Here is a 1,117,208-nt window from a genome sequence, read left to right on the forward strand (position 1 = left end):
TGATTGGGATGGCATTGAATGTATAGATTGCTCTGCATGGTACAAACATTTTAACAATGTTTATTCTTTGATCCATGAGCATGGAATGCTTTTCCATCTTTTTGTGTCTTCTTCAGTTTCTTTCATCAGGAGTATTCTGTAGTTCCTTGAGTAGATTCTTTACCTCTTTGGTTAGGTTGATTCCCAGGTATCTCATGGTTCTTGGTGCTATAGTAAATGGAATCAATTCTCTAATTTCCCTTTCTGTATTTTCATTGTTAGTGTATAAGAAAGCCACTGATTTCTGTACATTGATTTTGTATCCTGCCACATTACTGAATTGCTGTATGAGTTCTAGAAATTTGGGGGTGGAGTCTTTGGGTTTTCCAAATAAAGTATCATGACATCTGCAAAGAGAGAGAGTTTGATTTCTTCTTTGCCAATTTGAATTGTCGGAGGTAGGCCCCTGGCCAGGGCGGCCTCTGCCATTAAAAGATGGCACCTGGCTAGTTGCCAGGTTAGGAACACCCAAAGAGGAAGTAAACAGCATTGGTTGCTAGCGAAGTTGTTCGTTTAAGTGCACAGCCTGATTCACTCCCTCCTATACCCTGCTCGCTGATTGGTCATGTAAACGTATATAAGTGTGTAGACTTGTGGAAATAAAGAGAGAGAAGATACATCTGAACTGGGGCTTCTTGTCATCCTTGCGGGTCGAGGGCGATATTGAATACCTTTTATTTCTTTTTGTTGTCTGATTGCTGTTGCTAGGACTTCTAGTACTATGTTGAACAACAGTGGTGAGAGAGGGCATCCTTGTCGTGTGCCTGATCTCAACGGGAAGGCTGTCAGTTTTTCCTCATTGAGCATGATATTCTATGGTTTTTTTTCGTAGATAGATTTTATGAAGTTGAGGAATGTTCCCTCTGTCCCTATACTTTGAAGAGTTTTAATCAGGAATGGATGCTGTATCTTGTCAAATGCTTTTTTGCATCAATTGATAGGACCATGTGGTTCTTCTCTCCTCTCTTATTGATTTGTTCTATCACATTAATTGATTTGAGAATGTTGAACCACCCTTGCAACCCTCTGACAAATCCCACGTGGTCATGGTGGATAATCATTTAGGATCCATAGTGTTGGATCCTATTAGCTACGATCTTGTTGAGAATCTTAGCATCCATATTCATCAGGGATATTGGTCTGAAATTCTCCTTTTTGGTGGGGTCTTTGGCTAGTTTGGGGATCAGGGTAATGCTGGCTTCATAGAAAGAGTCTGGAAGTTTTCCTTCTGTTTTCTATCGTTTGAAACAGCTTCAGGAGAATATGTATTATTCCTTCTTTGAATGTTTGGTAGAATTCTCCAAGGAATATGGCAGGTCCTGGGTTCTTGTTTTTTTTAATCACTGCTTCAATCTCGTTGGTGGACATTGGTCTATTCAGATTTTCAATTGCTTCCTGATTCAGTTTTTGAAGTTTATAGATTTCCAGGAATGCATCCATTTTGTCTAGGTTGCTTAACTTATTGGCATAAAACTGTTGATAATAATTTCTGATGGTTCTTTCTATTTCTTTGGTGTTGTGATTGCTCCCCTTTCATTCATAATTTTATTAATTTGGGTTCTCTCTCTTTTCTTTTGGAATAGTATGGCCAAAGTTTTATCAATCTTATTGATTCTTTCAAAAAACTAGCTTCTAGTTTCATTGATGTGTTCTACTGTATCTCTAGTTTCTATCTCATTGATCTCTGCTCTAATCTTGATTATTTCCCTTCTTGTGTGTGGGGTTGGCTTAATTTGTTGTTGATTCTCCAGTTCGTTAAGGAGTAAAGAGAGCTGGTATATTCTTGATTTTTCAATTTTTTTGAGGAAGGCTTGGATGGCTAAAGATTCCCCCCTTAGGACTGCCTTTGCCATCCCACAGGTTTTGGATAGAAGTGCCTTCATTCTCATTGGTTTCCATGAATTTTTTAAGTTGTTCTTTGATTTCCTGGTTGATCCAAACATTCTAAAGCAGGGTGGTCTATAGCTTCCGAGTGTTTGAATTCCATCTAAACTTTTCCTTGTGGTTGAGTTCCAGGTTCAAAGCATTGTGGTCTGAGAATATGCAGGGAATAGTCTCAATCTTTTGGTATTGGTTGAGCCCTGATTTGTGACCCAGTATGTGGTCTGTTATGGAGAAAGTTCCATGTGCGCTTGAGAAGAATGAGTATTCTATTGTTTTAGGGTGGAATGTTTTGTATCTATCTATGAGGTCTATCTGGTCCAATATGTCATTTAGCACTCTTGTTTCTTTATTGATTTTTTTTTTTTTTGCTTGGATGATCTATTACTGAGAGTGAAGTGTTAAGATCCCCTACTATTAATTTATTCATATCAATATGACTCTTTGTCTTGACTAACAGTTGTCTTATGAAGTTGGCTGCTCCTGTATTGGGGGCATAAATATTTACAATTGTTAGATCTTTTTGGTGGATAGGCCCTTTAAGAATGATGTAGTGTTCTTCCGTATCTCTGACTACAGTCTTCAGCTTAAAATATAACTTATCTGATATGAGAATTGCTACGCCAGCTTTCTTTTGAGGCCCATTGGCATGAAAGAATGTTCTCCATTAGGACACCTGGGTGACTGAGTTGGTTAAGCATCTGCCTTTAGCTCAGGATCCAGTCCTGCATCAGGCTCCCCGTCTGCTGCTCCACCTGCTTGTGCTCTCTCTCTCTCTCTCTGACAAATAAATAAATAAATAAATAAATAAATAAATAATTTATAAAAGACTGTTCTCCATCCCTTCACTTTCAGTCTGGATGTATCTTTAGGTTTGAAAGGGTCTCTTGTACACAACGTATGGATGGGTTCTGTCATTTAATTTAATCTGCAACTTTGTGCCATTTTATGGGAACATTTAGGCTGTTTACATTGAGAGTGATTATTGAAAGATACGTTTTTATTGACATCATGTTGCCTGCTAGGTCCTTGTTTCCATAAATTGTCTCTGTAAATTTCTGTTCTATGACACTCTTGGGTTCTTCTCTTATAGAACACCCCTTAATATTTCTTATAGTGCCGGCTTGGTGGTCACATACTCTTTTAAACCTTGTGAGTCTTGGTAGCTCTTTATCTCTCCATGCATTTTGAATGTCAGCTTTGCTGGATAAAGTATGCTTGGCTGCATGCTCATTTCATTGAATGCCCTGAATATGTCTTGCCAGCCATTTCTGGCTTGCCAGGTTTCTGTGGACAGGTCTGAAGTTATTTTGATGGACCTTCCTGTGTATGTAAGGAATCTCTTCCCTCCAGCTGCTCTCAAAAGTTCTCATCTAATATTATGATTCATCAGTCTTAAAAAGTGCCTCAAGGTCTTTCTAGATTCCTTGATCTTGGGGGGTGTTCCTTCTACCTCTAGGACATGAACGCTGGTTCCATTCCGAAGATTGGGAAATTTTTCATGGTGAATTTGTTCAACTATATCTTCTAGTCTTTCTTTCTCCTCCCCATCAAGGATCCCAATAATTCTGATGTTGGAGCATTTCATGCATCATTTATTTCCCTAATTCTGTTTTCATGGTTTCTAAGCTGTTTCTTCCAGGTCTCCTCCTGATCCTTTTTCTCTATCAGTTTTTCCTCTAGATCACTAGTTCTGTCTTCTGCTATGGTTGCCTTAGCTGTTAGAGTATTTAGATTACACTGGATCTCATTGATAGCACTTTAAACTTCTTCCTGGGCAGCTTTCATTTCTGCCCTAATGGATTACTTGTTGTCACTAATGGTTTTCTCCAACCTAGCCATTGTCTGGATAATTGTTATCCAGAATTCCCTTTCTGACATACTGTTTATGTCCATATCCAATAATTCTGATGAAGAGGGCACAGTCTCTGAATTTTTCCTCTGTTGGTTGTTTCTCCTCCTAGTCATTTTGTGAGAGGTGGTTGAGGGGATGTGTAGCTGAATATATCAACCACGATCCAGGCAAGGTGGATCCAGGTTCCACCCTGGAACACTTCTGAGCAACCTGAAGTCACCACCAAAAATAAAGAAAAAAGGAGAGAAGGAAAGAGAGAGACAGAAAAAAAAGAGGACCCAGCCATAATGAGCCCCAAAGGTCAGATTTATAATGTATACAACCAAAAAAGGACAAACAAAAAGGCCGACAAAAGTAAATGACAAGAAAAAAAAAAAAAAGAACCAACCAAAATGAACCTGAAGGATAAGATTTATCCTAGAACAAAAACAAATACACAGAAACATTGAGAGACGAAAAAGATGGGAGGGTGGTTATAAATCCTCGATGTGGATGAGGAAGGTTATTTTGATTCTTCCTGGGTTTAACTTGATATCTTTGTTAAAGGACTCAAATTTCAAGAGATAAAGAGAGAGTGAAACTAGTTTATATATAGGGGTAGTATTGATTAGGAAAAGAGGATTACCTTGAAGCTTATATCTATATGTATACCAAAAAATAGAAAAAAGGAAGAAAAACACAGGTGTATGTATGAAAAAAGTTCAAGTTAAAAGGTTATTATGGAATATGTTTATAAAACCTCTAGTTGTAATGGTTAAGTAGGTTTAAAAAATTAAAAAGAACAAGAATAGTGAGAATGAATTAAAAATAAAAGTTGGGGGCACCTGGGTGGCTCAGTGGGTTAAAGCCTCTGCCTTCAGCTCAGGTCATGATCCCAGGGTCCTGGGATCAAGCGCCGCATTGGGCTCTCTGCTCAGCGGGAAGCCTGCTTCCCTTCCTTTCTCTCTGCCTGCCTCTCTCTACTTGTGATCTCTGTCTTTCAATAAATACATAAAATCTTTAAAAAATAAATAAGTAAATAAATAATAAAAATAAAAATAAAAGTTGTATCTATGAAATATACAGGTTTTAGGGCAATACCGGGAGCTTCATATATTGTTTTCCCCTGATATTGGGGTTTTACAGTTTTATGGGGACACTGTGGTGGTTGTCCTCTTGTTCTTTTGGCTGGCTTTCTGTGGTAGAGACCAGCCTTGTTGTTTTTCAGTCAGTCTTGCTTTGGCTGAGTCCTCCTGCTCCCTATTAAGGGGCTGGACTCTGTGGAAACCGGTTTTTCAGGCTTTTGTTCCCAGGAGGTTTTTCTTTCTTTGGCAGCTTTTTGTGGCTTTTTGGAGGTTTAGTGGAAAGCAAACTGCCCCCAGACCTCTGCCTCAGACAGTAGCCTCAGTCTGCCCCACTTTGGGTGGTTCAGAACCCACACACTCCCCTTCTGCAAACTGCTGAGCCTTGTGACCTCCCACAGGCAGAGCACGTCCCAATCCACTGTCTCAGGGGTTGCCCGAAGCGCCTGCTTGTCTTTGCACCCCTATGCTACTAAAACTGTGAGTGATACTGGTCCAGGGAGCTTGCTTCCAGTGGCTGTCTTTGCGGAGAATGCTGTCTGGGGTCCAGAACTCTGGTTGCCACCGCAAGAGATCAACTGAGTTCCTTTAGGCAGCAACTGGGAGAGTCCAGACCCTCGACTGATCTTAGAGACCACCAAATAGCACCCACATGGAGTTTGTGGGGACTGGGTCAGACTCCAATCACCCAGTGCGCAAAAGTTCTAGGGACCGCAGACTGGTGCTGTCACCAGACTTGCTCATGTGGGGGCAGAATATGCCCAGCCAAGCCGTGATGCAAGCCGCTCAACCCCAGGGCATTCTTCCATAGTCTCTCTGGCATAGGTAGTCGCTGGCCATGGCCATCCTGGGTCCATGGCTTGGGTCCATGGCTTAGGCCCATCACTGTGACCACCCGATTCCACCATTTGATTCTTAAGATCCTTGGCTCTTTTTGAGTGCTTTTAACCAGACTCCAAGTTAATGCTGGTCCCCAATCACAGGGCACTTTCATATTGGGGTATTATTTTCTAATGGGTCATTTCTGGTGGCTCCCTGCCCCTTCTGTTTATCCTCTGATATCAGTCTAATTGTTCCCAGTATGCTTCACCTCTCCACTGATGTCTTCTGCCTCCATAGATATCCAGAAGTGTATAATCTTACATCTCAGGCTGATTTCATGGGTGTTCAGAGTGTTCTGGTAGATAATTAGTTCACTTTAAGGGTTGAAACAGGGTCTCCTACTTCTCTGTCATCTTGCCCCTTCTCCATTCTATTCTTTTCAAATGCTCTCTTCCACAAAATTTTATTTCCTCTCTATTCTCAAACATTCTGTTAAGCTGTTTGTCTTGTAGGAAGAACACTGGGGAGCAAGTGTGGAAAAGTAATGTGTTTGGCTATATATTCTTTGGTATTGTTTGAAATTTTAAGCCAGACATTAGCTTGTTCTTTTAAAAAAATAATGTTATTAAAGATTTTATTTATTTATCAGAGAGAGAGAAAGAAAAGAGAGACACCATCCAAGCAGGTGGAGAGACAGGCAGAGGGAGAAGAAGCCTCTCTTTGAGCAAGGAGTCCAATGCAGGGCTCAATCCCAGGGCCCTGGGATCATGACCTGACCAAAGGCAGACACTTAACCAACTGAGCAACCAGGTATCCCCTAAAATAATTTTAATTGGCAAATAAAACTGCTTCAAAAATCTTTTTTTTTAAATCACCCATGGTCTCTTCCAAACTTCTTTCCACTATTTATCATGTGTATACATGATGCTTGTTTGTTATTCAGTTATGTACAAAAAATCCTTTTTGAATCCTCCCTTTTGGCCCCCAATTTTTTTAATTTCAAAAGTAGCCATGTAAAAGGGAAACGTTTTGATGTTAACTTAAAAGGCAAATTACATAACATAATAAAATTTTTTTAAAAATGCAAATTACAGAATTTCAGTACATAGTATGAACATAAATGTTTTAGAACATTCAAACATACCTTAAGGAAATGCAGAAATACATTTAAAAGTGGTTTTGTTTTTGTTTTGTGTTTTGTGTTTTCTGTTTGTTTGTTTGTTTGTTTGTTTTTGAGTAGGGTCCACTCCCAATGTAGGGCTTGAATCACGACCCTGAGATCAGGAGTGGCATGCTCTACTGACTGAGCCAGCCAGGAACCCTCAGATGTTTTTTTCAAGGAGGTTATTTTTTATTAGTATAACTTGAGTAATTTTTTATCCCTTTTTCCTTTACCATATCATACAAATTTCATATAGTATAGATATATATTAATTTCCTAGAGCTGCCATAACAAATCACCACAAACTTGGTGGCTTAACAACAGAAATTTATTCCCCCACCCCCATTCCTGTTCTGGATTCTAGAAGTCCAAAATCAAGGTGCCTGCAAGGTGGATTCCTTTTTAAGGTTCTGAGAGAGGATCTGTTCTATGCTTCTCTCTTAACCTTGTGGTCACTAGAAGTTCTTGGCATACAGACACATCACTCCAATTTCTGCCTCTGTCATCTAATGGTATTCTCTCTTTGTATCTCTGTGTCCAACTTTCTTCTTACTGATGAGGGAGCAGGAGGCTGGCTGAAGACAAAGCAAAAGCTGGCACCTTGCACCCCCTCTCCATCCACTCCCCTTCGGTAATATGTGTAGCATTCCTCAGGCACCCCTGACTGCCATAAATGATAAACAAACAGTTAACTTGCAGAGATCACAATCCTGCAAGACAGGAGTCTCCCTTGGTTTACAAATGTCCTAGAGATCTACTAACAAAGAAGTTACCTTATCATCAATAGCACAATTTCCAGAGACTAATAACTCAGTTCCTCAAGTCCTAATGTCTCTCCTCCCCACCATAAACAAAACTGAAGGAGGCTGAGGTAGAAGGAAATGTAAATATGGCCACAAGGGCACGGCCTCCATAGACCTCCGGTATTCCCCCCCCACCACCTTGTAGGCCCTCTTTAGCATATGAAAACTCCTTTGAAACCATCCTTCCCCTCACCTTCCCCCAACAGCAAGGTATATAACCTGCCATCCCTCACAACCCCGTGCAGCAGCTCTTCCTGACCATGGGTCCTGTCCCTGAGCTTTAATAAACCACCATTTTGCACCAAAGATGTCTCAAGAATTTTTTCTTGGTCATCGGCTCTGGACCTCAGTCCACCGAACCTCACCTAGGCTCTAGAACTTCATCATAATAAGAGCATTAATGCTTGATTAAGGACCCATTCTAGCCCAATATAACTGCATATTAGATTACCTCTCCAAAAACTATCCCAAATAAGGTCACATGCACCAATACCAGAGGTTAGAACTTGGACATACCCTTTTAAGGGACACAAACCAACCCACAGTGGCATGTATTCATTATTTTATAACATTTGTGTATTTTTCTTTTTTTTTTTAAAGATTTTATTTATTTATTTGACAGAGATCACAAGTAGAGAGAGAGGAGAAGGCAGGCTCCCCGCTGAGCAGAGAGCCCGATGCGGGGCTTGATCCCAGAACCCCAGAATCATGACCTGAGCCGAAGGCAGAGGCTTTAACCTACTGAGCCACCCAGGTGCCCCTGTGTATCTTTCTTTTAAAAAAAGGTTTATTTTACTTATTTTGGAGAGAGAGAGAGCGCATGAGCAGGGGAAGGGGCAAAGGGAGAGAGAGAATCTCAAGCAGACTCCCCACTGAGCGTGGAGCCCAACACAGGGCTTGATCCATCATCCAGGCCCTGAGATCATGACCTGAGCTGAGTTGAACGCTTAACTGAATGAGCCACCTAACCATCCTTCCAGACCTTTCTTTTAAGAAGTTAATTTTACAAAGAATAAAAATAAATAAAGTTGTATAAAAAATATATCTGGAAGGATGCATAAAAATATGGTAACATTGCTCAGCAACTAGGGAGGGAGCTGGAAGGAAAAGAGTAGGAGAAACAGTTTCCATTGGCATTATTTTATATCCTTAGTGTGTTGCACTATGTACACACATTTCCCTCTTCAAAAATAATGTTTAAATATTTTTAAAAGGTGATCTGAATAAAGAGGAAAAGTAAAATTACCTATAATTCTGCTAGCCAAAGACCACCATGCTATCATTTTTAGATTTATCCTTCCTGTATTTTTTTCTGTATGTGCAGTTTCTACAAATAGGAAATCATACTGTACATTTTAGTTTTTAATTTATTTTTTAAAGATTTTATTTATTTATTTGACAGAAAGAAATCACAAGTAGGCAGAGAGGCAGGCAGAGAGAGAGAGAGGGGAAGGGAAGCAGGCCCCCTGCTGAGCAGAGAGCCTGATGTGGGACTCGATCCCAGGACCCTGAGATCATGACCTGAGCCGAAGGCAGCGGCTTAACCCACTGAGCCACCCAGGTGCCCCAGTTTTTAATTTTAAGATGTATAATTTTTATTATGTGAAAATAAGTATATTTGGGAGATCCTGTTCTTGAAGTGATGGTAGTGAAGAGTGATTACTTATTGTGCTCTTACTCTGTACCAGTACTTTTATACCTCATCTCAGATAAATTTTCTGATCTGCCCATGGGCTAGGTGGGTACTGGCAGTGGATATTTTTTCTCCTTCAAGCATCCATCTCCCTTCTGGTCACAGCACCCTGCTTTTCCTTTGGAGAAAACCCTCTGCCCCACTCAGTCTGATTTATAGGCAAGAACAGTGCCCACTCCATCAAGATGTAGGTGGACAAGGGACTGAAACTGGGGCAGCTACATATTCCATCCACCAGCAGTGCATGGGTGCAGAAGGTTCTTCTGCAGAAGGAAGTCTGTCTTTTAGGTTGGTGAGCTCTGCAGTAGCCACCCAGCCCCACCCCCAGAGAACCTACCTGAGCAGAAGGAACCACAGAAAGGAGGGCTGAGCAATGGAGACAGAAGTCAGACACATCAGTAGGCCTCTACACCTGGCCAAGACTGAAATCCATATGCCCATAAACATTCTAGTTAAGCAAATTATATATTTTCTTTTTCTCTTAAGCCAATTTGTGCTAGGTTTTTTTCCTCTTCCAACTAACTAATATAGTAGCATCTCTCTATTCAACATATGAAGCAACTGGGACATGGAGGGGTAAAGTAATGTGCCCAAAGTCACACAGCTTTAAGGTAATAGCCAGACTTGAACCTGGGCCTGTCTGCCTGAAGGCCAATGTTTAAAGCAATAGACTATATTACAAAAAAGCATACCTACTAGTGTCTCTGTTAATAAGATACAAATAAGTCTTATTGCTCTCTAAAAAAGCAATTTAAATGGGTATAAATGAGCAGATATTCTGACTTGTTCTGTACAGGTGACCTCATTTAGACACATTGTCCCAGAGCAAATCAATCAATAAGAATACTTCTTCCTCCTGAAAATGCAGTAGTACAAGTACACTTTCTAGATAAATGATCAAAACTAGAACACTACATACTTCATAAAATTAAACAGAAGTTTTACAATATAGAGAGTGTTTCCTAGGTTTTATCAGCACCAAAGAAGGGAAGAATGGAACTTTACTTAATAATGAAATTGAAGGGGCACCTGGGTGGCTCAGTGGGTTAAAGCCTCTGCCTTCGGCTCAGGTCATGATCCCAGGGTCCTGGGATCAAGCCCCACATTGGGCTCTCTGCTCAGCGGGGAGCCTGCTTCCTCCTCTGTCTCTGCCTGCTTCTCTGCCCACTTGTGATCTCTGTCTATCAAATAAATAAAAAAATCTTTAAAAAAAAATAATGAAATTGAAGTGGTGTTTTGAAGCCCAGTGAAGAAAGAGCAATAATGAGTGGATGAACCCTTTCCTTGAGGTAACTGGAAGTTACTATCAATCATTACTCAGTTTATCATGGAGCTATTCACCATACTCCTCTGACAAAATACAGGGGCTTCCAAGAAAACTTACAACTAGATGACTGAAAGGAGCAGCAGAAGTCAACACTTCTTATAAAAATAATTTCATGTGCATATGAAAACTGGATGTGATGGGGGAAGGGATGAAGGGCATCAGACTATGTCATCCCAAAGCATGATATTTGGGCAGAAGAATTATTTTGAGTTGAAGGCATTTGGGAATGAACATACACAGAAAGAGTTCTCTGCCCTCTCCTGACCTGCCTGAAAGCAGGATAGAGATTTCACTTTTTGCAGGTGTTTCCCTCCTCTGAACTTGAAAAGGAACTCTTGTCACTGGAAAGAGTCAACCCTGACATAAGTCTGTATAAACAAACATTATTAAAATCACCCCCATTTTCCATTAGTTTCCCCCACATATTTCCTGGCCACCCCACCCCACAATTCACCATCTTTTGTAAGCCAAAACCCTCTTTCCTTAATTAAAAATGGTATATCCTGTGTCTAACCACTTATTTGTTGTTGTTGTTGTTGTTCTTTTTTTTCCCTATGCCTTCTATGGGCATAAATGTTAAACACATGTGCCATTGCTCTTGTTTATCTGTCTTTTGTTAGATGAATTCATAGTCCCCTGCTCAAAAACTTAAGAGGGAGAGGAAAAGTTTTTCTTCCCTGACAGGGTTTTATTAGAGAATCCTTTCTGATCCTTGTTCACACTGGGAGAGTTCTTTGCTGTTATTTGTCTTCTTTGGACCAATTACCTATTGTCTCACTAATCCTTCTGTAATCAAGTGCAGACAAGGACACAATGGAAGTCAATGCAATAAATTTTTAAATTACCAGGTAAAGAGCTACCCTACAACTCAGCAATTGCACTACTGGGTATTAACCCCAAAGATACAAATGTAGTGATGCAAAGGGGCATGAGCACCCCAATGTTTATAGCAGCAATGTCCACAATAATCAAACAATGGAAAAAGCCTAGATGTCCATCAACAGATGAATGGATAAAGATGTGATACATATATATATAGAGAGAGAGAGAGATAATGGAATATTACACAACCATCAAAATTGAAATCTTGCCATTTGCAATGATGCTGATGGAACTACAAGCTACTATGCTAAGTGAAGTAAGTCAATCAGAGAAAGAATTATCATATGATCTCAGAGAAAGAATTATCATATGATCTCACTGATATAAGGAATTTGAGAAACAAGAGAAAAGATCACAGGGGAAGGGGGGGGGAATAAAACAAGATGAAACCAGAGAGAGAGACAAACCATAAGAGAATCTCAATCTCAGGAAACAAACTGAGGGTTGTTGGATGGAAGGGATGGGGTGGCTGGGTGATGGATATTGGGGAGTATATGTGTTGTGGTGAGTACTGTGAGTTGTGTAAGACTGATGAATCATATACCTGTACCCCTGAAACAAATAATATAATATATTATATGTTAATAAAAATAATAATAATAAAGGAAAAAATAACCAGGTAAGTCTCAAAAAAGCAAGAAAAAGAGGAGGGACATATTATTTGTCCATAAAAAGGGATAAAGTACTGATACATACAAGTGGAAAAACCTTGAAAACGTTATGCTAAATGAAAGAAGACTGACACAAAAGGTCATATATTAGATGACTCCATTTATATAAAATATACATAGAGACAGGAATTTATAGGGACAGAAAGCAGATTAGTGGTTTCCAGGTGTTAGAGGTGGGGGGATAGGATGTGGCTGCTTAATGGGCATGAGACTTCTTTTGGGGGCAATAAAAATGTTTTGAAACTGGACTGAGGTAGTGATTGCACAACATTGTGAATGTACTAAATGCTACTAAATTGCTCACTTTAAAGTAGTTAATTCTATCTTATGGGAATTTCACCTCAATGAATTAAAGAAAGGGGGAGCAGTGATTGAAACTAAAAATTACTCACTGGTTCCCTCCAAGAACAGGTCTTTCTGACATTATTTCTGCTTCTCTTTACATAAACCCCTACACTTCCCACTGCTCTGGAAACTGCATCTCTTCCTCTGGGGCTCCAGTCTTTGAGCCCTTGCTTGGTCCTGCCACTCAGGCTTCTGTCAGGTACCAGTGGAGCCACTCTGAACTAGTCTACCCAAGAATGAGGAGGATCAGCGGTGCTTAATTCCAACTCTGTCTTTCCTTTGGAGATAACTGAGTTTGAGATCCTTCAGAGAAAGATGTGTTTAGGCACTCAGAAAGAAAACACCCCTTATCAAAGCAAACTATGGGTTTTTCTGGCACAACATAATCTAATCTCTTATTAAAAAAGGACATTCATTCTGTTGACATGTCATTGACCAGGCAATTTTCCAAACAGAAATTCTCAAGACACTTTGTGAAAGAGCATTTACTTCTTTTCCTGGGTCTGATTTAAATCATAAAAGCTACCCTAGCTATAAATGTTTCATTTTAACAGTTAAGTTGATTCTGTTCATGCCAAATGTCTCTGCTAATTGCATGTGGGAAGAGTGAAAAAATGGGACTTTTTTTTTTTTCTAATTTTACTCTACCATACCCATAATACACGAAGTTACGAAATCCTTTCAATATATATGTGTACCTTCTAACCACCTTGTTATGTGGTTGGAACAAGTATCCTTATTCCAATTTGACAAATGAGGAGACCACTGAAGTTTGGAGAAATTAAGTGTCCCAGCTGGAACAGGAATCCAAGCCCTCTGACCTCTAATCCATTGGTTTTATGAGGCTTAAAGGCTGAGAAGGAAACGGTATACATTTTTAAGTATAAATGATAATTGCTACCCCCAAATCAAGCACTTCCTCTGTGTCAGGCACATTTACTTAAATATGTACATGTGTTTTTTTCATTTAGTTTTTACAACTATATACAGTGACATAATTATTACCACTTTTCTAAATTTAAAACTCAGAGAAATTAAATAATTTGCCCAAGGTCGCATAGTAGTGGCAAACCAGAGAATAAACATAGGTTATCTGATTCTAAGGCTTAAGTTTTAAACCTCTGCATATGAAGTCTATAAATAGTGGTTTGGTTTAGGTGGAGGAAGAATTTAAAAACTACATAGAACTATTATTTCCTTTACTTTCTCTGCATATAATTTGTAAGAAGGCTGGAGAGATTGTAACCAACTGCTTCTTTAACATCTGCTTTTTGGTTGACTGAAGAAACAATTAAGTCCTAAACTTCCATTTTCCTGTTTTAATTTTTCTAGTTAAAATTGCCTCATTAAGGGACACCTAAGTGGTTTAGTTAGTTAGGTATCTGACTCCTGGTTTCAGCTCAGGTCATGATCTCATGGTCATGAGATCAAGCCCCATGCTAGGCTGTGCACTCAGCAGAGAGTCTGCTTGAAGATTTTCTCCCTCTGCCCTCTTCCCCCACACATGCACATGCATGCTGCATCTCTCTTTCTCAAATAAATAAATAAATATTTTTAAAAAGATTGCCTCATTAAAAGGAAAGAATGAATAGAAGAGAAACAGGTGGCGTAAATCTGTGGTGTTACTTTGGCATTGCTTGTATTAGTACAAAATTATAGGAAAGGAAAAACTTTCCTCTCTCTTCTTGGGCTAATTTGTGGCCCTGTAATTGATTAAATGGACAAAATACAGAGGGGAATAAATACAGAGGGAGAAAAAAAAAAAGATCTAATTAAACAAGTCAATGACTAATGGTTTGGTCAATCATGACTGTGCAATGAAACCTCCATAACAATTCAACCCTCCATAAAAATTCACAACAATGTGAATGTATGCATGTGGAGATTGGGAACAGTGGTACCTGGAGAAGGCATGCAAGCTCTGTGCCCTTTCCCCATACCTCACCTTATGTATCTTTTCATCTGGTTGCTGATTTATATCCTTTATTATATCCTTTAATAAGCTGGTGAGATGCCTAAATTATAACCATAACCGCTATTTCTGCTTCTGTACCTTCACTTGCTAACCCAGGAGGAGATGGAAAATTACCAGCAAACTTTCTATAGGCACTCTGTAACCACACAATCCCCGCCCAGAATCGAACCTAGCAGACTGGCCGCTCCCGGACCCACTCCCGGCTCTGGGCCAAGAGATAACAGCGATCTGGCGCCAGAGAAACCCCCACCCAGAATTGGATGTGACAAAGTGACTGCCCCCGGACCCCCCACCCAGCTTTGGGTACGGGAGATAATAACCATCTGGCACCCCGTGGCTTGACAGGGAGACCCCGGCCAATCCTTAAGGGGCAGGTACCCTAGCAGCGCCAACTAAGCAGTTTGAAGAATGACAGCTCTTTGATCTAACCAATAATCTATTCTCAGCCTTTTCCCTCTCAGTAGCGCGCCAGTCATATTATAGAGTTGCTGTTTGATTTTCCCGTGGTATGTAGTGATTTGTTACGAGGTGCTATGATGTATGCTAAGTCCCTGCCTCCCCAAAATAGAGTATAAAAAGTGTGTGATCCTGAGCTCAGGACCTCGTAGCGTCACCGGCAATGAGTGTACGGAGGTCTGGGTTCGAACTCGTAATAAACAACCTTTGCTGTTTGGCTTTGACTCTGGAGTCTGGTGGTGGTCTTTGGGGGGTCTCAGAATTTGGGCACAATACTGGTAAACATAATTACTTCCCTAAGTTCTGTGAGTTATTCTAGCAAATTAAAAAAACCTAAGGAGGGGACGCCTGGGTGGCTCAGTTGGTTAAGCAGCTACCCTCGGCTCAGGTCATGATCCCAGCGTCCTGGGATCGAGTCCCACCTCCGGCTCCTTGCTGGGCGACGGGGAGCCTGCTTCTCCCTCTGCCTCTGCCTGCCTCTCTGTCTGCCTGTGCTCGCTCTCTCTCCCTCTCTCTGACAAATAAAAAAAGAAAAAAAAAAAAAAAAAAAAAAACCTAAGGAGGAGGTCATTAGAATTTTCAATCTGTAGCTAGTTGGTCAAAAGCACAGGTAACACCTAGGGTTTCAAACTGACCTCTGAAGTTGGGAATGGGGGCAGAATTAAGGACTGAGCCCTTAGTCTGTGGAATCTAATACTATCTCTGGGTCAATAGTGTCAGAACTGAGTTGAATTCTTGAACATCCTACTGGTGTCTAAGACTTGCTTCATGTTTTATGTGTGGGGAAACCATCACCTACATGTTGGAATTGGATCTAGGAACCTTAAAAGAAGGGCATTATTTTAAATGAATTAAGACCATCTTAAATGGATGAATACTTATAACTCCACTTATATGAGATACCTAGAATATCAAATTCATAGAGACAGAAAGTAAAATGGTGACTATAGGAAATGACATATAAGAGGGGAGTTATTGATTAAAGGGTACAGAGTTTCAGTTATGTAAGATGAAAAGACTTTCAGAGATGAATGGTGGTGATGGTTGTACAACAATGTGAATGTACTCAATGCCATGAAATGCATACTTAAAAATGGCTAAAATGTGTATTTTATCCGAACTTTTTTTCTGTTGTGTGAAAATTGTCATTGATTTTTTTTCTTTTATTTATTTTCAGCATAACAGTATTCATTGTTTTTGCACCACACCCAGTGCTCCAAGCAATCCGTGCCCTCTCTAATACCCACCACCTGGTTCCCCCAACCTCCCAGCCCCCGCCACTTCAAACCCCTCAGTTGTTTTTCAGAGTCCATAGTCTTTCATGATTCACCTCCCCTTCCAATTTCCCTCAACTCCCTTCTCCTCTCTAACTCCCCATGTCCTCCGTGCTATTTGTTATACACCAAAATAATATCCCAACTTTTTTGAAATGATGTTATTTATTTATTTGACACACAGAGAGATAGAGAGAGGGAGCACAAGCAGGGGAAGCAGTAGGCAGGCAGGCAGAGGGAGAGGGAGAAGCAGGCTCCCAACCGAACAAGGAGACCAAGGCGGGGCTTGATATCAGAACCCCAGGGTCATAACCTGAGCTGAAGGCAACCACTTAATGACTGAGCTGCCCAGGTGCCCCTTACCCCAAATTTTTAAAAAACAAAGCACAGAAGAGTATATAATATGCTATTGTGACAGTTAATTTTATATGCCAACTTGGAAGGTAGGATAAAGCAGATCTGGATAAAGCAGATTGTTTCTATATTGTGGATGGGGCTCATCCAATTAGCTGAAGGTCCAAATAGAAATATAACTGGCCTCACTAACCAGAAGGAAATTCTCCAGAAGGTAGGCTTTAGACTTCATCTGCAGCATAGATTTCCTGTGTTTCCAAGCTGCCAGGCCACAATGATTTTTAATTTCCCAACCTCTATCATCATATGGCAAATTCCTTATTATATATACATATATGGTGATAAAGAGAGAGAACCCTAACAGAGCTACTATTTATGTCTTAAGAAAAGAAAAATTCAATTGCACCAAAAATAATAAAATATCTAGAAATAAACGTAACCAAGGTTGTGAAAGATCTGTACTGTGAAAACTATAGAACACTTATTAAAGAAATTGAAGAAGACACAAAGAAATGGAAAAATATTCAATGATCATAAATTGGAAGAACAAATATGTTAAAATATCTATGCTACCCAGAGCAATCTACACATTCAATACCATCGACATTCTTCACAGAGCTTAAACATATAATCTTTAAATTTGTATAGAACCAGAAAAGACCCTGAATTGCCAGAGGAATGTTCAAAAAGAAAACCAAACTGGATGACACTAGATTTCTGGACTTCAAACTATATTACAAAGCTGCAATAATTAAGATAGTATGGTACTGGCACAAAAATAGACACATAGATCAATGGAACAGAATAGAGACCCCAGAAATGGACCCATAACTCTATGGTCAACTAATCTTCAACAAAGCAGGAAAGAACATCTAATGGAAAAAAAAAAAAAACAATACCTTCAACAAATGCTGTTGGGAAAACTAGACAGCCACATGCAGAAGACCACTTTCTTGCTCCATACCACAAAAATAGATTCAAAATGGATGAAAGACCTAAATATGAGATAGGAATCCATCAAAATCCTAGAGGAGAACACCAGGCAGCAACCCCTGTGACGTTGGCCACAGAAACTGATTATTGCTAGACATATCTACAAAGGCAAGGGAAACAAAGGCAAATATGAACTATTTGGATTTCATCAAGATAAAAAGCATAGTAAAGGAAACAGTCAACAAAACCAAAAGACAACTGACAAAATGGGAGAAGATATTTGTAAATGTCTTAGCAGATAAATGGCTAACATCTAAAATCTATAAAGAACTTATCAAACTCAACACCACAAAAAAACAAAAACTCCAGTGAAGAAACAGGCAGAGAACAGGAACAGACATTTCTCCAAGGCAGACATCCAAATGGCCAACAGACACATGAAAAAATGCTCAGCATCAGGGAAATACAAATCAAAACCACAACGAGATATCACCTCACACCAGTCAGAATGGCTAAAATTAATAAATCAGCAAACAACAAATGTTGGTGAGGATGTGGAGAAAAGGAAACTCTCTTATACTGTTGGTAGGAATGTAAGGTGCAGCCACTGGAAAACAGTATAGAGGTTCCTGAAAAAGTTGAAAATAGAGCTACCTACAACCCAGTAGTTTCACTACTAGGTATTTACCCAAAGGACACAAACATAGTGATTTGAAGGGGCACATGCACCCCAATGTTTCTAGCAGCAATATCCACAATAGCCAAACTATGGGAAGAGCGCAGATGGACCAGAAGGTATTATGCTAAGTGAAATAAGTCAATCAGAAAAAATTAGCATATGATCTCACTCATGTAGAATTTAAGAAACAAAATGGGGCTGTAAGGATAGGGAGGGAAAAATAAAATAAGATGAAATCAGAGAAGGAGACAAACCATAGGAGATTCTTAACAATGGGAAACAAGCTGAGGGTTGCTGGAGGGGATGAGGTGGGGAGATGTGGTAACTGGTTGATGGGTATTAAGGAAGGCATGAGATATAATGAGCACTGGGTGTTATATGCAACTGATAAATAACCGAACTCTACATCTGAAATTAATAATACATTATATGTTAATTAATTGAATTCAAATAAAATAAGATAAAAAATAAAATAAAATAAAATAAAATAAATTCAGAATGGAAAAAAGGCCCAAGTGTGACACTGGAAACCATCAAAATCCTAGAAGAGTACACAGGTAGTCACTTCTTTGACATCAGCCATAGCAACATTTCTCTAAATATGTCTCCTAAGAATAAAAAAAAAAAAGCAAAAATAAAGTATTAGAACTACAACAAAATTAAAAGCTCTGCCCAGCAAAGGAAACAATCAACAAAACAAAAAGATAATCTATAAATGCGAGAAGATATTTGCAAATGATATATCCAATGACACATTAGTATCCAAAATATATAAAGAACTGATACAACTCAACAGCCAAAAAACAAATAATCCAATTTAAAAATGGGCAGAAGACATGAACAGACATTTCTCCAAAGAAGACAAACAGATGATCAACAGTCACATGTAAAGATGTCCAACATCACTAATTATCAAGGAAACACTAATTAAAACTACAATGAGATATCTTCACCTGTCAGAATGGCTAAAATAAAAAACAATAAGCAAGTATTGACAAGGATATGGAGAAAAATGAATACTCATGCACTGTTGGTAGGAATGCAAACTGATGAAGTCATTATGGAAAATAGTATGGAGGTTCCTCAAAAAATTAAAGATAGAATTATCATATGAACCAATAATTTCATTACTGGATGTTTACCCAAAGAATATGAAAAGCTACATGCACCCCAAAGTTTATTGTAGCACTATTTACAATAGCCAGATTATGGAAGCAGCCCAGGTGTCCACTGATAGATGGATGGGTAAAGATGTGTGTGTGTGTGTGTGTGTGTATCTCATTATATGATTCTATATGAATGTTACTCAGCCATAAAGAAGAATGAAATCTTGTCATTTCCAACAGCATGGATGGATTCAGACAGTATAATGTTAAATGAAATAAGTCGGTCAGGGAAAGACAAATACCATATGATTTTACTCACTGTGAAATTTAAGGCACAAAACAAATGAAGGATAACTTTACTGAATATAAAAATCTTGATGGATAGGGCTTTTTTTTTTTTTCTCTGAGCCCTTCAACTATATTGTCTCACATCTTCTAAGGTTTCTGAGGAGAAATTAGCTGATATTCTAATTGAGCATCCTTTTTTTAAATGATTTTTTAAAGATTTTACTTACTTGACAGAGATCACAAGTAGGCAGAGAGGCAGGCAGAGAGAGAGGGAGAAGCAGGCTCCCTGCCGAGCAGAGAGCCCAATGTAGGGCTTGATCCCAGGACCCCAAGATCATGACCTGAGCTGAAGGCAGAGGCTTAATCCACTGAGCCACCCAGGTGCCCCTAACTGAGCATCCTTTTATGTGACAGTTGCTTTCAAGATTTTTTCTCTATGTCTTTTGACAGTTTTTCAAAAACTGTTTATGTATTGGTGTTGTTTTCTTGAAGTTCATCCTATTTGGAGTTCATTAAACTTTTTGGATTTGTATATTCACATTTTTCATCAAATTTGGAAAGTTTTTTGCCCGTTATATTTTCACAGGACGGTAAACTGAAGTGACACGTCATTGGTTTTGTAAACACACAACTTCTGGGAAACTGGAGCTGACTTTTCACAGGACAGCAAACCAAATGCCCATTATATTTTAAAATATTTTTTGCTCCCCCTTTTCACTCTCTTCTCCTTCTAGGAGTCTCATAATGTATATGTTTGATAGTGTTTGTATTAGTCAACTTTAGCTGTTATAGAAAAATACCATAGACTGGGTAGCTTAAACAACAGAAATATATCTTCTTAAAGTTTTGGAGACTAGAAGTCCCAGATCAAGGTTCAGCAGAGTCAGTTTCTGGTGAGAGTTCTCTTCCTGGCTTACACCTTCTTGCTAAGCCCTTGTATTGCCTTTCCTTGGTACATGAACATGGACACAGAAACAGAGCAAGCTCTCTGTTGTCTCTCCTCATAAGATCACTAATCCTATCAGATCATCACCTCACCCTTATGATTTCATTTAACCTTAATTACTTCTGATACCAAATACAGCTACCTTCTGGGTTAGGGCTTCAACATATGAACAGTAGTGACTGTGTATATTGGGGGGGGGGACTATCCTTGAAAAATGAGAGAGAAGTTGAGACATTTTATTTTTCTTTAAGATTTTATTTACTTGCCAGAGAGAGAAAGAACATGAGAGAGAGCACAAACAGAGAGAGCAGCAGGCAGGGGGAGAAGCAGGCTCCCTGCTGAGCAAGGAGCCCCATGTGGGACTCAATCCTAGGGTCCTGGGATCATGACCTGAGCTGACAGCAGACACTTAACTGACTGAGCCACCAAGGCATCCCAAGACGCTTTCAAATACACAAGAGCTGAGAGACTATTACTACTAGACCTGCCATATAAGAAATGTTAAAGGCAGACACTGTCTGGGTGGTGTAGTCAGTTAAGTATCTGACTTTGGATTTCAGCCCAGGTCATGATCTCAGGGTCATGAGATCTAGTCCATCATCAAGTTCCATGCTGATGTGGAAACTGCTAAAGATTCTCTCCTCCTGGGGCACCTGGGTGGCTCAGTGGGTTAAAGCCTCTGACTTCGGCTCAGGTCATGGTCTCAGGGTCCTGGGATCAAGCCCCACATCGGGCTCCCTGCTCAACAGGGAGCCTGCTTCCTCCTCTCTCCCTCTGCCTGTCTCTCTGCCTACTTGTGATCTCTGTCTTTCAAATAAATAAATAAAAGCTCTAAAAATAAATAAATAAATAAATAAATAAATAAATAAATAAATAAATAAAAGATTGCTTGATTGTTTGACTGATTGATTGATTTAAGAGAGAGAAAGAGAGAAATTGGAAGGGAGGGGCAGTGGGAAAGGGAGAGAAAGAAGTTCCACCAGACTCCCTACTGAGTGAGGAACCCAATGCAGGGCTTGATCTCATGACCCTGAGATCGACCTGAGCCAAAATCTAATTGAAGTCTTAACCAAATGAGCCACCCAGGCAGCCCAGTCATTTCTACTTTTTTTTTTTTTAAGATTTTATTTATTTATTTGACAGAGATCACAAGTAGGTAGAGGCAGGAAGAGAGAGAGGAGGAAGCAGGCTCCCTGCTGAGCAGAGAGCCCAATGTGGGGCTCGATCCCAGGACCCTGGGATCATGACCTGAGCCGAAGGTAGAGGGTTTAACCCACTGAGCCACCCAGGCACCCCAGTCATTTCTACTTTTAATTTAAAGTGAGAGATGTATGATTCTTTCTTTCACTGGAACACTTAGAAGTCACTATAGGGTTATTAATTAGCCTAATTTGAATATTTTTGTGCCTCAGGGACTAGGGATGCCTGAGAAGAGGGAGAGAGTAGAGGAACAGCTCTACTTGGTAGAGCAGTCAGAATATACTCTTTTACTGATTAAGTTCACCATCTTATATGGGAGCAGTTCATGGTGCCCCAAAACAATTATAATAATTACATCAAGAGATCATAGATTATGGGGTACTTGGCTGGCTCAGTCAGAAGAGCATGTGATTCTTGATCTGGGGGTCATGATTTTGAGCTCTATGTTGAGCATATAGATTACTATAAAAATCAAATTTAAAAAAAATGATCACTGGGGTGCCTGGGTTTCTCAGTCAGTTGAGCATCTGCCTTTGGCTCAGATCATGATCCCAGAGTCCTGGGATTGAGCCCCAGCATTGTCCTCTCTGCTCAGTGGGGAGTCTGTTTCTCCCTCTTTCTGTGCCTCTCTCCCCAGCTCGTACTCTCTCTCTCAAATAAATAAATAAAATCTTTAAAAAATCACTGATCACAAATTATTCTGAAAGTACAGTAATAATAAAAAAGTTTGAAATATTGCAATAATTACTAGAATGTGACATAGAGTCACATTGAAGTGAGCAAATGCCATTGTAAAAATGATGCTGATAGACTTGTTCAACACAGGCTGATACAAAACTTCAATTTGTAAAAAACACAATATCTGCAAGGCAAAGCACATTAAAGCAAGGTATGCCTATAGATGGTTCTACAGTAATAGTAGAAGCCTTCAATCTTCCACTTTTGATAGTGATCAATAAGGCAGATCAGTAATAAAATAGATTGAACAATACTGTATATGAATCAGACTTAACATAGAACACTCCACTCAGCAACAATATGATGCATATTTTTTGTAAGTTCAAATGGGACAATTTCCAGAATAGACCATTTTTTAGACCCCAAAATAATTAAGGTAATTTAAAAAGACTAGAATCATAAAAAGCATTTTTTTCTGATCACAATAAAATGAAATGTGAAATTATTAACAGAAGGAAAAACTGGAAAATTCATAAATGTGTAGAAATTAAACAACACACTTCTAAATAACCGACTTGTCAAAAGAGAAATCATAAGAAAAATTAGAAAACTTCCACTGTAGGGGCGCTTGGGTGCCTCAGTGGGTTAAAACCTCTGCCTTTGGCTCAGGTCTGATCCTGGGTTCCTGGGATCGAGCCCTGCATTGGGCTCTCTGCTCAGCAGGAGGCCTGCTTCCTCCTCTCTCTCTGCCTGCCTCTCTGCCTACCTGTGATCTCTGTCAGTCAAATAAATACATAAAATCTTTAAAAAAAAAAAAAAAGGAAAAAAGAAAACTTCCACTGTAAGAAAAATGAAAAAACAAAACAAAACAAAACCAAAAACCATATAGGGTCACCTGGGTGGCTCAGTGGGTTAAGCCTCTGCCTTTGGCTCGGGTCATGATCTCAGGATCCTAGGATTGAGCCCTGCATCAGGCTCTCTGCTCGACAGGGAGCCTGCTTCCTTCTCTCTCTCTGCCTGCCTCTCTGCCTACTTGTGATTTCTCTCTGTCAAATAAATGAATAAAATCTTAAAAAAATATATAAAAACCTATGGGATGCAGTGAAAGTAGTGTAAAGAGGGAAATTTATAGCTGTATACACATACATTAAAAGGAGAAGGAACTCAAATTAATAACCTAACTTTACAGCTTAATGAATGAGGAAAAAAAGCAAACTAAACTCAAAGTGTTTAGAAGCAAATAAATAAATAAATAAAGATTAGAATGGAAAAAGAATAAAACTGAGAATAGAAAAACAGTAAAGAAAATCAATGAAATCAAAAGTTGGTTCTTGAAGAAGAAACAAAATTGCCAAACATTTAGCTAGATTGACTATGAAAAAAGAAGACTCAAAATACTAAGATCAGAAGTGAAAATGGGGATATTACTAATGATCTCACAGAAATAAAAAGGATATGAGAATGCTATGAACAATGGTGCACTAACAAACTGATGAAATGGACAAATTCCTAAAAACACACAATCTACTGAAACTGAACCATGAAAAAATAAAAATGTGAATACTTATATCACTAACAATTATTCAGTAACAAAAAATCTCCTGAGAAATACCATGGGCCAGATTGCTTCATTGTTAAATTCCATCAAACATTTATTTATTTTTATTTTTTACTTTTTAAAGATTTTATTTATTTGTCAGAGAGAGAGAGAGAGAACACAAGCAGGGGGAGCGGCAGACAGAGAGAGAAGCAAACTCCCAGCTGAGTAAGAAACCCAATGTGGGACTCAATCCCAGGACCCTGGGATCATGACCTGGGCTGAAGGCAGATGCTTAACCAGCTGAGCTACCCAAGTGTCCCTACCAAACATTTAAAGAAGAGTTAGTACGAATCATTTTCAAAATCTTCCCAAAAATCGAAGGCAAAGGAATACCTACTAATTCTTTCTATGAGGTCAACATTACCCTGATATCAAATCCACACAAAGATACTACATGAAGGGAAAACTATAGACCAATATTCCTTATGAATATTGATGTAAAAATTCTGAACAAAATAGCAAACTAAAACCAGCAGCATATTAGAAGCATTATACACTATGATTAAGTGAAATTTACTCCAGAAATTCAAAGTTTGTTCAACATAGAAAAATCAGTCAATATAATATACCACATTAATAGAATGAGGGGGAAAAACTCAAATGGTTATCTCAATTCATGCAGAAAAAGCATTTAACAAAACAATGTCCTTTCATGATAAAAACACTCAACAAACTGGGAATTGAATGAAACTTCCTAATGATGATCAAATCTGTACATGAAAAATGCCCAACTGACATCATTCTCAGTGGTGAAAGCCTGGAAGCTTTTGCTGTAAGATCTGCAACAAGATAAGGATGTTCATTTTGCCATTTCTATTCAATACAGTACTGGACATTTTAGACAGAACAATTAGGCAAGAAAAAAGGAATAAAGATCATCCAAGTTGGAAAGGAGGAAGAAAAATTATCTATGTTCACAGATGGCATGATGTAGAAAATCCTAAAGATTCCAAAAAATAAACTTTTGGAATTAGGAAACTAATTCAGCAAGGTAGCAGGATACAAAGTCAATACATGAAAGTCAGTTACATTTCTATACACTAACAGTGAATAATCTGTAAAGGAAATTAAGAAAACTATTTTATTTACCAACCATATAAAATCACTTAGGAAAAAGTCTTGTATACTGAAAAGCGTAAAACATTGCTGAAAGAAATTAAAGATGTCAAAAAGGTAGAAAGACACCCCATGTTCATGGATTGAAAGACTTAACATTTTTAAGATTAGCATACTACTGAAATTGCTGCAGGTCAGCAGACAGGAGAGTTGCTTGTGATGCAAGGGGAGGACAGACAGGGGTCTGTGTTGTCTTCTTGAGGACTGAAGAGAAGCTGATGCTCTTTATCATAGGGCTGTGCTCACACCTGCTCCTGAAGGAGGGGTTTTTCTCTTGCTGACCTGGGAAGGAACACAAAATGCAGACAGAATGGTTGGTTTTTTTCCTGCACATTTCTCATCTCTTACAAATCTCTCCTGTTGTCATCCCAACCATGACTATGCAGGAAAAGGAATTCCACAAAACATAGTTCCAGCTTAACCAAGTTTAACAAAACCACCACAGATACAGAATATTTATAACTCAAGAATGAATAAAGAATCTATTTTGTTGACAAATCTTCAAGTAAGATTATGTTCTAACTCTTATCAGAAATTTCATATTCTAGGGGCGCCTGGGTGGCTCAGTGGGTTGAGCCGCTGCCTTCGGCTCAGGTCATGGTCTCGGGGTGCTGGGATCGAGTCCCGCATCGGGCTCTCTGCTCAGAAGGGAGCCTGCTTCCTCCTCTCTCTCTGTCTGCCTCTCTGCCTACTTGTGATCTCTGTCAAATAAATAAATAAAATCTTTAAAAAAAAAAAGAAAGAAAGAAAGAAAGAAATTTCATATTCTATCTGTTGTGTACTTAAGAAATTCAATGTAGGGCGCCTGGGTGGCTCAGTGGGTTAAGCCGCTGCCTTTGGCTCAGGTCATGATCTCAGGGTCCTGGGATCAAAAGAGTCCCGCATCGGGCTCTCTGCTCAGCAGGGAGCCTGCTTCCCTTCCTCTCTCCCTGCCTGCCTCTCTGCCTACTTGTGATCTCTCTCTGTCAAACAAACAAACAAACAAATAAATAAATAAATAAATAAGAAATTCAATGTATACAGATATGGAAACTCATTAAATGGTTTACACTGAACTCCTTTGTTCCCATTCAAATATAATCTTATGCTTGAAGCAATGTTATCAGGATTTATGAAGTATGCTCTAATTTTTTTTATTTTTTCAGTATTCCAAAATTCATTGTTTTTGCACCACACCCATGCAATACGTGCCTTTCTTAATACCCATCAATAGGCTCACCTCTCTCCCCACTCACCTCCCCTCCAAAATCCTCAGTCTGTTTCTCATATATTCTAAATTATTTCCAAACTCATAAGTGATTTTGATAGTACTAGTTTATATGCATATAAATCTATTTATTTTATTTTTTATTTTTTATTTTTTTTAAAGATTTTATTAATTTATTTGACAGAGAGAAAGATCACAAGTAGGCGGAGAGTCAGGCAGAGAGAGAGGAGGAAGCAGGCTCCCGCTGAGCAAAGAGCCCGATGCGGGGCTCGATCCCAGGACACTGAGATCATGACCTGAGCCGAAGGCAGCGGCTTAATCCACTGAGCCACCCAGGCGCCCCTATTTTATTTTTTAAAAAGATTTTATTTGACAGAGAGAGAGACAGCAAGAACAGAAACACAAGCAGGGGGAGTGGGAGAGGGAGAAGCAGGCTTCGTGCCAAGCAGGGAGCCCAGTGTGGTGCTCCATCCAGGACCTTGGGGTCATGACCTGAGCTGAAGTCAGCCGCTCAATTACCAAGCCACCCAGGCACTCCAATCTAATTATTTTAGATATATCTGTACATACAATAAATTCGGTTTCTGTTTTCTTTTTCACCTTGATCTAAAGTAGAATATTTGTTTATTTTTACACATTTATTTATTTGAGAGAGAGAGAGTGAGCAAGGGGAGGAGTAGAGGAAGAGGAGTAGAGGAAGAGAATCTCAAGCAGACTTCCCACTAACTCTGGAGCCTAGCATAGGGTTCCATCTCACAATCCCGAGATCATGACCTGAGCCTAAATCAAGAGTCAGATGTTTAACTGACTGAGCCCCCAGATGCCCCAGAATATTTGTTTTACACAATATTTATGGAAGTAAATTTGTCCTTTGATGGTTGAAATAGGTGTTCCAATTGGTTTTCCCTGCTGTTACCATTTATAATAAACTCAAAAAATTTTAATGCTGTTGGTTTCAGGCTTGAAATAGAACAGGAAAAAATGTAAAGGACTTTGAAATGGACTAAGAATCATACTGGACATGTATAATGGAAAATTAGATGTTGTCTGAGTTACCTGATCTTGTAGGTTCTCTCCTTCTTTTGTTGTATTTGAGTTATTTTAGAACTCTATAAGTTGTAGAAAGCTGATAGGAGTACCAATGATTCTTGTCCATAGAAATATAAATTGTGTTCAGTGCACTGGAATTGATTATTCCCTGTGTGTAGTCTCATTTAAATTCATTTTGTAAATTAATGCCAGTACGTCTATAATTTTTATTTGAACCAGTTCTAATTTCTTACTGATTTGCTAATTAATTTATGAATTAAAACCTTTAACATATATCCTTTTTATATCTGTCTCAATTTCTCAATCATATTCTTTTTTTTTAAAATCACCTTTTACAAATGACAGAATGGGAGAAGATATTTGCAAACAACATATCAGATAAAGGGCTAGTACCCCAAATCTATAAAGAAGTTATCAAACTCAACACCCAAAATACAAATAATCCAATCAAGAAATGGGCAGAACTTGCACTCCCGCCAACAGTGTAAGAGGGTTCCCCTTTCTCCACATCCCCTCCAACACATGTTGTTTCCTGTCTTGTTAATTTTGGCCATTCTAACTGGTGTAAGGTGATATCGCAATGTGATTTTAATTTGAATCTCCCTGAGGGCTAGTGATGATGAACATTTTTTCATGTGTCTGGTGTTGGTGGGAATGCAAGTTGGTGCAGCCTCTTTGGAGAAGAGTATGGAGATTCCTCAAGAAATTAAAAATAGAACTTCCCTATGACCCTGCAATTTCACTCCTGGGTATTTACCCCAAAGATAGAGATGTCGTGAAAAGAAGGGCCATCTGTACTGCAATGTTTATAGCAGCAATGGCCACGGTCGCCAAACTATGGAAAGAACCAAGATGCCCTTCAATGAACAAATGGATATGGAAAATATGGTCCATATACACTATGGAGTATTATGCCTCCATCAGAAAGGATGAATACCCAACTTTTGTAGCAACATGGGCGAGACTGGAAGAGATTATGCTGAGTGAAATAAGTCAAGCAGAGAGAGGCAATTATCATATGGTTTCACTTAACAAATAGCATAACAAATAGCATGGAGGACATGGGGAGTTAGAGAGGAAAAGGGAGTTGGGGGAAATTGGAAGGGGAGGTGAATCATGAGAGACTGTGAACTCTTAAAAACAATCTGAGGGGTTTGAAGTGGCGGGGGTGGGAGGTTGGGGTACCAGGTGGTGGGTATTATAGAGGGCATGGATTGCATGGCGCACTGGGTGTGGTGAAAAAATAATGAATACTGCTATGCTGAAAATAAATAAATTAAAAAAAAAAAAAAAAGAAATGGGCAGAAGACATGAACAGACATTTCTACAAAGAAGACATCCAGATGGCCAACAGACACATGAAAAAGTGCTGCACATCACTTGGCATCTGGGAAATACAAATCAAAAGCACATGAGATACCACCTCACACCAGTCAGAATGACTAAAATTAACAAGTTAGGAAATGATAGATGCTGGCGAGGATGTGGAGAAAGGGGAACCCTCCTACAATGTTGGTGGAAATGCAAGCTGGTGAAACCACTCTGGAAAACAGCATGGAGGTTCCTCAAAAAGTTGAAAATAGAGCCACCCTATGACCTAGCAATTGCACTACTGGGTATTTACCCTAAAGATACAAAAGTAGGTATCCGAAGGGATACATGTACCCGAATGTTTATAGCAGCAATATCCACAAGAGCCAAACTATGGAATGATCCTAGATGTCCATCAACAGATGAATGGATAAAGAAGAGGTGGTGTATATATATATACAATGGAATACTATTCAGCCATCAAAAGAAATGAAATCTTGCCATTTGCCATGATGTGGATGGAACTAGAGGATATGATATCATGCTTAGTCAAATAAGTCAATCAGAGAAAGACAATTATCATATTATCTCCCTGATATGAGGAAGTTGAAAGGCAACATGGGGGGTAGGAAAAGAATAAATGAAACAAGATGGGATCGGGAGGGAGACAAATCATGAGACTCTTAATCTCACAAAACAAACTGAGGGTTGCCGGGGGGAGGAGGGTCAGGAGAGGGTGGTGGGATTATGGACATTGGGGAAGGTATGTGCTATAAAATGTGTAAACCTGGCGATTCACAGACCTTTACCCCTGGGGCTAATAATACATTATATGGTAATAAAAAAAAATAAATCACCTTATAACAATAGATTTCTTTATATTCCTTATGCTGAATTTCAGTAAGAGCTCATGGAACCATATGTGACTTCTGGTTGTATTTATGTATTTATTCTAATTTTGTTGAGGACTCAGGCCCTGCGTTGGGCCCTGGGAAGAAAATATGAAAACCACAGCAGCAGGTAAGCATAGCACTGCAACATAAAGCAAAGGTCATGAGTATCAGGGTGACTCAATCAGTTAAGCATCTAGGTTTGGCTCAGGTTGTGATTCCAGGTTCTTGAGATTGAGTCCCACATCAGGCTCCTTGCTTAGCTGGGAGTCTGCTCTCTCTCCTCCTACCTATGCCTCTCCCTTCCCACCCATGCTCTCTCTAAAAAATTAATAAGTAAATAAGATCCTTTAAAAAAATTTTGAGTTCGCTTTGGCAACACATATACTAAAAAAAAATTAAGCAAAGGTCATGATAGAAGGAGGTGCAGGGTGAGTGAGCTCCTAGAGAGGATCCCAAAGGCATCTTGGCCTTGTAGAAGTCTTATAGAAGGGCTAGAGTTGGCTAGAGAAGAGGAGGAAAGGCATTTTGTGCAGAAGCACAGAGTAATGTGGAGCATGGAATGTCCGGGGAACTGCCACATATCCAGAGGTGAGCACAAGGCACTACAGGAAGGCATGTTAGTTCATTTGGTGGCTGTAAGGAAATAAAACAACAGTGATTGTGTGGCATACACCCAACAGAAATTTATGTGTCACAGTTCTGAAGGCTGAGAAGTCCAGAATCATGGCTCTGGCAGATTTGGTGTCTGGTGAAGGCCCTCCTCAGGGTTGCAGATGGCCAACTGTGTCCTCATGTGGCAGGTCTCTTTTATATGGGCACTTAATCCATTCACGAGGGCTCCATTATCACCTCCCAAATGCCCACCTACCTTGGGTGCTACAGTTTTAACACGTGAATTTGAGGAGGTTATAAACACACCAACCACAACAGCTGAAGAACTGGATGAGGACCTCGGGCATCCCAGGCAATTCAGATTTTATTAACAAGTTTGTGGGAATTGTTGAAGGACTGTAAGTGAACAAGTCACATAAACAGAAAGAGGTTTCTGCAGGCCAGGGATGACACCCTTTCCTCAGAGGTGGGGGAAGGAATGTGCAGCTGATCAGAAAGCCCTGAAGTGCTGCCTTGATGCCTCCTCTCTCTCAGACTGCTAAAGCTGCCACTTCTGCCTTCCAGAGCAGTCTCGCAATTCAGAGACACACAGCTCTGCTTCTAAATGGCAGTACAGTTGGACAAAGTGGGAAAAAATTCTCTTTTGCTCCTTCTTGACATATATTTCATTTTAAGTTTATCTGAGGGCCTTCATATCTAGTTATAACATTATTATGTAGAGGATATAAGATGTAAAAATGAAATATTATTTTCTTATGTATTTTTCTGAAGTAGGTTCCATACACAAAGTAGGGCTTGAACTCACAACCCTGAGGTCAAGAGTTGCACCTTCTAGTAAACTGAACCAGCCAGAAACATCTGAAATATTATTATTTTAATCAAACATACTCATCAACACCATGGATTAGTCTTTCCCAGGTGGTTCAAGTTCTATTTTTTTTTTTTCGTAAGAGCTACTAATTAAGCAACAGAATAGTTTACCTTGACATTAATCTTTTTCTAAGGGAATCATTAATATGTAGAATCAGTTTGAAAGTTACCTGGAACTCTATGTTCATATCCTATTTCACAAAACTGTCTCTTTGTCCATGAGAACTAGAGTATATACATGAGTATATACATGAAATAGTTATTTGGGGCACCTGGGTGGCTCAGTACATGAAAACTCTACAAACTTGAAATCAGATATTGAGAATAAATAACCGAATTGTTTAACATATTTGAAAATTTGCTCTCTTGGCATTTTTTCTATTGACACCTCACTAACTTACAAACTCAAAGTAAAATTCACTTTGATAGTGGTTTGATGTGTAACCCTTTAGAAATTTTTGGCATTTTGACAGCAAACTTCAATGTTAAACTCCAGGCATAAATGATTTTACAGTTTTAGGTTGTGACAAAGCCAATGAGAGAATTAATTTAAGGCACAATTGTTATAAATGTTTGTAGATGTTCACTAAATAAGTAAACATGTATGCAGTATATCTGGTTCTAAAGCTTTTTTCCCTATGATTTTCTTAATTTTTATTTCTTTGTCTGCCTTTATTGTATCCTTCTTTTAATGTCCAAGAGTCTCACAAGAATAGTCATTAAATGTTATTCTTCAGTCAAATATTGCTTTGCTATAATAGTGCCAAAAATTGTGAGGAAGGGGAGCATTTTGTCAATTAAATAGTTATTTGGGGTGCCTGGGTGGCTCAGTACGTTAAAGCCTCTGCCTTCAGCTGAGATTATGATCCCAGGGTCCTGGGATCGAGCCTCGCAGCGGGCTCTCTGCTCAGCAGGGAGCCTGCTTCCCCCCCTCTCTCTGCCTACCTCTCTGCCTTCTTGTGATCTCTGTCTGTCAAATAAATAAGTAAAATCTTTTTAAAAAATAGTTATTTAATTCTCTAGAGATTTCAGCCCTTTTCAAAGTTCCATGATTCAGGGGAAAGACACTTTAAAATACAGACTTTCTGAGCTTAAGTTTGATCATCTTGTCTCTCAAATGTTCAGAATGTCTCTGATTACACAGAAGTATGATGTTCAGAAAATCTTCTATTGTAACCCTGTTTTAGACAATGACAGATGCTATATGCAATTTTCAAACTGATTTAAAATTTTTCAAATCAACTGTTATTTTACAATTTCCCAACTAAGGAAAGACTGTTTTCCTTTTTTCATTTTTTAAGACTTTGTATTCCAAGTTCACAGTACTGAAAGAAATCAGATGGCACACTTTCCTTTTGAAATACCATCAAAAAGCAGGGAGACCCAGGCTATGAGAAATAATAGGGTATCTGAGTAGGGAGGATGAAACTGAGACTTGAATTTTATGAGCAACAAATTTCTTCTAGTTAGACATTTCAATTTAAAGGCTGATGCTATTTTATTGGGGCAAAGCAGAGGGCCCATCTAGTTTAATTTGCTCTCAGGTGGTAATACAACAAGTGCTACCTAAGTGCTACTATTTCTTAGCCCTTTTTAGAAATCAGCCTACTTTTGTAATCATTGTGAGGAGATGGCAAAGAAGAAAAAGTGGGGTACAATCAGCCCTTCCACTGCAGTGAGAGGAGAGACAACACTTGAGGCTTGCAGAGATAGGAGGGAAAGGAGGGGGGTAAAATGCAGGAAGAAACTGGGGAGGAAGGGCTCTGAGGATCCAAGAGAAGTGTCGTGGAGTGGGTGGGGGAGGGGTGGGCAGCACTGATCTGTACCCAGGGGTTTGCTGAGAATGACCTGCCACAGTGTGCAAGCTCACACTTCAGGATCACGCAGAGGAAAGGGCTCAGAGGGAGGAGCCTGACGTTTTGAAGAGTCTGGTTTCCTTGCTCTCAAGTTATAAATAGTTCTGTTTTATAAAATATCTTTGAATTACACTTATGGATGCAAAATAATTGTATTCATATATATGAATGGGTATACTAGGTAAAAGTATGTACATGTGAGTGTAAATATAGGAATGTGGTTTTTAAAAATTTCATTTATTTATTTATTTATTTATTAAGATTTTATTTATTTATTTGACAGAGAGAGAAATCACAAGTAGGCAGAGAGGCAGGCAGAGAGAGAAGGGGAAGCAGGCTCACTGCTGAGCAGAGAGCCTGATGCGGGTCTCAATCCCAGGAGCCTGGGATTATGACCCGAGCTGGAGGCAGAGGCTTTAACCCACTGAGCCACCCAGGCGCCCCTATAGGAATGTTTTTAAATTAAAATCCAAATACACAATATTTTCATGTAACTCTTAGACCCCAGAGTATGTGTAGGACTCCCCTTTACCTTTGCAGTTTTTAGTTTTAGGGTGGGGGTTGTTTTGGGGTTTTTTGCCCTTATATTTTTGTAATAATTTTGTAAAAATAAAAATGGATCTGTTAAAGTTCCACAGGTATTAAGAGAGAAATACTATAGTTTAACTTTTTTTCAAAGGGCAAATTTTGTGAGCCTTTAATTAATATGTGGAAATAAATGAAGGCTCCCCATATGAGAAAAGCAAGGACTACTTATTCAGAGTGGGAGTCAGCCACTGTCACTTTCAACACTTTTTTTTTGTCAGAGACTCAAAGGCAGGCAAAAGAATGGGCAAGTTTTATACTAGAAAAGAGTTTTATACAGGTCCACCTGTACCATGATAGTTGGTGAGGGAAAACTGTAGTGGGGCTGTGATTGGTTAGGAGAGCATATTTGACTTTCTCTTAATTGATCCTCAGTTGGAAGGAGAGACTAATATTAGAGAAGTCAGAAATTCTTAAGTCCTGGCTGTTTTGGACTGTTATAGGAGTTATTGTTTAGCTTCCTGGATTGTCAATAGACATAGCAGTCTGACATTCTGAAAGTCTTAGAACACTCTGGCTTCCTGAGCTGTTTATTATAGATCAAGGGTTGCTTTCCTGCAAGGGCTGCCGCAGGTCGTGGGTCAAAGTTCTATTTTTATTTAGAGTTTACTGTTGCCCCTTTGTATATTCAGTATCCCAAATAATATTAAAATATTGGTATATTCTGTTGCATAAATGTACACATTTAAAAATTTTTATTCTGGGGGAGTCTGCGTGTTTCAGTTGGTTGAGTGTTTGCCTTCAGCTTGGGTCATGATCTCAGGGCTCTGGGATCAAGTCCCACATTGGGCTTCCTGCCCAATGGGGAGCCTGCTTCTCTGTCTCCCTCTCCTTCTCTTCCCTGCTCTCATTCTCCCTCTCTCTTTTTCTCTTTCTCTTGCTCTGTCTCTCAAATAAATAAAATCTTTTTTAAAATTAAAAAAAAGTTTACTCTGAAAATGCAGGTATCACCATTAGAATAGGCCAATATACAAAGCTCAAAGGATTTTTTTTTTTTTGATTCTGCATATGTGATATTATATAGTATTTTTCTCTGTTTCACTCAACATGATGTCTTTAAGGTCCATCCATGTAGTTGCAAATGGCAGGATATCTTTATTTTTATGGCTAAATAACATTACATTGTATGAATATCAGATATCTTCTTTATCTATACATGTGTTGATAGACACACAGTTTGTTTCCATGTCTTGGCTATCATAAATTATGCTGCTGTGAACATGGGACCCATGAGATCTCATAAACTGCTGAATTAGCCATGGGGTCCCCAAAGCAGAGAGAAGTTAGATCCAATAGTGTATTAATTAAGAGCGATTAGGAGGGAGGAGTCCAAGATGGTGAAGGAGTAGAAACCCTTAGTTCTGTTTGGTCCCAGGAATTTAACTAGATAGCTATTAAATTATTCTGAATACCTGCAAACTCGACTGGACTATAATAACAGGTGGAGAAGGACACTATATCATAATTAAAGGGTCTCATCAACAAGAAGTTCTAAAAATTGTAAATATTTATGTCCCTAAATATGAGCAGCTGATTATACAAACCAATTAATAATAAAAGTACAGAAACAGGTCGACAATAATACAATAATACTAGGGGACTTTAACATGCCACTCACTGCAGTGGACAGATCACCTAAGCAGAAGATCAATACAGAAACAAGGGCTTTGAATGACACCCTGGACCAGATGGACTTCACATTCCATCCCAAAGCAACAGAATACACATTCTTCTCCAGTGCACATGGAACATTCTCCAGAATAGATCACATCCTGGGTCACAAATCAGGTCCTAACCAGTACCAAAAGATTGAGATCATTGCCTGCATACTTTCAGAGCACAAAGCTTTGAAACTGGAACTCGGGGCACCTGGATGGCTCAGTGAGTTAAGCCTCTGCCTTCAGCTCAGGTCATGATGTCAGGGTCCTGGAATCAAGGCCTGCATCAGGCTCTCTGCTCAGCAGAGAACCTGCTTCCCCCCAACCCCTACCTGCCTCTCTGCCTACTTATGATATCTCTCTGTCAAATAAATAAATAAAATCTTAAAAAAGAAAGAAAGAAACTGGAACTCAATCACATCAGGAAATATGGAAAGAACTCAAATCCATGGATGCTAAAGAGCATCCTACTAAGGAATCAATGGAACCAGGAAATTATTATTATTATTTTTTTAAGATTTGGTGCCCTGGAACCAGGAAATTAAAGAAGAATTTTGAAAAAATTTAAGAGAACAAATGAAAATGAAAATACAACTGTACAAAATTTTTTGGATGCAACAAAGGCACTCCAAAGAAGGAAGTATATAGCAATAAAAGCCTTTCTCAAGAAACAAGAAAGGTCTCAAATATACAAGCTAACCCTACACCTAAAGGAGCTGGAGATAGAACAGCAAATAAAGCCTATCCCAGCAGGTGAAGAGAAATTATAAAGATTAGAACAGAAATCAATGAAATGGAAACCAAAAGAACTGTAGAGCAGATCAACAAAACTAGGAGCTGGTTTTTGAAAGAATTAATAAGATTGATAAGCCCCTGGCCAGACTTACAAAAGATAAAAGAGAAAGAACCCAAATGAATAAAATCATGAAAAAGGAAAGAACAGAATCAACACTGAAGACCTACAAAGAATTGTAAAAACATATTATGAGCAACTATATGCCAAAAAATTGGGCAATCTGGAAGAAATGGATGCATCCTAGAAACGTACAAACTACCAAAACTGAAACAGGAAGAAATAGAAAACCTGAAAAAACCATTGCCAGCAAGGAAATTGAAGCAGTAATCAAAAAATCTGCCAACAGACATGAGTCCAGGGCCAGATGGCTTCCCAGGGGAATTCCACCAAACATTTAAAGAAGAACTAATACCTATTCTAAAGCTCTTTCAAAAAAAGAAATGGAAGAGAAACTTCCAAACTTGTTCTATGAGGCTAGCATTACTTTGATCCCAAAACCAGACAAGGACCCCACAAAAAAGGAGAATGACAGACCAATATCCCTGTTGAACATGGATGCCAAAATTCTCACCAAGATCCTAGCCAATAGGATCCAACAGTACATTAAAGGGATTATTCATCAGGACCAAGGATTTATTCTTGGAAGGCAAGGTTGGTTCAGCATTTGCAAATCAATTAACATGATAGAGCACATTAATAAAAGAAAAGACAAAGACCATATGATCCTCTCAATTGATGCATAAAAAGCATTTGACAAAGTACAGCATCCTTTCTTGATTAAAACTCTCCACACTCTGTAGGGATAGAGGGACTATACCTCAGTTATCATAAGAGCCATATACAAAAAGCCCACTGTGAGTATCATTCTCAACAGGGAAAACCGAGTGCTTTTCCCCTAAGGTCAAGAAAAGGACAAGGATGTCCACTCTTTCCACTGGTGATCAGCATATTACTAGAAATCCTATAGTACTAGCAAAATTCCATATTACTAGCAATCAGACAACAACAAAAAAAATAAAAGTCTCCAAATTGGCAAAGAAGAAATCAAGCTCTCACTTTTTGCTGATGATATGATACTCTATGTGGGAAACCCAAGGACTCCCCCCAAAATTGCTAGAACTCATACAGGAATTCAGTAAAGTGGCAGGATATAAAATCAATGCACAAAAATCAGTTACATTTCTATACACTAACAATGCGACAGAAGAAAGAGAAACACAGGAATCAATCCTATTCACAATTGCATAAAAACCACAAGACATCCAGGAATAAACCTAACCAAAGAGGCAAAGGACCTATAGTCTGAAAACTATAGAACACTCATGAAAGAGATTGAGGAAGACACAAAAATGAAAAAAGTTCCATCCTCCTGGATTGTAAGAGGAAATATTATTAAAATGTCTATGCTACCTAGAGCAATCTATACATTCAACCCAAGCCCTATCAAAATGACATCAACTTTTTCCCTAAAGTTGAAGTAAATAATCCCCAAATTTGTATGGAACCACAAAAGACCCCAAATAGCCAACAGAATGTTGAAAAAAGAAAAACAAAGCTGGTGGCACCATGGACTTCAAGCTCTATTGCAAAGCTGTAATCATCAAGACAGTATGGTACTGGCACAAAAACAGACACATAGATCAATGGAACAGAACAGAGAGACTCCAAATTGACCATAAGCTCTGTCATCAACTAATTTTTGACAAAGCAGGAAAGAACATCTAATGGAAAAAAGTCTCTCCAACACATGGTGTTGGGAAATTTGGAGAGCCACATGCAAAAGAATTAAACTGGACCATTTATTTGCACCATACATAAAAATAGACTCAAAATGGATGAAAGACCTCAATGTGAGACAAGAATCCATCAAAATCCTTGAGGAAAAGACAGGCAGCAACTCTTGTGACCTCAGCCAAAACACCTTCTTGCTAGACATGTCTCCAAAGGCAAGTGAAATAACTATTGGCACTTCATCAAGATAAAAATCTTTTGCAAAGCTAAGGAAGTAATCAACAAAACTAAAAGACAGGAGGAGTCAAGATGGCGGAGAAGTAGCAGGCCGAGACTACTTCAGCTAGCCAGAGATCAGCTAGATAGCTTATCTAAAGATTGCAAACACCTGAAAATCCATTGGCAGATCGAAGAGAAGAAGAACAGCAATTCTGGAAACAGAAAAACAACCACTTTCTGAAAGGTAGGACCGGAGGAGAAGTGAATCCAAAGCGACGGGAAGATAGACCCTGGGGGGAGGGGCCGGCTCCCGGCAAGCGGCGGAGCAACCGCGCACAAAATCAGGACTTTTAAAAGTCTGTTCCGCTGAGGGACATCGCTCCAGAGGCTACCCGGGGCAAAGCCCACACGGGGTCAGCGTGGCCTCAGGTCCCATAGGGTCACAGAAGGATCGGGGGTGTCTGAGTGTCGCAGAGCTTGCGGGTATTGGAACGGGAAAGCCGGCTACAGAGACAGAGCCGACAGTAAGCTCGTAGCTCGGGGTTACCTTGAACCGGTCACAGGCTCGGTGAGCTCGGAGCGCGGCCCGAGGTCAGGCAGACGGGAGTAACTGAGCGCGGTTCTCTGAGCGCGCACTGAGGAGTGCGGCCCTGGGCTCTCGGCTCCTCCGGGCCGGAGACCAGGAGGCCGCCATTTGTATTCCCGTCCTCCGGAACTCTACGGAAAGCGCTCCTGAAAGCAAACCCAAGCGGATTACTCACCCGGGCCCCGGGTCAAAGCGGTGCAATTCCGCCTGGGGCAAAGACACTTGAGAATGACTACAACAGGCCCCTCCCCCAGAAGATCAACAAGAAATCCAGCCAAGACCAAGTTCACCTACCAAAGAGTACGGTTTCAATACCAAGGAGAGCAGCAGAATTCTAGAGGAGGAGAAAGCAAAGCACGGAACTCATGGCTTTTTCCCTGTGATTTTTTTTAGTCTTGCGGTTAATTTAATTTTTTTTCTTTTTTTTTTTTTTTTTTTTTTTTTTTGCCTTCGGGTAAAATTTTTTATTTTTTTAACTGTTACCTTTTTCTTTTTTAACGATTTTTTACTAGTTTATCTAATACATATATTTTTTCTTTTTTATATTTTTCTTAGGTGTTTTCTTTTTTTTTTTAATTCTTTTGTTTTTTTTTTTTTTCTTCTCTTTTTTCTTTTTTTTTTATTTCTTCCTTTTTGAACCTCTTTTTATCCCTTTTCTCCCCCCTCACGATTCTGGATCTCTTCTAATTTGATTAAAGCATATTTTCCTGGGGTTGTTGCCACCCTTTTAGTATTTTACTTGCCCCTTCATATACTCTTATCTGGACAAAATGACAAGACGGAAAAATTCAACACAAAAAAAAGAACAAGAGGCAGTACCAAAGGCTAGGGACCTAATCAATACAGACATCGGTAATATGTCAGATCTAGAGTTCAGAATGACAATTCTCAAGGTTCTAGCCGGGCTCGAAAAAGGCATGGAAGATATTAGAGAAACCCTCTCGAGAGATATAAAAGCCCTTTCTGGAGAAATAAAAGAACTAAAATCTAACCAAGTTGAAATCAAAAAAGCTATTAATGAGGTGCAATCAAAAATGGAGGCTCTCACTGCTAGGGAAAATGAGGCAGAAGAAAGAATTAGTGATATAGAAGACCAAATGACAGAGAATAAAGAAGCTGAGCAAAAGAGGGACAAACAGCTACTGGACCACGAGGGGAGAATTCGAGAGATAAGTGACACCATAAGACGAAACAACATTAGAATAATTGGGATTCCAGAAGAAGAAGAAAGAGAGAGGGGAGCAGAAGGTATACTAGAGAGAATTATTGGGAAGAATTTCCCCAATATGGCAAAGGGAACGAGCATCAAAATTCAGGAGGTTCAGAGAACGCCCCTCAAAATCAATAAGAATAGGCCCACACCCCGTCACCTAATAGTAAAATTTACAAGTCTCAGTGACAAAGAGAAAATCCTGAAAGCAGCCCGGGAAAAGAAGTCTGTAACATACAATGGTAAAAATATTAGATTGGCAGCTGACTTATCCACAGAGACCTGGCAGGCCAGAAAGAGCTGGCATGATATTTTCAGAGCACTAAATGAGAAAAACATGCAGCCCAGAATACTATATCCAGCTAGGCTATCATTGAAAATAGAAGGAGAGATTAAAAGCTTCCAGGACAAACAAAAACTGAAAGAATTTGCAAACACCAAACCATCTCTACAGGAAATATTGAAAGGGGTCCTCTAAGCAAAGAGAGAGCCTACAAGTGGTAGATCAGAAACGAACAGAGACCATATACAGTAACAGCCACCTTACAGGCAATACAATGGCCCTAAATTCATATCTCTCAATAGTTACCCTGAATGTTAATGGGCTAAATGCCCCTGTCAAAAGACACAGGGTATCAGAATGGATAAAAAAACAAAACCCATCTATATGTTGCCTCCAAGAAACACATTTTAAGCTCGAAGACACCTCCAGATTTAAAGTGAGGGGGTGGAAAAGAATTTACCATGCTAATGGACATCAGAAGAAAGCAGGAGTGGCAATCCTTATATCAGATCAATTAGATTTTAAGCCAAAAACTATAATAAAAGATGAGGAAGGACACTATATCATACTCAAAGGGTCTGTCCAACAAGAAGATTTAACAATTTTAAATATCTATGCCCCCAACGTGGGAGCAGCCAACTATATAAACCAATTAATAACAAAATCAAAGAAACACATCAACAATAATACAATAATAGTAGGGGACTTTAACACTCCCCTCACTGAAATGGACAGATCATCCAAGCAAAAGATCAGCAAGGAAATAAAGGCCTTAAATGACACACTGGACCAGATGGACATCACAGATATATTCAGAACATTTCATCCCAAAGCAACAGAATACACATTCTTCTCTAGTGCACATGGAACATTCTCCAGAATAGATCACATCCTCGGTCCTAAATCAGGACTCAACCGGTATCAAAAGATTGGGATCATGCCCTGCATATTTTCAGACCACAATGCTCTAAAGCTAGAACTCAACCACAAAAGGAAGTTTGAAAAGAACCAAAATACATGGAGACTAAACAGCATCCTTCTAAAGAATGAATGGGTCAACCGGGAAATTAAAGAAGAATTGAAAAAAATCATGGAAACAAATGATAATGAAAATACAACGGTTCAAAATCTGTGGGACACAACAAAGGCAGTCCTGAGAGGAAAATATATAGCGGTTCAAGCCTTTCTCAAGAAACAAGAAAGGTCTCAGCTACACAACCTAACCCTACACCTAAAGGAGCTGGAGAAAGAACAAGAAAGAAACCCTAAGCCCAGCAGGAGAAGAGAAATCATAAAGATCAGAGCAGAAATCAATGAAATAGAAACCAAAAAAACAATAGAACAAATCAACGAAACTAGGAGCTGGTTCTTTGAAAGAATTAATAAAATTGATAAACCCCTGGCCTGACTTATCAAAAAGAAAAAGGAAAGGACCCAAATAAATAAAATCATGAATGAAAGAGGAGAGATCACAACTAACACCAAAGAAATACAAACTATTATAAGAACATACTATGAGCAACTCTACGGCAATAAATTTGACAATCTGGAAGAAATGGATGCATTCCTAGAAACATATAAACTACCACAACTGAACCAGGAAGAAATAGAAAGCCTGAACAGACCCATAACCAGTAAGGAGATTGAAACAGTCATTAAAAATCTCCAAACAAACAAAAGCCCAGGGCCAGACGTCTTCCCAGGGGAATTCTACCAAACATTTAAAGAAGATCTAATTCCTATTCTCCTGAAACTGTTCCAAAAAATAGAAATGGAAGGAAAACTTCCAAACTCATTTTATGAGGCCAGCATCACCTTGATCCCAAAACCAGGCAAGGATCCCACCAAAAAAGAGAGCTATAGACCAATATCTTTGATGAACACAGATGCGAAAATACTCAACAAAATACTAGCCAATAGGATTCAACAGTACATTAAAAAGATTATTCACCACGACCAAGTGGGATTTATTCCAGGGCTGCAAGGTTGGTTCAACATCCGCAAATCAGTCAATGTGATACAACACATCAATAAAAGTAAGAACAAGAACCATATGATACTCTCAATAGATGCTGAAAAAGCATTTGACAAAGTACAGCATCCCTTCCTGATCAAAACTCTTCAAAGTGTAGGGATAGAGGGCACATACCTCAATATCATCAAAGCCATCTATGAAAAACCCACTGCAAATATCATTCTCAATGGAGAAAAACTGAAAGCTTTTCCGCTAAGGTCAGGAACACGGCAGGGATGTCCATTATCACCACTGCTATTCAACATAGTACTAGAGGTCCTAGCCTCAGCAATCAGACAACAAAAGGAAATTAAAGGCATCCAAATCGGCAAAGAAGAAGTCAAATTATCACTCTTCGCAGATGATATGATACTATATGTGGAAAACCCAAAAGACTCCACTCCAAAACTGCTAGAACTTATACAGGAATTCAGTAAAGTGTCAGGATATAAAATCAATGCACAGAAATCAGTTGCATTTCTCTACACCAACAGCAAGACAGAAGAAATGGAAATTAAGGAGTCAATCCCATTTACAATTGCACCCAAAACCATAAGATACCTAGGAATAAACCTATCCAAAGAGGCTAAGAATCTATACTCAGAAAACTATAAAGTACTCATGAAAGAAATTGAGGAAGACACAAAGAAATGGAAAAATGTTCCATGCTCCTGGATTGGAAGAATAAATATTGTGAAAATGTCTATGCTACCTAAAGCAATCTACACATTTAATGCAATTCCTATCAAAGTACCATCCATCTTTTTCAAAGAAATGGAACAAATAATTCTAAAATTTATATGGAACCAGAAAAGACCTCGAATAGCCAAAGGGATATTGAAAAAGAAAGCGAACGTTGGTGGCATCACAATCCCGGACTTCAAGCTCTATTACAAAGCTGTCATCATCAAGACAGCATGGTACTGACACAAAAACAGACCCATAGATCAATGGAACAGAGAGCCCAGAAATAGACTCTCAACTCTATGGTCAACTAATCTTCGACAAAGCAGGAAAGAATGTCCAATGGCAAAAAGACAGCCTCTTCAATAAATGGTGCTGGGAAAATTGGACAGCCACATGCAGAAAAATGAAATTGGACCATTTCCTTACACCACACACAAAAATAGACTCAAAATGGATGAAGGACCTCAATGTGCAAAAGGAATCCATCAAAATCCTTGAGGAGAACACAGGCAGCAACCTCTTGGACCTCAGCCACAGCAACATCTTCCTAGGAACAACGCCAAAGGCAAGGGAAGCAAGGGCAAAAATGAACTATTGGGATTTCATCAAGATCAAAAGCTTTTGCACAGCAAAGGAAACAGTTAACAAAATCAAAAGACAACTGACAGAATGGGAGAAGATATTTGCAAACGACATATCAGATAAAGGACTAGTGTCCAGAATCTATAAAGAACTTAGCAAACTCAACACCCAAAGAACAAATAATCCAATCAAGAAATGGGCAGAGGACATGAACAGACATTTCTGCAAAGAAGACATCCAGATGGCCAACAGACACATGAAAAAGTGCTCCATATCACTCGGCATCAGGGAAATACAAATCAAAACCACAATGCGATATCACCTCACACCAGTCAGAATGGCTAAAATCAACAAGTCAGGAAATGACAGATGCTGGCGAGGATGCGGAGAAAGGGGTACCCTCCTACACTGTTGGTGGGAATGCAAGCTGGTGCAACCTCTCTGGAAAACAGCATGGAGGTTCCTCAAAATGTTGAAAATAGAACTGCCCTATGACCCAGCAATTGCACTATTGGGTATTTACCCTAAAGATACAAACGTAGTGATCCAAAGGGGCACGTGTACTCGAATGTTTATAGCAGCAATGTCCACAATAGCCAAACTATGGAAAGAACCTAGATGTCCATCAACAGATGAATGGATCAAGAAGATGTGGTATATATACACAATGGAATACTATGCAGCCATCAAAAGAAATGAAATCTTGCCATTTGCGACAACATGGATGGAACTAGAGCGTATCATGCTTAGCGAAATAAGTCAAGCAGAGAAAGACAACTATCATATGATCTCCCTGATATGAGGAAGTGGTGATGCAACATGGGGGCTTAAGTGGGTACGAGAAGAATAAATGAAAGATGGGATTGGGAGGGAGACAAACCATAAGTGACTCTTAATCTCACAAAACAAACTGAGGGTTGCTGGGGGGAGGGGGTTTGGGAGAAGGGGGTGGTATTATGGACATTGGGGAGGGTATGTGTTTTGGTGAGTGCTGTGAAGTGTGTAAACCTGGTGATTCACAGACCTGTACCCCTGGGGATAAAAATATATGTTTATAAAAAATAAAAAATTATATTAAAAAAAAAAAAACAACTAAAAGACAACTGACAGAATGGAAGAAGATATTTGTCTCATCAGATTAAGGGCTAGTATCCAAGATCTATAAAGAACTTATCAAAGTCAACATCCAAAGAACAAAAATCAAATTAAGAAATGGGAAGAAAACATGAACAGACATTTCTCCAAAGAAGACATACAAATGACCAATAGACATATGAAAACATACTTCACATCACTCAGCATCAGGGAAATACAAATCAAAACCACAATGAGATACCACCTCTCTCCAGGCAGAATGGCTAAAATTAACAAGTCAGGAAATGACAGATGTTGGCGAGGATATGGAAAATGGGGAACCATCTCACATTGTTGGTGGGAATGCAAGATGTTGTGACCACTCTGGAGGAAAGTATAGAGGTTCCTGAAAAAGTTGAAAATAGATCTATCCTACAACCCAACAATTGCACCACTGGTTATTTACCTCAAAGATACAAACGTAGTGATCCAAAGGGGCACCTGGACCCCAGTGTTTATAGCAACAACAGCCATTCTATGGAAAAAGCCCAGATGTCCATCAGCAGATGAATAAATAAAGATGTGGCATATATATGTAATGGAATACCACTCAGCTATCAAAAAAAATGGTATCTTGCCATTTGCAATAACATGGATGGAACTAGAGGGTATTATGCTAAGTGAAATAAGTCACTCAGAGAAAGATCATCATACGATCTCACTCATATAAGGAATTTAAGAAATAAAACAGGATCATAGAGGAAGGGAGGGGAAAAGAAAGTAAGATGAAATCAAGAGAGGGAGACAAACCATAAGAGACTGTTAATCATAGGAAACAAACTGAGGGTTGCTGGAGCGTAATGGGGTAACTGGGTGATGGACATCAAGTTGGGCAGGTGATGTGATGAGCCTTGGGTATTACATATGACTTATGATGAATCACTGAACTCTACCTCTGAAACTAATAATACATTATATGTTAACTAATTTAAATTAAAAAACAAATTTAAAAAATTATGAATGATTAGGAGTTTTAATTTTAATTAGAATAAGTAATCTTTGAATGATTTTAGGAAATGAGATAATGCCAATTTGTATGGCATTGCCAGTTCATGGCACTGTGATTTGTTTTAGAAAGATCAATTCCAGGGAAACCTGGGTGGTTCAGTTGGCTGTGTTTGCCTAAGGCTCATTCATGATCCCAGGGTCCTGGGATGGAGCCTGGTGTTGGGCTTTCTGCTCAATGGGGGATCTGCTTCTCTCTCTCTCTGTGCTCCCTCAAATAAAATCTCTAAAAAAGTTTAAAAAAATAAAAAGATCAATTCCAGTATTAAAGGGTAAAGGGTAATTGGGATCATATGTGCAGCTTATTCACAAAATTTGATGAGAAATAATATTTACATAGTCCAGATTATCTCCCCATAAGATACTTAAATTTAGTAGGGCAAAAAAAAAAAAAAAAAAAAAAAAGTATATTACAATGAAGAAACCTGGCAAACACCACCTTACTCAAGGGATTGAGGTTAGTTAACCTGTCAGTAAAGTGTCAGGCTTATTGACTGTCTTGATACGATATACTGGTCACAGCATGACTTCAGTTGTTCCTACTGAAATGGATACCCAGAATCTAATCATAAAGACATCAGACAAACCCAAATTGAAGGATATTTTAACAAGAACTGGACTGTACTCTTCCAAAATGTCAAAGTCATGAAGAGAAATAACTCAGGAATGTTCCAGATTGAAGGAGACTAGACATGAAAATGAAATTCAACTTGTGATGCTGCCATAGAAACAGAGATTTTTTTACTTTTACTATGAAAAAAATGAGGCAATTGATGAAATTTCAACATCTGTTTATTAGGTAACACTTTGTTTTTAAAATTATGTTATGAAATTGTTCTATTGTTAGACAAGGCAATGTCTTTGTCTTTAGGATATACATGGTTTTTAGCAAGTTTTTAGAAGTAAAGGGCATTCCATTTCTCTCAAATGATTAAAAAAACATTTATAGAGAATGACAAAAGCAGATTTAAGAAAGTGTTAACACGAAAGTAATTTGAGTAAAGGATATATGGGAATTATTTTCACTATTCTTATAACTTCTGTGTAACTTTTTTTTTTTAAAGATTTTATTTATTTATTTGACAGAGAGAAGGAACACAGGGGGAGCAGGAGTGGGAGAAGCAGGCTCCCTGCTGAGCAGGGAGGCTGATGTGGGACACAATCCCAGGATCCCGGGATCATGACCTGAGCTGAAGGCACATGTTTAATGACTGAATCACCCAGTGCCCCTCCAACTTTTGATTTTCGGTCAGGTCATGATCTCAGGTTTGTGGGATTGAGACAAACCTGATATAGTTTTTATATCCTTACTCTCCATTCATATGAGGCAATTCTCTTTACAAAACGTTAACACACATCTATTGCCACATTGGGCTCCCTGCTCAGCATGGGCTCCCTGCTCAGCGTGGAGTCTGCTTAGGATGTCCTCTTTCCCTTTCCCTCTGCCCCTCCCTATAGTCACACTCGCTCTCTAAAAAAAAAAATCTTAAAAACAAAGTTTAAAAAACTGTAGAGGTATTTCAAGTTACCTTAGATTTAATAACTAACAGTGCTCTCTTAAATATGCCCTGACCTGTTTGCTAAGTTATTAAATTCTTGTTTCTTTATCTTTGCTAAATTTTGACTTCCTTGAATGGAATTGATTATATTTATGATGGATATTGGAAGGAGAATAGCACGTGTATATTTGTGTAAATCAAATAAAGCCATTCTAACTAGCAAGTTTCTTTATCTCTCAGGGTCAAAATCAGAGAAAAAAATTCAAGAATGTATTATACTGTATTTTTTGGAAAAATATATTCATAGGAATTAAGCTCAAACTGTATTGTCCTAGTAAGAAAAAAAACCACATTCTCCTTACTCTGTTCATACTAACAGTATTGAGCATTTACTGTACCTGTGTCCTAAGCACTGTATGAAGCCATAAGCCAGGATGTGAGCCTGGCAGTCTGCCCCTGTACCCTCTTAAACCACCTGATACAAATAGGGGGATGATCTTCAGACCAAGGTAGTAGCTCTCGACCTTTCTTATCCCATCCTCCTGAGCAGTATGAGATGCTGCAGCTGAATCAAGAGACACACCTCTCCCAGAGCATCTGTCAGAATTCAGAAGGCAGAGCTCTAATTTAACACGTCCTCTCTTATTCTTCCATTCCACATCCTGAAATTTCACTGGTTACAAGAATATTCTCTGATAATTTTTATATCCTTACTCTCCATTCATATGAGGCAATTCTCTTTACAAAACGTTAACACACATTGCCAGGCACTGCACTGAGGTTATCATCATCCCTGTTTTCAGAGACCTACTGACCACTGGGTAAGTTATAGATGTGAACAAAAATTCACTAAAATGAAGTTAAATTCACTTTGATGGAACCACCCAGCAACAGGATAGTCTCATTATTTTTGTTCAACTAAAATCCCCTATACATACACTTCATTTGCATTGTATAAAAATCCCATGTTCATATTGAATTAAAAGGTTTAGAAAAAAATTATTAATGTATGAACTTTAGGGAGAAAAATCTTAGGTCAACAACTATTTGAGTCTACATTATTTCCCAAGCAATTTCAGGTACTATCAGTACATATTCAAGTTCAAACACGGCTTCCAATAGCCTGGCCATTACTACAGATTGGGTAAGAGAAAGAACCTGTCTTTATTTTCTATATAAATTTTAACAACTCTACATAAGTGTATAATCAGCACTCGAATTTTATGAACCTTGATTTCCAGCTACCTAGTACCTAATGGCAGCAATGGTGTTTATTAATTAGTTTATATTTGTACAAGGAACCAATTTTTCTGTGACCTTATTCAGTATGTGATTTAGGGAAAAAGTCAAGAGAGCTCATTCTCAGTGTAGGAAGGTTTCTAATTACTTTCAGGTAACTTTGCCTCACAAAACCCTACACATTTAATTTTTATAATGAAATGTGTGCTACTTACAGCTTGTCAGTGGCAAGTTCAAGTATAGCCTAAGATCCAGTTATTTCTGAGTAACTCAAGAGATGTAAGTAAAACTTACTTCTAGTCTGAATAACATGTGGTCATAAGAACACAGCTCAACAGATTCAAACTTCTCTCCTCAGTAGAACATTTATGAAGAATGTATCATGTAATAGGCACCAAGGAAACATCTCTATGTGGTTTTGGAAATGTAAGCAATGTGTCCAAAAGCAATGAACAGTTAAAAACCCACGTTATAGCCAGAACATGGCATAAAGTTAAATTTTTAGTCAGAAGACTTCTTTTATTTTTAAAGTTTTTTTTGTTTGTTTTTGGTTTTTTTTTAGATTTTATTTATTTGACAGAGATCACAAGTAGGCAGAGGCAGGCAGAGAGGGGGAAGCAGGCTCCCTCCTGAGCAGAGAGCCAGATGCCGGGCTCTATCCCAGGACCCTGGGATCATGACCTGAGCCAAAGGCAGAGGCTTTTAACCCACTGAGCCACCCACGCGCCCCTGGAAGGCTTCTTTTAATTCCACTTTCTTCTCTTACTTTGGGTCTTCAGGCAAAAGATGAGACTTCTTGCTTCCTTCATCTATAAAAGGGAAAGACTGAACCTACAGAGTGGCTGACAATTACATATAAAATGGTGTCCAACACAGTGAGTTCACTGAGTAAAGTTCACTAGTAAAGTCACTTGATAAGCAGTTGGCCTGGATCCTTTGGTGAAATCCCAACCAATTACTGCCTCCTTCAAAATACAAGGCATTTTGCAAACCTGCCAAGAACAGCATAGTTAAGAATGATGACTGACAAAAAAAAATAGGGTCTGATGATAATTTGGCTCTAAGGGCACCTGGATGGCTCAGTGAGTTAAGTGTCCAACTCTTGGTTTCAGCTCAGATCATGATCTTGGGGTCATGGGATTGAGCCCTGTAATAGGTTCTGTGTTGAGTGTGGAGTCTGCTTGAGATTCTCTGCCTCTCCCTCTACCCTTCCCCCTTGATCACATATGCTCTAAAATAAGATCTTAAAAAAAAAAAAAGCCTCTAAATATAATTCCAATGTTAACATTTTAATGCTATTTAACCTTAGTTCTATCATTTCCTATGGATAATGGATTATTGAATGTTGATCCTAAATTATTAAAAAAAAGGGCTAGCATACAATTACCCTCAATGTTTCAGGGATTATTTATTATAATCCTAGTTCTGTATAAAATTCTAGCCTATGGTGGTTTTATAAGAATAAAGCCTGCTATGGGGCACCTGGGTGGCTCAGTTGGTTAAATGTCCACCTTTGGTTCAGGTCATAATCACATGGTCCTGGGACTGGATCAGTCCTGCACTGGGCTCCTTGCTCAGCAGGAAGCTTACTTCTCCCTCTGCCTGCCACTCCCCCTGCTTTACTTTCTCTGATAAATAAATAACATCTTAAACAGAACAAAACAGAACAAAAAAGGATAATGCCTGCTAGGATAAAAGTAAATTGGAACCTATATTATAGTGAATTTCTTTTGTGCATTCTAAAGTACTTATTACCCATGAATTTCTAGGAGTATAACATTTATTAAAATTATTTTTCTTAATGAAAAATAAAACCAGATAACCAAGTATTACTTAATCAATCATTTATTTAGGAAAAAGTTTACATATTAGGATAAAGTAGAAGTTAACCTAAACCTTAATCATTTACAACCACCCATTTTTTTAATCTTATGGGAGCCATGAGAATAAGCCTCTAGAAGGAATTACACTTGAGAGTTTTAAGAGGGAGAAAGCTCTGGTCCTTCATTACCTCATACTGAATGATATGCCCTGGCTAAGTTTTATCTCATATTACAAAAACTTCAAGCATATGGATGATTGCCTTTAGAAAGTTCAGCACAAAACCATGACCCGTGACTCAGACTGCCATCTCCAAAAAAGACTGACATCCTAACATATACATACATACATATATATGGAAATACACATTAAAAACCCTGGTGCTAAAATAATGGCACTTAAAAAAAATAACCTCAACTGTAAATTGGCACAGTATTTTCACTAAGGATGTTAAATAAGCGAAAACACCCACTTCACTGAACCCAGGTTAGAAGATTTTTATGGAGCCAAATAATGACTTTAAGAATCTATTTCCACGGACAGCAACAGTGGCAGCTCATTGGCCTCTATGCTGCACACATAGGCACACAAGTACAACACCTTAGAGCTTCAGAGCAAGCGGACAGTTTTGCCAGTTACTGTTAAGAAGTCATCATCAGCCAAGGCACGCAGGGCTTCTTCAAACATATCTTTGGTAATAGCCTTTGGGGAAGAGATGAAAACAATTATTTTACACATTAAGTACTCCCTTACCTGTTAGATACGCTGATTTCAATGTAAAGAGCTACCAGTCTCTTTCCTTTTTGGTAGCTGTATACACGCCTTAGGTTCTAACCAGGAGGGTAACCATTTCATGCAGAGGGCCTGAAGACAAATAGACAGGCTTGCTATCTACCCTTATGGTCTGTAGAAATATTCAACTCTGCCCCTGTAGTGCTAATCCAGCTGTAGAAAATATGCAAATGAAAGCAGGCAAATGGCTGACTTGGACCCTGGAGTTCTTTTCACTGGGTAACCCAACTTTATTTACAAAAGGGAACCTGATCATTTCATCATTACCTTATGATGCATGGCTAATATGCAGGGTTAACACTATTTATCATGGGAAAAAACTGCAAACATCCTAAATGTTCAGCAATCGGTTTAGTAAATGATGGGATAGGCACTCAAAGGGATCTTACCCAATCATTATAAATAATGTTATCCAGCCTATTCACAACACAGATGATGTTGACAGCATATTTTAAATTAAAAAACAAAGAAAAAGCAAGTTATAAAACAGTGTAACTCTAACTATGTTCATATTTCAGAAAGACCACATGTGTACATACACACAAAAACTATTAATAGAACAAAATTTTGTGGTTATTTCTTGATGATGAATTTGTGCGGGACTTTACCTTTTTTTTTTTTTTTTAAGATTTTATTTATTTGACAGGCAGAGATCACAAATAGGCAGAGAGACAGAGAGAGAGATGAGGAGAAGCACGCTCCCTGCTGAGCAGAGAGCCCAATGCAGGACTCGATCCCAGGCCCCTGGGATCATGACCTGAGCCGAAGGCAGAGGCTTAACCCACTGAGCCACCCAGGCGCCCCGACTTTACCTTTTTTTAATCCAGACCTATATTTAATACTTAAATGAAAGAAAAAGATTTTAAAAAACCTTAAAAATGGCGATTCACAGACATGTTCCCCTGGGGATAAAAATACATTGTATGTTTATAAAAAAATTAAAAAAAAAAAAACACAAAAACCTTAATAGAAGTACTAAGGTAAAAAAGAAAATCTCTATTAAGCAAAAAAACTCTTATAAACACTTACTATGTCAGACTGTCCCCGGATATCTTCAAAGAGTTGCTGATATTTTAGAGCTGGTGTTTTGCCCTTAGATAAAATAAGTTTTTTCAATGCTTCAGCTAATTCTTCTTTCCGTTTACGAGAGGTGGCACTCATTCCTGGTTTAAATGAAAAAAAGAAAGAAAGAAATTAATGAAAATATTTCTGCTACAGGGAAGTGAAGTATTTCAAATTTCCATTAATATTTCTTTAGTAGTGTTGCCACGAAAACGATTAGGGGACAGTGGCTGAATGCTAAAATATATTCAAAATTTGAGTTCTGAATTCTCTGTTTCCAATTTTCTATAAGCCAGTAACTGCTAGTTTCCACTGAAACACAGTCCATGTAATCTATATAGCAAGCAGTCAGTGCTCATTAAGAAATGAATTATTTAAAGTGGACTAACAAAGGTACCTAGACAGCAGAAAAGCTCTGTGAAATTAGATACAATACTGTGTATGTGCATGCATGTGTCTAAGCATATTTTTCTCAGCTTTTAACAGGATTCTCAGAGGCCCTGATCTGAAAAAGGTTAAAAAGTCCGTCATTTCAAATAACTTAATTGTTAGCTCAACTATGAAATACAAATTACTTACATGTTGTGTGTGTGTGCATATGTGCGTGCATGCATGTGTGTGTGTGTGTGTATAAATTTCATGTGCTCTTATGTTCAATGCAAACAGACCTGTAGTTAGAATAGATATGTCCACAATGCCAGTCCGGGGGTCAGTGGCAGACTGCTTTAGAGCTTCCCGATGGAGGCGTTTTGCTTCTTCAACATCAACTCCTTCAACTTTACTTGAGAATCGTACTTTAGCGTGGGCTTCTGCTAATCGAATTAATGATTCCAGCTGTCGAGGGTACGCAGAAACCATTCCTCGGCTGCTACCAATCTTCCTCATGTCTACATAAGCCTAGTGTAGGCAGGAAAAAAAAAAAAACAAAACTAAAACCAAAACTCCTTGTAACAATACTTTAGTTTTGTGGCTGAACTTTGAACAGTTAGGATTCTGTTAAATAAACTAACGGCGGCCAGGTGCAGTACTGAGGGGAATCAGAAGTCAGATCTAGCCCTGGGCCTTAAAGCTCATCAAGAAGGTGGTATCTGATGTGGCTATGAAGAGTGAAGAATCGGGGTGGGCTATGAGGTGTGTGAGGCTGGCATTCAGGGGACATGGTGTGTTGGGGTAAAGGGCAGGTCACAATTACAGCAGAGGACCAATCTGGGTGCCTGTCTGAAAAAGGTGCTCAGGCACCAACTCTGGTTTACACCTATGCTGAGGGTTTATTTAATGACTGAGGCATGCAAAGATTACTGAAATAATGTTACAAATCTGAGTTGTAGTAAACTCACATATATAACATCACTTTTAATTTAGTTTTATTTTGTTCCAAGATTCATTGTTTATGCACCACACCCAATGCGCTCTATGCAATACATGCCTTCTTTAATACCCACACCAGGCTCACCCAACCCCCTCCCACTACCCCTCCAAAACCTTCAGTTTGTTACTCAGAGTCCACAGTCTCTCATGGTTTGTCTCCTCCTCTGACATCCCCCAACTCACTTCTCCTCTCCAACTCCCAATGTCCTCTGTGAACATCATTTTTTGTTGAGCAACCCTCAAGTATATGATACAAATGGAAAATTATACATCACCTATAACTTTCTTTGAGTATTTTCAGGGGCTTAGTTAGGATGTAAAGCCCACTAAGCACCAGAAACCTTTTTAATATAGTGTTTGAATAACTGAATGTGTCATTATGCACTGCTGTCCAAGGGAAAGGCTACAGAAAAGTGAACATCAGGTACTCAAAATTCCTTTTACTTTTTAGAAACAAGTAAATGGAAGCTCAGAGAAATTACATGACTTCTTCAGAGTTACAAAGTTACTAAGTAACATAACTTCTACTTCGACTCATGTATTCTGAGCTTAAACTTATTGTGTTTACAAACATTTAATTATAAAAAGCTTGTACGACATATATAAAAGAATCTTTTCCCTTTTCTACCTTTAGAAAAGTCAATTTTGCAACATAGGAGAAAAAAGTAGTTATACAAAATAATACGTTATTAACAAAACTACTTTTTAATGGAGATAGTCAGCTAGTGACATTAACGTTATTGGCTACAGGCTCAATAAAAACATTTCTCAGGATTTAAACATGGATGTGTGTTACCTCAATGAGAGCCTGGCTGGCTTCTTGGCTCAGACGAGGCATGACCATGCTGTGGGCGTAAGCAATGTAGTCCTTTAGCACTGCCATGTCCATGAACTCCTCTTCCACTTGCTCCTCACTCTGGTAGTATAAAGCGACAAGGTGGTGGGCCAGACGCCTATCATAGGCTTCGTCCTGAGGATCCAGCATGAGGAATATCAAATCAAACCTGAAAAAATATTGTAAAAACATTGTTTTCCTGCTTGGGACACCAATATACCCACATATGTAACTTAAAAATTGCTCCTGTGGCTCCTGGGTGGCTCAGGTGGTTAAGCCTCTGACTCTTGGTTTCGGCGCAGGTCATGATCTCATGGGTCCTGAGATTGAGCACTGCATCAGGTCCGTGCTCAGTGGGAAGCCAGCTGGAGATTCTCCCTCTCTCTCTCTGCTACCCCCCTGCCCCCCTCCCCCGTACACTCTCTCACAAAATAAATAAATCTTAAAAAAAAAATTTGCTTCTGAGCCACCTAGGCATGATCAGTGAATGTATGTGTAGTCAGAGCTGCCAAGGGAGAATTAAGAGTCTGCTCTCCAGGGGTGCCTGGCTGGCTCAGTCATCAGGCATCTGCCTTTGATTTAGGTCATGATCCTCGGGTCCTGGGATCGAGCCCCCCATCAGTCTCCCTGTTCTGCGGGAAGCCTGCTTTTCCTTCTCCCGCTCCCCTTGCTTGTGTTCCCTCCTTGCGGTCTCTCTTAAAAAAAAAAAATGATAATTTTGAAGATTGTAAGATTTAAAGGAAAAAGCATTCAACTGTTTTGGGAAAAAAAAAAACAAAAAACAGAACAGAACTCTGGAACAAAGTTGAATAATTAAAATCTAAAATCTGGGGCGCCTGGGTGGCTCAGTGGGTTAAAGCCTCTGCCTTCAGCTCAGGTCAGATCCCAGGGTCCTGGGATGGAGCCCCGCATTGGGCTCTCTGCTCAGCAGGGAGCCTGCTTCTCTTCCTCTCTCTCTGCCCGCCTCTCTGCCTACTTATGATCTCTGCCTGTTAAATAAATAAATAAAATCTTAAAAAAAATACATAAAATCTAAAATCCATTTATGAAATACTATAAATAACTACTATAATAAGGTAAAATACTATTTATAAAATACTATTACAACCCATTAATGAAATCAGTATTTGTAGCAGTGGCATTGAGAAAAACTGGATTATAATTCTACTTTAACAAATTTAATTTTTCAGAACCTTATCTGTCATGTGAAGCTTTTCTCTGTACTTGATGATACTCTTTAGCGACTTTAAGGCAGAGATGAGCAGCAAGTGATGGGCTTCTGAAAAGGATGTCAAGGTGAAATGTCCTAACAGCTTCAAAGAATGAATAAATGTTAAGGTGCTACCTGATGGCTGAGTAGAGAAACACAGTCCTTGCCATGAAAACCCGACCACCCCTATTAGAAAATTTTGCTTTAGAGTGAAGAGCTTATGATGCTAGTAGTGGTTGAATTTTATTATTTCCCTTTATCTCACCCTGAAAATTCTACAAATGAGCAAAGTAAGCATCTTCTTTATGTTCTCATACCTTGATAATAAAGTGTGAGGTAGCTGGATATTTTCAATGGTCGTTTTTTTAGGATTCCATTGAGACTCAATAGGATTTGCTGCTGCCAGGATAGAGGTGCGAGCATTGAGCTGACAAATAATCCCAGCCTACCAGAGAAAACAGTGCAGTTAGAAACTTCACCCTGATGCTGGCCGGAACCACGTGAGCTATCTTCACCTGGAGTGCACTTTGCCATATATCCACCGTCACCAAGAGTCACACACATCACCTTGTGTGTGTGATGATACCAACAGATTTATCTGGGACAATGCCATCCTCAGATTCATGCCAACAATCATATTCTAGACAAATGTATGCTGTAACTACATTCTTCTCAGAGACTAAACCCCTGCATAACATTTAGGACAAACTCAAGTTCTAGAAATACCACATATTAGTGGGTTACTATAGCAAAAAAGATGAAAGAGGAAATACTCAAAGATATTTAGCTGAAACCTAATAGGAAAAGTAGTCATGAGTTTCCCAAAGTTAGAACCAAGGTGAATATGGGTGCTAGATTTCTAAGTATACCCATGTTGACACATGGAGAACGGGCCTCTCACCTTTGCAATTGAAAGAGTCTGCTGTTCCATGACTTCATGAAGTACTGATCTTGTACTTTCATTCATCTTGTCAAATTCATCAATACAGCAGATACCATTGTCACTCAGAACAAGGGCACCAGTCTGCAAGACAAGCTGCCTCGTCTCAGGGTCTTTCATCACGTATGCAGTGAGGCCTACTGCACTGGAGCCTTTCCCAGATGTGTACTGGCCCCTGGGGACTAGATTGTACACATACTGCAGCAGCTGGGACTTGCTGGTCCCAGGATCACCACACAACAGGATGTTGATCTCAGCACGAAATTTGCCTCTTCCTGTGTGACTAAAATCCTTTCTTGTTCCACCAAAGAGCTGAAGCAAGATTCCCTAAACAAAAATGTTTAAACATTCACTTACTACAGAGTAATTGAGATCTAGTTTAAATGTTAGAGGTATTTTCTTATCCTGTGAATAAAAAATTGTAATTAAATTAAGGCAATGTATAAAGAGGAAAGTGCTTTAAATGAACTAACCAATTTATATAGACTCACATACCAGTGTGCCAGAATGGTGGCTATGTAAATCTCTATTCTGATCCCATCTAGCTTTTGTTATTCTTTAGAAACATTTAATTTCAATGTAGATATGAGGAAATGGACAATGACCAATTCTTTTCAACCAATAACCAAGTCAGATGGTAAGCACCTTGCTCTGTGGAACACCCAACAGTTCTTATCCTTTAGGGATGGGGTGGGGGTGGTAGTGATAGTATTTCCTTTTGATCTCAAAGAACTATATTCGTGCCTTTTGATCTCAAAGAACTATAAATCCTGATCAAAGTTAAAAGTCCACTGTTACCTTCTTTATATCTTCATGTTCATAAATACTTGGAGCCAAGGCTGAAGCAAGTCTCTCATAAATGTCTGGCTTTCTAGAAAGTTCCTTGAGCAATTCCACCCGTTTCTCTGAAAAAAGTTTCTGCTCTGCTTCTTCATCAAAGCCATGCAGGCGTTTTGCATCAGTTTTCCGATAGTGAATGACATCAATGTGGGTTTTGTAGACAGACTTCACATTACTTACTCTTGAATTGACTCGGATAGGAACAGCTCGATAGATACCTGAGGGCACAATCAAGAGATATGCTTTTACCTTCCCCTAAATGGTACATAAACTAGCAGACAGCAGGCAGCACCTAAGAGACCTGAGGGCTGGCAGTGGAGTTGAGTTTTGAGCATACTGCCTTCATGACCTTCCTAGAGTCAAAACTCGCCTATACTGGAAAGCTCCCTGGTGAAAATGGCAAGGCAGGTTGGAAAAAACACAGGTTTTTTAATTTTTATTTATTTATTTATTTGTTTTTAAAGATTTTTTTTTTTTTAAATTTATTTATCAGAGAGAGAGGGAGAGAGAGCGAGCACAGGCAGACAGAATGGCAGGCAGAGGCAGAGGGAGAAGCAGGCTCCCCGCCGAGCAAGGAGCCCGATGTGGGACTCGATCCCAGGACGCTGGGATCATGACCTGAGCCGAAGGCAGCCGTTTAACCAACTGAGCCACCCAGGTGTCCCAAAACACAGGTTTTTTAAAAAAGCAGACCTAAAAACATGTTCATCTATAACCATCCATTAGCTCTATGATCTTGGGCACCTGAGTACAACCATACTGCATATAATCATTCTGAGATTTAAATGAAATTACTTTGCTTTCAGCATAATGCTGGTTTACAGCTGTGTTCAATAAACAGTATTTTGAAACAGCTTTTTCATTTCTTTTAAGCTGAATGTACAGAATCTGCTTAGTAATTATTTGACTAGAACAAAGTACTAAAATCCTGTACCAAAAATTTGGAAAGAAAATACTAAAAAGCTCTTTTAAAAATTACTCAAATAAGTAAATAAAATCTTTAAAAAGATTACTCAAAAATTATTTCACAGACTAGACTATCTATAGAGTCAGAGGTAAAGATACAGTAAAAGAAATATTACTACATGTTATTAATAACAAGAAGTGTTTCTAGGTGAATGGGCATGCCCTAGCACACTTCCTAAAGAATATAATTTAAGAACATTAGAAGAAATAAATGAATAATCAGCCCTCAACCATACCAACTCATTTGTTTTTCAAAAAGAAGTTTCCCAAACTGACATCTGTAATGTTTATCTTTTTTTGACTTTCAATCCAGAAGGCTTGGACTCTGGGACAATCCAATTTCTTGCAGCTTTCTGAGGAGCAACCATCTGCTCTATCACAGGCTTCTTAGCAACACATCATAGATCACCAATCCTTTTATTTAATAGGTCAATGTAATTCTTTTTTAAAACATTAAAAACCAGTTCATATGTAGCATTCTGAGAGTACACAACCTCCTTTATGGTAAGCTGAATTAGGGACAGATAACTGTTTAAAGTGTCTACTTATTTTTACTGGTGCTTGCAATGATTCTTCATCACAGAACAACTTCAATATTTATTTTACATCTATATGGTGCTTTCCACAGCTCCCCCTCCCCAAACACATTCATCTGTATAATCACATTAATTCTACTCGGCAGTTGAGGATATTAAAATAGATTAAATACTTTATCAAAGGTTTCAGACCAGTATAGGGTGGCAGAACAAGGATGGCACAACTTTCACTAATGACACATTCTTTCATATTGTTAATGAACTACAAGTGCTTTTATAACTTAAGGTTGTTATAGGCAACCGTTGGGCTACACCTACTGTGGAGACACAGGATGAGAAGTCTTAACTCACAGAACACAACTAATGGGTTACATTAAGAGCTGCAGCCACTCCCTGGATTCAGTCCCCACCTTGACCTCAGTGAACTCTGCCTGCTATTCACAGCACCTTTGAGAAACCAGGTGCTTATCCTACTCTGAAGCATCAAGAGAAAGACTGGCATATTCACATGGTAGAGTAGAATAAGCACTTTCTTGGCCAGGAGAGAAGGAGAAACCTTGTGTCACAGATTACCACATAACCTCAGCTACAGTGATCTGAAAGTCTCTGAATCTCTACTTCCCATAAAAATACCACAATGTGGGACGCCTGGGTGGCTCAGTTGGTTGGACGACTGCCTTCGGCTCAGGTCACGATCCTGGAGTCCCGGGATCGAGTCCCGCATCAGGCTCCCAGCTCCATGGGAAGTCTGCTTCGCTCTCTGACCTTCTCCTAGCTCATGCTCTCTCTCACTGTTTCTCTCCCAAATAAATAAATAAAATCTTTAAAAAAAAAAAATACCACAATGTGAGGCACCTGGATGGCTCAGTCAGTTAAGTGTCTGCCTTCGGAACAGGTCATGATCCCAGCATCCTGAGATCAAGCTCAACATCTGGCTCCTTGCTCAGTGGGAAGCCTGTTTCTCCCTCTCCCACTCCCTCTGCCTATGTTCCCTCTCTGGCTGTATCTCTGTCAAACAAATAAATAAAATCTTAAAAAAAAAAACCCACAAACCACAATGTAACTCTGCAAGGTACTCTGACCCATTTCCTCTCTATAATAAGTAAATGTTAATCCTTAGCTGTACATTTGGGAAGTGGCAAATTATTTAAAATTCCAGGTTGGTGAGTGCTGCTTCCTGAAGCTGCTGGTAGAACTCCAATCTTACCAATACTAGCCTTGTCTGAGCTGTTTTCTCCAGATACCAGTGCTATCAGGTCAAAATACACTTATAGCTCTGGAACACTGAAACAGTAAAGAGCAAGCAACAGCAGACAACACATTGAAAGGTTCCACCCTGCTAAGTAAAAAGTGAATAAAGCATTATAGGCAGGACCGGGCTTCATGCCAATGAATTCATGACCAAGAGAAAGGACTGACTAAAAAGCATAAAAAAACCCCAAACAAATAAAAAAAAAACCCAAGGCATACTTATCTCATTAATATAATCTACATTCTAACCTGTAACATTCACTCTGTCTCCAGGCTGAACCTTGTCAACAAGATCATTGTGAGCAAAAAGGATGACAGTGTGAGGCGTCTGCCCTGCAGGCATATCTTCAGGAGACTCTTGGAGTTTGATCTGAAAGAACAGAGGAAACAGATAACTCAGGAAATGACAAGCACAATTTAGACAAAACTGCCCATCTTTGTACCACTTACAGATAACTATTTTTGAATGTTACCACATTTCTATTTTATAAAAAGATTTCACTTATTTTAGAGAGAGCGCACATGTGCATGTGTGTACATCCAAATGGGGGAGGTCTGAAGGAGAGGGAGAGAAAGCAGACTCCCAGCTGAGCACATAGGAGCACCTGACACCCTGAGCCAAGATCAAGAGTCTCACACTCAAGCGACTGAGCCCTACCACATTTATTTTTAAAACACCATTCTCGGGGCATCTGGATGGTTCAACTGGTTTTAGTATCTGCCTTTGGCTCAGGTCATGATCCAGGGCCCTGGGAAGAGCCCCGCATCAGGATCCCTGCTCGGTGGGGAGCCTGCTTCTCCCTCTGTCTCCCCTCAGTTGTGTTCATGTTCTCTCTGAAATAAATCGTAAAAAAATATCATTCTTTGTTTTTATCTCCAGATAGCCAACATTTTTTTTTTAAACCTTTAATGTGACATAAACATACATTTGTAAGGATTATTGTTTACATACAAATTCCCCTATTTGGGAGACAGCCGTAATTTGTGAGACTGTTTTTCACCATTTCAAGGATGTAGTGAACATTTCTTTGCATACACGTTTGTCTAAATTTCTAATTATGTTTTTAGCAATTACTTCTCATAGATTTCCAAGGTGGAGAAGTACACACTTTTCAGATTCCTGGTTAAGTACTTTGGTGCATCTCTCCTATTCACTGTGTGCATCTCATAAACACTTGGCCTGGTTACTCACACAGCAGTATTGGCTGAGCACTTGGCCTGGTTCTAGGTGCTGGGGACTCCACAGTGAATGAAGTCTTCCCTCGGAGTGGAGTGAGGACAAACAATGCACAAACATACAAGTGAGCATATAACATTTGGCAGTGACACACGTAATAAAAGGAAAAAAGAGTAAGGAGCATGGGCAGTGGGGGTGGAGGAGATGCTTTCCACAAGGCAAGGTTAGGGAAGACTTTTCTCAGATCAAGCAACCTCTAGGCAAAGGTTTAAGTATATTAGGGAGGAAGCCGTGTGTTCTGTAGGGTAAGAACAACAAGTGTCAATGGTCCTGAGGCAAACCTGTGCTTGGTTGAGGAGCTTGGTTGTTTCATAAGGAAATGGTTGAGACACTGACAGTGAGGTCTGTGGGTATGAAGGTGTGTTGTGGTGTTATCGGGTCATGGAGTTTGGAAACTACTCTACGATAGTTTTATTTCAAGTCAGTGTGGGAGTCTCTGAAGCATCCTAAGAAAGAATATTACACTAAAAACGACCTGGGAGCACGCTTCCATATTTGTATCATAGGTCTCAGCACCATGCTGGCATGAGTTGAGGTACATTTGCTCCAATTATTGGTAGCAATATTAGATGAAAATTTGTATCTATAATTAATTTTCAATTCTTTGGTTAGTAAAAACATTCAACACTTCTTCACATTTGCTAGTATTTTTCTTATTGACTCCCCATAAAGGAAATTAGCTTTGTAGTATTTTGACCATATTCTATTTAAATTTTAGAAAGTTGTTTTAACATTACAGCAAAATTCAAAAAACTTAATAGTCCTTGTCCCTGTGCCTACTTTAACACCATTACAATCACAGCAAATAAACAATTTTTACTTTTCCCACTTATTCCTATGTTGTTTTGATAACTTCATCTTAAATATTTTCATTATTAAAGGGGTGACTGGGTGGCTCAGTCAGTTAAGCATCTGACTCTTGGTTTTGGCTTTTGTCATGATCCCACAGTTGTAAGACTGAGCCCTGTGTGGGGCTCTGCACTCAGTGTGGAGTTGCTTCATTCTTTTTCCCTCTCCCTCCCCCTGTTCTCCATCCTATGGGCACTCTCTCTCTCTCTCGAATAAAATCTTAAAAAAAAAAAATCATTAAAGACACAAAAACCAAACTTGCTTTACAATAAAATTTGAGAAAGACTTCAGAAAAATTGTCAACTCATTCTGTACCAATGGGAACAGCTGCAAAATGACAAAATTTAACTAATGTTTACCGATATAATTTTCAAAATATTTTATTTTTAAGTATTCTCCACACCTAACGTGGGGTTCAAACTTACAACTCTGAGATCAAGAGTCGCCTGCTGTACCAACTGAGCCAGCCAGGCACCCCAATTTTTACTGATCTTAGATGTTTCATATACTTTTATCTGACATACTAAATTTTTAAAAATAAGCTTAAGTATTTCCTATAGAAACATCTCAAATTAAATTTTTTAAAAAGATTTTAGGGCACCTGGGTGTCTCAGTTGTTTAAGCATCTGCCTTCGGCTCAGGTCATGAGCCCAGGGTCCTGGGATGGAATCACATGAGGCTTCTCTTTCTCTTTCTCCCTCTGCCCTCCCCTCTGCTCATGTGTACTCTCTCTCTCTCAAATGAATAAAACCTTAAAAAAAAAAAAAAGGGAACATTTATTTTGGGGTGGGGGGAAAGCAGGAGGGAAGTGAGGGATAGAGGTAGTGGGAGAAAAAAAGCCTAAAGACTCCACACTGAACACAGAGCTGGATGGGGGGCTTGATCCCTCAACCTTGCTGAAAGCAGATGCTTAACAAACTGTGCCACCCAGATACCCCTCACATTAAGTTTAAGTCAAAAAGTGGAATAGTGAGGGAAAAAATAGTAAAAGAATGTGTTTTCTTATTTAAACTTAAAAAAAAAAAAAGGTATTTATTTATTTGACAGACATAGATCACAAGTAAGCAGAGAGACAGGCAGAGAGACATGCAGAGACGGGGGGAAAGCAGGCTCCCTATTGAGCAGAGAACCTGATATGGGGCTCGATTCCAGGACCCTGAGATCATGACCTGAGCCAAAGGCAGAGACTTTAACCCACTGAGCCGCCAAGGCACCCCAGAATGTGTTTTTCTTATTAGAAAGTATTTTAGGCCATGAGAACGTGGTATATAATCATGACCTGGTGCTCACTGGCAATAAAAAAGGAAAAGTCCCATCCCAAACCTGAAGCCCTAAGCACCAATATGCCAATGGGGATGCCTCCCAAGGCACCCAAGAAGGCACATACCATCTGTTTGTCAGAGAACACAGAGCGGTTGTGGATCAGTGCCATGCTGTGAGTGGTGTGGCAGCGCTCACAAACAGAGGGCTCAGCAATGCGGCCACGGTCAATCTCTACCCGGGCTGTGTGGGCACACACTTGGCACTGGAAGAAGGCCTCTTGCATCTCTGGAATCAGCTGGGATGTCCTGATTACCATGCCACTGATGGCAATGAGCTGGTCGATGTCTGTAAGGAGTTGGGGAGAGAGGTCAGCTTATCCATCAGCCACCGCCTGCAGCCCAGAAAGAAGTGGTCTCTTCCTTGAGCTATATTCCTGCCAGGGCAGGTCTAGGTGTGCCATTGAGCCCAGGAGAATCTTACTGGGGATGGCTGTGGTCACAGGGAGGTGCTATGTCAGGGAATGAATGTTTCATTGGGTATCCTCAGGTCTGGCCTGGGATGCCCTTCCTGTGTTGTCTTCCTTCTTCTCAACTCTGCTGGCCCTCTGGCCTTCTGCCCGAAGGCCCACTGTCCAATAGGCATCCACCATCTTTCTGCTTATCTACCTCCTGTTCCCCTCCACCTTCTGGGTTTGCATTAGAAGCTTTACACTTTCTGCCTCCTTTGCCGCATGGCCTTCTTCCTCACACACTGTATTATACTGAAGTCCTGATGCTCAGTGTATGTGAAATGCATTGGCTCCAGAGCCAGATGATCTGGACAGAGTACCTGTGTGACCCTGGGGACACCTTAGCCTCTCTGTGCCCTTCTACACATGACAGTAATGGCATCTGCCTTACACTTGTTAAAGATTAAGAGCCTGCATACATCAAGCCTTATAAGAACAGTACCTAGCAGAAATAAGCACTATACAACTTAGACAATCATTACTATTTATGTAAGAAAGACTTGGTACAGAATATTTTTCACTTTTGCACCTGGTTCCTCTACAGTTTGGACCATCCCTGACAAGAAAACTTTTACCCAATTCATTCCCACTGTTAGTTCCAAACGAGTTACACTGTTATTCATAGTCAACAAAACATGGTCTGTAGTTAGCCACAACTGGCCTTGCAGATTGCCACAGCCTTTCAGTACTTATTGCTGCCTCACAAGCTCTTTTCCACTTGGTCTTGTCCTCCCTTCTACTTGCTTAAAAATCTTCCTTCCCTCTCTCCCCACCAATCCTTATTCTACTTTAAAAAGTAACCTTTGTGGGTGCCCGGGTGGCTCATAGGGTTAAAGCCTCTGCCTTCTGCTCAGGTCATGATCCCAGGGGCGAGCTCTCTGCTCAGAGTGGGGAGCCTGCTCCCTCCCTTCTCTCTCTGCCTGCCGTGGTCTGCCTACTTGTGATCTTTGTCAAATAAAAAAATAAAATCTTAAAAAAATAAAAAATAAAAAGTAACATCTGTAGTAAGTTACAGAAATCAATACAAAAACTTTTGTTGGGGCACCTGGGTGGCTCAGTGGGTTAAAGCCTCTGCCTTCAGCTCAGGTCATGATCCCAGGGTCCTGGGATCCAGCCCCGCATCAGGCTCTCTGCTCAACAGGGAGCCTGCTTCCTCCTCTCTCTCTGCCTACTTGTGATCGCTGTCAAATAAATAAATAAAATCTTAAAAAAAAAAAAAGTTTAAAACTTTTGAAATTAGTTGGGTATTTGGCAATCCCTCTTCATCTGAAATTATGATAATCTCCAGTCTTACCCTTCATGTACCAATGCTCTGCCCCTGAAAAATGAACTGCAGCACTCTCAGTTTCCTACATCCTTCAGTGTCTCCACTGAATACCCTATCACAAAGTAGGGTAAGGAACCAATTTCATAAGAACATATGTATCCTTTAATCAACAGTGAACTCCAACATTTGTTCCTTTGTTAGCTGTTGTATTTTCTTATACTGACATTTGTGTCCTTTGTGCATTCACCTATAGGACTGTTTATAAATTCTCAGCAGTTTTTATATCTTAATCTTCATACATGGCAAATACCATGTTTGTCTTATATTTTCACTCCTATGGCCACTGTCCAGCTTAGGACCCTGCTGCTCCATACTAGAGCTACTATTAAAAAGTCTCTGAACTGAACTTTAACACACCTTATACCTGGCACACTAGACTCACCATGAGATCTTCAAGAGTGGTAAAATCTTTCTCACTTTCTTCTGAAAAAGTATCAATTGCTCCCTACTGACTTTGGAATAAAAATCTGTATTAAATTGGAATTCAAAGCTCTTCAGGACCCAGACTTTCTAGTCCTAACACAAACACTACCTCTCTTACTTCTGGCCTCAGCCAGCACTTACTATCTGCATATAGCTCTGCTTTGCTTCTGCCTACATCACCTTTGTGCAGCCCAGAGTGAATTCCCTCATGTCTGCTTTCCAAATCCTTACTGTAACTAAAATTTCTCTTTCACCATGAACTCGTCCCCACTCCTTGGGCTAAGACATCCCTTGAACTGCTCTATTGGCCTATGTTTTTTTTTTTAACAAGACTTATTTAATCATTTGAAGAGGGGAGAGAATCCTCAAGTAGACTCCCTGCTGAGTGCGGACTTGAGATCATGACTTAAGCCACAATCAAGAGTTGGATGCTCAACCCATGGAGCCATCCAGGTACCCCACAAACCAGATTCCTATAAGCTCCAAAGCAGGGATCATATTTTGTATTTGTTTTCTGCAGTGATTTTGAAAATATGCCTACTTAGTAACTGAAAAACTATTACATTTGGGCAAGTTCACCTTAAGATAAAGAACTGTCAAGAGTTATAACATATATATTTTTTAAAAGATTTTATTTATTTATTTGACGGAGATCACAAGTAGGCTGAGAGGCAGGCAGAGAGAGAGGAAGGGAAGCAGGCTACCTGCTGAGCAGAGAGCCTGATGCATCCCAGGATCCTGAGATCACAACCTAAGCTGAAGGCAGAGGATTTAATCCCCTGAGCCACCCAGGTGCCCTGAGAGTTACAACATCTTTTATGTAATTTCAGTTAAGTTAAAAGAAGGCAGAGTTGGTTCAAAGACATATAGGGTAAATCAATCTGCCATATATTTAGTCAATTTATAATCTATTACCAACACTATCACATATACAATTCTTTTAAAATTCCTTGATGAAATAAGATTTTATTTTTATGTATTTTCCTGCTATTAAAAAATATTACCTTCTGGATTCAGGTTTCTCATATTCTTCGTCTTTAATGCATTGAATGGTCTTACTTGAATCTGATGTTCCAAAATTGAATCAGGGTAACGGTCAAAGAAGATTTCATTGACAGCCATGTCAAAGGTTGGGATAACTTCCTATAAAAATGAATTTAAAGAAGCCAAGCTGTGTTTATATTGCCACCTTAGAATTAAATACCAGAAATAAGGGATTTCATATTAGTGAAGTATAAAAAGAAATACATCTGGCATAAATCTTAAGTATCACTTGTATATAATCACAAACATATTGTTTAAAGACTTTAGGTACATTGAGACTGAGCTCTCTCACCCCTGTATATTTTCATAATGGTTAGGTGTGATCATATATATGAATACTTCACAATGTACTGACATATTTTGGGCTTTTAATTAGTAATGAAAAGCTTTTGATCTCATACTTTTATGTTAGTGAACTTGACCAAGGTGATACAGCTAAAGATCAAGATACAAAACCAAGTCTGCTTGCCTCCAAAGCCTACAACTAGAATAAATATAGCTGATTCTTCAATAATAAAATTTGACCTAAAGCTTAAAAGAAAAAGGTTATAGGGCGCCTGGGTGGCTTAGTTGGTTAAGTACCCTGACTCTTGATTTTGGCTCAGGGCATAATCTTAGGGTTGTGAGATCGAGCTCTGTGTCAGGTTCTGCACTGGGTCTGGAGCTTGCTAAAGATTCTCTTTCTCCCTCTTCCTCTACCCCTCCCAGCCCCCCCAAAACAAACAAACAAACAAAAAACAATTAAAGAAAAGGATTACAACAAGGTTAACATAATCAGCTATGGATGGCACAAAGTGTAATGTGTTTATTTATAAAATATTTTTGCTTAAGGGATGCCTGAGTGGCACCGTTGAGTGTCTGACTCTGCATTTCAGCTCAGGTCATGATCTCGGATCATGAGAACCAGCCCCAACTGGGGCCCTGCACTGAGCCTGGAGTCTGCTTAAGACTCACAAAACAAACTGAGGGTTGCTGGGGGGAGGGGGTTTGGGAGAAGGGGGTGGGATTATGGACATTGGGGAGGGTATGTGCTTTGGTGAGTGCTGTGAAGTGTGTAAACCTGGTGATTCACAGACCTGTACCCCTGGGGATAAAAATATATGTTTATAAAAAATAAAAAATTATAAAAAAAAAAAAAAAAGACTATCTATCCCTCTCCCTCTGCTAACCACCCCCTGCCACCTCCTATGTATGTGTACTTTCTCTAAAATAAATAACTCTTAAAAAAATTTTTTTTCACTTAAGATAGTTTACTTCATCCAACCAAAGTAGCTATCAATTTTAAGATTCATCATTACTTTTAATACTATTAAGAAAGAAGCTGCCAATTAGACTATGACCTGTGACTGACTATTTTGGAAATATGAAAGTGTGAGAAAATGTTCATCTTAAAGGAGAAGAGTATGATTTTCTTAAGTTTTTGTGCTCTGGAGGCATTTTCTTTCTGCTACCCAGGAAATTCTGCTATTCAAAAACCCTCTAGGTGTTCTGGATGTTTACTATAATTCGGTAAGGTCAAAATCAAAATCTTACCTGTGGGTAGCAGATGAGCTGTCTGTATAGATTTTTGTCAAATGATTTTATGTGTTCACAGTTTACATTTAAAAATGGCTCCCCGATGACATTAATCTAGAAGAGAAAACAAACAAGTTATGTTCTGCTAATTGTCTTAAAATGCATTAATTTGATTTTATAAGACCATTTGATTACCTCCTCAAGTCGTTGCATGTACAGAGGTTCAGTAATATCTATGCCAATATTTTCTTCTTCTTTAGCCAGAGGGTCAATAAAACGTTGAAGGAATCTCTTGATGTTGAGAGAAAAAGAGTAAGTCTGATGCATTTAGGAATAACTACTCAAATGCAAAAAATCATGAGAATGTTCCTATTTGGAGACAGATATAAATGGTATTTTTTTCTTTTTAAAAAAATCAACAATTCTAAGCCACCGAAAAACCTACCCAAGTGCTATAGCTACTTAGATACTGTTTATAAATCTTTTCTCCCAGCATTTTCAGAACCCTAAAGTATTAACATACAGCTTACCTGAAAATTTTCTTTGCATGTTGACACATTTACGTCTGTTCCCCAAATCACAAGTTTTTGTCCCAGAGACTGCTCACTTGCCACTATATCTTCTGTTGCTGGCTATACAGAAAAATATGATAGAACGAGTTAATGGGGAATTACCCATTTTATGTTCCCCAAATGCTGCTAACAGAAGACCTACTGTATACTCACCACATCAGACTGCAAATCCACCTGCAGGCCCTTCCGTGCAGACCCCAGGTCAGGCCTCTGCCTCACAGGTGTGCCTCTAGCACCACTCCTTGGGGTTCCCTCCACCCGAGAGCTGGGAGTGCCATATGTCAGTGGTGAACTAACATCAAAGTCCACGGGAATTGCTATAAAAACAAAATATGAAAATCTACAATAAAATTCTGATAGCCTATCAAATCCTAAACTACAGCATGTTGGACTTAAGTCATCTAAGAACAAGAGCAAATATTCCTTGAAACCTGTGGCAGTTAAGTTAACCTGCGGCAATTAACTTAAGAGGGCTATTAAAGCTTCTAGTAAAAACCCACCAAATTTTTTCTTCTCTGTTCACTAAGTCTTAACATGTATCTATCTCCGTATTGGTGGTGAGCATACTAGCTCGTGTAGGGTTACATCAACTACCCATTAACAAACCAGCAAATATGAGCAGCTAAAGCATCCCTATATCAACCACAGTAGAACTTAGATCCTGCCAAAATCATACCTGAGGAATGTATCTGAGCAGGGCTGGAAAATAACGTATCCTGCGCGGCAGGGCTCTGCAGGTCAGCTCCAGGTGAGGTCGGCATGGGCTGTAACTCTCCTGTAGAGGTAGAATCTTCGCCCCTACGTCTCTGATACGGTGACGACCTGGCATCGTCACTTCGAGCTTGTGACATACAAAACAGAAAAGACGGCCATCAACTCTCCTGTTTGGTCTTCTGGGAATTCCATCAAGTCTCTTGGGAACAAATACAAACCAAACAAAACGGAGACAGATAGGCGCGGACACTCTTAAAGATTAGAAAACATGTTGGAAAAGGAGGAAACGAGGGCCTAGCACTTACTGCCTCTCCCTCTTTCTCACACACACACACAAGAATAGGCAAAGCCGTCCGCATATCTTATTCCATCTGGGCCTTAAAGACTGCTCTCAGAGCTAGAAACCAGGCTCGGCCAGTTTCTAGCTCTGTGGTGGCGGGAAAAAGCCAGAAGAGGGGATGGAGAATAAGGAGGCGGGCTTGACTCACGGGAAGGGACTTACGCGTCTGCGCAGGTGTGACCCGTCCGCGCCGATTGCCGCGGCGGCTCGGGGTAGACGACGGGGACGACATGGTGCTGGTGGAACCTGCGCGAGAAAAGGGCAGGTTCCACCCGCCTCCGCCCCCAGCTTCCCCCATCCCACTGCACAGATACCCTCGCTGGGGTCCTCATCCCGCCACCCCGGCCCGCACGCTCCTACCCGGGAAATCCGCTCCCTGCCGACGCCCGCAAGGAACCCGGACGCACCCGGTGGATAGCTCTCCTACACAGCAAGAGTGGAGCAAGGTTTCGCGCCAGCTGCCCGTCGTCAACGCCCTCAGCGGTGCCCCACCAATCACAGCAGCGCTCTGGCATGGCTCCGCCTCCGGGAGGCGCCACTGCGAGCCAACAGGGGGTACTGAAAGGCCTCCTCCAGCGCCCCACGGAAAGCAGACTCTAGCCTTGCTCGGTGCCCCCCTCCGTTTAGGTGGTCTGGCCCCCCGCTAGACCTCGTTTTCGCGGGAAACCTGGGGAGGACGGTCGGATTAAGTTCAGACAGGGTGACTACGCAGTGTTGTTGGCTAAGGAGAAAATTCTTTATCCCTTAAGCATCTTCATTGCTAAAGACATTACACATGCACTTCTCACTCTTTATTAAGGAACAACTATGTAGATTTTGACGCAAGCCTCTAGATTGTCTTTTTTGTTTTCTGTCTCCGGTATTTAGTCAACTCTAATTCATCAACCGCCCTCCCCATCTATTTCCGGAGGTTAAACTGCTAGATTCCTGTTTCTAAGCTTCCATGTATGCATGCCCAGTGTATTGTATGTATGTAACACACTCATAGTCCTGCCACTATCTTAACTGACAACTAAAGGGCTTTTCCTACATTGAAGACCCCTCCTTTCAGGGTCTCCCCGAAGTTTCCCGCCACTGCGAGCACCGCCCCTGCCCTGAGAACCCCGCCCCCAACCCGCGAGCCCCGCCTCCGAGCCCCACGGCATTTCGGGACCCGGACGGGGTGTGTTCACGCGCAGTGCTGGGTTTGGCCGTCATGGCTGACTCCGCGTCAGACGTGCGGGGCTCCCTACTGCAGCTGCAGGGGTCTTTGTCTGTCGGGGACCGCTGCAGTGCGGCGACGGCCAGTTATCAGCTGATCCGGGGCCTGGGACAGGAGTGCGTGCTGAGCTCCGGCCCCGCGGTGCTGGGTGGGTACTGTCCCCGACGCGCCGAGGAGGGTACCAATGCGCGTGCGCGTTTGGGGTTTCCGTGTTATGCTGGGGCCTAAGAGCCTAGAGTTTTCTCTCCTAGCGGGTTTATCTAACAGTGTTTTGAAAAAGTCCAGTCGTTTGATTCTGGATTGTCGGAATTTCCGTGGTTGTGTATAAAAAGTGGTTTGTCATGCTACATGTTTTCTTAGCAGAGTAAAGATGCTTTAAAAGTAATGTTGGCGAAAAATTTGGCAATTTGGCAATCATTGCTATGCAAAGGAGGCAGAGGGAAAAGGAAAGTATTTTCTTTCACCTTTTTAGAAAGCGCCTAAATCCTCCAGTACCTTTTCCCGACTCTTAGGTTTGCTGTTCCTACTTCTGAGAAGCATTGCAGAAATGTAACTTACAGCCCTGCAGTTCTTTTAACTTTTTTAAAGCAGTCCCTGAATGAGAATCTTTCGCTACTTTGTAGTAAAAGTGCCTCTTTTCAGCACTTTAAAAATATATCATTGCATGAAAACTTCTAGTGCTGTCTAGTATCTATATATATTGTCAAGGATATATTACTAATGGGAAAATAAATTAAAAAAAAAAACTAACATGTAAATGCCTTCTGGTCTCAAGGTTGTTTTGTTTTGTTTTTAGAGAGGGGGAGGGGCAGAGAAAGAGAATATCTCCAGTAGATTCCCTGCTGAGCTTGGAGCCCCAGTTCTGGTTCCATCTCACAGACCATAAAATCATGACCTCAGACAAAATTGAGTCCCATGCTTAACTGAGTGAGCGACCGAAGCGCCATTAGTCTCAGAGTTTCTAAGTTAGAATTCCCTTTTTGTTCCTTTAGTTAACTCGTTTATAAAGTAGCTCCAAGTTTATTCTGAATGTTTAGTATATGTTTTCTCAGGTGGAAGATTATAGAGGAATGTATTAGTTTTCTATTGCTGCAGTAACAAATACCACAAGCGTAGTAGTTTAAAACAACATAGATTTAATAATCTTGCAATTCTGTAGTGAGAAGCCCAACAGGGGTCTCACCAAACTACAACCAAAGCTTCTGGCAGGTCACTTCACTTTCTAAAGGATCTCATGTAGAATCCATTTCCTTTTTCATTCAGGTTGGCAGAATTCTGTTCTTTGCAAATTATAGGACTAAAGTCCCTTTTCCTTCCTGATGTTCCCTGCCTGTAGGAGCCACCCACATTTCTTGAGTCATGACCCCGGTCTTCAAAGCCAGCAGCTATGAGTCTAGTAACTCCTATGCTTGAAATCTCTCTTTTCTCCTGTTCTCTTTCCATTTTTCTTACTCTCTCCTCCACTGGTAAGGGCCCATGTGATTATATTGGACCCATGTATAATCCAGGATAATCCCCCCTTTTTTCTTTCTTTCTTTCTTTCTTTCTTTCTCTGATAATCCCTCTTTCTTTCTTTCTTTCTTTCTTTCTTTCTTTCTTTCTTTCTTTGTTTGTTTTTTAAGATTTTATTTATTTATTTGCCAGACAGAGATCACAAGGAGGCAGAGAGGCAGGCGGAGAGAGAGGAGGAAGCAGGCTCCCGCTGAGGAGAGAGCCCAATGCGGATGCGGGGCTCCATCCTAGGATCCTGGGATCATGACCTGAGCTGAAAGCAGAAGCTTTAAACCACTGAGCCACCCAGGCACCCCTGTCCCCCTCCCCTTTTTCTTAATCAACTGATTAGTAACCTTAATTCCATTTGCAGCCTTAATGTCCTTTTCCCATGTAAAGTTAGTGTATTTACAGGTGTGATATTGGGATTTGGGCTCAGGTATCTTTGGGGCCATTATTCTGCCTGCGTCATCCCAGTGGAATATCATCTATAGTTTCCTGTTTTCCTTGTTTAAATGCAGAAGCCTTAAGTTAGTGTTTTATTGCTTAAAAGGCTGAATTGAGAAACATGCAGCCCATTTAGGGTGGGTTTATGGAGTGCTTCTTAGTAGCTCTCTAACTTTTTTTTTTTTGTCCAGCATTACAGACTTCCTTAATTTTTTCCAAAGATTTTGGTTTGCTTGTGTTTGTTCGGAAGTCACTTAGCATTGATGAAGTAAGTTGAAGATTTCGTTTTCCTTTTCTTGTACACTCCTTTATGTTGGAGTGACTCTTCTTACCCATATTTACTGTGTTTATTTCTTTTGTTACAGTTTCGTGATTGTAGAGAAGAAGTCTTAAAATTTTTATGTATTTTCTTAGAAAAAATTGGCCAGAAGATCACACCTTATTCTCTAGAAATTAAGGTAAGGAGAAAAAAACGTATCTCATTATATACCGACATTGATTTTAACTTATGCTGTAACTTAAACTTGGGTTTATATTTTATTTCTCCTTTCTCATCAAGGAGTTTTATTTATTTGTGCTTGATTGTGGGCTAATAATGAAGTAGGTTGTTCTTTTCAGATTTAATAAAGTAAGGCCCTTGTCAAAAGCTACTTTGAGAACTTTTTGCACATAGGATAAATAATGTCTTTTGTAAAAAGTCATAATAACTTGGGTTTTTTGAATTGTGGGGAAGTTTCGAAATACTAATAAACAATGTTAAAGAATTCTGCAGAATAAGATTCTTATTTCATGTCCTTCCTATGTGCCCTTTGGCAGCAGTTGGAAGTTTGCCTTTCTTGTGCCTCCTGTTCTCTTTCCATTTGTCTTCCCCAGGTGTCCTCATAATTTACTGTGGAACTAGTAATAATAATTTAAGTAGTTCTTTCTCAGACTTGTGACTTGTTTTGCTTTCAACAAGTGGCATAAGTTAAGTTGTTTTTATTGGCCCCAAATTACTTGTAGTTCTTGGATGCTAAGATTTGATAAGAAGTATATATTCACTCTGGGGTAATTTATAAGAAGTTATTTTATTGATTACAATTAGCCTTAATGTATGATGTAATAATCATCAATCTTTTTTTAATAGATTTTAATTTTATCTTCTATTGATTTCTAGCCTTTCTGGTTTGGAATCCTAACACAGTTGAACGTTGAGCAACAGGGGGTTAGAGGCATTGACCCGCTGCATGTAGTTGAAAATCCATGTATTTGACTTGTGACTGCCCAGAAAGTTAACTGTCCGTAGCCTACTACTGACTGGAAGCTTTACTGATAAACATAAATAGTTGATTAGCATATGTCTTGTCTGTTCTGTGCATTATGGATTTTATTTTTATAGTTGGGTCAGCTAGAGAAGAAAATGTTATTCAGGAAATCATAGGAGAAAATATATTTACAGTACCTTACTGTATCGAAAAAAATCTGGGTATACGTGGATATAAGTAGACTTGTACAGTTCCAGCCTGTGCTGTTTAAGAGTCAACTGTATTTTTAAAAATTGCTTCAACAGTAGGAGTAACTAGCATTTGTAGAGCGCTTCATATTTTACAAAGTTTTTTCATGATACAGTTTCTTTCTTAATTTTACTAAACCTCTTTGAGGTAGGTATTTTTAATCTTGCTAAGCTTAAAAATAAGACTTAGAGTGTATATGGACCACATCTTCCTTATCCATTCGTCCGTTGAAGGGCATCTTGGTTCTTTCCACAGTTTGGCGACCATGGCCATTGCTGCTATAAACATAGGGGTACAGAGGGCCCTTCTTTTCACTACATCTGTATCTTTGGGGTAAATACCCAGTAGTGCAATTGCAGGGTTATAGGGAAGCTCTATTTTTAATTTCTTGAGGAATCACCACACTATTCTCCAAAGTGGCTGCACCAACTTGCATGCCCACTAACAGTGTAAGAGGGTTCCCCTTTCTCCACATCCCCTCCAACACATGTTGTTTCCTGTCTTGTTAATTTTGGCCATTCTAACTGGTGTAAGGTGATATCTCAATGTGGTTTTAATTTGAATCTCCCTGATGACTAGTGATGATGAACATTTTTTCATGTGTGTGATAGCCATTTGTATGTCTTCACGGGAGAAGTGTCTGTTCATATCTTCTGCCCATTTTTTTTTTTAAAGATTTTTTATTTATTTATTTGATAGGCAGAGATTACAAGTAGGCAGACAGGCAGGCAGAGAGAGAGGAGGAAGCAGGCTCTCCGCTGAGCAGAGAGCCCGATGTGGGGCTCGATCCCAGGAGCCTGGGATCATGACCCGAGCCGAAGGCAGCTGCCTTAACCCACTGAGCCACCCAGGCGCCCTAATTCTGCCCATTTTTTGATATGATCTCTTTTTGTGTGTTGAGTTTGAGAAGTTCTTTATAGATCCTGGGTATCAACCTTTTGTCTGTACTGTCATTTGCAAATATCTTCTCCCATTCCGTGGGTCGCCTCTTTGTTTTCTTGACTATTTCCTTTGCTGTGCAGAAGCTTTTGATTTTGATGAAGTCCCAAAAGTTTATTTTCGCTTTTGTTTCCTTTGCCTTTGGAGACCTATCTTGAAAGAAGTTGCTGTGGCTGATATCAAAGAGATTACTGCCTATGTTCTCCTCTAGGATTCTGATGGATTCCTGTCTTTTATCCATTTTGAGTTTATCTTTGTGTACGGTGTAAGAGAATGGTCGAGTTTCATTCTTCTACATATAGCTGTCCAGTTTTCCCATTTATTGAAGACTGTCTTTTTTCCACTGTATATTTTTTCCTGTTTTGTCGAAGATTATTTGACCATAGAGTTGAGGATCCATATCTGGGCTCTCTACTCTGTTCCACTGGTCTGTGTGTCTGTTTTTATGCCAGTACCGTGCTATGTTCTCCTCTAGGATTCTGATGGATTCCTGTCTCACGTTGAGGTCTTTTATCCATTTTGAGTTTATCTTTGTGTATGGTGTAAGAGAATGGTCGAGTTTTATTCCTCTACCTATAGCTGTCCAGTTTTCCCAGCACCATTTATTGAAGAGACTGTCTTTTTTCCACTGTATATTTTTTCCTGTTTTGTCGAAGATTATTTGACCATAGAGTTGTGATCCATATCTGGGCTCTCTACTCTGTTCCACTGGTCTGTGTGTCTGTTTTTATGCCAGTACCATGCTGTCTTGGCGATCACAGCTTTGTAGTAAAGCTTGAAATCAGGTAACATGATGCCCCCAGTTTTATTTTTGTTTTTCAACATTTCCTTAGCGATTCGGGGTCTCTTCTGGTTCCATACAAATTTCTGGATTATTTGCTCCATCTATTTGAAAAATACCGGTGGAATTTTGATCGGAATGGCATTAAAAGTATAGGTTGCTCTAGGCAGTATAGACATTTTAACAATGTTTATTCTTCCGATCCAAGAGCATGGAATGGTCTTCCATCTCTTTGTGTCTTCTTCAGTTTCTTTCATGAGTGTTCTGTAGTTCCTTAATACAGGTCCTTTACCTCTTTGGTTAGGTTTATTCCCAAGTATCTTACAGTTCTTGGTGCTATAGTAAATGGAATTGATTCTCTAATTTCCCTTTCTGTATTTTCATTGTTAGTGTATGAGAAGGCCACTGATTTCTGTACATTGACTTTGTATCCTGCCACGTTACTGAGTTGCTGTATGAGCTCTAGTAGTTTGGGGGTGGAGTCTTTTGGGTTTTCCATATAAAGAATCATGTCATCTGTGAAGAGAGAGAGTTTGACTTCTTCACTGCCAATTTGGATACCTTTTATTTCTCTTTGTTGTCTGATTGCTGTTGCTAGGACTTCTAATACTATTTTGAACAAGAGTGGTGAGAGTGGGCATCCTTGTCGTGTTCCTTATCTCAACGGGAAGGCTGCAAACCTTTTCCCATTGAGGATGATATTTGCTGTGGGTCTTTCATAGATAGATTTTTGTGAAGGTGAGGAATGTTCCCTCTATCCCTATACTTTGAAGTGTTTTAATCAGGAATGGATGCTGGATTTTGTCAAATGCTTTTTCTGCATCGATTGAGAGGAGGGGACTGGAAGAGATTATGCTGAGTGAAATAAGTCAAGCAGAGAGAGCCAATTATCATATGGTTTCACTTATTTGTGGAGCATAACCAATAGCATGGAGGACAAGGGGAGTTAGAGAGGAGAAGGGAGTTGGGGGAAATTGGAAGGGGAGGTGAACCATGAGAGACTATGGACTCTGAAAAAGTAATCTGAGGGTTTTGTAGGAGATTGGGGGAACCTGGTAGTGGGTATTAGAGAGGGCATGAATTGCATGGAACACTGCGTGTGGTGCAAAAATAATGAATACCGTTATGCTGCAAATAAAATAAATAAACAAACAAACAAACAAATAAATAAATAAATAAAGACTTAGAAGTTAAGAAACTTCACCCAAAACTTGGAGCCAAGTGGCCTCTTTCTAGACTGAGCTATTCTGTGGAGTCCCAACCATTCTTCTTTGAATTGCTTTAGTTACCTTTTTAAATTTTTTCACGCTTGCTTTCTTGATATATGGCAACAAGTGCTATGGAAAGTATGCAAGGAGGCATAACTGTTTTGTTTTTAATCCTGCTCGGTGTCTCTTTACTTTGTGTTTTGTGATTATTATTGATATTATTACCATGACATACTACATAAATATCTTCAGTAATTTTTAATCTGTGTTTATATACTCTAATATTATATTTTTCTTTTTAAATTTTTAAAAAATTTTAATTTATTTTTTAAATTTCTTTTCAGTGTTCCAGAATTCAGTGTTTATGCACCACACCCAGTGTTCCATGCAATATGTGCCTTTCATAATACCGACTATCAGGCTCACCCAGCCTCCTACCCCACCCCCCAAAACCCTCGATTGTTTTTCAGAGTCTACAGTCTTAATATTATACTTTTAATAGCTGAATACTAAATCGTAGTATGTTATATATAGGTATTGCTCCTCTCAGAGATGGATTTTTAGCTCTTGTGAAGAACTAAGATGTTACTGATGATTTTGGTATCTCTCCTTTTAAAACCTAGAATACTTGTACCAGTGTTTACACAAAGGATAAAGCTGCTAAATGTAAAATCCCAGCCCTAGATCTTCTTATTAAGGTAATTTTATTATTTCTAAGTACATGTATTTCATATTAAGCATATAACTTAAAAAGCAGAAAATTAAGAGTTTTAAGTTATGTTTTGAGTGAGAGATGTTGGGAAGCTAAGCTTTAGTCACTGTGATATACGGACAAGATTTTCTGATCATCACCTGTTAATACCGTGGTCTTGCTCTCAGTCTATTCTGGGTAGCAGAGGAAGGATTTTGAGTTGTGAGGGGAATTAAGAGGAATAATCATTACCCTGACTCTTAAAAACTAAGGCTTCTAAGAGTTGCCAGGATCCACATCATTGTAGCTTTGAGTTCTTTCGTAAACCATTCCATGAAAATGGGCCTGTCTGTATGTTGTGTTTAAGTGCTTCTTGGGTGTTCACACTCACCTGTTTTATCTTTCAGATGCATCTCTTTTATTGCATCTTTATTTTAGAATTCATTTAGGTTTGTTATTCCTTGTCTTAAGTGCCTCGGAGAGAATGGTTCTAGTCATATTATTGGTTTCTTGGGAAGGTAAACTTAAGTCTACAGCCACTTTCCCTTGGTATCACCTGTCTTCTACTACCTGCCTCAGCCTCCACCTCCCAAATAATCAGGCTAGATAGGAGTGACAAGAGGCCAAGGAAATCTCTTAGAGACACATGATTCTGGAGCTTTGTTGTATAGAAACAGTGCAGAAGAGGAAGCCTAGTCATTCTTTTCTTGTTTCAACAATGCTAGTTTGTATTATTTTAGTTACTTCGGATTTTAAGAAGTTCTAGACTCATGGATGAATTTAGAATTGGAGAGTTATTTAGCAAATTCTATGGAGAACTCGCATCGAAAACAAAAGTACAGGATACAGGTGAGATGCATTCAAATGTTATTTTTAAATATTTTAACAGATTGACTTTCAAAAATTAGTGTAAAACTTAATGTTTTTCTCTACTAAAGCATTTATATGTTTTACAGATGAATCCTTTTTGCTGAAAACAAACCCAAATGGAAATAGATAAAAACATGTGAATACTTCTGCAAGTTTAATCTTTATGAAATGATTTATTTTATTTTAAGTAGGCTTCACACGCAGTGTGAATCCATGACCCTGAGATTAAGAGTTGCTGGCTCTACTGACTGAGCCAGCCAGGTGCCCCATGAATTGATTTCTTTAAGTAGAAAGCTCACAAAAGAAAAGAAAAGAAAACTCACAAGACATATCAAATGTTACTTAGTTTATGATAGTAGATTGGCATAAAATTTATCAGGAAAGATTCTGGTATATAAAACTAGATATTTTCTATGTCTTACTATGAAATTCCTTTTGAACTAAATATTCTCTAATTTTGTTCATACATTTTTGTTTATTTAAATGTAATTTTTGGTCTTATCTAAAATTTATTTTTCAGTTTTGGAAAAAATATATGAGCTTCTGGGAGTATTAGGTGAAGTTCATCCTAGTGAAATGATAAATAATTCAGAAAAACTGTTCCGGGCTTTTCTGGGTGAACTTAAGACCCAGGTATGGCAAACTGTATGCTCCTGTACTCCCAAAGATTTGCTTGTGCTTTTTGCCTTTAACGAGAGCTTCTTTAAAACTCTCTCTCTCTCTCTCTTTTTTTTTTTTTTTTTTTTTTTTTTTAAGATGACATCAGCAATAAGAGAGCCCAAACTGCCTGTTCTGGCAGGGTGTCTGAAGGGCTTATCTTCACTCATGTGTAACTTCACCAAATCCATGGAAGAAGGTATTGTTTGACTTCAGTTGATTTTCTTCTTAGTTCAAAAACTGTAATTCTAGGGACGCCTGGGTGGCTCAGTGGGTTAAAGCCTCTGCTTTCGGCTCAAGTCGTGGTCCCAGAGTCCTAGCATGACCAGGGAATTGACATTGGTAAATCTACCAACCTTATCCACATTTCACTAGTTTTATGTGCACACCTTTGCCTGTATTTCATTCAGTGCAGTTTTATCATGTACAGATTTGTGTATGAATGACCATAGTCAAGATACTGAACAGACCATCACCATAAGCCCTCCAGCTATCCTTTAATAGCCGCAGCCACCTTTCTTCCCCACCCATCCACCCCAAATCACTTCTTTTTGACTTGTGAGTGTGCTGCTAGAAAGTGCAAATATCTGTTGGAGTTCTTGCTTTTTATTTTGAAGGATATACCCAGAAGTGGAGTCATTGAGTTATATGCTAATTCTGTGTTTAAATTTTTGCCATGTTGTTTTCCAGAGCAGCTAACAACAATTTTATATTCTCACCAACAATGTGTAAGGATTCCAGTTACTCCATATTCTTGCCAGTACTTGATATTTTCTTGTTTTTGATAATAGCCATCATAATGGGTGTGAAGTCATATATCATTATGGTTTTCATTTCATTTTCCTTATGACTAGTGATGTTGAGTGGCATTTCATGTGCTTATTGGCTATTTACATATTTTCTTTGGAGAAATGTAATTTAAGTTCTTTGCCCAATTTTTTAATGGGATCATTTGACTTTGTTTTGAATTGTAGGAGTTCTTTAGGTATTCAGATATCAATTCCTTACCAAATATGTGATCTGTGTTTTCTCTCATTTTATAGGTTGCCTTTATGTCCTTTGATGTGTAAAGGTTTTTTATTTTGATGAAGTCTATTTATCTATTTTTTCTTTTGTTGCCTGTGTTTTTGTCATGTCCATGAAATCATTGCCAAATCACTTTTGAATTGTTTATGTGCCTATGTAGAAACTTACTTGGGGTATATATTTGAGTTTGTTCTATTTCTCAAGTTCTCTATTCTGTTCCATTGGTCTATGTATATATCCCTCTGCCAACAGCACACTATCTTTTTGACTATAATTATACAGTAAGCATTAATGTCGAGTAAAGCCCTCCCATTTTATTCTTTTTCAAAAGAACTGCCTTTTTTTTTTTTTTTTTTAAGATTTTATTCATTTATTTGTCAGAAAGAGAGCATGCACAAGCAGGGGGAACGGCAGGCAGAAGGAGAAGCAGGCTCCCCACTAAGTAAGGAGCCTGATGTGGAACTCAGTCCCAGGACTCTGGGATCATGTCCTTAGCCAAAGGCAGACACTTCACTGACTGAACCACCCAGGTGTCCCCAAAAGAACTGCTGTTGAAATAATTTATTTGCTTATTTTTTAAAAATATTTATTTATTTGGTAGAGAGAGCAAGAGAGAGGGAGCACATCCGGTGGGGGCAGGGGGGAAAGGAGAGGCAGAGGGAGAAGTGGACCACCCCTTGAGCAGGGAGCCTGACTGGGGCTCAATCCCAGGACCCCAGGATCAAAGGCAGAGGCTTTACTGACTGAGCCACCTAGGTGCCCCATGAAATCATTCAAGTGCTATCGTTTTCCATGTATATTTTAGAATAAGTTTGTATCTACAAAACACTTTCCTTGAATTTTGATAGTCCGTGCATTACACCTGTATATTAATCAGGAGAGAACCGACATCTTTGCTATGCTAAATTTTCCAATCCATAAACACAGTTTATCTCCATTTATTTAGGTTTATTTAGGTTGATTTATTTGTTCTTTGATTTCTTCCATCAACATTTTGTAATTCTTAGGATACAGATTCTTGCCTATGAATTTTAAAGTTTGTTTAATATGCTTTTCTTTATAGTTATAATGTTTCCTTGTAATATCTCAAAATTAAAGTTTTAGAGGATAGTCGAGCTAGGATGGCATTGTATGCATTATGAAATTCATTTCTTTTTAAAAAGCAATGAAAGCTTTTAACCCTAAAATATTCTTTAAATGCGAAAAATTCTCTATTTGCTATTTCTTACCATTTCTATGCAAGTAATTGCCAAGTTTTTCTACTTCCTGTGTGTTTGCTTTAGTTAAGTTGAAACTTATGAAATACCAATATCCAGTATTTTTATATTCCAACATCCATTGATTTTTTTTTTTTTTTTAAGATTTTATATATTTATTTGACAGAGATCACAAGTAGGCAGGGAGGCAGGCAGAGAGAGAGAGAAGTAGGCTCCCGCCGAGCAGAGAGCCTGATGCAAGGCCGGTCCCAGGACTCTGGGATCATGACCTGAGCTGAAGGCAGAGTCTATAACCCACTGAGCCACCCAGGTGCCCATCCAATGATTTTTGACCTACAAAAACAGCAATTGCATGTTTCAACCTAATATTTTTACTCATTCCTCTATTGCTTACCAAGGATGTTATAGTAGCTCTATGTGATTTCTCATCTCTTGCTTTCTCTCTCATCTGTCCCGTATTCTGTTACCAGCTTCCCATTTCATCAGGTTCTTGCTCACAGAACACCCATTTGAAACTTTAATGATTTCTCTGAGATCACTTTCTCTGGCTTCTGTGTTCTGTTGCAGCACTTCCTACGATGTATTTTTAATTTAGCAGGTTTTATGTTTATTTCTGTCACTTGCACCTGCTGGCAGGTGATGTTGTTGATTTGTCTTTGTATTTGCGTTTGGTATTAATTGATACTCAGTGAACACGTATAGCCTAAGAAAAATACCTGCACTTTTTGCTCATTTACCCTTGCTAAAGACTATTCTAGAATAGTTGCAAGGCAAATTCCAGTAATAGCTCTCTAAGATGGGTAATAATATCTATGTTTCTAGATTAGGAAACTAGAACTAAGACATTACTTGCCCAAAGTCACAAAACTGATGTGGTAGCAGAGTAATGGCTCCTAGTGATGTCCTCATTCTAATCCCCTGAAGCCTGTGGAAAAGGAACACAGCCCTGCTGACACCCCTGCCTTTTTTTTTAACATATAGTGTATTATTTGTTTCAGGGGTACGGATCCATGATTCATCAGTCTTACACAATTCACAGCACTCACCATAGCACATATCCTCCCCAATGTCCCATCACCCAGCCTATCCCTCCCACTGTTCTCCACTCCAGCAACCCTTAGGTTGCTGAGATTAACAGTGTCTTATGGTTTGTCTCCCTCTCTGATTTCATCCCATTTCATTTTTTCCCCTTCTTCCCCTATGATCCTTTCTGAAATTCCACGTATCGGTGAGATCATATGATAATTGACACCCTGATTTTACCTCAGTGAGACCCATTTCAGATTTCTCATCTCCAGAACTTGATAGTAACAAATTTTTTCTTTTAAGCCACCCACTTTGTGATAGTTACAACAGCAGTAGTAAATTATATAACCAAAAATTGGTAAAACTTTTTGATAGTTTTTGTGTCATCCCATAATCCTGTGACATTGAGCACTAAAAACTAATACTAATGTTTTCATTTATACAGTATGTGTTTCTTAGGTGCCCTCTATCTAAAGAATGATGAATTAGGTGTTAGATTCATTGATCAGAATCGTCAGATTCCTACTGTCATGAACTCAGTTTAGTAGAGGAAACACAGTCATGAACTCAGTTTAGTAGAGGAAACACAATAAATAGATGAACAAGGTATTACAGATTTCAGGGTTCAGTGATGCAAACAGGTTGGGTACATTGAAAGGAATATCAGAGTGTGGAGAGGTAGAGGATGTATGTAGCCTCCTAGTTCTTTGTGAGGAGGCAACAAGAACCTAAGAAGGCCTGCAGGATGGCAAGGAGACAGCTGGGAAAGAGCTCAGAAGAGCATGCTAGTTAAAGGGACCATTAAGTACCCAGGCCTCAAACCTAGCCAGCACACAGTGGTCAGAAGGGTTCAAGAGAACTGGCGTGTCTAGAGCACAGTGGCACACAGAGTGCCTAGGGAGAGATTGCGCAGGATATGGGATCAGTGTGTGAGGGCATTCCAAGCTGGAATTTTATTCCTAATGGAATGAGAAACTGTATTTTTTCTCTAATGAATAGGTTTGGGCTAGTTGATGTTCTGCAGAGGTCTACCTGACTGCTATTGGATGTAAGATTTGTTTTGGTATAGGATTGAGAAACTTTGCTCTTGAGTGTGGTCCAGTGGTATTTAAGTTGGGTGGGGCAGGTTTCAGGCAAAACCTGGCTTTTGTTTTGGACATGTTTAGCCATAGATTCTGTAGAATATCTCAGCTTAGATGTTAGGGGTACAGTTGTATATGTGAGACTGGGTCTTGCAGGAGAAATTAGACTTTAAGATACAAGTTTGGAAGTTTTCAGCATAGAGGTAATATGTGAAACTGTGAGTGTGAGCAAGTTTAGCTGGGGAGCAGGTGCAGAGAGATGGGCAAGGATGTAATGTGCTTTGCTCTGGGTAGAGTCTCAGTGCAAAGCCACCAGAGTGGCCCCAACTGTAGTGTAGGTCCGCGAAGGTTCATTTGAGTGTTAAAGATAAGCTGGACAGAGCAGATTAAGGGTTGAGTAGGGCAAAGACAAGGTGGAATGGAAGGGAGGAAGTAGAGGCTATCTGTAGAAAACCCTTTAGAGAAATCTTAACAGAGGAGACCAAAGACATGTATAGCTGAAGGGAGACAAGGTGATAAGAGAGGCTTTTTAGAAGTAAATACCAGAATCTGTACACTTACATTCCTAGCAATATTATCTATAATAGTTAAAAGGGAGTAATAACCTAAGTGTCCATCAGCAGTTGAATGGATAAACAAGTTAGTATATCATTCAGCAGAATATTACTCAGCCTTAAAAAAGGAAGGAAACACTGTCCTATGCTACAACATGTGGATTAGAGGACATTATGCTACGTGTGGCAAGGTATAAATACTGAATGAGGTACCAGGAACAGGGAAGTTTATAGGTTCAGAAAGTAGAATTAAGGTTGCCAGGGGCTAGGGGTCAGGGGAATTAATGTTTAATGGGTACAGCCTTTCTGTAGGAAATGATAAAAATGTTTTGGGTAGAGAGAATGGTGGTGAGTACACAACAATGTATATGTATTTAACCCCACCGAACGGTACACTTATACATGGTTAACATGGTAAATACTATTATATATTTTACCACAATAAAAAAGTAAATACAAGAGCATGCTCCTCGAGATGGTCAACTAGAAAGCAGAGATGGACATAGCAGACAGTGGGAGGCAGGGCCTGGCAAAGGTCACGGAGGCAGTGTCCATTCCCACTACTGAGAGCTCAGGCCCTTGCATTCCTGCACCTCACTGTGTTCACCTGAGTCCACCCATTCTAAACCAGCTGTGTGCTGGCAAGTACCTCATGCCCTTGAGTCTATACACCTGTATCTACATGGTCGCTTTCTATTAGTATTAGAATGACCTTTTTAAAAAATTTGTTCCATCTTTTTAGGCCCAGCTCAATGCTGCCGTTGTCTTTAAAGCCTGTCTGAATACTAATAGCCAAAAGAAATCTCTTCTTATATTAGATACAAGGAGTTTTAAGTTATCTCTTTTATGGCATTATTCTACAGACATGCTGACCTCTGACCCCTTTTCCCTCTATCTTCTTTCCCAGTTGGGCTCAGTTTTTAAATATATCAGTCCTTTAGATTAAAGTAAACAATTCTTGAGCCTCTGCTGTTTGCAAGTCACTGTTAACAAGGGTAGAGAAGTTAGTGATGAGTAAAGCTTGATTTCTGGACAGCTGCAGTGAATACTGGTGGGAGACAGTTAAATAATTGTGATGTCTGTAGGTCAGGATAAGAGTCTTGGGATATACTTGGATAGTGGTTTTATCTTTAGGTGACAAGTTCACTAAGGTCAAAGATCATATTTTATTCATGTTTGTAATTTGGTATACTATGTGCTAAATAAAAGCCTGGCAGCGTAAGGATAATGATCATGTGCTTGGCCTTATATAATCCTCCATACAATTCTCAAAGAGGCTATATAGTGTCTCTTTTTGTAAATAAGAAAATTGAAGCCCTGAGAGATTACCTAATAGAACTTGTAAGTGATGTCCTTGTTACACATTCTCTTCTTACTTAACTATGGTAATAACTGCAGCAGTCATAGTTTGCAACTCATCAGCTGAAATGAATGATAGAAGATGTGATTCCTGCATTTGAGCTGTATGAAATAAAGCTGTTTGTTGTAAAGCATTTGTGAGGTTTGTCAGATGATACTGTTAGGATTTGTAATGAAGGCTTCTTTTTGTTTTTTTCCCAGATCCCCAGACTTCAAGGGAGATTTTTTATTTTGCACTAAAGGCAATTCGTCCCCAGGTGGGATTAATATTACTCTAATTCTTTCATTGCTGAGACTTGAAATTGTTGAACATTGATGGTAATTTTTTTTTTTTAAATAGATTGATCTGAAGAGATATGCGGTACCCTTAGGTAAGATTGTATATTTAACAAGATGGAATATTTCAGATTTTTAAATTAATGTCTTGAGTAAACTTTTGCTTAAACTGTGAGTGAGCCTATGCATGATATTGTCTCTGATGTTTCATGTACAGTTACTTACAGGGAGGCTCTTGGAGACTTTGTTTTTAGAGTGCAAACTGGTTAGATGGTCACACTTAGAATACATGATTTAAAAAAAATTACTTTAGAGCATCTTTTATGGGATCCAGAGTGTTTGATGCTGACTTTATCTAAATAAACCCTGATCCTACTCTTGAACTTTGTTTTGGAGGACATTGGCCTATCGATTTAATTATTAATAATTGTGCCTCAGATAAACCTCATTGGCTACGATACTGTGCAAAGCTTGGCCTATTGATTCAAATGAAGATTGGTGGTGTTAGAACTCTGATTAAGATCCCTAAGTTATTATAGTATAATGATAGTGGATCTTCCTGAACAGTTTTAGTTTTTATATATACTTAAAGCTTTCTTAGTTTTTTATTTTGCTTTCTGTTGTTCTATTTTAAATATCATGGTTTTTGCAATTTCAGCTGGCTTATGCTTATTTACCCTGCATGCATCTCAGTTTAGCACCTGCCTTCTGGACAACTACATTTCTTTATTTGAAGTATTGTCAAAATGGTGTAGCCATACAAATGTAGAATTGAAAAAAGCTGCACATTCAGCTCTGGAATCTTTTCTGAAACAGGTATTCAACTTCGATTTAAAAGGTTTTTTTCCATGCAAAAAATTAAATTTCAGTTTTGTGCCTGCACATTTGAAATGAATAGAGGTTGATCTATTAGCTTCTGTATTATTTAAATTATAAAAGGCTTGATTATTAATCAGCCACATGGGTGGCATCAGGACTGAAAGAAAGGTAGGAAGATACCAGATCTGATCATAGACACAGAGCCAAGCCTGAGGGAGTCTAACGGGCATGAAATATGGCAATGATGAGGTAGAAGGAAGGAAGGCTGGGGAGTCAGGGATTTTGGAGCCAGGTGCAGCCACGTGGGGGTGAGGAAACATCTCCTGAGAGGTGAGGGCCCGCTGTCATATTAAGATGTTTGTGTTCCGGGGAAGGAGGGGCGCGCAGCGCCAGGGTGTTGTGCTGCAGCCCATTCGGGACTGCAGGACCCACCATACTCGCTGCCCCTGCACTCCCATGCTCCAGCCTAGCCCCTGAGGCCGCGGTGTCCTGTTCCCGTTCCCGCCGCCTGCTGCCCCTCCCCGCCCCATGGCTTCTCTGGAGGACCCTCTGCTCACAGTTTCTCAATGGAGCTTTGATAGCTGTGTCTTTCAAGAAATATGCTACTTCTTTCCTGGTACACGGAGGTTCAAGAGAACAATCAGTAATATCTCAGATGCCTGCTGGTAACATCAGCAGAAAGAATTAGAGGTTCCCAGAAAATTATGATGACATATAGTTTTCCTGACATAAGAAAATCATTTTTTGTCCCCAGCTATTTTCAATGATCTATACCCCACCTGTGTACTTGCCCAAGCACACTTCTTCCAAAACTTCCTGGGAGGTTCTTAAAAAGAAATGCAAAAACCTCACTCCTTAAGGATTTTGAGGGAACAAGGCAATGGGAAAACTAACAGTCACCACCAGACCAGGAAATAGCCTAAGCTATTGAGACAATAAATCAGTGGTAAAACTCCTAGTGCTATTTCAAAAGCAATCAAGGCCTTGCATTCCTTGTCCCAGAAAATGAGCCCAAGACCCCATCTAGTTTCTATCTGCTCTTGAAGCCTGCAGAGTCCCTTTCCCTTGTCCAACAGTTACCTCTGCTTTATTCTAACGTTGAAGTTTCTGCCCTCGGTGGAATACAAGCTTCATTCAGGTGAACATGCAATACATATTGCACAAATACATATGTGGATGTGCATGCATCCACAACCTTATGACCAACCATACACGGAATAATAAAACTCTCCCTTCTGAGTATTCATCTTAAATACTAAATAAAAATCTCTCTCCTGTTCAAACAAACAAAAAAAAAAAAAGATGTTTGTGTTCCACTTTACTTCAAGAAAAAGAAGAATCCATTTGCCCTTGTGTATTTTCCATCTAGTTAGGATGTGATTGTAGAATTAAGAATGCTAGAAGGAATGTACTTGTGGGTCTGAGCATTCAAAGGTATCTAGAAATACCTGCTGTTTAGGCCAGGTGTTACGGAGTTAGGCTGGTTGAGTTGTTTCTGTTGGAAAACTCTTAAAGATTCACCAAAAGTTTGTGGTAGTTAAATGGAGTTAAATTTACAAACTATTCCATGAAGACTATCTGAACTGTAGCACAGACAGTATCCCGTTGCAGGGATATACACAGAATGTTTATAGACATTTGGGTTGTTTCCAACTTGGGGCTATTTTAATTAAAATAGTTAAGAACATTGTGATGGAGTGTGTGTGTGGACATATGCTTTCACTTCTCTTGGGTAAAAGCCTAGAAGTGTAATTTCTGGGTCATATGATAGATACATATTAAACTATAAGAAGAAACTGCTGAACTCTTTTCAAGCTTGTTGCACCAGTTTAATTCCCACTAGCATTGCATGGGGGTTTCTCTCAGCCCATATCTTCATCAACACAAGGTATTGTTGGTCTTTTTAATTTTATCTCTCTCATGGGTATATGATGTTACCTTACTGTGGTTATAATTTGAATTTCCATGGTGACTGTTGATAATGATCTCTTTTCCTGTATTTAGTAGCCTTATATTTTGTGAGGTATTCATTCAGATATTTTGCTTATTTTAAAATTAGGTTGTATGTCTTTTTATAAATGAGTTGTGAGGGTTCTTTACATCATTGGGATACAAGTCTTTTTCTAAAAATATTGCAAATAATTTCTCTTCTATGGCATCTTTGAAAAATCAGATATTTTCTTAGCAGGATCTTTGAAAGAGCAGATGTTTTAAAGTTTAAGTCCAGTTTACCAGTTTTCCAACCTGTTTTCTTTTCCATGTCTTAAGAAATTTTTGCCTATCTTATGGTTATAGAGATTTTCTTCTAGTTTTCTTCAAGAAGTCTTAGAGTTAACAGTTTTATAGTCTGTAGTCCATTTTGAATTGGTTTTTGTGTACAGTATAAAGTAAGGGTTGGAAGTTGATTTTTCCCTCCTAATTTTAGCTGTGAGCATCATTTGTTGAAAAGACTCTTCTTTCCCCAGTGACTTACCTCTGTATCTTTTTCAAAAAAGCAATTGATAGGTTTATTTGGTGGGACTCTCTATTTTGTTCCATTCATCTGTCCTTATATCAGTACCTCACTGTCTTGGGTATTCTAGCTTTATGTTAAGTGTTGAAATTAAGTGGTGGGTGTCTTCCAGCTTCTTTCTTTCCCAATATTATTTTGACTATTGTATGTAAATTAAAAAAAATTTTTTCTGAGGGAAAGAAATTTTTCATAGATTTCTACAAAGTTCTTATAAACATTATAGGATAGCAGCATAGAATTCAAAAAAATGCAGAAGGGTACAAAGAAGACTTAAAATCTTCTGAAATCCTACCATTAAGGAAAAAAAAAAGAATCACCATTTTTGTAGCATTGTTCCTAGACCTCCCCCTCTCTTTCTCTGTTCCTTACTCTCCTTTTTCTCTCCCACCTTACCTCCTTTCATTTCATTTCTTCTCAAGGAACATTCATAATTTCCGTGACTTTATGATTTTTCCATTGTGTTGGATATGTTTTCCTGATAGTGCATTGAGAGCTGCACGATTAATTTGTAATGGCAGTATAACTGATAAAATTATATTTAAGTCATATTTGTCCTCTGCTGTTGGATAATTCTTTCCAACTTTTTGCTACTATATGCAGAGAACAATTTGATAATGTATAAAAAGAATGTTTGCTGAAAACATAATAATCAAAATTAGAAACAATTTATAAATTATAAACATTATAGTATATTCATAAAGTGAAAAACTATTCTTTGATTAAGTAAGTTGGTGGTGTTTCCTAACATCTTGAGGAACATGTTCCTGATACACTTGTGAAGAAGGAGATTTTGAGGCAGTATGTATGATACCCCATTCTTCTAAAATAAATGGGGTTTCATGCAGGCTTAGGGTGTGTATATTGGGAGGTTGACTGTGAAAGGTAGATACCTTTTTTCTGCCTTTGATAATTATCTAGATTCTTTCCTTACTTGTCTTTGTGGACAGTCTTTATGCTGAAATTAGGAATGATTTTTTGAACGTTTATATTAGTTCTTAAATTTAGGTTATTGTCACAGTATGGTAGATGGAGATCAACTTGCTTCTCAGAGTACTTTTTTCCCTTGCCTCACTTCATTCAAGCTTTACAATTTGTAGCTTACTTTTTTGAAAGATGAGATGCTTGTGTTTCTTTCTGATTGTAAGTCCTGAGCTCTGTTTTGTATGTTGCTCTACTGAGACATTGAGTCTTTTAATTCTAAACTCGCTAGCCACTGGGACTACACAACTCTAAGTATGCTTTCTGTTGTTCATCGGGGAGCCTAAATTCAAAACCTGGTTTTTGTGCCTGTCTTCCTGCATTGGAATGGTCTCTTTCAGTGCCTTTCTCTAGGAAAAATACATCACATGTAATAAGGAGAGTGTCTTTTCTCAACTTGATGCAGACTAAGTAAATTGAAATGTAATTCTTTATCAATAAAAGTGATTGTATAGAATTATGACAACGCATTGATAATATCTAATTAAATAATTCTAGCCTTTTTACATTTTAATAGATTCCTTTGTTTTGCTATTAAATATTTCTAAAAAGTAAATATTATGCAATTGCAGATTTCTTTTATGGTGGCAAAAGATGCGGAAATGCATAAGAGTAAGCTACAGTACTTTATGGAGCAATTCTATGGAATCATCAGGAACATGGATTCAAACAGCAAAGATTTATCCATTGCAATTCGTGGATATGGACTTTTTGCAGGAGTATGGCTCATTGATTTATTCTTTTTAGTTTCATTTTGAGTGTTTAAAGGAATATAATTTATTGCATTTTTGAATAGCATCTCACACTTGTGACAATATTGTTGTTACTTGCTTTATTGTTAACTTCTTTATTCAATCCCAGCTTTGTACTAGGATTCTGTATACATATTATCTCAAATTTTCATAACTCACCTATAGGCTTTTAGGACTATTGTTACAGTTTACAAATGAGGAAACTGAGACAGAGAGAAATTAGGTAATTGTCAAAGGACACTCAGTTAATAATTGACAGAGCCAAGATATAAATTCAAGCCTGAAGACTTGAAACACCATGTTTTTTCTACTGTGCTATGCTATCCTTTATTTATGAAGTAAAATTATAGTTAGTTGGTATCACTCAGTGTTTTAGAAAGATGTTCTTATGACAGAAGTGTATTTAAGAATATTGATGGGGTGCCTGGGTGGCTCAGTCAGTTGAGTGTCTGACCCTTGATTTCCGCTTAGGTCATGATCTCAGCGTTGTGAGATGGAGCCCCATGTTAGGCTCTGTGTGTGGAACCTGCCCAAGCTTCTCTTTCTCCCTCTCCCCCCTTCTCTGTCACTCCTCATCCTCTCTAAAAAACCAAAATAAGCATAAAAAAGAATATTGATAGTAACTATAGTTCTTTCCCTCTTAGTGGATCACTGCGACTTCTACCTTACAGAATAAATTACATGCTACCTCTCTACAAGAGCTACCTGTCAGTGTCTACTCCCTTTTTCCAGGGAGGAGAGTCCCTGTTCCCAGCTTTCTACTCTCACTACTGATTCCATTTCTGATCATTTCTTCATTTGCTTCCAAATAATCCTTCCTCCTCTTGTTCTTTTTAATCTTCATCTTCATTTGTCTCTGTTGGCTCCTTTGATTATATATAGGGCAAAAGAACCAGTATGTGAGAAGGCTCAAAGGTAAAAGAGAACATGGAATTTTCAACTTTATACACTATAGTCTCAACAACTTCAGCTAGTTCACTGTAGTTAGAATATGTTCACAGTGTAGCTGGAGCATGATAGACAAAAAGGGAGAGGACTCTAAAAAGATTAACTAGTCAAATCCTCAGGGAAGCTAGATGAGATTAAAGGTCCAAAGAAGCCTTTGAAAAATCTGAAGCTGGTAATAGCATTATCAGATTTGTGAGTTACAAAGATTGCTTTGGGTGTAGTGTGTAGCATAGTGTAGTAGCATATTCTAGCTTTGAGTTCTCAGGTTCCTCCTCTAGGTGACCAGCCTCATGGAGCATAGACTGCATCTCATTTGTCTTTGATAGCTACCATTTAAGCAATATCTAGAATAGTCGTCCATCAATATATTTTTTTGTATATAAATGCATATTTAGAATATAATTACAGATTATTTTTAAAAGCATCTTTATGAAATGTATTTTATAACTTTCATCTCCATTAAAAAGCTTAATTATTCAGCTTATAATCACATGACTTAACATTGACACCTTGAATGCCATTATTTTGACGTTGATAACATTGATAAAGACCTTTGTTTACCTTTCTGAAAGCCTTGCAAGGTTGTAAATGCAAAAGATGTTGACTTCATGTACGTAGAGCTCATTCAGCGCTGCAAGCAGCTGTTCCTCACCCAGATAGACACTGTTGATGACCACGTTTACCACATGCCAAGTTTCCTCCAGTCTATTGCAAGTGTCTTGCTTTACCTTGATACAGTAAGTAAAATAACTCATTAAACCAAGCACGGTTTTAACTATTTAATCTCAGTTCTTTAGATTATTTCATGGAGTCATATGAATTGTATGTATTTGGTACAGGCACCACTGTGATCAATGTGACATTTTTAATTAGTACTTTGTGTTAATAGAACTATTGTCAGGAAACTTGACTTCTTGTTATTCAAAGCAGGAAAAGTTATTTGTTAATCTGTTTTATCTTTAAGAGATTAAGATTACTGCTTGTGATAGAATTTCACCTTAAGTATCATTCAGACAGCTTTACTCTTAATTTTTTTAGGCAGTCACAGTAAGTGTTCAGCTTATTTGTAGATCAGATATAAGCCAGGTTTTTTATTTATCTAATATTTGTCCACTTGAGTTGTAATTACTTTGGATATTTGTGTTATTCATATATTTTTTATTCCCTCCTCTAACTTGTAGTTTGCTCTCCATTTCTGATAGGTTCCTGAGGTGTATACTCCAGTTCTGGAACATCTCATGGTGGTACAGATAGACAGTTTCCCACAGTATAGTCCAAAAATGCAGTCAGTGTGTTGTAAAGCCATAGTGAAAGTCTTCCTAGCCTTAGGGGGAAAAGGACCAGTTCTTTGGAATTGCATCAGTACCGTGGGTAAGTTTGCAACTCACCCTTGTTTTTATGATGATGAAAGACAAATACTTAATATGTTGTTTGATATAGATACCTTTCATATCTTTTGATGGCTCTTGGAAAACTCATGTTTTGGTGGATCAAAACCTCCTTTTTCCATCTCTTTTTTTCTTCCTTTTGCTTCTGAATCTTAATAGTCCAAAATTTTAAACTAAAGATAATAACAAACTTAAAGGAAAAAAAAAAATTAAGAGGTATAGTTACATTCAGTGAAATAATGGTTTACTTTTTGTTGTTTCCTTTATTTTTGTTTTCATTTTCTTTTTTCAGTGCATCAGGGTTTAATCAGAATATGTTCTAAGCCAGTGATCCTTCAAAAGGTAAACTCTGAATCTAATGTTTTGGTATTTAGTCTTTTGTCACTGGAAGTTAGAAGTGATACTGGGGTTTTTAGTCCATGAATATACAAAAATGTTCTTTTAGTTATTAGCCATCCCTCACATTTTGAGAAATGTAGAACATAATGCCAGGTAAATAAACTTCTCTTAAGTTGTGGAACATCCTTAAATGCAACTTTATTATTATTTATACATTTTTATAAGAAGGGAATGTTTTCTGTCTTGAAACTCTGAGGCAAAATGCTTAGGTGTGTCATGGAAGGCATATCTTAGTTACTTGAAGTTATAGGAACTAGGATGAGGTGGAAGATTGACCTGAGCAGGAAAGTGAGATAAATGACTCATAACACATTCCTTGGGTATTGCTGTGAAATATTTGTTCTTGCATCACTATTTTAGTCCCTGTTAGAAAAAATATGATTTCTTTTTCAGCTTGCTAATTATCCTTTCATGCTATACTATCTTCCTCAAATTACAGTCTCCTACTAGTGGGGTTTTAGCTTAGAAGACTCTGAATATCTGAACTTTCTGGCAGCTGTGCTTGTTTTGTGAATCCACTAGTAAATATTGCCATGTTGTCTTCCTGCCTAGGGTGTTGAGTCTGAATCTGAAGACTGTCGTGCATCAGGGGAAGTTAGAACTGGCAAGTGGAAAATGCCCACATATAAAGACTATTTGGATCTTTTTAGAAGTCTCCTGAGTTGTGATCAGATGATGGTAAAAGTGACTATTTTAAAGTTCCTCTAATTAGTCTCTCTAGTTTTACTCTTAAACCTTTTTTTTTTTAAAAGATTTTACTTATTTATTTGACAGAGATCAAATGTAGGCAGAGAGGCAGGCAGAGAGAGAGAGAGAGAGAGGAGGAAGCAGGCTCCCTGCTGAGCAGAGAGCCGGATGTGAGAGAGAGAGAGAGGAGGAAGCAGGCTCCCTGCTGAGCAGAGAGCCAGATGTGGGACTCGATCCCAGGACCCTTGGGATCATGACCTGAGCTGAAGGCAGAGGCTTTAACCCACTGAGCCACCCAGGCATCCACTCTTAAACCTTTCTTATTTTAGAATTAAATTTTACTAACTTTTCCATTGTTTTTTAAAAAGTAATTTGAGTAATAAAAAACTAAAATGGTATAAGTTAAGAGCAAAACCATAGAACTCATGTAAACCTAGTAATTGCCTTAGCTGAGTCCTCATTTCATCCGTGAGTAACCAGTGTAGTATGTTTGATGCTAAGTTATTCTTCCTAAGGGATCCAGCCTCTTAGGTAACAAAAGTATAACAGTATTGTCACCATGGAAGAACTACTCTCTTTTTATATATTAAAGATGAAGATTAAAAAGAGCTAAATCTCACTGATTCAGTAGCTGTGAGGAAGATTGGTGCACAGTTATTTACATTATTTGTGATTAGAATAATGCCTCCTGCTTAATACTTCTGGTAGATGTTTCTCTGATGTCAACTTTAAGTCTGGTTCTGCCTAGGAAAAACAATTTTTGTCCACAAATGATTTCTATCCTGTGAAAAATCTTAGAAGTTTTTAGTTGTTTTCGTATTGAGGTAAAATAGTATAGTAGTGTTAATAATTTTACCTATTATATTTCTTATGTGTGACATCAGATATTCCTATATTTTGAGGCCAAGTTCCATAGAAATTTGACTGAGTAAAGGCAGAGTAATTGGCCTATATTTTTGAAATAGAATACTTTCACTTTTATAGAAGTGATAAATTATACATTTAAAATCCATTCTGGGTATAGGTGTATATTTATTCACGTGCATGTGTGTTTACATGTGTATATATATGTGCATGCATGCAAATTTATGTGTGTATATATATATAAATGTATATGCATATGTATTTCTACAAACATAAGTACATAATATATGTGTGTGTATAGTATATAACTGTGTTTGTACACATACACATACACATTAAGTGAGATAAACGTTTTGACAAGGTTTGACCTAAATCTCATTTGCTACTCTCTACTTAGTAAGTATCTGTTACATGCCTGGGTAGGTCATATCTGACTGAAATGATTTTGTCCTAATTTAGCAAAGTGTCTACATTTTGTAGCTTGAAAACTTCCAGGTGAATCTTCTGTAGTTACTAAATATGCATATACACATATGCATTGTAATGCTTATACTGATACTTTTTTGCATAAAATTTTGAAGTCTATTATTTTTCTTTAAAGGATTCTCTTTTAGCGGATGAAGCATTTTTCTTTGTGAATTCCTCCCTTCAAAATCTGAATCGTTTGCTATACGATGAATTTGTCAAATCAGTTTTGAAGATTATTGAGAAATTGGATCTTACACTAGAGAAACAGAATGCTGGGGGACACGAGGTTAGAAGTTTTTAATAATAATTTTGCATCATTTTTATACCAGCTTCTCTTTGTATGAAAGCATCCAGGGGAAAATGCTACATTTGTAGAGTAGTGGCATTCATGTGTGTCATTGATACTTTGCTATTTGAATAGCAAAGTGTGTAGAAAATTTTATCCCTAGATTTGGTCAAAAAGTAATTCATATGTTTAATATTTTAAAACCACTTATTTTTTAAAAAGTTATTTACTAGACTTGTTACTCATTTCTTAGCAATGGTAAAGAGTCAGATCTTTATGTAAAGGTGACTTTTTGCAGTAGGATAGGGAAACCTAGGATTCCTCTTGTTTATAGCTAAGGAACTCCAAAGCCTGGGTGCAGAGTAGTAAATGTATTCTTGAGATAGAATATAGGCAATAGGCAGGAAAGGAAGAGTACATCTTCTTTTTTTTTCTGTACCCAGATTTCTTGGCATGGATGGAAGGTAAGTCATGGTCTAAGGCTGCCAGCTAGAAGCTGCTCTGCTCTTATCTGAGGACAAGTTTTAGTAAAACACTATGGTAATGACAGTAGTGTTGAAGGGCTTGAGTTCTAGTGTAAAACGTCTAATTTGCTTTTTAGCTCCGTAATTTTTTTTCTTAGATTAGATTATGCTTGTTAGTACGTATGTACTTCCACTGCAATACTGTGAAGTTAGACAAGAGATCATGGGGTGGATATGCAGAGGATAAATAAAGGAAGCAGTAAAAGGCCGTTTTTCACATTGAATGTATTGCATTTGTTTTGTTCTATTTTTTAATGCTGGTTAATGGGAACACCAGTGTGTCTTTTATTGCTTTTTAAGCTTTGTGTATGTCTAAAATAATTTCATTGAAAAATTTGCTGAAAGGGGCTTCTTGGAACTGTGTCAGCCAACAAACCTGCTTCTTAGAACACACGTCTTTGTCACTTTCTTTGTCTTCAGTGGCTTTTCTTGCACTTCTTTCTCTTCTTGTTTTCTGCTCTCTTCTGTTTTCTGACCTTTTTACATCATCTCCAGCATGTCAGTGATCACTTCTGTGAGCATTTCCCAAGTAAGCCTATACTCCTCCTTACCTTCCTTTATAGCTTCCAGTTTGGATTTCTCTCTTTCTTTCTTTTTTAAGATTTGTTTGTTTATTTGAGAAAGAGAAAATGGACATGTACATGCAAGTTGGAAGGGGCTGAGGGAGAGAATCTCTAAGCAGACTCAGCTGAGCACAGAACCCAACCCAGACTTGGTCCCAGGACCCTGAGATCATGACCTGAGCTGAAATCAAGAGTCAGCTGTTTAACAGACTGAGCCACCCAGGTGCTCCCCAGTCTGTATTTCTCACTGCTTGTTTAACATATCCACCTGAGTTTCATAACACAAGTGCAGTATGTTCATAGTAACTTACTGATACTTAACACTGTCAGTTTTTTCTGTTTCTCAGCTTGAAACCTCCAAGTCATTCCTGATACTTTCTGTGTTCTAAAATTTTACCTCTGTCAAAGCATCAGTGCTTCAAGAAGTTATAGCCACCCCCTTTATATTTTTGTATTTGTACCATTCTTCTATCATTTCACTTTGTTACTTCCTATGTGTCCTTTTCTTTAATGTTTTCCGCAAGCTCTGTCAGCTTTCTTAAATTTTATTTGTTGTCATTTTAATTGAGGACCCATCTATACCTTTCTCACTTTGATACAATGTTTGTTTGGGTAAATCTCCTTTTAAGGATGAAAATGAAGCTACTGGTGTTTGGGTGATCCCGACCTCAGATCCAGCTGCTAACTTCCATCCTGCTAAACCCAAAGATTTTTCAGCTTTCATTAACCTGGTGGAATTTTGCAGGTATTTTTAAAAATTTTAATTATTTAAGGGTGGGAATCACCCTTCTGGCTACAGGATAGGAAAACCACTTATGTAGATGTATGAAATGAAATACTAAAAGAATTAAACTCTAACTTTGCTTATATGAACCATTAAAATATATTTAAACATTCCAGCTTAGAGTTACCATTGTTTTTCTCTTTGCAAGATGCTAAGGTAGGGGAAAAAAAGGAATATGAAAATGTTTATGTAATGGAATCATACATTTTTTTGATTATATCCCTTATAATTTTGAAGCTGAATAAAAATATATGACAAAAATTCTACATTAAGCTTTTAATTTGTTTTTACAGAGAGATTCTTCCTGAGAAACATGTAGAATTTTTTGAGCCATGGATACATTCATTTGCATATGAATTAATTTTGCAGTCTACACGGTTGCCTCTCATCAGTGGTTTTTACAAATTGCTCTCTGTTGCTATGAGAAATGCCAAGAAAATAAAATATTTTAAGGTAAGTGGTTTTTTTTTTTTGGGAACATTGAATATTCTTGTGTTTTTTTAGGTTGCATGAGTGTGTATAAAGGCATTATAAAAGATTATAGTGTATTGCAGTTTTAAAAATCTCTATTTTACATACTTTTAAAAACTGATAGCATGAGTGGCAATTGAATGTCACTGTTAAAAAAGTTAATTAATAGCATTTTCAGTTCTGATTTACAAGCACCTGGCTAATAAGGTTAGATTAATAGCGGTTCTCAAAGTGTGGTTGTAGGACCAGTATCAGCATTACTTGGGAAATCTGTGCCTTTTCCAGATTTACCTAATCAGAAACTCTGGGGGCAAGGCTAAGCAATCTGTGCTAACAAACCACCCAGGTCCTCTGGTGACTAGTGACATTTGAGGATAGCTAAATTCGTATACCTGAGACCATAGTCAATTATGAGGGGTCCAGCTGGTTAGTTATAAGATGAATAGTTCTCTTGGGTCATAGGTGTATGTGTTGGAAGACAGGGAAGGGGTAATAGATTAAGCTAGGCCTCTGGCTTTTGACCAGCCATTCATTTTCCATTTTATGCCTTGTTTCTCTCTGACCTCTGCCTGAAGTGTTATTGGGAACAATTTTTTTCCCTGTCAGCAGAAGACCTTTGCAAAGTGAAAATGAATTCACCCCTTAGAAGTAAGACTGGGAACTGCTAGATTAGGACATACAAATCCATAATTATTGTTCACTTTACTGATTTACTGCTTTATTCAATAGGGAGTTGGTCTGAAGAGTCAGACACAGTCTCCTGAGGATCCAGAAAAATATTCTTGCTTTGCTTTACTTGCAAAATTTGGTAAAGAGGTAACTTTTAAATGATATATGCAGTATTATCATGTGCTATTTAAAAAGGGAAGTATATTGATAAAAATCTTAGTATCATAAATTGTCTAATTACTTAAAAATTGGTTTGCTTAATCCAGATTGGGATTAAGGGATTAAGAAACACTAATAGAGGAAATCATTGTGTTTCAAAAGTCCCTGAGTTTTCATGATACAGCTTGAATGATGTCAACTTGAAACTAATGGATTCTTTAGCTCTCTTATAATAAGAACTAAGTACTTCAACAAATGAACTTTTCCTGGAGATCACCTTAATTTGTAAACTAGGCTGTGTCATATAAAAGCTGCATGATCACTTTTTGTATTTGAGAATAGGGTAAATATTTTTTAATGATTTTTCAAATTATAGGCTCCAGGTACATAGCACTTTATTACTCTTCTTTCTTATTAAGGTATCGATTAAAATGAAGCAATACAAAGATGAACTTTTGGCCTCCTGTTTGACCTTTATTCTGTCCCTGCCACATGACATCATTGAACTTGATATTAGAGCCTACGTTCCTGCATTGCAGGTAGATGCGTTGTCTTCAGCAAATCCATTTTCTTCACATAATGTTATGTTTTCCAGAAAACATAGTATTAAGGTCTTGTCACTGCAGTCATGGTTGGTGCTTACCCATAAAACACCTCTGGTTCTGCCACTTAGTAGCTTTGGGGTTTAGGATACTTGGCTTGGCCTCTAAAAGCTTCCCTTATAGGTGGACATGAGGATTAAACCTGTGTATTAAAAGTCTGCAGTATAACACCAACTACATGCTGGTGGTGCTTGTTTTCCCAAGCATGACCTGGAATGCACCTACTCACCTCCAGCAGTATCTGTCAGTAGAAGCGTTTATTCATTAGAAACCAAAACTAATTGGTGTTTTTTTCTATAAATGTTAAATTCTCTGCATTTCAGTTTTTTACCTTGTTTGTATTAATATATAGATGGCTTTTAAACTGGGCCTGAGCTATACCCCATTGGCAGAAGTAGCCCTGAATGCCCTAGAAGAATGGTCACTTTACATCTGCAAACATGTAATTCAGCCCCATTATACAGACATTTTACCCAGCCTTGATGGATATCTGAAAACGTCAGCCTTATCAGGTAAGGTTTAGAAGAATTGTGATGTGTATCTTAAATAAAATGGTAATGTAATAATTTTAATAGGACTATTTGTATTTTTGTAACTTCTGAAATTTGAACATATCTAAAATATGTTTGATTGATATTTTTGTTATCTTCCCAATAGCCAATATAATTGGGACATAAATAACACTGGAACATATAATTGAGGTATTAAACCTGTTTTTCATTTTACTCACTTACATCCTACCAAGATTTATAAAATCTTCAAGGGCAAGAACTCTATCTCTAGTATCTTGAACTCCTAATAAATCCTAATACACTGCCTTGCAATAAATAAATAAATTGTTAAATGGGAATTAAAACTATAAAAATTAAATACTAATTTTACATTTTGTTGAGTTTTACTGGTTTTCCAAATATAATTGATGAATCACTAATGTTAGCCAGTTTTGAAGAATTATCATAGTAGAAATAGGTTTGGGAAAAGATTAAAAAGAATCTTTTAATTTTACCCACTCTCTGTTTTTCCCTGTCTTCTAATTATCTAGAATACACATTTATGAATAGATAAATCCTTTCCTTAAAACAATCACAGTATCTTATTAATTTAAAGGAACAAAGAAAAATACTAATTAGAGTTTAGGAGGACAGATTTACTTGAACCAGAATGAAGATGGACATTGTTATTAGATGGAGCAAAAAGAAAGATTCAGATAGGAGAAAGACACTGAAATATTGCTAAGAATTTAAATATTACTGCCATGAAAAACTAAGTGAATTAAGTGAAAAATTAGGTTAATTTGTAAAACTATGTAAATCTTTGTTTTTTTTTCAAAGATTTTGTTTATTTATTTGACAGACAGATCACAAGTAGGCAGAGAGGCAGGCAGAGAGAGAGGGGGGAAGCAAGCTCCCCGCTGAGCAGAGAGCCCAAGGACCCTGGGACTATGACTTGAGCCAAAGGCAGAGGCTTTAACCCACTGAGCCACCCAGGCACCCCTATGTAAATCATTTTTTTGTTCAGCTTAAGTTTTGGTTTGGAAACATTGGGTGGAAGTTCTGTGACACATTTTATTCATTGAGTCTGGCTTTTATGACACCCTTAATGCATATTCAGAGTTTAAGAAGAGTCACAGTTTTGAGAGATTTTCTGTAAATGCTAGAAATAACAAGTATTATTTAGAGACATATATAAGCTAATTAATGTTTATAGCTTACTTAGGCTTTTAAAATTAACATTATGTAAGGATTGCTGCTATTTGAGTAAATCACTAAAAAAACATGAACTTAGTTTATTTTTTGGGAAGATTTTATTTATTTATTTGACAGAGAGAGAGAGAGACAGCAAGAGAGGGGATATAAGCATGGGTAGTGAGAGAGGGAGAAGCAGGCCTCCCACCAAGCAGGGATCCTGATGCACGGCTAGATCCTAGGACCCCAGGATCACAACCCGAGCTGAAGGCAGACACCTAACGACTAAACCACCCAGGTGCCCCTACCTACATGGACTTAATTTAAAAAAAATGATTTTGTCTAGTAACAAATGGTACTTTTTGCTTTCAGGAATTTAGTTCTGTCAGTTAGCTCATTGAAAAAATTTATGTTTCTTTTGGGGTCCTTGGGTGACTCAGTCAGTTAGATGTCTGACCTCAGCTCAGGTCATGATCTCAAGGTCCTAGAATCAAGCTCTGTGTCAGGCTTCCTGCTCAGCAGGGAGTCTGCTTCTGCTTCTTCCTCTCTTGTCTGCCTCTCCCCGGACTCATGCTCTGTCTCTCAAATAAATAAATAAATAAAATCTTTAAGAGAAAAGGTAAAGATTTATGTTTCCTTTAAATTAATAAGGGACGATACTGTGATTCCTTTAAGCAAATGATTTACTCATAATATGTGTATTCTAGATTATTAGAAGATGGGAAAAACAGAGAGTGGGTAAAATCAAATAAAAGAAAATCCATAATCTTAAAGACAACTACTCTTTTTATTTTTTTTTAAAGATTTTATTTATTTGAAAGAGAGAATAAGAGGGGAGAATGTCAGAGGGAGAAGCAGACTCCATGGAGCTGGGAACCCAATGTGGGACTCGATCCCAGGACTCCAGAATCATGACCTGAGCTGAAGGCAGTTGCTTAACTAACTGAGCCACCCAGGTGGCCCCACAACTACTCTTTTTAGTAATGTTTTATTTGAAATGATCAGAGTTTCAGGATAGTTGCATTAATAGTGAAAGGAACTCCTGTATACTCTTTACACAGATTCCACAAGTAAGATTTTGTTCCTTGTGCTTTATTGTTACATGTACTCTCCTTGTATTACAAGATAACACATGCGTGTGTATTTATACATGACTTTTATTTTTCCTGAACCCCTTATGATTGCGGGCACCATGGATATTTATGCCTAAATGTTGCAATGTGTATTTCTTTCTCTCTTTCTTTTTTTTTTTAGATTTCATTTATTTTAGAGAGACAGGGCTTGAACAGGGGGAGGAGCAGAAAGAGAGGGACAAGCAGACTGTGTGCTGTGTGTGGAGCCTGATGTAGGGCTCAACCCTGTGACCCTGAGATTACGACCCAAGCTGAAACCAGGAGTCAGTCACTTAACCGACTGAGCCACTCAGGTGCCCCACAATATGTATTTCTTAAGAATGAGGACATTATTTTACATAACCTTGGTATCATTATCAAAATCAAGAAAAATAACATGGGTACATTATTCTTTTCTAATCTATAGTCCATATGTAGATTTCTTAGTTGTCCCATTAATTTCTTTTATAGCTGTATTTTTCCTGGTCCAGATTTCAGTCTGGGATCATGTTTCATTTAATAGTCATAGTGCCTTAGCTTTGTTGAATGTGGGTATCTCTTCACCCTTTCTTAGCTCTCATAATGTTGACATTTTTTGAAGATTATAGGCCATGTATTTTCAGTGTAGGCTTGTCTGATGTCTCATAATAGGATTCAGTTGTGCTGTTTTGATGAAACACCCAGAACAGATGCTGTGGACTCCTCACAGCATCATGATAGTAATTGGTGCCATTACCAGTCATGTTCATTTTGACCTTTTGCTTAGTGAGTTTTTGCTTCATATTTTCCTGACTATAAATTGACTGCTTTCACTTGGTGGGAGTTAAACTCTTCCTCTTCTCTTCCTAAAGTGATTCAGTCCTAAGACCTTCAGGTGGTACAGAGGAAGTTAGGTGTTAGCATTGCAGTAGTGCTCCCCAGGAACATGAGGACAGCCCTGAGGGGCAGCCTGGCATGGGTGTTAGAACTGGAGCAGGGTGGGGGGCACCCACATGTTGGGACAGCCTTATAAGGCATGAGGGTTAAAGCAGGATGGGGAATGTGTCATATGGGGGATTGATCAAATAAATAGATTAAGGTTAAAGGAAACTGGGTTTCCCTTTGTTAGAGAGGGGAGTTACAAATAGAGAAAACTAAAGTGAACCCTGTGGTATTGGATAGGAAGTGGACGTATCTGTGAGATACATCCAGTGGATGTATCTGTGAGAATGAGTCGTTCTCCTTCCTTCCCTCTCCCTCTCTTTTTTTCTCTTTGTCTTTTTCTCACATGAACACACATACATACATATATGGTTAAGTAAAGGTAGAAATAGAGATATAAGTGTGTGTGTGTAAGTGTGTAAAATACATGCATATATTTCCTATCAGTCCACTTAAAGGACCTGCCTTGGAGTAGTGATACCTTAATAGTAATGAGCAAACCTATTGCCCAGACTGTAGCTTCTAAATGTCACCGTACAATAAAAGAAACTAGTACTCTTTGGAGAGATGATTGGCTCCAGCTTGGGACCAGGAATATACAAGATAGACCTAGAATATTGTATTTTCTGAGACATTGGGAAATTAAGAAAGTATTCAAAGAATGATGGAGAAAAGTTGCAGGCCAAACTAGGGATAATTTGAGTCAGCAAAAGAAGATAATCATAGGGAAGGATCAAGACAGTAGAAGAATTCTGAGTGTACTTCCTCCCACGGACATACCAAGCTACAATCACATATAGAGCACCTCTCTCTGAGAATGACCTAGGACTAACAAAACAGTTCTTTTATAGCTAAAGGTCAAGAAAAAGTCACATTGAGACAGGAAGGGCAGACATGAAGACTGGCCAAGACACTTACCCCCAGTGCAAAGACCCACAAACAGGAGGGCGGTTCTCCCCAAGGAGCAAAGGGTTCAAGGCCTATATTGGGCACCTCTTTCCTGGGAACATGTACCAGGAAGATGAACCCCATGATACATGGTTTTCAAAACCACTGAGACAAAAAAAACAAAAAAACAAAAAAAAAAAACAACAAAAAAAAAACAAAACCACTGAGACAATTCTGGAAGAGTTGAAAGGCTATGGAAAACCAAGACTGCCCTCTTAAAGGGCCTATATATAGACTCACTCACTCTGAGACTGAGCACAGAGGAAGCAGTTTGAAAAACACCTAGGCCATATGTGAAGGAGAGTAACTAGCTGATTTTAGAGTGTGTGCTGGAGGGGCAGGGCTATGTAGGAACTTTCTCTGGGAATGGAAGTGTTGATGGATGCCGGCTCTGACAACTCTGTCTTGGTGGCACCATTCACCCTGTCCTGATGTTCCTTTGTGAACCAGCCCTATGCAACCTGCCCACTTTGGAAGGCACCCCTCCAAAATGGCTCCCACCCCACTGTACTGGCAGATGACTTTGGCCCAGACCAGTGCTGCTCAACCCCAAGAGGCTCCAACCCCATCACATCCTGTAGGCAGCCTCAGCCAGGACTGCTTCCCCACCATCAACTCCTGCCTTGCAGGGGCAGCCCCACCACCAGTGTGCCCAGAACAGTCATAGCCAGCCCTCACAGACAGCAGATTGGATGATATAAAAGAATGGATCAGTGTAGACAGGGTGGTGGCAAGACAGGTAGGTGGAAATTACTACAGGGTGGTTAAGGACAGGGTGTTGGAAATTACTCAAATGAAACAGGAAAAGAAAAATGAATTTTTAAAAATAAGAATAAGGGTTCTTTGGGGCAACATCAAGCATACTAACAGGAGTCCAGAAGAAATAGACAATGGGACAGAAATTTTACTTGAGTAAGTAATGGCTGAAAACTTTCCTAACCTTCGGGAGGAAGCAGACATCCAGGTCTAAGAAACTCAGAGAGATCCAAACAAGCTGAACCCAAAGACGTCCATAGCAAGCCACATAATTAAAAAGGCAAAAAACAAATAACAATACAATCCTAAAAGCAGCAAGAGAAAAGCAACTAATTATATAGAAAGAAAACCCAGTTTATGAACTGATTATTCAGCCAAAACTTTGCAGGCCAGAAGAGAGGAGCATGATTTTTTTTAAATGATGAAAAGAAAAAAAGAAAGAAAAAACAAAAAACAACTACAATCAAGAATATTCTTCCCAGTGAGGTTATCATCCAGAATTAAAGGAGAAAGAGGTTTCTCAGACAAAAACCGAAGCAGAGTTTATCACTATAAAACAGGCCTTACAAGAAACATTAAAGGGACTTCTTTAAGTTGAAAAGCAAGGGCATTAATTAGTAACAAGAAAATATGTAAAAGTACAAATCTCACTAGTAAAGGTGAAAAGTAGTGGATTAATCACTTGTAAAGCTAATATGAAGGTTAGAAAACAAAAGTAGTAAAACAAAAAAACATTAGGGGTAGTAAAAATGTGCTACTTTTAGAATATGTTATATCTTAGTGAACATCTTTTTTTTTTTAAGATTTTATTTATTTGAGAGGTAGAGACAGAGCATGAGTAGGGGTGGGGGCAGAGGAAAAGGTAGAAGCAGAGTTCCCACTGACCTGGGAACCTGATGTGGGATTCCCTGAGATGATGGCATGAGCCAGAGGCAGACGCTTAATCGACTGAGCTACCTAGGCTCCCCTAATGATGTCAATTTAAAATGGACTGCTGTATACAAAGGATGTTAGGAACCTCATGGTAACCACAATTCAAAAACCTATAATAGGTACACAAATAATAAAGAGAAAGGAACCCAAATGCAACAGTTAAAGTCATCATATCACAAGGGAGGAGAATAAGAGGAAGGGATGAGAACTATAATAACACCAGAGAACAATGAACAAAATGGCAATAAGTACATACCTATCAATAATTACTTTAAGTGTAAATGTACTAATGCTCCAGTCAAAAGACAGAGAGTGAATGAAGTAAAAAAAACAAACTAAATAAGTCCCATCAATGTGCTGCTTGTAATGACTCACTTCAGACCAAAAGACAAAAAGACATACAGACTGAAAGTGAAGGGATGGAAAGATCCTCTATGCAACTGGAAATGAAGAGAAAAGAAAAGCCAGGGTAGTAGTACTTCTGTTGGACAAAATAGACCTTTCTTTTTCTTTTTTTTTTTTTTTAAGATTTTTATTTATTTGCGGGCGCCTGGGTGGCTCAGTGGGTTAAGCCGCTGCCTTCGGCTCAGGTCATGATCTCAGAGTCCTGGGATCGAGTCCCGCATCGGGCTCTCTGCTCAGCAGAGAGCCTGCTTCCCTCTCTCTCTCTCTGCCTGCCTCTCCATCTACTTGTGATTTCTCTCTGTCAAATAAATAAATAAAATCTTAAAAAAAAAAAAAAAATCTTTAAGATTTTTATTTATTTATTTGACAGCTCACAAGTAGGCAGAGAGGCAGGCAGAAAGAGGAGGAAGCAGGCTCCCTGCTGAGCAGAGAGCCCGATGCAGGGCTCAATCCTCAGACCATGACCTGAGCTGAAGGCAGAGGCCTTAACCCACTGAGCCACCAAGGCGCCCCTAAAAGCTTTTCCTTTAAGATCAGCAACGAGATAAGAATGTGAATGTGAGCTTGCATCACTTTAATTCAGTGTGTCCTCGCCATGGTAATCAGACCAAAAAAATAAAAGGCATCTAGACTGGTAAGAAAGAAGTAAAACATGTAAAACTAATGATTTGCAGGGGACATTATACTATATATAGAAAACCCTGAAGACACCACTAAAAAACTTACCTATTAATTCGGAAATTTGCGTGATACAGAATTAATATACAGAAATCTTTTGCACTTCTGTATACTAATAACTGTCAGAGGAATTAGGAAAATTCTATTAACAATTGCATCAAAAAGAATAAAATAACCTAGGAATAACCAAGGAGGTGAAAGATCTGTACTCTGAAACTATAATATTATAATGTTAAAGGAAGAAATTGAAGATGATACAAATAAATGGAAATATAAATTCTGCTCATGGTTTGGAAGAATTAATATTGTTAAAATGTCTGTACTATTCAAATCAATTTACAGATTCAGTGCAGTCTCTATCAAAATACCACTAGCATTTTTCACAGAATAGAACAAATAATCCCAAAATTTGTGTGAACCACAGAAGACCCTACATAGCCAAAGCCATCTTGAGAAAGAAGTATAAAGCTGGAGATATCACACACTCCCAGATTTCAAATGATACTACAAAGCTTAGTAATCAAAAAGTATTTTACTGGCACAAACACATACATAGATCAGTGGAATAGAATGGAGAGCCCAGAAATAAACCCACTCATGTGTGGTCGATTAATCTACACTAGGAAGGTAAGAATATGCAATGGGGAAAGGACAGTCTCTTCAACAAATGGTGCTGAGAAAACTAGAGAGTTGCATGTGAAAGAATGAGACCGGAACATAGACAAAAATAATCTCAAAATGGATTAGAGACCTAAATGTAAGAGCTGAATTCATAAAATGCCTAAAATGTAGGAAGTAAACTGTTGGACGTTAAGCTGTATCTTCTGTCTCCTCAAGCAAGGACAACAAAAGCAAACATAAGCCCAACCCTAAAACAGCAGTTCTGTCTTCTCAAACTAATACTAAGCACTGCTAACATCTTAGATGTTACGCCTGTTAGCATGAGGAAAAGTCAGTAGGTCCTTAAAATTGGCTTTCACTTTTAATGTAACTATTGCTGGTTCTAACTCACATAAGCAAAGATCTGTGGGAGTCCTACTAAGTTCCAACTCACATAAGCAAAGATCTTTGGGAGTCCTACTAAGTTCCAATTGTGAAAAGCAGTCCACACACCAAAAAGCTTCAGTTTGTGAGAAAATTACTCTCCTAACTTGAGAACCAAACCACACCCAAAATTCTATTTCTTCCCCCCCCCAATATTTTATTTATTTATTTAGACAGACAGACAACCAGCCAGAGAGGGAATATACAAGCAGGGGGAGTGAGAGAGGGAGAAACATGCTTCCTGCTGAGCAGGGAGCCCCACACGGGGCTCTACCCCAGGACGCTGGGATCATGACCTGAGCGGAAGGCAGATCTTTAACAACTGAACCATCCAGGTGCCCCCCAAAATTGTATTTCTGCAGTATTGCTGCTACTGTAGCTTTAACGGCTCATTGAATGTAAATTATTATAAATTTTTTACCAAGAAAACTTGTAGTGAATAATAGAGAATTGTTTATTGTTTTCCATACTCAGACTTTCTCGGGACTCTCAGAGCTTGCGAGCACATGAAACCATTTTCTGCAGCCACATCCATCCTTCTACAACTCCAGGTGGCAACATACACACATTCATTAACATGATCCCAAGGTCCTGCCGAGTTATATTCTTTTTCTTTTTCTTTCTTTCTTTCTTTTTTTTTTTTTTCTCTTTTTGGGGCTCTGCTATCACAGGGCTTATTTTAATTAACATATATTATTTGCTTCAGGAATACAGGTCATCAGCCTTACACAATTCACAGCACTCACCATAGCACATACCCTCCCCAATGTCCATACCAAAGTCACCCTATCCCTCCCTCACCCATCCAGCAACCCTCAGTTTATTGCCTGATATTGAGAGTCTCTTATGGTTTGTGTCCCTCCCTGGTCCCATCTTGTTTCATTTATTTTCCTTCCCTACCGCCCGAAATCCCCTGCTCTGCCTCTCAAATTCCCATAATCAGAGAGATCATATGATGGTTATCTTTTCTGATTGACTAATTTCACTTATCCTAATACCTTCCAGTTCCATCCATGTGGTCGTAAATGGTAGGTATTCAGTCTTTCTGATGACTGAGTAATATTCCATTTATGTATGAACCATATCTTTATCCATTCATCCATTGAAGGACATCTTGATTCCTTCCACACTTTGGCTATTATGGAAATCACTGCTGTGAGCATTGGGGTGCAGGTACCCTTTCTTTTCACTGCATAAGTATCTTTGGGGGTAATTACCCAGTAGTGCAATTGCTGGGTCATAGGAAAGCTCTATTTTTAACCTCAAGAACTTCCATACTGTTTTCCAGAGTGGTTGTACCAGCTTGCAGTCCCACCAACAGTGTAAGAGGGTTCTGCTTTCTCCACATCCTCACCTACATTTGTTGTTCCCTGTCTTAATTTGTCATTCTAACTGGTCTAAGGTGGTGTCTCATTATGGTTTTGATTTGTATTTCCCTGATGCTGAGTGATGGGGAGCATTTTTTCATGTGTCTGTTGGCCATTAGTATGTCTTCTTTAGAGAAGTGTCTGTTCATGTCTTCTGCCCATTTCTTGACTGGATGATGTGGGGGTTTTTTGGTGTTGGGTTTTACAAGTTCTTTATAGACCTTGATTACCATCCCTTTATCTATTATGTAATTTGCAAATATCTTCTCCCATTCCGTAGGTTGCCGTTTCATTTTGTTGACAGTTTCCTTTGCCATGGAGAAGTTCTTTATCCTAATCAAGTCCAGATAGTTTATTTTTGCTTTTGTTTCCCTTGGCTTTAGAGACATGTCTTGCAAGAAGTTTCTGTGGTGAGGTCAAAGAGGTTACTGCCTTTGTTCTCCTCTAGGATTTTGGTAGATTTCTGTCTCACATTTAGGTCTTTCAGCCATTTTGGGTTTATTTTTGTGTATGGTGTAAGAGAATGGTCCGGTTTCATTCTTCTGCGTGTGACTGTCCAATTTTCCCAGCAGCATTTACTGAAGAGACTTTCCTTTGTATATTCTTTCCTGCTTTGTTGAAGACTAGTTGACCATAGAGTTGAGGGACCATTTCTGGGTTCTCTGTTCTGTTCCATTGAACTGTGTGCCTGTTTTTGTGCCAGTACCATGCTGTCTTGATGATCTCAGCTTTGTAATGTAGCTGGAAGGCAGTCATTGTTATGGCCCCCAGCTTTGGTTTTCTTTTTCAAGAATCCCCTGGTGATTCGAGATATTTTCTAGTTGCATACAAATTTTAGGATTATATGTTCCAGCTCTGTGAAAATGTTCTTAGTATTTTGACAGGGGTTCATTGAGCGTGTAGATTGCCCTGGTGGCAGACATTGAACAGTGTTTATTCTTCCAGTCCATGATCATGGAATGTTTTTCCGTCTCTTTGTGTCTTCCTCAATTTCTTTCATAGGTGTTCTGTAGTTTCTAAAGTACAGATTCTTTACCTTTTTGGTTAGGTTTATTCCTAAGTATCTTACGGTTTTTGATGCTGTTGTAAATTGAATTGATTCCTTAATTTCTCTTTCTTCAGTCAGGTTGTTAGTATATAGAAATGGAACTGATTTTTGTGCATTGATTTTTGTATCCTGCCATGTTGCTGGATTGCTGTATGAGTTCAAGCAATTTTGGAGTGAAATCTTTTGGTTTTTCCACATAAAGTTTCATGTCACTAGTGAAGAGAGAGACACTGACTTCTTTGCCAATTTGGATGCCTTTTATTTCTTGTTGTTGGATTGCTGAGGTTAGGACTTCTAGTACTATGTTGAATAGCAGTGTTGAGAGTAGACATCCCTGCCATGTTCTGACCTTAAAGGAAAAGCTCTGAGTTTTTCCCCATTGAGAGTGATATTTACTCTGGACTTTGCATGGATGGCTTTTATGATATGGAGGTGTGTTCCTTTATCCGTATACTTCGAAGAGTTTTAATCAGGGAAGAATGCTCTATTTTGCTGAATGCTTTCTCTGCATCTTTTGAGGATTATATGGTCCTTGTCTTTTCTTTTATTAATGTGTTCTGTCATGTTGATTAATTTGTAAATGTTGAACCACTCTTGCATCCCAGGAATAAATCCCAGCTGGTCGTGATGAATAATCTTTTCAAGGTACCACTGGTACCTGTTGGCTAGGATCTTGGTGAGTATTTTGGCATCCATGTTCATCAGAGATATTGGTCTGTAATTCTCCTTTTTGATGAAGTCTTTGGTGCTCGCTTTGGCAGCACATATACTAAAATTTGATGGGGTTTTTGTCTGGTTTTGGGATCAGGGTAATGCTGGAATCACAGAATGAGTTTGGAAGTTTTCCTTCCATTACTTTTTTTGAAACAGCTTCAGAAGAGTACTTACTAGGTGGTATTTAAATGTTTGAGAAAATTCCCCTGGGAAGCCATCTGGCACTGGACTTTGGTTTGTTGGGAGGTTTTTGATTACTGTTTCAATTTCCTTACTGGCATTGGTCTGTTCAGATTGTCTATGTCTTCCTGTTCCAGTCTTAGCGGTTTGTAAGTTTCCAGGAATGGATTCATTTTTTCCAGATTGCTGAATTGGTTTGCATATAGTTGCTGGTAATTTCTAACAGTTGCCTATGTTTCCTTGGTATTAGTTGACCTCTCCCCTTTCATTCATGATTTTATTAATTTGGTTCCTTTCTTTTGGGTAGTCTGGCCAGAGGTTTATTAATCTTATTAATTCTTTCAAAGAACCAGCTTCTACATTCATTGATCAGTTTTACTATTCTTATGGTTTCTGTTTCATTGATTTCTGCTCTAATATTTATTATTTTTCTTTCCCTGCTTGGTGTAGGCTTTAATTGCTGTTCTTTCTCCAGGTCCTTTAAGTATAGGGTTAGCTTGTGTTTGGGGGATTTTTATAATTTTTGAAAGAAGCTTGGATGGCCATGTATTTCTGTCTTAGGACCATCTTTGCTGTATCCCATAGGTTTTAAACCAGTGTGTTTTCATTATTATTAGTTTCAGTGAATTATCTGAGTTCTTGTTTAATTTCCTGGTTTACCCATTCATTCTTTCAGCAAGGTGCTCTTTAACCTCCAAGTTTTTTGAGTTCCTTCTAAATTTCTTCTTGTGATTGATGTCCAGTTTCAAAGTATTGTGGTCTGAAAATATGCATAGAATAATCTCAGTCTTTTGGTATTGGTTTAGTCCTGATTTGTGACCCAGTATGTGATCTATTCTGGAGAAAGTTCCATGGGCACTGAAGAAGAAGAGCATTCTGTTGATTTAGGATGGAATGTTCTATATGAATCTGAGAAGTCCATCTGGTCCAAAGTGTCATTCAAAGCCCTTGTTTCTTCGTTGTTCTTCTGTATAGATGATCTGTCCATTGAGTGAGTGGGGTATTGAAGTCCCCTATTCTTACAGTATTATTATCAATGTGTATGTTTATTTTGGTTATTAATTGGTTTATATAATTGGCTGCTCCCACACTGGGGGCATAGATATTTATAATTGTTAGATCTTCTTGTTGGATAGGCCCTTTAAGTATGATTTAGTGTCCCTCTATATCTATATTTTTGGTTAAAAATCTAGTTTATTTAATACAAGGATTGCTATACCAGCTGTCTTTTGAAGTCCATTAGTATGGCAAATGTTTCTCCAACCCCTCACTTTCAGTCTGGAGGTGACTTTAGGTCCCTTGTAGACAGCATATGGATGGTTCTTACTTTTTTATACAATCTGATACTCTGTGTCTTTTGTTTGGAGCATTTAGCCCATTTACATTCAGAATAACTATTGAAAGATATGAATTTAGTGACCTTGTATTGCCTGCCTATTACAGAAAAAGTCCCTGTTTCTGTAGACTGTCTCTGTTACTTTCTGGTCTGTGTTACTCTTGGGCTCTCTCTTTGCTTACAGAATCCCCCTTAATAGTTCTTGTAGGCCTGCCTTGGTGGTCACATGTTCTCTCAGTTTCTGTCTGTCCTGGAAACTCTCTATCTCTCTTTCAGTTCTGAATGACAGCCTTGCTGGATAAAGTATTCTTGGCTGCATGTTCTTCTCATTTAGTACTCTGAATATATCTTTCCAGCCCCTTCTGACTTGCCAGGTTTCTGTGGATAAGTCTGATGTCACTCTAATGTTCCTCCCTCTAAACATAAGGAACCTCCTCTTCCTAGCTGTTCTCAGGGTAGCTTTTTTTTCCTCTGTGATTTGGAAGCTTAACTATTATATTTCAGGGTGTTGATCTGTTTTTATTGATTTGGGGAGTGGTCCTCTCTGCTTCTTGCACGTGAATGCTTGTTTCTTTTCCAGTTTTGGGACGTTCTCAGCCATGACTTGCTCAAATGTTCCTTCTAGCCCTCTCTTTCTCAGTGCCCTCTTGGTACCAATAATTCTGACATTGGTTTGTTTCAAGGCATCATTAAATTCTCAAAGGCCTTCTTTATGGGCTATTAATTGTCTTTCTCTCTTTTCCTCACCTTTCTTCCTTTGCATCAATCTGTGCTCTAGATCACTTATTCTCTCCTTTGATTCATTGCATCCAATTTAGACTACATCTCATTCATAGCATTTTTAAGTTCAGCCTAATTAGATCTCATTTCCACCCTTAGAGATTCTGTATTGTTATTTATGTTTTTTTTCAATCCTAGCTGTTAACTTTATTATTGAGCTACTGAATTCCATCTCTGACATCTTACTTCTATTCATATTGATTAGCTCTGTGGCAGAGAGCAGTCTCTGGTTCTTTCCTTGTTGTGAATTCCTCCTTCTAGTCATTCTGTCCAGGATGAGTGAGTAAATGAATAGAGTCCAAAATATCAACCATGACCCAAGCAAAATGCACCCTAGGAAAAAAATCCAAAATTGTATGCCACGGCAGAAAAGAGAACAAAACCAAAATGAATCTAAATGATAAAATAGGGTGGGGAAGGGCACCTGCATGGCTCAGATGGTTAAGCATCTGCCCTTGACTCAGGTCATGATCCCAGAGTCCTGGGATCCAGTCCCTCAGTGAGGAGCCTGAGTCTCCTTCTGCTTCGTTCTCTCTCTCTCTCTGTCTCTCATGAATAAATAAATAAAATCGCAAAATTAAAAAAAAAAAAATGGGGAAGAGAAACTCTAATCTCACAGGGTGGACAAAGCAGGTGCTTCACTTGTTCCTAATTGAAATTTGGTCTGTGGTTTCAAAGGCACTACATACATCCCAAAATTGCAAAGAAAGCAAAACTATATATATATACACATATAGATATATGTGTGTATACACACACACGTAAAATTGAATAGAGTAAAAGAAGGACTAGAATGAAGCATATATATAGGTAGATGTGGAAAAATAAAAGTTAAAAAGTAACTTAAAAGCCTAAGTTAGCAAAATAAGAATTTAGTTGAAATAGCAAAATGCTTAAAAAAAAAAAAAAAAGAAAGAAAATTTTGACTGAAGGACAAACAAGTCGTGAAGAAACACCTGGAGCTCAATATACTATTTTCCACTGGCACTAGAGTTTTACAGTCTTGTGGGATCCATAAGCTTGTCATTTACCTGTACTTCCAGTCTGTCTTCTTGGGGGAGGAGCCTGCTGCGCTCATTCTCAGGTTTCTTTGCCTGGCAGTGTTGGCCCATCCCTTATCAGGAGGATGGGCTCAATGTAAGCTGGTTGTCTTTGTGGCTTCTGTTCCCTGGCAGTTTTCCATGCCTCTTGAGAGGGCCAGAAAAAAATGGCCATACCTGGATCTCCAGCCCAGAGCCGCAAGATCGCAGTCCTCCCTCTTCAATAAACCCCCTAGGTCAAATCATTTCCACTTAAGTGGGCACCAAAGTCTGTAGACTCCCATAGTTCACCCCCACTGCAACTCTCCCAGGGAGCGTTCCAAGGACCTGAGAGCCTCTGGGCTTTGTTTCTTTGCAACTGTGAGTGGTTGTGGGCTCGTGCGTACGCCCTGCTCTGCTGCTCTCAAGTCACTGTTGGGTGCCGCCTTATTGTCCTATCCAGGGCCACTGTTACCCTCCGAGCTATTGCCTAGTCATGGGCGCAGTCGTTTCATCCCTCTCGGGAATCATAAATGGCCTGCATTTTTTTTAGTCCTTTTCAGGTTCTCAGTCAAAGAGTTATCTCCCTGCTGGCCCTGCTTGCATTTTATGGCAACCAGAGATGAGAGTCTCTCCTGGGCTTGCTGACCATAACCAATTTCCCAGCTCAACTTCTTGGACTATCGGTTAAGGCATGCTGGTTCTTTCGGTGTCTTCTGGGATCCTGAGACTACAGTGACCCACCCAGAATTCTGTCCTTTTCATTCCCTGAGCCCCTTTTAGAAAGGGATGTCTCTCACTGGAGCAGATTTCTAAGGGTTCCAGTTTTGCACCCCAGTGTTGTATCATTTTCTAGTAGCCAGCTTATAGAGTCTCCCTCCCCCCTTCTGTTTATCTTCCAATATTTCCCTGCGGAATCCCTGCGGATTCACAACTCCGCATAACCTTGCAAAAAGCAGTTGTTTTTCTGCTTGTAGAGTTCCAGATACATATATTTCCTTATATCTTAGGCTGAATTCGTGGATGTTCAGAATGGGTTGATATATATCCAGCTAAATTTGGGGGACCAGATGAAATAAGGTCCTCTACTCTCCTGCCATCTTAAGAATACCCATTTTAAATTTAAACCAAAATTATTAAACTTGTCTCATTTATCAAAGTTGTGCCTTAATCATGTAATGTCATTAACTAAATATTTCTGAATTAGTTTTCCTAGGTTTTTTTTCTTTTTTTAAGTATGGACATTTAAAACATTATGGTGAATGCTGAAAATATTTTCACAGAATTACAGGAACATTCATTTTACATTTTACCTGTATAAGGCACAACAGGGCTCTTTGAAGAGACTTTATAATCTAATCTATTAATACCTTCCAAATACAGGAGAATATTATGCATTAGGGAGAAGTAAAGGCCTTTGTCAGTTCAGGCATATATTTACACCAGCAGATACAGAGCATATTGCTTCAGTTCTGCAATTTGAATCATAGCTCAAGAGGCACAAGAGTGAGACAAAACACTGACCAGTTCAGATATCAAAGAGCTGTTTTTCCCAGGGTATGAAATTCTAAACTAATTTGAGCTCAAAGAAAAAAAAGGAAAAAAAATTGAAACAAAGAAAAATCCAGATCCTCTCTTCATCTCTATCCCATCAGTGAGTAGATCTCTAATATCTATACACAAAAGGTCAAGTGGTAAGTAGACAAATTCTTAGTTATGTTATTGGGCATAAGCAAACTGAAAGCACAGCATTAGAGAGAGGAGAATGAGACAAACAGAAAGCAGGAGTAAGCTTCTATTATCATTTGGGATTCATTCTTGGAGCCAAGAAGAGACATGCTGGGATTAAACCATCCACGAGGTGTCTTCCAGCAAAGCAGCTTTACCTGGCTGTTATCCAATCTGCTGGGCATCTCCAGAACTAGTGAAAAATATCTTTATAGCTTTAAAATTGTAACTCTGCACTGATATAATGTATACATGTGTCCAAGATTTTATTTAACTCAATAGTAATAAAGGAACTAGTAAAATGTTAAACTGGCTTCTATAACCTGAATCTAAATAATGAGAAAACATTAGATAAATCCAAATAGAGGTACAATATACAACATTCCTGGCATATAATTTTTTAAGTGTTCAAATCATGAAATTCAAGGGAAGACCGAAGAACTCTTTCAGTTTAAAGGATACTAATAAGACAGGGCAACTAAATATGACATGTGGCTCTGAACTAAAGACATTATTAGGATCAATGCCGGAACATGGGTGGAGCTGAGGATTGTGGGTTACGTCCCAAGACAAGTATTCAGATTTAGATAGTTGGGGCGTGGCTGTCACGCAGGAGAATGTCATTACAGGACTAAAATATTGAGGGGTGATGGGATATCAGGTTGGTTATTTACTCTTAAGTGGTTCAGGAAAGAAATTTTGTACCGTACTTTAAAATTTTTTTAAGTTTATTATTGCTCCTCATTGCCCCTTATTGAATTTCCACCATAATAGTTTTATTGTCCTCTGATTATCCTTCCTAATATTCGTTAATGCTATGATGGTGGCAAAAATAGTGATTTTTCAACTCTATCATTCCTGTATACTAATTGGCATGCTACTGTAAGAAGTAACTTTTCTCACCTATTTTTATTAGTAGGGACTTGTAGATTCTTATTTTTCCAGTGAATCTGGAAGCTCAGATTGTTCCAGATTTGGCTTCCATACAAAGAATGGGGGCTGGCTGCTTTTGTTTAAGCAGCTCCTTAACTTCTAGAACCACAAAATGATTCAGGCTCCCCATATAAATACAGGTCTGCCCAATCTCTGGAGTTAGTCACTTCTCCAAGGAACCATGTTTCTTTTAGTAGACAAAGATATTTAAACCAGGATAACCACTATAATTTCTTTCTGTTGTAGAAACAATATTTTAACCATAATTAAAATTAGGATTTTAATGCATCTATTTAGCAGTATTCTGTATTCTCCATAGTATTCATCAAAAAAATGAGTGAATGCTGTTTACAACTAATTTTGTTTACTATTGATAGATGAGACCAAGAACAACTGGGAAGTATCAGCACTTTCTCGGGCTGCCCAGAAAGGATTTAATAAAGTTATAATAAAGCATCTGAAAAAGACAAAGAACATTTCATCAGTAAGAAATCCCTTGTATTTTCATTACCTTAATGCAGAGAATAGATTCTAATTCTTATGAAAAGTAAAAATGTTCATTTAAAATGTTAATTCTTATATGTAAATTATAGTATAGAAATAATTTCAGTATATTTTTAGCCATAAGAATAAGAAATACTCATTCATTGGTTTATTGTCTTGATCTTGTTTTCATATTTTCTTCACCTTCAGATGTGGTAATAAAAAGTAATGTGGATAATAAAAAGTAATATGCTTGATATTATGGATATGTAAGAGTGATTTATTTACATATTAGATCTTAAATATATCATTTTATCCAGTTTAATTCTTGTCAGCTTTTGTGGTTTTTTGGTGATGATTTCTTGAGATCAGGTTTTTTTGAGATGTGGCATATAATAGGAAAAAAAGAATAAAGAGAGAAAACAGTATAGAGAAAATAAGTATTTTAGGTATGAAATGAAAATGAAAATTTGAAAAACTTTTAATGTCTTGACTGATAATGCAAGCTCTAGGGTAAATTCTTTCCACTGCATAATCTTTGATAGCTTTTGATTGAGAGACTGCATGGAACTGGAAATAGCTGTATAAAATATTTAAATTATTTTAACACATATAAATAAGGCAAGATAAAATTACGTGAGCATATCTCAAGTTTTGCAAATTAAATTTCTTTACAGATACACAATCCCTTATTCTGTAGGAGAGTGGTTCTTGAAGTGAGGACCTCAGTGGGTTCTAGGGTACAAGGCCAAAACTATTTTTACTCAGTGACATTTGCACTGTGGTGTAATGATAGGTAACACTGTTGGTTCCTTAGCACTTCATTAAATCTTGACCCTTGAACTCATGCCTTTTTAATGTTCTGTGATGAAACAGGAAGTATGCATAAAGCAGTCAATGGAATAGTGCAGTGTGACAGTTGTCTTTAGGGAAAAGTACTTTTTTTTTTTTTTAAAGATTTTATTTATTTATTTGTCAGAGTGAGCACAGGCAGACAGAGTGGCAGGCAGAGGCAGATGGAGAAGCAGGCTCCCGCTGGGCAAGGAGCCAGATGTGGGACTCGATCCCAAGACACTGGGATCATGACCTGAGCTGAAGGCAGTGGCTTAACCAACTGAGCCACCCAGGGGTCCCAGGGAAAAGCGACTTTTGTGGTGCTTTGAGCTGTGAGCTCAAGTAGCCACTTACTTCATGAACACAGTTTTTCCTTGAAAGAACAACTAACAAGACAAACTATGGCTATTCAGTATTTGGCAGAGATTTTTATCTAAAATAAATAGAGTGAGCCTGTCACTTCAGCGAAAACATTTGAGATTGTTTCCAATGATAAAATTCAAGCTTTTTAAACAAAAATTAAATTTTGGAAAACTTGAAACCATCACCATGAGCTTGACAGCTTCTCAGTACTTAAGATTTTTCTGAAGAGATTGGTGATATTAACAAATGTGATTTCTATTTTGCATATGTAGTGAAATGTGTCAGCATTTGGAAGATTTGCATCACTGGAATAAACCAGTATTTTCAGATGACTCATACATTATGTTACCAAATCATGCATGGGTAAAAAAAATCTACTCAAAGTGTAACAAAGACCAGTGGATCTTAATGTAATAGACTATAAAAAAATTCATTGCTAAGGTTTCAGACCTTACCACTCGTTAGTTTTAGAATAACCCCAGTTATTTAAGAAGACTATTAAAATATTCTCCCTCTCCCCTCTTCCATGTTTGGCCCTAACATCACCATATTTGTTTTCTAGTGAGCCAGACAGAAAAGAGATAGGCACAAATATGAAACAGTGTCATTTTCCTGGGTTTTTTTTTTTTTTAAAGATTTTATTTATTTATCAGAGAGAGAGAGGGGAAGAGAGTGAGCACAGGCAGACAGAATGGCAGGCAGAGGCAGAGGGAGAAGCAGGCTCCCCGCCGAGCAAGGAGCCTGATGTGGGACTTGATCCCAGGACGCCGGGATCATGACCTGAGCCGAAGGCAGCTGCTTAACCAACTGAGCCACCCAGGCGTCCCTTTCCTGGGGGCTTTTAAATTTTATTTGAAAAATATAGGTACTTGTCCTAAAAATATGTCCTTTGTTAACAATGTAATGGGTTTCATATTTTTAAATATAATAATAATAAACAATGTCAAGGTTTTAATCTCTAATATGACAAATACTAATAAATATGACCCACTATAAATGAAAGTTCTTTGGGGATCCTCAGTATTTCTTAAGGGTGTAAACGGTCCTGCTGAAACTTTGAAACTGCTGGCTTTGTACATGGATATCTGACTGCAAAATAGGAAAATATGTGCTTCTTTCCATGAATTTGCAATAATATTAACAGTAGTATGTAGGATATAATGGGCCATTGAGAGACATTAATAACAGTGTCGTAAAATAGTTTATTTTTTCCTCTCATAATTCCCTTAATTTTTATCTCTGTTATCATCACATATATATCATTGTTCAAATTTGCAGAATGAAACACGATCCTTAGAAGAAATAAGGATTAGAGTAGTACAAATGCTTGGCTTTCTAGGAGGACAAATAAACAAAAGTCTCCTAACAGGTAAACTTTGCTTTAAAATAAATTTGCCTCTGTTTGGGTATATTCTGGTATTTGCTCTTATATGTGATTTATATGTTTATATTTATATTTATATATTTTCATATAAGATTACAAAGAATAGTATTCTGCCTAATGGAATGCTTTGACTATACCCATGCAGTCTGGATAATTCCCTACTAGTTGGGAAAATGTTCTAGCCTGATTTGTTAATAAGCACATTTTCTATTTTGAAACAGTATCTAAGTTGACACTTTTTAAAAGATTTTATTTATTTATTTGACAGACAGAGATCACAAGTAGGTAGAGAGGCAGGCAGAGAGAGAGAGAAAGAAGCAGGCTCCCCGCTGAGCAGAGAGCCTGATGTGGGGCTTAATTCTAGGACCCTGAGATCATGACCTGAGCTGAAGGCAGAGGCTTAACCCACTGAGCCACCCAGGCACCCCTAAGTTGACACTTTTTAAAAAATATTAGATGTGTCGGGAATTCAAAGTTCATCTTATTTAAATATGATATTGTTATAGTATTTGTATATTTTTAGTGTTTTTGATTGGAATCAACGTTTTAGATTAGTAAAAAATCATCTGTATTTTTAGTTTTTAAATTTCATATTAGATACACTCGTGACTTTTGGCTATTTAGGAAGTTAGAACCTATATTGGGAAAATATGTTTTGCAAAGGGGAGATTTTTAGTAAAAATACTGTTCATTTATCATGTTTCCACATAACACCTAAAATAATTCTTACTGAAAATGGAAATCAAGCATTCTAGACTGTTAAACGTGTTTAAAAATAATTTTACTTTAAATTGAAGTTAGAAATAGTTTGTCAGTGATTTCTAATGTTGTACTTACATGCCTGAGGTAAAAGGAAAAATAAATGACATACTTAAAACACTCTGCTTTTACTAATGAATTGTAGAGCAATTGGTATTAGAAAGATTTTGAATGAAAACATGCTCTTCCTGATTTTCTTTTTTTAACAGTTGCATCCTCAGATGAAATGATGAAGAAATGTGTGACATGGGACAGAGAAAAAAGACTCAGTTTTGCAGTACCATTTATAGAAATGAAGCCTGTCATTTATCTGGATGTGTTCTTGCCTCGGGTCACAGAACTAGCTCTTTCAGCTAGTAACAGACAAACTAAAGTACTTTTATTTTTCATTACATGTGATTTAGAATCTATGCTTATTAAGACCTGAATCTGTTAGGAAATAGATAATTTATTTTAGCAATCCAATATCATTAATTTTATATTTTCAATAATATGGAAATTAAATAATAATTCAGTTATTAGAAGTAGCAGTCACTGATAAAAAAGAAATATCTAATAGATAATAATGTGGCAAAACATTAATATATCATAAGACTGTTCATAATAGAAAATACAGTACAAAGGGCATTTAAAAGTGATTTCCAATCTGTGTATCATTATTTCCTTAACCTGGGAGAAACAAATAGTCACAAGTTTTTATGAAATTCATTTGTAAATTTCCAAGGTGCTTTAAAAATATATTTACTCAAAGTGATGGTTGAAAATGTGTTAACAAATGAGGCAAAGTTCTGTAGTTATGGCTGCAATGAAATACATTTCATTAAATGTACTACTATCAATTTGTCTAAATCTTTTAAGTTTCAATTTTTACCTCTTGGATACAGACTAAAGTGCACAGAGTGTTAATTTTACACAAGAAGTGCTACTTCCAGTTGATTAATATTTATATAAATTTATATAATTTGTATCTGTGAAAACTGAAAGTTTTTCTTTTTTAAAAGGCTAAATTGAGTAACATTTCAAAATATTCTTCCCTTGTAAACTTGGAAACTTAAACTCTGTTAAACTCCTGGCTTATTTTAGGTTGCGGCTTGTGAGCTTCTACACAGCATGGTTATGTTTATGTTGGGAAAAGCCACTCAGATGCCTGAAGGTGGTCAGGGTTTCCCACCCATGTACCAGCTCTACAAGCGAACTTTTCCTGTGCTACTTCGACTTGCATGTGATGTAGATCAGGTAAGTGAAAGATTTTGCTTCTGACACAGTTGCAAAACTTAAAAAAAAAGTTGGGTCTAGTTCAGTGATCATCAGAGCTTGCTGCAGGTTGGAATACTGTGGGGATCTTAAATACTGCTGCTTGGCTGGTACCCCTTCTGACTGATTTAATTCCTCAGGGATTTGACCTAGGGTTTGGAACTTTTAAAAGTTCTCCTGGCAATTTTTAATGTGCCACAGTTTGGGAATGAATCACTGATCTAGTTCACAGTTACTGATAGGATAGGCATCTAAAGCTGAATTGGCAGTCTCCCCTGATAGAAGGACTTGCAGGCTCAGGAAGTAAAGAAGAGATAAGTAACCATGTACAAGATTGGAAATGTTGACAAATGGGCTATTCCTGATGAATTTGTGGCAAATTCTTCATTGCTTCAGTGAAGCAGAAAAAAGTAGAATTCTCAGTTTATTTGATGTAGCTAGGTTATCTCTGCTATTAGGGTGCACACACAAAAAAAGAAACACATAAAAGGAAATGAAAAATTCATTTGAAAATAGAGATGGAAAATAAAATCCAGCAAAATACTAAGATGTGCTGTGATTAAATAGGATTTTTATTTAAAACTGGAAATTTACCACAGAATAAGATTTCAGAAGCAGTGATTCTCTCCATAGAAGCCTAAGAGGTATTTGTCCTATTTAACTAGATATAGTTTAATGTTATCTTTAATATGTTAGAGAATGTCTCCCTGAATGCTAGAGCCAAATCATCATCAGGCATGAAACACTAATGCTGCCTTGTGCCTGGGCCAGGACAGAAGCCCAAGGTGAAAAGTGAGTTGGCCTGTTGAGGGGCTCCTCCAGTAACTAACCAGAGCAGTTACAGTATGGAGTGGTTGCTTAGTATTACTTTGTGTGTATTTAGTTAATTATTTTTTTAAAAGATTTTATTTGTTTGTTTGACAGAGAAAAAGAGACCACAAGTAGGCAGAGAGGCATGCAGAGGGTTGGGGAAGCAGGCTCCCTGCTGAGCAGAGAGCCCGATACAGGGCTCAATCCCAGGACCCTGGGACCATTACCTGAGCCAAAGGTAGAGGCTTAACCCACTGAGCCACCCAGGCGCCCCTATTTAATTAATTATTTGGAGTGGTTAGTATTTGGACCTCTCACAGGGCTGTGAGTTCCCTGAAGACAAGGACAATAGAAAGGAAGGAAAAAAGAGATTATTATTTTAAGTATAATTTTTTAATTAAACCTGGAAAGCCCAAAACTACCAACCACTAAACTTGGGAAATTAAGAAAGGAGAAATCTGATGAATTACAAAATTTTCATATATGAGTATTCTCATAAATACAAGAAATACGTACGTAAATATTTTTTTCTTTCTTTTAGAGAGTAGGGAGGGATAGAAGGAGAGGAAAAGAGAGAATCTTAAGCAGGGTCCATCCCCTGCAAGGAGCCTGATGCTGGGCTTCATGTAATAACACTGAGACCAGGACCAGAGCCTAATTCAAGAGTCAGACACACTCAACTAACCAAGCCACCCAGGCTATCCCAGCATTCTCCTATATCTTTAATATTAGTATTGACCAATTGGAAAATATGTCTATAGCATCTCATTCATAGCAGCATCAAATATATATACAAAATATCTATAGATAAATTTCAATATACCAGGCAGTGTATATTTTATGAATATAAAATGAGCATGCTTTGTACTTGAGATAGAAGAATCAATATTGAAAAAAATGTCAGCTTTTCCCTAATCATTCAGTAAGTTTGGTATCATTCCAGCAGAAAGCCCAGAACTAATTCATTTTAACCCAAAAAGTAATCTGAAAGAATAATTGCTTGAGCCTAACCAAGAAACTTTGAAAAGATAGAGTACTAAAGGAAGTCTTTCCTTAGCAGATGTTAAAATGAAGCCATGTTAATTATAACAGGTTGAACTAGGTACAGATAGATCAGTAGGATGATCTCAGAGCTGCCAAGTGGTACCATGTGTATACATAAAAATTGTATATATGGTAGAAGAGGCTTTCTTTTTTTTTTTTTTTTTTAAGATTTTTGTTTATTTATTTTGACAGAGAAAGATCACAAATAGGCAGGCGGGGGGTGGGGGAAGCAGGCCCTGCTGAGCAGAGAGCCAGAGTGGGCTCAATCCTGGAACCCTGAGATATGACCTGAGCCCAAGGCAGAGGCTTAACCCTCTGAACCAACCACACACCCCTGGAAGAGGCTTTCTAAGTTAGAAATGGATCATTTAGTAAATCATACTAGGCCAGTTGGCCAACATGAGAAATTAGAGAAGGAAAAACAAACTATAACTATATTACAGAAAAATGTAATGAGTTAGAGTATGTCTGTCTGTGTGTATCTTTGAATTGGAATGGTCTTTTTCATTGATACAATATTTTACTTAACATACAAACACATGAAGCCAAGTGAATCTCCATCTCCTCACCCCTTTCCCAGTCTTATTCCCCTGGAAAAGCCACTTTATCCTCTGCTGAAAGGTTGGTGAATGCCAGATCTTTGTAAATATGTGTTTTTAGAAATGTGCATATGTTTTATTTATTAAAAGGATCATAGCATTCAAAAACTTTTATGTACAAAATGTGATTTCTGCTACTTAGATGGATTTTGTTACCATTACATAATAGACATCTTTCCATGTCTTTCCTAAAGTCTGCATAGAAAGGGAGATTTTCCTCCAAAATATAGAAGGCAGACATTTAGAAGGAGACATACCAGTGTCTTGACAGTTTTGATTTTATAAGTATTTAAAATACTGAATGGCACAAAACCTACAATTTTTATATATACAATTTTTTATATATATATATATATATAATATAATTTTATATATTATATATATATATATACATATAATATATAAAATGTAGGGAAATTTTTTGTAACATTCCACTGAAGATAAAAAGAACTATTTATTTATTTATTTATTTAACAGAGATCACAAGTAGGCAGAGAGAGAGAAAGGGAAGCAGGCTTCCTGCTGAGCAGAGAGCCCGATGCTGGGCTTCATCCCAGGACCCTGGGATCACGACCTGAGCTGAAGGCAGAGACTTAATCCACTGAGCCACCCAGGCACCCCAATAAAAGAACGTTTAACAGGCAAGTGGATAAAGAAAACAAATAGTTGGGGTGCCTTGGGGGTTCAGTGGGTTAAACCCTCTGCCTTCGGCTCAGGTCATGGTCCCAGGCTCCTGGGATCGAGCCCCACATCGGGCTCTCTGCTCTGCAGGGAACCTGCCTCCTCCTCTCTCTCTCTCTCTCTCTCTCTCTGCCTACCTGTGATCTCTATCAAACAAATAAATAAAAAAATCTAAAAATAAAAAAAAACAAATAGTTTATAAATGAAGAGATATATATGGCCAATGAAAGATATTTTTAAATATTTAATCTTTTTAGTAAACAAGGAAATTCAGATGAAAATGATATTATTTACACCTTATTGTTAAATATTTTATCTTATTTTATTACAATATTTTTAAAGATTTTATATATTTACTTGACAGAGAGAGAGCACAAGCAGGGGGAGCAGCAGAGGGAGAGGGAGAAGCAGCCTCTCCGCTGACCAGGGAGCCTGATGTGGGGCTGGATCCCAGGACCCTGGGATCATGACCTAAGGCGAAGGCAGATGCTTAACTGGCTGAGCCACATGGGCACACCTGTTGTCAACAATTTTTAAAAAATTGATAGTGTTTAGTGTTGCCAAGCATGTAGGGAAAGGACCTTGGGAGTTGTGTTGGTGGGAATATGAATGGGCACAGGCTCTTTGTGAGCAGGACAAAAGGCTGGGTCACCTGCAGCTCTGGTCCAGTACTTTCATTTCCAGAGATGTGCTCAGAGCAGTGTATATGACTTTTCAGTAATTTATCCCTAATAGTCAAAAATTCCTTTTTTTTTTTACTTTTATTTTATTTTTTCAGTGATCTAAGATTCATTGTTTATGTACCACACCCAGTACTCCATGCAATACATGCCCTCCTTAATACCCACCACCAAGCTCACTCATCCCCCTACTCACCTCCCCTCCCCTCTAAAACCCTGAATTTGTTCCACAGTCTCTCATGTTTCCTCTCCCTCTCCGATTTCCCCTAATTCACTATCTTTCCTTCTCCTAATGACCTCCATGTTATTCCTTATGTTCAACAAGTAAGTGAAATTGTATGATAATTGACTTCCTCTCCTTGACTTCTTTCACCTAGCATTATACTCTGGTTTCTCTTCAGATTGCATTAATCTTTCACCTTTTACCTGCATTCATAATAATAGGATTGGGGCAACTGAATCATGGTATATCTATATATGAGATACCAGGCAGTTAATAAAATATTGATACAGCTTATGTATTTATATGAAAATATTCAAAAGTAGGAGGAAAAGTAGTTACGAAAATGTGTATTTATTTTTACACATGCGTATATGTATATTTAAATGTGTGTAAATAAAACATTTTGAAAGTTACAGTGATTTTGAATATTCACAATGGTTACCTTTGGGATGTAGGACTGCAGATGGATAGTTTTCTACATTTTCTATAATTTCTGTAAGGTGTGTATATATATATGTATACATTTGTGTGTATGCTTGTGTGTTATATGTATATAATTTACATACAGTGGATAAGAGAGTATAATTCTTTTGGGGAAAAAAAAGTGATGCTTTAAGATCAGGTTAGACTTCCACACTGAAAGGTAAGAACTTTTACTTTGATTAATCTTAAGGTTAGAAAGATACACTCTTTTCAGGGAAAATATCCAAGGGCAAGAGGACTGTGTTGTTTAGTCTGAGTCATTTTACATGGTTTTGACATGATGTACATACCAAAGTGCTTCATTCTTGAGCTCGGTATCAGTAGGGAGATAAAACTCCCCTGGATTTCTTGGTGTTACTATAGGAGCCTTACCCTTGTGAGACACAGAAATGTTTAAGATACAAAGTTTAAGATACAAATGTTTCTGTCATAAACATTTTACCTTTCATATAAAATGAGGAATAGATGTATAATCAATTTTTTTAGGTAATTGCTGTGATCCAAAAGGATAAGACTTCTTTTATCTCCCCATGAGATCGCATGGTCACACCAGACTAGGCCAGTAGGTTGAGTTCCCAAGGTTCCAGGAATATAAGTACTATCTCCCTGGGTATTTCCTTTCATAGGAGAGGAGTCCAGGCCTGGCAGACATCTAGAATTGTAAAAGCCAGAGACCCACAAGGCTTTCTGCTCCTGGTGAAACTTTATTTACATTCTAGAAGGTTGGAGTGAGAACCCAAGATCTTTTCCATCCTAGCTCCAAGTAGTAAAGATTTAACCCCCCCCCCTTTTTTTTTTTTGGCAGCATGAGAGAGTTGTCTTTGTTCTGTATCTCTTCTTCTGTGATATGGGTTTTAAAGTTTGTGTACATGGGGTGTTGATCTGGCTTTGGTTTTGTCATCAAATGGGTGTGAATCATGCTATAGGGAACCACATGGTCATTATATGCCTTTATCTTTTTTATTTTTTGAGAGAGGGAGAGAGAACAGGGTAGGGGGAATGGCGCAGAAGGAGAGTGAGAGAGAGAATCTCAAGCAGGCTTCATGCTAGACATGACTCAGGGCTCAGTCTCGCGAACCTGAGATCATGACCTCAGCTGATACCAAGAGTCAGATGTTTAATGGATTGAGCCACCAAGGCACCCTGGTCACTGTTTGCTTTTTAGCTGAATAATGATAATGTCTCTGATCCTGAATACCTCATATGCATGTTTAGTATCAAATTAATGAAACAAATAATTTAAAAAAAAACAATATCTGCTTCCATGTTAGAAGAACAATAAGTTTTCAATATGTGTATTTTTCTCTGCTGGACTCTTAGGAGGAAGAGCTAGAAAGAACATGTTCATCATTGAATTTTAACTAGGAAAGGAAACTAATGAAACCATTGTAGTATTATCACTTAATTTTTCCTGTTATTTAAACAGAACTCTTTCCAATATTAGGTTACTTTAACATAAAGAAAATAAACTCTAATGGTATTGTTCTTCAGGTGACAAGGCAACTATACGAGCCCCTAGTTATGCAGCTGATTCACTGGTTCACAAGCAATAAGAAATTTGAAAGTCAGGATACTGTTGCCTTACTAGAAACGATATTGGTGAGTAATGGTTGATTCTTTTCTTATTATTCGCATCAGCTAGTTATGTTTGATTTATATTTAGAACTTTAAAAAGCATTACCTGTCAAGATATCTTTTGTTTTAGAGAATTTGTGAAATGACATTTTAACTGACAGGATGCCATAGTTATTTATTGAAGTGCTGCTTTTAAATATCTGCAAGCAGTGTGCACATTTTTAAAAAAGATTTATTTATTTGAGAGAGGGAGAGCACAAATGGGGGAAGGGGCAGAGGAGAGAATCCTCAAGCAGACTCCCTGCTGAGTGCAAAGCCTGACCTGGGGCTCAATCCCAGGACCCATGAGATCATGACCTGAGCCAAAACCAAGAGTTAGATGCTCAGCCAACTAAGCCACCCAGGTGCCCCTGCACGTTTTGTTGTCGTTATTGTTATTTTGTCCTCTTTTTTGGGAAAGTGGTTATAAATTGACAAAATTTATCTACATGAAGGCTGTGTGTGTGTGTGTGTGTGTGTGTGTGTGTGTGTGTAGAGTAGGAGTGAATAAGAATGTGCTTGGACTTTGCTTCAGTTACAGTATCCTCTTTAAAAAAAAATAACCCAGGGGCGCCTGGGTGGCTCAGTGGGTTAAGCCGCTGCCTTCGGCTCAGGTCGTGATCTCAGGGTCCTGGGATCGAGTCCCGCATCGGGCTCTCTGCTCAGCGGGGAGCCTGCTTCCTCCTCTCTCTCTCTCTGCCTACTTGTGATCTCTCTCTGTCAAATAAATAAATAAATAAAAATCTTTAAAAAAAAAAATAACCCATAGTAGAGTAATTAAGAGTAAAAAGAATTTTTTGAGCTTATTCAGTTTTCTCTTGCATTCAGATTTGACAACTAAAGAGCCCTAGAAAGAGTATCTATGTCTGAACTAGAGGGTATTGTGCTGAGCAAAATATGTCAATCAGAGGAAGACAATTATCATATGATCTCTCTGATAATGAGGAATTTGAGAGGCCAGGTGGGGGCGTTCTGGGGGGAAGGGAGGGAGAAATGAAACAAGGTGGGTGGGACTATGGAGGGAGACAAGCCAGAAGAGACTCTTAATCTCAGGAAACATACTGAGGATTGCTGGATAGGGGGCTGGAATAGGGTGGCTGGATTACAGACATTGGGGAGGGTTTGTGCTACGGTGAGTGCTGTGAATTGTGTAAGACTGATGATTCACAGACCGGGGCAAATAATACATTATATGTTTATTTTTTTTTATTTTATTTTTTTTTAAAGATTTTATTTATTTATTTGACAGAGAGAGAGATCACAAATAGGCAGAGAGACAGACAGAGAGAGAGATGAGGAGAAGCAGGCTCCCTGCTGAGCAGAGAGCCCCATGCAGGACTCGATCCCAGGCCCCTGGGATCATGACCTGAGCCAAAGGTAGAGGCCCAACCCACTGAGCCACCCAGGCGCCCCCTACATTATATGTTTAAAAAAAAAAAAAGTATTAATTTCAGTAGAACTACCCTGGGACTATAGAGTTAGAATCCTGAGACTGTAGATATAGAATCATTAAGATTTGATCACTCATTCATTGAGGACAGAAGCAGGGAAGTCACCTAAAGCCTTAGTGTCTTTTGACACTGATTTTATTGTAATTGTCTGAGTTTTTGCAAATGAGTTTACGTTTGATTCCTTTAAATGTCATCTTTGATTTTACCTGTTTTTTTCCTGTAATTTGGTTTTGTCATATATTGACTTTGAAATCAGAAGCTCCAGTTAAATGCATAGCAACTTTGTCCAAAAAGACATCTTTTAATTCCATGTTATTGTAAACTGATTACAATTTGAATGTGTGTGTCACTTTCTGTGAACTCTGAGAGGAGCCAGAGGAAATATGAAATTTGACACTGGGCATCTGTACAGAGGAAATAAAGGCAGAAGGTGTTTGGTGTGTTTGTGAGGATTCACCTGTTGTGTTTTGCTTGCATGGGAGCTTATTGAGAGGCATGCTGGGGAGACATGCCAGGCAGAGCAGCAGAACATTGCATGTAGGACAACTACAATGCTGCAGGTTGTCCAAGACAGTCCTAATTATACTGGTTGTGTGTGTAATGATAATAGCACACTTTTCACTCTCAGAGTTACACTAGTTGGATGCTATGTTGTGGGCAGTGGGAGTTACTGAACATTTTAAATTACGATGGTGACATGGTATCTATGGTTTAATTCCCTGCAGTGTTTACCAATAAGTCCTGCCTGTAATACATTTAATTAAATTTAACTTATGGTTTATTTGCATTCAGATGGATTTATTCTAATGTTTCTATTTTAGCTGTTTTTGTTCCCTCTTGATCCTTGGAGGGAGCTTAAGGAAGGGTTTCAGAAAGAAATCAGATAAGATCATGATAATGTAAAGTGAGATAGCTGAGGAAAGGAACGGTAAAGGAGGAAATATGAAGTTGGTATAGTGCTGGAGTGAAAGCATGTCTGTTACGTTTCTCAGTAGGAATTGCTAATCCCCTAATGTCAGCACATGCATTATTTACCATTGTTCTGAGAAGCAATAAATATAACCTCTTTACATTTCTACAGTTAATTGCTTCTTGAATTCTAATTAGCACTATAATCAAAGATTTTGCATGTAGTGAATAACTGGGGATGTTAGGTAGAAGAACTCCCTTATTTCAGTGTTCAGTATAGTTTTTCAAGTTAAAACTTTCCTATACAGATCTAAGAGGGGATTATGCCTAGAAAGAAAAAAAAGACATTCAAATTTCCTTGTTTGAATGTTTTTTTCAGGTATTTAAAGATGGCGCCTTTAGGAGACAGCTTTTATAGAAACTGATATTTTCAGAACCACATTTCCATATGTTTTTACTTTATATAGCATTACAGTTCTCTTGGAACCTAGAAGGATCTTTTTTCTTTAACTTCAACTGAGCATCTCAAATTCTTTTATGAGGTAAAATCATCAACAGAAACTTTTAGGAGGGGCGCCTGTGTGGCTCAGTGGGTTAAGCCTCTGCTTTTGGCTCAGGTCATGATCTCAGGGTCCTGGGATCAAGCCCTGCATCAGACTCTCTGCTCAGCAGGGAGCCTGTTTCCCCCTCCCCCTCTGCCGGCCTCTTACCTGCTTGTGATCTCTAGCTCTCTCTGTCAAATAGATAAATAAAATCTTAAAAAAAAAAAAAAAAAAGAAAGAAAGAAACTTTTAGGATGTAGCCATTGCGTTTCTTCAGGGAAAGGAGAGACTATTTTGTTGCTACATAATTAAAATATTCTCTCTTTTTTGCATGGGTTTTTCAGTTTCTTATTTTTTTTTTTTGTTTTGTTTTAAAGATATTTATTTATTTATGTGTTTATTTATTTGACAGAGAGGGAGAGAGGGAGCAAGCATAAATAGGAGGAGTGGCAGGCAGGGGAGAAGCAAGCTCCCCACTGAGCAAGGAACCCAATGTGGGGCTCGATTCCAGGACCCTGGGATCATAACCCAAGCTGAAAGCAGCTGCTCAACCTACTGAGCCACCTAGGTGCCCTGTTTCCTAGTTTTCTTTTTTTCTTTTTTTTTTTTTTTTTAGTTTTTTCATTATGTCAAAAGGGCATAGTTATTAGAGTTTAGATTCTAAACAATCTGATTGGTTTTACTAGTACTTTTTTTTTATTGAATAATGCTCTAAATTAATTTTCACAATATGCTATAGTTATACTCAGAGAAGACCAGGGTATTCAGTTGTCATCTTATGTTTCATTTTAGGATGGAATTGTAGACCCTGTTGACAGTACTTTAAGAGATTTTTGTGGTCGGTGTATTCGCGAATTCCTCAAGTGGTCCATTAAGCAGACAACACCACAGCAGCAGGAAAAAAGTCCAGTAAATACCAAATCGCTTTTCAAACGACTGTACAGCTTTGCACTTCACCCCAATGCTTTCAAGAGGCTAGGAGCATCACTTGCCTTTAATAATATCTATAGAGATTTCAGGTAAGTAAGCCATATGACAGGAAAGAATATAAAATAAGTCATTGAAATTTTTAGTAGTAATTGTGAAAAGTGACTGCTCTTTATGTATCTGTATTCCTATATCAGGTATATAATTAACTATTATGTGTCAGATGCTGTTCTGGGGATTAAAAAATGAGTTAACATGCAGTTCACGTTCAGGAAGCTCAGAAACTACTGAGAAATGCATACAAACTAATACCATAGCAGTCTTAAAAATGCAACAGATGACATAATTTTGGATTACAGAAGAGGTGGATCTAATCCATCTTGAGTAGGTTAAAGAAATCTTCCTGTAGCATTTATTCTTAGATGAAGCTTAAAAGATTAATCAGCCAAAGCATTTGAGATCAAAGGGTTAAGGTACTAATAAAAAATAGGATATTATATAAGGAGATGAAGACATTTTTCTTGACTGTGGAGTTGGAAGTTTGGAAGGGAGCATAGTGAGACTGGACAGGAGCCTTTGTAGAGGTTACTTCTAGTGATAACAAGTCCCTGGAGTTTTGGGAGAAGAAAGCTGCATGCTTAAATTTCCTCCTAAAATCCATCTGCCTATAGCTGTATGGAGAATAGATCTGAGTGATAGAAGACAGGTTGAGGAAATCAGTGAAGGAGCTGTTTCAGAAGTAAAAAAAAAAAAAAAAATCATTAGTCCCTAACCTAAGGTTGTAGTAGTGTTCATTCATTTATTGTTACTTATTAAGAATACTATGTGATAGGCTCTGTGCCAAATCCTGGTGATAAAAAGATATAGCCATTTATGAAGGTTGCATATTTAAAAAGATAATAATTAATTACATAGGTAATTGTAAAACTTATTACTGAAATCAGTTTTTTTAAGTATTAATAGATGATTACAAGTAATTTTATAATGAAGAACCTGACTTTGTTTGGTCCAGATAGTTTTTCTCTGGAAATGGCTGTTACGATAAAGTTGAGGAAAGCAATTATAAAAATAAGATAGGTGATAGAGAAAAAGAGAGAGTTGATGGATGGATGGATAGGAAACTGTGTATTTGTGTGTGTATACATGTGCACATTTATGTGAAAGTTGACTAGAGTTTGAAACTAGTATGTTTTTTTAAGCTTTTTAAACTGTGAAACAATGTACAGAAGAGTGTTTAAAACATATGTATGAATCTGTCATTATTTCAGATGACACAGTATTATATGTACAAAACCCTAGAGACTTCACCAAAAAACTATTAGAACTAGTTCAATAAAGTTGTAGGACACAAAATCAATATAAACAAATCTATTGTATTTCTATACTTCTAACCAATTATCAGGACATTAAATTAAAAAAACAATCCCATTTATAATTGCATCAAAAAGAATAAAATACCTAGGAATAGATTTAACCAGGGAAGTGAAAAATCCATACATTAAAAACCACAAGACATTGTTGAAAGCAACTGAAGAAGACACAAATCAGTGGAAAGATATACCATGCTCATGGATTGGAAGGATTTATATTGTTAAAATGCCAATCCTCCCCAAAGCCATGAACACATTCAGTGCAATTCCTATCAAAATTTTAACGACATTTTTCACAGAAACCAAACAATCCTAAAATTTGTGAAACTAAAAATACATCAAAAAGCCAAAGCAATCTTGAGAATGAAGAACAAAGTTGGAGTCATCATGCTCCCCAGTTTTAAACTATACTACGAATGCTGTAGTAATCAAAACAGTATGGTATTGGCATAAAACAGGTCAGTGGAACAAAATAGAGAGCCTAGAAATAAACCTCTGCAAACATGGCCAATTAATTTTTGGCCCTGGGGCCAAGAATAAACAGTAGGAAAAGGACAATCTCTTTACTACCTGTTGATGTTAGAAAAACTGGACAGCCACATGCAAAAGAATGAAACTAGACTAGTATCTTGTACCATACACAAAAATTAACTCAAAATGAATTAAAGACTTCAATATAAGACCCGAAACCATAAAATTCCTGGAAGAAAACATAGGTGGTAAGGTGTTTGACATCAGTTTTGGCAATGATGTTTTGGTTCTAACTCCAAAAGCAAAGGCAGCAAAAGCAAAAATAAGTTATCTGGGACTGTGTCCACTAAAGGCTCCTGCATGGCATAGGAAACCATCAATAAAATGAAAAGGTGACAAAAGATGATCAGTATCACTAGTCATCAGGGAAATGCAAATCAAAACCACAGTGAGATATAACCTCATGCCTGTTAGAATGGCTACTATGAAAAAGATAAGAAATATTGAATGTTGGCAGGGATGTAGAAAAAGGGGAATCCTTGTGTACTGCTGATAGGAATGTACTGCTGATAAATTGCCACAGCTAGTATGGAAAATATGGAGGTTTCTCACTAATTTAAAATAAAAGTACCATATGATCAAGCAATTCCACTTTTAGGTATTTATCCAAAAGAAATGAAACATTCAGAAAGATACATGTACCCCTATGATTATTGCAGCATTATTTAAAATCGCCAAGATATGGAAAGTGTACATCAGTGGATGAATGGATAAAGGAAATGTGGTATATGTATACAATGCAGTATTACTCAGCCATAAAAAAAAGAATGAAATCATGCCATCTATGAAAAAAATAGATGGACCTTGACGGCATTGTGTTAAGTAAAATAAGTCAAAGAAAGACAAATACCTATGGTCTTATTTGTGAAATCTTAAAAAAATAAATAAATAAAAAGGTAAATTCATAGATAGAATAGATTGGTGGTTGCCAGAGGCTGGGAAGAGGGATAGGCAAAATGGGTCAAAAGGTACAAATTTCCAGTTATGAAATAAATAATTGTAGGGTTGTACAGACATGCCTCATTTTATTGTGCTTTTTTTTTTTTTTTTTTTTTTTTTTTTTTTAAGATTTTTTTTATTTATTTATTTGTGAGAGAGAGTGAGAGCGAGCACAGGCAGACAGAGTGGAAGGCAGAGTCAGAGGGAGAAGCAGGCTCCCTGTGGAGTAAGGAGCCCGATATGGGACTCGATCCCAGGACGCCGGGATCATGACCTGAGCCGAAGGCAGCTGCTTAACCAACTGAGCCACCCAGGCGTCCCTGTGCTTTTTTTTTTTTTTTTAAGATTGGGTTGGGGGCAGAGGGAGAAGCAGACTTCCCACTGAGCAAGGAGCCTGATGTGGGACTTGATCGAAGGCCTCGATCCCAGGATTCTGGGATCATGACTTGAGCTGAAGGCAGATGCTTAACTGACTGAGCCACCCAGGCGCTCCTTATTGTGCCTGTCTTTATTGCTCTTCACCGATACTGCATTTTTTACTTACTGACTTTGAGTAGGTCTGTTGGCACTACTTTTGAAACATTTACTCACTTTGTATCTCTAAGTCATGTTTTGATAATTCTTACATTATTTCAAACTTTTTCATTATTCCTGTATCTGGCATAGTGATCTCTGATGGTGATCTTTTTTTTTTTTTTAAGATTTTATTTATTTGACAGAGAGACACAGTGAGAGAGGGATCACAAGCAGCAGGAGTGGGAGAGGGAGAGGTAGGCTTCCTGCTGGGTAGGGAGCCCAATGCATGGCTCAGTTTCAGAACCCTGGAATCATGACCTGAGCCGAAGGTAGATGCTTAACAGCTGAGCCACCCAGGACCCCCTCTGATGCTGATCTTTGATGCTAACTATTGTAATTGTTTTGGGGTGCCATGATCAGCTCCCATATAAGACAGTGAACTTAATTGATAAATGTTGTTTGTGTTTGAGTGTCCACCGACTGGCTCTTCACCTGTCTCCCTCTCCTCCGGCTCCTGAGACACACCAATGTTGAAATTAGGCCAACTAATAACCCTACAATGGCCTCTAAGTGTTACAGTGAAAGGAAGAGTTACACATCTCTCAGTTTAAATCAAAGCTAGAAATGATTAAGTTAGTGCAGAAGGCATATCAAAGGCCAAGATAGGACAAAAGCTAGGCCTCTTATATCAGTAAGACAAGTAGTGAATGCCAAGGAGAAGTTCTTGAAGGAAATTAAATCTGACACTCCAGTGAACACATGGATGAAAAGGAAGTGAGACAAACTCATTGCTGATATGAAGAAAATTGTAGTGGTCTGGATAAAAGATCAGACCACCCATAAAACTCCCTTAAGCCAAAGCCTAATCCAGAGCAAGGCCCTAATTCTCTTCCCCTTTAGGCAGTGAGAGAGGTAAGGAAGGTGCAGAAGAAAGTCTCAGGCTAGCAGAGGATCCATGAGGTTTAAGGAAAGAAACCGTCTTCATAACATTAAAGTATAAGATAAAGCAGCAAGTGCTGATGTAGAAGCTGTAACAAGTTATCTAGAAGATCTAGCTAAGATAATTAATGAAGGTGCCTACACTAAGCAACAGATTTTCAGTGTAGGTGACACAGCCTTCTACTGGAAGAATAATCCATCTAGTGCTTTCATAGCTAGAGAGAAGTCAGTGCCTTGCTTCAGAGATTCAAAGGACAGTCTGACTCTCCTGTTAGAGGCTAATGTAGCTGGTGACTAAGTTAGAGCCAGTGCTGATTTACCATTCTTAAAATCCTACAGCCCTTCAGAATGGTGCTGAATTTACTCTGCCTGTACTCTAAATGGAACAGCAAAGCCTGGATGATAGCACATCTGTTTACAACCTGGTTTATTGAATATTTTAAGCCCACTGTTGAGAACTACTGCTTAGAAACAAAGATTCCTTTCAAAATATTACTGCTTGGTGACAATGCATCTGGTCACCCAAAAGCTCTGATGGAGAGATTCCATAAGATGATTTGTTTTCATACCTCCTAACACAATATCCATTCTGCAGTTAATGGGTCAAAGAGTAATTTTGACTTTCGGGTCTCCTTATTTAAGTCATACATTTCATAAGGCTATAAATGCCATAGAGAGTGATTCCTCTGATGAATCTAGGCAAAGTAAATTGAAAACCTGGAAAGGATTCACCATTCTAAACACCATTAAGAAAGTTCATGATTCATGGGAGGAGGTCAAAACATCAACATTTACAGCGGTTTGGAAGAAGTTGATTCTAACCTCATGGATGACTTTTGAGGGGTTTCAGACTTCGGTGGAGGGAGTAACTGTAGATGTGGTGAAAAGAGCAAGAGAGCCAGAATCAGAAGTGAAGCCTGAAGGCATGACTGAATTAATGTAGTCTCATGACAAAACTTCAGTGGATGAGTTGCTTCTTGTGGATGAGCAAAGAAAGTGGTTTCTTGAGATGGAGTCTACTTATGGTGAAGATTCTGTGATGTTGAAACGACAATAAAGGAGTTAGAATACTGTATAAACTTAGTTGGTAAAATAGTGGTGGGGTTTGAGAGAATTGATTTCAGTTTTGAAAGAGATTCTGGTGTGGGTGAAATGCTACCAAATAGCATCACATGCTATGGAGAAATAGGATCTGAAAGGAAGAGTTGATCTATGCAGCAAACTTCTCCGTTGTCTTATTTGAAGAAATTGTCACAGCCAGTCTTGAGAAGCCACAAACCTAATCATTCAATACCAGCCAGCAATATCAAAGCAAAACGCTCCACCAGCAAAATGATTATGACTTGCTGCAAGCTCAGAAGATGGTTAGTATTTTTTAGCAGTGAAGTATTTTTAATTAAGGTATATACATTTTGTAGACATAATACTGTTGTGCACTTAATATACAGTGTAATGTAAACATAACTTTTATATGCCCTGGGGAACCAAAAAATTCACTTCACTCCCCTTGTTGAGGTAATTGCTTTATTTTGGTCACCTGGAACCAAACTCGATATATCTCTGAGGTGTGCCTATAAGGTACACATGTACCTATAAGGTACGCCTATAAGTATGGTGACCATAGTTAATAATACTCTATTACGTATTTAAAAGTTGCTAGGACAGTTGATTTTAAATGTTCATATCACAAGGAAAAAAATTTTGTAACTGTATTGTACTCAACGTTAACTAGACTTACTGTGGTGATCAGATTATAATGTATACAAATACAGAGTTGTTATGTGTACTCTTGGAATTAATATAATATATGTCAAGTATGCCTCAGGTTAAAAAAAAAAAACACTGTGTAGTTTATTTAATAGTAAAAAAAGTTTTTGTATACTCACTACCTATGTTAAATAATGGAGTATTTTCAGTATTTCAGACCTTCCTCTTCTCTGAACTAATCATTTTTCCTTTATGTTACTTATTCCTTTGTTTGTCTTTTTTGTTTCCCTTTGTATGTTTATACCCTAAGTGACATACTTTGGATTTTGGAAAGCAGTAAATGTCAGTGTTTTCATGGTTAGGTGGAGTTTCCTGAGAGGATACTGAGACTGGTATCAACTTCCATGAAAGCTTACAGGAGCCCATTCCAAAGAATTAGAGTGACAAGGTTCATGTTAATTTGGGGAAACAGAGGACTCCAGAATGGTGTGAAATAGACCACACTGACATCTGGGAGAAATATTGTCTAAGAGTGTGGACTGCCCGTTAACTTCTGAATCTCAGTTCCCATTGGTCGACCTCCATGTGTCACGAGCATGTCAAAGGAAAATTCTCTTGTGGTATAAATGAGCACTGTCAGCTGATCCAGGTTGAACATGGACAGGAGAAGAACTTTAAGTACCTGATCATAGTAGGCCAGGTTAAGAGAGGAATTTGGGACATCTTCTGTATAAGTTGAAAAATCCATACTGTGGTGTTTTGGCAGAGACCGCTGTTAACAAGCCTCTTTCTTGGGTGCTTACTCAACCTGTCATGTCTGGGTCTCCTTGCCTCTCCTCTTGGTTGTACCCTGTACTTCTTCCCTGTGTTTGATAATTTGTTTCCTTTTCGTCTCGTGTCTTCCTTTTTGGATACTGTTGATTTATTGGATCAACAATAAATCTTTTGGGATTTTGGGAAAAGGGGCAGGAGAGATCAATTTTTTGAGATCTTGCATGTTAAATAATATAAAACAAGATTTGTTGTTTCCTTTCTGCATGCTAACGAACTGTTTTGTACACCTTTCTTTGGAAGAACAGTTCTAGGGCATCATTTTGTTATGTCATTTCTCTACTTAACCTTCTTTAGTTGGTGTTAATAACGTAAGCTAAAAACCGTTATACTCAGCCTGGCCTTTCAAGACCCCTTTCCCCAACTTTTGCAGTCTCATCACAAACTGCTCTTCTAAATGAACCTTTTCTTCTAGCTTTGCCAGTTTGCTCTCTGTCTCCTGTGTTTTTTTTTTTTAATCTTGCCTCCATGTCTTTGTCTCTACCACACATTTATCAGTAATGTCCTTTATTTTTAGTGTCAGATCATGGTGTGTGACACTAGGGGAGAGGTGGAGCTTGTGGAACTCTGACAGGCCCTGTCCCTCCTAGGATTCAAACTTAAAAAAAGAAACTAGGACCGTGTTTAATTAATGAATTAATTGATTGATTAGGACAAACTAATTCTTGTTCTATGTGCTCTCCGTCCTGAGCACGTCACTCCAGTTCTGTTTGTTCCAGGAATGCGCTCCTTCCCAGTGGGGCATGCAGTGACCCAGCACTTCATCACACAAGTAGAACTTCCAAATCGTACTTTTCTGTGATCTCCTCTGAGACTTAGTGCCTCGCCCTGTCATTTTATACTTAATCATTTAGTGTCCAGTGTTACTAAAGAGCAGATTTTTGAGGGAAAGGTCTGCCCTCTGCCCTTCACCCATCCATGGTCCACAGACACTGTTAATTGAATTATTTACTTTCATTTGCCTGAGGTGCTTGTAAAAGGCTTCATGTTTACTATTGATGACTTTTGGATAACGTGAGAGCACTTGAAATTCTTTTATTTTGAAAGAATGTGGATGTGGTATGAGACCTTCTTTTCTATTAATTTTAATGAGGTGTGTAGAAGTGTGATTAGAACAGTGGTTCTGAGGTTATGTGCTGTGAGTAGTTCTACAGATGGAAGGGTCCTTGTGTGCAGAGAAAAAGCCAGTGTTGCCTCTTTTATTTTATGTAGTTTTTGGTCTGCTCTTGAGGAAATTTTCTTCTTCACAGAAGTATTTTAGGTTGTGTTATGTTTCAAAACATTTGAGCCATTTTTTTAAAAACAAATTTATGTATTCTTTGATAACATTACTTTTTTCCCTTATCACTCCTGCTTTCTAGGTGAGGTTCAGTATTCTTTATTTTACAGGGAAGAAGAGTCTCTGGTAGAACAGTTTGTGTTTGAAGCTTTGGTTACATATCTGGAAAGTCTGGCCTTAGCACATGCAGATGAGAAATCTTTAGGTAGGTCTTATCTGAGCTATTTGTTTGCAAACCAATTCTGTTTGTCTAACAAATCTCTAAGAGCTTTTCTACTCAGAGGTTAAGCCTCAAATAGGTCTCTAATAAAGTAGCGTTTTTTCTCCCATCTCCCATTTAGCGTGATAAGTGTGAAGGGGAGATATTCCCCACTGGTGCCTCTTTAATGCCCACCTCCTCTGAAGGCCCACAGATTTTCCAGGGTGTGCCCTTGGTGGCCACTGAGCTTGACCCCTGGCTTGTCAGAGATCCTGTCCAGGACAGGTGGGACATTTTTATTGTGCAGCTCCAATGAAACCAGCCAGTTTCACCGATGATGTGAAATGTGAGAATGTACAATTGTACCATGTAAAGAAAGCTGGGTGCAGTAACCACTGAGATGTGCCAATGTCTCACTGATGCCAGCTTGAAACGTGGAAAATAGATCTCATTACAAGATTGTGATAAAGCTCTTTCGACCATAATTAAGAAATAATACAAAATAATAAGTCAGAAATAGACTTAAAGTAGCTAAGAGAGTAATAAATTGTTGTCTTTACCGTTACATTCTGTCCAGCAGGTATTATGAACATCCTGGAATTTCTGGGCTGAAAGTCTTCTTAGACATCTTACCCAGAGAATATAAGTGACTGATCTAGGTCACATAGCTATGTGTAGCAGAACTGTTTTCACTTATCTAGAATCTATTTTGTTTATTTTTTCAAAAGACAAGTTGAGCTTTATTATCCTTCATGGTAGCCTACAATGGGTAAAAATGCTTAAAATTTAGCTCTTGTTATCAAAGAGTTTAAAATTGCTTTATCTTGACAGCTTATATAGATGAATTTTTTCAACAAGTGAAACTTAACTCCTAAAAGTCACTGCCACATATTCAAAGCATAGAAAGAACTTATTCTTGGTTACAGAACTCAAGTTCTCTAAGGCTCCTTTCCTAAATAACCCGGGATGTCTGTGGATGGTTTTACTAATTTACTTTGGTTCTTCTACAATAGCTGTATTATTAAGCTATCATATGGCTTAACTTACATAAGAAGAAGGGGAGGTCAGGGAACTTATGCCCTTTTACTAATAGCCTTAAATTAAGATAAATAGGATGGGACTGGTCTGTGAGTTTCGTGATGCCTGTAGAATCTCTTCCACCTCAAATCCCTTATGTGAGGCTGTACTTTGGCTAGCTGGGGGCTGGTGGAGCAGTTTCTCATTAGGTGCAGTATTGCTGTGAGTGTGTTTGTGCATGTGCACTCTACTATCCTGCAATCTTAAATGTAGTTTTTGTTTTTGTTTTGGGACAATGTACATTATTTATAAAATTTGTATTCTGAGAGATGAAACAATATTAACTCTATTGTAAAATTACCTTTTTAGTTAAAAAACTAGATCAATAAACTTATAATGCCATTTTATTAATAGTAATCAGCTATATGTCTCCTTTTGGAAATATATTTTTATACTTGAGAACAGGTACACTTCAACAATGTTGTGATGCCATTGATCACCTAAGGCGTATCATTGAAAAGAAGCATGTATCTTTAAACAAAGTAAAAAAGCGACGTAGGCCACGGTAGGTGATATTGCTTGCTTTTTTTTCCTTCCCCAACAAAACTAATTCTCAGTAGTAAAAGAGAATTTGAAAGGAATGTGTGGCAGCATAAAAAATTAATTTTCTAAACAAGGAAAGCATGGAAATAGGGCTTTTCTAGGACACGAAAAAACTTTGTATTTGAAAATGCTTAGTTTAAGGTATAAATTTATAACAGACATTTATTTTATCTGCACTAATTTTGAATATAAATTTGATGTGGAATTATATGACTAGAGAATACATGAACTATTATGGAGTAAATTTGAAATATAAAAACTGAAATATTGAAATAGTAGCATTTTGACAGTCATGGGATTACAGAATTATGAAATGAAGCTACCCAAAGCCAAGGCTGGCTTACTAACCAGTGGTTTCCAGTCTTCACTGTTAATTCCATTCGAGCAAGGTCTCATTCTCTAAAAGGATGGGGTGTGCCATGCATCAACCACTCCAGATCTGTGCAGGGTGTCTGGGGAATCTGGTTGCTGCTACTACTCTGCAGAAGCATTGGCACATATAAATTGGATATTAATATTTTTTCTGGTTTTTTTTTTTTCCAAATTGCTTCCTTCAGATCCTGTTGTTAACCTTTGACCTCTCTAGATCACTAGTTCTCAAACTGAAACATGCATCTGAATTACCTGGAGGTCTTGTTAAAACACAGGTTCCTGGTTTCTGCCCTCAGAATCTTCTAGTAGGTCTGGGGTGGGGCCAAGAATTTGCACTTTTTGCCAAGTTAACAGATAATATTGATGGAGCTGGATCGGGGACCACAGTTTGAGAAACATTGCTTTAGATTTCAAATCCCCCTCTGTTTTATGGTACATTGAAAAGGAAACATGAAAATATTGGTACTGTTGATTTAAGAAATGTTTTTTAACTTTTCCCTCAAGATTAAAAAAAAAAAAAATGAAGGTAAGCAGCATTTAGGACCTACTAGTGATGATAATATACTAAAAGTAAACTGAATGCCTTTTGATGAAGTTTCTACATGTATTAGTTTGACAAATTTGAATTTATGGTTTCTAGATTCTTGGGTCAGCCAAATGCTAAATGTTGGGCATTTATTAAATACAGTGTGTTATCTCTATTTAGAGGATTTCCACCTGCAGCATCATTGTGTTTACTGGATGTGGTCCAATGGCTGTTAGCCCACTGTGGGAGGCCCCAAACAGAATGTCGACATAAATCTATAGAACTCTTTTATAAATTTGTTCCTTTATTGCCAGGTATTGTGATCTTTATGTCCTATAAATTATGGGTTTTGCTTTTACTAGTAGTAAAAGAGATGTGTATTTATTTAAAGTGTAACTTTATTGAGATGAATGTAACAAATAATATGTTCCTAATAAAAAAATAAGATGTTCAATAATCACTATAGATCAGTTGTATGACAAAGGATAAACTATGGGGTGTACATTTCTCGAAGATTTATAGAAGGCAAGAATAAAATTCTATTTTGATGTCAAACAATACAGAGGAAGCAAATTTAGGATTTTTCAGTATTTTTTTTTTTGTTTTACTACCTTTTTGCTTTTTTATCTCATTTAAAGGAAATGAAGAAGGGTTGGATAACCAGTGCAGTTGTTAACATGATATTCAGTAAATAGTTAGTAAAATAATGCAGTTGTTTTATTTCACCATGTGATTAATAAGAAATCGCTAAACTGCTAAATCTGAATAATTTCAGATTTTTGTGATATTAAAGGAAATCAATGAACCTATGCTCTTTAGTAACTATTGCACTAAGCAATTACACTATTCTTATTCTTATTCATTACACTATTCTTATAGACTTGAAATAATTACTGAAAATTTTAGTATAGGAATAAATGTTCTATATTCTCCACTAAGTCCAGACCAAGATTTGGTAGTGTAGGTGTGGGGAAACTTGCCTCAGGACAGATTGAGGCCCTGTCTTCCCCCTGTGGAATGCACGTTGCAAGAGTCCAGAACCAAGATGGTGCTATGGTGTCTGGATAAGAAAGGTCATGGTACACTACAGAACATAAGGAAGAGCCATTTCTTTTTAGAAAATAGGGTGGAGTACCACTTTGGGACTTTTTTCTCATAGAAGAAGAGGTAATAATTATTTGGTATAGTTCTAAAACTTAGAAGATTCTATATTGTGTTATGTTATGGAATGTGTTACGATGTTATATGCTATAGATTTATATAGCATATATTGCAATTGTATTAGAAATATTTATCTATATTTGTCTACTATGATTTTATATATATATTGGTATTGTGTATTTGGATTTTTAATGTAGAGTATTATGTAAAAAACACCACTAGTATTTTATATTTGCTTATTGCTTTTAGTTAATAAAGTTAGTCTTACACGTTGTCATTCTTACAACATGCTTATAAAGTCCATGAAGGTTGGATAGGGTGGAAGCATGCGGCATGTTTTCCTTATTGTTAAATGAAACTGGCCCAGATATTATATGGGTGGAACTACTAGTTGGCAGACGTTACCTCCCTCCCAGTTGGATCTCTGACTCTCCTGCAGCACATGCAATTTCTAGTGATGTCAGGTTGACTGACCCAGACATTTCTATTGTTCTTCTCAGTTGCCTACAATAGAGACCTCGAATATTTTCAATGAGATAAGTAGAGCTCTGCTTCTCAGAATTTCTGTTACACAAAGGATGCCAAGTAGTAGGTGCACCTAGCCCTGCTGCCAAAATATACTTTGTATAAAAGGAATGAACATTTCTTCACTATGCTCTTCTCTGCCCTCCAATGTTGCATCCACCTTTCTCTCTGCTATCTTTTCCCCCAGTGGTTTCTTTGTTTTTTCCTAGGATTTTTATTTTAATTCCAGTCAGTTAACATAGAGTGTCATATTAGTTTCAGGTATCCAATATAGTAATGCAATACTTCTGTATATTATCTTTTGGTCATCATGTCAAGTACACTCCTAATCCCCACCACCAGTTTAACTGATCCTTCCAACCCCACTCCTGACATCCAGATGTGATTTCCCAGGTCTGTTTCTTGGTCCCCATGTTCCCTTTTATCATCTTCTTTCTCTACACCTGTCTCCTTTTTTCTCTTCTAGGACTCAGCTAACATTCACGATAGAACTTAAATAATATTTTTATTCTTTATTTTCTTTTTCAATATTTAGTGAAAATAATGGATGTTTAATAGTGTTCTCTAAAGCAAACTGGAAAAGATGATATTAAATCTTTCACTTATATAGTGCTGATAGGTGTATTTTAACACAGTAGGAAAACTATTTCTTCTTTTTACTACATCAGAAATACATTAGTGTTTTGCATTCTTCTCTAACTGCTTTAGAATCAGGATGATTTGACTTTTTGAGAGTCCCTGAGTTCAGAGCATGCAAAATACAATTCAGTGTTTCTTCTTTAGAAAATGATTAATACCTAAGGGAAAAATATCTTTTAAAAAGCAGATTATCCCTTATTCAGAAATGGTGCTGCTCTGGTAGGTACTTTATATGGGACTCTTATGGAAACTATATGTGAAATACTGTGATATTACCAGTCTTGTTCTGGTCTGATTATGTTTGTTAACATATCAGACTTTTAATTCTTGTTTGTTTTTTTTTACTATTGGGGGATGCTATTTCTAAGACTAGATTAATTTTAATTATGTGAAAGTTATTTATATGTGTTTTAATCTTGTTTCTTTTTTAAGGCAACACATCCCCTTCTTTATGGCTGAAGGATATTCTCAAGAACAAAGATACTTCCTTTCTCATAAACATATTTGAGGGGGGAGGAGGAGATTGTGATCGGCTGTCAGGCATTCTTGCTCAGCCTACTCTATTCCATCTACAAGGGCCGTTCAGCCTGAGAGCTGTGTTGCAGTGGATGGACATGCTTCTGGCGGCTTTGGAATGCTACAACACATTCATTGAAGAGAAAACCCTTGAGGCATCTGAGGTCCTAGGTAGGTAAAACCTACACATTACTGTGGTCCAGTTCCACCTGGAGTCATTCTGGGCAGTCATTTGCCCAGTCATTCTGGGCAAAAGAGCAGTGTTTGACTAGACTGGCACCACTGTCTCAGAATCACAGAAACAAAGGTGATAGCAAGGAGAATTAATTTAGTCCTTGCATTCTTTTTTATTTTTTTTTTTAATTTTTTTTTTTTTAAGATTTTATTTATTTATTTGACAGACAGAGATCACAGGTAGGCAGAGAGAGAGGAGGAAGCAGGCTCCCTGTGGAGCAGAGAGCCCGATGTGGGGCTCGATCCCAGGACCCTGGGATCACAACCTGAGCTGAAGGCAGAGGCTTTAACCCACTGAGCCACCCAGGCGCCCCCTAGTCCTTGCATTCTTGAAGCTCATAGTGAGGGCAGGGTTCTGGTATACATGACAGCACTGAGCACTGAGGCCACAGAAACCAGCCGAAAGTCTATACTTTTGTACCCTGTTTACAGGTTCTTTTTTTTTTTTTTTAAATTTTTTGTTTTTTAAGATTTTATTTATTTATCGGGGGGGGGGAAGCGATCACAGGCAGACAGAATGGCAGGCAGAGGTAGAGGGAGAAGCAGTGTTTACAGGTTCTTGATGACCCTTTTATCAAATAACCTTTTGAGGTTTTCATTTGCATATAACACATTAAAAGAGTTCTTCCTGAGTGCCTGGCTGGCCCAGTTGATAGAGCATGCAACTCTTTTTTTTTTTTTTTAGAGAGAGAGTGTGCAAACAGTGTGGGGAAGGGTAGAAAAACAGAGAGGAAAGGAGAGAGAGAGAAAGGCAGAGAGGCAGAGGGAGAGAAAGAATCTTAAGTAGGCTCCACACTCAATGTGGAGCTGGATGCAGGGCTTGATCTCATGACCCTGAGATCATGACCTGAGCCAAATGAAATCAAGGGTCAGAGCTTAACCAACTGTCACCCAGGCATCTGGAGCATGTAATTCTTGATCTCAGGGTTGTAATTTCAAACCCCACATTGGGCACAGAGATTACTAAAAAAAAAACTTAAAAAGTTTTGGGGGCAGTTAGGTGGTGCAGTAAGTTAACAGCTGACTCTTGGTCTTATCTTGGGTCTGATCTTAGGGTTATGAGATTGAGCCCCATGTTGGGCTCCATGCTCCATGCTGCATCTGCTTCACATTCTCTGCCCCTCCTGCTCATGCTCTCTCTCTCTCTCCCTCTCTCAAATAAACAAATAGATCCTTTAAAAAAAGTTTATGAAATAAATGAATTCTTCCTGACATGAGGCTCTGTTCTGTGATTTTAGTCCATGGTTTTTGAGTAGTATGTCTCTATTTTTCTGTTCCTTAATGTTTTTACTGTAGTATGATGACAGTGTTGCTTATAGAGGATAGAATGCAGGGTGGGGTATTTTGTGTGCTCCTTAATCCATGCTTAGAAGAAGGAGATGGCAGACTTCATCCTTCTAGTGACTTAAATGGGACCTCGGAAGTTGGATATGACTCCTGGAAGGTGTGTCTCTCCTAGAAAAGAGTATCTGGAGCAGACCATAGCTGAGAGACAAGTTGCTCTAGGCTTCGAGGTTGTCTAAGCAGGCTGTTTTAGTCTTCAAGGGTTTCATCTAAATCCTGTCTCATGGGCTGGACATTCAACTTCCCTGTTAGATATGTTCTGTCATTTAGATGATTTTCAATGTAGTCAGAGAATCCATTCTGGTGGCTAACTAAAGAAACTACCAGTCTCTAATTCTATCAGAGTGAAGTCTGTATTTCAGGAATTTGGGAGAAAGAACCAGGCTATCTTGTTGTCCTTCTAGCTTGAAGAAGTTGGAGCCAGACATAGTGGGGAGTGTATAATGTATGTGCGTACACACATTCTGGGGTTCAGGAAAACAGATTTTATGCTTTCAAGATCTGACTCTCTGGCATGGGATTCTGCATGATTCTAGTATGGGATTTTAAAGGATAGGTCAGATAAGTTCTGAAACTTTAACAGCAGAGTGCTGTTAGTTCACTTGCAAACCGTACCTTAAATTTGTCGTTTTATGAGATCTCATATATCATTTTTGAAAATTTCAACAAGAAAAAAGCATAGGAAATATGTAAAACCGTCTCCCCTAATTGCATTACCTAGTGAAAAACACTAAGTGTAGCATATACTTTTCTTAACTTTTTCTGTGCATGTAATATTTTAATTTTTATTTTATAATAGTGCAGTTATTGCATGCTTTACTGTAATTTGCTTTTTAAAAAGAAACTTAACTTTTAAACAGAAACTTAACATATTGGATGTCTTTTTCTGTCAGTAAATGTACCTTAAGCTAATTTAAATGGTCACATATTACTAAATGAAGCAAAGATGTCACAATTAAGCAGTCTTCAACCTTTTCATTAACCTTGTGAGGAGTGGGGGACATTAAAACAATGTACTTTCTATTCCTCATTGCTCTCAGTTATAATTTCTGGTATATCATAAATGTGGGCATTTTAACATAAAACTGTTAGCATTACTTTAAAAATGTATTAAGGGGGGAGTCAAGGTGGTGGAGAATTAGCAGGCTGAAACGACATCAGGTAGCTTGAGATCAGCAGATAGCTTATCAAACCATTGTGAACACCTACAAATCCAACAGGAGATCAAAGAGAAGAAGAGTAGCAATTCTAGAAACAGAAAATCGACCACTTTCTGAAAGGTAGGGCCTGTGGAGAAGTGAATCCAAAGTGACAGGAAGATAGACTGCGGTGGGGAAGGGCCAGCTCCCGGCAAGCAGCGGAGCAACGGAGCACAAAATCAGAACTTTTAAAAGTCTGCACCACTGAGGGACATTGCTCCAGAGACTATTCCGGGGTGAAACCCACCCGGGGACAGCGTGGTCTCAGTCCTGCAGGGTCACAGAAGGATTGGAGGTATCTGAGTGTTGCAGAGCTCACAGGTATTAAAGGAGGGAAGCTGGCTACAAAGATAGAGCCGAGAAGTGAGCTCTCAACTCGGGGTTACCTTAAATTGTGATCTGTGGCAGAGGCCACTGCTCTGTGAGATCGGGAGACACCCCTGGAAGAGCGCAGGGATCTGTGGGGTTTGGAGACTCAGGTGGGGCTGTGTGCCAGAGACAGAGACACTTGGTCACAGGCTGGATGAGCTTGTAGCGCAGCCGGAGGCCAGGGAGACAGGAGTGATGGAGCGCTTTACTCTGAGGGCGCACTGAGGTAGGGCCCCAAGCTCTCAGCTCCTCTGGGCTGGAGACCAGGAGGCCGCCATTTTCATTCCCATCCTCCGGAACTCTACAGAAAGCGCTCAGGGAACAAAAGCTCCCGAAAGCCAACCAGAGTGGATTACGTAGCCTGGCCCCTGGTAAGGGCGGTACAATTCTGCCTCAGGCAAAGGCACTTGAGAATCACTACTAGTCCTTCCCCAAGAGTATCCACAAGAAATCCAGCCACAACCAAGTTCACTTACCAAGGAGAATAGCGGAATTCCAGAGGAGGAGAAAGCAAAGCATGGAATTCATGGCTTTCGCCCCATGATTCTTTAGTCTTGCGAAGTTAATTAATTTTTTGTAATTTTATTTTTTTCTTCTATTTTTTTTAACTTTTACCCTCTCAACATTTTTTAACTAGTTTATCTTAACAATACCTTCAGAAAAATCTTTTTTAAAGCTTTGTTATACTCATATTTTATCCTTCATTGTATCTAACTTTTTTTTTTTTTTGAGATTTTATTTATTTATTTGACAGAGACCACAGAGAGCCAGGCAGAGAGAGAGGAGGAAGCGGGCTCCCTGCTATGCAGAGAGCCTAAGGCAGGGCTTGATCCCAGAACCCTAGGATCACGACCTGAGCTGCAGGCAGAGGCTTTAACCCACTGAGCCACACATGTGCCGAGTATCTAACTTTATTTTTTGTATAAACATAGTGTTTTTTCTTCTAAAAAATTTTGGGATACAACTTCTTCTAATAGAACAAAATATACCCTAAGTCTAGCACAGGGCTTTGTACTAATCTCCAGCCTGAGCAAATTCTCTCCACTTTCTTTTTGTTTATTCTCCCAACCAACTTATCAACACCTTTTTTATTTTTATTTTTTTTTAAGATTTTATTTATTTATTTGACAGACAGAGATCACAAGTAGGTAGAGAGGCAGGCAGAGAGAGAGAGAGGAAGAAGTAGGCTCCCTGCTGAACAGAGAGCCCGATGTGGGACTTGATCCCAGGACCCTGAGATCATGACCTGAGCTGAAGGCAGAGGCTTAACCCACTGAGCCACCCAGGCGCCCTATCAACGCCTTTTTTAGAAATTTTTTTCTTTTTAATATAATTTTTTATTTTTTATAAACATATATTTTTATCCCCAGGGGTACAGGTCTGTGAATCACCAGGTTTACACACTTCACAGCACTCACCAAAGCACATGCCCTCCACAATGTCCATAATACCACCCCCTTCTCCCAAACCCCCTCCCCCAAGCAACCCTCAGTTTGTTTTGTGAGATTAAGAGTCACTTATGGTTTGTCTCCCTCCCAATCCCATCTTCTTTCATTTATTCTTCTCGTACCCACTTAAGCCCCCATGTTGCATCACCACTTCCTCATATCAGGGAGATCATATGATAGTTGTCTTTCTCTGCTTGACTTATTTTGCTAAGCATGATACGCTCTAGTTCCATCCATGTTGTCGCAAATGGCAAGATTTCATTTCTTTAGATGGCTGCATAGTATTCCATTGTGTATATATACCACATCTTCTTGATCCATTCATCTGTTGATGGACATCTAGGTTCTTTCCATAGTTTGGCTATTGTGGACATTGCTGCTATAAACATTCGAGTACACGTGCCCCTTTGGATCACTACGTTTGTATCTTTAGGGTAAATACCCAATAGTGCAATTGCTGGGTCATAGGGCAGTTCTATTTTCAACATTTTGAGGAACCTCCATGCTGTTTTCCAGAGAGGTTGCACCAGCTTGCATTCCCACCAACAGTGTAGGAGGGTACCCCTTTCTCCGCATCCTCGCCAGCATCTGTCATTTCCTGACTTGTTGATTTTAGCCATTCTGACTGGTGTGAGGTGATATCGCATTGTGGTTTTGATTTGTATTTCCCTGATGCCGAGTGATATGGAGCACTTTTTCATGTGTCTGTTGGCCATCTGGATGTCTTCTTTGCAGAAATGTCTGTTCATGTCCTCTGCCCATTTCTTGATTGGATTATTTGTTCTTTGGGTGTTGAGTTTGCTAAGTTCTTTATAGATTCTGGACACTAGTCCTTTATCTGATATGTCGTTTGCAAATATCTTCTCCCATTCTGTCAGTTGTCTTTTGATTTTGTTAACTGTTTCCTTTGCTGTGCAAAAGCTTTTGATCTTGATGAAATCCCAATAGTTCATTTTTGCCCTTGCTTCCCTTGCCTTTGGCGTTGTTCCTAGGAAGATGTTGCTGTGGCTGAGGTCCAAGAGGTTGCTGCCTGTGTTCTCCTCAAGGATTTTGATGGATTCCTTTTGCACATTGAGGTCCTTCATCCATTTTGAGTCTATTTTTGTGTGTGGTGTAAGGAAATGGTCCAATTTCATTTTTCTGCATGTGGCTGTCCAATTTTCCCAGCACCATTTATTGAAGAGGCTGTCTTTTTGCCATTGGACATTCTTTCCTGCTTTGTCGAAGATTAGTTGACCATAGAGTTGAGAGTCTATTTCTGGGCTCTCTATTCTGTTCCATTGATCTATGGGTCTGTTTTTGTGCCAGTACCATGCTGTCTTGTTGATGACAGCTTTGTAATAGAGCTTGAAGTCCGGGAATGTGATGCCACCAACGTTGGCTTTCTTTTTCAATATCCCTTTAGCCTTTCGAGGTCTTTTCTGGTTCCATATAAATTTTAGAATTATTTGTTCCATTTCTTTGAAAAAGATGGATGGTACTTTGATAGGAATTGCATTAAATGTGTAGATTGCTTTAGGTAACATAGACATTTTCACAATATTTATTCTTCCAATCCAGGAGCATGGAACATTTTTCCATTTCTTTGTGTCTTCCTCAATTTCTTTCATGAGTACTTTATAGTTTTCTGAGTATAGATTCTGTGTCTCTTTGGTTAGGTTTATTCCTAGGTATCTTATGGTTTTGGGTGCAATTGTAAATGGGATTGACTCCTTAATTTCTCTTTCTTCTGTCTTGCTTTTGGTGTAGAGAAATGTAACTGATTTCTGTGCATTGATTTTATATCCTGACACTTTACTGAATTCCTGTATAAGTTCTAGCAGTTTTGGAGTGGAGTCTTTTGGGTTTTCCACATATAGTATCATATCATCAGCGAAGAGTGACAGTTTGACTTCTTCTTTGCCGATTTGGATGCCTTTAATTTCCTTTTGTTGTCTGATTGCTGAGGCTAGGACCTCTAGTACTATGTTGAATAGCAGTGGTGATAATGGACATCCCTGCCGTGTTCCTGACCTTAGCGGAAAAGCTTTCAGTTTTTCTCCATTGAGAATGATATTTGCGGTGGGTTTTTCATAAATGGCTTTGATGATATTGAGGTATGTGCCCTCTATCCCTACACTTTGAAGAGTTTTGATCAGGAAGGGATGCTGTACTTTGTCAAATGCTTTTTCAGCATCTATTGAGAGTATCATATGGTTCTTGTTCTTTCTTTTATTGATGTGTTGTATCACATTGACTGATTTGCGGATGTTGAACCAACCTTGCAGCCCTGGAATAAATCCCACTTGGTTGTGGTGAATAATCTTTTTAATGTACTGTTGAATCCTATTGGCTAGTATTTTGTTGAGTATTTTCGCATCTGTGTTCATCAAAGATATTGGTCTATAGCTCTCTTTTTTGGTGGGATCCTTGCCTGGTTTTGGGATCAAGGTGATGCTGGCCTCATAAAATGAGTTTGGAAGTTTTCCTTCCATTTCTATTTTTTGGAAAAGTTTCAGGAGAATAGGAGTTAGTTCTCCTTTAAATGTTTGGTAGAATTCCCCCGGGAAGCTGTCTGGCCCTGGGCTTTTGTTTGTTTGGAGATTTTTAATGACTGTTTCAATCTCCTTACTGGTTATGGGTCTGTTCAGGCTTTCTATTTCTTCCTGGTTCAGTTGTGGTAGTTTATATGTTTCTAGGAATGCATCCATTTCTTCCAGATTGTCAAATTTATTGGCATAGAGTTGCTCATAGTATGTTCTTATAATAGTTTGTATTTCCTTGGTGTTAGTTGTGATCTCTCCTCTTTCGTTCATGATTTTATTTATTTGGGTCCTTTCTCTTTTCTTTTTGATAAGTCTGGCCAGGGGTTTATCAATTTTATTAATTCTTTCAAAGAACCAGCTCCTAGTTTCGTTGATTTGTTCTATTGTCTTTTTCGTTTCTATTTCATTGATTTCTGCTCTGATCTTTATTATTTCTCTTCTCCTGCAGGGTTTAGGCTTTCTTTGTTGTTCTTTCTCCTGCTCCATTAAGTGTAGTGTTGGGCTGTGTATTTGAGACCTTTCTTGTTTCTTGAGAAAGGCTTATACTGCTACATATTTTCCTCTTAGGACTGCCTTTGCTGTGTCCCACAGATTTTGATCTGTTATGTTTTCATTTTCAATTGTTTTCATGAATTTTTTCAATCTCTTTAATTTTCTGGTTAACCCATTCATTCTTTAGAAGGATGCTGTTTAGTCTCCATGTATTTTGATTTTTTCCAAATTTCCTCTTGTGATTGAGTTCTAGCTTCAGAGCACTGTGGTCTGAAAATATGCAGAGAATGATCCCAATCTTTTGATACTGGTTGAGACTTGATTTAGGACCCAGAATATGATCTATTCCGGAGAATGTTCCATGTGCACTAGAGAAGAATGTGTATTCTGTTGCTTTGGGATGAAATGTTCTGAATATATCTGTGATGTCCATCTCGTCCAGTCTGTCGTTTAAGGCCTTTATTTCCTTGCTGATCTTTTGCTTGGATGATCTGTCCATTTCAGTGAGGGGAGTGTTAAAGTCCCCTACTATTATTGTATTATTGTTGATGTGTTTCTTTGATTTTGTTATTAATTGGTTTATATAGTTGGCTGCTCCCACGTTGGGGGCATAGATATTTAAAATTGTTAAATCTTCTTGTTGGACAGACCCTTTGAGTATGATATAGTGCCCTTCCTCATCTCTTATTATAGTGTTTGGCTTAAAATCTAATTGATCTGATATAAGGATTGCCACTCCTGCTTTCTTCTGATGTCCATTAGCATGGTAAATTCTTTTCCACCCCCTCACTTTAAATCTGGAGGTGTCTTCGGGCTTAAAATGTGTTTCTTGGAGGCAACATATAGATGGGTTTTGTTTTTTTATCCATTCTGATACCCTGTGTGTTTTGACAGGGGCATTTAGCCCATTAACATTCAGGGTAACTATTGAGAGATATGAATTTAGGGCCATTGTATTGCCTGTAAGGTGGCTGTTACTGTATATGGTCTCTGTTCCTTTCTGATCTACCACTTGTAGGATCTCTCTTTGCTTAGTGGACCCCTTTCAAGATTTCCTGTATGGCTGGTTTGGTGTTTGCAAATTCTTTCAGTTGTTGTTTGTCTGGAAGCTTTTAATCTCTCCTTCTATTTTCAATGATAGCCTAGCTGGATATAGTATTCTGGGCTGCATGTTTTTCTCATTTAGTGCTCTATAAATATCATGCCAGCTCTTTCTGGCCTGCCAGGTCTCTGTGGATAAGTCAGCTGCCAATCTAATATTTTTACCATTGTATGTTACAGACTTCTTTTCCCGGGCTGCTTTCAGGATTTTCTCTTTGTCACTGAGACTTGTAAATTTTACTATTAGGTGACGGGGTGTGGGCCTATTCTTATTGATTTTGAGGGGCGTTCTCTGAACCTCCTGAATTTTGATGCTCGTTCCCTTTGCCATATTGGGGAAATTCTTCCCAATAATTCTCTCTAGTATACCTTCTGCTCCCCTCTCTCTTTCTTCTTCTTCTGGAATCCCAATTATTCTAATGTTGTTTCGTCTTATGGTGTCACTTATCTCTCGAATTCTCCCCGCGTGGTCCAGTAGCTGTTTGTCCCTCTTTTGCTCAGCTTCTTTATTCTCTGTCATTTGGTCTTCTATATCACTAATTCTTTCTTCTGCCTCATTTATCCTAGCAGTGAGAGCCTCCATTTTTGATTGCACCTCATTAATAGCTTTTTTGATTTCAACTTGGTTAGATTTTAGTTCTTTTATTTCTCCAGAAAGGGCTTTTATATCTCTCGAGAGGGTTTCTCTAATATCTTCCATGCCTTTTTCGAGCCCGGCTAGAACCTTGAGAATTGTCATTCTGAACTCTAGATCTGACATATTACCAATGTCTGTATTGATTAGGTCCCTAGCCTTTGGTACTGCCTCTAGTTCTTTTTTTTGTGTTGAATTTTTCCGTCTTGTCATTTTGTCCAGATAAGAGTATATGAAGGGGCAAGTAAAATACTAAAAGGGTGGCAACAACCCCAGGAAAATATGCTTTAACCAAATTAGAAGAGATCCAAAATCATGCGGGGGGAGAAAGGGGATAAAAAGAGGTTCAAAAAGGAAGAAATAAAAGAAAAAGAAAAAAGAGAAAAAAAAAAAGAAAAGAATTAAAAAAAAAAAAGAAAACACCTAAGAAAAATATAAAAAAGACAAAATATATGTATTAGATAAACTAGTAAAAAATCGTTAAAAAAGAAAAAGGTAACAGTTAAAAAAATAAAAAATTTTACCCGAAGGCAAAAAAAAAAAAAAATGAAAAAGAAAAAAATTAAATTAACCGCAAGACTAAAAAAAATCACAGGGAAAAAGCCATGAGTTCCGTGCTTTGCTTTCTCCTCCTCTAGAATTCTGCTGCTCTCCTTGGTATTGAAACCGCACTCTTTGGTAGGTGAACTTGGTCTCGGCTGGATTTCTTGTTGATCTTCTGGGGGAGGGGCCTGTTTTAGTGATTCTCAAGTGTCTTTGGCCCAGGCGGAATTGCACCGCTTTGACCCGGGGCCGGGGTGAGTAATCCGCTTGGGTTTGCTTTCAGGAGCTTTTGTTCCCTGAGCGCTTTCCGTAGAGTTCCGGAGGATGGGAATGAAAATGGCGGCCTCCTGGTCTCCGGCCCGGAGGAGCCGAGAGCCCAGGGCCGCACTCCTCAGTGCGCGCTCAGAGAACCGCGCTCATTTACTCCCATCTGCCTGACCTCCAGCTGCGCTCCGAGCTCACCAAGCCTGCGACCGGTTCAAGGTCACCCCGAGCTGCGAGCTTACTGTCGGCTCTGTCTCTGTAGCCGGCTTTCCCGTTCCAATACCCGCAAGCTCTGCGACACTCAGACACCCCCGATCCTTCTGTGACCCTGCGGGGCCTGAGGCCACGCTGACCCCGTGTGGGCTTTGCCCTGGGTAGCCTCTGGAGCGATGTCCCTTAGCGGAACAGACTTTTAAAAGTCCTGATTTTGTGCGCGGTTGCTCCGCCGCTTGCCGGGAGCCGGCCCCTCCCCCCAGGGTCTATCTTCCCGTCGCTTTGGATTCACTTCTCCGCCGGTCCTACCTTTCAGAAAGTGGTTGTTTTTCTGTTTCCAGAATTGCTGTTCTTCTTCTCTTCGATCTGCCGATGGATTTGCAGGTGTTTGCAATCTTTAGATAAGCTATCTAGCTGATCTCCGGCTAGCTGAAGTAGTCTCGGCCTTCTACTTCTCCGCCATCTTGACCGGGCAATCTAGAAATTTTTTTCTTAATTTTTATCTTTGTAGTCATATTCCATCCCTTCGTCGTGTTTACTCTTATATATGTTTTTCATTCTTTGAATTCTGGAGAGGTAGTTTCTTATAAGAGACCAAAATACTCCCAAAATTAAGTGGGTGGACCTGTTCTATTCACCAGTTGAATACATATATTTTTTTTCTTTTTTATATTTTTTCTTTATTTTTTTCATTTTTAAATTTTTTTTCTGAATTTCTTTTTACCCCTTTTCTTTCCCCGATGATTTGGGGTCTCTTCTGATTTGGTTAAAGTACATTTTACTGGGGTCTTTGGCACCCTTTTAGTATTTTATTTGCTCCTTCATATATTCTTATCAGGTAAAATGATAAATCAGAAAAACTCACCACACACAAAAAAGATCAAGAGGCACTACTGAAGACCAGGGACCTAATCAGTATGGATATTGGTAATATAGATATATAGATAAAGATCTGTAGTTCAGAATGATAATTCTCAAGGTGCTAGCGGGACTCGAAAAAGGCATGGAAGATAGTAGAGAAATGCTGGAGAAATAAAAGAACTAAAATATAACCAAGTTGAAATGAAAAAAGTTATTAATGAAGTACAATAAAAAATGGAGGCTCTTACTGCTAGGATAAATGAGGCAGAAGAAAGAATTAGTGATATAGAAGTCCAAGTGACAGAGAATAAAGAAGCTGAGCAAAAGAGAGACAAACAACTACTGGACCACAAGGGGAGAATTCGAGAGATAAGTGATCCCATAAGATGAAACAACATTAGAATAATTGGGATTCCAGAAGAAGAAGAAAGAGAGGGAGGAGCAGAAGGTATATTGGAAAGAATTTTCCCAATATGGCAAAGGGAACAAGCATCAAAATCCAGGAGGCACAGAGAACCCCCTCAAAATCAATAATAGGTCCACATCCCATCATCTAATAGTAAAACTTACAAGTCTTAGCGACAAAGAGAAAATCCTAAAAGCAGCCTGGGACAAGAAGTCTGTACCATACAATGGTAAAAATATTAGATTGGCAACAGACCTATCTACAGAGCCTGGCAGGCCAGAAAGAACTGGCATGATATATTAAGCATACTAAATGAGAAAAACATGCAGCCAAGAATACTATATCCAGCTAGGCTATTATTGAAAATAGAAGGAGAGATAAAAAGCTTCCAGGACAAAGAAGAACTAAGAGAATTTGTAAACACCAAACCAGCTCTACAGGAACCATTGAAAGGGGTCCTCTAAGCAAAGAGAGACCCTAAAAGTAGTAGATCAGAAAGGAACAGAGTCAATATATAGTAACAGTCACCTTACAGGCAATACAATGGCACTTAATTCATATCTCTCAATAGTTACCCTGAATGTAAATGGGCTAAGTGCCCCAATCAAAAGACACAGGGTATCAGAATGGATAAAAAACCAAAACCCATCAATATGCTGTCTACAAGAAACTCATTTTAGACCCAAAGACACCTCCAGATTCAAAGTGAGGGGGTGGAAAACAATTTACCATGCTAATAGACGTCAAAAGAAAGCCGGGGTTCTAGTCCTTATATCACGTCAATTAGATTTTAAGCCAAAGACTATAATAAGAGATGAGGAAGACACTGTATCATGCTCAAAGGGTCATTCCAACAAGAAGATCTTACAATTGTAGGTATCTATGCCCCTAACATGGAAGCAGCCAGCTACATAAACCACTTAATAACAAAATCAAAGAAACACATCAATAATAATACAATAATAGTAGGGGACTTTAATACTCCCCTCGCTGAAATGGACAGATCATTCAAGCAAAAGATCAACAAGGAAATAAAGGCCTTAAATGACACACTGGACCAGATGGACATCACAGATATATTCAGAACATTCCATCCCAAAGCAACAGAATACACATTCTTCTCTAGTGCACATGGAACATTCTCCGGAATAGATCATATTCTGGGTCCTAAATCAAGTCTCAACCAGTATCAAAAGATTGGGATCATTCTCTGCATATTTTCAGACCACAGTGCTCTGAAGCTAGAACTCAATCACAAGAGGAAATTTGGAAAAAATCAAAATACATGGAGATTAAACAGCATCCTTCTAAAGAATGAATGGGTTAACCAGAAAATTAAAAGAAATTGAAAAAATTCATGAAAACAATTGAAAATGAAAACATAACAGATCAAAATCTGTGGGACACAGCAAAGGCAGTCCTAAGAGGAAAATATGTAGCAGTATAAGCCTTTCTCAAGAAACAAGAAAGGTCTCAAATACACAGCCCAACACTACACTTAATGGAGCAGGAGAAAGAACAACAAAGAAAGCCTAAACCCTGCAGGAGAAGAGAAATAATAAAGATCAGAGCAGAAATCAATGAAATAGAAACAAACAAAAAAAACCCAATAGAACAAAGCAACGAAACTAGGAGCTGGTTCTTTGAAAGAATTAATAAGATTGATAAACCCCTGGCCACACTTATCAAAAAGAGAAAGGACCCAAATAAATAAAATTATGAAAGAACACGGAGAGATCGCAACCAACACCAAAGAAATACAAATAATTATAAGAACATGTTATGAGCAACTATATGCCAGCAAATTTGACAATCTGGAAGAAATGGATGCATTCCTAGAGACATATAAACTACCACAACTGAACCAGGAAGAAATAGAACACCGGAACAGACCCATAACCAGTAAGGAGATTGAAGCTGTCATCAAAAATCTCCCCCAAGACAAGAGCCCAGGGCCAGGCAGCTTCCCAGGGGAATTCTACCAAACATTTAAAGAAGAATTAATTCCTATTCTTCTGAAACTATTCCAAAAAATAGAAATGGAAGGAAAACTTCCAAACTCATTTCATGAGGCAAGCATTACCTTGATCCCAAACCCAGACAAGGATCCCAACAAAAAAGAGAATTGCAGACCAATATCCTCAATAAACATAATGCAAACATTCTCACCAAAATACTAGCCAATAGGATTCAACAGTACATTTAAAGGATTATTCACCATGGCCACATGGGATTTATTCCAGGTTCAACATCCGCAAATAATTGATGTAATACAATACATTAATAAAAGAAAGAACAAGAACCATATGATACAGTAGATGCTGAAAAAGCATTTGACAAAGTACAGCATTCTTTCCCAATCAAGACTCTTCAAAGTGTAGGGATAGAGGGCAAATACCTAAATATCATCAAAGTTGTCAATGAAAAACCCACAGCAAATATCATTCTCAATGGAGAAAAACTGAGAGCTTTTCTGCTAAGGTCAGGAACGCAGCAGGGATGTCCATTATCACCACTGCTATTCAACACAGTACTAGAAGTCCTAGCCTCAGCAATCAGACAATAAAAAGAAATTAAAGACATCCAAATTGTCAAAGAAGTCAAACTATCACTCTTTGCAGATGATATGATACTATATGTGGAAAACCCAAAAGACTCCAGTACAAATCTGCTAGAACTTGTACAGGAATTCAGAAAAGTCTCAGGACATAAAATCAGTGCACAGAAATCAGTGGCATTTCTTTACACCAACAACAAGACAGAAGAAAGAGAAATTAAGGAGTCAATCCCATTTACAGTTGCACCCCAAACTATAATATACCTAGGAATAAACCTAATGAAAGAGGCAAAGAATCTATACTCAGAAAATTTAAAGTACTCATGAAAATTTAAAATTGAGGAAGACACAAAGAAATGGAAAAATGTCCCATGCTCATGGATTGAAAGAACAAACATTGTGAAAATGTCTAGGCTACCTAAAGCAATCTACACATTTAATGCAATCCCTATCAAAATCCCATCTGTTTTTTTCAAAGATATGTAACAAATCGTCCTAAAATTTGTGTGGAACCGGGAAAGACCTCAAATAGCCAGAGGAATGTTGAAAAAGAAAGCCAAAGTTGATGGCGTCACAATTCCAGACTTCAAGCTCTATTACAAAGCTGTCATCATCAAGACAGTATGGCAATTGCACAAAAATGGACACATAGATCAATGGAAAAGAACAGAAAGCCCAGAAAAAGACCCTCAACTCTATGGTCAACTAATCTTCGACAAAGCAGGAAAGAATGTCCGATGGAAAAAAGACAGTCTCTTCAACAAATGGTGTTGGGAAAACAGCCACATGCAGAAGAATGAAACTGGACCATTTCCTGACACCACGCATGAAAACAGACTCAAAATGGATGAAGGATCTCAATGTGAGAAAGGAATCCATCCAAATCCTTGAGGAGAACACAGGCAGCAACTTCTTTGACCTCAACCACAGCCACTTCCTCTTAGGAACATTGCCAAAGGCAAGGGAAGCAAGGGCAAAAATGAACTATTGGGACTTCATGAAGATCAAAAGCTTTTGCACAGCAAAGGAAACAGTAAACGAAACCAAAAGACAACTGATAGAATGGGAGAAGATATTTGCAAACGACATATCAGATAAAGGGCTAGTATCCAAGATCTATAAAGGACTTACCAAACTCAACACCCAAAGAACAAATAATCCAATCAGAAATGGGCAGAAGACATGAAAAAACATTTCTGCAAAGAAGACATCCGAATGGCCAACAGACACATGAAAACGTGCTCCACATCGCTCGGCATCAGGGAAATCAAATCAAAAACACAATGAGAGACCACCTCACACCAGGCAGAATGGCTAAAATGAACAAGTTAGGAAACAACAGATGCTGGCAATGGTGTGGAGAAAGGGGAACCCCCCTACATGTTGGTCGGAATGCAAGCTGGTGCAGCCACTCAGGAAAACAGCATGGAGGTTCCTCAAATGAAAATAGAGCTACGCTACAACCCAGTAGTTGCACTACTGGGTATTTACCCTAAAGATATAAATGTAGTGATCCGAAGGGGCATGTGCACCCGAATGTTTATAGCAGCAATGTCTACAATAGCCAAACTATGGAAAGAACCTAGATGTCCATCAACAGATGAATGGATAAAGAAGAAGTGGTGTGTGTGTGTGTGTATATATATATACACACACTATGGAATACTATGCAGCCATCAAAAGAAATGAAATCTTGCCATTTGTGACGACGTGGGTCGAACTAGAGGGTATTATGCTTAGCGAAATTAGTCAATCAGAAAGACAACTATCAAATGATCTCCCTGATATAAGGAAGTAGAGATGCAATGTGGGGGGCTTGGGAGGTAGGAAAAGAATAAATGAAACAAGATGGGATTGGGAGGGAGACAAACCATAAGACTCTTAATCTCACAAAACAAAGGTAGGGTTCCCGGGGGTGGGGGGTGGAGGGAGAGAGTGGTGGGGTCTTGGACATCGGGTAGGGTATGTGATATGGTGAGAGCTGTAAAGTGTGTAACCCTGGCGATTCACAGACCTGTACTCCTGGGGCTAATATAATAATACATTATATGTTAATTTAAAATATATTTATATTTAATGGAGCCTAAATACTGTAGAGGTTTGTTTTTTGTATTTTTTTTTAAATTTTGTTTTGTTTTGTTTTTTACTGTAGAGGTTTTTTATTTAACAACATCAGGTTTAACAGTTTCTTTAACAGTTTCTGGAAATTTTGCAAGTTCCTGAATTATTCTCACCATTCCATACCCCTGACATTTTCTTATCTTAAGTATTCTGTTTTTATGCTTATCTTTTTACTCATAATTCTATGTCTTTGTAACAAAATGGTCTATATGTCACAGGTTTCTTCTGTGTTGTATTATTATTGTATTTGTTATTAGGGCACTTTATGTTTGTTACCACTATGAGATAAACATAATAAAAATTTTGTTGAATAATTATTACACATAAAATTTAAAATTATAGGGTTAGAATTCTATTTTTGTTTTGTATAGATGTTACTAAAAAATAACTTGTTCACATAAACAAGTGTCATATTTGAATAATGCTAAAATGCTCCTTGTTTTTCCACATTTAGCATATCTGTAATTGGAATGTGTCTTATAGCCTCTGCTCTGCTGAATTCAAGGGTATTTGGTGTTTAAAAATGAAGTTCTTAATATTTTTTTTATCATTTCTTTGACTACATAGTGATCTGTCATCAACATTATTTTTAATGATATGTCAAGTTGGCATTTTGATGAACTTAAATTTTATGGAAACAGAATTAGAAACCCTCAGATTTATAAAAGAATTTCTTTTGGGGGGCGCCTGGGTGGCTCAGTGCGTTGAGTCTCTTGCCTTCGGCTCGGGTCGTGGTCTCAGGGTCCTGGGATCGAGCCCCACATCGGGCTCTTTGCTCAGTGGGGAGCCTGCTTCCCCCTCTCTCACCTGCCTCTCTGCCTGCTTGTGATTTCTCTCTCTCAGTCAAATAAATTAATAAAATATATATTTTTAAAAAAAGAATTTCTTTTTGTTTTTGAAAAAAAGATTTTTATTTATTTGAGGGAGAGAGCATGAGCTGGAGGAGGAGCAGAGGGAGAGGGAGAAGCAGATTCCTTACTGCGCAGGGAGCCTGTTGTAGGGCTTGATCCCAGGACTCTGAGAACATGACTTAAACTGAAGGCAGATGTTTAACCGACTGATCTACCAAACACCTCTATAAAAGCATTTCTTAGTCATTACCTTTACTCTTTCAACATGTATACCACTTCCTAAGATTGTCCCTTTGTTTGGGAGGTCTTTACCCTCTGGTACACAACTGCGGTAAGACTGAGGAAAGAAGTTTGCTTTGTCTTTCTTCCATAAGCAAGACTGAGGTAATCATGAGAGAAGTAGGGATGGGGGCATGGGAGAACCAGCACCTTCATGTTTTTAGACATGTGAGTTTTATGAAAAAGTCCTTTGGGAGTTAATGCAGTTGTTTCCATAAAAAGACCACTGCCAAAATTTTTCTTCGCCCCCTTTGAAGGACATTTCTGTTGTTTCTGTTTCTTCATTATTAAAAAAAATGCTAAAGTGAACATCCATATAAACAACATCTTTGTAATTCTGCCATTATTTCATTCGGATAAAATTTCAGTGCTGGATCAAAGTATATGAGCTTTTTTAACATTTGATAGAAATTGGTGTGCATACTTTTTAAATCTTTTCTGTTTGAATTTTGACTAAAAGTATATTATGCCTATACTGAAGGAATTTTACATTTATCATAGTGGAGTTAGAAGGAAGCATATGTTAATAATTCAGTATAATTTTTTTTAGGTACTGAAACACAGTCTTCACTTTGGAAAGCAATGGCTTTCTTTTTAGAAAACATTGCAATGCATGATATTACGGCAGCAGAAAAGTGCTTTGGCACTGGGACAACAGGTCACAGACCTAGCCCACAAGAGGAGGAAAGATATAATTATAGCAAATGCACAATTGTGGTACGGATTATGGAATTTACCACAGTGCTGCTCAGCACCTCCCCAGAAGGCTGGAAGGTAGGTCACTCCTGGTGCTCTGTTAGTTTGGAATCAGTATTTGGCACTGGAAAAATATTTTCCAACACCTATTAAAAGTGGTTTTAGCTTTCTTAGAAATTTCCATTGCTGTAGGAGTTCTCTGTTCTTGAAAGTAATAAAATTTTTCATATATTTTCAAATTCTTACTGTGTGAATTAAATGCAAAATAGTTTTTCTAAATGTTTTATTGTATATCACATTTTATGCTACAATTGATCAAACATTTGCCTTAGGAAACATGCATTACTTGTAAATGTATCTGTCAGGCTTATTATATAAACAAAGTCTAGTCAGTCTTTCCATTTAATACATACTAAGTATCTACTGTGTGCCGGGCCCTATCTGCAGATACAACATCTCTCTAAACCAGGGGCCACAAAACCATGGTCCACAGGCCAAATCCCACCTGCTGCCTGCTTTTGTAAAGTTTTCATTGGAACTCATCCAACCCCATTTGTCCATGTATTGTCTGTGGCTGCTTTCACATTATAATGGCAATTAGTTTAGCAGTTGCAGCAGAGACCATAGGACCCAAAAAGCCTAAAATATTTATTTTCTAACCCTTTACAGAGGAAGTTTCCAACCCCAGCCCTAGCCAGGCAAAAATTCCCGGCTTCATGGACCTTACACTACTAAAAATCTAAGTCCTGACTAATAGACGTTCGTTTGTTCTTTCTTTCTTTCTTTCTTTTTTCTCCAAATCATCTTTTACAGCTCCTTGAGAAGGATTTATGTAATAACAAAAACTTTATGAAACTCTTGGTGAAAACCCTATGTGAGCCCTCGAGCATAGGTTTCAATATTGGTGATGTCCTAGTTATGAATCATCTTCCCGATGTTTGTGTGAAGCTAATAAAAGCACTAAAGAAGTCCCCATACAAAGACACCCTGGAGATGCACCTTAAGGAAAAAATAACAGCACGGAGGTGAGCATTCAGATCATGCTTGGGATCAGTGTTGTGTTGGGATTTAAGATTGTAACATACTCTGGCAGTTGTATGTGTTTCTGCTATAGCCTCATTTCCTAAAGGGTCTCATCATTTGTTTGAAAATCCTCTATTTAACACATGCTTTCCCTGTACCTGAAGGTAAGCAAGCCTCAGATGTGGCTTAGCCCCATGTTTATTTCCATGGCTGGATAAGTTCATGGGCCCCATGTTCATTGTTAACCCATGTTTGCTTTCCAAGGTCATTTAATGAATTTAAATGTCAATTAGTCAATGAACACATTTATAACAGAACATGCATAATTTTTCATTGTATCCTGCTAGTTTAGTGAGATCAACACTCATCTCGTTTGTTTTTGTTTTTTTTTTTTTCCCATGGCAGCATTGAGGAGCTCTGTGCTGTTGACCTATATGGCCCTGATGCTTATGTGGACAGGGCCAAGCTGGTGTCTGTTGTGTCAGCTTGTAAACAACTTCACAGAGCTGGTTTTTTGCATGTTGTATTACCATCTCAGGTAACCACAGCCAATTTGTTTTTCACTTTTCTCTTAGCTTTATTAAGCTAATTAGTCTATATATATACATATATATGTATATATATATGTATATATGTATATGTTTTAAACATCCTGTATGTGTGAAATGTGCTGAAATGGGTATTAAAGAATTACTTGTGCTAGACATGTGTTAACTTAGAATATAAATATAAAAATTTATAAATATAAAATGAAGGACATTTATATTTCCAACAGTCTTTTGAAGAACTTTAGGGATGAACTGGTATTGTGCCTCTGTGGCTAAGCAATATAAATGAAAAAATATAGCATAGAAAGCAAAGTTGAGTGAACATTTTCCTGACAATTAGAATGTAATCAGTGTTAATGAACATGGATTTTTTTTTTTAATTCATGAAAGGTAAAATTTTGTGTTTCTATAAAATATCTTACTGCTGGATGTTTCATTGTTCACTTTATTTTAGTCCGCAGATCAGCATCATTCTGTTGGCACAAAACTTCTTTCCCTGGTTTATAAAAGCATTGCACCTGGAGATGAGCGAGAGTATTTTCCTTCACTAGACCCCAGTTGTAAGCGATTAGCCAATGGACTTCTGGAGTTGGCCTTTGCTTTTGGAGGACTGGTAGGAGCAGCAGCTACATGCTATGCTATTCTAATGATGTAAATATATAGCTCACTTGCAGTGTGCTTCTAAAAATAAGAATTTAGCTGGAAGTCTAAATTTAGTAATTTGGGTAAGTCCTTGATCTGACTTCCTTTCTAAAAGATTTGCTTTAATAAAAGAAATAGGACAGTATTCTTAAGTTGGGGTTTTGTCTATCGTACTTTGTTTCCAAAAAGACTTTATAAGGCAGAGAACATTTTGCAAATATAAAGTTAAACTGTGTTGACACAGTGGCTTCCTCTTCCCATGTCTTTTATGATCCTCAGAAGGCTAATTTGGGAGCACTCCTGGAGGATAATTTCAGAGGCACCACAAAAAGATACCTTCATGGATTATTGACTGTCCAGAGCTGGCCTCAAATAGTCTCTGCTATAGCTGAGATCTGTTAGCCAGTCCTTTGTGTTCATTCCTTCCACCTGTCTTCTGCTGCAGCAGAAAGCTCTTCTTTGCACATTTGTTCACTTAATGTAAACAAATTACATATTTAAATGGCCTAAAAATGCCCTTACTACCTTCTCCCCTCAAAGCAACTATAATAAGATTTTCTGGAAATTTGGGAGAAACATGAGTCAAGAAAGATTTCTTTCCTAAAATGACACCTAGAAAATGCAAGTTCATTGAAATGTATACAATTCAAACCTGAACCCAGGCCTTCAAGTACCAGGTTCTCTTAGACATTACTGTGTGATTTTTCACTTCCAAAGTTAGCAGCTTCCCAGTAATCTTTCTATAACAGGTAAAATATGTACATATGTCATTGTACCTTTCCTTGCTTTTTTAGTGTGAACACCTTGTGAATCTTCTCCTGGACACAGCAATGTTATCTATGCCAGCCTCAGGAGTGTCCCAGAGAAACATGGTCAGCTTTTCTCATGGAGAGTATTTTTATAGCTTGTTCTCAGAGGCAATCAACACTGAATTATTGAAAAATCTAGATTTTGTTGTATTGGAGCTCATGAAATCATCTGTGGATAATCCCAAAATGGTAATGAAATTTTTATTTTTTATTTTTACTTTTTTTACTTAAAGTAAGAACTACGATCAAACTCCATTCATTGGGCCAGAGATCCTTGTATTAGCAAAAGACTTGCCCCCCATCTAGCACACTATCTACGCTTGTGAGTTCATTGTGAAATTTTTACTTAAGTGAAGTATATTTTCTTATATAATGACTATAAAAAGATTGCCATATTCTTCAGAAATGTCTGAACAAAACAATCTCTCTTCCCGGAAGGTTTAATGCTCTTGCCAATATTTCAAAACAAAATCAAAGGAAAGAAAACCCAACTTTTAATGAATGTTTAATAATGTTATTAACATTGAAACATTGAAACATGGATTATTTGTTTTTAATCTCTCACTCCCCCAGAATCTCTAGGCCAAATATTAGAAGGCACAGGTATGTGGTATAAATTTCTGTGAAGAAGTGGTGTTGGGGGTCAGAAACTTGTCGTGAGGCCTGAGCCCACCTTTGTTTTGCACCAGCCGCCAGCTGGTTTTGTGCACTCCGTGTGCTTTCTGTAGTCGTGGTCCTTTCACAGGTTAGTACGGAGAGTCATTATTTCCTGCGTGCTATAGCCCACTTTGCCCCCTCACATTGAACCTTGGAGTATTTAATTTATAGTTGAGTTTGGTTTGCTAAACTGATAAAATTTTGGAATTTAACCGAATCTGTAGACAGGAGCTGGGAACTACTAGGAATGACCATTTTAAGGGACAATGTATAATTTCTTTCTGCGTTAAGCTTTTATTCCAAACAGTGCTTGTTGTAGGGGAGTATCTTGTGGCAGGTTGTACTAGGAATTTGTATTTAAAGTTAGAAATGAACTTTTAGTAGATCCATGACACCAAGGGAATAGGACAGTATGATTTCTGAAGCTGTTCAGACTTCTGATTAAGGTAATGGATAAAAGTCATACATATTTACCTCTGCTTTCTCCTCAGTTCCCTCTAAAGTGACAGAAATGGGTCTTTTTGTTTTGTTTTTAAAATACAATGTCAAAAGGACGCATTAAAGGAGGAAAGACAAGAGTGAAAATAAGATGGACAGCATTTTGAAAGCTAGAAACCAAAAAGAGAAGTTGTAACAGACTTCAGAGTCCAAGAAAACTGCAGTGTAACATAGTGGTGGGGTGATGGGCAGCTGATTTGTGCTGCAGAACCCAGCCTTTCTGGGATTTGGTGATGGAGTCCTGGGCCTCTAGAATACTGGGAGCAGGATGCAAAGCAGAGGCTGAAAAGGGGAGGACTGTGTGAATGTTAGATGTCCCCTGCCAGGTCTCCTGGCCTTGCCTTGTCCTCGAGGGACTGTTCCTACTGCACTTTAGGACACTGTGGGCAGCCAAGTGTCTGGAAGGGATAAGTATCTCTGCACTGGGGCACTCTAGGCAGAGTTAAGTGTAGGATACTTTTTTTTTTTTAATTGAAAGACCTGTAGTCAATATTAAAGTCATGTTCTGTATATAACACCAGTATTTCTTTGAGCAATGACATAAAGTTTGAAATACTTTATATCAGATAAAAAAATCTTAGTATTCCACAAATGGAAAATGTTTTGTACTTTGATCTCTCGAGTTTAATATCAGTTCTCCCACTCTTCTGACCTTAGTCTCTCACTAGTGTTTTTGAGCAGCAAAGATGTTTCTTGTGTGAGCTGTATTATTTTATTTTGCACATTTTTCTGTTGGGGTGAAACTTCGTACTAATTTTTAAGAGTTTTTTTATATTAAGGATAGTAGACATTTGTCATGTATGCAGAAAGTACTTTATCCTATTGGCTATTTGTTTTTCAATCTCACTGGGAGTATTTATTCAATACATAAGTATTTATTATAATTAAATTTATTAATCTTCTTTTTTTTTTTTTAACTTTTTATTTTTTATAAACATATATTTTTATCCCCAGGGGTACAGGTCTGTGAATCACCAGGTTTACACACTTCACAGCACTCACCAAAGCACATACCCTCCCCAATGTCCATAATCCCACCCCCTTCTCCCAAACCCCCTCCCCCCAGCAACCCTCAGTTTGTTTTGTGAGATTAAGAGTCACTTATGTTTAGTCTCCCTCCCAATCCCATCTTGTTTCATTTTTTCTTCTTCTACCCACTTAAGCCTCCATGTTGCATAACCACTTCCTCATATCAGGGAGATCATATGATAGTTGTCTTTCTCTCCTTGACTTATTTCGCTAAGCATGATACGCTCTAGTTCCATCCATGTTGTTGCAAATGGCAAGATTTCATTTCTTTTGATGGCTGCATAGTATTCCATTGTGTATATATACCACATCTTCTTGATCCATTCATCTGTGGATGGACATCTAGGTTCTTTCCATAGTTTGGCTATTGTGGACATTGCTGCTATAAACATTCGGGTGCATGTGCCCCTTTGGATCACTACTTTTGTATCTTTAGGGTAAATACCCAATAGTGCAATTGCTGGGTCATAGGGCAGTTCTATTTTCAACATTCTGAGGAACCTCCACGCTGTTTTCCAGAGTGGCTGCACCAGCTTGCATTCCCACCAACAGTGTAAGAGGGTTCCCCTTTCTCCACATCCTCGCCAGCATCTGTCATTTCCTGACTTGTTGATTTTAGCCATTCTGACTGGCGTGAGGTGATATCTCATTGTGGTTTTGATTTGTATTTCCCTGATGCCGAGTGATGTGGAGCACTTTTTCATGTGTCTGTTGGCCATCTGGATGTCTTCTTTGCAGAAATGTCTGTTCATGTCCTCTGCCCATTTCTTGATTGGATTATTTGTTCTTTGGGTGTTGAGTTTGCTAAGTTCTTTATAGATTCTGGACACTAGTCCTTTATCTGATATGTCGTTTGCAAATATCTTCTCCCATTCTGTCAGTTGTCTTTTGATTTTGTTAACTGTTTCCTTTGCTGTGCAAAAGCTTTTGATCTTGATGAAATCCCAGTAGTTCATTTTTTCCCTTGCTTCCCTTGCCTTTTGCGTTGTTCCTAGGAAGATGTTGCTGCGGCAGAGGTCGAAGAGGTTGCTGCCTGTGTTCTCAAGGATTTTGATGGATTCCTTTCGCACATTGAGGTCCTTCATCCATTTTGAGTCTATTTTTGTGTGTGGTGTAAGGAAATGGTCCAATTTCATTTTTCTGCATGTGGCTGTCCAATTTTCCCAGCACCATTTATTGAAGAGGCTGTCTTTTTTCCATTGGACATTCTTTCCTGCTTTGTCGAAGATGAGTTGACCGTAGATTTGAGGGTCTATTTCTGGGCTCTCTATTCTGTTCCATTGATCTATGGGTCTGTTTTTGTGCCAGTACCATGCTGTCTTGATGATGACAGCTTTGTAATAGAGCTTGAAGTCCGGAATTGTGATGCCACCAACGTTGGCTTTCTTTTTCAATATCCCTTTGGCTATTCGAGGTCTTTTCTGGTTCCATATAAATTTTAGCATTATTTGTTCCATTTCTTTGAAAAAGATGGATGGTACTTTGATAGGAATTGCGTTAAATGTGTAGATTGCTTTAGGTAGCATAGACATTTTCACAATATTTATTCTTCCAATCCAGGAGCATGGAACATTTTTCCATTTCTTTGTGTCTTCCTCAATTTCTTTCATGAGTACTTTATAGTTTTCTGAGTATAGATTCTGTGTCTCTTTGGTTAGGTTTATTCCTAGGTATCTTATGGTTTTGGGTGCAATTGTAAATGGGATGGACTCCTTAATTTCTCTTTCTTCTGCCTTGCTGTGGTGTAGAGAAATGCAACTGATTTCTGTGCATTGATTTTATATCCTGACACTTTACTGAATTCCTGTATAAGTTCTAGCAGTTTTGGAGTGGAGTCTTTTGGGTTTTCCACATATAGTATCATATCATCTGCGAAGAGTGATACTTTGACTTCTTCTTTGCCGATTTGGATGCCTTTAATTTCCTTTTGTTTTCTGATTGCTGAGGCTAGGACCTCTAGTACTATGTTGAATAGCAGTGGTGATAATGGACATCCCTGCCGTGTTCCTGACCTTAGCGGAAAAGCTTTCAGTTTTTCTCCATTGAGAATGAAATTTGCAGTGGGTTTTTCATAGATGGCTTTGATGATATTGAGGTATGTGCCCTCTATCCCTACACTTTGAAGAGTTTTGATCAGGAAGGGATGCTGTACTTTGTCAAATGCTTTTTCAGCATCTATTGAGAGTATCATATGGTTCTTGTTCTTTCTTTTATTAATGTGTTGTATCACATTGACTGATTTGCGGATGTTGAACCAACCTTGCAGCCCTGGAATAAATCCCACTTGGTCGTGGTGAATAATCCTTTTAATGTACTGTTGAATCCTATTGGATAGTATTTTGTTGAGAATTTTCGCATCTGTGTTCATCAAGGATATTGGTCTATAGCTCTCTTTTGATGGGATCCATGTCTGGCTTTGGGATCAAGGTGATGCTGGCCTCATAAAATGAGTTTGGAAGTTTTCCTTCCATTTCTATTTTTTGGAACAGTTTCAGGAGAATAGGAATTAGTTCTTCTTTAAATGTTTGGTAGAATTCCCCCGGGAAGCTGTCTGGCTTTGGGCTTTTGTTTGTTTGGAGATTTTTAATGACTGTTTCAATCTCCTTACTGGTTATGGGTCTGTTCAGGCTTTCTATTTCTTCCTGGTTCAGTTGTGGTAGTTTATATGTTTCTAGGAATGCATCCATTTCTTCCAGATTGTCAAATTTATTGGCATAGAGTTGCTCATAGTATGTTCTTATAATAGTGTGTATTTCCTTGGTGTTAGTTGTGATCTCTCCTCTTTCGTTCATGATTTTATTTATTTGGGTCCTTTCTCTTTTCTTTTTGATAAGTCTGGCCAGGGGTTTATCAATTTTATTAATTCTTTCAAAGAACCAGCTCCTAGTTTCGTTGATTTGTTCTATTGTCTTTTTCGTTTCTATTTCATTGATTTCTGCTCTGATATTTATGATTTCTATTCTCTTGCTGGGCTTAGGGTTGCTTTCTTGTTCTTTCTCCAGCTCCTTTAGGTGTAGGGTTAGGTTGTGTAGCTGAGACCTTTCTTGTTTCTTGAGAAAGGCTTGAACCGCTATATATTTTCCTCTCAGGACTGCCTTTGTTGTGTCCCACAGATTTTGAACCGTTGTATTTTCATTATCTTTTGTTTCCATGATTTTTTTCAATTCTTCTTTAATTTCCCGGTTGACCCATTCATTCTATAGAAGGATGCTGTTTAGTCTCCATGTATTTTGGTTCTTTTCAAACTTCCTTTTGTGGTTGAGTTCTAGCTTTAGAGCATTGTGGTCTGAAAATATGCAGGGAATGATCCCAATCTTTTGATACCGGTTGAGTCCTGATTTAGGACCGAGGATGTGATCTATTCTGGAGAATGTTCCATGTGCACTAGAGAAGAATGTGTATTCTGTTGCTTTGGGATGAAATGTTCTGAATATATCTGTGATGTCCATCTCATCCAGTCTGTCATTTAAGGCCTTTATTTCCTTGCTGATCTTTTGCTTGGATGATCTGTCCATTTCAGTAAGGGGAGTGTTAAAGTCCCCTACTATTATTGTATTATTGTTGATGTGTTTCTTTGATTTTGTTATTAATTGGTTTATATAGTTGGCTGCTCCCACGTTGGGGGCATAGATATTTAAAATTGTTAGATCTTCTTGTTGGACAGACCCTTTGAGTATGATATAGTGTCCTTCCTCATCTCTTATCATAGTCTTTTGCTTAAAATCTAATTGATCTGATATAAGGATTGCCACTCCTGCTTTCTTGTGATGTCCATTAGCATGGTAAATTCTTTTCCACCCCCTCAGTTTAAATCTGGAGGTGTCTTCGGGCTTAAAATGTGTTTCTTGGAGGCAACATATAGATGGGTTTTGTTTTTTTATCCATTCTGATACCCTGTGTCTTTTGACAGGGGCATTTAGCCCATTCACATTCAGGGTAACTATTGAGAGATATGAATTAAGTGCCATTGTATTGCCTGTAAGGTGACTGTTACTGTATATTGTCTCTGTTCCTTTCTGATCTACCACTTGTAGGCTCTCTCTTTGCTTCGAGGACCCCTTTTAATATTTCCTGTAGAGCTGGTTTGGTGTTTGCAAATTCTTTCAGTTTTTGTTTGTCCTGGAAGCTTTTAATCTCTCCTTCGATTTTCAATGATAGCCTAGCTGGATATAGTATTCTTGGCTGCATGTTTTTCTCTTTTAGTGCTCTGAAAATATCATGCCAGCTCTTTCTAGCCTGCCAGGTGTCTGTGGATAAGTCAGCTGCCAATCTAATATTTTTACCATTGTATGTTACAGACTTCTTTTCCCGGGCTGCTTTCAGGATTTTCTCTTTGTCACTGAGACTTGTAAATTTTACTATTAGGTGACGGGGTGTGGGCCTATTCTTATTGATTTTGAGGGGCGTTCTCTGAACCTCCTGAATTTTGATGCTTGTTCCCTTTGCCATATTGGGGAAATTCTCCCCAATAATTCTCTCCAGTATACCTTCTGCTCCCCTCTCTCTTTCTTCTTCTTATGGAATCCCAATTATTCTAATGTTGTTTTGTCTTATGGTGTCACTTATCTCTCGAATTCTCCCCGCGTGGTCCAGTAGCTGTTTGTCCCTCTTTTGCTCAGCTTCTTTATTCTCTGTCATTTTGTCTTCTATATCACTAATTCTTTCTTCTGCCTCATTTATCCTAGCAGTTAGAGCCTCCATTTTTGATTGCACCTCATTAATAGCTTTTTTGATTTCAACTTGGTTAGATTTTAGTTCTTTTATTTCTCCAGAAAGGGCTTTTATATCTCTCGAGAGGGTTTCTCTAATATCTTCCATGCCTTTTTCGAGCCCGGCTAGAACCTTGAGAATGTCATTCTGAACTCTAGATCTGACATATTACCAATGTCTGTTTTAATTAGGTCCCTAGCCTTTGGTACTGCCTCTTGTTCTTTTTTTTGTGTTGAATTTTTCCGTCTTGTCATTTTGTCCAGATAAGAGTATATGAAGGAGCAAGTAAAATACTAAAAGGGTGGCAACAACCCCAGGAAAATATGCTTTAACCAAATTAGAAGAGATCCCAAATCGTGAGGGGGTAGAAAGGGGATAAAAAGAGGTTCAAAAAGAAGAAAGAAAAAAAAAAGAAAGGAATTAAAAAAAAAAAACAAGTAAGAAAAATATATATTTTCGATAAACTGGTTAAAAAAACATTAAAAAAAAGTTTTAAAAAAATGGTAAAAGTTAAAAAAAAATTTACCAGAAGGTGAGAAAAAAAACAAAAAATGAAAAAGAAAAAAATTAAATTAACTGCAAGACTAAAAAAAATCACAGGGAAAAAGCCATGAGTTCCGTGCTTTGCTTTCTCCTCCTTTGGAATTCTGCTGCTCTCCTTGGTATTGAAACCTCACTCCTTGGTAGGTGAACTTGGTCTCGGCTGGATTTCTTGTTGATCTTCTGGGGGAGGGGCCTGTTGTAGTGATTCTCAAGTGTCTTTGCACCAGGCGGAATTGCACCACCCTTAGCAGGGGCCGGGGTGAGTAATCCGCTCGGGTTTGCTTTCAGGAGCTTTTGTTCCCTGAGCGCTTTCGGTAGAGTTCCAGAGGACGGGAATACAAATGGCGGCCTCCTGGTCTCTGGCCCGGCCTAGAGGAGCCGAGAGCCCAGGGCCGCACTCCTCAGTGCACCCTCAGAGAACAGCGCCCAGTTACTCCCGTCTGCCTGACCTCCGGCCGCGCTCCGAGCTCACTGAGCCTGCGACTTGTTCAAGGTTACACCGAGCTGTGAGCTTACTGTCGGCTCTGTCTCTGTAGCCGGCTTTCTTGTTCCAATACCCGCAAGCTCTGCGACATTCAGACATCCCTGATCCTTCTGTGACCCTGTGGGACCTGAGGCCACGCTGACCCCGCGTGGGCTTCGCCCTGGTTTAGCCTCTGGAGCGATGTCCCTCAGCGGAACAGACTTTTAAAAGTCCTGATTTTGTGCTCCGTTGCTCCACTGCTTGCCGTGAGCCGGCCCCTCCCCCCAGGGTCTATCTTCCCGTCGCTTTGGATTCACTTCTCCGCCGGTCCTACCTTTCAGAAAGTGGTTGTTTTTCTGTTTCCAGAATTGCTGTTCTTCTTCTCTTCGATCTGCCGATGGATTTTCAGGTGTTTGCAATCTTTAGATAAGCTATCTAGCTGATCTCCGGCTAGCTGAAGTAGTCTCAGCCTGCTACTTCTCTGCCATTTTGACTCCTCCTAGTTATTGCACATTTCTTAAGAACATTTCTAGACACTGGATGCTATTGAGTTGTACATGTAAATGGAATACTTTCCCCTTTATATTTTCTTTTTCTTTCTTTCTTTTTCTTTTTTTAAAAGATTTTATCTATTTATTTATTTATTTGACAGAGATCACATGTAGGCAGAGAGGCAGGCAGAGAGAGGGGGGAAAGCAGGCTTCCCGCCAAGCAGAGAGCCGATGCGAGGCTCTATCTCAGGACCCCGGGATCATGACCTGAACAAAGGCACAGGCTTTAAACCACTGAGCCACCCAGGCGCCCCTATTTTCTTTCTTTTCTTTTTTTTTTTTTTTAAGTTTTATTTGAGAGAGAGAGAAAACAAGTGGGAAGAGCCAAAAGGGGTTGGAGAAAGAGAGAAAGACTGGCTCAGCATGGCTGAGCATGGAGCTTGACACAGGGCTCAGTCTCATGAACCTGAGATCATGACCTGAGATGAAATCGAGTCAGACACTTAAATGACCGAGCCACCCAGGCTCCCCCACTTTATATTTTCTTTACAAGGATGTGGTATATCAGAAAACTACTGATTTTGTTTATTTTATAACCATTCAGATGAATGAGTATTCTTCTTTTTCTTTTTTCCACGTTTATGGAGATATAATTGGCATACAACATTTTATAAGGTTTAGGTGTACAACATGTTGATTTGATTTAATCAAATTTGATAATCATGCAGAATGATTCCTGTGGTGAGTTTAGTGTTCATCACCTTGTACAGATAAAATTTTTTCCATGCAATGAGAACTTTTAAGCACGTCAACACTTTTCAGATATATGATACATAACTTTAGTCACCGTGCTATATATTATATCTCCAGAACTTAATTATCTTACAACAGGAGTTTGTACCTTTGACCACTTTTATTCATATTGCCCAACTTCCCAACCCCTACCTCTAGCAACCACCAGTCTGTTCTCTATGAGTTTGGTTTTTTAGAGTCTGTGTATAAATGATACCCAGTATTTATCTTTCTCTGTAGGACCCATTTCACTTAGTATAATGTTGTCAGGATCAAATCTGTGTTGTGACAATTGGCAGAATATTCTTTATAATGGCTAAATAATATTTCATTGTATTTGTATATAACCACATCTTCTTTATTCATTCATCTGTTGATGGACACTTAGATTGTTTCCATGTCTTTGACTATTATACGTAATGTTGCAATGAACATGGGGGTGCAGATATATTTTTTAGATAGTGTTCTCCTTCTCTTCATATTAAAACCCTGAAATGGAATTGCCAAAGCATATAGTACTTCTGATTTTAATTTTTGGGAGGACTGCCGCACTGTATTTCATAGTGGTTGCAACAGCTTGCATTCCCATCAACCGTGCATAAGAGTTCCCTTTTCTTCACATCCTTTGTCTTTTGGGTGCTGGTTGTTCTTATAGGTATGAGAGAATATCTCACTATGGTTTTGATCTGCATTTTCTTGGTGATTAGTGATGTCGAACACCTTTTCATTTACCTTGTGACTGTCTTCTTTGGAAAAATGTCTATTTAGTTCTACTGCCCATTTTTAAATTAGATAGTTTGATTTTTTTTTTTTCTTTTTGCTATTGAGTTGTATGAGTCCTTCATATATTTTGAATATTAACCCCTTATCACATACGTGATTTATAGATATTTTCTGCCATTTTATAGCTTGCCTTTTCATTTTTTGGTGATTTCTTTTTTTTTTTTAAATTTAATTTCTTTTCAGTGAAACAGAGTTCATTGTTTATGCACCACACGCAGTGCTCCATGCAATACATGCCCTCCATAATACCCACCACCTGGCTCAGCCAACCTCCCACCCCCCGCCCCTTCAAAACCCTCAGATTATTTTTCAGAGTCCATAGTCTCTCAGGGTTCATCTCCCCCTCCAATTTCCCCCAACTCCCTTCTCTTCTCCATTTCCCCAAGTCCTCCATGTTATTTCTTATGCTCCACAAATAAGTGAAACCATATGATAATTGACTCTCTCTGCTTGACTTATTTCACTCAGCATAATCTCTTCCAGTCTCGCCCATGTTGCTACAAAAGTTGGGTATTCATCCTTTCTGATGGAGGCATAATACTCCATAGTGTATATGGATCACAGCTTCCTGATCCATTCGTCTGTTGAAGGGCATCTTGGTTCTTTCCACAGTTTGGTGGCCGTGGCCATTGATTTCTTTTGCTGTACAGAAGCTTTTTAGTTTGATGCAGTTCTCCTTATCTATTACTACTGTTGCCTTTGCTTTTGGTGTAAAATAAAAAAAAAAAAATCATTGCTAAGGCCAATGTCAAGTAGCTTATCCTTAAGGAATTTTATGGCTTCAGGTTTTAAGTTCAAGCCTTTAATAGATTTTGAGTTGATTTCTGTGTATGGTTTGAAATAGGTGTTAAGTTTCATTCTTTAGCATGTAGCTATACAGTTTTCCCAATACCATTTATTGAAGAGACTATCTTTTCTCCATTGTATATTCTTGCCTTCTTTTTCTTCATCATTGTGTATTCTTGGCTCTTTGCATGTGTTTATTTCTGTATTCTCCATTCTGTTCCACTGATCTATGTGTCTGTTTTTATCCCAGTACTGCATTGTTTTAATTATCTTGACATAATATAGCATGAAATCAGGAAGCATAATGCCTCCAGCTTTGTTGTTCTCTCCAAGACTGCTTTGGTTATTCAGGGTCTTTTGTGGTTCCATACAAATTTTAGGATTGCTTATTCTGTTTCAGTGAAAAATGCCTTTGGAATTTTGATAAGGATTGTATTGAATCTGTAGACTGCTTTGGATAATACTAACATGTTAGCAATATTAATAATTCTATTCCTTGAGCTCAGAATACCCTTCCATTTATTTGTATCCTCAATTTTTTTCATCAGCATCTTCTAGTTTTCATCATAGAGGTTTTTAATCTCCTTTGTTAAATTTATTCCTAGGTGTTTTATTCTTTTTGGTGCAATTATAAATGGGATTATTTTCTTAATTTCACTTTCTGATAGTTGGTTATTAGTATATAGAAATGCAGTGGATTTTTATGAATTGATTTTGTGTCCTGCAGCTTTATTGAATTTATTGGTTAGTTTTAATAGTTTTTTTTTTGGTGGTCTTCAGGGTTTCCTATATTTAATATTGTGCCTTCTGCAGATGGACAGTGTTACTTCTTCCCTTCTGTTTTTTATGCTTTTTTTTTCTTCTCTGATTGCTATGACTAGGATTTCCAGTACAATGGTGAATAAAAGTGCTAAGACTAGACATCCTTTTCTTGTTCCTGATTGTAAGGAAAAAGCTCTCCGTTTCTCACTATCAAGTATGATGTCAGCTGTGCTTTTGTCATATGTGGCTTTTATTATGTTGAAGTATGTTGCCTATGCACCCGATTTGTTAAGTTTTTATCATGAGTGATTGTTGAATTTTATCAGATGTTTTTTCTGCATCTATTAAGATGACCCTATGATTTTTATTATTTATTTTGTTAATGTGGTATATCATGCTAATTGATTTGCAGATGTTGAACCATCCAGGCATCCCTACAAAAAACCCCACTTGATCATGGTATATGATCCTTTTAGCATATTGTTGAATTTGATTTGCTGATATTTGTTGAGGAGTTTTGCATCTATGTTCATCAGGGATATTTTCCTGTAATTTTCTTTTCTTGTAGTTTCTTCGTCTGGTTTTGGTATCAGGGTAATGCTGGCCTCATGGAATGAGTATGGAAGTATCCACTTGTCTTCTAGTTTTTTTAGAAGAATTTGAGTATTGGTTTTAGTTCTTCCTTAAATGTTTGGTAGGATTCACCAGTGAAGCCATCGGGTCCTGGACTTCTGTTTGTTGAGAGGTTTTTGATTACTGGTTCAACCTCCTTACTATTAATTAGTCTGTTCAGATTATTTCTTTGAGATTCAATCCTGGTAAGATGCATGTTTCTAGGAATTTATCCGTTTTGTCCTAGGTTGTCCAATTTGTTGATGAATAATTGTTCATAATGGTCTTTATGATCCTCTGTTTATCTTTGGTGTGGGAATACCTTTTTGAAACAAGGAAGTTAAGTGAAAACCTCCCTGAATTCTGAATTTTGAGGCTCTTAGCTCTCTTCCCACAGTTTGGCTCCCAGAATATGGTCGGTTAGGTATATACCCTCAGGCAGGATATAGGAATATTTTGACAAGACTAAAAGAAAATAAAGATTAAGTGTCATCATTGCCCCACCAACCTAAACTGATGCATATTGCCAGTGAGCCTTGGCCACTGCATGGTACTTATAGTCAGTTTCTTGGTATGTGCCAATAGCCAGGGAGCACCAGGCATCAAGAAATGGATTCTAAAAGGGTTAGGCAGGTAAAAAGCCATTTGACACAGAGACTATTCAATGAGATGGAAATGTAAAGAGAAAAGATCCTCAGAGAGCTGAGAGAAAACAGCTTGTTGGCAAAATAAGAATTGCTACTGAAAAGAACACTAAAAGAAAGGAACATTTGGGAATTAAGCATAAGCATCAGAAATTGAAAATGAAATGGTTTTGGAAGATAAAACTTAGGAGCTCTCACAGAGAATAAAGTAAAAAGGCAAAACAGAAAGTAGTAGAGAAAACTGATGAAACTTGGGATCCATTGATAGGTTCCATCACCAGGACCTCTTTCCCAGGGGAAAGACAGACCCTCAAAACAATGTCCCAGAAATGAAGGCCTGGAGCTTCCAGATGGAAAAGAGACACTGAATATCCAGCACAGTGTATGAAAGCAGCCTCACGTGGAACAAATTTCTTGAAAATTCATAACACAGGGGCTTCACCATGAGAAAAGATTCTAAAAAGTTTCTGCAAGAGATAACGTGATTACATTTAAGGATCAAGAAATCAGATGCCATTTGTCTTTGGAACTGTAGAGTGGACACTAGAAGACTATACACCAAATTCCTTCACATTTCAGCAAAGAAGATTCCAACCGGGAGTTCTGAATCTGGCCAGACTATCAGTCATGGGTGAGAGATGAATTCAGGTTTTTCAGTTGTGCCAGATCTAAAGGAATCTTATCTCCTGTGCACTCTCATCAGTCAGCCAAGAAAGAGGAAGATGTTGGATCTGGGAAGTTGGCTCAAACAGAGAGAAGGGGACCAGTCTCCTGGAGGGTGCTGAAGTGACACCCAGAGGGCAGAGATCAAAGACATTCTAGAGTGGGAGCTATGTTGCCACTGAAGTGGAGCTGATAGATTTCCTGATGGGTTTAGATGTCTTAAGGCGATTTCATTAATTAAATAAGGAGTGTGTGATGGCAAATAATGATAAGCACATTGAAAACAACAAAGAAAGCAGGCAAGTTAATATTTTAGGGAGATCAGAATGTTGTGTAAAATGATTGCATTGTCATAATGATAAGAATATTGAATATTAATCTAACCAAAATTAGGATGTCAACTATTGGAAAGGTGGTGGGACAGGAAATATGTGTGTTCAAGCATGTGTGTATGCTTCTGTGCATATGTTACAGAGGAGAGTTAATTCTTTCTCTCATCGAGAATGCTCCCAACTAAGAAAGAAGCAATAGGATGAACATGATTTCATAGAGGAGACCACACCTTGTGCTTTTGTGGGAAAATTTACGTAATAAGTTGTTTTTCTCAAATTTGAGGAGTTATGAAATAAATAGCTATTACAGAAATAGCATCTTTATTTTCCAAGAATAACTTTGATCTGAAAGTAGATTTTGTTACTGTATCTACCAGTCTTACTATTGAGAATTTTTCTTCAAGTACCACACACTTATTTATTTCAGGTGAGCACCGTTTTGAATGGTATGTTAGATCAGAGCTTTAGGGATCGAGCCAGCCAGAAATACCAAGGACAGAAACTTGCAAGTACAATTTTGCACAACTGGAAGAAGTGGGACTCCTGGTGGGCCAAAGATTCTACTCCTGAAAGTAAAACAGCAGTGCTGACCTTACTGGCCAAAATTTTGCAGGTATCTTGGGAAACCTTAAAAAAGAAGTTGTTTTGGACTCTGTAAGTTTTATCTTTAAAAATATGATGGAGATTTCTTAAGAAGTTCATTGGTTTGATAAGTAAAAAATATTTTCAGTGGACATTTCCTGTGATTATCTTACATTTTATACTTTTCCCATTATTATCAATTATACTCATTATCCCTTCCCGTACTTTACCTTGTTAGTGTCTTTACATGCATTGTCTTACCAGATAGACTTAAAATATTTCAGAACAAGAATTGTTAAAATACTGTTGAAGCCGAGGAACAAATTTGTAGATTATTTCTGAACTTAAAAAACTTGGAAAATTTGTTAATGGAAATTAAAGGGTTAATATAGAAATGTATCATGTTTTATTTCACCTCCTTTAGATTGATTCATCTGTATCCTTTAATACAAATCACAGTGCATTCCCTGAAGTCTTTACAACATATTCTAGTCTACTTGCTGACTCAAAGTTGGGTTTACATTTAAAGGTAAGTGATGCACAAGATTTTTTTTCATATTACATTCTCCATTATTTTCCCATTTTATAATTTTACATGTTTGTGATGTTTTGTTTTTTATTATGGAAAATTTCAAATATATTCAAAAGTAGAGAAAAACTCCTGTGTACCTGTCACTCAGCCTCAATAGCCATCTGTCTGTGGGCATGTCTTTTTCAACTATGCAGCCACTCCTACCCTTTAAGGAGACCTCTGGCATCATGTTATTTGATCTATGCATTCTTTTTTGTCTCTCCAAATGATAAATATAATCACAATGAGTTTCCCATACTTAGAAGAATTAATATTTGTTTTTTCACATGTGTAGTTCAAATTGGCTTTTTTGAGAATTGATGTATTAGTGAATGACAGAATTTAAACCAATACTCCAACATTTTTCTATTAATAAACATCTTGTTAATTTTTAATATCTTGGTAACTTCTAGAGTCAAGAACTTAATATTATAATTTTAAAGTCCTATAATAGTTAGATTTTATGCTCTAATAAAATGTGGCCTTAATGAAAGATGTCTTTTTAGTAGACCATAAGGATATTTCTTTGGAATTTTCTGTTTTGTGGTTAATCACATTTCTCATTCCTCTGTATGAGGGAGCCAGGGAACTTTTTGCCATGCAAGGGAGATAGGAAATATCTCCTAGTTCTTTTAGCTCGTTATAAAGTTATGAATTAGTTCTGTGAGAAATATTTATAAATTATCCCATAGTTTATTCAGTATGCTCTTTCCACACCAAACTTATCCAGTGTATCTCTATTAGAGTCTATATTTGTAAAAGAAATCACACAGCATCATCATACAGTGTCTTATTTAATTACACATGTATAGCCCTGAGTTGGCCCACTGGCCTCTAGAGTAGAAGCTAAGATAGAGTATTGTGTTCAGGTTGGTTTTCAGTGTAATCTAGAAGGTATTCTAAAGTCATTCATTGAGTTTACACATTGCTTTATTTGAAAAGCTTTAAGAAAGCAGTAATTTTATTTATTCTGTAGGATACGTAAGCCCTGACTAGTACAATTTCATATGTCTGCATTGCTCCCACAGGGTCAGGCTGTAATTCTTCTTCCATTCTTCACCAGTCTTACTGGAGACAGTCTTGAGGACCTTAAGCATGTTCTTGAAAACCTTATTGTTTCTAATTTCCCTATGAAGTCTGAAGAATTTCCCCCGGGAACTCTGCGGTACAATAATTATGTAGACTGCATGAAAAAGGTTAGTTTTTAGTGTACCAAGTGAAATTAAAAGATTGTTTTTCTGTTACATTTCTTGATGAAAAGAAGTAAGTGAAATATACAGATTCAGAGATATATTGTGACTTTAAGAATTCAGTTCAATTCATTTTGAAAGCTGGGTAGCTGTGGAGGCAGATGCGTATCTAAATCCTTTGGAATTCATTTGCTCCCATTTTAAATTAAAATCTTTTATACAGAAAAATCTTGTAAAATATTCTATGAATAATATATAAATTTTGAAAATTAATGCCAAAAAGAGCTAAGAAATAGAATAAAGTAGTGGTTATTTGAGAAATACCTAGTGATTATCACCTATATTATTTAATATACAGACGAAGGTATCTAAAATATCAGTGGCTTAAACAAGGTGATAGATTGTTTCTTCTCTACAATACTAGATTGTTGTTATTTAGAACAACTACATACAGGTTTTCCCTGCTATCCAAAAAGTGGAACATTTCTGTGAGAACATTTAAAGCCAAAATGGCATAAAGCAAAGAAGCAATTACCATTAATTTGTGCAGGAATTTTTTGAGCATTCCCAGACCCAAAAAATGTCTTCTCTTAGGCCCTTTTGATACCAAAGGACACATCTTGCTAATAGGTGCACAGGATGATTGAGATAAAACAAGATGCTCACAGACAACAGTTCAAAGCTATGACACCTTGATGCTGAGATCTGCGTGTAGTTTCAGGGGAAAGAGCTTGGTGGTTCCACTCTCAGTGCTCAGGGTAAATGCTCTCTCTAGCTTGCCAGTCACCTTTCTTGAATGGTGCATTCCTGCAATCAGCAGGTCATTGATGGGGTGACATCATCATGCAGGTGCCATCTAAGTATCCTGTTCCTAAGCAGTCTGTTACCTGATGGTTATAGCATCCACAAAGATTCTACGTAGATCTTCGGTACTTTCTCTTAATGTAAATGTGCTAAAGTAAACATAAGTACAATCACTGAACATTTGAAGGAAGCTTCCAATCTAAAAATAAGTAAATCAACATGAAAAAGGAACTCAGAGGTAACTGAGTCAATGAAGGGAGATGGGAGATGAGAATATTAAAGAAACTGTTAACAGTAGCTTCAGAGATGAGAGGACGTATTGTGTCCATGAAGTAGAACAAATAACTTCTTTTGGAAATTAAATATATAAAAGCAAAATTTTTAAAATATTCACAAAACAGAAGGTAAAATTGAGGATATTTCCTAGAAGGTAGAACAGACAGACAGTGAGATGGAAAATGGGAGAGTAGAGAACTTTAGATGAACAGCCTAGAACAGCGGCTGTGCAATGAAGATGGTGTGGAAAAGACGTGTCCAAAATAAAAAAGCCCCTAGAGTACCTGGAATGGTGAGGACAAAGACCTCAGTGAAAGCACATCGTCATGGAATTACAGAACCTGGAATCAGATCTTTCAGAAGATCCTGACTGCTGTAAGAAGGCAAAACATTTGCAAAACCTTAAAAGAATCGAAACTCAAATATTTAGCAAACATTATTATATGCCAGGCATTCATTGTAGCTGAAGAGATTGCAAAAGTGTTAGCATTTGTTACTTCTCTGTGAAAAATAGTTTTAATTTTCTATTTTGTTATTAGTACTTTTAAGAACAAAACAAAGATAAAGACCCATGAAAATTATTTTTTTTTTTTTGTAGTTTCTAGATGCATTGGAATTATCTCAAAGTCCTGTATTGTTGCAGTTGATGACAGAAATTCTTTGTCGGGAACAGCAACATGTTATGGAAGAATTATTTCAATCTACTTTCAAAGAGATTGCCAGAAAGTAAGTCATTCTATTCTAGTCTGGGACCCGAGACACCGTATACTTTTTATTTCTGTGGGAAATTATCTTCTCTTTTCCAAAAAGTTGAGTGCCAAATGTCGTCAATTCTCACGACTCAATTTTATTTTGTTTTTCTTAATGGAGAAAACTTGTGAAAGTTTCAAACATACTCAAAGCTAGGGTAAGACTGAAACTGAACATCCAGGTCAAACATGGATGAGGATTTTCCAGCCTCATCAACTCGGTTTTAGCTTCATTTCTTTTGAGCTGTAGTTACTGTAATAAAGCAGATCCCTGATGCCATGTCATTTTACCGCTAATTACTTCTTTTTATTTGTTAATTTTAGTTCATTAGCATGCAATGCAGTAATGGTTTCTGCAGTAGAATTCAGTGATTCATGACTTACATACAACACCCAGTGCTCATCACAAGTACCCTCTTTAATAACCATCACCCATCAAGCCCATCCCCCACATTCTCCATCAACCCTCAGTTTGCTCTCTATTGTTTTTTTATTTTTTAAGATTTTATTTATTTATTTACTTGTTAGAGAGAAGGAGCGAGCACAAGCAGGCAGAGGCAGAGAGATAAGCAGGCTGATCTGAGCAAGGAGCTCAGTGTGAGACTCGATTCCAGAACCCTTGATCATGACTTGGGCCAAAGGCAGCAGCTTAACTGACTGAGCCATCCAGTCATCCCTGTTTGCTCTCTGTTGTCTCTTATGATGTGTTTCCCTCTCTCTTTTTTTTCTTTTTTGTCTTCCCATATGTGATCTGTCTTGGGGGGTGTAGGGGGAAGAGGGGAGGTGTGGGAGAGGGGCACAGGCAGACATGAGGAGAATCTTAAATAGGTCCCATGTCCAGTACAGAGCCCCACACAGGCTCAGTCTCACAACCCAGAGATCATGATCTGAGCCGAAATCAGGAGTTGGATGCTTAACTGGCTGAGCCACCCAGGCACCCTGGTTCATCTGCTTTCTTTCTTAAATTCCATGTATTAGTGAGTTCATATGGTATTTGTCTTTCTTTGACTGACTTATTTCACTTAGCATAATACACTCTCACTCCATCCACATCATTGCAAATGACAAGATTTCTTTTTTCTTTAAATGGCCAATTAATATTCCATTGTATATATATATATACCCCATCTTCTTTATCTATTCGTCTGTTGATGGACATTTGGGCTCTCTCCATAGTTTGACTGTTGTTGTTAATGCTGCTATAAACATCAGCATGTATGTACTTCTTTGAATCTATATTTTTTATCCTTTGATTAAATACCTAGTAGTGCAGTTGCTGGATTGTAGGGTAGTTATATTTTTCACTTTTTGGAGGAACCTTGATACTGTATTCCAGAATGGCTGTACCAGGTTGCATTTTGACAAATAGTGCTGGAGGGTTCCCCTTTCTTCATATCCTCACCTGTGCCTGCTCTTTCTTGTGTTGTTAATTTTAACCGTTCTGACAGGTGTGAGGTGGTATCTCATCATGGTTTTGATTTGTGTTTCCCTGATGCTCACCTCTAATTACTGCTGTATGTATATCTAAAAATACAGTGTTTTTCTTTGGTTATTATAGTACCAGTATCAGTGGAGCAAAATTATCAGTAATTTCATTTTCAGATGTCTGAAGCATTTGTAATCGTAAGTGCTTCAGACTGTTGGAGTCTTTTAATTCTGGCCCAAATGAGGTTTCACTATTGTATTTCTTAAGTCTGTCTTCATCTAGAACAGTCCCCCACCCCCTAACTATTCTTTTGTTGTTAAAGAAACCTGAACACTTGGCCCGCATAATGTGTTACATCCTCAGTTTACCTGATTTTTTTTTCCTGTTCTTTTTGTTTAACTTGCTCCTCCAGCCCCAGTTTCCTGTAAGTGGAAAGTTAAGCCTAAAAGTTTAGTTAGATTCAGGTTTAAGTAATCTTTGGCAAAATTACTTAGTAGTGGTCTTTGTATTTCATGTTCATGGCATTTGGGAGTACATAATGTCTAGTAATCTAATTTTCATGATTAGCCATGTATGACACAGCCTTTTGCTAATGTTCTAGCATCCACTTATCATTGTTGCCGCAAGTCATTGATTTTATCAGGAGTTGCCAATGGTCATTTAAAAAATCCCTTTTTTAGGGGCGCCTGGGTGGCTCAGTCGGTTAAGTGTCTGCCTTTGGGTCATGATCTTGGGGTCCTGGGATCAAGCCCTGCATCAGTTCCCTGCTCAGCAGGGAGTCTGCCTCTCTCACTCCCTCTGCCCCTCCCCCAACTCATGTCCTCGCTCTCTGTCTCTGTCTCTCTCAAATAAATAAAATCTTTAAAAAAGTATTTTTGAAAATTAAAAATCCTTTTATATCTTTGACATTTAAGAGCTAGAATTCTATTGTAATGAACTTGCCTTTATCACTCGAGCTGTTCAGTTACCCAAATATAGTTTTAGTATTTTAGGACATTACAGTGGAAAAAAGGGAACAAATTTTATCATTAATTTATTATTATTTTTTTAATTTTAAAATATTTATTTTTTTATTTTTAAAGATTTTAAAAATTTATTTATTAGAGAGAAAGAAGGAGAACATGAGTGAGGGGAAGAGCAGAGGGAGAGGGAAAGAGAGAGAGAGAATCTTGAGCAAACTTGATGCTGAGCCTGGAGCCCAACATAGCACTTAGTCTCACAACCTTGAGATCATAACCTGAGCTGAAATCAAGAGTTGGACATTAGCTGACTGAGACACCAGGTATTATTAATTTATTAATTACTAACTTTTATTATTTTTTAATTTTTAAAGTAAGGGCTTAATGTCATGGATACTTAATGTGACCACTGAGTTTTATATTGATATGTAAATATCCATGTTAATTTATCTTACTTAACATATCATAAAAATCACCTATTTTAAGCATGATATTTAATAATTTTTCATAACTTTACCAAATAGTACATTCATCACCATAGAGTAATTTCATCCTCTCAGTAAGATCCTATGTTAACTCCCATTCCCATTCCCAGCCCCAGGCAATCACCAATCTACTTTCAGTCTTTATAAATTTGCTTTTTCTGAACATGTCATATAAATGGAATCATACAACATGGGATCTCTTATGTTTGCCTTCTTTTTTCAGCAAGGTTTGGAGGTTCATTCATGATAGCATGAATCAGCAGTACATTTTTATTGACATCTTTAAAAAATCATAATTAACCAACAACTATAGAACATCCTACACAACAGGGCAATACACATTCTCTTTGAGCACATATAGAAGCCATAAAACAAGTCTTAAATTTAAATTTAAAATGATTGAAATCTTACAAAGTATATTCTCCAACCACAATGAAGTTAAATTAGGAATCAATAACAGAAGAAAACTTGAGGAATTCAAAAACATTTCTAAATAACCAACTACTTAATATATTTCTAAGTAGCCCTTAGGTCAGAGAAGAAATTAAAAGGGAAATCATGTAGCATTTTGATCGGAATAAAGTATATCCAAATGTATGAGATGCAGCTAAAGCAGTGCTTACTTAGGAATATGTATCTTTTAATACCTATATGAGAAAAAAAGGGAATATCCTCAATCAATAAATATAAGCCTGTGCCTTAAAACCAAGAAGAAGAAAACTAAACTGAAAGTACACAGGAGGAAGGGAATAATAAAGATTGGAGTGAAAAGTAATGAAATCGAAATTAGAAAAATGGTGGAGAAAAATCAATGAAACCAAAACTGGTTCTTTGAAAAGGCAGACAAAATTGATAGACTGTTAGCTGGACAAACTAGGACGAAAAGAGAAGGTACAGTTCATGAAAATTAGGAATAAAAGAGGGAACATTATTTCTGACCTCTCAGAAATTAAAAAGATAATGGGAAAATATTAGAATGACATCATGTCAACAAATTCAGCAACTTAACTAAAGTGGACAGATTCCTAAAAAGTCACAAATTACCAAAACTGACTCAAGAAGAAATAGAAAATCTGAGTATACAGGGGTTTTTTGTTTTTTTTTTTTAATTTTTTTTAAAAAATTTATTTGACAGAGAAAGCGAGAGAGGGAACACAAGCAGAGGGAACAGGAGAGGGAGAAGCAGGCTTCCGCTGAGCAGGGAGCCAAATGCAGGGCTTGATCTCAGGGCACTGGGATCATGACCTGACCCAAAGGCAGACGCTTAACAACTGAGCCACCCAGGTGCCCTGAGTATACCTTTAATAAGTAAATAAATAGAAATGTTCATTTAAAAATCTTCTTACATGGGAAAGCCCATATCCAGATAGCTTCCCTGGCAAATTTTCATCAACTATTTAAAGAAGAAATAAGGGAGACACTTCATGAAGTGGAAAATAGGGGAGAAGGAAATGAATACTTCCCAACTTCTCCTTTGATGCTAGTCTCATACAGATAACAAAGCCAGACAGAAACATTGCAAGAAACCTATAGACCAATATCCTTCAAGAATATAGAAATTTTTTTTTTAATATTTTATTTATTTGTCAGAGAGAGCATGTGCACATAAGCAGGCAGAGTGGCAGACAAAAACAGAGAGAGAAGTAGGCTCCCCACTGAGCAAGGGTCCCAATGTGGGACTTGATCCCAGGACCCTGGGATCATGACCTGAGCCGAAGGCAGCCATTTAACTGACTGAGCCACCCAGGTGTTCCAAAATTTTTCAAAAATATGTTAAAACACCAAATGCAGCAACTTATATATATTCTACACTATAACCAATTGGGATTTGCCCTAGGAATGCAAAATTAGTTGAGCTTCTAAGAATCAAATAATATTATATACTATATTAAAAGACTAAAGGATGAAACCACATTATCATTTCAGTAGGTACAGATAAATTTTCGACAAGATCCAATATCCGTGATAAAAAGGACAAAAGGTCATCCATGAAAAACCAACAGCCAACAAAATATTTAATAGTAGAAGACTGAGTGCTTTCCTCCTAAGTTTGGGAACAAGGCAAGAGCATCTGCCCTTTTCAATTCAGTGTGATACCAGAGGTTCTAGCCAATGCAGTCAGGCAAGAGAAAGAAATAAAAGGCAACCAAATTGGAAAAAAAGGAGCAAACTCTTTTTCTTTTCCTTCTCTCTCTCTCTCTTTTTTTTTTTTTGATAGAATATGTACATGTGGTTGGAATGGTATGTGGTATGGTATAGAGGAAGAGGGAGAGAAGCCCAAGTAGACTCCAAGCTGTGTGCAGACCCTGAGTTGGGGCTCAATCCCATGATCCTGAGACCATTACCTAGCCGAATCAAGAATTAGAAGTTCAACTGACTGAGCCACCCAGGTGCCCCCAAACTGTCTTTATTCACACATAGCATGAGATAGAAAATCCTAAAGATCTGCAGAAAGCTATTAGAACTAATAAACAATTTTATAAAATGTGTAGGCCCTAGGATCAATGTTAAAAAATCAATTGTTTTTCTATATATGAGCAGAAAACATTCAAAACTATAATTAGGAATTACACTCATAATAGCACCAAAAAGAACAAAGTACTTAAAAATAAATTTAACAAAAGAAGTGTAAGACTTGTACACAAAAGATTACAGTAACCCATTGCTGAACAATATAAAAAAATTAAAGATTTAAATAAATGGAGAGACATTCTATGTTCATGACTTTGAAGATTCAATATTGTTAACATGGCATTAAGTTGATATGTAAATTTAATACAGTCCCTCTCAAAATTCCAGCAGGACTTTTTTGTATGTGTGCAGTTTAAAATTGTGGTCATTTTAATTGTAACTTACCTAGAATATACTCTAGGATAAACAGTGACAGTTTATGTTCTGAAATCACTTGGTAAAATATTTTTCAATATGTGGTTATTAAGACAATTAGTTAGGTATGCTTATTTTAGTTAATATTCAGATTTTAGAAATTTTTTTATGTTTTTAAAATATTTACATGATTTGGAAGCCATAATTGTGTAATGAGCTACATTTGAGAGTCTTGCTTTTGTCCATGTCCCCTCTCTTACTCCTCTTCACCCCCCTTTTTTTCCACATCATATCTTCTACAGATCACTCCCTGTCAATACGTAAAGATCTTCCTCAATCATTTTTTATTTAAAATAACTGGGTAATTTTTTGTTGTACAGAATTACCATAGTATTTTGAAGCAGCCCCATACTGATAGACTTTGGGGTTCAATCTTTTGTTAAAAATAATAACACAGTGAATAGCCAAATGTATATGTCTTTTTTTTTTTTTTTTTGGCCACTGTATCTTTAGAGTGGATTCCTGAACATAATTTAAAGGTAAATGCATGTGTTATTTTGCCAGCTTTCACAGCATCCCTTCTTTGGGGGCTATAATTATTTGCATTTTCCGGCATATGGGTGTGTATTTCATCACAGTTTTGCCAATAGAGTATATTGTCAAACATTTGGATTTTTTCCAATTTTATAGGTGAGAGAGAATTTCTCAGTGTTGCTGTAATTTATATTTCTCTCATTACGAATGAAATAGAGCATATATTCATCTATTTCAAGCTCACTTGCATTCATGTTCAATAAACTATCTGCTGGACTTTTTTTTTTTTTTTTAAGCTTTTATTTATTTATTTATTTATTTGTCAGAGATGGGTAGAGCAAAGCAGGGGAGAAGTAGGCCCCACACTGAGCAGGGAATCATGACCTGAGCTGAAGGCAGATACTTAACCAAGTGAGCCACCCAGGTGTCTCTGCTGACCCATTTTTGTAATCAGATTTGAATTTTTTTCTTTTCTTCCTCCTTTTAGCTTACTCTAGAAGAGTTTTAGGTCTATGCATCTCTGCTGTGCTCATTATCAGGAAGCTCCTCAAAAGGATTTAAATCTAAGATAGTGCCCAAATAAATATTACAGAAGCCCATGTAGCATCTAGTAGTGTCCTGAGCCTGATTGAATTACTTCTAAATCAAACATTTGCCCTGGTTCGTGTTTGAATACTCGGTATCAGGATTTTAATGATCATTTAGTCTTAACCTCGTATTTTTGTAGGTGAGGAAACTAATTCTGTATTCTTGTTTTATAGACAAAAGTCTTACAGAGATTGTTCAAATATCTTATATTTCAGATGAGAATATAAAGGGCCAGATGAATATATCTCTGTATAGGAAATGGGGATTGCAATTTATTACTAAGAAGAGACTAGCATTTTTCTTTTTTCTTTTTTTAAACTACAGTTTGTTAATCACCATAAAATACATCATTAGTTTTTGATGCATTGTTCCAAGATTCATTGTTTATGTGCAACACCCAGTGCTCTGTGCAATACATACCCTCCTTAATACCCACTAGAATTTTTAAATTATACCTCCTGAGTTTCAAATTCTGAAACTGTGATTGTCTTCAGGCCTGAGACTCTCCCAAAGCCTTACAGATGTTTTCTTAAAAAAAATCAGATTTGAAAGTAAATGAAAACAGTTCTTCTTAATGCCTAAGTTTGGCATGAAGATTTCTGGGGATGAGTACAATAATATGGTTCATGTACAAATGCTGCTTGTATTTCATGGTTTTTATATATAATACTTTTTTTTTCATTATTTATTTATTTTTTATAAACATATATTTTTATCCCAGGGTACAGGTCTGTGAATTGCCAGGTTTACATACCTCACAGCACTCACCATAGCACATACCTTCCCCAATGTCCATAACCCCATCCCCCTTCTCCCAACCCCCCTCCCCCAGAAACCTTCAGTTTGTTTTGTGAGATTAAGAGTCTTTGATGGTTTGTCTCCCTCCCAATCCCATCTTGTTTCATTGATTCTTCTCCTATCCCCTTAATCCCCCACGTTGCATTTATATTTTAGATTTAAAGTCATTGATGGTTGTTTTGTTATGTGGGTAGACACTTGTAAAATATTAGTTCAAAGCAGGGATGTTCATATAATTTTCTTTCTTTCTTAGGAGTTCATGTGTCACACAATTAGCCCTTTTGGAAAGGGTATACAGAATGTTCAAGAGGGATGACCTGCTTTCAAATGTTACTCGCCAAGCATTTGTAGATCGCTCTCTCCTCACCCTGTTGTGGCATTGTAGCCTGAATGCTTTGAGAGAATTCTTTAGCAAAATTGTGGTGGATGCCATTGATGTGTTGAGGTCGAGATTTACAAAGGTATAGTACATCTATTATTAAGTTTAATATTAGTAAGAATTGACAGATCTTCTTGAACAGTGTCCTTAAAAATTGCAGTGTGTTCACTCAGTATCTTTATTGCTCAACGAGCATTACCTCAACAGTTTGATAACAATCTGTAGTTACAAGGGATCTGCATTAGTTTCCTCTATAATAAACTACCACCAGTGTAGCTTAGAGCATCAGAAATTTATTCTCTCATAGTTCTGCAGGCCAGAAATTAGTATCCTTGGGTTTAAATCAAGGTGTTGCAAGGCTCCAAAGGCCCTAGGGGCAAATCCATTCTTTGCCTCTTCCAGCTTTTGGTGGCTACCAGCATTCCTTGGCTTGTGGCCTGATCACACTTCTTTTTGCTTCTGTGGTCACATTGCCTTGTGTCTAATCACTTTTATAAATATATAATTGCATTTAGGACCCACTTGGGTAATCCACCCATCTCAGGATCGTTTACTTGATTTTATCTGTAGAATCCTATTTATCATATGAGGTAACAGTCATGGTTCTTGTGATTAGAATGTGGGTATTTGTAAGGAGATATTATTCATTTGAATATAGTCTGCCTGCACCGAATGTTCCCACTTGCAAAATACATTTATCCCATCTCAACATCCCCCAAAGTCTAAATGTATTACCTTACCTCATCAACTTTTAAGTCCAAAGTTGTATCTGCATATCATCAACTCTGAATCCTAACTTTCATCATTTAAATTGTAATGAATCAGATGTGGGTGTGATCCATCTTGGGGCAAAGTTCTTTCCATCTGTGGAAACATGAAACTAGAAAACAAGTAATTTGTTTCCAGAAGACAGTGGTTTGACAGGTGGGGTGACTGTTATATTCATTCCTGTTCCAAAAAGGAGAAAGTGAAGTAAGAAAGAAGTTAGTGTTCCATAACACTTTCAAGGTCCAGGGAGGCAAATTCTGTTAGGTTTTGAGACCCAGGAATAATGCTTTGTGGCTTTATGTTCTCCCCTCTGGATTAAAGCCTTCATTCTTATAGTCATTCTGCTTTTTTCTTGAAGAGTAGTATATATTTGCAGCTGAGTAGTTTTATCAGTCTGTTTCTTACCTGTAAAATTCAAAGAGTACAAGAGCCCTTTTTTTTCCCCCCTCATTTCTTTTTGTCTTTATCCCATTCAGTCCAAGCTGGTGGTATTTCTTCTGATATGATGTTTTCAAAAAAAAGATAGCTCTCCTTTGTGTGTCTTGGAGGTTTTCTCTATTAGACAAGAGAGTCCTCCACTAATCTTTGGTGGATAATTGCATCACTGTTCCTGGTTCTGCTGAAATGGTTGAGGGCATCCATGAATCCCATGCTTAATTTCTTCAGCACTAGCTCAAGATTGTCCAGCCATACACCCTTGTTCTTCTCTCCAGACCCACTTTTCTAACAGTGAATCCGCTCTAATATTAGCATCTTTTACCATCTGGGTAAACTGAGAATTTCTCAAATCAACACGTTCTTTTTCCTTAGCAGTTCTTAATTCCATTTATCTCTTACACCTCACACTGTATTATAAGCAGCAAAGAAGAAAGCAGGCAAACACCTTCAACAAATTTACTTGGAAATTTTCTCAGCTAAATGTATAAAAGCATGGCTTACAATTTCTGCTGTGTTTGTAACTATAGAACATTATTCAGCTAAGTTTTCTGCCACAGTATAACAAGGATCCTCTTTACTCCAGTTTCCAAAAATGTGTTATTTATTTCCTTTTGAGACCTCACCAGAAACTACTTTAATATCCAGTTTCTACCAAAAATGTATCTATGATTGAGAAGTTCTGTAAGACAGTTTTAGCTTTTTCTGCTGTGCTTTTCATTTCCTTCTGAGCCCTCACCAGCAATGCCTTCAGTGTTGGTATTTCTCCAGCAATCTCTACTGGCAGTTGGCTTTTTCTGTCATGCATGGCAAATTTCTTTTAGCCTCTACCTATCATCCATTTGTTAGAGCAGATCAACTCTTGATACCAGAATGTGTATTAGTTTCCTTAATCTTAAGTAACAATTATCATAAGCTTGGTGACTTAGAACAACAGAAATTTATTCTTTCCCAGTTTTGGAGCCCAGAAGTCCAAAATTAGTTTCACTGAGCTGAATTTATGGTGTTGTTATGGCAGTGCTTACCCCAGTGGCCCTGAGTCCACTGCTTACCACCCTCCAGCTTCTGATGGCTACTGGCATTCTCAGTATGTGACTGCATCATTCTGGCCTCTAATTCTGTCATCACATTGCCTTTTCCCTCTCTATTTCCTTTTACAAGATTACATGTGGTTTTATTTACAGCCCACAGGAACAATCTAGAATTATCTCCCTACCTCAAGATCCTTAATCACATTTGCAAAGTCCTTTTTTTGAGAGAATTCTTTAGCAAAATTATGGTGGATGCCATTGATGTGTTGAAGTCTAGATTTACAAAGGTAAATGAGATTGCATTCACAGGTTCTAGGGATTAGGATGTGGATATCTTTAGAAAATACTGTAAATAGTTGCAAATTTTGTTGTTGTTGTTGTTGTTGTTGTTGTTTCAGTGTTCCAAGATTCCAAAATTTTGTTTTTTTAATGCATTGAAGTTTCACCTGCTATTTTCTTATCTTTGATAAGATTTTGTGCAAAAGCCCTATACTCATGTCCTGAGTTTACTATTTGGACATTGTGCAATACTTCCTGCCACACTTAATATAACACATAAATATTTGAACCTATGTTCCTGACTTTGGGTGGTCTCCTAATGAAGTGATTCAATATTTGTGTTAAAATTAGTATCTATGTAAAGAGCATTGAGTATTAAATATATTTAATTGAATATTTAATAAATTCAATAAACTATTTTTCATGTTTGATAGGACCAAAAATAATCATCTTTTACCTTTCCTTAGCTAAATGAATCTATCTTTGATACTCAAATCACTAAGAAGATGGGCTATTATAAAATGCTAGAAGTCATGTATTCTCGTCTTTCAAAAGATGATGTTCACTCAAAAGAATCTAAAATTAACCAAGTTTTCTACGGCTCATGTGTTACAGAAGGAAATGAACTTACAAAGACACTTATTAAGTAAGATTTTAGTTAACTTTGTTATTTGACTTATATTTGATTCATTGTATTTGATTCATTTTTTGATGCAGATATTTTTATGCTTGTATATAATGTGAATAAATGGCTAAGTTTGTTTAAAAATGGGTTTTTAGGGGCGCCTGGGTGGCTCAGTGGGTTGAAGCCTCTGCCTTTGGCTCAGGTCATGATCCCAGGGTCCTGGGATCGAGCCCCACATTGGGCTCTCTGCTAGGCCGGGAGCCTGCTTCCTCCTCTCTCTCTGCCTGCTTCCCTGCCTACTTGTGATCTCTGTCTCTCAAATAAAGAAATAAAATCTTTATTTAAAACAATAGGTTTTTATAGTTCTTGTTTTTTTATAGTTCTTGCTTTTTTTCTAATACAAACTACTAACATAGACTTTTGTAAGGAGTGAAACTTTTTTCTGTCTTACTGGTTTTTTTTCCCACCATTTTACCATTTTACCATTTTACCCTCCTTAATAGCTTGATACATTTTTAATGGTATAATTTACAATATGAAGGTATTTTATTTTTCCTGACTGCAATTTGAAATGAAAGGAACGGCAGTATGTTCAAACAGGTATTCTATAAAATACAAAGTAATCAAATACATTTTCTCTAAAACTGGCCTTCTAATGAAGTTCCCTCTCAGTAAATATTGAACACAGACATTGCCATGTCTCATTTTGCGTATCCCAAACAAGCTTATCCTTACTTTCCTCTTACCCTATTTCTTACTTTATCTCTTCTGGGAATGACATCACCATCCATTCATTTGCACTAATGAGAGTCCTGTTTTACTTTTCTTCTTCATCTCTCAAGTCTCCTTACACACCCTGTCAGTCACCGAATCTGGTGGGTTTTATCTCCTCAGCCTTCCCAACCCTGGGACCCTTCTTTCATCCTCCTTCCTTCATTCAGTGTAGTGGCTGGTATTCTTTGGTGAACCACTGAAGTGAATCTCCTTCATAGTTATTCTCCCGCTCCTGGGCTTGTCGCTCTCAGTTTTTCCATACTGCTGTTAGTATGATAGTACCTCTGCAGTATGAACCTGATAGTTTCATTCTCCTACCTAAAACACTTCAAAAGAACTTCATCTTCAGTATCAGGGACCAGCAAAATTTTTCTTTAAAGGGCCTGCCTGCTAGTAACTGTTTTCAGCTTTGCAGTCTGTATGGTCTCTTGCAACTACAACACTGTCCTGGGAAAGCAGACATAAACAATATGTAAATGAATGGGCATGGCTATGTTCTGACAGAACTGTTTTCAAAAGTAGTTGGTCACCTGGGCACTGTTTGGAGACCCCATCCTGCAGAATGAAGTCTGAGCTCCTTAGCATGGCAGGCAAGTTCTAGGAACGCACCCTCTCCACCTTTTGCTCATTGCCAGCCACCCACCTTATCTTCCAAACACACTTAATGTAAGTGACACTCTTCTCTCTGTTCATAATCCTCATATATGTTTTCCCTTTGACTAACTTAGAATTCAAAATACAGTTCCAGTATTTTCTCTGAAAACTTATGTTAGCTCCTTCACCTGGGTTACTGTCCATCCTCCTTGCTTCCACCTCTTATTGTGCTGGTTGCTGTTGCTATGCTTACTACAGTGTGGTGAAATCCCTGGACACTGCCTTTGCCTTGTGATGGGCATAGGTTCAATGACTTGCTTGTCTTTCTAGTACCTGGTACTATACTATACACAAACATGGTACTATACTATTCAGAAAAGGCTGAACTGAATTGAGATACTATTATCTGGCATTTGGGGGCTTGAGCAATGATTTCCCTGTTATATGAATTAATTTTTAACCTGGATCTACTCTGCAGATTGTGCTATGATGCATTTACAGAGAACATGGCGGGTGAGAATCAGTTGCTGGAGAGGAGAAGACTTTACCACTGTGCTGCGTACAACTGTGCCATTTCTGTTATCTGCTGTGTCTTCACTGAATTAAAATTTTACCAAGGTTTTCTATTTAGTGAAAAACCTGAAAAGGTAGACTTCTGAAATTTTCACTGTTGCTGTAGGATTTCATGTTACATTATATAAATTAAAATTATATAATAATTTGCACATTCTTATAATATTAAAGATGTAGTTCTTGTAGTTCTGAGTGTGTGGGTGTGTATATAAGTAGCATCAGCAGTAAGGCTCTCCACTATTCAGATATGTTTATATGACTCTTTGGATTTACAGAACTTGCTTATTTTGGAAAATCTGATTGACCTGAAGCGCTGCTATACATTTCCTATAGAAGTTGAGGTGAGTGAAAATTTTCAATGGTGTTCCTGAGTTTAAAAAGCTTACCAATACTTACAGAAAAAAAAATATATATATATGTTGAACATGTTAATCTCAATATCTAAGTCTGCTTTGAACTATAAAATCTGGCAGTTTAATGTAGTTTAACCTGAGGTCCAATCTCAGGCAATTGTAAAAAAAAAAGGTCATAACTTGATTTTTCCTTTTCTTAACTAGTAAAAGATAGAAAATGGCAATAAAAGGAGCTGTTATGACATATCCCAGAAGTTGTTTGCTGAGTAAATTCCTCTGGTCAGTGAAATCGAGACCCATCCAGATACAGAATTATGATGCTGTGGCCCTGCTTGGGTGATTTGGCAGGATAATGGGGTGCTGTGATTAGAAATCATGGGAATAATTGGAAAACTTGCTGTGGTAAATGTGACAAGCTTGATTTTAGTCAAGCTAAGTTTGACATGCCAGCCTCAGAAATTGGTGGGAGTTTGTAGGTACAAGTGCCAGAGCTTGTACACCATGGTCTAGGTCAGGAGCTGTCACTCATGTTAGTATGCATGGCTGCTGACCTCACTATGTCTGAGTGGTTCATGAGTTCATGTAAATGATTGCTTCCTGCCTTTTGCCCTTTGGGAACAAGACTAGGAACTTTTTTCAAGGTATATGTTCAAAGAACAACAACAAAAATATGCGCTCACTTGCTGTATGTTACTTCTGAACTTTACAATAGCACTGTAAGGTCTATGATATACCATAGCTGTATGGGTGAGGAAACTGAGGCTTATAGATCAAGTACAGACTATTGGTAATCTGGGCATGTGGCTGTCAGAGCTTAGCCTGCACTGGATCCCAGAGCACAGAGAGGAGGCAGATAGATGCCTCAGTGAGGTTCTCTGTGGGAAAAGCATTTCTTTTTTTTTTTTTTTTTTTAAGATTTTATTTATTTATTTGACAGACAGAGATCGTAAGTAGGCAGAGAGGCAGGCAGAGAGAGAGAGGAGGAAGCAGGCTCCCTGCTGAGCAGAGAGCCCGATGCGGGGCTCGATCCTAGGACCCTGGGATCATGACCTGAGCCGAAGGCAGTGGCTTAACCACTGAGCCATCCGGGCGCCCCGGGAAAAGCATTTCTTAAGGGTACTCACCTGTCTTTGTTTATGAATATTTTTTGGTGATTTGAAATTTGATAAAAGTCTTGTTTAAAGATTAATTTATTTTTTGCCAAATTGCTACTAAAATTGAAAGTGTGTGATCATGATTCTAAAAAGTTTTAAGTTGTGTGTTTGTTTTGCCTAATAGGTTCCTATGGAAAGAAAGAAAAAATACATTGATATTAGGAAAGAAGCCAGGGAAGCCACAAATGGGGATTCAGGTAGGATGTTTTCAAAATGATGAGAAAGTTTCTAATTTGTTATGTAACAAGTGGCATTTGTTATGTAAATAAAAATATTTTAAATATCCAAAAACATTGAAATTGAGTTTGAAAAGGTTTTAAGTCACAAATAGAATTGTTTTTTTTTTTAAAGATTTTATTTATTTATTTTGAGAGAGAGACAGTGAGAGAGAACATGAACGAGGAGAAGGTCAGAGAGAGAAGCAGACTTCCCATGGAGCCGGGAGCCGAATGCGGGACTCGATCCCGGGACTCCAGGATCATGACTTGAGCCGAAGGCAGTCGTCCAACCAACTGAGCCACCCAGGCGCCCCTAGAATTGTATTTTTTAAAAAATTCAAATAGCTAAAATTTAACTACATAGAAAGATCTCAGAATGACCAAAGAAGGCTGAGAAATTGTATGCTTTTTTAAAAAGTACAAGATCAGTTCATAGTCATTCATTGGCATATGGATTATGTTTGTATTTTATTTAAATATATTCAGAAACCTATGTTAAAATGTAAGTCCCTTCCTGCCACTCCTGTGCTCCAAACCTCGCATAAGCTCCCACCTCCCTGAGGATAGAGCTACCTAAGGCCCCTGATCTGCGGACTACCTCCCTGCCACTCTCCTTGCTTACTCTGCTCTAGCAGCACTGTTCCCCTGCCTATGCTTATAGGCATCAGGCTCACTTTGGCCACAGTGCATTTGCTGGTGATGTTTCCTGAGTCTAGAATAATCTTAGTCCCAGATACCAGTGTTTTGTTTAATACTAACCTTTGAAGGAAGTTCTCCCTGGCTTTGCTATTTAAAATAAACACGCTCTTGGTCTACATGCTCCTTGTTTTAGTATTTTGCTTAATTTTTCTTCATAGCTTTTTTTCCCTTAAGGATAAAATTTGAACAGTTTTATAAATTTCTTATATATGTGGATTATTTGTTTTTTAGTAATTTTTTAGTAGTATCTTATGTGCAAGGTGTATCCCATCAAAATTTTAAATGCAAGGAGATTCTATTACTGTCTGTGTAATATATTTTCTGTCTGTGACAGTAGAGGATAATTGCTCAATAATGACAAAATTAAAGGTCTTTCCCCATTTTATTTTTTGGTTTATTAATCTGGATAATCTGTGAGAATCATAGGATAGATAAAAGCCTTAGTAACAATTTTAGTATCATTTGAGCTTAGAGAAATACATTTTTTTACCAGTTTGAATAAATGTATTTTTTCCTTTATATTTCAGGAGGTCCTCATTATCTATCTTCCTTGTCATATTTGGCAGACAGCAGCCTGAGTGAGGAAATGAGTCAATTTGATTTCTCAACTGGAGTTCAAAGCTATTCATACAGTTCCCAAGACCCTAAATCTACCCCTGGTCATTTTCTGAGACGGGTGATCACATTTTGAATATTAAAAAATATGTTGGCGTTTGTAAAGAAAGGGGAGCTTCATTGTTAGGGGAAGCCAGTTCTCTGTGGGTAGTCCGACAATAGCCTTTGGAGAATTTTCCAGGATCTAAGGCCCAGCCTTCCATCCTATAAGCAGTTGGATTTCATCAGTAGGATGAAAGGAGGAAAGAAGGCTCTCTCCCAAGGGCTGATTCACATTAGCCAGTCTCTGTGAAATTAGTGTTTCAAATCAGAACTGCATTTAAGGGTCTCCAGTGAGAAAGGTAACTCTCTTAGTTACCTCAGTTATCTTAGAGACTCAGGGGCCATACTGATGTGACTGTTGCATTGTCCTCTGAAGAAAATGAGGAAGTTCCTCAAATATTTGATGTTACAAACTGAGATAATTGAATGAATCTGTGTTCACAAATGATAGCTTAACCCCACGAACTGAGATAGGAAACATCTACATAGACGCATATCTCTGCATTTTCAGAGGCACACACGTGTGTAAAACCATGAGCTCCACAGATATATCTGATTCCCTTCCAGGTTTCATTCAAGTTTTTCCCTTTCTGGTTCCTTTGACATGCACTGAGTCACCTCTTCTTTCCCTCAACCCCTCTGCTATCCTCTAAACACTGATTCTCTCCTGTGCTATCCTGGAGTGGGGCCTGATCTGTGCTGGGAAAGAATCCAGATAAATTGTTCCACTCTGTGTGTGTACAGTTTACTATACATGTATGTAAAACTTCAGTTCATTATTACACTTAAAAAAATGATTACCTTTGCTATAATTTCTAAGAATTTTAGGATCAACAATGGCTTAAAAGTTTTATTCTTTTACGGATTAAAATTTTAAGGCAAATTAAGGATTTTACAAAGTTTTTCAGAGAAAAACTCATTTTTAGTTTACTAAGAAAAAAAATAGGTAAAAATTTATCTTATAGTTGTGTTTCAGTAGCTCCACTTTCTGCATAATGTGGCAACTAAGAATCATGGAAACTGTTGTTCTCAAGGTGTTCAGAGTTCTGGGGCCTCCCAAGACACAAACATTTGGAAAAGATCTTAGTTTCTGTACAAAGCAGCATGTGTCCACATGGATGCTATGAACTATGTATGACCCCAGAGGGAGTGAGCATGTATATAGAGATCAGAGGGAAAATATGTATCTAGAATGTAAGGAAGACATAAGGTCCTAGGTTTGTTTTTTGTTTTTTGTTTTTTTAAGTTGTTTAATAAGAAAACCCAACAGATGTATTTGATATTATTATCAATTTGTCATTGTTACCTAAGTGTGTGTTTTATGATACTGCCTCAAAAGTCAGAATATCATATACACTAAAATTTTAGCAATGTACTCTGCATCATTAGATTCTTCCCTTTTCCTAGGAGCGTAAAGACCCCCTGGTCCAAGATGCTGTCCTAGAGTTAGAGATGGATGAACTCAATCAGCATGAATGTATGGCAACCATGACAACCCTGATTAAGCACATGCACAGAAATCAGATACTACTTAAAGAAGAGGTTTGTTTCTGCTAATCTTGAATTTAATACTGTTTATTGGTATCGTAGAACAAACACTTAATATCTAATGCCAAATTCTATATCTAATAAACATTTTTTTGTTTCTCATGTCATCTCATATTATCAAAATGTGAAGTTTCTTCTGCTTTTTAAGGTAATCTTGATGTATCATTTCAGGGCTCAGTGCCAAGAAATCTTCCTCCATGGATGAAATTTCTTCACGACAAACTAGGAAATCCATCGATATCATTAAATATCCGTCTCTTCTTAGCCAAGCTTGTTATTAATACGGAAGAAGTGAGTAATTTATTATTTACTTAAAAATTCTTTGCAATTAGTAGGATGCTGGAGGAATAAGGGGACACTATTTTCTTGTCCGTTGAATACAACTAGGTATCAAGTCATTCTGAACACCCAAGAAATCAGTAAAAGATCTGAGAAAACAAATGCTGCAGGTTTACCAGTATGAAAATGACACAGGCTCAATCAATTAAGTACCTGCTTTGGGCTCAGCTCATGATCCTGGGATGCTGGGATTGATTCCCTCATCAGGCTCCTTGCTCATTGCTCCAAGCTCCTTGCTTATGTTCACTCTCTTCCTCTCTCTCAAATAAATAAAATCCTTTAAAACAAAATGATCACACTTTGGAAGGTAAGAGGTGCAGAGACTTGAATCCAGTGTGATATAACTGAGGTAACAGCTGAGGGGTGAGAGCCTACTTAAAGAGGATACCATAAAATATAAGCAATGGAGTGCAAAATCAAACTTTTGGAAGTCTCCTACAGTGGGGGATGTTCCTGGCGTAAAGATGCTCAGGTGGCAAAGCAGGGCAGAATCCTGGGTGCGACAGTATGGCCCAGGATCCCTGGGGTCTCAAGAGCAGGTGGTGCTAGTGTGTGGCAGAGTTCCCAGGTGTAGGATCAGGGAAGCCAACTTAGTGAGTTTAGGTGCCAGCTTTCTGCTCTGTGTTGCCATAAATTGTGTAGCAGTAATGCAGCCACTTTTCTAGGAGGGGTCCAGCAAAAGGCAGAAATGTGGTGAGAGCCTCCCCCTTCCTTAGGAGGAACAACATGGGTCTGCCCCACAGGAGTCCCTAAAATTTAGAGTTTTAAAACTCAGTCATGTGCCTAAGATAAAAATGCATGGTCACAGGCCAGGTGACAGAGTTGTCTTGGAAACTGGGGAGATAAGACTGATTGATTGTTTTTCTGTGAGGGCTTACTGAAGAGTGGGGGACCTCACCTTATTCATCCTGCCCAGGAGAGCAGTCTGAAAGCCTTCAGGGAACAAAACAGTGTCAGCTAGTGGAGTCGGAGCTGCTTACAACAAGCCCCCACCTCTGCTTATTGGAGGCAGTTTTTCCACTAAGGCAAATCCACCTGAGAATCAGTGCAATAAGCACCACCGCCCCGCCCCAGAAGACCAACAGAAACAACTTGCTCTCACCAAGTTTATTGATCATAGGGGGCTGTAAAGGTCCATCTCTTGGGATAGACACTATATCATTCTTTATATATATATTTTTTAATTTTTAAATTTTTTATAAACATATATTTTTATCCCCAGGAGTACAGGTCTGTGTATTGCCAGGTTTACACATTTCACAGCACTCACCATAGCACATACCCTCCCCAATGTCCATAATCCCACCCCCTTCTCTCAACCTCCCTCCCCCCAGCAACCCTCAGTTTGTTCTGTGAGATTAAGAGTCACTTATGGTTTGTCTCCCTCCCAGTCCCATCTTGTTTCATTTATTCTTCTCCTACCCCCTTAACTCCCCATGTTGCATCTCCACTTCCTCATATCAGGGAGATCATATAATAGTTGTCTTTCTGTAATTGACTTATTTCGCTAAGCATGATACCCTCTAGTTCCATCCATGTCGTCACAGATGACAAGATTTCATTTCTTTAGATGGCAAGATTTCATTTCTTTAGATGGCTGCATGGTATTCCATTCTGTATATATACCACATCTTCTTGATCCCTTCATCTGTTGATGGACATCTAGGTTCTTTCCATAGTTTGGCTATTGGAGACATTGCTACTATAAACATTCAGGTGCATGTGCCCCTTTGGATCACTACGGTTGTATCTTTAGGGTAAATACCCAGTAGTGCAATTGCTGGGTCATAAGGTAGCTCTATTTTCAACTTTTTGAGGAATCTCCATTCTGTTTTCCAGAGTGGTTGCACCAGCTTACATTCCCACCAACAATGTAGGAGGGTTCCCCTCTCTCAGAATCCTCGCCAGCATCTGTCATTTCCTGACTTGTTCATTTTAGCCATTCTGACTGGTGTGAGGTGGTCTCTCATTGTGGTTTTGATTAGTATTTCCCTGATGCCGAGTGATATGGAACACTTTTTCATGCGTCTGTTGGCCATCTGGATGTCTTCTTTGCAGAAATGTCTGTTCATGTCTTCTGCCCATTTCTTGATTGGATTATTTGTTCTTTGGGTGTTGAGTTTGCTAAGTTCTTTATAGATTTTGGACGCTAGCCCGTTATCTGATATGTTGTTTGCAAATATCTTCTCCCATTCTGTCAGTTGTCTTTTGGTTTTGTTAACTGTTTCCTTTGCTGTGCAAAAGCTTTTGATCTTGATAAAATCCCAATAGTTCATTTTTGCCCTCGCTTCCCTTACCTTTGGCGATGTTCATAGGAAGACGTGGCTGCGGCTGAGGTCGAAGAGGTTGCTGCCTGTGTTCTCCTCAAGGATTTTGATGGATTCCTTTCGCACATTGAGGTCCTTCATCCACTTTGAGTCTATTTTCTTGTGTGGTGTAAGGAAATGGTCCAATTTCATTTTTCTACATGTAGCCGTCCAATTTTCCCAACACCGTTTATTGAAGAGGCTGTCTTTTTTCCATTGGACATTCTTTCCTGCTTTGTTGAAGATTAGTTGACCATAGAGTTGAGGGTCTATTTCTGGGCTCTCTATTCTGTTCCATTAATCTATGGGTCTGTTTTTGTGCCAGTACCATGCTGTCTTGATGATGACAGCTTTGTAATAGAGCTTGAAGTCTGGAATTTTGATGCCACCAACTTTGGCTTTCTTTTTCAATATTCCTTTGGCTATTCGAGGTCTTTAGTAGTTCCCTATAAATTATAGGATTATTTGTTCCATTTCTTTGAAAAAGATGGATGGTACTTTGATAGGAATTGCATTAAATAGGTAGATTGCTTTAGGTAGCATAGACATTTTCACAATATTTATTCTTCCAATCCAGGAGCATGGAACATTTTTCCATTTCTTTGTGTCTTCCTCAGTTTCTTTCATGAGTACTTTATAGTTTTCTGAGTATAGATTCTGTGCCTCTTTGGTTAGGTTTATTCCTAGGTCTCTTATAGTTTTGGGTGCAATTGTAAATGGAATTGACTCCTTGATTTGTTTCTTTTGTCTTGTTGTTGGTGTAGAGAAATGCAACTGATTTCTGTGCATTGATTTTATATCCTGACACTTTACTGAATTCCTGTACAAGTTCTAGCAGTTTTGGAGTGGAGTCTTTTGGGTTTTCCACATATAGTATCATATCATTTGCGAAGAGTGATAGTTTGACTTCTTCTTTGCCGATTTGGATGCCTTTAATTTCCTTTTGTTGTCTGATTGCTGAGGCTAGGGCTTCTAGTACTATGTTGAATAGCAGTGGTGATAATGGACATCCCTGCCGTATTCCTGACCTTAGCGGAAGAGCTTTCAGTTTTTCTCCATTGAGAATGATATTTGCAGTGGGTTTTTCATAGATGGCTTTGATGATATTGAGGTATGTGCCCTCTATCCCGCACTTTTAAGAGTTTTAATCAGGAAGGGATGCTGTACTTTGTCAAATGCATTTTCCGCATCTATTGAGATGATCATATGGTTCTTGTTCTTTCTTTTATTAATGTGCTGTATCACATTAATTGATTGGCTCCAACCAACCTTGGAGCCCTGGAATAAATCCCACAGGTTGTGGTGCATAATCCTTTTAATGTACTGTTGAATCCTATTGGCTAATATTTTGGTGAGAATTTTCGCATCTGTGTTCATCAAAGAAATTGGTCTGTAGTTCTCTTTTTTGGTGGGATCCTTGTCTGGTTTTGGACAAGGATCCCACCAAAAAAGAGAACTACAGACCAAAAACCTTGATGAACACCTTGATGCTGGCCTCATAAAAAAGTTTTCCTTCCATTTCTATTTTTTGGAACAGATTCAGGAGAATAGGAATTAGTTCCTCTTTAAATGTTTGGTAGAATTCCCCCGGGAAGCCATCTGGCCCAGGGCTTTTGTTTGTTTGGAAATTTTTGATGACTGTTTCAATATCCTTACTGGTTATGGGTCTGTTCAGGCTTTCTATTTCTTCCTGGTTCAGTTGTGGTAGTTTATATGTCTCTAGGAATGCATCCATTTCTTCCAGATTGTCAAATTTGTTGGTGTAGAGTTGCTCATAGTATGTTCTCATAATTATCTGTATGTCTTTGGTGTTAGTTGTGAATTCTACCCTTTCATTTATGATTTTATTTATTTGGGTCCTTTCTCTTTTATTTTTGATAATTCTGGCCCGGGGTTTATCAATATTATTAATTCTTTCAAAGAACCAGCTCCTAGTTTCATTGATTTCTATTGTTTTTTGGTTTCTATTTTATTGATTTCTGCTCTGATCTAAATGATTTCTCCTGCTGGGTTTAGGGTTTCTTTGGTGTTCTTTCTCTAGCTTCTTTAGGTGTAGGGTTAGGTTGTTTACTTGAGACCTTTCTTGTTTCTTGAGAAAGGATTGAACCGCTTTATATTTTCCTCTCAGGACTGCCTTTGTTGTGTCCCACAGATTTTGAAGTGTTTTGTTTTCATTATCATTTGTTTCCATGAATTTTTTCAATTCTTCTTGAATTTCCTGGTTGACCCATTCATTCTTCAGGAGGATGCTGTTTAGTCTCCATGTATTTAGGTTCTTTCCACATTTCCTCTTGTGATTGCCTTCTAGCTTCAGAGCATTGTGGTCTGAAAATATTCAGGGAATGATCCCAATCTTTTGATACCGGTTGAGGCCTGATTTAGGACCGAGCATGTGATCTATTCTGGAGAATGTTTCATGTGCACTAGAGAAGAATGTGTATTCTGTTGCTTTGGGATGAAATGTTCTGAATATATCTGTGATGTCCATCTGGTCCAGTGTGTCATTTAAGGCCTTTATTTCCTTGTTGATCTTTTGCTTGAATGATCTGTCCATTTTAGTAAGGGGAGTGTTAAAGTCCCCTGCTATTATTGTATTATTGTTGATGTGTTTCTTGATTTTGTTATTAATTGGTTTATATAGTTGGCTGCTCCCACGTTAGGGGTGTAGATATTTCAAATTGTTAGATCTTCTTGTTGGACAGACCCTTTGAGTATGATATAGTGTCCTTTCTCATCTCTTATTATAGTCTTTGGCTTAAAATCTAATTGATCTGATGTAAGGATTGCCACTCCTGCTTTCTTCTGATGTCCATTAGCATGGTAAATTCATTTCCACCCCCTCACTTTAAATCTGGAACTGTCTTCGGGTTTAAAATGAGTTTCTTGTAGGAAACATATAGATGGGTTTTGTTTTTTTATCCATTCTGATACCCTGTGTCTTTTGATTGGGGCATTTAGCCCATTAACATTCAAGGTAACTATTGAAAAATATGAATTTAGTGCTATTGTTTTGCCTGTAAAGTGACTGTTACTGTATTTTTTCTCTGTTCCTTTCTGATCTACTTTAGGCTCTCTCTTTGCTTAGAGGACCCCTTTCAAGATTTCCTGTAGAGCTGGTTTGGTGTTTGCAAATTCTTTCAGTTTTTGTTTGTCCTGGAAGCTTTTAATCTCTCCTTCTATTTTTAATGATAGCCTAGCTGGATATAGGATTCTTTGCTGCATGTTTTTCTTGTTTAGTGCTCTGAAAATATCATGCCAGCTCTTTCTGGCCTGCCAGGTCTCTGTGGATAAGTCAGCTGCCAATCTTTGCCATTGTATGTTATACACTTCTTTTTCCAAGCTGCTTTCAGGATTTTCTCTTTGTCACTAAGATTTGTAAGTTTTACTATTAGATGACAGGGTGTAGGCCAATTCTTACTGATTTTGAGGGGGGTTCTCTGCACCTCCTGGATTTTGATGCCTATTCCCTTTGCCATATTGGGGAAATTCTCTCCAATAATTCTCTCCAATATACCTTTTGCTCCCCTCTCTCTTCTGGAATTCCAATTATTCTAAAGTTTTTTCGTCTTATGGTGTCACTTATCTCTCGAATTCTCCCCTCGTGGTCCAGTAGCTGTTTGTCCCTCTTTTGCTCAGCTTCTTTATTCTCTGTCATTTGGTCTTCTATATCACTAATTCTTTCTTCTGCCTCATTTTCCCTAGCAGTGAGAGCCTCCATTTTTGATTGCACCTCATTAATAGCTTTTTTTATTTCAACTTGGTTAGATTTTAGTTCTTTTATTTCTCCAGAAAGGGTTTTTATATCTCCCAAGAGGGTTTCCCTAATATCTGCCATGCCTTTTTCGAGCCTGGCTAGAACCTTGAGAATTGTTGTTCCAAACTCTAGATCTAACATATTAACAATATCTGTATTGATTAGGTCCCTTGCCTTAGGTACTGCCTCTTGTTCTTTTTTTTGAGGTGAATTTTTCTGCCTTGTCTTTTTGTCTATATAAGAGTATACGAAGGAAAAAATAAAATACTAAAAGGGTGGCAACAACCCCAGGAAAATATGCTTTAACCAAATCAGAAGAGATCCCAAATGGTGAGGGGGGAGAAAGGGGGTAAAAAGAGGTTCAGAAAGAAGAAAAAAAAAAATGAAAAGAATTTTAAAAAGAAAACGAATAAAGAAAAAAATATTAAAAAGAAAAAAATAAATATATTAGATAAACTAGTCAAAAAAGTGAAAAAAGAAAAGGGTAATAACATTTAGCAGAAGAAGAGGAAAAAAAATTGAAAAAAAAGAAAAAATTAAACTGCCAGACTAAAGAATCATGGGGAGAATGCCAAGAGTTCCATTCTTAGCCTTCTCTTCCTCTCGAATTCCATGCTCTCCCTGGTATTGAAACTGCACTCTTTGGTAGTTGAACTTGGTCCTGGCTGGATTTCTTGTTTATCTCTGGGGGAGGGGCCTGTTTTAGTGATTCGCAAGTGTCTTTGCCCCAGGAGGAATTGCACCGCCCTTACCAGGGGCGGGGCTCAGTAATACTCTTGGTTTTGCTTTCGGGAGCTTTTGTCCTCTGAGCGCTTTCTGTAGAGTTCCGGAGGATGGGAATGAAAATGGCGGCCTCCCGATCTCCGGTCTGGAGGAGCCGAGAGCCCAGGGCCCGACTCAGTGCGCCCTCAGAGAATAGTGCCCAATTACTCCTGTCCGCCTGGCCTCCGGCGGCACTCCTAGCTCACCGAGGCTGTGACCGGTTCAGGTAACCCCAAGCTGAGAGTTCACTACTCGGCTCTGTCTCTGTAGCCGGCTTCCCCATTCTAATACCTGTAAGCTCTGCGACGCTCAGACTCCCCCAGTCCTTCTGTGACCCTGCAGGACCTGAGGCCACGCTGACCTTGCATGGGCCTCACTCCAGTTAGCCTCTGGAGCGATGTCCCTCAGAGTAACAGACTTTTAAAAGTCCTGATTTTGTGCTCCGTTGCTCCGCCACTTGCTGGGAGCTGGCCCCTCGCCCCGCGGTCTATCTTCCCGTTGCTTTGGATTCACTTCTCTGCCAGTCCTACCTTTCAGAAAGTGGTTGATTTTCTGTTTCTAGAATTGCTGTTCTTCTTCTCTTCGATCTGCCATTGGATTTGTATGTGTTGCAATCTTTAGATAAGCTATCTAGCTGATCTCCTTCTAGCTGAAGTAGTCTCAGCCTGCTACTTCTCCGCCATCTTGAGTCCTCAACCTCTTTGTATTTTTATTCATTAGTCTTTTGGTGTTCCTTTTTGTTGTTTTCTTATTTTTCCAAACATTTTCTTACTCTTTTAAATTTAAATTTAAATTTTTTTCTACATATATTCTTTATATATATATTATTTTCTTTAATTGTATTTTATTTTATAATTAAAATATTATCTTTCTTTCTTCCTTCCTTTCTTTCTATTTCTTTTTTTTTTTTTTTTAAGATTTTATTTATTTATTTGACAGACAGAGATCACAAGCAGGCAGAGAGGCAGGCAGAGAGAGAGGAGGAAGCAGGCTCCCTGCTGAGCAGAGAGCCCGATGCGGGGCTCGATCCCAGGACTCTGAGATCATGACCTGAGCCGAAGGCAGCGGCTTACCCACTGAGCCACCCAGGCGCCCCCAAACATATTCTTTTTTTTTTTTTTTTTTTTAAGATTTTATTTATTTGTCAGAGAGAGAGCGTGAGCGAAAGCAAGCACAGGCAGACAGAGTGGAAGGCAGAGTCAGAGGGAGAAGCAGGCTCCCTGCGGAGCAAGGAGCCCAATGTGGAACTCGATCCCAGGACGCTGGGATCATGACCTGAGCCGAAGGCAGCTGCTTAACCAACTGAGCCACCCAGGCGTCCTTTCTTTCTATTTCTTTTGGATCAAGTTTCTTTTAACAAGACGAAAACACAGCCAGGATCTACTTTTATGTTTTGTTTAGTTTGTTTTTTGTTTTTTGTTGTTTTTTTTTGTATTTTCTGTTGTCTTTATTACTGTTGTTTTTCCTCCTTCTTTTTTTTTTTTTTTTTCTGGACAAAATAAGACAGAGAAATTCACCACCAAAGAAAGAACAGAAGGTAGTACTCACTGCCAGGAATTTAATCAATATGGATATAACCAAGATGTCTGAACTATAATTTAAAACAGTAATTTAAAGATACTAGCTGGGCTTGAAGTAAGTATTAAAGACACTATATAATCTTTTATTATAGAGATAAAAGAACTTAAATCTAGTCAGGTCAAAATTAAAAATGCTGTAATTAAGATGCATTTCCAAATGGAGGCTAAAAAGCAAAGATGGTTAAAGCAGAAGAGTGAATCAGTGATACAGAAGATAAAACGACAGAAGGTAAGGAAACTGAAAAGAGGGAATGAAACCTATTGATAAAGAAGGTAGTCTGAGGAAGCTCAGTGATTCCATAAAGCAAAATAATATCCGTATTATAGGAGTCCCAAAAGATGAGTGGGAAAAGGGGGCAGAAGATATTTTTTTTAATTTTTTATTTTTTTATAAACATATATTTTTATCCCCAGGGGTACAGGTCTGTGAATCACCAGGTTTACACACTTCACAGCACTCACCAAAGCACATACCCTCCCCAATGTCCATAATCCCACCCCCTCCCCCCAACCCCCCTCCCCCCAGCAACCCTCAGTTTGTTTTGTGAGATTAAGAGTCACTTATGGTTTGTCTCCCTCCCAATTTCATCTTGTTTCATTGATTCTTAGGCAGAAGATATTTTTGAATGACTTACACCTGAGGACTTTCCTACTCTGGAGTAGGAAATAGGCCTTCTAGCACAGAGAACTCCCCCTTAAAATTAGCAAAAATAGGTCAACATCCTAACATATTATACTGACATTTACAAATTACAAAGAGAAAGAGAAAATTGGGCATCTGGGTGGCTCAGTCTGTTAAGTGTGTACCTTCGACTCAGATTATGATCCCAGGGTCCTGGGCTTGGGCCCTGAGCAGGGAGTCTGCTTCTCCATCTCCCTCTGCCTCTCCCTCCACTGGTTCTTGCTACTGCTCATTTGCTTGCTCTGTCTTTCTCAAATAAACAAATAAAACCTTAAGGTTTAAGGACCAGCTTGGGACAAGAGGTCCTTAACCTACAAGTGTGGAGATATAAGGCTGGTAACAGACCAGCCCACAGAAACCCGGTAGGCCAAGAAGCACTGCCATGATATATTCAGTGTGCTAAATGTGAAAAATATGCAGCATGCTAGATGAAAAATAAAAACGGGAAAAATAAAATACACTCATAGTTAGGAAAGACCTAACTGTGAGTCAGTTATCCATCAAAATGCTGGAGGAAAACACAGACAGCAGCTGCTTTGGCCTTGACCACAGCACCATGGACAGCCACATGCAGTCAAGAATACTTTATCCTGCAATCCTATCATTCAGAATAGAAGGAGAGATAAAGACCTTCCATGACAAACAGAAACTAAAGGAATTTGTGAACACTATACCAGCTCTGAAAGAAATATTAACGGAGATTCTTTGAGTGAAGAGAGAGCCCAGAAGTGACAAATATCAGAAAGGAACAGAGTCAGTGTATAGGAATGTGACTTTATGGTAATACAGTGGCTCTGAATTCATATCTTTCAGGAATTATTCTGAATGTAAATGGACTAAATGCTCTAATTAAAAGACATAGGTTATCAGAATGGATAAGAAAAACAAGACCCATTGATATGCTGTCTACTGGAGACTCATTTTTAGATCCAAAGACACCCATAGATTGAAAGTGAGAGGGTAAAGCACCATTTATCATGCCAGTAGACATCAAAAAGAAACTGAAGTAGCCATCCTTATATCAGGCAAACTAGATTTTAAACCAAAGATTAATAGGAAATAAAGGATACTATCTCATAATAAAAGGGTCTTTCCAACAGGAAGATCTAACAATTATAAATATTTATGCCCCTAACTTGGAAGTAGCCAATATATAAAACAATAACAAAATTAAGGAAACTCTGTAATAGTACAATAATAGTGGGAGACTTATAACAATGAACAGATTATCTAAGCAGAAGACCAACAAGGAAACAAAGGCTTTGAATGACATACTGGACCAGGTGGACATAACATATATCCAGAGCATTTCATTCTAAAGAAACAGAATACACATTCTTCTTGAGTGTACATGGAACATTCTCCATAATAGGTTACACACTATCACAAATCAGGTCTCAACTGCTACAAAAAGATTTGAGATAATAACATGCATATTTTTAGGCCACAATTCCATAAAACTTTCAGTGAACCACAAGAAAAACATCAGAAGGACCACAAATACAGAGAGGTTAAAGAACATCTTATTAAAGAATGAATGGGCCAACTAGGAAATCAAAGAAGACTGTAAAAACATACAAGGAAGCAAATGAAAATGGAACACAACAGTTAACTTCTGGGATGCTGCCAAGGCGGTCCTAAAAAAGAAATATGTAGCAATACAGGTGTTCCTCATGAAGCAAGAAAGGTCGCAAATGCACAACCTAAACTTACACCTAAAGAAACTGGGAAAATTACAGCAAATAAAGCCTAGATCCAGCAGAATAGGAGAAATAATAAAGATTAGAGCAGAAATCAGTGATCTAGAAAAACAAAAAATACCAGTAGAACAGATGAATGAAACTAGGAGCTGATTGAAAGAATTAATTAGAACGATAAAACCCTAGCCAGAGCTTACCAAAAAGAAGAGAGAAGACTCAAATCAGTAAAATCATGAATGAAAGGGGAGAGATCATGATCAACACCAGTGAGATGCCTAGGAGTAAGCCTAACCAAAGAGGTAAAGAATCTGTACTCTAAAAACTACAGAACACTCACAAAACAAATTGAGGCAGACACAAAGAAATGGGACAACATTCCATGTTCATGGATAGGAAGAACAAATGTTTTTAAAATGTCAGTGCTTTCCAGAGCAATCTATACATTCAGTACAATCTCTACTAAAATACATTCTTGCATTTTTCACAGAGCTGGAACAATCCTAAATTTTGTATGGAACCACAGAACACCCCACACAGCCAAAGGAATGTTGAAAAAGAAAAGTAAAGCTGGAGGCATCACAATTCCAAACTTCAAGCTGTATTACAGAGCTGTAACCATCAAGACATTATGGTACAGGCACAAAAAAACCCAGACCCATAGATCAGTTAAACAGAACAGAGAACCTAGAAATGGACACTCAACCCTATGGTCAGCTACTCTTTGACAAAGTAGGAAAGAGTACTTGAAGAAAAAAGGATTGTCTCAACAATGGTTTGGGAAAATTGAGCAGCCACATGCAGAAGAATTAAACTGGACCAATTTCTTATACCATTCACAAAAATAAAGTCAAATGGATGAAAGACCTAACTATGAGTCAGTTATCCATCAAAATGCTGGAGGAAAACACAGGCAGCAACCTCTTTGGCCTTGGCCACAGCACCTTTTTGCTAAACACATCTCCAAAGGCCAGGGAAACAAAAACAAAAATCAACTATTGGGACTTCAAGATAAAAAGCTTTTGTACAGCAAAGTAAACAGTCAGCAATGAAAGGCACTTACCAAATGCGAGAAGATATTCACAGAAAATAGATAAAGGGCTAATACCCAAAATCTGTAAAGAACTTTCTATCTAAACACCCCCAAAACAAAATGTCCAGTCAAGGAATGAGCAGAAGACATGAACAGACATTTCTCCAAAGAACATGTACAAATGGCCAACAGATATGTGAAAAAAAAAAAAAATGCAACAACAGATGTTACCTAGGATGCCTAGCAAGAACCCTCTTACACTGTTGATGAGAATGCAAACTGGTGTAGACAGTTTTCTCAAAAAGTTAAAAATAGAACTACCCTATGACTGAGGAATTGCACTAGTAGGTATTTATCTAAAGGACACAAACAGAGTGATTTGAAGGGACACAGGCGACCCAATGTTGATAGCAGTGATGTCCAGAATATGCAAAATATGGAGAGTGCCCACTTGACAATGAATAGATGAATGGATAAAGGTGTGTGTGTGTGTGTGTGTGTGTGTGTGCGCAATGGAATACTACTCAGCCATCAAAGAAAATGAAATCTTGCTATTTGCAACAACACTGGTAGAACTACAGTGTATTAAACTAAGTGAAATAAGTCAGCGAGAGACAAATACCATATGATTGCACTTGTATGTGGAATTTAAGAAACAAAACAGATTAACATAAAGCAAGAGCAAGAAAAATAAAATGAGAACAGAGAGGGAGGCAAACCATAGGAGATTCTTAACTGTAGGAAACACACAGAGGGTTGCTAGAGTATAGGACGGTAGGGGGGTAGGGTAATTGGGTGATGGACATTAAGGAGGGCACTTGATGTGATGAGCATTGGGTGTTGTATGCAACTGATGAATCACTAAATTCTACCCCTGAAACTAGTAACATAGTATATACTACCTAAATTGAGTTTAAATAAGATATTTTAAAACAGTTATTTGCAATTATGTGTATCTACTGAAAAGAAAATCCATAATAAAGAAACAGAGCATGACTTTTTTTCTCTAATAAATAAGCCAACCATATTTATTTGTTCAACATCATTCTTCTATTATTTTTAAACTGAAAATTAAAATTTATTGAAATAGAAATGATCTTTATATAAATTACATGTATTTGTAAGTTTCTTTTTTTAAACTTTTTTTAATTTAAATTCAATTAGCCAAGGTATACTACATCATTACTTTTTGATTTAATGTTCAGTGATTCATTAGTTGAATATAATAACACCCAGTGCTTATCATATCATGTGCCTTCTTTAATTCCCATCACCCAGTTACCGCATCCCCACACCTACCTCTCTTTCCACAAACCTCAGTTTGTTTCCCAGTCAGGAGTCTCTCATTGTTTGTCTCCCTCTCTGATATCTTCCCGTTAAGTTTTCCCTCTCTTCTACTATTGTCCTCTGCACTCTTCCTTTTGTTCCACATATGAGTGAAACAATATGATAATTGTGTTTCTCTGATTCACTTATTTCACTTAGCATAATCCCCTCTGGTTCCATCCATGTCAATGCAAATGGTGGGTATTCATCCTTTCTCATGGTTGAGTAATATTTCATTGTATATATGAACCACATCTTCTTTATCCATTCATCTGTTGAAGGACATCTCAGCTCTTTCCACAGTTTGTCTGTTGTGGACAATGATGCTATGAACATTGGGGTGCATATGCCCCTTCCTTTCATTACATTTGAATCTTTGGAGTAAATACCCAGTAATGCAATTGCTGGGGCATAAGGCAGCTCTATTTTTAAAATCTTGAGGAATCTTCATACTTTTTTTCCATAGTGGCTGTACCAGCTTGCATTCCCATGGACAATGTAACAGAGTTCCCCTTTATCCACATTGTCACCAACATTTGTTGTCCCCTGTCTTGTTAATCTTAGCTATTCTGACTGGTATAAGGTGGCATCTAATTGTGATTTTGATTTGTATTTTCCTGATGCTGAGTGATGTGGAACATTTTTTCATGTGTCTGTTTATATGTGGCCATATGGCCATTTGTATGTCTTCTTTGGAGAAGTGTCTGTTTATGTCTTCTGCCCCTTTTTTTGACTGGGTTGTTTTTGGGGCATTGAGTTTGATAAGTTCTTTAAAGATCTCGGATACCAGCCCTTTAAGTGTAATGTCATTTGCGAATACCTTCTCCCATTCCATAGATTGCCTTTAGTTTTGTTGATTGTTTCCTTTGCTGTGCAAAAGCTTTTTATCTTGTTGAAGTCCCCACAGTACATTTTTGCATTTGTTTCCCTTGATTTTAGAGATGTTTCTTGCTAAAAGTTGCTTTGTTCAAGATCGGAGAACTTGCTGCCTGTGTTCTCCTTTAGAATTTTGATGGATTCCTGTTCCACATTTAGATCTTTCAACCATTTTGAGTTTATCTTTGTGTATAGTATAAGAAAATGGTCCAGTTTCATTCTTCTGCATTTGGCTGTCCAATTTTGTCAGTACCATTTATTGAAGAGACTGACCTTTTCCACTGAGTATTCTTTTCCGCTTTGTTGAAGACTAGTTGACAACAGTATTGAGGATCCATTTCTGGGCTCTGTGTTCTGTTCCATTGATCTGTGTGTGTTTTTATGCCAGTACCATGCTGTCTTAATGATCACAGTTTTATAATATAGCTCAAAGTCCAGAATTTTGATGCATCTAACTTTGATTTTCAACATTTTCCTGGAGATTTGGGGTCCTTCTAGTTCCATATAAATTTTTGGATTGTTTGTCCCAGCTCTGTGAAAAATGCCAATGGTATTTTGATAGGGATTGCATTGAATGTGTAGATTGTTCTGGGCAGCAGATCTTTTAACAATGTTTATTCTTCCAATCCATGAGCATGGAATGTTTTTCCATCTCTTTGTGTCTTGCTCTGTTTCTTTCATAAGTGCTTTGTAGTCTCTAGAATATAGATCTTTCACCTCGTTTGTTAGTTTATTCCTTTGAGTATCTAATGGTTTTTGGTACAATTGTGATTAGGATCAATTCTTTAATTTCTCTTTCTTCATTCACATTTGTTAATGTGTAGAAATGCAACTGATTGCTGTGCATTGATTTTTGTATCCTGCCATGTTGCTGAATTGCTGTACAGGTTCTGGCAGTTTGGGGGTATTAGGTTTGGGGTAGAGTCTGTTGGATTTTCCACATAAATTGTCATGTCACGGGCGAAGAGAGAGAGTCTTTCTTTCTTTTTTTTTTTTTTTTAATATTTTTATTTATTTGTTTGACAGACAGAGACCACAAGTAGGCAGAGAGGCAGGCAGAGAGAGAGAGGAGGAAGCAGGCTCCCTGCTGAGCAGAGAGCCTGATGTGGGGCTCGATCTCAGGACTCTGGGATCATGACCTGAGCTGAAGGCAGAGGCTTTAACCTACTGAGCCACCCAGGCACCCCGAGAGAGTCTTTCTTCTTTGCCAGTTTGAATGCCTTTTATTTCTTTTTGTTGTCTGACTGCTGGGGCTAGGACTTCCAGTATTATGTTGAAAGATAGTAGTGAGAGTGGGCATCCCTGCCACGTTCCTAACCTTAAGGGAAAAGTTCTCAGTTTTTCCCCATTGAGAATGATTTTCGCTGTGGGCTTTTCACAGATGGCTTTTATGATATGGAGGTATGTTCCCTCTATCTGTATACTTTGGACAGTTTTAATCAGGAAAGGATGCTCTATTTTGTTGAATGCTTTCTCTGTATCAATTGAGAGGATTATATGGTCCTTTTTTTTATTAATGTGCTCTATCATGTTGATTGATTTGCAAATGTTGAACCACCCTTACATCCCCGGAATAAATCCCAGCTGGTTGTGATGAATAATCCTTTTAAGGTACTATTGGATCCTACTGGCTAGGATCTCGGTGAGTATTTTGGCATCCATGTTCATCAGGGATATTGGTCTGTAATTCTTCTTTTTGATGGGGTCTTTGTCTGGTTTTGGGATCAGGGTAATGCTGGCTTCAAAGAATGAGTTTGGAAGTTTTCCTTCCATTTCGTTTTTTGAAACGGCTTCGGAAGAATACATATTAGGTGGTCTTTAAATGTTTGAGAAAATTCCCCTGGGAAGCCATCTGGCACTGGACTTTTGTTTGTTGGGAGGTTTTTGATTACTGCTTCAATTTCCTTTCTGTTCAGTCTGGTCTGTTCATTGTCTGTTTCTTCCTGTTTCGGTCTTAGTAGTTTTTAAGTTTCTGGGAATGCATCCATTTCTTCCAGATTGCTGAATTGGTTTGCATATAGTTGCTGGTAGTAATTTCTAACAATTGTCTGTGTTTCCTTGGTATTAGTCAGTCTCTCCCCTTTGACTCATGATTTTACTAATTGGGGTCCCTATTCCGTCTTTTGGGTAAAGTCTGGCCAGAGGTGTACCGATCTTATTAATTCATTCAGAGAACCAGCTTCTTGTTTTGTTGATCTGTTCTTTTTTTTTGATTTCTGTTTCATTGATTTTTTGCTCTAATATTTAATATTTCTCTTGCCCTACTTGGTGTAGGCTTTATTTGCTGTTCTTTCTCCAGGTCTTTAAATGTAGGGTTAGCTTGTGTTTGGGGGATTCCTATAATTTTTGAGAGTGGCTTGGATGGCTTTGTACTTCTCTCTTAGGACCACCTTTGCTGTATCCCATAGGTTTTCAAACCAATGTGTTTTCATTATCATTAGTTTCAATTAATTATCTGAGTACCTCTTTAATTTCCTGGGTGACCCATTCATTCTTTTAGCAGGATGCTCTTTAACTTTCAAGTGTTTGTGTTCCTTCTAAATTTCTTCTTGTGATTGAGGTCCAGTTTCAAAATATTATGCATGGAATAATCTCAGTTTTTTGGTATCAGCTGGGATCTGATTTGTGACCCAGCATGTGATCTATTCTGGAGGAAGTTCTTTGTGTACTCGAGAAGAATTAGTATTCTGTCGTTTTAGGATGGAATGTTCTGTATCTATCTGTGAAGTCCATCTGGTCCAGGGTGTCATTCAAAGCTCTTGTTTCTTTTTTGATCATCTGCTTAGATAATCTCTCCACTGCTGTGAGTAGAGTATCAAAGTCCCCTACTAGTAATGTATTATTATCAATGTGTGTGTTTACTTTGGTTATTAATTGGTTTATATAATTGTCTGCTTACACATTGGGGATTTAGATATTTGCAATTGTTAGATCTTCTTGTTGGATAGGTCCTTTAAATATGAAACAATGTCCCTCCAAATCTCATACTGCATTCTTTGGTTTAAAATCTAATTTGCTTGATATGAGGAGTGCTACCCCAGCTCTCCTTTGAGGTACATTAGCATGGTAAATAGTTCTCCATCTCTTCACTTTTAATCTGAAGGTATCTTTAGGTTCAAAATGAGTCTCTTGTAGAAAGCATGTGGATGGCCCTGCTTTTTTATTCAATCTGATACTCTGTGTCTTTTTACTGGAGAATTTAGCCCATGTACATTTAGAGTAATTGTTGAAAAATATGAATTTAGTGACATTGTATTGCCTATAAATCCCCTGTTTCTGTAGATTGTCTCTATTACTTTCTGGTCTATGTTACTCTTGGGTGCTCTCTTTGCTTACAGAATCCCCCTTAATAGTTCTTGCAGGACTGACTTGGGGTCAGTTCTTAGTTTCTGTTTGTCCTGGAAACTCCCTATCTCTCTTTCAGTTGTGAATGGTAGCTTTGCTGGATAAAGTATTCTTGGCTGCATGTTCTTCTCATTAGTACCCTGAAAATATCTTGCCAGCCCTTTCTGACTTGCCAGGTTTCTGTGGATAGGTCTGATGTTATTCTCATGTTCCTCTCTCCATATATAAAAAATCTCTGCCTCCTGCAGCTTTCAAGAATGCTTCTTTTTTTCTGATTTGCAAGCTTTGCTATTGTATTTTGGGGGTATTGATCTATTTTTATTGCTTTTGGAAGGGGTCCTTTCTGCCTCTTGCAAGTGAATGTTTGTTTCCTTCCCCAGTTTAGGGAAGTTCTCAGGCATGATTTACTCAAATATACCTTCAAGCCTCTTCTCATTCTCCATTTCCCCTCCCACCTTGGATCCCAGTGATCTGATACTGGTTCTTTTCAGTGTATCAGTAAATTCTTTAAGTCTCTCTTCATGTGTAATGAGTTATTTTCCTCTCTTTTCTTTAATTTCCTTTCAGCCTGTCTTCTATATCACTTATTCTCACTTCTGCCTCATTGACCCAAGCTGTTAAGAGTATCCAGTTTCGACTACATCTTATTCATAGCATTTTTAAGTTCAGCCTCATTGATCTCATTTCCACCCTTGTCACTTATACTTCTTTCAAGCCTAGCTGTTAATTTTATAACTGCTATCCTGAATTCTGTCTCTGACATCTTACTTATATCCATATTGATTAGCTCTGTTGCAGTGAATACTGCCTCTTATTCTTTTTTTGGTGAGTTCTTCCTTCTGATCATTTGCCCATAGAATCATGGGTGGGCAAATCAAAAGAATCCAAAATATCAACCACAACCCAAGCCAGATGCACCCTGGAGCTTGATATACAATTATCCCCTGGCATTGGAATTTTACAGTCTGTCGGATATGTAGGATTGTTGTCTACCTGTTCTTCTAGTCCGTCTCCTGGGGGAGAGTCCTGATATCCTGTTTCTCAGTTATCCCTGCCTCGGCAGAGTTGTCCTTCTCCCTGTCAGGGGGATGGGGTCAGTGCAACTGGTCTTCTGTGTGGCTTTTTTCCCCTGGAGCTTTCCACATCTCTTCAGAGGATCAGAGCAAAAATGGCTATGCCCAAACCTCTGGCACAGAGCAGAAAGATTGCAATCTTGTCTTCCTTTATAAACCTTCTGGAACAAACAGTCTCCACTTCTGTATGCGCCCAAAACTGTAGCCTCGCATGGTGCACACCCACTGCAATTCTCTCAGAGGTAGTTCCAGGGGCCCAGGAGTGCCGCTTCTCTTTGTGACTCTAAAACCGCAAGCAGCCAGGGGTTTGCACATGCACTTGAAGTTTCTGGATCATGTCTTGGTGCTGCCCTAATATCCTGTCTGGGCCGCTACTGTCCTGTGAGCTTTTGTCCAGTTATAGGCACAGGCTCCAGTCCTTTTCAGGCTGCTCAGGACAAGAGCAATTACCAACTGGTCCAGCTCACAGTTGATGGCAACCTAAACTGAGAGTCCCCTACTGGGTTCACTGACCATAACCTGCTTCCTTGCTCCACTGCTTGGGCACTCTACCAGTTCAGATCCCTGCTTTCACTCTGTGGCTCCTCAGATCCTGAGGCAACAATGCCTCACCTAGAATTCTGCCTTTTCATTTCCGGAGCCCCTTTTAGAGAGGGATGTCATTGTCTAGAGCAGATTTCTGAGGGTTCCGATTTTGCACTCTGGTGTTCTATCACTTTCCAGGAACCAACTTATGGAGCCTCCCTCCCCTTTCTGTTTTTTTTCTAATCTCTTCCCACAGATTGATGACTCTGCACTTCCTACCTTGCAAAAAGCATTTACTTTTCTGCTTGTGAAGATCCAGATATATATTCTTATATCTCAGGCAGATTTTGTGGGTGTTCAAAATGGTTTGATAGATACCTAGCTAAATTCAGGGGACCAGCACTCCTTTGCCATCTTGCCTCCTTCGTATGTTAGCAAGTTTCTTAATGGCTTTCATTCAAATTGGTTTTAGTAGCCCCCCCCCAAAAAAAAGTTGAAAATATTCCTGATAATGGTATTTAAAAAATAGTTAACTCTTTTAGATAGGTGCTAAGTTTATTACTTAGTTTATGTATAGCACCACATCAGAAGAGAGTCTTTTCCACCAGTGGCCATTAAGGTAGATTTTTCAGAGAGCCCTTGAGTGATGTGTAAAATGCAGTTGGAATTTATATTCTGTGTAGAAGGAACACTGTGGGTAGAGACGGCCTCTGAGAGAGCCAGCCATGTCTGTACTGATTGCACAGACCATGGGTACATGGCCTAGAGAAGGGTCAGTGGCATGGCCGCATATCCTAGGGCAGGTGAGCTAGGCCACATCATCAGGATCCATATAGAACGTGTGGCTCATTTTTTGAGCAGTAGGGAGCCACTGATGGGTGCTAGGTGGAATGACATGATTCAGTTTATAGAAAGTCCTCAAGGCAGCATGGCAAATATGGGACTGCAGCAGGGCCTGTGTTCCTCAGGGTCACACTTGATTTCTAGCTCCTAGGGCTGCTGTACCAAGAGTACCACAAACTGGGCAGCTCAAATAACTGAAAGTTACTGTCTCGTGATTCTGCAAGCCAGAAGTTTGATTTCAGGATATTGGTGGGGATAATTCCTTTTGAGGACTCTGAGAGAGAATCTGTTCCAGGCCTCTCTCCCAGGTTACGGTTGCCACAGGCATTTTTCAGCACATGGGTAGTATTTTTCTTTTTTTTTTTTTTTAAGATTTTATTTATTTATTCAACATTGAGAGGGGGAACACAAACAGGGGCAGAGGGAGAGGAAGAAGCAGGCTCCCCGCTGAGCAGGGAGCCCGATGTGGGGCTCAATCTTATTTTATTTGTCTTTCTATCTTATTTTATTTGCCTTTCCTTTACTCTATGTTCTTCTGTTTTGTTTCTTAAATTTCACATGTAAGTGAGATCATATGGTATTTGTCTTTCTCTGAATGACATGTTTGCTTAGGATAATATCCTCTAGTTCCATAGTTCCATTTATGTCATTGCAAATGCAAGATTTCATTATTTTCAATGGTTGAATAATATTCCATTGTATGTATATATACACACACCCCACATTTTCTTCACCCATTTATCTAGAGAGTCCATTGTCTTATAGAAAGAAAGATTAGAATTTGTGTTAACATTTATTATTAAAACTAAAATTTTATTTTCCTTATTAATTTTTTTAAAGTTTTTATTTAACTTCCATTAGATTAAATACAGTGTATTGGGAGTTTCAGGTACAGAATTTAGTGGTTCAGTGCTTATATAGAACATCCAGTGCTCATCACAAGTATACTTAATTCCCATCAGCTATTTAACCCATCCCTCTGCCCACCACCCCTCTGGTAACCATCAGTTTGCTCTCTGTGGTTAAGGATGTGTTTCTTGGTTTTCCTCCCTTTTTTCCCCCTACTATATTCATTTGTTTTATGTCTTAAATCACGTATATGATTTCATTTCTATATGGATAAATCATATGATGTTTGTCTTTCTCTGTCTTAGCATAATACTCTCAAGCTTTATCCATGCCATTGCAAATGGCAAGTTTTCATTCTTTTCTGTATCTAAGTAATATTGCCTTGTGTGTATGTATTTATACATACACATATACTCGTACATATATGTATGTACACACACACACACACACACCACAACTTCTTTATCCATTCATCAGTTGATGGGCATGTGGGATGTTTCCATAATTTGACTGTTGTTGATAATGCTGCTATAAACATTGGGATGCAGGTATCCCTTCAAATCTGTATTTTTGTGTCCTTTGGGTAAATACCTAGTAGTGCAATTGCTGGATTGTAAGTTCATTTTATTTTCTACTTTTTGAGGAACCTCCATACTGTTCTCCAAGGTGGCTGCACCAGTTTGCATTCCCACCAACACTATCAGAGGGTTGTTTCCCCTTTCTCTGGATCCTTGCCAACATCTGTTGTTTCCTAAGTTGTTAATTTTAACATTTCTGACAGGTATGAGTTGGTATCTCATTGTGGTTTTGATTTGTATATCCCTGATGATGAGTGATGTTGAGCATCTTTTCTTGTGTCTGTTCACCATCTGGATGTCCTCTTTGGAAAAGTGTCTATTCGTGTCTTCTGCACATTGTTTTTAAAGATTTTATTTATTTATTTGACAGAGATCACAAGTAGGCAAAGAGGCAGGCAGGGGTGGGGGCGAAGCAGGCTCCCCGCTGAGCAGAGAGCCTGATGCAAGGCTGAATCCCAGGACCCTGGGATCATGACCTGAGCTGAAGGCAGAGGCTTTAACCCACTGAGCCACCCAGGTGCCCCACTTCAGCACATTTTTAATTGGATTATTTCAGGGGTGTTTTTATAAGTTCTTTTTATATTTTGGATACCAGCTCTTTATTAGATGTGCCATTTGCAAATATCTTCTCCCATCCCATAGGTTGCCTTTTAGTTTCTGGATTGTTTGCCACTAAGCAGAAATTCTTACCTTGACAGAGCCCCAGTTGTTCATTTTTGCTTTTACTTCCCTGCCTCAGGAGACATTCCTAGTAAGAACTTGCTTTGGCCAATGTAATGGATATTAATTGTCTGTGTTCTCCTCTAGGATTTTAGGTTTCCTGTCTCATTTAGGTCTTCCATCCATTTCAAATTTATTTATTTATTTGTTTACTTTAAAGATTTTATTTATTTATTTGTCAGAAAGAGAGAGAGAGAAAGCACATAAGTAGGCAGAGAGGCAGGCAGAGGCGGAGAGAGAGGCAGACTCCCCGCTGAGCAAGGAGCCTGATGCGGGACTCGATTCCAGGTCCCCGGGACCATGACCCAAGCCGAAGGCAGCAGCCCAACCCACTGAGCCACACAGGCGTCCCTCAAATTTATTTTTGTGTATGGTGTCTGATTTTCCCAACATCATCTGTTGAACAGACGTTCTTTCTCCCACTGAATATTATTGCTTGCTTTGTCAAAGATTAGTTGACTATGGGCTTGATAGTCCCTTTCTGGGTTTTCTATTCTGTTCCATTGATATATGTGTCTGTTTTTATGCCTGTACCTAACTGTCTTGATGACTGCAGCTTTGTCATGTAGATTGAACTCTGGAATTATATAGCCTCCAGCTTTGCTTTTCTTTTTCAACATTCCTTTGACTATTTGGGATCAATTCCATAGAAATTTTAGGATTGTTTATTGTAGTTCTGTGAATATTGCTGGTGGTATTTGGATAGGGATTGCATTGAATGTATAGATTTCTCTGGGTAGAATTGAAATTTTAAAAATATTTGTTCTTCGTATCTGTGAGCATGGAATGTTTTTCCATTTCTTTGTGTCATCTTCAATTTCTTTTGTAAGTGTTTTGTAGTTTTCAGAATAGAGATCCTTGGGATGCCTGGGTGGCTCAGTCAGTTAAGCGGCTGCCTTCAGCTGAGGTCATGATCCCAGTATCCTGGGATTGAGTCCCACATCGGGCTCCTTGCTTGGCAGGGGAGCCTGCTTCTCCCTCTGCCTCTGCCTGCCTCTCTGCCTGCCTGCGCACGCGCTCTCTCTCTCTCTGACAAATAAAAATAAAACCCTTTAAAAAATTGTATTTAAAAAAAACAGAACAGAAATCCTTTACCTTTTTGGTTAGGGTTATTTCTAGATATCTTAAGGTTTTTGACGCAATTGTAAATGGATCAATTCCTTGATTTCTCTCTGTATGTTGATTTTGTATTCTATGGCTTTGTTGAATTTGTGTATCAGTTATAGCAAATTTTTGGGGGAGTCTTTCAGGTTTTCTATAAAGTATTGTGTAGTCTGCAAATAATGAAGGTTTGACTTCTTCCTTGCTAGTGTGGATCACTTTTATTCATTTTTGTTGTCTGATTGCTGTGGCTAGGACTTCCAGTAGAGTATTAAATAATAGTGCTAAGAGTGGACATCCCTGTCTTGTTCCCAACCATAGATGAAAAGTTCTGTTTTCCCCACTGAGGATGATATTAGTTGTGGGTTTTTCATAGATTTCCTTTATGATGTTGAGGTATGTATCTTCTAAAACTACTTTGTTAAGGGTTTTTATCATGAAGGGATGTTGTACTTTACAAATGCTTTTTCTGCACCTATTGAAAGGATTTTCTTTTATTATTGTGGTATGTCACATTGATTGACTTGAGAATATTGAACCACCCTGCAGTCCAGAAATATATCCCACTTGATCATGGTGAATGATTCTTATAAAGTGCTATTGAAGTCATCTTTCTGGTATTTGACTGAGAATTTTAACATCCATGTTCATTAGGTATTTGGCCTGTAGTGCTCTTTTTAAAGGGTCTTTGGTTTTGGTTAAAATTTCAACTTTAATTTATTGGTTATACAGATCTTCCTTAACTTATGATGAGGTTATATCCCAATAAACCCATCATAAGTTGAAACTATTGTAAGTTGAAAATGCATGTAGAGTACTCTTAATTTGCCAAACATCATAGCTTAACTTCACCTACCTTAAAAGTGCTTAGAGCACTTATGTCAGCCTATAGTTGGGCAAAATCATACACAAAGCCTATTTTATAATGAAGTGCTGAATATCTCAGGTAATTTAATGAATGCCGTACTGAAAGTGAAAACCAGAACAGATGTATGAGTGTAGTTTAGTTTTAAGTATGTCATTTGTTCACCCTTGTGATAGCATAGCTGACTGGGAGCTGCGGGTGCTGCTTGCCCCTGTGCAGCTTCTTGGAAGTATCATCCCATACATTACAAGCTCAGGAAAAGATTCAAATTCAAAATACAGTTTCTACTGAAAGCTTGCTTTCACAGCATCATAAAGTCCAAAAATCCTAAGGTGAACTATCATAACGCAGGAACTGTCTGCAATTTAATAATAAAGTTTGTATTTGTAAATTATAAATAACGCATAGATGTACATGAAGAGCATTCGGACTTTTTTTGTTTATGGGGTTCTTAAACAAAAAAAGATTTGAGAGCACACAGATTTAAGTTGTGAGAGAATCCCTGAGGAAGCATATTAGTAAAAAAACAAAGCAGCAAAGATTAAGAAGATAGGTAGCTTGAATTATGGTTTAGTCTGTTCTTTTGCATCAAAGTAACTTTCTCTTGAAATTTCTAAAATAAACTAAATGGAATTTAGTGTATAGATACATTGTATTTAGATTTCAAAGATCTTGGGCAAATGAAGTCTGTAACACAGTGACTTCTATAAGAAGAAATGAAAAAAAAATTAGCTACATGCACCTAATTTTTGTGTTCTTATTTTCCATATATCCTATGCGTTTGCATAAAATAACAGTAGAATTCTCTGGAGCTGCATATTATTCAGATGGAACAAGATAGATATAGAATACTTTCATTTTGATTTATAAGAGGGTAGGGATATCACGTTTTCAACAAAGAAAAGATCAGTAATCCATGTCCCTCTAATTGTGGTTTTAGGGTCCCAGGAGAAGAGAATTCAACAGAGAATCTGATCTGATTGAGCAGATTCTGCTGGAATTTCATCTGTTACAGATTTAGGTCAAGTCATAATAAATTTAGCTGTTGGAGGATATATTCTTTTTTATTTTAAGATTTTTATTTATTTTAGGCAGAGATACAGAGATGGAGCATGAGCGGGGGTTGGGGGGAAGGGAGAGGGATAAAGAGAATCTTAAGCATACTCCATGCTGAGCACAGAGCCCGACATAGGGCTCTAACCCAGGACCCTGAGATCATGACCTGAACTGAAATTAAGAGTCCTATGCTTGGGGCATCTTGGTGGCTCAGTGGATTAAGCCTCTGCCTTCAGCTCAGGTTATAATCTCAGGATCCTGAGATCAAGCCCCACATCAGGCTCTTTGCTCAGCAGGGAGCCTGCTTCCCCCCCCCCCCCATCTCTCTGCCTGCCTCTCTGCCTGCTTGTGGTCTCTCTCTCTCTCTGTCAAATAAATAAATAAAATCTTAAAAAAAAAAAAAAAAGAATCCTAAGCTTAACTAAGCCATCTAGGTACCCCTGGAAGATAGATTCTTAAATTAATATTTTGGTTATTCAAACAATTTTTTGATATTTTTGATATCAAATTTTGATATTGATATCAGATACCAAATCTTGATATTTGACTTTTAAATTCTCTTATAGGTCTTTCGCCCTTATGCAAAGTACTGGCTAAGTCCCTTGCTGCAGCTGGTGGTTTCTGAAAATAATGGAGGCAGAGGAATTCACTATATGGTGGTTGAGATCGTGGTTACTGTTCTTTCGTGGACAGGATTAGCTACTCCTGTGGTAAGAATGGCTATATCTTTTATGTAGTACTATCAGTCTCTTGTCGATATCATAAATGGAATATGTGACAAATAATATAAACTTCTCTTAATGATAAAAGTTATTTTTAGCATTAATTGTCATATTGTTGTGGTGCTGCTCTACTAAATAGCTTCATTGTGCTTTAGTTCTGTTTTCTTTTGTGTCTACTTTTAATAATTCCTCTGACTTTGCTTTTATTTTTAAGCTATCAAATGTTTGTTTTGTTTGTTGCTTTTCTCAGAGCTTGGAAACTAGATAACTGATTTATTAAAAAATAGGTGTGAAATAAATATCAATAAGCCCTGAATACGGGGTCCTGAAAAATTCTGCTAAAACTAACATCCCTGGATTTTTTGGCATTTGTTTTGCCACCTTACTTTCTTCCCTAGTATTATCTCTGGCTCAGTAATGGTTGAGATTGCCCCAAAAAAATGGGTACCGGGTGAATGATGCTGTGTCATACTGAAGCACTCTTGTGACTTCCCCCAGTACAGATTCTTGTGTGCTAGAGCTTTGCCCATCAATTAAAAACTTTAGTACAAAAGGTTTCATGTAGTAGTATCCTGGGAACATTCCTTAGTAAACATAATATATGGATATAGAGTTTTTTACATGTGTCTATATCTGATTGTGCCTGTCTTAGTTCACAGTAAACCAAATTTAGATTTCTTAGCTTTATGTTTTGGGGGCTTGTTTTTTTTTTTTTTTAAGATTTTATTTATTTATTTGACAGAGAGAGAGATCACAAGTAGGCAGAGAGGCAGGCAGTGAGAGAGGGGGAAGCAGGCTCCCTGCTGAGCAGAGAGCCCGCCGATGTGGGGCTCGATCACAGGACCCTGGGATCATGACCTGAGCTGAAGGCAGAGAGGCTTTAACCCACTGAGCCACCCAGGCACCCGATTTCTTAGCTTTAATGTGATAAAATAATCTGTACTCTGCTAATAACATGAAAAAATTGTTAGATTGTATATAGTTTAACTTAGGAGCCACTGGGAAAGATTGAGTTAAATGTCAGGTGCTTGTCTGAGCTTGAAAGAGCTGAACCGCTAGGTGTCACAATAGCTGCATAAAGCAATAGTGAGTCAAAGTGAAAATCAAGTGAAACCTTTGATCATTTATTGTGGTACTACAAGCAAGTCAGGAAGTGTTGACTCCCCCTGTCTGTTTCCCCCATGGAACATTGCAACATGCATCTGATCAAGGGTCAGGTGGATTAGTACAGATCTGAGTGTCATCTTACTGTTGAGGGGGCCCTGAATTAAAGGCTCAGAAGGTTTATGGGATCCTGGAGTTGAGAGGAAGGTGAGAGGGAAGGGATGGGAGTAGAAAAGCACTGGAGACTGAATCAGAGAGGGGAAAAATGTTTTCAGAGTTGCCCTTCCTCCCTATAAGAAGGTCTCAGTAGAAACCCCTAAAGAAGATAAAAAGGCTAAGGAATGAAGGTGCCTAGGCTAGGAATGCATAGATATGACACAGCATCACCGCTCTGGAGGGTATGGGTCCTGGATGGCTAGGGGTCTAACTGTAGCTACCCTTGGAGACTGCAGAGCACTGGCTGTGTTCCAGCCTGGTACATGAGGGCAGGTTGCCCATGAGGCCTGCCAGGTAAAGCCTTTTATACTGCCTGTGGTTGGAACTGAAAAATCACTCACAGGTTTTTCATTAGAAGCCAGAAGCCTCAGTAGACTGGTGGATTTCTTTTATAAATGGACTTTTGGATTAAAAAAATGCTTTTCCCAGCGTTCCATGCTCATGGATTGGAAAAACAAACATTGTTAAAATGTCTATACTACCCAAAGCAGTCTCCACATTTAATGCAATCCCTATTGCATTAAGCAGTGCACAGTCCTAAAATTTGTATAGAACCACAAAAGACCCTGAATAGCCAAAGTAGTTCTGAAAAAGAAAAACAAAACTGAGGCATCACAGTCCTGGACTTTAAGCTCTTTTACAAATCTTTAATCATCAAAATCTAAATGCATGATATGCATTTAGATCAATGCAATAGAATAAAGAACTCCAAAATGAATCCACAGCTATACAGTCAACTAATCTTCGACAAAGCAGGAAAGAATATACAATAGAAAAAAGGACGGGGCGCCTGGGTGGCTCAGTGGGTTGGGCCGCTGCCTTCGGCTCAGGTCATGATCTCAGGGTCCTGGGATCGAGTCCCGCATCGGGCTCTCTGCTTAGCAGGGAGCCTGCTTCCTCCTCTCTCTCTCTGCCTGCGTCTCTGCCTGCTTATGATCTCTCTCTGTCAAATAAATAAATAAAATCTTTTAAAAAAAAAAAAAGAAAGAAAGAAAAAAGAAAAAAGGACGGGTGCCTGGGTGGCTCAGTGGGCTAAGCCTCTGCCTTTGGCTCAGGTCATGATCTCAGCGTCCTGGGATCGAGCCCTGCTTTGGGCTCTCTGCTCAGCAGGGAGCCTGCTTCCGCCTTTCTATCTCTGCCTGCCTCTTTGCCTACTTATAATCCCTCTCTCACTGTCAAATAAATAAATAAAATCTTTAAAAAAAAAAAAAAGGGCAGTACGCCTGGGTCATTCAGTTGGTTGGACAACTGCCTTTGGCTCAGGTCATGATCCTGGAGTCCCAGGATCGAGTCCCGCATCAGTCTCCCAGCTCCATGGGGAGTCTGCTTTTCCCTCTGACCTTCTCCTCGCTCATGCTCTCTCTCACTGTCTCTCTCTCAAATAAATAAATAAAATCTTTAAAAGAAAAAAAGGCAATCTCTTCAACAAATGGTGTTGGGAAAAGTGGTCAGCTACGTGCAGAAGAATGAAACTGGACCACATTCTAACACCATACACAAAAATAAATTCAAAAATGGATGAAGGACCTTAATGTGAGACAGGAAACCATCAAAATCCTAGAGGAAAACATAGACAGCAACCTCTTTCACCTCACCTATAGCAGCCTCTTACTAGATATATCACCACAGGCAAGGGAAGGAAAGCAAGAATGAATTATTGGGAACTCATTAAGATAAAAAGCTCTGTACAGTGGAAGGAAATGATCAACAAAATTAAAAGGCAGCGTGTGGAATCGGGAGAAGATCTTTCTAAACAACGTATCTATTAAAAGACTAATAGCCAAAATCTACAAAACTCAATGCCAAAAAATCAAATAACCCAGTTAAGAAATGGGCATATAAGACATGAATAAACACTTTTCCAAAGAAGACATCCAGATGGCCAACAGACACATGAAAAGATGCTCAACATCACTCATCATCAGGGATATACAAATCAAAACCACAATGAGATACCACTGCACACCAGTCAGAGTGGCTAAAATTAACAACTCAGGAAAAAACAGATGTTGCAAGGATGTGGAGAAAAGTGAACCAACCCTCTTACAGTGTTGATGGGAATGCAAACTGGTGCAGCCACCCTGAGAACAGTATGGAGTTTCCTCAAAAAGTTGAAAATAGAACTACCCTACAATCCAGCAATTGCAGTATTAGGTATTTACCCAAAGGATACAAAAATACAGATTTGAAGGGATACGTGCACTCTGATGTTCATAGCAGCATTATCAGTAGTATCCAAACTATGGAGAAAGCCCAAATGTTCATCAGCTGATGAATGGATTAAGATACATACATATCAAAAAAAATAAAAACTTGCCATTCACAACAATGTGGATGGAGCTAGAGTGTATTATGCTAAATGAAATAAGTTAGTCAGAGATAGATAAATACCAAGAATTCACATGTGGAATTTAAAAAACAAAACCGATTAACATATGCAAAGGGGGAAGAGAAAGAAGGAGAGAGGGAAGCAAGCCATAAGAGACTCTAATTAAGGAGGAGAAACTGAAGGTTGGCGGAGAGAGGTAGGTGGAGTATGGGCTAGATGGGTGACGGGTATTAAGGTGGGCACTTTTATAATGAGCACTGGATGTTTTCTTAAGTGATTAATCACTAAATTCTACTCAAGAAACCAATATTGCACTGTATGTTCACTACCTGAAATTTAAATGGAAAAAAAAAATGCTTTTGCTAAGTGAAGTAAGTCAGTCAGAGAAAGACAATTATCAGATGGTTTCATTCATACGTGGAACATAACGAATAGTGAGGAGGACCACAGGGGAAGGGAAGGAAAACTGAATGGGAAGAAATCAGAGAGGGAGACAAACCATGAAGAGGACTCTGGACTCCAGAAAACAAACTGAATGTTACAGAAGGGAGGAGGGTGAGGAAATGGGGTAGCAGGGTGTTGAGTATTAAGGAGGGCATGTGTGGTGATGAGCAGTGGATGTTATACACAGCTAATGAATTGTTGAACACTACATCAAAAACCAATGATGTATCATATGTTAGCTAATTGAACATAATAAAAAATAATTAAAAAGATTTTTTTAAAGTGCTTTTCTAGAATGGAATGCTATATATTAATATAGTTTCTCTATCTTTTTAGGGTGTCCCTAAAGATGAAGTGTTGGCAAATCGATTGCTTCATTTCCTAATGGAACATGTTTTTCATCAAAAAAGAGCTGTGTTTAGACATAACCTTGAAATTATAAAAACCCTTGTTGAATGCTGGAAGGATTGTTTATCTGTCCCTTACAGGTATATATTTACTAGATATTACAATATCATTTATACATCTTTAAAATATAGCTAGTGAAATTTAATTACTTGAAATGATAGAAAAAGAAAAATAATTTGAAATCACATCATTTGTAAGAATGTAATATTGCTACTAGTAAGATTACAACCTCTGAAGTTTACTAGAAGCATCTCTGTGCAGAAAGATTCCTCCAGGTGGGCCCTGCTCCATCTCCCAGCTCACCTCTGGCTTTTCTAGCACACTGGGCATGTGGGATACCCTCTGCCTTCACTCTCCCAGCCCAGGGATAGACTGTAAGACTTTTCTTTGATTCCTTTTAGCACAGCCTGAGGCAAGCTAAAACTTTTAAGGTTTCAGTATCAACTAAGGGAGAATTGGGGCAAATAATTAGATCATAAGAAATAGAGACCTATCTGTGATACACAGCTAGAATAACCTGAATGCATACAAAGAGGGTATTAGCAAGAAGGGTGTTAGATGTGGGGAAAGACAAAGTATTTCTTACCCTGAAAATTACTCATAGAAAATTTTAAATCTTTTTGCTGCTTATTTACTATATGATAACCTATACATATTCTTTATGCTTATGTTTCAGGTTAATATTTGAGAAGTTTTCCAATAAAGATCCCAATTCTAAAGACAATTCAGTAGGAATTCAATTATTAGGCATTGTAATAGCCAATAATTTGCCTCCATATGACCCAAAATGTGGCATAGAGAGCATAAAGTGAGTATCGAGGAGTTTTGGCTTTGCTTCTTTTTCATGTTAAAGTGTAGATGAATTGGACTGACAGACTGGAGTGTGGTCTAATTTTGATAAACGTAAGGACCTAGACCCATGTTAAAAATATTTCTACTGTGGGGCACCTGGGTGGCTCAGTGGGTTAAAGCCTCTGCCTTCCGCTCAGGTCATGATCCCGGTGTCCTGGGATCGAGTCCTTCGTCGGGCTCTCTGCTCAGCAGGGGGCCTGCTTCTCTCTCTCTCTCTCTCTGTCTCTCTCTGTCTGCCTCTCTGCCTACTTGTGATCTCTGTCAAATAAATAAATAAAATCTTTAAAAAATAATAATAAAAAAAAAAATAAAGCCTCTGCCTTCGGCTCAGGTCATGATCCCGGTGTCCTGGGATCGAGCCCCGCATCGGGCTCTCTGCTCAGCAGGGAGCCTGCTTGTCCCTCTCTCTCTGCCTGCCTTTCTGTGTACTTGTGATCTCTGTCAAATAAATAAATAAAATCTTTTTTTTTTTTTTTTTTTTTTTTATTTATTTGAAAGACGGAGATCACAAGTAGGCAGAGAGGCAGGCAGAGAGAGAGAGAGAGGGAAGCAGGCTTCCTGCGGAGCAGGGAGCCCGATGCGGGGCTCGATCCCAGGACCCTGAGATCATGACCCGAGCCAAAGGCAGCAGCCCAAACCACTGAGCCACCCAGGCGCCCCAATAAATAAAATCTTTAAAAAAAAATATTTCTACTGAAATTTAAGTAGTTGGGGTTAGAGGTCATTTGGGAGAAATTGTGAATGGGACTGTGAAAGGGAGAAGAGTGAATGGGGAAAGTTAAGTTTTTCAAAATTAGTGTAATTTTTTTCAAAGTGTGTTTTAGCAAATAGGAAGTGTTAGGTATTTTTTTTCTTATTTTCCATACTCCTATTTTTAGCATTTGCCCTGAAAGCAACACAAACTCTGTGGGACCATTTGACTGGATCATGACCTGAAAGGGATGCCTGGATGTTGTGCTGCCCTGTCTCTGTGCTGCCTGTTGCTGTACTTCTGCTGTAGCTGCAATCTCTTCTCCCTCTCTTAGAGCTTTGATCCCCCCAGATGACAACCGAACTGGAGGATAACATGATGTGGCCTCTGGAGTTCTGGGGGCACGGCACTGGTGCTCACTCTTCTCACTTTATTGTCCTCTTCTCATAGCAGATGGATTTCAAGAGTGTCAGTAAATCATGATATTGGATAGTAGCTTTCTTTTTACTACAGTTTTTATAGCATCCAGCATTGTGTTTTGCTTTGACTGCAGCAGGTCCTCTGTAATTGAACTGTGGACTTTAATGTGCCTTCCAGGTCATGATGTCAGAGCCTTAAGTACATCTTCATATATGTTTTCACACAAATAATTTCAATCATGTTTTAATGTGGTATGAGGACCAAAGTTACTATATTTTTATGTCAACAGAATGTATTATGATGCATATTTATTTTCTGTATTTGTAACAGATACTTTCAAGCTTTGGTTAATAATATGTCCTTTGTAAAATATAAAGAGGTGTATGCGGCAGCAGCAGAAGTTCTAGGACTTATTCTTCAATATATTACCAAGAAAGAAAATGTGAGTATGTTACACAATTTTAAATAAATACTTCTTTTCCAGTTTTCCAGTAACACTTGTTACTTACATCCTCTATAATAAACGAAAGTGGCCATCCATTTTATTTATTTCATCCATATTTTACTCTTTCCTACTGTATACAGTGCGCAGGGTTTTTTTTTTTTTTTTTCAGATTTTATTTATTTATTTGTCAGAGAGAGCATGCACAATCGGTGAACAGCAGACAGAGGGAGAAGCAGGTAAGCAAGGAGCTGGCTGCAGGACTCGGTTCCAGGATCCTGGGATGAGGATATGAGCCCAAGGCAGACATTTAAATGACTGAGCGAACCACACATCCCCAGCACTTAGTATTTTTTTAAAGAGGACATAGGATTTTTTAAACACTTGGAAACTTGGTAAACATTTAAAGATTGGTAGCTTTTTATTTTGAAAGTCAGAATATGAGTACTTAACCAGCTTTCATTCCTCTGAAGGTAGTGTCAGAATTTCCTTTTGGAGAAAATTACTCTGTTAGATACTTGCCATGGTTAGTTAGGGCTAAGTTAACTAGTAAAACCCCCTACTTCCATTTTGGGACATAATATGGCTGTCAGACAGGACAGGGTACCTCAGGGAGCTTTCTCAGTCTTGTGTGCCCTGCCCACTTACAGGATTGTGAGAATAACCTAATTGATTCTTTTAGCGCAATATACATTCAGAGTACTGTAGTTCTCAAAAGAATGTGATTATTATAAATGTATGTAAAGTTCATGGGTCAGTGCATGGAAATTGCATGTACTAACTTAACTTGAAAACAGCATAGTGGAATCATGCTTACTGCTACATCCCATGATGCTTACTGTCTTCCCATGGTTAGTAAGTGAGTTGCTGTGTGTTTTGAAGCCTCCAAAACCACTGTTACTCATTGTGATAAGCTGCTCTTGCCAGGTCTCATTGCAGTGTGTCCAGGATGACACAGTTGATCATTCCTCCTGATTCCCTTTGTCTCTGATCTGGGACACACTCTCAGCTCTCTTCCTACTTCCCTGGCAGTTTCCTCTCTCTTCCTTAGCTCCATATTTCCTGCCACCTCTCTAGCTCTGATATTGGTCCTCTTTTCCTCCCTGCTTCCCTGTCAACCATCCAGCCTGTGTTTTTGAAAACTGCCTATATGTTCATGATTCTTAACTTTGTACCTCCAGTTCCTATCCTCTCCTGAAGGAAAAGATGGAGAGTGGAAAGTGGGCTACTTTCACTCTCTGGCTGGATGAGGAGAGGTTTAGGGAAGTCGGAGGTCCTGAGGGCACCCAGGGTAACCCAACACAGTGTATTGCACCCCTGCCCATTTTGCTAGTCAGGCATTTATTTTGTTTAGAAGAAAATTAAGGGAAATAGACCCGTTTAGGGAGATCAGTCTTCACTTATAATTTATTTTAGGGATTACCAGCTATTTTTGTAAAATAAAATTTTAAAATTCAGAACAACCTTATTATTATTACATGATTCTAATATATAGAATCTATAGAATCTATAGATTCTAATATATACAGTATAAGTTTACATAATATGCTAAGTTTTCAGTTCAGATGGAGCAAATTATAGCAGATCCCAGGTTTAATCTCTCTTCAATTAAAATCCAAGTTAGAATGATAAACACTTTTGTTGTACATGGTTCTTTTCTGAATATAAAATGGTACTGATTGAGTGTAGAAATTAGAAAACCAGTGAAATATTAAGAAGTCAGTCATATTCTAACTACTGAATTGCTTTTGGCACTTGAGGTGTAGTCTCTAGTCATCAGTATGTGTGAGCATGCACTTGACTTCTCTTGTTCTCCCATATTGTATTCTTTTATAATTCTGGTTATGCACATTGGGTACTTACTAGCTGGCTCTGGGCTTATGGGGCGCAGCCAGGAACAGGGCAGGCCAAACCCCTCCCTGTCTCAGGAAGCTAGCATTTGGTGAGGGGAGACCGACAATACACAATCAAATCTATCATGGTAGATAGTAGTATGTGATGAAGAAAGAACAGGATATAGGAAGATTGATAGTGATGGAGTTGGTTGTTTAGATAAAGTTGCATGAAAATTATGGTTTATGTGAATATTTGACCAGAGATGTGAACACTGGTATCATAAAGTCTGCTTACATGGGATTTAGTCACTGATTTCAGTTCAGCTTCTCAAATGACTTGTTAGCAGTATTTCAGGTGTCAGAAGGAAGCACTAATCTTTATCAACCTACCGTCTGACAGGTGCTAGACACCTCCAGTGGTAGCAGCACAAAGCAGGCGTGTCTATGGCCTGGCTCACCCAAACTCGTAGCCCCAGAACCTCTTGTACCCAGTGGTTATGCAAACCTGTGCATGCTCTTGGCACTATACCCTGTGAACACCTTTACCTTGTAGGTGATAGCATTGAACACCTTCCTTGGGTTCACTTAACTATTCAAATCCATAACCAAAATAAGTTTCCACCTTTGTGAATTTGAAAAAAACTTAATTTTTCAGGTATTGAAGGAGTTGGTGTATGAACTGATCATAAAGCAGTTGAAGCAACATCAGAATACGATGGAGGACAAATTTATTGTGTGCTTGAACAAAGCCGTGAAGAACTTTCCTCCTCTTGCCGATAGGTAAGATGTCAGTTGTGGTGAATGTCCTATTGCAGGAGAGGATCTGCAACTGTCCTGTCACTCATTGCCCATGTCCACTGGTTAGGTTTATGAACACCGTGTTCTTCCTGCTGCCAAAGTTTCACGGCGTAATGAAGACCCTCTGTCTGGAGGTGGTGTTGTGTCGTGCGGAGGAAATAACAGATCTCTATTTACAGTTGAAGAGCAAGGATTTCATTCAAGTCATGAAACACAGGTAAGTGTGAGGCTAGCCCTATATTCTCAGAGGCAGATGGCTCATAAATTTTTGATTTGTTCAGCTATCTCCTTCAACTCAGAAAGAACTCGTAGGCTTTCATTAAATATGTATTTGTTAAATTTTAATCAGAATAAAAGGTTGTGGTGCCTGACCCTCCTGCCTCTGCTAGCCTGGCACTTTGGGGAAGCCACATCTCAAGCATTTTCTAAGGCTCTTCTCAGATTTAAAATGCATGGTTTTGAATTCTGTACCCATTTTGCCAAGTAGGAAGCTTTCATTATTTGTTAAAATTGTTCATTTATTTTCACATTATACTATTAAAATGAATATTAAAAGATGCTTTTGATCACTTATAATATTTCTGTTTCTCTGTACTCTCTTCTAGTCTTGTCTGTATACATATTTTTTTACATAGGGATAAATTATTGATAAATGCCAATAACAAAGAGTATATGTTGTTGTGTTGTAGTATCCTTCATTAGAAACTTACTCAGTGCCTACTGTGTATAAAGCATTAAACTGGGTGCTTTAAGGAAGAAAAGATACATAAAACAGGTGTGCACCTTATCTGGGGCCCAGACTAACCTTAACTTGCTTCTGACCTGCCAGGTGGCCTAGCACTTGAAATCATTTTTTCAAAATGTGAAATCCTTTTTATTCAGTTTATTTTATTTGACATTTTGGTTTTTTTTTTTAAATGAACTTTTATTTTGGAATAACTATATTTATAGAGTATTTGAAAAATAATACACAAAGTTCCCACATAACTCTTCATCCAGTTTTTCCATGTCACATAATCATCGTACATTTGTCAAAACTAAGGAATTAACTTCTGTACATTAATGTTAACTAAATTAGACTTTATTTGACTTTTACCAGTTTTCCCACTAATGTTCCTTTTTCTGTTCTAGGATCCAATCCAGGATATGGATTAATGAATTAATTTAGTTTTATTTTTAATACTCTAGCTCATGGTAATTTTTTTAGATGTAATTTTTATGTTCCCATTGTAATAAATTTTGAAATACAGAACAGCACAAAGAAAAATGTTACCTGTCATATCTGAAAGTATAATTTGTTAAATTAGTGTGTTTTAAAAAAAAACTCTCTTGTTACAGAGATGATGAAAGACAGAAAGTGTGTTTGGACATAATTTATACAATGATGGCAAAATTGAAACCTGTAGAACTCCGAGAACTTCTGAATCCTGTTGTAGAATTCATTTCTCATCCTTCTCCAGTATGCAGGGAACAAATGTATAACATTCTAATGTGGGTTCATGACAATTACCGGTAAGGTTTACATTAATTTTTTTTTTTGGACGGGATGTCTGTGGAGGGGCAGAGAGAAAGGGAGAGCAAGAGTCTTTTTTTTTTTTTTTTTTAAGATTTTATTTATTTATTTGACAGAGAGATCACAAGCAGGCAGAGAGGCAGGCAGAGAGAGAGGAGGAAGCAGGCTCCCTTCCGAGCAGAGAGCCCGACTCGGGGCTCGATCCCAGGACCCCGAGATCACGACCTGAGCCGAAGGCAGCGGCTTAACCCACTGAGCCACCCAGGCGTCCCGGGAGAGCAAGAGTCTTAAGCAGATGCCACATCTAGCATGGAGCCTGACATGGGGTTCACTGTCATGGTCCTGAGATCATGACCTGAGCCAAAATCAAGAGTTTGACACTTTACTGATTGAGCTACCCAGGCATCCCACTACATTAACATTTTATATTACTAATTCTTAAGGGGGCATTTGGGTGCTTATAGCAATCTGAAACAGATTATAATAATAAAATATTTTTAAACATATAATTAAAATAATTAAAACAAGTTTATTTTAGTATATTGACATGTATCCTTTTTTTTTTTAACTCCTTTTATGTACCTGTGGGAATTCAGAGTGTGCAATTACTGGTTGAGTCAATAGTGTAATTTGTTTTTATAGTTATCCCTCTAAAATTTGACAAAATTAAGGAAGTGAACTCTGGGATGCCTTTATCCTACAGGAGTTCCATCACCCCACTTCTTGTAGGGTGTGAGCCTGTCCTAGGACCTCTTAGCATTCACAGGGAGCCTCTGCAGCCCTAATCCCATTACCCACCCCCTCTGCCCTGTGTACCTGAGTCCTATCACATTGCAGGTAGGGTGGTGACAGGCACTTGGATAGGCTTGCAGAGGCCCTAAAGGAGGGTGTCAGGGTACATACACATGAAGGTAAGTTCTGCTGTGATTTGGGAAGTTAAAGTACCACAGGAAAGGCCAGTTTTGTTTTGTTTAAGATTTTATTTATTTATTTGAGAGAGAGAGAGCATGAGAAGGGGAAGGGTCAGAGGGAGAAGTAGACTCCCTGCTGAGCAGGGAGCCAGATGCAAGACTCAATCCCAGGACTCCAGGATCATGACCTGAGTCAAAGGCAGTTGCTTCACCAGCTGAGCCACCCAGGTGCCCAGAAAGGCCAGATTATTTAACTTTCATTCTGGATGGTGTTATTGGGATTGAACAAAAGTGATGGAAGACAATGTTAATGTTTTGTCATTTTTTTTTTTTCTCAGAGATCCAGAAAGTCAAGCAGATGATGAGTCTCGGGAAGTATTTAAGTTGGCAAAAGATGTATTGATTCAAGGGCTGATCGATGAGAATGCTGGGCTTCAGTATGTGCTCCTCCTGGAATACTTGGGCCAGGACAAATAAATTTAGGGATATTTCTTTCTAGATTGACACTGAGTATTTTTCAGCAGTTTTAGAATTATGTTTATAATATTAGCATTTTCTTTGCTTTCTCCATTCATAGTGTTCAGTAAAAAGGTATTTTAATATTAAGACTTAAAAATCCTGACAAGTTATTTTAAATATAAATAAAACTCTTTAAAAAGTGGTATGAATTAATCTTTCTCTGCTCATGCAGTGAATCAGTGTCTTAAAATGAAAAGATCTATAATGATGATTATGTTTCTCATTTAACTCAAATAGTTGAAATCACACTATACATATTAATATTAAGTGAAATGTTTGAAACTTTAGAAATAGGAGAAAACTATAATATTAATTATATAGGGAAATAAAACATGATTACTATTTTCTGTCGGGTTTGGCCAGCAAAGCCTGATAATGGTGAATGAAAGGATTATTCCCAACACCTTAGTAGGAGAAAGGAGGGCCAGATGCTCTAGTGGTGAAAGGCCTTGAGCCAAGCTTTGTCTCTTCTTTTATTGTGAGTTTAATTAATACACCATGTGCAAGGCAAGGAGCCTGTGAAGTACGTGACCACTACAGGTGCCTGTATTTTTAAACCCCACTCCCTGGATGAGACCCATGAGCGGAAGTAAGAATCTGCCTGCATTCAGCCAAGAAACTTCAGACGAGACCCAGCATCTAGGCACTCCTCTTTTGCTTTTCAATTAGGCTCATCCAGGGAGGTTTATACAAGTCAGGTTTTATCCATCCAAACACTATGAATCCCCACAGTTTTCCTCTAAAATGCCTACCCTATTAGTTTTATGAGTGTTTTATCAAGTACTAATTATATAAGAAGGGGTATAAGCTTTTTGTATGGTTCTATATTTCAATTTTCCATTCTAAATTTTATTTGGATTTCAAAAGCATTCATAAATTGTAAAACCCAACCCATGTTTTTGTTTTTTTTTTAAGTAAGGGGAAGGGCAGAGGAAGAGAGAGAGAATCACACTATGTGGAGCCCAGTGTGGGCTTTGATCTCATAACCCCGACATCATAACCTGCAATCAAGAGTCAGACTCTTCATCAACTGAGTCACCCAGGTGCCCTAAGCCTAACCTGGTTCTTAAGTAGTTCAAGTTGTGAATAGTTTATGGCAATAATTTTTGGAGTGAATTGTTTTAGCAAGGCAGTGAAGGAATACATATAATTTCTTAAGGTGTTTTCTCAATTTCCAGATACTTAATATTATATACTCATAATTGAAGATTCCCCAGGCAGTAGAGATGAGAAATCATCCAGTTTTGGGGCACCTGCGTGGCTCAGTGGGTTAATTCTCTGCCTTCGGTGCAGGTCATGGTCTCAGGGTCCTGGAATCGAGCCCCACATCGGGCTCTGCTCAACAGAGGCCTGCTTCTGCTTCTCCCTCCCGCCACCCCCCCACCAGCCTCTCTGCCTGCCTTTGATCTCTCTCTGTGTCAAATAAATAAATAAAATCTTAAAAGAAAAAAAGATCCTTAAAAAAAAAATCTTCCAGTTTTTCACCTCACCTCTTGTTAAATATGCTAAGGTTTTGGAATATTCCCTTCCTTCAATGCATATTATTGCTCATAACTCAGATTAAACTCCTTATACAATTTTGGATGTGGTTTTCCTCTATGTTAAGTTTTATAGTGATGACAGATTGCCTTCTCCACATGACACAATGTGTAGGACTTTCTTATTTGCCAATATCTGAGAAATATGCTTCTTTCCTCTCTGCTTTTCAGATTAATTATTCGAAATTTCTGGAGCCATGAGACTAGATTACCTTCAAATATCTTGGACCGACTGTTGGCACTAAATTCCTTATATTCTCCAAAGATAGAAATGCACTTTTTAAGTTTAGCAACAGATTTTCTGCTAGAAATGACCAGCATGAGCCCAGATTATCCAAACCCTGTGTTTGAGCATCCTCTATCAGAATGCGAATTTCAGGTGAAGTACTTATCTCTGTAATAATAAATTTTATAAGCTTTTCCTGTCTTTTTGTCAACATTTGCTAAGAGTTAAACTGGCTTTTATTGAGATATTAATGATGTATGACATTAGTTTCAGGTATACAACATAATGATTTGATATTTGTTTGTATTGTGAGATGATTACCACAGTAAGCCTAGTTAACATCCATCACCACATAGTTACAAATATTTTTTCCTTGTGATGAGAATTTTTAACATCTATTCTCTTAGCAACTTTCAAATATATAATACAGTATTATTAACTGTAGTTACCATGCTATGCATTTTACCTCCATGACTTACTTATTTTTTAACTGGAAGTTTATACCTTTTGACCCCCTTCACCCATGTTCCCTCCTCCTGCCACCCCCCCTCCCTGTCCTCTGTCTCTGGCAGTCACCAGTTTGTTCTCTGTATCTTTTTCAGTTCAATTTGTTTTGTTTTGGTGTTGTTAGATTCCACATGTAAGTGAGATCATGTGGTATTTGCCTTTCTCTGTCACTTAGCATAATGCCCTCAAGGTCCATCCATGTTATCAAATGGCAAATTTCCTTCTTTTTTATGATTCAATAATATTCCATTGCATATGTGTGTGCACACACACACATCACATCTTCTTTATCCATTCTTCCATTGATAGACACTGAAGTTGCTTCCATTTCTTGGTTATTATGAAAATTGCTGCAGTGAACATAGAGGTGCATATATCTTTTTGAGTTAGTGTTTTGTTTCTTTTGGATAAATACCCAGAATTAAAATAGCTAGATCATATTTTATTTCTAATTTTAATATTTTGAGGACCTCTGTACTGTTTTCCTTAGTGTTTGCATCAATTTATATTCTCACCAATAGTGCTTGAGGGTTTCCTCTTCTCCACATCCTTGCCAACAGTTGTCATCTCTTGTCTTTTTGATGAGAGCCACCTGACACATGTGAGGTGATGTCTCATTGTGATTTCGTTTTGTGTTTCTCTGATGATTAGTTGTACTGGGCTTCTTATTTTACTTGGATTACACATTCCTTTCTGAAACACATTTGATTTAGCCTCATATGCTCACACTCTCTTGACATGCTCACACTTGTTCCCCTTTCAGCCTCCACTTAGATTTTCCTTTCTCCGTAATGCCATCCTCCTCCCCATCCATTTGGTAGACACTGAGTTTGCCTCTTCTCCTGGCAGCCTTAACAACCTGTGATGATTTACATTTTTACACATGTGCTCACTTCATATCTGCTAGCCTGGCTAACTTAGCCTGACTGTTTTGCTTGCGCTTCTCCTGTGACTTTCTTAGTGTTGAGCACATAGTGGGACTTTGGAAGGAGCTGAGCCCTTCAGCTTGTTAGTGTTGTGGTGCCACCACTAGGTGTGGCATTAAGCCATTTAATGCAGAATGTGAAGGAGGAGAAATACAGTTTTTCCTCCCCCAATACTAATCACTATTTCTAGATGACAAATATTTAGTTAAAATGTTTAAATTCGGAAAGTTTCTTCAGCTGTTTTCCATAGAGATACATGAAATTATGTATTTACTGATAGTAGCAATGAATTTTAATAAAAATATTTCAGTGTTGCTAAAGAAGGACCATTATTTCACTTGGAACTCTCTTACATGTAGGAATATACCATTGATTCTGACTGGCGTTTCCGAAGTACTATTTTCACTCCAATGTTTATTGAGACTCAGGCCTCCCAAAGTGCTCTGCAGGCCCGGACCCAGGAGGGATCCCTCCCATTTCAAGGGGTGATGGCTAGGCAGATACGGGCCACCCAACAACAGTATGACTTCACACCTACACAAACTGCAGGTAACTATCACACCTGAACACCTGCCTGCTCTGCACAAGGCAATATGATCTGTGGAAGTGGCTTCCACTACAAGAACATTGACTGTAAGAGAAGTGAAACAATAATAGAAAAAAGTGGTAAGAACCACAGAAAAGATAGGTCAGTCAAAGGAGAAAAGCATTGGGATTCCAAGAGTCATCAAATTCTTTGAGTTGGAACAGAGAAGGCAGGGGAGGGATGTTGGGGACCTGGTGTTTAAAGGATATGGAGTTTCTGTTTAAGATGATTGAATATGCTCTGGAGATGAATTGTGGTGATGATTGCCCAACAGTGTGACACCATAGTTCTGTACACTTTACATGATTAAAATAGTTAATTTGGTGTTCTCTAAATTTTAACACAGTAAAAAAAATAAAAAAGGACTGTTCTTGACTAGAAAAAAACAAAAGTAACAGTACATGTATGTTTTGGTTTGGTTTCACATTTTAAACCCCTTATCTCAAAAGCCAAGTTCTGAAGAGCTAAATCAAAATCATTTACTGTGTTTATAGTTTATTAAACTTCTCTTTCCTGAATTGTTCAGAGAAGTACAAGTTATAGAGTAAAATACCTAAATTATTTCATATAAACATTTCAGATGTTTTTCCTTTATGTAAATTTTTTCATGTTTCATTGTTTCTAGAAGTAGAAATGATTTGAATAATTACCATGAATATTTTATGACATTATATTAGAAGTCATGAATCTGGAATGAATGAATGAATGAATCTGGAGATACCAGGTGTCATTACTATAATGATCACAGTGGCTTGAAGGAGCAGATATGGTGTTCCCTGCTTCACAAATGAGGACACAGGCTCAAATACCTGAGCTGCCTCTGATCACTCACTAGTAACCTAGCAGTAAACTGCCTGTTGTCTTTCTGCTGTGATGTGGCTGTCTCCCTGGAGGAGTTGTCCCCAGTGACAATGGCAGGGGATTACGTGGAGGCCCCAGGTGCCACAGAATAATGCATCCCTTGTCACACACAGTGTGTCTGGCAGTTGGCAGTGCTCCACCAGGTGCAGTGGTGGGGTGGGGTGGTCTGGGCAGGGTTGGGCAGTGTTAAGCATGCTGTGACATGCTCTGGTCATGCCTGTTTGTAGATGGCAGAAGCTCCTTTAATTGGCTGACTGGGAGCAGTATTGACCCACTGATGGATTATACAGTCTCCTCATCATCGGATTCCTCATCTTCCTCCTTGCTGTTTGCCCACAAGAGGAGTGAAAAGTTCCAGAGAGCACCCTTGAAGTCAGTGGGACCTGATTTTGGGAAAAAAAGGCTGGGCCTTCCAGGAGATGAGGTGGATAACAAAACAAAAGGTAAAGTAAGCTTGCTGAAATGTACTTAAAATACGTTAATGCAGAGACTTAGATAAAGAAAAGTGCATTTCTGACTGCATTCACATTTCCATGTAACCTTATAAGTCCATTAATTTTTTTTAATTTTTTATTTTTTTATTAACATATAATGTATTATTAGCCCCAGGGGTACAGGTCTGTGAATCGTCAGATGTACACACTTCACAGCACTCACCATAGCACACACCTTCCCCAATGTCCATAACCAACCACCCTCTGTCCCCACCCCCCAGCAACCCTCCCTTTGTTTTGTGAGATTAAGAATCTCTTATGGTTTGTCTCCCTTCTGATCCCATCTTGTTTCATTTTTTTCTTCCCTACCCCCCAAGCCCCTCACCTTGCTTCTCACATCAGGGAGATCCATATGATAATTGTCTTTCTCTGATTGACTTATTTCACTCAGCATAATATCCTCTAGTTCCATCCACGTCGTCGCAAATGGCAAGATTTCATTTCTTTTGATAAGCCCATTAAAATTTAATTTGGATGCTCCAGGATGGCTCAGCATATAACTCTTATTCTTGGGGTCATGTGTTTGAGCCCCATGTTGGGGGTAGCGCTTACTTAAAAATATAAAATTTAATTCAATAAATATTCAGTACTTACCATGTTGAAAGCCTAGTTTCAGGTGTTCCAGAAAAGCATTGAGTAAATTGGACTCATTCCATTCATTTAGTGACTTTCTGAGCATCAGGGCTTGGTAAAGGCAACAGGTCGGTGATCTTGAAGGTGAAGCAGAATTAGTAAGTCTCAGAGAGAGAAAATGAGAGAGTGCCAGGAAGGACCTGGGGAAAAGGCTGACTTTGGGACTAGCCTCTGGAGGCTAGGGGTGTGGGAAAGGGGAGGGTAAACAAAGAATGAGGCAGGGAGTATGGAGTGGATTTGGGAAGTGGAGGGGACCCAGATCAGCTTAAGATTGTTTAAGGACTTCACAGACCTATACCCCTGGGGCAAATAATATATTATATGTTAATAAAAATAATTAATTTTAAAAAGAGATTGTTTAAGGACTGGTAGGCCTTGTAACGGTCTAGCCTATGGGACACACCCACAGGGAGTAAAGGGCAGACAGCTGGGGATGTGAGCCTGGTGCTTTAGGAGGCAACCAGGACTTTCTGCAGTGTTCCCTGGATGACCTACTGGGGGATCTGCATGGAGCAGCATCTGAGCCTGAGGAGGCCCTGGTGGCAAAGGCAACAGGCACCTCTGATCCCACCACACATCCAGTGTCCTGGTGGGGAAGATGAAGGGAGATGTGTCACGGAGGCTGCAGGGAAGTGCAGGCAGAGCTCAAAGACCAGTGCTGGCTGAAAGGGTGTAACTCAGCTTTTTATGAGAATGGCAACTCTGGAAGTGAGTGAAAGCCCAGAGGAAGAAAATGGAGAAAGTAAAGGTCCTAACAGAACCTTAGAGAAATGTCAACCATTTGAATTTAGATATAAAGAAATAAAATTAAGAGCAAGAATAAATTTCTTTTACTCTTATTTGTTTTTTATTAAGTTTTTTAATTCCAGTATAGTTAATGTACAGTGTTATATGAGTTTCAGATGTACAATAATATAGTGATTCAGCAGTTTTATACATCATTACTCAGTGCTCATCATGATAAGTGTACCCTTAATGTGCTTCACCTACCTCACTCATCCCCCAACCCAACTCCCCTCAGATATAATTTATTTTATTTTATTTTTAAGTAATCTCTATACCCAATGTGGGGCTCAAACTCACAACCCTGAGATCAGGAGTTGCACACTGTGCTGACTGAACCAGCCAGGTGCCCCTGATATGCTTTATTTTAAATGAGTAAGGGTAAATTCCTTTAGGAACTAAACACATACATGAAATACTTTCCTCATTTCCAACCACTCTTTTTCACATTTATGTCACAAATCTGTGGTCGTACATAATTCTGTGAATTTTATGTAGATGATGTAAACTAGCTTTCTTTTGCTCACCATTCTAGGTTTCTGCTCTGTCTGTTCTGCCCCCTGCTTGGTTGCCTCCCACCAGTCTTTCTTTTATATCCTCTTCCTCTGCTGTTTCTCTGCCAGACTGTCATCTGGCCAAAGTGCATGGTTCTCTGTCCTTCTGTAACTGACAATGAAAACTCTGAAGTTAAAACGCAGTCCCAGAATGACTGTTACTTTCCCATGGCTCATTAAGTGTCTTGCTGACCTCAAACCCATGGCACATAATCCTCCCACAGGATTATTGTTGAGATGGGCATTTGGGGCAGCCTGCAGTCCAGTTAATGCATGATGATTGCCCATGACCCACTCTACTGAAAGGGGAGGAGGCTCAGAAAACAAAGGGGCATGGCTGAGGATCGCAGCATAGTACACAACTCAAACTGTTGGACAGTTTTTCCCAGTTGAGCAGTCTTCATTGACTTTGTATAGAAATTAAGGAGGATAAGAGGTAAAACCCAATTTTTAAACCCTTTTCCTTAAAAGTTTTATATATGAATTTGAAAAAACTCATAGAACTGAGGCAAAATGAATACTGTTAGCTATCCATTTTAATTTGGTTAATATATTTGAATCTCCCCTTGTAGATATAAAATATTTCCTACACTGTCCGTCTTCTTTGTGGGTTATGTATTTTCTTGCGTAAAGAGGAATATTGGGAAGTTCATAATTTATGGTGAATTAATCCTTACTGTGATATTATCATTGGCATTTAAAAATGAAATTGTAACCTAATTAAAATATCATTTTTCAACTATTTTAATTCTTCATTACAGTTTCCTTTAGTCATTTGTTATTAGGGTAATACATGCAAGTAGTTTGAAGAGTCAAATACTTTGCCAAAGCTTTCTAGAAGAAATAGCAACCCTCCATATCCATTCCCCAGATTCCAGACGCAACCACTTACACCCTTCTGTACCTCCTGTATTGCTACCCTACCTTTTTTTTTCTTTCAATATTTGTTATTCTCTTTTGCTTGCGTTATGGACATTGAGGATCTGGCTCCTTCTTGTCCCTCACACACACTTGCAATGAATTCTTCCTGTGTAGTTTCCTCTTATTTTGACTGCATAAATATTATATCTGTTCAAAGTATAGTGCTACTATGATTATTTTGTATTTCTTGTATAATAATTTTTTCTGGGCATTAATAATTATTTTGGTTTAGATTTCTGCATATTATTACTTGATTTCCTTTGAGTTGTACCATTGTCTTTTACTGTGTCCCAGTACATAAATGTTTTATCTTAAATGAAATCTCTCCTGGAGCTTTTGAGCCACGCTGTTCCAGGCTACTGCTCTTGGGGTGTCTGCTCAGCTGTGGTTCAGAGACCACCTCTTCGTCCTGAGGGTCTTTTCACCTCTCTTGGATCCGATTCTTCTTTGGCTTGTTCCATCTTTCTGATGAAGCACTTCTTCATGTAGCTTCCTGAGAAAGGGAGTCAGAAGCCCTAAGCTGTTTTTGATGCTTTGATGGCAGTCACACCTGCTGGGTATTTTAGCTATAGAATTTTGAGTGTGAACTCATCAGGGTTCCCTAGTACCCAAGGTTGGGTTGGGAAACCTACTGGCATTCATTTTATTGACTCTTTGTTAAGAATTGGTTCTTTGTTAAGAATTGGCAGAACATCTTAGGATCCTTTCTTTTAAATAAATTTTAGGAAATTTCACAAAAAGGTCCTTTGAAGCATGCAGGTCTGTTAGTCCATTTTTCTGGGCATAGGAGGGCCCTTTCAGACTGCTAATGCATTTTCCAGTTTTGCAGTATTTTTTCTTGGATGATTTTGTTGATGATTTCCTCGTATCAGTTTTCTTTTTGGAATACAGACTTTATCAGCTCTTATAATTTTCTTGTTTTTCATCCTTTTTCCTTTGTATTCTGGGAAATCACTTTAACCTATCTTCTAACCTTTACTTTTAAGTTATATTTTTGGTTTCTATGAACTTTTTATGTTCTCTGAATGCCCTTCCAGCGTTTGATCCACTGTTGGAATTTCTGCTTTTGTCTTTTTAATAAATGATAATATTTTGAAAAATTTTTCCCCTGGAAGGACTGCTTTCAACAGTTGCTCTTTCCTTATTTTTTTCATTTCTGTCTTTCATGTTTGAAGCTTTCCTCAAAATGTCTGGTGACTTGGCTTTTCACTTATATTCCCAGATGAGGCACCAAAAAGGCATTTGGAATAACTACAGGCTGGCAGGCCAGGGTACCAGTACTCTAGAGGCCAAGCACGACCAAGCAGCTCCAGGTTCCAAAAGCCCTTGTGGTCACTCATGGTGTAGTTGCTGTGCTTGCAGCGATGTCAGCCCTGTGCACCCATGGGCCCTATGTCCTCTCCCAGGCTCGGCACCTGCAGCACTAGGGACAGTGCTTCCTAACCACATCTCCTGCTGCAGCCTCACTTTCCTCCCTTCCCATGGACATGCCTGCTGCTGCCAGGTCCTGCCCCTTCAAGGTCTTGTCAGCTATCCTTGTTTGTTTCTGTTCTCTGTATGGTGGCCCTGGGGTTGGGCTGGGTTGGTTACAGCTTTCTGTTCTCTAGTTTCCAAAACTGGTTAGTGGTCTTCTGTCCTGTTCTCTTTTCTTCATAGACTCATGTCATTGCAACAAAACAGAACAGCTAGATGGAAGTAAGGAAATAATTATACTTTCTATTTCAGGCAATTCTAGAAAGGAGGTGAAGTCAACTGCAAATGTCAAATTGACCATCTGTAACAAACCTTTATATTCTTCAGGTATAGACAATCGGACAGAAATATTAAGATTACGCAGGCGATTTATAAAGGACCAAGAAAAGCTCAGTTTGATTTATGCCAGAAAAGGTATTGCTGAACAAAAACGAGAGAAGGTTTGTATCTATTTTGAGAATTTGAGTGGTCAGAAATATTTTTTTTTATATCAACGGATATATACTAAGGAAATAAGATTCTTGTCAGATATTTATTGCATGACAAAATTACAAAACCAGCAGTATATGAGTTAAAGTTACTTATGAACCAAAGATAATTCCTCTGACTAATGTAGATGTAAAGGACAGTGGTGACTCACTAATGAGGTCATGGGAATCTTGGAATGGGGCATGTGTGTGTAGTCCCTTGAATCTGAGGTTTGTTGTGGCTCATGGGCACTACCAGGACCTCATCCCTGCCCCTTATCTCAGACTCTCACTGCAGCTTGGCTTTGTTCTTCTCTGTGTACAGCTTGGCTTTCTCCATGTGGTAGAGACACAGCCTCCAATAATTCCTGAATTATCTTACAACTTTAGCTGCTGGGAAGGATTAGCCATAATCTTGCTCCACTTTGGGTCTGGGGCCACTGTGGAACCACATTACAACCAGCTGTTCTCTGGGGTACCTGGATGAAGAGGGAATGGTGAGCCCAGAGAAAAGGATGAGCAGGCCAGATGGATGGTCCTGGGTTATCTGCCAAAAGCAGTGACCTAGTACGGCATGAATTAAACATTTCTCAAAATGTGGAAATAATGGAAGAATTTGTTCAGCAACAGCTTCGGTATTACTTAAAAACCAGTAATTATGACAAAATTTTCAAGAAAGACAAGACTGTATGTTTAAAAAAAACCAACTGAGTTTATTTTAATTCAGTTTAAATCTTCAGTCACTTAATTAACTTGCAAATCTGAGTATGAAGAAATTGAATGGTTCCACTATATCTTCTGTGGAAAGAAAATGGACATTTCATCTCTCTTGTCTGTGTAAGAACAGCTATTCTCTTGAAGGCAAGGGTCCAAAATCAGTGCCTCAAAGTCCTCCCATGCTTCTTCTCACTGGCCCCACCACACATGGAGAGCGTTCTTCTTTGCCCACTCAGAAGTAGCCATGAGCTACTAATTAAGCCTGAAACCTAACTAGGTGTGCCTGAAGGAAATAAAAAGCAGAATATGAACAGAAGGAAAAGATAAAACCAGGATTGCTGGATAGAAATCAGAGTGGGATATTTTGGTTTGATACAAATAAAGTCCTTTAATAAATGTAGAATGGCCTGCTGTGTGAGGCCATACATTCCCTCTGACACAGGTGTTCTCATCTGAAGTGGCTGACCTCTCAGTAAGAATGGCATCAGAAGTCCATGTGCTTTATTTGTTGGGAGCATTGTGCTCAGTGGCAGGCACTGCGCTCAATGCTAATGGTATAGAGGTGAATATGATATAAACATTCATGGAGCTACAACCCAGTGTGTACAACAGAACCAAAAAAATGAATGAGTTAAGATTATAGTGTGCAGTTGGAGATTAACCAAGCTATGCCCATGTGGGGAAGACTGTTAAAGTGAGAAAGCAAGCCTCTTTGAAAATGATATCTGAGGTGGGAACCAAATGATGAGAGAAAAACTGTGAAAAGACACTCTAGGCAGAGATGAACAGGTCCCACAGCCCTGTGTGGTGGAGAGTCGGGGTGACTCAAAAGCATGTGCAAGGCCAGCGTGGCCTAAGCAGGTGAGCAGGGTCAGGAAGAGCTGGGCTGTGGTGATATCACTGGGCCTGTTAGCCAAGGGTTTTTTAAGAGGAATTAAGGGGAAGAAATGAAATATGGCTTTAAAAAATTCTAATTCAAGTTCTCTGAGTTTACAAATATTCACACTATTTTGTGATAAATGTTTAATCATACTGCTCATTTGATAGTAATTTTTATTTTGGATTTATTGTCTACCATAGACTGGTAAAGTGTAGGGACCAAACCATTTTGGGTAAAATTTATCATCAAATTCACCTTTATGTTAAAGATAAGTACTGACTGATCGTTTCATAGTTCATGTACTACAAATTTTTTCAATAAGAATTCTAATCTTCTTTCTTGGTTCTAATGATTATAGGAGATAAAGAGTGAGTTAAAAATGAAGCACGATGCCCAAGTCATTTTATACAGGAGTTACCGTCAAGGAGACCTTCCTGACATTCAGATTAAATACAGTAGCCTGATCACCCCCTTGCAAGCTGTGGCTCAGGTTGGTCCTTGAATGCTTTATTTTTCTATTGACTGATAAAAACTATTTATCAGTTCCGGGGGCTACCGTATGCTACACTGAGGTGTTGTGGCATACCACTGTGTGTGTGTGTGGCATAATGCTAGATGCTGAAATATGCTATATATTGTGTAAATTTTCCAAAACTTATATTGCTTAAAATAATGTTATATCTGCATAGTCTTTGTTACTCTTTTTTAAGCTTTTTATTTAATCTAAATAAATATAGATTAACAGGAATTTGCAAAAATAGTACATAGTCCCATATACTCTTTATCTGGCTTTCCCCACTGGTGGTATCTTATTTAACCATTTATGTTGATCTAGAAATTGACATTGGAACAACAGTGTTACCTGGACTGGACATAACCATTTTTTCCCTCATGTGTGTGTGTGTGTCTGTGTGTGAGAGAGAGAGAGAGAGATTGATTCTGTGCAATTGTAGCATATGTACTGATTTATGTAACTACTATCACAGAAGAGCCCTTGAGTGTTATAGAGTGCTTTCACATTTCTTTCATTAGATTCTCCCAGTAATTTCGTGACATAAAGGCAGTTTTTTAGACACATTTACAGATGAAGAACTGAAGGTTAGCAAAGAATGGATAATTTGGTTCAAACTTTGTATTCTTGCTGGGTGTGAAACTAAGACAACCCCCCCCCTTTGTTTTGATTCCTGGCCTAGTGTTTTTCTTCACCCCCATTATTTCCCAGTTTTTCTAGTGCTTTGCACATAATATTCACATCACTGCCTCAGAAATGATGCTGCCGCCTACTCTCCTAGGCATGGTTTGCATCTTCCCATGTTGCATAGGTATGTGGTGTGTACTAATGATAGCAGGTTACAAGCCTGATACTGCTGAGACCCATGTCCCAAGTCAGATCATCTCTTTGGTGCTTGGAAAATATTGAGATGGTGAATATTGTTTTGAAAAAACGTGACTACATTTTTTTCTGTTCTTTGAAAAGGAATATGTGTCCTTATATTTCTCAAATTCCAAATACTTTATTCAACAAGTGCTATATATGGAGCAGTTCCATCTGGATGCCAGGGACTGCTCTAAGCACTGAGGTGCAGCTGTGAACAAAACAGACAAGGCCTTCTCTGCTGTCCAGGGGCTCCTCTTCTTCAACATGAGTGTTGCACACTAGAGAACTGAAGAGGAGCCTGTAAACTAGTCATTACAGCACATGTCCAGTGACAACATTCTGTTGCTCTGAAAACATTCTTTAGCTTAAGCACCATTGTATCATAATAGAAGAAGCATTTGGAACTCCCTGGGAAGTGAGGGAATTTGTGCATAAGACTCAAGATTTGGGTTCTAGACATGGGAACCTGTCTGCTGCAAGTTAAGTGAAAAAAGTTATTGAACAGATACCGTATGAGAGAGTGTGTGTTGTAGTAAAAGAACAACCCATGGCAGTGACTATCTTTATGTAGTATAATTGGGTTATTTTCTTTTTTGCTAATTTATATTTTCTGAAATTTTTTATAGCAACCATATAACTTTTATAAAGCAAATAAATTACAAAATAAAGAACAAATCAAGAACTTTTTATTCAGACACAGTTTTTACCAAGCAAAATAGTGTTCAGATCTTATTAATTCATGCATTCATGCCTTCCTTTAAAAAATACAGACACTGCATGCTAGGGACTGTTCTTAGTACTGGTGTCGCAGGCACCAGTTCTTGTAGTCATGGAGTGTGAGGGTTAAAGCCATGAAGGTAGCATTCTGTTAGAGTTGAATACACCAAACATTAAAAGCACAAAAATGGTTACTGATGGTTTTAACAGTTTAAATGGTCGTATTGATGGGACTTTGAAATTTTAAATTGGCATTTTATTTAAGCTTATCAGCTATCTTTAGCTTTATGATGATACTAATGTAAAGATAGTACTTAAAAATCTCATTTAATCTTTCTTGAAGATCTTATCAATTACTGCAGTGGTCACTTGATGTGCTTTAACTTGGCTAATCCTTACCACAGCCCTGAGATGTGTTCTGTTATCCCTACTTTAAAGATGAAATATCTGAAGGTCCAGACTCACCCATGAGTTAAACTCTGTGGCTACATATGTGATTAAGCCAGCTTACATTATTTCTGGGTCCAAAATCCATGATACCACAAGTATATTTGGTTAAATTTCAAACACTAGCCATGTCAATGTCTGTTAAAACTTTCTAAACAGAATTGAGATGTAAATTAGATATGTTTGCAGAAATTTGTGTTTTCAAATAAAGCTCTGATAGTATTAGTGAATTGTAGCATTTTTACTTCAGATCCTAACTTGTCTTTGTTTTGGGTATTTTACAGAGAGACCCAATAATTGCAAAAGAGCTCTTTGGCAGCTTGTTTTCTGGAATTATAAAAGAGATGGATAAATACAAGACCAAGTCTGAGAAAAACAACATTACTCAAAAGTTGCTACAGGACTTTAATCATTTTCTTAACAGCACTTTCTCTTTCTTTCCACCTTTTGTCTCTTGTATCCAGGTAAGAGTCTATACATGCTTCATAAATATGCATTATCTACTTTCCCATCAAAAGACTGTGTCATAATAACTTAATTTGTTTCACAAACTGAAGCACAAGGTGTTTGAGTATATATACTCTGTATGGTTGGTTACCTCTTCCCAGAAGGGTTGTTGTGATTTGATTGTATTTTTTTTTTTAAACAAGCATATAGGGATGTCTGACCCTTGGTTTCAGCTCAGGTCATGATCTCAGGGTCCTAGGATCAAGCCCCACAACAGGCTCTAGGCTCAGTGGGGAGTCTGCTTGAGAATTCCGTCTCCCCCTCCCCTAACTTGTGCCTGCTCTCTTTTTCTCTCTCTCTCTCTAAAATAAATGGATGAGTCTTTATTAAAAAAACAATAACAACAAAAACAAGAAACCCAAAAACCCCAAATTTATATTTGACTGAATAATTAGAAATCAGCCTTGGTATAAAAATGTTCTGATTTTGGGTGCCTGGGTGGCTGAGTGGGTTAAAGCCTCTGCCTTTGACTCAGGTCATGATCCCAGGGTCCTGAGATCGAGCCCTGCATCTGGCTCTCTGCTCAGCAGGGAGCCTTCTTCCCCCTCTCTCTGCCTGCTTCTCTGTCTACTTGTGATCTCTTTTTCTCTGTCAAATAAATAAATAAAATCTTTTTAAAAAAATGTTCTGATCAATAAGTCAATCCCTTCAGTAATTTGGTTAAGTCCTACATGTTGTTAGTTGTTTTTGCTTATATACTGTTTCACCAGATTATTTCCTGCCTCCTGATTGCCTTCAACAGATTTTGATTGAGCATATTCCTGACTTTGTAAGTGGTGGGGATGGTGAGTGATGCAAAGAGGCACAAATCTCTACTTTCCTGGAATTACAATGGACAACAAACAATAAACAGAAGAATATAAAAGATAGCATGAAGTAGTCTTAAGTGTCACAGAACTTGAGTAGTACAGAAACACCAGTGTAATGTAGAGTAGTAATGAAGCAGGGGGAGAGACATCCTCTTGAACAGAGTGATACCACAGGGTGGTACCATGATAGATATTTAGATGGAGTGGTCAGAGAAGGCCTTCTAAGGCAGTACAGTTTGAGCATATATAGACATAGTTTCAGTTACTACTTAAAACGTGCTTTCTGGAAGGTTACATTTTCATGTAAGAAAGGTTTCCTTTGCCATTTAAAACATGGATCATTACAAAGTCCCTAGTAAACTGTTTCAGTTCATTTTAATATTTTTAAATTTTTTAATTTAAATTAGATTTAATTAACATATAGGGTATTGTTAATTTCAGAGGTAGGATTTAGTGATTCATCAGTTGCATATAACACCCATGCTCATCCCATCAAGTGCCCTCCTTAATGCCTATCAACCGTTTACCCCATCCATCCCACCCACCTCTCTTCCAGCAACCCTCAGTTTATTTCCTATAGTTACGTGTCTCTTATGGATGGTTTGTTTTCTTCTTTGTTTTCATCTTATTTCTATTTTTCCTTCCCTTCCCCATGTTCTTCTGTTTTTATATTTATTAAATTCCACATATGAGTGAAATCATATATGACCTTATTTTGTTAAAGTTCCATCCATGTCATTGCAAATGGCAAGATTTCATTCTTTTTGATGCCTGAGTACTATTCCATTGTATATATATATACCACACCTTCTTTATCCATTCATCTGTCTATAGACATCTGGCTCCTTCAATATTCTGGCTATTGTGGACATTGCTGCTATAAACATTGAGATGTAGGTGCCCCTTCAAATGACTGTTTGTATCCTTTGGATAGTGCTATTAATTGCTGGGTTGTAGTGTGGCTCTATTTCTAAATTCTCAAGAAACCTCCCTGCTGTTTTCCAGAGTGACTGTGCCAGTTTGCATTCTAACCAATAGTGTAAGAGGGTTCCTATTCCTCAGCATCCTCACCAACATCTGTGTTTCCTGAGTTGTTCATTTTGGCCACTCTGACAGGTGTGATGTTGAATCACATTGTAGTTTTGATTTTTATTTCCCTGATGCCAAGTGACATGCATTTTCTCATGGGTCTGTTGGCCATTTGTATGTCTTCTTTGGAAAAGTGTCTGTTCATGTCTTCTGCCCATTTCTTCACTGGAGTTTTTGGTTTTTTGGGTGTTGAGTTCGGTTAAGTTTTGTATTTGATATTTGCAAATATCTTCTCCCATTCTGTAGCTTACCTTAGTTTTGTTGACTGTATCCTTCACTGTGTTAAAGTTTTCTATCTTGATGAAGTCCCAGTATGTCATTTTTGCTTTTGTTTCGCTTGCCTTTGAAGACATGTCTAGTAAGAAGTTGCTGCAGCTGAGGTCAAAAAGTTACTGCTTGTGTTCTCCTCTAGGATTTTCATGGATTCCTGTCTCACATTTAGGTCTTTCATCCATTTGAGTCTACTCTTGTGTATAGTGTAAGAAAGTGGTCCAGTTTCATCCTTCTGCAGGTTGCTGTCCAATTCTCCCAACACCATTTGTTGAAGGTATTATCATTTTTCCATTGAATAGTCTTTCCTGCTTTGTTGAAGATTAGTTCACCATAGAGTTGAGATTCCATTTCTGGGTTCTCTATTTTATTCCATTGGTCTATGTGTCTTGTTTTTATACCAGTACCATACTGTCTTGATGATGACAATTTTGTACTGTAGCTTGAAATCTGGAATTGTGATGCCTCCAGCTTTGCTTTTCTTTTTCAACATTGCCTTGGCTATTCAGGATTAAATTTTAGGATTGTTTGTTCCAGTTCTGTGAAAAAAGTTGATGATATTTTGATAGGGATTGCATTAATGTGTAGATTGCTTTGGGTAGCGTAGATATTTTAACAATGTTTGTTCTTCTATTCATGAACATGGAGCATTTTTCCATATCTTTGTGTCTTCATCAATTTCGTTCATGAGTATTCTGTAGTTTTCAGAATACAGATCCTTTGCCTCTTTGGTTAGGTTTATTCCTAGGTATCTTATGGTTTTTGGTACAATTGTAAATGGGATTGATTCCCTGATTTCTATTTCTTTTTCATCCTTGTTAGTGTCTAGAAATGCAACTGGCTTCTGGGCATTGATTTAATATCCTGGGACTTTGCTGAATTTCTGTATCAGCTATAGCATTTTTTTTGGTAGAATCGTCTGGGTTTTCTACAGAGTATCATGTCATCTGCAAAGACTGAAAGTTTGACTTCTTTGCTGATTTGATGCTCTTTATTTCTTTTTGTTGTCTGATTGCTGTAGCCAGGACTTCAGTACTATGTTGAACAATTGTAGTGAGAGCAGACATCCCTGTCGTGTTCCTGACCTTAAGGAAAAGCTCTCAGTTTTTCCCCCACTGAGGATGATATTTACTGTGGATCTTTTGTATATTATGTATATGTATGTATATGTATATCTTTTATGATATTAAGATATGTTTCCTCTCTAGCTACATGGCAGAGAGTTTTTATGAAGAAAGGATGCTGTATTTTGTTAAATGCTTTCTCTGCATCAATTGAAGGATCATATGGTTTTTGTCCCTTTTTTTATTGATGAAGTATATCACCTTAATTGATTTGTGGATGTTGAACCACCCCTTCAGCTCAGGAATAAATCCCACTTGGTTGTGGTGAATAATCCTTTTGATGTATTGTAGGATCCTATTAGCTGGTATCAGTGAGAATTTTTGCATCCATGTTCATCAGGGATATTGTTCTGTAATTCTCCTTTTCAGTGGGGTCTTTGTCTGGTTTTGGGATCAAGGTAATGCTGGCCTCATATAATGAGTTTGGAAGTTTTCCTTCCATTTTGTTTTTTGGAACAACTTCAGAATAGGTGTTAATTTCTTAAATGTTTGGTAGAATTCCACTGGGAGGCCATCTGGCCCTGGACTCTTGTTGTTGGGAAGTTTTGGATTACTGATTCAATTTCTTTGCTGGTTATGGGTCTGTTCAGGTTTTCTATGTCTTCCTATTTCAGTTTTAGGAGTTTATATGTTTCTAGGAATGCATCCATTTCTTCCAGATTGTTTAATTTCTTGGTATATAATTCCTCGTGATATTCTCTTATAATTGCTTGTATTTATTCAGTGTTGTGATCTCTTATCTCTCATTCATGATTTTATTGATTTGGGTCCTTTCTCTATTCTTTTTGATAAGTTGGGCTAGGGGTTTTTCAATCTTACTAATTTGTTCAAAGAACTAGCTCCTAGTTTTGTTGATCTGTTCTGTTTTTTGTTTTCTTAACTTCTATATCATGGATTTCTGCTCTAATTTGTATTATTTCTCTTCTGCTGGATCTAGGTTTTATTTGTTGTTCTTTACCCAGCTCCTTTAGCTGTAAGGTTAGGATATATATTTGAGACCTTTCTTGCTTCTTGATACTTCCCTCCTAGGAAGGCCTTTGCTGCATCTAAAGATTCTGAACTGTTATATTTTTATTTTCATATGCTTCCATATATTTTTAAAAATTCTATTTGGGGCACCTGGGTGGCTCAGTGGGTTAAGCCTCTGCCTTTGGTTCAGGTCATGATCTCAGGGTCCTGGGATCGAGCTCCACATCAGGCTCTCTGCTTGGTGGGGAGCCTGAGATAGAGGCTCTCTATCTGTCTGCCTCTCTGCCTACTTCTGCCTACTTCTGATTTCTCTGTCTGTCAAATAGATAAATAAATAATCTTTTAAAAAATAATAATAAAATAAAATAAAAATTCTTCTTTAATTTCCTGGTTCACCCATTCATTCTTTAGATGGATGCTGGTTAACCTCCATGTATTTTTTGTTCCTTCCAAATTTTCTCTTGTGATTGCATTCAAGTTTTAAAGCATTGGTCTGAAAGTGTACATGGCACAATCTTGGGTTTTTTTATACTGGTTGGAACCTGATTTGTGACCAAGTATGTCATCTATTCTGGAGGGGACATTCCATGTGCACTCAAGAGGAATATGTATTCTGTTGCTTTAGAATGAGATGCTCTGAATGTGTCTGTGAAGTCCATCTGGTCCAGTGTGTCACTCAAAGCCTTTGTTTCCTGTTTATCTTCTGTTTGACGATCTGTCCATTGGTTTGAGTGAGGTGTTAAAGCTCCCTACTGTTATTGTATTATTATCAATGAGTTTCTTTAATTTTGTTATTAATTGGTTTATATATTTGGATGCTTCCAAGTCAGGGGTAGAAATATCTACAATTATTAGACCTTCTTGTTGAATAGATTCTTTTTATTATGAAGTTGTGTCCTTGTTTACCTCTTTGGTTTAGAAACTAGTTTGTCTCTTATAAGGATGGCTACTCCAGCTTTCTTTTCATGTCTGTTAAGATGATAAATGGTTCCCGTCCCCTCACCTGTCACTATCAATCTGGAGGTGTTTTGGGATCTAAAATGAGTCTCAGCATATTGATGGATCTTGTTTTGTTATCTAATCTGATACGCTGTGTCTTTTAATTGGAGTATTTAGTCCATTTACATTCAGAATAATTCTTGAAGGAGATGACTTTAGTGCCATATATTACTTGTAAAGTCAGCGTTTGTATAAATTGTCTCTGTTTCGAGGTGCCTGGGTGGCTCAGTGGGTTAAAGCCTCTGCCTTCAGCTCAGGTCATGATCCCAGGGTCCTGGGATTGAGCCCCACATCGGGCTCTCTTCTCAGCAGGGAGCCTGCTTCTCCCTCTCTCTCTGCCTGCCTCTCTGCCTGCTTGTGATCTCTGTCTAATAAATGAATAAAACCTTTAAAAAAAAATTGTCTCTGTTCCTTTCTGATCTTTTTTTATTTTTGAGCTCTCTCTTCCCTCAAAGGATCCCCTTTAATATTTCTTGCAGGGCTGTTTTAGTGTTCATAAATTCTTTCAGTTTTTGTTTGATCTGGAAACTCTATCTCTCCTTCTATTCTGAATGACAGCCTTGCAGGATAAAATACTCTTGGCTGCATTTTTTTTTCCCATTTAGCATGTTAATTATGTCATGGCAGTCCTTTCTGGCCTGTCAGCTCTCTGTGGACAGGTCTGTTGCCGGCCTTATGTGTCTACCCTTATCAGTTATGGACCTCTTGTCCTGAGATGCTTTCAGGATTTTCTCTTTATCAGTGAAGTTTGTAAGCTTTACTATCTTATGTTGGAGTGTTGACCTATTTTTATTGATTTTGTGGGGGATTTTCAGTGCCTCCTGGACTTGAATGCTTTTTCTTCCCCAGATTAGGGAAGGTCTGTTCTATAATTTGTTCAAAGAAACCTTCTTCTCCCCCTCTCTCTTTACCTTCTGGACCTCTATTACTCAAATATATTTTGCTTTATGGTATCACTGATTATTTGAAGTCTCCTTTGGTAATCCAGTAGTAGTTTTTGTCTCTTTTTCTCAGCTTCCCTATTTTCCATCATTTTGTCTTCTATATCACTGCGTCTCTCTTCTGCTTTGTTTATCCTAGCTATTAGAGCCTACATGTTTGACTGCATCTCAGTATAGCATTTTTAATTTTGGCCTGATTAGATCTTAGTTCTTTTATTTCTACAGTAAGGGAGTCTGTAGTGGCTTCTCTGCATTTTTCAAGCCCAGCGTGTATCTTTATAATTGTTTTGATTTCTAGTTCCAATATGTTACTTGTATCCATATCGATTAAATGCCTACCAGAGAATAGTACCGCCTGTTCTTTCTTTTGCACTCATTTTCTCCATCTAGTCATTGTTTTCAGAAAAGTAAGGAGGAAAGAATAAAACAAAACAGCAGAAACAGTAGTAATAACCACCACAACAAAATCCTCAGGAAGTTGCTTCTGATATATGCTGTGTACATTCTGCTATTGTGTTTTGGCTGCTCTTTCCCACTGGTACTTCCTCTGTAGCATTTCTTCTTGCTTGCAATGGAGTGTTTTGACCCTTAAGTACGTATGGTTTGATTTGTCTGTCAAGTTAAGTTTGTAAAGGAAAAAAGGAAAAAAAAGAGAAGAAAAAAAAGACAAAACAAAAACAAAGCCTGACCTAAAACAAGAGAAAGGAAAACAGAACAAAAATGGATACAAACAGACAAACAAACTGTAAGCGTGATTCTAGAAAATAAGAAACAAGGAAGGAAAGAAGAGTAGGGAAAGAAGAAAAGAGAGAAAAAAAGTAGCCAGGCTCAAAAATTAAGAGAAGGAAACAATCAAACCAACAACTGAACAAAAGATTATCAGCCTGATACAAAAAAAAGGAAGAAAAAGGAAAAAAAGAGAGAGAGAGAAAGGGGGAAAAATAGATGATTAAAGGATGAAGAATAAAAAATAAGAAACAGAAAAATGAAAAAAGCATTAGAAATTAAGAAAAGGGGAATCAAAAACAAAAAAGAAACAAGCTTTGTCCTGTTTCCACTGGAATGTGATGTTTTGGTACTTTCTTTAATCAGTGGACTTGGTAGATTGTGGACTTATGTTTCTCTTCTTTGGAGAGGTTTGCTGGACTGGTTCACAAGGTGACTTGCTTTTATAAAAATGCCCCTGCTAGGTGCTGGGGTGCAAGATGTAGTGTAGGAGACTCCAGAGTCCACTGGAGGTGTTGTGTTTCTCTTTGAAGTCCTTCTGTGCTGGTGGTGGGAGGGAAGTAGGAGGGATGGTGGAGGATGTGGAAAATGGTATCACCCAGCCCTCCTTTCTCCGGGGAGTGGAACTCCCAGCCACTGTTCAGGAGCCCTCTGAGAAGAGCAAACAGTCTCCTGTGTCCTGTGGTTTCATCAGTTCCCTGCCCTAACCTGTCTGTGCCTAGACTATTGGCACACCCAGAGCCACAGATCTGTATTTTATCTCTGGCTGGTGGTTGATATTCAAAACTCCCAAGTTTTAAAGGGCATAATAAGGTGTAGGCCCACTCCCAAACCAGGAGGAGAGGCTTGGGTTGTGTCAAGCCCCATACTATCCGGAAAAACCATAGCTCAGTACATGTGCAGAGCCTACAATTTATTGTAATGCTCAGTGAAAAGCTGGAACCAGGTTATTGGCAGTATACACTCAACTCTGTCCCCTACTCCCCTCTGTCCCAGAAAAGCCTTTGCAGAGGCTTGAATCTATTGTGGCAGATAGCAAAAACTATGACCAGGCTAATTGCACTGTGCTCCAGTCTCTGCTTTCTGCTTAGTTCAGCCACAGAAAAGCAGCCACTCAGCGCACACAGGTTTAAGTCTGTTGTGGCTCACAGCAAAATGTTACTAAGAGGCTTTCTGCCCTCTGTGCACACCTGTGACTCTGCTGATGAGCACCGATCAGTGTTTCCAGCTGGCCTTTGGTCCTTTGAGAGGCAAAATATGCTCTTCCAAATGATCTCTGGAATGGGTGTGATCTCACCCTATTCAACCTAAGGGATCTCACTGTGGCTTATTGTGTGGTTCTTACCCACTGGGCTCTTTCCCACAATCTCCTTCTTCCTGGCTTGGCTCTGAGAAACAGATTCTGTCCCCTTCAGGGCCTTGTGGCTTTCCTCTCCACCAGTTCAGGGCTCTGAACTTTATATCTGCCCCCCTACTCTTGCTCCAACTGTGCAGATTGTTTCCTTAATCCTCTGATTGTCCCAAAACACTTAAATATTGATCAAGCTGTATTTGAAGGACATGGCAAGTTCAGGATCCCCCTACTACTCTACCATCTTAACTCCATCCCCCAAAGCCCATTTTTGTAATTTTGTAACTAGTAACCTCCCTGGAGTAATTTAAAGTATATATTCTTTAATATTATTTATCAGTAGCTTTGGTTTGCAAACTAATTGGGTAATAATTCCCTACTATGAAATACTAGGTTTTCCTGTTTTATTCTTTCCTATGTAGCATGAAGCTATTAATACAGTTTCTTTTTATATATTCTATTTTTATTGGTTTAAATATAAGTAGAGTTCCTTCATTGTTTTTTTCTTGGCTACACTAAAGATAAAATTTGAGAAATTGTATTGAATTAGCCAGTATTTCAAAGTAAGTTTCTCTTTACATTGTATTCCTAAGTAATTTTTTAAATTCTGAATTCCTAGCTTTGTCCCCAAATTTATTTTAAAAAGCTAGTTTTTTTCATTGCTGTTTAAGAGTCATTAACTATCATTAAGTAAATACATGATTTTTACTCATTCTAGAGCTTGTATTCGGCATTGCCTACGGAAAAAGCAGTATGAATGCAAGTCAGTGCCTGCAGTTGGCAGCATTTGCTATTATGATTTTCTGTTTGTGGTTCATACCTGAAAGTATGATTGTTTTCCTCTTTTTAATGCCATCTTAGTACATTTGCATGGCATTCACATGAGTTCTTATTCTAGCAAGCACTCTGTTGAGATGCCATTGCCCAGCCATGACATCCCAGAATGAGTTTCTTGTCTGCTGTATATCCTGTATTTGTCAGAGTATCCTAACTATATACATTAAACTGGAAGAAAATTTGGCCGTTTTTCCATGACACAGTCAGTGACTGGCAAACGGATAATTGATTTGGTGTCCTACATATATGCTATTCACTGCTTGTTTGATCTTTATAAAAATTTTGATTTTCCATATGGTTTCACTTATTTGTGGAGCATAACAAATAACATGGAGGACATGGGGAAATGGAGAGGAGAAGGGAGTTGAGGGAAATTGGAAGGGGGGGGTGAACCATGAGAGACTATGGACTCTGAAAAATAATCTGAGGGGTTTGAAGGGCCAGAGGGTAGGAGGTTGGGGGAGCCAGGTGGTAGGTATTAAGGAGGGCACGTATTGCATGGAGCACTGGGTATGGTGCAAAAACAATGAATACTGTTACGCTGAAAAGAAATTAAAAAAAAAATTTTTTTTTAATTTTCTTTTACAGAGCACTTATTGATATTGTATGTGTGAATCTCTATTTAAGAACTATGGAATATATGAAATGAAGAAATGTTTCTTGCCTTCACCTAATACAGTGAGATAAGGGTCCAAACAAAGAATACTGTTATTCCAGTAGATTGTCATCATTTTGAAAATTAGGCTTCATTACTTTATTCTGTTTTGGAATTTATAAAAAGTGAAATCAGCTGAAGATTTTTTGCTTAGCAAATCATTTTTATAGAGTAAAATGATACTGTCAACAAGATTATACAGAATAGTCAATCCTGAAAATAGACTTACAGAACTCATTCAAATTATAAGAATACATTTACATATAAAGGAATGATACACCAGTAATAGTTGTTTACTTATTTAAAACTTTCACAAAAGACTTCTGTTGGCAAGTGGGAATAAATCTTACGCTACATGCCATCAGGGACAGCACTGTTGATTACAATGTCTGGAACACAGAGGGCATTTGGTAAATACAGAATGAGTTGATTCCTTGAAAATTAAAAGTATACTTATTTTAAAGATTTTATTTGTTTATTTGAGAGGAAGCAAGTGAGCATGTGTGCACATGTGTGACCTTGCATTAGCAGGGAGAGGGAAAGGGAGATGGAGAATCTCTTAAGCAGACTCTGCTGAGCATGGATTCTGACGTGGGACTTGATCTCATAACCCTGAGATCATGACCTGAGTTGAAACCAACAGTCAGATGCTCAACTGACTGAGCCACCCAAGAGCCCCCAAAATATATGTATTTTAAAATAGTCTTATATAATTCAATAGAGAGGTTATATAATCTCTCTAAATTAGAATGATGTTATCTCAAAATCTGACACTTTAGCTGAGACATTTTGCTGTGTTATTGACTGAAACAGAATTTTATTTGGATTTTCTTTCCTATACCACTAGTTCCTTCTAATAGTGACGTTTTTGTTTGCTAGCTTGAAGAATCTATATTCTTTCACGTCCTCTGATGTAGAACTTAAGTTGGCTTGATCAGACATAGCAAGTGGCCCGTGTATGGCACAGCTGCAAAGAAAGTGTGTTTGTGGCTTAGGGGGGACTATCTTTTCCAGATATCTGCATGTATGTGCATGCACAGACATATACACAAGAACTATGTGCACACATTCAGGTTTATTTTAATGAAACTACTATCATCCTTTTTATAATATTCTGATTTGTAGCATATTTTTTATTGGTGTATATAGGGTGCTCAAATTGAGAGTTACAAAATAAAGGTCATATAAAAATCCCTGAAATCCTCTAATTCAATATTATTGTGAATAAGTTAGCCCCTGGTTGAAAGGAAATGAGAAAAACGATGTTAAATAGTATAACAGAGATAATTATACCTATTCCTTGGTAATTGGGTATGAAAGCTGTGTGTTTTAGCTGTTTTTCTCACCAGTTCAGGCTAAATATTCCTGGGAACTACAATTGTTGTTTGGATATATAATTTATATATACAAAATTTTTTATGTTTTGCTAGTGGTTTTCTTGCTTTAAATTAACCTCTGAATTGGAAGTGTAAAAATAAAAGATCATTTCCTCCTTTAAGCAAGCTGAATGTTAAGGAAATTTTGTTAATAGAATTACACAGAGAAATTTTTATTTATGTCAAAATGTTCTTTTATATTTAGTAACATGACTTACTTGTGAAGATACAGTCAAAGTACCACAGGCAAAATAGCTGCATATGTTTGTGGTTTCACAGGAAATCAGTTGCCAACACACAGACTTGCTGAGCCTCGACCCAGCTTCTGTCAGTGCTGGCTGCCTGGCCAGTCTACAGCAGCCTGTGGGTGTCCGCCTTCTCGAGGAGGCCCTGCTCCACCTGGTGCCTCAAGAGCCACCTGCCAAGAGGTTTCGGGGGAGGACTCACCTCTCTCCTGATGTCGTCAGATGGATGGAACTTGCTAAGTAAGCTCTGTGATCCAGACTGTTGGGAGAAGAGTGAATTTGACTGAAGTAATAAGGAAAAACTTCTCATGCTCATGAAAAATGAGCAAATAAAGTTGATTGTAACACTTCTGTGAAGTTTTTTTGAAAAACTTCTCTGGCAAAGTACCATTCCTTAAGTCAAGAGTAGTTGTCCCAACAAGGAATGTCTTTCCTCAGGAAAGAGAACATCAATGAAACTTGTTCTTTCAGTATACAGTCTTTTTTGGACTGAGGGTGTTATTTATCAAGTTTAGTTTCCTGTAAAGTGTGGCCATAACTTAGAGTTTTATATGTTTTTACTGCTTCACTAAACTGAATAGAGGATAATCCATTATTTTTAGCAGGACTCAAACTTTTAGAAACAATTTAATCCAATTACTTTGTTTATTTGGAAAAAAAACAAATTCCGTTTTGTCATTATGCCCTTTTGCATTATGTCTGATCTTTTTCCTTACTTGTGGTTTTATCATAAGAAAGCCAGTGCCTAATTCTGAGAAGGATGTTAGATTGAAATTAAATTTGAACTTCTGTTTTATAGTGCTGATTTTTAGATCTTCGGGTTCTAGGAAAAAGAGTAAAGGTAAGGGTGGGGAATCCTTGTACTATTTACTGTTTTATAGTCATTTTTATCTTTCTCTCTTGAATACTGTGTGTTAGTAAGACAATGTGTCATGTGCTAAGAAGAATTAGACATGTCTCCCCAGCTCACAAAACTAGCATCCAGTAGTTATGCATGCATAACTAATCATACCTCAAATGGAAAGCGTTGAGGTCTCTTGAGAGGCAGGTAAATACCAGGGCAGTTCAGAGGGTACATCTTGGCTAATACTGATTCTACTTAGTAACCATTTTTATTCTGTTGTTTCACACGTGCAAGTGAACAGTCACTAGCACTTTGTATATTTAATATTTTCAGGGAATGAGAAACTCATCTAATGTGTATTTGCTGGGTAAATGTAATACACAACTTTTAAGATCCTAAACTTTAAACATTTGCTTCTTACTTTATTTAAATACTTCCTCATACTTTTGGGGCTCCTTGGCGGCTCAGTCAGTTGAACATCCAACTCTTGGTTTTTGCTCAGGCCATGATCTCAGTGTCATGAGACAGAGCTCTGCTTCGGGCTCCACACTCAGTGGGGACTCTGCTTGGGATTCTTTCTCTCCCTCTACCCCTCCCCGTGCTTGAGCTCTCTCTACTCTCTTTCCCTCTAAAATAAATAAATCTGCAAAAGAAATACTTCCTCATACTTTTGTATATATAATATTTTGCATTCCTTTCAAACAGAGTACTAAGAACATAATTTTGCCTGTTCATGACATGTCACGGTCATCATTTTGACTATGTTAAAGTGTGTATTATCCTGGGAACATGGGGACAGTGCAAGGTGGATATGAGACTGATCTCTTTTCTGAGTTACTGGAAAATGTTTGTAGTTTCACCTCCTTTTAGGCTCTTGGACTGTAAGCTGTTAAGATACCTCCCCATCTCCCCACTTCTGCCTCTGGTTTGTTACCCATAACCCTCTACAAACAGAGGTAAGAGAAGGCCATATCTACTAGATTTTTATCTAAATTTGGAATCCTGGGGCTCCTGAGTAGCTCAGTCAGCTAAGCATCTGCCTTCAGCTCAGGTCATGATCCCAGGGTCCTGGGATCTCAGGCTCCCTGCTCAGCTTTGGAATCTGTTTCTCCCTCTTTCTCTACACCTCCTGCCTCCTCTTGCTTTCCCTCTCTCTCACTTTCTCTCCAATAAATAAAATCTTTAAATAAATAAATAAATAAATTTGGAACACTTGGGCTCTGACAGAGTCCTTAAGGCTTTTTATTTATTTATTTATTTATTTATTTATTTATTTATTTATTTGTTTGATGTAAGAAGTACATGAGATTTCATACTGAGAAAGGACCAAACTGCAGGAAAGCCAAAGAGGAAGCTGTCCTCGCTTGGCTGGCCAGGTGATTGTAGCTTCGGGAAGAGATGACATTTGTGATGAGACCTAAAAGATGGGGGGAAAATTCCAGGGAAAGAGAACAAACTTATTAACACTTACTTGAGAATATCTTGGTGGGGAAGCTTCGTTGATGGGGTGAAGAAGATTTTTGTTAATGTGAAGCGAGGAATTAGTGCTCTAGCAAATAGGCTGTAAGAAAATTACTTGTCAGTAGAATCGAGATGACCCATACTATGTGGATTAAAACATGGTCTTATTAGGATCAGGATTAATTTTTACTCACTCTGGATTCTTGACTATGTTCCAAATTTTAGGTATAGACAGGATTTCAAATTAGTCACCCAGTGATATGTGTGATGTTACTGTAATGGATTAACACAGAATGGGCTTATTATGGTGAGGCAATTTATCCATTGTAAATTTTAGGATATTTTCATAATTCACTCTAAATGTACTTTAGAATAATCTTTGTGTCCTGTATGACTAAAGTAGTAAAACCTGATGGTAACTAAACAATGTCTAAGATTTTATATTTTTATAAAACAAAAATAACATATATCCTTTTTGGCTAACATAATGTGGTCGCTTAATTTAGTATCATTTCATTAGAACAAACACTTAAAAAATATTGGCATACTCATTGATTTGGATTTTTTGTTTGTTTCTTTAGACTATATAGGTCAATTGGAGAATATGATGTCCTCCGCAGTATTTTTAGCAGTGAGATAGGAACAAAGCAAGTCACTCAGAGTGCTATATTAGCAGAAGCAAGAAGTGATTATTCTGAAGCTGTTAAACAGTATAATGAGGTAAAATTTATCTCTAGCAAATATGTCAGTTGCTTAAACACTTTTGTTATCTGAATGGAAAAACTGCTAGCTTTAGAATTCAGAGTTTCATAATGTTTCAACTTTATTCCTTAGTTTTTACAGAAAGGTTAATGGCAGAAAATAGTTTCATAATAACCAAATGTGAAATAATTATTGCTTTATCTCTTGTTCTCTTTAACATCACTGAATAGAAGAGAGAGCATTTCCTATCAAATATTAGAAAACTATGAGATGCTATTTCAATTTGTGTTGTTATTACATAATTCTATCTGGGTAGATCATTTTCCTTCAGTAAATAAAAACCTTATGAAGAGGTAGGTAAGAATTGGTTTTGAGAAGATGACTGTAAGTTCAATCTTGTACATTTTGCGTTTGGAGTTGCCAGTGGCTATCCAGTTATAGATGCCTAGCAAGTAGTTGAAATTCAGAGTCTGTGATCTAGGAGATGGTTGAATGAGCAATACAGAATAAAGTCATCTACAATTTTCAGTAAATGTCTTATTTTCTAATTTTCAATCTAAGAATTCTTTAAGTGGTAAATCACAGTATTGATTTAAATAAAATTTTAGGTCATTCAGAGAGTCTTTAGTTAACTGGCTTCTTTCATAAGTTTCTCAGAGAGATAGTTTCCTCTTGGTTTTTATGTTCATTTGTTCCCATAAGGTTTGTTTTGGTTTATTCCATTCAGTATTACTGTTTTCCCTTTTCTCTCCCTTTGCCATAAATCTGAAAATGATTGTCCTTAACATGAATGTTAACACTACCTATAATACAGATGCTTTCATTTACATTCTTACCAACTTTGTAAAATAAATTTATGAACTTTTCTTCATGAGGCTCTCAATAAACAAGAGTGGGTAGATGGTGAGCCTACGGAACCTGAGAAGGATTTTTGGGAGCTTGCATCCCTCGACTGTTATAACCAGCTTGCTGAGTGGAAATCATTGGCATACTGTTCTATAGTCAGCGTTGATAATGAAAGCCCTCCAGATCTAAATAAAATGTGGAGTGAACCATTTTATCAGGTGGGTAGAATTTTTTTTTTTTTTATTTATACATTTAGAGATTCATTTATTCATTTTAGCACAAGCAGAAGAGACAGAGGGAGAAAGAGAGAGAATCTCAAGCAGACTCTACAGTGCCTGGAGCCCAACTCAGGACTTGATCACATGACCCTGAGACCATGACCTGAGCTAAAACCAAGAGTCAGATGCTTAACTGACTGCACCACTCAGGTACCCCCGATAGAATTTTTTTTCAGGTCACTGAGATAAATATTTTAGATGGTAAGCTGTTTTCTAATTAAGTTGCTTAAAACTTTTAAAAAACAAAGTAGTAGTTGTAAAGTATTAGGATATTTGTATAGCCTGACGCCCTGCATGAACTCCATAATATTGTTAAATCTCTTATGACTTTTGACTAACCCTTTCCAAATAAATGGGATCCATTTAAAAATAAATACTAACGTCCGTGCATGACTCCATGGAAGAATATTTCATGGTGTCTCTGCCCTGAGTCACAGGCTACGTATGGGGTAGCCCTCACCCCTGAAGTGGGACAGTTTCCCTCTCACGGGATCACCCAGACTCTTGGAGGGAAGCAGCTCACCTGGTCCCCATAATACAGCTGACTTGCCTGTGCTTGTAGATTACTCACTTGTATGTAACACCCAATGATCTTTCAGCTAAAAGTGGCTCCCATTTTCTATAAAACATGTTCCCGTGTATTTTGTGGTTACAAAATGAATAATTTTAAGTGAATGTGTTTTAAAAATTATAGTTTTAGGTTTGAAGCATCACATTAGCTCTAAGTTTTGACCTGAAAAGTTATACCAAAGTATGTTATAAAATAATTAAGCATACTCATATTGGCTTTCTAAAGTTACAAGTAGAGTCTTCTGCTCCTTAGGAGACCTATCTACCTTACATGATCCGCAGCAAGCTGAAGTTACTGCTTCATGGGGAGGCTGACCAGTCCCTGCTGACGTTTATTGATGAAGCTGTGAACAAAGAGCTTCAGAAGGCTCTTATAGAGCTGCACTATAGTCAAGAATTGAGCCTTCTTTACATCTTACAAGATGATGTTGACAGAGCCAAATATTATATTGAAAATTGCATTCAGAATTTTATGCAGGTAATGCAGTTGCACCAGTCTGAAATGTACCCTTTCTTTGATACTTTTAATCGTCAGTAAACTCATGAATTAAAAAAAAAAAAAATCAAGTGGAAATTTTCTTTTACTATTTGATTCCACCCATTTCCTTCTTTTCTGTTCTTCCAGTTTCTTCTACACTCTGTCCTTTGTCTTAATGCATTTTTAGTCTCTTTTTTTTTTCTGTTTTAAAAAGTTTGATTTTTTTCATTTTTCCTTACGTTTTTATCTTTCTGACACTGTTTTGTTTTGTTTTGTTTTGTTTTAAAGATTTTATTTATTTATCAGAGAGAGAGGGGGAGAGAGCGAGCACAGGCAGACAGAATGGCAGGCAGAGGCAGAGGGAGAAGCAGGCTCCCCGCCGAGCAAGGAGCCTGATGTGGGACTCGATCCCAGCACGCTGGGATCATGACCTGAGCCAAAGGCAGCTGCTTAACCAACTGAGCCACCCAGGCGTCCCTCTTTCTGACACTGTTAAAGAACACTTGAGGGGTAGACTTTTCATCTAGATTGGCTGAATGGAAGTTGGTTGCTTTGTGACGAACATGAATTTTCTCTGTTCATTTTTTACCATTTTGCCTTCTTTCCTGTTTGCTTTTATAAGAATGTTCTGATGTTTATTCTTAAAGTCAGTGTCTTTATAGAGCCTATTAACATTTATTATTGGCTTATATTGATCATAGAGGCATAACCATTCATTGTCTTTATTTTGTATTTTATTTATTTTTTAAGTAGGCTTCATGCCCAGTTTGGAGCCAATGTGGGGCTTGAACTCAGGGAGATCAAGATCTGAGTCAAGATCAAGAGTTGGTTACTCAACCAGCTGAGCCACCCAGGCACCCCAAATTTTGAATTTGTTTAGTACATTCATGGGGTAGTTTATCAAAGAAGGAATTGGCTTCTGCGATTGGCAGTTTTATACTATAGGACATTGTGATTTTTAAGAACTGGTGATGAATAGAGGCAACAATGCCTAATTGTGTTGATTTTATTGACTTCTTTGAAACAAAATGTAATTAAAACCTAAATTATTTTTAAAAACTTAAACCATTTGTGAATTGCTTCTGTGAGCTAACTATTAACTATTCTGAGACACATTCTGTAATTGATGCAGGGTAGTTGGTATATTTTATATTATAGAGAACTGTATTAAAGTTTAAAGTAGTAAATTTATTTATAAGCAATGTAAAATATCTTTTTTCTAGAATTACTCAAGTATTGATGTCCTCTTACACAGAAGTAGACTCACCAAATTGCAATCTGTACAAACTATAATAGAAATTCAGGAGTTCATCAGTTTTATAAGCAAACAAGGTAATTTTTTTAATCTACCATTTTTTTCTTTTATAATTATAGAAACATTTTGGTATGATTTTACTTAGTGGAAGTACATGTTTCTTAACATATGGGTAAGAAAATACCTTGAGTTCATTCTACAAATACATATTTTGACATCACTGAAGTAAATGTTTAAAATAGTCAAGCACTATTCTAGATACTGAAGATGCAAAGCCAAATAAAATGTATTGCCTAGCTTGACAAAGCTTTCAAAAGAGTGGGGTAATCCCTACACAATGTGATTCCTACTGAGGCAGAGGAAAGTCCCATGTCAAATATGGTAACAGAATCTGCCCTGGACTCTGAGGGTGCCCTCCCTGAGGGTGTGGGAGGCTCCTGGAGGAAGGGCCTGAGTTGAGTGTGTAAAAGGCAGGGGGGCTCACAGAAAGTCTGTCTTACAGAAAGCCTGCAGTGTCCCAGATAGACTGGAAGTTCAGTGACTGGGTGCCACATGCCCTGGCCTGAGGGGAGATAAAACTGCTGGCAGCAGTGTGCAGACCCTAAAGGTCTTTCTGCTGCCAGCAAGTAGATTTTAACCTGGCACCTATGGGAGGCCACCCAGAGTCAAAGGGAAAGAGTACATCTTTGCATCAGATATACATCTTAGTTATAAGTTGAAATTTCAGCTTGTATGTTGAATAACTAAAAAACAAAAATGAAAGGCACTATCAGTACTAATAAAAATTGGTATTCATATATATCTACAACTGATCATACTCTAAATTTGGAGAATTCTTTTCCAAGTACATATTGTTAATAACATAATTAATGATTATTCATTAAGTGTTTTCTACTTTCTGGGACTTAAGTTAATCTCTTTTTCTATATTACATAGTTTTTATGACAGCCTTAGAAGATTTATGTTTTTTTCTTCTCATTTTATAGAAACAGGTTAAATAACTTGCCTAATGTAATATGTAGAAAGATACTGATCTTGAACCCAGCACTGTCGATTTAAGCTTGTGTTCTTAACCACTGCTTTCCCACCAACAGAAAGAAAAACTAAAGCTTTAAAAACATTAGTAATGTGAAATTTAAATTTTCTGAGAGTTATCATGAATCTCTTGAGGCCAGATTGCTTTGTTTATTAATTATTATTAATCGTGTAACCTTGTGCACATACCAGGGTTTGGGGCAGTATTCTGTCATTCAACACAGTGATGTCTCCAGCTTAAGTGGTGAATTCTCACATAAATGGCATAAACCAAAACTATAAGTAGTCCTGTGCTGATTCAGATCAGATTTTGCTAACAAGCAAATTGGCTGCAACCCTATGAAAACTTTTAGGGTTTCAGTGCTTTTTAGATTTTGAAATTGTGGATGAAGGACTGTGAACCTATGCTAAATTTGAAAAACTGTATATGTTCATCTTTCCATTCTTACTCTATGTCCTTAAGAAATTGAGTTTTGATTGTGAATATGTATTAAGTTTACTGTGGTAACTTTTCATTCCTGTTGTGAAAGACAAAACAAAAATTTTTAATTTGGTCAAGAAATTTGAATTACCTTTCTATTCACTAGTGGAAGCCCTACTTTTTAAATTGGTCTTGTCATTGAGCTGTGGATATAGTCATCTTCTATTATTTTTAGGTAATTTATCATCTCAAGCTCCCCTTAAGAGACTTCTAAATACCTGGACAAACAGATACCCAGATACTAAAATGGACCCAATGAACATCTGGGATGACATTATCACAAATCGGTAAGGAGTGATCCTTTTCATCTGAATGTGGATTTTTTTCTGAAATTGCCAGAAAGGTTTTTCTCCAAAACTGGCTTAGGAAAATGGGGGCTTTGAGTCTAGTGTAGATAGCTGACATCTTGCTGATTTTTCATATAAGTTCTTCGTTCTTAGAATACTCTCCATGTCAGCAGTGTGTCCTTTGCCCACTTGTTCCCTGTGAGGGGACTGCAACCCACTAACACTGAATTTGTCATGTGCTGGGAAGTTTGTTATGAACATTCTTCTGGCAGTCAGAGAAGGCAGGGGAGCAGTGGGGGCAGTGGTCCATCTGCTTCTGTCTCAGGGCTGAATGTTAGCTACTGAAATGGCAGCAAAGAAAACACTGCTTAGAGATTTTTTTATTATTCTATTATTATAAGTTGGGTTTTTGACACTCCTGCCTCCCACCTCCTGACTCTGTTACATAACAGTATGTATCACTTTACCAGGCCTGAGATGATTTTCATATGCTCAGTTTTTCTTTGCCCTGTGACAACCCTGGATAATTATTGAGGCAGATACTAACCATATATTTCAGAGACAAGGCACCAAAATCATAGAGGTTGTGAACTATTTTATGCAAATATACACAGTAAGTCAGACTCGGGGATTGTGATCCTATGTGTAATGTTCTTGCCATTATATTCCTTTTTTTAAAGAGATTTGTTTATTTATGTATATATTAGAAAAAAAGCACAAGTTGGAGGAGCAAACGGAGAGGGAGAAAGAGAATCTGAAGCAGACTCAAACAGAGCTCGGAGCCCAATGTAGGGCTTAATCTGATGACCCTGAGATCACGACCTGAACTGAAACCAAGAGTCTGATACCTAACTGACTTACCACCCAGGCACCCCTTGCCATTATAGCCCATTTCCTCTGCTGCTACAGTGTTTTTTGTGGGGTTATTTGGTTCGTTTGGTTTTTTTTTTAACTTTTTATTTTTTGTAACTTTTTTTTTTACTATTTATTTTGAGAGAAGTTCTTCTCTATAGAAAAGTTGTAAGAAAAGTAGAACTCACCTCTCTTTTACTCACATTCACTGTTTTTAAACATTTTTAAATGATGCCACATTAGCTTTTTTTCTCCCCACACATACGTGATTATGTTTTGAACCATTTGAATTTAAGTTGCATATATATGTCTCTTTATCTCTTCATCAGTGTACATTTTCTAAGGAAAAGAGTATTCTCTTATATAACCTCAGTACAATAATAACTTCACTGTTTTCATTTTTAATCTACAGCCCCAATTTCAGTTTTGTCAATAGTACCATTAATGTTCTTCAAAGCATTTTACCCCTCCTGAGACAGAATCCAGTCCAGAATCTCATACTTTATTTAATCAAAATGTCTTTCTGACCTCTTAATCTGGAACATTTCCTCAGCCATCTTTGATGACATTAACACTTTAGAAGAATGTTCATCAATTTGGGTTTGTCTGTATCTTCTTACAGTTATATTCAGGTGATACATCCCTAGTTATAATATTACTTAACTAAAGTATTATTCTCAGGGTATCACATCTGGAAGCACAGAGTGTCCATATGCTTTTTACTGGAGATAATTTTTATTGCCTGGTTAAAATACTATCTGGTTTCTTACATGGAAAGATGGTCAACATCACTCATCATCAGGGAAGTACAAATCAAAACTATAATAAGATATCTCCTTATACCTGTCAGAATGGCTAAAGTCAAAGTACAAGAAGTAATAGGTGTTGGCAAGGATATGGAGAAAGGGGAACCCTCTTGCATTGTTGGTGGAAATGCAAACTGGTGCAGCCACTGTGGAAAACAGTAAGAAGGCTCCTCAAAAAATTAAAAATAGAAGTACTATGTAGTCCAGCAATTGCACTAATAGATATTTACTCAAAGGAAACAAAATACTAACTTACATGTACCCAATGTTTATAGCAGCATTATCTACAATATCCAAAGTATGGAAACAGCCCAAGTGTCCATCCACTGACAAATGGATGAAGAAGATATAGTGTGTGTGTGTGTGTGTGTGTGTGTGTGTGTGTGTGTGTGTATGTGTGTATATATATATATATATATATATATATATATGGATAGAGCTAGGGGGTACTATACTAAGCAAAATAAGTCATTCAGAGAAAGACAAATACCATATTTATTTCACTTGCATGTGAAATTTAAAAAACAAATAAGTGAAGGGAAATAGAGGCAAGCCAAGAAACAAACTCAGCTATAGAGAATAAGATGGTGGTTGCCAGAGGGGAGAAGGTAGGGGAAGTGTTAAATAGGTGATGGGCATGAAGGAGTATACTTGTGATGAGCACTGAGTATTATATGTTAAGTGTTGAATCACTGTATTATACACGTCTAATGTAACACTGTATGTTAACCAACCAAAATTAAAATTAAAACTTAAATACATACATACAAGGGAAAATAAAAAAGCAGGACTCAGAAACAATATTATCTAGTCTCTCCAGTGTATGATGCTTGGGATTTTTTGTTGTTTTAATGCCTAGATTTTTTTCCTGTGCAACTAATAAACAGTGTAAGAGATGCTTTGAAACATGCATATATCCTGCTTCTCCTAAAACTTAGCCCTTTTTATTTTGTATCTGTGAACGACTTTTAGCCAAAACCAGGCTCGACAATGATAGTTGCAAGGTGATGATTTTCTAATTCTACCAGTGATGGATTCCAGTTTTATTTAATGGAATATAATCCATAACTGTTCTTATTTATATCATGTTCAAATTGTCTCATATTTGGCCAGCAGGAGCCCCTTCAAACTGATATCACAGGCACATCTTGCAAAATTATTCCACATTTTTTCTAGAGCTGTTATAGTTTTAGTTCTTACATTTAGGTCTGTGATCCAAAGATAATATTTGTTCTTGGTATGAAGTGGGTAGATGGTATGATGCTCATATGGCTATCTAGTTCTCTCGTCCCATTGTTCAAAAGTCTTTTCATAATTGAATTGCCTCAGCACCTTTTTTGAAAATCAGTGACCATATGTGTCTGGGTCTGTTTTTGAATGTTCTATTCTATTACTTGTTTATATATACATTTTTTTCATATGTCATGTTGTCTTCATTACTGTTGTTTTATGTCTTGAATCATATAGGGTGAGTACTCCAGCTTTGTTTTTCTTTATGAAAATTCCTTTGTCTGTTTTAGTTTATTTATATTTATATATACATTTTAGAAACTGCTTGTCAATTTCTACCAAAACAAAAGCACTGACAGTTTGGGATTTTGTTGACTCGAGTTTGGGAATTGCCATCTTAACTATATAATATAGAGTTCTCTAATTCATGAATATATGTCTTTCTAATTAGCTTTATTTAGGTTTCTTTAAAAAAATATTTTTTATTTTATGTGTATTCTTAATCCCCTTAATCTATTCACCCATGCTCCACCCACCTCCACTCTGGCAACCACCAGTATGTTCTCTGTATTTACGAGTCTCTTTTTTCTCATTGTTTGTTCATTTGTTTTGTTTCTTAAATTCTACATTTGAAGGAAATCATATGGTATTTGTCTTTCTCTGACTTAACTCACTTAGCATTATACTCTCTAGGTGCATCCATTTTGTTGGAAATGGCAAGATTCCATTCTTTTTTATGACTGAGTAATATTCCATTATATACATACCACATCTTCTGTATCCATTCATCTATCAGTGGACACATAGATTGCTTCCATACCTTAGCTATTATTGTAAATAATGCTGCAATAAACATAGGGTTGCAGATATCTTTTCAAATTAGCATTTTCATTTTCTTCAGATACCCAGCAGTAATTTTTTGAGGAGCGCCCCCCCATACTGTTTTCCATAGTGGCTGCATCAATTTACATTCCTACCAACAGTGCACATGGGTTTCTTTTTCTCCATATCCTCCAACACTTGTTATTTCTTGCATTTTTTATTTTGGTCAGTGTGACAGGTATAAGGTAGTACCCCATTTCGGTTTTGACTTGCATTTCCCTAAAGATGAGCAACGTTGATCTTCTTTTCATGTGTCTGTTGGCCATCTATATATCTTCTTTGGAAAAATGTCTATTCAGGTCCTCTGACCAGATTATTTGCTTTTTTTAGTGTTGAGTTGTATAAGTTCTTTAATATTTTAGATATTAGCTCCTTATCAGATATATTATTTGCAAACATATTCTTCTATTCGGTAGGTTGCCTTTCTGTTTTGTCAGTGGTTCCCTTCATTATACAGAAGTTTTTTATTTTGGCATAGTCCCAATAATTTATTTTTGGTTTTGTTGCCCTTGCCAGAGGACACATCTGGAAAATTGTTTCTGTGGCTAATGTTGAAGATATTACTACCTATGTTTTCTTCTAGGAGTTTTATGGTTTTAGGTCTCATAGTTAGGTCCTTAACCCATTTTCAGTTTGTTTTTGTGTGTGTTATAAGAAAGTGGTGTGGTTTCACTCTTCTGCATATAGCTGACCAGTTTTCCCAGTATCTTTTGTTGAAGAGACTATTTTTTCCCCATTGTATATTCTTGCCTCCTTTCTCATAGGTTAATTGACCATATAATATGGGTGGGTTTATTTCTGGACTTTATGTTCTGTTCCATTAATCTGTGTGCTTTTGTGCCAGTACCATACTGCTTTGATTACTATAGCTTTGTAGTATATCTTGAAATCTTGGATTCTTATACCTCCAGCTTTATTCTTCTTTCTCAAGATTTTTCGGCTATTTGGGAATCTTTCAAGGTTCCATACACATTTTAGTTTTATTTGTTCTAGTTCTGTGAAAAATGTTTTTGGTATTTAGATAGGGATTGCATTAAATCTATAGATTGCCTTGGGTAGTATGGACATTTTAGCAATACTGGTTCTTCTAATCCATGAGCATGGAATATCTTTCCATTAGTTTATGTCCTATTCATTTTTTTTAATCAAGGTTTTATAGTTTTAGAGTATAGATCTTTCACCTCCTTGGTTAAGTTTATTCCTAGATATTTTATTCCTTACAGTGTATTTATTTGTAAATAGGATTATTTTAATTTCTCCTTCTACTATTTCATTTTTAGTGTATAGAAATGCAATAGGTTTCTGTATATTAATTTTGTATCCTGTAGTTTTACTGAATTCATTTAATAATGCTAATAGTTTTTTTTTGCTGGCATCGTTATGGTTTTCTATATATAGTTTCATGTCATCTGCAAATGTAGAAGTTTTACTTCTTTAATTTCAGTGACCCTTTTTTTTCCAATAAGGATTCTTAGATTTCTTTTGTTAGATTTGTTCCTAGGTATTTTGTGTTTATCAACAGAGTTCCAGTTATTTGCTGTTCATATTTTCTGAGTTTTGTTTTATCATGCATGGGTGTTAAATTTGATCAAATGCTTTTTTCTACATCTCTTTAATTGATCATGTGCTTTTTCTCCATGGTTTATGTTTGTTAGGTCTATAGTCTATAGTTTTGTCTATACTGTTGTGCACAAACAACATCTCTGTCTGGATGACCTATCAATTTTGAAAGTGAGATACTAAAGTCTCCAACAATTATTGTATAGTTCTCTAATTTTCCTTTTAGTATTTCTTTTATATATTTACATGCTCCAGTGTTAGGTACATAAATATTTACAATGTTTACAATTGTTATATATTCTTGATGGATTGACCACCTTATCATTATATAATGACCTTCTTTGCATTTTTTTACCATTGTTAGCTTAAGGTCTGTTAGTCTGATTTAGTAAAGCTACCCCATATTTATTTATTTGGTTACCATTTGTTTGAAATATCTCTTTCAATGCCTTCACTCTTGATCAGTGTTGTTTTTAAAGCTAAAGTGAGTCCCTTGTATGCAGCATATTGTTAGATTTTGTTTTTTTATTCATTCAGCCATTCTTTGTCTTTTGATTGAGAATTTAATCCATGTACATTTAAAGTACTTATTGATAGGTAAGGGCTTACTTTTGCCACTTTGTTATCTACAGTTTTGTAGATCTGTAGTTCCTTGCTTTTTATCTTGCTGTCTTTTGTGATTTGATGACTGTTTGTATGGATATACTCTGACTCCTTTATCATAATCTTTCATAATTACTAAGGCCTTTCCTTGTTGTTTACCATGAGGCTTAAATAAAATATGATATCCTATTATAAGCTAATAACACCTTAACTGTGATGGCATTTTTAAACTTTTACACTTTTACTTCCTCATGCTCCTCACATATTAGGTTGTTGATACTATAATTTACATATTTTTATATTGTGCATCTAATAACAGATTATTGTAGTTATGGTTTTTATTTTTTTAAGATTTTATTTATTTATTGGACAGACAGAGATCACAAGTAGGCAGAGAGTCAGAGAGAAAGGGAGGAAGCAGGCTCCCTGCTGAGCAGAGATCCCAATGCTGGCTGGATCCCAGGACCCTGGGATCATGACCTGAGCCGAAGGCAGAGGCTTTAACCCACTGACCCACCCAGGCACCCCTGTAGTTATGGTTTGTTTTTGTTTTTTTTTTTTTTTTTTTAGCATTTTAAGAAAGATTTTATTTGAGAGAGAGAAAGAAAGCACAAGTGAGGAGAGGGGCAGAGGAGAAGGAGAAGCAGACTCCTTGAGCAGGCAGCCCTACATGGGGCTCCATCCCAAGACTCCCAAATCATGACCTGAGCCAAAGGAAGATAGATACTTAACCTACCAAGGCACCCATAGACCCTGTAGTTATGGTTTTTAATACATTGTTGTAGTTATGGTTTTTAATACATTGTTTTAAAATTTAAACTAGCACTATAAGTGTATTACCACCATTACCATGTTAGAGAATCTGACTTTGGCTCGACATTTACCATTACCAGTGAGATTTGTATAAGCTCATATGTTCTTATGATATTAATTAACAGTGGTTTATTTCTACTTGGAGAACTCCCTTTAGAATTTCTTATAAGCCAAGTCTAGTGGTGAATAAACTCACTTAACTTTTGATTGTTCAGGAAAGTCTTTATTTCTCCTTCAATTTTGAAGGACAAGTTTGCCAGGAATAGTATACTTGGTTGACAGATTTTTTTTTTCTTTTAATATTTTGAATAGATCATTCCATTGTCTTCTGGCCTGAAAAGTTTCTTTTGAGAACTCCACCTACAGTCTTATGAAGGTTTCCTTGTGTGTGATGTGTGTTACTTTTCTTTTGTTACTTTCAGAGAGTCTTGTCTTTGACCTTTGACAATTTAATTATGTGTCTTGGTGTAGCCTGTTCAGGTTCAGTCTATATCCGGTCCCTTGGGCCTCATGGATCTGGAAATCCATTTCTCTGCACAGGTCTATTAGAAGTTTTCAGCCATTTTTGTTTTAAATGTACTTCATGTCCCTTTCTCTTCTCCTAGCATTCCAATAATGGGCTTATTATTTCATTTTGCTACCCTATAAGTCCATAGACTCTTCACTCTTCACCTTTTTTTTTTTTTTTGCTTCTCTGGATGATCTCACTGATTCTTCTGCATGATTAGGTCTGCTTTTGAAGGTTTCTAGTGGATTCGTCAATTCAGTCTTAGTATCCTTTGCCTCTAGGATTACAGTTTTTTGGGTTTTGTTTTGTTTTGTTTTATAGTTTTCTATTTGTTGTTGTTGTTGTTGTTGTTGAACTTCTCATTTCGTTCATACATTGTTTTCCTAATTTCGTTTAGTTGTCTATTTCTTTCTTCTTGTAGTTCACTAAACTTCTTTAAAATTATAATTCTGAATTCTTTTTCTGACCGTTCATTGATCTCCATATATTTAGAATCATTTATTATAGCTTTATTATTTTCCTTTGGTGGTATCATGTTTACCTGATCTTTCATGATCCTGGTTTGTTTTGTTTTGTTTTGTTAAGATTTTATTTATTTATTTATTTATCAGAGAGAGCAAGCAAGCGAGCACAGGCAGGCAGAGTGGCAGGCAGAGAGAGAGCAGGCTCCCCACTAAGCAAGGAGCCCAATGCGGGACTCGATCCCAGCACTCTGGGATCATGAACCTGAGCTGAATGCAGCGGCTTAACCGACTAGGCCTCCCAGGCATCCCATGATCCTGATTTCTTACATTAGTGTTTGTACATTTGAGTATGTTGTCTCGTCCTCCAGATTTTACAGATTTGCTTTGACAGAAAGAGTCCTTCACCAGTCAGCTCAGCTTGGGGATCTGGATGTGTCAGCTGGTAGCATCCTTGAGCCAGGTGGGGATTATGTTAGGATATATTTTAGGTTAAGGCTACTGCCCAAGTTCTGAGGTTGGGATGGAGTGGTTGCCAGTGGCCGCAAACAACCGAAAAAAACTGCTGACTTTTTTCCCTGCTGAAGGGCAGCTCTAGGATGGTCTCTGCAGTTTCCACTATTCTCCTGTCAGTCTTCTGGACGGTCAGGACTAGGTACTGTACTCAGCAGTGGGCAGGGCTCTGAATTAGCTTCCCCTCACCCTGAGGTGGGACAGCAAATTGGCCCCAAGGCCAGTAGAGCCTTGTTTTGGGGCCCAAATTAGGCAGGTATGAACATGGCATTTTCCTGCCAGAGAGGGCTACATTTTGCTCTGCAGAGACGGAGAAGTACTGGCTCTTCTCTTTGATCAAGTTCTACTCTAAGTGGAGCTATGGGGTGGGCTACACAGCTTCCTATGTACTCTGGTTTGATTCCGTGGGCAGGCAAGCTGAAGGTTCTGTTCAGCAGTGGGTTTAAACAGGTGAATTTCCCTACTTGTGCAGGGCCATTACACAGTCCCCAAGATGGGCAAGTTTCTTATTTGAGAACCATATTAAGCAGAACTATGTACTAAGTTCTGTGGCCTAATGAGCCTGACTCTTTGGGTGGATAGGGCTACCCATCAGGTGCTCTGCTCAAGTGCTACTGTAATCACAGTTGCAGGATGGACTATGCAGATTCCTGGGAGCTCTGGTTAGGTTTCCTGGTCAGCTATGGTTAGGCTGGAGGCTGTATTCAGCAGCACTGCTGCTATAAATTTGCTTCCTTTTTTGCTTGGGAGTACAGAACAGGCCCTTAGGGCGTGCAAGGCTCTTTGTTTAAGAGACCAAATGAGTCAGAATGGTGCTTCAAGCTCTCTGGTCAGATGGGGTCACCATATTGCCTCAACAGGACTGCTGATCTGGCTTTCCATTTAAGTGCCAATTTAGTAGGAGTTGCACAGTTGGTTTCAGAGACCCCCAGGAACTCTGGTTAAGTTTTTTGATTGGCAGGGTTGGAGGCTGTATTCAGCAGTAAGTGGGGCTACTAATTAGCTTCCCTGCCTGGGCGGGGACACACAACAAATACCAAAGGAGGCAAGGCTCTTTTTTGGGAAGCAAATTAGGCAGAACTGTGCGGCAGTTGGGGCCACTGGCTTGGCTCGATAAACAGGAAGGACTTTCTGCTTGTGTGGCCTTTCTGTGCAAGTACTGCTGGGTTAAGCAGCTTCCCAGGTGCTCCAGTCAAGTTTCATGGTCAGGTCGGACAGGACCAAGAGTGACACTCAAAAATAGGTGGAGCTATGAATTAGCTTTCCTCCGTAGGCAGAGTGCCTCGTTCGGGGTCTGACAAACCTGCACCCTGCCGACTTTCCTAGTCAGACTGGGCCACTGTGTTGGTTCTGACGATAAGCCAAACCACTGGTTAGAATTTCTACTTGGGCACTGCTATGAGTAGGAACTCAGTCTGCCAAGATCTGAGTGTTGGTTGCTATAAGCCCGACCCCCCCCCCATACCACCTTTCTGTCACAGTCTAATCCCCAATCATTAAGCCTGCTGCAGGTTCCTTTGTTATCTCTATGAGATGAGACCCAAGTGGGCTTGGGTAACTAGAGGTTACCCAAACGCTAGGGTAACTAGAGGTCCATCTTGGGCTCTTTTTTTCCTACTGGAAAAACTTCAGACTTGAGGCCCTCTTGTTGTGGTACTGTTCCATCCTGTGATGGGACCCTGCAGTCATACAGTAGCTGTTCCTTTTTCTCTTCTTAAGTGATCCATCTGAGTCTCTGTGGTGTTTCAGGCTTACCCCTGTGTTCTAAGATTTTCTCAATAGTGTCTTGTCTGTGAATAGTAGTTAGTTGGTTTCATTTTGTTTGTTTGTTTTTGTTTTGTAAGGGAGGCTGAAGTCAAGAATGAACTATGTCACCATCTTGATGATGTCACTCCTTCTTCTAGTTTATTACATTGACTGATTTTTGAATATGAAACAAATGTTGCATTTGGAGGGTAAACCTTGTATGGTACAATGATCCTTTTTATATATTCTTAGATTTGCTAACATTTTATTAAGAATTTTAGTGTCTAAATTCAAGTGGGATATTGGTTTGTAATTTTCTTTTTTATAATGTCTTTGTCAGGTTTTGGTATTAGATCTATAAAATAAGTTGGACATGTTCCCTTCTTTTTTTCCTTGAAAAAAGGTTATGTAAGATCCTTCTTATTTCTTAAGTGAATATTGGATAGAATTCACCAGTGAGATTTTATATGGGCCTGTAGTTTTCCTTTTGGGAAGATTTTGGATAATGCATATAATTTCTTTGGTAGATATGGGGCTATTAAAATTTTCTATTTCTTTTTATGTCAATTTTATTAAATTGTATTTTTCAGTATATTTTTCTGTTTCATTTAAGTTGTCAAATTATTCACATAAAATTGCTCACATTATTCTTTTTTTTTATTACTGGCAGTATCTGTAGTGGGAATCCCTTTTTTACTCCTGATATTGGTGACTTGTGTTCTCTGTTTTTTCTTGATCCTTCTCACTAGAGGTTTGTCAATTCTGTTGATCTTCTTAAAGGACCAGCTTTTGACTTTGTTAATTTTCCTTGATAACTGTGTTCTGAAATTTAATTGATTTCTGGTCTCATCTTTAGTATTTTCTTCTTTCAGCTTACTTTTGACTGACTTTGCTCTTCTTTTTTTAGTTTCTTGAGGTGGAAACTTTGATGTTTGATTTTATACTTTTTCCCCTAATAAAAACATTTAAAGCTACATGCACCCCTCTAAGCTCTGCTTTGGCTACATACTGCAAATTTTGATATGTAGTATTTACATTATCATTTAGTTTAAAATATTTTCTAACTCTTTGGCGCTCCTGGGTGTCTCAGTTGGTTGACTGTCTGACTCTTGGTTTTGGCTTAGATCATGATCTCAGGGTCATGAGAGGCCTGCTCTCAGTGGAGAGTCTGCTTGAGATTCTTTCCCCTCCCTCTTCCCACCTCCCAGCATGCACATGTGCTCTCTCTAAAATAAATAAATAAATAAAATATCTTCTAATTTTCATACGATTTCATTTTTGACCTTGAAATAGTTATAAGTGCTTTGTTTAATTTCCAAATAGGTGAGTTTTTTTGTCTCTCTTATTATTGATTTCTAAATTAATTCCACAATGGCCACAAAACACATTGTGTATAGTTTTAACTTTTTAAAATTTGTTAAAACTTGTTTTGCAGTTTAGCATATGGTCTATTCTAGTAAATATACTGTATGTACTTAAATCCTGTATATTATGTAGTTCTTAAATGTAATGCTTATAAATTTCAATTAGATCAAGGTGGTTGATGGTGTTTTTCAGAACTCTATGTCTTTATTGATTTTTTTTTTTTTGTCTATTCCATCAGCTGCCTACATATGTAAGGATTTCAAAATCTCTTACTTTGATTGTGGAATTGTCTATTTTTCTCTTTAATTCTATTTTTACTTACTGTATTTTGAACTTTGTTACTAGGCATATACATGTCAATAATTGCTAGGTCTTCCTGATTAAATGTCCTTTTTATCGTTATATGTCAAAATAATGTATGATAGCATATAGTGAAAACACTAATAGATAATATTATATTTTTGCTTTAAACAGTCATACATATTTGAAAGAACTTAAGAGATCATGACCTGATCTAAAATCAAGTGTCAGATTCTCAACTGAGTACGAAATGCTCAGAAATGAGCAAAAATTTAATAATTGTAGGGTTTCTGTCTGCAAATGCCATCCAGTAGCATCCCATATATAAAAGATTTATTTCATAAGTCTCTGCCATTAATTTTCGTTTTTCATCATTTTGTGTAGATGTTTCTTTCTCAGCAAAATAGAGGAGAAACTTACTCTTCCTCCAGGTGATCATAGTATGTCCATGGATGATGATAAAGATTCTAGTGATAGGATGGAAGTGCAGGAGCAGAGAGAAGAAGTCTGTTCCCTGATTAAGAATTGTATGTTCTCCATGAAAATGAAGATGGTAGAAAGTGCAAGAAAGCAGGTGAGTACTTATATTTGTTTTCCTCTATAGTAACATAGAATTTTCTTAAATTAGCTGTTTTTTAACACCTCTTTTTGGGAAAGAACCCAAATACATGGAGACTAAACAGCTTCCTTCTAAAGAATGAATGGGTCAACCAGGAAATTAAAGAAGATTTGAAAAAAAATTCATGGAAACAAATGATAATGAAAACACAACGGTTCAAAATCTATGGGACACAGCAAAGGCAGTCCTGAGAGGAAAATATGTAGCAGTACAAGCCTTTCTCAAGAAACAAGAAAGGTCTCAAATACACAACCTAACCCTACACCTAAAGGAGCTGGAGAAAGAACACCAAAGAAAGCCTTACCCAGCAGGAGAAGAGAAATAATAAAGATCAGAGCAGAAATGAATGAAATAAAAACCCAAAAAACAATAGAACAAATCAATGAAACTAGGAGCTGGTTCTTTGAAAGAATTAATAAGATGGATAAACCCCGGGCCAGATTTATCCAAAAGAAAAGAGAAAGGACCCAAATAAATAAAATCATGAATGAAAGAGGAGAGATCACAACAAACACCAAAGAAATACAGACAATTATAAGAACATACTATGAGCAAGTTTACACAAACAAATTTGACAATCTGGAAGAAATGGATGCATTCCTAGAGACATATAAACTACCACAACTGAACCAGGAAGAAATAGAAAACCAGAACAGACCTGTTACCAGTAAGGAGATTGAAATAGTCATCAAAAATCTCCAAACAGGGGCACCTGGGTGGCTCAGTGGGTTAAAGCCTCTGCTTTCGGCTCAGGTCGTGATCCCAGGGTCCTGGGATCGAGCCCCACATCCGGCTCTCCGCTCCGCGGGAAGCCCGCTTCCTCCTCTCTCTCCCTGCCTAGTCTCTTTGCCTACTTGTAATCTCTTGTCTGTCAAAAAAATAAATAAAACCTTTAAAAAAAAAAGAAATCTCCAAACAAATAAAATAAAATAAAATAAATCTTTAAAAAAAAGGGGCGCCTGGGTGGCTCAGTGGGTTGGGCCGCTGCCTTCGGCTCAGGTCATGATCTCAGAGTCCTGGGATCGAGTCCCGCATCGGGCTCTCTGCTCAGCGGGGAGCCTGCTTCCCTCTCTCTCTCTCTGCCAGCCTCTCTGCCTACCTGTGATCTCTCTCTGTCAAATAAAATAAAATAAAATAAATCTTTTAAAAAAAAAAATCTCCAAACAAACAAAAGCCCAGAGCCAGATGGCTTCACAGGGGAATTCTACCAAACATTTAAAGAAAACTATTCTTCTGAAACTGTTCCAAAAATAGAAATGGAAGGAAAACTTCCAAACTCATTTTATGAGGCCAGCATCACCTGGATCCCAAAACCAGACAAGGATCCCATAAAAAAAGAGAGCTATAGACCAATATCCTTGATGAACACAGATACGAAAATTCTCACCAAAATACTAGCCAATAGGATTCAACAGTACATTAAAAGGATTATGCACCACGACCAAGTGGGATTTATTCCAGGGCTGCAAGGTTGGTTCAACATCCGCAAATCAATCAATGGGATACAACACATTAATAAAAGAAAGAACGAGAACCATATGATACTCTCAATGGAGAAAAACTGAAAGCTTTTCCGCTAAGGTCAGGAACATGGCAGGGATGTCCATTATCACCACTGCTATTCAACATAGTACTAGAAGTCCTAACCTCAGCAATCAGACAACAAAAGAAAATTAAAGGCGTCCAAATCGGCAAAGAAGAAGTCAAATTATCACTCTTCGCAGATGATATGATTCTATGTGTGGAAAACCCAAAAGACTCCACTCCAAAACTGCTAGAACTTGTACAGGAATTCAGTAAAGTGTCAGGATGTAAAATCAATGCACAGAAATCAGTTGCATTTCTCTACACCAACAACAAGACAGAAGAAAGAGAAATTAAGGAGTCAGTCCCATTTACAATTGCACCCCAAACCATAAGATACCTAGGAATAAACCTAACCAAAGAGGCTAAGAATCTATACTCAGAAAACTATAAAGTACTCATGAAAGAAATTGAGGAAGACACAAAGAAATGGAAAAATGTTCCATGCTCCTAGATTGGAAGAATAAATATTGTGAAAATGTCTATGCTACCTAAAGCAATCTACACATTTAATGCAATTCCTATCAAAGTACCATCCATCTTTTTCAAAGAAATGGAACAAATAGTTGTAAAATTTATATGGAACCAGAAAAGACCTCGAATAGCCAAAGGGATATTGAAAAAGAAAGCCAGCGTTGGTGGCATCACAATTCCGGACTTCAAGCTCTATTACAAAGCTGTCATCATCAAGACAGCATGGTACTGGCACAAAAACAGACACATAGATCAATGGAACAGAATAGAGAGCCCAGAAATAGACCCTCAACTCTATGGTCAACTAATCTTTGACAAAGTAGGAAAGAATGTCCAATGGACAAAAGACAGCCTCTTCAATAAATGGTGTTGGGTAAATTGGACAGCCACATGCAGAAAAATGAAATTGGACCATTTCCTTACACCACACACGAATATAGACTCAAAATGGATGAAGGACCTCAATGTGAGAAAGGAATCCATCCAAATCCTTGAGGAGAGCACAGGCAGCAACCTCTTCAACCTCAGCCGCAGCAACGTCTTCCTAGGAACATCGCCCAAGGCAAGGGAAGCAAGGGCAAAAATGAACTATTGGGATTTTATTAAGATCAAAAGCTTTTGCACAGCAAAGGAAACAGTTAACAAAACCAAAAGACAACTGACAGAAAGGGAGAAGATATTTGCAAATGACATATTAGATAAAGGGCTAGTGTCCAAAATCTATAAAGAACTTAGCAAACTCAACACCCAAAGAACAAATAATCCAATCAAGAAATGGGCAGAAGATAGGAACAGACATTTCTGCAAAGAAGACATCCAGATGGCCAACAGACACATGAAAAAGTGCTCCACATCCCTCAGCATCAGGGAAATACAAATCAAAACCACAATGAGAGACCACCTCACACCAGTCAGAATGGCTAAAATGAACAAGTCAGGAAATGACAGATGCTGGCGAGGATGCCGAGAGAGGGGAACCCTCCTACACTGTTGGTGGGAATGCAAGCTGGTGCAACCACTCTGGAAAACAGCATGAAGATTCCTCAAAATGTTGAAAATAGAACTACCCTACGACCCAGCAATTGCACTACTGGGTATTTACCCTAAAGATACAAACGTAGTGATACAAAGGGGCACATGCACCTGAATGTTTATAGCAGCAATGTCTACAATATCCAAACTATGGAAGGAACCTAGATGAATGGATCAAGAAGATGTAGTATATATATACAATGGAATACTATGCAGCCATCAAAAGAAATGAAATTTTGCCACTTGGGATGACATGGATGGAACTAGAGGGTATCATGCTTAGTGAAATAAGTCAATTGGAGAAAGACAACTATCATATGATCTCTCTGATATGAGGAAGTGGAGATGCACGTGGGGATTTAGAGGGGTAGGAGAAGAATAAATGAAACAAGATGGGATTGGGAGGTAGACAAACCATAAGTGACTCTTAATCTCCCAAAACAAACTGAGGGTTGCTGGGAAAGGGGGAAAGGAGTGGGGTGGGGTTATGGACATTGGGGAGGGTATGTGCTATGGTGAGTGCTGTGAAGTGTGTAAACCTGGCGATTCACAGACCTGTACCCCTGGGGATAAAAATACATTATATGTTTATAAAAAAATATAAAACAAAGACTCAGGAGTAACCCTGGGTATTTGGTTTCCTTAGTAGACTGTCAGGTGAACTTGAACGCCACTTAATGGCTTTTCTTCTTTGTGTAGGAAGCCCTGGGATAGAGGTGACCAGATAAATAAACAGTTGTTTTTTTTTTTTTTTAAGATTTTATTTATTTATTTGAGAGAGAGCACAAGAACGGGGGAGGCAGAGGCAGAGGGAAAAGCAGACTCTCCACTGAGCAGGGAACCCAATGTAGGACTCAATCCCAGGACCCTGGGATTATGACCTGAGCCGAAGACAAAAGCTTAATCTACTGAGCCACCCAGGTGCCCCGGATTAACAGTTTTAAAACACTGTTCTGATTGTAGTGAGAGAAAGGATTGGAGGAAGGGTAAAGGGGTTGTCCAGCCTATGTATTACTCCAGGTAATTGATGAGGGCAGCCAATCAAGGTTAGAGTCTGAGAAGTGGAGATCAGTGAACAAGTTCAAGAAAAAGGAAGCATGGATGAGAGACACTGTGACTGGTTCAAAGGAAGCATGGATGAGAGACACTGTGACTGGTTCTGTTCAGGAAGAGGAAGTAGGATCCCCAGGCTTCTCTGCCTGTATAGCTGAGTGTATGGGAATGCAGGAAGAATGGCAGTTTGTGGGGTGCATTTAGTTGAAGACATATTGCATGTGTGAGGCCTTTAAAACAAGCAAATTTCTATTTACTAATTTATGCATAAGAAATCTAAAGTTCTGGAGAAAAAGAGCTGTGCTTGCAATAGAGGTCTGAAGGTGATTGGCACATGGACTATCACTGAAGCCACAGGAGTGGATAAGGTGACCAGGACCAGTCGCCAAAACATACCTACAGTTTTGGGAGGAACAAAGGGAAATTTGTCCAAAAAGGAGCTGAAACTAGATGGTAACGTTAGAGGATGACCAGGAGGCTGAGCCCAGAGGGAGGGCCAGAAATCATCAGTGCCTGTTACCCAGGAGAGCAAAGGCATGCAGAAACTAAAGTGCCCTTGCATTGAGAGAAGGCTTGTGCTGACTTCAGTGAGAACTATTTCACTGGGGCAGAAGTCAGATCAGAGTGGGTAGAAGAACAGATAAGGATGGATATGCAGGGGCAGTGAGCACAGCCTGCTTCTAAGGAAGCCATGATGAGGAGAAGCAGGTGGGTTTAGGAAGAGTTTGGATTTTTAGGAAAGAGGAGACCGGGGATTTTAAAGCTTAATGGTAGGGAGAGAAAGGACATACAGAGAGGGATCATTAGTAAGATAGGATTTCTTGTGGAGTTGAAAGGGAAAGGATTCAAGCAAAGGTGAATGGAAGAACTCTGTTCTCTCTGGGCAGTAGGCCCTCTGCAGAGGCTGAGCTGAAGAGATCTGAGAATAGTGGGGGAGTGGTGGGTTATTCTGGACTGTGGTGGAGGGCCTGGTGAGCCATGGAAGAACTGTCAGTGTGGTCTCTGGTGAGTCTGTGAGTATAGGAGCAGAAACGCCATGCACTTCGATGTACCCAGGAGTATGGTTTTTCCAGGTGGGTGTAATACAAGGACAAAGGCTGGTGACCTGAGAGTATTGCAAAGAGAGTGGTGGGAAAAGCTGGCTGGCTTAATTGCACACGGAAGGAAGTGGAAGCAGGAAGAAGGCAGGTAAAGTTACCAGAGGCTTTAAGGTTATAAAGCAAACATAGCAAGAATTTGGTGGGTAGAGTAGGTTTGTGGTCAAAATGGTGTGACTTGAGTTTAGGAATTTGGTGGTGAGGAAGTTCTGAGTAGTGATGAAGATTACAGTATAGCTAAGAAGCTGCACCCAACATTGTCAGGGGCAGTGTTGGGAAGCTACTATTCCAGCTCTTGTGATTACTGTCTAGCAAGAGAATAAGAGCTGCACTTCAACCCAACAGCATAAGATGAATGAAGAAAAGAGAGGCCATCATGCTAGGAGAGCCCCAAGAAGAAGAGACCTTCTGCCTGGTAGGAAGGCTTGCTGGAGAAGGAGGCATTCAGATGGGGCTTTATGGAAATGGTAGGGTTTGCACTTTGAGAAGAGAAAAAGGTGCTATAGATACAAGACATATTCCAGCAAAATCATGGAGGTGAGAAGCTGGGAATTGCAGTCTACTTTCGACATGCTGGCTCAGTTGGAAGCTGTATGGAAGATTGTCTGCTGAGGGAAAAAGCCTAGAGACTGTGAAGTCTCAAACTAGGAAAGTTGTGGTAGGAATGCAAACAATGTGAAAGATGCTCTAGAAGTGAGGTAAGAAGTCCAGAGATAGGAAGTATTATGGAGAAGATGCAGCTGAGGAAGGCTCAGATTTTTAGCCTACATAGTTGAAAGGATAGTGAAGAACAAGACATGGGTTTGATGAAAACGTCTTTTGAAATTTGGTAAAGAAGAATTAAAAGACATCCATATAACAACCAAACAAATAAAAAATAGATAAGTTATACATAAAAATTTAGAAATTCCTGTTCCTCCAAGAACACACTCAAAAAAGTGATCGGACAACCCATACACATGTGAGAAAATAATTGGGAAATCATGTATCTGATAAAGGTCTACTATCCAGAACACATAAAGAACTCTTTATAACTGAACAACAAAAACTCAATCCAACTTAAAAAATGGGCTAAGGGGCGCCTGGGTGACTCAATGGTTTAAGCCTCTGCCTTCGGCTCAGGTCATAGTCTCAGGGTCCTGGGATCAAGCCCCACATCGGGAAGCAGGGAGTCTGCTTCCCCCTCTCTCTGCCTGCCTCTCTGCCTACTCGTGATTTCCGTCAAATAAATAAATAATCTTTTAAAAAAATGGGCTAAGAATTCTAAATAGACATTTCTCCAAAGCAGATATACAGATGGTTAACAAGCACATGAAAAGATGTTCAGCATTATTAGTTATTAGGAAAATGCAAATTGAAACCACACAAGATACCACTTCACACTCACTGTAATCAAAGAGACTGCTCAGACAAATATTGGTGAAGATGTGGAGAAATTGGAACCCTCATACACTGATGATGGGAATGTAAAATGGTACAGATGCTGTGGAGAACAAGTCTGACATTTCCTCAAAAAGTTAAACATAGAGTTACCATGTGATCCACCATTTCAACTCGTAGGTATATGGGAGAAGTGAAAGTGTATGTCCACACAGAAATTTGTGCATAGATATTTACAGCAATATTATTCAAAATAGCCAAAAGGTGGAGGCAACCCCCAAAGCTATCAATAGATGAATGGATAAATAAAATGTGCTCTATCCATGCAACAGAATATTATTCAGCCATGTGAAGGAATAAAGTGTGAATACACACTGTAACTTGGGCAAACCTAGAAAAGACTATGCTAAGTGAAAGAAGACAGATAAAATCACCACGTTTCTGATTTCATTGATAGGAGATGTCCAGAATCGGCAAATCCATAGAGATAGAAAGTAGTTTAGTGTTTGCCATGGCTGGAGGGAATGGGGAGCAAATTGTTTCTTTTTGAATTGATTAGATGTTCTGGAACTAGATAGTAGTGATGGTTGCCCAACTTTGTAAATTTACTAAAAGACAGAACTGTATACATTTGAAATGTGAATGCTTTCCCCATGAAAAATAAAAGACATGTGTCTCTCTCTGTCAAATAAATAAATAAAATCTTTTTTAAAAATACATTTACACAATTTAAACTGAGGAGATGGATTTACTGCTTTCAGGTGAGTTGTGTCATGCAAAAAGGGAAGAAGGCCAGTTAAAAATTTCTGTCAAATGTTTTATTTTTATTTCTAAGTGATCACCTGTGTATTATCTTACCACTTTCTTTTCTATAGCACAATTTCTCACTTGCCATGAAACTACTGAAGGAGCTTCATAGAGAGTCAAAAGCAAGAGATGACTGGCAGATGCAGTGGGTGCAGAGCTACTGCCGGCTCAGCCATAGCCGGAGCCAGGGCCAGACCTGCCCTGAGCAGATTCTCACAGCGCTGAAAACAGTCTCCTTATTGGGTACTGGACTATTCTTTTCTATAGAAATAAGTTCAGTGGCACTATTTTATATTATGTCTCTGTGTCTTTTAAAACTTATTTTGGGGCGCCTGGGTGGCTCAGTGGGTTAAGCCACTGCCTTCGGCTCAGGTCATGGTCTCAGGGTCCTGGGATCGAGTCCCGCATTGGGCTCTCTGCTCAGCAGGGAGCCTGCTTCCCTCTCTCTCTCTCTCTGCCTGCCTCTCCGACTACTTGTGATTTCTCTCTGTCAAATAAATTTTAAAAAAAAAATCTTTAAAACTTATTTTGATGCTTTATCTGACATTTGGGAATTAATTTTTGTAATAATTTTATTAAATATTTGGAGCCAAGGACTTTGCATCCTATTAATGCTATGGAATGTGGTTCTTGGAGATTTTCTTTATTGATCAAATAAAATTGAAATTAAAATTTTTTCTGTAATATTTATGCAAATTATGGGTCTCATAGTTTAATTATTTTGAAAACCTTGTTTACTTAGAAGAATTGCCTTTTAAAAAATTGAATATGAAACATCTTTTTCCTCCTCAGCTTTTCTTTTCTTTTTTTTTTTAACATAGCCCTCAAAACTGAGGGGAGAAAAAGAATTCACTATGTGAGTTTTGGGTTCACTCCACCTGTTTTGCTGCCCTCTGTCCCGGGGTATATAGCAGCAATATTATTGACCATGCTGACAACCAAATTCCCAAGTTGGACTCTTCAGTAAGACAGGGAATTATATCAGACTATTAGTCTCAGTAAAAATGCAAATAGGAGAAGCACGCTCTCCATATTTATCAGGAGCAGAAAATCATCGTTATGTTTGCTTAAATATTTTTAGGGGTTTTGGGTGGGAGGAATGGAGGAGAGGAGAAGGAGTTGGCTGATACTAAGATAATATTAGTACTCCTAATATTAGGGGCGCCAGGGTGGCTCAGTGGGTTAAAGCCTCTGTTTCAGGTCATGATCCCAGGGTTCTGGGATCAAGCCCCGCATAGGGCTCTCTGCTCAGCAGGGAGCCTGCTTCCTCCTCTCTCTCTGCCTGCCTCTCTGCCTACTTGTGATCTCTGTCAAATAAATAAAATCTTAAAAAAAAAATACTAATCCTACAGTTTTAGTAGTCATCATATGGCTGTAGTTTTTAACTGTCTTGTGAAATAATAGGGCCAGTAGTTTTGAACATGTATCTGAGGGTAATCTGGCAGAGAATTTTCACAGATGGATGAGCAGGGTAGAATGGCTGATTGGACTTGCGGGGTGACAGCCCCTTCTCTTTGTACCCTTCTTGTATCCTCTGCAAGCTGCAGGCTTGACCAGGGCTTCCTTCCCCAAAGCCATAGTAAGACATTAGAACTAGACCTTTACGTGCAGCAGCATTTGTTGCTTTATCAGCTATAAATCACAGTAGCAATTTAAAAATCTAATCTGGTTTTTAATGTATATGCACAATTGCATTAAAAAGAGACATTTTCTTTCCTTTATAATGGATTTAGGTACTTTGACAAAATGCAGAATGATGGTACTTGAATAAAAGTTTATTCAGTGTTTTAATTGCCTTAGCCTCTATAGACTTTGCTGTAGTCACTGCTAACAAAGAACATTTTTTCATTCATATGAGTTCAAGAAATTCCCTAACCACTGTATGAAGCCAGTTTCTTATAGTTAGACGATTTATTTTAAATTTTTAATAGAAAACAACTTCTGTACACTATGAGTATCCTTTTTTTTTTTTAATTAATGACATCCATTTATTTCTGAGAAAATCATCTGTGTTTATGTGTATGTTTTTAATCCAACAGGTGAGAGCACATCAAGTTACATAAGCAAAAATGTTCTTGCTTTCCATGATCAGAATATTCTTTTGGGTACAACATACAGAATCATAGCTGAGGCTCTCATCAGGGAGCCAAACTGCCTCGCTGAAATCGAGGAAAGCAAGGCTAGAAGAATTTTGGATCTTTCTGGATCCAGTACAGAGAATGCAGAAAAGGTAATGAATACTGGAAGAGTAAACTTTTTATGTTTGTGTGTTGTACGTCTCCAGTGTGCAGCCTTCTGACTACACAAAAGAAATAATGAGAAATGATGATTGCTTTGTGTTTTGAGAATGTATTTGACAGTTATACAGCCAAGTTTCTTATGTGGAAAACTGACATATTCAATTATTTCCTGTTTATTTGAATGATACAGATTGTTTCAGTATTAGAAGTGAAAAATTTGTGTTGGATTGATGTGGACAGTTCTTCCAAGAATTTTGCTAATGGATTTCACCACCAGTTGCCATCCAGACGTCCCATTATTTTGTGGAGCAAATCAGCCTTTTCCACTTTTTTATGTAGTGTCTGCTTTGCCTAGCTTTTCTCAGATGATTTTGTATTTTCCCTGTGCCTACTTCACTTTAGTTGTTAGCCTTGCCTTCTTCCTCCTCAGTGTTACTACCCAACATCTGAGCAGGGTGGTGAGGATAAAGTGCCAACTTCCATCTCTTCTTCAGTTTCTGACAGGCTACATGATCCCCCATTGATCTTTGGTGCCAATTCTGCATGACTAGTGGACCTTCTGGGTTTTAAAAGTACTGAGGATTATACTGAAATGACTCACTGTTTCACAATCAGGGCAGACAGACTCCCTTTTCCATTTAACCAGCTTTCTGTGTTATCTCATGGCTCACAAATCACAAGTATTCTTTCTTTGTCATCACAAGTCGAAAGTAGAGTTCTTCCAGAAAACTTAAGCTGCACTCACAGGTTCACAATTGAGACATCTGTGAATTCCAGGTGATCACAGGTCTGCACCAGAGAGCATTCCATCACCTTTCTGAGGCCGTGCGGATAGCTGAGGAGGAGTCCCAGCCTTCCCTCATGGGCCAGGGTCCTCTAGCCAGCCTGACAGATGCTTACATGACGCTGGTGGATTTCTGTGACCAGCAGCTCCGCAAGGAGGAGGAGAGTGCATCAGGTGGGTCACAAAAGGAAAAATCATTTAGTTTGTAACATTGTGTTAGGCCAAAACCTTAAGACTTCTGTAGATACTTTGTTTCCTGTTTGCTTGTTTTTATTTTTTTTTTAAAGATTATATTTGAGAGAGAGAAGGGGGCATGGGCACGTGAGTGGATGGAGGTGCAGAAGGGGAGGGAGAGAGGGAATCTCAAACAGACTTCCAAGTTGAGCTTGGAGCCAGACTTGGGCTCTATCCCATGACCCTGAGATTATGACCTGAGACAAAATCAAGAGTCAGATGCTCATCTGACTGAACCACTCAGGAGCCTCTGCATCTTAGGTTTTTGTCTGTCTGTTTGTTTGTTTAAGATTTTATTTATTTATTTTTGTTTGTTTGTTTGTTTGTTTGACAGACGGAGATCACAAGTAGACAGAAAGGCAGGCAGAGAGGGGTAGCGGGAAGGAGGCTCCTTGCTGAGCAGACAGCCCGATGTGGGGCTCGATTCTGGGATCCTGAGATCATGACCTGAGCCGAAGGCAGCTTTAACCCACTGAGCCATCTAGGCACCCTTGTATCTTGGGATTTTAAATGACAGTTATTCTGAGAAAAGTCTTGTCTTTTTAAGAAGCAACAGCATCTTCAAGCAACATGACCTGCATATAAACAGTCACACTATCTTTCCATTTGCTTATAGTTTCTACATTTTACTTGTAGCTTTGGTAATATTGGCTATGTGGCCTGCCTCTTGCTCTTGAAAAAAATTCAGTAACCAGCAGCTGTTCAATGTTCCCTCTGGCCCAAGAAGGCAACGGTGCTGCATACAGAATGCATATTCCAGTGAAGAATTCAGCTTCAAGATGGAAGCTTTTACATATGGCCCAAAACTGCATCTGGTGTTTGTTGATCTAAAGTACTTGTTAAAAGAGAACAGTGACATATTACAAAATAGAAGCCCAAAGGGAAATGTAGTCATTTGTTAAATTTATAGTTTATGTATGTGTAAGTGGGTATACTGACCGTTTTTTTCCTTCTCTCCTGTCCTTTGTAGTTACTGAGTCTCTAGAACTACAGACGTATCCAGCCATTGTGGTAGACAAAATGTTGAAAGCTTTAAAATTGCATTCCAGTGAAGCCAGGCTGAAGTTTCCCAGACTACTGCAGATTATAGAACTATATCCAGAGGAGACCCTGAGCCTAATGACAAAAGAGGTTAGTGTCTATTTTCTAATGAAGAGAACTTTACAGAGCTTAAAGACATGTTTCTGTTTATATCTAAACACATTAGTATGTGCAATGCATATATTACAGGTTTTCCTAACCAGCATTGCATTTTACTATATTCTGAGACTGTAGGTAATTTAAAGCTCTATAAAAGGGTGTTTACATTTACCCATTTGCTTCTGTGGGTGTTGATAAGAACACTGTGTCTGCCTCAGGAAGAGGAGGAGATATGTTTGGGACAAGGCGGGAATTTTCTATAGCACAATTTGCTGTCCAGAATGACTAAGCTGTAGTCTGGAACATCTGTTGGTGCCTTATGCTCAGTTTATTATTTATCTCAGGGAGAGGGAGTATGTTTCAGCTGGCATCCCACCCCCGGTGACTACAGTGCCTGCTGGCAGCACCATGTTCATGAGGATCCTGAGGCCTTCAAGTGTGCAGTGAGCAGCTAGGGGGTGCAGGCACAACCCCACAGTGTTCTGCTCACCACTTGTGGGTCCCGCACAGGCCTCTCCCAAAACGAAGCTGCATCATCCTACTATCTTTCTGTCATTTGAGCCATCTGAAAGACTCCTTAATGACTTCTGTAGATGTTTAACTGCACAATAGGGCCAGGCTTTGAGTTGTTACACAACAGTTCAAAAGGGTAACATAGCACTCTGTTGGCTTTATGTAATAAATTTTTAAACAGTGCTGGTTTCTGAGCTGTGGAGACTGAGTGCCTGGCAGGGCTTTACTACACACTCCGACCCTCTTGTGGATTTAGAAGGATGGGATTTTCTCAGTAGGTCCTAAAAAAGAGATTAAAGTAACTTCAGAAATGTAGTAGATACATGTGTGTATGTTTTTCTTAAAGATTAGTGAAGAAATCATTAAATTATAATTTTAGTTTTCCCAAAATAATATTTATATATGATGAAGATAGCATTTCGAATTTGTGAGGAAATAAATGGAATGTACATTCAATGTTGTTATGGCACCAGGGAGTCATTTGAGATGGGGAACTAACCTTTATTGATCACTCCCTTTGAGCTATGTGGACCGATGCTTTTTATCCCCACATTTTTTGCTCTTTACTCATTTAATAGATGAAAGTAGGAAGCTTGCCATGTTCACTCCTCATACCAACATTCCAAGTGGATCAGATTTTATCTTAAAATTAATACATTAAAAAGCTCTAACTCTTTTTTCTGTAAAAAGACAAAATCCAGAAACTATAAAGGAAAAGAATCAGCACTTCCTTGCAGGGGAAAAAAACAAAAAACAACAATATATATGAAGTTTAAAAAAAAAAACTGCCAGAAAAAATATTTGCAACATGTATTAGAGACAAAGAGCTGGTGTCTCCCTCTAAAAAAAAAAAAAAAAAAATAGACCAGTAGAAAGTGGTCAGAGGAAATGCATGCATGGTTTAAAGAAACATGAAAATTAAAATTAGATCTTTTTCACCTCTCAGATTGACAATAAATTTTTAAAATTGTCTTTTGTGTTGGATTTTGTAAAGTAGTCAACTATGAATATACTTTTTTTAAATTGAATATACAGTTGACATAACAATACCATAAGTTTCAGGCATGCAGTATAATGATTGAGCAATTCTGTCCATTACTTAGGGCTCATCATGACAAGTGTAGTAACCATCTGTCATTATACAGTATTATTACAGTATTGGTGGCTGTATTACCTATGGTATACTTTATATCCCCGTGACTTATTTATTTTATAACTGGAAGTTTGTACTTCTTAATCCCCATCAACTATTTTGCTTATCCTGGCTCATCCGTCTCCTCTGGAAACCACTAGTTTATTGTCTGTATTAATGAGTCTGTTTCTGTTTCTTGTTTGTTCATTTGTTTTTTGTTTTTTGTTTTTGTTTTCTTTTATTTTTAGATTTTATTTATTTTTTTTTATGCCACATAAGTATATTTGTCTTTCTTTGTCTGACTTATTTCACTTAGCATAATACCTACTGGGTCCATCCATGTATTCACACATGGCAAGATTTCATTCTTACATAAACCACATTTTCATCATCCATTCATCTATTCATGGAGACTTGGGGTGCTTTTATATATTAGCTATTGTAAATAATGCTGCAATAAACATGAGGGTGCAAATATCTTTTTGAGTTTATGTTTTTGTTTTCTTTGAGTAAATACCTAGAAGTAGAATGACTGAATTGTATGGTGTTTCTACTTTTAACTTTCTGAGCAATCTCCATACTGTTTTCTACAGTGGCTGCATCAATTTACATTACCACCAAAAGTACACAAGGGTTCCCTTTTCTCCACAACCTCACCAACACTTGTTTTTTGTTTTTGGATACCAGCTATTCTGGTAGGCGTGATATTTCATGGGGTTTTGATTTGCATTTCCCTGATGATGAGTGATAACGAGCATCTTTTCATGTGTCTGTCGGCCATCTGTATGTTTCTTTGGAAAAATGTTTACTCAGGTCTTATGCCTATTTTTAATCAGATTTTTTTGGTATTGAATTATATGAGTTTCCATTATGCTTGTAAGAATGAAAATTTGAAAAATCCTTTCAGAGGGAAATCTAGCAATTTTTTTTTAACAGTTGTTAGTGTTCACACAGTAATTATACTTCTAGAAATTTATCCTGTGGGCACACATAGCACAAATACAAAGAGATAAACATGTAGAAATGTTCATTGTAGCATTATCTATAATAGCAAAACTTGGAAAATACCCTAAAAATTCATTATACAGCAGTAATTAAATAAAACGGAATGCTATCCAGCTGTTAAAAAGAATGAGGTACATCTATCCATTCACCTAAGAAAAACCAGCAACAGTATATCTAGTCTGATTCCATTCTTGCAAAGAACGGATATGTCTGTACATACATACAAAACATCTAGAAGAATGGAATGGTGCTTAAGTGGAATAAGAACTAAGAAGGCTGAGGGAGAGAAGATGTTTTATTTTAGACTTACTTCTGTATGCTTCTGATTATAGATATATTTTATATTGGGCACACAATACTTTCACAATAAAACAGTGCTAAAAGTTGTATTCATTATTAAGTTACAGTTCTCTGTGTTTTAGATTTCTTCCATTCCTTGCTGGCAGTTCATTGGCTGGATCAGCCATATGGTGGCCTTACTGGACAAAGAGGAAGCTGTTGCTGTCCAGCATACTGTGGAAGAGATTGCTAATAACTATCCACAGGCAATTGCCTACCCCTTTATAATAAGTAGTGAAAGCTATTCCTTCAAAGATACTTCTACTGGCCATAAGAATAAGGAGTTTGTGGCAAGGTGGGTTGATCAAATACTATAGGTTTTAAAGTGTATGATAAAAGCAAACACATGGGGGCTCAGTCAGTGGAGCACATGACTCCTGGTCTTGGGGTCCTGAGGTCAAGCCCCATGTTGGGCATAGAGTTAACTTAAGAAAAAGATAAATAAAACACATAGAAGCTTGTGTTTGTCTTCAAATTAATTAGAGCTGTCATTAAAAAATAGAAAATCTTAGACATCTCTTTGTTGAATATATCTACCCCAGGTATGTTATTTATCACAGAACTTTTTCCTTTATTTTTTTTTTTTAAGATTTTATTTATTTGAGAGAGAGAGTGAGAGAGAGAAAGTATGAGTCGGGGGAGGGTCAGAGGGAGAAGCAGACTCCCCGCTGAGCTGGGAGCCTAATATGGGACTCAGTCCAGTCACTGCTTAAGCTGAAGGCAGATGCTTAACCCACTGAGCCACCCGGTGCCCCCCTTCTTTTTTTTTTTTTTTTTCCTTTTTAAAGTTAACTTTATGCCCAGTGTGGGGCTCCAGCTTGTAACCTAGAGATCAAGAGTTGCATGCTCTACTGACTAAGCCAGACATGTGCCCCTGAATTTCTTTCCTTTTATAAAATACTTTTCATCTTAGAATGTTATTCATGAAAATTCTGTCCTTATAATAGTAAGAGTTGACAGTAATCAGTTGATTGAGGCAGACAGATAAGATGCTTTTTGAAATCAGTTTCTGAAATTGTTCTTTAATTCAAAATACCTGGGAAGCCCCTCTTACTAAGTAGGCTGCCTGAAGTGCCATCCTTTTCATTTTATTATTTGATTTGTAAGTGCAGATATAACTAGCAATGACAAACTAGTTTTGCAAGAATACTTGGTAAATACATGGTGTTTCGGGCATTCTCTGTTTGTTTGTTTGTCATGAGCTCATTTATCTTACTAGAGTGTTTCTGGGAAGGTAAGAATAAGATACCACTTTTGTCATGGTTTTTGGATGGGTTGGCTGCTGTAAGTCCATCTGCCACCGATGGTGCCCGGCCCACCCCTGGGTCTCTCAACATAGTCAACTGCAACATGATTAATTTTTTATTTATTTATTTATTTATTTATTTATTTTTAAGAAAAAAGAAGGGCATCTGAGTGGCTCAGTTGGTTGAGCGTCCAACTCTTGATCTCAGCTCAGGTCATGATCTGAGGGTCGTGGGATCGAGACCCCAGAGTCAGGCTCCTTGCTCAGTTGGGAATCTGCTGGAGATTCTCTCTTTCCCTCTGCCCCTCTTCCACTTTATGCATGTGTTCTTTCTCCCAAATAAATAAATCTTAAAACAAAAAAAGAGAAAGGTTTGAAAGCATGCTGAGAAAGTGGCCTTTTCTTTCATAACATAATTTCAGAAACCGTATGTATCAAATTGTGTACATTAAAATGTCAACAACATTTGCAAAGAGATTTGCTTTCCCTTTATCTGAGAAGCTCAACTCTTGATAGACTGTATGCTTTGTACTTCATCTAATATTGAACAAAATTTTAAAATTGTTCTTTCCCTAGACTATTAGTTGGTAATAATATAATTTTATATATGAATATAAATAATTATATGTAAATAAACTGTGGGCCTTGGTAATTGTTTTATAGGATTAAAATTAAGTTGAATCAAGGAGGAGTGATTCAAGATTTTATTAGTGCCCTAGAACAGCTCTCTAATCCTGAAATGCTCTTTAAGGTAATGTAATAGCTTCTAGTTCATAAAACATAGATTTTGGATAAAACCTCCTTGCAGTCAACTTGGTTGTTCTTTTTTTTTTTCTTCCCAGGATTGGATTGATGATATGAAAGTCGAACTGGCAAAAACCCCTGTTAATAAAAAAAACATTGAAAAGATGTATGAAAGAATGTATGCAGCCTTGGGAAACCCAAGGGCTCCAGGCCTTGGGGCTTTCAGAAAGCGGTTTATTCAGGTATGGATTGGTGGCAGCCTGACTTTATAATAATGTAATCATTGTGAAGATCAATATTTATATTTGATGGTTTGTTAATAATTCTGGTTTTAAAATGTCTATTAAAGTTGTAAACTTATCTTCAGATCTAATGCTTTTGGTGAGATAGTGATGCACATATTTAGGTCAGATAGTGGCAGGTGGGGCAATAGATAAAACCATGGGGCTTTTATTGCATTCTGTTCTTCATGCTCAGATTTTTAGATTTGAAGGTTACATGTGGTTCAATATATTTGTTAACTTTTTAATTTAAATTTTATTAGTTAACATATAGTGCAGTATTGGTTTCTGGGGTAGAATTCAGTGGTTTGCTTACATACAACACCAAGTGCCCTCCTTTATGCTGTAGTTTAATGTTTTTCATTCTCCTAATTATTTGAATGTTGGATTAAGAAAGCACTTGTAGGGGCACCTGGGTGGCTCAGTGGGTTAAAGCCTCTGCCTTCGGCTCAGGTCATGATCCCAGGGTCCTGGGATAAAGCCCCGCATCGGGCTGTCTGCTCAGCACCTCCCCCTCTCTCTCTCTGCCTGCCTCTCTGCCTACTTGTGATCTCTGTCTGTCAAATAAATAAATAAAATCTTTAAAAAAAAAGAAAGAAAGAAAGAAAGCACTTGTAGAGGTGCTGGGTGGCTCAGTGGTTAAAGCCTCTGCCTTCGGCTCAGGTCATGATCCCAGAGTCCTGAGATCCAGCCCCACATCGGGCTCTCTGCTCAGCAGGGAGCCTGCCTCCCCCTCTCTCTCTCTGCCTGCCTCTGCCTACTTGTGATCTCTGTCAAATAAATAAATAAAATCTTAAAAAAAAAAAAAAGACAAAGAAAAAGAAAATACTTGTATTGTGTACAAGTTGATGACCATTTTGAGCCCTTCCCTCTGTCCAAGGCATACTCCTAGATGCTACAGGACATACAAAGAGAAGACGGACCCAGTTCCTGTATTCAGAGGGATGTCTGACAAATGCAGTAGGTAAAAATTGTGGCTTGAGAACAAATATGATACATGAAATCTGTTTCTAAAGTTGTTCTAGAGTTGAAAGGAAGAGAACATGCCTCAGTTTGGAGGGAATCAGGAAACCCCTTGGAGCCAGTGGAGATAAAAATGAACCTTGAGATGTCCAGATTTCACAGCACCGTGCATTATGCTTGTTGCTCCCTTTAAGTGGGTTTACCTTCTCTCTTTCCATCTGGAGAACTCACCCTTAGAGACTTGGCTTATGCATTGTTTCTACTGCAGAGCCTTCCCTGAACCTCCTTCCCCAATAAGAACTAGGTACTCTTTCTCTGTTGTGTAACATACCTTATATACAACTCTATTAGCATTAATCACTGATTTTTATAATTTTTATTAAATTAACTTTGTTTAGTAAACTTCAAGAAATATAAGAGCATAAAGAGAAATCCTGGTATTCATATTGCCAGAGTTCTCAAGTTTCACAGTCTCCACTACAAAGGAGGATCTTTGTCTCTTCTGGGTTTTTTTGTAAATAACTGTTTTATTAAGATATAATTCATATACCCTATAATCCATCTATTTGAAGTATACAATGCTATAGTTTTTATTATATTTACATTTATGTAAGTATTACACATAAGTTTTAGAACATTATCCTTTTTTAAAAGGTTTTTTGTTAAGATTTTATTTATTTATTTATTTGAGAGGGAGAGAGAGAGAGTGAGAGCACTAGACAGAGAGTGAGCACAAGCGATGGGCAGGGGCAGGCAGAGGGAGGAGAAGCAGGCTCCCTACTGAGCAGAGAGCCCAGTGCAGGGCTTGATCCTAGGACCCCAGGATCATGACCTGAGCCAAAGGGAGATGTTTAACCAACTGAGGCACCCAGGTGCCCCATTTTTGAGATTTTATTTATTTATTTGAGAGAGAGTGAGAGCAAGCATGAGCTGAGGATGCGGGGCTGAGGGCAGAGAGAGAAGTAGAATCTCTGCTGAGCAGGGAGCCTGATGTGGGGCTTGATCCCAGAACCCTGAGATCATGACCTGAGCTGAAATCATCTGCTTAACCAATTGAGCCACCTGGGCACCTAGAACATTTTTATCACCCCTAAAAGCACATACCTGTTAGCAGTTACTCTCAATCCCCCACCTCCTGTCATGCTAAGCAACCACTAAAGTACTTTCTGTTTCTGTAGATTTGCCTCTTCTGGACATTCCTTTTAATTGCTGTATATTATTCTACTATAAGAACATGCCACATTTTGTTTATCCTTTTGTTAGTGGATGGACATTTGGAATGTTTCCATGTCTTAGCTGTTATGAATGCTGCTGCTGTGACTATGTGTGTATAGGTTCTTCTGGGGAGACCCTTAGGAGTGTAAAATGATATTTCTCTTTAGCTCTTCCTTTCATTTATGAATTAATTAGACTTGTGGACAGGGATTTTGTCTTGCTCATGTTTTCTCTCCATCTCCTAGAATGCTGCCTGATGTGAAACTAGCATCTTGAATTAGATGAATAATTGGTATAGTTTTGATAAGGAGAGTTAGATTTTGGTGGGTACTTTAGGTACATTCCTACTTAGGGTAGTTTTAATGTAGTATGAATGTGGGAACATGCAGGACTATCTGTTGCCTAAATGTGATCAGTGATATATCCTAAAAGTAAAGATAAAACCATAACTCTTTGTACTTCATGTTATGACATAATATTGGGCTATACATCATATCAAATCTATCTCACACTATTGAATATACAAGAGCCTCAGAAGGAAATATACATACTGTAAATATCCTTAAAATCAGTGGGACGCCTGGGTGGCTCAGTTGGTTAAGCAGCTGCCTTCGGCTCAGGTCATGATCCCAGTGTCCTGGGATCGAGTCCCACATCGGGCTCCTTGCTGGGCTGGGAGCCTGCTTCTCCCTCTGCCTCTGCCTGCCATTCTGTCTGCCTGTGCTCGCTCTCTCTCCCTCTCTCTCTCTGATAAAAAAAAAAAAAAATCAGTGTACTAGCATTCATAAATTTTATAAAATTGTAGAACACTAGATTTGAAAACATCTTTGTGTTTGTTTTTTCTTAAACCAGTGGTCTACATGTGTTTTCTGTAAAGGTCCAGATTTTCAGTTTTCAGGCCAAACCAGTCTCATGTTATGAGTACTCAAATCTGTCATCCTAGTGCAAAAGCAGCCCTAGACAATATGTAAATGAACAGGCATGGTTGGCAGGATTCCAGTAAAATTTTATTTATTAAAAACAGGCAGTGGGCTTTGACTTGCAGGCCATATTTTGCCATACCTTGTTCTAAACAAAGAAACTAGTTCTGAAAAACAAGAGACTTGCCCTGTATCAAATGGAGAGAACAGCAGAATGGCAACTGATAGCAAGTCCCCTAGCATAGTGAAACCAGTCCATCACCTGTGAGAAAGCTTCATTTCAGCAGTACTGTTCTTGTGCAGCCTTCCTCTATTTGCCCTCCTCTCAAGATGCTCTGACCCCGGCCCCAGACAGAGGGCAGGGTATGTCATCCTAGTTTGCTCTCTCTCTCCTCAGCTGGTGTGAGAATATCTGCAGTGGCCCTGTTCATCAGTCCATGTAGAATATTACTGTGCGGTCCTCAGTGAAGACTGCATGTTATCCCTTCGAATTCATGGCCATTTCTTTTCCTGCATGCTGGGTACCATAATGCTCTACCCTAGAAATCTCTTAGGATAGACCATTGTTCTTCCCAGCTGCTGCAGAGCACAGCTGCATCCAACTCTAACGGAGGGAGGGTATCAGAGTGGCCCTATCATCCCTGCCAGGCACAATACTTGTTTGTTTTTGTTTTTTAAAATTTTTATTTATTTATTTGATAGAGGAGAACAAAAGTAGGCAGAGAGAGAGGGAGAAGCAGAGAACTTCTCTGCTCAGCAGAGAGCCCGATGCAGGGCTCAATCCCAGGATCCTGGGATCATGAACTGAGCCAAAGGTAGCCTCTTAACCCATTGAGCCACCCAGGTGCCCACAATGCTTGTTTTGAGGTTAATTCGAGTACCTTGGAAAATAAATCTAGAACTCTCTGCTTCATACCAAATCAATGCATAATTTGCATTTAATTAATTAATTAAAATAATAATCTACCCAAACAGAATTGCCTCAGATTTCACTTCAGAGAGGGCATTATGCCATTCACATATGTTGTTGGTACTGATTATGTTTGGGAAATAGCTAATCTTTTCATGTATTTTAAGAACTGGAGATTGTTTCTATACTTTCAGTCCATCTACAGATTAAAGAATAAATTTGTTTTAGGGACGCCTGGGTGGCTCAGTTGGTTAAGCAGCTGCCTTCGGCTCAGGTCATGATCCCAGCGTCCTGGGATAGAGTCCCACATCAGGCTCCTTGCTCCACAGGGAGCCTGCTTCTCCCTCTGACTCGGCCTTCCACTCTGTCTGCCTGTGCTCGCTCTCGCTCGCTCGCTCTCTGACAAATAAATAAATAAAATCTTAAAAAAAAAAAAAAGAATAAATTTGTTTTATATATGTCAATTGTCCTATAAAATGGATTATCGTAAAGTAGGAGATATATTTCATTTAACTAGATTTATGTTTTAAATTTGGTAAAAAAAAAAAATTGTAAAATGAAAGATAATTGGGGACTATTATTAAGTCACTATTAGTGATTCTCTTTAAGTTTTGTTTTTTGGGTTTTTTTGTTTTGATACCAGGATTATAATTTAAATAAATACTTGAGTAGAGACTAGTACAGATATTTGTTATGTTCAAAGATAAAGGATGTCTAATAATTACTTTTAGAAATATAAATTATCTATGAAAATGCAGATTTGAAGGGGTACTTGTACCCCAATGTTTATAGCAGCATTGTCGATATAGCCAAACTATGGAGAGAACCCAAATGTGCATCAACTGATGAATGGATAAAGAAGATATAGTATGTATATATATATTTTTTCATTCAATGGAATATTACTCAGCCATCAAAAAATGAAATCATGGGGCGCCTGGGTGGCTCAGTGGGTTAAAGCCTCTGCCTTTTGCTCAGGTCATGATCCCGCGGTCCTGGGATTGAGCCCTGTATTGGGCTCTCTGCTGAGCAGGGAGTCTGCTTCCTCCTCTCTCCTCTCTTTGCCTGCTTTTCTGCCTACTTGTGATCTCTGTCAAATAAATAAATAAAATCTTTTTTTAAAAAAATGAAATCTTGGGACGCCTGGGTGGCTCAGTTGGTTGAGCAGCTGCCTTCGGCTCAGGTCATGATCCCAGCATCCTGGGATCGAGTCCCACATCGGGCTCCTTGCTGGGCTGGGAGCCTGCTTCTCCCTCTGCCTCTGCCTGCCATTCTGTCTGCCTGTGCTCGCTCTCTCTCCCTCTCTCTCTCTGATAAATAAATAAAATCTTTAAAAAAAAAAAATGAAATCTTGCCATTTTCAGTGACATGGATGGAGCTAGAGTGTATTATACTAAGTGAGTTAAGTCAGTCAGAGAAAGACAAATACCATTTGATCTCACTCATGTGTGAAATTTAAAAAAGAAAACAGATGAACATATGGGTAGGGGGAAAAGAAAAAGAAGAGAGAGAAGCCACAAGGAGACTCTTAAAGATAGAGAACAAACTGAGGGTTGATGGTGGGTGGTGGGTGGGGGATGGGCTAGATGGGAGATGGATATTAAGGAGGGCACTTGTGATGAGCACTGGGTGTTGTATGTATGTGAGGAATCACTGAATTCTACTCCTGAAACTAATATTGCTCTGTATGTTTACTAACCAAAATTTAAATTGAAAAAAAATTATAATAAAAGAAATGTAAATTATCTAAATAATGTTTACACTGGCTTGTGATCCAAAATAATGGCTTGAAAGACCTTTTTTTTTTTTAAGATTTTATTTATTTATTTGACAGAGAGAGATCACAAGTAGATGGAGAGGCAGGCAGAGAGAGAGCGGGATGAGGGGGGAGCAGGCTTCCTGCTGAGCAGAGAGCCCGATGTGGGACTCAATCCCAGGACCCTGAGACCATGACCTGAGCCGAAGGCAGCGGCTTTAACCCACTGAGCCACCCAGGCGCCCAAAAGACCTTTATTAAGGAATGTAGCATTTTTATATTTTGCTCTTTAGCTCTGATGAAGAATCACAGGCTTTTCATTTTTATTGAATTACTCCCTTTACTTAGTGCCTCATTCCTAATTACTCCTGCTGTCATAATAATGTAGATCAGTAACTAGACAATGGACACCAAGAGGTTAAAAAGTTTTTAAGCCCTTATTAGAACTTATGATTAGAATTTTTGATAATAACAAATAGCATGGAGGACATGGGGAGTTAGAGAGGAGAAGGGAGTTGGGGGAAATTGGAAGGGGAGGTGAACCATGAGAGACTATGGACTCTGAAAAACAATCTGAGGGTTTTGAAGGGGTGGGGGGTGGGAGGTTGGGGTACTAGGTGGTGGGTATTATAAAGGGCACAAATTGCATGGAGCACTGGGTGTGGTGAAAAATAATGAATACTGTTATGCTGAAAATAAAAAATAAATTAAAAAAAATAAAAATAAAAAATAAATAAAAATAAAAAATAAAAAAAATTAAAAAAAAAAAAAGAATTTTTGATAGGTCATTACTAACTGTATTCTTTATGTCTTTTTAGAGGAACACAAAAAACATTCAAGGAAGGCAAAAGTATAAATCTAGAGCCTTCCTGAATTATAAAACTAAACACTAATGTTTAATGTAAATTATTATTGATTTCAGGATTTTGGGAAAGAATTTGATAAACACTTTGGGAAAGGAGGTTCTAAGTTACCTGGAATGAAACTCCGCGACTTTACTGACATTACTGACTCACTGTTTTATAAAATGAGCAGAGACTCAAAGCCACCTGGGAATCTGAAAGAATGCTCACCCTGGATGAGTGACTTCAAAATAGAATTTTTGAGAAGTGAGCTGGAGATTCCTGGTGAGTTTACCCTTGGGGTGACAAATTGGACTTTAAGGAGAATAGTGGCGTAGCAAGGATTCTTGATTTCTAAAACTAGGAATATTAGGTTCTTGACAGTTACCTTTTTTTTTAAAGAATTTAAAATTTCACCATACCTTTTTTTCATTAGGAGAATCTATAATTACTGTGAATTAGTACACTGAACAAAATGTTAGACTGTAGTTTTCTTATTTTCCTGATTATACAAGTATTCAGATTTCCATTTAATAATAATGTAACTGTAATTTCCTCTGAATATACTCATGCTTTGCTCCTAAATAACTTTTCTTCAAGAAATGTAATACAGGTGTAAGTGTGGATCACTTCCTTGGATGTATAGGTTGGTCCCGTTTAAAATGACAAGATACTTGTAACGAAGTGGATGGAACTAAAGGGTATTATGCTTAGCGAAATAAGTCAATCGGAGAAAGACAGCTATCATATGATCTCCCTGATATGAGGAAGTGGAGATGCAACATGGGGGGGTTGGGGGGGTAGGAAAAGAATACATGAAATAAGATGGGATCAGGAGGGAGACAAACCATAAGAGACTTTTAATGTCACAAAACAAACTGAGGAGGGCTGGGGGGGGTAGGGTGAGGGTGGTGGGGTTATGGACATCCGGTAGGGTATGTGCTATGGTGAGTGCTGTGAAGTGTGTAAACCTGGCGATTCACAGACCTGTACCCTTGGGGCTAATAATACATTATATGTTTATTAAAAAATAAAAAAATATTTAAAAAAACAAAATGACAAGATAATGATAAATGACTTATACCTTCAGGACAAATAATGGTGACACTGAGGATAGAGACACACAGCAAGTTGGTCTGATGTGATTTTTCAAAGACAATCTTTACACATTCCATGTTCTTCACCCTGGAATTTGCCAAAGAAATGTTTTTTTATGGTTATTCATATTCTCATCTAGTGGATATAAAAACAAATTGGAGACTTTCTTATTATTAACAGCTCTAGAACCTGTCAAGAATCTATGCATTGCATAAAGAAAAGCTGAAAATGTAAGCCTCTTCATATGTAGCTTGATTCTCCTTGAAATAAAGTATTCTAGCTTAATGCATTATTTTTCCTGTTTGTAATTTGTCTACTCCATTAGAATCGGAAGCTAACTTCCATTAGTCAAATTGAGAAATAATAGTATTATTTAAAACTCGGGGCGCCTGGGTGGCTCAGTGGGTTGGGCTGCTGCCTTCGGCTCAGGTCGTGATCTCAGGGTCCTGGGATCCAGCCCCGCGTCGGGCTCTCTGCTCCGCAGGGAGCCTGCTTCCCTCTCTCTTTCTCTCTCTCTCTCTGCCTGCCTCTCTGCCTACTTGTGATCTCTGTCTGTCAAATAAATAAATAAAATCTTTTAAAAAAAAAAACCAAAACTCAAATTTGGAGGGACACTTGGGTGGCTCAGTTGGTTAAGCATCTAACTCTTGCTTTTGGCTCAGGTCATGATCTCAAGGGTGTGAGATCGAACCACCGTCAGATGACGACTTAGCAGGGATTCTGCTTGAGATTCTCTCTGCCCTTCCCCACCACCCCACACCCCCAACACATGTACTCCTTCTCTCTCTCTTTAAAATAAATAAATAAATCTTTTTTTAAAAGTCAAGTTTTTTAAAAATGAAAACTTTAAGTAAAAAATTTTATCATATAACTTTTTTTTTTAATTATTATTAGATCAATAGGTATGTGTTAAAAATACAGGGTTCTGTAACAAGCTATATCTAAGTAAGGCTTCTGTGGTTTGTCTTAGGTCAATATGATGGCAAAGGAAAGCCAATGCCAGAATACCATGCACGAATCTCTGGGTTTGATGAGCGGGTAGGTGCCAGTGTTTGTGACTGTTGCCAGTGTTTAACAAGTATTGGTGAGTAACTGTTGGATGAAGGAAGAGGAAATAATCATAAATAGCTTGAAGGCCTGTTTCTATTCTTTGTACTATATTCTGTCCTGAAAGTATTTACATAGGAGCAAAATTTCTCATCAGTCACACCTGATTTCTGTAAAGATTGTGAGTGTGAGTTCTTCAGATATAAGATGGACATATTTGTCTTTACTAAAGAAAAGACAGTTACCCATCGTGATCTCAAATGCACAGCATATTCTGATCCTATTGCATACTGAATCTCTTAATATAATGCTTCAGTGTTTCAGTGTACAAACTCAGAGTAAACTTTGTGTGTGTATCTATCTTAAAACATATGTAGAATTAAATTAAGTGATTTTAGGAAGTTTGTATGTTGCTCATTACTAAGGATATCCACATTTATAAGCAATCATTTATAATAAGGGACATGCAGTTTCTAGAGGCACAGCAGTAGGCATAAATAGGTAACAAATACTTTGCTGGCACTAGGTTCTCTATTATTTTTCTGTCACTTCACTCGGTCCTCAAAGAGAGGTATCTCTTTGAGGAATGTGTGCCAACCAGCCTTACTTTCCTCTCTTAATAATGATATGATCAGCTGTTTGGTCGGATTCTTACACTGCATCTAAAATATTTTAATTTTTAAAGGTAAAAGTCATGGCCTCTATCAGAAAGCCAAAGCGCATCATCATCCGAGGCCACGATGAGAAAGAATACCCTTTCCTTGTCAAGGGGGGTGAAGACCTGCGGCAGGACCAGCGGATTGAACAACTCTTTGAAGTCATGAATGTCCTCCTTTCTCAGGATGCTGCCTGTAGCCAGAGAAACATGCAGTTGAAGACCTACCATGTCATACCCATGACCTCCAGGTAGGATCAATGTACACAGTCATTCTAGAACAGACTTATATGAATGGAAATTCTAACACTGAGCCAAATCCTTGTTTAAGGTAACAGAGGTGGGATTGGAGGTCACTTGACAATTTGGTATTTAAGCTTTCACAAAGACTGGGCTAAACAGAACTAATAAACACTTACAAATCTATGATTTTCAGATTTAATGTGGAGAAGGTAAATGAACTGACATGAAGAAATCTGTTCTGCTTTGATTCTACAGAACTTTTTTCTAGTGAGGAAAAACAGTTTGGGTTTGTTTTCATAAACTATTTCTTCTCTTTTTCAGATTAGGACTAATTGAATGGATTGAAAATACTTTCACCTTGAAGGACTTTCTTTTGAGTAACATGTCACGAGAGGAGAAAGCAGCTTATATAAGGTGATGTGGAGCCTAAATACTCCTTCATCTCTGCGCAGACACATCCTGCAACCTGGTTATTCCCCAGTCCTACTCTCCCTGAGTAATGTTAAGTTTATATTAAGTTTCCTCTACCTCGTGTTTCTAGTGACATTTCTGGTCCCCTCCTAATTTGGGGCTCTGAGCCACACCCTGGCTAGTTGTTTTCTCCACTTCTGGCTGGATTTATAAACTAAAGGAAGTAGAGGGTTCCAAACAGTAGCTGCATAAATTTTACCACAATGAAAAAAAAAAAGTATTAGCTTTGCAACAACACAAAAAAAAAACCTTGAAGGAAACAAATAGTAAGATTAGCAGCTAACATTTGATTAAACATTTTCTGCATGCTAGGCAGCATTCTCAGCTCTTAATCTGTATGAAGTCATTTCTTTCTTACAAAAACCTACAAGTTACTTTAACACCTCTGTACAGATGAGGAAGTTAAGGCCCAGAGAGGTTATGTAACTTGTCCTAGGCTGCCCAGCATATAGAAATGGGATAGCTAGGATTATTAGTGATTAATTCTAGATCATGATATTGGTGCTTTTTATTTTTCTTTATCCTTTTATATTTTCCAAGTTTTCAACAATGAACATATATTTTTAATCAGAAAGGGGATTTTTGTTTTTTGTTTCTGTGAAGAAAAATAAGGACAACATTGAAAGACATTTTGAAGAGGAGTTGACAAATCTTGATGTGTAACTATTAGATGAAGGAAGAGGAAATGGAAATAGCTTCAAGGCCTATTTCTCTTCATTGTACTCTCTTCTGTCCTGAAAGTACTTACATGGGAGCAAAATTCTCACCAGTCAAAAATGATTTCTGTAAAATAAAGCATTTTCTTATCAAACTCATGCTCCTGCTTAATAAGGCTGAGTTTATGAATTTTTAATATGAGTCCTTTGCGTACAGTTGTTTCTGCATTCCCTGGAAGATAGGGAAACTGACGGACAGTACTTTCAGGAGTCAGGAAGTCCAGATCTCACGCCAGTGCTAACTTATAGTGGTTCTGACTTACAGAAGGAATCTTGAAAAAATGACTTGCCTTTCCCTTGTTCCCATGCCTCCATTTCTAAGATGAGATAGTTTAAAATACATAAGTTAAACATAGGTATCAATGGAGTTTAAAGTGCTTTTCAAATACAGAAGTTTATAAATTACTTCCCACTACGTTTTTAAAGCAAGGCACTTCCAGCCCCATTAGTAAAATCATTGCTACTTTTTTCTTAATTTGTGTGTTGCAGTTTTCCAACCTAAATATTTTCATCCCAAATGAAACTTGAAGAGAATTTAGACTGAAATGGAAAGCTGTATTGTGGAATTAGTAGCAATTCAGAAAAGATTCACTCTAAGTGATTGAACTACTAACACATAAAATAGTTCTATCTTTAGATTTCTTTTTAGGAAAACTTGTTAAGGCTTTTGACAAACCCCAAAGTAGCCAAACTACAAACTACAAACACATTTCCAGCAGCCCAGTATGGCTTTTGCTTGTGAAGTATTACTAAAAGCTTTCTAAATTCAATTCAAAGCCATTGTCATTTAAGAAAATATCTTACTGTATTTAGTATGGATTTTGTATGTATCTGCATAATTGAAGTGGTGAAGAAAAAGTGTGGCAATCCAAATAGACTTCACCCATCTTCAACACATAATTTGTGGTCTTTTAGTTTGTAGTGGTACTATGTATCATCTATCACTTCTTGCTTATTCTAAGTAAGTTGTTATGGTTCTTTTCCACTACCTGATTTTTAGAACCATAGGCCTTGATCCTAAACACTTAGGTTTAGTTCATCTTGCTCCTCTCTGTATGAAGTGGAAATTGATTGTATCTGATCATTTTGTGCCTGAATTTTTGCATAGAAAGTAGCTTTGGTTTCTTTAGGAGTAACTAAGAATGAATAATGAGATGTTGAGATTCTATATCCAGAGTAGCATGGATTCAGTGTTAATATTGAATATGATTAAAAGTCATAGTTCTTTCCCTGGTTCTTCATTATTTTTCAATGATTTCTTGATCTTTGCCATTGAAATCACTATAATGCTACGGCTGATTCCCTTTTTCCTGATTGTCAGTGATCCCAAAGCACCACCATGTGAATATAGAGACTGGCTGACAAAGATGTCTGGGAAATACGATGCTGGTGCTTACATGGCAATGTTTAAGTAAGTTTTGTTTTGATTTTCCATTTTACTAACTAGTTATTTCTTCTCAAAGTTGCATGTTACTTTTGTTTCTTAGGAAGTTTTGCCTTGGGTGCCTGGGTGGCTCAGTCAGTTAGGCATCTTCCTTCGGCTCAGGTCATGATCTCAGGGTCCTGGGATCAAACCCCACATTAGGCTCCCTTCTCAGCAGGAAGTCTGCTTTTCCCTCTCCCTTTACCCCTCCTGCCCTGCTCGTGTTCTCTCTCTCTCTCTCATGCTCTCTTTCTCTCTCAAATAAATAAATAAAATCTTTAAAAAAAAAAAAAAAAGTTTTGCCTCAGATCATCAAAACCTAGTTATTTGATACTTGAGCTTCAATATAAATAATTTTAAATTTTAAATCTTAAGTCATAGAAATTTGTTCTAATTAGACATTTTCTATTAAATCATAGGGCAGCTAGTCGTTCTGAAACAGTCACATCTTTTAGAAGGAGAGAAAGTAAAGTGCCAGCTGATCTCTTAAAGTAAGTATCCTTCTGACTGTACAAACCAGTTGATGGTGTAACAGAGACTACAGAGGTCTTGTCTCCACCCCCCAGGCGGGCCTTTCTGAAGATGAGCACAGGCCCTGAGGCCTTCCTGGCACTTCGCTCCCACTTTGCCAGTTCTCATGCTCTTATGTGTATTAGCCACTGGATTCTGGGCATTGGAGACAGACATCTGAACAATTTCATGATAAGCATGGAGACAGGTGGAATGATCGGAATCGACTTTGGACATGCATTTGGATCAGCTACTCAGGTATGCTAACCTTGCCTTTGCTGTTCTTGGCTGATTTAGAACCATAGTCATAGGACCTTCTGGATGTTTTTTTTTTTTTTTTTAAGATTTTATTTATTTATTTGACAGAGAGAAATTACAAGTACACTGAGAGGCAGGCAGAGAGAGAGAGAGAAAAGGAAGCAGGCTCCCCGCTGAGCAGAGAGCCCGATGCGGGACTCGATCCCAGGACCCTGAGATCATGACCTGAGCCAAAGGCAGCGGCTTAACCCACTGAGCCACGCAGGCGCCCCTTCTGGATGGTTTTTAAGGAAGAAATGACATATCAATTAGCTTGGTTTGTCATGGTCATAAAATTTGACATTCTTGCAGAATAAGGGATAATCTCAACTTTGTTTTGACCTTGTTCAAACAGGTTATAGAAGGTTAGGTGGTGAATTATATAATCAAAGCCAAGAATAACATGTGTTCCTATAAAAAGGGAAGACTGTAAGAAGGTTTTATGAAGCCCCTTAATGTAAATGTCTTCCACAAGATGTGATACAATACAGATCTTTCGTCTGACATTAAATAGTGAATGTTTTCAGTTGTACTTACAAATGTCTGCAGGCTGTATGGTTCTATACAGATAGGTTTGTGCATTGCAAAGATGATTGTGTTGATTACTCTTGGGCACTGTGGATTCACGTCTGTGTAGCTAATTCCAAGAAAAGAAGAGTTCATATTTTCACTAACTGTGAATACTAACTAACTTTGGAAGGATGTTTTCTGCCTTTTCTTTTGTGATTTCTAGTTCATACGTTCCCCTTCTTGTACATATTTTTTTCTCTCTAGTTTCTGCCAGTCCCTGAATTGATGCCTTTTCGTCTGACACGCCAATTTATCAATCTGATGTTACCAATGAAAGAAGCAGGTGTTATGTCCAGTGTCATGGTGCATGCACTGAGAGCCTTCCGCTCACACTCTGACCTGCTTATTAACACCATGGACGTGTTCGTAAAGGAACCTTCCTTCGACTGGAAAGTAGGCTTGTTTATATGCACTTTTCATTTTTATTACATTTGCCAGGGACTGATCTGGCATCTCTTATTATATGAAGGAAATACATCAAATTGTATTTATTAAAATATTTAATTCTTTCATGTAGTATTTCTTAAAATTAACATTTGGGGCCAGTTAACCTGAAAACTGTAAGAAACATGTAAGGAACATAATCTTCATTTGGAGAAAACTGTTGTTTCAAATAAATATATTTCTAACAAAGAGTTAATATAGACCTATCGCTGATGGGTCTGATTTCTGAGAAAACTTTTAGCTTAAAATCTATTCCATGTGAGGGTCCTTGATTTGACACATAGTGCTTTATTAAATGTTGAGGTTCTTCATAATACATCCCCAAAAGAATGAAGGTTAGTGATGGCATCCTTGACACTGTGTGATACCTAACTGCCGTCCCTCACTGTCATTGACACTGTTATGTGCAGTACTATTAGAATGTGTATAAAAAGCTATATATAAAGCTCTCTCCAGTTAAAGATATTTTTTTTTAAAGATTTTATTTATTTATTGGACAGAGAGAGAGATCACAAGCAGGCATAGAGGCAGGCAGAGAGAGGAGGAAGCAGGCTCCCCGCTGAGCAGAGAGCCCGATGTGGGGCTCGATCCCAGCACCCTGGGATCATGACCTGAGCTGAAGGCAGAGGCTTAACCCACTGAGCCACCCAGGCGCCGCAAGATATTTATTTTAAAATCATTGCTTGTTCAGTCTGTTTGGATGTGTTCATATAAACTGTTATAATAAGCAGAGAACATCATGTTCTTTTCTTTTAGAACTTTGAACAGAAAATGCTAAAAAAAGGAGGATCGTGGATTCAAGAAATAAACGTAACTGAAAAAAATTGGTATCCCCGGCAAAAAATACATTATGCTAAGAGAAAGTTAGCAGGTGCCAACCCAGCAGTTATTACCTGGTAAGATGGTTATTTTTGAAGAAAAAAAAAAGACACCAACATGCTACTATTTACTGAAGAATTACCAATGTATAAAGTCCTGAATACTTTCCATTTAGCCTGTGATGTTAGCATTACTAGCCTCATTTTTCAAATGAAAAAAAGCATGGCTTCTCTAAGGCTGGGCAGTGTCCATCTCTCGGAATGCTATGTATTTGGCCTCTGCCTTTTTGGCACAGTCTTCAGGTCAGTACGTGGAATAACCTGTACCAATGTCAGAAACAGCAGGAGCTTTTTTTTTTTTTTTTACGATTTTACTTATTTATTTATTTATTTGAGAAAGAGAGAGAGAGAGAGTGAGCATGAGCCAGGGCAGGGGTGGGAGGCAGGAGGCAAAGGAAGAGGGAAAAGCAAACTCCCCACTGAGCAGGGAGCCTGATGTGGGACTCAATCTCTGAGCCAAAAGCAGAAGCTTAACCAACTGAGCCACTTGGGCACCCCCAGCAGGAGCATTTTTTAGACAATTACAATAATATTTTTGTATATTAGAGGAGATTTAGATTCTAAATTTGCTTCTGTCCTTTTTAAGACAAAATGTGCTCTTGGTGGGCATAGAACACAGGTGTGGAGAACATGGGCTAACCCCACACTGGGTTAGCCTTTAAGTTAGCTTCAGAAATATTTCTTGTTGAGGTCTAAAGCAAATTTATAGAAATGTTTCACAAGAGGGGGAAAAAGTTGGACTTTACAACAGTAAATGGCAATCTATGGTCAGTTAGGGTATGAATTTTTTTTCAATAAATGGTTCTGGCAAAGGAATGAAAGTGGATCCTTATTTCACACCATACATAAAAATTAATGCAGAATGAATCAAAGACCTAAATGTAAGAGCTAAAACTATAAAATACTCAAAGAAGCACAGAAGTAGATCTTCATGACCTGTATTTGGCATCTGTCATTTTTAGGTATAACACCAAAAAGCACAAGCAAGAAAAGAAGAAATAGGTAAATTCATCAAAACTTAAAAGCTTTGTCTTTGGGGCGCCTGGGTGGCTCAGTTGTTAAGCGTCAGCCTTCGGCTCAGGTCATGATATCAGGGTCCTGGGATCAAGCCCTGCAATGGGCTCCCTGCTCAGCAGGAAGCCTGCTTCTCCCTCTCCCACTCCCTGTGCTTGTGTTTCCTATCTCACCATGTCTCTCTCTGTCAAATAAGTAAATAAAATCTTGGGTGCCTGGGTGGCTCAGTGGGTTAAGCCGCTGCCTTCGGCTCAGGTCATGATCTCAGGGTCCTGGGATTGAGTCCCGCATCGGGCTCTCTGCTTAGCAGGAAGCCTGCTTCCCTCTCTCTCTCTCTGCCTGCCTCTCCATCTACTTGTGATTGCTCTCTATCAAATAAATAAATAAAAATAAATAAATAAATAAGTAACTAAAATTAAAAAAAAAAAAAGTTCTGTGCCTCACAGGATACCATTAAGAAAGTAAAAAGATAGCTCCACAAAATGGGAGAAAATATTTGAAAGTCATAGCTGATAAGGGACTGGTATTGAGAATACATTTTTTTAAAATCTCTTAAAACTCAATAAAAAGACAACCCAATTTAAAAATGACCAAAGGATTTGAACAGACATTTCTCTAAAGGAGGTGTATAAATGACCAAGTAGCATATGGAAGATGCTTAAAATTATTAATATCAGAGAAATACAAAGAGAGGTACCACTTCACACCCACTAGAATGGCTATAATTAAAAAAGGGAATATTGGGCTCCCTGGGTGGCACATTCGGTTGAACATTTGATTCTTATATTCTCTCTCTCTCTTTTTAAAATTATTTATTTATTTGACCGAGCAAAATCACAAGTAAGAGGGGGGACGGGGGGGTGAGAAAGCAGGCTCCCTGCCGAGTAGAGAGCTGGACGCAGACTTGATGTTGACTCTTCTGTTCTATAAGTGATGAGAGGGAATATTTGAATAGGATAGCTAGGAATGCAGGCAACAAGGGAAAAATAATGAATGGTTCATGTTTTTGTATTTGTTTAATCTTTTTTACAGTGATGAGCTGTTCCTGGGCCATGAGAAGGCACTTGCCTTTGGAGATTATGTGGCTGTAGCACGAGGAAGCAAAGATCACAACATTCGTGCCCAACACCCAGAGAGTGGGCTGTCAGAAGAGGCTCAAGTCAAGTGCTTGATTGACCAGGCCACAGACCCCAACATCCTTGGTAGAACTTGGCAAGGATGGGAGCCCTGGATGTGAAGAACTGTGGGAGTCAGCAGATAAAAAGCATGAGAGTATTTGAAGAATCTCCTAAACTTGGGACACCTGGGTGGCTCAAATGGTTAAGCATCTGCCTTTAGCTCAGGTCGTGATCCCAGGTCCTAGGATCGAGCCCCGCATTGGGCTCCCAGCTCAAGAGGGAGCCTGCTTCCCCCTCTGCTTCTTCCTCTCTCCACTGCTCATGCTCTCTCTCTCACTCTCTCTCAAATGAATAAATAAAATCTTAAAAAAAAAAAAATCTCCTAAACTTTCATCTACAGCAATTAATGTGCTGATTTTCCTGAAGCACTGAACAGAAGAAATCTATTTTAGTGTTGTGGTCTTGTAGCTGGAGTTTAATCTAGATCATGATGAATAAGTGAATATTGGTATGAATGAAAGATTAGATTATAAACAAAGATTTGGTTAGGATTATAATGGGCTTAAAGTGGGGAAAAAATATATATCTAGGCCCAGACAAGAATTAAACCAAGAATATGGCATATTACAAGTACTATGACTTAGATAAACCAACTACTTAATAAATGGTGTATGGGGGCACCTGGGTGGCTCAGTGGGTTAAGCCGCTGCCTTCGGCTCAGGTCATGATCTCAGGGTCCTGGGATCGAGTCCCACATCGGGCTCTCTGCTCAGCGGGGAGCCTGCTTCCTCCTCTCTCTCTCTGCCTGCCTCTCTGCCTACTTGTGATCTCTCTCTGTCTGTCAAATAAATAAATAAAAATCTTAAAAAAAAAAAAATGGTGTATGAACATTCCATGCAGTATTCTCATTAGTAACTTGACATATTGGAAATAATACCCAGAAGACCTTATCACTAAGATTTTATGAGAGTAAAGCCAATAGCACAAGTGATAAAATGTTACCTAGTATTAGTACAGGAGTAATAATGAATGGCTCATAATATTTAGAAATGATTGCTTTTGAGATTTTAAGATATTTGTCTATGCTATCTTTTTTTTTTTTTTGTCTATGCTATCTTTTACTTTATTCTCTTCTGTTTTAGAAGATAAATTTAGATAAATTTGTTCTCTAGAAGAGAAAGTATTTAGGAGAGATAAAAGAGCTTGGTCTTAGCACTCATTTTTGCTCTCATATCCACAATAGGAAAATAGATAAAAGTGCATAGCATCCCAGACTCCGAATTTCTAACTTCAAGAATTGCAAGTATGATGATAGGGATAGCACACAGCATTTCAAGTCTAGGAAAAAACAAACAAAACCTTTGGAAATGAATTTCTTACTTGGAGAGAAAATATGCATTCTAAAACAACAAGATCAAATTATGAAATACAAAAATGGCTTCCTTTCCTTCATAGAATCTCTACCCCTCATCTAATCCTGCACACACCTGAACTGATTTCAGGCTGGCTCTCAGCTTTTTGTTATTGTTTCTTTAAACATTTATAGTTGGACACTCTTGTATGCTTTTGAAAAATAATAATCTTAGGAATATGAAACATTTAGATTTTTTCCTAAAGTAGAGTATAGCTCTTACACAGTTTAAGGAACAAAATGTTTACCTTATAAAATATCTCATTATACTACTTGACAAAGTCATTCTGATAAATACAGGTTGAATCCATTATGATTAAAAATAAAACATTATATTCTCAACAGATGGTATTATATTAAACCAAATAAATTACATCTCAAAAATAAGCAATCGTGTATATGAAAATCCAGTATACACATAATCTAGTAAATATTCTTTGCTAAACACCTAACCAAAAAAAACTACCTTGATGTTGATTATAGTATTTCTTTTAAACAGCTAACTATTTTTGCTTGTGTCTTGATAATGTGGGATGTATTCCCATATGTTATGGGAAACCCTGTTTTTTAAGGACTATTTTTTATGTCAGTAAGTTCATTGTTACAAGATGACTGTGTATAGGAGTCCATTTTCAAAGCTGTTTGCTTGAAATTGTATCCAAACCTATGAGACTACAGTAAAAACTTACTGTATACAGTTTTCAGAGACATTTGCACAGCTGCTCAGGATGGTAAATGACCTCATTACACATGAAGGACCACATGTCCAAGACTTATCTTGTCTCCAAACTTCAACCCTGTGATTCTTGGCTGAATAAAGAAAACTCGTTTGGAAAACAGGAAATAAAAGAAGACACCTGTACTGATTAAAAGAAATATGAATAGTATCAGAAAGATTCTTGGGATATTCTATTTGTAGGATCAGGTTATCTGATAATAGTTTAACCTCCCTAATTTGAGTGCTTTTATTTCTTTTTTTTTGTCTAATTGCTCTGGCTAGAAGATACAGTACAATGTTGAGTAATGATGGTAAAAGTGAGCATCCTTCTTTTGTTTATACCTCATCTTTAGGGAGATATTTTCATTTTTCACCATTGTGTGTCATGTTAGCTGTGGGACATTTACACAAATGTCCTTTTATATGTTGATAAAGTTCCCTTCTGTTTTTAGTTTGCTGAGATTTTTATCATTATAAGTGTTGTAAAATGCTTATTTTGCATTAAATGAGATGAACTTCTGGTTTTTCTTCATTTATGAATGTGAATTATAATGATTGATATTTAGATGTTGAACCATCCAGCATTGCTGGGATAAATCCTGCTTGGCCATGGTAAATAATCCTTTTATTATGCTGTTGGGTTCTGTTTGCCAGTATTTTGTTGAGAATTTAATTTTTATTTTTTTAATTTCATTTCAGTGTTCCAGAATTCATTGTTTGTGCACCACACCCAGTGCTCCATGCAATACATGCCCTCCATAATACCCACTACCAGGCTCACCCAACCTCCCACACTCCACCCCTCCAAAACCTTCAGATCGTTTTTCAGAGTCCACAGTCTCTCATAGTTGATCTCCCCCTCCAATTTGCCTCAACTCCCTCTCCATCTCCCCATGTCCTCTATGTTATTCCTTATGCTCCACAAATAAGAAAAAACATATGATAATTGACTATCTCTGCTTGACTTATTTCATTCAGCATAATCTCTTCCAGTCCCATCCATGTTGATACAAAAGTTGGGTATTCATCCTTTCTGATGGAGGCATAATACTCCATAGTGTATATAGACCACATCTTCCTTATCCATTCGTCCGTTGGAGGGCATCTTGGTTCTTTCCACAGTTTGGTGACTGTGGCCATTCCTGCTATGAACACTGATAATTTTTGAATCAGAGTTTATGAGGGATATTGGTCTCTAGTTTTCTTGTGGAACCTCTAGATTTGGTATCAGGATAATGATTTTTCAAATGAGTTAGAAAGTTTTCATTTCTCTGTTAAATTTTAGAAAAGCTTGAGAAGGATTGGTGTTAACTCTTTTTTTTTTTTTTTAAGATTTTATTTTATTTATTTGTCATAGAAGCGAGAGCAAGCACAGGCAGACAAAGTGGCAGGCAGAGGCAGAGGGAGAAGCAGGCTCCCTGCTAAGCAAGGAGCCCGATGTGGGACTCGATCCCAGGACGCTGGGATCATGACCTGAGCTGAAGGCAGCCGCTTAACCAACTGAGCCACCCAGGCGTCCCTAACTCTTTTTTTTTTTAAGACTTTAACATTTAGGGCGCCTGGGTGGCTCAGTGGGTTAAGACTCTGCCTTCGACGCAGGTCATGATCTCAGGATCCTGGGATTGAGTCCCCCCACATCAGGCTCTCTGCTCGGCAGGGAACCTGCTTCCTCCTCTCTCTCTCTGCCTGCCTCTCTGCCTACTTGTGATCTCTGTCAAATAAATAAATAATATCTTTAAAAAAATAAAAGACTTTAACATTTATTTTAGAGAGAGTGTGTGTGTACAGGTGGCAGGAGGGGCAGTGGAGAGAGAATCCCAAGCAGACTGGTGCTAAGCATGGAGCCCAGTACGGTGCTCGATCTCACAACCTTGAGAGTGACCTGAATTGAAATCAAGAGTTGGATGCTTAACCGACTGAGCCACCCAAGCACCCCATGAATGGTGTTAACTCTTAACTATTTTATAAAATTCATCACTCAAGTCATCTAGGTGTTGGTCAGCTCTTTGTTGGGAGATATTTTTTTGCATTTATTTTTGTCTCTTTTTTTTTAAGTTGAAGTATAATTAACATGTAGTGTTATAGTAGTTTCAGGTATACAATCTAGTGATTACACAATTTTTTTTTAATTCATTTGAGAGAGAATGAGAGAGCAGAATTCTGGGGAGAGGCAGAAGGAGAGAGAAAGGAAGAAGCAGACTCCCTGCTGAGCAGGAAACCTGATATGGGTTAAATTAAGTTAAGTGACAGAAACGTAACTAAGCTATTCATTTAAAATATTCTCACAAAGGAAAGCCCAGATCCAGGTAGTGTCCCTGGTGAATTTTCATCAAATATTTAAAGAAAAAATAAGATTCACACTTCATCCTAGCCTCAGCAATCAGACAACAAAAAGAAATTAAAGGCATCCAAATCAGCAAAGAACTCAAACTATCACTCTTTGCAGATGATATGATACTTTATGTAGAAAACCCAAAAGACTCCACTCCAAATCTGCTAGAACTTGTACAGGAATTCAGTAAAGTGTCAGGATATAAAATCAATGCACAGGGGTGCCTGGGTGGCTCAGTGGGTTAAAGCCTCTGCCTTCGGCTCAGGTCATGATCCCAGGGTCCTGGGATCGAGCCCCACATTGGGCTCTCTGCTCAGCAGGGAGCCTGCTTCCTCCTATCTCTCTGTCTGCCTCTCTGCCTACTTGTGATCTCTGTCAAATAAATAAACAAAATCTTTAAAAAAAATTATCAATGCACAGAAGTCAGTTGCATTTCAATACACCAACCACAAGACAGAGGAAAGAGAAATTAAGGAGTCAATCTCATTTACAATTGCACCCAAAACCATAAGATACCTAGGAATAAACCTAACCAAAGAAACAAAGAATCTGTACTCAGAAAACTATAAATACTCACGAAAGAAATTGAGGAAGACACAAAAAAAATAGAAAAATGTTCCATGCTCATGGATTGGAAGAAAAAATGTTGTGAACATGTCTATGCTACCTAAAGCAATCTACATGTTTAATGCAATCCCTATCAAAATACCATCCACTTTTTTCAAAGAAATTGAACAAATAATCCTAAAATTTATATCGTACCAGAAAAGACCTCGAATGCCAGAGAAATGTTGAAAAAGAAAGCCAAAGTTGGTGGCATCACAATTCTGGACTTCAAACTCTATTACAAAGCTGTCATCATCAAGACAATATGGCACTGACACAAATACAGACACATAGATCAATGGAATAGAATAGAAAGCCCAGAAATAGACCCTCAACTCTATGGTCAACTAATCTTCGACAAAGCAGGAAAGAATGTCCAATGGAAAGAAGACAGCCTCTTCAACAAACGGTGTTGGAAAAATTGGATAGCCACATGCAGAAGAATGAAACTGGACCATTTCCTTATACCACACACAAGAACACACTCAAAATGGATGAAGGACCTCAATGTGAGAAAGGAATCCATCAAAATCCTTGAGGAGAACACAGGCAGCAACCTCTTCGACCTCAGCTGCAGCAATTTCTTCCTAGGAACATTGCCAAAGGCAAGGGAAGCACGGGCAAAAATGAACTATTGGGACTTCATCAAGATCAAAAACTTTTGCACAGCAAAGGAAACAGTAAACAAAACAAAAAGACAACTGATAGAATGGGAGAAGATTTTTGCAAATGACATATCAGATAAAGGTATAGTATCCAAGATCTATAAAGAACTTATCAAACTCAACACCAAAAGAACAAATAATCCAATCAAGAAATGGGCAGAGGACATGAACAGACATTTCTGCAAAGAAGACATCCGGATGGCCAATAGACACATGAAAAAGTGCTGCACATCCCTCAGCATCAGGGAAATACAAATCAAAACCATGAGATACTCAGAATGGCTAAAATTAACAAGTCAGGGAATGACAGTTGCTGGCAAGGATGCAGAGAAAGGGGAACCCTCCTACACTGTTGGTGGGAATGCAAGCTGGTGCAACCACTCTGAAAAACAGTATGGAGGTTCCTCAAAAAGTTGAAAATAGAGCTACCCTATGACCCACCAATTGTACTACTGGGTATTTAGCCCAAAATAGAAATGTAGTGATCCGAAGGGGCACGTGCACCCAAATGTTTATAGCAACAATGTCCCTGATAGCCAAACTATGGAATGAACCTAGGTGTCTTATCAACGGATGAATGGATAAAGAAGATGTGGTGTATATATATACAATGGAATACTATGCGGCCATCAAAAGAAATGAAATCTTGCCATTTGCAACAACATGGATGGAACTAGAGGGTATTATGCTTAGTGAAATAAGTCAATCAGAGAAAGACAATTATCATATGATCTCCCTGATCTGAGGAAGTTGAGAGGCAATGTGTGGGGTCTGGGGGGCAAGGAAAGGAATAAAAGAAACAAGATGGGATCAGGAGGGAGACAAACCATAAGAGACTCTTAATCTCACAAAACAAAGGGAGAGTTGCTGGGGGGAGGGAGGGAGGGAGAGGGTGGCTGGGTTGTGGACATTGGGGAAGGTATGTGCTATGATGAGTGCTGTGGTGATTCACAAATCTGTACCCCTGGGGCTAATAATACATTATATGTTATTTTAAAATTTAAAAAAAAAATTTTTTTTAAAGATTTTATTTATTTATTTGTCAGAGAGAGAGCGAGAGCGTGCACAGGCAGACAGAGTGGAAGGCAGAGTCAAAGGGAGAAGCAGGCTCCCTGCGGAGCAAGGAGCCTGATGTGGGACTCAATCCTAGGACGCTGGGATCATGACCTGAGCCAAAGGCAGCTGCTTAACCAACTGAGCCACCCAGGCGTCCCTAAAAATTTTTTAAAAAGACTGACATTTCATAAACATTTCAGAAAATAGAGGAGAAGGGAATTAATACTTCCCAACTTATTCTTTGAGACTAGTCTCATACATATAACAAAGCCAGACTGAAGCTGTGCAAGAGACTATAGACCAATATCCTTCAAGAATATAGACACAAATTTTTTTCCTTTTTTTTTTTTTTTAAGATTTTATGTATTTGTTAGAGAGAGAACACAGCAGGCGAGTGGCAGGCAGAGGCAGAGAAAGAAGAAGACTCCCCACTGAGCAGGGAGTCTGACAGGCTCCATCCCCAGGACCCTGGGATCATGACCTGAGCTGAAGGCAGCCACTTAACCAACTGAGACACCCCCACACTCTTCCTCTGCCCATTTTTAAGTGGATTATTTGGGTTTATTGGTGCTGAGTTATATATATATTGGTTATTAACCCCTTATTGGATATATCATTTATAAATATCTATGCCCGTTCAATAGGTTGTCTTTTTATTTTGTTGTTTCCTTTGCTGTGCAAAGCTTTTTATTTTGATGTAGTCCCAATAACTTTATCTTTGCTTCTGTTTCCTTGCTTCAGGAGACATTTAGAAAAAATGTTTCTGTGGCCAGTGTCAAAGAGATTACTGACTGTTCTTCTGGGAGTTTTATGGTTTCAGGTCCCTGCTGGGAGGTTTCTGATGCTAATTCAGTCTTACTAGATATCGGTCTGTTTAGGCTTTCTTTTTTATTATTATTCTGTTATGTTAGTCACCATACAGTACATCATTAGTTTTTGATGTAGTGTTCCATGATTCATTATTCGTATATAACACCCACTGCTCATTATAACACGTGCCCTCCTTAATACCAATCACTGGGCTACAGATATAGTGAAAAGAAGGGGCACATGCGCCCCAATGTTCATAGCAGCAATGCCCACAATAGCCAAACTGTTTAGCCTTTCTATTTCTTCTTGACTCAATTTTGGTAATTTAATATTTCTAGAAATTTATCTTTTTTAATTAGGTTATTTAAAATGTTAGTATTTTTATTTCTGTAAGGTTGATAATATTTCTGTTGTCTTCTTTATCATTATTATTTTTTTTTTTTGGTCTAAAAGAAAACGTGCATTTTGTTGACATCTTCAACAAACTTTTGGTTTGTTGATTCTCTGTTATTTTTCTATACTCTATTTTATTTATCCATGCTTTAACCTTTGTTATTTCATTAATTTTCTAGCCTTAGGTTTAGTTTGCTCTTTTTTCTTTAGTTCCTTAAGGTGTGGACTTGGGTTATTCATTTGCCATCTTTATTTTTTTAAGATTTTATTTATTTATTTCTGAGAGAGAATGAGAGAGAGAGCTCACAAGCAGGTGCAGTGGCAGACAGAGGGAGAAGCAGCCTCCCCACTAAGCAAGAAGCCTGATGTGGAACTTGATCCCATGACCCTGGGATCATAACCTGAACTGAAAGCAAACTTAATGGTTGAGCCACCCAGTCATCCCACCATCTTTGTTTTTTTAATGTAGGTGTTATGTGTGACTATTGTTTTGCTGCATTATGTTTTGGCATATTGTGTTTTTGTTTTCATTTGTATCAAAGTATTTTCTGAATTTCTTTTGTGATTTCATATTTGACTCCATTGTTTTAAGAGTGTGTTAATTTCTAAATATTTGGAATTTTCCACTTTTCCTTCTGAAGAAGGAATTGATTTCAAGTTTCATTGCATTTTAGTCAGAAAATACTTTGCAAGATTTCAATCTATTCAATTTACTGAGATTTGTTTGGTGCCTAATTTGTGGTCTATCCTGGAGAATGCTCCAGGTCCATTTAGAGGAATGTATGTTCTGCTTTTATTGGGTGGAGTGTTCTATATGTCTGTAGGTCTAGTTGGTTTATAGTGCTGTTCAAGCCCTCTGTTTCCTAACTGTTCTTTTGTCTAGATGTTCTGTCTCTCCATTATTGAAACTGGGGTCTTGATGTCTCCCAACTGTTATTACAGGTCTAGTTCTCTCTTCACCTCTGTCAATGTTTGCTTCATACATGGGGGAGGGTGACTGCTCTTTGGAAAGTGTTTCTTAATAATTGTTAGATCTTTTTGATGGATTGATCTTTTTTACTGATAATATACTGCGTTTTTTTTTTAAGGATTTTTTTTTTTTTTTAGTAACATATAATGTATTATTTGTTTCAGAGGTACAGGTCTGTGATTCATCAGTCTTACACAATTCACAGTATTCACCATAGCCCATCCCCTCCCCAATGTCCATCACCCAGTCACCCTACCCCCCTCCACTCCAACCACCCTCAATTTGTTTCCTGAGATTAAGAGTCTCTTATGTTTTCTCTCCCTCTCTGGTTTTATCCTGTTTCGTTTTTTCCCCTCTCTTCCTCCATGATCCTCTGCCTTATTTCTCAAATTCTACATATCAGCAAGATTATATGATAACTTTCTCTGATTTACTTATTTTGCTTCACATAATACCCTCTAGTTCTATCCACACTGTTGCAAATAGCAAGATTTCAGCTTCTGATGACTGCATAGTCTTCCATTATGTATATAATATCCACATATTCTTTACCCATTTATCCACTGATGGATATCTAGGCTCTTTCCATAGTTTGGCTATTGTGGACATTGCTGCTATAAACACTGAGGTGCACATGCCCCTTCAGATCACCACATTTCTATTTTGGGGCTAAATACTCAGTAGTGCAATTGCTAGGTCATAGATTAGCTTTTTTCCCTGCTTTTTGAGGAATCTCCATACTGTTTTCCAGAGTGGCTGAACCAGCTTGCATTCCCAACAGTGTAGGAGGGCTCCCCTTTCTCCGCATCCTCGCCAGCATCTGTCATTTCCTGACTTGTTAATTTTAGCCTTTCTGACTGATGTGAGATAGTATCTCATTGTGGTTTTGATTTGTATTTCTCTAATGCTGAGTGCTGTTGAGCATATTTTCATGTGTTATTGGCCATCTGGTGTCTTCTTTGCAGAAATGTCTGTTCATGTCCTCTGCCCATTTCTTGATTGGATTATTAGCTCTTTGGATGTTGAGTTTGATAAGTTCTTTATCTGATATGTCATTTGCAAATATCTTCTCATTCTGTAGGTGGTATTTTGGTTTTATTAACTGTTTCCTTTGATGTGCAAAAACTTTTTATCTTGATGAAGTCCTAATAGTTCATTTTTGCCCTTGCTTCCCTTCTCTTTGTCAGTGTTTCTAGGAAAAAGTTGCTATGCTGAGGTCAAAGAGGTTGCTGCCTGCATTCTCCTCAAGGATTTTGATGGATTGCTTTCTCACATTGAGGTCTTTCATTTATTTGGAGTCTATTTTTGTATGTGGTGTAAGGAAATGGTCCAGTTTCATTATTCTGCATGTGGCTGTCCAATTTTCCCAACACTGTTTGTTGAAGAGACTCTCTTTTTCCTATTGACATTCTTCCCTGCTTTGTCAAAGATTAGTTAACCACAGCATTGAGGGTCCATTTCCGGGCTCTCTATTCTGTTCCATTGATCTATGTGTCTGTTTTTGTGTCAGTACTATACTGTCTTGATGATTTGCAATAGAGCTCAAAGTCCAGAATTGTGTTGCCACCAGCATTGCTTTTCTTTTTCAACATTTCTCTGGCATTCGAGGTCTTTTCTGGTTCCATATAAATTTTAGGATTATTTGTTCCATTTCTTTGAAAAACAGATGGGATTTTGATAGGGATTGCATTAAATGTATAGATTGCTCTAGGTAGCATAGACATTTTCACAATATTTGTACTTCAAATCCAGGAGCATGGAACATTTGTCCATTTCTTTGTGTTTTCCTCAATTTCTTTCATGAGTACTTTATAGTTTTCTGAGTATAGATTCTTAGCCTCTTTGGTTAGGTTTATTCCTAGGTATCTTATGGTTTGGGGTGCAATTGTAAATGGGATTGACTCCTTAATTTCTCTTTCTTCTGTCTTGCTGTTGGTGTAAAGAAATGCAACTAATTTCTGTGCATTGATTTTATATCCTGCCACTTTACTGAATTCCTGTGTGAGTTCTAGCAGTTTTGGAGTGGAGTCTTTTGGTTTTCCACATAAAGTGTCACATCATCTGCAAAGAATGAGAATGTGACTTCTTTGCCAATTCCAATCCCTTTTATTTCTTTTGCTGTCTTATCACTGAGGCTGGGCCTCCCAGTTATAATGTAGAACAATAGTGGTGAGAGTAGGCATCCTGACCTTAGAGGAATAGCTTTCAGTTTTTCCCCATTGAGGATAATATTTGCTGTGGGTCTTTTGTATGTGGCTTATGATATGTATGTATGTTCCATCTGTCCCCACACTGTGGGGTGTTTTAATCAAGAAAGGATGCTGTAGGGACACACCTGGGTGGCTCAGTGGGTTAAGTGGCTGCTTTTGGCTCAGGTCATGATCCCAGCATCCTGGGATTGAGTCCCACATTGGGCTCCCTGCTCGGTGGGGAGTCTGCTTCTCCGTGTCCCTCTGCCTCCCACTCTGCCTACGTGTGTGTGTGTGTGTGTGTGTCTATCAAATAAATAATTATAATCTTAGGGAAAATGCTATATTTTTATATGTATTTTTAAAGATTTTATTTATTTATTTAACAGAGAAAGACAACAAGAGAGGGGATATAAGCAGGGGGAGTGGGAGAGGGAGCCTGATATGGGGCTCGATCCCAGGACCCTTGAGATCATGACCCAAGCCAAAGGCAGATGCCCAACAAATGAGCCACACAGGCACCCAAGATACTGTACTTTGTAAAATGCTTTTTCTGCATCAATTGAGAGGATCATATGGTTCTTGTCCTTTCTTTTATTAATGTGGTATATCACATTGATTTATGGATGTTGAACCACCCCTGCAGCCCATGAATAAATTCCACTTAGTCATGGTGAATAATCCTTTTAATGTACTGTTGATCCTATTGGCTAGTATAAGGTGAGAAATTTGACATCCATGTTCATTAGGGATATTGGCCTCTAATTCTTTTCAGTTGTGTCTTTGTCTGGTTTGGGGATCAAGTTAATGCTGGCCTCATCAAATGAGTTTGGAAGTCTTCCATTTCTATTTTTTGAAACAGTTTCAGAGGAATAGGTGTTAATTCTTCTCTAAATGTTTGGTAGATGGGGCACTGAGGTGGCTCAGTTGGTTAAGCGTCTGCCTTCAGCTCAGGTCATGATATTTGGGTCCTGGGATCAAGTCTTGTGTTGGGCTTCCTGCTCAGTGGGGAGTCTGCTTCTCCCTCTACTTCTGCTCCTCCCTCACCCTGCTCATATTCCTCTAGTTTCATTGATTCATTCTGTTGTGTGTGTGTGTGTGTGTGTGTGTGTGTGTGTGTGTGTGTGTTTTAATTTTATATATCATTGATTTCTGCTCGAATCTTTATTATGGATTTAGGTTTTATTTACTGTTCCTTTTCCAGCTCCTTTAGGTGTAATATTAGGTTGTGTATGTAAGGCTTTTCTTTTTTCTTGAGGTAGGCCTGTGTTGCTATATACTTCCATCTTAGGACCAACTTTGCTTCATCCCAAAATTTCTGAACTGTTGTGTCTTCATATTCATTTGTTTCCATGTATCTTTTAGTCTTTAATTTCCTCATTGACCCATCCATTCTTTTACCTCCATGAATTTGTGTTTCTTCCAAATTTTCTCTTATAATTGTATTTTAGTTTTAAAACATTGTGGCCTGAAAATATGCATGGGTGATCTCTGGGTTTTTTTGGTAGTTGGTAAGACTTGATTTGTGACCCACTATGTGATGTATTCTGGAGAATGTTCCATGTACATTCTGCTGTTTTAGGATGAAATGCTCTGAATATATCTCTTAAGTCTATCTGGCCCAGTATGTCATTCAAAGCATGTGTTTCCTTGTTGATCTTCTGCTTAGATGATCTGTCCATTGCTATGAGTGTGGTGTTAAAGTCCCATGCCCCTACTATTATTATATTATTGTCAATGAATTTCTTTAATTTTGTTATAGATTTGTTTATATATTTAGCTGCTCCCAAGTTAGGAGCATAAAATTTTACAGTTGTTAGATATTCTTGTTGGATAGGGCCTTTTATTATTATACAGTTTCCATCTTCAGTTCTTATTACAGTCTTTGGTTTAAAATCTAGTTTGTCCAGTATATGGCTACTTTAGCTTTCTTTTGATGTCCATTAGCATGATAAAAAGTTCTCTGCCTCCTCACTTTCAATTTGGAGGTGTCTTTGGGTCTAAAATGAGTCTCTTGTAGAACACATATTAATAGGTTTTTGGGTTTTTTTCCAGTCTGATACCCTATGCCTTTTGATTGGAACATTTAGATCATTTACATTCAGAGTATTTATTGAAAAAGATACAAATTTAGTGCCATTGTATTTCCTGTAAAGTAATTTCTGTAGATTGTCTCTGCTGCTTTCTAGTCTTGTTACTTTTTGGCTCTACCTCCACTCAAAGGATCCCCTTTAGTATTTCTTGTAGGGCTGGTATAGTGGTCACAAACTCCTTTATTTTTTGTTTGTCCTGAACCTCTTTATCTCTCCTTCTATTTTGAATGACAGTGTTGCAGGATAAAGTATTCTTGGCTGCATATTTTTCCCATTTACCATGTTGATTATGCAATGGCAGTCCTTTCTGGCCTGCCAGCTGTGGACAGGTCCACTGCGAGCCTTATGCATCTACTCTAGGATAAGGGCCTCTTGTCATAAGCTGCTTTCAGGATTTTCTCCTTATCTCTGAAATTTGCAATCTATTATGTCAGGGTATTAACCTATTTTTGTTGATTTTGAGGGGGTTCTCTGCGCCTCCTTGGACTTGAATGCCTCTGTCATTCCCCACATTAGGGAAGTTCTCAACTATTATTTGTTCAAAAAAATCTTCTTTCGATTATGCTGAGTGAAATAAGTCAAGCAGAGAGTCAATTATCATACGGTTTTACTTATTTGTGGAGCATAACAAATAGCACGGAAGACAAGGGGAGTTAGAGAGGAGAAGGGAGTTGAGGGAAATTGGAAGGGGAGGTGAACCATGAGAGACTATAAACTCTGAAAAACAATCTGAGGGTTTTGAAGGGGCGAGGGGTGGGAGGTTGGGGGAACCAGGTGGTGGGTATTGGAGAGGGCACGGATTGCATGGAGCACTGGGTGTGGTGCAAAAACAATGAATACTGTTATGCTGAAAATAAATTAAAAAAAAAAAACCAAAAACCTTCTTCTCCTCTCTCTCTTCATCTTCTGGGACTCCTACTATTCGGGTTATATTTTGCTTTATGGAATCACTGATTTTTCGAAGTCTCCCTTAGTCATCTAGTCATTGTTTTTCTCTTTTCAGGTTCTTTATTTTCCATCATTTTGTCTTCTATATCATTGACTCTCTCTTCTGCCTCATTTGTCCTTGTTTCTAAAAGCTTCCATGTTTGCCTGCCTGTCCATAACAGCTTTCTAAATTTTGGCCTGATTAAATATTTGTTGTTTTATTTATATAGTAAGGGAATCTCTAGTGTCTTCTATGCTTTTTCAAGCCCAGCTAATATCTTTGTAATCATTGTTTTAAATTCCAGTTCTACATCTTACTTATATCCCTATTTGTTAAATCTCTGGTAGTATGTATAAATTCCTGTTCTTTCTTTTGAGATGATTTTCTCCTTCTACTCTTTGTGTTCAGAAAATAAAGGAGGAAAGGGGAAAAAAGGCTATAATAACCACAATAATAGAAACCTCAGGAAGTTGCTTCTGGTATATGCTGTGTACACTCTGCTATTGTGTTTTAGCTGCTCTTTCCCACTGGTCTTTCCTCTAAAAAGTTCCTCTTTGCTTGTAGTGGTGACTGTTTTGACGTTTAAATAGGTGTGCTTTGATTTGTTTGTCATGTTAAGTCCATGTAGGAAAAAGAAAAAGAAAAGAAGAAAGAATAAAAATGAAAACATAGCCTGATCCAAGATAAGAGAAAAGAAAATGGAACAAAAATGCATATGAACAAATCATAAGAATGATTCGAAAAAATAAGAAACAAGGGGGTAAAGAAGAAAAGAGAAAAAAAAATTATGCCTGATCCAAAAAATAAGGAAGCAAATGAACCAAAAATAAATGAAAGATGGTATGCCTGATACAAATTAGAATATATATGTATTTATAAAGAATAAAAAAGAAGAAATAGAAAAAAAATTAAACATATAAAAAGATTAAGAAAGGGGCACCTGGCTGGCTCAGTGGGTTAAAGCCTCTGCCTTCAGCTCAGGTCATGATCCCAGGGTCCTGGGATCAAACCCTGCATAGGGCTCTCTGCTCAGCAGGGAGCCTGCTTCCCTTAATCTCTCTCACTTGCCTCTGCCTACTTGTGATCTCTCTCTGTCAAATAAATAAATAAAATCTTTTAAAAAATTTAAAAAGAGACTAAGAAAAGAGTTGGGGAATAAAGCCTGGTGCTATCCACACCAGAAGCTGACATTTTGGAGCCTTCTTTAATCAGTAGACTTGGCACACGTGGGGGACCTGTGCTGGTCTTCTGAGGAGAGGACTGCTGGGTTGGCTCACAAGCTCACTTGTCCATTATAGGATGCTCCTTCTCAGGCTGAGGTGCCAGATGTAGGGTAGGGGACTCCAGAGCCCACTGGAGGCTCTCTGTTTCTCTCTGAAGTCGGACTGTGCTGGTGGGAGGGAAGAGGGAGTGGTGGTGGAGGAGGTAGAAAATGTTGTCACCCTATCCTCTTGTTCCTGGGGAGTAGAACTCCCCGCCAGTGCTGTTCAGGAGCCCTCTTAGAAAAGAAAACAATCTCCTGTGCCCCGGACTTTCTTCAGTTCACTGCCTTTAACCTGTATGTGTCCAGGCTATCAGCACATCTGAAGCTACAGATGTACTATATTTTATCTCCGGCCAGTAACTGCGATTCAAAACTCCAAGTTTTAAAGGGCCTGGAAAGGTTTAAGCCCACTCCTGTCCCCTGGAGGAAAGGCTTGAGGCATGTCCAACACCATCCCATCCCCAAAAAGTTATCTCACCATGCATATGAAGAGGCTTGAGTTTATTGTAATGCTCAGCAAAAAGCTGGAACCAGGGGGTTCCTGGGTGGCTCAGTGGGTTAAAGCCTCCACCTTCAGCTCAGGTCATGATCCCAGGGTCCTGGGATCAAGCCCTGCATCTGGCTCTCTGCTCAGTAGGGAGCCTGCTTCCTCCTCTCTCTCTGCCTGCTTCTCTGCCTACTTGTGATCTCTGTCTGTCAAATAAATAAATAAAATCTTAAAAAAAAAAGGGAAAAAAGAATAAAGAATCATTCTTATTAAAAAAAAAAAAAAAAGTTGGAACCAGGTTGTCAGTTGTGTGCACTGAATTAACTCTGTCCTCTATTCCCTTCTGTCCCAGAAAAGCCATCTCAGATGCTTGAATCTATCACTGCAGACAGCAAAAAGCAGCGGTTATATGCAATGTGCTCCTGTCTCCGCTTTCTGCTGAGTTCAGCTGTAGAAAAGCAGCCACTCAGCATGCACACAGAGGTTTAAGCCTGTTGTGGCTCACAGCAAAACGTTATTAAGAGGTTTTCTAACCTCTGTGCATACCTGAAACCCAGCAAATGAGCACTGCTCAATGTTTCCAGCTGGTCTTTGGTCCTTTGAGAACCAAAATATTCTCTTTAAAATGTCCTCTGGGAAGGGGAACGACCCCTCCTTGTGCAACCCAGGGCATCTCCTTACTGCAGCTTATCGTGCAGCCCCTACCCCTATCATGCTCTCCGTCTTCCTGACTTTGCTCCATGAAATGGATTCCACCCCCTTCAAAGCCTTGTGGCTTTTCACACCCCCAATTCAGTGCTCTGAATGTTGCATCTTCCATGTTCTCTCCCTCCAAATGTGAAAATTATTTTCTTAATCCTCAGATCATCTTATGTGAAAAAATGCTCAACATCACTTGGCATCAGGGAAATACAAATCAAAACCACAATCAGAAACCACCTCACACCAGCCAGAATGGCTAAAATGAACAACTCAGGAAATAACAGATACTGGCGATGCAAAGAAAAGGGAACCCTCCTACACTGTTGGTGGGAAAGTAAAGTGGTACAGCCACTCTGGAAAACAGTATGGAGGTTCCTCAAAAAGCTGAAAATAAAGCTACTCTATGACCCAGCAATTGCACTACTGGGTATTTACCCAAAAGATACAAAAAAGACACAAAAAGTGATCTGAAGGGGCATGTGCACCCCAATGTTTATGGTAGCAATGTCCACAATAGTCAGACTATGGAAAGAGCCCAGATGTCACTGACAGATGGATAAAAAAGATGTGGGGTGTGTGTGTGTGTACACACACACACAATGGAATATTAGCCATAAAAAATAATGAAACCTTGCCATTTGCAACAACATGGATGGAGCTAGATAGTATTAGGCTAAGCAAGTAAGTCAATCAGAGAAAAATAATTATCATATGATCTCACTGATATGTGTAATTTAAGAAACAAAACAGAGGATCATAGGGGAGGAGAGGAAAAAACAAAACAAGACAAAACCAGAGAGAAAAACAAACCATAAGAGACTCTTAATCATGGAAACAAACTGAGGGTTGCTGGAGGGGAGGAGGGTGGAAGGATGGGGTAACTGGATGATGGTCATTAAGGAGGTCATGTGATGTAATGAGCACTGGGTGTTATATAAGACCAATTAATCACCGACCCATACCTCTGAAACCAATAATATATGTTACTTGAATTTAAGTTTTTAAAAAATTGAAAAAAAAATCCTCTTATCATCTTCCTAGTTGTTCAAAATAGTTGAATGTTGATATGGCTATACTTGAAGAATGAGGCAAGTTCAGGGTCGCCCTAGTCTGCCATTTAATTCCTGAGAGTATTTCTGTACATTTTTAAGGTTGTTTTCTTAGGGTTTCTTTGGTTACCCTGGGGATTACTATTAATATTTTAATTTTATAACAACCAAGTTTTAATTAATACCAAGTAATATACAAAAACAGTATTAAGCAAAAACTACTACATTATTTTAATTTTTTAAAAAGATTTTATTTTTGAGAGAAAGCTCATGAGCACAAGGTGGGGGGAGGGGCAGATGGATAAGCAGACTCCCTGCTGAGCAGGGAACCCAATGCAGGACTTGATCCCAGGACCCGGGAATCATGACTTAAACTGAAGGCAGACGCTTAACCAACTGAAGAACTCCGAAAACTACTTTAAAATTATGTTCCCACCTCTTTATTTTGTAATATCACAAATGGCATCTTTATACATATTGTGCCTGTTAACACAAATTTATAATTATTGTTTTATGCATTTACATTTTACTTATTCAACTTTTTGCAATATACAATTTTTTAAAAAGTGATATATAACTGATACAGAACGTTTTCTAAATTTTAGCAGGTAGCACATACAGATTTGAGACATTTCTATTGCAATGTGATCTCCACTGTAACATTGTCCAATACCTCTTGTCAGATTACAAATTATCATTTCTTCTTGTTGTAGGAACAACTAAGATCTACTCTCTTATTGAGTTTAATGTTTATAATACAGTTTTGTTGTGTGTAATCCCTGCATTGTGCATTAGAACATTATGACTTATTTATGTACTAGTTATAAGTATTTACTCTTATTTATTTATTTATTTATTTATATTTATAAACATATATTTTTATCCCCAGGTGTACAGGTCTGTGAATCACCAGGTTTACACACTTCACAGCACTCACCAAAGCACATACCCTCCCCAATGTCCATGATCCCACCCCCTTCTCCCAAACCCCCTCCCCGCAGCAACCCTCAGTTTGTTTTGTGAGATTAAGAGTCACTTATGGTTTGTCTCCCTCCCAATCCCATCTTGTTTCATTGATTCTTCTTCTACCCACTTAAGCCCCCATGTTGCATCACCACTTCCTCATATCAGGGAGATCATATGATAGTTGTCTTTCTCTGCTTGACTTATTTCGCTAAGCATGATACGCTCTAGTTCCATCCATGTTGTCGCAAATGGCAAGATTTCATTTCTTTTGATGGCTGCATAGTATTCCATTGTGTATATATACCACATCTTCTTGATCCATTCATCTTTCCATAGTTTGGCTATTGTGGACATTGCTGCTGTAAACATTCGGGTGCACGTGCCCCTTTGGATCACTACGTTTGTATCTTTAGGGTAAATATCCAGTACTGCAATTGTTGGGTTATAGCGTAGTTATATTTTCAACTCTTTGAGGAACCTCCATGCTGTTTTCCAGAGTGGTTGCACCAGCTTGCATTCCCACCAACAGTGTAGGAGGGTTCCCCTTTCTACCCATCCTCGCCAGCATCTGTCATTTCCTGACTTGTTGATTTTAGCCATTCTGACTGGTGTGAGGTGATATCTCATTGTGGTTTTGATTTGTATTTCCCTGATGCCGAGTGATATGGAGTACTTTTTCATGTGTCTGTTGGCCATCTGGATGTCTTCTTTGCAGAAATGTCTGTTCATGTCTTCTGCCCATTTCTTGATTGGATTATGTGTTCTTTGGGTGTTGAGTTTGCTAAGATCTTTATAGATTCTGGACACTAGTCCTTTATCTGATATGTCGTTTGCAAATATCTTCTGCCATTCTGTCAGTTGTCTTTTGATTTTGTTAACTGTTTCCTTAGCTGTGCAAAAGCTTTTTTTTAAAAATTTTTTATTTTTTTATTAACATATATTTTTATCCCCAGGTGTACAGGTCTGTGAATCACCAGGTTTACACACTTCACAGCACTCACCAAAGCACATACCCTCCCCAATGTCCATGATCCCACCCCCTTCTCCCAAACCCCCTCCCCGCAGCAACCCTCAGTTTGTTTTGTGAGATTAAGAGTCACTTATGGTTTGTCTCCCTCCCAATCCCATCTTGTTTCATTGATTCTTCTTCTACCCACTTAAGCCCCCATGTTGCATCACCACTTCCTCATATCAGGGAGATCATATGATAGTTGTCTTTCTCTGCTTGACTTATTTCGCTAAGCATGATACGCTCTAGTTCCATCCATGTTGTCGCAAATGGCAAGATTTCATTTCTTTTGATGGCTGCATAGTATTCCATTGTGTATATATACCACTTCTTCTTGATCCATTCATCTGTTGATGGACATCTAGGTTCTTTCCATAGTTTGGCTATTGTGGACGTTGCTGCTATAAACATTCGGGTGCACGTGGCCCTTTGTATCACTACGTTTGTATCTTTAGGGTAAATATCCAGTAGTGCAATTGCTGGGTCATAGGGCAGTTCTATTTTCAACATTTTGAGGAACCTCCATGCTGTTTTCCAGAGTGGCTGCACCAGCTTGCATTCCCAACAACAGTGTAGGAGGGTTCCCGTTTCTCCGCATCCTCACCAGCATCTGTCATTTCCTGACTTGTTGATTTTAGCCATTCTGACTGGTATGAGGTGATACCTCATTGCCAGACGGCTTCCCGGGTGAATTCTACCAAACATTTAAAGAAGATCTAATTCCTATTCTCCTGAAACTGTTCCAAAAAATAGAAATGGAAGGAAAACTTCCAAACTCATTTTATGAGGCCAGCATCACCTTGATCCCAAAACCAGACAAGGATCCCATCAAAAAAGAGAGCTATAGACCAATATCCTTGATGAACACAGATCCGCGAAAATACTCAACAAAATACTAGCCAATAGGATTCAACAGTACATTAAAAGGATTATTCACCACAACCAAGTGGCATTTATTCCAGGGCTGTAAGGTTGGTACAACATTCGCAAATCAGTCAATGTGATACAACACATCAGTAAAAGAAAGAACAAGAACCATATGATACTCTCAGTAGATGCTGAAAAAGCATTTGACAAAGTACAGCATCCCTTCCTGATCAAAACTCTTCAAAGTGTAGGAATAGAGGGCACATACCTCATATCATCAAAGCCATCTATGAAAATCCCACCGCAAATATCATTCTCAATGGAGAAAAACTGAAAGCTTTTCTGCTAAGGTCAGGAACATGGCAGGGATGTACATTATCACCACTGCTATTCAACATAGTACTAGAGGTCCTAGCCTCAGCAATCAGACAACAAAAGGAAATTAAAGGCATCCAAATCGGCAAAGAAGAAGTCAAATTATCACTCTTCGCAGATGATATGATAATATATGTGGAAAACCCAAAAGACTCCACTCCAAAACTGCTAGAACTTATACAGGAATTCAGTAAAGTGTCAGGATATAAAATCAATGCACAGAAATCAGTTGCATTTCTCTACACCAACAACAAGACAGAAGAAAGAGAAATTAAGGAGTCAATCCCATTTACAATTGCACCCCAAACCATAAGATACCTAGGAATAAACCTAACCAAAGAGGCTAAGAATCTATACTCAGAAAACTATAAAGTACTCATGAAAGAAATTGAGGAAGACACAAAGAAATGGAAAAATGTTCCATGCTCCTAGATTGGAAGAATAAATATTGTGAAAATGTCTATGCTACCTAAAGCAATCTACACATTTAATTCAATTCCTATCAAAGTACCATCCATCTTTTTTGAGGACTCAAGATGGCGGAGAAGTAGCAGGCTGAGATTACTTCAGCTAGCCGGAGATCAGCTAGATAGCTTATCTAAAGATTGCAAACACCTGAAAATCCATCGGCAGATCGAAGAGAAGAAGAACAGCAATTCTGGAAACAGAAAAACAACCACTTTCTGAAAGGTAGGACCTGCGGAGAAGTGAATCCAAAGCGATGGGAAGATAGACCCCGGGGGGAGGGGCCTGCTCCCGGCAAGTGGCGGAGCAACGGCACACAAAATCAGGACTTTTAAAAGTCTGTTCCGCTAAGGGACATCGCTCCAGAGGCTACCCAGGGCAAAGCCCACACGGGGTCAGTGTGGCCTCAGGTCCCGCAGGGTCACAGAAGGATCGGGGGTGACTGAGTGTCGAGAGCTTGCGGGTATTGGAATGGGAAAGCCGGCTACAGAGACAGAGCCGACAGTAAGCTCGCAGCTCGGTGTTACCTTGAACCGGCCACAGGCTCGGTGAGCTCGGAGCGCGGCTGGAGGTCAGGCAGACGGGAGTGACTGGGCGCTGTTCTCTGAGGGCGCACTGAGGAGTGGGGCCCTGGGCTCTCGGCTCCTCCAGGCCGGACCAGAGACCAGGAGGCCGCCATTTGTATTCCCGTCCTCTGGAACTCTATGGAAAGCGCTCAGGGAACAAAAGCTCCTGAAAGCAAACCCGAGCGGATTACTCACCCCGGCCCTGGGTAAGGGCAGTGTAATTCCGCCTGGGGCAGACACTTGAGAATCACTACAACAGGCCCCTCCCCCAGAAGATCAACAAGAAATCCAGCCGAGACCAAGTTCACCTACCAAGGAGTGCGGAGAGCAGCAGAATTCCAGAGGAGGAGAAAGCCAAGCACGGAAATCATGGCTTTTTCCCTGTGATTTTTTTTAGTCTTGCAGTTAATTTAATTTTTTTCTTTTTCATTTTTTGTTTTTTTTTTCTCGCCTTAGGGTAAAATTTTTTTTTTAAACTGTTACCTTTTTCTTTTTTAACGATTTTTTACTTGTTTATCTAATATATATATTTTTTCTTTTTTATATTTTTCTTAGGTGTTTTCTTTTTTAAATTCTTTTTTTTTCTTTTTTCTTTTTTTTTCTTTCTTTTTCTTTCTTTCTTTCTTCCTATTTGAACCTCTTTTTATCCCCTTCCTCCCCCCTCACGATTTTGGATCTCTTCTAATATGGTTAAAGCATATTTTCCTGGGGTTGTTGCCACCCTTTTAGTATTTTACTTGCCCCTTCATATACTCTTATCTGGACAAAATGACAAGACGGAAAAATTCAACACAAAAAAAAGAACAAGAGGCAGTATTGAAGGCTAGGGACCTAATCAATACAGACATTGGTAATGTGTCAGATCTAGAGTTCAGAATGACAATTCTCAAGGTTCTAGCCGGGCTCGAAAAAGGCATGGAAGATATGAGAGAAACCCTCTCGAGAGATATAAAAGCCCTTTCTGGAGAAATAAAAGAACTAAAATCTAACTAAGTTGAAATCAAAAAAGCTATTAATGAGGTGAATTAAAAAACGGAGGCTCTCACTGCTAGGATAAATGAGGCAGAAGAAAGAATTAGTGATATAGAAGACCAAATGACAGAGAATAAAGAAGCTGAGCAAAAGAGGGACAAACAGCTTCTGGACCACGAGGGGAGAATTCGAGAGATAAGTGACACCATAAGACGAAACAACATTAGAATAATTGGGATTCCAGAAGAAGAAGAAAGAGAGAGGGGAGCAGAAGGTATACTGGAGAGAATTATTGGGGAGAATTTCCCCAATATGGCAAAGGGAACGAGCATCAAAATTCAGGAGGTTCAGAGAACGCCCCTCAAAATCAATAAGAATAGGCCCACACCCCGTCACCTAATAGTAAAATTTACAAGTCTCAGTGACAAAGAGAAAATCCTGAAAGCAGCCCGGGAAAAGAAGTCTGTAACATACAATGGTAAAAATATTAGATTGGCAGCTGACTTATCCACAGAGACCTGGCAGGCCAGAAAGAGCTGGCATGATATTTTCAGAGCACTAAACGAGAAAAACATGCAGCCAAGAATACTATATCCAGCTAGGCTATCATTGAAAATAGAAGGAGAGATTAAAAGCTTCCAGGACAAACAAAAACTGAAAGAATTTGCAAACACCAAACCAGCTCTACAGGAAATCTTGAAAGGGGTCCTCTAAGCAAAGAGAGAGCCTACAAGTGGTAGATCAGAAACGAACAGAGACCATATACATTAACAGTCACCTTACAGGCAATGCAATGGCCCTAAATTCATATCTCTCAATAGTTACCCTGAATGTGAATGGGCTAAATGCCCCTGTCAAAAGACACAGGCTATCAGAATGGATAAAAAAACAAAACCCATCTATATGTTGCCTCCAAGAAACTCATTTTAAGCCCGAAGACACCTCCAGATTTAAAGTGAGGGGGTGGAAAAGAATTTACCATGCTAATGGACATCACAAGAAAGCCCGAGTGGCAATCCGTATATCAGATCAATTAGATTTTAAGCCAAAAACTATAATAAAAGATGAGGAAGGGCACTATATCATACTCAAAGGGTCTGTCCAACAAGAAGATTTAACAATTTTAAATATCTATGCCCCCAACTTGGGAGCAGCCAACTATATAAACCAATTAATAACAAAATCAAAGAAACACATCAACAAGAATACAATAATAGTAGGGGACTTTAACACTCCCCTCACTGAAATGGACAGATCATCCAAGCAGAAGATCAGCAAGGAAATAAAGGCCTTAAATGACACACTGGACCAGATGGACATCACAGATATATTCAGAACATTTCATCCCAAAGCAACAGAATACACCTTCTTCTCTAGTGCACATGGAACATTCTCCAGAATAGATTACATCCTCAGTCCTAAATCAGGACTCAACCGGTATCAAAAGATTGGGATCATTCCCTGCATATTTTCAGACCACAATGCTCTCAAGCTAGAACTCAACCACAAAAGGAAGTTTGAAAAGAACCCAAATACATGGAGACTAAACAGCATCCTTCTAAAGAATGAATGGGTCAACCGGGAAATTAAAGAAGAATTGAAAAAAATCATGGAAACAAATAATAATGAAAATACAACGGTTCAAAATCTGTGGGACACAACAAAGGCAGTCCTGAGAGGAAAATATATAGCGGTACAAGCCTTTCTCAAGAAACAAGAAAGGTCTCAGGTACACAACCTAACCCTACACCTAAAGGAGCTGGAGAAAGAACAAGAAAGAAACCCTAAGCCCAGCAGGAGAAGAGAAATCATAAAGATCAGAGCAGAAATCAATGAAATAGAAACCAAAAAAACAATAGAACAAATCAACGAAAGTAGGAGCTGGTTCTTTGAAAGAATTAATAAAATTGATAAACCCCTGGCCCGACTTATCAAAAAGAAAAGAGAAAGGACCCAAATAAATAAAATCATGAATGAAAGAGGAGAGATCACAACTAACACCAAAGAAATACAAACTATTATAAGAACATACTATGAGCAACTCTACGGCAATAAATTTGACAATCTGGAAGAATTGGATGCATTCCTAGAAACATATAAACTACCACAACTAAACCAGGAAGAAATAGAAAGCCTGAACAGACCCATAACCAGTAAGGAGATTGAAACAGTCATTAAAAATCTCCAAACAAACAAAAGCCCAGGGCCAGACGGCTTCCCGGGGGAATTCTACCAAACATTTAAAGAAGAACTAATTCCTATTCTCCTGAAACTGTTCCAAAAAATAGAAATGGAAGGAAAACTTCCAAACTCATTTTATGAGGCCAGCATCACCTTGATCCCAAAACCAGACAAGGATCCCATCAAAAAAGAGAGCTATAGACCAATATCCTTGATGAACACAGATCCGCGAAAATACTCAACAAAATACAAGCCAATAGGATTCAACAGTACATTAAAAGGATTATTCACCATGACCAAGTGGCATTTATTCCAGGGCTGCAAGGTTGGTACAACATCCGCAAATCAGTCAATGTAATACAACACATCAATAAAAGAAAGAACAAGAACCATATGATACTCTCAATAGATGCTGAAAAAGCATTTGACAAAGTACAGCATCCCTTCCTGATCAAAACTCTTCAAAGTGTAGGGATAGAGGGCACCTACCTCAATATCATCAAAGCCATCTATGAAAAACCCACCGCAAATATCATTCTCAATCGAGAAAAACTGAAAGCTTTTCTGCTAAGGTCAGGAACACGGCAGGGATGTCCATTATCACCACTGCTATTCAACATAGTACTAGAGGTCCTAGCCTCAGCAATCAGACAACAAAAGGAAATTAAAGGCATCCAAATCGGCAAAGAAGAAGTCAAATTATCACTCTTCGCAGATGATATGATAATATATGTGGAAAACCCAAAAGACTCCACTCCAAAACTGCTAGAACTTATACAGGAATTCAGTAAAGTGTCAGGATATAAAATCAATGCACAGAAATCAGTTGCATTTCTCTACACCAACAACAAGACAGAAGAAAGAGAAATTAAGGAGTCAATCCCATTTACAATTGCACCCCAAACCATAAGATACCTAGGAATAAACCTAACCAAAGAGGCTAAGAATCTATACTCAGAAAACTATAAAGTACTCATGAAAGAAATTGAAGAAGACACAAAGAAATGGAAAAATGTTCCACGCTCCTGGATTGGAAGAATAAATATTGTGAAAATGTCTATGCTACCTAAAGCAATCTATACATTTAATGCAATTCCTATCAAAGTAACATCCATCTTTTTCATAGAAATGGAACAAATAATTCTAAAATTTATATGGAACCAGAAAAGACCTCGAATAGCCAAAGGGATATGGAAAAAGAAAGCCAACGTTGGTGGCATCACAATTCCGGACTTCAAGCTCTATTACAAAGCTGTCATCATCAAGACAGCATGGTACTGGCACAAAAACAGACACATAGATCAATGGAACAGAATAGAGAGCCCAGAAATAGACCCTCAAATCTATGGTCAACCAATCTTCGACAAAGCAGGAAAGAATGTCCAATGGAAAAAAGACAGCCTCTTCAATAAATGGTTATGGGAAAATTGGACAGCCACATGCAGAAAAATGAAATTGGACCATTTCCTTACACCACACACAAAAATAGACTCAAAATGGATGAAGGACCTCAATGTGCGAAAGGAATCCATCAAAATCCTTGAGGAGAACACAGGCAGCAACCTCTTCGACCTCAGCCGCAGCAACATCTTCCTAGGAACAATGCCAAAGGCAAGGGAAGCAAGGGCAAAAATGAACTATTGGGATTTCATCAAGATCAAAAGCTTTTGCACAGCAAAGGAAACAGTTAACAAAATCAAAAGACAACTAACAGAATGGGAGAAGATATTTGCAAACGACATATCAGATAAAGGGCTAGTGTCCAGGGGCGCCTGGGTGGCTCAGTGGGTTAAGCCACTGCCTTCGGCTCAGGTCAGGATCTCAGGGTCCTGGGATCGAGTCCCGCATCAGGCTCTCTGCTCAGCAGGAAGCCTGCTTCCTCCTCCCCTCTCTCTCTGCCTACTTGTGATCTCTCTCTGTCAAATAAATAAATAAAATCTTAAAAAAAAAAAAAGGACTAGTGTCCAGAATATAAAGAACTTAGCAAACACAACACCCAAAGAACAAATAATCCAATCAAGAAAATGGGCAGAGGACATGAACAGACATTTCTGCAAAGAAGACATCCAGATGGCCAACAGACACATGAAAAAGTGCTCCATATCACTCGGCATCAGGGAAATACAAATCAAAATCACAATGAGATATCACCTCACACCAGTCAGAATGGCTAAAATCAACAAGTCAGGAAATGACAGATGCTGGCGAGGATGTGGAGAAAGGGGAACCCTCCTACACTGTTGTTGGGAATGCAAGCTGGTGCAGCCACTCTGGAAAACAGCATGGAGGTTCCTCAAAATGTTGAAAATAGAACTGCCCTATGACCCAGCAATTGCACTACTGGATATTTACCCTAAAGATACAAACGTAGTGATACAAAGGGCCACGTGCACCCGAATGTTTATAGCAGCAACGTCCACAATAGCCAAACTATGGAAAGAACCTAGATGTCCATCAACAGATGAATGGATCAAGAAGAAGTGGTATATATACACAATGGAATACTATGCAGCCATCAAAAGAAATGAAATCTTGCCATTTGCGACAACATGGATGGAACTAGAGCGTATCATGCTTAGCGAAATAAGTCAAGCAGAGAAAGACAACTATCATATGATCTCCCTGATATGAGGAAGTGGTGATGCAACATGGGGGCTTAAGTGGGTAGAAGAAGAATCAATGAAACAAGATGGGATTGGGAGGGAGACAAACCATAAGTGACTCTTAATCTCACAAAACAAACTGAGGGTTGCTGCGGGGAGGGGGTTTGGGAGAAGGGGGTGGGATCATGGACATTGGGGAGGGTATGTGCTTTGGTGAGTGCTGTGAAGTGTGTAAACCTGGTGATTCACAGACCTGTACACCTGGGGATAAAAATATATGTTAATAAAAAAATAAAAAATTTTAAAATAAAGCTTTTGCACAGCTAAGGAAACAGTTAACAAAATCAAAAGACAACTGACAGAATGGCAGAAGATATTTGCAAACGACATATCAGATAAAGGACTAGTTTCCAAAATCTATAAAGAACTTAGCAAACTCAACACCCAAAGAACACATAATCCAATCAAGAAATGGGCAGAGGACATGAACAGAAATTTCTGCAAAGAAGACATCCAGATGGCCAACAGACACATGAAAAAGTGCTCCATATCACTCGGCATCATGGAAATAAGTATTTACTCTTAAACAACATCTCTTCTACTCCCTCAACCCCCTGTACCTGGTTACCATAATTCTATTCTCTGTTTTGTATGTGTGTACTTATTGCTTTTTAGATTGTGTAAGAGATATCACAGAGTATTTGTCTGTGTCTGGCTTATCTCACTTAGCATAATGGCCTTTAAGTCCATCCGTGTTGTTGCAAATGGCCAAATTTCCTTTTACCTCATGGCTGTATAGTGCTCCATTGTACATATAGAGTACATCTTCTTTTATCCACCCATCTGTTAAAGAACACTTAGGATGCTTCTATATCTTGGCTATCATGAATAATGCTGCAATAATCATGACAATGTTTATATCTCTTTGATAACCTGTTTTCGTTTTCTTTGGATATATACACAGAAGTGGAATTGTTGCATCATATGGTATTTCCATTTCTTTCTCAGAAAGATGCATACTGTTCTCCAGAATGGGTGAACCAGTTTACAATCCTACTAACAGTACACAAGTGTTCCCTTTTTCCCCACATCCTTGCCAACACTTGTATCTCTTGTCTTCTTAATGATAGCCATTTTGACAGGTGTAAGGTGATGCCTCATTTGGTTGTGATTTGCATTTATCTGATGATTAGTGATGTTGAGTACCTGTGGCCATTTAGATGTCCTCTTCAAAAAAATATCAATTTGGTTTCTCTACCCAGTTTTTATCAGATTTTTAAATTGTTGTATAATAAGTTGTATGACTTCTTTAAGAATTTTGGATATTAAACTTTTTATCTGATTCATGGTTTGCAAAAAATTATCTCCAATTCCAGAGGTTGCCTTTTCATTTTGCTGATTGTTTTTGTTTTGTTTTGTTGTTGTTGTTTTTGTTTGCAGTACAAAGGCTTTTCCATTTGATTCATAAATAGAGAGTGATTGCGATTTCCACTTCTGGAAATTTTCTTTCGATGTTTGTTCTTTTCATGTCATGTGCAAAATATCATTGTCAAGACTAATGTTGATGAGTTTCTCTGTTTTCTTCTAGGAGTTTTACAGTTTCAGATCTTTATGTTTGAGTCTCTGTTCCATTACAAGTTAATTATTATATGAATAGTGTAAGATGGGGGTCCAATTTCACTTTTTTTTTTTTGCATGAGTTTATTTCATTTCCCAACACTATATGTTGAGGAGATGACCCTTTGTCCATTGGATGTTCTTGGCTTACTTATAAATATTGGCCATATGTGCAGAGATTTAATTTTAGAGTCTCTTTTCTGTTCCAATGTGTCTATTTCTATGCCAATAACATACTGTTTTAATTACTGTAGCTTACTAGTATAGTTTAAATCAGGAAGTGTGATACTTCTGGGTTTTTTTCTCCTCATGATTGCTGTGGATATTTGGCATCTTTTCTTCTATGCAAATTTGCTATATAGAATACCACTGGAATTTTCTTTTAGTAGTGATCTTATGGGGGGCACCCGTGTAGCTCAGCTGGTTGACTGTCTGACTCTGGGTTTTGGCTCAAGTCATGACTCATGGTTGTGGGATTGAGCTCTGTGTTGGGCTCTATGCACAGTGAGGAGTCTGCTTCAGATTCTTTTCTTCTCATTCGCTCTCTCTCAAATAAGAAAATAAAACCTTTAATAATGATCATATGGTATGTATGAAGTTGGATATATTAACTTTCTCATTGTCATTATTTCTTTAAAAATCTATACAGAATTTAAATTTTTTTAATGGTATTCTTAATTGAAATATAGTTAACATACAATATTACATGAGATTCAGGTGTACAATGTAATGATTTGAGAACTCTGTACATGTGCTTATGCTCACAAGTGTAGCAACAAAATCATCATTGATTGTATTCCCTATGCTATGCCTTTTTTGCCATGACTTATTCATTCCATAACTGGAAGACTGCACCTCCCATTTCCCTTCACCTACTTTGCCCATCCCTCTACCCTCTTCTCCTCTTGCAATCACTCTCTATTTATGAATCTGTTTATGATTTTCATTTTTTGCTTATTTGTTCACTGTTTTATTTTTTTAGTTTCCACATATAAGTGAAAGTGTATGGTATTTGTCTTTCTCTCACTCATTTCACTCATGGATAAATAATGTTGTTACATGTGTCAAGGTCTCATTCGTTTTTATGGCAGAGTAATATGTGTGTGTGTGTGTGTGTGTACCATATATTTTTTTATCCATTTATCAGTCAGTGGACACTTGGGTTACTTCCACATCTTGGTTATTGAAAATAATGCTACCACAAACCTAAAGGTGCATATATCTTTTTGAATTAATATTTTTGTTTTCTTTGAATAAATACCGACTAGTGGAAGTACTGGATCATGTGGTAGCTTTATTTTTAATTTCTGTGGAATCTCCATACTGTATTTTACAGTGGCTACACCAGTTTACATTCCTGTCAACAATGCATAAGGGTTCCTTTTTCTTCATATCCTCACCAACACTTGTTATTTCTTGTCTTTTTAATTCTAGCTGTTCGGACAGGTATAAGGTGATATCTCATTTGCATTTCTCTGATAATTAGTAATGTTGAGCATCTTTTCATGTGTGTGTTGGCTATATATCTTCTGTGAAAAAGTGTCTACTCAGGCCTTCTGCCAATTTTTAATCAGATTGTATGGGTTTTGTTTTTTTTTTTTTAATATTTTATTTATTTATTTATTTGACAGAGAGAAATCACAAGTAGACGGAGAGGCAGGCAGAGAGAGACAGAGGGAAGCAGGCTCTCCGCTGAGCAGAGAGCCTGATGCGGGACTCGATCCCAGCACCCTGAGAACATGACCTGAGCCGAAGGCAGCGGCTTAAACCACTGAGCCACCCAGGCGCCCCTGTATGGGGTTTTTTGTGTTGAGTTTTATACTTCTTCATATATTCTGGATACTAATCCCTTATTGGATATATCATTTGTAAATATATTCTCCCATTCAGTGTGTTGACTTTTTGTTTTGTTGATGATTTCCTTTGCTGTGCTAAAGCTTTTATTTTAATGTAGTCCTAGTAGTTTAGGTTTTCTTTTGTTTCCTGGCTTTGGGATACACATCTAGAAAAATGTTTCTATGTTGATTGTCACAGAAATAACTGCCTGTTTTCTTCTATGGATTTTATGGCTTCAGCTCTCACACTTAAATCTTTAATTCATTTTGAGTTTATTTTGTATATGGTGTAAGAAAGTAGTCCAGTATCATTCTTTTGCATGTGACTATCCAGTTTTCCCAACACCATTTGTTGAAGAGACTGTGTTTTCATCATTACATATGCATTCCTCCTTTGTCATAGATTAATTGACCATAAAAACATGACTTTATTTCTGGACTCTCTACTCTGTTCCATTAATCAATGTATCTGTTTCTGTGGCAATATCATATGCCACCAGGATTTTGATGGGCATTGCACTGAAATTATAAATGACTTTGAGTAGCAATGAAATTTTAACATTAAGTTTTTCAATCCATGAGATGTCCCTCCAATTGTGTCTTCTTTTTTAAAATATATTTTATTTAAAAATAATTAATAAAATTCAATTTAGATAATTTCTACTGTATTATTAGTTTCAGGGGTTTTAGATTTTAATGATTCATCAGTTGTATATAACACCCAGAGCTCATCACATCAAAAGCCCTCCTTAATGTCCATCACCCAGTCACTCTATTCCTCTACAGACATCCCCTCCAAAATCCCCAGTTTGTTTTCCATAGTTAAGAGTCTTGGGATGCCTGGGTGGTTCACTTGGTTGAGTGTCTGTGTGTGGCTCAGGTCATGATCCTGGGGTCCTGAGATCGAGTCCCACATCAGTCTTCTTGATCAATGGAGAGCCTGCTTCTCCTTCTGTCTACTTCTCCCTCTGCCTGCCACTCCCCCTGCTAGTGCCCACTCTCTTTCTCTCTCTGACAAATAAACAAAATCTTAAAAAAAAGGAGAGTTTCTTACAGATTGTCTCCCTCTCTGATTTTGTCTTATTTTATTTTTCATTCCCTTCCCCTATGTTTCTCTGTTTTGTTTCTTAAATTCCATTCATGAGTGAAATCATATAGTATTTGTCTTTTTCTGACTGACTTATTTCACTTAGCATAATACCCTAGGTTCCTACTATGTCACTGTAAATGCCAAGATTCAATTCTTTGTGATGGCTGAGTAATATTCCATTATATATATAAACCATTTCTTCATCTACTGATCTTTCAATGGACATCTGAGCTTTTTCCATAGTTTGGCTATTGTGGACATTTCTGCTATAAACACTGGGGTGCATGTGCCACTTCAAATTACTATGTTTGTATCTTTTGGATAAATACTTACTCTTGAAATTTCTGGGTTGTAGGATAGATCTATCTTTAACTTTTTGAGGAACTTCTATGCTGTTTCCAGGGAGGATTAACCAGTTTGTATTCCCACCAAAAGTGTAAGAGGGTTCCCCTTTAATGCATCCTCACCATCAACTGTTATTTCCTGAGTTGCTTATTTTTTTAAATTTTTTAAAATTTAGATTCAATTAGCCAACATATTCATCAGTTGCATATAACACCCATGCATATCACATCACATGCCCTCTTTAATGCCCTTCACCCAGTTACCTCATTCCTCCACCTACCTCTCCTTCAGCAACCCTCAGTTTGTTTCCTATAGTAGAGTCTCTCATGTTTTTTTCCCCTCTCTGATGACTTCCCATTCAGTTTTCCCTTTTTTCTGCTATGATCCTCTGTGTTGTTTCTTATACTCCACATAGGAGTGAAACCATATGTCCTTCTCTGATCAACTTATTTCACTCAGCATAATACCCTCCAGTTCCTTCCATGTCAATGTAAATAGTAAGTATTCATCCTTTCTTATGACTATTATTCCATTGAATATATATACCACATCTTCTTTATCCATTCATCTCTTGATGGATATTATGATCTTTCCACAGTTTGACTATTGTGAACATTGTTGCTATAAATATTCGGGTGTTGATGCCCCTTCAGATCAATATATTTGTATCTTTGAGGTAAATACCTAGTAGTGCAATTTCTGTATTGTAGGGTAGCGCTATTTTTAACTTCTTAAAGAACCTCCATACTGTTTTCCAGAGTGGCTGCACCAGCTTGCATTCCCACCAACAGTGTAAGAGGGTTTCCCTTTCTCTGCATCCTTGCCAACATTTGTTGTTTCCTGTCTTATTAATTTTAACCATCCTGACTGTTGTGAGGTGGTATCTCACTGTAGTTTTGATTTGTCTTCCCTTGATGCCAAGTGGTGTGCAGCATTTTTTCATGTGTCTGTTGGCCATTTGGATGTCTTCTTTGTAGAAATGTCTGTTCAGGTCCTCAGGTCCTCCACCCATTTCTTCTCTGGATTTTTGGTTTTTTTGGGGGGGGGGGTTCAGTTTGATGAGTTCTTTATAGATTCTGGATACTACTTTTAATTTTGTTGACAGTTTCCTTTGTTGTGCAAAAGCTTTTTATGCTGATGAAGTTTCAGTTGTTCATTTTTGCTTTTATTTCCCTTGCCTTTGAAGATGTATCTAGCAAGAAGTTTGGCAGCTGAGGTCAAAGAGGTTGCTGCTTGTCTTCTACTCTAGGATTTTGATGGAGTCCTGTCCTACATTTAGGTCTGTCACCCATCTTTCAGTTTATTTTTCTGTATAGTGTAAGAAAGTGGTCAAGTTATATTCTTCTGAATGTGGCTGTCCAATTTTCCCAAAATCATTTGTTAAAGAGATTGTCTTTGTTTTTATTTATTTATTTTCAGTATAACAGTATTCATTGTTTTTGCACCACACCCAGTGCTCCATGCAATCCGTGCTCTCCTTAATACCCACCACCTGGTTCCCCCAACCTCCCACCCCCCACCACTTCAAAACCCTCAGATTGTTTTTCAGAGTCCATAGTCTCTCATGGTTCACCTTCCCTTCCAATTTCCCTCAACTCCCTTCTCCTAATTTTCATGTCCTCCATGCTATTTGTTATGCCCCACAAATAAGTGAAACCATATGATAATTGACTCTCTCTGCTTGACTTATTTCACTCAGCACAATTTCTTCCAGTCCCATCCACGTTGCTACAAAAGTTGGGTATTCATCCTTTCTGATGGAGGCATAATACTCCATAGTGTATATGGACCACATCTTCCTTATCCATTTGTCCATTGATGGCCATCTTGGTTCTTTCCACAGTTTGGTAACTGTGGCCATTGCTGCTATAAACATTGGGGTACAGATGGCCCTTCTTTTCACTACATCTGTATCTTTGGGGTAAATACCCAGTAGTGAAATTGCAGGGTCATAGGGAAGCTCTATTTTTAATTTCTTGAGGAATCTCCACACTCTTCTCCAAAGAGGCTGCACCAACTCGCATTCCCACCAACAGTGTAAGAGGGTTCCCCTTTCTCCACATCCCCTTCAACACATGTTGTTTCCTGTCTTGCTAAATTTGGCCATTCTAACTGGTGTAAGGTGATATCTCAATGTGGTTTTAATTTGAATCTCCCTGATGGCTAGTGATGAATATTTTTTCATGTGTCTGATAGCCATTTGTATGTCTTCATTGGAGAAGTGTCTGTTCATATCTTGTCTTTTTTTCCATTGGATATTCTTTGCTACTTTGTCAAAGAGTAGTTGGCCAATGAGCTTCCATTTCTGTTCCATTGATCTATGTGTCTGTTTTTGTGCCAGTAGTGTCTTGATGATTATAGCTTTGTAATATGCCTTTAAGTCCAGATTTGTGATGCCCCTTGTTTTGTTTTCTTTTTCAACATTTCTTTGGCTGCTTGCGGTCTTTTCTGGTTCCATAAAAATTATAGGATGGTTGGTTCTAGCTCTATGAAAAATGCTGATGGCATTTTGCTAGGGATTGCATTTAATATGTAGATTGCTTTTGGGAATATAGACTTTTTTTAAAATTTTTTATTTTTTATAAACATATATTTTTATCCCCAGGGGTACAGGTCTGTGAATCACCAGGCTTACACACTTCACAGCACTCACCAAAGCACATACCCTCCCCAATGTATAGACATTTTAACAATATTTGTTCTTCCAATCCCTTAGCATGGAATGTTTTTCCATTTCTTTCTATCTTCCTCAATTTCATTTATAAGTGTTCTATAGTTTTCAGAGTACAGATTCTTTACCTCTTTGTTTAGGTTTATTCCTAAGTATCTTCTGGTTTCTGGTGCAATTGTAAATGGGACCAATTCTTCAATTCTCTTTCTTTTGCTTCATTGTTAGTATATAGAAATGCAACTGACTTCTGTATGTTGGTATTATATCCTGCAAATTTCCTGAATTCCTGTATCAGTTCTAGGAAATATTTGGTGGAGTCTTTTGTTCTTTTCTATAGAGAGTATCATGTTACCTGCAAAAAATGACTTCTTTGCTGATTTGGATGCCTTTTATCTCTTTTTGTTGGCTGATTGCTGAAGCTATTTCTTCTAGTACTTTGTAGAATGATGGTGGTGAGAGTAAACTTTCCTGTTGTGTCACTGACTTTAGAGGAATAGCTTTCAGTTTTTCCCCATTGAGGATGGTATTTGCTGTGGTCTTTTTTATTTGGCTTTTATGATATTGAGGTACGTTCCCTCTATCCCTACAATGTGGGGAGTTTTAATCAAGAGAGGATGCTGTATTTTGTCAATTTTTTTTAATCTATTGAGAGGATTATATGGTTCTTGGCTTTTCTTTTATTAGTGTAGTGTATCACACTGATTGATTTGTGGATGTTGAACCACCCCTGCCACCAGGAATAAATCCCAATTGATCATGACGAACAATTCCTTTAATGTACTGTTGCATCCAGTTAGCTAGTATCTTATTTTTAAAAGATTTTATCCATTTATTTGACAGACAGAGATCACAAGTAGGCAGAGAGGCAGGCAGAGAGAGGGGAGGAAGCAGGCCCCTGCTGAGCAGAGAGCCCAACATGGGGCTAGATCCCAGGACTCGGGGATCACAACTTGAGCCGAAGGCAGAGGCTTTAACGTGCTGAGCCACCCAGGTGCCCCTCCAATTAGCTAGTATCTTGCTGAGAATTTTTGCCTCCATCATCAGGGATATTGGTCTGTAATTTTCCCTTTTAGTGGTGTTTTTGGTTTTGGGTCAAGGTAATGCTTGCCTCATAGAATGAGTTTGGAAGTTTACCTTCTATTTTCTATTGTTTGTTTAGTTGTTTGTTTTTGGAATAGTTTCAGAAGAACAGGTATCAATTCTTCTCTAAATATTTGGTAGAATTCCCTGGCAAGCCATCCTGTCTTGGACTCCTGTTTGCTGGGAGATTTTTTTTATTACTGATTCAATTTCTTTGCTTGTTATGGTGTGTCCCAGTTTTCTATTCCTTCCTGGTTCAGTGTTGGTAGTTTATACATCTTTAGGAAAGCTCCATTTTGTCCAGATTGCCTAATTTGTTGGCATACAATTACTCATAATATTATCTTATAATTATTTGTATTCTTTGGTGTTGTTTGTGAACTCTCCTCTTCCATTCATGATTTTGTTGATTTGGGTTCTTTCTCTTTTCTTTTTGATACATCTGCCTAGGATTTTTCCAATCTTATTATTTCTTTCAAGGAACTAGCTCCTGCTTCCTTGATTTTTTCTATCTTTCTTTTTTAAATTTTATAGATCATTGATTTCTGCTTCAATATTTATTATGGATTTAGGTTTTATTTACTGTTCCTTTTCCATCTCCTTTAGGTGTAAGATTAGGTTGTGTATGTGAGGCTTTTTCTTATTTCTTGAGGAAGGCATGTATTGATACATACTTCCCTTTTAGGATCACTTTTGCTGTATCCCAAGGGTTTAAATTATTGTGTTCTCATTTTCATTTGTTCCCATGTATTTTTTAAATTCTTTTATTTCCTGATTGTCCCATTCATTTTTAAATAAGATGCTCTTTAACGTGCATTTATGTTCCTTCCAAATTTATTCTTGCTGTTCACTTCAAGTTTTATAGTATTGTGGTCTGAAAATATGCATGGTATGATCTCAGTCCTTTTGTACCAGTTGAGACCTGATTTGTCACCCATTATGTGGTCTACTCTGGAGAATGTTCTTTTTTTTTTTTTTTTTAAAGATTTTATTTATTTATTTGACAGAGAGAGATCCAAGTAGGCAGAGAGGCAGGCAGAGAGAGAGAGAGGAGGAAGCAGGCTCTCTGAGCAGGGAGCCTGATGTGGGACTCGATCCCAGGACCCTGAGATTATGACCCGAGCCGAAGGCAGCGGCTTAACCCACTGAGCCACCCAGGCGCCCTACTCTGTAGAATGTTCTATATGCACTGGAGAATAATGTGCATTCTGCTGTTTTAGGATGAAATGCTCTTATGTCCATCTGGTCCATTATATCATTCAAAGCCCTTGTTGCCTTATTGATCTATTGCTTAGATAATCTGTCCATTTCTGTTAGTGGGGTGTTAAAGTCTCTGACTATTTTTGCATTATCATTCTGTTTCCTTAACTTGTTATTAATTGGTTTATATATTTAGCTGCTCCCAAGTTAGGGGCATAAATATTTACAATTGTTAGATATTCTTGTTTTATAGGCTCTTTTATCATCATATAGTGTCCATCTTCATCCCTTATTACAGGCTTTGGTTTAAAATCTAGTTTGTCTGGTATAAGGATGGCTACTCCAGCTTTCTTTTGACAGCCATTAGCATGATAAATGGTTCTCCACCCCTCCCTTTCAATCTGGAGTTGTCTTTGGGTCTAAAATGAGTCTATTATAAGCAGTATACTGATGGGCCTTTTTTTTTTTTTTTTTAATCCATGAGTCTCTCATAAGCAGTATACTGATGGGCCTTTTTTTTTTTTTTAATCCATTCTGATACTCTGTGTGTTTTGATTGGAGAAAGAACTTAGTCCATTTACATTCAGAGTAATTCCTGAAAGATATGACATTAATGCCATTATATTATCTGTTGTCATTGCTCCTGTAGGCCGTCTCTGTTTCTTTCTGGTCTTTATTACTTTTAGGCTCTCTCTTTGCTTGGTTTCTTGCAGGGAGGTTTAGTGCTCAAAAATTCTTTTAGTTTTTGTTTGTCCTAGAAACTCTTTATCTCTACTTCTATTCTGGATGACAACTTTGCTGGATTCCTGGCTATATATTTTTCCCATTTAGCTTGTTGAATATATTATGCCAGGTCTCTTTGGACATGTTTGCTGCCAGCCTTGTGTGTCTACACTTGTAGGTTAAGGACCTCTTGTCCTGAGCTGTTGCCGGATTTTCTGTTTAACTTTGAAAATTTGCAAGTATCAGTATAATATGAGGAGGTGTTGACCTTTTTTGCTGATTTTGAGGGGGTTCTTTGTGCCTCCTGGATGTGACTGCCTATTTTTTTCTCCAGTTTAGAGAAGTTCTGAGCTATAATTTGTTCAAATAAATCTGCCCCTTCTTCTGCTCCTCATCTTCTGGGACTCCTAGAATATGGATATTAGTTTGCTTTATGGAATTGCTGAATTCCTTCGGTCTACCTTTGTGATCTAGGTTTCTTTCCCTCTTCTTCTTTATCTGGTAGAGAGAGAGAGAGAGAGAGAGAGAGAGCACAAAGCAGCGGGAGTGGCAGACAAGGGAGCAACAGGCTCCCTGCTGAGCTAAGAGACCAAAGTGGGACTTGATCCCAGGATCCTAGAATCATGACCTGAGCTGAAGGCAGACTCTTAACTGACTGAGCCACCCAGGCATCCCTCTTTCCCTCTTCCTTTCAGCATCCTTATTTCCCATCATTTTATCTTCTGTATCACTTATTCTCTCTTCTGCTTTGTTTACCCTTGTTTATATGGCCTCTACTTGGGAATACATCTCTGTATTATTATCTGTAATTTCAACCAGTCTAGATTTATTTCTTTCATATCTATAGTAAGGGATTCTCTAGTGTCTTGTATGCTTTTTTCTAAGCCTAGCTAGTATCTTTATGATTGTTGTTTTAGATTCTAATTTAGATATCTTAGTTATATCTGCATTGATTAAATCTCTAGTAGTGTGTATTATTTTCTGTTCTTTGTTTTGGGGTAAATTTCTCATCATTTTTTCTAGAAAATAAAAGAAGAAAAAAAGAAAACAGTAACAGCAATAACAGAAAACAACAAGAACAAACAATAGATCCTGAGTGTGTTTGGTCTTCTTGTGAAAATAAACTAGATTCCAAAATAGGGAAGAAAAACATATTAATAAAATATAATGAAAGGAAACAAAAAAATAAAAAATATATATAATTAAAATATATAAAATATATAAAAAATAAAATAGAAAAAATTTAAAAAATATGTAGAAAGTATATATAAAATTAAAAGTAAATGGATATAAGAAACAATTGAAAAATAAGATAATAACTGAAAAAGTAATGTAAAAGACTAAAGAATAAAAATAGAAAGAATGGTATATATTGTTTTCCCTAAGAGGTGAAGTTTTGTAACCCTCTGTGATCAGTAAACTTGGTGAGTACAAGTTGTTTTTGCTGGTCTTCTGTGGGTGGAGCCTGTTGCCCTGATTCTCAGGTGCACTTCCCCTTCTGGAAAAGTACCTCCCTTCCAATTTGGATGCCTTTGTTTTGTTTTGTTTTGTTTTACCTTGCCTGATTGCTCTAGCTAGAACTTCCAGTACTATGTTGAATACATGGATAGAGTGGATACCCTTGTCTTGTTCCCAGTCTTAGAGGAAAAGCATTGTATTTTTTCCCATTGAATATAAGTTAGCTATTGATTTGTTGCATATAGACTTTGTTGTGTTGAAGCATTTTCCTTCTATACCCAATGTGTTGAGTGTTTTATTATAAAATGTTGTGTGTGTTTTTTCAAATGCTTTATCTCCATCTATTGAGATAATAGTATGATGTTTATCTTTCATTCTCATTCTATTAATGTGGTATATTGCATTTATTCATTTGCATATGTTGGACCATTCCCAAATCCCAGGCATAAATCCTGCATGGTCGTTTTAATGATTCTTTTTTGTTGTTGTTCAGTATAATTGTTTTAATGAGTTTTTCTGCTCAGTTTGCCAATATTTTGCTGATTTTTTTTTTTTTAATCTCTGTTCTTTAGGGATGTTGGCCTGTTGTTTTATTGTAGTGTCCTTATCTGACTTTTGGTAACAAGTTATTACTGGCTTCACAGAATGAGTTTGGAACTGTTCCCTCCTCTTCAATTTTGTGGAAGAATTTGAAAATGATTGATGTTAATTCTTTAAATGTTTGGTTCAATTCACTAGTGAAAGCCATCTGATCCTGACGTTTTCCATGTTGGGACATTTTTTATGATGGATTCAATCTCCATACTCATTATTGTGTCTGTTCAGACCTTCTATTTTTTTCCTGTTTCAGTATTGGGAGGTTGTATGATTCTAGAAATTTAATCCATTTCTTCTAGATTATCAAGTTCGTTGGCATATACTTGCTCATAGTAGTCTCTTATGATCCTATGTGTTTCTTTGGTGTCTATTGGAATTTCTCCTGTTATATTTCTGATTTCATTTATTTGAGTCTTCTCTTTTTTCTTGGTTCCACTAAAGGTTTGTTGATTTTGCTTGTCTTTTTGAAAAAGCAGCTCTTATTTTTGTTGATCTTTTCTATTATTTTCTCTGGCTTCTATTTCATTTATTTCCACTGTAATATTCATTATTTCTGCTACTATTAATTCTGTCAGTTTTAGGCTGAATTTGTTCTTTTTCTGATCCTTTAAGGTGTATATTTAGATCATTTATTTTCAGTCTTTAATATTTCTCTCTCTATATATAATCTCAAAGCCACTTTTTTAGCATCCCATAAATTATAGTATGTATAGTAAGTTATAGTATGTTGTGTTTCTATTTTCATTTGTTTTGAGATATTCTTTGGTTTCCCTTTTGATTTCTTCTTTGTTCCATTGGTTTTTCAGCAGCATGTTGTTTAGTTTTCATATATTTGTGGATTTTCCAGCTTTCCTCATGTTGTTGATTTCTTGTTTCATGTCATTGTGGTTAGGAAAGTTAGTGGTATGATTTTAATCTTAAGTTTTCATAGACTTGTTTTATGTTCTATTACATGATCTATTTTTGACTATTCTGTGTGTACATGAGCAGAATTTGTATTCTACTGTTTTTGGATGGAATGTTCTATAGATGTCTCTTAGGTCCATTTCATCTAATGTTTGGTTTAAGTGCATGTTTCTTTGTTGATTTTTTTTCTGGATAACCTCTCCATTGTTGAAAGTGATGTATTGAAGTCCCCTATGATTACTTGTTTATTTTCCCCTTTATTTCTGTTAGTTTTTGCTTAATATATATAAGTCCTCCCATGTTGGATGTATATATATTTGTTATTTCCCTTTAATAGTGTGTTATGTACTTTGATATGTTTTCATGTCACTGGTAAGTGCCTTTATTTTGGCTTGAAGAACTCCTTTCAACCTTTCTTGCAAAGCAGGTCATGGTGAACTCCCTTAGCTTTGTTTTTCTGGGAAAGCCATTATTTCCCTGCATACCTGAGGATAATTTGCAAATGAAGTATTCTTGGTTGGCAATTTTTAATGTTTCTACACCTTGAGAATGTTATTTCACTCTTGCTGGCCTGTAGGATTCTGCTGATGGCCTAATGGGGATATTGTTGTAGATTACATTTCCCCCGCTCTGGCTGCCTTTAAGATTATTTCTGTATCATAAAAGAAACAAGATGGGATTGGGAGGGAGACAAACCATATGAGACACTTAATGTCACAAAACAAACTGAGGGTTGCCAGGGGGAGGCCCGGGGGTAGGGAGAGGGTGGTTGGGTTATGGACATTAGGGTGGGTATATGCTATGGTGATTGCTGTGAAGTGTGTAAACCTGGCGATTCATGGACCTGTACCCCTGGGGCTAATACTACATTATATGTTAATAAAAAATAGTTAAAAGAAAGATTATTTCTGTACCATTGATTTTTGACAGTTTCATTATAATGTATTTTGCATTTGGATAACAAGATGGTATATTCACTTTGTGGAGCTGTATGTTCAACTCTATTCAGATTTTGGAAGTTCTCAGTTATTATTTCTTTAAATAAACCCTCTGCCCCTTTATCCTCACTTCTCCTTCTGGCATCCAATTTTTCTGATATTTATCTTTAAAAAAAAAGATTTTATTTATTTATTTGACAGACAGAGATCACAAGTAGGCAGACAGGCAGGCAGAGAGAGAGGAGGAAGCAGGCTCCCCTCGGAGCAAGAGACCAATGGGGGGCTTGATCCCAGGACTCTGGGATCATGATCTGGGCTGAAGGCAGAGGCTTTAACCCACTGAGCCACCCAGTCTCCCCTGATATTTATCTTTTTTTAAAAATTTTATTTATTTATCAGAGAGAGAGGGAGAGAGAGCGAGCACAGGCAGACAGAATGGCAGGCAGCGGCAGAGGGAGAAGCAGGCTCCCTGCTGAGCAAGGAGCCCGATGTGGGACTTGATCCCAGGATGCTGGGATCATGACCTGAGCCGAAGGCAGCTGCTTAACCAACTGAGCCACCCAGGTGTCCTGATATTTATCTTTTTGATGGAATCATATAGTTTACGTAGTCTTTCTTTAGTCTTTTAAACCTGTTCTTTCATTTCTTCTGTGTTATTTCAAAATTCCTATCCTCCAAGTCACTTAATCTTTCTTCCATCTAGTCTGCTCTGTAACAGAGGCTCTCTATTGCCTTCATCTCATTCACTGAATTCTTCAGCTCCAAAATTTGTCTGGTTCTTTTTTTTTTTTAAGATTTTATTAAATATAATGTATTATTTCTCTGATTGACTTATTTTGCTTAGCATAATACCCTCTAGTTCCATCCATGTCATTGCAAATGGCAAGATTTCATTTCTTTTGATGGCTGCATAGTATTCCATTATATGTATATGCTACATCTTCTTTTTTTAAATTTAATTTTATTTATTTGACAGACAGATCACAAGTAGGCAGAGAGGCAGGCAGAGAGAGAGGAGGAAGCAGGCTCCCCGCTGAGCAGAGAGCCCAACGTGGGGCTCGATCCCAGGACCTGAGATCATGACCTGAGCCAAAGCCAGAGGTTTTAACCCACTGAGCCACCCAGGTGCCCCTATGCTACATCTTCTTTATCCATTCATCTGTTGATGGACATCTAGGTTCATTCCATAGTTTGGCTATTTTGGACATTGTTGCTATGAACATTTGGGTTTATGTGCCCTTTTGGATCACTACATTTGTATCTCTATGGTAAATACCCAGTGGGTGATTGCTGGGTCATAGGTAGCTCTATTTTCAACTTTTTGAGGAACCTCCATACTGTTTTCCCAAGTGGCTGCACCGGTTCACATTCCCACCAACAATTTAAGAAGGCTTCCTTTTCTTTGAATCCTTGTTGTAGCCAAATTTTCAAGCTTTTATGTCTTCTCTGGTTCTTACCATTCACCAAGCTGGCTATTGGAAACCTCTCCTTTTTTCCAGAAGGTGGCATTATAGCTCTGTATAGTTTCTTCCTTGCTCATATACAGTGGCATGCTTTCTGAGCATGCTCAGCTGTCTACCAGAGCTTATTCTCAAGTCATACTGGGGTGTGTGTGCAAGGAGCAAGCAGGAGAGTAGGGGAAAGTGTGGGCTTAGCATTTGGCATGTTGAGGGTACCCTTATATCTTGCAGGGACATTTCCAGGGGTGGTACTCCCAGAGGTTCATGGGTAGACTTACTTCTAAGTAGAGTCCCTTTAATGACCTTGAAATTAATCTTCCTCTTTCCCATTATCCTCCCTCCTCTGAGTGGTAGAGCTTCCACCTTAGCACTCTGCTTGCTGTTGAAGACAAATGGGTTTCTGCAGCTCTGTCCTGTCTGCCTGAGGTAACCAGGCATTTACTTACTACCTTCCATTTCTCCCATAGGAGAGGTTGCCTCCATCAGACAAATCAGCTATATTCAGTGTTTCCTTAGGGGAGGGACAGTGTTGGGAAATTTCTCTTAGTGCTTCCACTTCAACCAAATTCACCCCCCCACACCCCAACTCCAGTAATGTGCTGGAGTTTCCCTTTGGGAAGGCTGGTCTTCTAAAATTTTGTCTCATATGTGAGGGCCTGCCTAGGTCAGCACTCACCTAATTTTCCCTGCCAGTGATGAGAAGGGTCCAGGGTGTTTTGCTGGCTTAGCTGGTTCTGCAGCCTGTTTGGAAATTTGTCTGGTTCTTACTGGCTGCACTGCTGAGTGAGACACTTCCTTTAGATAAGTACCAAAGGACTCCCAAAGGTGCTTTTGTTTATATATGAATATCTAATTTATTGATTAAAAAGGGAGATAAAAAAGGAATGTCAGGGGGCACCTGGGTGGCTCAGTGGGTTAAGCCGCTGCCTTCGGCTCAGGTCATGATCTCCTGGGATCGAGTCCCACATCAGGCTCTCTGCTCAGCAGGGAGCCTGCTTCCTCCTCTCTCTCTCTGCCTGCCTCTCTGCCTACTTGTGATCTCTCTCTCTGTCAAATAAATAAATAAAAATCTTAAAAAAAAAAAAAAAAAAAGGATTGTCAGGGCACCTGGGTGGCTCAGTGGGTTAGGCCTCTGCCTTCGGCTCAGGTCATAATCTCAGGGTCCTGGAATCAAATCCCACATCAGACTCTCTGCTTGGTGGGGAGCCTGCTTCCTTCTCTCTCTCTCTCTACCTACTTGTGATCTCTGTCTGTCAAATAAATAAATAAAATCTTAAAAAAAAAAAAAAGGAATGTCACACTTCCATGTTGCTGATGTCACTCCTTTGCAACTTGTCTTTTAAACCAAATAATAAACAAGAGTTTACAAACCAAAAATAAAATTACACTGGCTTTTACATTTACCTGTCTAAAATAACTCTGGCTTTTACATTTATCATTCTTCATTTCTTTATATACCTTTGAGTTACTGTCTAGTGTCCTTTCATTTCAGCCAGAAGTACTCCCTTTAAGATTTTTTGTAAGGGTAGGTCTGCTAGTGAAATACTCCCTTAGTTTTTATTTGGGACTGTCTTAATTTCTCCTTCATCTGTGCTAGATACACTCTTTTTGGCATATATTTCTTTTATTATGATGTCCCTGGCTTCCATGGTTTCTGAGGTGAAATTGACTATGAATTTTTGGGAATCTCTTGCTTGTCATGAGTCATTTTATTCTTGTTGCTCTCACGATTCTCTTTGTGTTTGGCTTTCCGCAATTTGAATACGATCTTTATAGATATGGATCTTTTTTGAGTTTATTCTACTTGGGATTTGTTTGGCTTCTTTGTTGTGTAGAATCATGCCTTTCATAAAATTTGGAAAGTTGCTGGACTTTATTTCTTCAGATAATCTTTCCACCCCTTTCTCTCACTCTTCTTTTGGGGCTCCCATTGTGCTTTTGCTGGTGTTATTGACCCAACATCCCTTAGGTTCTGTTCACTTTTCTTCATTCTCTTATTTTTATGCTTCCCTTATTAGACCATTTCAATTGTCTTATATTCAAGTTTGCTGAGTCCTTTCTTCTGCTTGTTCACTTCTATGGTTGTAACCCTCAAATGAAATTTTCACTTAATTGCAGCTTCAGAATTTGGTTCCTTTTGATAATTTCCTGAATCTCTTGATAGTCTCTATTTGGTGGTACATCATTCTCCTGGTTTACTTTAGGTCTTTGCCCATGTTTTCCTTTAGTTCTTTGAATGTATTTAATACAGTTGGTTTATTATTGTGATTATGATTGAAATGTAGTTGACATATAGTATTAAGGTGTATAATAGCTATTTGATATTTATATACATTACGAAATGATCACCATAAATCTAGCTAACATCACATATTCCCCTTACCTCCTCTTTTGGCAACCATCTTTTTGTTTTCTCCATTTATGAGTCTGTTTCTGTTTTGTTTTGCTTGTACATTTGTTTTATTTTTAAGATTCCACATAAAAGTGAAATCATGTGGTATTTGTCTTTCTCCGTCTCACTTATTTCAGTTAGCATAATGACCTTAAAGTCCATCCATGTTTTCACAAATGGCAAGATTTCATTCTCCTTTATGAGTAATATTCCATTGTGTGTGTGTGTGTGTATGTGTGTGCATAAACATTTTCTTTATCCATTTGTCTGTCTATGGACACTTAAGTTGCTTTCATATCTTGGTTATTATATATAATGCTGCAGTGAACATAGGGGTTCATGAATCTTTCCAAATTAGTATTTTTGTTTTATTTGGATATGTACTCACAAGTGGGATTGCTGTTCTATTTTTAATTTTTTTGAGGAAGCTCCATACTGTTTACCATAGTAATAGCACCAATTTTGCCTTCCCACTATCAGTACACAAGGGTTCCCTTTTCCCCATATCCTTGCCAACACTTTTATTTTTTGTCTTTTTCATTCTAGCCATCCTTCCAGATGTGAGGTGATATCTCACTGTAGTTTTGATTCGCATTTCTCTGATGATGAGTCATGTTGAGCATCTTTTATGTGTATGTTGGTCGTCTGTATGTTTTCTTTGGAAAAGTGTCTATTCAGGTTTTCTGTCAATCTTTTTATCAGACTGTTTCCTTGGTGTTAATTTGTGTGAGCTCTTTATATATTTTGGATATTAACCACTTATTATTGATATATCAATATACATATTGATATATATATATATATTATTTGCATATTCCTCCATTTAGTAGCCTCCCTTTTTTTTCCAATTTAAGTAAGCTCTATGCCAAATGTGGGGTTTAAATTCATTACCCCTGGAGCAAGTCCACCAACTGAGGCACTCAGGTGCCCCTTAGTAACCCTTTTAAATTTTAATATTTATTTATTTTAAAGATTTTTTATTACTTTAGAGATAGAGAGCATGCGTGGAGGGGGGAGAGGCAGAGGGAGAGAATCCCAAGCCTACTTTTGCCACTAATCATGGAGCCCAATGCAGGACTCAATCTCACCACCCTGAGATCACAGCCTGAGCTGAAATCAAGAGTTGGATGCTTAACCAACTGAGTCACCCAGGTGCCCCTCAGCTCTTTTTTTTTTTTTTTAACATTTTATTTATTTATTTGACAGAGATCACAAGTAGGCAGAGAGGCAGGCAGAGAGGAGGAGAGGGAAGCAGGCTCCCTGCTGAGCAGAGAGCCTGATGTGGGGCTCCATCCCAGAACCCTGGGATCATGACCTGAGCTGAAGGCAGAGGCCTTAACCCACTGAGCCACCCAGGTGCCCCCCTCAGCTCTTTTTTAAATTAAGTTTTTATTTTGATTCCAGTAAGCACATGGTTTTATATTAGTTTCAGGTATACAATATAGTGGTTCAACAATTCCATACATAACTCAGTGATCACCATGACAAGTGCACTCCTTAATCTCCATCACCTATTTCACCAGTCCTCCACCCACCTCCCTTCTGGTGACCATCACTTTGTTTTCTATAGTTGAGAGTCTGTTTCTGGTTTGTCTTCTCTCTCTCTCCCTCTCTTGTTACTTTGCTTATTTCTTTTGACCTTAAATTCTACATATGGGTGAGATCATATGGTATTTGTCTTTCTCTGACTTAGTTCACTTAGCATTAGCTAAGCTCCATCTCTCGCTCCATCTATGGCCTTGCAAATGGCAAGAATTTCATTCCTTTTTATAGCTTAAAATATTCCAGTGTGTGTGTGTGTATGTGTGTTTGCATATCTTTATCCATTCATCATTTGATGGACACTTGAGCTACTTCCATAATTTGGATATTATAAATAATGGGGCTACAAACATAAGGATGCATGTATCCATTCAAATTAGTGTTTTTGTGTTTTGGGGGGCAAATACCCAGTAGTGCAATTACTGGATCACAGGGTAGTTCTATTTTCAACTATTTGAGGTACCTCCATACTGTTCTCCACAGTGGCTGTATCCGTTTGTATTCCTACCAAAAGTGCATGAGTGTTTTTCCCTCCACATCCTCACCAATACTTGTTTCTTGGATTTTTGATTTTAGCCATTCCACAGGTAGGAGATGATATCTCACTGTAATTTTGATTTGTATTTCCCTTATCTATATTTTAGATACTAACCCTTTATTGGATATGTCATTTGCAAATATCTTCTCCCATCCCTTGGCTGCCTTTTAGTTGTTGATTGTTTCCCTTGCTCTGCAGAAGCTTTTTATTTGGTGCAGTTCCAGTAGTTTATTTTTTCTTTTATATCTCTTACCTCAGGAGACATATCTAGAAAAATGTTGCTACACCAATGTCAGAGAAATTATTGCTTCTGTTCTCTTCTAGGATTATGGTTTCAGGTCTCATATTAAAGTCTGTAATGCATTTTGAATTTATTTTGAGGCAAGTCATAAGAAAGTGGTCCAGTTTCATTTTTATGCATGTAGCTGCCCAGTTTTCCCAACATCATTCTTTGAAGATATTTTTTCCCATTGGATATTCTTTCATGCTTTGCCAAAGATTAACTGACCATATAACTTTGGTTTATTTCTGAGTATTCTGTTCTGTTCCATTGATCTGTGTCTATTTTTTTGCCCATATGATATTGTTTTCATTACTATAGGTTTGTAGTATAACTTGAAGTCTGGAATTGTGATACCTCCAGTTTTGCTTTACTCTTTCAAGATTGCATTGGTTATTTGGGATCTTTTGTGGTTCCATATAGATTTTTAGAGTTGTTAGTTACAGTTCTATGAAAAATGCTGGTGGTCTTTTGATAGGGATTGTATTAAATCTGTAGATTTCTTTGGGTAGTATAGCCATATTAACAATATTTGTTCTTCTAATACATGAGCATGGAATGTCTTTTCCTTTCTTTTTGTCATCTTCAATTTCTTTCATCAGTGTTTTATAGTTTTCAGAGTAGAGGTCTTTTATTTATTTTGATTAGGTTTATTCCTAGGTTCTTATTCTTTTCAGTGCAATTGCAAATGGGATTGTTTTAGTTCTTTTTCTGCTGTTCCATTATTAGTGTATAGAAATGCAACATATTTCTGTACATTGACTTTGTATCATGCAACTTTACTGAATTAATTCCTCAGTCCTAGCACTTTTTTGGTGGAGTCTTTCAGGTTTTCTATATAGTATCATATCACCTGTGAACAGTGCAAGTTTGACTTGTTAACAATGTCTTTTATTTGTTTTTGTTGTCTGATTGCTGAGGCTAGGACTTCCAGTATTATGTTGAATAAAAGTGGTAAGAGTGGAAACAGTATGGATGTTCCTCAAAAAGTTAAAAATAGAGCTACCCTGTGACCCTGCAATTCCACTACTAGGTATTTATCCAAAGGATACAAATATAGTGATTTGAAGGGGCACATGTGCCCCACCCACTGTTTACAGCAGCCATGTTCACAGTAGCCAAACTATGGAAAGAGGCCAGATGTCCATCATCAGATGAGTGGATAAAGAAGATGTGATATATATAATGGAATAGTACTCAGCCATCAAAAAGAATGAAATCTTGCCATTTGCAATGACGTGGTTAGAACTAGAGTGTAGTATGCTAAGTGAAAAAAGTCAAATACCATTTGATTTCATTCATATATGGAATTTAAGAAATAAAACTGATGTACATAGGAGAAGAAAAGAAAAAATAAAATAATATGAAATCAGAGAGGGTGGTAAACCATAACAGACTCTTAACTATAGGGAACATGTGGATAGGCTGGGAGGGAGGTGGGCAGGGGAGGGGTAACTGGGTGATGGGCATTAAGGAGGGCACTTGATGGAATGAGCACTGTGTGTCGTATGCAACTGATGAATCACTAAATTCTACCCCTTAAACTAATAATACACTATACATTAATTAACTTGAATTTAAATAAAACAAAACAAATGGTAAGAGTGGACATCCTTGTCTTATTCCTGACCTAAGGGGGAAAACTTTCAGTTTCTCACCATTGAGTATGATGTTCACTGCAGGTTTTATTAAACCTTTATTATTGAGGTATGTTCCTTCTAAACCTACTTTGTTGAAGGTTTTTATAATGAGTGGATGTTGTACTTTGTTAAATGCTTTTTCTTTATCTATTCAAATGATCATATGGTATTTATCCTTTCTCTTATTGATTTTGGGTATCATGTTGATTGATTTACAAATATAGCCTTTGTTTTAATAGTTACCTTAAATACCTGAAGGAGATATATATATAGATATATATATAGATATCTATATATATAGATATCTATATATATATCTTTCCTCACCATACACTTTAGTTTTTGTAGATAGGTTTTTTGCAGATTGGATGCTTAGCTAGGCTTTTATTAATTCTGCCTTAGGTTTCACACCCTGAATGAATAGAGCATGAAGTACAGCCAGAACTGAAAGACTGGCGTACTGTGTGGCCCTTTCTGAGTACACAACACATCCAGAGCATGCACATGGACTTCTTGATTTCCTGGCAAATGCAGGAGCTTTTAAAAGCTCGTTCTCCACATTTATCTCCTTTTCCAAAGTCTTCCTTCCCCAGGTTTTTGTTCTTTCTATTGCTTGCCTTAGCTTTTGCTCTTATGTGTTTTTGGCAAATGCCCAAATGCCACCCATTACTCTGCTCCCTTGGGGAGTTACTGGACAGATCCAAACATACATCCTCAGTTCATTGTGAATAGAGTCTGTATCACTCCCTCTGATGCTAGCAACCTGGAGAAAGGGAGACAGTAAGCAGGAAATTTTAAATGCCACAACACTCTCCTATTGCAGCGAACCAGCTTCTTTATTCATTATGCTTTCCTCTAGTTGTAAGTTTTTGGCCAGATTTTAGACTTCTATGAAAGTTGACCCTGACAGTTTTGCCAGTTGTTATTGTGAAGGGACAGAGCCCTGATGTTCCCTAGTCCACTATTTTTAGTGACTTTGCTCCTCTTATTTTCTTAAAATTGCTAATCTGTACTCATATAAAGAAGTCAGTCTCCTTTAGACATTGATTTTAATAATACATCTCTCTAATATATATGTAAACAGGAAAATATAAGCCAGGTATATTGCTTAAGATATTTCTACACTTCATATTCACTGCTTGTCTGCTCTGAACCACTTTTAAGTTCAGTCTTTCATGTTTGGACTTTCTACACAACACTAATCTCTGCTCCCCCTAAAGAGTTTATGATTTAGAACTTCTTAAAGGGCACTCTCCACGGTCATCCCCAGGACTTCACTCCCAGCCTCTGACACCCACATACAAGCAATGACAAACATCGTAACTGACACACTGGGTAACTGTCATATGAATCCCAATTTCAACAAAATATGAAGAAATATACACCTAATAATTGGCAATACGTGGAATGTCTTTTTCTTAGAAATCAGATGAGGAAATTATTGATTTGGCTAACACGGGACACAGAAAGCAACAGAAAGACATTTTGGGAGGGCTAGAGAGTTGGTGGAAGGATCTGACCAGTCAAGCAGTAGAAAAGCCCTGTCAGCAGAACCATCAGCATCACACACACGGGACCAGGCAGGTCTGTAGGATATTCAGAGTTGAGTCATGTGTCAGTTGCTTATGGTAGGAAATGGATTTAAAGAAGTGGGCAGTGGAGGGTTCATAGTTGGAAAGTGAAACACTAATGTCTTGGCCAAGGACTTTTCAGAAGATTCTGAAAAACAGAGTAATGTGACGACATCTTCCTTCTCAAAGATCTCTTGGAGGTCATGTGAAAATGGTTTGCAGGAGGAAGATTGTGAGGTCTGTGGCTCTGTGGATGAGCAAGTGTGACAGAAGTGCTACCAAGGGGGTAGCTGAGGAGCTGGGCTGTGGCAGGAAGGAGGGAGACAGTACAAGCTGACTGAGGGATAAGTCCACTTGACATGTTGGGAAGGCAAACCACTTCTCCTTTGTGTTTTTACTATAGGGAATGTGAGAAAATATATGGCAGATTGGACAAATGACCCATAAAATCAAATACCTGTTCACAGCTCTGGCTACTGCTTAGTCCGGGGGCTTAGTCTCACAAATGACAGAGGCTGAAGTGAACACAGAAATGCTTACCTATCGCAGTAGGTTTTTATTAAAATACATAGGATTTAATAGTATCAAGTGACCCCAACACATAGGGACCTTGAGTTTTTACTATATTGGCCCTTGTCTTGCCTTTTCAAAATTAATACATTTGGAGTAAGATTTACCCAAGAAAGTCTATATTTGTATCTTCACTATTGTCTAACATAACACACGCACACACACACCCACAAAAAACCACATAAAAATATACCAGGAAGTTAAAATTAGCCCTAAGGTAGGTTAACAAAGTATGTAATGTGATAGTTGAGAGTAATAAACTGAAGAGGGCGCTAAAGTCAGCAAAGTCTCTTTCCTCTCAAAACTTCATTTTTACACTTTAGATACCACTGTTCACAAAACATTTGCACTGTTTCAGATTTTAATTGGGAGGAGACCTGTTTTTGTTTCACATCTTGTGCCATATGAAGGGTCGAAAAACGATCCCTCATTAGAACTGAGTTATGGTCACTGTGTTATGAATGCAGAGGAGGAAACCCAAGTAACTTTCTAACCCTGACAATGCTCAAAAATACTAGAACATACTGAATTTTTTAAAAAAAGATCTTATTTATTTATTTGACAGAAAGAGATCACAAGTAGGCAGAGAGGCAGGCAGAGACAGAGAGGAAAGCAGGCTCCCTGCTGAGCAGAGAGCTCAATGTGGGGCTTGATCCCAGGACCCCAAGATCATGACCTGAGTGGAAGGCAGAAGCTTATGAGCCATCCAGATGCCCCTGAAAATTTTAAGCATTTTCAGCTTCCTGGATTTCTAAAAGACTGATGTGTTTAGAAAGCCCATCTCACCTGTACTCAGCATAGGAGTGTCCTTATAAACATGGGGAATCCAAAGGTTCCAACCTTTTACAGAAATGCTTTCTTACTTGATGCCTTCCTTTCAGCAGTTCTGCTAAGAATACCAAAGACTCAGGAGGTTCAAGTAATTATTTGAAACAGACCCCTAACAATGAGAAATGATGAAGAACAGCTCAGTATTTATCTTGAATAAATTTATAGTAGACTAGGAAAGGGCAGAACGTGGAGATTTCAAGAAAGGACTATGAACAACTACCATCAAAAAACCCCGAAACTGGGGCGCCTGGGTGGCTCAGTGGGTTAAGCCGCTGCCTTCGGCTCAGGTCATGATCTCAGGGTCCTGGGATCGAGTCCCGCATCGGGCTCTCTGCTCAGCAGGGAGCCTGCTTCCTTTTCTCTCTCTCTCTGCCTGCCTCTCAGTGTACTTGTAATTTCTCTCTGTCAAATAAATAAAAATAAAATCTTAAAAAAAAAAAAACCCGAAACTTCTATTATATTTTAAAAAGTAATTTGCCCTAAAATGTCACAACAAATCCATACTTTGCTGGTCTATGATCTCTCCCTGTAACTCCCTCTGGAAAAAGGAAGAAAATATTGAAGAAATCGAAAAGTGGTTATTTAATTAGTGCATAATACATTTTTATCTTTAAAGATTTTATTTATTTATTTGACAGGCAGAGATCACAAGTAGGCAGAGAGGCAGGCAGAGAGAGAGGAAGCAGGCTCCCTGCTGAGCAGAGATCTCAATGTGAGGCTGGATCCTAGGACCCTGAGATCATGACCTGAGCCCAAGGCAGAGGCTTTAACCCACTGAGCCACCCAGGCGCCCCTAATTAGTGCATAATACATTTTAAAAAGTTGGCCTAGGGGCGCCTGGGTGGCTCAGTGGGTTACCCGCTGCCTTCGGCTCAGGTCATGATCTCAGGGTCCTGGGATCGAGTCCCGCATCGGGCTCTCTGCTCGGCAGGGAGCCTGCTTCCTCCTCTCTCTCTCTGCCTGCCTCTCTGCCTACTTGTGGTCTCTCTCTGTCAAATAAATAAATAAAATCTTAAAAAAAAAAAAAAAGTTGGCCTAACATCTCAAGCTCAATCTTAATCTGGTATCTGAATCTACTAATCACACCGAATTATTTTTATGAGAATATGGTTCCTCTGTATATTTATTTTACATTCTCTAATTGATTGCAGAGGGCTTCAGTAGTGTTTCTATGGGTTTTTAAATAAATAAGAACAGAGAAATTTGTCTGGGTATGCATGAGCCCACACTACATGTGTCACTCGGTTTTACCCTTCGTAGGAAATTAATCAATAGTGTAACATCAACACCGTGTGTCCTCTCCAAGTAATTATAAAGCAATAAGTTTGTTGTTGTAGGAAACCTATTAAATATCCATAGTACATCATTAGAAATTACCTCTGGAATTTGCAGAAACTGGAGCAATTTGTGTAGCATAGGTTTTTGGACACAATGTCTGATATGTGAGAAGCCGAAGGCAAGCATAAATGTGAGACAGAGGCCATGTTTGAATAGGGACAGTGATTTAATAAATGGAGTTGACCAGAAATGACCAAATTTCAGGAAACTTAACTAACAAAATCAATCCATACTGTGTTTTCATGTGTTTTACGGTATGAAGAGCTAGCAATTTAATAATCTATCAGAGCTGCAAGTACAAATTTTCTCCTGAAGACCCAGCTGCTTTAGATTCAAAAGGTCTTCTCTGGAATACTGAGGCAAGAAAGAGCCCGGAAGTAAAAAACAAAAACAAAAACAAACTGGAGCAGAAAACACCGCCACGAGATGGCACTGCTTTAGAAGATCTAGAAGGGACGTCAGCTCGCAGGGAGCACAGGGCCTCCGGGCCTTGGGTTTGCGCTGCTCTGCGTGGTTCCAGCCGGCCCTCGGGCCTGGCTGGATCAGCGCGCGCTGGAGGCTGCTATATTTAGGGCGGCCGGAGGCTCAGACAAGCGTCGTGACTCCTCTCCCATTTGCTGCGTTCCGCAGTCCCGGACTGGAAGTTCCAGCTGCGACGCCGAGCCTTGACCTCCAGTGCCTTTGACCCCTGAGAAGGGCCAAATTGGGCCCCGAATTCTCGGAAAAGTGCGAAGCAGGCCCCTCCCATTGCGCCCTCCAAGCCGCCCCAGATGTGGACCAGGGTCTCCGGGACCGGAGCCGTGGCTGGAGAACGTCCCCAGGCTCTATCTTCAGCACCAGAGACGCCCTCCCCCAGCTTGAGCTCCCCCTGAGGATGGGAACCGGCCCGGGACAAGCCGCGGCCAAATCCCGGTTTTGATTTCACTGCCGGGTGCGAGAGCGAAAAGGTTCCAAACCCAACAAACAGGAAGAAGAGAAAAAGCCGGAGTGCGGGCAGAGGGAGGGTCATTCCCAGCAGAGGCGCAGGGGCTGGGCCGGAGCTGGGGCGGGGAAGAAGCAGCGCCCCTTCCCCTCTAGCGCGGGCCTGGGGTGAGGAGGGAAGGAGCAGCAGGGAGTACTGCAGCGGGGCGGGAGCGGGGGGTTTCGGCGGTGGCTCCGGGGCCTGGCGGGGCGGGGGCTCGCCGGACGCGGCCGCCCGCAGCCCCCCTCCCCACGGCCCGGGACGCCCCCGCGGTTCTGTAGTCGGGGCGGGGCGTGCGCGTCAGCTCGGCTAGAAAAGGCGGCGGGGCCCTGCCCAGAGAGGTGACAACCGCGCTCAGAGTAGGAGCCCAGCTCGACGCCGCCATGAGCGCCGCGCTCTTTAGCCTGGACGGCCCGGCACGCGGCGCGCCGTGGCCCGCGGAGCCCGCACCCTTTTACGAGCCGGGCCGGGCGGGCAAGCCGGGCCGCGGCAGCGAGTCGGGGACTCTGTCCGAGCCAGGCGCCGTTGCCCTTGCCATGTACGACGACGAGAGTGCTATCGACTTCAGCGCCTACATTGACTCCATGGCTGCCGTGCCCACTCTGGAGCTGTGCCACGACGAGCTCTTCGCCGACCTCTTCAACAGCAACCACAAGACGGGCGCGGCAGGCGCCGGTGCGGGCGCCCTGGAGCTGCTGCCCGGCGGCCTTGCGCGTACCCACGGCACAGCCGCCCCGCGTCCGCTCAAGCGCGAGCCAGACTGGGGAGACGGCGACGCGCCCGGCTCGTTGCTGCCGGCGCAGGTGGCCGCTTGCGCGCAGACCGTGGTGAGCCTGGCGGCCGCCGCACAACCCACACCACCCACGTCGCCCGAGCCACCGCGCTGCAGCCCCGGGCCGAGCCCTGCACCTGGCCCGGCACGGGAGAAGAGTGCGGGGAAAAGGGGCCCGGACCGCGGTAGCCCGGAGTACCGGCAGCGGCGCGAGCGCAACAACATCGCGGTGCGCAAGAGCCGCGACAAGGCCAAGCGGCGCAACCAGGAGATGCAGCAGAAGCTGGTGGAGCTGTCGGCCGAAAACGAGAAGCTGCACCAGCGCGTGGAGCAGCTCACGCGGGACCTGGCCGGCCTTCGGCAGTTTTTCAAGCAGCTGCCCAGCTCCCCCTACCTGCCGGCCGCCGGGGCCGCAGACAGCCGGTAACGCGCGCCCCGGGGGCGGGAGAGACTCACCAACGACCGATACCTCAGACCCGACCAGCCAGGGTGCGGAGCGCGCCCCACCGGGACGCAGCGAGAGCCGCTTGGCGCCGGCTGCATTTCCTTTGGGACGCGCGAGCGAAGGAACCTACAGCCTGGACTTAACCACCACCGAACTTCGAGAGAAGCTGTGTGTTTATTTCCCTTAAATTATTTTTATAATGATAGCTTTTCTACATCTACTCTTATTGATGCAGCTAAGGTACATTTGTAAGAAAAACGACTTCTCAAACCATTTGTTATTGTAGATAAGAGGAAAAGACTGAGCATGCTCACCTTTTTATATTAATTTTTACAGTATTTGTAAGAATAAAGAAGCATTTAAAACCACTCCTGATTCCTGTATTTACAGTGACTCCTGAATGCTGGTAGCCCCAGGACCTCGCTGGGGAAAGGCACATTCCAGTGCCAGGTATGCAGCAAGGCAGCGGGAGGCCCCGGGACCCAGGTGTGTGTCCATGAGGGGAACCAAGTTCCTTAGAAGAGGAGGGTCTGTTTTGCTTTTGAAAGGAGCCACAGTCTACCTCCAAATGTTAATATTTGCCCAAGATCTTGTTCATGCTAGCAGCTTTTTGTGGAAGGTGCTCCCAAAGAAGTAGCCGGATTTGGGGAGGGGGCTGGCTTGTCGACTGACCCTGCAACTGATTTAGGGGCTCTATGAAGAGCTAAAGGGCTCCCTAATTTTAGTTGGCTGCTTCAAGGGGTGAGGGGGTAGTGGAAGGGCTCCGGTTATCCGATAGTCATGTCTGACTCATCTTTGGCTTTCATGGAACTTTGCTTTCACTTTTACTCAGCCTTCTGTACTGCTTCAAACACATTCTCAAAGTGTATGTAAATACAATAGTCCTGTAGGAGATGCAAAGGATAGTCAGAAATCTTGTCATGGTAATGTTTCAAAGTTTAATCAGAACAAATAGAGCCGTTTGCCTTTCTCCCAATTAAAGTGGGTACTAGGCACCCTTTCTTGCTCTAGGTTAGGTCTATATTATGTAATTAACTGTGGCCTGTCATCATATTGTAAGGGAGGAAACAAAATACTGTCTAAAGATAATCTATTCATCATTTTATATTAATTTAAATCTCTGCCAACAAAGCAAACATAACCAATCACTCCTCTTTAGTCTGTAATCTTGGCTCTCTGTACACAGTACCCAGCAAGATTAAATAGGTCTATCTAGCATGAGTTATCTATACCTCTGTGCAGTACAGCCTTAATCCCACCAGGTAACTTACATATACTTTATGGGTGACAGTTTTACCTCTGGCACAGTTCCCCAAAATTAAATACCAAGATTATTAAACCTTCCCAAAATTATTAAACGGCAAAATGTTTAAGTTGGATATGTACTGTGTAGTAGAACAGTTGTATTACACTTTAGGACAAATACTTCAGCTCTGCAGGGTGTTCTTTGGGATACCTTAAATAACTACAAGAAAAACGTGTTGAATCATGGTAAAATTTAAACACTTAAGAATTACAAGTGAACACAATTTTTTTCTTGCCTTTTTACTATTAATTGCTTAAGATGAAATACAAAATGAAGACCTCAGGCTTATTTAAGTTTTAATAACATGTTCCTGAATTTGCAAAAAGGTAAAAATATTTTAACTAGAAAAAAATATTTTGTTTAGTTTACAAAATAATCACACTAACATTTGCCCCAGGAAAATCAAGATCAGACAATACAGTCGCTCTACCCATAGTTAACAAGTAACTACCCCAAGCGGCAACTGCATTGCAAAGTTCACAGATCCTACGGCAACCGGCAGTGTTCTGCAGAGGCTCTTCCTGTACTCAGGAGCTCAATTTCCTCCAATCCAAGGCAGATAGCTGGGTGGGTGGTTATGGACAGGACAAAACAATTCAACAACCCCACCTCCTTTCCGAGGACACTCTTCACTTCATAACTCTGCAGTGATAGAAGGCACACTGGTTAAAGCAAATAGAGCCAGCCCTGAACGTTCTGTTCCCAACAACACGGAACACACAGGGCAGAGCAGAGAAGGTCCTTTGCTCAGTCTGTGACCTTCCACTTTATAACATGGGTAAGGAAGAAAAAAAAAATTAAGGGCTTGATAAAAACTGTACTACGGCAAATGAAGGAACTCCTTTTTTCTGCTGTTTGTTGGTGGACGCAAAGACAAGCATATCCGAGCTAAGCTGTCCTATGAGAGGAGCTGGGGACAAACGTACAAAGGGATATGCCCTGTTCTCTAGCAGGAAGGCTGGGGGCTGGGCATGCATCATGGTTGCAGCTGTCTCCCACTTCCTTTGGGACACTTCCCCAATCTAGCAACACTTCTGGTCAAAGGATTTCCTGGTACTTTGCCCCAAACCTCTCTCAGTAGGATCCCATCCCATTGCTTCTACAGTAACACTGAGCCAAAAATGTGTTGTAAAAAGCTTTTTCTTCACATTGTTTGATGAGTATCTTACGGTGATTGGTTAATCTTAGGCAGGTTTCATCTCTAGATGAGAACTCAGGGCAATGGACATCAGGGGCACAAGATGACTAGGCTAGGAAGGTATGGCAAGGCTTTGTTGGTCTCAAACCTCAACATTTTCTTCCTGGGGTGGGGCAAGGGGCTGAAAATAAGAAGCAGCTCAAAAGTGTTGGGATAAATCAGATCTGTGGCTTTACCAGAGACAGAAGAAGCCCTAGAGGGTAATGCATTTTTTCAGAGGCTCCTTTGCTACCACTTGCAGAATACTATCTGGGTTACCTCACTCCTCTGTACAAGACACTTTTTAAAAAAAAGATTTTATTTTTATTTATTTGTCAGCAAGAGAGAAACCACAAGTTGGGGGAGGGGGAGAGGGAGAAACAGGCTCTCGATGCAGGGCTTGATCCCAGGACCCTGGGCATGACCTGAGCCTAAGGCAGCTGCTTAACGACTAAGCCACCCAGGAACCCCTATGTGCAAGACACTTACACATCTCTACAGTATCTTGGTTCAGTATGATTTAGCTCACCCATTCCATCATTAATGTGTCTTGGCAAGGGAGACGGAGGCTGGAGGCTCCAACAACATGGCCAAAGTTGGCACATCTCTGTGTCCTTGGTGCCTTCCCATCAAAGGTGGGCACTTCACTGCTGTCACTCTGGATCCTGGGCTGGCCTCAGTGACTACTGCTTATGATGAGTATGGTGGAAGGGACATTGAGTGACATCCTCAGCTTGGTCAGGAAGGTGCCCAGACTCTGACTGCCTCTCTCAGAATCCAGACACATGTCCTGAGGGAATCCAGACTATGTGGTATCTGGCCAGAGCCCGAGAAGGTCCTAGGCAACAGGAGTATGACAGCCGGCCAGGGACTGAGGGTGTTCTGTGACTCTAATCCAGCCTTTGGGGTACCAGCTGATGTCCTGTTGGGCAGAGATGAGTTGTCCTGGCAGAACCTTATCCAAATTGCAGGTCTGTGTGCAGAGTAAGTGTGGAGGCCACTAAGCTTTGAGATAGTTTGTTCTGAAGCAATACACAGGAGGATCAATCTGGGATGTGGGCACTGCTCTAATGCCAAACCACTGTATTTTAAGTCAGACACGGTGTGAAACACTTAGTGTATTCACTTATAGAGTTTGGACTTCTTTAGTGAAAATTAGAGTAAGGTCAACAGAGTGGTTTAATGGAGGGAAGGGGGAGTAAGAGTTGTCATCAGGACAGGTGAAGAGACAGAACTAAAGTCTCTGCCTGGACAACCATGGCTGAAGCCTTCCTCCGCCTCACTTATCTGTGACACTGATGTCAGGTTCATGGGCCACTGTCTTGATCATTCATCAAGGGCTTGCTGTGAACCCATGAGGGGCCTGACCCTGAAAAGATGGCAGAAAACCAGCCACAGGGGTGCTGGTGCAGAAGGTACACACAAGGCTGTGCATAGTGAGGGGCTGTCCAGGTTTGGGAGGATTGAGGTAGGCCAGCTGGATACTCATTAACTGTCTCTTCCCACTTTAGCTAGCCTTGCACATTTGTGTATGGGGAAGTAGAAGGCTCAGGCACTTCTACACTCATTTAGGGTAAAAGTACAGATTCTAACTTGAAAAAAGTCAGCAACAGATCATTTCTTTTTACAATGTCAGGTTTCACAGCTAAAGTTTATAATAACTATATCATAGCCAATATTAACTATATCATTTATAAGTAGACATCAATATATTTGGGGGGAATTAATATGGAGAGGTTAAAAAAAAAATCACACCAGCAAATGCAAACACACTGTTCATATGAATGTAATGAATGTGTAAAATGTATCTCTATTTTTATAAAAGGCACCCTATATTTTCCTTTAACTTTTCTTTTTCCTGAAAGTAAGGAAACAAACTCCAAATTTCCTATCACTGTAATGTGAGCTTGAGAACTGACATGTACAACGGCAGCGAACTCCATTGTTTTCACATCTGTAACTTGAACCCATTAAAGTTAAGGCATAAAACTTAACACTCATGTGTCCTAACCAGAAACAGCACATCTGTTCTAGGGAGTAGAGTTCTCATGGAAAGCCTAATCTGATTCTTTGGATTTTGGCAAATATGCATTCTCACCCAGAAAACTGACAGAATCCAGACTGGAAAACTCATGCTTTTGTCAACACAGAGGTCCTTCTTGTACCCATCTCCTATCAGCTTCTTGCAGGTCAGATATAAAGTCCTGATCATCCACTCTGAGTAAAACTGGAGGAGGGGAGATGAACTTCTGTCCCTCCAGGTTTACAATTTACTCTACTTTGCATGGTGTCAGCTCTGATAACAGGGCACCCAGAAAGGTAACACCCGAGGCTGTTGCCACCCTGTGCCCCTCACCCAGTGCACACATGCACACACAGGCACATAATCAGGCAACACATGTACACATGAGCACAGACAAGTGTATACACACAAGTACACCCATGGGCAAACCCAGCTACACCGATACACACACACACACACACACACACACACACACACACACACACAAGTACGGTTGTACACATGACCTCTTGAGCTCTTTAGAAGTAGGGCTTTGCCTACAGGCATACTGGAGTTAAGAAGTGTAATATATAAAATGTATAAGTCAGCTTCAGTCAGAAGGAAATCAAATGAAGAGGCAGGATTTCTGCCAGGGCCTCCTCCTGGTCTCTGGGTCCCTTATAGGGAGGTAGGATAATCAAGGGCAGTCCATGGCTGGAGGCTTCCTAGAAGAAGCACCAGGAAACCTGTGAGAAACCAGTGGGAGATCAGGCCCGAATCTGATAGGGCCCAGCCAAGGCCACATGAGGAACTGCAGGGCAGGAACTGCACCTCTGTGGTTGTGTGAGACTAAAGGGAGCTATGTGCCATCCCAAGTGCTGTTGGTTCTTCTTTAAGTTGTGGGTTTTGATTCATTTGCTGTGTTCTCCTTAAGCAGGAGTCTTCCCCACACTTTCCTCCAACCTTTTCCATGGAAATATCTTCCCTCATAACGTAGATCTACCATCTTTAGGACCTGTTTAAAGCTCCCTCTAATTCATCAGCCTTACCCAGCATCACACCCTTCTTTCCTCATCCTCCCCCACCTCAAAGACCGAGAGATGAGGTGACAAGGGGTCAGCCAACAGGTACTACTGTCTTGTCACACATTAAACATATAAACTTCAGGAACAATAGAAACAAACACACAAGGATTCCGGTTACCCTCCCCCCATTCTATTACGTAGTAATAGAATTACATTACAATGTACCCAACAGAGACAGTAACTGTGAACCCTGCACTCTTATTTCTTCAGTGGTAAAATGTGGATTCTGCACCATTGAGATGTTACAGAGATTAAATAAGACAGCGTGTGAGAAAAGTGGTAAGCATAGTTCTTAGTCCATTATAGTTATTTACTTACATTTTACTTTAAACATTCAGGGAATAACTAGTTCATAAACCCTCCTACGGCCTAGTCTATGCATCAATCCCTACCTGCGAAGCAGCCCTTTAGATAAAGGTTTGGTGCTGAGCTGGAAGTGTCACAGAGTTGCTTTAGGGAACGCCTAGGCTGGTGGGCTTTATCCCAGGGTGGGAGCCAGATATGCTTTTTAGAGCTCCACAGGCAGTTTCACCTGAAATCAGGGTTGGAAACCATTGTCAGACCAGTGATCCTCAATGATCTTATTCATGGGTTTATCCATGTTCCAATTTAGTCCAAACTCTGAGAGCCGTGGTTTTGAGGAAGGAGTACAAATTGCTGTTCTGCCTCCTCAAGCTGCCAGCACCTCCTAAGGGGCAGGGGCTTGCTGCCACTGGAGAGAGAAGACCCTCAGAGCTCCAGAGGATGGATAAATTCAGCCTGTGTTCAGACTGCAATCAGAGCTGGAATTTGACCATGGGACCCCATCAGAAAGTTCTATAGATGATCACCCATCTTTTCACCACAACCTTCCAGCTCGCCCAAGTTTGCTATTTGCAGGTGAACCCTAACACTGGCCCTGGATAACTTTTGTGACCTGGGGGCTGTGCCCTGGCATCACTCCAGTAGTCAATGTTCAGTGCACTTCTCTGGGGTTCAGAGATTCCTGAAGCCACTTGTGGTGCTTTTAAATGGTTTGGACAAGACAGAGGTGGCATCTCAAGGACAGACCTCTCTTATTCATGAGGGCCAAATTTCACAAGGAAGAAACTGTCTCTAGACCATAAATTATATATATTTAGGTGGTGGTTTTCCTGGAGGAGCATACCACTTTATTCAGCCTCACACCATAGTAACTCTCAGGGAAGGCAAAACAGTTCTGAGAAATAATGGTCAAGTTTCCAGTTACTCACTCTGGAATACCCAGCAATTAAAAAACACAAAATGTGTGTCTCAGATATTTCTGTTCTATTAACATGAATCATGGCAGTAGGACTTGAAATGTTGCCGGTCTATCATCAAAGCCAGTGGGGTCATATTCATATATCTACTGCAAGTTTGGTCAGGAAATCATTCAATTCCAAAAAGAAAAGGATCTCATAAACCGACATAAGTATTTGTCAGGGAATGACAGCAGTAAGACTTACCCGTGTCTTGGTACAGTCTGAACACTTAGCATGCACACAATGATACTGTGAGTACATGTTGTAAGTTGTAAGTGGAAGTACATAGAACAGGGATCTTCATCTGGAGAGGAGATCCACTGACTCAGGGCTTAAGAACACAGGGTTGCACACCTGGGCTGCATGTCCCTGGACTTACCCCATCCTCACAGACGGCAGATCTCAGGAGTGAAGAAATACTGGTCTGGGACAGCTGCAATAAAAGTGGGGCGGGCTGATTAATTAACTCCCAGGGCTGAGGCAGGTGCTCATGTTCAATCTAATCATGTTCAATCAGGTGTTAATGTTCAACCTCCATCTCTTTAGCAGCTTCCACCTCAGAGCCTTATGTTAAACCTGACTGTAAGTTATGGATGTGGAAAGACTGCTTTCCTGAGGGGCTGTCCTTCCCATCCCCTCCCCAGGGAAGGAACAATAGATGCTGCCCTCTTGGCTAATGCAGCAGAGCGACTCCATGAGGTGGAGTAGGAAGCACATGACCTCTTACACCGCTCCTACCTTGACCTTCACTGTGCACTGGGGTCGAGAGGGACAGTCCAGGAACACCTGCAGGTGCCTTCTGAGAAGAGGAGAGGTGACCACACGGGAGCAGTCCCCACAGGAAAAGGTGTCTCTGTTGTTTGGAAACAAACAGGGAAGATAAGACTTGAAAAGGCACAAATCAGAAGAATCTAGCAGTAGACAGACATTTTTTTTCTAAACACGAGTGTTTGCTAATATAGAAAAGGGGGATTTACTCTCAGAAACCAAGTTCCTGAAATAGGCCAGAAGAAACTCAGCCTGTTCTGAGGGATAAGTGTCAGCTTCTGGCTGATGGCTGCATGGGCAACTGATGGCCCAGGGGATGGAAGGGACACTCAGGCAGGAAGCCTCATTCAAACTAGGCATAGAGGATGACAGTAAACATCCCATGAAGTGAAGTGGAGGCCCTCTGCTCAGCAAGCGGAAGTCAGGGCTTCCCACCTGCCTAAACAGGAAAACCTACTTCTAATCACCAGTAGTTATCCTCCTTCTTGCTACCAAGTAAAGCTGTAGTACACACTCTCCTTGTCTCTAAAAGAATCCAGTGATGACTTGTGTATACATAAGACCACCAACCCATGAGGCATCAAGAAAACACTTGCCCCTTAGTTAATAAGTAGGAAAGTAATGAGCATGTCCCTGTCTGACAGGTAACAAAGTCACCTTGGGAGGCTATGCAGTAACTTGGTTGGGGAAGGAATATCTGTTTATGTAGCTGTTCACTGGTCCCTAGAAAAGTCTGCACCCCTGCAAAAGAGAAGCTGTATAGTTACCAAGTTTGTCTCATTTTTTCAGGTTTGCCCTGAGTTTTAATTTTTTCTCCTGATAATAAAAGAGCTGAGTACCAAACCTGGCTCTACTTTCCTTTAAGATAGGAGGAACTGAAAGGACCAGCAAAAACCTCTGTTATAAAGAAGTAAACACACCTAATGCTATGGCCTCAGAGCTGCAGTGCAGGAACTTGATTTCCCTTAGTAGGGGAAGGTGGCCCGAGGCAGGGTGGCAGTGGAGCCCCTAGGACTGGCTGCAGCTGCCCTGGGGTCTTTCAGGCCAGCTCCCGCACCCTTACCTGTCTCCTGGGCTCTGTTCCAATCTCTCGTTGCCACACAGGTCACAAGTGGGCCAGGAGAAAGCAGTGCTCTCATCCACACCAATTACAGTGCCTAGGCCCAAGAGAAAGCAAAAGCTGGAGTTCCAGTGGCTGTGTCTTCCCTCCCAAATTCTCTTTGTCCCTCAAGACACAGATGGTAACATGAGATTCCTTAGACCCTTTTTTCTCAATTATGAGTTTATATAAATGGTCCCAAGCTTTTTATAATTTTCATGTACTGCACAAACAAAACTACAACAGTAAAAAGTAAGTTTTAAAACTTGTCCACATTACTACCCAAACAAGTATTTCTACTCTGCCTCATCTTTTTTAGTCTTTTTTTCCAGATGCATACATACTGAAATCATTATAAGCAAACCATCAGGGCACTGTCTCATTATACTTTGTAGGTTGCTGTAGAGCTGTCATAAGGACTGTCTTATCGATATTCCATTTAGGTGATGTGTCAGGGTTCCCTCCATATTGTACATACAGGTCTGAGGCAGTGGACAACTTTCCACAGAAGGCCTTTCCTGTACTAAGGTCCCTTCCTTAAGATAGATTTCTGGCAGCAGAACCACTCTGTCAAGAATATGAATATTGGAGATAGAAACACCCTTTTTAGGAGGTGTTTCCCACAAGGATTTCCTGATTCACACTTTCACCATTCATTTACAGAGTGCTAGCTTCTCTGAGCTGCATGCTAGCATCACCTTGCTATTTGCCTCCTTAATAGGTATAATGGAATTCCTTATCATAGTTTCTACTTTTTTGATAAGGAAAGAGAAATATTCTTATTGCTTTGTTCATATCTCCTCATATGTGATTTCTCTGGTTTCCTTCTTTTTTAATCCAATATTTGTGATTTATTTATTCAACAAACAAATATGCATACAATGCTACTTAGTGTGGGATATATATTTAGCACAAAATATGTAACAATGAATGCTACAGTCCCTACTCTTGTCAACGCCATTGTCTGGTTGAGATGACCAAATAATGAGAAAAACATCACGAATATGGGAGAAAATATTCACAGAAAACACATCTGATAAGGGACTGTTATCCAAAATATACAACGAACTCTTAAAACTCAACAATACAAACAACCCAATTAAAAGATGGGCCTAAGACCTTCACAGATATTTACAGATGGCAAATAAGCATATGATAGATGTCAAACATCATGTGATAAGGGAAATGCAAATTAAAACACGGAGAACACACACACACACACACACACACACACACTGCAATTAAAAATGGGCAGAGGAACTAAATAGACATTTTTCCAAAGAAAGCATTTGGATAGCCAAAAGACATATGAAAAGATGCTCAACAATACTCATCATCAAGAAAATACAAATCACATTCACAGTGAGATATCACCTCACCTGTTAGCATGGCTAAAATAATAAAGACAAGAAATAACAAGTGTTAGTAAGGATGTGGAAAAAAGGAACCCTAGTGCACTGCTGGTGGGCAGACAAACTGGGGCATTCACTCTGGATAAGAATATTGAAGTTCCTCAGAAAATTAAAAATAAAAATAATTGAAACTCATGTAACACTATAAGTCAACTATACCTAATTAGTAAAAAAAAACAAAAACAAACAAAACAAAAAACACCCAAACACTCCATACCAAAATCCAGAACACTGACAACACCAAATTATGGTAAGAATGTGGAGCAACAGGAACACTCATTCCTAGTTGGTGGTAATGCAAAATGGTTATTTTGTCAGTTTCTTATAAAACTAAACATAGTCATACCATATGATCCAGCAATTGTATTTGGTGGTATTTACCCAAAGGAGCTGAAAACTTATGTCCAAACAAACACTGGAATAAAGATGTTTATAGCAGCTTTATTCTTAATTGCCATAACTTGGAAGCAACCAAGCTGTCCTTTAGTGGGTGAATGGATAAATAAGCTGTGGTACCTCCAGACAATGGAATATTACTCAGCACTAAAAAGAAATGAGCTATCAAACTATTAAAAGACATAATGATGCTCATTGCTTAATGCTCATTGCTTAGTCAAAGAAGCCAGTTTGAAAAAGCTATATACTGCATGATTCAAACTTTACAACATTCTGAAAAAAACAAAACTACACAGACAGAAAAAACTCCAAAACTAAACAGATAGTTAAAAGATCAGTGGTTGCCAGGTATTAAGGGGAGGTAGGGATGAATAGGTAGAGCAGAGGACTTTTAGGTTAGTGAAACCATTCTGTATGATACCATAGTAATGGATACATGTCACACATGTCTAAACCCATAAAATGTAAAACACCAAGAGTGAACTCCAATGTAAACTCTGGACTTTGGGTGATTATGATGTGACATTGTAGGAGATACATATATATCTCTCTACACATATACATATATATGTATATATACATATATATATATATACACACACACATACTACACACACACACACACACACACACACACACACACACACACACGTATATATATATAATCAACTGTAACAAATGTACCACCCTGGTGGGGGATATTGATAGTGGGAAACTCAGTACATGTGTAGGGTATGGGGAAACTCTGTACCTTTGCTATAAACTCAAAACTTCTCTAAAAATAGTCTGTTAAAAAATACCATGAAATAAATGCTACATTGAGAAATGGAAAAGGCTCCTGGAGATAGAGAAGAGAGGCCCTCTACAAGGTCAGGGAAGGCTTCCCAAAAGAAGATACATGAGGTGGGGCTGCAGGTGAGGTGGAGGGCACAGGCTGACCCTGTACCCTGAGGCAGGGCTGGAGGCCAAAGGGGCATGATGGAAAGGCAGGTGACATGGCTGTGAGGTTGGGAGACCCAAGTCACCAGGGTCTTAACTGGGGATTTTAGACTTAGAAGCCAGTGAGGAATTTTAAACAGGAAATTGAGATGGTCTACTTTCTTGAAATGTGAAGCATTGTAGATATCTAGATATGCTGGCAAATCCCAGACCATTCCTGTTGAAAAGTGGTGAAATAAGACAACTGAAAAGGAGTTAAGATGTGACCTAAGTTTCCAGAAAAATAGAAGACTCATCCCTCCCACTCCTGAAGCAAAGAATTTCATTCACCACTAGAACAAGCATTAGAAGAAAATTTATCTGTAGAGGATAAAACAATTGTTACAACTAAGTAGACTTGATTTACTAAAATGCATTCATGCAATACCCACTTGAAAGACTATTTAAAAATGAAAATAATAGATCTTGATTTTGAAAAGACTGTCCCAGCTAATTTCATTATCCTTGCAAATCTAATCAAGATTGAGTCAAAGGGATGAAAAGTAAAGTCAATAATGGCTTATAATACAGCCGGAAAGGAGTGTTGACCAATTCACAATAGGCAGAGGCATTATGTAGGGCCAAGCAAGATGAGTCGCTTCTATTCCATGGGTGTCTGTGCCCAGCACTACTTAGCGTCTGCTACATGAACTAGTAAAAAGAGGACTGCTACCAACTTAACTTCTTTTTTATCCTAGGATATCTTTGGGTGTTAACTGCATTTACATTTAGATGGGATTAAGCAATTTCCTTCCAGCAGGGAACAAGACACACTGAAGAAATTTATTTTATTTGGAGTCTACACACCACTGGAAGTGCCTTCTGGTAACTCTAAATAAATTACAAGGGATGACTGGAAGTGTACTATTCATTTACATGAACATCAGAAGTAAAAAAAAAATTATTAAAGTTTGAAGGTTTTAACACCATACTCATCATTTGGCTGCAATCTGCTATTAAAAGCTTTTACTTTCCTTATCTTATTTATAGAAATCTCTTGTAATTAGGCTTGGGAAAGGTATATCACATATTTATTAAAACATCTTTTTAAAAAGGTTCCTTCAAAGGCTTCTTCCTGGGAAGTGCAGTGGCTCCTTTCTAGTAGGGCACATAGCAGCTACGTACGTGCTCTGTTATTTTCTTCAGTGACTTTTAACTCTCCACCACACCCTCCTCTCCAACCTTTTTTTCTGAAGTTGGGGGTCAGAAGTGTTTCCTGCTAGTTAGAGGCCAAAGCCTGGTTTGAAGACAGGACTTGGCCATGCCTCCCCAGGGAGACAGATTACAAACGTGTGCTTGCTGAGTTCATGCCCACAGTGGTGAACAAGACCACTGCCCACTAGCAAGGGTATATAAAGTGGTGAGCAATGCAAATAGATAAAAATCAATGCTGCAAAATTTTGTCATCCTAAACAAATGAACTAGGAAGAAGTCCTTGCATAGTCTGGATGCTTATGTTCGGGAAATGTAATGAGAAGGCCTGGGAACCCAAGGGAAACACTGAGCACCATTCCCTCACAGAGGCTCCATTTCCTAAAAGCACTCATGCAGATGGACAAATGTTATTTCTCAGTGGGTGACTGGCTCACAGGGCTGTACTATGAGTCTGTTCAAGCCCTGCTTAGAGAAAACGCTCAATGATCTGCAAGGTTCAAAACCCTGTTGGAGACCCCGATGTCCAGCTGATTTAGCTGCTGCAAGAGAGCTATCTAACTTCCAGAGTCGACTTCTTACAGATGATGAAAGATCCTGCTTGTGACTACCTCTGGACAAGCCATCACTGGACTTTCTGGAACAGGGATGGGCAGAGTAGGGCAAGGCTGAGTTGCTGCAAAGGGGGTGTCTACTATTGTTACTTCACAAAGTAGTGAGGATTCTAGCCTTGCATGGCTTTGATGGGAGTTGAATCTGGGTGAGCCCACAGCTGGCTGGAGAGCAGGGCAGGGAGCCTCTGTGCCTCTCTGTCAGTGTGATCTGGTCAGCCTCCAGCCTCTGCACTGAGTGGGGTGTTCCTGCATGGGAGGCTGGGCCAATCTTTGCTATTTTGCAGCTGGGGTTTTGTTTTCTCTTAATCTTTAGTTAACTGGTTCTTATCAGAAGATCTGGCAGTACTGTGATAGCAGTGTTTACACATCCACCTGACCCACCCAGAGGCCTGCAGTACAGCTTCAGAGAGAGACTCACAGGGAACTCCAGACTGAAATGGTAATGTGTGAAAAAAAATAATACAGGACAGAAACTGGACCTACATAAACTAATGGAAGAGGATTAGAAAAGGAATACATGAAGGTGAAAGAAAATCCTTTACATCTGTTACTCTAAATTAATCTAAAATATAATAGTTTGTTTAAATAATAATAACAACAATGTATTCAGTGACTATACCTTACGGAGAAGTGAAGTGAATATCAGCAATGTTCTAAGGAATGGGAGGGAGGAACTGAGAATATCCTTACATGATACCTGTACTACCCCTGAAGCAGGATAGTGTTATTTGAAAGTGGACTTGATTCATTTTAAGTGTATCTAGGGCAACCACTAAAGAATGTTGAATGTTTAAAAAAAAAAAAAAAGTGTTAATATGCTGGGAGAGAGGAGAAAATAGAATCATAAAATGCTCAACTGAAATGAGAAAAGGCAGAAAGAGGGCAGATAAACGAGCAGGGGTGCCTGGGTGGCTCAGTGGGTTAAAGCCTCTGCCTTAGGCTCAGGTGTGATCCCAGGGTGCTGGGATCCAGTCCCCTATCCGGCTCTCTGCTCAGCAGGGAGCCTGCTTCCTCCTCTCTCTTTCTCTGCCTGCCTCTCTGCCTACTTGTGATCTCTATCTGTTAAATAAATAAAATCTTAAAAAAAAACAATAAAAATGAGCAATGAATAGAAAATAATTATAAATATGATAGATACTAATCCAATTATGTATGAGTACTGATTTTAAATGTGAACGGTTCAAAAACACAAAAGAGACTATCAGAGTGGGCAGAAAAACAAGAGCTAACTCTATGTTGTCTACAAGAAACCCATTTCAACTCTAAAGACATATAGAGATTAAAAGTAAAGTTATAGAAAAAGATATAATCTGCTAACACCAATAAGAGAGTTAAAAGTTACGTTAATTTCAAGCAGAGCAGACTTTAGATTAAAGAAAATTATCCGAGATAAAGAAGGGCATTAAATAATGATAAGGGAGTCAATTTACCAAGAAGATACAACAATCCTTAATGTGTATGTGCATGTAACAACAGACTGTGAAAATATGTGAAGCAGGGCGCCTGGGTGGCTCAGTGGGTTAAGCCGCTGCCTTCGGCTCAGGTCATGATCTCAGGGTCCTGGGATCGAGTCCCGCATCGGGCTCTCTGCTCAGCAGGGAGCCTGCTTCCTCCTCTCTCTCTCTGCCTGCCTCTCTGCCTACTTGTGTTCCCTCTCTGTCGAATAAATAAATAAAATCTTAAAAAAAAAAAAAGAAAGAAAATATGTGAAGCACCATCAATCAGTTGACTCTAACTGACATTTATAGAATATGCCATCCAATGACAGCAGAATAAACATTTTTCTTAAGCTCATGTGGAACATCCATCAAGACAGAACACAAAGTGGGGGCATAAAACACATTTAAATTTATAGAAATCATACTAAGTATGCTCTTAGACCATAATGAAATTAAACAGAAGTCAATAATAGAAAGATAGCTGAAAAACTCCCAAATAATTGGAGATTAATATACTTCTAAGTAACACAAGGGTCAAAGAATAAATCTCAAGACAAATTTTAAAATATTTTGAAATAAATGAAAATAAAAACATCCAAACTGCTAAAGCAGTGCTTAGAGAGGAATTTAAAGCACTGTATGCGGGGCGCCTGGGTGGCTCAGTGGGTTAATGCCTCTGCCTTCGGCTTGGGTCATGATCCCAGGGTCCTGGGATCAAGCCCCACATCGGGCTCTCTGCTCAGTGGGGAGCCTGCTTCCCTACCTCTCTCTCTGTCTACTTGTAATCTCTGTCTGTCAAATAAATAAATAAAATCTTAAAAAAAAAATAAAGCACTGTATGCATACACTAGAAGATATCTAAGATCAATAATCTCAGTATTCATCTTAGGTAAAAAAGAAAAAGATAATTTAACAATCTATAAAATGGTTATAATTTTATATGTTGTTAATCCCACCTATACATTATTATTTTTTTAAAATATGAAGTTCTTCAGAAACTAGAAAAACCAGGTCTTCTCTTTCCCCACAAGAATCTACATGTTTTCCTCTTTTTGCATCTCTGTGGCATTCACTGGCTATGGATAATGTGTTAGGTTTCAAACCTTCCCTTAGAAGCCAGATCTTCAGGTACATATTTTCTCATAACATGGTGCTATAGGTGGTGGTTATTCTTATGGTCTTATAATAATAGAGTCCCATACAGCTTTTTTTTTTTTTTATAAGATTTGTTTATTTGAGAGAAGAGAGAGCAGAGGGAGTATATCTTAAGCAGACTCCATGCTCAGCACTGAGCCTGAAGCAGGGCTCCATCCTATGACCCATGAGATCACAACCTGAGCCAAAACCAAGAGTCAGATGATCAACCAGCTGAGCCACCCAGTTGCCCCAGGGTCCCATGCAGCTTAATCAGTGTGGGTGAGTGGCAGTCCCTCTCAAATGTGGGGCAGCGAATACTGCTGGGAGGCTATTCTCACACCCTTCTCTCTCAGCACCTGACCAATCCTGGGCTCTGAGAGAGGTGAGGGTGGGATGAGAACAGATGGCAGCCAGTGAAGAGAATGAAGGTAGAAGGGAGGCACAATTTAGTTCAAAATATTTTAATATTTTATGTGGAGACGTGCAAGCAGTAGCAGGAGGTGGGCAGAGTGACAAGGACAGGTGCACAGTGCATCTGCTGCAGGCCATGCATCGGCACAGTGCACTGTCCTCACAGCCTATGTCTAGAGGCCCCGCAAAGCCAACTCTTGGAAACCCCCATAGTCCACTTAGCCTCTGCAGACTCTCAGCCCTTCTTTCCCTCCACGCTTCCAAATAGCCTATAAGCAACTAATCTGGCTTTGTGCCATAGTCTATCTATGGTGTTGACAGAATTGCTTCACTTAATACAACAAATTGATCATACAACCTCCTTAGCATGGCTGGGAATAGTATGTAGAACAAGACCTCCCGGCCTCCTCTGTAGGTTTTACATATGGCCTTCATTTGTCTGGAAGACTGTCACCACTTTGACAAATCCTAACTATCCCAAGCTGCCTCACTGGCTCTTGCCCTCAGCCAGCCTTCCTGGTCTGTAGCAGTGGAAGAAGCACTGAGATATCATCCTTCTCCATTAGTCTGTGAGTGCTCCAAAGCCCCAAAGCCTCATGTGCATTATCTTATTTGATTCTCAACAATGCTTTAGGGTGGATTCTATTAGACCTGTGTTACAGATGAGAAAATGGAAGACCGAAATGACAGGTGGCTTGTTAGAGTCTGCTTTCTTCAGAACCACAAGGCTATACTGCTCTCATTTCTCAAATCATATTTGAGAAATCACATTTGAGATTTCTCAAGAAATGAAGAAGTGAAGAATGAAGAAGAAATGAAGAAATGAAGAAATAGCCTTTCTTCAAATCACAATCTTAGTCATGTTTTGGTACTAACACTAAAAGAAGATGCACAGAAAAGAAAATCCAAATTGCCTCAACACAATGAATGAGTGTCCAATCTCACAAGCAGGCAGGGGAATGTGAATTAAGCCAACAACAATGGGATCAGAGTTCTGCTGTTCATAAAAATTATAAAAAGATTCAGGAATCTAGTAGTGGGCAAGCCTGGGGAAGTAGGCCTCTTAGAAATTACTTTTGAAAATGTGAATTTTTGTATGATTTTTGGAAATTAACTTAATATCTTTTAATATTAAGGATATACCAATAGTGTGGCCACTTTGGAAAACACTTACACATTTCTTCAAAAAGGCTAAGCACAGGGTTTCCCATATGATCCAGCAATTCTACTCCTAGATACATATGCAAAATTTGAAAAAGGTTGTTCAAACAAAAACTTGTTCATAAATATCCATAGCAGCACCATTTACAATAGCCAAAAAGTGGAAACAACCCAATGTCCATTAACTGATGAATGGATAAAGCAAGATGTGGTATATCCATACAATGAAATATTCAACCATAAAAAGAAATGAAGTGCTGATATCTGGTACATCATGGATAACTTTGAAAACATTATGCCAAGTGAAAGAAGTCAATCCTGAAGGACTATATAATGTGTGGTTCCATATATGTGAAATATCCAGAACAAGCAAATTCTATTATAAAGACAGAAAGTAGGTTAGTGCTTTCCTCAGACCAGGGTAAGGCTGGGGTGGGAGAGCATAATGGGGAGTGACTGACAATGGGTGCGAGGCTTATTTTTGGGATGATGACAATGTTTCTTTTTAAATACTTTTTAAAAAAAAATTAATTTTAGTTTTTCAGTGTTCCAAGACTCATTGTTTATGCACCATACCCAGTGCTCCATGTAATATATGCCCGCCTTAATACCCACCACGAGACTTACCCAACTTCCACCCCTCTCCCCTCCCTTCCTTCCCTTTTTTTTTTTTTTTTTTTTAATGATCTCTATACCCAATGTGCTGTCAAACTCACAACGTGAGATCAAGAGTTATATGTTCTAGGGGCGCCTGGGTGGCTCAGTGGGTTAAAGCCTCTGCCTTCTGCTCAGGTCATGATCCCAGGGTCCTGGGATCGAGCCCCGCATTGGGCTCTCTGCTTGGCAGGGAGCCTGCTTCCTCCTCTCTGCCTGCCTCTCTGCCTACTTGTGATCTCTGTCTGTCAAATAAATAATTAAAATCTTAAAAAAAAAAAAAAAGAGTTATATGTTCTACCGACTGAGCTAGCCAGGTGCCCTGACAATGTTTTAAATTAGATTGGGGTGATGGCTGCACAACTCTGGGAATATTCTAAAACATTTTAAATGACTGAATTGTAGGTACTTAAGTCATATCTCAAAAAAGTTGGTTAAAAAATATATGAACCTTGAGACCCTGAAATCTTTTTGCATAGACATCAGTAGAGATTGATTTGAAAGATGTTTATTTCAGCCTTGTTTATAACTGCAAAAACAGAGGAACATCTTCGATATCCATCAGCAGAGAGACAGTTTATTCATAGGAGGGAATATTATGCAACTATTACTATCCTGAGCTACATCTTTATCTATCCACCTGGATGGACATCCCTCCTAAAGTACTAAGATAAGTAAGGAAAGCACGTGACAGGATAATGGGCTTACAAAGTATTGTAAAGTCACACAGGTTCCTCCAAAGGGGGCAAATGCTTGTGTTCCTGTGTTAACAGGGTGCAGCATGGCAGGAAACCTGTTTTTCTTTCCCTTTGTTAATCTTTCACTAGTTCCATTGGACATGCACTACTTTTATCACTAAAAACATGTGAAAGCTAAAAAAGAGTATTAATGCTGTGTTCAGCACCAGACTCATATATCCAACCAGCTACTGAAACATCTCAGATGTACCAAAAACACCTAAACTCTCCAAGACAGAGCTAAGATTGTTCTCTCAAAGCTGGCCTCTTCCACCATGTCCTACTCCAGTAAACAGCTCTACCATTGCCTTGTTCCCTAAGCCAGAATCTCAGAATTCTCACCCTCTATCTATGCCTTGCTCCCTCTGTACTGAATTCACTACTCAATGGGTCAGTTTTTCCCAAATAAACCCACTTCCAGATTTACTTTGCCTCCTCCCTTGTTTCACAGCTTGGGACTGGTGCTTGCCTTCCCACTGAATACTACCCAAGGCCCTGGCCTCTGAAGAGACAAAACCTGGAATATCTGTTTCTCTGTCGATGACAGAGTACACTCCTGCCAGGGCCACCCACTTGGGCAGTGGTTGGCCCTTCAGTCTAATCTCCAGTCCTTCTATCCACCCAACTCTGCCAGGTCTGCAGCCTTTATGTCCTATTCTTTTCCAGTCAGATATTCTTCCTGCTCAATTACCTAACTGATTACTTCCTATCCTATAGATCTCAGCACAAAGCTCCTGTCCTTGGGGAGACTACAGTGAGCTCCCTGACAGGGTGAGGTCTCAGCAATCAGCACCTGGAGCACTCAGCACATTGCAGTTCGATGCTTGATTGAGTGCACAGCTCGCTGAGGTCTTTCTATACACATTAGAAGTCTAAGAGGCAAGAACCTCTGATTTTGTTCCAATCCAAAGGTTGGAACATATCAGACATAAAAACTTGTTGAATAAATGAAATTAATATGAAGTATGATGTTTAAAAATATATAAATACCATTTCCTCCAGGATTGACTACCCACCTTGAACGCTGCAAATGGAGTTGACCTGAGTAACAGAAACCAGATCATTGAGCTTCACAGGGCCAGTCAGTTCACAGGAGTGAGCTCCGGAGTCCACACCCAAACGGGGCTTTTGAAGCAAGAGGACACTTCGTTCGACACAAACAATCTGACCTGCCAACAGAGACCCTTCAGATTATTGAAGCACTGAAGAAAAAAGTGAGTTATCCTGCCAGTGAAGACAGGGTCCTTTGCCAACCCTCCATAGGCAGAGGGCACAGTTTTGGGGCCCATCCATTGTATCCAATGACATATGCACTGGACAGAAGGGAAATGCTAAAGCCAAATGCTAAGCAGGCCAAGCACACAAAACTAGATTCAAACTCATTTTAGGATAGTGAATACTGTGGTACACAAATTATACTTCAACAAAACAAAATAAAAATATATAGTTTGGGCAGGATTCTACTTTGATCCCTGGGGAAAAAAAAGAGCTAACTGATCTGTGTATATTTATAATATTCCAGCTTTTTGTTTGTTTTAAAAAGTGATATTCCAGGCAATGGCTTCAAGTGACTTCACCTGTAAGTGTGCCACCAAGAGACAATCCGTGAGCCACCAATGGCATCTTTCATAGGGAGTGTCAGCCCTGCAGGGGTTCTGATTCTCTCCAGGTGGCCCATGACAGGAGCTAGTGAAAGCTGAAGGCTGGTACCATAGGCCTCTTTCACTCCATATACCATGTCCAAGGTTAGCTTCATGAAGGAGCCAGCAGTTCCAGAGAAAGGCAAAGCTACAATGCCATTTTATGGCATCTATCAGTCACCACTGGGCCAAACTATGAAGAAGAAAGCATACCCTGGGCTCGGACAGTGTCCCTGAAGAGAAAGCTATGAGAGACAGCTTCAGTGAGTGCTTCCAGAACTTCCTGGCTCAACACACATGAGGGGGCCACACAGACTGGTATGGTTTTGGGGAGGCCAGAGTTATTCTCATCCTGCATCTGGAGGGTGGCATCAGTCACCATCAGCCAAATCTCCCTTTGCTGTGGAGGAAGCAAACTGTTTAGCTACAATTCAAAGACATAGTCAAGTCTATTATCTTTACTAGCTATTCTTTTTTTTTTTTTTTTTTTTTTACATAAATTGAGACTTTATTAACATGCATATTTTACACCATTTCAGGTTTGCATAAAAAGTGACCACACTCCATAATCAGAATAATTTTGACCTCTAACACTATTTTTATACCATACAGTGGTAGTCCATCACATGAGAAAATGGGGGGAAATGCGATAATCAGAGAAAATTATTCACTATGAAAGTGTACTTTTTTTTTGCATTTTCTATCTGTTTTTTTTAGTTACATTTATTTATTTTCAGCATAACAGTATTCATTATTTTTGCACCACACCCAGTGCTCCATGCAATCCGTGCCCTCTATAATACCCACCACCTGGTACCCCAACCTCCCACCCCCACACCACTTCATTCCCCTCAGATTGTTTTTCAGAGTCCATAGTCTCTCATGGTTCACCTCCCCTTCCAATTCCCCCCAACTCCCTTCTCCTCTCCAACTCCCCATGTACTCCATGATATTTGTTTTTTTTTTTTAACATAATTTATTTTTTATAAACATATATTTTTATCCCCAGGGGTACAGGTCTGTGAATCACCAGGTTTACACACTTCACAGCACTCACCAAAACACATACCCTCCCCAATGTCCATAATACCACCCCCTTCTCCCAAACCCCCTCCCCCCAGCAACCCTCAGTTTGTTTTGTGAGATTAAGAGTCACTTATGGTTTGTCTCCCTCCCAATCCCATCTTCTTTCATTTATTCTTCTCGTACCCACTTAAGCCCCCATGTTGCATCACCACTTCCTCATATCAGGGAGATCATATGATAGTTGTCTTTCTCCGCTTGACTTATTTCGCTAAGCATGATATGCTCTAGTTCCATCCATGTTGTCGCAAATGGCAAGATTTCATTTCTTTTGATGGCTGCATAGTATTCCATTGTGTATATATACCACTTCTTCTTGATCCATTCATCTGTTGATGGACATCTAGGTTCTTTCCATAGTTTGGCTATTGTGGACATTGCTGCTATAAACATTCGAGTACACGTGCCCCTTTGGATCACTACGTTTGTATCTTTAGGGTAAATACCCAATAGTGCAATTGCTGGGTCATAGGGCAGTTCTATTTTCAACATTTTGAGGAACCTCCATGCTGTTTTCCAGAGAGGTTGCACCAGCTTGCATTCCCACCAACAGTGTAGGAGGGTTACCCTTTCTCCGCATCCTCGCCAGCATCTGTCATTTCCTGACTTGTTGATTTTAGCCATTCTGACTGGTGTGAGGTTTACTAGCTATTCTTATATCCAAAGCTTTAATAAAGCAATTATGTTAGATGATTATTACTAACAATTTTAGTTATCATTTCAACAAATATTTTCAAATATACAATAGACTCTGCGTATCTTGGTCACTAGCCCCCATTGACATGCCTGTGCTCTGAGAGCCTAAACCCTGTACCTGTTTAGAGGGCTCCTTTAGGGGTGCCTGGGTGGGTCAGTCATTAAGTGTCTGCCTTCAGCTGAGGAAATGATCCCCACAAGCCCAGCATCAGCTCCCTGCTCAGCAAAAGGCCTGCTTTGTCTTTTTCCACTCCTCCTGCTTGTGTTCCCTCTCTAGCCACCTCCCTGGCAATTAAATAAATAAAACCTTAAAAAAAATAAATAATAGTTCCTTTACTAGGATACAATCTGGCCTTTCCTGGCACTACTGTACTTGTCCATGAATTACTCACAGGGACTGTTCTTTTCTCCAGATCACTCTTTCCCATACCTAGAATGTTAATTACCACATTGTTTGATATTTAGTCCATACATGTTCTTCTTTCCTATTAGATCTAAGTTTCCTAAGGATCAGTAATATGAACTGAATGTTTATATCTCACCCACCCCCCACCAAATCCCCCAATTCATATGCTGAAGTCCTAACCTCCAATGTGATAATGGTAGGTGGGACCTTAGGCAGGTAATAAGGTCATAAGGGTGGAGCCCTCGTGATGGGATTTTGAGGAACAAAATAATTTCCTCAAAATAATTTCCTCATTCTCCTCTCCACATGGTAAGGATACAAGGAGATATCCTGTTTTAAACCAAGGGAGCCCTCACCTCCATTGTTGGCACTTTGACCTCAGACTTCAGTACTCCAGACTTGGGAGAAGTAAACTGTTGCAGTTTAAGCCACACAGTGCATGGAATTTTGCCACAGCAGCCCAAACTGACTGAGGCAGGAATACTTGTTACTTGTCTCAGACTTTGTATACACTCTGATGTAAAGCAGGTATAAATATTTGTTGTATCTCCAACAAATTTACTTTTTTTTTTAAAAGATTTTATTTATTTATTTGACATAGAGAGATCACAAGTAGGCAGAGAGGCAGGCAGAGAGCGGGGGGGGGGAGCAGGCTCCCTGCTGAGCAGAGAGCCCGATGCGGGGCTCGATCCCAGAACCCTGAGATCATGACCTGAGCCAAAGGCAGAGGCTTAACCCACCGAGCCACCCAGGCGCCCCACAAATTTACTTTAAAAAAATTTTTTTTCCTTTTTATTTAAATATACTTATGTTAACATACTGTATTACTAGTTTCAGGGGTGCAATTTAGTTTTTTATCAGTTGCATATAAGACACAGTGCTCATTAAATCAAGTGCCCTCCGTAATGCCCATCACCCAGTTACCCTATCCACCCATCCACCAACAATACTCAGTTTATTTCTTACCGTTAGTCTCTGATGGTTTGATCTTACTTTATTTTCCTTCCCTTATGTTCATCTGTTTTGTTTTTTAAATTCCACATATGAGTGAAATCATATGATATTTATCTCTCTGACTTATTTCGCTTAGCATAATACTCTCTAGTTCTATCCACATCATTGTGAATGGCAAGAGTTCATTCTTTTTAATGGGTATGTAATATTCCATCATATATTATACCCCACATCTTCTTTATCCAATTCCTCTGTCAATGGACACTGCTCTTCCTACAGTTTGGCTATTGTGAACATTGCTCCTTCTGATCATCATGCTTTTATCCTCTGGATAACTGTAATCGCTGGGTCATAGGATAATTCTGTTTTTAACTTTTAAGGAACCTACGTACTGTTTTCCAGAGGGCTGTACCAGCTTGCATTTCCAATAGTGTAAGAGGGTTCCCCTCTCTCAGCATCCTCGCCAACATCTATTGTTTCCTGAGTTGTTAATTTTATCCATTCTGACCGGTGTGAGGTGGTATCTCACCTCACTGTGGTTTTGGTTTGTATTTCCCTAATGATGAGTAATGTCAAGCATTTTTTCATGTGTCTATTGGCCACTGTATGTCTTCTTTGTAGAGATATCTGTTCATATCTTCTGCCCATTTCTTGACTGGATTATGTGGGGTTTTTTGGGTGTGGAGTTTGATAAGTTCTCTATAGATTTTGGATACTAGCCCTTTATCTGATAAGACATTTGCAAATATCTCCTCCCATTTCATAGGTTGACTTTTAGTTTTGTTAACTGTTTCCCCTGCTATGGAAAAGCTTTTTATCCTGATGAAGTCCCAATAGTTCATTTTTGCTTTTGTTTCCCTAGCCTTTGGAGTTATGTCTAGAAAGAATTGCTGTGGCTGAGGTCAAGAGGTTGCTGCCTGTGTCTCCTCAAGGATTTTGATGGATTCCTGTCCTACATTTAGGTCTTTTGTCCATTTTTATTCTTCTGCATGTGACTGTCCAATTTTCCCAATACCATTTGTTAAGGGACTGTCTTTTTTTCCATTGGATATTCTTTCTTGCTTTGTTGGAGATTAGTTGACCATAGAGTTGAGGTTCCATTTCTGGGTTCTCTATTCTGTTCCATTGATTTATGTGTCTATTTTTATACCAGTACCACATTATCTTGATGATACCAGCTTGATTACAGCTTTGTAATACAGCTTGAAATCCAGAATTGTGATGCCTCCAGCTTTGGTTTGACGACTTCTTTGCTGCTTTGGATGCGTTTTCTTTCCTTTTGTTGTCTAATTGCTGAGGCTACGACTTCCTGTACTATGTAGAACAACCATACTGAGAGTGAACATCTCTGTCATGTTCCTGACCTTAAGGGAAAAACTCTCTGTGGGAAGTTTTAATCAAGAAAGGATGCTGCACTTTGTCATTTTTTTTAATCAATTGAGAGAATCATATGGTTCTTGTCTTTTCTTTTATTAATGTGGTGCATCACACTGATTGATTTTAAGATGTTGAACCACCTCTGTAGTCCAGGAATAAATCCCACTTGACCATGGTGAATAATCCTTTTAATGTACTATAGGATCCTATTGGCTACTATCTTAGTGAGAATTTTTGTGTCCATGTTCATCAGGGATATTGGTCTGTAATTCTCCTTTTAGTGGGGTCTTTGGTTTTGGGATCAAGGTAATGCTGGCCTCATAGAATGAGTTTGGAAGCTTCCCTTCCATTTCTATTTTTTAGAACAGTTTCAGAAGAATAGGTTTAATTCTTTTTTTTTTTTAAAGATTTTTATTTATTTATCAGAGAGAGAGGGGGAGAGAGTGAGCACAGGCAGACAGAATGGCAGGCAGAGGCAGAGGGAGAAGCAGGCTCCCCGCTGAGCAAGGAGCCCGATGTGGGACTCGATCCCAGGACTCTGGGATCATGACCTGAGCTGAAGGCAGCTGCTTAACCAACTGAGCCACCCAGGTGTCCCGGTTTAATTCTTTTTTAAGTGTTTGGTAGAATACCTCTGGGAAACCATCTGGCTCTGGACTCTTGTTTGTTGGGTAATTTTTGATTACGGATTCCATTTCTTTGCTGGTTACGGGTCTGCTCAGGTTTTCTATTTCTTTCTATTTCAGTTGGGGTAGTTTATATGTCTCTAGGAATGCATCCATTTCTTTCAGATTGTTGAATTTATTGGCATAGAGTTGCTCATAGTATGTTCTTATAATTGTTTGTATTTCTTTGGTGTTGGTTGTGATCTCTCCTCTTTCATGGCTTTATTGATTTGGGTCTTTTTTCGTTTTGGTAAGTCTGGCTAGGGGTTTATTGATCTTATTCTTTCAAGGAACTAGCTCCTACTTTTGTTGATCTGTTCTACTGTTTCTTTCTTTTTTTTTTTTAAATTTCTATATCATTGATTTCGGCTCTAATCTATATTCTGGATTTAGCTTTTATTTGCTCTACTTTCCCCAGCTCCTTTAGGTGTAAGTTTAGGTTGTATATTTGAGATTTTTGTTTCCTGAGGAAGGCGTGTATTGTTATATACTTCCCTCTTAGGACCAACTTTGCTGCATCCCGAAGGTTTTGAAGTGTTGTGTTTTCATTCTCATTTGTTTCCATGTATATTTAAGTTCTCCTTATATTTCCTGGTTGACACAGTCATTCTTTAGTAGAATGTTCTTTAGCCTCCATATATTTGTGGGCCTTCCAAATTTTTTCCTGTGGTTGACTTCAAGTTTTATAGCATTGTGGTCTGAAAATGTGCATGGTATGATCTCAATCTTTTTGTACCTGCAGAGACCTGATTTGTGACCCAGGTTGTGATCTATTCTGGAGAATGTTCCATGAGTACTTGAGAAGATTCTGCTGCTTTAAGATGAAATTCTCCGAGTAAATCTGTGAACTCCAACTGGCCCAGTGTGTCATTTAAATCTCTTGTTTTGTTTTTGATCTTCTGCTTTGATGATGTGTCCATAGGTCTGAGTGGGGTGTTAAGTCCCCTACTATTATTGTAGTATTATCAATGAGTTTCTTTCTTTCTTTTTAAAGATTTTATTCATTTATTAATGAGAGAGAGAGAGAAAAAAAAAAAAACCCACAAGTGTAGGGAGGAGCATAGGGGGAGAGAGAGAGAGAAGCTGACTTCCTGCTGAGCAAGAAGCCTAACATGGGGATTGATCCCAGACCCAGAGATCATGACCTGAGCTGAAGGCAGATGCTTAACCCACTGAGCCACCCAGGTACCCCCATTCTGATATTCTTTGTATTTTGATTGGAGCATTTAGTCCATTTATATTCAGAGTAATTCAACTATTCAAAATAGTTGGATGTTGTGTTCCAAGGACAAGGAAAGCTCAGTGTCTCCCCTACTACCCTGCCATCTTAACTCCAGTAATGATCTTTCTCTTTTAGTCTTTTTTTTTATTATTATAATTTTCTTATATCTACAAAAGTTGTAGTGCCTTCTCAAGTTAATTATAATGGCATTTTTCCCTTTCCCCTTGCTCAAGGTTTAGGATTCAGTATATCCAAATGGGAACTATGCTTTGCCTGGGAAGACCCTTATGGTCAGCAGGGCTGGACCATGAGAACCTGGCTGGCCCAAAACTCAGTTAGTGCTACTGTTGTGGATGGCATAATCAGGCTGAGGATTCCATTTGGTTGACTGACAGGACTGGGCAAGGAAAGTGACTTGGATGGTGAGGAACTGTGGCTTGGGGTGTAGGGGGTAGCTCACATGGTTAGGAGGTTGATCACAGATTGGAAATTAGATTAAATTATATTGAGGAAAATGAGAACCAGGTTTTCTCACTGTTGGATAAGAGAGTTATAAATATGGAAACAGAGAAACCTAACGTCAGTTCTGTGGTAATGATCTACAATTGGAGATACGGGTATAAACTCACGATTTCAGATATAGATGAATAGATGGAAAGAAATAGGTATGGATTTATGGGCATATGTGCATGAGTTTACACATATATACTTCTTTGCACTGTCCATTGGGAGGCCCAAGAGACAATAACCTCTCAATAGCAGTAAGCCCATCTAGTACCCAGACCTTTGCTTTTAAAAGTCATTCTCCATTAAAATCAACCATGCCTCCTTCGAGAGATGGCTGTTTCCAGAATAGAGAAAGCACAGATGAGTCTGAAACATCTCACTGTGTCAGAAAGTAAGGACACACTTAAAGAATGATAGGAACACAACCAAAGACCTCACGAACCAGCTTGAATCTGGCAAACCCAAACAACAAACTAAACAACGGTGAGATTCTAATCCATTGAACAAAACTGAATCCACTAGTCCATACTGATATAAATGGTGATACATAAATAAATCAGGAAATAAGCTCATAAGTATAGCTGAATGCCAACTACTCATTGTAAAAGGTACGATTTGACATTCTTGACATTCAGGCAAGATCACTCAATGTATCTTCCTATAAAATACTTGTTACAGAGTTATTAATTTATTTATAAGTATAAGATACTTATTAGTTAACTTTAGAGTGGAGAAATCTAGAAAACACCTTTTTTTCCCTTCAAGTTTTTATTTAAATTCCAGTTAGTTAACATATTGTGTAACACTAGCTTCAGGTGGAGAATTTAGTGATTCTTCACTTACATACAGCACCCAGTGTTCATCATAAGTGCCCTCCTTGATACCCATCACCCATTTAGCCCATCCCCACCCACCTCCTCTCCAGTAACTCTCAGTTCTTTTTTATAGTTAAGAATCTGTTTTCTAAGCAGCTCTTCCTGCCCATGGGTCCTGTCCCCGTGCTTTAATTAAAAAAAAAAAAAAAGTCTGTTTTCTAGTTTGCTTCTCTCTTTATTTTTTTTCCCTTTTGTTTGTTTGGTTTCTTAAATTCCACATGAGTTAAATCATATGGTATTTTTCATCTCTGACTGACTTATTCCACTTAGCACAATACCCTCTAGCTCTTCCATATACATTGTTGGAATGGCAAGATAGCATACTTTTTGATGGCTGAGTAATATTCCAGTCTATAAGTAGACCACATCTTCTTTATCTTTTCATCAGTTGATGGACACTTGGGCCCTTTCCATAATTTGGCTATTTATGATAGCTGCTATAAATATTAGGGTGAATATGCCCCTTAAATCTGTATTTTTGTATCCTTTGGATAAATACCTAGTAGTTTATTTGTTGAATCATGGAGTACTTCTATTTTCAACTTTCTGAGGGAACTCCAGTACTGTTTTCCAGAGTGGCAGCACCTGTTTGCATTCCCATCAACAGTGCAAGAGGGTTCTCCTTTCTCTGCATCCTTGCCAACACCTGTTGTTTCCTATGTTGTTAATTTTAGCCATTCTGACAGGTATTTCATTATAGTTTTGATTTGTATTTCCTTAATGATTAGTGATGTTGAGCATCTTAGAAAACACCATCTTAATCAACTGATAACATATCATAGCACTGGGGCAAATCAACTGTGTACCTCCTGATACGAAGGTAGTATTTTTATGTGGTATTCCTGAAAATGATGCGTACCTTGAATCTATTCATGAGATAACATCAGGTCAATCTAAATGGAGAGAAATTCTATTAAGTACTGATATCTATTCTTAAAAACTGTCAAGGTCATAAAGATATGCAAGGATGCAGAAATATTCCATTTGAAGAAGAAAGAGACACGACAACTAAGTACAGTACATGATACTGTGTTGGACTGTGGAGTTATAAATGATTTTGGGGAACAACTAGCAAAATCAAATTTGAAAAAATGGCAGATATCTTAGGGAAAAGATTTCTACAAGATTATCTGCAGCTGGGAGTTTTTCTGACAGTCTTCAAATATTTTAGATACTTTTTGTAAATCCCCTGGATTTGGCTTACTATCTCTTTTTCAATCTCCTGATGAGCCAAAATGGTCTAATTTCCTTTGAAATTAACTATAAATTATCTTTACCATTGGGGTGTCATCCGTAAAAATACACAAATAACCAATTAATTCAAAGCAGTGCTACAATCTAATTGCTAAAATTTTATTAAAAATAGATCTGTTCCACACAAAAATGCCCAATTAATTTCGACAAAGCTGCAAAAGCAATTCAACAGAGGAAGGACAGCTTATCAACAAATAATGCTGGAACAACTGGACATCTTTAGGCAAAAAAAGGGAACCCTGACCTAAACTAATACTTTATTAAAGAAATCAACTCAAAATACACCATGGACTCAAATGTAAAATTATAAACCTTCTAGAAAAGAACATAAAAGATAAACTTTGGGACCTAAAACTAGGCAAAATGGCTTGGCTTAGACTTTATGACAAAAGCATGATCTATAAGGGAAAGTTAATAAATTTGACTGCATAAAAATGAAAAACTCGGCTCTGGAAAAACCACTGTTGGAAGGATAAAAAGACAAATTATAGACCCTGAGAAATATTTGCAAATCATATATCTGACAAAGGCTTTGTATACAAAATATATAAAGAACTTCCAAATTCAGCAATAAAAAAGAAATAATACAAACGGAAAATGGGCAAAGGACACATATAGACCTTTTACCAAAGAAATTATTCAGATGGGAAATAAACATCTGAAAGGATTTCCAACATCATTAGTTCCCTGGATGAATCTCGATGACGATGACAACCACCACCACCACCATCACCACTACCACCACCAACAAAGTAGCTGTTATAGGTCAAATTGTGTCCCTCCAAAAAGATCAATTGAAGTCCTACTTCTAGTACTTCAGAATGTAACCTAATTTAGAAATAAGGTCTTTTCAAATTTAATCAAGTCAAGATGAAATCATGACAACAGTCTCTCTTCAAATCTGACTAAAGTCCTTATAAAAAAGGAAATCTGGACACTAACAGGTGCAGAGGGAAGACAACAAGAAGACACATAGGGTGAAGATGGTCATGTGCCTAGGGTGATATGTATATAAAGCCAAGGAAGGCCAAGGATTGTTGGCAGGCACTAGAAGCTGGAAGAGGCAAGGAAGGATATTCCCCAGAGCTGACATAGCATGGCCCTTTGACACCTTGATTTCAGACCTCTAGCCCCCACAAGTGTGAAATGATAAATTTTTGCTGTTTCAAGCAATCTGGTTTTTGGTACTTTGTGCAGCTGGCCTAGGAAACAACACTGATATATATTGCACAGTTTCATTTGTGTAATGATCATGAAATAACGTAATTATAATGGTGAAACCAGATTAGTACTGATGTCAGTTTCTTGGTTTGGGTGTTGTATTGGGTGTTGTATGGTGGCTATTGGGGGTAAGGGGTGTTAGTACAGGAGAGGGTGTACACTATATATTTCTTTGAAGTCTATTATGAATCTATAATTACTATGAATCTACAAATTTAGAATAATTTTATTCAAAATAAAAGTTAAGGGGGTGCCTGGCTGGCCTAGTTAGTAGAGCAGGTAACTCTCGATCTTGGGATTGTAAGTTTGAGCCCCAGGCTGGGTGTAGAGATTAATTAAAAATTTTAAAAAGAGAATGGTCGAGTTTCATTCTTCTACATATAGCTGTCCAATTTTCCCAGCACCATTTGTTGAAGAGACTGTCTTTTTTCCACTGTATATTTTTTCCTGCTTTGTCAAATATTATTTGACCATAGAGTTGAAGGTCCATATCTGGGCTCTCTACTCTGTTCCACTGGTCTATGTGTCTGTTTTTATGCCAGTACCATGCTGTCTTGGTGAGACAGGAATCCATCAGAATCCTAGCGGAGAATATAGGCAGTAACCTCTTTGATATCAGCCACAGCAACTTCTTTCAAGATATGTCTCCAAAGGCAAAGGAAACAAAAGTGAAAATGAACTTTTGGGACTTCATCAAAATCAAAAGCTTCTGCACAGCAAAGGAAACAGTCAAGAAACAAAGAGGCAACCCATGGAATGGGAGAAGATATTCGCCAATGACAGTACAGACAAAAGGTTGATATCCAGGACCTATAAAGAACTTCTCAAACTCAACACACACAAAACAGATAATCATATCAAAAAATGGACAGAAGATATGAATAGACACTTCTCCAATGAAGACATACAAATGGCTATCAGACACATGAAAAAATGTTCATCATCACTAGCCATCAGGGAGATTCAAATTAAAACCACATTGAGATAACACCTTACATCAGTTAGAATGGACAAAATTAGCAAGACAGGAAACAACGTGTGTTGGAGAGATGTGGAGAAAGGGGAACCCTCTTAATCTGTTGGTGGGAATGCAAGTTGGCATAGCCACTTTGGAGAACAGTGTGGAGATTCCTCAAGAAATTAAAAATACAGCTTCCCTATGACCCTGCAATTGCACTACTGGGTATTTACCGCAAAGATACAGATGTATTGAAAAGAAGGGCCCTCTGTACCCCAATGTTTATAGCAGCAATGGCCATGGTCACCAAACTGTGGAAAGAACCAAGATGCCCTTCAACAGACGAATGGATAAGGAAGATGTGGTCCATATACACCATGGAGTATTATGCCTCCATCAGAAAGGACAAATACCCAACTTTTGTAGCAACATGGACAGGACTGGAAGAGATGATGCTGAGTGAAATAAGTCAAGCAGAGAGAATCAATTATCATATGGTTTCACTTATTTGTGGAGCATAACAAATAACATGGAGGACATAGGGAGATGGAGAGGAGAAGGGATTTGAGGGAAATTGGAAGGGAAGGTGAACCATGAAAGACAATGGACTCTGAAAAACAACCTGAGGGTTTTGAAGGGCCAGGGGGTGGGAGGTTGGGGGAGCCAGGTGGTGGGTATTATGGGGGGCACAGATTGCATGGAGCACTGGGTGTGGTGCAAAAAACAATGAATTCTGTTACACTGAATCTTCTTTGATAATTCAAGGTCTTGCAGTGACTCACTGTGCCATTCTTAAAGTCAATGTTGTCACTGTAGAATGTATACTTGAACACACAGTGCCCCTGGGACTTAGCTTATTTCAATTTCTCCCTGAGGAAGTTGGTTTCTGGTGATTCTCTGTTCCACAAACAAAATACAGAAGGTAGAAGATTTTAGTGCATTGAGGAATCTGTTCCATTGTGTTCCAAGCACCTACACATCCTAAGTACCACCAATTCTTTAGTACATACACCCACTGAAACCCATACTTGCTGGCAGGCTGCACCTAGGCTAATGGAAGCATATTTCTTGGCAGAGAACTTGGGGCAGGAGGTTATCAGTGTTTTCAACCAGTCCCAATGCAGGGTTCCTTCAACCAGTGAGGCAGATGATCTGCAGTTTTTTTTTCTCTGTCCTAGGGTGCCCATCCACTGGGGCTATTGTCGAGACTAGAAATGGTATATCTGACACCTGTTTTTTATTTTCCATGTCTGCTATCAGCTGGGGCTTTGAGCAACTGAGGCTCTGTGGACAGGAACATGGGGTATATTGCCTCTGAGGACAGTTATCTGCAGAGTAAATGGCAGCTGCAGAGCCTGATTACAGCCCTACAACCTGGAATGTGTGTTAGAATAACAGGAATATGGCAGATGCCAAGCATGTCTTAACAAACTGAGCGTTCTGCAGATGGTGGGTGGGGGAGTTTGCAGTCAGCCTTCACTTCACTTCAGGGTTGGAAGGTAAGAGACACATCAGGTGCCTGGACCTCATCATCACTGTGGGCCTGTCCCTGACCCAAATTCTGGGATGGCTCACAGGAAGCACTGTGACTAACTAACGTTAATCACTCTTATTCCTTAGGAGAGGTACAAATTCACTAAAAGGTGAACAGAGAAAAGGAAAATGAGGATTGAACAATGGGATGTTTTGTATACTACAGGTGAGATTTGCATGGAGTTAAGGTTAACCAGAGGTTTCTTTCTGGCAGAACTTACACCATATGTTCAGCTTGCCAAAAACATCCCTTTCTCTTGTCTACTTCTTGCTGATCTGTTGAGTGGGAAGGCAGCCAACAGGCAGCTCCTCTAGGCTGCAGCTCCCCAGCACTGCTGAGCCCTCCCCGGGGTTACAGGGCTTCCTTTCCCTATTGATGGCTCAGAGCTGTTGGACAGTTCTAACAGGGGCTAAGCTTAACCCCAAGACTCCTTCTTCCACCTCCTTTCTTTCCTTTCTGTAATCTGTGTGCCAGAAAAGAACTCACAGTGTTGGGTTGAGAACCTTTCACATGAGCTATGCCTAAGTTTTTCATACATAGTACTTACCACAGTGGCTGGCAGGCTGCACCTGCACAAGGAATGGATTAATTGCCTCAGCATGGATCACACATAAATGGATTTTTAAAATGCTTTTCTATTTTAGCACTCCATTAATTTCTATGAGAGGTTATCCTTTAATAAATTTTATAACACCTTATCAGAGAGAGAAAGGAAGAGGGATTGATTACCTGTGGTCTCTGATAAATCACTCTGGCATAGAAACTGCAACGGGTACTAAGATCACTAGTCTGGAAAGGCATTAAAAATGATTAGAACATCACAAAAAGCATAAAAATACAGTAAGAATAACTAAAGACCCTGTTAGAAACACAGATGTTACCTGGAGAATTTCTTTTAAGAAGCGGGGAACTGGAGGCTGGTAAAGTTTAGAAATGGGGTCTTCTTCAATTATATCAATTTGCCCCACATTTGGATGAGCAGTAAGGATGTAACAGAAGCTAGGAGGAGGCATGTGACTTTTTACCTGTTTAAATTTAAGGCAATGATAGAACATAAATATGCTAGTAAAAGATTTAAATATACTATTAAAATCTACTCTTTAATATATAGACATTTATTCACAGATGCATTCTTTTTATCTGAAAGGTTGTATAAGAAATAGATTATGTTGTTTATATCTATGACCAAGCATTAGAACTTTATGAATTAACTTCTTGAATTTACTATGGATTCAAGACTTCATTTAAAAATTTCATTCTTCAGAGTATTCTTTTTTTTTTTAAATATTTTATTTATTTATTTGACAGAGAAAGAAGTCACAAGTGGGGAAAGCAGGCTCCCTGCTGAGCAGAGATGAGGGCTCCATCCCAGGACCCTGAGATCATGACCTGAGCCGAAGGCAGAGGCTTAACCCACTGAGTCATCCAGGTACCCCCAGAAAATATTTAGAAACTTTTTCATCTTAAATAATCTAGAATTTGGCATTTTTGGCAACTATTTTCTTGGCCTAGCACTATACAAAGTCATAGTTCCAGCAGTCTGCTAGGAAGTCAGCTACCACATAAACAAGATGGCCCCCTGTTTTTAGCCTTGGGAGCTGGGGCCCAAAGTAGCTGCTGCTCAGTCTGCCGGATAAAACTCAGGATGGAGAAGGGACAAATTTTGATCAGTTTTGCTACATGTGAGCAACTACCATCGACAATTTGATGCTGCAGGAAAATGGAAATCCCTGGCTCACCTGGTGGTTGAAAGAATATCCATGGACTTTATTTATTAGGTTATGAGTTTGTGCTCTATCTGGTAATTGAGGCTTGGTTCTAATAGTGATTGGGAGGTGATGGGGAAAACATCCTGTGTCTTAATTAGGTGAGGCTAAGACCCTAATTGTTGCAATGGTATGTAATGGCTGTGGTTTAAAAACATAGCCGTAAATTAACCTCAAGAATGGGGAGTATGGCACAAGTAGAGAAAGCAGCCAGAGTTTGGACTATGGAGTGAGGTGAGCAAGTCTGAATCTCTGTCCTCCTGACTCACAGTCACTAGACCTATCCTTTTCAGGGATGTGGACTAGGGGTAGGGCCTGGCTCAGCAACTGGCATAGAGCAGGCAGTGACCAGGGAAAGCTCTTTAGATGCTGGCTTACCTCTTCACAGGCTTGGCCATGACCAGGTGCTTTCAGGGGCATCACTGGAGGCCACAGGGTATCGATCAAATTGAAAAGCCCTGCTGTCCTGGAAAAAGAAAAGATGTTGTCGATAGTATTCACTTAAGCGCTTCTTTATGACCTGGTCCTATGCAGTTTTGCTTAACAGACACCATCCCTTAATGCCAGGGAGATACCATTCAGCATCCCTGTTGATTCAGATGGGGAAGAGAGGGTCACACAGATGAACAGGTCTTTGAAACTGCACAAGAACAGAAAGGATATTGTTCATTAAATTATGATATATCTCCCAATGAGATATACAGCCATTGAAATGGTTACATAGAAAATATTTAAAGACATGGAAAAATGGTTCTGATACCTTGTTAAATGAAAAGCCAGCAACAAATTACAATGTTTTTATGTATATTTCTATACATGTACCTCCATGTAATAAGCCAAAGGAAAAGAAGACTGAAAGATACAAAAATGATTCTAGTGGGTATCTGAGCAGAGCTCAGAAGTGATAGTTACTTTCCTCATTTGGCTTTTATGTGTTTCCTATCTTTTTCCAAAACAGGTTATGTGTTACTCAGATAAAAAGAAAGTTATCTATTTATCAAATTATCTAAAATAAAGAATACAGCCAGACAAAAAAGGACATATATTTTTATTCCACTCATGAAATTCCTAGAGGAGTCAAATTCACAGAGACAGAAAGTACAATGGCGGTTGCTAGGGACTGAGGGATGGGAAATGGACAGTTAGTGTTGAATGGTTTGGAGTTTTAGTTTGGGAAGATGGAAACATTCTAGAGATGGATGAGGGTGATGGATGTACAATAGTGTGAATGCACTCAATGCCTCTAAAAATGGTTAAGGTGGAAAATTTTATATTATGTCCATTTTACCACAATAAAAAAATCCCGTTTTAGTTGCTATGAGTGTGTATCATACATGCATAAGTCACAACGGCTTCTTAGATTTTGCTCTAAGTTTTAACAATGTTAGTATATAATATGTTAGTTACTTTTTAAAAAGCTTGTGTCCCTAATAACTAACGTGACATATTACTTCTTCAGTGTTTAATAGCAAGTACTGTTTTAGGGGCTATGGATCTAGCAGTTAACACACCTGAGCAACTAAGAACCTGCAAATCATTTACTCGAGCAAGACTCAAGCACTTTCCCACCTCCTTTTCATTTCTTACACCAATTACAACAGAAAAAGCCCACACAGAGTGTGGCCTGTGATAGACACCCAGCTCAATATCATTGCTGTGAATTTTCAGGTTCTGGGTCAAAATCAAGCACAAAAAATAAACAAAGGCAGGAAATCACATGCCAAAAAAGGAATGCCAAGTGAAAATTCATTCTCTCTCTCTCGGTTATTTCTGAGAAGTAGGCTGCTGCCGCTACTTGTATGAGTGATGGACAGGGCTGTGAGTGACCAGGGCTGACTAAGGTCAGGAAAGGCTGTCAGAGAAGGCTCAGAGGAGAGGTGACTTCATCTGACCTCTCACTGCCCTTCCCCAAGACTAAGGAACTGGGTGGGCCCACTGTGCCTCTGGGTGAGGCAGAGGAAGAGGGAGAGGGGCAACAGGACACGGACTGTCCACTTGCTCCCTGTCTGCCATGTGCCCAGGACTTCCTGTTCCAGGTTTGGCTGCTTTCTTTTCACTGAGCATGCCTCCTGGCTCCTGTTTCTCTGCCATCCCCACACTATTTGATGTGAGCTCCCCAGGGGATGGGCATGGATTTATCCCAGTTATTTATTTCTACTGCTGCAGAGAAGAGCCCAGTTCATACGAAGTGGTCAAAAAGACTTGGTGAATGAATCACTGATACCCACAAGCACCTACATACTTCATTGCAGAAATCAGACCTAGCACCTTTGATATGCTCATTTCCTATTTGTAAGTCTGAGAAATGCAATGTTCGGTGATAGACTAATTTTCTTTTATTTTTTTTAAATTTTTTTATTTATTTTCAGCATAACAGTATTCATTATTTTTGCACCACACCCAGTGCTCCATGCAATCCGTGCCCTCCATAATACCCACCACCTAGTACCCCAACCTCCCACCCTCCGCCCCTTCAAAACCCTCAGATTGTTTTTCAGAGTCCATAGTCTCTCATGGTTCACCTCCCCTTCCAATTTCCCCCAACTCCCTTCTCCTCTCTAACTCCTCTTGTCCTCCATGCTATTTGTTATGCTCCACAAATAAGTGAAACCATATAATTGACTTTCTCTGCTTGACTTATTTCGCTCAGCATCATCTCTTCCAGTCCCATCCATTTTGCTAGAAAAGTTGGGTATTTGTCCTTTCTGATGGAGGCATAATATTCCATAGTGTATATGGACCACATCTTCCTTATCCATTCGTCTGTTGAAGGGCATCTTGGTTCTTTCCACAGTTTGGCGACCGTGGCCATTGCTGCTATAAACATTGGGGTACAGAGGGCCCTTCTTTTCACTACATCTGTATCTTTGGAGTAAATACACAGTAATGAAATTGCAGGGTCATAGGGAAGCTCTATTTTTAATTTCTTGAGGAATCTCCACACTGTTCTCCAAAGAGGCTGTACCAACTTGCATTCCCACCAACAGTGGAAGAGGGTTCCCCTTTCTCCACATCCCCTCCAACACATGTTGTTTCCTGTCTTGCTAAATTTGGCCATTCTAACTGGTGTAAGGTGGTATCTCAATGTGGTTTTAATTTGAATCTTCCTGATGGCTAGTGATGATGAACATTTTTTCATGTGTCTGATAGCCATTTGTATGTCTTCACTGGAGAAGTGTCTATTCAAATCTTCTGCCCATTTTTTGATATGATTGTCTGTTTTGTGTGTTTTGAGTTTGAGGAGTTCTTTATAGGTCCTGGATATCAACCTTTTTTTTGTACTGTCATTTGCAAATATCTTCTCCCATTCCGTGGGTTGCCTCTTTGTTTTCTTGACTGTTTCTTTTGCTGTGCAGAAGCTTTTGATTTTGATGAAGTCCCAAAAGTTTACTTTCGCTTTTGTTTCCTTTGCCTTTGGAGACATATCTTGAAAGAAGTTGCTGTGGCTGATATAGAAGAGATTACTGCCTATGTTCTCCTCTAGGATTCTGATGGATTCCTGTCTCACGTTGAGGTCTTTTATCCATTTCGAGTTTATCTTTCTGTACAGTGTAAGAGAATGGTCAAGTTTCATTCTTCTACATATAGCTGCCCAGTTTTCCCAGCACCATTTATTGAAGAGACTGTCTTTTTTCCACTGTATATTTTTTCCTGTTTTGTCGAAGATTATTTGCCCATAGAGTTGAGGGTCCATATCTGGGCTCTCTACTCTGTTCCACTGGTCTATGTGTGTTTTTATGCCTATACCATGCTGTCTTGGTGATCACAGCTTTGTAGTAAAGCTTGAAATCAGGTAACATGATGCCCCCCATTTTATTTTTGTTTTTCAACATTTCCTTAGTGATTCGGGGTTTCTTCTAATTCCATACAAATTTTTGGATTATTTGCTCCAGCTCTTTGAAGAATACCGGTGGAAATTTGATCAGAATGGCATTAAAAGTATAGATTGTTCTAGGCAGTATAGACATTTTAACAATGTTTATTCTTCCGATCCAGGAGGAGATCTTAACACGCCTCTCTCAGAAATAGACAGATCATCGAAGCAGAAAATCAATAAAGAAACAAGAGCATTGAATGACACATTGGACCAGATGGACCTCATAGATATATACAGAACATTCCACCCTAAAACAACAAAATACTCATTCTTCTCAAGTGCACATGGAACCTTCTCCAGGATAGACTACATACTGGGTCACAAATCAGGACTCAACCGATACCAAAAGACAGATTATTCCCTGCATATTCTCAGATCACAATGCTTTGAAACTGGGGCTAAATCACAAGGAAAAGTTCAGAAGAAACTCAAACACCTGGAAGCTAAAGACCACCATGCTTAAGAATGCTTGGATCAACCAGGAGATCAAAGAAGAATTGAAACAATTCATGGAAACCAATGAGAATGAAGACACTTCAGTCCAAAACCTATGGGATACAGCAAAGGTGGTCCTAAGGGGGAAATACATAGCCATCCAAGCCTCTCTCAAAAAGACCGAAAAATCCAGAATACAGCAGTTGTCTCTACACCTTAAAGAACTGGGGAATCAACAACAAATCAAACCAACTCCACACATAAGAAGGGAAATAATCAAGATTAGAGCTGAGATCAATGAGGTAGAAACCAGACATACAGTAGAACGTATTAATGAAACTAGAAGCTGGTTTTTTTTAAAGAATCAATAAGATTGATAAACTATTGGCCACACTAATCCAAAAGAGAGAAAGCCCAAACTCATAAAATTATGAATGAAAAGGGAGAGATCACAACTAATACCAAGGAAGTAGAAACAATCATCATAAGTTATTATCAACAGTTATATGCCAATAAGGTAAGCAACCTAGATGAAATGGATGCACTCCTGGAAAACTATAAACTCCCAAAATTGAACCAGGAAGAAACTGACAACCTGAATAGACCGATATCTAGTAACAAGATTGAAGCAGTGATCAAAAATCTCCCAAAAAACAAGAGCCCAGGACCTGACGGATTCCCTGGGGAATTCTACCAAACTTTCAAAGAAGAAATAACACCTATTCTCCTGAAGCTGTTTCAAAAAATTGAAGCAGAAGGAAAACTTCCAGACTCTTTCTATGAAGCCAGCATTACCCTGATCTCCAAAGCAGGCAAAGACCCTACCAAAAAGAATAATTTCAGACCAATATCACTGATGAATATGGATGCTAAGATTCTCAACAAAATCCTAGCAAACAGGATCCAACAGCTCATTCAAAAGATTATCCACCGGGGCACCTGGGTGGCTCAGTGGGTTGAGCCTTTGCCTTTGGCTCGGGTCATGGTCTCAGGGTCCTGGGATCGAGCCCCACATCGAGCCCCACATTGGGCTCTCTGCTCAGCTGGGAGTCTGCTTCCACCCCCTCTCTCTGCCTGCCTCTCTGCTCACTTGTGAATTCTCTCACTCTCTGTCAAGTAAATAAATTAATTTAAAAAAAAAAAGATTATCCATCATGACCAGATGGGATTCATCCCTGGGCTACAAGGATGGTTCAACATTCGCAAATCAATCAATGTGATAGAACAAATTAATAAGCGAAGAGAGAAGAACCACATGGTCCTCTCAATTGATGCAGAAAAAGCATTTGACAAAATCTAGCATCCATTCCTGATTAAAACGCTTCAAAGTTATAGGGATAGAGGGAACATTCCTGAACTTCATCAAATCTATCTATGAAAGACCCACAGCAAATATCATCCTCAATGGGAAAAAGCTTGCAGCCTTCCCACTGAGATCAGGAACACAACAAGGATGCCCACTCTCACCACTCTTGTTCAACATAGTATTAGAAGTCCTAGCAACAGCAATCGGATAACAAAGGGAAATAAAAGGTATCCAAATTGGCAATGAAGAAGTCAAACTCTCTCTCTTCGCAGATGACATGATTCTTTATATGGAAAACCCAAAAGACTCCATCCCCACACTACTAGAACTCATACAGCAATTCAGCAACGTGGCAGGATACAAAGTCAATGTACAGAAATCAGTGGCTTTCTTATACACTAACAATGAAAATACAGAAAGGGAAATTAGAGAATCAATTCCATTTACTATAGCAGCAAGAACCATAAGATACCTGGGAATAAACCTAACCAAAGAGGTAAAGGATCTGTATTAGAGGAACTACAGAAAACTCATGAAAGAAATTTAAGAAGGCACAAAAAGATGGAAGACCTCTCCAGATTAATTTTTTAAACCAATAAATAACCCGTTTCTCACCTTAGACCTAACTAAATTTCTAAGACAATGCTAGGACTTTACTCAAGCCCGTTGTTTAAGAGGGTGTGGGTGTAGCATGGGCCTTGGAGTCAGACTTGGGTCTCACTCTAGCTCTGCCTGTTATGTACTGTGACACCCTAAAGAAGCTGCATGCATATACAGCATCTATGTGGGTTTCTATGCTCAGAATAAGTAAGTACTCGATACATGCTTCTGTTGTTTGGAGTCCCATAAACTCCATGACGACAGGGTTCTGTGGTCAGTTAGGGTTGCCCTGTGCAGCATATCTGTGGCTTAGCAGGACACACTGGAATGGCAGATTCTGGAAAAATTTGTGTAAAAGACACATGTAAAATCTGGACCAACGGAAGGTTTTTTGATTTATATGCATGAAATCCTTTTTGGTGTAATCACTATTAATATCCAAAAAAATCAGTGTTCCCTCGTAATTTTCTTTGAGAAGTGCTGTACTATGAACATAGCCTTAGAAAAGCTCTATTTGAATTCAATGATGCTAATTTAGAGGATGCTATTGGCTAATTTTAAAAGTTTGGACTGGTTACAAGTTTATATTTTAATGTAGACTCTTAGGAATAGGACTCCTATGCATTAAATAAAAAGCATTGTCTTATAATAAATCAGCTTCTCTCCTGTTTTGGAAAATACATATGATTCAGATGGCTGCTGCTGCTCTGTGAACTAGAACTTTCCTCTCGGGCAGCACACACATTCCTCGAAATGAGTCTAGCCTTTAACTGGGACAGACTTTGTGCTGAAGCTGACTTTTGGCACAGTTAGAGTGTATTGTTTTTCCCCAGGTCAGTTCATTCCTTACTACTCATTTTTGCATAAGCTTTCACTTTGTTGCATAGGAAACTCATTCTTTCTAAAAAGCCTTCCCTTTAAAATGTTTAAAACAACAAACAAGCTGCCTGACAGGGCAGAGGCCACCAAAAGTTTCTATTTTAATTTTTTAAAAAGTTTATAAAATAAACGTTTAATTAAAATAGAGGGAGAAAAAGGACATATAAAGTCATTATATTTATAAATATCATTTAAAAATCTGAAAACATCATTTTGCCAGAATAAACTTCTTAGGATATATCCTAATTTATAGATTGCATAAAGTGATTCTGCAGAAAAATTTGGGTCACATCTCAGAAAATTAGGCAGCTTCTATATTTTTATTTATAGTAACAGATATTACCTTTTAAATGGGAAGACATCAAGATACATGCACATATTAAAATTATAATTACCAAACTGCACACTTAAAATACATTTTATACATTTTGTTATGCCTATTTTACCAGAGTAAAAAATTGTATTTGCCACAAAAATGAGTAGTATTTGGATTGGGGTCTCTGGGGACTGTTGAAAGGGGTATACTCCCTTCTGTGTGAGATGTGATGCATTATGAACACCTCGAATTCTTTACCATAGTAACATAGAAGGTGGTATAAACCCCATTTTAAAAATTGAAATATGTTGCAAATGAAAAAATTCATACTTTTCAAGTATACAGTGCACTGATTTTTAGTGTATTCATAGAGTTGTGCAACTTTCACCACTACTTTCAGAATGTTTTATCATGCCAATATTACACTCCCTGCTGTGCCCATCTGCAGTCACTCTTGCTACTGTTTTTTATGAACTAGTTGTTTTTATGAACTAGTTGTTTTTATGAACACTGTAAATAAATGGAATAATATAATATGTGGTCTTAATATCTGCTTCTTTCACTGAGCATGATTTTTTAAAGGTTAGACCATGTTATTGCATGTGTCAGTACTATATTCTTTTTTTTTTGGCTGAGTAATATTCCATGGTATGGATATTATCATTCATCAGTTTGTGGACATTTGGGTTATTTCCACCTCTCAGCTGTCATGAAAACTGCCTCTATGAACATCCATGTACAAGTTTCTGTGTGAACATACATTTTCAGTTCTCTTGGGTAGATAACCTAGGAGTGATTTGCTGGGTTATACGGTTATTCTGTGTTTAACTTTTTGAGAAACTGCCAAACTGCTGTATGCAGTGCTGTGCCATTTTACATTCCCAACAATGTATGGGGTTATAAATCCAATTTTGCTTGCAAGTTAAATACATATATTTTTTAAAATATGGAAACATGAGGGGTGCCTGGGTGGCTCAGTGGGTTAAGCCTCTGCGTTCAGCTCAGGTCATGATCTCAGAGTTCTGGGATCGAGCCCCACATCGGGCTCTCTGCTCGGCAGGGAGCCTTCTTCTCCCTCTCTTTCTGCCTGTCTCTCTGCCTACTTGTGATCCCTCTCTCTCTCTGTCAAATAAATAGATAAAATATTTTTAAAAAATTGGAAACATGAAACTTTATATCTGGAAGGATTTATAAAAGAACTCTTAGTACTTTTTTTTTTCCTATATTCACTTTTATGCCTTTTGGACACTCTAAAATTTTAACAAGAACATATAATACTTTTACTACCCATTTTGAAAACCAAAAAGTTAGGGGTCTGTTAAAACAATGGTAACCACTGGGGAGAAGCATCTTAGAGTGAAAAGAGGATCCTTTTTAGTCACACACAGGTTTGGTCTAAGCCTAGCTGTAACCTCCCTCCATGGGAGCCCCACATGGGGCTGTGGACATGTTTCCAGGATGGTTGTGGGAACTAGAGAGAATGTAATTTTTGTGCCTGAGTGTGGCATAAATGGCAACTGCTATTGCTATTATTGGTATCTTTTGGTACTTTCAAATAAACTCCCAAAAAAGTAATATTATGTAATTCACAGTTATTTAACTATTACTGCTTTTTAAACTATTTAATCAATAAATCACTTGACTTTTTAAAAACTTAATTTGAACTAACTATAGATTCACAGAAACTTGTAAAGATAGTAGAGAGATCCTATGTAGCCATCACTTTCTTATAGTCTAGTTGTATAAAGTACTAGTATAGAATAAGCTAGTGATAAAACTACTCAAAACGCAAAGTATACTCTTTTCAAAGACACTCCTGTGACCAACAGCATAAGCAGGATGTGGGCTCAGAGATTTCCTTTAAATGGTTTTCAACTCAGGGCACCTGGGTGGCTCAGTCAGTTAAGTGTCTGCCTTTGGCTCAGGTCTTGATCCCAGGTTCCTGGGATCCAACCCCCCAGTGACTGCCTGCTCAGTGGGGGAAATTTGCTTCTCCCTCTCCCTCAGCTCTTGTTCTCTTTTTCTTGCTCTCTCTCTCAAATAAATAAAATCTTTTAAAAAATGTTTTTCAACTCTTCCTTTCTTTCTAATAAGAGTTACAGGGGTAGCAGACCGACTTGAGGGCATCTCCAGAAAAAGCCTCATTAATTTGGCATAAGAATCTGAAATGGTATCAACACTCAGATGCCTCTCCTGGTGTTAAAAATACTCAAGGTGCCCCATCCTAGGACAAGAATATGGTACACGGAACTGAATAAGCTATGCATGCTCAGAAAACACCAAATGGGCATATTATCACTTAAAGAACTTTGGGCTGAGAACAGCAGCTTCCCTGCCATTTGAAACAATGCTGTTTATATATTTTTACATGAATTTTGTAAATTCTTGGTGTAACAAATGATCGACTTCCTCTGGTCTTATTATATTCAGTCTTATTTATCTTGACTAGTAGATAATTAATGTCATTTGGAAAACCAACTACTCAAGTAAGGGAAACTAAGACATTCAGGGTCTCCAGCCCACTGGAAGAAGGTAGAGGTGGCAAGTTTCTCCCTCTGCATACTAGATTAACTGATACTACCTGCTTGCTTGGCCTGTTTTCTGAGTTATTTTCGGGGTTGTGTTCCTCATCTGATATTGTATTATCTAACTACTCCTCCCAAGTCTTCACTGGGTAATCTAACACTGTCTGAATCATTTTCTTTTGGGTGTGGACAGAGTGGAATTTGCTCCAGGAGATTTGAGCCACAATGGTGCTGTCAACTATAATAGGAAGGGAAGATGTAAGGAAGCAACCTTTGCACTGAGTTAGTTCATACTCAGAGAGATCTTTTTAAAAAATTTTTTTAAAGTCAAGCAGCATGTATCTGGGGTATAAAATGTTCCTAAAATTGGCCATGTAGTTGGTAATTTCTCCATACTTACCATGACAGTACTACTTAGAACTCTGCAACCCAGATTATCTGAAAAATGGAAAACTCTGGAGTTACGTTTCTCAAAGTGGGACTTTGTGAGCCCTGGAGGTCCCTGACACCTTTTTTGGTGGCCTACAAGGCCAGAACTATTTTCTAGGACTTTATTTTCCTTTTTCATGAGTACACTGTAGAGATTTCCAGAGGCCACAGGATGCATGACACTATAACAGTTTGAATGCAGAACAGAAAAGATACTCCACTGTCTTCTATTCAGCCAGACATTAAAGAGATCAGCAAAACATAAAACAATACTACTCTTCTCATTAAAGTGGTTTTGTTTTAGAAAATATTTTTCATAAAAATACTATTTATGTTATTATTTAATGGGTTTATTATTGGGATTTTTAGGTGAGCTAATAAATATATATTTTTTCAGTTTTAATTTCAAATATGCTAAGTATTTTTTATAGACTCTTTTTTAAAAGACCTTATTTTTTTGGAGAGAAAGCCTGTCAGCACAACGTGGGAAGGGGCAGAGGGAGAAGCAGACTCCCCGGTGAGCAGGAGTCCATCGTGGGGCTCCATCCCAGGACCCTGAGATCAGGACCTGAGCCAAAGGCAGATGCTTAACTCATTGAGGCACTAGGTACCCCTCAAATACAGTAAGTATTAATCAATGTAACCCACATTTTAAAAACTCTCCTTGGGTTCTCCTTAATTTTGAAGAGTATAAAGGGCTTCTACAACCAAGAAGTTAGAACTGTTCTTTAAGCCTTAATGTTGCTTAAGACTGACTCCACCATGTTCCCTTCATATCTGTCTGTCAGCCTCTATGCACTGGATGATGGCCACCTGCTATTAAAAGACATACGCTGTGCATCTTCTTTCACCCAGCACTGGCTCTACATGCCTGAACGCCTACTCATCAGAAGACAACAAGCTAAAGAAAAAAAAAAAAAGAAGATAACAGGCTTCAAACATTTCTGTTAAGTTCTATGTTTAGATATAATCACAGTGCAATCTAAGAAATAATATCTTCCTTATTCCTGAATCATTACTAATAGTGTTCAACTTAGACAGGAATATTATTTTCAGTTGTAAAGATAACTTTCCACTCTTTGTAAAATTAGGTCAATGCATCTGGTTACTTGTAAATAATATAATAATTCTCATCACTTTATACTTTCTTGTGACACAACACTCAAAAAGAATATAGTAGTTCTAGAAGCAGGCCAATTGGCAGTGTTGAGAAAAACCCATGGGGATCCTAAGAAAAATGTCTCCTGGGGATGAAAACAGTTGGGGGGTGCACACTTGCTCATCCAAGAGAAGAGGCCCACCTCTAGGAATTTCCTGCACTCCCACTGTGAATGCCTTTGTCAGTATCTAAGATAACAGCAGAGGTGCCTCATATGTAGGTGTTCAAAACCACTCCAGGAATCCTGTAAAGGCAACAAATCCTCTTTTCTGTTAAGGTATTCCCTCTTGAAAATCCACATATAAGCATAATAATTACAACTACTGAATAATTACTTGGTAATTTTATTATGGGCCAAGTACTCTTTTTGGCATTTTACTTATATTAAGTTTCATTACAACCCTGCACTTTAAATGACTTGCTCAAGGTTACCCTTTCTAGTAATACATGGTAGTTTAGACTTAGGTAAAAAGAAAGTATATCTTCAGAGGCCTTATAGCCACCATGTGCCCTCCACTGCCCACAGCCAGGTGCCTGTGATCTTGCAGGGCTGGCTCCCTTTCTTCCAGTGTTGCTACCTCCTACAGAGGGTCCATGCCACACCCATACCATGCCATGGGAGAGCACAGAAGTTCTCAGGTCCACAAAAACAGTTTGGCCCTGACCCAAGCAGCAAGAGGGTGAAGCCAACTCCATATCAAACCACTCCATCAGGATCTGGTGACATTTTAAAACTTTCTCATGACTGGTATCATCTGAGTCAAAGTTATCTTAACATAGGTATCACAACACCTCTGCAGATCCTGGCAGCCAGAATGGTAATAGGAGAGCCCCAAGAGAGCTATGTTGGAGAGCAGCTGGGCATACTCTCATGGGCAGAGCCCTTTGGCCTGTTCTGGAAAGGTGGTACTGGAGAGATTGGGAGGAAGGATGTGTGCACACATGCTTGGGGACACAGGTCTCATTACCAAGGCACTTCTCTAGTAGGCGTGAATGGGAGTCTCGAGAGAAAAAAAGTGAAACTAAAGAATCAACGAAGCATAGAAAGAAATTTTTTGAAGTAGCTAGGTGAGGGGCACCTGGGTGGCTCCGTTGGTTAAGCATCTGGCTCTGGCTCAGGTCATGATCTCAGTGTCCTGGGATCAAGTCCCGCATGTGCTCCCTGCTGAGTCTGCTAAGACTCCCAGCTTCTCCCTCTCCTGCTCCTCCCGCTTGTGCTCTCTCCCTCTGTCTTCCCTTTGAGAATTTTTCATAAGCCTTGACTTTCCTTTTTAGAAACCTATGGTTTCTAATTTTCTTCTGTCTAATCATACTTGTTTGTTTAATTAATCTAGTATCAGACTCTGCTAGTCATAAATACAGTTTTAACATAATTTAAGAAGAAAAAAGACTGTCTTCCAGAAGGCAGCTTATGTCCCTTTATGTCCTTTTATGTCATATTCGTTATACTCAAAAGAGAACTTTTACGAATTAAATAAGATTTTGTCACGAAACTGAAATATATTTCCTTCAAAAAGGGTTTGGTCTACTAAAGAAAACACTACTAGATGGCCCAGGAGTTCCTTAACAAATTGATAGGAGCCATGGAAACCTAGAGATCCTAATAAGATTAGATAGCCAGTGATTTAAAATGTATCATTATGCTGCTGAGAAGGTAACCTGGGGCAGTCACTTCGGAAAACAGTTTGGCAGCAACCCAGCAATCCTGATCCTGTGACTCTACCCTAGGGAACTGAGCACTTATGTCCATGCAAAAATTGTATATGCGTGTTCACAGCAGTTATTATTACTCATGATAGTCAGCAAGTGGCAACAATCCACTTTGTGAATATAAAAACTACTAAATTGTATACTTTTAGAAGGGTAAGTTTTATGGTGTGTAAACAGAATCTCAATAAAGCTGATATTTGAAAAGTATAATTAACTTAAGACAAGGATTTCCAGCAAGGAGACCTCCAACCCTGACCTGAAATAGGTCCACTGTTGCACTCTCTTCAGTTCTGCTCAATGATTTTGCTATATACATCATCTTTCTTCCCGTTCCTAGAAGCTCTCACCTAAACGAATACCAAAGCTTCTGGAAAACCAAAGGTTGGGGGACTTCTGTAACTGAACAGCGATGTTGTCATCTTTACTGGAAAGCTTACACAGGACACAATAAACAGTATGAGGTCTGGGAGAAAAGAGGAGAGAGAGCCTGGGGAAAAGTAGACAATCCTTATTACCCTTCTTTTATAATGCCTGCTCTTCCTTTTTCTAAATCAAGACAGGCAGGATGTGGGGCACTAGCTCTGTGTTCCCCTTCTGGGTGTGCCCATACTCCAGGTGAGCCAGGTATGGGGCTGACTCATGGGAGTAAGTCCATAGCCCTGCACAGGCCTGCAGACAGAGGCTGTATGTGTGCTGATGCCCAGTGCTTATGGAAGCTAAGGAGAACATGAATACTATGTTTTTATATTCACAAAGTGTGCGAACATCATTACTGTCTCATTTCAGAACATTTTTATCACCCCCCCCCAAACCCATACTCATTAGTATTTGCTTCCTATTCTCTCCAGCCCCTGACAAACACTAATCTGCTTTCTGTCTCTGGATTTGCATATACTGAACACCTCATATAACTGGAGCCATATAGTCTGTGGTCTTTTATGCCTGTTTTTTTGCACTTAACATAATGTTTTCGAGGTTCCTTCATGTTGTGTCATGTAGCAGTACTTCATTCCTTTTTATGGCTGCCTGATACTCCATTATATGGACATACCAGATTTATTTATGTATTCATCAGTTGATGGACATTTGGATGTATGAATACTATGAAAAGACATCATTTTCATCTGAGTATACATAAACATCTATGTAAAGACATGGACAGCTTTTGGAATAGGTTGTTCTGACTGATGGCTGAATTTCAAGGAGTGATTTTAGATTTAAACCTTCTTTGGTAATGAGGAAGATACTGAAAACAACAGAATGCATACTATAAAACAGCTTTTCAGTAATACTGCTGGGATGGTTGTATTCACTGTGAATGCACCGCTAGCTGGGCCTGAACCTTAGCAGCTGTACACAGGTACTCATGCAGCCCTCTAGCCATTCCCCTGCAGGGACATACCTTTCCCAAGGTTGAGTAGCCACCAAGGGTATCAAATCAGGCATTTTGACCAGAGAGACATTTCCCTACCAAGAATATCCCACAAATACTTTATAGATGTAGGGAATAACATTTTCCAAGGCTAGTGAACAGAATTTCAAGAAGGTACTTTTCAAACTGTAGATAGCTGGAGAAACTGGAAAAAAAAATGAGCTTTTTGCACAATTCCTTTCAATGACTGCTATAATTATGTAAGATAAATTTCTAACTCTGGAATGCCTCATATTGCTTATATTAAAAAATGTTCTTTTTGGTGTGCCTGGGTGGCTCAGTGGGTGAAAGCCTCTGCCTTTGGCTCAGGTCATGATCCCAGGGTCCTGGGATCAAGCCTCACATCAGGCTTTCTGCTCAGCAGGGAGCCTGCTTCTCCCTCTCTCTCTGCCTGCCTCTCTGCTTACTTGTGATCTCTGTCTGTCAAATAAATAAATAAAATTTTATTTTTAAAAAAGGTCTTTCTAATGCCAACTCTTTCTTCAAGATTCGAGATATAAAAGTATTAACTAGCACAATTTTGTGTAGAACAAGTTCTTTGCGAGTTTCTGTTCTACCTTAGCAGGAAATCTCTCTCTCTCTCTCTCTCACACACACACACACACACACACACACACACACACACTCCTTGGGAAATAGGGAATTCCTGCAACATGTTGCTATCTGCAAGTCTGCAAAGTTCTAGGTCTTTCTCATGTCCAGGTGGTATTTATTATTTCAAAAGTGTCACATGTTTTATTCACTCACCAGTGTGGAGGCAGGAACACCCACGTTTCCAGAGAAAATCTGTCAGCCCGTATTTTTTGATACATGTTTTTTTTACCAAACATTACCAAGTAGCCTCCCTTCATATACTCTAAGACTGAAATAATTTACAATGGGGGTGTCAAATAATGAAGAAGAAAACAATAAAACACTCTTTACGAAGTGAGTGGGTTCCAATCTAATTAATAAATCAATCTGCACTACTGCGTGGACAGCTTCAGGAGAAAAACTATGGAAACACAGGGGCACAGGACCTTTTCCCCAACTACTGGGGCAGGAAGCAATGTCAGCCACCACCCCACCTACCCCCCCCCCCCAATCTCACGTTCTGAAACTGGCATTTCTAAGCATACGTACGTCATAGAGAGGGAGCCTGCAGCAGGGAGGCGCACATGCCTTACCTCCACCCCTGGTCCCCCTCCAATCACAGACAGTAACTGAGGGAAGGTGGTGGTTTATTTTGTGATCCAGCACTTGGTGTGGGCCACACTACCCTGTACCCCTTAGCGCAACCCAAGCACAAGCAAATTAGATTAGGCTTCAGGACCCATAAAAGAAGAAGAGTTTGCTGTGGAGCCATTTAAAAGTATGTTTAAGGTCAAATATTTACTCTTGATGATCTCTGAAATGGATAACATAATATCTGCTTTAAGGGGTTATTTGAGGACTATGGTATCTGGCATACAATAAATAGTAGCCCTTGTTATTATAAACACCCTTTTGACTTTTATATTTGACTATTTCCCTGGATGCCTGTGTTAATCTCATTACCTGTAAGCACATTTCTTGGACCTGGGGGAGGGAGACCCAGACTCCCACTGTGCTGGGTGTGGTCCCAGGAGAGCTAAGGGTCATTTCAAAGAGGCTTATGATGTTCCACGAAGCCTGCCTGTAGGGTTATGAAAACAAGTCTAGTTACATACTCTTGGCCCAAGCAATTCCACTTTGGGAATTGCTCTCCCAAATCAAAGTACCCATTCATGACCTCAGGGTATTAAAGGATTTCTTAAACAAGTGAACTGAAAGCAGTTACCATTAAAGGAAAAGATTGACAACTTTGATAAATTAAGTATTTCAGCTAATAAAAAAAGAACAAAAAGACATACCACTTATATAATACATAAACCATATAGAACCACTGAAGGACTCATGTTCAGAATATATAAAGCTCAATACTCCAAAAGAACAAGCAACAGACTTGAAAAGACCAAAGAGGAAATACAAATGTCCAATAAACACAGCAAAACTTTCTCAGCCTCAGTAAGTAATCAAGGAACTGCAATTTAAACAAAAATGAGATTGTACTATAATTCCATCAAGCTGAAAAAGAACAAAGTTTGGAGAAAATAAGGAGAGGACATCTAAAAACACCAAATAATGGAAAGAAAGTAGAGCAGCAATAACAGTTTACAGTGCTAACAGTCCAGGAGACTGGAACTCCTGCTTTTGGAAACCTGTTTAGCATTACCTACTGAGGGTGAACAAGCCCCCTCCTCCCCACCATGACAGGCACACACTTGTACACTAGGGGCCACAAATCACTGTCCGTAATGTCCAGAAATGCCTAGAATGATTATATGAAGGAATAGCCTGTGGTAAGTGCACAAATCTAGAATGAAAATGAACAAAGCAGAGTCACCTACAATAAATGCATGTATCTTACTAAGTTCATTGGCATAAGAAAGTATCAACAACACACAGGTGCTCAGAGTAAGGGCCCCCAATCTGAGTTTCTCAGGGCTGTGCATGGTTGGGGACTGTTGCATCTCTTTGGCAAGTGAAAGAAGCAAAACTTAAGAATACACACATATGGGGGCACCTGGGTGGCTCAGTGGGTTAAGCCTCTGCCTTCAGCTCAGGTCATGGTCTCAGGGTCCTGGGATCGAGCCCCGCATCAGGCTCTCTGCTCAGCGGGGAGCCTGCTTTCCCCTCTCTCTCTCTGCCTGCCTCTCCGACTACTTGTGATCTCTATCAAATAAATAAATAAAATCTTAAAAAAAAAAAAAGAATACACACATATGGTAGCATCTCTATAAAGGTAAAAACCAGGCAAAGCTAACTACGTTTTTAAGAATGTATGTAAAATGTTAAAACTATAAAGAAAAACACAGAAGAAGTCTGAGGACGGAGATGACCTCCAGCGGAGGGACAGGAGATGTCACCAGGAAGGACACATTCTGGGGGTGGGTTCTGGACACTGATCATGTTTTGTTTCTTGAATTCTGTAGTGGCTTCATGAGTGTGCTTTATAATTATTCTACACTCTATAATTATGCATTTTTCATAGTTTGTTATATTTTACAGTAAACAAGTTTAACTTAAAAGATCAACAGATTATGCTGAGTGAAATAAGTCAAGCAGAGAGAGTCAATTATCATATGGTTTTACTTATTTGTGGAGCATAACAAAAAGCATAAAGGACATGGGGAGTTAGAGAGAAGGGGGTTGGGGTAAATTGGAAGGGGAGGTGAATCATGAGAGACTATGGACTCTGAAAAACAATCTGAGGGGTTTGAAGTGGCGGGGGGGAGTGGGAGGTTGGGGTACCAGGTGGTGGGTATTAGAGAGGACATGGATTGCATGGAGCACTGGGTGTGGTGAAAAAATAATGATACTGTTATGCTGAAAATAAATAAATGAAAAAAAAATCAATAAATAAAGTAGACATGTATATTCACAAACAAGGATGTTTGTTGCAGTTTGAAGTGGAAAAACTGGAAACAACCGGAATGTCTGACAGGAATCCTTATGATATTATTAAGTGAAAAAAAGCAAACCCTCTCTCTTTGTTTAAAGATGTGTTTACATTCATGAAGAGAGGTATGAAAGATCACACTCACTGAATGAATACCAAGTAGAAAGAGAGATCATTAACTTTCCTTTAGTCTTTCTATTAATTATTCGAACAGCAACAACCATGGTTATATTATTATCTTATTTGCAGATAATACTGAAAGTTCTAATGTGAGGTTTTTACAAATGTGTGATCCATGCACGTTCAGTGGCCTTCATGATGATCCACATCACTGTTGGCAATTCTAGTTAGGAAGCAAATTGCCATTTTTAAAATGGTAATGAAAATTACCCTTCTTGGTATTTGTATTTAATAAGTATCTAAGCAACTGAAAAAAGAAACTCTCTAACTAAACCTGAAGAACTCAGTGTATTTATTTATTTACTATGGATCTGATAGTATTCTTGGTTACTCAAGATAATTCTAGTGTAGATAGCTTATTGTTATTGTTTAACAAAAACAATGGAAAACACCAAGAATCTAAATTAATACCAACACCACTGACAAAAAGTAATCGAATTTCTTATTTAAGGGCCAGGGACTATAATCATAAAGTGAGTGGGAAAGTTAGAGAAATTAATTCCCCTAAAACTGGGAGTAATTAAATGTCAGCTGCAATATCGAAGATGCAGGCTTTGGAATTTGATGGACCTGGCTTGAGGCCCAGTTCACATATGTGGAGCCAAATTATTTAATTTCAGTGAGCTTCAGGATCTTCATTCAAAACAGAATAACATCACCTAATTTGCCAGCTAGCTGGATGGTTAAATGAAAGATAGACCTTAGTGACACTGAAACTTTTTCTTTCTGTGCCCGATATTAACAGACAGATGTTTCTTTGGCAAATTCATAAAGATTTAAGAGTATTCTATCTAAAATTAAAAGTATAAGATTCTAAAAAAAAAAAAAAAAGTATAAGATTCTCCAACCTGAAAGGCCAGCTAATGATGGCATATTTAAAATAAGTATTTGATTTCATATTTGAGATTAACAAAAGAACACACTGCCATTCAGCTTCTGAATTACATTGTTAACTGTGCCCTCATAATAACTATTGCCACAGGCTATTAACCTGAGAGAGGGAGGAAAAACTATATTCATATGTAAAATGTTTATAGGAGCAATTAATCCTCAATAATTACTTTGAAACTATGCTGCTAGAGCCCTAAGGAGTCAGGCAGAGACGCTGTAGTTGTCTCCACTCATCCACCTTCCAGGAACAAACAGAATAGCTCCACATAGATTTGTCGTCACATTTCAATTGTACTTTGGATTTCTATTTTTTAAAAAAGTTCAAAAGTTTTAAAACTACTAGCCTACTCGTAGATAATTATGCTTTTTATGAGGAAAAGGACAGCAGGGGGAAGAAAGAGGAATGTTGAGACTTTCAAGAGAAGGAATGAACGAAAAAGAAAAAACCCAATAAACCCTGTTCATTTACTGAATTCTAGAGTTAACGTGCTGCAAGGCAAATTAACTAGATAAACTGCTAACCTGGAGGGACAGGTACTGGTTGTTTTTGTGTTTTTTTTTTATCAGCGGATCTTCCATCTGGTTTCTTTGATCCTTGTTTTAACTAAATCTCTCTGTACTTTTAAATCTACTGGTTTTATGATCTATTCTTTCCCATTATGATTGGGCAGTTGATAAGGTCTGGCAATTTCCAACTGGATTTCTATTCTTTTTGGAAAAAAGGGGAACCCTTCCAATTTCTAATTATCATTCTTCTAATTGTTGTCTTTCTCTTTCCATTTTGTTTATAAAAAACAAGACAACAAAGTCTTAGATCAATTCAGGCCGGATTTCTACTTCTCAGTTAATTAGAAATGAAAAAATAAAGTAGGAGGAAGAAGGAAAGAACCATTGTTTATATGGTGTTTCAGACTATACGAAACACTTTTATGTATTATCTCATTACATTATCCTAACAGTCTGAAACACCTTTATGTATTATCTCATTACATTATCCTAACAGTCTGAAACACCTTTATGTATTATCTCATTACATTATCCTAACAGTCTTGGGAAGTAAATGCTATTTATTCTGATTGATAACTAAGAATGGGATTAGTTTCAATCAATCAGCACACATAAAAGCTAATATATAAATCAGATATATTGATTCTGAGACCAGTACCCTTTATCAACACTGAATGTTGCCTCTGCTCAATGTCCAGCAAAGTTCTTGGAAGCGTGAGTTTTGTTTTTTAACCAGCAGGTCCCCTTGCATAGGCCTGGCAGATACAGTTAAGGTAATTACAAATTAACTTGGTTCTATTTTGTCTCTTGGTTATGGGAGAGTATGTAGTGAAGTCAGGGAGGAAGATCAAAGATAGTTTTGACATTAATACTAAAAAATTGTTTCCTATGGCCAAGAAATATTTGTGACTATTTTGGTTCTGACTTTATCATTTGTCAGGTTTTTACTGAAAACTATATTAACTGCTACAAAGGACATAGGGAAAAATAACACGTGGCTTCTGAATGGTAGTTGGTTTTGGTCAAAAGGTAATGAGAAAATAAATTTATGGCTGGGAGAATGCTCTCCTATGGATGTCTGCCTGGAAACCTGATGAACCTGTAAGTCACACCATGAAGGCCTTCTTGTTGAAGCTTTCCAACTGACTCAGGCAAATGAGGGGGATATCCACCCACTCCAGCAAAAACCTTATGATACTGTCATTGTTTCCAAACAGCCTCTCTACTAGAATGTGAACTCTCTGAAAACTGAAACTAGGACATCATCCATCTGTCCACAGTAAGGTGATGTGTTAATGAATAAGGGAAGAAAAAGAAACATGTAAAAGTCTATAGTCAAAATAGAATTTCTTTATCTAATGGACTACAATGCAAATTTGTTTTTACTGAATAGTTTTCTAAGTACTATTAGGGCAGTAGTCTTGACAATGGTTAGTGTTTGACGTGTGACCTTCGAAGAGAATCTCTTAGGTGGTTTGTGGTTGTCATTCAAACTTCCTGTGATCAATCTGGTGGGTGTGCCAAGCCTTACTGCAATCTCTTGGTTTTTTTCTCTTTGTATGCTTTCATCAATGTCTTGATTTTCCCTATCAGTGATAATAAAAACAAATTAGAGGAGCTACAAAATAGCTTTCTTACCTTAAGGATCTTTCATTGAAAGATAAAGGTGATGAATGATTTAGTGGGGTGCCCATTTTCATAAATCTTTGTCTTAATTTCCCCAAAATAACAGTTAAGGTTAAATAACTGGCATTTCCTTTCTGAGTCCCTATTCCCTAGTTATCCCTTTTTGATATATGTGAAATTATGTCCAGAGGTTCCATTTAGAAACTATTTTTCTCCACCTGGATTTATGAAACATTTGTAGCCGTTTTCATAATTCCATGTAAGCACATTTTAGGCAACTGGTTCATTCTTCTTTTTTCCTTTTTAAAAAATTGAGGTAAAATTCATACAGCATAAAATTAATCATTTTAAAGTACACGATTCAGGGAGCATTTAGTATATTCACAATGTGGAATAACAATCACCTCTATCTAGTTCCCAAACATTTTAAACATTCCCCAAAGCAGGCCCCATACCCATGAGCAGTTGCTCCCATTCTTTCCTACACCCAATTCCTGGCAGCCATCAGTCTGCTTTCTGTCTTCAAGAAAAACAGGCATTTCATATAAATGGAATCATATAATACGTGACCTTTAGTGTCTGGGTTCTCTCTCCTAGCATAATGTTTTCAAGGTTCATTCATATTGTAGCATGCGTCAGCATTTCACTCTTTCAACTCAGTTTATTTTTGTCTTACTAAAAACCTTTTCTGTTTGCCACTTTATTTACTCTCTGGAATACATGCCTTCCTTTACTTCTGATTATATTTCTTTTATTTTTCAGACTGGTGTTATTCATAATTTTTAAAAAAATTTGGGTATAGTCAACACAATGTTACATTAGTTTCAGGTGTAGAACACAGTGATTCAATTTCTCTATACATTATGGGCTATACTCAGCCCATATGTAGCCACCATCTATCACCATATAAAGCTATTGCAATGTCACTGACTATATTTCCTATGCTGTACCTTCCATCCCCGTGACATATTCATTCCATAACTGGAAGCCTGTACCTCCACTCCCCTTCTCTGATTTTACTTATCTCCCCACCCCTTTCTCTCTCGCAACCATCAGTTCTTTGTATTTTATAGGACTGATTCTCCTGTTTATTCATTTGTTTTTGTTTTTTAGATTCCACATATGAGTGAAATCATATGGTATTTGTCTTGCTCTGATCTATTTCACTTAGCGTAATAGGTTCAACTATGTTGTTGCAAATGGAAAGATTCCATCCTTTAAACAACCTTGAGAAAGAACAAAGCTGGAGGTATCACAGTCCTAGATTTTAAGATACACTACAAAGCTATAATAGTCAGAATAGTATGGTACTGGCACAAAAATAAATATGTGGATTAATAAGAAAGCCTGGAAATAAGCCCTGCTTATACGGTCAATTAATCTGTGACAAAGAAGGCAAGAATATACAATGGGGAAAAGACAGTCTCTTCGATGGATGGTGCTGGAAAACTGGAGAGCTACATGAAAAAGAATGAAACTGGATCACTTTCTTATATCATACACAAAAATAATCTCAAAATGGATTGAAGACCTAAACATGAGACCTGAAACTATAAAAAGCCTAGATGAAAAACAGGCAGTAATTTCTTTGACAATGGCCAGAACAACATTTTTCTAGATGTCTCCCGAGGCAAGGGAAACAAAAACAAAAACACTATTGGGACTACCTCAGAATAGAAAGCTTTGGCACAGTGAAAGAAACTACCTATTGAATGGGAGAAGATATTTGCAAATGACATATCCAATAAGGGGCTAATATCCAAAATATATAAAGAACTTATACAACTCAATACCAAAAAAAACCAAACATTCCAATTAAAAAATGGACAGAAGACCTAAATAGACATTTTTCAAAAAAACACATACAGATGGCTAACAGACATGTGAAAAGATGCTCAATGTCATAAGTCATCAGGGAAATGCAAATCAAAACTACAATGAGAAATCACCTTTTATCTGTCAGCATGGCTAAAATGAAGAAGATAAGAAATAACATGTGTTGGTAAGGATGTGGAGATAAAGGAACCCTTGTGCACTGTTGGTGGGATGTAAATTAGTGTAGCCACTGTGGAAAACAATATGGAGATTCCTCACAAAATTAAAAATGTATCAATAATTCCACTACTAGGTATTTACTTAAAGGAATTATGAACAGTATTTAAAAAATATTTTATTTTTATTGTTTATTGCAGCATTATTTACAATAGCCAAGATATCTAAGCAACCCAAGTGTCCACTGATAGATGAATAGATAAGGAAGATGTGGTTTATATGTACACATACAATGGAATATTACATAGGCTTGTGATTATACTTCTGTGTTTGCACAGAGGCAGTATTTTGGAGCTGGTATCCAATACCTTTGTTTTTTTCTGGCAAAGTTCTAACCTCAATCAGATTTTACAGGAGAGCTTTGGAGAACAAACTATAGATTAGATTTTGTCCAAACCTGAACAGGAATTGGGCTTTCATAAGTCACTCATTGGCTAATGGCCACCTCAACTAAACTAAGGGGGACTCAAATTCTCAGATACTTCCAGCTGTGTCACAAGCAGACAAAACAGTATCTATGGTGAGGGCAGTCTTTTGAAGACAGACAGATGTGGGCCCACAGATGCAAAAGTACAAAGAAGCTGGGGATGGGGGTGGGTACAAAAGAAATGACATAAGGGCTTTAAAGGGGATCTGGTCCAATATCAGTAGTTGTTTGCTACAGAAATTATCTATTAATTCTGATTAAGTGATTCTCAATCATTAAACAAATGATTCATTTAGTGATTCTGAAACATTTTCATTTTTAAAGAATTAGTCTTTAAATAATTATTTTAAATAATTATTCTTTAGAGATGTTCAAAGGGAAAAAGTATCTTTGTCTACAAAGTTAAAAATAAAAGCATCCCTGAAAGGGAAAGTAATAACCTCAAACCTAAAGAGGCCTGAAGGTTATTTGGTCTAGTCATTTCATTTCCAGATGCATCAGAGGCCAGAGTTACTGGTATTGGTAGCACAGACAGAATACAGTCTAGGTCTCCTGATTTCAAGTTAAGGCTCTTTCCACTCTGCAGAATGTGCATTTGGGTGCGCTCAAATGAGAGAACACCACAGCAAGGGGGGTGCGGGCAGCACAGATATATAAAAAATTTTCTATAATGTCAGGAAAGAAATACATCAGAACCAACAACAATACATACACAATATTAACTAAGAAAGGTTGAAGAAGGGGGGGGTTACAATCTTGAAAAGATTTGCTTTACTGTTTTATTCTTGTTTATGCTTCCCTGTACAATTGTTAAATAGAGAACAAAAATAATCCCACTTTAAAGGACAACAGAAAGATTTAATTTTGAATTAAAATACTCATGTCAAGAAACAATGGCAGAGAGAAAACAATAAAATCTATAGGGAAAACACAAAACATACTTCTAAACTGATTAAGGACTTAAATTAATACCATGATGCTTGTCTGGGGGAGCTTCCTTTTGCTTCTTTGAGCATTATAGGTTTTAAGACTTAGTACATTCTCTTTTACTGACATTTTATTCACCTTCCAGAAACTTAAGTGAATGCCAGGAACAATTTTATTTTTCAAAATCATGAAATTATTATTAAGAACATCCCTTAAAAGGAGGGTTTCCAACCACAGCAATTAATAAGAGTTTCTGGACCTCAAACCCCAAGGGAACTATGTGACTGTTTAAAAGGGTGGCCTTTTTGAAGAAGGAAAATCAAAGGAAGGAAATTACTATGCAAGTTTCTTACCCAAGGAGAGCTCTCACTACCACATATTTCCTGTTAAAGGAGCATCTGAAATGGTTCCTCAATAATAACCCTAACCCAACCCAGTCAATTTGCATTGAATAATTTCTAATGATTCCCTTCAATTGCACTTCTGTGCACTCTGGGTCACACCCAGCTGAAGCAAAGGCAAAGGTCTACACAGGATACTGAACTCCATAGTGTCATATCACACTGGAGCTTGACTATAGCCCACTGTGTGACCCTGGGCCAATCATCCTTACCTCTAAGATGGGGGTGAGAACAGAGTCTTCTCCCAATGCATGGAAAACTTTTTTCTGTGAAATATTAAGTAATGGACATTCACACTCTTCCCATACTTGATAAAGTGTTTTCACAGCACAACCCCATGCATGTCTCCTTAAATGTTGTGAGGAAACCAAAGGTCTATGTCCAGAGGTTGAAAGAGACTGTGGCCTTCATCTGCACTGGATACAAGGCTTGGGACCAAATGGTTTCCATTCTTCCTGATAAAATTGAGCTCTAATCATTACCATTTATTATGTATAAAAATATACATTCAAATCCTGTGGAAGAAAATTCTAAGATAAACCTAAGGAAACAACTACTGCCCATTTCAAAAATATTTATTATTTATTATAATATTATCTGAGTGTGTCAGATGCTAGGAAATAAAATGGTGAATAAGAAACAGCACCTACCCTCACAGAGCCTAACAATGGGCAGACCAGTCTGAAATACTGGCCACCAGGTGTTCTAATCAATGTCAACTTTTATTGATTGTCTACACCATGCAAAGGAATGTGACAATGACCAAGACAAGGTCTGATGTCTTGGTGTGACTCAGAGTCAGGCACATTGTGCAGGCCAGCTTGGGAAAGCGATTCCAAGATTCCCCATGAAAGCCTTGATGTTTGTACCTTATTATTAAAAAAATGGACCCACTCAAAATTATGTCTATGATGGCATTCTTATTTACATTAAAGTATACCTTTCTATACAGGTCAGCAGGAATACCAAGAGTCCTGGGCATGGGCATTGAAGTGAGTAGCACTATGACCACTGGGTGCCCAGGAGGAGGAGGGGAGGGGGTGACCCAGCAGGAACTGCTGCAGGGAGATAAAAGAAGCATTACTGGGTATAGGTGTCAGGATTCTTATTGGAGAAGCATCTTAAGACTGGCCTGTGAGAGAAAGGTTAGGCTCAAATAAGGCCCAGGAGAAAAAGCAAAGTGTTCTAGGTCTAGGGCATGGTAGGACTAAAGGGCACAAGTGCAGCAGGCTGGGGACTAGCATTGGGGCTTGTAAAGGACTTTTGAATCCTGACTACGAGGTTAGTGTCTGAACAGAATGACTAACCTTGGCTTCTAGTATAAAAATTATCAGTACTTAATCTGTTACCTTTAAAACAAAAGTTGTTAAACAATAACTATTAATTGGATCATTCTCTGAAATGCACCACCCCACACACAAAGTGCCCACCCCTCACTCTATCTGGAAAGCTGACCAGACAGAGGCTGCTCTCCTTATCTTTAGTCTGGCTCAAAAAGAAGATAATGGAGACAGTCTTCCCTCCCTTCCTCATTCTAGTCCTTAGCCCCAGGCTTTTCCTATTCTCTTCAGGGTTCCTAAAACTTGACCTGCTCTCCAACCACCCCATCCCTGCAAGGTGGCTACTTATCAGTCCACAGCCTTCTGTATTAGGCACTTGACAGTCAGTGCCGGCTTAGGTCACCCCTGGCTTTCCTGCTGGTCCATGATCTCTTGGAGGGAAGTCTATTTTTATACTTCTGGTGGAGCTGTCTGTAGGTAGCAGAAATTAAGATTAGTTCCTAACTGGTTCTTTGTTCTCCTCTCATTTGCTACAGAAGTTTCCAAATCTGTAGCCCTGCCCCAGCCTCTCCTCCTATAATAAATCCATTATAGGTACAACAGCAGGATAAACTTAACTCCATTTTTGTTTTTATTATCTCTTCTTTTCTTCTCTCAAAATCTCACAGTGGCCCTAATTTTCTCTTAGACTGATGTGGAATCCCTAAGAATAGTTAGTCTTTATCTTGTTGACTCTATACCTCAGTATATTCTGGTTTAGGATAAATCCCAAAAATCTAGCACAGAGTTCAGTACTACAGCTATTAGTCAGGGGTATAGCACCAAGAAGCACTAAATCCTTATAGAATGAACTATAGAAGCACTAAATCATTATAAAATAAATAAGTGAATTATCTTTTCAATAAGCCCTCTCATTTCCTCTTCTGCATACATCTCTCCTGATCCTAGGTGTATGTCTTCACAGATAACATCTTACCAATCTGAAGACATTTTTTCCTTCTGACAGGTCAGGACGTTTATAGCATTTGTTCTTACTAACTTCTTTTATGAAATCTGAGATCAGCCCGTTAGGATCTAGTCACTTAAAACATTCACGTCAACTTCTTCCTTGTCATTCTGGTACTCAGGTAGAGCCTCCTGTACATAGTGAGTACTGACTAAATACTCTTCAATAAAACCTTTTCTTAAAGGGCGAGTCAACAGGTCTTGCTGCTGCCCCTCGGAACAATGTGTTACTTAAACTGTAACCCCTGGAGGATTTTACTAGTTACCAAGCACATTTAGATATGGCCTTAAGAAATACATAAACTGACAACAGGTCTTTGGGGAGAAGGATGATAAACGACCGTGAAGCTGGGCAGCTGGGGATGCCCAGCTCGCTCAGGGCAGAATGCCACCCCTTCAGAAAGCGGGGCAGCTGGGGATACCCAGCCGGCCCAGGGCAGAACACCACCTGCTTCAGGGAAGCTGAGCACCCAGGAATGCCCAGTCAGCTCAGGGTGGAACGAAAAAACCGCCTGCTTCCCTTATCCGTTGTAGCTCCTTTCTCATCCCAGAAGTGCCCATTGTTAGTTAGATGAGTCCTTTGAATGTGCTTGTTTAACTATAAACTTTATCCTCCTCCTTGGTTGTCTGTAAAACGGGATTAACGTTTGACCTTCATCAATCCTTCTGTTGGCTATTGTTTTCTATCTAATAAAAGTGAGACTGTGGAGTTGCTCGTAGCAGTAGTCCTTTTCGACTGTTGTCCCCGGCTCCCAATCTTTTGCAGCTGACTTGTTTGTGCCTAATTCTTCTCTCCTGCCGACTGGAAGCGGCAAGTGGCGCCTGAACAGACCAGACCCGATCTGATCAGAAATAAAACAGGAGAAGAAGCCCCAACGTGAGTTTTGCACGGCCGTGCCTTTTTCCTTCTGGTGAGTTGTGGGCAATTATCGCAGGGTATGGGTAATCTAGAGAGCACAAACGATTATCGCCCTTACGTGTGTTTATTGAGAAGGCTCCTGGCTGGAGGAGCAAAAGTCAGCGAGGGTCAACTTATGGAGCTTTTAAAGGTAATTAAAGAACATTGCTCCTGGTTCCCTATATTAGGGACTTTAGATTTACAAACATGGGAAAAAGTAGGTCACGAGTTAAAACTTTCATATACGAAAGGAAAGCGAATTCCAGTCACTATATGGCCTACTTGGACCCTCATTCGCTCTGTTTTGGAGCCTTTACAAAGCGATAATGAATGTTCAGGAGAAACTAAAAAAGAGGAACCTGAACATGCCATCCAGGAGGAGAAAGAAACTATTAAGGCCACCAGAAAGGAATATAGAAAGGAGGAAACTGGGCGCCTGGGTGGCTCAGTGGGTTAAGCCGCTGCCTTTGGCTCAGGTCATGATCTCAGGGTCCTGGGATCGAGTCCCGCATCGGGCTCTCTGCTCAGCAGGGAGCCTGCTTCCCTCTCTCTCTCTGCCTGCCTCTCCATCTACTTGTGATTTCTCTCTGTCAAATAAATAAATAAAATCTTTAAACAAAAAAAAAATAATAATTTGCTACAGGGACTCACAAAACTGAGAAAAATACTTACTTTCTAAAAAAAAAAAAAAAAAAAAAAAAAGAAAGGAGGAAACTCCTCCTCCTCCAGTAACAGAACAAAAGGTGCCCATGTCACAGTTGCCGACAGCTCCGCTGTTCTATAAGAAGGCACCATTTAATGAAAAAAAAGAAAAGTACATGTTATTGGCTGTTCAGAAAGGCCTCCTTGAAGCACAGCGAGCTGGAGACCTAGATGCTTTGCATTTTAACTTCCCGGTTATTATTACAGAACATGTCGCTCCAGGACATGATCCTAACAATCCTAATGGTGTCTATGAGGCAAGCATGAGCAATTTCCCTTCAAATTGTTGAAGGAACTAAACAGGCAGTACAAAACTATGGAGCTAATTCTCCATTTACAACGGTAATTATTCAAGGCATCGCAGAAGGCAATCGACTTATTCTGACGGATTGGTCATTGCTAGCAAGAACAGTTCTATCTCCCAAGTGAGTTCTTGCAATTCAAAACATAGTGGCAATATCAAGCAGAAATAGCAGCTGCCCATAATAGAGCTCATAACATTCCTATTTCCATGGAACAGCTCATGGGTCTTGGACCATGGGCCCGGGTTCAAGACCAGGGACTTGATGAGTGATCAAGCTGTTGAGCACCTCTGGCGTTGCTGTTTGAGAGCATGGGAGAGAATAGAATCTCAGGGAGATAAGTGCTCTTCTTTTCAAAAGGTGGTACAGGGTCCAAGAGAGCCCTATACTGATTTTATTGCAAGATTACAACAGGCTGTTAGAAGACAAATAATACTGAGGCTGTGGATACCATTATGCAATTGTTGGCTTATGAGAATGCTAATTCTGATTTTAAGAAGTTGCTAGCATCCTTTAAGGCAAGGGAACATTGACAGATTATATTAAGCTATGTCAAGGAGTAGGAACAGAGACCTATAAGGCTGATTTGTTAGCTCAAGCAATGGCTGCTCTGACCACAAAAAAATTTAAAGGACAGTGTTTCAACTGTGGGCAAGCAGGGCACAAATATTAATCTTACTTTTGGATATCAAAATAGACCAATATGTATCAGCAATCATTCCAGTTGCCTTGTCCCTGGTAATCAGAGATGGTTGGTGGACCTTCCTACTAACAATTATTTGGCTAAAGCTCAATTACATTTATTGTCCATTAAAGGATTCCAAGCCTACAAATATTGGGGTCCTAGCTATAATGCAGCACCCCCTATTCCCAAATGCAAACCAACACAAATGTGGTCTGATGAGGGAATTCGCCCTTTATGGAAGGATTGTAGAGCAGTTCACCCCAGTATTGTTATTAATGATTCCTATGGAATTGTATGGGACTGGTCCCCTAAGGGGATGGCAGTCACAAATTGCACTGGGGAACCTTGCTCCCCTCATCGAAAGTTAAAATGGCAAGTTTTTTTTTTTTTTTTTAAGATTTTATTTATTTATTTGACAGAGAGAAATCACAAGTAGATGGAGAGGCAGGCAGAGAGAGAGAGAGAGAGGGAAGCAGGCTCCCCGCCAAGCAGAGAGCCTGATGCGGGACTCGATCCCAGGACCCTGAGATCATGACCTGAGCCGAAGGCAGCGGCTTAACCCACTGAGCCACCCAGGCGCCCCAAAATGGCAAGTTTTTGATGATCCCATTTTACTGCAAACTTTAAGCTTCTGGAGATGCCCCTCTGGTGTGGCTTGGGCAAGGACTTTCTATGCCATCTCCTTTTGTTGATTATCATAAAAGACAAAAGAATTTATGGAAGGTTACTACTGCTTTAAGTCACGCAAGAGTTTGGAATGGCTCTTATACATTCATCAGTCTAATAATTAATGCATTTTCTTTTTTCCTTATGGATGAAGAATGGGTAAGAGCTTGTGTTAGAGATCCCTATGTTTTTGTTATTGGCAAAATGACTTTTATTTATAGTAATAGAGAAATAGACTGTCTAAACTGTAAGATGTTCACCTGTGTAGATAATGTTTATAAAGACAATTCTATCATTCTTACTGCTAGAAGAAGAATAGGCATTTGGCTACTGGTGAAACACCACCGTGTTTGGGAAAGTTCTCCAGATGTACATAAACTTTTATCAGTATTGAAGAACTGGGTTCAACAGAACAAAGATTTGTTGGGTTACTTATAACAGTTATTCTAGGAATTATAGCCATTACTGCTACAGCTACCACTGCAGGAATGACCTTGCATCAAACTGTACAAACTACACAATTTGTACAGAAGTGGCACGAGAATCCTAGCAAGGCCTGGAATCAGCAAACGTTCATAGATCAAAAACTAGATGAACGTGTCTCTGATTTAGAAACAGCCATGATATATATAGGAAATGATCTTCAGAATATAAAGCTTAGACTTCATATTTTATGTGATTGGAATGTTTCTTCTTTCTGTGTTACTCCCCATGCTTATAATGAATCAGAAGTATCTTGGAGCAAAATTCACCCACATATTATATTACTAACCATTACGGTGATAATCTAACCTTATATATTAAACAACTTCAAGATACGATTCTACATTCATCACTACAATCAGTTCCAGGAGTGAGTTTTAATCAAAGAATTAACGATATTCTGTCTGATTTAAACCCTTCTACTTGGATCACACAAACTGGTCACGGTGTTATAAGTGGATTGATGATTCTTAATGCTATAATCTTTTTATGATTAGTCCTCAGAAGCACGTGAAAATCCCTCCAACGACTGAAAAATAAATAAGCTGCAAAATCAACTTTTCTACTACTTCACAAACAAAAGGGGGGAGATGCTGCTGCTCCTCGGAACAATTTGTTACTTGAACTGTAACCCCTGGAGGATTTTACTAGTTACCAAGCACATTTAGATATGGCCTTAAGAAATACATAAACTGACAACAGGTCTTTGGGGAGAAGGACGATAAACGACCGGGAAGCTGGGCAGCTGGGGATACCCAGCCCCCCCAGGGCGGAAAACCACCTGCTTCAGGGAAGCCCAGCACCCAGGAGCACCCAGGAGCACCCAGGAACGCCCAGTCAGCTCAGGGTGGAACGAAAAAACCGCCTGCTTCCCTTATCCGTTGTAGCTCCTTTCTCATCCCAGAAGTGCCCATTGTTAGTTAGGTGAGTCCTTTGAATGTGCTTGTTTAACTATAAACTTTATCCTCCTCCTTGCTTGTCTGCAAGACGGGATTAACGTTTGACCTTCATCAATCCTTCCCTTGGTTATTGTTTTCAATCTAATAAAAGTGAGACTGTGGAGTTGCTGGTGGCAGCAGTCCTTTTTGACTGTTGTCCCCGGCTCCCAATCTTTTGCAGCTGACTTGTTGGTGCCTAATTCTTCTCTCGTCGCTGACTGGAAGTGGCAGGTCTAAATCAAATAGTACCTACAAATTAGTCATTTTAGACACAGAGATCAATGGGTTTTAACAAGTTGGGACATAAATACAAGCAGGATTCTGAACTGAAAGAATTTCCCCTCCCCCACAAAAAATTTGGCTAGCTATATTTCCATTTCTGTAGGGTTAACACATATTTTAGGAATCCTTTTCTCCTTCAGTATTGCCCTATCATATAAAAATAAAAATGTAAAATAATAAAAGGATAAAGTGCATATATAGAATTACGACATCAAAGTCATGTGACTTTTCCGCTCGTTTGACCCACTAAATTGCTGCACAGGTCACATGGGAAGACAAAGGTCAGGGGACATGTCTTAGGAAGAGAGAGTCACTGGACAAATAATAGCAGGGAGTGCTCTAGAGAAGAAAGCATGGGCAGAGCTCCACATTCTGTTTAATGAGCATGCCTCAGCAGTGGTGGTTTTTTTTTAAACGGTCTTTTTTTTCTTTAAATCCAGGCTATTTTTCTGAGTCTTTTTGCTTTAAGCAGTCAATTTGGACATCCAACTCCAAAAATATATCAGAGAAATAGAAAAGATATGATTGTTTTTCTGCAAGGCTTCCCAAATGAGGCAGGTGGACAGAGCAGCCCATACACCAGTCCAACAGCATGCCTGACTCAATAGCTCTGAGGTCATTGGTCCACTTCATAGACCTTGTAGGGAGTAGTAATTTTCCATCATGAGAAGCGTGGATCAGATGAAATCTGGTAGCCAAGATCTAAAAGACTTCATGACTTAGCCCAAACACAACTATTTTCCAACGGGCAAAAAATTACTTTCTGTATTAGATACTAGAAGTATATAGTTATAATTAATCATTTTAGCTTGAATTTTTGGAAGTAAACATTTTGTTAAGGTTTATGAGAAGTATATTTTGTTAGAGTTTATGGGAGTTGCCATGAAACAATAATTTGGGGGAAAATAAGAGACAATTTGTTTTTACTGGGCCATGGATGGATGACTGACAATGGATGATATCACTAATAGGCAATTATAACATCCAGCATTCCTAAATGATTTAATAATTTGTTTTGAAGAGATATAGTTTCCAAAGGAACAAAGAGACAATCTAAACATTTATTTGGATAGCTGTGTGTCAAAATAAAATTTATATATAAGTAAAGAAATTAATCCCAACCTAAAAAAAAAATCAAGTATTTAGTCACAACCCTAAAAATGGTATGGATTCCAGAAAGTTTGTTTGTAAATATTTGCAATACTCAGTACATTTCCTGTGGAAAAAACATTTCCTGTGGGGAAGTTGTGGATACTAGTAGGGCTCCCCTCATAACCCACAAAAAAAATGGATTAAATCATAGGAACACATAAGCATAATGGTAAAAGAACATCAACTTTACGGAGCCAAAGACTTGGGATTGCAGTGGCTCTGTCATTTACCAGTAGAACTGCCAGTAGAAGTTATGTGCTACAGTCTCTAGCAAGAAGTAAGCCTCCCAGAGCAGCTGCTGTCTAGCCCAGAGCACACCAGGAAAGCAGGCAGCTAGAGAAGCTCTGCTGCCCCTTAGGAAGGATTTCCTGTGATGGAGAGCCCACTTACATTCTGTTGTGTTCAGGTGAGAGGCTTATGTGTAGAATTCATGTCAAGGAAGATTACTTCCCAATGGCCCTGATAGAATTAATGCTTTCAGGTCAAGATGTTGGGGCAGTGAAACCATTTGCTGTTAACTACATAGTCTTTTCAGATGCTTGTAATTCTTTAAAAAAAAAAAATTTTTTTTTAAAGATTTTATTTATTTATTTGACAGAGAAAAAGGGAGAGATCACAAGCAGGGGGAGTGGCAAAGGGAGAGGGAGAAGCAGCTCCCCGCTGAGCAGGGAGCTTAATGAGGGGCTCTGAGCCGAGAGCAGTTGCTTAACCAATAGAGCCACCCAGGCGCATCCAGATGCTTGTAATTCTAAAACTTAGGACTAAAATGAGGTTCAACCTTAATAAAGATAAGTTTCATGTGAAACTTAATCTTTTCACACATGCAGATATGCTTTCTAAATATCTGGGTAAATCTCCACCCCCAATATATAAGGCAATTAATTGTATTATAATACAGCCATCCTTTTATAAACAAAAGGAACATTTATCATAAGACAAATCTGCATGAATCAATAAAATGTCCTTATATCCACCTACCCAGGGCTTATAGGGGATCTTTCTATGAAATACATGTTTTTCAGGAAAATAAGCTCTTGGGCAGAGACATCACTCACCTGCATAGTACCATATGAAAGCCCGATGAGACATGGAGTTGTGGTCTCTGGAAACGCTGACTGCCTATATAGGTTAGTCAGGACAATACTCTAAATGCTCACAGTTCAGAATGACCATGCTTGGAAATGTTCATTATGCAAACCACTGGAGGATGCTATCAATAACTGCTTCAAAATTAGAACATCAGATATTCATAATGGGTTTTTTTCTCTCTCAGATACTGGTATAAGTGCAGATGTTACTGTAATCAAGTAAAAAATTAATACCAAGAGAGTTAAAATAACACACTATTCAAGGAAGGAGAGATTACAGTAAGATAGAGAAAATCTCAAATATACTGTTTACACTAATTCTCTATATTACTGGATAGTTTGATTAAAAGTGTTTCTTCTGGGCGCCTGGGTGGCTCAGTTGGTTGAGTGACTGCCTTAGGCTCAAGTCATGATCCCGGACTTCCAGGATCGAGTCCTGCATCGGGCTCCCAGCTCCTTGGGGGGGTCAGCTTCTCCCTCTGACCTTCTCCTCTCTCATGCTCTCTCTCACTCATTCTCTCTCAAATAAATAAAAAAACCCTCACTCTTTAAAAAAAAAAAAAAATGTTTCTTTTTTCCCTAATTTATAGATTTAGGATGATTATTGGAGATGTAATAGCCATAGTTTGAACGAGATGTACACACAATTCTACCTTGCCTATCCAAAACCACATTTTAAGGTGGAGTGCCATGAAACTTGACAGAGAACAAAACTTTCCTACTATGGAAAGCAAAAAGATGTGACAACTTAAGAATTTTGTTGAAAGCTTATAAAATGTCTTTACACTAAGTTATATTGTCATTTACATAAACTGACTCATGCAAAGCTATCTTATTTTTTAACTGGAAAACATACAGAAAAAAAAATCTTAGAATTAAAACACACATACATAACATTTTTTATCATATTAATTTTTCATAAAATTTGGAATCACTAAACCTAATTTTTTAATAAAATTAGGAATCTTGTTTTGTTATCAGTTGTAATTTTTTCCCTAGAAGTACTTTATAGACTTGACTTAGCTCTGGCCTAGTTTTACAGGCAAACTCTAGGATCCTAGTTTATTGTCTTTAAAATAAGAGGTAAGAGGAGCTTGGGTGGCTCAGTAGATTAAGCATATGACTCTTGATTTTGGCTGAGGTCATGATGTCAGGGTTGTAAGACTGAGCCCCACCTCTTGCTCCATGCTCAGCAGGGAATCTGCTGGAGATTCTCTCTCTTTGCCCCACCTCCCCCCACTTAATGCTCTTTTCCCCCTCTCTCAAATGAAAAAGTAAATCTTTTTTTTTTTTTTTAAGATTTTATTTTTATTTGGCAGACAGAGATTTCAAGTAGGTGGAGAGGCAGGCAGAGAGAGAGAGAGAAGAAAAAGCAGACTTCCCTACTGAGCAGAGAGCCCGATGCGGGGGTTAAGCCCAAGACCCTGGGATCATGACCCAAGCTGAAGGTAGAGGCTTTAACCCACTGAGCCACCCAGGTGCCCCTAAAAAAGTAAATCTCAAAGAGAGAGAGAGAGAGAGAGAGAGAGAGAGAGAGAGAGAAAACACTAATAAAAGAACCAGCCACTGCAGCAAACTAGATGCTATTACAGAGTGGTCTCACCTTCCTCTGGTGGCCTTCTGTAGAACCTTCATTCCCATCAGGCTGCAGGACTTTCCTTCCAACTGTTGGTCCTTCAAGATGGTGACCTCAGAGTGCACTTCACTAAACATTCCATAGGCATCTTGCACGAGAAGGCAGCCTCTACAAAAAAGTATTAACATATTTTTAGAAGACAGTTTTTGAGTCATTACAGAGGGCAGGATTTCCTTCTCCCTCACTAGAAATCCATCGTAATCATCTTCCTGAATGGGTAAATCAGAGTAAAGGAAGTTGAACTCAAATATGCACTTTTAGATTTGTACTTACAGGTGTTTGGATCACTATCCACAAGATAACAGAAGGAAATGGAACTCTCTTTTAGCATAAAACGAAAGCCTAAGCCAAATGTGGTTTAAAACCACACAAAGAAGATCATCCTTTTAAATAAAATATATTACCACTGCCCAAAAGATTATCCTCTCTCCCCATTTTTATCCTGTTATAACAGGAAACATTTCTATTTCATATGGATGCTCAATACTGATAAAAGCTTCAGTGGAACACTATGAGGACAATAATAAGGGGCTTTCTCTGAAAAGGTACATATTTACAGACATGCATACCCCACAGGATAAAAACCTGCTTCCCTGCTGCAGCAACACAGACATGACAGATATCCAGTGACATGATCGCATTCCCCCAACCTTTAAGTTCAAAGGGTAGTACATATTAAAACCTATTTAAGACTGAATTTCCAATCCTCTCATTTCATAATTCAGGTAAATGAAGTCTTATTTATTATGAAATGACACATTCTCAGAAAATATTTACTGAAACCTGTAGTAACTAACACCACCAAATAGACTGTGAGGAACAAAACCATTTTATTTTATTATTATTATTACTATTAATTTATTTTTTATTTAATTTCGGCATAACAGTATTCATTATTTTTCACCACACCCAGTGCTCCATGCAATCCGTGCCCTCTATAATACCCACTATTTTAAAGATAAGGGTGTAGGGGCGCCTGGGTGGCTCACTGGGTTAGACTCTGCCTTCAGCTGGGGTGATGATCTCAAAGTCCTGGGATCGAGCTCCACATCAGGCTCTCTGCTCTATGGAGAGCCTGCTTGCCCCCTTCTCTCTCTCTGCCTGCCTCTCTGCCTACTTGTGATCTCTGCCTATCAATAAATAAAAATCTAAAAAAAAAGATAAGGGTGTATAGTAAAGTACATGCTGGGAAAGAAGAAATAACAAATGATGAACAAAGGAATGCTAAATCAGAAGCAATGAACTTTCTTTTCTTTTCTTTTTCTTTTTTTTTTAAGATTTTATTTACTTATTTGTCAGAGAGTGCATGCACAGCAGGGGGAGCGGTAGGCAGAGGGAGAAGCAGACTCTCTGCTGAGTGAAGAGCCTGATGTGGTACTCTGTTCCAGGACCCTGAGAGATCATGACCTGAGGAGAAGGCAGATGCTTAACTGACTGAGCCACCTAGGTGTCCAGGAAACAATGAACTTTAAATAATGCTTAGAACTGGACTTCCTAATTAATTCTCCCAAGTTCATAGGGCCCTCCCTGATTTACAACAGAGGCAAAGGTAAACCTTGTCTGAAGGAAATCACCTTTAATTTAATCATTAGTTGTCATGGAGTAAAATCAAATAAACATGTGCCTGAATAAAAATCTCTAGTACAGGGGACCCTGGGTGGCTTAGTTGGTTAAGTGTATGCTTTCAACTCAGGTCGTGATACCAAGGTCCTGGGATCGTTCCCCATGTTGGACTCCCTACTCACAGGAAGTCTGCTTGTCCCTCTCCCACTGTCTCTCCTCACTGGTCATGTTCTCTCTCTCTCAAATAATTAAATAAAATCTTCAAAAAAAGTCACTAGTATAAGAAAACAATTTACTATGTAGGAAGAGTAAAAAACAAAACAAAACAAAACAATAGACCTCCCTAGGATTTGACATATTAGAATTAAAAGATATGAAATATGGAATAATTATTTTAAAAAGGTAAAATCACAAAGATATAAATATAAAACAAAAAGATATACAACATTACTTGGGAGATTTGAAGAATGAAATAGAACTTTCAAAAAGGAAACACTACATTTTTTGAAATAAAGAAGTTATTAAATAGGTGTAAACAAATGGTTACATGCACCTGAAGAGTGTGTATCTGTGAACTGGGTTATAAATTTGAATAAATTACCTAGAATGCATGTTGAGAGCTGAGATAAAAAACATGAGAGGAAAGAGAAGTACAGAGGATAGAATGAGAAAGTGTAACATTTGTCTAATAGGAATTTCAGAAAAACAAAATAGAGGAAGGAGAAGCAACAATTCTCACATTTAGGAACTGCAAATTTTCTCCCCAAATGATGAAAGAAATGAATCCAAATATACAGGAATAGAAACAAGTACCAAGCAGGACGACTAAAAGGAAAGCCTTCCTAAGACACATACTGTAATAAAACTAGAGAATGTCAAACACAATGAGAAGATTCTAAAAGCAAGAATGGTGAAAAGACCATCTGTGGAATAAAAATTTGATTTACATCAGCCTCCTAAAAAGAAATGAATGAAGCCAGACAATAGAGAAATATTTTCAGAACTCTGGAAGCCATTTCAAAACTATGTACCAGCAAAACAATATTTCATGAATGATGGTAAAATATAGGCATTTTTTAGATAAAGAAACATGATGCACATTTTCCACCTACAGAGCCTGAAATATTTACTACTTATTAAGATAATTACAGAAATAATTTCTAAATTATGCATTTTAGGAAGAAGAAAAATATACTGGGAAAAAGGTCTAAGACAAAAGGACTACTGAACATCAATATAAACAAATCAAAACAGACACAGGATAAAATAACACTACCACCAATAATATCAATTAATGAAGGGGTTGCTGAAAAACTGGAAATGGAGAGCAAGTAGGTCAATGGGGGTGATGAAGTTCAAATGGTCCCAAGTGCTTATATCACTTAGAGTTGGATGAAGATTTAAAACTAGACTTCACTGAGTATTTACATCTGGTAAAATTTCAAGGATAACCGCCGAAAGAATAGAAATAGGGTGTATAACTTCCAAATAACTAGATGGAGAAAAAAAAATGGAATGAGAAATATGGGCAAAAACAAAAAACTCCAAGAAAAAGCACAAGAAAGGGGCAGAGAGATGTAAGGTAATAAGTTTGATGGTAGACACAAATCTATGTACATTTGAAATGGAATAAAAATGATTTTTTAAAAAAATATTTTTAAAAAATTTATCTGACAGAGAGAGATCACAAGGAGGCAGAGAGGTAGGCAGAGGAGAGAGAGAGGAGGAAGCAGGCTCCCTGCTGAGGAGAGCCCGATGCGGAACTCGATCCCAGGACCCTGAGATCATGACCTGAGCCGAAGGCAGCGGCTTAACCCACTGAGCCACCCAGGTGCCCGGAATAAAAATGATTTAAACTTGACAATTAATAGGCAGAGTTTGTCATGTTCAGTTTGAAGGAAGAAAAAGAAAAAAATAATGTTGACAGGAAACTTTCTAAAACAAAGGTTCAAAGGGCAAAAAAAATTTTTTGGGCAAATATTAATCAAAAGAAGGCTGAGAAGTGGTTTTGCGACTACACTAAATAGATTCTAGGAGAGAAAGGATTATTAAGGGTAAAGAGGTCACTAATATTGATTTTTTAAAAGCTTAATTTATCAGAAAGATATATAATTCTAAAACTGTATGCTCTCAGCCTTGAAATACATGAAGTATAAACTGACAAAACTACAGACAGAAGAGAACAAATCCAACATTATTGTGGGGGATTTCAACCCATCCCTGCCAAGTTGTTAAGTCAATCTAAGGAAAAAATTAGTAAGGATTTGAAAAACTTGCACATACCTAATAAGTTTGATTTGTTGGCTAGGCAATTAGAAAAACTGCCCACAATTAGAGAATGTGCATTCTATAGTACACATAGGACATTTATAAAATCTGACCAGACACTGGGCCTTAAGGCAGGACTGAATGAATTTCAAAGAATCAGTATTGTATGGGACACACTGTATATCTACAACATAATTAAATGAGAAACCTAACAAAAAATGTATACTTTGGAAAATCCTCCATTTAAAAATTTTACAACATCCTTTTCAACTCATGGGTCAAATATGAAATCATAGCAGAAGAGAGACAGTATTTTGAACTAGTTGATAAAAATACCACATGCCAAAATTTATGGATTACAATGATACCTTAGGGAACTTGTAGTCTTGAATATAATAAAACATGATCACTTTTTCTTTTTTATATAGATCTTTAAATTAGTTTTTTATGTACTTATCATAAATTCTACACCTCAGCCAATTACTAAAATATTCCTTCAGGGTGCTGAACCTCACATGCACTGTGCCTTGAAGAGGCTCTCCTGGAGCCTTTGCTTCACTCAGTCTGGACTGGTTAGCACAGCAGTCATCCTAGGATATCTTATCAGAAAATCTGAGGGATTTACTTTGCTGCTTTAGTATGTTGGATCTCCTATTTTTCATATCCTATATATTCCTTTCTTAATTGACTTCAAGTTAGTAGCTCATATCTTCTAGCTCCCTAAACAGGGGGAATTAAAAGCTAAAATCTTTGAACCCATTCATGAAATTGTCAATAATCTACCCTCAAAGTTTATGGGCAGTTTGGCTGGGTATAGATTTCTAGATTGGAAATAATTTTTCTATTCCAAATCCAATACTGTTTTTTGTCTTCCTCCTTTCTCTCCAGGAGCTGAGCTTTGTTCTAGTTCCCAGGGCACTGACATTGCATGGTGATATTCTTTGGTACAGATCTGTTTCTATGCACTGTGTGAGTAATATCCTTGGTGGGTCCTTTCACAGTGGAATCATGTCTACTCTGTCATTTAATTAATACTTCCTCTCCTTCTTTTTTTCTCTTCTTTCATTCTGGTTATTGGACATACTAGACTAGTTCTTTAAGTTTACTAACTTTTCTCTCCTATTTTCCACTAATTCTGTCAGTTCCCTCAGCTTTGTCTTCCAATGCTTCTAATTAGGTTTTTCATATTATCTACTTTTCATATGTTAAACTTCTAAGAGTTCTTTTTTAAGTTCTGAAAGATGTTTTCTTTCCCCTTAGTGTCCAATTTTGTTTTATGGTTGCAGTATCTGTAACTTCATTTAAGAAGTTTTCTTCAGGCCCCTGCTATCTGTTCCCATTTAAGAACAGAGCTCTAACAAGCTTCCTGGACTCTCCCAATGGGTAGGAGGAAGAATCCATCAACCATGAACAACACATGGGTAAATAGGCTGGGCCACTTTATGGCTGGGGAATCTCAGATGTTAGTATCTTTACATCTCTTGATAAGGAAATTGCTCAGGAAAGACTATGTTTCTTGGCATTCCACTGTATGTCAGGGTAAGGGAGGAATGACCACTCAACAGTGTGGAGTAGTGAATAGGACATGATCAATTCCTAGACAGACTTGCAACTAATCATCTCCCCTCCCCTTTCCTCCCTCCTTCCCTCTCACCCTCCCCTCTTCCTTTCTTTCCTTCCTTCCTTCCTTTGCTCTTTTTCTTTTCCTTTTTTACTAGAGAAAGAGAATCTTAAACTGGGTGTGGAGTCTGAGACTGGGCTTAATATCACCACTGTGAGATCATGACCTGAGCCAAAATCAAGAGTTGGTCACTTAGCCAATTGAGCTACCCAGATGCCCCTGTTTTTTTCTTTCTTTTTTTTCTTTCTTTCTTTTTTTTTGTCCTTTTCATCTGTTACCATAGGTAGTAGGAAAATTGGACATGCAAAAAAGAAAAAAGAAAAAAAAATCCTTAATTGTTATCTCAAATTATACATAAAATTTAACTTGAAATAGATCATAGACCCAAACAGAAAACTAAAACTTGAGAAGAAAACACAGGAGAAAAATTATTGCAACCTTGGGGTAAGTAAAAAATTAATTATTTTGAAATTATCAAAATTAAAACTTTTGCTCTTCAAAAGATGCCATTAAGAAAATGAATAGGCGGGGCGCCTGGGTGGCTCAGTGGGTTAAAGCCTCTGCCTACGGCTCAGGTCATGATCCCAGAGTCCTGGGATCGAGCCCCACATCAGACTCTCTGCTCGGCAGGGAGCCTGCTTCCACCTCTCTCTCTGCCTACCTCTGCCTACTTGTGATCTCTCTCTCTCTCTCTGTCAAATAAATAAATAAAATATTAAAAAAAAAAAAAGAAAATGAATAGGCAAAGCACAAACTAGGAGAACATATTTACTAAATATACATGTGACAAAGGACTTGTATTTAGATTACACAAAGAACTATAGAACTTATAATTGATAATAATAAAAATAATGATATCCTATATAAGAATAAAAAGACAAATAATCCTATCAAAAATATGGATTAAAGATATAAAACATCACAAATTCCATTTCTATTAATTTCTTGACTAGTTAAATCCATAGAGACAGAACAAAGAATGATGGTTGCTAGGGGTTAGGTGGGGGCAGAAATAAGGAGCAACTGTTTCTATATATGGGATTTCCTTTTGGACGAAAATATTTTGGAACTAGAAGGAAGTAGTAATTTCATAAGACCATAAGTTTTATATTATGTGAATCTCATTTCATTGTAAAACAAAATGGATGAAAGATATGAATAAACATTTCATCAAAGAAGATGCACATGTGGCCAATAAACACATAAAAAGATGCACAACACCGTTAGTCATAAGGGAAATGCAAGTTAAAATCACAATGAAAAACCACTACACATATACTGGAAACGGTGAAATAAAGAAGGCTGATGGTATCAAGTTTTGTTCAGGATATGGAAGAAATGAAACTATCAGATTTTAGGTGGAAATGTGCATGTTATAGCCACTTTAGAAAAAACTTTGGCAATTTCTAATAAAGTTAGACATATACTTATCATATGGCTAGTCATTCTACTCCAGGATTTTTCCAAAAGAAGTAAAATCATATGTCCACCCAAAAACTTACAGATGTCTATAGCAGCTTTATTAAACAATAGCCCAGGGCACATGGGTGGCTCATTTGGTTAAGCCTCTGCCTTCAGGTCAGGTTATGATCCCAGGGTCCTGGAATTGAGTCCTTCATTGGGCTCCCTGCAGCAGGCAGTCTGCTCCTCCCTTCTCCAGTCTGCCTGCCACTCCCCCAGCTTGTTCTTTCTTTATCAAATAAATAAACAAAATCTTAAAAAAAAAAAAAACAATAGCCCCAAACTGGAAACAAGACAAATGTTCAGTAATAGCGGAATAGATAAGTAAATTGTGATATACACTTACAGTGGAATACTACTCAGCAGTGAAAAGGAACAAACTCTGACATACAGATGACTTTTGAAAACATAGTGCTGATGCTGAGTAGAAAAAAAAAATGAAAAGTATATAAAAGGCAAAGTAAATCCACAGTAATAGCAAGCAGATCTGTAGTTGCCTGCAACGGGAGTCAGGAGAGAGTGACAGCAGAGCACATAGGAAATTTTGGGGGGCTATAGAAATAATCTATGTCTTCACTGTGGTGGGTATTAGGTAGTAAATACATTTGTTAAAACCTGCTGCTTAAATGGGTGCATTTTATTGTATGTATGTAAACTGTATTGCATGTAAATTATGTAAAAAAACCATAAAAGCATAGAAATATAAAAAAAAAAAAGCTTGCAAAAAGACCTTCAAAAAGTTGTTTAAAGAAAAAAGGGTGGAGTACCTGGGTGACTTAGTCAGTTGGGACTCCCACTCTTGATTTTTGGCTCAGGTCATGGTCTCAGGGTCCCAGGATTGAGACCCACGTAGGGCTCTGCACTTAGTGTGTAAGTCTTCTTGAGACTCTCTCTCCCTCTCCTTATGCTCCTTCCCTGCTTTCTCTCCAAAATAAACAATTTTTTTAAAAAAATAGTAAAGATAAAAGGGTAGAGGAGATAACTTGAAGAAGATTCTACTCAATAATTATCCAGAAGATTCTGGATAATTATGGAGAAAAGATAGGAAAACTTATTGGTACCTCTGGCTCCAACTCAGTGTGCTAAAAACTGGCAAACAATGGGAAAGAATCAAATACTTAAAAATCCATTAGAAAAATATTATGCTTTGCAAAGAGGCATTTCCTCTTGTCATTATACATGAACTTTGAAAGGAAAACTGATATCATCTAAGCATGTTTTATTGCACATCTTCAAAAAATACTGAAAACCACTTGCTTTTAGAGATAGTTGCTCTCAGAGTATGAAATTATGAATATATTTGGATATTTAAAAAAAGGAAAAATGCATTACTGATGTTTCATGAAACAAAACTTAAAATCCTTTCATGAAATCTTCTCCATTAGAAGGAGCCACATACAAACTACTAATTCACCCTAAAAACATGAGGGTTAAAACTGCTCCCATGTTCTCTATCTGAGCTATAGGAGGCTCTCAATAAATACTCCTTCCATGTTTGAGAGAATGAATGGGGCTCTGTTGTGAACACACAGCAAACTCGCATAATATCTAATTGCACAGTGTTCACAGAAATGGTCATTCATGTATTCACTCACTAATGCATTCATTTGAAGCTCACTTGGGCTTATAAATGTAAAGAGGGAAAGTTTCAAATTAAAATATAATTGAGAAATAAAGCATTGAGCAACATTAACACCTAACCCTAATATAATGCATTATGGCTAATTATGGCATTCTCATATTATCGTTTAACCCTTCAACTGAGGAAACTAGGCATTATTTTTAGGTGAGTAAAGCGAGACTCAGAATGTTTAAAAAACCAACCCAAGATAGTAAGGAGGGAACAGAATCAGGTCTAAAGGTAAAGCAGTTGATTTGGTATTTTTGTGCTATCATATTGCATTACAGTAATCAGTTATATGAATGTATAAGAAGACTGATTAATTTTGCAGAGTGGAGCTGGAGAAAGCATCCCAGAGCAACTAGCAGTCCAGTCTGCAAGGCAAGCACCATGAAGGCAACAAGGAATAAACTCATGACAAACTGCATGATGACCATAAAGTCCAGAATATCTAAATCTAATCTTTATTGAGGGCAATGATTTTCCCCAGTGCTAGGTCAAACTATTTAAAACATACATAAATTGTTACTAGTGTACAATGAGGCTACTTATCTAGAAGAACTTTATCCACTCTGTAACTTTCAAAAGATAAATTTATTTATTTATAGAGAGACAGGAGGGGAGGGACAGAGGAAAAGGGAGAGAGAGAATCTTACGCAGGCTCCATACCAACACCAAGCCCAATGCAGGGCTCGATCTCACAACCCTGAGATCATGACGTGAGCTGAAATCAAGAGTTGGACACTTAACTGACTTGATTTCCAGGTAACCCAAAAGATACTTTTAATGTTTGACAAGAATCATATTAGAGGGGCGCCTGGGTGGCTCAGTGGGTTAAGCCGCTGCCTTCGGCTCAGGTCATGATCCCGGGGTCCTGGGATTGAGCCCCACATCGGGCTCTCTGCTCAGCAGGGAGCCTGCTTCCTCCCCTCTCTCTGCCTGCCTCTCTGCCTGCTTGTCATCTCTCTCTGTCAAAAAAAAAAAAAAAAAAAAAGAATCATATTAGAATATTAAGGTCAGAATGTAAGAAATTTATGCTAAATTATCATTTTAAAGGCTGCTAATGTAATATAATGAAAAGGAAATACTCTTAAATTAAATCACTTGAAAACAATTTTATTAACTGTTCTATACTGTACGACTTTAGTCCGAACCCCAAGTGGGAAAGAATGAAAGATTACTCTTTCCTAATATTGTTCTATTTAAATCAGTATGCCATGTGACAGCAAGATGAAAGTATACATTTTTCTGTTGAATTTATAATGTCTTTTTTGGTCCACAGACCATTTCATATCATAACCTCTTGGAGGGGTTTATTCCTCAAAGGCCTATTTATCCCCTAGTTACTCCATCACCTGACTTGCCTCTCTGCTCCATGTCTAATTAGGGAGGCTGAGGCAGAAGCTTGGGGAATCAAGGCTTCATTTTCTAAGGAGACAGACTCAGGCTTCCTGTAAGTGTGATCTTGTACCAGCTCAATTAATGCCTGCTTGACTATACTGATGCATCCAGTGCTGTTTTTTGTAAGCATTATTGTTTGTTAATATATACAAAAGTCAAGATGACTCTAAAGAGCTCCGTGGATCTCCTTTATAAAACTAGAGGGAATTTTTGATAGCCTGTGTTGAAAATGGAGAAATGAGGAATTAACTAGTACCTTTTCTTTAAATCTGTTATGATATTTGCCTTTATCTTAAATAACCAAGGAATGGTGCTCTTTTTTATTCTTTTGCCCTAGAGAAGAGATATTAATACTGTCTTTCTCCCTCTTTTGTTCGTGCCTGGCCACACACATTCTCCCACATTGTCCTGCTCACACAGCTGAAGCTCAGTAGCTCAACAGCTCGGGCCTGAGATGGAGTCACTATCCTCATTGGTTCAAATGAACTGGAACTGTGCCATTCAATAGACAATCCAAACCAGAGTCAGCTCATAAGCAGCATACAAAGAATTCTACCATCTTGTTGCTGCTTCCTGCTCAGCAAATACTACCTCCTACAGTCAGTGCTAGTGTGACAGGTCTGAACAGAAAAGGGTCCCCTGATAAACTTGTTTTTCCTGAATTGCCAGAGATGTTCCCCATAAATAACATCATATTCAAATGGTTGAATAGGAAGGTTTCTCAGGGAGGAAAGACATATCGTGTTAGTAACTCTGGGATCCTAAAAAAGTTACTTACTGTATGAACTTGAATTTACTCAAGTATCTTAACATGGGAATAAAGGAAACTGAGAGGGCTGTTGTGAGCATTCAAGCAATGATATAGGATTCAGCACAGTGAGTGGCACAAATCTTTCCTTTGCAGGGTCTTTAGGCCAATTTTATAATATATTTTCTCCATCGGGGTGCTTGGGTGGCTCAGTGGGTTAAAGCCTCTGCCTTCAGCTCAGGTCATGATCCCAGGGTCCTGGGATGGAATCCCGCATCAGGTTCTCTGCTCAGTGGGGAGCCTGCTTCCTCCTCTCTCTCAGCCTGCCCCTCTGCCTACTTGTGATCTCTGTGAAATAAATAAATAAAATATTTTAAAATAATAATAATAATAATAAGGATTGGGAAGGCCGTAGCAAAGTTGTCATTATGCATAAATGAAATGATTTTGTAAAACTGCACAAAAATAATACAAATAATTTTAATAAGATTGATGGATTACAAAAGTTCAATATATTAAAGTCAACTGTTATTTCTACTCACCAGCTACAAGCAACAAACAAACAAAAAACTATTTAAAATATCAAAGTCATAAATGAGCTAGACATAAATCTAACAAAAGATGTTCAGAACTATAGGGAGAAAATATTTTTTTTATTTTTTTTAAGATTTTATTTATTTATTTGAAAGAGAGAGAGAGAGATCACAAATAGGCAGAGAGGCAGGCAGAGTGAGGGGGGGAAGCAGGCTATGGTGGGGGGAGTGAAGGGGGGAAGCAGTACTATAGGACCTTCAGCACAATGCTGAAAAGAAACCAATGACACTGAGCATTCTTAGCCTGATTTTGAATAAAATTTCTTCAGTGTTTTACAATTAAGAATGATGCTTGCTGTAAGATTTTTTGGTTGATATCCTTCATTAAGTTAAACATTCTCAGTCTTCTAAAAATTTTTTTTAATAATGAATGAGTGCTGAACCTTATCAAATGCATTTTCCGCATCAACTGAAATGACTGTTTTTATCTCTGCAAAAGTTGTAAATGACAATTTCAGCTTTTTAAGTTATTTTTAAAAAGATTTAATTTATTTGAGAGAGAGAGAGAGAGAGCATAAACACGGAGGAGGGACAGAGGGAGAGGGAGAAGCAGAGTCCCCACTGAGCAGGGTGCCTGACATGGGGCTGGATCCCAGGACTCTGCTATTATGACCTGAGCCGAAGGGTGAGTGACTGAGTCACCCAGCCACCTCTACAGTTTTTTAAGTTAGGCAAGTTTCCTGAGATAAAGCCAAGATTCTATTTGCTACATTTTGTTTAGAAGTTTTCCATGTGATAATGACCTTTATTTTGCAAATTAGATTTGATTTTATTTCTCATAGCAAGCCTATTTATAGTAGCTTTATACAATCAGTTGACACAGATTCTTTTTTTCTTTGAAAACTTTGTATAAGATTTGGGGCGCCTGGGTGGCTCAGTGGGTTAAGCCTCTGCCTTCAGTTCAGGTCATGATCTCAGGGTCCTGGGATTGAGCCCCGCATTGGGGGGTGTCTCTGCTCAGCAGGGAGCCTGCTTCCCCTTCTCTCTCTGCCTGCCTCTCTGCCTACTTGTGGTCTCTGTCAAATAAATGAGTAAAATCTTAAAAAAAAAAAAAAAAGAAAAATTTGTATAAGATTTGAATGACCTGCTTTTCAAAAGTTTGAAATAATTTAGTGATAAAATGAATTGGATCTAGTGCTTTTCCTGGGAAGATTTTTAACTATCAACTCAATTTCTCTAATGATACTTGGGCTATTCGGGCTTTCTATTTTTTGACTGAGACATTTTGTTAAGATATATTTTCCTAGTGATTGACCATTTGGTCTATATTTTTACATTAACTAAGATTTGTATATACATGTATATTTTTATTAAGTTTTTATTTTAATTCCAGTATAGTTAACATAGAGTGTTATATTAGGTTCAGGTGTATAATTAGTGACTCAACATTTCTTTTTTTTTTTTTTAAGATTTTATTTATTTAATTGACAGAGAGAAATCACAAGTAGTCGGAGAGGCAGGCAGAGAGAGAGAGGGAAGCAGGCTCCCTGCTGAGCAGAGAGCCCGATGCGGGCCTTGATCTCAGGACCCTGAGATCATGATCTGAGCCGAAGGCAGTGGCTTAACCCACTGAGCCACCCAGGCGCCCTGACTCAACAATTCTTACAACACCGGTGCTCATGACAAATATACTCCTTAATCCCCACCACTTATTTAACCCATCTCCTCATCCACCTCCCCTCTGGTAGCCATCAGTTCTCTATAGTCTGTTACTTGGTTTCTCTCTTTTTTTTCCTTTGCTTATTTGTTTTGTTTCTTAAATTCCACATATGAGTGAAATAATATGGTATTTGTCTTTCTCTGCCTTATTTCACTTAGCATAACATTCTCTAGTTGCATCCGTGTTGTTGCAAATGACAAGGGTTCATTCTTTTTTAGTGCTGAATAATATTCCATTGCGTGTGCATGTATGTGCACGTGTGTGTGTCTGGATGTCCCTGTTCATTTGTCTATTGGTGGACACTAGAGCTGTTACCATAATTTTGGTATTATAAATAATGCTGCAAAAAAACATAGGGGTGCATAAACAATGAATTTTGAAACACTGAAAAGATATAAAATAAAATGGAAATAAAAAGAAAATAAAATGTGAAGTGGGTATAATTTTAAAAAACAAACAATCAAAAAACATAGGAGTGCATGTATCCCTTTGAATTAGGGTTTTTGTATTTTTTGGGTAAATACCCAGTAGTGTGATTACTGGATTATAGGGTAGTTCTACTTTTAACTTTTTAATGAAACTCCCTACTGTTTTCCACAGTGGCTGTTACCAGTTTGCATTCCCACCAACAGTGCATGACAGTTCCTTTTTTCCCACATCCTTGCCAGTACTTGTTTCTGGGGTTTATTATTTTAGCCATTCTGACAGGGTGTGAAGTCGTATCTCACAATAGTTTTGATTTGCATTTTCCAGATGATCAGTGATGTTGAGCATCTTTTCACATGTCTATTGGCCATCTCTTTGTCTTTGGAGAAGTTTCTGTTCATGTCTTCTCCCATTTTTAAACTGGATTATTTGGCTTTTAGGTCTTGAGTTGTATTGAGTCTTTATATATTTTGGATATTAACCCTTTATTGGATATATCATTTAGAAATACCTTCTCCCATTCAGTAGGTTGCCTTTTAGTTTTGTTGGTGTTTCCTTCACTGTGCAGAAGCTTTTTATTTTGGTGTAGTCCCAATAGTTTATTTTTGCTTTTATTTTCCTTGCCTCAGGAGACATATCTAGAAAAATGTTGCTTTAGCTGATGTCAGAGAAATTATTGCCTCTGCTGTCTTCTAGGATATTTTTTGGTTTCAGGTTTCACATATAGGTCTTTCCCCCATTTTGAATTTATTTTTGTGTATGGTGTAAGAAAGTGGTCTAGTTTAATTCTTTTGCATGTAGCTGTCCAGATTCCTCAACACCATTTGTTGAAGACTGTCTTTTTTCCCACTGTATATTCTTCACTCCTTTGTCAAAGATTAATTGACCATATAACTGTGGGTTTTCTACTTTGTTCCATTTATCTATGTGTCCCTTTTGTGCCAGTACTATTATTTAATTATATCCTCTTTTTTTCTTTATGACTTTTACCATAGAATTACTTAACATTCCAAAGGACCAACTCTGAGCTTTGCTTATTTACTGTTCCTTTATGCCATTAATTTCTACTGTTTATAATCTCATTCTATTTTCTTTGTATTTATTCTATTTTTTAACAATTTCTTATATTAGAAGATTAGCTCATTGATTTTGAGCCTTCCTTCTTTCTAAAGTGAGCTGTTTAGACTACAAAATTTCTAATAAATATCAAATTAATGATATCACGTAAATTTTGATATTTAGCATTTTTATTATTTACCAGTTCTAGGAATTTAAAATTTCCATTATTGTTCCTTTTTTAATCCATAAGTTATTTGGCAGTATTTAAAAAATTTTCCTATAAGGATTTAAAATACGTATTTTAAAAATTAACTAATTTAATTGTACTAAGTCAGAGAATGTGTTTTCCAACAATGATACTTTTAAATTTATAGAAAATATGGCTTCGTTGTTAAGTAGAGGGTTTTGTACATAATGTATAAGTCATGTTATTTAAAAGAATGCTTTTAAAATATTCTGTCTTTACTTTTTTGTCTGCTTCCTTGATTAGTTATTGCAGTATTTATCCCACAAATCAAAAGATTAAAATAACAATTTTTTCACAGTGTAAGTGGGTTAGAAATTCATCATCTTGATAGCATTTAGTGCCAGGCCCTCTTACTCTCAAAAGGCCACTAAGAGCCAGGCTGGCTATTACTATTCTTGCTTAGCACAAAATAGACAGACGATCAGAAGGATTTGGTATCTTGCCCAAGGCTGTACAGCATTAAATAAGACAATTCAAAAAATAAAATGAATATGTAGGGGTGCCTGGGTGGCTCAGTTGGTTAAAGATTTGACTCTTGATTTTGGCTCAGGTCATGATCTCAGGGTCCTGGTATCCAGCTCCCTGCTCAGAGGGGAGTCTGCTTGTTTCCCTCTCCCTCCGCCCCTCCCTCTGCTCTCACATACATGCACATGCTCTCCCTGTCTCTCTCTCTCTCTCTCAAATAAATACATCTTTTAAAAAAATCGAACTTTAAAAAAATCAATGAAATAAAATGAATACATAAACATATTTGATATATCTCTTTAAATGCACAAAAATGGGAAATTATCAACATAATTTCCAGAGCTAAGCTCTATCTTACTTCAAGTTCAGGTGAAACTGATCTATATATTGCTGTAGTTTGCAATAAATCTCCAATAAATAAGAAGCATGTGGCCTAAGAGAACTCGCTGTGCTGATGGAATGTTCTATACCAAGTGTAGTCAAATGTGGTAGCCACTAGCCACATGGGCTATTGAGTGCTTCAAATGTGGCTAATGTAAGGAAATGAATTTTAGATTTTATTTAATTTTAATTAGTTTAAATGTAAAAAACCACCCGTGGCTACTGGCGACCCTATAGGACAGCACCGTCTAAAGGCATAAGAATAAAAGAAACCCAAACTCTAAAAAGTTAACTGGTTGAAACCTTTCAAAGAGCAGTAAATACAAAGTGACAGCATAACTGAACAAGAAGTAACAGTCTATATAAAAATATTTCCAAATTATGTTTTATCAAACACTAAAATTCAAAGATGTTAATAGGTATTCCTTGAAAATCATCATTATCATCAAGATGTTTCTAGCAATATTTTTTCTAAAATATACTTTACCATAACTATGGAGAAAAATATATCAAAATCACATATCATTATTACTGTGTTGAATTCTCCTGGCAAATATATCTTATACCCTAGGACACCAGGAAATCCATGACCTGATGAACATGCGGTTTTAGGTCTGCTCATTGTGCATAAGACTGCTTATGCACATGGTACCCAGAAGAATTTACCATCTACCTTAAGACAACTAAACATTTCCACATATATGTATGACATCATTTAGTATGTTGTGGCTATAAGACATTTATATCGTAAAAAATTATTTTTTTAAAGATTTTATTTATTTATTTGACAGACAGAGATCACAAGTAGGCAGAGAGGCAGGCAGAGAGAGAGAGGGGGAAGCAGGGATCTCCCTGTTGAGCAGAGAGCCTGATGGGGGGCTCGATCCCAGGACCCTGAGATCATGACTTGAGATGAAGGCAGAAGCTTAAACTACTGAGCAACCAAGGTGCCCCTACAAACTTAGTTCTAATGACTCTGTGAATGAAAAAAAAATTATTTAAAAGTCAGGGTTCTGTGGATTAGAATTAGGTCTGGATCAAACAAGTAAAAAGCTAGACTACTTCAAAATGAACAACTGGAGCCTTTGGTTTTATCAAAAATGAGGGGATGAGTTGACTAAGATAAAACAATTAATGTCCAATCCTCTTGACTTAACCTCAGGATTTAAAGCCCAAAAAGAAAGTGTAATGCAAGTTATTTGTTTCTTTTGAAATTTTTAATATTGTCCCATTGCCTCAGGCCTCCATTATGTCTAATGAGAGGTCTGTTCTTATTTCACTGGGTTCTCTTATTATATAAGGAGTCATTTTCACTTCTTGCTTTCGAGGTTTTCTCTATATCTTTGGTTTTCAACGTTTTGATGATGTTTTATCTGGGTATGAATTCCTTAGGTTTATTCTACTTAAAGTTCTTGAACTTCTCAGATGAGTAAAGTTCACTGGTCAAATTTGAAATGTTCCAGTCACTATTTCTTCTGCATTTTTTTCCTTCTGATATTTTTTCTGCCCTCCTCCCAACTCCCTTGACTTTCTGGCATACCCATTACATGTATATTGGTGCACTTAATGTTGTCCCACATTTCTATGAGGTTCTGTTTCATCTTCTTCATTCTTTTGTTTTCCTCCTTAGGATATTTGCAATTTGGGAGATTTCTATAATAATACAGAAATGATTTATTTTGGTGTGCCCTAATCCTACATAAAGATAGAGTTATTTGAAAGTCTTCACAAATACTTTTAATCTCTAAGATACTCTGTGGTAGTAAATTTGAGATTAGGTTTTAACATTCTATTGAAATTACCATATGCTTTTAGTGAAGAATTTTAAATCTGATGAAAGTCTTCAAAATATGTAATGCTTCAGAGGAGTCAAGATGGTGGAGAAGTAGCAGGCTGAGACTACTTCAGGTAGCAGGAGATCAACTAGATAGCTCATCTAAAGATTGCAAACACCTCCAAATCCAAGGGGAGATTGAAGAGAAGGAGAACAGCAATTCTAGAAACAGAAAATCAACCACTTCCTGAAAGGCAGGACTGGCATAGAAGTGAATCCAAAGTGACGGGAAGATAGACCCCGGGGGGGAGGGGCCAGCTCCCGACAAGTGGCGGAGCAACGGAGCACAAAATCAGGACTTTTAAAAGTCTGTTCCGCTGAGGGACATCGCTCCAGAGTCTAAACCGGGGTGAAGCCATGCGGGGTCAGCGTGGCCTCAGGTCCCGCAGGGTCACAGAAGGATCGGGGGTGTCTGAGCGTAGCAGAGCTTGAAGGTATTAGAACAGGGAAGCCGGCTAAAGAGACAGAGCCGAAGAGTGAGCTCTCAGCTCGGGGTTACCTTGAACCGGTCGCAGCCTGGGTGAGCTCAGAGCATGGCCAGAGGCCAGGGAGATAGGAGCAAATGGGTGCTGTTCTCTGAGGGTGCACTGAGGAGTGGGGCCCCGAGCTCTCGGCTTCTCCGGGCTGGAGACCGGGAGGGCGCCATTTCCATTCCTATCCTCCGGAACTCTACGTTAAGGGCTCAGGGAACAAAAGCTCCCTAAAGCGAACCCGAGCGGATTACTCAGCCGGGACCCTGGTAAGGGCGGTGCAATTCCACCTGGGGCAAAGATACTTGAGAATCACTATAACAGGTCCCTCCCCCAGAAGATCAACAAGAAATCCAGCCAGGATCAAGTATACCTACCAAGGAGTGCAGTTTCAAAACCAAGGAGAGCACGGAATTCCAAAGGAGGAGAAAGCAAAGCATGGAACTCATGGCTTTCTCTCCATGATTCTTTAGTTTTGCAGTAAATTTAATTTTTTTTCTTTTACAATTTTTTTTTTCGTTCTTCTTCTGCTAAATTTTTTAAACTTTTACCCTTTACTTTTTTTAACGTTTTTTTTACTAGTTTATCTAATATATATATATTTATATATATTTTCTTTTTTTATATTTTTTCTTTATTCGTTTTCTTTTTTTAATTCTTTCTTTTGTTTCTATTATTTCTGAACCTCTTTTTTTTTTTTTAAGATTTTATTTATTTATTTGACAGACAGAGATCACAAGTAGGCAGAGAGGCAGGCAGAGAGAGAGAGAGAGAGAGGGAAGCAGGCTTCCTGTGGAGCAGGGAGCCTGATGCGGGGCTCGTTCCCAGGACCCTGAGATCATGACCCGAGCCGAAGGCAGCAGCCCAAACCACTGAGCCACCCAGGCGCCCGTTTCAGAACCTCTTTTTATCCCCTTTCTCCCCCCTCATGATTTGGGATCTCGTCTGATTTGGTTAAAGCATATTTTCCTGGGGTTGTTGCCACCCTTTTAGTATTTAATTTGCTCCTTCATATACTCTTATCTGGACAAAATGACAAGGCAGAAAAATTCACCACAAAAAAAAAAGAACAAGAGGCAGTACTGAAGGCTAGGGACCTCATCAATACAGACATTGGTAATATGTCAGATCTAGAGCTCAGAATGACAATTCTCAAGGTTCTAGCCGGGCTCAAAAAAGGCATGGAAGATATTAGAGAAACCCTCTCGGGAGATATAAAAGCCCTTCCTGGAGAAATAAAAGAACTAAAATCGAACAAAGTTGAAATAAAAAAGCTATTAATGAGGTGCAATAAAAAATGGAGGCTCTCACTGCTAGGGAAAATGAGGCAGAAGAAAGAATTAGAGATATAGAAGACCAAATGACAGAGAATAAAGAAGCTGAGCAAAAGAGGGACAAACAGCTACTGGACCACGAGGGGAGAATTCGAGAGATAAGTGACACCACAAGACGAGACAGCATTAGAATAATTGGGACTTCAGAAGAAGAAGAAAGAGAGAGAGGAGCAGAAGGTATATTGGAGAGAATTATTGGAGAGAATTTCCCCAATATGGCAAAGGGAACAAGCATCAAAATCCAGGAGGTGCAGAGAACCCTCCTCAAAAATCAATAAGAATAGGTCCACACCCCGTCACCTAATAGTAAAATTTACAAGTCTTAGTGACAAAGAGAAAATCTTGAAAGCCGCCCGGGAAAAGAAGTCTGTAACATACAATCATAAAAATATTAGATTGGCAGCAGACTTATCCACAGAGACCTGGCAGGCCAGAAACAGCTGGCATGATATATTCAGAGCACTAAACGAGAAAAACATGCAGTCAAGAATACTATATCCAGCTAGGCTATCATTGAAAATCGAAGGAGAGATTAAAAGCTTCCAGGACAAACAAAAACTGAAAGAATTTGCAAACACCAAACCAGCTCTACAGGAAATATTGAAAGGGGTCCTCTAAGCAAAGAGAGAGCCTACAAGTGGTAGATCAGAAAGGAACAGAGACAATATACAGTAACAGTCACCTTGCAGGCAATACAATGGCACTTAATTCATATCTCTCAATAGTTACCCTGAATGTGAATGGGCTAAATGCCCCTGTCAAAAGGCACAGGGTATCAGAATGGATAAAAAAACAAAACCCATCTATATGTTGCCTCCAAGAAACTCATTCTAAGCCCGAAGACACCTCCAGATTTAAAGTGAGGGGGTGGAAAAGAATTTACCATGCTAATGGACATCACAAGAAAGCCTGAGTGGCAATCCGTATATCAGATCAATTAGATTTTAAGCCAAAGACTATAATAAGAGATAAGGTAGGACACTATATCATACTCAAACGGTCTGTCCAACAAGAAGATCTAACAATTTTAAATATCTATGCCCCCAACGTGGGAGCAGCCAACTATATAAACCAATTAATAACAAAATCAAAGAAACACATCAACAATAATACAATAATAGTAGGTGACTTTAACACTCCCCTCACTGAAATGGACAGATCATCCAAGCAGATCAACAAGGAAATAAAGGCCTTAAATGACACACTGGACCAGATGGACATCACAGATATATTCAGAACATTTCATCCCAAAGCAACAGAATACACATTCTTCTCTAGTGCACATGGAACATTCTCCAGAATAGATCACATCCTCGGTCCTAAATCAGGACTCAACCGGTATCAAAAGATTGGGATCATTCCCTGCATATTTTCAGACCACAATGCTCTGAAGCTAGAACTCAACCACAAGAGGAAGTTTGGAAAGAACCCAAATACATGGAGACTAAACAGCATCCTCCTAAAGAATGAATGGGTCAACCAGGAAATTAAAGAAGAATTGAAAAAATTCATGGAAACAAATGATAATGAAAACACAACGGTTCAAAATCTGTGGGACACAACAAAGGCAGTCCTGAGAGGAAAATATATAGCGGTACAAGCCTTTCTCAAGAAACAAGAAAGGTCTCAGGTACACAACCTAACCCTACACCTAAGGGGCTGGAGGAAGAACAAGAAAGAAACCCTAAACCCAGCAGGAGAAGAGAAATCATAAAGATCAGAGCAGAAATCAATGAAATAGAAACCAAAAAGTAAAAATAATAGAACAAATCAATGAAATTAGGAGCTGGTTCTTTGAAAGAATTAATAAAATTGATAAACCCCTTGCCCGAATTATCAAAAAGAAAAGAGAAAGGACCCAAAGAAATAAAAATCATGAATGAAAGAGGAGAGATCACAACTAACACCAAAGAAATACAAACAATTATAAGAACATACTATGAGCCACTCTACGCCAACAAATTTGACAATCTGGAAGAAATAGATGCATTCCTAGAGACATATAAACTACCACAACTGAAACAGGAAGAAATAGAAAACCTGAACAAACCCATAACCAGTAAGGAGATTGAAACAGTCATCAAAAATCTCCAAACAAACAAAAGCCCAGGGCCAGACGGCTTCCCGGGGGGAATTCTACCAAACATTTAAAGAGGAACTAATTCCTATTCTCCTGAAACTGTTCCAAAAAATAGAAATGAAAGGAAAACTTCCAAACTCATTTTATGAGGCCAGCATCACCTTGATCCCAAAACCAGACAAGGATCCCATAAAAAAAAAAAATAAAAAAAAAACACAAAAAAACAAAAAAACTACAGACCTATATCCTTGATGAACACAGATGCGAAAATTCTCAACAAAATACTAGCCAACAGGATTCAACAGTACATTAAAAGGATTATTCACCACGACCAAGTGGGATTTATTCCAGGGCTGCAAGGTTGGTTCAACATCCGCAAATCAATCAATGTGATACAACACATTAATAAAAGAAAGAACAAGAACCATATGATACTCTCAATAGATGCTGAAAAAGCATTTGACAAAGTACAGCATCTCTTCCTGATCAAAGCTCTTCAAAGTGTAGGGAGAGAGGGCACATACCTCAATATCATCAAAGCCATCTATGAAAAACCCACTGCAAATATCGTTCTCAATGGAAAAAAACTGAAAGCTTTTCCACTAAGGTCAGGAACATGGCAGGGATGTCCATTATCACCACTGCTATTAAACATAGTACTAGAAGTCCTAGCCTCAGCAATCAGACAACATAAGCAAATTAAAGGCATCCAAATTGGCAAAGAAGAAGTCAAACTATCACTCTTCACAGATGATATGATACTATATGTGGAAACCCCCCCCCAAAAAAGACTCCACTCCAAAACTGCTAGAACTTATACAGGAATTCAGTAAAGTGTCAGGATATAAAATCAATGCACAGAAATCAGCTGCATTTCTCTACACCAACAAGACAGAAGAAAGAGAAATCAAGGAGTCCATTCCATTTACAGTTGCACCCAAAACTATCAGATACCTAGGAATAAACCTAACCAAAGAGGCTAAGAATCTATACTCAGAAAACTATAAAGTACTCATGAAAGAAATTGAGGAAGACACAAAGAAATGGAAAAATGTTCCATGCTCCTGGATTGGAAAAATAAATATTGTGAAAATGTCTATGCTACCTAAAGCAATCTACACATTTAATGCAATTCCTATCAAAATACCATCCATTTTTTTCAAAGAAATGGAACAAATAATCCTAAAATTTATATGGAACCAGAAAAGACCTCGAATAACCAAAGGGATTTTGAAAAAGAAAGCCAAAGTTGGTGGCATCACAATTCCGGACTTAAAGCGCTATTACAAAGCTGTCATCATCAAGACAGCATGGTACTGGCACAAAAACAGACACATAGATCAATGGAACAGAATAGAGAGCCCAGAAATAGACCCACAAATCTATGATCAACTAATCTTCAACAAAGGAGGTATGAATGTCCAATGGAAAAAAGACAGTCTCTTCAATAAATGGTGTTGGGAAAACTGGACGGCCACATGCAGAAAATGAAATTGGACCATTTCCTTACACCACACATGAAGATAGACTCAAAATGGATGAAGGACCTCAATGTGCGAAAGGAATCTATCAAAATCCTTGGGGAGAACACAGGCAGCAACCTCTTCGACCTCAGCCGCACTGACATCTTTAGGAACATCGCCAAAGGCAAGGGAAGCAAGGGCAAAAACGAACTATTGGGGGATTTTATCAAGATCAAAGGCTTTTGCACAGCAACAGAAACCCTTAACAAAACCAAAAGACAACTGACAAAATGGGAGAAGATATCTGCAAATGGCATATCAGATAAAGGGCTAGTGTCCAACATCTATAAACAACTTATCAAACTCGCACCCAAAGAACATATAATCCAATCAAGAAATGGGCAGAAGACATGAACAGACATTTCTGCAAAGAAGACATCCAGATGGCCAACAGACACATGAAAAAGTGCTCCACATCCCTCGGCATCAGGGAAATACAAATCAAAACCACAAGGAGATGGGGCGCCTGGGTGGCTCAGGGGTTAAGCTGCTGCCTTCAGCTCAGGTCATGATCTCAGGGTCCTGGGATCGAGTCCCGCATCAGGCTCTCTGCTCGGCGGGGAGCCTGCTTCCCTCTCTCTCTCTCTCTGCCTGCCTCTCCATCTATTCATGATTTCTCTCTGTCAAATAAATAAATAAAATCTTAAAAAAAAAAAACACAAGGAGAGACCACCTCACACCAGTCAGAATGGCTAAAATGAATAAGTCAGGAAATGACAGATGCTGGCGAGGATGCGGAGAAAGGGGAACCCTACTCCACTGTCGGTGGGAATGGAAGCTGGTGCAACCACTCTGGAAAATAGCATGGAGGTTCCTCAAAAAGTTGAAAATAGAGCTACCTTACGACCCAGCAATTGCACTACTGGGTATTTACCCTAAAGATACAAACGTAGTGATCCAAAGGGCCACGTGCACCCGAATGTTTATAGCAGCATTGTCCACAATAGCCAAACTATGGAAAGAGCCTAGATGTCCATCAACAGATGAATGGATCAAGAAGATGTGGTATATATACAGAATGGAATACTATGCAGTCATCAAAAGAAATAAAATCTTGCCATTTGCGACAACCTGGATGGAACTAGAGGGTACCATGCTTATCGAAATAAGTCAATCAGAGAAAGACAACTATCATATGATCTCCCTGATATGAGCAAATGGAGATGCAACATGAGGGGTTAAGTGGGTAGGAGAAGAGTAAATGAAACAAGATGGGATTGGGAGGGAGACAAACCATAAGTGACTCTTAATCTCACAAAAAAACCTGAGGGTTCCTGGGGGGAGAGGGGTTGGGAGAAGGGGGGTGGGGTTATGGACATTGGGGAGGGTATGTTCTATGGTGAGTGCGGTGACGTGTGTAAAGTTGGTGATTCACAGACATGTACACCTGGGGATAAAATATATATGTTTATAAAAAAATAAAAAAAATTAAAATAAATATGTAATGCTTTACAAATTTGCGTGTCATCCTTGTGCAGGGGCTATACTAATTTCTGTACCATTCCAATTTTAGTATAAGTGATACCAAAGTAAGCACTCATTATTATTATTATTATTATTATTATTTTTAATTTTTAATTATTTTAATTTAATTATTTTAAATTTTTAATTTTCTCTCCTTCAGATTGTGCAAGCTCAATTACTCTGGATTCATGTTCTCTCTGAAGCCTACTGTTGAGCCTAGCTAGTGAATTTTTCATTTTAATTATACTTTCTAACTCCAGAATTCCCATTTGGTTTTCTTTTATTATGTTTTTTCATTATTCTCCATTTGATTAGACACTGTCATCATACCACCCTTTAATTCCTGAAACACGGTTTCCTTGAATTCTCTGAACATATTCATAATGGCTGCTTTGGAATTTTTGTCTGCTAAGTCCAATATCTGGGCCCCTTCATGTGCCTGCCCCTTTTTTCCCGCTGTATGGGTCTAGAGGGTACCATGCTTATCGAAATAAGTCAATCAGAGAAAGACAACTATCATATGATCTCCCTGATAGGAGCAAGTGGAGATGCAATATGAGGGATTAAGTGGGTAGGAGAAGAATAAATGAAACAAGATGGGATTGGGAGGGAGACAAACCATAAGTGACTCTTAATCTCACAAAAAAACCTGTTTCTTCACCAATCTTGTAATTTTTGGTTGACAACTGAGCACATTTGATACTACACTGTGGCAACTCTAGATATGGATTCCTCCTCTTCTCCAGGGGTTGATCCTATTGTTATTTCTATGGCAGTTTATTCAGTTGTCTACTGACTTGTTCAAACTACTTTCTCCTGCAGGCTTCAGTATCTGATGCCATCTACCCCCCTTTTTCGTTTTTTTTTTTTTTTTTAATCTTTTCATATGCCCCTAGGTCAGCACAAGCCACTTTTCGGTGAAAGGTTATGCTTAAAACCCTCTGGAAGTTAGATTTTTACTCTAAGTGGGTGCAGACAACTATGCCCTTCTTGACTCTGAAAGTTTTACTGTGATACTAGGAGGATTCTTCTTGGCTGTGTCTTTCCCTTGATGCTCTCTGTTAAACTTCTGATTGCTTGGCCATTTCCTTGTTGATACAGTATCACAGAGCTTCAGGCAATCTTGGAATTGCTCTTCACCAAGATCCCTATTATTTTCAACAATGCCCTTAGGCATGGAATTGTACTCTGTTCCAAATAAAGTCAGCTCTCTCCCACAGTGCCTTAGAGCCTTCTTCCTTATAACCTGTCTTCCTCCAGGCAGAACCTCTGAGTCACTCATAGTACTGGGAGTTGAAGACAATATCCTCTTCTCCTGGAGTTACACCTCTGCTCTAGAGTGGATGCTGGGGCTGGTGGTGGTGGCATTGGTCTGGGACTGCCTCTCTGATGTGGTGCTTCTAGCCTATGGATAAATTGGGGTAGGACAACTGGACTAGTATTCTTGGCCAACCACACTTGGGGTAGAGCTACAACATGGGCTAGGAGATTTTCTACAGTGAAACTGTACTGGGGTGAGAGGGGACATCTTCTTGGCTGTAGTCCTGGAGTAAGTGCCCCACAATAGTCTTCATAAGACAAATTGTGTTGGGGGTGGGTAGGTTATGGCTCAGGAGCCACAGACTCCTTGTTCTTCCTGAAATTTAGTGGATTGTTTTGATTCTATTGACGGAATGTTTCTCCATTTTCTGTACGCCTTTAAGAAAATTTCCTAAAGCTTTAAATTATTAGTATCTTTAAGTTTTTTCCAGCTAAAATGTTTATTAGGGAGAGAGGCCACTGTGCCTTTACCCTGCTATTCCAGAAGCCAGTCTTCCATTTTTATCTTCAATGTGCTTCCATTAGAAATAATGATCCTCTGGATATTTAGCCTGTGCTGTGTAAGAAAACATAATGGCTATTTAGCCATTGCTTATAAGTTTTTAGAGTATTTGGACACTTTTCATTCCTAAGTGTGAGTTGTCCTTTTTTTTCCTATAAGACATCTTGATTTGCTTGAACACAATAAAGGAGTCAAGTACAAAATTACCAAGTCAGACAAAAGAAGTACAGTAGATGCAGTGGGGCACAGAACTCTACAGAGCCATGATATAAACATTGTAAGAGTCTTAGTAACAATGCAATTATGGGTTTTTCACTGTGTACTAAAAGAGAGGCCTGACTTTTTGCTGAGCAAGGAGCCTGATGTGGGGCTTGAGCCCAGGACCCTGGGATCATGACCTAAGTTGAAGGCAGATGCCTAACCAACTGAGCCTCCAGATACCCCTAAGATGAGTCTTGAAGAAGGACAAGCCAATCATGCAAAAGCTTGAGAGAAAAGGACTTAAAACAGAGAATATAGCATATACAAAATCCTGTGATGGGAAAGAGCGTTTCCATGTTTAGGAAATTGAATGAAGGCTAGAAAATAAGAGAGAGGGATGGAGAAAGAAAGAAAAAGAGAGAGAGAGAGAAAGAAAGAGAGATTAGGAAAGTAATAATATGATAAAGACTAATATTTGGCGATTTCAATGCATTATTCTTTTTTTCAATGCATTATTATTAATTTAAAATCAAGTTTTACATTTATAATAAAAATTAAAATGTTGATAAGCATTTTTAAAAAAGGAGAAAATGGGATGGGAGGAAAGTACTGGGTTGGGGGAAGGAAAGAGAGGCATCATTCTGGTGGAGTCACATGGCTGGGCATGGCTGGCACAGTGATGCCTGATAGTGGCTGAGGTAAAGGCCATATGATGATGGCCATGTGGAGGCTAACCTGAAAGAACAGCAGAGGTTGTAAATAACAGCCATGTGTGTCTCCCTGCACACCCACCTCCTGCCATCAATAAGTCAACAATGGGGTGACACTAAAAGGTGTTAGATAAAATTTGTTTTCAGAAATACAACGCTTAGGACAGGGTGGAGTATGGTTTGAACAGAAACTTATAGAGAAGGTACAAGTTCATTCCTCTAATCAATGACAAATTCCTGATAGGAAATAATGAAGTTGCAAAGTGGCAGGACCCTGAGACCATGACCTGAGCCAAAGGCAGAGGCCCAATTGACTGAGCCACCCAGGCGCCCCTATAGAGTGTTAACACATTTTTAAACTAGTTAACAAATATTAAACATTAGGAGATTTTATACAAAACTCCAATTTACTGTTGTCTGGCAGCACAGGGTCAACACTCGTGGATGAGGCACTAGCTTGTCAGTGGCGCCTGCTCCCACCCTTGATTCCTAACCCTCACACAACTACTGTTGTCTCTTGGCCTCTTTGGCCTCTGTCAGCATGTCAGCACGCATTAGGAAAACATTTCAAGGAGGAGACAGAACAAGGTAGTGATGATAGGTAAGGCTCAGGGAAGAGTCTATACTTGTCTAAGCTCTCTTAAGGAGGTTAAGAGGAAGTGGAGAATAAAGGCAGCCTCAGGGACAGGCAGACCAGATGTGGGTTAGAGAAGTTACAGAATCCAAAGGCTGGTCAAATGACTTGAGCCATTTAGCAGGCAAGGATGGAGCTAATTAACACAAAACATGGAAACCCAAATTGGTTAGTAGAGGATGCTACTCAAAGCAGGGTGGCAGTGAAGTGGAGGGGCTGGAGTTCCAGCCTTGCCACTACCACTGAGACATATTTTCTGGTTGTTCTCTAGAGGCCTTTTCAGTTATTTCAGTCTAAGATGGAATATAACAGCATCTGAGGTCTCTGAGCAGACACTGTAACAGCATGTGGCCATGCTCAGCAGGACAACTAGTAGATACCAGCACTGTCCTTAGTAAGCTCTGAAATACTGTGAACTTAGCTGCTAGCCAAGTCACATGGAGATTAGGAGATCTGACATTTTATTTTATTATTTTTTAAAAGATTTTATTTATTTATTTGAGAGAGAGAGAAAAACAAGTAGATCTGTGCTGAGCATGGACCCTTACCAGGGCTTGATCTCACGACTCTGAGATAATGACCTAAGCTGAAACCAAAAGTCCACCAATTGAGCCACTCAGGTGCCCCAGGAGATCTGACATTTTAAAGTTATGTGATGGATCAGTGTTAATAAAATTGAGTTTCTACTTTGGGAAGCAGTTGAGTATACCCTTTTGCTTTCTCGCTCTAGAATACCCACTGGATAAGGCAGATGTGTATATTCAGCAATACCAAATCTGTGCTGCCAGTGATGTGCAAGCTAGGCCTCAGGCCACAGGTGACCTTTCACACTACCCCTGGCACTGAGCACTGTTGGTAGATACCCTACGCCTAGTGTGAGAGGGACACTGCAATTTTTAGAAGTGATTAACTTCAAACAGCAAAGAGAAAATGTCTTCTCTTTGCAGTTTGGAATTAGGATGTTAGTGGTTTGAATAAGAACTGTATTCGTTCAGTGAGACAATTTGACATTCAAAATTCTTGGCATAAAGATCTGGCAAATGAATGCCACTTATTTAAAATCAATGTTTCACCCATGTCTAAAATGTAGGCCCTCATCCATGTAAGATCCCTCCTCTAATTTTCATGATTTTAAGAATGTGATTTTCATGATTTTAAGCATTTTAAGCATGTGGTGCAGGGGAGTAGCTGGTCTACAGAAGAGGGGCTGTTTTAAGCTCTGCTGTTTTACATATTATTTAAAAATTTTTTTTATTGTGTTATGTTCGTCACCATAAAATACATCATTAGTTTTTGATGCATTGTTTCAAGATTCATTATTTACGTACAACACCCAGTGCTCCATGCAATATGTGCCCTCCTTAATACCCACCACTAAGCTGACCCCTTTCCCCACCCCCCTCTGTTTTACATATTATTAATATATTTATTTGAGAGAGAGAGAGAGAGAGCGAGAAAGAGAGAGAGCGCACAAACCAGGGGAGAGGCAAAGCAGAGGGAGAGGGAAAACAGACTCTCCGCCGAGCAAGGAGCCTGATGTGGGACTGGGATCATGACCTGAGCTGAAGGTAGATGCTTAACCCACTGAACCACCCAGGACCCTTGAGCTCTGCTGTTGATGGATGTGACTATGCACCTGGCTATGCACCTGTATAATCCAGATTAATTTAAATCTGTTTCATACCTACTAAAATCTTGCACTTCATCTGTGCTCAAAATCTTGGTTTCCTTCACCCACTGGGCAAATTTACTATTACAAATGCAGTTAATGGATAAGATTATTCTCTAATCAGGTGGCCACGCTCCTAAATCTATAAGCAGATATGTGCATCTTGGTGAAGGGGATTGGAGAAAAGTGCTTGATAATAGTGCAAAGATACACTATCCCACACAGAAATGGCATTGCCATACATGAAACCAACTTTGTGTTGCTGTCCTTGTCATCCAGCTACTGCAGTTCTGTTTGTAAAATAAAGCTCTACTCTGGGTGAAGCCACAAACAATCATGAAAATACCCACAGTCTTCAGCTTGCCCCTGCCCCTAGCCAGCCACACCCCACCCCTCCCAGCCCAGAAAATAAGATAGCAGTCAAAAAGTAGTTCAAGAATCTCCTGTTTAGCCACCAGGAGTCATTTGGCAGGACTTTTGATTCGATGTGTTTCTGAGCCATGAGGGTGAGGCTGGGACCACGTTGGAAGAACTGACTAAAACTGGTGCCAAATGAAACTACATTCCACAGTACATTCCCACCAGCATAAAATAAAACAGATAAGAAGCTCACTGTTCAATCACATTCACATCATGTTGGAAGTATAAAAGTCCATTATGGAGTTAATATTTGTCTTTAAGAATTTTTTTTCCTTCTCTTACCAGCTTAAGGACAGATCATGCTAATTAAAGAATACTTTAAAAGAATTCTAAAAATCCATGTATTGTTAATTTGCAAAAGCAAGAACAAAGCACAAGGAATAAGTTAAACAAAACTGTGAATCTGTAAAGGGAATTTCAGTGAGACTCTAATTCCTCTTTGAAGTTTCAAATGTTCCTCCCAACTTTTGAAAAATATTCATATTTCCCCTTCCTTTCACTCACTGGCTCAGTTTCACAGAAACACAAGAGAAACAGGCTTGTGTGCGTGTGTGCGTGTGTCTATGCATGTACACAGAGAGAGGAGATTACGTGAACATGTGGGATGTTTACCCGGGTTATGGGAGCAGTTCTTAGCAGTCCACCAAGAATTCCCGGAATTAGAGTCAGTCTGGCTGCTTTCTTCTAGGTCAGTGTCAACTTAAGCAGCCTCTAAAGATCAACAAGGTTCTCTCTCTCATATTATAATTTCTTACTAAGCCTCCATTTTAAGGAAGGAATGGAAGAAATTGGAGGACAAAGTGAGAGGGGAAAAGCAAGAAAAAGAAAAAAGGGGAGGTAGAAGGGGGAGAAGAAAAGAGAGTTTGGATATGAACAGTGGGGGAGGAAGAATCACAGAAAAGAGGGAGGGAAGAAGAAAAGCAGGAGGGAAGGACAGCAGAGGGCTGAGTGGGTGGAGGGCCTTTCCCCAGCTCCACCAACCCACTCAGCAGACGGGAAACCAGATACAGCAGGACATTGTGTTCTTCTCCTGAAAAACAACCAGACTGTGCTCCTAAAGTAAACAGTTAATCCTGTTGTTTATCTTTGTAACATGAGGAGATGTTAACAGGATGATTTCTACTTCACAGAAATGTGGTTTTTTATTCATTAAAAAATCATATTTTCTCTTTGGTATAAGTATGACATACAAACTTTCTAGTATCAGTGAACAGGAAGGAATAACAATCTTTCTTTGCTAAAAGTGACTGAACTAAAGGCAAAAAACCTGAGAAAAACCTTTTCTTCACTCAGGCATCCTATTTAATTTTGGAAAATCCTGCATTACTGAATCAAACCAAGTCAAACCAAAACAAAATCTGTTGTAAGTTTGGCCCACTCCAAATTTTGATTTTGGGTATTGCTTGTGGAGATAAAACTATTACTGGGCCAAGACAAGAGTAAGAAGAATACATTTTATATGTTAATAGAAGTTTGCCCACAGAACAAATTTTCAAAGCTATATAGTTATTCTTATACATTTTTATTAGTTGCAATTTTTATGGAGGTAATTGTGGAATCACAGACAATTTTAAGAGATGCTATAGAGCTTGTATGTACACTTTGTTCAGTTTCCCCCAGTAGTGTACTCTTCTACTAGCAAATAATGGTATAACATCACAATTGACATTGACACAATGACATTGACACAATCCATCAGTTTTTTTTAGATTTCACAAATTTTAGTTGTTACTGTGCATGTATTCATGAATGTATTCAGCGCTATAAAGTTTTACTGCCTGTGTAGGATCCCATATCCAGCACCATGGTCAAGAATGTGAACAGTTCCCTCTCCCTTAGGCTGTCTTTTATAACCTACTTCCCACCATCTCTGCACCCATCCCAACATCTAGATGTTATTAATCTGTCCTTCATTTCTAAAATTCTGCCATTTCAAAATGTTATAAAAAACAGAATCATCTAGTATATAATCTTTGGGATTGGAATTTTTTCCCCTCAGCACAGTTCCCTGGTGATTAACGTAAGCTATTATGCTTTTTATTTTTATAGCAGCTTTGAGACATAATTTATATGCCATAAAATTCACCCCATTGATAAAAGCAATAAGTGGCAAAATTCACATAATATTTGTTATTTTAACCTATTTAAGGAGCAATTCAGTAGCATTCACTATATTCACAATGTTCTACAACCAACAACACTATCTTATTCCAGAATATTTTCATCACCCCAGAAGGAAATCTCAGTCTACTAAAGCAACCTTCTCATCTTCCCCTCCCACAAGTACCTGAAGACAACTAATCTACTTTCTGTCTCTACGGATTTGCCTATTTTGGATACTTCACATGAATGGAATCATGCAATATGTGGCCTTTTGTGTCTGTTTTCTTTCACTTAGCATAACGATTTCAAGTTTCATTCACATTGTACATCATTCATTTTTGTTGATGAATATTCCATTTTGGGCTTATTTCCACTGTTCTGCATTTATGAAATAATGGTGCTAGGAACATCTATGTAGGAGTTACATGGATATATGTTTTCGATTCTAACTGCCTATATACGTAGGAGTGGAATTGTTAGGTCATATAGTAACCCTATGTTTAACATTTTTTTTTAAAGGCTTAAAATGTGGGGTGCCTGGGTGGCTCAGTGGGTTAAAGCCTCTGCCTTCGGCTCAGGTCATGATCCAGGGTCCTGGGACTGAGCCCTGCATCGGGCTCTCTGCTCAGCGGGGAGTCTGCTTCCTCCCCCCTCTCTCTCTGCCTGCCTCTCTGACTACTTGTGATCTCTGTCTGTCAAATAAATAGATAAAAATCTTAAAAAAAAAAAAAGGCCTAAAATGTATTTTACTAAGTTGATGCTACATTACTGATTCATTTCTCAGAAAAACTCCAAAGACATCAGGAACAAATAAAACACGATATACCAATAAAAAATGCACACCATAAGTACCTAAGATAGACTAGGTTAAGAGCTACTGTCTGACCTTCAGCATACAGTAACCCTGTTCCTAAGATTGTACTAGGCCTATCAAGAGAAGTTGTGAACAACAACATCATGGACAAAAAAGGGCCAATCCTGTGTTGTCCTTATCCAAGAAAGAGGTGGAGGTATCTTAATACAAGATTTTAAAAAAACTATATAAAAATGAAAATCCTTAAGAGAAAATGTCTTCCTTAAGGCATGATGGGGTAATATATGTGATAGAACTATAGGTATGTTGTCTGTGACCTCTGTGGACAGTTGCCTGAATTCCCATCTGTGAGTGAATGGAGCAATGGGACTAAGTTCATTGGGGGATGTTCTTGTGGTGTATGTGGCAGTGTCTCTAGTGTTGTGAGGTATTAGGAATGAAAAAGCAAGAAGAGGATGGACATAAAATGGAATGATCAAAATTAATGGGGGCTCTAACTGGATTCATTTTGTCATGGTTCCACCCTGCACCCAGGCCCTCAATAATCACATGACACTTCAGGAAAGCACCCTACACAGAATCCATTAGTTAAATAATATACCACACAGAACTGATTTGTTAAATATAGCTCCTCCCTTGCACTCTATATTTGACTTTTGAGGAAATGCCTAACTGTTTTACAAGGTGGCTGCACCATTTTACATTTCCACTAGCTGAGTATGAGGGTTCCAATTTTTCCACATACTCACTGATACTTATTACTGTCTGCTGTGTTTATTATAGCCATACCAGTGGGTGTGAAGTAGTATACCACTGTGGGATTTGGTTTGCATTTCCCTAATGACTAATGATATTGGCCATCATGTACTTCTTGGACATCTGTATATCTTCTTTGGAGAAATGTCTATTCATAATCTTTGACCATTTTTTATTTGGGTTATCTTTTTATGTTGAGTTATATTAGTTCTTCATATATTCTGGATACAAGTCTCCTGTCAGATATGGGATTTGCAAAAAATTTCTCCCATTCCCTGGGTTGTCTTTTTATTTTCTTGGTGATGGCCTTTGAAACAGAACTTTTTAATTTTGACAAAATCCCATTTATGTATTTTTCTTTTGTTTTATATGCTTTTGGTGTCATAGGTAAGAAACCACTGCTTAATATATAAGGTTATGAAGCTATAGTCCTATGTTTTCTGAGAGCTATAAAGTTTTTTGTTCTTATTTTTAGGTCAATAATCCATTTTGAGTTTACTCTTGCATATGGTGTGAGGCAAGGGTCAACTTAATTCTTTGGCATGTGGGAAGTGAAGGGGTGTAGGGGAATGGGATGGAAGGGAAGGGAAGAAAAAAAAAGGTTCAACCCTGCAAAACAGAGGATTTAGAATTTTAGAGTCTATCATTGGCAAAGAGTTGTACAAATGCATCTATACTCTCTAAGGTACATAGACTAAAATTGCTGCTGTATTTATTTAGGTCCAGTCAATACAGAGCAGAAGTCACTGGCCAGTATCTTCTTTCATCTAGTTCCATTACTTTACCATCATTATGCAGAGGACTCCCAAAGCTCTACCTTCTGATCCAAAATTGTTATTCCTCCTATGCATTACCTCTTTGTGTAATGTGGCCCCTACCATTCTCAGCTACTGTTTCAAAACCTGAGAGCACTTTTTCTTTTTTTCACATCTAGTTGTTATAGCCTATCCATTTACCTTCATATCTATCTTTTTAATATCATTCTTCCTTCTCATTCCTGTTATCATTTTCTTATTTTGCTTGTGACCTTTTTTGCTCAACAGGCTTCCTAACCTCATTCTTCCTTTTTCCCTAACCCCTTTTAAAGGGACAAAATTAATCATGTCACTTGACTAATGACAGACCTTCAAAGGTATCCTAATGACTTCTACATGTCTCAACACAGGTATGTGAGTCGAAGAAGATCAAATTCCTACAACCATTTCCCCACCTGAGTCTTGGCTCCCATTAGCTCCTCTCAACTAATCTGATATTGTCACTTCCACTTGTCTAAGTATGTTCATTTTCAAAATCAAACTCAAATTCCATATCTTTCATGAAGGTACCTCTCATTCCAATAGTGATAACAGTTCTTCCTTTTTCTTTGTAATCAAAGTGGTTCTTTTGCCTTGACTTTTTTTCTTTTTATATATTTATGTTTTTATTTATTTGACAGAGATCACAAGTTTTTTCCCTTACTTTAGTTATCACATTCTACTCTGTATTATAAACACTTGCATACATCTTTTTTCTCTACTTTTTGTTTGGAAGTTTCTTTATTTTCCCTTTTTTCATTAAGTTTTTCTTTTCTTAAGGATTTTATTTATTTATTTGACAGAGAGAAATCACAAGTAGATGGAGAGGCAGGCAGAGAGAGAGAGAGGGGGAAGCAGGCTCCCTGCCGAGCAGAGAGCCCGATGTGGGACTCGATCCCAGGACCCTGAGATCATGACCTGAGCCGAAGGCAGCGGCTTAACCCACTGAGCCACCCAGGCGCCCTTTCATTAAGCTTTTAATTTTAATTCCAGTAGAGTTAAAATACAATGTCATATTAGTTTCAGGTGTACAATATAGTGATTCAGCAATTCTATATATTACTCAGTTCTCATCATGAAAAGAGTACTCTTAATCCCCATCACCTATTTTACCCAACTACCACCCCCAACTTCCCTCCTGGTAACTATCAGTTTGTTCTCTATAGTTAAGAGTCTGTGTCTTGGTTTCTCCCCTTTTTTCTTTCCTTTGCTCATTTGTTTTCTTTCTTAAATTCCATATGAGGAAAATCATATGGTATTTGTCTTTCTCTGCCTTATTTTGCTTAGCATAGTACTCTCAAACTCCATCCATGTCATTGCAAATGGCAGGATTTCCTTCTTTTAAAAAAAATATTTTATTTATTTATTTGACAGAGAGAGAGGGAGCGAGAGCAAGAGCGAGCTAGCACAGGCAGTGGGGCAGCAGGCAGAGGGAGAGGGAGAAGCAGGTTCCCTTCTGAGCAAGGAGCCTGATGCAGGGCTCAGTATCAGGACCCTGAGATTATGACCTGGGCTGAAGACAGATGCCTAACCAACTGAGCCATCCAAGTGCCCTGAGATTTCATTCTTTTTTATGGGTGAATGATATTCTAATATCTGTATCTGTATCTATCTATCTATCTATCTATGCCTTCTTTATCTACTCATTAATTGATGGACACGTAGTATGTTTTCATAATTTATCTATTGAAATAATGCTGCTAAAAACCACAGTGGGGCATGTATCCCTTTGAATTAGTGTTTTTGTATTTTTGTCTACCCAGTAGTGTGATTGCTGGGTCACAGGGTAGTTCTATTTTTAACTTTTTTTTTTTTTTAAGATTTTATTCATTTCTTTGACAGAGAGAAATCACAAGTAGACAGAGAGGCAGGCAGAGAGGGAGAGGGGAAAGAAGGCTCCTTGGTGAGCAGAGAGCCCTATGTGGGGCTCAATCCCAGGACCCTGATCATGACCTGATCCGAAGGAAGAGGCTTAACCCACTGAGCCACCCAGGTGCCCCTATTTTTAACTTTTTGAGGAAGCTTCATGCTGTTTTCTACAGTGGTCAAACCAGTTTGCATTCCCACCAACCGTGCATAAGTGCTGTTTTCCCCCACATCCTCTCCAATGCTCTTTATTTCTTGGGTTTTTTATTTTAGCCATTCCAGCAGGTATAAGATGCTATCTCATTATAGTTTTAATTTGCATTCCCTGATAGAGAAATTAAATTAAATTTGAAATGATAAGATATAGATGAAATGATATAGAAATAAAATTAAAATTGCATTTTAATTTGTATTTCCCTGATGATATAGAAATAGATCCACAATAATATGGTCAATTAATCTTGACAAAGGAGTAAAGACTATACAGTGGGAAAAAGATAGTCTGTTTGACAAATGGTATTGGGGAATCTAGAGAGCTATGTGCAAAAGAATTAAAGTGGACCACTTTCTTATACCATCCATAAAAATCAACCCCAAGTAGATTAAAGATCAAAATGTGAGACCTGAAACCAAAAAAAATCCTAGAAGAGAGCACAGACAGTAATTTCTCTGACATTAGCCATAGTGACATTTTTCTAGATATGTCTGCTGAAGCAAGGGAAATAAAAGCAAAAATAAACTACTGGGACTACATCAAAATAAAAAGCTTCTGCAGAGTGAAGGAAACAATCAACAAAACTAGATAAAAGGCAACCTACTGAATGAGAGAAATATTTGCAAATGATATATCCAATAAAGGGTTAGTACCCAAATAATAAAGAACTAATACAACTCAACAGCCCAAATGCAAATAATCCAATTAAAAAAATGGACAGAGAACATGAACATACATTTCTTCCAAGAAGACAAACAGATGGCTGATAGACAGGAAAAGATGCCTAGAAGTTTCTCGAGGGCAGGGATTGTATTTCTTATTCCCTATGTACCTAATATAACTCTTAGCTCAGAGCTTTATACATTACAGATGATACAAATATGCTTGGTATACCAAGTTGAATTAATCAACAGGTATTTTTTTAGTTTTTTGGGGATAGAAGGTATAAGATGCAGTTCATACCCTCAGGAACAGTAACATGTACTTAAAATGATTCCTACAGGTAATTCATAAGGTGAGACTTCTACATTCTTCTAAAGTATAGGTATGGGAAGGGAAGTATTAGTACTCCCATGAAGTATTAAGAACAAAATAAATGCGATTCGGGGTCTCTTCTGATTCCATACAAATTTTAGGATTATTTGCTCCAGCTCTTTGAAAAATACTGGTGGAATTTTGATCAGAATGGCATTAAAAGAATAGATTGCTCTAGGCAGTATAGACATCTTAACAATGTTTATTCTTCCGATCCAAGAGCATGGAATGGTCTTCCATCGTTTTGGGTCTTCTTCAATTTCTTTCATGAGTGTTCTGTAGTTCCTCGAGTACAGATCCTTTACCTCTTTGGTTAGGTTTATTCCGAGGTATCTTATGGTTCTTGGTGCTATAATAAATTGAACTGATTCTCTAATTTCCCTTTCTGTATTTTCATTGTTAGTATATAAGAAAGCCACTCATTTCTGTACATTGACTTTGTATCCTGCCACGTTGCTGAATTGCTGTATGAGTTCTAGTAGTTTGGGGGTGGAGTCTTTGGGGTTTTCCATATAAAGAATCATGTCATCTGTGAAGAGAGAGTTTGACTTCATTGTCAATTTGGATACCTTTTATTTCTCTTTGTTGTCTGATTGCTGTTGCTAGGACTTCTAATACTATGTTGCACAAGAGTGGTGAGAGTGGGCATCCTTGTCGTGTTCCTGATCTCAACGGGAAGGCTGCAAGCTTTTTCCCATTGAGGATGATATTTGCTGTGGGTCTTTCATAGATAGATTTGATGAAGTTCAGGAATGTTCCCTATACCCCTATACTTTGAAGCGTTTTAATCAAGAACAGATGCTGGATTTTGTCAAATGCTTTTTCTGCATCAATTGAGAGGACCATGTGGTTCTTCTCTCTTCGCTTATTAATTTGTTCTATCACATTGATTGATTTGCAAATGTTGAACCATCCTTGTAGCCCAGAAATGGATCCCACCTGGTTATGGTGGATAATCTTTTTAAAGTGCTAAGGAAATGTTGAAAAACAAAATAAAACTGGGGGCATCACGTTACCCAATTTCAAGCTTTACTACAAAGCTGTGATCACTAAGACAGCATGGTACTGGCATAAAAACAGACACATAGACCAGAGGAACAGAGTAGAAAGCCCATATATGGACCCTCAACTCTATGGGCAAATAATCTTCGACAAAACAGGAAAAATATGCAGTGGAAAAAAGACAGTCTCTTCAATAAATTGTGCTGGGAAAACTGGACAGGTATATGTAGAAGAATGAAACTCAACCATTCTCTTATACCGTACACAAAGATAAACTCAAAATGGATAAAAGACCTCAACATGAGACAGAAATCCATCAGAATCCTAGAGGAGAATATAGGCAGTAACCTCTTCGATATCAGCCACAGCAACTTCTTTCAAGATATGTCTCCAAAGGGAGGGAGGAGTAAAGATGGCGGAAAAGTAGCAGGCTGAGACTACTTCAGCTAGAAGGAGATCAGCTAGATAGCTTATCTAAAGATTGCAAACACCTACAAATACATCGGTAGATTGAAGAGAAGAAAAACAGCAATTCTAGAAACAGAAAAACAACCACTTTCTGAAAGGTAGGAATGGTGGAAAAGTAAATCCAAAGCGACGGGAAGATAGACCCTGGGGGGAGGAGCCAGCTGCCGGCAAGCGGCAGAGCAACGGAGCACAAAATCAGGACTTTTAAAAGTCTGTTCCGCTGAGGGACATCGCTCCAGAGGCTAAACCGGGGAGAAGCCCTCGCGGGGTCAGCGTGGCCTCAGGTCCCGCAGGGTCACAGAAGGATCGAGATGTCTGAGTGTCGCAGAGCTTACAGATATTAGAACGGGGAAGCCGGCTACAGAGACAGAGCCGACAGTGAGCTCACAGCTCCGGGGTACCTTGAACCGGTCACAGGTTCGGTAAGCTCAGGGCGTGGCCGGAGGTCAGGCAGACGGGAGTTACTGGGCGCTATTCTCTGAGGGTGCACTGAAGAGTGGGGCACTGGGCTCTCGGCTCCTCCGGGCCAGAGACCAGGAGGCCGCCATTGGTATTCCTGTCCTCCGGAACTCGACGGAAAGCGCTCAGGGAACAAAAGCTCCTGAAAGCAAACCCAAGCGGATTACTCAGCCCAGCCCCCGGTAAGGGAGTTGCAATTCCGCCTGGGGTAAAGACACTTGAGAATCACTACAACAGGCCCCACCCCCAGAAGATCAACAAGAAATCCAGCCAAGACCAAATTCACCTACCAGGAGTGCAGTTTCAATGCCAAGGAGAGCAACAGAATTCCAGAGGAGGAGAAAGCAAAGGACGGAACTCATGGCTTTCTCCCTATGATTCTTTAGTCTTGCAGTTAATTTAATTTTTTTTTCTTTTTCATTTTTTTCTCTTCTTCTGCTAAATTTTTTTTAACTTTTACACTTTGCTATTTTAACTAGTTTATCTAATATATATATATTTTTCATTTTTATACTTTTCTTTATTCGTTTTCTTTTTTAAATTCTTTTCTTTCTTTTTTTATTCTTTTTTTTTTCTGAACCTCTTTTTATCCCCTTTCTCCCCCCTCACGATTTGAGATCTCGTCTGATTTGGTTAAAGCATATTTTCCTGGGGTTGTTGCCACCCTTTTAGTATTTAGTTTGCTCCTTCATATACTCTTATCTGGACAAAATGACAAGGCAGAAAAATTCACCACAAAAAAAAAAAAAAGAACAAGAGGCAGTACTGCAGGCTACGGACCTCATCAATACAGACATTGGTAATATGTCAGATCTAGAGTTCAGAATGACAATTCTCAAGGTTCTAGCTGGGCTCAAAAAAGGCATGGAAGATATTAGAGAAACCCTCTCGGGAGATATAAAAGCCCTTCCTGGAGAAATAAAAGAACTAAAATCGAACAAAGTTGAAATAAAAAAAGCTATTAATGAGGTGCAATAAAAAATGGAGGCTCTCACTGCTAGGGAAAATGAGGCAGAAGAAAGAATTAGAGATATAGAAGACCAAATGACAGAGAATAAAGAAGCTGAGCAAAAGAGGGACAAACAGCTACTGGACCACGAGGGGAGAATTCGAGAGATAAGTGACACCACAAGACGAGACAGCATTAGAATAATTGGGACTTCAGAAGAAGAAGAAAGAGAGAGGGGAGCAGAAGGTATATTGGAGAGAATTATTGGAGAGAATTTCCCCAATATGGCAAAGGGAACAAGCATCAAAATCCAGGAGGTGCAGAGAACCCTCCTCAAAAATCAATAAGAATAGGTCCACACCCCGTCACCTAATAGTAAAATTTACAAGTCTTAGTGACAAAGAGAAAATCTTGAAAGCCGCCCGGGAAAAGAAGTCTGTAACATACAATCATAAAAATATTAGATTGGCAGCAGACTTATCCACAGAGACCTGGCAGGCCAGAAACAGCTGGCATGATATATTCAGAGCACTAAACGAGAAAAACATGCAGCCAAGAATACTATATCCAGCTAGGCTATCATTGAAAATCGAAGGAGAGATTAAAAGCTTCCAGGACAAACAAAAACTGAAAGAATTTGCAAACACCAAACCAGCTCTACAGGAAATATTGAAAGGGGTCCTTTAAGCAAAGAGAGAGCCTACAAGTGGTAGATCAGAAAGGAACAGAGACAATATACAGTAACAGTCACCTTACAGGCAATACAATGGCACTTAATTCATATCTCTCAATAGTTACCCTGAATGTGAATGGGCTAAATGCCCCTGTCAAAAGACACAGGGTATCAGAATGGATAAAAAACAAAACCCATCTATATGTTGCCTCCAAGAAACTCATTTTAAGCCCGAAGACACCTCCAGATTTAAAGTGAGGGGGTGGAAAAGAATTTACCATGCTAATGGACATCACAAGAAAGCCCGAGTGGCAATCCGTATATCAGATCAATTAGATTTTAAGCCAAAGACTATAATAAGAGATGAGGTAGGACACTATATCATACTCAAACGGTCTGTCCAACAAGAAGATCTAACAATTTTAAATATCTATGCCCCCAACGTGGGAGCAGCCAACTATATAAACCAATTAATAACAAAATCAAAGAAACACATCAACAATAATACAATAATAGTAGGTGACTTTAACACTCCCCTCACTGAAATGGACAGATCATCCAAGCAGATCAACAAGGAAATAAAGGCCTTAAATGACACACTGGACCAGATGGACATCACAGATATATTCAGAACATTTCATCCCAAAGCAACAGAATACACATTCTTCTCTAGTGCACATGGAACATTCTCCAGAATAGATCACATCCTCGGTCCTAAATCAGGACTCAACCGGTATCAAAAGATTGGGATCATTCCCTGCATATTTTCAGACCACAATGCTCTGAAGCTAGAACTCAACCACAAGAGGAAGTTTGGAAAGAACCCAAATACATGGAGACTAAACAGCATCCTCCTAAAGAATGAATGGGTCAACCAGGAAATTAAAGAAGAATTGAAAAAATTCATGGAAACAAATGATAATGAAAACACAACGGTTCAAAATCTGTGGGACACAACAAAGGCAGTCCTGAGAGGAAAATATATAGCGGTACAAGCCTTTCTCAAGAAACAAGAAAGGTCTCAGGTACACAACCTAACCCTACACCTAAGGGGCTGGAGGAAGAACAAGAAAGAAACCCTAAACCCAGCAGGAGAAGAGAAATCATAAAGATCAGAGCAGAAATCAATGAAATAGAAACCAAAAAGTAAAAATAATAGAACAAATCAATGAAATTAGGAGCTGGTTCTTTGAAAGAATTAATAAAATTGATAAACCCCTTGCCCGAATTATCAAAAAGAAAAGAGAAAGGACCCAAAGAAATAAAAATCATGAATGAAAGAGGAGAGATCACAACTAACACCAAAGAAATACAAACAATTATAAGAACATACTATGAGCCACTCTACGCCAACAAATTTGACAATCTGGAAGAAATAGATGCATTCCTAGAGACATATAAACTACCACAACTGAAACAGGAAGAAATAGAAAACCTGAACAAACCCATAACCAGTAAGGAGATTGAAACAGTCATCAAAAATCTCCAAACAAACAAAAGCCCAGGGCCAGACGGCTTCCCGGGGGGAATTCTACCAAACATTTAAAGAGGAACTAATTCCTATTCTCCTGAAACTGTTCCAAAAAATAGAAATGAAAGGAAAACTTCCAAACTCATTTTATGAGGCCAGCATCACCTTGATCCCAAAACCAGACAAGGATCCCATCAAAAAAAAAACAAAAACAAAAACAAAAAAACTACAGACCTATATCCTTGATGAACACAGATGCGAAAATTCTCAACAAAATACTAGCCAACAGGATTCAACAGTACATTAAAAGGATTATTCACCACGACCAAGTGGGATTTATTCCAGGGCTGGAAGGTTGGTTCAACATCCGCAAATCAATCAATGTGATACAACACATTAATAAAAGAAACAACAAGAACCATATGACACTCTCAATAGATGCTGAAAAAGCATTTGACAAAGTACAGCATCTCCTCCTGATCAAAACTCTTCAAAGTGCAGGGATAGAGGACACATACCTCAATATTATCAAAGCCATCTATGAAAAACCCACCGCAAATATCATTCTCAATGGAGAAAAAGTGAAAGCTTTTCCACTAAGGTCAGGAACACGGCAGGAATGTCCATTATCACCACTGCAATTCAACATAGTACTAGAAGTCCTAGCCTCAGCAATCAGACAACAAAAGGAAATTAAAGGCATCCAAATTGGCAAAGAAGAAGTCAAACTATCACTCTTTGCAGATGATATGATACTATATGTGGAAAACTCAAAAGACTCCACTCCAAAACTGCTAGAACTTATACAGGAATTCAGTAAAGTTCCAGGATATAAAATCAATGCACAGAAAACAGTTTCATTTACAAATCAAAACCACAATGAGATATCACCTCACACCAGTCAGAATGGCTAAAATTAACAAGTCAGGAAATGACAGATGCTGGCAAGGATGCGGAGAAAGGGGAACCCTCCTACACTGTTGGTGGGGATGCAAGCTGGTGCAACCACTGTGGAAAACAGCATGGAGGTTCCTCAAAATGTTTCAAATAGAACTGCCTTATGACCCAGCAATTGCACTACTTGGTAATTACCCTAAAGATACAGACGTAGTGATCTTTTAAAGGGGCATGTGCACCCGATTGTTTATAGCAGCACTGTCCATAATAGCCAAAGTATGAAAAGAACTTAGATATCCATCAACAGATGAATGGATAAAGAAGATGTGGTATATATACACAATGGAATACTATGCAGCCATCAAAAGAAATGAAACCTTGGCATCTGTGACAATGTGGTTGGAACTAGAGCGTATCATACTTAGCGAAATAAGTCAAGCGGAGAAAGACAACTATCATATGATCTCCCTGATATGAGGAAGTGGTGATGCAACATGGCGGCTTAAGGGGGTAGGAGAAGAATAAATGAAACAAGATGGGATTGGGAGGGAGAGAAACCATAAGTGACTCCTAATCTCACAAAAAAACCTGAGGGTTGCTGGGGGGAGGGAGTTTGGGAGAAGTGGGGTGGGGTTATGGAATTGGGGAGGGTATGTGTTATGGTGAGTGCTGTGAAGTGTGTAAACCTGGAGATTCACAGACCCATACCCCTGGGGATAAAAATATATTATATGTTCATGAAAAATAAAAAATAAAAAAAAAAGATATGTCTCCAAAGGCAAAGGAAACAAAAGCAAAATGAACTTTTGGGACTTCATCAAAATCAAAAGCTTCTGCACAGCAAAGGAAACAGTCAACAAAATAAAGAGGCAACCCACGGAATGGGAGAAGATATTTGCAAATTACAGTATAGACAAAAGGTTGATATCCAGGATCTATAATGAACTTCTCCAACTCAACACCCACAAAAAAGACAATCATAAAAAAAATGGGCAGAAGATATGGACACTTCTCCAATGAAGACATACAAATGGATATCAGACACATGAAAAAATGTTCATCATCACTAGCCATCAGGGAGATTCAAATTAAAACCACATTGAGATATCACCTTACATCAGTTAGAATGGCCAAAATTAGCAAGACAGGAAACAACATGTATTGGAGGAGATGTGGAGAAAGGGGAACCCTCTTCCACTGTTGGTGGGAATGCAAGTTGGTGTAGCCACTTTGGCAAACAGTGTGGAGATTCCTCAAGAAATTAAAAATACAGCTTCCCTATGACCCTGCAATTGCACTCCTGGGTATTTACCCCAATGATACAGATGTAGTGAAAAGGGCCATCTGCACCCCAATGTTTATAGCAGCAATGGCCACCGTCGCCAAACTGTGGAAAGAACCAAGATGCCCTTCAACGGACAATGGATAAGGAAGATGTGGTCCATATACATTATGGAGTATTATGCCTCCATCAGAAAGGACGAATACCCAACTTTTGTAGCAACATGGACGGGACTGGAAGAGATGATGCTGAGTGAAATAAATCAAGCAGAGAGAGTCAATTATCATATGGTTTCACTTATTTGTGGAGCATAACAAATAGCATGGAGGTCAAGTGGAGTTAGAGAGGAGAAGGGAGTTGAGGGAAATTGGAAGGGGAGGTGAACCATGAGAGACTATGGACTCTGAAAAACAATCTGAGGGTTCTGAAGGAGAAGGGGGTGGGAGTTTGGGGGAATCAGGTGGTGGGCATTGGAGTGGGCATGGATTGCATGGAGCACTGGGTGTGGTGAAAAAATAATTAATACTGTTACGCTGAATAGAAATAAACAATTAAAAAAAAAAGGAAATGCCGGAAAGGAGGGAAGAAGCAATATTGGCTAAGAAAGTTTATTATCCAAAATGTGCCAAATTAACTCAAACCGCCCTGGTTAGATTGTGGTTCTATTTTCTCTCAACTTACTCCCCAACTCACTCTCGAATGAGGGATCATTTGTTATTCATACTTTTTCGTGTCTACTCAGAAATGAAATCTGAAGAGACAAATGTCTATGACTGAGAATAGAGTGACGAACAAGGCACCCCGCAAGGGTCATAGTTTCAATAGTGCCATAGGTAAGTTATACTATACCAATGAGTTCTCTGGATCACCAAGTAGTATGTCAGCAAAAGCAAGAGTCATCACATTCTCAACCAGGGTTCTGTAAGGGGACTGAACCCTAAAACTCTGAGGATCCACTGCATTTAATGAATAAGGATCCTCCAATAACTGGTACATCTAAAATAGTACCATTTACGTGCACTCTTAGGAGAAATGAGAATAAGCTTCAGGGTTCTACATTTCCAATGTGGGAGCCTGTTTAGAGTAAATGAACCTGAGAGTAAACAGCACTACTGTATTAGGCGTATTGAAACAACAAGGAACAGTATTTAATCATTCTTGGATGATACGATTCTGAATCAGGGCTCCACACTCTAGGCTGACTAACTGGTCTAGAAACCAGTCCTACCTAATGCAATGGTTTATAAGTCATCTATGTTTGTGAAGTACAGGTACATATTCTACCTACTCTGACTCTACCAAATAAAACATATATTACCTAGGCAAAAGGCAAACATATAAGGCTTACTGGTTTTTTTTCTGAAATATCAATGGTGATTTTCTAAATTCTTCTGCAATCCTAAGAATACCTGTTCTAGAAACAATTTCACTGTGAAAAATATTAAATTGCTTTACGCTATTTCATAATAAAGTAATTTCAATTTCAAAGACTAAACCATATTCCGTTTACTGTATTGAGAACAGACAAGGGGTCATTTTTAGAAGACATCTCTGTTTCTCAGAGAGAAGGAAATTTCTCATGTATGAATTTCTTCCATTTCCAGCCGCCTCTCTCAGTACATAGGACTGCATGCCATACCAGCTGACATTCCATTGAGCTTCTTACACACCCTCAACTTCCAACTAACCTGGGCACCTAGGATACTCACTGCCTACAGGTCTTTGTTTTGCAATGACTATTTGTTATCCTACATCTACCTGTTCAGTCTCCAAACACCAGCGTTTGCATGTAGACCAGCAAACTAACATACTTTGAAAGCTTAGAGCAGTCTCCTCTCAGTTCATAGCCTGCTTTGCTCTTTCCTGCCAACCTTCTAGAAAATATGCATTTCACTTATTTCCATTTATTCACTTCTTATTCGCTTTTGTGATAATTTAGAGGTTTTTGGAAACAATCTCAAATTTATTAAAAGTTCCAAATACAGTACAAAGCATGTTTTTTCCCCCGAATCATTTGGGAATAAGTTTGCTCAAACAAGGGCTTTCTCTTACATAACTGCCATACAACCATCAAGGGGAGGAAACAAACATCTACTTCTCAGACACCACTTATGCTTTGCCCATTGTTCTAGTCATGTCCTTTGTAGCAAAAGGAGATAATTCATAATCATTTATTGCATTGAGTAGTCATGTCTCTTTAATTCTCTACAATCTGGGTTTCTCAATCTTTCTTTGACTTTCATGACCTTAACATTTTTGAAGGATACAGGATAGTAATTTTGTAGTGCACAAACCTTCAGTTTGGGTTTGTCTGATATTTTGTCATGATGAGATCCAGCCTATGTATCACTGGTAAGAATAACACAAAATTGATGCTATGTTCTTTTATATAATTGGCACACTATATTTCAATTTGTCCCATTACTAATGATGTTCACTTACTACTTGATTAAGGTGATGTCTGCCAGGCTTTTCAGCTATTTCCTTCTGAAATTAAAAAAAAAAAAAATTGTGTGGGAGATACTTTCAAACTATGTAAATATCCTATTCCTTATCAAATTTTTAATTCATTGATTTTTACATATGAGTATAGACTCATGGATTCTTATACCAGGGGCTACAATCCATAAGTATTATTAATTTTGATGTTTAAATCCTTCCAGATTTTGTTAGTGGCAACCCCTTGCAAACTAGATCCTGTATCCTTTTGATGTCTCCATCATTCTCTGAGAACGTTCTTACTTTCTGACATAATGAAATGTTCAAAGCTCATCTTATATTTTCTCTCATCCATACCTGGAATCAGTGATTTCACCAAGAAGCCCTGGTTCCTTTCAGGTATTTAAAAGTTAATATCTGGGGGTGTCTGGGTGGCTCAGTGGGTTGGACCTCTGCCTTCAGCTGGGGTCATGATCTCAGGGTCCTGGGATTGAGCTCTGTATCAGGCTCTCTGCTCAGCAGGGAGCCTGCTTCCTCTCCCCCCTCTGTCTGCCTCTCTGCCTACTTGTGATCTCTCTGTCAAATAAATAAATAAAATCTTAAAAAAAAATAAATTGTACACATACAAACTCACACCCAGTAATACACATTTACTTTTGTCTATTCACCCATTCATCTATTTTGAAAATTATGAGTTGACATCACCACAGGGTTCATTTCAGTTTTCTCTTTTTCTACATGTTATTAACTCACAAGTACCTCAAACTCAGCATGTCTAAAACCAAACATAATTTTCCTAGTTTTCTCCAAATCTGTTCACCCTCCTTATTTTCTCATCTCATATAATAATACCATTTATTTTGTTGCCCAAACCTTAGAATCCTTCTAGATCTTTCTTTTCTTCCACCTTCCACATCCAATCATTCATAGCATCCTGACTTTTTCACTTCTTAGCTATTTCCAGATGTGCACCATCTATTTATCCATTAGTTTGTTCTAAGAGTAAGTTAGACTTCTTGCCTTTCACACAGGCATTTACAGTTACCTCTTCTGTTCAGGAACTCCCAGTGTATGACATGTATCACATGTAGAGAAAAATCTGAAGACTTTACTACAGAAAACCAGAGCAAAGTTCTAGATCTTCTCATGACCAGAACCCTGGCCCTATTCCTTCTATTTTCATTTACAATGTATGAAAAGCCACACTGCCTCCCTGATGTTTTTTTAAAAAAGCCAAGCAGCCCTTTGCATTTACCCTCTCTACCTGGGACACTCTTCTTCCAGACACCTGCATGGTTTGCTCTCTGATCTCCTTTGGAATTTTTCTTGAATATTATTTTCTCAGTGAGGCTTTCTTTGATCCTTAGGTAAAAAGAGTAGCCACTCAACATTCACTATTCCCTTATCCAACTTGATTTAAAGCCCTAATCACTATTATTTTCTTAAATTGCATCTCTTTATCTGCTGCCACTCTTCGCCAGTAGGAACTTACATTAGTAAGTTCCATTAATTCCATTAGCAGGCAGAGCGGCAGGCAGAGAGAGAGGAAGAAAAAGGCTCCCCCCCGCCCCCAGCAGAGAACATGACATGGGGCTGGATCCCCAGGATCATGACCTGAGCCAAAGGCACATGCTTAACTGACTGAGTCATCCAGGTATCCCACGACAGAGATTTGCGGGTTTTTTTCTTTTTTCTTTTGGTCTTTCTTCTTGTTGTATCCCTAATGCCCAGAACAATGTGTGAAACATAGTAAATATTTAGCAAATGAACATTTCCTCATGGTGTTTCGTTACATTATATAGTAGATTAATATTCTATCATGTAGCATGTCATAATAATTCTCCTTATACTGGATATTTAGGTTGTTTCTTTTTCCCCCCTTTAAGAAGGCACTGCTACCATGAAGAACAGTGTGTGTGTGTGAATTTTTTTTTTTTTTTCATCAATTAAATTTCTTAGGGATTTCTGGGTCAAAGAGTATATCTTTTTTTTTTTTTTATAAATTTATTTTTTTATTTTCAGCATAACAGTATTCATTATTTTTCACCACACCCAGTGCTCCATGCAATTCGTGCCCTTTATAGTACCCACCACCTAGTACCCCAACCTCCCACCCCCCACCCCTTCAAAACCCTCAGATTGTTTTTCAGAGTCCATAGTCTCTCATGGTTCACCTCCCCTTCCAATTTCCCCCAACTCCCTTCTCCTCTCTAACTCCCCATGTCCTCCATGCTATTTGTTATGCTCCACAAATAAGTGAAACCATATGATAATTGACTCTCGCAAAGAGTATATCTTTATTGTTATATATTATATACTGTTCTCAAAATAGCTGTAATGCTTAAAAATTCCGATAGCAATACCTGTGTATAAGGAGTCCTATAATTTTTCTAAATAATTTATACAGTTTAAAATTTTAAAGTATTACAGAAATATATGACACAAAGTTTCCCTCAAATTCTTGTCTTCCATTCTCCTAGTTCCCATATGCTTACACACATATTCACTGTAATTTGTATTTTACATATCCTTCTGCAGTTTCTCTCTTTCTTTCCCTATCGCCCTCTCTCCTTCTATCTTCCCACCCCAGGAATACTCTCCAAGGAATATAGCACATCTCAAATCTGCTCCTTGCTTTTGTACATAACCTATGTCATAAACTGTTTCTTTCTTTCCTTTTTTTTTTTTTTTTTTTTTAAGGGAGGGGGAAGAGTCAGACAGAGAGAGAGAGAATCCCAAACTGGCTCCATGTCTAGCACAGAGCCCAAGAGGGGCTCAGTCCCACAACTCTGAGATTATAACCTGAGCCAAAATTAAGAGTAGGATACTTAACTGACTGAGCCACCCAGGCCCACCAATGTCATAAATTTTTTCTATATCAGTTCATAGAAAACTTCCTCATTCTTCTTTTTGCAACTGCCACAGATAGCTGTATGACATTCACTTATATGGATGTACTGTAATTTTATTTTAATCCTCTCATGCTGACCATTTAGACTGTTTCCATGCTTACTATTCCAAACAATGAGGCAAAGAATAATCCAGTACTTCATATGTATGTAAGTGTACCTGTAGGATAAATTCCAAGAGGTGCAAGTGCTAGGTCAAAGAGTTAATACACTTAAAATTTACCCCCTGCACACATATGCAGCCCCCCATACTTATATATGCATACTAACAAAGCCCTCTCTATGAGGGTAGTAACAATTTATTTTCCCTCCACCAGTGTGAAAGGACGCTCATTTCCCCTTCGCTTCACCAAACAAATGCTACTAAAGTTTTGGATTTCTTCAAATTTGATAATAGTGCTTTTAAAATTTGCATTTCTGTATTATGGCACATTGACAAGCTTTCTATATGGTTCTTTTTATTTATGAACTGTGTGTTCATATCCTTTGTTTATTTTTATTTTGGATTATTGACTTTTTCTCTATTTCTGTGGGCACTTTCCATATTAGAGAGATGGGCTTTGTAATATGGATTACAAATATGAATTCCCAGTTTGCCATACTTTTGACTTACTGTACAAATTTAATAGAATTTATTAATATTTTCTTTTGAAGCTTTTGGATATTAACTCAGAGAAAAAACTTTCACTTCAAGATAATTCTCCCATGATTTCCTCTAGATTTATGTTTAAATCTTTGATCCATTTGGAATTTATCCTGGTGTGGGATAAGGGATACAGATCCAATTTTTTCTTTTTTTCCAGATGGCTCATATGTTGTCCTTACACCATTTACTGAAATAGTGAACTTTTCCCCACTTTTCTGAAATATATGTATTATTTATAAAAGTTCTATGCATATCTGAGACTGTCTTTTTCTGTTCCACTGGTTTATTTATCTATTACATTAAGGGAGAAAAACCCTTTAATTTTTAAAAGTAGCTTCCATTAAATGAACAAAGGGAATTAAAAGAGAGATAAACCAAAAAACAGACTCTTAACTACAGAGAACAAACTGATGGTTGGTTACCAGAGAGGAGGTAGGGTGGCAAAAATAGATGAAGGGGATTAAGAATACACATCTTGATGATCAGTGTGTAAGACATGAAATGGTGAAATCATGATACTATACACCTGAAACAAACGAGTATGTTAACTATAGTGGAATAAGAAATTAAGAATAAGAATAAGAAATTAAGAAATTAAGAAAATAAGAAAAATAAGAAATTAAGAAAATAAGAAATTAAGAAAAAATTAAAAAGTAAGAAATTAAGAAATAAAAAAATTAAATTAAGAATAAGAATTTAAGAAATTAAGAAATAGAAGAAATTAAGAAAGTAAGAAATTAAGAAAAAAATTAGAAAAGAAGTGGCTTTCATTAATTTCTGCTTCTAATAGCTACATATTATTTATCTCACAGTGTTTTTATGAAAAATAAAGTAAGTAACTCTTGTCTGGGCCCAGTGTCTGACTCTTATGTCCTAATCTCTCTCCCACTGCAAGTTTATATCAAATTTGATTTTTCCAGCTTAGTGTTTAATAGAACTTCTATCTCAACAAAGCCATACTAGAGCTCTAGGCTCCCATTTCTTTTTTTTTTTTTTTTTAAAGATTTTATTTATTTATCAGAGAGAGAGGGGGGCAGAGAGCAAGCACAGGCAGACAGAATGGCAGGCAGAGGCAGAGGGAGAAGCAGGCTCCCTGCCAAGCAAGGAGCCCGATGTGGGACTCGATCCCAGGATGCTGGGATCATGACCTGAGCCGAAGGCAGCTGCTTAACTTACTGAGCCACCCAGGTGTCCCTAGGCTCCCATTTCTAAACCTCCCAAGTCCCCACTACCTTAGTAACTGACAACCACCAAACCAATAACTTCAGAGTCATCCTCCCTTCTGCCTCTACTACCCCCTACCCAATCATCAGCAAGTAGCATGTTCTCCCTCTTTAAAAAGATCCCAACCTTTCAGCTTTTTAACATTTGTCCTAGCACTCTGGTCCAGCCATCAGTCTCACCGATATGGACTGCTGACATAGCCTCCTCATTTGTTTCCTATACTCTTATGCCTCCACATTCCATTTCATCTAGAGCAGCCAAAGTAATCATTTCAAAGTATGCATCACATCCATCCCATCGTTAAAACATTAAAGGCTCCCCATTATACTTGGCATGAAGTTGCCTGCCTCCCCTCTGCGCTCATCTTCTGCAATGGCCCCTGGGTTCACTAAGCCCCAGCCCCACTAGCTCCTTGAATGTACCAACTTCATCCTTTTCTCTGTAATAGTTGATCTCTTTGACTGGAAAGTGTATCTCTCAGGGCTTTTTACCACTGGCTCTACCTCTTCATTCAGGTCCTACCTCAAATGGCTCCCTTCTAGGCTTTCCCTCACTAGGCATTCCAAATGACCTTGTTACTCCCACCCAGGTTATTCCATATCACATTATTTCCCTTAATGACAACAATACCTTTTGAGCACCTAGCTAAAGAGAGAGAATTGACTTCAGCCTCCATTCAGATTTATGCTGTACTTGGTTGGGTTCTACCTCACCCTCCTGGTGCCAGCTGAGCAGGTTAAGGGGATGGCTAGGGAGGCAAACAATGGAGGGTGCAATCCTCAGGGAACTTCCTCATTGGTAACTCCTCCAGTAGTGTCTTGGCCATGTAGCTAGGTTTGGTGTGAGTAGGAGTCATTGTTAAGGACCAGCCACCAGCACTCTGCCCTTGGTCCAGCCAAGAGAGATGACGGTGGAGCCCACAGGTTTCAGAAATGAGAATACCACACCGTAAGCCTCTGTTGACACTGTGCTCAGAGTTTAAATAGTGCAATTAAAAAGCATCTACATGTCACTAACTATGATGAATGACCTAAAAAAGTTTATATACTTGAATAAAACAGCTCATGGAAAAAACCCCAACCTTTAATAAACTGATAGGATGTGTTGGGTATTGCTTCCAAGGTCACAGTAGTATATAGCTGAATTAATATTTCATTTCGGCCAGAAAGAGGTCTTTCCATTTTGAATAACACTTTTCAAAGTTTTTTCATGGCAAATGTTTTTCTGTATATAATATATAGGAAATATTTCATTAACTATCGAATTGCAGCTTTCTGTAAATTAGAAGATCACAGTTATAAAAGTATGGAGAAGAACACTATAGGATGCAGGACTGAAAATAAAGAGTATTTTATCTACTAATCATCTGAATATTAGTATTTTCCATCACAAATAAGTAGATATGGGATAAATTTGGCTTAAAATACCTTCCATTAAAAAAAATTCCATAGTTTGTATATCTAAAATCCACATTTTAAGGCTTTTGTAAACCTTAGCAGCTATCTATCCATCAGATACTGGCTGAGAAAACCAATATGATAGCAAGGGCTGTCACTGCAGTAAACCAAAGTAGAATAAATAAGAGTATTCTAGATTCAGTCAGTACACAAGATTCAATATGCAGAACCTTCACATATGAATGAAATCCATTCCAAGACCTTGATAATTACCCACATTTACTAAGATTGAGAATATCTGTAAACATTTTTGCTTTTTACCAAATCACAGTTTTAAGACATTTTGTTTTTATTTTTTATTTTACTATTATAATGTTCAGGAAATCAAGATATAAAATGGCTTTTGGGCTCTCTTTTTTAGTATCAGAATACCCTAGATTCTTTTTTAAAAAATTAACATATAATGTATTATTTGCCCCAGGGGTACAGGCCTGTGAATCATTAGGCTTACACACTTCACAGCACTCACCATGGCACATCCAAATCACATTTTTGTTGAATTTTCTGTGAACAGACTCACATAATTCAAAACTGCCTTTTTCAACCTTCACTGAAGTTTTCTCTCTTATTGATGGCCTTTTTTAAAATAAGAAAAACATGAACACTTTATAAGAGTTACTGTTTATCAGAGGTCTCAGAGAAAATGACACAGTAGTGGTACGGGGTCACTCTCTTGGCTGCATGTAGCAAGCCTAAGGCAATTTCTTAGTTTGACAGTCACCGCCATTCACTATGTGTCTGGCATGGACTATAAGGCCATTCTCAGCCAAGGCTATGAATGCTACTCCTTGCATGCCAGCGACACTCTAATATGTGCACAGATACCACTTAGCCTAGAACACCACACCAAGCCTGTCACTGCTACATAGATCTGCCATTGCTTCTAGGCCCCAGCAGTCTGTGGCTAGATCTCCCAAAAGTGCTGCTTTCCTTTCCTCTGCCCAATATTTCCTCTGGCAAATATTCCAGTTTACTTCACCACTGAACAAGAATCCATTCTGGGAATCTGTTAACTTCTAATCTAGCTTTTTCTCTGTGTTGGGTTGGGTAAAGCTGAGTTAGTCAGCAAGGGTTCTGTGTTGAGTGGTGGCCGAGTCCCTGGACTCCATTTGGTCCATCCTCTCTTGAGGGTTTGTACTTACCTCCTTAGAGGCCAAATAAGGTAAAGCAGCTCTTAACCACATGCATCCATTTGTGCTTGCTTTATTATCACCACTTTTTACCTAAAAGTTTCAAGAACTCTTAAGGCCTTAGTACTATTATGCTTAAGCACTTACTGTTTAATAAACTCGGCATCACTGAGCACTTATTTGTAACAGTCATACTCATTAAAAATGTCTCATCTTGCGGCACCTGGGTGGTTCAGTCAGTTAAGCATCTGACTGTTGATTTCGGCTCAGGTCATGATCTCAGGAACATGGGATGAGCCTCACATCTAGCTCCGTGCTTAGCGGGGAGTCTGCTTCTCTCCCCACCAAACCCCTTGCCTCTAAAATAAATAAATAATTTTTTAAAAAAAGGGTCTCATCTAAAGAAGGAACTCAAGTAAATCTTTTGAATTGAATCTTGCTTCAGAGAGAAAGCAGAAAATGAACCTAAGACAAACATTATGGAAACAAAAAAATACTCAAATAACCTAAGCGTTGCAGAGAGAAAAAGTCAGGATTGATTAATTTATCTCATTTCTTAATTGATAGAATATCTATTTGCACTAAGATTTGCTTACTTCAAAAAACTAAAAATGACCTGAGCTAAAGGCAGATGCTTAACCAACAGAGCCACCCAGGCGCCCCTATAGTTTTAATACTTACTATCAATAGTTTATCCATTAATTTTGGAAACTTGAATTCTTTCTTTTTAAGATAATTTATTTATTTATTTATTTACTTATTTATTGCAGAGAGCTTGTGAGAGAGTGAGAGAGCAAGAGAGCACACACGAACAGGAAGGGCAGAGGGAGAGAGAGAGTGAAAGAATCTTAAGCAGACTCTGCTCTAAGTGCAGAGCTCCATACTGTGCTCAATCTCATGACCTTGAGATCACAACCTGAGAGGAAACCAAGAGTTGGATGCTCAACCAATTTGCCACCCAGGCTCCTCAGGACTTTGAATTAAGTTACATGATAGAAATATATCTTTTGCACATTCTGTATTCCAAAGCTACTGACATTCTAAAATGAAATTTTAGGATTGTAGGCCTTTACTATTTTTCTCTACTTCCTTCCTACATTTTTACTTCCTTTCTCCTAGTGAATTGTTTCTAACTTTTTTTGGTGGCTATGAATGATTCCAATTACCCTCCATGAGCCTCCATAAATTCCAGAGACTGGGAAGCAAACTCTATAATTCTGGGGTTCTCTTGTGGCTGAAATCCCTGATGTGACTTAGGACCTGTCAATCAAAGTCAGAAGTGATACTAAGGTAGAGCATCTGATTTTTGCTACTTCTCCTATCAAGCATAACAGTGACAAAGATCTCAGGGTTTCGTGAATTGCTGAAGGGATAAAAGGCAAAAATGAGGCTTTTAGTATGTTGGTTCATTCAGCTTGCAGTCCACAAAGTGTGGCTCTTGAGTGGGAAGTAGTAAAGGCAGCTTTCTGATCATGCAGCACCCTATTGTTAGCTCTGACTGGAGTTGGTAGAGACCTGAAGCACCAGACCTCTGATTGGAAAATAGAGAGCAGCTCCCATGGTAGCCTGACTCTTCAGTGCTGCTCTGATAGCCTTTCTTAAAAGCTTAGCACAGAGTCTGTTTCATTAGTTCTCCCAATGATTCCATAAGCATTCTGAATCCTTTAATAAATCTCCTTCTGCTTAAGTTGGATACAGTAGACTTCTTTCTCAATGAGCCTGACTGATTTCCTTTGATATGCAGATTCTAATCAGAAGTGGAACTGTGGGGTAAGAGAACTGTATATACTCTTCTCTGGGCAAATCAACAAGAACTAAAAAGGCAAAAACAAAATGAGAAACAAAATAAACTTGGTGTTTGCTTTTGTAGAAATACTGTATCTTTTTGAGGCAGGTTTGAAATCAGAAATGAACCATTTCATTTACCTAGCCTAGAAGTTCCTTGAGAGCAGAGACCTAATTAAATTTCTGGACCTGGGCCTCTTACTATATAATTGTTGTGAGGACTTCTACAAGAAAACATTATATGTGTCAACAACTATAGAATTTCTTTCTTTTTTTTTTTTTTTAATTTTATTCATTTGACAGACAGAGATCACAAGTAGATGGAGAGGCAGGCAGAGAGAGAGGAGGAAGCAGACTCCCTGCTGAGCAGAGAGCCCGATGTGGGGCTTGATCCCAGGACCTGGGATCACAACATGAGGCGAAGGCAGAGGCTTAACCTACTGAGCCACCCAGGTGCCCCAACAACTATAGAATTTCTACATGGGAATTCATCCTGAGAAAAAATGCTGAAATGAGTGATACAGCAAAAAATAGTACATTCAGATTATTTTATATTTCTTTCTATCTATTGCTTAGCACAATTTTCATTAGATAATCACATTTAAAATACTCCTCAGCTAAGGATCCCAAGGTTCTGATGCTAAAAATGCTCTTACTGTTTGACAGCCAATAGTTAAAATATGTAGTTCCTATCTGGCCAAACGTTATATATTTTTCTATTAAAGATTTATTTATTTGAGAGACAGAGAGAGAGAGAGAGAGCATGAGCAGGAGGGGCAAAGGTAGAGGGAGAGAGAATCCTAAGCAGACTCTGCTAAGCACAGAGCCTAATGAGGGGGCTCAAACTCATGACCCTCTGAGATCAGGACCTGAGCTCAAACCAAGAGTAGGATGCTCAACTGACTGTGCCACCCAGGTGGCCCTGGCCAAACAATATTTTAAGAAGAATTTAAGATAATGCTGGCATGTAAAGAAGCCCAGCAGAGGAGTTTAAGGAGGAGAGAGGACCATCCAGGGATTTGGAATGGCACAGAGTCACTGAGGTTCACAGACGTAAGTTCTTATATAAGCTCCTTCAGAAATGCTTCATGATGACAGCAAATCATAGGAGTGTCATTAATGGCTGCAGTGATACTGAAAACTATCTGAGAAACAAGAAAGAAATAGTAAATGGGTACAGTAATTTTCAAAAGCTCTATCTATAGCATAATTCTGAGAGAAGATCTTTTCCCTGGGCTACAGACAATCCCTACCAGTGGAAAGAGTTACATATCAAACATTCCAAAACAGAGCAGTTTTACTTCTAAAACCTCTAACTGGCCATGATTACTGAAGTTAGTATCACTTCTATAATGTTTTAAAGTGAAAGTATATTTAAGTCATTCTTTAACAAAATGAATCCAAGCTCCTTGGAGAAATGGTTGATTCTTGGATTGGGTGAAGAAATGTATAAAATGAGCCTGGGGTATCCTGTAGTGCCAGAAAAAAAAAAAAAAGTGCTCAAAACAAAATAAACCTGAAAACCCACAGGATGGGAGTATGGCTAAGAGACAAGGGAATGGACTGAAAGAGCTTCATTGGCAAAAGCTGGAAGTTTGAGCAACAAAATAAATACAATGGTATTGAATTATAAAAGGTATAAAATATAAAATGTATAAAGTATAAAATGTATAGTATATTCACAAGTCCAAACTGATATAAATAATTAAGTAAATTAGTGGGGGAGAAGAATTCCAAATAATTATTCCACTATCATGGAGGGGGATCAGAATTTACTCCTCCTTAAGTGTGGGCTATACATAGTGACTTCCTACCAAAGACTTCAGGATGGAAAGGGGGCAAAAGCATAACTTTACAGTGGAGAAACCTGACACGAACTACCTCAGCTAAATGATTAAGGCCAGTATCAGCAATGATAAGTCATGTTAAGATGTATATATCTTTGATATGATGTGATGAAAACATACTTTACCTCTGTGATCTTCTTCCTAAGAACCTATAGCCTCCAGTCTTATCACAAGTAATAAATCAGCCCATTAAGGGGATTCTACAAAATACTTGATCAGTGCTCCTCAAAACTGTCAAAGTTATCAAAAAATAAGGGAAGTCTAAGAAACTGTCACAGCCAAGAGAGCCTAACGAGACATGATTACTAAATGTAATGTACTATTCTGGATGGGATTCTGAAATAGAATAAAAACAACATATAAAAATCTAAAAAAATGTGAAAAAAGTCAGTACTTCAGTTCATTAAAAAAAAAATCACATTGACATGCTTTTGAAAAGCAGTATAGTTCTGAGTCAGACACTATAATAGCCTATGTAGATAATGATAAATATCTACAGAGTCTAGGATCCCCTACCCTAAAGCTGAGGCTTCTCGTAGAGATATGGTGGTCAGTACACTGGGAAGGGCTAATTCTACGCTATTCCAGTTTTATTGAGATATAACTGATATATAACGCTGTATTACTTTAAAGGGTACAACATAAACTTTTGTTGACTAGCATGACTATTTTATTATTTTGTCAGTAATACATGTTAGCAAATTGCTCCAATTTCAGATTTAATCTTATTTCTTAGTATAGCATACACCAATTCCTTAGAAAGTGTTTCCGAGTAAATTTCTCTACACATAGGGAAATAATTCCCTTTGTGGGTGTGTTCTCTTGCCCAAGGCTACACAGAAAGCCAATAAGTATGTCTGTTGGATTTTTACCCATTGGGAAGTAGGTGAGCATGATGACTTCCTATTACCTCCCAGAGGTCAGAGACAGCTTAGCCCAAAGAGCTTCTTCCTAGGGTAATCTGTTTTTATAAGTGATGCTTGGTTATAGTTCTTTCACAGTTCTTTCAACTGATAACAGAACAAACCTCAGGGTCCCACTCTCAATTGAAGTGTTACCTGATGATATATTTGCTTTCTGGGTCAAGTGTTTAAGTGTTCTAGTAGGAAATAGAAGAGATTCATCAGAAACTTTAGTTATCCCCATGGATGACAGAAATTTTCCTTTAACTGTTTAATACTCCACTATTCCATTTCTGTGGGGCTGATAAACTGCAAAGAAAACAGAAAATAAAAAACAAAAACAAACAAACAAACAAACAAAAACCAGAAGAAGTAGTGATGTTCTGTAAAAGGTAAGTCAGTGAGCATTGATAGGCTAGGTGGTACCTGGACAGGTCCTGGGCCTGGTGAGGGCAGTTCTCTTTTCTGTCAAACCTGGGGCAGGCATTCAGGCTATCATCAAGCTGGAGCATGATGCTCAAGGAGAAATAGTGACTTTAATGAACATTTTTGCTTATTTCAGGGTATATAAAGAATGCAGGTTTTCTTTTGGAGGGACACAGTGAGTCAGAATATGAAGTCTTCTCTCTCACTTTTGTATTTGAAAAAATTCTTTTTTCCTTGCTTTTAAAAGCTGCATCTGGGATCTAGATGACGATCTAGACTAGACTTGAGGTTATTTTTAACAAGTTCACTATCCTTTTTTCAAGTCATACTACTGTCATATACCCTGAATGAATATGCGTCACACAAATTAAGTGATAGTAATGATGAATGCAATTAGCAAAAAGTTCTCTCTCTCTCTCTCTTCAACCACACTAGTGAATGTCTGCCCTGCACTAGGCCCTGGTTCCTATGCTAGGGATGCAAACCTCAATGAAACAAATTTCTTATACTTACAAAGTTTGCAGTCCTGTGGGATCTACAGAAAGATAAACTCAGATTTTATTTTATTTATTTATTTTTTAAAAAGATTTTATTTATTTATTTGTCAGAGAGAGAGCGAGCACAGGCAGACAGAGTGGAAGGCAGAGTCAGAGGGAGAAGCAGGCTCCCCGCGGAGCAAGGAGCCCGATATGGGACTCGATCCCAGGACGCTGGGATCATGACCTGAGCCGAAGGCAGCTGCTTAACCAACTGAGCCACCCAGGCATCCCCTCAGATTTTATTTTAAAGTAACTCATGAGATATGCCCAAAGTGGGGAAAAATAAGAAATACCCAAATCCAAAACTTTTAGTTTAAAATTCAATGCATAGACACCAATCAGAATGGCTAAATAAAACATACTGAAAAAAAAAATACTGAAAACACCAAAAACTATTGGAGATGCAGAGAAACTGAGTCACTCATAGACTGCTGGTGGGAAAGTAAACTGGTACTGCCACTCTGGTAACAATTTGGCAGTTTCTTATTAAATTAAACATGTAACTATCCCATGACTCAGCAATTACACTTTTGGGCTTTTATATCAGAGAAATGAAAATTCAGGTTCACATAGAAACCTGTACATGAATGGTCATAGTGGCTTTATTCACGCAAGTCAAAAACTGGAATCAGCCTAGCTGTCCTCCAACAGGGAAACGTTAAATCAAACTGTGGTAGATCTATACTATGGAGTACTACTTGGCAAACAACAAAAACGAAACAAATCATTGATGCTGGCAGCAACTTAGAATTTCGCTAAGTGAAAAAAAGACAATCCCAAAAGATTATGTGCTGTTTATTCATAGAGCATTTATATAATATTCCTGAAAAGAGAAAATTAGAGAAATGGAAGACAGTTCTGAGGTTACTAGGGCCTAGAGTGGGGAGGGGAAGGATGAGCAAAGTACACTGTGGGGGGGGGAAGGTAGGCAGGAGGGAAGTAGATGTGGTTATGAAAGAACAGGAGGGAGCATTGTATATGTCTAAGATGATCAGTGTCTTGATTGTGGTGACCCATACATGAATGTATATGTGTAATAAAACTGCATAAAACTAAATACACAAAACATACAAGAACAAGTTAAATGGAAAATCCAAACAAGATAGGTAGACTACATCAATGTTAATATACTGGTTGTGATATTGTATTATAGTTTCACAGAATGTTACTTCTTAGAACTGCATGCAACTCTACAATTATCTCAATAAAAATTCCAATTTGAAAAAGACAAAACAAAAATAACATAATGTTAAAAACACATTAATGAATACATTTATAGCATCCACTACGAAAATATGCCTGTGGGCTCTGTGTCAGACAACAATTAAAATTACTAATGGTTCCATCATAGAAACATCTATCACCTAGACACAAGAAATAGTGAGATTCAAAGTGAGCATCTGTCCAATTAAAATCTATTTATCACAACTCTGATTTGGTAATAAAGCAAGTTTAAGCATCTATAACATTAATGGAGACTTAGAACCTGAAGACGCTTATTCACAAAGGACATGATGGAATCTTCCCAATCATGTTCCTCCATGGTACTAGGTGAGTTACTTTCATTCACTTCTCAGGAAGATGTGTCCACATGTCTGAGGTAGAATGCAGACACATGGACTCATGCCAAGGGCTACACATTCTCTCTTCCAGATTTGATCCAAGTGGTAACACTTTACTCTTAAAATATATGCATAATGATTCTACACAGTGATATCTGACTAGAAGTGATTTTTCTTCCCTCTTTTTAATTTTCTTCTTCACTTCAGTTTTGACATCTACTTTTCTACTTTTCCACATCTTTATACCGGACTTGATTTTTAAATTATCATTTTCATGTCTAAACTTAAAAAGGAAAACCAACAATTTTTCTACATCTCATGCACCACAGGCAGCATGGCATGAAGGCCTAACAACAGCAGAAGAACACTTCTCCTATTCATGGCTCTACTGGTTCTGTTATCATTCCTTTCTTTATAGAAAAAGCATCTTAGTCCTTTCATTGCTACTCACAGAGCTAGAAAAAGCAAGAGGTCATACTGAAATGTTCAGTAACATTTACTTTTTCTTCATCTAACAGTCTAAACAACTTTCTGATTGAAAAGATGATTTTTTGTTTAAAAATATGTCTACAGGATGCCTGACAGGCTCATGGGTGTAGAGTCTACTTAAAACAAACAAACAAATAAATGTTTTAGACATCAAAAAATAGTGTTATTAATATTAATTTTCTAAACATCTGATTACGGACACTTGTATTCTTTACAAGTGGAGCTAAGAGTAATTGCTCATCTTCAAATAAAAATATGACTAGTATTTTTTCTATTATCTGTACCAGTGCAGGTTTCCATTCCAGTGAATAAGAATAACCATTTTTATGATATGACCAGTGGTTCTAAATTACTACTATTCTAGTGAGCTACAGAATGTGAAACAAGTTAGCTGCTTCATTTACAAAATCAAGCTACTCTGTGCCTTTATTTGCTTTAAAGGCTCAGAATCACATGGACCTGGTTTTGAGTTTTAGTTTAGCTGGAGATGAGTCTTCAGTCTCCTGCCCTTTCAGCAGACACATCTAAGCATCTGAACACTCACACCCACCTCTCTGAGGAGCTGGCCTTTTCCATTATTGCTGCGCAGAGTGTCACCAGCAGGTATTATGTAGATATTTTACATGCTTTCTTTCATTACTATCTCAAAAAACAAAGAAAAACACAAGCACTTGGGATATCACTAGTTCCCAACGAAACTTTTCTACTCCCCACTGATCCACAGTCAAACTGAAATGTTGCATAGAGTAAAGACGATTGAGGTTTGCTGACATTCTTTGGACCGAGAACATAATGTTTCATGATCTCAAAATAAGTATTATAAAAAGGACTAGAAGAGGGGCACCTGACTGCCTCATTTGGTAGAGCATGGGACTCTCGATCTTGGGGTCATAAGTCTGAGCCTCATATTAGGTGCAGAGATTAAATAAATAAAAGTAAGTAAATAATAAATAAGACTAGAAGATAACATACAAAATGATTATACAGGGGATGGAATTAGAACAATTTTTCTATTTATGCAAATTTTGAAACTTTCCATAGGTGTCACTATATTGCTTTTATCAATTAAAGTTACACCAAAAATATTAATGGACCAGGCTGTCACTGCACGGTCACATTACTTCATAAGAGGGGCTGTGAGCACAAATAGTGAAAGAGTGCAATGTTGAGCAATGCCGCTTGTATTTTTGAGTTTTGCCAAGCCTAGTCCATGCCTGGGTACCATGTGTTAACTCTCAAATTTCAGACCAGGCAACACTTTACCATTTGTTTGAAAAAAATGGGACTTTAGTTCCATTTGGTATTTCACTATTAGTATAGTCAACCACAGAGCAGAATATGTCAAAATTGAATCAAAATGTAAATATCTGTTATGATACATAACGAAAAAAGTTGTGAAAAAACATTTCCTAACCCCCTGCCATTTTTCTAAAAATAGTCCATTCCAAAGGGTTTAAATCAAAATATGTTCCATTTGGGTGTTGGGGAGGGGGATGTGTGTGTGCAGAATTCTCTCTTACATCTGTAACTCCTGCAAAAATATCTGGCAGTACATTCAGTTCTGTGTCTTAAAACCTCACAGGGCCAATTTAAAAATAATATTATAAATGTTCATGGTTATCATCACTTAACTAATCTAAAGCAATAAAACTGTTGGACTTTCAGTTTCTCAGATCATCCTAAGCTAACGGCTGAATTCTGGCCTCTGGTCTCATTAGAAAGACATAGTTTGTCACAGAGTAAATTTCATATAAAACAAGGAGCTGTATTTCACTGCCTTTCAGAAAATAAACTACAACTATCATTGATAACTGTATTCTGTTTCTCTGAATTTTTGGTGAATTGTGAACTCTGAAAAGTCAAGTAAGAGTTATTCATCAACTCTCCCGTTCCTTTATATATATATATATTTTTTTAAGATTTATTTATTTATTTATTTGTCAGAGAGAGAGAGAGCGAGAGCGAGCACAGGCAGACAGAGTGGAAGGAAGAGTCAGAGGGAGAGGGAGAAGCAGGCTCCCTGCGGAGCAAGGAGCCCGATGTGGGACTCGATCCCAGGACGCTGGGATCATGACCCGAGCCGAAGGCAGCTGCTTAACCAACTGAGCCACCCAGGCGTCCCTTTTATATATGTTTTGAGCAAATAAAATCTAAACCCATTTTCCAGATACAAATTTCCTCTTTTCACCATTTGCCTGATACATTCATTATGATGATTCATGATTCCAATACTCTTCTTTGCTATGATTTATTTAAACAAATGCAGACATATATGTGTGGTTTTAAAATTCATTAAATACACTAAATATGCAATATCAGGGGGCACCTGGGTGGTTCAGTGGATTAAGCCGCTGCCATCGGCTCAGCTCATGATCTCAGGGTCCTGGGATAGAGCCCACATTGGGCTTTCTGCTCAGCGGGGAACCTGCTTCCCCCCACCTTCTCTGCCTTACTCTCAGCCTACTTGTGATCTCTCTCTCTGTCAAATAAATAAATAAAATCTTTAAATATGCAATATTAGGAGGTAAGACCCAAGTGGTTATAAACAAATGACATTTTAATTTTCAGAGCTGTTCGTAAATTGATCCTAATACAGGATTTCCTTAAAATCTATTGTTACAATGAAGTTGAAATCCTTAAATTGAAGACTGATCTTTATTCTCCCAGTATTATAAGGCCATTGGGCAATTCAGGTCTGGAGGCTGCCCAGGGAAAAACAGAAACTTGGGGCTCACATTCGTCTCTATCAGTCAGTGCCTACATGAGTTTCAGTAGTTTGAGAGTGCTCAGAAATTTGGGTGCCCACACTGAGGTATGCCTCAGTCTCTTCACAGTTCCCTCCCTTCCTATGGAGTTCCTCTTTCTTTCTCCTGGCTCTCACTCCCTGATGATACCCTGGGTTGGCCCCAATTTTGCTCGAATAGTCTATAGTCCTCCCTTTAAGGCCTCTAATAATTATTTAGTTAATTATTTTTTATTGATGCTCAATTAACATATAGTGTATTACTAGTTTCAGACGTAGAATTTACTTATCCACCAGTTGCATACACTACCCAGTGCTTATTCCATTCAAGTGCCCTCCTTAATGCCTACCACCCAACCCTATCCCCTCATCCCCCTTGTCTCCAGCAACCCTCAGTTTGCTTCCTAGAGTTAAGAGTCTCTTATGGTGTGTCTCCCACTCTGTTTTTGTCTTATTTTTCCTTCCCCTAAATTCATACATTTTGTTTCTTAAATTCCACATATGAGTGAAATCATACAATATTTGTCTTTCTCTGACTTTTTGAGGAAGCTCCATACTGTTTTCCAGAGTGGTATACCAGATTGCATTCCCAACCAACAGTTTTAGAGTATTTACCTTTTCCCACATCCTTGCCAATATCTATTGTTTCCTAAGTTGTTAATATTAGCTATTCTGACTGCTATGAGGTGGTATCTCATTGTGGTTTTGATTTGTAGTTCCCTGATTAAGGTCTCCAATTTAGTATGACTGTGGCACTGTGTCTTCCAGTGGTTATAGCCATTTTACATTTTTTGAGTCAACAGTGCTAATAAATGGACTTGATCTACACCCCTCAAAATTAAGAACCAGTCAAGTTGCATTAGCCACACAGGTTCACCCAAAGAGCAGGGGGTTACAGGTCAAGTGACATTTGCTGAGTAAGAAGTTAGTAATCTCTTCTCTAGAACATTTAGCACATATGCATCTCTCGAAGTTGGATATGTGAGCCTAGATGTGTGGGTAACTAAGAGAAGTTACGTGTCCTCAAGTTCTACTGGTCTGGAAAAGGTCAGCTGTACAACATATCAGAAGGAAGTTTCAAATTGCCCTTGGACCAACGTAAGTACATCTGTCATATGTACAATCAATGCTATTTCAAAGCAATCTAAAGCTCCCAAAGCACTTTACACACCTCTTCAACACTATAAAACAATGTGCAAAATATATTATTCTCTCTTCTTAATAGTGAGAAAACTAACGCTCAGAAGCAATAACTAAGTTGCCAAGTATCTTAAGACCATGTGGAGTACCAGAGCTGACACTGGAATTTAGAGACTTTCGTTACGTATGCTGGATTCTTTCCTACTGCCCTTTACTGCTTTTCTCAGGATGTACATTAAACATTGCTTTCATCTATATTTTTATACTATTTACACTTACTTATCATGTGCTATTTCCCCTGGCATTCATTCTCTCACTTGTAAACCATACATACATCCTGGTATAAAGGTTGTTATTTTTACCTTACTGTGGGGTTCACAAATTTGATATACTATGTGTATAATTTTGTAATTCAACATATTTGAGAATAAAGTATGCAGAGAACCCCCAACATTTCTAATGTCACATTATTTTACCCCATGGGACAATAGCTATTTTATATGAAAATTAATACATTAAGTCCGTAATTTTACACATTCTTTTCTGTATGTAGTTAAAAAATGCGTAAGACAGGGGTACCTGGGTGGCTCAGTTGGTAATGTGTCTGCCTTCAGCTCAGGTCATGATCTCAGGGTCCCGGGATAAGGTCTTGCGTCAGGTTGCCGGCTCACCGAGGAGCCTGCTTGTCCTCTCCCCCCTGCTCATGCTCTCTCTTGCTGTCTCTCTCTCTCTCTCAACTAAATAAATATATATATAAAAAAATACATATACCTGTACCTTCAAGTGTAATTTTGGTGTGTAGGGTGGGAAGTTAAAACTGTAGTAAACATGGGGCGCCTGGGTGGCTCAGTGGGTTGGAGCCTCTGCCTTCCGCTCAGGTCATGATCCCAGGTTGTGGGATCGAGCCCCGCATCAGGTTCTCTGCTCAGCCGGAGGCCTGCTTTCTCCTCTCTCTCTGCCTGCCTCTCTGCCTATTTATGATCTCTGTCTGTCAAATAAACAAATAAAATCTTAAAAAAAAAAAAAAGAAAAGAAACTGTAGTAAACAGTGGGTGAAAATTCTCTTATCCTTCAAATGACATAAAAAAATTTACCTTTTTCTATGGGTTATGGGTTGGCAAACTATGGCTTATTGGACAAATCTTGCCTGTCACCTGTCTTTGTAAATAAAATTTTATTGGCACTCAGCCATGCCCATCTTTTTACATATTAGTGTCTATGGCTGCTTTCACACTACAATAGCTAAGTTTAATGGAAACTGTGGTGTGGCCTACAGAGCCTAAAATACTATGTTTGCCAACTCCTAGTCTATATAAATGGAAAAAAAAATAAGACTTATTGTGCAGCAGGCAATTCAATTTGTTACCTTATTTAATTCCCTAAACTATCCTGTGAGGTAGTTGGTAGTTGAGTACGTATTGCTGTACTAATGTAAGTAATTACTAAATCTCTAATACTGTCATACTCTGTTCTGGAAAAAAAGAAAGTAGAAGGGGGAAAAAGGAAGAATCAAGGACAATTTTTTCTTAGGTTACCTACAAAGGCTGGGGTCCTATGAGGGATGGCTATATCTCTCCAAACAGCTGCTCTATTAAAGAAAGAATCTTAGCTCTTATATTTTCTTGACTTAATCATTTAGCACTTTTCAAAGGCCTAAACTCACTTTTGCAAATAAAATAAGTTGAAAAGCAGGATATATTTTCTAAGTTCTGATAAGATTGATACAGGAAGTAGCTATATCAGAATACTGGCTAAATAGGTTTCTACTTTAATCTACAAACAAGCTACACAAGAATCCAATAAACCGTTTGTTCAAAATGCTTTCCATTTCCCATTTCCATTTCTCTAGATAGAAATGAATATATAATTAGTCAACATAATGTAATATAAATAACATATTCATTTCCATCTCTTTTATTTCTTCATTGCTATATTTAACTTGTTAGGAATCATTTGATAGAAATATACATATTTTCATTTCTATCTAGCTATTAATGATTTCTTAAAAAGTTAAATTTTGCCCTCAGTCAGAGTTCAACTCGTGAAAATCTACAGCAATATGAACAGCTCTGTTTAACTTACCCAGAAATGGTTGGGTAAATTATTCTCTACCTACTATAATGATGATTCCTTGCTGTGGCTAAAAAAAAAAAACAACTTTCTCCACCCAATTTTTAAGATATTGATGGGAGAACATCCTAGCTCTTTTTAAAAGCATAATCCAAGGAAGCATAATCTGTGAAAGCTGGCTAGTTTAATACAGAAAGCTATCTATATTTTTGAGTTCCTTATTTTTTTCAAGGATGGACCTCAGGGAGTTCCTGTATTTTAACAGGAGCCATTCTAAATCATATCCCATGACAAAATGAGTGAGTTCATGTAAACACAGTCAGTGGTATCATGAGTAACAAAATCTGTTTCCATCAGAAGCCCTTTATCCTGCGTAAGAGACCTGTACACTAATAGGCAGCCAGGCTAACATTAACCAGCTACAGCTGGTTCAATGCTATAAAAAGAACTAATGAAAACACAAATGCTAACTCTCTATTCCACTTCAGCCAGTATGTCAAGCCTGCACAAAGACAACTGTTTCCAAATATTCTCTGTGAATGAACTGGCGGGGCCTGGTTTTCTGCAGTTGTTTACCGAACAGTGTGTGCAAGGACTCACTGAGCACTGAGTTGGGGGAGGGCAGGAATCGCATGATCTATTAGTGCACAAAGCCAACTTTCCGGATGATCTTGGATCTAGTTCTGTAACACACAGGGGGCAGAGAAAATTTTCAAAAGCAGAACTAACGTACATTGAGCAATGTCTTAAATATGCACGCACACACACACAAATACACACTTTGATTATTTAGGGTTTTGTTATGAAAATGTATCATTAAATCTCAGATAAACTGGTGGCTTATCAGATATTCTAAATGCTTACGTAAATGTAAATAATTTCTTATTAGGTGAGTTACTTTCCAAGAGGAAACAATCTGGTGAAGAAATTATCACTATTTTAATTCTTTATACAACCTAAAAGATCTAGACTTTTAGTTAGTACTAGAAGGGAGGGTGATTTTCTCCCAACTTGTCATCTCACGAATGGATCATGTGGGGTTTAGAGGATCCTTAGCCTGCCTGCCTCAGAGCCTACTGCTTGGTGGCACGAAGAACCTGGATATCCTGGCACCCAAAACTGTTTCTCAACTCCATCTTGTGCTAGACGTGGCTAAATGAACATAGCCAGGAAAAATGAACAGAGTGCCTGGCTTACTTCATAATATCATGGGTTTTGACCTAACCTAGCCTTTTAATGTATGAGGTTACTTGCAACATCAACTGAAAATTTAGGAAGTTTCCTTGGCATTTTTTCATGTTCTTGAATAGGCTGAAAGTGTTATTCAGTAAACTATTCCGCTGGATAAAAGGGTTTTTGCCTTGGATATGCAGGGCTGATGTTTGGTGCCAGAGACATTAATCTGCAGTGCAGATGCTAATTCATATGTCATCACCACCTCTTCTCAGGACTCCAGTCCTGCACTTCCATCTGCCTGTGTGACATCCCACCAGGGTGTTCTGTCATCACCATCATTTCTACATTTGCTGAGGAACGCACATGCAAATTAATGTCAGATACCAAACCACAGATCCAGGAAACTCAGAGAACACCAAGCAGGATAAAGGCCAAAAATAACCCCCAAACCCGACACCTTGCCATATTATTTTCAAATTATAGCAGATGAAAGATAAAGAAAAAAATCCTTAAAAGAGCTAGAGGGAAAACAATACCTTACCAAAAGATGAACAAAGCTAAGAATTATATCTAACTCCATCCTCACACACTGCTCAAGCAAGAAGAGAGTTAAGTGAAATATTTAAAGTGCTGAGAGGAAAAAAAAAAAACCCACCAACTTAGAATTTTGCACTTTGTGAAATTATCCTTCACAAATGAAGGAGAAATTATCGGGCTCTCTGCTCAGCAGGGAGCCTGCTTCCTCCTCTCTCTCTCTCTGCCTGCCTCTCTGCCTACTTGTGATCTCTCTCTGTCAAATAAATAAATAAAATCTTAAAAAAAAAAAAAAAAAGGGCGCCTGGGTGGCTCAGTGGGTTAAGCTGCTGCCTTCGGCTCAGGTCATGATCTCAGGGTCCTGGGATCGAGTCCCGCATCGGGCTCTCTGCTCAGCAGGGAGCCTGCTTCCTCCTCTCTCTCTCTCTGCCTGCCTCTCTGCCTACTTGTGATCTCTCTCTGTCAAATAAATAAATAAAATCTTTAAAAAAAATGAGGGAGAAATTAAAAACTTTCTCAGACAAATGAAAATTGGAGTAACTTGTAGCCAGGAGACATACCTTGCAAGAAATGGTAAAACAAATTCTTCACAACAAAGAAAAATAACATGGGTGAGAAACTCGGGAAGAAAGGAAGAGTAATGAGGAAGGACAAGTGAGGTTAAAGTAAGAACTTTTATCTTAATTCTTAATTAATCAATAAGTAACAGGTCAAAATAATTATACGAGGAATGTATTCTATTATGTATGTTTATGTATATACCTTACATGTATTATGTGTGTGTGTATACCTATATATGCTTATATATAAGCGAAATGAATGACAGCAAAGGATGGGAAGAAGAAAGTAGAATTATTTGTTATTATAAGGAACTCATACTACCTATGAAGTGGTCAGATTTATTTGATAGTAGATTTGCATAAGTTGTAAATGTATATTGCATATTCTAGGGCAACCACTAAAAACAATTAAAAAAAAAGTATAACTGACATGCTAAGAAAGAAGAAAAAAGGAATCATATAAAATGCTCACTTAAAACTACAAAGGGGGTTAGGGATAGGGTGGTTGGGTTATGGATATTGAGGACAGTATGGATTATGGTGAGTGCTGTAAAATGTGTAAGCCTGATGATTCATAGACCTGTATCCATGGGGCAAATAATACATTATATGTCAATAAAAATAATTTAAAAATTTAAAAAAAACCTACAAAGGGGATAAAAGAGTGGAGGACAAAAAGAAAAAACAACAACAACAAATAGAAAAAAACAATGAATATAGTAGATATTAATCTAACTATCACTAGAATGTCAGTGGTCTAAATGTACCATTAAAAGGGATTGTCCGAGTGGATTAAATAAATGACCCAATTATATCTTGTTTACAAAAAACTGACTTTAAATATAAAGACACATGTAAATTAAATAGAAGGAGAAAAATATACCATGTAAACATAATAGCATGGTTATGGTATTATGATATCATAATTTTTAAAATACCATGCTAACATTAATAAAGACAAAGCAGGAGGGGCTATTTTAAATTAACTAAAAAATTTTAATTCTAGTATAGTTAACATACAGTATTATAGTAGGGAGTTATTTTGATTTGAGAGCAGACTTCAAAGGTAAGTAAGAGATAAAGGGATAAAGAGGGACATTATATAATGATAAAGGTATCACTTCTACAAGTAGACTTTAACAATTCTTCATTTATATGTCTAATGAGAAAGCACTTCTACAAGTAGACTTTAACAATTCTTCATTTATATGTCTAATGAGAAAGCATTAAACTACATGAGACAAAAACAGAACTGAAAGGAAAAACAGATGAATCCACTATCATAGCTGGAGACTTCAACATCCCCTTTCTCACAAATGGATATATCCAACAAGCAGAAAAGCAGCAAGGACATAGTTGAACTCAACTACATTATCAATTAACTGGATATACCTAGAATTTATAGACTACCTCATCCAACAGTGGCAAACTACACATTCTTTCAAGCTCACATGGAACATTCACCAAGACAGACCACAGTCAGGGCCATAAAACAAAATATAAGAAATTTAAAGAATAGGAACTATACAGTGTTTCTCTTAGTGCAATTAAAGTAGAATTCAATAACAGAGAGAAAACTTGAAAATACCAAAACACATGTAGATTAAAGAAAAAACTTCTAAAGAACACATGGGTCAGGGTGCCTGGGTGGCTCAGTGGGTTAAAGCCTCCGCTTTTGGCTCAGGTCATGATCCCAGGGTCCTGGGATCAAGCCCCACATAGGGCTCTCTGCTCAGCATGGAGCCTACTTCCCCCTCTCTCTGCCTGCCTCTCTGCCTACTTTGATCTCTGTCTGTCAAATAAATAAATAAAATCTTAAAAAAAAAAAAGAACACATGGGTCATAGAAGAAATTCCAAGAGAAATAAAAAAATATTTTTAAGTAATGAAAATGGAAACACAACTCACCAAAATGTGTGGGATGATGTCAAAACAGTACCTAGAGGGCAATTTATACTACCAAATGCATTTCTTAGAAAAAAAGAATAACTTAAAATCAATAATATAAGTTTCTAGTTTAACAGATTATAAAAAGAGCACACTAAATCTAAAGGAAGCAAAAGGAAAAAAAATAAATTGAGAGCAAAAATCAGTGAAATTAAAAGTAAGAAGTCAGTAGAGAAAATCAATGAAAATAAAAGCTGATCTTTCAAAAGATCAATACAATCTATAAGCCTTTAGCTGGGCTAACTAAGAAAAAAAGAGAGAGGACACAAATTACTAAAATCAGAAGCGAGAGAGGGCACATCACTACAACTTCTTTCAAGACATGTCTCCAAAGGCAAAGGAAACAAAATAGAAAATGAACTTTTGGGACTTCATCAAGATAAAAAGCTTCTACACAGCAAGGGAAAGAGCAATAAAACAAAGAGGCAACCCACAGAATGGGAGAAGATATTAACAAATGACACTATGGACACAGGGCTGATATCCAAGATCTGTCAAGAACTCCTCAAACTCAACATTCAAAAAACAGATAATCACGTCAAAAAATGGGCAGAAGACACGAACAGACACTTCTCTTAAAGAAAAAACACAAATGACAGACACAGGAAAAAATGTTGATCATCATTAGCCATCAGGGAGATTCAAATCAAAACCACACTGAGATGCCACCTTAAACCAGTTAGAATGGCCAAAATTAACAAGATAGTAAACAACAATGTGTATAAAGGGGAACCCTCTTACACTGTTGGTAGGAATGCAAGTTGGTGCAGCTACTTTGGAAAACAGTGTGGAGATTCCTTAAGAAATTAAAATAGTAGGAATAAACCTAACCAAAGAGACACAGAATCTATACTCGGAAAACTATAAAGTACTCATGAAAGAAATTGAGGAAGACACAAAGAAATGGAAAAATGTTCCATGCTCCTGGATTGGAAGAATAAATATTGTGAAAATGTCTATGCTACCTAAAGCAATCTACACATTTAATGCAATTCCTATCAAAGTACCATCCATCTTTTTCAAAGAAATGGAACAAATAATCCTAAAATTTATATGGAACCAGAAAAGACCTCGAATAGCCAAAGGAATATTGAAAAAGAAAGCCAAAGTTGGTGGCATCACAATTCCGGACTTCAAGCTCTATTACAAAGCTGTCATCATCAAGACAGCATGGTACTGGCACAAAAACAGACACAGATCAATGGAACAGAATAGAAAGCCCAGAAATAGACCCTCAACTCTATGGTCAACTAATCTTCAACAAAGCAGGAAAGGTGTCCAATGGAAAAAAGACAGCCTCTCCAATAAATGGTGTTGGTAAAATTGGACAGCCACATGCAGAAAAATGAAATTGGACCATTTCCTTACACCACACACAAAAATAGACTCAAAATGGATGAAGGACCTCAATGTGCAAAAGGAATCCATCAAAATCCTTGAGGAGAATACAGGCAGCAACCTCTTCGACCTCAGCCGCAGCAACATCTTCCTAGGAACATCGCCAAAGGCAAGGGAAGCAAGGGCAAAAATGAACTATTGGGATTTTATCAAGATCAAAAGTTTTTGCACAGCAAAGGAAACAGTTAACAAAATCAAAAGACAACTGACAGAATGGGAGAAGATATTTGCAAACGACATATCAGATTAAGAGCTAGTGTCCAAAATCTATAAAGAACTTAGCAAACTCAACACCCAAAGAACAAATAATCCAATCAAGAAATGGGCAGAAGACATGAACAGACATTTCTGCAAAGAAGACATCCAGATGGCCAACAGACACATGAAAAGGTGCTCCATATCACTCAGCATCAGGGAAATACAAATCAAAACCACAATGAGATATCACCTCACACCAGTCAGAATGGCTAAAATGAACAAGTTAGGAAATGACAGATGCTGGCGAGGATGCGGAGAAAGGGGAACCCTCCTACACTGTTGGTGGGAATGCAAGCTGGTGCAACCTCTCTGGAAAACAACATGGAGGTTCCTCAAAATGTTGAAAATAGAACTACCCTATGACCCAGCAATAGCACTACTGGATATTTACCCTAAAGATACAAACGTAGTGATCCAAAGGGGCACGTGCACCCGACTGTTTATAGCAGCAATGTCCACAATAGCCAAACTATGGAAAGAACCTAGATGTCCATCAACAGATGAATGGATAAATAAGATATGGTATATATACACAATGGAATACTATGCAGCCATCAAAAGAAATGAAATCTTGCCATTTGCAACAATGTGGATGGAACTAGAGTGTATCATGCTTAGCAAAATAAGTCAATTAGAGAAAGACAACTATTATATGATCTCCCTGATATGAGGAAGTGGAGATGCAACATGGGGGCTTAAGGGGGTAGGAGAAGAATAAATGAAACAAGATGGGATTGGGAGGGAGACAAACCATAAGTGACTTTTAATCTCACAAAACAAACTGAGGGTTGCTGGGGGGAGGGGGGTTGGGAGAAGGGGTGTGGGATTATGGACATTGGGGAGGGTATGTGCTTTGGTGAGTGCTGTGAAGTGTGTATACCTGGCGATTCACAGACCTGTACCCCTGGGGATAAAAATATATGTTTATAAAAAATAAAAAATTAAAAAAAAAAGAAATTAAAAATAGAGCTACCCTATGACCCTGCAATTGCATTCCTGGGTATTTACCCCAAAGATACAGATATAGTGAAAAGAAGAGCCATCTGTACCCCAATGTTTATAGCAGCAATGGCCACAGTCGCCAAACTCTGGAAAGAACCAAGATGCCCTTCAATGGACGAATGGATAAGGAAGATGTGGTCCATATACACTATGGAGTTTTATGCCTCCATCAGAAAGGACGAATACCCAACTTTTATAGCAACATGGATGGGACTGGAAGAGATTATGCTGAGTGACATAAGTCAAGCAGAGAGAGTCAATTATCATATGGCTTCACTTATTTGTGGAGCATAACAAATAGCATGGAGGACATGGGGAGATAGAGAGGAGAAGGAAGTTGGGGGAAATTAGAAGGGGAGGTGACCCATGAGAGACTATGGACTCTGAAAAACAATCTGAGGGTTTTGAAGGGGCGGGGGGGGTGGTGGGAGCTCGGGGTACAAGGTGGTGGGTATTATAGAGGGCATGGATTGCATGGAGCACTGGGTGTGGGGCAAAAATAATGAATACTGTTATGCTGAAAAAAACAAAAAACAAAAAACAAAACCCACACTGAGATGCCACCTTAAACCAGTTAAAATGGCCAAAATTAACAAGACAGTAAACAACAAGTGTGGATAAAGGGGAACCCTCTTACACTGTTGGTGGGAATGCAAGTTGGTGTAGCTACTTTGGAAAACAGTACGGAGATGCCTTAAGAAATTAAAAATAGAGATACTATGACCCTGCAATTGTGCTCCTGGGTATTTACCCCAAAGATACAGATATAGTGAAAAGAAGGGACATATGTACTGCAATGTTCATAGCAGCAATGGCCACAATTGCCAAACTTGGCAAAAGCCAAGATGCCCTTCAACTGATGAATGGATAAAGAACACATGGTCCATATATACCATGCAGTTTTATGCCTCATCAAAAAGGATGAATACCGAACTTTTTTATCAACATGGATGGGTCTGGAGAAGATTATGCTGAGTGAAGTAAGTCAAGCAGAGAGTCAATTATCATATGGTTTCACTTACCTATGGAGCATAAGGAATAACATGGAGGACATTAGGGGAAGGAAAGGAAAAATGAATTGGGGGAAATCGGAGGGGGAGACAGAGCATGAGAGACTATGGACTCTGAGAAACAAACTAAGGGTTTTGGATGGGAGTGGGGGGGGGATAGGTGAGCCTGGTGGTGGGTATTAAGGAGGACATGTTTTGCATGGAGCACTGGGAGTGGTGCAAAAACAAAAACAAAAACAAAAACAGAAACAGAAATAAAAAAAAGAGAAGAAAAAAAAAAAGCCAATCTGAAAAGGCTACAGACTGCATGATTCTGATTATATGACATCATGGAAAAGGCAAAACTATGGAGATAGTACAAAGATTGGTGGGTGACAGGGGTGGCACAGGGGAGATAAAAAGGCAGAGCACAGAGGTCTTTCAGAGCAGCGAAAATACTCTGTATGATACTATAATAATGCATATTTGTCATTATATTTCCTCTAAACACATAGAATGTACAATACCAATTATAAACCCTAATGTAACATATGAACTTTGGGTGATTATAATGTGTTAATGGAGGTTTATTCCTGGTTAAAAAAAAGAAAAAAGTACTGTGCTGGCTAGTGATGCTGATAGAAGGTATATGGACAGTTATGCTATAAACCTAAAACTGCTCCAAAAAATAAAGTTTTAAAAAATAAAGTTTTTAAAGAGAAAGTGGGGAGGAAACGCATAATTGTTAGATGACAGCATCAGGATTAAAACACTGAATTGGTTCATGGGCTGAATCTGCCAAAACAAAATTTAAGAGAGATAAATATAAGGTACTGTACTTAGCTCCAAAAATAAATCAACTCCAAAAGCAGGGACAGAGAAGCTCATCAGCAATTTCAAAGCCTTTAATATAGGAGAACAATTAGGATTATAAAGAGGTCCACATATCATGTGTGTAATAGGCTGTCATGCATAAAAGTAAACAGATTCTACATGACCCCAAGAGGAAACATTAGTTCCAAGGGTTACAAGACCCAAGAAAAGAGATTTAGGCTCAAGATAGGAGAGAAATTTCTTAGCATGAGAACTGTACAAGAATGGGATATGGCAGAATACTGTGTCTGCCACCAGAGCAGTCCAATTCTGATGCAGCTGAGAATCAACTATCAAATGAATAACTTACAACTGGTATCTAAGGGCCAATCTAACTCTAAGATTCTGTGATTCTGTAACATTTTTATTAAAAGACATTTAAACTAAAACCACAAATTAATCAAACCAAAGCTGAATAATCCTACTACCTGGAAAGAAATATTCGGAGGTTCATTGTGTAGAATTGTATCTTGGAGCATGTGAAGTTAACTCCGTGATGAAGAATAACTCAAAGTGAGGTTCAACTATTAACAAATTCAAAGCTAACAATCAGTTCTGTTTTAGATAATTTATTATAAAAGTTTTAAAAAAAATAAGTAACATATTCAAACTCTTTTCTTCTCAACCACCTGGTTATCCTGCCATGGGACAAATAAAGTTACCAGCGTTTATGTATCTTTCCAGATATATCTTATGAATATAAAAAGCATTTAAGCTCATATTGCCCCCCAACCTTTATTTTAACCAAATGGTAGTATATTTTATATATTGTTTTGGACTTTGTTCATTTGTTTTAATAGTACATTCTTGAAGATCATTTCCTATTAATATACAAAGAGCTTTCACATTCTTTATTTTAACTGACAGCATAATATTCTATTTTGACATGTATATGGCTTATAATTCAAATGATTCAACGTCTGAATAAATTCAGTTTAGTTTTCTTTCAAGACTGAATAAAAAAAGGCTAAAATGTTCTGAACTAATTGGAAGATAGAAAAAGCCTTACAGTGATAGATATAAATTTCTTGTAAAATATAAAGAAATGGAAGATATTTCATTAATTAAAAAAAAAACCCAATTGGACAAATCAACTAGAAATGATACACTGGAGGGATTCTGATTCAGATACAAACCACAATTATAGAAGCCTATTAACTCTGCAGTGATCTTTTGCCTTCAGGTATCACCCAGCACTAAACTTTTACAGCTTAGTTGGTCACTAAAGGTACACTGTGGTCTAAAGGAAATTTTTAGAACATCATAAACTCTGAGGATGTCAAAGTTCATGACAACACAACTGTAGCTGTCCTGAAGACCCATGGTGTATTTCTGGCATACTGACATACTAAGAAGTATCCTAGCACCAAGAGTGTACACAGTTGTTTTAACAGGAACATGACATTCATTCTAACTTATTATTTCCCATCCCCCAAATGGCATTAAGTAATCTAAGGTTGGTGTGTTATCTAAGGCAAGGCTTTATGAAATTGGTGTTAAAACATAAATTAATTTTTTAAAAAAGTAACTTCACAATACAGAAAACAAACAAATCCTAACTCAGTAATCAAGGTCAACCACAACACAGATATGTTGTTGATATCATGTTGATAGTAGTATGTACAGTTTCATATGATATAATGAAAATGACACTTTACCTCCATGATCTTCTACCCTGAAACCCATACCAATGTAAATATCAGAAAAACACAAAATATGTGGATAGTAATCCTCAAAACTGTCAAGGTCCTTAAAAACAAAGTGTATCTATAAATTGACAATCTAAACTAGGCTAAGGAGACATAACAATAACATGTAATGTGGTATCCTGAATGGAATCCTGGAACAGAAAAAGGACATTAGGGAAAAATCTGAAGAAATCTGAATATAATACTTCAGTTAATATAATATTGATATAGTATAGTAATATTCTGTATATAATAAAGCATAATAAAGCAATATTAATATAGTATGGTAATAATATAATACCAGTATCAGTTTAATAACTATGAGACTGTATCATACTAATAAAAGATGTTAAAAAAAAAAGATGTTAACAATAGGGAAACTGGGTATGGGCTATCTGGGAACTCTCTATTATCTTTGTGAATCTAAAACCACTCTAAAGTAAGTTTACCAAACTAATTAAATAAAAAAGCAAAGACGTGTTTATAAATTCCCATTACAGAGAATACTACTCCAAAGAAGGATCAAGGAGAATGGAACTAGTTCCATAACCTGATGACTCAAAGCGATTATTTTATTAATTTGGTTATATTACACTCTCTACTAAGAATCATAAATTTAAGTATATTCTCATTAACCATATAATGCATAATACCAAAAGAAGGTGGATTGGCTATGCAGAGAAAACATTTGACAATATCCAACACACTTTCAAAATGAAAACATACAAGAAAATAGAACAAGGGAACATCCTCAATCTGATACAGGGCACTTTTGAAAACCAAAAACCAAAAACCAAACCAAACCAAACAAAAAACCCTAAAAACCAAACTATAGTTAACATTATACTCAATGGTGAAAGACTGAAAGTTTTTCCTCCTTAAGGTCAGAAACAAGACAAAGATGGCAGCTCTTACTACTTCCATTCAGTGTTGGACTAGAAATTCTCCCCAGAGGGGCGCCTGGGTGGTTCAGTGGGTTAAGCCGCTGCCTTCGGCTCAGGTCATGATCTCAGGGTCCTGGGATCGAGTCCCGCATCGGGCTCTCTGCTCAGCAGGGAGCCTGCTTCCTCCTCTCTCTCTGCCTGCCTCTCTGCCTACTTGTGATCTCTCTCTGTCAAATAAATTAAGAAAAAATCTTAAAAAAAAAAAAAAAAGAAATTCTCCCCAGATATTCCACTCAGAGGAATTAGTTAAGAAAAAGAAATAAATGGCCAATAAGTTGGAAAGAAACTATCTAAAATAGTTAAATTAAAATAGTTAACTAAAAATATCTCTTTACACCTGATAGGACACTTGGTAGGACAGTTGTTATTAAAACAAAAAAAGAAAGAAAGAAAATAACAAGTGCGGACAAGGATGTGAAGAAACTGGAACCCTCATAAGAGAGTGGTGGGAAAATAAAATGGTGGATCTGCTGTGGAAAATATTCTGGTGGTTTCTCAAAAAGTTAAACAGAGAATTACCATATGACCCAGCAATTCTACTCTTATGGTTATACTCAAGAGAAATGAAAACATGTCTACAGAAAAACTTCAAGACGGATGTTCATAGCATCATCATTCATAATGGCTACAAAGTAAAAACAACCCAGATATCCATTAGCTGATAAAAGGTAAGTAAAATTTGATGTTTCTATATGATGAAATTTTATTCAGCCATAAAAAGGCATGAAGTACTGGTACATGCTACCACACGAATGAACCCTGAAATCAGTATGCTGATTAAAGACACCAGACACAAAAAACCACATTGTATGATTCCATTTAAGTGAAATATCCAGAAAGGTAAATTCATAGAGAGAGAAAGCAGATTAGTGGTTGTTAGGTTGAGAGAGGTTTATAACGGAGAGATTGCTTAAAGTATACAGGGTTTCCTTTAGCAACATGATAATGTGTTGGAACTATATAGAAATGGTAGCTGTACAGCACTGTGAACATACTAAATGCCACTCAACTGTATACTTCAAAATGGTTTATGTTATGCATCTTTCATCTCAATTAAAAAAAAAACCTGAAAAGATAATACGTGCACAAACATAAAATTTGTATATTCTAACAAGGCATTGAGGGAGCCTGTCGCATAGCATCTAGTTTTTTCTCCCTAAAGGCAAGGACTAGAAACAGTCACTTTTTAATTTTCATTTTTTAAGTAGGCACCATGTCCAATGTTGGATTTGAACTCAGGACCCCAATATCATGAGTCACATGTTCTACTGATTGAGTCAGTCAGGTGCCCCAACAGTCTCTTCTTATGTAAACTTCTAAGCAGTCTATTCATAAAGAGGTATATATGAGTATCTATGTGAAAATAAGCATATTCATTGTTGTTTTTACTAAACGTTAACTGAGCAGGCTCTCCCCAAGCAGGGGAGATGGTGGAGTCACAACTATCAGAGAACCAGAAAGCCCTCTGAGATGGGGTTTCATTAATGTGCCTTGACTCCTCAGGCTGTACTCTCTTCCCCATTTTCCACCCAACCAAAAAGGAGACACCATGTACTCTTCTTTAGGAAGCATCTGGAAGAAATTTAAAATTCAAACATAAACGTCAAATGCTAGAGAGCCAACAGTGATGAATGACATGTGCTACCAGACACAGGTTTCCCCTGCTATCTGGAAGTAGAGCATTCCTATTAAAATTTTCATCAGCTGAAGTGGCATAAAGTAAAGAATCAATTACCACTAATTTATATGGAAAATTTTTTGAGCATTCCCAGACCTCAACCCCCCCCCCAAAACCAAAAAAACTCCATTGAGTTTTTCTTACACATCACTAGGACACATCACATATCACTAACAGGTACAAAAAATAAATTGAGATAAAGCACAGATGCTCACAGACACAGTTCAAAGCCATGATGGCTTGATCTTGGGTGTAGTTCCATGGAAAGAGCTTCACAGTGCCAGCCCAGGTGGGCATGTGCTGCCTCTAGAATAGCTTGCTGCAAAACAAATGCCGAAGGCTATTGTTGCTTTTCATTTTCACTTTTTTTCATAAAAGCATAACTCCTCTTTGGATTTCTTGTGGTTAGCAAAAACAGGCACTAATGTAGGTCTTTTGTAAAAGCGAAGTGATGTAATGTGAACTTTGGAAAAATGAGGGATACCTGTATATGGTAACCTTTGTCCAAAGTATGTAACATTTTAGGAAATCTCATTCTAGTCTTTTCTGAAGAGAAGATGCCGCATTAATGAGCGGAATAAAAACTGGGATTAATTATATTCAAAAGCTGTAAAGATAAGATTTACTACCAACCTTGCTGTCATTACAGTTTTCCACTTTTTTTTTTTGTTTCAAATTTTTAATTGGTTAACATATAATTTTCCACTTTTCTATAGCTCACATAAAGAAACCCCCTTAAGGGAGCCTGGGTAGCTCAGTTGGTTAGGCGACTGCCTTCAGCTCAGGTCATAAACCCAGGGTCCTGGGATCAAGTCTTACACAGGGCTCCCTGCTTGGCAGGGAGCCTGCTTCTTCCTCTGCCTCTGCCTCTCTGTCTCTCATGAATGGATAAATAAAATCTTAAAAAAAAAAAAAAAAAAACGAAAGAAAGAAAGGCCTTTAAGACTTCAGATTTTCCCCGTTCAATGTCTGTGGTTTTCTTGGATAGCCAGTATTCTTCTGTTGTAACTTATCTGGGTGCAAAGACTCGACGTACAGAGTTGAATAAGCTAACTCTAAGTTTTCCAAAAGTCTGCTTAAGTGGTAAAACATCCAGGAGAGTTTTATTTTTTTTTCAATTTTTTAAAAAAGATTTTAATCATTTATTTGACAATAAGAGAAAGAGCACAAGCAGGGAGGGTAGCAGGCAGAGGGAGAAGGAGAGGCAGGCAGGCTCCCCACTGAGCAGGCAGTCTGATGTGAGGCTCAATCTCGGGACCCTGGGATCATGACCTGACCTGAAGGCAGACACTTAACGAACTGAGCCACCCAGGTGCCCCAGTTTTGATATTTATTTCATTCTTCTTCTTACCCCCAAACATACGGTCTGCTTCTTTTTTGTCTCCCCTACAACCTCCGGAGCTTGTAACACCTGCACTCAGATTCCCACCAGAGAGAGGAAGGATTGTCATCACTTAAGGCAAATGAAATGGCAGGGCAGGACACATAGCTCACACAGCAACTGTGAGATTTAGAGCTACTAAAGACCTGTAAAACCTCTCCCTACCATCTTCCCCTGGATGACTCAGTCTTCCTTTGTTTAATCCAAATCATGAGTTCCTTCCTTTTCAAGTAATTAGGTTTGGTTTAATGTTAAAAGTGAGTTTTTCATCCTTTCATCTTTTACCTATGACTGCTTAATTTTTTCTTGATATCTCCTAATTCTGCATTAATTGTAACAAATGTTTTCAAACTCTTAAATCATTACCAACTAATTCTTTTCTTTTCTTTTTTTTTTGTAAGTCCTCAGTCAAGAGCTGTTCTTGTTCCTCCTTTGCTACCTCTCTAGGTGCCCCTCCTTTTTCCTCTTCTACTCCCCTCCTTCCTTACACTAAATGAACCCACTGTAGAGGCATCTAGTCCAAGTATCTAATTTTCTGTAAGATTGGTGTGAAATAGACTTTACCTTTTTTCTAAAGCAGAGTATTCTTGGCACTTCTTACTGCACTAGCCTCTTTATCATTTTCTTGAGAGAAACAACACTATAGTACATGTCCATGGACGAGTTTGTCCTGAGAAAGAAGGAGAATACATAGCCTCCATAGCTGTACTTTTCCTCATCTACATATACTTGTTAGGTGCCCATGACATTCATGATCTGGTACCAGAATAACATGATTCACAGTCCTTAACCCCAGAGGGTTAAATGGGACAAGTGAAATTTAAAAAAAAATATGTATGTATGGCCTTATTTTGAAAGCACTGACAAATACCAGTGCAATGTATAATACTTGGCCATTATGATCATTATATGATCAAGTACCTGTCTAGATACCTGTATCTGTCACTCCCTTTTTGTCTCTGTGCAAATAAATGTGAAGGTTCAGAACATTTATGATATCACTGCTAGGCAAACTGGTCCAGAAAAGACAAGGGTACCTTTTCATATATTACAATGTCTTTTTCTTGTGAAGAAGGACACTCTTCCAAAGAATTGTTTTAGAGGTTGCTTCAGTGTTCTATGGAGCATGGGGTTGATTTGGCTCTAGCTAATTAGAACTGTAGAGGCAAGAAATGACCACAAGGATGAGCTTACCAAGACTGCCAGATGGCTGCCCCAAGTGCTCTGGGTCTAGCAGCAGCTGGGAAATAGGGCAGGAACAGGTCACTTGACAGAGCCAAACAGGGAGGAAAGGGACAACAAGGTGTAGCAGGCTAACTAGAGCTGGAGTCAAGATGGATATTACACTTGTTCTCACCCTGTCTGTGCTTTTGATTAAGGGTTATGTGGTGCTGTGTGCTTGCATTTAGCTGTCATTATAGATTCTGCCTGTGTGTGTGTTCTGTCTTTCATAGCTCTTCTCCATTCTGTCATATCAGAAAAATACATTCCAGGGATACCTGGGTGGTTCAGTGGGTTAAAGCCTCTGCCTTCAGCTCAGGTCATGATCTCAGGGTCCTGGGATTGAGCCCTGAGTCAGGCTCTTGCTCAGCAGGGAGCTTGCTTCCCTTTCTCTCCCTGCCTGCTACTCTGCCTACTTGTGATTTCTCTCTCTCTGTGTCAAATAAATAAATAAAACCTTAAAAAAAAATACATTCCAGAAAGGCAGTATAGCTCATAGAAAAGTTCTAGCACAGCCATAGTAATGCTCCAGATTGCAGCTGCAGGCACAGAGGGGTTGGGGTACAGACCAGTAGAGGTCTCCATCCCCTCTTAGCAACAAAAGTTTCCAGGGAAAGGAGGTCAGGATCAGGCAGATAATTCTGCCTTTTATATTGGGCCACTCTGAAATCACTCTCAATTTTGATGGATAACAGGAGTTGGAAGATCACCAAGACCAGGTTAAGATGCAAACTTAGAACTATGGATGCACACACTACGTCTGGCTATGAATCTGGAAAATTATTCTTGCTATGTTCATTCTTTATGAAAATATTACTTTCACGATTGTCTATACTCACAGCACATGGCTGTTGTCGTTCCTTTTGATCTTTTCCTTCAAATGTATCAACAATTTTAATATATAAAAAAAAGAACATGGGAACTTCCATTTCAATTTCATATTATTAATGAGCTCATTAAGGATACATATTCAAGTTATGTCAGTCATAAATGTAAAGGATGGATCAAATGACATGGGTTGGTATCATAAAATATTTTTTTAGGGGGAGGGGGGAAGGAGAGGGAGAGAGAATCTTAAGCAAATTCTATGCCCAGCATGAAGCTCGATGGGGGTGCTCATGATCTCATGACCCTGAGATCATGACCTGAGCTGAAATCAAGAGTTGGATGTTTAATGGACTGAGACACCCAGACACCTGGGAATATTTAAGAACATAAACATACTGTTTTTAAATAATCTACAATTCTAATTCTACTCTGAATCATTTAAAATTTCAGTCTGCTAACTGAAACCTGACCCTAGATCAATAAAATAATAAAAGCTTAAAAAAAAGATAAAGGGTAGAAAAATGGGTCAATTTCCTGCTATCTATAATGGGAGAAATGATACACAGAGACATAATATAGTGCCAACAGTCACAAATATGAAAAAAAGAGGTATAACAGAAATATATTCAGCAACTTATATAGTAGGAAGCGTATATGCAGAAAAAGCATTAATGAATACTACCACTACTACTTCACATAATCCTTACCAGCAAGGACTTCACAATATTACAGTAAAGACTAACATATCTCTAACTATAATACAAAAACTATAATATTATAAAACAAATAGTGTTAAGAACGTTTACTTGGTATCAGGCATTTTGTAAATGTTATGTCATTTAATCTTCAGGCTTGAAAGTAATGGTACTAACTTTATGGGGTTGTTATGAAAATAAAAAGAGTTAAGATCTATCTATCTACCTACCTACCTATGACCAAAAAAATATAGCTAAGTCGTTTTTCATTCTACCATCTGAAGAAGAGGCCAACTGCATAGGGGAAATTAGGAGAGAATTCATGAGGCAAGTGGTATAAGATTGGGTAGTGAAGGATGCATAGGACTTCAAGAGTGAATAGAAGATGATGAGCTACCGTGGCTGCACTAAAGCATCACACAACAATTTCTTTTTCCCCGCCTTAAGATACTTAAAGAATTGCCAGGACAATTAAGTAAGAAAAAGAAATAAAACCTATCTGGATTGCACTGAAGAAGTAAAACTATCTTTATTTAAAGATTACATAATTTCACATATGGAAAATCCTAATGAATCCACTGAAAAACTATTAGACTTAATAAACAAGTTCTACAAGACTTCAGCAGATAGGTCCATATATAAAAGTCACTTGCATACCTATACATTAGCAATAAATAACCTAAAATAATATTAAGAAAATAATTTCATTTGCAACAGCATAAAAGAAAACTTCAGTATAAATTTAACTAAAGAAGTATTAAGACTTGTACTGAAAGCCATAAAACACTGTTGAAAGAAATTAAAGAACTAATAAAATGAAAAGATATCCCATGTTGGGTCTAAAGACTAAATATTGCTAACATGGCCATTCTTTTCAAAGTGATCTACAGATTCAACATAATCTCTATCAAAAATACAATTATTTTATTCCAAAATTGACAAACTGATTCTGAAACTAAAATGTCAACTCAAGAGGCTAAGAATTTCCAACACAATCTTAAAAAAAAGTTAGAGGACTTACACTCTGATTTCCAAATGTACTATAAAGTTTTAGTAATTAAGATCATTATCGTACTTGCATAAAGATAGATATATAGGTCAATGGAAGAAACTGAGAGTCCAGAAATAAACACTTATATCTGTGGTCAATTGATTTTTGACAAGGGTACCAAGAAAGTTTCAAAGAGAAAGAACAGTCTTTTTTTTAGTAAATGGTGTTGGACAACTGGATACGCAGATATAAAAGGATAAACCCTTGCCTCACACCACACACAAAAATTAACTCAGATCCATCATGGACTTAAATGAAGACTATAAACTGTAAAACTCTTAGGAAAAAATGTAGGAGTAAACTTTCATAATCTTGGATTAGGCAACTATTTCTAGATGTGACACTAAAACACCAAAGCATGAGAGAATAAAATAAAAGATAAATTGGACATCACTAAGGTTATTAACTTTTGTGTTTCAGAGGACACTGTCAAAAAAGTGGAACAAATACTCCACAGAATGGGAGAATACATTTACAAATCATATATATGATAAAAGACTTGTAACCAGAATAAAGAACTCTTACAATTCAACAAAAAAGGGACAGATAACCCATTTATGAAAACAAGCAAAGGATCTGAAGATGCATTCTCCAAAGAAGTATAAAAATGGTCAAAAAGCACATGAAAACATGCTCAACATCATTAATCCTTAGAGAACCACAAGTCAAAGCAACAAGGATATACCGCTTCACATCCAGTTGGATGGCTATAATAAAAAAGATAATCACAAGTCTTGGTAAGGATGTGGAGAGACTGGTGCCCCCATACACTTCTGGTGGGAATGTAAAATGGTAGTTTCTTTGGAAAACAGTTTAACTCTTCATAGAATTAAACAGTTACCATATGACCCAGCAACTCTACTCCTAAACATATATTCAAAAGAAATGAAAACATACATTCACAGAAAGAACTTGTACACAGATGTTCATAGAAGTACTATTCATATAAGCTAAAAGCAGAAACAACCTAGATGTTCATCACATGATAAATAAACTGAATATGGCATACCCATACAATGGAATGAAATACTGATACATGTCACAACATGGATAAATGGGTAAGCCTTGAAAATATTGTGCTAAGTGAAAGAGGACAGTCATAAGACCATACATTGTATGGAACTAGAGGCTATTATTCTAAACAAAATTCTAAACAAAAACAAAAACAAAAAAAACAGAGAAAGACAATTATCATATGATCTCACTGATATGAGGAAATTGAGGAAGAAGACAGAGGATCAATCATAGGGGAAGGGAGGGAAAAATGAAACAAGACAAAACCAGAAAGGGAGACAAACCATAGGAGGCTCTTAATCTCAGGAAACAAACTTAGGGTTCCACAAAGGGAGGAGGGTGGGAAGGATGGGGTGGCTGGGTGATGGACATTGGGGAGGGCATGTGCTATGGTGAGTGCTGTGGATTGTGTCAAGACTGATGAATCACAGACCTGTACCCCTGAAACAAATAATACATTATATGTTAATAAAAAAAAGACCATACATTGTATGGTTCACTTACATGTGTCTAAAACAGGTAAATTCATAGATACAGAAAATTAGTGGTTGCCACAGGCTAAGGGAACGAAGGGTAAACAGTCTATGGGTCTGGGGTTTCTTTTTGAGGTCAGAAAAGTTTTCTAATATTAGACTATGGTTATAATTGCAAAACTCTGTAAATACAGGACTGCAAAGAAAACATGGCAAAACAACCCTGGGATATCATACAGACCACCAAGAATTGTCTTAGAAAGGAAGTAAGCAAAAGTTAAGAGCTGGGAAGCTGAGACTGAAGTGTTTATTTAAGACTTATGAATACAGAGCTAATGATTAAAAGAGGATTGAAATTTACTGAGCGAGCACAAGCAAGGAAAACCTAAAAGAATGGGATATAGTTCATAACAGGAAGCAAAAGGTGTTGGCGAGGATGCGGAAAGGGGAACCCTCCTATACTGTTGGTGGGAATGCAAGCTGGTGCAGCCACTCTAGAAAACAGTATGGAGTTTCCTCAAAAAGCTGAAAATAGAGCTACCCTACGATCCAGCAATCACACTATTGGGTATTTACCCTAAAGATACAAATGTAGTGATCCAAAGGGGCATGTGCACTTGAATGTTCCTAGCAGCAATGTCCACAATAGCCAAACTATGGAAAGAGCCTAGATATCCATCAACAGATGAATGGATAAAGAAGATGTGTGTGTGTGTGTATTTCCCAATGGAATACAATGCAGCCAACAAAAAAACACGGAATCTTGCCATTTGCAGGGATGTGGATGGAACTAGAGGGTATCATGCTAAGTGAGATAAGCCAATCAGAGAAAGACAATTATAGAATCTCACTGATATGAGGATTTTGAGAGGCAGGGCGTGGGTTTGGAGGGGGAAGGGAAAAATGAAACAAGATGGGATGGGGTGGGGGTGGCTGGTGGAGAGGAACCACAGGAGATTCTTAATCTCAGGAAACAAACTGAAGGCTGCTGGTGGGTGGGAGAGGAGGGACATAGTGGCTGGGTTATGGACATTGGGGAGGGTATGTGCTATGGTGAGTGCTGTGAATTGTGTAAGACTGATGATTCACAGACCTGTATCCTTGAAACAAATAATACATTATATGTTAATAAAAATTAATTAAAAAGTAAAAAATTAAAATTAAAATAAAAAAGAAAGTATGGAGTATTATGCCTCCATCAGAAAGGACGAATACCCAACTTTTGTAGCAACATGGACAGGACTGGAAGAGATTATGCTGAGTGGAATAAGTCAAGCAGAGAGAGTCAATTATCATATGGTTTCACTTATTTGTGGAGCATAACAAATAGCATGGAGGACATGAGGAGAAAGAGAGGAGAAGGGAGTTGGGGTAAATTGGAAGGGGAGGTGAACCATGAGAGACTATGGACTCTGAAACACAATCTGAGGGGCTTGAAGTGGCGGGGGGTGGGTGGTCGGGGTACCAGGTGGTGGGTATTATAGAGGGCATGGATTGCATGGAGCACTGGGTGTGGTGAAAAAATAATGATACTGTTATGCTGAAAATAAATAAATAAATAAAAAGTATGTACATCCCTAAAAGATAAAAATTAAATTATTTGTCCTTAAGTTAAATATCTGAAGGAGAAAGGGAGCAGATGTTTCAGAAAGGGAGAAAGAAAGTCAATGTTTAATGACAACCAGCATGGATGGAGAGTAAGGTAACTTGGTCCAGAGTCTGCTCTACCATGAGGTAGGGAGTCACTAGGAAATTCATTTACTTTTTTTTTGGCCTCAGTTTCCTCTATTACAAATTTTCTCCAAGAGCAGTGCTCCCTTTCTGCCAAAAAACCAAAACAAAACAAAAAACCCCCAAACAATCAAACAAAAAAACCTCATTGCTTTATTAGTCATGCATTTATTTAACATTCATTCAATACATAGTGAATCTAGATAAAGGTGGGTTTGGGCTCTGGACAGTCTGCCTAAATTAGTGCTTTTGGAGTACCTTCAGAGTTGGTTTTTTGTTACTTTTGATTTTAGTGATTTATAAAACTTAGGTTTGTATTGGTTATTCTGACCTATAACACCTAGAGAAACTTTGTAGAAGTGTTTAGTAGCTTGAGTTAAAAGAAGTTATCCAGAAGAATAAGGGACAGGAGACTCTTACATGTTGTATTTCTGAAATCTAAAGTGTATACATATGTGTGTATACATATGTGTGTATACATGCAACACATAAAATCTAAAGTATATATATATGTATATATATATTTTAAAGATTTTATTTATTTGACAGAGAGAGAGAGAAAGATTACAAGTAGACAGAAAGGCAGGTTTGGGGTGGGGACAGGTTCCTCGCTGAGCAGAGAGCCCAGTGTGGGGCTCAGTCCCAGAACCTTGAGATCATGACCTGAGCCGAAGGCTGAGACTTAACCCAATGAGCTACCCAGTCGCCCTTGTATGTGTGTATTTTAAAGATTTATTTATTTTAGAGAGAGTGTGAGCACATGAAAGTGGGGGGAGGGGCAGAGGGAGAGAATCTTTAAGCAGACCCCTGCCAATGAGCATGAAGCTGGACAGAGGGCTCTATTCCACAGTCCATGAGATCACATCCTGAGCCGTAACCAAGAGTTGGCCGCTCAACAAACTGAGCTACTCAGACACCCCTGAAATCTAAAGTATATTTAGATAATGTTTCACAGCTTAGAGGAAATGAGCCTTTTGACTGAACTTATGTGACCTTGTTCAGGACTGGCTGGCTTCAAATGAATTTCCTTTTATTTCAAAGTTGGCAACAATCTGGCTGTCTGGCATCAGAAGATGAGCTCTTACTGATCTTAGAAAAGAGAGACTACTATAGCACTGGGAACAAATTGATATAGACACCTATGGTTGAGGTACTAAGTACATGTAGATATAAGACACACCACAGGGCTCCATAAGGTGTCATCTGGCCTCATTTGGGCAGAAAAGAGAGAATTATTATAATATAACTGCAAAATATCTACCATATGACACTTTATTTCTTTTTCTCCAGGCCTTAATTTCTTGGGATATGGTAATTTCTGGAACATTATGGAAAACACATAGTGATCAACATTGTCTTTGAGTTCACTGATAGAAAGATCTCTGGGGCATAGCAGGTTATGGCAAGAGAGCAGACCTGGAGCTGCCCTCAGTGTAAGGGATCATTATGCCATTACCCCTGTCTGCTGCAGTCATGCCTCTGGATGAGAATGACTCCCACGTGCTGCACAGGAGTTCACCAAAGTTATAGGTAGAAACTGTAAGTAGAAAAGAATCTTCCAAACGATAAAGTTAAGTCTTTTAGCCATGTTTTCTCTTAGGTACATGCTGCATGTGTATAAATAAAAGTCTACATTTGAAAACATGTTTCTAAATGATCCTCCAAAGCAGATATTTAATGTTTTTTATAATATACATTAGCAAAGAATTAGTACAGGGTTAAGGATAATTTCACTTCTACATTAATTTTGTTTGTAAACTGGAATTTGATTATTATAGCATTATGAATCTAGAAAATATTAATAATCAGTTTTACAATAATACCTTTTTGTACCCAAAAAATATCTTAGAAGCCTTGCTCTCACACCCAAGCTCAAATGCTATGATTATCTGTCCAAAGATTCATTTTCTTACACAATCCAATCAATTCTCCCCATGGCTGGGTACTTTCACTACTCCTGCTGCCCAGGATGACCTGACAGCACCTCCCCGGGCCACTGCTCCCCAGTCAGACTTAAGCAGTCACAGGTTGGTCCTAACTCAATTTTATCCTCTTTCTTTCAGCTCCATACTCTCTACAACCCTGACATGTTTGGGATTCTATATCTCATGATGTTATTCTTTTTGTCTACCTATATAACTGTCAGCAAGTAAGAAGGCTCAGTTTCCTCATCTGTGAAATGTGACTAGTATCATCTAGCCTCAACATTGTATAATTTCATGTGTGCTACAGGAACACAGCACACATAATGCATATTTAACTACATCGGAATAACAATGCTATTTTTTTATTTTTGAGGTTTATGCCCATCCTTTTTCAATCCACAATTTAGCATAGTCTCATTTGATATGTCCTAGCATATGTTCTAAGGTAAAAATCCAAAACATTCATAATGCTAGCCATTGGCAGCAATTCACCAGAACTTAGCTTCCAGTTCTTCTTTTTGCTTAACAAGTAAAACAAGTACCACCAAAGGAACTAGAGGGACAGGATTCAAGGTGTCCATTCCTTGTGATTACTCATAAGGAAGCAACCTCACTGTCAATTTCACTTTGCCTTCTCATCATTGTGACTCAGTCCTTGCTATCCCTAGTCTCCTCTGAGTGTCTGGTCTGTGTGCTGGTCTGGAGAAGCTTTAGATCATCATTGCTTAGGTTACTCAGTAGTTCCTTCTCCAAAGCCTAATGCTGAATACATTCCATGAAAAATGTAAAACAAAACAAAACCTATGTCTGATCCATAACTGGCTCAGATAATTCTATTTAGGTTTACCACAGATTTAAGTTAAAGACTATGAGACTGGTCTACGCCTACAAGTTAAAAACTGTACAACTGATAGAATCATCTCAGACATACACATATTCCAAACAAAATAAAATTAAAAATTTTCCTATAAATCCAAAAGAAATATTCTCTAATTCTACACCTAAAGGAGATTTTTTGGAATTCAAAAGACTTTCAAATAAAACGCTACCTACCCAAAGAAGATTCATAATTAACACAGAAATGTTTCTTGTCGCTTATTCTGAATGGTATCAGAAGGCTCTATAAGAATAAGATATTGTTGTAATTACTGTTTCTTAAATATGTGTTTTATTTTAAGAGCAGATATAAAAAAAGAGTAGATATAAAAAAAGTTGATGAATTGGCATCTATACTTTCAATTTCTGTTATAAGTCCATCTCATTGTTTTGAGGGCAGTTTAACTTAGAAATAAATATAACTTCAAAAGGCTATGCCAAGGCTATTACATAAATAAACTCTTCAGTCAATGACATGACTACCGCTATTTGAAAAAATACAGGAAGGGCCTAAATACAAGTAAAAGAAGGTATCATTCTCATATTTAGTATGAGCAAAGTACTTTGAATTTGGTTTGGCTTATGTAGCTGTGCTGTCCACCAAGGTAGCTACTAGTCACACGGGGCCACTTAAAATAGTTAAATTTTAATTTAAAAGTTAATTAAAATTAAATAAAACTTGAAATTTAGTTCCTCAGTCCTATTAGCCATTTCTGAATGCCCAGTAACCATACGTGGTCAGTGACTACCTCACTGAATAGTACAAATACATAACATTTATATCATTGCAGAAAGTTCTATTAGGTAATGCTGACACAGGTTAGAAAAGCACTCTTTGAAAGCCACAGATTCACTAACTGCCATTTATTTATTTAGATTTTTGTTTTTTTAAAGATTTTATTTATTCATTTGTCATAGAGAGAGAAGCGAGAGCAGAGGGAGAGAGAGAGGGAGACAGAGTGGCAAGCAGAGGCAGAGGGAGAAGCAGGCTCCCCGCCAAGCAAGGAGCCTGATGTGGGACTCGATCCCAGGACGCCGGGATCATGACCTGAGCCAAAGGCAGCTGCTTAACCAAATGAGCCACCCAGGCGTCCCTTATTTCGATTTTTAAGGCATATAAACCTTGACAGATATTGCAGTGGTCTTTTTAGGTACGGTTAACCACATGTCCTGGCTTTTATGGAAGAATACCAGTATTTCTTGTCTATATTACTTTCAATAACATGAACCATTAAAGGTAAAAGTAAACACAAAAAATTAAATTTTTAGTAGAACTTTTTATATTAAATAAACAGACTCTTTTGTCAAACCACATGGCTCAAATTTTGATGCAAGAAAAAAACAACAACAAAAAGAAAACTCAAGTATATGGTGAATGCAGCCAAGAGTCTCTTTCTCCAGTAAGAGTCTCTACTTTCTCTAAGTGACTCTAGTACCCATGCCTGTATCTCAATTACTCACCTAACTCTGGGTGGGTCTGAGTCAGGTGGAGCAGCTGAGCCACCTCCCTGCTGATATCTGTAGGGAAGACAGTAAACTCTCTGTACCACCACTCGGACCCCAACTCCTGGCCATGGGGCAGCTCCCTGGCTTTCCACTGCATCCAGAAGAGAATCCCTCAGGTGAGCTTCGGCTGGGAAGCACTGTTTTGCTTCTTCATGTCCATGGGTACAGTCTGTCCTTATGGTAGTGAGACCACTATATATAACCTGGCCAAGACATGCAGAGGGAGCAATTTCAGTTTAACTCATAACAGCATGGTACATTCTAAATCACGACTTTCTGAGGCAATCTTCTGATGTAACTGCAGAATACCAAAGGAATGATGAAGATAAAACATTGTGTGGGCCTCTGTGTCTGCCAGGTAACTAATACTATTGAGGAGGGCAGGGTGAACAAGATAACATGGGAACAGCAAAGAGTGTTTCCAATCAATAGAAGCACAGATCTTCTTGGGTCTTTGAAAACATGTAAAATCTCAACAGGACAAACTAAAAAACAAAAGAATGACAAGGGTTTCAAAATTAAGTCACTATTAAGTTCTTGGTGTGTGCAGTCTACTAGGCTAGACACTTCACAGCTCATGTAGCCTCCTAATAACCCTTTACAATAATATTAAATTCACAATAACACTTCTAGAGCACATTCCAGGCAGTTTTATGTACTATACTTGCATAGCGAACATATTTAATTTCATAACTACCCAAGTGGATAGATTATATCATTATTACCATTTTAAAGATAAAAATATTGAAACACAGAAAAATTATGAATCTTGCCCAGTGTTACTCAACAATAAATGACTGAGGCAGAATTTGAACCAGGATATCTGGTTCCAAAGCCTATATTCATAACCATGATGTTACAAAATGGCTTCGTTGTCACTGTTGTCAGATAAAAATGTTATCTCAAGAATTTAATATTAATAGCTATTTACAACTAAACGTTAAAGCAGGGATGCACTTAGAGTCATAAATTAAATTAATTAGAGAGTCCCCTTTTCCCTATTATCCCCTTCAGATACTTCTTTTGATTATTTAAGGGAGAGTAGGCTTGTTAACATATTTACAAACAAGATGAAAGTTTGCTAGTTTTCTCTTTTTCCTTTAAGATTTTTATTTACTTGTGAGAGAAAGAGAGAGAGAGCACAAGCAGGGGAAGTGGCAGCCAGAGGGAGAAGCAGGCTCCATGCTGAGCAAGGAGCTGGATGTACCTGTGCTGAAGCAGATGCTTAACTGACGGAGCCACCCAGGAACTCCTACTTTTCTTTTTCTTATATCCCCTCATACTATCTGTCAGCATTCTTAGCATTCAAACCAATCATTCTGTGTTGATTCAGCTAACTGGGTGAACCTGAGATGGTACACCTGGAGTCACAGACACTTAAAACCTGGAACAGTCCCTGGAGTGCCCTTCATGCCTTCTATGAGTGAAATTTAGGGGGTTCCCTAAATTTATCTTGACAAATAATCATGACCCAGGGCCAAAAAAATTTCAAAAAACAATCTACAGCATATAATTTCAAGTTTGTGCAGCTCTATTTATCCCAAGGATATAGATAATGTAAAAAAGAAAAATATAACTTTTTAATTTAATAAATAAAAAGCTTAAGCAAAATTCTTAGACAATTACAAAATGAGAATAAGAGAAAAACCATATATTTTGATATACAAGGATAAAGATTAAAAAAACACAATTAGATAGATGAAATACTGTGAAAAGAAGGTTACTAAATACTAAACCACTACATACTTTTTTCAGGCATAACAGTAATAACAAGATGTTCTAGCATATATATTTACTGAGTATTTGAAGAGGAACCAAAGGTAAACATCTCTGCTTTCAAATCCAGTATTATTACAAAGCATAAAACATCGAAAACAAATGAAATTTTACCTGGCTTTCAGGTGATATATTTGTTAGATTCCTAAATCTAAACCTCTGAGCCAAAGTGATACTTCTTCTTGGAAGGGCTGTGTCCCAACAGTGCACTTCATGTATTATTTTTGAATCTTCTTTGGCAACAACTTTCTGACAAAAGTAAGTATTCAGAATTACAGGGCAACTTCCACTTGGGGCAATAAGCATTTGCCTGGAAAAGAGAAAGAAATGTAACAGCTTACAGTTACAGTTTATTTACAATGTTGGCTTTCCTTCATGTTCTTGCTAAATCAGGGATATAAAGGGCAATGATTCACCTGCTATGGATAGATAAAACAAAGTCAGACCACAGATGAACAAATGGATAGAGAAAATGTGGTACATATATACATTGGAATATTATTCAGCCATAAAAAGAATGAGATCTTGTCATTTATAACATGAATAGACTTAGTATTATATTAAGTGAAATAACTCAAACAAAGATAGGCAAATATCATATGAGCTCACTTATATGTGGAATCTAAAAAACAACAGAAACAAACAAAAACAGAAACAGTCTTATAAATATAGAAAACAAACTGTTAGCTGCCAGAGGGGCTGGGCTTGGGGTTGGGGGGGATGGGCAAAATGGGTGAAGGGGATTCAGAGGTACAGACTTGCAGTTATAAGATGAATACATCATGGGGATGAGAAGTACTACATGGGGGACAGAGTCAATAACATTGTAAAATTTTGTATGATGACAGATGGTAACCTATCGTGGTAAGCATTTATAATGCACAGAACTACCAAAGCACTATTCTGCACACCTGGAACTAATGGGATATTGTATGTCAGCTATACTTCAATAAAACAAACAAACAGAAGTGGCACCCACCCTCACATGCTCAGGAGTAAATGTCAATGTTAATTTTACTTTTCCAGTGCAAGTCTGTGTCAGGAGAGGTGGAATGGAAGAAGGCCACGTCACTGCTTGGGCTTGAGTTCCCTCAGGTCTCCTATTCTGGTTGACGATGGCCTTGGAGAAATGCAGGGAGTGAGCAAAGACTATCAACAGGCTCAAGAATTGCCCAGACATTAAAATAAATGTTATTTACAAATGAAACCTTCAGACACTTTGACACCTCTAATCTTTCAAACACATGACAGCAAGACCCAAAGAACCTTCTACCTTCACTGTCAAATAGAACACAGTCACAGAAATGCTTCATATTTAATTCAAAAAGGAATGTGGGGACATAACAGACAAAATTCTCCTGGTTCTTTTTAGACATCTGATTTGACATCTTCAGCACTCATTTCTCAAAGGAGGCAGTGTTACTTAACATTAAGGAAAATTTAGGACTTCTTATTCTGGGAAGGTGGGAGTAGACATATTTTCCCTAATTTATCCTATTAAGCACAACCAAAATGCCTAACATTACATATCAACTAAACATAAGACATTGAAAAGTGGAAAGAAGAAGGCACACCAGCCCTAGAGACCTTGAGACTTAAGAAACAATAGTGGTGAGTTCCTGGGTTTTCTGTTTGCCTCTTATATCCCAGACTTCAAACTGAAGAAGATGGCAACCTGATACAGCGATGGGTATAGATAAAAAAGCCTCTACAGGAGGGTATGTGCTATGGTGAGTGCTGTGAAGTGTGTAAACCTGGCAATTCACAGACCTGTACCCCTGGGGCTAATAATACATTATATGTTTATTAAAAAATTATATTAAAAAAAGCCTCTACATCTTTATGTATCTTCCTCAATTTCTTTCATGAGTATTCTGTAGTTCCTCGAGTACAGAGACTTTACCTCTTTGCTTAGGTTTATTCCCAGGTGTCTTATGGTTCTTGGTGCTATAGTAAATGAATTGATTCTCTAATTTCCCTTTCTATATTTTCACGGTTAGTGTATAAGAAAACAACTGATTTCTGTACAATGATTTTTGTATCCTGCCACATCACTGAATTGCTGTATGAGTTCTAGTAGTTTGGGGGTGAAGCCATTTGGGTTTTCCATATAAAGCATCAGGTCATTTGTGAAAAGAGAGAGTTTGACTTCCTCATTGCCAATTTGAATATATTTGATTTCTTTTTGTTGTCTGATTGCTGTTGCTAGGACTTCTAGTACTATGTTGAACAACAGTGGTGAGAGTGGGCATCCTTGTCCTATGCCTGATCTCAAATGGAAGGCTGTCAGCTTTTCCCCACTGAGAATGAAATTCTCTGTGGGTTTTCATAGATAGCTTTTATGAAGTTGAGGAATGTTTCCTCTATCCCTATACTTTGAATCATTTTAATCAGGGCACTACAGACAAAGGGCTGATATCCAAAATCTATAAAGAACTCCTCAAACTCAACATACACAAGACAATAATCACGACAAAAAATAGGCAGAAGACATGAACAGACACTTCTCCAAAGACAAATCGCTAACAGACACATGAAAAAAAATGTTCATCATCATTAGCAATCAGGGAGATTCAAATCAAAACCACATTGAGATACCACCTCACACCAGTTAGAATGACCAAAATTAATAAGACAGTAAACAATGTGTTGGAGAGGATGTGGAGAAAGGGGAACCCTCTTACACTGTTGGTGGGAATGCAAGTTGGTGCAGCTACTCTGGAAAACAGTGTGGAGATGCCTTAAGAAATTAAAAATAGAGCTACTCTATGACCCTGCATTTGCGCTCCTGGGTATTTACCCCAAAGATACAGATGTAGTGAAAAGAAGGGCCATCTGTATTCCAATGTTCATAGCAGCAATAGTCACTGTCATCAAGCTGTGGAAAGAACCAAGATGCCCTTCAACAGACAAATGGATAAAGAAGATATGGTCTATATATACAATGTAGTATTATGCCTCCATCAGAAAGGATGAATACCCAACTTTTTAATTAACATGGATGGGACTGGAAGTGATTATGCTGAGTGAAATAAGTCAAGCAGAGAGAATCAATTATCATATGGTTTCACTTATTTGTAGAGCATAAGAAGTAACATGGAGGACATTGGGAGATGGAGAGGAGAAGTAAGTTGGGGGAAATCGGAGGGGGAGAGAAACCGTGAGAGACTGTGGACTCTGAGAAACAAACTGAGGGTTTTGGAAGGGAGAGGGGTGGAGGGATAGGTGAGTCTGGTGGTGGGTTTTTAAGGATGGCATGTATTGCATGGAGCACTAGGTATGGTACATAAACAATAAATTTTGGAACACCAAAAAGAAATAAAATAAAATTACATTAAAAAAAGATAAGGAAGAAAAATAAGTTCCATTATAAACCACTGGAAAAATAAAATCCTCTACAAAAGCTTACTTTCTTGAACTAAGGGACAGCCTAATAAAATACAAAACTTTTAGAAAATGAGTGCTCTACTATAGGCAAACATCACAGAAAACCTGTGACCTGCTATCATACACACCAGAAGAGGGTGAGTGTGGAGCTCTGGTCAGGCTGTAATAAAAAGTCTCAATAGCCTACGTAGGGTAGTGTGAGAGAAGGCAGGATAGGGTGTTGGTACTTCCATCCCTGTAGGCTTATAATGAGCCTTCTCTGATCAACCCCCAACCCACGCATACCATGTCAGTGGAGATCGCCTGGGGGCCTGGACTTCCACCCTTCCCCCCCATCAGTAACCAGTATGCCTGGCTACCCTCTATCCTTACAACATCCTCCAGTCCTCTCAGTGGAAGCCATGTGGGAAGCAGCACCCCTGACCCTCCCAGCAAGGATGATGTCAGTGGAAGCCTAGCAGTAAGCTGGAACTCACATCTACCTAGCCGTAACAAGGAATCCTTCCCCTCTCAGTATTAAGGGAGGCCAAGTGGGGAATTTGGACTTCTTCCTCCACCTGGCAGTAACAAGCTCCCCAGGTCTTTCCATATCTCCTTTCAGAACAGAGCTCACTAAACAGATTTAAATAAGATCCAGAGTTTCATAATACCTCAAATGTACAGGTTACCATCTGAAGTCACTTCTTTTTTTTTTTTTTTGAAGATTTTATTTATTTATTTGATAGATAGAGATCACAAGTAGGCAGAGAGGCAGGCAGAGAGAGAGGAGGAAGCAGGCTCCCTGCTGAGCAGAGAGCCTGATGCGGGGCTCAATCCCACAAACCTGGGATCATGACCTGAGCTGAAGGCAGAGGCTTTAACCCACTGAGCCACCCAGGCGCCCCTGAAGTCACTTCTTATATTAAGAACCAGAAAAAAATCTCAAATGAAAACAGATAATTAATAGATGACAATGCTGAAATGACAGAGGCATTAGAATTATTTGACAAAGATTCTAAAGTAGCCATCATTAGCATGCTTCAATAAGCAATTATGAATAAATATATAAGACAAATAAAAAGAAAGTCTCAGCAAAGAAATAGATTTTTTTTTAGAATGGAGATTTTGAATCAAGAAGTAAAATGAAAATAAAAACTCAATGGATGGGCTCAACAGCAGAACAGAGGAAACAAACAACAGACAAAAATCAGTGAACCTAAGGATAAAAACAGAAATTAAACAATATGAACAACAAAGAAAAAATAGACTTCAACCAATCTGAACAGAACTTCAAGATCTGTGGGAAGGAAGAAATAAACGTGGATATATACAGTCAAATACAATAGGCTTTTCTACCCCTGTTAGGTTTTCAAAATTGTATTTAGAGTTGCAGCAACAATTTTAACACTATGATCTAGTTCTAAATGCATAAAAAAAATTTAAGAAAATCATAGTTGCAAACAGTAAAGGGAGAGGAGGTAAGGTTTATACACGTCATAAAAACTGACAAAATGCTGACCCAGCCGACTGTGATAAAATTTAATCTTTATAGCAATCAATAAAATAGCTATAAAAAGATACATACACAAAAAATTATAATTAAAAAAATTCTAAAAAATGTTCAAGTAATCTACACGAAGTTAGGAAAAAGACAACAGATATGAAAACCGAAAGAGAACATAAAGAAGACAAAACCAAAAAGGTAGACCTAAGTCCTAAAATACCAATAATTATATTAAATGTAAATGGTCTAAATAAACCAAGTATAAAACAAAGATTAGCAGAGTGGATTAAAAAAACATGATCCATCTATATTCTGTCTATGAGAAATTCACTTCAAATATAAAGAAATAGGTGAAATGGGTGCGGTGCATAAACAATGAATCTTGGAACACTGAAAAAATAGATTAAAGAGTAAAAAAAAGGGGGGGCGGAAAGATATAGGTGAAATGAAAGTAAAAAGATGGGGGAAATACATATAAACACTAATAAAAACATACCAGGGGAGGGATATCATATGAAGTAGGCTTTAGAGCAAAGAAAATTATCAGAGACCAGGGAGATATTACCTAATGATTTTTATCAAATGCGCAATGAAGAATCAACACCAATTTCATACAATCATTTTCAGAAAATAGAAGAGGAGGTAATATTGCCCAATTAAACTTATAAAGCTAGTATTACCCAAGGCGGGACCAAGATGGTGGAGGAGTAGGAGACTAAAATGACATCAGGTCCCAGGAGTTCAGCAAGATAGTTATCAAACCATTCTGAACAACTGCAAACTCAACAGGAGATAGAAGAGAAGAAGAGCAGCAATTCTAGGAACAGAAAATCGACCACTTTCTGAAAGGATGTGCAGAGAAGTGAATCCAAAGTGACGGGAAGATAGACCGCTGTGGGAGGGGCTGGCTCCCGGCAAGTGGTGGAGCAGCAGAGCACAGAATCAGAACTTTTAGAAGTCTTTTCCTCTGAGGGACATTGCTCCAGAGGCTAAGTGGGGGGGTGGAGCCCTTGCTGAGACAGTGTGGCCTCAGGTCCTGCAGGGTCACAGAAAGATCGGGGGTGTCAGAGCTCCCAGGTATCGGAGCAGGGCAGCGGAGTACAGAGTTGGAGCAGAGGAGTTAGTTTTCAGATTGGGGTTACCTTAAATGGTGATCCAAGGCATAGCTGAACCACTGCTATCTGAGCAGGGACCCCACAAATGGTAGATCCAGAGAGACCCCCTCTTTCCTCCTCCAGGAGGACTGGTGCAGGAGTGTGCAGCAGTAATCTGCTGGGTTTGGAGACTCCAAATGGAGCTGTGTGCCAGAGATAGAAACGCTTGATCAGAGGCAGGTGGGCACAGAGCACAGCTGGAGACCAGAGAGACAGGAGTGACTGAGCACTTTTCCCTGAGGACTGGGGCCCCGAGCTCTTGGCTCCTCCAAGCTGAAGATTGGGAGGTCGACATTTTCATTACTGTCCTCCAGAGCTTACAGCTCTGTACGGAAAGTGTTCAAGGAAGAAAACTACCAAGAGTGAATGCGAGGAGATTATTTAGCCCGGGCCCTGGCAAGGGCAGTGCAATTCCGCCTCAGGCAAAGACATTTGATACTACAACACGTCCCTGCCCCAGAAGATGAGCAAGAACATCCAGTCAAAACCAAGCTCCCTGATCAGGAGAACAGTAGAACTCCAGAGCTAGGGTAAAGCAATGCATAGAATTCATGGCTTTTCTCCCATGATCCTTTAGTCTTGCAAAGTCAAATTTTCATTTTATTTTTTCTTATTCTATTTTTTTAGTTTTTCTTCTTTCCTTTTTAAACATTTTTAGTTTATCTTAACAATACTCTTTTCTTAAAAAATTCCTTTAAATCTTCATTGTTATACTCATTTTATTCCTTAATTGTATTTAACCATATTTTTTGTATACATATAGGTTTTTTTCTTTACAATTTTAGGATAAAATTTCTTCTACTAGATCAAATATGCCCTAAATCTAGCAAGTGGCTTAATTCTAGTCTCCAGTCAGAACACATACTCTCCTCTTTTTTTTTCTTTTCTTTTTCCAACCAACTTATCAATTCCTTTTTTAGAATTTAAAAAAAATTTTTCATCCTTACAGTCATACTCCATCTCTTCACTGTGTTTACCCCTACCCTTATGTGTGTGTGTGTGTGTGTGTGTGTGTGTGTGTATGTTTTTCTTTCTTTAAAATTTTGGGAGGTAGTTTCTTCTATGAGACGAGAATACACCCAAAATCATGTGGGTGGCTCTGTTCTATTCACCAGTCTAATATCTATCTATCTATATATTTAACTTTTTAGTTTTATTTATTTCCTTCCCCTTTCTTCTCCCCCGGTTTTGGGATTCTTCTGATTTGATTAATGTACATTTTTCGGGGTCTTTGCCACAGTTTTATTATTTTATTCTCTTGTTCATATATTCTTATCTGGATAAAATGACAAGAAGGGAAACACTCACCACACCAAAAAAAAAAAAAAAAAAAAAAAAAAGAACAAGAGGCAGTACCAATGGCTAGGGACCTATCAATACAGATATTAGTAATATGTCAGAAGTAGAGTTCTGAATATGATTCTCAAGGTGCTATCTGAGCTCGAAAAAGGCATGGAAGATATTAAGGAAACCCTTTCTGCAGAAATAAAATCCCTTTCTGGAGAAATAAACTCAAATCTAACCAAGATGAAATAAAAAAGCTATTATGAGGTGCAATCAATATGGAGGCTCTTATTGCTAGGATCAATGAGGTAGAAGAGATAATTGTGATATAGAAAACCGAATGATGGAGAATAAAGAAGCTGAGCAAAAGAGAGACAAACAACTACTGGACCATGAGCGGAGAACTCAAGAGAAAAGTGATACTGTAAGATGAAACAATATTAGAATAATTGGGATTCCAGAAAAAGAAGAAAGAGAGAGAGGGGCAGAAGGTATACTGGAGTAAATAATAGCGGAGAACGTTCTTAATTAGGGGAAGGAAACAAGCATCAAATCCAGGAGGCACAGAGAACCCTGCTCAAAATCAATAAAAATAGGTCCACATACCACCATCAAATAGTAAAATTTACAAGTCTTAGTGACAAAGAGAAAATCCTGAAAGCAGCTTGGGACAAGAAGTCTGTAACGTACAAAGGTAGAAATATTAGATTGGAAGCAGACTTATCCACAGAGACCTGGCAGGCCAGGAAGAACTGGCATGATATATTCAGAGCACTAAATGAGAAAAATATGCAGTCAAGAATACTATATCCAGCTTGACTATTATTGAAAATAGAAGGAGAGATTAAAAAGCTTCCAGGACAAACAAAAATTAAAAGAATCTGCAAACACCAAACCCCCAGCCCTACAGGAAATACTGAAAGGGGTCCTCTAAGCAACGAGAGAGCCTAAAAGTAGTAGACCAGAAAGGAACAGAGACACTATACAATAACAGTCACCTTACAGTCAATAAAATGGCACTAAATTCGTATCTTCCAATAGTTACCCTGAATATAAATGGACTAATGCCCCAATCAAAAGACACAGGATATCAGAATGGATACAAAAAAAAAAAAAAAAAAAAACCAAAAAAAAGAAGATGCATCAATATGCTGTCTACAAGAAACTCACTTTAGACCCAAAGACACCTCAAGATTTAAAGTGAGGGGGTTGAAAATAATTTACCATGCTAATGGACATAAAAAAAAAAAAAAGCTGGGGTGGCAATCCTTATATCAGATCAATTAGATTTTAAGTCAAAGACTATAATAAGAGAAACTATATCATACTTAAAGGATCTGTCCAACAAGAAGACCTACCAATTTTAAATATCTATGCTCCTAAAATGGGAACAGCCAACTATATAAACCAATTCATAACAAAATCAAAGAAACACATCAACAATAATACAATAATTGTAGGGGACTTTAACACCCCCTCACTGAAATAAACAGATCATCCAAGCAAAAGATCAACAAGGCCTTAAATGAAACACTGGACCATATGAATATTACAGATATACACAGAACATCCCAAAGCAAAAGAATACACATTCTTCTCTAGTGCATGTGGAACATTCTCCAGAACAGATCACATCCTGGGTCACAAATCAGGTCTCAACCAGTATCAAAAGACTGGGAGCATTTCCTGCATATTTTCAGACCACAATGCTCTGAAGCTAGAACATAATCACAAGAGGAAATTTGGAAAGAACTAAAATCCATGGAGGCTAAAGAGCATCCTACTAAAGAATGAATGGATCAACCAGGAAATTAAAGAAGAATTCAAAAAATTCGTGGAAACAAATGAAAATGAAACCACAAATATTCAAAATATTTGGGACACCACAAAGGCAGTTCTATGAGGAAAGTATATAGTAACACAAGCCTTTCTCGAAATAAGAGAGGTCGCAAGTACACAAGCTAACCCCACACCTGAAGGAACTGGAGAAAGAACAGCAAAGAAAGCCTAAACCCAGCTGCAGAAGAGAAATAATACAGATCAGAGCAGAAATCAATGCAATAGAAACCAAAAGAACAGAAGAACAAATCAATGAAACTAGGAGCTGGCTCTTTGAAAGAATTAATAAGATGGATAAACCCCTGGCCCGACTTACCAAAAAGAAAATAAAAAGGACCCAAATAAATAAAATCATGAAAGAAAGAGGAGAGATGACAACCAACACTATAGAAATACAAACAATTATAAGAACATAGTAGGAGCAAGTATACACCAGGAAATTTGACAATGTGGAAGAAATGGATGCATTCCTAGAGTATAAACTACCAAAACTGAACCAGGAGAAAACAGTAAACCTGAATAGACCCATAACCAGTAAGGATATTTAAGCAGTCATCAAAAATCTCCCAAAAATTGGGGCCTGGGTGGCTCAGTGGGTTAAGCCGCTGCCTTCCGCTCGGGTGGTGATCTCAGGATCCTGGGATCGAGTCCCGCATCGGGATCTCTGCTCAGCGGGGAGCCTGTTTCCCTCTCTCTCTCTCTGCCTGCCTCTCTGTCTACTGTGAACTCTCTCTGTCAAATAAATAAATAAAATCTTTAAAAAAAAAAATCTCCCAAAAAACGGGAGCCCAGGGCCAGGTAGCTTCCAGGGGAATTCTACCAAGCATTTAAAGAAGAATTAATTCCTATTCTCCTGAAACTGTTCCAAAAAACAGAAATGGAAGGAAAACTTCCAAAACCATTCTATGAGGCCAGCATTACCTTGATCCCAAAACCAGACAAAGACCCCATCAAAATACAGACCAATATCCTTGATGAACACAGATACAAAAATTCTCACCAAAATACTAGCCAATAGGATCCAACAGTATATTAAAAGGATTATTCACCACGACCAAGTGGGATTTATTCCTGGGCTGCAAGGTTGGTTCAACATCCGCAAATCAATCAATGTGATACAATACATTAATAAAAGAAAGAACAAGAACCATATGATACTCTCAATAGGTGCTAAAAAAGCATTTAACAAAGTACAGCATGTTTCTAGATCAAAACTCTTCACAGTGTAGGCATAGAGGGTACATACCTCAATATCATCAAAGGCATCTATGAAAAACCCACAGCGAATATCATTCTCAATGGGGAAAAACCAAAAGCTTTTCTGCTAAGTTGAGGAACACAGCAGAGATGTCCACAATCTCCACTATTATTCAACATAATACTAAAGTCCCAGCCTCGGCAATCAGACAACAAAAAGAAATAAAAGGCATCCAAATCGGCAAAGAAGAAGTCAAACTCTCACTCTTTGCAGATGACATGACACTTTATGTGAAAAACCCAAAAGTCTCCACTCCAAAACTACTAGAACTCATACAGGAATTCAGTAAAGTGTCAGGATATAAAATCAATGCACAGAAATCAGTTCATTTTTATATACCAACAATAAAACAGAAGAAAGAGAAATTAAAGATTCAATCCCATTTACAATTGCACTCAAAACTGTGAGATACCTAGGAATAAACCTAACCAGAGGCAAAGAATCTCTATTCAAAAAACTATAATGTACTCATGAAAGAAATTGAGGAAGACACGAAGAAATGGAAAAACGTTCAATGCTCATGGATTGGAAAAAAAATACTGTAAAAATGTCTATGCTACCTAAAGCAATCTACACATTTAATGGAATTCCTATCAAAATACCCTATCAGGATGTTCTATTTCAAAGAAATGGAACAAATAATCCTAAAATTTATATGGAACCAGAAAAGACCCTGAACAGCCAGAGGAATGTTGAAAAAGAAAGCCAAAGTTGGCGGCATTACAATTCCAGACTTCAGGCTCTATTACAAAGCTGTTATCATCAAGACAGTATGGTACTGGCACAAAAACAGATATACAGATCAGTGGAACAGAACAGAGAGCCCAGAAATAGACCCTTAGCTTTATGGTCAACTAATCTTTGACAAAGCAGGAAACAATGTCCATTAGAAAAACGACAGTCTCTGCACAAATGGTGCTGGGAAAATTGGACAGCCACATGCAGAAGAATAAAACTGGACCATCTCCTTATACCACACACAAAAATAGACTCAAAATGGATGAAAGACCTCAATGTGACACAGGAATCCATTAAAATCCCTGAGGAGAACACAGACAACAATGTCTTCGACCTCAGCCGCAGCAACTTCTTCCTAGAAACATTGCCAAAGGCAAGGGAAGCAAGGGCAAAAATGAACTATTGGGACTGCAACAAGATAAAAAACTTTTGCACGGCAAAGGACACAGTCAACAAAACCAAAAGACAACTGACAGAATGGGAGAAGATATCACAAATGACATATCAGATAAAGGGTAGTATCCAAAATCTGTAAAGAACTTATCAAACTCAACAGACAACTCAACTTATCAAACTCAACAAATAATCCAATCAAGAAATGGGCAGAGGACATGAACAGACATTTCTGCAAAGAAGACATCCAGGGGGCCAAGAGACACATGAAAAAGTGCTCAACGTCACTCAGCAACAGGGAAGTACAAATCAAAACCTCAACATGATACCACCTCACACCAGTCAAAATGGCTAAAATTAACCGATCAGGAAATGACAAGTCAGTTGGCAAGGATATGGAGAAAGGGGAACCCTCCTACATTGTTGTTGGGAATGCAAGCTGGTGCAGCCACTCTGGAAAATAGTATCGAGGTTTGAAAATAAAGCTACCCTACAACCCAGCAATCGCACTACTGGGTATATAACCTAAAGATTCAAATGTGGTGATGCGAAGGGGCACTTGCACCCAGATGTTTATAGCAGCAATGTCCACAATAGCCAAAGTATGGATAGAATCTAGATGCCTATCAACAGATGAATAGATAAAGAAGATGCAGTGTATATATGCACATGTGTGCCTGTACACGTGTGAATAATAGTCATCCATAAAAGAGGAAATCCTGCCATTTGTGAAAACATGGTTATGGACAACCCTGGAGGACATTATGCTAAGTGAAAAAAATGAGACACAGAATGTTAAATACTTTATAATCTAGTTTATACGTGGAATCTAAAAAAATTGAACTGCTAGAAGCAAGAGTGGAATTGTGGTTAACAGGGGCTATGGGATGGGAAAAAAGAGAGCTATTAGTTAAAAGACACAAATTTTCAGTTATTAGGTGAATGAGTTCTAGAGGTCTAATGTACACCATGGTGACTATAGTTAATAATATTTTATATAGTTGAACTTTGCCATGAAGTAGATCTTGTTTTCACCACACACACAAGAAAAGGTAAGTAATGTGGTGAAAGATACATTAATTAGTTTGATTATGGTAGTTATTTCACAATGTATATCAATATATATTGAATCATCATCTTATAAACCTTAAATATATATATGTCCATATACCCTAACAAAGTTGGAAAAAAAATTTACATGGAAAGGTAAAGGAACTAGAATATCTAAAATAATTTTGAAAAAGAATAGAGTGGGACTAATCACTCTATCTGATTTCAAAACATAATGTATAGTTGCAATAATCAATACTATATGGATTTGGTGGAGGAATAGACAATAAAGGAGGAATAGATCAATAAAGCAGAATAGAGTACTTAAAAGTAGACTCCACAGATATGCCCAACTGATTTTTCACAAAAGTACCAAGGCAATACAATAAAGGAAGTAGACTTTGGATATTCATAATCAGAAAAGCATGAGCTTCAAATGAAATCTCAAACTTTATATGAAATTTAACTCAAAATTGATAATGAAGATAAACTATAAAGACAAAACTTTTAGAAAAAAAATATTGGAGAGAATCTTCAATACTTGGGCTAGGAAAAGAGTACTTAGATTTGAGACAAAAAAAAAAAAATTACCCTAAAAAGAAAAAAAGATTGACAACTGGACTTCATCAAAACTAAAAACTTTTGCTTTGAGAAAGACCTTGCTAAAAAAAGAACAAAAAGAAGTGGGGGATGGGGAAACTGGATGATGGACGTTAAGGAGGGCACATGATGTAATAAGCACTGGGTATTATATATGACTGACAAATCACTGACTTCCTCCTCTGAAACAAATAATACATTGTATGTTAATTAATTGAATTATAAAAAACAAGTTTTTAAAAAGAGGACAAAAAGAACCTAGAGAGGAAGATACTGTTGCAAATCACATATCTAAGAAAGGGCAATGACCTAGAATATATAAAGAAATCTGAAAAGTGAGTATGAAGAAATGAACAATTAAAAAATGGACAACTGTCATGAACAGACAATTCACCAAACAGATATACAAATGGCAAATCAGTACATCAAAAGATGTTCAATGTCATTAGTCTTTAAGAAAACACACTTTAAAACCAGAGAGGTATATAATACCTCTATACTATCAAAACGGTTAAAACAAAAGATAGTGATATCACCATAGCAGATGAAGATCTAGAAAAACTGGACTGCTCAAACATTGCTGGTGGGAATGTAAAGGTATATACCTACTCAGAAAAATTTTGGCTATTTTGGAAAAACACTAAATATGCAATTACCATACAATCCACTGCACTCCTGGGCGTTTATGTTTAAACAAAAACCTATGTAGGAATGTTCATAATAGTTGTATTCATAATAGTCTCGAATTGGAAATTTAAATGTAACCATTGGGTGTGAATGGTTAAGCAAACTGTTAAATCCACATCAAAGAACACTATTCAGCAATAAAAAGGAAGAAACTAGTGATACACAGGATGACATGGATAAATCTCCAGGGAATTATGCTGAGTGAAAAACAAATAATCCCTAAAGAGATACAGAACATATTAGTGGTTGTCAGGGTTTAAAGCTCTAGTATATTTCCATATAATCAATCCGAATACAAATTTGCAATAGTGAGGTTTTAAGCCTATAGGCTATATGTATGGTAACCAGAAGTAAGAAACAAATTATGAGAGATGGAGACAGATCTACACACACACACACACACACACACACACACGAGGAAGGGAGGGACAGAGATACAGAGTCAGCAAGAAGAGGCTATAATAAAAGGGGAGGGTTGGGGCACAGTGTCTAGTACTGTCTGGGTAAAAATGTAAATATGTTCCACACAACAAGATGGATGAAAGATACCATAAACTTCCACCCTTTTCTTTCAACTTAATTTAAAAAACTAAGATAAAGTAATATTATTTAAACAACTAAGTGAAGAAGCAAGCTCTAGTAAAATTTTTATATTTAGAATCTTTCAGTTTACAGATAAACATTACCAATATTAGAACTATGTTCTGCCCAATTCAGTCTTGTTTAAGGCCACTAAGCTTAAACTGAATTAAAAATAGCAAACCAGGGTGGCTCAGTTGGTTGAAACTCTGACTCTTGGTTTCAGTTCAGGTCATGATTCAGGGTCATGAGAGTGAGCCCTTCGTCAGGTTCCATGCTCCACACAGAGTGCTGGAGATTCTTTCTCCCTCCCTCTATGTTCCTCCCCTGCTCACATGCATGTACTCTCTGTCTGTCAAATAAGTAAATAAATAAAATCTTAAAAAAAATAGCAACCCATTCCAATGAAGTAAAAGTTTAATTTAGCCTTCCTTCTATGCTACTAACATTCCCTACAATTTTCAAAATTATTTTAATGAGTTTAACCTTCTATTTATTCTACTTAGCTCAGGTCCAAAAAAAGATATCTTCCTTACTTAACATAATCACTTTTCCAAGAGAAAGTTAATTCATTGATTTCAAAAGCATTAGATGTTCTTTGTCTCCTGGGTAGGACCACATGTCTAATTATGAGCAATTTATCTGCAGAAGTGGCATAATTTACAAACACATATACAAACCCAAAAGGGGCTCGTTTTTTTGGATCTCTTGTTGACAAAGTGAATAGACTCATGATAGATGCAGGATTATTGCATCAAAATGAATAAAAAAACCTTAATATATTTGGCCTGTCCTCAATGCAACTATATCAGATAACTGTATAAATATAACCATGATCTCAAGCATCTTATTCTTGGTGTTTTTGTTCATCTTCCTTCATTTTCTTCTTATTTATGAACAGACCTAAAGAACTTCTTAAAATGTTTCAAATGCTTTGCTAATCTCTATTATAAAGCTTACATTTTTATTAGCTAATAAAAATGAAGTTTAACACTCCATATTTTAACATTTGCCTATTAGAAACATAAGTCTTTTTTTTTTTAATAAGGATTTTATTTATTTATTTGAAAGACAGAGATCACAAGTAGGCAGAGAGGCAGGCAGAAAGAGAAGAAGGGAAGCAGGCTCCCCGCTGAGCAGAAAGCCTGACGTGGGGCTTGATTCCAGGACCCTGGGATCATGACCTGAGCTCTTTTAATTTCAAATGGGAAAAAAATGAAGTTAGTTAATAGGCAATTAACAAAAATAAACATTAAAATAATGCCTTTGGAAAAAGGGATGTCCTTAATTAAATGTGTATCATTTTGCAGTATCACAGCATTTCTGTTTACTCACCCAGCCCTCCACTTTGGTAGCAAAGTTAGGGTTAACTCAAATTCAGAAACTTCCAGATTCCCAGAGATTGCAGAGTTCATAATAAATAGTGTCCTCTCAAACAGGCAGATTTTTTAAAGTCTTAAAAACTTTTAAAAATTATTAGAAAAGTTAACTTGTAACTATTAATCTGGGCCTCTTTGATAATTAAACAAGTCACTACAAATTTAACAAAAAAAGTTTTAACTCTATTTTGAAATGTGGCTGAGTAATTACTTATGTTCAAAAAAAAAATATATATATATATATATATACACACACACACACATATCAGTGTTGCTAGCTTTGCTTAAAAGAAGGGGAAACCCAAGGTAAAAATAATGGTTATTTGGCCTAGCAGTAGGGCTATGAGAGAGTAAGAACTCAGGCCATGCTTTTGGAGCATCTGGCCAGCTCATCCACCCCTCCATCTTCTGCAGAAAAGAAGGGGAAACTTTAATCTAATGATGACACAAATGTTTATTTAATTATACATACAACAAAAATATCTAATATACACATTTAGTAAAATTCTTCCTGATTCAAGCTAATCAAACTCAATTAGTCTAGAATAAAAATGATTTGTAAGAATGTTTGTTTCATTACTTTAAATCACAAATTAAAATTATACTCCTTAGAAAAAAGAAAGTTTTGGCAAGCCTTCTAAATAGATATAACTAATTTTTTAAAAATTAAGGTATAATTGGGACGCCTGGGTGGCTCAGTTGGTTAAGCGGCTGCCTTCGGCTCAGGTCATGATCCCAGTGTCCTGGGATCGAGTCCCACATTGGGCTCCTTGCTTGGCAGGGAGCCTGCTTCTCCCTCTGCCTCTGCCTGCCTCTCTGTCTGCCTGTGCTCGCTCTCTCTCCCTCTCTCTCTCTGATAAATAAATAAAATCTTAAAAAAAAATTAAGGTATAATTGACATATCATGTTATATTGTTTCAGGTATATATAATGAGTAATATTTGTATATATTGCAAAATGATTACCTAACTAAACAATAAGTTTAGTTAACATCCATCATCATATATAGTTACAATCATTTTTTTCTTGTGATGAGAACTTTTAAGTTCAACTCTCTTAGCAACTTTCAAATATACAATATAGTATTATTAAGTATAGTCACCATGATGTACATTACATCCCCAGGACTTACTTGTTTTATAACTGGAAGTCTGTGCAATTTGAACCCCTTCACTCCTGTTTCCTGCCCCCATTCCCTGCCTCTGAAAACCACCAATATCTTCTCTGTATCTGTGGGCAGGTATGACTAGTTTTTGACTAGCATATCACTTGTTTCTGTACAAATAATACTGAGATTTGAAAAATAATTGATTCTCTAAGGTAAACACACTTGAAATCTTGTTCAAATATCTCATGTACTCACAAGTACCATTTATCTTCAAAGGCAATGACACGGGTAAACATAATCTGAATTAGGGAATTTGAATGAGGTTTAAAATGATTTAGTATAATATGGGAAGTATGAAATTTCAGTCACAGCTCTAACTTTTTACACTCAGAGAATTTGGGAAATTAATTCAAATAATGATACAACTAATAACAAGATTTGGAAGCCTAGTAGATACTGAAAGTCCTTAAACCCATATCTAGATGCATTTGATTTATTTCACTCTTTTTACTGAACACCTATGATATGTTGGGCACTAGGAATCCAGTCAGAGACAAGAAGGCTGAGTGGATGGTTTTACTGAGAAGGAAAAGGGTATTCCTGAGATAGAATACCCCAAGGGAGGACGCTCTGTGATTAATCCCACTGTGGTTAGGGAAGTCTTCCAAGGCGAGGGAGCCAGGTGAGGGGTGTCATGGGTCAAGGAGGGTGAAAGCACAAAGAAGAGATGCATGGAGGCCTCCAGAGACTGCCCGTTGGCAATGACCATAATTTAGTTTCTACGTGATGAACAAGTATGTCACACTACCGTATCACTGAATCTCTTAAAAAGAAATTCACATGTTCAATTTCCTTTACTACTAGGAAAAGGAAGTTAGAGTTTTTCAGCATCCACATCCATGGTTCCACCATTATTTTTCTAGGTAGCATGACCTCTCAATTCCATTTTATACGGCAATCCAATATTTATTTATTTATTTATCTATCTATCTATCTATCTTGTCAGGGAGAGAGAGAGAGGTAATTAGAGGGAGAAGCAGGCTTCCTGCTCTGAGCAGGAAGTCCGATGCGGGACTTGATCCCAGGACTCTGGGATTGTGACCTGAGCTGAAGGCAGACATTTAACAGACTGAACCAACTAGGCATCCCACTGCAATCCAATAATCCTATAGATTATTGCAATCTATAGGATTGCAACTATTGCAATCCAATAATGCCTATAGACCTTACAATCATCTCTTGATGTATCTTATCACTACAAATGTTAACATGATGACCAAAAAAGAAAGTTTACAGAGCATGTATGGATTAAGATTAATATTACAGCATATTTAACTAGCATTTCTCAAGATCAAAATGAAAATAAAAGCAAACCTAAGGTGTTAAACGTCACTTGACAAATCATACATACAACTAACAACACCAGTGAACATTACCATGACACTGAAGAATATGCATTTACTTTCTAATAAACTTTCAGAGCATCCTTGAGATGGCAGCAGGATGGGCTAAAATATGGGAGAGTTATTCACACAAATGAAATTCACAAAAAACTAGAAAGTAACAGTCTTCTTCAAAGGAGTCCAAGTAATAAGGTTTCCTGGTAGAAATCTTTTTGTTTGTTTTTGTTTTTAATAGAGAATACTGTATGTTTGGGGCACCTGAGTGGCTCAGTAGGTTGAGTCTGCCTTGGCTCAGGGTCCTGGGATTGAGTCCTACATTGGGTTCCTTGCTCAGTGAGGAGACTGTTTCTTCCTATGCCTGCCATTCCCCCGCTTGTGCTATCAAGTGCTCTCTGACAAATAAATAAAATCTTTAAAAAAAAATAGAGAATACTGTATGTTTAATAAAGATGACAATTTGTCAAAATGTTTTCTGAAAGAAGAAACGAATGCTCAAACACATTTTACATTAAGAACCATTTACATTTCTCCTCACCTGAGAATGTTATATATAGAACTCAAGTAAACAGGAAACAATAGACTTAAAGAAAAAAAAAGTCATTGAGATCAGAGAAGGAAAACCAAGTGATATCTTTTCATTTTCTATCATTTCAAAGGTTGACAGTTCTATCACTATCAACAGTGACAAAGTGTGAAATACCCTGTATACAACTTGTATTCAGGAAGTCCAAGGTTTTTGAGCAATGTTCTTTTATTTTCCCACTAGTTAACGTGTTTTCAAGTTTTTTGTGTCTAGCAACTGATTAAATCAAGACTATATTTTGCACTAAATATGTTGACAAGGGTGATTGTGTTGACACATAACCCCTTAAAAAGCAAACTATCCATTCTGAAACATAAAATAAGGTTAATTTGCTTGTTTACTATCCAGGAAGAATTCACGCAAATCTGTGGTGGTAGCAAAGAGGATTAATGGGTTAATAGAATTAAGGCAGTGACCCAAAGGAAACAAAGACAAGCAGAATTTTCTTTTCCCTTCTTCCTTCTTTCCTTTCCTCTTCTAAGGGCTAACTAGCTAAAGAAGATTGGAGTAGGAACTGTAGTTTCCTGAAGAACATAATCTAGGTTTAATTTTTCTTTTCACTGAAGACATGCTTGGGAGAAACCAACCAATTTTGTTTACAGTTTAGTTTCATCTGTAAGCCTTACCTACTCCAGGCCAAAATGTGGCTAGTGTATACACCAGGAGAGGCCGGGCCATTTGAGTGTGGAGTTGAGAGGGCTTAGGATCCATGTAGGGCCATACATCATGGAAGCAACAAAGTGCAGTAAAACATTCTTTGTGCTACAATAGAATGAACATGGATTTTTATGGGGAGGCAGAGGATAGACTTCTTCATATTAATGAAGTCTCTTCTAAAATGTCTCTGTGAGAGGTCTTGATGGGTTGGTTCAACAATAACAAAAACAAAAAATGTTTGAATGAATGCCAGTCCTTCTAGCTTCTTTGGAAAAGTTGTTATTTTCTCTGTGCACTGAGAATGCTTTTTACATGGATGTGTTTTTGTCTGTTGCTACAAAGAAATCCTCAGCTACTAAAATATATCAGCTGTTTCATTTTTATCTTTGATTTTTGAGCACCAAACAGTACTTGACATCAGCAAGGAACACAACAGATGTTTCCTAAACTGATGAATAAAAATTTATTCCTATTTACCAGATACATTATAAAGAAGTGTATGACTTTTAAATGGCTCAATCAGATACAAGTAGGAATCTGGGAATGGTACAGATTTAAAATGAGGGCTTGGGAAAATGAAAGTTCTAAGGGGGGGAGCATTCAGGCACATGAATGTCTCCTGCATATCACACAATAATTTGAGATGCCAGAGAGAAGATAGGAGTTTTGGATCTAAGATGTCTTAGATTTAAATCCTGGTGTTGCTATTTATTAGCTGTGTGACTGTGCACAAATTCCATCTACGACTCTGTTTCTATAAAATGGGAGTATTAACAGTAGCTAGAGGTACTCCACAGATCTCTTGTGAGAATGAAATTAATGAACTGATGTGTTCTCCATTCAGCTTTACACCTGGCAAGGGCTCAGGGTGTGAGGCTGTCAGCACTGCTGTTGCCACTGTGAGTTTTATCTTCAGTCATTTCACATTAGTCACCGTCTACTGTGTGGCAAAGCCTAGGGTTATTCAGTGTTATTTCCAAGGTCCATTTTCTTTCCAAGATTAACTAGAATTACAGGTTGGTAGAAGTAAATATTACTTTTCTGTTACCTACTCAATATGCTAATTTGCCTAACACTTTCTCTGCTACTGATACTTACTGTTAAATATTCTGCTAGGTCTTACTGCACTGGCCTACACTCTTAGTACACAGTCCTTTCAGTCTTCACTCCATAGAATAAATATGATTAACTCAATCTTCAGAGAAGGCTAAATAACAATCACTTCTATACCACTGGTCCATTCCAGGGCTGAAATATAAAGAATCTGGCTTTAAAGCTAGTCTCTTCTTTTTCCAAGATACCAGGCTACCTTCCTGGAACAAGAATGAGACTCACCTCTTGTACACTGGCAAGAAAGCTCCTGCCATTATTCCTGGAGGAACCAAAGCATGAGAAGAGGAAGTGATACAAATTTACAGGAGTTGGTTAGCTACCCTACAGGATTAGATCAGGCTAACAAGAATGCATGAAATTGGGGCGCCTGGGTGGCTCAGTGGGTTGAGCCACTGCCTTCGGCTCGGGTCATGATCTCAGAGTCCTGGGATCAAGCCCCGCATCGGGCTCTCTGCTCAACGGGGGGCCTGCTTCCTCCTCTCTCTACCTGCCTCTCTGCCTGCTTGTGATCTCTGTCAAATAAATAAATAAAATCTTAAAAAAAAAAAGAATGCATGAAATTTAGGTGGGAATATAGGAGATTATGCTTCTAGTTCCTATCAAGTGCTGGGCAGTTTGACAAGCTGCAAAGGAGGGAGGTCGCTGGTGATAACAGATCATTTAGAGTCAACTTCTACACCTGTGCCTATAAGGGAGCCACAAGCATTTGTAGCTAATCCAATTTAAATTAAATGAAATAAATTTTAAGATGCAATTCCATAATTTGCATGAGCCACATTTCTAGTATTCCATGTGGCTATGCTTATCATAGTGGACAACACACTTCCATCACTGCAGAAAGTTCCATGGAGCTATCTAAAAATTCTGATTTTCAGGATAAACAATACCACATTCTACTCATCAGTAAATGCTTTTTGATCATTAATTGATTAGATTTGAAAGAGGCTACTATGTCCAGTGACTAACTTCACAAACTTTACGACCAACAATGTCCCCTACTGTGGACACTTACGCCAGCACATGGGCACTAAATCTAAGTTGGTGACAAGACAATGTTAATGATTTTTGTTATGAATTTTTAAAAATAGCAAAATTTCCTGCCTATCTTCTCAGTCATTTAAAGAGTGAACGGGCATTCTTTCCCCCCTACCAACATCAAATTTACTTGAAGAAAAATTTAAAGGGGTGCCTGGGTGGCCCAATCAGTTAAGCATCTGCCTTTGGGTCAGATCATGATCCCAGGGTCCTGGGATTGAGCCCAGCACTGGGCTCCCTGCTCATCAGACAGCCCGTTTTCCCCTCTCCCTCTGTGGCTTCGCTGGCTGTGCTCTCTCTCGCTCTCTCCGTGTGTGTGTGTGTGTGTGTGTGTGTGTGTGTGTGTGAAATAAATAAAAATACTTTTTAAAAAAGGAAAGTTTAAAAACAGATGTCCTAGTAAACCTCTATAAACTGAAAAATTAAGCCAACTTCAGAAATAAGAGGTTTCAGGCTTATACTTTATTTTCAACTTTTTTACTGTGTTCAAATGTCTTTCTTTCACATTCATATCCAAATTAGACTAAGAAACTGATAAGACCACTGCAGAACACTGACATTTATAATTGTGTGTACTATTTTTAAATTCCCAGAATACACTTTGTCTAATTCCCCTTTTATCCAAATAAACATAACATTGTGGAGCAGTTTATTTCTGTTTGAAAGTTAATAGTATAGTAAATAACATTTAAGATGAATTCACAGAAGGGTATAAAATATGAGAATAAACTTCCTTTGTAAACCAGAAGTCTAGCTCTCTTGACAAATATGTCATTGATCTGATCATTTCCTTTTCAAGGCACAGGGCCACTGGAATGGCAATTTAAAGAAAGAAACACCATGTTTCCGCCAGTGGTTGTAAATTTTCTTTTCAAGGCACAGATCCCACACTTTTATTTGGTAATGAAAGTTCTGCCAGAACTTGACAGGAAATACAAGGAGAACAAAACAGGAAGAAAAACCTGGTTTGAAGTCACACTGACTTGGGTTTAAATTCTAGCTCTGCCACTTATTGCCTATTTTGTCTTAATCAAATTACATCAATTTCCAGACCTTTTTCATATGTAAAAAGGGGATCATACATACCTAATGATGTTACTGTGAGAGTAGGTATGTATATACAAGCCACACGTGCAGATGACTTACGTATAATGCCTGGCACACAGACTAGCTGTTCTTTAAAATAGGAGCTAATATTACTACATACTGGCTATTTCTAAAATCTCTAGAGATTAACGTAATTTTTACAATGAAAGATAGGATATCTTAGAAAAATTGAGTTTTCTCTGGGTTGTTGTAGCAAATCCACTTCTATATACAACTGGATAATTAAAGGTCTTAGAAATGTCCATATAGTTTTACTCAACAAAGTCACTGTAAAGAATCTACACTAATGAAATAATCAGAGATGTGAAGAAGATTTATATATAAAAATATTAATTATACTCATTTAATATAGATATAGCAAAGAATCTAAATTTCTAACAAAAAGTATTTAAGAAATCATGAGAAAGCTATATGAATGACAGCATTAAAATCCCAATTCAAAAAATACATTTAATAAAATTGTGGGTTATACCATTGCTGTTATTCCGTTTAATTAGAAAAACAGACTTAGGCCTATAACAACTATGTGATCCCAAAATGGTCGGACTGGATCTTACTAAGATAATGTTCTTAGAAAGACAAAGTGCTAGAATGATCTGCACCAAAAAATTAAGTAATTTGTCCCTAGATTAAAGGATTATATACAGATAATGTTTTATGTTCTTTGTATTATTGTGTCTTTTTTCCTTCCACAGTAAAAGTGTATTTTTTAATATGTATAAATAAACATTTAAATAAATATTTTCTTTAATAATAAATTGCCTCAAATCATTGGGTAAATTATGTAACAATCACTTCCTATTTGAGTAACTCTCAAATATGACCAAACTGACTCACCTACCTATGATTCAACATTTTCTTTTCCCCAGTGTCACAATTTTATAGCCCACCCCCCTCTCATTTTAGATTTGTGCTATGACAGTACCATCTCTCTACAGAGTTGGGTTTGTGACTCTAACAATCAAAAGGCTGATTATCACCTTTCAGCTACTTTGCTGCATTAAAACATGTTCCACTATTTTTTTTGTGTCTTTTTCAGTTTCTTTCATGAGTGTTCTCTAGCTCCTTGAGTACAGATACTTTACCTCTTTGGTTAAGTTTATTCCCAGGTATCTTATGGTTCTTGGTGCTATAGTAAATGGAATCGATTCTCTAATTTCCCTTTCTATATTTTCATTGCTAGTGTATTAAAAAACTGATTTCTATACATTGATTTTGTATCCTGCCACATTACTGAATTGCTGTATGAGTTCTAGTAGTTTGAGGGTAAAGTCTTTTGGAAATAAAGTATCATGTCATCCGTGAAGAGAGAGAGTTTGACTTCTTCTTTGCCAATTTGAATACCTCTTATTTCTTTTTGTTGTGTGATTACTGTTGCTGGGAGTTCTAGTACTATGTTGAACAACAGTGGCGAGAGTGGGCATCCTTGTGGTGTTCCTGATCTCAGTGGGAAGGCTGTCAGTTTTCCCCACTGAGAATGATATTCTCTGTGGGTTTTTCATAGATAGAGTTTATGAAGGTGAGGAATGTTCCCTCTATCCCTATACTTTGAAGAGTTTTAATCAGGAACACATGCTGTATAATAAAATAAAGATCTCACTCTATGCAGCGGAAGAAAGAGATAAAAATCATTCAGTAAATCTCTGGGCCCACAGCTCAACTGCCACAGAGAAAATTACAATTTGACACTTTTCTTCACTTGATCGAGTTAACGAAGCCTCCTGTGCATCTCATCCGTAGTATCAATAAGTCAACAGTATACACATTTTTGGAAACATCTAATACACCACTCCACATTTTTTCTAGGTGTAAAGTGTTTATTCAGAGCAGCAGGGTGGCACAGCACACAGAATATGAGTCTAGAGATTTGGGTTCAAGCATCAGTTTTGTCCTATACAAGCAAAATGATCTGGATTGTATCACCTAAACCAACAGAATCCATTTTGTCTTGTATGTGGGTATAGAAACATTTTTATTAGAGCATTTTAAGGAATAATGGATATGAAACTATTTGATACATTAAAATGTTTTATATAAAATATTGTTCTTCAAAGACCTTGAATTTATAAAAATTATTCTAGAAAATTTTCAAAATAGTATCTTTCTCATAACAAACCATTTACAACTATCATTTCAATACAATTTAATGTTATTTAAACAAAACAATGATACTTTTTAAGCTACTGAAATTGAGAAATCTTGGGGTGCCTCGTGGCTCTGTTGGTTAAGCATCTGCCTTTGGCTCAGGTCATGAGTTTAGGGTCCTGGGATCGAGGCATCTCCCACCCTTTCTTCCTCTGTGTGTCCTATCTCTTTCTCTAATATATAAATAAAATCTTTTTAAAAAAATTGGGAAATCTTTGGTGTACCATTTTTAATCAGAATTATATACATTTCTAAAAATACAGGTAACAAAGCCTATTTCAACTCTAGGATGTCAATAACCACAAACCTCAACTGTGGGAACCATTTTCAAAGAACATGGAAACTTAGAAATAAAAAGATGAAGTGCCAATACCCAAGACAAGCAAAGGGTTAGAGGTGGTGACTCAGTTTTTACTTATGCTAATTTTTACAAGAGCTCTCAGAAGAAGAAACTGGTTCAGGATGGGCTGAAGATTTACTGATTTTAAATGAGTAAACACAGTAGACTATTGGTTTATTTGGTTTGTTGTCTAGTTTTTAAATTCTAATTGAGAAGAAACACTGGTTAAAAAACTACTTTATCAATAAACATCATAGTAACTATTCACTTGAATAATTTAATAATTTGTAAATAGATTCAGATCATTAAAGATGAATAAAGGCAACAAGGTGACAACATATTTTATTTTTTATTTTTATTTTTATTTTTTTAAAGATTTTATTTATTTATTTGAGAGAGAGACAGTGAGAGAGAACATGAGCGAGGAGAAGGTCAGAGAGAGAAGCAGACTCCCCGTGGAGTTGGGAGCCCGATGCGGGACTCGATCCCAGGACTCCGGGATCATGACCTGAGCCGAAGGCAGTCGTCCAACCAACCGAGCCACCCAGGCGTCCCTGACAACATATTTTAAAAGGTACAAAAAAGAATTCTAATAATGGTCACCATAAATAATGCAGGTCAGCTCGACAGAAGCAGATAAAGTTCATATATAAAAATGTTTTAATGGTTAAATCTTTTGATTTCAACAATAAAACCTGAGATGGCACAAAATACAAGGAACAGACTATAGTATTTGAATAGTGTACTGAGAAAAGAAAGGGGTAAAAGTAAGTGAAATGGATTGAAAATTGCTTTTCTAAAAATCCACGAAATGTTCCAAACTGAAATTTCAGTTGAAAATTTATGAAATTTAGAACAAAAGGATTCATGCTAAATGGCAATTAAAAAGAATTTAGGAAGACAATGATCACAGAAGAGCTGAAATTGACACTACTAAAATAAAAGAATCAGTAAAATAAGACCAAGAAATATTGTCCTCAAAAATACAAAGCCTAGGTTTAATTATTACCACAAATAGGCAAATACTAAGCTTAGTCTAACTTCAAATGGAAAAAACCTTAGTTAAACTAGACAAATGTGCAACTCCGGTTGAAGAGCACTGCTTTAAATTATACAAGCAATAAAAACACTCTGGGATCAAAACTTTATTTTACACATACTTCTCTTGAGTGGCACTGCTTATTTTCACAAAGAAATTAGAGCAAATAAGGACAGCAGAAACCTCACAATGTCACATAGCAACCAGAGCACAGCAAAACCATAGCAGGGTGTGTTATATGCTAATATCAAAATAACACCCCAAGGTGAGCTACAAACCACCCATGAGAGAGACATTACACTAACCAGAGTCAGAAACATATATACAGTTTTTCATCCTTAGAAAGTAAGACTGTCCTCTGCAAAAGAAAACTTTCTCTGAGATGCTAGAACTATCTGAATGCTGTAAGTCCTGGTAAGGATTAATCAGGGGGAGGGATGAAACCACCCAAGCTTAGTTTCTCCTCTGTCTTGTTCCCATTACCTTGTACTAGACTTGGCCGCTCTCACATGTCCTCCTGAGAGCTGCCTGGCTCCGGCCTCAGATTGTAATGTAGCCCCCACAAATGTGGGTGTAGAACAGGGGCATGTTTGGGCAGCCACCACTTTCATGACAGACTCAACACATCCTGACACTCCCAGGTTATCACAGAGGATTCCTAAGCATGCCCTTTCTGAAGAAGTGTGGAGCCACAGAGAAACCAGTGTGCCATTACACTGTCAACTCTCCATTCCTGAAGGTTAGTCATATCACCTTGAAAACATAAACTTAGCTACAACCACCCACTCTGCATCCACCCACACTTCCTTGTCTCCCCAGATTTGACATTGCCCGGCACTATGCTGAACCCTACAGGGGACAATCAGGACAAGCAGCAACTGGACTCGGCTCTCAAAAGTTCATTGTGAAGAAGTTTCCCTTCATAATTTAGATACCTTTTTTTAAATAGAACTTCAAGTCATTTTATACTATAAGCTAATCTGTGTCAAACTTACTATCTAAATCTTAAAGCGAATGACTTTTTCTTTTAAGGTTTTATTTATTTGTATGTCAAAGAGAAGGAGAACAAGTAGGAGGAGCAGCAGGCTGAGGGAGAGGCAGATGTGGGACTCCATCCCAGGACCCTGGGATCATGACCTGAGCTGAAGGTAGACACTTAACAGAGTAAGCCACCCACGCGTCCTTGTGAATGACTTTCTGCTTAACAAATACAAAATGGTCTTGTTTTGTTAATATAAAGATAAAGCACATAAAGATTTGTTTTCATCAGTGATGGAGTCATTTTCTTCTATTCATAGGGTATTGGTCATTTAATGCTCATTTCTTTCTGTACTCTATTTAGTGGGCTTCCTTGGGGGCAGGTAATGGCAAAGCTCTAGCTCCATCAGAGACAATGTCACAAAGTCAATGTGTGTGAGAGTGTGAGAAACAGACCTATCTGAATAGAAGCCTTTTCCATATTCCATTTTTGTCTTTAAACATTTCTCATTTGCAAAGCAGATCTCCAAAGAAAATAATGTAAGAATTGAACTAGTGTTTATATCTGCTTTCACAAGTTTATTATTGATAATACTTACTAATTTAATTCTTGGCACCCTAAAACTTATATATACATAAAGATATATGTATGTTAAGGTTGTAAACTATCACTCTGAGGAGCTATAGTATTTATACCTTAGTAAATATTTACAACAGTAAAGATTATGTAGGTTATCTTTGTCAAAATAAACCAAATAGGGGCGCCTGGGTGGCTCAGTGGGTTAAAGCCTCTGCCTTTGGCTCAGGTCATGGTCCCAGGGTCCGGGGATCGAGCCCCGCATCGGGCTCTCTGCTCAGCAGGGAGCCTGATACCTCCTCTCTCTCTACCTCTTTCTCTGCCTACTTGTGATCTCTGTCTGTCAAATAAATAAATAAAATATTAAAAAAAAAACCCAAATAGATTATTGATATTATATTCTAAATAGTCCATAGCATCCTCTCAGGAAAGCCAAATAATATCCAGGTATTTTATAATATTTCAAAGTTTAAACTATTTCTTTTCTCTCTCTTTTTTTTTTTTTTAAAGATTTTATTTATTGGGGGCACCTGGGTGGCTCAGTGGGTTAAGCCACTGCCTTCAGCTCGGGTCATGATCTCAGGGTCCTGGGATCGAGTCCCGCATCGGGCTCTCTGCTCGGCAGGGAGCCTGCTTCCCTCTCTCTCTCTGCCTGCCTCTCCATCTACTTGTGATTTCTCTCTGTCAAATAAATAAATAAAATCTTAAAAAAAAAAAAAGATTTTATTTATTTGACAGAGAGAGTGAGAGAGCACAAGCAGGGGGAGCAGCAGAAGGAGAGGGAGAAGCAGGCCCTGAGCAGGGAGCCTGATGCGGAACTTCATTCCAGCACCCTGGGATCATGACCTGAGCTGAAGGCAGACGCTTAACCATCTGAGCCATCTAGGTGCCCCTAGACTATTTCAATTAAATTGTCCCCCAGGGCATTTACCAAGCACTGATTATATACAAGAAATTACTCAGTATACCAACAGACACAAATAACAAAAGGATTAGCTTGATAAAGAGCTTAGTCTATTAGGAGAGGGAAAGCATAATAATGTATACTGTTATTATGTTTATCATCATGTTTAATAATTTTGTTTACTATTACAATGATTTGCATTTTATACATCAATTAAATGAGCACTTTATAAATTAATTCTCCTTAAATGACCTCATATGATTCTTATAATTATCCTGGGAAGAAAGTTAGCTATACAGAATTCATTTTAGAGGTAAAGACTGCATGATTTGCATAGCAGATCAGCAAAAAGGCCAAGACTAACACCAGGGCTTCAGTCTCCTAAGTTGGTAGTGATGGTACTATAGTATGAGTGAGCTTATAAAGACAAATAAAGGGGGCCAACTGCAGCTAACAATTCATGCTTCCCATATGCCCAACACCTTCCAGGTCATTAAGTCCTGTGCACTTCATAGAAGATCCTTTGATGCAAAAAGAAGTGCAGTAATTCCCTAAAAGTACACAGCTAATAAGCGGTGGACCAAGATTAAAATAGAGGCAGCCTGATTTGAAAACCCATGACCTTATCATCGCTCTTTTAAAAAATGATTTATTTATTTATGTTAGAGAGAGTGTGCACATGTGTCTGAGTCAGGGGGAGACAGAGAGAGAGAATCCTCAAGCAGACTCCCCATTGAGTGCAGAGTCTGAGGCGGGTTTATCCCAGGACATCGAGATCATGACCTGAGCCAAAATCAAGAGTCAGCTGCCCAACCCATTAACCAACTTGGGTGCCTCCTTAATCTTTACTCTTATTGGCATTTATATGTCTTCTTTGTAGAAACATCTGTTTATACTCTTTGCCTTAAGAAATGGATTGTCTTTTTTATTATTGAGTTGTAAGCACGCTTTATATACTCCATACACAGGTCACTTATCAGCTATAATTTGCAAATACTGCCTCCCATCTGTAGGTTCACTTTCTTTTTTCTTCTAGCTTTACTGAGGTATAAATGACAAATAACAATTGTGTATATTTGAAGTGTACAATCTGATGTTCTTATATACGAACATACTGTGAAATGATTACCACAGTCAAACTAATTAGCATATCCATCACCGTGCATAATTACCTTTCTTTTTTGGGTGATGAGAACACTCAAGATTTACTCATTTAAAATATACAATATAGTATTATTAATTGTAGTCACCATGTTGTGGATCAGGTCTCCAGAACTTATTCTTCTTACAGTTCAAAGTTTGACTCCTTTGACTAACACCTACCCTGACACCTACCCTGACCCCTAGGCTCCTAGTAACCACTCTTCTACTCTGTTTTTCATGAGTTTGACATTTTTAGATTCTACATGTAAGTGAGATCATACAGTACTTATCTTTGTGTGTGTCTACCTTATTTCACTTAGCATAATGTACTTTTCACTTTGATAGTATCTTTTGAATCATAAAATTTCTTAATTTAGATGATTTGCAATTTATCTTTCTTTCTTTTGTTGTTTATGCTTTTAGTGACATATCTAAGAATCTACTACCAAATCCAAATTATGAAGATATAGTTCTATCTTTTCTCTTAAGATTTTAATATTTTGGCTCTTACATTTAGGTCTTTGATTTATATTGAGTTACTTTTTTATGTGGTGTCAGGTGAGCATCCAACTTCATTATTTTGCATGTGGGTATCCAGCAGTACATTTGTTGAAAAGACTATTCTTTCTCCATTCTTTCTCCTTAGCACCCTTGACAAAAATCAACTGACCATAGGTACATGGGTTTATTTTTGGGTTTTCTAATCTATTCCACTGGTCTATGTTTATACTTATGACAGTAACAAACTTTCTTTATTACTACAGCTTTTTATTAAGTTTTAAAATTGGGAAGCATGAGTCTTCCAACTTTGTTCATCTTTTTCAAGATTGTTTTGGGTATTCTGGGTCCTGTGAGTATACATATGAATTTCAGGATTGGCTGATTTCTATAAGGAAGCCAGCTGAGATTCTGATAGGTATTGTATCAAATCTATCAGTTTGGTGAGTATTGCCATCTTAACAATATTAGTTTCTCTCAATAATGTTTTATAGTTTTCAGAGCAAAAATACTGTACTTTTGTTAAATTTATTCCTAAAAATTTTATTTTTTATGCTATTATAAACAGAACTGCTTCTTAATTTCATTTTCAGATTGTTCACTGCAAGTGTACAAAAGTATAACTGATTTTAATAGATTGATTTTTTTCTGCAAACTTGCTGAACTTACTTATTACTTCTAATGGTCTCTTAGTGAGTTCTTTAGTGTTTTCCACATTTAAGATCATGTCATCTATAAAAAGTGATAGCTTTATTTCTTCCTTTCCAATCCAGATACCTTTCATTTCCTCTTAATGCCTGATTGCCCTAGGTAGAAATTCCAGTAAACTGTTCAGTAGATGTGGTAAAAGCAGATTTCCTATTCTTATTCCCGATTTTAAAGGGAAACCATTCAATCTTTCATTATTAAATATAATATTAGCTGGGTATTCTAGTTTGTTTAATGTTTTGTAAAAAGGTGTTGGATTTTGTCAAATACTTTTTCTGCATCTCTTGAGATAATCATGCTACCATTATTCTCAAATTGCCTCTACTGGAAATACATATCATTCCTGGTGGGAAGTGATTAGTTAAGAAAGATACAAATAACCTTGTATATAAATTGAAGAAGAGCTTATTTTCAGCTGAAGAGACCAGGACAAGGTTAGAACTAAATTTTAAAAATAGTTTAAGATTTGTTATTTTCCAAAGTAACAGTTATCTGTGACATTAATATCAATAGATACTTAAAAAAATAGCTTTATTTAGCTATAACTCACATATACAATTCACCCGAGGTATAAAGTTCAGGAGTTTTTAGGATAAAACATTATTAATTTTAAAATTGTGAATAATATGTATAACATAATACTTGCCATATTAAACATTTCAGGTGTAAAATTCACTGGCATTAATCATATTTACAAGATTGTGCAACTATCACTACTATTTCCAAAATTTTTCATCACCCTAAACAGAAACTCTATGTCCATTAAACAATAATTCCCCATTTCCCTTAGTCCTAATCCATGTTAACTTCTTTTATCTGAGTCTATGAATTTGCTTATTCCAGGTATGTTATATACAAGGAATCATACAATATGTGTCCTTTTGTTTCTGACTTATTTCATTTCACATAAGATTTTCAAGGTTCACATCCATTTTGTAGCATATATTTGAACTTTCATCCCCCCTGCTTTTTTAAAGATTATTTATTTTTGAGAGAAGGGACAGAGAGAGCACGAACAAGCATGCAGGGGGATGGGCAGAGGGAGAGAGAAACCCAAACAGACTCCATATCAAGTGTGGAGCCTGACATGGGGTTCAACCCCATTACCCCAAGACTATGACCTGAAGCGAAACCAAGTGTTGGATGCCCAGCTGACTGTACAACCGAGGCATCCAAACTTCATTCCTTTTCATGGCTAAATAATATTCCATGGTGGATACATATTACTCTATTCATCTGTTGATGGACTCTTAGTTTTTCCATCTTTTGGCTATGGTGAATAATGATGCTATGAACATTGGTATGTGAATCTGTTTGATTCCCTGCTTTCCATTCCTTTGCACATACACCTAGGAGAGGAACTGCTGAATCACATGGTAATTCTCTGATTAGCTTTTTGAAGAATTGTCAAAATGTTCTGCATAGCAGCTGCACCATTTTACAATCCCACCAACACTTCACAAAGGTTTCAATTTCTCAACATCCTCAACATTTGTTATTTTCCATTTCTTCCATAATAACCATCCTGAAGTGTATAAGGTAGTATCTCATTGTGGTTTTGATCTGGAATTTTCCTAATGACTAATGATGTTGACTATCTTTCCATATGCTTAACTGTCATTTGTATATCTTGTATATATGGAGAAATGCCTATTCAAATCCTTTGCCCATTTTGAATTCGTTTTGTTGTTGTGGTTGTTAAGTTGTAGGAGTCCTTCATATATTCCAGAGATTAATCCCTTAGCAGATAAATGATTAGCTATTTTTTTCTTCCATCCTGTGGATTGTCTTTTCATTCTCACAGGAATATTCCTTTGATACACAATAATTTTAATTTTGATGGAGTCTAATTCATTTATTTTTTTTCTTTGTTGCTTTGCTTTTTTACATGCCCAATCTGATTATGTCTATCTTTTAATAGTTGATTTCATCCATTTACATTTAATGTGATTCTGATAAAGAAGGATTCATTTCTAGCATTTATGTATTTTTCCCTTATGATGTATCTATTTTTTATTCTCCCAATTCCTCCATTATTGCTTTTAAATAGTTTTTTTTTTTAATAGTATACCATTTTAATTCTCTTTTTTTCCTTCTCTGGAAAAAGAAATCAATAAGGAAATATTGGCTGTAATCCACACATTAGGCCAGATGGACATAATGGAAATATATACAGAATATTCCATCCAAAAGCATTAGCATACACATTCTTCTCTAACATACATGGAACTTTCACCTGATAGATCTTATGTTAGGCCAGAAAAAAGTCTTAGTATATTTATGAAGACTGAAACCACATCAAGCATCTTTTCTGAGCACAATGATATGAAAATAGAAATTAATTACAAGAAGAAAATTAAAAAATCAAGTATGTGGAGATTAGACAATATGCTATCACAGAAATACAAATGGTTGTAAGATACTATTAAAAATAATTATATGTTGGGTGGTATCTCATTGTGATTATGATTTGTGTTTCCCTGATGATGACTGATGTTGAGCATTTTTCATGTGTCTATTGGCCATATGTATGTCTTCTTTGGAGAAATATCTGTTCATGTCTTCTACCCTTTTCCTGAATATTTATTTTTTGAGGGGATGCTGAGTGTGATAAGGTCTTTATAGATTTTGGATCTAATCCCTTTATCTGGTAAGACATTTGCAAATATCTTCTCCCATTCTGTAGGTTGCCTTTTAGTTGTGTTGACTGTTTAAATAAAAAATTAAAAAAAAAGAAAAAAATAATTACCTGTCAACAAATTGGACAATTTATAAGAAACGGATAATTTCCTAGATACATGCAACCTACAAAGACTGAACCATAAGGGACTAAGTTAATCAGAACAAACCAATTAATAGTATGTAAACTGAATCAGTAATCAAAACCCTCCCAACAAACAAAAGTCCAGGACCAGACAGCTTTACTGGAGAATTTTACCAAACATTCAAAGACAAATTAATACCAATTGTTCTCAAACTCTTCCAAAAATCAGAAGAGGAAGAAACACTTCAAATTTTTTTTAGTAAGGCTAACATTACCTTGATACCACAACCAGACAAAGATGCCACAAGAAAAGAACTTTCAGCCCATTACTCTGATGAACATAAATGCAAAACTCCTCAACAAACTATCAGCAAACTGTATGTAACAATACATTAAAAGGATCATACACCATGATGAAATGGGATTTATTCTAGGGATGCAAAGATGGTTCAATGCCTACAAATCAACTAATATGACAAACAACATTACCAGAATGAAGGATAAAAATCCTAATTATCTCAATAGATGCAGAAAAGGCATTTGACAAAGTTCAACATGAATTTATGATAAAAACTCTCAACAAACTATGAATGTGCCTTAACATAATAAAGGTCATCTATGACAAGCCCACAGCTAACATCATACTGAACAGTAAAAAGCTGAATACTTTTCCTCTAGGGTCAGGGACAAGACAAGGATGTCCATGCTTGCCTTTCATTCAATGTAGCATTGGAAGTCCTAGCCAGAATAATTAGATAAGATAAAGAAATAAAAGTCATCCGACTGGAAAGGAAAAAGTACCTGTTTATAGGTAACATGATAATATTCATAGGAAACGCTAAAGACACCACCAAAAAAGCTGTTAGAACTAAGAAATGAGGAGTGCCTAAGTGGCTCAGTCAGTTAAGCATCTCCCTTCACCTTAGGTCATGATCTCAGGGTTCTGGGATGAGCCTCATGTAGGGCTTCCTGCTTAGCAGGGAGTCTGCTTTTCCCTCTCCCTATGCTGCTCCCCCTGCATGTGCGTGCACTCCCTCTCTCTTTCTCTCTCATTAATAAGTAAAAAAAAAAAAAAAGAATTAAGAAATGAATTCAGTTAAGTTGCCAAAGTCAACATTCAAAAATCAATTACTTTCTATACATTAACCACAGTCAGAGAAATTAAGAAAACAATCTCATTTATAATTGCATCAAAAAGAATAAAATACCTAGGAAAAAATTTTACCAAGGAGGTGAAAGATTTCTACCCTGTAAACTGGAAGACACTAATGGAAGAAACTGAGAAGACACAAGTAAATGAAAAGATATCGCACACTCATACTCATAGATTGGTAGAATTAATACTGTTAAAATGGCCATACTACTCAAAGCAATTCAGTTTAATTCTTACCAAAATTTCAATGACATTTTTCACAGAAATAGAAAAATCCTAAAATATGAATAAAACCACAAAAGACGCCAAATAGCTAAAGCAATCTTGAGAAAGAAGAGCAAAGCTGGAGGCTGCATGCTCCCTGATTTTGAATGGTATTACAATGTCAGAGTTATCAAAACAGTATGGTATTGGCATAAAAACAGACAGATCAATGGAACAGATAGAGAGCCCTCCTCCCCAAACTCCCTTCACAAATATGGTCATTTAACTTGTGGCAAAGAAGCCAAGAATATACAATGAGGAAAGAAAACTCTGTTTAATAAATGGTGCTGGGAAAACTGTACAGCCACATGAAAAAGAATGAAATAGGACCACTATCTTATACTACCTACAAAATCAATTAAAATAATTAAAGACTTAAACATAAGGCTGAAACCATAAGTTTCCTACAAGAAAACATAAATGGTAAGTATGTTGACATTGGTCTTGGTGATGATTTTTTGGATTTGATATCAAAAGCAAAGGCAACAAAAGCAAAAATATACAAATGGGACTACCTCAAACTAAAAAGCTTCTGCACAGCAAAGGAAACCAATAAGAAAGTCAAAAGGCAACCTACAGAATGTGAAAAAATATCTGTAAAATCATATATCCAATAAAGGGTTAAAATGCAAATACACAAATAACTCATGTAACTTGACAGCAAACTAATACTCCAAAAAAAAAAAATGGGCAGAGGATTTGAACTGACATTTTTTCAAAGAAGACATACAGATGGTCAACAAGTATATGAAAAGATTTCAATATCAGCAGTCATGAGGGAAATGCAAATAAAAATCACAATGAGATTATAACCTCATACCTGTTAGAATAGCTAGTATCAAAAGACAACAAATAACAAGTATTGGCAAGGATGTGGAGAAAAGGGAACTCTCACACACTGTTTTAGTGGAAATGTAAATTCGTCAAGCCACTACAGAAAACAGTATGGAGGTTTCTCAAAAAATTTAAAAAAGAAATATCATACTACCCCAGCATTTGTACTTGTGGGTATTTATCTGAAGAAAACAAAAACACTGCCTTGAAAAGATGGATGTAGCATTATTTATATTAGCCAAGATATGGAAACAACTTAAGTGATCACTGATAGGTCGTACATAAATGAAATGAATAAAACCCGGTATGTATAGTATTTTATTTATTCAATATTAAGCATATTATACAAACACATACAATGAAATATTATTGGGTAATAAAGAAAAAATATTGCCGTTTGTGACCAAATGGATGGAACTTGAAGGCATTATACTAAGTGAAATAAGTCAAAGAAAGACAAATACCATATGATTTCATTTATATATGGAATCTTAAAAAAAGAAAAATTGAGCTCACAGATACAGAGAACAGACTGACAAGTGTCAAAGGTGGCAGTGAAGGGAGAGTGAAATGGGTGACTGCGGCCAAAGGTACAAACTTCCAATTATAAAAAAAAAAAACAACATAGAGGTATTATGTATAACATGGTATTATGTATAACTGTATTACATATTTGAAGGTTCTCATTATTAGAAAAATAAATTGTAACTATGTGATAGATGTTAACTTGACTTACTGTGGTGATCATTGCACCATATACACAAATATCAAATCATTATGTTGTGTATCTGAAACTAATACAGTGTTATACATCAATTATATCACAATACAAAACTTCAACAGAAATAAAATTTTTATTTTATTTACAATTTAAATATTTAAATAGTAATATTTTAAAATGTTTCTAAAAGACTAGAATGACACAACAAAGTTCTTTATTTTCACTTTTTTTTTTTTTTTTGTATTTGTCAGAGAGAGAGAGAGAGAGAGAGAGCGTGAACACAGGCAGACAGAATGGCAGGCAGAGGCAGAGGGAGAAGCAGACTCCCTGCTGAGCAAGGAGCCCGATGTGGGACTCGATCCCAGGACGCTGGGATCATGACCTGAGCCGAAGGCAGCTGCTTAACCAACTGAGCCACCCAGGCGTCCCTATTTTCACTTTTAAAAAGTAAATAAACAGTATTTCCTTAGACATATTTGAGGAACTTGGTGTAAACATTACTCTGTATTCTAACTTGAAGTAATTTTGTCTTACTGCCCAAAGTATGCAAGTCACCCCAAGAGCAAAATAGATTTGGACATTCAATTTCTTTTACATAAAGGTAATAAACCTAAAATAAATCTGTACCCCATTTTACTTAATATTCCAACTATTAAGAAAAAATGCTAAATAAATAAATAGCTTAAGTTGAACATGGAAATATTTAGAAATTAATTTGAGAAATGATCAAATAATATATTCATTATATGTGTGAAACTATTTTAAGAAGTCTTTGTATTTAAGAAAAGCACATGTACACAATGAATTATGAAAATCTACTTAACTACTAAATTCTATAGCAAGTAAATATTTGAATGTGATTTTTTTTCTTCAGATTTTATTTATATATTTGAGAGAAAGAGAGCATGTCTGCAAGACCGAGAGGGAAAGAGAGAGCACAAGCAGGGGAGGATCAGAGGAGGAAGCAAACTTCCTGCTGAACAAGGAGTCCAATGCAGGCTTAATCCTAGGCATCATGACCTGAACTGAAGGCAGACACTTAACCTACTGAGCCACCCAGGTGCCCCTTAAATGTGATTTCTTAAAAGGATTAAATGGTCCTTAAGTCTTAGAAGAATTAGATTTAAGTTCCTGTTCACACTTTGAGGATTTTTCTACACCAAAAGATAGCAACCTTAGACTTAACAGGAAAGTAATCAGGTAGCTGGAAGAATAGTCAGAGATCATGTTAAATAGCTATTTCCTCTCTCTTACTTCCAACCAGAGCAACTAAAAATTTTTCAAAGACAGTAATTGCCCAAAAGTGCAATTCCTATTGAAATGCCTAGATTAATTTAGAGACAGTGAGCTTTTTTAGGAATGTTATTAGAAAACTGATAGCATTCAAGATAAAGATTTGGGTCTTCTCAGATCCCAAATCTTATTTTCTCATATGGTTACCGCCTAGACTACCCCCAGCATGTGACTGTCCTGATTTATTGTGTACAGAAAGGAGCCCAAAGGTCATATAGAGACCCAAGCAGAATAACAAGTGGTGTGTTCTAGTAGAATGAGAAAGACTTGAGCTTAAGAAGGCCTGTGTGATCTGGACCCCCCTCTTCCTGGGCTTTTGTGAGAATTTAATGTGAGAATTTATAATAACATGTATAAAAGAACAAAACACATAGTGGTCCTTGAGGAGGATGACTTATTTCTTTCCTTCACTGATGAAAATGACATACCAGTACTGTTTCTAATTAGCTCAATAATTCTAAGTATCAGGAAGCACATTTGCTAAAAACAAAAACAAAAACCAATAACAAAAAAAAAAAAAAACAAAAAACAAAAAAAACCTGTCACAAATCCAGAGAGTGTTGAGAAATTCTCTCTAGACTGCAGTTAGAAACTTTCCTGATAAAATGTACAAAGACTAGATCTGAAGTGCATTCAGACAGGATGGTCAGAGCATAGCTAGAGGGATGGTTTAAAAGAGGTGGAAGATTGTTCTGGGTAGCACAGACATTTTAACAATATTTATTCTTCCAATCCATGAGCATGGAATGTTTCTCCATTTTTCTATGTCTCCTTCCACCTCCTTCTTAAGTGTTCTATAGTTTTCAGAGTACAGATCTTTTGCCTCTTTGGTTAGGTTTATTCCTAGGTATCTTACAGTTTTTGGTTCAATGTAATCCCTATGAAAATACCATCAAATTTTTCAAAAAAATAGAACAAATAATCCTAAATTTTTTATGGAACAAGAGAAGACCCCGAATAGCCAGAGGAAAGCTGAAAAAGAAAAGAAAAGCTGGTGGCATCACAATTCGAGACTTCAAGCTGTATTACAAAGCTGTAATCATCAAGACAATATGGTACTGGCACAGAAACAGACATACAGATCAATGGAACAGAACAGAACAGAGAGCCCAGAAATGGACCCTCAACTCTATGGTCAACTAGTATTCAACAAAGCAGGAAAGAATGTCCAATGGATGGGATGGGCAGGAGGTGGGCAGACACTGGGGAAAGATAAGAGGAGGAACTGTCACACAGACAGGGTGAGGAACTCGCCAGATAGAGATGGGGTTGAGGGGCATACAGGAGAGACAGGGATGAGGCAGTGAAGGAGCAGGGGTGAGGAAGGAATGATCACTACAACCAGGATGCAAGGTGGAAAAAGCCAACAGATCTAAAAATTAGTGGTCAGGAATTTACTATGGAGTAACTGATCTCAGAAGCAAAATGCAACTGAAGATCAACTGCCATAGGCTGGGAACAGAATGTAAAATCTGCCCATGGAAAGAGAGGCTGTTTCTTAATTTTTCAAGTTCAAAGGGAAGGAGAGTTATGAGGCACAGCTTGAGGCAATATGGCTCACAGTTAGGTGGACAGAGGGAAGGGATCAAGGTAAGTGATGGAGTAAGGCACTGAGGAGGTTTGAGGATTAAATGTCAGGGTGCTAGAGTAATTCTGCCTGGCTGCATGTGGAAACTCCAAAATAAATATAATATTTGAAAATACTTGAAACACTGATATGCTGCCATGCCAACACTTCATAGACCCTGGTACTATAACCAGGGTGCATACCAGGAGTTTGATTCGAATGTATATCATGTTCAAGCCATTATTAAATTCATAGCAAAGATCTTATGAAGCACCTGTTCCATGCCAGGCATTCTGCATGATTTATCTCTGTGAACCATTATGCCCATCCTACAGAAGAGATACTGTTAGTATCACAAATTTAAAGTTGAGGAAACTGAGGTAGAGACAGATTAATTTCCCAAGATTACAAAACCAGGACAGAGAAGCTGGGCTTGAACTTACACTGCGTGCAGCAATCCAACCCTATACCTAGAAAGGACACTTCCAGGCACAATAGAATTGACTCAGTTTCATTTTACAGTGGAGTCCAAAAGGACTGTTTGAAGTGAAATGCTCACTTCTTTGGAGAAAAACACATACAGGTACTAACTCTTAAAGTGGTAAAGTGTGGGAATCACTGTGGACGTAAGAATGGATAGAGGACCCCAAGATAAATATAAAGGGAGAAGAGGAAAGCAGTGAAAAAAAAATAACTCTTTTCTGATTATGAAAGTCATGCAATAGCCATTATAGATAAATTGGGAAAATCAGAAAAGTAGAAGGAAGAAAAAAAAATCATTAATAAGTCATCAGCCATAATGAACATATTGGTGTAATGCTGTAACTTTGGTGTAATATATAAAAGCAATTACATTGGGCTTCTTGGACTTTTGTCCCTGAGCAAACAAAAAAGATGTGTGGCAAACTGCCTAAATAGTCTGAACTTCTGCGTGAATACTGGAAGGCTTCTCAGAGAACTGAGAATCCCAACTGCTAGATGTTAGAGGACAGCTGCATGTTGGATGAGAGGAAAGACCATACTTAGTTGTCTGGCACCTAAAGACCGCAGAAGAGAACCTAAGTGGCTAACTTGAGGACCTCTAGAAAAGATGCTACACTCAAAGAATCTGTACAATCAGTAGAAAGAAGTCTTCTCCTGGACCCACCAGTACTATATGTGAAAAGACATATCTGGAAAGAACAGTCAAAACTGCAAGAACGTTCCACAAGGTAAAAGGACAACAATTCCTATCAGGAGAGTTGGATAAATGTCAAGTTTATAAATGTCACCGGCACTTGCATTTTATAGTTTCAGAAGGAGTTAATACCAGAGAATACTATGAAATGTCTAGTTCAACCAAAAAAATGACCACCTTTGAAAAGATCACCTGAAATTTTAATCAGGTATGGGCTATCAAGATAACATAAGCAAGGAAATTTTACCACTTTAATCTGTGTCTATTTTCCCTAAAGGGAATAAGCATTTTGCTTTTATTTTACTTTATTTATTAATTTTCTTAAAAAAGATTTTACCCATTTATTTGAGATAGAGGGAGAGTAAAAGAGAGAGTACAAGCAGGGAGAGCAGCAGGCAGAGGGAGAAACAGACTTCCCGCTGAGGGGGGAGCCCGATTCAGGGCTTGATCCCAGGACTCTGGGATCATGACCTGAGCCAAAGGCAGATGCTCAACAACTGAACCACTCTGGCACCCTGCCTTTTGCTTTTAAATAGATACAACATTGCATTAAATGTTATTCTTATCAGAAGGTGGTCATTCACAGGTTACATACAAGTAAAATCAACAATCAAAGCTTCTGTTTGTGTTTGGTAAAGTTAACCTGATCTGAAAGAGAAAGCTTGAATTTGGGTAACAGAAGAAACAACATGCTACCACATGGAGTCTTTCCTACCAAGACTTCTTTCACTGTTTATTTCAGTTAATTTCGTCACAAGGAGAGTAAGAGCCTGTGAATATGGCATCACATGCTGCTGCCTCTCATCCTCATCTGTATACTCATTCCAGTAAGCAAAGAGGATGCGTCTGTGACAACCTTAACTGCGTCTTGTGCCTGCTCAACTACCACTGCTAAAAACTAACCCCCCCACCCCAGTTGTCAGTACCATCATGTACAATTGTTTTTTTATGCTGTCATGGACATTTTATAGATGAGAAAAGAGAGGCATAAATGACCAGGTGACTGGGCTATGCAAAGCATCAGTTTCCAGTGGAATGCATGTGTGTAAGTTAAGTGAGAAAACCACACCTATGCAGGATGCAATTGCTTTTTAAAACTACAACCTGCAGTTTCAGCCACATGGCACACTAGAATATATGTACAAATAATTACATGAAACAAATTTGTTCAGTACTGAATTGTTATTATTCCAAAAGCTATGTAACTTGAAAATGTCCACTATTTATAAGTGATTATTTTCACCTCTTTACACCTAAAGTTTATCTTCCTTTTGTGATAAATGGCTAATTATTTGAAGGAACATTCCATGATAAAGCAGTGACAAACCAGAGAAATAAGTAATAACAAACAGTCTTCAAAGACAAAAACAAACCATGTCACCAGCAACCACAAAGGACATTAAAGTGTACGAATAAGGATAAGTGTCAGATACTGCTCAAGATATACCAATGCAGGGGCGCCTGGGTGGCTCAGTGGTTAGGCCTCTGCCTTCGGCTCAGGTCATGATCTCAGGGTCCTGGGATCGAGCCCCGCATCGGGCTCTCTGCTCAGCGGGGAGCCTGCTTCCCCCTCTCTCTCTGCCTCTCTGCCTACTTGTGATCTCTGTCTGTCAAATAAATAAATAATTAAAAAAAAAAAAGATATACCAATGCATATTTCGCTGGATTGTTACAACGTTAATGTGGAATTCATACTCTTCCTCATATTTTAAAAGCAGCAAAATTTGTTACTTATCCAGAACTGAGTTTTGTAAAGACAATAATCATCCACAGGATCTGAGTGTAACCCTAACTTGCCCACTATTTACTGGTATCTTACTGGAATAAAGACATTGCAGGACTTTTCCTCTTTGGGAGAAAAATAATTTGTGTTCAGCTGGAGCTATGTAAAAACTCAAGACACACTATTTACATCTGTATGCTATAAAAATTTGTATCAAAGTTAAAAAAAAGCTATATCTGTTTTAAGAATATTAGAGCCGCACACAGCACAGTACTTTTCTGCAACAGAAGCATAACATTATAAAACTGGTTCCTTAATCAATTATAGAACTGACAAGTTTGGTACATATATAAGGAGATCATAGGTGTCTTTGGTAATACACCACAGATTAATCAGCTTCAAACTGAGATGAACCTATGCAAAATGTTGACCAATAGCATAAATTAAGAACTTAAAAGATAGTCATATAGTGGAGCATTAAGGCTATCTAGGAAGAGTTAAGCCAATACTGGTTTCTGTTCTCCCATTATTTGCAATTTGATATAGTAGACAATGAGGAATATATACATTGAATACTGTTTCTGACTTGCATCCAGTTTAGGAAATAACCCAACATGTGTACAGATAGCACAAAAGACATTATCCTTTGCTCTCTACCATTCATAATCTCTCTACAACTGCCCCTTTTGTTACCAGTTCAGTTCAGAGTGGCTGGCCTGTTCTAAGAAGGCATAAAGGCTTACATTTGTTCAGGTGTTCAGGGATGTTTTCCCCACTTATTAAGACATGTCTGCCTCCAAATACCTAGAGTTCTCTTCTTTTCCCCATCCCTCTCATTCTCCCCATTTAGGGGGACATATGTCCATAGTATCTGAACTGGATTAAAAATTCTTTTTCTCAGAGAAACAATGTTATAAATGTTGTTAAGGAGAGACAAAGTTTTTGTTATCTGTAAAATGTTAGAATATATTAGTGTGAAACAGACTTTTGGGAGCTAACCTGGGAATGGAACCATAATTTCTATTGCTGTTCTTTGGGCAAATGCAGTCTGAGTTCTAAGACAAGTTTTGGGAAGCAACCCATTCATATTTTATGGGGGTGTAAACTGGGGTCAGAAAGTAAAAAGTATACAAGGTAGAGACATACAAACACTCTACTTTAAACTTACTGATTCTATTCCTACCACCATAATTACTTGTGACAATTTTTAGTCCTAAATATTTACCTACAGGTTTAAATTATACATTTGTTTGTATGTATGCACAGAATTTCATTCTCCCAAATAATGTGAAGGCCAGATATGTTACTATAATACACATGTGTATCAGAAAACAAATAGCAGGAATTTTTCAGCCCAAATATCTAGGCATCAGATGACAGTTCTGGCTTGGGAGGTACGGCTCACCCTGCAGATAGATGAGATCATATACATTATATCCCCTGGAGAATAAGGCCAGTGAGTAGGCGGAGTGGGTGGAGGCAAGCTGGGAATCAGCGTGGGACAATCCTACGGGCAAGCTAAACCAGTGATTCAGAGAAACAGCCCCCTTCCATGTCCTCCAAGAGCCCATCTGAGGTCAACCTGTCTTCAGATCACAGTTATGGCTCTACACTTGAGGTCACTAGGCTTGAGGGTTAGTTTTCTTTAGCCCTGCAGAGATAGAAAATTTTCCCTGACCAACAACAGATAATGTAAAAGGAGTGTGTATGGTCTTCAAGAGCTTTAGGAAATGGGCACCTATGTTACATAAAAACTCATTAACATGCCAGAGCCATGTCTACTTGTCTAAGAATTTTGCTTCTATTATTTTATTCAGTTCTCATAACAACCTTGTCAGGAAGATAGGGTACTGTTTAGATTCTTACTTAATAGATGAGAATTATTCATAATTGCTTTGTTGTTAGTAACAGTGTGATGTTCTTCTCATGCTACAGTGATTTTTACCAAATGTAGTAAAAACTTACATACATTGAATGCCTTGAATACCCAATCCCTCAAGAGAGGAGACAAACTAGAGGCGCATGGGTGAATCAGTCTGTTGAGCATCTGACTCCTGATTTTGGCTCAGGTCATGATCTCAGGTTTATAAGACTAAGCCCCTCACTGGGGCTCTGCAATCAGCCGGGGTCTGCTTCTCTCCCTCTCCCCCTGTGCCTGTTCAAATAAATAAATAAATCTAAAAAAAAAAACAAATTACCAATATCAGAAATGAAATAAGGCATATCCCTGCAGACTCTGCAGACGACATAAAAAAGATAAGGGAACACTACAAACAACTCTACACACATAAATTTGACACATTAGATGAAATGAACCAATTCCTTGAAAAAATATAAACTACCACAACTCATACATTATGAAATAATGTTTTTCAGATTTATCTCCTTCTTTGCATTCACTAGCACTCTTAACAGGTATCTATAAGATGACAAATGGCTTGTCTTTAGCAGTCTTGATCATTCAAAAACAGCAGGTAAGACAGTACTGCTTACAGAAATTTTCTTTCTAAATTGTTTCAATTTCTTGCTGAGACTTTCTAGATCTTCATTTGATAAAGGTCTCTGGAATTGGGTGCTTGGTTTCTTTCAGTAAAGTTCAGATGTAGGTATGTGATGTGTGTGCATTTGTACATATATGTGCATAAACGTGTTTTCTAATAATTTTAATTACTGTGAAAATGAGATAAAACTGTTTTAAAACCTTTATTTGAAATGTACAACACTGCCATACACCTAATTCTGAATGTTACTAATACTAACATAAAGAAAAATTATGAAGTATAGTATTTAAAAAAATTCTACTCACTACAGAGAGAGAGAGGATGAACAGGGAGGAAGGGCAGGGGAAGAGGGAGAAGTAGACTCCCCACTGAGCAGGGAGCCTGATGCAGGAGTCAATCCCAGAACACTGGGATCATGACCTGAGCTGAAGGCAGACACTGAGCCACCCAGGTGCCCCTCATTACTATACTTTAAGTTATACCAAAAACATGTCCTTCTACCATAAGAAGATATGCACACTCTTGTGGTGATGAGTAAAAGTACCTGAGTGGGCTGAAACCAACTGGTCCACTTACTAGCAGTGTCCATTTGAGCAAGTTTCATAACCTGTGAAAAGGGGTGGCGGCAGTTTCTAATTGTAGGTTTAGATCAAATGAAATCACCCATGCAAAGAATTCAGTACAAAGACAGATTTATAGTATGTTCTTTTAAGAGTGTTACACTGTTATTTTTCACTGTAAGCAAAATCTGAAAAATGTCCATTATCTATTAATTCACCTCATAACTATTTCATCATACTTACTATTTCCCAGACACAAAGTTTCATAAAGCAGTCTTGTCTTAAAGCAGAGTGGAGTTAGAGAAAGTTCCTAAAAGGAGGTGATGCCAGATATCAGTCTTGAAATAAAATTAGATTGGTAGGGTGGGTACTGGAGCAGAAGAGTGCTGGGGACTCGTTGAATAGAAGGTCAAAATACTTTTTTTTTAAAAAAAGATTTTGTTTATTTATTTTAGAGACAGAATGAGTGAGCAGGGGGAGGGAGCCTGACTTGACCCTAAGATCATGACTTGAGTTGGAATCAAGTTGATGCTTAACCAACTAAGACACCCAGTGCCCCAAGAAGGTCAAAATACTTTATTATATTGTTTGAATACATTTCCTGGTAATACAAGCTTTCAAAAATCATTTTATACTATTTATTAAATTTATTTTTAAAAATTAAAATAAATTAAAATAAAAAATTAAAATAAAATAACTCTTCTGTTTTCTTTTCCCTTTCCATTTACTTGACTACAAAAGCCCATTGTTTTTTGGATATTTTCCTCTGTGCTGCAGGCCAGCTTACCCATTTCCAAACAAATGAGAAATCTAGAGAACTAGAACTAGAACTCTTGTTTCATTAGAAAATTATGGTCGGGGCGCCTGGGTGGCTCAGTGGTTAAGCCGCTGCCTTCGGCTCAGGTCATGATCTCAGGGTCCTGGGATCGAGTCCCGCATCGGGCTCTCTGCTCGGCAGGGAGCCTGCTTCCTCCTCTCTCTCTCTGCCTGCCTCTCTGCCTACTTGTGATTTCTCTCTGTCAAATAAATAAATAAAATCTTTAAAAAAAAAAAAAAAGAAAATTATGGTCATAAGTGAGCCTTTATGACCTTTTCATGATATTATTTATAAAAGTGTTTAAGACTCACCTATTTCACCCATCCCCCTCTGGCAATCACCAGCTTGTTTTCTGTATTTCAGTTTTTTGTTTGTTTCCTTCTTTGTTCATTTGTTTTATTTCTTAAATTCCATATATGAGTGAAATTGAACAGTATTTATTTTTCTCTGACTTATTTTGCTTAGTGTTATACTCCCGGGTATATTCATTGCAACAATGCAAATGGCAATATTAATTCTTTTTTATGTTGAGTAACATTCCATCATATATATACCACATCTTCTTTATCCATTTATCAATTGATGGACACTCTCCCTCTTAGTTCCTGCCCACTTTTTCTCTCTCGCCTATAGAATTTTTTACTTCTTCCCCTCTTTTTAAAAAAGATTTTGTTTATTTATTTGACACACACACAGAGACACACACACAGACACACACACACAGAGCATGCACAAGCAGGGGGAGCAGGAGGCAGAGGGAGAGAGAGAAGCAGGGAGCCCGACGTGGGGCTAGATCCCAGGACTCTGGGATTAAGCCGAAAGCAGATGCTTAACCGACTGAGCAACGCAGGTGCCCCATCCTTCTTCTTTCAAAAGCTGGATTAAGTTACAGAGAAATTTGGTCCAGTGTACTAGTAGGCATGGGTTGGTTCCCTCCCCACTCTGGAAGGAGAAGCAGCTACTAATAGGCAGTGCACCTGGGTTTCAGGTCTGAGAATACACAATCAAGACACAAATAGACACCCTTCCTAGGAAAAAAGGATTCTCAAGGAGGAAAGCAAAGGACCTTAGATTGTTATATAGCAAACTTCATTTCTCAGGACTGCTGGATAGAAATCTCCAAAGAGGTTCCATGCATCCTCACTACATCAGACTCTTAAGACTTTCAGGTATCAGTTTTTTAAAAACCAAGGAGTTCAGCTAAAACATGGCTCTTGCATTTCATAATTATTAGATATAAAGATGAATATACAGTTGAGGTAATACTTTATTGTACATAAACTTCTTCAACTGATTCACAAGTTTAACAGTCTAATGACCAGACTTTCCTTTTGTGGAGGGGAAGAGGAAGTATGTGTGTGGAAGAAATGTCCATGGTTCCCAAAGTTCAAGAAAAGAAAAAGGCCTTCTTTACTGTAATTTCCACTAGCCATCACTCCATTTATTAGGTTTCTTCTTAGCCAAGTTTCTTGAAGGAATAATTGTTTGCCTCAACCTTCAGTAGTACGGTTTCCCCTGGGGCAGTCCATTAAAACAACTCCAGTCCAGTCACTGATGACTCCATGGTAGCTAACTAAAGAGGCACTTTCTTATCTTTTTTCCCCTTGACACTGGATAACTATCATCCCTTCTAGTCCCTGCTACTCCCTCACCAGTGGCTCATTGCTGAGGATCCTTCCTTTATTTTCCTTCTCTGCACATTTCTCTTGCTTGGACCCTGCAAAGCCTCACTTCACATGATGGCCAACCCCATATGCTCTTCAGCTCCATACCTACCTGCTGATCTGCAACTTGGGCCTGAACCTTTTGTTTACTCTCTGTTCTATTGAACAACTGACTGGATCATATGAATTTTTAATGAACCATCAAAAATGGAACTGGAAGTCTTCTCTGGCTTCAGTATTACCTGTTTCAGTTAACACCCCCATCAGCATGCAATTACCTAAGTCAGAATCTGGAATCTGTCTTAGACTCCTTACCCTTCCTCAACCAATCAATCCTTCAGGAGTAGTTTCAACTTTAATCACCCTTTTAAGGCTTCTTTCATAGCAGCCTTCTAAGGGGCCACTCTGCCTACCTCGAGCTTATCCCTCACACTGCTGCCAACCTGTCCACTGTACACACAAACCTTTGCTCCTCTCACTCCATCACTGTTCCATGCTCCCTCCCATCAAAGGGTAATAGAGGATGCTGCTGAAATATTACTCAGGTATTTAAGCTATAGCAAGTCTACAAGAATAGACTCATCTATTTGTCCTTGCAATTCTACCAGTTTTTGCCTCACATGTTTTGATCGGCACATATACATTGAGGGCTGTTGCGTCTTCTTGGAGAAGTGGCCTACTTATCATTATGTAATGCTCCTCTTTACTCCTTATAATTTTACTTGCTGTGAAGTCTGCTTTGTCTGAAATTAACACAGCTACTCCAGCTTTCTTTTGATTGATAATAACATGGTATAGCTTTTTACATCTCTTTACTTTTTTTTAAAAATAAGGCATAATTTACATATTATATTTGTTTCAGGTGTACAACATAATGATTTGATATTTGCATGTATTAAAAAATGATCACAATAAGTCTAGTTAACAGCTGTCATCATACATAGTTGCAAAAAAAGGGTTTTTTTCTTGTGATGAGGACTTTTAAGATCTATTCTGTTAGCAATTTTCAAGTACACAATATATACTTAATATATACGCAATATACTTAATATATTAAGTATATTCACCATGCTATAGGGTTCATCCTCCTGACTTAATTACTTACAACAGGAAGTTTGAAACTTGGATGTCCTTCACCTATTTTGTTCACCCCTCTAACTACCTTCCCCAGTGGGCAACCACCAATCTGTTCTCTGTGTCTATGGGCTTGGCCTTTTTTTTTCTTTTTAAAGAGTCCATATTTAAGTGAGATCATACAATATTCATCCTTTTCTGTCTGACTTATTTCACTTGGCATAAGGCCTTTAAGTCCCACCCATATGACGAATGGTAGGATTTCATGTTTTGGTGGTTGGATAGTATTCCATTATACACTTCTTTTTATCTGTCCATCCATCCACTGATGGACACTTAGGTTGTTTCCTTATCTTGGCTATTTTAATAATGTTGCAGTGAACACAGTGGTGCACACATCTTCTTGTATTAGTGTTTTTGTTTCCTTCAGACAAATACTTAGAAGTGGAATTGCTGGTTCATATGGTATTCCTATTTTTAATTTTTTGAGGAACCTCCAAACTGTTTCCTATAGCAGCTGCAACAATTTATACTTCCACCAACAGTGCCATTCCTTTACTGTTAATATATGTTTTATACTTAGAGTGAGTTTCTTATAGAAAATTTGGTTGAATTTTCCACTCTGTCAGTCACTGTCTTTTAATTGGTGAATCAGACCACTGATGCTTAAAGTGATCATTGATATAGTAGGATTAATATCTACTATATTTGTTATTATTCTCTATTTATTACTCTTGTTCTTTATTCTTATTATAGTCTTTTTTTTTAAGATTTTTTTTTAAAAAGATTTTATTTGTCAGAGAGAGATTGGGAAAGAGAGCGAGCTCAGGCAGACAGAATGGCAGGCAGAGACAGAGGGAGAAGCAGGCTCCCTGCCAAGCAAGGAGCCCAATGTGGGACTCGATTCCAGGACACTGGGATCATGACCTGAGCCAAAGGCAGCTGCCTAACCAACTGAGCCACCCAGGCGTCCCTGTTCCTATTATAGTCTTAACCACTTTCTGCCTTCTGTGGTTTTGAATGAGTATTTTAATTTTCTCTTCTCTTAACATATCAATTATACTTCCTTCTAAAATTTTTAAGTGGTGACCCTTGAGTTTCCAATATATATTCCCAACCAGTACAGTTCACTTTCAAAGAACACTGTATCACTTTATGGGTAGTGCATATACTTTATAATAAAGCATTCCCAATTCCTCCCATCCCTTATAATATTGCTATCATTCATTTCACTTATACATAAGCTACAATCACTGACTATATTGTTGGTATTATTTGGAAAAAATGATTATTTGGATGAATTAGGAATAAGAGATATATTTCATTTTACCTTTATTTATTCCTTCTCCAATGCTCTTCCTTTCTTTATGTAGACCTTAATTTCAGATCTTTCCTTCCTTTTTTTTTTTTAAGATTTTATTTCTTTATTAGACACAGAGAGACACAGTGAGAGAGGGAACACAAGCAGGGGGAGTGGGAGAGAGAGAATGAGGTTTGCTGCCTAGCAGGGAGCATGAAGCAGGGCTCAATCCCAGGACCCTGGGATCATTACCTGAGCCAAAGGCAAATGCTTAACGACCGAGCCACCCAAGCGCCCCATGACCTTTCCTTATTTCTAAAGAATTTCTTCTAATGTTTCTTAGAAGGCAGTCTATGTTGACAAATTCAGTAAGATTTTGTTTGTCTGAGTTCGTGCTTCTTTTTTACTTTTAAGAATACTTTTCTTGGGCGCCTGGGTGGCTCAGTGGGTTAAGCCGCTGCCTTCGGCTCGGGTCATGATCTCAGTGTCCTGGGATCGAGTCCTGCTTCGGGCTCTCTGCTCGGCAGGGAGCCTGCTTCCCTCTCTCTCTCTCTCTCTGCCTGCCTCTCCATCTACTTGTGATTTCTCTCAGTCAAATAAATAAATAAATAAATCTTAAAAAAAAAAAAAAAAGAATACTTTTCTTTTTCATTTTATTTTATTTCCTTTTGGTGTTCCAGAATCCATTATTTATGAAGAATACTTTTGCTATGTAAGGATTCTAGACTGATGGCTTTTTTTCCTGCTAATACTTTAAATATTTCATTACACCCTCTTCTTGCTTCCATGATTTCTGAGTAGAGTGGGATGAAATTCTTATCCTTGCTTCTCTATAGGTAAAGAGTTTTTTCCCCCTCTGTCTTCTTCCAAGATTTTTTTTTTTTTTGGTCTTTGATTTTCTGCGTTTGAATAGGATATGATTAGGTACAGATTTTGTTTTGTTTTTCCTGTTTGATGTTCTCTGAACTTCTTGGCTCTGTAGTCTGTTGGCTATCACTAATTTTGGAAAATTCTCAGTCATTACACACTGCTTCATATATTTCTTTCAATCCTTCTAATATTCCCACTATGTGTGTATCATATCTTTTGGAATTGATCCATGGTTCTTAGACATTATGCTCCCCCTTTTCCATCCTTTTGTTTTGTTTTTGCATTTCAATTTTAGAAATTTCTACTAACATTTCTACCAGCTCGCTGATTCTTTCCTTGGCCATGTCTAGTCTAATGATAAGCCCATTAAAGGGATTCCTCATTTCTGTGCGTGAGTCTTTTATTTCTAGCATCTCTTTTTCATTCTAGAAGAGAAAAAGGTTTTGGGATACCTGGGTGGTTCAGTCAGTTGAGCGTCTGCCTTCAGCTCAGGTCATGTCCCACATTGGGCTCCTTGCTCAGTGGGGAGCCTGCTTCTCTCTCTGCCTGTCATTCCCCCTGCTTGTGCTCTCTCTCTCTCTCTCTGACAAATAAATAAAGACTCTTAAAAAAAAAGGGGGGTTTCTATCTCTCTGTTTACATTACTGTTCTGTTCTTGCCTATTGTCCACTTTTCCCTTTAGAGCCCCTCGCATATTATTCATAGTTGTTTTAAATTCCTAATCTGATGACTTCTTTCTTTTTTTAAAGAGAAATGTATGTGTATAAGAGAGGGGAGGAAGGGCATAAGGAAAGGGAGAGAGAGACTCTTAAGCAGGTTCCACCCCCAGTGCAGAGCCCAAGGAGGCTCAGTCTCCAGGCCCTGAAATCATGACCTGAGGGGAAATCAAGAGTCTGACACTTAACGAACTGACCTACCCAGGCGCCCCTCCTTGTCTGATGAATTTCAACATCTCTGGTTCTAATGCTTGCTGTTTCTTTCAAACTGTAATTTTTTGCCTTTTAGAGTGCTTTACAATCTTTTATGGAAAACCAGACATCAAAGGATCTAAGGAATATATGACCATTGCATGGGGTTTTGTGTTTATGCTATCTTTATTGTTTGCTGTAGCTATAGTTGTCAAAAGGGAAAATTTTCTCTGGTGTTTGTTGTTCCTATTGTATTTTCATTTCCACAAAGACTTATTAAATAAGGTCTGAGTTACATGATTTGTTCAGACTTAATTCTTTGTTAGTAGGGCTCTGTCTGGATTATGAACCTTCCAGGTACTTCTCAGTTTTTCCCGCTTAGGTGAAGTAAGAAAACTAGAGGGACCTGGAGCTGAGTATTTCCTTTCCCCCAGGTCAGATGGGCTTTGATAAATCTCCAGTAGGTTAGATCCTGTTTAAATAGTTTCTCTTGAGGGCAGGCCTGTTAAGAAGAACAGAATGCTCTGGCACATTTCAAGATGGCTACAGTTACCTTCCCTCCATTGGAAGCATGAAGGGATATTTCTCTGATCTTCACTGTGAGAACTTGGTTGGGCTTCTGGAAGTAGAGCTCACAAAAGTGTGCTTCTCTCCCTACCCCCACTCCCCCAAGGCTGAGGCCCCTGAAGTTTTTAACTCTTAACCTAATCCACAGAGTCTCTAGCAATTTGTCAATAACACTTAAAAGTTTTTCTACCCTGATACTAGTTCCATCAATGTGCTTCCTCCTGGGCTTCCACTCTGAGAAGGTGTGTCTCTGCATCTGCTAATCTGTCTTTCCAGTTTTGGGGGTGATAGTGTGCCCTATGACATTGTTATAACACCTGACAAAACATGGCAGGATGTGTATTAGAAAGGATTATTTCCAAATATACATTATATGTTAATAAAAATAATTAAAAAAAAAAGAAAGGATTATTTCTTCACTAAATGTGAAGCTATCCAGAAGAATACAATGGCACCAGCCTAAGTGCCCTTAGAAATAATATATTTGGGGGTGGTGGTGTGCCCTATGACTCTGCTAGACCAAAAGAGTTGTTGATTGTTTGTTTAGCTTTTTTGTGTGTGAAAATAGGTATGATAATTTCCAAGTTCTTTATATGTCAGACAAGAAACTGGAAGTCAGACTCCTGTTTTTGATTGCTTCATTTTGGCCTTTTTAAACACTATTTTGTTAGCATTCCTGTACTCTATGCTTGGCTTCAGGAATCCTGTCAACCATTTCTTCACTTCTGTACTTGGGGTTCTTCTGAACACCAGGCAGCTGAATGTTCCACTTCCATAAAACATCCAGGCAGGAACCTGTTTTTTTTTCTTTTTGTTCACATTCTGCTGCTATATGACAGTTAGCTGGCTCTTATCCAAAAGAAGAAAGAAGGTTCCCTGTGACTGGAAATCTGTGCCTTAAATATTTTCTCTTAGTACCTAGCAAGCAGTAGCAAAGTAGCAGACTTTTTGTTAATAATGAACTCAAAATTTAGTGATATATATCCCATTATATTCAAATTTCTTCCAATTAAATAAAACTAAATCTAAAGAAAAGCTAACCTGGCTCTCGTTCAGTGGGGCAGACCAGAATTAAATAACAAAATCAGGATAGCAAGAAACACATACGCTGCAATGTCACCAGGGCAGGATGGTGTCACTCTCAGGCATCATTTCCACACTCCTTATTTTAGCACGAATGTGGTAGCTTTAGAAAAGCTACCAAATAGATCAGTCTTCATTTCTGCCCTTTCTCCAAATTAAGAGGTTGGCTCTCAGTTTAACTCAGGAGAATGACTCTAAATATATTATTCCTAAGGGCACTTAGGCTGGCTGGTGTCACTGTATCCCGGACAGCCTCACATTTAGTAAAGAAATAATCCTTTCTATACCCATTCTGCCAAGTTTTGTCAGGTGTTATGATGGAGGCACCTGGAGTGACAATGAGTACACTTACTCCAGGGAGAAGGGATGAACCCCACAGATCTTACCTACAAATTCAGAGGGCAGCCTACATGACCTGAGGTTCTCTCTAGGACAACTCAGTGGGCACACTCAGGTTGGACTAGCCAGCAGTGCCACCAGCCTGTCTTGTGATTTCTCCTTATACAAGTTCCTTCTTTATACAGAAAACTTTGAAAAGAGGGAAAACATAAAATCTCCTACTTTTTCACTCGTACTTGTTAGTAGAGTAGAAACAGAAAGACCGGTTTTTGTGTTGTTTTATTTTGTTTTAGGCTTTTTCTTATTCTGGTAAATGGAATATCAGAATTCTCCACAGAATCATGTGACACAAGGGAGCATACAGCTGCCCTCTGGCACAGTATGTAAATGAACTCAGTCACCCTTTGGGTTTTCCCCTCTTCTTTCCCCGCTTTTTATGGAGGACACAGAATCATAGGGAGTAACTAGCTGAAGTTTGCTCTGTACTTTAATGCAGGCAGGAAGCCAAACTCCAAATACAATGACTGGATTCAGTTTTACAAGCAAACACTGGGACTGAATTCATCCTAGTCCGGGAAGAATGCCTCGGATCAGAACTAGCAGGAAATCCAATTCAAAACAGGGTGTGTCATCTTTAATTCACAGTATGGCCTTTACACCTTTAATGAAGTCCTTTGGAAGTAAAAGCTTGCTTCTGTTAAAGGTCCACACAAAAGTCTAAATTTTACTCAAATGATATCAGAAATGCTATGCAGTAATGTCTGCATTCTCACAATTTGCACACTTGGTAGAGAGTGGGTTAGCTCTGCTTTCTCCATTGAATACTGATTGTTAAAGTCTTAGAAGATATTAATAATTACTTAACTCTCCCAACTCCCTTCCAATCTCTGACCCCTCTCTTATATCATATACTAACAACTTCCCTCTTCTTCTCTAGGTCATCTGAATAACTGAATATGAAATCTTTGAGATCCCGAGAGAATGAGGACAGTCACATACTTTGTCCCAAACAACCCCATATTTAGCCAGGAGTTTACATGCCTGTCTCTTGTGCTTCTAGCTGGAGGGGACCGCACTCTGAGAAGGAACAAATGGAAAAGCCTAGAGTCTGCAGTTCCAGTAGGGGAGTGTCAAGAGAGGTCAGGATCTCATGCCAAGCTGCCCATGCTGGGCCCTTACCAACACTGTTGATTATAGGAGCCCCCAGAGACTGTTGTCAGGCACGTGAAACAGTGAGCTAAATGGCACTTACAAACATTCTCATTTGGATATATGAGAGGAATGAACAGAAGAAGTATGAAATAAAGACTTCACAAACTTAAAGCTCTTGTTGAGAAATAAGAAGCTGTGGGGTGGTGGTGGGGAGGATATTTCTCATCCCTACCATGGCATTATTTTATGCAAACTTAACATTTTATGTAGTTTATACCATCAGGCGTAGAGTTGCCAGATTTACCAAATAAAATACAGGACAGTCAGCTAAATGTGAATTTCAGATAAATGATGAGTAACTTTTTAGTGTAAATATGCCCGCTATCTTAACTGAAATTCACATTTACTTGGGTATCCTCTATTTTATTTGGTAACCCTATTCAGGTGTCAATTCTAACAGCTGTCAATTCTAATGATCCCTAAAATAACCTGTATTTCAAAATACAAATAAAAAAATCAGTGCTAAGGTTCCAGGATTGTGAATCAAACCAATGCCAGCCAAATTGTGCCTGACACTTCACGACACTCAGTTCAGCCATTACTATTTTCTCATGCAGATGTGGACAAAGATGCCATCTCTTCACTCAACAACAGGAAAACAGAGGGGCCCACAGTTCTGTAAAAAGACTTTGCAATAACTCTTAAATACTAAAATTTTAACACCAGAGAAACCAGGTTATGTAATGCTGTATATACCACACTTCTGTTTTCCTGAGGAAGTTAGCACTTCTTATTGAGAAGACTGTGGCTTGCTCGTGCTGTTATTAATATTAAAAGAAAACACGTTCTTTTGTATACTGAAATAAGGCAGTATGTAATAAAGAGAAAAGAGTGGCAGACTGGATGTAATGTGCTTTATATCAGGTATCAAATGTAATCCGTATCACCAACCAACATAAGGCAGATTTGCAATGAAGTCAAAAAGACTGAACAGCCCCCTGGAACTGCAGCCTATATTGCTCTGGACTCCAGATAATTTGTTTAAGTTAGTGGCTATACTGAGGAATTTCTCAACAGCTCAAGTGTTAAAGTCACAACCTTTAAACTTCTGTATTCAGTTGGTCTTTTCCCCTAAAACACAAACTTCCATGAATAATGGGAATGTTTCTTGTTCTACTATATTAGGTTCTCAGTCTACACTGGTTCTGTATTTGGCCACAGAACAGACATTCTGGGCCACAGTCCTACGAAAGACCACCTCTGTGTGATGCCTCAATCTTACTGATTTGGTTTGAATCAAACAGAACAAAACAGGTTTTCAATAAAATACTAAGAAGCTTCACAGGAAGGAATTTAGGTGAAAATATACCAAAGTAGTACCAAGGTTCAAATTAAAAAAAAAAAAAAAAACTTCCTTTAAAAAAACCCCCTAATTCTGGGGCACCTGGGTGGCTCAGTGGGTTAAGCCTCTGCTTTAGGCTCAGGTCCTGATCTCAGGTTCTGGGATGGAGCCTCACATTGGGCTTTCTGCTCAGTGGGGAGCCTGCTTCCTCCACTCTCTCTGCCTGCTGCTCTGCCTACTTGTGATCTCATGCTCTCTGTCAAATAAATAAGTAAAATCTTCTAAAAAAACAAAAAACCAAAAAACCCCTAATTCTTAGTGTTAAATGTTGCTTTTAAAACAATGTAAAAACATCATTAGATTATTGTACATGTCACAGATAATATATATTTAAGAGTTTTGTCAGAAATAGTAATAATACTAGGGGCATCTGGCTGACTCAGTTAGTTGGTAGAGCATGCATGTGATTTGTGATACTGGGGTCTTGAGTTAAAGCCCACCAGGAGCAGAACTTACTTTAAAAAAAAAGAAAAGAAAAAAAGAAAAAGAAGTAGTAATACTACCAGGAAGAAAAAAAAATCCATCAGAAAACAAGGACATCCAGTAAATAAAACACTTTTTAGGATTAAAAAATAAAGAAAAAGAAAAAAAAAGACAAGCCACGTTTTAAATATTCAACACTTTCCACTTTTGTCTTTTTGAAAGACCAAAGCAATAGAATATTATGCAGACAATACAGTGATATTTTGTGATTTTTGATATGAACACATTTGTACCCAATCCAACCTCTGCAAATGGGGAGGGAGAAAGGTTGGGCAGGGGAGGGAGGACTGGTCAGCCTAAGGTCATTCTGTCAGCCAAGAACAGCAGAACTTCCTCTTTCCTTCTGAGCTCACAGACCCTAGCATTTCCAAACTGGCTCTGACCAAATCTTCAGCAGCTTTTCCGGCTGCTGACAACCAAATGGGCAAAATAAATGAATTTTAAAAGTTATTTTCTTGGGGCGCCTGGGTGGCTCAGTGGGTTAAGCCGCTGCCTTCGGCTCGGGTCATGATCTCAGGGTCCTGGGATCCAGTCCCGCATTGGGCTCTCTGCTCAGCGGGGAGCCTGCTTCCCCCTCTCTCTCTGCCTGCCTCTCCATCTACTTGTGATTTCTCTCTGTCAAATAAATAAAATCTTTAAAAAAAAAAAAGTTATTTTCTTCACAAATTTGGGAAAAGAGACCATGTAAAAAGAAACACATGTGGGTAAATACACGGAACATATTATTAAGGATGCTGCAGAAACCAGAAAGAAAAAGCATACGTTTAATCTAAAACAATGAAGCAGGGTGGGGACAGGATGATCCTTTTAGTGCTAAAATTTTTTTTCTCCTGCTCATACATTTCTAAGAACTAGGAACATCTTTCATTAACACTGCCCTATCTTGCTGATTAGATTAGGTTTCCATCTATAAAAACTAACTGAAATGCTTCCAAATATGAAATGGATTTCTCCTCTATCAGAACTGCAAAAATGTTTAGGTATTTTCTTCCAGTATCCTCCTTGCAGATTCTGCATTTTCTTCATTTACAGCCATGCACATTCCATAATACCCAGGACAGAAATTCCTGGTTTTAATTACTTGTTCTTAAGAAGAAACAAAAGGAAATATATGTGATATGTGAAACAGAGTTATCACCAGTTTATTAGCCAAAGGACTTCAATCAAATCTCTACAGTAAAACTTAGTGAGGTTATCCTCAAGTTTTACTTGGTGCCATCCGCCCCTAAAAACAAGTCAGGCTTTTGAAGCCTAAATGGATTCTATCTAAGTCACTTCTAATGTGACACCCCACTTTTAGGAGCCTCTCCACTGGCAGATGATTTGGTTCTAACATTCACTCTCAAAATGCTATACATGCATTATCTTCTAAAGAAGTAAAGTCTTTAGGGGTGCCTGCGTGGCTCAGTGGGTTAAAGCCTCTGCCTTCAGCTCAGGGCATGATCCCAGGGTCCTGGTATCGAGCCCCACATTGGGCTCTCTGCTCAGCGGGGAGCCTGCTTCCCTTCCTCTCTCTCTGCCTGCCTCTCTGCCTACTTGTCATCTCTGTTGGTCAAATAAATAAATAAAATCTTCCAAAAAAAAAAAGAAGAAGAAGAAGAAGGAGAAGAAGAAGCAAAGCCTTTTTACCCTTCTTCAGAGGAAGGCCATATCCATGTTTATATGGAAACTATATTGCACTGCAAGACATGGTAATGCTGTTCTCTCAAAAAGAAGATTCTGCAGTCATGTCCCTGGAAAATTTTTTGATCTTATCCAGTTTGTTTACATTTTCTCAAGGTCATTGACATTTTCTCCTGTCATTAACAGACCACAGGAGACTTAAGAAAACTTGATTAGTTACCTGTGTGCTAACCGCCAATGCAAGCTTAAGACAAAAGTGGGGTTCTTTTCTGAAGCCAGTTAACCAGAATACCTCTCTGGAGTCTGATATGCCCAGTGTCACATAGTTGTGTGACCCCAACTAGTGATACGACATCTAGTAAATTATTTAATCTCTGACTTCAGTTTCCCCATCTGCAAATTTAAGAAGATAATGCCTCCCTTACACTGTGTTAGGGATTAATGATAGAATAACCCACACAAAGTATTAAATATGACTAGCTTGTTTTTTAAGGAACTCATTAAGAATTTTCATGCCAACTGTAGCACACCACCCTGGGCTGTGCAGGATTAGGCAAAGAGAGGTAGGAATCAGCTCAGAGATCAAGAGGGGAAAAGTCAGAGTACAAAGATTCTTGAGGTTAAATTTTAAAATGAACAAACAAAATACTCTGCAGCCAGACTTCTTGGTACTTGCCTGATACAAGTCTAAAATTTAACCATTTAAGTTTTGTTCAGTTCAAATCAAACAAATACTCAAAATGTGTAGCAATTTCAGTAGGAAGTAAAAGATCAAAGGAATAGGTCCCTGCTACCCCTGGGCTCACTCACACATGTTAAACTGACCATTAGCAAACTACTGTGTCATCAAAGAGCTAGATGATCACTAGAGTGTTTATAAAACATGTCTACCCATGTTGTTAGAGGCATATCACTCTAAAATTCCTTTTCAGAATTTCGTAGGAAAACTGAGAAAGAAAACTAAGTCAAGTAACAGATACACCATATTCAAAATCCATGCAATGAGACTGTATTATCTGCAGTTTTAAAGTTGAGGTTATACTTTGGTAGCTAACTCTCCTTCCCCCAGGATTCAAAATGAATTTGTGCTATACTTGAGGGTACAGGAGTTTAATACAATTGCAAGGGGTAAAATTAAAAAATCTTTCAGACTTTGTGCTTATGAACTAGCTTTAGTTGTCTGTGAAACTGATCATGTACTTTGGCTATGAATTTTCTACGATCTTGTCCCCCAGTCAAGCTTATTTATTTGCTTATCAAAAAGATTTATTGGGCACCTGGGTGGCTCAGTGGGTTAAAGCCTCTGCCTTTGGCCCAGGTCATGATCTCAGGGTCCTGGGATTCAGCCCCACATCGGGCTTTCTGCTCAGCAGGGAGCCTGCTTCCTCCTCTCTCTAACTGCCTCTCTGCCTACTTGTGATCTCTCTCTCTCTGTGTCAAATAAATAAATAAAATCTTTTAAAAAAATTTATTTATTTTATAGAAAAAGAGAGTGCAAGAAGGAGCACATGCATCAGGGTAGAGGGAGAGAATCCCCAACCTGAAAGAGAGCACATGGGCCGAACAGAGGGAGAGAATCCCCAAGCAGACTCTCCACTGAACGCAGAACACGACACAGGGCTCCATCTGTGATATTATGACTCCAGCTGAGATCAGGAGTCAGATACTCACACCACTGAGCCACCAGGTGCCCCTAAAGGATATTTATTTTTAAATTATTCATACACTGATGAAGCAAGGCACTAATTTTGGGCAAGGTTTATAGACTATCAACACAATGAAACAGAATACAGAGCAAAGAAATGAATCTTACGATATAAAGGAATATAGTATGTGATTAAAAAAAAACACTTAAAATCATGCAGGTAAGGATTATTCAGAAAGTGATGCTGACAAAACTATTTGGAAAAAAATATGAAAATTGATTCCGACCTCATTTTATACACCAAAATACAATGTAGATGTATTCAAGTTAATTACAAATAATAAGAACATAAAGTTACTACTAGATAAATAAGCATTTTGATGATTTCATGGTTTCAAGATATCCTTACTGTGCAGTAGTAATTTCACAACCTTTTCTTTTCCAGTTACTTAATGTCTACATATTATAGCCTCAGATTAAAAGCTCAGTTTTTCCAAGAAAACTAAAAATCAGTGGAAGTGAAGATAATCATTTTAAATACTGAATGAATCTAACACAAATATAGCAAAAGACTACAATGCAGCAAAATCAGCTAATTAGAGAAGAACCCACTCTCTTTCCCTCACAAAGCAGTGGCTTTGTGGGACCTGTGGTCACAGATGTCCACATCACATCAAGAAACCAGTCTTTGTGGGCAAGGGGAGTACTAGAATTAGAGAAAGCTTGATGAGGAACTCTTTGCATCTTTGCTCCACGCTCCCACTTTGTAAGTAACAGAAAGTAATTGTTTACTAGGGGTATTTCAGAATTTTAAAGTATATAACGTGCTCAACATCACTATTCACTAGGGAAATGCAAAATCAAAACCATGGTGACCTGCCACTCCACATCATTAGAATGACTATTAAAAAAAAGTAAAGAAAAATAACAAGTGTTGGTGAGAATGTTGAGAAAATGGAACCCTTGTGCACTGCCAAGGGTAGACTTCAGAAATGAAGAGCATCATGGCTTCTTGAAAAGCAGTCACACGCCAGAAACTTGGTGTGCTGTTTTTAAGTTGTATGCATGCATATAAGGACATAATTTGCAATATATATTTGTATTTATTAAATTTTCCTTTAAAGCAGTCTTGAATATCTTTGTAATACATATATTTATATTTCCCCCAGCTTCTTCATTAGATTGTTTTCTTAGCACTGCCTACTCAAATTACTTTCAATCATCAACTTTGACAGCTTTGGAATGATATCAAAAGAAAAAGATCCCACAGAATTTAGCATAGATTTGAATATCCTTTTCCTTTATGCCTCACTGTACTTTTAGATTTTATCACAGCAACTGTAAAGGAATACTACACATATTTATGGACACATAATCCCCCTCTGGTCTGCCAGCACCCCTCCCCCTCAAACAGAGAACAAGGAACACATCATCTTCAAGTCCTCAGTACCTAGTCTGTCCTGACACAGAGCAAGTTACTGAGTATTTGTGCAATGGATGGGTGAACACATCTGGCATATATTAAGTTTATGAGACCAGGCATCACTATAGAAGGTGAATTTTTGTTATGGAAAGTCCCTCTTTTCCCTATCTAACAGTCATTTCCATATCAAATTTATGAAAAAGAAATTTCAACGGGTAATTTCAGATTTGGAGAATTAAACAAATATAAAATATCCAGAACAAAGCCAGGCACATCTAAGGCAACAAATCCTAGTTTTTCTCTTAAATCCTGCCAAATAATATTTTTACTTTTCAGTTAATTTTTGCTATTAGATTCAGGGTCTTCTAATCAGACTTTTATAAAAATATATGGTATACTCAAAATATATGCAATACTATAAGCCTTCTTCTGGACCAATCTCTTAGCTGCAAGCACCACTGCGATTGACATATTATAGACCCTGAAGTTAGTCACCATCCCAGCTTGTTGTGCCACAGGGTTCACCAGTGGGGCAAGAGGCAGAAGAGAACAACAGTAGGTGACTATGGCAAAATAAACTGTTTTCAAATTCTAATAATAGACTGTAGAAAAACACATATTTAGACACACACCTAACCCTAGAACTTTTAGTCATTTTAAAAGCTATTAGTGTGGCTCTTGTCCCAAGCAACAGTCTCTCTTCCATCCCCACGCCTATGTCTAAAAATAAAATAGTACATTACAGAGGCATATTTTGCTTGCTTCGGCCAAGAGCTCAGAAAACCCCCTCAAGCCCTACTGTAGCTGGATCAGTCCATTGTATACTATGAATCAGCACTTCTCCACAATTCTGGAAATTCCTCACCAGCACCATGACTTACAACAGGAAGCCAACTTTCCATTTCAAGGTATAACAGGAAGTATTCAAACACATTTCACCTAAACTGAGGAACTGTTGTTAATATAACTGCTGTTACAAATAAAAATAGTTAAAAATCTACAGAAGCAGAAATCTGCTTCTTAAATCCATTTAAGAAATACTTCTTTTAACTGAAAGTACACAGACACAAATTTTGATTTGCTAAACCAGTAAAATGAATTTAAACAAAGGTACTTCAGTGGCCAGAAGACAGGAAAATACAAATTAGGTTTAAAATTTAACTCAATTACTTTCCAATTTTCTGTTGCACACATTATTGCAGAGTTGCACGACTCTGGCAAAACCCATGTTTATTATATTAAGAGTCTGCCAAGTTTTGTTTTGAATATCTGGCTTGAGCAGTAATGTGATATACAGAAATAATAATAGAAATGTAAATATTTAGAGAAAAAACATCTACTGCAAATACTTTAACAGATATACCTCTTTCCTCAATTAATGGCTTGAAGTTATTTGATCAGCATGAAATACATTAACAGATTCCAGAGATTTTATGTCTCAGAAGTGACTTTTTAGAAAATTAACTGACCCTAAAACAGCTTGCACATGAAACTCATGCACAAGGGTGACTTTTCCTTGCTTTGCCCTATGAAAACTGTTTTCGTAGTTAAACTGTCAGCTACAAGAAGTTGTTTTTCCATAATTCTTAAAGAGAGTTTAAAAATTTAAGTTCAGTAAAAAGCCAAACAGCTCAGCTATTACAGTCATTAATAAATGTATTTAACATTTGTGCAGCATCAGAATGCAAGACATCTGGTTCTAATTTCAATCTTGGCTCAGAATAAAAGTGCCTCCCCCATGATAGTCTGATTATAAACTGTTCTTTTCCTCTTCTCTTTTTCCGCTTTGGAAGCTGTTGTCCTTCATTCTTGCTGGAAGCCACCTGACCACTGCCAGGAAGAGGAATGCAAAACATTCCCAGGAGCAGCTGTGACGTTAGCACCACATTCCACCTCTCCTTGGTCAGGGCTGTCGGGAAACTCCAGCCTCCAGCAAAATCCCTCAAATGAGATAACAGCTGAGGCCTGCACTAAATCATACTAAAAACTCCCATGTTCTGCTTTAAAGATGGATAGTTAAAGAGAACAAGAATGACAGACACAAAGGGAGGATGGGAGGGAAAGCGAACAGAGCTGGCTTTATAAGGCACATTAACTGTTAACTTCAAAACTATTTGTTTATTTGTTTCTAGGGGGGAAAACAAGGAAAAAATGATTTAACAACAATGGCAGCAGACCAATCACCTTAGGATTAGTGTGTAGGCAGGGTAAGATTGAATAGGCTGGGCTTCAACCTGCAATTAACCCCAGCAACTGGTTTCCAAAGCCTCTTACATAAGAGACAAGTTTTACTGAAGGATGCTTTAGACATGTTAAGAAAGTAGTAGATGCATTTTTTCTAAAGAGAAATATTCTAAGAAATAAACTTACAGGTTTAAACATTAAAGAAAATGCTACATAAACATAATCCTCTTACATACAATATTCATATGTAACTTTCTAAATTTTGTCAACAAGAATATTTTAACATAGTTAACAAATATATTACACATGATATTCTGTATTGTTTTTTGCACATACTATATCATATATTATTCCATGCTATATTATGATCTTCTTTACTTTATGAAATTCTAAAACTATTCTAAAACTAAAAAATATTTCTTGGGGAGGAGAGAGGACATATTACAAAAAAATACTTTACACACATAATTTTCTGTTGTTGCTGTTAAATGATGTCCTTGGAATAAATTTGCAGGCATGGATAACTAAATTATGAAATTTCTTATGGCATTAGCTACATGCTGCAATACTGATTTCCAAAGGAACGATACTTAATTACAAGACAATTGTAAGCTTCCTGTATCCCTTGTACTTTAACTTGGTCAGCACTTGTATGAATATGCACAAATAATTGCACATGTAGTTGACATATAATAACTTGCCAAAGATACTTTACTCTGTATTTTTCTTTTTTTTTTTTTTAAAGATTTTATTTATTTATTTGAAAGACGGAGATCACAAGTAGGCAGAGAGGCAGGCAGAGAGAGAGAGAGAGGGAAGCAGGCTTCCTGCGGAGCAGGGAGCCCGATGAGGGGCTCGATCCCAGGACCCTGAGATCATGACCCGAGCCAAAGGCAGCAGCCCAAACCACTGAGCCACCCAGGCGCCCCTACTCTGTATTTTTCTGATTAATAATTAGACTGAGGAGTCCTTCATGAGTTAAGTTCTGGGAAATTTCTATGGTAAGAATTTTTAGGAAAAAAATAGAACAACTGTAGGTATTATCAAAAACATATTTTACCAATACATCAAAATGCTAAATAAAGAAACACTGAATTTGGGATCTGAATAAACCAGCTAGGTATAGGCACAAGTTATTCAAGTATAGATGAAAAGATAGTCTTATTATGTCTCTTTTATGGAACAGATAATGTAGTAGGATGACATGCTAAAAGGTTAGAATTAAATTGGTGTGGCAAACATATGAGTCTTGATCTGGTAGACATAATAGTCTCTTCCCTACATAGCAAAGGAAAAGCCCAGAAAACAACAAAAGAATTTCTACGCTGGGCCTGCAGTAATATTTGAAGAATTTGTAATTATTTTTATAGTCACAAAATGGGAAGTCTTCCTAGAGACTATAGGGAAATTCTTATAAACACTCTTAAGTATTTATTGCAACCAACAACTTAGGCACTGTTTTGTATTAGTGTCTTTTTTTTTTTCAATGTAGTTTTCAATAATGTTCTGGTTTGCCTTTAGAAATTATAATTGGAATATTACAATGTGCTAATCACAGATGGGAATATTTAATCCAGGTTGCTTTGATAAAGAAACTGCTGACCCCAATTATTCAGGATGGACTGCATACCAATGTCTGCATTTGTTGCTCATTAGGGGAATGATGCAAAAGAAGTGTTAGACCAGTTAGCCAACAATATGTTTCCCTTTGGCATATCACTGTAACAGGGAGGGAAGGAAGAAGCGTGAGATCCTCCCTCCAGCATTGATGAAAAAAACATAACATCTGTCCTCATGGTTTCAGCACTGAAAGTCACAGTTCATTCTTGATATTTTGATAGTATCTACACATTGACATTACAGTCGATTTGAAAAAGAAAACAGATCCCACCTTGTTTATTCATTCACTCTCCTTTGGGTACATCTCAATCATTTGGCTATACAAATGTATGCCTCTTTCAGCAAGGAAGCACTGTATGTAATTAGGACAATTCACTGTGTTAACATAATGAACAGGCTCTCCAAATGAAGACTTTGCCTTACATAATTTCAATGCTAGCCTGTCTTTTGGAATAATGCCTGAAAACCAGGTGTCCAATCACCAGATTTTAAGAAAAGATATTCCAAGGTCCCAAGAATGCTCTATTTACATACAATGTCTATTTCTACCAAACCTTTACACTTGCAGAATAACTGACCCTGGCATCCTTTATCAAAAGGTGAAGCATTTAAAAGCTGTAATGAAACTAAATGAAAGACTGTAAAAAGCTTTTATAACAGAATATATATTCTTTATAAATATAAATGCACACAGATGTTCTACAGAACATACCACATGGTCAGTGAAATTAAAAAGACTGAAATTATACAAAATATCTTCTTTGACTACAGGGAATAAAGTTAGAAATAAATAGTACAAGGAAATTTGGGAAATTCACAAATACATGGAAATTAAACAATGCACTCCTAAATAACTAACAGGTCAGTGAAAAATCAAAATATTACAACTTATTTTGGAAGGAATAAAGTGGAAAATACAACACAGCAAAATTTATGAGATGTAGGTAAAGCAGTGTTCAGAGGAATATTTATATTGATGTTATTGATGCCTATATTAAAAAAGAAGAAAGACATAAATCAACGTTGACTTCCATATTAAAAGTACAAAAGAGAAAAGTAAACCTAAGCAAGCAGAAAAAAATAAAGATTAGGCAGAAATAAGTGAAACAGAGATTAGGAAAACAAGAAACAAAATCAATAAGCCAAAAGATGGTTTCTTGAAAAGATCAACAAAGTTCACAAACCATTAGCTAGACTAAATGAGGAAAAATAAGAGAAGATTTAATTGGCAAAAATCAGTAGTCAAAGAAGAGAAGGAAGCACTACTAACCTTATAGAAATCAAAGGGATTATATGGTATACTTTAATGTAATAATATGAGACCCCAACAAATTGGATAAGTGAAATAAAATGCGTAAGTTCCTAGAAAGACAAAAATTACCATAACAGGTAGAAACAGAACATCTTAATAGACCTATAACAAAGAAGAGATCAAATTAGTAATTTTAAAACTTCCTTAAATCAAAAGCCCAGGCTCATATGTCTTCACTGGTAAATTCTATATTTTTATTTCAAAATTTTTTAGAGATTTTATTTATTTATTTGAGTGAGAGAGAGAGAGAAAGAGAGAGAGCGACTGTGTGAGCACAAACGGGGAACCAGCAAAAAGAAAGGCGAAAGCAGGGGCTCCACTGAGCAGGAAGTCCAGTGCAGGCCTTGATTCCAGGACCCTGGGTTCATGACCTGAGCCAACGGCAGATGTTTAATGGACTGAGCCACCCAGGCAACCTCTACCACATTTTTGAAGAAGAATTAACATCAACCCTTCAGATTGCCAAGAAATATCACAGAAGGGACTAATTCCCAACTCATTGTACAAAGCCTGGAAACACCCGTCACCTCAATGTGACCCTACAGAAATTCAGACTCAGCCATTTTTATCAGAGTACAAAGCATTTTTCTAAACATAACATTTAACCCTCTATTTCAACTCAAATTTTTATTTTTCCTTGCATGAACTAAGGTTAGAAATTTAAAGTCTACGGGCACCTGGATAGGCTCAGTTGTTTAAGTATCCCACTGTGATTTCAGCACAAGTCATGAAGAATGGGGTGCCGGGTGGCTCAGTCAGTTAAGTCACTGCCTTTGGCCTGGGAAATGATCCCAGGGTCCTGCATTGAGCCCCACAGGGCCCCTTGCTCGGCAGGGAGCCTGCTTCTCTCTCCCCCTCTGCCTGCTTGTGCGCTTGCGTGCACTCTCTCACTCTCTGACTAATAAATAAATAAATAAATAAAATCTTAAAAAAAAAAAAAAAGAATGGACACATAAATTGACAAAAAATAAATGACCCTCATTTGTGGTCAACTGATTTTCATCAAAGGTGCCAAGAATAATCTTTTCAACTAATGGTGGGGAATAACTGGATACCCACAAGCAAAAGAATAAGTGCAGACTTCTTTCTTAAACCATCTACTAAAGTTATCGAAAAAGGGATCACAGATCCAAATATATGAGATAAACTATAAATCTTTTAAAAGAAAACATAGGGGTATATCTTCATAACTTTGGGCAATGGCTTCTTAGATCTAACACCAAAAGTACAAGTGACAAAAGAAAATAGATAAATCGGATGTCAGTGAAATTAAGACTGTTTATGCTAAAGGACACCGCCAATAAAGCAAAAAGACAACCCACAGAAGGGATAAAATATTTGCAGAACATAAACATAATGAAACTTAAATCCAGAATATATATAGAGAACTCTTAGAACTCAATAATTAAAAGATAAATAATTGAACTAAAATATAGGCAAGGGAATAAAAACAGACACATAGACCAGTGGAACAGAGAAGAGGGCCAGATATGGATCCTCAATGTATGGGCAAATAATCTTCGACAAAGCAGGAAAAAATACACAGTGGAAAAAGTCTCTTCAATAAATGGTGCTGGGAAAACTGGATAGCAATATTTAAAAGAATGAAACTTGACCATTCTCTTACACCGTACACAAGGATAAACTCGAACTGGATAAAACCTCAACGGGAGACAGGAATACATCAGAATCCTAGAGGAGAACATAGGCAATAACCTCTTTGATATCAGCCACAGCAACTTCTTTCAAGATATGTCTCCAAAGGCAAAGGAAACAAAAGTGAAAATGAACTTTTGGGACTTCATCAAGATAAAAAGCTTCTGCACAGCAAAGGAAACAGTCAAGAAAACAAAGAGGCAACCCACGGAATGGGAGAAGATATTCGCCAATGACAGTACAGAAAAAAGGTTGATATCCAGGATCTATAATGAACTCCTCAAGCTCAACACACACAAAACAGACAAGCATATCAAAAAATGGGCAGAAGATATGAACAGAGACTTCTCCAATGAAGACATACAAATGGCTATCAGACACATGAAAAAATGTTCATCATCACTAGCCATCAGGGAGATTCACATTAAAACCACATCGAGATATCACCTTACACCAGTGAGAATGGCCAAAATTAGCAAGACAGGAAACAACGTGTGTTGGAGAGGATGTGGAGAAAGGGGAACCCTCTTACACTGTTGGTGGGAATGCAAGTTGGTGCAGCCACTTTAGAGAACAGTGTGGTGATTCCTCAAGAAATTAAAAATAGAGCTTCCCTATGACCCTGCAATTGCACTACTGGGTATTTACCCCAAAGATACAGATGTAGTGAAAAGAAGAGCCCAGTGTTTATAGCAGCAATGGCCATGGTCAAACTGTGGAAAGAACCAAGATGCCCTTCAATGGACGAATGGATAAGGAAGATGTGGTCCATATACACTATGGAGTATTATGCTTCCATCAGAAAGGATGAATACCCGACTTTTGTAGCAACATGGACGGGACTGGAAGAGATTATGCTGAGTGAAATAAGTCAAGCAGAGAGAGGCAATTATCATATGGTTTCACTTATTTGTGGAGCATAACAAATAACATGGAGGACTTGGGGGTATAGCTCAGTGGTAGAGCCTCTGACTGCAAATAACATGGAGGACATAGGGAGATGGAGAGGAGAAGGGAGTTGAGGGAAATTGGAAGGGGAGGTGAACCATGAGAGACTATGGACTCTGAAAAACAATCTGAGGGTTTTGAAGGGGTTGGGGGGTGGGAGGTTGGGGGAACCAGGTGGTAGGTATTAAGGAGGGCACGTATTGCATGGAGCACTGGGTGTGGTGCAAAAACAATGAATTCTGTTACGCTGAAAAGAAATAAAAATAAATAAAATAAAATAAAATAAAATAAAATAAAATAAAATAAAATAAAATATAGGCAAGGGATATGAATAGGCATTTCTCCAAAGAAGATATACAAATGGCAAAGAACCACATGGAAAAGAGAAACTGGTACACTCATTCATTGCTGGTAAAGTAAAATATAAAATGTAAAATGGTGCAGCCACTTCGGAAAATGGTCTGGCAGATCCTCATCATGTTAAATATAGAGTCAGCAGAAATTCTACATCTAGGCATATGCCAACAAGAAATGAAACTGAAAATTGATGTCCACATAAAAATGTGCACATGAATATTCATTAGCATTATTCATAACACTCAAAAATGGAAACAGCCCAAATATCCATCAACAGATGAATGGATAATAAAATGTGTTATGTCCAAATAATGAAATACTATTTGGCCACAGAAAGGGATGGCGTATTGATAGGTGCTACAGTAAGGATGAACCTTGGTACTATGCTATATGAAAAAAGCCTTTACAAAGGACCATATACAGAACGATTTCATTTATATGAAAATTTCATAGGCAAATCCAAAGGGACAGGACATAGGTGACTGCTTATCTAGTGCTAGGGGCTTGGGGTCAATGAAAAGTGAATGTCAATGGTCAGTGCTAGGATAATGAAAATGTTCTAAATTGATTGTGGTGATAAGTATACAACTCTGAATAAATTTAAAAAAACTACTGCCATTTTAAAATGAATTGTATGGTATGCTAATTATATCCTAATTTTTAAAAGCAGCTCTCATACAACTCTGTATGGATTATGCCTTGTTTTACTGAAATGATTTTAGATGATGCCTATACCATCTAAGAGGACAGGGAAAGAAAGTGAGGTGAGAATCCGAATATGACAAGTTCCAACTGATCAGGATATAAGAAAATCCTCATTTGGTGAAAGTCAGTTCAATTTCTTGACGTGTGTAAATCTGCATTTATAAGAATGCTTGTAGGTACCAGCAGCTCTAAAATGCATGGTGCTTGGTAGCAGTATTGTTACCATGCTATTTGATTTGATCAGATCTTTGCTCTAAGCAATACACATATAAAATAGCAAGATAAAATTCCAAGAAGTAACTTAAAAAATATTGTCAACTGAAATACAACTAGGTTACAATAATCCTAAAGATTCATTTGAAGGGCTCTTTTCTCAACATGGAGAAAGTTACAGGAACTACCAATAGCTGTATGCAGTCTCCCCCTCACTAGAGTGAAAACATAAATCATGGCCAGATCACATGAGTGAACACTAAAAGATGCAAAATTAAAAGATATAAAAGGCGCAAAATTTTTCATTAAAAGATGCAACATTTTTCGAAGGTAGACTAAAAATACAAAAAGCATTTCACTACAATCTTAGAACTAGCAGGGTAAGCAAATTCCTTGTCAAGCAAAATTCTAAGAAATCCATGGATTTGGCAAGTCCTGTATGGCTGTGTTAAGGGAGGAGGGTCTCAATCTCATATCCTAACAGCCACTGTAAGGTCCCATACACATTGGCATGCCACTTAATAGAAACCCTCGTGCTTTATAGCTCAGCAGGTTTACACTCTCATTTGATCCTCATAAAAGCCCTCTGGAGGGGCGCCTGGGTGGCTCAGTGGGTTGAAGCCTCTGCCTTCGGCTCAGGTCATGATCCCAGGGTCCTAGGATCGAGCCCTGCATCAGGCTCTCTGCTCAGCGGGGTGCCTGCTTCCTTCTCTCTCTCTCTCTGCCTGCCTCTCTGCCTACTTGTGATCTCTGTCAAATAAATGAATAAAATCTTAAAAAAAAAAAAAGCCCTCTGGAATCCAGTATTCTAAGCCCTTCAGTCTTTTTTTTTTTTTTTTTAAAGATTTTATTTATTTATTTGACAGAGAGAGATCACAAGCAGGCAGAGAGGCAGGCAGAGAGAGAGAGGAGGAAGCAGGCTCCCTGCTGAGCAGAGAGCCAGATGCGGGACTCGATCCCAGGACCCTGAGATCATGACCTGAGCCGAAGGCAGCGGCTTAACCCACTGAGCCACCCAGGCGCCCCAGCCCTTCAGTCTTAAATAATCAAATTAGATAGTCAATTGTGATCTGTAAATTCAGTCAACATAAAGCAGGGCAGTATAAAGAAATCTTTTATAGCTTTGTTATGATTAAAAAATATTTCTTTACACTAACATTTAAGTATCTATTCACTGACACACTACATTTAAAAAAATGCTACATCTCATAAAATGTGGATTTCCTTCACAAGTTAACAAAATTAATTGTGGGGGGGGGCACCTGGGTGGCTCAGTCAGTTAAGAGCTTAACTCTTAATTTTGGCTCAGGTTGTAACCTCAGGGTTGTGAGATCGAGCCCCGCATTAGGCTTCATGCTCAGTGCTCTCTCTCAGCCTTTCCCCCTTACATGTGCTTTCTCTGAGTAAATAAAATCTTAAAAATAAAGTAAAATAAGGTAAAATGAGATAAATTGGGAAATTGTTCTTCAGGTCAATCAGTCTCATTTATTCTCCTGGATAGATCCTGTTTAAAACTTGCTATATTTGGAAGAAGAGTTTTCACTACATCGTAAGTCTTTAAAAATGTAACTTGAAAATATAAGTATTTTCCTTAGCATGTATTAAATTAAAAAATAAGTATTTACATAGAATATAACTCTAACAGGGAATTTTAACTAGGCCAAAAACTCTTCACCAATAGTCCAAACGTCAAACAAAATATTTTATAATTCTATAAATCTAATCTAGGTTAGATTCTATTAAGCCTCTGGGAAACATCACCTTAAAAATATGGATATATATAAGTTTGTAGGTTTTTGTAAGTTTGTAAATTTGTCCAAATCTATAGGACGCACAACACCAAGAGTGAATCCTAAAGTAAACTATGGCCTCTGAGTGATAAGGATACATCAATGTAGGTTATCAATTGTAATAAAGGGAGTACTCTGATTAGTGATGCTGATAATGACAGAAAATATGTATGTGTGGGAGCAGAAGGTATATAGTAAATCTCTGCATCTTAGGCTGAATTTTGCTGTGAACCTACTAGAGATGCTCTAAAAAAAGAAAGTCTATTTTTTAAAAAAATGGAGTTCTCACTAAAAGGGCAGAATTTAAAAGACACCTTTAAAAAGTAAATTCAAATTCTTACTAAAAAAACTTTAAAAAAAAAGGAAAACAGTAAAGAAGTATTTAATAATTTATCATTCCTTTCCTTTTCTCATAAGAGCGCTTTGGAGAGTTTTTCACCAAAAAACGAAAGTCCAGAGGTGTATCAAAAAGTGTTATGTCGGGACGCCTGGGTGGCTCAGTTGGTTAAGCAGCTGCCTTCAGCTCAGGTCATGATCCCGGCGTCCTGGGATCGAGTCCCACATCGGGCTCCTTGCTCCGCGGGGAGCCTGCTTCTCCCTCTGACTCTGCCTGCCACTCTGTCTGCCTGTGCTCACTCTTGCTCTCTCTCTCTGACTAAATAAATAAAATCTTAAAAAAAAAAAAAAAGTGTTATGTCCAGGGTACCTGGGTGGCTCAGCCAGTTAAGTGCCTGCCTTCAGCTCAGGTCATGATCCCATTGTCCTGAGATCCAGCCCTGGGTCAGGCTCCCTTCTCAGCAAAGTATCTGCTTCTCCCTTTCCCTCAGCTTTTCCCCACTGTCCCTCCCCCCTAGGCTTGTGCTCGCTCTCCCTCTCACTTGCTCTCTCTCTCTCTCAAATAAATAAAAATCTTAAAAGAAAAAAAGGCGTCATGTCAAAAGTCAGAGCCATCTGAGTTTGTTAAAATAATAATACTAAAATAGTAATATATACATATATGTAAATAAATGATGAAAATAGCAAACAGTATCTCAAAATGAACCACGACACCTAAGCAGTTGGTATAAAAGCTCTATCACGTGCCCAGAATCTCATTCTCCTGATTCACCTGGTGCTACAGGTGGCAAAATGGCAGAGAAGAACCCAACCACTGAGACATTCATGGAGGGCCTCATGAGGGTCATGTTTCCAGTGCAGGGATAAGGAAGACATGCTGTGTGTGGCCCTCCCCCAATGATGAACTGTAAAGCAGGAGGAAAACAGCCAGGCAGTGAGAGAAAACTAGAGCCGGCTTAAAGAATTTGGAATAAATCATTCTCAAAGTTGAAAGTGCTAATATATAAGAATTACCTAAAAGCTGACTGCAAGACATGTATGTATATCACACTCATGACAATTTTTCATTTTTTATTTGGTTCCAAAATGAAGTTTTAAAGAATGGTTCTGTTATTTACTCCTCCTTTACTGCTTTTTGGAGGAAATATTAAGCTCTTTTAAAGGGATGTTCTATTTAATAACAAATGAAGCTTTGTATTAATTAAAAAAAAAAAGACTTTTATTTTTAGCTCCAAGTACTAAACATCTAGCTACCTAAGGACCAAAATCTTACCATAATAATATAAAGACCAAAATCTTAAAAATTTACCAATGCCTCGATAAAGTATTTTTAAGGAGTCATCACTAAACGGACCATTTTAAAATCCAATGATACATACAAAAAACAAAAACAAAAAAACCCAAAAACCAGAATCTCCTCACCATCTAAGCAGAGTGAGTGGACCTCCTGCCATGCTTTGACCAGGCAGGGTGTGGGACTGCTGATCTCTAGGAGGCTCCAGTTCTGCCTCCAGGACTAGTACACGTTTTTAGCTTTTATTTCATAGTACTGCTGAAAAATAAACAGGCTGAAAAATGTTGGGAAAATAAGGGCAAGTCCTAAAATTACTACTAAGAATTGGACTATTAACATTTTCTTATTTGATTTTGAAGTGTAAAAATAAAGTACAATACTTAAAAGAATAATCTATTTTTGGAGTCCCATAGCAGAATTTTCTTTCTTAAATGTTTTCCAGGAAATACATTTTTAAAATGTCTTTAAATTATATCTTAAAATAGCTAATTGTGCTATTTGTGGCATTAATTCTGATTTTTGTTGTTGTTGCTGGTTTAAAGGTAATGAACAACTTTCAATCATATGGAACAAGTGAGTCTTTCTACAATATCATTCCAAATTATAGCAAATTGTATAATTGAAAATCTGTTCTCTGTATGTTACTGTGCCATATCCATAGTTCCTGTTCTTAAGGAGCTAGCAATCTGCAAAGTAGGAAGACAGGAGAAACCCAAGTAGCAACTCTTACATTAAGAGAATATGACAGATGTTTTGTGAGACACTACTTTTATTTTATTTTATTATTTTATTTTTTAAAGATTTTATTCACTTATTTGACAGACAGAGATCACAAGTAGGCAGAGATGCAGGCAGAGAGAGAGGAAGGGAAGCAGGCTCCCTGCTGAGCAAAGAGCCTGATGTGGGGCTCGATCCCAGGACACTGAGATCATGACCTGAGCCAAAGGCAGAGGCTTTAACTCACTGAGCCACCCAGGCGCCCCAAGACACTACTTTTAAAAAGCAAACAAATAAACAAAGAACAGTAAAGTTTCAAACACTGGAGAGAGCCCATCCAGCTGGAAAGAATCAGGACAGACTTCATGAGGAAATGCAATTTGAGAGGTCTTAAATGAAGAGTTTAAGACATTCCAGACAGAGTGGTGGTGGTGAGGGGAATACCAGGAATATTGAGTTGGTTCATTAATTAGGCCACAGAATAAGTAACAGAGCAACAGAAATACACTGGGAAAAGTTCAATGAGGGCATCATACCTTGTCCACTAAGAAGCACTGCCTGTAGTTCTATGTTACAAGAAACTAAGTAAGGATTGTGAGCAGATGAGCAGCATGGCCAAAACTATGTTTCCGAGATTTGTATCAATGCTGTGGGAACACCAATAGTAAGATACAAAATTGTCTGAAAAAACAAAAACAAAAACAAAAAAGGACCCAGAAGTGGAGATGTAACCAGCTGGAAGTCACAAACAATGGCTCAAACAAGGAGTAAAAATGTAGCAGTGAAAATGGAAAAGAAAGAGAACTAAAGAGCTATTCTGGAGGGACAGTCTATGAAGGCTTACACACTTATTTGTCACTTATAATTTGGTATGTCTTGTTAACCAGATTCCTCCAATCACCAGGAGTAAGGAGTAAATGCAAAAGCCAGATGCTGACCTGTTTCTAAGAGATGAAAGAGCTGACAGATTTTCAAAACTAACCCCTATATAAAGGTTTTCCTTGCAAGATATTTGGTTTTATAGGTTGGGGAAGAATAAAATGAGGTATGTGGGCAGCACAGGCCACTCTGACCACATCATGTCCCATGTCTTTACATGTGGCATGGGGAAGGAGGAACTCTGATGCACAGAGGTTTAGTTATCCAGACTTCATATATCAGGTTAGAGAGTAAGGGCTCCTGGAGAACTACACTTGGAATTACCTAGGTGTTAAATCACACTGGATAAAGGTGGAGACCCTGCTACCTCCTACACTTCCTGGCCTTCTGTGGCCTGATTTCCTTCTATCACTTTGCGGTGGTTGTGTGCTAAAAGACCTTTATATGGAATTATTAAAAAAACAAAAAACAAAAGGCTCAGTAATGTTCTGTCTGAAATCTCAGGATGCCTATATCCCATACCCTTTTGGGAACACTAAGATAAACAGCAGAGAACTACTCTGAGTTGTTGCCCCTGGGCCTCCATATTTATATTTAAGTCTCATTCTTTGCTCTTTGAAACTAGGTTTTGTGGCTTCCTAGGAGACTCTCTTTTTTAGTTTGGAATATTTTCAGATTTACAGAAAATATGCAAGAACACTCATGCTATTGATCTAGATTTGTATATAATGAATTCATCTATTTGCTTTGTCACCTTTTCCAAACACATATGCATATGCATATTGTTGTGGTTGTTGGTTGGTTACTCTTACCATTTTGCTGAATCACAGAAAGTGATTTCATGGTCATCTTGGTCATTCAGTTAAAAAAAAATTTTTTTAAAGCAGTTTTAGGTCATGGGAAAATTGAGGGAAAACTATAGGTTTTCTACATATGCTCCGCCCCTACACATGCATAGCTTCCCCCATTATCAGCATTTCCCCAACAGAGTGGTACATTTATTATAATTGATGAACCCATATCAACACATCATAATTGCCCAAAGTCCATAGCTTACAATATAGTTCACTCATGGTGGTATGTATTCTCTGGGTTTAGAAGAATGTATAATGAGTGATATGTATCAATCATTATAGTATTATACAGATTATTTTCACTGCCCACAAATTCTGTGCTTCTCTTAGTTATCCTTTCTCTCCCTTCCACAACCTTTGGCAACCAAAGACCTTTTTACTATCTCCCTAAGTTTTGTCTTCTCCAGAAGACCATATAGCTAAAATCATACATTGTGTGGTCTTTTCAGATTGGCTACTTTCATTTAGTCATATGCATTTAAGGTTCATTCATGTCTTTTTAAGGCCTGATAGCTCACTTTCCTTCTGTGTTTCCTTCTGTGTTGAGTAATATTCTATTTTCTAGATGTATGGTGTACTTTATTCACCTAAGAAGGACATCTTGGTTGTTTTTAAGTTTTGGCAATTATGAGTAAAGCTGCTATATACATCTATGGGCAGGTTATTTATGTGGATATAAGTTTTCGATTACTTTGGGTAATACTAAGGAGCACAACTGCTGGACTGCATGGTAAGAGTGTTTTTCTTTTTTAAATTAATTAATTAATTATATTATATTTATTTATTTATTTGAGAGAGAGAGACAAAGAGGGAGCATAGAAAGAAAGGGATAGGGAGAAGCAGACTCCCTGCAGAGTAGAGAGCCCAGGAACCTGAGATCATGACCTAAGCCAAAGGCAGATGCTGAGCTGACTGAGTACCTTTAATTTTTATTTATTTTTAAAAAGATTATATTTATTTATTTGAGAGAGAGAAAGACAAGAGGTACATGTTGGGGGAGGGTCAGAGGGGATGGAGAGGAGACAAGCAGACTCCATGTTGAGTGAGGAACCTGACACAGGGCTCAATCTCATAGCCCTGAGATCATGTATTGGCTGAAATCTAGAGCCAGATGCTCAACCAACTGAGGCACCTAAGTGCCCCAAGTATTTTTATTTATTTATTTATTTATCTATCTATTTAATTTTTAAATTTTATTTATTTATTTGACAGACAGAGATCACAGGCAGGCAGAGAGAGAGGAAGGGAAGCAGGCTCCCTGCTGAGCAGAGAGCCCGATGGGGGACTCGATCCCAGGACCCTGGGATCATGACCTGAGGCGAAGGCAGAGGCTTTAACCCACTGAGCCACCCAGGTGCCCAAGTATTTTTATTTTTGTAAGAAATTACCAAAGCATCCACAGCAGCTGTACCATTCTGCATTCCCACCAGCAATGAATGTGAGTTCTTATTGCTTCATAGCCTTTCCTGTTAGTGTTCTAGATTTTGGCCATTCCAACCGGTGTGTGGTGTTGTCCCACTGTGGTTTTAATTTGTGTTTTCCTGATGAAATATGATGTAGATTGCCATCTGTGTATTTTCTCTGATGAGGGGTCTGGTTAAAGTCTTTGGCCCATGTTTTAATTGGGTTTTCTTATTGTTGAATTTAAGAGTTCTTTGTATATTTTGCTTTTTGGGATTTTTAAATATAAGTTTTGTTGGTTACCATACAGTGCAATATTGGTTTCTAGAGTAGAAATCAGAGATTCATCACTTACATACAACACCCAGTGCTCATCACAATAAGTACCCTCTTTAATACCCATCACCATCTCTAATCTCCCCCAACCACCTTCCCCCATCAATTCTCAGTTTGTCCCTTATCATTAAGAGTCACTTATGATTTGTTTCCCTCTCTCCTTTTTTGCTTTTCCCCCTTCCTTTATGTTCATCTGTTTTCTTTCCTAAATTTCACATGAGCGAGATCATATGGTATTTGTCTTTCTCTGAACGGCCTATTTCACTCAGCATAATACACTCTAGCTCTATCCATGTTGATGGAAATGGCAAGATTTCATTCCTTTTGATGATTGCATAATATTCCATTGATGTAAATATCATACCATCTTTATCCATTCATCAAGTTGATGGACATTTGGGCTCTCTCCATAGTTTGGCTATTGTTGATAATGCTGTCATAAACATTGGGGTGCATGTACCACTTTGAATCTGTATTTTTGTATTATTGGTGTAAATACCATAGTAGTGCAAATGCTAGATCACAGGGTAGTTCTATTTTTAACTTTTTGAGGAAACTCTAAACTGTTCTCCAGATATATGCCTTATACTTTTCACAAAAATTAACTTGAAATGGTCGTAAACTTAAATGTAAATGTAAAACCATAAAACTCCAAGGAGATAATACAGGAGAACACTTAAGTGGTCTTGAGTATGGCAATGACTTTTTAGATAGAACATCAAAGGCATGATCCATGAAAGAAATAATTGACAAATTGGACTTCATTAAAAATAAAAACTTCTGTTCTGTGTAAAACAATACCAAGAGAAGAAGAAGACAAGCCACACACTGGGAGAAATTATTTGTAAAATACATATCTGATAAAGGACTATTACCCAAAATATACAATGAACTCCTTACTATCTATTCTATTATCTCTACCATGTTCTGCCCTGGGGGAAGGTCAATGCTGGTGATGTATTTGGCATGATGGGGGCACTACACACAGGACTATGAGTTTCATCTACCACAGCTAGGCGCAGTTGGCCCCACTCTACGTTAGCAGGTCCACCTTGTTGAGCCTTACCAATAAATTCACAGCAGCTCCAAAGAGGAATAAAAGCGAATGACTTGCCCAGATTGAGTGTTTTGGGAGACTGACTCATTTGGCCTCCAAGTGTTAATATATATAAAGAACCTATAAGACAAGCAAGCTCTCAACTAATGTTCCTATAGTACGTTCCCCTGTCCATGGGGGATACAATACATTTCAGGACCCTAGATATGTCTGAAACTAGGTATTTCCAAACTACATATGCTATGTTTTTCCTTATACATCCATACCTATGATAAAGTTCAACTTAAAAATTAGGCACAGTAAGAGATTAATAATAATAACCAATAATAAAGCAGAAAAATTACAGCAGTATACTGTTATAAAGCTTGTACGAATGTAGTCTCTTTCTCTCAAAACGTTATTATACTGTGTTCAACCTTCTTGTGATGCTGTAAGATGATAAAATGCCTCCATAATGAGAAGTGAAGAAAGTATTGTGATATAGTGTTAGGATGCTATTCCTTGTTGACATTAAGTCAGGAAGTAGATCATTTGCTTCTTGATGGGGGCTTTCTGTGAGCAACTGAAACCACAGAAAGTAAAACCAGGGTAAAGCTGGATGGACTACTGTTAGTATCATTGCTACTGTTGTTTCTATTTGGTTCCTGACATTGGTGAAAAGAATAGCAGAACTTCAATGTCCAATCGACACCTTTATTTAGTGACTTCTTTGGTCGGTCTAGCTTCCCTTGTGGTGAACTCGTACATACCCATATACAGAAATTCATTCTTGAAAACCAGTTTAAATTATTCTTGAAGTGAAAATCACTGAAATAGTTTACTAACTTTACTAAGAAGTGCCAATATTTTTAGTGGGAAGCTCTACATGTTGATTTATGAGAGTCAACTTTGGGAATCAAAATTTGAGTTTTCTCTAGATAAGACTCCAAAACTCTACTCCATCTCCAGCCCAACACTCTCCTAAACATGTGTCTCGGAATGTAAATAAGCTACTTCATTGATCAGAAGGAGATCAAGAGTTTTAGATCATAATTATAACATTCCCCAAAGGGGCCTTCCGGCAATAATTACTGATTTTCTTTTTTTTTTTTTTTTTTTTTTTAAAGCAGGCTCCACTGCAGTATGGAGCCCAGTGTGGGGCTTGAATTCATGACCCTGAGATCAAGATCTGAGCTGAGATGAAGAGTTGGACGCTTAACTGACTGGGCCACCCAGGTGCCCCAGCAATTACTGGTTTTATTTGGGATCATAAACCATTGTGAAAATGGGATATAAAGAGGTCTTTTCCTTATTAAAAGTAACATACACATACATCTCATATATTTGTTCTAGAGACAAAATAGTGGTACTGTTCATCAATTTCCTTGTCTTGTCTTTGGGATTCAGCTTCTCACTCAGACATAATCTGTGTGACCACCTATCCTAAATGGTCTATACATTCCTCTAGGCTGACTGTTTTTGGGATGGCAGTTACCCCTATAGATCAGCACTTGGTACTGGTAGTACTCTGTACCACATAGAATATTGTTCGGGGCTTATTAGAATCAAGAAAAGCAGTAAGCCTGACTGTCTGGGGTATGGACTAACTTCACAACTTATCTCTCATGCTGCCATTTCCTATTAACTCTGTTGAATGGTAGTAAGTAAAAAGGATAAAGTTAATATAAGCTAGCTGATGTAAACTATAAGGATTTTAAGAGATTTTATTTTTAAATAATCTCTCCACCCAACGTGAGGCTCGAATTTACAACCCAGAGGTCAAGACTCACATGCTCTACTGACTGAGCCAGCCAGACACCCCACACCATAAGGACTTTTAACAGATTAAAAAAAAAAAAAAAAAAAAAAAAGGCAAAAAAAAAAAAAAGTGGGGGGAGCTTACTTAAAAGAAATAAATGAACAAAGATCTAAGGATATAATAAAATCTGTTCAAAAATAAGACAAGCCTAAGAATATAATAAGAACATACAAAAATGTAACAGAGATATAAAAAATAAAAAAAAGTTGTATGGCTTCCTGAATAGAAACTGATAAGATGTTTCAGTCTGAGGCAGCTAAAGAACAGGAAAGCTGGACTTGCTAATAAGACTCTGGGCAATGCCCCACTGCAGAGGGGCTCTGAGGTTCATATTCTTAGCAAAACAGCCCTAGAATAACCAGTTATCACCTTCACACACACATTATCATAAGCCAGGTACTTGACATTTGTTTTCAAATCTATTTAGTTGTTTTCTCCCTTTCATGTTTTCAAGATTCATTAAAATCTACTATCTACCTTCTAAAAAAAGAGAAAAAAAAAAAACAGAGACGACATCCAACCTTATATTCTGGGTATTATTTATTATCTAATAAACTATCAACCAAATTGAAGTTTAATACGGGTAGAAATGACGTGGTAAGATCTGCAGGATTGAGGAAGAAAAGGAATAGTAAAACATTAAAAAAAATGGCTTCTCATGAAGACTGAGCTGGGAAAAGAGGCAAACAAATCTAGAATGGGAAAGTCAAAGGAATCAAGGGGCTGAGTCTTTCTTGGTATCTTACTAACTTGTCTTCATGGTTTGGAATCAGCTCTTAAATGTATATCTGGGGTCACTGTTGCAATGGAGCCCAAAGTGAAATTCTCTTATGACACCACTCACTTGTAGTTCACTATTCCATTATTGCCTCCCTCACCAGACAGTTAGGTAGGCACCTATGTATCCTATAGAGAACAGCTGTCCCATGAATATTTGCTCACCCTTCACATGTAAATGAAAAGCAAAGGCACCAGCAGAACATGGTATCCTCTAGAATGAATGAGAAATTTAAGCTTGAGGAGACTAAGACTCTTAAAGGGTAAAATGAAAGATGGCTGTAATGTCAATCAAAGGGTGACCTGGGTCTTAGAAGAATAAATGTAAAAATGAAAATTTCAAAGGATAGAAGTAAACACTGGATGGAGCTGCAAATTTCAGGTGCCACAGAAACATGGAGGAAAATCAGCAACAGGAGAAGAAAAATACATACGTTAGATAAAAATTTACCTTTTATGTTACATAACTATAAAGTATTCACATTAAAGGTTATAAATGTTATAACATAAAGAATCACCTCAAAAATATTTATCTACTCTGAGGAGAGTAATGTATGACCAATGTTGGTTTTGGATTACATTAAAAGTGTCATCCATTTGCAACTACTGTTCAAAGGAAGGCAGATCACTGCAATACCTAAAATGTAATTAATACACTAATACATTAAGAATGAAGGATAGTTTGATGTACTCCTACTTGTTGTTTTTTGCTTTTGCTGTGTACCAAAAAAATCATTGTTAAGAACGAACTGAGAAGTATTTACCCTATGTTTCCTTCAATATATATTGAGTTCACTTTTTAAAAAAGATTTTATTTATTTATTTGACAGAGACAGAGAGATCATAAGTAGGCAGAGAGGCAGGCAGTGGGGAAGGTGGAAGCAGGCCCCCCGTTGAGCAGAGAGCCTGATGCGGAGCTTGATCCCAGGACCCTGAGATCATGACCTGAGCTGAAGGCAGAGACTTAAACCACTGAACCACCCAGGCACCTCTACTGAGTTTATTTTTGTGAGTAGCATATGATAGTGGTCTAATTACACTTTCCTGCCTGTGTTAATCCAGTTTCCCTAATATTTGTTGAAGAGACTTGCCAAACTTAAAAGCTTCTGCACAATTATAGAAACAATCAACAAAATAAAAAGGCAACCTATAGAATGGGAGAAAATTGACGAGAGGGAAGATGGCAGAGGAGTAGGGGACCCTATTTCAACCAGTCCCCTGAATTTAGGTGGATATATACCAAACCATTCTGAACACCCACATTATCAGTCTGAGATGTAAAAATATCTATCTGGATCTCGACAAGCAGAAAATCTCCAGTAGCTGCAAGGTATGAAGGATGGAGTCAAGATTCTGCAGGCAGATATTGGAAGATAAACATAAGGGGGAGGGAGCCACTGCAAGCTGGCACTGGGAAGGTGATATAACACCAGAACACCAAAGTGTCCCACACTGGGGACCAGGCACAGACTTGCAGACTGTAGCGGTGGAGAAAGTACTTTAGTGTAGCCTCAGATAGGATCCAGGAGCTGTGGATTCACTAGAGAACCAGGGGCAACTCACGGTTTTAGAAACACAAAGGGCAGGGACACGCCCTGGTCCTAGGATCAACCTCTGGGAGAGCTGCTGTGGGGTGCACCTCTGAGGGAGGCTGTGGCTTTTAGCAGCACAGAAAAAAGGAGACTGTGTGTCCTGGAGAACTCAGTGAAGAACAGACTACAATTTGACTGCTCTGGGTCAGAGGTTTGGGTGCAGTCATTTCTGCTCTGACTTTTGGAGGAAATGGAAGAGACAAGGAAAGCAGCCAGAGAATGAAAGCTCAAAAACCGGTTTCCACTGAGTGTCCACCTCCAATAGGGGGCAGAGCAACCCTGCCTAAGCGGTGAGGGTTGCATGAGTAACAGCACATCAGGTCCTGCTCCCAGAAGACAGGCTGGAAGAACAAGAGGACAACAAACCTAGGGTCACTATAAAATGGATTCATCTTGCTTGGGTAGTGGTTAATACTTTGGATTCTGTACATTCCCTCAACCACTTCTCAATAGAATGACTAAGAGGAAGAACCCCCAAAAAGAAAAGAATCAGAGACTATGGCCTCTGCCACAGACCTAACAGACAAGGATAAGCAAGATGTTAAAGATAGACTTCAGAGTAGCAAATATGAAGTGGATATCTAGGTTTGAGAAAAATATTAGTGACAATATAGAATCTCTAAGGGCAGAAATGAGATCTAATCAGGCCGAACTTATAAATGCTAGAATGAGATGCAGTCTAAACCGGATACCCTGACAGCCAGGGTAAATGAGGCAGAAGAGCAAATAAGTGAGCTAGATGATAAGATGATAGAAAAGAAGGAACAGGAGGAGGACTGGAATAAACACCTAAAAGCCTAAGAGATCAGACTGAGAGAGATTAATGATGCCATAGAATGTTTCAGTGTCAGAATTACTGGGATCCCTGAGGGGGGGGTGTGGAGAAAGAGAGGAAACTAGAAGATATAGTTGAGCAAATTGTAGCTGAGAACTTCCCTAATATGGGGAAGGAAAAAAGCATTCCTGTTCAAGAGGCAAAGAGAACTCTCAAGATCAATGAGACCGATGCCACCACATGTAATAGTAAAACTTGCAAATTTTAGAACCAAGGAAGCAAACCTGAAAGCAGCTAGGGGGAAGAGATTTCTTACCTACAGAGGGAGCAACAAGAGAATAACGTTAGACCTGTCCATACAGACCTGGCAAGCCAGAAAGGGATGGCAAGACATATTCAGGTACTAAATGAGAAGAACATGCAGCCAAGTATACTTTATCCAGCAAGGCTGTCATTCAGAATGGATGGAAAGACAAGGAGGTTCCAGGACCAGCAGAAACTGAAAGAATATGTGACCACCAAGCTAGTCCTGCAAGAAATATTAAGGGGGATTCTATAAAAGAAGAAAGACCCCAAGAGGAATACAGAACAGAAATTTATAGAGATAATCTATAGAAACAGGGACGTCACAGGCAACATGATAGCACTAAAATTGTATCTTTCAATAGTTACTCTCAAAGTGAACAGCCTAAATGCTCCCATGAAATAGTAGAGGGTTGCAGACTGGATAAAAAGATTTATGACCCATCAATACGCAATCTACAAGAAACTCATTCTGAACCTAAAGATACAACCAGACTGAAAGTGAGGGGATGGAGAACCATTTGTCATGCTAATAGGCCTCAAAAGAAAGCTGAGGTAGCAATTCTCATATCAGACATATTAGATTTTAAGCTAAAGACTTAGCTTAAAGTAAGCTTTAAGCTACTTTAAAGGGACACTGTATCATACTTAAATGGTCTATCCAAAAAGAAGACCTAATAATTGTAAATATCTATGCCCCCAACATGGGAGCAGCCAACTACATAAGCCAATTGTTAACCAAAATTAAGAGTCATATTGATAAAAATACTAATAGGAGACCTCAATAGTCCACTCTCAGAAATAAACAGATCATCTAAACAGAAGAAACAAGAGCTTTGAATGACACACTGGACCAGATGGCCCTCATAGACCTATACAGAACATTCCACCCTAAAACAACAGAATACTCATTCTTCTCGAGTGCACATGGAACCTTCTCCAGAATAGACTACATACTGAGTCACAAATCAGGTCTATAACAAAAGACTGAAATTACTCCCTGCATATTTTCATACCACAATGCTTTGAAACTGGAACTTAATCACAAAAAAATATTTGGAAGGAATTCAAACACTTGGAAGCTAAAGACCATCCTGCTAAAGAATGCTTGGGTCAACCAGGAAATTGAAGAAAAACTTAAACAATTCACAGAAACCAATGAGAACAAAAACACATTGGTCCAAAACCTATAGGAAACTGCAAAGGCAGTTCTAAGGGTGAAATATATAGCCATCCAAGCCTCATTCAAAAAAGAAAAATCCCCAGTGCACAAGCTAACCTTACACCTAAAGAAACTGGAGATAAACAGCAAATAAAACCTAAACAAAGCAGAAGAGAAACAAAGTTAGAGCAGAGATCAATGACATAGAAACCAGAAAAGCAGTAGAGCCGATCAACAAAACTCGAAGTTGGTTCTCTAAAGAATTAATAAGATCAATAAATCTCTGGCCAGATTTAACCAAAAAAAAACAGAAAGGACCCAAAAATAAAATTATGAATGACAGGGGAGAGACCATGACTAACACCAAGGAAATAGAAACAATTACTAGAAATTATTATCAGCAACTATATTAGAATAAATTAAGCAACCTGGAGGAAATGGATGCCTTCCTAGAAACTTATAAACTACCAAGACTTAAAGAGGAGGAAACTGACAATCTGAATAGACCAATAACCAGTAACGAAATTGAAGCAATAATCAGAAACTTTCCAAAAAAGAGTCCAGGTCCACACTGATTCTCAGGTGAATTCTACAAAACATTTAAAGAAGGAATAATACCTATTCTTCTTTCAAATAATCGAAGATTATTTGACCATAGAGCTGAGACTCAATTTCTGGGTTCTCTATTCTGTTCCATTGATTTGTGTGTGTGTTTTTGTACCAATACCATGCTGTCTTAGTGATCACAGCTTTATAATATAGCATGAAATCAGGCAAAGTGATACCCCTAACTTTGTTTTTCATTTTCAACATTTCCTTGGTGATTCTGGGTCTTTTCTGGTTCCAAAAAATATGCAGATTATTTGCTCCAATACTTTGAAAAATGCCAATTGTATTTTAATAGGGATGGCCTTGAAAGTGTAGATTGCACTGGGCAGCACAGACATTTTAACAAATGTTCATTATTCTTATCCATCAGCATGGAATATTTTTGCATTTTTTTGTGTCTTCTTCAATTTCTTTCAGGAGTGTTCCGTCGTCTCTGTAGTGTACATCCTTTACCTCTTTAGTTATTCCTTGGTGTCTTATGGTTTTTGGTGCTATTGTAAATTGAATTGTTTCCCTAATTTCTCTTTTTTACAATTACACTGTTAGTGTATTGGAAAGTCACTGATTTTTGTGCATTGATTTTGTATCCTGCCATATTCCTGAATTGCTCTATTAGTTCTAGTAATTTAGAGGCAGAGTCTTTTGGGTTTTCCTCATAAAGTTATTGTGTCATCTGCAAAGAGAGAGAATTTGACTTCTTATTGCCAATTTGAATACCTTTTATTTCTTTTGTTGTGTGATTGCTGAGGCTAGGACTTCTAGTACTATGTTGAACAAGAGTGGTGAGAACGGGCATCCTTGTCATGTTCCTTTCGTGCTCCTGACCTTGTCGTGCTCCCATTGAGAATTATATTTGCTGTGAGCTTTTCACAGATGGTTTTTGTGAAATTGAGGACTGGTCCCTCTATCCCTATGCTCTGAAGACTTTTAATCAGGAAAGATGCTGCATTTTGTTGTTTGCTTTTTCTGTATCAATTGAGAGGATCATATAGCTCTTCTCTTTTCTTTTAGTAATGTGCTCTTTCATACTGGTTGATTTGCAAATGTTGAACCACTCCTGTATCCCAGGAATAAATCCCACCTGTCCATGATGGATAATCCTTTAATAAACTGTTGGATCCTATTGACTAGATCTTGTTGAGTATTCTGGCATCAGTGATCATCAGGGATATTGGTCTGAGTTTCTCCTTTTTGATGGGGTCTTTGCCTGGTTTTGGGATCAAGGTAATGCTGGTCTCACAGAACAAGTTGGGAAATTTTCCTTATGTTTCTATTTTTTTGAAACAGCTTCAGAAGAATAGGTGAGGATGCAGTTAAAGGGGACTCCCCTTACACTGTTGGTGGGAATGCAACCTGGTACAGCCACTTTGGAAAACAGTATGGAGGTTCCTCAAAAAGTTAAAAGTAAAGCTACAGTATGACCCAGCAATTGTACTATTTAGTATTTACCCCAAAGATATAGAGTGAAAAGAAAGGGAATATGCACCCCAATGTTCATAGCAGCAATATCCATAATAGCCAAACTGTGGAAAGAGCTGAGGTGCCTTTCAGTGGATGAATGGGTAAGGAATATGTGGTTCATATATACAATGAAATATTATTTAGCCATCAGAAAGGATGAATACCCATTTGCATCAACAGGATGGAACTGGAGGGGATTATGCTAAGTGAAATAAGTCAATCAGAGAAAGACATATTCCACTCATGTGGAACATAAGGAATAGCATGGAGCATATTAGGGGAAGGAAGGGAAAACTGAAGAGGGGAAATCAGAGAGGGAGATGAACCATGAGAGACTATGGACTCCAGGAAACAATCTGAGGTTTTCAGAGGGGAGTGTGGGGGAGGGGGATGGGGTAGCCCAGTAATGGGTATTATGGAGGGCACATGTTCCAATCAAAAGACACAGGGTGTCAGAATTGACAATAATAATAATAATAATAATAAGACACATCTCTATGCTGCCTACAACAGACTCATTTTAGACCTAGAGACATCTGCAGATTGAAAGTGAGGAAATGAAAAACCATTTATCATGTTAATGGGCATCACAAGAAATCCAGAGTAGCCATACTTACTCACACAAATGAGATATTAAACCAAAGACTGTAACAAGAGATAAAGGAAGGCACTATATAATTTAAAGCAGTCTACCTATCAAGGAAATCTAATAATTATAAATATTTATGCCTCAAACTTGGGACCACCCAAATATATAAAACAACTAACAGCAAACATAAAGGAACTCACTGAAAATAATACAATAAGAGTAGGGGATTTAATTTTAACACCACACTTACAGCAATAAAGAGATCATCTAAGCAGAAAATCAACAAGGAAACAATGACTTTGAATAACACACCGGACGAGATGGACTTAAATATATTTAGAACATTTCATCCTAAAGCAGAAGACACATTCTTTGGAGTGCACATGGAACATTCTCCAGAATAAATCACAGACGGGGTTCACAAATCAGGCCTCAACAAGTACAAAAAGACTAGTATAACACCATAACATTTTCAGAAGACAACACTATGAAACTTGAAGAAAAAAACTGGAGAAACCACAAAACCCTGGAGGTTAAAGGATATCCTACTAAATAATTAATAGGTAAACCAGGAAATCAAAGAAGAAATATAAAAATACCTGGAAACAAATGCAAATGAAATGATGATGGTTCAAAAACCTCTGGGATACAGCAAAAGCGATCACAAAAGGAACATACATAACAAAACAGGCCTACCTCAAGAAGCAAGAAAAATCTCAAGGAAACAACCTAACCTTATACCTAAAGGAGCTAGAAAAAGAACAAAGGAAGCCTAAAGTCAGCAGAAGGGAAATAATAAAGATTAGAGGAGGAAATAAATGACAACGAAACAAAAAGCCCTAGAGAATAGATCAAGTAAAGTAGGATCTGGTTCTTTGAAACAATTAATAAAAGTGACAACCTCCTAGCCAGACTTATCAAAAAGAAAAGAGAAAGGACTCACATAAATAAAATTACAAGTGAGAGAGGAGAAATAAGAACAAACAGCAAAAAAATATAAATATGAGATTATAAAAAATTATATGCCAAGAAATTGGGCAATCTGGAAGAAATGGAAAAGTTCCTAACCACATATAAACTACCAAAACTGAAAGAGGAAGTAGTAGAAAAGCTCAACAGACCCATAAGCAGCAAAGAAGTTGAATCAGTAACCAAAAATCTCCTAAAAAACAAAAGTTCAGAGCCAGACAGCTTTCCAGGAAAAATCTACCAAATATTTAAAGAGGGGTCAATACCTATTCTTCCCAAACTGTTCCAAAAAATAGAAATGGAAGGAAAACTGGTTCCAAACTCTTTTTATGAGGCCAGCATTACCTGGATTCCACAACCAAAGACCCCACTAAAATAGAGAATGACAGAAAAATATTCCCGATGAACATGGATATAAAAATTCTCACCAAGATACTAGCAAATGGTATCCTACTGTACATTAAAAGAATCACTCACGACAATCAAGTGGGATTTATTGCTGGAATGCAGGTGTGGTTCAACAATTTATAAAGCAATCAATGTGATATATCACATTAATAAAAGGTCAAGAGAACATACGATCTTTTTAATAGATGCAGAAAAAGCATCTGACAATGTACAGCATCCATTCTTGATAAAAGACCTCGACAAAGTAGGGATGGAGGGAACATATCTCAACATCATGAAGGCCCATGATGTATATATAAAAGACCCAAAGCTAGTATCACCCTCAATGGGGAAAAACCGTTTTTCCTCCATGGTCAGAAATAAGATAGGAACGTCCACTCTCACCACTGTTTTTTTAACATAGTACTGAAAGTCTTAGCCTCAGCAATCATACAACAAAAAGAAATAAAAGCATGCAAAATGGCAAAAAACGAGGTCAAACTTACACTTTTCACAGATAACAATGCTACTCTACATAGAAAATCCCAAAAGTCTCCATGAAAAATTGCTAAATGATACTGCAATTACCCCAAAATCACAGGATATAAAAACACTGCACAGAAGGCTGTTGCACTTCTATACACTAAGAAGTAGGCAGAAGCAAGAAATGAAGGAATCAATGCCATTTACAACTGCGCCAAAAACCATAAGATACCTAGGAATAAAACTAAACTAAGAGGTATAGGACCTGTACTCTAAAAACTATAAAACACTTATGAAAGACATTGAGGAAGACACAAAGAAACAGAAAAACATTCCATGCCCATAGATTGGAAGAACAAATATTGTTAAAATGTCTGTACTACCCACAGCAATCTCTGCATTCAATGCAATCCCTATCAAGAAATGGACAGAACAGGGGCGCCTGGGCAGCTCGGTGGGTTAAAGCCTCTGCCTTCAACTCGGGTCATGATTCCAGGGTCCTGGGATCGAGCCCTATGTTGGGCTCACTGCTTAGTGGGGAGCCTGCTTCCTCCTCTCTCTCTGCCTGCCTCTCTGCCTCCTTCCTTGTAATCTCCATCAAATAAATAAATAAAATCTTAAAAAAAAAAAGAAAGAAATAGAAGGAACAGATATTTCTCCAATGACATACAAGTGGCCAACAGACACGTGAAAAAATGCTCCATGTCACTTGGTGTCAGGGAAATACAAATCAAAAGTACAATGAGATATCACCTCACACTGGTGAGAATGGCTAAAATGAATAACCCAGGAAAGAACAGATACGGGTGACAATGTGGAGAAAGTGGAACCCACTTAAACTGTTGGTGGGAATGCAAAGTGGTGCAGCCACTCTGGAAAACAGTATGGACTTCCTCAAAAAGTTAAGAATAGAGCCCAACAAAGCTGCACTACTAGGTATATCCAAAGGATAACATAGTGATTCTAAGAGGCATATACACCCCAATGTTCATAGCAGCAGTACCCAAAAGAACCAAACTATGGGAAAAGCCCAGATGTCCATCAACAGATGAATGGATAAAGAGATGTATATATCACCACAAAATATTATTAAGCCATCAAAAAGGATGATATTTTACCTTTCACAATGATGTGGATTTAAGTAGAGGGTATTATGCTAAAATGAAATAAGTCAGTCAGAGAAAGACAAATACTGTATGATTTCACTCATAACTGGAAATTAAGAAACAAAACAGACAAACATAGTGGAAGGGAAGAAAAAAAAAGATAAGATGAAAATTGAGAGGGAGGCAAACCATAAGAGATGCTGAACTCTATGAAACAAACTGAGGGCTGCTAGAGTGGAGCTGGGTAGGGGAACAGATAAGTGGGTGATGGACATTAAGAAGGGCACTTGATATAATGAGCGCTGGGTTTAAGGTGCAATTGATGAATCACTAAATTCTATCTCTCTCTCTCTCTTTCTCTCTCTCTCTCTCACACACACACACACACACACACACACACACACACACACACACACAAAACTTGATAGCTCATGCAGACAGAAAATCAGTAACAACAATTTGGATTTAAATGATATATTACGGGGGTGCCTGCTGGTTCAGTTGGCAGCACCTGCAACTCCTGATCTCAGGTTTGTGAGTCCAACCACATATTTAGCATGGAAACTACTTAAATAGATAAATAAAATTTGAGAAAAATGACATATTAGACTAAATGGATCTGAGTCATATATAGACCATTCTGTCCAATAGCAGTAGAATACATATTCTTCTCAAGCCCACATGAAACATTCACCAGGACAGATTATACGTTAGGCCACAAAACAAGTCTTAACTAATTTAGTAAGAATTTAATTTCTGGGGGCGCTTGGGTGGCTCAGTGGATTAAGCCTCTGCCTGTGGCACAGGTCATGATCTCAGGGTCCTGTGATCAAGTCCCGCATTGGGCTCTCTACTCGGCAGGGAGCCTGCTTCCTCCTCTCTCTCTCTGCCTGCCTCTGACTACTTGTGATCTCTCTCTGTCAAATAAATAAATAAAATCTTAAAAAAAAAAAGAATTTAATTTCTGACCATAAGGTTACACTAAAAATCAATTAGAGGAAGATACCTGGAATAATAAACAAACATGTGGATATTACGTATACCATGTTACTGAATAACGTTTAAGACAATAATGAAATATAATAATGAAAATGAAAATAAAAAACACCAAAATTTAAGGAATGCAGCAAAGCAGTTCTAAAAGGGAAGTTCATAATGATAAATGCCTATACATAAGGAATAAAACTCAACCTAACTTTACAACTCAAGGAATTAGGAAAGAAGAACAAATTAAGGCTAAAATTAGTAGCAGGAAGTTATATAAGAGAGGTCATAGCAGACATAAATGAAATAGAGACTGAAAATACAGTGGGAAAGATCAATGAAATTAAGAACTGTTTTTTTGAAAAACTGTAGCTGGACTTAGTGAGAGAAAAAAAGGAGAGGAATTAAATAAATAAAATCAAAGTAATAAAATCAAAGATGTTACAACAGATTCCATGCCTACACGATTCATCATAAGAGACTACTATGGACAATTATATGCCAAAAGATTGGACAACATAAAAGAAATGGATGCTTTAGAAGTATATAACCTGCCAAGACTGAATCACGAAGAAATAGAAAATCAAATAGGTGAATAACGACTAAGGTGATTAAATCAGTAATTGAAAATGTCTCCATAAACAGAAGTCCAAGTCCAGATCACTTCACTGGTGAATTTTAACACACATTTAAAGAAGAATCAATACCAATCCTTTTCAAACCCTTCCAAAAAATGTAAGTGGAGGGAATACTTCTAAACTCATTATATGTACCCAGTATTACCCTGATACTAAAATAAGACAAGGTTACAAGAAAAGAAAATTATTTGCTAATATTACTGATGATCATAGATATGCAAATCCTCAATAAATACTGACAAACCCAATTCAGTAATTCATTAAAAGGGTCATATTCCATGATCAAGTTGGACTGATTTGAAGGACGTAAAGATGGTTCAGCACCAACAAATCAATCCACATGCTGCACCACATTAACAAAAGAAGGTTAAAAATCATATGATTATCCTAATAGATACAGAAAATGCATTGGACAAAATTCAGTATTTATTCATGACAAAAAAATCTCAACAAACTGGATATATATCTAATTTATTATCTATATATTATAATATATATAATATATAATACAACATGTATATATAACATAATATATATGTACATATATATAATATATATGTATATATATTATATATAAATAAATATATATAAAATACATATAAATATATATTATAATAAATATATTATTTATAAATAAAAGATACCCAAATCCAAAAAGAAAAAAGTAAAACTGTCTCAATCTGCAGATTACATGATTTTATATATAGAAAACAGAAAAGACTATGCCCAAATCCTGTTAGAATGAACAAACAAATGCAGTAAAGTTGCAGGATAAAATCATTATACAAAATCAGTTCAGGGGCGCCTGGGTTGCTCAGTGAGTTAAAGCCTCTGCCTTTGGCTCAGGTCATGATCCCAGGGTCCTGGGATCAAGCCCCACATCAGGCTCTCTGCTCTTTAGGGAGCCTGCTTCCCCCTCTCTCTCTGCCTGCCTTTCTGCCTAATTTTGATCTCTGCCTATCAAATAAATAAATAAATAAATAAATAAATCTTTTTAAAAAATCACTTAAGTGTTATACATTAAGAATGATCATTCCAAAAGAAAACTGAAGAAAACAATCCCATTTAAAACTGTGTCAACGGGACGCCTGGATGGCTCAGTTGGTTAAGCGGCTGCCTTCGGCTTAGGTCATGATCCCAGTGTCCTGGGATCGAGTCCCACATCGGGCTCCTTGCTTGGCAGGGAGCCTGCTTCTCCCTCTGCCTCTGCCTGCCACTCTGTCTGCCTGTGCTTGCTCTCGCTTCTCTATGACAAATAAATAAAATAAAAAATCTTTAAAAAAAAAATAAATAAAAATAAAATAAAACTGTGTCAACAAGTCAGGAAACGACAGTGCTGGCGAGGATGCAGAGAAAGGGGAACCCTCTTACACTGTTAATGGGAATGCAAGCTGGTGCAACCACTCTGGAAAACAGCATGGAGGTTCTTCAAAAAGTTGAAAATAGAGCTACCCTACAACCCAGCAATTGCACTACTGGGTATTTACCCTAAAGATACAAAAGTAGGTATCCAAAGGGGCACGTGCACCCGAATGTTTATAGCAGCAATGTCCACAATAGCCAAACTACGGAAAGAACCTAGATGTCCATCAACAGAAGAATGGATAAAGAAGATGTGGTATATATATACAACGGAATACTATGTAGCCGTCAAAAGAAATGAAATCTTGCCATTTGTGATGACGTGGATGGAACTTGAGGGTATTATGTTTAGTGAAATAAGTTAATTGGAGAAAGACAACTATCATATGAACTCCCTGATATGAGGAAGTGGAGATGCAACGAGGGGGGGATGAGGGGGTAGGAAAAGAATAAGTGAATCAAGATGGGATTGGGAGGGAGACAAACCATAAGAGACTCTCAATCTCACAGAACAAACTGGGGGTTGCCAGAGGAAGGGGGGTCGGGAGAGGGTGGTGGGGTTATAGACATTGGAGAGGGTATGTGCTATGGTGAGTGCTGTGAAGTGTATAAAGCTGGCAATTCTCAGATCTGTACCCCTGGGGCTAATAATGTATTATATGATTATTAAAATTTAAAGAAATATTAAAAAAACCATTTTAGAGTCCAATAATTTTATTGTAAAATTGAAAAATTATAGTGAAACCAACATTACACTGTACGTTAACTAACTAGAATTTAAATAAAAACTTGAAAAAAAATAAAACTGTGTCAAGAAGAATAAAATACCTAGGAAGAAATTTAACCAAGGAGGTGAAAACTCTCTACACTCAAAATTGTAAGACATTAAATGAAACTGAGGAAGATACAAGTGAATGCAAAGATATCCCATGCTCATGGAGTATAATAATTAATATTTTTGAAATGTCTATTGTACCCAAAGCAATCCACAGACGCAATATAATCCCTATCAAAATTTTAATGACATTTTTCACAGAAATAGAAATAAACCCTAAAATTTGTATGAAACCTCAAAGACTTCAAATAACCTACGAAATGTGGAGCAGAACAAAGCCCGAGGCATCACACTCTCTGATTTCAAACTAAATTAAAATAATAGTAGAGAAAGAATGGTGTTAGCATAAAAACAGACAAACAGATCTACAGAACAGAATACAAAGCTGAGAGGTAAAAATATATATATGTGTGTATATTACATATATATATACATATATATATATGTATATACATATATATATTACACACATATATATGGTGAAATAATTGATGATAAGTCATGCATATATAATGGATAAAGGACAGTTTCTTCAATAAATTTTCCAATTGGAAAATTGGACAGTCACATGCAAAAGAAAAAAATTGGACCTCTTCTTACACCACTCAAAAATTAATTCAAAATGGGTTAAAGATTTGAACATAAGATCTCACACCTGGAAGAAACTCTAAACTCAAGAAAACACAGGCAGTAAACTCCTTTGCATTGGTCTTCGGTATGAGTTTTTGGATTTGACATCAAAACCTAAGGCAATAAAAGTAAAGATGAACGAGTGAGACTACAGACTAAAAGTCCCCTGCAGAGCAACAGAAACCATTAACAAAATGAAAAAGAAGGTCCAGAATGGAAGAAAATATTTGCAAATTTCCAGATCACATATATGATAAGGAAGCGGTTAATATCCAAATATCACAAAAAAAGGAATTTAAAAATGGGCACAGGAAGTAAAGAGACATTTTTTGAGTGAAAATGTTCAAATGGACAAGAAGTACAAAAAAAGGTGCTCAACATCAATTAATCATCAGGGCAATACAAATCAAAACCACAATGAGTATCACCTCACATCTCTGAGAAGGATTATCATGAAAAAGACAAGAAATAGCCAGTGTTGCTGGGGATCTAAAGAAAAGGGAATCCCTGTGCTCTGTTGGTAGGAATATAAGTTGTTGTAGCCACTGGAAATAGTATGGAGGTTTCTTAAAAAAAAATTTAAAAACAGAAAACCATATGACACACCAAGACCACTTCTGGGAATATACATAGGAAATGAAAACATGATCATCCGATGTTCATTGAAGCATTATTTGTAATAGCCAATATGTGGAAACAACCTAAGTCTCAGCAGTTGGCTGAATGGATAAAGATAATGTGATACATGTATCCAATATACATGATATTATTTTGCAATGAGAAGAAACTTTTGCTATTTGTGACAAAATAGATGGACCTTATAGCCATTATGCTAAGTCAAATAAACAAGAGAAAGACAAAGACTACATGGGATCATATATATGTGGAATCTAACAACAGTAAAAAGTAAACCTCATAGAAAATGGTTGCCAGGGATTTGGGGGTGAAGGACATAGGAAAAGGTTGTTAAAATTGTCAAATTATTCATCTTAAGTTTTGAAAATCTAATTTAAAACATGGTCACTATAGCCATTAATATTGTATTCAGAAACTGAAATTTGCTGAGGGAGTAGAACTTAAATATTCTTACCAAAAAGGTATTAAATCAATTTTTTATTCTCAGGAAGCAAGATGGAAAAGCTTTCCCCTCCTCTTCTTTTTTTTAAATTTTTTTTATTTTTTATTTTTTATTTTACTTATTCATTGGACAGACGGAGATCACAAGTAGGCAGAGAAGCAGGCAGAGAGAGAAGGAAGCAGGCTCCCCGCTGAGCAGAGAGCCCGATGCGGGGCTTGATCCCAGGACCCTGGGATCATGACCCGAGCCGAAGGCAGAGGCCCAACCCACTGAGCCACCCAGGCGCCCCATCCCCTCCTCTTCTGATAAGTGGAATTCATTCTGGTTAGCAAGAGTGTCAGAGTTACTGTGTTTTAAAAAGTATGTTTGTGGTTATTTTAATGCATTCATTTATGAATGCATTTGAAGGTACTCATGGTGTTATATTATTCACATAACCTGGAGTTCAGAAATAGACTAGAACAACAAGAAAGGAAGAAAAGAAAGGAAGGAAGGAAGAGATGGAAGGAAGGAGGGACGAAGAGAAGAGAAAAGAAAAGAAGAGAAAAGAAGGGAGGGAAATCTCTTCAGCAAAACTGAATATTAAAGGAAATCTTCAGATGTTCTGAGGAGAAAATATTTTAAACCAAGAATTGTATACCCAGCCAGAATATTCAAATGGGAGGGCTATGATATTAAAGTATTTGTAGTCACAAAAGGACTCAGAATGGGCCTTCTTTAGAGTTAAGATTTATTCATGGATGATTTAGAGAAAATGAATATTCAGCCCATGGAAGGGAAAACAAAACAAAACAAAACACCAAGCTAAATCATGGTAAGCAAAGAGCCCAGTAAAATTTACTGATAAGTAGAAATATACATTGAATAAACCTTAAAAAATCTAAAACTAAATTTGTAAGTGATTACAGCACAAAAGTAATAAGAGAGAATGGGGAAATAATAGCGTGCTAAGATTTTGACTTTTGGTAAGAAAAGGTATGACCCTGAAATTGCCCTACTGGATATTTACCCCAAAGATACAGATGTAGTGAAAAGTAGGGCCATCTGTACCCCAATGTTCATAGCAGCAATGGCCACAATCACCAAACTACAGAAAGAGCCAAGATGCCTTTCAACAGACAAATGGATAAAGAGGATATGGTCCATATATACGATGGAATATTATGCCTCCATCAGAAAGGATGAATACCCAACTTTTGTATCAACATGGACGAGACTGGAGGAGATTATGCTAAGTGAAATATGTCAAGCAGAGAGAGTCAATTATCAAATGGTTTCACTTACTTGTGGAACACAAGTAATAACATGGTAGACATTATGAGAAGGAAAGGAAAAGTGGATTGGGGGAAATCGGAGGGGGAGATGAAGCATAAGAGACTGTGGATTCTGAGAACAAACTGAGGGTTTTAGAAGGGAGGGAGCTGGGAAGATAGGTGAGCATGGTGGTGGGTATTAAGGAGGGCACGTATTGCATGGAGTACCAGGTGTGGTGCATAAACAATGAATCTTGGAACACTGAAAAAGTAAAATTAAATTAAAAAAAAAGAAAAAAAAGAAAACATAAATAAATTAATTTTAGAAATTTATAGGAGTGCCTAGGTAGCTTAGTCAGTTAAGCGTCCAGCTCTTGATTTCAGCTCAAGTCATGATCTCAGGGTCATGAGATGGAGCCCCACATGGGACTCCATGCTGAGCTTGAGATTCAGAGATTCAGAGATTTTCTTTCTGCCCCTCCTCCCACTTATGTGTGCACATGCTCTTTCTCTCTCTAAAACAAATTAAGAAATATTTCTAAAAAGGAAGTTTATAGATTAATATATGTTTATTTTTATTAGGTAATCTCTACATCCAATGTGGGGCTCAAACTCTTGACTATGGGATCAAGAGTCTCGGGCTCCATCGACTGAGGCAGCCAGATACCTCAGATTAACACATGTTTAAATGGGCATGCTAAAACTGTAAGAATAACCACTTAAGCAACCAAAAAGTAGATGAAATAACTTCTAAAGCTATAAGAGGAAAAAAATAGGGGATGAAAAAACTCAATCTATCAAATAAAAGGAAGAAATAATATCTTAAACTTACAACAACCTACTTTGAATAATGCCATCTCAGTTTTAATATTACACAAAATACTCTGCTCTTAGATACCTGTCTCCTGCCCTTTATGTTGTTATCATCACAGCTTACATCATTATACAACAAAGCCCATTAACAAGGATTTATAATTAGTGGTGCAAGGATTTGCCTGTTATATGAAAAAAGAGAGAATTTATAAGTAATACTAAAATTACACACACACTCACACACACACACACACACACACACACACACACACGTAAACTGGTAGCAATCTCCTGGAATTTAGGAAAAATTCCTGTGAAGGCCATACCTGTGAAGCAACACTAACTTTTTAATGCGTAACTCACAGTTCCAGCAGCTCTAACACAGCTATCATACACTGACATGATACCTCTAAGTACACTCAAACATACGGACTGACAGCAGTACGGTCTCCTGGGTGGCTCAGTGGGCTGGGCCTCTGCCTTTGGCTCAGGTCATGATCTTGGGGTCCTAGGATCGAGCCCTGTGTAGGGCTCTCTGCTCGGTGGGGAGCCTGCTTCCCCCCCTCTCTCTCTGCCTGCTGCTCTGCCTACTTGTGATCTCTCTGTGTCAAATAAACAAATAAAATCTTAAAAAAAAAAAAAAAAGAAAGCAGTAGTTTTACTGAGTTTTTTCTAAGGGCCACTCTTAAAACTATACATCCTCTTGTAATTTTTCAAGTTAAAGTGTTTGTGTTACAATGGCAAACCTTAAGCTGATCCTGTCTGGTACCAATAGCTTATTGAGTACTAGGAACAATTTCTGGAAGAAAAACTTCAAAGAGGTAATCTTAAAAACTTATATTTCCACTTAGTAATATGTAATTTTAAAAGTTAAAAATAGGATAAAATGAAACCAGTAACTAAGAAAATAGATCTTTTTGTTTTCTACTTAGAATATTGTATTTGTTTAGATAGAGCAGTCCCTAATCATCTATCTCTTATCTTTTGGGGGTCATTTCATGTGTCTTCTTGGCTCTAGTATCAATATGCTTATTATTTCCTTTCTTCTCTACGTTCAACACTGAACATAAAGCCAGCATTATATTCTCCAAGAGATACAAATGATAAGAAACATGTAGCCTTTTAAATAATATTTACTTCACAGTAAAGAATTACACTTGAATGCTCAGATACATAAGAGGTTAACAGTTCTCTAAAAATTATCAAAGAATGATATTCTCCTTAAAATTTTATTATAATAGAATTTATTTCTTAAATTAGTACATAATTTTAAAGATCATTGCATAATGCTTATCTTTTCATTTTTCAAGTTTTAATTCAATTAGTCAACATATAGTATATTAGTTTCTGATGTAGTTTTCAATGATTCATCAGTTGCATATAACACCCAGTGCTCATCACATCTTGTGCTCCATAAATTATTTTAAATTATGAAACACTAGCCTAACAAATACAAGTCTATTCCTCAATAATTGGTGTGATTCTTACACAAAAGGTAGAAATGAAATTAAAAGCAAAAGCATGTGAGATAACAGGACAGAATGCACTATTCATCATGAGTACATTCTAATAAGAGTATGTTTCTGGAAAACATGGCAGGCTACCAGAAGGATGGTGAACTAAGTTTGGATGCTTCTGCTGGGCCACTAGTCTACCTTTCTTAATTGGTTTCCCTAAACTAGGGGAAAAGGGTAAAGGTAACAATAGCTCAGCTACATTTGTCCCCAAGGTAGCATTTTAAGACAACATTGCTGCTTTCAAATAATCCAGTTAAAACCTTCCTTTCCCAACACATTCTCCTATTTCTCACTGTCACTTCCTGAATATTTAAAGAGAATCTATGCAACATTTACTTTCAGAACATAAAGTTTCTTCCTCAGAGATCTAAAGTAACTTAGCAAGTATTAAAGAATTTGTTTTCTATAAAAAAGTTTCTTTATTGTACTACTGGTAAAAACAGTAAGAGATACAACTCAAGCAGATCTGAGAGCCAGAAATTTTGAATTTTAAGTAGCCACAGAACTACTCAGCTGGTTTTATGAAACTATACTTAAACTGTATAAACTCTGCATTCTCATCTGTAAAGTGAAAGTGTAATGGTGAGCTCTCTGGGCTCTGAAAGTGACAAATTCCAATGACATCTCATAAAAGAGAATAAGTAACAAATTAATTCTCTGTTGGACTGGATTCTCATTTCCTAAATTAAAACAATTATTTCTAAGGTCCTTAGGATCCTAAAGAGAGGGAAGGGCAGAGGGAGACAGAATCTTAACCAGGCTCCACACCCAGCTTGGAGCCTGAATCAGGGCTCAAGGTCAGGAAAGGGAGATCATGACCTGAGGTGAAATCAAGAGTCAGACACTTATTGACTGAGCCACCCAGGCACCCCCAAATAGGCATTTATATTTTCTATTGCCAGGGGACTGAGGTAAACTTTGGAAAGGGAATATGGATTCAGAACTCTGTTTTTAAATTACTGACTTATCTGAAAGACCAAATATGCAAAATGGTGACCTGACCTATTCATAGATCTCCCAAAGGCAAAGAGTGACCTTCAATCCCATCAGAAAGAGGCCCAATGTTGAGAACCAACACCAAGAATGTGACATTGTGATAGGGGTTGGAATAATCTTTTAGGCATTGTCACTCCTACTATTCTACTCTTTGGATTATTCTTAGAAGACTGCATCCTTAAAATATCCAGGGATGGGATTTTTTATGGAGCAAACTTACTGAATAAGCTCATAATTTATAGATATTCATATTCAAAATATTACTTTTAAATCTTTTCAAAAGGTCCATGGATGCTTTGAGGTTTTTTTTTTCTCCTTCTAGTCAATTTTCATTTTTTTTTTAATGAATCTATTCTTTTATTCATATGCACACACATCTAAGTAAGGGGAAAGGCTTAATATTTTCAGGTTTGGGGGCTGCTGAAGGTCTTTATCCCTGTCCCCAGAGGGTAGCTTCTGTGCCTGGATGCAGTTCTCCAGAAGTGGCTGGATTCAGAGGATGGGAATGACCTCCCACCTGCTCTACAGGAGTGGGCATCTTTGCAAATGCACCTGAGCCACTTTTGCAAATTGCAAGTACTTGTATTAAAAAAGAAGATCCTGTGCTGATGAATCCAGCCCTTTTTACAGGTGCCTGGTGGGTGGAGTGGGTGCAACCTGGCACTAATCCTGGTTCTTCTTTAGAACTACAACCTGGGATCCCAAGCAGGACAGAAACTCAGTATCCTCCTCTGCAAATGAGCTCGTCTTGTGTTTCAGAAGTTTAGTTGGCACTAAATAGAGTTGTGTGACACCAGTACAAAGCCAGGTCCACTGCAGATGCTTAATAAATAAGAGCGAGAGCTCTGCATAGGTGGAAGCTTTACAATAGTCACACATGAAACCAGGTCAAGAGGCCAGCTTGTGGAGGTCTCCAGAAAAGTAGGCAGATAACATTTGGCTTGTGAAGACTGTATTAGGCTTAATACATAATTGTTCCTTCGACAAATGAGTAGGAGGTAAACCTCTCTTACTAAGGGCCAGCTGTGGTATTGGCTCATATAAATTCCACATAAATTATCTCTGTTAATTCTGTCCACAAACTTGTGGGATCTTCTGATCAGTTTTGTTCACCTAATAAGGAATGCTGAAGTGACATTTTATATTGTCCCCATTCCAGGCTATGAGAATACATCTCATGTAAAATCAGTTGGAAGACCAGTGATCATGTCTGCCTGTACATATTTTTTCTTGTGTGCTTGGCAATAAGTTAGAAGAAAAGTTTAGACTATCTGTCTTTGCTACTATACTGTATACTATTGCTATATACTATATACTGTCCTATAAGGCTGTGGAAAGAGGATGAAGGCTTCCCAAGCATTTTTATCCTAGCTGGGTTTGAAGATCTAGTAAACTATGTGCTTTTATAGCTGCAAATACTAGCATATATATCCCTACCCCCATTTCTGCTTCCTCAAAAATGAGCTATTTTCCAAATTCAAGATTTTCTGAGAAACATAGGGATCCTATGGTCATACATGTCTTGCGAAGCCAATTTTCACTTATGCCACAGATAACAGCCTTGCATTCAAGAAGCTCACACTGAAGGAGGAAAGAGAGAGGTGTAAACTGTGGGTGATTTTCTCTTGAGTGTGCTATAATGGAGGCCATGTGGAAGGAACCATAATGAGCAACCAGGTTTGCCTTGAGTTGGGAGGAAAATGGCAAGGAAGGTACAAAGAAAAGGAGCAGGAAAAGTATATGTTTTGACATACTGGGGGAAGTATGTGAAAAAACACGCCAGGCAGAAAGAACAGTGCCCACAAAGAAGGGGAAATACAGAGTAGCCCCTCAGTGACCACCATAAGCCATTATCATTTTGACAAGACCAAAGACCACATCTATTCTAACCTTTGTCTTACCTTTGAGATTATTATGTTGAAATTAATAAAATGAACAATTAAGAAAAGCTTTCTTATTCCAGTTGAGACCTATATGGGTATATAGCATGTTATCTTCTACAACATGAATATACAGAAGGTGAAGAACATTATTGTTTCCAAGATGTTTTAAGTAAGAAGATCTATATAAATTGTGAAATACATTTTTGTTCATATATATTATTTAACCTGATGGCTCCCAACGTGTTTGTGTATCTGAAAGAATTAGTGTGCTAACTGGAATGTTCTTAAAAAGGGACACACGCTGAGAGAGCAATGCAGTGACACTTCTCCGCACAGGAGCTCACAGGTGCCTTGGTGGCAGGGAACTCAGGGACCATGCTCACTAACACCCACCTTGGAAAACCATGGCCACCATGGCCAGAAAGCAGAAACTTTTTTAAAAGTGAAACTTTCTGTTGAGATAAAGAGAACTCATGGGACAACTGGGAAGCTATATTAGATATGAAACATTCCGTTCATTCAATAACATTTAATATTTAACTGTAAGTTTATTGCTTTTACTGTAATGTTCTTAACAGGGTTTCAAAGCTGGATCAAAACTGGCTGTGTCTCTGGCCAGTAGTGGCTCATGTTGCTGCATTAAAGTCACTTATGGTGAGATCATGATGTTGAGCCTCCCTGAAGTAAATAAACCTTGCTTTACACAGAAAAAAGTATCCCCTGACCTTAATGCACCACATATTTTCAGAAACAAGTCAATAGTATATTACATCTCTAGGACTTCACTTAATTTGCCTCATGTATGTTTTTAGTAAGCAGTACTGTACTTGATCCTTTAATATTTGCAATACTCTGAAAAATTACTTCACCATTCCCTCTAGAATTTTCATCTAAGCTTTACGTGATTTTCACAGTCAATCACTGCATGGAAGTTGAATCCTCCAAACCACAGTTACACAGTTGACACTTGAATAACACAGGTTTGAAATGCATGGGTCCACTTATACGTGGATTTTAAAATAAATATGTTTTAAAACTTTTTGGAGATTTGTGACAATTTGAAACAACTTCCAGACAAACCAAAGATATTTGGGACAAAATCCAAAGATATTTAGGAAATATCTAAAAACTTAAAAAAAAGTTAGGTATGTCATAAATGCATAAAATATATGTAAATATTAGCCTATTTTGCCATTTACTACCATAAAATATACACAAATACATTATAAAAAGTTAACATTTATCAAAACTTATCATACACACACACACACACATAGAGATTTCAACTGATAGTTGAAAGAAATGTAAACAAATAAAAAGATGCAGTATTAAATTATATTATTTGATAACTGAAAGCAAAAGGAAACTGAAGGACCTAGAGCTGGAATTTAATGCTAGCAAAGAATAATTTGATAATTTTAGAAAGAGGTTTGGCTAAAAAACGTGAAGATAACAGGAGAAGGAGCTTCTGCTGACCAAGATATCTACCTGTACAGCTTTTTAATGCAGATGGAAGTGTCCTAACCAAGGCGGATAAAAAGAAAAATAAAAAAAAACTGCAAAGGATATTTATTAGTAATGAAGGGAACCAGGATTTAAGACAGGAAGGGAATGGTTAACTCTACTGTTGTGCAAATGCAGTCAGGTTTATAATCAGGACTACTCTATCTATAAAGCTGCTAACTCTAATAAAGGGAAAAGAGAAATACCAGCTGCATGTGTTTTGGTTATTTAAGAAGGCCTCGACAAAGAGAACCCTTTTTCTTGATTGATTCTACTGATGCTGAAGACATGAAGTATCCTTCCAGTAACTGACTGCCTTTTAAGTTCTTTTGATATTAGAAAATGGCCCTGGCGTTGTAGAACCCCAAGAGTTCAACAAGAGTGAAGAGGCTGAAATAGTCTACTTGTCCACAAGCACAACATCTCTAATTCAGCCTCTAGACCACAATGTATGACATTGTTAAGTCTCATTACACATGGTACTTACTCTATGGAAATGACTGTCAACACCATGGGAGAGAACCCCAAGAGAGAACATCAAAAAAGCCTGGAAGGATTACACCAGTGAAGATACTGACAATGTCAGAGAAAAAAACCATGAAAGCCATCAAGATCCAAAGAACACATTCCTGCTGGAGAAAACTACATTCAAATATTGTGTATGACTTCACAGAATTTAGGTCATAGCCAATAAAGGAAATCATGGAAGAGATTGTGGATACAGCAAAAAAGGTGGGGGTATGTGAAAGGTTTCAAGAAACCGATCTTAGAGAAATTAAAGCGCTAAAAGATACTACAGCAGAGAAATAAACAGAAGACTCGATGGAGAGGAGTGCTTCCAAACCAGCTCCGGACAATGAGTAAGAAGACATAGAAGAAGGAGTGCCTGAAAACAAATTGGCATTAGATAGTCTGGCAGAAGGATTCTGATTATTCAAGATTGCTTTTAGGGGTGCCTGGGTGGCTCAGTTGGTTAAACATCTGCCTACAGCTCAGGTCATGATCCCAGGATTCTGGGATCACGCCACGCATCAGGCTCCCTGCTCAGCTGGGAATCTGCTTCTGCCTCTCCATCTGCCTCTTCCCCAGCTCATGCTCTCCCTCTCAAATAAATAAAAAGTCTTAAGGAAAAACAAAAAACAAAAAACAAAAAAACAGCCACCAAAACTGCTTTTGCAACATGGATCCTTTTATGATAAGAGGCACTGAAACTAAAGCAAGAGGGGGACTGGTATCATATAGAAATAGGACTGGTATCATATATTCATTTTTAGAGAAATGAAAAAGCAAAAAATTAAGATGGATATTAACACTTATTCCCATAAAGTTACAATGCCTGCCTCTCCTTCCCCTCCTTTCTAACCCTTCCACATCCTTTGTCTCTGAAGCATTTCAGAGAGCAAGAATAAACCCTCCTCTATTTCTTCTTCCTCAGCCTACTCAATGTGAAGAGAATAAAGATGAAGATTTTATGATGATCCACTTCAAGTTAATGAGTAACAAATAATTATCATGCCATATGGTTAATAAATTTACTGTGGTGTATGTGTGCAAGTATCTTTGCATGAAATCCTAATAACTGTATGAGACAATTTTGTGTCAGCATCATCATTGCCTAAGTATTCATTGTATAGAACATCATGTACAAGACTCACATGGAAGTGGAAGCCTGTCCTTACATAGGAATAAGGACAGTGATATTTAATGTAAAATTAGTAAACCTGTTAGTTTCACACTGCTTTATAACTTCTTCCAAAGAATTATACTGCTGTACAATATGCCTCTTTCTCTTATAACTTGGGACTGCGTATCAGCCTATCACCAGATGTAAATTTTTTTAATGTTAATAATGTTTCCAATACTGTATTATGAATATGACTGTGACATGGTACACCATAAAAATTTTGTAAGGATTCATTCATTATTGTATAGCTTAAGCTATGTGAAGCAATTGTATTCATTACCATTACAATTGGCCACCATAACACAATCATATTGTTGCTTTTTTATTATCAATATGTGAATCATTAAACCTATAAAATAAAGTGAATTTTTCATTTTTGATGTTTAGTGTTAGTAAAACATATAACATCTACAATGTTTTGTATCATATAAGACAATATTGATGTAGGCTCTAACAGATGATCCATCTTGTAAACATGACAAACTTATTATATCAATAAATATAGTACAGTACTATAAATGTATTTTTTCTTCCATTTGATTTTCTTTTTCTTTTTTTTTTTTAAGATTTTATTTATTTATTTATTTATTTATTTAAGAGAGAGACAGAGCACGAATGGGAGGAGGAGGCAGAGGGAGAGGGAAAAGCAGTCTCCCCACTGAGCCAGAAGGCCGATAAGGGACTCAATCCCAGGACCCTGGGATCATGACCTAAAATGAAGGCAGATGTTCAACCAACTAAGAAACCTAGGTGCCTCCCTTACGATTGTCTTACTAACATTTTCTTTTCCCTAGCTTACTTTATTATAAGAATATACAGTATATAGGGTGCCTGGGTGGCTCAGTTGGTTGGCTAAGTGACTGCCTTTGGTTCAGGTCATGATCCTCGAGTCCCAGGACTGAGTCCCATGAGCAGGGAGTCTGCTTCTCCCTCTGACCCTCCATACTCTCATGCTCCCTCTTTGTCTTTAAAGTAAATAAAATCTTAAAAATATATATATACAGTATATAATTTGCAAATTCCCAACTGTGTGGGGGTTGACAACCTTAACGCTTCATTGATCAAGGGTCAATCACGTTTCTATAGTGTCACAGAGAAACGTAAGTAGAAACAATTGGGTTCATAAATCTGAGCTCTCTGTTCTGTTCTATTGGCCCATGTGTCCATTTTTGTGCCAATACCATGCTGTTTTGGTGACCACAACTTTGTAGTATAGCTTGAAGTAAGGCAATATGATGTCCCCCAGATTTGTTTTTCATTGTCAACATTTCTTTGGAGATTCTGGGTCTCTTCTGGTTCTGTACAAATTATAGAATTGTTTATTCCAGTGCTTTGAAAAATGCTGGTGTAGTTTTGATTGGGATGGCATTGAAAGTATAGATTGGTCTAGGCAGTGTAGACATTTTACAATGTTTACTCTTCTGATCCATGAGCATGGAATGTTTTTCCATCTTTTTGTGTCCTCTTTGATTTTTTTCTGGAGTGTTCTGTAGTTCCTAGAGTATAGATCATTTACCTCTCTGGTTAGGTTTATTCCAAGGTACCTTATGGTTTTTGGTGCTATTGTAAATGGGATTGATTCCCTAATTTCTATCAGTTTGTCTTCTAAATCACTAATTTGTTCTTCTGCCTCATTTACCCAGCTGTTAAGAGTATCTAGATTAGATTGGGTCTCATTGATAACATTTTTAAATTCTGCCAGATCAGCTCTCACTTCTGCCCTTAGAGAATCTGCATTGCCATTAATGGTTTTCTCCAACCTAGCTACTGTTTGCATAACTGTTACCTGAAGTCTATTTCCAACGTCTTGCTTATATCCATATCTGTTAGTTGTGTGGCAGAGGTCACAGTCTCTGAATTTTTTCTGTGTTGGAGGTCCCTCCTTTTAGTCATTCTGTTGAGGGGTAGTTGAGGGAATGTACAGAGTGCAAAGTATTAACCACAACCCAAGCGAGATGCACCTGTTTTACAGAGACCTTATGGCTGTAGGCCTCTTGTTCTTCCAGGAAGGCCTCTTGTCTTCTGGGGGAGGGGTCTGCCGCTCTGTTACTCAGGCAACCCTGTTTGGGCAGAATTGTCCTGCTCCCCTATGGGGGTGATGGGCTCAATGAAAACTGGTTTTGGGGGGCTTTTGTTCTCTGATGACTTTCCGTGTCTCTTCCAAGAGTCAGAGCAGAGGTGACTATATTCAAACTTCTGTCTCAGAACAGAGATCCCAGTCTGTTTTACAATGAGGTCTCCAGGCCACACGCTATTCATTTTTGTCTGTGCAGCTTAAAACCTCAGTGTCCTGGGTTGTGCGTCCCACAACAGTACTACTAGCCCTCCCTTCCAGGTCCAGGCACATCTCTGCCCTTTGTGCTTCTAAAACTGCCAACTGCCCCCAGTTGGCAGCTCCAGATTTCAGTCTGGGGGTACTGCCCTAAAGTCCTCTTCCCATCAGTACTGGTTTGCAAGTCTGTGCCCAGTCCCCAGCAAGGGAGGCTTTTGTGCTCTGTCAGTGCAGGATCCTGGATGCTCCCTCCTCCTCCTCCCACTCATCTTCTGATACCTGCCCGCAGAATCATGGCTCCCTGCTTAATATCTCAAAAACAACTGCCGGAGATAATCTGTTTGTAGAGATCTGGATATATGTTCTCACATCTCATGCTGATTTCATGGGTGTTCAAAATGGTCTGGTAGATACCAGCTCAACTGAGGTACCTGGTTAAAATAGGGGTGCCTACTCCTCAGTCATATTTCCCCGCTTGCCAATATACCCATTCATTTTTTAAATTTTTTTCTTAATATTAGTATCAAACTGAGTTTTACTAAATATTCTATTTAAATTGGATTTATATATTTTTAGATACAGTGTGCCTCTACATCTACATGTGTACTGCAGAGATATGAATTTTGGTAAAATAACCAATTTATGAACTAAAACAAACACCAGAGAATAACTAGCTCTTTTAACTGCTCCCTTCTTTTTTCTGTACATGTTTTTATTTTAACATATGTTTTTATTTTATGAATGTTGCCATTTTGACCATTTTTAGGTGGGCAATTTGGTGGCATTAAATGTATGCATAATGGTGTATAATCATCACAATTATCTATTTCAAGAACTTTATCACTAGCCCAAACAGAAACTCTATACTTATTAAAGAATAACTTTCCAGTCACCTCACTTCTTAGTAATTTCTATTCTACTATCTATCTCTATGAATTTGCCTATTCTAGATAACTCATATAAGTGGAATCAAGTAATATTTGATTTTTTGTATATGGCTTCTTTCATTAATCATATTTTCAAAATTCACCCAAGGTGCAGCATATTTTAGAATTTCACTTTTAAAGGATGAATAATATTTAGTTATATGTATATACAATATTTTGTTTATCTATTCATCTGATGCTATGTTGTTAGCACCAGGGGGTTGTTTTCTTCTTTTGGCTATTGTCAATAATGCTGTTACAAATACTGGTGAACAAGTATCTATTTGAGTCCCAGTTTTCAATTCTCTTGGATATAGACTCAGGAGTGAAATTGCTGATATATGGTAATTTTGTTTAACTTTTTAAGGAAGAGCCAAACAATTTTCTACAGCAGCTGTGCCTTTTAAATTTCCCAATAGCAGTTCAAAAGAGGTCCAATATTTTCACATCCTTATCAATATTTGATATTTCCCATGGTCTCTGATCATAGCCATCCTGATAGCTATGAAGTGGTATCTTACTGTGGTTGTTTTTTATTGTTTTAATTTTATTTATTTATTTGACACAGAGAGACACAGTGGGAGAGGGGACACCAGCAGGGGGAGTGGGAGAAGGAGAAGCAGACTCCCCGCTGAGCAGAGAGCCTATTTGGCTCAATCCCAGGACCCCGAGATTATGACCTGAGCTGAAGGCAGATGCCCAAAGACTGAGCCACACAGACGCCCCTTACTGTGGTTTTGATTTGCATATTCCTAGAGACTAATGATGCTGACCACATTTTCATGTGTTTATTAGTTTTATGTATATCTTCTTGGGAAAAATATCTATTTATGTCCCTTGCCCATTTTAAAATTGGGTTGTTGTAGAGTTCCGTATTAATTGTGCCTATTAATCTCTTAACAAATACATGATTTGCAAATATTTTCTCACGTTCTATCTGATGTTTTTTCACTTTCTTGATACTGTCCTCTGATGCACAAATGTTCTTAAAGTGACAAAGTTCAATTTATCTATTTTTAAAAATTTCCTATCCTTTTGGTGTCATATTCAAGAAATCACTGCCAAATCCAATGTTATGAAGATTTTCTCATGTATTTTCATCTAACTGTTTTATAGTTTTAACTCTTAAGTTTAGGTCTTTGATTATTAGTTAATTTTTACATGGCCCAACTTCCTTCTTTTGCATATGGCTATCCAGTTTCCTATCACCATTTGTTGAAAAGTCTTTTCTTCCCCATGGACTTAGTGCCCTTGTCAAATAATTTCAGCACATATAAAGGTTTATTTTGGGTGTCTCTATTCTATTCCAGGGTTCCATATCTCTGTCCTAATGACAAAATCACACAGATATAAATACTGTAGCTTTGTATTAAGTTTTGAAATGAGGAAGTGTGAGTCCTCCAATTTTGTTTTCCTTTTTGGAAGATTAATTTGGCTATTTAGGATTCTTTGATACTCCATATGAATCTCATGATGGGTTTTCTCCAACCAGAAAAAAAAAATGCTATTGGAATTTTGATAGAGATTGCTCTGATTTTGTAGATTTCTTTGCGGACTATTGTCATTTAACAATATTAAAGCTTCTTACAATTCATGTGAACATGAAATATTTTCCATTTATTCACGTCTTTTTTACTTTCTTCCAGTGAAGTTTTATAGTAGACTTGTAGCAGTATTATTTCTATGTGTAGGAGTTTTATATATCCTTGCTTGAATTTATTTTCAAGTATTTCATTCTTCCTGATGCCACTGTAAATGGAATTATTTCTTAATTTCCATTTTCCTATCATTCATTGCTAGTGTACAGAAATACAACTGCCTTTTATATGTTGATTGGTACCCTGAAACTTCATTACCTCAAACTGTGTGTGTGATCTTTGGGGTTTTCTATATATAAGATCATGCCATCTGTAAGCAGAGATAATTTTTATTTTTCCTTTTCAATCTGAATGCCTTTACTTTCTTTCTCTTGATTAACTGGCCCATCTAGGATTTCCACCACTATGTTGAAAAGAAGTGTTAAAAGGTGGTCATACTTGTCGTGTTTCTGATCTTACAGGAAAAGCTTACAGTCTGTCACCATTAAATGTGATATTAGGCTGTGGAAATTTTATGAATGTCCTTATATCAGGTTAAGGAAGTTCTTGCCCCTGGTTTCTAGATTGTTTATAGTAATAAAAGAGTGTTGGTTTTTCTTTTTTCGAACGATATTTCTGCATCAATTCAGATGATCATATGGTCTTCTCTTACATTCCATTATTGTGGTGTATTACATCGATTTTCATATGGTAAATAATCTTTAAATTCTGGTAATAAATCACACTTGGACATGGTATATAATCATTCTTTTCATATATGAATTCACTTGCTAACATTTTTTGAGGATTTTCGCATCACTATTCACGAGGGATATTGATCCCTAGTTTTGTTTTGTTTTTATATTATTTTTCTGAAGCTTTAGTAACAGAAAAATACTGTCCTCATGGAATGAGTTAGTAACTGTACCTAACTCTTCCAATTTTTAGGAAGAGTTTGAGAATGACTGGCATTCTTTTAAATCTTTTAAAAAGATTCATTTAAATTTTCTTTAAATGTTATGGATAATTCACTGGTCACGTATTTTTCTTTGTTGGAAGACTTTTAATTACTGATTAATCTCCTTACTGGTTGTAAGTCTGTTCAGATTTTCTATTTCTTTACAAGTCAGTTTTGATGGGTTTGTGTGTTTCTGGGAAATTGTCAATTTCATTTAGGTTATGCAATTTACTGGTGTTCAACTATTGATACTCTTTTCATAGTCCTTTTCATTTCTGTAAAATCAACAGTTATGTATTCCTCTTCATTTCTGACTCTAATCATTTGGGTCTTCTCTTTTTTTTTTAATTTTTTATAATTTTAAAAAAGTCTTTATTTATTTGAAATAGAGAGAGAGGAGGAGCAGGAGAAGGGGGAGTGGCAAAAGGAGAGGGAAGAGCAGGCTCCCTGCTGAGCAAGGAGCCCAATGCAGGGCTTCATCCTGGACCCTCTGATCATCACCTGAGCCCAAGGCAGATACTTTACCCACGAAGGCACCCATGTGCCCCTTGTATTTGTTTCTGAGGCAATCTAGCTGAATGTCAATGATTTTGATGTTTTCAAAGAGACAACACTTAAACAGATTTTTTCTACTTTCCTTCTGTTCTCTATTTTTTAAAATCTCCATTCTAATTTTATTATGTCTACCTTTCTGCTGGCTTTAGATTTAGTGTGCTCTTCCTTCTTTTAGTACCTCAAGCTGTACAGACAACTTTCTTCTTAATTTTAAGTTGTATGTTTACATTTACAAATTACTAATGGCAGTGTTTTTGCATTGTAAATTTAAGTGTGTTTTGTTTTCATTTTCATTTGTCTGAAGGTATTTTCTAATTTCTCTGGTGATATATTTTTTTAAGATTTTATTTATTTATTTGACAGAGAAATCACAAGTAGGCAGAGAGGCAGGCAGAGAGAGAGAGGAGGAAGCAGGCTCCCCACTGAGCAGAGAGCCTGAAGCAGGGCTCAATCCCAGGACCTGGGATCATGACCTGAGCCCAAGGCAGAGGCTTTAACTCACTGAGCCATCCAGGTGCCCCTCTCTGGTGATGTCTTCTTCAACCTATTGACTATTTAAGACTGTATTGTTAATTTCCACATGTTTATTAATTTTCAGGTTCTCTTCTGTTTATAATTTCTAGTTTTATTTCACTGTGAACATAAAAGACACTTTTTAATTTTAGTTTTTTTTTTTTTTTAAATTTAAGATCTGTATATTTGTTTCCTAGGGCAACTATTACAAAATACCATAGACTGGGTAGCCTGAAAAACAGAAAATTATGTTCTCATAGCTCTGGATGCTCTAAGTCCAAGATCAAACTGTCTGCAGGTCTGGTTTCTCCTAAGGCCTCTCTCCTTGGTTTGAAGATGGTCACCTTTTCACTGAGTCCTCACATGACACTTCCTCTTTGCACATGCATCCCTTCTATGTCCTTATAACAGCACACCTATCATAGCGGAATAGCGTCCAACCACATGAATTCATTTAACCTTATTATTAACTCCTAAAGTCTCTGTCTCTATTGTCAAATTGTGACTTGCACAGGAGTGGTTAGAAATTTAACATGAGGGGCACCTAGGTGGCTCAGATGGTTAAGCATCTGCCTTTGGCTCAGGTCATGATCTCAAGTCCTGGGATAGAGCCCCATGTCTGGCTCCTTGCTCAGTGGGGAGCCCGTTTCTCCTGCTCCCTCTATTCCGCCCTCCCATTGGTGCTCTCTCTCTGTTTCATATATAAATAAAATCTTTTTTTTTTTTAATAAAGAAATTTACCATGAATTTTGGGGGAATACAATTCATCCCATAACAACTTGTTCTGTGGCTTAACATATGGTCTAGGTGTAGGTCTATGGTCTATGTTTTATGTGCACTTAAGAAGAATGTACATTCTGGGGATGCCTAGGTAGCTCAGTCATTAAGCATCTGTCTTTGGTTCAGGTCATGATTCCAGGGTCCTGGGATTAAGTCCCATGTCAGGCTCTCTGCTCAGCAGGGAGTCTGCTTCTCCCTCTCCCACTCCCTTTCCCTCTGCCTGATATTCTCCTGCTCATGCTCTCTCTCTCTCTCTCTGTCAAATAAATAAAGAAATGAAGAATGTACATTCTGCGGTTTTGGTGTGGTGTTCTCTATATGTTTATTAAGTCTAACTGGTTTATTGTGTTGTTCCATTCTTCTGTTCTGTCCATTAATGAAAGTGGGATATTGAAGTATTGAAAGTCTGTTTCTCCCTTCATTTCTTTGATTTTTGCTTCATATATTTTTGGGGCTACATGGTTTGTTATGCATATGTTTATTTATTTGAGGCGGGTAGGAAGGAGCAGAGGGAGAGGGAGAGAGAATCTCAAACTCTCCACTGAGCATGGAGCCTGACTCAGGGCTCAATCTCAGGACCCTGAGATCATGACTTCCACCGAAATCAAGAGTCGGTTGCTTAAGTGACTGAGTCACCTAGAAGCCCCAGGTACATAGAATTGTTATATCTTATTGTTTGAACCTTTTACCAATATATAATATCTGTTCTTTTTCCAACCTTTTAAAATTTAAAGCCTACTTTACCTAATAATAATATATCCATACTTGTTCTCTTTAGTTATTATCTGTATGCAATTATACTCTTTTATTCTTTTTCTTTCAATCACTTCCTGACCTTATATTTAAATTAAATATCTTGTAGATATAGATGAACATTTTTTTCTCTTTTTGAAATCCAACTTGCCAATCTCTCTCTTTTTTAAATTATGTTCAGTTAGCCATTATAGAGCACATCAATACTTTTTGATGTAGTGTTCAATGATTCATTAGTTGCGTATAACACCCAGTGCTCATCACAACACGTGCTCTCCTTAATACCCATCACTCTGTTACCCCATTCCCAATCTCTCCTTTTTAATAGTTTTGTTCCATCTATTTACATTTAATGTGATTACTGATAAGAAAGGATTTATTTCTGTCATTTATCTATTTTTGTAATTACTGTTAGCAGTTTATTTTTTCTGTATGCCTTGTTATTTTTGTTTTTCAGTTTCAATATTTTTATAGTAAAATATTAACAATTACATATTAATATTAATAATTATGTATTTAATATTCCATTGATTTTGGGGGGTATACATTTTAATTTCTTTCTTCTTTTCTTTTGTCTATATTTTTTAGTTATTCTCTTAACATTTACCAAGCAAATTACAACTAACATCTTAAACTTAAAATAATCTACTTTGGAAAAGACCAACTAAGTTTCAATAGTACACAAATACTTTGTACCTGCCATACATCTCCTTCCATCCCTCCCTTATATTGTATTGTCATAGATTATATCTTTATACACTGTATTCCCATTAATGTATATTTATGATTATTGCTGCATGCACTTTCATGTTAAATGATATAGCAAATATTACAAACAATACCGACAGTACACTAATACTGGTTTTTATATTTACTTCTGTAGTTACCTTTACCAGTCTTTTTCTATTTAGGTTCAAGTTGCCAAACATTTCACCTGAAGGACTGTCTTTAGAATTTCTTGTATGGGCGCCTGAGTGGCTCAGTGGGTTAAGCCTCTGCTTCAGCTCAGGTCATGATCCTAGGGTGCTAGGATCAGGCCCCACATCGGGCGCTCTGCTTACGGGGAGCCCGCTTCCTCCTCTCTCTCTGCCTGGCTCTCGCCTACTTGTGGTCTCTCTCTCTGTCCAATAAATAAATAAAATCTTTAAAAAAAAAAAAGAATTTCTTGTAGGACAGGTCTACTAGTAATAAACACCCCTGGCTTCTGTTTATTTGTAAACATCTTAATTTCTCTTCCATTCTCTAAAGATCATTTTGTAAGACATATAATTCTTGGTTGTTGTTGTTTTTTTTTAATCTCCCAGGATTTTTTGGAAAGATTTTATTTACTTATTTATTAGAGAGAGAGAGAGAGAGAGACATGAAGGAGCAGGGGGAGCAGCAGAGGGAGAGGGAGAAGCAGGCTCTCTGCTGAGTAAGGAGCCCGACATAAGGCTTGATCCCAGGATCCTATGATCGTGGACCTGAGCCAAAGGCAGATGATTAACTGACTTAACCACCCCAATGTCCTCTTCCAGGATTTTAAATATGTCATCCAACTTCTTTCTGACCCCATTTTTTAAATTAGAAATTATCTAAATATTTTTGAGAATCCCTTGTGCATGAAAAGTTCATTTTCTTTTGTGTCTCTTCCTTGGATTTTTAAAAAAATTTATTTTTTATTTATTTTCAGCATAACAGTATTCGTAATTTTTTCACCATACCCAGTGCTCCATGCAATCCGTGCCCTCTATAATACCCACCACCTGGGACCCCAACCTCCCACCCACCCGCCAATTCGAACCCCTCAGATTGTTTTTCAGAGTCCATAGTCTCTCATGGTTCACCTCCTCTTCCAATTTCCCCCAACTCCCTTCTCCTCTCTAACTCCCCATGTCCTCCATGCTATTTGTTATGCTCCACAAATAAGTGAAACCATATGATAATTGACTCTCTCTGCTTGATTTATTTCACTCAGCATAATCTCTTCCAGTCTCGTCCATGTTGCTACAAGAGTCGGGTATTCATCCTTTCTGATGGAAGCATAATACTCCACAGTGTATATGGACCACATCTTCCTTATCCATTTGTCCGTTGAAGGGCATCTTGGTTCTTTCCACAGTTTGGCGACCGTGGCCATTGCTGCTATAAACATTGGGATACAGATGGCCCTTCCTTTCACTACATCTGTATCTTTGAGGTAAATACCCAGTAGTGCAATTGCAGGGTCATAGGGAAGTTCTATTTTTAATTTCTTGAGGAATCTCCACACTGTTCTCCAAAGTCGCTGCACCAACTTGCATTTCCACCAATAATGTAAGAGGGTTCCCCTTTCTCCACATCCCCTCCAACACATGTTGTTTCATGTCTTGTTAATTTTGGCCATTCTAAGTGGTGTAAGGTGGTATCTCAATGTGGTTTTAATTTGAATCTCCCTGATGGCTAGTGATGATGAACATTTTTTCATGTGTCTGATAGCCATTTGTATGTCTTCACTGGAGAAGTCTCTGTTCATATCTTCTGCCCATTTTTTGATATGCGTGTCTGTTTTATGTGTGTTGAGTTTGAGGAGTTCATTATAGATCCTGGATATCAACCTTTTGTCTGTACTGTCATTTGCAAATATCTTCTCCCATTCCGTGGGTTGCCTCTTTGTTTTCTTGACAGTTTCCTTTGCTGTGCAGAAGCTTTTGATTTTGATGAAATCCCAAAAGTTTATTTTCGCTTTTGTTTCCTTTGCCTTTGGAGACATATTTTGAAAGAAGTTGCTGTGGCTGATATCGAAGAGATTACTGCCTATGTTCTCCTCTAGGATTCTGATGGATTCCTGTCTCACGTTGAGCCCTTTTATCCATTTTGAGTTTATCTTTGTGTACGGTGTAAGAGAATGGTTGAGTTTCATTCTTCTACATATAGCTGTCCAGTTTTCCCAGCACCATTTATTGAAGAGACTTTGTCTTTTTTCCAATGTATATTTTTTCCTGCTTTGTCGAAGATTATTTGCCCATAGAGTTGAGGGTCCATATCTGCGCTCTCTACTCTGTTCCACTGGTCTATGTGTCTGTTTTTATGCCAGTACCATGCTGTCTTGGTGATCACAGCTTTGTAGTAAAGCTTGAAATCAGGTAGCGTGATGCCCCCAGTTTTATTTTTGTTTTTCAACATTTCCTTAGCGATTCGGGGTCTCTTCTGATTCCATACAAATTTTTGGATTATTTGCTCCAGCTCTTTGAAGAATACTGGTGGAATTTTGATCGGAATGGCATTAAAAGTATAGATTACTCTAGGCAGTATTGACATTTTAACAAAGTAATCCCCTTTCCTCAATCAATACTACCCCTATAGGTAAACCAATTTTTAATCCCGCTTTATCTTAGGAAAGTTGAGTCCTTTAACAAAGATATCAAGATACATCCAGGAAGAATCAAAACCACCTTCCTCACCCACACTGAGAATTTATAACCACTCTCCCATCTTTTTCTTCTACCACTGTTTCTGTGTTTGTCCTGATAGTATATAAATCTTATACTTGGGGTTCTTTTTGATGAGGTTCTTCCTTTATTTGCATATATATATATGTATTTTTTCTCGTGTCATATACTTTTATCAGTCTTTTTGTTTGTCTGTTTTTGTTGATATACTTCATAAATCGTACATTGGGGCCCATTTGGGCTGAACCTTCTCTTTCATCTTCCTTTTCTTTCCTGTCTCTCTCTCTCTCTCTTTTTCTTTCGTCTCTCATTTGGGTGGGGAATCCTGATTGCTCAGAAGTGTTCCAGGGTGCACCTTGACTGCACCATGGTCGATACATCCAGCTACATCTGTTCAGTCATCTCTCACCAAAATGACTAGGAGGAGGAATGCCCAACAGAAGAAAAACACAGAGGATGGACCTTCTGGAACAGAGCTAATGGCTATCAACATAGACAATGTGTCGGAAAGAGAATTCAGGCTAACAATTATCCAGGCAATAGCTAGGCTGGAGAAAGCCATGGATGTCCTAACGGAATTGATTAGGGCCGAACTGAAAGCGACCAGACAGAATATTCACAATGTGAGGGCTGAGCTGAAAGCTACCAGGGCTGAGGTTCACAATACTCTCAATGAGTTCCAATCTAATCTAAATTCTCTCAAAGCCAGGGTAACTGAGACAGAAGATATAATTAGTGATCTGGAGGACAAACAGATAGAGAGAAAGGAACAGGAGGAAGCCTGGAACAAAGGGCTTAGAAACCACGAAAACAGAATCAGAGAAATAAATGAGGCCATGAAACGTTCCAATGTCAGAATTATTGGAATCCCTGAAGGGGAGGAAAAAGAAAGAAGTCTAGAAGATATAGTGGAACAAGTTCTTCATGAAAATTTTCCCAATCTCGTGAATGGAACCAGCATTCATGTACTAGAGGCCGAAAGGTCTCCACAAGATTACACATTCCAAAAAAATACCATGGCACCTGATAGTCAAATTGAGGAATCATAATTGTAGGTATAATCTCTTGAAAGCCGCTAGGACAAAGAGGCTCCTTACTTCCAGAGGAAAGCCCATCAGAATAACATCAGAACCGTCCACAGAGACCTGGCAAGCCAGAAAGGGCTGGCAAGACATATTCAGGGCATTAAATGAGAATAACATGCAGCCAAGAACACTTTATCCAGCAACACTGAAATTCAAAATGGATGGAGAGATAAAAAGTTTCCAAGACCGGCAAGGCTTAAAAGACTATGCAACCACCAAGCCAACACTGCAGGAAATATTAAGGGGGGTTCTATAAAAGATGAAAAATCCTAAGAATAGCATTGAACAGAAATATAGAGACAATAGAGACAATCTACAGAAAGAAAGACTTCAAAGGTAACATGATGTCAATAAACACGTATCTATCAATAATCACTCTCAATATGAATGTTCTAAAGGCACCCATAAAACGGCACAGGGTTGCAGACTGGATAAAACGACAGGACCCATCCATATATTGTCTACAAGAGACCCATTTTGAACCTAAAGATACACCCAGACTGAAAGTGAAGGGATGGAGAAGCATCTTTCATGCCAATGGGCCTCAAAAAAAGGCTGGGGTAGCGATTCTCATATCAGATAAATTAGATTTTAAACTAAAGACTGTAGTCAGAGATACAGAAGGACACTACATCATTCTTAAAGGGACTATCCACCAAGATGATCTAACAATTGTAAATATCTATGCCCCCAATATGGGAGCAGCCAACTACATAGAAAATTGTTAATCAAGATAAAGAATCATATTGATATGAATACATTAATAATAGGAGATCTTAACACGCCTCTCTCAGAAATAGATCATCAAAGCAGAAAATCAATAAAGAAACAAGAGTACTGAATGACACACTTGACCAGATGGACCTCATAGATATATACAGAACATTCAGATGGAACCTTCTCCAGAATAGACCATATACGGGGTCGCAAATCAGGACTCAACCGATACCAAAAGACTGAGATTATTCCCTGCATATTCTCAGATCACAATGGTTTGAAACTGGAGCTCAATCACAAGGAAAAGTTCCGAAGGAACTCAAACACCTGGAAGCTAAAGACCACCACGCTTAAGAATGCTTGGGTCAACCAGGATATCAAAGAAGGAACTGAAACAATTCATGGAAACCAATGAGAATGGTTTTCGGTCCAAAACCTATGGGATACAGCAAAGGCGGTCCTAAGAGGGAAATACATAGCCATCCAAGCCTCCCTCAAAAAAAATTGAATAATACAGAACACAGCAGCTGTCTCTACACCTTAAAGAACTGGAGAATCAACAACAAATCAAACAACTCTACACATAAGAAGGGAAATGATAATCAAGATTAGAGCTGAGATCAAGGAGGTAGAAACCAGAGATACAGTAGAATGTATCAATGAAACTAGAAGCTGGTTTTTTGAAAAAATCTTCCTTGGATTTTAACAATTTCACTGTAATATGCTTTGGTATGGATCTCTCTCAGTTTATCGTTCTTGGAGATTGTTTAGTTTCTTAGATACTTATATTTACGCCTTTCCTCATATTTGAAAGGTTTTTGGCCATTATTTCTTCAAATATTTTTTCTCATTTTCCTTTTTCTCTTTTCCTTCTGGTACTCCTATAATACATTTGTTCTATATTTGATGGCATCCTTCAGGTCCCTTGGGTGCTATTTATTTCTCTTTATTCTTATTTCTTTTTACTCCTCAGACTATATAAGTTCAATTGTCCTATCTTCAAGGTCACTGATCTTAAGTTTCACTTGTTCAAATATGCTGTTTGAACTAGAGAGTTCAAAACCCTCTAGTGAGTTTTAAAATTTAAATTATTGTATTTTTCAGCTCCAGAATTTTGCTTTTTTTAAAAAAATTTTATTTATTTATCGAGAGAGAGAAGGAGAGAGCGAGCACAGGCAGGCAGAGAAGCTGCAGAGGCGGAGGGAGAAGCAGGCTCCCAGCAGAGCAAGGAGCCCGATGTGGGACTCGATCCCAGGACGCTGGGATCATGACCCGAGCCGAAGGCAGCTGCTTAACCAACTGAGCCACCCAGGCATCCCGAATTTTGCTTTTTTTTAAAAAAAATTCTTTCTATATCTCTTTTGAAATTTTCATTTTGTTCATATACTATTTTCCTTATTTCCTTTAGTTTTCTATCTATGGTTTCCTTTAATTCATTATACATATTTAAGACAGTTGATTTGAAATCTTTGACTAATAATTCAAATGTCAGGGCTTCCTCAGTGATGGTTTCTGCAAAATTATTATTTTTTTCCATTAATGGGATATTCTTTCCTGTTTCTTTGTGCATTTTGTAATTTTTGTTGAGAAGTGGATATTTGAGTATTATTTTGTGGTAACTCTGTAAATTTAATTGTCCCATTCTTCAGGGATAGCTGAAAATTACTTGTTGTGGGCTGGATTCATCTGTTTGACTTTTCAGTACTATTTTTTCAAGGCGTGTGTTCCTTGTCATATGTGGTATCTGTTATTTCTGTTTCATTATCTCTGTGGTCACCTAGTGATCTGATAAAGATTTCCTTAAATTTTTGGCTCCCAAAAGGGGACGAGGCAAATATTGTCTCTTTAAGTCTCTTGGAAACCCCTTCAGCATATGGGGGTTGAAAAAATGTCCACTGTCCTCTGTGCCAGTTCCTCAGTGATCAAAAGCAGCTTTCAGCAATCAATACAGAACCCTGATATATTGCCCATCCTGGCTCCACCATTCTGCACCAGGATTGTAAGGCTGAGGATGTGGGATGGTAGCTACTACCACTTGAAAGGCTGAAATTCCTCCAAATTTACTCTTTATCAAAGTCTCCCCTAGAGCTAAAAATGTTCAGCTTCATTCAGTTCCTACCAGTGCAGTAGTTTTTTAGATGGAAGTATTTCCTACTCCACCATTTTTTGAGACATCACCACTCTTCCTTCTTCTCTCTTTCTCTCTTTTTTTCTAAAGATTTTTTAAATTTCTTTTTTTGTCAGAGAGAGAGAGAGAGAGAGATAAGTAGGCAGAGAGGCAGGCAGAGAGAAGGGGGAAGCAGGCTCCCTGCTGAGCAGAGAACCCGATGTGGGGCTTGATCCCAGCACCCTGGGATCATGACCTGAGCAAAAGGCAGAAGCTTTAACTCACTGAGCCACCCAGGTGTCCCAGTCTTCTTCTCTTGATCCATTTTCTTAGATTAGGAAAACTGTGGTCATTTGTTGCTCATGTTTTGCTTATATGTTCTCCTCTGTTTTGTCTTTCCTCTATTATAAAACATAACGCACATCTGCATATTAGACTCCGAGCAGTCTGACAGTATATTAACCAGTCCATAGTTAAGTAGCCTTTCCCAAAGTCATTTGAGTACAGAACCTTTTGGTTGTATTCCTATGAAGATCCCATGGGGAAGTGTTCTGTAGCTGATGTCTGCTTTTCTTCTTTTCTCATGAAAGCATAAAGGATTGATTTTGTTCTCTCCTCCCCTCTAGTTTTTTAGATTTTCTAGATTACTATCATGGTATTCATTTTTTCCTTTTCTCAATGCATTAGTTTTCTATTTATTTCCTCTCAAGACATCCTGTAATTTTGATGGGAAAAAACTGCCCTTTTGGCTGTCACAACAAAAAGTCAGTACGACCCAGGAAACAAGCCTTCCATCTTTAACATGGCTTTACTCCTAGTAATAAGTGTCAGCAACATCTTCATTTCAAAGAATCCCAGGTGGCAAATATAAAGGAGAAACAAAAGCAGCTCTGAAGGGGCACCTGGGTGGCTCAGTGGGTTAAGCCGCTGCCTTCGGCTCGGGTCATGATCTCAGGGTCCTGGGATCGAGTCCCATGTCGGGCTCTCTGCTCAGCAGGGAGCCTGCTTCTCTCTCTCTCTGCCTGCCTCTCTGTCTACTTGTGATCTCTCCGTCAAATAAATAAATAAATAAATAAATCTTTAAAAAAAAAAAAAAAAAGCAGCTCTGAATAAGCCTATGGGTGGGTTCTACATTGGTCCTCTGGGACTTACCAAACATGGGTTACACCGAAAACCCAAATCAGCTGACAAGAGTTTCTCTTTTGGCATCACAATCTCTTATGTTTACTCAGGGTTCTGATTATTGCTGGTGTCAAGAAGGTACTATTGATTGTGCCCCTCAAATTAACCCAAGTCTCCCCATTTTGCTGCATGGTCTCATAACTCACTTGTTTCCTCAAACCAAAAATTTAGGAGTCTTTGTTTCTTGACACTCATTCACATAGCACATCAAACCTATCAGCAAATCATGTTGCCTCTGACTCCAAAATATATCCCAAATCTGCTGTTTACCATCCTAACCAAGTCATCAACTTCCTTACACTTGAGCTACTTCCAAAGCCTCCAAGATGCCTTCATTCTAGCCTCCTACAGTCAGTCTCCACAAACTTCAAAGTGTAAACCAGACATCTCTTTTTTCCTGGACAGCAGAGAGGATTCAATACCAGCTCTTTATAACATTGTACACAGGTTCTCCAGCCTCTTTTGCTGCCACCCCTGCTTCAGAATTTCTACTTCATCTATCTAACACTATTTGTATACACTCTACCTCTACTTGTGTACATTCTAAAGTCCTTTACAACTTGTTTATATTACCCTTACTCTTCCACCACACTGTGAGTTCCTTAAGGACAAAGATGATTTGTCATTTTGGTTTCTTTTATTTTTGTTTTTTACTTATTTTAGAGAAAGAGGAACCCCATGAGTGGGGGTAGGGGCATAGGGAGAAGCAGACTCCTCACTGAGCAGGGAGCTCATGCAGGACTCTATCTCAGGACCCTGGGATTCTGACCTAAGCCAAAGGCAGACAATTAACTGACTGAGCCACCCAGGTGCCCTGATTTGTCATTTCGAATACTGTATCCCCATTATCTAGCACAAGGCCTATTACAGTATATGTAAACATTCAATAAATGCTTCTTAATGAATGTACAAATCAATGATACATTGATATATCCTGTTATTCAAATAGGGAGCATAAGAAGATGACAATGTCTTGATGATTATTTAATACTCAACACTGATCATATAGTTATTGAATATCTACTATGTCTAGCATTATTACAGTCATTGGAAATACAGCAGGAAAAAAGACTGACTTAAAAGTTTTAGCTAATGTACACTTGATCTTAGCCAAAAGCGAAAGTTTTAGCTAATGTAATATGACAGAGACAGGAAAGGAAGCTTAAGTATTAGGAAGAAAACAACAAAAATTATTCTCATAAGTGATATAACTATAAATGGAAATGTTTTATTACATCAACTAGCATACAGATAGATAAGAAAGTCTGTAGGACCCCAACAAATATGAATACAAGTTGAGACAACCAATTCTCCAAAAAGAATCTGTCATTAGTAAATAAATATAGGAAAAAGTATTCACTTTGACCAGTAGTAGCAGGTACTCTACTATGAGGTTTATAGATAACTGTATTAAGGTATTAGAGCAGTAACAATAACAAAATGCATACCTTTAACTGACTAAAGCAGTTCCTAAAATCTACTTCGAAAAACAATCTGAAATATGTACTAAATTATATACATGTGTATGCCTATTTATGTTTGAAAAAATGGATATATATTACATGCTGATGATACAAAAAAGAATAAATAATATCATAATGTGTAGTGATTAAAAATGTTGAGTGTAGGGGTGCCTGGGTGGCCCAGTCAGTTAAGTCCGCCTTTGGCTCAGGTCATGATCCCAGGGTCCTCGGATTGAGCCCCATCCCAGGCTCCCTCCCCAGTGGGGACCCTGCTTCTCCCTCTTCCTTTGCCCCTCTCCTCCATTCATACTGTCTCTCTCTCTCTCTCAAATAAACAAAAATCTTAAAAAAAAAGTTGAATGTGTATTGATGTGACTGCTGAGAAACTGGTGGCAGTGGGAACATTTATAACTTTGACAGGTTACTATGGTAACAATATACTGAAAAGCTCAAACCCCATCATATTCTCTAAGCAAGAATTCTTTTTTTTAAAGTAGACTCCATGCCCAACATGGGACTTGAACTCATGAGCCTAAGATCAAGTCACTTGCTCTATCAACTGAGCCAGCCAGTGACCCTCTAAGCAAGAATTTTTACTTTTAGAAATAGCCTAATATCATTAGATGGGGTATAAGCACTTTCACTCAGTACTGTTTCAAACACCTAAAAATGGGAAGCAACCTTAAAAACTCAACATAAGAGACTGCTTGAATTATGATAGTGAAATACTAAGTAGCCATTTAAAAGATGATGATACAGACAGATATTCATGGTAATGGGGAAAGTCAGACTTCACTCCTTCCTCAGATTAGGATGCATATTGTAAGGGGGAAAATTATCTACCATATAGTGTACTAACAAATATTTTTGAATGAAGGAGTGAACGAGGGGGTAAGGTAGGAAGTGTCCTGGCTGTCCCCTGATACACCATCACATACTTGTCTTTTTCTGGTGCTCATCCTGGCTTTAGATTTGGTATTGGGTCATATTCAATTAGCCAGATGAGTTCTATCTCCTTTCTACAATTAGCATCACAGAAAAGTTCTTTCTTCACATAAAAAGTTGCTAAAATGTTTCTGTGGAATCATATTTAAAGCTTTCAGTTTCCTTTAGTAGGAAACTCTGTTTATTCATCAATTGATAAATGTTAAAACTACACGATGCGGACACGAGATTCATCACACTGTTATATTTTTATGTTTGAAATTTTATACATTCAAGACCGTTTTATATAAGTTGCTTAGTGTTATATAATTCTATGACTGTTTCATAATACGATTAATCCTAGGCAAGGCATTTTACTTCTACATTCACTCCCAGATTTACTGGGATAAAATAACATTACATCTTAAAGGAATTCAATCAGAATTTATTAGGTAATATATAAAGAGGGCTCTAAGCTCCTTTGGATAAGTAGCCATTTTACAACAAAACCCACATTTATTACTAAAGGACAAATGGAAGTGTCTGAAGTCTACTGATTTTTTTAATTAATTTTTTAATTAATTTTTTAAATTAATTTTTTATTTTTTATAAACATATATTTTTATCCCCAGGGGTACAGGTCTGTGAATCACCAGGTTTTTTTTTTTTTTTAAGATTTTATTTATTTATTTGACAGAGATCACAAGGAGGTAGAGAGGCAGACAGAGAGAGAGAGAGAGGAGGAAGCAGGCTCCCTGCTGAGCAGAGAGCCCGATGTGGGGCTCGATCCCAGGACCCTGGGACCATGCCCTGAGCTGAAGGCAGAGGCTTAACCCACTGAGCCACCCAGGTGCCCCTACTGCTTGCTTTTAAAAGTGTTTCCATGTTGAAATCCAGTTTGAATGAACACAAAAGACTTTTAGCACGAAAAGAGCAGACAGCCTACAAAATTAAAAAAAAAAGTTAAGGTGTAAACTTGTCAAGTTTCCATTAAAAAAAAAAAAAGACTAGTCATTTTTATTATTTTGGCTTTTAACTATGAGGGTTTTTTTTGTTTGTTTGTTTCCTGGTCTTTTTTTTTTTTTTTTTGAGAGAGAAAGTGAGAGTGTGCAAGCAGGGAGGGACAGAGGCAGAGGGAGAGAGTATCCTAAGCAGGTGCAGCACCTAGTGCAGAGCCCTATAAAGGGCTTGAGCCCATGACCCCATGATCTGAGGTGAAATCAAGAGCTGGATGTTTAACTTACTGAGTCACCCAGGCACCACCAACTATGAGCTGTTTTTTTTTTTTCTTTTTTAAGATTTTATTTTTATTTATTTATTTGTCAGAGAATGAGTGAGAGCGAGCACAGGCTGACAGAGTGGAAGGCAGAGTCAGAGGGAGAAGCAGGCTCCCTGCGGAGCAAGGAGCCAGATGTGGGACTCGATCCCAGGACGCTGGGATCATGACCTGAGCCGAAGGCAGCTGCTTAACCAACTGAGCCACCCAGGCGTCCCTATGAGCTGTTTTTAAGTGACATCTAGACTAACTTCAGTTAACATTTGGCTAACAAAAAATAAATTATTAATTAAAATACAGAAACTTCCAAATTACTAAGACAGATAGCCTAAATCACCTATAACAGGATGCTGATAAACTCATCTTTCAAAATACTTCCCATCCATCTCTCTTCCTAAAGTACCTAAAAAAATACTATTATGCTTTCTTTTAATTAAAAAAGTATCTTTTTGAGAATAATCTATATGTATATATAATAAGACATAATATAAGACTTAATACAATTCAAGAAGCTATTTAGAGGGACGCCTGGGTGGCTCAGTTGGTTAAGCAGCTGCCTTCGGCTCAGGTCATGATCCCAGTGTCCTGGGATCAAGTCCCACATCGGGCTCCTTGCTCGGCAGGGAGCCTGCTTCTCCCTCTGCCTCTGTCTGCCATTCTGTCTGCCTGTGCTCGCTCTCTCTCCCTCTCTCTCTCTGATAAATAAATAAAATCTTAAAAAAAAAAAAAGAAGCTATTTAGAAAGTTGTCAAGTTCTCTGAAAAACATGGGAACAGAGAAATCAGGTGAATGACCAAATTCACAAACTTGAAAATATCTAGCAGAAAAGCACTAATTTTTATGTTAGTGTTATGAACTGAACTGTGTCCCTTCCAAATTCATATGTTGAAGGCCTAACCTCTAGTGCCTCAGAATGTGACTATATGGAGACAGGGCCTTTAAAAAGGTAATCAAGTTAAAATGAGACCCCTTAGGAAGGGATCCATTATAACTAGTGTCTATATAATAAGAGGACACTTGGGTACACAAGCAGCATGGGCCTACACAGAAGAAAAACTTCTTGAGGACAGAGAAAGAGTGCTGCTATCTTCAAACCAGAGAGAGAAGTCTCAGTGGAAACCAACCACTGGCACCCTGATATTGGATTTCCAACCTCCAAAACTGTGAGAAAATAAACTTCTGTTGTTTAAACCATCCAGTTTGTGGTATTTTTGAGGAGCCCTAGAAACCAGTAACAATAATGTGTCAAATTTGTCTTCTGGGTTATAAGAAGGTGGCCAACCAAGGAGAAGTGGTAATGTTCCACTTACCCAAATGACCCTGACTGCTGTCTGATGACCTGCTGTCATCAGTTCCCTGAGTGCTATCTGATGACCTGCTCTCTGCAAAATAACACTGTGATATAGATATTTTTCTAGGAAAGGAAATAAACATTTCTATGACTATGTTAAATTACCACCCATTCCAGAGATGTGCAGAAACTTAATTCCACTCCATATTAATGGCTATTTAGGATGGTTTTAGATTTTTAAGGTTTTAAGCAAAACATTCATAACAATATCTTTTGTACATATTTGAGTATTTTTACAGGATTTATCCCAGTAGCAGAAGTTCTCTATCAAGTGTATTCGCATTAACATTTGTGACATATTGCCAAAGATACAAATTACACCTCCCACCAACATTTGAGAATGATTGGTATTTTAAAATTTTTGCCAAAGTATCTTGTGATTTATATATTTTATACTTCTACAAATGAATTTTCATGTGTTTGCATTTATTAAAACATTTTTACATATTCATTTCCTTCTTTTGAGATGGTCATTTTGAGAAAGGTCCCAATAACTCCAGAGAAATTTACATCTATTTCAGATATTTTCCCTTTTGTAAATTTACTAAAATTCTTAGAGAACATTAATATCTGGTACCATTTGGCTTGGATAACATAAACATTCTAAGCTGTCTTCCTAGAGAGTAAAATTCATTTTCTATTGGATGGCATAATACATAAAACCAGTGGGCAAATACAGGATTTCATTTGACTCCTATTTTGTAACGTGTATTCCATTTATAGAGCAAAAAGTCTCAATTTGAAAACCGTAAGAGAGACGTAAGAGAGAAAAAGTACCAAATCAAGTTCAGAATTAACAATCTCTGCATACAGAACCACACATGAAATCCCATATAATTCCACACAGAAAATTTCCCCTAGAAGAATGACAGAAGCATGGTGCCTGGGTAGCTCAGTTAGTTGAGTGTCTGTCTTTGGCTCAGATCACTATCTCAAGGTCCTGGGATGAAGCCCCTCAGTGGCAGCAGGCTCCCCACTCAGTGGGGAGTCTGCCTCTCCCTCTCTATCTGACTCAGACCCCACTTACTCTCTCAGTCTCTCAAATAAATAAAATCTTAAAAAAAAAAAAAGAATGACAGATGCAACTACCAAGGCAGCTGCCTTAGTAAGAAGCAGATCTAAAAAATCCCAAAGTCAAATCGTAATAACTAATCCACATATAAGGTCTAAGGGGCCAGCAGTATTTGCAGTTTTTTTGCAAATACAAATTTCTGCAAATTTTTAATCTTGATCTAATTTTACTTCTCATGAGCTCAAGAAAGTGTCCCACATTCAATACCTCTAAAGCATCTTTCTAAGGAATATTCACACTTAGACTCTAAATTTTTTTACTCCAAAAATGCATTACTTAATAATTTTTTTTTTTAAAGGTGGGGGTAAGGGGCAGAGGGAAAGGGAGATAATCTTAAGCAGGTTCTGAGATCATGACTTGAGCTGAAATCAAGAGTGAGATGCTTAACCAACTGAGCCTCTCAAGTGCCCCAGAATGTGTTTTAAAATGTATAGGTGTGCACAAAAATACTAGAAGTTGAGGGAGTAGATTAAAAACAAAGAATACCAAATTGCACTTGCTACCATACATGAACTTAGACTACTGAATGCAAGACCTTAATTACACAAAGGAGCAAAACTAGGGTGAGAAAGGAGAAGATGCTTTAATGAGGACAGATTTCTGAAGGAAGACAGATTCCAGGTAACCAAGTGAAATCCTGGTGTTTTGATACACGCTGTGATTACCTCCATCAGTATAGGGAAGGGAGGCGTATCTTACCAGAACCTGACTCAGACACTGCTTTTTAGTCCTATTCTATGAATTCATTAACTTAACATGATGCCAAAAAATGGTTTTAGGACTCCTAAGTAATCATTTGTGGGTGGGGGAGAGATGCATTTCCTACTTTATTACATAAATATAAACTCCAGGAGTCAAAGATTTAAATGTAAAAATTTTTTTCCCAACACAATTTGTTGAAGAGACTGTCTTTCTATTGGATATTCTTTCCTGTTTTGTCTAAGTATTTATCTAAAGGATATAATAATAGTGATTCAAAGAGGCACATGCATCCACTATTAACAGCAGCAATGCCACAACAGCCAAAATATGGAAAGAGTCCAGATGTCCACTGACATATATATATATATACCCCCACACTATATGCACACACACACAAAGTCATACTGAAATATTACTCAGCTATCAAAAAGAATGAAATCTTACCATTTGCAATGACCTGGATGAAACTAGAGAGTATTATGCAAAGTGAAATAAGTCAGTCAAAGAAAGACAAATACCATATAATTTCACTTATATGTGGAATTTAAGAAACAAAACTGATGAACATAGGGGAAGGGAAAGAAAAATAAAATATGATAAAAACAGAGAGGGAGACAAACTGTAAGAGACTCTTTTTTTTTTTTTAAAGATTTTATTTATTCATTTGAGACAGATACAAAGAGGGAGCACATAAGCAGGGGGATAGGCAGAGGGAGAGGGAGAGGAAGAAGCAGGCTCCCTGCTGAGCCAGAAGCCCAATGGGGCGCTCAATCCCAAGACCCTGGGATCATGACTTGAGCCAAAGGCAGATGTTTAACCATCCAGCCATCTAGGTGCCCCTGGAAGAGATTCTTAACTGAGGGTTGCTGGAGGGGAGGTAGGTGGCGGGAACAGATAATTGGGTAATGGGCATTAAGTATGGCACTTGATGTAATGAGCACTGGGTGTTATGCAACTGATGAATCATTAAATTTTACCCTGAAATTAATAATACACTATATGTTAACTAACATGAATTTAAATAAATGAATATATAAATGTAAAAAATTTTAAGTAACTAATCCATAAAAGTATTAGAATAAAACAAAATCTCACAGCAAGAAAGATCTTAACTTCTTTACTACTTTGATATAAAATGCAGAAACTACAGAAGATAGGTAATTCAGGGATACCTGGGTGGCTCAGTTGTTAAGCATCTGCCTTCAGCTCAGGTCTTCATCCCGGGGTCCTGGGATCGAGCCCTGCATTGGGCTCCCTGCTCAGTGGGAAGCCTCCTTCTCCCTTTCCCACACCCCCTGCTTATATTCTCTCTCTCGCTGTCTCTGTCTCTGTCAAATAAATAAATAAAATCTTAAAAAAAAAAAGGTAATTTGGTCATGGAAAAATAGACTACCCTGCTTTTCAAAAACAAACAAAAAAAAACCCCTGTTCCATAAAACAGTTAAAAGACTAATGACAAACCAGGAGAAAAGTCACTGAAATGTAAATGATTGACAAGGAGCTATTCTTATCATTTCTACAAGATAAAGATCAATACTAAGATAAAGATCTTGGTATTATGTAATACCAAGTAGTAAAAGATCTTAGTTGATACTAAGATAAAGATCAATAATCCAAGAAAACACAGGTCAAAAGTCATCAACAGGCATTTCACAGAAAATAAAATATACATGGTTCTTAAATACAGGGAATGAAGCCTAGCCCATATTACAGCAAAAGAAATGCAAATTAAAATTATAAACTTCATTTTCCAGTTTTTAAATAGGTGAAGAACAGTACAGTAGGTTAGTAAAAGGAAAATAGGCACTTTATGTATACCGCTAGTAGAAATGTAAAATGGTTTGATAATGTCTGCTAACATCAAAGAGGTATATATCCTCTCATCCAGCAAGAATATTTAAAGAAACACATGTAGAAAATGATGTAGTCCTGTTTGTAGCAACCAAAGAGGAGGTGCAACCTACATGTCCATTCAAAGGGTCTGATTGAATAACAATGGTATCTTTAAATTAGAAGTCAGTGCAAAAAGAATGTAGCAACTATTAATATACTAGCCTGTTGTTACTGAATGATCTCCAAGATGCATTTTTAAAATGAAAAAGCATGACACAGAAGTATTGTTGGACATATTTTTGTAAAAAAGAATAACAGCAGGAAATACATAAGTAAGTTTATATTATATATGCATCTCTCTATATATATAGTTGTGAGTGTGTGACACACACCCCATCTCTGAATGGTATGTAAGAAACTAGTATGAATGGCTGGGTGAGAATTGAGTGGCTGGGGAAAACAAATATGGGAAGAAGACTCATGGTTCACGTATATCCTTTGATACCTTTTGTAATCTGTATTATATGTTTTAGATACCTACTAGAAAAACCAATTAAATACTTTTAAATGGAAGGGGAAAATCTATGCTAAAAGTATGGAGAATTAGAGGCATTATCCTGCCATAGGGACCTACATAACAATTCTGAGTTTAACTTTATCCACTTATTTAAGGAAAAGGTAAATCAATGTGATATACCATATCAACAAGAGAAAGGATAAAAAAATGATCATTTCAGTAGATAAAGAAAAAGCATTTGACAAAGTAGGGTTAGAGGGAACATATCTCAACATAATAAAGTCCAACTATGAAAAACCAAAAATTAACATCCTACTTAATGGTAAAAAACTGAAAGCTTAACCCCTAAGATTAAGAACAAGAGAAAGATGTCCTCTCACCACTTTTATTCAACATAGTCCTAGCCATGGTAATCAGACAATAAAAAGAAATAAAAGGCATCCAAATTGGTAAGGAAGAAGTAAAATATTCACCACTTGCTGATGGCATGTTACTACATTTGGAAAACCCTAAGTTAGGACTCCATCAAAAAACTGCTAAAACTGATAAACTCAGTAAGTTTGCAAGATACAAAATCAATATACAGAAATCTGTTGCATTTTTATACATTAATAATAAAGTTGCAGAAAGAGTAGTCAATGAAACAATTTGATGTACAATTGCACCAAAAAGAATAAAATAGCTTGGAATAAATGTCATCAAAGAGGTGAAAGACTTGTATTCTGAAAACTATGTAACACTGATGAAAGAAACTGAACACGACGCAAAGAAACTGAAAAAGATTCCATCCTCATGGACTGGGAGAACAAATAATGCTAAAATGTCAATGCTACCCAAAGCAATCCACAGATTTAAGGCAAACCCTATCAAAATACCAACAGCATTTTTCACAGAAATAGAATAAAATTTATGTGGAACCACAAAAGTCCTTGAATAGCCAAAGCAATCTTGAAAAAAAAAAACCAAAACTAGAAATATCACAATCCCAGATATATTGGGATATCAAGATAACAAGTATATCAAGATACACTTGTATCAAATATATACTTATATCAAGTATATCAAGATAGCAACTCTCTGCTCAGCAGGGAGCCTGTTTTCCCTCCTCTCTCTCTGCCTGCCTCTCTGCCTGTTTGTGATCTCTGTCTGTCAAATAAATAAATAAAATCTTAAAAAAAAAAGACATCAAGTATATCAAGATATACTTCAAAAGGATAGTAGATCAAAAAAGTATGGTACTGGAACAAAAGTACAAACATAGATCAATGAAACAGAGTAAAGAGCCTGGATATAAACCCATGATTATATGGTTAATTAATCTATGACAAAGAAAATAGGAATATGCAGTCTCTTCAATAAATGGTATTGGGAAAACTAAGCAGCAACATGCAAAAGAATAAAACTGGACCACTTTCTCACACCATACATAAAAATAAACTCAAAATGGATTAAAAAACTAAACATGAGACTGTGTGTGTGTGTGTGTGTAAAATATATATGTATATTATCCAGCTGTAAAAAATAATGAAATTAGGGGGAGGAGTCAAGATGGCGGAGAAGTAGCAGGCCGAGACTACTTCAGCTAGCCGGAGATCAGCTAGATAGCTTATCTAAAGATTGCAAACACCTGCAAATCCATCAGCAGATCGAAGAGAAGAAAAACAGCAATTCTGGAAAGAGAAAAACAACCACTTTCTGAAAGGTAGGACCAGCGGAGAAGTGAATCCAAAGCTACGGGAAGATAGACCCTGGGGGGAGGGGCCGGCTCCCGGCAAGCGGCAGAGCAACCGCGCACAAAATCAGGACTTTTAAAAGTCTGTTCCGCTGAGGGACATCGCTCCAGAGGCTACCCGGGGCAAAGCCCACATGGGGTCAGCGTGGCCTCAGGTCCCGCAGGGTCACAGAAGGATCGGGGGTGTCTGAGTGTCACAGAGCTTGCGGGTATTGGAATGGGAAAGCCGGCTACAGAGACAGAGCCGACAGTAAGCTCGCAGCTCGGGGTGACCTTGAACTGGTCGCAGGCTCGGTGAGCTCGGAGCGCGTCCGGAGGTCAGGCAGACGGGAGTAACTGAGCGCGGATCTCTGAGCGCGCACTGAGGAGTGCGGCCCTGGGCTCTCGGCTCCTCCGGGCCGGAGACCAGGAGGCCGCCATTTGTATTCCCATCCTCCGGAACTCTACGGAAAGCGCTCAGGGAACAAAAGCTCCTGAAAGCAAACCCAAGCGGATTACTCACCCCGGCCCCCGGGTAAAAGCGGTGCAATTCCGCCTGGGGCAAAGACACTTGAGAATCACTACAACAGGCCCCTCCCCAGAAGATCAACAAGAAATCCAGCCAAGACCAAGTTCACCTACCAAAGAGTGCAGTTTCAATACCAAGGAGAGCAGCAGAATTCTAGAGGAGGAGAAAGCAAAGCACGGAACTCATGGCTTTTTCCCTGTGATTTTTTTTAGTCTTGCGGTTAATTTAATTTTTTTCTTTTTCTTTCTTTTTTTTTTTTTTTTTTCCCTTTGGGTAAAATTTTTTTTTAACTGTTACCTTTTTCTTTTTTAACGATTTTTTACTAGTTTATCTAATACATATATTTTTTCTTTTTTATATTTTTCTTAGGTGTTTTCTTTTTTTTTTTAAATTCGAGAGATAAGTGATACCATAAGACGAAACAACATTAGAATAATTGGGATTCCAGAAGAAGAAGAAAGAGAGAGGGGAGCAGAAGGTATACTGGAGAGAATTATTGGGGAGAATTTCCCCAATATGGCAAAGGGAACGAGCATCAAAATTCAGGAGGTTCAGAGAACGCCCCTCAAAATCAATAAGAATAGGCCCACACCCCGTCACCTAATAGTAAAATTAACAAGTCTCAGTGACAAAGAGAAAATCCTGCAAGCAGCCCGGGAAAAGAAGTCTGTAACATACAATGGTAAAAATATTAGATTGGCAGCTGACTTATCCACAGAGACCTGGCAGGCCAGAAAGAGCTGGCATGATATTTTCAGAGCACTAAATGAGAAAAACATGCAGCCCAGAATACTATATCCAGCTAGGCTATCATTGAAAATAGAAGGAGAGATTAAAAGCTTCCAGGACAAACAACAATTGAAAGAATTTGCAAACACCAAACCAGCTCTACAGGAAATCTTGAAAGGGGTCCTATAAGCAAAGAGAGATCCTACAAGTGGTAGATCAGAAAGGAACAGAGACCATATACAATAACAGCCACCTTACAGGCAATACAATGGCCCTAAATTCATATCTCTCAATAGTTACCCTGAATGTTAATGGGCTAAATGCCCCTGTCAAAAGACACAGGGTATCAGAATGGATAAAAAAACAAAACCCATCTATATGTTGCCTCATTTTAAAATGAAACACATTTTAAGCCCAAAGACACCTCCAGATTTAAAGTGAGGGGGTGGAAAAGAATTTACCATGCTAATGGACATCACAAGAAAGCAGGAGTGGCAATCCTTATATCAGATCAATTAGATTTTAAGCCAAAGACTATAATAAGAGATGAGGAAGGACACTATATCATACTCAAAGGGTCTGTCCAACAAGAAGATTTAACAATTTTAAATATCTATGCCCCCAACGTGGGAGCAGCCAACTACATAAACCAATTAACAACAAAATCAAAGAAACACATCAACAATAATACAATAATACAATAATAGTAGGGGACTTTAACACTCCCCTCACTGAAATGGACAGATCATCTAAGCAAAAGATCAGCAAGGAAATAAAGGCCTTAAATGACACACTGGACCAGATGGACATCACAGATATATTCAGAACATTTCATCCCAAAGCAACAGAATACACATTCTTCTCTAGTGCACATGGAACATTCTCCAGAATAGATCACATCCTCGGTCCTAAATCAGGACTCAAGCGGTATCAAAAGATTGGGATCATTCCCTGCATATTTTCAGACCACAATGCTCTAAAGCTAGAACTCAACCACAAAAGGAAGTTTGAAAAGAACCAAAATACATGGAGACTAAACAGCATCCTAATAAAGAATGAATGGGTCAACCGGGAAATTAAAGAAGAATTGAAAAAAATCATGGAAACAAATGATAATGAAAATACAACGGTTCAAAATCTGTGGGACACAACAAAAGCAGTCCTGAGAGGAAAATATATAGCGGTACAAGCCTTTCTCAAGAAACAAGAAAGGTCTCAGGTACACAATCTAACCGTACACCTAAGGAGCTGGAAAAAGAACAAGAAAGAAACCCTAAGCCTAGCAGGAGAAGAGAAATCATAAAGATCAGAGCAGAAATCAATGAAATAGAAACCAAAAAAACAATAGAACAAATCAACGAAAGTAGGAGCTGGTTCTTTGAAAGAATTAATAAAATTGATAAACCCCTGGCCCGACTTATCAAAAAGAAAAGAGAAAGGACCCAAATAAATAAAATCATGAATGAAAGAGGAGAGATCACAACTAACACCAAAGAAATACAAACTATTATAAGAACATACTATGAGCAACTCTACGGCAATAAATTTGACAATCTGGAAGAAATGGATGCCTTCCTAGAAACATATAAACTACCACAACTGAACCAGGAAGAAATAGAAAGCCTGAACAGACCCATAACCAGTAAGGAGATTGAAACAGTCATTAAAAATCTCCAAACAAACAAAAGCCCAGGGCCAGACGGCTTCCCGGGGGAATTCTACCAAACATTTAAAGAAGAACTAATTCCTATTCTCCTAAAACTGTTCCAAAAAATAGAAATGGAAGGAAAACTTCCAAACTCATTTTATGAGGCCAGCATCACCTTGATCCCAAAACCAGGCAAGGATCCCACCAAAAAAGAGAGCTATAGACCAATATCCTTGATGAACACAGATGCGAAAATACTCAACAAAATACTAGCCAATAGGATTCAACAGTACATTAAAAAGATTATTCACCACGACCAAGTGGGATTTATTCCAGTGCTGCAAGGTTGGTTCAACATCCGCAAATCAGTCAATGTGATACAACACATCAATAAAAGTAGAACAAGAACCATATGATACTCTCAATAGATGCTGAAAAAGCATTTGACAAAGTACAGCATCCCTTCCTGATCAAAACTCTTCAAAGTGTAGGGATAGAGGGCATATACCTCAATATCATCAAAGCCATCTATGAAAAACCCACCGCAAATATCATTCTCAATGGAGAAAAACTGAAAGCTTTTCCGCTAAGGTCAGGAACACGGCAGGGATGTCCATTATCACCACTGCTATTCAACATAGTACTAGAGGTCCTAGTCTCAGCAATCAGACAACAAAAGGAAATTAAAGGCATCCAAATCGGCAAAGAAGAAGTCAAATTATCACTCTTCGCAGATGATATGATACTATATGTGGAAAACCCAAAAGACTCCACTCCAAAACTGCTAGAACTTATACAGGAATTCAGTAAAGTGTCAGGATATAAAATCAATGCACAGAAATCAGTTGCATTTCTCTACACCAATAGCAATCCCATTTACAATTGCACCCCAAACCATAAGATACCTAGGAATAAACCTAACCAAAGAGACACAGAATCTATACTCAGAAAACTATAAAGTACTCATGAAAGAAATTGAGGAAGACACAAAGAAATGGAAAAATGTTCCATGCTCCTGGATTGGAAGAATAAATATTGTGAAAATGTCTATGCTACCTAAAGCAATCTACACATTTAATGCAATTCCTATCAAAGTACCATCCATCTTTTTCAAAGAAATGGAACAAATAATTCTAAAATTTATATGGAACCAGAAAAGACCTCGAATAGCTAAAGGGATATTGAAAAAGAAAGCCAACGTCCCGGACTTCAAGCTCTATTACAAAGCTGTCATCATCAAGACAGCATGGTACTGGCACAAAAACAGACCCATTGATCAATGGAACAGAATAGAGAGCCCAGAAATAGATTCTCAACTCTATGGTCAACTAATCTTCGACAAAGCAGGTAAGAATGTCCAATGGAAAAAAGACAGCCTCTTCAATAAATCGTGCTGGGAAAATTGGACAGCCACATGCAGAAAAATGAAATTGGACCATTCCCTTACACCACACACAAAAATAGACTCAAAATGGATGAAGGACCTCAATGTGCGAAAGGAATCCATCAAAATCCTCGAGGAGAACACAGGCAGCAACCTCTTCGACCTCAGCCGCAGTAACATCTTCCTAGGAACAACGCAAAAGGCAAGGGAAGCAAGGGCAAAAATGAACTATTGGGATTTCATCAAGATCAAAAGCTTTTGCACAGCAAAGGAAACAGTTAAAATCAAAAGACAACTGACAGAATGGGAGAAGATATTTGCAAACGACATATCAGATAAAGGACTAGTGTCCAGAATCTATAAAGAACTTAGCAAACTCAACACCCAAAGAACACATAATCCAATCAAGAAATGGGCAGAGGACATGAACAGACATTTCTGCAAAGAAGACATCCAGATGGCCAACAGACACATGAAAAAGTGCTCCATATCACTCGGCATCAGGGAAATACAAATCAAAACCACAATGAGATATCACCTCACACCAGTCAGAATGGCTAAAATCAACAAGTCAGGAAATGACAGATGCTGGCGAGGATGGGTAGAAAGGGGAACCCTCCTACACTGTTGGTGGGAATGCAAGCTGGTGCAACCTCTCTGGAAAACAGCATGGAGGTTTCTCAATATGTTGAAAATAGAACTGCCCTATGACCCAGCAATTGCACTATTGGGTATTTACCCTAAAGATACAAACGTAGTGATCCAAAGGGGCACGTGTACTCGAATGTTTATAGCAGCAATGTCCGCAATAGCCAAACTATGGAAAGAACCTAGATGTCCATCAACAGATGAATGGATCAAGAAGATGTGGTATATATACACAATGGAATACTATGCAGCCATCAAAAGAAATGAAATCTTGCCATTTGTGACAACATGGATGGAACTAGAGCGTATCATCCTTAGCGAAATAATTCAAGCGGAGAAAGACAACTATCATATGATCTCCCTGATATGAGGAAGTGATGATGCAACATGGGGGCTTAGGTGGGTACGAGAAGAATAAATGAAAGAAGATGGGATTGGGAGGGAGACAAACCATAAGTGACTCTTAATCTCACAAAACAAACTGAGGGTTGCTGGGGGGAGGGGGTTTGGGAGAAGGGGGTGGTATTATGGACATTGGGGAGGGTATGTGTTTTGGTGAGTGCTGTGAAGTGTGTAAACCTGGTGATTCACAGACCTGTACCCCTGGGTTAAAAATATATGTTTATAAAAAATAAAAAATTATATTTAAAAAAAAATAATGAAATTATATATGGGATTTAAGAAAAGAAACAAATACAGTAAAAAGACAAAAAACCGGACTCCTTTTTTTTTAAAATATTTTATTTATTTATTTGTCAGAGAGAGAGAGAACGAGAGGGAGCAGAAGCAGACAGAGTGGAAGGCAGAGTCAGAGGGAGAAGCAGGCTCCCCCGGAGCAAGGAGCCCGATGTGGGATTCGATCCCAGGACGCTGGGATCATGACCTGAGCCGAAGGCAGCTGCTTAACCAACTGAGCCACCCAGGCGTCCCAAAAACTGGACTCTTAAATGTAGAGAACAAATTGGTGGTTACCAGAGGGGAGGCTGGTGCAGTAACGGCTGAAATAAGTGAAGAGGATTAAGAATATTCTTATTGCCAATAAATTTGACAATCTGGAAGAAATGGATGCATTCCTAGACACATATAAACTACCACAACTGAACCAGGAAGAAATAGAAAGCCTGAACAGACCCATAACCAGTAAGGAGATTGAAACAGTCATTAAAAATATCCAAACAAACAAAAGCCCAGGGCCAGACGGCTTCCCGGGGGAATTCTACCAAACATTTAAAGAAGAACTAATTCCTATTCTCCTGAAACTGTTCCAAAAATAGAAATGGAAGGAAAACTTCCAAACTCATTTTATGAGGCCAGCATCACCTTGATCCCAAAACCAGACAAGGATCCCATCAAAAAAGAGAGCTATAGACCAATATCCTTGATGAACACAGATGCGAAAATACTCAACAAAATACTAGCTAATAGGATTCAACAGTACATTAAAAAGATTATTCACCACGACCAAGTGGGATTTATTCCAGGGATGCAAGGTTGGTTCAACATCCGCAAATCAGTCAATGTGATACAACACATCAATAAAAGAAAGAACCAGAACCATATGATACTCTCAATAGATGCTGAAAAAGCATTTGACAAAGTACAGCATCCCTTCCTGATCAAAACTCTTCAAAGTGTAGGGATAGAGGGCACATACGTCAATATCATCAAAGCCATCTATGAAAAACCCATTGCAAATATCATTCTCAATGGAGAAAAACTGAAAGCTTTTCCGCTAAGGTCAGGAACACGGCAGGGATGTCCATTATCACCACTGCTATTCAACATAGTACTAGAGGTCCTAGTCTCAGCAATCAGACAACAAAAGGAAATTAAAGGCATCCAAATTGGCAAAGAAGAAGTCAAATTATCACTCTTCGCAGATGATATGATACTATATGTGGAAAACCCAAAAGACTCCACTCCAAAACTGCTAGAACTTATACAGGAATTCAGTAAAGTGTCAGGATATAAAATCAATGCACAGAAATCAGCTGCATTTCTCTACACCAACAGCAAGACAGAAGAAAGAGAAATTAAGGAGTCCATCCCATTTACAATTGCACCCAAAACCATAAAATACCTAGGAATAAACCTAACCAAAGAGGCACAGAATCTATACTCTCAATATTACTGAGTTTTACCATAAGCTTCCAGAAAGGACTTCAATAAAACAGTTGAAAGAACACAAGAAATTACAGGAACAAGACCCTAGACAGGAGGAGCACTGACAGGACAGGGAGGAAATTGCTCACTCATTCCATAGCAAAATTCTAAACTAAAATACTTAAATTTGCTTGACTTTGAAAAACAAAATAGGAAAAACAAAGTAGGAAACAGTAAAGCATGAGGAAGGAGATAGTTTCCAATTTTAGATATGGGACCAAAGGAAGGATTCTTGAGAAGGTAACACCTGAGTAAATGCCCAGAGAAGATAAGAAAATTGCACACCATGCAGACATGGGGAGGCATGGGATAGAGCACCTCAGCACAGGCAATGGTAAGAAACCAGGCCCCAGGGGGAAAGTGGTGTGGAATTTGATGACCAGAGTGGAGTCACGGGTGGCCACGACAGAGCTGGGGAAGGAAAGGGGTGGGAGATAAGGCCGAAGAGCTCAGGAGGGGTTTGCGTATGAGGTGAGCAGACACTAGGGCATGTGGAGCCAAAAAGTCGCATGACAACTTACACATTCATAGCTTTAGTCGTCTTGAAAGAGACAGGAGAGCATGGAAAGAAGCAAGGAGTTGATTTAATGAACTGTTGCAATAATCCAGAGGACAATGATTACCTGGAAATGTTCTGACAGTAGAGGTGGCAAGAAGTGCTGGACTCTGTTTGCATTTGGAAGTGGAGCTACCAGAATGTTCCCAAAGGCAGAAGGGAGATTATGAGAAAAAGAGGAGTTGAGGATATGTGGGGAAGCAGAGGGAGGGTCAGGAGCTTGACTCTGCCATGCCTTCAGTACCCAAGTGGAATCATGCCTCAGGCAGTAAGGAATGCTGCTCTGGTGATGGAGCAGAGGGTGGGTCACAGATAGTTCTAGGAGGGATCAACTCCTAGAGTTGGCCGCTGGCATTTAGAGTTACAAGATGAAATGAAAGCACCAAGGGGGTGAGGTGGACAAGATAGAAAAGAGGTCTAGTACTGAGCCCAGCAGAGCACTTTCTTAGTGAGAAGCCAGAGAAAGGCATGAGGAGCACAGGGGAGGCAGGGAAACAAAGCAGGAGTGAGCACTGCACTGCAAGGAGACATGATGGCCACACAAGTGACCATAGGAAAAGCAGCCTGGAGCTCACTGAGGTCACTGATGATGCCAGGGGTGAGGTATGGGAAATACTGGGATGGAAGCCTGAACAAACAGGCTCAGTAGAGAATGGGGTCAATATAGCCATGGTGGAAAGAGGAACTACAGTCAAGATGAATTAAAAAAAATTTTTTTTAATGAACTATTAGGACTTCATCAAGATTAAAAGCTTTTGCACTGCGAAGGAAACAGTCAACAAAACTAAAGACAACTTATGTAATGGGAGAAGATATTTACAAATGACCTATCAGATAAAGGCTAGTATCCAAAATCTATAAAGAACTTGTCAAACTCAACACCCAAAGAACAAATAATCCAATCAAGAAATAGGCAGAGGATGGGGCGCCTGGGTGGCTCAGTGGGTTAAAGCCTCTGCCTTCTGCTCGGGTCGTGATCTCAGCGTCCTGGGATCGGGCCCCGTATCGGGCTCTCTGCTCAGCGCGGAGCCTACTTCCCCCCTCTCTCTGCCTGCCTCTCTGCCTGCTTGTGATATCTGTCTGTCAAATAAATAAATAAAACCTTTGAAAAGAAAAGAAATAGGCAGAGGACATGAATGGACATTTCGGCAAAGACATCCAAATGGCCAACAGACACATGAAAAATGCTCCACATCACTTGCCCTCAGGAAAAAACAAATCAATACCACAATGAGATACCACCTTATACCAGTCAGAATGGCTAAAATTAACAAGTCAGGAAACGAAAGATATTGGCAAGGATGCGGAGAAAGGGGAACTCTCCTACACTGTTGTTGGGAATGTGAGTTGCTGCAGCCACTCTGGAAAATAGTATGGAGGTTCCTCAAAAAGTTGAAAATAGAGCTACCCTCAACCCAGCAATCGCACTACTGGGCATTTACCCTAAAGATACAAATGTAGTGATCTAAAGGGGCATGTGCACCCGAATCTTTCTAGCAGCAATGTCCACAATAGCCAAACTATGGAACGTGCCTAGATGTCTATCAAGAGATGAATGGATAAAGAAGACGTGGTATATATACACAATGGAATACTATGCAGCCATCAAAACCCCGAAATCTTGCCATTTGCAACGACATGGATGGAACTAGAGGATATTATGCTGAGTGAAATAAGTCGATCAGAGAAAGAAAATTATCATACGATCTCTCTGATATGAGGAATTATGAGGAATTTGAGAGGCAGGGCAGGGGGTCATGGCGGGTAAGGAGGGAAAAAATGAAGCAAGATAGGATCAGAGGGAGGCAAACTATAAGAGACTCTTAATCTCACTAAACAAACTGAAGTTTGCTGGGGGGTGGGCGGGAGGGACAGGGTGGCTGGGTTATGGACATTGGGGAGGGTATGTGCTATGGTGAATGCTGTGAAATGTGTAAGTCTAACGATTCACAGACCTGTACTCCTGGGGCAAATAATATATTACATGTTAATAAAAAGATTTTTTAACATGGTAGAAAAATAATAGCATGATTTTAGGATGATGAGAAATTTCAGAGAAAGAATTAATGGCATTGTATTCTTTTTTTTTTTTTTTAAGATTTTATTTGAGAGACAGCACAAGCACAAGCAGAGGGGAGGGGGTAGAGGGAGAAGCACTCTCCTCACTGATCAGGGAGCTTGTGGGTCTTGATCCCAGGACCCTGGGATCATGACCTGAGCTGAAGGCAGACACTGAACTGACTGAGGCACCCAGGTGCCCCACTGGTATTGTATTCTTGAGTGAGCTATGCAGAAAGACAGTTGGTCATTACAAAATTATTCATAATATCCTCAAACTAAAGACACTTAACTATAAACAGAAGAACAGATGCATTAATTGCATAAATTAACACAATGGTATACTATAAAGCAATAAAAATGAACAAACTGCTAAATGTAAAAATACTGATGAATCTCCCAAGCATAATATTAAGTGAAAGTAGTCAGGTGAAAAAGAATGCATATTGTATGATTTCTTCATGGTTCTATTTATATGAAATTCTCAAATAGTCCAAGGAATCTTTTATATCATAAGTCAGGATGATAGTCACCTTGTGTGGGAGGGAGAGGAAGAAATGAGAGGGGGTTGGGGTGGTCCCAGGTATGCAATGCATTCTATTTCTTGTATGAATAAAAATTACATAGTTGGGGTACCTGGGTGGTTCAGTTAGTTGCGTGGCGGCCTTTCACTTAGGTCATGATCCCAAAACAGGCTCTTGCTCAGTGGGGAGTCTGCCTCTCTCCCTCCCTTTCCTCCTGCCCCTGCTTGGTGCTGTATCTCTCTCTCTCTCAAATAAATAAATAAAATCTTAAAAAAAAAAAAAAAAGAAATTACCTAGTCACTTTGTGATTATTTGTAGAAATGTGTACTTAGAATTTGTGTATGATCCTGTATGTATCTTAAACTATTCAAAAAGATATATTAAAAAACAAACAAAACAAAACAAAATGCAAGTTACCCTATGACATCCGCAGACTGTTAGGGTAAGAGTTTAAGTAAAGACTGAGAATCACTCACTATGGACACCGTGAAAAAAAAAGATCCCTGTGGGAGGGATGTTTAACTTTTCTTTTTCTTTTTTTTTTTAATTTTATTTATTTATTTGACAGAGAGAGACACAGCGAGAGAGGGAACACAAGCCGGGGGAGTGGGAAAGGGAGAAGCAGGCTTCCCATGCAGGGCTCAATTCCAGGACCCCAGGATCATGACCTGAGCTGAAGGTAGCTGCTTATAGAAACTGAGCCACCCAGGCACCCCTGGGATGCTTAACTTTAAAGACCTATAAGTCAACTTCAAACCTAAGAATATAACAGTTGAATGAGACTTCTAAAAATCTGCCAGTAAAATCAAGAGTCAGCTTTTAAAACAAGGCTGCTCAAATGTTCCCTTTAAACTAGTAATTTTTTTGGGCACCTGGGTGGCTCAGTGGGTAAGCCTCTGCCTTTGGCTCAGGTCATGATCCCAGGGTCCTGGGATCGAGCCCCGCATCGGGCTCTCTGCTCAGCGGGGAGCCTGCTTCCTCCTCTCTCTCTCTCTGCCTGCCTCTTTGCCCATTTGTGATCTCTCTCTGTCAAATAAATAAATAAAATCTTTAAAAGAAATAGTAATATTTTCATTTGTAGTAAAAAATAATACCCTATAGGGAAGAAAGCAAACAGGTATATATACTTTTCATCCTTCCCACAGTGATTAGTAAAGAAATATTAAATTATTGTATATTATCATATTGTCACAGAATGCCTCTTACTAAAATTATATTTCAAAGAAAGACAAAAACAAAAACAGCCAGATTTATAAGATACCACTTTGACAGAAATCTTGATATGGTTTTTTTTTCCTCACCCCTCTGCCCTCAAATTATCAAAAATTTCCTGCCAAAAGTTCAAACAAGCATTCAAATACAGTTCAGCACTTCTTTTACATAAAATCTATCTCAAATATTGGCTTCCTTATCCTGGCATTTCTCCATTATAAGGTGACAAAAATGTTCATCATAAATATATCTTTTAAGACAAACTCACAGTTAGTGACTGCTGGAATCAGTTCTTTGCACTCACCAGGGAGGGTAGATATGGACGATGTCTTTGGGATGTCCCTTGAGATGGTGAGCAGTCTCCTTTGTGAACAGAACCTTCAGGCCAGTCCTGGGGACCTCACCTTGAGAAGGGCTGTTGGCCTGCAGCCCTGCTAAATGCTCACACATAGCCACTTGGATGGTGCATTCCTCATGCAGCTCTAGAATTTTCACAATTAATACACCAGATTTTCTACCTAGAAGGTGTGTGAGGGGGGGGCAAAATAGAGTAAAATAGACATATGGTCAACTGTGAATAAAATATTATGAAAAAAAGAACCACATTAAGATCGCTTTATTCACCTCAAGAAAATGGTTTGTAAACTTTGCAATGTATAGACTCTAACATACTGTGACACCTTTTTAATCAAAATAACATATATGTTGCATTTTAAGCAACATACAAAATAGTTTTCCATCATAAAGAAACAGTCTTGCAAACACAGAAGACTCAGACCCATCATTTCACAGAGCATGTTTTTACACCAAAATTTTAACTCTTTTGATAACCACAACAAAGGAAGTAACATCACTTATTGGTCCTTCTCCTTTCTTATATGCTCCCACTACCTCATTAACTGCTTTGATTCTCCACTTTGGAAATGATACAAATGGTTGCAAATGTTCTAATGATCACAAAGATTAAAGGTAAGGATTTCTGAGGAATGCTGAATGTTAGGGCTCAATATTTATATAGATGGAATTTAATCTGAATTTAAGTACTGGCTGATTAATTAAGTTCAGGCAAGACAGATAGCATTTCAACACGATTTTTCATGTGTAAAATGGGGATCATCCACCTGCCTCAAAGAACATTTTTAAGAATTAAATGAGAGAACTAAAGTTGACAGTGTGTATAACCTAAAACCCATATATGTCCCAGAAACTGTCACAACACCAGGAGACTTAAATAAGGATACATACCTCAGTACTGTTTAACCCTAAGAGCAGAAAACTGGAGCTAGCACAAATCAGTAGGAGGAAAGGTAAGCCATGCTGTGTGCATAGAACAGAACACATGTAGAGCAACAGTGGACCAGGTCTATATGTATCAGTATGGACAGATCTCAAAAACAAGAGGGGATGAACAAGATATGTAGAGTATGATACCTATAATGTTATTTTCTTAAGCACAGAAAACAATAAAGTACTGTTGCAGATATATATGTAACATAAGTATATAATATGACTAGCAGGATACATAGAAAAACATACTTAAGGAGAAAGAGAGGAGCATGACTCAGGATTTCACACTTATTTGTCATATTGTTTCTATTATAAAAATATGTGGATCAAACAAAGACAAAAGATTAAAATGTTATTAATTCTAGGTGGTAAGTATACTTATGTTTTTCTATTACTTTTTTAATTTAAAAAAATAAATGAAATAAAATAACAAAAGCTAAGTGTCTAGCATAGTATCCTGCTAATAATAATAGACACTGATAGTTTTCTTTACCCCTTTAACCAACTTTTTAATAGCGAATAACAAAAATTAATATTTAAATAGCACCAATGTTTTCATTATATAATTTCATTTCATTTCCATTTCTTTCTCCCCTTCTTCATTTTCCCCTCACTCTTAACTTTCCATTCCTTCCTTTCTCTAAGTGCCAATAGCATGTGTTCACATATTAAGCAAGGCCACACCAAGCACTACCTTAAACTACTGTTTCCTGAGGTATGTACCTATCTTGCTACTATTTCTTAAGGTAAGGAAGGAAACAGAATGGGGGAAGGATATGAACAAGCACAATGTCAGGCTGGCAGTACTAGTCACTATGGGGGAGGTAAGTAGAGGAATGAAAACAAATATTATAGAAAGGCACTAACTAGGAAGTAATCATTGAATCCCCTCTGCCGCAATAGTTGTTACTTTAATAAAAAGTGGCTCACCTCAGTTGGTGAATAGGAAAAGGAGTCAGGATAACATAAAGTTAACTCTGGTACATACACACCATTTTTCTCATGTAGGGCAGCCAGAGCAACGGGAGGATAATTAGGATCTTTAGCAGCAAAGGGAAATGCCCTAGGTTTCAGGGCTATGTTAACTATAGGAGAATTTGTGGACATATTTTATGAATTTTTAAAACTTGAACCTACAGTCAGGGCCTATCCCTAAAACGATGCAGTAGGCATGGAACCTCTCCCATCAACCAGTGACAGCAGCTGCTATTCAGAGTTCCAGGGTCCATGAAATCATGTGGTATGGCAAAGCACACTCTTTTGGGTCTGTGTGGCTGAGTATCTGCCTTGGCAGCCTCTACCCATACTCAGTAGTCTGCCTGAGTTGCATAAGTTCTCTCCTTGGGTACTAATTATTGTCTTATGCAGCTCTGACTAAAAGTGAAATAGGTTTCAGTGGTCTGTCCAACCTTACAGTTTCCATAGAACTTTGACAGATTGTATAAAGGCAAGATATTGCAGAAACACATAGTTATTATAGCAGAAATACCTATATATCTAAGATGAATGACATTGCTACTAACTATACTCTCTCTGAAGATTTTTATGATAAATCCTGGCAATATTCCTAAAACTATGGTTTCTGCTGAAGATACATAGCCCTAAATAACTTACAAAATAAACATGCTTCATGGTATTATCTATCACTACAGCCCAGGTGCTTCAGCACAGAGTAAACATAATTTTTTTTTTGAAGATTTTATTTATTTATTTGAAAGAGAGAGAGAGAGAGAGAGAGAGAGCATGAGCAGTGGGGACACAGAGGGAGAGGGAGAAGCAGACTCCTGCCAAAGAAGGAGTTTCATGTAGGGCTCAACCCCAGGACCCTGAGACCATGACCTGAGCCCAAGGCAGATGCTTAACCAACTGAGCCACCCAGACATCCCTAGGACAAATATACTTAATGGTACTACCATCACAGCCCTGGTATACTGTGGCATCAAATAAGCACACTGTATGGTATTTTAATAAGCACACTCTGTGGTATTACTATCACCACAGCCATGATGCATTGCAGTATAGGAAAACATGCTTTATGGTAGTATCACTAGAACCTTGGTATACTGCAGTATAGAATAAACACCCCATATGGTATTGATTATCACCCTTGTATACTGCCACATGGAATAAACACACTGTATGGTACCAACTATCACTAAAGTCCTGGTGCACTGAAGCATGTCTGGTGACTATAGTAGGCTTGGTAAACCAGAATGCTGAGCAGTGCCATCTAGGCTCTACCACAGGACTGGAACACCACAATGTTCTCTACAAAGCACTATAAAGTCTCTCATAGAGAACATCCTTCCAAAACAGCCTTGGGAGAAACCAGTGGCCTGCCTTCCCTAAAGAAATTAAGGCAGTGTAATTCCCACTTTCTGTGAGGGATAAACAAGTAAAAAGCAACCTAAGACAACTGTACATTTGAAGCAAGCTTTCAATCTGGGCATAAGAAATACTGCTTTTACAAATGAAGATTAATTAAATGGGTGGTATGAAAAGGAATTTCTGTGCCAGCAAGACATTTTGCATAAATGCTATAAGACTCAGTCAAAATATCACTTTGACCAGGTGATTACTGAATTCCAGCCAGAAGCAACTATTCCTTCCCTTCTGAAATCCTCAAATACCTTAACTATGCTTATTTTTTTTTTAACAGTGTCCTCATTTTTAAATGGGGATGGTATTAGCCATTCTCAAGAACACTGCAAATATCAGGAGATATAATAAAGAAAGCTCATAGTGCAGGGCATGGTCTATCACACATGTAATAGTAGCAGCCATTGTCACCATGGTCACTGTCAATGTTAACTTTTCAAGGCATTTTTAAATCTATTATCATACTTGACCTACAATAACCCTATGAAATAGATAAGGAAAATATTAATCTCCCATTTTGACAGATAAGAAAACTAAAAAAATCACTTGCTCACATGACTTTCTTAAGATCAGAGAGAATTACTGGCAGGTCTAATGCTAGAAGTTGAGTGTCCTTACAAGTCATGAACCAAAATGTCTCTCAGGTAAATGCTGGTCAAAAACAGGAACTTGTAACTGATGCTTTTTTCCTACTCTATTATGTTAAAACATAAGACTTGTTTAAAATGTAAAGAAAGCATATCCAGTTGAGAAATGGAGGATCTCGTTATGGCTGGACATGGTCAGAGTGTTAACACTAATCATTGCACTGTAAAAGAAAAGGATACTTTTTTTTTCTTTAAGATTTTATTTATTTATCGGGGGGGGGGGAGAGAATAAGCACAGGCAGACAGAATGGCAGGCAGAGGCAGAGGGAGAAGCAGGCTCCCTGCCGAGCAAGGAGCCCGATGTGGGACTCGATCCCAGGACGCTGGGATCATGACCTGAGCCGAAGGCAGCTGCTTAACCAACTGAGCCACCCAGGCATCCCAAGAAAAGGATACTTTTGTCACAGTACTAAATATTGAAGAGTTAAGTGTCACTACGATTAAATGTATAAATAGTAATATATACAAAGACTTTAAATGATTAAGAAAGAGGAATAAAAGGATTCATATAGAAAGTATACCACGGGATATAGTAAGTTCTATCCATATATATATAAATAGCAGATAAAACAGTTCTTAGTTAAAAATGGAAAATATTAACTTAAAGGCTAACACTTGCCAAATGAATGTGTGAATGATTTATCAGCTAACTGCTCTTAAAAAAATCTGGTCTTAAATGGCTAAGAGGCCACAAGGAATCAAGTAAATGATTTAAGAACAAAATGTATCTGAGACTCCTGGGTTAAATGACTTTTTTGAAATATATAGGTATTTACTTGAAATATATGGAGCTTGGGCCCATTTACATACAAAGTCAACTTCTAAGTAGGTTATATTAATGAATTAATATGTATTATAATGATAACTTTCATGAACATTTATATAAGAAATACTATACAAGAAATTAATGAAAATTATACAAGAAAGTACCAAGTGGAACTAATTAGTATGTGGGGATATAGAGATGTTGAGATATTGAAATGATCCTCTTTTAGAGGACAGAAACATCTCTAAGTTTTTCTAAGAGAAATACTTTTCATAATATATTTGTCATACTCTAAGTTACTATTTAATTAACCAAACATTGGTTACATAGTAATATGGAATTTTGCCTTTTATTATTACTCTCTATCTTCATAGATATCCCATTCAACTAATCTATACAGTGTCTTGCATTAGAGTAAATGGCCTACTGTTTTCTGAAACTGGTGCTTTTTCTCTTCTTCATGCAAATCATCAAAAGTGCCCACCACTCCTTTTTTCCCCTCAGTTCTCACCCATCATTACTTGCACACACAGAATGACAGACAGACACATATGTACATACACATACACACACAGAAGTTGGGATGACAGCACAGCAAGCCTTGGGGATGGACATCTGGGGATTTTAAAGTCTATCAGTTTCCAGTCAAGTAGAACTTCTGTCCTGAACAGATACTTGACACCGCTACTACCAGCTATGATTATTGAAATTCTTCTTGTTGTACTAACTCTGGATTACCATGGTATAATCAGTTCACATTTTACTCTTTTTAAAGATATTTTATAGCTTTCCCCCCCAATCCCCAATATGATACACACCTTTAGAACCAAAGTGGTTTTATACGGCTGCTTCTGCTAGTTACTTGTGAAATTTTAAATACCTTTAAATAACTCTATGTCCTAATCTATTACTTACTGGTATATGTGTGTGTGTGTGTGTATATATATATATATATATAGAGAGAGAGAGAGAGAGAGAGAGAGCACGTGCACCAAAGACTTAAATGATTAAGAAACAGGAATCAAAGGATTCATACAGAAAGTATGCCACAGGATCTAGTAATTTCTATCCATTTATATGAATAGTAGATAGAACAGTTGTTAGTAAAAATGGAAATCCCAGCCTTATAAAATGAAGGAGGGCTAGAGTCCTAGGAATACATATGAATGAGAATATCCCTATCCTCAATTTCAAATGATTGGTTATAGTCTTTTTATGCTCAGTTAGGCCCTCTAAATGCCAAAAGAAACAGGATGGTATTCTGGTGGCTTCAATATCATCACCAGGTCTCAGCTTTCCCCAAAAGTTCATTTCACCCCTTCAGAGAAGAGTCCATTCCTCTGGGGCGCCTGGGTGGCTCAGTGGGTTAAGGCCTCTGCCTTTGGCTCGGGTCATGATCCCAGGGTCCTGGGATCGAGCCCCTCATTGGGCTCTCTGCTTGGCAGGGAGCCTGCTTACCTCTCTCTGCCTGCCTCTCTGCCTACTTGTGATCTCTGTCTGTCCAATAAATAAATAAAATCTTTAAAAAAAAAAAAAGAGTCCATTCCTCTTCTGGCTAGGACTAAATATAGTCTGCCTAAACCTGGGTGGCAGGGCATAGGAGATCAGATGACAAAAGCCAACCAGAGAGAGAAGCCAAGGTCTTATACCATTGGGTAGACTTGTGTTATTTCCTCTGAGTGTGTTGGGAAATCAATGAGGAAGGCACATAATCTGCTTTGCTGAGAACAGACTGAGGGTAGAAAGGAAGAAATGGAGAGACCAGTTAGGAGGCTACTGTGGCGGAAAAAAAAAAAAAAAGACAGAGAGAGAGAGACAGAGAGACTATTGTGGCAACCTTGAAGAGATGACAGTAGCTTGCATCTGGGAGGTGAGGCGTGGGGACAGTGGTGGTAAGAAGTGCCTGGAAGCTAGATATATTTTGAACATAGAGCCAACAGAACTTGTTGATGGACTGCAAGTGGGAAATATAAGAGTCAAGAATGACTCCAATGTTTTGGCCTAAGAAAGGAGAAGTATAATTAATGTTTACTGAGACAGGGAAGATTTCTAGATGAACAGCTTTCTTTGTGTGTTTTTGTGTTGGAGGAGGGGGTGGCCTTGAGAGGGAAGAATACTGGTAATGAAGATATCAGTTTTGGATATATTAAGATTGAGATGCCTCTCAGTTAATACAATAGGCTGACCTTAACGGACCTTTTCATTCTAGTATCTGGCCATTCTAATCTATGGTACATAAGGCCCATTACAGTGTTCTTTTAAGTATAAATTTATAATAGCCACCCTTGTGCTTGAACCCTTCAATGGTTATCTACTGGATAAAATCCAAACTAATTTCCAGTGTAAAGAAAGTTCTTTGTTACTTATTATTTCTAGCTCCTCTAATCTCAAATTCCCCAGCTCTACTCAGTATTTTTAATTCTTTCTATAGGAAGGTGAAAACTAGACCATACTTTTTAGAAAGAATTCCATTACCATCTCCCTGGTGAACTCCCTGAACACAACGTTCTTTTTCCACCAGCTGACTTTATTATTCTTGTTTATGTCATCACTGCACCTCTTATTCACCAACATTTTTGCACATAAAATGAATAGTTTTGTCTACTAAACCATGAACTCAGTGCTGTTTCTTGATCAGTACCAATAAATACTTTACATCAAATACAAATTGATGTAAAGAACTTGGGGAATATTTTACTAGCCTGAATTTCACTGCTAACCAAGATGATTCTAACTTACTTCCCCTTCCCTAAGCTGAACATGATATGCATCCAGAGAATGCAAATTAACTGTGATTCAAGTGATACTCCAAGAAGAAAAATAAACAACACATTTCAAAATAAAATCCAAATGATGTTTTACCTATTCAGTGTTTGTATCTTACCTGTCTTCATCAACATGCACTGAAATCTGAATTGTATTTGTACATAATCATATTATCTTTTCTTTTGAGAAGTTACAATTATGCTTAATTTTACAAAAGATTCCCAAACACCTAGCAATATTATGCTCCTGTGAGTATTCAATGTGTGAGACTCTTATTAATTGCAATATTGATTATTGTTTGTTAAATCAAAACGAGTTTCTCAGTAAATTTTGTAAGCTGCCATTGGATTCATTTCATAATTTCATGATAAAACTTAGAAAGCTCCAAGGAAGACATCGAGATTATAAAACCTAAAAACTATATTCTGAAGAAATTCACATTTTTATCCTATAATCAGCACAATTACTTCTGTTTAAAATTTATGTTTTCCCATAAAATTTTAAGTCATCTGGCAATGATGAACAGACACATTTGTTAACCACAAGTGCTTACTGAGCTATAAACAACTTGGTTTTCACTTCTTGATTCCACATTTTTTTTTGCCTTTTCACCCAGTTTAAAATATTCTTCACCAAAGCCACAGTAATCCTAAGCATGAATCAGAAACCTGAAACCCAACTCTTAAAACAAAAAAACAAACAAACAAAAAAACTAGACAATACTGACCAGGCAACTAGAATGTTCATCACGGTCTGTAGTGATGAGAACTATCAGAATTTAACAAAGCATATCAGCCACCTGGGATTACAGTGACCAGGAATGTCACTGTGACTTGTCCTGCAAAAGCAGCCCGTACTGTTTAGGAAGAGGGTAAAGAGGCAATAGAAGGTCCAATTATTTTAAAAATCCAAGTAAGAAAAAAAGTATGCAAAGGTTCCAGGAAGATAGTAGATTCCTAAGTGAAGTTTATACAAAACTGGACAAGAAGGGATACTCTGGTTTGAATGTTTGTGTCCCCCCAAAATTCATATGTTGAAGTCCTAACTCTCAGAGTGGCTGTATTTGGAGACAGGACTACCAAGAAAGGAATTTTTTTTTTTTATTATGTTATGTTAGTCACCATACACTGTATTAGTTTTTGGTGTAGTGTTCCATTGATTCACTGTTTGCATATAACATCCAGTGCTCCACGCAATACATGCCCTCCTTAATATCTATCACCCGGCTAACCCATGCCCCTACCTCTCTCCCCTCTAAAACCTTCAGTTTGTTTCTCAAAGTCCACAGTCTTTCATGGTTCATCTCCCCCTCCGACTTCTCCTCCTTCATTTTTCCCTTCCTTCTCCTAATGTTCTCCATGGTATTCCTTATGTTCCACAAATAAGTGAAACCATATGATAATTATCTTTATCTGCTATTTCACTTAGCATAAACTCCTCCAGTTCCATCCATGTAGATTTAAAAGTTGGGTGTTCATCCTTTCTGATGACTGAGTAATATTCCATTGTATATATGGACCATATCTTCTTTATCCATTTGTCTGTTGAAGGGCATCTTGCCTCTTTCCACTGTTTGGCTATTGTGGACAATGCTGCTATGAACACAGGGGTGCATATGGCCCTCCAAGAAAGTAAAGTTAAATGATGCCATAGGGTGGGGCTCAGATCCAATAGGATTAGTGTTCTTATAAGAAGAGACATCAGAAAGTTCCATCTCTCACTACCAAGCAAACAGAGAAAAGGCCACAAGAGCACATCGCCAGATACCTGCTGCCTACAAACAAGGAAAAGCAAAGCTTTCACTAGAAACTGACCATGGTGGAACCCTGTGGCTTTGTTTAAGCCACAAAGTCTATGTATTTTGTTATGGGAGCTCAAGCTAGGTACTGATGTAACAAATAACTAAAAAAGTGGAAGTAGCTTTACAGTTGCATAATGGGTAGAGGCTGGAGGAGTTCTGAGGTACATTCTAGAAATATGTATGTTAAGGGTAATTCTGGTGAGGTATCAAACAGAAATAAGCAAGAGACTATTAGAAACAGGAGGAAAGTAGATTACTATGAACTGAATGTTTGTATACCATCAAAATTCTTATGTTGAGGCCCTAATCCCTACTTGCAGTGATTAGAGATGACAGTTTCAAAAATAATGAAGTCATGAGAATGGAGCTTGTATGAATTACGTCCCCTTTACAATGAGGGACATAAGAGAGATACCTCTTTTTGCCATGTGAGGATACAGCAGGGTGGCCATCTACAAACCACAAAGTTGGCTTTCACCAGGAACCAAATCTACTGGCACCTTGAACTTGGACTTCCCAGAATCTAGAACTGTGAGAATTAAATACCTGTTGTTTAAGTCATTCAGTCTATGGTATTTTGTTATAGCAGCCCAAACTGATTAAGACAACAGTTTTTGTTATAAAGTGGTAAAAAAATCAGCTGAATTGTGTTCTGGTGTTTTATTTTATTTTGTTTTAAGATTTTTTTAAATTTAATCGTCAGAGAGAGTGAGAGAGCACAAGCAGGCAGAGCAGCAGGCAGAGAGAGAGGGAGAAGCAGGTTCCCTGCTGAGCAAAGAGCCAATGCTGGGCTTGATACCAGGACCCCAGGATCATGACCTGAGCTGAAGGCATACACTTGACCGACTGAGCAAGCCAGGCACCCCTTTCTAGTGTTTTGTAAAAGACAGAACTTGTGAGCCATGAAAATGGATATTCAGCAGAGATTTCTAACTAAAATGTAAAATGTATAGGCTGCATCCTCCTGACTACTTAAGAGTAAAATTAGAGAGGAGAGAGATGAACTGAAGAAAGAATTGTTAAGCAAAAAAGGAAGTAGCACTTAAGACTTGGAAAATTCTCAGCCTGTCCATATTGCAAAAAAAGAGAAAGCATCCTAAAAGAGAACACCAAAGGTATGGCTAGACTATTACTTGATAAAGAGATTGAGGATGAATGAGCAAAAACACTCTCATTTGAACTGAATGAGACATAAAGGGAATAATGACTCCAAAGGTGCTGAAGAGATCATTAGGGCTGCCACTCACCACAGGCCCAGGGGACAGGGCTGATTATTTATCCTGGTTTCCAAAGTATGGGTCTACCTTTCTGGTTTAGGTGGGCCAAAATGCCCTCTCCTTGCCTTAGTGGTGAGGTCTTTGCAGAAAGCTCTAAGGGTGCAAGGCCCCACAGAGCCATGGGGATAATCCTGACATCCCCGTATACCTAAAAGGCAGAGCACTGAACTAAAGGGAATTTTCCCTGAGCCGTAAAATCTAATGGAATTTTCCTTGGTAGTTTTTGGACTTGAGACTTGTAACCCCTTTCTTCCTTCCCATCTTCCTCTAGGAATGGAAATGTCTGTCCTATATCTGTCCCAGCATTGTATTTGGAAGCATATTAACTTGTCTGCTTTCATAGGCTCATAGCTGTTGAGGAATTATGCCACTGGATGAATTGTACCTAGAATCCCACCCACCTCTGATTTAGATGATATTTAGATGAAACTTTGGACATTAGACTTCAGAGTTAATAATGGAATGAGTTAAGACAGTCAGGGCTGTTGGGATGAAATGAATGTATTTTGCAAGTGAGAAGGGCATGCATTTTGGGAGGCCTCGGGCAAAATGCTTTGGATTGAATGTTTGTGTCTCCCTAAATTTGTATGTGAAGCCATAACCCTAACTTCCATATTTAAAGATGACAATATTTAAAGATGATGCTTCTGAGGAAAAGAATTAAGTTTAAATGAGGTCATAATGAGGGGGTGCAGATGCATTATGATTAGTGTCCTTATAAGAAGATGCACCAGCAGTCTGTCTTTCCTCTTATGCACAAAGAGGTCATGTGAACACACAGCTAGATACACCTGCCTATATGCCAGGAAGAAAACTCTCACTGGGACTGCAACATGATGGCTGACACCCTGATTTCAGAATTCCAGCCTCTAAAACTGTGAGAAATAAATGTCTGTCATTTAAGAACCCTGGTCTGGAGCATTTTGTTATGGCACCCAGAGCTGACTGAGACAGGGGCCATTACAGGTTAACCTTTCAGAGAGTGAAATATATAGGACCACTGAATGTGCATATTGCCCCTTCCACTCTGAATACTAAAAAATCAAGGTTCTCTTTATAAAAAAAAATCCTCATTTAAAACAACTTATTTGGGCGCCTGGGTGGCTCAGTGGGTTAAGCCGCTGCCTTCGGCTCAGGTCATGATCTCAGGGTCCTGGGATCGAGTCCCGCATCGGGCTCTCTGCTCGGCAGGGAGCCTGCTTCCCTCTCTCTCTCTCTCTGCCTGCCTCTCCATCTACTTGTGATTTCTCTCTGTCAAATAAATAAATAAATAAATCTTTAAAAAAAAAATAAATAAAACACCTTATTTTGTGGGCACCTGGGTGGCTCAGTGGGTTGGGCCACTGCCTTCGGCTCAGGTCGTGATCTCAGGGTCCTGGGATCGAGTCCCGCATCGGGCTCTCTGCTCGGCTGAGAGCCTGCTTCCCTTCCTCTCTCTCTCTGCCTACTTGTGATCTCTCTCTGTCAAATAAATAAATAAAATCTTAAAAAAAATAAAAAACACCTTATTTTGTAACACTGTGGTTAATATTTTTGCCCCATAAAATAGGTTTTAAGTGGTATCCAAAAATCACACTGAAAACTTTTAAAAGGTCTTAAGGCTAAAGAGAAGGTATAGAAATAGATATCTAAATATCTCTTCTTTAAATGTAACATCAACTGAAAAATAAATGTGCTGAGAAAAATTTCAGGAATCACTAAATAGCAAATTACTAATTGTGGGTGATCAGAAGAATCCTCCAGGGTTTAGAGGCTCACACCTACCATCCTCTAAACAATAATGATGAAGGCCAGAACTGCGTGTGCATTTGTATAGAACAGCACACCCTCTGTATGTGGAAACACTATAAATCTGTGTAGCAAAAAAGAGCTGAAATTCACTTATTGATGCACTAACAGAATTCAGAGTGCCACTACTGCCATGTTATTTTTGATACTTATTCCGTGTCAACCCTCAACCTTCTCCCCTTCTGTAACAATCATTAATAAAGGATATTCTAATGAACAACTTCTAAATCATTAGTTAAGCCACTTTATATTAAGTCAAAATCTACAGTTAACCAGAGCAGTACATCTTACTAATGAGTATAATGAATGCACAACTACTAAACAAAAGTAGGTATTTTAGTCTTGGGTGCTGTCTCTTTTCAACAATATTATAACAAACACTAACAGGGGAAAGGAGAGGAAATAAGAAGGGAAATTAGTTTAAGGATTAAAATGGTATGATGTCAAGAAAGTGCCTCTCTCAAAAGGCATGCAGTGAGAGACTAGAGAGTTCTAATCATGGAAGAAGTGCAAGGGATGTAAAACATGTACAGGGACTCCTTAGTGAAAAATACTCAGAGTTCCTTTACATGGAAACACCATACAAGACAAGGTAAAACAGAAAGATAGAATTTTAAAAGTAGAAAGAACTTAAGGCCTAACAAATTCAACTCTTTATCAGTAAAAGAAAGTGAGCCAAAGATCCCATGACCCACATAGGCTTTTAGCTTTGGCAAAGCTGGGACCAAAACCATCTCCCTTCTAGGACCATGTTTGCATTCAGATGTCATGTAATGTTATTAAATTCACCACTGACATCTATTTATTTCATAAATCCTTTCTGAGTTACCAGGCACTGAGTTACCACCAGGCACTGACTGGAAATGCTAAGTAAACCCTATGTATTTTTGCAGCACTCTGCTCAGTTATGATTTACTTATACTTTGTATAATTACAGTTTAACAAGTTACTGGAAGTAAAATTAGAGACAAAGAGAGAAAAGCATATTAAGCCCAGTAGCCAAACATATCATGAAGAATATAGCTGACCCACAAAAAAAGTATTTAGTGTTGTGCACATGTGTTGGGTAGCACAGAAAAGGGGCAGTGGGAAATGAGAATACATCAGGTAGGCTGGGAAGGTGGCCAAGAATGCCAAACAAGACAGCTTAAAGGTGGTGAACACCTATTCCAAGGACAAGAAGTAGTCAAAAGAAGTATTTTAAAGCAGAAGTGTGAAATGATCAGATTTGCCTTTTAGGATGATGACTCTGATAGGCTGAAAATGAGGAAAGGTCAGTGGTAGGGAGACCAGATAGAAACTGACACAATCATCCAGGCATGAGGGAATCTGAGCCTTAACCAGTAGCAGATGGGATAAATGAAGAGATCTGACGTAAGAGACAATTCTTAGGCTGAATCACCAGAATCTATGGGTGAGATGGATTGAAAAAAATGTACAAGAAAGTCTAACTGAAAACTGCTCAATTAATAGACAAAGAAAGGTTAAGTGCTGGGGTGTACTGGGTCTGTGGAACCTGCAGGATTCTTAGGTGCTTGGTGGGGTTGGAGCTGGGTCAAGAAAGGCAGCACGACACATAATTACTTAATCCCCGGCAGTCCTTGGGGAGGCAGCATGGAGATCCTCGATTATCCATCAAGGGCACATAGGACAGGAAGAGGGCCAGGACAGAAGTTTGAGAAACATCTGCTGAAGCTGCACACAAGAGGAGCCAGCAAAGAACCAAGAAGGAAAATGAACATGGGAAGAGGCAAACCAGGAGGGAGCACTGTCCTTAAACCAAGGGTGACCAGCGATGTGAGTGCTGCAAAAAGATAGCAATTAATGAAAATGAAGCATCACACTGGGAGGAAAAGGGTGTGAAAGTGGGCCTCCTGGCCACTCTTTCAAATCACTATCACACTACAAGAACACAGCTTCCAATTTTCTACAACTTTACAAGGCATTTTACTAATCCAATAGTTTATTTATTCTGTTTGCAGGCTGAAAAGGTTCCTATTTGATAAGAGAAAAATTTATAACTGCATCTGTTCAGAAAGAAAGGTAGGACTAAGTGATAAGCAGGAGCCTATTCTTAGATCATCTTCTTTTAGTAAGATTCACACGGGCTACCAGATCAGTGCTACCTGTCACTCTTCCTTGACAATGTCTACTGAAAGATGAGGAAAAGACAAATTGGGGCTTGTACTTTCAATAGCCTTCTCCAGGCAACAGAATCCCAAGTAGAAAACTATAACCCCTTTGAAAATAAAAATAAGCTGAAGAAATTTAAAAAACTAGATTGGTAGGAAAGGTTAAGATGACATACACAAGATTTCACAGCATGGACAAATGCCAGTGTGATACTGAACTAGGCTTGAGGGAAAAAAGACAGTTGATTCAAGAAAGCCAAAACCCAACAAAACAAACAAACAAAAAAATCTTACCCTGCCAATATCAATATTCCCCTAATGGTTGAAATCAGGGTTTTTAAGATGTAGATAATATTCACCATTGACAAAGTCCCAACAGAACACTGTGAATGAATTTTTATTTATTGAACCACATACGGAATTCAACAAGAAAATGTTTTACCTACTACATATACATTCAGAATAAGGTAACTGTGCCGTCTTACTTTTGGGCCATTTACAACAGAAAACAGAAAAAAAGATTCTTTTAAACCTCAGGCCTTTGAGAAAACAATCTTAAAACTGTAAACTACTATTTTTCTTCTCATACAAAAAGAAATAGAGACAGCACAGATTAAGTAAATCTATAGGGAAACTGAAAGCATCATTGAATTCTGTTATGTCATCAAACCACATTTTCTACATAGAAAAATCCAGAAGAGGGGCGCCTGGGTGGCTCAGTGAGTTAAGGCCTCTGCCTTCAGCTTGGGTCATGATCCCAGGGTCCTGGGATCTAGCCCCCCGCATAGGGCTCTCTGCTGTGCAGGGGGCCTGCTTCTTCCCCTCTCTCTTTCTGCCTACTTGTGATTTCTCTCTCTGTCAAATAAATAAAATCTTTAAAAAAAAAAAAGAAAAAAGAAAAATTCAGAAGAAATCATTTATTTCTAAGAAATGAAGGTAATAATAGATGTGCAGAAGCAGCTAAGGTGTGACAGATACATTAGCCAGAGAGCGGAGTTTGGTAGTAAGCATTCCTTCCTCTATTTCTCAGATCCCATCATTAATTTTTTCTTTCTTTCTTTCAGATTTTTATTTATTTGACAGACAGAGATTACAAGTAGGCAGAGGAGACAGGCAGAGAGAAAGGAGGAAGCAAGCTCCCCATCGAGCAGAGAGCCTGATGTGGGGCTCAATCCCAGGACCCTGGGACCATGACCTGAGCCGAAGGCAGAGGCTTTAACCCACTGAGCCACCCAGGCGCCCCCCCCCAACATTAATTTTTAATAAAGTTATGAAATAACATTATGAAAGTCAAATATAAAGTCTTTACTCCTCTGTTACCTTGCGCTTAAAATGATCATTGGAAATTATAGTTATTAGGACATAAAATCATAGCTCTAACAGTGGTCAAACTAATATCACAGTTTGTTTCTTGACTTTACTACCTCAGCCTAGAGTATTCATGTGAATTCTTCCTGCAGATAATGGTAAAGAAGGATATTAAATACCATGACTACAGTAAAATGAGGGTAGGGGTAGAAAAGAGAAAAAATAAAGCTTAGAAATGTAATTGACTTTCTGGTTTTAATGGCTAGAGGGAAGCTGGAGATAATCCAGAGATAGCTCCCTTGACCCTAAAGGAAAGGGGAAGTTAAGAAAAGGAACTACAGCAAAACCCCTCCGGCCAAAGTGCAGTTGACCCGCACTGACTAGGTCATAGCAGTGTCCCTTCAATTGAAACCAGGGTGGTAAATAAGGTAGATCAGGGAGTAAAAGAAAAAAAAAATCAAATGGCTTTTTAAAGACTCTGGACTATAAAAATGACAAACCTTCTATCCATGTCATTCTCACTCTGTAAATCTAAATAAACATACATTGTTTTATAAATGTGTCCTATTATGCACCAAATCCCCTATGTCCCTACTGAAACAAAATATTTAAAAGGCATAAAATATTGCTTCAAATCAGACAAATTAAATGAAGAGCTCACCATAGCTCTCTTTCCTAACTTTAAAAACACAGTTGCAGGAGACTTAGATGAAATCATATGTATTTACTAACAATTATTTTTCAACTAAATAAAGGGTTCTTAATTTGCCAATCAGCTTTCTTTGGTAGAAATAATCAACCTAGTATATTCTACCCTAAATTATTCTTTAATTATGAGAAAATATTACAGCAAAGAAATTAGGTAAGCTTTTTAGACACATATTTACACAGGATTCTTGACTGTTCTTCCTACTCATACCACTGTTTCTGTATAGAAAATGTTGGTCCTGACATTCCTTCTTCCTCTCTTGACCATTCAAGTGGTGATTCTGAAAAATGACCCCATTTTCAGGGGCTCCCCAGCCCCAGACGGGTCCCTTGAAAGCAATGAGAAGAGGCACGGGCCATATTTCTGGGTGCCTATTCCCAAAAGGGCCAGTGGGACCCTACTTTGCATGTCCTGCAGCCACTACTCCTCAGCTCAAGGACAACCAACACCTTATACTCTGAATTTTGAAAACCCGTCTCACTGAAAAAACTAGATTCCTTATTGAGTTATTCACCTCCTGATACAATGGCACACATTTTTGTAGTTCATAAGTCAAATCCAGGGAGCTACTTGCTACTTCACATTTTCCTCCCTTCTTCCTTAATTATAAAAGTAATATATTTGGTTTTGATAAATTTCTTCTTTTATAAAAGAAATCCAGTCCCAACACCTTTTGCTTTATTTTTAGTTTTTTAGATTTTATTTATTTGAGAGAGAGAGAGAGAGAAAGAGAGCAGCACAAGTAGGGGCAGCAGCAGAGGGAGAGGGAGAAGCAGTCTAGGGAGGGAGCCTGAAACAGGGCTTGATCCCAGGACCCTGAGATCATGATCTGAGCCAAAGCCAGATGTTTAACTAACTAAGCCACCCAGACATGCTCTGAAGAGTTTTAATCAGCTAAACTGTCATTGAAAATAGGAGAGATAAAAAGTTTCCAGGACAAACAAAAACTAAAAGAATTTGCAAACACCAAAACAGTCCTACAGGAAATATTGAAAGAGGTCCTCTAAGCAAAGAAAGGGCCTAAAAGTAACATAGACTAGAAAGGAACAGAGAGAATATACAGTAACAGTCACCTTACAGGCAATACAATGGCACTAAATTCATATCTTCCAATAGTTACCCTGAATGTAAATGGGCTAAATGCCCCAAACAAAAGACAAAGGGTATCATATTGGATAAAAAAACAAGAACCATAGATACGGTGTCTGCAAGAGACTCATTTTAGACCCCAAGACACCTCCAGTTTTAAAATGAGGGGGTGGAAAACAATATACCATGATAATGGACATCAAAAGAAAGCTGGGGTGGCAATCCTTATATCAACAAGTTAGATTTTAAGCCAAAGACTATACCAAGAGATGAGGAAAGACACTATATCATACTTAAAGGGTCTGTCCAACAAGAAGATCTACCAATTTTAAATATCTATGCCCCTAATATGGGAGCAGCCAATTATATGAGCCACTAATAACAAAATCAAAGAAACACATCAACAATAATACAGTAATAGTAGGAGACTTTTAACTTTCCCCTCCCTGAAATGGACAGATCATCTACAGAAAAGATCAACAAGGAAATAAAGGCTTTAAATGATACACTGGTCTACATGAACATCACAGATCTAGTCAGAACATTCCATCCAAAAGCAACAGAATAGTGCAATGGAACATTCTCCACGTATATATAATATACATAGCAGAATATACATAGCAGTATAATAGCAGATCACATCCTGGGTCACAAATCAGGTCTCAATCGGTAACAAAAGATTGGGATCATTCCCTGCATATTTTCAAACCACAATGCTTTGAAACTAGAATTCAACCACAAGAGGAAAGTTGGAAAGAACTCATACCCACGGAGGCTAAAGAGCATCCTACTGAAGAATGAATGGGTCAACCAGGCAATTAAAGAAGAATTTAAAAAATTCATGGAAACAAATAAAAATGAAGACAAAACTGTTCAAAATCCTTGGGACACCACAAAGGCGGTTCTATGAGGAAAGTATATAGTAATATAAGCCTTTCTCAAGAAACAAGGGTTCAAGTACACAACCTAACCCTACACCTAAGCGAGCTGGAGAAAGAACAGCAAAGTAAGCCTTAAACCCAGCAGGAGAAGAGGAATAATAAAGATGAGAGCAGAAATCAGTGAAATACAAACCAAAAGAACAGGAGAACAAATCAATGAAACTAGGAGCTGGCTCATTGAAAGAATTAATAAGATGGATAAACCCCTGGCCAGACTTATCGAAAAGGAAAGAGAAAGCACCCAAATTAATAAAATCATGAGTGAAAGAGGAGAGATCACAACCAACACCAAAGAAATACAAACAATTATAAGAACACAGTATGAGCAACCATACGCCAGCAAATTTGACAATCTGGAAGAAATGGATGCATTCCTAGAGACAAATAAACTACCAAAACTGAACCAGGAAGAAACAGAAAACCTGAACAGACCCATAACCAGTAAGGAGATCGAAGCAATCATCAAAAGTCTCTGAACAAACAAGAGCCCAGGGCCAGATGGCTTCCCAGGGGAATTCTACCAAAACATTTAAAGAAGAATTAATACCTATTCTCCTGAAACTGTTCCAAAAACAAGAAATGAAAGGAAAATGGAAGTATAATGTCTATGTTACCTAAAGCAATATACACATTTACACACCCTGCTCAACAGGGAATCTGCTTCTCTCTCTCCCTCTGCCTCTCTCTCTGACTTGTTCTCTTTCTCTCCAATAAATAAATAAAAACTTTTTAAAAAAATCAAAAATAGAAATACCATAAGATCCACCAATTCTACTTCTGGGTATTGATTCAAAGAAAGTGAAAACACTAACTTGAAAAGATATCTGCATGTCCATGTTCATAGCAGAATTATTTACAACAGCAAAGATATGGAAACTACCTAATTGTCCATCAATAGATGAACGGATGAAGAAAATGTGGTATACGTGTATGTATATATATACATGCATACACACACACACTGGAATGACTTTATATATATAGTAAAAATGGAATACTAATGGAATACTATTCAGTTATAAAAAGGAAATATCTTGTCATTTGTGACAGCACAGATGGAACCTGAGGGCATTATGCTAAGTGAAATAAGTCAAAGAAAGAAAAATATTATATGACCTCACTAATATGTGGAATCCAAAAAAAATAAAAACAAAAAAACAAAAAATACCCAAATTTACAGAGGAAGAGATCAGATTTGTGGTTACCAGAGTTGGAGGGGAGCAAACATATGCATGCGGACACATGAGTGTGCATGCACACGTGTGTGTGTGTGTGTGTGTGTGTGTGTGTGTGTGTGTGTGTGTGAGGGGAGCAGGATGAAGATTATCAAAAGGTATAAACTTCTAGTTATAAGATATATAAGTACTAGGGATGTAACCTACAGAAATGACTAATGCTAAAACAGTAAATCCTAATAGTTTTCATCATAAGAAAAAAATGTTGTTTTTTTTCCTTTATTTTTTATACCTATATAAGATGATAGATATCAACTGAACTTATTGTGAAATTGTTTTATTATATTTGTATTACAAATATTTATGATGTATACCTTACATTTATATATTGCTTTTCTCAATGAAACTGGGGAAAAAATAGAAATGGGAAAAAACTGGGCTCTTCTAAATCTCAAACAAAATACAACTTTTCTGGCAAAAATTAATAAAGACCAAAACCTCTAATGTTCCATAATTCGTTAGTCATCTTCCTTTGATGACTAGAACACAGACAGAGGCTGTTAAGTACCCACTATAAATCTGAAGTTCTCTTCCACGGCCTGTCACCCCTTCACAAATCCTTTACTATGACAACCTTTACCTATATTCTTTCTCTGCTTATCATCTAACCACTAAAATAGAAATTCTGTTAAGTGCAGTGACCAGATCTTGCTTACTCATAGTACACAGTGTTTGGTATACTGTACTCCCTCAATAAACACTTGTTGAATTAATAAATAAACAATTATCTGTCTAGCTTCTTATCCGTGACCCTCTCCTGCAACCATCCATCTCTCAGAGATTCTAAGCACCAGTAAAGCAGGAGTATGGGAAAAGAAAATGTATTCATATAACTAAAACCAAAACAGAAATATAGGTTCAGGGGTGCCTGGGTGGCTTATTCGTCAGTTAAGTAACTGCGCTGGACTCAGGTTATGATCCCAGGGTCCTGGGATAGAGCCCTGCATCAGGCTCCCTATTGCACAGGGAGCCTATTTCTCCCTCTCCCTCTGCATGATGCTCCCCAGTTTGTGCTTTCTCTCTCTGTCAAATAATAAAATCTTTAGGAAAAAAAAAAAAAAAAAAAGGAAACGAAGAAATACAGGCACAAAAATTTTTCCTCTGCATAAATGATGCACAAGACAATTTTATAGAAAAAGACACTAAATATTACTTAGTTGTTTATCTTCTACAATACAACTTAAAGGAAAATCAATGTTTTCAATTAGCTAATTGAAGTGATCTTAAACAACCAAAAAAGCTCCCCAAAACAAAAAAACCCACCCCACATTGCTTGGTTAACAATAGGCAGTGAAAAACAGAATTTAAAAGGGTAGTGACCCTGTCTCCCATCCCCAAACCAGCGTTCTTCATTTAACAAACAATTTCTGATTCTATGGACACGATAGAACATTCTGGGTACTTTTATGATCTGGAAGGCATAGTGCAGCTTTGAACGGTTCTAGAGATGACCGGTAACATGAAGAAGTGTGTAGGCACTGCCTCACTAAGTGCCTGGCAGGGAGGAGTATTCAGTGGGAGTCATCACTTCTATTTTCTGTATCAATCTGAACTCCAGTCTCACCTATTTGCATTATCTCTAAAAACTTTCAAGTCTGGTATCCAGAAATCCAAAAAGAAATAACAAATGGCAGAGTTCCCCCTAAATTCAGACACTGTTCTCTGGAGGAGAAAAGAACAACAAATAAAAACAAAAATCCCATGGGTGCCTGGGTGGTTCAGTGGGTTAAGCAATTGCTGTCCATTCAGGTCATGATCCTAGAGTCTCGAGATCAAGTCCCACACTGGGCTCCCTGCTAACAGGAGTCCGCTTCTTCCTCTAACCCTCCCCTCTCTCATCCCCTCTCAAATAAATAAAAAACAAAAACCCCATAAAAAAAAAACAACAACACAAAAAAACCTTTGAAGGGGACATGTGTAATAAAATGTGGCACCTAGAAAAACAATAAGGCAGTGAACATAATTTTGTAAAAATCATGGTGGGAAAATTAAGGAAATAATTATTCTTAATGCAAAGAAACTAGGAAATTAAAAATATAAGAGAAATGAAAAAATAAGAACTCCTGAAATTTGAACATATTTACTTTAAGCAGATATACTAATAGTGAACAGTTATCTAATAGATTCTGACAATTGAATAACTGTGAATTTTAAGGAAACTCAGTACCACGTCTAGGTGACTAACATGGGCATTCTACCAATAACTGGGGAGAGGTCCAAAGAGGCTGGCTAGTGTTCTAAGTGGAAAGCAAGGTTTCCCTGGTGGCAGTATCAAGATCCTGCCAAGAGCAGCAGGGGAGAAAGGGTTACAGGAGTTACAATATTCTGTGGCCTACACTTCACAAAATTTCAGCTGACCATGACCTAGTGGCAAAAGGCAAGAAAATATAAAAATGATAATATAAAAACTATTAAATACTAATGCCAATATGAATAACTAAGTTCATTCTTTGCTCTTGTAATACTAACCTAAGCTCAAGACAACTTATATATTATGTTTGAAACACATACACATGCATAGAAAACCTATATGATTTTTACTTCTCAGGCATATTGAAGGGTGTTCCAAAGTGAGAACTCACACACACATGCTTAGTGACTACTCTCAACATATCTGATAGCCACAAGGTGAGGAAAAAGAAAATTCAGAGAGAATTCTGCTTTGGACACCAGTAAATGTTACTGCACTTCACTAATTTTACTTGTTTCTTCCCTCCCTCCCACCACCACAATCTTTCTCAAATTCAGAGTGAACTTTTCAGAACAAAAATCTCCTAGTGAAAAATAATTTATCTGAAGAACATTTGTTTGTTTGTTTCACTTACCTTTTCCCCCCCACTCTCTTCCTAAGTAATAATAGGTTTTGTCCATTTAAGAATATCCTTAACTATTTCTAGTTTTAAAAACTTAGATAACATAACATGAAAATATTTGTCATGCTCTTACTAAACACAGGCTGAACAAGGCCTGTTCATGTCATGCCATAGGTATATATTTCAGCACCTCCCTGGATCTGTCTTCCAACAATCTACCTAGAAGGAGATGGTCTATGATCACAGGCCACTGACAGCCTGATGCAAATCTGGCTCTGCTACCTACTGGCCAGAGACACAGGGCTGTGCCTGTGTACATTCTCTTCATCTTTATTTTTTTATTCTTATTTATTTATTTTTAAAGATTTTATTTATTTGACAGGGAGAGATACAGTGAGAGAGGGAATAGAAGCAGGGGGAGTGGGAGAGGGAGAAGCAGGCTTTTGGCAGTGCAGGGAACCTGAAATGAGGCTTTGATTCCATGACCCTGGGATCATGACCTGAACCGAAGGCACCCTCTTAACAGCTAAGCCACCCAGCGTCCCTCTTCATCTATAAATAGTATTATAAGACCTAATTGGAAGGTTATAATGAGGATTAAATGTGCTAGCAAACACATGAAATGCTTTGTATATCACATAATAAAAATGGGCCATCACAAAGCAGTGTTAGAAAACTGTTTCCTTTCAAAGAGAAGAAAAATAGAAAGGTTCCGGAAGAGGAATGTAGGAAATATTTTTCTTCTGCCTCTATAATCATCTATTCTTTCTTCCACAGCCACATTTCAAAATGCATATTTCTAAGGCATCACTTTGGAAGGTGGGCCAGGGATGAGGATGGCAAAATAAATAGAGGGGAGTAAAGAAGTTCAAACATCCAGTTATAAAATAGTAAGTCATGGAAATGAAAAGTACAGCACAAGGAATATAGTTAGTTAGTAGTTAACAATACAATGTATTGTTATGCAATACATTGTATGCACATGCTGAACACTATATGGTGACAGACTGCAACTATACTTATGGTGAACACTGACTAATGTATAGAACTGTCAAATCATTATGTTGTACACCTGAAACTGATATAACATATGTTAATTACACTTCAGTAAATGTTAAGAAAATGCTATCATGGCCTCCAGGCCCTGAGTAGTCAGGCCTCTGGCCCTATCTTCTCTGCCTGTCAACTCACACACCCGTCTACACTAGTATTCATATGTAGCACATACACTTCTCTCTGTTCTTTAACCAACCTCAGTCCCTCCTTAATGACCACAAAAACAACAAAAATCAAACCAGCCAAGGAAACAGTGCACATTAAATAATTTACTGAAGTTTGAAGAACCCTGAGATATGTCTTTTATACTGAAATGTACTCAAAGATACAAACACGGAAACAAAACTGATCATTAAATGGTGTAAGTGGGAGTTTAAAAGCAGCCCAGAAAAGTAAGCTATACATGAGGGAAGAAAAGAAAAAATAAAATCCCCAAAGCAAAGGTGTAAAAGAAATTTTTATGTTGTGTTAGAATTATTTACTGAAATATTTGATATTAACATGTATTGTCTTATAAAACTAGACATGCAGTTACTAGAACAACTGGTAATTACTCCCCTGATCATTTATATCAGAAAAAGAAAAACCTATGTTCACTCAAAAACTTGTACACTAATGTTCATAGCACCTTTACTTGTTATAGCACAAATTTGAAAATGATCAAAATGTCCTTCAGCATGTGCATAGTTAAACAAACTGGTACATCCATATCATGGATTACTATTAACCAATAAAAGGAAGTTAACTATTGATATATATACAAACTTGGATAAATCTTTTTTTTTTTAAGATTTTATTTATTTATTTGACAGATGGAGATCACAGAGAAGCAGGCAGAGAGAGAGGAAGCAGGCTTCCTGCTGAGCAGAGAGCCCGATGCGGGGCTCGATCCCAGGACCCTGGGATCATGACCTGAGCCGAAGGCAGAGGCTTTTACCCACTGAGCCACCCAGGCACCCCAAAACACTTGGAAAAATCTTGAGGGAATTACGCTGAGTGAAAAAAGTCAATCCCGAAAAGTTATACACCATGTTACTCCATTTACATAACATTTTGAGATGACAGAACTACAAAACTGGTGAGCAGATTAGTGGTGCGAGCTGTTAGAGAGGAGGGTAGGAAAGAGGTGGCTGTGGCTGTAAAAGGGTAACACGAGGTGATGGACTGATGTGTATCCAGCCTGGTGGTGGGCACCTGAACCTATACATGATAAAAATTACACTGAAAAAAAAAATTTAAAAAATTACACAAACAAAACACACACACAAACTCACATTTATAGGTAAAATTGGTAGAATTTGAATAAATTCAGTGAATTCTATCCTGGATTCATATCCTGGTTGTGCTACCATAGTATAGTTAAAAGAGATGTCATCATTGGGGGACAGCAGGTGAAGGGCACAGAAAATCATTCTGTATTGTTTCTGACAACTGCATGAGTTACATGTCAGTCTACAGGTATCTCAAAATAAAATGTTTTCGAAAAAGGCAGAGAGATGTGTTGGAGACATTCACTCAAACATTTCCAATCAATAAGGAAGTTCACAAACCTTTTCACTATGGATTAATTAGATAATACTTTTTGTCAGGCGAACGTGATAACCACTACACTACGGAAACTAGATAATACTTTTTAAAGGGGAACATAAAGGCCTCAAGTAAGTAATTACAATCTAGACATTGATTTTGTAAACCTTTACTTATGTCTGAAGGAAATAAAGATAGCCCAAGTGAGATATGTTTTACTTAATATCTAACCCAAACCCAAGATGTGGTTCATAAAATTACCACTAATTCCTAGATTTTGAAGTAAACTCATTAGAAGAAGGGAAAGTCAAGCCCAATATATTTACCAGTTCAGTCAAAATTAACCCAAGATAAATGAAACAAGATGGGATTGGGAGGGAAACAAACCATAAGTGACTCTTAATGTCACAAAACAAACTGAGGGTTGCTGGGGGGAGGGGGATTGGGAGAGGGGGGTGGTGTTATGGACATTGGGGAGGGTATGTGCTTTGGTGAGTGCTGTGAAGTGTGTAAACCTGGCGATTCACAGACCTGTACCCCTGGGGATAAAAATATATGTATATAAAAAATAATTAACCTAAGATGATGAGGCACCTGGATGGCTCAGTCACTCAACATCTGCCTTGGCTCAGGTCATGATCTCAGGTCATGATCAAGCCGTGCATCCGGTTTCTTGCTCAGCGGGAAGCCTGCTTCTCCTTCTCCCACTCCCCTTGCTTGTGTTCACTGTCTCACTGTTAGAGATCTCTCTGTCAAATAAATAAATAAAATCTTAAAAAAAAAAAATTAACCTAAGATGAACAATCCACTTCCGTGTGTAAGAAAGAAATGGAACTCTTGACTTTAATACCTTATAAATCCAAAGGTACATCCAAACCCTGCAGAAGAGGAGGAAAAGCCGATTTTAGTTGCTTCTGAACTATTAGATCTGGTCTGAAAATTGACCTCAGAATAATGTAGTGTTTCTTTATTTTCACCATCTATTGACTGTTGACTTTGTCCTTCAGCTGTATGGCTTCCATGAAGTAATTAGCTTCCATGAAGCCAATTTATTGTTAGCACAAGCTCAATAGTTGAGGTACTACTATTACACTCACTTATGATAAAAAAATTTAGAGGCTCAGAGAGTTTAGATTAACAATATAGATATTTTAATAACTCCACCATTGAATCTCAGCTATTACTAAATTTTCACTTTTGGAATTGGGGTAGAAGGAGCTACCTCTACTTAATATTTATAAATTTTTCTTTTTATTTATTTTTTTAATTTACTCAGTATGTAGAAATAAGTAGAAATAAGAAAATAAAAATTTGTAAAGTGAAAGAAAAAATTTCTGCTACGCCACAAAGTAAACAAAACAGTGAAATCTTCTTCCTAATACATGTTTACAATAGTAAGTTATATTAAAAGGAATGAGAAAAATAGGATGATGTATTATAAGACACCAAGAAGAAGATCTAATCGACCTGAAAAATAAGAAATTCACCTAGAAGAAAGAAAAAATAAAATCCAAATCTAAAAAATGTTCAGACTTGTAAAAGAAAAATCTATTGAAGGGGTGCCTGGCTGACTCAGTTGGTAGAGCACAGGACTCTAGATCTCAGGGTTAGTTTGAGCCTCAGGTTGTGCATGGAACGTAGTTAAAAAACAAAAGAAAGTAAAATCTATTGGAGATAAGCACATTCCTATACCAAAGTAATGGATTCATTGTTGACTCTGTCGTTTTGTTTTATTTTGCTTTTGTCTTTTCTTTATGGCATAATTTATATACCCTCTATCCCCAAATTGTAAGGAAATTATAAGGGACATTCCAGATAAGCTATCTGGTGCTTATGAGCCAAATAAAAGGTCAAATTTCTCCCCTTCATTTCAGGCACACGGTCACACTTATTTGATTTGGTATTTTTCTTATTCCAACTTCCAGAAAACTCTCTCCACTTTGTGCTTAACAATTTGGTCAATTCACTGTAATAAAACTGGACAACAATGTAGAATGACTTCTGGTATATATTAACATGAATAATTAAGAAGTCAATCTGCCACCTCCCTTTCCAAATCACAAGATTTTAGGGTATCCTACACAAGATTCATTATTTATAACCTTCAAATTTATGTCCTAAGCTCCTTAAAACAGCACTGTCCCAAGAATGTGATATGGACCTACACACTGAAAAACTTCTTTTTCCCCAAACAACATCACATGGTATCAGTATTTCTAATTCTGCTTGTTCCTTAATCACTTGCTTTCTTAAATCCTTTCTCTAGCCCAAAAGATCATCTAATGAAGGCCTACACAGATTAATGAATAAGAACATGGACTACAGAGATAACCTCAAACCTGGACTTACTCATCTATACCATATATTCATTTGATCTACAGCTTTTTTTCTTTTAATTTAATTTACTTATTTGCGAGAGAGATGGGGAGCGAGCAGGGGGAACAGTGAAGGGAGAGAGAGAAGCAGTCTCTCTACTGATCTGGGAGCCTGATGTGGGGATAGATCCCAGGACCCTGGGATCCTGATCTAAGAAGGCAGATGCTTAACCAACTGAACCACCAAGGTGCCCCAACCTACAGCTTTTTCAGCTGGAAACTAACAAAAGCAAATTGAATCTTAGAGCATTATTTTGCATACTAAATGCTTCAATATGTAGTACACCCTCAGCATTATACCCTGCCATACAGTAAACCTCCAAACATGATACGACAATGAGAAGGACAATGTTGAAGGAGAAAAGAAAACAGAAGCTATTTTTCTCTAATTATTTCTTAGGAATTTATGGTTCAAATAAAGTTTGTCCAAGTCTTCCTCTCCAATAATAAACAGCAACTTACAATATTACAAGCCTATAAAGACGATAAAATTCAGGACAGATACCATACTGGAGACACAGAGTCCAATCTAGGGTATTTGTTTATTCCTCAATGTACTATCAAGAACAAATTGGTAGAGGAGTGAAAAAATTATTTTTATGAGGCAGAATGTGATCACATTCCCACAGAAAGAGCATGACATAGGCAGTCAGGTCGTTAGGGTTCTAGCCCTGTTTCTTCCTTTAATTTCAATAATCAAAGCAAGTCACTTCCCTTTTCTAGGTCACATACTCTCTCCATCCCCCAAAGAGGAGTTGATACTATAAGATCTTTAAGAACCTTCAAGAATTAACATTCTACTTTTTTGTGAGGGAAAGGAAAAAAGGGTGTGTCATGAACACTAATGTAGCATACAGATGGTACTCCCAATGTTCAGCCTTTTAAGTGTGCAGTGGACTTACAAGGAAAAGCTAGCTATCCTATTTACTCTCTTTGCCGTCCTCTTCTTGTCCTCCATTCTTCCCATACTGTATCTCCTCTTTGGAGAACAGTGTGGAGATTCCTCAAGAAATTAAAAATACAGCTTCCCTATGACCCTGCAATTGCACTACTGGGTATTTACCCCAAAGATACAATGTAGTGAAAAGAAGGGCCATCTGTACCCCAATGTTTATAGCAGCATTGGCCACGATCGCCAAACTGTGGAAAGAACCGAGATGCCCTTCAACGGATGAATGGATAAGGAAGATGTGGTCCATATACACTATGGAGTATTATGCTTCCATCAGAAAGGATGAATACCCAACTTTTGTAGCAACATGGATGGGACTAGAAGAGATTATGCTGAGTGAAATAAGTCAAGCAGAGAGAGTCAATTATCATATGGTTTCACCTATTTGTGGAGCATAACAAATAGCATGGAGGACATGGGGAGTTAGAGAGGAGAAGGGAGTTGGGATAAATTGGAAGGGGAGGTGAATCATGAGAGACTATGGACTCTGAAAAACAATCTGAGGGGTTTGAAATGGTGGGGGGGGTGAGAGGTTGGGGTACCAGGTGGTGGGTATTATAGAGGGCACAGATTGCATGGAGCACTAGGTGTGGTGAAAAAATAATGAATACTGTTATGCTGAAAATAAATAAATTTAATTAAAAAATTTTTATTAAACATTTAAAATGTTTTATTAAAAAAAAGATAGGCACACCTATTTTATTTTTATGATTTTAAAATTTTAAGTAATCTCTATACCCAACATGGGCTCAAACTCACAACCCTGAGATCAAGAGTCAGAGCCAGGTACCAGGTGGGAAGTATTTTAAAGATAATAAATGAGATCAGAATTACAAAAGTCTTCCAGAGAAATGCTCAAGAGTTGACAACATACTGGTACTCTTGTTCTAATTTGCATGCTAACATTTGCCAGAATAACCTTTGAGCCCATTAAAATACACATGCCAAGGATCCCCATGGAGAGAAAACTATTAATAGATTTGGAATAGATGACCATGCCCACCCACCTCTTCCCCACCTCCTGATGGAGAGACCAATCAGAACGAAACCACGAAAAAGAACACAGTCTCACCAGAAAGGAAGGTTTTCTAGGTATATGAAATATTTTTAATATCAAACAATTTGTTAGGAAATAAGGGTTTGTAGTCACTTGTTGGTAGTAGCAACTTTCAAAGTGTATCTTGCAACTCATTAGAAGAGACCCACACCAATTTAGTGAGACTACGATTATGGTAAAAATAAAAGAGAATGAAGAGTATATCATACCTACTAAGGTTAGTATTGTTTATAAAATGTTTGTTTCAGGGTGTGTGTGTGTGTGTGTGTGTATGTGTGCGAGCGCATGTAAGTCATGTGTGAACTGGGAGAAAATATAAGATGTATTTCTTACTAGGGGTTGTGGTCACAAAAGTCTAAAAGCTACTGGCTTTCAGATATAGCAAAAGACACAAAAAAGAAAGACATAATACAGAACCCTCCAAGTCAGATCAATAATAAGTCTTCTATTGAACTGTGAGAAATTCTATACGGAGGGATCAGCAGACCCTATAAAAATGGACTCATCTTTCAGAACAATATCTAAGACCTAAAGGACACCTGGAGAAAAAGAAAACATCATGAAAATAATAATGACCAAATTTATATATCTTAATGAAAAATACTTTTAATTGGCACATTCTTTACCCACAGTCTCAGATGTCAGTGCAGACCTTACCTGAAAGTGTCTTTTGGTAAGAAACACATTGATGTCTCCACAAAGAAATGGCAGATCTCTCCCGATTCTGCAGGCCATTTAGTCTTTCTGCTAGCCCGCCGCTGTTTAATGAATAATAGTATATTAAGTTAGTTAAAAGAGAAGTTTCAGAATAGTTGGACCATTTATATTTCATACTTTCCCACCAGAGACAAATAGATAAAACAGCAATTCTAACCTATCTGGCATTACATGGTCTTCCTAGTGGCCCACACCTCCAAGATCAGTAATCTTTCTTAAGATTTCTTAGAAGCTCAGTTTCTTGATTTTTAGAAATACAAGCTACTCTCAGATCAGTGTGACTTCCTTTCTATTCTTTCCTAGTTTATTAATCTCATAAGCATATACTGATCACTTCTTGTTCTACCTAGCAAAGTACTAGATGCCAGGAATGTAAAGAAGGCAATGAGCCAAGCTTTGGGGGAGCCTCACAATCTGCTCATCTCACAATCTGACAAAACATATAAATTAAAGTGTGGTCAGAATTGTAGTCAAGAATAAAACTTCCAAAAAAAAAAAAAGAATAAAACCAGTAAACTGCTGATAGGCAGAACATTAAATAAGAAAACTTGGGTATGGGCTTATAATTTGGACCACAGAGACAACACAGTATTAATCACAAGTACACAGCAAGGATACCAACATTATAAAAATAAAAAAATATTAAAAACTTCCATGTATGGCAGGAAGAGAATTCATAAAATGAATATGCTTCATAAAACCCTTAACCATCAATGAATAATATGTATATCATACTATTACATATTATTAAATTAATATATCAATTATATTATTATACTAATATTTATATACCATACTATATACATTATATATTATAATTATACACTGTTACATAATCATTACATTGTTATATATTATATGATATAATAAATGTAATGTAGTAAGTATATTTTATATTAACACAATACAAGGCTTTTTATTAACATAATTAAATCATATATAATATGTATATTCATTGATATATATTATAAACATATAAACAAATATATGCAAACATTTGGATTCAGTAAACTATCTAGGGTCATAGAAGTCAGCAGCTTCAAACACATCTGTGCTCTCAAGAGAAGTCAGGATCAGTTGTTAACCACCATTATGACCACATGCTACATATTTTTGTCAGTATATTATCTCATACAATCATGTACCCAGATCATTTCAAACACAGATAATGTACTGAAGATAGACAGGTAAAAGAGATCATTTTATAGATATAATTAGATCATTTTATTCTAATAATATACCTTTATTAAGAAAGAACAAGTATCAATAGATACCAAATAGATGATAAAAATCAGAGCTTAGAGAGAGGTTAAGGATATTCTACAATAGCTAGCTAGATGAAATAAGTTGTTGAAACCAGAAAAGACATCATAATGCCCAGTATTTAAACCTTTAAGAAATAGTAGTCATTGGTGTTACTGATTTTATTAAGATTTTTAGTTTGCACCCTATGCTCTTTCCACTGAAATGACTGAAAGATCTTATTTTTTAAAATTTTTTATTTCTATTCAGCGTAACAGTATTCATTGTTTTTGCACCACACCCAGTGCTCCATACAATTCCTGCCCTCTCCAATACCCACTACCTGGTTCCCCCAACCTCCCACCCCCCACCCCCCACCCCTTCAAAACCCTCAGATTGTTTTTCAGAGTCCATAGTCTCTCATGGTTCACCTCCCCTTCCAATTTCCCTCAACTCCCTTTTCCTCTCTAACTCCCCTGTCCTCCATGCTATTTGTTATGCTCCACAAATAGGTGAAACCATATGATAATTGACTCTCTCTGCTTGACTTATTTCACTCAGCATCATCTCTTCCAGGCCCATCCATGTTGCTATAAAAGTTGGGTATTCATCCTTTCTGATGGAAACATAATACTCCATAGTGTATATGGACCACATCTTCCTTATCCATTCATCCGTTGAAGGGCATCTTTGTTCTTTCCACAGTTTGGCAACCGTGGCCATTGCTACTAATAACACTGGGGTACAGATGGCCCTTCTTGTTACTACATCTGTATCTTTGGGGTAAATACCCAGTAGTGCAATTGCAGGGTCATAGGGAAGCTGTATTTTTAATTTCTTGAGGAATCTCCACACTGTTCTCCAAAGAGGCTGCACCAACTTGCATTCCCCTCCAACGGTGTAAGAGGGTTTCCCTTTCTCCACATCCCCTCCAACACATGTTGATTCCTATCTTGCTAATTTTGGCCATTCTAAGTGGTATAAAGTGGTATCTCAATGTGGTTTTAATTTGAATCTCCCTGATGGCTAATGATGATAAACATTTCTTCATGTATCTGATAGCCATTTGTTTTTTGTTTTGTTTTTTTTTTCTTAAAGATTTTATTTATTTGAGAGAGAGGGAGAGAGTGTGTGAGCATGAAAGGGGCAAGGGGCAGAGGGAGAAGCCGGCTCCCTGAAGAGCAGAGGGCCTGATGTGGGACTTGATCCTGGGACTCCAGGATCATGACCTGAGCCGAAGGCAGTTGCTTAACCAACTGAGCCACCCAGGTGCCCTCTGATAGCCATTTGTATGTCTTCATTGGAGAAGTGTCTGTTCATATCTTCTGCCCATTTTTTTATATGATTGTCTGTTTTGTGTGTGTTGAGTTTGAGGAGTTCTTTATAGATCTTGGATATCAACCTTTTGTCTGTACTGTCATTTGCAAGTATCTTTTCACATTCCATGGGTTGCCTCTTTGTTTTGCTGACTGTTTCCTTTGCTGTGCAGAAGCTTTTGATTTTGATGAAGTCCCAAAAGTTCATTTTCACTTTTGTTTCCTTTGCCTTTGGAGACATATCTTGAAAGAAGTTGCTGTGGCTGATATCAAAGAGGTTGAAGCAGTGATCAAAAACCTCCCAAAAAACAAGAGCCCAGGACCTGATGGATTCCTGGGGGTATTCTACCAAACTTTCAAAGAAGAAATAATACCTATTCTCCTGAAGCTGTTTCAAAAAATTGAAGCAGAAGGAAAATTTCCAGACTCTTTCTATGAAGCCAGCATTACCCTGATCCCCAAACCAGGCAAAGACCCTACCAAAAAGGAGAATTTCAGACCAATATCACTGATGAATATGGATGCTAAGATACTCAACAAGATCCTAGCAAACAGGATCCAACAGCACATTAAAAAGATTATCCACCATGACCAGGTGGGATTCATTCAAGGATGGTTGAACATTCGCAAATCAATCAATGTGATAGAACAAATTAATAAGAAAGGAGAGAAGAACCACATGGTCCTCTCAATTGATGCAGAAAAAGCATTTGACAAAATCCAGCATCCGTTCCTGATTAAAACGCTTCAAAGTATAGGGATAGAGGGAACATTCCTGAACTTCATCAAATCTATCTATGAAAGACCCACAGCAAATATCATCCTCAATGGGAAAAAGCTTGCAGCCTTCCCATTGAGATCAGGAACATGACAAGGATGCCCATTCTCACCACTCTTGTTCAACATAGTATTAGAAGTCCTAGCAACGGCAACCAGACAACAAAGAGAAATAAAAGGTATCCAAATTGGCAATGAAGAAGTCAAACTCTCTCTCTTCACAGATGACATGATTCTTTATATGGAAATCCCAAAAGACTCCACCCCCAAACTACTAGAACTCATACAACAACTCAGCAACGTGGCAGGATACAAAGTCAATGTACAGAAATCAGTGGCTTTCTTATACACTAACAATGAAAATACAGAAAGATCTTATTTTTATGCAAATTATACATATTATCATACTACCTACTTTGTTTTTCTACAGACACTTGTTTTCCTATGGCATATTATTTCTGAATGTGTAGTGTATAAATATATATGTATATATATATATTTAAAATTCTCATAATCAAAAATTCCAAAGAAGCTCTGCTTCATATATATATGTCTATCTGTACTTCCTACTTTCCTATGGCATATTATTTCTGAATGTGTAGTGTAGAAGTATATATACATATGTTTAAAATTCTCATAATCAAAAATTCCCAAGAAGCTCTGCTATATATATATATATGTATATATATATACTTAATATATGCATAGCTCTGCTTCCTATTATTCTGTTTACTGAAAGTAACTCATTTATACTCATTCTCTAAACAACACTATAAAAGTAAGTACTACTGTCACCCTCATTTTACACATGATAAACTGAGACACTGAGAAATTAAACACCGATGCAAGGTGAGACATGTGATAAATGGCACACCTGGATGCACACCCAGACTTTCTGGCTCCAGAATTCATAAGCTTAGCCTCAATGAAGTATCTACTGCCTCTTAGTACTACTTAAAAAGGCACTCATAATAGACACAAGAAAAAAAGCAAACCACTGTATTCTTTGTAAAATGATCTAGACAGTTTCTTGTCAAATGTTGGTTTTCAATCCTGTGACTGTCAAGAAGAAAAAAAGAGAGATAAAATGCAATCTGAAAGCAGAAGATGGTTAAGGTCACATCCCAAGTAAATTGTACAATCTCACAAGGAAACAGTAGGAATTATAAGATGAAAAGTAAAAAGATAGAGTAAAAATAAATGCAGAACAGTTCTCAGCAAGTGGGAATGTCTAGAGCCGTAAGATAGAATCAGTTTTTGAGCTTGCTTTTAGTCATTAGGAGCTTTACTGGTACTTCACAGATTATTTCTGTTCCAATCTCCCCAAAGAAATTCTCATCAGACGCAACAAAACTTAAGAGTGGAAACACCATGACTTCTATTCAACAATCATAATCCTAGTAAAAACCTATACCACATTATTTTTTTTTAAATTTTATTTATTAATTTGAGAGAGAGAGAGAAGAGAGAGCACAAGCAGGGAGAAGGAGAAGCTGACTCGAAACTGAACAGGGACACTGACCTGGGGCTCCATCTCAGGACACTGGGATCATGACCTGAGCCAAAGGCAAGAGCTTAACTGACCGAATCACCCAGTGCCCCCTGTACCACATTATTTAAGTGGGGGAAGGAGCGGGGAAAGTCATGCAGGCAGTTTAAGAAGGTTCTGTTTGTATACATGCAAATTAACTTTTTTTTAAAAGTTCCACTGAAGTATAATTAACAGATTTACTAAGATACTTAAAGTGTACATTGTGGAGATTTTATATACATTGTAAAAGGATTCTTCCCATGTAGTTAATTAACAAATTCATTACCACACATACTTAACTTCTCTGCGTATGATGAAAACATTAAAACTCTACTCTCTTAGCATATTTTAATTGTGCAACACAGTGTTAACATTAGTCACTATGTTTTACTTTATTTTGTTTTTACATTTTGCCAGATGTTTTTTTATTCTTCAATCTACAAACTATTATAGTTTATCAAAGCTCAAAGGTAGTAGCTATTACTATATTTTACTTTAAATCCTCACAACTTACTCATCTTATACCTGGTACCCTTTTACCACATTCTCCATATATACACTTCTAAGTGATACCAGTACTTACTCTTCTCTGTCTAGTTTATTTTGCGAAACGCCCTGAAGGTCCATCTATGTTGTCACAATCGGCAGGACTCCCAGCTTTCTCATGACTATATAATATTTGTGAGTGTGCACGTGTATGTGTGTGTGTGTGTGTGTGTGTGTGTGTATGTACATCACATCTTCCTATCCATTTATCCACTGGCTGAAATTAGATTGTTTCCACATATTAACTAATTTTGAATAATGCTATGATAAATATGGGAATACAAATATTTCTTTGATATCCTGTTTTCATTTCTTATGGATTTATTGTTGAACAGTGAATGGCTGAATCATAAGATAGTTCTTTTTTTTTTTTTTTTAACGAAACCTCCATACTGTTTTTCATAGTGGCTGTACCAATTTACATTCCTACCAATAGTGCACATAGTTTCACTTTTCTTCACATCCCCACCAGCACTTGTTACCACATCTTTTTCCCCTAAGGATTTATTAATTTATTTTAGAGAGAGTGTATACATGCACACGAGTGGTGGGTGGGACAGAGGAGAGAAGCAGACTCCCCATGGCACAAAGCCCAAGACAGGGCTTGATCTTATGACCCTGAGGATCATGACCTGAGCCCAAACCAGAGAGTCAGATGTTCAACGAACTGAGACACCCAGGCACCCATAACTCTTGTCTTTTTGATTATATTCATTCTAACAGGCATGACTGATAACTCATTGAGCTTTGTCTTACATTACCCTGATGATAGTGATTTAGAGCACCTTTTTCACGTACCTGTTGGCCATTTGTATATCTTCTTTGGATAAGTATCTATTCAATTCCTCTGCCTAGTTTTAACTGGATTGTTTTTTTTTTGCTGAGTTGTAGACGTTCATTATGTATTTTGAATATCAATATTTTAATAGATATATAACTTGCAAATATTTTCTACTTTTCAGAAGAATGCCTTTTTCATGTGTTAGTGGTTTTCTTTTTTGGTGCACAAGCTTTTCAGTCTGACGTAGTCCCACGTCTTTATTTTTGCTTTGGTTGCCTTTGCTTTTGGCATCAAATCCAAAAATTCATTGCCAAGATCTATGTCATGGAACATACCCCCCATGTCTTCATCTAAGAGTTTAATGGTTTTGGGTCTTAAATTCAAATCTTTAGCATATTTAGCACTAAAGTTCAGTATAATTTTTGTGTATTGTAGAAGATCATAGACTAGTTTCATTCTTTTGCATGTGGTTGTCCAATTCTCCCCACACCCATTTATTGAAAAGACTGTCCTTTCCCCATTGTATATTCTTGGCTCCTTTGCCACAAAGAAATTGACCATATATGCATGGGTTTATTTCCAGACTCTCCATTATTTTCCACTGAAATCTATGTATGTTATTATACCAGTACCATACTGTTTTGATTGCTGCTGCTTTGTAATATAGCTTGAAATCAGGAAGTGTGATGCCTCCAGCTTTGTTCTTTCTCCCGAATGTTTTGGCTCTTTAAAGTCTTTTGTGGCTCCATGCAAATTTTAAGATTGTTCTACTCCTGTGAAAAATAAAATTGGAATTTTGATAGGGGTTGACCAAATCTGTCAATCTGTTAATACTGCTTTGGGCAGTATTAACATACTAACAACATTAATTCTTCCAATCTAGGAGCACATTTATTTTTGTCTTCCTTGATTTCTTTCACCAATGTCTTATACTTTTCAGTGTACAGTACTTTCACCTCCTGGGTGAAATTTCTTCCTAAGTATATATTTTTTAAGATTTTGTTTATTTGAGAGAGTGCGTGAGCATGGGGAGGGGCAGGAGGAGAAGGGAAAGGAGAAGCCAGCTCCCTGCTGTGAGATAAGCCTGATTTGAGGCTGGATCCCAGGACCTTGAGACCATGACCTGAGCTGACATCAGATGCTTAACCAACTAGGCCACGCAGGTGCCCCTCTCCCTAAGTATTTTAATATTTTGATGCAATTATAAATGTGATTATTTTCTTAATTTCTCTTTTGGATAATGTATATTTTTGTATGTTGATTTTGTATCCTGCAACTTCACTGAATTCACTTACTAGTTCTAATAGTTTATTGCTGGAGTCTTTAGGGTTTTCTATACATAATATCATTTAATCTGTGAATAGAGACAGTTTTATTTTTTCCTCTGCAATTTAAATGCCTTTTATTTCTTTTTCTTGCCTAATTGCTTTGGCTAGGACTTATTTAGTAATCTGTTGAATAAAAGTGACAAGACAGGGCATCACGGTCTTGTTCCTATCTTAGCAGTATCATGCCAGGCTTATTATATGTGCCTTTTTATATTATAGGCTTATTATATGTGCCTTTTTATATTGAGGTACTTTCTCTCTATACTCAAATAACTGTCATTTTTCTTATGAACTGATGCTGATGTTTATCAAAAGCATTTTATGTATCTATTGAGATACATGATTTTTCTACTTCATTTTCTTAATGTGGTTTATATATCACGTTGATTAATTTGTGTAAGTTGAACCATCCTTCATCCTTGGAATCAATCCCAATTGATAATGGTGTATGAACCTTTTTTCAATTTGTTTTACTAAAACTTAATTGGGAACTTTTTTTTTTTTTTTTTTTTTTTTGTGGTGAACACAATTTTATGCTTTATTGGTGACATTGAGGATGGGACCAGCATTTCCAAAGGATATTTAAAAAAAATCTTTAGGGTAAAATGCACTCATTTTGACAAGGCAACTCTATTTCTAGGTGTTTCACATTAAGATACAATCCAGCATTTATACAAATATGTACACCTGGGGAATTTTATTAAATGGTATTTATAGTAGCAAAAAAACTTGACATGAGACATGTCTGTCAGCAAAGTGCTAGGGCACTTGGGAGAGTTACATTGTACAGTGGTACCCACAGGCTTCAGGCTGCTTTAGTAGCTCTGTGTGGGTTCATGACCATGCTTTATCAAGTTCAAAATTCAAGTGAAAAAACAGTGTGTCTTATCTGATCTCATTTGGGTGACTATAAATATCATATACAAAATGTAAATATGTATCTTGATGGTGTTTTGCATTATATATACCTTCAACAATGTTAGCTGTTCATAATACATTGCCTTTATAATCAGAAAAGTAAAAACAAAACATGCCATTTTGGGGGAGAGGGAGGAAATGAAGAATACCTCCCTACCACCAGCCTCCCAGACTTAATATAGTATAGAGAGCAGAGAAATGAATATCTTGGAGTAGGGAGGCATGCTCGCTGTAAACCAGGAGGCCAGATAGCTAACCAGATATTTCATTAGTGACAGATCAGGACCAGTCATTTGAAGCCCAAGTCATCACTTTTGGAAGATTTCCTCTCACATTTAACTGTGTTTGGATAATGACCCTGCGTAGGTTCAACCCATTCATTTACTTAGAGGTCCTTTTTCAAACTGGTTTATCTTGGAGTGTTCAACAGGAAGTCACATAACTTAAAGTGAGACATCCTTTGCTAAGCTTTACCAAGGCTTTTATGACTAACATGAGCATTTAGTAACACCTATTTTAGATTTTCCAGTCTAGAATTACTGCTATAACATAAAAATCTTGAGCCTTGAACACACTCTGTTTATTGATAAAATAAATCTCCATTTATATTTTCATTCATTAACTCTCCAAATATTCTTTTTTTTTTTGGAACTTCGTATTTTTTTTAATTTTTTATTTTTTATAAACATATATTTTTATCCCCAGGGGTACAGGTCTGTGAATCACCAGGTTTACACACTTCACAGCACTCACCAAAGCACATACCCTCCCCAATGTCCATAATCCCACCCCCTTCCTGCCACAATGTTTTTGATGTCACAAGTTGTATCTTTTTATCTTGTTTAGCCATTAACAAATTTTTGTATAGATTTTTGAATACTTTTGTCTTTTAATCTTCACAGTATGTGATTTACCCAACACCATCACATCATTAAAATATTCTGACATTAACTATATATTTACATTTACCAATGAGATTATACTTTCATGTTTTCCAGTTAATCATTAGTGTCCTTTTGTTTTAGCTTGAACAAGTCTCTTTAACACTTCTTGCAAGGCTAAACTAGTGTTGATGAACTCCCTTAGCTTTTGCAGATGTGTAAAACTCAATTTCTCTTTCAGTTCAGAAGGACAACTTTGGTGGGTAGTGTATTTCTGGTTGGCAGGTTTTGTTTTCTTTTAGCACACCAAATATATCATGCCACTCCCTGCCTGCTTGCCAAGTTTCTGTTAAAAATCCACTGCTGAAAATCCATGGAGGTTATTGTATACAAAACAAGATGATTTTTTCTTGCTGCTTTAAAAATTCTCTTCTTGGGATGCCTGGGTGGCTCAGTTGGTTAAGCGTCTGTCTGCCTTTGGCTCAGGTCATAATCCCAGGCTCCTGGAATCAAGCCCCACATTGAGCACCTTGCTCAGCAGGGAACCTGCTTTTCCCTCTGCCTGTCATTCCCCCTGCTTGTACTTTCTATCTCTCTCTAATAAACAAATAAAATCTTTAAAAAAATTATCTTCTTTAACTTTTCATGATTTCATCATGTTTCTTGGTGTGGGTCTCTTGAATTCATCTTATTTATAACTCTGTGGACTTCTTGGATCTAGATGCCCATTTCTTTCCCCAGATTAGGTAAGTTTTCAGCCATTATTTCTTCAATAATCTTTCTACTCCTTTCTGTCTCTCTTCTGGAAAACTATAATGCAAAAATTCACCCACTTGATGGCATCCTTTAAATCCCTTACGGTATCTCCAGTTTTTTCCAATTTTTTCTTTGTTCTTGTGTTTGGATGAATTCCACTGCTTATTCTTTGAGTTTACTTCCAGCCAATCTAGTTTTTTGAATTTTTCTGTTGTTACTGTATTCTTTTCAGGTCTGTGGTTTTTGTTTGGTATATTCTTTTATTTTCTTTCTCCTAAAATTCTCACTTTGTTCATGCATTATTCTCCTGACCATGGTAAACATCTTTATGACTCTTATTTTGAACACTTTGTCAAACAAATGACTTATCTCCATTTATTAAGGTCTGCATCTTGAGCTTTTCCTTGTTCTTTTTTTTTTGGAACGTATTCCTGTTTCTTCATTATCCTTGACTCTCTGTTTTGGTTTCTATGCATTAGTAAAACAGCCATCTCTTCCAGTCTTTATAAAGTGGTCTTGTGTAGGAGATGAACCTTACTGTTCAGCCTGCCCTGAGCTCTTAGTTGTCTCCCAAATCTTTGCAGAAGTCAAAGCAGCCTTCTTTGTTCTTAGTAGCTCCCAGTAGTTACGGGTGTCAATAACCGGTCGGTGTGCCAAAGGGCAGGATCTCAGTCAGCACCTAGATATAGGCTGACAGAAAGCTGAACCCTTAGCAGCTTTTAAAGTATGCAAGCATACTTCTTTCAGGAAAAGACTGGGAGCTGGGCATTTTTCTCTGCTCCCTCTGCTCTGAGTCCTCAGGAGATAGCCAGCTAAGACCTGCTTCCTTGTTTGCTACAGATCTGTGGGATCCATAAATCACAAGTCACCCTACCCATCAGAGCCAGGAGATCAAGAGATGTACCCTCTGGGAGACATTGAAGACCTACAGTGTGCACAGAGATGTTATCTGATGACCTCCCTGATCTCTGGGGAGGATGGCAGTCAGAATCTAGGTATGTGATAAATTAGAAGCCTGATTCTCACTTAGCAGCAGCTTTTAAGGTACACAAATAAGCAGGTTTCAGGAAAAGACTGGAAGATGGGTGTTAAATACTCTTTTTGTGTTGAGCTCTGGAAGGAAAACCACATCAAGTCCAAGCCAGTTTAAGAACTATTTCTTTGTTTGCTATAGTCTTGTGGGTCTTGTGGATACAAGCCCTGTTTCAGAGCTAGGTGTTTTGGGGGCTCATCTCTCCAGTGAAAGTCTTAAAAGTTGGGACGCTAGTTGTTGGGTTCAAACTCTGCTCCTCATAGAAAACTAGGGAGTTATGAGTTCCCTAACTATTGTATGCCACCATGCCAGGGGTAGGATTTGTGGATAGAGTGTATATTATCCTTCCCTACCCTTTTCAATGTGGGTACTTTCTAATTCATCCAATGTATAGCAGTCACTCAATTTCTGGAATTTTTTTCAAGAGGAACTGCTTCAAGTGGAGGTACAGATTTGGTGTCTTCATGGGAAAAGTGAGTTCAAGAGGCTCTTACATTGCCATTTTAGATCAGAGCCTTAAAACTGACTCTTTCCAATATAGTGAGCAAAGTTATTTAGAGATAAAATTCAAAACACCAATGAAGAAAAAAAATTCACTAAGCAAGTTAAGATATTCTAATTATTGTTTATATAAAAATATTGATTGGTAACCTATCTGTAAAGATTCTTGGCATCAATTCAACAGGGCTAAGCATTTCTACAAAAACAATATTAAGTGAAAAAGAATAAAGATTCAAAAATATTCCAACATTTCCAGAAATAAAGCTCATTGAAATATTTTTCATAACCTATATAAGTAAAGAAAAAACAACTTAAATAAATATAGTAAAATATTTTCAAGTTTTGCTTTCTGTTAGATATAATAGACATTGTGAAAAATAACCTGATGATAAGAATGGAGAAACATGGCTTTACTATTAAAAACCTACTTAAATATAGGACCAATTTTGCATTGTCTTTTATTAGTTATAACTTAAACAGAATGAAGCCATGAATCAAAAAGATAAAAATTTAAAAAACAACAACAAAAAGTAAGCCCAAAGAGATTGAGTAATATTTCTATATGGGGCGATGCCAGGGTAAAAGGACAATGTTTTCCAACCTTGAAATGCCTACAGCTACTTAACTTGATCCTTACTAGTGAGCCATTATCAGGTTAAAAACAAACAAACAAAAGCAACAAATTCTTCTAATCACTAGTTTATTCATTCTAGTTAAGGAAAATCTATTACTTAGACTCATTTTTTTTTTGTCTTTGTTTTTCCTTAGCAGCAGTTTATTTCTCAGGTACTCTGTTGTCCTTCTGTGACAAAAGTTGGTGATTTTTTATTGTGAAGATTACCAGGACATCAGTATGCTCAGCATTTTCTCAAGAGTTCACTTCAACAAACCAAATATTTAATGCAAAACTTTCCTTGATCATTATTAGACAGCTAGCTAAGAGATTTTCCTCTCTTAATGCATGATGCTCTAAATGCTTTCATTACAAAGAAGCCTATGAATCAAAATACATTATCTTTTTCCCTCCTTCAGAAGGAGGTCAGCAAACTGCCATCATGGGGAATCTTTTTTTTTTCCCTAGTCAGTTTAGCAAAGTTGGTTCCTATTGTCAACAGTCTTCTAGTTTGAATGCCTGAGATAGACAATCACATCAAATTAATTTTTAATATTTAAACACATTAACTTTAAAGGAATGATCATAAAACAGACATCCCTTATTTAGTTATAATTTAGAAACCACAAGAAAACAATCATTTGCATATTACTGGAGTTGCTAAGATCATCAACAAAAACTTTATGTCTTCAACTTCTTTGAATGTTACCTTCATCTTACTCCTCCCCCTGAGGATTTCCTGGCAGTGACCTTAAACTGCAGCTGCCCTCCCTTCTCTCCTTTCCACCCAGAAGACATAGAGGGCCAAGAAAAGAAAGCCATGAAGGCTTCCAGTTCCCTTATACTGCAGCTGTGAAGCATAGAAGAGGGGGAAAACAGTCCATCCCTACCCAGAGGCAGGCACATTCAGGGCTGTACCACACATCCTTTGTAGGCTTGGGCTTAAGGCTACCATTCTTGGTGATTTCAATGGCTACCAGGCTTCTAATACCTTAGAACCTCCCCAATCCATGAAGTCCTCTTCTACCTCACTTTAGCCATTCATCTGCCCCACTCATTCTCTAAGTCTTGAAGTTACAAACTGTTTTCTTCAACTAATTCAATTCTGAACACCCATTATTCCTACCTGTCTAATTTATTACCTCTCGTATCAGCACTTTAAATGTGTTTGACCAACCTCTTCCCAATCTAGAATAGGCTGGTGCTACCCCCTCCCATCTCTTTGTACTCCACACCTTGCCTATTCTTATTTCTGACCTTACCTGGCCTAGATTTCGTGGTTCTGTATTACAATCACTACATGGAACTTTTATTGACTACTTTCTTTGTACTCACTGGATAGTCTCAAGCTCTGCCTGTTCCACATTTGCAGCCCCACAATTCGATTCATATTGATAGGTTGATCTCAAACTCCCAATAGAACTGTATCTTGCCAGACAATCCTAATGCATATCCCTTGTCCACTGACTCCTCCACTATAGGACTATGTCATCTACTCTCTATCCTCATTCCTCCAATGCCATCACCTTGACATTACTCTCAGCTAATGAAGATATTTTCCATTTCACTGACAAAATGAAGTGATCAGAAAGATCTCACTGCCATATACAGCTATCTGTAACCTCCACCTGAGGAGACTCTGTCCTCCCATCTGTTCACAGATGAGTGTCTATGCGCCTGACCCTGCATACCCCTCCATTTGCACACTCCTGTCACTAAATCAGACCAATAGTTATCTTCTCTCCCCTACTGAGGACTTTTTTCCCTATTGATGGGAAAACATCAATATACAACATGTGCTATAATACCCACCCATACAAAAACGAAACAAAACAAAACAAAAACCACACCTCAATCTCCACATTCCTTCTAGTTAACAACTAGTTCTCCACACCTCTTAAAGCGAAACTCCATGAAAGAATTTTCTATTCATGCTGTCCTCAGCTTCCCTTTTTCCACTCTCTCTTAAACCCACAATAGTCTGGCTTAGCCCAACCATACCACCAAGAAAGCCCTATATATATTCCTTGCCCTCCACAGAGCAACCCAGCAACATCCATCACAGTTGGTTGCCCTTTTTCCTTTTCAAAGGCACATCTTCACCTAACTTCCAGGACACCGCACTCTCTTAGATTTAATTTTCCTCATAGCAGCCTCTTTCTCTGGGATCCAACCACTGCAAAGCGCCTAAGGCTCAGGCCTCACAGACAGATATTCCTTTCAATCTGCATTTGATCTCCAGCAAACTGACCCTGCTGGTGCTTTAAAACCATCTGGACATGGGAGCCTACATCTACCACCAGCACAGTCACTGAGGTTCAGACCCATATCTTATTTAGATATATAAGGTACAAATGAACATGGTCAAAAGCCTCATGATTTCTTTCATCAATGTCTTATAATTTTCAGTATAGAGCTCTTTCATCTCTTTGATTAAATTTATCCCTATTTTATTATTTTTGATGCTATTATAAATGAGATTTAACTTATTTTTCTGTTAATCTGTTGTTAGGGTACATACAGATCTCCTACTGAATTTTGTAAGTTCATTTCACATTCCGCAACTTTAATGAATTCATTGATTAGATCTAACAGTTTTTCAGTGGAGTCTTTAGGATTTTCTATATATAGAATCATGATGAAAAAACTGCAGACAAGACAAATATATGGAAAGATAGCCAATGTTCATGGATGAGAAGAATTAATTTGTTAAAATATCCACAACTACCCAAAAACATCTATAGATTCAATGCAATCCCTATCAAGAGTCCAATGGCATTTTCACTGAAACAGAAAAAGCAATCTTAAAATGTATATGAAACCACAAAAACCCCAAATAGACAAAGCAATCCTGAGAAACTACAACGAAGTGGAAAATATCACACATACTGATTTCAAGCTATATGATAAAGCTGTAGCAATCAAAACAGTACGGTATTGGCATAAAAACAGACATATAGACAAATGGAACAGAATACAAAGCCCAAAATATACCCATACAGAGTCAAATAAAATTTGCTAAGGCTGCCAAGAATACAAGTAGAGAAAAGAGAGTCTCTTCAATAAATGGTGCTGGGAAAATTGGATATTTACACGTAAAAAAATGAAACTAGACTCCTATTCTTATATGACTCATAAAAATTAATTCAAAGTAGATTAAAAACTTAATCCATAAAACCACAAAACTAGAAGAAAATATAGGGAAAAAACTCCTTGATGTGGGTCTTGGCAATAATTTTTTGGATGACACTTAAACCACAGGAATAAAATGAACAAGAGGGACTACAATCAAACTAAAAAGCTTCTGCATGGCAAAAGAAATAATCAACAAAATGAAAAGGCAGCCTACAGAATAAGAGAAAATATTTCCAAATCACATACTTGATAAGGAGTTAATATACAAAATACATAAAGAATTTATACAACAGAATAGCAAAAAAAAACCCTCAATTTTAAAATGGGCAAAGAACCTAAATAGACATTTTTCTTTCTTTTTTTTTTTTAAAGATTTTATTTATGTATTTGACACACAGAGAGAGAGAGAGAGATCACAAGTAGGCAGAGAGGCAGGCAGAGAGAGAGGGGGAAGCAGGCTCCCCACCGAGCAGAGAGCCTGATGTGGGGCTCAATCCCAGGACCCAGGGATCATGACCTGAGCCAAAGGCAGAGGATCAACCCACTGAGCCACACAGGCGCCCCTAGACATTTTTCTTAAGAAGATATTTAAATGACCAACAAGTACAAGAAAAGGTATTTAACATCACTAATCATTAGGAATATGCATATCAAAACCACAATGAGACATCACCTCACATTTGTCGGAATGATTATTCCAAAAAGGCAAGAGATAACAAATTCTTGTTAATTTGAAAAAGAAAGTCTTGGGCACTGTTTGTAGAAATTTAAGTTGGTGTAGCCTCTACGGAAAACAGTATAGTGGTTCCTCAAAAAATTAAAAAGGAACTACTATATGATCCAGCAATTCTTCTGCTGGGTATATACCTGAAGGAAATGAATCACTATTTTGAAGAGGTATCTGTACCCGCATGTTGACTGCAGCATTATTTACAATAGCTAAAAAATGGAAACAACCTGGCAATCCATTGACTCCCAGAATATAGATGAATGGATATAGAAAATGCAGTACACTCACACACACACACTGACCGGATTATTCAGCCACAAAAAAGAAGGAACTCCTGTCTTTTGTGGAAACATTCTGGACCTTGAGGGCATTATGCTAAGTGGAATAAGTAAGACAGATAAGTATACATACATACTGTATGATCTCACTTACATGTGGAATCTAAAAACAACACAAAACAAAAACAAAAACGAAAACAAAAAAACCCACCACAAACTCATAGAAAAAAAGATCAGATTTATGGTGACTACAAGGGGCGGTGGGGGGCAGAAGTAAAGGAAGGTGGCCAAAGAGTACAAACTTTCAGTTATGAAATAAGTAAGTACTGGACATATAGTGTACAACATGAGGACTTTGGTTAACTCTGCCGTATATTATATTTGAAAGCTGCTGAGAGAGTAGATCCTAAAAGTAAAAGATCTTATCATAAGGAAAAAGATTTTTTTTTCTTTTCTTTCCTTCTTTTTTTTTTTTTTTTTTTTGGTGTCTATAGGAGTTGATGATGTTAACTAAACTTACAGTGGTCACCATTTCACAATATATGTAAGTCAAGTCATTAGGCTTAAACAGTGCTATCTATCATTTATATTTTCATAAGACTAAAAGAAAAAAGAGCACAGTAAGTGTAAAAGGACATTATTACTACTAAAAACACAGACACACCTTCTACTTTTAAAAAGTAATGGGGTGGGTGGGTGACAAAATATGACCAACTGACAGAACTGACCACACAAAATAGAAAGCTTCTTGCCAAACACCTGTATACATATAAAAGAATTCAATGCCAAATAGTAAAGATAGTGGGGGAAAAAACCCAATGTTTGTTTGAAAGTATAGAAGCAAATCAATAATAAAAACTCAGACCCCAGTTTACAATAAAGGTAAAGGCTAACAATTCCCTCCCTCAAAAAAAAAAAAAAAAAAAAAAAAAAGGCCTCATGATTTTCTCACCAAGAACCAAACCAACCAACCAACCAAACAAACAAACAAACAAAAAGAAAAACCAGATAAAACAAAACCATCTGATCCCCTGCACCACCCTCTTGCCTCACCTTAGGCACTGTCAGCTCCATGAAATCCCCTTCCCCACACCTCTTAGCCAGTCTTGATTCCTCTTTTTCTGATTTCTTTCCATAAAGTTTATCTTCTTTTGATATTACTTCTACTTTACTTCTTGGGTCCTCAAAACACACTCCCCTACAGAGTCAATGCTTTAGTTGCTATGTCTCCAGGATAAGCAACAGTGCTCAGCACATAGTAGGCCATCACTAGGGTTCGGGACATGGCTTTCTGTGATTACGTGGCATCAACTTCAGCAAGGGCATTCAAATCCCTTTAACTGTCTTCCTTTCCCGCTCTTTCCAGAGACTAATACAGACCACCACTGTCCTTTTTTGACACTTTAAATTTCTCTACTTTGGGCATAAGGCCTTCTGAGTTATTTTATTTTATATATATATATATAGATATATATGGAATAGACATGAAGTAACCCACCAAGCTACATCCAGTCCACTAGACTCTGTGGCATCCTAATGCTTGTCCCTCCACTCCCACACTTAAGACAGGCCTCTTCTTTCCTGATCCACCACCCCACTTCCTTCCCTGGACACTGACAGAGCAATTATCCCTAACCACTCTGTCTACACTGGGTTTTCCTTGTTATTTTCTAAATAGGACTCATCTTGCCTCTGATGACTCTTTTGGACCCAAGATCCCTTTCAAGCCACTAGCAGCTAATCTCTACATCTGACTTCTCGCCTAACATCTCAGTCCTAGCAGAAGAACCTCAGCACTGTCTCCACTCTTTGTCTTGGATACTCCTTGAACCATGGGTCTCTTGGCTTCTGCCCCTGCTAGCTCACTAACATTGCCATTGAGTTTTTAGTATGCACTGTACCTGCCCACTCTTGACATAAACATTTCCTAAACAGATCCAAACCTGTGTTTTTTATTGCCACATTTACTCTTTCTACTGAAACTCCTTTTTCCTTCAAACTCTCCACTAAGTTTCCTTTTGTGGCACTGGTTCCCACAAGTTCTCACTTTCATTGAAATTTTCTTTTCATTGTTTTGCTCTAATTTAAAACACAAATTAACCATATATTACACAGAATTGGGACACTGCTCTTAGAAGGCATACTCCTATCCCCTTCACATGTTCTGTGTGACCCCCCCCACCATAGCCTGGCCCTTGTGGTTATTCATATACATAAAGCCAGTTTCCTATCTTTGCTATCTTTGCTGTGTCTTTGCTCTCTCATCCATCTTTGCATTTGCAAGTGTTCCCTTGGACAATCTCTGTAATCATATTTGTAAAAATAATTGAATTTATTTATTTCTATTTCTCTCTTTATAATATAACTTATTCAAAAACAGGAATCATCTTAATACTTGTCTTAATTGTCTAAGTATCTGGAATACTGATGCTCAATAAAATCTGATAAACCCAAATAACCAATCCCATTAAGGAAATAGTCATGTCAGCTGTTATGACTGAAACAGTGAATGCATGACTTGTATAAACAGTTCCCTAAAATCATGTCCAGAAATGAGAAATTCTGTAATTGCTTATTGAAGTTCCAATTCTATTCTGTCAATTTTCTTCCCCAAGTAAACAAGTTTAAGTATTTTTAAATTAACATTTTAGGTTATGGATTTAAAAGAAAGATATCAATTTTTAAAAAAACAGTATTCAAAAAAAAAAAAAAGGTGTAATTTAACCTCAAAAGCTTCTTCTTGTTTGCTGATGTTTCTGGAGTCCTCGGAAACATCTGTTTCTGGGGTGTGTACAAAGTGGTTTCTGCAGATTTCACCTTCTGCTTTACAGGTCTTTCCAGTATCTGTCTATCAACAGATTCAAAATCCATGTGGTATTTGAGAGAAGATTCTGAATCAATGGAGTCATCCTCCTTTTCACTATCTGATGAATATTCCAAAATTTCTGTAGAACTCTGAAAAATATTAAAAGAAATGCAATTAAATCAGGAGAACTCTTTATTCAAGTCCATATTTACATGTCCTTTTATTCCATTATCTTCTGGTTATATTGACTGAAATAACTTTGTAAATAGTTACTTATAGGTTAAACTGTTATTCTGAAATTACTAACAATAGGTCCTATTTAAGAATATGAGTCACTTGGGGTGGCTGGGTGGCTCAGTGGTTTAAAGCCTCTGCCTTCGGCTCAGATCATGATCCCAGGGTCCTGGGATCAAGCCCCGCATCGGGGCTCTCTGCTCAGCAGGGGGCCTGCTCCCCCCCCCCCACCTGCCTCTCTGTCTACTTGTGATCTCTGTCTGTCAAATAAATAAATAAAATCTTAAAAAAAAAAAAAGAATAGGAGTCACGGCCTCTTTTTCCTACCATTTCCTAAAATGTTTCTTACTTTCTTCTACTTAATTTCTAATTCAAAAAATTTTTTTTGAAAAATGGATTATAAAATTGGACATAATATCACATAAGGAATCCTAGACAGATGAATCAAAACTTCTTCTGTTGATGTCTCCTTTCTCTACTTAAGGCACACGCTAAAATACTTAAGCATCGTAGGTATTTTATTTTCCCATTACTTCATTTTGCAGATCAGTTCCATTTTGTTCTAGTATCACCAACAATTTATCCTTCAACATTCTAAAAATTTCTAGTATATTAGTAAGCTCTCCTCATTTAATACCTTTATAAAATAATGAATTTATTAAATGAAATAAATAATTTAATAATAAATTTCTTAATAAATTTACTGATTTATTAATAAATGTAGTAATTTAATTACTAAATTATTTATTATTTATTAATAATTTAATAATAGATTATTAAATGAAAACAGTACACTTAGTTGAAACGGATCTTTGTTGAGTAGGCATGGGGTCTCCCATGAGCAGCCCTCTCTATTTTGATGGGTCAACATGGACTGTGTCCCTGACACTGTAGCAGACACTTGGTTAAAGAGAATGAAGAGGATATAAGTGTATGAGGGTTATTGTTGGTGGGTGTGAACTGGTGTGTGAGTGTGCAGGGTAGCACTAGAGTTTTCATCATTTGCTAATCTAAATATAAAACAAGAAGTTTACTATATTTGGCCTTTTCTGAGGATTTTATAGTTAAGCCTTTTTTAAGAGCTTAAAAAAGGACATCCCTCATTCCTTACCTCCAAAAACTGCCTGGGTAGTCACCTGTTACTAGGCACATTTGAAATAAGAAAACATAAATGAAAAAAGTTCTCAAGCAAATAGCTTAGTTCCATTATACTTTTCACAATCTCATTTGCATGCTTAAATTACTGCAGGTAGCTGATAACCCACTAATAAGCACTAGACTCACATGTTTTCCCCACAGCACAAATTCTGAATAAATATTAACAACAGGCCACAAAAACAAACAAACAAAAAAAAAACCACAAAGCAATTTAGACTAAAAATTAACTTGCTTGAAACTAAAAATCTGTATACATTACTTGAGAACTCCAAACTCAACTCATCTTTTTGTTACAAAAAGTCTTTTCTTTTAGTATCTTAAAGTTTTACACTTCATTCCAGAGCAGGGCTTCTTAACCTCAGTACAACTGCCATTTGGGCTGGATAATGTGGTAGGAAGTGTCATGTACACTGTAGGGTTGTTTAGGAGCATACCTAGCTCCTACCAACTAGATGATAACAGCACGGTCTCACCAATCATAACTATCAAAAATGGCTTGAGACATTGCTAATGTCCCCTGGAAGACAAAATCACCCCTAAGTATGAACCGTTATCCTGGAAAAATGTCAGCAAATAGTCAACCACATTTGGCCTGTGCTGGAAACTCACATCCAGAAGTGAAGAGAACACAGGACTTCATAGGGATGGAGAGGTCAGAACGAAATGCATTAGTTCCCCCTTCTCTTGAGGGGATACATTCCAAGACCCTCAGTAAATGCCTGAAACTACATAGTACTACATCCTATACAGACTACGTTTTTTCATATACATACATACCAGAAATAAAACTTAACGTATAAATTAGGCACAATAAAAGATTAAAAATAACTAGTAATAATATAGAATTATAATAAAATTTATGTGAATGTGGTCTTTCTCTCAAAGTCTTATAGTACTGTACTATAAGTATATCACAAAAAGAAGTACCCTTCTTCTTTCTCTCAAACACTTACAGTACTGTACTGCAAGTACATCACAAGAAGAAGTACCCTTCTTGGGATGATAAAATGCCTACTTGATGAGGTGAAGTGAGGTAAATGATACAGGCACGAGTCATAGTGTTAGGCTACTAACGACCTACTGATGATAAGTCAGAAGGAGGATCATTAGCTGCCAGACTGTGGTTGATCCCAGGTAACAAACCATAGAAAGTGAAACCACAGATAAGGCAGATTACTATAGTTATAAAACAATGTGGTAGAAGGATTGTAACTGAAGTATTGCTTAGGCTCTACCGGGAACATGTAAGAAGAACAAAGAAATCCGGGTCGGGCACTGGAAGAAGGGAAGAACTGCCACCTAAAGCTGAATGCTAAGTGTAAGTTAATTAGAAAGAAGAGCAAGTACATCCCAGGGAAAAGGAACAGGAAGAACACGAATATGAGGCCAGAGAGAACAGAGCACATGCAGGAAAATCTACAAGCAGCAGCCAAGAAAGGTTGTATGAGGACCCTGAAAACAATAGCAGGGCATTTGGCTTTATTCAGAGGCAGTGGGGGAATCACTGGCAATTTCCACAAGGGCTAATAAAATCAGATGTTAATAGAGAATGATCATCCAAAATTCTGAACAGCAAAATTCTGAACATTCTGAACAGCAGACTCTAATATGGGAGAGAGAAGGTACCAAAGACTACTAGTAGGAAAGCAGCTGGCTAGAAGTTCTTCATAATCAAAGCAGAACACAAAGAGGATGTGAGTGGGAGTAAGAATAGGAGAGGTACACTTGAAAGAAAATAAGGGAAGAGATGTAACCACACTTGAAGATTCTCACACATGAGAAAGCAGAGTGAAGACAGATTCAAAGAAGACCCTAAGCCTCTGTTTGGGTAACCAGAAAAGTGTGCTCACCTAGAAAGGGAATTCAGAAAATAATCAGTTAGAGCGATAGTTGCTGATATACATTTGGTTTTCATATGTTAATGTTCTGATGCCTATAGAATAGCTGAGGTAAAAGTGGCCAATAGGTAGCGGCTTTAAAGGTCTGGAGTTTTAATAAAGTGATTTGGGATAGAGATATAAATTCAGGAATCATCAAGACAGAAACTGTGCATTAAAGTATGTGAGTTTGAAAAGACCATTCTTCTAAATTCTGTAGAAGTGAGAAGAGAAGGTCCAGGCTAGAACCGTGGGAATACCATCAACATTTAAGCTGTATTCAGGTGAGAGGAGAAAGAAAAGGGTTTGGGATTTGAGAAAAAAAAAAGATTGCACAGCTATAAGAAAACTATGAGACCTTACAAATAGTGTGCTATGAAGAATAAATGATGCAAAATGGTCCAGCCACTTTGGAAGACAGTTGGCAGTTTCTTACTAAACTAAATATACTCTTACAATATAATCCAGCAATCGTTCTCCTTGGTATTTACCCAAAGGAGTTGAAAACTTATATCCACACAAACACCTGCACACAGTTGTTTAGATCAATTACTCATAACTGCCAAAACGTGGAAGCAACCAAGTTGTTTTTCAGTAAATGAATGAGTAAACTGTGGTACATTCACACAACTGAACAGTATTCAGCACTGTAGAGAAGTGAGCTATTAATACATGAAAAGACATAGAAGAACCTTAAATGCATATGACTAAGTGAAAGAAGCCAAATGAAAAAGGTTACATACTGTATGATTCCAACTATATTACATTTAAAAAAAAAAACCCATGGAGACAACAAACAGATCAGTGATTGCCAGCAGTTATGAGGCAAAGATGAAGAGGCAGAGTATTCTTGGATAGTGAAAATACTCTGTATGATATAATGATGAATATATGTCATTATGCATTTGTTCAAGCCCACAGAATGGACAAAACCAAAGATTTAACATACCAAGATTTAACATACACTATGGACTTTGGATGACTATGACACGCCAATGCAGGTTCATAAATTTTAACAAATGTGCAATTCTGGTAAGAGATGTTGATAATGGGGGAGGCTATAGATGCGACAGGGCAAGAGGTATACGGCAAGTCCCTAGGCCTTCCTCTCAATTACTGTAAACATAAAACTGCTCTAAAAACGTAAGTCAAAAAAAACAAAAATAGGAATAAATGGAAGGGAAGGTGAAAAGAGGTGACTTAATTCTTTCAGGAAGCTTGGAAATGCTTATTTTAATTTCTTTCAAAAATAGAAAAGACAGCATAAAAAGACACATCTTCCCAGCTATGCACATGTATGACAAAGCTGAAGTTAAAATCATGACAATGAAAGTGTACTCCAGACTCCAGTGTATCTTCCAACCACAACCATGAACTTTAAATGAACTTCCTCAAGGAAGAATTCAATAGCATTAAGATTGGTAAGATTCAACAGAAATTTAGGTAGTACTTTGGAATTTCATGGCACCATGACAATCAGTCTTAGGCAGTTTTGGTTTAGGCAGTCACAACTTTAATGAGAACTAGCTAATATATAAGAGTATATTGAATGCCTACTACCCTCACATGCTCCCCAAGCTGCTATAGCTAATACAAGGAAATTTTCAAATCTATCCTTGCTCTCATGTACTTATAATCAATTTAAAAACTGAAACAAGTAAAAACCAGACTAAAAATACAAAGTAATATTTGAATAATTTCAGACACATTTGGAATACAACAGATATAGGAATGGAACTCTTCTTGAGCTGAAAATTCCTGAAGAATGTGTAGAAAGTCTCACATGGACACAGAAAGGAACTAAAGCTCACCAGACACCACCTGTTTTAGCCCAAGCCTGACAGTAAGGAACACAAATTAATTCTTTCAGAAAGGATGGGATGTGCATATGTACACACAAGTGTGTGTGGGTGTGTGCATCCAGCTACATTGGAAAACAGTGTGGAGGTTCCACAAAAGGTTAAAATTAGAGCTACCCTATGACCTAGCAATTGCACTACTGGGTATTTACCCTAACGATACAGATGTAGTGAAATGAAGGGCCATATGCACCCCAATGTTCATAGCAGCAATGTCCACAACAGCCAAACTGTGGAAGGAGCCAAGATGCCCTTCAACAGACAAACGGATAAAGAAGATGTGGTCCACACATATAATGGAATATTACTCAGCCATCAGAAAGGATGAACACCCAACTTTTACATCAACATGGATGAAACTGGATTATCCTAAGTGAAATAAGTCAAACAGAGAAAGACAATGATCATATGGTTTCACTCATTTGCAGAACATAAAGAATAGCATGGAGGACATTAGGAAAGGGAAGGGAAAAATGAAGTGGGGGAGATCAGAGCGGGAGAAGAACCATGAAAGACTATGGACTCCGGGATACAAACTGAGGGCTTTGGAGGGGAGGTGGGTAGGAGGACAGGTGAACATGGTGATGGGTATTGAGGAGGACACAGAGTGCATGGAGCACTGGGTGTTATACACAAAAAATGAATCATGGAACACTACATCAAAAGTAATGATTTACTGTATGGTGACTAACATAATAAAAATTTTTAAAAAATTAAAAGAAACGGTGAAATTAATTGTGACAATATATCAAAGGATTACTATTTCTTGTCTAATCACTCACCAAAATCACCTTTAGAAGTTCCCTCACTGTAACTCAAAATTCTTCTTGGCTTTACTCATTACCCAGTTCCAAAACCACTGCCACATTTTAAGGTTTTGGTTATAGCAAAATCCCACTTCTTGGTACCAATTTCTGTTTAAGTTCGCTCAGTATGCCATAAAAAAATAACACAGACTAAGTGGCTTAAAAAATAGACTTTGAGATCTGTGAAGATTGAGAAGTCCAAGATCAAGGTGCCAGTCAATCTGGTTGGAATTGAGAGCTCATCCTAGCTTGCTGATGGCCACTTTCATGCTGTGTCCTCAAAGGGCAGAGAGAAAGAGTGATCTCCCTCACGTCTTTCTCTCTTTTGAGATTTTATTTATTTGGGAAGGAGAGAGCACATGAGTGAGGGAGTAAGAGAGAGCATGAGCAGGGGGAGGGGCAGAGGGAGAAGCAGACTCTCCACTGAGCAGAGAGCCTGACACCAGGCTTGATCCTATGATGCTAGGACCCTGACCTGAGCCAAAAGCAGACTGACTGAACTACCTAGGTACCCCTCTTCATGTCTCTTCTTATAAAGGCAGTAATTTCATCATGAAGGACCCACCCTCATGACCTAGTCACCCCAAAGGCTCCATCATCAAATACTACCCCAGTGAGAGGGTTTTAATATACGAATTTTGGGGAAGGGAACAAAATTCAGAACAACGCAATCTTCTTACATATTTTTAAAGTTTTTTTTTTTTTTAAATTCCAATTAGTTAACAAGCACTGTCATATTATTTTCAGGTATACCATAGAGTAATTCAAAAATTCCATATATTACCTGATGCTCATCACAACCGCACTCCTTATCCCCATCACCTATTTCACCCACCTCCACCATCCTCCTCTCTGGTAACCATCAGTTTGTTCTCTATAGTGAAGAGTCTTGGTCTCTCTCTCTTTTTTGTTTTCCCTTTACCTCTGTTATGTTTCTTTCATTCCATATATGAGTGAAATTATATTGTATTTATCTTCCTCTCTCTGACTTATTTTGCTTAGCATTATACTCTGTACTTCCACTAATATTTTTTATAGCTGAATTAACATTCCATTGTATACATTTACATCCACTGCATACATTTACATTGTCTGTATTTACATGGTTAAATCTTTATCCATTTACCAGTCATTTTAGGTATTGAGTTATATAAGTTCTTTATATATTTTGGATACTAACTCTTTATCAAATATGTCATTTGCAAATACCTTCTCCTATTCCACAGGTTATCTTTCAGTTTTATTGTTTCGTTTGCTATGTAAAAGCTTTTTATTTTGATTAAGTCCCAAAAGTTATTTATTCCTTTGTTTCCCTGGCCTCAGAAGACATATCTAGAAAAAAGTTACTACTTGTGTTCTCTTCTAGGATTTATATGGCTTCAGGTCTCACAATTAAGTCTTTAATCCAATTTGAATTTATTGTATGGTGTAAGAAGTGGTCTAGTTTCATTTTTCTACATGTAGCTGTTCAATTTTACCAACACTGTTTGTTAGAGACTGCCTTTTTCCCATTGGATATTCTTTCCTGTTTGGTCAAAGATTAATTGACCAAATAGTTAAGAGTTCATTTCTGGATTCTCTATTTTGTTCCACCAATCTGCTGTGTCGATGTTTGTGCCAGTACCATACTGTTTTGAATATTACATGTTTGTAATAGAACTTGAAATCCAAAATTGTGAGGTCTCCAGGTTTGCTTTTCTTTTTCAAGATTGCTTTGGCTATTTGTTCTTCCAGTCCAGGGGTACAAAATGTTTTTTTTATTTCTTTTGTGTCATCTTCAATTTCTTTTATTAGTATTTCATAGTTTTCAGAATACAGGACAGGTCTTTCATCTCTTTGATTAGTTTTATTCCTAGGTATTTTATTATTTTTGGTGCAATTGTAAAAATGGGATAGTTTTCTTAATTTGTTTCAATACTGGTATAAAGAAATGCAACAGATTTCTGTGCATTGGTTTTTATCCTCCAACTTTACTGAATTTGTGTATCAGTTCTAGCAGTTTTTTGGTGGAGTCTTTTGGGATTTCTACATAGAATATCAAGTCATTTGCAAATAGTGTAAGTTTGATTTCCTCCTTGCCAATTTGGATGCCTTTTATTTCTTTTTGTTGTCTGACTGCTGTGGCTAGGACTTCTGGTACTATGTTGAATAAGAGAGGTGAGAGAGGACATCCTTGTCTTATTCCTGACCTTAGCGGAAAAGCTCTCAGTTTTCCCCCATTAAGGATGATGTTAGCTGTGGGCTTTTCATATATAGCTATTATTATGTTGAGGTATGGTTCTATATTGCTGCGGGCTTTTATTATGAATGGATGTTGTACTTTGTCAAATGCTTTACATTTTCTTGAGGTTGATTTCTAGCTTCATAACATTGTGATCAGAAAAGATGCATGGTTTACTTTGATCTTTTTGAATTTGCTGAGACTTGTTTTGTGGCCTAGCACATGATCTAGTCTGGAGAATGTTCTATACACACTTGAAAAATTCTATTCTTTTAGGATGGAATGTTTTGAATATATCTTTTTAATCCATCTGGCCCAAAGTGTCATTCAAAGTCACTGTTTCCTTGCTGATTTTCTGTTTAGATGATCTATCTATGGATTACAGTGGGTGTTAAAGTCCCCTACTATTATTCTATTATTATTGGTTAATTCCTTCATTTGATTATTAACTGTCTTATATATTTGGGTGCTATGTTGGGGTGTATAAATATTTATAATTATTAGATCTTCTTGTTGGATTGTTCCCTTTATTATTATATAGTGTCTTTCTCTGTCTCTTGTTACAGTCTGTTTTAAAGTCAGACTGGGTGGATCAGCTGATTAAGCATCTGCCTTCAGCTCAGGTCGTGATCCCAGGATCCTGGGATCAAGTCCCACATTAGGCTCCTTGCTTAGTGGGGAGCCTGCTTCTCCCTCTGCCTACAGTTCGCCCTACTTATTCTTACTACATAAAACTGAAATCCCTTCTAGTACCTTAAGAAAATTTTTTCTACCAAAGAGATTTTTTAATCATTATCTCTGGTAGACTGCTTAGTGTTACACAGTGACCCAGTGTACTTGGGCAACATTTTTGTTCCTTGAAAATTTTTATTCTTTACCAAATCACCATTATACAAAATATATTACTTTACTTCAAAACTGAATCTCAAGTACCAAAATAAAGCTTTATTTTTTTCTTTTGAAACATTGATATTTTCCAATATTTTCTCTTGTTTCCTTTAGAAAGTGAACCAAGTGGTGCCCTCTTAAAATTTTCATATAAAGTTACTTCTTCCAGGAATACAGCCTTACAGTATTACAGAAATAATACTGACAAGTAAATCTGAGTCTTTTGTAGCAAAAAATTTACTGCAGTCATCAAATTCACAGAGCCAAAGACTGACTATGTAACTACAATCATTATTTGCCAATGTTTGAAACATAATAGACTTATTAGTATTGCGACTCCTTTCCTTCCCTCTGACCTAATAACTTCAGAACTAGGAGACACCTGAATTAGTGATTAAATATCACAAATGCCAAGATTGAAACATGAGCAAGGATTAGTTCCTGTGAAATCAGTCACTGAAAGACAATGACAACAATGTAAACTGTAATTGAAGCCACCTGCAACTTATCAAAATCATAAAGTGTTCAAAATTTTCTCAGTTTCCAAAAAGTGAGCAATACTGCTATACTAGACCACTGTCACAATTATTTCTGATTTCTCTTTTCAGAGAACTATCCATGGAGGAGATAGCCTTCAACATCTAAGCAGCCACAGGTGTGGCCTCATCCATGCCTAAGCAGCCATGTGTCTACTGTGATTTGCCTCAGGTAGACAAGTCACAAAAGTTGGACCAATCAGATTTTCAACTGAGAGATACAGAGTCTGGGAAGTAGAAGCCAAGACACACTAATGGTTAATCTCTAAATGAAAGATCCATGATTTCCTATCTATCACTTTTTTCTTAAAAAAAATAAATTTAAAGTAACTATCACAAATTTTAAATTTAAAAATTAATTAGCATAATGCTTCATGCAATTCATCTGATACCCCTGAAGCTAATGTAATCCTACCTACAAATTTATCCATGGAATGTTCAGGAAAGATTCTTTTTAGTGATCTACTTGAATAATTATAGTGTTACTCCTGAACTGAAGGGTCCCAATTCCTGTATATCAAATCTAAATCTAAATCCATGTATGAAAGTCTACATGAGTAGGGTCCTCTTAGATAAAAACTGTGTCTACTAACAAAGTCAAAAAATAGTTAGAGTCCATTTACAAGAATAAGGAGTGCTTCCATGGTAAAGTTGTCTCTATGACAAATGAAGCAAATTAGTCAGATCAAATACTGCTCTTTAAGATTTAGAAATTTAAAGCTTTTAACTCTGAAATATATTGAAAGGTCACACTAAGAGCAATAGTAGAATACTAGTAATAAATCACCACTTCTTATTTTTAAATGACATCTTTGTACCTACTTACTAATTCAGCTGGTAAAACAAAGAAAAGGAAAACAGAAACTAAACTAAAATCACTCTTTTAGATAACCAATTGTATAAGACAGAAAACAGCTTACTTGACTCGTATTTCATGCAAGAGTCTCAAGCCCTTGTTTTCAGCCCAGGTGAGAAAGTATCCATGAGGGGAAGGTAGGCAGGTTGGTGGTGGGGGTCAGTGAAGATACCTTGTGTGCCTGATGGTAAGGAGGCAGGTGCTGGCTGCACCCTGACTTGCAGGGCCAGGCATGTTCCCCATGCCACATTCTGCAGTGCACTGGTTTCTGCTCTCAGGTACTTCCCATGCAATTACTGACCAGGCCCAGACCTGCCCTTGAAAGATCTTATGAGATCACCAAGAGTTGGGCTATGCTAAGTTCACCATGTTTATTTTGGGTTCAGCCTCCCTTTCTTAAACTCACACTATAAATGAGAATAGTAGTGGCATTTTAAGGAAAGAATCAAAGGATTTTAAGGTTATGCCTGCTTAGAAGCTTTTAAATCTAATAATAACCAGTAAATGTTTTTAGGAAGGTAGAAAGTAAGGGCAACAACAAAAATGCCACAGAAGATAAGCTATGGCAACTGTGGCAGATAAAATGACCAAAACCAAGACAGCTCTTAAAAATAAAAGGGAATGAAAGAGTACTGGTGACTGATTAAACCAACAAATATACTTAGCAAATGCCTTTATTTCCACTCCCAATATTAAAATGATACTCACTCATTTAACAAATTAATTGAGTGCCTACTATATATCAGGAATCATTCTGGGTACAATGATTGTAGGGGGGGAGGCACCAAAATTCATACCCCAGTGGTCTTTAAATTCCAATGGAATCACATACACACCCCTTAATTAACAAGGGCTGTTTTCTGGCTAGTAATCAAAAACTGCACAGTTGTGTAGAACAGCAAAACCACCAAAACGGAAAGATAGTATACATCAGACTCCCAGCTGCTCACATAATTTTATTTTCTATTAGGATTAAAAATCAATATACACAACACAATTCTAGATAATAGAGACTTAAACTATTGATAGGAAATATGCTTTCACTATTTACTTGGTATGCTTGTGACTGAAACTTTATTGATGGAAACTGGAGCCAGCTAGTGAGAAAAAACAAAAGCAATAGATTTTCTCACACACTGAAGGAAAAAAAAAAATCTTTTCTGAGGTAAACGGGTTTAACAAGCTACTCCCATGGTCACACCTTTGTAAACCACTTGGCTTGGCCCCTTCAAATGTGTTCCCAACCTCAAATACCAGCACAATGAGAATGACAGAATTCAAGTCCTATAGACACAGGCTCACAAAAGCACCATTCCACCTGATCTTAAGTTCCAAAGAGCCTGCTCTGAGGAACCCAAAGAGAAAAGGAGAAACAGAAGGACAGGACATATCTTAAGAGAAAAGGAGAGAGAGAGAAATTACAATGCTCTAGAAGGAACCTACAGGGTCAGTCACAGTCCACCAAGCACAGCTGAGTGTGGAGAAGGTCAGAACATATGCCCAAGGACAAACATCCACAGCAAACAAGTGGTGACCTGCCCAGAACCAGGTTCACATGACCTGGCTATAGAGAGTATAGAGGACAAAAAAGAAAATCATACCCTTGTCCAAGGAAAACAGTATGTAACTGTAGAATATGGATACAGTCTGTGTATCCAGCTATTTTCTCTGTTTCAAAACATGTTCAGAGAAGGACACAGACCTGAGTTGTTCTATATTCCTGCCATCTGGTACACTCAGGTACAAGGAGCACACCTTATCCATGGTCTGCTGGAGGGTCCTCCAACTCAAACCTACACTCAAAACTGGGGCCTCAAAACTAATAGAGAAGCCCAAACGAGAGCATGTTCTAAAAATTAATCTGTTCACTTTTGCAAATGGAACCAGAGGCAGGACACAGTCTGTTTCTGGTTATGAGCTAGGCCTTTTCCCCCTCCCAACAACAAGGATTGAAATCTTACACAATGGTGGACTGGGGAGGGAAGAAAATTGAAGAAAATCAGAGAAGTCTAGAGAAGGTAGAAAGAGCTTCAACAAAAATAAGCCAAGTAAGTGCCCCAAGAAAACAAAGGCAATAAAGAAAAGCAAAAACAGTACAGGTCAAGTATGTAGTCTTATACAGTGGATCTGGGATGTGCCTCTCCAAACATAAGATCCATAAGATGTTAATAGGTATTAAGAGAAAATGATCTCTACAAATTCAGTATGAATAAACCAGGTTGAATAAAATTGAGTTGTAAAATTTCTCAGGAGCTTTTATGTATTTTTCTATTTAAATTCAAATAGTCAACCTATAGTACATTAGTTTCAGATATAGAGTTCAATACTTTATCAGTTGCATATAACATCCAGTGCTCATCACTCAGAAGCTTTTAATATGCCCATGTACCTTGTGACCTCTAAAAGGGGGCTGTAATATGTAGCGTTTCCTAAACATATTTGACTACAATTTGCCCAGTTTTAAACTGAGCATCTCATGGAACTGAAAATTGTAAAAACTTTTTATACTTTAATCATTTTAATGGAAATAACTCAGAAGTTAAGTTTTCCCAATTTATTCTACTTCTATCTTCTCAAATACCATATGCTCAATATAGTTTAATATTTTCTTGACAACTCACAATTATTCTTGCAGATAACCATTATTTTAGACTGTGAGGTAATGCACTTCTGCTTATGCCAGATGGGTTTCCTTCCCTCCATCTACAAAACTGCTGGCTGGCCTCAATCCTACCCAGGTCCAAGTCTGCAGCCTCTCAGACTGATTATCAAAGTCATAGGTTGCTTGTTTGCCTGGAGTTCAGACGCCAGGAAACAGCAAAGCTTCATGCTATACATCAGGTCTAAAAGATTAATAAAATACAGATTTTGCTCTTTAGAGATTTATATCTCTTTTCAAAACTGAGTTGAGGCACTAACAGCCCAAAACACTCACTGTAAGAGTATGTGGGTGGCTCAGTTGGTTAAGCATCTGACTCTTGATTTGACTCAGGTTGTGATCTCAGGGTTGTATGATCCAGACCTCCATCAGGCTCGGCTCAGCAGGCAGTCTACTTGAGATTCTCTCTCCCTCCCTATGGGTCTCTACTCCCACCTGTACACACACACACACACACACACACACACACACACACGTGTGCTCTCAAATAAATAAATCTTAAAAAACAAAAAAACAAAACAAAGGGGCGCCTGGGTGGCTCAGTGGTTTGGGCTGCTGCCTTCGGCTCAGGTCATGATCTCAGGGTCCTGGGATCGAGCCCCGCATCGGGCTCTCTGCTCTGCAGGAAGCCTGCTTCCCTCTCTCTCTCTCTCTCTGCCTGCCTCTCTGCGTACTTGTGATCTCTGTCTGTCAAATAAATAAATAAAATCTTTAAAAAAACAAAACAAAACAAAACAAAACAAAACAAAACAAAAAAACCTCACTGCAAAGCAAATCTACTATCAGTTATTTCAGAAGCCCAGAGCCTCCGTCTACATCCAAGGTTAGCTGAAAAGGCCCTAATCAGATTTCAGGTAGATGGCTCTAACCACATCTTATACATATAGGAAGATGCTTCCTCAATGTAACCAAACCTGATCAAAATAATCCTCACAAGATAACTTCAAGGTGAAAGGATGCAAACTACATAAACTGAAACAGAGGAAGATTAAATGATTTATATGTAGTTGTCCAGAGTCACACAAGTTAAAATAATCTCAGGAATCCCCACTGTCCACATAGTATCCTACATACAACATACCAGGCTCTGTCTAGAAAATGCCAGATGAAAGAACAGGGGGAAAATTTTATACACACACACACACACACACACACACCCATATATATACTTAACTTCAGCACCTAAAATATGCAGAGAGGCATAATGAATTATCTCTAAAGAAGAAATTTGTCCTGTATATTTTTCCATAACTATGAGGTTCAATAAAGGCAATACATCAAGTACTTTAATATTAAGAAATTTGAAAGGTGTTATGTTTCATAATGCTTATTTCATCATTATTTCAAAAACCAAGAGATAATACTTAATACACCATTGGGAATTTTATTGGCCACAATGAGCTAAAACGATATTATGGAGATAGGTCATCTCTGCAAATGATTCCTCTTTGACATTCATGAAAGAATATGAACTATGAAAAAAATGCCAGACTGTTTCAATCTCTATAAAAACTAGAAAGCGCAAAGGTAGTCCTAACTGTGAGTTCAAACAAAACAATGTTTATTTTGGTGACATTTTAAAGGCTCATGATACTACAAAGTTCTTCTGGACTTGATTTATGAAGTTATGCAGGCAATTTCTTACTTGAAAATAAGATAATATTGACTAAAATAACCAAGTCACTACAAAAAATTTGAAATATAATTACAGCTAGCATTATATTATATATATAAAACTATATATATAACTAGCAGAACATTTATAACTAGCAAACATTTTGTGTTTGTTGCTGAATACTTGTCTTTCTGACCACTTATTATGGGATATTCATGAAAATGTAAACTCAGTAGGCTGAGTTAGTACAACCATGTGTATTCTCAGAAGGGCCTGTTTTCCTGACTGGCCACAGACTGGCACTTAGGAATTGATCTCTTAGAGTATTCTGACAGAATTGTTTTGCACACTCAGTACCTTGGACATACTATACTATTCTGTCTAGATAGTCTGTGCAAACAATGTAATTTGTGGTGAACATCTGCTTTCTTTCTGAGAGACTGGAGCTTCACTATAGTCAGTCATACAAGCACAGTTATCCACATGATTGAACTCCAATAGAAACTAAGTGAGCTTCCCTGGTAGACAACACTTAGCATATATTGCTGCAATTAATTGCTAGAGAAATTAAGTGTGTACTGTGCAACTCCTCTGGAAGAGGACTCTTAGAAACTCATGCCTGGTTTCATTTGTGTTGCTTCTGGTGTACCTTTTCCCTTTGTTGACTTTGCTTTGTGCCCTTTGCTATAATGAATCATAGCCTAAGTATAATGACTTCCAGTCCCATGATTCCTTCCAGCAAACCACTAACCCTGAGGATTGTCTGAAGGATCCCCGACATATAGTTTATAAGATTTTCTTATTTTTAACACATCTTCCATCATTTGAATAGAGTCAGAAATAAAAGCTAATCTAATCCTGGCAATCAGGTATGGCTGGATATATCTCTTTTCATAATGTGTATTCAAGACAGAGAAATACATTCCCCATTCATGGAAGCCATTCAAGGTTAGATGAATATGGTTTTAAAGCAAATCACCATCTACACAGAGGTTGGCAAAATTTTCTGTAAAGAACCATACACTAATTATTTTAGGCTTCTGAGTCTTTTACAAATACTTAACTCTGAAATTATAGTATGAAAGCAACCACAGACAACACATAAATGAGTAAGAGTGACTGAATTCCAGTAAAAACTTGCAAAGACAGGTAAGGGACCTGATCTGGCCTGCAAGCTATAGTTTGTCAACCCCACTGCAGAAAAAGTGAGTTTCAATAAAAATGACTTTTCTCAATTTCTCTTCAAGGTAAGGAAAACTACAGATTAAAAAAATAGTAAAACAAACAAAACTAAGGAAAATACTAAGTTTTCTTCTCTCATTACTCAATGAATAAACATAAATTGTCTAAATTTAAAGTATAAATAAATTATAAAGTTCAACTTAGTATTTACTGATACCACTGTGACCTCAGTACAACATTAGTTATGAAGAGAAAACCCAAGAATAAGACTGCTTAGGAGTGCCATTCTGTTGGGTGACCAACTCTTGATTTTAGCTCAGGTCATGATCTCAGGGTCGTGGGATCAAGCCCAGTGTTGGGCTCCATGTTCATCAGGAAGTCTGCTTGGGATTCTCTCCTTCACTCTCCCTGATTGTGTGTACCACTTTCTTTCTCTAAAGTAAATAAGAAAAGAAAGAAAAGAAACAAATGAAAGAAAAGGAAGAAAGAACAAAATGCACACTGGCACTTGGATACCCCTAGGCTGGTTGACATTCCCGTACACTGGTTTTCTATTATTTCATAACAAATTAGTACGAACTCAGTGGCTTAAAATAATATCTATTTATTAGTTCTATTCTGTTCCTCAAAGTTTATCCAGACAAGCAGCAGTGCAGGCAGGGCATGCTGGGTTCGTTACTCAAGGTCTCCCAAGGCTAAAATCAAGGTGCTAGTGGCTGCTTTCTCACTTGGAGCTCAGGATCCTTTTCCAACTTCACATGGTTGTGACAAGACTCAGTTCCTTATATTTCTCAGAATGAGGTCCCTGTTTTCTTATGGGGAGTCGATGGGGGCTACTCTCATCCCACACTACTTTCCACATAATCCTTTTTGACTGACTTTCTCCACATCTGCCCCTAGTCCTATTTTTGAAATTTCCCAGAGTGACAAGAAGAAAAAGATAGCTCAGTGGAAATCACCACAACATCTAGGATGAGCAAAACAAATTAACCTGAGCACATGACAAGTCAAGAACAGCTCAACTTTAACTAAAAGAAAAAAAAAAAGATAATGTGATTATCATGGTTGACAAGAGCACTTCACAAGCAAGCCTCAGGGGTAAGCACTTTCCACAACTTATTTTTCCTAGGCCTGTGCCCCTGAACATTTATTAGTATCTGAAAGTCATTATCTTTCACACTTCCTCATAATTTGGAATTTCAAAAAATGGAACTTTTGCCAGAAAACATTTCTACATAATCAAATATTAAGGTGGGTTCTGTAGAAATTTTAAACAATGGTAACTTGGGCCTACCACTAAAAATCCTCCCTGTTTTGCAAATTCTATAAAATGACTGACTTATTTTGGATCTCTTGAAAAGCAATGAAATGATCTGTCTAGTGCAAATATTCAGAAAGCCTACATTATGAAAAACATGGACTTTTTCCTAAACAAACAACCATTAAACTAGACTACTGCCAAATTTTAAACCTGGAAATCTCAAATGCTTTGAATGCGTTTCCACTTCAAACTACCAAATCAGACCAATTACTAAAGTATGCCAACTCATATATCCACTTTTCTCTTCTAATGAAACTTACATTAGATTAGAAATGTTTAAAGGACTCTAAGTAAGTGTTACATAATGATAGTCTTCATGTCTTTTGAAATAGAAATTGTCAATTTAGGGGATTTGTCTATGGAATTTTTAAAAAACTTTGTTTTTAAATTAAGACTTTCAATTAAAAGAAGGTTGTAATCTTCATCATTTATCTTTAAAACTAGTAGCACTGTTTGCAATACTTTTTTTTTTTTAAGATTTTTTATTTATTTGACAGAGAGAGACAGTGAGAGAGGTAATACAAGCAGAGGGAGTAGAGGAAGGAGAAGCAGGCATCCCACCGAGCAGGGACTCTGATGTGGGACTTGATCCCAGGACTCTGGGATCATGACCTGAGCCAAAGGCAGACGCTTAATAGCTGAGGCACCTAGGCACCCTGAAACACTACTTTTCTGATGACTGGAGATTTTCAGTTAAATTTTTAATACCATTTCAAGAATATGTTCAACAGCAGTAATCTGAATAGTTTACTGTTTTCCCCCATTTTCCACAATTATGTCACTAGCTTAATAATTAAGGAACACACTCTTTTTTTTTTTTAAAGATTTTATTTATTTATTTATTTGACAGACAAAGATCACAAATAGGCAGAGAGGCAGGCAGAGAGAGAGAGAGAGAGAGGAGGAAGCAGGCTCCTCACAGAGCAGAGAGCCCGATGTGGGGCTCAATCCCAGGACCCTGGGATCATGACCTGAGCCGAAGGCAGAGGCTTTAACCCACTGAGCCACCCAGGAACCCCTATTCTTAAAGACTTTGTTCTAATTCTAACCCTTGTACCTCTTCCTTTTCATTTCCTTTGTGCCTAGCATAGTACCTAGGAATTTTAGACATTGTGTTAATTCCTTCAAAGTTACGTATCATTTGGAAAAGTGTTATTCCTGGCACAAAATGGCTCACTTTTGATACTAATTCAATTAAGAGAAAATTTTATTTCACTGTCATGTCTGTAAAAAGAAATGTTCTAGGCAATATGGATAATACAAAAATGAATAAGACATCTTCATATTGATGAAGTAGAAAATGAACCGGCACTTTAGTCAGAGACCTGGTTATAAATTCTAACTTCAGTATCTCCTAGTGGTATAACCTGGACAAGTTTTTAACCATTCTGAGCTTCAATATCTCAAATTATAAAAGAGGAACAATAATATCTACTTCACAAAGTCATCATCAGGATTAAAAGAATACAAAGCACTGTAAAGTATTTAAGAACAGGTATAGTATCTTGGTCTTACTTATCCCTAATGTCCAGCACTGGCTATGCAAACTATAAGACTTTTTATCCTTACTCATCAAGCAAACTTTAAATTACATGTATATTATATACCAGGCATTGCTCTGGGCTGGGGACAAACAATAAATGACAGTTACCTTACTCGTCAGACACTTACAATGTTGAAGAAGGAACAGAAAAGCAAACATGTCAGTGACATAAAGAGTGACAAGTATTATGGTAAATGTGGGGGCATAGGAGGATTCACAGGGAGCAAGGGCTCAAGTTTATGGGCAAGAAAGGCTGATGGAAAAGTCTTCCCAGAAGAGATGACTTGAAAATGAGTATATCTTTCAAAGGCGAGACAGAGGTTGGGAAGAAGAGGGAACTCTAAGCAAAGACAACAGGAAGAGCAGAAATATGGAGGAATAAAGCCTGCCAAGTTTGGAGAGCTGTGATGTAATTACTATGGCAGAGCCAGAGGACAAATGATTTAAGGATAAATGATAAAAGGTACTGCCATACCCCAGAAAGTTCCAGGCAGAGGACTTCTAACCACCTGGTAGAATTTAGCCATCTATATATGAGTGAGCCTTTCTTCTTCTTCTTATTTTTTTTTTTTTTTTGAAGCAACCTGTTATGTACCAGAGGCTCTATTCTCAAGATCTCTTTTGATCCTTACTATAGCCCCAAGATAGGTGGTATTACACTCACTTTATAGAGAAGACCCAACAGGTTAAGTAATTTGCTTCCAGGTACAGAGTAATAACAACAGGGACTCCAACCTGGCCTGTCTGAACCCATGCTGGCCATGCTCTTAAGTCTAATGCTCTGTCAAAGTTTTCAAATGTTTTCAAACTGCTTTTGACTAAAATATACACTTCAGGCAAGACATACATGTCTACAATTGAAACAGTTTCATGAAGCAGCATATATACATCAATGGTTTTCATTCTCTTCTCTTAAAAAAAAAATCTGATTGTAGTCGTAAGGAAGAACAAGTGATCAGTAGTGTCAATGCTCCTGATAAGCCATGTAGGATAAGGACGAAGAGTTTGCCTTTGGACTAGGAACCTAGTGTAGTTCCTTGGTAGCCTTGGAGAATAGCACCATTGGGAAAGGAATAAAGCTAGAGGAGAGATAGAGGAATGACATTAGAGAGACATTAGAGATAGCAAACTTAGAGATGAATCTCAAGGAATTTTACTTTTCGTGGGGGCTGAGGGGCATGAGACAGAACCTGTAGGAAGAGCACAGTCAAGAAAGGTGTGAGGTTTGTTTTGTTTTGTTAAATATGGGAAAAGAACTCTCCCTGTCTTTTGCAAGCATAAATAAAAAGCAAATAGCTTGACATCCAAGGCCCTCCTCATCTTAATTCTCTAATCTCGTTTCCTACTGCTCTTCCATTAAAAAACAAAACAAAACAAAAAAAACACCTAACTCAGCTGCACCAAATTACTGAAGTTTCCCAGAATGTTCTGCTTTGCCCTGCCCTTCCCTGTCATTCTCTTCACTTCCCTTCCCTTCCCTTTCCTTCCCTCAGCTTCCCCCTCCCCTCTTCTCACCTCTCTTCTCTTTACTTCATATTATTCCTTTTTCCTAGAATATTCTTCCTCCTTCTTGCCTACCTGTCAACTCCTACTCAATGTTGAAGATTTTGAGTATCCTTTATCTATGAAGCCTTTTTGTCCACCCCTGACATTCTATGTGAATTTTACCAAAAGCATCCACAAATCCACCATCTAGATCCTACCTTTACTATTTTCCTATACTTCCTTTAGCATGTATACTATATAGAATCTTTCCTAACCCATAGAGGACTTTATTTTTTAATAACTGCACGTTGTACCCATTTCTATATACTAAAAATATTTATATACATATCTGTCCTTTCCTTGAGATTATAAACTTCATGAAACCCTAACTAGGTTTCTCTATGCATGCCTCCAAGAATATGGATTGACACAGAGAAATTTACTCTAGGAGAGAATGTGAAGTAAATTAATTTTGGCCACATTACTTACTGAAAACTTCTCTTTATTCTAATCCCTGAATAATAATTGCAGAAAAAAATTTTTTTTCATAATATACATCTCCCTTATGTGTTGAGAGCCTTATGGGCAACTGTTCCATTTGAATATCAACAAAGGAGAAATAAACTTTGTGTGACTTCTGCAGTTGACAGAGAAGAAAAGTAAAGGGGTTCCTTCTGCTTTGGGAGGAAATCAGTTTTCTTTCTACATTAGGTATCATATACTCAAAAAGACCCTCCAAGAGACCATAACCAAACTTTTAAGAGAAAGTTCATTTGAGAGGCTAACCACTTCTGTTCTGACCCATTGTTTTATCTAGGAAACCATCTTCTCATAATCATGAAATCAAGCAGAAAAGATAAGATAAACAATACACAAGAGACTGCAGAAAACAGAGAGAATAGAAGATAAAATAAATGAAGGGTTCTTTCCATTCTGTTAAAGAAAAAGACTCATAAAATTGGGACAGTGGGGAAACAACAAAACATCTTAAAAAATAAAAACAAATAGACAAATCAAAAAAGTCACTGTTGGATATCAATGAATTTAATATGCTCATAAGGGGAAAACAGCACTAGAAATAGGATCCTTTTTAGACTATTGTAAAAAAAAAATATTTTTTCTTTCCACATGTACTTTGTTTCCCAGATGACTAGCCTCTTAAATATATCCTTAGAAAAGAAGTTCTTTCTACAAAGTGCCTTCTTCATAACTGCCATTCAGAATATCAACTGCCTACCATGACACAGCATCCAAGAAACATGAGGCTTTTATTGGAGACAGTCAACTTGTGATTTCCTGCTAGACTTTCTCAATTCATAGGATGATGAAATGGCCTAGTGTTGCAATGCATGTATGGGTTTAGGTAAAAACACAGGACATCAAGAAAGAAGTGGCAAAAGAGAACAGCACCCAGCAGGAAGTTGTTCCTACAAATGAAACTGCAGTTTCTAAGATGAAGAGGAAGTCAAGACGGAAAATTAAGTGTCTTAAGAACTTGAGAAAATATTGAAGAAACTACTTGTGGTCTCAAATATAGTTAAAACATTAAGTGGTATATTCATGTGATCATTAATTGTAAATCGGAAGCTTTGCCAATATTCATGCCTACATTAACTGTCTTTCCTGTAGCTCTCCTCTCTTCCTTACAGAAAACTCTTCTGGAAAAATGCCTGATGTTATCAACTAAAAGAGACAGAAGAAGAATATACACTCATCTGCTTCCACACACCGTAAGAATCTTGGTCATGTTTCTCTTTGTTTTATGATGTTCTGCAATGTCCTCTTCACATACAAGCCCATCCCACAATAAGCTTCCAGTCATATAACAAATGGCTAACTTCTAACATTTTTTTTTATCTTTATGGTATATTACATTTTTATTAGTTTTTTTCTGTTGAATCTGAACATTGCAGTTGAACATTTCAGTAATATTTTTTTTTTAATTTTTTTTAAATTTTTTATAAACATATATTTTTATCCCCAGGGGTACAGGTCTGTGAATCACCAGGTTTACACACTTCACAGCACTCACCAAAGACTTCTCCTAACATTTATTTCCACTTGCTCACAAAATGTACACTAGTCCACAGGAAACACACTACCAGTCAGTTTTTTGGTGTTATACAGAATTGCCCAAGTTATCATTTTTACTGTAATACAAATTTCACATAATAAGGCCTAAAGAAACCCTGGTAGGAGTTGTTTCTACACCTATCATCTGTATACATTAGAAATTCAATAGCAACTTCATACCCTGCCTACTTATCTCTCTTTAAAAAAATTTTTTATCATGACCAGAATTCTTTTCCTGATGCTTCTAAATTAAACACAGAACAGATCTTCTCTATCATTAAACAGGAAACAGTATTACAACATGTTTTTAGTTAATAGTAAGCTTTATAACAATGCTTCTAAATTATGCACACATCTTTTCTATCATTAAACAGGAAACAGTATTACAGACGTGGTTTTGGTTAATAGTAGGCTTTATAAAAAGTTACTAGTGGTATTAAAAAGAAACTATTAACAATTTTTCATAGAAGACCATGTGACTTTTTTCCTGTGTGTGAAAGTAAATGCGAAGTATATCCACCATGCCACTTTCCCTCTTTACATGACAACCACACCACAATCACCTCTGCAAGACATTATGAGGCACTGAGGATCTGTTGTTTATTCGAATCACTCAAATCTTATTTTAGTATTCAGTATTCCACCCAACAATCTGCATTCAGGACTGGAACTCTCCCTAGCAAAATCATCTTTTTGACTTTTCAACTCCTTCTGACTCTGTAATAACCGCTGATGCCCATCATCTTACAGTTTCCAGTTTGGCTTTTGAATCACTGTGTTCTTAGTGATCCCCATCTTCCTTTCTTCACTCTTTTTCTTCAGCTGTCCTTTTTTCTCCAAGCACTATTTCGTAATTCTTTCCTGATCTTTGTTCATTTAATAAATGCTTACTGAATACCAAATACTCTGCTAGATGACGCTGTATAATGACTGAGACTCATGCTGGTTATAGACAGGCAATAACAATGTAGTACACTAAGTGCTATGAAAGAAGGACTAGATGCCATAAGGGCACAAAGCCAGACCCAGGGTGGGGGTCAAAGAAGAGGTCTGGGTAGTGCAGATGAACCTGTGAATATGTTAGGACACACCTGGCAGAAATTTCTGTCAGCTATTAAGCTTCCTTATATTCCTATATTCTCTGTCTTAAATATGTGGGTTTATAGAATGATGTATAGCAACTGTCTTCAACCGCTGTTCACAAACTTTGTATTAGGTTTCTACTGCCGTGTAAACAAGTTACCACAAACTCAGTGGCTTATAGCTACACTCATTACGTCATCTTCTGTAGGCCAGAAGTCTTGCACATTCTGAGTCTTCAACGCAGGGTATCACCAAGTTGAAATAAAGGTGCTGGCTGGGCTTAGTTCTCCTTTGGAGGCTCTGGAGAAAAACCCAATTCCAAGTTCACTCTTCTTGACAGAATTCAGCTCCTGGTGGATTTATGATTACTTCCTTGCGGGTTGTCAGCCAGGGTCCACAATGAGCTTCTGGATGCGACCACATTCCTTGTCTTATGGCCTCTTCCAACTTTAAACTAGCAGTAGTACATAAACCCCTCTCCTGCTTCCAGCTTCTGACTTTTCTGAAAGTCAGTCTGTTTCTGACTTCTAGATCCAGATTTAAATGGCTCATGGGATCAGGTCAGACCCACTGAAGATCAATTCTATTCTTAAAGTCCAATGTGCCACACAACAAAACCTCTTCATGGGAATAAACTTCATCTTACAGTCTCAGGAATTATGCAAAGTACAACAGAGACTAGGGATGCTGGGGGCCATTTTAGAATTCTACCTATCACAGTTTATAAAGGAAACACAAAAACTTGGCATCAAAACACTTGGCATCAGGCAAGAATTATATGGCACTGATTAAAAATAGTGTACTTGGATTCTCTCTATAGAAGGGCTTTATTTTTCAATCCTGACAGTGAAATAATAAGAAAAAAAATTGTAGACAACTCTCAAAATCTCTTTCTCCAACCCTGTTACACTTAATCCATTCATCTTTAAAATGTCTAAGAGACATTTATATTTGAATATCTCAATGTCTCATGTAAAACTGAACAAATAACCTTCTTCAGAGTTACCCCTTCAGCCCTCCAGGATCTCAGCCTTAGCATAATTATTTATCTTTTACTCTATGTTCTCTTTGACATCAAACTACACTGAAACGAATTTACCAATAAACAACAATTCACTATCCTTTCAGTTCTCAAGAACACTTTGTGTCTAGAACAGGATCATTAGAAACACTGGTCTCCTAACCTGACCTCTCTGCTGCTTTCTTCTCTCTTTTTCCATGTACACATGGGCCCATCTTAACTAAAATGTCTACCAATAAAGTTCCCAACCCAGGAATCACAGCAGCCCTTCATTCCAGTACTCAAGGCCAATACCCAGCCATTCCCTGGGCCCACACTCCTACTGGACAGCACATGCCTACCTCTTGGCCACCTCCCTTTCTCATCCTAGCCATAGGCCTCTGTTCAGGACTCTTTCAGCAAGACACACCTCAGCCTTCAGGGGTCAACTCCACAAAGCCTATTCTCACCAACAATCTGCCTCAAGCTCTCTGCATCTGTGACACCCTGGTTCTCTTTGTCTCACTCTTCACCTACCACTGTTTAACAGGGTCACTTACCATCCTCACTATATCAAGAACTCTGTGTGCGTGTGTGTGTATGTAAAGTACATATATAGCTGACTCATGTTTGAACTGTGTGAGTTCACTTATAAGTGGATTTTTTTTATTTTTTATAAACATATATTTTTATCCCCAGGGGTACAGGTCTGTGAATCACCAGGTTTACACACTTCACAGCACTCACCAAAGCACATACCCTCCCCAATGTCCATAATCCCACCCCTTCTCCCAACCTCCCTCCCCCCAGCAACCCTCAGTTTGTTTTGTGAGATTAAGAGTCACTTATGGTTTGTCTCCCTCCCAATTCCATCTTGTTTCATTGATTCTTCTTCTACCCACTTAAGCCCCCATGTTGCATCACCACTTCCTCATATCAGGGAGATCATATGATAGTTGTCTTTCTCTGCTTGACTTATTTCGCTAAGCATGATACGCTCTAGTTCCATCCATGTTGTCGCAAATGGCAAGATTTCATTTCTTTTGATGGCTGCATAGTATTCCATAGTGTATATATACCACTTCTTCGTGATCCATTCATCTGTTGATGGACATCTAGGTTCTTTCCATAGTTTGGCTATTGTGGACAATGCTGCTATAAACATTCGGGTGCACGTGGCCCTTTGGATCACCACGTTTGTATCTTTAGGGTAAATACCCAGTAGTGCAATTGCTGGGTCATAGGGCAGTTCTATTTTCAACATTTTGAGGAACCTCCATGCTGTTTTCCAGAGTGGCTGCACCAGCTTGCATTCCCACCAACAGTGTAGGAGGGCTCCCCTTTCTCCGCATCCTTGCCAGCATCTGTCATTTCCTGACTTGTTGATTTTAGCCATTCTGACTGGTGTGAGGTGATACCTCATTGTGGTTTTGATTTGTATTTCCCTGATGCCCAGTGATATGGAGCACTTTTTCATGTCTCTGTTGGCCATCTGGATGTCTTCTTTGCAGAAATGTCTGTTCATGTCCTCTGCCTATTTCTTGATTGGATTATTTGTTCTTTGGGTGTTGAGTTTGCTAAGTTCTTTATAGATTTTGGACACTAGTCCTTTATGTGATATGTCATTTGCAAATATCTTCTCCCATTCTGTCAGTTGTCTTTTGATTTTATTAACTGTTTCCTTTGCTGTGCAAAAGCTTTAAGTGGATTTTTTTGATACAGTAAGTACTGTAAATATATTCTCTTCCTCATTATTTTAATAATATTTTTTCTCTAGCTTACTTAATTTATAAGAATACAGTATTCCATACCTATAACATACAGAATATGTGTTAACTGACGGCTTTTCAGTGAGGCTTCTAGTCAATAGTAGGTTATTAGTAGTTAAACTCTAACAAGTCAAAAGTTACACTCAGATTTTCATTTGCATGGGGGTTCAGGGGGATCAGCATCTTTAACCCCTGTACTGTTCAAGGGTCAACTGTATATTCTGTTTCATATATTTCAGTTTCTTATGCAGCACACACAAGAAGGTAAATAGTTCTTTTCTCCTACAATCCAACCTACATCTCTATTCCTAACTTTTCATCTGTTTTAATAAAACTTCTCTCTCCTTCCTTAGAAGAACAGTCTTTAGAATAGAGGTAAATAAAGTAGGCCATCTGCTCTGGTTTCTCTACAGGAATGGGTTAGTAGTATAAATAACAGTCCAGAGTTGTATACAGTCAATTTATTTAAGGTTTAAATTAAATAATATTTAAGATTCTTAAAATGGGAGTAAACAAATTCTAGGAAAACAGATTCTAGGAAAATAAACCACTTCTAGACATTAAGAACACAGAGCACAGGAACCTTCAAAGTCAGAAGAGGAACAGAACTCGGAAAACATGCATTTCGCATGCAGAATGGCATGTGCATAAGAGCAATTCTGTATCATAAGAAAAGATGGGAACAATCTGAAAGTCCACACACAGAGGAATAGCTAAATGGATGAGGTCATTGCTACATGCTGGAATGCTGCCCCATGTTGGCAAAAAGAAGACTTCCTGGGTCATCATGAAAAGACTTGGGCACCTAAACGTATACTTCAATTTGCAGAGGTATGAGACAAGCATGCTGCCATTTGTGTAAAAGGGCTGGGTAACAGATCTTCATATACATCCATTTTGCCTATTGGGAGAAGGAAACTGGGTGAATGTGGACAGGAGTTAGGAGTACCATCCTTTCCTATGGCATATGGACCTTATAAACCTGATACCTAAGCTGTGGCAGAGTCACTTCTGCAAATGTGGGAACAGGGCAAACTCATATACAGTTTGTAATAAAGCTCTATGGCCCAGAAGAAGCTTATTAAGTCCAGAAATATGCATATATGTATTTATCTGACCCAGATTCTCTGGCAGAAGAAAACAAGCTAATAAATAATATGCCCCAAACATTTGTGGACTCCTTCTTTACCTACAGGTGCCACACTGTACACAGCACATATACAAGCCAAAAGAACAAGCCACAGACCTGCTGTGAGGGGAGAGGAGGAGGAGTGAGAAGGTTCTGCCTAGGTGGCATCTACACAGAGGAGGATATCTATCACCGTAAAGACTGTCCAGGCCTGCCATGTGCAACTGCACAGACTTTGAGCACATTATGCTAAGGGAGAGAAAATCAGAGAAAGAAAATGCTGTCTGATTATCACTTATATGTGCAATCTAAAAAAGTCAAACTCATAAAAATGGAGAACAAAATGGGGGCTCCCAGGAGAAGGGAGGTGAGGGGGACAGGATGGATGTTGTCTAAGGGTACAAACTTAAAACGAGTAGCAAATAAGTCCTAGAAATTGAAATGTGCAGTACAGTGAATACAGACAATATGGTATTATAATCACCAAACATGCTAAAAAATTAGAAGTCATCCTAACCACTAAGAAGAAAAGAAAATTATGTAACGTGATAGAGGTGTTAACTATTGCTACAGTGGCAATCATATTACATATGCAAATGTACCAAAGTAACAAGAATACCTTAAATTCACACCCTGTTATATGTTAAATATATTTCAATTTTAAAAATTAAAATACATTAGAAATAAAAAGTATCTATCTGCTACCTGCTCATGTGTATGAAGGGACATTTGGAAACTCACTTAAGGCTCTGAAGAATTTACAGATCCAAGACAAGCTCTGACGACAAACTCAGAGGGAAGAAACTTACTTATTAAAGATGAAGCTGCTCTTTAACAAACATTTTTGGATTATGAGGCCTGTTTTTCCAGAAATGCCACTGAAAAGACTTCCAGGAAATCACACAGTATTTTAGAAATTCAAATCATAGCCTGTAAGATTTGTTATAACTGAAAGAAATCAAAGGAAGATTGGATATTTTACAAATGAGCATTCTCTTTGTGAACTGAAGAGAAAATGGGGCCTGCCAACTGGTAATTAAACAACTGAGCAGATCTAACCAACTAGTAGATTGGCCCCTCATCTAAGAATAGGTTCTACACCTTATATGTAAGGAAAACAAAACTTAATTTGAAGCTGTAACATCAAAAACACTGCTTGGCAGGTGTTAACTCTCTCTCTCTCTACACACACACACACACACACACACATATCAAATCATTATGTTATACACTGAAAGTGATACAATACTATATGTCAATTAGACCTCAATTTAAAAAAGAGAAAAACCAAAGCACTGCTTAGAACAATAGCTAGGGTTGTTCTGATAGCTTTCAGCCCAGATTAGGCCAATGAAGGTAATGGCTCTTCAAGTGAACTTCAACTGAGAGCTGCTAAAAGTTTCAAGCTCCAGAGTTTGGGTCAAGGAAGTAAGAGGCACCTACAGGAACACTCAGCTCAGAGTATATCACTGGCTTGATAGCCAAGAGGGTAGAAGTCATCCAAGAGTTTGGAAGAGGTGAGGGTCGGTTTTAAGTCTACAGTATTAAAGTGACCATTTACTGTTCTAGGCAAAATATGTAATATACTCTCATCATAAACCAAATGTTTTATTTCATAAGTAACTTTAGAACAATACTTTTATAGGAGCAATGACTGAGCACCAAGAGCTTATTCTCCCTTCTCCATGTGTGCCTTTGAAACAGTAAGCCAAGTGTATTTAGAATACCAATTACTACATTCGAATGAATGCAACAGACTCTATAGAGACACATCAGCCACCTTCCTTTATGTCCCCAAAATAGCTTGCAGAACTCTGCTGGAAGAGAGTGATTTTACTTTATCCATTAAGAGAGAGATGGATAGAGAAAGGCAGGGAAGGAGCCTGAGAGAGTATAGAAAATCACCTAGATTTTGATAGCAGGTTACCATATTCTCCTGACCAAATGTGAGCTCTGTGGCCCCCACAAGAATTGCAGAACAGAGTGTATTTCTACTATTCTGTCAAACAAAATCAGAAAATGAGCGTTTTTTTAAAAGTACTGCCATGGTAACATGAGTAACTACCTACTAAGCTTCCAAACATTAGCAAGGAAACTAGAAATCCAATAAGTGTCCTTCCTGAGATCACTGACAGAGGCTAGAGCAGCAGACAAGGGAAAAAGAGAAACCAAAAAAGCAAAGAGTTTGAAATATTTTTCTACCTAAATAAATAAACAAAAAACCCTGCAATTTTTATGCCTTTTAATTCCTTCAGAGATACTTTATTGCCACATAAATTAGCCTATGGGACTCCCCTGGAGCTTACTGAGATATGACCCCCAATAAACTCAATGCTTTGTTAGCTCACTAGATAATGGAAGAGACATATGAGCTGACCAGTTGAAGGTGAGACAGGATTTGTTAAGTACAGATTTGATCTGTAATAGGGTGATCCCATGCTTGCTTCAGCAGCACATATACTAAAATATAATGGGGTGATTCCAGCCAGAAAAAAAGAACATGGGTAAAGATGGGTGGAAAGGACCCGAATTCTCCCTGAATAATGTTTTATTTTTCAGGCTGAGTAAATTTATGGGTGTTTGTTCTTTTTTCAGTTTACATTTTTTGTGTACCTACTTCATTTCATTAAAAAGAAAATAGGAAATACAATGTACATTCTACAGATAGAAGAAATCTAATATGGTTAACATGTAAACATGTGGACAAAAAGCAATGGGAGAAAATGTTTAAGACATGGCTAGGCCCACACACCAGTACCAGGTGAGACAAGCTCTAAGTAGCCTTACAGACCACAGGGCACGGAGGAAGGAAGACCCATTGGTCCAACTCTCACAGTAATACTGTAATAGCATTTAAAATGGGAGCATTTGATCCCACTGTACATCATGATCACTGCTGGTCTTTAAAAATAATACAAGTGGAATAATATCATGCAAGAGAGGAAGGCCAATTAACTTCACAGCTTTTCAGGCATATCACCACGTCTGTTTTCTGAGGCAGCAAGGCAGGCCTATACTATGCCACATCAGAGGAGTAAGCCCATACATGTACACTTGTCCAGGTATACACACACACACACACACACACACACCCCACATACTGTACCCCTAGCACTCCATTTCCACATCTGTTAGGCTTTAGTACCCATGCTTACACTTCTACACTGGCCACGAATATGTTTTCCTGGGGTTACTTTGGTTACTCTAAGAACTAAACTTCAGATTGTCAAAAAGATGTGAAACACATAAAGCCTGTGCACAGGCTAGACAACTGCACTAAAGGGCAGTCCAGGAGCAAATGCTATGTCCCTGATGACTGAGGGTTGCTGACATTCATCACTATGGGCCTGCTTTCTCACATGATGTTAAGCCAAATAAGTAAAATTTGGCCTCAGGCTGTTATTCCTCTCCTTGACTCCTAGCCCGCACTCATGGGCCCTGAGTTCCTGATCTTCTCCTACACCATGCTAGCTCCAAGTCCACTCTCCTACAGACATGCCTCAGCACGGCTTTCCATCTAACAGCAACTCTCAAATCACAGAATCAAAAGCAGAGCTTATTAGAATAAGAGTGGCTGGGCCTCTCTAGGTCTTAACTGGGAGGCCTGTGGTAACCCCAAGAAATTATATTTCTAGTAAGTTCCTAGCTTTTGCTGCTATTGCTGGTTGGAGAACCACTGCTCTACGGAGTACTAACATCTGAATAGTTGGTTTTGATTTTCATTCTTATCCACCTAACAGACTTATCCAGTCTAAGCTTATAACCTCTCCTGGGACAGTGAACTCCCTAACTAAGCACCGGGGGTTACAGTCCCCACTCAGGCCCTTCCTGGGAGCCACTATGTCACAAATCCACAAACCAGGATCAATGGACATTCATCTTGCCTTCTCCTTACTAGTGGTCAGATGGTTGGTAGGCATGATGAAAGGCATGGAAAGCATGATTTATTATTTTTTTTCAGATATACAACTTGTGATTTGACAAATTCATATATTATGCTATATTTACCACAAGTATAGCTACCATCTGTCCCATTACGTTGCTATTATAGTATCAATGACTGTTTTTTTATGCTCTGCTTTTTATTCCGGTGACTTACTCATTGCATTACAAGTGGCCTGTATCTTTCCCCTTCATCTGTTTTTGTCCAATCCCTACCCTCTCCCCTCCAGCAACCATCAGTTTGTTCTCTGTATTTATAGTTCTGGTTCTGCTTGTTTATTCTTCTACTTAGATTCCATTTACCAATGCAATCATATGGTATTGGTCTTTCTCAATCTGAATTATTTCACTTAGCATAATACCTTCTAGACTCATGCATGTTGTCTCAAATGGCGCAATCTCATCCTTTTTTATAGCTGTGCAATATTCCATAGTACATACACACCACATTTCCTTATCTATTTTCCACAATGGCTGTACCATGAGCTGAATTTTTAATAAAATGATTTGTTGCCATGACAAACTCATACAGTGCTTTACCATTTACAAAGCACTTTCATCCCCATGATGCCCCACCTGAACTTGACAACAAGCTCTAATAGTTGATATTACTCTTCCCTTTCAGGGATGATCAAACTGAAGTAAGAGAGATTATGAACCTACACAAGGCTACACAAGCTCATACTTTAGATACCTCCTTTTAGGCAACTGTGGTCATTTAATCCATTTATCAGTTGCATTTTGCTTTTTTTAGTGTCATCCGTATCACTCATCACTTATTTTCACACTTGTGGTTTCCATTTCAACTAGTTACATACATGTAGAAATTGGGAATTTCACATACAAATCTGGATTGATAGCTTCTCTTGAAATTGAGAGATCTGGCAAAGCTGGAAGCACATCCTTGCAAAGCAATAGCTGGCTGGAACTTGTCCACCATCCTTATGCTCATCCAGGGAGGCCATTCCAGTCCAGGAGGACTGTACCACACCCCTGGTTCCACAGGCATTCATAGGCCTCCTGCCCTGGAATTTGTTCTTACATAATTAAAATGAATCAGTAATGAACAAGGTGAGCAGAACAAATTTCTCGAGGCTCAGAGAATTAAAGTTTGAGAGTGATATGTTTGGCTGCCTAGGGACTACCAAGAAATAACTAGCCACACAGCAATGAAATGGAAAGCCTGATTCTTATTGCCTGTCTTCTGAGAAAGCCAGTCTTTCCATTTCTGTAAAACAGTGATAAACCATCCTACCCTCTTTCACACAGTTTTACATATATGCATATGTCTAGACATACAATACAGTATGGAAGCCAATCCTGACCACACAGTTATGGCTTGTTGTTACTGAGGATCCATTCTTTTTTGGAGCAGGAAGGGTAACTCAGAGGGTAAGACTAATGGACCATTCCAAAATGAGAACTACCATTCATGACATAGTTTTGAGGCACAGGAAAAAAAACCACACAACACATAAAAACTACATTTTCTTCAGTAATGAGAATTCTAAATTTCCCTAAATTATAGGATACTCACAAATGCTATAGGGTATAATGTTGAGTGATCAAAATCTTAAGTTTATCTGAAGTGGCAAGTAAATTTTCTAGGAAAAGGGGAAAAGAATTAAAACAAATTCAGACCCCACCTTCAACCCTGCAAAAAAGACATGAGAGACATAAAATCACTATCCTGTATTCAAGACAAGAAAGACATAAGACATAAAATCACTATCCTGTATTCATCAACTCTCTTTTCATTTTGCCCTTATAAGTATAGCCCAAAAGAAAGGCAGGTTCAAGCTCCTTTACAAAGTGCTCTGGCACACTAAACTGGTACCTGGTACTCCCAAACAGATGTCACTTATAGTGCTTCTCAAAAAAGAGAAGCTGTTGAAGTTTGGAACTAACAGTGTCCAAACATAACAACAACAGATGTGACATAAATTCTTTATCTAATGTGTTATAATGACTAATATATCACAGAACGATACTAGAGTTTATAAAAGTAAAAGGGGTCTGACACCTCTGTGGCTAATTCTCATCACCATTTCTATATGAAATTCCAGTCACACTGGAATTAGTATCTTAAAATGAAACTAAATTATACAAAAATGTTAACCCAACTTACCTCCAGCTACAGAGACTATGAAAGGTTTATTGATTATGAGTTAATAATGCAGAAAAAAATCTCTAAGATAAATGTGTGTATCCTACATTATAGTTTCTAAATATAAATGCCTGTGGGGAGGACAAAACCCATAAAAAAAGAAAGGAACACAAAAGCTTCAAAATGTTCTCACTGAAGTAGTATAAGGGTCAGACAATACTCTTTTTTTTTTTTTTTAAAGACTCTATCTATTTATTTGACCGACAGAAATCACAAGTAGGCAGAGAGGCAGGCAGAGGGGGTGGGGGCGGGGGAGCAGGCACCTGCTGAGCAGGCTTGATCCCAGGACCCTGGGATCATGACCTGAGCTGAAGGCACAGGCTTTAACTCACTGAGCCACCCAGGTGCCCCATTACTTTGTATTTTAATGCTTTCAATCTAAAGCTGTCATTTTTTATATATAGTTATTTGGGAAAAAGTGAGATAATCTCTCAATATTCTTTTTTTTTTCTTAATTAAAAAAATGGGGTCTCCTGAAAGCCAAATTTATTTGTTAACAGATTTGATAAACAAGGGTGGCAACTCTGCACCTGTTTAGAGAACAAAGATTATCAGAATAATATACATGCAAGTTATATGTATTTTAGTGACTAGTCACAAAGCTGCTAAACCACAGAAAAGTATATTTATATTTATCATTTCCTGACCTTTATGGAGCTTTATGCAGCTTTAAAACTCTACATCCTCAACACATATGTAAGCTATCTTTTCTTTCTCCTTATTTCCTCCCCATATCCTTCCCCCACTTATTTCCCCAGAACTCCAAATTCCAGACTACGAATTTCCTTCTTATAAGTGAAAAACAAAATAAAAGCACATATACATAGAAATGAGTTTGAGCTCCACTGTGTATTGCTTTCTAGAAGTTCACCTCAATAAATCAAAAGAACCAGAAACTGTATGGTGAATAAAATAAATGCTATCTTGATAATAGAGAAAGAATGTAATCCAAAACCACAGTGAGATGGTGGGGTAAAAATAAAAGAAATCTGGCTTATGCAAAGAGTCTCCTTCTCTTAGCCTTCCTAAATGCTAAGATATCTATCAGATATTTGCTCAGATAGATATTTGTTCAAACAGATGTTCAGATATCTATCTGAACAAATGACCAAAGTAGCGGGTAGTTGAAAAAATTACCAGATATACACTGAGTAGAGCAGAGCACTGTCCCCCAACACAGGCAAGAAATGCACAGCAAATTCTGACAGGTAGCGAGGGAGTGGGTGTTAGGACATGGAACCATGATGGAATGATTTTCCCTCTCTCGGATCCAAATACCAAAGTATGCCAAGGTCCAGAAATTTGGATGGAGGCCTCCAAGTAAAAGATGAATAAGAAGCAAGCTACTATAGATAATTTAATGTGTTCTCTTATAAGTTTTTTGATAAATTCATAGTTTCCCATACTCTTTAATCTCCTACTTATTTAAGAATCAAAACCTAACTCTCAGACCCTTTCTGTGAAATCAGCATTACCATGATCCCTAAACCAGGCAAAGACCCCATTAAAAAGGAGAATTTCAGACTAATATCCCTGGTGAATATGGATACCAAGATTCTCAACAAGATCCTAGCTAACAGGATCCAACAGTACATTAAAAAGATTATTCACCATGACCAGGTGGGATTTATCCCAGGTATGCAAGGATGTTTCAGCATTCGCAAATCAATCAATGTGATAGAAGAAATCAATAAGAGAATAGAGGAGAACCACAAGGCTCTCTCAATTGATGCAGAAAAACATTTGACAAAACACAGCATCCGCTCCTGATTAAAAAGCTTCAAAGTACAGGGATAGAGGGAACATTCGTCAACTTCATAAAATCTATGAAAAACCCAGAGTGAATATCATTCTCAATGGGGAAAACTGACAGCTTTCCCTTTGAGATTAGGAACATGGCAAGGATGCCCACTCTCACCACTCTTGTTCAATATAGTACTAGAAGACCTAGCAAATTGGCAAAGAAGTAGTCAAACTCTCTCTCTTCGCAGATGACATGATACTTTATAAGGAAAACTCAAAAGACTCCACCCTCAAACTACTAGAACTCATACACCAACTCAGTAATGTGGCAGGATACAAAATCAATGTACAGAAATCAGGTGCTTTTTTATACACTGAGAATATAAAAAGGGAAATTAGAAAATCAATTCCATTTACTATATCACCAAGAACCATAAGATACCTGGGAATAAAACCAAAGAAGTAAAGGATCTGTACTCAAGGAACTACAGAACACTCATGAAAGAAACTGAAGAAGACAAAAAAGATGGAAAAGCATTCTAGGCTCAGGGATCAGAAGAATAAACATTGTTAAAATGTCTATACTGCCTAGAGCAATTTATACTTTCAATGTCATCCTGATCAAAATTCCACTGGTATTTATCAAAGTGCTAGAACAAACAATCCTAAAATTTGTATGGAACCAGAATAGACCCCAAATTGCTAAGGAAATGTTGAAAAAGAAAAAGAAAACTGGGGTATCGCATTGCCTAATTTCAAGTTTTACTGCAAAGATGTGATCACCAAGACAACATGGTACTGGCACAGAAACAGACTCATAGACCAGTGGAGCAGAGTAGAGAGCCCAGATATGGAACTGCAACTCCATGGTGAAATAATATTCGACAAAGCAAGAAAAAATATACAGTGGAAAAAAGACAGTCTCTTCAATAAATGGGAAAATTGGACAGCTATGTACAGAAGAATGAAACTCAACTGTTCTCTTATACCATACACAAAGATAAACTCAAAATGGATAAAAGACCTCGACTTGAGGCAGGAATCTATCAAAGTCCTAGAGGAGAACATAAGCAGTGACCTATTCGACATCGGCCACAGCACCTTCTTTCAAGACATATCTCCAAAGGCAAAGGAAACAAAAGCAAAAATGAACTTTTGGGACTTCATCAAAATCAAAATCTTCTGCAGAGCAATGGAAAGAGTCAACAAAACAAAGAAGCAACCCATGGAATGGGAGAAGATATTCACAAATGACACTACAAAAGGCTGATATCCAAGATCTATAAAGAACTACTCAAACTCAACACTCAGAAAAAGATAATCATGGCAAAAAATGGGCAGAAGACATGAACAGACACTTCTCTAAAGACACAGAAATGGTTAACAGATACATGAAGTAATGTTCATCATCATTAGCCATCAGGGAGACTCAAATCAAAACCACATTGAGATGCCACCTTACTCTATTTAGAATGGCCAAAATTAACAACAGAGCAAACAACAAGTGCTGGAGAGGATGTCGAGAAAGGGGAACCCTCTTAAACAAAAGGGGAACCCTCTTACACTATTGGTAGGAATGCAAGTTGGTGCAGCCACTTTGGAAAACAGTGTGGAGATTCCCTAAGAAATTAAAAATAGAACTACCCTATGACCCTGTAATTGCACTACTGCGTATTTACCCCAAAGATACAGACGTAATGAAAATAAGGCCATCTGCACCCCAACATTCATAGCAGCAATGGCCACAGTCGCCAAACTGTGGAAAGAGCCAAGATGCCCTTCAACAGATGAATGGATAAAGAAGATATGGTCCATATATACAATGGAGTATTATGCCTCCATCAGTAACGATGAATACCCAAGTTTTTTATCAACATAAACGGGACTGGAGGAGATTATGCAGAGTGAAATAAGTCAAGCAGAGAGAGTCAATCATCATATGGTTTCCCTTACTTGTGGAGCATAAGGAATAACACGGAGGATATTGGGAGAAGGAGAGGAGAAGGGAGTTGGGGGAAATCGGGGGGGGGGGCAAACCATGAGAGACTGTGGTCTCTGAGAAACAAACTGAGGGTTTGGGGGGTAAATCGGGGGCGGGGTGGGACTGGTGGTGGGTATTAAGTAGGGCAGGTATTGCATAGAGCACTGGGTGTGACGCATAAACAATTAATCTTGGAACACTGAAAAAGTAAAATAAAGTTTAAAAAACAAAAGGAATCAAAACCTGTTACATGGGCATTCAACTTAAATGGACTAGTGGAACACAAGAGATTCTTTTAAGACCTAATTCAAAGATTCCATTGGTTGTCCTCATCTGCCCCTTACCAGCAAAGTAATGCTGGGCAAGTTTTTAACTTGAGATACAGCCATGTTATCCAAGATGCAAAATAAAGACAGTAATATTCATCTCAACAGGTGATTATGGAAAGTGAATGAGAAAATATACATAAAACAGATTCTGTGGCCCCCTACATATTAAGTAGTCACCCACAAAATAGTAGCTGTCATTACTATACAAGATTTAAAAACTGAAGTTCTGCATCTAAAATCTCCTGGGGCTTTATACACATACTGGTCTTACTTTGGGTTTAAGAAGGAACTCCTCCCTGCCACTGCCAATGACAAATGCTTGGTTTGTCCAATAATGCTTTTCATTAAAATTTCTTCTGGAAATTTAAGTTATATAGATAAAACCACATATTCAACTCATGGGATGCATTAACTTTGTTCATGAGCCAGTCTACTTAAAATTTAATTATCACATAAAACCCTAGTAATAGGTTTTCAAATGACTGAGCCATATGATCACTCATGCTTATTACATTAACTATTTTTCCAAATTACAGAATCTTTCTCCAGTTAATTTTTTCTCATAGTTGAAAATCCTGATTATATCAGGATACATATTTTAAGTATTCTCAATTATGTATTGATGGACACTTAGAAGAAGCTCTTACTAAATGTAAATTATGCTCCCAATGACAGCAACCCTAATTGCTTAACTTTGTCTTGTCACCCTCATTACAGGCATACAACGTGGTTTTAAAAGTAGAGAAATTTGGGGCGCCTGGGTGGCTCAGTGGGTTAAGCCACTGCCTTCGGCTCAGGTCATGATCTCGGGGTCCTGGGATCGAGTCCCACATCGGGCTCTCTGCTCAGCAGGGAGCCTGCTTCCTCCTCTCTCTCTCTGCCTGCCTCTCTGCCTACTTGTGGTCTCTCTCTGTCAAATAAATAAATAAAATCTTTAAAAAAAATAAATAAAAGTAGAGAAATTTAAGGAAATAAATATAGAATAAAAAATCTAATATCACCAATTCCATTTTCATGAGACTTGAATATTAAGTTATATTTAGTTATGTTTTTACCGTAGGTATAAGTATTTAACGCAAGAGTATATTAGTCTTACCTATGTGTAAATGAGGGAACAAACATATCTTGCTTTAAAACGAGCTCACTAGACAATCAGAAGATAATTTTTTTTCCTATTCATTACAGCATTTAGCCAAGGTGATTAATTTGTGTTAATACTGTTAGAGGGATTTCTTTTGTAAGATTTTATTTAATTATTTGAAAAAGAGAGCACAAGCAGAGGGTGGAGTCACAATTTTTTTAGAATTTATTTATTTATTTATTTGACAGACAGAGATCACAAGTAGGCAGAGAGGCAGGCAGAGAGAGAGGAAGGGAAGCAGGCTCCCTGCTGAGCAGAGAGCCCGATGTGGGACTCGATCCCAGGACCCCGAGATCATGACCTGAGCCGAAGGCAGTGGCTTAACCCACTGAGCCACCCAGGCGCCCCAAATTTCTCTACTTTTAAAACCACGTTGTATGCCTGTAATGAACAAGTGATTATTTTTGCCAAAGAAGATTTGATGTAGAAAAAAGTTTCTTCGACTCAAGCTTCACTGGAAGCCCAGTCAAGGTAACCCATCCAAAAAAAGTGCTAAAGAAATGTTTACATTATAGCTTTTTGGTAACATATTTGGTTTTAAATACTATGTATCTGTAGGAGAATATATTTATGCTTTATTTGTTTTATATATTTTTATAATATGAGAGTACTAATGAATAAGAAAGACAATGATCACTCACAAAACAGAAACATTATCAGACATTAGCCAAGAAATCACATATTTCAACAGACACTAGGGCAAATCTTTAAAACCTTCAACAGAGGCACCTGGATGTTTCAGTCGGTTGAGTATCTGCCTTCAGCTCAGGTCATGATCCTGGGGTCCGGAGATCAAGTCCTGCATCAGATTCCCTGCTCTGTGGGGGCCTGGCTACTCCCTCACTCTGCCTCTCTCCACCCTCTGCTTGTGCTCTCTCTTTCAAATAATTAAAATCTTACAAAAGAAATCCCTTTAACAGTATTAACACAAACTGATCACCTTGGCTAAATGCTGTAAGGAATAGGAAAAATAAGTTATCTTCTCATGGTCTAGTGAGCTAGCTTTATGACAAGATATGTTTGCTCCCTCATTTACACATATGTAAATTAAATATTTTAAGAAGAAATGTGATTAAATATGTATAATTTTCAGGCAAACCTGCTCTAATCCTTAGCTTCCTATGTACTTACTGCATTCTGAATACAACAGTCAGTACATTTTTGTGACTAGAAAACAATGATAGTAAATGAGAAAAATGAGAAAGAACCATTCCTTCCAAAAAATGAAGGAATAAATAAAATATATCTTGATGATATATATCCATTATCAAATACGTATTTTTCCTGCTTCTAATTCATCTTGTTTAATTTTTTATTAATATTTTTTATTTTTTTATAAACATATAATGTATTATTAGCCCCAGGGGTACAGGTCTGTGAATTGCCAGGTTTACACACTTCACAGCACTCACCATAGCACATACCTTCCCCAATGTCCATAACCCCACCACCCTCTCCCAAGCCCCCTCCCCCCAGTAACCCTCAGTTTGTTTTGTGAGATTAAGAGTCTCTTATCCCTCCCGATCCCATCTTATTTCATTTATTCTTTTCCTACCCCCCAAAACCTCCACGTTGCATCTCTACTTCCTCATATCAGGGAGATCATATGATAGTTGTCTTTCTCCAATTGACTTATTTCGCAAAGCATAATACCCTCTAGTTCCATCCACGTCATCGCAAATGGCAAGATTTCATTTCTTTTGATGGCATAGTATTGCATTTTGATGGCATAGTATTCCATTGAATATATATACCACATCTTCTTTATCCATTCATCTGTTGATGGACATTTAGGTTCTTTCCATAGTTGGACTACTGGGGACATTGCTGCTATAAACATTCAGGTGAATGTAACCCTTTGGATTACTACATTTGTATCTTCAGGGTAAATACCCAGTAGTGCAATTGCTGGGTTGTAAGGTAGCTCTATTTACAACTTTTTGAGGAACCTCCACGCTGTTTTCCAGAGTGGTTGCACTAGCTTGTATTCCCACCAACAGTGTAGGAGGGTTCCCCTTTCTCCACATCCTCGCCAGCATCTGTCATTTCCTAATTTTTAATTCACATATGTTACTGAGAAAAGCACTTTCTGAGTATGTGTTTTCTTCAATGGTTTAACAGAATACCTAAAATGACACAGAAGAGTCCTTATAGTACATACTATATAGTTGTCTATTATGGTTAGGTGAGTTGTGATATTTCACCAGTTCAGGCATGATCAATCAATAAAAAACAAGATGGTGATAACAGTATCAAGCATTGTTTGCATATGAAGTCTTAAAACAAAAAAACATATCCTTGAAAAATAATCTTGTTTTAAAACAATCCTTTAGACCCACCAAACATGCAAAGACAAGAGGAACATTCCTCACTCAGTTCAGAACCTATATGGAAACTTATCTGAATGAACTTGACCCTGGTTGGCTACAAGCCAACAATCTTCGTAACTGAATGACTTAACAGAACGCTGTGTTCCTGACAGACACCAAAAAAGGCGTTGAAATCCATGCAAAAAGAATCTCAGCTTACATTTTAAATTAATTTTAAAATATAATGCTAAAGATACTTAAATGTGATAAGGAATTTTCAGTGTTTGGTACATATTTCAGGTAATTTTATTATCCTCACTCCATTTGGGTAACTTTCAATGCTTCCCTGAACAATCACTGGAACCCTCCCCCAAGCACAATGAACCTACGCTCTGGCCCTCCTCCTGTACCTCCTCCTCTAACAATGTACCTGGAAAATTCCAAAGCACCCTGAGCTGGCATATTAGGGAGGGACAGCAAGTAAAGCCAGAAACAATGTATTGACTCACTTCCGCAAAAAGCTCTGGAGAAAGATGTGGGCCACAGTTCAGTTCTCTCACGCGATACAGTTACAACAGCTAAGAAGGAGTAAAGTTATGTCATTCATAAACAGGTTATGTTAACTCATCTGCAAAAGTAAGATGCAAATAAGAAGGCAAGTAAAACACAATTTGGCAGGGAGTCTATATAATTTCTTTCAGGAAAAAACTCTAGTCTTTTCCTTTAGTTTTTGCCATCTTCTTTTCTCCTACTCCAAAATCTATATACTTTCTTTCAGGAAAAAACTCTAGTCTTTTCCTTTAGTTTTCGCCATCTTCTTTTCTCCTGCTCCAAAATCCAGGTCTCCAAAAATGCCATCCAGTGTAACATTAAGATTGTCTGTTCTCACCATTAGCTGAAAGCAGTCCACACTCACCTCAAACATTGGGGGAAAATCTACATAAGTCCTAGTGTGTTCAGAGTGAGTAAGACTAAAACTACAAAACATTCAGCAGTCTACACTGGCAGAAATAACAAAACGACAATATTTGGGGTTTTTTTTTTTTTACCCTTAAACCATTTAGTTTTTTAGCCTTACTGCTTTATTAATTTTACAGACCTCAGGCCTCTGTGATTTACAAATATTTGGAGGGAAAATATTTTAAAGTCATACAATTATATCCCATTTCTCATTCTTTTTTTCTTTTTAAGTATTTTTAATCACTCCTCAAGTATAACAACACATACATTAGTTACATGTTATTTTAAAGTGTTAGTTACAGATTTATGATATTACTCTATGTATCTTCATAAAAATATTTCCAGGAATTTCTCAAGGATATGCATTAGTATATATTATTTTTAAAGTTGCAGATTACTCTGGGCTCAAAGAGTGAAAACTTGTTACAAATGATATTTTCCTTTAATGTGCAACGCTCAATTCTTTGAAAGATTTTCACATACTATTTAGGGTAATACCTTTATCATTGGAATTTAGTGTTTTTAAAGATGATTATTTTGAAAGAGAATACAATTATTCAAATGTACAAATATCAGTAAGGCTATTTTTAAAAATAATTACAAAACAGTTTGCACAAACCTCACTGTTTCATATTTGTGGAAATAACTGTTTCTCTATCACAGTGGGGTTTTTGTGGGTTTTTTTTTGTTTTTTTTTTATTTTAAATTTTTTTTAATGTTTTATTTTTTATAAACATATATTTTTATCCCCAGGGATACAGGTCTGTGAATCACCAGGTTTACACACTTCACAGCACTCACCAAAGCACATACCCTCCCCAATGTCCATAATCCCACCCCTTCTCCCAAAACCCCTCCCCCCAGCAACCCTCAGTTTGTTTTGTGAGATTAAGAGTCACTTATGGTTTGTCTCCCTCCCAATCCCATCTTGTTTCTTTTATTCTTCTCCTACCCACTTAACCCCCCCATGTTGCATCTCCACTTCCTCATATCAGGGAGATCATATGATAGTTGTCTTTCTCTGCTTGACTTATTTCGCTAAGCATGATACGCTCTAGTTCCATCCATGTTGTCGCAAATGGCAAGATTTCATTTCTTTTGATGGCTGCATAGTATTCCATTGTGTATATATACCACATCTTCTTGATCCATTCATCTGTTGATGGACATCTAGGTTCTTTCCATAGTTTGCTATTGTGGACATTGCTGCTATAAACATTCGGGTGCACGTGGCCCTTTGGATCACTACGTTTGTATCTTTAGGGTAAATACCCAGTAGTGCAATTGCTGGGTCATAGGGCAGTTCTATTTTCAACATTTTGAGGAACCTCCATGCTGTTTTCCAGAGTGGCTGCACCAGCTTGCATTCCCACCCACAGTGTAGGAGGGTTCCCCTTTCTACCCATCCTCGCCAGCATCTGTCATTTCCTGACTTGTTGATTTTAGCCATTCTGATTGGTGTGAGGTGATACCTCATTGTGGTTTTGATTTGTATTTCCCTGATGCCCAGTGATATGGAGCACTTTTTCATGTGTCTGTTGGCCATCTGGATGTCTTCTTTGCAGAAATGTCTGTTCATGTCCTCTGCCCATTTCTTGATTGGATTATTTGTTCTTTGGGTGTTGAGTTTGCTAAGTTCTTTATAGATTTTGGACACTAGTCCTTTATGTGATATGTCATTTGCAAATATCTTCTCCCATTCTGTCAGTTGTCTTTTGATTTTGTTAACTGTTTCCTTTGCTGTGCAAAAGCTTTTGATCTTGATGAAACCATTTCTCATTCTTTTTAACATTAATTGATAGACCTTGCAATTACTACTGTTGTAAACTAAAAGATGATTTTCCATTTCCCTCATTCCTTAGAATTCTTCTCTAAGGAAAAGTTTTTCTTTCTCTATTATTTATTTATTCAACTGTGTATCTATATCAGTATGACCTTATGTATATTTATTTGGGGGTGTATAATCCAATATTATCATTCTTAACATTACTGCTCCAATTGTTCCAGCTTTGTCCACATAGCATACTTTCAGATTAAATGTGTCCTTCAGATTTTCCCCTTCCAACATTTTCTGAACACTTCCTTATTTTCTGACAATACAAGATATTCCAGGCACATCTATATTTTCTCTGTTCTGGCCACAGAGTCAGCCATTTTACCAAGGAGCCCTGCTTCCATTCACTGGAGTGTGGTATTAGAAATCAAGATATAGGAAGTAGGTGCGCCTGTTGCTGACTGCTTCTAGGACCCCTCAGTGGACAGAGATAGAAAAGTAAACACATTTATTTCTACGTTACATTACGTGTGTGTGTGTATCTGTGTGTGTGTGTGTGTTTTAATACACCTGAGTTCACACTGATACACTGAACGCCAATACAGCACCACAGAGTTCATTTTAATATTTGCCATTGTTTATTGGCAACCTAATTCTCCCTAGGTCTCAATTTCTACAAGAGAAATATATTTACTTACTTCTTCAACAGTAGTATACATGCAAAGTATTTTCAAAATTGCTAAGTCATACAGCTAGGAGAAACAAACTTATCAACGACAATAAAGTATTTGTATATTTAATTTAATATAATTAAATTTAATTTAATCCAAGATTGCTTTCCCAAATTACTTAGGTCGGCTTCCCTCTCCTCAAACCTTTTAGTGAAGTTATATCATCTTACCATAGTCTGTATCCATCCTGAGTTCCCCCTGACAAACCCCTGGTTTATTTAAATGAGTAAGATTCACTCTTTGGGATGTACAGTTCTGTAGATTTTGACAAATGCATAGAGTTTGTGTCCACTGTCACAGCACATGAAGGACAATTCACACATGCTAAAAACTCATGTTGCCCCACTGCAGTCAGTCCCTTAACTAGACCACTGATCTGTTTTCTATCATGACAGAACTGTAACATTCTTGGTTCTGGCTTCTTTCCCTTAGCTAAATGCATTTAAGATTCATCCACATTGTTGCGTGGATCAATAGTTGGTTTCTTGATTTTACTCAGACTGCTCTGTTGTGTGATGCATCCAGTACCTAGAATTAAGACTGTTGGGTCATGGGGCACCTGGGTGGCTCAGTGGGTTAAGCCTTTGCCTTCGGCTCAGGTCATGATCTCAGGGTCCTGGGATCAAGCCCCACATGGGCTCTCTGCTCAGCAGGGAGTCTGCTCCCCGCCCCCACTCTCTCTCTCTGCCTGCCTCTCTACTTGTGATCTCTGTCAAATAAATAAATAAAATCTTGAAAAAAAAAAAAAGACTGTTGGGTCATATGGTAAATATATCCTTAACAAGTATGTGGGTATGAGTCTATTTATTTGAAATGTGTGACATATAACATCATTAAATTGAAGATATACATGTTAATTTGATAAATTTATATATTGTAATATAACACATTGTAGCAATACTACCTCTATTAAATCACATAATTATAATTTTTTTGTGGTGGGAATTATTAAGATCTAGTCACTTATCAAGCTGATGATTTATACTACAATATGGTTTTCCATATTCACTAAACTGTGCATTAGATCTCTAGTACTTACTTGTTAGCCAGTTACAAGTTTGTACCTTTACACAGCATCTCTCCTATTCCTCCACACTCTAGATCCTGGTAACTCCCATTTCACTGTTTTTACGAGTTTGGTTTGTTTTAGTACTACTATGCAGTATTTGCATTTTCTGTTTAACTAATCTCAGCACAATGTCCTCAAGATCACTCCATGTTGTCACAAATGGCAGCATGTCCTTATTTCTTGTGGCTGAATAATATTCCATTGCATATATACCACATCTTTATCCATTCATCTGTTCATAGGTCACTTAGGCTGTTTCCCCATCTTGGCTATTGTGAATAATACTGCAACAAACATTGGAGTGGAAATCTCTCTGATAATTCTGTTTTCATTTCCTTTTAATATATACCTAGAGGTGGAAATGATGGCTCACAAGGTAGATTATTTTTCTTTTGGAGAAACCTCCACACTGTTTTCCACAGTGGATAAAATAATTTACATTCCCATCAACAGTGTACAGGGGTTCTCTTTTGTCCACATCCTCACCAACATTTGTTATCTCTCATATTCTTGATAATAGCCATACTAACAGGTGTGAGGCAATATCTCATTGTGCTATATGATTTGCATTTTCCTGATTATTAGTATTCTTAGGCATCTTTCATACATTTGTTGGCCATTTGAATGTCTTCTTTGTTTGGAAAATGTTTAGTTCCTCTGCTCATTTCTTCAAACTTATTATTTTTGTTGTTGTTATTATTGAGTTGTATGAGTTCTTGTTATGTTTTGGATATTGACCCTTATCTGGTATCTGATTCTATATACATTCTATAGGTTCCCTTTTCATTTTGTTTATTATTTCCTTTGCTGTGCTAAAGCTTTTAAGTTTAAAAAAAAATAATTGTTTTTTTAAATTTCTTTTCAGTGTCCCAGAATTCATTGTTAAAGCTTTTAAGTTTGATGTGGTTCCACTTACATATTTTTGTTCTTGTTGTGATACAACTTTTTGTTTCTTGTTATTTGTGATATAGCTTTTGATGATAGATCCAAAAAGTCATCACTAGCCAATGTTGAGGAACTTCTTCCCTGTATTTTCTTCAAGAAATTTTATGGCATCAGGTCTTATATGTGAATTTTTTATCCATTTCAGGTTAAGTTTTGTAAGAAGACAGAGATCCAATTTCCTTTTTCTGAATGTGATTTTCCAATTTTCCCCAATTTGTAAAGGAAATTATCCTTTCTCCATTACGTGATCTTGGCTCCCTTAGGGAATATTAGTTGACTACATATTCCAGAGTTTAATTATAGTCTCTCCATTCTGTTCCACTGGTATGTGTCTATTTTTGTGCTAATACTATTGTGTTTCAATTATAATAGGTTTGCAGTATAGTCAGAAATCAGTAAGTGTGATGCTTCTGGTTTGTTCTTCTCTCAGGATTGCTTTGACTATTCACGGTTTTTTGTTCCATACAAATTTTAGGGTTTTTTTTGTTTTGTTTTCTGTGAAGAATGCCATTGGAATTTTGATAGAAATTTTCTTTGTTCCATCTATAGGTGGTCTTGGGTAATACGGACATTTTTGCAATATTAATTTTTCCAATCTATGAACATGAGACATCTTTCTGTTTTTGTCTTTTTTAAATTTCTTTCAACAGTTTTCATTGTATGTATCTTTCATTTCCTTGGTACAATTATTTACATATATTTTACGGGTTTTGGTGTTACTGTGAATGGGGTAGTTTTCTTTATTCCTTTTGCAAATACTTCATTATTAGTGCATGGAAATGAAACAGATTTCTGTATAATGATTTTATATTCTGCAAGATCATTAAATTCATTGACTTGCTCCAACATATTTTTGGTTGAGTCTTTCGGATTTTCGATATACAAAACTCATGTCATCTGAAAATAATGACAAATTTACCTCTTCCTTTACAAATGTGGATACGTTTTATTTCTTTGAGTTGCCTAATTGCTCTAGCTAGGGCTTCCAGTACTGCACTGAGTAATAGTGGTAAAGAGTTGTCTTCTTTCAGGGCACCTGGGTCATTCAGTCAGTTGGATATCCAACTCTTGGTTTCAGCTCAGGTCATGATCTCAGAGTCAAGACCTCAAGCCCCATGTCAGGCTCTCCACTCAGTGGGGAATCTGCATGAGATTCTCTCCCTCTCCACTTTCCCTCCCCATTTTTTTTTCTCTCTCTCGCATTAATAGATAAAATATTGAAAAAAAATAGAGTTGTCTTCATCCTAATGTTAGAGCTTTTCACTGGTCAGTATACTGTTACCTGTGGGTTTATGGCCTCTATTATGTTGAGGTATCTTTCCTTTATACATACTGTGTTTAGTTTTTATTATAAATGGATGTTGAATTTTATGAAATGCTTTTTCTGCATCTACTGAGAGAATAATCTGATTTTTATCTTTCATTTCATTAATGATTTATTGATTTGCATATGTTGATCTATCCTTCCATCCTAAGGATAAATCTTTTAATGTTTTTTTAATTTGGCTTGCTTTATTTTGTTGAGGGTTTTTGTATCTATGTTCATCAGCAACATTGGTCTATAATTTGTTTACATTGTCCGTATCAAGGTAATGCTGGCCTCATAGAATAAGTCTAGAATTATCACCTCTCTTCAATTTTTTGGAAGAGTTTAAAGAGGTTTGACATTAATTCTTTTAAATGTATAAAAGAATTTTCCAGTAAAGCTATCCAGCTCTGAGGTTTTCTGTGTTGTGAGGTTTTTTATAATGGATGTAATTTCTTTGTTATTGGTCTGTTCAGATCTTTCTTCCTAATTTAGTCTTGGGAGGTTTGTTGGAATGTATCAATTTCTTCATGTTATCTAATTTCTGTCATAGAGTCATTTTTAGTACTTTCTTAGGATCTTATGTTGCTCTCATTGCAACACTTAGGAGTACATATAAGAAGTTAACCACATAGTTGGGAGAGGTGTGGGTTTAGCACTTGGGGTCCTGGGGGTGCCTATTTGCCTGGTGGGGAGACCCTTAAGTAGAATGCTTCATAAAAGCTTGTTTCCTCTTATAACTCATCAGTCAGGTCGCCATACGCTTCTGTAATTGTAATGTTCCCCTTTTCACTTCTAATTTTATTTACAAGCATACTTTATGTTATTGCACTCCACTTTACTGTACTTCACAAACACTGCATTTTCTTACAAATTGGAGGTCTCTGGCAACCCTGCATCAAGACTGGCACCATCAGGGCGCCTGGCTGGCTCAGTCAGTTGAGTGTCTGCCTTTGACTCAGGTCATGATCCCAGGGTCTGGGATTGAGTCCCGTATCAAGCTCCCTGCTCACTTGGGGAGTCTGCTTCTCCCTCACCGACTGCCGCTATGACTACCTGTACTGTCTATCTCTCTGTCAAATAAATAAATAAAATTTTTGAGGGGAAAAATATTGGCACCACTTTTCCAACAGCATTTGTTCACATTATGTTTGTGTCGCACTCAAACTTTTTTATTATTATATATGCTATGGTGATTTGTGATTGCTGATTATAACCCACTGAAAGCTCAGGTAATGGTGAACATCTTTTAGCCATAAAGCATTTTTTAAAAACTTTAAAAAGATTTTATTTATTTGTTCAGAGAGAGAGAGAGAGAGAGCAAAAGCAGGCAGAGGCAGAGAGAGAAGCAGGCTCCCTGCTGAGCAAAGAGCCCGATGTGGGACTCCATCCTAGGACTCCAGGGTCATGACCCAAGATGAAGGCAGCCACCCAACTGACTGAGCCACCCAGGTGTCCCACAATAAGGCATTTTTAAATGAATGTAAGTACAATTATTTTAGACATCATGCTATTGCACACTTAATACACTACAGTATACTATAAACATAAAGTTTATACATCTTGGGAAACCAAAAAATTCATTTGACTCACTTTATGGTGGTATTTGTTTTTTTGCAGTGGTCTAGAACCAAAGTTATAAAACCTCTGAGGTATGAATGTATTTCAGTTGTCTCCTTTTCTTAGTTACTCTAACTTAAGCTTTGTCAAATTCTTTTCACAGTACCAGCTCTTAGTTTCATTTGATCCTTTCTCTTATTTTTCTGGCCTCTATATCATTTATTCCTGCTATTTCTGTTTATTATTTCCTTCCTTCTGCTAACCTTGGATAAACTTGTTCTTTTTCTAGTTTTTTCAGGTATGATGCTAGATCGGTTATTTAAGATCCTTCTAATTTTTAACAGATGCACGTTGCTATAAACTTTCCTCTCAGAACTGCTTCTATGGCATCCTACAGGTACTGGTGGTTGTGTTTCCATTTTCATTTATTTTGAGATAATTTTTTTAATTTCTTCTTTGATTCATTGGTTATTTAGAAGTGTGTTTATAGATTTTCCAAGTTTCCTCTTGTTGTCAATTTTTAGCTTCTTACCATTGTGGGCAGAAAATAACGTTTGTATGATTTGTCTTCTTAAATTTCCAAAGACTTGTTTTATGTTCTATCATTATGATCTTAGAGAATGTTCCATGTGTACTTGTGAGAATGAGCATTTTATTGCTATTGGAGGAATTGTTCTAATATGTCTGTTGAGTCCATTTGGTCTGAAATAAGTTTCAGTTTCAATGTTTTCTTACTGATTTTCAGTTTGGATGATGTACTCATTGTTAAAAGTGAGGTACTGAAGCCCCATACTATTATTGTATTGCTATGCATTTCAACCTTCCAATCTATTAGGTATTTGCTTAATAATATTTAGGTGCTCTGATGTTGGGAACGGTATATAATTGTTATACTTCAATGTACTGAACCTTTATCATGACAAAAGGTCCTTCTTTGTCTCATTTTCATTTTGGCTTTAAGTATATTTTGTCTGATAGAAATCTGCTACTCCGCTTTCTTTTCATTTCCAATTCCATAGAGTATCTTCTTCTATCCTTCACTTTGAGGTTATGTGTATCTTCAGAGCTAAAAAGAGTCTCTTACAGGCAGCAAATACCTGGGACCTTTTTTTAACCCATCCAGCCACACTGTTCCATTTGGTGAATTCGATCCATTTATTTGTCGAATGATTACTTACATGCAAAGACTTATTACTGCCCTCTAAGTGTTTCCTTTCTCATTGCGTTTAATCTCCATTGGTTCTTTTTCCTTATGTTTCTGTATAACTTCACAAATTGGTGGTATTCCATGGTGGTATACTCTGTCCACTGCCTTTTTTTATGTTTTGTGAATCTGCTCTAGATTTTTGCTTTGTGGTTACCCTGAGGTTTACAAAGAACATCTAAAAAACAAAAGTCCAATTTATGCTGAAAGCAACTTATCTTCACTTGGTCATAAAATCTTCCCTTTTACTCTCCCCTTTCACATTTTTGATGTCACAATTTATCTCTTTTTCTACTGTGCATTTGTTAACAAGTTACAGTTAACCACAGTTATTTTTAAGACTCTTTGCCTTTAATCTTATACTACAGTTAAATTGTTAATACCCTATCCTATTACAGTACTGGATTTTCTAATCTGACTGTATTTTTTATCTTTACTAATATGTTGTATATTTTCCTGTGTTTTCATGTTGTTGAGTAGTATTTTTTTATTCCATTTGATGAGCTCCTTTTAGCTTTTAGGTAAGGCAGACTAGTGGTGATGAACTCCCTCAGCTTTTGTTCATCTGAGATAACTTTATTGGATGGAGTATTGCTGGCTGTGAATTTTTATCTTTTAGCACTTTGAATGTCAGTCCACTCGCTCTTGTCCTAGAGGGTTTCTGCTGACATATCCACTGATAACCTAAAGGGATTCCTTTGTAGATTACACACTTTTTCCCCTTCTCCTACCTTTAGTATGCTTTCTCTTTGATTTTTAGTAGTTTCATTATGATATGTCTAACGAAGGTCTTTTGGCATCAAGATAACAGGGTAATAATCTATTAGCTTCTTGAATTTAGATATTCAAGTCTTCCCCCAGGCTTGCAAAGTTTTCAGCTATTATTTCTTTAATTAAATGTCTGCCCCCTTCTTCTCCTCTCTTTCTGGAATCCTAATTATTTTGATGTTTGCTCTTTTGATTAAGTCCCATAAAAATCACATAAGTATTTTTCATTCATTTTTTTTCTTTCCTCTTTGTTCTCTCCTACCTGGTTCTTACCAAATTCCTACTCTTTAACTCACTTGTTTGCTTTTCCATTTATTCTACGCTACTACAGATACTTGCTATTGTATTTTTCACCTCATTCACTGAGTTATTAACTCCAGGACTGCTACTGGTTCTTCTTTATGGTTTCCATCTCTTTCTAAACAAGTTCATTTTTTTATGTATCTTTTTCCTAATGTCATTGAACTGCCTTCCTGAGTTTTCTTGTAGCATGTTGAATTTCATTAGCACAGCTATTTTTAATTCTAAGCTTGATCACAGTATTTTGCGTGTTTAGGCTCAGTTGTTAGAAAATGATTTATAACTACTGGTGATGGCGTATTTCCTTTTTTGGTTGTTTTTTTGTTAGTTTTTAGTTCTTTATATTTTTGTGTTGCTGCTTTCACACTCAAATTTTTTCATTGGCTATTACTGTGGTAAGCCAACAGTTGTGGTGATTATGTTGTGATTGTGGTACTGTTCCTTGGTGTTGTTGCTTCCCTGGGGTTTCCTAGGTTTATCACAGCTAGACCAAGTCCACTCTTCTAGCTCCCTCTTGTGGCAGAATTCTTAACCACTCTGTTTCCTCTTAAAACTCATCAAGCTGACTCTGCAGGAAATCTCATTTTTCAGAAGACAGCACTATCTATCTATCTACCTATCTATCTATATAAAAATTTGTGGTTGCTCCCTACCCATTGACCCTGGATGATTTTTCTGATACCTGCTCTCACTGCAACACTTGGGAGTTCATATAGGAGTTAGCTACATAGTTGGGGGAGGTTTGGGTTTAGCACTTGGAGCCCTGGGGGTGCCTGTGTGAATGGTGGGGAGACCCTCAAGTGGAATGGTTCATAAAAGCTTGTGGGCAGAATCCCCAATGAAGAAGTGAAGCAGAAAATAAGAACTGCATTCCTTTAATGCTCTTTGATATTCTTACCTGCCTCATTCCCTTTCTCCTCTCTTCCCCACATCATGGAGGTCCTGCCTCAAAATCAGGATGCCTCTATAGAGAAATGGGTTTATCTCGTTGCAACATACACAACTAGGCTAGCTGGGTATTCACTTAGCATTTTGTACCTCCTCTACAGAAGTCTCCACTGACAGCTTGCTTCATACAGTGTCACTTTGAGGGGAGAGAAGACTCTGGCAGAGTACATCCCTCTCCTCTATATGCACACCTATCTCTATACTGCTCTCAAGCTGTGCTGGAATGTCTTAAGCAAAAAAAAATAATAATAATAAAAAAAAAACTTCTACAAATTCTTTCCTGCCTCTGGGTACCTGCTCAGGTACATGCTCTCCGGGGTTTTCTCCCTGACCAGGCAAGTCAAAGTGGATCAGGTTCACTGACTCCCTTGAATCCATAGCCCTTACCAAGATCTTGTTTATTTTCAGATGCACAGGCAGGCCAGAAACCACTCAGGTCCCTGGGCATGGGTGCTAAAGGCACTTTTGTTTGTGAATGGATGTCTAATTAGTTGTAAAAGTCAAGAAAAAGGAGGAATGGCTCATATAACCATGGTGCTGATATCATTCATCATATCCTTAACTTTATAAGAAACTGCCACACTGTTTTCCAAAGTAGATGTATTATTTTGTATTCCCAGAAGAAATGTGTGAGCACTCCAGTTAATCCTCATTCTCATTAGCACTAGTTATTGTCAAGTTGTTTGGTTTTTGTTGGGTTTTCAGTCATTCTAACAGCTGTGCTGTAACAGGTATATTTTATACATGGGAGACCACACATATGAATCTTAATTCCTATCTTCTCGTAGAGAATCAGAAGTTTAGATATTAGTTCATTTGTTTTTGTAAGGAAACAGCTGGTTAGAACTACTGCTAACTTTACATAAATATATTTTCTCCATTCTATCACAGCCCCTACCACTCCCAATTATTTATGTCAGTCTGCTTCAGACATTCACATTATCTACTTGATCTGCATAACTATCTGAGTTTGAGACCCACATATAATCCTTGGTAGGAGCCTAGTGTGCTATGCCCAAACAAACCCCAAAAACTTAAACCCACATCCTCAGGTTCTTTCACAATATTTGCCCAAACAACCTTTATTATTTCATCTTGAAACATCTTCTCCACCCTAAATTCTTATATTCCAGTTAGCAAAGATATTTAAATATGCCTCTATATCCCTAACTCCTTACCACATTTCCTACGTTATGAAATATTCAGTCTTCAAAACCCAACTGTTTCCTCTCTGAACTCATCTAGTTTCTTCATATTGCTGTTAATTCCTGTGACCTTAAAAAAAGAACCAGTTTATAAGAAAGTTTTTTCTCAAGTGGTATACTACTGCCTTCAAATTTAAACATTCACTTAAACTACCAATTCTCAACCACAGTATGTAGTATGTAGTCAACAGCAGGGAAGAAATGCAAGATATGGCCATTAATAATACAGTTCAAAGGTTTACATTTGCTCCCTTATTTAAGAAATTAGAGTGGAATCACAGCACACATTATCCCTCACATTCCTATAGGCTTTCTTTCCTTATTTTATTTTTTTTTCCAAAGATTTTATTTAGGGGCACCTGGGTTGCTCAGTCAATTAAGTGTCTGCCTTCAGCTTGGGTCATGATTCTGGGGTCTTGGGATTGAGCCCCGCGTCTGGCTCCCTGCTTCTCCCTCTCCCTCTGCCTGCTGGTGCCTTCTCTCTCCCTCTGTCAAACAAATAAATTAAAAAAAAAAAAGATTTTATTTATTTGACAGAAAGAAAGCGTGAGCACAAGCACAGGGAGTGGCAGTCAGAAGGAGAGGGAAAAGCAGGATCCCCGCTGAGCAAAGAGCCTGATGCAGGCCTCGATCCCAGGACCCTGGGATCAAGACCCAAGCCAAAGGCAGACACTTAACTTACTGAGCCACCCAGACAACCCAGACACCCCTCTGATAGGCTTTCCTGACTAACACAGTCAGGCATAAATTACTAGCTAGTACCAGGAATATACATAGCTTTGACAGTATGACATAAATTGTATTAAATGTCATCCTTCATATATATCAAATTTAAAAAGAAGTTTAGAACCTCCAATCTTAGTCATCATACTGTGAACCATTCCTACAAGTAATTCTTTTCCATTTAGATTTTCTTCTTGGGACTCTGTAAATTCTCCTTGTTATAATTTATTTAATCTCTCTTTTACATATTTCATTCTTTAAGATGCAGATGATAGTAACAGCAAAGTTCCTGGATTGTTATGAAAAAATAAACCATATACACAAATGACCTAGTAGAGTGCTGCTAAAAACAGGCTAAGTATATAATAAATGTAGAGAAGCATTTTCATCTTCCCTCTACTTCATCAATTCATTGATTCAGTCAACATTTGGTGAGTATCTAGCTGCATGCCAACCTCTGTGCTAGGTACGGAATGACAAATCAAAGGTCAGAATAATAGAGAAACAAAGGCCAGACTAACGAAGGGAAGGGATTTATGGTCTCTTCCTGAATACAAGAAAAATCTGATGCAGACACCTGGAGCCAAAAATACTGGTGATAATATCACTTTTATTTTCTTATTTACTTCTTAGTATTAAACCCTAATCAAATCTTTATATTGGAAAAACGTTTTGGGGGGAGGACCTACATAGCAAAAGTACTATATCGTCAAATTTATATGAAGCAATTTTAAAAAGTAAAGAAAACAATGATCAAACTTAACAAAAAACAAAACAAGGTTACAACCTTTAAAACATTTCCTAGGAGAAGTATTAACACGGAAAACAAAGCAGCTACTTAATTAGACATATCAAATTACTGGCACAATAATGTTAGTATAGCTAGATAATGATCCTACATTGCATATGTCTTATCAATTTCCAATCCACTGGACCCCTAGATGAAACCAATAAATATATTCTTTACAACTTACCTATGCATTCTGAAAAGTCTGTTCGTAAGTATGACCCCTGATTTTATACTACTGTTTTTTATAAACATGCAGGGTTCAAGCTCACAAGTACCATGTTCGGTACAGTATCCCCTCATGATAGAAATGAAAGGCAGGCAAGAGACATATCTGCCCTAAAGGTAAGATAATACTGCAAAATTAGTGGTCATAAGAAAGGCAATAATAAGAAGAAGAATTTACAATATATACCCCCCAAAAAAAGTCTTTAAAAAATATAAAATCAGGATTTATTTCAAAGGACAATAGAGGATAAACTAGAAACCTGAGTAAGTATGCTCCCATTATGACTAGGTAACATATGGTAGAAACTCTACAGAGGAAAGCAGTGAGGCCAAAGAAAAAGCCATGAGTTGGCTTTCTATCTGTTTCCATCAATGGACCTCTTCTCTGTCCACATAATTCCTCCATTTATCAATCAGTGGTCCTTTTTATTTCCCTAATATTCAGTTCATTCTACATGAAAATAATCATATAGAGAAGTTCAGATAAGATGGCAAACAGGGAGGCCGAGCTTTACCCATCCCAAAAATATACTGAGATAACAACTACATATAATCAACTAAGTCTGAAAATGATCTAAATGATCTAAATGACCTCTCCTACATACAGAAGAAGTCATAATTAAAAGGGTAGAAGGGGCAGGGACAAGGATGGGAACCAAACCCTCTGGGAGGGCCATGACAAGCACAGAGAAGCAAGATGATCAAATCCCCATACCAGGTACTCCAGGCATTAGAGACCTGCACTAGAAAGACAAGTCCTCATAATATCTGACTTTGAAAAGCACTGGGGCTTAACTTTGGGAACTTTTAAAATCAGTGGGACTTAACTTCAAGTACTTTAAAAATCATCAGGCTTAACTATAGGAAAGTCAAAAGGTGATCAGAGATTAAGTCCCCAATCTTAATAAGCTAGCATAATTAGTAACTTGGCGCAAGACCCAGCACAGAAATAGCTGTTTGAAAATAACCAGGGGTATATGTGTAAAAGACTTGTTATTAATTTCAGAACATGAGCTGGAGAGGCAGGGGTTTTCAGTGATAGAAAGGAAAGGCAGGCAAAGGAGTGACGGTGGGTGCCATTTCTCTTACCCTCCCCCAGCCTACATAGTGGACACGTGCAGGAGCCAACATGTACACTCTCATCTATCTTGCAGATCTACTCCATCCAACATGCTGAATACAGCAGGCTTTCTCCAAAGTGGCTTCTACCCACCATATATACACCATAAGCAGTTAAGACCAATGCAACTCCAAAGTGACTCTTGTCCTGGGGAGAAGGAAAATAACCCCATACACCAACGTGTCTGCAGTTCCACCAGCCAAGCATCTTAGCTAGCTGCACAGGGATTCAGCCCTGCTGTTTGGTACAACCATAACTGTGGCAGAGAGGCTGTATACAGACACTTAATCTGACTGCTGGTCCTGCCCAGCATTAAGACAGTAGTAGCTACAGCAAAAAGGCTTCTCAACAGCACAGGAATCAAACACTGCAGTACATATACAGCAAGAAAAGTAGGTCATTGCAGCTGCCTGGGCTGAAGGCAAATGCAACTCAGCCAGAACAGTAGGATATAAACAGACCACACAGGTAACACTTCTGAAATGCCTCGTACTGGTAATCAGAGGGAATTGCACTACAGAGCACCAGAGGACTTCTACACAAGGCCACTACGTTCCAGACCAGAATATGTAGCTGACCTCAATAAGAACTGAAATAAACACAGAGAGACAAAATGAAAACACAGAGGACTGTCCCCCAAATGAAAGAATAAGACAAAAATCACAACAAAAAGAGCTAAATTAAATGGAAATAAGCAATACGCCTGATAAAGAATTTAAAGTACTGGTCATAAAGATACTCACAGGAACTGAGAAAAGAGAGGATGAAGTCAGTGAGAATGTCAACTGAGATCAAAAATATAAAAAAGAACTAGTCAGGCATGAAGAATTTAAAAACTAAAACAAAAAAATACACTAGAGAGAATCAACAGCAGATTAGAAGAGTTGTAGAAGACCAGATCAGCAATCTGGAAGAAAGGATAATAGAAAGCAACAAAACTAAAGAGCAAAAATAAAATATAACAGAAACAAGAAAAAGTTAAGAGAACTCAGAGACATCATCAAACATCCCATTTGCACTACAGGGATCCAAGGAGAAGAAAGAAAAGAAGGCACAATGCGTCTTTGAAGAAATAATAGCTGGAAACTGCCCTGATCTGGGGGTGGAGGGAGATATCCAGGGTCAAGAATCATAGAAAGCCACTAACAAGATTAACCCAAGGAGGTCCACACTAAGACACATACTAATTAAAATAACAATAAGTAATGATAAAGAATTTTAAAAGCAGCAAGAAAAAAGAAAACAGTTACATAAATGCAAAATCTCGTAAGGCTATAAAATGATTTTCAACAGAAACTTTGCAGGCCACAAGAGAGTGGTATGATATATTCAAAGTGCTGAAAGGAAAAACCCTGCATCTAAGAACACTTTCCTTAACACCAACTTTAACATTTAGAATAGGAGAGATAGAATCTCCTAAACAAACCAAAGTTATAGAAGTGCATCACAACTAAACCAGTCTTGCAGGAAATGCTAAAGGAAATTCTGAATGGAATGAAAAGACCTTCATGGGGGATGCCTGCGTGCATCAGTTGGTTAAGTGTCTGCCTTCAGCTCAGGTCAGGATCCCAGGGTCATGAGATCAAATCCCGCATCGGGCTCCTTATTAGTCAGGAGCCTCCATCTCTCTCTGTCACTTCCCCTGCTTGTGTTCTCTCTCTCTCTCTGACAAATAATAAATAAAATCTTTTTAAAAAGGCCCTCATTAGAAGAAAGTTATAAAAGACAAATTTCACAGATAAAAGCAAACACAGTAAAAGTAGTAGGTTAGTCACTTATGAAGCCAGTATGGAGGGCAAAACAGAAAAGTTGTCAAATAAATTATATTTACAAAAATTAAATACTTAGAACAAAAGATGTAAAATATAATAATACATATGTAAAATGTGAAGGAGGAAGTAAAACTTCAGTGCTTTTAGAATAAGTGGCCAACATCTTAATATACACTAAAGGAAGCCATCAAACCTCAAAATAAAAGAACAAAGAACTACAAAAACAACCCCAAAACAATCAGCAAAATGGCAGTAAGTGCATACCTATGAATAATTAGTTTGAATGTTAATGGACAAGATGTTCCAATCAAAAGACACAGGGTGACTGAATGGATACAAATATAAGATCCCTGTATGTACTGACTTCGAGACTCACTTCAGACCTAAAGACACATACAGACTAAAAACAAAGGAATGGAAAAACATACACCATGCAAATGGAAACAGCAAAAAAAAGAAAGAAAGAAAGAAAGAAAGGCTGGCAGAAATATTGATACCAGACAAAACAGACTTTAAGACAAAGACCATAACAAGAGACAAAGAAGGACACCATATTAACGACAAAGGGATCAATCCAACAAGAGGATATAACAATTGTAAAAACCTATGCACCCAATGTAGGAACACCTAAATACATAAAAAAAAGATTAACAAAGGGATATATTTATAGTAATATAAAAATAGTAGGGGATTTTAACATCCCACTTACATCAATAAATACATCATCAGATAGAAAATTTATTGATTTGGCTTTGAACATTAGACCAGATAGACCTAATAGGTACATACAGAACACTCCATCCAGCAGAAAATACATTCTTTTTTTTTTTATTCTTACTTATTTATTTGACAGAGAGACAGAGATCACAAGTAGGCAGAAAGGCAGGCAGAGAGAAGGGGGAAGCAGGCTCCCTGCTGAGCAGAGAGCCTGATGTGGGGCTCAATCCCAGGACCCTGAGATCATGACCTGAGTCAAAGGCAGAGGCTTAACCCACTGAGCAACCCTGCCCCAGAAAATACATTCTTTTCAATTGTATAATGGAATATTCTCTAGAATAGATCACATGTTAGGTCACAAAACAAGTCAATAAATTCAAGGAGATCAAAATTACATCAAATATCTTTTCCAACTGCAATGGTATAAAACTAGAAATCAATTACAAGAAAAATCTGGAAACAACACATATATGCATAGAGATTAAACAATTTGCACTAAACAATTTACAGGTCAGCTAAGAAATTAGAAGAAATTTTTTAAAAAGATAAATAGAGACAAATGAAAATGAAAATGCAATGGTCCAAATCTTTAGGACATAAAAGCATTTCAAACAGGGAGGTTTATGGTGACATAGGCCTACCTCAAGAAATAAGAAAAATCACAATAACCTAACCTTCCCCTAAAGGAGATAGAAAAAGAAAAAACAAGACCAAACTCTCGAAGGAAAGAAATAATAAAAATTAGAACAGAAATAAATGAAATAGAGACTAAAAAGAACAATGAAAAAGCAAGAGCTGCTTCTATGGAAAGAAAAACAAAATTAATAAACCTTTGGTCAGATTCATTAAATAAATAAAATCAGAAATAAAGAGGAGAAATAACAACCAATACCAAAGAAATACAAAGGATTATAAGAGAATATTATAAAAATTTATATGCCAAAAAATAGGACAAACTGGAAAAAAATATGGATGAATTCATAAAAACATACAACCTTCCCAAACTGAATCAGGAATAGAAAATTTAAATGGATCAATTACTAGTAAAATTGAATTAGTAAACAAACAAACAAACAACAATAATAAAAACTGCCAACAAAGTCCAGGATCAGATGGCTTCACAGGTGAATTCTACCAAACAAAAGGAGGGAAAAAAATTTCTAGATTCGTTCTAAAAGGCAGTATTACCATGATACCAAAACTAAACAAAGACACTACAAAACTAGAAAACTATAGGCTGTTATCTCTGAAAAACACAGATGTAATTAAAGATCCTCAACAAAATATAAGCAAAGTAAATTCAACAATACATTAAAAAAAAAAACCATTCACCATGATCAACTGAGATTTGATACATTAATAAAAGAAAGGATAATAAACATATGATCATCAATAGTAGATAAAGCATTTGACAAAATACAATGCCCATTCATGATAAAAACTCTCCAAAAAGTGGGTTAAGAGGGAACATACTACAACACAAAAAATAAAATAAAAATAAAAAATAAAATGGTAACAGCTAATATCATAGTCGATGGTAAAAACTGAAAGCTTTTCCTCTAAGTTCAAGAACAAAATAAGGATGCTGACTTGCCACTTTTTATTCAACACAGTACGGTAAGTAGCAATGAGAAGGAAAAAAAATGCAACCAAACTGATTAAAAAAGAAGTAAAACAACTGTTACTTACAAAAGACATAATACTACATACAGAATATCATAGACACTACTAAAACCTGAGAACGGATAAAATAATTCAGTAATGTTGCAGAATACAAAATTGATATACAGAAGTCTGTTGTAGTTCTATACGTTAATTGCAAAGTTAAAAAAGAGATATTAAGAAAACAATAACATTTATAATTTCATCAAAAGAATAAAATGCCTAGGAACAAATTTAACCAAGGAGGTGGAAGACCTATCTTCTTAAAACCCTATGACGCTGATGAAAGAAACTGAAGATTATACAAACAAATGAAAAGGTGTACCATGTTCCAGAACAGCAAGAAATATGTTAAAATGCCCGTACTATGCAAACCAATCAACAGATTCAATCCAATCCCTATCAAATTAGCAACAGTATTTTTCACATTATGACAAGTAATTCTAAAATTTGTATGGAAATACAAAAGACCCCAAATAGCCAAAGCAATCAAAGGAACAATTGCTTAAATGACTGGCCTGACTATATATCAGCCAAATGAAAGTCTCAATCTTCTCTGTCCTTGCTGCTTCTAACCCTAACCTGAAGCTATTTAGAGGCCTACTTCATCAGCATAAAGACATCCTATCCCTCAGGACATTCCACAGGTGTGTAAAGCTCTGTAGTACAAACTGGGGACAAAGACTAGATGTATTCTTTCTTATACCACAGACACACCTGAAATTAAATCCCACCTCTTCTACCTACCAGCTAGAATTCTTGGATAATTTAAGGTCTGCCACTTTCAGGTCTGCCACTTACATCTCTGTAAAAGAAGAACAATACTAGATGCAATGTGCAACTATAGAGAAAATTAACTAAAATAAGCAAGAAGATGCCAGACACAGAAGGATGAGCATAAGTTTTATATCAGTCTTGTACTCAATTTGGATCATAGTACTAATTAGCTATGTAATCTTGAGCTATTCTTTTTATTTCCTAACTCAAAGTTGCTTGCTTGCTTCTTTTTTTTCTTTCCCAAAGTTGCTTTCATCAGAAAAATTCTAACATGTCTACCTCACATTCTGGGGAAAAACAGGACTACTCCAAGCTGTTATAAGAAAACATCATCCATTATTATACTCACAGCAATGGACAGATTATCTAAGCAGATCAACAAGGAAACAAGGGCTCTGAATGACACACTGTCCCAGATGGACTTCACAGATATATACAAAGCATTTCATCCTAAAGCAACAGAATACCCATTTTTCTAGAGTCCACAGGGATCATTCTCCAGAAGAGATCACATACTGGGTTATAAATCAGGTCTCAACCAATACCAAAAGACTGGAGTTATTCCCTGCATATTTTCAGACCACAATGCCTCCAATCACTAAAGGAAATTTGGAAGGAACACAAACAGTTAGAGGTTAAAGAGCATCCTACCAAAGAATGAATGAGTCACCCTGTAAATTAAAGAAAATTTTACAAAATTCATGGGAACTAGTGAAAATGAAAATACAACAGGTCAAAACCATTAGAATACAGCAAAGGCAGTCCTAGGAAGGAAGTACATAGCAATGCAAGTCTCAAAAAATTAGAAAAGTCTCAAATACATGAGCTAAACCTACACCTAAAGGAGCTAGAGAAAGAACAGCAAATAAAGCCTAAATCAAGCAGGAAAGAGAAAAAACAAAGATTAGAGTGGAGATCAATGAAAACAGAAATTGGTTCACTGAAAGAATTAATAGGATTGATAAACCCCTAGCCAGATTTATCAAAAAGAAAATAGAAATTAATTTCTCTTAAAGAGACCGAAATTAATAAAATCATGAATGAAAGGGAGAGATCATGATCAATACCAAAAAATACAAACAATTTTAAGAACATATCATGCCAGTAAACTAGGGAATCTGGAAGAAGTAGATGCATTCCTGGAAATTTATAAACTACCAAAACTGGAAAGGAAGAAATACAAAACCTGAACAGACCCATAAGCAGCAAGAAATTGAAACAAATAATTTAAAATATCCCCCCAAAACAAGACTTAAGGGCCAGATAGTTTCCCAGGGAAAATATTTAGAGAAGAATTAACACCTATTCTTCTGAAGATGTTTCAAAAAATAGAAAGGGAAGAAAAACTTCCAAACTCTTTCTATGAGGCCAGCATTACCTTGATCCCAAAACCAGACAAAGACCCCATTATAAAGGAGAATTACAGAACCTGATGAATAAGGATGCAAAAATTCTCATCAAGATACTAGCCAATAGGATCCAACAGTACATCAAAAGGACTATTCACCACGACCAAGTGGGACTTATTCCTGCACTGCAAGTGTGTTTCAACATTTGCAAATCAACCAATGTGATACATCACATTAATAAAAGAAAGGACAAGAACCATATGATCCTCTCAACTGATGTAGAAAAAGATTTGACAAAATACAGCATCCGTTCTTGATTAAAATTCTTCACAGTGTAGGGATAGAAGAAACATATCTAAGTATCATAAAAGCAAAATCTGAAAAACCCACAGCAAATATCATCTTCAATGGGGAAAAACTGAGAGCAAAAAGCTTTCTAGGGCAGGAGCATAACAGGGATGCCACTCTCACCACTGTTGTTCAACATAGTACTAGAAGTCCAAGTCTCATCAATCAGAAAACAAAAAGAAATAAAAGGCATCCAAATTGGCAATGTAGAAGTCAAACTCTCACTTTTTGCAGATGACATGATAATTTATGTGGGAAACCCAAAAGACTCCACCCCAAAATACTACAGTTCATACAGGAATTCAGCAACATGACAGGATATAAAATCAATGAAGAGAAATCAGTTTCACTAACAAGAAGACTGAAGAAAGAGAAATTAAGGAATCAATTCCATTTACAATTGCACCAACAAACCATAACATAATAGGGAACCCAGAAATAGACTTTCAACAATATGGTCAACTAATCTTTGACAAAGCAGGGAAGAATATTGAATGGAAAAAAGGACAGTCTCTTCAATAAATGGTGCTGGGAAAAATAGATAGCCACATGCAAAAGAATGAAACAATCTTTTTCTTACACCACACAGAAAGATAAACTCAAAATGCACTAAAGATCTCAATTTGAGAAAGGAATCCATCAGAATCCTAGAGAAGAACACAGGCAGCAACCTCATTGACCTCAGCCACACCAATTTCTTTCTAGACATGTCTCCAAAGGCAAGGGAAACAACAGGACAAATGAATTATTGGGACTTCACCAAGATAAAAAGCTTCTGCACAGCAATGGAAGCAGTCAACAAAACTAAAAGGCAACTTACAGCATGGGAGAAGATATCTGAAAATGACATTACAGATAAAGGGCTAGTCATCAAGATATATAATGAACTTATCAAATTCAACAACCAAAAAAAAAAAAAAAAATCCAGTCAAGAATCAGACAGAAGACATGACTAGACATTTCTCCAAAGAAGACATACAAATGGCCAAGAGACACATGAAAAAATGCTCCACACCACTTGCCCTCAGGAAAAGACAAATCAATACCACAATGAGATACCACCTTATACCAGTCAGAATGGCTAAAATTAACAAGACAGGAAACAAGAGATGTTGGCGAGGTTGTGTTGGTGGGAATGCAAGCTGGTACAGCCACTCTGGAAAATGGTATGGAGGTTCCTAAGTTAAAAATAGAGCTACCTTATGACCCAGCAATTGCAGTACTGGGTATTTACCCAAAAGATACAGATGCAATGATCCAAAGAGGCACTTGCACCACATATGTTCAAAGCAGCAATATCCACAAGAGCCAAACTGTGGAAAGAGCTGAGATGCCCATCAAGAGATGAAAAGATAAAAAAGACAGGGTATATATATACAGTGGAATATTACTTAGCTATCAGAAAGGATGTATACTTACCATTTACATCTACATGGATAGAATTGGAGGGGATTATTATGCTCAGCAAAATGAGTCAGTCAGAGAAAGACAATTATCATATGGTTTCACAGATATGTGGAATATAAGAAACAGGGCAGAAGACCACTGGAGAAGGAGGGAGAACTAAATGCAAAGTCATCACAGAGGGAGACAAACCATGAGAGACTTTTTTTTTTTTTTTAAGATTTTGTTTATTTATTTTTTTTATTTGACATACAGAGATCACAAGTAGGCAGAGAGAGGCAGGCAGAGAGAGAGGGGGAGAAACAGGCTCGCCACTGAGCAGAGAGCCAGATGGGGGGCTCAATCCCAGGACCCTGAGATCACGACTAGAGCCGCCAAAAGCAGACTTAACCCACTGATCCACCCAGGCGCCCCCATCAAAGAATCTTAACTATAGGAAATAAACTAAGGAGGGGAGGTGGGTGGAGGGATGGGGTGATGGGCAATAAGAAGGGCATGTGATGTGATGAGCGCTGGGTGTTTTATGTAACTAGTAAATGAACACTAAAAAAAAAAGCAAACTCGAACTTAAATTCACATCACAGTAAAATCCAAGTATGTTAAAGTATTTTAAATATTTTCAAATCCAAGTATCCTAAAAAAGATTAACAAAATAGAACATTTATCTCAATAATAATTACCTTAACTATGAAGAAAATTATGAAAGATTCTCCCATAGTAAAACTGTAACTTTTTGTGTGCCACTGTGTAAACTTTTATAAAGCATTTACAGTTCTAAAGTATTTATATAAATGTCTGTAATAATTTTCCATATTATATATCCCCAAAGGGACATATAAAACATAATGAGAAACAAAAAGCAAACAAAAATTTCAAATTCACTAATATTTTTAAAATAATTATCAAAACAACTATTGTTCCATTTTATGCCATTAAATGAAAAAAAGAAAGAAAATTACTTTCAATGCCATTTCCAACCTACAGGCATAGGTCTGATCTCTGGTGCCCTCTGTTGTTACCCACATACTTGCAGGGATTTCCTTTACTGAGGGTATTGAAAGGACACTGAAAGATTTAATAAAATTGGGAGTGGCATACATTAGTGGGTCTCTCTATTTTAAAAGTCATATTATTCTATACAAAATATAAAAGTATACAGCAATCTCTTGCTAACTATATAAAATCCTCCTCCTGCTACAAAATTTCAGTATGAGTAATAGACTTTGTAAGACTCAGTTAACCAAAGTAGCCCAAATTAAAGGATCTCACCTTCGGGCAAATATACAGCACATTTTTTCTCAAAAATGCTCATTTGGTTAGTATCTATTTACTTTCACTTGATTCCAAAGGTCCCTTCCCTAGAATTCCTTTCTAGCCATTTTCAATCCTATGAATTGCTTTCTTTGCTCATCTTTTCTACATCTCTCATTTGACTATAGATTCCCCCAAAATATTTTGTGAATAATTTATTTTGAAATAACAATACTCATTGGTACAGTCAAAATGCCAAATAAGATATGTGGCACACATAGATGGATAACAAGATAAGAAACATACAAACAAACAAGGAAAGGTTACAGAAAAATATTTCTGATTTGCTTGATATCTTAAGGCATAAGTTCATTCATAGTCCTGTCTCCATTCTCACTGTTTCTACTCTAAGGAAATAACTAACCAGAAAAGAGATAAGTGCAAGTCTATATATCTATCTGTATGCAAATATCTTAATAAGAGTGAAAAATGGATCATTCAATCCAATAAATATTAATTAATAAATATTTATTAAGTACCTATACATAGGGCTGGGAATAAAGTGAATAAAAAAGACAAATTCCCCACTTTTATACGGTAAGTGAAAAAGGATCATATATAAGTTATATATAAAAATAATTCCTTAGGTATATCTGGGTGGTTCAGTCATTTAAGGATCTACTTTTGGTTCATGTCATGATCTCAGGGCCCTGGATGGAGTCCCACATTGGGCTCCCTGCTCAGTGGGAAGTCTGTTTCTCCCTCTCCCGCTGCCCCTCCCCCTATTTGTGTGCACTCTCTCTCTCACCCTCAAAAATGTATTTTTTAAAAATTAAAAATTAAAAAAAAAGGATGGTTTATTAATGTATAACTATGTTTAGAAGAAGCCAAAAACTGAACTTCTTTGAGAGACTTGGTCATATCTTCCCTTCAGAACTTCTAGTCATGTAAGACAATGTCCCAAATATATGCATGCATTCATTGATCAAGCCCCATGATCTCTTTTGTGTTAGAAACCGTTTAACCAGTTGGAAGGTAAAGAATGAAGGGACAACACAAAATTATAACAGCCACTAAAATGGTAAACATGAAGAAAAACTGGGAAAAAAACCCAAAAAACTATACCATGGCTAGATTATAATTATGCCATGATATATCTAGTCATGGATAAAAATTAAAGCAATAGTAAAAGAATGTAAACAATTAAATTACACTTGAGAGATATTGCACTTAAAATTTTTTGTTTTGTCTTAAATAAAAACAGTGGGCTATTTATTTCATCTCCCTAAATAGATCCTAAAAATGGTAAAGTATATCTTTATTTTTTAGGTTAAGTAAATATCCATTTTCATAGGCCTTAGTAGTGGATCTATGAATCTTCAGATGAATGAGAAAAATGTGGACATTATTAAGAAAAATAAAGGTTAACTTCATAAAAAGTATTATGAATAATTGCCATCTTCAAATATTTGTTTTCTTTGGCTACAATCATAGAAATGTGGTAGGTAAATTAGTTCTCAATAGAAACATGGTTGTTTATTTCTCAATAAGAGCATGACCAGTTCTTCATAGAATCATGGTAAATTAGTTCTCAATACGAACATGGTAAATTAGACATAAATAATATTATCAAAACAGATCTCAAATATATTTGGTTTCTTTTTATATAAAAAGGTGAATGATACTGTGTCAAATATTAATTATGAGTGGTGAATCACCTACAGAATATTTAAAGTAGAAATCAACAAATACTACATATGAAATTATTTTAGCATGTGTTAAATCTATAAGTCCTTACCTATTGAAGGTTGAAATTATTAATGTCCTATCATAGTTTCTTTTTTCTACAACCCAGGACCCCTCACAGACACTTATACTGAGACAACGTTCACAGATCTAGTCAAAAAAATTTTTACTTCATCATACTGAACAAATCACCCCTGAAATTTCACTTTTCAAAGTAAATAATATCTTAATGCAAAGTAGAACAATTCAAGCTCAACTGATTTTACTAGTTCTGTCCTTTATAAACATTCCCTATTCTCAAGTTGGCTACAATGTAGGCTAAAAGGATGCCAATGCTAACATCCCACCAACAAGTTGGATCATATCTACTAATATAACTGAGCAGGGCCACCCCTAGGGTACCTGGAGACCATGAGAAAATAATTTTTGTGAAGTATCTGTCTGAATAAATAATGTGATTTTACAAAATTCATGGGCCCATGGGAGCAATAGTAATACCTCAATGAAGCTTTAAAATACTGGGTAGAAATACTTATTGTCTATTATCTAATAATACCCATGGATATTCATTATGGTATCTGAACAATGTATCTGTGTTCTTCATTATCATATGTGCTATTCCTAGCTAATTTTTTAACTCCCACCCAAGAAAAAGATAAAAATACTGTTGTTACTCAGGGTGCTATGGTTCTTAGGACATGTTGGTATTAAAACAACATAGGGCAGGAGGGTGTAAGGGGGAAGGGGAAGGGAGGAGTGAGAGGGGAAGGAAGGAGGGGAAGGAAAAGAGGGGGGAGAGAGAGGGGGAGAAACGGGGATGAGGGAGGAGAAGATGGTGGAGGAGTAGGGGGCGCCGCTTAAACTGGTCCCCTGAATTTAGATGGATATCTATCAAACCATTTTGAACACACACAAAATCAACCTGGGATGTAAGAATATAAATCTGAATCTCTACAAGCAGAAAAGCACTGCCTGTGGAGAGGCAGGAAGGTTGGAGTCATGAATCTATGGAGAGATATGCGAAGATAAACAGAAGGAGCAGGGAGCCACCATAACCTGGTGCCCGGAAAGTGATACAACACCAGGGTGCAAAATCTAAGTCCTTGGAAATCTGGTCTGGTGAGAGACATCCCACTCTGAAAGGGGCTCTGGAAATGAAAAGGCAGAATTCCAGGTAGAGGGTTGAGGTCTCAGGATACAGGAGATCAAAGAACAAAGATATTCCTTAAATGGTAGAAGGCCTGAGCTTAGAGCCAGGAAGCAGGTTTTGGTCATCAAAAGCTGGAAGGGTTTTGCAACTAGGATCGCCATAATCTGCAAATTTGGTGGGTCTATGGCTGCTCTTGTCCTTAAACAGCTTAAAAAAATCTGGAAACAGTGCCCCTTGAAGAGGCAGAGCAGCAGTGGCTGGGAAGGGCCAGATTCCGCAGCCAGGCGTGTGCACCTAAGATCAAAACCACTTGTGGTTTTAAAAGCACAAAGGGCAAAATAAAATAAAATAAAATCACGAAGGGCAGAGATAATTCCAAGCCCTGAAAACACTTTTGAGAGTAGCTGTGAGCACGCACCACAGGAAGCAGTAGTTCTCAGCAGCACAAGCAGAAGTGGAAACTCTCTGTCCTCCAGGGTTTATTAAAGAGGGCAAATTGCGAATTTTCTGCTCTGGACCAGAGGTTTGGCTGTGGCCATTTTGCTCTGATCCCCTGAAGTTGCACAAAAAAACTCCAGACAGCAAAAGCCAAAAAGAAGTCTGGTTTCCACTAAGCCTATCCCCCTGCACTGGGGAGGCTGTAGCATTCAGCAGCACAAGTGGAAGTGGAAGTAGAAGACAAGAGAAACAAAAGCAAAAATGAACTTTAGGGGCTTCTCCAAGATAAAAAGCTTTTGCACAGCAAAAGAAACAGACAACAAAAAATTCCCACAGAATGGGAGAAGATACTTTCAAATGACATTACTGATAAACGGATTGTATCCAAGATTTATAAAGAACTTCTCAAACTTAACACCCAAGAAACAAATAATCGGAAGACACGAACAGACACTTCTTCAAAGAGATAGAAATAGCTAACAGACACATGAAAAAAATGTTCAACATCATTAGCCATAAGGGAAATACAAATGAAAACCACAATGAGATACTACCTTACACCAGTCAGAACGGCCAAAATTAAGGCCAAAATTAAGACACTAAACAACAAATGTTGGCGAGGCTGTGGAGAAGGAAGAACCCTCTTGCACTGTTGGTGGGAATGCAAGCTGGTCCAGTCACTGGCTTAAACTGTATGGAAGTCCCTCGATGTTAAAAATAGATCTATCCTATGACTCAGCCATTGCACTATTAGGTATTTACCCCAAAGATACAGATATAGTGAAAAGAAGGGGCACTTGCACCCTAATGTTCACAGCAGCAATGTCCACAATAGCCAGACTGTGGAAGGAACCGAGATGCCCTTCAACAGACAAATGCACAAAGAAGCTGTGGTACATATACACATGGAATATTACTCAACTATCAGAAAGGATGAATATCCACCATTTGCATCAACATAAATGGAACTGGAGGGGATTATGCTAAGTGAAATAAGCCAAGCAAAGAAAGATAATTACCATATGGCTTCACTCATAGTAGAACATAAGAAATAGAGCAGAGGGCCACAGGGAAGAGAGGAAAAACTGAATGGGAAGATATCAGAGAGGGGGACAAACCATGACAGACTCTGGACTCCAAGAATCAAACTGAGGGTTACAGAAGTTATTGGGTGATGGGTACTAAGAAGAGCATATGTTGGGATGAGCACTGGGTGTTACAAGCAACTAATGAATTGCTGAACACTACAACAAAAACTTACAATGTACTATATGCTGGTTAACTGAACATAATGAAAAATGTAAAAATAATAATAATAAATTCCAGTTAGGATTCACCAGTGAAAATAAAAAATAAAAATACATCTGATTAGTTCCTTAATACCATCCACAAATGTTGGTTATGTAATTACTAATGTCACAATCTCTTTCATTATAATGCCTGTGAATGTTAATTTCCATTGTCTGAAAGTCTGTTAGGTTTTTGTTGGTTTGAAAATCTCAAGTCTTAACCAAAATATGCAGGAATGTATGAATGATAACTTGCTTTCTGGACATATTGAATTTGCTGTTGGGATTTCATAGGACAGAAGTAGAACATATCTTCTAATCTTGTCTACTCTTCATACCATGATCATCACTAGATCATTACGAGAATGTGGCCTCTCTCAATGGGGAATGCCAAGTCTACCCCCTACAGACCACCATGAGGAGGAGGCCATGGGTCTACTCACCCATGGGAGGGGTGTGGGGCAAAGAGGACAGAAATGGAAAGGCTCATTCTAAAATACATAAAGAATATAAGAATCCCAGAATAGCCAACACAATCTTGGGAAAAAATGAATTTGAGAACTTTTAACTTCCCAATTTCAAAACCCACTATTGAACTACGGAATTGGCATAAAGATGCACATACTTATAGATCAACAGATTAGAATACAGACCTAGAAATAAAACCTATACATCTATTGTCACCTAATTTCTGACAAGTGTGCCATGACCTTTAAATGGGTAAAGAAAAGTCTTTTAAACATATGGTTTTGGGGCAACTGTAAATCCGCATGTGAAAAAATAAATTTGGACATACCTAACACCACCTGAAAAACAAGTCAAAATGGACAATACATCTATAAGTAAGAGCTAAACTACAAAAACCCTTAGACGAAAATAAAGATAAATTATGCATGATCGTGATTACACAGTGGTTTCTTACATATGACACAAAATAAACACAAGCAACCAAAGAAAAATAGATAAAATAAACTGTTTAAAAATAAAAATGTTTGTGCAACAAAATATGATACCAGAAAGTGAAAAGACAACTTGTATATGGGAGAAAATATTTCCAAATCATATATATGATAAAACTTATTTATAAGCACAATATATTCAGAACTTGTACAATTCCACAATAAAGCCAAATAAGCCAAGTGAAAAGTGGGTAAAATATCTGAACAGACATTTCTCCAAAGACATACAAGTGCTCAATAAGTCCATGTAAAGCAATAAGCTAAATATCATTAGTCATTAGAGAAGTGAAAATCAAAACTGAATAAGATACCACATACTCACAACAAAGGCTGATGATTTATTTTTTAAAAGATTTTATATATTTTTTTGAGAGAAAGAGACAGCAAGAGAGAGCACAAGAAGGTGAGAGGGGCAGAGGGAGAGGAAGAAGCAGGATCCCCGATACAGGACTCAATCCCAGGACCTTGGGATCATGATCTGGGCTGAAGGCAGATGCTTAACTAACTGAGCAATCTAGATGTCCCTAAGAAGACTGTTAGAAAACAAAAAACAAAAAAGAAAACCTTGGAAAATGGGCAATGGCTGCTTTATCAAGGATGTGGAGAAATCAGAACACTCATAAATTTTGAGTTGGAAAGTAACATTGACTAAATATAGATTAGAGAGTTCCAGGAAAAAGGAAAGGGTATAATGAGTATGGGGTTTCTTTCTTAGCTGATAAAAATGTTCTAGAATTAGAAAGTAGTGACAGTTGCACAACCTTACTTTATAAATATAACTAAACATCTCTGAATTGCACATTTTAAAAGGGAAAACTGTCATTTGAATTCTATTTCAACATTTTAAATGTAAAGATATATATAGGACACTTTTAAGTGTATTAACATACCTGTAATGGGAGTACAGAGAGAGAAAGGAGATAAAGGAGTTATCTTTAAAGGAGGGTGGGGTACACTCCAAGAAGAAATGGTTATAAATTTACCAGATTTAGTAATCTGGTATGTAAGGAAGATCCAGAAACTCTAACAGAATAAATACAAAGGGATCCACATCAAGATACATCATACTAAAAATGCTGAAAGAGAAAGAAAAAAAATCCTAAATGCAATATAAGAATAATCACAATCATATGCAAGCAAACTCTCATAAAATTAACATGAGATTTTTCATAAGAAACAATGGAGACTAGAAGAATGGTGACACACTAAAAGTCCTAAATTTAAAAACAAACAAACAAAAAACCAAAAACTGTCAACCAAGATTTCCATATATAGTGTATCTATCAAAAATGAAAGTGAAATAAAATATTATCAGATAAACAAAAATTATCAATGGTAGCAGACCTACCTTACAAAATATATTAATAGAAGACATTAAGCCTGAAAGCAAGTGACCTCAGAATCCACACAAATCCACAGGAAAAAAAAATACTGTCAATGAAATTACCCAATTTTTTAAAAATATAATGTGTATTCTTTCTCTTAGCTGATTTGAAAACCAACTGCACCAGACAGAATGTATATAATTTTACTGCTGGGCCTATAACATATAAAAATGTAATGTATCTGTCAATAATGTAAAGGAAGTAGGTGCAAACAAAGCTGTACTGAACCAAGGAAATGTTTACCAGATGATAACGTGATTCCACAGAAGCCAGTGAAGAGAACAAGAAATGAAAAAGATCATATACCACTTTATAAATATATACTTGCCCTCCTTTCTTCTCTCCACTTCTATAAAAGACATAAAGCTATATTAATTTATAATTGTAACAATGCATTAATGTGTTTGTAACATAAACAGATATAATACATATCATAATCATAGCACAAAGATGGGTGAGAGGGAATAGAGCTATATATGAGACATATTTCTAACTCACTGGAATAAAATTATTATATATCTGAGGAACATATACAGCTATATTAAAACATATATGGTAAACAGCAATCTTTGAGAATCTAAAAATATTTAGAGAAAAAAATCATTAAAGGAATTATATGTTACAAAAGGAAAACATCACTTTCATGCAAAAGAAATCAGAAGGAAAAAAAAAAAAAACTGAGTGGGGGGAAAATGGTATATGGGATTCCAGGGAAGACAGAAGAGTAGGAGGGCCCTAGGCTAACCCTGGTCCACAAATACAACTAGGGACTACTCATTCCCCTGTAAAGAACCCAGAAAATGACCCAAAGACTGACAGAATAGACTCTCAACTAAATATAGAGAAAAGGTTACACTGAAGAGGGTAGGAAGGGCAGAGACACTGTGGGAAGCTAAAGGGACTTGTAGGATGTGGAGGGAAAAAGAAAAAGACCCTCATGTCAGAGTGCCCACAAGGGGAAGAGAAGTCCCCATACCATTTGGATTTGAAAATCAGAGGTGCCAAATTTCATGAGTTCTTACAACCAACAGGATTTAAAACCTGGAAGATTAAAAGATTAGCTGACTTGGCTCTGGGAGAACTGGGAGGGCAAGGAGAAACTGATTTGCTGCCCTTAAAAAGACAGCACCACAAACAGCCTATAGAGATGCAGCATAGAGGCAGCAGCTGGAAAGGTGATTCAGGCATATGTGACTAAGAGTTACTTACTATGGTCATCTCAGAACCCAACCCAAAAGGGCCTGAAATTGCTGGGTAATTCCTCCTGCAACAAAGGAACTGGCAAGTGCCATTTCCCTCCCCAACCCAGCAGTGTAAAAAAGATGGCCACCTACAGGACTTAACTACATAACTTAGCACTGCTGCCCTATGTGCTGTCCGCCTCCCACCACAAAGTCTTCTATTAATCCACCCCTCTGACAGTCTGCCACCTTCTGGGCATGGCAGGGCTGCTCCCACAAAGGAACAGCAGTGCACAAAGCTTCCTAGTACTGTCACCCAAACCAACCCAAACCAACCCCAACTACTTCCACCAATAACCACCCCCCACAGGCGCTGTGCTTCCTTTGTTCAACCCTCCTCAATATGCACTTGGCCAGAGCCCATACAGAGTGCTGCCCTCGGACTGCAGTCTGCAAACACCGGCTACAGTGGCCATCAACATTCCAAAGTGACTCCTGCCTCAGAGAGAAGGAAAGATAAACACATACTAATCAGTCCAAGCCTCCAGCAGTGGGCTGGAGGCACACAACTGGTCTGAGTGCAGGTTCTGCATACCAATGAAACTTTCTCAGGGGACAACAGAGGGAAAGCACTCTGCAGTTTGGTGGTACTGCAACTCTGGGAAATGTCTACTCTGACTCAACTCAAACCCAAAGCATCCCCAAACTGGCTCACTAACACAACAGGGAACAAATACTGCCCACAATAGGCAAAGAGAGCTTTTGCAGGCAACTGGACTGAAAGAAAAAAACAGATCAGCCACAACAGCAAGGCACATGCATCACACGTGAAACTTACCTGAAGTGCCAAGCTGTGGTAAACAAAGGACACAACATGGAAGGGCACTACAGGACCACTTAAGAAGGCCATTACTTTCCAGTATAGGAGATGTAGCTATCTTTCCTAACAGAGATAGGTAATATGCCTGAAGAGAATTTAAAGTAAAGATCATAAAGATTCTCCCTGGACTTCAGAAAAGAGTGGAGCACGTCAGTGAGACCTTTAACAATGAGATAAAAAAGAATCAGAGATGAAGAATGCAACAAGAACTGTAAATGAAATTGAAAATATACTAGATGCAATAAACAGTAGACTAGAGAAGGCAGAAGAATTTATCAACGACCTGGAAGAGAGAATAATGGAAAGTAATCAAGCTGAGCATGTGAGAGAAAAAAAAAATTACTCAAAATAAGAATAGACTCAGCAACACTATCAAGCCCAATAACATTTGCGTTATAGTGATTGCAGAAGAAAAGGAAAAGGGGACAGAAATTTGAAGAAATAATAGCTGAAATTTTCCCAAAAGTGGAATTATAAATTCAAAATCCTGAACAGAAAAAAAATCTGCACCCAAGAATACTCTATCTATCAAGGCTATAATTCAGAATAGATGGAAAGATAAAGTTTCCCAAACAAAAGTTAAAGGAATTCATGACCACTAAGCCACCCCTACAAAAAAATATTAAAGAGGATGCCTTGAGTGGAAAGGAAAGACCACAAGCAGGAGTAAGTAAAGTAGGAAGCACAAAAGCAGTAAAAACATCTGTAAAAATCTATTAAAGCACTCACAAAATAAAAGGATATAAAGTATGACACAATGTGGGCAAGAAGAGTAAAGAATGGGTTCAAACTTAACCAACTATCCACTTAATATAAACTGCTATATGCATAAGATGTTATACACAAACCAAATGGTAACCACAAATCAAAAACAAGATATATGCAAAAAATAAAAAGAAAGGAATCCAAATATATCACTAAAGAAAGCCAACTAATTGTGACAGAAGAAAACACAAAACAAACACTATAAAAACCACCATAAAACAAGTAACAAAATGGCAATAAACACATACCTATCAATAATTACTTTGACTTTGAATGGACTAAACCCTCCAATCAAAAGACATGGAGTGATGATATAGATAAAGAAACAAGACTCATCTATATGCTGCCTACAAGCAACTCATTTCAGACCTAAACACACATGTAGACTGTAAGTGAAGGGGCGAAGTTTAGATAGAAGTTTAGTAGGAGGGACCCTGAATTTGCTTCATCCTTCAGATACAACTAGATCAACATTCAGCTAAATTTTGAACAACTAGGAAGGCAACCAGTGGATAAGGAAACAATCTGCACAGCTGAAGACAGAGAAGCATTAGAAGGGAAGTTCGGAGACCTAAACTAGGGGAGAGGAAAGCCATGAGGCTAGGAAGGGAAGTGAACCAGTTTTGCTGAGCAAAGTTAGAAAGAGGGAGAAAGTGGGAGAGGGCAGAGAAGGTTGCAACTGCATAATAAGCCACAGAAGGAGATCCTTCTAGGTCTCACAGTGAGAGACTGTTCCTGGAGGGCATTTGTAAGAGCTTCTATTGCCTCTCCAAGGACAAAAGGCCAGCCACGGAGCCACTGATCAGTGATCAACAGCAGGGTCAGAGATGGGGCAAAGGGCAGAAAACCCCTTAACCTGTGAGCTACAACAGGCTTAAACTCCGGTGTACTCCTTGAGCAAGGAGAGCAGAGACTAGAGTACATTGCAGATAACCTGGCTGCCCCCTTTATATTGTCTACCACAATAGAGTCAAGTCTCTGTGACAGCTTTCCTGGGACATAAGGGAGTAGGGGACTTAGCTGAGTGCAAATAGCCAAAAACCTGGTTCCAGCTTTTCCAGAGCATTACAATAAACTTTAAGCTCTGCACATTTCTGGACAGGACGGTGCTGGGCACACCCTGAGCCTCTTCTCTAGGGGAGAGGAGTGAAGACATACCTTAGCAGGCCCTTTAAAACTTGGAATACTGAATCACAGCCACCAGCCAGAGATAAAATACAGGGGATCTGTAGCTCTGGGTAAGTCAGGGATCCAGGCAGACAGTTTAGGGCAGGGAACTGATGAAAGCCCAGGACACAGGAGATGTTTGCTTTCTTAAGAGGGCCTCCTGAACAGTGGCAGCCAGGAGTTCCGTCCCCCAAGGACAAGAAGGCAAGGTGACCAACATTCTACCTCTTCTACCACCTCTCATTTCTCCTGCCCACCAGCACAATTGGGACTTCAGAGAGAAACAGTGCCTCCAGTGGAGTCTGGAGTCCCCTATACTAAATACTGCCCATCTAGGACTGGCAGAAGCATCTTTCAAAGGGCAAATAGACGGGAGTCAGTGCAGCAGGACTCTCCCACAGAAGACCAAAAAGCCCCCATATCCAGTCTACTGATCAAAGAAAGCTCCAAAATATCAGCTATTGGTAGAAATAGAACCAGGCTTTTTTCCCCCCCTTTTCTTAGTTTTCTTGAATTTTTAAATATTTTTTATTTTTCCATTTCTTATTTTTTAATCTTTAGCCTTTATTTTGTATATGTGTGTATGTGTGTATATTTCTACTTTTTTCTTTTTTTTTAATAGGCTTATAATTTTCTGTGCATTTTTTTCATTCATTTCCTTTTCTTATTTTCTGGATCAGAATTCTGATTTTTTCTCTCTTTTCTTTCCCTTTTCTTTTTTCCTTCCTTCCATATTTTAGAATCAGGCTTATGCTTTATTATTTGCATGTTTGTTCTGTTTCCTATTCTCTTGTCTTCGATGAGGGTTTTTTCTTTTTATTTTTAATCTTCTTTAATTTCCTTCTTTCCTTTACAGGTTCAACTTGTAAAAACAAGTCAAAGCACACCTACTTAGAGGTCCAAATACTCCCAATTACAAGCAAGAAGGAACACTGTTAAGGAGAAGTGGGAAAAAGTATCCAAAACACAACACTGGATATACACAGCAGCCTCTCTCAAGAAATAAGAAAAGTCTCAGATACAAACCTTACACATGAAGGTGCTTAAAAAATAAAAGCAAAACAAACAACAACAAAAATACCCAGCAAATAAAGCTTAAACCAAGCAATAGAAGAGAAATACTAAAGACTAGAGCAGAAATCAATGATACAGATATCAAAAAAACAGTAAAACAGATCAACAAAACTAGGAGATACTACTTTGAAAGAATTAATAAAATTGATAAGCCCAGCCAGACCTAAAAGTAAGAAAAGAGTAAGGACCCAAGGGTACCTGGGTCCTTACTTTCCCTTTGCCCTCAGGGAAAGACAAATCAAAACCACAATGAGATATCACGTTATACCAGTCAGAAGGCTAAAATTAACAAATAAGGAAACAACAGATGTTGACAAGTATGCTGGAACCCTCCTACACTGCTGGTGGGAATGTAAACAGGTACAGTCACTCTGGAAAACAGTATGGAGGTTCCTCAAAAAGTTGAAAATACAGCTACCCTATGACCCAGCAATTGCATCACTGGGTACTTACCCCAAAGATACAAATGTAGTGAAACAAAGGGGCACCTGCAACCTCATGTTTATATCAGCAACATCCATAATATCCAAACAATGGAAAGAACCCAGATGTCCACCAACAGATGAATGGATAAATAAGTTGTGATACACACACACACACACACATACACACACACACACACTGGAATATTACTCAGCCATCAAAAAATGAAATCTTGTCACTTGCAATGGTGTGGATGGAACTACAGGGTATTATGCTAAGCACAATAAGTCAGTCAAAGAAAGACAATTATCATATGATTTCACTCATATGGAGAATTTAAGAAAAACAGGATCATAGGGGAAGGAAGGGAAAAACAAAATAAGATGAAATCAGAGACAGAAACAAACAGTAAGAAACTCGACTACAGGAAACAAACTGAGGGTTGCTGGAGGGGAAGAGGAGGTAAGGCATTGGGGTAACTGGGTGATGAGCATTTAGGAGGGCACTGGATGTAAAGAGCACTGGGTGCAACTGAGGAACCATGAAACTCTACCTCTGAAACTAATAATATAAAATATGTTAATTAATTGAATTTAAATGATAAACAGAAGATATAAGAACTGTATCTAATATATAATGTATTACATATAATCATTAAATATTATATACTAATATATACTAATACATGATATATAATATAGCTTATAATATATATGTATATATAATTTAATCATGTATACTATATATAATAATTATATTATATTATTACATTATTATGTTATATATATTATATTATTGTGTGTGTGTATGTGTGTGTGTGTGTATACTCCCAATCTGAGCACCAAAACACATTAAGGAAATACTAATACGACTTTAAGGGAGAAACAGACAATACAGTAAGTAGGGGACTTCAATTCCCCACTATTCGCAGTGAATATGTTGTCCAGACAGAAAATCAAGGACACATAGGAATTGAACCTTATTTTAGAATAAATGGACTTAACAGACACATATGGAAAATTCCACACAGCAGAACACACATTCTTCTCAAGTGCCCATGGAGCATTCTCCAGGATACATCATATAATAAGCCACAAAACTAGTATTACCAAATTTAAGAACACTGAAATCATACAAGCTATCTCCTCTGACCACATGGCACAAAATTAGAAATCTATATGAAGAAAGGGAGTGTATCTCCAAATATATGGAAACTAAACAGCACATTTCTAAACAACCCATGATTTAAAGAACTCAAAAAGGAAATAAAACATTATCTTGAAACAAATGAAAACAAAAATATAATGTATCAAATTGGGGGGAATAAGCAAAAGCAGTTCTGCAAGGAACGTTTATAGCAATAAAACCATATGTTAAAAGATGAGATCTCAAATAAACAATCTAACTGTATATCTTAAGGAACTAAAAAAAAGAGCAACTAATTAAGCCCAAAGTTAGGAGAAGGAAACAATAAAAATTAGAGCAGAAATAAATAAAATAGGGACCAGAAAAACAACAGAAAGGATGAATCCATGAAACTTGAACCTGGTTTGTTGAAAAGATAAAAAACAAAAACAAAAACAATAACCTGACAAACCTTTAACTACACTAAGAAAAAAAGACTCAAATAAATAAAATTAGAAATGGAAGAGGAGATATTAAAATCAGTATTACAGCAATATATAATTATAAGAGACTGCTATAATTACATCCCAACAAATTACATAACCTAGAAATGGGTACATTTCTAGAAACACACAAGAGTCTACCAAGAATGAATTAGAAAGAAATATAAAAATCTGAACAGAGCAGTAACAAGTCATGAGACTGATTCAGTTATCAAAAAATTCTAACACAGGAAATTCCAGGGCCAGACAGCTTTACTAATGAATTCTACTGAATATTTAAAGAAGAATTAACACCAATTCTGCTCAAACTCTTCCAAAATATGGAGGAAGAAGAAACACTTCTGAACTCACTTTACAAAGCCAGTATTACCTTGATACCAATACGAGATAGACATCACAATATTAACTACAGATAATATCCCTGATGAATATACATGAAAAAAATTCTCAAAATGTATTAGCAAACCAAATATAAGAACAAATTAAAAGGATCATACACCATGACCAACAGGATTTATCCCTGGGATACAAGGATAGTTCAATTCTATTCACAACTGAATACAGAGTCCAGAATTAAGTCCTGGCATATACAATCAACCAATAATCAAACAGAGACAAGAACACCTAGTGATGAACAAATGGTGCCTCTGTAACAAATGGTGCCTGGAAAACTGGATAACTACAGGCAGCGCAATGAAACTGGACCTCCTTATCTCATAGCATAAACAAAAATTCAAGACTTAAGACTTGTAAAACGTGATTCCACAAAAGTCCTACAAGAAAACATATGGGAGATGTTCATCAATACTTATCTTGGCCATCATTTTTGGATGATGCCAAAAGCACAAACAACAAAAATAAAAATCAACAAATGAGACTACACCAAAATCAAAGCTTCTTCACAGCAAAAGAAATAAGTAAAAAAAAATGAGATGGCAGCCTAAAGAATGAGAGAAAATATTTGCAAACTATATATTGGATAAGAAATTAATATATAAAATACATAACAATTTAATAAGAAAAACACAAACAATCCAATTAAAACATGGGCAAAAAAATTAAACATTTTTCCAAAAGGGGCATCAAAATGACCACCAGGCACATGAATAAATGTTTAACATCACTAAGCATTAGGGAAATGCAAATAAAATCTACAATAAGATATCACCTCATGCTTGTGAAGGGACAAGTACTAGGGAGGCTGTTATGGAAAAGGAACACTTATACACTGTTAGTAGGAATCTAAATAAGTCCAATGAGTGCAGAAGACAATATGGAGGTTTTTCAAAAAATTAAAACTACATCTACCATACAATCCAGCAATTCCACTTCTAGATATATACTGTAAGAAAATATAAATGGGATTTTGTTGAGATATATGCACACCCACGTTTATCACACATTATTCATAATAGCCAAGATGGGGAAACAACCCAAATAGCCATCAATGGGTGAAAGAATTAAAAAAAAAAAAAAAAAAGATGTGGCATATATATATATATATATATATATACATATATACATACACACACACACACATACACACACACACAATGGAATACTACTCAGTCATGAGAATGGGGAATCTCCTAGAATCTCCTACCATTTGTGACAAAATGGATGGACACTATGCTACATACATGACATAATGAGTACTTTATGCTAGGTGGATAAGTTGACAGAGACAAATACTATATGATCTCACAACGTGGTATCTGTAAAAATCAAACTTGGAAAAACAATGGAGGATAAAATAGTGGTTATCACAGGATAGGGAGTGAGGGATAAGATTTACACTGTTTAAGGGTAGAAAGTTAAACATTAGTAAAATAAGCTATATAGATGTGATATACAATATAATGAATATAAAAAATAGTACTGTACTACAATGGTACAATATGATAAATACTGCTTCAAATGGCAATCAAATTATAATATATAAATGTATCAAAGTAACATGCTGTATACCTTAAATTTACGAAGTGTAACATGTCAGATTTATCAAATAAAAAGTAGACAGGAGTCACAATCTTTTTAAACAAATAAACAAAACCCACAAGGCTTCTGGTAATACTAGGTATTTTAAAAAAGAAAGTGCTAAGACAAATTACTGAATGGAAGAAAATATTTGCCAATTACATATTTGACAAGGGTCTACCCACTAGAATATATTTAAAAAAAAAAAATCCAAACTCTCACAACTCAGTAAGAAAAAAAAACCACCCAATTAAAAAAAAAATCAATAAAGGACTTAAACAGCCATTTCTTCAAAGAAGATATACAAATGACAAGGAGAAAAAGAAAACATGGTCATCATAATCAGTCATTATGGAAATAAATACCCAAACCACAATAATATGCTACTTTATTCCCATTAGGATTGTTACAATAGAGTTTACTTTTTAAAGAAAAATAAATGATGGTGAGGAAGTAGAGAAATTGCTGGTGAGAATCTAAAATAATGCAATCACTATGCAAAACAGGTGAGTGGTTTCTCAGTGAGTTAAATATAGAATTGCTGTATGAACCAGTAATCCCACTCCTTGGTATAGATGAAGAAAATTTAAAACAGGTACTCAAACTGGTATTTGTACACCAATGTTCTTTTTTTTTTTTTTTAACAAATTTTATTTATTTATATGACAGACACAGATCACAAGTAGGCAGAGAGGCAGGCGGTGGGGGTGGGAGGAGGAGGAAGCAGGCTCCCCGCTGAGCAGAGAGCCCCTTGTGAGGCTCGATCCCAGGACCCCAAGAACATGACCTGAGCTGAAGGCAGAGGCTTAACCCACTGAGCCACCCAGATGCCCCTGTACACCAATATTCTTAGTAGCACAATTCACAATAGACAATGAGTGGAAAAACCCAAATATCCATCAACAGATGAACTGATAAATAATTCTGGTAAAAACATACAACAAAATATTACTCAGCCATAAAAAGAATGAAGTACTGATATATGCTTCCATGTAGATGAACCTCAAACATTATTCTAAGCAAGAAATCAAACACAAAAGGTAACAAATTATATGATTCCATTTATATAAAATATTCAGAACAGGTAAATTCACTGAGACAGAGAGAATACTGGTATAGCTGAGGTATGTTGGAGGGATGGATTTTGGAATGGATGTTTAATGGAGTGGATGCTTAATGGTATGGTGTTTCCTTTCTGGGTGATGAAAACTTCTGAAATGAAGCAGAAGTGTTGGCTGCACATGTTACAATGTACTAAGCACTGAAATTACTTTAGGAAGTTAATTTTATATTATGTGAATTTTACCTCAATAAAAATTTTTTTTTAGTAAATTGAGAGATTTGGGGCACCTGGGTGGCTCAGTCAGTTAAGCATCTGCCCTTTGCTCAGGTCACAATCCCAGAGTCCTGAGATAGCGCCCTGCATTGGGATCTCTGCTCAATGAGGAGTCTGCATCTCCCTTTTACTCTGCCTGCTGCTCTGCCTACTTGTGCGCTCACTCTTTCTCAAATAAATAAAAAAAATATAAATCTTAAAGATACATAAATAAACAAAATAAATATATAGATCTGATAACCAACTGCATGTAGCTTAGAAGTGTATGTGGCAAGGATAATAGATACTAAAGAGTCTTTGAACAATCAAGTGGGCAGACACCCCAATAAATGAGACAAGAATCACAGCAATTAAAGTGTATCTGTTTAACTATATGTTAAAACATATGGTCCAATAAAATAAGAAAAAAGAAATGGATAATTATTCTTCCATAACTGACTGCTACTTACGGCAAGTGCCCTGTGCCATCTTCTTAGGGAGATAAACAACTTTAATAATTAAAGTACTTTTCTAATATATTTTGTATATTTATTTATCATTTTGGCACATTAAGCAATTAACATACTTTTACTTGAGACAAAAAATATAATTCTCCCTTTTACCCCAGTGTATTATTTTAGTTATTTTTTAAAGAAAATCAGTAGCAACTGGAGTGCTAACAACTAAAAGTGGAAGAAAACAAAATAATGGTTTTCACCATTTACAGAGATTAAGTGCCTTGTATGAGACATGAGAGGGCTTTCTAAATAAAGGGGCACACATAGGTTTTCTTGAAAAGGACTTCAAAAAGTAAAATAATAATTTCAAAGTCAGAAGGTTTTAGTGCTAATAAGCCTTCCCTTATCTCAACAGTAATTGCCTCTACTCATTCTACCCTGAATTCTTTGACTCTAACTTCTTGTCAGTTCCTGCTTACTCTCTCCTCAGTGATCAGTTTCTCCAGCTCCCTGTTGAAGGGCTAGTTTAAAACTACAATCACAGCATCAGAGCCCTGCGATCTCCTCTTTTAAACTGCCATAACAGACAACCCTTTCTAGCCCTGCCAGAAGGCAATACTGCAAAAGCTAGAATTTTTAGGAAAATAAAATCCATAGTGTGATACTTCTTAGGATAAAACAGTCACCTAAGTTGGTCTTTCTTAGGCTATAACTTGGTGAACCTAGAACCAATTCTAAAATTTGTATTTAAATGCTGTACCAATGGAAAAGGGTACATTCAATCAAATGGAAAGGAAACACTTGCACTTTATGTATAAAAGAAATTGAATGGGTATAGCCTTGATTCTCTTGTATAAAAATACAGAAATGGTCAGAAGAAGAGAGATAGTAAAGTTGTATAACCATCATCTTATTATCAATTTTAGTTCTACAAGAAGTCTTTTTTCTTCTACTTGGATAACCTCTGAAATAGCTGAGAGCCATGGAAAGTTCAACAACCTAGATGTCTCACAGGTATCTAAGGAAAAACAGAAAAGAGGAGACACTGTTTCCACTTCAGCGTATCAGGGAACCCGGACTGGCAGAGTCTTCCGTTCTTTCAGAAAGAGCACAAATCCCACATGCCTCTGTCACAACTGTTATGACAGCAGCCAGGGAAGAAAAATAGAGGAAGATTTTTCTGGAGCTCTACAGAAGATGTCTTTTTGGCTTTGGAACTCAAAAAGTTTGTTTTATCAGCAGCCTGTTTTAGGTAAATCCTTCCCCAAATATTTATGATCTGAAAAACATTTTCATTATAGTGTTTTTAAAATTGCTTATATTTGAAAAAGGAAAAATAAACTACTGAAATAAATTCATGAGAAACAAATCTTTGTCATTCCATTCCAATTTCTCCTTCCAGTTTCTCTTATGGGCTCATTTCTTCATATTCTCTAAGAATTTTTACAACTATCCAATACTATTTTTTTCTTCTTGCCCCAGAAATGTGGATTCAGAGTGAAGAGAAAATGAAATTTCCTTGTGTTGCTTTAATTTTAATATAGTACCTCTAACTGCTCTCCAAATCAGCATCTAATGCTGGTTCTCTCCCAAACTCTCCAAGTGACATCAATCAACTACTGTACATTTTCAATGAAATACTCTATCAGAAAACTCATATTCTTAAGAAAAATCAGATCTCTGTTTATCATAACTGTGAGATATCACTTTACACCTGTCAGAATGGCTAAAATCAACAATACAAGAAACAACAGGTGTTGGCAAGGATGCAGAAAAGAACCTTCTTGCACTGTTGGTGGGAATGCAAACTGGTGCAGCCACTCTAGAAAACAGTACGGAGGTTCCTCAAAAAGCTACCCTCCAACCCAGCAATTGCACTACTGGGTATCTACCCCAAAGATACAAATGTGGTGATCCAAAAGGACACCTGCACCCCATGTTTATAGCAGCAATATCCACAACAGCCATACTATGGAAAAAAAACACAGACGACCATTAACAGATGAATGAATAATGAAGATGTGGTACAAATATATATATACAGTGGAACACTACTCAGCCACCAAGAAAATAAAAAATAAAAAAAAGAAATCTCGCCATTTGCAACAATGTGGATGGAACTACAGGGTATTATGCTAAGTGAAATAAGTCAGAGAAAGACAATTATATTTCACCTATATGCAGAATTTAAGAAACAAAACAAACAAGCAATGGGAAAAAGAGAGAGAGAGAGAATCCAAGAAACAGACTCTTAATTCAGAGAACAAACTGAAAGGAGATGGCTGGGGTGACGGGTTCAATTGGTGATGGGAAGTATGAAGTGCACTTGATGTGATGAGCACCGGGTGTTATATATAAGTGCTGAATCATTATATCATATATCTAAAACTAATATTACAATGTATGTTAATTAAAATTTAAATAAAACAAAAAATAATAATTTAAAAATTTTTCCTTATAATACGATTATAGGCTGAAATGTTCCCCCCAAATTCACACATTAAAGTCCAATATGCTCACAGACTACGCATACAGCATTATGTATGAAATATCTCTTATAATATTTCTCCAACTAATCAAAATGTCCTTTTCTCGTTTTAGGGGTTCTCTATAAAATCTGGATAAAGTCCTTGACAGAAAAATGTTTTGCTGTTATTTTCTTCCTTAATGGAGGTAATTTTTTATTGTGATTAATTTTAATTTACAGTATTTACAGTAATTTTAATATTTGTTGCTTTTTGTAGCCTACCAAAGAAAGCTTAGCCTATTTTCTACATTTTCTTCTAGAAACTTTCCAGCTTTTACCTTTTAATCCATGATCCACTTTTACCTTTAGATCTATGATCCATCTTGAGTTTTGTGTATGTGAGATAGAGTCAAGGTGATTTTTTATCTATATGAGTATCTAATCATTCCAGCACTGTTTGTTTACAAACCTTTGTTTCCCCCACTGGATTGTTTTCTTTGTCAAAAATAATTTCTCAGGGCGCCTGGGTGGCTCAGTGAGTTAAGCCTCTGCCCTTGGCTCAGGTCATGGTCTCAGGGTCCTGGGATCGAGCCCCACATCAGGCTCTCTGCTCAGTAGGGAGCCTACTTCCCCCACTCTCTCTGCCTGCCTCTCTGCCTACTTGTTATCTCTCTCTCTGTTAAATAAATAAATAAAATCTTTTAAAAAATAACATTAAAAAAATAATAATTTCTCAACTCTTATTTTGTTCCATCTACTGTATATCTTTATCCACTATCACAATCTTGATTGCTGTAGCATTAGAGTAAAACAGGTAGTATAAGTTAGTGAAGTAATTCTTCAACACTGCTCTATAAAACCTAGGTCCTTCATATTTCCATATGAATTTCTTTTTTTTTTTTTTTAAAGATTTTATTTATTTGTCAGAGAGAGCGAGCGAGAGCGAGCACAGGCAGACAGAGTGGAAGGCAGAGTCAGACGGAGAAGCAGGCTCCCTGTGGAGCAAGGAGCCCGATATGGGACTCGATCCCAGGACGCTGGGATCATGACCTGAGCCGAAGGCAGCTGCTTAACCAACTGAGCCACCCAGGCGTCCCTCCATATGAATTTCTTAATCAGCATGTCAATTTCTACCTAAAGAGAAAAGGCCTGCGAAGATACCGACTTATCCACATCAAGGTGAGTGGGAGAGCCAGTGACACAGTCCTGCCATAAACCTGAGGTGCAGTAAACCTCAAATGGAAGGGAACTAACAAACCAAGAGCCTCTCCTTGTAGAGCCAAAGGTTCGTATCCCACCTCAGGTACCCCACCTTTTCAGATCTGCACCTAAGAGATTATACTCAAAACATGTGGCTTTGAAAGCCAATTGGCCTTGAATCCACAAGACCCATAGAGCTATACCAAACTGAGAAACATCTCTTAAAAAGCAGTCATGCTCAAACTCACTCATCCTATAGCCCAGCCCAGAAAGAGCTGTTTGAAAAGCACCCAGACTCTACATCAAAGAAATACATGTGCTAATCTTAGAGTGTCAACTGAGAGGCCCCAGCCTGTTCGGATACTCTCAGGGGAAGGAGGTGCTGCTGGGTGCCATTAAGTTCTCCCTCTAACTTACTAAAGCTATTAGGTACCCCCTGACCATTTTGTTGTTGTTGTTGTTGTTTACTCGTTTTTTAAACATTAGACTTTTTTGTTCATGGTGGATATCATCTTTATCCTCCAACCGGTACAAATCACTTTTGTGCTCTCCCTCTGTGTTGCTAATCAGCAGGCACCATTTTTTTCCCTTAAAGGGTAGGTACCATCTTTGCGTGCTCACTCGGCCATATTCCGCAGCACTACTCTCTCGAAGGAGAGATTTTTTTTTTTTTTTTTTAAAGATTTTATTTATTTATTGGATAGAGAGAAATCACAAGTAGATGGAGAGGCAGGCAGAGAGAGAGAGGGAAGCAGGCTCCCTGCTGAGCAGAGAGCCCGATGCGGGACTCGATCCCAGGACCCTGAGATCATGACCTGAGCCGAAGGCAGCGGCTTAACCCACTGAGCCACCCAGGCGCCCCACGAAGGAGAGATTTTACACATATCTGGTGCCCCAGTTTTTGCAATTACAGCCTGATAGCCTGGCTCTGGTGGCCAAGGAAGCCGGTTTTCTTGGATTCCAAAGTACTCTACAATTGGACACAGTTCTTGGCAGAATACCACACCCAGAGCTCTGCACACATAGCGGAGTGAAACATACCCCTAATCTTTCTGAGAAAGTGGCCTATTTGCTTGTCCAAGAAATTTGCCTTGAGGGGTAATTTCTGGTCTAGCATACATCTAGGTGCCTACAGACATGCTTTCAGGAAAACAGAGGCCATTGGGTACAATCTTTGCATTCTGCCTTGCTCTAGCGTACTAATATCTCTCAGAAAGAAGCTTTATACCTTTGTCTGGCACCTTGATTTTTACAGCTGCTACCAGGGACCATGTCTACATCACGTGGCTCTAGTGGCCAGCGGGGCTTATGCTCACAGGTCTCTTAAGACTGTCACCAATGGTGAAAGAGTTCTTAAACAGCTACCACTCTCAGGGCACAGCAAGAGGCAACAGACCCAGAAGCTCATTCCATCTGTGAAAGAGGCCTATAAGCACAGCATCATAGCTAACAGCCTCAGTAACAGGCTGCTAATTAAACATACATCTAAGGGCCAATTGTAAAGCTGACCAGAGCTCTCAGAAGTTGGGTGCTATGTTCATGTTCATCCTCAGCTGCAATCCAGAGCACCAGTCTCTTGGAAGGGAGCTCCTGCATGTACTTAGTATCCCACTTTCTACATCTTGTATCCTGGTGTTTGTGGTTGCCACACAGGGGACTTGGCTCTGGTCAGGCTCTGGCTCTGGCCAGGGGGACCTGTATTCCTGGCTTCCAAAGGACTTTAACAATTGGAGGGACAGTTCTTGGTAGGGTGCCACCCCCAGGGCACTGAACAAACAACAGACTAAAACACATTCCTCCCCCTCCTCCGCCCTGTCCCAACCCCCCACCCCATCTCTCTTTTGAAAGAGATTCATTTGTTTCTCCTGGTGCTTCAGACTGATGAATAGGCTTCAGGTTCAGCACACATCTTAGAGGCTATGAAGGTACTCACACAGAACAAAGGTAGAGGGACGCCATCATTGTGCCCTTCCTCTCCCTCATTATAGTTTGTCAGTATGTCCCAGAAAGCAGCTTATACACTAGTCTGGAGTACTGATTTTTGAAACTGCTGGTCAGAGCACAACTTCAGATCTGCTTTGGTAGCCAGCAAGCCTTAAGCTTATGGTCCCACAAAAGTGTGTGTGTGTGTGTATGTGTGTGTGTGTGTGTGTGTGTATGTGTGCATTTTAAAAGCTGCTGTCTAAAGATCTGGCTTCCAATCTGCTGGGTTTAGGTGTTAGCTAAGATATTCCCCTCTGGGACACTGATACATGCCCCTTGGGCACACCCTCAATGACTAGAGCTATTAAAAATAAATTAGGCTGCTTGGAAAATCATAAAGGACCAAGAGACAACCAAGAACTAGGGAGAGTTTGAATGTCAAGGTTCATTTCCTATAAGAAACATTCCTCCAAGACTGGGAGAGGTGACAGCTTCATTTAATACATAGAAACAAACACAAAGAGTCAAGCAAAATGAAGAAACAGGAATGTGTTCCAAATTAAAAAAAAAATAAAACTCCCCCCACCAAAAAAAACCCTGAATGAAACAGAGATATACATAATTTACCTGACGAAAAATTCAAAGTAATGATCATAAAGATGCTTTCCAAATTCAGAAGAAGAATAGTTTAAAAAAAAGAGAAAATATAAGAAAGCACCAAATGGAAGTCATAGAGCTGAAGAAAGCAATAATTGAACCAAAAAATACACTAAAGGGGTTCAAAAGCAGACTGGATGAAGCAGAATTATCAATGAACTCAAAACAGGGCACTGGAGATCACACAAAAAACCAAAGGTAGCCTAAGGGACTAACTGGAAACATCAAACAGACTTAATATCCATACTATGTCTGTTACAGAAGATGGAGAGAGAAAGGGGTAGAAAATTTATCTGAGGAAATGAATGAAATGGCTGGAAATTTCCCTAAGGCAGAGAAGGAAACAGACATCCTATTCCAGAAAGTTCCAATTAAGATGAACCCGGAGACTCACAGGAAGACACTTCCTAATTAAAATGTCAAAAGTTAAAGACAAGGAGAGAATCTCAAAAGCAGCAATTAAAAACTATAACAAGTATTAAAAACAAAACAAAAAAAGGCTACAGAAGATTTTCAGCAGAAGCTTTTCAGGCAGAAAGGAGTGGCACAATGTATTCAAAGTGCTGAAAGGAAGTAAAACTTTCATCCAAAATACACCCAGCAAAATCATCATTCAGAATTGAAGGAAAAATAAAGAGTTTTCTGGACAAAGAAAACCTACGAGTTCATCTAAAACAGCATTACAAGAAATGTTAAAGGGACTTTTGTAGGCTGAAAATAAAAAGTGCAAATTCATAACAAGAAAACATAGGAGACCAAACTTGGAATTATCTGTATTAGTGGTTTTCAGACAGATCAGACAGTGATAAAAGCTGTGTCAGCAGAGAACAAGATCCAGATCACTAGGAACCTCCACCAGTGCAGCTTCCCTGTGAAATAAAGGGGAAAAACCCATACCCGAAACAGGGTCACCATATCGTAGGAGTGGTATTCCCTCTGTTTCCCCTGCACCAAGAACAGCTGAGCCATCATCCAAGTAGCCATAAGAATGAGGACCATTTCAATGTGCATGAAATGGTCTTGGTGGCTTCATGGCTATGGCGCTTGGTATGCATGCACGTGTGCTCAACCCTCCACTGCTCCTCTCGGGAGAGGTCTGACATATCAACCTCATCCAGCTCCCATTCTCTAACAGTACCTTCTCCAACCTCCACTTCTACCACTGCCATCTTCAGCAATAGTACAGAAACCCCAAGGTTGGTTTATAAGTAAGTAGTTCTTGCTTATCTATAAAATAAGCTATGCCACTGGCATTGTTGGCTACATGGCTGTCATGTTAACCCTTTCTGGTCTCTGTTATTAAGATCAAACCAGAAGATGCCAAAGACTTTGTTATTTCTCTTGCCTTCTATGGCCTCTGCTATGTTGTTCTTGAACAAGACTTTGTAGAAATGTGTGCAGACTACATGGCATCTACCATGGGGTTCTACAATGTCAGGCATGCCTACCAAACATCTCTCAGACAGTGTGTGTGCCATGTTTGGGCAGCAGATCTTTGTGGATGTCAGTGAAGAGGGCATCATCAAGAATATACACAGCATATATAAGCTGTCTTGCCATCACGTATTCCATGAGTTCTGCATCCTCAGCTGGTGCACTGTAGGAAGGAAACAGATGTGTCCCTACTGCAAACAGAAGATGAACCTCAAGAGAATGCTCAGCAATCCCTGGGAGAGGCCTCACTCATATAGAGGCAACTGCTGGACTGGCTTCGGTATTTGGCAGTCGGACATCATTGGCCTGATGCAAAGCATCAACTATATCCTAAACCTGGAATAGACAGGAAGAACCCACTATGGACCTCAGGGCACTCTCCTCCCTGTTTTCCAAGATGTCCTGGGTAGGAAAGACTCAAAGGGACACCTGAACAACTCAGGATCCCTCCAGCTCTGTCCAGGCTGGGGAGGGAGATGTTGGAGAGCCAGCCAGTGGGGATGCAGCAGTGGGGGCATTTTGAAAGAAAACTATTTTGATAAATATTAAAAAAATATATATGAAAGTACGAATCTCATTAGTAAAGGTAAACACAGTACAAATGGCAGATTAGTCACTTATAAAGCTACCATAAAAGTTAAAAAACTAGTAAAAATAAGTATAACTACAATAATTAGTTAAAGGATACACAAGCTAAAAGTATGTAAAATGTGATGTCAAAACCATAAAACATGGGGTGAGGGGAGTAAAAATGAGTTCAGAATGTGTTCAACTTATCAACTTAAAATAGTTATAAATAAAGGTTGTTATACTAAACCTCACGGGAACCACCAAGCAAAAATCTATGGTAGATTCCCAAAAGATGGTGAGAAGGAGAGATTCTTTTCCAAGAAAAGAAATGGCAGATGATGCTGGTGTTATGGGAGGGCCCAGGAGCTCTGGAATGGGAGGCCATGGTGGCTTCCATGGAGGCTTTAGTAGCAGCATCTAGGTCAGCGCCAAGGCCACAGATTTCAAAGAGGCAAGGCCAAGGAGTGGATCCCCATCACCATGCTGTGCCACCTGGTCACAGTCATGAAGATCAAGTCCCTGGAAGAGATCTATCTCTTCTCCCTGCCTATCAAGGAATCTGAGATCATTGACTACTTCCTAGGGACATCCCTCTTAAAGGATGAGGTTTTGGAGATTATGCTTATGCAAAAGCAGACACATGCTTATCAGTAGGCCAGGTTCAAGGCATTTGTTGACATCAGTCTGAATGTTAAATACTCCAACGAGGTAGCCACTGCCATCCGTGGGGCCATCAACCTAGCCAAGCCTTTTTATTTTTTTTAAGAATTTTTATTTACTTATTTGACAGAGAGAGAGCACAAGCAGGCAGACTAGTACTTAGAGGGAAAGGGAAAAGCAGGCTCCCTGCTGAGCGAGGAGCCAGATATGGGGCTCAATCCCAGAACCCTGGGAACATGACCTGAGCCAAAACCAGTCATTTAACCAACTGAGCCACCCAGGCATCCCGTGGTCAAGCTTTCCATTATCCCCATTTGGCAAGGCTACTGGAGGAACAAGTAACCCCCAAACTGTCCCATGCAAGGTGACTGGCCCCTGTAGCTTTGGGCTGGTATGCCTCATCCCTGCTCCCAGAGGCTCTGGTATTGTCTCAGCCAGTACCCAAGAAGCTACTGATGATGGCCAGTATTGATGACTGCTAAGCCTCAGCAAGGGACTGCACTGCCATCCCAGGCAACTTCACCATGGCTACTTTTGATGCCATTTCCAATATCTATAGGTATCTTACCCTGATCTCTGGAAAGAGACTGTCTGTGTTCACCAAGTGTCCCTATCAGGAATTCACTAACCATATTGTGAAGACCCACAACAGGAATCTCCATGCAGAGGACCTAGGCTCCAGCTATGGCCACCACATAGATTTTATACAAGAAAAGTTAAGTGAATTAAGGCCTATTAAAAAAAGGTGGGGGGAAGATTGTGAGAAAGGAATCTAAGCACATCACTAACAAAATGTTCAAACCACGAAGGAAGCAACCAAGAGAAGAAACAGAAAGGAACTACAAAACAGCCAGAAAACAATTAAGATGACAATAAGTACATAACCATCATTATCACTTTAAGTATAAATGGACTAAATTCTACAGTCAAATGACAAGTGGCTAAGTGGGTTTTGAAGAAAAAAAAAAAAAAGGACCTTTATATATTGCTTACAAAAGACTCATTCCAGATTTCAGATTTAAGGACACACAGTGACTAAAAGTGAAGGAATGAAAAAGATATCCTACATAAATGTAAACAAAAAGTAAGCTGGACAGACAACAGACTTTAAAGCAAAGACTATAATTAAAAACAAACAAATAAGGCATTACATAATGAGGAAGGGCTCAATCCACAAAGAGATATAAAATTTATAAATATTTATGCACCCAAACTAGGAACACATAAATATGTAAAGCAAACATTAACAGACCTAAAGAACAAAACACAACAATACAACAACAGATAGTAATTTTCATATCCTACTTGCATAACAGATAGATCATCCAGACAGAACATCAATAAGGAAACATCAGACTTACACAACATGTTTTGTAGATGAATTGAACAGCATTCCATCCAAAAGCAGAATACATATTATTTTCAAGTGCACATGGAACACTCTTCAGAACAGACCATATGTTAGTCCACAAAATAAGTACTGCTAAATTGAAGAAGACTGAAATCATATCAACCGTAGTTTCCAAATATAATAGGATGAAACTAAAACTCAATTACAAGAAGAAAACTGGGAAATTCACAAATATATGAAGATTAAACAACATGCTACTGAAAAACCAAGGGATCAATGAAATCAATGACAAATAAAAAGGTACCTTGAGACAAATGAAAATGGAAATACAATGAATCAAAATTTATGAGATACAGCAAAAGCATTTTAAAGAGAGTTCAGGAGATAAATGCTTACTTCAAGAAAGGAGAAAAATCTTAAATAAACATCATAACATTACACTAAAAAAGAAGAACAAGTGAAGTCCAGAGTTAGTAGAAAAAGGAAATAACAGAGTAGAAATAAATCAAAGAGACCAGAAAGATAATAAATAAGATCAATGAAACTAAGAGTTGCCTCTGTGAAAAGATACATAAAACTGGCAAACTTTTACCAGGGATCACAAAAAAAGAAAAAAGAGAAAGAGAGAGAGAGAGAACTGAAAATCAGAAATTACAACTAAATACAAAGAATCACAAAATACTATTATAAGCCACAAATTTTTAAAAAATGTAAGAAATGAATAAATTCCTAGAAATTCAGTCTTCTGAGACTGAATCATAAAGAAAAAAAAATTTTAACAGACAGATTACTAAAAAAGATTGAATCAGGGGCACCTGGGTGGCTCAGTGGGTTAAAGCCTCTGCCTTAGGCTCGGGTCATGGTCCTGGGGTCCTGGGATAGAGCCCGGCAAGAGCCTGCTTCCTCCTCTCTCTCTGCCTGCCTCTCCACATACTTGTGATCTCTGCCTGTCAAATAAATAAATAAAATCTTTAAAAAAAAAAAAAAAGATTGAATCAGTAATCAAAAATTTCCCAATAAACAAAAAACTGCAAGACCACATGCCTTCACCAGTAAATTCTACCAAACACTTAAAGAAAATTAATGGCAATCTTTCTCAAACTCTTTCAAAAAATAAAAGTGATGGGTATACTTTTGAACTCATTTTATGCAATCAGCACTACCCGGATTCTAGCACCACACAAGGACACCATAAGAAAGGCAGCCATGATGAACACAGATGCAAAAATTCTCAATAAAATATTAGCAAACCAGATTCAACAACACATTAAAAGGCTCAAACATGACACGATCAAGTGGGTATTATTCCAGGGATGCAAGGTGGTTTAACATCTGCAAATCAATCAATATGATACAGCACATAAACAAAATAAAACATAAAAATCATATGATCATCTCAAAAGATGTAGAAAGTGCATGACAGAATTCAACATCCATTTATGATAAAAGCATTCAACAAAGCAGATAAAGATGGACTGTAACTTAACATAATAAAGGCCATATATAACAAAACTCTGCTAATATCATACTCAATAGTGAAAAGTTGCAGGCTTTTTGTCTAAGATCAGCAACAAGACAAGGATACCCCACTAACACCATTTTATTCAACATAGTATGGAAGTCATACCAGAAATATTAGGCATAGAAAAGAAACATTAGGCATCCAAATTAGAAAGGAGAAGTAAAACTGTTAATATTTGCAGATGACATGATATTATATATAGAAAACCCTAAAGACTCCACCAAAAAAACTACAGAATAAATTCCATAAAGTTGCAGAACACAGAATATACAGCAGTTTGTATTTCTATACACTAACAACAAAGTAGTAAAAAGATAAATTAAGAAAACAATAATATTTACAATTACATAACAAGAATAAAATACCAATAGGGGAGAAAGCAAGATGGCAGAGGACTAAGAGACTGAAATATCATCAGATCTCGGAGTTAAGCTAGATAGTTATCAAACCATTCTAAACACCTACAAACTCAACAGGACATAGAAGACAAGAATACGAGGAATTCTAGGAACAGAAAATCAACAATTTTCCGGAAGGTAGGAGATGCAAAGTGAATCCGAAGTGATGGGAAGATAGACCGTGGGGGAAGGGGCCGGCTTCCGCCAAGTGAGACAGCAGCGGAGCACAAAATAGGATCTTTTAGAAGTCTGCTCCACTGAGGGACGTAGCTCCAGAGGGGGCCTTCGCGGGGACAGTGTGGCCTCAGGACCTACAGGATCAGAGAAGGACCGGGGTGCCTGAGTGTGGCAGAGCTCCCAGGTATCAGAAGAGGGAAGCTGGCTACAGAGATAGAGTCAAGGAATGTGCTCTGAGCTCAGGATTACCTTAAACCGAGACCCAAGTCACAGTCGGGCCGCTGCTCTTCAAGCGGTGACCCCACAAGTGGCAGACCAGAGACTCCCTCCTTCCTCCTCCAGGAGGACTTGCGCAGGAACGTGTGGCAGAAATCTACTGGGTTTGGAAACTCAAAATGAAGCTGTATGTCAGAGACAGAAACGCTTAGTAACAGGCCAGGTGAGCACAGAGCACAGATGGAGTCGGGGAGACAGGAGTTATTAACTGCTTTTATCTGAGGGTACACTGAGGACTGGGGACCCGAGCTCTTGGCTCCTCCAGGCCAAAGATTCGGAGGCTGACATTTTCAATCCTTTCCTCCAGAGCTCTACGAAAAGTATTCAGGGAACAAAACTATTGAGAGTGAACATGAGGAGATTACTTAGCCCGGGCCCTGGCAAGAGCAGTGCAATTCCACCTCAGGCAAAGACATATGATACTCCCTACAACAGGCCCCTGCCGCAGAAGATCAGCAAACACATCCAGCCAAGACGAACCTCCCCGATCAAGGAGAACAGCACAACTCCAGAGCTGAAGGAAAGCAATGCAGAGAATCCATGGCTTTTTCCCCATAATCCCTTAGTCTTCCAAGTCAAATTAAAAAAAAAAAAATTTTTCTTATTCTATTTCTTAAACTCTTCCTCTTTCTTCTTTTAACGTTTCTTAACTACTTTATCTTAAAAATAATTTTCTAAAAAGAATCCTTTTAAAACTTAATTGTTATCATATTTTATCACTTCATTGTATTTAAACTTATTTTTTGTATATATATAGGATTTTCTCTTTAAAATTTTAGTAATACAATTTCTTCTAATAGATCAAAATATAACCTATATCTACTACACGGCTTAATTCTAGTCTCCGGCCTAAACACATTCTTCTCTCTCTCTCTCTTTTTTTTTTTTTCCAATTCTTTTCCTTTTCCAACCAATTAAAAGGAATTGTCCTTTCTTGGGAGTATTTTTTTTGAATTTTCATCTTTGCAGTCATATTCCATCCCTTCATCGTGTTTGCTGTAATTTTTGTATATATATGTAAGTTTATCTTTCTTTAAAATTTAGGGAGGTAATTTCTTATAAGAGACCAGAATATACCCAAAATCAAGTGGGTGGCTCTGTTCTATTCATCAGTCTACTATATCTATATATGTTTCTTAGTTTTTTTTTTAATTTTTTACTTTTATTTCTTTCTAACCACCCCCCCCCCCGTTTTGGTTGGCATACGTTTTTGTTGGGTCTTTGCCACACTTTTAGTATTTTACTCCCTCGTTCATATATTCTTAACTGGATAAAACGACAAGGCGGGAAAAATTCACCACAAAATAAAAAAAAACAGGCAGTAACCATGTCTAGGAACCTAATAAATACAGACATTGGTAATATGTCAGAAGTAGAGGCCCGAATGATGATTCTCAAGGTGCTACCTGGGCTTTAAAAAGGCATGGAAGATATTAGAGAAACACTTTCTGGAGAAATAAAATCCCTTTCTGGAGAAATAAAGAACTAAAATCTAACCAAGATGAGAATAAAAAAAAAAAAGAGCTATTAATGAGGTGCAATCAAAATGGAGGCTCTTACTGCTAAGATAAATGAAGCAGGATAGAATTCTTGATATAGAAGAGACCAAATGAGGGAGAATAAAGAAGCTGAGAAAAGAGATAAAAAACTAAAGGACTGGGGGAGGAAAATCTCAGAGATAAGAGATACTATAAGACAAAACAATATTAGAATAAGTGGGATCACAAAAGAAGAAGAAAGAGAGAGAGGAGCAGAAGGTATATGGGAGCAAATTATAGCAGAAAATTTCCATAACTGGGTAAGGAAACAAGCATCAAAATTCAGGAGGCACAGAGAACCCTACTCAAAATCGATAAAAATAGGTCAACGGCCCATCATCAAATAGTAAAACATACAAGTGACGAAGAGAAAATCCTGAAAGCAGCTTGGGACAAGAAGTATGTAACATATAATGGCAGAAATAATAAATTGGCAGCAGACTTATCCACAGAGACTTGGCAGGCCAGGAAGAACTGCCATGATATATTATGAGAACTAAATGAGAAAAATATGAAGCCAAGAATACTATATCCACCCTGGCTGTCATTGAAAACAGATGGAGAGATAAAGTTTCCAGGACAAACAAAAACTAAAATAATTTGCAAACATCAAACCAGTTCCACAGGAAACATTCAACTCTAAGCAAAGAGAGGGCCTAACAGTGACATAGACTATAGTGAAAGGAACAGAGGCAATATACAGTAACAGTCACCTTACAAGCAATACTATGGCACTAAATTCATACCTTTCAATAGTTACCCTGAATGGAAATGGCCTAAATGCCCCAATCAAAAGACACAGGGTATCACAATGGATAAAAAAACAAGACCCATCAATATGCTGTCTATAAGAAATTCATTTTAGACCCAAAGACACCTCCGGATTTAAAGTGAGGGGGTGGTAAACAATGTACCATGCTAATAGACATCAAAAGAAAGCTGGGGTGGCTATCCTTACAGAAGATAAATTAGATATTAAGCCAAAGAGTATAATAAGAGATGAGGAAGGAAAATATATCGTACTTAAAGGGTCTAACAAGAAGATCTACCAATTTTAAATATCTATGCCCCTAACATGGGAGCAGCCAATTAATAACAAAATTAAAGAAACACATCAACAATGATAAAATAATAGTAGGGGACTTTAAGACGCCCCCCCCCTTTCTGAAATGGACAGATCATCTAAGCAAAGATCAACAAGGAAATAAAGGCTTTAAATGACACAGTGGACCAGATGGACATCACAGATATATTTAGAACATTCCATCCTAAAGCAACAGAATACACGTTCTTCTCTAGTGCACTTGGAACATTCTCCAGAATAGATCACATCCTGGGTCACAAATCAGGTCTCAATCGGTACCAAAAGACTGGGAACATTCCCTGCATATTTTCAGACCATAAAGGTCTGAAGCAAGAACTCAATCACAAGAGGAAAGTTGGGAAGAACTCAAATCCATGGAGGCTAAAGAGCATCCTACTAGTGAATGAATGGGTCAACCAGGAAATTAAAGAAGAATTTAAAAAATTCACGGAAACAAATCAAAATGAAAACACAAATGTTCAAAATCTTTGGGACACCACAAAGGCGGTTCTATGAGGAAAGTATATAGTAATACAAGCCTTTCTCAAGAAACAAGGGCTCGAGTACACAAGCTAACCCTACACCTAAATGAGCTGGAGAAAGAACAGCAAAGAAAGTCTTAAACCCAGCAGGAGAAGAGAAATAATAAAAATGAGAGCAGAAATCAGTGAAATAGAAACCAAAAGAACCGGAGAACAAACCAACGAAACTAGGAGCTGGTTCTTTGAAAGAATCAATAAGATGGATAACCCCCTAGCCAGACTTATCAAAAAGGAAAGAGAAAGGACCCAAATTAATAAAATCATGAGTGAAAGAGGAGAGATCACAACCAACACCAAAGAAACACAAACAATTATAAGAACACAGTATGAGCAACTATACGCCAGCAAATTTGACAATCTGGAAGAAATGGATGCATTCCCAGAGACAAATAAACTACCAAAACTGAACCAGGAAGAAACAGAAAACCTGAACAGACCCATAACCAGTAAGGAGAGTGAAGCACTCATCAAAAAAGTCTCCCAACAAATAAGAGCCCAGGGCCAGATGGCTTCCCAGGGGAATTCTACCAAACATTTAAAGAAGAATTGATACCTATTCTCCTGAAACTATTCAAAAAATAGAAATGGAAGGAAAACTTCACAACTCATCTGATGAGAACCAGCATTACTTTGATCCCAAAAAACAGACAAAAAGGAGAATCACAGAACAAAATCCTTAATGAACACGGATGCAAAAACTCTCAGCAAAATACTAGCCATTGGATCCAACAGTACATTAACAGGATTATCCACCATGACCAAGTGGGATTTATTCCACGGCTGCAAGGTTGATTCAAGATCCGCAAATCAATCAATGCAATGCAATACCTTAACAAAAGAGAGAACGAGAACCATATGATACTCTCAGTAGATGCTTAAAAAAAGCTTTTGACAAAGTACAGCATCCTTTCTTGATCAAAACTCTTCACAGTGTAGGCATAGAGGGTACACAGCTCAATATCATCAAAGGCATCTATGAAAAACCCACAGCAAGTATCATTCTCAACAGGGAAAACTGAGAGCTTTTCTGCTAAGGTCAGGAACAGGGTAGGGATGTTCACTATCTCCACTGCTATTCAACATAGTACTAGAAGTCCTAGCCTTGGTAATCGGACAACAAAAAGAAATAAAAGGCATCTGAATTGGCAAAAAACAAGTCAGACTCTCACTCTTTGCAGATGATATGATACTTTATGTGGAAAACCCAGAAGAATCCACTCCAAAACTGCCAGAACTCATACAGGAATTCAGTGAAGTGTCAGGATATAAAATCAATGCACAGAAATCAGTTGCATTTCTATATACCAACAGCAAGACAGAAGAAAGAGAAATTAAGGATTTTATCCCATTTACAATTGCACCCAAAACCATAAGATACCTAGGAATAAACCTAACCAAAGAGGCAAAGAATCTGTACTCAGAGAGCTATAACGTACTCATGAAAGAAACTGAGGAAGATGCAAAAGAATGGAAAAACGTTCCATGCCGTTGGACCGGAAGAACAAATAACGTGAAAATGTCTATGCTACCTAAAGCAATCTATACATTTAACGTAATCCCTATCAAAATAACCATCAACTCTTTTCTAAGAAATGGAACAAATAATCCCAAAATTTATATGGAACCAGAAAAGACCCCGAATAGCCAGAGGAATGTTGAAAAAGAAAACCAAAGCTGGCTGCATCACAATTCCAGACTTCAAGCTCTATTACAAAGCTGTAATCATCAAGGTAGTAGGTACTGGCCCAAAAACAGACACACAGATCAATGGAACAGACAGAATAGAGAGCCCAGAAATGGACCCTCAACCCTATGGTCAACTCATCTTTGACAAAGCAGGAAAGAATGTCTAATGGTAAAAGACAGTCTCTTTAACAAATGGTGTTGGGAAAACTGGACAGCCACATGCAGAAGAATGAAACTGGACCACTTCCTTACACCACACACAAAAACAGACTCAAAATGGATAAAAGACCTCAAATGTGAGACAGGAATCCACCAATCCTTGAGAAGAACACAGGTAGCAACCTCCTCGACCTCAGCCACAACAACTTCTTCCTGGAAACTTCGCCAAAGGCAAGGGAAGCAAGGGCAAAAATGAACTATTGGGACTTCATCAAGTTCAAAAGCTTTTGCACAGCAAAACAAACAATCAATAAAACCAAAACAACTGACAGAATGGGAAAAGATATTCACACATGACATATCAGATAAAGGGCTAGTATCTAAAGTCTATCAAGAACTTATCAAACTCAACACACAAGGAACAAATAACCCAATCTAGAAATGGGTAGAAGGGCTCCTGTGTGGCTCAATTGGTTGAGCAACTGTCTTCAGGTCAGGTCTTGATCCCAGAGTCCCAGCATTGAGTCCTGCATTGGGCTTCCAGTTCCACAGGGAATCTGCTTCTCCCTCTGACCTTCTCCCCTGTCGTGCTCTCTCTTACTGTCTCTCTCTCAAATAAATAAATAAAATCTTGAAAATGAAAGAAAGAAAGAAAGAAAGAAAGAAAGAAAAGAAAGAAGTGGGTGGAAGACGGAAGAGACATTTCGGCAAAGACGACATCCAGATGGCCGACAGACACATGATAAAGTGCTCAATATCACTCAGCATCAGGGAAATATAAATCAAAACCACAGTGAGATACCACCACACACCAGACAGAATGGTTAAAATTAACAAGGCAGGAAACGACAGATGTTGATGAGGATGCGGAGAAAGGGGAACCCTCCTCCCCTGTTAGTGGGAATGCAAGCTTGTGCAGCTACTCAAAAAGTTGAAAATAGAGCTACCCTATGACCCAGCATCGCACTATGGGGTATTTACCCTAAAGATACAAATGCAGGGATCCGAAGGGGCACGTGCACTCGAATGTTTACAGCAGCAATGTCCGTAATAGTCAAACCATGGAAAGATCCTAGATGTCCATCAACAGAGGAATGGATAATGAAGATGTGGTACACACACACACACACACACACACACACACACTGGAATATTATGCAGCCATCAAGAGAAACAAACCTTGCCATTTGCAATGACATTGATAAATCTAGAAGGTATTATGCTGAGTGAAATTAGTCGACCAGAGAAAGACAATTGTATGATCTCTCTGATGTGAGGAATTTGAGAGGCAGGGTAGCGGGTCAATGGAAATAAGGAGGGAGGGAGAAAATGAAACAAGATGTAATAGGGAGGGAGACAAACCATAAGAGACTCTAATCTCCAAAACCAATTGAGGGTTGCCAGGGGTGTGGGGAGGTAGGGATATGGTGGCTGGGTTATGAACATTGGGGAGGATATGTGCTATGGTGAGTGCTATGAAATGTGTAAGCCTGATGATTCACATACCTATACCACTGGGGAAAATAATACATTATATATTAATAATGAAAAAATGAGAAAATACCAATGAATAAATTTAACCAAGGAGGTAAAAAGCTATGCAACGAAAACCATAAGAAACTGATTAAAGTAATCAACAATGATATATAAATAGAAAGATTCTCTATTCTTATGGATTGAAAAATTAATATTCTTAAAATGTTAATAGTACCCAAAGCAATCTAGAGATTCAGTACAAACCCTCAAATTTACAATGTCACTTTTGACAGAAATAGAACAAAACATTCCTAAAACTTGTATGGAAGCACTAAAAAGCCCAAAAACCAAAACAATCTTGACAAAGAACAAAGCTGGAGGTGTCACTATCCCAGACTTTATACTATATTATATTACGAAACTATACTAATCAAAACTGGCTTATGGGGCACCTGGGTGGCTCCGTGGGTTAATTAAGCCTCTGTCTTCAGCTCAGGTTGTGATCCCAGGGTCCTGGGATCGAGCCCTGCATCAGGCTCTCTGCTTGGCAGGGAGCCTGCTTCTCCCTCTCTCTCTCTGCCTGCCTCTCTGCCTACTTGTGATCTCTGCCTGTCAAATAAATAAATAAAATCTTTATTAAAAAAAAAAAAAAACTGGCTTAAAAACAGGCACATGGATCAACAGACCAGAACAGAGAACCCAGAATTAAATTCACCTATATGTGGTCATTAACATCTAAAAAGTAAAGACTATAGAATGGGGAACGAACAGACATTTCCTCAATAAATGATGTGGGGTAAACTGGACAGCCACATGCAAAAGAATGAAACTAGGATATGCTCTTACACTATACATAAAAACCAACTCAAAATGGATTAAAACCTTGAATGTGAGGCCTGAAACCATACAACTCCTAGAAAACATAGATGGTACACTCCTCAATACTGGTTGTGGCCTCTGGGTTTTTGGATCTGACTGCAAAAGCAAAGGTAACCAAAGCAAAAATAAATGAGTATAACTATACCATGCTAAACATTTTTGGCACAGGAAAGGAAATCATCCATAAAATGAAAAGGCAACCTATGGAATGGGACAATATATTTGCAAAGCCTATATCTGATAAGGGTTAATATCCAAAACATAAAAAGAACTCATACAACTCACTAGTAGAAAAACAAACTAAGAAATAGAGAACCTCAATAGACAGTTTAGTCTAAAGAAAACATACAGATGGCCAAGAGACACATGTCAAGATGCTCAACATAGTCACAGAAATACAAATCAAAACTGTAAGATATCACCTCATACCTGTTAGAATGCCCCTCATCAAAAGACAAATAATAATAAGCATTAGAATGTATAAAAAAGAGAACCCTTGTGTACTGTTGGTGAAAATGTAAACTGCTATTGGTGCTATAGCAAAGAGTACAGAACTCCCTCAAAAAATTAAAAACAGAACCACCATATGGTTCAGCAATTCTACTTCTGGGTATTTATCTGAAAAAAACAAAAACACTAACTGGAAAAAATATATGCCACCTCCTCATTTACTGCAGCATTATTTTCAACAGACAAGATATCGAAGTGATCTGTCCATCCATAGGTGGATGGATAAAGATGTCATACATATATACAATAGAATAGTTTTCATCATCAAAAAAGGAAATCCTGTTATTTGTGACAACATGGATGGACCGTGAGGCTATTAGGTTAAGTGAAATAAAGAAAGAGAAAGTAAAACACTGTGGGATCTCACGTACATGTGGAATTTTAAAAAACAACATAACCAAGGTTCACAGATACAAGGAATAGATTGGTGGTTGCCAGTTGTGGGGGCCAGGGCTGGGGCAAAGGAGTGAAGGCATAAATTTTCAGGTATAAAATAATTAAGTTATGGGGGTGTAATGTATAACATGTTGAACACAGTTAATAATACTGTACTGCATATTTGAAACTTGCTAAGAAAGTCAATCTTGGAAGTACTTATCACACGAAAAAAAATTTTTATAACTGTATGGTGACAAATGTTAATTAGACATTGCTGTGATCACTTCACAATATATGTAAATATGGAATCACTCTGTTGTATACCTGAAACTTACATAATGAAATATGTCAATTATACCTTAATTAAAAAAAAAAAGTTTCAAAGCGATATCGAGCAGTATTCCTATAACTTGAAGTAAGAGAAAAATCATTATAACAAATATGGAGTTGGTCTTTCACAATTAATGCAAGCTTAGATTGACTTAAAGTAATACAGTGAAGACTAATAGGCACTTTCAAAAATGCCCATGGAAGCCCAGAGGGTACAATCAGTTAAGTGGCAGACTTGGTCTCAGCTCAGGTCGTGATCTCAGGGTCAGGATATTGAATCCCACATCTGGCTCTGCACTCAGCATGGAATCTGCTTAAGTTACCCTCTTCCTTTCCCTCTTTTCCTCCTCTGCTCTCTCTCTCACTCTCAAATAAATAAATAAATAAATAATACCTGTCGGGGGGAAATGATTTTGATCACATTAAAACTGTAGATTGGCTAGGAAAAACTACATTAATTCCAAATACTTGGATTTTTCTGCATATCTTATTATTAACAATCCCTACATTAAATTTAACCATAGTTAGAAATTACAGTCCTTAAAATTTCAAACTTTAGAAACTTTTTGAGAAGTTTTATGGCCCAATATATGATTTATCTTGGTATGTATATTATGCATTTAGATGGAATGTACATTCTATTGTATTCTAGTTACATGTGATATTCTACAAATGTCAAGGTGACTGATAGTGGTTTTTCAGATCCTTTATGTTCAAAGTGATTTTTTTAGGTCTATATTTTCTATAATTTATAGACAGCATGCTGTTAAGATTTCTAGCCATGATTACAGATCTTAAGCACTTACAAATTTGTGACTGATATGTTGAAATGTTGTTCTTCATCTCCAATAACATGTTTGAAATCATTTCACCTAATATTAATAATACTAATTACTAATATTACTCCAACTTTCTTATATAACTATTATTTGCATGCTACATCGTTTCCCATGCATTTATTTTCAATCTATCTATGTCATTAGATTTTTCTTAAAGATTTTATGTACTTTTTTAAGAGAGAGAGAAAGAAGTGAGGGAAGAAGCAGAGGAAGAGTGGGTTGACCCTAAAGACCAATGCAGAGCTAGATCCCAATACCCAGAGAATACATTTAAAGGAGAAATCAAGAGTTGGGCACTCAACTGGCTAAGCCAACCAGGCATCCCTATGTTATTACATCTAAAATGCATCTCTGGAATAGTTAAGATGGCAGAGAAGTAGCAGGCTGAGATGACATCAGGTAGCAGGAGATCAGCAGATAGCTTATCAAACCATTGTGAACACCTACAAATCCAAGAGGAGACCTAAGAGAAGAAGAGCAACAATTCTAGAAACAGAAAATCGACTACTTTCTGAAAGGAAGGACCAGTGGCAAGTGAATCCAAAGTGACGGGAAGACAGACTGCGGGGAGAGGAGCCGGCTCCCGGCAACCAGCAGAACAACAGAGCACAAAATCAGGACTTTTTTTTTTCCCCTAATTATTTGACAGACAGATCATAAATAGGCAGAAAGGCAGGCAGAGAGAAAGAGAGACGAGGAAGCAGAGAGCAGAGAGCCCGATACGGGGCTTGATCCCAGGACCCTAGGATCATGACCCAAGCCGAAGGGAGAGGCTTTAACCCACTAAGCCACCCAGGTGCCCCCAAAACCAGGACTTTTAAAATTCTACTCCACTGAGGGACATCGCTCCACAGGCTAAACCTGTGAAGTCCACACAGGGTCAGTGTGGCCCCAGGTCCCGCGGATTCACAGAAGGATCAGGGGTGTATGAGTGTCCCAAAGCTCGCAGGTATTAGAGTGGGGAAGCCGGCTACAGAGAGCAGAGGAGTGAGCTCTCAACTCGGGGTTACCTTGAACCATAATCCATGGCACAGGCTCTCCTGGGTGGGGTCCCCAGAAGATCTGGGGAGACACCCCCTGGAAGAGCTCAGAGATCTGCGGGATTCGGAGACTCCAGGCAGAGCTCTGCGCCAAAGAAAGAGACATTTGGTCACAGCCTGGGTGAGCTCGGAGCAGGGCCGGAGGCCAGGGAGATGGGAATGATTGAGCACTTTTTTCTGAGGGCGCACTGAGGAATGGGGCCCCAAGCTCTAGGCTCCACCAGGCTGGAGACTGGGAGGCCAACACTTTCATTCCCGTATTAGGGAAATTCTCTACTATAATTCTCTCCTAATCAATACAGACAATGGAACTCTACGGAAAGCATTCAGGGGGCAAAAGCTCCAGAAAGCGAACCTGATCGGATTACTTAGCCTGGCCCCTGGAAAGGGTGGTGCAATTCCGCCTTGGGCAAAGACACTAGAGAATCACTACAAAAGGCCCCTCCCCCAGAAGATCAACAAGAAATCCAGCCAAGACAAGATCACTTACCAAGGAGAACAGCGGAATTCCAGAGGAGGAGAAAGCAAAGCGTGAAATTCATGACTTTTCTCTCCATGATTCTTTAGTCTTGCAGTTAATTTTTTTAAATGTTTTTCTTCTTCTAATTTTTTTAACTATTACCCTTTCCTCTTTTAATTTTTTAACTAGTTTACTTAACAATACCTTCCATTAAAAAAAAATAATCTTTTTGAAACTTCATTCTTATAGTCATATTTTATCCTTTATTGTATCTAATTTTATTTTTTGTATATACATAGGGGGTTTTATTCTAAAAAATCTGGAGTACAACTTCCTCTAATAAATCAAAATATACCCTAAATCTAGCTCCGGGCTTGTTCTAGTCTCCAGCCCGAGCAAATTCTCTCCACTTTCGTTTTCTTTATTCTCCCAACCAACCTACTTTATCAACTCCTTTTTTAGAAATTTAAAAAATATATGTATTTTTTCATCTGGTTAGGCATATTCCATCCCTTCATTGTGTTTACCCTTATATATGTTTTTCATTCTTTAAAATTTTGGGAGGTGGTTTCTTCTAAGAGACCAAAATACTCCCAAAATTAAGGGGGCGACCCTGTTCTAGTCACCAGTCTAATATATATGTATATATGTATTTTTTTCTTTTTTATATTTTTTCCTTATTTGTTTTCTGTTTAAAAATTTTTTTCTTATTATGAATTTCTTTTTATCCCCTTTCTTCCTCCCATGATTTGGGGTCTCTTCTGATTTGCTTAAAGCACATTTTGCTAGGGTCTTTGCCACCCTTTTAGTATTTTATTTGCTCCTTCATATATTCTTATCAGGACAAAATGACAAGGCAGAAAAACTCATCACAAAAAGAACAAGAGGCAGTACCAAAGGCTAGGGACCTAATCAATATGGACATTGGTAATACTGCAGACCTAGAGTTCAGAATGACGATTCTCAAGGTTCTAGCCAGGCTCGAAAAAGGCATGGAAGATATTAGAGAAACCCTGTCCGGAGAGATTAAAGCCCTTTCTGGAGAAATAAAAGAAATAAAATCTAACCAAGTTGAAATTAAAAAAGCTATTAATGAGGTGCAATAAAAAATGGAGGCTCTTACTGCTAGGATAAATGAGGCAGAAGAAAGAATTAGTGATATAGAACACCAAATGACAGAGAATAAAGAAGCTGAGCAAAAGAGAGACAAAAAAAAAAAAAATACTGGACCAGGAGGGGAGAACGATAAGTAACAGCATAAGACAAAACAACATTAGAATAATTGGGATTTCAGAAGAAGAAGAAAGAGAGAAGGGAGAAGAAGGTATATTGGAGAGAATTATAGTAGAGAATTTCCCTAATATGGCAAAGGGAACAAGCATCAAAATCCAGGACGTGCAGAGAAAAATCCCTCAAAATCAGTAAGAATAGGTCCACACCCTGTCACCTAATAGTAAAATATACAAGTCTTAGCAACAAAGAGAAAATCCTGAAAGGAACCCGGGAAAAGAAGTCATAAGATACAAGAGTAAAAATATTAGATTGGCAGCGGACTTATCCACAGAGAACTGGCAGAACAGAAAGAACTGGCATGATATATTCAGAAGACTCAATGAGAAACACATACTGCCAAGAAACTAAATCCAGCTAGACTGTCATTGAAAATAGAAGGAGAGATAAAAAGCTTCCAGGACAAACAAAAACAGAAAAATTTGCAAACACCAAACCAGCTCTACAGGAAATATTGAAAGGGGTCCTCTAAGCAAAGAGAGAGCATAAAAGTAGTAGATCAGAAAGGAACAGAGACAATATACAGTAAGTCACCTTACAGGCAATACAATGGCACTAAATTCATATCTCTCAATAGTTACCCTGAATGTTAATGAAATCAATGCTCCAATCAAAAGACACAGGGTATCAGAATGGATAAAAAAAAAAACCAAAACCCATCAATATGTTGCTACAAGCAACTCATTTTAGACCTGAAGACACCTCCAGATTTAAAGTGAGGGGGTGGAAAACAATTTACCATGCTAATGGACATCAGAAGAAAGCAGGGGTGGTAATCCTTACATCAGATCAATTAGATTTTAACCCAAAGACTATAATAAGAGATGAGGAAGGACACTACAACAAACTCAAAGGGGTTCTCCAACAAGAAGATCTAACAATTTTAAATATCTATGCCCCTAACATGGGAGCAGCCAACTATAAACCAATTAATAACAAAATCAAAGACACATTGACGATAATACAGTAATAGTAGGGGACTTTAACACTCCCCTCATCGAAATGGACAGATCATCCAAGCAAAAGATCAACAAGAAAATAAAGGCCTTAAATGACACACAGGGCCATGGACATCACAGATATATTTAGAACATTCCATCCTAAAGCAACAGAATACACATGCTTCTCTAATGCACATGGAACATTCTCCAGAATAGATCAAATCCTGGGTCACAAATCAAGTCTCAACCGGAATCAAAAGACTGGGATCATTCCCTGCATATTTTCAGACCACAATGCTCTGAAGCTAGAACTCAATCACAAGAGGAAATCTGGAAAGAACCTAAATACATGGAGACTAAACAGCATCCTTCTAAAGAATGAATGGGTCAACCAGAAAATTCAAGAAGAATTGAAAAAATTCTTGAAAACAAATGATAATGAAAACACAACGGTTCAAAATCTGTGAGACACAGCAAAGGCAGTCCTAAGAGGAAAATATATAGTGATACAAGCCTTTCACAAGAAACAAGAAAGATCTCAAATACACAACCTAATAATACACCTACAGGAGCTGGAAAAAGAACAACAAAGAAAGCCTAAACCCAGCAGGAGAAGAGAAATCATAAAGATCAGAGCAGAAATAAATGAAATAGAAACCAAGAGAACAACAGAACAAATCAACAAAAGTAGGAGTTGGTTCTTTGAAAGAATCAGTAAGACTGATAATCCCCTGGTCAGATTTATCAAAAAGAAAAGAAAAAGGACCCAAACAAATAAAATCATGAATGAAAGAGGAGAGATCACAACCAAAATGAAAGAAATACAAACAATTATAAGAACATAATATGAGCAACTCTACGCCAACAAATTTGACAATCTGGAAGAAATGGATGCATTCCTAGAGACATAAAAACTACCACAACTGAACCAGGCAGAAATAGAACACCTGAATAGACACATAACCAGAAAGGAGATTGAAACAGTCATCAAAAATCTCCCAAAAAAAAAAAGAGCCCAGGGCCAGATGGCTTCCCAGGGGAATTCTACCAAACATTTAAAGAAGAATTAATTCCTATTCTCCTGAAATTGTTCCAAAAAATAAAAATGGAAGGGAAACTTCCAAACTCATTTGATGAGGCCAGCATCACCTTGATCCCAAAACCAGGCAAGGATCCCATTAAGACAGAGAATTATAGACCAATATCCTTGATGAACACAGATGCAAAAATTCTCACCAAAATACTGGCCAATAGGATCCAACAGTACATTAAAAGGATTATTCACCACGACCAGTGGGATTTATTCCACAGCTGCAAGGTTGGTTCAACATCGGCAAATCAATCAATGTGACACAACACATTAATAAAAGAAAGAAAAAGAACCATATGATACTCTCAATAGATGCTGAAAAAGCATTTGACAAAGTACAGCATCCATTCCTGATCAAAACTCTTCAAAGTGTAGGGACAGAGGGCACATACCTAAATATCATCAAAGCCTTCAATGTAAAGCCCACAGCAAATACCATTCTCAATGGAGAAAAACTGAGAGCTTTTCTGCTAAGGTCAGGAACACAGCAGGGATATCCATTATCGCCACTGTTATTCAACATAGTACTAGAGGTCCTAGCCTCGGTAATCAGACAACAAAAGGAAATTAAAGGCATCCAAATTGGCAAAGAACTCAAACTATCACTCTTTGCAGATGATATGATACTACATGTGGAAAACCCAAAAGACTCCACTCCAAAACTGCTAGAACTTGTACAGGAATTCAGTAAAGTGTCAGGATCTAAAAGCAATGCACAGAAATCAGTTGCATTTCTTTACACCAAAAATAAGACAGAAGAAAGAGAAATTAAAGAGTCAATCACATTTACAATTGCACTCAAAAACATAAGACACCTAGGAATAAATGTAACCAAAGAGGCAAAGAATCTATACTAAAAAAACTATGAAGTATTCATGAAAGAAATTGAGGAAGACACAAAGAAATGAAAAAATGTTCCATGCTCCTGGATAGGAAGAACAAATATTGTGAAAATGTCTATGTTACCTAAAGCAATATACACATTTAATGCAATCCCTATCAAAATCCCACCCATATTTTTTCAAAGAAATGGAACAAATAATCCTAAAATTTATATGGAACCAGAAAAGACCTCAAATAGCCAGAGGAATATTGAAAAAGAAAGCCAAGGTTGGTGGCATCACAATTCTGGACTTCAAGGTCTATTACAAAGCTGTCATCATCAAGACACTTTGGTACTGGCACAAAAACAGACACACAGAACAATGAAACAGAATAGAAAGCCCAGAAATAGACCCTGAACTTTATGGTCAATTAATCTTCGACAAAGCAGGAAAGACTGTCCAATGGAAAAAGGACACCCGCTTCAAGAATGGTGTTGGGAAAATTGGAGAGCCACACGTAGAAAAATGAAATTGGACCATTTCCTTACACCACACACAAAAATAGACTCAAAATGGATGAAGGACCTCAATGTGCGAAAGGAATCCATCAGAATCCTTGAGGAAAACACAGGCAGCAAACTCTTCGACCTCAGCCGCAGCAACTTCTTCCTAGGAACATCACCAAAGGCAAGGCAAGCAAGGGCAAAAATGAACTATTGGGATTTCTTCAAGATCAAAAGCTTTTGCACAGCAAAGGAAACAGTTAACAGAACCAAAAGACAACTGACAGAATGGGAGAAGATATTTGCAAATGACATATCAGATAAAGGGCTAGTGTGCAAAATCTATAAAGAACTTAGCAAACTCAATAGCTTAGCAAACTCAATAGCCAAAGAACAAATAATCCAATCAAGAAATGGGCAGAGGACACGAACAGACATTCCTGCAAAGAAGACATCCAGATGGCCAACAGACACATGAAAAATGCTCCACATCACATGGCACCAGGGAAATACAAATCAAAACCACAATGAGATACCACCTCACACCAGTCAGAATGGCTAAAATGAACAAGTCAGGAAATGACAGATACTGGCGAGAATGAGGAGGAAAGGGAACCCTCCTACACTGTTGGTGGGAATGCAAGCTGGTGCAACCACTCTGGAAAACAGCGTGGAGGTTCCTCAAAAAGTTGAAAACAGAGCTACCTTACGACCCAGCAATTTGCACTACTGGGTAGTTTACCCTAAAGATACAAATGTAGTGATCCAAAGGGTTACATTCACCTGAATGTTTATAGCAGCAATGTCCACAATAGCCAAACTATGGAAAGAACCTAAATGTCCATCAACAGAGGAATGGAAAAAGAAGATGTGGTGTATATATACAATGGAATACTATGCAGCCATCAAAAGTAATGAAATCTTGCCATTTGTGATGACATAGATGGAACTAGAGGGTATTATGCTTAGTGAAATATGTCAACTGGAGAAAGACAACTATCATATGATCTTCTTGATATAAGGAGTAGAGATGCAGTGTGGGGGGTTTGGGGGGTAGGAAAAGAATAAAAGAAACAAGATGGGATCGGGAGGGAGAGAAACCATAAGAGACTCTTAATCTCACAAAACAAACTGAGGGTTGCTGGGGGGAGGGAGGGTCAGGAGAGGGAGGTGGGGTTATGGACATTAGGGAAGGTATGTGCTATGGTGAGTGCTGTGAAGTGTGTAAACCTGGTGATTCACAGACCTGTACCCCTAGGGCTAATAATACATTATATGTTTTTTTTTTTAATTAAAAATTTTAAAAAATGCACCTCTGGTAGACAGAAGATAGGAAGGTCTTGCATTTTACCAATGTATCAAGCTCTACCTTTTCAGTAAAATACTTTACCTATTTTCACTTAATGTAATTGTTAATAAGTTAATCTAGGTTTATAATTTTACTATTTGTTTTCTTTTTTTTAAAGATTTTACTTATTTGTGACAGAGAAGAAGAGAAAGAGTACACACAAGTTGGGGGGTGAGGGGCAGAGGGACAAGGAGTAGCAGACTCCCCACTGAGCAGGGAGTTCGATGTGGGGCTCCAACCCAGGACCCTGTGATCATGACCTGAACCCAAGGGAAGATCCTTAACCCACTGAGCCACCCAGGTGCCCCTAAGTCTTCTTTTCATCTCATCTGTTTATATTTATCTGTTATATCTTTGTACCTCCTTTTATATTCTCTAAATACACTTTAAACTCTACTTTCATTTTCCTATTGATTTTTAGCTCTACTTATTAATATTTTATTTTTATTTTTAGGGTTTGTTGTAGGAATCATAACATACACCTTTAAATTTTTTTCACAGTGGACTTAGAGCTATTATTCTACCACTTCCATAAAATAAGAACTAAGTAAGGCATATAATTCTATCTAGCCCAATCCTTTATTCTACAACTGTCTTATTACATCAACATGTGCCATAAATACCATGTTACAGTGTTAGTGTTGTAATTTTTGCTTTATATTATAAGGTTTAACTTATAGGAGGTAAGGAGGAGATTTTTTTATTTATTCACATATTTACCAATTGCCATGTCCTCTATTCCATCCTAAAGATGTGAATTTTCATCTGGTATTATTTCCCTTTGGCCTGAAGAACTTCCTTTACCATTCTTGTTACATATTTCTGCTGCAATGAAATCTTTTAATTCTTGTTTATCTGGAAAGGTTTTTATTTTGCCTTCATTCATAAACAGTATCTTCACTGACAGAATTCTGTGTTAATTTTTCCAGCAATGTAAAGGTGTTCTAGAGCCTACTAGCCAGCACTGTTTCTGGTAAGTAGTCAGCTATGAGTTATTGTTATTTTTAGTTCTCAGGGTGCTTTCAAGATTCTGTCTTTGTCATTTCAACTGCCTGTCTATGGTATGCATAAGTGTGATTTTCTTGTATTTATTTTGTTCAGAGATCACTGAGCTTCTTGAATATGTACATTCAAGTTGGTGCCTTTCACCAATTTGGGGTAATTTTCAACCATTATTTTTCCAAACATTTTTGCTCCCATTTCTCCTCTCCTATACTTATAGAATTCCATTACTTATACTTATAGAATTCCTATACTTATAGAATTCCATTAAAATGTGTTGCTGGGGGGCACCTGGGTGGCTCAGTGGGTTAAAGCCTCTGCCTTCGGCTCAGTTCATGATCCCAGGGTCCTGGGATCGAGCACCGCATCGGGCTATCTGCTCAGTGGGGAGACTGCTTCCTCCTCTCTCTCTGCCTGCTTCTCTGCCTACTTGTGATCTCTGCCTGTCATATAAATAAATAAAAATCTTTAAAAATAAATAAATAAATAATAAAATAAAATAAAATAAAATGTGTTGCTGCATCTTTTGATACTGTCTTACCATGTCACTGAGGCTAACTTCATTTTCTAAAATCTTTTTTCACTTTTCAGGTTAAATAACTTCTGCTGGATCCTTTGATATCATCCTACCAAGTCACTTAGTTTAACTTCATTTTCTAAAATTCTTTTTTACTTTTCAAATTAAATAATTTCTACTCAACTATCAAGTTCATTGACTTATTTCTCAGTCTTCTATAATCGCATGGAATTTTTTTATTTCATATATTGTATATTTAATCACAAAATTTTCATGTTTCTATATTTGTGTCTACATTCATTATGGGCATATTTTCCTTTATGTCCCTAAACAGGTGCAATAGCTGCTGATTCTAGTATGTGAGTCATATCAGGGCTCATCTCAGTTAACTGCTTTTTCACTTTAAGTATAAGTCATACTTTTCTGCCCGGGATAACAAGGTGACAGTGAGAGGAGGAACATTTATACTAAGTGAAACTGACAAAGGTCCTGAACTGGTAACTCATTAGCTAAAGTTTAGACAATTAAAAAGGGAGATGTTGGAAAATTTAGGATGTAAATTCTGAAACAGATGCTATAAATCATATGGGCACATACTTTCATAGAGAATAAAAACCAAAATATGATTATGAGATCATGAACACATAGATCATGTATCTATCATATAAAGATCATATATACAGGCATTACCTTGTTTATTGTACTTCACCTGAGCTTCACAGTACATTTTTGCAAGTTGAAGGTCTGTGTCAAGCCTACATCAAATAAGCCTATCAGTGCCATTTTTCCAACAGCATTTGCTCGTTTTGTGTCTCTGGGTCACATTTTGGTAATTTTTCAAATTTAAAATATTGCAAACGTTTTCATTATGATGATATTTGTTACAGTGATCTGTGATCAGTAATTATCAGATGCTGAAAGCTCAGATGATGGTTAGCACTTTTGAGCAATAAAGTATTTTTTAATTAGTACTAGGTTGTTTTGTTAGACATAATGGTATTGCACACTTAAGAGACGATAGTATAATGTAAACTCAACTTTTACATGCCCTAGGAAACCAAAAAATTCACTTGACTCACTTTATTACAGTATTTACTGGGGTGATCTGTAATGGAACCTACAGTATCTCCAAGGTAGGCCTTGTATAAACAAACGTAAATTATAATATAAACAAAAAATATACATTCATCAATATAAGCTCTACCATTCCTCCTTTTTTTACTACAAGAACACATTAGAATATGGATTTCTTCTGAAGTGCAATGTACAATGAAATCTTTAAAATATAATTTAAAAAGTTATTAAAAACTCTAGACTCCCTTTACAAGCATTAAATTTTGTCAGTTTCTATTTAAACATAATTATATTTGGGAGCCAGCTGCTAAAATGTGTTTTTGATCACCATAATTATTTCAAGTCTACATATGATTAATGCAATGAACAGTACTTAGACATCAACAATTAGTACAAATTTAGTCACATCATTTTATTCCAATTCACTATTAAAACTCATTAGAAATATAATTAAAAGTATTACTTTCAAATGTCTATATAAATTTAAACAAATGAGTAAAAATAAACAAAGATAAGATTATAAATATGCTCAGTTTTAGAAATATTTTCAAAGATCACTCTGCAAAAGATGATATATTCCCATGTAAGAATACAAAATTTTATCCTTACTTTATTGAAACTTTTCCGTATTTCATCTATGAGATACTAAATCATTTGTTCTACCACTACTGTTAAGTATACAAAGGAAACATCTATTTCATAATAATGAATAGGTATTTCAAATCTGAAAACCTCATTTCTCTTAAAAACTTCATGAACTACTTTGAGATCTTTATTTGTGTCAGCCAGCTTATGCTGCACACCTTCAACAAACACCTGAACCTTATTCAGTTCAACTGATATTTATTATGCCTGTTAACTTGCATAGGAGTCACTCCATAAAATACGTGAAAATTACATAACAAAGCTCACCTAAATCAAACATCCTTCACACTTCCTGAAAAATGTAGGGTAGGAAGAGAAACCACTGCTGTGTCTCTGCTGCCCTCTACAGGATTTGTTCTTTGAAGACACAGAAATTGTGAAAACCCAGACAGACATACCAACCAATAAAGAAATTAACATCAGTAATCAACTGTATTTGTCAAATGTGCTAAAAGATGACATTATAAAGAGAACTTATTGCTATTCTCTTTATTTCTATCATGCTTTTTCTCCAAGTAGTTGAACATGTAGTTAAACTGTTAAGTAATTAAGTAAGTAATTAAGAGAATTTGGGATCAGATTCTTTAAGTTAGAATCTGATTCTGCCGTTTATTATCTGTATTTCTAGTCTCTCATCTATAGAATGGAGTTATTAATGACATCTAGCTGACATGATCAGCACTTCAGTAAAGTGCCTGACATATAGTAAAAACACAGGGTTATCATGTTATCAATTGCTATTACTATTATTGACACTGTAACAAAATGGCCAGGACCACAGCTCAGAAACCAGAGCTCCTGAGTTAGAATCCTGGCTCAGTCACATACTACTTTATGACCAAAGAAAAATTACGTAATCTCTATATGCCTTAGAACCCTCTGAAAATTAGGGATGGTAACAATAGTTCCCATTTCACAAGAGTGAGTATGAGGTTTAACTAAGCTAATGTACATAGTACAGCACTTAGAAGAATGTCCCACAAGAAAGAATTCATAATGTTAGCATGTGCTATTATTAAGAGTTCAGTTCCCTTTACTTAAGCGCTACCAGAATTCTGCTCCAGAGAACTGGTGAAATTATGCTCACAGGCCAGATTTTTCCTAAATCAATAACTTCACTCATGTCAGCCTGAGCAAGTAATTCAAAACAGACCTAAATAATAATTAATGTTTCCCACTGAGTGAAAGCATGATTCTCCCACAGAGTAAGTATTCACACACCATATATGTTCTATTTCTACATTCATGAATGAGAGACAAATAGTGTATTGTTCATAAAACAGTAATAATTATTCAACAGTAAAAAGATAAGGGACAGTTTGTTTCTGGAGAACTAAGTAATACAAAATTCCTAATTACAATATAAATCTTCCCCTCTTCCATTTCATTCAATGTACATGGCTCATTTAAACATTATAAAACACTGCTGACACCCTACTCATATCTCCTGCCCTATCTTCAGTGACACTGGCTCTATCTTCAGTTTCCAGCAATTCCATTTCTTTGCCTCAGGGATTTCTCTGGCTGCCATAAGCCATTTTCCCCACTTATGCAGTAGTCTATACGAACGAGGAAATATTCCATCACCCAAATTCCACCAAGGGCCATCCCATAACCAAGGAATGAAGGGATCTACATAAGTAACTCAGCAGTCTTGCCCCTTTCCTATCCCCTGATGGGATAATCCTGAGGCTCCCAGAGTTTTACAGCAGTGCTAAGTTACAGATCCCCACAATAATGAATGATCCCTGATTGACTGCTATTCCATCCCAGGCTCACTTGCTCACCACTACTAGGTTTTCTCAGGGTATGCTTCTATGCAAATTCAAAGACAAATATTCACAAAAACTGTGAATATAAGACAAGTCCACAAAACCATCACATATTTTACTTTTCTCAACCAACCTGAAATGCTAAATAAACAAAAGAGAAAAGTTAAGGTATTGTCTAAGTATGAGGAAGGAGGTGCTAGTGTAACTGCAAATGTTGGGCAGAGCATGCAAGTATGAGTTAATCTCCTGAGGGCAGATGCCAAGACAACATCAGCTATAGAAGAGATTCACTGAAGGAAGCACCTGCAAAGGATAAAAGGGAGAAAGTAGAGTCAAGGAGAGATTTAGGACCACAGTGTAGGTCTGAAAACTATAAGAGGACAAGAAGTAAAAAATAAAGAGAACTGAGTAAAAGATGCAGCCCATGGGTAACACGGCCCTAGTACAAACAAAATGAAGGATCCTGAAGGATGGCAGTTGGGGCTGTCAATCAACTGTGTTCCTTGCAGCTGAAGATCTGAGTGCACATTACCACAGCTGCACTGCAGAGAATGATGATCCAAAGTGATATTATTGCAGCAACTTGAAAAATGTGTCTAGAGAAAAACTTCCTCTCCTCCAAGATTGTTGGTTATTAATATGTACTACTCTTTTGCATTATTATATACTTCATATAATGCAGTATCAAACTGTACAGATTCTTTGGTAAACTGGCTTACTTCCTCAATATTATTCATGATGATAATATAGCACTTTACTTTATACAAGCCAATTTGCCTGTGTTCAAAGAAAATTAGCTTTCAGAAATTTTTTCTCTTCTAAACAAGGCTATAATGAATAGTCACATATATATGTATATTCCTTTAGCCATGTGTGAAAATTCCTCTGAACAGTGGCTTTCAAATATTTTTACTTAAGAACAGTAAAAAATACATTACATATTGTAATTCAACACACATATACCAATAAATGTAACTGAATAAAAAATTGCAGGAAAATACAAACTCATACATTCCAATGTAGTCTGTTTTATTCCACTGTATTGTATATATGATATTTCATTTTTAATTTACACTTCCCATACTACTAGTGAGACTGAGCATCTTTTCACATGCTTAGTGGCCATTCAGGTTTCCCTTTCCTATTCATGACCTGAATTTCATTTGGGCTATGTCTTTTCCTTACTCGTTTGTTCAAGTTCTCGATATATTCTGGATATTACTACAGAATGTCCTTTTCTAGAAAACATTTTTTAATGCAAGCAATAAATTTACTTGGTTCAAAATTCAAAATAGCATACAAGTTATTTAGTAAAAACAGCTTCCTACCACTCTAGAGATATTCCATATAAACACATATTCTTCCATTTTTTCCCTTTTTTTAAAATTTAAATTTTGTTAGTTAACATACAGTGCAATATTGGTTTCTGGAGAATTCAGTAATTCAACACTTACATATAGTACCCAGTGCTCATCACACAACTGCCCACTTTAATACCCATCGCCCATCTAGCTGATGATCTTCTCACCTTCCTCTAGCAACCCTCAGTTTGTTCTCTTATGACTTTTTTGCTTTTCCCCCCTCCCACATGTTCATGTTTTCTTTCTTAAATTCCACATATCAGTGAGATCATATGGTATTTGTCTTTCTCTGACTTATTTAACTTAGCATAAGTAATCCATTCTGGTATCCTGTGTCTTTTGATTGGGGCGTTTAGTCCATATACATTCAAAGTGATTACTGAAAGATATGAATGCAGCACTGTTGTGTTACCTGTAGAGCTGGTGATTCTGGTGATGTTCTCTGGTCCTTTCTGGTCTTTGTTCTTTTTGGTATTTTTTCCCCCGCTCATAGAGTCCCCTTAGTATTTCTTGCAGGGCTGGTTTAGTGGTCACAATCTCCTTTATTTTTTGTTTGTCTAGGAAACTCTTTATCTCTCTTTCTATTCAGATGACAACCTTGCTGGATAAATAATTCCAACCCATTACATTAAATATTGGAATACTGGAATAATAATCCCAACTCATCCCATTGACTAATTCCAATGTACCACTTTGAATAATTCCAGCTCATCTCAGTGAATATTTCCTTCAACTCCCTTATGGCCCACAAGGTTTCAGCGGACAGATCTGTTGCAAACCCGATCTGTCTTCCCTCATAAGATAAGGACTTTTCTTTATTTTGTTGCTTTCAGGAATCTTTCCCTGTCTATTTTGTGAATTTGACTATGATATGCCTTGGTGATGGTTGCCTCTTTTTGAATTTAATGAGATTTCTCTGCTTTTTGGATTTTAATGTCTGTGTCTTTCTCCAGGTTTGGGATGTTTCCACCTATAATTTGTTTGAATAAACTGTCCCTTTTTTCTCCCTACATCTTCTGGGACTCCTATGATACAAACGTTATAAGAGTTTAGTAAGTTGCTGAATTCCCTATGTCTACCTTTGTGATCCATTACCTGTTTTCTTCTTTTTTTCAGCTTCCTTATTTTCCAACTTTTTATCTTCTATATCACTGATTCAGTCCAATGATTCACCTGTCCTCATTTTTAGGGCCTCCACTTGGAACTGCATCTTGATTTCAGCATTTTTAATTTCAGCTTGACTAGATTTTAGGTCTTTTATCTCAGCAGTACAGGATTCTCTAGTGTCTTCTATGCTTTTTTCAAGCCCAGCTAGTACCCTTATAATCATTGTTTTAAATTCTAGTTAGCTATATTGATTAAATAAATCCCTGGCTGTGAGTACTACCTGCCATTCTTCTGGAATAAATTTCCCTATCTCATCATTTTGTCCAGAAAAGAAAGGAAGACAGGAGCTGGGTGGCTCATTCAGTTAGGCCTCTGTCTTCACCTCAGGTCATGATCTCGGTGTCCTGGGAGAAGCTCAGCAGGGACTCTGCTTCTCCCTCTCCCTCCCTCCCCCAACTTGTGCTTGCTCTCTCAAATAAATGAATAAATAAATCTTAAAAAAAAATAAAGAATCTAGATCCCAAAGTAAGAAAAAAATATAAAAATAAAAAATGCTAATGAAAGTAAACAAAAAATAAAAATATAAAATATACATATAAAAATGTAAACAACTTTTTAAAAAGAATTGCAAAAAATAAGAAAATAAATGAAAAAGAAGGAAATAAAGAATAAAAGTCCAAAGGACGCTAGATACTAGTTTTCCTCAGTGCTGAAGCTTTCAGAACTCTATGATCAGTAAACTCAGTGCAAGCAAACTGTTTGTACTGGCTTTCTTGGGAAGGGGTCTGTTGTGCTGATTCTCAGGACTTGCCCTCAGTGGTGGGGGAAGATGGGGAGCAGCAGCCAGGGAGGCAGGGCTTGGTGTTAAGCAGCTCCAGAATCCACTAGGTGGCCCTGTTTTTCTCCCTGAAGACTTTCAGTGCTGATGGGTATGTGGGATGAATATGGTGGCACCCCACTCTCTAGCCCAAGAGCTGAAAACTCACATCCCTCACTCTTCAAGGAACCCTCACAGAAGAGCAATCAATCACTCTTGTCTCCCTAGTTGCCATCAGAACCCTGTGTTCACCTTGTCTGTGTCCAAGCTTTTTTACCTCAGGCATGCATCTGAGTTTCAAAACTCCAAATTTTAGGGACTTCTGTGGCACAGACCTGTGTTGATTCCTAGGGGAGGGTCTTTACACAATTTTGCAGGACCCCCTGCCCCCCCCGCTTCTTGACAGGCTGCATGATCCAGTAATGAAAGAGGTTCAGGTGGCAAAAGAGGAAAATTATTAAGCAAGACCAAAACCAAAAAAAGGATGAGCTTGCATTAAAAAGAAAAGACCCTATGGCTTAGGCTGAATACCTATTTTCCTTCTTGAAATCTGAAATTCCAGTACATGCAAGGCAGAGAGAGTGTCTACTTTACCAGCCCCCAACAGAAAGTCTGGGCATTGAGTCACCAATGAGCTCCCCTAGCAGGCAAAATTTTACAGACATTATCAAAAACTCACTGCTAGAGCAATTAAGCATACCTTGTGTGACTCCACTGGAATAAAACTCGTGAAAGATTGCTGATTTTGCTTTGTATTGTTTCACTATAATAAATCATAGCCCTGAGTTTGACTGTACACTAAATGCTGAGAGTCGTCATAGTGAATTACCAAACTTCAACATGGACTTGGAGCAGATTCACCACATACTCAAAAAGTTTGATCAACTCCAAGCAGAAAACCACCTGTAGGCATATCACAATCACACTGCTTAAAAGAAGTGATAAAAAAGAAGTATTAAAAAATCAAGAATGAGAGGGGACCCTGGGTGGTTCACACAGTTGAACAACTGACTCTTGATTTCAGCTCAGGTCAACATGTAAGGGTCCCAGGACTGAGCTCTCTGCTCAACACAAAGTCTGCTTGAAATTCTCTCTCTCCCTCTCCTGCCCCTCCCCACACCTCCCTCAAATAAATAAATCTTAAAAAAAAAAAAATCAAGAATGAGAATAGCTTCAGGGTTCTTCATAGCAACTCTGGAACTAAAAGACAATGAAATAATGCCTTCAAAATTCTGAAGAAAAATAATTTCCAAACTAAAATTCTATTTAAATTGCCATCCACTTATCAAAGTGTGATAAACTCATCTTCTGACATGCCATTTCTCTTCCATAAATCCTCTCATTGAAAGCTACTAGAAGATGTCCTCAATCATACTGAGAGTGAAAACCAAGAAAAAGGAAGACATGGAATGCAGGATAAAGTTGCTCTACATTAGAAAGAGGTGAAGGGAATTACCAGGAAGATGGTGAAGAGAGATGTAAGGGTAGCTAAATTCACAAAGCAGAGAGGATGAGTTCAACTTAGAGCAGCTAGGAGGTTGTGGGAATGAGCTCTCCAAAAAGACAAAACAGCTGGACTGCCTACTTTGCCTGAAAACCTTTACAGGAGAGCTAAACAATGGCAAAAAAAAGTAGTTTTATTAACAATAAATAAAGTTAGGTAAACAAAAACCCAAAATAATTAACTCCAAGGAAAATGAAAAGTTGTGAAGGAAAAATAATTAATATTTACCTTGGTTATGAATATTATACAATGCTAAATCCTAATCTAACCAAATCTTGATACATGTGTCCTGAGAGAATAGAGGAATGGAAAAAGTTTCATATGTTAGCAGGTGCAGGGAGTGGGTGAGGAGGAGTGAGTTACCCATGTTACCCATGAGGAGTGGGTTATCCATGTTACCCATGTTTATAAGCACATTACAAGCATGTTATTTAGAGACAAGGAGGTAAATAATGAAAGAGTCACTAAGAGTCAAAAGTGACTGCCCTGGAAAAAGGAGTTAAAAATGAAACACCAAAAGACTATGATTAACAAATGTCCTAACCAGAATTTTGAGAGAAATGGTACTTACCTTTGCAAGCTCAGAGGGCCTCTCTTCACTAGTCGAAGAATGATTGCTTGAACAAGAACCACAGTCTGATATTTCCACAACATTCTCACCATCTTCAGATTCATTACACTCACTAGTATCTTCCCTGTCACTGTCAATCTCCCAGTCAATAAATTGTAGTTCATCTAAAAAATACAATTTTAAATAATTGTATATATGCTTAATGTTTCTTAATCTATTTCTTTATTCTCAGTAGTTAAAAACATCCATATTGCTGAGTAAATTTTAAAATGTATATTAAAAGACTGTGAAAAATACACTCCTTCTCTTATCTCTTATCTCAGGTAACTACTTTTATTAGCTATTTTTGTATCTTCCTAGGGTTTTTCCAGCATGTTCAAGGAAATAAAATACAATTTTTTTCCTTCTTTCTGATACACTTTAATTTTTTTTTTTTTAACTTAACAGAGGTTTTCCATATCAGTAACAGGGTATCCTCATTCTTTTCTGCAACATAGTATTCCACTGCATAGCTGACCCACTGTTTATTTAATCAGTGTCCTTTAAAAAAAAAAAAAAAGATTTTTATTTATTTATTTGACAGAGAGGCAGTGGGGGAGGGAATATGAGCAGGGGGAGTGGGAGAGGGAGAAGTAGGCTTCCTGCCCAGCAGGAAGCCCAACATGGGGCTCAATCCCAGGACCTGAGCCAAAGACAGATGCTCAACAACTCAGCCACCCAGGGGCCCCTTTAATCAGCCTCTTGTTTTTTGGTTTTGTTTTGTTTTTTAAAGATTTTATTTATTTATTTGACAGACAGAGATCACAAGTAGGCAGAGACCCAGGCAGAGAGAGAGGAGGAAGCAGGCTCCCTGCTGAGCAGAGAGCCTGATGTGGGGCTTGATCCCAGGACCCTGAGATCATGACCTGAGCTGAAGGCAGAGGCTTAATCCACTGAGCCACCCAGGTGCCCCATAATCAGTCTCTTGTTAACAGACTTCTTAAAGAATTTAACCTAAAACTTTTTTTTATAGATTTTGCATCAAGTTTTAAAAAAACAAGGAAATTTAGTTTTTAGTTTACTTTTATAAGCATTGTTATCTAGGTGCTACTTTTGCAAAATTTAATTTGGAAGTTAAATTATTTTCATATTTCAAATAACCAAATTTAATCTATTTTTAAAGAAATAAAAGTAGCTATTAGGGGTAAATTAATCTCTGAGATATCTCTGAGGCATGTAAGGTAAACCTTTCCTACAGTACAAAGCCCAAATATTCCTTCACAGCTACTTCAGCAACTCAGAGGGCTAGTAAGATATCTTGACCCTATTTTAGAGGTATACTAGCAACAATCTTATTTCCAGATAGAAGTAATATTAAAAATAAAATAACTTACTAGCTTTAACACCTAAAAGGGAATTCAAAATTAAAAAAAAAAAAAAGAAAAGAAAAATTTAAGCTAAAGGTAAAAGTATGGAATAAAGCAAACAAAAATGTAAGTCTTCTTTTTTCTGATACCGTTGTTCCAGAAGATAAAAGTCCACTAGAGTGATTATAAAAGACTGGAGGTCAGACTAGTCTGGGAGAAGCAGACACATAACAGCAGTAAAATAACTGCAGCAACCACTCTTACCATTAGAGAATGGCAGGGAAATACCATATGTAACAACACATTTACTCATGAAAGCCAGGCAATGAAACACATAAATTCTCCAGGTTGCTAAAGCATCACAGCAGAAAGTCAAGGGAAAGGCAGAGCTCTGAGGAATACAAGTGCCCCCAGAGCTATTGTACTTTTTGTAGCATTTGTCCATTTGTTCCTCATTCATTCAGTAAAAGCAGTGCTACAGAGAGCCTACTACATCATCCTAGACATTTAAAATACCAAAACAAACACAGGAGATAATACAGAACACTGTTCCTACCCTGGAGAAGTTCCTACCTTATACTGCAGCTTCTGAGTGCTATTTAATGATATACCACAACCCAAACTAATAAGACCTTTCATTCTTCACAATAATTTTATGAAGCAGGCAAGACAATTACTGATGAAGAAACTGAGTCTCCAAAAAGTTAAGAAGCTTTTTCAAAGTTACAAAAAAACACAAATGCAGGGGGAATATATTTTTTTTAAAAGAAGAAAAGATTTTGACAATTTTAATTCAGGGCTCTTCCTTCTCCATCACAATTCTGGGCCTTAAGGCCCAGAGACTCTAATCCAATATAAGTAGAAGGAGGTCTAGGTATATTGTGTTTAAAACTCACCTGGTAGATGGAGAGGAGAGAGGAGTTTGGGGAAATTGGACAGGGAGACGAATCATGAAAGACAATGGACTCTGAAAACAATCTGAAGGTTTTGGAGGGGCAGGGGGTGGGAGGTTGGGTGAACCTGGTGATGGGTATTATGGAGGGAACATATTGCATGGAGCACTGGGCGTGGTGCATAAACAATGAATTCTGGAAAACTGAAAAGAAAATTTAAAAAAATTTAAAAAAAAAAAACAAAACAAAAACCCACCTGGTAATTCTGATAAGAAGCCAAGTCTCCTAAGCACCAAAACAGTGTTAAAGCACACAGCACTGCGTTAGACATCCCTAACTATAAATATTAACTGGCACACTTGTTAACTATGTGACTCTGGGTAAGCGATTTGACTTCTCTGAGTCCCAAAATCCTTCTGTAAAATGAGGGTACTCAGCTCACAAGATATAGCAGATACAGTAGATAAAAGATATAGTAGATAAAAAAGAAAATAACATACATTATAACCAGCCAAGTGTCTGAGGTAAAACAAGAAACTGATAAACAGTAATTAAAGGTAAAAAGCAGTGAGGGGAGGAGGAGATGGAAAAGGAACAGAGAAGAGAAAGATAAGCCAGCAGTTACACACATGATTAGATACACTTAAGGGGATCATGTACTTGCTACCTAATAGTCAACTTGCTTAAGAAAAGTCAACAATTTGTTAACACATTTCAAAGTAATTAGCTCAAAGCACCTTTCCATTCTTAGAATTTTGAAAACTACTATGTCTTTTCATAGAGAAAGAAATAGACAATTTTTAATAGCAATTTTAATGAGATGAGATAGCATACTCAACTCATTTAATGAGATAGCATACTATCCACCAACAAAAAAACATAGTTTTTAATAACAAAATGTTCTTAGATGTATAAAGACCAAGAGTTACCAAACAACGAATTTCATTTCATATGACTGAATTAATAAAATAAGCCCTGTGAGCTTATGTATTACCTTAAAATACCACCTCACCTGTTTATTACTAGAATGTGAACTGGTAGTTACCAAGATGGCATACAAAGTGGTCAAAGGTATATAATCCTTTTCCACAGGGTTTGTCTGTATAAACATAACCTTAACCAAGTAACCAACTCATATGAAGGTTATTTTGAAAGCATTAAGACTTCTAAATACTCTAGATGAGCTATACACCCTAAAAACTATAAAAAGACATGATTTTCCTAATTCTAAGTCTACAGTTCTCAACTCAGGATGATTCTGCCCTTCTGCGGACATCTCACAACAACTGGAGACATTTTTAGCTTTGACAGCTGAAGCTGGGGAGGGATGCCTGGGTGGCTCAGTCAGTTAAACATCTGCCTTCGGCTCAGGTCATGATCCCTGAGTCCTGGGATTGAGTCCTACCTACATCAGTTGGGAGCCTTCTCCTCCTGCCTGCCACTCCCCTTACTTGTGTGTACGCACACACTTTCTCTCTCTCTAACAAATAAATGAATAAAATTTTAAATAACAACAAGGGGCTGGCAGAGCTGTCACTAGTGAATGGAGGCCAGAGATGCTGCTAAACACCCTATGCTGCACAGGAAAGCCCCCTCTCCCACACAAAGAGTTTTCTGGCCCCAAATGGCATTAGTGAGAAATTTGGGAAACCTTGTTTTAAACTGTCAAAAACAGGGGCCAAAATGGCAGAGAAGCAGGGGACCCTATTTCAACCAGTCCCCTAAATTAAGCTGGATATCTACCAGACCACTCTGAACACCCATGAAATCAGCCTGAGAAGTAAGAAGATCTATCAGGATCTATACCAACAGAATATCTCCAGTGGCTGGTTTTGAAGTATGAAGCAGGGAGCCATAATTCTGTGGGCAGATACTGGATGATAAACAGAAAGGGGAGAGAGCTACCAAAAGCAATGTCGCTGGGAAGGTGAGATAACACAGGAGCCCAAAAGTGTCCCATGCTGGGGACAGGGCACAGATTCACAGACTGGTAGCCTCGGGGAAAGGCCTTTAGGGCAGCCCCCCAGACTGAAACCTGGAGCTCTGGAGGCAGACATGTGAACTGGAGGCAGCTGGTGGTTTTAGAAGCACAAAGGGCACAGACGTGCCTGGACCTGGAAGTGAGCGCTAGGAGTGCTGCTGTGGGGTGCACAATCCAGGACGCTGGGGTTTTCAGCAGCAAAGACAAAGACAGAGACACTGTGGCCTGTAGGGCTTTCTGGAGACCAGACTGTGTGATCTCTCTGTTCTGAGACAGAAGTCTGGATACAGTCACTTCTGCTCTGACAGAAAAAAAAAGCCCCCCCACCCAAAAAAAACAGTTTTCACTACGCCCATATCCCCCACAGGGTTGCCTGAGTAACAGTGCAGCAGGACCTTCCCGCAGAACACAGGCTGAAAGAACAAGAGGCTAACAACCTTAAGGTCCCTATAAAACAGGTGCATCCTGCTTAGGTTGTGGTCAATACTTTGAACTCTGTACATTCCCTCAACCACCCCTGACCAGAATGACTAGGAGGAGGAATCCCAGACACAGGAAAAATTCAGAGACTGTGACCTCTGCAACAGAATTAAAGGATATGGATATAAGCAAGGCATCAGAAATAGAGTTCAGGGTAACAACTATGCAGGTGATAGCTAGGCTGGAGAAAAACACTAATGACACCAGATTGTCTAAGGGCAGAAGTGAGAACTGATCTGGCAGAATTTTAAAATGCCATCAATGAGATCCAATCTAAACTAGATATTCTTTTTTTTTTTTTTTAAGATTTTATTTATTTATTTGACAGAGAGAAATCACAAGTAGGCAGAGAGGCAGGCAGAGAGAGAGGAGGAAGCAGGCTCCCTGCTGAGCAGAGAGCCCGATGCGGGACTCGATCCCAGGACCCTGAGATCATGACCTGAGCCGAAGGCAGCGGCTTAACCACTGAGCCACCCAGGCGCCCATAAACTAGATATTCTAACAACTGGGGTAAATGAGGCAGAAGAACAAATTAGTGATTTAGAAGACAAACTAATGGAAAAGAAGGATCAGGAAGAGGCCTGGAAAAACAACTTAGAATCCATGAAAACAGAATTAGAGGAAAAAAATGACACCATGAAATGTTCCAATGTCAGAATGTCAGAATTATTGGGATCCCTGAGGGGACTGGAGAGAGTGAGAGGACTAGAAGATATATTTGAGCAAATCATACCTGCAGTCCCTAATCTAGGGACTGAAACCATTGTTCATGTCCTAGAGGCAGAGAGAACACCCCCCAAGATCAAGGAGGGCAGACAGACCCCCAGGCATGTGATATTGAAACTCGTGAACCTTAAACCAGGTAAAATATCTTAAGGTCGGCTAGAGGGAAGAGATTCCTTACGTACAGAGGGAGGATCATCAAAATAACGTCAGACCTGTCCACAGAAATCTGGCAAGCCAGAAAGAGATGGCAAGATATATTCAGGATACTAAATGAGAAGAACATGCAGCCAAGAATACTCTACCCAGCAAGGCTGTCATTTAGTTGGACAGAGATGGATGGATAGATGAATGGAGAGAGAAAGAGCTTCTAAGACCAGCAAAAACTGAAGGAACATGTGACCACTAACCTGGCCCTGAAAGAAATGCTAAGGGGAGTCCTACAAGAGAAGAAAGACTCCAAGAGTGATGTAGAACAAAAATTACAGAGACAATCTATAGAAACAAGAACCTTGTTTAATAAAAGCGTATAAAAACAATAAAAAGCAATAAAAACGTATCTTTCAATAATCATTCTCAAAGTGAATGGCCTAAATGCTCCCATAAAATGGCACAGGGTTGTAGATTGGATAAAAAGACAGGAACCATCCATACGCTGACTACAAGAGACTCATTTTGAACCTAAAGATACATCCAGACTGAAAGTGAAGGATGGAAAACCAGCTCTCTTTCATGCTAATGGACTGCAAAAGAAAGCTGGGGTAGCAATGCTTGTATCTGACAAATTAGATTTTCAGCTAAAGACTGCAGTCAGAGATACAGAAGGATACTATATCATTCTTAAAGGGTCTATCCAACAAGATCTAACAATTCCAAATATCTATGCCTCCAACATGGGAGCAGCCAACTGTTAATCAAAATAAAGAGACATACCGATACACTACGTTAATTGTAGGGGATCTTAATAGTCCACTCTTAGCAACAGGCAGATTATCTAAGCAGAATATCAATAAACAAACAAGAGATCTGATAGACCTCAAAGAAATATACAGAACATTCCACCCTAAAACAATGAAATAGTCATTCTTCTCGAGCACACATGTAATTTTCTCCAGAATACACCACATACTGGGTCACAAATCAGAGCTCAACCGATACCAAAAGATTGAGATTATTCCCTCCATATTCTCAGACCACAGTGCTTTGAAACTGGAACTCAATCACAAGAAAAAATCTCCAAGAAATTCAAACACTTGGAAGCTAAGGACCATCCTGCTCAAGAACGTTTAGGTCAACCAGGAAGTCAAAGAACTTAAACAATTCATGGAAACCAATGAGAACGAAAACACATTGGTCCAAAACTTACAGGATGTGGCAAAGGCGTTCCTAACAGGGAAATACATGGCCATCCAAGCCTCACTCAAAAAAATAGAAAAATCCCGAACGCTAACTCTCTTTATACCTTAAAGAACTGGAGAATCACCAACAAATTAAGCCTAACCCACTCACAAGAAGGGAAATAATTAAGAAGAGAGCAGAGATCAATGAATTAGAAACCAGAGATATAACAGAACACATCAACAAAACCATAAGCCAGTTCTCTGAAAGAATTAATAAGATCGACAAAGCACTGGCCAAACTAATCCAAAAGAAAAGAGAAAGGACCCAAAGTAATAAAATGATGAATGAAATGGGGGAGATCATGATTAACTCCCAGGAAATAGAAACAATCATCAGAAATTATTATCAACAGCTATATGCCAATAAATTAAGCAACCTAGAAGAAATGGATGCATTCCTATAAACCTATAAACTTCCAAGACTGAAACAGGAAGAAATTGGCAACCTTTACAGACAATCTTGTTACTAGTTATTTAAATAACTAGTTAATAGTTAACTAGTTAAATAACTAGTAACAAGATTGAAGCAGTAATCAAAACCTCCCAAAAAACAAGAATCCAGGACCTGATGGATTCCCTGGGGAATTTTACTAAACATTCAAAAAAGAAATAATACCTACTCTCCTGAATCTGTTTCAAAAAATAGAAACAGAAGGAAAATTTGCAGACCCTTTCTATGAGGCCAGCATTACCTTGATCCCCAAACCAACCAAAGACCCCATCAAAAAGGAGAATTTCAGACCAATACCCCTGATGAATATGGTACTAAGATTCTCAACAAGATCCTAGCTAATACGATCCAGCAATATATTAAAAAGAATATCCACCTGGGAATGAATGAATCAAAGAATGACCAGGTGGGATTTATACCTGGGAATGCAAGGGTGGTTCAACATTGACAAAACAATCAATGTGATAGAAAAAAATAGTAAGAGAAAAGAACCACATGGTTCTCTCAATTGATGCAGAAAAAGCACCTGACAAGATACAGCACCCTTTCTGGACTAAAACTCCTCAAATTAGAGGGATAGAGGGAACATTCCTCAGTTTCATAAAATCCATCTATGAAAAACACACAGCAAAAATCATTCTCAATGGGGAAAAGCTAACAGCCTTAAGATTAGGAACATGACAAGGATGTTCACTCTCAGCACTATTGTTCAACATAGTACTTGAAGTCCTAGTGATAGCAATCAAACACCAAAAAGAAATAAAAGTTACTCAAACTGGCAAAGAAGAAGTCAAACTCTCTCTCTTTACAGATGACATGATACTTTATGTGGAAAACTGGAAGACTCCACCCCCAAAGTATTAAACTCATATAGCAGTTCAGTAATGTGACAGAATACAAAATCAATGCACAGAAATCAGTGGCTTTCTTATACACTAATAATGAAACTGTAGAAAGAGAAATATAGAGAATCAATTCCATTTACAATAGCACCAAAAACCATAGGATACCTTGGAAACCCTAACCAAAAAAGTAAAGGATCTATACTCTAGAACTACAGAACATTCATGAAGAAATTGAAGAAGACACAAAGAGATGGAAAAATATTCCATGCTCATGGATCAGAAAAATAAACATTGCTAAAATGTGTATGTTGCCCAAAGCAATCTATACCTTCAAGCCATCTCAATCAAAATACCACCAGATTCTTCAAAGTGCTAGAACAAACAATCCAAAAGTTTGTATGGAAACAGAAAAGACCCCAAATCACCAAGGAAATGTTGAAAAAGAGAAATAAAGCTGAGGACATCGCATTGCCTGATTTCAAGCTATATTACAAATCATCAAGTCAGCATGGTACTGGCACAAAAACTGATACATAGACCAATGGAACAGAGTAGAGAGCCCAGATATGGACCCTCAATCCTATGGTCAAATAATCTTCCACAAAGCAGGAAAAAATATCCAATGGAAAAAAGACAGTCTCTGGTGCTGGGGAAATTGGAAGAAGAATGAAATTCGACCATTTTCTTATACCATACACAAAGATAAACTCTAAATGGATGAAAGACCTCAATGTAGGATAGGTATCCATCAATATCCTAGAGGCGAACATCGTAACCTTTTCAACATCTGTCACAGCAACTTCTTTCAAGACACATCTCCAAAGGCAAAGGAAACAAAAGCAAAAATGAACAGATGGGACTTCATCAAGATCAAAAGCTTCTGCACAGTGAAGGAAACAGTCAACAAAACAAAGAGGCGACCCATGAAATGGAAGATATTTGCAAATGACACTACAGAGAAAGGGTTGATATCCAAGATCTATGAAGAACTTCTCAAACTCAACACCCAAAAACAAATAATCAAGTCAAAAAATGGGCAGAAGACGTGAATAGACACTTCTCCAATGAAGACATACAAATAGCTAATAGAAACATGAAAAAATACTCATCATCATTAACCATGTTGAGATACCACCTCCTAACAGTTCGAATGGCAAAAATCGACAAGGCAAGAAACAACAAATGCTGGAGAGGATCTGGAAAAAGGGGATCCCTCTTACACTACTGGTGAGAATGCAAGTTGGCGCAGATACTTTGGAAAACAGTGTGGAGGTTCCTCAAAAAAAAAAAAAAAATTGACCCAGCAATTGTACTACTGGGGTTTACCCCAAAGATACAGATATAGCGAAAAGAAGGGGCACATGCACCCCAATGTTCATAGCAGCAACATCCACAATAGCCAAACTGTGGAAAAAGCCAAGATGCCCTTCAACAGATGAATGGATAAAGATGTGGGCCATATATAAAATGGAATATAACTCAGCTATCAGAAATTATGAATATCCAAATTTTGCATCAACATGGATTGGACTGGAGGAGATTATGCTGAGTATAATAAGTGAAGCAGAGAAAGTCAATTATCATATGGTTTCCCTTACTTGTGGAACATAAGGAATAGCACGGAGGACATTAAGAGAAGGAAGGGAAAAATGAAGGGGAGGGAATTAGAGGGGGAGACGAACCATGAGAGACTATGGACTTCAAGAAACAAACTGAGGGTTCTAGAAGGGAGGAGGTCAGGGGGATGTGTTGGCCCGGTGATGGGTATTAAGGAGGGTACGTATTGCATGGAGCACTGGGTGTTATATGTAAACAGTGAATCTTGGAACACTACATCAAAAACTAATGACATATGGTAAGGTGACTAACATAACACAATAAAAATTTAATAAAAAAATAAAATACACTGTCAAAAACACAATACAATACAAAATGTCATCAAAACAGAAATGTGTATTATATTTCTACGACAGATTTACTATCATAGTATTTACTGAAACCTCATCAGCAATGGGCAATACAGGTATAACATTATACAGTAGAGAACCTAGGTGGAATCCCAACCAATTCTACTGTTCAAACTTAAGTTGTTAGATATGAAAATAATACTTGTAATAGTTAGCTCTTAGAGTTGTGTGAAAATATTAAATGAGAAAATGTTTATAAAGGGCTGAGCATAAAGGAAATGACACAGTATGGTCCTCACTAATACTGTTAGAAAAGGAATGAACTCTCTCTGCCTGCCTCTCTGTCTACTGTGAACTCTCTGTCAAATAAATAAATAAAATCTTTAAAAAAAAAAAAGAAAAGAAAAGGAATGAAGTTTTTTTCAATATTGAGCCCAATATAAAACAGAAAGAGGATTTCTTATCAAATTATCAATTTACCTTCACTGGCCCCATCTTCTGGACATGAAATTTTCCTATTCCTGGTACAAAACCTGTCTATTCCAGAACCATGTCCATTATATCTCTGTGACTTAAAAACTGTTTTATCCTCATCAGACAGATCACTTTCACTGGAACGCCATGTTATACCTTTTAGCTCACCGGTACTCTTAGATGCAGCATTTTCTGTTAAACAAAAAGAAAATGTATAAACACATTTAACTGATATAGTTATTTGCCAGAATGAAATTTTATACATGTTACTCTGTCAAAGTCACAAATAACAAAATTTTGATGATAGTAAAAGCCATGTCTTATATCAGATCAGCCTGTGTAAAGTTCTATGTGAAACCTAAGATTCTCTGAATTAAAACCAAATTTACAAAGAAAAAAGAATTAAGTTTAAAAAAACAAACAAATAAGGAAAATGACTATAGCACAAATGAAAAGTAAAAAAAAAAAAAACCCTTTAATTATACAACTATAACTTTCTAGAATATTTGATGGAACCAAAAGAACAAGACAAAACACAAAACAAACCATATAACCAGTGTTTATGTACAAGAGAAATGCTTCTGTGTGCCTCCTGTATCATATTAGGAGTCCTAGCAGTCACAATGTGTTTAAAAACACTTAATAAACTCTTTTAACTAAATTTGTCATTTTGAGGTAATAGTAGATCCACATAGAGTTGTAGGGGGAAAAAAAAAAAAGAAAAACAAGAGAGCCCTTGTATGCTTTATCTAGTTCCTTCAATGGTAACAATCTGCAAAACTATAGTGTAATATCACAACTAGAATATTGATTCTGATACCTGCAAGACACAAAACAATTCCATCACAATGAGAATACCTTGCATTACTTTTATAAAGCCACATCTTAGTCATCCTCCTTACCCAATTCTCAATGTCTAGCAACAAATTAGCTTTGCATTTTTGTAATTTTGTCATTTCAAGACTGATATATAAATGGAATCATACTATGTGACAATTCAGGATTGGCTTCTTTTACTCAGCATAATTCCTTTGACATTCATCCAAGTTGTTCTGTGTATCAACACTTTCCACTACTAAGTATTATTACATGACATGTATACACCATAGTTTACCCATTCACCCACTAAAGGGTATCTGTGTTGTTTCTAGTTTGGGGCTACTACGAATAAAGCTGCTATGAACATTATATACAGGGTTTTATGTGAAAGTAATTTTCATTCTCTGGGATAAATGTCAAAGGGCAATTAACAGGTTGTGTGGTAACTGCATATTTAGTCTTACAAACTGCCAAACTTCTCCAGAGTGGCCGTACCATTTTACAATCCTATCAGTAACATAACATATCCCATATCACTGACAGCATTTCAGTGTTGCCACCATTTTTTACTTTGTCATTCTAATAGGAAACCTAGAAAGAATGGAGCTACTCCATCTTGATGTAATAGGAAGTTGAGAGGAAACTTTACTAACAGTGATCAGAACAGGAATATACACCTAAAAAAAAATAAATTTACAATTTATTTATTATGCTAAAACTTAAAAAAATACCTTAGACATATTTCAATGAGATTAAGAGGTTAGATATTATAATTCAAGTTCTATAGTAGAGGAAATAGGCTTAGAAGTTAAATGGTTTCATTCAATACATATTTACATAACAACTGATAAAGTAAGTCTTAAGGAAACAGAAAGATAAGAAAACTTCTCTCTCAAGGAATGAAGTTAAATGGTTTCATTCAATACATATTTACATAACAACTGATAAAGTAAGCTTTAAGGAAACAGAAAGATAAGAAAACTTCTCTCTCAAGGAATGCATGGTCTAAAACACAAATCATAAAAAGAAAAATTAACTATTAAATTTGAGGTATGTCACATATAACAGTGGCACAAAAAAAGCAAGTGCTCCAATATGTGTTCATCAGGAAAATAGATTCACTGACAAAATGATGTCTGAAAAAACAGCACTTACAAAGGCACAAAAGCATTAAATAATTATAAACATTTACTAAACACTTACTTGTGCCACGAACATCCAGAATTACTAAACTTGTCTATCTTCAAAACATAAAATTAAAAATAAACGAAACTTCATCCATATTGATTTAAATAGCTAATAAAAACTAAGCTGTGTAGGGGCGCCCGGGTGGCTCAGTGGGTTAAGCCGCTGCCTTCAGCTCAGGTCATGATCCCAGGGTTCTGGGATCGAGCCCCACATCGGGCTCTCTGCTCAGCAGGGAGCCTGCTTCCTCCTCTCTCTGTGCTTGCCTCTCTGCCTGCTTGTCATCTCTCTCTGTCAAATAAATAAATAAAATCTTTAAAAAAAAAAAAAAAACTAAGCTGTGTATTTACTTACAAAAGATATTATCATATCAGTCCCTTTTATTATTATGCATCTGGAAGAGTAAACTGAAAAGGAAAGAGTGGAATATGACAGAAGGAGAGAATGTTTGTATCCCTTAAAATTCACAGTTCTGGGGCACCTGGGTGGCTCAATTGTTAAGCATCTTCCTTTGTCTCAGGTCATGATCCCAGAGTCTAGTCAGGTAGGGCTCCTAGCTCAGCGGGGAGACTGCTTCTTTCTCTCCCACTCCCCTGCTTGTATTCCCTCTCTTGCTGTCTCTCTCTGTCAAATAAATAAAAAAAAGTTTAGGAAAAAAAATTCACAGTGTTTTGAAACTTGGTCCCCAGTGTGTGGAATTAAGAGGTAGGGACTCTGGAGGTGATTAGGTCATGAGGGTGGAGCCCTCATGGGATTAGTGCTCTATATAAGAAGCCCCCAGAGAGATTCCTGGCCCCTTCCTCCATATGAGTCGACAGCAAGATGGTAGAGTCCTGAGCCTGGAAGTGAGTCTTCACCACACACTGAATATTCTGGTATTATTACACGTATATTATATTCTGAATATTCTGGACCAATTTCTGCCATTTATAGGCTACATAGTCTATGGTATTAGTGGTCTATTACTGGTCTATTGGTCTATTAGTGTGATCAGACTAAGACGGGAAGGAAGGAAAGTTATCACTACTTTCAGATTATATAATGAATTCATAAAATTCATAATCCATGAATTACAAAAACTTTACATAATTTTTGCAGATAAAACCACTACCAGGAATTTAATATAAACTCATTTTATTTGTTGAAGGGTACCCTTGAAATCAAGACCCAGTTCAGTGAAATTCTAGGAAGGATATCAGCTAGACTATGAGAATAGCTACAACAGGTGAACATTTATGAGCTCCATTTGCAAGCCAGGCATTGTGCTAGCATGTGGTATTACAGGCTGAACTGTGTTACCCCAAAGGTCATTCACATGTTAATGTTCTAACACTCCAGTATCCCAGAATGTGATTATTTGGAGATAGGGTCTTTACAGAGGTGATCAAGTTATTCCAATAGGACAGGTGTCCTTATAGGAAAGGAAAATCTGGACACATGCAAGGAGTGAAGACACACATGGAAAGTGAAGACACACAAAGAGTAAAGAATCACATAGAAACACAACCATTACAAGACAAGGCAAGAACCCTAGAGCAGATCCTAGAATGAACTAATCCTGCTAATACCATCATTTTGGATTCAAGTAGCCTCTAGGACTGTGAGATAGTAAGTTTCTGTTATTCACACAACCCAGTTTGCATACTTTATTACTGGTATTTTATCATGGCAGCCCTGGCAAACTACTATACCTAGGATATACAGAAGAGCAACAAAGAAAGCTCTGCCCTTTGGAAACAAATGGTACAAAGAGGAGAAAAGCAATTCAACAAATAACAACAACAGCAAAAATTAGTGACTCCTCTCGAGGAGCAAGCATTTCTGACCTCAAAAACAAAAATTTTAAGAAAAAAATCTGTATGGCATTTAAGGGAAAAAAATCTTTTTAAGGCAAAAGAAAACCTTTCACTTTGGTAAAAAAAAAATATATTTTTATTATTATGTTATATTATTATATAAATATATAAATTTAAGTTCTACTTTTCAAAGAAAATCATCTATAAAGGTTCCAGGCTCTTATTTTCAAGTGTATAATCTTTTGTCTTCCTTTTCCCACTCCTTCCCATTGCCTGTTTCCTGCTTATTCAGTCTTCTCCGGTTACAGTGCCTTACATTTGTGGAAAGAGAGACACAGAGACATATCTCCCCTTTTGGGCACATTCTGCAAAATATGTTTCCCCACTTCTCCTTCCCAGCTCTCACAAAAATACTACTTCCCAGCCTATAACTTCTGTTAATATTATGTCTGAAACTAATACCTTAGAAGCTACAATTGGGGGGCATCTGGGTGGCTCAGTGGGTTCAGCCTCTGCTTCCAGCTCAGGTCATGACCTCAGGGTCCTAGGATTGAGCCCCTCATTGGGTTCTCTGTCTCCCCACTCTCTGCCTGCCTCTCTGCCTACTTGTTCTCTCCCTTTGTCAGATAAATAAATAAAATCGTTTGAAACAAACATACCCCAAAATGCTACTATTGGGGCATCTGGGTGGCTCAGTCAGTTGAGTGTCCAACTCTTGGTTCCAGCTTAGGTCATGATCTTAGAGTCATGAGATCAAGACCCATGTACACCTCCACAAGGGGAATAGACCCTGCTTACAATTCTCTCTCTCCCTCTGCCCCCCGCTCTCCTGCACTAAAAAGGAAATTTTTTTTAAAAAGGTACTATTTAAAAAATGAGCCAGTTCTAGGAAATATCTTGAGACCCTCATTCCTATCAATTTGTTTACCAGTTTTTGTTAAATTTTTAACAATATTTTCTTCCCTCAACAGGCAGTTATGTTGTAAATACAGTAATTATACATTGATGCAAGCTCTTTCAGCCTTTCAAAATATACTAATCGCTCTATGAAATACAAAGAACAGGAGGGTGGGTCTAATACATATTGGCACAGGGAAACCATCACAAAAGATCTTTCTGTAACTAAACACAAGTTCAGAGCTTATTTTATACTTCCTTTTTTCCTCAAGTTGGATATGGCTATACTTGCTTAAAATCACCAAAAAAATAACAGCCACATCTGTAAAAGAAAATCTTTTCTTCATATACTATGACAATTTAGAAATCAGAATTAAAGTGATCTTTGAAAATCACATCATTTGGCACTAATGAGAAGAAAAGTTAAATTCTACAGCTCCATCAGAAGATAACTGAATTAGAGGAGCAAGATGGCAAAGCAGTAAGAGACTGAAATATCATCAGGTCGCAGAAGTTCAGCTAGATGGTTAACAAACCATTCTGAACACCTACAAACTCAATAGGAGATAGAAGAGAAGAAGAACAACAATTCTAGGAACAGAAAATTGACTACTTTCCAAAGGCAGGACTTGCAAAATGAATCTGAAGCACTGAGAAGATAGACCATGGCAGGGATAGCCAGATTCTGGCAAGTGAGAGAGCAGCAGAGCACAAAATTGGATCTTTTAGAAGTCTGCTCCACTGAGAGATGTTGCTCCAGAGGCAAAGCAGGGGATGGAGCCCTCGCCGGGACAGTGTGGTGTCAGGACCCACAGGGACACAAAAAGACCAGGGGCATATGAGGGTGACAGAGCTCACAGATATGGGATCACAGGTATAGGATCGGGGAAGTCAGCTGTAAAGATGGAGCTGAAAAGTGGGCTTTCACCTCAGGATTACCTTAAACCATGATCCAAGGCACAGTTGGGGCACTACTCTTCGAGCAGGGACCCCACAAATAACAGATCCAGAGATGCCCCCTCGTCCTCATTTGGGAGGAGCAATGCGGGAGTGCACTGCAGGAACCTGTTGGGTTTGGAAACCCCAAAACAGGACCATGAGCCAGGGACAGAAACGCTCAGACACAGACCGGGTAAGCATGGAGTGCGGCCAGAAACCAGGGAGATGGGATGGATTGACTGCTTTTCTCTGAGGGTGCATTGAAGAGTGGGGCCCTGAGCTTTCGGCTCTTATAGGCTGGAGATTTGGAGGCCACCATCCTTATTCCCATCCTCTAAAGTGGTACAGAATGCGTTTGGAGAACAAAAGCTACCAAGAACGAACCCAAGCAGACTACTTAGCCTGACCCCTGGCAATGGGGGTGCAATTCCACCTCAGGCAAAGACATTTGAGAATCACTGAAGCAGACACCTTCCCTACAAGATCAGCAAAAACATCCAGCCAAGACCAAGTTCCCTCTGGAACTACAGAGGTAGGGGAAAGCAACACATAGACTTCATGGCTTTTTCCCTATGATCCTTTTGAAGGTAAATTTTTTAAATTTTATTTTTTTGTTATTCTATTTTCTTTTTAATATACTACTGATTTAGTCTATTTCTTTTCTATTAACTTTCCTCCATCCAATGTTAACATTTTTAACTATTTTATCAATACCTTTTTAAATTTTTTAAATTTGTATTGTTATTGTCATATTGTATCCCCTCATTGTAGTTAACCTTAAGTTTTTGTATACATATATCTTTTTTATTTTTTTAAAATATTGGGATACAATTTCTTCCAACAATCAAAATATACCATAAATCTAGTGCATGGCTTTGCTCTTGTATCTATCTAGCCTGATCATATTCCTTCCTCTTTTTTTTCTTTTTTCAACCAACTTCTTATCAATTCCTTTTTGAGAATCTTTTTAAATTATCAACTTTATAGTCATATAACTTCCCTTCATTGAGTTTACCCTTTTTTGGTATATATATATATATGTTTTTCTTTCATCAAAATGTTGGATGGTAGGCTCTTCTACAGACCAAAATATAAGTGGGTGGTCCTGTTCTAGTCACCAGTCTAAAATATATATATATATATATCAGATATAATATTTCTTTATTTATTTATTACCCCCTTCTGCCCGTCCTGGCTTTGGGTCTTTTCTAATTTGGTTGATATATTTTTCTGGGGTCATTGTTACCCTTTTTAGTATTTTGTTTTCTCATTCACCTATTCTTATCTGGATGAAATGACAAGGCTGAACTCATCCCAAATTAAAAAAAAAAAAGAACAAGAGGCAGCCCCAACGGCTAGGGACCTAATCAATAAACACATTAGCATTATGTCAGAACTAGAGTTCAGAATGACGATAATGCAAGCTGGACTCGAAAAAAGCATTGAATATTTAGAGAATCCCCTTCTGGAGAAATAAAATCCCTTTCTGGAGACATAAAACAACTTAAATCTAACCAAGTTGAAATAAAAAATGCTACTGATGAGGTGCAATAAAAAATGTAGGCTCTTACCGCTAGGATGAATGAGGAATAAGAGAATTAGTGATATAGAAGACCAAATGACCGAGAATAAGAAAACTGAGCAAGAGAGACAAACAACTACTGGACTACAAGGGGATAATTCGAAAGATAAGAGATACCATAAGACAAAACGATATGAGAATAATTGGGATCCTAGAAGAAGAAGAAACAAAGAGCGGGGCAGAAGGTATATTAGAGAAAAATATAGCAGAATTCCCTAATCTGGGGAAGGGAACAAACATCAAAATTCAGGAGACACAGAGAACCCAACTCAAAATCAATAAAAACAGGTCAACACCCTATCATCTAAAAGTAAGACTCACAAGTCTTAGCGACAAAGACAAAATACTGAAAGCAGCTGGGGACAAGAGGTCTGTATTATACGACAGTAGAAATATTAGACTGGCAGGAAACCTATCCACAGAGACTTGGCAGGCCAGAAGGATGGGCATGATATATGAGAACTAAATGAGAAAAATATACAGCCAAGAACACTATATCCACCAGACTGACACTGAAAACAGATGGAGAGATAAAGATTCCAGGACAAACAAAAATTAAAATAATTTGCAAACATCAAACCAGTTCCACAGGAAACATTCAACTCTAAGCAAAGAGAGGGCCTAACAGTGACATAGACTATAGTGAAAGGAACAGAGGCAATATACAGTAACAGTCACCTTACAAGCAATACTATGGCACTAAATTCATACCTTTCAATAGTTACCCTGAATGGAAATGGCCTAAATGCCCCAATCAAAAGACACAGGGTATCACAATGGATAAAAAAACAAGACCCATCAATATGCTGTCTATAAGAAATTCATTTTAGACCCAAAGACACCTCCGGATTTAAAGTGAGGGGGTGGTAAACAATGTACCATGCTAATAGACATCAAAAGAAAGCTGGGGTGGCTATCCTTACAGAAGATAAATTAGATATTAAGCCAAAGAGTATAATAAGAGATGAGGAAGGAAAATATATCGTACTTAAAGGGTCTAACAAGAAGATCTACCAATTTTAAATATCTATGCCCCTAACATGGGAGCAGCCAATTAATAACAAAATTAAAGAAACACATCAACAATGATAAAATAATAGTAGGGGACTTTAAGACGCCCCCCCCCTTTCTGAAATGGACAGATCATCTAAGCAAAGATCAACAAGGAAATAAAGGCTTTAAATGACACAGTGGACCAGATGGACATCACAGATATATTTAGAACATTCCATCCTAAAGCAACAGAATACACGTTCTTCTCTAGTGCACTTGGAACATTCTCCAGAATAGATCACATCCTGGGTCACAAATCAGGTCTCAATCGGTACCAAAAGACTGGGAACATTCCCTGCATATTTTCAGACCATAAAGGTCTGAAGCAAGAACTCAATCACAAGAGGAAAGTTGGGAAGAACTCAAATCCATGGAGGCTAAAGAGCATCCTACTAGTGAATGAATGGGTCAACCAGGAAATTAAAGAAGAATTTAAAAAATTCACGGAAACAAATCAAAATGAAAACACAAATGTTCAAAATCTTTGGGACACCACAAAGGCGGTTCTATGAGGAAAGTATATAGTAATACAAGCCTTTCTCAAGAAACAAGGGCTCGAGTACACAAGCTAACCCTACACCTAAATGAGCTGGAGAAAGAACAGCAAAGAAAGTCTTAAACCCAGCAGGAGAAGAGAAATAATAAAAATGAGAGCAGAAATCAGTGAAATAGAAACCAAAAGAACCGGAGAACAAACCAACGAAACTAGGAGCTGGTTCTTTGAAAGAATCAATAAGATGGATAACCCCCTAGCCAGACTTATCAAAAAGGAAAGAGAAAGGACCCAAATTAATAAAATCATGAGTGAAAGAGGAGAGATCACAACCAACACCAAAGAAACACAAACAATTATAAGAACACAGTATGAGCAACTATACGCCAGCAAATTTGACAATCTGGAAGAAATGGATGCATTCCCAGAGACAAATAAACTACCAAAACTGAACCAGGAAGAAACAGAAAACCTGAACAGACCCATAACCAGTAAGGAGAGTGAAGCACTCATCAAAAAAGTCTCCCAACAAATAAGAGCCCAGGGCCAGATGGCTTCCCAGGGGAATTCTACCAAACATTTAAAGAAGAATTGATACCTATTCTCCTGAAACTATTCAAAAAATAGAAATGGAAGGAAAACTTCACAACTCATCTGATGAGAACCAGCATTACTTTGATCCCAAAAAACAGACAAAAAGGAGAATCACAGAACAAAATCCTTAATGAACACGGATGCAAAAACTCTCAGCAAAATACTAGCCATTGGATCCAACAGTACATTAACAGGATTATCCACCATGACCAAGTGGGATTTATTCCACGGCTGCAAGGTTGATTCAAGATCCGCAAATCAATCAATGCAATGCAATACCTTAACAAAAGAGAGAACGAGAACCATATGATACTCTCAGTAGATGCTTAAAAAAAGCTTTTGACAAAGTACAGCATCCTTTCTTGATCAAAACTCTTCACAGTGTAGGCATAGAGGGTACACAGCTCAATATCATCAAAGGCATCTATGAAAAACCCACAGCAAGTATCATTCTCAACAGGGAAAACTGAGAGCTTTTCTGCTAAGGTCAGGAACAGGGTAGGGATGTTCACTATCTCCACTGCTATTCAACATAGTACTAGAAGTCCTAGCCTTGGTAATCGGACAACAAAAAGAAATAAAAGGCATCTGAATTGGCAAAAAACAAGTCAGACTCTCACTCTTTGCAGATGATATGATACTTTATGTGGAAAACCCAGAAGAATCCACTCCAAAACTGCCAGAACTCATACAGGAATTCAGTGAAGTGTCAGGATATAAAATCAATGCACAGAAATCAGTTGCATTTCTATATACCAACAGCAAGACAGAAGAAAGAGAAATTAAGGATTTTATCCCATTTACAATTGCACCCAAAACCATAAGATACCTAGGAATAAACCTAACCAAAGAGGCAAAGAATCTGTACTCAGAGAGCTATAACGTACTCATGAAAGAAACTGAGGAAGATGCAAAAGAATGGAAAAACGTTCCATGCCGTTGGACCGGAAGAACAAATAACGTGAAAATGTCTATGCTACCTAAAGCAATCTATACATTTAACGTAATCCCTATCAAAATAACCATCAACTCTTTTCTAAGAAATGGAACAAATAATCCCAAAATTTATATGGAACCAGAAAAGACCCCGAATAGCCAGAGGAATGTTGAAAAAGAAAACCAAAGCTGGCTGCATCACAATTCCAGACTTCAAGCTCTATTACAAAGCTGTAATCATCAAGGTAGTAGGTACTGGCCCAAAAACAGACACACAGATCAATGGAACAGACAGAATAGAGAGCCCAGAAATGGACCCTCAACCCTATGGTCAACTCATCTTTGACAAAGCAGGAAAGAATGTCTAATGGTAAAAGACAGTCTCTTTAACAAACGGTGTTGGGAAAACTGGACAGCCACATGCAGAAGAATGAAACTGGACCACTTCCTTACACCACACACAAAAACAGACTCAAAATGGATAAAAGACCTCAAATGTGAGACAGGAATCCACCAATCCTTGAGAAGAACACAGGTAGCAACCTCCTCGACCTCAGCCACAACAACTTCTTCCTGGAAACTTCGCCAAAGGCAAGGGAAGCAAGGGCAAAAATGAACTATTGGGACTTCATCAAGTTCAAAAGCTTTTGCACAGCAAAACAAACAATCAATAAAACCAAAACAACTGACAGAATGGGAAAAGATATTCACACATGACATATCAGATAAAGGGCTAGTATCTAAAGTCTATCAAGAACTTATCAAACTCAACACACAAGGAACAAATAACCCAATCTAGAAATGGGTAGAAGGGCTCCTGTGTGGCTCAATTGGTTGAGCAACTGTCTTCAGGTCAGGTCTTGATCCCAGAGTCCCAGCATTGAGTCCTGCATTGGGCTTCCAGTTCCACAGGGAATCTGCTTCTCCCTCTGACCTTCTCCCCTGTCGTGCTCACTCTTACTGTCTCTCTCTCAAATAAATAAATAAAATCTTGAAAACGAAAGAAAGAAAGAAAGAAAGAAAGAAAGAAAGAAAGAAAGAAAGAAAGAAAGAAAGAAAGGAAGAAAGAAAGAAAGAAAGAAAAGAAAGAAGTGGGTGGAAGACGGAAGAGACATTTCGGCAAAGACGACATCCAGATGGCCGACAGACACATGATAAAGTGCTCAATATCACTCAGCATCAGGGAAATATAAATCAAAACCACAGTGAGATACCACCACACACCAGACAGAATGGTTAAAATTAACAAGGCAGGAAACGACAGATGTTGATGAGGATGCGGAGAAAGGGGAACCCTCCTCCCCTGTTAGTGGGAATGCAAGCTTGTGCAGCTACTCTGGAAAGCATTCAAAAAGTTGAAAATAGAGCTACCCTATGACCCAGCATCGCACTATGGGGTATTTACCCTAAAGATACAAATGCAGGGATCCGAAGGGGCACGTGCACTCGAATGTTTACAGCAGCAATGTCCGTAATAGTCAAACCATGGAAAGATCCTAGATGTCCATCAACAGAGGAATGGATAAAGATGTGGTTGTACATGTACACACACACACACACACACACACACACACACACACACAGGAATACTACGCAGCCATCAAAAGAAATGAAATCTTGCCATTTGCAATGGCATGGATGGAACTAGAGGGTATTATGCTAAGCAAAGTAAGTCAATGAGTGAAAGACAATTATCATATGATCTTTCTGATATGAGGAATTTAAGCGGCAAGGTGCGGGATTGTGGGGAGTAGGGAGGGAAAAATGAAACAAGATGGGATCAGGAGTGAGACAAACCATAAGAGACTCTTAATCTCTCAAAACCAATTGAGGGTCGCCAGGGGTTTGGGGAGGTAGGGATATGGTGGTTGGGTTATGGACATTGGGGAGGGTATGTGCTATGGTGAGTATTGTGAAATGTGTATGTCTGATGAGTCACAGTCCTGTACCCCTGCGGCAAATAATACATTATATGTTAATTTTTTTAAAAGATTATGGAATTACAAAGGACATGTACCAGTTTATTACACAGTGTTTTATGAATTTATGAATTGGCGAAATCTTATTTTTATTTTTATTTTTCATAAAAAGAACCCCCTAAATATTAGTGAAATAACTGTATTGCTCTTATTCACAGAAAGTTTGCTCAGTATGCATAATTTTTAGCAGGCTTTCACACAGCTCTTTTTGCCATCTTTTTGACATGGCAATTACTGCCATCAATTAAACAACTACTAAGTGCAAGCCTTTGAAATAGACATTTTCTTACTTTTTTTGGTTTACAATAACCTAATAAGTTCGACATTCTTTTATGCATTTCCCAGATGGAGAAACAGAGGCTTAGTGTGTTTACCTTCTTTCCCAAGATTACACAGTCAGGACCCCAGGGAGCCAAAAGAGATCTCTTAAGGTCTCAAGCATGGACTTTCCCTGCCTACCCACTAAGTGTGGCAGCAGAACCAGCAGTCCCCCTAGTATTTCTTCCTTACTAATAGAAACCTAATTTTATTTAAGAAGCAATATAGATATTTAAAAATCTTTAATTTCACTGAAGTCCCTTTTGTAGAGTGACCCTATATAACAGGTTCTGGCCAATGGTAGAGGTCCTGGGGAGGGAATCCCTTCCCAAAAGAAAAGTACACTTGGAGAAAATCCTCACAACTTACAGCCCTCCTGAGAACTAGGCCCAGAGAACTTAGCTTCCACCTCGTGACCACAAGAATAAACTCCACACTAAGGCTGCAGAACTCAAAACAGGTCTGACTCCCTAAACTTCTTGTTGCAGGAGATAAATTTAACCCTATTTCTTCAAACACTCTAAAAGTTTCCTACTATCTATATCTGAAAGCTTTCCCTAACTGATTCACCAAGTAAGAATTTCACTGCCTGAAATATGATAATCCTTTAATCATAGTTCAGAACCATATTTCCCAAATTAGAATTTTTTAAAATCCTGGGAGCCTAAGCTAACCTACTGAGCTCTGCTGATAAGAATAAGCCAGGAAGGATATGTAAAAAATTTTATTATCTATGGGAGGCAAGGAAAAAATGGGGTAGATGGTGACAAAGATCAGAAATTTCTCAAAAATTACCTTTTTTACATTTTGATGTTTTTAAACCATAAATATACAGTCTATCCAAACTATGGAAATAAATCAAAGAAGGATATATTAGCCTTATGCCTTTTCTGTCAAGAAACCAACAAAATATTACCTTTCTTGGGTCTAGGGGGTAATTTGAGGTTCTTTTCTGTAATGATCTTCTTTTCAGCTGCTAATGACTGTAGGAAGATGACAATAATAAAATAATGATGATAATGTAGTAATTTACGTGACAAGGGATAAAACCAAAAATATTTTTTTAAATACTCCAAGCCTTAAACAATACCCTCCTTAAAATATGCCTCTTTTATTGATATTAACCAATAAGTATTCCCAAAGCACATATTCCTCATACATAAATGTATTTTTATATTTAATCAGAATCTAAACAAAGAACTAACCATTAAGAGTTTATAATAGTATTCCATTTTGTACATATCTGTAAGCATTTCAAAATCAGCATACATATAAAAATTAACCAGAGTATCTTGTTGGCAACAGATCCTGAGTATACAAGCATTTCATAAATATACTTCTCATCAAGAGTAGGATGCCCAAAGATTTCATTACAAAGAAGTACAAAGGCTGGGCCTGGCATGAAGATGTGATTACTAACCTGCCAAAATTACTAAAGGAATTCAAAACTGTAAGGGAACAACTGGGTGGGTGAGCGGGTTATGTGTCTGTCTTTTCAGCTCAGGTCATGATCCTAAGGTCCTGGGATCCAGTCCCACACTGGGCTCTTTGCTCATCAGGGACCCTGGTTCTCCCTCTACCTGTTGTCACTTCCCCTGATTGTTTGAGCTCTCTCTCTCTCTCTGGTTTAACAAAAACAAAAACAAGAAGACGGGACCAATTACTGTGTCCTGAAATAAGGAAAGGAATTCCAAAGAAATATAATTACAGTGGCATAAATACTCAGGAATCTAAGTATCCATGGGCATTCAAGGAAAACCATTTTTAATTACTTTACCAGAGTCCCAGAAGTGTCCTGAAATCCTTCTCCACATCTGAGCCATGCTTCAGAGAGGGAAGCAGCTGCTCCCACTGTCCTGAGACCTGTTCTTCGGAACTTTAGTGGACTCCCTCTTGGAAAGGATAGATATTCTGTATCCCAATTTCTTTTTCTCTGTGGAGATGGTTTTTAAAGAAAAACAAAATAAAACAAACAAACAAAAAAAATCAAACCAACTTCATTAAAAATACATTAGTAATTAACACTATGGGAACCCAGGAATGGCAATGGTGAAGGCATAGCTTTTGAATGTCTCTGAATCCCCATGTAAAAAAAAAAGTAACAAGAAAGCATACAAACTGCACAGAGAACAAATTCGAAAATACAAAGAGGTAAGGACAAATATATTCAACCCTCCAAAGGTCCTGCATATGATTCTATCTGAAAGCAAAGCTGAGAGAAGTAAAGGAACAAAGGAGGATCTTAGTACATACACATGTGGTGTTCATATGAAGTAGGCAATCTGAGGATGAAATGGTACCTGAAACAGGTCCCAAGGACATCCAAAGGAGTAGGAGCAGTTTAAGACACTTAGCACTTGTCAGCCAGGACTACCTTCTTGGACCAGATGTCACACTGCAGAGAAATTGCTGGCAGTGAAATCTGCTCAGCAGCACAGGGATGGTAAAGATAAAGAAAAGAAAAGGTTCAGATGGAGCGTAGGAAGGGAACTGAACCAGAAGATATTTAAATAAACAAGTGGCAATATTTTTGCAAACTACAAGAAAAGAACAGAAATTATAAAAGCTCTTTTGAATTCTGCCTTCTTCTAAAAATTCACAGATACTATAACATAAAAATAGACAATAGACAGGGATCAAGGTTAAATCCAATACAAATCCAATACAAAGTTATAATTAGAAAAAACAGAATGGAGCAGAATAACATACCAACACACAAAGAAAGCACACTAAAGACATGCTGAGAGAACAGAAAAAGTGTAACCTACTATTTCAATATAAGACAACACATTTAGATTATAAAGTCAGAAATGAAGTAACAAAACTTAAGCAGTAGAATAAAGTTAAAAAATCACCTGAGGGAAAGAGCCCAAATGTCCACAGATGAATGGAAAAAGAAGATGTGGTATATAAACATATATATACAATGTACATACAATGGAATGAATACACACACACACACACACACACACACATACACAAAGGAATGTTACTCAGCCATCAAAAAGAATGAAATCTTGCCATTTACAACAACATGGATAGAGCCAGAGTAATTGTTATGCTAAGTGAATAAGACACTCAGAGAAAGACAAATACCATATGATTTCACTCATGTGGAATTAAAAAAAAAAAAAAGATGAACATAGTGGGAGGAGAAAAAGAGAGATGCAAACCATAAAACAGACTCTTCACTAAAGAGAACAAACTGAGGGTTTCTAGAGAGGAGGTAGGTGGGGGGAAGGGTTATATGGGTGATGGAGATTAAGGACACTTGTGATGAACACTCGGTATTGTACATAAGTGACAAATCACTAAATTCTACTCCTGAAAATATTACACTGAATGTTAACTAGCTGGAATTTAAATAAAACTTGAAACAAAAAATAAAATATTCTTTCAACATGAAAAAAAAAAATCAGCTCAGGAAAAAAAGACTAAACTAGAAGGAATCCAAGAGCACATAGTTATCACAGATAATATCTTAAGAAAGTAATAAGGAGGAAAATTTAAAGTGCATTTTAAAGTATTCAAGAGAAACAGAGTGATCAATCAAGTCTCTCTTGTGATCCAACATACAGATAGTAGCAATCCCTGAAGAAGAAGAAAACCAAGATAATGGGACAGAAAAAATATCAAAAACTTCAATTCCAGAGAAACTTTCCTGAAATCTTAAAAAAAAAAAAAAAAAAAAGAAAGAAAAAGAAAAAAGGAAACTACATATTGAAGCATACCACATACTTGGTAATATCAGCCCAGAAGCAAACAAAACCAAGATATATCCTAGAAAACAGGCTTTTAAACAAACACTTTGAACATCTAGGAAAAGGAATAAATGATTTACAAGTGAATAAAAATTACCTTATCATAGAATGTTGATAGCAACTTTACATGAGAAAAAAACAGAAGAGTGTGTTAAGATACTCAAGGGAAGAAAATGAGTGAAGTTTTATCTAGCAACAGTGCTAACACTGATTTATTTCCCTAAATGTTTTTGTGTGAGTTTTCCTTTTTTTATTTTTATTATTTTACAAATGTCTACAACAGACATGTACTCATTTTATAAGATTTTAAATTTGCATTTTATTTAAGGAAAATCTTTTAAATTTGCAACACAAATCAAATTAAGGTTAACTACTATGAGTTGATCATCTAATAACACAAAAAAACCCTAATCAATACCATTGTGGTTTAAAAAAAAAAAGAATTAAGATTACAACATACCATTAAAATTTCTGTACCGAGGAAGAGGGAACAAATTCATAAAAACAAATTCAGCCATAACATTGATAGCATTTTAATATGTAAGACCCCTATGGATATTCCTCTTTATGTAGAAACTCGTCTGGTGGGGCAGAACTACAAAAGGAAGAAGCATCTATCCTCAAAATAGAGGGTATTTACCCTCCACTAGTGGCAGTTTCCCCTGGCAGCTCTGAAGAAACTCGCTTCATTAACTAGAACAGAAAATAAAGAGGAAGATAACATTTGGTCTCTTGAGCCATTTTGTTTGTCCTTAACTCAAGAATACTTTTGAATGCATTAAATCAGCCCACATCAGGTATGTAAAGAAATGGGTGACATGGGGGATGGAATAGGGAAGAACAAGATGATTGACCCTGAAATATCTTGAACCAGAGAGTAAGAAAGCACTCAAAGAATGAGAACATGTCATAAGGACACATGAGCATAGGTGAATGGCCTCTCACTGGCCAACTGTGGAACATTCCTGCATCAAATAAATAATGACAGTAAAGGATTATAACCTATTGGATAAAAAAAGAAATATGGGTCTACATTGATATAAACAGTAGATTGGAAAACCATTAATGAAAGCTGAACCTATTAGGTGACAGTTTAATGATACAGGGGATATTTACATGCCCATTAAGCATCGTCCCACAAATTACCTACTAATTTCAAAGGGAGAAACAGTAACTTTAAAGTTGGGAAACCTGCAGATACCACCTTAATCAAGTAATCAGCATCAAGTGCCTCTTGATAGGAGGCTCTGAGAAGAACACAAGATTCCCGTGGTATTCCTACCAGAAAGGCATAACCTAAATCTAAACTGGGGAAAATATCAGACAAGACCAAAATAACTGGACTGTACACCTCAACAATGACAAGGTCAAGAAATACAAAGAAAGTCTAAAGAACTATTTCAGATTAACAGAAGATTAAAGAGGCATGGAAAGGAAAGGAAATGTACGATCCTGGATGGGATCTTGGACCAGAGAAAAAATGTCATTATTAGGCAACTGATAAAATCTGAATATGAACTGTTGACTAGATAATAATATTGTATCAGTTTTTAATTTTCTATTTTTGTAATTATACTATGCTTATGTAAGAGAATATCCTCAGTCTACAAAATAAATATTTAGGGGTAGAGGTATAGAAAAAAATTGATACACACATGCATAGAGAGAGAAAGAGGAAGTGGGGGGGATGAGGAAAAGACAGAGAGAGAGGCAAAAAATAATAAACTAGTGAAATGGAGTTAAGGGTTGTATTAGTTCCCTAGGGTTGCTGTAACAAATGACCACAAACTCAGTGCCTTAAAACAACAAAATTATAAACAAACAAACAAACAAAAAAAAAAAACCACAAAATTATTCTCATAATTCTGGAGCCAAGAAGCCCAAAATGAAGGTGTTAGAAATGAAGTCGGCAAGGAAGAATCTTTCCTGGCCTTTTTCTCCCAGCAATCCTTGCCTTCCTTGGATTGTGGCTTCATCATTCCAGTCTCTGCCTCTGTCATTTCGTGGCTACCTTGCCTACATATCTCTCTGTGTTATCTCTTCTTCTCACAAGTCATTGGATTTAGGGCCCAACCCTAATGCCATATAGGCATTATTATTATTCATCTTAACTAACTACATGTGCAAAGGTCTTATCTCCAAATAAAGCTATATTCTGGAGCTCCAGGTCAACAGGAATTTACAGAGAACACTATTTAACCTATTCACAGTTCCACCATAAGAAACTTCATTACACTATTATTACAACTTTTCTTTAAGTTTGAAATTCTGTCAAAATAAAAGTTACCCAAAAAAGAGAGAAAAAACGCAAAATACAACTACATAAGCCCAGGATGATCCCAGCAAAAAGAAGAGAAATATAGTCAATTCTCATTTTTGTAGTAGTTATCATTCGATAAAGTCGCCACAATGAATTAGCAAATACTGAACCACTATTCCTAAGGGAAATACAGGGTTGATTCCTGTCAGTATACAACCTTATTTTATGTGTGCTTCTGCTTAAAAGCACCTTATTTAATATTTATAGTTTATTCTTTAACATTGAACTCAGAGCCAACATCACTGTAACTCATCCCTGAACAAAGCTGATCTAACACAAATTTTCTCTATAAGGTGCATCACAGCTGTTCTGCACTTAGGGACAACTAGATAGCACTTCAGTACTACAGTCAGGGGCACCTTTACACAGTGAAATCACACAAAGCACAAAACTGTGAAAAACAGGGCATTAAGTAGACCAAGAAAGGACACACCTGTTTACAGTATAAGAGCTGAAATAAGCAGGCAGAACAGGCCCTTGTTCGACCTCAGCTGATTACTTAAACGTCAAATGACTCAAATTTTTTTCTGCTCTACACATGCCCACAAATTACTCTGAAAGCACCACCAGGATTGATTTGGGGATTACAAATAAATTTGGGCAAAGAGGAGAATTTGTAAACACAGAAACTGAATGATGAAGATCGACTATACTTTGAGCAGAACTTTAAAAGGAAGCAATTGAAGTGGTTAAAACATAAAAGGTATTTCATTGATCCATTGCATTACCATCCAGCCCCTCAGAGACCACTTTTTCTTCTTATCACTGCTCTGCGCCATTTTTCATTTCTTTAGGTACACCATGATTATGAATTTTATTTATTCATTTTGAAAATTTACTCCCTGAAAAAGGAAATGCATGCTACCATACAACTTTGGGCTGCTGCTCCCCCTGGAAAGTTTCTCAATAGTATTTGTTTGGGGTATCATTTAATAAATTCGGGGAATAAATTAGATGTCTAACTGAATGCAAAGGGGAGTTTTCTTGAGTATCTAAATAAAGCCCAATGGCTCAAGCCATATACTTGAAGAATATAAATGTTTTGCACCTAGGAATTTACCTACATTAAGAAGAGATACGAACTCAGGGACCCTCAAGTCTGAGGAACTTGACTGTTCCTCAGATTTAAAGTTTCAATCAAGCTGGTGAGGAAGCACTATGATGCTCAAAGCTCATTCTATCAAATATTTGTCCATTTGTTTCTTCAGAGGTCTTTCCTTCCCTCAGATAACAGAACATTTCTCAGGTCTGTCACTCACTGCTTTGGTTACATTTGACTGGTCCTTTGCTTCTCCAGATTTTTGCTTTGCTTCTTCAGATTCTTTAGGGACTGGAACCCTCTAATCAATATAAATGACAGAAATATGATGTTCTTTTCTTCAGTCAACATTTATTGAGTGCCCAGGGCATGCAGACACTCTGCTAGGCTTCAGGGATACAAGATGAGCAAGAAAGACCCTGCTCTCCAGTGGCTCAGGCTGTGGAGAGAGAAACTCTCCCATAAATCTGATAACATGAAAGCCTGAGCCCAAGTTTAGATTCTGGTTAGCATGGACTTCCACCTTACTTTTCAGCCTTCCCCTCCACTCCCCCATGTTCTCCTTCACATTCAACAGACCCTGCACATTTCTACCACCATAACTGTGTAAATGGCATTCTTTGCTGGAAATCACCTCTCCACTCCCTTCAGTATCTCCTACTCTGCTACAGATCAATGCTCTTCTATTCCCTGAAATATCCCCCCAATACCTCCATACATACCTCTTTGTGTGAAACCATCATGTCTCCAGTATATTCTACTCCTTCTGTTAGAACAATAGCAGAAGGAGACATATCCCTAATCATCTCATCACCTCAGTGCACAATGCTCCCCCCACAGAGGTGCTCATTAAAATGATTACTGAATGAATATGTAAATTACTTATCATACTAATCATCATTGGTTCACAGATGCTAATGATATCTAAAGTAAATCAGACAGTAGGCATAAGTTTAAGGGGAAATTCAGTATACTACATTTCAACTTTATCCATCAAATGTAACACAGCTCCCTTTACACTGTTGGTATCATGTATATATCTCTGTCCAGTGTTTACTCAGCCACAGAGAAGGCACTTACAATGGCAGTTTCATTGGCCTTCTCACCCAGCCATCTTTTTTTTTTTTTTAATTTTATAGTGACAAAACACACCCCCATTACCACAGTTTTAGGCATCCCACCTGGCCACAGTCAGTCACAAGACATCAGCCTTGGGCCACAGTGACTGACTGATTCATGGATGCCACAGGACACAAGCTGAATCAGTCAGAGGGCCTCTCCAGGACTTTTTCTAATTGAAGCTACTGGAAAGATTCTCTTCTTCGCAACTTGGCCAAGGATGTGACCCCAAAGCAGTCAGCAGCCTTGTCCTATACCATATGAAGAAACCTGAGAAAGTGAGCAGAGGTACAAGCTGTGCTCCAGGTTATAGGCTAGATTATTTGAGCAACCCAGGTGCCCAGCTGCTGTGAGCTGCAAGTCTACCCATCACTCTTTTGTAACTTTGTCCAGTTTAAGCTAGACTTCAACTCACTAGCTAATGAGTTGAACTATAGCACTCAGTTTATGTTTCTCCCAAACTGAAGTGATTCACTGAGCATTCTGAAAATATACAGCTAATAAAGTTTTCCCCCTTCAATGACCATAGGTTCTAAGAATATGCATTAGAGTGGAGGAAAAAGGAGGCTGAGACTGGGCTGACAGACTCAAAAACAAATTAATGAGAGAATGTTTCCTGGTGAAACCTGGTTTTGACTCACATGAAGGAAAAAATGTACTTTGGTGATAGCTATCAACAGGTCCTAGATTTTCCACGGTAGTCCTAGTTCCAAATATCCTGATTTATTACCCTCCCAGAGCACAGAAACATCAAGGCAATTTCACAAGCAGCACATAAGTCTTTATAGACCACATGTTTAGGCTGTGCTGTCAGAATGCTGTCAATGCACTGTGCTACTTGTTGGTCACATTAACACTGGGTCAGATTATTTATCTTCTCAAGACACAGTCTCTGCATCTGTAAAATGGAGATAACATATTAACCTCAAGACTATTATGAAGACAATTGCTACTAATAACAATCGTAGGTCATAATAGTATGAGTACAATTACAGAAGGTAGAATAGGTAATTAATATTCACAAGTTAAAATAGGAATGCGCTTTTTATAAGGATCCTTTTTATAAGGATGCTTTATTTTCACATGCTGTGATTCACAAAAACACTGCTTTAATCCAATGACTTACTTCAATATCTCAAACCATAAAAGAAAAAGAAGCTTCCTGATTAGAACTCTGTGGCCTCTCAAAGTTTAAGATAAAGGAATTAAATGAAAAACTCAGTGGAATAGGCCAGTCTATTTCTACAGTCAACATCACTATTCCATAAGCTACAGCCCTGCGACTAATACACTTGCCTTATTTTTCTCCTAGACTGGTCAGGCAATTGCAGGTCTTCAATACCAATTAAGAAAGCCCCACTCTCCTGATATGAAGATATAAGTGAATAAGAAAAGTATTAGAACAAGCTGAGGAAAAAAAAGTCTCTAAGTAAAATGAATGTTCACAAGGCACAGTGAAATTTTTGAAAACTGACTGTAAGGTTCATAATAACTTTGTCCATACATTGTTTCCTGCCAGCCTGTCTTTTCAATATCTTCAGTCTGACCAGATGGGCCCCTCAAAACCTCACTCAAGGATTACTTTCTTCAGGAATCTTCAGGAACCTTATAGCCCTCAGTGATCCTCCTTGAAATTATTCCTTTGGGAATTAGTTACATACTACTTCCTATCGAACTTTTATTGTCAACACTCAAAATGGTATTTTCATGTGTTATGTTAGGTTAATATCTTCTATCTACCTAAAACCAGAACTTCATTTATAATTTATGTTCTATATGTGACAAGTTCTAAAAGAACTAGCTCCTACAACGAGCTGGTTTATCCATTATTTGCAGAATATATACTTGCAATGCATGCTAAATAAGTCTAGAGGTTACCTCAATCATTGCTCCATTTAAGGATGTCCATGTCTGTACTAAAACCTTGATTATCTTTTCCATTCTTAGACGACTTTCAGGAAAGAACCCATAACCATTCCAATGGTTTTAAAATGTTCAGTCAAAAAAGCCTTGAATCAGGTACCAGTTTAAATTCATTTCTTATTTTTTCATCAGAGAAAATAAAGCAAAGACCTAGTTGCCGTATTTTGTATAGCCTTCATATATTTTCAAATTAAAGATTACTATGGCCTAAATTGTAAATGCCAGAAATATCCCACTTATGCTTGGACTCACGGTAAAATAATTACCTGCTTTTGGTATTTTAAAACACCCAAACTAATTAAACAACCCAGACTAATTTACCATTGGTATTCTAAAAAACTTTGAATCTAGAACTCTAACATCTGGCAATCTGGCACTCTTGTTTTCATTTGTCTGATGTGGAACTTCTTAATGTTAACAATGTTGGAAATACGGTGATGTGTTTTATTTTCAACATTTGAAAAGAAATGCAATGCAGACTTATTTTCCATTCACACTGTATACCAGATCAGAACACCATTTGTCTGAAACTTTTTTTTTTTCTGAAATGAAAAATTCCTATGCTAGAAACACCAATTTCCCATGCCAGGCTGCCTACATCATCCTCTCCCTTCCCAATCCCTTACACACTTGATATGACTCTTTATCCAAGGATTTTTTAAAAAGATTTTATTTATTTATTTGAGGCAGGGAGGGGCATAGGGAGAAGGAGAAGGAGAAGCAAACTCTCCTGCTGAGCAGGGAGCCTGACGTGGGGTTCAGTCCCAGGACAGGATTATGAACAGAGTCAAAGGCAGATGTTTAATGGACTAACCCACCCAGGCACCCTTAATCCAAGGGTTTAAAAGATAAAAATAATGACAACTGCTAATGTATGACAGTCTGGGTCCAGTTTTATTTTATTAACCACTCCCCAGTCAAAAGCAGGATTCCCTGCCTCCTCACTGTTAGCAAGTTGAGGCACAGCAACCTATACACTTAGACTTTGATAGGCTTGAGCTTATAGAAAGATAGGATATCATCAAAATCCCTGGAAAGGCTCTCAATTCAAGTCTCTGTTCCTCATTCCCTCAAAGTCCACTAGCAGAATCTCTGCCATATGGTTTATACTAACCTTTTTACTTTTTAAAGCAGGAAGTCTGAATAAAATAAAACAGACTTTAACTTAAGAACAATCACTTAAAAAGGTGCTAGCCAGTCTCTCAACTAAGTCTCTTACCTAATTTAAAGTACCTCACACATAATTCTGTAATCACACACTACTAAAGGAAAAGCTCCAATGAAGACAGGCACAATTATTTAGTTAGCCTGAATGTTTATATCCCCCCAATAATTTATATGTTGAAACCTAACCCCTACTGTGGTAATGTTTGAAGATAAGGACTTTGGGAGGTGATTTAGTGATGAGAATGGAGGCCTCATGAATGGGATTAATACGCTTAATAAACAGGACCCAGAGAGATCCCTTCTTCTGTTTATTTCACTATGTGTGGCTGCCTATGAACTCGGAAACAGGCCTTCACCAGACACAATGTGCCATTGCCTTCATCCTGAACTTCCCAGGCTCCAGAACTGAAATAAATGTGTTGTTTATAGACACTCAGCCTATGGTATTTTTTACAGGCAGCCTTAATAGACTAAGATAATTTAGTAGGTACCAGACACTAATAGCAAATGTCATATGTATTACTTCATAAAGATTCTAGATGATAAAGTAGACTGAAATGAATAGTATCAATCCTTTGTTATAGATAAAACTAAGTGTTGAAGAGATTATCTAAAATCATACATCTATAAATGACAAAGCCAGGATAAAAATCTAGGCTAGTCTTGGGGCGCCTGGGTGGCTCAGTTGGTTAAGCAACTGCCTCCAGCTCAGGTCACGATCCGAGTCCCAGGATCGAGCTCCGCATCGAGCTCCCAGCTCCACGGGGAGTCTGCTTCTCCCTCTGACCTTCTCGCCTCTCAAGCTCTTTCTCACTGTCTCTCTCTCAAATAATTCTTAAAGAAAAAAAAAAAAAAAAAAAAATCTAGGCTAGTCTAAGCCGAAGGACCATTGTCTTAATAGGGCCACATCTTTCTGCAAATGAGAAAAAGATCCTCCTACTCAAGTCACTATACTTCCAACTACTAGAAAACTATCATAATATATTTTGTTAGGAAAGATATTTTTTATTTATTATTTATTATCATCTGCTGGAAGAATAACATAATAAATTACACATTTTTCAGGACGTAATTATGAATGGGGTCGATAAGTGCACTGCAGGTCTCAACCTGCACAACTAAATACAGCTGTTCTGGTGGTTAAAAGCAAATGGAATTTCAAATATTTTTATTATTATTGAAAACTAAATTCAACAAACTGGAATTTATAATAGTTTAAGCACAGAAGACACAGAGATCATGAACCCTGTCCTCAAGAAATAAGTATGATCAATGGATATGTTGAGTATAAGGCAGTATCAAGGATAGAAAGATTAATTCTAAAAATCCTTTAACTTCTCTCATTCAAGCCTTAAGCATTAGGACAGGAATCACATATTTCAAAATGGGGACACTGAATGTCCATTAGTGAGACACATTTGTGAATTGAAAAAGAGGATTTCTGTTTGTTAAAATGTGGGCTCTCAAAGTGTGAAAAGAAAGACAACCACGAGTAACAGACTTCTTAGGAAACAACTGAGAAGGCAAATGTATAATAAAGAATTTGACCTTACTCAAAATGAGGTCTGGCCTTTGTTGTTTGCTTCTGGGAAATAATCCCTAAAACCCTGAAATATCATGGCTGATAGGGTATCTTTCTTTGCCTGATGACCTCAGTTACAATGGACTAACAGTGTGATTTAGGGTGGGGGCTAGCCATACCCTATAGTGTTAGCATGGGGACTCGTGACACCAAAAAGACAATGTGAATTATAATGGGGGCTCTGGGTCACACATGGAAGGAGCAAAAATGAAAGATGGAGATCAGCTATGTGGGCAATCAACCATGCCCACAAAATGGTGTCTTAGTCTATTCAGGCTGCTCTAACAAAATACCATAAACTACATGCCTTATAAACAACAAAATACTTATTTCTCATAATTCTGGAGGACAGAAGGTCCAAGATCAAGGCAGCAACAGATTCAGTGTCAGGTGCTGGTGATATCTAATGAAGGCTCACTTCATAATTGATACTATCTTCTGACTACAACCTTAGAAGGCAGAAGGGATTGGGGATGTCTCTCAAATTTCTTTGATAAATGCACTAATGACATTCATGAGAGCTCCATCCTCATAACCTAAACAATTCCAAAAGGTATCATGTCCAAACACTAACATATTGGGGATGAGGTTTCACCAATAAATGGGGTGGGACACAAATAATCACTCAACATCAAAGCCCCCAATAGAAACACCAAGGCTCAGGTGAGCTTCCTTGATATTGACACTGTACATACCAGAAAATTAACCATTCTGACTCCAGAGAAAACAAAAAAGTTCCAATGTCTGAGACCTTTACTGGATTCTGCACTACGTGCTTCTTTCCTTGACTTATTTTAATCTCTATCCTTTCCTTATAATAAACTGTAACCATGGGTATAATAGCTCCCAGCAAGTTCTGTGAGTCTTTTTATAGTGAATTATTAAGCTTGAGGTTGGCTTTGAGGACTGTGGGAGACTGAAGTTGGTGTCAGAGGTGAAAGTGATCTTACATGGAGTAATACCTCTAGCTGGGCTACTGGCTAAAACTCTTAACTCCTCACAAGAGAGACAGTAAACTTGGTAAGAGGAGGTGTACATCACAGTTCAAAACAGAAGCCACAAATGAGACTATTATAAAGAAGAGGTGAAGAATGACTAATTAGGTAAAACAAAGTTTGGATTTAAGAATAATTTGGGGGGGATGCCTGAGTGGCTCTGTCGGTTAAGCGTCTGCCTTCAGCTCAGGTCAGCTCCAGGTTTCAGGGATAGAGCCCTGAGTCAATCTGCCTGCTCAGTCGGGAGCCTGCTTCTCCCTCTGCCTGCAGCTCCCCCAGCTTGTGCACGCTCACTTCCTCTCTCCCTCTCTCTCTGACAAATACGTAAATAAAACCTTAAATTAAAAAAAAGAGGAAGAATTTTCACTTTTAAATATTAGGAAGTAACATAGAATATACATCCAAACCTGAGGAGCTATGTTTGAAGAAACAGCCAGAGTGTAAAAGGGGAATGTTAAGAATTCTAACAAAACGGCAAAAGAAATCAGAGTTGCACTGGAAAAATAAATTGTACCCTCCAGGTACCAAAAAAATAGGAAACAGAAAACAAAAATATATTAGAATTTTAATATGTACATGTGAGCATATACATATAAACACAACATATAACCCTGAAGTAGGTTCTGGCACTCTGACCTACTATAGTGGACTATAACAGTATTAATACTATTAAAGAAACAAAATAAGTGAAATACTAAGGTGACTTGTGGTCACTGTCTTCAAAAATCCTTGAGAGATAATGGCAAAAGTGGCCATAAAGCAAATTAAGTCCCTGGTACCCTATCACAAAAAGAAATAATAGAATTGAAAGAGCCCAGTATAAACAAAGAGAAGTGAAAGTTTGAGACAAAGGTCTTATCTAGTGTATACTGGAGCAAATTACTTAACACCTGAACAAGTGATTGGCTGTTATACTAGACATCTTTTTAAGGACCTCTTCCACCATAGATTTTATAATTCTAAGAATAATGGCTGGTAAATAGCTATTAAAATGTCCAAGGAATGAAATATTTGAATCTCCATATCCTCACATGTAAAATGCAGGCATTTAACAGCATGACCTCAAACATTCCATCAAGCACTAAAATCCCATAATTCAAGTGACTTTGACCTCAAAAAGAGAAATAGTTTCCCAACAAACAAAAACTAATGGAGTTCATGATCACTAAATCACCCTTACAAGAAATATTAAAGAGGAACTCTCTTCAAAGTGACAAAGACAAGAAAGGACCAGAAAAAATCTCCAGAAACAATATAACTAATAACACAATACTACATACATATCTATCAATAATTACCCTGAATGCAAATGAACTGAATCAATCAAAAGACACAGGGTAACAGAATGGATTTAAAAAAAAAAAAGACCTATCGGGCACCTACGTGGCTCAGAGGGTTAAGCCTCTGCCTTTGGCTCAGGTCATGATCGATGATCAGGTCCTGGGATCGAGCCCCACATCGGGCTCTCTGCTTGACAGGGAGCCTGCTTCCTTCTCTCTCTCTCTCTGCCTACCTCTCTGCCTACTTGCGATCTCTCTCTGTCAAATAAATAAATAAAATCTTAAAAAAAAAAAATGACCTATCAATATGCTGCCAACAAAAGACCAATTTTAGTCCTAAAGGCATGTGAGATTGAACAAAAGGGGATGGAGAAACTTTTATCATGCAAATGAATGTCAAAAGAATACCAGAGCAGCAATACTTATATCAGACAAACCAGACTTTAAAATACTGTAACAGGTGTGCTTTCGCCTCTTCTTGCACTTTCATGATAATGGCAGGTGCCATCTGCTGACGTGGATGCAAAATTATGGCTACTAGCACAGGGAATGTCTCCCTGCCTGCCCCACTTCCTTTTGCCACCAGTACTCGAGCTCCCCAGCATGTCCATGGTGCCACACAATCGCTCATAAAGCAGTTGACCCTGGCGGGGATGGGGTGGGGAATGTCAACCAGTTCAGCAAGAAGTATATCCAACAGACCAAGCCCCTCACTATGGAGTGCACCATTAACCTGTACTCTTACAAACTATACTTGGGTACAAAAGAGAGCCTCTATGAGGACAGCTCTGTTGCAGCCAGATTTCAGCACATGAGGGAGGAATCTGATAAAATTGGAATGAGAAGGACTGTAGAAGGGGTTCTAATTGTACATGAGCATCAGCTACTGCATGGGTTACTGGTATAGCTGTGGACAACTTTCTTCAAATTACCTGGTGGTTAATCCAGAAGATGAAGCTGAAGGTCTGAAACACTTAATGAAGAGAAACTGGGTCATCAAGATGGAGTCCTACAAGACTGGGTCATTGATGACTGCATTGGTAACTGCTAGAGACAAAATTCTTAACCTCCTTGGTATCCATATATTCCTGCACATGTTACAAAATGTAAACAACATAATAAGTTGTTTTCAGTTCAACATCAAAGAGAAAGCCTTGTTTGCAGTTCCTAAAAATTATTAGCTTGTAGATGCACCATTTGAACTGTATAACAATGCACTAGGATATGAACCCATCACTTCTATTCTTCCTCAGTTTCTAGGCAGGTTCAATTTTATACACAAGTAAATTCTTGCACAGTGAAGAAGTGAAAGAAGCCACTTCTGTGAGCACAGCTATGCACGGTGTAGAATAAACAAGGTAGAAAATTGTTTTGTTTGTTTTTCTCTTTCACAATCACTAAGTTTCTATCTACGTTCTTTTGTTTCAATAGTAAAGTTATCATGAAGAATTGGATAGTGGTGTAAATAAATCTGATAATTAATTTACATTAGATTCTATTCATACTTCTTTGTAAAACATTAAATAAGAACTTCTTCCTGTTTGTATTTATTTTCTGGGTTGTTCAGGGAGAGAGATTGTTCCCCTTCCTGGAGAGCGTTTGGAGGAGCACATATGCCCTCTCCAGTGACAAAGGGACAGCTAGTGAGCCACTGAGTAGAACCCCGAATGGGGTCAGAGGGGCATGAAGATGGCAGAAAAACGTTTAACTTTATGGTGGGAGCCACAAAATACTTACTCTGTGTGCCCAATGATCAGCAGCTTTTCTAGGACTGAAAGTGCAGAGCCTAGAGATTTTAATGATCGCAGGTAACCTGGTGGCCACATTTTGCTATCTGCCACACTAGATTCAAGCATCTGCGATGGCTTCCCTGGGACAAAGAAGAGTAGTGGAATGAGTGCAGATGAGTGATAACTTGGCTCTGGATTCTCATTGGGCATCACAATAAACTCCAGCCTCTGGAGGTATACTGTGCAATGGCTTTTAGGGGACTGGATGGTGCTGGACAAGGCTCCCAACCAGGGGGAATGGGAGTGGGCACACATAATACCTGGCCCTTTAAAACTTGGAATTTTGAATCCCAGCCACTGGCCAGAGGTAAAAACAGATCTGTGGCTCTGGGCATGCCAAGAACCTGGACACAAATAGGTTAGGGCAGGGAACTGATGAGGGCCTGGGTCACAGGAGATTGCTTAAGAGGGCCTCCCGAACAGTGGTTGCCAGGAGTTCTGCTCCACAGGGACAGAAGGGTGATGTGACACCATATTCTACTTCTTCCAACACCCCTCCCTCATCTCACCCACCAGCACAGAGCACAGATTATAGAGAGAAACAGAACTCCTCCAGTGAAGGTTTGAGTCCCCTACACTAACCTCCCACCCCAAGTGATAGGAGCGTCCTTTTTTTTTTTAATTAATATACAATGTATTATTAGTCCAAGGAGTACAGGTCTGTGAATCATCAGATTTACACACTTCACAGCACTCACCATAGCACATACAATGTCCATAGCCCGACCACCCTCTCCCTACCCTCCTCCCCCACAGCAACCCTCAGTTTGTTTTGACAGGAGCAACTTTATGATGGCAAGTCAGCTTGTGAACCAGCAAAGCAGACCTCTCCCTCAGAAAACCAACACAAATCCCTACATTTATAAAGAAAGCTTTGAAACATCAGTTTCCAGATTAACTTCACAAACAAATCAAAAGCACAGCTACTTAAAGAACAAACACTCCCTACTACAAGCAAGGAGGAATTCTACAGAGGAAGGACCAGTGGGAAAGAGCAGAAAAAACACAACAGCACAGAATACACAGCATACAGCAGAATACATCCTAAAGATATTGTTGTGATTCTTGATATTATTATTGCTGTTTTTGCTCTTTTTTCTTTTTCTTTCTCCTTCATTACTCCTTTCTTTTCTGGACTAAGCGACTAGAAAGAGAAATTCACAGCATAAGAAAAAAACTAGAGGTAGTATGCTCTGCACAGATTGATTCAATATGGATAAAAGTAAGATGTTAAAACTAGAATTCAAAACAACGATCATAAAGATAATACCTGGGTTTGAAAAAAACATAAAGGCACTAGAGAATCCCTTATTGCACAAATATAAGAACTAAAATCTAATCAGAAAGAAATTAAAAATGCTATTACTGAGGTAGAAAAAAATGGAGGCTCTAACTGCTGGGGTTATCAAAGCAGAAGAGTGATATAGAAGACAAAACGATGAAATGTAAGAAAGCTGAGAAAAAGAGCAAAGTAACTACTGGATCATGAGGGGAAACCTTGAGAAATCAATCATACCATAAATTATAATAATATTTAAATAATGGGGTCCCATAAAATGAGGAAAGAGGATGGGGCAGAAGGTTTATTTGAACAAATTAGAGTTGATAAATTCCCTAATCCAGAGAAGGAAACATGCATTCATGTCCAGGAGGCACAAAGAACACCCCTCAAAATCAAAAATACCTCAACACACTAACATATCATAGTGAAACTTACAAATTTCAGAGATACAGAGAAAATCCTAAAAGCAGCTAGAGTGAAGAGGTCCTTACCCTCCAAGATTAGACACATAAGGCTGATAGGGGATCTGTCCACAACGACATGGCAAACCAGAAAGGACTGGCATGATATATTCAGGGTACTAAATAAGAAAAATATGCAGCCACAAATACTTTATCCAGCAAGGATGTCATTCAAAATAGAAAGATAAAAAGCACCCAGTACAATCAGAAGCTAAAAGAATATGTGATCATTAACTCAGCCCTGCAAGAAATATTAAAGGGGATCCAACTGAGCAAAAAGGAATCCCAAAAGGTAACAAAGACCAGGAAGGACAGAGACAATCTATAGAACCAGGGACTTAACAGGTAATAAAATGGCATTACAGTCATATCTTCTAATAATTACTCTGACTGTAAATAGACTGAATGCTCCAATGAAAAGACACAGGGTATCAGAATGGGAAAAACACAAGACCAATCAATAGCTATCTACAAGAGACTCATTTTAGACCCTAAGACACCCAGATTGAAAGTAAGGGGGTAGAGAACCATTTATCATGCTAATGGACATCAAAAGAAAGCTGGAGTAGCAATTCTTATATCAGACAAACTAGATTTTAAACCAAAGAATGTAAAAAGAGATGAAGGACACTATATCATAAAAAAACAGTCTATCCAACAAGAAAATCTAACAACTATAAATATTTCTTGCCCTAATTTGGGATCAGTCAATTATATAAACCAATTAATAACAAAATTAAAAAACACACTGACAATAATACAAAAAGAGTTGGGAACTTTAACAGCCCACTCACAGCAAGGCACAGATCATCTAAGCACAAGATCAACAAGGAAACAAGGGCTTTGCATGACACACATGGCCAGATGGACTTCACAAATATATTCAAAGCATTTCACCCTAAAGCAACAGAGTACACATTCTTCTCAAGTGCACACAGAACATTCTCCATAATAGATCACTTACTAGGTCACAAATCAGGTCTCAACTGGTAACAAAAGACTGGGATTATTCCCTGCATGTTCTTAGACCACAATGTTTTAAAACCTGAAGTCAATGACAACAGAAAATTTGGAAGGAACACAAATACTTGGAGCTCAAAGAGCATCCTACTAAAGAATGAACGGGTCAAAGAGGAAATTAAAGAATTTTTAAAAAATTTCAAGGAAACAAATGAAAATGAAAACACAACAGTTCAGATCCTGAGGGATGCAGCAAATGCAGTCCTAAGGGGGAAATACATACCAACACAGGTTTTTCCCAAGATATAAGAAAAGTCTCAAATATAATATACAACCTAACCTTACACATAAACAAGCTGTAAAAGAACAGCAAATAAAGCTTAAACCCAGTAGGGGAAGTGAAATAATAAAGATTAGAGCAAAAATCAGTGAAATAGGAACCAAAAGAACAGTAGAACAGAACAGCAAAACTAGGAGCTAGTACACTGAAAGAATTAATAAGATGGAAAATACCCTAGCCAGATGTATTAAAAATAAAAGAAAAAGGACCCAAAGAGATGAATGAAAGAGGAGCTGTAACAACCAGCACAAAAGAAATACAAACAATTTTAAGAACATACTATAAGCAGCTATATGCCAACAAATTAGGCAATCTGGAAGAAATGGATGCATTCCTAGAAACATATAAACTACCAAAACTGAACCAGGAAGAAATACAAAATCTGAACGGATCCATAAGCAGCAAGGAAATTTAAACAGTAATCAAAAAACTCCCAGCAAACAGGAGTCCAGGACCAGATGACTTCTCAGGGGAATTTTACTAAACATTTAAAGAAGAATTACTACCTATTCTTCAGCGGTTTCAAAAAAAAAGAAAAAGAAGGAAAGAAAGGAAGGGGGGGGGGAAGGAAAACTTCCAAACTCATTCTCTTGAGACCAGCATTACCTGGATCCCAAAACCAAAGACCCCACCAAAAAGGAGAATTACAGACCAATATCCCTAATGAACAAGAATGCCAAAATTCTCACCAATATACCAGCCAATATGATCCAACAGTCCATTAAAAGGATTACTGGGGTGCTTGGGTGGCTCAGTCAGTTAAACGTCTGCTATTGGCTCAGGACATAATCTCAGGGTCCTGGGATGGAGTCCCACATTGGGCTCTTTGCTTCTCCCTCTCATTTGCCCTCTATGCATGCGTGTGTGCGCTCTCTCTCTCTCTCTCTCTCTTTCAGGTTAATTTAAAAAAGCCTTTAAAAAAAAGGATTATTTACCGTGACCAAGTGGGATTTATACTAAGCTCCAAGTGGGATTCAACATTTGCAAAATCAATCAACGTGATACATCACATTAATAAATAAAAGGATAAGAACTATATGATCCTCTCAATTGATGCAGAAAAAGCATCTGATAAAATATAGCTATCCACAGTGCAGGGATAGAAGGAACATATTTCAATATCATAAGAGCCATTTATAAAAAAAACCTACAGCAAATATCATTCTCAATGGGGAAAAACTGAGAACATCTCCTCTAAGGTCAGGAACATGAATGAGAGGGATGTCCACTTTCACCACTGTTGTTCAATATAGTACTAGAAGCCCTAGCCTCAGCAATCAGACAACAAAAAGAAATAAAAGGCATCCAAACTGGCAAAGAAGTCAAACTCTCACTCTTCACAGATGACATAATACTTTAGTGGAAAACTCAAAAGACTCCACCTAAAAATTGCTAGAACTCATACAGGAATTCAGCAAAGTGGTCGGATAGAAAATCAATACACAGAAATCACTTGCATTTCTATACACTAGCAAGGAGACAAAAGAAAGAGAAATTAAGGAATCAATCCCATTTATAATTGCACCAAAAACCACAAGATACTTAGGAATAAACCTAACCAAAGAGGCAAAGGATCTATACTCCAGAAACTAATGAACACTTATGAGAAAAATTGAAGAAGACACAAGAAAGAGAAAAACATTCCATGCTCATGGATTGGAAGAACAAATATTGTTAAAATGTCTTTACTACCAAATCCAATCTATATATTCAATGCAATACCTATCAAAATACCATCAATTTTATTCGTGGTGCTGGAACAACCTAAAATTTGTACAACAAGAAGACACCCCAGATAGCCAGAGGAGTGTTCAAAAAGAAAACCAAAGCTGAGAGTATCACAATGCCAGACTTGATGATTACAAAGCTGTAATCATCAAGACAGTATGGTACTGGCACAAAAACAGACCCAAAGATAAAACAGACAACACAGAAATGAATCCTCAACTCTGTGATCAACTAACCTTTAACAAAGCAGGAAAGAATATCCAACGGAAAAAAAGACAGTCTCTTTAACAAATGGTGTTAGGAAACTGGAGAGCAACATGCAGAAGAATGAAAATGAACCATTTTCTAATAGCACTCCCCCCAAAAGTAAATTCAAAATGGATGAATGACCAATGACCACTAACCATGCAAGACAAAATCCTAGGGAAGAATACAGGCAGCAACCTCTTTGTCTTTAGCCACAGCAACTTGCTGGACATACCTCCAAAGGCAAAGGAAACAAAAGCAAAAATGAACAATTTGGATTTCATCAGGATAAAAAGCTTTTCCACAGCAAAGAAAACAGTCAACAAAACTAAAAGGCAATCTGGGATGCCTAGGTGGCTCTGTTGTTAAAAGTCTCCCTTCAGCTCGGGTCATGATCCCAAAGTCCTGGAATTGAGTCCCACATTGGGCTCCTTTGCAGGGAGGCTGCTTCTCCCTCTGCCTGCCCCTCCCCCTGCCTGTGTGCTCATGTGCGCTCGCTTGCTCTCTCTCAAAAATAAATAATAGAATCTTAACCCCCTCCCCCCCCCCAAAAAAAAACTAAACTAAAAGAACTAAAAGGCAACCTATGGAATGGGAGAAGGTATTTGCAAATGCCTTATCAGATAAAGAGTTAGTATCCAAGATCTATAAAGAACTTATGAAACTCTACACCCAAAAATACAAACAATCCAGTCAGGAAATGGGCAGAAAACATGAACAGACATTTCTCTAAAGAAGACAACCTAATGGCCAACAGACACATGAAAAAGTACTCCATGTCACTCAGCAACAGGGAACTACAAATCAAGACCACAAGATTACACCTCACATCAGCCGGAATGGCTAAAATTAACAAGTCAGGAAACAGCAAATGTTGGTGAGGATACAGAGAAAGGGGAACCCTCATACAATAATGGTGGGAATGCAAGCTGGTACAGCCATTCTGGAAAAGAGCATGGAGGTTCCTCAAAAAGTTAAAAATAGAGCTACCCTAGGACCCAGTAATTGCACTACTGGGTATCTACCCAAAGGATGCAAATGTAATGATCTGAAGGGGCACCTGCACCCCAATGTTTGTAGCAGCAATGTCCATAATAGCCAAAGTATGGAAAAAAACTAAATGTCTATTGACAGATGAATTGATAAAGAAGATGTGGGGTGTGTATGGGGGGGTGTGTGATGGAACGTTATTCAGCCATGAAAAGGAATGAAATCTTACCATTTACATCAACGTGGATGGAACTAGAGAGTATTATGCTAAGTGAAATAAGTCAGAGAAAGACAATTATATGATTTCACTCATATGGAACGTAAGAAACAAAACAGAATACCATAGAGTAAGGGAGGAAAAAAATAAATTAAGGCAAAATCAGGAGACAACCCATAAAAGACGCTTACTTAGAGGAAACAAACTGAAGGTTGCTAGAAGGAAGGTAGGTTGGGCAATGGGGTCACTAGGTGATGGGCAAAAGAAGGGCACATGACGTAATAAGCACTGGGTTATATGCACCTGATTATAACTGAGCTCTACTTCTGAAACTAAGGATACACTATATATTCATTATTGAATTTAAATTTTAAAAAAAGATTAATTGATAAAATACAGTAGTAGTAACAGACTGTAACACACCATTCACACCAATGGACAGATGTTTTGAACAGAGAAATCAACGAAGAAACAATGGCTTTGAATGACACTCTGGACCAGATGGACTTAACATATACTTGGAACATTCCAACCTGAAATAGCAGAACACATAATCTTTTCAAGTGCCCAGGGAACATTCTCCAAAACAGTTCACATATTAGGTCACAGAACAGGTCTCAACAATATGAAAAAACTGAACTCATACCATGCATCTTTCTGACCACAACATGACAAAACTAGAAATCAACCAAAAGAAAAAATTTGGAAAGACCACAAACACATAGAGGTTGAAGAATATACTACTGAAAAATGGATGGGTCAAACAGGAAATCAGAAAAGAAATAAAATACATGAAAACAAATGAAAATGAAAACACTACAGTCCAAAACCTTTGGGATGAGGTTAAGATGGACCTCATTGGTATAGTATATTGTAGTATATAGTATATAGTAATTGGTATAGTATATCAATAGAAAAACTGTATGCCCACAAATTGGACAACTTGGAAGAAATAGATATATTCCCAGAAACATATAAACCACCAAAACTAAAAGAGGAAGAAATAGAAAACATAGACAGATAACCAGGAAACAAATAGGGTCAATAATCGAAAATTCCCCAAAAAGCAAAAGTACACAGCCAGACTGCTTCAGAGGAAAACTCCACCAAACATTTAAAGAAGAGTTAATACCTATTCTTCTCAAACTACTCAAAAAAAAAAAAAAAAAAGGAAAACTTCCAAATTCATTCTATGAGGTCAGCATTAACCTGATACCAGAACAAGATAAAGACACCATTAAAAAAGAGAACCACAGCCCAATATCTTTAATGAACATAGATGCAAAAAATTTAAACAAATTACTAGCAAACCTAATCCAACAATGTATTAAAAACAAAACAAAAATCCACAATCACCACTAGCAAAAGGAATTTATTCCCAGATTGCAAATGTGGATCAATATTTAAAAATCAATTAATGTGATAAACACATTAATAAAAGGAAGGACAAGAACCATATGTTCATTTCAACAGATGCTGAAAAGACATTTGTCAAAGTATACATCCATACATGACAAAAACCCTCAACAACGTAGGTTTAGAGGGAACATAAGTCAACATGAGAAAGCCACCTATGAAAAACCCATAGTGGACACCGTCTCCCACAGGGAAAAACAGAAATTTTCCCCTAAGGTCAGGAACAAGGACAAAGATATCCACTCTCACCACTCTTATTCAATATTGTACTGGAAGTCCTAGCCACAGCAATCAGATGACAAAAAGAAATAAAAGGCATCTAAATTGGGAAGAAAGAACTCAAACTTTCACTATTTGCAGATGACATGATACTCTATATAGAAAATCCAAAAGACTCCACCAAAAAAATTGCTAGAACTGATTTACAAATTCAGTAAAGTCACAGGATACAAAATCAACATACAGGAATCTGTTGCATTTCTATACACCAGTAAAGAAGCAGAAGAAATGGAAATTAAGGAATCAATTCCATTTACAATTGTACCAAAACCAGAATCTTACCAAGAAACAAATCTAATCAAAAAAGTAAAAAACCTGTACTCTGAAAACTATAAAACACTGATGAAAGAAATTGAAGATAACAAATTAAAGATAACATAATGAAATGGAAAAGCATTCCATGCTCATAGATAGTAAGTACAAATGTTATTAAAATGTCCATATTGGGACGCCTGGATGGCTCAGTTGTTTAGGCAGCTGCCTTCGGCTCAGGTCATGATCCCAGTGTCCTGGGATCGAGTCCCACATCGGGCTCCTTGGGAGCCTGCTTCTCCCTCTGCCTCTGCCTGCCATTCTGTCTGCCTGTGCTTGCTCTCCTCCCCCCTCTGATAAATAAATAAAATCTTAAAAAAAAAAAAAAAGTTTTGAAAGACACCCCCCCCCCTGTGTTTAACTAATTAACTGCTCTTTTGTTGTGTAAAAGTACCCCTCCTCCTCTTGCAATGAAAAGACCCTTCCCCCAGGGTTGAATTCAATGTAACTGTTCTTTTGCCTTTCTGTAACCCCTTGGCTTTTAGGGCATGACACTTGACTCCTGTTTGAACAAGATACCCTCTCCTAATAGCCGGGGCATGGTCACATAGGTCACGTAGACAGGGGGCATGGTCACGTAGACAGGATGCCTTTCTGCTGAGTGATGGGGTCAAGCTTCTCCTCTTTGTTTCCCCTTCCGGCCTTTCTCTTCCCGCGAGGGGGTCTTCCAAAGCCAATCCGCTTAACACCAAGTATGCCTTTTTTCAAATGTTCAAATTGTCAGCCAATCGGCCCCGTCCCATCCGGGACTTGTTTGTACCTGTCTATAAAAATCCTGCACCACCCCAGCCAGGGGTGCTCAGCTAGCAGGAGCTGCTGACCACCCGTAGGCGCCTGTGCTACAATAAAGAACCTCTTGCTGTTTGCATCCTGTGGCAGTGTTGAATTCTTGGGTAAGGGGATCCGCGGGTCTTTCAGTTTAAAATGTCCATATTACCCAGTTCAATGTAATCCCTATCAAAATACAAACAGCATTTATACAGAGCTAGAACAACAATTCCAAAACTTGAATGAAACCACAAAAGACCCTAAATATCCAAAGCAATCTTGAAAAAGAAAAAGCAAACCTGGAGCCATCACAATTCCGGCTTCAAGTTATATTACAAAGCTGTAGTAATTCAAACAGTATGCTACGGGCAGAAAAACAGACACACAGAGCAACAGAATTAAAACCCCTCAGCTATATGGTCAATTGATCTTTAACAAAGCAGGAAAGAATAGTCATTGGGGAAAAGACAGTCTCTTTACAAATGGTGTGGGGAAAACTGAACACCAACATGCAAAAGAATGAAACTGGACCACTTCCTACATCATACACAAAAATAAACTCAAAATGGAGTTTATTTAAAGTCCTAGAAGAAAATATAGGCTATAACCTCTTTGACATAGGCAACAGCAATTTTTCTCCTAGATACATCTCCTAAGGCAAGAGAAACAAAAGAAAAAGCTTCTGCACAGTGAAGGAAACAATCAACAAAACTAAAAGGCAACCTACAGAATGGAAGAAAATATTTGTAACTGACATATCTGATGAAGGGTTAGTATCTAAAACATGTAAGTACTTCTAAAACAACATGCAAAACACAAATAATCCAGTTAAGAAATGCACAGAAGACATGAATACATTTTTTTGGAAGAAGACAGAGAGACGGGTAACAGACACACGATAATATGCTCAACGTCTCTTATCATCAGGGAAATGCAAATGAAAGCTACAATAAGAGATCACCTAACACCCGTCAGTATGGCTACAATCAAAAACACAAACAAAAGGCATTTGGTAAGGATGCAGAGAAAGGAGAACCCTCTTAAACGGTTGCTGGGAATGCAAACTGGCATAGCTCCTCTGAAAAACTGTATGGAGATTCTTCAGAAAGTTAAAATTGTGCTCATCTACAATCCAGCAATTGCACTACTGGATATCTACCCCAAAGATAAAAATGTAGTGATCCAAAGGGGCACCTTCACCCTAATGCTTATAGCAGCATATCAACAATAATCAAACTGTGAAAAGAGCCCAAATATTCATTGACTGATGAATGATAAAGATGGGTATACACACACAAACACACACACATACACACACAAATACAATGGAATATTGGTATCTTAAAAAAAAAACTCACCATTTGCAACAATACGGTTGGAGCTAGAAGAATATTATGCAAATCAAAGTAGGGGTAAGTCAGAGATAGGCAAATACTGTATTATTTCATTCACTTGTGAAATTTAAGAAACAAATGAGTAAAGAGGCAAAAGCTGGGAGGGAAGGGTAAACAAAGAAAAAGACTCCTAACTTTAAAGAACCTGAGGCACGTGCAAGATGGCAGAGGAGTAGGAGATCTAAAATTTTGTCTGATTCCAGGAATTAAGCTAGTTATCAAACCATTCTGATCATCTACAAACTCAATAGGAGATCTAAGAGAAGAACAGCAGCAATTCTATGAACAGAAAATTGACCACATTCTGGAAGATAGGATGTGCAGAGAAGTGAAACTGAGGCAATAAATATATAAGAAGATAGACCTGGGCAGGGGGTGGGGGTGGGGACTAGCTATTAGCAAGTGAGAAAGCAGTGGAACACAAAATTAGAACTTTTAGAGGTCTGCTCCACAGAGGGACCTCACTCCAGTGGCTAAGCGGTGGATGGAATCCTCACTGGGACAGCAGTGTGGTCAGAGAAAGACTGCGGGTGCCTGAGCATGGCAGAGCTCCCAAGAGCATCAGAGCGGGGAAGCTGGCTGCAAAATTGGAGCCAAGGAGGGGTTCTCAGCCCCGAGTTAAGGTTTGCAATAAACCATGATCCAAGGCAAAGTCCCTCTTAGAGGAGGGACCCCACAAGTGGCAGATCCAAGGAGACCACAAGGAGGTGCAGCACAGGAGCACGCTGCAGGAATATGCTAGGTTTAGAGACTACAATCGGGGCCATGTGCCAGAGATAGAAATACCAGGGCACAGACTGGGTGAGTTTGGAGTGCAACCAGGACCAGGGAGACAGGAGTGACTGACTGCTTTACTCTGAAGGCTCAATGAAATTGCGGGGCCCTGAGTTCTCAGCTCCTCTGGGGCTGGAGATTGGGAGGCTGCCATTTTCATTCTCACCCTCCAAAGCAGTACAAAACTCTTGCAAGGAACAAAAGCTACTGAAAACAAACCTGAGAAGATTAAATAGCCTAGCCTCTGGCAAGTGGTTAATTCCGCCACAAAGGCATTTGAGAATCACTGCAACAGGCCCCTCCCCAGAAGATCCGCAAAAACAGCCAGCCAAGAACATGTTTACTTATCAATGAGAACTGCAAAACACCAGTGCTAGGGGAATACAGCACATAGAATTCACGGCTTCATCCCCATGATTCCTTAGTCTTTCAAAATTAAATTTTGAAAATTTTTATTATTTTTTCTATTTTTAAAAAATTTTCCTCATTCTTATATTAACCACTTTATCAATACCCTCTTTAAAATCTTTTAACTTACATTGTAGAATCATACTCTATCCCTTCATTGTATTTTTTTTCAGGTTTAATTATGTCATTTTTATTAAAATACACAGTGTAATTTTGGTTGTTTGTTGAACAAATTATTATCTAGATAATTTCGCATGATATTGAGAAGGTAAATAAGAGAGATAAAGGTGAAAATACCCTTTTTTAAAATTTTTTTCATTTATTTTCAGAATAACAGTATTCATTCTTTTTTAACCACACCCAGTGCTCTATGCAATTGGTGCCCTCTCCAATACCCACCACCTGGTTCCCCCAACCTCTCACCCCCTGCCCCTTCAAAACCCTTAGATTGGTTTTCAGAGTACATAGTCTCTCATGGTTCACGTCCCCTTCCAATTTCCTTCAACTCCCTTCTCCTCTCTAACTCCTCTTGTCCTCCATGCTATTTGTTATGCTCCACGAATAAGTGAAACTATATGATAATTGACTCTCCCTGCTTGACTTATTTCACTCAGCATAATCTCTTCCAGTCCCGTCCATGTTGCTACAAAAGTTGCGTATTCATCCTTTCTGATGGAGGCAAAATACTCCATAGTGTATATGGACCACATTTTCCTTATCCATTCATCCGTTGAAGGGCATCTTGGTTCTTTCCACAGTTTGGCGACCGTAGCCATTGCTGCTATAAACATTGGGGTACAGATGGCCCTTCTTTTCACTACATCTGTATCTGTGGGGTAAATACCCAGGAGTGCAATTGCAAGGTCATAGGGAAGCTCTATTTTTAATTTCTTGAGGAACCACACAGTTCTCCAAAGTGGCTATACCAACTTGCATTCCCAGCAACAGTGGAAGAGGGTTTCCCTTTCTCCACATCCCCTCCAACACATGTTGTTTCCTGTCTTGCTAATTTTGGCCATTCTAACTGGTGTAAGGTGATATCTCAATGTGGTTTTAATTTGAATCTCCCTGATGGCTAGTGATGATGAACATTTTTTCATGTGTCTGATAGCCATTTGTATGTCTTGATTGGAGAAGTGTCTGTTCATATCTTCTGCCATTTTTTTTTATATGATTGTCTCTTTTGTGTGTGTTGAGTTTGAGTTTATTATAGATCCTGGATATCATCCTTTTGTCTGTACTGTCATTTGCAAATATCTTCTCCCATTCCGTCGGTTGCCTCTTTGTTTTGCTGACTGTTTCCTTTGCTGTGCAGAAGCTTTTGATTTTGATGAAGTCCCAAAATTTCATTTTGCTTTTGTTTACTTTGCCTTTGGAGACATATCTTGAAAGAATTTGCTGTGGCTTTGGGTATTGAAGAGGCTACTGCCTATATTCTCATCTAGAATTCGGATGGATTCCTGTCACATGTTCAGGTCTTTTACCCATTTTGAGTTTATCTTTGTGTACGGTGTAAGAGAATGGTCGAGTTTCATTCTTCTACACATAGCAGCCCAGTTTTCCCAGCACCATTTATTGAAGAGACTGTCTTTTTTCCACGGTATATTTTTTCCTGCCTTGTTGAAGATTATTTGACCACAGAGTTGACGGTCCATATCTGGGCTCTCTACTCTGTTCCACTGGTCTATGTGTCTGTTTTTATGCCAGTACCATGCTTTCTTGGTGATCATAGCTTTGAAGGAAAGCTTGAAATCAGGTAATATGATGCCCTCGATTTTATTTTTATTTTTCAACATTTCCTTAGTGTGCTCTAGGCAGTATAGACATTTTAACAATGTTTATTCTTCCAATCCAAGAGCATAGAATGGTCTTCCATCTTTTTGTGTCTTCTTCAATTTCTTTCATGAGTGTTCTGTAGTTCCTCGAGTACAGATCCTTCACCTCTTTGGTTAGGTTTATTCCCAGATATCTTATGGTTCTTGGTGCTATAGTAAATGGAATCGATTCTCTACTTTCCCTTTCTGTCCAGTCCATGAGTAGCCTCTTAGTTTTGCTGTTTACTTTGCTGTGCAAAGCCTTTTATATTGATGAAGTCCCAAAAGTTCATTTTTGCTTCTGTTTCCCTTGTCTTTAGCAATATGTCTTGAAAGAAGTTGCTGTAACCGATGTCAAAGAGGTTACTGCCTGTGTTCTCCTCTAGGATTCTGATACATTCCCGCCTCACACTGTGCTCTTTCATTCATTTTTGCATTTATCTTTGTTTATAATGTCCATAATAGCCAAACTGTGGAAGGAATCAAGATGTCCTTTAGTGGGTAAATGGATAAAGAAGATGTGGTTCATATACGCAATGAAATATTGCTCAACCATCAGAAAGGATGAGTATCTACCACTAGCACTGGCACAGATGGAACTAAGTGAAGTAAGTTAAACAGAGAAAGATAAATATATGGCTTCACTCATATGTGGAACATAAGGAATAGTGTGGAGGACCATAGGGGAAGGGAGGGAAAACTAAATGGGAAGAAATCACAGAGGGAGACAAACCATGAGAGACTCTGGACTCCAGGAAATAAACTGAGGGTTGGGAGGGGAAGAGGTGGGTCGATGAGGTAACTGGGTGATGGATATTAAGGAGGACATGTGTTGTGATGACCAGTGAGCGTCATATGCAACTAATGAATTGCTGAACATTACATAAGAAATTAACAGTGTACTGTATGTTGGCTAACTGAACGTGTTCTCTATTCTGTTCCATTTATCTATGTGTCTGTTATGTGCCAATACCATACTGTCTTGATAATCACAGCATTGTATATAACTTGAAGTCAGCCATCATGATTCTCCCAGGTTTAGTTTTCTTTCTCAACATTCCCCTGGTAATTTGGGGTCTTTTCTGGTTCCATATAAATTTTAGGATTGTTTTTCCCAGTTCAGTGAGAAATGTCAATGGTATTTGGAAAGGGATTGCTTCAAAGGTGTATATTTCCCTGGGCAGCATAGACATTTTAACTATGTCTATTCTTCCAATCCATGAGCATGGAATGTTCTCTTTAATTCTTCCTCAGTTTCTTTCTTAAGTGTTACATAGTTTCTACAGTATAAATCTTTCACCTCTTTGGTAAGGTTTATTCATCACCAAATGCATCTTATGATTTTTGGTACTATTATAAATGGAATAAATTCCCTAATTCTTTTTTCATTTACATTATTAGTATATAGAAATGCAACTGATTTCTGTGCATTGATTTTTTTTACACTGTCACCTTGATGATTTGCTGTATGAGTTCTAGTAATCTGGGGGTGGAGTCTTTTGGGATTCTACATAAAGTATCATGTCATCTGGAAGGAGAAGGAATTTGACTTAATGCCGATTTGAATGCATTTTGTTTCTTTCTGTTGTCTGACTGATGATGATTGTCTGATGTCTAATACCATGTGGAACAACAGTGGTGACAGTGGGCATCCCTATCATATTCCTGACCTTAAGGGAAAAGATCTCAGTTTCTCCCCACTGAGAATGATATTCACTTTAGGCTTTTCATAGATGGCTTTTATGATGTCAAGGTATGTTCCCTCTACCCCTATATTTTGAAGAGTTTTAATTAGGAAAAGATGCTCTTCTGTCAAATGCTTTCTCCACATCAACTGAGAATACCATAGGGTTCTTGTCTCCTCTTTTGTTAATGTGCTTTAACACACTGATTAATTTGCAAATGTTGAAGCACCCTTGTATCCCAGGAATAAATCCCACCCTTGAAGCACCCTTGAAACACCCTTGTATCCCAGGAATAAATCCCACCCATCCTTTTAATGTACTATTGGACCCTATTGGCTAGGATCTTGGTGAATATCTTGGCATCCATGTTCATCAGGGATATTGGTCCATTATTCTCCTTTCTGATGGGGGCTTTGTCTGGTTTTGGGATCAGGGTAATGCTGGCCTCATAGAACGAGTTTGGAAGTTTTCCTTCTATTTCTATTTTTTGAAACTACTTCAGTAAAATAGGTATTATTTCTTCTATAATGTTTGGTAGTATTCCCCTGTGAAGCCCGAGAGACCCTGGACTCTCATTTTTTGGCAGGTTTTTGATTACCACTTCAATTTCCTTACTGGATTTTAGTCTACACAGATTATCTATTTCTTCCTGTTTCAGTCTTGGTAGTCTGTAAGTTTCCAGGAATGTGTCCATTTCTTCTAGATTGTTTAATTTGTTGGCATATAATAATTTCTAATAATTGTTTCCATTTCCTTGGTATTAGTCATGATCTCTCCCCTTTCATTCATGATTTTATTAATTTGGGTCCTTTCCTTTTTCTTTTGGACAAGTCTGGTCAGTGGTTTATCAATCTTATTCTTTCAAAGAAACAGCTTCTAATTTTTTTTATCTATTCTACTGTTTTTCTGGTTTCTATTTCATTGATTTCTGCCCTAACCTTTATTATTTCTCTTCCCCTGCTTGGTTTAGCTTGCTGCTTTGCTTTGCTCTTCTTTCTCTGTGTCCTTTAGATGTAAGTAAGGTGTGTATTTGGGATTTTTCTACTTTTTTGAGAGAGGCTATGTATCGCCCTCTTAGGACCACCTCTGCAGTATCCCATAGGTTTTGGACCAATGTTTTCATTCTCTGTAGAGTCCATGAGTTGTTTAAATTTATCTTTAATTTCCTATTTGACCCAATCATGCCTTAGCAGGATATTCTTTAAATTCCAAGTCTTTGATTTCCTTCCAAATTTCTTCTTGTGGTTGGGTTCCAGTTTCAGAGCACTCTGATCAGAAAATATGCCAGGATAATCTCAATCTTTTGGTATCAGCTGAATCCTGATTTGTGACCAAGTATGTGGTCTATTCCAGAGAAAGTTCCATGTCAGAATAAGTACTGTTGTTTTAGGATGGAATGTTCTGTATGTATCTACAAAGTCCATCTGGTCCAATGTGTCATTCAAAGCTTGTTTCTTCATTGATCTTCTGCTTAGATGATCTGTCTATTGTTTTTGGTGGAACATTCCCACTATTAATGTATTACTATGTTTTTTTTTTTAATTTTGGGTATTATGTGGTTTAAATAATTTACTACTCCCATACAGGGGGCATAGATATTTACATTTGTTAGATCTTCTTGTTGCATAGACCTTTTAAATATGATACAGTGTCCCTCTGCATCTCTTACAACAGTCTTGGGATTAAAATCTAATTTGTCTGATATGAGAATTGTTACCTCAGCTTTCTTTTGAGGTCTGTTGGCATGGCAAATTGTTCTCCATCCCCTTGCTTTCAACTTGGAGTTGTCTTTATGTTCAAAATTAGTCTCTTGTAGACAGCATACAGATAGGTCCTGCTTTATATCTAATCTGAAAACCTGTGTCTTTTCACAGGAGTGTTCAGCCCATTTACATTCAGGGCAACTATTGAAAGATATGAATTTAGTGCCATTGTATTGCCTGTAAGATCCCATTTCTGTAGATTTTCTGTTTCTCTCTGGTCTACGTGACTCTTGGGGTCTCTCTTCACTTACAGAATCCCCCTTAATATTTCTCATAGGGCTGGCTTGGTGGTCACATATTAGTTTCTGCCTACCCTGAAAGTTCTTAATCTCTCCATCCAAACTGAATGACAGCCTTGCTGGATGAAGTATTCCTGGCTGCATGTTCTTTTCATTTAGTACCCTGAATATGTCTTGCCAGCCCTTCTGGCTTGCCAGGTTTCTGTGGACAGATCTGATGTTATTCTGATGTTCCTTCCTCCTTATATAAGAAACCTCCTGGCTACTCTCAGGATAGTTTCTGTGGCTGTAAAATTTGCAAGCTTCACTATTATATGTCAGGGTGTTCATCCATTTTTATTGATTTTGGGAGGGTTCCTCTGTCTCATGGACTGGAATGCTTGTTTCCTTCCCCAGATTAGGGCAGTTCTCAGCTACAACTTGCTCAAATATACTTTCTAGCCCTGTCTCTCTCTGTACCCCTCGGGGAACCCAATAATTCTGACATCGGAACTTTTCATGGCAACATTAATCTCTCCAATTCTTTTTCATGTGCTATTAACAGGCTATCTATGTTTCCCTCAACCTTATTCCTTTCCATCCACTTATCTTCTAGATCACTGATTCTCCCTTCTGCCTCGTTTACCCTGGATATCAATTTAGACTGTAGCTCATTCATAGTATTTTTTTAGTTTGGCCTGATTAGATCTCATTTCTGTTCTTATAGATTCTATATTGTCACTAATGCTTTTTCAAGCTTAGCTAATGACTTTACGATTGCTATCCTGAAGTCTATTTCTGACATCTTGCTTATATCCATATCCATTAGTCCTGTGGCAGGAGACACTGTCTCTGTTTCTTCTCTTTGTTGAGAGTTCCTCCTCCTAGTCATTCTGTCTAGGTATGGTTGACTGAATGAACAGAATCCAAAATATCAACCATGACCCAAGCAAGATGAATCCTAGCAAAATCTGGAGTGGTCAGAAGCCAACACCATAAAACAAAGCCAAAAAGCTATACAAGAAAAAAATTTTTACATTTTTAAAAAGGGGGGTAGGGGAAAAGGGACTATAATCTCTCAGTGTGGACAAACTAGGGTGTCCCAATTGTTCCTGGGTTTATTTTGATCTGTGTGTGAGAGGACAGATCCGGAATTACAAGGAAAGTAAAACTTACATAAAGGTAAAATTGAATAGAGGGGAAAAATGGACTAAAAGTATGTATCCATTAAAAATGTAGGTGATCTCAGGGTCCTGGGATCAAGACCCATGTCGGGCTCTCTGCTTGGTGGGGAGCCTGCTTCCCCCTCTCTCTGCCTGCCTTCCTGCCTACTTGTGATTTCTCTGTCAAATAAATAAAATCTTTAAAAAAATGTAGATGTGAATAAATACAAGTTAAAAAATAACTGAAATACAATTTGAGATAATAAACATCTAGTTGAAATGAGGAAAAGGTTTAAAAAAATAAAACAGAAAAGGCATAAGAAAAAGTAAAAAAAAAAAAAAAAAAAGGAAATGGAGAATTTTATCTGAAAATTTAAGAAGTCGTGAGGCCACACTTAGAGCTCAATACACTATTTTCCCCTGGTGTTAGGATTTTACAGTCTATGGGATCCACAGAATTGCTGTCCACATGTTCTTCCACCTGTCTTTGGAGGAGGGGGCCTACCACATTGTTTCTCAAGTAATCCTGCCTAGGCAGAGTTGCCCTGCCTGTGATGGGGATGGGCTCAGTTGAAACTGGTTCCTTTGTGTATCGTTTGTTCCCTGGAAGCTTTCCACATTCTCTTTCGATGATCAGAGCAAAAATGTCTCCACCCAAACATCTGGCTCAGAGCAGAAAAATTGCAGTCTGTTCTCTTTAATAAACCCTCCAGGACAACAATCTCCACTTCTGTATACACCACCCAAAACTGCAGCCCCACATGGTGCACACCCACAGCAAGTCTCTTAGAGGTAGTCCCAGGGGCCCAAGAGTGCCAATGTCCTTTGGGATTCTAAAACTGTGAGCGGCCAAGGGCTTGCAGGTACATCTGAAGCTCCTGGATCATGTCTGGGTGCCACTCTAATGTCCTTTCTGGGCCACTACCGCCCTGCGAGTTTTTGCCCAGTCGCAGGTACAAGTTCCAGAATTTTTCAGGCTGCTCAGAAAAAGAGCAGTTACCAACTAGTCTGGCTTGCAGTTTATGGCTATCCAAGCTGAAAGTACCCCCCTGGGCTCAATGACCATAACATGCTTCCCAGCTCCACTGCCTGGGCAGTCTTCTGGTTCAGACACCCTCTTACACACTGTGGCTCCTCATATCCCAAGAACACAATGCCTTACTTAGAATTCTGCCTTTTCATTTCCAGATGCCCCTCTCAAGAGAGGATATCTCTCACTAGCGCAGATTTCTAAGGGTTCCAATTTTGCACTCTGGTGTTTTATCACTTCCCAGAAGTCAGCTTACGGAAGCTCCTTCCCCCTTCTGTTTTGTTACCTCCCTGCAGATTCATAACTCTGTATGTTCTACCTTGCAAAAAGCAATCGCTTTTTTGCTTGCATAGATCCAGATATATAGTCTTATATCTCAGATGGATTTCATGGGTGTTTGATAGATATGCAGCTAAATTTAAGGGACCAGTTGAAACGGAGTCCCCTACTCCTCCACCATTTTGCCTCCCTCTTTTAGATAACTTTTCTTATAAACTAAAATGCTCAGTTATTGAACCAGATGATTCATAATTACCAGAACTCAAGTAAAGCCTTAATATTACATCTCTTCTCCTTCGTAACCATTGTTAAACTACTCGTTCTGCAAATTATCTCTATTCCTTTCAACCAGCCCCATCCTGTTGGGCTTCCATGATCTCAAAGTTTCAGTAATCTTTTTGCCAGTTCCAACTCTATTCCTCTCCTTTTACTTGAACCTGCAGCTCATGTCTCTCCCTTGACATGACTTCTCAGTATGTCTCCTCAATATTTGATGATTTATAGGACTTTCCATGTAGATATAGAGATATTACTTAGGGCAAAGAGAATAAAATACTATGGCTATATTTTGCCAACTAGAAAATAGTCCTACTAAAACACAACAATTTTCAACTTCTGTTCATTCTTCCCCATTATGCTCAAAATCAAATGGAAGATTATAAATAGCTCAGGAGGAAACATGTCTCTAGGCATTTGACTATGCTATTGTAATATCCTGGGGTACTTTTCCTCTTTTTCTACAGATGACTCCTTTTCTCATCCTTCAGTTCTCCAAAAAGTTGCCACTTATCCTCGAGACTGTTATCTCTATCATATGCTCCCCTAAGTGACACATAATCCACTTGAGTATAATTACTTACTATACTATCTTCTTTAAGCACTACACTTGTGCTGTTCAAGTCAGTAGCTGCTAGTCATATATATATGTGGCTACTGAGCACTTGAAATACGGCTGGTATAACCGAGGAATTTTACTTATTTTTAACTAATTTTAACTTAAAAATGAAGGAAGGATGAAGTATTTTTCCATAAAACACAAATTAACTGTTTTGGTAGGACCAGATTTCACTTTAATCATTTCATTCAGTAAGATATTATTATAATGTTAAATTGAGAATATATTTTTTACTTTAATGTTGCTAGTATAAAACCTAAAATTACAAAGGTGGCATTCAACTTTACCTACATAGGACAGGTACTAAATAAATAAGTAACTACTTATCTTCATTTTACAGATAAGCAACCTAAGATCCATTCAACTTAGGCAAGTTTTCCAAAAACATACAACCATAGCAGTAGAACTCTTTAAGAAAACCTCTCGGGGCGCCTGGGTGGCTCAGTGGGTTAAAGCCTCTGCCTTTGGCTCAGATCATGATCCTGGGGTCCTGGGATCGAGCCCCACATTGCGCTCTCTGCTCAGCAGGGAGCCTGTTTCCCTTCCTCTCTCTCTGACTGCCTCTCTGCCTACTTGTGTTCTTTGTCTGTCAAAAAAATAAATAAAATCTTAAAAAACAAAAACAAAAAAAAAAAAGAAAGAAAGAAAACCTAAGTCTCTCACTCCTAAGTATATACAACACTGCCCCTAAATTTACGTCAACTGAGGAAAAGTTAAGTGTTGGTAAATACTGAGTCAAATTACTCCTTTATTTATTTTATTATTATTATTAATACTTTCTTTAATATTGAAAATGGCTGAGATCTCATCAGAAGAAAAAAAAAATTATAGCTATGTATGGTGACCAAAGGTAACTAGGCTATTATAATCATTTTGCAGTGAATATAAATAGCTAATCATGTTGTACACCTGAAAATAATATAATATTCTATGCTAACTATAACTTAAAAATTATTTTTCATTCTTTAAAAGCTAAGATACTTTGAAGTCAGTACACTGAACACAGTCTGTAAAGCTAGCCAAAAGTAATCAATATCAAGTTTATGGGTGGACCAGTTTTACTTCAGGAATTACAAACTCCCAGTTAAATTCCTGGTTTGGAAGAGAGATATGAGAAAGGAAAAAATAATAGATACTGTTTACTGAGCACTTATTTAATCATAAAATACACCACTTAATCCTCCCCAGATCCAGTCGAAGTCAAAATTCTAGTTTCGAGAAAGCAGAAGCTTCAGGAGTTCAAGAAATTTGCCTATGTTCACACAACTACTAAACAGTAGAGCCAGGATTCACATATTGGCTGATATTACTCCACAATCTAAACACTAACCATTAAGCCAACATTTCTTAAAATGCAATCTAACATCTGATAAGGGGTTAACATCCAGAATATATAAAGAACTCCTACAACTCAACAACAAAAAGACCAATAACTCAATTTTAAGAAGGGCAAAGGACTTGAAGAGACATTTCTCCAAAGAGGTATACATGGCAAATAAGTACATGAAAAGGTGCTCAACATTACTAATCATTAAAGAAATGCAAATCAAAACCACAATGAGATACCGCTCTATACTCATTAGAATGGCTGCTATCAAAAATACAAAATAACAAGTAGTGGCAAGAATATGGAAAAACTGCAAGCTGTGCATTGCTGGTAGAAATGCAAAATAATGCAACTATTCTGAGAAAAAAGTACAGTGGTTCCTCCAAACATTAAACATCAAATTCTATATGATCCAGCAATTCTGCTTCTAGGTATATACTCCAAAGAAGTGAAGGCAGTGACTCCAACATATATATGTATACCAACATTCATACCACCATATTCACAATAACCAAAAGGTATAAACCACCCAAATGTCCATCAAAGGACGAATGGACAAACAAAATGTGGTATTTACATATAATGGAATGTTATTCAACTTTAACAAAGGAAAAAATTCTGACACATGCTACAACATGGATGTACCTTGGAGACATTATGCTAAGTGAAATCAGCCAGACACAAAAGGACTCAGGAGAAAGCAAGAATTTGAGCTGTTGTTTAATTGGCAGAGTTTTGGTTTGGGATGATTAAATAGTTCTGAAGATGGATGCCAGTGACAGTTGTACAACAATACGAATGAATGTACTTAATGTAAGTGAATTGTACACTTAAAAATGGTTAAAATGGGAAAATGCATGTTATGTATATTTTACAATTTTTACAAAAATGCCATGTAAGGACCATGCATAACAGAATCACCAGGCATACTTTTACATATACCTAGATCCTCAAATCCTAAATCAAAATTTTTAGAAAGGAAAGGCTCAAGAATCTACATTTTAACAAACTTCTCGGGTGATTCTTATACTATTATATGGACTAGAACAACTTCTATGTATAACAAACATAAAGTATTCTCAGACTCAAATACAAAACCACAAACTTCTCTGTGCATGTTTTCTAATTTTTTATCAGAGTAAATAAAGAATAAACTGTTAGGTAAAAAAGTAAAAATATTATACAGAGTGTTGAGTTTTAAAAGTCTGAGAAAGAAGCTTCTAATACCTTCCATTTCAATGCCTTGAGGTTATAAGATGGAAATTCTATTTTTTTTTTAAGATTTTATTTATTTGTTACAGAGAGAGAGAGAATACAAGTAGGCAGAGAGACAGGCAAAGAGACAGGAGGAAACAGCCTCCCGCTGAGCAGAGAGCCCGTGCAGGGCTCCATCCCAGGACCCTAGGATCATTACCTGAGCCGAAGGCATAGACTTAACCCACTGAACCACCCAGGAACCCCAAGAAGGAAGGAAGGAAGAAAAGGATTGGGGCACCTGGGTGGCTCAGTGGGTTAAAGCCTCTACCCTGCCTGTGATCTCTATCAAATAAATAAAATAAAACCTTTTTTAAAAAATAAAGAATAAAAGACAAAAAGAAGAAGAAAAGGATCTCTGTCATGAGACATTGTATTCAGTATTTTAATCTCTCCTACCATGCCTTGTTCCATCACTTTGGATCATTACAAACTAGAAAATTAAGTGCCAGGCACCATGCTGCAAAACAGACACAACTATTTTGAGTATTTCGATTACACTTATTTGTCATAGTCCTACCCTTAAAATAGGCATTGTTTTATTGTGCTGCTTTTTTTTTTTTTTTTTTGCTTAATAGAAACTTTCTATTACTCTACAGAGGTTCTACTCTTTATAAGAATGGAAATCAAAACCTCTAAGTGCATGAGAAGCCAATGGAAATCTTATTTATAAATAAAAATACTTGTTATGCTTCTCATTTTATCTGAATGGAATATTCAGATTGATTTTCAAAAAACATGTCCACGCAATGCTAATGACATTAGTTTTTTTAAAAAAATAGCACATCAATTTTGTAACAGATAGAAGCATCCGTAAAAAGCAGGAAATACATCAAAATGCTTATATTATCTGTAGACTTATAAATGATATTTCCTACTGTGTTCTTTAGAGAAACTCTACAATGATGTGTATTATTTTTATTATCAGAAAAGATAATTTTTAAAAACTTTTAAACTACACCTATTAAAATTCTACTTCCAAAGGAATGTGAGTAAGTGCTCCCCTGTTGGCTACACAAAGAATTCCCAAAAGATAAGGGTGGTAGTTAGAAACTAATGAACATTTCAAATTAAATTGTGTCAAAAGGCAGTAACAGTCAGATTATGAACTTCACAGTAAGCTGACACTAACTGACAGGATATCCGAAAACAACCTAACTATTCATTTCCTATTCTTTCTTCCCTAAATTCCTCTAGTTACTCACCCAGTTTCTTCATACCCTTAAACCCTTTTCTCCCTACAGAGTAACCCATTATCTATTCTGATTATCCATGTAATGAAGCAGAGTTTTATGTATTAAGAGCCTGAATTAAGTTTTAACTTGGTTTTCCCAAATATATATATGGCCTTCATTATCCCTAGCTCCAAGCCATCCCTACTTATATTTTAATATAGTTGAGTCATTTAAAACAAAATGATTATTTAAAGACAGCAGAACAATGCCTTAAAAATTCTGAGCAACACTGATTTTCAATCTAGACCTCTATACTCAGTCAAATCATTAATCAACTCTGGGAATAAAATAAAACATTTTTCAGATATGGAAGAACTCAACTTACTTCTAATATACCCTTTATTAGGAAGATACTGGAGGATCTATCACAGTAAAAAGAGGAATTAAGTCATATTACCTGACTAGTGACAGACATAAAGCTTTTAAAAATGCATATAGGTAAAAGAAGAATACAAAGAAAAATATACAATATTATTGTACACGAAAAAGTTGCACAAGAAGGAAACATAGTACACTACTTGATTCTTCAATGGGACACATTTCTGTGACTGTAGTATTAACATTTCCTTCTGATTGAAAGGGAAGTTATAATATAAATACAAAGAATAAGAGAGGGCATCTGGGTGGCTTAGTTAAGCATCTGACTCTTGATTTCAGCTAGGTCATTATCTTAGGATCGTGAGATAAAGCCCTGCCTCAGGCTCCACACTAACCATGGAGCCTGCTCAAGATTCTCTCTTTCTCACTCTCTCTCTCCTCCTCCCTTTGCCCCTCTCCCCTCCCACTCACACTCATGTACACTCTCTAAAAAAAAAAAAAAAAAAGAAAGAAAGAAAGAAAGGAGAACTAGAGATGTGGAATGATGCCCCTGTAATAGAATGAAATCTTCATCTACCTAGTAATCAGCTGATAAATAATATAGACACTTTTTTAAATAAAAGAAAAAAAATGTCAAAAGAAATAGCTAAAAGACTTAAAAAGTGATTGCCAAACTTCTGCTAGACAAGATGGTATAGACACATTTCTCCATACCTCTCCCCACTTATAACAACTATAATCCCTGGAAATAACATAAGTGACTTGTGAAAATTCTGGAAATAATTGTAGAAGATGGTAAGAAAGCAATAAGCTGATTTGGGAGCCCCAGACTGAAAAATAATGAAGTAACAGGGTATCTTACCAATAGAAGAAAGTGATGCACACCCAGTGTTTCATCACCTCCATACTAGCTCACTCTTCCTCTTACTCAAAAGGGAGCCTCAGGACATGAACACACATTTCCGCAAAGAAGACATCCAGATGGCAAACAGACACATGAAAAAATGCTCCACTTCATTCAGCATCAGGGAAATACAAATCAAAACCGCAGTAAGATACCACCTCACATCAGTCAGAATGGCTAAAATTAACAAGTCAAGAAATGACAGATGCTGGCGAGGATGCGGAGAAAGGGGAACCCTCCTACACTGTTGGTGGGGATGCAAGCTGGTGCAACCACTCTGGAAAACAGTATGGAAGTTCCTCAAAAAGTTGAAAATAGAGCTACCTAACGACCCAGAAATTGCACTACTGGGCATTTACCATTAAGATACAAATGCAGTTATCTGAAGGGTTATGTTCACCTGAATGTTTATAGCAGCAATGCCCACAATAGCCAAACTGTGGAAAGAATCTAGATGTCCATCAAGAGATGAATGGATAAAGAAGATGTGGTATATATACACAATGGAATACTATGTAGCCATCAAAAGAAATGAAATCTTGCCATTTGCGATGACATGGATGGAACTAGAGGGTATTATGCTTAGCGAAATAAGTAAATCGGAGAAACTATCATATGATCTCCCTGATATGAGGAAGTGGAGATGTAATGTGGGGGGCTTGGGAGCTAGGGAAAGAAAAAATGAAAGAAGATGGGATTGGGAGGGAGACAAACCATAAAAGACTCAATCTCAAAACACAGACTGATGATTGCTTGGGGGAGGGGGGACGGGAGAGAGTGGTGGGGATATGGACATTGGGGAGGATATGTGCTATGATGAGTGCTGTGAAATGTGTAAACCTGGCGATTCACAGACCTGTACCCCTGGGGATAAAAATACATTCCATGTTTATTCAAAAAAATTAATTAAAAAAAAAAAAAAACAACGGGAGCCTCGGAGCACCTGGGTGGCTCAGTGGGTTAAGCCTCTGCCTTCAGCTCCAGTCATGATCCCAGGGTCTTGGGATCAAGCCCCACATCAGGCTCTCTGCTCAGCGGGGAGCCTGCATCCTCCTCTCTCTCTGCCTGCCTCTCTGCCTACTTGTGATCTCTGTCTGTCAAATAAATAAATAAAATTTTAATTAAAAAAAAAAAAGGCGGTGGGGCCTCTTCAACAACAAGCAAGCCCAGCACCACCACACAGGAATGGGAAGCCCTATAAATAGGGAGAAGGGAAGCTGCGCCTGAAACACTCCTCCCCAAAAGAGATATCCAGGCAGTCAGGTAGCACAAGCATAGGGATCTCACCAAAAGAAGCAGCCCAGTCTGGGAGGCCTCTTGGTCCCCATGGCCCTCTCCTCAACTCAAAAACAATGAGAGTAACCAGGGGACACCTGCAAAAAAGACCTACTCACAACATGCAATGCAGCCAGAAGTGTCTTTGACCACAGTGGACCCAGATCTCCTTCCCTACAAGAACCTGCTGGACAAAAAAGACAGAAGGGAGATGGAGATATAGAAGTACCAATAAGGGAGATCTCTACACAAAAAACATAAAACCCAAGAATCACTATCTCTCAGAGGTTTGGGGGACCACAACATAACAAATACCCAGCAAGGGTATGTGTGCCTAAGACTCTGTTTCCCCACCAACAGAAACCTAAGAGCTCAGCCTAGGGAACTTCCATCTATTCCCTCAGGTATTGGCACAAGAATTGCCAAACAGATCAAAACAAAATCACAAAGTTCTAAAAATTAAAGTATCCTCAGAACCACAAAAATAAGCCAGGATCTATGTGCTAAATATTAGTAGGGTAACCACCTGCTAAAATGAAAGTTAAACAGTAACCAGCATTTCCTAAAATAGATAAAATGTCCTGAATACAACTGGAAATCAGTTTTTATACTAAGAACTAATTCTATCAAAAGAAAATGAGGAAAGACAACAAAATGGTGCTGATAATTAAGTGAATCTGAATCTGGAATTATCTGCTAAGGATCGTTGAAAGTGGCAACTGTTTTCAACACTCAATTGCAAATTCTCTCAAAACAATGAAACAACAAGCGGTCCCCCAAGAGAGGAATAATAAAAAAGGACCAAATAGAAATTATGCAACTAAAAGAAAAAGCACATACAGTTTGAAAGAAAAAAAAAACTACAGAGACATGATAAATCTACATAGGAAATCCCAAGAAAGCCGCAAGAAATGCAGAGTATTACTAATAGTACTAGTAAGTGAATTAAGCAAAGTCAAGACTGTCAACCTTAAAAGTAAAACAGGTAGTTTTGTTCCACCAGCAAAATGGATTTATCTGAGAATAGCAGAGGAATTACAGCTCAAGATACGCAAGCTATGGCAATCCATAGGCAAGTCTGGAGACCAAAGGGGAAGAACTTCATAAAGAAAAAGAAGTTGGAAGGAGTGGCTTTGAATGAATGTCTAATAGAGGAAAGTGAGAGTTCATGGTGGTGACAGTTTCTCATTGGCTGAGCTTGTCCTACACAAAGGGAAATTCTTCCTCCTGTGGAGTAGTAAAGTAGGCTTCTTCCAACTGGGAATGCAAGGTACTTCTCTTACACTGGGGTCTGCAATTGATGAGTGGTACGACGTGAGAGCTCCCATTTCTGACCTCCCATCTCCATTCTAAATGAGGTTTCCTTTATTCAAGTTTCACATTTCCCCCTTTTGATTAGAATCCTTCTCTGAAAGCATTACTGCTCAAGTCAGGTTTTCCATACTTCATGGTTTTGTTCCTTGATGCTAGGAAGGACCTTTCCTGATTGTTGTGTTGCATGTCAGAGGGAAGATGCACAGCAGCTGGAAACCATTTAAGGACACAGTGGAGTAACAAGGAAGGTTAGAGGGGAGAATTCTCAGCATCTCTTATCTAAGACCTATATTCTTACCAAGGTCATACACATTAGAGATAACCTCAAAGCATCTGGGTATATCACTTCTATGAAAGTTTGACAGCCACAGGTACAAGGCTTAAAAATAGCTAAACAGGGGCGCCTGGGTGGCTCGGTGGGTTAAGCCTCTGCCTTCGGCTCGGGTCATGATCCCAGGGTCCTGGGACCGAACCCCGCATCAGGCTCTCTGCTCAGCAGGGAGCCTGCTTCCCCTCCTCTCTCTCTCTCTCTGCCTGCCTCTCTGCCTACTTGTGTTCTCTCTGTCAAATAAATAAAATCTTAAAAAAAAAAATAGCTAAACAAAGCAGAATCACAAGTAATATGGCAAATCCAGTTTGTATGATGGTTCTAAACTAGAAGCCCAAACCTGAAGGTAACCAGCTAAACAGGTCAAAAGATGAGAACCATTAGACAAAACTTGATTTAACTAATAGGCTTATTCTCTGATCTTCTATCTCTCCAGAGGCATTCATCCATGTGCAGCAGGTAGTATTTGCTATTGCACAAACACTTCCTTGTTTAGCAAGTAGTAATCAAGAGCTATGCAATTGTTCATGACTACTTTAGCCAATGAGCTAAAGTGATCACAGTTGGGCTATTACTGTTCTGGCTGTGGAATCAGCTAGCTCGTCTAAAGTTAAGGACTTATTTTTGATCAAGCCCTTACTGGAACTTACTGCAACCCAGAGAAAAACGGCTCTCCCTATGGAGGCAAACCCATGGTCATGTGCATGTCTTGGAAGTTCCTTTTTAAGACAGCCATAGAGGTTTAACAGGGCAAACCACTAGGAAGCTTCTGATTTATTATGGATATTGAAAGGAACAGTGAAGCATCCCAATAAACAATGACCTCCAGTTCCCCAGCTATCTGAACATTCATATGCCCATGGGTACTGCTGTCCACTATAGACAAAAAACGGAAACAAGGTACAGTGCAGAGGACTACTGCTAAAGTCTGTTTATTGACCAGTCTATTTGCTGGAATTTCCTGATTAACCCTTTCAAGCGAGTTATCTGAGGAATTTGGGTGACAATTATGTGAGGTTCCATCCCACTATTAAAAGGGTCTTTTCTAAAATCCTTGCAATGAGCACGTAGCCCATTTTTCTCTCCCTTGAGTACATGGGAACAGATTATAACAAATTGGTTACAAGAAAGACCAAGGGATCTCCAAAATCATTAACAGATGAGGGTTTCTGATGACAGTCCAGGTCCTATTAGCTGATGGCCTAGGAGATACAAATGATAGTGCTATCTTTCCAGGCCAATGCCAGAATAAAGGGATAAAAAAGAAGAAGAAGAAGAAAGGTTTCATGTTTAAAGTAGGAAATCTGGATCTAACGTCTTAGAAGGAAGCTCTACTCTGATGTCTGATTATCATCTTCCTCCTTAAAGTCTCCAGCATTGCACAGGATCCATGACAGGTGGAAACTTCTTCAGCTGTGAAACATGTAGTTAAGGCTCAAGTCCCTGAAATATAGCTGCCATCTCAGTAATGAGAAAGATTTAGTATTGTCTGTTCCAAAGAGATTCAAGGGCAGTCTTAGTTGTTAGTGGGTCTTAATCAGAAGGCTGTGAGAAAAACCACAAATGTTGGTTTTGAGAATCATAGTCAGATACTTCAGGAAACTAGAAGAATTCAGGAACCAGTCCAGTTTACAAGTATATAGCAAAACCTCAAAGTCAATCAACAAGATTAAAATCTAATACAAAGGTGGAAACATAATTTTTGTCCTGGAAATTCTTAGTTCAACTTTAAGATCTTAATCGGAAACCTATACTTGTTGAAGGGGTGCAGGATGAGATGCCCCAAAATATGCCACTTTAGCATAAAGACTGTTTTGAGTTAAAAGTATTAAATCCCCAACAGAACAGGGTAAAGCACTCTGCCTCATCCATAACTGCCTAAATTTACATTGGGAAGGAGAGACTGCAAAGAAAAAGCCATGAAAAAAAAAAAAAAAAAAAAAAAAAAGACCCCTTTACCTAAGGAACTCATCTGCATAATAGGGCAACCCTGTTTTTCCAAACATCTTCCACTTTCTTGTTAATGGATTCCTCCCTTTTGTGTCCTCAGATTCTACCTCATTTAAGCCTCATGTTGCCTATCTTTGAAATTTCAAAGATATTGTGGTGTGGATTCCCCATTCCTACCCCTACTAAATGTTACTTTCTCCCATTAATCTGTCTTATGTCAATTTGATTCTAAATCCAGCCAGAAGAACCACAGGGCAGAGGGAGGTCTTCCTCCCCAACATTGTCCAAAGTCCTTTTCATGAATCTCCTTGAAGACGAGGCACTTTTGCAGAATACTTTTATAAAAGCATCAGAATAAAACAATAACTGTCTGTAAAAAGTCCTAGAGATGCTCATTATTAAGGACCTAATGAGATATTAGTATAACAGAATTGACAAATTTGGTTAATTATGTAACATGCAACATTTTAAAATAATGAGAACTATGACTTTTATAAGTCATTACACCAATATCAGATTTCCAAGAATCGCACACAATTTCTGGAACATTTACAACATATATATCTATGATATATACCACATACGATATATATAAGAATAAATACAAAATAAGGCTCAGTAATACTTTTTTAACAATGCTTCCTGATGTGGAAATATTAGGATTTGGAGCAGTTAGGAAAGAATTCTTGAGACATCTTTGTGCCAAAAGGTGGTTAAATTAAAACATGGGAACAGGACCCATGGGCAGAAAAAGTTGCACTGGGGTGGTCACAGATGACCAATTATATACTTTCAAATTGGGAGGGGGTTAAAGATGAAGTAGGTCTCTAGTAGCCATTCTAGTTGCCATTTGCAACAATATGGATGGAACTAGAGTGTATCATGCTTAGTGAAGTAAGTCAAGTGGAGAAAGACAACTATCATATGATCTCCCTGATATGAGGAAGTGGTGATGCAACATGGGGGCTTAAGTGGGTAGTAGAAGAATCAATGAAACAAGATGGGATTGGGAAGAAGACAAACCAAAAGTGACTCTTAATCTTACAAAACAAAGTGAGGGTTTGAGGGTTGCTGGGGGGAGGGGGGTTGGGAGAAGGGGGGTTGGGTTTATGGACATTGGGGAGGGTATGTTCTTTGGTGAGTTCTGTGAAGTGTGTAAACCTGGCGATTCACAGACCTGTACCCCTGGGGATAAAAATACATGTTTATAAAAAAATAAAAAATTAAAAAAAAAAATTAGTAAGTTAAAAAAAATAGCCAAATTATGGAAACAGCCCAAATGTCCATCAACTGATGAATGAATAAAGACGATATGGTATACATAAAAAAAAAAAAAAAAAAGAATTTGATTTTGGAAATTTGTTAAAAAATATCAATGATTTTAAAACATTTGGTCAAATAGGATCATTGGTCACTGTGAAACAACATTTAGTTATCTATTTATCAAAATGTCAAAGATTTCACAAATACAGGTTACACAGTTCTGAGGAAAACACAGTTCAGAGCATTCCACTCTTCAAGTATCTGTAGACCAAGTTGAAATAACCAAAGATCTGATAAAGACAGCAAAAGAAATTTATTTGATAAAAAGGTAATTTAAAAGGTAAAGAAAAGGGGTACCTTGGTTAAGCACCCAACTCTCAGTTTAGCTCAGATCATGATCTCAGGGGCATGGGATCAAGCCCCATATCAGGCTCTGTGCTCAGGGCAGAGTCTACTTGAGATTCTCTCTCTCTCTCTCCTTCTACCCCTCCCACTCAGTCTCTCTCTCCAAAATAAATAAATAAATCTTTTTAAAAATAAATAAATAAAAGGGGTGCCTGGGTGGCTCAGCCAATTAAGCATCTGCCTTCCTTCCCCTCAGGTCATGATCCTGGAGTCCTGGGATCAAGCCCTGTATCAGGCTCCCTGCTCAGTAGGGAGTCTGTTTCTCCCTTTGCTCCTCATCCCACTCAAGCTCTCTCTCTGTCTCTCTCTCAAATAAATAAAATCTTTAAATAAACAAATATTTTTTAAAAGATAAAGAAGAAACTTTGTTTACAATTTGTTAAAAGAACAATAGTTCAGGAAAACCGTCCTTTTAACAAGGAAAGAAACGTATCCTAATTTTGTACAAGCTTACTTTTGACATTAAAACTAATGTAATTAAATTCATTCCACTCTTTCCAGTCCTGATCATACATAAAATGCCTTTCCTAAGATTCTTTCCCCACATTTTGCACCTTCCTTTTTCTTCAACAAAACATACTTTCTTTGCATATAAGGATGTTTCCTTTACTACTTCCAGTAGTTTTAATTACATAAATTTGAATTCTTAACCCTTAGAAATCTTAATTTTTAGTGAAAACTAATAAGTAAACAATTGTAAACTGTTATACCAGCATTCTTTAGATTAGCAAAATAAACTTTTTCAGTAATTAAAGTTTAGTATTTATCCTGACTTGGAAATAACATAGTATTTAATGACCATCCACCATTTAAATTAGCAAAACTTAGTTTTCTGTTACTAAGTAGAAATTATTTAAGTAGAAATTATTTAAGTAGACATAAATATGCTGAAAAGTTCATTGATAAACTTTTATTTTACTTACAACTATTTAACTCACTTGTTCTTAATAATTATGTTCAGATCAGTCTCAAAATTTTACAAAACACTAAATAGCTAACCATCACCTTATCTTTTTTGCTGAAAATTCTGCAACAAGTATCATTTGACATTTAGTAAACCTATATAGAATAGAAGTACTATATTAAATACTGAAAACTAAAAAAAAAAAAAACAAAACCCAAAACCTGTTTTAATTAAACCAACAAGCTTAAACTAGCTTTAATACCAAGTTTTCTTCCCAGATCAAGTGAACATGAAATTTATTTGGATTTTCTATTATATCTCTGAGAATTTATGTAAGCACTTCATTTTCTTTAAGCCAATTATTTGGGAATAGCAAAGGAACTATAATTCAGGATATGCAAGCTATGGCAAACTATGCTCACAGGAGGGGAATGTGACATTGTAGAAAAAAAGAGGAAGTTAGAAGAATATGCTTTGAATAAAAGTCTATTGGAGAAAAGCAAGAGTTCAGAGTGCTGCTAGTTTCTCACTGGCTGACTTTAGTTAATCTCTTATTGCCTGAGCTTGTGGCTGGACAAGCAAAAATTCTTCCTATCTTCTGTGGAGTAGTAAAATAGACTTCTTCCTGTTGGAAATGCAGGATGTCTTTTTCTCTTGAGGTACACAACTGACAGTGAGTGGTGGGCTGTAAAAGCTCCCCTTTCTGGCCTCCCAACATCATTGTAAATGAAATGTCCTTGACTCAGTTGAACAAAATATTGCATCAATGCATAAAAATCAATCTAATTTTAAATACTGACAACAAACATGTAAGAAATAAAACTTTTAACACAAACTTAAAATCAAGTGAAAGGAAGTGAAATATTTTGGTATAAACTTAAAAAAATGTATACAACACCTAAATGGCAAAAAATTCAAAATACCCATGAAAAAACCCAAAGTCCCTAGTAAATGGAGAGATAAACACAGATTGGAAGACCCACATAATCAAGATGTCTATCTGACCTTAGTCTATAGTTTTAATTCATTTACTATCAAAATTCCAACAAGGCTTTTGTGGACATTCACAAATTTAACTTTTTAAAAATTTAGAGGGAGAATCCAGTAATCACACTATTGGGTATTTACCTCAAATATACAAAACCACTAATAATTCAAAGGAATGCATGCACCCCTGCATTTACTGCAGCATTATGTATAATGGCCAAGATATGGGAGCAGCCCAAGTGTCCATCAACTGATGACTAGATAAAAAAAAGAGATATGGGGTGTTTGTGTGTATAACAGACACACACACACACACACACACACACACACAGGAATATTACCTATAATAAAAGAATAAAACCTTGCCATTTGCAATGATGTGGATGGACCAACATAAGATTATGCTAAGCAAAATAAGTCAGAGAAACATAAGTACCATTATTTCCCTCATATGTGAAATTCAAGATACAAACGGACAAAGGAAAAAGAGAAATAAAACAAGAATCAGACTCTCAACTATAAAGAAAAAATTGATGGTTACTAGAGGGGAGGTGGGATGGGGGATGTTAGGTGATGGGGCTTAAAGAATACACTTACCAGGATGAGCACTGAGTAAGGTACAGAATTGCTGAATCACTATTATTGTACACCAGAAACTAACATAACAGTATATGTTTGCTAGAATTAGGAAAGAAAAAATAACACCTTAACAAAAAAATAAAGTGGAAAGTTACTCTATCCAAAGTTAAAAACTATTATAATGGCTACATTAATCAGAACAGTGATTTTGGCAAAGAAACAGAAACACGGATAAGTGGAACATTTTAAAAACCAGAAACAGACACTAACATATGTTTTCAATTGGTCTTTGACAAAAAATTAAAAATAATTCAATGAAGGAAGAACTAGACTGTCAATATATAGTACTGCACAACTAAATATCCATAAGCAAATAAATAAATAAATAAATAAATAAATAAAGATAGAAAGGATTTCAATCTAACATATTATACAAGTTAACTGAAAATACGTGATAAACTTGAATGGTAAGAGTCATCCCCTAAACAGGACACTTTATATGGCAGAAGTACCTTTCTTCCTATTACATAAACACACAGAGTCAAGCAAAATAAGGAAACAGAGGAATATGTTCCAAATGAAAAAAACAAGGTAAAGCCTTACGAAAAAACCTTAATAAAGCATAAAAAACTAATTTGCCTAATAAGGAGTTCTAAGTAATGGTCATAAAGAAGCTCATCAAATTAGGAAGAACAGATTAAGCACAAAGAAAACCTCAAAAAAATAGATTAAACAAGGGTAAGCAAAGTACCCACTTAAAGTCACAGAGCTGAAGAATAACTGAAAACTACACTAGCAGGTTTCAACAGACTAGATGAAGCAGAAGGATTAGTGCCCTGGAAAACAGGGCATTGGAACACACCCAATCACAGAAGCAGGAAAAAAAAAAAAAAAAAAAGAATGAAAAAGGTGAAGATAGCTTACCTTTAAGACAACATCAAGTGGTATAACATTTGCATTATAGGGTCCCAAAAGGAGTAGAAAGAGTCAAAAAATTTATCTGAAGAAATAATGGCTGAACACATCCCCAGTTTGTGTAAAGAAAGACATCCAGATCCAGGAAAACCAGAGAACTCAAAAAAGAAGAAGAAGAAGGACCAAAAGAACAGCAACAATACAAACTATAAACAAAATGTGAAAAGCTAAAGACAATGAGAAAATCTTAAAATCCGCAAGAAAAAAGCAGCTTATGTACAAAGGAAACGCCCATAAGACTATCAGCACATTTTTCAGCCAGGAAAGAAAAGAGTGAGTGGCACAGTATATTCAAAGAACCTGGCAAGGTTATCATTCAGAACTGTAGGAGAGGGGAAGAGTTTTCCAGGAAAAAAAAAAAATTGAAGGAGTTAATCACCATGAAACCAGCAACAGAAGAAATATTAACAAACTTCTTCAAGCTGAAAAAAGGAACTAATTAGTCACAAGAAAACATATAAATATAAATCCCACTGGGAAAGGTAAATATGTAATAAAGGTAATGGACTGATCACTTATAAAACTAGTGTGAAGGTAAAAAAAGTAGTAATAAGACCACCAAAAAAAAAAAAAAAGACCACCAAAACAGGTAAGACAAAAAAAAATCTAAAAATATGTAAAATATGGCATAAAAAAAATTAAACTGGGGGGTTGGAGAGTGTAAGGAGTAAAAATGTAGTTTTAAAATGCATTTAAACTTGGGCTGCTACCAACTGTAAATAGATTATTATATTGTAAGGACCTATTTAGCCAGAGCACATCCATCCGGTTAAACAATAATTTTGTTGTTTAAAACTTAAACTGTCCCTGCCCTCTTTCCCCCAGGGGACTTACTTAAAAACAAGTCCCGGAAAGCAGTCCCAGGTAACAAAGTCCAAATACAAGAGTGGGCCAGGCCAGGTAGAGACATCCAATCAGTGGGGGGCGCATACTGTCTCCCTAGTTACCAAGGAGTATGGGCCCCACCCTTTGGGCACCTTTTGGGCGCCAATTCTGACCAAGGTGATAGGCTGGTTCAAATATCTACTAGTGTAAATTGTAATTCAATTGATCACTTACGTGTGACCTAACATGACTGTGCCGCTTTCTGTGTGTTACAATTTCATTGGCCACCTGTGCACAGCCAGGCCCAACCACATGGCCTTTGCCCTTAAAAGCTAGTCTGTGAAGCAGAGAGAGGTGACCCTCTCTGTAAGAGACATGGCCTGGAACGTTCGGTCTGATTCTTGATGCTTGGCGCGGAATAAAGCTTTGCTTGACCTTCGCTTTATATCAGTCTCGCTCCTTTAATCATGGACCCATTACTGGGGGACCTAACAATATGTGTAGGCTGTTACATGTGAACCACATGGTAACCACAAAACAAAAACCTACAGTAGATAATGTGAAAGAAAACTCAGCATAATACTAAGCAAAGTGATCAAACCACAGGGGAAGAGAGGAAGAAAAAAGGAACAGAGAGGAACTACAAAACAGCCAGAAAACAATCCAACAAAATGGATGTAAATATATAACTATCAATTACTTTAAATGCAAGTGGACTAAATTCTCTAATCAAGGCACAAAATGGCTGAACTGATTGGTTGGGGGTGGGTGGGACTATCTATACTACTACAAAAGACTCACCAGAGATGTGAGGATGTACACAGACTGAAAGTGAATGGATAGAAAAAGATGTTCCATGTACTGGAAACCAAAAGAAAGCTGGGCTGGCTATAGTTTTATGAAACAAAACCAACTCTAAAAGAATGTCATAAAAGACAGAAAAAGGGGTATTACATATGATAAAGGTGTCAGTCAAACAAGACGATGTAACATTTGTAAATACTTACGTACCCAACAAAAGATCATCCAATTATAAAAGCAACTATTAATAAATCTAAGGAGAAATTGCAAGCAATAGAATAATAGTAGGGGACTTTCATACTCCCTTTAAGTTAATAGATGGATCACCCAGACAGAAAATGAACAGGAAACATCAGCTCTAAATGATATATTAGACCAGACAGACTTAATGGATAAATACAGAACACTCCAGCCAAAAGCAAAAGAGTACACATTCTTCTCCAGTGTATTTGGAACATTCTCCAGGACAGATCATATGTCAGAACACAAAACAAGGTTCAGTAAATTTAGAAAGATTAAAATGTCAAGCATCTTTTTTAACCAAATTGTATGACCCTCTCACAGAAAACAGAAAGCAATTACAAGGAAACTGGAAAACTCACAAATATATAGAGCTTAAGTGGGCCACTGAACAACCAATGGGTAAATGTAGTGAGTACAAACCTTTAATAAATAAAGTGTAATAAATAAATGAATAAATAAATAATATGTAGTAAGTACAAACCCCTACTAAATGAAAAACAAGAACAAAATACAAACTAACCACATAGCAAATAAGCCTAGACCATATGCGTGTAGTGATAACAAACTAACCACATAGCAAATACCACATAGCAAATAAGCCTAGACCATATGCGTGTAGTGATAAGATTAGCACGGAGTAACAAGTTGTAAATGTAAACATGTTTACAACGTGTGTATGTTTTTGGTGTGTAAGCATAAGAAAAATAAGTGATGTAATATGTTTATGAAGGAGACTTAGCACAGTATATAAAGAGGCATCGGGTTGGACTGAGGTGAAGCGAGTTCCCTGTTGGGAGAACATCATCGCCACACCCCGACAGTTTCGTTGCCAACCACTCGCTGGTTCTCAGTCTCAACTTCTGCGGTGACCTCTCTGTCTAGATTGTGAGGCGACGTCTCCTCCGTGACAACGTCAGCGGACCGTGACCGGGCCACGATAGTGGGTGCAGACCTCGTCCCAATAAAGATCAAGTGAGTTACATCATATCCATCTCTCTATCTCTTCTTTACATGTTGCGACCTCCTGACGGGACGCAGGGGTTTTGCTCGTGACAGTAAATGAAGAAATCATATGTGATATCAGAAATAACTTGAGACAAATGAAAATGGAAATACTACATACCAAAGGCAGGATGCAGCAAAAGCAGTTCTAAAAGGGAAGTTGACAGTGATAAATGCCTACTTGAAGAAACAAGAATAGAGGATATATATGATACACATACACATACATAAATAACATAGAACAATGGTCATAAAAAGAAAGAAATCTCACCAAGCATGATAATATGAATAGATCCTAATGATTTTATATGAAATCAGTGAGACAAAGATCAAAAAAAAAAAAAAAAAAAAACAAAAACTAACAAACTGTATGATCTCACTTATATGTAAAATCTTTAAAGACAAATGACCAAAACAAAACAAAACAAAACACTCATAGAGAGTAGAATGGTGGTGACCAGAAGGGAGTGTTGGGTCCCCAATGTTGGGTCCACCAATAATGGGTTCGGGATTAAAGGAGCAAGACGGATTACAAAGCGAAGGTTACGCAAAGCTTTATTTCAAGCCAAGCATCTAGAATCAAACTGACGGGTCAGGGCCACGCCTCTTACAGAGAGCACCCAACCCCTCCCTGCCTCACAGACTAACTTTTATAGAAGAAAGGCCATGAGGTTGAGCCTGGCCACACCCAGGTGGCCAATGAAATTGCAATACACAGAGAAAGTTGCACAGTCATGCGAGGTCACATATGGGTGGCCAACTGAACTACAATTCACCCCATAGTAGCTATTTGAATTAGCCTATCACCTTAGTCAGAATGGGCGCCCAAAAGGCACCCCAAGGGCGGGGCCCATACTCCTTGGTAGCTAGGAGACAGTATGCGCCGCCACTGATTGAATGTCTCCACCTAACCTGACCCACCCTTATATTTGGGCTTTGTTACCTGGGACTGGTTTCCCTGGACTTGCTTTTAAGTTCCCTAGGAGTGGGGGTCAATTTAAGTTTTACTGCATAAATAACAAAATGGCAGTTCAACTGGGGTGGGGCCCCTCTGGCTGCATAGGCCCTTACAGGAGGAGGGTTGAGGATGGTTGAAACTGGTGAAGGGGGTCAACAGCTATAAACTTCCAGTTATAAAATAAGTGATGGAAATGTAATGTACAGCCTGGTGACCAGAGATCACAACCCAAGCCCCCTGCTTGTGCTGTCTCTCGCTCTCTCTCAAATAAATAAATAAAATCATTAAAAATAAAAAACAAGGCAATTATGTCTAAAATACATTATCATTATGAAAGTTCCTCACCAGATCAAGAATATAAAGACATAGCAATCATTTAACAAGGAAAAAAAACAACCATAAAACATTACAATCAAATAGAAGTTCAAGAGTTGAATAATACAAAAACTAAAATGAAGCAGCATTAGAAAAAAAATTTGAGCTAGCAGAAGAAATAATCAGCAAACTTTAAGACTGGATAAAACACAAAGGAGGGGGAAATGGCAGAGAGTAGGGTGACCCTAGGCCTGCCTCCTCAGTTAAACACAGCTAAAGATGGGATCACTCTGAATACCCACAAAATCAATCAGAAGTATCAAAGAACAAAGCTCTACATCTACAAACCAGAAGTGACCCATGGAAGGTAGGAACTACAGACACTGTGGGAGAAAAGAGCAGTAGATGCTCCCCAGGGGAGAGCCCTGACTGAAGAGGGAATAGCAAAGACAGAGAGAAAGAATGGGGAGGGGGGCAAGAAAGAGGGGAAAAAAGTGAAAACAAGCACAGGGAGCTGCACAAGAAAACTACTGCTCAAAACCACTAATGGGGGGGGGGGGTAGGTAGTTACATTACCACCAGTTTTCTGCAGACAGTGGAGCATAGATTCAGAGGACTGAGACATAGCCAGGTTCGTGCTTGGGGAATTGACTGGTGCCCCGATGGCGGAGCAGAATTGAGACCCACCAGCACTCAGCCTAAGGATCCTCAGGGTCACACAGGGAAAAGTAGCTTCCCTGTTCAGAAGTGCATTTGGGAGAGGTGACAAGGCCTCTCCATGCAAAGGACTCTGTAGGGGCACTATCAAACTGTCCCACCCACCAAAACAGGAACAGCAAAGATGCTGGCTGAGGGATACAAACTTGCTGCACCAGCTGTGTGTTCTGATTTTCCATAAATTCTGAACCTTCGCTTCCTGCTGCTGCCTTCTGCAACAAGCCAGCAGGGCCACAGCTTGAGAGCTTGAGTTCATTTGGGAGAGTAAGTGTTAAGACCTCCCCAGAGGCAAAGGACAATGAGGGCTCCATCTAATGGTACAGGAACAAAGTAGCTGGCTGAGGGTAACAAACCCCCACAGCTCTGGCTGGCTGTGTGTTGCAATTCACCACAAACATTGAACCACTACTCCTTGGGACTACAAGCCAGCACTGGCCACAATGCAGGGAAACCCTTCCCCAAAGGATCTGGGCAGGTCCACACCTCAGGGGCCTCTGAAATGTGGAGTTTTGAAAAAGAGATATGCCTAAGATAAAACACAGGAGTGTTGCCCCTTTTGGCAGGCAGACAGCTCTGACACAAGCAGGGTAATGCAGGTAACCAACTGAAACCAGGGACACAGCAAGGGTCTTTCCACATCTATGCGGGCTCACTAAAGAAGGGTGATGTGCATTTCCCAATCCAGACATAAGAAGACAAGGTAAAGTCATTTTCTTCTGTCACCCACCAGCTTGATCCACTTCAGTAAGCTAAGGAGTGCCAAGTGGAAAACAGAGCCCTATATACCAAGCTCAGTCCCCTTCCCTCTCACCCTTCATGCACATCTCCACTGGAACAATCCCACCTGAAAAACAGAGCAGCAGGTCCATCCCCTAGAAGACCAGCACAAACCCACATAGTGGGATGATTATACAGTGCTACAAAACAGTCAACTCTAGGGGAAACAGGATCTAGCAACCTCTGGGGTTCTTTTTACTTTTTGTCGGTTTCTTTTTGTTTTTGTCTTTTTTTGTTGTTGTTGTTGGTCTTTTTTTTTCATGTTTTGTTTTTTAGATATAGAAACAGCATTTTTTTATTTTTTTATTATATTTTATATTTTCTAATCTTGAACTTTTCTCTTTTCTTTCTACCTTTTTCCAAAAACATTTTCATAACAAACAAAAACACACCTAAGGAACTAGCTTCCTATATGTTTTTTTTTTTTTTAAGATTTTTTTTTTTTTTTTTTTTGTCAGAGAGAGAGCGAGCAAGAGCAAGCACAGGCAGACAGAGTGGAAGGCAGAGTCAGAGGGAGAAGCAGGCTCCCCGCGGAGCAAGGAACCCGATGTGGGACTTGATCCCAGGACGCTGGGATCATGACCTGAGCCGAAGGCAGCTGCTTAACCAACTGAACCACCCAGGCATCCCCCTATATGTATTTTAACTTATATTCCTTTTAACGTTTTTTTCACTTTTTCATGTTTATTTATTTTTTGCTCTAATTTCTTTCTTCTTAACGGCACCTTCCCACCTTAATGGCAAGACAGAGGAATTCATCCCAAAAGAAAGAACAGGAAGAAATGACAGCGAGAGATTTAATCAATGCACGTATAAATAAAGTGTTTCAACTAAAATTTAAAACAACAACTATAAGGATATTAGCTGCGCTTGAAAAATCCATTGAAGACATTAGAGAATCTGTTATGGGAAATAAAAGAACTAAATTTAATTAGGTTAAAATTAAAACCGCTCTTATTGAAATACAATAAAAAAAAAAAGGAGGATGTGGGGTGCCTTGGTGGCTCAGTTGGTTAAAAGTCTGCCTTCAGCTCAGGTCATGATCCTGGGGTCCTAGGATCAAATCCCACACTGGGCTTCCTGTTCAGCAGGGCACCTGCTTCTCCCTCTCCCTCTGTCTGCGGCTCCCCCTTCTTATGCTGCCAAATAAATAAATAAAATCTCTTAAAACAAAAATGGAAGCTCTTTGGGTGCTTGAGTGGCTTAGTAAGTTAAGCCTCTGTGGTTGGCTCAATCATGATCCCTGCATCCTGGGACCAAACCCAGTGACAAGTTCCCTGCCCAACCTGGACTACTCCTCCCTCTCTGCCTCTCCACCCGACTCAGGCACTTGCTCTCTCTCTTTCTCTCTCTCTCACTTGCTCTCTCTCAAATAAATTTTTAAAAATCTTTTTAAAAAATAAAGGAATATGTGACAACCAAACCAACCCTGCGAAACTCTGAGTCAAGAGAAAGCCCAAAAGTAACAAAGACCAAGAAGGAACAGAGACAATCTATAGATAGCAACAGTAACTTTACAGGTAATACAACGGAATTACATTCATATCTTCCAATAATTACTCTGAATATAAATGGACTAAATGCCCAATCAAAAGATATAAGGTATCAGGGACGCCTGGGTGGCTCAGTTGGTTGAGCAGCTGCCTTCAGATCAGGTCATGATCCCAGCGTGCTGGGATCGAGTCCCACATCAGGCTCCTTGCTCGGCGGGGAGCCTGCTTCTCCCTCTGCCTCTGCCTGCCATTCTGTCTGCCTGTGCTTGCTCGCTCCCCCCCCCCTTTGATAAATAAATAAAATCTTAAAAAAAAAAAAAGATATAAGGTATCAGAATGTATATTAAAAAAAAATAATAATAAAACCTGGGGCACCTGGGTGGCTCAGTGGGTTAAACCTCTGCCTTTGGCTCAGGTCATGATCTCAGGGTCCTGGGATCAAGCCCCACATCGGGCTCTTTGCTCAACAGGGGGCCTACTTCCCCCGGCCCCTCTGCCTGCCTCTCTACCTACTTGTGATCTCTCTATCTCTGTCAAATAAATAAAATATTTTAAAAAATAAAAAATTAATAAATAGATAAAACAAGACACACTGATATGCTGCATAATTATAAGAGACTCATTTTGGGCCTAACAACACCTCCAGATTGAAAGTGAGAGAGTGGACAAAAATTTACCACGCTAATGGACATCAAAAGAAAGCTGGATTAGCCATACATGTATCAGACAAACTAGATTTTAACCCAAAGACTGTAATGGCACATGAAGAAGGACACTACATTATACCAAAAGGGTCTATTCCAATATTTATGTCCTGGGATGCCTGGTGACTCAGCCGGTTAAACGTCTGCCTTTGGCTCAGGTCATGATCCCAGGCTCCTGGGATCGAGTCCCACATCAGGCTCCTTGCTAAGCAGGGAGCCTGCTTCTCCCTCTGCCTACGGCTCCCTGCTATGTGCTCTCTATCTGACAAATAAATAAATAATATCTTTTTTTTTAAAAGAGTAAATATTTATGCCCCTAACTTGGGGGAAGCCAAGTATATAAATCAGTTAATAACAAAATTAAAGAAATTCATTGATTATGATACAATAAATAGTAGAGGACTTGAATACCCCATTCACAGCAATGGACAGATTTTCTAAGCAGATCAACAAGGAAACAAGGACTCTGAATGACACAATGGACCAGATGGACTTCACAGATATATTCAGTGTATTTCATCCTAAAGCAGCAGAATACACATTCTTCTCAATTGCACATGGGGCATTCTCCAGATCATAAACTGAATCACAAATCAGCACTCAACTGGTACAAAAAAGACTGAGATCATACCATGCATATTTTCAGACCACAAAGCTCTGAAACTGAAAAGTCAACCACAAGAAGAAATTTGGAAGGACCACAAATACATGGAGGTTAAAAATCATCCTACTAAAGAACTGAATGGGTCAACCAGGAAATTAAAGAAGAATTTTTAAAATACACAGAAGTAAATGGAAATGAAAACACAACAGTTCTAACCCTCTGGGATGCACGAGAGGCGGTTCTAAGAGGGAAGTATATATCAATACAGGTCTTTTTCAAGTAACGAGAAAAGTTTCAAATATACAATCTAACCTTATACCTAAAGGAGCTGGAAAATGAAAAGCAAATAAAGCCTAATTCCAGCAGAAGATAAAAACAGATTAGAGCAAAAATCAATGATACATAAACCAAAAAAAAAAAAAAAAAAAGAAAGAAAGAAAAGGTAGAACAGATCAGCAAGATTAGGACCTGGTTCTACGAAACAATAGTCTAGCTAGAGGTGTATCAAAGACAAAAGAGAAAGGACTCAAATAAATGAAAGAGGAGAATCAAACCGAGCACCACACACATACAATTATACGACAATATTATGAGCAATTAAAGCCAAAAAATTAGGCAATCTGGAAGAAAGGGATGCATTCCTAGACAAATGAACACCAAAAGTGAAACAGGAAGAAACAAAACCTAAAGAGAACCATAACAGCAAAGAAACTGAAGCAGTAATCAAAATCTCTCAACAAACAAGTGTCCAGGACTGGATGGCTTAGCGGGGGAATTCTACCAAACATTCAAAAAGAATTAATGCCTATTCTTCTGAAGCTGTCCCAAGAAATAAAAATGGAAGGAAAACTTCCAAACTCATTCTCTGAGACCAGCATTACCTTGATCCCAAAACCAGGCAAAGTCCCCATCAAAAAGGAGAATTTACAAACCAACATGGATGCAAAAATTCTCAGCAAGACACTAGCTAATATAGTACGTTCCTTAAAACATTATATTAAAGGAGTAAAAGGATTATTCACTACAACCAAGTAGAATTTATACTGGGCTACAGGGGTGGTTCAACATTAGCAAATCAATCATTGTGATACATCACATTAACAAAAGAAAGGACAAGACTCATACTCCTCTCAATTGATGCAAAAAAAAAAAAAAAAAAAAACAAAATACATCATTTCTTTTTTTTTTTTTTTTTGACTCTTGATAGTGAAAGATTACTTTCTGTTTCTTGGTTTTCTTTTTAATTTTTTATTTTTTATAAACATATATTTTTATCCCCAGGGGTACAGGTCTGTGAATCGCCAGGTTTACACACTTCACAGCACTCACCAAAGCACATACCCTCCCCAATGTCTAAAACCCCACCCCCCTTCTCCCAACCCCCCTCCCCCCAGCAACCCTCAGTTTCTTTTGTGAGATTAAGAGTCACTTATGGTTTGTCTCCCTCCCAATCACATCTTATTTCCCTTGATTCTTCTCCTATCTACTTAAGCCCCCATGTTGCATCACCACTTCCTCATATCAGGGAGATCATATGATAGTTGAATTTCTCTGCTTGACTTATTTCGCTAAGCATGATACACTCTAATTCCATCCATATTGTCGCAAATGGCAAGATTTCATTTCGTTTGATGGCTGCATAGTATTCCATTGTGTATATATACCACATCTTCTTGATCCATTCATCTATTGATGGACAAGTAGGTTCTTTCCATAGTTTGGCTATTGTGGACATTGCTGCTATAAACATTCAGGGGCACGTGGCCCTTTGGATCACTATGTTTGTATCTTTAGGGTAAATACCCAGTAGTGCAATTGCTGGGTCATAGGGCAGTTCTATTTTCAACATTTTGAGGAACCTCCATGCTGTTTTCCAGAGTGGCTGCACCAGCTTGCATTCCCACCCACAGTGTAGGAGGGTTCCCCTTTCTCCGCATCCTCGCCAGCATCTGTCATTTCCTGACTTGTTGATTTTAGCCATTCTGACTGGTGTGAGGTGATATCTCGTTGTGGTGTTGATTTGTATTTCCCTGATGCCCGGTGATATGGAGCACTTTTTCATGTGTCTGTTGGCCATCTGGATGTCTTCTTTGCAGAAATGTCTGTTCATGTCCTCTACCCATTTCTTGATTGGATTATTTGTTCTTTGGGTGTTGAGTTTGCTAAGTTCTTTATAGATTTTGGACACTAGCCCTTTATCTGATATGTCGTTTGCAAATATCTTCTCCCATTCTGTCAGTTGTCTTTTGATTTTGTTAACTGCTGTGCTTTTGCTGTGCAAAAGCTTTTGATCTTGATGAAATCCCAATAGTTCATTTTTGCCCTTGCTTCCCTTGCCTTTGGCGATATTCCTAGGAAGATGTTGCTGTGGCTGAGGTCGAAGAGGTTGCTGCCTGTGTTCTCCTCAAGGATTTTGATGGATTCTTTTCACACATTGAGGTCCTTCATCCATTTTCAGTCTATTTTCGTGTGTGGTGTAAGGAAATGGTCCAATTTCATTTTTCTGCATGTGGCTGTCCAATTTTCCCAACACCATTTATTGAAGAGGCTGTCTTTTTTCCATTGGACATTCTTTCCTACTTTGTCAAAGATTAGTTGACCATAGATTTGAGGGTCTATTTCTGGGCACTCTATTCTGTTCCATTGATCTGTGTGTCTGTTTTGGTGCCAGTACCATGCTGTCTTCATGATGACAGCTTTGAATAGAGCTTGAAGTCCGGAATTGTGATGCCACCAACTTTGGCTTTCTTTTTCAATATCCCTTTGGCTATTCGAGCGAGGTCTTTTCTAGTTCCATATAAATTTTAAAAATTATTTGTTCTATTTCTTTGATAAAGATGGATGGTACTTTGATAGGAATTGCATTAAATGTGTAGATTGCTTTAGGTAGCATAGACATTTTCACAATATTTATTCTTCCAATACAGGAGGATGGAACATTTTTCCATTTCTTTGTGTCTTCCTCAATTTCTTTCATGAGTATTTTACAGTTTTCTGAGTATAGATTCTGTGCCTCTTTGGTTAGGTTTATTCCTAGGTATCTTATGGTTTTGGGTGCAATTGTAAATGGGGAACCTCCATGCTGTCTTCCAGAGTGGCTGCACCAGCTTGCATTCCCACCCACAGTGTAGGAGGGTTCCCCTTTCTCCGCATCATCGCCAGCATCTGTCATTTCCTGACTTGTTGATTTTAGCCATTCTGACTGGTGTGAGGTAATTAATCTTTCTTCTGTTTTGATGTTGGTGTAGAGAAATGCAACTGATTTCTGTGCATTGATTTTATATCCTGACACTTTACTGAATTCCTGTACAAGTTCTAGCAGTTTTGGAGTGGAGTCTTTTGGGTTTTCCACATATACTATCATATCATCTGCAAAGAGTAATAATTTGACTTCTTCTTTGCCGATTTGGATGCCTTTAATTTCCTTTTGTTGTCTGATTGCTGAGGCTAGGACTTCTAGTACTATGTTGAATAGCAGTGGTGATAATGGACATCCCTGCCGTGTTCCTGACCTTAGCGGAAAAGCTTTCAGTTTTTCTCCATTGAGAATGATATTTGCGGTGGGTTTTTCATAGATGGCTTTGATGATATTGAGGTATGGGCCCTCTATCCCTACACTTTGAAGAGTTTTGATCAGGAAGGGATGCTGTACTTTGTAAAAAGCTTCTTCAGCATCTATTGAGAGTATCATATGGTTCTTGTTCTTTCTTTTATTGATGTGTTGTATCATATTGATTGATTTGCGGATGTTGAACCAACCTTGCAGCCCTGGAATAAATCCCACTTGGTCTTGGTGAATAATACTGTTAATGTACTGTTGAATCCTATTGGTTAGTATTTTGGTGAGAATTTTCGCATCAAGGATATTGGTCTATAGCTCTCTTTTTTGATGGGATACTTGTCTGGTTTTGGGATCAAGGTGATGCTGGCGTCATAAAATGAGTTTGGAAGTTTTCCTTCCATTTCTATTTTTTGGAGCAGTTTCAGGAGAATAGGAATTAGTTCTTCTTTAAATGTTTGGTAGAATACCCCCGGGAAGCCGTCTGGCCCTGGGCTTTTGTTTGTTTGGAGATTTTTAATGACTGTTTCAATCTCCTTACTGGTTATGGGTCTGTTCAGACTTTCTATTTCTTCCTGGTTCAGTTGTGGTAGTTTATATGCTTCTAGGAATGCATCCATTTCTTCCAGATTGTCAAATCTGTTGGCATAGAGTTGCTCATAGTATGTTCTTATAATTGTTTGAATTTCTTTGGTGTTAGTTGTGATCTCTCCTCTTTCATTCATGATTTTATTTATTTGGGTCCTTTCTCTTTTCTTTTTGATAAGTCTGGCTAGGGGTTTATCAATTTTATTAATTCTTTCAAAGAACCAGCTCCTACTTTCGTTGATTTGCTCCATTGTTTTTTTGGTTTCTATTTCATTGATTTCTGCTCTGATCTTTATGATTTCTCTTCTCCTGCTGGGCTTAGGGTTTCTTTCTTGTTCTTCCTCCAGCTCCTTTAGGTGTAGGGTTAGGTTATGTACCTGAGACCTTTCTTGTTTCTTGAGTAAGGCTTGTACCGCTATATATTTTCCTCTCAGGATTGCCTTTGATGTGTCCCACAGATTTTGAAATACAGATTTGTATTTTCATTATCATTTGTTTCCATGATTTTTTTCAATTCTTCTTTAATTTCCCGGTTGACCCATTCATTCTTTAGAAGGATGCTGTTTAGTCTCCATGTATTTGGGTTCTTTCCAAACTTCCTCTTGTGGTTGAGTTCTAGCTTCAGAGCATTGTGGTCTGCAAATATGCAGGGAATGATCTCAATCTTTTGATACCGGTTGAGTCCTGATTTAGGACCAAGGATGTGATCTTTTCTGGAGAAAGTTCCATGTGCACTAGAGAAGAATGTGTATTCTGTTGCTTTGGGATAAAATGTTCTGAATATATCTGTGATGTCCATCTGGTCCAGTGTGTCGTTTAAGGCCTTTATTTCCTTGCTGATCTTTTGCTTGGATGATCTGTCCATTTCAGTGAGGGAAGTGTTAAAGTCCCCTACTATTATTGTATTATGTTGATGTGTTTCTTTGATTTTGTTATTAATTGGTTTATATAGTCGGCTGCTCCCACGTTGGGGGCATAGATATTTAAAATTGTTAGATCTTCTTGTTGGACAGACCCTTTGAGTATGATATAGTGTCCTTCCTCATCTCTTATTATAGTCTTGGGCTTAAAATCTCATTGATCTGATATAAGGATTGCCACTCCTGCTTTCTTGTGATGTCCATTAGCATGGTAAATTCTTTTCCACCCCCTCACTTTAAATCTGGAGGTGTCTTCGGGCTTAAAATGAGTTTCTTAGAGATGACATATAAATGGCTTTTTTTTTTTTTTATCCATTCTGATACCCTGTGTTTTTTGACTGGGGCATTTAGCCCATTAACCTTCAGGGTAACTATTGAGTGATACGAATTTAGTGCCATTGTATTGCCTATAAGGTGACTGTTACTGTATATTGTCTCTGTTCCTTACTGATCTACCAGTTGTAGGCTCTCTCTTTGCTTAGAGGACCCCTTTCAATATTTCCTGTAGAGCTGGTTTGGTGTTTGCAAATTCTTTCAGTTTTTGTTTGTCTTGGAAGCTTTTAATCTCTCTCCTTCCATTTTCTTTTTTTTTTTTTTTTAAGATTTTATTTATTTATTTGACAGACAGAGATCACAAGTAGGAAGAGAGGCAGGCAGAGAGTGAGAGAGAGGAGGAAGCAGGCTCCCCGCGGAGCAGAGAGCCCATGCAGGGCTCAATCCCAGGACCCTCGGATCAGGACCTTAGCCGAAGGCAGAGGCTTTAACCCACTGAGCCACCCAGGTGCCCCTCTCCTTCCATTTTCAATGATAGCCTAGCTGGATATAGTATTCTTGGCTGCATGTTTTTCTCGTTTAGTGCTCTGAATATATCATGCCAGCTCTTTCTGGCCTGCCAGGTCTCTGTGGATAAGTCAGCTGCCAATCTAATATTTTTACCATTGTATGTTACAGACTTCTTTTCCCAGGCTGCTTTCAGGATTTTCTCTTTATCACTAAGACTTGAAAATTTTACTATTAGGTGATGGGGTGTGGACCTATTCTTATTGATTTTGAGGGGCGTTCTCTGAACCTCCTGAATTTTGATGCTCCTTCCCTTTGCCATATTGGGGAAATTCTCCCCAATAATTCTCTCCAGTATACCTTCTGCTCCCCTCTCTCTTTCTTCTTCTTCTGGAATCCCAATTATTCTAATGTTGTTTCGTCTTATGGTGTCACTTATCTCTCGAATTCTCCCCTCGTGGTCCAGTAGCTGTTTGTCCCTCTTTTGCTCAGCTTCTTTATTCTCTGTCATTTGGTCTTCTATATCACTAATTCTTTCTTCTGCCTCATTTATCCTAGCAGTGAGAGCCTCCATTTTTTATTGCACCTCATTAATAGCTTTTTTGATTTCAACTTGGTTAGATTTTAGTTCTTTTATTTCTCCAGAAAGGGCTTTTATATCTCTCGAGAGGGTTTCTCTAATATCTTCCATGCCTTTTTCGAGCCCGGCTAGAACCTTGAGAATTGTCATTCTGAACTCTAGATCTGACATATTACCAATGTCTGTATTGATTAGGTTCCTAGCCTTCGGTACTGCCTCTTGTTCATTTTTTTGTGTTGAATTTTTCTGCCTTGTCATTTTGACCAGATAAGAGTACATGAAGGAGCAAGTAAAATACTAAAAGGGTGGCAACAACCCCAGGAAAATATGCTTTAACCAAATCAGAAGAGATCCCAAATCGTGATGGAGGAGAAAGGGGATAAAAAGAGGTTCAAAAAGAAAGAAAAAAAAAAGAAAAGAAAATAATTTTTAAAAAAAGAAAATCAATAAAGAAAAATATAAAAAAGAAAAAATATATATATTAGATAAACTAGTTTAAAAACTTTAAATAAAGAAAAGGGTAAAAGTTAAAAAAAATTTTAGCAGAAGACGAGAAAAAAAAAATGAAAATGAAAAAAAATTAAATTAACTGCAAGACTAAAAAAATCACACGGAGAAAGCCATGAGTTCTGTGCTTTGCTTTCTCCTCCTCTGGAATTCTGCTGCTCTCCTTGGTTGAAACCACACTCCTTGGTAGGTGAACTTGGTTTCGGCTGGATCTCTTGTTGATCTTCTGGGGGAGGGGCCTGGTGTAGTGATTCTCAAGTGTCTTTGCCCCAGGCGGAATTGCACTGCACTTACCCGGGGCCGGGGTCAGTAATCTGCTCGGGTTTGCTTTCAGGAGCTTTTGTTCCCTGAGCGCTTTCCGTAGAGTTCCAGAGGACGGGAATACAAATGGCGGCCTCCTGGTCTCCGGTCCGAAGGAGCCGAGAGCCCAGGGCCCCACTCCTCAGTGCGCCCTCAGAGAACAGCACCCAGTTACTCCCGGCTGCCTGACCTCCGGCCGCGCTCCGAGCTCACCGAGCCTGCGACCGGTTCAAGGTAACCCCGAGCTGCGAGCTTACTGTCGGCTCTGTCTCTGTAGCTGGCTTTCCCGTTCCAGTACCCGCAAGCTCCGCGACACTCAGACACCCCCGATCCTCCTGTGACCCTGCGGGACCTGAGGCCATGCTGACCCCGCGTGGGTTTCGCCCCGGTTTAGCCTCTGGAGCGATGTCCCTCAGCGGAACAGACTTTTAAAAAAGTCCCGATTTTGTGCTCCATTGCTCCGCCGCTTGTCGGGACCGGCCCCCCGGGGTCTATCTTCCCGTCGCTTTGGATTCACTTCTCCACCAGTCCTACCTTTCAGAAAGTGGTTGTTTTTCTGTTTCCAGAATTGCTGTTCTTCTTCTCTTCGATCTGCCGATGGATTTGTAGGTGTTTGCAATCTTTAGATAAGTTATCTAGCTGATCTCCTGCTAGCTGAAGTAGTCTCAGCCTGCTACTTCTCTGCCATCTTCACTCCTCCACAGCATCCTTTCTTGATTGAATCTCTCCACAGTGTAGGGAAAGAGGGGACATGTTTCAATATGATAAAAAGTCATCTATGAAAAACCCACAGAAACCTGAGAGGTTTTCCCCTTGAATCAGGAATAACAGAACAGGGATGTCCACTCTCACCACTGTTTTCCAACATATTACTGAAGTCCTAGACTCAGCAAACAGACAACAAAAAGAAAAGGCATCTGAATTGGCAAAGAAGTCGTCAAACTCACTCTTTGCAGACAACATGATACTATATTTAGAAAATCCAAAGACTCCACCCAAACATCTCTGGAACTGATAAAGAAATCAGCAAAGTCAAGGATATAAAAGCAACTCACAGAAGTCTATTCCATTTCTATACACTAACAATGAAGCAGCAAAAAGAGAAATCAAGGAATTGATCCCATTTACAATTGCACCCAAAACCATAAGACACCTAGGAAAAACCTAACTAAAGAGATTTCTGTACTCTAGCAACTACAGAACACTAATAAAAGAAATGGAGGAAGATACAGAGATGGAAAAACATTCCATGCTCCTAGACTAGAAGAACAAATATTGTTAAAATGTCTATGCTTCTCAAACCAATCTACATATTCAATGTAATCCCTATCAAAATACCATCAACTTTTTTCACAAAGCTAGAACAGATAACCCTAAAATTTGCATGGAACCACAAAATACCCCAAATAGCCAAAGGAATATTGAAAAAAAAAGCCAAAGCTGGTGGTGTCATAATCCTGGACTTCAAGCTATAGTACAAAGATGTATTCATCAAGGCAGTATGGTACTAGCACAAAAACAGACATATAGATCAATGGAACAGAACAGAAAACACAGAAATGAACCCTCGCCTCTATGGTCAACTAATCTTTGACAAAGCAGAAAAGAATATCCTATGGAAAAAAAGAGTCTTTTCAACAAATGGTGTTGGGAAAACTGGAGAGCAACATGCAGAAGAATGAAACTGGACCACTTTTCTTACACCATACAAAAATAAATTTGAAATGGATGAAATACCTCAGGGCGCCTGGGTGGCTCAGTTGGTTGGGTGACCACCTTCAGCTCAGGTCATGATTCCGGAGTCCCGGGATCAAGTCCTGCATTGGGCTCCCTTCTCAGCGGGGAGTCTGCTTCTCCCTCTGACCTTCTCCCATCTCGTGCTCTCTCTCTCACTCTCTCTCAAATAAATAAATCAAATTAAAAAAAAAAAAAAAAGAAATGGATGAAAGACCTAAATGTGAGAGAGAAATCCACCAAAACCATGAAGGAAATCACATTCAGCAATCTCTTTGTCTTTAGCCACAGCAACTTCTTGCAAGATGTCTCCAAAGGTAAGAGAAACAAAAGCAAAAATGAACTATGGGGATTTCATCAGGATAAAAGCTTTTCCATAGCAAAGGAAATGGTCAAAAGCACAGGCAACCTATGGCATGGGAGAAGATATTTGCAAATGATATATCAGATGAAGGCCTAGTGCCCTAGAACTTGGTCACCTGGTGGCTCAAGTGGTTAAACATCTGCCTTTGGCTCAGGTCATGAACCCAGAGTCCTGGGATCAAGTCCTGCATCAGCTCCCTGCTCAGCAGGGAGACTGCTTCTCCTTCTCCCTCTACCTTTCCCTCCTGCTCATGCTCGCTCTCTCTCTCTGTCATATAAATAAATAAAATCTTAAAAAAAGAACTTTTCAAACTCAACACCCCAAAAAACAAAAAGTCCAGTCAAGAAATCATCAAAATATATGAACAGACCTTTCTCCAAAGAAGATGGCAACAGCCACATGAGAAAATGCTCAACAACACTCAGCATCAGGGAAATACAACTCAAAACCAAAATAAGATTCCACCTCATACCAGTCTGAATGGCTAAAATTAACAAGAAAGGAAACAACAAACGTTGGTAAGGATGCAGAAAAAGGGGAACCCTCTTACACTGTTGGTGGGAATGCAAAGTTGAAAACAGAGTTACCCTATGATCCAGCAAAAGCACTACTCTAGGTATTTATCCAAAGTGCATAAACATAGTGATTTGAAGGAGCACATGCACCTCAATGTTTATAGCTGCAAGGTCCACAATAGCCAAACCATGGAAAGAGCCCAGATGTCCATCAACAGATGAATGAATAAAGAAGATGTGGAGTAATAAATATACAATAAAATATTACTCAGCCATCAAAACTATATAAATATATGTAAATATATATACACATGTGTGTGATAGAATATTACTCTTATGTGGAATTTAAGAAATAAAACTGATGAACATACGGGAAGGGAAGAAAAAATAAAATAAGATAAAAACAGAGTAGAACACAAATCACAAAAGACTCAATGATAGGAAACAGTTATCAGAGGAGAGATTGGATGAGGGGAAGGGATAATTGGGTGATAGGCATTAAAGAGGGCACTTGACGGAATGAGCACTGGGTGTTACATGCATCTGATGAATCATATCAGTTGTAACTCTACCCCTGAAACTAATAATACACTATCTGTTAACTAAACTGAATTTAAATATAAAAATTTTTTAAAAGTTGAAAAACAAAATTTAAGGAATCCCTCAAAAAGGATTATGAAATTTTAATTTTAAAAATTTTGATGAAGTGCCTCCCCTTCCAACTTCATATATGTGGAAGATATGACTGGTTTAGTATTTAATAACTTCACTGACACACTAATAACTAAAGAAGTAGGTCTAACTTAGCTCCCATTATGAAATAGCATAACTTATACATCACTTAATTCATTTTTTTTCTTTTCTTTCTTTCTTTTTTTTTTTTTTCTTGTTTCTACATCTGTGTTATAGGTGAGACTTGATTCTTTTTGCATGGGATTTTAGATTAAAGAGAAAATGATAACTTACAACATTTTTATATTTGAAAGATAAATGAGTAAAAAGATTCAATTTATATGGAGCTTAAAATAGTTACCTACTTTCTCCCTTCTCAGACCAATCTTTTAGAATGGAATATTACTTATAGTTAAAGGATTAACTTAAAATATAATTGTCTTTAACACACTTGATCTGAAAGTATAGTTCTCACTAAATTTCCTCCTATTTTTATAGGTAAAACATTAGTGGAACATAGCAAGGGGTAAGTTTTTCCATTTTATTTTTTATTGACCCTGGCTGGTAATGAGTAGGTTTTGGGGGTTTGTTTGTTTGTTTGTTTGTTTTTGCCTTATACTTGGTGAGAAGTCAAAAGAGAAACTCAAGACATGACAGATTACCTTCTTAGCAGTTTAATCTCTTTCATCCCAGCTCTTACTTCCTGCCCCATCCTTCTTTCCTTACTGCCCAGATTAATTAGGCAGCCAATTTTATTCTTTTTAAGTTTCTTTTTTTTTAAATAATCTCTACACCCAGTGTGGGGCTCAAGCTCATGACCCCAAGATCAAGAGATGCATGCTCTTCCAACTGAGCCAGCCAGTAGCCCCAATAGCCTATTATTTTAGTGTTTAAGTAAAGTCAGACATTTCTACTTTGAGAACATCATTAAAAAAAAAGAACATCAAAATCACTCTCCACTTCAGAGTGTGCTTTGCTTCTCTGTGGGGTTATACCTTAGGGATCTTTTTCTCCTTTAAATTACTGATAAAAATGATCTTGCTTTATGTGTTATATGCCCTGAAAGCATATTATTTTGTTAAATACATATTAGAAAAAATATAAAATAATAAGAAAGGCAAGGAGGTAGAATGATTTTTATAAATCTGCATGGATTCATTTTAGATCTATAGATGAGTTTTTTTCTACTTTGTTTAGTTAAGGTGTGCAGTATTTATTTAACCTTTCTAATTAACATTTTTTTAAAAATTCTATATTTTTGAAATAAGGGAAAGAGTCACTGACTTTGAAACTAACATTTTCCTTTTTTAAATGTCAGTTTTTGCTTTGGTTTTATAATCAAAGATAATTTCGTAGATTAAACAGTCTAGATGCATTGTTCTTAAAAAGGGACACTAAGTCCTATATTCACCCTGAATATTTAAACTGTCTCATGATATAGGTTTTTGGTTTGTGTTTGATACAAATGAATTTGTTGACTAAACATTAGCTTAATAAAAATTTATAAACCTCAGAAAAATAAGAGTTCAGCAACTCTTATTTGCAAAATACAATCTCAATATAAAAAATCAATGGTATTTATACATATAAACAATGACCAATACATAAATGCATTTTTTAAAAATTGTGCTAATAGGGGCACCTGGGTGGCTCAGTGGGTTAAAGCCTCTGCCTTCGGCTTAGGTCATGATCTCAGGGTCCTGGGATCAAGCCCCACATCAGGCTCTCTGCTCAGCAGGGAGCCTGCTTCCCCTTCTCTCTCTGCCTGCCTCTCTGCCTACTTGTGATCTCCCTCTGGGTCAAATAAATGAATAAAATCTTTAAAAAATAAATAAATAAATAAATAAAACCTAAAAAAAAAAAAATTTGCACTAATAGTACAAAAAGGAATAAAATACTTAAGGAATACATGTAACCAAGAAGGGGCAAGACTTTCACAGTGAAAACTACAAAATACAGTTGAAAGAAATTAAAGATCTAAATAAAACAGAAAGACAGCCCATGTTCATGGATTGGAAAAGGGAAACAATCTTTTTTGAGAGAGAAAGAGTGAGAGTGCAGGGAGAGGGGAAGAGAGAGAGAGAGAGAGAGTCAGAGAGAGAATCTTAAGCAAGCTCCCCTCCTAGCATGGAGCCTGACCATGGTCTCAATCTCATGACCCTGAGATCATGCCCTGAGCCAAAATCAAGTCAGACACAACCAACTGATCCACCCAGGTACCCTGGAAAACTGATATTAAGATGACAATACTCTCCTATTTACAGACTTAATCCAATAAAAACCCCAGATGGCTGTTTGCAGAAGTTGACAAACTAATGTTATTATTCACATGGAAAGTCAAGGAACCCAGAACAATTTTAATACTCTTGAAACTTAAAAAAAATTAAGGACTTCACAAGCTACAATAATTAAGAAAGTATGGTACTGGCATAAAGATAGCACATACATCAATGGAAGAGAATTCATAGTCAATAAATAAACTCTTACATTTATGGTCAACTGAATTTTTTTAAAAAGCCAATAAAATAGAGTGGAAAAAGAATAATCTTTCAACTAATGGTGCTGGGACAACACCACACACACAAAAATTAACTCAAAGTTAACCACAATTTTAAATAAAAAAGCTAAAACTATAAAACTCTTAGAAATAAATCTTCATGGAGCACCTGGGTGATTCAGTTGGTTAAGCATCTGCCTTTGGCTCAGGTCATGATCCTGGAGTCCCAGGATGGAATCCCATATCAGGCTCCTTGCTCAGCAGGGAGCCTACTTCTCCCTCTGCCTGTTGCTCCCCCTGCTTCTGCTGGTCAAGTGCTCACTCTCTCTCTCATGAATAAAATCTTAAAAAAAAAAAAAAATACAATCTTAAAGAAATAAAACTAAACATCCACAGGGTGCCTGTGTGGCTCAATAGGTTAAAGCCTCTCTCTTCAGCTCAGGTCATGATCCCAGGGTCCTAGGATTGAGCCTAAGGTCCTGGGATCGAGCCCCCCATCAGGCTCTCTGCTCAGCAGGGAGCCTGCTTCCCCATCTCTCTCTCTGCCTACTTGTGATCTGTCAAATAAATAAATAAAATCTTTTAAAAAACAAACAAACACTTAAACATCCAAATACCATATGACCCAGCAATTACATTCCTGGGCATTTCTCTTAGAAAAAAGAAAACCTATGTTCAAATAAAAATCTGTACACAACTGTTCATAGCAGCTTTATTCATAATAGCCCCAACTGGAAACAGCCTGGAGGTCCTTCAACAAGTAAAATGTTGAGCCAACCTGTAGTAAATTCATTTCATGGAATATTACTGAGCAATAAAATGAAAAAACTGATACACAACAACTTGGATTAATCTCCAGAGAATTAGGCTGAGTGAAAAAAAAGAGGGAGAGAGAGAGAATGAATCCAGAAGATTACAAACCACAAAATTGCATCTCTATAACATTTCTGAAACAATGCAATGCTTAAAATGGTGAACAGATTAGTGACTACCAGATGTTAGTGGTGAGAGTTACTGGAAGGGAGTGGGTATGATTATTAAAGGGATCCCTGTGCTAATGGAACTGTACAGTATGTCTAGTAATGGTGAATACATGGCCCTATACATGTGTAAAAATGTATAGAACTAAACACGAACAGGTATAGGGAAATTTGTACAATATAATTGGATTGTATTAATGTCAATATATCTGTAGTGATGTTGTTTTACAGTTTTGCACATGTTGCTATTGGAGTAAACTGGGTGAAGGATACAGGAGATCTCTATTATTCTTTACAACTGTATGTAATTCTACAGCTATCTCAATTTTAAAAAGTAATTGCTTCTCAGGGACAGAATTACATACAGGAAAGAATAGGGTATGGATTGCTGGTTTTCAGGAGAAACTTTATTGTTCTATTTTACCTTATTTGTAGGCATATATTATTGATTAAAAAGAAAGAACACCTTCTCCCTTAAATGAGGTATATATGTGAAGTATTTAACAATAAATGTTAGCTCTCTTTCCCTTCTATTTAAGGATGATGTAGACTAAGCTGTCAATACTAAGTAGTCTAATTCTGAATACAGCCACCAGTAAATCAACCTATGAGATTATCAAGGGCTAAAATTGGAATCTTAAGGTATTCCTACAAAAATAACTACAAGACAATCTCTCACCATCACTGAAGAACTTTAAAACTAAGACTCCTAGTCCTTCTTCAGCAAGTTGAAAGAAGTAATTCCAGGGAAATCTAGAGGCAAAGTAATAGAGGATGTACAATAGGTTTGTTCTTAGATAGAAATCCTTTCATTATCATGGCGTTTTCTTATTAACTGCTCTCACTACTGCAAATATTGAGGGCTTGTGTGTTCAGTGTATCATTTCAAGCATTCTCATCATTTAATCATCATACTGATGCTGAAAGATAGGTATTATTTCCATTTTCAAGACAAAAGAGCTACAACCTAGAAATGTAATCAGAGAGCTAGTAAGCAACATGTCATTATTTCCCCCCATGTATGTTCAATTACAGAAGTAAGGATTCTAGCCACTGACTCTGCATTATCTCATCTTAACAAAAGTGCCTAACAATTACTATAATGTGCACCTTCTACACAAAGAAGGTAACACTGGCTGAGTTTCTGACTGGTACTTGGGATTCTCTGAGTATCTGGGAATTCACTAGGACATTTTTAAGTCTCAAGCCCATTCATTTTATCAGTCACTAGCTTGCTCCCAATCATGATGTCTCCCCTACCATTCTGCACTCTATGGCCAACAACTACAGTATTGCTTTTCAAGCATTAAGGCTCCTTCCCTTCTACCAATTCACTTTACCAATCACCAATCCATAGGGCTACTGTAAAAAGACTCCAGAATGAGAACCTCCTTCCTATTTTCTTATTACATGTTCCTGGGCAATGCTGGTAAACACTCTTAATCATTCCCTAGTCCTCTACTCACACACACATACAATCACATACATACACCAATTCCATACCCACACTTCTCTTTAGATCTCTCCATGTCACTATCGTAATTCATGTCATCACATCTTCCCCAAGGTTAAAATCTGCTATATACCCCTTCCCTATGGTCTCAAAAGAAAAATGTTCCCAGTCTCCAAAACTAAGCCCCTTCTGTAACAGAATCCAATCTTTCTAGCAAAGGGTCCTTATTTTCTACATTGGCTCCACCCCTCCTGCTTCAAAAAAGCAAAACGTTTCCCTTTCCTGAGAAACACTTTTCACCTGAAATGTAGCCCTATGTACTCATCAGTTCAAACTGACATATACATTATATTTAATACCTACCATCATACCCTTGCCATTATGCAAGAAGCACCAGAAATAAAGGAAGTTTTTTGATGAGAACCCAAAAAATTAAGCAAGGAGCGTGTCATCAGGAAGATATAATTTGCCTTTCCTCCCTTTAAGAATCTTGCCAAGATAGTTTTCTCCTTCAATGGGGAAAGAGTGGAGAGAACAGGGAGAGCTATAAGTCAGCCTGAGGAGGCAAAAGGAACTGTGAGTAAAGGGGAAGACCAGAAAATCCCAAAAGGTAAGTAACTGGGAGAGAAAGAGAGTATTTGTGGTCGTTCCTGGCTTTTAGCAAGGAAAGGGAACACAAAGCACAAAGGAAAAAAGAACTAGGAAGGGACAGCGAAGGGGCCTAAGGCAGGAGGGAGCAAAAAAACTAAAATACTCCCTAGCCTTTGAGCAACTGCCTGCTCCAATCTCTCCCTGGGACTGAAGTTTCACATATCTGTACATCCTAACATCAAGTAAGAACCAACTAATTCTCCTCAACCTCTCTGTTTTTCAGAAGTTCAACTTCTGAAACACCACTAATTCTCCCCTCTTCATCTTTGAATTCCTGGTGCCTATCTCATTTTCCTTTTATAATGTATCAGTTCAGTCCTCTCCCAACACCATTACCAATTCTACCACTTTAGTCCATGACCATATCAACTGTCATCTTAAGATTCCAGAAAGATCTCTGTGGCTTGTCCAAAATCACAGAATTAGTTATTTGCAGAGCTGAGGCTGGTACCCAAATCTTCTACATTATTTCCCTATGTTTCTTCAGAGCTAGATACTTGCAAATATTCTGAATTAGTAGCCCTTCCATTCATTCATCAGATATTTATTAAGTACTTAATATGTATAAGCAGTACATATGGGAACTGGGGTGAAGGCATAATTAAAAATGCACATCATTAGGATAGGTACAAATAAACCTAATGTAAGACCTGAAGCTCTGATACAGACAAAGTTACAAAGGAATACAGAATAAAGTTTACTTACAACTGGGATGATCGGAAAAAGGTGAGATTTGAAATGGACCTTGACAAATGACCAAAGTTCCAATAAGCAGAAATGAAAGAAATGGTATTACTCCAAACCAAGAACATGAGCAAATACCAAGAAGCAAGAAAATACAGTGAAAACAATCATTTATTTTACCTAAATGATAAATAATGAACAAAGCTGTAAAGTTAAGGAATAAGGTATGGCCACACTGTGGAAGCTGTGAATAACAGGCTATGGGAGCCTTAACAAAAGCAAGGTCTTTGTGACCTTGGGCAAATTACTTAACTTCTCTGCTATGCCTCCATCTTCTTGTCCATAGAATAAGACTAATAGAGCCTGTTTAATAGGATTGTTGAATTAAATGAGTTAATACGTATAAGGCTTTTAGCACAGATTAAGTCCAAAGTAAATGATTATATAGTCAATAAGAAGTAAAACGATGCGTAAGCAGAGGAATAAGAATATAATTAAAGTGGTGTCTCTAAGGGAAAATCATCTCAGAAGATGGAACAGGAACATGCTACATGGCTGGTACCACAAAAACACTCCAAGCATGGACCTGACCTAGGGTGGAAGAGATGGTATGTCACTTCTGACACTGTTATAAAAGACACCAGGGCCTCTTCCTTAGTCCATCCCTCTCTCTTTCTCTTCAGAAAGTCAGTTGCCATGTTGTAAGAACAGCCCTATGGAAGAGGCAAGGAACTGACACTTGCCAACAAACACATGGGTGAATTTGGAAGTGGATCCTACAGCCTTATTGACCCTTTATTTGACAGCAACTTGTAGAAGACCCTGAGCTGGAACCAGCCTGGTGAGCAATTCCCAGATTTCTGACCTTCAGAAACTATATGAAAACATAAGCATTTGTTTTAAGCTGCTTCAGTTTTGAGACAATTCACTAAACAGGAATAGATCACTAATACAATTATTGAAAAGCAAAACTCATAAATTCTTGCAAACTTATAGAATAAAGAGGGCAGAACTGAGTCTCAATTCAAAAACTAACACCTGACATTAAATTTTTGGTTGCCGGGGCGCCTGGGTGGCTCAGTGAGTTAAAGCCCCTGCCTTCAGCTCAGGTCATGATCCCAGAGTCCTGGGATCGAGCCCCGCATCGGACTGTCTGCTCCGCGGAGAGCCTGCTTCCTCCTCTCTCTCTCTCTCTCTCTCTGCCTGCCTCTCTGCCTACTTGTGATCTCTGTCTGTCAAATAAATAAATAAAATCTTAAAAAAAAATTTTTTTTTTGGTTGCCAAGGCATCCATTCCAGAAGATGTCCATCTTGAATAAACATAGCACCAGTTACATGACAATTACTAGCAAATCAGCATGATAAGGAATTAAGCCATCCCTCCTCATAAAGGTCCCTCTGTCAAAAAAACCCTTGATAACCTATATAACTGACCATCTGAGTGACCCAGCTTCTTTCTTCTGGTACCCTAATTCCCACTCTTGGGCTTTAAATTAGCCAATAAAGAACGAAGCTCCAAAATCCTATATACATCACTCTCAGAATATAATAAAGGCAGACCCCAGGTTCTCTTGTCTCCTTCTCCCTCAGACTCCCTCAGCCTTGCAGCATGGCCCTTGGGTGTGCAATATACCCTCCAAGACCTGAGTAATAAATCTCATTCTTCAAAGTTCCTTGATGGGTTTTTGTTGAAGTACATCCTGCAATCATAATAACCACAGGGTCTGCTCAGCCACAACAGTGGCTCTGGTTGGAGGAAATGGATTGCTACAAGTAATCTGGCAGCCAGGCAAGGTGCCTCAGGCACTCCTAGCCAAGCATCACTATGAATAGGCTGAGACCAACACAACCCAGAAGAAACAGTGAGGGCTTAGTGGACTAAGAATATGCAATTGATGACCTCATAATACACAGAGTTTAAACTGAGCTCAAGGAAAAGTCAGCTATATAGCAGAGACAACTAACATAAATCTATAAGATTGCAGAGAACAAATCTGTAAAGTGAGAAAAAGCACAAGATCAAAAAAAAGGACATGACAGAGAAAGAGTAAAGAGAAGTAAATATGGGGTGCCTGGGTGGCGGCTCAGTTGAGCATCCAACTCTTGATTCTGGCTCAGGTCATGATCTCAGGGTTATGAGATTGAGCCCAGAGTCCAGCTCTCCTCTCAGTGGGGAGTCTGCTTAAGATTCTTTCCCTCTCCTCCTGCCCCTGACCCCACCTCATGCACTCATAATCTCCTCTCTATGTAAAAACAAATCTTTAAAGAGAAGTAAATGAGCAGATGCAAGACAGAGAGAGAATGAGGAGAGGAACAGTCTGGGATACTTGCCCCCCACCCCAAGAAGAATTAAAAGAAAGTGATAAATGTGTGAAATGCTGCAGTGACCATGAGTTAACAAGTTCATGTAATTCCTTGATTTCTTTTCACATTTGAATATTTCTGGAATTGGAATGTGTCTTACAATCAATAGGTATGTCTGACATAGGTTTCTATTCTTCCTTTATGATCAGTTACAATATTCACAGTGTCTGACAATCAATTATATTCCAGAAGCAAAGAAACATAATGATAAGGAAGCTGAACCAGTATATATGGACTATTTTTTTTCAAGGAGTTTCTTTTCTTTCTTTCTTTCTTTCTTTCTTTGTTTTCTTTAAAGGAGGAGGAGTCAAAAAGAAGGCACTTAGAGACATCTGGGTGGCTTAGTCAGTTAAGCCCAGCTCTTGATTTTTCACTCAGGCAATAATCTCACGGTCATGAGATCAAGCCCCTAACACCCCTCCCCCTGCACACACACACCATGGGCTCTGCGCTAGGCATGGAGCCCCCTTAAAACACTCTCTCCCCCCTCCCTCTGGTCCTCCCCACTACTGGAATGCTCTCTCTTGGAGGAAAAAAAAAAGGAAGCACAGTGTTTGCTTTTCAAAATTTTGTTTTAGTATGATGAGACAAGCATGTTTCTGATTTCTGAGCAAGGAACTTAGAAACAGCTTACAAAGGTAATGGCTTGAATGCCAAGACAAACACAATTCAGAGGAGGAAAAGATGTACTCACAAATACAGGTACAATCATCTAAATATCATTAATGTAGTATTTCCAGACACTGTGGTGTAAGTTGGTACACACAGTTTGGCCACGGTTAGCTTCGGCCTCGGACTCCTCTCCTACTGACCCAGGAAGAGAAGAATCAGAAACACTTTAGCATAGAAAGGAGAAGCGTGGCAACAGAGATATTTGGGGGGGGGGGGGGGGTGGCACATCCATTCCAATATCCACCGCTGTCTTCGAGTGTTACACGACAGTCAAAAATAGACAATGCCAAACTCTAGCGAGGGTAAATATATCTCACACGCTAGTTCCAGATTCAACTCCAGCTCACTCACTTCCGTCACCTCTCCCCCTTCCCAGGGAAGTGGCTCTCCCCTCCGCGGACGCAGTGGTATTCTTCAGGCCCTTCCATCCCACTGGGAAGGCGCCCTCGACCGCCCGCTGACGACTCAGTCCGCACACCTGGGCAAGAAACAGACCTCAGAAGAGGCAAACCGCAACGCTTGTTCTATCTGTTCACCGCAAACCTGCCGCAGCCTAGCGAAAGATCACCGTCTACACAGCGCCCACCTCTCATCCCTACCAGCCTGAGGCCAGCCACGCACTCCTAGCGCCCCGTCTGCCCGGCCCATGGGGAAGACAGGGAAGCGGAGACAGGCTGGCGCGGGGTGGGGGGAAGGCTCCAGAGTGACCAGGAATAACAGCGGGCCTGGTCTCACGCAGGTTCCCAACCCGTAACTTCCTTACCTTCCGTCCACTACAGATACCGCTGCGGGGCATCTCTCGGCACACCGCCTGCGCCCACGCGCTGAGGATCCCCCAAACTCGCGCCTCTCAGTCCAGGGACCGGAAGGCTGCCAGCTTCCCAGCGCTCAGGGCGCACCGTATAGCGCTCAGCAATTGGCTGGCGCTGGGACAGGGGACGGGATTTCGCCGGCGCCCTCCCCTCCCGGCGCCGTGCGCCACGCGTGCGTTGTGATTGGAGGACGTTCGGATATGGGGCGGGACTTTTCAGCCTCTTGACTCCACAGACTTCATATGGGTTGTGATCACTGTGGTTAGTGTTCACCACCTGAGTATGGAAAGGGGTGCTCCGCTGCTCATGGCACTTATCCCCGAAGCTGGGGATTTTGCGGAGTGAGCGCTGGACGGGCTGCATTGCTGCCCATGGAGTTACTGGTTGGAGAGATGCTGGGCGGGTTTTTGGCAGCGGGGGTTGGGAGGGGGCAGGAGTTTTTCAAAAAAAGTTCTTAGGCAGTCTGTTTTGTCAAGCAACAACTGACCTTAAAAACTCGAGGGGCCTCCGGATGTGTCTAGAGATCAAAATGGAGTCTCTCATGTCCAGCAGGGGCCTGTGTCAAGTAATGACACAGTAGTTAAAGTTATTACAACTGGGAGTTATCGCTAGGATCCGTGGTCAGCGGACACCAAGAACTGATAATGAGCAGAACCAAAGGAAGTCTCCTGGGGCCCAAGACCTATTAAATCCCTTTAAAAAGGGGAGGATTTTGGCAGCAAACTGTCAGATTCGATTCTTCAGACCTGACCCCTCTATATCTGACCACTTCAAGAAGGCAACTGCCGCCCAAGGCTGTGCAGGATTCATCTCCACACAGAACCAAGATCCTTCACTGCTTGAACATAATAAGCAGTAAGTGCTGAGAACTGACCAGACCAGACAGAGGCCCTATCTCAACTATGTGCCCCAGACTAACTTAGCATTTAGTTCATTGACTTCCTATACCTTTTTATTATCTTGTTTGTTGTATGGTTTGTCTTATGCTCTCCTCTGTGTGCTGTGTAAAAAGCCAAGTGTAATCAATCACGTGGTGAGATATTGAGTTTGGAATCCTGAACCTGCTTTATAATTGTGATTTAACTTTGTTTTATGATTGAATAAAACATTGTGGAAAGACATATCTCGTGTGTGTGCATTCATAGCATGCTGATGACAGTGGCTGTCAGTTAAGCCTCCAACTCCTGATTTCAGCTCAGGTCTTGATCTCAGGATGGTGAGTTCAAGCCCAAGGCTCCCAGTGTGGAGCCTACTTAAATACAAACAACAAAGAAAACTTTTTTTTTTTTTTAAGATTTTATTTATTTATTTGACAGAGAGAAATCACAAGTAGATGGAGAGGCAGGCAGAGAGAGAGAGAGAGGGTAGCAGGCTCCCCGCTGAGCAGGGAGCCCGATGTGGGACTCGATCTCCGGACTCTGAGATCATGACCTGAGCCGAAGGCAGCGGCTTAACCCACTGAGCCACCCAGGCGCCCAACAAAGAAAACTTTGAAGTAGGATACAAATTCAATAATACTTAACGAGTGGTTCTAGCTGCTGAAAACAAAAGAAAGGAGTGTTCTTCCCCCGTCTGCTGAAATGGGAGTAGGTTTTGTATCCAGGGCAGAAATTCTCAAATTTAAGGCACATTAAAATCCCCAAGAAGATTTGCTGTAATAGGGATGACTAATTTCGGATTCTGTATGTGTAAGGTGGTGCCAGAGAACTTGTATTTCTGAGAAGTTCCCAGATGATACTTGATGGGGAGAACAAAGATAACAGAAACATAGAAAAAAGTTAAACTTCCTTCCAACTTAAAGCCCATTGACAAGTACTTGAGAGACAGGCAGAAGCATAGCTGCTTTGATGTTAATACTTTGCTAGTGGTGAAAGACAACCTTAGTTTAACATTAGCCTGACCGCCAGGATCCTGTAAGTCACCTTTAACTCAAAAATTCCTTTGGAAACTTCCTTTATTACTATCCACCCCCACCAAGATATATGTTAGCAATCATCCTCCAAGCATATCACTCACTGATACATATCTAAAGGGTCTCATGACTAAGGACAATATAGTAAATGACCTTATACTGAACAGTATAGTTAATGACCTTTTCCTAACAACAGCTAGCCTCTCTAGGTCTTTGGAATCCTTGCTTCCAAATTTCTGAAAGACTTAAACTATCCCTAACTCCCTCCAAACTTGAAAGTTTATAATCAGCCACATCTCACAACCCCAGTACAACTCTTTCTGCCAACAAGTCCTGTTCCTGTGCTTTAATAAAACCATTTTTTTCCCACCAAAGACATCTCAAGAATTCTTTCTTGACTGTTTGCTGCCAAGCCCTAACATTTTTCACATCAATATTATTGATGCTGGTCCTATAACTCACTTTGGAATTAGAGGCAACCACCATTTCTTAGATCCCACAAGTGTCTCAGCACTTAGAGAAGTAAATATAAAAACACAAGTAAAAGAGGAGTAGGACTAAATAGAAGCTGAATTAGATGACGAAGTTTAACTAGGTAGGAATATTCTATAATAAAAGTGCCTGTTGTAGAAAAAACTAAATGATGATTTAAGCAAGTTGAGGAAGGGTCAGCCTGGGGAAGAGAAAAGAATTCTTAATAGTACCCTCAAAAGTACAGTGGAAGTAGGGTTTGGTCTTCTGCTTCAATTTATCCATTTTCCCTCTACATTTACCATTATTGCCTCAATTAGGCCTTATGACACAGTTTGACCATCTTATTGCATCTCTGCTTTGGCTCTCAATTTTATATCTACAATCAGACCTCTCCATGCCGCTCAGCTATAGCACTATTACACTACCTGTCTGTCATTGCCACCTGAATGTCTGAGAAACTCTTCAACCTAAATGTTTCTCCTCCCTAAATAAGATAATTCTCCATCTCAGTAGTGGCACTGACGTCTACCCAGTAGCTCATACTGAAACCTGGGATTTTCATGAATGTTTTTGTCCCTCTTATCAAAATCCGGCCTGTCCCACCTCCCATTTATAAATTTCTCACTTATTTACTCATTCTCCACTGGCACTACCATATCTCAGGCCACTAATTTCTTATATCCAAACTATTAGGTAGCTTCTAACCAGTATCCACTAATCTACTCTTGCCCCATCTACCATATACATATTATCCATTCTCCACAAATACATTCCAGTGATGTCTATGCTGTCCATATTAGTCTTCCTTTCAATTGCCAAATGTACCCTGCTGCCTCTGGGTCTATGGATTTGCTACTCCATTTGCCTGAAAGGCTCTGGGCTCCTTCTATCATGTCGCTTCATATACAGCTATTGAAAATTGTTGACCCTAGGAGATAGGCACATAGAGGTTTAATATATTATTCCTTCTACTTTTCAAACCTTTGAAAATAATTTTTTAAAATTTTAAGCTGAGATTTTTAAAAACCAAAATGAAAAAAATCCTCAGAAATTGATCTTAGTTTCTCTGAACTCCCAAAGCTGAGCTTCCTGTGCATTTCTATGCACCCTTTGAAGCTGTTATAATAATCATAATCTAAACAATCATAATTATCATCTGGTTCCACCTCTGCACTATAAGGTCATACCATTTCTGTCTTCTTGACTTTTATACACCCAGCACTCAGCACAATGTCTTCCATGTACAAAGCACTCAAATATTTGCTTGAATGAATGAATAAACTAATAATTATTAAATAATTATTTATAATAATTTGCTCAAGGTATCACAGCTACAAAGTGTTTAGGATTAGAAGTCAGGTGTGACACCAAGGTCCATGTTTTCTCCATTCTACCATTCATAATTAGTATAATTATGAGGAATTTTCAATTGAACATAGAGGCTCAGCAAAAGTGAATTATCCATAAGATAAGCTATGCAGGATGCATTTTTGAATATTGCCCAATCTTGTCAACAAATATTCAATGCCACAACAAGTGGGAAGGGGCTCCTGGGTGGCTCGGTGGGTTAAAGCCTCTGCCTTTGGCTCACATCCTCTTCCCAGGGTCCTGGGATCGAGCCCCACATCAGGCTCTCTGCTCTACAGGAGCCTGCTTCCTCCTCTCTCTCTCTGACTGCCTCTGCCTACTTGTGATCTCTATCAAATAAATAAATAAAATCTTCAAAAAATTTGTTTAAAAAAAAGAAAAGCAAGAGGGAAAATTTTCTTCCAGCTCTTCTCATTAAACTTTGGCCTAGTTCTTGTTTTGCAGGTATCTGGGGTTTTTTATGTGTGGTTTTTCACTCTACTTATAAGGATCCTAAGATTCCATGAAAGGGCAATTGGAGTCTGTGATGGGGGCAACAGTCACAAGAGATCTCTACTATACCACCAGAGCAGCTCTTCTTCCCTCTGTTTTAAAAATAGGGTGGACTTCATATAAAGAAAAATATACATAAGGGAGAAATGTTTGAATTCTGCTAGTCTGGTCTATATCCTTCTCTAGCCTAATAGTTAAGAATGCAGCGGACTGCAACTGAAGTCAAGATTTGAATGTGAAAAAAAAAATGAAACTGTAAAGATATCAGAATAAATCATAATCAAAATTCATTTGTAATCTTGGGGGAGTGTTTCTAACTACGACTCAAAATTCACTATTCATGATAGAAAAGATATATTTTTCATAATAAAAAAAGATTGATAAATCCAAATGTATAAAAGCCTTATTTTATGCATGGTAAAAACTACAACAAGCAAAGTAAAAGTCAAATAACACAATAGGAAGAATATCTGATACTCCTCTCATATAAAAAGAATACTTCCCTAGAATATATAAATTGCTCTTGAAATCAGAAAAAGAATGACAAAAAAACCAACATGGGCAAAAAATATAAAGTGTTATAAAAAAGGACACAAATACCCTTTATATATATGAAAAATATGACACTTCAATCATGAGAAATACAAAGTAATACTGCACACCAGAAATAGTGACTGAAATCTAAATATTTGGTTAAACACATTAGGGTAAAGGCATTCTCATAAACTGCTAATGGAAGTACAAAATCATAACACCCTTATCAAGGGGACTTTGGCAATGTTTTCCAAAATTACGAGTGCATTTTTCCTCTAAGCTAGTAATCACACTTCTAGGAATTATTTCTACAGTTATACATTAACACATATAAAATTCAATTAACAAACATATAGTCCATCATTAGTTTTTGATGTAGTATTCATTAGTTGCACATAACACCCCGTGCTCATCAGATCATGTGCCCTCCTTAATGCCCATCACCCAGTTACTCCATCCGCCTGCTCCCCTCCCTTCCTCTACCCTGTTTGTTTCCCAGAGTCAAGAGTCTCACATGGTTTATCTCCCTCTCTGATTTCTTCCCATTCATTTTTCCTTCCCTCCCCCTACAGCCCTCTGTGGTATTCCTTATATTTCACATATGAGTAGAACAGTATGACAATTTTTTTCTCTGATTTATTTCACTTAGTGTAATCCTCTCCAGTCCCATCCATGTGGATGCAAATGGTAGGTATTCATCCTTTCTGATGATTGCTTAATATTCCATTATATATATGAACCACATCTTTATCCATTCATCTGTTGCCTCCAACATCTCAGCTCATTCCACAGTTTGGCTATTGTGGACATCGCTGCTATGAACATTTGGGTGCAGGTCCCCCTTCTTTTCACTACATCTGTATCTTTGGGGTAAATATCCAGTAGTACAATGGCTGGGCTGTAGGGTAGTTCTATTTTTAACTTCTTGAAGAACCTCCATACTGGAAAAAAAAAACTTATTTTATATGGAGTTTTATTCTGTATAGAGGGGAGGAACCAGGTGATTGTCATGAAGGAAATAAGACTTCTGCAGATCTACCTCTTAATATTGTTCTGATTTGGGGGGTTTCCTGGGTGGTTCAGTCATTAAATGTCTGCCTTCAGTTCAACTCATGGTCTCAGGGTCCTGGGATCGAGCTCCACATCTCCCTCCTCCATTCCCCCTGCTTGTATTCCCTCTCTCGCTGTCTCTCTCTCTGTCAAATAAATATATAAAATATTTATATATATATGTGTGTGTGTATATAATATATATCATAATATATATAGTTTTGATTTTTGAACTGAACATATAATATAAAATATATAAAATAGACAGAAAAATTAAGAAAAATGTATAGTATGTCCTGCAGTAATGACAGTTCATAACTGTAAATATAGTGAAAACTACTAGATAATGTACTTTAAAGGGTGAATTTTAGGGTATTTGCATTATATCTTAATAAAACAGTAATTTAAGAAAATTGGTCAGGGACTGATAGCATCAGCATCATCTGGGGAATTTTTAGAAATGCAAATTCTTGGGCCCCATCCTAGACTGACTAAATCAGAATTTTTATGGGTGAGAGCTGGCAATCTGTTCTGACATGCCCTCCAAGTGATTCTGAAGCATGTTCCACTTTGAGAACAATAAATAGATGGAATTGCTAAGGGTAACAGGTTCTTGCACAGCAGTAATCTGAAGGCATCTCACTAAGAAATCCACACACTCAGGGTAGGAAGAGAAATTGTCTTCAATCTTCTTTTTTTAATCATAAAAACCAACAATGTGAACAATCATAATAATATTAATGTATGTATGCAGGCTCTGTATTAATCCTTCTACATGAAAATAACCTGAGACATTAGCGCATAACCAGGTACATAGTAAGTTCTCAAAAGCTGTTAGTTATCACTATTATTTACTTAGGATTTCTTTGTTAATATTCTTATTTATTATTACAATTTTGTGGTTTACTATTCACTTCAGATCATCTTTTTTAGAGTGTCTTTTTACAGTTTCATTGAGACATAAGTGACATACAGAACTGTATAAGCTTAAAGTGTACAGCATACTAATTTGACTTATATATATTCTAAAATGATTACCACAGCAATTTTAGTTAATATAAATCATCTCATATAGATATTTAAAAAAAAAAGAAAAAGGAAAAATTGTGGTTTTTTTTCCTTGTGGTGAGAACTCTTAGGATCTACCATCTTAAAAACTTTCAAGGGAGGGGACCTGGGTGTCTTATTCAGTTGAGCACTGGACTCTTGATTTTTGCTGGGGTTGTAATCTTTAGGTACTGGGGTCCAGCTCTTCATCAGGCTATATACTTGGCTCTGAGTCTGCTTCTCCCTTTCCCTCTGATCCTCCCCCACTCACGCACATGCATACAATCTCTCTCTCAACTAAATAACTAAAATCTTAAAAAAAAAAAAAAAAAACTTTCAAGGGGTGTCTGCTTGGCTTAGTTGGTTAAGCATCTGACTTTTGCTTTTGGTTCAGGTCACGATCTCCTGGGTTGTGGGAGTAAGCCCCACATCAAGTTCCAGGCTCAGAGGGGAGTCTGCTTGATGATTCTCTCCCTTTGCCCCTCCCCCTCCCTCTCCCTCCCTCTCTCTGTCTCCCATACATAGATAAATCTTAAAAAAAAAAAACCCTCCAAATTATACATTTCTAGTATTTGCTTATCTCATAAATTGAATTTGTATCTTTTTTTCAGTCCTAAAAATATTTTTTTCATTTTAATTCAATTAATTAACATACAATGTATTATTGGTTTCAGAGGTAGAGGTTAGTGATTCATCAGTCTTATATAATACCCAGTGTTCATTACCTCACATGTCTTCCCTAATATCTTTCACCCAGTTACCCTATCACCACACACCCCTCCTCTGCAGCAACACTCAGTTTGTTTCTTATGATTGAGTCTCTTACAGTTTGTCTCCCTCTCTGGTTTCATCTTGTATTATTTTTCCTCTCTGTGACCCTGTGTTTTGTTTCCTAAGTTCCACATATGAGTGAAATCATATGATCTCACTAGTTCCATCCATGTCATTGCAAATGGCAAGATTTCATTTTTTTTTTTTTGATGGTGGAACTACATATATATCATACCATCTGTATCCACTAATCTGTCAATGGACATCTGGGTTCGTTCCATAGTTAGGTTATTGTGGACATTACTGCTATAAACTACAGGGTGTAGGTATCCCTTCAGATCCCTAACTTTATATCTTTAGGGTAAATTCTTAGTAGTGAAATTGCTGGGTCATAGGGTAATCTTCAACTCTTTGAGGAACCTCCATACTGTTTTCCAGAATAGATGTACAAGCTTGCATTCCCACCAACAATGTAAGAGGGGTCCCCTTTCTCCCCATCCCTGCCAACATCTGTCATTTCTGACATATTAATTTTAGCCATTCTGACTGGTGTGAGGTGGTATCTCATTGTGGTTTTGATTTTTATTTTCATGATGCCAAGTGATGTTGAGCATTTTTTCATGTGTCTGTCGGCCATCTGTATGTCTTTTTTGGAGAAATGTCTGTTAATGTCTTCTGCCCCTTTCTTTTTTTTTAATATTTTATTTATTTATTTGAGATAGAGAGAGAGCATGAGAGGGGAGTGGTTAGAGGGAGAAGCAGACTCCCCACTGAGCAGGGAGCCTGATGTGGGACTCCATCTGGGGACTCCAGGATCATACCTGAGCTGAAGGCAGTTGCTTAACTGACTAAGCCACCCAGGCGCCCCTCTTTTGCCCATTTCTTAACGTTCTTTAATTATTCTTTAAGAGTTAGTTTCATAACTAATAATAAATAATAAATAAATAAATAAATAAATAACAAAAAGTTAAGATTAATTGTTCTTTGAGAGTTAGTTTCATACACTCTTTATAGTTCTTGGAAAATAGCCCTTTCTCTGACATGTCATTTGCAAATATCTTCTCCCATTCTGTTGGTTGTTTTTTGGTTTTATCAATTGTTTCCTTTCCTGTGTAAAAGCTTTTTATTTTGATGAAGTCCCAATTGTTCATTTTTGCTTTTGTTTCCCTTGCCTTTGGAGATGAGACTAGCAAGAAGTTGCTGTGGACAAGGTTGAAGAGGTTGCTGCCTCTATACTCTAGGGGTTTGATGGATTCCTGTCTCACATTTAGGTCATTCATCCATTTTGATTTTATTTGTGTATGGTGTAAGAAAGTGGCCCAGTTTCATTCTTCTGCCTGTGGTTGTCCAATTTTTCCAGCATCATAATTGAAGAGATGGTCTTTTTTCTACTGAAGTGGCCCAGTTTCATTCTTCTGCCTGTGGTTGTCCAATTTTTCCAGCATCATAATTGAAGAGATGGTCTTTTTTCCACTGGATATTCTTTCCTGCTTTGCCAAAGATTGACTATATAGTTGAGGGTCCATTTCTGGGTTCTTTATTCTGTTCCATTGACCTATGTGTCTGTTTTTGTGCCAATACTATGCTGTCTTAATGATTATACCTTTGTAATAGAGCTTGAAGTCCAGCATTGTGATGCCACCAGCTTTGGCTTTCTTTTTCAATATTCTTTTGGCTATTTGGGGTCTCTTGTGATTCCATACAAATTTTAGGATTATTTGTCACAGCTCTGTGGGAAAAGTTGATGGTATTTTGATAGGGATTGCATTGAATGTATAGATTAATCTAGGCAGCATAACCATTTAAAAGTTATTTGTTCTTCCAATCCATGAGTATGGAATATTTTCCATTTCTTTGTGTCCTCTTCAATTACTTTCATGAGTGTTCTATAGTTCTATAGTTTTCTGAGTACATATCCTTTGCAGTATACTGTCTTGGTGATTACAGCTTTGTAACAGAGCTTGAAGTCTGGAATTTTGATGCTACCAACTTTGATTTTCTTTTTCAACATTCCTCTGGCCATTCAAGGTCTTTTCTGATTTCTCTGCATTGATTTTATTATCCTGCCATGTTGCTGAATTCCTGTATGAACTGTAGCATTTTGAGGTGGAGTCTTTTGGGTTTTCCACATACAATATCATGTCATCTGCAAAGAATGAGAGTTTAACTTCTTTGCCTATTCAGATTCCTTTTATTTCTTTTTGTTGTCTGATTGCTAAGGTTAGGACTTCTAGTACTATGTTGAACAACAGTGGTGAGGGTGGACATCCCTGCCATATTCTTGACCCTATTAGAGGAAATGCTCTCGGTTTTTCCCCACTGAGAATGATATTCACTGTGAGCTTTTCCTACATGGCTTTTTATGGTATTGAGGTATGCTCCCTCTATCCCTACATTCTGAAGAGTTTTTTTTTTTTAAGATTTTATTTATTTATGTGACAGAGAGAGATCACAAGTAGGCAGAGAGGCAGGCAGAGAGAGAGAGGGAAGCAGGCTCCCTGCTGAGCAGAGAGCCCAACATGGGGCTCAATTCCAGGACCTTGAGATCATACCTGAGCTGAAAACAGAGGCTTAACCCACTGAGCCACCCAGGCACCTCTGAAGAGTTTTAATCAAGAAAAGGTGCTATGCTTTGTCAAATGCCTTTTCTGCATCTATTGAGAGGATCATATGGTTCTTTACTTTCTTTAATGAGGTAGTGCATTACATTGATTGATTGCGGATGTTGAACCACCCTAGCAACTCAGGAATAAATCCCACTTGGTCATGATGAATAATCCTTTTAATGTCTTGTTGGATCTATTGGTTAGTATTTTGGTGATAATTTTGGCATCCATGTTCAACAGGTATTTTGGTCTGTAATTCTCCCTTTTGGTAGGGTCTTTGTCTGGTTTTGGGATCAAGGTATTGCTGGCCTCATAGAAAGAGTTTGGAAGTTTTCCTTCCATTTCAAGTTTTTCTTCCATTTCTCTTTTTGAAGCAGCTTCAGAAGAATAGGCATTAATTCTATTTTAAATGTTTGGCAGAATTCCCCTGGGAAGCCATCTAGCCCTGAGCTAGATGTTGTTGGGAGATTTTTGATTACTCTTCAATTTCCTTGCTGGTTATGGGTCTGTTCAGGTTTTCTCTTTCTTCCTGTTTCACTTTTTATAGTTTATATGTCTCTAGGAGTGCATCCATTTCTTCCAGATTGCCTAATTTGTTGGCATATAATTACTCATAATATGTTCTTATAATTATTTGTACTTCTTTGATGTTGTGATTGATCTCTTTTCTTTCATTCATGATTTTTTTTTAACATAAATGGGTTCTTTCTCTTTTCTTTTTAATAGATCTGACCAGGGGTTTATCAATCTTACTCTTTTTTTTTTTTTTCAAAAGAATGATCTCTTATTTTCATTGACCTGTTCTACTGTTCTTTTGATTTCTATTTCATTGACTTCTACTGTAATCTTAATTATGTCTCGTCTCCTATTTGGTTTAGGCTTCATTTGCTGTTCTTTCTCTGGCTTCTTTAGGTGTAAGTTTGATTGTATATTTGAAACCTTTCTTGTTTCTTGAGAAAGGCTTGTATTGCTCTATCCTTTGCTCTAGGACCACATTTGCTGCATCCCAAAGGTTTTGAACAGTTGTATTTTCATTTTCATTTGTTTCCATGAATTTTTTAAATTCTTTAATTTCAAGATTGCCTCATTCATTCTTTAGTAGGATTCTCTTTAGCCTCCATGGATTTGAAGTCTTTCCAATTTTCCTCTTGTAATTGAGTTCCAGTTTCAAAGCATTGTGGTCTGAAAATATGTAGGAAATAATCTTATTCTTTTAGTACTTGATCTGATTTGTGACCCAGTATGTGATCTATTCTGTAAAATGTTCCATGTGCACTCAGGAAGAATATTATTCTGTTGCCTTAGGATAATGTTCTGAACATACCTGTGAAGTCCATCTGGTCCATTGTGCCATTCAAAGCTCTTTTTTCCTTGTTGATCTTCTGCTTAGACATTCTGCCCATTGTAGTGAGTATGGTGTTAAAATCCCCTAGTGATATCGTATTATTATTGAGGTGTTTCTTCTTATTTTATTATTAATAGGCTTATATAGTTGGCTGTCCCCTTGTTAGGGGCATAAATATTTACAATTGTTAAATCTTCTTGTTGGTTAGACCGTTTAATTATGATATAGTGTCCTTCCTCATTTCTTACTACAGCTTTTGTTTGAAAATCTAATTTGTCTGATAAAGGATTGCAACCCACCTTTCCTTTGTTGTCCATTAGCATGATAAATAGTTTTCCTCCTGTCCTTTAAATCTGGAGGTGTCTTTGGGTCTAAAATTTATCTCTTACTGACAGCATATTGATGGATCTTGTTTTTTTTTTTTTTAATCGAATCTGATGCACTGCATCTTTTGATTGGGGCATTTAGCCCATTTGCATTCAGAGTAACAATTGAAAGATGACTTTAGTGCCTTGTATTACATGTAAAGTGATGGTTATTTTATATTGCCTCAAGTCTTTTCTGGTCTATGTTACTCTGGGACTCTGTCTTTGTTTAGAGGATCCCTTGTAATATTTCTTGTAGGGTTGGTTTGGTGATCACAAATTCTTTAATTTCTGTTTGTCCTGGAAGCTTTTTATTTCTCTTTCTATTTTGAATGACATCCTAGCTGGATAAAGTATTCTTGGTTGCATATTTTTCTAATTTAGCACCCTGAGTATATCATGCCAGTCCTTTCTGGCCTGCCCAGTCTCTGTGGATAGGTCTGATGCCAGTCTAATGCTTCTACCCTTGTGGGTTGCCAACCTCATGTCCTGAGCTGCTTTCAGGATTTTCCCTTTGTCTCTGATATTTCTTAAGTTTCACTTTTATATTTTGGGGTATTGACTTATTTTTATTGATACTGACGGTTGTTCTCTGTACCTCCTGGATCTTGATGCCTGTCTCCTTCCCCAAATTAGGGAAGATCTCTGCTATAATTTTTTTTATGTGTATTGTCAATATTTTTAATTTTGGAAAACATTTATTTTTCATAAAGACTTAATGTATAATGGGTTTACTTTTATTTTAAAGTGTTTGAATTTGGGGCACCTGGGTGCCTCAGTCATCATGCATCTGCCTTCAGCTCAGGCCACGATCTCAGGGTCCTGGAATCGAGCCCCACATGGGCCTCCCTGCTAAGTGAGAAGCCTGCCTCTCCCCCCTCCCCTGTTTGTGTTCCCTTTCTCTGCTATAATTTGCTCTAATACACCTTCTGCCCCTCTCTGCCTCCTCTTTCCTCTTCTACTGGGATCCCAATATTAGAATATTGTTTCACTCTAAGGTATCACTTATCTCTTAAATTCTCCCCCATAGTCCAGTAGTTGTTCATCTCTCTTTTTATCAGCTGCTTTGTTCTCCATCATTTGGTCTTCTATATCACTAATTCTCTCTTCTGCCTCATTCATCCTAGTAGTTAGAGCCTCCATTTTTTAATTGTATCTCATTAATAGCCTTTTAAAATTTCAATTTCATTGAATCTTAGTTCTTTTATTTCTCCAGAGAGGAATTCTCTAGTGTCTTCTATGCTTTCTTGCAATCCCAGCTTTATAATCATTATTCTGAATTCAAGTTCCAACACCTGACATATGCCCACACTGATTAGGTCCCTGACAGTAAGTACTGACTCTTGTTCTCTTTTTTTGAGGTGAGTTTTTCTGACTTGCCATTCTGTCCAGAGAAGAATAAATGAAGGAATGAACAAAATACTAAAATGGCAAGGGAAATGTACACTAAACAAATCAGAAAAGACCCAAAACTACAGAAAAGAAACAGAGAGAAAGAAAGAGAGAGAGAGAGAATGTAATCAGACAAGTGAGCAGAATAGAACAATACACTGGATTCTGTGTGTGTTTTGGACTGCCTTTTTTTTTAGAAAACTCAATTGCAAAATTGTGAAGAAAGAAAAATATGTAAAAATAAAGTTAAATATAATGAAAGGATAGAATGTAAGTTTAAAAGTGTAGATTTAAAGACAAGAAGGGATATAGACAGGTGAACAGAACAGAGCAATACATTATCTCCTGAGTGTATTTTGGTCAGTTTGTTAGAAGAAACTACAACTCAAAATTGTAAAAGAAAGAAAACCTTATATATGCAAAAATGAAATTAAATGCATTGAAAGCATGGAATATAACTGTAATGATGGAAATTTGCACCCCAGTGTCCATAGCAGCAATATCCACAGTAGCCAAACTGTGGAATGAGCCGAGATGTCCTCCAACAGATGAATGGATAAAGTAGATGTGGTTTATATATGCTATGGAATATTATTTAGCCATCAGAAAGGATGAATACCTACCATTTGCATCCACATGGATCGAACTGGAGGGGATTATTCTAGTGAAATAAGTCAATCAGAGAATGGTAATTATCAAATGGTTTCACTCATATGTGGAATATAAGGAGTTGTGCAGAGGACTATAACAGAAGGGAGGGAAAACTGAATGGGAAGAAATCAGAGAGGGAGACAAATCATGACTGGACTCCAGGGAACAAACTGAGGGTTGCAGAGGAGAGGAATGTGGGAGAATGGGACACCAGGTGATGGGTACTAGGGAGGGCACATGATGTGTGCAGCACTGGATGTTATATACGACTAATGAATCATTGAACATTATAATCCAAACTAATGATGTACAATACCTTGGATAATTGAATTTAAATTAAAAAAACGAAAACCAAAAAAAAGGAAGAAGACAAAGAAAAAAACAATGATGAAAAATGGAATATGATCAGACAGGTGAATAGAACAAAGTCATTCACTAGATTTTTGGATGTACTTTGATCTGTTAGAAGAACCTGCAACCCAAAATTGTAAAGAAAGAAAAACTTACATGTATACACAAAAATAAGTTCAAACACAAGGAAGAGATAGAGTGTAACTATAAAAATGAAAATTTGAAAAGAATTTTAAAAGGAGTTGATAGGGGTGCCTGGGTGGCTCAATGGGTTAAAGCCTCTGCCTTCAGCTCAGGTCATGATCTCAGGATCCTGGGATCGAGCCCCATATCAGGCTCTCTGCTCAGCAGGGAGCCTGCTTCCTCATCTCTTTCTGCCTGCCTCTCTGCCTACTTGTGATCTCTGGGTGTCAAATAAATAAATAAATAAAATCTTTTAAAAAAAAAAAGAGTTGATAAAATAAAAGGAAAGAGGTCTATTTTCTTTTCTTTTCTTTCTTTCTTTCTTTTCCTGAAGTGTTGTGAGGCTAATACAGGCTAATACCCTTTATGATTTGAAAGTCCCGGAGAGCCCCCAGGAACCCTGGTTCTGCTCTCACCAGTCCTGTCTTGGGGCCTTTCACTTTTTCTTCCCCCTACCAACTCCGGTTTCTCTCACCTCTGGATGATAAAGGGTAAGAATCCACTGGGCCCATTGATCCTGAATCGATGCTCCCTTCTTAATGCTTGAAAGCAGGATGCTTAAACACCAGGTATTTCAGTGTCAGACACTTTGTGTCTTCCTGAAGGTTATGTCTGAGTCTAATTATGAAAGTGAATTCTGCCCCATCATAACATGTGTATCCCCTACTGACATAAGGAGTGCCAGGAAGTCTCTACTAGGAGGGGTCAGCTACCAAGGGCCAGGGTGTTTGGCCACAGATCCATCAGGTTTTGACCCTAGGTGTCCATAGAGGGGCCCAAGATAAGAGATTTGGATGAGATATCTCAAAATTTGGACTGAGATCTGAGACTGGTTGAAATCTCATGAGATTTGGATGAGATCTCTCGAGATTTGGACTGAGATCTCCTGAGATTGGTTGAAATCTCAAGAGATTTGGACTGATATCTCAGAAGATTTTCCCCAAGATCATGTGATGTCTGGCAAAAGAAAGAGGGATCTTTTCTTTTTTCTTTTTCTTAGTGGTTGTGCCATTAATACAGACAGCCTTAATGTTTTCAATGCCTGGGAAAGCCTTTGTGCTCACTTGTCTTGCTTGTGGGGCACATTCTCTCTTCCTTCTCCTCCAGCCCTCTTCATTCTGACATTCGGGTGAAGTGTGAATAACTGTTCATCAGGCCCACTCATTCCAAATTCAATGCTCCCTTATTACCCCCACTTCTGTCCAGAATGTGGCGATGCTGGGGATTTAGGTGTTAGACAGCTTGTTTCGTCCTTCACGTCCACTTCTGGCATGTGCAATTGCTACCTACCTAAGGAGCACAAAGCAGGCTCTGCTGGGGAGTATCTGGTCCATCTAAGGGGCTGAGAGCTTTGGCCAGAAACCTCACTAGATTTTACCCTAGACCTTGATGGTTGGCCTGAGGTCTCACAGGGCTTGAATGACATATCAGGAGATTTGGAGATCACGTGAGATTTGCCCCCACATCACGTGAGATCTGGCAAAGCCAGGAGCAGTCTTCTTCCTGCAATTGGAAAATCTCACACAGTCTGTGAGGTTGAAAGGTTGAATGCTTAGGATAGTGGCCAGAGAATCTTCCTGTGTGTTCAGATGAGCCAGCTCTCAGGCTTCCTGACTTTTCCTGTAACTAAAACCCTCCCGTGTCTCTCCCTTCTTACATAATAAATAATAAAGTAATATAATAACAAAATATATAACAAAATAAATAATAAAGTAAGGTTCCTTGAATCCATTCATCTCTATTTCAGTGATCTGTTTGGATCCCAACGTCAGAATGCAAACTGTGGGCTTTGTGGAATGCCAGGTGTTACCAGTTTCACCAGACAGGAATATCCATGAGCCTGTGATTATGCTGCCCAGGAAGCTTCTACCATTCTTTATGTTGTCATTTGGTTTTGTTGACCATTTCCTTTCCTGTGCAAAGTTTTTTTTTTTTTAAGATTTTATTTATTTATTTGACACCCAGAGATCACAAGTAGGCAGAGAGGCAGGCAGAGAGAGGTGGGGAAGCAGGCTCCCCAGAGAGCAGAGAGCCTGATACGGGGCTCGATCCCAGGGCCCTGAGATCATGACCTGAGCTGAAGGCAGAGGCTTAACCCACTGAGCCACCCAGGCATCCCTGTGCAGAAGCTTTATATCTTGATGAAGTCCCAGTTATTCACTTTGGGTTTTGTTTCCCTTGCCTTTGGAAACACGTCTAGCAAGACTTTGTCAAACACATTGCTCCCTGTGTTCTCCCTTAGAATTATGAAACAATGCTCAGCAACACTTGGTATCAGGGAAATACAAATTAAAACCACAATGAGATGCCACCCCTTCATTCCCACCCCTTTTGAATGAAGTTCATTCAAACCCTCTGACTTTCCTGATGTCAACATTGTTCTGAAGCCAAATTACAAGGGGCCCTGTGGCACAACCTCTCAGAGTCACAGGGACTCAGTCAATCAGAATAGTTCAATATTCTCAATCAGAATAGCTAAAATTAACAACTGTGGAAACAACAGATCTTGGCGAGGAGGTGGAGAAAGGGGAGCCATCTTACACTGTTGGTGGGAATGCACACTGGGGCAGCCCTGTGGAAAACTGTATAGAGGTTCCTCAAGACATTACAAGTAGAGCTACCCTATGATCCATTGATTGCATGCCTTAGTGTTTATCCAAAGGATACTGATTTGAAAGGGCACATGCACCTCAAAGTTTATGGCAACAATATCCACAATACCCAAAACAATTCTCTGTTCTCAATTTTGTAGATTTTTGGCCCTCCTTGTACCATTTCCATCCCCTTGCTGATTTTTCCATTTAAGGTTGGTCTACATATGGGGCCTGGAGGATTTTACACACATAGCCAGCACCCAAGTTGGGTACTGATGTTGGTTGTGAGTTCCCACATCAGTCCTGTGCTATGTGAGAGCATCCATGTCTGATAGGAGGAAAGGTGGCCATCCTCTCCTTGGGCTTGAGATGGCCCCTTTCTGAAGAAAAGAACTGTGATGAATATGTTGCATGCTGAAGGATCTGCTGAGCTCAGACAGTGCCCTTTCAAGGCATATTGCACCATGGCCTGCATCCATAAGCTTGAGCATCAGCTGGGAGTCCCAACTTACCATACCCATATCACTGCAGCCTCTACCCATTCATGGGAAGGGCAATTAAAAGAAGCTAACACCAGATATCCCTCTCTTTCTGAAGGAAGAATGCAGAGTTCTTGCTGACAGGACTCCTGGGTGTAAGCAATGGAGATTTCCTTTCACCCAGGCCCACAGTTGTTTTCTATCCCTGGGAATCAGAATTGGGTTGCTAGGAGATGGTCTTAGTCACTTCCATCAAAACATTATGTTTAATAATCACATTTGGGCTACCGTATATCCATTTCTATTCTCTTGTTCTTTGTTGGTCTAGGTTCACCCTGTGGGCCATTCAGATTCAGTATCTCAGAGCAATATCCTTCTCTTTAAACTGGGATGTCTAGAAGATTCCTTGTGACTGTGGGAAAATGTGGCACACAGGGAACCCTTGAAATTTATTTTCAGAACTATATTCACACGAAGAGACCTAAGGCATTTGAAGTTTCCAAACAGTGAATGTGTGTGAATGTGTGTGTGTAGGCTTAGCCAGAGAATTTTAGATGGTGCTGGCCTCATTTATTGGGTAGGGGGAAAAAACTAGACATCTCATTAAAGATTTAGTCCATTCCTATTTTAAATGTAGATTATTGGCCCTTCTTACATACATTCCTGCAGTCTTGGTGATTTTCTATCTAGCTATCAGTTCGCATTCCAGCTAGAAGGTGATTTACTCACAGCCAGCACCTAGGGATTACTGGTGAGTTCCCTGTCTTGTCCTGAGTGAAGTGAGAAGTTTAGTTTCTGGTATGCAAATAAAAAACAGTTGGTCCTGTTGTCCCTGAGCCTGTGTGGCTGCCTTGGAAAAATGTGTGGATGGGTAGTCAGGGCTCCTCTCTCTCCAACTTATTGAGAAGACTTCATTCCAGAGGACCTAGTTTGAAAACAGAGCAAAGGAATGGAAATGGGGGTGCCCGGGTGGCTCAGTCATTAAATGTTTGCCTTCAGCTCAGGTCAGGATCCCACGGTCCTGGGATCGAGCCCCACATTGGGCCCCCTGTGCAGCCGGAAGCTTGCTTCTCCCTCTCCTACTCCCCCTGCTTGTGTTCTCTGTGTGTGTGTGTGTGTGTGTGTGTGTGTCAAATAAATAAATAAATAAATAAATAAATAAATAAATAAATAGAATGGAAATGGACCCAGAGGGAATGAGGACTTTCTTAGTGTTGTGAATAAAATGTTGAGAATAAAGTGTCTAGCAAAACCTTTTCGTAAGCTGGCAGACTCAGAACTAAGAAAGGCCTGTTGGCTTGGGCAATGGGTTACCTCCATTGGCTACATCTGGGGGCCAAGTAAGCAAGAGGCCTTCAATCTTCCTTCTGGATTTGGATTTCTCTTGTCTTTCCTATCATGGGGGAAAAAAAAACCCACAAGTGATTTAGGGTTAGCAGATTGTTTCTCCAGTTGATGATGTATTTAGAAATGGTCACTGGAGCAGTATTCCTTGAAAGAGCTCTTTCCACTGACCGGGTCCTGGAGCAAGTGCACATGTATGATCTGTCTGCTCTTCAGAATGAAGATATCTCTGTCACCCAGAGGAGAGAGAGAAGCTGGCTACCAATCAAGGTATTTATAATAGCAGGACAAGAAACAAGCACTCAGAGACAGGAGGGGAATCCTTCCTCTTGGCTGTCAGACACTTATTGCTCTCACATAGCAGAGGATCCAAGTGGGAACTTGCCACCAGCACTGGGCACTGATTGTGTGATGCCCCTCTTACCCCTAAATGTGAACCAACCTAGTTAGAAAAAGAACGGGAGGATGGGAATGGCTTCAAGGAAAACCAAAGTTTCACATTTTAAATGGAAATGAAAGTTATCTGGGATTGAGATGTCTGACTTCATTTGCCCTTGCCCCTGAAAAAAGGCATGCTCCATCTCAAAATCCCTAGCCACGCTTACACACAATCTTTTAAGTTCATTCAAACCCTCTGACTTTCCTCATGTCAACATTGTTCTGAAGCCAAATTACAAGGGGCCCTGTGGCACAACCTCTCAGAGTCACAGGGACTCAGTCATGTCTCCAGTTTCAATCTGAAAATACTTCTCTGAGAATGCTGGCTCCTCTTAATGACCTTCAGAAAGAGCACAGGGATATATATGTGTGTGCAGGAGGCAAGGTTCTTTATTGCTCCAAGAAGGAAAAAGTTCTACATTTCAAATGGGAATGAAATAAATTTGGGATGGATATGTTGAAATTAATTTCTCCTTACCCCAGAAATGACACCAGCTCCCTTCCAAACTCTCTGGCCCAACCTACACACATTCTCTGGTGGGCACCCTCAAATGCCCTAGGTTTCATGATGTCCACAGAATTCTGAAACTCAATGTCAGGGAGCCCTGTGGCCCAAGGTATCCCACGGTCCCAAGGACTCTTCCAGACTCCCTAAATTAAAGCAGAAAATATGGTTCTGAGACACTTCTTCAGAATGGCCCCCTAGATTGAATAAGTTTTGGAAAAAAAAAATAAAGAGCAAATGAATGAAAATGGGCACATGGAAAGCCAAAGTGCTTCATGGAGACAACAATGGGATAATATGAATGAAGTGGCTAGTGCAATGTCCTAACCATCTGGCCATTTTAGGAATAAGAAACTCTGGTGCTTTTGCATAAAGGAAAATATCCATTGGCTACATCTGGGAACTGAGTAAACAAGGGGACTTCATTCCTATTTTCTTAAGAGTCAGAGAGAGAGAGAGAGAGAGAGAGAGAGAACGAACCCTGGGTGGGAGAGAGGTAGAGGAGGAGAGAGAATCTCAGGCAGCCCTATACCCAGCACAGAGCCTATGTGGGGCTGGATCCTACAACCCTGAAATCATGACCTGAGCCAAAATCAAAGGGTGAGGTGCTTAACCACTTGAGTCACTCAGGTGCCACAAGATGCCTTCATTCTTCCTTCATAAAGAGAGGGAACACTTCTGGCATTGGAGGTTTTCCTGCACCTCCATCAGTGCAGAGGCAGCAGTGACTCAGAGTACCAGGCTGCAACTCTTACCTGAGGATCAAAAGTTTGGAACTGCTGCTTGGAGCTTTATTCCTTGAAAAAGCTATTTCTGCACTGAACAGGTCCTGGAGCATAGTAGGCCATGCACAATCCATCTGTTCTTCAGAATGAAGTCATCTCAATCAGCCAAGAGAGTGTGGCAAGCTAGATCCTCATCTCTGTGCTTCCTCAACTGGCCAAGAATGACGTGCTCAGGGATAGAAAGGCAAATTTCCCTTCCCAATATTAGACACTGATTGTTCTATTTTAGCACAGGTCCAGGGTGGAAACTTATCACCAATCCCTGAGTGCTGTGTGAGCCGAAATACCACAGCTCATGAAGATGACCCGAGACCTTGTTAGAGAAACAGTAAGGACATGGGAGTAACTACAAAGAGTGTCAACATTCGACATGTCAAGTGGGAATGGAATGCATCTTGCAGGATGATATCTAACTTGGCTTCTACTTGTACCAAAAATGAGGCCAATTCCCTCCTAAAACTTCTGCCAGAGCCTACATACAAACATTCTCTGCTGGGCCCCTTCAAATTTCCTAGTCATCCTGATGTCAACGCACTTCTGAAGGCAAATTACCAGAGGTGTTTTGAGCTAACCTATCCCGTGGTGACAAGTATTCCTTCACAGCGTTCAATTTCAAGCACAAGATATAGCTCTGAGGGCGCCTGGGTGGTTCAGTGGGTTAAAGCCTCTGCCTTCAGCTCAGGTCATGATCCCAGGGTCCTGGGATCGAGCCCCACATCGGACTCTCTGCTCAGCAGGGAACCTGCTTCCTCCTTTCTCTCTGCCTGCTTTTCTGCCTACTTGGGATCTCTGTCTGTCAAATAAATAAATAAATAAATAATCTTAAAAAAAAAAAAAAAAAAGGTATAGCTCTGAGATGGTAGGCCAGCCCCCCAGGGAGAACATAATTTGAACACAACAACAAGAGTAAAGGAATGGAAATAGATGCACAGAAGGCCAAAGTTCTTCATTAGGGCTGATCATGTTAAGCATGAAGTGACTTGCACAATCCCCTAACAAGTTGGCAGTTTGGGGAATAAGAATCACCTGAAGACTTGTGATAAGGGAAACTTTCATTTGTTACCCCAGGAAAGCTTTAGCCAGAGGCCTGCAATCTTTCTCCATGATGGGAAGGAATGTTTCTGGTGGAGGCTGCTATTCCTGCTTTCAAAAGGTTGCAGTACAGTGATTCAGTGGCAGCAGTTTTGTTCTTCCACCTGATGGCCAAGTATTTGAAACTGTTTCTTGGTGCAGTATTCCTTGGAAAAGTTCTTTCTGCACTGACAAGCTCTAGGGACATGCTGCCCATGTAGGAATAGTCTGTTCTTCAAAGTGAAGGCATCTCAATCAACCAGTGGATGAAGGCAAGCTGGTTACCCATCACTGCACTTCCCTAACTATCAGTAACTGCTCTTGCTTAGCCCAGGACCAGACAGGGGACTTGCCACCACTTCCTGGGCACTGGCAGTGTAAGTGACAGCACCACGATCCCTGATGGTGACCCAATACCTGGTTAGAAAAATAGCAAGAAAATGGGAATATTGGCAACGAGAGCCAAAGTTCTACATTTCAAATGGGAGTAAAATGAATCTGGGAATGTGATGTCTAACCTTGTTTTCCTTTACCATAAAAATGAAGGCAGCTCCCCAGCTCAAATCTTCTGGCCATGCCTATACAAAATATTCACTGTTGGCTATGGTGAGTGCTGTGAAGTGTGTAAGCCCGATGATCCCTAGCCCTGTACCCCTGGAGCTAACAATATATTATATGTTAACAAAAAATAAAAACCAAAATATAAAAAATAAAAAAATATTCACTGTTGGGTACCTTTAAAAGCCTGATCTTGCCATGGTCAAAATAGCTCAGAAGCCATAGTAAGAGGGGCCCTATGACCCAAACTGTCCCACGGTCTCAAGGACTTGGCCAGACTCCCAGCTGCATGCAGATGGTATCACTCTGAGACAATGGACCTGGATGGCCCCAGGGAGAACCTAGATTGAGAAAACATCCAAAGGATAGAAATGAAATACCTGGGAAGCCAAGTATGGAACTGGGCCTTCAATCAATATTCATTGAATATGCTCTTTCTGCCCTCACCAGGACCTGAACAATATTCTACATGCCCGCACCTTCTGGCCCTCAGAACAGAGGCATCTCAGTGAGCCAAATGAAGCCAGAATTCATTAGAGATGAGAATGAGAAAATGTTGAAAATGAAGTGCTAGCACAACTTCCTAGCAAGCTGACAGTCTCAAGACCAAGAAAAAGTGGCAGGCTTGTGCAGAGGGAAACTTCCATTGACCACATTTCCCTGTTAGAAAAAGCCTGCATTCTTCCTTCAGAAAGAGAAGGAAAGCTTCTGGCCTTTGCTTCCCCACTTTCCAACCAGGGGATCCAGGCAGTGTTAGTTCAGTTCTTCCAAATGGTTGCTCAGGCTAAGGCTCAAGTGTTTGGAAACAGGCTTTGGGGCAGTATCTGAAAGAGCTCTTTCTGACCAGGTCGTGGAGCATGCTGTGCATGTGCAAACCATCTGTTCTTCAGAATGCCCACCTTGGGCAGCCAGGGGTGGCAGGCAAGCTGGCTACCCACACCTGGGCTTACTTCAGCTGGCCAAAAAGCCAGTGCTCTGAGACAGGAAGGCCATCTTTTCTGGAGATATCAGATGCTAATTGCCCTTGCTTAGCATAGGAACAGAGTAGAAATGGTCTATCAATTTCTGCATGCTGTCTGCATGAGTTACAGCTCCATCATCCCTGAATATGAATAAAGGTAAAGTTAGAAATACAGCCAGAGAATGGGAATAGCAATCTGAAGGGCCATGTCCTACTTTTCAAATGGACTTAATCTGGAAAGCAAATGTCTCAATTCATTTTCTTTTCTCACAGAAATGAGGCCACCTTACTCCCAATTCCTGTGGCCCAAACTATGCACAATCATTCTCTGCTGGGCACCTTCAAATGTCCCAGATCTCCTGATATCCACATCCTTCTGAAACTAAATTTTGAGGGACTCACTTGCCCTACCTATCCTACAGTCCCAAGGATTCAGCAGGACTCCTCCATTTCAAGCAGAGGATATTGCTGTAAGGCCCTGTCATCTATGGATGTTGAAAATGATGTTACTAGCCAAATCTCCCACATGCTGCCCATTTCAGCAATAAGAAACACCAGTGCTCTTTGGCTAAAAGAAACCCCCATTAGCTACACCTGAAAAGTGTCAGCAAGAGGCCCACATTGTTAATTCACAAAAAGAGAGAATGCTTTCAGTCTTGGCTCTTTTTCCTGCAATTCCCATCAGTAGATTGAGGCAGCAGTGGCTCAGTGGTAGCAGGCGGGTGCTTGCAACTGATGCTCAAGTGTTTGGAACTGGGGTTTCGGGCAGTATTGTTTGAAAGGACTCTTTCTGTATTGAGCAGTTTTCGGTGCATGCTTCACATGCATGAACCTCCTGCTTTTTCAAAATGTAAGCATCTAGGTCAGTTAAAGGTGGTAGGGACAGTAGCTGCTAGTCAGCACCGTTTACCTCTACTGGCTGAATAGCAAGTGTTCAGGGACCACACAGCCAGTTTTGTTGTTTTTGTTTTGTTTTGTTTTGTTTTCCAGTGTGGGGGATGTATCAGACACTGATTCACTTGCATAGCAGAGGACTAGAGTGTGAACTCACCAGCAATCCCTGAAGGCTGGCTATGTGAGTCAGAGTCTCATTGCCGTGAAATATAAACCAAGAACTTGTTAGGAATATAGCAAGATGGTGGGAATGGGCACAGGAAGACCAAAGTTATACATCTGGAACAGGAATGGGATACATCTGGGAATGAGATGTCTAAATTTGTTTGTATTGTCCCCAAAACAAGGCCAGCACCTTCCTAAAACCTCTTGCCCAGACTACATATAAACATGCTATGCTGGGTGCCTTCACATGCCCTAGGCCTCTCACCATCCAGATAGTTCTAGAACCATCTTTGAGGGGCCCAGTGGCCATAGCTAGCCCACATTCCCAAGGACTCTGCCAAACTCCCTAGTTTGAATTAGGTGAAATTGTCCTGAGGCACTGGCTCATAATTGCTGAAAAGGTGAGTCTACTTGTGAAAAAAGAGCAAAGGGATGGAAAGGGCTACAGAATATGCCACAGTTCTTCATGACACGTGAAAATGGGATAATGTTCAGAATGGAGCTACTAGCACAATCTCCTAACAAGCTGGCTTTCTCAGGAATAAGAAACACCTATGGGCTCAGGCAAATGAAACCTCCACTGGCTACACCAGAGAGTTAGTCAGAAATAGAGGGAAAACTTCTGGCCTTGGATATTTCTCCCGCCCTCCAAGTCAGGCAGTAGAGACGGCAGTAGTTCAGAGGAATCAAGTGAGTCCTCTCTGCTGATGCTCATGTGTTTGGAACTGGGCCTTCAGTCAATATTCATTGAATGTGCTCTTTCTGCCCTCACCAGGACCTGAACAATACTCTACATGCCCACACCTTCTGGTCCGCAGAACAGAGGCATCTCAGTGAGCCAAAGAATTGAGCAAGTGTACCATCCATTATAGTACTTACTCCATCCAGTGAAGCAGCAAGCAATTGGAAGGAAGCGCACCAATTTCCTTGGTGATATCAGATACTGATGTGTGGAATATGTAGTGTATGTGTTTTATAGGGTGTTGTGTGTGGTTTATATGATGTGGGTAGGTGTGTGTGGTATATGTATCGTATGTGTTATGTATTTATGTGTTATTTGTGATGTCCATGTGGTAAATGGGTCAATTATGTAGTATGAATCTGTTGTGTGTGTGTGTGTGTGTGTGTGTGTGATACAAGTGGTTTTGATGTGGGATGTATGTGGGGTCTTTTGTTGTGTATTTTTTGCATGGTATGTGGTGTGTGGGTTGTATAGATGATGTGTGTTGTAGGTGTGATATATCTGCAATCACGGTGTTGTGTATGTTGGGTGTCTTTTTGGGGTGTGTGTATTATGAGTGCTATGTGTGTTGTTCATGTGTTTTCATGGTGCATATATGAGCATGGTATATTTGTGGTACTTCTCTGTGTTTTACCTACATGTGTTGGTGTTATTTGTGTGGTATGAATATTATGGGTAATGTGTGTTCAGTTTCTGGGGTTTCTTTCTGGTCTATGTGTTTGGTATTTGTGTGGTGTGTATTTAGTAATTGTGGTGTGCATGTCTGTAGGTATTGTGTGTGTTTGTCAGTGTGTGTGGGTTACATATGTGTTTTATATGTGAGGTGTATGTGTGATGTATTTATGTGGTAGAGGAGTGGTGAATGTGTCATCTATGAGGTATGATTCTGGTGCCTGTATTGTGTGTGAGTTTCTGTAGGATATGGGCTCTGTGTGTGCCTATGTAACATCTATGCTCTGTGTAGGTGATTATTATATGTGTTAAATATATTGGGTTTTTTTGGTGTGACAGTGTTGAATATGAGGTATATGAAGTGTGTGTGTGTGTGTGTGTGTGTGTGGTGTCTTCTGTGTATGGTATTTAGCTGGTGTGTGTATAATAGGTGTGTGGCATGCATTGTGCGTGTTGCATGGTGTTTATGTGTAGTGAATTTGGTATGTGTTCTGTATGCCTGTTATAGGTGTGTGTTGTGTGAGAGGTTTGTGTGTGGAACATGCATTGTGTATGTTGTGTATGTGCACTGTGTGTCATTATTGTGTGGTATATGTGTTTATGAGTGTGTGGCATAGGTGTGGTTTTGTGTGGTATATGTGTATTCTGTGTGTCTTATGTGTGAAGTATGAATGCAGTATATATGTATGTGTTCTGCGCATGAGTGATATGTGTATGGTATATGTCTCATTTGGGTGTGTTATATGTGTGGTGTGTAGGTGTTTGGTGTACATGTTCTGTGTGTGTGATATATTGGTGCTGTGTCTGCTGTCTTTGTGTTGTGCATCATATGTATGTATAGTTTGTGCTGCTGGCATGTGATGGAAATGTGTTAGTGTCTGCTGTGTTTGTGGAGTCTGTGGGATGTAGGTGGTATATGCAGGTGTGAGAGTGGCATGTGTATGGTGATTGTATAGCTAATCATCAGTGCATTGCCAACAGTACCTTCAGCAACAACTGTACAAGGATAGGAGGGCCATCATTTTGGGAGGACATCAGACACCAGTTATGCTTGCTCAGCACATTAACAAAGTGAGAACTCATCAAAATCTTCAGATGATGGCTGTGTGAGAGCTCCATTACCCTTGGATGTGAGCAAAGACCTAGTTAGAAATATGGAAGATGAAGGGAATGCCTACTAAGAAGATCCATGTTGTACATTTCACACAGGAATTGGCGGGGGGGCCTGAAAAGAAGAGAACTAATTTTGTTTCCCCTTGCCCCAGGAATGAGGTCACATCCCACCCAAACTCTATAGTTTGGCCTACACATAAACATTTTCTGCCAAAGTTTCCTCATGCCTAGATTGTTCTGAAACCAAATTTTGAGGGGCCCTGTGGCACAATGTATTCCACAGTCCTAAGAATTCTGCATGAGTCCCCACTTTAAAGCAGAGGATATTGTTCTGAGACACTGGCTCAGAATGGTCCCTTGGGTTAATCTAGTTTCAGATAAAAAGAAAAGGGTATGTGCACCTGATTGCCTCAGTGAATTAAGAATCCGAGCTTTGGTTACAGCTGAGGTCACAATCTCATGAGTTGTGAGATGGAGACCCATATCTGGCTCTGTGCTCAGCGGGGAGTCTACTTGAAGATTCTCTCATTCTGCCCCTCCCTCAACTCATGTGCACACTCTATCCCTCTCTTGCTAATAAATAAATAAGCCCTAAAAAAGATTAAAAGAGTGAAAATGGATACACAGAAGGTTAAAATTCATTATGAGCGATGAGAATAGCCTAATGTGGTGAGTGGAGTTGCACCATCTCCTGGCAAGCGGGCCACCTCCAAAATAGCTATATTGTTTACAATACGGGAACACGGTTGGCAAGAGACCTACATTTACCCCTCAGAAAGAGAGGGAAAGCTTCTGGACTTGGCTGTTTTCCCTACCCGCCTCCCTGGTGGCTAGAGAAAGCAGGGGTTCAACAATACCATGTGGGTGCTTGCCACTGATGCTCAAGTGTTTAGAATGGGACCTTGGCGCAGTATTCTTTGAAAGGGCATTTTCTCCACTCACCAGGTCCTGGAGCATACGGCACATGCACAGCTCATCTACTCTTCATAATAAAGGCATCTGGATCAGCAAGAGGGGGGAAGAACACTGGTTATTGAGCACTATATTTACATGAGCTGGCCAAGCAAGTACTCAGGAACACAAATGCCAGCGTTCTTTTGGGATATCAGACACTAATCACTCTCCCTTACCACTGGATCCAAGTGCGAACTTGACACCAACCCTTGGGTGCTGGCTGTATGGGAGCCTTATCACTCCTGGATGGGAATGAGGCCTACTTAGAAATGATGCAACAATATGGAAATGGCTACAAAAAGAGTTAAGTTCTACATTTCAAAGACGAATGGGAAATTTGGGGGAGGTGTCTTCATGTCCATTTGCCCCAGAGATGAGGCCAGATCTTTTCCCCAAAGGAATGCCACCGCCTCCACTCCAACATTCTCTGCTAGGCAATGTCAAATGCCCTAGGCCTCATGATGTCAGGATAGTGCTGAAGCCAAATTTTAAGTAGGCCCGTGGTCCCAAACTCACAAAAACATGACCAGACCCCCAAGTTTCTTCTGGGTTATTTAGATTTTTATTTAAGTTCTAATTAGTTAACATTTAGGATAACGTTTGTTTCAGGAGTAGAATTTAGTGATTCTTCACCTACCTATAACACCCCATATTCATACTACCAAGTGCCTACCAATCACCCATTTAGACCATCTCCCACCTAGCTCCCTCCATCTACCCTGTTTGTTCTCTGTTATTGAGTGTCTCATGGTTTGCTTCCCTCTCCCTTTCTTTTTCCCCTTCCCACATGTTCATCTGCTTTGTTTCTTAAATTCTGCATCAGAAAGAAGTCGTATGTTTTTTGTGTTTCTTTGACTGACTTATTTCATTAACACAACACTCTAGCTCCATATGTCACAACTATATATACACATCTATATATGTCACAACTCCTTTATCCATTCCCCAACAGATGGACAGTTGAGTGCATTCCATGGTTTGGCTATTTTTGATAAGCCTGCTATAAACATCAGGGTGCATGTGCCCCTTTGAGTATATAGTTTTGTATACGTTGTGTAAGTATCTAGAGGTGCAATTGCTGAGTCGTAGGATAGTTCCATTTTTAACTGTTTGAGAAATTTCAACAATGTTTTCCAGTGTGGTTGAACCAGTTTGCATTTCCACCATTCCCAGTGTAAGTGGGTTCCCCTTTTTCCACGTTCTTGTCAAGACCTCTTGTTTCCTGTGTTGTTAATTTTAGCCATTCTGATGGGAGAGAGGTGATATCCGCTTGTACTTTGGATTTGTATTTCCCTGATGATGAGTGATGTTGAGCATCTTTCCATGGGTCTGTTGATCATTTGGATGTCTTCTTTGGAAAGAAGTCTATTCATGATTTTTTTTTTTTTTTTACCTACTTTATAGACTGGATTATTTGTTTTTTTTTTTTTTTTTTTTTTTTTGAGTGCTCTTAATGTATTTTGGATGTTAGCCTTCACTAGATAATTCATTTGCAAATATCTTCTTCCATCTAACAGGTTGCCTTTTAATTGTTCTGTTTGTTTCCTTCAAAGTGCAGAAGGTTTCCATTTTGATGAAGTCCCAATAGTTTTTTGCTCTGTTGCCCTTACCTTGGGAGACATACCTAGAAACAATTTCCTACAGCCAATATCAAAGAGGTTACCTACTAGGTATGTTCTCTACTAGGATTTTATTTTATTTTTTTTTTTAGTTTTAGGGGTAGAATTTAGTGATTCATTAGTTGCATATAACAGCCAGCACTCCTTAATGCCCATCACCCAATTACCCCATCCCCCTGCTCCCACCAACCTCCCTTCCAGCAAACTATCACTATGTTTCCTAGAGTTCTCTTACGGTTTGCCTCCCACTCTGTTTTCATCTCATTTTATTTTTTATTCCCTTCCCCTATGTTCATCTGTTTGTTTCTTAAATTACACATATGAGTGATATCATATGGTATTTGTCTTTCTCTGATTGACTTACTTCACTTAGTATAATACCCTCTAGATCCTTCCATATCATTGCAATTGGCAAGATGTCATTCTTTTTCGTGACTGAGTACTATTTCAGTGTGTGCGTGTGTAATATTTGCTAAGCACTGTACATATTCTTTGGCATTTTATTTTCATCATAATCATTGAGGTACTATTATTGTTCATAAAAGGTAGGAAACCTGAAGAGAAACATTAAAATAACTTTTTGGCCAGACTAAAAATAGAAAAAATTAGAAAAACAAAACAAAACAATAAGAGCAAGTTTGTTTTCAGTTTTGGAACAGTAAGAGAAACACCTTTATCCTGCATTTTTCCATTTAGTCCTCCTTTATGTGACGTAACTTTGCTTTTAGAGCCCCTCTTCATTCCACTAAACCATTTCTGGTTGATGGTTGGGCTCCTCCAACGTCTCCCTGAAATGGTTATGGATGTCAGGTATCAGTACACTCTGGAGGCAAGAACAATCTATCTGTCCTTTGGAATTGTTAGCTACTTTCCCCTCTCACTGAAGTTGGCATGATGTCAAATAATGGGAATGCATAATTTCCCTTTAATTGGGGTGTCTGAAGTCTCACTGACTATAATTAATTGGGCCGAACTGTGCTGAACTTTCTGGTTTCTAATGAGGTGGCTAGATTATTTATAAGACTGTCTTACTTCAGCATCTCTGTTGAGGTTTGAATTAATGGCAATATGACAAAGAGGATTTATTTTTGTAAGGAAAGAAACTTGGAGAAGACTGGTCCATCAATGAGCAAAACCAGGTAAATTTCATTTCCATTCAAAGCAGTGTTGACTTAGAAGTTACCTCTGTGACGTTTTCAAGGCGGACTGTCAGGTGCTTTAGGCATACATCTTCCAGTATTTGTATCTCTGCAGTAAGCTGGAGGAAGATAAAATGGGGTCAGATGTGCCAGATCCCCTTCAGTTAGGGAGTCCTCCACAGTTTTCCCTCTGGCTTAGAGACTGGGTCGAAAATATCTTTATTCTGTTATTTCTAATTTTCTGTTTTAAAGTTATATGACTCAGTTTTTCCTACTCATAAATTGATCATTATAAGAATAGCCTGAAAGAATTAGTACAAGTTTGAAGTCATGGTTTCTAGCAATTCTGATTCAGCAGGCTTGGAAGCTACTTATTAAATTCAGGTGTTTCATCAGTTTGGGGACTCCCTGATATCATGGATGTCCCTTACAGATCTGTAGAGTGATGATTTCATATGTATTAGGACTTCTAATCTTCACAATCAACTTGTGAAGAAAGCATTACTTTTTCCTGGTTTGCAGAAGAAGAAACCAAGGCACAGAGAGAGTTTATAACTGGACCATGGTCCCCTTGTTATATGTGCTGGAGCCAGGTAGAGTCCCTCTCTTACCCCAAGCCTCCTTCTCACATTTTCCAATTCGCTCTTATTCTTCCTTTGCCTATACCTCACTTTGCCCCAAACCTCCTGGATTAAATTTTTATATTTAAAAAATATCTTCAGAATAGGTTAATAGTATCATATTCTGGCAACTGCCTATTAATGTGAGACACAGTGCTTAATAAAAATACAGAGCATGGGCATTTGCAAAGACATATTGCTTTATTATGATTGTTATTTATTATTATTTATAACAATCAATATATCATAAAACCCATAAAATTTTTGTGTTAGTTCAGTGGTTTTCTTAGTCTATTCAAAAGTTGTGAAACTGTCACCCCTTATCTAAATCTTCTATATCCAAATCTACCTATATCTTCACTACCCCAAAAAAGAAGCCAATATTGTACCCATAGTGAATAACAGCACTTTTGCTGGAGGCTCAGTGTTTGTTGCTCTGGAAGGCTTTTCCCAGGCAGCAAGATGTCATTTTAATACTATTTGAACTGTAAATTTTCACTACCTTTTTGTCACTAAATTATGCTTTTTGGTGTTCATTCTATTCTATTGCTTTGGGATTCTTATTCTTTACATGTTCGGTATTTGTTGCATATTCCCTGTTATTTGTTACATTCTTTTAGGCTTTAGCATCTCTCTCTTTTTTAATTCTAACAGTTCTTTATTGGGGTAGAATTTACATAGAGCAAAATGCACAAAAATCAAGCATATAGCTCAATGAATTTAACATATGTATGTATTGTGTAATCACCTTCTAGATCAAGATGTAGAACATCTTCCTCCAACCTCCAAAGTTCTGTTTTGTTACTTGCCAGTCAGTATCCATCTTCAAACATAAACACATTCTGAATTCTCACCATAGACTAACTTTGTTTATTCTTACACTTCCTATAAGTGGAATGATGCAGTATGTTTTCTTTTGTTCCATGTTTTTTTTTTTTCCACTGGATAGCTGACTTTGAGAGTCAATCCTAAATTAGCTACATGTCAGTCATTTGGTCTTTATGCTGCCAAGAAATATTGTTTTGTGATTATAGCACAATTTGATTATCCAATTTTCTGGTGGACAGTTATATTTTTGAAATATTATGCATAAAATAACTATGAAGAACCATGTATAATATTTTGCTCTGCACCCAGTGTGGAGCCTGAAATGGGGCTTGAACTCATGTCCCTGAGATCAAGACCTGAGCTGAGATTTTAGAGTGCTTCAATAAATGGAATGAATCACCTAGGTGGCTCTATGAATTGGTTTTTTGTGGAGGCATCCACTTGTTTCTCCTAGGTATATACACCTAGGAATAAAAAGAATAGAAACTGGCACAGACTTTTGCAAAGTAGTTGCATCATTTTACATTTCCTGCCAAATATAGGCCAATTTCAGTTTCTCTACATTCCCACATACCTGGTATGCTCAGTTTGGTTTTCAAATCTTATTAGTAATTTGGATACATTCTTTTATGAAATGCCTTTTCAAGCCTTTTCTTCATTAATAAACTAGTTTTTTATAATTTTCTATGTGATTTGTGTAAGTTCTTTATATATTGTGGTTAGGATTGTTGTTAGCTACGGGTATTGTAAGTAATTATTCCTGGACAATGGATTATCTTTTCACTTTTTTTTTTTTAAAGATTTTATTTATTTATTTGATGGAGAATGAGTGAGAGAGAGCATGAGAAAGGAGGAGGTCAGAGGGAGAAGCAGACTCCCCAAGGAGCTGGGAACCCGACGTGGGACTCGATCCTGGAAGTCCAGGATCATGACCTGAGCCGAAGGCAGTCACTCAACCAACTGAGCCACACAGGCGCCCCTATCTTTTCACTTTTTTAATAATAATTTATGATAAGCTGAAGATTTAATATTTTATAAAATCCAGTTTAATCAATTTTTTTTTTATCTATGGTGAGTGCCTTAGTGTTATGTCTAGGAAATTTTTGCCTATGCCTTGATCATGAAAATATTTCTACTTTTCTTTAAAAACTTTATAATTTTAGCTTCACAACTCCAATTAACATCAATGTATGGTGTGAAGTAGGTTTTAATATTAACTTATTTTTATATAGATATTCATTCATTCCAGTTATTTTTAAAGAAAGTCTTTCATTCTAATGATGTGTACTTGTGACTTTATTTAAAAAATCAAATAACCGAAGAGCATCTGGTTGGCTCAATTGGTGGAACATGTGACTTGATTTCAGAGTTGTGGGTTTGAGCCCCATGTTGTATGTAAAGATTACTTAAAAACAAAATAATTGAAAAATTGGGGTGCCTGGGTGGCTCAGTTGGTTAAACATCTGCCTTCAGCTCAGGTCATGATCCCAGAGTCCTGGAATTGAGCCCTGCATAGACTCCCTGCTGCTGAGCAGGGAGTCTGTTTCTCCCTCTGCCCCTTACCACATTCATGTCCTCTCTCACTTTTTCTGTCTCTCCCTCAAATAAATAAAATCTTATAAAAAATAATTGAAAAAATAAAATTAAAATTAAAAACTTATATGTGTGCATGAGGAAACTTCTCACTCTACTCTCTCATATTGATATATTTTACATTACATTTACTTACACTATAATGTATTGCCTCATTTACTGTAACTGTAAGATCAGTTTTGAAATATAGTAAATTTCTACAATTCTCTGGGCTATTCTAGGTACCTTGATTTCCATATACATTTTAGAATTACCTTGTAAATTTCCCACTAAAATGGCCTAATCCAGCATGAATCAGAATAATGCTGGTTTGATATTCCAACAACACTGACTCTTCTTATCTATGAATGTGATATATATATATTTTATTTATTTAGCATTCCTTTGATTTGCCTCAGCAATAATTTTCAGGGGTCTTCATCATATGTATATTTATGGATTTAATGATTATGGATATGAATCTCATTTCCACACTTTAAAACATTTAAAAAATTTTAATAAACATAAAATGTATTTTTAGCCCCAGGGGTACAGGCCTGTGAATTGCCAGGTTTACACACTTCACAGCACTCACCATAGCACATACCCTCCCCAATGTCCATAACCCCACCACCCTCTCCCAACCTCCCCTAGCAACACTCAGTTTGTTTTGTGAGATTAAGAGTCTCTGATGGTTTGTCTCTCTCCCAATCCCATCTTATTTCATTTGTCCTTTTCCTACCCCCAACCCCCCCACGTTGTATCTCCACTTCCTCATATCAGGGAGATCATATGATAGTTGTCTTTCTCCGATTGATTTATTTCGCTAAGCATAATATCCTCTAGTTCCATCCATGTTGTTGCAAATGGCAAGATTTCATTTCTTTTGAAGGCAGCATAATATATATATATATTATATATGTATATAATATATATCACATCTTCTATATTCATTCATCTGTTGATGGACATCTAGGTTCTTTCCATAGTTTGGCTATTGTGGACTTTGCTGCTATAAACATTCGGGTGCATGTGCCCCTTCGGATCACCACGGTTGTATCTTTAGGGCAAATACCCAGTAGTGCAATTGCTGTGTCATAGGGTAGCTCTATTTTCAACTTTTTGAGGAACCTCCATGCAACCACACATTTCCATTTTATTAAAATTTAATTTTCAGGGGCACCTGAGTGGCTCAGTGGGTTAAAACCTCTGCCGTCAGCTCAGGTCATGATCCCAGGGTCCTGGGATTGATTCCAGCATCAGGCTCTCTGCTCGGCAGGGAGCCTGCTTCCTCCTCTCTCTGCCTGCCTCTCTGCCTACTTGTGATCTCTGTCTGTCAAATAAATAAATAAAATCTTTAAAAAAAGAAAAGAAAATTTAATTTTCTAAATGTTCACTGCTGCTATGGAGAAATACAGTAGATTACATGAATGCTACTGAGGTATAATTTATGTACAGTAACCTGCATTACTTTAAAGTGTACAATTAGGACTATACTTTGAGGAGGGCATGTGTTATGATGAGCACAGGGTGTTATAGTTAACTAATGAATCATTGAGCACTACATCAAAAACTAATTATGTACTATACAGTGGCTAACTGAACATAATAAAAAATAATGAAATAAATCCAATAGGTATTACATTAAAAAAGAGACTGTGTTCGGGGATCATTTCTACAGTTTGTTGCTAGAGAAGTTTTTCTGAACATATAGAGTACCTGAAACCATGAGCAGGAAGAGGAGTGCTCTCTCCTGAGCCTGAAGCTGGATTTAGCTGTTCTTTCCAAACAGCCAGTTATGGGTGCCTGGGTGGCTCAGTTGGTTAAACAACTGCCTTTGGCTCAGGTCATGATACTGGAGTCCCAAGATCAAGTCCCACATCAGAGTCCCTGCTCAGCAGAGAGTCTGCTTCTCCCACTCACCTCTCTCCTCTCATTCTCTCTCTCAATTAAAATCTTTAAACAAACAAACCAAATACAAGAACCAAACAGCCAATTGCCACTGATGACTGTTCTCCTTTGGTGGAGTAAGAGGGCGAGAACACATTCTAAGTGTTTTCTCAAAAAAATAAAAATTAAAAAAGATAAACTGTACAGTCAAATGCATTTTCATAGATGTGCATACAAATGAAGCTAGTGCAGCCTAAGGATTCTTAATCTATCCCTATCAATACATGGATCACCAGTTCAGGCTTTTTTGTTGCTAAGTAAATTGATATATTCTGTCTGCACATTACCTATTAATGGATATCTCTGTAGTTTCCAGGGTTTAACCACTGTGAATAAAGTTATGGTGAAATTCATGAGCAGATTGTTGTGTGGACAAATTGTAGAAATACTTAAGAAAGGAATGTGGACAACCATTCACATGATTGGCAAATGTTTAACTGTGGTTTAGCTTTTCTGAGAGAGTGGACCATCTTTCATTTCCAGAAGTGTAAGAAATTATCAGTTACCTTAAATCCTCACCACATATGTTTTCAGTGTCTGTAATATTAGCCACAGAGCTAGATGTGTAATGCTAACTCATTGTAGTATTAATTGATGCTCCTAAATGATTGAGTGTGCTGTGGAAAACTGACCTTTGTGCTTCACAGCCTAAATATAAGACAAAGATAGAGTTTGGAATAATGAGTAAAAATAGCTTTATTGTTTTCCCAGGCAAAGGAAGCTATAGCTGGCTAAGGCCTTCAAAAATGGTAAGGCTACTATGACTGGAAGAAGGGTTGGGGAGACAGCTATAAGGAAATACACAATCTAGTATATTGTGCCAAGAATTATGTATGTGCTACCAACCTTCAAGCACAATGCATAGGCTAGAAGTGGCCCACATTCCATCTCTGTTCCTGTCAGATGATCTAGCATAGGTTAGGTGAGCCAAATCCATGCTCCCTGTGAGCTAGGTCTCAGGTGGCAACAACCATGGCTGCATGTGGCTTGCTTTCCTACCCCATTCCTGAGGAACTCTGCAGCATCGGTGAGGTGAGTAAAATGCAGGACCCCTTCAGAGCTCTGCTTTTCCAGCACAGTCCTTTCCACAGCCAGTCTCTCATGGCTAGGTTTTGTGGTCCGGCCAGCAGCTAGAAGCATACATCCAACTGTGAGTGTGGAGCCTGGTCCTGAAGCCTGAATTGAGGGCAAGATTCAGGGTAAAGCTCAAGATGAGGCTTTGGTCCTGAGACAGGCCCACCTTGTGGACGAGGGGCAGTGTGGCTTCTGAGACAAGCTAGTAGCTGCTCCCTTGTGGTTGCCTGAGGCTCGGCTTCCTTTTGCTTTCTTGGAGGATTGGCTGGCACTGGTCATGGGTCCCAAATTCCGTCCTTCCTCACACTGTCGATTGGAGTGGCGGGAGGGCCGGTGCCATGGCAAGCAAGCCTCAGGGTGAGACTTGGGGAGACGGGAGGCATGGATCAGACGGCTGTACACAGAAGGGCCCTGAGGTGAGAGTCGAGGGCTACCATTAGTGTGAGCATCTGAATTCTAGTTTGGCCGCAGCAAATTTCTCCTTGACTTCCTGCTGTGTAATGACTTCCCTAGGCTCGTGGACAGCCACAGCATCCACCAGGGTTGCAAGTGCCAAGCTTTCCTTCTTTGATCTAGCCTCTTTTGCAGGGCCTTCCCCAGGTATCCAAAATCCAGGGTCGCCTCACAAATAGGGTTCAGCTTTGGGGATGGCCACAGCTGGGGCTCCCCTTGGGGCCCTAGTGCTGTCATTGTTAGGGGCCAACTGCATGGAAGTGTACAATCTTTTGGTGAAGGATGAAAGGAGTGCCCTAGGGAAAGTGAAACTCTGGTGTTGGCTTTGGCCTCAGACGGAGACTCCCAGTGTGGCATAGTTTCAGGTGTGGGGCTGTTGTCCAGCTGTACAAGGTGGTTGCAAGAGGCACACTTTCCTTCTCTGGGCTTAGGTGCCCTTAAAAAAGGGTTCTGCCACAGTCAGATCCACAGTCCAGGCTATGTTTTGAATTAGGGTCTGGTAATTGTTAGGAGACTCCACAAATGGGGCATGGACACCTGCCCTGAAGCCTGAGTAGAGGGTGAGCCTTAGTGTGTAACTCAGGATTAGGGTGGTGGTGGTGGGGTCCCCATTGTAGGGTCATCTTGGGATCATCGTTCAGGTTTGCGCTGGAAACATGCCAACGGCTTCGCTCTGGCACTCGCCCGTGGCTGCCTCGCTTCTGTACTCCTGGAGAACTCATTCCACAGCAGGCCCGTATTACAAATCCCTTCAATCCTCAGACTCAGTGTTCAGGTCCTTGAAGGGCCAGAGTCAAGCTAATGGTTAAGAGTGAGAACCCGGGAGGTAGAAGGCACCTCACTTATTGCCCTCGGTGCACAAGGACGACAAGACGTCCCAGTTCAGATGCATCTTCTCTCTCTTTATTTCCGCAAGTCTACACACTTATATACGCTTACATGACCAATCAGCGAGCAGGGTACAGGAGGGAGTAAATCAGGCTGTGCACCTAAACGAACAACTTCGCTAGCAACCAATGCTGTTTACTTCCTCTTTGGGCGTTCCCCTTAGTCTCACGAGGCAATCCTAACCTGGCAACTAGCCAGGCACCATCTTTTAATGGCGGAGGCCGCCCTGGCCAGGGGCCTGCCTCCAACATCTCCCCCTTTTTTCTTTTATGGCAGGGATCGTGCCTGTCTTAGGTTGTCAGTGGCGGGGAATATCCTTACCCGTCATCAGACGGCAGATATCAATGATCTGCGTCCTGTCTTAGGTCGGTATATTTCCCCCACCAATCTTACCCGTCGTTGACTACCGATCCAGCATACTTAGCCACACTTGGGGGGATGTTCCAGCCTTGATGGCTAACAAGGCCTGCACCATGGCTTGCTGTTGCCTATGTTGCTGTCGCCTCCAAATTTGCAGTTTCCTTACTAGCAGAATCAAGCCCACTATGAGGATTATCATCAGACCAATTATGCTAGCCCATTGTTTCGTAAAGGTTAACACATCTTGCAATGTTTTGATTATCTCTGGGAGGGTTGCAAGCTCAACTCTGGTGTTATTTATCCTTGTTATGCCTAGTAGCTAGTAGCAGGTGCTGAGTATAGTTTTGGAATTCTGCGGACTAATTCCCCCGCAAGTATTGGGAGAGCTGTCGGGAGACATTCTGTAAGTCACTCATATTAGTATAGGCTATGGGAGTTACACAAATTGCCGGGAAGGGTACTATACATCCCAGTCCCAATAGGGCCCCCATATGTCCACTTGTTCTTGAACCAAATCCACTCTCTGGTTGCTATCAGGATTCCTGCTTGCAGATGTGCATTGATCTGAGTCTGTGTTTGAAGGGCAGCCACCGTTCCTTCTGCAAGGGTGTTCACAGCTTCCGCAGTGGGTATAGTTGCAGCAAGCGAGACTGCTGCTGCCGTGGCAGCTGCTGTAGATATAGCCAATGCTGTCACAATGGTGGCTGTGATACCAAAATCTCTCTTCTTTCTGGATAGCGCCACCGGTAAATTGTCCTCTGGAATGGAAACTAGGATAGGAACATGGGTAGGGATACGCATAATCACAGCCAGCTTGAAGGCTGTGACATTCCAGCACTGGGAAAGATAGCAATTCTTAGTGCAATTCAATGTATCATTCAGCTCGCTAGCATTTGTTACGAGGAAAAGGAACGGTGGCGAGACCCATATGGGAGTGGGCTGATAAGTAATATTATTGGGACAAGACACATTAACTTGTCTCAAAGGTACTAGAGTCATTTTGTTTATAAGAACAGTTGAGGAATTTGCCACCATTTAACATGGACACTGCCGAGATATCAGTACATGCTCCTAGCAGGTTACAGACCTGCCATGCACCAAAGGGAGAGGAGGGAATATGAGAGAAGAGTTAGTCACTGGTAAAGGATATAGTCCTGCTTTAACCACTGCTCACAGCTCTGTGGCTTGAGTCTGCCGCAGGAGGTGTAGCATCCCCAGAGTTATCATCAGCATCTTCAGCATCATGACTGGTGTTTGGAGGCAAGGCTGCATGCACCAGCCGCTCTGGGATCCAAATTGGAGCTTCCTTTTCCTGTGGAAAAACACATACAGACCCCCTACTCCATACTAACACTGGATCTGGTCCATTCCACTTTCCTGTGAGGATGTCCCTCCAAAGTACTAAAGGCTTAGGGGAAGCAGCAGCATCACTTGCACGTCTGTCTGCAGCTGATTTACCCGTTTTGTCCAACGTTAAAAAATTCAAAATAAAGAGAATGGTGTTGAGCTTATCTTTAGGGGACCTGAAGGTGTCCCCTATCCCCCCTTTTTGTTTATAAAGCGCATTTTTTATTGTAAGATGTGCACGCTCCACAACACCCTGTCCTTGTGGGTTATAGGGTATTCCATGTATCAAGTGAATGTCAAGTTGTTGTAGGAAGGCATTAAAGGGTTGTGAGGTGTAGGCTGGACCATTATCTGTCTTTAATTGGCGTGGCTTTCCCCATGCCACGAGAGCCTGTAGGCAATGGGCGATAACATCTCTGGATTCCCCCCCCCCCCTATGCACTGAGGTGAAAATTATTCCAGAGCAGGTATCTACAGACATGAACATATCTTAACTTTCCAAATTCTGAAACATGTGTGACATCCATATGCCATACATGATTAGGTAACAAACCCTTAGGATTAACCCCCAAGGACGGTGCAGGTAGTAAGATCACACAATTTCTGCAGGAGACTACTATGTCCCATGCCTGTGCTTTTGTTATGTTAAATTTGAGGCAAAGAGTTAAAGCATTCACATGGAACAGCTTATGATAATGTCTTGCCTGTTGCACCGGGTCCTCAATGGCAAAGACAAATTCTCCTCTGGTTAAGGAGTCTGCTAACGGATTACCTTTTGTCAGGGGGCCTGGTAAGGTTGTATGAGCTCCTGTGTGGCCAATATAAAATGGAGCCTTCCTGTCCCAAACTAATGTTTGGATTTCTTGTAATGCCTCAGAGATAGTAGACCTGGCATTAATAGAACCCACATTTTCAATGATAGAGACAGCTTGCACCACATATCTACTATCTGATAAAAGGTTGAAGGGTTCTTGATGAAACATTTGAAATGCTTTTATCACTGTGAGCAGCTTGGTTTCTTGGGGAGAGGGGCTTTGAAATAGGAAGGTCCAACCCTCTTCTTTGGTAACTATAGCTCCTACAGGTGTCCTGGCTTCTTGCAGTAATAGCAAACTCCAGGAGTACCCCTATGTTTATATTGTTGAGCTCCCTGTAATCCTTGTAAACCTTGAGTGATAGCTGCAGCCATAACCTGCCCTTGAATAACACTGTCGTTGATATCCCTGCAAACTTTAATATATGTACTCAAGTCTTTGCTTTTCCAAGGTCTGATGGCTTCTTTACACCATTTATTAGCCTGATCATAAGCCAGCTGTTTTATCAATGGCATGGCTGTCTCTACCTCCCAAATATTCGACCAGCTGTTTGCATCAGCCTCGCTACAAAATCAGCATATACTTCATTTGGTCCTTGTATTACCTTAGACAGCTGACCCTGTAAATCCCCACTGCCTTGAATTGTCTTCCATGCTTTAGTGGCCGCCGCGGCTATTTGCAGAGACACCGCAGGGTTGTATTGTATTTGGGCCTGCTTTCCCATGTACGGTCCTATTCCCATTAACATTTCTAGGTCCCACTGAGGATTTCCAGCCGCTGCATTATGGCGGGCAGTGTCCTGTGAGTATTCTTTTTTTTTTTTTTTTTTAATATTTTATTTATTGACAGAGAGAGAGAGATCACAAATAGGCAGAGAGGCAAGCAGAGAGAGAGGAGGAAGCAGGCTCTCTGCTGAGAAGAGAGCCTGATGCGGGGCTTGATCCCAGGACCCTGAGATCATGACCTGAGCCGAAGGCAGAGGCTTAACCCACTGAGCCACCCAGGCGCCCCTCCTGTGAGTATTCTTGCCAGGCTGTTTTCCATACTAGATATTGCCCTCCTGACAAGGTTGCGCGGGCTAGGTTACCCCAGTCTTCAGGGACTAAGTTCATTCCCTCTATGGTCTCCAACAAAGATACCGTAAAGGCTGCCTGAGGGCCATACTGCATGACTGCTTCCTTTAATTGCTTAACTAGTTTAAAATCAAGAGGCTGATAATACCGCTCGTTGTTTTGGTCCTCTAAAACCGGAAAGGCAGAGGCCAGGTCATGATCTCTCCAGCTCGAAACCCTGCCACTACCACATGTGGTGCAGCAGTTACAAGCTCCTTGGCACGCCATAGGATTATACGGCGGAGGGGCACTAGGCGTCGCTGGAGTCGACAGTTTCAACTGTTCAAACTTGGAGTACATTTTACGGTCTAACTCCTCCCCTGACATTTCTTCTTCCTCTTCACTAGAACTACCCCCTCTCTGAGGCACGAGAAGACCTCTCCTCTTTGACTTCCTCCAATGACTCTGCTCCCCCTTGTAGAGCTGATTCACATTTGGGTTTAGGCCCCACCAGGCATCCCCGGACTAAGGTCCATATTGCCAGGTCCTGGGTGGCAAAGGTGTTTTATTGTCCTGTTTCTTCAAATCCTCCCCTAAGTGGTCCCATTGAGGTATGTTTAGCAAGCCTTCATCTAGGAACCATGGAGCCGCCTTTTCCACTGTATTCAAAAAGGCCCGAGCAGTTTTTGCTTTTAGTGGAGTTCCATTGGCTTTCAGCAGGTCTTCTAAAGACCCTTCCAACCGCACTTTAGATACTTCAGATCCCATTATGAACACACAGACAACAGACGCGGACGTTAAAGACTCGCCGCTAAATTCCAGCTCTAAGGCCGCCACGCTTCTTATTGCGGACTTGTACAAGTTAATCCCGGCTCTAAGGCCACCCCGCTTCTTATTGCAGACTTGCTAAATCCCGGCTCTAAGGCCGCCCCGCTTCTTATTGCGGACTTGTACAAGTTAATCCCGGCTCTAAGGCCCCCGCTTCTTATTGCGGACTCGCTAAATCCTGGCTCTAAGGCCGCCCCGCTTCTTATTGTGGACTTGTACAAGATTCCCACCACTTTGATCGTGGTCCCTTCCCCGCTTACCTGCGGTTTCGATAAGAAAATCCCGGCTCTATGGCCGCCCCGCTTTTTGTTGCGGTCTTGTACAAGTTTCCTACCACCTTTGTCGTGGTTTTACCCCGCATACCTGTGGACTTCTGCCTTGCAAGGTTTTTCTATTTTTACTCCCCGCTTTACCACGGAATTCCCACTTTTGAACGTGGCTAATGTCCCCGCTTACCTGCGGACCTTCACTCCCCGCTTTCCTGTGGATTACCTTGCAAGATTCCTTTATTTAGTTCCCTGGTGCTGGCGCCATTTATCACCCTCGGCGCACAAGGACGACAAGATGCCCCAGTTCAGATTTATTTCCTCAAGTCCACACACTTATATACACTTACATGACCAATCAGTGAGCAGGGTACAGGAAGGAGTGAATCAGGCTGTGCACCTAAATGAACAACTTCGCTAGCAACCAATGCTGTTTACTTCCTCTTTGGGCGTTTTGCTTAGTCTCTCGAGGCAATCCTAACCTGGCAACTAGCCAGGCGCCATCTTTTTAATGGCGGAGGCCGCCCTGGCCAGGGGCCTGCCTCCGACACTCACTGACAACAGTGCCAAGAAGGGCCCTAAGGTTTGCTTGAGAGAAACCAGTAGGATGAGCGAGTTCCTTACAAGTTGTACTCAGGGAGATGCTCCTATGCTGAAGCATAGGCTTATCACTACATTGTGGTCAGCAGCAATGTCTTTGGGCATTCCGAGCCCCTTGCTACAGAACCTTGTTCTTGCCTGATTCACTCCAGTGCTCCTCACTGATTTGTCTGGCAACGGTGAGGGGCGTCAGCTCCACTGCACCCTCAGAGCAGGGGTTGGGGCCCAGTCAGTTCCACCACCAGGGATACCGTCAGGGTTGTGGTCGGGGATATGATAGGAGTCGATCCCATGCCAGCGCGGGGCCGTGCTCTGAGGCCCGAGATAACAGTGAGCTCTCTTGGAGTTTCTCAGATGTTAAGAGTGGGGTCCTTTTCCTTCTGGTTCCCTGAAGGCCACTGAGCATCTTTCTGTCTTCAGGAAAGTAGAGGTCATTGTGAGAGAAGGTCTCCCTTCAGGCTCCTCTCTTGGAGGGAAGTGTATGGCGTTTTCATGTGGGACTTCCCTGCGGACGTCTTGTAGCCACCGTGGGTACTGAGTGATTTCTCACAGGTAAGGAAGCAGAGGGCATTTTCCGTCAGTGTTCTCGCCTCCCATTGGAAAATGGACCTCCACCTTCCAGGAACAAGAAACCATCTGTACAGACTGCTTCCTCGAACAGAAGTACATGGGCCTTTTGCCTTACACTGCTACACCTCCTACTCCAAACGCTTCTCCCTTCGGGGATGACGAAGATGTTCCCACAGTGGTTTCTGGGGGTTCAGTGTTGGACACAACTCCTAGGCTTCTGTGCCTACTTAGAAAACGCTGCAGCGGCTGTCTGTCTCAAACAGGATGTAAGTACAGGCTTGCATTCCACACAGATTCATGGCTCAGGGTAGAGCAGAAGGCCCTTACCCAAGTAGGCTCAGCGTCATGAAGACATGGAAAGCCTTCGACGGAGGCCCTGTTCTAACCAGGGAAGGTCTCCGCCACCATTGCTTCGCAGAGCATACTTTGTATCATGCTCCTTCTGCCTTCTCCCTCTGTTCTGCAACATGAAGGGCTGGTGGGCAAGATGGAGACGGTTCCTCCACAGGTTTGTCTCTCCTGTTTTGGCATAAACCACTTAACCATGTGTCCAAACATACACACAGATGAGTGGGGCACTCGCTGCAGGGATAAGATGTCTGCTGGAAGCTGCCTTCCAGACCCACACATGCCTCTGAGGGATATGCAAGGCACCTTCTTCCTTCTTTCTCACTCGCTGTGCAAATGCTTCTGTCTTCAGGCAGCAAGACATTGGTGGAAGGGCTGGCTCTTGGGAGTTGGTGGTGACGTTGTTTCTCAGACTAAAAGAAAGGGCCCTTTCCTTATGCGGCCCCACCCAGTTTGTGATAGGATTCTCTCCTAAGGAGAGAGAAGGTAACCGTGGGGAAGATTAGTCTCCCCATAGCATTGCTGCAGGGACATGCATCTTTATGCCTTTGTCTCTCTAAGGAACATGGAGCACAGGTGCGCATAAAGGATGGTTCCTGCACTGCGTTGTCATTCAGGGGCAGGACTATGGCACAGACCTTGGGTTCCCCTCACACCCACATGCTGAGTAGGGTACTCTCGGCACTACCCGGAACTTGTCCTTGCTTCCACAATCCCCCAATGGGCTGCTGTCGCCTGGGAAAGTGTTAGAAGCCAAGGGCTTTCTGCCCAGGGTCCATTCTTCCCACAGCACTTGTTTTCCATTTCCCTGCAGCATCCACACACATCTTCCAGCACTTGTATCTTCCAGAAGCCAGCTGCCAGCCTTTAGCTGCACAGTACCCAGATGTGTTTCTCAGAGTTGAGCCCTTAGCACACTTGGCCTTGGTCCTGAAGAGGCTTCCACTTCTGGGGAGGAGATGTGAATAAAAACTGGTACCTTGGCAGTGCTCCTTCTTTCCCGTGGGGAAGCCCCTTAGGTAGGCCCTTCCCTCAGGCTGCCCCAAGGTCTGTGGGAAACATTCCTCTCTTCCCAGATGAAGCTGTCTGCCAAAGCTGAGCTCCCTGCACACTCCTTTCTCTGAGCGAAGTGCAGGGCCTCTTCCCCATGAGTCCTCACACAGGCTGGGGAAGGCTTCTGTCTTCAGGCTGCAAGAGGCTGGTGGAAGGGCTGCTTCTCAGGCCTCTCTCAGTTTCAGGGACATGACCCCTTCCTTTGGCTGCCAAACACATGTTGGAAAACACTTCTCTCCAGAGGAAAGAGAAGTCAGCCCTGTGGAGGGAGGGTCTCCCCCAGCGTTGCTTCACAGAGTGGAGTCTGTGGCACCCTCCTTATTCCTTCCCCATCTGCTCTGCAACATGCAGGGCTGGTGGGCGAGATGGAGGGGGTTCTTCCACAGGGCTGTCTCTGAGACTTTGGCATATGCCACTTAACCTCCATGTCCACACACACACACACACACACACACACACTCACATGCACACAGCTGAGTGGGGTACTTGCTGCAGCATACGGACCCCACCCACCTTGCTTTCATGAATCCCTGGTAGTGATACAATGGTCTCAAAAGATATTTCAAAGCAGGGTGCTATCTGTCCTGTGCCATTTCTGTTCTGTGTCATTCTCACTGCTACTATCCTCCCAAGACAGGAACGAATCCCACGTGGTCCTGGTGGATAATCTTTTTAATGTGCTATTGGATCCCATTTGCTAGGATCTCATTGAAAATCTTAGCGTCCATATTTATCAGGGATATTGGTCTGAAATTCTCCTTTTTGGTGGGTCTTTGCCTGATTTGGGGATCAGGGTAATGCTGGCTTTATAAAAAGAGTTCAGAAGTTTGCCTTCTGCTTCAAATTTTTGAAACAGCTTCAAGAGAATAGGTGTTATTTCTTCTTTGAAAGTTTGGTAAAATTCCCCAGGGAATCTGTCAGGTCCTGGGCTCTTGTTTTTTGGGAAGTTTTTGATCACTGCTTCAATCTCGTTATTAGTTATCGGTCTATTCAGGTTGTCAATTTCATTCTGGTTCAATTTTGGAAGTTTATAGTTTTCCAGGAATGCATCCATTTCATCTAGGTTGCTTAACTTATTGGCATATAACTGTTGATAATAATTTCTGATGATTGTTTCTATTTCCTTGGTGTTAGTTGTGATCTCTACATTTTCATTCATAATTTTATTAATTTGGGCTTTCTCTCTTTTCCTTTGGATTAGTTTGGCCAATGGTTTATCGATCTTATTGATTTTTTTTTTTTTTTTAAAATTAGCTCTAGGTTCATTGATGCATTCTACTGTATCTCTACTTTCTCTCTCATTGATCTCTGCTTTAATCTTTATTTCCCTTCCTGTGTGTGGAGTTGGATTAATTTGTTGTTGATTCTCCAGTTCTTTAAGTTGTAGAGGCAGTTGGTGTATTCTGGATTTTTCAATTTTTCTGAGGGAGGCTTGGATGGCTATGTATTTCCCCCTTAGGACCGCCTTTGCTGTATCCCATAGGTTTTGGACAGAAATGTCTTCATTCTCATTGGTTTCCATGAACTATGAAGAATTATTAAGCAAGGTGATCTTTAGCTTTCAGGTGTTTCAATTCCTTCCAAACTTTTCCTTGTGGTTGAGCTCTAGTTTCAAAGCACTGTGATCTGAGAATATGCAGGGAATAATCTCAATCTTTTGGTATTAGTTGAGCCTTGATTTGTAACCCAGTATGTGGTCTATTCTGGGGAAGGTTCCATGTGCACTTGAGAAGAATTAGTATTCTCTTGTTTTAGGATGGAATGTTCTATATATATATCTATGGTGTCCATCTGGTCCATTGTGTCATTCAATGCTCTTGTTTATTGATTTTCTGCTTGAATAATCTGTCTATTACTGAGAGTGGCATGTTAAGATCTACTACTATTAATGTATTTATATGAATATGGCTCTTTATCTTGATTAACAGTTTTCTTATGTAATTGGCTGCTCCCATATTGGGGGCATAAGTATTTACAACTGTTAGATCTTCTTGGTGGATAGTCTCTTTAAGAATGATATAGTGTCCTTCTGTATCTCTGACTCCAGTCTTTAGTTTAAAATCCAGTTTATCTGATATTAAAATCACTACCCTAGCCTTCTTTTGAGGCTCATTGGCACGAAAGATGCTTTTCCATCCCTACACTTTCAGTTTGGATGTATCCTTAGGTTCAAAATGGGTCTCTTGTAGACAACTTATGGATGGGTCCTGTCATTTTATCCAATCTGTAACAATTTGCCATTTTATGGGTGCATTTAGGCACATTGATTTGGGCACATTAATCACATTGAGAGTGATTATTGAGAGATACATTTTTATTGACATTGTGTTACCAGTGAAGTCTTTGTTTCTAGCGATTGTCTCCATATATTTCTGTTCAATGCTATTCTTAGGATTTTTCCTCTTTTATAGAACCCCCACCTCCTTAATATTTCCTGCAGTGTCTGCTTGGTGGTCGCACAGTCTTTTAAGCCTTGCTGGTCTTGGAAACTCTTTATCTCTCCATCCATTTTGAATGTCAGTCTTGCTGGATAAAGTATTCTTGGCTGCATGTTCTTCTCATTTAGTGCCCTGAATATGTCTTGCCAGCCCTTTCTGGCTTGCCAGGTTTCTGTGGACAGGTCTGTTGTTATTCTGTTTACTCTGTACATAAGGAATTTCTTCCCCCTAGCTGCTTTCAAGAGCTCCTGACTACAATTATGATTCATCATTTTTATTATCAGTTGTCGTGAGATCTTTCTAGAGTCTATGATCCCGGGGGGGAGACCATTCTGCCTCTAGTACATGAACGCTGGGTTCATTTGCCAATTTGGGGAAATTTTCATGGGGAATTTGTTTAACGATATCTTCTAGTCTTCTTTCTTTCTTTCTCCTCTCCCACAGGGATTCCAATAATTTTGATTTGGAACATTTCATGGCATCATTTATTTCCTTAATTCTGTTTTCATAGCTCTAAGCTGTTTGTTCTAGGCTTCCTCCTGATTCTTTTTCTCTCTTTGTCCTCTGGTTCCCTACTTCTATCTTCTGCCTCAGTTACCCTAGCTTTTAGAGAATTTAGATAGATTGGAACTCATTGAGAACATTGTTAACTTCATCCCTGGTGGCTTTCACTTCTGCACTAACCAATTCATTTCACCATCAAAGGCTTTCTCCAACCTAGCTATTGCCTGGATAATTGTTAGCCTGAATTCCCTTTCCAACATACTGTCTATATCCATATCCAGTAGGTCTGACGGAGAGGGCCCAGTCTCTGAATTTTTCTTCTGTTGGGCATTCCTCCTAGTCATTTTGGTGAGAAATGGCTGAATGGATGTGTAGCTGAATGTATCAACTGTGGTGCAGGGAAGATGCACCCTGAAACACTTCTAAGCAATCAAGAGTCCCCACCAAAAAGAAAGAAAAAATAAAAAGAGAGAGAGAGAGAGAGAAGAAAAAATGAAAGATATAATAAAAAGGAAGGCCCAGCCCAAATGGGCCCTAGGGTAAGATTTATAAAGTATACAAACAAAAACACTGACAAAAGTAGATGGCAAAAAGTAGAGGCAATAAATAAATAAGTAAATGAAAGAACCTTGTCAAAAAGAAACTCAGCTATAAGATTTATATACTACCAGGACAAGAACAAATACACAGAAACACTGACAGAAGAAAAAGATGGGAGAGTGGTTATAAATTCTCAGTGTGGGCAAGTAAGTTATTTTGCTTCTTCCTGGATGTATCTTGATATCTTTGTTAAAGGATTCAACTTTCCTGAGATAAAGGGGGATTAAAACTGGTTTATCTATAGGGGCAGCATTGATTGGGGAAAGGGGATTACCTTGAATCTTATCTCTATATGAATATTAAAAAAGAAAAAATAAAATAAAATAAATTAAAAAGTACAAAAGCAAAAGAAAAACATGTATATGTATCAGAAAGTTCTGATTAAAAAATTATTATGGAATTTGATGTACTGAATTATTGGGCTGGCAGAAAGGGCTACTTAAGATGGCGAAAGTTCCCACCACAAGACCTAAGCTTGGACAGGAGAACAAAGGCCCAAGCAGGAATCTGAGACCCTCCTGCTCCGGGTTCCCATGGACCAATGGGACCCTGACGAGCAGGAATCTGAGACCCCTGCCCGGGCTCCAGTGGACCAATGGGACCCCGACGAGCAGGCGAAATATCCAAATAAGGGAAACTTGCCAAAAGACCCCTGAGCTCTCCCCTCGAGACCCCTTAAAAGCCCCCTCCTCCCTGCCTTTGGTGCGACTTCCACCACTCTGCTTTCCAGAGTCGTGGAACCTCACCCGAGGGTGCCCACCTCCTCCCGGCGCAACTTTCCTGGCTCCCCTTCTCCTGAGCCCTGAAACTTTGCTGGAGAGTGTTTTTAATAAATCTTGCCTTGCACCCACTTTGCCTGGTGTTGTGTTTATCTCGCCGGAAAAAACTTTACATGAATATCTTACTGTAATGGTAAATAGGTTAAAAAGTTACATATTTAAAGAAAACGAAAAGAACCAGAATAGTGGGAATGATTTAAACATAAAAGTTGTATCTATGAAGTAGTGGTTGTTGTTCTCTTGTCTTTTTTTTTTTTTTTTTTTTTTGGCTGGCTTTCTAGGGTAGGGGCCTGCCATATGGTTTTCAGGGACTGTTACTAGAGTTAAGTCCTCCTGCCCCCATCAAGGGGCTGGGATCTGAGGAAACCGGTTTTTCAGGCTTTTGTTCCCTGCAGGATTTTTGTTCCTTTGCTTGTTTTCTCTTCCCTTGGCAACTTTTGGCGGGTTTTGGAGGTTTAGAGGAAAGCAAGCTACACCCAGACCGCCCTCTCAGAGAGAAGCCTCAGTTTCTTCCTCTCTGGGTGCTCCAGAGCACATAAATTCCCCCTCTGCATCTGGCAGAGAACATTCCCTGTCATGGTCTCTTGGGTCACAGGAATTCCTGCTTGTACCCAAAACCACGAGAAATACTAGCCCCGGCTGTCTGGGAAGGTCCAGACCACCAGAGAGAACCCAAGCAGAGATAAAGCACTGAGATTTTCATGCCGGCCCAGGGTTGGGAGTGCTCAGACTCTCCATTCCAAGAGAGCACTGGCTGGATGGAGCCTACACATATCTCAGGGGAGGATGTAGGGTGTGACTCAGTCTCAGGTCGTGCAGCGCACATATGCCCGTGCCGAGTGTAAAAGGCTGTGGTACTGCTGGCTGGAGAGGCTCCCTTACCCTCACAGGCCAAGTCTCAGGGACCAAGACCTGGCTTCTTCACTGCACTCTTTCTGGCTCAGTGCCAGTGGTGGCTGTTCTGGGTAGGCGGGCCTAAGCCACTGTCCTGAACCATTCCACTCCCCCAGTTTCCCCTTATGAAACTTTGCTCTTTTTGAGTGCTTTCAACCAGACTCCAAGTTAGGGCACTTTTGTACTGGGGTATTGCTTTCTAATGGGTCGCTTCTGGTGGTTCCCACCCCTTGTTTGTCTTTTGATATCAGTCCAATTGATGTTCCCACTCCGTTTTACCTGCCCACTAGCATCTTCAGCCCACGTAGAGATCCAGAAGTGTATAATTCTAATCTCAGGCAGATATCAAGGGTGATCAGAGTTCTTTGGTAGGTAATCAGCTCACTTTAGGGGAGTTGAAATGGCACCTCCTACTTCTCCACCATCTTGTCTCCTCCAGCCCTGCCCTGTATCTTGAGTGGATCAACCATGAGGGTCACAACCGAGGGTCGCAAAACTTCCCCAGGCTTCCTAAACAACTTGAGGACACGACTCTTTCTGTCTTTGCCAGGGAGACCTGCAAGTGAAAGACAGCTCGGCTTCAGGCTTATTTCTTGGAGTAAGGCTCTGGTCCTTTCTCAGGTTGAGCAGGCTCAGGTTTGAGAAGACATCCTTCTGCTTGGCGTGAAAGACCCGCGGATCCCCTTACCCAAGAATTCAACTCTGCCACAGGATGCAAACAGCAAGAGGTTCTTTATTGTATCGCAGGCGCCTGCGGGTGGTCAGCAGCTCCTGCTAGCTGAGCACACCAGGCTGGGGTGGTGCAGGATTTTTATAGACAGGTACAAACAAGTTTTGGGTGGGGCGGAGCTGATTGGCTGACAATTTGAACATTTGAAAAAGGCATACTTGGTGTTAGCTGATTGGCTTTGGAGGACCCGCCCCCGCAAAGAAAAAGGCGGGAAGGGGGAGTGAGGAGGGGGAGTTGGACCTTATTACTCAGCAGAGAAGCATCCTGCTTACGTGACTATGACTCGGCTATTAGCAGAAGGTATCTTGTTCAAACAGGAGACAAGTGTCACACCCTAAAAGCCAAGCGGTTACAGAAAGGCAAAAGAGCAGTTAATAAGTTAACAACTGGGGGGGAAGGGTCTTTCAGGCACAACGTGAGGGGACGGTGTTGGCATCCTACACTGACTTCTTTCACACAAGGACGCAAAGGGACTTTAACTCAGGCCTTCACAGACAATGTGAGTTAGAAGACCGCTTTCCCAAATATGATGCCAGACATCAAGGCGGCAGAGACTGGACCCTCAGCCCTCGCATTTTCCCTTTGGAAGTGGGCCACTTCCTCCCTCATCCAAGCTTCTCTCCTCGCAGACGCTGTTCAGGGAGGATGCTTTTCCCAAAGAATGATGTTGCTCTGAATTCAGGGTCCCGCTGGCTCCTTCGGCATCCCGGCCCCTGTGTGAAACTGCTCTGTCTCCCTGAAATAGGCTGTGCCACCAGAGGTGCTGGCCACACCTCCAGGACCCTGGGGTGCAGGCGAAAGCTCTCGGGGTGTGTGGACAATCGCCAGCCTCAGAAAGAAGGCTTTCTTGCTTTACACAAAACCAGAGCTGACTGGGCCTCCTCTGTGAAGCTCATTCATGGTGCAGAGGTGATCCATCCAGCCTTGCTCTGTACTACTGCGTGTACAGCCTTGCTCTGTACTACTGGGTGTACTATGTGTGAGGGGAAGGTGTTGACATCCCACACTGAATTTTTCTCACAGGGACATAAAGGGTTTTTACCTCAGGCTTTCACAGATAATCTGAGTTAGAAGACCATTTTCCCGCATAGGACGCCAGGCATTAAGGTGGCAGAGACGGGACCCTCAGCCCTAGCGTTTTTCCCTCAGGAAGTGGGCCACTTCCTCCCTCATCCACGCCTCTCTCTTCACGGACGTTCTTCAGGGAGGACGCTTTTTCCGGAGAATCGTGTTGCTCTGAATTCAGGGCCCCGCTGGCCCTTTTGGTTTCCTCGCCCCTTTGTGAAACGACTCTGTCTCCCTGAAACATGCTGCCCCAACAGAGGTGCTGGCGGCCCACCCAGGTCCCTGGGGCGCAGGCGAAAGCCCTCGGGGTGTGTGGACGATCGACAGACGCTGAGAGAAGGCTTTCTTGCTTTAGGCGAAACTGGAGCTGACTGGGCCTCCTCTATGAATCTCATTCATGGAGCTGAGGCGTTCCAGCCTTGCTCTGTACTTCTGGGTGTCCCGATTGCTGCTTTCTTCAGGGGACTGTGTGTGGCGTGCGAAACAAATTGTCGTCTGGAAGTGCTCCCGTGGCACTTGCTTTGCGCTTCCACGCCACCCTGGCTTACCCTGCCGTCTCCCCTGTTTCGGCCAGGCCTCGCTTCTTAGGGTGCCCCAAGGAGCGCGTCGCCGTACAGTCCTCTTCACGGGATAAATATGCAGCTCGGGGCTTTTCTAACACTTGCTCCTGTGAGAACCACCGACACCGACGGTTAGGCTGAAAGACACGGGGCTGCGGCCGCAATTACTACCGAGCTCCCAGAGCTGCAGTGTGTATTCTGCCGTGGGTCCCGCGGTCACAGTATCCGCAAGAGCCGATTCGCCGCCCCTCTGAAGGCCTTCCGTGAGGCCGAGGGAATGGGCACCTTCAGGGATGTCCTCTGAACCGAAGGTGAGAAACCTTCCACAGGGTTCCTAACCACCTCGCAGACGCGATGCTTTCTCTCTTCACCAGGGAGGCCTGCAGTCGAAAGACTGCTCGGCTTCAGGATTGTTTCTTGGAGGTAAGGATCTCTCTTGCGTTGCAGGCTCTGGTTTGAGAAGGCATCCTTCTCCTTGGCGCATCGTGTGAGGGGATGGTGTTGGCATCCCACACTGACTTCTTTCTCACAGGGACATAGAGGGACTTTACCTCAGTGGTTCACACACTCTGAGTTAGCAGACGGCTTCCCCATGTTCCATGCCAGGCATTGTGGCCTCAGAGGCCAACTCCTCCGCCCGCCTGCTTGCTCTTCAGGAAGCGGGCCACTTCCTCCCTCATCCACTCCTGTCTCTCACGCAGGAGTGGTTTTGGAGGAAGGGTGAGTGAGAGGGAGGAGCAGACTCACCACCTAGCAGGGCATGGGGCTTATCCCAGGACCCTGGGATCCTGACCTGAGCCAAAGACTGACACTTCAACAAACGAGTCACCCAGGGATCCCTGAAAATAATTTTTTAAAAATTTCACTACACATAACATACAGCGTTGTATTAGTTTCAGGTAAGATCATAGTGTTTATTTTTTATTTCTTATATATATATATATTTATTTACAGCAGGGTTGATGGGCGGAGGGAGAGGGAATCCCAAGCAGACAGTAAACTGAGCATGGAGGCAGAACTGAGTCTCGTTCCCATTCCCCTCAGCTCATGACCTGAGCTGATATCAAGAGTTAGACACTGAACTGACTGAACCACCTGGGTGTCTGTTTGTATTTCTAACAATCATATGTTTAGCTTTCTACTGAAACAGGCACTGAGTAATGAGCAATGGTGAAAGAAACCATGGTACCCATAGACACCAAGGTCAGATTGCCCAAAATGGACCACAATGGCACACTCATTATTTTGACTTGAAGCTACTTAAAAAGCACCTTGTGCAAGAACACTCAAATCCTTCTCTGTCTTTCTGAGAGCAGGAAACCAACCTCCCTTATGTAAAAGGCACTGCCTGTGCTCAGAAATAAAAAGATGTCCTTCTCGCCAGGGACTTTAAAACAGAGGTTCTAAATTCTGCTTAGAACTCCCTCCAAATTAAAGCTCCCAAACAGCCCTCAGAGATGTATTTCTCCTTGTCTAAAATGCATAAAAACTGTCTTCCTTAATCCTTTATATTTCTGTAATGGCCTCCATTTCAATATTGGTTATTGATGCGCATTCAATGTCTCAGGTAAACTTACTCCTTAGTTTAGTTGGGAGACCTTGAAGGGTAAGGGAGGAACTTTTCCCTTTTTGTGTACCTTTTCCTAAGGAAATTAAATAGGATTCTTGCTGATTTACAAGGGTGTATCTGATGTATATAGAACTATTTAAGGAACCAAACTTAGAATCTGCGGATTAAAATGGCCACATTCCCTAGGAATGGTCACACGAGGTATGTAAGCATGGCCATGGGACATCACCCCACACATCTCCAATTAGTGTGCTGAGCTCACACATCACTGAGGGGCCATATAGGTTTCGTGGGGGCCAGAGCGTGTCCTCCTGTGGGAATCAGGTTTTTGCAGTTAGTGTTGCTGGGGTCTCAGATGCTTTCCTCATACCTCAATATTTGATGCTTGAAAATATGGACGATTTATGGTTTGGGGGGACTGATTAGGCAATACAATCCTTTATGTCATCCCCATATTGGTTGGATGTGGTCTTATCCAAGTCTCTGATGTTTCCTGAAATAGTTGCCATTGTTAAAGCAGGATAATCTGCCTACAGAGTGACTGTGACTGGCAGATCATTGGTTTCATGGCTGTGATGGCCAAGTTTGTTGCTGAAGTATCTTCCAAAACGATGTATCGCTCTTCTGCACGTGCCAATTTGCAACTCGAAAAGCCCAAAGGCATATTGCCCTGCTACTTTGCAGTCCTTGTCGTCAGTTCCCTGGAAGCTCAGGATGATAACACCTCTCGGTATTTTTTTTTCAGGATTTTATTTATTTATTTGACAGAGACAGAGAGAAAGAACACAAGGAGAGAGACCAGCGGAAGGAGAGGGAGAAGCAGGTTCCCCACCGAGCAGGGGTCCCGATGTGGGGCTTCGTCCAAGGACCTGAGCTGAGGGCAGAGGCTTAACCCACTGAGCCACAGAGGCTCCCCAAAAGCTCTTATTAAATCCCAAACCCCATCTATGATAACTCAATTCTTCCTTTATACAATTTACCATAGTTAGGAAAACAGTAGGGATAAGAACAGAGGAAGTACAGGGAGCAATCTTACCTTGAAAAAGTATGTTCATTTTCAGAAAATGTGCCACACCACACACGTGTGAAAATGGTTCCTGCCACCATGGCAGGGCTAAGCTGATGGCAATTCCCTAAAGCCAAATCATCAGGAACACACCTCCCAGGAAACAAGTTGGGGATTTTATTCCTTGCAGCCAGAAAGAACACACCCCGTGGTCTCAGGAAGAGTGTGTTAGCAAAAACCTATTGTAGTTGGGAAATGCCCTTCACAGCATCCTTCATGTTATAAGTGCGAGGGAACATCACCTAAAGGTGAGGAACACATTTTTACCGTGGTTCTTCATTTCTTTATTTTTTTGTTTGTTTGTTTTTGTTATTTTTATCAACATGACCAAATTTTATTTGGAATGAGAATTAAAAGGACAATTGACAGTTGAGGAATGTATATATATATTCTGATCCAGTTGTACAACTAATGTAGGTCAAATTACCAAGGAAATTTTACATTATTTCATCAAGCAGCAATATAATCAAAAGGGCTAAAAACCATGCATTCATTAAGTAACTGGGAAGACCAAAATGCATCTTACCAGAGAAAAATGTGTGAGAATACAAAGAGCATCCTGTCATTTACCAGGGAAAGAGCATGAAGGCAGTCCTCCCCATCACAACTCAGGCAGTTGGGTTTTCCACATTTGGGGAAATTGCAAGAGTCAGCAGGACTGCAGAGCAATGGTCAAGCCTCATCCTGGGAAAACCACCTTCTTGATAGTGGCATTTTCCCTGCTAAGTAAAATATGACTCCCTCTTCTTCTGCCCCTGTCTAGCCTCATTGGCTGTCCAACCCCACGCACCCCCCAGGCTTGGACACCCTGGGGGAGGGGCGGGGAATCCAAAGTCAGCAACTTCCTTCCTTCCCGGGGAAGACATTGGAGAGAAGAAATGAGCAGGGCAGGCTCAGGGGCTTTCAAGAGCCATGCCCACTGACACAGGAGGGCTCTTACCACAGACCTCAGGGCAGCATCCTCTCAGCCCCCATGCAAGGGGCAGGGGTCTCCTGCACTCTGCCCCCCGTGTTGAGGAAAAACTCTTCCAGAAAAGCTGATGAGATGGCAGCAGTGGAGAAACAGTAGAAGCTCACTTTCCACAGGTTCTGCCTCAGCCCCCAGGTGTACCTCCAAAGGCTCTGGGACTGGGCCTCAGAGCAGGGGCTGCCACTGCACAGCGCTCCCAGGGGTGTAGGCTGACCCCGCTTGATGGAGGAGGAGGCACTCAGTGCTGAAGTTCCTGGGCAAGGCCAGGAAGGAGGTTTCCCCATGCACAAGCCACAGGTGGTTAAGTCACCCCTGCTGGACCCCATCCTCCTGCCAGAGATGGTGGGAAGCAGGGAGACTGCCCACAATGGCTAGACGTTCAACCAGGTGGAAATGAAGCCACTACCCTGGTGAGGTCTCCATCACCTCCAACCTGGAAAGCAGGGCAGCCCTGCATGGGCGTCCTGGGACCACTCAATCCTCCTGCTTCATCCTTCTCAAGTAGCCTATTGGGCCCATAAAGGCACAGTCTTCTCTCAAAAAGAAAAAAAAAAAATACACAACGAAAGCTGCCCTTTTTTCTGGCTCAGTGGTTTGTAATACAAACTTGTAAGTGTTTTCTTACTTCAAGGTTGCACTCTGGCTCTGGCTCTGCATTCTGTACAAGTCTGTATTCAGACTGTACAAGTCTGTACAGACTGGATTTATTCTCCTACCTGAAAAAACAAAGCAAATGCAAAGACACATAAGATGCATGAAATGCAGATTTCCACGTTTCTGGGCACAGGGGAAGAAGAGAACCTTCCTAGACAGGAAAGCACACAGGTGAGCAGAGCCCTATATTGGCTCCAAGGAACTGGCTCAAGAGAGTTTCCAAGCAAGGCCAGGGGGCAGGGGAACCTGAGCAGGAGCCCCATGGACATCCTAGAGCTGAGGACACTGAGCTGTGAGACCCCAGGATGCTGTCCCAAGGAAGACAGTGTTACAAAAAGTCACCTAGCCAGAGCTGTGCAGGGGCTCTGAGGTGACATGTAGTACAGTCCTACCCAGGGCCTCCATGGATGGCAAGGTCTGCAACTTGGGGGCAATCATTTGAAAGCTTTAGGGAGAACAGCACCTGGAGCTCTCACAGGAAAAATGACCGTAACCAGGAGGCAGATCAGTCATCTGAACTGAACCCACAGCTGATGCAGATGGGACAACCACCAGAAAATGACATAAGAACTTTTAGTGTGTTTACAATCAATTGAAAATGAGAAATAAATAAACGAAAAAATATAAACAAGACCCCATCTAAGAGATGAAAGTGACAATGTCTGAAAGGAATGTACGGCAAGAGATCGACAGCAATGAGAAAATGTAGAATAGAAATTCTGATAGAATCGTGTTGACTCTGTAGATCCCTTTGAGTAGTATGGCCTTAGGAACTACAGTAAATCGGCCATACATGAGCAAAGTTTCTTGCCCATTAGGTCTGTAATTTCCTACAGCAATGTTTTTTACTATTCAGTGAGCAGGTCTTACTTCTTGAAGGAACTGATGCCTACATATTCTACTGTTTTGGGTGCCACTGTCAATGGAATTGCTTTCTTAATCTCCTTCTCTGATCGATCGTTGTTAGTGCATGGAAGCACACCTGATTGTGTGTATACATGTCCCTGCAACCTTACAGAATGAGTTTATGGACACTAATATTCTTGTGTGTGGATGACTTGAGATTTTTCTATGTTTAGGAGCATGTCCTCTGTAAATAGAGATGCAGGTTGACCCTTGAAGAATGTAGGGTTAAGGGTGCTGACTCTCAAAGTCAAAAATATGTGTATAATGTTTGGCTGCCCAAGACTGAACTAGTAATAGTAGCTGTGGACTGGAAGCCTTAGTGAAAACATAGTCAACTGATGCCTCTTTTGCAAGTTATTTGTATTTTACAATGTATACATATAATAAAGTAAATTAGAGAAACAAATGGTATTAGGATAATCATAAGGAAGAGAGCATATAGTTAAAGTAGTATGCTTTGTTTATAAAAAGGGCACCCAGAAGTGTACACGTGCTGTTCTAACCTGTGTTGTACAAGGTTTTATTTCTTCCTTCCCACATGCTATTTACACGCTTGAGATTTGAAAGATACTCTAGCTGAGGATAGAATTCTATCCTTCTGCGTGTGGTCACCTTTGGATTTTGCCCTCAGTGAAGAGGAGCGACAGATGGGAGTTTGCCTCAGCCCCGGAGCCTTGGATCAACACCCACAGGGATAGTAAGACTACAGGAGTTCTTGCTCTTTGCACATACGCTCCAACTTGAAGGACCACAGTGTCCACGGAGACCATTGCAAGTAGGGCTCAGGGCTCTGGAGCTGCCCCCAGCAGGATGCCAGAGCAATCTCACCCTCTCACCTTCCCAACTTCCCTCTCTCTTTCCCCCTACACTCCATGTTGCCACTCCCCCGCCCCCACCATCCTCCTGTTCCTTTATAGCATTCCATAGGCATGCTTCTCCCTGCCACCAGCATCCCCAGCTGAGGCCTCAGAGCTCTTCTGGGTGGGGAGCTCAGTGTTGTTCCAACTGTTACCCTCTAGATATTTCTCCCACCCTTGCTTAAATCTAAGTCAGTTGCATGTCACAGACTTGTAAACATTTTTGCCAACAAGAAAATAGTGGAGGGTGTGTGTGCATCTGTGTGTGTGTGTGTTGCCTTGGAAATTGTAAGGCCCTGCATCAGGAATCTGGAGTGTCTCCCCTCAGGAAAGGATTGGGGAATTATCTTGGTCCTTGCAGGTCAAGAGCCATTCTGAGCCCTGAAAGAATTCTAAATGTTGGCGGACACTTCCAAGATCAACCCAGAGATCCTATACTTTTAGTGCTTGTTGGGTTTCCCATGTGTGCTCAGAAGTCCACCGGCTGACAAAAGTTGGCACACTAAGTAGAGAAGTAGACCAAGATACACAATATTCCCTGGATGACCACATTACTCTCTGCCCTCACTGCAGTCCTCCGAAAATGGGAATGGGCAGTCTAAATACCTTGCATTCAGTAGCGAATAGGAGGATTAGTGGAACAGCGGAGTAAGAGTTCAAGTTATTATATCCTTAGACTCTATTTGAGGGCATATGGAAACTCTACTGAGAAGTTTTGTGGGTTATGCAGGTGGGTAGGAGGGGTTAATGGAGCCTGCAATTACACAACTCAGTATAATTTAATAATGTAATATCTTTCCCACTTCACAGGGTTTTATATCTTTTTATCTGATGCCAGGACTGAATCTAAGTATATGTGTACTATCCCATTGATTGATTTGCAATTGTTGAACCATCCTTGCAACCCAGGAATAAATCAAACCTTCTCATGGTGAATAATCTTTTTTTTAAATATTTTATTTTTTATAAACATATATTTTTATCCCCAGGGGTACAGGTCTGTGAATCACCAGGTTTACACACTTCACAGCACTCACCAAAGCACATACCCTCCCCAATGTCTATAATCCCACCCCCTTCTCCCAAACCCCCTCCCCCCAGCAACCCTCAGTTTGTTTTGTGAGATTAAGAGTCACTTATGGTTTATCTCCCTCCCAATCCCATCTTGTTTCATTTATTCTTCTCCTACCCACTTAAGCCCCCATGTTGCATCACCACTTCCTCATATCAGGGGGATCATATGATATAGTTGTCTTTCTCTGCTTGACTTATTTCACTAAGCATGATACACTCTAGTTCCATCCATGTTGTCGTGAATGGCAAGATTTCATTTCTTTTGATGGCTGCATAGTATTCCATTGTGTATATATACCACTTCTTCTTGATCCATTCATCTGTTGATGGACATCTAGGTTCTTTCCATAGTTTGGCTATTGTGGACATTGCTGCTATAAACATTCGGGTGCACGTGACCCTTTGGATCACTACGTTTGTATCTTTAGGGTAAATACCCAACAGTGCAATTGCTGGGTCATAGGGCAGTTCTATTTTCAACATTTTGAGGAACCTCCATGCTGTTTTCCAGAGTGGCTGCACCAGCTTGCATTCCCACCAACAGTGTAGGAGGGTTCCCCTTTCTCTGCATCATCGCCAGCATCTGTCATTTCCTGACTTGTTGATTTTAGCCATTCTGACTGGTGTGAGGTGATATCTCGTTGTGGTTTTGATTTGTATTTCCCTGATGCCAAGTGATATGGAGCACTTTTTCATGTGTCTGTTGGCCATCTGGATGTCTTCTTTGCAGAAATGTCTGTTCATGTCCACTGCCCATTTCTTGATTGGATTATTTGTTCTTTGGGTGTTGAGTTTGCTAAGTTCTTTATAGATTCTGGACACTAGTCCTTTATCTGATATGTCGTTTGCAAATATCTTCTCCCATTCTGTCAGTTGTCTTTTGATATTGTTAACTGCTGTGCTTTTGCTGTGCAAAAGCTTTTGATCTTGATGAAATCCCAATAGTTCATTTTTGCCCTTGCTTCCCTTGCCTTTGGCGTTGTTCCTAGGAAGATATTGCTGCGGCTGAGGTCGAAGAGGTTGCTGCCTGTGTTCTCCTCAAGGATTTTGATGGATTCCTTTCACACATTGAGGTCCTTAATCCATTTTGAGTCTATTTTTGTGTGTGGTGTAAGGAAATAGTCCAATTTCATTTTTCTGCATGTGGCTGTCCAATTTTTCCAGCACCATTTATTGAAGAGGCTGTCTATTTTCCATTGGACATTCTTTCCTGCTTTGTTGAAGATTAGTTGACTGTAGAGTTGAGGGTCTATTTCTGGGCTCTCTATTCTGTTCCATTGATCTATGTGTCTGTTTTTGTGCCAGTACCATGCTGTCTTGATGATGACAGCTTTGTAATAGAGCTTGAAGTTCGGAATTGTGATGCCACCAACGTTGGCTTTTTCAATATCCCTTTGGCTATTCGAGGTCTTTTCGGATTCCATATAAATTTTAGAATTATTTGTTCCATTTCTTTGAAAAAGATGGATGGTACTTTGATAGGAATTGCATTAAATGTGTAGATTGCTTTAGGTAACATAGACATTTTCACAATATTTATTCTTCCAATCCAGGAGCATGGAACATTTTTCCATTTCTTTGTGTCTTCCTCAATTTCTTTCATGAGTACTTTATAGTTTTCTGAGTATAGATTCTGTGTCTCTTTGGTTAGGTTTATTCCTAGGTATCTTATGGTTTTGGGTGCAATTGTAAATGGGATTGACTCCTTAATTTCTCTTTCTTCTGTCTTGCTGTTGGTGTAGAGAAATGCAACTGATTTCTGTGCATTGATTTTATATCCTGACACTTTACTGAATTCCTGTATAAGTTCTAGCGGTTTTGGAGTGGAGTCTTTTGGGTTTTCCACATATACTATCATATCATCTGCAAAGAGTGATAATTTGACTTCTTCTTTGCCGATTTGGATGCCTTTTATTTCCTTTTGTTGTCTGATTGCTGAGGCTAGGACTTCTAGTACTATGTTGAATAGCAGTGGTGATAATGGACATCCCTGCCGTGTTCCTGACCTTAGCGGAAAAGCTTTCAGTTTTTCTCCATTGAGAATGATATTTGCGGTGGGTTTTTCATAGATGGCTTTGATGATATTGAGGTATGGGCCCTCTATCCTTACATTTGAAGAGTTTTGATCAGGAAGGGATGCTGTACTTTGTCAAATGCTTTTTCAGCATCTATTGAGAGTATCATATGGTTCTTGTTTTATCTTTTATTGATGTGTTGTATCACACTGATTGATTTGCAGATGTTGAACCAACCTTGCAGCCCTGGAATAAATCCCACTTGGTCGTGGTGAATAATCTTTTTAATGTACTTTTGAATCTTCTATTGGCTAGTATTTTGTTGAGTATTTTCGCATCTGTGTTCATCAAGGATATTGGTCTATAGCCCTCTTTTTTGATGGGATCCTTGTCTGGTTTTGGGATCAAGGTGATGCTGGCCTCATAAAATGAGTTTGGAAGTTTTCCTTCCATTTCTATTTTTTGGAACAGTTTCAGGAGAATAGGAATTAGTTCTTCTTTAAATGTTTGGTAGAATTCCCCCGGGAAGCCGTCTGGCCCTGGGCTTTTGTTTGTTTGGAGATTTTTAATGACTGTTTCAATCTCCTTACTGGTTATGGGTCTGTTCAGGCTTTCTATTTCTTCCTGGTTCAGTTGTGGTAGTTTATATGTTTCTAGGAATGCATCCATTTCTTCCAGATTGTCAAATTTATTGGCGTAGAGTTGCTCATAGTATGTTCTTATAATAGTTTGAATTTCTTTGGTGTTAGTTGTGATCTCTCCTCTCTCATTCATGATTTTATTTATTTGGGTCCTTTCTCTTTTCTTTTTGATAAGTCTGGCCAGGGGTTTATCAATTTTATTAATTCTTTCAAAGAACCAGCTCCTACTTTCGTTCATTTGTTCTATTTTTTTTTTTTTGGTTTCTATTTCATGGATTTCTGCTCTGATCTTTATGATTTCTCTTCTCCTGCTGGGCTTAGGGTTTCTTTCTTGTTCTTTCTCCAGCTCCTTTAGGTGTAGGGTTAGGTTGTGTACCTGAGACCTTTCTTGTTTCTTGAGAAAGGCTTGTACCGCTATACATTTTCCTCTCAAGACTGCCTTTGTTGTGTCCCACAGATTTTGAACTGTTGTATTTTCATTGTCATTTGTTTCCATGATTTTTTTCAATTCTTTTTTAATTTCCCGGTTGACCCATTCATTCTTTAGAAGGATGCTGTTGAGTCTCCATATATTTGGGTTCTTTCCGAACTTCCTTTTGTGGTTGAGTTCTAGTTTTGGAGCATTGTGGTCTGAAAATATGCAGGGAATGATCCCAATCTTTTGATACCGGTTGAGTCCTGATTTAGGACGAGGATGTGATCTATTCTGGAGAATGTTCCATGTGCACTGGAGAAGAATGTGTATTCTGTTGCTTTGGGATAAAATGTTCTGAATATATCTGTGATGTCCATCTGGTCCAGTGTGTCGTTTAAGGCCTTTATTTCCTTGCTGATCTTTTGCTTGGATGATCTGTCCATTTCAGTGAGGGGAGTGTTAAAGTCCCCTACTATTATTGTATTATTGTTGATGTGTTTCTTTGATTTTGTTATTAATTGGTTTATATAGTCGGCTGCTCCCACGTTGGGGGCATAGATATTTAAAATTGTTAAATCTTCTTGTTGGACAGCCCCTTTGAGTATGATATAGTGTCCTTCCTCATCTCTTATTATAGTCTTTGGCTTAAAATCTAATTGATCTGATATAAGGATTGCCACTCCTGCTTTCTTCTGATGTCCATTAGCATGGTAAATTCTTTTCCACCCCCTCACTTTAAATCTGGAGGTGTCTTCGGGCTTAAAATGAGTTTCTTGGAGGCGACATATAGATGGGTTTTATTTTTTTATCCATTCTGATACCCTGTGTCTTTTGACAGGGGCATTTAGCCCATTAACATTCAGGGTAACTATTGAGAGATATGAATTTAGTGCCATTGTATTGCCTGTAAGGTAACTGTTACTGTATATGGTCTCTGTTCCTTTCTGATCTACCACTTGTAGGCTCTCTCTTTGCTTAGAGGACCCCTTTCAATATTTCCTGTAGAGCTGGTTTGGTGTTTGCAAATTCTTTCAGTTTTTGTTTGTCCTGGAAGCTTTTAATCTCTCCTTCTATTTTCAATGATAGCCTAGCTGGATATAGTATTCTTGGCTGCATGTTTTTCTCGTTTAGTGCTCTGAAAATATCATGCCCGCTCTTTCTGGCCTGCCAGGTCTCTGTGGATAAGTCCGCTGCCAATCATCTAATATTTTTACCATTGTATGTTACAGACTTCTTTTCCTGGGCTGCTTTCAGGATTTTCTCTTTGTCACTGAGACTTGTAAATTTTACTATTAGGTGACGGGGTGTGGGCCTATTCTTATTGATTTTGAGGGGCGTTCTCTGAACCTCCTGAATTTTGATGCTCGTTCCCTTTGCCATATTGGGGAAATTCTCCCCAATAATTCTCTCCAGTATACCTTCTGCTCCCCTCTCTCTTTCTTCTTCTTCTGGAATCCCAATTATTCTAATGTTGTTTCGTCTTATGGTGTCACTTATCTCTCGAATTCTCCCCTCGTGGTCCAGTAGCTGTTTGTCCCTCTTTTGCTCAGCTTCTTTATTCTCTGTCATTTGGTCTTCTATATCACTAATTCTTTCTTCTGCCTCATTTATCCTAGCAGTTAGAGCCTCCATTTTTGATTGCACCTCATTAATAGCTTTTTTGATTTCAACTTGGTTAGATTTTAGTTCTTTTATTTCTCCAGAAAGGGCTTTTATATCTCTCGAGAGGGTTTCTCTAATATCTTCCATGCCTTTTTCGAGCCGGGCTAGAACCTTGAGAATTGTCATTCTGAACTCTAGATCTGACATATTACCAATGTCTGTATTGATTAGGTCCCTAGCCTTCGGTACTGCCTCTTGTTATTTTTTTTGTGTTGATTTTTCTGTCTTGTCATTTTGTCCTGATAAGAGTGAAGGAGCAAATAAAATACTAAAAGGGTGGCAACAACCCCTGGAAAATATGCTTTAACCAAATTAGAAGTGATCCCAAATCGTGATGGGGGAGAAAGGGGATAAAAAGAGGTTCAAAAAGGAAGAAAGAAGAAAAAAAGAAACAAGAAAAAAAAAGAAAAGAATTAAAAAAAGAAAACAAATAAGAAAAATATAAAAAAGAAAAAATATATATATTAGATAAACTAATTAAAAAACGTTAAAAAAGAAAAAGGTAAAAGTTAAAAAAAATTTACCAGAAGGCGGGAAAAAAAATGAAAAAGAAAAGAATTAAATTAACTGCAAGACTAAATAAAATCACAGGGAAAAAGCCATGAGTTCCGTGCTTTGCTTTCTCCTCCTCTGGAATTCTGCTTCTTCTTGGTATTGAAACCGCACTCCTTGGTAGGTGAACTTGGTTTCGGCTGGATTTCTTGTTGATATTCTGGGGGAGGGGCCTGGTGTAGTGATTCTCAAGTGTCTTTGCCCCAGGCGGAATTGCACTGCACTTACCAGGGGCCGGGGTCAGTAATCCGCTGGGGTTTGCTTTCAGGAGCTTTTGTTCCCTGAGCGCTTTCCGTAGAGTTCCGGAGGACGGGAAAACAAATGGCGGCCTCCTGGTCTCTGGCCCGGAGGAGCCAAGAGCCCAGGGCCCCACTCCTCAGTGCGCCCTCAGAGAACAGCGCCCAGTTACTCCCGGCTGCCTGACTTCCGGCCGCGCTCCGAGCTCACCGAGCCTGCGACCGGTTCAAGGTAACCCCGAGCTGTGAGCTTACTGTCGGCTCTGTCTCTGTAGCTGGCTTTCCCGTTCCAGTACCCGCAAGCTCCGTGACACTCAGACACCCCCGATCCTCCTGTGACCCTGCGGGACCTGAGGCCATGCTGACCCCGCGTGGGTTTCGCCCCGGTTTAGCCTCTGGAGCGATGTCCCTCAGCGGAACAGACTTTTAAAAGTCCTGATTTTGTGCGCTGTTGCTTCGCCGCTTGCCGGGAGCCGGCCCCTCCCCCCGGGGTCTATCTTCCCGTCGCTTTGGATTCAGTTCTCCGCCGGTCCTACCTTTCAGAAAGTGGTCAATTTTCTGTTTCTAGAATTGCTGTTCTTCTTCTCTTCGATCTGCCGATGGATTATCAGGTGTTTGCAATCTTTAGATAAGCTATCTAGCTGATCTCCGGCTAGCTGAAGTAGTCTCAGCCTGCTACTTCTCCACCATCTTTACTCCTCCTGATCTGAATAATCTTTTAATGTGCTGTTGGATCCTATTTTCTAGGATCTCATTGAGAATCTTAGCATCCATATTAATCAGGGATATTGGTCTGAAATTCTCCTTTTTGGTGAGGTCTTTGCCTGGTTTGAGGATCAGGGTAATCTTGGCTTCATTAAAGGGATCTGGAAGTTTGCCTTCTGCTTCAATTTTTTGAAACAGGTTCAGAACAATATGTTTTATCTCTTCTTTGAACGTTTGGTAGAATTCCCCAGGGAATCAGTTAGGCCCTGGGCTCTTGTTTTTTGGGAGCATTTTGATCACTGCTTCAATCTCATTACTAGATTACTAGGTCTATTCAGGTGTCAGTTTCTTCCTGGTTCAGTTTTGGAAGTTTACAGTTTTCCAGGAATACATCCATTTCATCTTGGTTGCTAAACTTATTGGCATATAACTGCTGATAATAATTTCTGATGATTGTTTCTAGTTCCTTGGTGTTAGTTGTGATCTCTTCCTTTTCATTCATAATTTTATTAATTTGGGCCTCCTCTCTTTTATTTTGGGTTAGTGTGGCCAATGGTTTATTGATCTTATTGTTTCTTTCAAAAAACAAGCTTCTAGTTTCATTGATGCGTTCTACTTAATCTCTAGTTTCCATCTCACTGACCTCTGCTCTAATCCTGATTATTTCCCTTCTTGTGTGTGGAGTTGGCTGAATTCATTGTTGATTCTCCAGTTCATTAAGTTGTAAAGACTGCTTGTGTTTTCTCAAATTTTCAATTTTTTTGAGGGAGGCTTGGATGGCTATGTATTTCCCCCTTAGTACCGTCTTTGCTGTATCCCACAGGTTTTGGACTGAAGTGCCTTTGTTCTCATTTGCTTCCATGAATAGTTTAAGTTATTTGATTTCCTGTTGATCCAAGCATTCTTAAGCAAGGTGGTTTTATCTTCTAGGTGTGTTCCTGGAAAAAAAAGTTCTTACGAACTTTTTCTTGTGGTCGAGTTCCAGTTTCAAAGCATTGTGATCTGAGAATATGCACGGAATAATCGTAATCTTTTGGTATCATCTGAGCCCTGATTTGGGAACCAGTATGTGGTCTACTCTAGAGTAGGTTCCATGTGCACTTGAGAAGAATGAGTATTCTGTTGTTCTAGGGTGGAATGTTCTATATATATCTATGAGGTCCATCTGGTCCAATGTGTTGTTCAATCCTCTTGATTCTTTTTTTTTAATTTATTTTTTTATTTTCAGCATAACAATATTAATTATTTTTGCACCACACCCAGTGCTCCATGCAATCCGAGCCATCTATAATACCCACCACCTGGTACCACAATCTCCCATGCCCTGCCCCTTCAAACCCCTCAGATTGTTTTTCAGAGTCCATAATCTCTCATGATTCACCTCCCCTTCCAATTTACCCCAACTCCCTTCTCCTCTCTAACATCCCTTGTCCTCCATGATATTTGTTATGCTCCACAAATAAGTGAAACCATATGATAATTGACTCTCTCTGCTTGACTTATTTCACTCAGCATTATATCTTCCAGTCCTGTCCATGTTGCTACAAAAGTTGGGTATTCATCCTTTCTGATGGAGGCATAATACTGTGTAGTGTATATGGACCACATCTTCCTTATCCATTCATCCGTTGAAGGGCATCTTGGTTCTTTCCATAGTTTGGCGACCATGGCCATTGCTGCTAGAAACATTGGGGTACAGATGGCCCTTCTTTTCACGACATCTGTATCCTTGGGGTAAATACCCAGGAGTGCAATTGCAGGGTCATAGGGAAGCTCTATTTTTAATTTCTTGAGGAATCCTCACACTGCTCCAAAGAGGCTGCACCAACTTGCATTCGAACCAACAGTGGAAGAGGGTTCCCCTTTCTCCACATCCTCTCCAACACATGTTGTTTACTGTTTTGTTAATTTGGGCCACTCTAACTGGTGTAAGGTGATATCTCAATGTGGTTTTAATTTGAATCTCCCTGATGGCTAGTGGTGATGAACATTTTTTCATGTGTCTGATAGCCATTTGTATGTCTTTATTGGAGAAGTGTCTGTTCATATCTTCTGCCCATTTTTTGATATGATTATCTCTTTTGTGTGTGTTGAGTTTGAGGAGTTCATTATAGATCCTGGATATCAACCTTTTGTCTGTACTGTCATTTGCAAATATCTTCTCCCATTCTGTGGGTTGCCTCTTTGTTTTTTTGACTGTTTCCTTTGCTGTGCAGAAGCTTTTGATTTTGATGAAGTCCCAAAAGTTTACTTTCGCTTTTGTTTTCTTTGCCTTTGGAGACATATCTTGAAAGAAGTTGCTGTGGCTGATATCGAAGAGATTACTGCCTATGTTCTCCTTTAGGATTCTGATGGATTCCTATCTCACGTTGAGGTCTTTTATCCATTTTGAGTTTATCTTTGTATACGGTGTAAGAGAATGGTCGGGTTTCATTCTTCTACATATAGCTGTCCAGTATTCCCAGCACCATTTATTGAAGAGACTGTCTTTTTTCACTGTATATTTTTTCCTGTTTTGTCGAAGATTAATTGAGTTGAGGGTCCATATCTGGGCTCTCTACTCTGTTCCACTGGTCTATGTGTCTGTTTTTATGCCAGTACCATGCTGTCTTGGTGATCACAGCTTTGTATTAAAGCTTGAAATCAGGTAGCATGATGCACCCAGTTTTATTTTTGTTTTTCAACATTTTCTTAGCAATTTGGGGTCTTTTCTAGTTCCATACAAATTTTTGGATTATTTGCTCCAGCTTTTTGAAGAATACCGGTGGAAATTTGCTTGGAATCGCATTAAAAGTATAGAATGCTCTAAGCAGCATCGACATTTTAACAATGTTTATTCTTCCGATCCAAGAGCATGGAATGGTCTTCCATCTTTTTGTGTCTTCTTCAATTTCCTTCATGAGTGTTCTGTAGTTCCTCTAATACAGATCCTTTACCTCTTTGGTGAGGTTTATTCCCAGGTATCTTATGGTTCTTGGTGCTATAGTAAATGGAATTGATTCTCTAATTTCCCCTTCTGTATTTTCATTGTTAGTGTATGAGAAAGCCACTGATTTCTGTACATTGACTTTGTATCCTGCCACATTACTGAATTGCTGTATGAGTTCTAGTAGTTTTGGGGTGGAATCTTTTGGGTTTTCCATATAAAGAATCATGTCATCTGCGAAGAGAGAGAGTTTGACTTCTTCATTGTCAATTTGGATACCTTTTATTTCTCTTTTTTGTCTGATTGCTGTTGCTAGGACTTCTAATACTGTGTTGAACAAGAGTGTTGAGAGTGGGCATCCTTGTCGTGTTCTTGATCTCAACGGGAAGGATGTAAAATTTTTCCCACTAGGATGATATTTGCTGTGGGACTTTCATAGATAGATTTGATGAGGTTCAGGAATGTCCCTCTGTCCCTATACTTTGAAGTGTTTTAATCAGAAACGGATGCTGGATTTTGTCAAATGCTTTTTCTTCATCAATTGAGAGGACCATGTGGTTCTTCTCTCTTCTCATATTGATTTGTTCTATCACATTGATTGATTTGCGAATATTGAACCATCCTTGAATCCCGGGGTTGAATCCCACCTGGTCATGGTGGATAATCCTTTTAATGTGCTTTTGGATCCTGTTTGCTAGGATCTTGTTGAGAATCTTAGCATCCATATTTATCAGTGATATGGGTCTGAAATTGTCCTTTTTGGCAGGGTCTTTGCCTCGTTTGGGGATCAGGGTAATGCTGGCTTCATAGAAAGAGTCTGGAAATTTTGCTTCTGCTTCAATTTTTTGAAACAGCTTCAGGAGAATAGGTGTTATTTCTTCTTTGAAAGTTTGGTAGAATTCCCCAGGTATTCCGTCAGGTCCTGGGCTCCTGTTTTTTGGGAGGTTTTTGATCACCGCTGCAATCTCATTACTAGATTTCGGTCTATTCAAGTTGTCAATTTCTTCCTGGTTCAATTTTGGGAGTTTATAGTTTTCTAGGCATGCATCCATTTCATCTAGGTTGCTTAGCTTTTGGCATATAACTGTTGATAATAACTTCTGATGATTGTTTCTACTTCCTTGGTGTTTGTTGTGATCTCTCCTTTTTAATTCATAATTTTATGAATTTGGGCTTTCTCTCTTTTCTTTTGGATTAGTGTGGACAATGGTTTATCGATCTTATTGATTCTTTCAAAAAACCAGCTTCTAGTTTCATTGATACGTTCTACTGTATCTCTGGTTTCTACCTCATGGATCTCAGCTGTAATCTTGATGATTTCCATTCTTATGTGTGGAGTTGGTTTGATTTGTTTTTGATTATCCAGTTCTTTAAGGTGTAGAGACAGCTGCTGTATTCTGGATTTTTCAATTTTTTTGAAGGAGGCTTGGATGGCTATGTATTTCCCCCTTAGGACCGCCTTTGCTGTATCCCATAGGTTTTGGACAGAAGTGTCTTCATTCTCATTGGTTTCCATGAATTGTTTCAGTTCTTCTTTGATCTCCTGGTTGATCCAAGCATTCTTAAGCAAGGTGGTCTTTAGCTTCCAGGTGTTTGAGTTCCCTCGGAACTTTTCCTTGTGATTGAGCTCCAGTTTCAAAGCATTGTGATTTGAGAATATGCAGGGAATAATCTCAATCTTTTGGTATGGGTTGAGTCCTGATTTGTGATCCAGCATGTGGTCTATTCTTGAGAAGGTTCCATGTGCACTTGAGAAGAATTAGTATTCTGTTGTTATAGAGTGGAATGTTCTGTTATATCTATGAGGTCCATCTGGTCCAATGTATCATTCAATGCTCTTGTTTTTTAATTGATTTTCTGCTTTGATAATCTGTCTATTTCTCTGATAGGCATGTTAAGATCTCCTACTATTAATGTGTTCATATCAATATGATTCTTTATCTTGATTAACAATTTTCTTATGTAGTTGGCTGCTTCCAAATTGGGGGCATAGATATTTATAATTGTTAGATCATCTTGGTGGATAGTCCCTTTAAGATTAATGTAGTGTCTTTCTGTATCTCTGACTACAGTCTTTAGTTTAAAATCTAATTTATCTGATATGAGAATTGCTACCCCAGCCTTCTTTTGAGGCCCATTGGCATGAAAGATGCTTCTCCATTCCTTCACTTTCAGTCTGAGTGTATCGTTAGGTTCAAATGGGTCTCTTTTGGACAACATATGGATGGGTCCTGTCGTTTTATCCAATCTGCAACCCTGTGCCATTTTATGGGCGCATTTAGGCCGTTCACATTGAGAGTGATTATCGATGGATACGTTTTTATTGACATCGTGTTACCTTTGAAGTCTTTCTTTCTGTAGATTGTCTCCATATTTCTGTTCAATGCTATTCTTAGGATTTTTCCTCTTTTATAGAACCCCCCGTTAATATTTACTGCAGTGTGGGCTTGGTGGTTGCATAGTCTTTAAGCCTTGTGGGTCTTGGAAACTCTTTATCTCTCCATATAGTTTGAATATCAGTCTTGCTGGATAAAGTATTCTTGGCTGCAAATTCTTCTCATTTAATGCCCTGAGTATGTCTTGCCAGCCCTTTGTAGTTGCATTCCATCTGTTCAGTCTTGGTGTATAAATTCCACTAAGTTCTCAAAACTCAGCTATCTGAGGAGAGAAGACTGAATACTACAGTAATCCTTTTAGAATGCAGGGAGGCTGGCTCTCCAGAATCTGTGAAAAAAGAGAAGTTAAAGTGTTTACACAGACTTCATACAGGGGAAACTGGGATGATAATCTCCTACTCAATGGCAAAGACTGGGAAATCAAGGCAATCATCACAAAGCAATACACCAGGCATCCTCAGGTAATCTTCTCATTGAACGTGTTCTTACATTTAGCATATCTGAGTGCCTGGGCAGCATTAGACACTGGATTCTTTTGTACTGAGAGGGTTCTGCTTAATGACTGGCACAATCTCTATTTACAGAAAATCATTTCCATTTTGAGGAGATAGAAGACCAAGACCAAGACCTGGTATGTCCCAGATAACTCTAAAGACTCATGGGTGTCATAAGAGACTCTTAATCTGAAGGAACAAACTGAGGGCTGCTGGGGGTGGGAGAGGGATGAGGTGTTTGGGTGATGGACATTGGGTAAGGTATGTGCTATGGTGAGTGCTGTGAATTATGTAAGACCGATGAATCACAGACCTGTATCACTGAAACAAATAACATATTATATGTAAATAATAAAAAGAAAGAATCATGGTTGCTGTTTCAGTGGTTAAATTTAAGGACTGCATTTCAATGAAAAAAATAGAAACTGACGAATGTATCTATTTCATCCATTCTACAACCAGAAAGTATCTCTTTTAACCATGATGTGTGTCTTCACTGTGTTACATGGCTAAATTCCATTAACGGACCCCTCCATCTTACTAACCAGCATTCAGTTGAACTTGGTGAATTGATTAGTCAGTGGGATTCTCTGCATTCCCCTGTTGTCTTCTTTTGGTAAATCCACAGTGACAGGCACAGCTGTCTCTCCCTCTTTGGTGTTACCACATTGAAGATATATTCTAGCAAAAGAACACCTAGAAAAATATTCACGTCTTATAACAGTATTTAGAGAAAGACTCAGTGAACACGCGAGATCTCTCCAGGTTGAGGATGACTTTTTTTTTTTTTTAACAATATACTAAGTATTTTATTGTTTTGGATTGTATTGTAAATGCAACTTATATTTTTTAATTTAAATTCTATTAGTCAACTTATAGGACATTGTCAGTTTCTGATGTAGAGTCTACTGATTTCATCAGTTATATATAACACCCAGTGTTCATAACATCACATGCTCTCTCTTTTTCTTTTTTTTTCAGCATAACAGTATTCCTCGTTTTTGCACCACACCCAGGGCTCCATGCAATGCATGCCCTCTCTAATACCCACCACCTGGTTCCCCCAACCTCCCACCCCCTGCCCCTTCAAAACCCTCATATTGTTTTTCAGAGTTCATAGTCTCTCATGGTTCACATCCCCTTCCAATTTCCCCAAACTCCCTTCTCCTCTCTAACTCCCCTTGTGCTATATGCTATTTGTTATGCTCCACAAATAAGTGAAACCATATGATAATTGAATCTCTCTGCTTGACTGAGCTTACTCAGCATAATCTCTTCCAGTCCCGTCCATCTTCCTACAAAAGTTGGGTATTCATCATTTCTAATGGAGGCATAATACTCCATAGTGTATATAAACCACATCTTCCTTATCCATTCGTCCGTTGAAGAGCATCTTGGTTCTTTCCACAGTTTGGTGACCATGACCATTGCTGCTATCAACATTGGGGCACAGATGGCCCTTGTTTTCACTACATCTGTATCTTTGGGGTAAATACCCAGGAGTGCAATGGCAGGTTCATAGCGAAGCCCTATTTTTAATTTCTTTTTTTTTAATATATTTTATTTAATTATTTGACAGAGAGAGATCACAAGTAGGCCCAGAGGCAGGCAGAGAGAGAGAGAGAGAGAGAGGAAAGCAGGCTCTCCGCTCAGCAGAGAGCCCCATGCGGGACTCGATCCCAGGACCCTGGGATCATGACCTGAGCCGAAGGCAGCGGCCCAACCCACCGAGCCACCCAGGCGCCCCTATTTTTAATTTCTTGAGGAATCTCCACACTGTTCTCCAAAGAGGCTGCACCAACTTGCATTCCCACCAACACTGTAAGAGGGCTCCCCTTTCTCCACATCCTCTCCAACACACGTTGTCTCCTGTTTTGCTAATTTTGGCCATTCTAAGTGGTGTAAGGTGGTGACTCAATGTGGTTTTAATTTGAATCGCCCTGATGGCTAGTGATGATGAATATTTTTTCATGAGTCTGATAACCATTTGTATGTCTTTATTGGAGAACGGTCAGTTTATATCTTCTGCACATTTTTTGATATGATTATCTCTTTTGTGTGTGTTGAGTTTGAGGAGCTCATTATAGATCCTGGATATCAACCTTTTGTCTGTACTGTCATTTGCAAATATCTTCTCCCATTCCGTGGGTTGCCTCTTTGTTTACTTGACTGTTTCCTTTGCTGTGCAGAAGCTTTTGATTTTGATGAAGTCCCAAAAGTTTACTTTCGCTTTTGTTTCCTTTGCCTTTGGAGACATATCTTGAAAGAAGTTGCTGTGGCTGATATCGAAGAGATTACTGCCTATGTTCTCCTCTAGGATTCTGATGGATTCCTATCTCATGTTGAGGTCTTTTATCCATTTTGAGTTTATCTTTGTTTACGGTGTAAGAGAATGGTCGAGTTTCATTCTTCTACACATAGCAGCCCAGTTTTCCCAGCACCATTTATTGAAGAGACTGTCTTTTTTCCACGGTATATTTTTTCCTGCCTTGTTGAAGATTATTTGCCCATAGAGTTGAGGGTCCATATCTGGGCTCTCTACTCTTTTCCACTGGTCTATGTGTCTGTTTTTATGCCAGTACCATGCTGTCTTGGTGATCACAGCTTTGTAGTAAAGCTTGAAATCAGGTAACGTGATGCAGCCAGATTATTTTTGTTTTTCAACATTTCCTTAGCAGTTCAGGGTCTCTTCTGATTCCATACAAATTTTTGGAATATTTGCTCCAGCTCTTTGAAGAATACCAGTGGAATTTTGATCGGAATGGCATTAAAAGTATAGATTGTTCTAGGCAGTATCGACATTTTAATAATGTTTATTCTTCTGATCCAAGAGCATGGAATGGTCTTCCATCTTTTTGTGTCTTCTTCAGTTTCTTTCATGAGTGTTCTGTAGTTCCTCGAGTACAGATCCTTTACCTCTTTGGTGAGGTTTATTCCTAGGTATCTTATGGTTCTTGGTGCTATAGTAAATGGAATTGATTCTCTAATTTCCCCTTCTGTATTTTCATTGTTAGTGTATAAGAAAGCCACTGATTTCTGTCTATTGACTTTGTATCCTACCATGTTACTGAATTGCTGTATGAGTTCTTGTAGTTTGGGGGTGGAGTCTTTTGGGTTTTCCATATAAAGAATCATGTCATCTGCGAAGAGAGAGAGTTTGACTTCTTCATTGCCAATTTGGATACCTTTTATTTCTCTTTGTTTTCTGATTGCTGTTGCTAGGACTTCTAATACTATGTTGAACAAGACTGTTGAGAGTGGGCATCCTTGTTGTGTTCCTGATCTCAACGGGAGGGATGTAAGCTTTTTCCCGCTGAGGATGATATTTGCTGTGGGTCTTCAATAGATAGATTTGATGAAGTTCAGGAATGTTCCCTCTATCCGTATACTTTGAAGTGCTTTAATCAGGAACAGATGCTGGATTTTGTCAAATGCTTTTTCCGCATCGATTGAGAGGACCACGTGTTTCTTCTTTCTTCCCTTATTTATTTTTTCCATCATATTGATTGATTTGCGAATGTTGAACCATCTTTGTAGCCCAGGGATGAATCCCACCTGGTCATGGTGGATAATTTTTTTAATGTGCTTTTGGATCCTGTTTGCTAGGATCTTTTTGGGAATCTTAGCATCCATATTCATCAGTGATATTGGTCTGAAACTGTACTTTTTGGTAGGGTCTTTGCCTGGTTTGGGGATCAGGGTAAAGCTGGCTTCATAGAAAGAGTCTGGAAGTTTTCCTTCTGCTCCATTTTTTTGAAACAGCTTCAGGAGAATAGGTTTTATTTCTTCTTTGAAAGTTTCGTAGAATTCCCCAGGGAATCCATCAGGAGCTTTGCTCTTGTTTTTTGGGAGGTTTTTGATCACTGCTTCAATCTTGTTACTAGATATCGATCTATTCAAGTTGTCAATTTCTTCCTGAGAGAACATCATTGACTGAAAACCCACGTGGCAGGCCCCTTCCCCAGAAAACCAACCAGGAAAGGAAAAACAAAAAAAGACGACAAGAGAACAACCACCACTACTTCATAGGACAATTTTTATTATTAATTTGATCCCACTATTCTGGCCATTTTTTTATATAGTTAATTTTTTATTATTATATAGATAATTTTTTAACCTCTTTTCCATCACAGTGAGATGTGCAGTACATCAAATTCCATAATAACCTTCTAACCTGAACTTTTTGATACACACACCTGTGTTTTCCTTTGCATTTCTATTTTTTAAATTTCTTTTTTTAAACTTTAGTTTAGTTTAGTCTAGTTTATTCCTTTTTTAAATTTTTATTTTCTAATATTCATATAGAGTTAAACTTCAAGTTAATCCCCTTTCCCCAATCAATGCCACCCCTATATGTAAACCAATTCCTAATCTCCCCTTATCTTAGGAAAGTTGAGTCCTTTAACAAAGATATCAAGATACATCCAGGAAGAATCAAAACAACCTTCCTCACCCACACTGAGAATTTACAATCATTCTCCCATCTTTTTCTTCCACCAGTATTTCTGTGTTTTTGTGTTTGTCCTGATAGTATATAAATCTTACACTCGGGGTTCTTTTAGACAGGGTTATTTCTTTTTTTGCATATATATATGCAAATATATATATAATTTTTTTCTCTTGTCATATACTTTTATCAGTCTTTTTGTTTGTCTGTGTCTGTTTGTATACTTCATAAATCTTACCTTGGGGCCCATTTGGGCTAAACTTTCTCTTTTATCTCACCTTTCTTTCCTGTATCTCTCCCTCTCTCTTTTTTCCTTTTCCTTTTCTTTTACCTCTCATTTGGGTGGGGAACCCTGATTGCTCAGAAGCATTCCAGGGTGCACCTTGACTGCACCACAGTCGATACATCCAGCTATATCTGTTCAGCCATTTCTCACCAAAATGACTAGGAGGACGAATGCCCAATAGAAGAAAAATACAGAGGATGGACCTTCTTCAACAGAGCTAGCACCAATCAACATAGACAATATGTTGGAAAGAGAATTCAGGCTAACAATTATCCATGCAATAGCTTGGTTGGAGAAAGCCATGGGTGACCAAATGGAATTGATTAGGGCCAAACTGAAAATGACCAGAGATCATGTTTTGAATATTAGGGAAGAGCTGAAAGCTACCATGGATGAGCTTCACAATGTTCTCAATGAGTTCCAATCTAATCTAAATTCTCTCAATGCTAGAGTAACTGAGACAGAAGATAGAATTAGTGATCTGGAGGACAAACAGATAGAGAGAAAGGATCAGGAGGAAGCCTGGAACAAACAGCTTAGAAGCCATGAAAACAGAATCAGGGAAATAAATGTTGCCATGAAACGTTCCAACGTCAGAATTATTGGAATCCCTGAAGGGGAGGAGAAAGAAAGAAGTCTAGAAGATATAGTGGAACACGTTCTTCATGAAAATTTTCCAAATCTCGTGAATGGAACCAGCATTCATGTACTAGAGGCTGAAAGGTTTCCCCCCAAGATTACAGATTCTCGAAAGTCCTTGAGACTCCTTATAGTAAGAATGAAGAATTATATTTGTAGGCAGAATCTCTTGAAAGCAGCTAAGACAAAGAAGATCCTTATGTACAGAGGAAAGCCCATCAGAATAATGTCAGACCTGTCCACAGAGACCTGCCTGGGAAGCCAGAAAGGGCTGGCAAGATATATTCAGGGCACTGAATGAGAAGAACATGCAGCCAAGAATACTTTATCCAGCAAGACTGACATTCAGTGGTAATTTCTGCTAGAGTTTGTACTGCGGTAAGTCGTATCTCCCGTGTCTTCCTGTGTTTGTCTGTCCAGTGTTGGAGGCAGTTGATTTTTCACGCTGTGTTGTTTTCTCTTAGAGAGCCATGAAGAGTTACTGCTTTTTCTGTCTGTTTAGTGTTTTCATTTGCTATAACTTGGCAAGAAATGCCATGTGGAACTGGGACTGGAAATTAGGCTTTTTTTTTTAAATTAATAGGTTATATTTTAGACTAGTTTTGGGTTATAGAAAAATGAAGCAGAAACTGAAAATTAGAGATATATCATTTTACCCCACATATAGCTTCCTTTAGTTTCCCATGTTAGTAATTTACTGCATGAGTGTGATATCTTTGTTAAAACTAAATCTTTATTGATGGATATACTGTCATTTCCTGAGGTACATAGTTTACGTTAGAGTTCACTCTTTGTGTTGTATATTCTGGAAGTTTGGATAAATGCATAGTATCATGTATGTAGTTCATTACAATGTGCTACAGAATATTTCACTGCCCTGTAATTTCCTGTGCTCTGTCTACTTATCTTTCACTCTTATCCCTAATCCCCAGCAACCACTTACCGTTTTACTATCTCCATATATTTGTCTTTACAGAATGTCATTTAGTTGGAAGGATACTGTATGTAGTCTTTTTGGACAGGCTTCTCCATAAGTATTGAGGCTTTCTCCCTGTTTTTTCAAAACTTGATAGTTTGTTTCTTTTTATTGCTGAATAATTTTCTGTTCTTAGGATGTACCAATTTATCTGTTCATCTATTGTATGACATTTTCATTGTTTCCCATATTTTACAATAATGAAGGAAGTGATAGAACCTTTATGTGCAGCTTTTGTGTGAGCATAAGTTTTCAACTCATGTGAGTAAATATTAGTGAGTGACTGTTGGATCATGGGATAAGATTGTGACAAAAAAAAAAAATTCCAAACTGTATTCTACATGTAAGTGGTCAGGCCATTCTCTTTCATGCAAGCAATGAATGAGAATTTCTGTTGCTCCACATTCTCATCAGTATTTAGGTCTTTTCAGTGTTTTGGGTTTTAATCATTATAGATGTGCATTGGTATCTTGTTGTTTTAATTTTCAATTCCCTAATGCCCTAAGACACTGAGTAGCTTCTTTGGGCTTGCATTTGCCCTTTATTATTTCTTCTCATCTTGTGTACCTTTCATGCACTTTTTTTTTTTTTCTTACTATGTTAGCAAGGACTTCCAACACAATGCTTAGTAAGCATAGTGAAAGGAAATAGCCTTGTCTTGTTGATGATCTTAAGGGCAAAGTATCTGGTTTCTCACCACTAAATAGGACATTAGTTTTAATTTAGATTAACTGGATTACTTTTCCCTCTATGTCTAGTTGGTAGTTTTGTTTTTTTAATCATTATTGGTATTGTGTTTTTCAAGTAATTATTCTGTGTCAATACAATTTTTCATGTCTAACATGTGATGGATTATAATAATTAATTTTAAAATGTTAATATAGCCTTATATTTCTGGAATCCATTCCACTTGTTCAAGGTGTATAGTTGTTTACATACAGGGTTGAATTTTATTTACTAATTACTTGTTGTAGGTTTTATATCTGTTTTCATAAAACATCTTGGTTTGTAGTTTCATTTATTTATTTATTTATTTATTTATTTATTTATTTCATGTTGCCATCCAGTTTTGTTATTGGAATAATACTGATCTCACAGAATGACTTAGGAGGGGTTTGCTTGTTATTTTGGGGGTAGATTGTAGAGAACTGGTATCATTATTGAAATGTTTCTGTCAGAATTCACTAGTGAAATGACCTCAACAGGTAATTTCATTTAGGAAGGTTGTCAATCACTGAAGTGGTGGTTTTAATAGAGATATATTCAGATTATACATCTTCTTGTGGGAGTTTCTTTAGATGATGACTTTGAGGGAATGTTCTATTTCAACAAGTTATCAAGTTTGTGAGCATTGGGTTGTTAATAATATTTATTTACTAATTTTGCAATGTTCATTCATGGGATCAGTAGTGATGGGCACTTTCAAACTTCTGATATTTGTAATCTGTGTCTTCTCTTGTAATTTTTTTCCTTTGGTAACCTGACTAGAGGCTTATAAATTTTACTGTTAAGGAAAATGGAAAAAGTATTGGTCCATAATTTGTTTTGACAAACTTAAAAAGTGTAACCTTGCTTAAAGCAGGAGGTAGAAAATACACCTAGTGAATTTGCTTTGGGAGAACAAGTTTGAGACAGAATGTTAATACTTCAAGTGAGAGGTTACTAATTTCATCTTATTAATGACTATAAAAAGTTGAATTCAAAAAGGAGTGTAACTGCTGGCAATCAGGGACTCACTGAAAGAAACAGATTTTTCTAGAATAATCAGCATGAAATTTGGGACTGATTCTTTACAAAATTGTAACAGATTAGTTTGAGCAGGGCAATGAATTACATTTTGCTACTTACAGTGCTTTCTTGGGCAAAGAGAACATAAAAAGAAGCATGTTTATAAAATACATTCCTAATATACATGCATTAATTTTGTTCTTAGGGAATATTGTCATATGGACATCCCATTTTGTATTTCCTATAAACTGATCAAATTAACAGAGCCTAGAAAAACTGAACCAACTATCTGAGCTACAACCATCCATCTAACTTCACATAAAATGAAATAAAAATAAATGTTATTTTTATAATTCATGGAGAATGTGGTTGCTATCTATAGCAGAAAAATGTTGTGTAGTACAGGATGAGGGACAAAGAACCATTAAAACTATTATTTGTCTTCAGAAATTCTAACCTTTCCAATATTTTATGTATACTCTGAGTTTTTTTTTGTCGTTAAAAATACTATCACACTGGGCACAGCTGATCTTCATAATGTTGTGAGTTAGACCAAATTTCTAGACTCAAAATTTTAGAGTCTAGAAAACTTATAGAGGTAATTTTCTAGCTCCTAGGAAAGTTGAGGAAAGACCTAGGTCTTTTGATAATACAACTAGAATTTTTAAGTACACTAACTTTTTTAAGTTGTGTTATGAATTAATATGTAATTTTACCTGGTTTATACATATATTAGTCACTTAAATAGCAATACAGGAAATAAAAATGTTCTTTAAAGAAGTACTATTATTGTTAACTTCTTCATTGGATTGAGAAGACCATAAATCATTCAGAAAACAAGACTATGGTCATAAAAAGCACATAGATCACCTTGATTTTTAGAAAATATCACTGCATCTGGCTTCCTGATCTGTGTCATAAATGACATTTAAGATAAAAAGGAAATACTAGTGTTTTCTTCTGCTCTGCACCACACATTCTGACACTTGATTTTATTTTCATTTGTTTCACCTCCAAGATTTACATATACTCTGATGTCCTTATATAGATTAAGATCTTTAGAAGACAAAAAAACTTTTTTTTTCTTTTAACACATTCACCATGACTTTAAGAACAAATGGTAGATGTGTAAAATTTTTAATTCATTAGGTGACCAAATAAATGTAACTTTCACTTTTCTTACCAAAATTTGTGCTTAATTTTTAAAAAATGGGACTAGTATATGCAGAGCCTAAAATTAAATTGTGTCTATTCCTATTCATCAAAATTTTGCTTCCAATTAAGGAGTCCGAAATGAAGAGCCCTTCTTGTGTTCTGTATTGACTTTTATGGAGACTATCTATTACTATAATATGTATATATCTATCAGACAAATACAAAAACACAGTTCTGAAGTAAAAATTCTTACATTATAGAATTATTTTAATAAAAAGTGGGTATGTGGATAGTTGGTGTTATTAATAAAAAGTTTTAAAGGAAATTTACAAAATTCATTAATTCTCCAGAAAGGAAGTACTTTCACTCTGTTTTATATTTATGAAATTTAATTTCATGGTCATCAAAAAGTTCAAACCTGTTGGTGAAAAAATGTCTTCAACCTAATTAAAGTCAAATTTTGGAAATGTAAAATCTATGCTTTGAATACTGATATTTCTGGTAAAGAATAGCAAAAGTAAGACTTGGTAGAATTTAAGAGCAATGTATTACCTTTTAGTTACAAAGAATATTGATCCATACTTGGAACTTTTATGTAAGTCTTCAGTACTGCACCATTGCTACTTAAATCCATTTACAAGTTACTATAACATTGCTCCATTCTAAGAGGAGGTAATTTGTCCCTGTTCCTTATAATCCAAAATGTAATAGTTCACTGAAGATTGTTGAGTAACCCGAGGGTTGACTCCATGGAATCTCAAAATGATCTTGCTTTCAACAGCAGATGGACACATCTATATAGATATGCAGGTCAGTTTTTTTCCAAATTTTTCTTCAGAATGCATAATGGATTTATGTATATGTAAATAGTTGTCCCATGAAAGCTTAACCTTATGTTTTTTTTTTAATTTATTTTTTTAACCTTATGTTATAACTACTTAAATATTCCGTTGTGCTGAACAAATTGTTTTGTTTTTCCTGTAATTCACTACTATGATGTTTTTCAGAGTTTTTTTTTTTTTAACACTGTCATGTCCAAATCCTCCTGTGTATTGTCTTCTCTAGTTTTTACTTTTGATCCTACGAGTTGTGTTCTGCTCTCTCTAGGATTTAGGAATGCCTGCTTTATCCTTAAAATCCAACTTAATTAAATTCAAAACTCCTGTATTGAGTTAGGAGCTGTGTTCAACTCTGAGGCCAAGTAGGAGAACAGTTCTCTATGAATTTCCCTTGGAAGTGGACAACAGAATAGGAAAGGAGGCATGGAAACAAATACTTATAATAAGTTAGAGATGTAAGAGTTAGGAAAATATTTGCTTTATGTGATGAAAGCATGACAGTGCTACTATTCTACAGAAGAAACCTATCAAGTTAATGTGCTACCAATAACCATCTTATTGTCTTATATAAAGCCATACTCTATAAATCTATATAATATCCCCAAACTTAATTTCATTAGGAGTTAATTGTTTCCTTACTTTCTCCAACTATTACAGCTTGAAATATATCATTTAATTTCTTAACCGATTCCTAGGCATACAACATACTTTAATAAATAATTCAAGAACTACTTTTATGGTCCCCTTTGAAGCCAAGACTGTAAAATCACCTCTCTGCAGTGACTCTGAAAGTTCTGAGAAAACATTACAGATGACTTAGAAACCCCACATATGTCCCATAGTTTCCTGATAGTAGAGATCACACTGAAAATGGAGATCGGCTGCTACATTTTAATTTTGGAAAACCCCAGATAATATTGATATTGACAAGAGCTGGAGATACGTGGTGAGTGTGTATATTTATCTATATATGGAAAGCATGAGAATGAGAGCCTTAAATGATTATTCCTTATGTGGTTTATTGCGGTGGTTGATTTTCAGTCTTCATAATATCTTATTTTCAAAATACATTCTGGTTCTTATTTTCTTAGCTTTAAAATATTATTCTGAGGTATAATTTGAATTTAGGACTATTGACTTACTGAAAACTAGCTCTATGGTCTTGGATACACTGTTTTGAATTTCCCGTTAAGACTGAAACATGTCCTGTTCCTCTTCATGTGTCAGGTGGTCTGTATGTCATCATTAATTAGGGTATCAACCATAGCTTTTGGCTTCAATTTTGTTTTTGAGATTTGATTTAGGAGGTTGAGAAAATTTACTAGTGTTCTTAATTTACTGAGCAATTTTATCATGAATGTATGCTGCATTTTCTCAAGTGCATTCACCACATCTTTTGCAGTTAGCATATAGTATTTCTCCTTCAATTTTAATGGAATAAATTAAATACGGAGAAGTTTTTTTTTTTTTTAATGTTGACAACTTTGACTTTGGGATTATTTTGTTCAGCTAGCTTCTTTCAGATTTTTTGTTATTGAGTCATCTCAATACCTAGTATGGGGTTTGAACTCATGTCAGAAGTCACAGGCTCTACCCACAGAGCCAGCTCAGTGTCCCTCTACCAATGTGGAAGTTTATATCCTGGCATTGGACCCCTTTTTCTTTTTTCTTTATTGCATTTAATGCTATAAATATAAGCACTGAATAGCTTATGAGACAACTTTTAATAAGCTGTGTTTTCCTCAATTATTTTTTGAGGTTTTTTGTTATTTTCAGACCCATGATCCATTAGAAATAGATCGTATAATCTTCAAGCAAGTGGAGATTTTCTAGATGTATACTACTCAATGACTTAGAATTAGATACTACTGTAGTACAGAACAAATTCTCTACAAATTCTCTTCTAACAAAATGTGACCTGTTTTTGTGGCTCATCATATGGCTTTTATCACTGAGTACTTCCAGTACGTTTGAGAGAAATGTGTATTTTACCAATATTCAGTATGATGTTATATAATATCAGTTAAGTCAAAATAGGACCTCTCTTCCAATCTGCTATATATTGACTACTTCCTTTGCCTAATTAAAGACTGGAGGAAGGATATTAATGAGGCCAACTACTGAATTATGAAGAGGTTTTTTAGTTTAGTTTTATTTTTTTGAAATTGTTGTATTTACCATATATGTATTCTTCCAGGCATTGTTATCTATTCAGAATTGGTTTTCTATATGGCATCTTTTCTCTTCAGTCTAAAGAAATTCTTTTAACTGACTTGATTTAGCAGGTCTTCTGGAGATAAATTCTTCCACATTTTGTCTGAAATGTATGTATTCATTGATCTTTACCTACTATTTACAGTTCTCTTGAAAGACCCCAAAAATAAATATGCCTAATGTGATTTTTTAATCATAACATTTCCATTCAGTGCTTTTGAAAATTTCCATCTCTTTATTGAAAAGCATTATTTATTCCCTCATGATACTTACTTCTCTAAATTATTTAACATGTTAATCATAATTACCTCAATCCATTTCTGATAATTCCAAAATCTGGACATTTCTGAGTCCGATATTATTTTTATGATAGTAATATGTTTTTACATTTCTTAATATTTCATTCAATGTGAGGGACTTTGTATAAAAAAACTGATAAAAATTGATTCCCATAAAAATGAGACGGTTTCATCTGCCACATTACTCCTCTGGGATTGAAGGATGGAGTGCCTGATGCCTTGTGTAAGGTTCAGCCACCTGTTAACTTTCTCTTGCTCCTCTACATACATCCTTACTCTACCAGGCCCCTTGCTGTCCCTTGACAACAAGTGACCCTTATTCTCATGCCTCAACTCCAGGGACAGACAGTAATTCACCATGTTTAAATTTCAGCTGCTTTGCTCTTAACAGCATTTAGGGAGGTTTCTTCCTCCTCTCACTTCTCTGTTAAAGGTTAAATCCACCATGCATCTCATCTAGCAGGGTACTTGTTACTTTTCTGTATTCACAGGGTTCATATTACCATGTCTATATTCTAATGGCATAAAATAACTATGACTTTGAGTATTATTTGTCTTGAAATAATTTTTAATTAATTTATTTTCAGCATAACAGTATCATTATTTTTTCACCACATCCAGTGCTCCATGCAATCTGTGCCCTCATTTTAATTACAACCCTCAGAATTGGAAGAGTGGACTTATACTGCTTGGCTGACGTCAGCTGGTCCAGTCATTCTGCTCTTATGTAGTCAGGTATTGTGTGTAGTAAGATGTCAGTAGCTGGACTATAGTGGATAGTTCTCTGACAAGGCATAACTTTGCCTTAAAACCCTAAAGCTCTCCACTGTGATTCTCCCATAGAGATTTGCTGAAAACTCTGTAGGGCATCTTTTCTGATCACAACTGCCTCTAATAGGACAGGGTCTACTGGGTCATATGGCCCAAGTGACAGGCCTGTTTATATTGTAAAGTGAGCCTCCTGCAGAGTCTCTCCTGTTCTGAGTCCCACACAAAGCTGGAAGCCCTCCATGACACAGGGCAGGGTTTTTGGGACAGCATTCCCAAGTGTGGACATGCTGCCTCGGAAACCCAAAGAAGCTTCTCAGGCACTGGACTTCTGGTAGTGAGAGATGTAAGATTTAACAATTTGTTTTTTTGTCTTTACTGATATGGTAGTATCCAGAATATTTGTTGAGGTTACCCCCTACCTTCTTTTTTTTTTTTTTATAAACATATATTTTTATCCCCAGGGGTACAGGTCTGTGAATCACCAGGTTTACACACTTCACAGCACTCACCAAAGCACATACCCTCCCCAATGTCCATAATCCCACCCCGTTATCCCAAACCCCCTCCCCCCAGCAACCCTCAGTTTGTTTTGTGAGATTAAGAGTCACTTATGGTTTATCTCCCTCCCAATCCCATCTTGTTTCATTGATTCTTGTCCTACCCACTTAAGCCCCCATGTTGCATCACCACTTCCTCATATCAGGGAGATCATATGATAGTTGTCTTTCTCTGCTTGACTTATTTCACTAAGCATGATACGCTCTAGTTCCATCCATGTTGTCGCAAATGGCAAGATTTCATTTCTTTTGATGGCTGCATAGTATTCCATTGTGTATATATACCACTTCTTCTTGATCCATTCATCTGTTGATGGACATCTAGGTTCTTTCCATAGTTTGGCGATTGTGGACATTGCTGCTATAAACATTCGGGTGCATGTGCCCCTTTGGATCACTACATTTGTATCTTTAGGGTAAATACCCAATAGTGCAATTGCTGGGTCATAGGGCAGTTCTATTTTCAACATTTTGAGGAACCTCCATGCTGTTTTCCAGAGTGGCTGCACCAGCTTGCATTCCCACCCACAGTGTAGGAGGGTTCCCCTTTCTCCGCATCCTCGCCAGCATCTGTCATTTCCTGACTTGTTGATTTTAGCCATTCTGATTGGTGTGAGGTGATATCTCATTGTGGTTTTGATTTGTATTTCCCTGATGCCGAATGATATGGAGCACTTTTTCATGTGTCTGTTGGCCATCTGGATGTCTTCTTTGCAGAAATGTCTGTTCATGTCCTCTGCCCATTTCTTGATTGGATTATGTGTTCTTTGGGTGTTGAGTTTGCTAAGTTCTTTATAGATTCTGGACACTAGTCCTTTATCTGATATGTCGTTTGCAAATATCTTCTCCCATTCTGTCAGTTGTCTTTTGATTTTGTTAACTGTTTCCTTTGCTGTGCAAAAGCTTTTGGTCTTGATGAAATCCCAATAGTTCATTTTTGCCCTTGCTTCCCTTGCCTTTTGTGTTGTTCCTAGGAAGATGTTGCTGCAGCAGAGGTCGAAGAGGTTGCTGCCCGTGTTCTCCTCAAGGATTTTGATGGATTCCTTTCGCACATTGAGGTCCTTCATCCATTTTGAGTCTATTTTTGTGTGTGGTGTAAGGAAATGGTCCAATTTCATTTTTCTGCATGTGGCTGTCCAATTTTCCCAGCACCATTTATTGAAGAGGCTGTCTTTTTTCCATTGGACATTCTTTCCTGCTTTGTCGAAGATTAGTTGACCATAGATTTGAGGGTCTATTTCTGGGCTCTCTATTCTGTCCCATTGATCTATGTGTCTGTTTTTGTGCCAGTATCATGCTGTCTTGATGATGACAGCTTTGTAATAGAGCTTGAAGTCCGGAATTGTGATGCCACCAACGTTGGCTTTCTTTTTCAATATTCCTTTGGCTATTCGAGGTCTTTTCTGGTTCCATATAAATTTTAGCATTATTTGTTCCATTTCTTTGAAAAAGATGGATGGTACTTTGATAGGAATTGCATTAAATGTGTAGATTGCTTTAGGTAGCATAGACATTTTCACAATATTTATTCTTCCAATCCAGGAGCATGGAACATTTTTCCATTTCTTTGTGTCTTCCTCAATTTCTTTCATGAGTACTTTATAGTTTTCTGAGTATAGATTCTGTGTCTCTTTGGTTAGGTTTATTCCTAGGTATCTTATGGTTTTGGGTGCAATTGTAAATGGGATTGACTCCTTAATATCTCTTTCTTCTGTCTTGCTGTTGGTGTAGAGAAATGCAACTGATTTCTGTGCATTGATTTTATATCCTGACACTTTACTGAATTCCTGTATAAGTTCTAGCAGTTTTGGAGTGGAGTCTTTTGGGTTTTCCACATATAGTATCATATCATCTGCAAAGAGTGATAATTTGACTTCTTCTTTGCCAATTTGGATGCCTTTAATTTCCTTTTGTTGTCTGATTGCTGAGGCTAGGACTTCTAGTACTATGTTGAATAGCAGTGGTGATAATGGACATCCCTGCCGTGTTCCTGACCTTAGCGGAAAAGCTTTCAGTATTTCTCCATTGAGAATGATATTTGCGGTGGGTTTTTCATAGATGGCTTTGATGATATTGAGGTATGTGCCCTCTATCCCTACACTTTGAAGAGTTTTGATCAGGAAGGGATGCTGTACTTTGTCAAATGCTTTTTCAGCATCTATTGAGAGTATCATATGGTTCTTGTTCTTTCTTTTTGTGGAGAGCCATGCAGCAGAAGCTGGGAGTCACGTACTAGGCGAGGCTTGAGGAGAAGGGCAGGTGAATGTTTATGTGGGAGCGCTCCAGGGAACGCACAACCTGTACTGAAGTATCGGGACTAGTATAAGATTAACCAGGGACCATGGGAACGGCACAAAAACAGAGTGAACAATAAGTTTCGGGGGCTCACGTCAGTAGGCACGAGCTCCCCGCATGATCTGGATTGAAGTCATCTGTATCCCTTCTGATTGGATGTTATAGTAGTTGTGTTATGTGGTGATTGGTTACTTTCTATCCACTGTATCCTATAACTTGGGGCTGTAATCGGTGTTCGGGGTCCCGGGGCTGAAGATTGAATAAAGAAGTTTGCCACTCACCTCGTCTGCGGGTCGTTCTTGCGGGTTGAGAGCGACATCTGGTGCCGAAAACCCGGGACCCGACGCCGAGCGCAGAACGAGGATTGGGGTAAGAGCAACGAAAGGGAAAGCTTGCGCAACCATTTCTGTCTTAGGACAGGGGGAAGTTCTCTGGGACGAGTATAGATATAACTATTAAAGCTCCACAGAGACCAAAGTAACAAAAGATTTCCAGGATGGGAAACGAGCTTGCTAGATATAGGATGGAAGGTCCATTAAAGGACATTCTCAAAGCAAATGGCACGCCTTTAAAATCAAAAACAGCTCGTGCCTTTTTAAAGGAAGTAGGAGAAATCGCCCCTTGGTTTATAGAGGAGGGACTTCTGAATGTGCCTCAGTGGGAACATCTAGGAGAGGATTTAAGGCAGAACCCCACCGTGAACGCCGGCACTCTTGCCGTGTGGTCCCTTGTGAAGGTATGCTTGCAGTCATCTCGGGAGCGACTAAAACAGGTGGTACAACAAGGAGGGGAAATATTAGAACAATTAAAGGAGGAATCCTATAAGGGCTCCTCCCAGGGCTCTGAGGCGGATAGTGAGAGTTCAGAGGGACTTCCAGATGAACTAACTCAAAATCAAAAAGGGGGTAAGGAGAAAAAGAATCCAGAGGCTTTAGGCTTACCAACAGAGGCAAAACCCATAGCTGTGAAACAACCAGAAGCAGAAATAGACTGTGCGCCGACTCCTCATTCCAGCCCCACGGCGCCACCCCATGAGTGGCCCCCGCCATATCAGTCAGGCTGTGCGAAAACTTGGAAAACACCGGAGCCGCGCTGGGTGCCTCAGTGGCCTTTAACAAAAGATAAATTACAAGCGGCAAAAGAGCTAGTTCAAGGACAACTCAAAGCAGGACATATTCAAAAATCCACATCCCCATGGAATACTCCCATATTTGTAATAAAAAAGAAATCAGGCAACTGGCGATTGCTACATGACCTACGACAGATTAATGATCAAATGCAGGTCATGGGGCCCATTCAGTTAGGGCTCCCAGTTGTGACGGCGCTGCCAAAAAACTGGCCCTCTATTGTAATTGACATCAAAGACTGTTTCTTTTCCATTCCACTACACCCTGCAGATATAGAGCGCACTCACCTGACCTTTAAAACTACCTTGCAAAAAATACAAAAAGGGGGAATTGGAGAGGAGCATCACACGCCTACAGACCTTACCAACTTGACCACTTTTATTTTAAATTTTCTTACGCTTGACAAGGATGGCGTTTCAGCCGCGGAGCGCCATTGGGGCCAACAGAGAACGCAGCAATCTATGGTGAAATGGAAAGATGTCTCTACTGGCTTATGGAAGGACCCAACCCGGTGCTTAGGCGGCAGCGAGGTTCCCTTTGTGTTTTCCCGCAGGATGCGCCCGCCCCACTCTGGGTGCCGGAACGCCTCACCAGGCTGGTGGCCACGGAGCCTGTGGAGGATGCTGGTGATGGTGATGATAGTGACGATGACTGTCCTGCAGCCTGTTCCCACGAAGGCGGAGCCAGTTCAACTGTGGCCACGACAAGAGACTGCCCCATTCCAAGAGTTCCTGCAAATAGCTCGGCGTAGAGTGCATCTCCCTCATCTGGACTCATATCTGTTACTGATGCTTGTTTAAATTCTGGATATAGGGGAAGCTCCAAGTGCTAAACTGACTGTGGCACAACTTGCTGAAAACTTTGTAAGCTCCTTGTTCTCTCACTTCCCTTCCCTGACACATCTATGGTATGTTATAGGAACTATTATAGGTGTATTAGCAATAATCGTTATTCTTATGTGCCTTTTGACCCTGGTATTAGTAATAAGAACTTTATAGTACTCCTCCTCAGGCTAGACAAACGAACAAGCCTAATGAGTGTGACTCAAATGTTCTTAAAGCTGTAGCTGCTGATTAACATGGCAGACATGGCCATGATGGCTCTGGAGGCTAGCACCTCCCCCCAGATATGGCTAAGTATGCTGGGTCGGTAGCCAAAGACGGGTAAGACTGATCCCTCACCTTAGCAACCTAAGACAGGGGCTCCTCGGTGAAGGGGAGTACCCGATGACGGGTAAGCATGTGTGTTGAGGATTGGCAACCTAAGACAGGCACGATCCCTGCCATGTAATAAATAAAAAAGGGGGAGCTGTGGAGAGCCATGCAGCAGAAGCTGGGAGTCACGTACTAGGCGAGGCTTGAGGAGAAGGGCAGGTGAATGTTTATGTGGGAGCGCTCCAGGGAACGCACAACCTGTACTGAAGTATCGGGACTAGTATAAGATTAACCAGGGACCATGGGAACGGCACAAAAACAGAGTGAACAATAAGTTTCGGGGGCTCACGTCAGTAGGCACGAGCTCCCCGCATGATCTGGATTGAAGTCATCTGTATCCCTTCTGATTGGATGTTATAGTAGTTGTGTTATGTGGTGATTGGTTACTTTCTATCCACTGTATCCTATAACTTGGGGCTGTAATCGGTGTTCGGGGTCCCGGGGCTGAAGATTGAATAAAGAAGTTTGCCACTCACCTCGTCTGCGGGTCGTTCTTGCGGGCCGAGAGCGACACTTTTATTGATGTGTTGTATCACATTGACTGATTTGCGGATGTTGAACCAACCTTGCAGCCCTGGAATAAATCCCACTTGGTCGTGGTGAATAATCCTTTTAATGTACTGTTGAATCCTATTGGCTAGTATTTTGTTGAGTATTTTCGCATCTGTGTTCATCAAGGATATTGGTCTATAGCTCTCTTTTTTGATGGGATCCTTGTCTGGTTTTGGGATCAAGGTGATGCTGGCCTCATAAAATGAGTTTGGAAGTTTTCCTTCCATTTCTATTTTTTGGAACAGTTTCAGGAGAATAGGAATTAGTTCTTCTTTAAATGTTTGGTAGAATTCCCCCGGGAAGCCGTCTGGCCCTGGGCTTTTGTTTGTTTGGAGATTTTTAATGACTGTTTCAATCTCCTTACTGGTTATGGGTCTGTTCAGGCTTTCTATTTCTTCCTGGTTCAGTTGTGGTAGTTTATATGTTTCTAGGAATGCATCCATTTCTTCCAGATTGTCAAATTTATTGGCGTAGAGTTGCTCATAGTATGTTCTTATAATAGTTTGTATTTCTTTGGTGTTAGTTGTGATCTCTCCTCTATCATTCATGATTTTATTTATTTGGGTCCTTTCTTTTTTCTTTTTGATAAGTCTGGCCAGGGGTTTATCAATTTTATTAATTCTTTCAAAGAACCAGCTCCTAGTTTTGTTGATTTGTTCTATTGTTTTCTTTGGTTTCTATTTCATTGATTTATGCTCTGATCTTTATGATTTCTCTTCTCCTGCTGGGCTTAGGGTTTCTTTCTTGTTCTTTCTCCAGCTCCTTTAGGTGTAGGGTTAGGTTGTGTACCTGAGACCTTTCTTGTTTCTTGAGAAAGGCTTGTACCGCTATATATTTTCCTCTCAGGACTGCCTTTGTTGTGTCCCACAGATTTTGAACCGTTGTATTTTCATTATCATTTGTTTCCATGATTTTTTTCAATTCTTCTGTAATTTCCCGGTTGACCCACTCATTCTTTAGAAGGATGCTGTTTAGTCTCCATGTATTTGGGTTCTTTCCAAACTTCCTTTTGTGGTTGAGTTCTAGCTTTAGAGCATTGTGGTCTGAAAATATGCAGGGAATGATCCCAATCTTTTGATACCGGTTGAGTCCTGATTTAGGACCGAGGATGTGATCTATTCTGGAGAATGTTCCATGTGCACTAGAGAAGAATGTGTATTCTGTTGCTTTGGGATGAAATGTTCTGAATATATCTGTGATGTCCATCTGGTCCAGTGTGTTGTTTAAGGCCTTTATTTCCTTGCTGATCTTTTGCTTGGATGACATGTCCATTTCAGTGAGGGGAGTGTTAAAGTCCCCTACTATTATTGTATTATTGTTGATGTGTTTCTTTGATTTTGTTATTAATTGGTTTATATAGTTGGCTGCTCCCACGTTGGGGGCATAGATATTTAAAATTGTTAGATCTTCTTGTTGGACAGACCCTTTGAGTATGATATAGTGTCCTTTCTCATCTCTTATTATAGTCTTTGGCTTAAAATCTAATTGATCTGATATAAGGATTGCCACTCCTGCTTTCTTCTGATGTCCATTAGCATGGTAAATTCTTTTCCACCCCCTCACTTTAAATCTGGAGGTGTCTTCTGGCTTAAAATGAGTTTCTTGGAGGCAACATATAGATGGGTTTTGTTTTTTTATCCATTCTGATACCCTGTGTCTTTTGACAGGGGCATTTAGCCCATTAACATTCAGGGTAACTATTGAGAGATATGAATTTAGTGCCATTGTATTGCCTGTAAGGTGACTGTTACTGTATATGGTCTCTGTTCCTTTCTGATCTACCACTTGTAGGCTCTCTCTTTGCTTAGAGGACCCCTTTCAATATTTCCTGTAGAGCTGGTTTGGTGTTTGCAAATTCTTTCAGTTTTTGTTTGTCCTGGAAGCTTTTTAATCTCTCCTTCTATTTTCAATGATAGCCTAGCTGGATATAGTATTCTTGGCTGCATGTTTTTCTCGTTTAGTGCTCTGAAAATATCATGCTCGCTCTTTCTGGCCTGCCAGGTCTCTGTGGATAAGTCCGCTGCCAATCATCTAATATTTTTACCATTGTATGTTACAGACTTCTTTTCCCGGGCTGCTTTCAGGATTTTCTCTTTGTCACTGAGACTTGTAAATTTTACTATTAGGTGACGGGGTGTGGGCCTATTCTTATTGATTTTGAGGGGCGTTCTCTGAACCTCCTGAATTTTGATGCTCGTTCCCTTTGCCATATTGGGGAAATTCTCCCCAATAATTCTCTCCAGTATACCTTCTGCTCCCCTCTCTCTTTCTTCTTCTTCTGGAATCCCAATTATTCTAATGTTGTTTCGTCTTATGGTGTCACTTATCTCTCGAATTCTCCCCTCGTGGTCCAGTAGCTGTTTGTCCCTCTTTTGCTCAGCTTCTTTATTCTCTGTCATTTGGTCTTCTATATCACTAATTCTTTCTTCTGCCTCATTTATCCTAGCAGTTAGAGCCTCCATTTTTGATTGCACCTCATTAATAGCTTTTTTGATTTCAACTTGGTTAGATTTTAGTTCTTTTATTTCTCCAGAAAGGGCTTTTATATCTCTCGAGAGGGTTTCTCTAATATCTTCCATGCCTTTTTTGAGCCCGGCTAGAACCTTGAGAATTGTCATTCTGAACTCTAGATCTGACATATTACCGATGTCTGTATTGATTAGGTCCCTAGCCTTCGGTACTGCCTCTTGTTCTTTTTTTTTGTGTTGAATTTTTACGTCTTGTCATTTTGGCCAGATAAGAGTAAATGAAGGGGCAAGTAAAATACTGAAAGGGTGGCAACAACCCCAGGAAAATATGCTTTAACCAAATTAGAAGAGATCCAAAATCGTGAGTGGGGAGAAAGGGGATAAAAAGAGGTTCAAAAAGGAAGAAAGAGAAAAAAAAAAAGGAAAAAGAAAGAAAAAAGAAAAGAAAAGAAAAGAATTTTTAAAAAAAGAAAACACCTTTCAGAAAGTGGTTGTTTTTCTTTTTCCAGAATTGCTGTTCTTCTTCTCTTCGAACTGCAGATGGATTTTCAGGTGTTTGCAATCTTTAGATAAGCTATCTAGCTGATCTCCGGCTAGCTGAAGCAGTCTCAGCTTGCTACTTCTCCGCCATCTTTCACCCCCTACCTGTCTTGAAATAATTATTGGGTCTCAAGTGGCATTCTTTAGTGATCCTTTACTAGCCTGGTACTATTTTAAAATTGGCACGTGGAGATCAGGTCTTAAATAAGTTGTACTTGAAACTACTGTGAAAATGTTTATCAGTACTTGTGCTTAAATACCTACTGTGGGTATTTTACTCACCCCTAATCGTGCCCCAAAACTTGTAGTTTGCTTGAGCAAATTTTTGGGAATAGAAAAAGGAAAAGACAATGTAATATGTATTCTGAGAAATACATGTTTATGTTTTCTAAGGAATCAGGCCATAAGGCTTCCCAACTGAGTCTGATAGATGCTGAAAAAAATAGAGTTGATAAGTTGGGACCAGTCCATATAAACATTCATTCCTGCTATTAGAGTAAAAATGAGAATGAGCCATCTTATAGGAGGTCACTGAGTGGACAATTCTTGTATCTTGCCAAATACATATTAATCAAAACACTCTGATTATATACTATGCAAATTAAAAAAAAGATGATAATCCTCAAAAAATAACAACAAATATAAAAGACATGGGGGTGTATCTGCTTGACCAGTAAAAAGAACTGTCAATCTGAAAAGAGGGAACCAGGCCGTACTTTAGAAAAGATAGTTGACAGCATGGTACTGGCATAAAAATAGACACATAGACCAGTGGAACAGAGTAGAGAGCCCAGATATGGACCCTCAACTCTATGGGCAAATAATCTTCGACAAAACAGGAAAAAATATACAATGGAAAAAAGACAATCTCATCAATAAATGGTGCTGGGAAAACTGGGAAAACTGAAACTCAACTATTCTCTTACACCATACACAAAGATAAACTCAAAATGGATAAAAGACCTCAACGTGAGACAGGAATCCATCAGAATCCTAGAGGAGAACATAGGCAGTAATCTCTTTGATATCAGCCACAGCAACTTCTTTCATGATATGTCTCCAAAGGCAAAGGAAACAAAAGTGAAAATAAACTTTTGGGACCTCATCAAAATCAAAAGCTTCTGCACAGCAAAGGAAACAGTCCAGGAAACAAAGAGGCAACCCACAGAATGGGAGAAGATATTTGCAAATGACAGTACAGACAAAAGGTTGATATCCAGGATCTATAATGAACTCCTCAAACTCAACACACACAAAAGAGATAATCATATCAAAAAATGGGCAGAAGATATGAACAGAGTCTTCTCCAATGAAGACATACAAATGGCTATCAGACACATGAAAAAATGTTCATCATCACTAAGCCATCAGGGAGATTCAAATCAAAACCACATTGTGATACCACCTTACACCACTTAGAATGGCCAAAATTAACAAGACAGGAAACAACATGTGTTGGAGGGGATGTGGAGAAAGGGGAACCCTCTTCCACTGTTGGTGGGAATGCAAGTTGGTGCAGCCTCTTTGGAGAACAATGTGGAGATTCCTCAAGAAATTAAAAATAGAACTTCCCGATGACCCTGCAATTGCACCACTGGGTATTTACCCCAAAGATACAGATGTCGTGAAAAGAAGGGCCATCTGTACCCCAATGTTTCTAGCAGCAATGGCCACGGTCGCCAAACTGTGGAAAGAACCAAGATGCCCTTCAATGGATGAATGGATAAGGAAGATGTGGTCCATATACACGATGGAGTATTATGCCTCCATCAGAAAGGATGAAAACCCAACTTTTGTAACAACATGGATGGGACTCGAAGAGATTATGCTGAGTGAAATAAGTGAAGCAGAGAGATTCAATTATCATATGGTTTCACTTATTTGTGGAGCATAACAAATAGCATGGAGGACATGGGGAGTTAGAGAGGAGAAGGGAGTTGGGGGAAATTGGAAGGGGATGTGAACCATGAGAGACTATGGACTCTAAAAATCTGAGGGGTTTGAATTGGTTGGGGGGTAGGAGGTTGGGGTACAAGGTGGTGGGTATTATAGAGGGCACGGATTGCATGGAGCACTGGGTGTGGTGAAAAAATACTGAATACTGTTATGCTGAAATAAAATAAAAAATAAATTTAAAAAAATAGGTTAAAAAAAAGATAGTTGATTAATAATCAGAAGACAACTTATTTTGATGAAATCCCATTGCTTTATTTTAACCTTTGTTTCTCTTGCTCAGGAGACTTATCTAGAAAGAACTTGTTATAGCTGATGTCAGAGTTTACTTCCTGAGTTCTCCTCTCATACTTCCATATTCTCCTACTGTTTTATGTCTCACATTTTGAATTAATTGTGGTGTATGGTATAAGAAAATGGTCCACTTTCATTCTTTTGCCTGTTATTATCAAGTACTTTGTCAAAATAAACCCTTCTGCACAGTGAAGGAAAAAACACACTAAAGTCAAATTACAGAATAGGATAAGATATTTGCAAGTGACAAATTTGATAAAGGGTTAGTATCCAAAATGTATAAAGAACTTAAACCCCCAAAATGAATAATCTAATTTAAAAATGGGCAGGAGACATGAATAACTCTTCTTCCAAAGATATACAAATGGTCAACAGGCACATGAAATGATATTCAACATCACTGATGATTAGAGATATACAAAACTATAGTCAGCTATCAAGTCAAATGTGTCAGAATGACTAACCTCAAGAACAGATGAAATAACAGGCATTGGCAAGGATGTGGAGAAAGGGAACCAATCTTGCATTGCTGGTGGGAGTGTAAAATGGTAAAGCCATTCTGGAAAACAGCATGGAGTTCAGTCAAAAAGTTGAAAATAAAACTACTGTACAATTCAGCAATTTTACTACTAAGTATTTACCCAAAGAATCCAAAAATACCAACTCAAAGGGATACATGGAGCATTATCTATAATAGCCAAATGACAGAAACAGTCCAACCATCTGTCAACTGACGAATGGATGAAGGGGTAGTGTGTGTGTGTGTGTGTGTGTGTGTGTGTGTGTGTAATTTCATTATTTTCATGGCTGAGTAATATACAGAGGGATGTTATTCAGCCATTAGAAAAAAACCTTGCCATTTACAGTGACATGGATGGAGCTAGAATAAATAATGCTAAATGAAATAAGCCAGTCAGAATAAGACAAATAGTATATGATTTCAGTCATGTGTAGAATTTAAAAATCAAGGGAGTTCAAGAAGAGGAGAGAGAGAAATACCAAGAAACAGACTCTTAACTATAGTGAAAAATGGATGGTTACAAGTGAGGATGGGTGAAATAGGTTACGAGGATTAAGAAGGGCACTTGTTGTGATGAGCACAGGGTATCTTACGTAAGTGTTGAATCACTATGTTGTATACCTGCAACTAATATTACACTGTATGTCAACTAGCTAGAATTTAAATAAAAACCTAAATTCATTTTAAGTTACTTTTTAAAGTTCATAGTAGAACACAAATTCATGTAATTCAAGCAAAAATTCATAAGGGAAGAAAAGAATGTAAGAAAAAAGGATGTGAGTGAATAATGCAGATTTCAAATTACTTAGTAATAAAATGATGTATTACATTGATATTGTAAATGAGCAGAAATTGGGCTTTAAAAAATCAAAAAGATACTCACCATTGAAAATAGTGAGGAAGAAAAACATGGCTGTGAAGATGGTCATATTTCCAGAATAAGTTTTTTCAACAATAGATGATAGAACAATTTGAACAGACAAATGTAAGCCATAATTCTGAGATGAATGTAATGTTTTAAGACAGTTTTTGATTTTTTTGTAATAATGGTTTTACTATATTTTACATTTTTTAACAACCACGGAAAGAATAAAGTTTTACCATGCAGAAATCATCATGTTTTCAAGTACAAAATTCTAAAAAATTGTCACCATATCAAATTTATATTTTGAAATAGAAATTACTCTAATTTTATAATCAGCATAATAAAGACTATTGTGTTCACTATTCAGAACCTAAAACAATAGCTTCAATATAGTAGCTGTTACTAAAATTTATAGACAAATAGCTTTAAATAGTTTAAAGGACTATCATTTCTAAAAGCAAAAAAGGAAAACATGCTGTAATCACACTGCAGCTATACTGTTAATTTTTTATCTAAAGCTTCCCAGACTTTTATCATAAATGTGTACGTATGTTTAGAATCCTACTATATCTACACTAAAGTGCATATTTAATAGGATTTGAATATACTTCTCAATCCTTCCTAGCACAATATTTCAGAGATTCTCAAAGCCCAAGCTGGGTTGAAAGAGGGGATGTTTAGCTCCAAACTGTGCTGGAGTCCAAGTATTTGAGGAGCTAAACAAAAACCATTGGAGGGGCTTCCGCGTCTTCCTCTGATCTTGTACACGCTTGAAAATGAAATCTGTTGCTTCACTAATATCAAATCTTTTCCCCCCTAAGGGAAAACATGAATATGAGTGTCCTCTAGCAACTCTGAGTTACTTATAAAAATGTTTGTTTTCTAGTTACAGCAGAGAGCTAGGTGAGAAAAGCAGCAAGCCCATGGATCCCAGAGCCCTCCAGGCCCTGCAGCATGATGCCGGTGGGTGAACGTGAGGGCCTGGGGACAGGTCGCAGGCTGTGACCTGCATTGACCTAGTGCCCTCGCCGCGGCCGTCCACCGGCCAGGCCCAGATTGAAGCAGCTGTGAGCTTCTCTGCACCCCGACCCCACCTCAGCTCGGATGGCGGTGGCCTCTTGGAGCCCAGACCTCGCCTGCTGCCTACGCCTCCGGTGCAATTCTGTGGGGCCTCCGCAAAGCCCCTACCCAAGCCCCCAGGCGCGCCGTGCCTTTGGAAGTTGGTGTAGAGGAGCAAGAAGAATGGCGGCCACGCGAATGCGGCCCACTGGGCCATCAAGGGTCTGAGAAGGTGGGTCTGTGGGGATGCTAGCTCAGCCACCTTTGGGCCTTGCAGCCGCATAGGTCCGGCCCTGGGAAGACCTCTCGGTTCCCACTGGACGAAACCTCACCTTCCATAGGGAACGGTGGACAGAGGCCCTAACGGGCCCAGAAGGACGGGTGGAGCGTTTAACGGGCCATAGGCAGTTGGTCTTCATTCCACCAAACATTGATGTTGGAAGATGGGCATGGGAGAATTACCTACAGCGTTTGGCCAATGGGAGGACCACCCTTGGGGAAGATTTGCTGGCCATTTTTAGAAGGCCTATGTACATAATATGAAAAAGCTGCTCTCAGCTCCCCACCGCCCAACCTTTCAAAGGAAAACTTTTGCCACATCTAGGCCTTCTAGATGTAAAGAGGTTGCCTACATATGATAAAGTAGAGTTAGAAAAATCACGTTTTGTAAATGCTTATTTTTTAAAATCATAGAAAAGAACTGTCTTTTGAAAATGACTTTGAAATGGAATTTCTAGACCTCCTCTTGAAGGGACATCAAGAGTGACACACATCCACATTTGTTCAGTGGTTAAGAGGACATGAGGTAGACGACCTTGAGCAGGAAGAAAAGAAGGTTCTGTGCCAGACTCCTCATATTTAGAAGACATTTTCATATTACAACCATTGTTTTGTGTCTGCATTTTATCCCTCAACTACTGTATATGTAGACGACAATGCTAAGTACATTTTTGAAATATCTACTCTTTCCAGATACTCTGAAGTGCCTGATAGGTGTTGAAAATAGAGGTAGTAAAAAGACATTCTAATATCTTTTTATTAACATTCATAGGGAATGCTCTTTAATTTGGGAGGAATGGCCAAAGCACCTCTTTTTTGTTTTTGTTTTTTTAATTTTTAAAATTTATTTTCAGAGTAACAGTATTCATTGTTTTTGCACCACACCCAGTGCTCCATGCAATCCGTGCCCTCTCTACTACCCACCACCTGGTTTGCCCAACCTTCCACCCCCTCAAAGCACCTCTTTGAATAGTACACATTGTGTTTGTGCACTGGTTCAAAGGAGGAGGGAGGAGAGCTCTGCCAGCGTGTTTATAGTGAGGGAAGATTAACCGTTGCCCTTTATGTTCCAGCATTTTGGTTTACCTCGCTGTGTATATAGTGTATATACTAGATAAGTGAGTCCTAATTTTCATCATCTAGTCTTTCTAGATCTTAAAGAGGTTGGCAATGTATGACAAATTAGTAAAATTAGCACATTCTGTATGCATTTCATTGAAATTCAAAGGAAAGCATTTCTTCTTTCAGAAATGTAAATTAAATAAGTGAATAAGTGACTTTTGGCTCAGCAGTACACATTCTGTGATATTTGTGCTGGTTCAGGGAGGAAGGAGAAGAGCAAAGGACTTTATACCAGTATGTTTGTAGTTTTGGAGGATTAACCAATGTCCCGTATGTCTGCATTTTGTTTTACTTAGCTGTGTATGTAGTGTATATAAAGGACAAATGAATCCTAATTTACAACATCTAGTCTTTCTAGATGTTAAAGAGGTTGCTAGTGTATGGCAAAAGTAGTTAGTAAACAAATGCATTGTGTAAACTTTTTGTTTAAGTTCATAGGAGAGACTATTCTGAAAACAACTAGAGGAAGTGAAATTGTTAAAAGCCCCTCTACGCATTACAGATGCTTACTTATACTTCCCACTAAGTTGATAGAGATGAGAAGAGGAAGGGTTCTAAGCCAGAATATTCTTTCAGTGCTACTATGTATGTAGTGAGCAAATTTTAAATAAGTCCTTATTTGAAACATCCAGTCTTCTGGATGTTTGAAAGTGAACATGTTAGAAGTAGAGTTGCAACACCCTTTAATTTTAATTTATGAGAATGTTTGTATTTTGGGAATGGAGTTGTTAAACTTGATGTCTTGGAGAGTATGCTGACTTTTCATTGCATTCATTAGGGGATGGGGATGGAGGCAGGGAAGGAAGTGAGGAGAAAATGGTTCTGTGCCCATGAGTCTTCAAAGTTCTGTATGTGCATTTTAGTTAACATTGCTGTATGTCAAAGGATAAACAAGTCATAATGCCTAAAGTATATTAAAAGTAGAGGTAGTAAATACTCCTTTTATGAAGGCCCTTTTGTTAGTTTTTAGGAAGTACTGTTCTGGGAGTGTCTGTCAATAACCTCTTAAAGCCAGATGTAGTCCTAGACTTGGTCATTAAAATGATGGAGGGAGCAGAGGAGGGGTGAAGGGAAGGGCTTTTTCCTAGTTCTTTCCACAAAGAGGAGAGCATTTTAGGTTATAGCCATAGATCTGTGTGTGTATTGTTATGAAGTACCTGTGTTTGTTGTGGGCAAGTTTCATTATTTTGTAACACCTAAGCTTTTTGGATGTCCTGAGGTGACAATGTGTGATAAAATGTACAGCTAGTGAATCAACACATTTATAAGTTTCTTTTTGTTATTGTTGATAGGAAAGAAACATCTTGGACACAGAATTGTTATGCTGTCTCAGAAATGTCAGGACTTACTAGGTTGGCAGCAGAAGTGCAGAAGGAAGTATAGAGGGAGAGATGTATGTGGATGTGTTCATTCTTCTATTGTAATAACTGTTATTGTGTGTGCATCTCTTTCAATGGAAACATACCCCCTTGCTAATATTTGAATAGTCTAGATTGGATAATGAATTCTTTTAGAAGCATTATACATTGTATACTCTTACTTAGGGCTGTTTTAATTGCACATTAAGGGAACGCAATGTTTTAATTGTAACCCTGCCAGTATCTTTATCTAGAGGCCTGTTGCCATTTTTGTCTTTTCTGAATTTTTTGTTACCAAGAAAGGCAGGATTGCATTTTTTCTTTCAGATGGAGTTGGTGTGGTGTATTCTTGGTTATCAAAATACTCATAGTTTGGGGGCTTTGAAATGGTAAATATCCATGGTGTATAAAAAAGCATGATACAGGGGCGCCTGGGTGGCTCAGTGGGTTAAGCCTCTGCCTTCGGCTCAGGTCATGATCCCTGGGCCCTGGGATTGAGCCCCACATCGGGCTCTCTGCTCAGCAGGGTGCCTGCTTCCCCTTCTCTCTCTGCCTGCTGCTCTACTTGTGATCTCTCTATCTCTGTCAAAAAAGCATGATACATAACTATGATCTTAATTACATTAAAATGCTTACTTTTGTAGATACACACATGGGACCTAGAAGTCAAACTGTAAACTGATTATGATTATGGGTGACTTTGTTCTTTGCTTCTTGTTTTTTCAATTTCCTTTTATGCACATGTTAACTTTTAAAAAATAATTTTTTAAAAACCTAAAAAAAGTTTGTTTTCTTTCTTTCTTTTGCTTACTTTCTTTTATTTGCTTTCTTTCAAAGTTTATTTCTTTGAAAAATGGTTTGCTTTCTATTTAGCCCATCTGGTGTCATAAGAAAACTCACTTTTGGGGCTTCTGGGTGGCTCAGTGGGTTAAGCCTCTGCCTTCAGCTCAGGTCATGATATTAGGGTCCTGAGATTGAGCCCTGCATCAAACTCTGTGCTCAGTGGAGCATCTGCTAATATTATTAATTTCATAATTTGAATTTCAAAAACAGACATGTATACAGTACATTGATTTGTTTTTTCATATTTAATATACAACAATGGGTATATACATGGCACAAAATAGTGAGGGATCATAATTGAAAGATGGAGTCCTAGCCCAGTCCCATACTACTTCACACAAATCTGTTACCTCCTTATCACTGAGTAACATGGTCTGTGTTCTTTATTTATGTTTAGAAATTTTCTCATGACTGACAGCTAGGATGGCTAAGAGTGAAGATCAAATTCACCATCCTGTCACTAGTAAAATTTTTTACTTCTGGGATATTTAAAAGATATGTTGCAACGTCTATTTTTTTTTCCTAACTGGTTTACATGCTGCCTCTTGATTTGCCTCTCAGATTAAGAAAATTCCTCTATCTATAATTCTCCTTCCCATAAATCCTTTTCTGGTAGTTATAATCTTTATTTTCATGTTGCCTAGGTTGACTAAAATTTACACTGCTGAATATTGACACTTCGAGCCAAGATGAAAAACAATAAATGTTAAAAATTTTATGATTTAGAACCATGGTACTTGCATAGGCAGCAGTATCCCAATCTGTGGGTCAGTGTCCTAGCTCTGAGCTACTCAAGAATGGAACTCACATGTTCTTGAAATGGATTCTCTCTTCTTACTCATCATCAAGGTCTCAAAGGTGTGATTTTTTACATTTAGTTTATATTCAAATCAGGTTTGTATTTTTCCAGATTTTCTATTTCACCTTTATGCCATCCTTATTGACTAAAGTAAAGAGGGCTTTCTTTAGCGTGGACTATTTGTTACGTACATACTTTTTGGTATCTAATTGGTTCCTTTTCTTCAAGACTATTTTTCCTTTAGATGTCATACAACTCATGTTCTTATTTTAATGTTGTATTTCAAGGTCTCCTTAGTGGACAACATCCTTAAAAAGAAACAAAGATAGAGTAAGAGGCAGGCAGGCAGGAAAATACACAGAGCGTGGAAGACATAGGAGGAGAGACAACAAAGGAGGTAAAATTTCTGTCTGGTGGTCTTCAGAGACAGAATTTAAGTTTGAATCATATTTTACAATCAAAATGTTAAAGATACACCACAATTTTATTTGTAGACTCCACTCTGATGAAAATCTGATGCAGTTCTCCTGAACTTTCTCTCTAGAAACTTAATGCTCTACATTTCAAAGTTATGTATCAAGGGGAAGGGGTAATTAGTTATATATTCTACCCATTCTTAAGGGTATTAGGCAGTCCTTTTATTGTGAAATTTGTGGGGTGTTTTTCCCCCTCAGCTTTTCTAAATGACTTCTCTGCCTACTGTAGGTATTTGTCTTTCTCTTTCTTTTCCCCTTTTCTCCACAGCTCAAATTCATGACATTCATATATGGACACTATTGGAATGCTGCATTAGGCTGTTTTTCTCTCAAAATCAATCTCCCTTAGTCTTCTTAACTCTGAATAAAATTTCCTTTTTTTTGCGTTTTTTTAATGTTTAAAAAATTTTTAATTTACATAATGAGTATACAATTTTTAAACTTTCTTCCCCACCCCATCCTACTTTTTTTGTAGTTCATTCTGTATAATATTATGGCATTATATCACAAATACATTCCTGAGTCATTCTGAAAATATGAATTTTAAATGTTTACATTTTCTCTTGAAGCCTGCAATTCTAATTGTTTTCATTTCTTTCATGCTAGTAGTTCTTCTTGGTCATTCCTTACTCTGCTGCTGATTTTCATCATGCGTGTAGCAGTAAGAAGATAATTTAGATTCTGGAACCAGCATCTACCATAGGATCTCTAATTCTTTCAGGAATTGTGGTAAATTTCTGTTGAGGTGTGTAGCTCTCCACTGACCTGGGTAAAGTCTTTCTTCTGGGTAATCTCTGTCCTCTGTGGAATCTAAAATGGCCAGATACAGGATACGGGACCAAGAGTATGAGTGGAGAAGTGTCACCTATGCCACTTGTTCCACATATGGACTTCCTAGAAACCACTCTCAATCCCTGCTCCTCCCCAACCCCAACCTTTCAGCCTGTCTTGCTTTTTCTAGAGCTGGATCCAGGAGCCTTTCCAGATCACCTTCCTGGCCACTTCGTCCTCTGCTTCATCAGTAAAGAAGTGCCCACCATCTCTTATTCTCCCATATATAGATTTAATTCTGTTACCCACTGTGCTTCCCATCCCCAGCTCACTCATACATCCCCAGCTTTCTTGGCTGTGGCAAGCACATTTAATGACCCTCATTTTTAAGTGGGTCTAAAGATGGATACATGTCGATACATGTGCTCAGATTCCTGTTCAACAATTACCTTTGTTCCTATTTTATCCATTCCTCTCTGGAATTTTCATTTTCTATTTTTTGATGAAACTTATTATTTTGAAGCTACTGCCTATTTAGAAATAGCACAATAATTTTCAATTAAATAATGTCTTTAAAAATGTATTACTTATTGTGTCACCAGTTCTTCTTGAATCTCTTAATTCCATTCTAGGCTTAGTTCTGTCTTGGCATAAACCATGTGTAATATGTTCTACCATAGTCTACTAGTAGTAAACATTCTTGTGCGTTCTTTTGTCTGGAAATGCTCTTTTTATCCTTAGTCTTGAATGATACCTTAGTGGCATATGCACACCTAAATTGTTATCACTGAGCACATGGGAAATGTTCTCTAGGGTCTGGTCTGTATTGTAAACGTGAATCCTGACACTGATCTAAATTTTAGTCATGTCATGTTTAGAATTACTACCTTTCTCTCTGCTGGAATATCCTTTGTTTTAATTTTATCCCCCCCCTTTTTTTTTTACTATAGTGTACTCATATAAGGAGTTCTTACCTGTAGTGTGTGTATACATGCATGTGTGTATGAAGAAGGAGAGAGAGCCAATATCTCCCTTTCTATATATTTATGGAGAGAATAACTTAAGCTTCCTTAGTGTGAAGATGGATATTTTTCAAAAGCTCTAGAAAATGATTATTTTAATGCAGTCTCTTGAAAATTCCTTATTTCATTTTGTTTAATTTATACTATAATTTTCCATTCTATTTTAGTGTCGCTTATCACGTTTTCCCCCCTATTTTTGTATTCTTTTAGAAATGATAGTTATTAGATGTGATGGAAACACGAGCTAATTATACAGTGGTAACTGCGGTGCATTATATAGATGGATAAAATCAATATATATAAAATGCTGTATGTGGAATAACTGTAAATGAATCTGGGGGAATCCCTATGGGAGGTGTTGTGGTCAGTTGACGCAGGGCTACTCAGTTACTTTCTAAACTTTATAAAGATACCCTTGAGTTTTGACCTTTTTGCTAAGTATTCTGCTGAATTTTTAACACCCAAGAACTATATTTTAACTTCCATAAATTCTTTATGTTTTATTTTTTATAAACATATATTTTTATCCCCAGGGGTACAGGTCTGTGAATCACCAGGTTTACACACTTCACAGCACTCACCAAAGCACATACACTCCCCAATGTCCATAATCACACCCCCTTCTCCCAACCTCCCTCCCCCGAGCAACCCTCAGTTTGCTTTGTGACATTAAGAGTCACTTATGGTTTGTCTCCCTCCCAATTCCATCTTGTTTCATTGATTCTTCTTCTACCCACTTACGCCCCCATGTTGCATCACCACTTCCTCATATCAGGGAGATCAAATGATAGTTGTCTTTCTCCACTTGACTTATTTCGCTAAGCATGATCTGGTCTAGATCCGTCCATGTTGTCGCAAATGGCAAGATTTCATTTCTTTTGATGGCTGCATAGTATTCCATTGTGTATATATACCACATCTTCTTGATCCATTCATCTGTGGATGGACATCTAGGTTCTTTCCATAGTTTGGCGATTGTGGACATTGCTGCTATAAACATTCGGGTGCACGTGGCCCTTTGGATCACTACGTTTGTATCTTTAGGGTAAATACCCAATAGTGCAATTGCTGGGTCATAGGGCAGTTCTATTTTCAACATTTTGAGGAACCTCCATGCTGTTTTCCAGAGTGGCTGCACCAGCTTGCATTCCCACCCACAGTGTAGGAGGGTTCCCCTTTCTCCGCATCCTCGCCAGCATCTGTCATTTCCTGACTTGTTGATTTTAGCCATTCTGACTGGTGTGAGGTGATACCTCATTGTGGTTTTGATTTGTATTTCCCTGATGCCCAGTGATATGGAGCACTTTTTCATGTGTCTGTTGGCCATTTGGATGTCTTCTTTGCAGAAATGTCTGTTCATGTCCTCTGCCCATTTCTTGATTGGATTATTTGTTCTTTGGGTGTTGAGTTTGCTAAGTTCTTTATAGATTCTGGACACTAGTCCTTTATCTGATATGTCGTTTGCAAATATCTTCTCCCATTCTGTCAGTTGTCTTTTGATTTTGTTAACTGTTTCCTTTGCTGTGCAAAAGCTTTTGGTCTTGATGAAATCCCAATAGTTCATTTTTGCCCTTGCTTCCCTTGCCTTTGGCGATGTTCTTAGGAAGATGTTGCTGTGGCTGAGGTCGAAGAGGTTGCTGCCTGTGTTCTCCTCAAGGATTTTGATGGATTTCTTTCGCACATTGAGGTCCTTCATCCATTGAGTCTATTTTCGTGTATGGTGTAAGGAAATGGTCCAATTTCATTTTTCTGCATGTGGCTGTCCAATTTTCCCAGCACCATTTATTGAAGAGGCTGTCTTTTTTCCATTGGACATTCTTTCCTGCTTTGTCGAAGATGAGTTGACTGTGGAGTTGAGGGTCTATTTCTGGGCTCTCTATTCTGTTCCATTGATCTATGTGTCTGTTTTTGTGCCAGTATCATGTTGTCTTGATGATGACAGCTTTGTAAAAGAGCTTGAAGTCCGGAATTGTGATGCCACCAACGTTGGCTTTCTTTTTCAATATCCCCTTGGCTATTCGAGGTCTTTTCTGGTTCCATATAAATTTTAGAATTATTTGTTCCATTTCTTTGAAAAAGATGGATGGTACTTTGATAGGAATTGCATTAAATGTGTAGATTGCTTTAGGTAGCATAGACATTTTCACAATATTTATTCTTCCAATCCAGGAGCATGGAACATTTTTCCATTTCTTTGTGTCTTCCTCAATTTCTTTCATGAGTACTTTATAGTTTTCTGAGTATAGATTCTGTGCCTCTTTGGTTAGGTTTATTCCTAGGTATCTTATGGTTTTGGGTGCAAGTGTAAATGGGATGGACTCCTTAATTTCTCTTTCTTCTGTCTTGTTATTGGTGTAGAGAAATGCAACAGATTTCTGTGCATTGATTTTATATCCTGACAATTTAGTGAATTCCTGTTCAAGTTCTAGCAGTTTTGGAGTGGAGTCTTTTGGGTTTTCCACATATAGTATCATATCATCTACGAAGAGTGATAATTTGACTTCTTCTTTGCCGATTTGGATGCCTTTAATTTCCTTTTGTTGTCTGATTGCTGAGGCTAAGAACTCTAAAACTAAGTTGAATAGCAGTGGTGATAATGGACATCCCTGCTGTGTTCATGACCTTAGCGGAAAAGCTTTCAGTTTTTCTCCATTGAGAATGATATTTGCGGTGGGTTTTTCATAGATGGCTTTGATGATATTGAGGTATGGGCCCTCTATCCCTACACTTTGAAGAGTTTTGATCAGGAAGGGATGCTGTTCTTTATCAAATGCTTTCTCAGCATCTATTGAGAGTATCATATGGTTCTTGTTCTTTCTTTTATTGATGTGTTGTATCACATTGACTGGTTTGCGGATGTTGAACCAACCTTGCAGCCCTGGAATAAATCCCACTTGGTCGTGGTGAATAATCCTTTTAATGTACTGTTGAATCCTATTGGCTAGTATTTTGTTGAGTATTTTCGCATCTGTGTTCATCAAGGATATTGGTCTATAGCTCTCTTTTTTGATGGGATCCTTTTCTGGTTTTGGGATCAAGGTGATGCTGGCCTCATAAAATGAGTTTGGAAGTTTTCCTTCCATTTCTACTTTTTGGAGCAGTTTCAGGAGAATAGGAATTAGTTCTTCTTTAAATGTTTGGTAGAATTCCCCCGGGAAGCCATCTGGCCCTGGGCTTTTGTTTGTTTGGAGATTTTTAATGACTGTTTCAATCTCCTACTGGTTATGGGTCTGTTCAGGCTTTCTATTTCTTCCTGGTTCAGTTGTGGTAGTTTATATGTTTCTAGGAATGCATCCATTTCTTCCAGATTGTCAAATTTATTGCTGTAGAGTTGCTCATAGTATGTTCTTATAATAGTTTGTATTTCTTTGGTGTTAGTTGTGATCTCTCCTCTTTTATTCATGATTTTATTTATTTGGGTCCTTTCTCTTTTCTTTTTGATAAGTTGGGCCAGGGGTTTATCAATTTTATTAATTCTTTCAAAGAACCAGCTCCTAGTTTCGTTGATTTTTTCTATTGTTTTTTTGGTTTCTATTTCATTGATTTCTGCTCTGATCTTTATGATTTCCCTTCTCCTTCGGGGCTTAGGGATTCTTTCTTGTTCTTTTTCCAGCTCCTTTAGGTGTAGGGTTAGGTTGTGTACCCGAGACCTTTCTTGTTTCTTGAGAAAGGCTTGTACTGCTATATATTTTCCTCTCAGGACTGCCTTTGTTGTGTCCCACAGATTTTGAACCGTTGTATTTTCATTGTCATTTGTTTCCATGATTTTTTTCAATTCTTCTGTAATTTCCCGGTTGACCCACTCATTCTTTAGAAGGATGCTGTTTAGTCTCCATGTATTTGGGTTCTTTCCAAACTTCCTTTTGTGGTTGAGTTCTAGCTTTAGAGCATTGTGGTCTGAAAATATGCAGGGAATGATCCCAATCTTTTGATACCGGTTGAGTCCTGATTTAGGATCGAGGATGTGATCTATTCTGGAGAATGTTCCATGTGCACTAGAGAAGAATGTGTATTCTGTTGCTTTGGGATGAAATGTTCTGAATATATCTGTGATGTCCATCTGGTCCAGTGTGTCATTTAAGGCCTTTATTTCCTTGCTGATCTTTTGCTGGATGACCTGTCCATTTCAGTGAGGGGAGTGTTAAAGTCCCCTACTATTATTGTATTATTGTTGATGTGTTTCTTTGATTTTGTTATTAATTGGTTTATATAGTTGGCTGCTCCCACGTTGGGGGCATAGATATTTAAAATTGTTAGATCTTCTTGTTGGATAGACCCTTTGAGTATGATATAGTGTCCTTCCTCATCTCTTATTATAGTCTTTGGCTTAAAATCTAATTGATCTGATATAAGGATTGCCACTCCTGCTTCATTCTGATGTCCATTAGCATGGTAAATTCTTTTCCACCCCCTCACTTTAAATCTGGAGGTGTCTTCGGGCTTAAAATGAGTTTCTTGGAGGCAACATATAGATGGGTTTTGTTTTTTTATCCATTCTGATACCCTGTGTCTTTTGACAGGGGCATTTAGCCCATTAACATTCAGGGTAACTGTTGAGAGATATGAATTTAGGGCCATTGTATTGCCTGTAAGGTGACTGTTACTGTATATGGTCTCTGTTCCTTTCTGATCTACCACTTGTAGGCTCTCTCTTTGCTTAGAGGACCCCTTTCAATATTTCCTGTAGAGCTGGTTTGGTGTTTGCAAATTCTTTCAGTTTTTGTTTGTCCTGGAAGCTTTTAATCTCTCCTTCTATTTTCAATGATAGCCTAGCTGGATATAGTATTCTTGGCTGCATGTTTTTCTTGTTTAGTGCTCTGAAAATATCATGCCCGCTCTTTCTGGCCTGCCAGGTCTCTGTGGATAAGTCCGCTGCCAATCATCTAATATTTTTACCATTGTATGTTACAGACTTCTTTTCCCGGGCTGCTTTCAGGATTTTCTCTTTGTCACTAAGACGTGAATTTTACTATTAGGTGACGGGGTGTGGGCCTATTCTTATTGATTTTGAGGTGCGTTCTCTGAACCTCCTGAATTTTGATGCTCGTTCCCTTTGCCATATTGGGGAAATTCTCTCCAATAATTCTCTCCAGTAAACCTTCTGCTCCCCCCTCTCTTTCTTCTTCTGGAATCCCAATTATTCTAATGTTGTTTCGTCTTATGGTGTCACTTATCTCTCGAATTCTCCCCTCGTGGTCCAGTAGCTGTTTGTCCCTCTTTTGCTCAGCTTCTTTATTCTCTGTCATTTGGTCTTCTATATCACTAATTCTTTCTTCTGCCTCATTTATCCTAACAGTGAGAGCCTCCATTTTTGATTGCACCTCATTAATAGCTTTTTTGATTTCAACTTGGTTAGATTTTAGTTTTTTTATTTCTACAGAAAGGGATTTTATATCTCTCGAGAGGGTTTCTCTAATATCTTCCATGCCTTTTTCGAGCCCGGCTAGAACCTTGAGAATTGTCATTCTGAACTCTAGATCTGACATATTACCAATGTCTGTATTGATTAGGTTCCTAGTCTTTGGTACTGCCTCTTGTTCTTTTTTTTGTGTTGAATTTTTCCGTCTTGTCTTTTTGCTCAGATAAGAGTATATGAAGGAGCAAGTAAAATACTAAAAGGGAGGCAACAACCCCAGGAAAATATGATATAACCAAATCAGAAGCAATCCCAAATCGTGAGGGAGGAGAAAGGGGATAAAAAGATGTTCAAAAAGGAAGAAAGAAAATAAAAAGAGAGAAAAAAAAGAAAAGAATTTAAAAAAAGAAAATGAATAAAGAAAAATATAAAAAAGAAAAAATATACATATTAGATAAACTAGTTAAAAAACGTTAAAAAAGAAAAGAGTAAAAATTAAAAATAAATTTTAACCCATAGGTGAGTAAAAAGAAAAAAAAAAGAAAAAGAAAAAAATTAAATTAACTGCAAGACTAAAAAAAAAAATCTCAGGGAGAAAGCCATGAGTTCCGTGCTTTGCTTTCTCCTCCTCTGGAATTCTGCTGCTCTCCTTGGTATTGAAACCCCACTCCTTGTAGGTGAACTTGGTCTCGGCTGGATTTCTTGTTGATCTTCTGGGGGAGGGGCCTGGTGTAGTGATTCTCAAGTGTCTTTGCCCCAGGTGGAATTGCACCACCCTTAGCAGGTGCCGGGGTGAGTAATCCGCTCGGGTTTGCTTTCAGGAGCTTTTGTTCCCTGAGCGCTTTCCGTAGAGTTCCAGAGGACAGGAATAGGGACCAGGAGGATCTGAGAGCCCGGGCCCCACTCCTCAGTGCGCCCTCAGAGAACAGTGCCCAGTTACTCCCATCTGCCTGACTGCCGGCCACGCTCCGAGCTCACTGAGCCTGTTGCTGGTTCAAGGTCACCCTGAGCTGCGAGCTTACTGTCGGCTCTGTCTCTGTAGCCAGTTTTCCCATTCCAATACCCGCAAGCTCTGTGACACTCAGACACCCCCGATCCTTCTGTGACCCTGTGGGACCTGAGGCCACGCTGACCCCGCGTGGGCTTCGCCCTGGTTTAGCCTCTGGAGCGATGTCCCTCAGCGGAACAGACTTTTAAAAGTCCCGATTTTGTGCTCCGTTGCTCTGCCGCTTGCCGGGAGCCAGCCCCTTCCCCTGGGGTCTATCTTCTTGTCGCTTTGGATTCACGTCTCCGCCAGTCCTACCTTTCAGAAAGTGGTTGTTTTCTGTTTCCAGAATTGCTGTTCTTCTTCTCTTCGATCTGCCGATGGATTTGTAGGTGTTTGCAATCTTTAGATAAGCTATCTAGCTGATCTCCGGCTAGCTGATGTTGTCTCAGCCTGCTACTTCTCCGCTGTCTTGACTCCTCATAAATAAATTTTGCTCTGGGGAGGAGGGATGGGAGCAGTGCAGAACTGAGGGGTCTCCTCCCAAGGACCGGGGAACGGGGCTCGAAACACCAGTTTCCCTGGTGTTCAACTTTTTTTTTTGTTTTGAATATTTATAATATTTCATATAATTGCCTTAACTTCAGATTTACATAATTTAATTTTTTTTAATATTCTAAAATTATTTTCAGCATAACAGTATTCATTGTTTTTGCACCACACCCAGTACTCCATGCAATCAGTGCCATCTCCAATACCCACCACCTGATTAGCCCAACCCTCATGCCCCGCCCCTTCAAAAGCCTCAGATTGTTTTTCAAAGTCCATAGTCTCTCATGGTTCACCTCCCCTTTCAATTTCCTTCAACCCCTTCTCCTTTCAAACTCCCCTTGTCCTCCATGTTATTTGTTATGCTCCACAAATAAGTGAAACCATAGGATAATTTACTCTCTCTGCTTGACTTATTTCACTCAGCATAATCTCTTCCAGTCCTATCCATGTTGTCACAAAATTTGGGTATTCATCCTTTCTGATGGAGGCATAATACTCCAGCGTGTGTATGGACCACATCTTCCTTATCCATTTGTCTATTGAAGGGCATCTTGGTTCTTTCCACAGTTTGGTGACCGTGGCCATTGCTGCTATAAACATTGGGGTACAGATGGCCCTTCTTTTCACTATATCTGTATCTTTGGGGTAAATACCCAGTAATGCAATTGCAGGGTCATAGGGAATCTGTATTTTTAATTCTTTGAGGAATCTCCACACTGATTTCCAAAGTGGCTTCACCAAACTTGCCCTTTCTCCACATTCTCTCCAACACATGTTGTTTCTTGTCTTGCTAATTTTGACCATTCTAAGTGGTGTAAGGTTACCACAATGTGGTTTTGATTTGAATCTCCCTGATGGCTAGTGATGATGAACATTTTTTCATGTGTCTGATAGCCATTTGTATGTCTTCATTGGAGAAGACTCTGTTCATATCTTCTGCCCATTTTTTGATATGCTTGTCTGCTTTGTGTGTGTTGAGTTGGAGGAGTTCTTTATAGATCCTGGATATCAACCTTTTGTCTGTACTGTCATTTGCAAATATCTTCTCTCATTCCGTGGGTTGCCTCTTTGTTTTCTTGACTGTTGCCTTTGCTGTGCAGAAGCTTTTGATCCTGATGAAGTCCCAAAAGTTTATTTTCGCTTTTGTTTCCTTTGCCTTTGGAGACATATTTGAAAGAAGTTGCTGTGGCTGATATCGAAGAGATTGCAGCCTATGTTCTCCTCTAGCATTCTCACGTTGAGGTCTTTTATTCATTTTGAGTTTATCTTTGTGTACGGTGTAAGAGCATAGTCGAGTATCATTCTTCTACATATAGCTGTAAAATTTTCCCAGCATCATTTATTGAAGAGCCTGTATTTTTTCCATTGTATATTTTTTCCTGTTTTGTCGAAGATTATTTGCCCATAGAGTTGAGGGTCCATATCTGGGCTCTCTACTCTGTTCCACTGGTCTATGTGTCTGTTTTTATGCCAGTACCATGCTGTCTTGGTGATCACAGCTTTGTAGGAAAGCTTGAAATCAGGAAACATGTTGCTTCCAGTTTTATTTTTGTTTTTCAACATTTCCTTAGCGATTTGGGGTCTCTTCTGATTCCATACAAATTTTTGGATTATTTGCTCCAGCTCTTTGAAAAATACCAGTGGAATTTTGATTGGAATGGCATTAAAAGTATAGAATGCTCTAAGCAGTATAGACATTTTAAAAATGTTTATTCTTCTGATCCAAGAGCATGGAATGGACTTCCATCTTTCTTTGTCTTCTTCAATTTTTTTCAAGAGTGTTCTGTAATTCCTCAAATACAGATCCTTTACCCCTTTGGTTAGGTTTATTCCCAGGTTTTTATGTTTCTCGGTGCTATAGTAAATGGAATCGATTCTCTAATTTCCCTTTCTGTATTTTCATTGTTAGTGTATAAGAAAGCCACTGATTTATGTACATTGACTTTGTATCCTGCCACGTTGCTGAATTGTTGTATGTGTTCTACTAGAATGGGGGCGGAGTCTTTTGTGTTTTCCATATAAAGAATCATGTCATCTGTGAAGAGAGAGAGTTTGACTTCTTCACTGCCAATTTGGATACCTTTTATTTCTCTTTATTGTCTGATTGCTATTGCTAAGACTTCTAAATACTATTTTGAACAAGAGTGTTGAGAGTGGGCATCCTTGTCGTGTTCCTGATCTCAATGGGAAGGCTGCAAGCTTTTTGCCATGATGATGATATTTGCTGAGGTCTTTCATAGATAGATTTTATGAAGTTGACAAATGTTCTCTCTATCCCTATACCTTGAAGCGTTTTATTCAGGAATGGATGCCGGATTTTGTCAAATGCTTTTTCTGCATCGATTGAGAGGACCATGTGGTTCTTTTCTCTTCTCTTATTAATTTTTTCTATCACATTGAATATTTGTGAAAGTTGAACCTTCCTTGTAGCTAAGGAGTGAATCCCACCTGTTCATGGTGGATAATCCTTTTAATGTGCTGTTGGATACTGTTTGCTAGGATCTTGTTGAGAATCTTAGCATCCACATTCATCAGTGATATGGGTCTGAAAGTCTCCTTTTTGATAGGGTCTTTGCCTGGTTTGGGGATCGAGGTAATGCTGGCTTCATAGAAAGAGTCTGGAAATTTTCCTTCTGCTTCAGTTTTTTGAAACAGCTTCAGGAAAATTGGTGTTATTTTTTCTTTGAAGGTTTGGTAGAATTCCCCAGGGAATCTGTCAGGTCCTGAGCTCTTGTTTTTTGGGAGGTTTTTGATCACTCCTTCATACTCGTTATTAGATCCCGGTCTATTCAGGTTGTCAATATTTTCCTGGTTCCATTTTTGGAGTTTATAGTTTTCCAGGAATGTATCTATTTCATCTAGGTTGCTTAGCTTATCGGAATATAACTGTTGATAATAACTTCTGATGATTGTTTCTACTTCCTTGGTGTTCGTTGTGATCTCTCCCTTTTCATTCATAATTTTATGTATTTGGGCTTTCTCTCTTTTCTTTTGGATTAGTGTGGACAATGGTTTATCGATCTTATTGATTCTTTCAAAAAACCAGCTTCTAGTTTCATTGATACATTTTGCTGTATCTCTGGTTTCTACCTCATTGATCTCAGCTTTAATCTTGATGATTTCCCTTCTTATGTGTGGAGTTGGTTTGATTTGTTGTTGATTCTCCAGTTCTTTAAGGTGTAGAGACAGCTTCTGTGTTCTGGATTTTTCAATTTTTTTGAGGGAGGCTTGGATGGCTATGTATTTCCCCCTTAGGACCGCCTTTGCTGTATCCCATCGGTTTTGGTCCAAAGTGTCTTCATTCTCATTGGTTTCCACGAATTGTTTAAGTTCTACTTTGATCTCCTTGTTGATCCAAGCATTCTTAAGCAAGGTGGTCTTTAGTTTCAAGATTTTTGAGTTCCTTCGGAACTTTTCCTTGTGATTGAGCTCCAGTTTCAAAGCATTGTGATCTGAGAATGTGCCGTGAATAATCTCAGTCTTTTGGTATGGGTTGAGTCCTGATTTGTGACCCAGTATGTAGTTTATTCTTGAGAATATTCCATGTGCACTCGAGAAGAATGAGTATTCTTTTGTTTTAGGGTGGAATGTTCTGTATATATCTATGAGGTCCATCTGGTCCAATGTGCCATTCAATGCTCTTGTTTCTTTATTGATTTTCTTTGATGATCTGTCTATTTCTCTGATAGGCATGTTAAGATCTCCTACTATTAATGCATTCATATCACTATGACTCTTTATCTAGATTAACAGTTTTCTTATGTAATTGGCTGCTCTTAAATTGGGGGCATAGATATTTACAATTGTTAGATCATCTAGATCATCTTGGTGGATAATCCCTTTTAGAATGAGGTAGGGTCCTTCTTTATCTCTGACTCAAGTCTTTAGTTTTAAAATCTAGTTTTTCTGATATGAGACTTGCTACTCCAGCCTTCTTTTGAGGCCCATTGGCATGAAAGATGCTTGTCCATCCCTTCGCTTTCAGTCTGGGTGTATCTTTATGTTCGAAATGGGTCTCTTGTAGACAACATATGGATGGGTCCTGTTTTATCCATTCTGCAACCCTGTGCTGTTTTGTGTGCATATTGAGGCCATTCACATTGACAGTGATTATTGATAGATTCGTTTTTATGGACATCCTGTTACTTTTGAAGTCTTTCTTTCTGTAGATTGTCTCTATATTTATATTCAATGCTATTCTTAGTATTTTTCCTCTTTTATAGAACACCCTTTAATATTTCCTGCAGTGTTGGTTTGGTGGTTGCATAGTCTTTTAAGCCTTGCCGGTCTTGGAATCTCCTTATCTCTCCATCTATTTTGAATGTCAGTCTTGCTGGAGAAAGTATTCTTGGCTGCATGTTCTTCTCTTTTAGTTCCCTGAATATATTTTGCCAGGACTTTCTGGCTTGCCATGTCTCTGTGGACTGATCTGACGTTATTCTGATGGGCTTTCTTTCCTCTGTAAGTAAGGAGCCTCTTTGTCCTAGCGGCTTTCAAGAGATTATATCTGCAATTATGATTCCGCAATTTGACTATCAGGTGCCTTGATGCTTTTCTGTAATGTATAATCTTGGGTGGAGACCATTCAGCCTCTAGTACATGAACGCTGGTTCTATTTGCAAGATTGGGAAAATGTTCATGAAGAACTTGTTCCACTTTATCTTCTAGAATTCTTTCTTTCTCTCCCCTACTGGGATTCCAATAATTATGGCATTGGAACATTTCATGGCATCATTTATTTCCCTGTTACTGTTTTCGTGGTTTCTAAGTTGTTTGTTCCAGGCTTCCTCCTGATCCTTTCTCTCTGTTTGTCCTCCAGATCACTAATTCTATCTTCTGTCTTAGTTACCCTAGCTTTGAGAGAATTTAGATTAGATTGGAATTCATTGAGAGCATTGTGAAGCTCATCCCTGGTAGCTTTCAGCTCTGCCCTAACATTGTGAACATGATCTCTGGTCGCTTTCAGTTTGGCCCTAATCAATTCCGTTTGGTCATCCATGGCTTTCTTCAACCTAGCTATTGCCTGAATAATTGTTAGTCTGAATGCTCTTTCCGACATTGTCTATATTGATAGCCATTAGCTCTGTTGCAGAAGGCCCATTCTCTGTATTTTTCTTTTGTTGGGCATTCCTCCTCCTGGTCATTTTGGTGAGAGATGGCTGAACGGATATAGCTGGATGTATCCACCATGGTGCATTCAAGCTGCACCCTGGAATGCTTCTGAGAAATCAGGATTCCCCACCCAAACGAGAGAAAAAAGAAAAGAAAACGAAAAAAAGAGAGAGGGAAAGACAGGAAAGAAAGAAAAGATAAAAGAGAAGGTTCAGCCCAAATGGGCACAAAGGTAAGATTTATGAAGTATAAAAACAAAAACAGAGAAACAAAAAGAGTGATAAAAGTATTTCAGGCTTTACTACAAAGCTGTGATCACCAAGACAGCATGGTACTGTCAAAAAAAAAAAAAAAAAAAAAAACAAAAAAAAACAGACACATAGACCAGTGGAACAGAGTAGAGAGCCCAGATATGAACCCTCAACTCTATGGTCAAATAATCTTCGACAAAACAGGAAAAAATATACAGTGGGGAAAAGACAGTCTCTTCAATAAATGGTGCTGGGAAAACTGGGCAGCTATATGTAGAAGAATGAAACTCGACCATTCTCTTACACCGTACACAAAGATAAACTCAAAATGAATAAAAGACCTCAATGTGAAACTGGAATCCATCAGAATCCTAGGTTAGAACATAGGCAGTAATCCCTTCGATATCAGCCACAGCAACTTCTTTCAAGATATGTCTCCAAAGGCAAAGGAAACAAAAGCTAAGATGAACTTTTGGGGCTTCATCAAAATCAAAAGCTTCTGCACAGCAAAGGAAACAGTCCAGAAAACAAAGAGGCAACCCACGGAATGAGAGAAGATATTTGCAAATGACAGTACAGACAAAAGGTTGATATCCATGATCTATAATGAACTCCTCAAACTCAACACACACAAAACAGACAAGCATAACAAAAAATGGGCAGAAGATATGAACAGAGTCTTCTCCAATGAAGACATACAAATGGCTATCAGACACATGAAAAAATGTTCATCATAAGTAGCCATCAGGGAGATTCAAATTAAAACTACATATGTCCCTGCCATTGCACTCCTGGGTATTTACCCCAACGATACAGATGTAGTGAAAAGAAGGGCCACCTGTACCCCAATGTTTATAGCAGCAATGGCGACGGTCACCAAACTATGGAAAGAACCAAGATGCCCTTCAACGGACGAATGGATAAGGAAGATGTGGTCCATATACACGATGGAGTATTATGCCTCCATCAGAAAGGAGGAATACCCATCTTTTGTAGCAACATGGACGGGACTGGAAGAGATTATGCTGAGTGAAATAAGTCAAGCAGGGAGAGTCAATTATCATATGGTTTCACTTATTTGTGGAGCATAACAAATATCATGGAGGACAAGGGGTATTAGAGAGGAGAAGGGAGTTGGGGTAAATTGGAAGGGGAGGTGAATCATGAGAGACTATGGACTCTGAAAAATAAATCTGAGGGGTTTGAAGTGGCGGGGGTGGGAGGTTGGGGTACCAAGTGGTTGGTATTATAGAGGGCACGGATTGCATGGAGCTCTGGGTGTGGTGAAAAAGTAATGAATACTGTTTTTCTTAAAATAAATAAATAAATAACTACATTGAGTTATCACCTTACACCAGTTAGAATGGCCAAAATTAACAAGACAGGAAACAACATGTGTTGGAGGGGATGTGGAGAAAGGGGAACCCTCTTCCACTGTTGGTGGGAATGCAAGTTGGTGCAGCCTCTTTGGAGAACAGTGTGGAGATTCCTCAAGAAATTAAAAATAGAACTTCCCTATGACCCTGCCATTGCACTCCTGGGTATTTACCCCAAAGATACAGATGTAGTGAAAACAAGGGCTATTTGTACCCCAATGTTTCTAGCAGCAATGGCCACGGTTGCCAAACTGTGGAAAGAACCAAGATGCCCTTCAATGGATGAATGGATAAGGAAGATGTGGTCCATATACACGATGGAGTATTATGCCTCCATCAGAAAGGATGAATACCCAACTTTTGTAGCAACATGGACGGGACTGGAAGAGATTATGCTGAGTGAAATAAGTCAAGCAGAGAGAGTAAATTATCATATGGTTTCACTTATTTGTGGAGCATAACAAAAAGCATGGAGGACATGGGGAGTTAGATAGAAGGGGGCTGGGGTAAATTGGAAGGGGAGGTGAATCATGAAAGATTATGGACTCTGAAAAACAATCTGAGGGGTTTGAAGTGGCGGGGGGGTGGGAGGTCGGGGTACCAGGAGGTGGGTATTATACAGGGCTCGGATTGCATGGAGCACTGGGTGTGGTGAAAAAATAATGATATTGTTATGCTGAAAATAAATAAATGAAAAAAATTTAATAAGTATTTAACAAGAAAAAATTTATACAAATAAAGGAAGAACCTATCTAAAGGAACCCCAAGTGTAAGATTTATATACTATCAGGACAAACACAAGAACACAGAAACAGTGGTGGAAGAAAGAGATGGGAGAGTGGTTACAAATTCTCAGTGTGGGCGAGGAAGCTTGTTTTGATTCTTCCTGGATGTATCTTGATATCTTTGTTAAAAAACTCAACTTTCCTAAGATAAAGGGGGATTAAAAATTCATTTACAGGGGGCGCCTGGGTGGCTCAGTGGATTGGGCCGCTGCCTTCGGCTCAGGTCATGATCTCAGTGTCCTGGGATCGAGCCCCGCATCGGGCTCTTTGCTCAGCGGGAGCCTGCTTCCTCCTCTCTCTCTGCCTGACTCTCTGCCTACTTGTGATCTTTCTCTCTGTCAAATAAATTAATAAAATCTTAAAAAAAAATTCATTTACATATGGGGGTAGCATTGATTGGGGAAAGGGGATTACCTTGACGTTTAACTCTATATGAATATTATAAAATAAAAATATAAAAGGAATAAACTAGACTAAAGTAAACTAAAATTTAAAAAAAAGAAATTTAAAAAAGAAAAATTCAAAAGAAAAACGCAGGTGTATGTATCAAAAAGTTGAGGTTATAAGGTTATTATGGAATTTGATGTACTGGACATCTCGCTGTGATGGTAAATAGGTTAAAATTATCTATATTTAAAAAACGAGCCAGTATAGTGGGAATGAATTAAAAATAAAAGCTGTCCTATGAAGTCATGGTGGTTGTTCTCTTGTAGTCTTTTTTTTTTTTTTTTTTTTTTTTCCCTTTCCAGGTTGGTTTTCTGGGGAGGGCCCTGCCACGTGGGTTTTCTTCAATGATGTTCTCTGAGTTAAGTCCTCCAGCCCCCCCCAAAGGTGTGGGCTTTGAGGAAACTGCTTTTTTTTTTTTCAGGCTTTTGTACTCTGGAAGTGTTTATATTTGTTCAGGTTTTTTTTTTTTTTCCTCTCTCGCCTTGACTACTTTTGATATTTTTTGTAGGTTTAGAGGAAAGCAAACTGCACCCTGACCTCCCTCTCAGAGAGGAGCCTCAGTCTGGCTGCAGAGCCCAAATAAATTCCCCCTTGGCCCCTGGCAGAGCAGGTTCCGAATCGCAGTCCCTGGGGACGCAGGATTTTTTGCTTGTACCCAAAATCATGGCAGCAGCTGCTGACTGGGCAGCTCCAGACCGCCAGAGAGGTTCCAAGCAAGATCACACACTGAGATTTTCCCGCTGGCCCGGGCTGGGAGTGCCTGGTCCTTTGGCCTGAGAGCACCAGGCTGGTGCCTGTGCTGACCTCTCTTAGGGAAGGGCTCGGGGTGCGACTTGGACTCTGATAGCATGGCACAGCACTCCCATGGGGCCTGCAAAAATGCTGTGCTTCTGCCGTCTGGCGAGGCTCCTAGACCCTCATGGGAGCTGGACCCCACGAGCGCTCAGGTGCACTGGTGGCTGGTGGCTCAGGGACCAAGACCTGGTATCTCTGCCACACTCTCTCTGGCTCTGTGCCAGGGGTCGCTGTCCTGGGTCTGGGGACTTAAGCCCCTGTCTCTAGCCATCCCGATTCCCACAATTTCCCCCCTGGGATCCTTTGCTCTTTTTGAGTGCTTTCTACCAGACTCCAAGTTAATGCTGGTCCCAAATATAGGGCACTCTCATATTGCGATATTACTTTCCAATTGGTCACCTCTGGTGGGTCCCTACCTCTTTTGTTTATCTTCTGATATCAGTCCAATGTTCCCACTCCACTTTACCTGCCCACTGGCGTCTTCTGCTCCTGTAGAGATCCAGACGTGTATAATTCTGATCTCAGGCTGATTTCGTGGGTGATTGGAGTTCTTTGGAAGGTAGTCAGCTCACTTTAGGGTACAGGTTGAAAGGCTGACTCCTCCTACTTCCCCGCCATCTTGCCCCCCCCCCCCCCGTGTTTAACTTTTTAATATATTTTCTTTTTTAGGTTTGTAAGCTAAGTCATTGTAGAGTATTTTCTGTTACTCTTTTTTCCCCAATGTTCTAAGATTCATTGTTTATGCCCCATTTTTTTGTTTTTATTTTAATTCCAGCATAGTTAGCACAGAGTGTTAGATTAGTTTCAGGTGTACAATAGAGTGAGCAGTTCAGCAATTCTATACATCACTCAGTGCTCATAGTGATAAGTGTACTGTTTAGTCCCATTGCCTATTCCCCTGTACTCCCCACCAACCTGCACTCTGGTCACCATCAGTTGGCTCTGTATAGTTTGTTTTTTGGTTTGTCTCTCTCTCTTTTTTTTCCTTGTTCATTTTGTTTTTTTAAAATTCTTCCTGGGGGACATCTGGGTGGCTCAGTCAGTTAAGCATCTGCCTTCAGCTCAGCTCATGTTGCCTAGGTCCTGGGATCGAGTCCTGCATCATGCTCCTTGCTCAGCAGGGAGTCTTCTTCTCCTTCAGCCTGCTGCCCCCACTGCTTGTGCATGATCTCTCTCTCTCTCTCTCTCACACACACAGACACACAAATAAATAAATAAAATAGTTTTTAAAAATTAAAATTATAATTTCTACCCATTGTGAGTTATACAGTATTTATCTTTCTCCAGTTTCTTTCACTTAACATTATATTCTCTAGCTCCATACATGCTATGTACATGGCAAGATTTCATTGTTTTTATGGCTGAATATTAATCCATTGTGTGTAATAAGTATGCACACACACATATGTACACACACACATGCACACACATATACCTTCTTTATCCATTCATCTATCTGTGGACACTGGCTGCTTCCATTCCTTGGCTATTGTAAATAATGCTACAATAAACATGGGAGTGCATGTATCCTTTGAATTAGCATTTTCGTATTTTGGGAGTAAACACCTAATACTGTGATTACTGGATCATAAGGTAGTATTGTCTTTAACTTTGTATGGAACTTTCCACAGTGGCTGCACTATGAAGGCTTGATTGTAGAGCAGGTGTCTCTCTTTAGAGCAGGTGGATTTGATCATATTAATATTCTGGTTTGGCAGTGTAAGTTCAGACTCTGATTTCTTGGTAGCATAGGCCAAAAGTTAGTTTGTTAGTTTGTTTTCCATAAGTGACAATTTATTTTTTATTCTCTTATCCCTCCTAGAGAACCTTGACCTTGAGTGTGTATTAGCCTCCCTCATGGCTTCTTGATCAGTGGCTGGAGCTCTGTCTCCTGTCACTTGGGGCAGCCTCAGGTGAATCTGTGTAGAAATCTCATTTGCAGTTCCCTGGTATGTGCAGAGGTAAAACCATATTTTATAATTTTCTTCCATATTATCCATCATTGTAGAATCTTTTGGTAGAAAACGGTCTTATTCAGTTCACCATGTCATTGGAACATTCTGAAGAATAGGTTACAAATAGAATTTTCTGTTTTCCCACACAGAAAGATTTTTCTTTTAGATTTGGCTTTTTCTTTAAGTGGCTAGATTGCAAGTACTTAAGGCTTTGCGGGACATACAGTCCTGTATCTACTCTGTAGTTATAGCATGAAAGCAGACATAAATAATAAACAAAATAACTGATTTAGGCTGTATTTCAATAAACCTTCATTTATAAAATCAGCGACTGGGCTGGATTTTTCCCGTAGGTCATATTTTGCTGACCTCTGGCTAAGTGAAAATTTTATTCTTATTCTCTAAACAGAAATCAGGAATATATGGTTCTTTATAAGAACATATTAATTTACAAGAGTTTTTTTTAAATGTGTACAAGTCCAAATATATGTAAATGGGTATAATAGTGTCAGTGCATGAGTATATGGATATGGGCAAGAGTGTGTCGGATGGGATTATGTACATGCTTCAGTGAATTTTTTTCTTCAGATGCTCTCTATTCCTTTCCCTTTGCCCCTCCCCCCTTGAACTTTCCCTCCCTCTCCTTAAAAAAGTGAACCTTAAAAATACATATTTATACATGTGTACATATGGTTATCTGTGTGTAGGGGTGTGTGCGTGTGTGTGTGTGTGTGTGTATATATATATAATCAATTAGTAAATGCAACTGACCCATGTGGGCAAAGACTAAACAATCACCTGCTAATGATGATGTAGTTTTATTTATAAAGGGAAAGAACCACTATTGACTAATATTAATCCCTCATAAATTTCTTCCACTTTAGGCAGCCGTGAAACATATTTATTTTCTTTCTTTTTTTATTGTGTTATGTTATTCACCATAAAATACATGATTAGTTTTTGATACAGTGTTCCAAGATTCATTGTTTAAGTATAACACCCAGTGCTCTATGCAGTCTGCTTTCCTTAATACCCACCACCAGGCTTACCCCTCCCCCACCCCTCTCTCCTCTGAAACCCCTGGTTTGTTTCTCAGAGTACACAGTATCTCATGTTTCATCTCCCTCCCCCAATTTACCCCAACTGACTTTATCTTTCCTTCTGCTAATGTCCTCTATTTTATTCCTTATGTTCCACAAGTAAGTGAAACTATATGATAATTGACTTTCTCTGCTTGATTTATTTCACTCAGCATAATCTTCTTCAATTTCATCCATGTTGATGCAGAAGTTGGGTATTCATCCTTTCTGATTGCCAAGCCATTTTTTTCTTCCTTTTTTTCCAATTTTTTTTTTTATTTATTTGACAGAGATCACAAGTAGGCAGAGACAGAGGTGGGGCAGGGGAAGCAGGCTCTGCACTGAGCAGGGAGCCCAATGTGAGGCTCCATCCCAGGACCCTGGAATCATGACCTGAGCTGAAGGCAGAGGCTTTAACCCACTGACCCACCCAGGCACCCCCATTTTTTTCTTTCTATGCACTGTCACCCAGCCAATGTTGTCTGGTCACCAGCTTCAAATTTATATACCCCAAATAAGGATTCCATATTTATGTTTTCCTTTTAAAGCTGGAGGTATTTTTCTATTTACATAAATTTGAAAACCTGTCATATTAGCCATTTAAGGGTCCAGATTTAAACCATGCTTTAAGGGCGCCTGGGTGGCTCAGTGGGTTAAGCCGCTGCCTTAGGCTCAGGTCATGATCTCAGGGTCCTGGGATCGAGTCCCGCATCGGGCTCTCTGCTCAGCAGGGAGCCTGCTTCCTCCTCTCTCTCTCTCTGCCTGCGTCTCTGCCTACTTGTGATCTCTCTCTGTCAAATAAATAAATAAAATCTTAAAAAACAAACAAACAAACAAACCATGCTTTAAGAAGTGGGTCTGGGAGGGAAGGCTCAAAGGAAATAAAAGTCTTGAAAAAAATGGAAATGTTTAACCACAATCCCCATCCTGTTCCTCCGTTCACCTACTAACTAATTCATCCTGATAAATGTTTATTTATTACTTATGCAATGCTAGACTCTATTTCAGAAGTAAAGATTAATAAAGGGAACAGAATAGACATAAATCTCTACCATTTTGGAGTTTATATTCTAGTGGAATAACTCAAACAAGGAAGTCCTACAGAACATGCACAATACAGTCCTATGGTCATGAATGCTGTGGAACAATACAAATCAGGAAGAAGGATAAGGACTTTGTGTAGGGAAGGACAGGGGAGACAGGAGAACTCTATGTGTATTAGAACAAAAGCAGTGAAGAATGTTATGGGTTTGGGTTTCTTTGTGCTAACCTACTCAAACAGGACTAAGGAGTAAAACAAATTTGGACCTGATGGTCTCAAGCTAATAATCATGTCCAAGACAAAAAGAACCCCTTTTTGTGAACAGTTGCTTGTCTGTTTATTCTCTTATCTTTTCCAGTAACTTGTGAGAGCTCATTTTTTTCTTCTGTTCAATCCTTGTTTAATAGAATTTTCATGTCAATTCTTGGCCAGTAGAGGCCCTGTTGCACTACTTATTGGGAGCAATACTTTCTTTTCTTGACCTTTTCTGTATAATACACTGCTGTGAAGATTGCAGAAGGGGGTGAGATTTTACACTAGACGCTGACAATTTAGCCTGCCATAATTTTATAGATGGTGGCAGAACATAGAAGACTCCTGGGCCAGAGACAAAAAACTGTATTACTCCTGGCCTAGCAGGAAATACAATATGGGTAGGATGGGAGAATGGCAAACCTGCTTTACCTCTTCCTCAAAAGGAGACATTATCTGGAACAACCTAGCAGAGAAATGTATCTGCCTCTATCCTGGAAAGAGACACTTTTTTCCCTAAGGCTGTTTTCTATATGAAACTTGGAAAAGGTAATTGAGAACAAAAGCTATCAACAGCTCTTCACAAGGTATGTAGAATCACAAAAGACCTGTGGAGAATTGTTCCCCCACCAGCTTCTTAACTGATTGGCAATATTCCAAGTGACAAGACTTGCTGTCATCCTGGCTATCTTGACTTCATCTCTGACCACTTCCTTGATTCCGTGGACTTTCCAAATCTAAGATTCTGTACCTCTTATTTTATAAAATGTAATTAAAATTATATTAAAATACAACCAACCTGCATCTTAGAGAAATTTGATGAAGCAGAAATTTGGTTTAAAATGTTGAAGCTTCTCCTATAATATTTTGGGGTATAATATGTTTTTATCTATTTTCATGCTATAAGGAAGAGTTGTGAAAAGTAATTTATTTTCATGTGTTAATAATTGATAATGGATTGAATTAATTACCCCTGCCAGGACATTTGTGTTTTAAAAAGTCTATAGTCATAACCAAAGGAATGGTCATTATCTGTACTAGCAATAAAGGTTAATGGAAAAGTTGTTATCTTTTTCAAAAGATAGATAAGATGGATAGATAGATGGATCAGAAAGAGCCTTTGTGAACAATCTATGGAACTCCATCTAATTTAGAAAAGGACTTTATCATGTGAGAGGAGTGCATGACCTTAGCTGCCAAAAGCAGGTGACCCGACCTGCTTTATCCAGAGAAGCTCTGCTTTCTTTGTTGTGTGGTGGATCCCCACTACAGGTTTCTTTGAATTAAGAGCTTTCCAGCTCAATAAAGGACAACAGCAGCAGTGGCAGCAGCAAAAATCACGAGAAGGTCACTGGTCTAATTTGTTGATGATTTGGAGCTGTCTATACTCGAGTTCTTGCCTCCTCTTGTGAGGAGGCAGTATTTGGAACAGATTATTTCTTCCTTTGTTTCCTGTTAACCACAGAACTAAGTTTTTAAATCCAAACCTACCACATTAATAACTGGAAAAAATAACTAGCTGATGGTAATGCAGTAGCTCTATATTCTAGAGAACAAATGTTTGATGGAATGTGTAAAAACACTTAAAAATATTTAGATCACCTGGGGAAAACATGTCTTTCAATTTACTTAAGGGGCATTTACTGCTAATTTCTATTATCCATGTTCATAGAAGACACATTTTCTTTCTGTTACATTTGGTGGGACAGAATACAGTGTCCACGAATACTGGAAACTTGCTACAATCTAAGAATGTGACTTTGGATTTGTATAGTCAAGCCAAGTAGGATGTGCATAGTTGGTGGAAATTTGCATTATGACTTTCCAGAAAAATTGGTTCTTCCTCCTATGATTGTATTCCCAGGATATCCAATTATTTCAACTCAACAAGTTATACCAAAGACCTCTGTTCCGGTGACTCAATCATTAAAACTCCATGACAGAAAGATAGTTGATGATAAGATCCAGTAGAATTACTATTTCTCAGTTTAAAAAAAAAAAAAAAAGCCATTTTCTCTTTGGGTTTTGTTTTTCTTGTGGGGGGAAAAAATAAAAAAGCACAGGCTTTCCTTTTATTCTCACCTCCCCCAAGTAATCATTTTTAAAGTTTAAAGCTAATTTTAATTTCAATTTGGTTATTACCCTTAAGGAGAAGGAACTTTTAATAATTCCTTAAATAGCATCCATATTTTTAATGTATGTAGAAACAGAAGCAAAGTATTCCTGGTCTATAGTAAATTCTTCCTGGTCAGGCTCACTCCTCTGCCCCTCACCTTTCAGGCATGTTTGCCATTAGTCTGCATGATCATTTGCTAAACATGGAGTGATCAACTGTCTACTTTGGTTGACAGCATTGAGTCCTGTCTAGGGCTAGGCTGCCTCCCTCCAGGAGTTACATAAATAAATTCCTGTCACTTCTTCTACTGCCCATTAAACCTAGAAAATCAACATGCTTCTCTGCGCATGTGGGCTCCCAAGAAGACGTGTCCTACAAATTGTCAAATAAATACTGCTTGATAACTGAGTCAGTTACAGTTTCAAGCATGTGAACTTGCTGTTCTGGACCACACCATAAGTGCAGAATGTTACTACAGTTTTAATGTGGATATTAAAAAAACAAAAACGAAAACCAAAAAAAAAAAAAAAAAAAAAAAACTACATACTCACAGGAATTCTTAAAAATGGCCTCCATTCTCCAAAAAGTAAATAGCCTTTTGCTTTTGTCTCATTGAGTCTTCTGACCATTTACTCTGCATATCTCTGTGATTGCTCTTCAAACAGTTGTAGTGAATTTATTTTAATTTTTTATTTCCTCTTATTGTCTATATTTTAGCCTTATATAGTATTGAAGTAATCAACTTTGCAACTCTTCAGTCAGTTTTGGCATTTTTATCTATCTAAAACTGTCTTTCAAAACATCTCTACTTTCAAATTTACTAGTTTAAAATTTATATATAAAAATATGTTCATTCAAAAATTTACTTCTCAATTTATAATGTTGTTCATTTGGGTTTCGTATTTTTTATCAGCACTTTGCCCAAGAGTACTTTTTTTTTATTAGATACTATGAATAATTGCTTTTTCCTAGTTTATATGTTCTGGGTTTGTTTTTGTTTTCACTAAATAATTAATTTAAAAACTATGAAATGATCCAGACTTGGAAAAAAATTTATAGCTTTAAATTCATATGTTAGAAAAAAAAAAAAGAAAACTGAACTAATTTAGATATCTATTTTATATAGAGAGAAAGCAAACTGAAAAATTAAAATTAAAAATAAAAGTGACAATTAATGATATCAAAAACAACAAAAAGAACACACAAGTCAATTAAAAAGTAATTTTTCAAAATGACTAACGAAATTAAGAAACACAAAAGTAAAAATCACTATTTAAAAGATATGTTACTGGGGATGCCTGGGTGGCTCAGTTGGTTGGACGACTGCCTTCAGCTCAGGTCATGATCCTGGAGTCCCGGGATCGAGTCCCACATCAGACTCCCAGCTCCATGGGGAGTCTGCTTCTCTCTCTGACCTTCTCCTCATTCATGCTCTCTCTCACTGTCTCTCTCTCAAGTAAATAAATAAAATCTTTAAAAAAAAAGATATGTTACTGTAAGGGCCTACTTGGGCAGAGGGAGCCATTTTGTTGTTTATGCAGTAAACTTAGATTGACCCTATGCGATAGACTTAGATTGACCCTGCCCCTCCAGAGGAACTTACTTGCAAAGCCCAGATACAAGGGCAGGTCAGGCCAGGTGGAGACATCCAATCAGTGGAGCATGCATACTGTCTCCCTAGCTACCAGGGAGAGTGGGCCCTGCCTTTTGGATGCCAATTCTGACCAAGGTGATAGGCTAGTTCAAATATCTACTAGGGTAAATGGTAATCTCATTGGCCACCTATGTGTAGCCAGGCTCAACCACATGGTCTTTGCTCTATAAAAGTTAGTCTGTGAGGTGGGGAAGGGTCTCCTCTTTGTTAGAGATGGCCCTGACCAGTCAGTTTGATTCTCAATGCTTTGCACAAAATAAAGCTTTGCTTGACCTTTGCTTTGTATTAGTCTCATTCCTTTGACCATGAACCCAACAGTTACCACCAATCACACATACTTAAAAAATGGGAAAATATTATAAATAACTTCCTGCTGATAATTTTTAAAAAAGGGCCATGTACTGACAATTTCTAGGAAAATAGATCTTATCAAAACTACATGAAGAAAATTTGAAATCTAATATTCCTTTAACTATGAAAGAAACATCCATAATTTCAAATTCTCCCTGAAAGGATACTCTGGATTAAGGCAACTATTCTGAATAAGTAAATGAGTAAGTAATACCAATGTTTCAGACTATTTCAGAAGATAAAACTTTAAGACAAACTTTTCAGGCCAACACAAATCTGAAAATTAAATACAATTCAATACTAGAAAGATGTAAATACTCCCCAAGTTACTCCATATATTCAATATGACAACAGCATTCCAAATTGTATTACAGTCTTATTGTAGAACTTGACAAGTGATTTTAACTTTATGTGAAACTTTGAAGGCCAAGGATAGACATGGGGAAATAGAAGATAAGGAAGATGTGCTTTACTGTGTATCCAAAGTTTTGAGAAGCTAGGATTTGGGGTCCTAAAAAAGAGAAAGAGACTAGTGGAACTCAAAAGAGTTTAGATGAAGCCCAGAACATGATTTAAAGGGGAAAAAAATAAATGGTATTATGAAACATTGGGAAAGAATTGTTCTTTTCAGTAAAGGGTGCTAGACCAATTGCATAACCTTGTGAAAGAAAATAAAGCTTGGTGTTCACCTTATATCACATACAAAATTCAATTACAACATAAATCAATAGGTAAAATGTGAAATAATTAAACTCCAGGAGGTAAAAAGGCCGATAGCTATCCAGTGGTCTGGTGATAGGCCAGATTTAATCAACAGGACATTCAAAAATAAGCACTAAACATAAAGGTAAAAACTGACAAATGGATCTATGTGTCAGAGATATATGCCAAGCCATTTGGAACTGCATTGTTTATTAATCAAAAAGTAGAAACAACCCAAATTCCTTTTAGCAGCAGGATGCATACATAAACTGTGTTTTATTAATAGAATGGAATTCAGTAAATCATTAAAAATCAACAAACCACAGCTCCCTACAACAGAAATGGATCTCACAGATAAAAATTTGAATGCAAGAAGTCAGACCCAGACGTATACATCTTGTATGATATCATTTACATAAAACAAAATGAAAAACTAAGCAGTGGTGTTAAGGAACTTAAAGCTCTAAATAAGTGAAAAGGAATAAGTGTCAAAATATAGGTAACATTACATGAGAGTTTGAGAGGAATGATGGTACACGGGCTACATTCAGCCTCTTGACCTTAGTGTCTCAGTCAACCGCATGTTTACTTTGATATATGTCATTAGGCTTTAGAATTCTGTGTTCTTCATATATCTTATTACATGCAACTTGTAATGAGCTAAAAAAAGAGAGCAGGAACAACAAGGAGAGAGAGGACAGAGAGGGAAGAGGGGAGAGTCTCCATGTTTCCTCAAGGTATCAGTATTTCTGAAAAACTTCTCTGAAATACATATGGTGTATTAATTTTAGTATATTTGAATTTGGGTTTCCAGGTCCTAACTAATTCTAGTTCATCTTTACCAGTGTTCAGAAAAATCTAAAATCTGGATTACTAGTGTTATCTCTTAACAACTGAAGTCACAAAAAGGACACAGGTCATCAACATCAAACACGATATTTGCAGTTTTGTCTGGCTAGTAGCCTTTTTCACTTCAGAGAAGTCCACATTCCCTTGTTTGTTTCCTGAGGAACTCTTTTCAAAAGAGTCCTGGAGATATGAATTAAAATGTTACCAAGAAGCACCCTGCATACAAGAAGCACACTGTGTCATCAAAGGAAAATTCTGTCCAATCTGTCCCAGTCTCTGGACACAAATGAAATCAACTGATGACTACTTGATAGTACTTTAAGTGTTAATGTTTGACTTCATTATAATATTACATTATAGAATCCACAACAATTACCTGAGATTTGATGCTTAATGACTATTAATATCTTATTCTATTTATTTTAAAGCTCATTTTAGATGAAAATCCTTTCTTGAAGGAGGTAACACTGAAATGGAAGTCTGTTCTATAAATGCATAAAAATTATGCTATTTTGGCATTCATGTTGGAGGGCAAGGGCAATAGTCAGAATCTCGAGCTTGCCCTCCAGGATATGGAACACATTCTGATAATTCTATTTGTGTGTCCCATATGTTAGTAGAAATTCCAGTATTTAAATGAAAATTTATATAATGGGGTCAATATAGGTAATAATTCCCTTGGAAATAAAAACTTACACATTTTCATACCCAATCAGTTTTCTGGTTGTGGTAAATGACTGCTTCGGCTTCACGTTTGTCAGGTGACCCTCATGGCATTTCAAGCGATTTTTAAGAAGGCCAAGTTAGCAGCTTCATTCAAGTAGAAAAAGTGACCTTTAAAATAGGAAAACCTGAGCTTTCTAAAATCTAATAACAAGAGAAAAGATCTTCCCTGGAAGGGGAAGTTTAATTGTTATTTGACTAAGGTGTGTCCCAAAGTAGCAAAATATACTCATTTGTATTCAGTTCTCATGTTACCACAGTAAACTGAATCTGGCGGAGAGTTTCTAAGATCATAAAAATCTTGCAGTTCATTGAAAATTATTTTTTGTCTAGATTTTTAAAAGCTGTCTTTGATCTTATTATTTGTGTTTTCTTGTTGCACTTGAGTGGCACGAGGTGTTCTGTACTACACAAAGTTTGGTCAACATTCTGGGCAGGCTACAGATGAAGATTTCCAGAACCTTTACTATGCTACTATTTCCGCTCTCCCAACCCTGCTCTCCCACTTGATTTAGAGCAATACTTTCTCTAGCACCAGTGAATGAGTGTTGAAAGGGCAAGGAGAACATGTGAAACCTAACTGTAATTTCACACTAGCATTTTGCAACATATTTAAAGATGTTTAAAAATAGTTCACCTCTTCTTTCTATATGGTGATTACAGTCTTGTCTCTTCTGACCTAATGAAACTAATTTGGCCGAAACAAGGGAGCTGGTTGATACTTTTTGTGTTCATACTGATTGAAGAGTAAACAGAGGCTGGATTTCCCTCAGAATTTCTTCATTTTTCCAACTGTGGAGGAAGAAGAAAAGAAGATGAGTGTGTATTTCTGAATTTGTATTAATCTCTTTAATCCAAATACACAGATCAATGACCATGAATATGTTTGTCTTTGAGAGCACATGATCATTCTGCTAATCAGCCTGATGACTTGTTCTACTAATTAATTATAATACTTATAATTAATTTTACTAAGTAGTAATAGACTAATAGACTTATTCTACTAATTCTCCTAACCTATTAGATTGTTCTACTAATCAGCTTGCACCATTTGTGCAACACGCATGTTCCAGTGACAGGTATGAGTTTCTATATCCCATCAATTCCATCTTTATATACTGCCTTTCACAGTCTCATAAAAATCTTCAGGAAATTTTCAAAAAAGAAATTCAGAAAGGCCTATCATCAAGTACCTTACATTTTCCAACTTGGTAATGTACTGAAAACAGTTGTACCATGCTCAATAACTGTGAGTACTTAATACCATTAGTTATTTTTCAAAGTTTTATTTCTCCTGCTCTTAAAGTTCAAACAAGGGAAAGCCCACTCCTTGGCATATCAAATATATTATAAAGATATAAAGATGTATTTATTCTAAAGTAGTAGTTTTCTTCTTTTTCTTATAATTCTATTTCAATATTTTTTAAATTTTTATTTTTTTAATTAGTTTTCAGTATACTAGAATTCATTGTGTATGCACCACACCCAGTGCTCCATGCAATACATGCCCTCCACAATACCCACCACCAAGCTGGCACAACTCCCCACACCCTCCCCCTTCAAAACCCTCAGATGGTTTTTCAGAGTCCATAGTCCCTCATGGTTCATCTCCCTCTCCAATTTCCATCAACTCTCTTCTCCTCTCCATCTCCCCATGTCCTCCAAGTTATTTCTTATGCTCCACAAATAAGTGAAGCCATATGATAAGTGACTCTCTCTGCTTGACTTATTTCACTCAGCAAAATCTCTTCCAGTCCCATCCATGTTGATACAAAGTTAGGTATTCATCCTTTCTGATGGAGACATAATACTGTATAGTGTATATGGACCCCATTTTCCTTATCCATTCGCCCATTGAAGGGCATCTTGGTTTTTTCCACAATTTGGCGACTGTGGCCATGCTGCTATAAACATTGGGGTACAGATGGACCTTCTTTTCACTATACGTGTATCTTTGGGGTAAATACCCAGTGGTGCAATTGCAGGGTCATCAGGAAGCTCTATTTTTAATTTCTTGAGGAATCTCCACACTGTTCTCCAAAATGGCTGCACCAACTTTCATTCCCACCAACAGTGTAAGAGGGTTCCCCTTTCTCAACATCCTCTCCAGCACATGTTTTTCCCTGTCTTGTTGATTTTAGCCACTCTAAATGGTGTAAGGTGGTATCTCAATGTGGTTTTTATTTCAATCTCCTTGATGGCTAGTGATGATGAACATTTTTTCATGTGTCTGATAGCCATTTGTATGTCTTCATTGGAGAAATGTCTATTCATATCTTCTGCCCATTTTTTGACATAATTTTCTGTTTCATGTGTGTTGAGTCTGAGAATTTCTTGATAGATCCTGGATATCAGCCTTTTGCCTGTACTGTCATTTGTAAGTATCTTCTCCCATTTCGTGGGTTTTGTTTTGTTAACTGTTTCCTTTGCTGTGCTGAAGCTTGTGATCTTGATGAACTCCCAAAAATTTATTTTCACTTTTATTTCCTTTGCCTTTGGAGACATATATTGAAAGAAGTTGCTGTGGCTGATATAGAAGAGGTTACTGCCTATGTTTTCCTCTAGGGTTCTGAAGGATTCCTGTCTCATGTTGAGGTCTTTTATCCATCTTGAGTTTATCTTTCTGTACAGTGTAAGAGAATGGTCAAGTTTCATTCTTCTACATATAGCTGTCCAATTTTCCCAGCACCCATTATTGAAGAGATGGTCTTTTTTCCACTGTATATTTTTTCTTGCTTTGTTGAAGATTATTTGACCATAGAGTTGAGGATCCATATCTGGGCTCTCCACTCTGTTCCACTGGTCTATGTGTCTGTTTTTATGCCAGTACTATGATGTCTTGGTGATCACAGCTTTGTAGGAAAGCTTGAAATCAGGCAATGTGATGCCCCCAGTTTTGTTTTTCTTTTTCTATATTTCTTTAGCAATTTTGGGGTCTCTTCTGATTCCATACAAATTTTTTTTTAAACTTTTTATTTTTTATAAACATATATTTTTATCCCCAGGGGTACAGGTCTGTGAATCACCAGGTTTACACACTTCACAGCACTCACCAAAGCACATACCCTCCCCAATGTCTATAATCCCACCCCCTTCTCCCAAACCCCCTCCCCCCAGCAACCCTCAGTTTGTTTTGTGAGATTAAGAGTCACTTATGGTTTATCTCCCTCCCAATCCCATCTTGTTTCATTTATTCTTCTCCTACCCACTTAAGCCCCCATGTTGCATCACCACTTCCTCATATCAGGGAGATCATATGATAGTTGTCTTTCTCTGCTTGACTTATTTCGCTAAGCATGATACGCTCTAGTTCCATCCATGTTGTCGCAAATGGCAAGATTTCATTCCTTTTGATGGCTGCATAGTATTCCATTGTGTATATATACCACATCTACTTGATCCATTCATCTGTGGATGGACATCTAGGTTCTTTCCATAGTTTGGCTATTGTGGACATTGCTGCTATAAACATTCGGGTGCATGTGCCCCTTTGGATCACTACATTTGTATCTTTAGGGTAAATACCCAATAGTGCAATTGCTGGGTCATAGGGCAGTTCTATTTTCAACATTCTGAGGAACCTCCATGCTGTTTTCCAGAGTGGCTGCACCAGCTTGCATTCCCACCAACAGTGTAGGAGGGTTCCCCTTTCTCCACATCCTCGCCAGCATCTGTCATTTCCTGACTTGTTGATTTTAGCCATTCTGACTGGTGTGAGGTGATATCGCATTGTGGTTTTGATTTGTATTTCCCTGATGCCGAGTGATATGGAGCACTTTTTCATGTGTCTGTTGGCCATCTGGATGTCTTCTTTGCAGAAATGTCTGTTCATGTCCTCTGCCCATTTCTTGATTGGATTATTTGTTCTTTGGGTGTTGAGTTTGCTAAGTTCTTTATAGATTCTGGACACTAGTCCTTTATCTGATATGTCGTTTGCAAATATCTTCTCCCATTCTGTCAGTTGTCTTTTGATTTTGTTAACTGTTTCCTTTGCTGTGCAAAAGCTTTTGATCTTGATGAAATCCCAATAGTTCATTTTTTCCCTTGCTTCCCTTGCCTTTTGCGTTGTTCCTAGGAAGATGTTGCTGCGGCAGAGGTCGAAGAGGTTGCTGCCTGTGTTCTCCTGAAGGATTTTGATGGATTCCTTTCGCACATTGAGGTCCTTCATCCATTTTGAGTCTATTTTTGTGTGTGGTGTAAGGAAATGGTCCAATTTCATTTTTCTACATGTGGCTGTCCAATTTTCCCAGCACCATTTATTGAAGAGGCTATCTTTTTTCCATTGGACATTCTTTCCTGCTTTGTCGAAGATGAGTTGACCATAGATTTGAGGGTCTATTTCTGGGCTCTCTATTCTGTTCCATTGATCTATGTGTCTGTTTTTGTGCCAGTACCATGCTGTCTTGATGATGACAGCTTTGTAATAGAGCTTGAAGTCCGGAATTGTGATGCCACCAATGTTGGCTTTCTTTTTCAATATCCCTTTGGCTATTCGAGGTCTTTTCTGGTTCCATATAAATTTTAGCATTATTTGTTCCATTTCTTTGAAAAAGATGGATGGTACTTTGATAGGAATTGCATTAAATGTGTAGATTGCTTTAGGTAGCATAGACATTTTCACAATATTTATTCTTCCAATCCAGGAGCATGGAACATTTTTCCATTTCTTTGTGTCTTCCTCAATTTCTTTCATGAGTACTTTATAGTTTTCTGAGTATAGATTCTGTGTCTCTTTGGTTAGGTTTATTCCTAGGTATCTTATGGTTTTGGATGCAATTGTAAATGGGATTGACTCCTTAATATCTCTTTCTTCTGTCTTGCTGTTGGTGTAGAGAAATGCAACTGATTTCTGTGCATTGATTTTATATCCTGACACTTTACTGAATTCCTGTATAAGTTCTAGCAGTTTTGGAGTGGAGTCTTTTGGGTTTTCCACATATAGTATCATATCATCTGCGAAGAGTGATAATTTGACTTCTTCTTTGCCGATTTGGATGCCTTTAATTTCCTTTTGTTGTCTGATTGCTGAGGCTAGGACCTCTAGTACTATGTTGAATAGCAGTGGTGATAATGGACATCCCTGCCGTGTTCCTGACCTTAGTGGAAAAGCTTTCAGTTTTTCTCCATTGAGAATGATATTTGCGGTGGGTTTTTCATAGATGGCTTTGATGATATTGAGGTATGTGCCCTCTATCCCTACACTTTGAAGAGTTTTGATCAGGAAGGGATGCTGTACTTTGTCAAATGCTTTTTCAGCATCTATTGAAAGTATCATATGGTTCTTGTTCTTTCTTTTATTGATGTGTTGTATCACATTGACTGATTTGCGGATGTTGAACCAACCTTGCAGCCCTGGAATAAATCCCACTTGGTCGTGGTGAAAAATCTTTTTAATGTACTGTTGAATCCTATTGGCTAGTATTTTGTTGAGTATTTTCGCATCTGTGTTCATCAAGGATATCGGTCTATAGCTCTCTTTTTTGGTGGGATCCTTGTCTGGTTTTGGGATCAAGGTGATGCTGGCCTCATAAAATGAGTTTGGAAGTTTTCCTTCCATTTCTATTTTTTGGAACAGTTTCAGGAGAATAGGAATTAGTTCTTCTTTAAATGTTTGGTAGAATTCCCCCGGGAAGCCATCAGGCCCTGGGCTTTTGTTTGTTTGGAGATTTTTAATGACTGTTTCAATCTCCTTACTGGTTATGGGTCTGTTCAGGCTTTCTATTTCTTCCTGGTTCAGTTGTGGTAGTTTATATGTTTCTAGGAATGCATCCATTTCTTCCAGATTGTCAAATTTATTGGCGTAGAGTTGCTCATAGTATGTTCTTATAATAGTTTGTATTTCTTTGGTGTTAGTTGTGATCTCTCCTCTTTCATTCATGATTTTATTTATTTGGGTCCTTTCTCTTTTCTTTTTGATAAGTCGGGCCAGGGGTTTATCAATTTTATTAATTCTTTCAAAGAACCAGCTCCTAGTTTCGTTGATTTTTTCTATTGTTTTTTTGGTTTCTATTTCATTGATTTCTGCTCTGATCTTTATGATTTCTCTTCTCCTGCTGGGCTTAGGGTTTCTTTCTTGTTCTTTCTCCAGCTCCTTTAGGTGTAGGGTTAGGTTGTGTACCTGAGACCTTTCTTGTTTCTTGAGAAAGGCTTGTACCGCTATATATTTTTCTCTCAGGACTGCCTTTATTGTGTCCCACAGATTTTGAACCGTTGTATTTTCATTATCATTTGTTTCCATGATTTTTTTCAATTCTTCTTTAATTTCCCGGTTGACCCATTCATTCTTTAGAAGGATGCTGTTTAGTCTCCATGCATTTGGGTTCTTTCCAAACTTCCTTTTGTGGTTGAGTTCTAGCTTTAGAGCATTGTGGTCTGAAAATATGCAGGGAATGATCCCAATCTTTTGATACCGGTTGAGTCCTGATTTAGGACGAGGATGTGATCTATTCTGGAGAATGTTCCATGTGCACTAGAGAAGAATGTGTATTCTGTTGCTTTGGGATGAAATGTTCTGAATATATCTGTGATGTCCATCTGGTCCAGTGTGTCGTTTAAGGCCTTTATTTCCTTGCTGATCTTTTGCTTGGATGACCTGTCCATTTCAGTGAGGGGAGTGTTAAAGTCCCCTACTATTATTGTATTGTTGTTGATGTGTTTCTTTGATTTTGTTATTAATTGGTTTATATAGTTGGCTGCTCCCACGTTGGGGGCATAGATATTTAAAATTGTTAAATATTCTTGTTGGACAGACCCTTTGAGTATGATATAGTGTCCTTCCTCATCTCTTATTATAGTCTTTGGCTTAAAATCTAATTGATCTGATATAAGGATTGCCACTCCTGCTTTCTTCTGATGTCCATTAGCATGGTAAATTCTTTTCCACCCCCTCACTTTAAATCTGGAGGTGTCTTCGGGCTTAAAATGAGTTTCTTGGAGGCAACATATAGATGGGTTTTGTTTTTTTATCCATTCTGATACCCTGTGTCTTTTGACAGGGGCATTTAGCCCATTAACATTCAGGGTAACTATTGAGAGATATGAATTTAGTGCCATTGTATTGCCTGTAAGGTGACTGTTATTGTATATGGTCTCTGTTCCTTTCTTATCTACCACTTGTAGGCTCTCTCTTTGCTTAGAGGACCCCTTTCAATATTTCCTGTAGAGCTGGTTTGGTATTTGCAAATTCTTTCAGTTGTTGTTTGTCCTGGAAGCTTTTAATCTCTCCTTCTATTTTCAATGATAGCCTAGTTGGATATAGTATTCTGGGCTGCATGTTTTTCTCGTTTAGTGCTCTAAAAATATTATGCCAGCTCTTTCTGGCCTGCCAGGTCTCTGTGGATAAGTCAGCTGCCAATCTAATATTTTTACCATTGTATGTTACAGACTTCTTTTCCCGGGCTGCTTTCAGGATTTTCTCTTTGTCACTGAGACTTGTAAATTTTACTATTAGGTGACGGGGTGTGGGCCTATTCTTATTGATTTTGAGGGGCGTTCTCTGAACCTCCTGAATTTTGATGCTCGTTCCCTTTGCCATATTGGGGAAATTCTCCCCAATAATTCTCTCCAGTATACCTTCTGCTCCCCTCTCTCTTTCTTCTTCTTCTGGAATCCCAATTATTCTAATGTTGTTTCGTCTTATGGTGTCACTTATCTCTCGAATTCTCCCCTCGTGGTCCAGTAGCTGTTTGTCCCTCTTTTGCTCAGCTTCTTTATTCTCTGTCATTTGGTCTTCTATATCACGAATTCTTTCTTCTGCCTCATTTATCCTAGCAGTTAGAGCCTCCATTTTTGATTGCACCTCATTAATAGCTTTTTTGATTTCAACTTGGTTAGATTTTAGTTCTTTTATTTCTCCAGAAAGGGCTTTTATATCTCTCGAGAGGGTTTCTCTAATATCTTCCATGCCTTTTTCGAGCCCGGCTAGAACCTTGAGAATTGTCATTCTGAACTCTAGATCTGACATATTACCGATGTCTGTATTGATTAGGTCCCTAGCCTTCGGTACTGCCTCTTGTTCTTTTTTTTGCGTTGAATTTTTACGTCTTGTCATTTTGGCCAGATAAGAGTAAATGAAGGGGCAAGTAAAATACTAAAAGGGTGGCAACAACCCCAGAAAAATATGCTTTAACTAAATTAGAAGAGATCCAAAATCGTGAGTGGGGAGAAAGGGGATAAAAAGAGGTTCAAAAAGAAAGAAAGAAAAAAAAAAGAAAAGAAAAAAAAATTTTTTTAAAAAGAAAACACCTGAGAAAAATGTAAAAAAGAAAAAATATATATATTAGATAAACTAGTAAAAAATCGTTAAAAAAGAAAAAGGTAACAGTTAAAAAAAAATTTTTTTTACCCGAAGGCGAGAAGAAAAAGAAAAAAAAAAAATGGAAAAAAAAATTAAATTAACTGCAAGACTAAAAAAAAAATCACAGGAAAAAAGCCATGAGTTCCGTGCTTGGCTTTCTCCTCCTCTGGAATTCTGCTGCTCTTCTTGGTATTGAAACCGCACTCCTTGGTAGGTGAACTTGGTCTCGGCTGGATTTCTTGTTGATCTTCTGGGGGAGGGGCCTGTTGTAGTGATTCTCAAGTGTCTTTGCCCCAGGCGGAATTACACCTCCCTTACCCTGGGCCGGGGTGAGTAATCCGCTCGGGTTTGCTTTCAGGAGCTTTTGTTCCCTGAGCGCTTTCCGTAGAGTTCCGGAGGACGGGAACACAAATGGCGGCCTCCTGGTCTCCGGCCCGGAGGAGCCGAGAGCCCAGGGCCCCACTCCTCAGTGCGCCCTCAGAGAACAGCGCCCAGTTATTCCCGTCTGCCTGACCTCCGGCCGCGCTCCGAGCTCACCGAGCCTGCGATCGGTTCAAGGTAACACCGAGCTGTGAGCTTACTGTCGGCTCTGTCTCTGTAGCCGGCTTTCCCGTTCCAATACCCGCAAGCTCTGCGACACTCAGACACCCCCGATCCTTCTGTGACCCTGCGGGACCTGAGGCCACACTGAACCCGCGTGGGCTTCGCCCCGGTTTAGCCTCTGGAGCGATGTCCCTCAGCGGAACAGACTTTTAAAAGTCCTGATTTTGTGCGCGGTTGCTCCGCCGCTTGCCGGGAGCCGGCCCCTCCCCCCGGGGTCTATCTTCCCGTCGCTTTGGATTCACTTCTCCGCCGGTCCTACCTTTCAGAAAGCGGTTGTTTTTCTGTTTCCAGAATTGCTGTTCTTCTTCTCTTCGGTCTGCCGATGGATTTTCAGGTGTTTGCAATCTTTAGATAAGCTATCTAGCTGATCTCCGGCTAGCTGAAGCAGTCTCAGCTTGCTACTTCTCCGCCATCTTGACTCCTCCCCCCCCATACAAATTTTAAGATTGTTTGCTTTAGGTCTTTGAAAAAATGCCTGTGGAATTTTGATTGGAATGGCATTAAAAGTATAGATTGCTCTAGGCAGTATATACATTTTAACAATGTTTATTCTTCTGATCCAAGAGCATGGAAGGGTCTTCCATCTTTTTGTGTTCTCTTTGATTTCTTTCATGAGTATTCTGTAGTTCCTCGAGTATAGATCCTTTACATCTTTGGTTAGGTTTATTCCCAGGTACCTTATGGTTCTTGGTGCTATAATAAATGGAATTGATTCTCTAAATTCCCATTCTGTATTTTCATTGATAGCATATAAGAAAGCAACTGATTTCTGCACATTGACTTTGTATCCTGCCACATTACTGAATTGCTGTATGAATTCTAGTGGTTTGGGGGTGGAGACTTTTGGGTTTTCCATATAAAGTATCATGTCATCTGCGAAGAGAGAGAGTTTGACTTCTTCATTGCCAATTTGGATATCTTTCATTTCTCTTTGTTGTCTGATTGCTTTTGCCAGGACCTCTAATACTATGTTGAACAAGAGTGGTGAGAGTGGTGAGTGTCGTGTACCTGACCTCAACAGGAAGGCTGTGAGCTTTTTCCCATTGAGGATGATATTTGCTGTGGGTTTTTCATAGATAGATTTTATGAAGTTGAGGAATAGTCCCTCTATCTTTATACTTTGAAGCATTTTAATTAGGAATGGATGCTGGATTTTGTCAAATGCTTTTTCTGAATCAATTGAGAGGACCCTGTGGTTCTTCTCTCTTCGCTTATTGATTTGTTCTATCACAGTGATTGATTTGTGAATGTTGAACCATCCTTGCAACCTAGGGATGAATCCCACCTGGTCATGGTGAATAATCCTTTTAATGTGCTGTTGGATCCTATTTACTAGGATCTTGTTGAGAATCTTGGCATCCATATTCATAAGGGATATTGGTCTGAAATTCTCCTTTTTGGTGTGTCTTTGCCTGGTTTGGGAATCAGGGTAATGCTGGTTTTACAAAAAGAGTCTGGAAGTTTGACTTTTGCTTCAATTTTTTGAAACAGCTTCAGGAGAATAGGTGTTATTTCTTCTTTGAATGTTTGGTACAATTCCCCAGGGAAATTGTCAGTTCCTGGGCTCTTGTTTCTTGGGAGGTTTTTGATCACTGCTTGAATCTCATTAGTAGACATTGGTCTATTTGGGTTGTCAATTTCTTCCTGGTTCAATGTTGGAAGTTTACAGTTTTCCAGGAATGCATCCATTTCATCTAGGTTGCTTAACTTATTGGCATATAACTCTTGGTAATAACTTCTGATGATTGTTTCTGCTTTCTTGGTGTTAGTTGTTACCTCTTCTTTTCATTCATAATTTTATTAATTTGTGCCTTCTTTCTTTTCTTTTGGATTAGTTTGGCCAATGGTTTATTGATCTTATTGATTCTTTCAAAAAACCAGCTTCTAATTTCATTGATGTGTTCTACTCTATCTCTATTATCTATCTCATTGATCTCTGCTCTAATCTTCATTATTTCCCTTCTTATGTGTGGAGTTGCTTAATTTGTTGTTGATTCTCCAGTTCTTTAAGGTGTAGAGACAGCTGATTGTATTCTGGATTTTTCCTTTTCTTTTCTTTTTTTTTTTTGAAGGATGCTTGGATGGTATGCATTTCCCCCATAGGACCACCTTTGCTGTACCCCATAGATTTTGGACTGAAGTGTCTGCATTCTCATTGGTTTCCATGAATTGTTTAAGTTATTCTTTGCTCTCCTGATTGTTCTGAGCATTCTTAAGCAAGGTGGTTTTTAGCTTCCAGGTGTTTGAATTCCTTCCAAACTTTTCCTTGTGGTTGAGCTTCAATTTCAAAGCATTGCAATCTGAGAATATGCAGGGAATAATCTCAATCTTTTGGTATCGGTTGAGCCCTGATTTGTGACCTAGTATGTGGTCTATCTATTCTGGAGAAGGTTCCATGTGCATTTGAGAAGAATGAGTATTCTGTTGTTTTAGGGTGGAATGTTCTGTATATATGTATGAGGTCCATCTGGTCCAATGTGTCATTCAGTGCTCTTGTTTCTTTATTGATTTTCTGCTTGGATGATCTATTACTGAGAGTGGCATGTTAAGATCTCCTACTATTAATGTATTCATATCAATATGACTCTTTATCTCAATTAACAGTTTTCTTATGTAGTTTCCTGCTTCCATATTGGGGTCATAAATATTTACAATTGTTAGATCTTCTTGGTGGATCTTCCCTTTAAGAATTATGTAATGTCCTTCTGGATCTCTGACTACAGTCTTTAGTTTAAAATACAATTTATCTGATATGAGAATCACTACCTCAACCTTCTTTTGTGGCCCATTGGCATGAAAGATGCTTGTCCATCCCTTCGCTTTTAGTCTGGGTGTATCCTTAGGTTCAAAATGGGTCTCTTGTAGACAACATATGGATGGGTCCTGTTATTTTATCTGATCTGAAACTCTGTGCCATTTGATGGGTGCATTTAGGCCATTCACATTGAGAGTGATTATTGAGAGATACTTTTTTTATTGACATTGTGTTACCTGTGCAATTGTTGTTTCTGTAGATTGTCTCCATATATTTCTGTTCAATGATATTGTTAGTTGTTTTTTTCCTCTTTTATAAAATGCCCCTTAATATTTCTTGCAGTACTGGCTTGGTGGTCACATACTCTTTTAAACCTTGCCAGTCTTGAAAGCTCTTTATCTTTCCATCGATTTTAAATGTCAGTCTTGTTGAATCAAGTATTCTTGACTGCATGTTCTTCTCATTTAGTGCCCTGAATATATCTTGCCAGCCCTTTATGGCTTGCCAGGTTTCTGTGGACAGGTATAACATTATTCTGATGGGCTTTCCTCTGTATGTAAGGAATTTATCCACCCTATCTGCTTTTAAGAGCTCCTGTCTACAATTATGGTTATCATTTTCACAATCAGGTGTCTCAAGGTCTTTCTAAATTCTATGATCTTGGAGGCAGACCTTTCTGTCTCTAGTACACAAACACTGGTTCCACTGCCTAGATTGGGAAAACTTTCATGGAGAATTTGTTCAACTATATCTTCTAGTCTTCTTTCTTTCTCCTTCCCCTCAGGGATTCCAATAATTCTGATGTTGGAGCGTTTCATGGCATCATTTATTTCCCTAATTCTGTTTTCGTGGCTTCTAAGCTGTTTGTTCCAGGCTTCCTCCTGATCCTTTTTCTCTGTTCATCATCCAGATCTCTAATTTTATCTTCTGCCTCAGTTACCCTAGCTTTCAGAGAATTTAGATTAGATGGGAACTCACTGAGAACATTGTGAACATCATCCCTGGTGGCTTTTACTTCTGCCCTAATCAATTCTATTTTGTCATCAAAGGCTTTCTCCAACCTAGCTATTGCCTGAATAATTGTAGCCTGAATTCCCATTCTGATATACTGTTTACACCTTGGATAATTGTTAGACAGTATGTCAGAAAGGGAATTCAAGCTATGTCCATATCCAATAGCTCTGACAGAGACTGCCCAGTCTCTGAGTTTTTCTTTTGTTTGGCATTTCTCCTCCTAGTCATTTAGGTGAGAGATGGCTGAACGAATGTGTAGCTGAATGTACCAACCATGGTGCAGGCAAGGTGCACCCTAGAATGCCTCTGAGCAATTAAAAAAAAAAAAGAAGAAGAAAAAAAGGAGATAGAGAGAGACAGGAAATAAAAACATAGATAAAATAAAATGGAAGGCCAGCCCAAATGGGCCCCAAGGTAATATTTATGAAGTGTAGAAACAAAAACAGACAAATAAAGAGACCAACAAAAGTAGATGCCAATAAATAAATACATAAATAAATAGAACTTCGTCAAAAAGAAACCCACATATAAGATTTATATATTACCAGGACAAAAACAAATACACTGAAACACTGACAGAAGAAAAATATGGGAGGGTGGTTATAAATTCTCAGTGTGGATGAGGAAGGTTTCTAATTTTTCCTGAATATATCTTGATATCTTTGTTAAAGGACTCAACTTTCCTAAGATAAAGGGGGATTAAAACTGGTTTACTTATAGAAGTCACATTGATTGGGGAAAGGGGATTACGTTAAACTTATCTCTATATGAATATTAAAAAATAACAAAATTTAATCTCCCTGAGGGCTAGTGATGATGAACATTGTTGGAGGGGATGTGGAGAGAGGGGAACCCTCTTCCACTGTTGGTGGGAATGCAAGTTGGTGCAGCCACTTTGGAGAAGAGTGTGGAGATTCCTCAAGAAATTAAAAATACAGATTCCCTATGACCCTGCAATTGCACTACTGGGTATTTACTCCAAAGATACAGATGTAGTGAAAACAAGGGCCATCTGTACCCGAATGTTTATAGCAGCAATGACCACGGTCGCCAAACTGTGGAAAGAACCAAGATGTCCTTCAACAGACGAATGGATAAGGAAGATGTGGTCCATATACACTATGGGGTATTGTGCCTCCATCAGAAAGGATGAATACCCAACTTTTGTAGCAACATGGATGGTACTGGAAGAGATTATGCTGAGTGAAATAAGTCAAGCAGAGAGAGTCAATTATCATATGGTTTCACCTATTTGTGAAGCATAACAAATAGCATGGAGGACAAGGGGTGTTAGGAGAAGGGAGTTGGGGGAAACTGGAAGGGGAGGTGAACCATGAGAGACTATGGACTCTGAAAAACAATCTGAGGGGTTTGAAGGGGCGGGGAGTGGGAGGTTGGGGGAACCAGGTGGCGGGTATTGGAGAGGGCATGGAGCACTGGGTGTGGTGCAAAAACAATGAATACTGTTATGCTGAAAATAAAAAGAAAAGGAAGGGAAGGGAAGAAAAGAAAATAAAAAAGAGAAGAAAGGAAAAATGAAATAAGTCTAGCAGAGAAAGTCAGTTATATGGTTTCACTTACTTGTGGAGGATAAGGAATAACACAGAGGACATTGGGTGAAGGAGAGGAGAAGGGAGCTGGGGGAAATCAGAAGGGGAGACAAACCATGAACCATGAGAGACTGTGGATTCTGAGAAACAAACTGAGAGGTTTTGGAGGGGAGGAGGATGGGGGGAGGATGTATGAGCCTGGTGGTGGGTATTAAGAAGGGCATGAGTTGCATGGAACACTGGGTGTAGTGCATAAACAACAAATCTTGGAACACTGAAAAAATTAAATTAAATTAAAAAAAAAAAGAAAATCTATAAATACGAAATTTGGAGGATTGATTGATTGATGGATTGATTCTTTGGAGGAAAAGATTGATTCATTGGAGGAAAAAATAATAATAATAAAAATTAAATTAAATTAAAAAATAGAAAAGCAAAAGAAAATCACAGGTATATGTATAAAAAAGTTGAGGGTAAGATGTTATTATGGAATCTGATGTACTGAACATCTCCTTGTGATGGTAAATAGCCTCAGCAATCAGACAACACAAGGAAATTAAAGGCATCCAAATCGGCAAAGAAGAAGTCAAATTATTACTCTTTGCAGATGATATGATACTATATGTGGAAAACCCAAAAGACTCCACTCCAAAACTACTAGAACTTATACAGGAATTCAGTAAAGTGTCAGGATATAAAATCAATGCACAGAAATCAGTTGCATTTCTCTACACCAACAGCAAGACAGAAGAAAGAGATATTAAGGAGTCAATCCCATTTACAATTGCACCCCAAACCATAAAATACCTAGGAATAAACCTAACCAAAGAGACACAGAATCTATACTCAGTAAACTATAAAGTACTCATGAAAGGGGCTAGGACCTCTAGTACTATGTTGAATAGCAGTGGTGATAATGGACATCCCTGCCGTGTTCCTGACCTTAACGGAAAAGCTTTCAGTTTTTCTCCATTGAGAATGATATTTGCGGTGGGTTTTTCATAGATGGCACCAGTGCTGCCACCTAGACACTCTCAGGGGCTCCAGTGGCTCAGGGACCAAGACCTGGCTTCATCGCTGCACTTTCTCTGGCTCAGCGCCAGTGGTGGCTGTTCTGTATCAGCGGGCTTAAGCCCCTGTCACTAACCGCCCCAATTCCCACAATTTCCCTCACAATCCTTTGCTCTTTTTTAGTGCTTCCAACCAGACTCCAAGTTAATGCTGGTCTCCAATCACAGGGCACTCTCATATTGGGGTATTACTTTGCAATGGGTCGCTTCTGGTGGCTCCCTCCCACTTTTGTTTATCTTCAGATATCAGTCCGATGATCCCACTCCACTTTACCTGCCCACCAATGTCTTCTGCCTCCGTAGAGATCCAGAAGTGTATAATTCTAATCTCAGGCTGATTTCATGGGTGATCAGAGTTCTTTGGTAGGTAATCAGCTCACTTAAGGGGATAGGTTGAAATGGAACCTCCTCCTACGTCTCCACCATCTTGTCTCCCCCACCACTTAGGATGTATTTATTTATGAGTGTTTCATAGGTTCAAGTCGTAGGTTCAAGTTCTCAGCCACATTTGAGATGATTTTTGTATATGGTATAAGAGAGTATGATTTGTTTCGTGTGTTTGTGTGTGTGTGTGTTTTGTTTTGCGGTTTTTGTTGTTTTGTTTTGTTTTGCATATTGCTGTCTAGTTTTCGAAATGTCATGTATTCAAGAGACTATCTTGACTCCATTTTATATTCTGGTCTTCTTTAACATAAGTTCTCATACATATTTGACTGTATTTCTCTTTATTCTCTTCCATTGATCTAGGTGTTGGTTTTCTTGCTAACACTGTACTATTTTTTTTTTTTAAATTTATGTTCAGAGTAACAGTATTCATTGATTTTGCACCACACCCAGTGCTCCGTGCAATATATGCCCTCTCCAATACCCACCACCTGGTTCCCCCAACATCCCACCCACCTCTCCTTTAAAACCCTCAGATTGTTTTTTAGAGTCCACAGTCATGGTTCACCTCCCCTTCCAATTTCCCCCAACTCCCTTCTCCTCTCTAACTCCCCATGTCCTCCATGCTATTTGTTATGTTTCACAAATAAGTTAAACCATAAAGTTGACTCTCTCTGCTTGACTTATTTCACTCAGCATAATCTCTTCCAGTCCCGTCCATGTTGTTACAAAAGTTGGGTATTCAT

General features: G+C 38.3%; 4 protein-coding genes and 1 pseudogene across 19 annotated transcripts; 3 read left to right on the plus strand and 2 right to left on the minus strand.

Moving 5' to 3' along the window:
- Positions 1-50,002: 50,002 nt before the first annotated feature.
- On the minus strand, positions 50,003-70,977 carry MCM4 (minichromosome maintenance complex component 4). 3 transcript variants are annotated; one of them, XR_014307745.1, is made up of 18 exons: positions 70,759-70,977; positions 69,947-70,253; positions 69,749-69,832; positions 69,209-69,373; positions 68,686-68,849; positions 68,491-68,592; positions 68,156-68,251; positions 67,979-68,074; positions 66,406-66,544; positions 63,268-63,488; positions 60,044-60,164; positions 57,000-57,259; positions 56,163-56,528; positions 55,579-55,706; positions 54,013-54,220; positions 52,517-52,745; positions 51,599-51,949; positions 50,003-51,394 (listed from the first exon to the last, which is right to left on the minus strand). XR_014307745.1 is itself a non-coding variant. In XM_082718862.1 (18 exons), exons 3-18 carry the CDS (start codon positions 69,816-69,818, stop codon positions 50,604-50,606), a joined length of 2,592 nt encoding a protein of 863 aa, XP_082574988.1. In that variant the 5' UTR covers positions 69,819-69,832; positions 69,947-70,253; positions 70,759-70,977; the 3' UTR covers positions 50,003-50,603. The 3 variants fall into 3 exon arrangements, 2 of the variants coding, with proteins under 2 accessions (XP_082574988.1, XP_082574989.1); XM_082718862.1 differs by having other exon boundaries at positions 50,003-50,696; positions 51,816-51,949; XM_082718863.1 differs by having other exon boundaries at positions 50,003-50,696; positions 51,816-51,949; positions 69,947-70,124; positions 70,759-70,933.
- Positions 70,737-322,940, plus strand: PRKDC (protein kinase, DNA-activated, catalytic subunit). 2 transcript variants are annotated; one of them, XM_082718849.1, is made up of 86 exons: positions 70,737-70,935; positions 72,917-72,993; positions 73,091-73,183; positions 77,770-77,844; positions 78,578-78,686; positions 79,228-79,340; positions 79,464-79,563; positions 85,830-85,885; positions 85,969-85,999; positions 86,563-86,720; positions 90,786-90,932; positions 92,486-92,650; positions 93,116-93,284; positions 93,594-93,643; positions 94,253-94,378; positions 95,853-96,005; positions 97,722-97,837; positions 98,170-98,329; positions 99,077-99,163; positions 99,595-99,714; positions 100,130-100,289; positions 117,742-117,848; positions 120,323-120,413; positions 121,397-121,560; positions 122,271-122,423; positions 128,453-128,560; positions 132,270-132,496; positions 140,627-140,721; positions 142,198-142,297; positions 143,414-143,547; positions 145,991-146,245; positions 164,066-164,289; positions 165,025-165,236; positions 165,640-165,772; positions 166,237-166,395; positions 167,219-167,422; positions 181,426-181,611; positions 182,005-182,109; positions 183,180-183,347; positions 185,020-185,147; positions 193,040-193,247; positions 196,146-196,324; positions 198,150-198,318; positions 198,520-198,585; positions 199,876-199,948; positions 201,196-201,344; positions 202,733-202,867; positions 203,045-203,164; positions 228,750-228,893; positions 233,335-233,486; positions 234,083-234,214; positions 235,700-235,811; positions 238,302-238,426; positions 238,512-238,661; positions 239,783-239,956; positions 241,207-241,305; positions 243,097-243,304; positions 244,944-245,133; positions 246,259-246,474; positions 251,217-251,329; positions 253,312-253,443; positions 255,780-255,959; positions 267,428-267,633; positions 270,280-270,418; positions 271,276-271,464; positions 272,348-272,572; positions 273,796-273,904; positions 275,519-275,630; positions 287,654-287,843; positions 295,384-295,558; positions 297,355-297,545; positions 298,333-298,513; positions 299,544-299,704; positions 302,786-302,997; positions 304,612-304,699; positions 304,791-304,934; positions 311,660-311,864; positions 313,648-313,715; positions 314,410-314,630; positions 314,944-315,036; positions 317,131-317,220; positions 317,652-317,723; positions 317,799-318,000; positions 318,814-319,002; positions 319,810-319,949; positions 321,978-322,940. In XM_082718849.1, exons 1-86 carry the CDS (start codon positions 70,782-70,784, stop codon positions 322,180-322,182), a joined length of 12,405 nt encoding a protein of 4,134 aa, XP_082574975.1. In that variant the 5' UTR covers positions 70,737-70,781; the 3' UTR covers positions 322,183-322,940. The 2 variants fall into 2 exon arrangements, 1 of the variants encoding a protein (XP_082574975.1); XR_014307720.1 differs by lacking the exon at positions 311,660-311,864.
- Positions 322,941-376,512: 53,572 nt separating this feature from the next.
- On the plus strand, positions 376,513-378,908 carry CEBPD (CCAAT enhancer binding protein delta). The gene has a single exon (XM_082718866.1). It carries the CDS (start codon positions 377,707-377,709, stop codon positions 378,520-378,522), a length of 816 nt encoding a protein of 271 aa, XP_082574992.1. The 5' UTR covers positions 376,513-377,706; the 3' UTR covers positions 378,523-378,908.
- Positions 378,909-380,125: 1,217 nt separating this feature from the next.
- SPIDR (scaffold protein involved in DNA repair) lies at positions 380,126-969,186 on the minus strand. Of its 12 annotated transcripts, XM_082718861.1 has the most exons (21): positions 968,985-969,144; positions 956,170-956,360; positions 889,324-889,479; positions 888,463-888,529; positions 874,962-875,147; positions 864,456-864,619; positions 740,804-741,033; positions 721,653-721,753; positions 691,395-691,608; positions 545,148-545,343; positions 543,213-543,460; positions 449,712-449,852; positions 413,867-413,954; positions 412,604-412,747; positions 412,452-412,511; positions 399,184-399,370; positions 398,347-398,499; positions 387,204-387,297; positions 386,111-386,225; positions 385,752-385,805; positions 380,126-380,488 (listed from the first exon to the last, which is right to left on the minus strand). In XM_082718861.1, the coding sequence occupies exons 7-21, from the start codon at positions 740,947-740,949 to the stop codon at positions 380,333-380,335; spliced, it is 2,097 nt and encodes a 698-aa protein (XP_082574987.1). In that variant the 5' UTR covers positions 740,950-741,033; positions 864,456-864,619; positions 874,962-875,147; positions 888,463-888,529; positions 889,324-889,479; positions 956,170-956,360; positions 968,985-969,144; the 3' UTR covers positions 380,126-380,332. The 12 variants fall into 12 exon arrangements, with proteins under 12 accessions (XP_082574987.1, XP_082574976.1, XP_082574980.1 ...); XM_082718850.1 differs by lacking the exon at positions 956,170-956,360 and having other exon boundaries at positions 968,985-969,149; XM_082718854.1 differs by lacking the exon at positions 956,170-956,360 and having other exon boundaries at positions 889,319-889,479.
- Positions 902,192-904,018, plus strand: LOC309858717 (cleavage and polyadenylation specificity factor subunit 5 pseudogene; annotated as a pseudogene). Its single transcript has 2 exons — positions 902,192-902,227; positions 903,274-904,018. The product of its transcript is annotated as a cleavage and polyadenylation specificity factor subunit 5 pseudogene (transcript).
- Positions 969,187-1,117,208: the final 148,022 nt, after the last annotated feature.

The sequence above is a fragment of the Mustela nivalis genome (genome assembly GCF_964662115.1).
Source record: "Mustela nivalis genome assembly, chromosome: 2".
Lineage (NCBI taxonomy): Eukaryota > Metazoa > Chordata > Mammalia > Carnivora > Mustelidae > Mustela > Mustela nivalis.

Bases quoted from the DNA above. Each gene is read 5' to 3' on its own strand.
- SPIDR (XM_082718850.1), bottom strand. From the start codon at position 969,017: ATGCCCCGCAGCGGTATCTGTAGTGGACGGAAG. The intron at 543,461-545,147 runs GTAAAATTTCAT...TGTCTTGGCCAG, and splicing joins ATATATCACCTGAAAGCCAG to GTTATATATAGTGGTCTCAC. The intron at 413,955-449,711 runs GTGAGACCACTC...TTCTTTTTCCAG, and splicing joins CAGAAGGCCACCAGAGGAAG to GACAGCAGGGCTTTTCAATT.
- MCM4 (XM_082718862.1), bottom strand. From the start codon at position 69,818: ATGTCGTCCCCGTCGTCTACCCCGAGCCGCCGCGGCAATCGGCGCGGA. The intron at 60,165-63,267 runs GTATGTGCCTTC...CTGTTCTTTCAG, and splicing joins TGTTCTCTGACAAACAGATG to ATCAAACTCCAAGAGTCTCC. The intron at 57,260-60,043 runs GTTAGAATGTAG...TTGTGCCCTCAG, and splicing joins AGACAGAGTGAATGTTACAG to GTATCTATCGAGCTGTTCCT.
- PRKDC (XM_082718849.1), top strand. From the start codon at position 70,782: ATGGCTGACTCCGCGTCAGACGTGCGGGGCTCCCTACTGCAGCTGCAG. The intron at 97,838-98,169 runs GTATTTTTAAAA...TTGTTTTTACAG, and splicing joins AACCTGGTGGAATTTTGCAG to AGAGATTCTTCCTGAGAAAC. The intron at 299,705-302,785 runs GTTAGTGTCTAT...TCTGTGTTTTAG, and splicing joins TGAGCCTAATGACAAAAGAG to ATTTCTTCCATTCCTTGCTG.
- CEBPD (XM_082718866.1), top strand. From the start codon at position 377,707: ATGAGCGCCGCGCTCTTTAGCCTGGACGGCCCGGCACGCGGCGCGCCG.